The sequence below is a fragment of the Pan troglodytes genome, chromosome 13 (genome assembly GCF_028858775.2).
Source record: "Pan troglodytes isolate AG18354 chromosome 13, NHGRI_mPanTro3-v2.0_pri, whole genome shotgun sequence".
NCBI lineage: Eukaryota > Metazoa > Chordata > Mammalia > Primates > Hominidae > Pan > Pan troglodytes.
Genome location: NC_072411.2, coordinates 22,329,990 through 23,483,422, shown reverse-complemented (window position 1 = coordinate 23,483,422; position 1,153,433 = coordinate 22,329,990). Strand labels below are relative to the sequence as shown.

The window sequence follows — 1,153,433 nt, the reverse complement described above, 5'->3', positions numbered from 1 at the left end:
TGCAGTGAGCTGGGATTGCACCACTGCACTCCAGGCTGGGTGACGGAGCGAGATTCTGTCTCAACAACAACAACAAAAAAGATTTTAATGGATACACTCTGCCACGGTCTCTCTATATACAACCTTATATAACCTTTGGAAATTTTACCAACAATTTCACCACTTTTCACTACTCCTATTGCTACCACTCTCATCAACCACCATGATCTCTTCTGTGAATTGCTGAGTAACTTATTTCCTAGCCTTTGGGATAAGCCTATGCTCCCACCAACCACTCACAGCCTAGCATTTGCATAAAACCTTAATCACACCATGTCATGCTTCTGCTCCAAACCCTCCTGTAATTTCCCATCTTCAAGGAATAAAACCCTGAGTCTTCCAAGCTACTAATGTTACCTCAATCTGTATAGCCCCTCACCTTTGGCTACTGGTCCCTCCCTCCCTGATGCTTCTTCATGTCATTCGTTCCTGCTTTCCTTGGCCTTCTGGCAGCTCCTCATCACACAGGGCCTGCGCCCACCATGCCCAGGAATCTACTAACTCCTTCTCTCACCTGCTTCGTGACTTCTCCCAGACATCACCTTCTACCAAGGCCTTTTCTATCAGCCCTACTTGGTGTTGAACACCCCACTCACAGCATTATTTTTCCAACTCTTATTTTCCCAATGGCACATATGTGGAAACTGAGGCACAGAGAGATTTTTGGACCCTTACCCAATGTCACACAGTTAATATGATGAGAGGCCTGGATTTTGTCTGCTTATCACTTCTCTTTGCTGGTCTTGCAAATGCTGGGCCTCACAGGGTTATGTTTGCAACACTGGCAGGACCTCTGGGGTTCCCAGGAACCCATTTTAACAGCCACACATCTGTAGACTGGAGGTGAAGACAGTGATTGAAGGCTACAAGTGCCCACATGATCTGGGCGGACCAGTCTTCTCACACTTGGACATCCATGGATTTGTGGATATTCTTTCTTTTTTGGAATGTCTGTCTCATTCTCCTCTGCCTGGCAAACCATTAGTCATTTTCATGTCAGCTTATTATAAAACCCTGTAGAGTTAATTTGTCCCTTAATAAATTGTATACATTTATTAATGTAGTTTTCACATTGATTTACTATTACTTGCTTGTAAATTTTAATTCTCCTACAAGACCATGAGCCCCTTGAGAGTAAAGACTGTTTTTGTTGCCTCTTCATCGTAGAACCAAGCATCATGCCTCAGTCCTAGGAGATTTTTAACAAATGCTCATTGATATGTAAAAAACTGATTTGTCAAAAGTCACAAGCATGGAGAAGGGAAAAGCTGGAGTTAGAACCTACTCTAATCTATTATGGGACAGTGACAATTTCATAAAATGGTCTTGCTTCTCTCTACATCTTTCACGTTAGATACTCAACAAAGCAGTTGCAACTCATCTACTCTGAGTCTTATTTTTGAGTATCCATACATTCAATTAAATGATAGCAACTTTTAGTGTTTTGTGAAGATTTGGGGATGGTGTTGTTAGGGTATTTGGAAGGTGCTGAGCCACAATATATAAGTAGTTGCTATTAATGATAACTTGTCCTCAACACTTACTAGAAGATACTAAGAGATATTCAGAATTACACAGGCCCTGCCATCAAGAAGGTTTAAAATTAGAGGAGGAGATGGTTTTCTTCCACCCTCAGGAATAAAATCTAAACTCCTTCACATGTTACCCAAGGCATTGAGCAACCTCGTCCCAAGTCAGCTCTCTGTCCTCAGCTCCTGCCTCGCCCCCTGTCCTCAGGGTTACACTTCAGCCTCCCCGCCCTGCATGAGGCTGGGTTGGCTCACCTCAGACAAGTGCTCCATCCTCTGCACCAGGCTCTTGTCTCTGTGCACAGTTCTCAGTGTAATTAGGCATATAATGAATACTTATGTTGAGCACGATAGTGCTATTTTCTAAAAGGAATAATGAATATATGAAATAAGTTGTTGAACAAAGAGAATCTACTGGGGCATGTGAAATTAAAATGTTGCCAGAAGGTCAAAATTAATTTTGGAAACATTGGTGGAACAGAGAGTTTTACACAGAGAAAACTGAGAAAATAAAAACTGCATGAGTTCAATGAATAAAAAGGGCAAAACATCTATCTAGAGGTCTTTTGCCTTTGCTGGAATTCATTAACTTTTATTTTGGCTTCAACTCTTTGAAAAAGTTCTGCCTAGAGGAATTCCTTAATTTGAACTTAATGTGGCCTGTGGAGGCAAAGTGAGATTTGGAGGGGCTTCGAGGCTGCGAAGATGCTGGTAAGAGTCCAAGACCACCCAGGGTTGTCCAGAATCGATGAACTGCTGGGGGCAGAGCAAGGAGGCTTTTTGATGTTGGACACTGTGGTAATGACTGCCCGCAAGCCAGAATCAATCTTTCCAGCAAAGACAGATGCTCTTAAAGAACACAGCACCCAGGGAGTTTAATAATTCTCTGCCTTTGTCTCTTGGCAATCGACATCTCACCATTACAACTGCTTCTCAACTGCAGAATCAGGATTCAGTTTTCAGTTTTCCCCATGTTATTTTGACCTCTTCTCACCATCATTTAATAGTATCTGAAATGATGGATATGTTAATCAGCTTGAGTCGATCATTCCACTTTGTATACATATGTCTTAGCCTCATATGTATAAGTGAACATGATATATACAATAAATTATAATTGTATATATGTGTACCTCATAAATATATATAATTATAATTTATTAATAGTCCATTTAAATTTTTTAATTAGAAAACACACATTCTTTACATTAAAAAAGTAAAATTTCAATATTTTTCCATATACAAACACATGATCTTTAAATTAAATTTATCCAAAACAGGGAAACAGAAGCAAAATCCCTACAACCCACCACACAAGCACAGTATTTTGTAGAACATGACATTTTGTTTACTATTTTATTATATATGCACAGTTCAGTGACCTATATACAAACTCTTGTTTATTCTCTTTTTTTATTTGTAGAAATTCTCATAACCTAAGTTATAACAGGATTATATAGTATAACATAGTGGTTAGAAGTACCTTTTCTGAAACCAGGCTGCTTAACTGAATAGTGGCTTCACTATCTCCTAGCAATATCACCCTGGGCAAACAGAGATAATGATAGTTCCCTGACAGTAAGTGCTTCATAAACTGTCTCACAGTAATAATCAGTATCATTGTGATTATTTACAAAATATACTAACATAAGATTCTTATATTTGAGGATTCTGAGACAAGGGAAAGTCATGTTCCTGTTAAAGCCTTACACCCCTGCAAAAATAATTATTACTAGAATTTGAATGGCAACATGTTTCCCCACATGATGTAGAAGGTGCTGGCTGGCCTCAACATTCTGTGCATATCAACCCCAAGCCTTCCTAGTGAAAACAACTTCAACTTCTAACCTAGGTTTTGCTACGTCCTTTAGAACATGCATAATCTGTACCAGATGGGCCATAGATGCTCTAGGGTTAATACTCTTGAGAGCAACCTTCAACCAATGGCAGAGTTGGAGGACAAATAAATCCCCCAGCTTCCTGGTCCCTTGAATGGAAAAACTGTGAAGCATAGTTTTGTGCAGTCTACAAGAAGTCTCCAGGAGGAGTGAGTCCCAGTTGCCCACTGAGCAGTTTCTGATAAGTTTAGGCATATGCCCACCATATGTCCTGGCAATACTATTCCTAGTTATTTACTCAAGAGAAAAGAAAACTTATGTCCATATGAATGTTTATAGCAGCTGTGTTCATAATCACCAAGAACTGGAAACAACCTAACTGTCCTTCAGCTGATGAATGGCAACTGCTGTGGTAGTGCATTCGTGCAAGGGAATATTGCTCAACAATTTAAAAATTAAAAAAGAAAACATGATTCATGCGACAACATTGTTCAATATTAAATGCATTTTATTAAGTGAAGAAGCCAGACTCAAAAGGCTTCTGTATAATTCCATATATGTGTCTTTCTGGAAAAGGCAAGAATAGAGGGACAAAGAACAGATCAGTGGTCTCCAGGGAGTGGGGGATTGACTATCAGAAGTAAGAATGTGGGACATTTTGAGAAGTGATGAAAATATACTACATCTTGATTGTGGTTATGTGACTGTGTATATGGGACTAAAACCCTTTATTTAACTCTGTATGTTATACCTCAATAAACATGACATATTTTTGGGAAAAAACATAGCCTTTTTTGGGGGGTTGGTTTTGTTTTATGGGGTTTTTTAAAACCATTTTTTAGTGGCATCTTTCCCTTGTCTGTCTCATTTCTTTGCCTCTCTTACTGTGCTTGTTACTATCATTTCTCAAATAAACAACTTGCACAAATTCTTGTCTCAGGGTCTTCTAGGGACACTCAATCTAAGATACACATAGTTGAGTGTGAACGTAATTTTTCCTATTTTATTTATTTATTTATTTTTCCATAAATTATTGGGGTACAGGTGGTATTTCGTTACATGAGTAAGTTCTTTAGTGGTAATTTGTGAGATTTTGGTGCACCCATCACCCAAGCCATATACACTGCACCATATTTCTAGTCTTTTATCCCTCACCTCCCCCCAACTCTTCCCCTCAAATCCGCAAAGTCCATTGTATTATTCTTATGCGTTTGCATCCTCATAGCATAGCTCCTATATATCAGTGAGAACATACAGTGTCTGCTTTTCCATTCCTGAGTTACTTCACTTAGAATCATAGTCTCCAATCTCATCCAGGTCACTGCAAATGCTGTTAATTCATTCCTTTTTATGGGTGAGTAGTATTCCATCATATTCACCATATTCCATCATATATATATGTATATATATATATATTCCATCATATATATTTCTTTACGTATATATAACAGTTTATACATCTATATTTCATATATATATATATATATATATATATATATATATATACACACATCACAGTTTCTTTACCCACTCGTTGATTGGTGGGCATTTGGGTTGGTTTCACAATTTTGCAACTGTGAATTGTGCATGCTTGTGCAAGCATCTTTTTCGCATAATGACTTCTTTTCCTCTGGGTAGATACCCAGTAGTGGGATTGCTGGATCAAATGGTAGTTCTACTTTTAATTCTTTAAGAAATCTCCACAGTGTTTTCCGTAGTGTCTGTACTAGTTTATATTCCCACCAGCAGTATAGAAGCATTCCCTGATCACTGCATCTATGCCAACATCTACAGTTTTTTGATTTTTTTATTATGGCCGTTCTTGCAGGAGTAAGGTGGTATCGCATTGTGGTTTTCATTTTCATTTCCCTGATCATTGGTGACGTTGAACATTTTTTCATATGTTTGTTGGCCATTTGTATATCTTCTTTTGGGAATTGTCTATTCGTGTCCTTAGCCTTTTTGATGGGATTGTTTTTTTCTTACTGATTTGAGTTTGTTGTAGATTCTGGATATTAGTCCTTTGTCAGATGTATAGACTGTGAAGATTTTCTCCCACTCTGTGGGTTGTCTGTTTACTCTGCTGACTGTTCCTCTTGCCATGAAAAAGCTCTTTAGTGTAATTAGGTCCCAGCTATTTATCTTTGTTTTTATTGCATTTGCTTTTGGGTTCTTGGTCATGAAATCCTTGCCTAAGCCAATGTCTAAAGGGTTTGGTTTCTAATTTTTATAGTTTCATGTCTTAGATTTAAGTCCTTAATCCATCTTGAGTTGCTTTTTGTATAAGGTGAGAGATGAGAATCCAGATTCATTCTCCTACCTGTGGCTTGCCAATTATCCCAGCATCATTTGTTGAAAAGGGCATCCTTTCCCTACTTTATATTTTTGTTTGCTTTGTCAAAATTCAGTTGGCAGTAAGTATTTGGATTTATTTCTGGGTTCTCTATTCTGTTCCATTGGTCTATGTGCCTATTTTTATACCAGTACCATGCTGTTTTGGTGACTACGGCCTTATAGTATAATTTGAAATCAGGTAATGTGATGCCTGCAGATTTGTGCTTTTTGCTTAGTCTTGCTTTGGCTATTTGGGCTCTTTTTTGGTTTCATATGAATTTTAGAATTGTTTATTCTAATTCTGTGAAGAATGATGGTGGTATTTTGATGGGCATTCCATATAATTTGTAGATTGCTTTTGGCAGTATGGTTATTTTCAAAATACTGCTTCTACAAATCTATGAGCACGGGATGTGTTTCTATTTGTTTATGGCGTCTATGATTTCTTTCAGCAGTGTTTTGCAGTTTTCCATGTAGAGGTCTTTAGGCTCCTCGGTTAGGTATACTTTTAAGTATTTTATTTTTGTTTTCACAGGTATTATAAACAGGGTTGAGTTATTGATTTGATTCTCTGCTTGGTTGCTCTTGGTGTATAGAAGAGCTACTGATTTATGTACATTAATCTTGTATCCAGAAACTTTGCTGAATTCCTTTATCAGTTCTAGGAGTGTTCTGGAGGAGTCTTTAGGGGTTTCAAGGTAAACAATCATATCATCAGAAAATGGTGACAGTTTGACTTCTTCTTTACCAGTTTTGATGCCCTTTATTTCTTTCTCTTGTCTGATTGAACTAGCTAGCAATTCCAGCACTATGTTGAAGAGGAGTGGTGACAGTGGGCATCCTTTTCTTGCTCTGCTTCTCAGAGGGAATGCTTTCAACTTTTCCACATTCAGCATTATGTTGGCTGTGGGTTTGTCATAGATGGCTTTTATTACGTTAAGATATGTCCCTGGTATCCCGATTTTGCTGAGAGCTGGTTTTATTTTTATTTTTATTTTTTATTTTTATTTATTTATTTTTTTTAGATAAAGTCTAGCTTTTGTCACCCAGGCTGGAATGCAATGGCGCAATCTCAGCTCACAGCAACCTCCGCCTCCCAGGTTCAAGAGATTCTCCTGTCTCAGCCTCCCGAGTAGCTGGGAGAGAGTTTTAATATTAAAGGGATGCTGGATTTTGTTGAATGTTTTTTCTACAGCTATTGAGATGGTCACGTGATTTTTGTATTTAATTCTGTTTATGTGGTGCATCACATTTATTGACTTGCATATGTTAAACCATCCCTGCATCCCTGGTATAAAACCCACTTGATCATGGTGAATTATCTTTTTGATATGTTGTTGGATTCAGTTAGCTAGCATTTTGTTAAGGATTTTAGCATGTAGGTTCATCAAGGATATTGGTCCGTAGTTTTCTTTTTTGATTACGTCCTTTCCTGGTTTTGGTATTAGGGTGATGCTAGCTTCATAGAAAGAATTAGGGAGGGTTCCTTCTTTTTGTATTTTGTAAAGTAGTGTCAAAGGATTGGTACCAATTCTTCTTTGAATATCTGGTAGAATTCTGCTGGGAATCCGTCTGGTCCTGGACTTTTTTTGTTGTTGTTGTTTGAATTTTTTAAATTACTATTTCAATCTTGCTGCTTGTTATTGGTCTGTTAAGGGTATCTAATTCTTCCCGATTTAAGCTAGGAAGGTTGTATTTTTCCAGAAATTTATCCATCTCTTCTAGGTTTTCTAGTTTATGTGCATAAAGGTGTTCATAGTAGCCTTGAATGATATCCTGTATTTCAGTGACGTCAGTTGTAATGTCTCCTGTTTGGTTTCTTATTGAGGTTATTTGGACTTTCTGCCTCCGTTTATTGGTTAATCTTGCTAATGGTCTATCAGTTTTATTTATCTTTTCAAAGAACCAGCATTTTGTTTCATTTACCTTCTATATTTGTGTGTGTGTGTGTCCATTTTATTTAGTTCTGCTCTGATCCTGGTTATTTCCTTTCTTCTGCTGGGTTTGGGTTTGATTTGTTATTATTTCTCTAATTCCTTGTGGTGTGACTTTAGATTGTCTGTTTGTTCTCTTTCAGACTTTTTTTTTTTTTTTTATCTTGTTGCCCAGGCTGGAGTACAATGGCGCAATCTCAGCTCACCTCAACTTCCGCCTCCTGGGTTCAAGAGATTCTCCTGCCTCAGCCTCCCGAGTAGTTGGGATTACAGGCATGTGCCACCAGGCCTGGCTAATTTTTTGTATATTTAGTAGAGACGGAGTTTCTCAATATTGGTCAGGCTCGTCTTGAACTCCTGACCTCGGGTGATCCACCCACCTCGGCCTCCCAAAGTGCTGCAATTACAGGAATGAGCCACCGAACCTGGCCCTCTTATAGACCTTTTGATGTAGGCATTTACGGTTATAAACTTTCCTCTTAGCACTGCCTTTTCTCTGTCCCAGAGGTTTTGATAGGTTGTGTCATTATTGCCATTCACTTTGAAGAATTTTTAAATTTCCATCTTGATTTTGTTTTTGACTCAGTGCTCATTCAGGAGCAGGTTATTTAATTTCCATGTATATGTATGGTTTTGAAGATTCCTTTTAGAGTTGATTCCCAGTTTTATTCCACTGTAGTCCGAGAGGGTGCTTGATATAATTTCAATTTTCTTACATTTATTGAGGCTTGTTTTATGGCCTATCATATGGTGAATCTTGGAGACAGTTCCATGTGCTATTGAATAGAATGTGTATTCTGCAGTTGTTGGATGAAATTTTCTGTACATGTCTGTTAAGTCCATTTGTTCCAGGGCGTAGTTTAAATCCATTGTTTCTTTTTTGGCCTTCTGTCTTGATGAATTGTCTAGTGTTGTCAGTGGAGTATTGAAATCCTCCACTATTGGTGTCTATATTGCTGTCTATCTCATTTCTTAGGTCTATTAGTAATTGTTTTATAAATTTGAAAGCTCCAGTGTTAGGTGCATATATGTTTAGGATTGTGATATTTTCCCGTTGGACAAGGCCTTTAATGTCCATCTTTGTCTCTTTTAACTGCTGTTGCTTTAAAGTTTGATTTGTCTGATATAAGAATAGCTACCCCTGCTAGCTTTAGGTGTCCATTTGCATGAAATGCTTCTTTCCACCCCTTTACTTAGGTTTATGTGAATCCTTACGTGTTAGGTGAGTCTCCTGAAGGCAGCAGATGATTGGTTGGTAAGTTCTTTTCCATTCTGCGGTTATATATCTAAGTGGAGCATTTCTGCCATATACATTCAATGTTAGTATTGAAATGCAAGGTACTATTGCATTCATCATACTCTTTGTTGCCTGTGTACTTTGGTTTTTTGTTTTTGCTTTTTAGCTAGTATTTTTGTAATAGGTCCTATGTGATTTATTCCTTAAAAATGTTCTGTTTTGAGTGTTCCCAGGATTTGTTTCAAGGTTTAGGGTTCCTTTTAGCAGTTATTGTAGTGGTGGCTTGGTAATGGTGAATTCTCTCAGCATTTGTTAGTCTGAAAAAGACTGTATCTTTCCTTCATATGTGATGTATAGTTTTATTGGATACCAAATTCTTGGCTGAATAGTGTTTTGTTTGAGGAGGCTGAAGATAGGGCCCCAATCCCTTCTAGCTTGCAGGGTTTCTGTTGAAAAATCTGCTGCTAATCTGATAGGTTTTCCTTTATAGGTTACCTGGTGCTCCTGCCTCACAGCTCTTAAGATTCTTTCCTTAGTCTTAACTTTGGATAACCTGATGACAATGTCCCTAGGCAATGATCTTTTTGCAATGAATTTCCAAGGTGTTCTTTGTGCTTCTTGTATTTGGATGTCTAGGTATCTGGCAAGGCTGGGGAAGTTTTCCTCAATTTTTCCCCCAAATATGTTTTCCAAGCTTTTAGAATTTCCTTCTTCCTCAGGAACACCAATTATTCTTAGTTTTGGTCATTTAACATAATCCCAGACTTCTTGGAGGCTTTGTTCATATTTTCTTATTATTTTTTCTTTGTCTTTCTTGGATTGGGTTAATTTGAAGACCTTCTTTTTGAGCTATGAATTTCTTTCTTCTACTTGTTCAATTATATTGCTGAGATTTTCCAGAGCATTTCGCATTTCTGAAAGTGTGTTCAAAGTGTCCTGAATGTTTTATTGTTTTTGCTTTAAGCTATCTATTTCCTTGAATATTTCTCCCTTCACTTTTATAACATTTTTTGGATTTTCTTGCATTGAGCTTTGTGCTTCTCTGCTGCCTCCCTGATTAGCTTAATAACTAACCTCCTAAATTCTTTTTCAGGTTAATCAGGGATTTCTTCTTGGTTTGTCTCCATTGCTGGTGAATTAGGGTGATTTTGGGGGCTGTTAAAGAGGTATGTTTTCTCGTATTACTAGGGTTGGTTTTCTGGTTCCTTCTCACTTGGGTAGGCTCTATCAGAGGGAAGTTCTAGGGCTGAAGGCTGTTGTTCAGATTCTTTTGTCCCATGGGTGTGTTTACTTGTTGTAGTACTCTCCCCTTTTTCCTATAAATGTGGCTTCCTGTGAGCTAAATTGCAGTGCTTGTTGTCTCTTTTCTGGGTCTAGCCACCTAGTGACTCCACTCAGCTCCGGGCTGGCACTGGGGGTTGTCTGCGCAGAGTACTGTGATGTGAACCGTTTATTGGTCTCTCAGCCATGGATACCAGTTCCTGTTCCAGTGGAGGTGGTGGGGAGTGCAATGGACTCCGTGAGGGTTCTTAGCTTTAATGCTCTAGTTTTGTGATGGTTGGCCTCCTGCCAGGAGGAATCAGCTCCAGGGAGTATCAGCTGTAGTAGTATGTATAGGGACCAGTGGTGGGGGTTGGGGGTCCTAGAACTCCCAAGGTTATATGCCCTTTGTCTTCGGTTACCAGGGTGGATAGGGAGGGGCCATTCGTTGGGGGCGGGGCTAGGTGTGTCTGAGCTCTGACTCTCCTTGTGTGGGTCTTTCTGTGGCTGTTGTGGGGGATAGGGGTGAGATGCCCAGGTTAATGGAGTTGTGTACATAGGAGGATTATGGCTGCCTCTGCTGAGTCATGCGGGTTGTCAGGGAAGTGGGGGAAAGCCAGCAGTCACAGGCCTCACCCAGCTCCCATGCAAACCAAAGAGCAGTTCTCATGGAGCCTGTTTCCAGGTGGTGGGCAAGATGGGCTTGAAAACTTGCCTCAGGCTACCTGCCTCTCAGCTATGGAAAAAAAGGACTTGGTTCTTCCCCTGCCTGTGGAGTCTGCACAACAGATTTGTGCCCTCCCATGAGTTCTGGCCAGGAGGCTTCTCGCCCTGTTTAAATTGTTACAAAGTTCACCTATAGATTTCTTTCTTCCTGTGGAGTTTCAACACCTGCTCCTCTGGCCACCCTCCCGATGGATCCCTGTGGTGCCAAGCAGGAATGGCCTGTTTGGGCACCCAGTGAGCTCCCAGGGCCTTTCTACTGCTTCTTGAAACCCTGTATTTTGCTCAGCTCTCTAAATGGATTCAACTCCAGAGAGGGTAGGAAACTTCTCCCACAAAGAGACCTTTAGTTTCTCCAGTGGGGGGTGTGTGTTCCAGAGAGGGGGGGTCTCCCTTTACCACTTCCAGCGTCGGGGCACTGACAGTATTTGTGGTGTCTCTTGGGTACTGCAGAAACAGTTCGCTTCCTTCAGAGAGTCTGTGGGTACTCTCGGGATTGCTGGCTTGTTCTTGCAGTCAACCTGGAGCTAAAATTCACAATGCGAGCCTCTGCACACTGCTCTATACAGAGCTGCAATCTAGTCCTACTTCCCATCCACCATGATCAACAGAACATTTTTGTCAATGACTGGCTGGACATCTTCATTGTTTGGAAACCTTCTTCTCATTTCTTTCTCCTCCACCTTCAATGGCTTCCAACGTCACTCAGAGTAAAAGCCCAGGACTCTCCTATTTTATTATACTCTTTTGAAACATGAATTATAATGACCACATAGTATTCAATTGAGGATAATATCACAATTTAATTTATTAATCCTTTGAGGTTGGGCATTATATTGTTTCCAAATCTCAGTGTTAAAAATATTTCCAGAATGAGTATCTTTCTGTCAAAAGGTTCTACAAATCCCGTATGATTTCCAAAGTTAGATTCTTAAATAAGGAATTACTGGTCAAAAAATATAAGCTCTTAAATTTGTCTTAAATGTGTATTGTTAAACTTATTTCCAATAAATGTTCACTATTTACTATTACTGTTAGCAAAGTATAATTCTCCCGTTCTTCCTGTCATTGTTTTTCCATAGTTCTCATTTTACTTAACCTGTGCTCATTTCAAATAATAAATTCATGTCCCGCTACCAATTTTAATTTGGGAGGCAGAATAGCCTGATGGTTAAGAGCCCTAATCTGGGAGCCAATTAGTACATTATAGTGCTGTCTCTTAGTTTAGTTTGACATTTATTTAGTTTAACACGAGACCCTTCTAGAAAAGTCTTATTGGAAAGTTACGAGTCCTATCTTCTCAGAAATCATCACTCCCTTTTCCGTGCTCCCACAACAGAATGTCTATGTTTCTAGGGATCATTTATAACACACAGCCTACTAGATAGGATTAAAATCATGCTTATTTACATATAGCAGGTTGCTTCCATAATGAATGCCTAGACCAGAGTAAGAATTGAACATACTAATATATTTAAGAAAATGAGAATATTCAGACAGTCATGGTCAGGATTAAAGATAACTATAGTGGTATTCTTAAAAACGAAGAATTTGTTGATCACCTATTAGCTACCAAATACTTTACAGAAAAGTTATTCGGTCACAATAAGTCTTATAAGTTAAGAACTGCCAGCTCAATCTACGGGTGTAGTGGATTGAATAGTCCCAAAATACATGTTCACTCAGAACCTGAGAACCTGACCTTATTTGGAAATAGGGTCTTTGCAAATTTAATTAGTTAAATATCTTGAAATGAAATCACTCTAGATTTAGGGTGGCCCCTAAATTTAATAAATGGAGTCCTTATAAGAATAGGAGCGGACACACAGACACAGGAAAGAGGGACATGTGAAAATGGAGGCAGAGACTGGAGTGAGGCTGTCACAGCTGAGGACTGTCAGGAGCCACCCAAAGCCGAGAGGAGCAAGGAAGGATTCTCCCCTAGAGCCTTCGGAGAGAGTGTGACTCTGATGACACCTTGATTTTGGACTTCTGGCCTCAAAAACCATTAAGATGACACATTCCTCTGATTTTAAGCCACCAAGTTTGTGGCAACTTTTATGGCAAGTCCAGAAAATGGATACAACCAGTAAGAAAACTGATGCTCTGAGGACTTCAATTCACTTTTCTGAGCTTCAATTTTTATGCTGGTGTGTGGCAGTTTGTTTTTCTGGATTTCTAGCACAAATACATTTTGTGCAAACCTGCCCAGGCTATGAGAGATGGACAGCCATAGTTTTTCAGCACATGCAGAGAATGGGGTCACCATAAACTACCTGATGACTAAATGTAGTCTAAATTTAGACTAAATTAGTTTGATTTAGAGATGTTTCCTTAATTTTAGTGGCAGTTCATGTTGCATCTTCCCAGGCCGAGGTTGGAAAATATGCTCCTTTTACAGGGACACTGCTATGACAAACAATACAATTAGTTGGCCTTGAAACTTTCCTTTTTATGGCCTAATAAAAGTAACACTGCATTCACCAGACAACCAGTCATCTATCCCCCTCGTGGATCCCACTGTATAAGAGAAGCACATGTTCTGGTTACATTAACACTTCTGACCTCTCCCCATCAGATATGTCCAATAAGCAAGAACTGTTTTCCACAGCCCCTCTCACAAAATAATGGTGCATTCCTTTTACTAACTTTGAGAAAGATATTGCTAAACATGTATAGGGTTAATAATGTATTAATAATGTAAAGAAATTTGAAATTTCTTTAGAATGGTGTCTTTCATTTCAAGTAATGGAATGACCCCCCCTGGCTATTTTTCCCCATAGAGTGTGGCTATAGCATGGAGACCGGAAAGAAATTTAAGGTGTGACCCACCCCTTTGCCATCATGAAGGAAAGATTTGGTTTTGTACAATTTGAGTTTTCAAATGTCACTTTCTACAGAATTATCATGAAATATTTGACTTATGGTCCATTTATTGTACTTCGCTCTGAACATTAATCCTATAGTTTTGGTTTTCCAGAATTGTCCAGAAGTTACTAATTTATCTTATTCTATTTCTTCACCTCCCTCTCTTTCCTTTCATTAGACTATCAAGTAGTTAGGAAAGAAAGTCAGTGAGATGTCTCAGGCGTGACTCAGCTACGGAAACAATAGCAATCAGAGGACATTTGGAGATGAAGAAAAAAAAGAAACAAACTTCAATACAATGAGAAATATACCAGTACATGTATGACACTCAAGTAACATAATGATCTTAAGGCTAATTTACTACCTCCTTGTTGCCTGACAGGTCAGAACAATTTGTTTAGAACATGAAATCTGCTAGTAACTATGAGATGTTGGATGTGTCATTAGCCTCTCAAAAGTCTGCATTTCCAGGCCCAAAAAATTACGATGGGTAAATACTTGATGAAGTTGTTGTGTGTTTTAATTGCAACTGAGGATTAATTACCAGCAAGCATCAGTCACTACATATTTTTTATTGATCATATTCTGTGAGCTAGGCACTGTGCTATTTTCTGTGCTAGAATCACTTACTATGAGACAGCCTGAGTAGAATTTCCTCTACTGGACTTATCTTCAACAAAGACAATAAAAATTGTCATTATTTTCAACAAAGATCTGGAACTTAACCTGGAAACCTCACTTTTCTGTGCCAGGAGGTTTCATGGGCTTTTCCCATAGGCCATTCGGGTTTATCTATGTGGACCTCAGTTTTCATGTTCTTCACAACTTATACTCAAGTTAGGGCCCTGGTACCTACACTTTATGTAGCTATAGAAGAGAGCAATGATATTGGTCTTATCTTACTATGGAAGAATTGCTATAGCCTCATATTCATCTGCAAATGTGGACATTTGGAACAGTAAAGAAGTGATGAACTAAATTCTAAGCCAGGCAAAGGGAGTGTTACTACCCTGACCAAAAGAATTTTTTTAACATGGAGTCCCCAAGACAACGATGGTGACTGACTCAGTGCGTATTTTTCAGCTTCATCATAACCTCATTGCAAAAGTCAATACTGCTGAAATGTGCTTTCTTTTTAAAGCACCTTCTTCTCCTGTCTTTATTCATAAACACACATATATCTGTTTCCTCTGACCTCACCAGCTGTTTTCACCCAGAGTCTTCTTTGCAGAATGTCTATACAGTATTCCTCAGAATTCAGTCTTGCTTTACTTGTCTCTCTTCTCCCAACACAACCTCCTGAGGTGATCAAAAACATTCCAGTAAATATAATTTACAAATGTAAGTCTCTCATCATTGCATCACCGTTAAACATTAGTGAATATACATAGTGCTTCTATGAGATGTTTCCTCTTGGATATCTCAGAGGTATTTCAAAATTTACAGGATGATTTTGTACAAAATAATTTTTAAGAATTATGAAAATTTTCAAACGTACAAAAAACTGGAGTGATGAGCTCATGATTTAGCTTCTATAATTATCTAGAAAAATGAAATCTCCTCCAGGTATACACCTCCGTCTCTGCTTTCACCACCACAGCAGAAAGCCTAATAAGTAGGACTATTTCTTAAAAAAAGAAAGCATTAAATATTCTCAACTAATTTTTTTGTCTTCCCTCTTCCATTCCAAATTATTATTAAGTGTCTTGGTCATAATTCCTGATCGTTCAAACTTTCCTCCATCAGGTCTTGGCATATGCTCATTTGCCCTTCCTTGAATACTGTTTCTTCTGCTCTTGACTAGGTCCTCTTTTTTATTAAACTGTTAATATTTTCTGTTTTTGAAAAGATCCACATTACCTAAAGTGTCTGTCCCTACGTTCCACAGAGACCTGGAACCAAACCCAGAACTTCACTTCCCTGTGCCAGAAGGATTCCAGTGAGCTTTTCCCACAGGCCCTACAGTCTTCTCCAGGTGAACCTCGGTCACTATCTATATTTATTAATGGTTTCTGTCCTGTAAATATCTTCTATAATAAAAGATTATATGTGATCACTTTTAAAAATCCTTTTTAATTCTAGACTATATAATTGCCATGAAGAATCGGTGTCTCGCTTACTATTGCAGCTCTAAAGCCTAGCATAGATTTAGCCTGTTCATTCGCTACATAAAGGAACAAATGGAGTGAGGCAAGAAGAAGACTGTTGGAATTGGTTTAGTAGGGAATGGATAGCAGGAAGATTAAACCTCTTTGGAAACAATTTCTCTGAATTTAAAGCAAAAACATAAAACAGTAATCAAATGGGAATGAAGGAAAAAGAGAATGGGTTGTTTTGTGTTTTTTAAAATTTTATTTATTATGTATTTATTTTTCTCCTGGATACCACACTAGAGTTTTTCATTTTAAATATTAATGGTACCAGAGCATGTCTTTGTCCTATTGAAAATTATCCAACAGAAATATGCATGCATATGGTTCAGGAGAAAGAGGATAACCCAACAGAGCAGGAAGGTGTGAGACACAGGCCCTTGATGGAAAAACTGACCTTTGATAGGGGAATGAACAATTCCTATTTTGTAGTAGGGATTAAGAAAGAAAGGCTGAGGAGCAGGGAGACTTACCAGTTGGTAATAGGAAAATGAGGAAGATAGTGTGTATGGATTTCTATTCTCTCAATATCATTTGAACAATGTCATACTTGAGAGTAGAGCCAGGAGGAGCAGTACAGCAGTTTTGTGAAGACAGTCATTATACAGTATTTATTTTGAGAATATAAACTGATTTTTCTAGAAAAACACAGAAGATATCCTGATGATACTGAGTGCCAGTTTTGGCTTATATTACACTTTTCTAGGAAGCTACTTAGGATGGCTGTGTGATCTTCCTCAGCAGCACAGCACGCAGCTGAGGGATTCATCCTGAATTTTCACTGCAGCAGGCATTATGTTGTCATTAGAAATATCTTTAACAATGGCTACAAATGAAGCTTGTCAGTATCTTAATGTACTAAGTCATGAGCAGGTAGCCATTATTACGCCCATTTTACTGATGAAGAAACTAGTGCTTAGAGGTGCGAAGTGACTTACCGAAGCTCATAAAGCTTGGAATAGGATAGTCAAGATTTGCAGCAGAACACTGGCTTCGACCTCATTATTTTAACTACTACATATAAACGCCAGAAACACAAAGTTTAGAATTCAAGGGAAAAGCAGATAGAAGAGTCAGCTGAGATAGCAATGTTCTAACCAAGAAGGGAGATGTGTGTCCCAAATACATGCAGAGACTAGGGCGCTTAGCGAGTTCCTTCCTGCTGCAACCTACTTCCAATCTCAGAGCCCAGAGAGTCCCTCACAACTTGCTAACTTTTGGTTTGCTCATTTGTTTTTTTTTCCTACAAATGGAAAAAGTACTGCTTAGACCTGAGTTGGGGGTTCATTCTCCCCAGTGGCCTCAAGCAAATGTGGCATCTGCCCCTCCTGGTCCAGCTACTCCAATAACTTTCTTTCCTTGTCAATCTGCCTCTTTCATTTTCTCTCTAATTAAACCAAGCATAAATCAAGGTACTTTACGTTTATGTAACCAATTTTTTAAAAAAGAATGAAATGCTCTCAGAAATTGGAGCCAAGTGCACAAGTTGAGAGTGGTGACATGTTTACATCATGTCAGAAATGATAAAGGGCTGTTTTCCAAATATATTTCCTCTCAAAGTACATTCAAGAGAGTGTGTTATTTACTAAAACTGTGGCTGCAGCTCATTTTTGTTAATAGGCCTGATTTCAGCACTGGCTATAATAGGAAAAACAAATCATCTTTCTATTAAGAGATATAAAGACAATTTTATCAAACACGATTTCACCTTTATATATGAATAGTAAAAGCTGTGTTAAATGGAAATTTTGAGCTATTAACAATACACATTGAATTGATTTTATTTTAATTGGTAGGCAAATATTGGCCTTGAGTCTACCACGGCCTGGCTGTAGGTCTTCAGGTAGTTTATTAAAACGTCCTCTAAAATTGCAGATCATTCATGTATTACCTGGGTTTAACAATATTTACCATATTCCATTCAAACTCAGAATGAAATACTCCTAACTGTGGTATAATGCAACAAAGCTTAGATGGCTTTTGCTTGTGGATTTTAATCCCATCTCTGCCCTGTAGTTGTGAATCCAAGGGACATTAATTTTGTCCTATCTGATACTCAATTTCTTGCTCTGTAACACTTAATTTGCTTTTTTTTTTTTTTTTGACAGAGTCACACTCTGTCACCCAGGGTGGAGTGCAATGGCACAATCTCGGCTCACCACAACCTCCACCTCCTGGGTTTAAGAGATTCTCCTGCCTCAGCCTTCCAAGTAGCTGGGATTACAGGCATATGCCACCGGGTCCGGGTAATTTTTGTATTTTTAGAAGAGATGGGGTTTCACCATGTTGGCCAGGCTGGTCTCGAACTACTGACCTTGTGATCCACCCACCTCAGCCTCCCAGAGTGCTGGGATTACAGGCGTGAGCCACCGCGCCCAGCCTGCATGGTTGTTTTAATGAATAAATAAGATGACATATGTAAAAGGAAATACCAAGAGAATAGGATACAGTGAGGACATCTGGTTGTTATTAAGTGTTCTTTTCTCCCTTTCCATAGCATTTTATAGTCCTGTCTTTGGGTTTATTTAAAAAATAGGATTTGAAAATATTTAGTACTTTAAAATAGTAATATAAGTGTAAGGTTTGTAAGTGAAGAATATGATAATTTATAGGTAAAGTGTCATAGGAGAGCTTGTCCACCAGGAACATCTTTGGCTTGAGTTGTATGCTACATTTCAATAAAGTAACACAGCTGCAGTAATTGCCTTAAGCTCACGGAAGTGTTGAACCAGAAGAATGTCAAGTTTGTGTAGAAAATGGCTGACATTTTCAAGCTAAGAAAATGATGGCACAAAATGTTAAATTGAACTTGACCGAGTAGGTTATGCTACAGCATTGCAAAAAGGACATGCTTGCTGAGGAATGCTTTGCAGATAATTTATAAATAAATCTTTGACTTTACAAAGAGAGGAATAAGAATTCCTAAAATTGTATAATCCCAAATATGGAATGAGAGTGGATTTGTCAATGAGGGTAGTGTGACACATGGTGGTTGATTGAGTGGTTCAGAGCAAGCCCTCTCCAGGTACCATGGAGTAGCCATCATTGATAGGATCCAAAAGGGACTGACCCTAACTGGGAAGCTGTCAGAAGGCTGCTTGGAATCTCATTCAAACTAGTGAACCGATGTGCGCTAACTTGCAGAGCATAAAGCAAAGGGAATTTGGAACCGGAGGCCTTCCCCAATATCCCCCTTACACTGCAGGAACATGTGCTTAGGGCTTACCCTACCAGTCACAGAGAAGCCAGCAGAATTGTTGTCTTTAGGTACAATTGCCCAAACTAGGCAGGTGTGAGTATTTATTCCCCACATCTTTCTACACAATCCTTATACCCATTCGTTCCCATACCTATTCATAACTATTTGTCACCCTTTCTATTTTCTCTAGAATTTTGTGTATTCACAACAACATTTGCTGCATTGGTACAGTGTGACAGATACAGCACTGAGTACTGACAAACTGGGGATATAATTATTAATGAACAAAGGCAAAAGCATGACACTTAAGGACATAATCTAGTAGACTGTAATGTGATGGTAAGGAAATGCATGTATGCATGCGATATATACATATGATATATAACATACATAAAATAAATAATTATATATAATGTATAGATGTGAAATAAATGAAGATCATGCGCGTGAGTCGAATGGTGTCCCCACACCCTGAAAATTCATATATTGAAGTTCTAATCCCAAGTGCCACAGAAAGTGACTTTATTTGACAACAGGGTTGTTGGAATGGAATTAGTTAAAATGAGGTCATCCCGGAGTGTGGTGGGCCCTACCCTAATATGACTGGTGCCCTGAGAAGAAGAGGAAATTTGGAAACAAGCATGCACAAAGGAAGAATACCTCAAAAACATGAAAGCAGAGATTGGGGTGATGCATCTACAAGCCAGGGAATATTAAAGATTGCCAGGAAACCACCACAAGAAGCTAGGAGAGAGGCCTGGAACAGTTCCTGCCCTAGGTCCTTCACAGGAAGCATGGCCCTGCCAACTTCTTGATCTCAGACTCCCAGCCCCCAGAACTGTGAAACACTATGTTGCTCTTGTTTAATCCACCCAGTGTGTGGTACTTTGTTACAGCAGCCCTAGCAAAGGGATACACACAAATGAAAACAAAAGAAGGTCATTTAGTTATAAATTACATGTATATATGTGCACACACAGAGCAATAATTTCAAATATCATAAAATCAAAGATGCTCATTTTCTGGAAACAGAGCTCAAACTGACAAATTCATATATTGTCATGAGATTTAAAAAAATACTTTCCAATTGGAAAGTGAAAAAAGATAATTTCTAATGAGCTCTTAAGACAAAAACATTATATTACATCAAACACAGTTGTCCCTGGAACAACACTGGGGTTGGACACTAACTTGCCCCACCATTAACTACCAATAATTTCAACAGTAAATTAACACATAAGTTTTATGTTATGTGTATTACACACTGTTTTCTTATAATAATATAGAGAAAAGAAAATGTTATTAAGAAAATCATAAGGAAGAGAAAATATATTTATTATTTATTAAGTGTACCATCATAAAGGTCGTCATCCTCTTCACATTGAGTAGGGTGAGGGGAAGGAGAAAGAGGAGGGGTTGGCACTGCTGTCTCAAGGTGGCAGACGTGGAAGAAAATCTTTGTGTAAATGGACCTGCACAGTCCAAATCTACGTTGTTCCAGGGTCTACTGTATTTACCCTTGACATGACAACTTCAAAATGATAGTTACAGTCAAATGTCATATCTCTCAAGACATTATTATATGCTTAAGCTTAGTATTTGTGTCTTGAATTAATGAGAGCTAAATGACAATAACTTCGGTGCTTACTATGCACCAGATAATGTACTAAATGATTTATATTTGTTAACTCATTTAATTCTCAAAATATTCTTATGGGATAAGTACTACTATTTTCCTAATTTTATTTATGGTACTGAGTTTTTGAGAGTCTAAGCAATGTCCTAAGATCAAACCAGCTGGTATATGATGGATCAATCTCCAATTCACATCCACTTGCTTTGGGTCCTTAAGAATTTCTTCATACTGCCTACATATATTGCTTCTGCTTGAAAATTCATGAAATGCACTTCTCCTTAAAAAAATTCTCCATCTTCTACAAGAAAGCCTGAGCTTCAGCCAAGTTGTTTACTTGGTCCTGACTCATTCCGAGGACCCTTAAGTGAAGCATATTGCAGCCTCTGCCCCACCACTCTCCAGCCTAAATCTTCACTCACTATAGCTCATGCTATAATGGTAGCACCATGTCTAGGGAGTTATCATGAACAGATTTTAATACTTGTTCCATAACCCATAGATATGTTATTTAATCCTATTGAAGTTTGGTTTCTTTATAGTATGAAAACAAAATCTTACACAAACAGTTTGTATGTATCAAATGAGAAAGTATGTCTAAAATATATATCATAGCATGTAGCAAGACTGTTTTAAGGATTATAAAGCCTCTGACAGTTAATGCAAAATGGCATCTGAAGAGATCTTTCTGAGCAGGGGACTCTTAAGTGATAGCTCTCAAGTGATACTATGCTGGAAAGTAGCTGTCCAACATGCCTGTCACCAGGGATGAGGGTGAGCTTTTCCATGGATTCCAGGACTGCAAATGCCTGGGTGAGAGCCCAGTGATGAGAAAGACTGGGTGATTGCTAGAAATGGCAATAAAGAGATATAATTTCACTAATAAACTGATGAAATTATAATTGCAAATAATATGTATTAAACATTGCCATGTTACTCATATCGTGCTAAAGCAATTTAACTGCTTCTCTAATTTAATCCTTGTAACAAATGTCTCTAAATTGCCCCAATTTTACTGATGAGAAGCCTGACTCTGAGATGCCAGGTGAATCTCCCAAGATCACAAAGCTAGCAAGTGGCTGACCTATGATTCCAATCTATGATTTCTGCCCCCATGGACTTTACTATAGAGAGTGTCTTAGGGGGATCTTGGGGTCCAAACTAGGAAGTTAAACTATTTCATGAAATCTGAGGAGTAACCTCAGGACCAACCACAAATGAAATAAAGGCTAAAACCCAAGTAAAAGTAGAAGAGAGCCAAGCTCAGAGTAAAAACTGTGTCTTTGCATTGATCTAAGACTTCTGTAATGGTCAAATCCATTTTTATTTGCTCTGAGCACTATGCGTAGAGATGAGTAGGCTAAGTAGAGCTCAGGGTCAGAGTGGCCCAGACACATAGTAATGAGCTGAACTTCTGAGTATCTGCTGGAGGCATCAATCTACAAGGGGTGCTGAAATATCAATCAAATAAATAAGAAATATGGTGTGAGTTAACATAGGTTTCTGCACACAACTCAAATAAATGGTAAATTATAAACTGTCTTGCCTCACACTGAGTAGACACAATAAATCTCTTATTTTGAATATTAGTATGAGACAGGAAGAAAATATTTGTCACTTGTTATAACCTACTGTCTTCAGAGGAGGGAGAATCCTGGCAACAAGATCTGCTTTACTTTAGTGAGCATGAAAAAAACCAAAATCTTCATCCTCAAAAACAAAAGTATTTGCCACTTCAGAAAACAGTTTTAAGGAATAGATGCGGAATGCAAAATAAAGAAACTGGGGTAGAGTGAAATATCTTTATCAGCAAAATTGAGAGACCTGTGGAGAGGAAGAAATAAAAAAAGGTGTCAGAAAAAACGCAGTCGAGAGCTGGGAAACCTGAGCGCATGGAAGGAAAGAGAGAGAATGGCAACTTGGCACCTGCAATGCTGAGAGGCATGCTTGATTGAAGGGAAGTTGCTGCTTCAAACCCAGTTCTGGGACACAAGAACTCACCCTTTCTCCCACATCTGCATTGTTCCCTAGTCCTTCTAGCTATACAAGTGCAGTTTTGTTTTGGGGAATCCTCAAAAAGTATAAAAGAAAACCTCCTATATACGAGTAATAAATATATGTAGAGGGATTCATTTCAGATTCATCAAAATCCAGTTTCTTTGTTTTCTATTTTATAGAAGTTTACCTTGAAGGAGAGGGGAGATTATGTTTGGCCTCAGGCGGACACCACTTAGTTCACTTACTGCAGGCCTATCCAAAGGATGTCACTATCAGTGCTTTTGGGGTTCTAATTAAGAGATACCTATAGATTGTGTTCAACTAAGACAGAATAGCATGGTCCTAATGAAAAGAGCACCCCCCAAGGCAGTGCTGCATTTCACCTCATACAATGGAATCCCACCAGCTTATACAGGATTCTATTGGCTCTGGGTTTTCCTGTAGGGTAATTAATTACCCAGGGAATTGAACAGCAGATATTGGGATGTGGAGTCTAAAGGGAGATGTGGCCAGGATATGGAGCAATATGACACTGCCCTGCTGAAATACCTGCTTGACCTCCCCACAGGAACCTGGTGGAAAGCAAGCCCTGGGGAACAGGCTTGATTCTGCACTTCAAATGTTATTTTTTCTCAGCACGAGGAAGACCAATCGCTCTTTGTGAAACAGGAAACAAGATCTTGAAGCAAGTATGGCGCTATATTTAAAACCATAAAATGATTGTAAAGGAGCTCTAACTGGTAATCTATGTAGGAGGAAGTTGCAGTATTTACGGCCCAATACGCCACAATCCAGAAAGCATCCATTATACAATGGTCATAAAGGAGAAAAACAGAGTGCTACCAGCTCGGTGTGAATAAAGGAGCTACTGTTCCTGCTGATAATAATAATAGCTACTGTATTAGGATATGGAATGAAACTTTTTTTAGTTGCCTTGTAATTGACAATTAAAGACTGTATTCAGAAGAGAGTGACCAACAAATGGGGTCAGATACAGCTCCCTGGGCACTGGATAACTTGTCATCCTGGAGTATAGGATGGATGGCTAAAGAACGAAAGAGGGGAAATACAGAGGTAATTTTTTAAACATCTTCTTTCTTTTAGGGAATAGAATACTCATAGTGCAAAATACTTTCCATATGATCTTGCCCTGTGATTCTCCTCCATCACCATCACATCCCCGAAGGTAAGGAATGGTGGGGATGAGAGCTTTAAGCAAGTCGGGTGGATATTCCTGAAAGAAAGAGAGCTTGAATTTTGGCTTACCGGGTCATGTTCATTGCATTACACATCTGCCGGGCTACCCTCTTATTGCTTCCACAGGAGCACTGCAGGGTGAAAGAGTTCCTGGGGAACTTGGTGCCTGTGCCCCATGGAATGTAATTAAAGAGGTCTGCCTGTTTCTGCCACATGTTATCTGAATATGGCAGAATTGCAAGAGAAGCCCTAACCAGTAGGAAAAAATGCATCTCCCCACTCCACATCCCTAAAGCTCCCAGAAGGTATGGAAGGAAGAATATCTCAGTAGCCTCAGTGTCTGCAACTAGAAAGAGGTTGGAGGTATGGATTTTTGATGGGGGCAACCAATGAAGAAACACATTTGTCTCTAAAAGTGGGTCATCAATAAGAGGCATGCTGTGGAAATCTGGACACCTCTCCAAGAAAAGCATACAGACCATACAGAAACCAACATATCTGCAGATTGCCTCACATATCAGGGAACATCGGGAATGGGCCAGGAGCACTTCTGCATTACAGAAGCAGCCCAAGAGGCATACGACCATTACCATCTCATGATAGATCTTCACTTGTCCCAAACTTGAAGAAACAAGATCCAAAAGTGGGAAGAAAAAGAAGTGAAAGAAAAAGCCATGCACAAACTCCATTCCAAGTCTCTGACCCTCAGTTTTGTCCAATAAAGAAGGAGAAAAGATTTTACAATTGATATGGGATTGGATTTATAAACTATCTCAACTGATTTTAGTAACCATAAATGACAAGAAAGTTGTGGAATTTGAAAATGTATTTCTCAGATGGAAAAATGACCTTCTACTCAGCATGTTGAAAAAACAGTAAATGAAGAAAAAAAAATCATTACAAATATTAGACTACATTTTCTGAGAAACTCTATGTTTCATGTGTTTCACACATCCCCCAAACTCAAAGAAGTGGTGTTATTAAATTCATTTGACAGATAAGGAAATTGAAGACAAGAGTAGATTTCCCAAAGTGATAGAGAGGATATAACTCAGATTCAAACCCAGTTCTCACACACTCAAATTTTGTGCTCTTTCTTTCTACACAACATTGTTTTTGCTGGGTCCTTGACCTGAATCATCAATATCTTTAAGATAAAGTAATGTTGTATGTGTTAAAGTAACACATATTCCTGTCTAGTCAACAAGAAAATATTTTAGGCTTGATATATTTGAAATATATCCCCGGCCGCTCCCACACCCTCAGCCACTTAAATAAAATGCTGACACAGGAAATCATCTCAACTTCCTTGCTAAGTGTTCAGACCATTATCCCACTGAACCACAGGTAAGTATCTGTGATGTTTAACTCTATGTGTCAACTTGGCTAGACTATGATGCTCAGTTGTACGATCAAACACTGGTGTCGATGTTGCTATACAGGTATTGTTGGATGTGATTAATACTATGGTCAGCTGAGTTTTAATAGGCCAGATTACCCTGCAACATCTGCTGCAGGGTGGGCCTCATCCAATCAATTGAAGGCCTTCAGTTCAAAAACTCAGGTTTCATGAAAAATAAGAAATTCTATTTCAAGACTATAACACAGAAATCTCACCTGAGTTTCCAACCTGCTGACCTGCCCTACAAATTTCGCACTAAAAACTAGGACATCAATATCAACTCTTACCTGAATTTTCAGGCTGCCAGTTTGGCCTATAAATTTCAGACTTGTCAGCCTCTGTAATCTTTTCAACCAGTTCCTTAAAATCTCTCCTGCTCATCTATCTATCTATCTATCTATCTATCTATCTATCTATCTATCTATCTGCTGTTTATCTGGAGAACCATAACAAATACAGTATCCTTAATTTCATTTCAGAGATAAAGTTTAGAAAAATAAGTTGCTTTCCCAAAGTCAAATAGCTGATAAATGATGGGTCCAGTAGTTGAAGCTGGACTTTTTAAAAAATATTTCTTCTGTAGGATGTCAACTAATGCCTCAAATCATATCTATCTGAGAGATGAGGCACTTATATTCTTACTTGCTCGTATCTTCCCCCAAATACTTTGTAAGCCAAGCAATACTCTACTGCGTATCAAAGGGGTAAAACTCATGGGCACATGATCCTTCTCTCCTCCTCTCTTCTGAAGCATCAAGGTTGTGTTTTTGGGTAAAATTTCCATTGATGAGATTGAAGGTCCATTGATGGTTTCTCCAAAGAGTCAGTCCAACACAATGAGCTCTTCAAAACCTCATGCTCCAAGGGGCACAAAAACCAGTTATAGTTAGCAATGCTTATTTCAGTCAGAACCATAGAATCTTTCTCTGCTTAATCTATTTTCTTACCACAGTATTATTTCCTTGCTTCTCACCTATATTTGACCCTAGATTAACCTATCTCCAATTTTATATAGTTCCCAAATAATCCTCCTATTCGATGGCTTAAATTCTAGGCCTTCACCAGGAATTGTACAACCTGAGGCAACTCATAGCAGAGCATTGGCAGCAGCGAGCTCCCTTCTAAGAAGTCTCAATGCTATACATACTGCATTTACATCTCTTTGTTAGAGCATATTTCTTCCCATTGTACCAGGCAGCCTTCATGATAACTCTGTGTATCAGTGAAGTCAGGGTCGCTATCTGCCTTTGACAAATGAAGACAGTGAGATCTAAAAAGTTTAATGACTGGACAGAATCTGAACTGGCCCGGGTCCCTTGAGTCCTCACCTGATAATTTACTTTCAATGATGGGCTCCACCTGTTTGTCTTGAAGGGGAAATGTGTTATCCAATTTGGGTTTCTATTTACAACCTCTGAAAGAGAGGCTAAAATTGACTTTGGATTTGGTGTAATCAGCAAGATAAGGTCACATCCTATAATTGAATGATTTTCTAATTCTTTATTTGGTATTTAGAAAAATGTAGAACAAAAAAAGTATTGTAGTGAGTACCTAAAATATAGCTAAAACCATTACTAATTACTTATTTCATAAAACATTGTCAAGCAAATATATAGTTGTCAAAACATAGACTCCTTAGAAAATATTGACATCTTTCACTGTTCAAAACAGTCATGGACAGGAATAAGAGTGTACACAAGAACACTAAGGATTTCTTTTCAGATAATTTCAAACAAAAGTTTATCATAAAAGCCAAAGTAGATATTTTATTTGTAAGCTTATTTACTGAAAGAAAAATCTAAAATTGTTTCTCTAATATTGTTACTTTTTTATTCAACAACTACAGTAGAGAAGGCACTATTTTAGAAATGGTGTATGCATAATCTAAACTGATTTCACAGAAACCCTCTGTGCATTTTAAAGAGGAGGAAATAGAGCCCAGAGAGGTTAAAGTGCCACAGTGACTCATGTGTAGACCTGTGGTTTTATTTGGGGCTAAATATCTCTAAAACCTACAGCATTTATATTCCACTTGCTTGAAAATGATAGATTATCTTGTGAATTAGAATTACCCTTATGATTTTGCATGTATCTTCTACCTTTCCACTTCCTTTATTACTCGATGAAAATGAGAATATCAGAAAAGAAGGACATTTATATTTTCCTCCTAGAGTGTTTGCCACAGCTATGTCATTCCAGGCTTTACAGAAAAAGTAGATCATGCCATGCACCATCGTTCGTCAGGGAAAGGACCAAGAGTCTTCAGTAATGCCCAGGATGCTAATGTTCGGGGTGCTGATGATGCAGCTCATGCAAATAACTGCTGCAAACATGCCCTTCACTTGGGTGAAAATTATTAAAAGAATCAGATTCAACAGTTAAGATACAGTCTTGATTCTTTTACATCTCACTTGAAACAGGCTGTCCAGTGTTCATCAACTGTTATGCTGGCAGAAGAACTGCCAGGAGCTGAACTCCTTATGCTGTAAAAACAAAAGATGTTGCTTTCTGTTTTTTTTTTTTTCTTTACCCTTTTATGAGGTGAAAACCTGGAGGGTACATATAACTTAGAAAGACAGGAAAGGAATTTGTAAGAAGATTCTGAAGGAAGTGTAAGGATTTCAAGTTTGAGATGTAGTTGAATATAAACTGATGCTGAAGTATAGGAAGTGTAACTGCAGAATATGAAATAAAAAGTAACTAAGAATATATGTGGGGAAGAAAGTTCAATAGCAACATATCTTCTATGTTCTTATCAGAGCAGGGTAAAAAGCTCATATCAAATATACTGTCCTTTCTTTGCAAGAAAATGATGTTTCCTTGATAAACTTTTTGTTGTTAGCATACCAGAAGATTAAAAAAATACTTTAAATCATGCCTGCTACAGTTGATAAAATAATGAGGACTTATATAGGCAATTGCACATTATGTATACACATACACAAAACTTTGTGTTGTGTTGTATTGAACACGAAAACCCTGAGAACAAGACTCTACCTGTTTCTTTCCTATAACATCTAAAAAGAGTTCTGCTTACATCATACAAGTCGATAAACATATACTGATTGAAAGGCTGGAAGGAGTGCGTATTTCACACTTACAGATCAAGGTTCTGCAATATATATCACAAGCTTTCAAAATAATCTTTATTACTGAAAATAGTCATTAAATCCACTTCGATAGGTTTATCCCAAGAAAGTAATCAGAAATACACATTAAGATTTATGTGTAACCATAGTCAACTCAGTATTATTTATAATAGAAAAAAATAAAACCATATAAATATCAAAAAATAGAGAAGTAGGGTAAATAATTTACAGTATATCTCCAGCATGGAAAATTATGCAATCATCAAAAGCTATACTCTGAAAATTATTTTATAACCTAAAATATTTTTAGAAGTTAAATAAAGCAATGCATAAGGTTTTATATGCAGAATAATCTCAATTTTGCAAATGTATGGATATAAATAAAGATATCCTGTGGATGTCATAATTTACTGGCCTTGGAAGTCTTGATTTCCTTTGTGTCAAATTACAATTGCCCAAGTGCTCATCAACTGCTACTGAAAGAATCCTTGTTTTTGATCACAAGTTAATCTCCTCAGTCACCCCCAGGTTGCCTAGTAAATGGTTCCATATCTTAAATTCATCCCAGCTTACACTTGTCTACCTACTTCTTTCTGAGGCAGAAGTCTTGCAAAGCTCAAGTGTTTTCTGTTTTTCTTTGTACCACTTCAAGCAAAACATGGGATGATCCTTCGCCCTTGAATATACAGTAGTCAGACGCTTCCATTATTTAATGAGAGGGTACAACAGAACTATTGGAAAGAAAGTGCAATGCAGAAAATGACTCAAAAACTCTGCCTTTGATTGGGTTCTCTGGAAACAAATTCTGAGACTGAGAAGTAGATGCAGAAAGTGTACTAGTAAATGTCCTTCTGAAATAAAAAGTGACGAAGGCAAGATTGGGCAGAAGGAGAAGCTGATCTATTAATACACTTGCAAATGTAAGCTCTGCTGATTCTATAGGGAGCTCTACACCTTGGATACTGTTTAGCCTTGTTCCAATTTGCAGGAAAGGCCGGGGTCTTTGATATTCTTGGCTGTGAGCCACACCCTGAGAAAAGACACATTCTTGTATAAGATAATTTTCTGTGGCTGTATTAGTCCATTTTCACACTGCTGATGAAGACATACCTGAGACTGGGTAATTTATGAAAAAAAAAGAGATTTAATGAACTTACATTTCCACGTGGCTGGGGTAGCCTCACAATAATGGTGGAAGGCAAAGAGGAGCAAGTCACATCTTACATGGATGGCAGCAGACAAAGAGAGAGAGCTTTTGCAGGAAAACTCCCATTTGTAAAACCAGCAGATATTGTGAGACTCATTCTCTAACACAAGAACAGTGTAGGAAACACCCGCCCCCATAATTCGATCACCTTCCACTGGGTTCCTTCTATGACACATGGGAACTGTAGAAGTTACACTTCAAGAGGAGATTTGGGTGAGGACACAGCTAAACCATATTATTCCACCCCAGGCCCCTCTCAAATCTCATGTCCTCACATTTCAAAACTAATCTTGCCTTCTTAACAGTCCTCCAAAGTCTTAACTCATTTCAGCATTAACTCAAAAGTCCACATTTCAACCTCTTACCTGAGACAAGCCAAGGCCCTTCTGCCTATGAGCCTGTAAAATCAAAAGCAAGTTAGTTACTTCCTAGATACAATGGGGGTAAATGCATTGAGTAAATACACCCGTTTCAAATGGGAGAAATTGGCCAGAACAAAGGGGCTCTAGGCCAAATGCATGTCCAAAATCCAGCAGGGCAGTCAAACCTTAAAGCTCCAACATAATCTCCTTTGATTCCATGTCTCACATTCAGGTCACACTGATGCAAGAGGTGGGTTCCCATGGTCTTGGGCAACTCCACCCCTGTGGCTTACCATGGTACAGCCTCCCTTCTGGCTGCTTTCACAGGCTGGCATTGAGGGTCTACAGCTTTTCCAGGCACACAGCGCAAGCTGTCAGTGGATCTACCATTCTGGGATCTGGAGGACAGTGGCTGTCTTCTCACAGCTTCATTAGGGGGTGCCCAGTAGGGACTCTGTGTCGGGGGGCCGATCTCACATTTCCCTTCTGCACTGCCCTAGCAGAGGTTCTCCATGAGAGCCCCACCCCTGCAGCAAATTTATTCCTGGACATCCAGGCATTTCCATACATCCTCTGAAATCTAAGCAGTGGTTCCCAAACCTTCTGTGCATCTGCAGGCTCAACACCACATGGAAGCTGCCAAGTTTTGGGGCTTGCACTCTCTGAAACCATGGGCCAAGATGTACCTTGGCCCCTTTTAGCAGTGGCTGGAGTGGCTGGGATGCAGGGTACCAAGTCCCTAGCCTGCACACAGCATGGGGACTCTGGGCCTGGCCCACCATTTTTTCCTCTTAAGCTTTTGGGTCTGTAATGGGAGGGGCTGCAGCAAAGGTCTCTTGACATGCCCTGTGGACATTTTCCCCACGGTCTTGGGGATTAACATTCCACTCCTTGTTACTTATGCAAAATTCTGCAGCCACTTTAAATTTTTCCTAAGAAAATGGGTTTTTCTTTTTTACTACATCATTAGGCTGCACATTTTCCAAACTTTAATGCTAAGTTTTCCTTTTAAAATGCAATGCTTTTAACAGCACCCAACTCACCTCTTGAATGCTTCGCTACTTAGAAATTTCTTCCTCCAGGTACCCTAAATCATCTCTCTCAAGTTCAAAGTTCTGCAAATCTCTAGGGCAGGGGCAAAATACTGCCAGTCTCTTTGCTAAAACATAGCCAGAGTCACCTTTGCTCCAGTTCCCAACAAGTTTCTCTTCTCCATCTGAAATTACCTCAGCCTGGATCTTCTTGTTCATATAACTATCAGCATTTTTGTCAAGGCTATTTAAAAAGTCTGTAGGAAATTCCAAACTTTCCTGGAGTTTCCTATCTTCTACTGACCCCTCCAAACTGTTCCAACCTCTGTCTGTTACCCAGTTCCAAAGTCGTTTCCACATTTCAGAGTATTTTTTAGCAGCACCCTACTCTACTGGTACCAATACACTGTATAGTGCATTTTCACACTGCTGATAAAGACACCAGAGACTGGGCAATTCACAAAACAGAGTTTAATGGACTTACAGTTCCACATGACTGGGGAAGCCTCACAATCATGGTGGAAGGCAAGGAGGGGCAAGTCATGTCTTACATGGATGGCAGCAGGCAAAAAGAGAGCTTGTGCAGGGAAATTCCCATTTTTAAAACCATCAGATCATTTGAGACTCATTCCCTATCATCAGAACAATGCAGGAAAGACCTGCCCCCATAATAAATCACCTCCCACTGGGTTTCTCCCATGACATGTGGGAGTTATAATTCAAGATAAGATTTGGGTAGGGATACAGCCAAACCATATCAGTGGCAGAAGGTAATATCCTGTGAGAGGATGTGAGCCTAAAGCAGCACTATTCTCTGTAGCTGTGAGTAAGTTGAAGCTGAAGCAGAGAACTGAGTAGATCCCCATTGTCTCAGTCAGTTCAAGCTGCCATAAGAAAATACCCAGAGTGGGTGGCTTAAACAAGAGAAATAGAACCATTCACAGTTCTGGATGCTAGAAGTTGAAGAACCATGCTCTGGACAATTCATTTTCTGGTGAGGCTCTCTTCCTGGTTTGTAGATGGCCCCCCTCTTGTTGTGTCCTTTCATGGCCTTTCCTCAGTGCATGTTCATGAAGAGAGAAAGAATGAACTCTCTGATATCTCTTTTTATCCTATTGAATCAGAGTCCCTCTCATATGGCCTCGTTTAACCTTAATTACTTCCTTAGAGGTCCCATCTCAAAATATAGCCACACTGGGGGTTTAGGCTTCCACATGTGAATTATAGGGACACAAACGCTCAGTCCATAGCACAAGTATTATCCATCACACACTGACAGGCTTAACACCCTCCTGAAGGCTCCCTCTCTGCTGCCTTTTCTGCTTTGCTTCCACCAGATCACAGTTCTTTCTTTCTACCTCCCAAACTGAGAGGCACCTCATGTCTCCACAACTCATATTCTAGTTCTTGAGAAGCAAGGATGATTACTTCTCAATCAAATCCTGTAAACATAGTTGCTACCAAGGGACTCCAGCTACAGTTTTAAAAGTAACATATTGGTTAGCAATTGCCACAATAAAGATATGTGACAAACCACTCCAAAACTCAGTGGCTTGAATCAAAAAGCATGTGTCTTGGGGTTGGCTGATCTAGACTTATTGAGGCTCTCAGACAATTACATGCAAAAAATTTACTGGGATAAACCTAAGACAAAAATGGACCGAGAAGCTGATCTAGGCTGGTCTGCTTGGCTTGATGCCAAGCTCCAGATCATATCCAAGTGTGTCCCATGCATCTCTCATCCTCTTTGGAACAGCAGGCTAGTCAGGGCCTGTTCCCCTCATGGAGATGGCAGATGTGTGAGGAAGTGTGACTATATCTGTCCAATGTGGATAGAGCTACTCTAACAATCTGGTCCAATCCCTGCAATAGATTCCCAGGGCAATATTTTCTTCTGAATTTATGTTCACTCTTCCTTAATTTATTCTTCCTTTTCACCTCTAAATCTTAGAGATTTATCATACCTTCTTGTGAAGCCAATGATTCATTTAAAACCGTGGCTGTAATTATTTATCCAGTACATACAGTTTTTCTACTGGTGGAGAATCATTTAGAATTGCTAGTTCATCCTATTACTGAAATATTAATCTCTTTTTACTAACTTTTCACTTTACATATTTCTATTAGAGATGTCATGGCGCAAACAAAGTGTAATAACCAGGTATTGATTCACATTTCTTGGAATCTCAGAGACAGAAACAGCAATAGCCATGTTATTGCCCTAATGACCTACATGTGGTATAGCACAGATGCCAGCAGAAGACAACACCAAGCTCCAGAGGATGGGTCTGGGAAATGGACTGGGATTTTGGCAGTGTGGTGCACCAGATCTCTGGCCTCAGTCTGTACTGTCAGCTCACTATGCACCTCCCCAGGTGTGATCAGAGATGGGGTGCCAGCCGTGTGGTGCAATTATATGAAAGAAAGAACTGTCTGATTGGCTACCTGAGCACCCTACAAAGACTCATTGCTGACAGCAGGTGTTTCTGGAATTCTGTGGGAGATTAGTCCTCCTCTGGAGCCCTTCTGCCTGATCCTGTTTTCTTTTTCTATCTGTCATTTATATTTATTATAGCTAATATTATTATTTTAATTTGCCATTTTAATCTGTGTTTATTCTTTTTTGCTTTGTTATAGTTTTTCTTTCCCCTCCTTTCTTATATTCCAATGTGCATATCAAATTTTCTTCTACTGCTTTGAAAATAATCTTTCATTTCATTTAACTGTTGGTTATATTAATTAAATTCATGCTTTATTATTTCTTTCATACTTATATTGATGTCTATGTTATTTATGTCTTCTCTTTCCCAATAATTTGTTCTCCTTCTCGACTTCTCCACCCAATTCTACTGCTGCATGGTCTTCATCTACAATTTTGGCTTAGATTATTATGGTCACGCATTTTTGACAGATTTATTGAGGTGTAATTGACATACATAAACTGCACATATTTAAAGTATACCAAGTGATATTTTATGTATACACACCCTGAAATCATTTTCCTTTAAAATTATACACACAAAAAATTTAATATATTATTTACCACCTCAATTTTGTTTTCCCTTAGATTTTTCCTTCTTTTCTTAATTGATGCATAATAATTGTACATATTTATGGGTATACTGTGATATTTTAATACATATAATATTTAATAATCAAATCAGGGCTATTATCATACCTATGACCTCAAATACTTAACCTTTCTTTATGTTGCAAATATTCAAAATTCTTTCTTCTAGCTATTTGAAAATATATAGTAAATTACTGTTAACTATAGTCATCCTACTGTGGTGTAGAACACTCGAACTTATTTCTCCTAACTGTAATATTTTACCCATTACCTAACCTCTCCTTATTTCCCCATCTCTCCTGTCCATCTTACCCTCTGGTAACCACTATTCAACACTCTACTATAACAGTAATTTTTTGTTCCTACATATGAGTGGGAAAATGTGGTATTTGTCTTTCTGTTTGTCTTACTTCACCTAATATAATGTCTTCCATGCTCATTTACGTTGCCACAAATTTCAAGATTTCATTCTTTTTATGGCTGAATAATATTCAATTGTGTATATATACCACATTTTGCATCATTTGTCTTTTGATGAACACTTATGGTGATTCCATATTTTTGCTCTTGTGAATAATGCTGCAGTACATACGAGGGTGCAAGTAACCCTTTTATCTACTGTTTTCTTTTCCTTTAGATATGTACCCTGTAGTGGGATTGCTGGATCATATAGTGGTTCTACCTGTAGTTTTTTGAGGAACTCCCATACTGTTCTCCATAATAGCTGTACTCATTTACCTTCCTACCAACAGCAAATTGGAGTTCCCTTTTTCCACACATTTGCCAGTATTTGCTATTTTTTTCTTTTTGAAAATAGACATTTTTAACTCAAGTGAGATGATATCTCATTGCCTTGGATTTCTCAACTAAATGCTGTCTACAAGAAGCTCATTTCCTCTGTAAAGACACACATAGATTAAAATGGAAGGAATGGAAAAAGACAATCCACACAAACGTAATTCAAAGGTGAGCCCAAATAGCTAGACTTACATGAGATGAAATAGACTTTAAGTTCAAAACTATAAAAAGAGACAAAAAAGAACATTATATAATGATAAAGAGATTGATTCAGTAAGAGAATGTAACAATATTACTTTATATGCACCCAATAACAAGACACCCAGATATATAAGGCAAATATTACTAGATATAAAAGCAGAGATAGGATCCAATACAATAACAGTTGGGGGCTTAAATAGCTTACTTTTAGCATTGGACAGATCATCTATCGAGACAAAAAGTCAACAAAGAAACATTGGATTTAAAGTGCACCATAGACCAAATTGACCCATCAGACATTTACAGAACATTTCACCCAACAGCTGAAGAACACACAGTCTTTTCATCAGCACACAGAACGTTCTCCAGGACTGATGACACATTGGACCACACAACAAGTCTCAAAAATATTTTAAAAACCCAATTGAATACCCTTTATTTCCTTCTCCTGCCAAATTGCCCTGGCCAGGACTTCCAACACTATGTTGAATAGGAGTGGTGAGAGAGGGCATCCCTGTCTTGTGCCAGTTTTCAAAGGGAATGCTTCCAGTTTTTGCCCATTCAGTATGATATTGGCTGTGGGTTTGTCATAGACAGCTCTTATTATTTTGAAATACGTCCCATCAATACCTAATTTATTGAGAGTTTTTAGCATGAAGGGTTGTTGAATTTTGTCAAAGGCTTTTTCTGCATCTATTGAGATAATCATGTGGCTTTTGTCTTTGCAGTTTCAGCTTTCTACATATGGCTAGCCAGTTTTCCCAGCACCATTTATTAAATAGGGAATCCTTTCCCCATTGCTTGTTTTTCTCAGGTTTTTCAAAGATCAGATAGTTGTAGATATGCAGCGTTATTTCTGAGGGCTCTGTTCTGTTCCATTGATCTATATCTCTGTTTTGGTACCAGTACCATGCTGTTTTGGTTACTGTAGCCTTGTAGTATAGTTTGAAGTCAGGTAGTGTGATGCCTCCAGCTTTGTTCTTTTGGCTTAGGATTGACTTGGCGATGCGGGCTCTTTTTTGGTTCCATATGAACTTTAAAGTAGTTTTTTCCAATTCTGTGAAGAAAGGCATTGGTAGCTTGATGGGGATGGCATTGAATCTGTAAATTACCTTGGGCAGTATGGCCATTTTCACGATATTGATTCTTCCTACCCGTGAGCATGGAATGTTCTTCCATTTGTTTGTATCCTCTTTTATTTCCTTGATCAGTGGTTTGTAGTTCTCCTTGAAGAGGTCCTTCACATCCCTTGTAAGTTGGATTCCTAGGTATTTTATTCTCTTTGAAGCAATTGTGAATGGGAGTTCACTCATGATTTGGCTCTCTGTTTGTCTGTTGCTGGTGTATAAGAATGCTTGTGATTTTTGTACATTGATTTTGTATCCTGAGACGTTGCTGAAGTTGCTTATCAGCTTAAGGAGATTTTGGGCTGAGATAATGGGGTTTTCTAGATATACAATCATGTCGTCGGCAAACAGGGACAATTTGACTTCCTCTTTTCCTAATATAGAAAGCTGAAACTGGATCCCTTCCTTACACCTTATACAAAAATCAATTCAAGATGGATTACAGACTTAAATGTTAGACCTAAAACCATAAAAACCCTAGAAGAAAACCTAGGCATTACCATTCAGGGCATAGGCATGGGCAAGGACTTCATGTCTAAAACACCAAAAGCAATGGAAACAAAAGACAAAATTGACAAATGGGATCTAATTAAACTAAAGAGCTTCTGCACAGCAAAAGAAACTACCATCAGAGTGAACAGGCAACCTACAAAATGGGAGAAAATTTTCACAACCTACTCATCTGACAAAGGGCTAATATCCAGAATCTACAATGAACTCAAACAAATTTACAAGAAAAAAACAAACAACCCCATCAAAAAGTGGGCAAAGGACATGAACAGACACTTCTCAAAAGAAGACATTTATGCAGCCAAAAAACACATGAAAAAATGCTCATCATCACTGGCCATCAGAGAAATGCAAATCAAAGCCACAATGAGATACCGTCTCACACCAGTTAGAATGGCAATCATTAAAAAGTCAGGAAACAACAGGTGCTGGAGAGGATGTGGAGAAATAGGAACACTTTTACACTGTTGGTGGGACTGTAAACTAGTTCAACCATTGTGGAAGTCAGTGTGGCAATTCCTCAGGGATCTAGAACTGGAAATACCATTTGACCCAGCCATCCCATTACTGGGTATATACCCAAAGGACTATAAATCATGCTGCTATAAAGACACATGCACACGTATGTTTATTGCGGCATTATTCACAATAGCAAAGACTTGGAACCAACCCAAATGTCCAACAATGATAGACTGGATGAAGAAAATGTGGCACATATACACCATGGAATACTATGCAGCCATAAAAAATGATGAGTTCATGTCCTTTGTAGGGACATGGATGAAATTGGAAAACATCATTCTCAGTAAACTATCGCAATAACAAAAAACCAAACACCGCATATTCTCACTCATAGGTGGGAATTGAACAATGAGATCACGTGGACACAGGAAGGGGAATATCACACTCTGGGGACTGTTGTGGGGTGGGGGGAGGGGGGAGAGATAGCATTGGGAGATACACCTAATGCTAGATGACGAGTTAGTGGGTGCAGTGCACCAGCATGGCACATGTATACATATGTAACTAACCTGCACAATGTGCACATGTACCCTAAAACTTAAAGTATAATAAAAAAAAAAGAAAAGAAAATATTTTAAAAACCAAAATTATATTAAGTGTCTTTTCTGACCACAGTGGAATAACACTAGAAATCAATAAGATGAACATTCAGAACTATACAAATACATGGAGTTTGTATTCTTTTTGTTCTAGTTCTACTTCCTCTGTGAGAGCTTTCAAAGTAAATTTTTTTTGTGGTAAACTTTCTGAAGTATCCATGGTTTAATTTATCTGCACCTTTAAATAATAATTTGGCATGAATTAAAATTCTAGATTTGAAGTTCTTGTCCTGATTCTTTGAAAGTATTAATCTATTGGAGTTTTTTTGCATACAGTAACGTTTTTGAGGACTCTATTAAGTTCACCTAAATTTTATTCCTTATAAATAATCTGCTTCCATACACAGGACATATTAGAATTGTTCATTAGTATTCATCTTTCAAAATTTAAATATAATGAGTTGCATGTGACTATTAATTCATTCTTACTTGTTGGCTCTTTAATCTCTGTCCAATGAGGTCCTACTTTAAAAAAAAAAATTCTGAAATTCTCAGTGATTATGTGTTTGAAATAATTCCTCCCCCATGTTATTTTCAGAAAAGTCTATCTTACAGATGTTGATATTTTTAATTCCATACTCATGTCAATATTTCTTTCTTTCCATGTCTTTACCCTTTATTGATGTCTTCAGGGGATTTCTGTCATATGATATTCAGACTTACTACTCACTCCTTGGATTTGTTCATAGGGTCTTCCACCCAACAATGAGTTCTTACTACTCACTCCTTGGATTTGTTCGTAGGGTCTTCCACCCAACAATGAGTTCATTATCTCAACCACCATCTTTCCAAATCCAGTGGTACAATTATTTAGTTTCTATACCATCAATATGTGTTGTTCTCTTAGTGTGGGGGAAGGTGACTGGTTAAAGAAGGTGACTAAGCTTTTGAGTTTCTGGGTCTCCAAATCTAGATGATCTCAACACAGCATAGATCCCAAATTCCTTGGCTTCAAGCCTGATGCCACAGTTGGATAAGACATTGACGTGCTTTATGGAAGGAGTGAGGGTAGGTTGTATGTAAAAATAACATAAATAATTTGGGATTTATTTGTGGACAGATACAGTAAATTAAAAGTTTCCTCAATTTGTTACTTCTTCGTTTAAAATAAGGTTTCTTGGTTCCAACCTTTGGTTGGTTCAACATAGTGCTCACAGGAGCTGCAGCTCCAAAGAGGATCTAGAGAGATGCAAAGAAAACCTAAAGGCACCCAAGACTGGGAACAAATTCCAGTTAAAACACAGATAGATAAGCAATAAAAATAAAAGTTGTTTTAAAAATCCACTAAGTTAGGAAGCTGTTTGTAACAACAGCATTATAGGTGATAATTGAATAGTCCACACAGTGTGCCTGAATGGTTATTTATCAGGGTTGTATGTTCATGTTTAAAGTGAATAATATCCTCCCTTATTTGCTAAGGACATTTATTTGGTTCACTTAATATCATTGTGCTAGCTGTTATTCATAGCCCTAAGGATACTTTCCACTGCCTAGAGACAGGCTGCACTTTTTCAAGAGCTACTTCCCTTGTTTGTAATTATTCAGCTTCTAGGGTGGAAAGATGAGACATTGCTCAGAGACCACAGTAGACTGCACTAACGGGGATTCATTCCCATGGCCTTGAAAGCTGGATCCTGCCCTGATATTATCCCCCATCTCTGTTAAAAGTGGCCGTATAGGAGTTTATCTAAGCAAATAGTTAAGAAGGTCACTGCTGATCTGCTTAAAGAGAGAAACAAAAAGCAAATTTAGAAAATTCTCTAGAGTCCTATTCCTCCAGAGAATTTTTGTCTCTAAGATGCCCACACATGCTAGGACACAGCTGTGCTTGATATTTTTCTCAGGTAAAACACCTCTCCCTATTCATTTTCTCTTTGTGTCTGACAGGTTTATATAATAAGGAATAAAATATGTTTTCTGTTCTGATTCTTTGTGTACTTGTCTTTATGCAATGAAAGCTTAATTTGAAAGTTATTATGTGTTTCTCAAACATCCTGAAATATCAATAATAACTGAATAGTTACAAAATTTACAGAAGTTACAAACATTAGCTCCAACTAATCCCTTTTTAGTTACTTCTACTTTAATTTATATGTAGGTTCTAGACCTAGGAGTCCAATTTGCTTTCCAGAAATATTAATACTTTCATTTAATCATCTAAATGGCCTTTACACATATCCTGAACTATTTGCAATGAGGGTCTCTTATTGTTTTCTTCCACGTAGACCCTCAAATAAACACCATCAACTCCTTCTTTTGTGACGCTGTTACCTATTGGATTTTATTGTACAGTTAATGGAACACATTTATCTGACTTTTTTGCATGTTTGAAATTTTAAAAGTTCTTTGAAATATGCTAATAAATAAGAAACAGACATCTAATCCATAAACTAATGTAATGAAAATTGTTATAATCAAAGTGTAAGATAGAAACATGATAGCCGTAGCATAGTGCCAATAACTATCTTTGAAGAATTTCTTATTCTAGTTTCTTAAATTCTGGGTGAAACACAATCTAATGCTCAAGTTGGTGAGGGCTTCAAGTGTCTCTTCTGACTCTGAACTCATGGCCATTACACCTCTCATGAGCTCTTTGTAACTCCATTTTTCTTACAGCTCCTCTAGCCCTAAAGATGTTAGCAGCTTTATGCAATTACTGATTTCTGAGTAACAGCATCAACCACCCTTCTTATACTTCGTGTTGAAGTGCCTGTATTAATTTTTTTTCTTAAACATCTGGATGAATTTCTGGACATTAACTGAAGCAATATATTCTTGTCAATATTCAGATGAGCTGCATAGTCACAGGATCTCATACTGTGATAGCCAACATTTTGCTTGATAAAATTCTACTCATCTTTCAAGACCCTGTTCAAATGTTGTCTCCTCAGATGTATGATAGATCATGAGTTTATATTCTTTTTATCTAAATATTCCTTATATTCAATAACAAAAGATAAAAATAATAACATAAAAAAAAAATGTGTGTGTATTAGCCCCTGTCCAAAACTTCTAAATAAATATAAAAGCCATTATGATACTCAAAATATTTAATCATGACAATCTTGGCTTGTGCACATACACACACACAAAATTTAAAAAGTTTTGGAATTCAGAAAAGATAATTAGTTGGTGGAGAAAAGCAAACTCAGCACAGCAGCTACAGAAGGAGAAGGCACTTGGAGGTAAACAAAGCCAAGAGGCTTAGAAAGGTTGGGATATGAAAAAGTCCAGGAGGATTGAGGAGCTGCATTAAAATCAGTTGCCTAACCTGAACTAGTATCTTCTGTGATTAGAACTATATTTTTAAAAAGAAAGAATATATATAGATCCAAGCACAGAATTTTGTTTTCTTCAAAAACTACCCAAGGGGAAACAAATACTAGGAAAAAAGGAAAAGAATAATATAGAAAAATATAGTTCAAAGATAAAAGAGGAGAGTTTCCTAAAATAATTATAATAAATGATCTCAGAATACAGAGAACATATTAATCAAAACAAACAACAACAACAACAAAACAACAGGTTTTTATACCATAAGAAATTAAAGAATTCAGAAATTTAAAATGAGAAATTAAGCAATCTTTTAAGGAAACCGAGAGACTAGGTAACAGATTTAACATGACTCGGTTAGTGTGCTGAACAATTTCCCTCTTTCTAGAAAAGGGATAGATCATGGGCATCAAGGATCATGAAGAGTAGAAGCACAGGTGGGGCAACATTTCTGTAATACATCAAACTTCAAACCAAGAGAAAAGAGAGAAAAAAGAGGAGAAAGAAACCAGAGAAACAAATGACAAAAATTCCCCAGAGCAGAATAATATTAAAATTCAAGGCAGAATCAATGAAAAGAAAATACCACAGCAAGGCATAATATGAGGAAACTATAAAACTGAAAGAGTAAAGGAAAGTTATCAAAAATTGCAGAAAGAAAAATTGGGAGTAAGCAAAGGTTATTTAAAACAAATAAGAAAAATAATTGCACCTAATTGTTTAATAACACTAACTTTTGAGCATTTATTTAGAGCAATTAATTGATTTTTTTTGAAATTTTAAGCAACAAAAAAGAACAAAATAATATTTACAGGCATATACAAATTCAGAAATGTTGCCACTGCAGAAGTTTTTCTAAAAAATATATTAAAGTATATTTAAGAGGAAGTTATAGAATAAAGTAAGAATAACGAAAAACAATTATGACTAATTAGTAGTACTAAGTCAAAATAATTGTTGATGAATAATATAAAATAAAAATAATAGGAATTTGAAATTAAAAATCACAGCTATTCTTTACCTTACAGATTCTGGGAAAGGGGTAATAGAAAGGATTCTAATGGGTTGTTTTGCTGAAGATAGTATTGAGATTTTTTTTTAAAGAGAAGAAAATGTTTAAAAATATAAGTTAATAACTTAGTTGTGATCATAGAAGATGACAAATGTGATGTATAATTTTTAAATAATTGCAAAGAAAATTCTAAACCAAAATGAAACATAATATTATCATTCTAATAAACAGGAAAAAAAAGCACATGAAAATTAAATTCTGTTGACAATTGGAGAAAATGGAAGACAAGAGACAAGACCAGTGTACAGCTCCCACTAGGACAGAGAGAACAGCAGGTGGAGACTCACATTGTGAAATTTTGCCCCAGGAACCACCGCAGGAACATACTAGGATAACCAAAAGAATTCACAGATGCTTCAAAAGAAGCAGCTTGCTGCTGCAAACTCGGTGAAACAGCTGAAAAACTGAGTTCCCAAAGTGTGAGGGGGAAATATCTGTCTTTGAACACACATCTCCACTGGGGAACCTGAAAATCCAGAACACAGGAGAAGGATTTAACCTTACCTAGAGCTAAAATGGATTTAGGGAGCCAAGCAAAATATAAAAGTAGAAGAAGCAGTATGAAGATCCCTGTAGTTATTCCCAGTCCCCAGCTCGAGTCCCGGGAGGCTATCCCTGACTTTATCTGAAAGGGTTCCTTGGGAAAGGCAGCCGGTAGAATTAGACAGAGGCCACAGGGTAAAAGAAGCTTCTAGCTGAACTTTGTAATAATTTCAACTGAGCAAGAATTTTCCTGAGAAGAATCCGAGCGACTAATGGCAAGCGCAGATACAAGCCCAGAAGCTGCAGCTGATGGTGTGGGGAAGTGGGGTTGGGAGAGGGCTGAAAGCCCTGCTTGTTTTCTCAGCAGGGAGGCCTGCAGCCTGGGGCAAGATCTCAGCCCCCATACCTGCTGCCTGGATATAATCTCAGTGCTGTTGGTGGGACATTGCGGGAGTGAGACTGGCCCTATTGGCTGCAGGGCAGCTGGGTGAGTCCTGTCACTGCCAGCTTTCCCCACTTCCCTGGTGACCTGTATGATGCAGCAAAGACAGCCATTATCCCCCTTGGAACATAACTCCATTGCCCTGAGAACCACGCCCCATTCCATGCAGTGACCACAGCAAGCCCCACCCATGGAGAGTCTGAACTCAGAACTGCCTAAACCTACCCCAACATGAGGGTTTTTCTCTACGCACCCTGGTAGCTGAAGACAAAAGACATAAACTCTTGGGAGCTCTGTGGCCCTGCCCATAGTCTGAGAAACCTGAATATTTATCCTAGCTGACTTAGGAAAAGCTTATATCCCACTACTACCAAAGTTGGTGGTCTCTTGAAAGTGTCACCTCCTGGCTGGAGGCCAACTAACTCAAGCCATTACAGCAACTTATAACAGAACAACACTGCTTCAAAGAAAAAGAAAACAACAGCTAATTTCACTGCATGTAACATACTGGCTAATCAGAGGTACTAAGTTTGTCCAAGTGACAATTTCACTGCTAGCATAACCAGCATTCGAGAAAACCAGTGCACAAAACAAAACTACAACCAAGGACTCTCACAGAGTCCGCTTCACTCCCCTGCCACCTCCACTGGATAAGGTCTTGGTAGCCACAGCTGGAGGACCCGAAGAAAGACCACATCTTGGGACTCTTTGCAGACATTCCCCAGCACCAGACCACAGCCTGGTAGCCCTGTTTGGTGGACAATAACAATCACTGATGTCTGGCTCTCAGGAAGCTCCATCCCTAGGAGAAGGGGGAGAGCACCACATGAAACGATTACCCTGTAAGTCAAACTAATCTGAACAGCAGCTGCTGAGTTTCAGATCTTTGCCCCGAAATAGTATACCCAAATGAAAAGGAATCAGAAAACTCATTCTGGCAATATGGCCAATCAAACTTCCATAACATCCCCAGAAGATCACACTAGCTCTTCAGCAATGGATCCAACCAAGAAGACATCTCTGAATTGCCAGATAAGAATTCAGAAGGTTGGTTATTAAGGTACTCAAGGAGGTACCAAAGAAAGGTGAAACCCAACTTAAGGAAACTTAAAAAATATACGGTGTACACATGAAAAAATCTCCAAATAAATAGATATCATAAACAAGAAAAATCACAACTTATGGAAATAAAGGGCACACTTAGAGAAATAAAAAATACGTGGAAAATTTCAACATACACTAGAACAAATAGGAGAAGAAACTTCAGATCTCAAAGACAAGGCTTTTGAATTTACCCACCTGACAAAGACAAAAAAAAAGAATTTAAAAAATGAACAAAGACTCCAAGAAATTTGGAATTACATTAAATGAGCAAACATAAGAATAACTGATGTGCCTGAGGAAGAAGAGAAATCTAAAAGTTTAAAAAATTTATTTGAGGGAATAATTAAGGAACATTTCCCTGGCCTGTCTAGAGATCTAGATGTCCAAATTCAAGAAGCTCAGACAACATCTTGGAAATTCATTGCAAAAAGATCATCACCTGGCCGGGCACGGTGGCTCATGCCTGCAATTACAGCACTTTGGGAGGCCGAGAAGGACAGATCACGAGGCCAAGAGATCGAGACCATCTTGGCTAACACAGTGAAACCCCGTCTCTACTAAAAATACACACATACACACACACAAATTAGCTGGGTGTGGTGGCGGGCACCCGTAGTCCCAGCTACTTGGGAGGCTGAGGCAGGAGAATGGCATGAACCCGGGAGGCAGAGCTTGCAGTGAGCCAAGATCGTGCCACTGCACTCCAGCCTGGGCAACAGAGTGAGACTCCGTCTCTAAATAAATAAGTAAATAAATAAATAATAAATAAAAGATCATCAACTAGGCACACAGTCATCAGGTTATCTAAAGTCAAGATGAAGAAAAGAATCTTGAGCTGTGAAGCAAAAGCATCAGGTAACCTACAAAGGAAAACTTATCAGATTAACAGTAGATTTCTCAGCAGAAACCCTATAAGCCAGAAGGGACTGAAGTTCTATTTTTAGCCTCCTTAAAAAAAAAAAAATTATCAGCCAGTATTTGTGTAGCCAGTGAAACTAAGCATATAAATGAAGAAGAGATAAAATATTTTTCAGACGAATGCTGAGAGAATTCATCCCTACCAAACCAGCATTACAAGAACTGCTAAAAGAAGTTCCAAATCTTGAAACAAAACCTCAAAATACACCAAAATAGAACATCCCTAAAGCATAAATTTCACAGGGCCTAGAAAACAATAACACAATGAAGAAAGAAAAAAGCTATTCAGGCAACAAATAGCACAATGAATAGAACAGTACCTCACATCTCAATACCAGCATTGAATGTAAATGGCCTAAATGCTCCACTTAAAAGATACGGAATGGCAGAATGGATAAAAATCCACCAACCAAGTCTTTGCTGTCTCCCAGAGTCTGACCTAACACATAAGTACTCACATGAGCTTAAGGGGTGGAAAAAGAAATTCCATGAAAATGGACACCAAAAGCAAACAGGAGTAACTATTCTTATATCAGACAAAACAGACTTTAAAGCAACAACAGTTAAAAAAAAAAGACAAAGAGGGACACTATATAATGATAAAAGGATTAGTCCCACAGTATAATATCACAATCCTAAATATGTATGCACCTAACACTGGAGCTTCCAAATTTATAAAACAATTACTACTAGACCTAAAAATGAGATAGATGGCAATACAATAATAGTGGGAGACTTCAGTACTCCACTGACAGCACAAGACAAGTAGCCATCAAGGCAGAAAGTCAACAAAGAAACAATGGATTTTAAGTATACCCTAGAATAAATGGGCTTAACGGATATTTACAGAACATTCTACCCAACAATTGCAGAATATACATTATTTTTATCAGTATATGGAACATTCTCCAAGATAGACCATATGACAGGCCACAAAACAAGTCTTAATAAATTTAAGAAAATCAAAATGATATCAAGTACTCTCTCAGACCACAGTGGAATAATACTGAAAGTTAACTACAAAGGAATCCCAGCCAAGTGTGGTGGCTCACACCTGTAATCCCTGGCTAACATGGTGAAACCCCATCTCTACTAGAAATATAAAAAGTTAGCTGGGTGTCATGGCTGGTGCCTGTAATTCCAGCTACTCAGGAGACTGAGGCAGGAGAATCGCTTGAACCTGGGAGGTGAGATGGAGGTTGCAGTAAGCCAAGATTGTTCCCCTGCACTCCAGCCTGGGCTACAGAGTGAGACTCCATCTCAAAAAAAACAAAAACATGCACACAAACAAAAAAGAAATCCTCAAAACTATACAAATACATAAAAATGGAAATTAAATAATCTGCTCCTGAATGATCTTTGAGTCAACAATGCAATCAAGATGGAAATAAAAACAATTATTTAAACTGAATGATAAATGGGGACTCAACCTATCAATACCTCTGGGATAGAGCAAAAGCAGTGCTAGAAGGAAAGTTCCTAGCATTAAATGCCTACATCAAAAAGTCTGAAAGTAGACAATCTAAGGTCACACCTCAAAGAACAAGAACAAACCAAACAAGAACAAACCAAAGGAAACAGGAACAAAGCAAACCCAAAGCCAGCATAAGAAAAGAAATAACAAAGATCAGAGCAGAACTAAGTGAAATCGAAACAAAAAAAGAACGATACAAAGGACAAATGAAATAAAAAGCTAGTTCTTTGAAGAGATAAAATTGATAGGCCATTAGTGAGATTAACCAAGAAAAGAAGAGAGAAGATCCAAATAAGCTCAATTAGAAATGAAACAGGAGATATTGCAGCTGATACCACAGAAGTACAAAATATCATTAAAGGCTACTAAGAACTCCTTTATTCACACAAACTAGAAAATTTAGAGAGGATGGATAAATTCCTGGAAACAGACAACCCTCCTAGATTAAACCAGGAAGAAATAGAAACTCTGAGGATATCAAAAACAAGTAGCAAGATTGAAATGGTAATGAAAATATTGCCAACAATAAAAGTCCAGGACCACAGCTGGATTCAGAGCTGAATTCTATCAGACATACAGAGAAAAATTGGTATTAATCTTACTGAAATTATACCAAAAGATAGAGAAAGAAGGAATCCTCTCTAAATCATTCTATGAGGCCAATATTACCCTAATACCAAAACCAGGAAAGAACATAACAACAACAACAAAAAAACTACAGACCTTATGAACCTTATGAACATAGACGCAAAAATCCTCCACAAAATACTAGCTAACTTAATCCAACAACATATCAAAAAGATAATCCACCATGATCAAGTGGATTTTATGCCAAGGATGCAGGAATGGTTTAATATCTGCAAGTCAATAAATGTGATTCACCACATGAAGAGAATTAAAAACAAAAATCATATAATTTTCTCAATAGTTGCAGAAAAGGCATTTGACAAAATCAAGCATCTCTTTATGATTAAAACCCTCAGCAAAATCAGCATAAAAGAAACATACCTTAAGGTAATAAAAGCCATTTATGACAGACCCACAGGCAACATTATACTGAATGGGGAAAAGTTGAAAGCATTGCCCCTGAAACAGGAACAAGACAAGGACACCCACTTTCACCAATTGTCTTCGACATAGAACTTGAAGTCCTAGCCAGAACATTCAGACAAGAGAAAGAAATAAAGGGCATCCAAATCAGTAAAGAGGAAGTCAAACTGTCGCTGTTCACTGATGATATTATTGTATACCTAGAAAACCCTAAATTCATCCTAAAAGCTTCTAGATCTGATAAATGAATTCAGTAAAGTTTCAGGACACAAAATCAATGTACACAGATCAATATCACTATAGCAGCCAAGCTGAGAATCAAATCAAGAGCTCAACCCCTTTTACAATAGCTGTAAAAAAAATTAAAATACTTAGAAATACCCCTAACCAAGGAGGTGAAAGATCTCTACAGGGAAAATTGCAAAACACTGCTGAAAGAAATCATAGATGACACAACAAATGGAAACACATTTAATGCTTATGGATGGGCGGAATCAATGTTGTGAAAATGACCATACTGCCAAAAGCAATCTACATATTCAATGCAATTCCCATCAAAAATACCATTATCATTCTTCACAGAACTAGAAAAAAAAATCCTAAAATTCATATGGAATCAAAAAAGAGCCTGCATAGACAAAGCAAGACTAAGCCAAAAGAACAAATCTAGAGGTGTGACATTACTTGACTTCAAACTATACTAAAAGGCTGTAATTATCAAAACAGCATGGTGAAATAGTCATGAACACCAGTGGGACAGAGTAGAGAACCCAGAAATAAACCCAAATACTTACAGCCAACTGATCTTTGACAAAGTAAACAAAAACATAAAGTGGGTAAAGGACAGCCTTTTCAACAAATGACGCTGGGATAATCGGCAAGCCACATGTAGAAGAATGAAACTGGGTCTTCATTTCTCACCCTTTACAAAAATCTACTTAAGATGGATCAAAAGGTCAAATCTAAGATCTGAAATCATAAACATTCTAGAAGACGACATGAGAAAGACTCTTCTAGACACTGGCTTAGACAAAGAATTCCTGACCAAGAACTCCAAAGCAAATGCAATAGAAACAAAGATAAATAGGTAGCACTTAATTAAGCCAAAAACCTTCTGCACAGCAAAAGAAATAAATAGCAGAGTAAACAGAAAACCCACAGAATGGGAGAAAATCTTTGTAAACTATGCATCTAATGAAGAACTAATATCCAGAATCTACAAGGAATTGAAACAGATAGCAAGAAAGAAAACAAATAATCTCATCAAAAAGTGGGCCAAGGACATGAATAGAAAATTCTCAAAAGAAAATATACAAATGGCCAACAAACATATGAAAAAATGCTCAGCATCACTAAATATAAGGGAAATGCAGATCAAAACCACAATGTGATACCACCTTTCTCCTCCAAGAATGGCCTTAATTAAAAAAATAAAATAAAATAAAATAGATGTTGGCATGGATGTGTTGAAAAGGGAACACTTTTACACTGTTAGTGGGGAATGTAAATTAGTGCAACCACTATGGAAATCAGTATGGAGACTCTTTAAAGAACTAAAAGTAGAACTACCATTTGATCCAGCAGTCCCACTACTGGTTATCTACCAGGAGGAAAAAAAGTCATTATATGAGAAGAACACTAGCACACACATATTTATAGGAGCAAAATTTACAACTGCAAAAATATGAAACCAGCCTAACATCCAGTCAACCATCAAGTGGATACATAAAATTTTGTATAAATATATATACAATGGAATACGACTTGGGCATAAAAAGGAACAAAATAATGGCATTTGCAGCAACCTGGATGGAGTTGGAGACCATTACTCAAAGTGAGGTAACTCGAAAATAGAAAACCAAACATTGTATGTTCTCACTTATAAGTGAGAGCTAAGCTATAAGGATACAAAGGCATAAGAATGATATAATGGAGTCTGGGGACTCAGTGGTTAGGGTGGAAGGGGGTTGAGGAATAAAACACTAGACATTCAGTACAGTGTACATTGCTCAGATAATGGGTGCACCAAAATCTCAGAAATCACCACTAAAATACTTGTCCATGTAACCAAACATAACGTGTTCCCCAAAAACAATTGAAATGATAATTTTACAAAAATTATACTTAAGTACATACCCAACTCTTAGGAACTCAAAATTATCAATCTCTCCTCATTTATTGATAGAATATGTGTTACTTTTTATTTTCACATTAAGAGAAAACATCACAGAGTGATAACTTTTCTTTTAGTATTTTTTAATGAAAGTATTTTGATGAAAAAAAGTAAAGCCTATTGCATATGTATAATAAGATAAGGTATCTAGAATAAATCCAAATATACTATAAGCATAATAAAAGTGATTGGAAGAAACCATTGTCCTCCTATGTACAATACAGAAAACTGTCAGATTTTATCGTAGAAAACAGAATCAGGAATACATTATTTAGAAGAAACATACCTAAAACTTGCTTCTTCAAGAAGATTGAAAATAGCTATATGAATAGTAGACATGATATTATTTATTATTTTATTTTATTTTGAGACAGGGTTTTGTTCTGTCACCCAAGCTGTAGTAAAATTACAAAACCATAGCTCACTGAAGCCTTAAATCTGAGGCCCAAGTGATCCTCCTACCTCATCCTCTCAAGTAGCTGGAACCATAGGTGTGAGCCACCATGCCCGGCTCTTTTTCTTTTTTTGGTAATGACAGGGTCCTCCTGTGTTTCCCAGGCTGATCTTGAATTCCTGCACTTAAGCTGTCCTCCTGCCTCTGCCTCCCAAAATGCTGGGATTACAGGCATGAGCCACTGTTCTCAGCCTAATTTATAATTTTTAATACCATTTATAATTTAGTAATTCAAATAAGAAAAATAAAAATTGGATTATGTAACCATTTCCTTAAGAGTCTAGAAAAACAACAGCATGCCAAATTAAGCAGAAGTATAAAAATAATAGATGTTTAAAATTAAAAACTAAATTATATGCCAAAATTAAAAAAAAACTCAAATCAATAACTTTAAAACTTAAGAATCTAGAAAAAAAGAATAATATAACTTAAGAAACTAGAAAAAGAACAAGCTAAATACAAAGCTATCAGAAGGAAAGAAATAAGGATTACAACAGAGATAAATAAAATAGATAATGAAAAATCATAAAGAAAAGCAATTAAACCAAAATTTTGTTGTTGGAAAGGTATAAAAAAATTAACAAGCTTATAGCTAAATTGATCCAGAAAAAAGATAAGAGATTCAAGTTATTAAAATTAGAAATAAAAGGGGAGACATCACTATTGATTCTACAGAAATAAAAAGGCTTATAAAGGAGTATTATGCACAATTGTACACACACAGAAAATGAATTACCTGGATGAAATAGACAAATACCCAGGTACACAAAATCTACCAAGACTCAATCATAAAGAAATATATTTTGGATAGACCCATAAATAGCAAAGAGACTTAATCAGTAACTAAAATCTAACCCAAAAAGAAAGGCTGTGGACCCAATGGATTCACTGGTGATTTCTACCAAGCACTAAAACAAACAAACAAAAAACTAATAGCAAGCCTTCTTAAACTCTTTCAAAAATTCAAAGAGGAGAAAACACTTCCAAACTCATTTTACAAGGCCAGAATTATTCTGACACCAAAAACACGACATGAAAAGAAAAATATAAATCAGTATCCCATCATGCAAAACTCCTCAACAAAATACTACCAAACTAAGTTCAGCAGCATATTAAAAGAATCGTACACCATAAGTAGGTGAAATTTATTCCTGAAATGCAAAGGTAGTCTACCAGATGTAAATAAATCAGTATAATAAACCGCATTAACAGAATCAAGGGAAACAATGTGATCATCTCAATCCATCGTAAAAAGCATTTAACAAAATTTAATACCTTTAAATAATAAAAACAATTTTAAAAACTAGTGACAAAATGAAACTACCTCAATATAATAAAACCTGTATATGAAAAATCCACAGTTAACATCACACTAACTGGTAAAACCCTGAAAGCTTTTCCTCTAAAATCAGGAAGAAAACAAGAATACCACTTTTAGCACTTCTATGCAAGATATAAGAAATTCTAGCTAGGGTAACTAGGCAAGAAAAAAAAAATCCAAATTAGAAATAAAGAATTAAAATGATCTCTTGTCACAGATTACATAATCTTATGTATAGAAAACCCTAAAAATCACACACAAGCATGCACACATACACACACACACATACACACACACACAGCATATAAACCAATACAGTGAAGTAGCAGGATGTGACACCAATATGCAAAAATCTGCTGTGTTTCTACAAATGAACAATGAACAATCCCAAGAGAATTAATAAAAATATAATTTATAATAACATTACAGAGAATAAAACACTTCAGAATAAATTTAACCAAGAAGGTTAAAGATTTGCAAACGATTGATCAAAAAAATTAAAGACATAAACAAACGGAAAGACATTATATGTTTGTGGATTGGAAGATTTAATCTTAAAATGTTAACTCTACACAATGTAATCTACAACTTCACTGTAAATCATTCAATTTACAAAATACCAACGGCATTTTATTACAGAAATAGAAAAGACCATTCTAAAATTCATACAGAATCTTCTAAAATTCATACAGAATCTCTAGGGACTCCAAATAGTGGAAACAATCTTGAAATAGAAGAGCAAAGGTGGAAGACACTATCCTCTTCATTTTAAAGCTTAATACTAATCAAAACAGGGAGGTACTGACAAAAAACAGACAAATAAACCAATGAACTGCATTAGAAAGCCATGCCTTTACTGAATGATTTCAGATGAGTTGATCTGTGCTTTCCTTCCTGTCTGCATAAACAGGTTTACTGTCTGCATTTCACTCTGTAGAAGTTCTTCCTTTATTTGCTTTAGTGGTCAGCATTCATCATTTATTTATTGTTTGTATTTGTAGTGTTTTTTTAATTTTTCAATAACTTTTTATTTAATTAATGAGATTGATTGATAAAATTTAACTTAAAAAAATAAAAACACCAATGCTTAAGAAATGTTGGTGGTGGTGGTTCCAAGATGGCTGAATAGGAACGGCTCCAGTGTACAGCTCCCAGCGTGAGCGATGCAGAAGACGGGTGATTTCTGCATTTCCAAATGAGGTACCAGGTTCATCTCACTGGGGCTTGTCGAACAGTGGGTGCAGGACAGTGGGAGCAGTGCACCGAATGTGAGCCAAAGCAGGGTGAGGCATTGCCTCACCCGGGAAGTGCAAGGGGTCAGGGTATTCCCTTTCATAGCCAAGCAAAGCTGTGACAGACGGCACCTGGAAAATCGGGTCACTCCCACCCTAATACTGCACTTTTCCAATGGTCTAAGCAAACGGCACACCAGGAGATTATATCCTGCTCCTGGCTTGGAGGGTCTCATGGCCAAGGAGCCTCACTCGTTGCTAGCACAGCAGTCTGAGATGGAACTGCAAGGTGACAGCAAGGCTGGGGGAGGGCGCCCACCATTGCTGAGGCTTGAGTAGGTAAACAAAGTGGCCAGGAAGCTCGAACTGGGTGGAGCCCACCGCAGCTCAGGGAGGCCTGTCTGCCTCTGTAGACTCCACCTCTGGGGGCAGGGCATAGCCAAACAAAAGGCAGCAGAAACCTCTGCAGATTTAAACGTTCCTGTCTGACAGCTTTGAAGAGAGTAGTGGTTCTCCCAGCACGGAGTTTGAGATCTGAAAATGGACAGACTGCCTCCTCAAGTGGGTCCCTGACCCCCAAGTAGCCTATCTGGGAGGCACCCCCGAGTAGGGGCAGACTGACGCCTCACACGGCCAGGTACCCCTCTGAGATGAAACCTCCAAAGAAACAATCAGACAGCAACACTTGCTGTTCAGCAATATTCGCTGTTCTGCAGCCTCCACTGCTGATACCCAGGCAAACAGGGTCTGGAGTGGACCTCCAGCAAACTCCAACAGACCTGCAGCTGAGGGTCCTGACTGTTAAAATGAAAACTAACAAATAGAAAGGACATCCATACCAAAACCCCATCTGTTTGTCACTATCATCAAGGCCAAAGGTAGATAAAACCACAAAGATGGGGAAAAAACAGAACAGAAAAACTGAAAATTCTAAAAATCAGAGCACCTCTCCTCCTCCAAAGGAATACAGCTCCTCACCAGCAACAGAACAAAGCTGGATGGAGAATGACTTTGACAAGTTGAGATTAGAAGGCTTCAGACGATAAAACTTCTCTGAGCTAAGGAGGAAGTTTGAAACCATGGCAAAGAAGTTAAAAACCTTGAAAAAAGATTAGACGAATGGCTAACTAGAATAACAATGCAGAGAAGTCCTTAAAGGACCTGATGGAGCTGAAAACCATGGCACGAGAATTATGAAGGCAGAAATAAAGATGTTCTTTGAAACCAATGAGAACAAAGACACAACATACTAGAATCTCTGGGACACATTTAAAGCAGTGTGTAGAGGGGAATTTATAGCACTAAAAGCCCACAAGAGAAAGCAAGAAAGATCTAAAATTGACACCCTAACATCACAATTAAAAGAACTAGAGAAGCAAGAGCAAACACATTCAAAAACTAGCAGAAGGCAAGAAATAACTAAGATTAGAGCAGAATTGAAGGAGATAGAAACACAAAAAACCCTTCAAAAAATCAATGAATCCAGGAGGTGGTTTTTTGAAAAGATCAACAAAATTGATAGGCTGCTAGCAAGACTAATAAAGAAGAAAAGAGAGAAGCATCAAATAGATGCAATAAAAAATGATAAAGGGGATATCACCACCGATCCCACAGAAATACAAAATACCATCAGAGAATACTATAAACACCTCTATGCAAATAAACTAGAAATCTAGAAGAAATGGATAAATTCCTTGACACATACACCCTCCCGAGACAAAACCAGGAAGAAATAGAATCTCTTAATAGATCATTAACAGGCTCTGAAATTGAGGCAATAATTTATAGCTTACTAACCAAAAAAAGTCCAGGACCAGACGGATTCACAGCCGAATTCTGCACAGGTAGAAGGAGGAGCTGGTACCATTCCATCTGAAACTATTCCAATCAATAGGAAAAAAAAAGAGGGTGTCCTCCCCAACTCATTTTATGAGGCCAGCATCATCCTGATACCAAAGCCTGGCAGAGACACAACAAAACAAGAGAATTTTACACCAATATACCTGATGAACATCAATGCAAAAATCCTCAATAAAATACTGGCAAACCAAATCCAGCAGCACATCAAAAAGCTTATCCACCATGATCGAGTGGGCTTCAACCCTGGGATGCAAGGCTGGTTCAACGTATGCAAATCAATAAATGTAGTCCAGCATATAAATAGAACTAACGACAAAAACCACATGATTATCTCAATAGATGCAGAAAAGGCCTTTGACAAAATTCAACAACACTTCACACTAAAAACTCTCAATAAATTAGGTATTGATGGGACGTATCTCAAAATAATAAGAGCTATCTATGACAAACCCACAGCCAATATCATACTGAATGGGCAAAAACTGGAAGCATTCCCTTTGAAAACTGGCAGAAGAGCAGAAGACAGGAATGCCCTCTCTCACCACTCCTATTCAACATAGTGTTGGAAGTTCTGGCCAGGGCAATCAGGCAGGAGAAAGAAATAAAGGGTATTCAATTAGGAAAAGAGGAAGTCAAATTGTCCCAGTTTGCAGATGACATGATTGTATATCTAGAAAACCCCATCATCTCAGCCCAAAATCTCCTTAAGCTGATAAGCAACTTCAGCGAAGTCTCAGGATACAAAATCAATGTGCGAAAATCAGAAGCATTCTTATACACCAATAACAGACAAACAGAGAGCCAAATCGTGAGTGAACTCTCATTCACAATTGCTTCAAAGAGACTAAAATACCTAGGATTCCAACTTACAAGGGATGTGAAGGACCTCTTCAAGGAGAACTACAAACCACTGCTCAACAAAATGAAAGAGAATACAAACAAATGGAAGAACATTCCATGCTCATGTATGGGAAGAATCAATATCGTGAAAATGTCCATACTGCCCAAGGTAATTTATAGATTCAATGCCATCCCCATCAAGCTACCAATGACTTTCTTCACTGAATTGGAAAATACTTTAAAGTTCATATAGAACCAAAAAAGAGCCCACATTGCCAAGTCAATCCTAAGCCAAAAGAGCAAAGCTGGAGGCATCATGCTACCTGACTTCAAACTGTACTACAAGGCTACAATAACCAAAACAGCATGGTACTGGTACCAAAACAGAGTTATAGACCAATGGAACAGAACAGAGCCCTCAGAAATAATACCACACATCTACAACTATCTGATCTTTGACAAATCTGACAAAAACAAGAAATGGGGAAAGGATTCCCTATTTAACAAATGGTGTTGGGAAAACTGGCTAGCCATATGTAGAAAGCTGAAACTTACACCTTATACAAAAATTAATTCAAGATGGATTAAAGACTTAAATGTTAGACCTAAAACCATAAAAATCCTAGAAGAAAACCTAGGCAATACCATTCAGGACATAGGCATGGGCAAGGACTTCATGTCTAAAACACCAAAAGCAATGGCAACAAAAGGCAAAATTGACAAATTGACAAATGGGATCTAATTAAACTAAAGAGCTTCTGCACAGCAAAAGAAACTACCATCAGAGTGAACAGGCAACCTACAGAATGGGAGAAAATTTTTGCAATCTACTCATCTGACAAAGGGCTAATATCCAGAATCTACAAAGAACCCAAACAAACTTACAAGAAAAAAAAAAAATCAAAAAGTGGGCAAAGGATACGAACAGACCCTTCTCAAAAGAAGACATTTATGCAGCCAACAGACACATGAAAAAATGCTCATCATCACTGGCCATCAGAGAAATGCAAATCAAAACCACAATGAGATATCATCTCACACCAGTTAGAATGGCAATCATTAAAAAGTCAGGAAACAACAGGTGCTGAAGAGGATGTGGAGAAATAGGAACACTTTTACACCATTGGTGGCACTGTAAACTAGTTCAACCATTGTGGAAGACAGCGTGGCGATTCCTCAGGGATCTAGAACTAGAAATACCATTTGATCCAGCCATCCCATTATTGGGTGTATACCCAAAGGAATATAAATCATGCTGCTATAAAGACACATGCACATGTATGTTTATTGCAGCACTACTCACAATAGCAAAGACTTGGAACCAATCCAAATGTCCATCAATGATAGAATGGATTAAGAAATGTGGCACATATACACCATGGAATACTATGCAGCCATAAAAAATGATGAGTTCATGTCCTTTGTAGGGACATGGATGAAGTTGGAAACCACCATTCTCGGCAAGCTATCGCAAGGACAAAAAAGCAAACACCGCATGTTCTCACTCATAGGTGGGAATTGAACAATGAGAACACTTGGACACAGGAAGGGGAACATCACACACTGGGGCCTGTTGTGGGGAGGGGGGTGGAGGGAGGGATAGCATTAGGAGATATGGCTAATGTAAATGATGAGTTAATGGGTGCAGCACACCAACATGGCACATGTATACATATGTAACAAACCTGCACGTTGTGCACATGTACCCTAGAACTTAAAGTATAATAAAAAATATATATATATAAAAGAAAATTTAAGCAACTTGAGTACAGAAAAAAAGAAAAAAGAAAAAGAAAGAAACATTGGTGACTGGTTGACTGGTCCATTCATGTATTCTTTCAAACTGAGCCTCTACAAGTGGCCAAGTCAAGGCACAATGATGCTGAGAGTTGTGCAATGCACACAGGTGAGCAACGGGTGCTCTTAATTCTAAGGTACCACTCTGGTCTACTGTAAAAATAAGCTCCCATATGGGAATTTCTTGAAATATGAATTTTTATTCCAACTTTATAGGAGGCCCACTGTGACTTTGGTAAAACTCCTTATTGCTTTTTCTTGTATTTTCCACATCAATGAATTAGAGAACTCTTCTATTTCTCTATATTATCAGGATCATCACATGAATGAAGGCTTAAACTTTCATAAATAACTTATACATTCAAAGCATCATGAAAAAACAATGAATTATAATGGAAAACAGCATGAGGGAAAATTACTCAGAATTTTAGAATTCTGTCTCTATTCTTAACAGCTTTATACAAGTTTTTTAACCACTTTCAACTTCAGTTTCATTATCTGTAAAATAATAGCCACCTCAAGAAAGTTTTATGCATGACTCTAAAGTAAATGTAACTCTAAGTGCCTGGCATACATAGTTAAGCCAACAAAAAATTTAGCTGTTATTTGTAGTGGTCTTATTTCAGGGCATTAAACTCATATGGTTTTTTAATCCCTTCTTTGTATGCTGTACACTCCTTGATATTTGATAGTTGATAAATAAAGATTTCGTAAACTTAAATTAACCAGCCATCTAGTACACAATAAATTATGAAAACTTAATTAAGAATTTAGATTTACTTAATTTTTATTAAAATTGGGAGATGTTTAAGACATGTGAGTCAAATCTATTTACATTTTGTAAAGCATCCGATTAGTAAATTTTCTTTCATTCCTATTTCTGAAAATATTCCTATTGTAGACACAGTGTTTAATATAGTTTTAATTAGATATAGAGTCATGGGTCGGGTATTTTTTTTTCCCCTCAGAACTTTGAGGCTGATGTTTCAATGTCTTCTCTTATACATTGTTGCTGAAAAATGTGAATCACATTTTCTTCTTCCTTTTATGTATGGTGTTTTCTTTTAAGAAGCTTTTAAGAGGTCTTTCATTGCTTTTCAAGTTCTGTACCATCATTTGATAGCCAAGATGTGGAATTAGCTTCTCAGGACCCAGAGACTTCCTCCTGTATGAGTCTGCAATTTTAGAAAATTTGAAAGCATTTTGTTTTCAAATGTTATTTCCTCATTATTGATAATAGTATGTTCCTGGAAGCCCTACTTTATGCATCATGGTTATTTTCTACTTATCTTTTCCATCTCTTAAATTCTTATCAGTATCTTTCATCTCTAAATATTCCTCTGTGTTAATGCTGGGTGATTGCCTCAGCTCTCTCTTCAAATCTACTAATTCTTTCTTAGATATTAATCCATCCACTGAGATTTTTTTAATTTGAGTGATTATATTTTTAATGTCTATAATTTTATTTGCATTTATTTGAAAAAAATTTCTTTTTCTGGTTGACTTTTTTTCACACTGTTCTTTTCTTCATAATTTCATATTCTTCCACTGTATCACTGAGCACTTTAAATACACTTACTTAAAATTGCCTAAGTGGTTTTATCTTCAGTTATAAGGTACAATTTTTATTGGATATTTTTAAAAGGTGTTATAATGTTTTGTGTTTTCCTTTGATTTATAATTTTATTCCTGTGAGTTCCCCCAGTGAGGTTCCTTGACGTGCCTGGCCTGTAGTGGGCATGCTTGCTGTTGTTCCAAAAATGATTCAGCCTTCTGGTTTCCCAGTTGCAGAACAATTTTAATTTAATTTTAGGAGGAAAGAGGAAGATTAAGAAGCAATGAGAGCAAAAAATGTGGACATTAATTATCTTGATATTCGTTCACCATGCCAATAGTATAAATTTACTTTATAAGTATGAAAGCTGTAGGCCTGGGCTCCTGATATTTTGTGTGTGATACAATTTCCAGCCACGGTTCCTGGGAGTTGGAAAGTATTCCTGGGACTTCCTAGTGCTGTTTGGTAGACTTTTTTCTCAGAACTTGTTTCAGAGATGAGGTAGAACTTTGTGACTTCTAACCTTACGAATATAACTCAGTTATAGCTACCCAAAGGCATGGAACCTAAAGTCAAGTTCCCTCTTCCTAGGTAGGTATCAAAGCCATCATCAGGTTCCAAATCCCCTTGGATTCATGTGTCATTCATCACTTTGGCTAATTCCCTCCCTTCCTTCCTTTTCATTTATCCTCACTTCTGTACTGATAACAGGGGATGAGTACTGTGCATCCAGTCAATTAACCATGCTGAGCAGAAGAACTCTTCATTTATTAATAGTAAATGCAAATAAAATGTAGCTAGTCATATGACTCCAAAGAAAGGAAATATTTTTTGTACATCATTAGTGTGATAGTGCTAATTTTATCTTTGTACAAATTCCGGAGGATTAACTTGCACTGAGGATTTTGAATGGAATTTTCTAAGCATTCTCATGTATAATTGCATCACTGAACTTGCTTCAGGTGTTTTAAGTGTACTACTACTTCCATTTGGATTGTAAGTGTTAACGTAAACATTCTAAAAAGATATTAAGAAAATTTCAAAGGCAAATAATTATATAAATTAAGCAGTCTTTGAGAAATTAACTGGATTCAACTTTCAACTGGTTGGAGTATGTTTTTAAGTAATTTTTTAAAAGTAGAAGAGTGTATGGCTTAGGCAATAGCCATGTATATTTTTGAAGAGGTCATTAAATTATTTTAGTAATAAGTAAGTGTTATATTAAAATTTTCAGTAAAAATCTGGTCTTGTAAACACCATTACAAATTGCTTTTCTGTCTTATAACATTTTGTGTTTCAGAAAAGTCTGAAACTAGACATATTTTTGTTCTTTTAAAGGACATTGAAGTCTTAAAGTGAAATGCTTTTATTCTGTGTATGTATGTGTCTATATCTATACGTACAGCTATCTCATCTATAAATAATTCCTAGATATTTAATAGCTCTGTTTCTACTGCAAATGTACCTTAAGAAAAAAATTCAAATTGGTTTCTGATCAGACTTTAAAACATATATTGCTTTTTACGTTTTTATTCTTATATTTTGGCCACGTTGCTGAAACCAATTATTAATTTTAATAACATGAAGATCCTCCTAGATTTGTTTGAATAGACATTCGTATCATCTGCAAATAATTTTTCCTATCTTCTTCAATACTCTTTCTTATTCTTAATTCTAAATGGGATCCTAATCTTAAGTCATTAAAATGATACATGATAAACAACCCTTGCAATTAGAGAATGTTATATTTTTCATTCATATTTAAAAATATAACAGTGAGTGTCTTTTTGTTTTTTGCTTTCTTATTTTTAATTTTTTTAATTTTACTTTAAGTTCTGGGATACATGTGCTGAATGTGCAAGTTTGTTACATACATATACATGTGTCATGGTCGTGTGCTGCACCTATCAACCCGTCATCTAGGTTTTAAGCCCCACATGCATTAGGTATTTGTCCTAATGCTCTCCATCCCTTTCTTCTTCACCCCCTGACAGGCCCCAGTGTGTGATGTTCCCCTCCCTGTGTCCGTGTGTTCTCATTGATCAACTCCCACTTATGAGTGAGAACATGTGGTGTTTGGTTTTCTATTCCTGTGTTAGTTTGCTGAGGATGATGGTTTCCCACTTCATCCATGTCCCTGCAAAGGACATGAACTCAGTTTTTCATGGCTGCATAGTATTCCATGGTGTATGTGTGTCACATTTTCTTTATCCAGTCTATCATTGATGGGCATTTTGTTGGTTCCAAGTCTTTGCTATTGTTAATAGTGCTTCAGTAAACATGCATGTGCATGTGTCTTTATAGTAGAATGATTTATAATCCTTTGGTATATACCCAGTAATGTGATTGTTGGGTCAAATGGTATTTCTGCTTCTGGATCCTTGAGGAATTGCAACACTGTCTCTCACAATAGTTGAACTAATTTACACTACCACCAACAGTGTAAAGGCATTCCTATTTCTCCTCATCCTTGCCAGCATCTGTTGTTTCCAGACTTTTTAATGATTGTCATTTTAACTGGTGTGAGATGGTATCTCACTATGGATTTGATCTGCATTTCTCTAATGACCAGTGATGGTGAGCTTTTTTTCGTGTTTGCTTGGCTTTGAGAAGTGTCTGTTCATATACTTTGCTCACTTTTTGATGGGGTTGTTTGTTTTTTTCTTGTAAATTTGTTTTAGTTCCTCGTAGATTCAGGATATTAGACCTTTGTCAGAGGGATAGATTGCAAAAATTTTCTTTCATTCTGTAGGTTGCTTGTTCACTCTGATCATAGTTTCTTTCGCTGAGCAAAGCTCTTTAATTTAATTAAATCACATTTGTCAATTTTGGCTTTTGTTGCAATTGCTTTTGGTGTTTTGTTCATGAAGTCTTTGTCCATGCCTGTGTCCTGAATGGTATTGCCTAGGTTTTCTTCTAGGGTTTTTATAGTGTTAGGTTTTATATTTAAGTCTTTAATCCATCTTGAGTTAATTTTTGTATAAGGTATAAGGAAAGGGTCCAGTTTCTGTTTTCTGCATATGGCTAGCCAGTTTTCCTAGAACGACTTATTAAATAGAGAATCCTTTCCCCATTCCTTGTTTTTGTCAGGTTTGTCAAAGATCAGATGGTTGTAGATGTCTGGTGTTATTTCTGAGGCCTCTGTTCTGTTCCATTGGTCTATATCTCTGTTTTGGTACCAGTATCATGCTGTTTTGGTTACTGTAGCCTTGTAGTATAGTTTAAAATCAGGTAGTGTGATGCCTCCAGCTTGTTATTTTTGCTTAGGATTTTCTTGGCTATATGGGCTCTTATTTGGTTCCATATGAAATTTGAAGTAGATTTTTCTAGTTCTGTGAAGAAAATCAGTGGTAGCTTGATGGGAATAACATTGAACCTATAAATTACTTATACTTTGGGCAGTAGGCCATTTTCACAATATTGATTCTTCCTACACATAAGCATGGAATTTTTTTTTCCATTTGTTTGTGTCCTCTCTTATTTCCTTGAGCAGTGGCTCATAGTTCTCCTTGAAGAGGTCCTTCACATCTCTTGTAAGTTTTATTCGTAGATATTTTATTTTCTTTGAAGCAATTATGAACAGGACTTCACTCATGATTTGGCTCTCTGCTTGTCTATTAGTGGTGTATAGGATTACTTGTGATTTTGGCACATTGATTTTGTATCCTGAGACTTTGCTGCAGTTGTTTATCAGCTTAAGGAGCTTTGGGGCTGAGACAATGGAATTTTCTAAATATACATTCATGTTGTCTACAAACAGAAACAATTTCACTTCCTCTCTTCCTATTTGAATACCCTTTATTTCTTTCTCTTGCCTGATGGCTGTGGCCAGAATTTCCAATGCTATGTTGAATAGGAGTGGTGAGAGAGGGCATCCTTATCTTGTGCCGGTTTTCAAAGGAAATGCTTCCAGCTTTTGACCATGCAGTATGACATTGGCTATGGGTTTGCCATAAGTAGCTCTTATTATTTTGAGATATGTTCCATCAATACCTAGTTTATTGAGAGTTTTTAGCATGAAGGAATGCTGAATTTTATTGAAGGTCTTTTCTGCATCTATTGAGATAATCATGTGGTTTTTGTCATTGGTTGTGTTATGTGATGGATTACGTTTACCAATTTGCATATGTTGAACCAGCCTTGCATCCCAGGGATGAAACTGTCTTAATCGTGGTGGATAAGCTCTTTGATGTGCTGCTGGATTCTGTTTGCCAGTAATTTATTGAGGATTTTCGCATTGATGTTCATCAGGGATATTGGTATGAAGTTTCTGCCTAGTTTTGGAATCAGGATGATACTGGCCTCATAAAATGAGTTATGGATGAGTCCTTCTTTTTCTATTGTTTGTAATAGTTTCAGAAGGAATGGTACCAGCTCTTCTTTGTAACTCAGGTAGATTTCTGCTGTGAATTCATCTGGTCCTGGGCTTTTTTTTGATAATCGGCTATTAATTACTGCCTCAATTTCAGAACATGTTATTGGTCTTTTCAGGAATATGACATCTTCCTGGTTTAGTCTTGGGAGGGTGTGTGTGTCCAGAAATTTATCGATTTCTTTTAGATTTTCTGGTTCATTTGTGTAGAGGTGTTTACAGTGTTCTCTGATAGTAGTTTGTATTTCTGTGGGATCATTGGTGATCTCTCCTTTATCATTTTTTATTGTGTCTATTTGATTCTTCTCTCTTTTATTCCTTATTAGTCTGGCCGGCAGTCTATCTATTTTGTTAATCTTTTCAAAAACCCAGCTCCTGGATTCACTGATCTATTTTAACAGTTTTTCATGTCTCTATCTCTTTCAGTTCTGCTCTGATCTTAATTATTTCGTGTCTTCTGCTAGCTTTTGAATTTGTTTGCTCTTGCTTCTCTAGTCGTTTTAATTGTGATGTTAGGGTTTCAATTTTAGATCTTTATCACTTTCTGATGTGGGTGTTTAGTGCTATAAGTTTCCCTCTTAATATTGCTTTAGCTGTGTCCCAGAGATTATGGTACATTGTCTCTTTGTTCTCATTGGTTTCAAAAAACTTTGTTATTCCTGCCTTAATTTTGTTATTTACCCAGTAGTCATTCAGGAGCAAGTTGCTCAATTTCCATGTAGTTGTGTGGTTTTGAGTGTGTTTCTCAAGACTGAGTTCTAATTTGATTGCACTGTGGTCTGAGAGGCTGCTTGATGTGATTTCTGTTCTTTTTGCATTTGCTGAGGAGTGTTTTACTTCCAATTATGTGGGGAATATTAGAATAAGTGTGATTTGGTGCAAGAAGAAGGTATATTATGTTGATTTGGGGTGAAGACTTCTGTAGAAGTCTATTAGGTCTGCTTGGTCCAGAACTGAGTTCAATTCCTGAATATCCTTGTTAATTTTCTGTCTCGTTGATTTGTCTAATATTGACAGTGGGATGTTAAAGTCTCCCACTTTTATTGTGTGGAAGTCTAAGTCTCTTTGTAGGTCTCTAAGACCTTGTTTTATGGATCTGGGCCCTACTGTAATGGGTGAATATATGTTTAGGATAGTTAGCACTTCTAGTTTCACTGATCCCTTTACCATTATGTAATGCCCTTCTTTGTGTTTTTAGATCTTTGTTGGTTTAAAGTCTGTTTTATCAGAGACTAGGACTGCAACCCCTGCTTTTTCTTTGCTTTCTGTTTGCTTGGTAAATATTCCTCCATCCCTTTATTTTGAGCCTATGTATGTCTTTGCATGTGAGATGGGTCTCCTGAATACAGCACACCGATGGTTCTTGACTCTTTATCTAATTTGCTAGTCTGTGTATTTTAATTGGGGCATTTAGCCCATTTACATTTAAGGTTAATATTGTTATGTGTGAATTTGATCCTGTCATTATGATGCTAGCTTGTTATTTTGCCTGTTAGTTGATGCAGTTTCTTCATAGTGTCATTGGTCTTTATATTTTGGTGTTTTGTTTGTTTGTTTTTTGTTTTTTCTGCAGTTGCTGGTACCAGTTTTTCCTTTCCATATTTAGTGCTCCTTCAAGAGCTCTTGTAAGACAGGCCTGGTGGTGACAAAATCCTTCACCATTTGCGTGTCTGTAAAGAATTTTATTTCTCCTTCACTTAGGAAACTTAATTGGCTTGATATGAAATTCTGGGTTGAAAATTCTTTAAGAATATTGAATATTGGTTCCCACTCTCTTCTGTCTTGTAGGGTTTCTGCAGAGAGATCCACTATTAGTCCGACTGGCTTCTATGTGTAGGTAACCTGACCTTTCTCTCTGGCTGCCCTTAACATTTTTTCCTTTGTTTCAACCTTGAAGAATCTGATGATTGTGTGTCTTGGGGTTGCTTTTCTCGAGGAGTATCTTAGTGGTGTTCTCTGAATTTCCTGAATTTAAATGTTGGCCTTTCTTGCTAGGTTGGGGAAGTTCTGGATAATATCCTGAAGTGCGTTTTCCAACTTGGTTCCATTCTTCTTCTCACTTTCAGGGACCCCAATCTACCATAGGTTTAGTCTTTTTACATAGTCCCACATTTCTTGGAGGCTTTGTTTGTTGCTTTTCAATCTTTTTTCTCTAATCTTGTCTTCACTCCTTATTTTATTAAGTTAATCTTCAATCCCTGAAATCTTTTCTTCTGCTTGATCATTTTGGCTATTAATACTTGTGTATGCTTCAGGAAGTTCTTGTGCTGTGTTTTTCAGCTCCATCAGGTCATTTATTTTGTTCTCTAAACTGGTTATTCTAGTTAGCAGTTCCTGTAACTTTTGTCAAGGTTCTTAGCTTCCTTGCATTGGGTTAGAACATGCTCCTTTAGCTCAGAAGCCTACTTCTGTCAATTAATCAAAATCTTTCTTGTCCAGTTTTGTGCCCTTGCTGGAGAGGAGTTGCAATCATTTGGATGAAAACAGGTATTCTGGTTTTTTGAATTTTCAGCATTTTCCCACTGATTTTTCCTCATCTTCATGGATTTATCTACCTTTGATATTTGAGGCTGAAGACCATTGGATAGGGTTTCTTTTTGGGGGTTCTTTTTGTTGATGTTGATTTTATTGCTTTCTGTTTGTTTGTTTGTTTTTCTTCTAACAGTCAGGCCCCTCTTCTGCAGGTCTGCTGCAGTTTGCTGGAGGTCCACTCCAGACCCTATTTGCCTGGATATCACCAGTGGTGGAGGCTGCAGAACAGCAAAGATTGCTGCCTGCTCCTTCCTCTGGAAGCTTTGACGCAAAGGCTGATGCCAGCCAGAGCTCTCCTGTATGAAGTCTCTGACAACCCCTGTTGGGAGGTCTCTTCCAGTCAGGAGGTTCAGCGGTCAGGGACCCAATTGAGAAGGAAGTCTGTCCCTTAGTAGAGCTCAAACGCTGTACTGAGAAAAACCCTCCTTGTCAGGATCTGCTGCTCTCTTCGGAGTCAACAGGCAGGAACATTTAAGTCCACTGAAGTTGTGCCCACAGCCACCCCTTCCCCCAGGCGCTCTGTCCCAGTGAGATGGGAGTAGTATCTATAGGCCCCTGATTGGAGCTGCTGCCTTTCTTTCAGAGATGTCTTGCCAAGTGAAGAGGAATCTAGAGAGGCAGTCTGGCCATAGCCGCTTTGCCACACCATGTTGAATTCTGCCCAGTCTGAGCTTCCAGGCCTTTTTAGTGCTGTCAGGGTAAAACCACCTACTCAAGCCTCCATAATGGCAGAAACCTCTCCCCCAACCAAGCTCGATCATCCCAGGTCAACTTCAGACTGCTGTGCTTCCTGTGAGAATTTCAAGCCAGTGGTTCTTAGCTTGCTGGGCTTTTTGGGAGTGGGACCCCCTGAATGAGACCACTTGGCTCCCTAGCTTCAGCCCCCTTTCCACGGGAATAAATGATTCTGTCTCACTGAGGTTCCAGGCACCACGGGGTTATGAAAAAATAACAACAATAATAATAAAATCCTGCAGCTAGCTCAGCGTCAGCCCAAACGGTTTTCCAGTTCTGTGCTTGAAACCCAGGGCCCTGGTGGTGTAGGCACATGAGGGAATCTCCTGGTCTGTGGTAAATACTGTGGGAAAAGCATAGTATCTGGGCTGAATAGCACAGTCCCTCATGGCTTCTCTTGGCTGGGGGAGGGATGCTTCCCTCTCTTTGCACTTCCTATATGAGGCAATGCCCCACCCTGCTTCTGCTTGCCTTCTGTGGGCTGCACCCACTGCCTAACAAGTTCCAATGAGATGAATAGGTTACCTCAGTTGGAAACGCAGAAATCACCTGCCATCTGCATTGGTCTCGCTGGAGCTGCCAGAGCTGTTCCTTTTCGGCCATCTTGCCAGCAGTCTCTTTTTGATTTTTATATTTTAATGAGAATTTATTAATAATAGCTTGGGTGTGTCTTGATACTATCATATAATTTCTTCATTATAACCCTTTAAAACAAATTAACCTCACAGTTACATTTTGTGTGCTACTTTTGTTCATTTTTTTATAAAAATGCGAGACTTGTAAACTGAGCTAGAAAATATGTTTAATGAAAAAGTACTTTTAGGTTTATAAAATGTTTTATAATAAGAACTTATTTGTGTGCTGAAAGGATTTTTGTCAATATATTTGCTTTCTTTGCTTTAAATTTTTAATTTACTCACAAACCTATGCAGGTTTTTTCTTTACTTAGCGATATTTACTACATATTCAATTTTCTTAAGCATATTAGCCTACTCAGAGCTTTCATACAGTCTTAAGTGAATTTTAATCATTTTTCTTTATCTGTTTCATCTGCATTTTCAAATGTTGTAATGTCATTTTATATGATAATCTTTCATGTTTTAAAAATTCCACAGTATTTAAATTTATATCTCCTTTCTTATATAATAAAGGTACTATTTGTATCTTTTTTCCCCCAATCAAACATGAAAAAAATTTGTCAGTTTTGGTTTTCAAAAAACAATTTATTTTGTCCAACTTATGGTAAAATGTACATAATATAAAATTTACTATTTTAGCCATTTCACCAGCATTAAGTACTTTCACATTGCTGTGAAACCATTACCATCATCAACCCACAGAACATTTTAGTCTTGCAAAACTTAAACTACTCACATTAACTCTCTGTTTCTCCCTATCACCCAGCTCCTGGCAAATACCATTCTACTTTTCTCTCTATAAATTTGACTACATTGAATATCACATATGGGTTTGAATCATGCAGTATTTGTCCTTTTGTGACTGGTTTGTTTCATTTAGCATAATGTTTATCCATATTGTAGTATGTGTCTGAATTTCCTTCCTTTTAAAGCTGAATAGTAGTCCATCTATATTTATGTACCACGTTATGTTTACCCACTAATCCATTAGTAGACATATGGGCTGCTTCCAACTTTTGGCTATTGTAAACAATGAACATGGGTATACCAATATCTGTTGAGGCCTTCGTTTTAGGCTGAGCACTGTGCTGAAGACAGGCAGGCCTGGTGAAGTCCAGAATGAAAAATTCTGTCCTGTAGTAATAGGGTTGGCCTATGGAATACTTGTTATTTCTCTCATCTATGAAGTGACTTAGTGGAGAGAATTAGGATCAGACTAGATCTAGGAAAGGTATAACCAAGAGAATGTGCTGCTGGATAGGGAAGAGGATGCTCACATATGTTGTCAGGAATGCATAGTGCCCTTGCCCTTAGGTAAGAGGTGATTGAAACTAGAGCCTGCCACCCAGAAGTGGAATTTCTGGATCATATGGTTATGATAGTTTTTTTTTTTTTGGAATTGCCATACTGTTTTTCACAGTGGCTATGCCATTTTACATTCCCACCAGCAATGTGCAAGAATTCCAATTTCTCCGCATCCTTGCTAACACTTATTACTTCTGTTTTGCTTTTGCTTTTGTTTTTGTAATAGTCATCTGTATTAGTTCATTCATACATTGCTAGAAAGAACTACCTGAGACTGAGTAATTTATAGAGGAAAGAGATTCAATTGGCTTACAGTTCTGTGGGCTGAACAGGTTTCTGCTTCTGGGGAGGCCTCAGGACACTTACAATCATGGCAGAAGGTAAAGAGGCAGTCAGTACATCTTTATATGGCCAGCAGGGTAGGGGTGGCAGGAGGTGCAACACATTTTAAAAAAAAACACATCTTGTGAGAACTCTACCATGAGAACAGCAAGGGGGAAGTTCACTCCCATGATTCAATCACCTCTCACCAGGCCCCTCCTCCAACACTGGAAATTACATTCAACATGAGATTTAGGTGGGGACACAGAGCCAACCCATATCATCATTCTAATGGTAGTGAAGTGGTATCTCACTGTGGTTTTGATATGCATTTTCCTAATGACAAATGATGTTGAGCATCTTTTCATGGGCTTATTGTCTATTTATATATCTTTTGTAACTTTTAATAGATGTCTATTCAAGTTCTTTATTTTATTTTTATTTTTTGAACTGGGTTGCTTGTTTTTTATTGTTGCATTATGGAAGTTCCTTATATATTTTGGATATAGATCTCTTAACAAACATATTATTTGCTTATATTTTCTCTCATTCTATAGGTTGTCTCTTCACTCTTGATTGTTTTATTTGCTTTACAGAAGCTTTTAGTTTGAAAAAAACCCACATAGCCACAACAGCCTTGAGCTAAAAGAACAAAGCTAAAGGAATCACACTATCTGACTTAAAAACATAGTACAAAGCTATAGTAACTAACACAGCATAATACTGGCATAAAAACGAATACATAGACCAGTGGAGCAAAATAAAGAACCCAGAAATAAATCCAGACATTTACCATGAACTAATTGTCAACAAAAGCACCAAGAATATCTACTGGAGAAAAAGCTGTCTCCCCAGTAAATGGTTCTGGGAAAACTTGATATCCACATGACAAAGAAGGAAACTAGATCTCTCTCTCTCTCTCTCTCACCACATGCAAAAATCAACTCAAATAGACTAAGGACTTAAATTTAGGATCTGAAACTATGAAATACTGGAGAATAACATAGAGAAAATGCTTCAAAACATAGGTCTAGACAAGGATTATTTTTAATGACAATGTTGAAGTTTACTCCAACTGTATAATCCTGGAAAATTGCAAAGTTTAAGGAAACTTATCCCCCAAACCTTTGTTTCCTTGGTAACAGCTTACTGCAAAGAAGCATATTTGCCTGTGGGACTTCATTAAATTTAATGAGAGTCCCCTGTTTACACAGAAAAAAAGCCAGATATAGACCCATCAAATTCCCATTTTTTGTCTTATCAAGGGTTCCTGAGTTTTTTGCCCCACTGATCGATATGAACAGTGCTTGTTATTTTGAGTTTATCACGCTTTAAGTTAATCTTCATTCCTTCCTTCAAGTTCCTCAACTTTGGACCACTCTTGGGCAAGGTAATATGAAACAACTTCTCCTTAACAACCCCTGTCAAGAGCAGGCTGAGCTTCAGATAAATCATTCCTTGAATAACTATAGATCATGACATGCTCAACCACTGCCCCATACCTTATTCTTTCTAGGCTACTTTACCCCTCCATATAAAAGAAGAGTTTTTTTCTGTGTGACTTCTGGACATTTTCAGATCTTGTGGTTGAAACATTCTTCCTACTACAATAATTCCGGTCAATAAGATCTCTACTTCCCTAAATCTAAATTTGCTTTCTACAGTGGTAAATATTTTAATCTTCCAATCTGTTTTAGAATATGCATATTCTCTTTTGTAGCAAAGGATTTAATATACACTCAGATGATAGTAGTTTCTATTTTAAAACTTTTTTTAATCCTTAATAATTTGCATTTACTTTGTAAAAATAGTACAGGGTGAAATGTCAAAACTTTTCTTTAATAGAGGAAATATTCTTTTATATTTCTTGTGAATATGTCCATTTTGCTCCCTTGAAGAATTTACAAGCATCAAAACTCTACGTACACAAAATAGATGGATGGATAATTTTTATCTATAGTCGATTAGTTTATCATAATTCCAGTATTCTGACTTCAATGAAAAGCTCCACAATCAACTCAATTATTTTTTATTACTGATTATGGATGTTCGTATTGATATTTCCGTTTTGGCAACCTTACTAGTTAGCGATATTGCATAATACAGAATTAGTGACCTTGTTGAGATCTCAAAATATGTCCTAGATGGTCTATCTTTTTAAAATGTGCTGATACATCTTCTTGAAATTATTTTGCAGGGCTTTCAAAAGACCAGGACATTCTGCTCTTTTAAGCTAAAAATATCTTAAATATGCTAGTTTTTCTATGTAAACATGATCATATTTCAATTGCTTACCACTCCTGGATGGATGAAATCTTCCACATATAGGAATATGAGATAAAAGATAGAATTCTTGGTAGATGTTAACACAGAGATACTGTTATACAATTATTAGTTTTTAATTTTTTACTTCAGACTCAGGGGGCACATGCGTAGGTTTGTTATGGAGTATATTGTGTGATGCTGAGGTTTGGATTTCTATTGATCTTGTCATTCAATAGGAAGTTTTTCAACTCTTCTCCCCACCTACCTCCTACCTTTAGAAGTCCCCAGTGACTGTTGTTGCCATCCTTATGTCCATGTGTAGGCAAAGTTTAGCTCCCAATTATAAGTGATAATATGCAATATTTGGTTTTCTCTTTCTGTGTTAATTTGCTTAGGATAATGGCCTCCAGTTATAGCTGTGTTGCTGCAAAAGACATGATTTTATTATTTTTCATAGTTGCATTGTATTCCATGGTGTATATGTACCACATTTACTTTATCCAGTGATTCCTTGTCTTTGCTATTCTGAATAGTGCTGCAATAAACATATAAGAGCAAGTGTCTTTCTGACAGGACAATTTATTTTCCACTTATATAACCAGTAAAGGGATTGCTGGGTCAAATTGTAGTACTATTTTTAGTTTTTTGAGAAATCTCTAAACTGCTTTCTACAGGGACTGAAGTAATTTAAATTCCCACCAACTATGTATAGGCATTCCCTTTTCTCTGCAACCTTGCCATCATCTGTTATTTTTTCACTTTTTAATGATAGCCATCCTGATTGTGCATGTCACTTGGTGTGAGGTATTATTCTCATTGTGGTTTTGATTTGCATTTCTCTGATTAGTGATGTTGAGCATTTTTTATATGTCTGTTGGCCACTTTTACATCTTCTTTTGAGAATACTTTTTATACTTTTTGCCCACTTTTTAATGGTGTAATTTCTTTTTCTCTTGTTGATTTATTTAAGTTCTTTGTAGATTCTGCATATTAGTCCTTTATACATTCGTAGTTTGCAAATATGTTGTCCCATTCTGTAGGGTGCCTTTTTACTCTGTTGATAGTTTCTTTTGCTGTTCAGAAGCTCTTTAGTTTAACTAGGTCCCAATTATCAGTTTTTGTTTTGGTTGCTATTGCTTTTGAGGACTTAGTCATAAACTCTTTGCCTATGCTGATACTTGAGAGAGTATTTTGTAGGTGTTCTTCAATAATTGTTATAGTTTGAGGTCTTATATTTAAGTCTTTAATATATCTTGAGTTATTTTTTGTATATAGTGAGAGGGAGTGGTCTAGTTTCATTCTTACACAAATGGTTAGCCAGTTTTCCCAGCATCATTTATTGAATAGGGAGTCATTTCCTCATTGCTTATTTTTGCCCATTTTGTCACAGGTCAGTTGGTTCTAGGTGTGCTGCTTTATTTCTGAATTCTCCATTCTGTTTCATTGGTCTATGTGTCTAGTTTATTAACAGTACCATGCTGTTTTGATTACTGTAGCCTTATAGTATATTTTGAAGTTGGGCAATGTGATGCCTTCAGCTTTGTTTTTTTTTTTTTTTGCCAAGGATTACTTTTCTTATTCAGGCTCTTTTGGGAGTCCATATAAATTTTAGAATGCTTTTTTCTAATTCTTTTTTTAAAAATAACATTGGTAATTTGGTACATATAACATTGAATGCATAGATTGGGCAGTGTAGATATTTTAATGATATCATCATCTATGATTTCCTTCAGCAGTGTTTTGTGGTTGTCTTTGAGAGGTCTCACCTCCTTGGCTAGATATGCTCCTAGATATTTTATTTTTTTCTGGCTATTGTAAATGTGTTTGCATTATCGATTTGACTTTCAGCTTGAACCTTACTGGTGTATGCAAATGCTACTAATTTTTTGTACATTAATTTGGTAGCCCAAAACTTCATTGAGATAGTTCATCAGGCCTAGGAGCCTTTTGGTGAAGTCTTTAGAGATTTTTAGGTATAGAATCATATCATTAGCAATAATATTAGCTATTATTGATAATAGCAAAAAGTTGTATATATATATGTAGGTAAATGCTCTCAGAGCAGAATTCATAAAACTTCTAAAATAATTCTATGAGTAGTTTATAATTTTACGGTGACTGCTTAGAATATAATGTTAAAGCTTGTCATTATAATAGCAACATTATAAAAAGCATGGAAAAATATTGAAAGGGAAGATACTAAAACAGAGAATAATTATGGGTTGTTCTAAATTTTTATGCACTGTAAATGATACAATGTCTCCAATTTATGACAATAAAAAGTGTTTTAAAAGTCTGAAGTTTTGAAAAGGGTTACATCAGCAAGATAGTAGATTAAGAACCCCAGAGTCATTATCCAACAGAGATACAAATTTAACAATAATATATGTTCAAAAAGTCTTTATGAGGACTCTGGAAATAATTAAGAAGTCACTATACCCCAAAGCAAACAATAGCTGTATTGAAATGAGTAAGAAAACCTGCTGCATTTCACTAACAGCCCTCCCACCAAGCCAGCACAATTAGTGCAATCAGGAGAACATGCCCAACTCACAACTTTTTCCTTGAGAGGGAAATAGAAGAGTGGAGTGTGAGTGTACATAAAATTTTCTGACTTTTCAGTGAAGCTGTCTATGGAACTGGTTTCTGTTTCACCTGGTGAAGAGCATTGATGATGAGCTGCAATACATTGGATGCCTGAGAGCCACTGAGAACAAAGGAGTGGTTTGTTGCAACACCAGAGAACCAGCAGCAGCACAGACAGACAGTGGAAGGAGCAAGAAATTATGAGATTTTCTTAAAATCCTGTATACCATTGTAATTAGGAAATTACACAAACAAGCACAGAGAAGACACATTTTTAGAACAGATTTGAGAGGCCCAAAGAATCTCTGACTAGAATAATTAGTAAAGATCTTCCCCTGCATGAAGCCAGTCCTTATGGCCTGAGAATTTTAGATCTTTCTTTCCAAATAAGTAAATCCTGGCCAAAAAGAGCATATGAAGAAACAGGGAAATAAGGCTCAATCAAAAGAAAAAATATCTCTAAAAATTAATATTTAAAGAATGAGAGCTCTGTGAATTTTCTGAAAAAATAATTCAAAATATCTTAAAGAATCTTAATGAGCTACAAGATAAATAGACAGACAACCAAACAAAGCATGAACAAAATGAGAGTATCAATAAGGAGTTAGAAACTACAAAAAAGATTCAAACTGAAATTCTGAAGCTGAAGAATAGAACAACTTAATTGAAAACTTTACTAGAGAGTTTCAAAAACACTCTTCATTTATTAGAAGAATCAGTGAACTCAAAGACAAGTTATTTGAACTTATTGACCAAGGGGATCAGAAGGAAAAACAATAAAGACAGAAAGAATAAAAAACTTATATTATCCCACCAAGTAAACAGGTACATCCATTATAAAAGTCCCAGAAGAAAAGAGATAGGGTCCAGGACTTCTGATTCAGCCATCTTGCTGATGTTACCTTTTCTTTTTTTTCTTTCTTTTTTTTTTTTTTTTTTTGTAATGTTTATGTTCTATAGGTATTTTCTTTTTGGTTACCAAGACAAAAGCAAAAGGTGACATCAGCACAGCGGCAGAATAGGAAGACCTGGACTTCCTATTTTCTCCCACAAACACACTGATTAAGCAACAATTCAAAAATCAGCCCACTTTGTGAGTAATCACAAACGAATTAAAAGACTCCTGCACCTCAGAAGAAAGCTTAACCAGATTTGCCAAAGCTAGTAGGGAAATTCAGGATACTCTCTAACCAGAAATCCCTCCCTTGCACAGTGCCATTGGATCAAGAACATATTCCCTTCCCTCTAGCTGCACCCAAGGGAGAGAAGAGATTGGTTTGTGTGTTCAGCACTCCACTTTTGCAAGGGGACTCTCAGCAAACTGGTTTCTGTCCTATGAATATTGGGGCTGTGATGGGTCTGGCACAGTCCAACCACCCAGGGGAGAATGTTGGCAACAGTTTAGCCTGGTAGATGCCAGTGATTATACCCCTTGCTCAGCACATGGCAAGTAGGTTTTAAAAAACAAGCTGAAAGCTTCTCCATAGGAAAGAATTTATCCATGCGTCCAGAACCCTAACTTTTCTCCATGGATGCCAAAATAACTAACATTTCTAACCAGTGTTGACTTAACCAGGCCCAGCACAGTCAAGCTGCTCAGAGAAGTATGAAAATGGTGTTTTGGGCTTGTAGACCATAGCTACCCTCTCTCTGGCTCAACACAGAATAAATGAACAAAAATCACAGCTGCCTAATTCCTCCTCAGGAGGGAAAGAATTATTATAGGCCACCATTATTTCTGGCTGTATTTGTTGGTGAAAGTGTTCTCTTTTATAAAACCAGTCCATGAAGACTGGGAGAGGTGCTTGCTTTGTTAATATACAGAAACCAACATAGAGGGTCAAGAAAAAATGAAGAATCAGGTAAAAATGTTCTAAACAAAGGAACAAGATAAACATACAGAAACCAACCTTACATGATTTATCCAATAGATAATTAAAAATAATTACAAGATGCTCATCAAGGACACAAAAATATAGTGAGAATTTCAACAACGAGATGGGAAATCTTAAAAAGTACCAAACAGAAATCATGGGCTCAACAACATACACTGAAAAATTTACTAGAGAGGTTCAACAGCAGACTAGACCAAGCAAAAGAAAGGATTAGCAAATCCAATGACAGATCACTGGAAATAATTTAGAGGAGCATAAAGACAAAAAGACTGCAAAAGAGTGAAGAAAACTTATAGGAATTATGGGACGCCATCAAGTTGACCAACACACACATTCTGAATTCCCAGAAAAAGAAGAAACAAAGAACCAGAAAAATGACTTAATGTAATAATGACTAAAACTTATCAAATCTGTAGAAGTAAGTTCCAGGTCCCAGAAGCCCAGAGACACCAAATAAGATGAATACATGCACATCGAAACACATTATAATCAAATTGTCAAATGTAAAAGACAAAGTAAGAATTCTGAAAGCGGCAAGAGAAAAAGAGTGACTTGTCATATACAAGGAACTTCCATGAGACTATAAATAGATATTTCAGAAGAAACTTTTTGGGTTGGAAGGAATAAAATAATATATGCAAAGTGCTGAAAGAAAAAAAATGAAACTGATAATCAAGAATACTACATCTGGAAAAACTCTTCTTTAAAACAAAAAGGGAAAATAAAGACTTCCACAGAAAAACAAAAGCTGAAGGAGTTCATCATCACAAAACCTGCCTTAAAAGAAATGCAAAAGAGAGTCCTTAAGGTTGAAATGAAAGGATGCAAAATAGCAACGCAATAGTATAAGAAAATATAAAACTCGTTGGCAAAGGTAAATATGTAGACAAGTACATAATACTGTTACTGTAATCATTGTAAATTGCTCTAATACTTGTAAAAAAGTTAAAAGAAAAATGTATTAAAATAACTATAACTAAAAATATGTTGAAAGGTACATAATATGAATAAATATAAATCATGATAAAAATAAAGTGTATGGGAGAAAATTGAAGTGTAGTCTTACTACATAATTGAATATAAGTTTCTATCGGCTTTAAATAGACTGTAATACAATAAGATATTTGTGTAAGCTCCAAGGTAACCACATACACAAAAAAAGCTATAGAATTATTTTAAAATTAAAAATAACAAAGTATATAAGTTTTTTAAAGGTTTTGTTTTTCTTTTTATGACAGGAACTTGCTCTGTCACCCACGACTGGAGTGCAGTGGCATTATCATAGCTCACTGGAGCATCAAATTCCCAGGCTCAAGGGATTCTTCTACCTCAGCCTCCCGAGAAGATTAGGTATACATCAGCATGCCTCCCAAGGTACATGCCAGCATACCTGGCTAATTTTTTAATTAATTACTTAATAATTAATTAATTTAGTGGGTTTTTTTGTTTTTTGTTTGTTTGTTTTTTGTTTTTTGTCTTTTGTTTTGTAGAGATGAGTCTTACTATGTTGCTCAGTCTGATCTTGAACTCATAGGCTCTAGCAATCCTCCTACCTCAGCTTCCAAAGTGCTGGGATTACAAGTGTGAGCCACCCTACTCAACCCCTAAATATCTTTGAAAATAAACAAAAAATGAAGGAAGATGGCAAGAAATAAAAATACAGGTAAAAGAACAAGACTTAAGTGAAAGCAATTAACAAAATACGGTAGTGATAAATTCTTCCCTATCAATAATTATTTTAAATGTAATAGATTAAACTCTCTAATCAAAAGCTATAGAGTGGCTGATTAAAAGAAATACAAGACACAACTATATGCTGTATGCAAGAAACTAACTTTAACAATAGACACAGGCTGAAAGTGAAGAGAAAGCGAAAGTTATTCCATGCAAATCATAACCAAAAAAGAGCAGATGTAGCCAGGCATCATGGTTCATGCCTGTAATCCCAGTGCTTTGCCAGGCCCAAGGTGTGAGGACTGCTTGAAAAGTAAGGAATTTCTTACCAGCCTGGAAAATATAGCAAGATCCTCTCTATACAGATAATTTTTAAAAATAGCCAAATGTGGTGGCATGTGCCTGTAGTCATAGCTACTCAGGAGGCTGAGGCTGGCCAATCACTTAAGCCCAGGAGTGTAAGGCCACAGTGAGTTACGATTATACCTCTGTACTCCAGCCTGGGCACGAGCATAAAACCTTATCTCAAAAAAGAGGAAGAAGGAAGAAAAAGAAGAAAGAAGAAAAGGGTGATGATGATGATGATGATGATGATGATGATGATGATGATGATGGAAGAAGAAAAAGAAAAAAGAAAGAAGAAGAGGGGGAGGAGGAAGAAGATAGAAGAAGAAGAAGAGAAAGAAAAGGAGAGAAGGAGAGAAGGATGAGAGAAGGAGGAGAAGGAAGACAGATATGGCTATATTTACATCAGACAAAATAAGCTTTAAATGAAAAGCTGTGAAAAAAAGACAAAGAAGAACATTTTATCGTGATAAAAGGGTCAATTATGCTGGAAAGAATACAAATATAAATGTATATGTACTCAGCACCTAAACATATAAAGCAAGCACTGACAAAACTAAAGGAAGAAATTATGGACAGAAAATCAACACAGAATATCAATAAGAAAACAGAGGACTTGAATAAAATCATAAACCATATTGACCTAACAAACATACACAGAACATTCCACCCCAAAGCAGCAGAATAAACATTTTTCTCAAGTGAACCAGGAACTTTCTCCAAAAAAAGATTACTTGTTAGGACACAAAATAACAATCGTAACAAATTTAAGATTAGAATTATACCAAGTATCTTTTTTTTACCACAATGGAATGAAACTAGAAATCAATAGCAGAAGGATAACTAAAAAATTCACAAATATGTGGAAATTAAATAATACACTATTAAGCAACCACTGGGTAAAAGCAGTAATAAAAAATTAAAAGCTGCATTGGGACAAATTAAAACAAAAATACAATATACTAAAACTTGTGGGATGCAGTAAAAGCAGTACTAAAAAGGGGAGGCCATAGCAATAAACACCTACTTTAAAAAAAGAAGAATGATCTCAAATAAACAACCTAAATTTATACTTCAAGAAACTAGATAAAGAACAAACTAAGCCTAAAATTAGCAGAAGATGAAAATAACAAAGATTAGAATAGAAACACATGAAATAGAAAAAAAGAATTTAATAATGCTGAGCTGGTTTTTCGAAAAGATTAACAAAATTTACAAGCCCTTTGATTGACTAAGAAAAGCAGACAGATTAATAAAATCAGAAACAAAAAAGATATTGTAATTGCTGTCACAGCAATAAAAAAGAATCATAAGATACTACTATATTATATTTCAAAAAAACTAAGTAATCTAGAAGAAATTGAAAATTTTCTAGAAACATACAACTGACCAAAAGTAAATAATGAAGAAATAGGAGGTTTGAACATTAATATTGAATCAGTAATCAAAAGCCTGTCAACAACAACAACAAAACCCTAGGATCAGATGGCTTAACTGGTGAATTCTGATAAATACATAAAAAAAATTAATGCCAATCCTTCTCAAACTTTTGCAAAGGAATTAAAGAAGAAGGAACACTTCCAAACACATTTTATGAGGACAGCGTTACCCTGGTACCAAAGCCAGACAAAGAAAAGAAAACTACAGGTCAATATTCCTGATGAATAAAGATGTAAAATTACTTAACAAAATACTTGTGAACTACATTCAATGGTATAACACACTAAAAGGATCTTCCTATACCATGACCAAGTGAGATTCATCACTGGGCTATAAGGATGGTTCAATATATAAAAAATCAATTAATGTGATATATCATATAAATTAAACAAAGGATAAAAATCAAATGTTTCTTTCAATAGATACATAAAAAGAATTTTACAAAATGTATTACACTTTCTTGATAAAATCGCTCAACAAGTAAAAATAAAAGGAAGGTACCTCAAGATAATAAGGACCATATATAAAAAGCCTACAGGTAACATACTTGATGGTGAAACACTGAATGCTTTTCCTCTAAGATCAGGAAGAAGGCAAGAGTGCTCATTCTTTCTACTTCTATTCAACATAGTACCAGAGCTCTAGCCAAAGCAATTAGGGAAGAAAAGGAAATAAAATACGTTCAAATAGGAGAATAATTAAAATTGTTACTGTTTGCAGATGGCATGATCTTATATATAGAAAACTCTAAAGGCTCAATTTAAAAATTTATGTATAGAAAACTAAAGACTCAATTTAAAAAGTCACAACTAATAAGCAAATTTAGTAAAGTTGCAAGATATGAAATAAACATAAAAATCAGTTGCATTTCTATAGCCTAAAAATAAACTATTCAAAGATGAAAAGAAAGAAATTAGGAAAACAATTCCATTTACAAAAGCTCCAAAATCAATAAAAATGCCTAGGAATAAACTTCACTATGAGGTGAAAGTCTTGTATACTGAAAACTATAAAACATTGATGAAAGAAATTAAACAAGACACAAACAAATGGAAAGACTACCCCATGTTCATGGACTGGAAAAGTTAATATTGTTAAGATATTCATGCTATCCAATATGATCTACAGATTAAATTCAATCACTATAAAAATCCCAATTTATTTTTACAGAAGTAGAAAGAACAATTTTAAAACTCATATGGAACCACAAAAAACTACAATTAGCAAATCAACGTTGAGGAACAGGAACTAAACTGAAGGCATCATACTTCATGATTTCAAAATATATTACAAAGCTACAGTGATCAAAACAATATATTACTGCTACAGTGAAAGACATACAAACCAATGGAACAAAATAGAAAACCCAGAAATAGACCCCACACAACTGACTTTTGAGGAGTGCAAAGGATATACAACTGGAAAAGATAGTCACTTCAGTAGACAGTGTTGGGAAAATTGAATATTAATATATGAAAGAATAAAATTGAATGTCTATTTTACACCAGATTAAAAAAATAGTTTAAAATGGATTAAACATGTAAATGTAGTACTCACAACTGTAACACTTCTAGTAAAAAATGTAGGAGGAAAGGTTCATAATATTAGTTTTGGCAATTATTTAGTGGGTACAATACCAAAAGTACAGATGACAAAAACAAAATAAACAAGTGTGGCTACATCAAACTAAAAAGCATCTTCAGGGCAAAAAAAAAAAAAAAAAAAAAGCAACAATGTAAAAAGGCAACCTATGGAATGTGATAAAACATTTACAAACCATATATCTGATACAGGGTTAATCTTCAAAATATACACAAAACTTCTAACTCAATAGTTTCTCAAAAACATTTTTAAACACGTGAAAGATTTGAATAGACATTTCTCCATAAAGACATGCAAATGGTGAAGAAATACATAAAAAGATGCTCCATGTTATTAATCACCAGGGAAATGCTACTAAAACCATGAGATACCTTTTCACACTTGTCTGGGTGGCTATTTTCAGAAACAAAAGACAAAGAGTGTTAGCAAGGATGTGGAGAAACTGGAACATTTGCATGCTGTTGTAGGAATGCAAAATGGTACAGCTGCTATAAAAAAATTGTATGGAGGTTTTCCAAAAATTGAAAATAGAACTACCATATGATTCAGCAATCCCGCTTCTGGGTATTTATCCAAGATAGTTGACAACAAAGTCTCAAAGAGATATTTGCATACCATCTTCATGGAAACATTATTCACACTAGCCAAGAGGTGGAAGCAACCTAAGTGTTCATAGATGGATGAATAGATAAGCAAATTGTGGTATATGTTATATACATGTAATTAAATATTTTTTACATTTGAAAAAGAAGGAAATCCTGTCATATGCTATAATGTGGATAAATATTGAAGACCTTAGGCTAAGTGAAATAAGCCATTCACTAAAAGACAAATACTGCATAATCCTACTTATATGAGATACCTAAGTAAAGTAGTCAAGCTCTTAGAAACAGGAAATAGAATGATGGTTGCCAGGGGATAGCAAAGGATGAAAAGGAAATTTGATGCTCAATAGGCATAGAATTTTAGTGTTTGTATTAGTCTGTTTTCATGATGCTGATAAAGACATACCCGAGACTGGGCAATTTACAAAAGAAAGAGGTTTATTGGACTTACAGTTCCACATGGCTGGGGAGGCCTCATAATGATGGTGGAAAGTGAAAGGCACATCTCACATTGGCAGCAGGCAAGAAAAGAGGGCTTGTGCAGGGAGACTCCTATTTTTAAAACCATCAGATCTCATGAGACGTATTCACTATCATGAGAACAGCGTGGGAAAGACCTGCCCCCATGATTCAATTACCTCCCACCAGTTTCCCCCCACAACACATGGGAATTCAATATGAGATTTGAGTGAGGGCCCAGCCAGATCATATCAGTGTTGCAAGATGGAATTTTTATAGATTTGTTGCACAACAATGTGCATATAGTTAACAATACTGTACTGTGCACTTAGAAATTGCTAAGATGGTAAATTTGACATTATGTGTTTTTACCAAAACAAAAACAAAAACACAAAACAACCAGCAAAAAGTCAACAAACAGCCTGGCTTTTGCTGAGGTAGGGCATATAATGTGAATAGGGAAGCGATGAAATGGAGGCTGGGGAGGGAGAGAAGGCAGGCCCCCACAGAACCTCCTGGAGAAGTTTACAAAGTGGGTATCTGATCCCGTGAGCACTGGGGAGCAATTGAGTATTTTAAGCAAGTAGTAGGAAAGTCGACTTCCCTCTCCCTCCTCCTGAGGAAAATGTGTTGCGACTCTCCTTATGGAAAAGGCTGTGTTGCTAAGAACAGTGCCTGAATATGCAGAATGGAGGGAAAGTGAGATAAGCACTCAGAGTGTGTGCATTGGCCTCCTTCTGAGCCAGGTGAAGTAGGTGCTGGGCAAAATGACATGTCTTCAATGACCTGGGGAAAGCCAGAAGGTCCTAACTTCAAAGAAAGGTGTGTACCTCCTCAGTCAGTTGCTCTACCAAAGCTGATGCGAGGTCTTGTTAAAAAAAAGAAAAAAAAGAAAAAAAAAAAAAGAAGAGGATGAAAAAGATCATCATTGAAGGGAAAATTAATTCAATTTCTTAGAAATCAAGAAGGTTGTTTTGTTCTGGTTCCTATTATTGTTGTTTTCTTATCTTTGAGGAAGAAAGTAAATTTTATTAAGTAGTAAAAGACATCTTCTCCCAAAATTTCTCCTTGTATCTAAGTAATTTTATCTTATTTCAAAATAAGAATTATAGGCATGTCCTTTTTGTTTCTTACTCTCTTAAAAGAAAACATTTTTGTTGTTCATGAATGCTTACAGGAAGCTACAAAAACGTTAAAAGACCAATGTTAACAAGTAATGAATATAAATAATCCTTTCACTATGACAAACAACATGGTTTAAAATAACATGTTTTTTTCTAAAAAGTATCCTATAACAAACATTCAGATCCAGAGGTCTTATTCTGATGCCCTGAAGCTCATTATCATTCAACTTTGTCTTATTCTTCTTTTCTAATCCTCTGCCTACCTCCTAGAGCATTAAGTGCATCTGGAAAATTCTTTTTTTTAAAAGCCAAGATAAAGATAAAATTCTAGATGGTTCACATTTTCATTCTAAAATGCACATAACCCAGCTTTCCTACCCTCATATTCCACAAGACTTCTGCATTGAACTCCAAGTTGGCACCAACATCAGTAATGGACAGAAACACGGGGAAGAAACACTTGGACACAACTTCTGGTTTCAAAAATTCTAAGATTTGCTGCTTCTATGATTTGGAACAATCTGTAAGCTCCCTGATATTTAGTGCTTCATTGGCAAATGGTTATATTAATTCTTGTCCTCCCTTCTTTACTAATCTGAGGATTCCAGGTGGTAACGGGTTGTTATAGATTGAATGTCTGTGTCTCCCCAAAAGTCACATAGGGAAGCCCTAACTCCCAGTGTGGCTGTATTTGGAAATGGAGACCATAAGAGAGTAATTAAGTGTTCTTATGAGAATAGAAACCAGAGATCTAACTCTCTGTCTATCTCACCCTCTCTCTCTCTTTTCTGTGTGCACACAGAGAAAAGGCCATCTGAGGACACAGTGATAAGGTGACCATCTGCAAGCCAGGAAGAGGGCCCTTACCAGACCCTTACCACTCTGGCACGCTAATCTTGGACATACAGCCTCCAGAACGATGATAAAATAAGATCTGTTGTTTAATCCACACAGTCTGAAGTATTTTGTTATGGAAGCCTGAGCTAACCAATGCACAGGTGATAATGAATTTTGTGACATATGAAGTCCTTTTTAAACAAAAGCTATTGTTACTTGTCCTGGAATCTCTTTGTTTGTGATTAAACAGCCATCAGCCGACCAAAGGCTGTGGGTAGTCCAAGTCCAGCTCCCTACATGGGAAAGCAAAGAGAATAGCTCAGCTTCATTTGAGGTAAATATGAAGCTGAGCATTTGAATCACACAGTTCTAGTTGATAAAAGTTTTTGAGACTATTCTCTGCCCTTCCCATCATTTTCTAGTGCATTAGAAGAACACTTTGGTTAATAATATTTATTGCCTTCCCAGTCATCAAGTAATTTTTTTTCTTTCAATTGCTGAAAATGGATTAGTGTCAAGACCCCAGATTTCGGAAAATGTCAAAACTTTAACAAAATGGGACCAGGCGTGGTGGCTTACACCTGTAATCCCAGTACTTTGAGAGGCCAAGATGGGCAGATCACTTGAGGTCAGGATTTCGAGACCAGTCTGGCCAATGTGGTGAAACCCCATCACTACTCCAAGTGCAAAAATTAGCCTGTTGTTGTGGCACGTGTCTGTAATCCCAGGTACTCGGGAGGCTAAGGCAGGAGAATCTCTTGAGCCCGGGAGGTTGAGGTTGCAGTGATCCGAGATCGCGGAACCGCACTACAGCCTGGGTGACAGAGCAAGACTCTGTCTCAAAAAAAAAAAAAAAAAGAAAAAGAAAAAAGAAAAATGATAGGAACTCTGCAGCGCATTCTGTCAAATAGAGAAAACAGGTAACTCATGTCTGCTCTTCACATGAATTCACAATCTCATTACAAAGATAAAGTACACAGAGAAAATGGCGGGTCCAATGTATAAGATGTCACAAATGATAGGGCAGATAAGAGTATCAGAAGGGAGGATCATTGCAGTTATGTGAATTCTTCCTGAACTTCTCCTCCCAAACTCCTAATTTCCCATTCCACAAAATTGTTAATCATTCCTCTCTGAATTTCACCTATTCCCTCCAGACACTTCTACTTTTTACTCATATAAGGCTATTTTATGTTTGCTTAATACATTTAATATAGTAATAATTATAACATAGCCTTATACATTTTATATATATATTACATGTATAAGCTATGTTAATACATTAGTTTATATTGAAAGTGTGCTTAACCAATTAGAATACTAATAGTATACATGTATAAGGCTATATTATTGTTTGTATAATATATCAGTTTGTATTGAAAGTGTTTTACCCATTAGAATACTATAAATTCCTTAAAATGGAAATTAATGTTTTTAATCTTACAACTTTTTCACACTGAACATCATGAATTAAAAAGTAAAAGCTTAATATAAATAAAATAGGAGGAGGTCTTGAGGAGTAGGTAAACTTAGGCATTCAGGGAGAGAGGTCATTTCAGGGATGAGGTAATGGTTTGACTAATGTATAAAAGTGGGAGGGAGTGTGGGAAGTAAGACAGCTTCTACAGAAGACATGTGTTAAATAGCATCTGGATAAGTTGAACAGAATCAAATTAAGGAGAGTCTCCTAAACGATAGCAAAGTTATCAAATGCAGTTCTTTCAGTTAAGCACAGTGGGATGAAAGGATTGAGGTATCTCTTTTCCTCTCTTTTATTTTCTATTTTTATTTTTTTCCCTAAATCTAAGGCACCCTATGACCAGGACATGACTTTTTGTTTGTTTGATACGTGTTAAACCAAAAGGGAAAATAGCATAATCAGATTTAAATTATTAAATGTACCATACCAAACCACTTTGGACTTTCTTACAATCATTTCTATTAACAGCCCATTCCCTCCATCTACAATTGAGGACAAAGAAGTCTTCAGTGGAGCAGGATCTCAATTATTTGTTAACATTTGATAGCATCAGAATGGGTCCTCTCTTAGTCAGTTCAGGCTGCCATGACAAGTTACCACAGACTTCAAACACAGAAATATCAAGAAACACGAGACCTAAGGTTTTATACACATGTAATTTTGACCAAACAGTATTTACAATAACTCATTAGACTGGGAAATGAGATATGCTATTTCACAGTATGCCACTACACAAGATTAAGTTGGGGGGTGAATACAGCATCATTTTTACATTTGCTTATTTGTTACAGAATAATTTATAATACAATATGTGCTATTAACATTACATGACTTTTTTTTCCTTCAGATTTTCCTTGTTTTTTTAAAGTTGGTAAGGCTGTGTGAGTAAGTACTTTCAGTTAATAACATGCCCATGGACATGTGCCTACAAGGATTTGGGGATTAGGTTGAGGCCAACACATTTGGGAAGTAATAGTGCTGCCACAATTTAATAATAAGCAGCTTTGAGGCACAAAGTGTCAAATAAAACATTGATTCTCATAATAGTAAGCCATAACGGCCAGTCTAATGTTTAACTATAAAGCGCAATAGCTAGTGTTAGCTGAGTAAAGATTGATTATAAAATGGAAACTCACACTGTAACCAGTTTTAGAGAAAAAGTAAGAAGAAATAATGTTGGAAACCATTTTTGTGTGTGTGTGTGTGTGTGTGTGTGAGAGAGAGAGAGAGAGAGTTAGGTATAGGTATATGTCTATTAATGATAGTGCTTTCAGAATTTACTGATAGATTGTGAGGGGTCCCTATTAAGCATCTAAGTTGATATGTTGAGTTGTTTTTGGGAATTAAGTGGGGGAATTCAAGCTAGAGATGTAAATTAAAGTTAACAAAATATAGGATATATTTATGGCCCTGAGACTGGATGAGATCTCCCAAAGGTGTGAAGACAGTAACAGAGTTTACATGCTAAGGCTTGTGAGAATTTCAAATTTTATAGATTGAGAAAATAATAAGTAAAAATTAAATTCTAAAAAAATACAATGAAAAATATGAGTAAGAGCTCATGAGCATGTTTTACCTTCTTTCCGGTCTCACTATGTGACAATGATATTTCCTTTTTGAATCGCCAACAGCCATGGCTTTGTTGAAATTGTGATGTAGAAAGAGGATGACACTAAGATTTACCTAGTTGACCTAGTCAATGACCACATTGCCCTAAACATTACACGAATGTTATCTAAGATGTATAATAGTCTCCTAATATTCTCTATCTTTGTTGACTTTGATTTCCACAGGCTACCAGAAGAACTTTTCTAAAATGAAACTATTTGTGTGTTTAAAATGCTTCGGTGGTCCCCTCTTGACCTCAGAAGGTCAAACTCATCTTAGTACACAACACTCTTCATCCCGTTCCTTTCACCCACCTCCTCCAGCAGTATTTCACCACTTCCCTGCTGGTACTCTGAATTACTTAATATTTCCCCTGATGTTTCATTATCATTTATCAGCAGGCTTCCATATGTGATGTATCTCAACCTAGAAAACTCTTTCCCAACCATATGCGTTGACATTTCTGACATCCTTTAGGGATCCCTCTCTGAACTCTTTATTCTGGGTTAGATACTTTCTCAGTACTCTTCCTGACATCTTTTTCTACTGTAAAATTAAATAATTCAAACTTGAAACTGTTGGAACTTTAAGGCATTTTGAACCCAGAGAGGATTCTGGCTATGTGGCATGAGTCACATAGTGTGCAGCTGGAACTTCTTCCCCTTCCTATAAATGATTAGGAAAGGCCTTGTGGCAGCAGAGATAAGACCCCACTCAGATCATCACCCCTCCTCATGGAATGTCAAGGCAATCTTCCTTTTATTATGGCAATCTGTAACTTATCAAGTTGCTATAACCTACCCACTGACCTTGTATGGAAAATGTTGCAACTCTCCCTATATAAATGAAACCTTAACTTATCCACTTAGGAACGAAGACCCATTGTTTTAGAATATGTGTTTTCCAGGTGGTCATCCTCAAGCTTTGCACTCAGATAAACACTATACTTCACATAGTTTCTGAATCTCATTATTTATGTTTGACACTACTCTGCATTGCAATTACCAGTGTAATGAGATAGAGACTATATCCAGAAAAGTGATTCTCAATTGTTTGTCCCCCAGGGCACATTTGACCATGTCTAGGGACATTTTTGGTTGTCACAACTGGGGAGATCCTACTGGCATCTAACTGCTAGAGGCCAAGGATGCTGGTAAGCATCCTATAATGCACGAGATTGCCCCTACAACAAAGAATTAATCTGCTCAAACTGGCAATCATGCCAAGATTGAGAAATATTGCACTGGAATGAAGAGAGAATCACATGAGCCTTGTTGAGGTTGAGGGTGTGGAGGGGCTGCCCATGGCAGGAGTAGCTCAAAACCTGAGGGCACAGAGAGTTAGAATAAGGAAGGAAACGAAGTGTGATAATAAGAGGCCTCGATGGGTGAGAATATAGAGAGAGTTTATCAGCTATGCTGGGGAAAGGAAATGGTGTTTAAAGAAGACATTTAGAGATGTGTTCTAGGTGAGCCACTGTGGGAAGCCCTCTCCCATCTACTCTTGTCTGCTATCTATTGGAACATACCTTCTCCAGGACTTGTTACACCCTCACCATCCCACAAGCTTGTCCAACCTGCCTTATTTTATTGTTATTGTTGTTTTGTTTTAAGCTTTTGGCAGCCTGAGCCATGGTTTTTAGTTTCTGTCTCTAGTGACAAGCAGAAAAGGGATGAGGAAGGTATTTCGCTGGCCCAACCAGAAACAGAACTAAGAATCTATGACTCTATTCTCTCCCTTGGACACCCCTGAAAGGGAAATGGTTATAAATGCTTTTGATCTATTCAATCATTCTAATCTTAGTGGCATAATACATTTCTTCTATAAATTTTAAAATTTTATTTTGAAAGGAGGACCTTTGGAGATTTCAGTGCCTGAAAACAAGTGAATAAATCACTAATGTTGAAATACCAGGCACTGTTGAAGTATACAAGGGAAATATTTGGAAAGTAGAAAGACGTTGCAACTATATCCTTCAAATTAATTCTTACTGGGGACTTCCTACCAAGCTGCCAGCAAAACTATGTTATTAAAGGCAGTAATTTATAATCCAATATTATAGGTGGTCTGCAAATAGCCCTGATACAATGCATGCTTTTCTGTGTGTCTGTGTGTACGCGTGCACACACGTGTAGTGGATAGGAGGCTGACTTATTTGTGTTATAAGCTACATCATATATTTTTATACACAAACACACACAGACATACACATTCACATGCATATTTTCTCTAACAGCTTGCTTCTAAATTGATGTTTTACTGTGGCTTTTGAACTCAGTTGGAACAGCCCAGACTTTTCAGTTACAATAATGGATATTCCATTTGCTTGATGATATCTAAAAAACATACTTGGTGTGTTCTAACTTAGCCTTCTTTATCTCTAAAATAGGGCTAAGTCTTTGCATTCCATTTAGCTTTTGAAAGGATTAGCTGCTTCAAACCATCACACAGTGACAGGCAAGAAACCCAGCCACACCTACCACCCTTTTGGGTGGAGGCAGAAACATGAACTAAAAAATAGAGGAAAAGGATGAGATTTAATAATACCGATATCTGTTGCAACTTAGAATTCCCATTTCTAAATAGGAACGCTAAAGGGGAACTTTGATAACCTCCACAAAGAGATACAAATATTGATATTTATTGCAACGTTTTGTAATACAGAAAACTGGGAATAATATTAAATTTCTATTATTAGAGGAATGGGTATATAAATTGTAATACATTCATACATAAATGTTCAGACAGCATTTAAAGGAAATGACCTAGATCTAAATATTTAATGTTCAGTAAAATGACATTTTTTGCAAAGGGAAGAAGTGAAAGAAGACTGAGATGGTAATGCAAAACAGGTTTTAACTATAACCCTATTATTCCTTTAAAAATATAGAGCAAATATTATAAAATATTAAAGTTTCTTATATCTGAATAGCATATTTATCGATCTTGGTATTTTTCACTGTGATTAGAATCTGCTGGTGTGTGTGCATGCATGTGAGTAAGAAAGAGAGAGAGGAATTCCTGATTTGAGGGAGAACTTCTGAGTTTTGCTAATAATTTTTTAAGACCATACTTGCTGTTTTCTAAGCCTTACTCTAACTTAGAAAAATAAATAGGGTGTTTGAGTCAAGAAACTTGATATTTCTAATCAGTCACTAACTGAATTCAATTTACTTCTTCCTTATTATTTGTCTAAATCACAACTTTTTTTTGTTACTAGTAAAAGCAGTATTTATTCTTACAAAATTAAGTTGTAGATGCACAGTTTTACAGATATGTTATCTTTTTTTCATTTCTTCATTTTAAATATTGCCCTGGGTTTCTGTTTCTGTACATTAGTAGAAAGTTGACTTTAATTTAGAAATTATAATTATTATCTCATTTCTTTGGGTCTGGAATTAGAATTGCTTGCATTGGTCTTCAGTCTCTGTCTTTTTCTGTGTTTTTTTTCAAGATTGCCACTGCTTCAGACCTGTTGTGGCCTCATTAAGTTTCTTTTCAACAGGCCTAAGATAGTTCCCACACATCTGAGTTTTAACATCCCCAAGAATTATTTCTCTTAATGCTCAGCCTTAAGAAACACTGACTGACTTAGGGTAATTTCCTGTAATTTTTTTTTTTTTTAACAGCACGCTTTTTTAAAAAACCATGTTGAATCTTGCTTCTTTCTCTTTAGTTCTCTCCAGTACTTCCCCTGGTAATTTATCCACATAACACATAAATGCATGTGCCCTTCAAGTTTTGGTGTTAATGATCCCCTTCCTGAAGAAGCCTTCCCTGAACTACTCATTTGAATTAGATTCCCCTATCGTTTACCTGTCCTCATCCTTATGCTCAGTTGAGAGCCTTATTTAACACTGACTTTCCTGAGGAAAAAACTATATCTCTATCTGTATATCTATGTCAAGATAGATGATAGAGACATATAGATAGATGCCAGCTAGCTAAATACATAGCTAATAGATAGATAGCGTAGATAGATGAATAATGAATAGAGATGATAGATAGATGATAGATAGATAGATAGATAGATGACAGATGGATAGACATAGATAGATATAGATAGATAGATGGTTATAGATAAAAGGATAGATAGATGATAGGTGAATAGATAGATGATAGACAGATAGATAGATAGATAGACAGATAGATAATAGATAGATAGATACATAGAAGATAAGTAAATAGATAATCTTTAACCAACCAGGGCTGAATACAGGGTTTGATGCAGAATAAATATTCAATGAACATTGATGTAAAAAAATTGACTCAATGAAAAACAATTCATTAGACATTAAAGTACAGGTGTCCTCCAGGGTAGTCAGTATTAGTAGGACAAGTTTGCTCTTATTTTCTGCTAGAGTTACACTTAAAATTCTCAGACTGACATTTTAGCATATTTGGCTAACCCTCATCAATTTGACCTCATGCATAATTACAGATCATACATATAGTCTAAGAAGGAAAAAATAAAACACCACTTAGTAAAGTGGAAGGAAACCAACTCTCATTGTTTAACTTTCAGGAAACACTTTTTGGAACACCAGATAATTAAAATAATAATAGGACCATAGAATCCTATCCACTGATCCTACTTCAGACTTCTGACACTCTCAAAAATCTACATAATTGAAGCTGGGCATAGAGGAGTTGTCCTCACAAAGACTGTGCCCCACATTGTGAAGACAGTGTTCCATTTGGCTCCCACCCAATGTGTGGACTTTAAAATTATACTGTACCATTTATTATTGGTTAGCATGCATTTATTCTGGTGCCAGAGAAACCTTAAAATTACTACTTTCTGTAGTAAGTTTGCATTGACTATAATAAAAAGAAAGGAAATTTGACCAACTGAGAAATATTTGCAACATGAATAGCATGCAAGTCTAATTAGGAATAAGAAGGCAAGGAAATTAGCAAGAGAACTTGACAAATGGTCAATAAATATATTTAAAAATGCAAACTCATTTATTTAAAAATTAAATAATCAAATAATAAATACTAAATATTATTTATTATTCATTATTAAAATAAATAACACATGATATATAACATGGATGAGTTATTTATTATTGAATAAATAATTTATTAATAAATGAGTAATAATTAATATTTTATAATTTGGATAAATTATTTATTATTGGATGGATTGGTTATTTATCAGTACAACAAATGATAAATAAATAATAATAATTAAATATTTCTTATAATTTTGCCAAACTTTAAAGGAAAGTAGAAATTTGGTATAGTCAATAGAAAGACATTCTTGTTTATTATTGGGCTGGGTACACTGTTACAAATTTTCTAAAGGACAGTTTGCAAATCTCAGCCCCTTAAAATGCCCATTCCCTGCTTTCTGTACACATAGAGATATTCAGGAGGTTTACCAAAACAATTATAAAACATTAAGCCTATGAAATGTGATTGTTAACAAAATAATTATTGGATAAATGGAAGAAGCATGCTGTCATAAATAGATAGTTCAGTAATAAATCAACTCATTTATAAAAGGTGTGTTTATTCTTTGAGGAGAAAATATTTATGACATATTTTCAAGAAAGAGTAGACTTTTAAGTTGATAACACACATTCAATGTTAACAGTCACTTGCTGCAAAATAATAATAACAATAATTTTGTCTGATGGTTTTGTAATTAGTATTTAGCCCAACACCAGAATATGATATCTGGGCTTCCCCATTCAGTACAAAGTACTTTCTAGGGCACCAAAGTGATCCCCTTACGTCTGGGTTCAGTCACATGTCTAATTAAACAACTCAGATTTTCTTTCCTCATCGTTTAAAAGAAAAACATAATTCTACTGTGATCTATCAATTACTTAAAAATGATCAGATAAGTTTGTTCTTCCCAGAATTTTAAAATTTGTACATTTCCATCAGAGATTGAATTAAAACAAAGGAAAGTCATGTTTATAAAACTGTATGTGCATGAAAGGACATTTTATAATTTTCTCCAAAGGCATTCATTATGCTAATCCCATTTATATTACAACTGTGCTCTGATACCTGATGAAAGGATATTATTTATTTATCTGGCTTGATAAAATAATAATATTGAGATGAAAGTGCAATTAAATTAAAATTCAGTAAGACTATCTACTGTGTACCTTTTAAAAATTCATATAAGAAACAAGATACACTTCATTTCATTTCTGAATTATAACTTTGAGATGTGGTAAAATAGCTAAATAACACCTAATCAAGAAATTTGACCTTCATCCTCTCCCTGCTTACATGTATAATCCATAATAAACTTGCTTTCTTTTTAATTCAGTCAAAATGGACAACCTGAAACTCTAACAAGCTCTTGACCTGTGTTGGCCCTTCCTGCATTTTCATGGAAGGATGATGCAATTCATTATTTCCACTGATACGTTCAGAGCTCTTGGCCAGCATCTTTGCTATTCATTTATTCAATCTATAGTAATCTGTGCTTAATAGAGTGCTGGAGCATGTCAGGATGAACAATTAAATATGATTGTTGTCATTGACAACCAGCAGTTATTGCTAAAAATGTTCCAGGCAGGAATGTGAGCATTGAGGTGTTTATTTTAAGTAAAGGAGAAGTTTAAATGAAGTATCTTTTCTAGATAATGACAATTAAACTCTATCATTCAAATAGTGCATTTTTCCTTCCATCTATAGAAATCATAACAGAGTTTCTTTTTTGCTTTCCATACTCCCTGGCACAGGGAATTAATTCTTTAACTGGTCAGACTTTTGACTAAGAGTGTGATCTCTGATTATATGGCTTGTTTGTTGGAGCAAGATGGGGTTCAGATAGGGGGCAATCATCCCTGAATACGGCAAAAGGGGACAAGCTCTTGAAATGGATTAAAAGAACAAATGATGACCCCTATGTAAGCAGAGAGAGAGAGAGAATAATTTAGTAATTTGAATGAGAAAATAAAATGAGATTGTCAGAATTTCCACAACAAAAAGAAAAATATCTCCCATAAATGTCCCCTTTTGCCTCAATGATGTATCTAAAATGGGTGTGATATTATCAGTTCTCATAGTCAACACCCGCTGTGCATGGGTTTGTGTGCACATAGGAAGGGTCAAAGGAGACGGTATCTGGTGAACAAACAGCTGGTATAACTAAGTAAATAAATGCCCTTTGGTGAAATCATTGAAGCTGATGAAAAGTGTAGTTGTGCTTTCCCTAATCCCTACAATAGGAGTACTAATTAAATTTCCCAACATGGAGATAGACATGTTTCAAGACGGAAATTTCTCAAGGATGACTCAAGAGCAATATCCTGGAGGAATTTGCATGGGGTGGATATAAGTATCTCATTGTTTTCAGAAAAGAAAAAAAGTGTGGCCACACAGAGGGGCTGGTGAGTTTTCACTGATACTGCAGAGATGGCCATGCAAGGGGCAGGCCACAAACTGGGCTTGGCCACGAAAGTGCACTGAAGCCCAAAGAGTAAACAGAGAGAACAAGGCTGAGCAAGGAAAGGGAGAGAGAACATGTCTCCTCATCCCCACTGTCCCAAATCCTTGATGAGATGGGATGTCACATTCAGGAGATAAATGTCAAATCTCTGATTGGGTCACATAAGAGGTCACCCTCCAGCATTATTTAACTGTTTAGTATTTTATCTGGTGATCACACAGCAAGCCCAACCCTTTTGCTTATCTTTTTTGATTTCTCTCTTCCTCCCCCTCCTCTTCTCTGGTAAAAGGTCTTTCAAATATGACAGTTTGTCAGAGGGCTCATCATAATTTAGTAAGAGTGAACATGCAGGTGAGAGAAGGCCCAGCAAGCTTTGGGACTCCTGTGTGCTGTAGCTCGATTTAGCAGAGATCAGTATGATCATCACGTGTGGCTCCATTTGCTTCATGTGTCTTTCTTTGCTGGCTGTCTCACCTGGAAAAGAGGTGGTTACAGTTTGGTACAAGATTCTGGCCTTTCTGAGTTCTCTGTTATAATGCCCTGAAATGGTAGCACACCTGCTACACTTCTTCTAACACTGGTCGTTCCTCTTCAGAAACCTCTTTTAGCCTCTCCCAACCAACACAAAGAGGCAGAAAGACTCAGAGATGATGCTTTCCTGGATCTGTGTCATAATGCATCTTCCCAGGAGTCCACTCTGTTAAAGGTTGAGGAAAAGCATTGCTTGTGTTCCATTATACAGTTGATGAATGGTTAGAGAAGTGCCTGAGCCACTCTTATTTCCTTAATCACTTCTAGGTCTCTTATCCAGGATTTTTTCTAGGTAATTCTTCAAATTAATTGCATTTCAGCCTACCTAAGCATACCAGTAGTTGAATTATCAACAACCTATTAGTAACTGCCTAGCAACTGAATAGGTATACTAGACTTTTATTTTCTTGGCTGTGCAATATTTCTTTGAAATTTTGATCCCCATCCCAACCCACAAAACCCAGAGAGCAAATCCTAGAAATTGGTGAATAGACTTGCATTCACACTTCTCCCACGTTTTGTCTTTCCATGCTGAAGGAAGAGATGGAGGTGATTTTAATCTATCTTCAAATAGCAAAGTAGTTGCATACTTTACACTCCCTTCCACACACACATACTCATACACACACAATCCCTTATTCAATTAATCCACATTTATCACATCTTTTTTTGAGGATCAGATCAATGACTAGAACTGTACACAGTCATTCATTTGCACAGGTCTCATGGTTCCTGTCAGTGATAATTGATCAATGGCTGAGACCAGAAGCCCCAGTTCCCACTACCAGGAAGAGGCTTCATTCTGCTTGGAACTCTTATTTGCCACTATCGTTGCACTTCCTTAAGAAGTACCTTTCTTCAAGGATGGGCAAGGTGGCTCATACCTGTAATCCCAGCATTTTGGGAAGCTGAGTCAGGCAGATCACCTGAGGTCAGGAGTTCGAGACCAGCCTGGCAAATACGGTGAAACCCCATCTCTACTAAAAATACAAAAATTAGCCAGGCGTAGTGGTGGGCACCTGTAGTGCGAGCTACTCAGGAGGCTGAGGCAGGAGAATTGCTTGAACCTGGGAGGCAGAGGTTGCAGTGAGCTGAGGTTGTACCACTGCACTCCAGCCTAGACAACACAGAGAGACTCTGTCCCCGTCTGCCAAAAAAAAAAGTACCTTTCTCTTCTTCTGAAATAAATTATAAAGATTTTTAGGGCAGGGAAAGTATTTTGTTTTTAATACTACCCTTAAAATGCTTTGTGTTTAGGAGCTGTGGAAAATATTTGTTGAATAAATGATTGACAGATGACAAATCATGTAAGTATAGGCAACTATCAATTACCTCAAGGCTGATTACCCCATACTTAGAATTTCTATTGACATTTTTATATACTTTCATTCCAAAGCTTATTTTTATTATTTCATGTATAGAATAGTAATTTATATGTGGAAGAAAACCCATAAAGAGTTTTAATTGGTTGTTTACTAGTTTTCTTCAAAAATGTATTCTCTCATGTATTCTATGGAATACTACTTGACTGGCAAGGGAAACTCTTTTAAAGTAAAATAGTAAATTAAATCATGTAACTAATGGACCATGAAAACTATAAAAAAATAAATAAATAGATGAAATAGTTAAAATAGTAGAAATAAAATTGAGAGAGAGAGAGCTCTATTTTGACATGAGCTTTGCATTAATCTTTGAGAAAACTTGCCATTTCTAAAGTAAAATAATTTATAGAAGTGAGGTTGAGGAAGGAGAAGGAAGTTTTATACAATGAAGTTAAGTTTAAACTTAGACTCCTTTAAAAAATAAATGTTTGAAATTCTCAGGATCTCTCACACACGTTAATTAATAAGTGCCAAACATATCCCTAAATCAAAAAGAAAGAATTGATTCCCCTTCTGAATACCAGGATTCCCCGCTAGCTGGCCAGCAGAAACAAAACCGTGTACTTTCTACATTGTCAGCGGTCTTTCCTGAATCACTGCCTTGCCTGGAAAGGTTCAGCAGGAGGTATGATAAGTGAAACGATCAGGACCCCCAAACAAGACAGAGACTCCACACCAGAGAGAGGGCCTAGAGTTACCCACATAAGAAGAAGTTCTTGCTAAGAAAAGCACCTGTGTGCATACGTAGACTCATCTCCTAAGTGCAGGATGGACTTGTCTGCTGTAGAATCATTTTGGTGGCAGCTTTTAAGTTACAGTATTCCAGGGTGCATTTGCATTTTAGTTTCAGCGTGTTTGCTTATCTCTAACCACAAGATTATGTGCTATAATTGCATGCAAGAGCAGGAGGTGAAATAAGCTTTTAAAATTAGATACACAAATTTGTATGTGTCAGGACCCCAGCCTAAAACACATGGCACGCTCAGTTAGTTGGAATTTTTCAATGAAGCTTCTTAATGAGGGGAATGTTTACCAAGGCATGGTAAGAGGTACAACCTACAAGGGATATGTAGACACCTAGGGACTAGCAAGGGTGAAGAGCCTTTGCCACTCCTAGGCCTGGTGGAACAAATGGAGGCATTGGTGTTACTGGAGCTTAGTTAAGAGCTGGACATGGAAAAAGGTGGCCCTCAGGGCTATAGTGCCAGTGCTGCAGACACTGTCAGACCTGAACTCAAGCTGGGGTGGGGTGGGAGGAATAAATGCTCTAATCTTTCTACTTTTCATCCTCTGATCTCCCTCTGATGCTTTTTACTAGCAAAATTGAAACTGGGGAGGGAATGCAGTTGATGCCCCCTATGGAAATCAGCCTTCTGGACACAGACAAGAATAAGCTGGAGAATAAAAATGCAAGGCAAATGCTGAGGAACCCACACCACAGTGAGGGAGGCATTTATCTCATTAAATATTATACACTCACTGTACACTTTCAGCATTTTCCTCTTGAAAGATAAGTTGAGACCTGAATTCAAGTTTTGAATCTGCTGAGTTTGTTAAAAGCCGTTGAAATAGTCCTTTCAACCCTCTATCCCTTAATCCACATAATATTTTTACTTACCTTTTTTATGTAAAAGGGTTTGTTTAGATATATATGATAACAGTTATAATAAACTGTGCCCTCTTCAGGTAGGACACAGTATACATTCAGGACTTCCTAATGGTCTTTTGAATATGTGGTGAGTCTTACAGTGATGAGAAACTACAATGTAAACTTTGTATATTTTTAGCCTATGAACTTCAGGAACTTAAGCTTAAACCTTATTCTGGGAAACTTCCTTGTTGAATAGTGAAACTCTGTGTTTGGAGTTGAAGAAGTTGGGTTCTATTTTCAACACATCCATTAATGGGCCCTTTTGAAGTTCTATAGATTTCCAAATAGTGTTTTAAAAGGTAATTTGGGTTGAAGTTATGAGTAGGCAAACACAGCAGAGTGTTCTCTTTCATGTAGTTTTCTATTCATCTACAAATGGCTTTGGTCTGCAATTTGCCTTTGGAAAATGCGTGCAATTTGCTTTGATAAACTTACAATTTCAGCTTCATGCTGCTCTTTTGGGGGAAATCATGAGACTCCTACAAGAGCTGGTAAACAGAGCTGCAACTTGTCAAAAGTACTAGCATTTGAAAAATTAGAATTACAGTAATTGGATACATCTATTTTTAAAGGCGCCTGTGAAAATAATCTCCTAATACTATTTAACTCAAAAGGTTTTAATGTCTCGGTTCTGGTGCTCCTGGTCTACCATGCAGAGCCAAATATATATCCAAGACAGAGAAACAGGGAACTCCTGGAGAAAATTTGAAGAGAATAATTAGCAGCCTGCACCTGGGGGTTGCAGAGGGTGATTCACGGTAAAGGAGTCACACGGTGCCTAAACGCCACCTTGACACTCCTAAAATAGTGAGAATAAGACATGATGAACATAGCAATGGGGTGATCATTTTCCTTCCCATGTCTAACTTTCTTTGTTTCATATTTCTTTCATTTGGAACTTCCTCTTAAAAATACACAGATTTTAAATATATTTTACTACTTATAAAAATTAAATTATAAAATGTTATAAATTATAAAGTACTAAAAATCTTTTCACATTGGCCCTTGAGGTATTTTTCTTGATTATTCTTGTCTATATAGTTGGTTTTTTTTCTATTAGTAGTGCTGAAATAAGGTATAGCACACCCAAAAATAAAAATAAAAGGCATGCTAAGACATAAAATTTCAAGAGACACTTGATTGTATTAAATCTGAGTACCAGAATCTTCACAGGTAGGAGATTTCTGGCTCAAGAACATTGAATAAAGCCATTCTTTTTTGATGTCTCATTCCAAAAAACTTGCTAAAATCTATAAAAGCAGCAAGAAAATATCAAGAAGAAAGTTCCACCTTCATCACTAACAAGAATATGCCCCAACTCCAAATTTCACACTTGGAAGAATATTTGCTAAATACAGTTATATTGAGGACAAGTGAGGTAGGAGACTGAAAGATAGGCAGTCTTAACTCAGACCTTAGGCAGGATTTATATCTCCCTGAAAGGGAGGATCATGGTGCTCAAATAGCCATGTAATGCCGCAAGGAGGGATGAGGGGTACCAAGGAAAAGAGGGGAATGTCCACATACAAGACTCCTTTTCAAAACAGGTGGAGGTGAAGGAGGAAGCACTCTCACTTGTCATTGTCTTATTATCATCCTACCTTCTGGCTAAGAAACTGTTGGAAATGAAGTTGGGAAGAGGAAAAATAAGAAAGCAGATGTCATAAGATCCTAACAGAGAGAACTAGTGACTTAAAGAACAATATTGTGAGACACACTGATCCCCTGGGTGTGTCACCTAAAGAGACTTGTTCCAGGACAAGTCCATGATACCCCTCCCAACTCCAGTCTTCAGACACCTCTAGTTAATTATCTACCTTTCTGCCAATCTGCCTCCGGGTCTATCTCTGCATCCACATGTCCATCTACATGTTTATCAAATACTAACGGTGACTAATTCCCCTTCATTAGATTGGGATTCATTTCTGCTTTTTCAGTTATTTTTTCCTTGCATCCTCTATATTGCTTAAGTTTATAATTATAAATAAATCACTTTTTAAAATAAAATGTCAAATAAAGAATGGAGCAACCCAAATTTTTATAAAAGAAAATTTGTTCAGGCAAGGTACGACGGCTCATGTCTGTAATCCCAGCATTTTGGGAGGCTGAGGCGGATGCATCATCTGAGGTCAGGAGTTCAAGGCCAGCCTGGCTGACATGGTGAAACCCCATCTCTACTAAAAACACAAAAATTAGCTGAGCATGGTAGTGGGCTCCTGTAGTCTCAGCTATCTGGGAGGCTGAGACAGGAAAATCACTTGAACCCGGGAGGGAGAGATTCCAGTGAGCCAAGATCATGCCACTGCACTCCAGCCTGGGCAACAGAGACTGTCTCAAAAAAAAAAAAGAAAAAAAAAACTCATTCATTAATGACTTAACAAAGAATTGTTGATGACTGAAGCCACAATTTTATCATAATTTCATAATTTTTAAATCTACTAAATATATATACACATAATATATATGCGTGTATATACATACATACACAAAAACATACACACAAACATATATACATACAGAGAGACAGAATTTCCTCTTCCCAGTAGTGGTTAGGCATGATTTCTGTGCTCGCCTAGCCCAGATTCTCCTCATGCTTCAAATTCTGATCCATCACACAGTGATGTTTCCAGTTGGATCCAGAGTCCCGACTAGTAATCGTAGAGCTTTCCTAGTTTTTGGTGTGCTGTGTCTCTTGCACTTCCCATGGGGTAGAATACAACTACAAAATGGGTCTCCAGTTTATTAGGTTAAACATGTATTCCCTCAATGGTACTTTAACCATTCCACTTCAAAAGTGAACTTTATCTTCATCGTTTACTATCACTCAAGCCCAATACTGAGGAAATAACATCCCCATTCCATCTCTGCCTGTGCCACAAATTTCCATCAATCATTTCCCCTTAATTCATAGAATTGTAGAATGTGTGAGTGTAAAGGGAAAGATGAGAGGAATGGGGTAACATTATTAAGCAGTTTTTTAAACACTTCACATGTCATCTTTTACTTAATACTAAAAATAGCCTTTTTGATATAGGTGTTATTGCCTGCATTTAATAGATAAAAAACTAAAGCTTAAATGGATTAAACAACTTGCACAAGAAGCCCTAGATATTCAGAGTGAGCCTAAGATTGTAACAGAGACTAAAGACCCCGAAATCTCACTGCCTTCACCACACTGTGCTACCCCAGCCAAGAATATTTTGTTTAACTCTTCATCTAACCCATCAGGAAGCCAAGACCTAGAGGGGATAAGGGTCTTACCCAAGTTCACATGACCAATTAGGGCTAGCACTGAACTGGGTCTCCTGAATCTTGTCTCAGTGATTTTCCATACCCAAGGTTGCCTGTTCCCCACAGAAGGTACAGCTAGTGCAACCCTAACCATTCCCCACCACAGAACAAGTGTTTTTACTGAGCCAGAAGGCGTCCCTGTTGCTGGCGTCTCACTCACTCCCTTTGGACCTATGTTCTGTCTTTTTAATCCACAGGTTATTCTTGTTCTTCTCTATCCATACAGTTCCTGAGTACTGTAGTCACACACAGATACTAGATTTCTTTTGAGAATCTCACCAGTGCTGCCCAGTAATTGAAGACAGGTGAGAATTAACACTCTTTCATTATTTAGCTTCCAGGAAATTATAAAATTAAGCCCAAGACTGAATTATGCTACAAATGTACACAATTTACAAGTAAGCATGCAGCCTTAATAAAATTCCACTATTCTGTTTTGAGGTTCTGAAAATGCATTGCATGGAAAGTTCTTTGGAAACAAATGTTACAATATTCTTGTTATGTATTTCAGCAAATCAGCTCTTGGAATACTGTGACCAATAATCTTCTAAAGCAACAGCACAACACAAGATTATTTACATATCGAACCTTCCACGTTATCTCTAAGGGTATATGGTGAAATAGACACTAGATTTTAATGTCTGTTCCTTTAAAAGCAGAAAGTGTTTTCAAAATGTTTTACCTTATCCGCACACATTGAATATCAAAAATGCACAAAAATGTAAGCACATTTCTAATGCTCATTATTGCTAATCAACAACCTTTCTAATATCTATCAACCCTTATACTTAATTAACACAGCTTCTGATAGTATTTAGTAAGCAAGAAAGCAAAACAACTTGTAGTAGCCAGCCCTGGAGTGTGGATTTTCTGATTAAAAGCTAGCAGATCTGTGCTCACTTCAGCAACACATGTACCAAAAAAAAAAAAAAAAAAAAAAAAAAAAGGAGCAGATCTCCTTGACATGCAATTGAAAGAAACCAATATACGCATGTACACAATATGGCCTAGGATGAAGTAGTTAAAGTAAATTGCTACTGACAAACTTATGGACTCACCATTTCCCTTGACTTGTGATCACTTTGTTCACTTACCTGCCTCTTGTCTGACTTGTTTCTGGGATCATCCTTCACTCTGACCTGTAACAGGTGCTTTCCCAAGACTCTGATCTCAACACTGTACATGCTCCTACTTTGTCCTGACCACGACCTGCTGGGCCTAGGGCTACAGCCTTGGAGGATTTCTGGATTTGCTTGGCCCTGCTTCCTCCCAGCCTCTGCTGTTCACTTTCAGCTCTGTCAAGCACTTTGCTTCCCAAGGGTCTGCATTTTTCTGTCTATTCAGGGCAATGAAGCACCAGACATCAGCCAGGTCTCTAATATCTGCACTTCTCTCCATTCAGGTACAAAATCAGCTTTTAAGGGGAGATCAAGAGTACAAGTTGGTTCAGCTCTTTTCATAACGTGGGCTTCAGTGGGAGTTCCCCTCTCTGACTTTATCATCACCCCCAAACCTAACATCACCACTTCCTTTGCTCTCTTTTGTAAAAGCGAAATTGGGAGCAGTCAATGCTCTGATCTAGTTGTCACCTCTGACTGTAAAACAGAATTCTCAAGATGCAGAATGAAAGATGTAAGGTGGCACTCAGACTGGGTGAAAATGTGCACCAAGTAGCAATGATTCAGTTTTCAAGAAGGAAAGTTGAAGTATCAGCAAATAAAGACAGACCACTCTTCAGGACCAACAAGCTCCTGCAGCTGAGCTGAGAGATCAGCCAGACAAGTGGGTAAGCAGGGAGAAGAAGCCCCACCTTTCTAAGCAGTAGCCTCAGCACAGCGCATTGTGACTATGAAGACTACTCTGCAGTACCTTTTAGTTTTTCAGAAGATGCACATCATCAAAGCTTTCGATGTGAATCTCCTTACTATAGACCCATTTTTAAACAATTTCAATTACAAAAAAATGTTGTGCAAACAAAAGATCGCTGCTGGTCTGTATTCCCTGGCATAGCTGGGTCTTTGGAATTCTTGGAGAATCTTCAGTCAGTGACAAGGGTTGAGACATCCTAACTATGGGGGCAGAACTATGAGCCTCTCTATTTAGCCAATAAAAAATTTCTCGTAAGATACGGAACTAAAACTGTTTTATATAAAATCTTTTAAGAATAGCTAGCTTTTTCTAAAAAAAAAAAAAAACTACTCTATGAAAGACAAAATAGAAGGCACTTCATTTATGATATCTAATTAAATCCACATAGCAACCTAAGAAATAGACTTTAGTATTTCCATTTTACAAATAAACTGAGAAACCCTGAAAGGTATCAGGTGTTTTCTCACACCAATAACAAATTCCCCAGTGCTCTGACACCAACTGAGTAACCAAAAGTTCAATTTAATTCTGATGCTATCTACCTGGACTGAGCATCAGATGCCACAAATTAAAGGGCTCTATCCCATAGGACTGTCCCCACTTCCAACACCAGTTGCAGTCCTGGGCCACCTAATACTTCTGTCCAACTGACTATAAATCTGGGGTTCCTATGATTCTCTCCTGTTTCTTCAGTTCTATGTACTGGCTTATTGTAAAGGATACAACTCAGAAACAGCCAAACGGAATAGATTCATAAGGCAAGGCATAGCACAGTGGGTGACACAGAGCTCCCATGCCCTCTCTAGATGTGCCACCTCTGAACAAATTGACATGTTCACCAACCCCAAAATGTCTCCAAATCTCATTGTTCAAGACTTTTTATAGAGCATACTCTCCAGTTGTCTCACCCTATTTTCTGGAGGTCAGTGGCCATACAGGGCTAGAAGTTCCAGTCTCCTAAATACTTGGTCTTTCTGATGACCACTCCCGTCCTGAGGCCATCTAAAGGCTCCACCTGAAGTCACATATCAGCATAAACTCAGGTGTGATGGAAACAGCTTCCTTATGAATAACAAAAGATATTTCTATCACTCAGGAAATTCCAAGCGTTCTAGGAACTGGGTGCCAGGAATTCAGAACAAAGACCAAATACATCTGTGTATTATACCAAAGTAAATGACTTTTCCAACATGATACAAATATGCCATACTATAATTTAAACAAAGATGAATTTGGGTTTATGGTCTCAACCCAAGGATTGACTCACTAACCTAGTTATTAAAGTAATATTTGCCATTGATATTTTCTCAATCAATAATTACTACCATGCTCCAGTATCTGCCCATTTTACTATGATTCCACAGAGGTCTTTAGATATTCCTATCAGGCCTGAACTGGAAGGAAGGAACATGATGATAAAACCATTGTTTCGATTACCCCAGCTGAATCTACACATATGAAAAGTTGGGAGAGGTCATTTCCATTTTGTCCCTTTGATTGGAATCTTTCTTTTTCTCACTAGGACCTAGTGTGAAATGGTGTCTGGTTTATTTACTTACTTTAATGTGAGACGTTTATCCAAATGTCAGAGTGTTCCCTGAAGGCAGGAAGGATTCCTAAGGGCTCAGTCACTTGAATGAATTCAATAATCTTTATGATAAAGTGTTGATGAAGTGACCAGCATTTCTGTTTCACAGCAAAAGACAACTTTGAAAAGAGAGGAAAAAGTCAACACTGAAAGCAGAGTGCTGAATTTTCAATGGTGCTATTTCAGTCACCCTTGGGAAACACGTTTTAGGGAGGCCACACTTTACCTGGACATCTAAATCATTTCAGTGGGGTTGGGGTAAGGGTTTCCTTCTTGTGTCCAGTGATGCTGTTATTTCACCTAGTAGAAAAGAGGAAGCAAAGGGAGTGTAAGAGAACATTCTGAGCACAAGATGGTGACTCTGGTGTTTTTAAAGAGAACTGAGTATATTGTGTGATTTCCTAGAAAGATAATTTGAATATGAGTCAGAGGAACTGGGTTTCAGCTCAAGTTCTTCCCATGAGCTAATATATGACCTTTCATAAGCATGCAGTTTCTCTCTATTGAGTGACATAATAGCTACATTGATTGAAATAACAACAACAATTTTCCTATCACTTTGCATGTGTGATCTTATTAAGCTTAAGGATAATCATGAAAATTATCCTTCTCTCTATTTTATGTGGGATACTGCCCTAGAATTAAACAAACGCTAACTACAAATCGATAATCTTTCCAAACATTCGGCTTCTCATTAAGTGTAGTCCAATTCTTCAGGTTATTCTGTCAACAAAAAGAGTCGAACTCTGTAAAATATTTGAAGAGATTTATTCTGAGCAAAATATGAGTGACCATGGTCCGTGACACAGCCCTCAGGTGGTCCTGAGAACATGTGTCCAAGGTGGTCGGGGCGCAGCTTGGTTTATACATTTTAGAAAGGCATGAGATATAAATCAAATACCTTAAAAAATACATTTGTTTGTTCTGGAAAGGCAGGACAACTCAAAGCGGGGTAGGGGAGTTGGGGGAGGCTTCTCAGCTATAGGTGAATTCAAACATTTTCTGGTTGACAATTGGTTGAGTTTGTCTAAAGACCTGGGATCCTTAGAAAGGGAATGTTCAGGGTAAGATAAAAGACTGTGGAGGCCAAAGTTTTTTGAAGTCTTATTGTGGCTGCCTTTAGAGACAATAGATGGCAAATTGTTTCCTATTCAAATCTTAGTTAATCTTAAAGAGGTTTCTTTAGGATTGGAAGCATCTGGAAGAAAAAGATCTAGCTATGTTAATAGAGATTCTTTACAGATGAAACATTTTCCTCCACAAAGAACAGCTTTGCAGGGCCATTTCAAAATATGGCAAAGAAATATGTTTCATGGTAAAATATTTTGATTTTTCTTCCTTGTCTTGTAATTTATGGCCAGAGTCAGGTTGGAAAGTAAGTCAAAATATATAGAGTTAAATAAAACCCATAGGATGAGAACTTAAGATTTGTAGGGCATGACCCCCCAGGACCCTTAAATAGGAATTTGGGCAAGATAAAAAAAATCAGAGCATAGTTCTCAATTCTCTTTCCTCCCTCATCTTCACAAAGTTCATTGTGTTAGCAGCAGCAAATCTGGCGGATCTGCAGCAACTTGATTCTTCCCTCCTTGGAGGAAAGAATTCAGGTGAGAGGCATAGGGCAGAGAGAGAGACTGAGGCAAGTTTTAGACAGGAACGAAAGGAAGTATACTTGGAAGGGGGCCAAGTGGACAATTAAGAGATCTAAGTGTGCTGTTTGGCCCTTGACTTGTGGTTTTACACATTGGCTTGGTTCCAGTGTTTGCATTTCTCCTCCCTTGATTTTTCCTTGGGAGGGGCTATCCGCATGTTCAGTGGCCTGCCAGCATGTGGGAGGGGCCGCATGCGCAGTGGTTTACTGATGTTGTGTGCATGCTCACTTGAGGAGTTCTTCCTTTACCAGCCAAGTGTTCCTAGAGGCAGGTCATATACCAGTTAACCTGCCATTTTGCCTCTTAGTGCACATGTCTGAGCACACTTGCCCAACTCCTGAGATCTTATCAGGAAGCAGTGGATCACCAACTTCAAGTGCTTTCTATCTTTTGGGAGACAGACTTTCCTTAGCACTGGCTGTGACCAATTTTTATTTTAGAGAGACAGTTTAACAACTGCCTGACCATCACCTGATGGTCACTTGACATTCCTGGGTTGGAAGGCACCTCTCCTGCCCTGCTCATGTCTGCCTAACTATCTAACAATTTTATTTCCACTCATTTTGTTTTCCCTGAGAGCTATTACGATGTTATGAAATGAATGAATAAGAGCAGTTTGATAAAACACATAGTAAAGATCTACTATCTTCACTGACCACTATGATTTCCAATACTGCCTGAAGTAATTATCTTTAAGTAAACCCTAAGTTCCACAATGCCAAGGACTGTCTATCTATCTACCTATAATATATTCTTATATCTAACCATGTCTTTGTTTAGCCCAGGGGTAAAAACAGAGTAAGTGCCTCTCAAAATTTTTTGTTCAATTTTGATTTTCTGACACAACTCAAATATTTTGTCCAATTCAGTGGCAGAAACTCTCCAGTGCGTCCCTAATTCTCCACTGTGCTTCTCATTCTTCGTACTTCCCCACTGGCCTATTCCCAGGCTCACTGGGCTCCTTCCTACAGTTTTTCTAGAACCTAATGGGTGCCGGTGACCCCAGAGCTTGGGACAGATATGTGCAAGAACAGGGCATCACACCAAGCAGGCCGGACAGGTGCACTTTCCTGCAGCTTTTAGCACAGACTAGAATACCTGAGGTAAAATGTCCCAAATGGAAATAAATTACTTAAATAATCAATGAACAAGAGCAGGTATTAATAACTTCACATGATATAAGGGCCATTTGTGGTCTACAGCTTAAGTCTCTTTCTTAGCTCATTTATTCCGTAGGAGATGTCATAGCAATGTCAAAATATGCTTCCATTCAAAGTAATTAAGCAAACACACACAGGCACTTAAGGAATAATGAGACTTAAACAGTAATGTTCATATTTTTTCCTGGTGATTTCAACAGCCATCATCCATACATATTTATGTTACTAAGCGGCATTTGGAGGCAGCCTTGGAATGTCTACTTCATTCTTCATTCATTTGCTCATTAGAAAATAAGGGCTGAGAGAAAGAGAAAAAGAGAAAAAAGAGAGAGAGAGAGAGACTGAGAAAAGAGAGCCTATGCCTTGTGGAGTGATAGAGTAGATGCAAAGATGAATAGCTGAATTGAGCCTCTCTCTCCAATCCACATGCCCTCAACTCCCAGCCCCTCCCCCCATACTCTCTTCTCCCACCACACTGAATTGCTTCCAATTTCCTGTGCTTTGACCAGCCGCAAAGACATTGCACTGCTATTGCAGCCTCATTCCTCAGTGTGTGCGTGGTTCCTGTTCCTACCCCCCACCCCTTTCTATCCCTAGCCTGCTGCCTCTAGAGAGTAACTGCGAACCTTTCAGGGCACCAGGTAAAGTGATCTGCTAGAGTCCGAGTCTCCTCACTTCTCATCCAGATAAACCGCATCTCTTCCAGGGATTCACAGACATTAGCTGATTCTTGAACCATCGCTGCAGTGTGTGTGTCCACTAATCTGGATTTTCCATTACATTGTGAGTTACTTGAGGGCAGTAACCATGTTTTATTCTTTTGTTTGTTTTGATCCTTTTTACTCTGGGACCTTGCCATGGCTCTTAGCACATGGGGCATTCTCAACACAATATATATTGAACGAATAAAGGGTGGAATAATTAAGAAACTCCTAGTGTAATGCTGTAGAGACAGAGGCAAACCAATAAACAGAATACAGTATCACACGCTCATGGGCACCCATGGAACTGGGATGCACCCATAGTGTTAGGGAGGGCTTCACCCAGCTCTCAGGAGCAGGCTCAATATTGGTTTCTGCCCAACAGAAAGTGCAATATGAAACAAAATGCAGGAGGAGAGGGTCATTTCACAGAGGGAAGCTTGTGTAGCTTGACGAGAGTAAGGAGAGATTGCACAGGGGATGTTTCTGCTACCTGGCCTGGGGCAACACACACTACATCAAAATGTGAGGATAGGATGGAAAAGAAAGGCGCAGTACATGGGAGAGAAAAGCAGAGGAATGCTGGAGTATGGCAGAGGGGCAGCAGGATATACCTCCCTGAAATATGAAGGGTTGAGCTGAAGGCAAGTTGAAGCAGATACAAGAAACTCTCTGCCCTCCCTGTGTTTGCCTAAAAACAAGACACAGATTTACAAAGGTAAAGGGTATCCTGACCTCCCTTGGGGAGAACAAAGGTTAACTACTGAAGACAGCTTTAGATTCTTACCATCTGGAGAGGAATCTTTGTTGACAACCTTTGCTAACCAGACTTTATCTGTCAGTTATTTGCCTTCCCACAAGTTACCCTGGCTGGAAACTCCACGTCCTTTTCCTTTTTCTTGTCACTTCTCTATAAATTTACTCCTCATCAACAAAGAACACTTTGTCGAAGATGCTCTATAAGCTGACATTCAAAGCCACCTCTTTGAGAACTACTCATTCTCTGGGTGTCTCCCATATATATGAAATAATATGCTAATGAATGTCTGTTATTCTCTTATTAATCAGTATGTGTATCAGGGGTCCTTTCCGACTTAATGCCTATGATAGTTGAAAAAAAAATCCCCAGTAGGGGAAACTAGACAAAACTTAAGCCACACATGTGTGTCCTAAGACAGAGGATAAGAAAGGTCCTTAGTATCCATGGAGATTTTCCCTGGATTAATTAAAGCTAAGAAGGTTTCCAAGAAACGACCTAGGATTTCTTCCTGCATGAATCAACTAAGCCCCATGCCTCTATACCTGGGACAGGCTGGCACCTGGAGTATAAGGTTAATGTTAAGAATATAAGGCAGTGGCTTTGGGACAAGAAACCTACTACTCACTCCTTTACAGTTTTACAGAGAGGAAATTGTACTCGCGCAGACATTACCTATGCCTGGACTTGAGCACAACAGCCAAAGAGAAACTGGAAAATACAAACAAAAACAAAAACAAAAACAAAAACAAAACCCTACTTTCTCTTAGTACTTGGGCCGGACCTTGATTACAACACCATGGCCATCTGGAGCAGATCTCTTCCCATCAGTACTCAAGGCTAAGGTTCAGGAATCAATGTAAAGCTTTCTACTTGTCACCCTTGAATCTAGAAGAGCTATAAGTTGGTGCAAAAGTGATTGCGGTTTTTGCCATTTAAAGTAATGCCATTGCTACATAATGGTTTTGCCATTACTTTAAATGGCAAAAACTGCAGTTACTTTTGCACCAACCTAGTAGATACACAAACTGTTTCCTAGACAAACCGCCAGTGGACATGTTAGTCAGAGACCTTGTCCCAGCAGGTCTGGAATCTGGAGCAGAGAGTGCCCATTTGGCTGCACTCTGCACAGATGGGGCCCCCATTCTGGCTTTTCTCATGGAGCCCAAAACTGCAAGAAGCCTGGGGAGAGACACACGCAGGAAGTGAACGTGGAGGTTGGGCACCTGCTTTTTCTGCAGCCTAGTGAAACATCACCCAGAAATTTAGGCTCTGTCTGCACAGATTAGGAGTCCTTACTCTCTTTGGGAGCTGTGACCACAAGAACAGTTAAAAGGCCAGGGAGCGTTTCTTCATGTTTCTTTCCCTAAGGACAGAGATAGGACTATGGGGCAAAGAAGAAAGACGTCTCTTTTGCCAAAACTTAAGAGTATCCTTTGGGGAAGTATGTAGTTTTCCAATACTTATTTTCCTGAAATGTAAAATAGGGAAAATAAACAAAATTTTCTTACAAAGTGGTTGAGAAGATTAGAGTAGATAATGTACTGAAGAATTAATTATAATATAAAATTAATCAGCATTAATTTTGTGCTAACATAAAGCTATACCTCAAGTCGGTGCCTCAGAGTGGCATTGGTCCTTCTCTCTCACTGCCAAGTGGTGATATTTTGTGAGCAAGTTTTAACATGTGGTCTTTTGGTTCCCTAACTTCTGCAGTGTCCATCCCGAAGTCTTGCATAGACCCTTTTCCCACAGTGTTTTCTGTGCCTTAGAAACCATGCCAGCTCTGTTCTGATGCCACAACGATTCAGGAGTGCTAGGGTGGGGGAAATTTGTAGAGAGAGGAAATTAACTTTCAAGTTTTATTATCAATTAATGTTTATAAAGCATAACTTGGGTGAAAACAAATGGGTTAAAAAAACAAAATATGGAATTCTTACCTATGAAGTCAGCAGCACAAGCTTGCAGGGCTGGAGAACACACACTCAGAATATAAATGGACATCAAGAAACAGGACAAAGAGGCGTAAGATCTGCATAACAGAGCAATGGCCACATTTGCTGAAATAAAGCCAAAGCACTTAGATGATTATGGTAGAATTATAATCTCTAAAATGGCAAAGCCCCCCTGTCTTCTGTTTGCAGCTAGTTAAATCAGGAGCACTGTACCCTGTCTTGGGAGCACCATGGCTAACCAACAGCGTGGTCATGAACAGCCATCACAGTGCAAGGTCCAGAAAACTGGGCTATGTGAGAACCCAGGGCCACCTAGCCCAGTAAAGGAACCTCTGAGGAACCCAGGTCATGCTCTTCAACAATAGAGTGCCATGTAGATGAGAGACCATACCCTTTCCCCGTTTCAGTAGGGGCAGAGCTGGATTCAATGGCTAGATTCATAGGGGAAAAAAATGCAGCTCACGTGTTAGAAAGAACATATTAATAGCTTTGGCAGTCCAATAATGGAATGGCTAGCTTATAAAATTATGGTCTTCACACCATACAAAATGGGCATGTAGCCATATTGGGGGGCACATTTCCATAAATCTTAACCATTGAATGTTACATGTTCCCTAAGAGAGGAAAAATATCTGAAAATGGTTCTAATAGAGGAGAGGAGGGAGCTTGAGTGAAAGGAACAGAAACACACAAGGGAGGAACCCATTAAGGCCCCATATGTTTTTTTTAAAAAATGGAGAAAAATGGTAGGAAAAGAAAAGGTTAATTTACTGCCATTTTTTATCCCTCAAATATACTAAGAATCTATTATGTACAAACACACATTTAGTTGGACACTATGGGAAATACATTAAATAAATTAGCCAGAAAGCAGTTTTCATAAAACTTACAACCCAATGGAAGAAAACATATTCATAAATAACGATATTATCATGTAGAAAGTGACTTAAATGTGAAGCACAAAAAGCCTTCTGAGAATTAGACTTTAAATAAAAATGGACAAATCAGCCTATGTTTTCCTTGTAATTAAGAAATGAGATAAAATTAAGGTATTTTAAATCAATTGCTTCTTATTCATAAAAAAAAGTAGGTCAAAAAGTTTGAATCAGAGAAATGAGAAAGAAAAATTTAAGAAAAAAATTTTTTTGCTCTATTTCTCCCATTTTATAAGCATTATTGATTCTCAGGTTTGGATTAGACACCCAAGAACATATTTGTGAAGTTATTCCAAATGTTTCCCCATCAAGGTCATTTTCTTAAAAGAATAAATAAATCAATAAACCAGGGCCTGTCTCTTTCACTCAGGCTGCAGTGCCATCATCTTGGCTCATTGTTCAACCTCTACCTCCTAGGCTCAAGCAATCCTCCTACTTCAGCCTCCTCAGTAGCTCAGACTTGGACCACCACACTCAGCTAATTTTTTTTATTTTTCATAGAGGTGGGGTTTCGCCATGTTGCCCAAGCTGGTCTCAAACTCCTGGACTCAAGTGATTCACCCACCTTGGCCTCCCAAAGTGTTGAGATCCAGGGTCATTTTCATTTAACTTAAGTAAGATTGGCTTATTAGAGAAATATTAGAAAAAATTAAATAAGCAAAAGAAAAATGTGTGAAGAACTATAATGACATTAAGTGTATGTTAAAATATAACCTTTTTCAATGTCTATAAATATAAATGGATATGCATTTACATATATATAACATAAATAATATACAATGCAAATATTAAGCACATTTTTATAGCATGATTCGCACACACAGAAATACATTTCTCCATTGATAAAATGCTTTGCGATATCATCTTTAATAACTCATTTCTTTGTTAGGTGCACTATAATACATGTTTTATTGTGATAAAATATACCTAACAAAATTTACCATTTTAATGATTTTTAAGTGCACAGCTCAATGGCATTAAGTACATTCTTGTGCAACGATAACACATTTTTTAAAACCTTAGTTGTTGGACATTTACTTTGTTTCTAATTTGATATTACAAATAATGCCACAATAAACATACCAATAGTTGTTCATATTTTAAATTATTTTGCTATAAATTTACTTACGTACCAAAGTATATATGAATGTCAATTTCCACATACTCTTAGAAACTATAAGTATTCACATTACATTTTCTTTATGTATCAGACAGGAAAAACAGCAGTATTTTAATACTGTATCAATTTTTATTTATTTATTTTCAAAGAACAATGTTTGACTTATTTGTATTTGTAATGAATTACAAGGTATTTGTCTTAGGAATTGACACCACCTGAGGAAGTCAGAAAGTCATATTGTAAACATTTTTAAACTCTGTCAATCACACTGATGGGAATCATTAATTTGTCACAGCACAATTTGTTATGTTGCGTTGTTTTTCTGTTGGTGCTATACATGAACTCCCATGGGTCTCTGTTGAGGGCTGCCCCCAAGAGGTGTCAATTCCTTGGTGTATGGGCACATCAGCAGAGAGGCTTTCCAAAGCCCTCAGGCACAAAGATGCCGACACTGGCAGCTGGAAATTGCGAAGCACAGGGAAGGGTTGGAGGGCTATGGGGATGATAGTACTGATGGTTTCTGTTACAGCCAGGACCAATCTTCTCACCACAGTGAAAAATCATTACCAACATGTTTCATATTTTCTTTCAAACGTATTTTTACTATAAATACTATACATGGAATATTGTTGTTTTGGCATTGTTTCCACTCATATTGTTAGCAGTCACCGTCTTGTTAAAGTTATTTCCATCATTCTAATGACCACATAGTTCTCTTCTGGATTGCTTTACTATAGCTCATTTAATGCAGTGTTTGCCCACTGATAACATCGCAGTAAAATGGTGTGGTAGGAACGCTTAATAGATGAGCTGCCAAAGTGTGGTCAATTTTTGTTGTAAGTGTGTGCATTTTTATGAAAACTGAGGATCGTGCTCTGATAGCAGCATCTGCTAGAAAGAACATGGAGCTGAACATGAGAAAGAGAAAAAAACCTCCCACCCATCCGGTACTAAAGAAAGATCATATATTTATTAAGACACTTCAAGATTTTGCCCAAATAATACAAAAGAAATTCACAGCAAGGATTAAGCTCTTCTCCTTAAGGAGGAACTGAGATAAAAAGTAACCAAACAAAAAGCAAATGAATATGGTATTAACCAATCCCTTCAAAATTTCAATTTTCTAAACTGCAGAGAAGCACAAATATGTTGAGCATTGTTAACTTAAACATTTCCTTGCTGCTGCACACTTTTTTCTTTCTATTTGGTCTCAGCTATAGAGTTTAATTAAGTATCACTTCCAGTTTATGGCACATAATTATCATTAGTTCATGGAAGACCTCATTCTCTTTTATTTTCTTTTTGCTTTTCCTGACCCCCAATCCTGTTCTATGTTCCCACACAGACACCCAATCTAATGTGTTTGTTACATGTCTTTGGATTTGTATATAACCTTATAAAAAGAGTGTTGGGTTTTTGTATGTGTTTTAGGATATGTAAATGACATTGTGCCATGGAGCCTATTTGTATGTGCGTGTAACGTGGTAGCATTAAGTAATCTTCATGTGGTCACAGGTACACCTAATTGACTGCTCCTTAGTGCTTGCCACACTGAATACATCAATCATATTTTATGTATTTAGAGATAAATACATAAAATGGCTACAACCAGTAGCTATCACAAACAGTGATAAAAAGAATGAGCTTCACACATGATTTTTCATTAACTTCTGGGGAATACACACCTAGGAATGGGCTTGTTGGTAACAGGGTGTACACATATGCAATGTAACATCTGTCAGCTGCTCTCCAGATCAACCTTATCAGTTTGCATCCATTCTGGTCACTGCCACACACACCACTCCATCCATAACAATGCTTGGTATAATTCAAAGCTCTATTTTTTCCTAAGATGCATCTCCTAATATGTATAAAGCAATATCGCAGTTTTCTATTGGTGAGGATGAGTATCTTTTCATATAATTCTAGATATTTAGGTTTGTTCTCTGTATTTCCTTGTGTTCTTCTTACGGATTTGTAGAATTTCTTCCATATTTAACACATTGGCTTTTAATTGGTTTTAGTTGCTGCAAATCTCTCATTTCAATCTGCCCTATGTTTGCTAACATCACCTATACTTTCCTTCTTTAATGAAATATTTAATATTTCCGTAATACAATCCATTAACTCTTTTTTTATAGTCTTTTGTTTGAGAATCTGGTATACTATCTCTTTCCCCCATCCTTACGCCAGGGCTCAATGACATTCTACATTTTCTTACTTTAGCTTGATAGTGTTTAAGGTTTTTAAGCACTCTGGAGTTAACATTTATATATTGAATGAAAGAAATTGAACATAACTTTTCTCCATTTAGTGGCCTTTATCCTTTACATATTCCCTACTAACTGGGCATTCCAGTTCTGTCACTTAGCATATCTGCTACAAATACATGATTATATTTCTGAGCTTTCTTTGCTAATCCCTCAGTTAATCTTGAACAAGCAGCATATTGGCCACACACCCTCAAGAATGGCTTTTTAGAAACCTTATGTATATTGGAATAAAGATTACCCTTGCTTCATAAAATGAGCTGGGAAAGCTTTATTTTTTTGTCCTGGAACAACTTTTGTAAGTTAATAAATAGCTATTCTGTGAAAGTTTGTAGAACTTATTTGTTGCTCTTCTGATGACCATTTCCATTACTTTAACACTTACTGAATGTTTTATGCTCTTTACTTTATCAACGATTTTTGAAATTTCATGTTTCTATAGGAATTTACCATTTCAGCTAAGTTTTCAAATATAGTATCATATAACAGCTCATAATATTCTAATACTTTTCAAAATCTCTTTGATTTCTTATTTAATTGTCTAAAATAAAAATCTGAAGTGGTTCTTTTATCACTGATTTCCAATTGTATTGCATTCTGGCCAAAGAACTTAGTCTATAAGATTTCGAGTCTTGACACCTGTGAAGCTTCATTTGTGCCCTATATATTGTAATTGTTGCATTACCTATAAACACAAAGTGTTTATTTTTGACAGTAACCATCTATCTATACATGAATAAATGAATAAATAATGTATTAATTGGTTTTTGAAAATTTGTGATATAAGAAATAGATATTTGGTCTTTGTCCCGGTTCCCATCACAGAACTTCTAAAACTCTTGCAAATTGCTGAGTTATAGGAATAAGAGGAATATCTTTTTTCAAAGAATACTTGTTTTTTCCCCCATTCCTGACATAGCTTCAAAATTATAAAGTTTAAAGGAGGGTCTTTTATTATTCATAACAAGCCCAATTCTATTACATTTGAGTTTATGTTAATAAGGTGACGTTTGGAAAATCTCTAAGGATGAAGGGGCTGGTGGCCAGGAGAACCGTGTGATTAGTGAGTTGGTACTTTCAGTCCCACCCTCCAACCTCAGGAAAGGAGAAAGAGGCTGGAAATTAAGTTGATTACCAGTGGCCAATCACTTAATCAATCATGGCTACGTAACGAAGCTGCCATAAAAACCAGAACCAAAGAGTAATCCTCTAGCTCTTGGAGTTATGTTTTGTGCAGGCAAAGTAATTTTGCTGTCCTGCATACCCTCACTGAGACTTATTTTCCACCAACCAGTCTCAAGAGCTGCTCTGCTGTTACCACCACCATTCTTGAGCAGCATGTGAACAGTGCTCCTGTTCCAGAGACCAACCATGTTGGGTCAAGGGATGAGAAATGGCTTATTATGGGAAATTTTGGGGAGAAAAAAGTCACTATGAAAAGTATCTCCCAACATATTCTCTGACCATCTGTCAGGATCTTTTTTGCTCAAGACAGATGCTTTCCCCTCAATGGGACTCAATCATTTTCTGTCTCCACAATATTTTCTTCCAGATTTTACATTCATAACTCTCATCTCTCTTTTTCTATCTCCTCTTTGTGCTTTAAACAAAAATGTATCTCAGGCAAGTGTCCATCAATTTTGAAAGTTTATTTTGCTAAAGTTGAGGAAATGCCCACACCATAGCCTCAGGAGTTCCTGAGAACATGTGCTCAAGGAAGTAAGGTCACAGATTGATTTTGTACATTAAGGGATGGGGGGCAGAAGTTACAGGCAGACATCAATCAATACATGTAATGTGTACATTGGTTTGGTTTAGAAAGGTGACACATCTTAAAGGAGGCAGGTTGGCTTCCAAGTCATAGGTGGATTCAAAGTTTTCCCAATTGGCAGTTGGTTGAAAGAGTTAAGTTTTGTTTGAAGAGTTGAAGTCATCAGAAAGAAATGCTTAGGGTTAAGATAAGGAGGGTTGTGGAAACCAAGGCTCTTGTTATACAGGTGAAGCCTCTAGGGAGAAGACTTCAGAGACAATGGATGGTAAATGGTAAATGTCTTTTTATCAGACCTTAAAAGGTGCCTGACTTTCCTGAAAAGACTTAGTAAGATATATTTTGGGGTGAAATACTTTGATTTCTTTCAGGGCCTGCTATCTGTCGTATGATGCTATACTAGAGTTCGGTTGGAATTGTGTATCTTATTGCTACAAATAGTCTGTTTTGTTAGTCTTAATATCTCTGTTTTAATGCTGATACTGGTCAGCTGTGCTTGAATTCCAAAGGATGGAGAGTATAAGTCGTGTCTGATTCCCCCTTCACATTATGACATTAACTGATTTTTCAGGTTAATTTTGGAACGCTCTTGACTGAGAGAAAAGGTCCAATCAGTTGGTTGTCAGGCTTAGAATTTTATGTTTTATATACACTACCATGCTTCTCAAGTTTTAGGTTAGTGGATCACATTTTCTGGAAGCAGAAATTTGGGAAAAATATTTTCAATTTCACTTTATATATGAGAAAATTTAGGTTCAGAGAATTTAAATAATTTACCCTGTATTATCCAGCCAGTAAACAGCAGAGAGAGAAAAAAGGTTGTTATGCCTAACTACAATTCCCGTGGTCTTTCCCTGGAATTTGTGTCATATAATAAGTAATATACAGACATCATTTTTAAGGATATCATTTGCTCAGTTAATAAGAAGAAAACCATTCTGTTTTTACCAACTCTGGAGCTGGAGGATCATTTCAAATTTGCCCAACAATATCAAACACACAGGAGATATTTTGAGACCCAAAGGCTCATTTTCACTTGCTGGAGATGAGAAAAGGCTGTGGAACAAGTGCAAGGATAATTTTCAATCCCATTTACAAAGACGATTTCTGCAGAAATTGCATACATAAACCCCATAAATGGACAGTGAGCATTTACAGTTTAGAACCTCTCCAGTGATATGCACAGAGCAAATGGAAATCACTCTGCTCTCCACCGCTAACCGAACATAAGCTCTCCTTTCAGGTAAGTGCTTTCCAATGCAATACTCTGAACAGCAGCTCGTCAAACAAGGCAAAACATTTAATTTTTAATCACCACATAGTCGCTTGTTATGGGAGTAGACACACAAGTGCCAAGTACTAAAACATAAGTTAGTCAAATGGAAAATACCACCTGGGTTGTCATTTCCCTGTATTGTTCATGGCGAAGTTGAAATAATGGCCTGGAGTGTTTCTTAAATTTTGTGGAGTTTTGCATTTTCTTTCTGTGTGTTTTAATTTTTGGAGGAAATGTGTATTTGAAGACAAGTGGGATTATTTTGAATAATATTTTGAATCTTGTAATTTATGAGATATTTGGCCTCCTCTTCAGGAGGCAGTGTAATAGCTGTTTGGATGCAGAGACTCTTCTTTGGTCTGTAGAATAATCAGGCAGTCAGCAAAGCCCCAAATCCAAAGCTCCATTCCTTCCCCATCCTGGATAATCTATTCTGCGTGACCAACACACCACAGCTTTAGCCAAGTTATTACACCAATCAGATAAAAGTGTCTACCTATTCTAAATAGAAATTGTAGCTGAACACAGGAGCCAAAGTGGAGACCACTAATCTATTTACTTTCTTATTTAGATGAAAATTTCACTGTAAAAGAGAGGGAAGGAAAGTACCACATGTTGCATCCTGTGTGCTAAACATTTTGCCAATCATTTTACATTTGTAACTCAACTACGTCAGTGTAAGTCTATGATGCTGTTATCAGAAATTAGCTTTCTCCTCAAAGTGTCCCTATTTTTTGTTTTTTCTGAAATTCTGGAGGGAATAGTCTACCACTGCTCAGGAAGTAGAGTATCTAGTGCTTTCACTCCAGCTTCTCAGCCCTGCTGCCATGCCACTGGCCCTCCAGAAGCTGACAATGTTCTGCTGAGAAGAATTATCCTCCATTGGGAAACACTTTGTTACTGCAACTCTTATACTGGGAAGGGATGTCATAGTCTCCGTGTCCCTCTTTACCCTAAATATAAATATGGCTTTTACCTATGAAACCCATTATCTTTTTGATATGTTGTTGGATTTGGTTAGCTAGTATTTGATTAAGGATTTTAACATCTACGTTCATCAAGGATATCGGTCTGTAGTTTTCCTTTTTGGTTATGTCATTTCCTGGTTTTGGTATTGGGGTAATGTTGGCTTCATGGAATCAATTAGCGAGGGTTCCTTCTTTCTCTACCTTGTGGAATAGTTTCAAAAATAGTGGTACCAATTTTTCTTTGAATGTCTGCTAGAATTCTGCTGTGAATCCCTCTGGTCCTGGACTTCTTTTGTTGGTAATTTTTTATTTACCATAATTTTTTAATTACCATTCTAATCTCAATGCTTGTTATTGGTCTGTTCAGGATATCTAATTGTTCCTGATTTAAACTAGGTGGGTTGTGTCTTTCTAGGAATTTACTCATCTCTTCTAGTTTATGTTCATTGTATTTCAGTGGTGTCACTCCCTTGTAATATCTCTCATTTTGTTTCTTAATGAGGTTATTTGGGTTGTCTCTCTTCTTTTCTTGGTTAATCTTGGTAATGTCCTTCCAATTTTATTCATCTTTTAAAAGAACCAGCTTTTTGTTTCTTTTCTTTTCTTTTTTTTTTTTTAGTAGTGGTTTTCTATTTCAATTTCATTTAGTTCTGCTCTGATCTTGTTTATTTCCTTTCTTCTGCTGAGTTTTGATTTGGTTTGTTCTTGTTTCTCTAATTCCTTGAGGTGTGACCTTGGAATGTCAGTTTGTGCTCTTTCAGTCTTTTTGATGTAGGCGTTTAGGGCTATGAACTTTCCTCATAGCACCACCCTTGCTGTATCCCAGAGATTTTGATTGGCTGTGTCACTATTGTTGTTCAGTTTGAAGAATTTTTTAATTTTCATCGTGACTTTGTTTTTGACCCAACGTTCTTTCAGTAGCAGGTTATTTATTTCCACATATTTGCATGGTTTTGAAGGTTCCTTTTAGAGTTGATTTTCAGTTTCATTCCACTGTGGTCTGAGAGAGTGCTTGATATAATTTCAATTTTCTTAAATTCATTGAGGCTTGTTTTATGGCCTATCAATAGTCTATCTTAAAGAAAGTTCCATGTGCTGTTGAATAGAATGTGTATTCTGTGGTTGTTGGATGAAATATTCTGTATCTATCTGTTAAGTTCATTTATTCCAAGGTATAGTTTAAATCCATTGTTTCTTTGTTGACTTTCTGTCTTGATGACCTGTCTAGTGCTGTCAGTGGAGTATTGAAGTCCCCCACTATTATTGTGTTGCTGTCTATCTCATTTCTTGTCCGTTAGTAATTGTTTTATAAATTTGGGAGCTCCAGAGTTAGGTGCATATGTGTTTAGGATTGTGATATCTTCCTGTTGGACAAGGCCTTTTGCCACTGTATAATGTCCCTCTTTGTCTCTTTAACTGCTGTTGCTTTAAAGTTTGTTTTGTCTGATATAAGAATAGCCACCCCTGCTTGCTTTTGGTGTCCACATGCATGTAAAGCCTTTAGATAATCTGATGACAATGTGCCTAGGCAATGATCTTTTTGCAATGAATTTCCAACACGTTCTTTGTGCTTCTTGTGTTTGGATGTCTAGGTCTCTAGCAAGGCTGGGGAAGTTTTACTCAATTATTCCCCTAAATGTGTTTTCCAAGCTTTAGGAATTCTATTCTTCTTCAGGAAGATCAATTATTCTTAAGATTGGTCATGCACCGCATTTTTAAAATTCAGTCTACCATTGATGGGCATTTAGGTTGATTCCATGTCCTTGCTATTGTGAATAGTGTTGCAATAAACATATGTGTGCATGTTTCCTCTACCAGTCCCCTGACTCAAAATGTTAATCTCCTTTGACAACGCCTTCACAGACACACCCAGGAACAATACTTTGAATCTTTTAATCCAATCAAGTTGACATTCAATATTAACCATCACAGAATGATAACCTCAAAATGATAAGAGCCATATATGACAAACACACAGTCATATATGGGTAGCAACGTAGAAAAACTTACGTTCCTTTGCGTATATACCCTGTAATGGGATTGCTGGGTTGAAAAGTATTTCTGTTTTTAGGTATTTGAGGAATTACCACACTGCTTTCCACAATTGTTGAACTAATTTATACTTCCACCAACAGTGTAAAAGTATTCCTTTTTCTCTGCAACCTTGCCAGAATCTCTTGTTTTTGACTTTTTAATAATCACCATTCTGAATGGTGTGAGATGGCATCTCATTGTGGTTTTGATTTGCATTTCTCTAACAATCAGTAATATTGAAATTTTGTTCATGTTTGCTGGCTGCATGTATGTCTTCTTTTGAAAAGTGTCTGTTCATGTCCTTTGCCCACTTTTTAATGTTTTTTTTTCTTTTGTAAATTTGTTTATGTACATTATAGATGCTGGATATTAGACTTTGTCAGATGCATAGTTTGCAAATATTTTTCCCATTCTGTAGACTATCTGTTTATATTGTTGATAGTTTCTTTTGCTGTGCAGAAGTTTTTAAGCTTAATTCGATCCCACTTGTCAATTTCTGCTTTTGTTGCAATTGCTTTTGGTGTCCTTGTCATGAAATCTTTGCCCATTTCTACGTCCATGATGTTGTTGGCTAGGTTGTCTTTTAGGATTTTTACAGTTTGGAGTTTTACATTGAGGTCTTTAATCCACCTTGAGTCGATTTTTGCATATGGTTTAAGGAACGGGTTCAGCTTCAATCTTCTGTATATGGCTAGCCAGTTATCCCAGCACCATTTATTAAATAGGGTGTCTTTTCCCCAATCCTTATTTTTTGTCATCTGTGTCAAAGATCAGATGGTCATAGGTGTGTGGCCTTAATTTGGGGGCTCTGTATTCTGTTCCCTTAGTCTATGTGCCTGTTTTTGTAACAGTATCATGCTGTTTTGGCTACTGTACCCCTATAGCATAGATTGAATTTGGGTAACATTATGCCTCCAGCTTTTTTCTTTTTGCTCAGGATTGCTTGGCTATTTGAGCTCTTTTTAGGATCTCTGGATTTTAAAATAGTTTTTTCTAAGTCTGTGAAGAATTTCATCAGTAGTTTGATAGGAATATCATTTAATCTGTAAATTGCTTTGGGCAGTATGGCCATTTTAATGATATTATTACTTCATATCCATGAGCATGGGATGTGTTTCTATTTGTTTATGTCTTCTCTGATTTATTTGGGTGTGTTTTATAATTTTTATTATGGAGATCTCTTATCTTCTTGGATAGCTCTATTTCTAGATATTTTATTCTTTCGGTGGCATTTGTGAATGAGATCGCCTTTCTAATTTGGTTCTTGGCTTGGATGTTGTTGGTGTATAGGAATGCTAGTGATTTTTTGTCCATTGATTTTGCATCTTGAAACTTTGCTGAGATTGTTTATCAGCTGAAGGAGCTTTTGGGCCAAGACTATGTGGTTTTCTAGATATAGAATTATGTCATCTGCAACCAGATAGTTTGACTTCCTCTCTTCCTATTTGTATGTTCTTTCTTTCTCTTGCCTGATTGCTCTGGCTAGAATTTCCAATAATATGTTGAATAGGAGTAGTGAGAGAAGGCATACTTGTCTTGTGCTGGTTTTCAATGGAATGCTTCCAGGATTTGCCAATCTATTAGAATGTTGACTGTGGGTTTGTCATATATGGCTCTTATCATTTTGAGGTTATCATTCTGTGATGGTTAATATTGAATGTCAACTTGATTGGATTAAAAGATTCAAAGTATTTTTCCTGGGTGTGTCTGTGAAGGCGTTGTCAAAGGAGATTAACATTTTGAGTCAGGGGACCGGTAGAGGAAGACCTACCCTCAATCTGCGTAGGTATCATCTAATGAGATGCCAGCATGGCTAGAATAAAAAGCAGGTGAAAGAATGTGAAAGGACTAGACTTGCTGAGTCTCCTGGCTTTCATCTTGGTCCTGTGCTGGATGCTTCCTGCTGTTGAACATCAGACTCCAAGTTCTTCAGCTTTTGGACCCATGGACTTACACCAGTGATTTGCCAGAGGCTCTCAGGCCTTAAGTCACAGACTGAAAGTGGCACTGTTGACTTCCCTACCTTTTACACTTGGTACTCAGACTGGCTTCCTTGCTTGCAGCTTGCAGACAGCCTATTGTAGGCCTTCACCTTGTGATAGTGTAAGTCAATGCTCTTTAATAAACTCCCCTTCATATATACACCTCTCCTATTAGTTCCATACCTCTAGAGAACCCTGACTAATGCACCTTCAATTCCTAGTTTATTGAGAGTTTTTAATATGAAGAGGTTTTGAATTTTATCAAAAGCCTTTTTTGCATCTATTGAGATATCATGTGGTTTTTGTCTTTAGTTCTGTTTATATGATGAATCAAATTAATTGATTTTTGTATGTTGAACCAACTTTGCATTCTGATGATGAAGCCTACTTGATTGTAGTGGATTAGCTATTGGATGTGCTGCTAGATTTGGTTTGCAGGTCTTTTGTTGAGAATTTTTGCATCAATGTTCATTGAACATATTGGCCTGAAGTTTTCTTTATTTGTTGTGTCTCTGCCAGGTTTTGTATCAGAATGATATCAGCTTCATAGAGTTAGTTAGGGAAGAATCCTTCCTCTTCAAATTTTTGGAATAGTTTCTGTGCAAATGATACAGCTCTTCTTTGTATATCTGGTAGAATTTGGCTATGAATATGAATCCATCAGATACTGGAATTTTCTTTTTTTGGTTGGTAGGCTATTTATTACTGATTCAATTTTGGAGTTCATTATTGGTCTGTTCTCTGAATCAATATCTTCTGGTTCAGTCTTCTGAGGGTGTGTCTCCAGAAATTCATCCATCTCCTCTAGGTTTTCTAGTTTGTGTGCGTAGAAGTGCACGTAGTAGTTTCTGATGGTTATTTTTATTTCTGTGAGATCAGTGGTAATATTCTCTTCATTATTTCGAATTGTGTTGGTTTTTTTTTGCATCTTCTCTCTTTTCTTCTTTTTTTCTTCTAGCTAGCAGCCTATCTATCTTATTAATTTTTTCCAAAAACTAACTCCTGAATTTGTTGATCTTTTGAGTGGTTTTTCATGTCTTGATTTTCTTCAGTTCAGTTCTGATTTTGGTTATTTCTTGTCTTCTGCTAGCTTTGGGGTTGATTTGCTCTTGCTTCTGTAATTCTTTCAGTTATGGTGTTAGGTTGTTAATCTGAGATTTTTCTAACTTTTTGATGTGGGAACTTAGTGCTATAAATTTCCCTCTTAACACCACCTTCACTGTGTCCCCGAAATTCTAGCATGCTGTACCCTTGTTCTATTAGTTTCAAAGAATTTCTTGATTTCTGCCTTGATTTCATTATTTACACAAAGTCATTCAGGAGAATGTTGTTTAATTTGCATGTAATTGCATGGTTTTGAGAGATTTCTTAGTATTGACTTCTATTTTTATTGTGCTGTGGTCCAAGAATGTGCTTGGTATGATTTTGATTATTTTGCATTTGCTGAGGATTGTTTTGTGTTCATTTGTGTGGTCAATTTTAGAGTATGTATGTGCCATGTGGCAATGAGAAGAATGAATATTCTGTTGTTTTAGGGTGCAGTTCTTTAAATGTCAATCAGATCCATTTGATCCAGTGCTAAGTTTAGGCCTTGAATATCTTGTTAATTTTCTATGTTGATGATTTAGTACTGTCAGTGGAGTGTCAAAGTCTCCCACTATTGTTGTATGGAGGTTTATGTCTCTTTGTACGTCTCTAAGAACTTGCTTCATTATGAATCTGGGTGTTCCTGTGTTGGGTGTATGTATATTTAGGATAGTTAGGTCTTCTTCTTGATTTGAACCCTTTACCATTATGTAATGCCCCCCCCCCCTTTTTTTTTTTTTTTGGTTTGAAATCTGTATCTGTTCTGTCTGAAATTTGGATTCTCACTGCTGCTTTTTTTTTCTGTTTTCCAGTTGCTTGGTAGATTTTTCTCCATCCCTTTATTTTGAGCCTATGGGTGTCATTGCATGTGAGATGGGTCTCTTGAAGACAGTGTACCATTGGGTCTTGCTTTTTTATACAGCATGTCACTCTGTGCCTTTTAAGTGAAGGCATTTAGCTTGTTTAAATTCAAGGTTAGTACTGATGTGTGTGGGTTTAATTGTGTCATTATGTTGTTAGCTGGTTATTGTATTGCTTTGTTTGTGTGGTTGCTTTATAGTGACACTGATCTGTGTGTTTCAGTGTGGTTTTGTGTTAGCCTTTAGTGGCCTTTCCTTTCTACATTTAGTGCTCCTTTCAAGATCTCTTTTAAGGCAGGTCTGGAGGTAATGAACTTCCTCAACATTTGCTTATCTGAAAAAGACCTTATTTCTTTTTCATGTAGAAAGCTTAATTTAGCTGGATATAAAATTTCTGGTTGAATTTTTTTTTTTTTTTTTAGAATGTTTAACATAGGTTCCCAATCTCTTTTGGCTTACAAAGTTTCAGCTTATAGGTCTACTATTAGGCTGATGGGTTTCTCTTTGTAGGTAAACTGACCTTTCTCTCTAGTTTCCTTTAACATTCTTTCTTTCATTTTGACCTTGGAAAATCTGACAATTATGTACCTTGGGATGATCTTCTCATGTAGAATCTTACAGGCATTCTCTGTATTTCCTGAATTTGACTGTTGGACTCTCTGGCAAGATTGGGGAAGTTTTCATGGATGATATCATGAAATATGTTTTCCAAGTTATTTACTTTCTCCCCATCCCTTTTAGGGATGCCAATGACTCATAGACTTGGCCTCTTTACATAATGCCATACTTCTGAAAGGTTTTGTTTATCATATTTTATAAACTTTTTCTTTATTTTTGTCTGTCTTATTTCAGAGAGCAAGTCTTCAAGTTCTGAGATTCTTTCCTCGGCTTGGTTTATTCTGCTGTTAATACTTGATTGCATTGTGAAATTCTTGTATTGAGTTATTCAGCTCTGACAGACCCATTGGGTTTTGTGTTTGTTTGTTTTTCCACCCGCTATTTCATCCTTTAGCTTCTGCATCACTTTATTGTGATTCTTAGTTTCCTTACATTGGCTTCTGCCTTCCTCCTGAATTTCATTGAGCTTTGTTCCTATCCATATTCTGAATTCTATTTCTGTCATTTCAACCAGTTCAGCCTAGTTAAGAACTCTTGTTGGAGAAATGGTGTGGTCATTTGGAGGACATAGAATACTGGCCATTTGGGTTACCAGAGTTCTTGCATTGGTTCTTTCTCATTTCTGCATGTGTGCGTTCCTTTAACTGCAGTATAGTTTGAGTACAGTCAATAGACTTTGCCGGATCTTCTCACTGGGTAAAGGCTTTGTGCGCGGTCTTTATTTGAAGCTGACTCCTTGTCTCTGGTTTCAGAGGGGGGCATGTTAGCAAGGTATTTTTGGTGTTGAAGCTTTGGGGTGTGATTTAGTAGGTGTCACTCAGGCATACTTGCCAGCTGGTAGACTCTTGCTCTGTTTCCTTCAGTTGTAGCCATGTTGCCTCTCAATGTCCTGAAAGTATGGGTTCCTCTCCCGCTTGAGTGCTGCTGTAGATAACAGCTTGGCATGCCTGGGCTGTCCACTGCCACTCTGTGGCAATCTCAGTGTTTATGTTCCTTCCCAACTTAGAGTCAGTAAAGGAAGAGAACTTAGTATTGGTTATGGCAGCGAGTCTTTTGCTTTTCTCCTGGGAACTCCACCCCAGAGAGATTTCAGGTCAGCAATCACTCAGTGCAATCAGCCCCGGATGGAGGGTCTGTGCTGTGGGCCCAAGCCAGGAGTTCCCAGTCTGGTAATGAGCAGTGGGGTATGTGGGGGACCCGTGGGTGATGAACTGGCCTCCTCTCCTTGGGTTGACTGCACCTTGTTGACTGCACATTGAAGGCACTTATGGTCTTCAATCCTTCATCAGTCTGAGAATAGGAAAGGCAGTTCGACTGCAGAGGCAGTGACAGAGAGGATTTCACTTGCTCCTGATGGCACTGTCCTAGGGAGTTGATAGCTCTGGCAGAGGGTGGCTGGAGGCTCAGGCCTGGAGGATGCACCTGGTGAGAAGATATGGGAATGGGCACCCACGTAACAGTCTGGCATCTTTTTTATAGGGTTGCTGCAGTATGCTACAGGTCAGCTCCAATCCCTAGTTGCCTTGGATTTTCCATTACCTGGAGATTACCACCAGTGAAGGCTGCAAAATGGCAAAGATGGTGGCCTGCCCCTCACTCTGGAAGCTCCTTCCCAGGAAGTTACAAGCCTGTTGCCAGCCCAAATACACCTGTAGAAGGTGGCTGGAGACCCCAGTTGCAAGGTCCCACCCTGTGAGGAGTAACGGGATTTTGGACTTGCTTAAACAAGCAATGTGGCCACACTTTTAAGAGCAGCTGTGCTGTGCTGTGGGATCCCTTCCACCCATAGTTGGCTTGAACTCTCCAAAGCTTGAAGCCTGGAATGACTAAGTCACCCACATAGCAAAAATGGTGGCCTGCCCCTCCTCCTGGAAGCTCTGTCTCAGGGAGGTGTAAAGCTGCTACTGGTGACTGGTTGGAATTCCAATCCAGTGGGTCTTATCCTGCAAGGTCCCGTGGAAGTGGAACATGCAGACTGTCGCTGCTAGGCCTTCTGGATTCAGCCCCTTTCCTAGGGATATGTACAGGGATCTACCCTCCTGCTTTGCTGGAGTTGCAGCTACTTTTGCCCAGAAGCCCAGAAAGCCTGAGCATCTAAGGCTTCCTGCTGTTTGCATATGCCTGAGTGGCTGCTTTGCCGAGACTCCACGGCAGCTCTGTGTGTCACACTGAAGGCCCTGGTGGAGTGGGTTCACAAGGGGATCTCCTGACTGGAGGGCTGCAAAGACTCACCGGAAAAGCATGGCTTCCCAGGGTCACACATCCACTCACTGCTTCTCTGGGCAGGGGAGGTTCTTCTTGCTCTGTGTCACTCCCAGGTGGTCCAGTGTCCTGCCTTGCTCTTCTCCATTCTCTATGGGTTGAGTTGTTCCCTTGATTATTCCCAATGCGAGTAGATTGATGTTTCAGTTGAAGTGCTGTATTTACTCGCCCCTTCCCGTCCTCTCTGTGAGAGCCACACACACTAGCTGCTTCTAATAAGCCATCTTGGCCACCTCTCACCGAGTTATTCTTTTTTTTTTTTCTTGAGACAGAGTCTCCCTCTGTCTCCCAGGCTAAAGTGCAGTGGCCCGATCTCAGTTCACTGCAACCTCCACCTCCCGGGTTCAAGCGATTCTCCTGCCTCAGCCTCCCAAGTTATTCTTAAGATAATGAAATCCTCCTCTAGCGACCCTGACACAATCAGGTGAGTCGTCAATATGGACAAGTTTGTCCTGTTGACAGAGACTTTAAGCACAAGAGGAAACTAAAGTGAGGAGCATTCTCTTTTGCTGGACTTAAAGAGGGAGAAGGTCATGTGACAAAAAGTAGTTCAAGGCCAGGTGTGGTGGCTCATGCCTGTAATCCCAGAAGTTTGGGAGGCTGAGGCGGGCAGATCACCTGAGGTCAGGAGTTAGAGACCAGCCTGGCCAACATGGTGAAACCCCGTCTCTACTAAAAATACAAAAATCAGCCGGGCATGGTGGCACATGCCTGTGATCCCAGCTACTCGGGAGGTTGAGGCAGGAGAATAACTTGAACCCGGGAGGCGGAGGTTGCAGTGAGCCAAGATCACACCACTGTACTCCAGCCTGGGTGACAGAGTGAGACTCAAAAAAAAAAAAAATAAGTAGTTAATATGCACATTAAATATTGAGAAACGTTGATGTATTGAATGCATGTGGGGTTAGAATTGAAGGATTAGAGACGTCCTGGAAGGCTGGCCTTTCTGTGATGATAAAAATGGGGAGATAAAGCTTGCTTGGTTGCAGGGCAGATAGTGGAGAAAACACAATCCGTTCAGGGCAGAAGAATTGGGGGGAGGGAGTCCTGACAAGAACTGGGAGTTGGGGAGATCTGCCAAGAGTGCAGAGATCAGGGCAGTTACTGAACTCCTCTTAGGGCCTACAGGGGGACAGTCTGTCTCTGCACATAAGGGCCCTTTCATCAGGTAAGATTTAAATAGAGTCACATGTTCAGCATGGATTTCTCTCAGAATATAAAGCTATTATTTAAGATGAGCAAGTTGGAGCATAATATATTTGATGTAACTGCATTTATATAAATTATTAAACAAAACAATACAAGAAATTATGGATATATATATATTTTTAAATTTAAATGTGTATAGGAATGCAACAAAATGCTGTGAGATCCATTATGCATGGGGAAGGAGAGAATTAGTTGTAAGACATGAGGGAGATTTGCTCTAACTATACCTGGAATTATTTTCTTTAAAAAATATATATATTATATATATAAAATTTTATATATATATATTTTAATGAAGCCCTTTATTCATATATATGGAATAAAGGGCTTCATTAAAAAGTTTGGAAAAAATATAACATTCATTAATTGTGGGTGGCAAGTGCATGTCTATATGTCATATATTTATCATTATTTAAAAATAGAAGTACTAGATTAATTTTAAACAAAAGTTGATATGTACAAAAATATCTATGAAACTTGTATACCTAGCTTCACCCATTAGGATATAAAGAACCTCTCTGACTTCCTAATTTGAGATTACAATAACTCCAAATCCCATCTATGCAGATTAGATGTCTGTCCATCTGTCTACTGGTATGTCATATTCCAGTAGAATCAACATTTAGAAGAACCTCCTTGAGATCAAAAGAAGTCACAGCCACTCCTAGGTCCTGCTGTTGTTCCTGCTGCTGCCCTCATATTCTAGTCAGTGTGGACACACAAACAGGCAAGTGGATATGCAGAAAAACTAGCTGAAGGAAATATAAATGGAGCTGCTACCTTAATCATGGTGATAAAGGAAATTTAATGATCTTACCCTCAAAATGTATTTTTTGACATATTTTGAAATGGCTGCCACTTAGCTAGCAAACAGAAGTGGCCCTGCAAAGCTGTCTTTTCTGGGGAAAATTTGGATCTGTAGAGAATTTCCTTCAATGCAGCCAGGCTGCCTCCCTTTCCTGTGCTTTTCCAGATCCTGAAGAAACTGGAGAGTCTGACACCTTTAAAGTATGAAGAGAAACATTTACCCTCTATTCTAAGGGAACCTTCATCTACATAACAAGGTCACATTTGCTAGTCAAGCTTCTTTCTCTCTCTCATAACCTGTCTTTCCACTAAGCCTGATTTACCAATATAACCAGTTTCTGGCCATGTTCTGAGTCTGTATTCTCTACTGTGGCCTCAAGATGGTATATACATTTCTGTAACTCATTGGGAAGCTGGTCTTCATTCTTAAGGCTCCCACGTATAGAAGTTAAATAAAAATTTATGTCTCTTCTCCTATTAATCAATGTGCCTCATGTCAGTGATTTTTCGGTGAACCTTTCAGGGACTATGTGGTCAGGTAAGACCTCATGAAGATGTATTATTTGAGTTGAAAATAAAAAGATGAAGTGCAAACCCTCCTTCAGTGTGCTGGGAAAAGCACTCTTAGCGGAGGGAAAGGCAAGTGCAAATGCCCTGACGGGAAAGGTGCTGTGTTTAAGAGGCAAAAAATCCTGTGACTGGAGGCTTGTGCTAGAGGTGGACGATCATGTATTATAAGGCCAAAAATCTAGTCAGGGTCAAAAATCATAAGAATTGTTAGTTTTTAATCAGAGATTCTGATTTTATTGGAAGGGCAGTAGAAAGCCATTGAGGGATTTTTAGCAGATGAATTAAATAATCTCGTTTGTGTTTTAAAAAGCTCATATTGGCTGAGAAATAGATAATGGATTAGAAAGAAAAGTAAACACAAAAGTAAATATATTACCAAGCCTTGCATAACGGGACACAGAGGTACATTATCTAGATAGTATTTCTAAAACAATATTGCATTGGGCAGCTGGTGACTGTCAGGGGATGCATGGCAGAAAGTATTAATAGAAGCACCTTCAGGATCTAAAGGACATAGGCTGGTGGTCCCAACAAACACCATGATTTACCAGTTTGATTCCTGCAGAAACAAAACAGATCCCAAAGGAAGATATTAAGCTGCCACTACAAAGTACAAAGTAATAGTAGCCACAATTGCAGCCACCATGCCAAATATGGAATCCTTGCAAAAGCACATTAGCTTGGTCTAAGGTACCTATAATTGGCCATTGATTTATTGAATACACTCTTTTCTATTCTTAGCAGAAAAAGCAGTTCTGAAAAAATTCACATTCACAAGGCAGGAACGACAGCATATGTTTCAAGTTTTGCCCCACAATTATGTTAACTGCCCCCAACCTCTGTTAAAATATAGTCCAAGGAAATCTAGATTATCTACGCATCTCACTCAACATCACATGATCCTCTCCATCAATGATATGATGCTAACTGAGGAATGAGTAAGAAATAACTAGTGTAATTGTGGCAGGCCAGGTCTCCATTAGCAACCAGGGCAGTCATCCTTCACCACCACCTTAGTGTAAATCTGATGAATGTGTAACTTAAGCATTAAAGAACTGGAGAAACTGGTGTCTTAGTACAAGGGTTAGAATGTAAAAACAAGTCCATTAAGACCCCACCTGGGCTTTCTCAGACATTAGAGTTTAATTAATAAAATGGAGGCATTCTTGCACACCTTGTACCAAGACCCACTTTAGATTACATAATTGTTCCTAGGCTCTGAAGTAATTTCCAGATCTGGACCCTAGTTAAAGATTAGACAGAGCGAAACACTTCAGTTTGTAGGTGCTTTCCCACACGTAGGCATATGGTTTGAATGTATTATAAGCACTGGAGAAAAACTTGTAACTTTGAGTTAGTCTGTTGAGTTATTCTGGTTTTCTCCCTGTAACTGGTTGCAGAAACTCCCTTCTTGCCCAGTCTGTTTGCATCTTATTATTGAACCATGAGAACAAGCAGCTGGACCCCAGTTCTGTCTGGGAACATAACAGCCTGACAGGTTCTTCTTGCCCACTGTTTCCAAAACAGCCAATACATTGAGCATAGCAGGTGTTGCAGCCCAGAGTTCCATAATCACAGGGCCAGCCAAGTGAGGAGAATGGGAGATAATTCTCAAATCTGCCTCCCTAAGAACTTGGAGGTGAGGTTTTTTTTAAGGACAGTTTGGTGGGCAAGGGGCTATGGAATTTGATTTGCTGCTTGGTTGGGGATGAAATCATATGGGCATCAAAATTGCCTTCGTGCACTGAGTCAGTTTCTGGGTTGTCACAGGAGCAGTTGAGTCAGTTTTTTGATATGGATCATGAGCCTAGTTGGCATCTGTTGGCCCAAAGAATGCAAACTCTAAAAAATATTTCAAACACCAGTCAGGTTTTGCAATAGCAATGCTGTCTCTCGGGGCAATTAGGGAAGTTACAAATATTGTGACCTCTGGCTACATGACTCCTGAGCAGTAAATCTATTAGGAGACAATGACTAGTTATTATTTAACTATGCCTAGCATTAGCAGAATTCAGGATCTTACCGTAATTCTAAAATTATGGCCTTTCATTAGCTTTACAAGGAGCGACTTCAGTACCTGAATAAGTGGGAGATTAGTTTTGGGAAGAGACTACTATCATTCTTGCTTTAAACTATAAACTAAATTCTTCCCATAGTTAGCTTGTCCTACATGTACGGATGGGCAAAGGCAGTTTGCTTGCGAGGTTAGAAACAAGACAGAGTCAGCTATGTTAGATTTATCTAACTGTTACAATTTTTGAAAGGCAGTTTCAATAACATGTCAGAAACCTTAGTAAATGTGTGCACTTTTGAGTGAAGGAGATGAATCCTGCTAAGATTCAAGGGCCTCTCATCTCATTATAATTTTTAGGACACATAGGTTTGGTATATGCTGGGACATCTTAGCCAATGTAAAAAGCAAATTATTGCATCTCTCACCTACTACCACAGAGAAGGAATCATTCTACCTGGTAGACTTCTTCAGGATCTGGAAACAGCGTTTTCTATACTCGAGAATATTGCTATGGCCTATAATTTAATCACGCAGAAGGCTGGCAGATTTGAGGGTGACCCAGAACAGAAAAGGGCTCTTCAGAGATCTAGACTATGATGTAAGCAGCCCTGCCATGACTGGGTTCTCTCAAGATTGAGTCCTAAGATTAAGCATCGCTTATATGGCACATGGTGTCAGATGAATGTAGTACATCAATGGCTAAGCATGAGCAAGACAAGAGGGCACAAGCAAGCTGCATGAGCAAGCATCTCAGAGCCCTGTGACACTCCTCACTGCTGCACCAGTGCCAACTCTCTTGGGCTCACTCCAATGGCCCTATGAGAGATCCACAACCAAATGAAGGAGGAGGAAATACCCCTAGCTTAGCTCATAGATAATTTGCTTAGATATGTGGATGCAAGGTAAAAATAGTCTGTAGTTCATTACCTCCTCTCTCAGGAGTGACCTTAAAATAGAGTGGTAAAGAAAATTGCTCCCAATGGGCAGAGCTTCAAACAGTATAACTGGTCATCTATTGGGTGTGGGAAGAGAAATAGTCTGGGATTCGAATTATGTGTGAATTCATGAGCCATGACCAACGGACTGGACAATGGGACAGGTGCCTGCAGGGAGAAAGATTAGAGACTGGGGAAAAGGAGATCTGAATGGAGAGAGATATAGGGAAGTGAGCATAATGTTTGAAGATCTTTGTATCCCATATTATTTCCCAGTAGCAATCATTAACTGTGGAAGAAACAATAAACCATCAATCAACAAATGGTTTCATCCAGTTGATGTCAGCCAGCCTCTGATATTGGGCATCCCATGCTGGCATGATGGCAACAGGAGTAAAACAGCCAAGTTGGCGGAGATGGAGATTATGCCTGAATCCCTCTGAATTAACTCCTAACCACAAATAATCCAGCTTCATTCTCTCTTGCTCCCACATATAATTTCCTCTTATAATCATTGACACTGAGAATATTCATTTCCTACTGATTAATTTTACCCTCACTCAGAGGAAAGTAGCCCAGTCCTGTGAACCATTACAAAATAAATCAACATATAGATTCACATTGTGTATCTAAATAAACATCTTACAAGTGGACCAGGAAAATCCCATTGGGATTCAGGAATGAAAATCATTTATTGTTAGAGAAGGCATAATGAGAAATAAGCAATTTAATTAGATGTTCAATAACTCGAAGGCATATTTTTAAGTTCACATGGATTTTATTGTTTAAAATTTGTGCCCTGATTCTGAATAAGAGCATGACTGATGAATGTGTTTTAAAGTATTTCTGAGACCATAATTGTGACTGTTTTCAAAACATCCAAATCTTGACTAGGTCTCTTCAGAGCTCTTTGACTTTAGGCAAAAGAAATAATCAATTTCTCAATATGAATAAGTAACCAACAAAAGCTCAGTGAGACCTTCCGACTTCTCAAAATGGAAGAAATTAATTACTTTATACCTAGTTTCCAATCTGGTTTGTTTCTAACTTAAGCCAGTAACTCCTTCAGCTACTTAAAATCATGCTTCCAGTTGTCAAGGTAGTTACAGTTTTCTTTTTCATTTTTTAAAAATGATGGGTGTTCAAATGATTGCTACCTGAATGATAAGGAACACTCTAAGAGTAGAGAAGGTGATTAATTCTGAGATGGTCTATATATATTAGGAGTTCATTTGAATCAGACCATTCAGTAAATCAATCAATAACCTTCCCCCAATGTCTTCATATGTTAATATTCCTCCAGGTCTGCACAGCAATTTTTATTTCATAGCATGCTGTCGAAAGAAAAAGAATGTTCCTGAGAAATGTATCAACAGTGACTATACTTTAGAAGAATAACTTTTACTTCATTAGGTAAACCTCCCTATCACAGGCCAGAGCCATGACATGAAGTGAGTAGTGGTTATGAAGTGAGTAGTGGTTATGAAGCTTATTAGCTCAAATGGGATCACTGAGTAAAAGGAGCACTAGCTTCAATGCAGACTTCCTAAAATGTATGAGCAGAAGACTCATAATTGGTTTTTCTATTTCCATCTGCCAACTGAACATCCCTGAATGACTCACAAGTGCTTTTCCAAAACTAAAAAATGTAGTCATTATCACTTGTTTATTCTCCCTGCCTCCTCATAACCAAATAGCCATCAAATCTCACCATACCATACTACTTTTGTTCATAAATTCTCTCCTCCTATCCATCCACTTACCTTTACCTTTCTAGTCTCTTTTTTAAGAAAAAAAAATGTATTAGTCAGATTTGTCTTTCTATATCTGGTCTCTCTTCTTCTGAGAACTTCCTTTGCACAGCTGATTGGATTCTCTTTCAAAAACAGCAATTTCTTGTGTCATTTCCAGTTAGGAAATGCACCAGTGGCTTCCTATCACCCATAAAACTGGGAACAGTATGAAGGGTTCTTGCCAACAAGACCTCACCTGATTTTCAGCCTCAATTCTGCTGGTTCTTGGTTTTCACAAGGACTGTCTATGTTCCAGCAGAACAAGATGGTTTCACTGACCAAATGTCCCTGTCCTTTAATGACTGTGTGTCTTTGTATGGGGTAGTCTGCAGTTTTTTTCCACTCTTTCCATCTGTGCTTTTCAACAGCCCTCTGGAATGTGCGGTCTTCTTCAATATCCACAAATAGACTATTTCTTCTATCGTTTGGTAGCACTTTGCACTTGCTGTTATTACAGGAATCATCACAATTCCTTGAGACAGAATGAAGCTTTCATGAGTAAATTGATAACACCTAGGACAGGGTATCTAGCACTTTCTCAATAAGTATTTTTTGATGAGTAAATATATGAATAAAAGAATTATTGCCACAGGCCTCCCCTCTTTTTCTTCTCCTCCCAACTCGATGATGATATAAGTAAGATTAAGCTGAAATCTTGGGGGGTGTGTATCTGCGCTGTCTGTACTTTTGTTTCAGCACGACATGTTATCTTTCCTTACCCAGGTCCAGGAGTTGATTTTTTCATATCTTCTCTCCAAATAACCTCCTCAATGCTCACAGCTACCTAAATTTCCCTATTTATTTCAGAAAAAAATCCCTCTGATAATTATTAAATTAAATTATAATTAAAAACTACATTATCAAATGTTAAAACATGCCTTCAAGAACTATAGACATTCAAAATTCTTAAATATTTGCTTCATATTTTCAAATTAGGAAAAAAAAGCTAATTTAAGTTTTTATGTAGCATCATACTCTGTGTCATTCCTGTTTTATTCTTCTCCCTTGTTCCTTTCCCACTGTTCAGCCCTGTCAGAAGCAACCTGCATCATGACTGCATTTCATAGCTTTTTACACACACACACACACACACACACACACACAGAGTCATTTCTGAGAAATACATATATATATATATGTATGTGTGTGTGTATATATATCTATATACACACAGTTGGCCTTCTGTATCAATGGGTTCCACATTCCCAAAGTCAACCAACAGCAGATTCAAAGTTTCAGAAAAAATAATAAAAAATAGCATTACAACAATTAAAAATACAAATTTTAAAAATACAGTGTAGCAACATTGCATTCACACTGTATTAGGTATTACAAATAATCTAGAGATGATTTAAAGTATACAAGGCGGGGAATGGTGGCTCATGCCTGTAATCTTATCACTTTGGGAAACCAAAGCAGGAGGGTCACTTGAGGCCAGGAGTTCAAGACCAACCTGGGTGACATAGCAAGACCTTTTCTCTACAAAAAATAAAGTATACAGGAGGATGTGCATAGGTTATCTGCAAATACTGCACCATTTTATATAAGAAACTTGAACATCCATAGATTTTGGTATAGGGTAGGGGTGCTCTGAAACCAATACCTGGCAGATTCCCAGGGATGGCTGTATAGCATTCGTTTAAATTTAGTACAACCTATTTACAAATACAGATCCTCCTCTTGCATCGTTGTAAAGTTGAAAAACTGTAGGTGGAACCATCTTAAGTCAGGGACCATCTGTATAACTTTTTGAGCATGATTATTTTTAATTTATATAAATAAGATCACTATAGACATATTACACCACATTCAAAATGTACTGTAATGTCTATTCCTATGTAACAATTGAGACACATTCTTCTTTTCACCTGATATATAGGAATTTAAATTGTATTCAACATTATAGTAATTAGCAGTTTTGAAGATTATTTAGGCCATATGTATTTTTATGTTTACAAATATTGCTCCAACAAACATTCCATTGTACCTGTGTACAGCATATTTAAAGAATATAAATATATATACACACAAACACACACACACACACATATGCACACATACATGCACATGCATACATATATTTTTTGCTGTTCGTTTTCTATTTTAATAGATATTTAAAATTTGTCCTTCAAATTTTATACTAATTTACATTTCTATCGAAAATTCTAACCTTATTATATACATGGTAAATATATTTTCCTAATTGATCCTATTTCCTTTAAGTATGTTTATGGCATCTTGTTGTTGTTAAAAAAGCCTGTGATTTCAATGAAGTTAGATTGCACTGTACTTCTTCTATGGTTAGTGATTTTTCTTTTTTTTTTTTTTTTTGACAGGGTCTCACTCTGTCGCCCAGGCTGGAGTGCAATGGCGCAATCTCAGCCCACTGCAACCTCTGCCTCCTGGGTTCAAGTGATTCTCCTGCCTCAGCCTCCCAAGTAGCTGGGATTACAAGCGCCCGCCACCACACCCGGCTACTTTTTGTATTTTTAGTAGAGATGGGGTTTCACCATGTTGGCCAGGCTGGTCTCGAACTCCAGACCTCAGGTGATCCGCCCACCTCGGCCTCCCAAAGTGCTGGGATTACAGGTGTGAGCCACCACACTCGGCTGGTTAGTGATTTTTCTTTTGCTGTCTTCCTAAATAATATATTATTTACCTTGATGCCACATATGCATTCTTCTTTATTTCTTCTAATACTTTTGATGTGACCTCTTTCATATTTTCCTTTTAAATTTATCTTTTTTTTTTTTTGCTTATAATGTGGGGAGGATATTATTTTATTTAGAATTATAATATCACATCCAACACATTATCTATGTATGTTAGAGTGGTTTCTTCAGTTCTTGGGTTATTTATCTCATTAAGGCATTTAATTTATGAAAATGTTGAATATTTTATTGGCATACATATTATGTATGTTTCAAAACGTGCATAATATTAAATGTGCATCTCGATAAATTTTATTACCACTCTGATCAAGAAATACTATATCAACATGGAAGTTCTGCTCAAATTCTAATTATCACAAGAGATAAATACTTTCTAACTTTTGACCCAAAATATACCTATAATTATAATTAAAATAAAAATGAGTTAAACTCAACTCAATGAGTTAAAAAGATTATCAGATTATATCAAATAAAACCAAACCAAAAATAATTAGTTATATGCTGCCTAAATTAAATAGGTCAGTTGTAAATAAGGTTATTTTTAAAAAAGATAAAGTAGGCATGTTCTAATAAAAATCAAGGGTATTATTAATGTCAATATAAGAAAGAGAAATTAAAGAAACATATAAGTTACTAGAACTATAGATTAATTATAATTTCATTTAAAATGGACATAAATGAGGCTGGGTGTGGTGGCTCACACCTGTAATCCCAGCACTTTAGGAGGCCAAGTTGGGTGGATCACCTGAGGTCAAGAGTTTGAGACCAGCCTGGCCAATATGGTGAAACCCCATCTCTACTAACAATACAAAAATTAGCCGGGTGTGGTGGCATGTGCCTGTAATTCCAGCTACTCGGGAGGTTGAGGCCCGAGACTCCATCTCAAAAAAATAAATAAATAAAAGTAAAAATAAGTAAAAATAAATAAATAAAATGGATATAAATTGAATCATGTTGTCTGTATTCATTTCTGCTTATTCTGTTGAATATGGCAATTCTTTGTCTATTTTCATTGCTTTATAGTATTGCATTATATGAATATACCAAAAGTTTTTATCTGTTCTAGTGTTTATAAACATTTGAATTTTTTACATTTTAGAGTCACATGAACATTGCACCTATGAAGATTCCTGTGTATATATTTTTGTGAACATATGCATAACATTCTGTTGGGCACATACCTGACAGTGGAACTGCTGGGTTATACAGTATGCAAATGTTTAGCTTTAGTAGATCTGTAAAAGAGATTTTTGAGGGACTGTACCAATTTACACTCCCACCAGTAAGATATGAGAAATTTTGATAATAAAAATATTTTTTCTTCTATTTTTAATTGTATTCACTCTTAATATGCAGGCATTAGCATCAGGTCATAGTTCTAGAATAATTAATGATGCCAAGCACATTGTCACATTTACTAGCAGTTTTGATAGATTTATTGTAAAGTGCATTTGCCCAGTTTTAAAATTGTCTTGTATGCCTTTGTCTTGGTATTGCTAGAAATTCAGAAATCTTCTCTCTCCTGTGGTTTGACTCTCACAGGCTTAATCATATATTTTTATGAGCAGAATGTCTTTTTAGCATAATTCAATATATCGATAATTTTCTTTACGGTTAGAATTGTTTATGTCCAGTTTTGAAAAAAACAACTTTGCTTACCCCAATATTATAAAACTATGATCACATATTATCTTTTATGACTTTATTGTTCTGCCATTCATATTAGATTTACAATTCACCTAAAATTGATTTCGACATATGGTGTAAAATAGAAGATTCATTTTTTCTATATGAATATTTAATTGACACAGCATAATTTGTTGGAAAGTCTATTTTTTCCTTTTATTGTTCTATTTGTGTATTTTTACACTAATTCTACACTGTCTTCCTTACTAGACTATCATAATAAATGCAACACCTTCACAAGTATAAATTGTCCACCTTCTTCTTCAAGAGTGTTTTGCCTTTCCTAGGTCTTTTGCATTTCCCAGTATAGTTTAGATTCAGTTTGAAATTTTTCAGCCAAAAATGCAGCTTAGATTTAAATTATGATTGTAGTAAACCAATGGATCAATTTAGGGAAAACCACAACTTAATTTCACTGAGTTTTTTACTGCTTAACATAGAATATAACTTTATATATTTAAGTCTTTTGTACATTCTGTCAGTAATATTTTGTAGTTCTCCTTGTTAATACCTTTTAAGGGTTTTTTAGTTTTTTTTCCAGAGTTATATTATGGTATTATAAATGGCATCCGATTTTCAAATTTTATAGTTCTTTGTGGCAATATACATACAAAAATTATTTTTCTTTATCCACCTTGAGTACAATGATCTTACTAAATTCACTCAGTAGTTCTCGTAATTTATCTATACATTTATTTATACCTTCTAAGTACACATTCAAGTCATGAGTGGGTACTAAATTACAACAAGTGAACTTTTTGCAAATGTTGAAATAATCAGATGTATTCTCTCATTTGTTTTGCGACTATGATAAGTTAAATTGTTCAATTTTTAAATGTTGAGCCAACCTTGTGTTCCTGGAATAAAACCAATTTATTTTTGGTGTATCATCTTATTAATATATCCCTGGAAATAAATAAATAGCTAGTCCATCCAGGATTCTTTGTATCTACGCTTATGAGAAAGACAGGTCAGCAATTCTCCTTTCTTATAATGTCTTAACTGGTTTGGGCTTCAAGTTTGTTCTAATCTCACAAAAGTTTTCTTCATTAATTAGGTATTCATTTTTTAAATAGATATAGGACTATTTAGAACTTATATTTCTTCTGGTGTATTTTTTACTAAGTTGCACTTTTTGGGAAATTTTATCCATCTCATCTAAGTTTCCAAATTGATTCATATATAACAATTCATAATCTCTTTATTAACTTTTTATGTATGCGTATTGTGATATGGATGATTAGTGCATTATACATGCTTTGTCTTGGTTATTCTTTCTAGCAGTTTATCAAACATATTTGTTTTCTCAAAAGACCAACTCTTTGCTCTATTGATTTTCTCAATAGTGTATTAATACTTTGACTTTGAATAACTTTTTTAACTTTTATTTTAACTTTTATTTTCTTTACAGTTAGTTTGATGTTTATTTACTAACATTACTAATGTAGTTCCTCTCTCTTGCTCTGTTTTAAAAAAAACAGGATCACTGTTCTTTTTTTTTGTATAGTACTTTTTTTTAGCTCTATCGATATGTGTGGTAGGCAGAATAAGTAGTCCCCCAAAGTTGGATTAGTCCCCCTAATCTGTGGAAACTGTAAACGTGTTACCTTACATGGCAAAAAGACTTTGAAAATGTGATTAAATTGAGGATATTTCAATGGAGAGACTGTCCTGAATTATGTGCATGAGCCCAAAGGCTCTTATACAGAAAAGAAGGAGGCAAAAGAGTGAGACAAGGAGATGTGGCCATGAAAGCAGAAGTCACGGAGGTTAAAAGATGCACCACTGCTGGCTTTGAAGATGGAGATAGGAGCAAAAACCTAAGAATTACAAGTAGAGTTGAGAGGCTGAAACAGGCAAGAAAAAGAATTCTATCCAAGGTTATTCCCAAAATGCCAGTCCTGCCAACACCTGGACTTTGGCCCAGTGAGAAGGATTTTGGACTTTAGACCTCCAGAACTATAAGATAAAAAATCTGGGTTAATTTTAAGTTACTACATGTGTGGTAATTTGTATTACCACAGTATTGAAAAACTAATAAAGCATGTTTCAACACTTTGCTGTTAAGATTTTATTTTGAACCTTACTTTTTTAAACTACAGTATTGTTTCCTCAGCTACAACCTTAGTGGTCCTTTCCAGATGGGTGGATAATAAGCTTTTATAGTCTTTATATTTCTTAAATGCCTTCACTCTGACACCCACCACATAGCATAATGGTATAACTATCATAAAGGATTCTAAACTGAATACTTTAAGGATAATAGTTTATTGACCTTATTTATTTTTCGTGATAAAATCTATTGTCAAAGTAATCGCTGTTACTTTGTGGAAAATCTGCCTTCTTCCCCCTCTCATAGGCATTAAATTTATTTACCCTTTGTCTTTGGTATTAGCAGATATTTCCTCTCTCCTTTTTAAAGGCAATTATATTTTTAACATAAAATAGATTTTAATCTGTCTGTCATGTGTGTTTGGAACAGATAGGAAAAGTTTTCTTTTGTTTGGTTGGTTTTTAAAATTTTCTCCCAGTTATGTGTACCTAGAAGTGCCTTAGAGATACTTGAATAAGAAATGGAATAGCTGTATTGGCACTTCTTAAAATATCACAGCTATTAAAACACATCTCCTGTTAGTTTAATGCATTTGTGCATTCTTAGGTAACTGGTAAATTGCCTCATTTGTATCGTTTCAAACTTTTGTTAGTATATCTTATTTTGTACTAATGTTTTCTCCCCCTTTATCATTTTTTCTAAAGACTGAATACTTCAATATCTAGGTAAAATACATGTAAATGCTTAAGTTTACAATTCTAATAAGTTTATTTAAGTTGTAATGACAGACACAAGACTCTTAAGATATATTATACCACAGAGAAATGCAAATCAAAACCACAATGAGATATCATCTCACACCAGTTAGAATGGCGATCATTAACAAGTCAGGAAAAAACAGGTGCTAGAGAGGATGTGGAGAAATAGGAACACTTTTACACTGTTGGTGGGACTGTGAACTAGTTCAACCATTATGGAAGACAGTGTGGCGATTCCTCAAAGATCTAGAATTAGAAATACCGTTTGACCCAGCCATCCCATTACTGGGTATATACCCAAAGGATTATAAATCATGCTGCTATAAAGACACATGCACACGTATGTTTATTGCAGCACGATTCACAATAGCAAAGACTTGGAACCAACCCAAATGTCCAACAATGATAGACTGGATTAAGAAAATGTGGCGCATATACACCATGGAATACTATGCAGCCATAAAAAATGATGAGTTTATGACCTTTGTAGGGACACGGATGAAGCTGGAAACCATCATTCTCAGCAAACTATTGCAAGGACAAAAAAAGCAGACACTGCATGTTCTCACTCATAGGTGGGAATTGAACAATAAGAATACTTGGACACAGGAAGGGGAACATCATACACCAGGGCCTGTTGTGGGGTTGGGGGAGGCGGGAGGGATAGCATTAGGAGATATACCTAATGTAAATGACGAGTTAATGGGTGCAGCACACCAACATGGCACATGTATACACATGTAACAAACCTGCACATTGTGCACATGTACCCTGGAACTTAAAGTATAATAATAAAAAAAGAAAGAAAGTTACATGCCCCAAACAAAGGCTGTATAGAGTAAAACATTTCAGAGTGGGCAGCAACTTGGAAGGTTCCAAGACAATTTTTTTTTCAGAAATAAGCAATAAGCTATATGACATGTTAAAAAAAAGAAACTACAAATCGTAATTTGAATTTGTTTCTATTTTTATTTTCCAAGTTTTTATGATCACAACATATGAAATAAACATTTCTATTATAATTAAAATATATATATTATACCACAATTGATTAAAAAGAAGATTATATCCTTTAAGAAGCAAAGTGGAGAAGGTGAAAGAAAGCAAAACAAAATGCTGTATTTTCAACCCCAGGCATGGTATTCACATTTTCTAAATGTTTCTATAAAATGTAGATAATACCGACTTAGCAAAATTGTTTCAATGTTTAAATAAAATAACTAAGTGAGGTAATTAAGGAAAAATAATTCTCTGCCATTAGCAAATCTTCCACCTATGTTTGTATGCATACACACACACACACACACACACTTACTTTAGCTCTCCTCTCCCTGTGAAATTTTAAAAATAAAATTAATATTCCTTAAGTCTCATTAAAAGAACAATTCTGTTTTAAAATTATAAGCTTTTCACATAACATAATGACCTCTAGTTTCATTTATCTTGTTTCAAATGACAAGATCTCATTCTTTTTTATGGCTGAATAGTACTCCATTGTGTGTAGTGGTTACGTAGCATCAATTTATGTAGATAGCATATAAGACTAATTCAAAAATATCTTCGGTCAAAATGACCAGGACTGTTTATTGGGGCAAATGCACACACACATTGGTCAAGGAGAAGGGACTGATCATTAGAACCTCCCTGAGTGAGGCTGCCCCCTTAAGCCCTAGGCAGTCTCATTCAGCTGGACACAGCTTTGAAATGCTCCCCTTCCTCCTTGCTAGCCCTGCCAACAAAATCCTCATTCTGGCAATTGTCTGATATCAGTAGTTGTAGAAAAATACTCTATACTAATCCACAAAAAAATCAACACTAATATCAGCGACTGTGAAGTCATAAATGTGAAGTTAAAATCCTGTGTCACCAACAAACACTGAACTCCAGCTTCTAGGTCTGTTCCACCTTCAGAAAAAAAAAGAGGAAGAAGAAGATAGAAGAAGAAGAAGAGGAAGAAGAAGAAGAAGAAGAAGAAGAAGAAGAAGAAGAAGAAGAAGAAGAAGAAGAAGAAGAAGAAGAAGAAAAGAAGAAGAAGAAGAAGAAAAAGAAGAAGAAGAAGAAGAAGAAGAAGAAGAAGAAGAAGAAGAAGAAGAAGAAGAAGAAGAAGAAGAAGAAGAAGAAGAAGAAGAAGAAGAGGAAGAAGAAGAAGAGGAAGAAGAAGAAGGAGAAGAAGAAGAAGAAGAAGAAGAAGAAGAAGAAGAAGAAGAAGAAGACGACGACAATGGCCTTTTGCAAACATTACCAGGAATACATGAGATGGTGTGTGTGAGAATGGGCCATATGTGAGATGTGACCCACAGATTCACCTTGCAGACCCTATCCTACAAGAGATAAACACTTAGAAAACTGAGTACTGAATCTGAAGCTTAGTTTGAATTCAGTACATGCACTGATCGTTATTTTTAAGTTATAGAACTCCATATTATGGTTGACTATTATAACAAAATATCCTCAATGAGCATAAACATCTAACAAGTTTCATAAGATTTTTGACATTTTATACAATTCAGTTTTGATAGGATGTCTCGGCCACACACAATACATGGATACTGGCAACCTGTGGAAGCTAAAACTCAGACACAAAATAAAGCATGGGGCATGTGTGTGTGTGACTAAGACCTTAGAGAGTCGCTCAGATCGTGTAGAGGACGAATCTTCTATTTTTTTTTCCAACGCACTAATCCTTGTACCAATGCTTACCATAACCTCCTTAACAAATTTGTTGTAATTCACATAGTAACGACTTTCAGTGCAACATTCTATGGAAATTAACAACTCTCTGACAAGCGGCAGCCTGCAGTTTATGTGCCACTAATATGCAGTTAAGTAGTTTGGGCTACTCAGACATCTGGCCCACGTGAAACAGCTGGAAAAGCACAGCTATTAACCTTTTGCTTACAAAGAGAAGCTTTCCTACAGATGCTAAAATGTTATGGGAGACTTGAAAATGCCTTGTAATGGCTCAGACAACTTTTCTAATTGCAGGTGATGGCATTATGCCTTCCTTTCCTCAGCAGTGGTGTGGAGAATCCTGTCTAGCTTCTCCTGTTTGATCTATGTCACTTTGTGTACATGCTATTAAATTTAAGTTTATCAGATTCAGGGAGAGAAGATCTTTACAGACAAAAACGTTATGCTGTATCTGAAGCCAAAGAAGCACTGCCTTAACTGGTAAGAACACTTGAGAAGGAGAAATTCTATCAACATGTGGGAAGTGCAGGAAAACAGAACTAATGTTTTTGAAGAGCTAGTCGGGTGTATGTTAACTATTTTTTATTTGTGTATTTTCACTTTTTAACATTCACTGAAACTTTGTAGAAGGAGAAAGTGAAGCATGGAAATCTTTGTCTAGAATCACAGTTAGAACTTGGTAGTTCTAGCCGGGAGTGGTGTCTCATGCCTATAATCCCAGCACTTTGGGAGGTCATGGTGAGTGGATCACAAGGTCGGGAGTTCGAGACCAGCCTGACCAACATGATGAAACCCTGTCTCTACTACAAATACAAAAAATAGCTGGGCATGGTAGCACGTGCCTGTAATCCCAGCTACTCAGGAGGCTGAGACAGGAGAATCGCTTGAACACGGGAGGTGGAGGTTTCAGTGAGCTGAGATCACACCACTGCACTCCAGCCTGGGTGACAGAGCAAGACTCCATCTCAAAAAAAAAAAGAACTTGAGAGTTCTGAGATTAGAGTACAAGCAACACCTGTGTAACCTTCTAAACAAGTTCCTAAGCACATTATGTTTTAACTTGTCTCCATAATATTTTCAAATCTAATTAAAATATTAAATATCCCAAATAAACCCTATAAGTAATATTTTTGCCTAAAATGTCAACGTCCAGATAGTCATTGATACTTGATGTAGTTCAGTGATTATTTGCTTCAGAAAAATATGTAAATAAATGACGGTATCATCTGATATCCTGGTTAAATAAGAACATGGCACCACCTGCCAAAAAATCCTCTTGCCTTATATTGAACAATTATTTTTGAGGACCTGCACTGTGCTTGGCAGCAGTCTAGGTCTCAATGAAAAGTTCTCTGCAGGAGAGGTATATGTACTATGAGAGCTTATAAAGGGTAATTTATTTCACCTGGGAATTGAAGGCAGGGTTAGAAGAAGATGTAATAACTATGCTAAAATCTAGAATAAAGTAGAAGCTAATATATTTGCATGAGAAATAGAAGAAAGAAGCACCACGTCTTTGGTAGAGCAACTCATATGTGTAACAGCCCTGTTCAAAAACATTTTAAAAGGCTAGTAGCAGTTTGAATGTAAAGTGGAAAGAGGAAGAAAGCATAAGAGAAAGATGAGCTTGGGGAAGTAGGCAATGGTTAGGATATTTGGAAACTGAAAGACTATGATCATGTTTTTCTAAGATAAAAAAGGAAATCCATTAAAGTGTTCTAAACAGGTAGGTGATTGGTGACATGACTCAATTAACAGTTTAGAAAATCTCTGTGGCTGTAGTACGGAGAAAAAACTCCTGGAGGAAGAAAGGGCAGGAGACGATGGTCACATGGACTATGGTGATGGCTTGATGAGAAATATCAATAGATTTGATAATAAATAATGAGTTGGATTTGGAGGGTACACAAGTGAGGGGCATCCAGAAGGATACTTAAGTTTCTGGCTTGCATAGCAGGATGCATGGGTGGTAGTGTTATCCATCAAGCCAGAGAACACTGGAGAAGAACCCTATATGAAAGGAAGCCCTTGAGTTCACCTTGGGACATTATAAACTTGAGGTGTATTCAAGACACTTAACCAGAGATGTCAAGCAGTCAACTGAATATGAGTATGTTACACAACAAAGAATCCTGGATGGAAACATAAACTTGCAATTAAGTCCTATTTGAAGCCTCATGCATGGTTAAAATTGTTTATGTAAAGAAAATCAAAACAAGGAGACAAAAAATAAGACAGAAATGAGTTATTCATTTTAGGCAGCTCAAGATAGCAATATACAACTTCAAAAAACCACCAGTCCCTTGAACTATGTTGTGAGTGAGCCCTTTGGAGTTGTTAATGTGGCTGCTATGGACAGAAATTGTAAGACCCAATTACTAGGGAGAGGAAAGTGAGCCTGAAAAGTGAGTGCCTACCCAGAGAAACAAGAAAAAAATATGGACAAGGTAGAGCCATGGTCAACAAGGGAAGAAAGTATTTCAAGAAGTAGGGCAATATAAAATGTTACAATTGCTGCAGAAAAGTCAAGTAAGACGAGGCTAGAGGAAGGACATGGAGTTTGGCAACCTAAAAGTCATCAGAATCCTGTCAAGAATTGTCTCAGTGTAATTATAGGGCTAGAAGCCGGATTGGAGTAGGCTGAGGAGTGAGCAGGAGTCTTACCCGTTACTATCAACCCTCTGTACTCTAATAGAACTTATCTCACTACACTGAATCCATATCCTTTTCAACTTTTCAAATGAAGTGTGAGTTCATTAGGACCATAAATTATTTATTTTTGCATTCTAGTCTTATCACAATAGTCAGAGTCGTCCTCCCAAATCAGATCAGCTCTCTACTCTGCCTAAAATCCTCCAGTGACTCTCGAGAATCCTCATATGACCTTCCATATCAGCCATTCCCTTTATCTCTCTGGCTTAATCTTCTACCTCTCTCCCCCTCACAGCATCCAGTAAAGGATCCTGGCCTCCTTACTTTTCCACAAAATGCTCAGCTCGTTTCCCTTCTTTCCATCTACTTGTGTGCCCTTTCCTCATGGATACTTTCCTGGCTTCTTCCCAATCTTTATTCAAATGTCACTTCTTTTCATGAGAGGCCTACCCTACAGACAGTCTAAAGTGTCACCACCACCATCTCATTAAAATGGTCTCTGTCCTTGCCTGTTTATATTTTTCCTCTTCAATACTTAACACTTTCAAATATACTCTAATTTATTTATCATGTGCTTTGCCTATTCTCCATTAGAATATGTTTCATGAAGGGAGGCCTTTTTCATGTGTGACTTTTTACTGTTATATCCCCAGTTCTGCAGTAATATTCTATTCAGAGAAGTACTCAGTAATTATTTGTTGAATGAATACAAATTTCCAGTGCTTTACACAGTGCTCTATGCATAATAGACATATGGTAAGTTCACAAATGAATACACTTCTTTTATTATGACCAAATTATATTAATTACTAAGATTGTATTGAATACAATAATGCAAGTGATTTCATCTGTTTCCTTATTATTAATTTTTGGTGTTTATCTGTAACCCATCAAAATTGCAGTCTAGTCATTACGGTGAAATACTTTGAAGCAATTTGCAATTGTAGGATTTCATTGGCTATCCATATCAACCTCGAAATTAGAATGATGGAATGTTATGTACTCATTTGGATCTAATGCCTTTCCTGGAGCATCAGGGTAAAGAATACTGTTTTCATTAACTTTCTTAATAACAACACTAAAAGATGAACATTCTGTAAGTCTGAAATTCATTTGTTTTTAAACTCATTTCAAACATGAGCTTGGCTTCACTCTGGACTTGACTAAGAGGGTGGATTAAACAATTGGGTGGAAATGTTTCATGACATCTTTATGTCCTGTACTGATGTTTATTTCAAATTGAGTGATTTATTGCTCCAAAATTTTTATCTTATATGATTTCATATCATTTTTCTCCCCAAAGAAAATAAAGACTAAATTGTTGAGCCATAACTCAGTCAACTTCATAAATTTGTGACCTGTCATCAAGTGAAAGTGTGGGAGAATTGTCATAATGATGGAGATTAGTTTGTCTGGGGTAGAGGGGAGATCTTGAGGCATAACTTCTAGCAGAGTAAACCATTTTCTCTGAGGAGCTTGGTGAATGTTTTTAAGAAATATGGTTCATTGACTTTTTTTTTGAAAAAGAAAAATTAATGATAACAGGTAGGAGACATAGTAGCCACTGTTCCCCTAACGCACAAACACTATATAAAATGTGTGTCCAGAATGTAGTCAGGGCCAAAGATCATGGTGTAGATCTCATGTCAAAAGCAGGAAAGAATAAATAGTAAATCTACTCCTCTGGGGCATACTTCTATTTCTTTTGTCTTTTGTCTTATCTGAACTACCTCTTTTTATTTGTTTGCTCTCATGATAAATCCCTTTCCGGAGCCTAAACACGAAGGAAGCAAGAATTGTACTCTGATCCACAAAATTGTAGAAATAGAACAATTGAGGATTTCCTCACTGTCTATTGCAAGAGAGATAATGCCATAAAAATCACCTTCTATAGATTTTTTTGTAAGGAAAGAGCTGTAGGGCCAACCTAAGATCTCCATAGTGGAGCAACTGCACTTGCCCTTGCCAGCACAAATCCTTGATGTTATCAGCTCCTTCAGACTGAGTCCAGCTCTCAAAGCCCCAGAGTTAAAAATTCCCTTTCCAGTGAAATAGTTTAAGAGAGTCATAATGATGCTATCATTAAGGATTTCCTTGCGTTAGGGCCGATTTAGTTGTATACTGATACGACTTAGGGTTTATTTATTCACAAGAAGTCTTTTCCCTGATAAAAAGGTGTGTACCAAAGGCCTCTGTCTCTTGCTAATTAGCATAGCTCAGTCATAGGAATGCAGGCTGCAGAGTCTGAGGAACTTTTCAAAACAGATTTGACCAATTACCATCCATGTCACTGAGAAAACTATTTAAGCTCCCTGAGCTTCAGTATACTCTATAGAAAATGGGCATAAATAATAATTTTTACTTTATAAGGTGGCTGTGACAAGTATTTCAGTGAGTAAAAATTAAGTGCCTGGAAAAGAGTTGGAACTCAGTCAATGGGTGGATTCTCATTGTCAACCCCAAACAACAATATTACAGAATTATCCCATGTAGGTTATCATGTATTTGTCATTCTAGTCCAGCAATGAAGTAGGCTCCATAGTCGAATTTATGAAAATTTAAATTCTACAGCCTGATGTTAGCAATAGCATTTGGTTATTTGAAAAGTTATAGATGCTTGACAGTAACAACTCTAAATTGGCTTCCACTTGACTAAAGGTTTTTGATCTTCATTTATGAGACCAATTTTGAGAAAATGTTACATTCATAAAGTTCCTTTCTTGCATCAGTAGAGATATATTTTTAATCGTTTAAAAATTCGTGTGTAGCATCTCTTCTTACAATATGTTATGATACTGCACTGTGAAATGTCAATTCAGAGCATCAGGTAATTTTTAATTCATCTCCAGGCTCCTGTGGAGTGAAAGGAAGTTTGGAAATGGACTCTATAATCAGACCATCCAGAATCACAAGGTTAAAAGTATCTTGTCAGCATCTGGACTTTTACTCTGAAGTGCATTATATTCCTAATACTTATTACGGAAAGGAACAAAAGATTTAGAGAGATGTCTATCTTTACATACATATAGACTCTCCTGACCTCACAATGGGACTTCAACACTGTATTAAAACTTCAGGATAACTGAAGGCTGAATTCCCAAAAATATATGAAACAAATAAAACTACTCATGCATCTATTTATTAGAGACCTACAGTATACAAGATATTAAAAACTAGAAATGCAACAGTAAATGTGAGACACAGTTCACCTGAAAAGGGACTTAAGGCCTAATGAGGACTTACAGTCAATTTCAAATAAATTGAATTATGCACATGTTATAACGTTCCACTCCCCAGTTTGTTTACTGAAATTATGCCTAGATGTTTCCTTCAGTGAATGGAAATGTAGATGACTCGATTTTTACTTTAATGCACAAATTATACTAAATTAAATGTGCCATATGTGTGTATATAATATTCAAATACCTGCATCTTCAACTGCAATTGGTTAACAAGACTAAAAAAAAAAAAAAAAAAAAAACCATGTGTTATTCCATTTAGTGACCAAATTGTAATCTTAAGTACAATTTGACCACCTGTCTTTTCTACTGTAGCACTAATTGTTACTGTAATGGAGGAGAGATTTATATCATGTTTAGGAACTATATGTCCCTTTTTCTACTTAAAAGTTACAAAGCTGATTTCCCAAAGCCTAATCACCCGTGGCTGTTGAAGGGCAGTATTAGCATCACCTGGAAAATTATTAGAAAAGGAAATTTGGGATCCCCACTTCAGAACTATTGAATCAGTCTCTGGGTGTGGAGTCCAGCGATTTATGTTTTAACAAGCTCTGCACATGATACTGAAGCATACTTAAGTTTGAGAACTTGAGTCATTATTTCTGTTTAAAGTCATTCCACTTAGATTTGTTCAGAGCCCATCATTCGTATTTCCTAGGGCTGCAGTGGCCCACGTGGTAGTCGGTTGTTCGTTGTGCCTGTGGAGCACTTGAAATGAGGCTATCCAATTGGAGATTTGCTGTCAGGGTAAAAACATGACAAATTTTTTAAAAACATGCGTGGCTTATATTTATTGTTCATATTACATATATTTTGGGGGATTATTTTTAAAATTTTTCAGCTTTATTTAGGGATAACTGACATATAGAAATCTTATAAAGTATACAATGTAATGTTTATATATATATATAATATATATATATAGTGAAGTCATAATTACCATTTTTTTTTGGAATGGTGAGAACACCTTCAATCTTCCATCTTAGTAAATTTCAAGCATATAATACATTATTGTAAACTGTAGTCACCATGCTGTACATTAGATCACCGGAATGTCATTCTGCATAACTAAAACTGTATTCCTTGACAAACATCTCCCAATTTTGCCCTTCCCACTCTGACCCTGGCAATCACCAGGTTGCCACTCTGTCCTTCTGTGAGTTTGACTATTTCAGTTTCACATCTAATCATGCAGTATTTGTTTTTCTGTGTCTGGCATATTCCACTTAGCATAAGTTCCTTCGGGTTCGTACATATTGTTGCCAATTATAGAGTTTCCTTCTTTTTCTAAGGCTAAAAATAAAGCAGAGAAATATCCCATCATATCTATATATCTATGTGTGTGTGTATATATATATGTATGCTACAATGAACATAGGAGTGCAGATACTACTTAAAGATCCAAGTTTTATTTTCTTGGATATTGATATGGTTTCATTCTGCAACCCCACCCAAATCTCATCTTGAATTGTACTCCCATAATTCCCACGTGTTGTGGTGTTGTGGGAGGGATCTGGTGGGAGATAATTTGAATCTTGGGATAAGTTTCCTCCATACTTTTCTCATGGTAGTGAATAAGTCTCACAAGATCTGATGGGTTTATCAGGGGTTTCTGCTTTTGCATCTTTCTCATTTTCTCTAGCCACCACCATATAAGAAGTGCCTTTCACCTTCCACCATGATTCTGAGGCCTCCCCAGGCATGGGGAACTGTAAGTACAATTAAATCACTTTTTCTTCCCAGTCTCTGGTATGTCTTTATCAGCAGCGTGAAAATGAACTAATACAGTGAGACCTGGGCATTAGTATGAAGGTGACATCGCCGAAAGTAGATTTGGAAAGAATTTCACAGCATCACACCATTATGGTTTTTCCACAATATAGACAAAATAGATGTAAATAGCTTCAAGAGCATAGATTGTTGTAAATTGTAAAATAAATACCAGTAGAGTGGGGTGATGCAGAAAAGATACCCTAAAATATGGGAGTGACTTTGAAATTGAGTATCAGGCAGAGGTTGCAACAGTTTGGAGGGCCCAGAAGAAGACAGGAGAATGTGGGAAAGTTTGGAACTTCCTAGAGATTGGTTGAATGGCTTTGACCAAAAGCCTGATAGCAAAATGGACAATATGGTCCAGGCTGAGGTGGTCTCAGATGGAGATGAAGAATTTGTAGGGAAATGGAGTAAAGGTGACTTGTCATGTTTTAGCAAAGAGACTGGTGGCATTTTGCCCCTGCCCTAGAGATTCAACTTTGAACTGGAGACAGATGATTTAGGGTACCTGGCAGAAGAAATTTCTAAGCAGCAAAGCATTCAAAAGGTAACTTGGTTGCTGTTAAAAGCATCCGTTTTAAAAGGGAAACAGCATAAAAATTCAGAAAACGTGCAGCCTGAAGACGCAGTAGAAAAGAAAAACTCATTTTTTGAGCAAAAATTCAAGCTGGCTGCAGACATTTGCATAAGTAACAAGAAGCCAAATGTTAATCCCCAAGACAATGGGGAATATGTCTCCAGGGCATGTCATATATCTTCATGGCAGCCCCTCTCATCACAGACCCAGAAACCTATGAGGGAAAAATGGTTCGTGGGTTGGGCCCAGGGTCCCCGTGCTATGTGCAGTCTAGGGACTTGGTGCCCTGTGTCCCAGCCACTCCAGCCATTGCCAAAAGGGGTCAAGGTACAGCTCGCTCCATGGTTTCAGAGGGTCCAAGCCGCAAACCTTCCATGTGGTATTCAGCCTACGGGTGCACAGAAGTCAAGAATTGAGATTTGGGAACCTCTGCCTAGATTTCAGATGTATGGAACCACTTGGATGCCCAGGCAAAAGTTTGCTACAGGGGTGGGGCTGTCATGGAGAACCTCTGCTAAGGCAGTGCAGAAGGGAAATGTGGAGTCGGAGACCCCAGACAGAGTCCCTACTGGGGCACCGCCTAGTGAAGCTGTGAGAAGAGGGCCGCCATCTTCCAGACCCCAGAATGATTGATCCACCGAGAGCTTGCACCGTGCACCTGGAAAAGCCGCAGAAACTCAAGGCCAGCCTATGAAAGCAGCCAGGGGGGTTATCCCCTGCAAGGTCACGTGGGCACAGCTGTATACGACTATAGGAACCTACCTCTTGCAGCGGCCTGACCTGGACGTAAGATAGGGAGTCAAAGAAGAACATTTTGGAGCTTTAGAATTTGACTGCTCTGATGGATTTTGGACTTGCGTAGGCCCTGTAACCCCTTTGTTTTGGCCAGTTTCTCCCATTTGGAATGGCTGTATTTACCAATACCTGTACCCTCATTGTATCTAGGAAGTAACTAGCTTGTTTTTTATTTTACAGGCTCATAGGCAGAAGGGACTTGCCTTGTCTCAGATGAGACTTTGGACTGTGGACTTTTGGGTTAATGCTGAAATGAGTTAAAACTTTGGGGAACTGTTGGGAATGCATGATTAGTTTTGCAAAGTGAAGACTTGAGATTTGGAGGGGCCAGGGGCAGAGCAATATGGTTTGGCTGTGTTCCCACCCAAATCTCATCTTTCATTGTACTCCCATAATCGCCACATGTTGTGGGAGGGACCCAGTGGGAGATAATTGAATCATGGAGGCAGTTTCCCCCACACTGTTCTTGTGGTAGGTAATAAGTTTCACAAGATCTGATAGTTTTATCAGGGGTTTCCGCTTTTGCATCTTCATTTTTCCCTTGCTGCCACCATATGAGAAGTGCTTTTCGCCTCCTGCCATGATTCTGAGGCCTCCCCAGCCATGTGGAACTGTAAGTCCAATTAAGCCTCTTTTTCTTCCCAGTCTCAGGTATGTCTTTATCAGTGGCATGAAAACGGACTAATACAGATACATACCGAGAAATGGGATTTCTGAGTCATATGGTACTTCTATTTTTAATTTTTAAAGGAAGTTCCATATTGTTTTGCATAAGACACAGATAGAAAGACATTCTCCACTCATGGATCAAAAGAATTAATGTTGTTATAATGCCCATACTACCCAAAGTGATCTACAGATTCAATGCAATTCCTACCAAAATCTCAGTGATATTCATTACAGAGATAAAAAATATTAAAATTCATTTGGAACCACAGAAGACCACAAACACCCATAGCAATATTGAGCAAGAAGGATAAAGCTGAAGGCATCACATTTTAAAAATGTATTGTAAAGCGATACTAATAAAAACACTATGGTACTAACATAGAACCAGTCATATGGACCAATGGAACAGAATAGAGAGCTTAGAAATATTCACACGCTGATAGTCAACTGATTTTTGACAAAAATACCAAGAACACACAACAGTGAAAAGATAATCTCTTCAATAAATGATGCTGGCAAAACTGGCAATCCAATGCAAAAAAAATAAAATTTGACCTTTCTCTCACATCATATTAAAAACAAATTTAAGACAATGAAACTGTATAACTACTAGAAGAAAATATATCTGAAAAAGCTTCTTGATATTGGTCTTGGCAAAAAATATTTTGTTTATGACACCAAAAGCACAGGCAACACAAGCAAAAATAAACTGAGATTGCATCGAACTAAAAAGATTCTGCACAGCAAAGGAAACAATCAACAGACTGTAAAGCAATCTACATAATGAGCAAAAATATTTGCAAACCATATATCTGATAAGGGGTTAATACCCAAAATATATAAGAAACTGATGCAACTCAGTAGCACAACAAAACAAAATAAAATACTGAAATGGATAAAGGACCTGATTAGGCATTTCTTAAAAAGAAGACATATGTCTTAATCTGTTGTGTACTTCTGTAACAAAATACTTGAGACTGGGCAGTCGATAAAGAACAGAAATGTATTTCTCAGAGGGATTAGTACTTCTGCCAGAGGACTGGGGCAGTCCAAAAGTGTTAACTCCTCTGTCATTTGTACACTTCAATGAAAATACATACTGCAGTGTATGGGATCTGATTACCCTTGCAGTTCTCAGTGTGGCCAAGTGTCATAGTCCATAAGTATAAAGAAGGAGAGACAGTGTGCTCTTTGGAGAGATTTTGATCAATGGGAAACAGGAAATGACAAATATATGCAGAGGCATTCCTTCACGCCATCTACTCACCTCCAGCACAGCCATCTGGGGAGGTTCTGTATGCCAAAGCAAGTGTACCTGTTGTGTGAGGACACATGTCCTTTGGTGGTTTGTCATAAAATAGAGGCCAATGCACTGATCACTCCCTCTTGCTAAGTCCCTGAATCACATGTCTGATCCTGTGAATGTCTGATTCAAAGCAGAGAATGTGAACCCTAGGTGGAACAAGGAGAGAAGGGAAGCAGCAAGAGGTTAGTGGACAGTGACAAGGTGGTTGAGATGGCAGATCAGAGGCCTTGATACATGGGGTTAATATGTGGACTGAAGACAGCAAAGAGGAATTTCTTCAGTAAAAAATTCACTTATTTCAAATTAAGAAAGTGCTTTTATTTCCATGCATAATAACGGAGACTAACTTTTCCAGGGGTTCTTTATTTCTAAAATAGTTAAGTTTCTCCAGTTGAACTAAAATATCTTCTGTAAGTACCAATTGACCCACTTTTTTTACTATATATTTAGAGGCAAGATAAAGTTCCTCTAATAGAAAGCTTCTCTGACTTATTCTTAGGTCATCTGCTGCTAGTTGTGAATGTGACAAGGAAGCTAGCTCATTAGTGCACTGAAGATGCTTGTGTGGGAAGACGTAGAGTCCCATTTTACTTTGCTGTTTGACATTTTTCTCTCTAATGTGTAATCTACTGAGAGAAGCTAATCCTCAACTCATCCTTCTCAGTGGGAAGTGAAGAAATTGCTAATTATCTCATCGTGATTCCACAAGTACTGCACATTTTGGTTTGGGTGTTTGTGTACGGCATTAATGAACTAACACTCATTCCTCAATATGGTGATCTAACAGTGAAATACCTATGAATACTTGACTTATATTTTCACTTAGTATAAAACTAAGAATACAGAGGAAAAGTTTCTTCAAATGTTTATAAGTAGCTGAGGAACATTACCGTCACCTTTCATGAGAGCAAACTAAACGAAACTTCTGAGAAAATAACCCCAGAAAAGCTGGCGAAAATGTGATACATCAACATGAAAGACTTTTCTTTCCAAGAGGAAAGTCATAAACTGGCATTCGCTTTGGCTGAACCCAGCTCACAGATTTCTTGAGCTTATTCAGTATTTTTTAATAAAGTGAATTAGTTGCCAAAATATAAAAATCATCAGGCTGCAAATAAAAATGCATCCATACTTCTGGCTTTCTTTGAAAACAGGTTCCTCTAGCACACTGGTCCTAGGCTACAGGTGGCTTCTGTTGGAGGGAGCCCAGGGGCATGCTTTCCCCAGCTCCCCACACTCCCCACCTGACCTTCTTCTCACATTTACTTTACATGCTTTCCACCTGAAGTCATTTACTCTGCATCCTCTGTTAAGAATTTCTCTATATTTAGATTGTATCTGAACTGACAGTCAGATCTTTATCATCAGGATGTTCTAGCACAGTGGTTCTGCAACTTGACCACACACTAGTCATTTATGAAGCTTCAGACATTGTTATGCTCAGGCCATACCCCATATGAACTGAACATACTTGTAAGCAGAGGAGGGTATAGCACTCAGGCATAAGTGGGTTTCTGTTTTTTAATTCTCTAGGTTATTTCAATATGTAGCTACGTTTGAGAACAACAGTACCTGAAAATTTCCCAAATTCCTGAAGCGCCCTTGCACAGAATTCAGATAACCAGGTGATATGGTTTGGCTGTGTCCCCACCCAAATCTCACCTTGAATTGTACTCCCATAATTCCCACATGTTGTGGGAGGGACCCTGTGGGAGATAATTTGAATCATGGGGGCAGTTTCCCCCATACTGTTCTTATGGTAGTGAATAAGTCTCACAAGATCTGATGGTTTTATCAAGGGTTTCTGCTCTTGCATCTTCCTCATTTTTCTCTTGCCACCACCATATAAGAAGTGCATTTCACCTCCTGCCATGATTCTGAGACCTCCCCAGCCATGTGAAACTGTAAGTCCAGTTAAGCCTCATTTTCTTGCTAGTCTCCAGTATGTCTTTATCAGCAGCATGAAAACGGACTAACACACCAGGTAACATTTTACCAAGAGCTATCTGGTGGCAGATGGGATAGCACATACGGGGAAAGAGAAAACACAAGTTGGTTAGGTCAGGAGTTTGCAGTGCTTGTTGCACACTAGAAATAACAGGAAGCTTTGACAAAAATCCATTCTGGCCATACCAATAGCTATTCTGATTTGAGTGATTTAGTTTGGTACCCATTGGTCAGTATCACTTTTAAGCTGCCTAGTTTTTCTGAGAAAAAGCTAGGTTTGAAGCACCACTGGTTTAAGGAGTTCAAGACTGCAGTGAGCCGTGATGACGCCACTGCACTATAGCCATGGTGACAGAGCAAGACGCTATTTCAAAAATAGAAAATGAAAATGAAAAAAAAAACCCACGGGTTTATAGCATTTTCTGCAGCTTAGAATGCTTAACTGAATTACAGATACTTAATCATCTAATAACTATGAGCAAACAGGCAACCTGGATATTGTTGAACAAGCGAGCATTTTTAATTATATTTCACCTTTGGACTGTGTCTAGACCTGACCTTCAGCTTTCTTTGGCCTTTTAATTCCCATAAAAAGCTGTCACATCTCCAAAATTAGAGGATGAGCCTCTAATTGGCAGGCTCTACTGCATCATGTAATTTTCAGCATATATTTTAAGTGCCTACCAGATGCTTGTTTCTATCTTACTTCTCGCTCTGTCTCAAGAACCTAGCATGGAACCTGGCACCTGGCAGACTCTCAATAATTTTTGTCAAATTTAGAGAACAGCTAAAGAATTTTTTTTTTTTTTTTTTTTTTGAGACGGAGTCTTGCTGTCGCCCAGGCTGGAGTGCAGTGGCACGATCTCGGCTCACTGCAGGCTCCGCCCCCCGGGGTTCATGCCATTCTCCTGCCTCAGCCTCCCGAGTAGCTGGGACTACAGGTGCCCGCCACCACGCCTGGCTAATTTTTTTTTATTTTTAGCAGAGACGGGATTTCACCGTGTTAGCCAGGATGGTCTCGATCTCCTGACCTCGTGATCCGCCCGCCTCGGCCTCCCAAAGTGCTGGGATTACAGACGTGAGCCACCGCGCCCGGCCCTAAAGAATTTTCTATAGATTCTAACCTCTGCCTCTAAGCTTTTCTGTTATTCTATTTTCAATACAAAATAAATACCATAACATGTTCTTTCTTAAAACAATTTTCTAAAATTTCCAAAATGTGGTCTTGTCTCAAAAAAATTGTTAGTTAATTTAAACTCTGCTTAGAACTTTCCCTTTATTTATTCAACAATGCAGTACCCATTTTGCCCGCTCAGAATTTCTTCTTTGTATCTTTATTTCTGGACTTTTGGAAGTCCAGAAATACAGTTTTGGACTTTTGGACTTAATAGAGGGGTCAGAACTTAGGCCACAGAGGCATTTTCTTCTTCACCCTATCATCAGAAAACCTGAGGCAGCATGAGCAGGTGAGAACTAAATATGCTGTCCATAGAAACTAAAGTTATCAGGAAAACAGAAAAAAAAAAAGCAAACGAACAAACTACACACACGCACGTGTACACACAGAAGGTCTCCGACTTATGAGGGTTTGCCATATGATTTATTGTTTTTACGATGGTGCAAGCAATACACATTCAGTAGAAACTGTACTTTGAATTTCGAATTTTGATCTTTTCCAGGTTAGGATAAGCTCTTATGATTCTGGATGAGCCACAGCTTTTCTTTAGCCCATGGGCACAAGGCTAAATAACCATAATTTTTCAGTTGATAATGTTTTCAGCTTTTGGTGGGTTTATCAGGACATCACCCCATTGCAAGTAGAGAAGAATCTACTATCTATCTATCTATCTATCTATCTATCTATCTATCTATCTATCTGTCTATCTCTATACACATACATATGTATATACATATGGATATATATCCCCAAATCATACATATCCATATACATGTATCCATAGACATATGGATATATATCCCCAAATTAAAGCATTAAAGACAAAAGCAGGAGAATGCAAACAAGTATGATGGTCAAAATGGGGATAAAATCTCATGCAAAGAATGAATTGAGAAGAAATGTTCAAAACAAAAATAAAAAGTAGTGAGTTCCTGGTTACAGACATGAAACTTTCCTAAGCCATAAAGATACAGACAATATTTATTGTTAATTATCATCTAAGTTTGGTTTTCTCTACTCCATAAAATTCCCCCAAATCCTACCAACCTATCATTTGGAAATGATATTCTAGCTCATGTGTGTGAATTTTGTCTCAGATTGATGAAAGCAATAATTCTCAAGCATCCTCTAGAGTAGCCCTCCTACTGGTAGCTACATATAGTTGTCTCCCTCTTTTGTGATTTGGGATCTGCAGCAGATTGTATTTTGAAAGATGGCCCCAAAATATCTCCAATCCCATATGTTCTTCTTAAACCTTGCCACTCTGTTTTTGAGAATTGGAGTCTCCTTTCCCTCTTTTTGAGTCTGGGCAGGCTTGTGACTTTAACCAATAAGAGGTGATGGAAATGATTCTGTGACTTCTGAGGCAAGGAAATGAAAAGTAATGTAGCTTTTACCTTCTTGTTTAAGACACTTGCCTTTGGAGCCCTGGGACACCATGTAAGAAGGACAACTACCATGAGGCCATTATGTTATAAAAAGTCCAAAATAGTTCATGCAGAGAGACCATGTGGAGAAGGCTACATAAAGAGAGAGATGCTTGATCAGCCCTGACCCTCCAGCTCTAGCCCTACAACTGCATGAGACCCCAATCCAGGACTATCCAGTCACATCTTTCCAGAAACAGAAGCTGAGCTTTAATTATGAAATAATTGTTATTTTAAGCTACTAATAAATTATGGAGTGAATTTCTAATTCAGCAATAGTAAGTGGAACACATTTGTATTCTACTATTCCTTCCTTGGATATGGATGGTCCTACTTAACTAGTCTTGTGCTGGTAGATGATTCACAGGTAGCTCCCTGGGATGGGAAGTTCTGATTTGTAGTGCTTGCTGATTACTTTAGTGTGATTTCAAGTTGTCAAGGTGATGCCACTGAAAGCAGAGCTGGAAATAATTACACAACATCACACCATTATGGTTTTTCCACAATATAGACAAAATAGATGTAAATAGCTTCACAAACATAGATAGTTGTAAATTATAAATTAAAATAAAATAAGAAATGGTAAATTGTAAGTTTGTATTATCTTTATGCTTAATATAAATTTATGTATTCTAAATTTATACAATTTAATATCGAATAATAGTTGTTTCTAACACCCAGCTTACAAAATTACCAAGAAGTTATCTATTGGCTCCAACACGCCATGGTACTTACACTTCTCTATTGCTCTGTGTATTTTTCAGCATTGTCGTAAACACCAGAACTTCAGTGGATCCACTTAAAATGACAAATAAGTTCTCTTTTGTGCATACCGTGTCTCACACCCTGCATCCAATTTATTTAGTCCTCCAGCCTGTCTCATTGACTTCCATTGTTTCAGTGACCTTGGACAATCTGAATGTCTAAAACTATCAAAAGCATTGCTAAGAGTGATTATTAGTGTGTCCCACAAGTATCTTACATTGAACTTATGCAAAACTGAGTCATTGTCTTCCCCATCACTCTTTCCTTTTTATATCTTTTTTATCTTGTTGAGTAGCATCATGAAACACCTGGTCCCTGAGTGCTCTTGAATTCCACCCTCTTTCTTCTGCGTCCTGTTATTCCACTGACTTTGGTTTCTCAACTTTCTTGACTTCTCTCCACTTGAGTTGTCAGTATCATAGTCCAGGTATTGATTCTTTCTTGACAGATTATTTTAACAACTTCTCAAGCAGTGATCTTACCTCTGGTCTTATACTTATCCTTTCTTCACCTTGACCTCAAGGCTGCCTTTCTAACCATGTTGTTTCTCTAGGGTGTGCCTGTTTGTGCAAGGCTGGGAGAGGTTGTTGTGTGTGTCACAAGCATTTTTTCTCTATGATTTTGTTGTCCAGTGAAGACAAACAGAGGAGATCTCCCAAGATACATACAGGTTTATATATGTACCTGCATATATACAGTCTTAACTCAGGTCACGTACTAAGTCTGACAAATAATCTTAATTCCCTTTTGCCCAGTACCTACCTTACTTGTGGAATTTCTTTTTTTTTTTTTTTTTTTTGAGATAGAGTCTCACTCTGTCACCCAGGCTGGAGTGCAATGGTGTGGTCTCGGCTCACTGTAACTTCCGCCTCCCAGGTTTAAGCGATTCTCCCACCCCAGCCTCCTGAGTAGCTGGGACTACAAGCATGTGTCATCATGCCTGGCTAATTTGGGTAGAGACAGGGTTTCACTATGTTGGCCAGGATGGTCTCGAACTCCTGACATCGTGATCCGCCTGCCTTGGCCTCCCAAAGTGCTAGGATTACAGGCATGAGCCACCATGCCCGGCCCCTACTTGTGGAATTTCATTAGAGTTCAGGTATAAAGTTCAGGTGCTTATTACTCATTTCATAGCTTTTCTCTTTTGTACTTATATTCTCTAGCTCAGGGGCATCCAATCTTTGGGCTTCCCTGGGCCACACTGGAAGAAGAATGGTCTTGGGCCACACATAAAATAGATTAACACTAACAATAGCTGATGAGCTAAGAAAAAAAATCACACAAAAAGACTCATAATGTTTTCAGAAAGTTTACAAATTTGTATCGGGCCGCATTCAAAGCTGTCCTGAGCCACATGCAAGCTGTGGGTTGGACAAGCTTCCTATAGCTAATCCAACCAACTGAAATTGAAATCTATCTGAAAGATATTTTCTATTGTCCAGAGACTTGTCTTAATTTTTCACCCTGATTACACCATGGAATAAAACTATAGAAATGCAATTACAGGCACTTGATTTAGTGTCTAGAGAAAATATTCCCTAGGGAGTTGAGTCACTTTGATCAGCCTTAATTTATAACAATGAGACCATCTGAGTCTTATTTCTGTGGACATCAATTTTTTTCAAAAAATTGGTTAATTTATCTACACTCTACTTCCGAGCTGCACCATTTCCTTTAAGTGACAGTAGCTACATTTCCAAAAATATATTGGATTTTTTTATTAACCCTAATTTATATACTCAGTATTTTAATCTTAATCCTAAAGTGTTTAGGTTCAGCACAACTTGCTAGAATGAATAAAATTCACTGGATCATAAAATAAGATAGAAAAGTTAAATGATCTGAAATACATTTTATGTGAGACTTTCATTTTTCAATAAAGCTTCAGAAAACACGCCCATATTCCACAGGAAAGAATATATTAAAGCTGCATTAGAGATTTCAATAATTTCTGATGTTCACAATGGATTATTTGGATACTTATAAATGAAGGGAAATGATTTCCATCAAAATATGCTGAATTATATTTTCCAGGAATATTTTTCCAATACAATCCCATATGGCCAAAAAAAGAGCTTTAGAAAACAATTTATCTTAAAAATAATAACAGATTTTACTGAAATATCTTCATGTTCTTAATTCCCATATAGAGAGTTTTCCAGTTCTTTAAAATCTGGCTCAATACAGATAGCAATACATAAGAGTTGTTTTCCCCTCCCTGGCACCTGCCTACTGAATGCTATTTTCTACTTGTCAACCACGTCCAAGTGTTGTCAGCCTACCATTTGTCAAAGGCACAAATGCCACTTGCTAAGCTTTACTGCTTCACCTTAAAAAGAAAGGATGGCATTTCCACACAACTGTCATGGGACTGCTTACTATGCCACTTTGTTTTGATTGTTTCCCATACGGAATGGGGTGGATCCTGAGCTTCGGGTAGAAAATAAATTGTGATGAATATTAGTTAAATTCTGATGGTGTGCTGCTTTACCAAGAACATTTATTTACTCATTCACTCAGCCATCCCCGCCTTCATAAAAGGTTGACTTTAGCAGTGGTTGAAAGTAATTGAACACTTGCTACCTTTCCAGGCCTGTGTTCAGTACTTTAAACGTTATCTCATGCACATCCCCTTGCAACTACGGGAGGCATTGGTAGATTATGCCCATTTTGCGGAGAAAAAAACTGAAGTTCAAATAACTTTTATGTGGCCAAGTTTTTTTTTCTTAATCGATATGTTTATTAAAAACATAGACTAATGATTCTGTGCTTAAATGTCATTGTGGTAGTGTGCTGATTTTCATAAAACATAACTGATAATAAGGGACTCTTCACAAATACACTCCAGACGGAAGAAAAAGGTAAACAGAATTCACTGACAAAACAGTGCCATTTCAGACATAGCTCCCTTAATTCTTGCTAGCAAACGGAGTTTAACATTATTTACAATTATACCAGTATTGTCAGAGTATGTGGCCAAGTTTTCTTTCTCTCTACCCTCACTATTAGCATTTAGACAGGAATATCCAGTCCTATAATCAGTAAAGAGGGTGATTTCCAACTCTATAGACAGGGTTGGACATTTAGCAAATAAATTATAGCATGTCCAATTAGATTTAAATTTCAGATACAATTTTTTTTTAGTATAGTATGTCTCATGCTATATTTAGGGCATATTTGTATCAAAAATATTCATTGTTAATTTCAAATTCAGCATTAAATGGGCATTCTGTGTCTTATCTGGAAACACTGTTTATAAAACTAGTTTAGGCTATTAAAGTTAAATCCTCTTAATGTCTTATCAACCCAAACTCCTATGGATACAAAGCCATTTGTCACACTCTAATCTTTCCTTTGATCCCAGCTGGCCTATGTAACATGTAGGATGATTCATATATCTCCACTGAGCATCACCTGCAACCTCCCACAGGTCCCCAGCTAAATAGAACTCACCTGTCTTCTGCTTCCAGGTCTCTCTTTCAACAGTGCCATGTATCTGCTGCATTCTCTGCAGTTTTCGTTTCTGACCCAACTGGAACCTCCCATTGACCTCCGACCTCTGAGGCCTTATGCTCTCTCAGTCCTGATTACTGATGGACGTTGTTTGCAACATGCCTGTCCAGGGCTCTGCCCGTTGGGCTGTCTCCTTGGGCTGTTTGAGATACCACTTTTATCATTTTCTCAACAGACTTAGAAAAAGTGTATTTTATCCACGACACATGTAAAGTCTGGACGCTAATGAGGTAAAAGCGAAGAAAGCATGGGACTGGGGTGGAGAGAACGTAACAGATTGAATATCATCAAAATAGGAGCACGAAGCACAGTGGAGACTGGAAAGGAGAGATGTGGGGACAGGTATGTAAATGGAAGTTTCAGGCGCGTGTTTTTGACAGTGATAGATGAAAACATACATCAAGTACTGCCTTCCAGTTTGTCCCTCTTTGGGTACAAATGTCTACAAAACCTTGGATAAGTTCTTGTTGCTGGTAGGGCCATGGCAGTGGTGAAGCAAGCAAGGCACTTAGGGCACAACATCTAAGATTAAATAATGACTTGTAATTGTCTGAGACCTAGTGAGCTCTTAAAAAATGTTGGTTCTCTTAATGCTTCTGTCTTGGGAATAACTGCTTATTAAAATTGAGGTTAATTAAACTGAAATTATTATATGAATAAAATAGAACACGAAGACCTTTGTCCAAAACCATGTGTAATTGCACAGGAAAATGAGCACTGCATTTGGAGCCATGAATGTTGGGTTCAAGTCTTAAATTGATCACCCCTGCATCATTTATACACTTTAAATCAGCTTCATTTTCTATAAAATTATGCATGTAGCGAGTCTGTTCCTCAGAATTATTTCATTAATGATCCTGTGGTCAAGGCTGCTGATAAAAAATTGTTTTTATTTATTTATTTATTTGAGACAGAATTAGCTTCTGTTACCCAGGCTGGAGTGCAGTGGTGCAATTTTGGCTCACTGCAACCTTCACCTCCCAGGCTCAAGCGATTCTCATGTCTCAGCTTCTCAATAGCTGGGCACGTGTCACCACGCCCGGCTAACTTTTGTATTTTTAGTAGAGATGGGGATTTCACCACATTGGCCAGGCTGGTCTTGAATTCCTGGCTTCGAGTGATTCGCCCGCCTCGGCCTCCCAAAGGATGGAATTTATGTGAGAGCTACTGTGCCTGGCCAGAGAAAAAAATGTTTAGATCTCTTTGTAGTAAGATTTGTGAAATGACTTTGGGTCACAATTGTCACAGAAATTTGTGAGCATCTTTCTGAAATAGATTGTTCATCACAAAAATTTATGATCATTGGCAACTCAACCCAAGCTGAGACCAACTTTGAGGTGGCTGCAAACTCTTTAAAGCATGTTTGTTTAGAAAGTCTTTAAGACTAAGATGAGTTTCTGTGTAGCAATAGTTTGCTGATACATGCTCCTTTAAATTCTGCTTCGTCTCCTATTAACTCTAAGATTTCCCTAGTTCTCCTGGGTCCAAAGTCTTTTCTCCTTCTTCTAAATATCTCTGGTATATAACATTTGCACCACCAACGGACAATTAATGCATATATTTGTATATCCCTAATCTGCTAGTAATTGCCCTGTTTAAGAGAATCTAGTACCACTTTAATCCCATAATTCCTTATGCAGCTCAGGAGATATATAAATATTTATTCCTTTGATTAGTATACTTTTTGTTCAAATCCCAGGTGATTTTTATTGTTAAAAATAAAAAGTTGGCTGGGCGCAGTGGCTCACGCCTGTAATCCCAGTACTTTGGGAGGCCGAGGTGGGCAGATCACAAGGTCAGGAGATCGAGACCATCCTGGCTAATATGGTGAAACCCCGTCTCTACTAAAAACACAAAAAAATTAGCCAGGCCGGGTGGTGGGCGCCTGTAGTCCCAGCTACTTGGGAGGCTGAGGCAGGAGAATGGTGTGAACCCGGGAGGCGGAGCTTGCAGTGAGCCGAGATGGCGCCACTGCACTCCAGCCTGGGCAACAGAGCAAGACTCCATCTCAAAAAATAAATAAATAAAAAATAAAAGTAGGAAGTTGGCATTATATATGTTCTGCAGTACTAGTTCTTAACAATTCTGATTTAATTAAATTAAGGTGAGGCCTAGGCATTGGTATCTAATAAAAGTTTCCCAAGAGATTATGATGTATATGAAGGATTAAGAATCACTGTTTTCAGGTTGGCTCAGAATGGATTAAGTCTTTAGAAGATTTATTTTTTAAGGAGTTGATTTTGCCATGTTCACATACTCCAGGTAGAAATCATCTCCTGCCCTTTCATAATCTGCTTAGTTTGTTGTTGTTTTTGTTGTTTGTTGATGTCCTTCTGCTCTAGCTGTTTTCCTTATCTCATTCCTGTTCCCAAGAATTGCTGTATAAACCCCTTGGTTCCCTTTACTTTAAATACAAACAAATCCTTTAAAACCAAATTGATTCATCAGAGGAAAAAGATAGCACCAAATGGAATGTTGGTATTTTTGTAACTTCTAAGTGAACAATCCATTTTAAATGATTAATTCCATTGTACTGCAATTTACATCTAGTGCCAGCTAATGAAATAAAATTAGTTTCAACATCGATTCAACCCTCTTCCCTCTCTCACATGATCTCATTAGCCTCATTGTGAATGTTTTGCTGCAATAATTTTTCTGCCATACCAGCTGCACCATTACTGGATTGTTATTATTGATTACTGAAAATCCAGATGTAAGAAAGAGGAATGGGCAGGGAGTTGATTACTGTGATCAGTTTGAAGTTTAAGTGGGAGAGAAGTCATCCACAAGGTATCTATTCTCTTCATATATTTTCTAGAGGAAAGGGTGGGTTTCTGACCCCACATATATTAAAAAGCCCTTATATAGATGTAGGTTCTAAAACAGTTTTCAGGGATGTGGCTTAGAGAATGTCTTAGTCTATGTGTTGCTATAACACACTACCTGAGGCTGGGTAATTTTTAAAGAAAAGAGATTGATTTGGCTCATAAGTCTGGTGACTTAAAAGTCTAAGATTGGGCAGCTGCATCCGGCAAGGGTCTCCGGCTGCTTCCACTAATGGGAAAAACTAAAGTAGGGGGATGTGTGAAAAGAGATCATATGTCAAGAGAGAGAAACCGAGGAAGGCAGACTCATTTTAGCAACCTGCTCACAGGAGAACTAATCATTCTCATGAGAGCAACAATGCACTCACCCCTTGAGAGGGCATTAAGCTATTCATGAGGGATGCATGCCCAAGACCAGGCCCCACCTCTTAACACTACCACACCGGGGATCAAGTTTCAACATAAATTTTGGCAGGAACAAACCACAATCAAACCATAACAGAGGCCTTGATTTATTACATAAAATAATGATGTTACATAGGATAAGTACATTTCAGTATTTATAGTACTTTTTCATCTACAACCCTGGATGATCTTCATGAAAAACCTAAGAAATCAGAAATATAAACACTTAGCCATACTCTATTAATGGAGAAACTATAAATCGGAGGACTTGTGTAATTGACATTTGGCTCCTTGGTGGTAGAGAGGTGACCAGACTTCTCCTGTCCCCAGTATCTCTAAAAGCAGGAATGAGAAACAAGGATGGGAGCTTTGGGGAAACCTAACTGGTATGTTAACTTATGCAGTAGGGACAGATAATTCTATGTGAGAAACAGCTATGTCTCTAATATACTCCCTAATATTAAAATGGAAAATATGGCCAGGAGCGGTGGCTCACGCCTGTAATCCCAGCACTTTGAGAGGCCAAGGCGGGTAGATCACGAGGTCAGAACATTGAGACCATCCTGGTTAACACGGTGAAACCCCATCTCTACTAAAATACAAAAAATTAGCCAGACATGGTGGTACGTGCCTGTAGTCTCAGCCACTTGGGAGGCTGAGGCAAGAGAATCGCTTGAACCTGGGAGGTGGAGGTTGCAGTGAGCCGAGATCTCACCATTGCACTCCAGCCTGGGTGACAGAGTGAGACTCTGCCTCAAAAAAAAAAAAAAAAAAAAAAAACCAAAATAGAAAATATGACCCCTAGATGCCACACTAAATATGCCACGGTGTCAGACATGCTAACATGTAAGGTACCCAGTGCCTGGTCCAGAGAGACACCTCAACCAATAGTGTTGAATAAATAAATCATTTCCTCTCATAAAGACACAATTTAAAACCAATTCCCCCGATGGAGCACGTTATATTAAACCATACTAAACACATATAAAATGTGTCTGTAACATTAGGCAATAAGTCCCCTAGTAAAAGTCCGAGGGACTATGGCATGACACAGATATATTTTGACCATCAGATGAGGAGCAGATTCAAAGGCTTTTATTTTAGGAGGGCAGAGCTAGAGAAACGTTGAAACACAGTGCCTTTCAATATTCAAAAATGCAGAATGGAAGAAAGTGGGTGCACCAGCCAGTACCACTCAAGAAGAGATGTGAGGCCAATATTTTCTATTTCACTATTTCTCAGAGAGTCATATCTCCACAGCATATAATAGTGGAGAGAATACTGACTGCAATCACAGATGCAAAATTCCTTTCATCTTTGTTTTAGCTGAGTGATGTTGAAATCTTGTTTAACGTTTCTGAGTCTCTGTGTTTTCATTAGAAAAAAGTCAGGAAATTTTGTAACAAATGATCAAGTCCACTAATAGATTTTTTTAATCGGCCTAGAATACTAAAAAAATCTGCCCTATTTCCTCTTCTTCATCCCTTTCCTCTAGTAACTATTAGAATCCTCAAATCCTCTAGGTTTTAAAGCACTTATTTTTGTGAGTGGTTAAAAATTCAGAAAGAGAAATCCTACTACAGAAGGTCAAATCTTGTCTTCATCACTTATAACTGTCATCTTGGGCAAGCAATCTAATCGCTCTTTATTCCAAGAATTCCAGGAACTCATCATTTATAAAAGGGTATCTACTAAATCGGGTTACAGTAAAACATATATGAAAAAATATAGGGAAGGTCTCTGTGCATAACTTACTGCAAGTGCTCAGTGAGCCCTGCCGGTCCCTGCCTTGTCTTATAGGGACTGAAGCACCCGTCTACCTTCACTCCATCTTGTTGACGAGGCTCTCCTTTTTTTTTTTTTTTTTTTTTTTTAATTATTATACTTTAAGTTTTAGGGTACATGTGCACAATGTGCAGGTTAGTTACATATGTATACATGTGCCATGCTGGTGCGCTGCACCCACTAACTCGTCATCTAGCATTAGGTATATCTCCCAATGCTATCCCTCCCACCTCCCCCCACCCCACCACAGTCCCCAGAGTGTGATATTCCCCTTCCTGTGTCCATGTGATCTCATTGTTCAATTCCCACCTATGAGTGAGAATATGCAGTGTTTGGTTTTTTGTTCTTGCAATAGTTTACTGAGAATGATGATTTCCAATTTCATCCATGTCCCTACAAAGGACATGAACTCATCATTTTTTATGGCTGCATAGTATTCCATGGTGTATATGTGCCACATTTTCTTCATCCAGTCTCTCATTGTTGGACATTTGGGTTGGTTCCAAGTCTTTGCTATTGTGAATAAAGCCGCAGTAAACATACGTGTGCATGTGTCTTTATAGCAGCATGATTTATAGTCCTTTGGGTATATACCCAGTAATGGGATGGCTAGGTCAAATGGTATTTCTAGTTCTAGATCCCTGAGGAATTGCCACACTGACTTCCACAATGGTTGAACTAGTGAACTAGTTTACAGTCCCACCAACTTGATAGTGTGCTAGGGATCTGTGGGACACCCGGTTTGGCTAGTGCCCTTTTCCTGCAGCAGAATGCCTTTTTCTCTGTCTGCTAGCATCAGTGGCCCTCTCAGTGCCTCCAGATGGAGCCAGATCCTCCCACTGGGCATCTTTGCTTCAGGCAAGCGAGCCCAGCCAGGCGCTTTTAGGGTTTTTGGGAGTTCCCAGGTGATGGTCACCCTTACAGCTGTTGGCAAGGTGAAGTTGCGTACTTAACCTTACTCTGGTTTGCATAAGGAGGATAAAATAAGCTCATTGAGCTTTAAAATTATTGTGATGATTATATTTTAAAATAGAAAAAATTTGATTTGAAATCTGACATTCACACTTCTCTTTTCCAGATATTCTCAAATGAAATATAGGTTCATTTCAGTATTGATGATCTATATCAAATCATCACATAAGACCTGTCTGAAGTCAAATAACATATTAAATCTATTTTATTTTAAAGTAGAGTTTTTTAAACACATGCTTAGCTATTCAATGTTTTTAAGCTAAACCAATTTTTATGAGAATGGCAAAATTGCAGATGGCAGGTATTATTGCTAACATTATATTAGTCAATCAACCCCTTGGTTACAATGGTTTTTAAAAATTCGTCCACACCTGCATTTTATTTTGTTTTCAAGCACACTTCAGCATATATGCACACCATCCTAAAATCCCAGAAAACTTCCCTTTTGTACCCATTTGAAAAGTACTTAATCTCTCCTCTTATTTCCAGATTCCTACCAAAGGTACGGTTAGTGACTGGATTAGAGGAGAGCATAGAGGATTTGTCACCTGCTTCAGTCTTTGCTCCTTTCCTTGTTAGCTGTTTGACCTTGGGTAATCTCCTGAGCCTTGCTGAGCCTCCGATCCCTGGCAACTGGCTCTGAAGCTTAGCTACCACGGCATGTGGAAGGGCCCAGCCCTCACTGGGGCCCTTAGAAAATTCAAGAAGAAAGAAGACAATAATATATTTTGGGGGGAGTAGCAGCAGATCCTGGATATTCATTTTCTTTTCTTAGTACTCAGCAATAGCCCCAAAGAAAGAATAATTTGTCACCAAATAATACAATATGAGTTAATCAGTTTTTTTTTTTCCATTCAGCTGGAATTCTGTGTACTAAAGGTATTTACACTGAATTTTCATTTGGACTAAAAGCTTGAGATTGGTAGTCATCTGTGCTTTTGATGAGTAAAGTTAATTTTTATGTTTTAAAGTGGCCATATTGCCTAAATCTTGACAGTCCTATAGGAAAAATAATAACAGGGAAACTTGGTGCTAAAATGTAAACTCCTAACCCAAAACTAAGGCTTTAACATTTAGAATGTGTGGCCACATCATGCTATGAAATAAATAGAATTTTTGTCTCAGTTATTCTTCATTCTTCTGGTCAACAGGGGAAACACAAATAATTTATAGGAGAATTAGCTTTACCCTCTTCATCAGAACAATGCTACCAAATGACTATTTTCACCTTCCTATTTCGAACCTTTCATTATCATATGTTCTCTTACCTTATTCTCGTAGCACTCTCAAGGGTTTACAGGCAAGAATTGCAACAAATAAGGAAACTGAGATCCGAGAAAGCTAAGAGAATCACATGAGATGAGAGAATTATTAAGTGACTAGTCTTGAGCCAAATTAGGGTCCTGATTTGCCAAGGATAGTTCTAGTTCACACATATTACCTCAACATAATTATTAAATGATTCCCCTTAACTCTCAAAAAAGAATTTGACTGATTCCTTGGTCACTCTAAGTAGAACACACATTTCCTTAGCCCCAGTCCTGTGCCCTTGCCACTGCATGAAGCTGGGCTTAAATATATCTGCTCCTTCAGAAAACTAACATCCTGTTTCAGTCCGTGTCTCACTACTTTTGCTGCTTCAGAGCAGAGTGGAGATAAACCGTAGGTGTAGTCAATGCCATCTCTGCACTAATAAAGCTTCTGTTTCCCGGTCAGCTTCCTGCAGGGCAAGAGCTCCTTTTCAAATTACGATCAAGAGCATTAATTTATCAGACATCATGCTGAATATGCCCTGAAGTTTGGTTTGTTTTTTCTATCATTACATCTCCCCAGAGTTGCAGTCAAGAAAAGTCTAAATTATTACTGTAATTATATAAAAAGATCAAAGAACTGGCATTAATTTCTACTTAGTGGACAGTTTAATAGTTCAAGCAAATTCCATTAAATCTGATATCATCATTAATAAATATCAACATTTTTATCTAACATTCAAAGAGTTTCACTTTGTCTTTGTGTTTCCTTCAAAATTTGAATTTAAATTTAAACCATCTGTTCCTTTTGAACACAACACATCACACTTATCTGTCCAGCCTGAACGTTGCAAGTTGCCTATGAGATCACTGTAGGTCTCATTAGCATCAGGCTCATGAATGCACACAGTGAAGAGCTGGCAGTGTGAAATGGAACCCAGCAAGCTAGTCTTCAGTTTGGTTACTAAAATAAAGCACAACTAAATATAAAACCTCTTGCATGTAGATAGCTCTTCATGGCTTTTTGTTATTTTTGTTTTGAATTTGTTTTGTAAAGCCTAGCAGCTTTGTGATATAAACAGGCCAGGTGTTATCAAAAGTCTGTAGATCTAGAAATGAGGCTCATTCACTTTGGTTCATTCACTCTTCTCTTTTTTTTTTTCCTTTGTTCTGTCCACCACCATTCTTCCTGAAGTTCCAGTTTGTCCATTGAGGTTTTCAGTATTTCTTCTAACTGGACAATTTTCCCACCCTCATCACCCCAGAGCTGTAGTCAGCTGGCTCTCAAGGACTCCCCATCAGTGCAGGCGTCACTGCAGATGACCTCCTAGTATGGCCAGGAATCCCTAAGAAGACCTAGTCGCCTACAAATGAGGGGCCTGCCTGCAGATACATAAATACAGGCCTTGTCGAGCACATGGGCAGACGGCCTGCCCAGAGCCAGCCTTCTCTTGGCACTAAGAATATCAGGTAATTACAAAATGTTGCCTCTTAGCCTCCCAAAGCTTTCAGCCTACTTGGGAAAGCAAGCATTAAGAAAATAAGTTCAAGGCCAGGCACAGTAGTTCACGCCTGTAATCCCAGCATTTTGGGAAGCTGAGGCAGGAGGATCACTTAAGCTCAGGAGTTCCAGACTAGCCCTGGCAATATAGCAAGATCTTGCCTCCATAAATAAATAAATAAGCCAGGCATGTTGTCACATGCCCTCGGTCCCAGCTACTTGGGGGACTGAGGTGGGAAGAAAACTTGAGCTGGAGAGATCGAGGCTGCAGTGAGGGCTGATCATTTCATTGCACTTTAGCCTGGGTGACAGACCCAGACCCTGTCTCAAAAAAAAAAAAAAAAAAAAAGAAAAGAAAAGAAAAAAAAGAAAAAGAAAAAAAGTAAATAAGTTCAAGTGTGAAGTGATTCACCTGTTCTTATAAAATGACAGAAGCTGGTGGCCTACAGTTTGTAGAGTTGGGAATGTCTGCCTCTTTGAAGAAATGACAGTTAAGCTGAGATATGAATAGAAATAAGAGTTGGTCAAGAAATACAAGTCAAGCTTATGATGACTCTTACAGAAGTAATTTTAATAATAAGATACACTGACTCTTTCTCAGTTGAATCTTTGGAATATCATCTTTGTCACTCTCAACACCTTGATATTTTTCACCCAGCTTCATTTCAGGGTCTCTAACATAGCCCCCATGTCATAGATTCTACTAAGTGTCAGCTTATTCCCTGAGAGATGAGCCACAGTTCCAGTGTTTTTTTGTTTGTTTGTTTTTGTTTTGGATTCCAGTTTTGTTCAGAGTAATAAGGGGTAAGTAACTTAAGAGGAAAATACCACTGAAGTATGAGCTGTGAAAATATCCCAAAGAAACACAGGGCAGGCTGGGGTGATACAGCACATCAGAAAGGCACAGATATGAGTTCTCCAAGACTGGCTGTGTTTGCAGCAAGATTCTGTGGCCTCAGGAAGCCTGGTTGGGGACCCCAAGCTGACCTGCAAAGCCAACACTGATGACTGCCCAGGGCTGCCAGACAGAACAGTCTATGTTATCACAGCAAAGGAGCTCAGGGATAAAAGACCGAAGGAAGGTTTCAGCAGGAGTCCTGTAGATGACCAGGAAGGCTTGTGGGAGGGGAAAAGAGAGATGCATAAAGGGCCCCCCGACTTTGGGGATGCAGCAATCTGGGAGTCAGTTCCATGTGTTACTCCCTTGCTGGGCAATGTAAACTAGTCTCTAGGTCATGCAGAGCCTTAATGTATGAACTAAGACTGCAAACTGTAGCACTTAGAGACAGTGCACATATGGCAATGAACATCCATCTTGGCACTTGATAGTGTGCAGTAAGAAATAGATATTTTTATTATCGACAGTTGCTAGAAACCAGACTGGGTTTAAGATACGTTCAGACAGGGACGGGTGCACAAAGAACACACAGCAGATGCTGTCTGGAATTGGTGGGGCAGCAAGCTGGGAAGACAGAAAAGCAACCTGTAACAGGGCTCTTCTCTCCCTGAAAAGGTACAAGAGGAGCAGAGGAGAGAATGCGTGCATGGCAGGGCCCCGGGAACCCGGACTCAGGCCAGAGCAGCATCAAGGACAAGTTGGGCTCAGCAGCAGCAGCAGCAGCAGCAATGCTTTTTTGATGTGGTGACAGTGAATCCTACAGATCCAGTGCCCGGGATTCTGCAGCCACCGCCGCAGTCCTCATGACTGGTGACTTTCCCTCTGCTTTAGGCACCAGCTGGTCTGAGGAGACAAGGCAGTAATTAGAATAATTAGGACAAATCATCACAGTGAATTAATGAATCACCAGCCTCCCCCTGGCATGATGGAAGGGTTCAACAAAGAGTGTAACTCCTGGAAATGACATGGACAATAAACATTCCTGAACTTCTGTGGCACTGCCCGTGTCCAGGGGACAGTTCATTAGGAGGAAAACAACTTGCCCTGTTCCAGATTTGGCTGATCTGGCCAATTTGAACACGTGTTTAACTGAATTTTTATTAAGGTAAGATCCTGGGGGTTAGACCATGTGACAACATGAAAGCATTGCAAATGCAATTATTACGGTGGAGCCACATGCAAATGATCTTTCTCTAAAAAGAGAGAAAAAGTAAAAACACTACAGGGTTCATTTTCCTTTACTCTGCTTCCTGAACTACAGGCAGGATTTTGGCATTTCAGCAGACAGTCATTGTGATGTGTGACGTATTTCATTCACCAGGAATCAGCGGGTACAAAGCACTGAGTTTCATATGACGCACATACTGTGATATAGACACTATGCTAAACATGAGACATAAAGGGGTTTTGGTATTTAATACTCACAATAATTATATAAAATATGTTATTATCTCCAGATTACATAAGAGAAAACTAAAAGTTAGATCGATTATGTACCCTGCCTGAGGTTGCACAGAGAGGAAATGATGGATGAGACTCCAGTCAAGAGTCCACTTCTCTGCCTATTTTCTTCTTAACGTGACTCCACAAGTCGCTATTATAGTAGCTTTGTCTTGTTGAGAATTGCTTCTCTGCTCTGCAGCACTTTCCTGAAAAAAAAGCCTGATTAGCTAAGATTGATGTGTAAGGTAAAATGTAAAAGACTTTGCATTCAGATGATTGTGCATACCCTCCACTGTACCAGAGTGTCCCTCAAATTTGCTCTTCTGTTCTTTGAATTCTGAAACTGAATGCATTTTGAGTTGCTGGTGTTCATTCAGAAAATTAATTTGGAAGGAACAAACAAGAAACTTTATTTTCCAGGTGTGTAGCTGTCATCAGTAATGTTCTGGACAAACATCTGTAATATCACCAATGGCAGAAGACCAGTATGGAAGAAATAACTTTCAGAAAGCATCAGATTGGTGCAATCATTGCTCTGAGTCTTCTAGAGCTAGCAAATAATAGACATTTGCAAGATGGTGATAAAGTCATCCAGGAGGCATTGAGGAAGGTTGACGCAGATAATATTTCCTCAAGAGGATGAGCCCAGGCTCTGTGATCTAGCCAACACAGGTGCATGAAAAACAAGTTTAAAAAAATTACTTCACGTTCCTAATGACTTTGGAGAAATGGGATAATTACCCATCATACCATTTCTGTCAAAACCCAATGACTTTGAGATTGGATGATGGCACCCATGTGTTCTTATCTTTCAGACAAGAAGAACTACCATTCAACACATTTCCTCATTTAAATATCATAACACAGTTAGAAGACAGACAATATTTATTCCCATTATGAAGAAAAAAAGAAAAATTGAGTCTTGCAGACAATAGGCAAAACTAAGAGGGTCACAGTCAAATGCTAATAGAACTGGGATTCACAACTGTCTTTAAGGACAGAATTTCAGGCATCTGAAAATGACTATATGTATATGTTTGTTTATGTACACGTGTATGTACATGTATGTATACATAACTGCATATACTTTGAAGAGTGGAATAATTTCAGTGCTTTTCAAATCACTCCACATTTTTATGTTTAAGTATATAATGTCACCTCCTTACTACCGTCTTGAAATGTAACTTTTTAAAATGATATCTTAAAACTGTAAAGGAATGGTGGGCTAGAAATCCTATCAGCCAAGTCTCTTATTTTATCTAAAAAAAAAAAAAAAAAAAAAAAAAAAAAACAAGGACTCAAAGCCCCAAGGGCTGTGCCGAATTGCACAAGACTCACAGAAAGCTAGTACCTGAGCCAGAAATTTCACCAGGGAGCTTCTGCGCCAATCACAGCCTTTATCCTGCTTTTAGTCCTCGGCCTCATCGGTGGCAAAGCATTCAGACACTACACACACACACCCCAAGGGGAAGAAAAGCTATTTTTCCTCCCAGATTGCATTTCCTTTTCTGAAACCTCCACTAACTCTTCTCCTGGAACGCCCAGGTATTCACTCTATTAGCATCCTCGCTGAAGAAACAGAAAAGATGATTAGAAACAAAGGAAGAAAAGCTAGGGAAACTCCTGCTCCCGCCTGCCGCTTTGAATGCCACTCCGATGTCCTCCACTTTCTTTACATATTCCCCCGCGCTGCGTGCCTATTGTGAGCACTAATGAACCTGCAGCCGGCCTCCAGGAGAGCGCTGCAGACGCACCTGGCGCCCAGAGAGGCGGACCAGGCTCCCCCAAAGGGAGCAGCCAGACGCAGGAGGAGGAGGAGGCTTCCCAGAGAAGACTTCCACCGCCGGCTTCTTTTCTTCTGTCTTCCGAAGGAAAAAAAAAAAGAAGTCAGGGAGGAATTCAATAACAACTCAGCCAAACACCAAGACAGCCACAAAAGAATAGCCTCTTCCAGAAGGTGGGATGAATAGCGAAGCATCCAAGGGAGGCCACCGGCGCTCCTCGGGCGCTCTGAGCGGCCCCTTACACAGGGCGATCTGCATTCCTAAGAATTAGAAGATTCTAGTGCGGTCCACAGGCTCCGTGCCCATTCCCCTCTGACACTTGCTTTGTTCTGCTTTAGGAATTTGTTGAGTTTGGGCTGATGTTCCTGCTGGAGGCACAACGCTGGCACCTGAATTACAGCCCGATGGCGGGGGATGAGCTGAGTGCTGAGCCTCCGCGAGGGAAGCGCTGTTCAAGCTGCTGGTTGACTTTTCCTGGGGCTGGGGGATCAACCTTCACCAGTCAGCAGAAGTTAGACCGCCTCACAGGCACTCTGTGTTGCTCTCAGTGCTGGAGGCCAGGACCTGAGGGCCGAGGACAGAGCTTGGACAGAGAGGACCGCAGCCTGGGTTTCCCTTGGCCGCTGGGAGCACAGGCATCCTTGGCCAAGTTACTGCTTCCCTTTGACGCTCAGCTTCCTCCTGTGTTAATATTTATTTGGTCTAAGGCAGTGCTCTCAGATATGAAACCCATCTCCAAAGAAAATTTTACAAGGAAGCCCTATTTGTAGAACAAATAGAAACTACTTTAATTAAAGCAGCTGGAAGATGAGTAGGGTGTTAGACCGAGGAATTTTAATATTTATTATACTTAACATTTGGAAACCAATCGTTTCAAGTATAATTCTTGATTACTTACTTTGGCTGAAGCTGCTCACAAAAAAACAAGATATTCTCTGACCACCTAATGAAAACACTCTGCCCCCGGGAGCTCTCTGTGCCTTACACTGACATACTTTTCCTTCTACTATTTATCGCCGTCTGATGCTATATTATGAATTTATTTGCTTATGTCCTTATTGTATATTTTTCTCATTAGACGCACACTCCATCAGGATCAGGGTTCTTTTCGTTTTATTTGCCATTATATTTCTAGCACTCAAAATAACGCCTGGCACATAATAAATACTTGTTGAATATATGTCTGGATTTCCCAGAATTTAATTGGAATTCTCATGTTCCCCCAAACTTGTATATCTGTGGGGCCACCTCGAAGTCTGAGCGGTGAGATGAGTGTTCCCTTGCTCAAGAGTTATTTTCTCTGGGGGAAAAAAAATTGAGATGTTTAATTCCTAAGAAGTGCAAATTCTACATATTTTGCTGTATCAAAAATAATCACCATCTTCATAAAAATTTCAAAGGCACAAGGAGGACCTCAGCATGCATTCCAGAAAAAAAGGCTGAAAAGTGTAGAGCAGCAGAGGCTGGTGCCATACAGTCGACCCATGAGCACTGTGTATGTATGGCCAGGGAGCTCCAGGACACCACTCATCGACTAGAGCGCTCTATAATCAGCAGCAGAGAGCAGGCAGCTTCAGACTTCAGACTCCTAAAAGCTTTGATTGCATCCCAGGAAATGTCTGAAAATTTGAACAAGTGTGAATTACTGGGTTATTAACACAATTCTTCACAATGGTTCAGGTGCCCTTAGAAGACTTTCGGCCCCTCTTAGGGATGGTGCTAGCCTTTCCCTCTGGAGGAGAATTGCGCAGTGGAAGGAGGCCAGGCTTGGGCTTTAGAGTTGTGTTAAAACTCAGTTCAATTCTACTACTCACTGCTTCTGGAAACTTCAAATTTCTATGTCTTACATTTAAAGTAAGGTTAGACATAGCTCTCTAATAGGAGTTTGTAATAATTGCAGATACTGTTTATAAAACATCCAGCATAGTGCAGAACACAGAGCATTATTATTTTCCACCACTATGACTATAGTTGATGCAATATTAAAAGGTAAGATGCATATATTAACTTCAGTCAACATAAAGAGACATTCTGTGTGGCTACATTACAGCATAAAGCAAGGATGAAGCATAAACCTTCTGAAAATCCAGTGTTTATTAACATAGCTAAGATAAATGGCACTGCCCACAATATACAAAATAAGGGAAAAACATTTAATCTCTCTGTTTCTTTCTTTCTTTTACTTTACTTTTCAAATTGATGGAAAAAGTTCTTTCCACTTTGTTTAAAGTAATTCAATTCAGATACTTACGAGGTCTCAATATATGACTCTGACTTTAACACATTCCAAATTCTTTTCAAATGTATTTTAAATATAAAAAATATAACCAAACAAAATGTTTTCACTCATAATTTAGTTTCAAGATGGTAGCCTGAATCACAAGGTATAATTCACGGTCCTTCCATAGTATTTGGCAATATGCTTTAGAAGGAAATATGCTCAATGTTTAAAATCTTGGGCTCTGGAGAAGAAAATTCCCAGAACTGTCACCTGTGAGCTGACTGAATTTGGCCCAACTGTAAAATGGTTCTAATAGCCTCTATCTCTTGGGGATGCTATGAGGATGAAATTAAATATGCATATAAAACATTTTTAATAGAACTTGACACATTATAAGCCTTCAAAGAATGTTTTCTGTTGTAATTTTTTATTATTTTGTTTTTATCATCAAAAGTTATAAAGCAGATATTGAAAAAGTCACATCTTTAAAACCCCTCACAGAAAGCAATAATTTTTTTTTTTTTCCTAAGGGTAATGTGGACCTTTGACTCATGCCAGTTGAGCAGAATACTGTTTGTTCCAAACACTATCAAATTTCTCAAAATTGATCTTCAAAGATTTAAAGCAGAGTGGTGTCTACATAATAATGAATATCTACAAACAAAAGAAAACATTAATGATGTATACAGATGTTCCCAAACATATGAGTTGCTGTTTCTCAAAAATAATCCTGTACTTCTTTAGTGTACAAAGACTTAGATATTTTAATTTCTTAGATCTAGTAAACATAACAATCATTATACTCAAGATGAGTTTACCCAAAATGCACATTTCTCAAATAAAGTCAAAACTATACATGATACTTAAGAAATCAAAAGTTTCATAATTAATTAAAGAAAGATCCAGGGACATAGAACAAAATTTGGTTAAAGGTGAAAAATCTTTTAGTGCTTTGTCAATTCTCATTATCAGGACTTTTTTCTCTGACTTTTTTCGTCTGTCCTGTAGACATCATCCTTCCAAAACCAAGAGAGCCACAATCCTTGTCTCTGAACTGAATAATCATTCTATTCTGTTGCTTTTCCAAACTTCTCCAGATCACAGAAGTTTGGAGTTAGAAGCGCTCTTACCCAGGGGGTGTCTAGCATGGCGGTTCAGGAAATGCACTGTGGAAGCCTATAGACTTGGCTTTAGAAGAAGGTTGGCCATTTATGAACTCTAGTTCTCTTCGCACAAGTTACCAAATGTCATCAAGCTTCACTTGCCCCAACTATAAAATGAAGCTAACAACAACAACCTTGCAGGGTTGTTAAGGAGACTGAATTAAAAAATGGATATGAAGTGCTCAACTCAATGGCATAATAGAACTTGTTTCTTTTCCGTAAGATGATACTTGCTCAGAATGTAATTGGATGAGCCTCAGAATGCAATGTTTCATGGTATTTTCCCAGAAAAATAATTCATTTATTGAAATATTAGACTATGTTGAAAGATATTTAAATGAAGCCGAATGGAAGATAATAATATTAATACTAAATATCACAGACACTCTAGGTATGAATATAAAAAACTATCCATTTATCTTACAAGATCTTGATCCTTTTGGCTGGTTTGGTTGTTTTGTTGGGGGTAGTAGTGATGTTGTTTATTTATTTTATTGTTGTTTTGTTTTATTTGCTACAAAATGTTTACGTATCTGAAGCAATTAGATGTAAGATTTCACTTATTTTTTCTTGCGTTTTAGGCTCTGTTGAGGAACCCTTAAAACAAATTTTAACATCCCCTCAACTTTTTCCATATTTTCCCCCATAAATGATTTGGCTTTCCCTCTTGCTTATTCTCAGAAAACACTCTAAGTTAATTTTCTTGATAGCACTTTCCTCAACACAGAAGCCGCCCTTCCTTCTGCAGGCAAAGTGCTTCTCTATAATGCACAGCTGGTGATAGCCAATCTCTCATCCCAGGCCCCAAGTGTGCCTCACCTTATTCTCTGACCTAGTGGAGGCAAACAAAGTATTTGATCACTGTTTTCTTAGAGCCTAGGTTTTTCACTGAAAAGCATTCCTTATGGGTTAGTATAGAACAAACCAGCGTGGCAATAGCACTGCTAACTGGTTAGTTGTTGTCCTCTGGGATCCAAAGTAAAGATGACCTTCGCCTTCTGTCGTCTTCTAAAGCTCTGACCCATAACTGCCCTGGTGGATTTTGGATAGAGGAGTGGTAATAGTGCAACAGGTTCATCTAGTCGGCCGCCCAGAAAGTCAAATGCACTGAGAAGAACAGGTATTACAGCAAAGAAATGAGTTTAATATCACAATGCCAGCCAAGTGAAGAGAACAGGGAGAAACTTCTTAAACCCACCTTTCCATGAGAATTTGAAGGTGTGGGTTTTTTAGGGTACTTTGGCAGGCAGGGGGCTGGGAAACTGAAACAACTGATGAAATCATGGAGGTGTCTAAAACAGCCTTCATGCAGCTGAGTCCGTTTTTGGGAGGGAGTCTCAGAACTTGGTAGCAGCTCTTGGTCTGCTGAAATGCTAAATCTGAAAAATATCTCAGTGGTGATGTTGTCTATGGTGATGATGTAGGTGGGAAGTGACACCCCCCACCTACCCAAGCCCAGTTACATGACTCTGGGGCAGCAAACAACTTACAGGAAAACAAGCTAAGCCATGGCAGGTTATGATTTAACAATGCCTATTCTTTAGAAAAGTACAACCTGTGCCATAATTCTAACATTGCCTTATGAATCTGGCTTCTATCTTCCAGCAAGGAGGAGGGGCAAATTCCCTAGTCTCAAAGTTTAACTAAAACTAAATTTCTCTCATAGTTGTCTTGGCCTCCATGCTAGATTAAGAAAATAAAAATAGTCTGTGAGGTTAGAAGCAAGGTGGAGTCATTCATATTAGATTTATCTCATTACTTATAATTCTTCAAAGGCGGTTTCAGAGACACATTTCCCAAAAGAAGCAATACTTTTTAGAGGCTGCACTATAAATCCAAATGTAGAGAAAAACACAAAAGCCATACCAAACACACATAAACAAACAAACACTAAATTTACCTGACTCTACAGGGGCACCATCTTGCTAATAAACTCAATTTGCATGACTAATAAAACACTTCCCTCTCAGTTCCAAGCTGGTTTTCTTATACATAAGCATTACAAAAAAAAAAAAAAAATCCCTAATGTGACCCTTTTTTTTTTTTTTTTTTTTGAGATGGCAGGATGGAGTGCAGGGGCGCGATCTCGGCTCACTGCAAGCTCCGTCTCCTAGTTCAAGCGATTCTCCTGCCTCAGCCTCCCAAGTAGCTGGGACTACAGGTGTGTGCCTCTATGCCCAGCTAACTTTTGTATTTTTAGTAGAGACAGGGTTTCACCATGTTGGCCAGGATGGTCTCAATCTCCTGACCTCGTGATTCCCCCACCTTGGCCTCCCAAAGTACGGGGATTAGAGGCATGAGCCAGCATGACAGGCCTACCCTTTTCAAGACAAAGAGAACACTGATTTCAAAGATAAATGCCCTGTATGATTCCTAGCCAACTGCCAAATGATAGAACTTCAACAAGTTTTTGAGGAAGTGCCATTGAACACTTCATCCGTTGTACCTTTTCACAAAACCAGTAGTGAAAAAATATTTTGCAGTCCTGCAACCCTTGCCGATATTAGATAAAATTGAAAATCTTTCAGCAATGCCTATCAACTATTTACTGAGAGTCATATGGTACTGTTTTTTTAATTCAGAGAGAGAGAAAAAATATTTATATAGCAAAAGTTCTGGCTTTGAGGGGCTCATAGTTCACAAGAGCAAATAAGAGAGGCACGCAGCCAGTGGCAATTTAAAGTAGAAAACAATTGCTATGGCACAGATTTAAAAGCTATGAATATTCAGAGGAAAAAGAAATTACCTTGTTTGGAAAAATCTGAAAATCTTCAAGGATAGAAGGATTTGGATTATACTTTGAAGGATTAAATAGATTTACAGACATCTTGATGGAAAAGAGTAAGAATATTTGAGGCCAAAAATCCAACAAGATCTAAGTTATGAAGGCTGAAAAACATATTAAGTGAACAGTGTATACTAAATTAGCTTGTCAGTTACTGGTAAAAAAAAAATCTTAAACAAAAATTTAAAAAATATATATAACATTTAATGTCTGTTTTCATCTCTTTCTTTTGCTATAAATGAATACCTGAGGTTGGGTAATTTATGGAAAAATGTTTATTTGGCTCACAGTTCTGCTGGCTGGAAGACTGGGTGTCAGGTGAAAGCCTCAGGCTTCCACTCATGTTGGAAGGTGAAGGGCAACCTGTGTGTGACCAGGAGATGCCAGGATCTTTTTAACAAACAGCTCTCATGGGAACTAATAGAGTGAGAACTCACTCATTATTGTGAGGATGGCACCAAGCCCTTCATAAAGGACCCGCCCCTGTGAACTTAATGCTTCCCAGTAGATCCCACCTCCAACATTGGGGATCACATTTCATCATGAGGCTTGGGGAGACAAGCATCTAAACCATGACAATGTTCTTTATGATTACTCAAGAGCCATTCAGTTGCCTTGTACAGAAATAATTTCATTTTAACCTCACCAGCACCCATTAAAGAAAAGCAGGTATTGGCGGGGAGCAGTGGCTCAAGCTTGTAATCCCAGTACTTTGGGAGGCTGAGGAGGGAGGATCCCTTGAGTCTAGGAGTTCAACACCAGCCTGGGTGACATAGCGAAACCCCATCTCTATCAAAAATACAAAAATCAGCCAGGCATGATGGCACATGCCTGTAGTTCCAGCTACTCAGGGGGCTGAGGCAGGAGGACCACTTGAGCCCAGGAGGTGAAGGTTGCAGTGAGTTGAGATCACGCCACTGCACCTAACTTGAGTGATGGAGCAAAGCGCTGTCCCCCCCCAAAAAAAGCAAGTATTTATATAGCAGAGTGCCTGATATTTAGTCAAACTCTAAAATGATAGCAACTATAATATTATTAGTAGTAGCCAACCACAGAAATGGGAAACTAAAACTCCTTCTTCAGGCTGAGTTCTTCCTATAATTGCTTGCTATTCTAACCAAATACATATATATTTGAATCCGGTGTTAAATTATATAATCTAATTGATGTACTGCATTAAGTAATGCATCCTAGAAATGCATTACACACCGGGAAAGTAGTTAAAATTAGTATTTTAAGTGGATTTTTTAACAAAGCCTCCAACTCCATGTAGATGAAGAAACAGTCAGATAAATAATGCTAGAATGAAATCAAGAGTTAAAACAAGGATGCTTTCCAGAAAGGTCTGGGGACAGGCAGTGTCGTGGTAGGCTCTGACTGCCCACATGTGCCGTGCATCATATGTGACTTACTGCAGGTTGCTGTGTATGTTTCATCTGCTGGGAACAGGAAAATGGCTGGGTGAATTCCCTTTTAGTTTTGGCTTTCTCAAGTTTTAAGTGTCACACATTTTTGGCTTCTGAGTTTGTATCCAGAATTTGTGATTAGGGAATACATTACTGTTTATATTAGACGTATGGTAAACCATGCTTGCAATCAATCACCATTTTGTGAATAGTATTTACCCATTTTCATTTTGTAGGCAATGGGATCTGCTTCAAAGGGCTACAAAACAATCAAAATAACATCAATTACAGTATAGAATGGAATAAGGCTGTACGTATGTATGCGTATGGCACTATATATACATATGGCACTGAACAAAAAAAGAGCAGAATCCTAGTGCTAGGTGAATTTTTCCAGGCTTGAATTATCAATGATTCACAGAAGTATGCAATTGCTCCTTGGATTTCCCCAAACAAAGATTAAATTAGTAAGTATTGTAAATAACACCTCACAGAGCAAAACCAGGCTGAACAAATAGCTACATTTGGAAATAGAGACAGAAGATGAGGAAATGAAATGCAGCATGGAAAAATACTCAGAAACACAGCCAAGAAGTCCATAAAACAGCAAATCAGTAATGTTTAGAATGCATTAAGGGAAATGAAAGGAAATCATGAGACCATTTGTGTATATTGGCCTAAAGAATAGGAACGGTTGAGTTCCCCCTGTAGAGTTTAGACTCATGCAATGTAAAAAGCACAGAACCAGGATTAAAGAGACACAGACACTGGCTTATAACCCACCCTGGTAGCAGTCTCCTAGAATCAGCTTCCTCATCTACAGGAAGGGAACACAACACCTACCTTTTGAGTTTCTGGGGAAATGTGATCCGTGTAAGAACACTTTTTAATTTGTAAATTGTGTTCTGAATTTTAGTCATTAAAATTATCATGTTATTTTATAGGGAAAGGCACATGATACTGTGCTACTATTATACAACATAACCATCATTTTTCAGATAAAGAAATTAAAGCTCAGTGAGGTTAGAGTCATAAAGCAAATAATAACAATTACAGTTTAATGACTGCTTAATGAATGTCAGGCACTGTGTTCCCCTGTTCTTTATTTAATCTTTACAATGATTCTACAAGGTGTATTATTTTCTGTCTAACCTACAATTTAAGGAACCAAGGCTTGAAAAAGTGAAGTGAGTTTTCCCCAAATCAAAGAGCTTATAAAGGATGAAAATGGGATTTACGTGCAGGTGCATCTATTCTAAGGCTTATACTATTATTCACTATGTTTCAATGTAGCGACATCATAATTAAGCGTCCTACTACATGAAGGGGCCTATACCAGTCTCAAAAGGGTGTTGGAGAGAGGGATGGGGATATAGATCAGAGAAGGTTTGCTGTGCTCCATTACATGCTGTATAAAAAGAATCTCACTGACTAAGCATGAGTCCCAGGCCAGAGCTTGGGAACACCTGTCAGCCCTGGAGAGCAAATTGAAGCCAAGAGCTGGACAACAAATTAAAACCAAAGTCCTTAAAACACCAGAGGTCAAAATCAGGAAAACCAACTTCAGTCATTAAATACAAAGAATAATTGTAGAGGGAACACATCCTGTTAAAAATCAGGATAATGAAATACTGTAATGAAAATGCTGAAGGATCTAGTGGATGTGTAGACAACATGGGTGAAGAAACTGCAAACTTCAGCAGACAGATAGAAATAAAAAGGACAGATGAAAATATTAGAAGTGAAAAATATTATAAATGAAGAATTTTTTAGCTGCTCTTACAACTGACTGTACAAAGCAGAGGAAAGTTCAATGAACTTGAGAACACATCTATAAAAACTGTTGAAAATGAAATACAAAGACAAAAAAGAATGAAATAAACAGAACATCAGATATCTGAAATAAAACATGAAATATCTAACAGAAGTGTAATGAGAGTTTCAGAGGGTGGCAGGGAGAGGATGAGGCAGAGGAAATACTTGAAGAGACAGTAATCAGGAACTTTCTGACCTAGACATGTGCGAAATGATGGATGAGGAAGCTCCAACCTTTCGTCTCCCAACAGAAACATTGGAAACAAGCAGAAATTGTCAGAACCAACTTTGTCAGAATTCAGGAATACAGTAAAACATTATAGTAATCAAAAAAATACAGAATCAAGAAAATGGTACTTTAAAATGCTAGGAAACCTTTGTACTCTCCCTTCCTCCCGACCTGCCACCTTACCCTCTTTGAACAGTCTTGGTCTTGAAGTGTCTATAGCTTGCATTCCCAGTGTGGGACCCTTTCCCATTGGTCTGGAGTGAAAAGAATAAGATCTTATTAGAAAATATTGTGTTTATCAGTTCTGCCCTGTGTAGGGCTACCTGTAGGAGTGACACAAGTTCTTTATCTCTGTTTTGCCAAACTGGAAACTCAGGCTGGAAAGGCAGCTAGTATTGCCAGGAACATTGCAAGCCAAAGTAAGGACCCTCAGATGCTTATGGCAAAAGCTGACAGTCAAAGCATACAATAGACTACCTAAAGTCAAAACTGAAAGCTAGGGAGTGTTTCTTTAGAAATTAACAAAAGGAGACAAGTATGCTGAGAAATTCAGAAAGCTACATGTGTACCCAAAAGACACATGCTCAGGAAAGGCCTCAGAAGACCTTGAGTTTTCATCGTGGGCTGTTGTCTAGCCAGTGCAAACCTGGCTAAGTGTTGAGGAGGGTCCTGACAACAGAACCAATCTGCAAAGACCAGGAGAAGTGGTTATTTTCCCTGTACCCCCACCCACCTTGCCCTCACTCTCACTATCACTCTGGCTTTCATTTTATTTTGTTTTTATTTGTTTTGTTGCTTGTAATTTTTTTTTAATCAACGAGATCAAAAATTGGTCTTTGAAAGGAACAAGAAAATTGACAAATCTCTAGCCGGACTTACAAAAAAGATAAAAAGAGAGGAGACACAAATAACTAAAATCAGAAATGAAAGTGGAAACATTACTTCCTACCCTACTGGAAGAAAAAGGATTACAATAAAACACTATGAAAAATTATATGTCAACAAATTAGACAACCAGATGAAATAAAAAAATTCCTAGAAACGTGTAAATAACTAAACTGACTCAAGTAGAAACTCTCAACAAACTTATAACAACCAAAAACAGTGAATTAGTAATATAAAATCTCCCAACTAAGGAAAGTCCAGGACCAGATGGCTTCACTGTTGAATTCACTACTTAATGTGATAGCACAAAAGACATTGCCAGCTTTGACTGATGGAACAGAGATGAGAAGAAATGAAGGAGAGTCTGTCAGACTTCTGAGATCTACAGGCAGCAAAAAGGCAAATAGAGCTCATGAGTTGTGAACATGTGTGATCCTTCAAGAAAAGGGAAGAATAACTCCAAGTTTGCCTTGAGACCAAAGAGGCTGATGGGGCCTCTAGGGTTGCAGATTCTGAAGCTGAATTAGGCTTCTGTAGACCCAGAGGGCAGAGTGACAAGCTACAGTGGGTTATTTGCAGGCCTTGAAAACTAATGGAATTTACTCTGCTTTATTTCCAAATATCTTGGGGTCTGTGACCCTTTTATTCCTTCCAATTTCTCTCCTTTAAAATGGAAGTGTCGATCCTATGGCTGTCCCACCCTTGCATTTTGAAAGCGTATAGTTTATCCTCTAATTTCACAGCTCCACACATGAAGAATTTTACCCCAGAGTAGGCCATACCCAGACTCTCATCCAGACTTGATTTAGATGATTTAGAAAATGAGAAGTGGGGCTTTTAAAAACTGATGACATTATATGAGGTTTTGAACTTAGAGTTGATACTGAAAAGGGCTAAGATTTTGTGTAGGTTAGGACGGGGGTGGATGAGCTTTGCACATGGGAAGGACATAAATTTTGAGGGGCTGGAGGCAGACTATTATGGGTTGAATTGCCCCTTCTGCCCCCACCAAAAGATATGTTGATGTCCTTAACTCCAGGACATGTGAATGTGGCCTTATTTGGAAACAGGGTCTTTGCAGATGTGATTATTTAAGATGAAGTTACATTGGATTGGGGTAGGCCCTACATCCAATGACCAGTGTCCTTATAAAAAGGCCACTTGAAGACCCAGAGACAGGCACACAGTGAAATGACAGCCATATGAAGACAGAGGCAGAAATGAGAATGATGTAGCTACTAGTCAGGGAAGGACAAGGACTGCCAGCAATGACCAGCAGCCAGGGAGTGGCAAGAAAGCGTTCTTCTCTAGAGAGAATAAATTTTTGTTGTTCTAATCCACCCAATTTATGGATATTTGTTCTGACAGCCCTGGGAAATAAATACAGCTCCCCACCAAAAAAAAAAAAAAAAAAAAAAAAAAAAAATCCACTTTAGTTACAAATACACATATAAATACAAAAGGTAAAGAATAGTTTAAAAATATAGATATGTAATGATAACACTAGACCAAGAGAAAAGAACTGGAGTGGCAATATTAACATCAGAAAAAGGAGATTTTAGAGCAAAGAGGTAAAAGTCACTTTATAAAGATGAAAGACTGAATACATTAAGACACCATGCTAATTTACGACATTTATGTACCTAATAACAAAATATATGAGGCAAAACCTAATAGAATTGTATGGAGAAACAGATAATTATTGTAGGAAATTTTAATACACCTCTTTTAGTAACTGATAGAATAAGTAGCCAGAATTAAAAAGGCTATTAAAAATATGAAAACCATCAACCAACTTGACAAAATTAAAATGGGTGGAACACTCTACCCAACGACAGCAGAATACACATTATTTTCATGTGTACATGGAACATTTTTCAAGTTAGGCCATATGCTTTTCCATAAAACAATTCTCAATAAACTTAAAGGTTCAAATTGTGAAAAAATTTTTTGTCTGAAAATAATATAACTAAATTGGAATGAAAAATAGAAGTCACTGGAAAATCTCCAAATAGCTTCAAATTAAATAACAAATCTTTAAAACATCAACATGGAAAATAGAAAGTATTTTGAACTGAATAAAGACGAAATGTCAAAAGTTATGGGATGCTGCTAAACAGTGCTCAGGGAAAAATTTAGAGCATTGAGTCTCAGTATTAGAAAGGAAGAATGGTCTCAGAACAATGTCCTCAGTGTACACCACAAGAAACCAGAAAAAGAAGAGCCAATTAAACCCAAAGTAAGTTTTAAAAATAGTAAATATCAAAACAAAAAGCAATGAAATACAAAACAGAAAAACAACAGAGTGTGAATGATAGACACTGGAGATTTGGAAGTAGGGGTGAGGTGAAAGTGGGGAAGGCGTTGAGAAACTTCTTAATGAGTACGATGTACATTATTCAGGTGATGGATACACTGAAAGTCAATACTTCATTAGGATGTAATGTGCGCATGTAACAAAATTGCGCTTGTACCCCTTAAATTTATACAAATTGTTGAAAGGAAACCAAATGATGGTTAGTTATTTAAGAATATCATTAAGCTTATTTTAAAACTGTTAAAGTTTTGGTCAGATTGATTAGGAAAGGAAGAGAGAAGACAGAACTTATCAAAATCAGAAGGAAGAGAACGGTGTAGTGACATTACCACAGATTTTAAAAACATTAAAAGAATAATCAGAAAGTAGAATGAACACCTTTTGCCAATATCTTTGACAACTTAGATGAAATGAACAAATTTCCTGAAAGACAAAAACCACCAAAGTACACTCAAAAAGAAATAAATAATTAGAATAGTCTTATATTTACTAAAGAAATTGTACTCGTACAAAGAACATTCCAGGCCCAGATGACCACTAATAAGTGCCACCACCAGCATTCAAGGAAGAAATAAAATAAAATCTACAAAAAACCTTCAGAAAACTGAAAAGTGGGTATTATCTGCCAAATCATTCTATGAGCCAGCATCATCCGGAAACCAAAACCAGAAATAGATATTTCAAGAAAAGAGAACTATAGACTAATATACCTTATGAATAAAATGTCAGCGTTCTGAAAAGAATTTTAGAAAGTGCTATTTATTCAACAATATATAAAAATAATAGTACATGATAACCAAATGGATTTTTCTTGGGACTGCAAACATTAATTCTTTAACACTTGACAGCCAAGAAAGAAAATTCACCATCTTACTAAACCACCAAAGAAAAAAGCCGCTTAACAGTTAGAGAGAAAGCATTTGACAATTCTAGTATTCATTCCTGATATAAACTTTTAACAAATGCAAAATAGAAGGGAGCATTTTCAACCTGAAAAAAGACATCTAGGGAAAACTCCACAGTTAATATCAAGCTTTATGGTAAAAGATTGAATTTTTTAATAAGATCAAGAACAGATCACAGATTTCTGCTCTCACTATTTCTACTCAACACTTTACTGAAGGTCCCTGTCAGTACATTAAGGCACGAGAAAAAGATACCACAATCAGAAAGGAAGAACTAAAATTTTCTTTAATCGCTAATGGCACTAATCATCTTTGTAGAATACCTAGCGAAATCTACAAACAAAGGCACTGGAATTAATCAATATGTTCATCAAAGTTTCAAGACATACAGAACAAATTAAAAAGTTATAAAAATAAATTTTACTTATATATACTTTCATTAAATGACTTTAAAAAATGGTTTTTTTCTGAAAATTATATGTACCATTTAAAACACATGACATATTTAGGGATAGATGTGATTTAAAAATTTGAAAGAACTGTGCAAAACATTGCTGGAAGAAAAGTAAAGAGAGTAAAGTAAGTGAAGAGCTATGCCATTTTTATGGATTGGAAGATGCAATATTGTTAAGATGTTAATTCTTTTCAAATTAATCTTTATACAATCCCAATTCAATACTATCTTAATAAAAACCACATAAGATTGTATTGTTGATATTGACGAGTTAATTATAACATTTATTTGGACGGGCAAAGAAACTAGACTAGCCAAAACAACTTTAAAAAAAGAAAAAAGAACCAAGTTTGAAAACTATCTGATTTCAAGCCTTATAGTAAGAAAGACAGCGTGTTTTGTTATATATATAGACAGATTAATGAAACAGAATACAGATTGTAGAAAGAAACTCACACATATAGGATAACTGATTTTCAGCAAAGATGTAAATGCTATTCAGTGAAGACAGAATGATCTTTTGACAAATGGTGCCAGAACAATAGCATATCCACTTGCAAAAGCAAACAAAAGCAAAAGCAAAAACAAAAAAACCCAGAAAACGAAAACACAAGTAAAACCCTGATTCATTTCTTGTGCCACATACAAAAATTAACTCAAATTATATCGTAGGTCCAAATGAAATAATAAAAACTAAAAATCTGCTGGAAGAAAGCAGGAATTAGGAAAAGATTTCTAAGAACTAACACCAAAAGCCCAATTTATTTAAAAAAAAAAAAAACCACCACTGGTAAATTTAAATTTGTCAAAATTAAAAGCCTATGCACTTTAAAAGACACTGTTGAGATAATGAAAGACAACTTAAAGATGATGAAAAGTGGACTAACCAGAACTCTATTATACTGCTGGTAACAATGTAAAATGACACAACCACATTGGAAAACAGTTTGGCAGTTGTTTATAGAGTCAAATATACACCTACTCTATCATTCACCACTTCTACTCCTAGGTAATTTCTCAAGAGGAATAAAAATATGTGTAAAAAAGACTTCTACAAGATTAACAGAAGACTTATTCATAATAGTCCAAACCTGTAAACAATTCTAATGGTCATCAAAAAAGAATAAGAAAATAAAATATGATGTTATATATATTCATTTAGTGCAAAACTACTTAGCAAAAAGAAGATGTCATCTACCGATACATACGAATCATGAATGTAAAAAACACAGATTATTCTGACTAGACAGAGTCAGACATATACAAGCACATATTGTAGAATTCTATTTAAATCAACTTCTGAAGTAGGTAAAACTAACAGACAGTAGAAGTTGCCTCAGCAGAGACTGAATGGAAAGAAGCAAAGAATATGTTTGTGGGTGATGGGAAAAACTCTGTTGTTTAGGTGGTGGTAACATGAATGCATGCTATTACAAAAACTGATTAATAGGAATACTTAACTATTTATTTTATGATATGTAAATTATACTTCAACACAAAGTTGAGAAAACAAGGAGAGCTGCAGATAAAAACTAACAAATTTATTAGCAAGTTCAATAAGTGTAATTATTTCTCATCTCCAACAGGTAAAAGATAAAATTGGGAAATGATTTTAGCTATGGTATGATGTGAGCAAGAAGTTAGCTAGCCCTTGTTGCTATAAGCCACTGAGATTGTGGGATTGTTTGCTCATGAGGCATAACCAGGCAAAAGGTGTTACTTGTTCCAAGACAAATTAGCCACCTATTTCTGCCATTTAAAAATAAATCTCGAGGCCAAGGCGGGCGAATCATGAGGTCAGGAAATCGAGACCATCCTGGCTAACACGGTGAAACCCCGTCTCTACTAAAAAATACAAAAAATTAGCCGGGCATGGTGGTGGGCGCCTGTAGTTCCAGCTACTAGGGAGGCTGAGGCAGGAGAATGGCGTGAACCCGGGAGGCGGAGCTTGCAGTGAGCCAAGATCGAGCCGCTGCACTCCAGCCTGGGCGACAGAGCGAGACTCTGTCTCAAAAAAAAAAAAAACTCACCATCTTCAAATGTTTAAAGTATAAAATATATTAATTACCTATAATATCTTGTTTGCTTACTTGTTTTTGCTTGTTTTGATGTTTGCTGTTAATTATTTCTAGTGAGATGGTAAAATTCTACACAGCCAAGGCCAAGTAACAGGGATTATAGAAATTGATATTGGAGGCTAGAAATACGATAATCCATGATATGCCTTTTTTAATACTAATAACTTAAAATGATTATCATGGCTGCAAATGGCAATTATTTTCATGTTAGTAGAGGGATGAATATTTTTCTTTTCTGAATTACTGAAGGTCAGAGAAGAAAAGAAAGTTTCTGATAATCCTCATCCTATCTCCTAATATTCTTTGCTTCCAGAAAAACGAGTGCTAAGGCTGGAAGAAAGGGAGGTATTTGAAACTAACATATATTAACTGAATACTATGTATTTGGCATTTTTGTGGGATGCTTTGTGTACATTGTGTTTTTTAATCTTCATTAATCTTTATTTAAACATACAAATTATCTATTATAATCACCGTTTTAGAGATGAAGAAATTGGGGCTCACAGATTAAATGGCACCTATTTTTCATATCACACACCACAAAATCTCAAACACAGGTGAGTATGATCGTGAAGAGGGTGTACTATGTTTCCTGTCTTTATTTATCCTAAAACAATTGTCAAAGTCTCCCATTGGTGAGTCAGAACAGCTTTATGACCTCCAAACCACTGTCCAAGGAATAGGAAGAAAAAGTGTTATTTGATTTGTGGTAAAGACAACATATCAGATTTGTTTAATTGCTTCTTCATTATTTAGTTCTCAGAAACACCATCTATTAATCACCTGAGAGTTAATCAAACTAAATTGTATCCATTACAAGCAGAAGCCATTAGTCAGAAAGCCAACAGCAAAGACAGTGCTTATGAAAAGCAATCATCATTTTGGATGTGGGCCAGCATTTACCCAGCTGCCTGTTGGCTAATGACACACAACAGAACACTTTAGAGAGATATGGCTAAGAGGAAGCAGACATTTTATTTGTTTTCCAAAGAAAACAAAGAGTGAAATGAAAAAAAAAAGTACTCAGTGAAGTTAAAAAACATGTTCTTTTGGAATTTCTAATCATTTCTGAGTTTGTCATGGCTCACTAAAGATTAAAAATGTATCAGATGTGGTGTGCAGGCTATAAACAAATGCATCATCATGAAGAAACTGTGGAGAATAAAGGCAAAAAAAAAAATGAAAACAACTAGAACTCTCCAGATTGAAGACAACCCAATTGTCCTTTTATTCAGAGACAATATGGCCACAAAAATTATGTGTTCAAAAAGACTTACATTGATCTTTTTGGAAAATTTATCCAACACTATGTGATGTAGTACCTCACTTAAACCTATCCCCTCCCTCTTCCTTCGGCAATCTAATTGATTTTAAAAGAGTTAACAGCAATTCTTTAGAAAGTGTTAATAAGGATATTTAGGCAATTCTAAAATGCCATTTTATACACACATTAGCAAATGCCATTCTTGGAATCTACGTTATCTAGTAGCGGTCTGTGTGGTGTGGTGTCTTCTGAGGGGCTTCAGAGCACCTTTCATATGCAGGAAATATTTTCAGCAGTATGTTTGCAAACCGTGAGATTCTACCACCGGAGTAATAGGCTTCAGGTGTGTGTCACTTTCCTACATGTTAATCTTAAGGTTGAAAACAATTCTTGGATTTCTCAAAGAATGATACTGGAACTCACTGAACTCTGGGAAAGTAAAATCCAGAGACTCGAATGGTGCCTTCATCTATTCAGGCAGCTGTAACAAAATATAAACTGCAGGGTAATTTATAAGCAACAGAATTCATTGTTCACAGTCCTGAAGGCTGGAAAGTCCAAGATCAAGATGCCAACAGATTCAACATCCGGCAAGGGCCCATTCCTTGTAGATAACACATTTTGCTGCATTTTCACATGGCAAAAGGGGTGAACAAGCTCCCTCAAGCCTTTTTCACAAGGGCACTAATTTCATTTTTAAGGGCAGAGCCCTCTTGACCTAATCAGCCAAAAGCCTCACCTGGTAATACCGTGACCTTGGGGGTTAGGTTTCAACATGTGAATCTGGAGGAAATACAATTCTTCAGACCATAACAAATGTATAAAACGATAGCAAGCTTTGTAGGTTCTTCACAGGCACTCTAATGTCTGAGCACAACTACTACTTACATGTTCAACCTCTTCAGTTTTATCAGTCATATTTGGCTTAACATATATGACTTTTTTGTGTGTGTGTGATGGAGTTTCACTCTTGTCACCCAGGCTGGTGTGCAACGGTGTGATCTCAGCTCACTGCAACCTCCACCTCCCGGGTTCAAGAAATTCTCCTGCCTCAGCCTCCCAGGTAGCTGGGATTACAGGCACCCGCCACCACACCTGGCTAATTTTTGTATTTTTGGTAGAGATGGTGTTTCACCATGTTGGCCAGGCTGGTCTCGAACTCCTGACCTCAGGTGATCCACCCACCTTGGCCTCCCAAAGCGCTGGAATTACAGGCGTGAACCACCACACCCGGCCCATATATGACTTTTTTAAGGTCTCATCTAAAAATACCCTAAGTGATATGGTCCAGCAAAATTTGATGGAACCCCATAAAGAGAAAAAAAGAAAAATACAAGTAATTTTTACCAATATTCCAAATTTCCTAGTTATTGCCATGCTGTATATCTGGAAAGGCATTCTGACTGGGCCTTATACAGAGGAATATAATGAGAGAAAATGGAAATTTAGGTGGGCAAATGTTTATTGAAGTTTTATGCAATGTGCAAGAAATACACACATTATCTCATTTAATCTTATCAATAATTGTAGACATTCTTTGCCTGTCATCTATATGGGGAATCTGGAGATCAGCTAGTTTGTGTATTTTGCCTAAATTCATATAGGACTTTAATTCAGCAATTTTTGTTTTTAAAACTTTTTTTAAAATTACCAAATCTTCATGTTTTTTCAGGTATATCTTCCCCTTATTTTATAATGCTGTAAGCTTTGCACTTGAAGAGATACTGGGGATATTCAGAATAGCTTAACATTGGTAACATCTTCATACATGACCTTCGATGGACATACAGAAGCACAACTCCATATCCACTTCCACGGGGTTGCCATTTGAAATCGCGAGGTCAAGTCGTTGAGTGTGGCAATATCGTGCTAAACTAGGACTCACCGAGAGAGAAGTTGCTAAATGTGGTAAGCACTGGCCTTGTCCTTTAGCATAAATCTCAGGGCTACCTGACCTTGAGAGGTAGCCCGACCAGCAGGTTAATGTTGGCCCCACTCTTCAGAGTTTACTGTTTTCATCTACAACAACTTAAATTGCAATGTAAGACCCCTTTTTTCCATATTGATGCCATGCTTTCCAATAGTTTCAATGTTATATTTTCCCATGTGCCGCTGGACTCCACTCTTAAGGCTTCCTATTAAAAAATAGACCACACAGTCTTTCTAAAACTCTCAGGAAGAAGGTACCTGACCTTTCCTAAACACCCAGAAGCCCCGTTTCTGCCAGCAGTACCCATACCAGGCAACAAACAGGCCTCACTGTACAAATAATATTTTGGAACGAGTTTGTGACATTTGTTGTTGAATCCCCAATGCATAGCAGGGAGTCTGGAATCTAATAAGTGCTTCCTCTCTATGTCTTGTTTTTCATTCATGCAGCAGCTATTTATTAAGAATCCTCATATCAGGAACTGTGATTGCACTGGAAACACAGGGATGAATCAAAGACTGAGGTCAAGGGAAGATGTGGACACCTAGGTGATCAGGTCATGATTAAAAGGATCAATTGGGGCACTTACGCAATATGATGTTTCCTTGAAGGGACCTGAATGGAGCAACCAAGTTAATTCTTTATCAGGCAAGGCAGAATCTTGAAGCTTAACTAGGAGTTTTTCAGGCGGAAAGAGGAGTTATAAAAAAGACGTTGGAAATAATCCCGTAAACCAACCAATTGCTCAGAAATATTCTCCACCTATTTTCCTTCGCAGTATCTCAACTCATGAAACATTCGGTCCTAAGATATCAAGTGCAATCTGATTCCAGCCTGTGCATTTTGACAACCTTTGACTGCTCTGCCAATCGCCAGGTGCCCCTCTCCAGCCCAGTCAGTCGTTTCTGGCTCCATTCATAAGTCTGCCTGATGCCTCATTAGAGAAGTGTCCTGAGACTTCTTGTGAGATATGCCTTCCTGAGACCTACCCAATGTGCCCATGCTGACTCCTACCAGACAGCTGAGAGACCAACTCAGAGAAGAATAGCAAAGAAAGCAGAAAATGGGAGGCTTTATCCCAGTGCCCAATCCCTGCTAGCTGAGCCAGTTGAGAGTCGCAAACCAGGGAAATCCAGAGATTTTAGTTTCATCTATGGCCACTAGGGGTGAGCAGTAAGAAACTGAGGACTGTAAGATGGAAGGCAACATGACAGTGGTACAAAGGAGCTGTTTGTTGTGTTTTTGTTGATGGTAGACCATTTATAGCTATTTCTCTTTAATTAAAAAAAAACTGTTTTATGCAGCAAAGAAAAACAAAATTGAGTATATATTTATGTTGCATCATTTTTAAGGAGAATCCGGGTAAGATTCTAAAATAAATAAAATAAAATAAAATAAAATAAAATAAAATAAAATAAAATAAAATAAAATGTATTAAGAGAGAAGATGGGCAAGGGTGGGGAAGAGAAAGAGAGACAGAGAGAGAGGGAGAGAAAGAAACTTTTCACCAAGTATTCTAAAGTACTGGTAGCCAAAATGAAGCCTCATTTCTGTTCTACAAAGAGAAATAACCTGTAAGTGCAAGTGTTTGAAATGTTAGCTCCAGGAGAATTAGTGTGATGGGAAGAAACACTTCCTGTAAAACCAGTCTCCTTACAGACACATCACCATCTTCTTCGAGGCAATTGTGTTTAGAAGTCAGGCAAAGGCAAGCTCTCAGAGGCAGAATTCCATTTTGGACTGGAGGCATGTAATCCATAACTTCACCAAGCAGTCAGTAAACAAATTCATGAGGATATCTTTCTCTCATGTTTTTTTTTTTCCTTTCAGACCTTGCATTTTATTATCTCAGATGATGAATTCCTGCTTTCATGTATATAAAGACAACATTACAAGTTTTACCTGTATTTTGAATACTACAGTTCAGCTTCTTCTAATTTAAGTCAGTCTCCTGGTCAGCTACCAGACTCAATCCATCCCCCTTCAAATTCTGTTTTATGTTTCAAATCCCCCAATCTTTGACCCTTACTCCAAGAAGGATTAGAATAAGTATCACACATGAAATAGAGGCAATAAAAATGAACATTCCACTTTGATCTTTCCATTTGAATATTTTGTGGTGCAAACAGAGAAGAGTAAAGGAAGAAGCAGGTCTTCTTCAAAGCAGTGTTCTAAATAGTGTATGACAGCCAATTACTGAGTCTAGCGTGGTCTTTCACACTTCCTGCTTCAAATGAGAATGCAAAGGAAGCCGTATTCCTTTCCATAGATAACTTTTTTGATGAGAACATTGAAGAATTTGCACTGGAAAAAATAGAATTATAATGGAATTACACAAAATACTGTATACACCTGCCTTTACTGAAGCCATTTTGTCCAGATGTTGTTAAATATTCAGACACCAAAACACTTAAATTAATGAGATAAAATCTAAAAGTCACTAGTTAGATGTATTAAATATGGTTTAAAAATACCTGACTGAATACCAAAAAGATCTGTTGTTGTTGTTGTTGTTGTTGTTGTTGTTGTTGTTGTTGTTGTTGTTGTTTGCGACAGAGTCTCGCTCTGTTGCCCAGGGTGGAATGCACTGGCACAATCTCAGCTCATTGCAACATTTGCCTTATGGGTTCAAGTAATTCTCCTGCCTCAGCCTCCCAAGTAGCTGGGATTACAGGCGTGTGCCACGAGGCCCGGCTAATTTTTGTATGTTTAGTAGGGACGGGGTTTTGCCATGTTGCGTAGGCTGGTCTGGAAGTCCTGGCCTCAAGTGATCCAACGACCTTGGCCTCCCAAAGTGTTAGGATTACAGGCATGAGCCACTGTGCCTAGTCCCCAAAAATATCATTTTTATAAAATAAGATAAAATAATAGTTGCACCATAAAGTTACTTTTGAAGTTTTTTTTAATTTAAGAAACTATTTCATAAGCACCTTGCAATAGAACTTAAAACCTTCAAAACAACAGCCAGCAGCAAACAAAAGATGAATAAGTGGTACTGCATATGAAAATGAGAGGAAGATATAGAAAAAAGAGGAGGACTGGTGAAGGGAAAAGGGAGAAAGTGGAGCGGGAGCAGGTTCGAGGCTAGGGATGAGATGGCATGGGAAAAGTTCTCACAATGGGTGGCCAAAAGTGGGCCAGTGGGATGGTTACCTTAGATGTGAGTACCCCCTCTTCCACCCCCTCCTCTTACTGTATCTCTCATAAAAGCAGCAAACTACAAATGTCTATGAATGAGGACTTTCTGCAAATATTAAAGTAAAGGGTGTATTTGACATCTGGGTTTTCAAGCCCAAAATTCAGGCATCACAAAAGGATAAAAAAAAATCAACTGGCCAGGTGCAGTGGCTCACGCCTGTAATCCCAGCACTTTGGGAGACAAAGGCGGGGGATCACGAGGTCAGGAGATCCTGACCATCCTGGCTAACACGGTGAAACACCGTCTCTACTAAAAATACAAAAAAATTAGCCAGGCGTGGTGGCGGGCACCTGTAGTCCCAGCTACTCGGGAGGCTGAGGCAGGAGAATGGCATGAACCCAGGAGGTGGAGTTTTCAGTGAGCCAAGATCGCGCCACTGCACTCCAGCCTGGGCAACAGACCCAGACTCCATCTCAAAAAAAAAAAAAAAGAAAAAAATCAGTTAAGAAATTAAACAAATGGGCAGAAGCCAGATTCTGATCCAAAGTTCACCATAAAACACAATTCCCTCTTCACTCCACTGCCGCATCCCACACTTCTGTTGCAGCTAAAAACTATCAAAGAAGTTTATTTCTGTACACTTCTCTTAGCCTTACAAATTAAGAAGGAGATTCTAGAATGGGTAAAACCATGCTTTGTCTGGAAAGATGCTTGATTTTGTTACAGGAAAGGGGTCCTGATCCAGACCCCCAGAGAGGGGTCTTGGATCTCAGGCAAGAAAGACTTCAGGGAGAGCCTGCAGTGCAAAGTGAAATAGATAAATCCTGGAACAAAATATTCCAATATTACTTTTAAGAGCTGAGAGGTTCCAATTGACTCCTGGCTTATGCTTTCTTGGATTTTAACCAAGCAGATATAATTCCAACTGTTTCTCTACTATTCACCAGGCAGCTAAGGCCTACCTGGACACTTGTCTTGGCCTTATAAATTAAGAAGGGGATTCTAGAATGGGTAAAACCACGCTTTGTCTGGAAAGATGCTTGATTTTGTTACAGGAAAGTGGTCCTGATCCAGACCCCCAGAGAAGGTTCTTGGATCTCAGACAGGAAAGAATTCAGGGCGAGCCTGCGGTGCAACGTGAAAGCAAGTTTATTAAGGAAGTAAAGGAATAAAAGAATGGCTACTCCATAGACAGAGCAGCCCTGGGGGCTGCTGATTGCCCATTTTTATGGCTATTTCTTGATGATATGCTAAACAAGGGGTGGATTATTCATGCTTCCCCATTTTAGACCATATAGGGTAACTTCCTGATGCTGCCATTGCATTTGTAAACTGTCATGGCGCTGGTGAAAGTGTAGCAGTGAGGACGATCGGAGAACAGTCTCATCCCCATTTCAGTTTTGGTGGTTTTTGGCTGGTTCCTTTACTGCAACCTGTTTTATCAGCCAGGTATTTATGACCTGTATTTTGTGCTGACTGCCTGTCTCATCCTGTGACTTAGAATGCCTTAACCATCTGGGTATGCAGCCCGGTAGGTTTCAGCCTCATTTTACCCAGCTCCTCTTTAAGATGGAGTTGCTTTGGTTCAAATGCTTCTGACAATGTGACCTAAGCCTGAAATACTTTCCTGAATGAGGTGACATTTGTAGACCCTGACACACCAGCCACGATCCTGACCTTGACATCAAGAAAAATATTGATATTGATAAAAATATATATACATGTATCTATAGATAAAGATGTAGATATAGATATAAAATTAGTTTCCTCAGGCGGGCATTCATTTTATATTCACAGGGTTCTGTGTGCCAAACACTGAGTCACTATCACGGAGTTACATGCATGTTTTAAAGAATTTGATTGTTTTAAATGTTTTAAACCTACAATTTTTTTTTGTTATTCAGCACTTTCTGTTGTTCAGGCACACAGTAGTCTGTACAATATGTTAAATCTTTTCAGTAATCAGATTTGTTGCTCAAGTCACTTTGTGTCATCTACACATCTGCATTAATCTAGGAAAGAGTTATGTGTAGCAATAATCTAGGAAACAGTTCATCTGTAGCAATTTTTACCTTAGTTCAGACCAAAGCAACTGATCAGGTTTTGATGTTTTAAGAGTCAGCATGACAAGTGAAAAAGTGTGGTCTTTTGAATTAGCCAGGCCTGGATTTGTAGTCATACTCTGCTTCTTCATGACAGAGTGTTACTCTTGGATGTGTCATGGTAATTCTCTGAGCCCCCGTTTTCCTCTTACATAAATGGAATTTAAAATATTTATCTTCATTTTGAGTAGACACTTATAATAGATGTATTAGAATTTGTTACCAATATCCTGATGAATCTGTCTTGATTGCAAAAATTTTAATGTGGCCTAAATGTTAAAAGTCCATTTTAAAAAGTAGAACAGAGAAGATATTGTTTTTTTGTCCTTGAGGCAACATTCAGCTCTGTCCACTCGCATAACTTGGTGGCACTCTTTAACCTTTCTGACTCCCTAGATTATAACCCTTGCTTCCTGCCTGAACCACATAAGAGATACAGTGCTTTCTTCTCTGCACTAACAGATCTGCCTGGATTTAAAACTGTGTCTGTATAAATCTGCAGTGTCAGCCAAACGACTGATGCTGTCCTTGACTGTTTAACTCTCACTGCTTCCCATTCTCCCATAGATTATAATTTGTGAGCCAACTTCAGTTGTCATCTGGTGCTTCTTGAGGCTAAATTATATCAGTTTCAACTATTTTGGATTTTATTCCTTATAAATATTGCCAAAGAATTGAAATTCAAAATTTTGTCCTATTTCTCCAATGCATTTCCAAAAATCAAGTTTTATATTCTCTAATTAGGAGCCAAAACCTCTAACTCATTGATATTTCTATATATAGTAAAAAAATAGTTTGGAAATGAAATCCACTTGTTTGTCAATAAGCCTGACCAGTTGTCATCTACGGATGTCTATTTCGTGTTTCCATGTTTTATTAGTTACTACTGATCAGAAGGAAAAAAATAAAATTAAATTAAAAAATTAAAAAAACTTTTAACTAAGAAGCAAATTTCTTGTGTAGTCTGTAATTATCAGTTAATACATTCTTTCCAGTGAACTATATTTGCAATGCTATTTTATTTATGGTGGCATTTAGATATTCCTGATTGCTTTAATGTCTGGCATGTAAAGAGTTTTTTCATCTAACATAGCATCAAACATCTGGATGGGAGCTTAACATTTAAGTAATTTAGCGCTATATTTTCAATTATCCTCATGTTTGATATCTTATGGAGCAAATATCCAGATGTGTCACTGAAGATTTCATTTTTTAACCAGATGTTTTATTGTCTAGTAGGCATTTTTCAAATGAAAAAAATGTATTTTTACTTTTCTTAATAAAGCAATCTTTTTCAAGCCTTTTAGTTTCCAAAGTCTCGATTCCATACTCAACAGAAAATCCAATTTCCTTGAAGCTGAATTTTTTTTAAAAAATCTCATTCTTTTCTCTCTGTATCTATTTATTTCCAATCATGATAATGATTCTTGCCGACTGATATAATAGCAAAATCCCCTCTTTTGTATATTACAAAAATTTGCTTTGTATAGATGGCTGCTACATAAAAATTTAGCCTGTATTATTTCAGAAGACACTTCCCCTCGGTGCTGAAGATTCAAATCAAATATTTATTGGGAAAATAGTTCAAGGCTCTGTGACAAAGATGAAGAGACTCCTGAATTACGTGGCACCTTTTCTCTCCATTCTTACATTTAAACAACAACCATATGTTTAACTGACAAGCAAAAGATGGTTTTAATACATCCTTTGGTTGCAAAGACCAAAACTGATTCAGACTGACTTACATATAAGAGTCGATTGGAAAGAGTCACTTAAATTTCAAGAAAACACAGAGTAGAAATTTCAACTGTGCCTAGTGAGAACTGAAAACTTTGTCTCTTCCTCCTTCCAAGCCTCTACTCTCTCTCTCTCTCTCTGGAGTTGCAGAATTCCATTTGACTTGCACATCTCTTGGCAGAACTCCAGTCTCAATTCTTCAGAGTGACTCTTCCTGAGTTTCAAAACTATCCTCCCATAACCTATCTATGTGGGCAAATTTCACTCATGTTTTATACTAAAACCCCAGTCTAGTAATCTCAACAGGGTATATTCTACTGCATCTTAACTCATATAGAAGAACAGTAATTTATAAATCAGCTTTATTTATTGCTCTTATTTGATATTTATTGCTTAAAGAGTAAATAAAATGTCAAGTATATTAAAATAATATATTAAAGATAATAAATAGAATGTGGCTATAACAGATGTCATTCTACTCATATAACTTAGTATTGTGAGTCAGTTTCAATATATTATTTTAGAAAGATAATTTTAATTGTTTCCATTAAACAAAAACAGTCCGCTTGATTAATCAAACATCCATCTATGACAGAGTTTAATATTCTCTAAAATTCTGTACTATTTTTGGATATAGCTTGCATGGTCAACATAAATAAATATTAGCTCATGAGACCAAGAGTCAGGCCTTGCCTCTGTCCTGATTAGTGTGTGACCTTGAGCAGATCAGTTACTTCTCAAGGAACTTTTAGTTTGAGTTGCATCGTCCATCAAGGTTAATGTTCAATGGCTTGTTTATTTTGGTTACATTAAAATGCCTCTCATCAAATCAGCTCAAAAGAGTGATGACAAAATATAATATATACATCGTGAGTTTGTTTTGAACCATATATTTGAAAGTGTGCTTCAAATCATTGCATAGCATATAAATGCCTTTGACTGCTCACCTTGTAGACAATGTCTATTGAGGAGAAGGGTTTATTAGCCTCAGTTCAACAGCAAGAGTGAAACTCAGAGTGGTCCAACAAGATGGTCAAGAAAGACACTCAACAATTGAGTGATGAAATGTGAACCCAAATACAGATTTGGCCAATTTCAAAGATCACAATTTTTTACCTACTTTGTGACTTCTTAGAACATCTTAAGCATATTTTACCTGCCTCATTCCACACTGAAAAAAGAATTAGTCTAATATCAAATATGAGGCAAAATGTCATCTACTTGCTAGCCCAGTGGGTAAAAGTAATCCCAAATAACCAAAACAATGTTGTTTGTAAGTGTTGATTCAATTTCTTTCCATCGATTTATATGGAAAATCTCCCTCATGCCAATATAACTACATTTTATTTCTATTAAATGCCTTTTTTAATTTATAAGACTTTAACTAAAAAAGTAGAGCAAAGTAAATTCAGGCATAAAATAATGTTCTCTTCAGTAGGTCAAATTGAAAAAGCAATAATCAAAGTATACACTCAGAGTCACTAAGTCTAATCATTTTGATTCAGTTTCTGCCATAAATGACTGATTAGGTGGTGAATTGTTCTTTGCATCCTGATGTTCATTCCTGAAGAATAACTACTTAAAAAGAGAGAAAGAAATACAGAAAAGTCACTTACATTAAAATGATAAGAGGGTAGCCATTTCAGAATCTGAGAAATAATAGCATTGCTGAGCAAGTGTTGAGAAAACTTTAAATGCTGAAGACAATAGCTTTTTAAATTATTTTCTTTTAATTTATTTACAACTAAACTGAATGTCCTTATTCTCCATTCCATTAATGTTAGAAATGAGTGTTGGCTCCTTATGTTTCCCTGTTTCTGACCTACATGCAAAGCTTTTTCATGTAATCACAGGCAGATGAGAAGTAGCAAGCAACTTTTTCAGTGTGACTATTGAGACTATAATATTTCTCAACAATGCATAAGAGAGAATTTGGTACATATGACTGTATAGAAAAATCACTCATAACCAACTGACTTCTAACAAACCTGAACAGAACTGGTGGGTGTACTTTGTTGGATAGAACTGAATAATATTTACCTACAGCAGTGTAAGACTACCAGAAAACCTGTATGGTGATTGAAGAGAAGCCAAGGTTTTATGCGGGAAATCTGTGTCAAGCGGAAAGGAACACCAAGGCCTGAAATTTAAGGATGAATAATGATTGAGAAAGTTGGGAGCATTGGCAGTATAAGAGGGAAGTATGTGGTGTTGAGACAAACAGTGCAGAACAAAGACCACAAGGGGAAAGATAAGAGTAGTTTTCCTTTGATGTCAAACTAAGTGTATGGCACCTTGGAGTGTTCACACCTACAGGAATTCCTGTTCACAGCTTACAGGAATACTACAGATAAAAACAAAGTGTGAGAAGTAAACATTTGTTCACTAAACATGTGCACAGTTCAAGTGTTGTGAGATGGATGAAAGCCATTTTACCGCTCACAGGTGCCCTTGAGACTGCTAGGTATAGAGAGTCAGCATGTCCGGCTCATAATTACCAGCCACTGGATCATAGTAATAATAACAGATTGTTATTATTGCTTTTTTTTCTAAAGAAGGAAACTAGCTTCAGAAAATCACCAATTTAATGAGAAAATTTAACTTATTGGGCTATAAGCATGAGATGCTTTTATTTGTCCTGACAGATACCACTATCTGCCTTTGGTCAAATCATTTCTCACTGGGTGGTGGGTTCCCTTAACACAATCTCATCCTGAGTTCGTAAAATTAAGACTTTTTTGATTACTGGAAGAGTTATTGCTTCTTTTTTATTTTATTTTATTTTATTTGTTTGTGGGGGGGACGGATTCTGGCTCTGTCGCCAGGCTGGAGTTCAGTGGCACAATCTCGGCTCACTGCAACCTCCGCCTCCTGGGTTCCAGCGATTCTCCTGCCTCAGCCTCCTGAGTAGCTGGGATTACAGCTGCCCGCCACAACACCAGGGTAATTTTTGTTTTTTTAGTAGAGATGGGGTTTCATCAAGTTGGCCAGGATGGTCTTGATCTCTTGACCTCATGATCCACTCTCCTCGGCCTCCCAAAGTGCTGGCTCACTGTTGTTCACTTACTAACTTTAATTTTATTTTCAATTTAAAACTTCCAGATATGACTAGCCTTGCAGCTCATGCAGCCTGGCATGGAGGGGAGGTGGGGTCTGCTTTTCCACATCTCACCTCCTCCTCCTACTACCACTGTTGTGAGGAGAGGATTGGAAAGAGGACAGACAGATCCCTCCTTCATGGACTATAGCAATAATTAACTAATTTCCCTTTGTTCAATGACAGTGACTGCCTCTTGGGGTGCATCCATTTGTATTTATCCTCTCTGTGCACAGCGATTAGCAAGGAAGATTCAGTTTTGGCTCAGCCATTCCCTGTCCAAACCTCAGCGTACTGCAAGTTTCATCCAATAAATGATGCCATGGACACCAGCAAAACAGCTGATGCCTCAATCCCCACTCCTTTTATATAGCATGCCAGGACCACATCAAATGAAGGGGACACAGGCTGCTCCCTCATCCCCACTCGCTGCCTCCCAGTCCCATCTTTCCTCCAAACTCCAGGTTCAGCTGCTCCAATGGTCCAGGGATTCAGAATATTCCAGGGAGAGCCTAATTAAGTTGCAAAAGATTCTGAAACCTTGCATGTTTCCACTCTTGGATACTCCTGCCGAGAATCAGTATAAAAAGGGATACAAAATGAGAAATGAAAAACAAAAATGCAGTATTTTTTGAATGGTTGCTTACCAAGGTTTTTGGGTTTTTTTTCCAAATCACTTTGCAATCTTATGTAAAAAACAATGACTTCCATATAAAATATCACATTGAAGTATATGAGATCAGTGTGAGTTGGAGGCAGGGTCACTGAATGTAGGAAATGGGATTTATACTGATGCTTGAAAGATAAAGTGGCATATGGACGTAGAGAGAAAAGGAAAAGGAAAAGTTTGGATATTGTGGGGAAGACACCAGAATAGTAAATGCCCACTGTGAATTTATTAAGAAAAAAATTGACTTTAGCCAGAGAATGTTTGGAAGTTATTTTTAAGTCCTGGTCCTTATTAAAAACTGCCTAGAAAGATAAATGTAATTAATACATTTCAGGAAGTTGGGCCATTGATTTCCATTAAAGACTTAAAAACTGTCAGGCATTTAAAAACAGCCTTTGACCTGATCAAGGACAATTGTCGGCTATTACTTCTGAAGAGTTAATTAAAAAATAAAATTGAACTATTTTCACATTTGTATCTTAATGACATGCTATTGGTCAGAATTAACTTAATAATGTAGTTTCCATGAATTATTTATTTCTAGGATCCATTTCCCATGACTTTTAAAATCAAAGTACAACAAAAATTAATGTAGACATAATTCTAGCTTATATGATACAGTGGTTTGGTTTAAGTGGAACATATAAAAACCTGAATAGTATTTTATTGTGGTACTTGCGTTGTTTTCATAAAGACTTCTCAGCATTGCAGAGCAGGGGAAGAAAGATTCCTATCCTCACCAATGAGAATCAGATTTTCTAAATGTCGTGGCTGACAATATTCCTGACCTTATTTTTTGGCAATGCACCTTTCCAGTCTCAAACCAAACATTTGGAAATCACCTTTGACTCCTTTCTGTCTCTCATATCCTACATCTGATACACCTTGAAATCTTATCATCACCACCTCCAAAATATATCCAGAGCCTTATCATTTCTCACCACCGTAGACCAAGCTATCATCAGTCCATATGGGGATCAATGCAATAAACTTGTAAGTGTACTGCTTCCTTCCACCTTGGTCTCTCTGCATGCACTTTCAATACAGCCATCAGTTATATTGTTACCACTTATCAATTCACATCTTTCTTCTGATCAAAGTCCCCCAATATCCTCTCACCTTATTCAGAGTAAAGACTGAAACCTTTATAAGGGCTTATATTACCTGCTTCAGCCCCCTATCACACATGCTCCTCCCCTAATATACCTTGGACTTTACCTCCTCCATCTTTCCAGCTCAGATACTGCTTCGGCCCCATTGACCTCTCAAGCAAACCCCTGCACTAGCTCGTTTCTCTGTTATAATACTCTCCTTCCAATTACTTACCCAGCTCACCTCCTCAAGGTCTCTGGTCATATGTCATCTATGGCGAAGGCTTTCTCTGACCACTGTATACAAAATGCCACCCCCCCTTACCCTGACATTCCTCATCATCCTTTCCCTGTGTGGTAGATTGCACTGTTGTCTTCAGTTCTTTACTCCTTCCATTAATAGAATAACGCATTTATGCCTTTGCCATATGACATTGCAGTACCACCCACTATGAACTGACTGTACCCCTCACATCCCAATTGATCTTGGGCTTATCCACGTGGCATGAATTGTCTACTAGACTGTGGGCCTCAGATAGAATTTTGCAATTTCTTGTTGAAGCCTAAGAAGCCATATGACTTTCCCTTCACCCCCTTGTGTTCCTATCATGCTACAAGAAGAGAACATTTACTAGCAGCACCGGTGGCTGCTAATATAAGGAGGATAAGCACAGTGGAGCAGAACTCAGTCTGAAAGCAGCCTGAGATCACTCACTCCAGCCAAGCACAAGCCACTGTGCAAGAGAAAACAATGTTTGCTGCTGTGAGCCACTGAAATTGGGAGATACGCAGCTTTACCATCACGTCAATAACTATTTATCCTGGTTTGTTTATTGCTTTTGGAATACCTGTGATATGCTATAGGTAGTTATCTCTTTGTTTATTGTTGTATCCACTGTTGATTTCTTGTTTTATCCCCAACACCTAAAACAGCACCAAGGGCATAAGAAGAACTAAATAAATATTTGTTAAATACATGAATGACTAAATGGACAGATAGAAAATAAAAATGTGCCTTTTTAAAGAAAACCAGGGAAATAAAAACTCCACCATTTTGGGACTCTAAAAAACAATTATTTTTATGTGTGAATTTTTTTATTATTAGATAATTTTTGCAGTGAGCATCCTAAACATGTCCCTGAGCTTTCTTTATCCCTGACGGCTATCTACCCAGAGAAAGTCCGATTCTCCCACCTCAACAACACAACCATCTAGGGAATGAATCTTTGATACATTTCCTTTCCCTTGTTACTAACTACTGGGCCCGAAACACAGTTCCATGGAATCTTTGCACCTTACCTGGGTGGAAGGGTAAGCAAGGCTCTGGGGTGCAGTGGGAGTGAGGACAGCGTAGGGTCAGGTGTGGTAAGGATTGGGCATGGAGGTAGGCAAACAGACCAAGAAGAGGTAGTATGTTTTTAACATCATAGCTTAAACATGGGGACAATTATCATTTGTATTATCGGGACCAAAATATTCCTGGTGATAAAATGACTGGTACAAAGCGACCCAATAACAATAACCTTGCTCTAGAAGAAATTAAAGAAGGCCCAGGAAAGACAACTAGCAAACCATCTGTCACACAGCCAGCCAGTGGCAAGGAAAGAGCTGAAATCTATTCTCCTCACTTTGGTCCTAGGCTTTCAACAACAAGAGTCATTCAGGGGCCCCTCTCTATTGGCTTCCAGCTTCTCCCAAGTCTGCCGTCATAGCTCTGGGCTCCTCCTGTAGATCTGGCTGTGGCTTTGCATGCTTATTTTTATTACTGCCACAGCTAGATAGGGAACATTTCCTAGATACCTTCAACATGGCAAGAGGTTTGCATATATTATTCTTTTATATTTGCAACAATCCCAGAAACACTAGATGTCATTACTCCATTTTGCCACTGAAGATGTTAATGGTCAGAGAGGTTAAGTAAACTGGCCAAAAGATATAGCTAATAAATGGCAGAGCTTGAATTCAAGCTCTGCTTAAGACTTTATCTTATGATCATTTTCCTAATCCACATCTCTCTGCTGGCATCCCCCTGAATGCCCTGACTTCAGTGTCTACCTGGCTTCCCCCACTGAATATGCTTGTGGCATTCATGCCCTGTGCTTTCTTACACTGGACTCTCCAAATCTCGGCTTTCATGACTCACAACACTCAGCTGACTTAGCCCAGAGCCTCCGTGGAGAGGGAGGGTTTTCAGTTATTCCCTCTGTCCCTGAATCACATATAAGTAGACTTTTCACTTAACTTTTTTCATTTCAGAATGGGCACCTCCCCTTCTTTTGCAACACAGGGCCCCAGCAGACTCCTCTAGCCCTATATCCATTCACAGATATTTTGGTCAACACACTCTATCCTCTTGATTTTCCAAGGAAGCCTGAATCCATTTGTGCTCACCCTTGCCATGTGCCATGAACACTTAGCATCTTTGCTCAGTTTCTTTGAAGGTGTTTTATGTAAGAAAGCAGCTTTTCTCCAAGGTCTCTTGGATTGTGATAACAGTCACAGAAAAAGTGCTGTTAGGCTACAGGGTGAAGTGATCCATCCCACATGCAGACAGCAAGGATGTTCATTGTCTGTAGATAATTAAAAAAGGAAACACTGAACTGAAATTCAGCTACTTGTCATTGCTGTGCTTCATCAATTATAAACAATGTCAAAGAAAAATATTTCTCCTCAAAAAATTTTGTTTTGGTCTAGCTTCTAGGGAGTGTTTTAACTGCTATTGAGATCTGATATTACATTTCTCTGTGTCAAATGAGCACATTTTTATGACCTATCCTATAATAAACATTATATTCTACATGCAAATTACTTTAAGAACTCCCAGTCATACTGTTGGCCCCTGACAAATACAGACTCAGCTACAGGTGTTTGTTTGGAGGGTCAGTTGGTAAGGAGTTAGAATCATTTGAGCTCACTTAGAGGACAGTGCATTATAGTTCATGTCTCCAGAGCCTGTAGGACCACATTATTCTCATGTCTAAACAGCAGTCAAAATAAACCAGATAATGTCTTAACTGTAAAGAGGAACAAACAGAGTATGAGTGACTTTCATTCTATCATTCTTTGGGACCATTTCAAATGTTAATTTCTGTCTAAAATGTAAAACAGTAAAGCAGAATGCAAACTTCAAGGTGTAGTATTTTTATTTGGTAAGTAAAAACCTTTATTCTACATGCAAATATTTTACTTAAATATTATCTTTAAATGTACGATATTTTTAGTTGTTAATTGTTTTCAAACTAAACAATGAATCAGAAAAAATGATCATTCCTGGTAACTAAAGGATTATTACTGAAAATAATGTTGCAGCATGTCCTCCTCTGTACCACCAGTGCTCACTTTATTCACAACCCTCCTACCACCAAGAGCCAAATCTTGTTCAATGTGGAGGCAATTTCACATCTCAGTGTTCCAAACAGATAGTCACGGTGTTCATAAATCCAGCGAGCACCATCGCTACGGCATGCTGGAAGATAAAAGGCAAGAAGCCCAAAGAGACTGTGGGACATAAATGCCTGTTAGCGATTGCAGTGATTTTATCCATAACATCTTACAAATGTTAATTAAGCCATAACATCCAGCGGAAGGAGTAGAAATAATTATTATCCATTTCATGCAGCAGTGAAGTGATTCTCTGAGGTCATGGATTCGTTGCCATCTCTTACACCTTCAATGTGAATGTCCCTTTGTCTCTGTGGGTGGTGGAAAGAATGTGACGTGTGGCCACACACAAAAGCCAAAAGCAAGATTCAAATCCAGACTCTACTCCTATTCATTCACTGAATATAAGTTTTTAGTTATTTAAGTTTTCTGATTTTATTATCTTCATTTTTTCTGTAGAAATAGCTGCCTAATTCATAAGCCGCTTAAAGGGATTGAATTGTAAAAGGTGGAAAGCCTGTTATGTGACACATGAACCCAGCAAATGTTACTTTATGTAGAAATTGCCTTAAAGACTTCTTCTTTGAATTGTTTTTTCCTCATATCATTATGTCTGAAGATAAGATGGAAGAAAATAGGTTTTTAATCTATATTAGAAAATGTATGGGATTACTGAATATATCGTTTTCACTTCATTAATTTAGTCTGGCATATTTCTTCTGTGTTTGTTCAGTGAGAACAGAAACATAACCATTAAATTGTTCACCAAGGATGGGATTTATTTGTTAGGACTATATTCATTCACAAAAAAATAAAAATAAGAGGAGACAAGTCCCAACTGCCATGTTCACATCAATCCATCTTCATAGGGTGGCAGAATTTTATGATAGTACACAAAGATTTAGGCGTATATACTCATAATTCATTTATTTGAAAATTAAGTAACTTTGACTCCAAACACAAGTCTCGATGTATTCTTCAAGGCCAGAGAGGATGCTGCTATCAGCATTTCAAGAGGCCCTGCTCTCTATACAACATCCTAACCCAGCAATGCTCAACCTAGACTTATCTATTAGAAACACCTGCTAAGATTTTAAAAATATTGATAAGTCAGTCAAATTTCAGGCCTACCAGCATTAGTATCTTCATGCTTTGGATCTAAAAATTATATCTGTATTTTTAAAGTAACACAGGTTTTAAGACTATAGTCCTAATTAGATAGACATTGATGGTACTGAGTTACACCACATCCTTCTGCTCCTGCTCCAATTGTAAATTGTTAATATGCCTTGCTTCCCTCCACACATATAAAAGGTCAAGGACATAGGAAGTTCCAACAAATATGCAGATTAATCAAAATCTTTTTCAGAGTTTCCTGGAAGCCAAAGCAAAAATATTTTTTGAAAACTTTCAAATTGACCTATAAAGTTAATCCACATTAGAAATCATAACAGGGTGTGTGCATGTGTGTGTATGCGTGTGTAAACTGAAAAGCTAATTGTAAAATTAATATGGAAAGATAAAGGTTCAAGAACATCCAAGATATATTTGAAGAACAAATCAGGAGGACTTTCTTCTCTGGGTATCAAGACTTAGGACAGAATACTATTGGAACAAGCTACAGAGCCCTAGAAATGGACCCATGAATTTGTATTTGTTGAGGCGTTTGTTTGTTTGTTTACAAATATGACGTTATATAGCAGTGGGGAAAAATTTGACACACTATCAGATAATTTGTACTCTCAAAATTTAGAAGTAAAAGGGGAACCTAGATGAAAAGCAAACACACAATTTGAATATGGACTTACAAAAGAGAATGTCTAAATGGCCAATAAACATACAAAAAATAACCAATCTCATTAGCCAACAGGAAAATGAAATTAAAACTACACACTCATCAAAATGGCTAAAATTAAAAGATTCAATAATATCAAGTGTTACCAAGGATGTAGAATAAAGTTCACTCCAACACACTCATAGTGGAAATGCAATACATATATATGTATATATGATATGATGACTTTGGAAAACTGTTTGCATTGTCTCATAATATTGATGGTAAGTGTACCAAAAACTCAATCATTCCTTTCCTAAATATACCGCTACAGAGACACAGATATGTGATCCAAGAGAAGTGGAGATGAATTATTTTAGTACTGAACTATCAGAAGTTAATAATAATCTGCATCTTTAACAACATTAGAATGGATAAAATATTACCATATAATCATATAAGGAGAGTGACAAATTTTTTTCTGAAAGGACTAGATAATAAATACTTTTGGCTTTCTGAGCCATATGTTCTCTGTCACAAGTACTCAACTTGGTCAAAAAAAAAAAAAAAAGCTATAAATAATTTTTAAATAAAAAATTATGTCTGTGTCCTAACAAGACTTTGTTTTCAAAAACATGTGGTGAGCTGAACTTGACTCCCAGGCCATAGTTTGCTGATCTCTGGTAGAATGGACTATTATATAGCAATAGAAAAAACTGTAGTTATAAAAACAGAAGGAGCATGAGAGGAACTTTGGGTGCTGGTAAATCTCTTGATTTGGATTATCTTTAACGTGGTGTTTATATTATAACAACTTGCTAATTTGTGTACTTATTTTATGCACTCTTCTATATTTGTATTATATTTAACATTTTAAAAATTTAGTCAAATTCTTGCATTAAATTTCCTCCCAACCCTTCTGTTCTAAGCACGACTTTGATAATCACTTTTTTTTTTGAATTGTAAGACTTAGCTACTTTTAAAATGCAAATCAGTAAGTGTGCTGAAGACACAAACTGACAATTCTGCATTCCAGATCCCAAAATAGGTAGAGGTAACTGGGAGTTTATCTTCTTAGTACAACGGAGGCAAAAGAAAAAAAGAAAAAAAAAGAAAGAAAGAAAAGAAAAAAGAAAAAAAAGTCTTCCCATGAATAAAGGAGAATAGGAGAATACAACCAGGCCTAAAGAGGGGCTAGAATAGATTTCTCACCTATGTAAAAGTGGTCAAGAAAATAGTGACCACTGTCAGGGTTTTGCTTTATGTCCGCCTATACAACTAGGATGGTGGGAGTGACCAGAGACAGCCTGATAATCAGGACCTTGCCAAAGCACCCCCAGGATCAGTGAGTAAGCTCTGATAGCACTGAGGACAAAAGCTACTCTGTCCATTCTGTGCCACTTGGAAACCTGATTTTGGAATGTGTCTGGGTAGATGCAATCATTAAACCAATACGCACAAAGGGAGCAGAACACAAAGGGAACATGGGAGAAAAGAATTACGGTCCTCAAAGGGAACATGCAGGCTGAAATCCCAAATCCCCTAGATTAAAGTAGGCTAAGTAAAAGAGCAAACTAATGTAAACAGTCAGAAAATTAATTTAACTACCAAAAGAATCAGAAAGGAATAACTGCATGTTTAAAAACTCTCAAAACTTAAAGAAATTCACAATATTTTAACCAAACGCATTTAAAAACAAAAATAGATTTGTATCAAGAGAAGGAAAATTAAAGAGAATCATCCATTCGTCAAGTATTTATTGAACATTACTATGTAGCAGGCGCTATTATAGGTGCTAGAAAGAAACATGAACAAAACACAGAAGTCACTACTGACTTGTAGTGAGGGAGAAAATCAAGAGTGAAGGGAAGCAAAAGAGAGGGAGAAGGAGTGGGGAAAGAAAGAAATTAAGAACAAACATTTCAGGAAGTAATATGAGTTATGAGAAGAAATGAAGCAAAAAATAAAAAAGAAATGAGAGATAAGTAAAACATATTTACCAGAAAAGGTGGTAAGAAAAGATAGCTTTTTGATGCATGAGAAGTAACCAGAATATAGAAAGAGAGCCATTCCAATAAAAATCTGGAGTAGGGAAACATGAACATTGAAACAAAAGTCTTCAAAAATGTAACATCTACAGTATATTAATACAGTTTTAGAATACACTGCTGACCACTATACAGAAAGCTAAAAGGATGAGGAAAATGTGAAAGAAATTTTAAAACATGAAAGATAGATTAAGAGGCTTTGGTATTCACTTCATAAGAATTCCCAAAGTAGATAATGAAGAGAATGAAAAAAAAAAAATTCGAAAAGGTTTTTGATGAGAACTTTCTATAATTTATAAGAACCATGGTTTTCAGATTGAAAAGATATTAAATATTAAAAAGGATAAATCCAAATAAATCTACAGTAAACATATAGTAATAAAACTGAAGAACATAAAAAATGTAATGTTCTAAAGCAAAAAAACAGATTACTTACTAGCAAATGGCAATTAGAATGTCTTATTATCAAGACGAGCAGATGTTTTATCACCAATAATAAATGCCAGACAAAAATGGAATAATAGAATGAAAGTGCTTAGGGAAGATAATTGTCAATCTGGAATTATACATCAAGGCAAACAATCATGCAATTGTAAAGCCAAAATAAAAACTTTAGATATAAACCACTAAGTTGAACTTACAGACTTTATAACTAAAAGTATGAGTATGAAAAAAAATTAGAAAGAAGCAAATTTAACCCAGAGGATGGGTTGGTAAGAAAGAAGATAGAGATAATCTATTTTTAAAAATAATTTTTCTAGACTAAAAAAGTTTACACATAAAGAGACTATGCATAATGGTGACATGGTAAAGTTTCAATGAGAGTTGATATATGCTAAGGTAGAGAACAGTACTTACTATACAGTTTTAGATATTGTAAAACATAGGGTCAATACTCATGTCTTATAAGGAGAATAAAGTTGGATTTCAAAAATATGTAATCCATTTTTGAAAAATCGTTTAATAGATTACTTTAAACCTTCTGAATTAGAGTACTGATATAGTAGATTTGATGAAACCATATCATTTTTTTTCCTAGTTGCCAGACTTCTTCTTTTTATTTCTTTTCTGTTATCTGTTGGATTGAAAAATATATATATTTTTCTCCCATATATTTTCCCTTCTATTGGTTTGGAAGCTTTTCCTGAATTCACTTGGCTTAATGTCTCTTTTATTTTCCCACACAGTCACGTACTCACATAAAGAGCTTCAAAATTAAGTGATTATTTACCATTTCCTTTCTCATAAAGAAACAGGAAGCTTGAAAAAAGAAAAAAAAAAAAGTAGCTAAAACTACAAAATACAAGATAATATGTGATGGCCGGGCGCGGTGGTTCACGCCTGTAATCCCAGCACTTTGGGAGGCCAAGGCGGGTGGATCACAAGGTCAGGAGGTCGACACCATCCTGGCTAACACGGTAAAACCCTGCCGCTAATAAAAATACAAAAAAAAATTAGCCAGGCATGGTTGGCGCACGCCTGTAATCCCAGCTACTCGGGAGGCTGAGGCAGGGGAATTGCTTTAACCCAGGAGGCAGAGGTTGCAGTGAGCCGAGAGCACACCACTACACTCCAGCCTGGGTGACAGAGCAAGACCCCTTCTCAAAAAAAAAAAAAAAAAAAAAGATAAAATATGATTTTTAAAATAAAGAATTCAGTTCACTAGCAGAAGCCTGAAGGTTGAACAGTACACTCTGGAGCTAGCAGATGCACTGAGAACCAATGATTCACGGTGATCCAGAGTATTGAGATTTAACAGTACAGGAGAGAAGGCATCAGTCATCTCCAAGGTGGGAGGTAAGTTAGAACAGATATGAGAGAGTAAATTACAGCACCCAAAGTGGTAGAGAGGAAAAAATATTCTCCTCAAAAAATCCATAACCTCAGTCCTTCACATTTTTTAAACAGAGCTTCACATTAATTGGGTTTTCCCCAATCTTTCAAAATTTGCATGAAAATAAGCCATTATTAGTGAGAATCAGCAGAAATTAAAAAACAACAGAATTAGACTTCCAAAGACTTCAGGTATTGAAAATAGCACACACAGAAAATACACTTTTTGTGTTTAACCCTTTTCTTATTTAGAAAAAAAAAGGCAGCTCACTGTCAATGCTCATTTAATTTTATATAAACACACTCTTTGAGGCTGAAGCAAATCTGATTTTTAATGTGAAAATAAAATATAAAGCTATTGTTTGAGTTATTTCTAAACAGAACTAACATCAGAATCATCTGAATCGTCAATCATATATTTAGAAGAAAATGGATTTATTAATTCAGCGATGGAGAATTACTATATTTCATAAATACAAGTAACCACTACTAAAAATAGAATGCTATAAATAGAATGATATCATTTGTTTCCAAAGTGAGTATACTAGAGTGGTGCAAAAATTAATAATAAAAGCAAGATATTTTGTGGCAAAGTTATCTCAGGGTAAATGCTGCAGCCGCAAGTACTGCTAGCAAGTATTCTTCGGGCATATGGGAAAAGGGTAAAGGAACAAAACAGAGAATTGAAAGCATAAGAAGGGAAAGCAGCTATACAATGACCATGTTTATTTTTTAAAGAATCAAACAGAGTTTACAGACATTAAAAATATCTCCCTTTATATCAAACACCCAATAAATATATTAAAGAACGGATTAAACATAGTTGAACGGAGAATTAGTAAACTAAAAATATAGGAAAAAGTTAATGAAATGCAGAACTCAGAGAAAGAGGAGTAAAAGTAAAAATGAGATAAATGGAAAATAAATTCAGAAGGTCTAACGTGCATTGACTCAGGTTTCCTGATGCAGAACATAAAGAGAAAGAGAACATAGGAACTTAGAGAGAATGGGACCAAAGTAATAAAATGATCACTGAGAATTTTCCAGAAATTATAAAGGAAAGAACTCTTATGATTCAGAAAGCATAGCATACTCTAAATACTATGAATAGACAAAAAATTATCCTGACACATTTCAGTGAAAATATAGAACACCAAAAGCAAATTGATTTTTTTAAGTAAGAATATAAGAAGCATTATTTAGAGAAACAGTAAACTTATCAATAGCACCAAAAGGGTCAGGAGAGAGTGGAACAAATATCAGAGGGAGAGGAGAAAATAATTGCCAACTTAGAATGGTATGCCTGGTAAAATAGCCTTTCAAGAATGAAAGGAAAATAATGACATATTAAGAAAAAGTAAAACCAGCAACCACAAAAAATAAAAATAAATAAATAAAAGCAAACAAATATTAATCACCAACATGCAATTGTTGTGTCTGCTATGGACTGAATTGGAGCCCCCTCACCCAAATTCATATGTTGAAGCCCTAAAACCCTGTGTGACTGTATTTGGAAATAGGACAGGTAAGGAGGTAATTGAAGTTAATTGAGTCATAAGAGTGGACCCTAATTCAACAGAATTGTGGTCCTTATAAGAAAAGAAATAAAGACCAGAAGTTTTTCTATATATATACTTGTTTGGAGAAAAGACTGTATGGGGAAAAGTGACATAGCTCAGATCTCAGCCTGGGAAAAGCTATGGAAAACAGTAACAGGCATTGCGCATGAAAACAGCCAGGGACTACTGACCTGCAGACTCTGGCATAAGAAAATACAGATGAAGACACATAATAGATCATCTAAGTCCCCATGGATAGGCTGAGATGAAACTCTCTGTCAAATAAAGACATTTAAAAATAGCCAAGTATATAAAGGAATTGAAAAAAGCACACATATAGTCCAGGCAAAATGAATTGTTTGGGCATGCCCTACTAATTAGCGAGGTATTTTCCACACAATATCACTCTGCCAAGACCAGAAGAAGTAACTTTTTATTCAAATGATGAATTTTCAAAAAAAGGAAGAAGGAATACAAAGAAAAAATAAAAATCATGGCCTATTCAAATGAAAAAAACTAGTAAAAGTATTTCCTGAAGAAACATAGGCATCAGGTGTACTAGAAAAATATTTTAAAGCAACTGTTTACGTATGTTCTAAAAGCTAAAAGAAAACACAGAAAAATAAATAAAGGAAGATAGAAAAATGATAAATGAACAAAATGATTGTATCAACAAAGATAATATTGTACAAAGGAACTGACTGAAAATTCTGGAGCTGAAAAATAGAATGACAATTGAAAAATTCACTAAAGGAGTCCAACAGCATACTTGAACAGGCATAAAAAAGAATCAGCAAACTTGAAGAAAAGACATTTGAAATAATCAAATTTAAGGAGCAAAAAGAAAAAAAAAAGGAATGAAGAAAAGTGAACAGATCCTAAGGAACTAATGGGACACCATCAAGTGTTATGGGACAAGTGAAGAAAAGTGAACAGAGGAACTTAAGGAACTTGTGGGACAAACATGTCTGTATTATGAAAATCACAGAAGAAGGGAGAGAGAAAGAGAAGACAGATTATCTAAAGAAATAATTATGGAAAGCTTACAAAATTTGATGGAATACATGAATCTACAAATTTAAGAAGCTCAACAGACATCATATAGAATAAATGTAAGAAGACTCACATTAAAAAACATTATAATCAAACTGTTAAAAATCTGAAGACAAAGAGAATTTTGTCAACAGACAAAAAAAAAGTCCACACACACACAGGCACACAAAAAGAAAATAAAAATGAAGTGAGTCATTATATACAAGAAATCCATAATGAGATAATAAGCAGATTTCTTAGCAGAAATCATGCAGGTCAGAAGGCAGAGGGATCTTGTATTAAAATTGTCAAGAAAGAATTGTATGCAACAAAACTGTCCTTCAGACAGGTTTGTGGGAGAAATTAGACATTCCCAGATAAGATCTGAGAGAGTTAATTATCACTAGACCAACCCTATGTGAAATGTGAAATGAAATAAATTAGGTCAAAATGAAAAGATGATAGGCAGTAACTAAAAAATGTATGATGACATATAAATCTTTGATAAAGATATGGGCAAATATAAAAACAAGGTTTATTTTTTTCATTTTGGTTGGTAACTTCAGGTTTTATTTCTTACAGCATTTTTAAGGCTAATGAATAAATATTATTATAAATCTATCTTAATTGAGTACATAATAACTAATGATGTAATTTGTGACATCAATAACCTCAAATAGGGGGGAGCTGTAAGGGTGGGGAGTTTTTGTATGTAACTAAATTTAACTTGGTATCAACTTAGATTGTTATAACTTCCTAATGTTATACGTAATCTTCATGGTAACAAAAAATAAAATCTGTAGAATATTTGTAAAAGGAAATGAAAAGGGAATCAAAACAGTCCACTAAAAAATTAATTAACTACAATAGAAGATGATTAAGAAGAAGACAATGGATTCTTATAAACCATTCAAGACAAGGAGAAAACAAAAAACAAAATGGAAGAGTAATTCCTTCCCTATAAATGTCATTTTAGTTTTACATAGATTAACTTCTCTGATCAAAAAACATAGTTTGAGAAAATGTATAATAAAACATGATCCAACTATAGAATAACTTTACATGGAAGGACATACAAAATTTGAAGGTGAAAGAATGGAAAAAGATATCACTTGCAAACAGTAACCAAAAAAGGGCAAGATGACTACACTAATAATATAAAAAATAGATTTTAAGTCAAAAACTGTGGCAAGAGATAAAGAAAACATTATATAATGATAAATGGTCAATTCACCAAGGAGATATAATAATTATAAACATATATGCACCAAATATCAGAGCTCCAAAATATATAAAACAACACTGACAGAATTGAAGAGAGAAATAGCACTACAAAAATAGAGATCGCAATACCTCACTATCAATAACGGATATAGCAACCTAACAGAAGATCAATAAGAAATTTCTATTGAACAATAAGTATAGACCAATTATACCCAAAAGACACACACTGAATTTTCAACCCAACAACAATGGAATACATATTTTTCTTTAGGGCACATGCAGCATTTGCCAGAGTAGATCATGTTAAGCAAAAAAACAAGTCAATAAATTTTAAAAGATTAAAATCATATAAAGTGTATTTTTCAATCACAATGGAGTGAAACTAAAAATCAACACCAAAAGGAAAACTGGAAAATTCACAACAATGAGGAAATTAAGCATCACACCCTTAGACATGCAATAGATCAAAAAGAATTACAGAAAAATTAGAAAATATCTTCATAAAAATTAAAACGCAATTTACTAAAACTTCCGAGTTGCAGTGAAAGTAATGCTAATATAACAAATCATAGCTACAAACACTTTAATTGAAAGAGAAAGATATCAAATCAGCAACTTAACTTTGCACTTTAAGAAGACAAATCTAAATTTAAAATTAGCAGAAGAAAGGAAATAATAAAGATTAGAACAGAGGTAAACAAAATAGAAAAACAATTAAAAATTTAACAAAACAAATAACTGATTCTTAAAAAATATCAACAAAATTAATAAAGTTATCTAAATTGACTATGAAAAAGATTAATATAACTAAAATCAGATATGAAAGTGGAAACATTACTACTGATTTTATACAAATAAAAAGGATTGTAAGAAAATGCTATGAATGGTAACACACAAACAAATTGGATAACCTAGATGAACTAGGCAATTTCCAATAAATAATCATCCTATGAATGGTAACACACAAACAAATTGGATAACCTAGATGAACTAAGCAATTTCCAATAAATAATCAACCTTCCAAGGCTGAATTATAAAGAAATAGAAAATCTAAATAAACCTATAGCTAGTAAGCAGATTTAGTCAGTAATCAATACCTCTTAATAAAGAAACGTCTTGAGCAAGATGACTTTACTGATAAATTCTACCAATCATTTAGAGTTAACAACAATTCTTCTGAAATTCCTCCAAAATATTGAAGAAGCAGGAACACCTCCTAACTTATTCTGGGTCCAGTATCAGCCTGATTCAAAAAACAAACAAATAAAACCACTGTAACATAAAAAAGCTACAGACTCATATGCTGTATAAATATGGATGTAAAATTCTCAACAAAATACTACCAAACTAATTTCAACAACATATTAAAATTAAAATACACTCAAAATCAAGGGGAATTATTTATTGGATGCAAGGATGTTCCAATATATGCAAATCAATTAATATTATACACATTAACAGAATGAAGAAAAAATACTATGTGAACAACTGAATTGATGCAGAAAAAAATTTACAAAATTAAATGTTCTTACATGAATAAAAATTCAAAAAGCTAGGAATAGAAAAATATATTTCCACATAATAAAGGCCATATATGAAACATCCATAGCTAACATAATTAATGACTGAAAGCCTTTCCTCTAAGATCAAGAACAAGACAGGATGCCTGTTTTTGCTACTTCTATTCAACATAGTACTGGGAATCCTTGTTGCAAAATTAGGCAAGAAAATGAAATAAAGGCATTCAAATAGATAAAAAGGGAAGAAAAATTCACCCTGTGTTCAGAGATGACATGATCTTATATGCAGTCAATCCTAAAATTACATGTACAGACACACATACACAGGCACACACACATACACACACAAACACATGCATGTGTTAGAATGAATAAATGAACTCAGCAAAATTTCAGGGTATAAAAACATCACACAAAATCTACTTGTATTTCCATATACTAACAATGAACACTTCTTCATCTCTTCTTACAGTTTTTATCTTGAAATCTATTTTGTCTGATATCAGTATAGATACTTCCACTTTTTTTTTTTTTTGCTTCTATTGGCATGGAATATCTTTCGCTATTCTTTTATATTTAATCTATGTATGTCTTTAGGTGAAATGTGTTTCTTGTAGGCAATAGATCATACAGTCTTGTTTTTTCTTATTTTTTGTTGTTGTTTGTTTGTTTTAATCCATTCAGCGACTCTATAACTTTTGAATGGATAGTTTAGTCCATTTACTTTCAAAGTTATTACTGAAAAGTAAGGGCTTATTCCTGCCATTTTGTTATTTGTTTTCTGGTTGTTTTGTGGTCTTCTCCTTCTTTTTTCCTTCTTTCCTGCCTTCCTTTTAGTAAAGATAATTTTCTCTGGTGGTATGATTTAATTTATTGGTTTTTATTTTTGTGTATTTGTTGTATGTTATTTGATTTGAGGTTAACAAAAGGCTTGCAAATATTATTCTATAACTAATCATTTTAAGCTGACAACTTAACCCTGATTATATAAACAAACTAACAAGCACAAACAAAAATATTGAAACTCTACACTTTAACTGTGTTGCTTGGCTTATTAACTTTTTCTTGCTTCGATTTATATCTTATTGTACTGTCTGTGTCTTGAAAGGTTGTTATTCTTGACTCGTTCATCTTTTAGTCTTTTTACTTAAGAAAATTTAGTTTACACACCATAGTTAACACTGCTACAACATTCTGTTTTTCTTTGCACTTACTAGTACAAGTCAAGTTTTGGTGGTTTTTTTTTTTTTTTTTTTGTACCTTCAGATGGTTTCTTATTGCTCAATAATGTCCTTTTTTTTCTGATTGAAGTACTCCCTTCAGCATTTCTTGTAGGACATGTCTAGTGCTGATGAAATCCCTCAGCTTTTGTTTGTCTGGGAAAGTCTTTATTTCTCCTTTACATCTGAAGAATATTTTTACCAGATGTGCTACTCTAGGGTAAAAGTTTTGTGTAGTTTTTTTTTCCTTCAGCACTTTAAATATGTCACGTCACTCTTCTGGCCTGTAAAGTGTAAACTGAAAAGTCTGGTACCAGGTTTATTGGTGCTCCATTGTATGTTATTTGTTTCTTTTTTCTTGATGCTTTTAGGATTATTTCTTTACCCTTGACCTTTGGGAGTTTGATTATTAAATGACTTGAGATAGTCTTCTTTGGAATAAGTCTGCTTGGTGTTCTATAATCTTCTTATACTTAGATAATGATATCTTCTTTAGGTTTGGGAAATTGTCTGATATTATCTTTGAATAAATTTTCTACCTCTCTCTCTTTCTCTACCTTCTCTATAAGGCCAATAACTCTTAGATTTGCCAATTTGAGGCTATTTTCTAGATCCTGTAGCATGCTTTATTCTTTTTTCTTTTGTCTCCTATATGTATTTTTAAATTACCTGCATTCAGGCTCGCCATTTCTCTCTTTCTTTCTTTCTTGATTAGTTCTGCTGGTAAGAGATTCTGATGCATTCTTCAGTATGCCAATTGGAATTTTTCAGCTCCAGAATTTCTGCTTAATTCTTCTTAATTAACTTTAATCTCTTTGCTAAATATATCTGATGGAATTCTGAATTTCTTCCTCTAAGTTATCCTGATTATTTTTTAGTTTTGTCAACACTATTTTGAATCCTCTGTCTGAAAGGTCACATATCTGTCTTTCTCCATTATTGGTTGCTGATGCCTCATTTAGTTCATTTGGTAAGGTCTTGTTTTCCTAGATGGTCTTTATGCTTACAGATGTTTATTGGTGTCTCATCACTGAAGAGTTAGGTATTGTAGTCTTCAATGTCTGGGCTTTATTATACCTGTTCTTCTTGGGAAGGCTTTCCAGATAGCAAAAAAAAAAAAAAAAAAAAGTCTTGGATGTTGTGATCTAAGTTATTTCTGCATTAGGGAGCACTCCAAGCCCAGTAATGCTGTGGTTCTTGCCCAAGACCTTGGTGGTATTAGATAAAATCTGGAAAAATTCTCTAGATTACCAGGCAGAGACATTGGTTCTCTTACTTTTTCCCAAACAAATGGAGTCTCCTTCTCTCTGCTGGGCTGCCTGGAGCTGAGGATAAAGTGACAGAAGCACCCCTGTGGCTACCACCAGTGGGACTGTGCTGGGTCAGACCAGAGGCCAGCACAGAACTGGGTCTTGCCCAAAGCCCACTGTTACCACTACCTCGCTATTGCCAACGTTCACTCATGGCTCTAGGGCTCTATAGTCAGCAGGTGACAAAGCCAGCCAGGGTTCTGTCTTTCCCTTTGGGCTGACAAGTTCCCCCAGGCACTGAGTGAGATCCAGAGATTTCATCCGGCAGCCAGAGACTGGAGTTAAGAACTTTAGAAACCTACCTGGTGTTCTATTCTACTGCAACTGAGCTGCACTGAAACCATGAGACACAGCTCTTTTCACTATTCCTTTATCTTTCTACAGGCAGAGGGGGCTCATCCCATGGCCACCACCACCACAGGCCCATGCAGAGTATTGCCAGGCTACCGCTGACGTTCACTTAAGGCTTAATGGCTCTTCCGTCAGCTTGTAGTGAATGCTGCCAGCCCTGGAACTCACCCTTTGGGGAAGTGGGCTCCCCTCTCACCCAGCCAGGTCCAGTAATGCTGTACAAAAGTCAAGATCTGGAGTTGGAAACCCTAGGAGCCCATTTGTTGCATTACCCCACTGTGGCTGAGCTTGTACCTAAGGTGCAAGATAAAGTCCTCTTTACTTTTCCCTCTGCTTTTCTTAAGGACAAGGAGTTTCTCACAATAGTCATCACAGATGAGAATATGCTATGTCTCATCTGAAGCCAGCATGTCTCAGAGTCTTACCCAAGGCCCATAGCATACTAACTGGGTGTTGTTGCTGGTTATTCAGGGCTCAAGGGCTCTTCAATCATCAAGTGACGGATCTTTCTAGTACTGGGTCCTTCCCTTTAAGGTAGCAGTTTCCCTTCTGGCCCAGGGTGTGTCTAGAAATGTCATTAAGGAGTTAGGGCATGGAATGGAGGCCTATTAACTCTTCCCTATGTCCTATCCTACTGTGACTAAGCTGGCATCCAACATGCAAGATGAAGTTCTCTTTACTCTTCCCTCTCCTCTCCTGAAGGAAGGGGTCTTTTTGGAGCTGTGAGCTGTGCTGCCTGAGGCTGGGGGAGGGATGGAACAAGTACTCCCTTAGCTGCCCCAGTTGGCATCTCAGTAGGACACGAGTCCCCCAAGCCCACTGGCCTAGAGCACAGCTCAGGACTACGACTTGCCTATGAGTTGCAGTTCTTGTGGCCTACACTGCCTTTCAAGTTTATTTAGGGACCCAGAGCACTTTAGCCTCCTATGGTGAGGCTTTCCAAAACTCAAATTCTGACCTCTAGAATGGGCAATTTTCATCTGGTTATGGCTGATCTAAATGCTCCCTCTGTACACAGGCATTGGCTGAATTCAGCCCAGTTTTGCTTTCCACTATGACAGGGCAACAATGAGGTCAATGCAGAGTTTCACAATCACTACACTCTCCCTCTCCCAAGCACAAATATTATTATTTTTTGATGCTACACAACTTCTGCCAGGGGATGGGGCAGGGATGACATTGGCAGTTCAAGACTGCTTTTCCTAGTCTCTTCAATGCCTCTTTCAGTGATATGAAGTTAAAATCAGGTACTGTGAACACTGATCTGATTTTTGGTCTTGAGAAGGTGGATTTTTTTTAATGTAGATAGTTGTTAAATTTGGTGTTCCTGCAGAAGGGACAACTGGTAAAGCCTTTTATTCAACTCTCTTGCTCCACCCCTTCATTATCAAATATTGATTCTGTCATTTATTAGCTGCATTGGCTTGAAAAGCATATGCAACCTCTTTGAGTCTAAGCTATATTCTACAAAAAAAAAACCCAGGAATTTTAGTACATTACTGTCAACTTTGCTATGTGATTAATAAATTAGAAAGCAAGTAAAAGCACCTCCTTAGTCTGGCATTGTAAGCACCACATAAATTGGATTATTTTTTCTCTTGTTCTTCTTAATATAGTTTGTGAGGCACATGTGTGTTCATGTGTATGCATGTGTGTTCACGTGTGCACATGTGTGTGTTTGTATTTGTATATGAGAGCCGCGTTTTTTTATATTTAGAAGGTGGAAAGAGAGAACTTTACATCACAGGAGGATAGTATTTCATTGTTGCTGTTTAAATATATAAAGTGCATTCAATTATGTCTTATAAACTTTTTGCTTTCTGAACTTTGTTGGTTAATTTCTTCCAAGCTGTGTGCATGATAATTAGAGTCCTAAAGGTTCTAAATAGTTCTCTGATAGTAAAGAAAAAAAGTCTTAAAGTTGTAAGAAAATGTTGCTAAATTGACTACCTAGCAAATCCTGCCCTCTTTTTAACTTTCCAAGATTTATGGCACACATGAAATTAGCTTGAAAAGTAGAAGGGTCTCCTCACAGTGGCTCATCTCAAGGAGTTTGACCTTAACACTCAACTCCCTCTGATTAAATGTCTGCTCTGAATAATGAGCCTTTCAAGAACTAAGCCTCCTTGAATATGGGACACTAATATTGCACCATTCTTTTCTTCCCATGCAGACCACCCTGAATCTCAAGGTGAATTTTTCAGGGCAGCATAACCCATCCTAAGCAGTTACAAGAATGGTGTGGACCCACACTTGTTGCCCAGTCTCAGAGGAGAGTCAGAAAGAGTTGATAGTTTTCAGGCCTCCGGCAGCAGCAGCTCTGCTGTCTCTGCCTTGTTTCCTCTGTGGACTTCTTTCCCTGGATGAAAAATTCTTTTCTGGGTCCACTCAACACTCAGTTATCTCTCAAAGGAGCTCAAAGGCCCCTGAATCCTGATATGATCTGGAAGAGACCAAAGACTCATCCTAGTCTAAGCCTTTAGAAACCTAGGTAAAGCATTAGGAGCTAACTCAAACCTCAGAGAAAATAAAAAAAATGCAAATGTGTGGCATGAGTATAAAGCTATCTTCACCACCACACCTAATAAATGATTCCATTCCTACATTTAATAAATATGTTCCATGTGGCCTGTGTTATGCTAGAAACTGAGATGACAGAGGTAAAATCAAACATGTCCTGTCTCATGAAGCTACAATAAAATGGGGATGAGGGTGCAAGTAGCTACCTTTTTCACAACCACTGACATTTGACCAAATGCAGTGTGTATTTCACTAAGACTCAACTTTTGGTTCACTCAGACCAGGCCCAACCAATCAAACTTGCCTCCCTGAGACTTGCATCATAGTCTGTGATCCTAAGAAACAGGCAGAGTGGAAGCAATTGCTTTGAAAGCCCGGATGCAAGAGCTTATGGTTTTCAGTGGCAACATCCAGTCTCCAGGGTTGAAGCTACAATATTGTTTGTTCATCAGCAGTGATGGCAGAGTCTTCCCTTGCTGGCTCTGTAGTATTTACTGGCTATGGTTTTATATTCCTGCCTCATATCTAAACCTGGTTACCTAGCATTCTCTACAATTCTATGAACTACTCAACCTTTCAACAATTTGTTTTTAGTTTAAACAAACTGTAGTCAGTTTTTTTATTGGTTCCTATTTCTGTTATTTCTTCCTATTAAGACCCTAGCTGATAAAAACACTACGTGTATGTGTGCCTTTGCGTGTGTGCATGTGTGTGCATGTGTGTGTGTAGGTATACAACTGTATTAGTCTGTTTTCACATTGCTGATAAAGACATACTCAAGACTGGGGAGAAAAAGAAGTTTAATTGAACTTACAGTTCTACATGGCTGGGGAAGCCTCAGAATCATGGTAACAGCAAGAGAAAGAAGAGGAAGATGCAAAAGCAGAACCCCCTGTTAAAACCATCAGATCTCCTGAGACTTATTCACTAGCACAAGAACAGTATGGGGGAAACTACCCCCACGATTCAATTATCTCCCACCAGATCCCTTCCACAACACATGGGAATGATGGGAGTACAATTCAAGATGAGATTTGGGTGGGAACACAAAGCCAAAGCATAGCAGCAAATCTATGAAAAATTTTTAAATTATAAAAATGCTAAAATGACAAGGATCTACTAGAATATAAACTTCATAAAACAGGACTTTCTCTTAATTTTTCTGTTGTACCAGGTATTTAATAGATATTTGTGCAGTGAATGTATGAATGAGTGAATGAATGGATATTTGTCAGTGGATAGGCACACAGTTTGGGTAAACCTTTTAACCAATTGGTGGATTTGGACCCAAGAAAACTTTTCGCGTAAATTCTTCATATTTTAAATAACTTTCTGGCTGCCTACTTTCACATTTTCCAGAAATATGCGAACACTTGATATTGTGAAGTCCGAGTTGCAGAATCATGCTGACATCTCATAATGCCTGAGAGAAAGGCTAATGTCCTCAACTCTGCACAACCAGTCCTCTAAATAAGTCTCCTTTTCTCTTTGGGACAAATACAAACCTCAAGGCAAAATCTAACAGAATCCTCTATATTCATTTCTGAGATAGAATGCTGTGGGTTTGACTGCAAGGGAAAAAGGAACAGATTTCTGCTAAATAATTTGACATACCCTTAATGTTGCCATTTTGTTCCATGTTCCTTATTCATATAATGCAGTGGTGTAGGAACACACAGTGCTGTGCATCAATTTCATCACTTGTGTTTTGCACACATTATGCTGGGAAAGAGAGCTAAACAGAAGCTAAACTCTGGCTCTGCAGCCTGCTTGCTTATAGCATGACAGCACCCATTGCAGGCTGTCACCTGCCAAGCACCCGCCTGCACGTCCAAGTACAGATGTTAAGTGAACTTCCCCACCAGTAAGAAGGCATCTATCAACGTGCTTCCCGGTCAGCTGGCATCAGTTAATGAGGACTTTATGCACTTCTGAATAATAACAGTAGAACTAGCTGGCAAGTCTGAACTTAGAAGAAAAATCTATAGTTTTATTTTATAAAATAAAATCTGACCTATTATTTCAGCAAAAGTAACAATAACAGGACCCTGAAGATACCACCTTCAGCAATCAAATTCATTCTATGGGCATAATGGCTGAAATCTATTTTTCCTTCTGATTGCTTATTAGTTTAGTACTGGAATATGCACTTTTACCTATTATTTTACCTAAATTTGAGTACAATAGAGGGAAGTCTCCTTGATAGTAGAGAAACTCATTCCACAAAAATAATTTCCTAAAGCCATTTATTCTGAAAACAGTAACTTAAAATACACACATACACACACATAATCTGCCTTATTTATTTCACCCTGTAATTATATTTTTAGATGATTGCTTGTGTATTTTCTCACTTTAAAATGAAAATTAAAGGTCTGATGACTTGGGTGGATTTAATTTGCCCAGGGAGTGGAACTCTCACCCTAGTTCTGCAGTAGTGAATTTGTTACTATGTCATTACTCAATCTATAGAATTATAGGATGTTAATGTCACTTGTTTTTATCATGGTTTCAGTTTTATTTTGTTTTGTTTTGTTTTTTGAGACGCAGTCTCACTCTGTCACCCAGGCTGGAGTGCAGTGGTGCGATCTCAGCTCACTGCAACCTCCACCTCCTGGGTTCAAGAGATTCCCCTGCTTCAGCCTCCCAAGTAGCTGAGATTACAGGTGCCTGCCATCACACTTGGCCAATTTTTTTGTATTTTTAGTAGAGATGGGGTTTCACCATGTTGGCCAGGCTGGTCTCGAACTCCTGACCTCAAGTGATCCACCCACCTTGGCCTCCCAAAGTTCAGGAATTACAGGTGTGAGCCACCGTGGCCGGCCTATTTGTTTTTAAATATCCCATTATGTAGTTATATGAATCATCTGGGGGAAACAAAACATCATCAGAAGGTACTGCTTTGTCCAGATCATGCACTTTCTTTCTGTGTCTTTAACCAAATGTGAACAAAAAACAGAAATAAACTTACAACTATTCAGGGCCAGAAAGAATTGAAGCTATCATTTAGCTCAATACTGTTTTATCATATGGGGAAACTGATACTCAGAATTCTCTTATCAAATATCTCCAAAGTCACATTGTTAAGCAGAAGGAAAGCCTGGCTGGCTCCTGGTTTCTCTACCTGGTCCAAGGCTGTTTTCAGATTTACTGACTTTCAGTTCCATTAGTTGCTTTTTATCACGATCTTTGTGAATAAAATTGAGGCTCAGTGTGAAAAGCACATGACGAGCTATGGGAGAGGGATAAATTCTCTGAGGGCATTTTCATAAATGTGTGCAGAATGACTGCTTACTTATGTACATTTATACAACCTTGAACTGCATCGGGCTTTCACTTGGTATGAAGTGAGTATCTCACCAATAGAATCTTCATTTTAATGGAGGTTACGCACATGTCCTATTCTTTTACTAAACAGAACTCCTACCATTTTCTTAGACACATGTATTATTTTCTGGTATAAAATGTCTATTCCTGCATTTCCTGATGTCTAGATTTCTCTTTCACAATTCCTTTTCCCAAATTCTATTTGCTAGGATGTTATTTATCTTTCAGCATAAAATCAACTGATGCCTTTTCATAGTGTTCTAACTGCTCCTCTCTGTCCCTTAAAATCTTCATGTTTTACTTAGAATTAGAGTTATAGAGCATGTATCTTACTTGTGTAATGTTCAAAGCATCTAGCATTTATTTAGCAAAAATTTGTTAAAGCCAATTCAGTTTCTCAAACGGTGTTAGCCAATAAACATGAAAAAATGTGGCATTAATGAATGAGTAACTGAATGGCATCTATAAATCCATCTGGGACTGTCCTTTGAAAAGCAACTTCTACAACTCTAGCTGCTCTCTAGATTGCTACATTGATGCTCCATGCCCTGGTTGCTGTATCTTTTTGAGCAGCAGGTGTGCCCAATGCCATAAGATCAACACCACGTAAAAATTGGCCTCTGGGGCTGGGGGCAGTGACTCATGCCTGTAATCCCTGCACTTTGATAAGCCAAGACGGGTAGATCTCCTGAGGTCAGGAGTTCAAGACCAGCCTTGCCAACAGGGTAAAACCCCATTTCTACTAAAAACACAAACATTAGCTGGGCGTGGTGGCGGGCGCCTGTAGTCCCAGCTACTCAGGAGGCTGAGGCAGGAGAAACGCTTGAACCTGGAGGCGGAGATTTCAGTGAGCTGAGATTGCACCACTGCACTCCAGTGTGGGTGACAAGAGTGAGACTCCATCGCAAAAAAAAAAAAAAGAAAAGAAAAGAAATTGGTCTCCAGAATCCTCTGATTGCTCTGTCTCCAAACTGACTTTTACAGTCCAATTTATCTTGTATTCAACTTCCTACATATTTTTAATCTCTTTGATTTTTAATGCTGCTCCTTTATTCCCTCATTCCTTAGGCCCTTTCTTCTTTCTTTAAATCTAACACTTAATTTTCCTTCTCCAAATCTGTGTAGAGCTTTCCGTCCTTGATAGTGCTGTGTTTTTGACTTGACTTCTTTACATTTTTGCCAGACAGCAAATATCTCTTCACATGCAACGTGTAATTAAATGAACTCAATTTCTTCACAGAAAAATTACCATTCTTCTGGTTTTCCAACATTTGCCCAGCTCTTATACAAGTAATAATACTTTTTTTACCCAACGGTATTGACAACACTTTGTACCAGAATTGTGTTTCTTCCCATACTTGCAGCCATCATTCCCTTGGCTAATGCTGATTCTTCCTCTGTTGCAGGCACTGCACTACTTTCTCTGAGGTACTTACATAAATGAGACATAGTTCCTTCCTTCAAGGGCCTCACCGTGTAAAGTGGACAGTATACATATAAAGAGATCATGATTACAGTGTGAAGAGCACTTGATGATAGAAACCACCAAGATTCTGGAAGCATCAAGCTGAGCATCAGTCTCAATGTTGCATGGTTTCAGAGAAAGCTTTCTTCAGCAGGTTGTGCTTGAATAAATTTTATACAAAAGTTTCAATCAGTTATAGAAGCTGTTACAGGGTAAAACAGGCTTGATACATCTTTGAATCTTCTCAAATCATGCAATACAAATGTCAAATAAAAAGCTTAATGATTGAATTATGACTCTACATGTGTTCTTAATCTTCCCTTTCTACAATATTTCGAATATGAATTTGCAACTCACATTTCTATATTTCTGCAATAGTATTTCTGCAATATTTCTGTAGTATTATATAATATTTCTATAACACATATTGTTGTAATAGTCTGTCTTCAGCATCTTCTCCTATCCCCATCCTACAGTCATTCTCTAGGTTTACATCTGATTAATCTCACCAAAGCATTACTTTTTGAGTGTGTATCCCTGAGGCCTATTCAATAAGCTCTAAACTCCACAACCAAACATTCCATGCCCCAATACTGAGTCCCCAATCTATTTTTCCAAACATTACTTTTCTGTGCAAACTATTTGCAGTAGTCAATTTAGTCTATACCTTTCCTCTGAGATATATTATTCAGTTCTTCAGAGTGTTCAAAGCTTCTTTAAGGGGTTTACAAAGCACAGCAATAGACCAGTAATAAGAAGAAACGGTGGGTTCCCAGGAAGATGTTCAGGAATGCAAGGACCAAAATGTTACTGGAACAAATGAGACAGGAAAAAAAAAAAAAAAGAAAGAAAGTGTCAGTGAAAGGTGATCTTTGTTTACTCGAATTACATGGAACCCTTGAGTTTCCAAAACTGACAAGGACAAGTTTTTGCAAAATGTTCAGCACTTTTAACTTAGCTTTTTTTAAAATACTGCAAAAAAATTTTTTTCTTTTAATATTTGTAGCTCTACTCCCTCTGTCTGAAAGAGTGAAGGCAGCAGGAAAACACAAATATAATAGAGGAACAGTATGTCAACTATGTTCAACCATGCCAGGAATCATTAAAATTGAAATCAGGGGCTTCAAGTGTTATCAGCTTTGGTGATTCATTCTATCTTAATGCCTGCTTTCTTTGCTCCTAATGATCTCTCCATTCTGATTCCTGCACCTTCACCTCTGTGACTGCTGGCATCTGAAAAAAACCTTAATTTTTTTGTTGGTTGTAGCAACTCATTTGCAAATGTGGAACTTTAGCCTTTATTTATTTATTTATTTTTTGAGATGAAGTTTATCTCTTGTCATCCAGGCTGGAGTGCAATGGCATGATCTCGGCTCACTGCAACCTCCGCCTCCCAGGTTCAAGCTATTCTCCTGCCTCAGCCTCCCAAGTAGCTGGGATTACAGGCACCCACCACCACGCCCGGCTAATTTTTTTACATTTTTAGTAGAGATGGATTTTCGCCATGTTGGCCAGGCTGGTCTTGAACTCCTGACCTCAGGTGATCCACCAGCCTTGGCCTCCCAAAGTGCTGGGGTTACAGTCATGAGCCACCACACCCATCCAACTTTAGCCTTTATTAATCCCCTCTACTTCTGTAGTTCTGTAGTTGAATTACAGCATAGTCTGTAATCTATCTCCTCATTCTCTGGCTTTTGGTATGGTGCAATCTTATTAAAATTTCTGGATGGAAGTTGGTCATACATTTTATAGATCAGCGAATTCAATAAATGTTTAGTACATGCAAACACACACATACAAGCATGCACACATGCACCCACAAAAAGCAAATTTCTTTTTAGACAGAATTTTACAGCTGTTATGGAGTAGTGGTATTTAATATATGAGCTGTTGCTGCATAGTGGTGTTCAGCATATGAGCTGTTACGGAGTAGTGCTGTTTAGTATGTACCACAACAAAATATGACTGTAGGAGACCAGAATACGCCACCCCAAAATATGCCTCTTTAGCATAAGGATTATTTTGAACTGATTAATTTGGGCAACAGCAAAGATAAAGGAAGCTCTGAAAACAGTAGAAGTTGTCCTTTCACAAGAGCAATTTATATCTATAAAGGAAACATCCATCTGTAAGAATGTCTTCTTCTCTGTAGCAGGAAGGGAGGGATGACTCTCAGTCACTAGAAACGCTCATCTATAGAGAAGACATGGACCAACCTGCATAGCAAAACTTATCCTGCTTCCTGTGCTTCCGTGCTCATCTTCCCATTACTGCTCCTTACCCAAATACTCTTATCGTTTCAGCTGAAGATGGCATTTAAGCCTAAATTTAAGCCACTTCTTTGAGATTTACTCATTTTCCCTGGATATCTTCTATGTACACATGAAGTATACATGTTATTAAACTTCTGTTTGTTTTTCTCTTGTGAATCTTTCTTTTGTTACAGGGATTTGTCCCAACTAAGAACTATGAAGGGTAGCGAATGCCAACATAAAACAGTCAAAAGGCTCAGCATCCGGTTAAAAGAGTTTACTCAAGCACAAAGGTAGGGCAGCTGACCAGGGAGCAGAATTACACCAAAGAATAGTGATCAGTGCTCCTAGTGTGGGGGAAAAATGAGGATTGTTTCTATAAGCAAAAATGGAGGGGCTGAACTATAACATTTGCCGTACAAAGGCTAACATACAGATATAAGATTTGATTGGCTACTATTGATTACACTCTAAAAGGCTTGCTTAACATTCTGTCATAAAGGGTAATAGTCACAAGGGTCTCTATCTTCATGTCATCTAGTCTAGGTTTGAATGAAGAACAGGGAGTCTGGTCAAGGTATAACGTCTCAACGCAAAGGTCAGTAAGCAGTAGTCAGGAACCAGAGAAGAAAAACAGTTGTGTTATGCAAGCCCGTTTTCAAGATTTAACTTTCCCCCTTGGCATAGTAAATTTGGAAGGTCCTGAGGTTTTATTCTCTTGTCACAGGAGAGAAAATTATTTTTCCCTCCTGTGACAAGAGACAATAAAGCAGGCAGCAGGTCCCAAACACTCCCCTTCCCCGGGTTGCCACTACACTCAATATTTATAGCATTCAGACACTGTATTATGCTTATCTCTACTTTTCACTTCCTCCTCCCCTGGAGGGCTCCAGGAAGGTACAGGATATCCCCTTCGTTTCTGAATCTCCATACCAGCCTACTTGTGGCATGTCACAAATGCTTAATGTCTGTGGGCTGACTGAGTCAAGGGCTATTTTTTAGAATTGGGAACTAGACATGATTTCATGCTTGAAACTTCCTCTAAAGTAGAGCTTCTAAGTTCTTGTTTTATAATATATCTTTCTCCATATTCTTTAGGAATTTGAGTGGTATTTATGAGAAATTCTAAAATAATTTCTGAATTATTTTATGATATTTTGAGAAATTCTAAAATATTTCCAAATTAGAAATAAAAGACCTATGATGAATTTAGTTTTATTTAGAAAAAGGTGTGCTTTTGCAGAAATGAATACCCAGAGCAAACACAATGAAAATGCCAACGTGGCCTTGCTTATCTGCAGTAGGTGTTACACACACGCACACACACACACACACACACACCAGGCCACACACATACTCCTCTGTTTTCTTGTAATCAGAGAAACTGGTTTTCATATTGTGGGCATGGATCAGAGGAAAGCTCACTCGACAGTAGATTCATTTCCAGGACATAAAGATATTAAATATACTCAAGCTCACTAGTAATTAGAAAAACACAAATCTTAGTAAAATTAAATGCCATTTCTAATTTTCAGACTGACAAGTTCAAAAACAAAACAAAACATCTAGAGCTGGTAAGAATGAGAAGACATGTATTGTGGATAAAAATGCATTTTTGGAAGGCAATTTGTACACACCCTTTAGTAACTACTTCAAACAGTCTTTCCCCAGAATGCATGCAAAGGCATAAAAGAATATCCACTGCAGGAGAGTTGGACTTAGCCAAAATAACAAACGATGTCAAGTCTGCGTGTATATCAGGAAAAGAATGTTTACATTATTCATAATGCATCTGTGCAAAGAATATTACATAAGCAATAAACAGAATGAAAAGGCCATTATGTATTAATTTGTCAACATGTATTATGAAACAAAACTCATGACAGAACAATATGTGTAGAATGATCTCTCTCTCTCTCTCTCTCTCTCTCTGTCTTTCTCTCTTTCTCTCTCTCTCTCTCTCTGTGTGTGTATTCCACTACATACATTTCTGGAAAGCTATACATCCAACTTTTACCATTGTATAAGTATTGCAATCTATGTTTGAAGGGGAGAGATGCCGTGTAGGCACTTTTATGTATTTATGTGCTTAAAACCAATAAAAACATGGAGGATAAATTTAAGGAGACTTTTTATATACGCAGGTTTATACTGCTTTCTGAATGATAAAATAAACTAATCCATTAATTAGTCGAAAATTGTGTTTTTTAAATTTTAATAAAAGCCTTCAAATAATCAAAGCGTTCAAATAATAAAAGCCTTCAATGTTTAGGGCATTCACAAATTATATCCCTTTTCTTAGTCCAAGTGTGGTTTAAAGCTCCACTCCAGGGCCTTCAGACTTCCAGAACCAAGTGCCTTGGGAAGAGCATGCTGGGCTGATGGCTTCTGTTTCCAGCTTTTCGGTTTCTATAGCTGTAATTTAGCCTCAGCTATAACTCCAGGGCATGAGGAAATCATAGCCATTTAGCATTCTCCCTAGGGGCTTATTAGTTGGTTCTAGGTGCCACAAGATGGAGATATAGATATATATATATCTATCTATCTATCTATCTTCATCTCTCACAGTCTTGGCAACTACCACTGATGATGCAGGCTACAAATATTTTAATTATGTATAATTCCTCCAAAAATGAAATTTAGTTTATTGTGAAGTTCTGATGGCTGTAACCTCAAATGACGATAATTCTGTAAGTTCCACCAAGAATTCAGACAACCTATATGTGCAGAAAGCCAGAGTTTAAAGACAAAAACTTATGGTTTAGGTACTTCAAATATATCATATATATGTGTAATATTCCTTATCCCAACTTCACAAATGAGGTGTGAGTCCCCATTGTACAGAACAGAAACTGAGGTTGGGCAGGATTAAGTAACTGTCTCAAAGTTACATAGTCGATAAATGGGTATACCAGGATTAGGATCTAGTTTTGTCTGACTCCCAAACTTACCCAGTTTCTTCTGGAACATGTTCCCCTCCAAAGCATTCAGCTTTAGTGAAGAAGGCATTGGGGATCAGAAACCTATACCCCAAAATATGGCGCTTCAACTTGCTGAACTGAAGAAGCCGCTCAAGGTCTCTGCGACCCTCCCCAGCTCCACCCTCTCTCTCTTCCAAAGCACAGGATAAAATCGTTCTCTAAAGTGTCCTAATCTGCCTAAGGTCCAGACCACCAAAAAGTGGTGACAGTGACTTCTGGTCCCTTCCCTGAGTTTTCATTAACTGAATCTCATATCGCAGGAAGAAAAACTGAAGCTTGTCAACGCAGCTGGGCAGACTTTTGTCACAAACTATTCTGTGGGCCCGACAGACTTTGTCCCAGGCCATTGTATGTTTTTCAAATCCATTGATAATCCTAAAGATAATTTACTAACCCCTCAAAATCATCCATACTTCCCCATCTCCCTTTCTCCTAGGAAGAGGGTATATAAGGACCTGTACCTCATTGGGTAGTGAGGTAATCACTCTGGGATTTCCCCCTTGTGCATGTTAGTACATTTCTATACCTTTCCTCCTATGAATCTGCCTTTTGTCAGTTGATTTTCAGTGAACCTTCAGAGGACCAATGGGCAGTTTTCCCTTTGCCTCTACAAAAACTAATGAACTTTCCTTTTTACTCTCTAGGCATGACTTTTATAACCACCAACTTTAATTTCAGTCATCTGTGTGGTTGCTAATTGGGAAGAACCCCATCCATCCCAATTATATTAGGCTGGGCTGATGCTCAAAATTGATGTTATCCTATAAGCCCCAGAGTTTCCCCTAGTCTATAGAATCCCAAGTATCAGGCATTGAGGTGGAGAAAACACCAATTAAAGAGAAACTAACCACAACCTCAACTAACCAAAGACACTTGCTAAAAAACAATTTGGAAGCAAACCAAAAATTACCTTTATCTGGACCCAGAAACCCACCTTTCAGAGGTTGGTGCAAGTCCATGGAACCCCTCATCCCCTGTATATTTTTTAGTTTCCTGCAATCCAAGCCAGTGAGCCTGTTTGGGCAGATGGAGTTGTAGCACAGTTTGAGCACTGGAAACAACTCAGGTTAGATCTCGAAGACCTGGTGTGGAACTCAGTCCTCTTATTTCTCCTCAGTGTTACAATGGCTAGATGACTCAGACTTTTTTAGTTAATGCTGCCACAAAGAGTTTGCAGGGGATTGGAGATGTTTACTGTAAATTCCTCCCACCATGTATTTATTCACAAATGAACTAAAAAAAAAAAAATCATTCATGAACAGTTCTGAGTGCCTCCAGTACCTGATATATGCCTGAAGAAGTTGATTCCTGGATCACTATCTAGAAGGTGGGGGGTGGGGTTGGAGAGGCATACAGGAGAACAGGTAATTACAAATATGTTTGGCCTAAACTACCTGATCATTATATAATAGCTATTGTGACTTTCTTAATGTCACACAAAAACCCTAGCAAGACAAATAATGATCTAATCATAATAGTATTTTATATTTATCTATAAGGTGGGGCCTAGGGGCAGCAGGGGCTTCGTTCAAAGATTTTAACAAGATTTTCAAAGCAGAAATGTCTAAAATTTATAATTGATATGTAATCATTGTACATATTTATGGAGTATAAAGCGATGTTTCAATACATATATAAATTATGTAATGCTCAAATCAGGGTAATCAGCATATCCATTGCCTTGAACATTTATCTTTCCTTTGTGATGAAGACATTCAAAACGTCTCTTTTAGCTATTATTATAAATGTGCTTTAGCTTAAAGCTTTAATTAAGAAGTTCAGCTAAACATGGCCCTCATTTATGTTTACCAAGATGTTACCAGAATGATTTTTCTGATTTTGGTTAAAAAGTAATTGAAGAAAAATTGGCCTCAATGATGTGGGACCACTTTTCTTAAAAGTAGATCCAATCTCCATTCTGCACAAAATACATGCTATGTTTGCAATATTCCTTCATCTATAGTAGGTTTATATAAAAAGTAAACAAGATATTTTACAATCCATATTTAGTGATGTGCTTATACAATTAGAGACTTTTATGAATCATCTTCATTGTGCATTGAAACAGTTCATAAAAGTTATGAGTCCAATGTACTTGCCCCTTTTTGTTATTGTAAACCTTCAACTATAATGGCAGTGAGAACAAAGAAACAAAAATGTGCATGTTCTAGAGGCTTCACACCAACCCTTTCTTCAATTACGCATGAATTAACAGAAATGAATTTGCAGCGTTTTATTTCTTGGTGTAATGGAGCTCAAGTATTTCATAAAGTGTAACCATACAGCAAATTCTGAGCTCATTTTAGAATAATTAGCACATTGATGTTACTTGTGTAGTTAAAAGAAAATGTTAAAATTTTCCCATTGTAAGCAGTTTTTGAAGGCTCACTCTGTTCTCTAAAGTGAGTAATCTTTCATTCTGAAGAAAGCTGGAAGCTCCATCTTCCCTGCATTTCATCTTCTTCCTCTTATACCTCGACTAAACTACTAGTGCTTATTCAGACAAGTCTTAATTACAGACCTCAAGCAAGTGAAAGAGCCTCTGTAGATTAAGTCGGTAATTTTTTTAAATGATGCATTTACCTCAAGTTACTCCTGTTCAGTCCTTTGAATAATGAAAGCTCAGCTAAGGGAGACATAAAATGTGTACCTTAAAATGTCTTCATTTAACATTCTTACCAAAATTTGACATTCTCATACAGCTTTCCCCAATCCTTTCCATAAAAGGCAAGTCCCTCTCTTGGGAGAAGGAAGAAACTAACATTTATAGAACTTCTACTACATGTCAGACACACGACTGTGCAAGGTATGCTCCACTCCTATTTCTTTGACTGTTAGCATAATTCTGGAGGTTACCATAGTCATTCCTGTTTTGCAAATAAAGAGAGCACGGCTCAAAAATGTTAACTAAGTTTCTCAAAGTCATAGAAGCCAACCAGGACAAAGGGAGGACTTAATTCAAATGAGTCAGTCTGGACTCTTCCTAACTCTAGAAAATATTTCTGAGATAACAGAAAACATTTTTTGGTAGAAAACTGAGAGATGGCCAAGGGGAACTTGGCAAAACTGTAGAAGCTTCTGTTGAGGTTTGCACTATAAATTATTTGGATATGTTAGACACAGCTTCCCAGATAGGATTTTGATAGATGCAACTGTAGTAAAGAAAGAAAAAAATGAATAAGAAATAATGTGATTGTTTTTAAATTCCACCAAGCACTTATTGAATGATTAGGACATGCCAAAAACTATGCTGGGCTTCAGGAATAATACTTTCACATAATTGGATGGATTCTTTTCTTACAGAGCTAGAGTTAATCATGAGAACTAGATAAGCAAAGTGCATACTTTATAATTTAATGAGACGAGTATAACATCAGGATCTAGTGAGACAGATGTTAACGCCAGAACTTTTGTTCACAGATGTAACCCAAACACCTAGTACCTGGCACAAAATAGGTGCTCAACAAATACTAACAAAAGAGAGCTGGGAATATCTTGGAGGAGGGCGTCACACAAATTAAGTGGGGAGAGTGTGTGAAGTATGAGGCATTCTGGTGGTGAGGAATAGTATGTGCAAAGGCTAGTAAGAAATAAGTGAGTCTGGGCAGGTCCTTCTCTAGGAAAGAAAATGCTTGGAGTAGAGGCTAAAGGGATCAAGGACAGACACTAGACAGCAACGCAGAAAATAGAGTGAACGATACTTTTTGGAAAAGGATGTTCAGAGTTGAATATGTTCTGGATCAGATTGCTGGATCTCTGGTCCTGAGACAAATGTATTGGATTAAAGCAAGACTTTCAAAGTACTTTTCCAAGGATTCATTTCTTAAGTAATGAAAATGCATTGACATTGCAATATATTAATACATTGCTTTGGTATAATATATTAAGTATGTGATATTGTAATATAATAAGAAACATATTTAGTCCCTGTCCCAGGTTCCTGGCAAAGGCTTCTAAAATTCTTGTAACCTCCTGAGTGGTGGCAGTGAGAGAAACATCTTTTGATATCCATAGTCAGCCCTTTCAACTTTACCTGAGTTTATGCTAAGGCAGTGACTCTCCGTGGGCCCTAGATAGCTTTAAGTTGGGGGCTGGTGACCAAAAGAACCAAGCACATGAGTAGAGGGTTGGAACTTTCAACCTCACCCTAACCTCTGGGGTCAGAAAAGGGGCAGGAGAGATTGAATCAATCACCAACAGCCAATGATTTAATCAATCATGCCTATGTAATGAAACTGTAATAAAATCCCAAAACAGAGTTCAGAGTGCTTCCAATTTGGTGACCATATGGAGATGCTGGGTGGGTGGCACAGCTGGAGAGGGCCTGGAAGCTCCACACATAACCCTCATACCTTACCCTATGTTTCTCTTCCAGCATTTTATGAGTTATATCCTTTATAAAAATAAACTACCAGTAGTAAGGAAACTGGTCTCCTGAGTTCTGTAAACTGTTGTAACAAATTATAGAACCCAAGGAGGGGGTTGTGGGAACTCCCAATTTATAGCCAGTCAGTCAGAAGTATGAGAAATCCAGGACCTGCAGTGGTCATGTCAAGTGGGAGCAGTCTTGTGGGACTGCACCCTTCACCTCTGGGTTCTAAAGTTAGCATCAGAAGTGAACTGAATTGTTGAACGCCCACTTGATGTCTGGAGAGTTGAAGAATTGGTTGTTGGTGTAGACAAAACCCACACATTTGGTGTCAGAAGTGTTTTGTGGGCAAAAACAGATCATAATAGAATTGGGAGAAGCAAAGGGTTTTTTTATTGTTATTTACTATAGGATAATATGCTTTATAAATCCATCCAAATGGAAATATTACATAAATGATTTTTAAGCTTATTTGACAAGTAACTTGGGAAACCAGGAAATCTAGAAAACATGAAGCACTTAAATAAAGGCACTGTGTAAGATCAACTACAACTCCCAAATCTTGCTCCACTCATTAGTTTTCTAATTTGCTGGGTGGCTATGGAGCAGGCTTAGTATCTGCAGTAGTTAGGGTAAACTCTGGATACACATATATCCAATAATTGTACGTCTTTTTTTTTTTTTTTTTTTTGACAGTGTCTCTCTCTGCGGCCCAAGCTGGAGTACAGCAGTGCCACATCAGCTTGCTGCAACCTCTGCCTCCCAGGTCCCAGGTTCAGCCAATTCTCCCACCTCAGCCTCCAGTTGCTGGAACCACGGGCGTGCGCCACCACTCCCAGCCAATTTTTGTATTTTTAGTAGAGATGGGTTTCACCATGTTGATCAGGCTGTTCTCGAATTCCTAGCCTCTAGTGATCTGCCCGTCTTGGTCTCCCAAGATGCTGGGACTACAGGCATGAACCATCACACCTGGCCATGAATTGTAGGTCTTTTCATTACCCCCTGCCATGTTGGCTAAATCTCTGTATCTTGGTTTGACCTTTAGATTTTCGTTGCTCCAGTCCCACTGGTTTCAGATTCTTACTGAAAATGGATATTTGGCCAACCCTACCCTATATCACTGGAAACCCATCACTCTACCTAATTTTAATAAAGCATCTTTTCAAATGAGTGAAACTTGCTTCTATATGCTCTTGGAATGTACTTTTCACTAGAGACCGCTACCCCTGACTTATACAAAACACTCTTACATTCAGTTTACTCTTGTTTTGGGTATCCTACAGAGTTGAACCTCCTTATATATCACATGGTTGTAAATCACAACTAAACTTACTATCTGCATTTGAATAATACTGTTTACAAAACCACTGACCATCGGCTGGGTGTGGTGGCTCACACCTGTAATCCTAGCATTTTGGGAGGCTGAGGCAGGCAGATTGCCTGAGGTTGGGAGTTCAAGACCAGCCTGGCCAACATGGTGGAAACTCTTCTCTACTAAAAATGCAAAAAAAGAAATCAGCCAGGTGGAGTGGTGTGCGCCGGTAATCCCAGCTACTCAGAAGGTTGAGGCAGGAGAATCACTTGAACCAGGGAGGTGGAGGTTGCGGTGAGCAGAGATCGCGCCACTGCACTGCAACCTGGGTTACAGAGCGAGACTTTGTCTCAAAACAAAACAAAACAAAAAAACAAAACAAACAAACAAACAAAAACTACTGATCTTCCATCTTGAAGCCTAGCCCTTCGATAAAGTCAGAATCCTCAGCTCCAGACCTCCTGGTATGGGCATATCCTCCCCTATTCCAATCTGCCACCATGTTGTCATAAGCTATCCTAATTTGAAGCTAAGACACCTTGGACAACCGATAAGAGAAAAAAGCACACATAGTTACTAACACAATATTTATCTTTGCACATTTATTGACTATGATTTGTTTTGTTCCTTCCAGATCATTGCTAGTAGGTGGCTAACTTTCACGTGAGGTGATGACAACCCCATTGTCTTCACATTCAAATTGCCTTTTCTTTACATGGGTGTCACTTTCCTTGGTCCTTCCATAGTAGCTGACATTACTTCTTTCTTAAGTCACAGATGTTTATCTTCATGTCTTATCTTCCCAATTGAAAGTTCTTCATATTCCTTATTCATCAGATTTTCTTGAGCACGTTTTAGATAAGCTTCAAGGCCACATTTTGGGCATCTGATAAAATTGTCCTCAATGACTGGAGCTTTTTGCTAAATTTCCGTTAAGTGTCTTTTAAATATTAAGGCTGAGGCTAACGCTAGAGCTTAAGTTTTGCACAGGTTTGTTTCTTTAGCCAAATTTAATTTAAAATTCATAGAGACACACTCATACATATACATATTCACATAGTTCTTTATTACTATAATTCTCATGGTTGGTCAAGTTTGTTTTTTTGTTTCATTTTGTTTTTCAAAATTGTCTAGGCCAAAATTGCTAATAATAGCTTATAGAATATTGCAACTACAAGTAGCAAATCCCTTAATTTGTGGAATATTATAATGATGTTATAGTAAGAAAACCAATAATTTCCACAAATTTAACCTATGATTATCCATACATTCTTCCAAAACTTTTTAAAAAGTTATCAGAAGAAATAACAGCAAAATGTTCACTAAATAATTAATAATTCTGCAGAACTCTATGCAGTACTCTGGTCAAATGCTGAATTGCTGTGGCTCATATTCCACGCCTAAGAAGGGCCTGCCACTCTGCCTGTGTGTCTGTAGAGAGACCCAGCTAGTGCCAATATGTATGTCGAGTCCGTTTACAACCAAGCCACAGGAATCATAAAGAAAAAGAGAAAGTTAGGTGACAATTCCAAGAAAGGCTACCTTCAACTTGTTAAGTCTTCCATGAAAAGTTAAAAATTATGAGCCAGGGAGCCTAAGTTAAAATGCAATTAAAATGCAGGGATCCCTCTTCTTCTTCTTTTTTTTTTTTTTTTTTTTGATTTTGATATGGGGTCTCACTCTGTCATCCAGGTGGGAGTGCGGTGGTGCGATCTCGGCTCGCTGTTCCTAAGCTCAAGTGATACTCCTGCCTCAGCCTCCCAAGTAGCTGGGATTACAAGTGTGCACCACCACACCCAGCTAACTTTTGTATTTTTAGTAGAAACGGGGTTTCACCATGTTGGCCAGGCTAGTCTGAATTTCTATCCTCAAGTGAAGGGATCCCTCTTCTAATTATCTCCTCTCCATATCTAGGACCAATCTGATTAGCAATGTCCACTTTGGAGTGTTCATAGAATGTAGAAGCAGGAATAGAGTAAGTTTTGCACAGGTACTAGCCAGCGGGTTCTGAATATCTCATGAGGAAAGAAACTCTATGGATACCAATAAAGTACCATGATTGTTTTGGCAGATATTATGTTGATAGTTTGAGTTATCCATGTGGCTATAACTAGTGTTATTATCAAAGACAATCGACCTGTGGGTAAGACAAGGTCCGTTCATAATCTTAGACAAAGCAAATTATGACTTGGTCTTGGCTTGAATAGAAAATTCGGGGGAAGATAGGAGAGATGCTCTTGGAGACCTTGAACTCCCAAGGCAACCTTTCATTCCTTAGACAGAGTCCCACATGGAGAGGCCAAAGTTGGGGTTCAACTCAAAAGGGCAGAGCTTTGGGGAATATATGTGGCCGCTGCAGATTGTGTTTTCTCAGCCAGTGCTGAGGAGCATCAAATCAAAATCCTGTTGTAGCAGGAACATTTGAGATTGAAAGAATCTTTTTATGTCATTGGTGATGTAGATAAGATAAAATAAAACCAGAGGAATAAGAACAATTAACAAAAGAAAAAAAACGATGGAGGAGAGGGTGGTCACAGCTTCTCTCTGGTCCTCTAAAGATGTAGATTGAGATGTGCCAAAAACAGAGACAGCACAAGGCTAAAGGCCTTACCCTTCTTCACAATTTAGGGGACAATCATATGGCAAAGATCAATGCCCAGTCTAGGGAAGGTCTGCAGCAGCAGGAAGGGGCTAAGTTGCTCTTGGGCCTCTGATAGGGTTAGGAAAATCCTTCAGCTAAACAAAAGACACCAGATGGGAGAATTATCCCAACTCAGTTAAAGGTAACAGTTTCTCCAGACAATTTGTCTGGAATGCCAGACATCCTTGTGGGAGAAAATGCTAAATAGAAGAGACTCAACTTTCTTACTCCATTCTAATTCTCTCAATTCTAATTTCTTTATGTAAATGTGTAAGAATCTGTTACTGATTTTTGTTTGTAACAGCAGTGTGAATGTAAGTAATGTAAACTGGATTCTGGAAACATATTGCTATGGATAAAATACTTTCCTTGCTGAGAATTTTAAGATATGTTTATATATCTTTTTGATTCACTAGAATTTTAGAAAAGTGGAACACCTGTGTGGCAAGGCCTCAGATCTACTTTGGAGATAGGGAAGGAGCTATTCTTATTCCAAGGGGAATGGCTCAGACCCCATCAAGCCACCGGGTGCAACGCTTCTTGCTTAACCAAGCAGCAGTCTTCAGAGGAAGTATTTAAGCTCTATGAACTTTGAAGCTATAAATTCTGTGATTTCATTTTTTTATGTGAGATACATTGTATCATAAAATGTTTCTGTAAGTGTGTAATTCAGTAGTGTTTAGTACATTCACAGAGTTGTGCAACCATCACCCCTATATAATTCCAGAGCATTTTCATATCCTGGAAAGGAACCCCATACCCATTAGCACTCACTCCTAAGTGCTCACTCCCTTGCCTCTGACACCCACTGATTTGCCTTATAAGTCTATGGATTTGCCTTTTCTGGACATTTTATATAAACAGAATCATATAGTATGTGGTCTTTTGCATATGACTTCTTTTACTTAGCATAATGTTTTGAAGATTCACCCATTGTACTCATTTGCTTAAACTGCCACAACAGAGTACTGAAGACTGGATGACCTAAACAACAGAAATCTGTTTTCTCACCATTTAGGAGGCTGGTAGTCTAAGAAGAAGGTGTCAGCAGGGTTGTTTCTCCTGAGGCCTCTCTCCTTGGCTTGGAGATAGCCATCTTTTTCTGGTCTCCACACATGGTCTTCTCTCTGTGTGTTTCTATTCTCTTCTTCTTATGAGGATTCAAGTAATATTGGATTAGTGTCCACACAACCTCATTTTAACTTAATTACCTCTTTAAAATCCCTATTTCCAAATTCAGTCACATTATAAGGTACTGGGGTTAGAATTTTAGCATACGAATTTGAGGAGAACACAATTCTGTCCATAATACTTCACCCCCTGCCACTCTGCAAATTCATTGTCTTCTCATATACAAAATACTTTCACACCATCCCAACAGCCCCAAAAGTCAACTCATTCCAACATCAAATCTCAGTCCAAAATCTCATATAAATACTGTCTAAATCAAGTATGAATGAGACTTGAGGCATGATTCCTGGGGCAAAATTGCTCTCCAGCTGTGATCCTGTGAAATTGAAGAGTTATCTGCTTCTAAAATAGAATGGTGGGTGTATTGGTTTGCTAGGGGTACCATAACAAAATACCACAGACTGGGTGACTTAAATAACATTAAATAACAGAAATTTATTTTCTTTTTTAGTTCTTGAGGCTAGAAGTCCAAGATCGAGGTGTTTGCAGATTTGGTTTCTTCTGAGGCCTCTTGCCTTGGCTTGCAGGTGGCCGCCTTCTTGTTGTGTTCTTATATGGTCTTTTCTCTGAACTTGCACATCTCTGGTACCTTCCTGTGTCTCCAAGCTTCTTGTTCTTTTCTTTTTTGCCAGAGTCTTGCTGTGTTACCAGGCTAGAGTGCAGTGGCACGATCTCGGCTCACTGCAACCTCTGACTCCCTGGTTCAAGCAATTCTCCTGCCTTAGCCTCCCGATTAGCTGGGATTACAGGCATGTACCACCACACCCAGCTAATTTTTGCATTTTCGGTAGAGATGGGGTTTCACCATGTTGGCCAGGGTGATCTCAATCTCCTGACCTTGTGATCCGCCCGCCTCGGCCTCCCAAAGTGCTGGGATTACAGGCATGAGCCACTGCACCCGGCTCGCTTCTTGTTCTTACAGGGACACTAGTAAGATTGGATGAGGGCTCATCTTAACTGTCTTTTTAACTTAATCACCTCTTTAAAGTACCTATCTCCAAATACAGTCACATTCCGAGATCCTGGGGGTTAGGGTTTTGATATATGGATTTTGGGGAGACAAAATTCATCTTAGAGCAATAGGCATGAGGTAAACATTCCCATTGCAAAAGGGAGCAATTAGGAAGAATAAAGGGGTAACAGGTTGCAAGCAAGTCTGAAACCTAGCAAGGAAAATTCCATAGGATTTTGAAGCTTGAGAATAATCCTCTTTGACTCAATGCTATGTCCTCAGAGCCCATCCTAGTCGTAATGCTGCCTTTTGGGCCCACCAGTGTGGTGGCACTACCCCAAAACTCTCAGACCTGAGGATCCATGTTGACGGTGGCAGCCCCAACAACCTCTGAACTGCCTTCACAGCCATTCCTTTTTCATGAAAGATAACATACGTTCACAACCACGTGTCTGTATTAGCCCATGCTATAAAATCCCAGGAGTCCAACAGCCTTGCTTCATTTCATTTCATCTTTGTCTCCTTCAGTCAACCTGACAGTGCTTCTACTGGTATAAATCCCCATCTCCATTCATGGTTTCAGCTGACAGCTGACTGGAATCACAAGTCACACACCTATAATTATTTTTTTGGCAAATCATTATCCAGCCCTATCCTTAATACTTTTCAGGACACAATTTCTTATTTTCTGCAATATGGATAGGCTGAGATTTTCTCAAATCTTCAAGTTCTGGTATCTTTTTGCTGACAATTCTTCAATCTATCTCTCCTTTTACATTTTACCATACAAGCGAAGAGAAATCAGGTTATGCCTTCAACATTTTGCCTAGAAATCCCCTCAGTGAATTATTCAAGATCATCACCTACAAGATCTATTTTCCACAAAACACTAGAATACAATTCAGCCAAGTCCTTGCCACCTTGTAAGAAGAATCTCCTCTCCTCCAGTTTTCAATTACATATTCCTAAGCTCTGAGACCTCACCAGAAGCACCTTTAGCATACATATTTCTAGCAACATTTTGTTAATGACTGTACATGTATTTTTATGAGATGCTAGAAGATTTCTCTACAGCACTCTAATTTTCTGAGGACTCACTGGAATCACATTCAACATCTATATTTTTAACAATACTCTCTTCCAATCAATTTAGGCTTTGCGTAACATCCATCCAAATGAGATGGGTTTCTCTACCCAGTTCCAAAGCCACTTCTAGATTTTTGGTTATTTGTTACAGCAGAATCCTCCCTTTTGATACCAGAATCTGTATGAGTTAGCAAGGTTGCCATAACAAAGTATACCCAGTTCAGTTCAGTCCATAACACGTATGTTGTAATATGTATTTGGAATCAATTCCTTTTTTTTCTTTTCTGTGTATTTCTTTTTTGTTTCACTTATCACCCTTCAATCTTCACGTAAAAACCCCTGCCCCATTTAAGTCCATGCCAACTGTGATGCTGCCTTCTCCACCTCATCCCCATTGCCAACACCTTCTTACCTGTAGATATTCTCTATACTAAATAAAGTTGTTAGCAAGTCCACCAAGATCTCCAGTTCTACCTCAATTATTACCATCACTCTAGGAACTTCAACACACCCCAGAGGCCTCCAGCCAACATCCTGGCCTCACAAGACCTTGACTTCCTCAGGGCCAATGAGGTGGTCTTCTCTATCCTGACACCTCAGCCAGACATTTCTGCCTAAGGCCACTTCCTCAAGTGTCACCATAAGAAACTGTTCCTTTCTGACATTACTGATTCGAACACCTCACAGGACCACCACCTTCTAACCCTCCAAATCTCTTTGGGATATCTTTGCTTGGATGTTGGTTTGGCTGTGTCCCCACCCAAATCTCATCTTGAATTGTAATCTGAATTGTAATCCCCAAGAGTTGTGGGAGGGACCTCGTGGGAGGTGATTAGATCATGGAGGTGGTTCCCTTATGCTGTTCTCATGAAAGTGAGTGAGTTCTTACAAGATCTGATGGTTTTATAAGGGGCTTTTCCCCCTTTGCTCTGCACTTCTCTCTCCTGCCACCCTGTGAAGAGGTAGGTGCCTTCCACCATGATTGTAAGTTTTGTGAGGCCTCCCTAGACATGTGAAACTGTGAGTCTATTAAAACTCTTTTCTTTATAAATTACCCAGTCTCTTGTATTTCTTCACAGCAGTGTGAGAACGGACTAATACAGATGTCTCATAGATACTTCCAATTAAAGAAGACTAGAATTGTGAGGAGTCAGAAGCAAGCCCATATATTTAAACTCTTTGACAGTACTTACTGGATGAGTCTGTGAGGCCTCCCCCAAAGCTCCAGGACCCAGAAATCAGAAACTTTTCCTGGATCAGAAGTTCATCAACCAGAGAAATGGTTATATCCCTCAAGAGGCAGCCAATCTTCGGATTATTGTGCACTGTCATGTCTACACGTCCTGCTGCAGTGGTTGTGAGCTTCCATTCTTGCCAAATCCAGGATATGGGCTTCATTTGCTTGAGATTGGCAGCAAGAAAAACCCTCCTGGGAGCTCAAGTGCTAGGCATAATGATTCTTCTGCAGGAGGCAGGCCATGTGGCTCACCAGGAACTTACAGATCATCTCTTATGAAGTAGGAGCAGATTTAATTTCCACTCCTCTAGAAACTCTGATGGCTCCTTCTCTCTAATATGGTCTTTGCTCCAATTGTCCCACTTTGATTTTTCAGTTGCCCCAGGCTTCTCAATATACCAGTTCTGTCTCAACAATTGTATCTCTATGTGTCGGCCCCTCATTGGTTAGGGAATAGTCTTTCTGACACCTAGACTTAGGAATGTCATTGGTGACCCCTGAACAGGCCTAGGGCTAGAAATGTTTGTGATAGGCACTTTGTCACTCTAATGGCTGAACCCTCTTTTAGAAAGAAGTCTAACTTTCTATTTGATATTGTAGAATATTGTAGAAAAAAAAAGTCCCAATACAAAAATTTGTCTGGTCTAGAGGACAATACTTCAGGTTACTTGATACTAGACTTTCATTGTCTTTGAGTTCTTTTATACACTATAAGTCATAGGTTACTGACAGACAATATTTTGTCCAGTGGAGACTCAATTGTCCACCCTCCTCACACTGTAACAAAATCAATTTCCCCTACTTATATATTCAGTTAATATTTTGATCAATATTCATGTTCCCTTAAAATGTCCATATCTGTATTAATGCCCTGATTTTACCCTTTTATCGAAAGTTGGTTTTAAATATTTTGGAGTTCATATCAATATGCCCAATTGATTTACTTACCAGTGCCATCTAAACTCCAATGACAGAAAAGTGTACCACATACAAGGTTAAAATTTAGGCATCTCTTTCCTTTACTTTCCTAGATAATTCCAAAGCACTAAGAGAACTTGGTTGACTGTTTTCCTCATTTTAATTTTTCTTTCTATTAATTTAGTGTTTCTATTTTCTTTTGGTAAATTTATAGCTGAAAATTTATTGCTATTGTTGGTAGCAATAGTCAGGAATTTGTTTTTTGGTTCTTTTCAAATTTTTATTTCTTCTTATTGGGGAAAAAGTTATATATTATACATTTTAAGGTGTGAAATTCAAGGTTTTTTAGTATATTCAAAATGTTTTGTGACCCTCAACAGCATTAAGTTTCAAAACTCTTTCATCACTCCAAAAAGGAAATCTATACTTATTAAACAATCACTCGCCATTCTGCCGATCCACAGACATTAGCTACTTGCTCTTTATCTCTATACATTTGCCTATTCTGGTCATTTCATACAAGTGGAATCATATATTGTGTGGCATTTTGTGTAGGTCTCCTTTCAGTTAACACAATTTTTGCAAGGCTTGTTTATGTTATAGCACGTTATCAGTACTCCATTTTTATGGCTGAATAACGTTCCATTGTGTGAATACACCACATTTTATTCATTCATCAGTTGATGGGCATTTGGGCATTTTCATCGTTTATCCATTGTGAATAATGCTGCTATGAACATATGTGCAATTGCATTTCCGTAACTGTTTTAAATTCTTTTTGGTATGTGCCTAGAAGTGGAATTGCTGGGTAATAAGAAAATTATGTTTGAACTTTTGAGGAACTACCAAACTGTTTCCCAGAGAGAGTGGCTGCACAATTTTACATCCTTACCAGCAAGGAACAAGGGTGTTGACTTTTCAACATGCTTGATCATATGCATTATATTTTCACTGTTTTGATTCTAAGCAACCTAGCGAGTGTGAAGTGGCATTTTATTGTGGTCCCTATTTGCATTTCCCTAATGACTAAGGATGTTGAATATCATTTAATTTGTTTGTTGGACATTCATTACCTCTTATTTTGAAAAACATGCATTCTAGCCTTTGTCCATTTTTAATTTGGTTATCTCTTTTTGTTGAGTCGTAAGACTTCTTTATAGATTCTGGATACTAGTCTATTATTAGATATATAATTTGCAACTATATTTTCCCATGTTTTGAATTGCCTTTTTATTCTCTTGTTAATGACTTTTTATTTACAAAAGTTTTAAATTTTGATGAAGCACAACATATCTATTTTTTTCTTTTGTTGCTTGTATTTCTGGTATCATATCTATGAAAACTTTGTCAAAGTCAGGGTCATGAATTTTCCCCCTTTTTTTTTTAATACTTTAAGTTCTAGGGTACATGTGCACAACATGCAGGTTTGTTATATATGTATACATGTGCCAGGTTGGTGTGCTGCACCCATTAACTCATCATTTACATTAGGTATTTCTCCTAATATTATCCCTCCCCCCTTCCCCACCCCATGACAGGTCCTGGTGTGTGATGTTCCCCACCCTTTGTCCAAGTGTTCTCATTGTTCAATTCCCACCTGTGAGTGACAACATGCGGTGTTTGGTTTTCTGTCCTTGCGATAGTTTGCTCAGAATGATGGTTTCCAGCTTCATCCATGTCCCTACAAAGGACATGAACTCATCCTTTTTATGGCTGCATAGTATTCCATGGTGTATATGTGCCACATTTTCTTAATCTAGTCTATCACTGATGGACATTTGGGTTGGTTCTTTTTTTTAAAGATGTTTATAGTTTTAGCTTTTACGTTTAGATATTTTAGTCAATTTTAAGTTTATTTTTGTACATAACGTGAGATGAAAATCCAACTGAATTCTTTTGCAAGTGAATATCCAGCTGTCTAAGCAGAATTTACTAAGGAAACTATTTGGCTGCTACTGCAAATGTAATCATTCCCTTAATTTCTCAAATGTTTCATGATAGTGTAGAAACAAAATTAAGTTTTTTTACATTGATACTGTATCCTGCAACCTGGCTGAATTAATTTGTTAGCTCTCTTGTAAATTATTTTGGATTTTCTTTATGCAAATCATGTACTCTACAAACAGATATTATTTTAAATGTTATTTTTAATTTGGACACTCTTCCTTCCTTCCTTTCTTTCTTTTTTCTTTTCTTCTCTTTCTTTCTTTCCTTCCTTTCCTCCTTCCTTTCTTCCTTTCCCTCCCTCCTTTCCTTCCTTCCTTCCTCCCTCCCTCCATCCATCCATCCCTTCCTTCATTTTCCTTTCTTTCCTTTCTTTCTTTCCTTCTTTTGTCTTTCTTTCTTCCTTCCTTTCTTCCTTTCCCTCCCTTCCTTCCCTCTTTCTTTCTCTCTTTCTTTCTTTCCTTCATTCCTTCTTCATTCCTTTCTCCCTTTCCCTTCCTTCCTTCCTTTTTTCTTTCCTTTCTTCCTTTCCCTCCCTCCTTCCCTTCCTTCCTTCCTTTCTTTTTCTTTCTTTCCTTCCTTCCCTCTTTCTTCCTTCCTTCCTCCCTCCTTTTTCTTTCTTTCTTTTTCTTTAATTTCCTCTTCCTTCCTCTTTTCCTTCCTTTTCTTTCTTTCTTTCCTTCTTCCTTCCTTTTCCTTCCTTCCTCCTTCCTTTCTCTTCTTTCTTTCTTTCCTTCTTTCTTCATTCCTTCCCCTTCCTTCCTTTTCCTTTCCTTCCCCTTCCTTCCTTTGCTCCTTCCATAAATTATACGTTGTGTTTTTCATCTCCAATAATTTCCTAATTCCCCTTGTGATTTCTTCCTTGACACAATGGTTATTTAGAAATACATTTTTAAATTTCTACATGTTTGGCAATTTACCAATTTTCCATTTATTAATAATTAGTAATTATATTCCACTATGGTGGGAGAATATATTTGTGTAGTATCAATTATTTAAAATTTATTAAGACTTATTTTGAGTTCTAACATAAGGTCTATCATGGAGAATATTAATGTGCAATTGAGAAATCTTATAAGAAATTACTCTCACGTCCCCCGGAGCTGTGGCTTATCCAGGGTGGGAGTAGGAAGGACGGGTGAAAGGGCAGTGCAACCACCTAAGGGGTGAAAGGGCAGTACAACCATCACAATTTCTTTGATGGAGAAGGGTGTTTTTAATGTAAACAAGCCTATTCTATATTTGTAATATTAACTTATTTGAGGACAACTAAAGAAAATACTTATGAAAAAATATTCTTATTGTTCAAATAACAAATATCATAGGGTGATATCAAATTTCACCCTAGGGTGAAAAAAGAAGTGGGAAATCATTCCAAACAATGCCGAGTGTTAAGGAGCGCACATCTGTGTGTTAACTCCTAGTGATGGCTTATCTCTGTTTCACCTAACTCAGAACTCAATCAAGGAGAAAAAGGAGAAGGCATTGCTCAAAAACATTTGAGGGAATATATAGTATTTCCTGTGTTTCTCAAATATATGTAACTGATAAAATGTATCTTTCTACAACTTTTCACTCAGTGTAATGTTTATATCAATGTTAATACATGTAGATCTCATTCATTTATCTATGCTTATTAATTTGATATATTATTTTAAACTCATGGATGGAAAGAATAGCAACCATTTAATTTTTTTCTCTAATTGTAATAATGTTGATTTTCTATGATTATTTTGTGTTATAGAATTCTGAAAAGAACATTGTGTTACATGTGTCCTTGTGACAAGTATTTGAAAATGTTTCTAAGGTAGCTACCTAACTGTGGGCATTTCTAGATAGTAATGTATGCACATCTTAAAATTAATGAGATACTGCCTCAAGGCTCTCCAAAATGGTAGTTGTTTTGTGTGCCATATTGGATAAATATTTGTGTGTTCTTTTCAAATTGCCAACTAGTTGAGTTCCAGATTATCATTCAGAGTTTGACAGGTGACAAGTCACATTTTACACATGAAAAGGGTGCTGTGTCCTCTGCCATCCTTGTTTTTTTCTTTGTCTGATGGGTGAAACTACTCAAGTGACAGCATCCTCTAAAACATAACCACTGTTCCTATTTGCATTACACTTCAGTTCAAGAATGTTTCTTATATTATAAATGTAAATAAGCTTTCTATTTTTAAAAATGAAGAAGTTTAAAAACTATTTTTTGTTTGTTGGTCTTAGAAACTATATCGGGTTTGAACTCAACAAGGTTATTTTTGTTACCACTTCCATTTTTAAAAATTTTGTCTTGAAATCATTATGCTAGAAATTACTATTTTATCAAATAAAGAGCATTTTAATCTTCTTTTGGGCATTATTAAATTGAGTCAAGTGTTAGACTACAGATCAAGACGTAAATGTGAAAGCAGGTTTGCTTAAGGTTCAGACATGAGTAAATACTGCAGATAGCCAAGCCAAGAATCCATTAATTTCTCCAAAACGTAAATTAGACAACCTCATTAATACTCCTCATATTTACGTTTTGGAAGAAGAAGGGATAAATCAAGATTGTGACAAGAATGAACATTTTCCAAAGTTCCTAAAGATATGGGAGGGCGGCAGGAAAGTGCTGGGGAGACCAGAACAGGGTCCCTGCCGCGGGATCCATCCTTGGGCCTGTGCCCGCAGACCTAAGTGAGGACAGGCACTCCTGTTTTCGTTCCCAAATGTTGCATTTGCCAAGACCACTTTGGCCTGCCACACCCCCTCATCCTGTGCCTATAAAAACCCCGAGGCCCTAGCGGGCACACGTACAAGTGGCTGGATTTCCAGAGAAACACACCCACCAACAGACGCTCGCAGGCCATGGAGGGCAGAATGACGCGAATGCAGAGGGGAATTCGGCCAAGGGCAGGCGGTTGGAGAAGAGCCTGGCTGCTGAGAGGCCAGAATCCACGGAAGGACCATCTTCCCACGCCATTCCCCTTCTGGCTCCCCATCCATCTGCTGAGAGCTACTTCCAGCACTCAATAAAACCTTGCACCCATCCTCCAAGCCCAAGCGTGATCTGATTTTTTCGGTACACTAAGGCAAGCACCCAAGATACAGAAATCCCTCTGTCCTTGCGATAAAGCAGAGGGTCTAACTGAGCTGTTTAACACAAGCCACCTGTGGACGGCAAAACTGAAAGAGCACACTGTAATACACACCCACTGGGGCTTTGGGAGCTGTAAACTCTCAACCCTAGACATCGCCATAGAGTCGAAGCCCAAAAATGCTCCCCATGGCCTGCCCGTCTGCCTGGTCCCCCTAGGGTTTCGAGCTGTGGGGCACTGAAGAACTGAGCCACACCCCCGTCCCTATCGCTGGCCATGCTAGGGGGATAAGGGAAAATTCCTCCCATTTCAATAATAAGGTGAAATGAATACACATTTTGGCCAAATGTCAAAAGGCCCAATTTTATAAAGTGGCTGAAAGTTGAGGCCAAAACTGATAATCACTATCATAGAATTAAATTCTGGGATCAAAAATAAATTTGGATAGGTGAGGTAAGCAAACTGATGGAGCAAGTGGCTCGAAACACCTGTTCCTCCACAAAAACATCAAAAAGCAAGCAGAATTGTAAGAAACCGCTTTGTCACAGCCCCAGAAAATGGTCAAAAGCATACAGGAAGTAAGTGAATGTTGAATCAAGAAAAAAGCAACATAAAAATAGTAGAAAAAGTTTGTGGCATTTTCAGTTGCCCTTGGCTACCCTTCCTAGTTCTGCTGCAGACTTGAAAGTGACACCCTGCATTTCCAGTGCAGTCCTTGTCCCTGGTTCTGAATGGAGCTGAGCAGACTTTATTTGAAAATTCGTGTGTTTGTCTGTTCTAACTAGTCTAGAGGCTACATGAAGAACTGTGGAAGATGCTTATCTCTCTTTCACCTAACTCAGAACTCAACGAGAAAAAGGAGAAGGCATTGCTCAAAAACATTTGATGATGAACCAAAAGCCCAGTTATCTGGGGCAAAAGATTGTAGTTGTGATGTACAAAAGACTCCCTAAAGCCTGGGAAGCAAAGCTGGGAAAGAGTTTCTGTAGGAAATTACAACATCCAAAAGCACTGAATACAGTTAATCTTAGAAAGCCACATTCAAAATAGTTCACAGAAAAACAATAGAGAGAATCAGTACAACCAAAAGTTGGGTATTTGATAAGATCAATAAAATTAGTCAATCATTAAGTAAATTTACTAACAAAAAATTAATCACGAAGCAAAAATACTTAGTCAGATGTGAAAGTAGAAACATCACTACAAACTTTACAGAAATTGAAAGGATTATGAAAGAATACTCTGCAGATCAAATGAACAAATTCCTAGAAAGACACAAACTACCAAAACTAATGCAAGAAAATGAGAAAATCTAAATATACCTATAACAAGCAGGATTTAATCAGAAATCAAAAACTTCCCAACAAAGAAAAGCCCTGGACTAGATGGCTTCACTGGTGAATTCTCACAAATATTTGAAGAAGAACTAAAAAATGTGTTATCAAATTTATCTTGCCAGTTTTTAAAATATATATTTTTTATTTTAGATTCAGGGTACACGTGCAGGTTCGTTACATAGGTATATTGCATGATGCTGAGGTTTGGGTTTATATTGATTCCGTCACCCATATAGAGAACATAGTACTAATAGGTAGTTTTTCAACCCTTGCCCCTTGTCCCTCTTTCTCTTACTTTTTGGGGTCTCTAGTGTCTATTTTTCCCATTTTTATGTGTATGTGTGCCTAATGTTTAGCCCTCACTTATAAGTGAGAATATGCAGTATTTTGTATTCAGTTTCTGCATTAATTCACTTAGGATAATGGCCACCAGATGCATCCATGTTACTGCAAAGCAAATAATTTCATTCTTTTTTATGCCTGCATAATATTCCATGGTGTCTGTACTACATTTCTTTTATCCAATCCACCATTGATGGGTACTTAGTTTGATTTTATGTCTTTGCTGTTGTAAATAGTGCTGCAATGAACATATAAGTGCATGTGTCTTTTTGGTAGAGCAATTCATTTTCTTTTGGGTATATACCCAGTAATGGGACTGCTGGGTTGAATGGCAGTTGTATTTTTAGTTCTTTGATAAATCTTCAAACTGCTTTCCTAAGGGCTGAATCAGTTTACATTCCCACCAACAGTGTATAAGTGTTCTCTTTTTGCCACAACCTCACCAACACGTTATTTTTTACTTTATTGTATTAGCCATTCTGACTGGTGTGAGATAGTATCTCATTGTGGTTTTGATTTGCATGTCTCCAATAGTGATGCAGGGAATTTTTCATATGTTCATTGGTTGCTTGTATATCTTCTTTAGAAAGTGTGTATTCATGTTCTTTGACCACTTTTTAGTGAAGTAATTTGTTTTGTCTTGATTTAAAGTCCTTATAGATTCTGGATATTAGTCCCTTTTCAGATACACAGATGGCAAATATTTTCTCTGATTCTGTAGGTTGTCTGTTGATACTTTCTTTTGTTATGAAGAAGATTTTTAATTTAACTATGTCCCACTTGTCAATTTTTGTTTTTATTGCATTTGCTTTTAAGGACTTGGTCATAAATTCCCTGCTTAGGCCAATGTACAGAAGAATATTTCCTAGGTTTTCTTCTAGGAGGTTTATAGTTCAAGGTCTTAACACTAAAATCTTTAATCCATCTTGAGTTAATTTTTGGATATATTGAGAGGTAGGAGTCCAGCTTCATTCTTCTGCACATAGTTAGCCAGTTTTCCCCAGTTTACTAATATTTTAAAGATTTCTGCATCTATGTTTATCAAGGATATTGGCCTATAGTTCTCTTTTCTTATAGTGTCTTTGTCTTGCTTTGGTATCAGGATAATGCTGACCTCATAAAATTAGTTTGGAAATAATACTTCTTAATTTTTTTGGAAGAGTTTTTGAAGGATTATTGTTAATTCTCCCTAGAACAACACTATACACCATATGGACCAACATACATAAACAGAACATTCTGCCTACAAGAGCAGAATACATTTTTTTCAAATGTACATGAAACATTCTCCAAGGTAGATCACAAATAAGGTCACAACAGAAGTCTTAATAAATTTAAGAAGATTGAAATTATACCAAGTATCTTTTCCAACAGAGATGAATGAAACTAAAAATGAATAACAGAAAAAAAACTAAAAATACTAAAAAAATTACTAAAAAATACTAAGAACTAAAAATACCAAACTAAAAATGACAAAAAGAAGGAAAAAAATCACAAATATGTGGAATTTGGACAACCAATGGGCCAAGGAATATATTGTAAGGGGATTTAGAAAATATATAAAAATTTAGAAAACATACCAAAACTTATGAGGTGCAGCAAAAGCAGTTCTAAGAGAAAAGCTTATAGTGATAAAAATCTATATTAAAGAAGAAGAAAAATTTCAAATAAACAACTTAACTTTACAAATCAATGAGCTGGAAAAAGGAGGACAAAGCAAGCCTAAAGTTAGTAGGATGTAGGAAATAATAAATATTAAAGCAGAAATAAGCTAAATATAGAATAGGAAAACAATAGAAAAAAATCAACAGAACTAAAAGTTGGCTTTTTGCAAAGATAAACAAAACTGTTAAACTTTTAGCTTTCAGAAAACAAACAAAAAAAAAACCAGAAGATGGAAATAAAAACAAAACGTAAAAGAACATATTACAACTGATTCCACAGAAATAAAAAATCATGTGATTATTCTGATCAATTATTTGCCAACATATTGAATAATCTAGAAGAAATAAATACATTTTTTAGAAACTTACAACCTACCATACCTGTATTATGAATAAATAGAATGTTTGAACAGACCAATAGAGAATAAGGAGATTGAATCAACAACCAAAAACTTCTCAGAAAGAAAAACTCAGGACCAGATGGCTTTACTGGTGAATTCTTTATTGGTTTTTAAAATAAAATTAACATTTTTCATAATCAACATTATTTATTTTTGCAGCATTTTCTACTTGTAATAGTAAATATAGATTTACTCTTCAACCAAGTAGACAATTTTTTCATGTATAAAAGTAGGGGGAGAAATGTTCACTTCAAGTTACAGGTAAATATTTTTATATCTGAAAAATAATATTTAGGCATTAAAGAATCAAAATTGGTACTCATGCTTTTATTGTGACTAGATCAATGGTAATCTATCTGATCACAAAATTAAAATTATACTGAAGTAGACACTCAGCCCTTTGAATACTAATATAGAAGCCAAATATCAGATTTTGGTCAAATATCAAGGCCAATGCCAACCTCCCGTGCATTCCTAGTCGGTGTTTTTTGTATACATTGTAAAGAAGAGTGTAGAAATTTGTCTGTGAGTTTTATGTTTTAAACCTGAGCCGAGCTCTCTTGACTTAAAAATTAGTTAAGTAAAAAATATTTATATTGTACATTATTTAAACAAATGTTTTTTATTATTTGTTTGTTTGTTTGTTTCTGTGATTGGTTGATTAATTTGGCTCTTCCTACTCATGAAGCTAGGCAATATTGGACTAAAGAGTACCAGGAATTCACAGCTTAAGAAAACATTTTATGAAATAGAAAATTTTAAAAAACATAGAAAAACTTATAAAAATGTATAGAATAGCTACTTTGGAAAACATTGCTTGGATTATACATTTTAAAAGAAATTTCAGTTAAGTGCCAAATTGGTAATGTAACAAAGGAGATCAACAACATTTTTCAAATATATGGTTGTCACTCTCTTTAGCTTTTAGTTTTAAAGCCTTCAGTGATAAGAGGAATTGTGTTTAACTATGTGCAGAAGAATTGATGCTTTCTGTAACCTAGGATATTACCAAAAAAAAAAAATGCTAATTTTTTTTCTTTAAAGCTATGTCCTGGAGTGAATGAGGTGAATTTGAAATTAATAAAGAGGGCCTGTTCTGACTGTGAGTCAGCCAAGCTTTCTGCAGGAGTGTCAGGATTTCTTCTGTTAGAAAAAAAGAAAAAAGAAATAAAGACAAGAAAAACACAACAAATACAATTCATTTAAACACACACTCACAGACGCACTTTAATTTTAAGAACTCCTTCCATTATTCTCTACCTGGCTTTGACAACTAAAATTGCCCATTCATTCACAAGAGGCCTTCAGTCTTGCTATGCTTCCTGTCAGCTGATGACATTCAAGACAAGCACAGTAAAGATAAAAACATGGCCACTGCCTGTCTCTGTGCAAATCTGAAGACCAATCACAAAGTTCTTCAATTGTATGGTTGTTAGTGGTGAAGGGGAATAAGCTGCTTTGGGAAAACCATCAAAACAATCATTTGCTCCAAACTTCCCACAATTATGCTTTACAGTTCTGTTCAGCATATAAAAACATACATTTTGAAGCTTTGAATACATGACACAAAAAGCTTAGGGACAAATACCAATAGCTTTACTTATTATGACATACTTCACCATTTATAGCCAAAATATATCTATGAACACTGTGAATTGGTACTAAAACATCTCTTCATGTTCTCGGATTGATGAGACTCTCAAGGACAAAGATCTTGAAAGCAATTTGAGGGAAAGTATCAAATCTCATCTACTGTGTGTGCAGAAGATATTTTCTTCACATTGGAGCTGAAAGTTTCTGTTAAACACATGAATGAAACTGTCTTCTCAGCAATAATAATAAGTGATATCTACTGAGAATTTAGTCTATGTCAGACACGGGTACCTGCCATCAGCGGTCTTGATCCTCAACACCTCTGAGTGTCTTATGTGTATTATCTCACTTAATTCTCACAGAGACGCTATGATGGGAAGATTAATGCTACTTTTTTCATGTGAAGAGATGAGACAAAGACAGGCCAGGTAACTTGCTGAAGTCACCTGGCCTGGAAGTGGGGGGACCAAGACTTGAACCAAGCTAGTCTGATTCCAGGGACCTCTACGGCCACCTCTATATCTGCCTGTGAGCTTAAGTAACCAATGCTTAGTCTTTGACTGAAAGATTCCAAGGGAAGTTTTTTTATTCCCTTGTCCTGCAATCTTTCACGTGGGTTTTGAGACCATTATTTGCACTGATGATGAATTGCAGCAGCAGCAGCAGCAGCAGCAGCAGCAGCAGCAGCAGCACCTTAGACTTGAACGGAAAGGTAAACTTTGTTTAGCTTATTCATTTTGTTTGTGTATATTACTGTCTGGACTTCCTAGAACATAAGCTCCATTTCAGGTTTTGTTTTTTTTTAATTTGTTGTATTCATTGAAGTATCCCAAAAATGATCAGTGCTCAGTGCAGAGTTGATTTTCAATAAATATTGGTTAAATGAACATTATAAATTTAGGATAGAGAAGTTTTTAACAAGCAATCAAGTGCACCTTTGTCTTTCTATTGTCATCGTATGAGCCAAGAAAAGCCTTTAAGCATCTCCATATCGAAATTGTCTTCTGTAAATATCTGTTGTTCTAAATTGAAGCTAATTTTGAAATTGCAATTGATATTTTTTAAAGAGTGATATTTAATGTTTAGTAAGAGTAAATTTGGACATGGAAGGTTGAGAAGCACCACTGTAAGGCACCTGTCCTGGTTCCAGACATGTAGCAAGTGCTCAATAAATTCTGGTTGAATGAGTGCTCGTTAACTACTTCGAGGCACAGAAGAGATTAGAGGCCAAATGTTGAATAGTAATCACTGTCAAAAGTTCACATTAAATTCCATGTAGGAATAGTGTGTTTATTGAAGCAAGTCATAAATAAAATAAGCTAAGGCTTTGAAATGACTAATGACAACCATTTGGGATCCAGATGTGCTGAAGCAGAACTCCATCATGCTAGTGGGTTTGTAGAAGCTGTTAATAAAGATGATGTTATTGGAAGGTTTACTAAGAAGTATGGAATTGTTAAAAGGTTAGAAAGTCACACTTTTCTGGATAATCTGAGGTTATCATTTTGTAGCCAAAATTCATGCTTTCAAGTCTTTTCTCTATCACCCTCACCTTCATATTTTACTTTTCAGGTGTTTATTCTGAATGCTCAAATGCAACTTACTCTCTCAGATCTCTGCATTAACCCTTGCAGGATATTCTGCTTCTCCTAGATAACTTCACCTAGATAACTTCCTAGATAGAGTCCCCTGCAAGACTGCACTCAAGGTTTACCCATTCTGTACTTTCCATGACCCCTCATGTGACCTAGGTTAGGCATCCCTCCTCTTTGTTCTCACAGTACCCTGTCATATCATAGATCATGAGAAACTGTGTCTGTTTGCATGTATATCTAAATATTACTAGACTGTGAATTCTCCAAAAACATGCCTTATGTTTTTATCTTAATGCCCGCAATCCAGAGCATAGGACCAGACATGTAACCTGTGCTTTATAAATGGACCTTAATTTTTTTTGATCTGCAAATGTAGCATATGCACTTTGAGAACAGAACAGTGCTCTGGCACCTTTGGATCTACCATAGTACTTTGCACAGATTCAGGTACATAGAAGGTACTCAACAAATTATATAGTCATTATTAGAACTTGATTGATGTGAGATTCTTTTCAGTTAGTATAAAATAGGATTTGTGAATAAGAATCACATTCCATAGAGCTGTCAGGGGTTAATTCAAAAGGAACAGGACACACAGTGATTGGAAAATATTAATTAATATTTTTCATCCTTTCCGACTTTTCCTGGGAAACTCCTCCTAGCCATTTAAGACTCTAGCCTAGTAACACTTCTTCCAGAAAGCCTTCAGAGACTCACCCTCACTTTGTTCCTTGGATTTATGACTCTTCTGCATTTCCTAGCATTCTACTGCATCGTGTTAAAACTGCTGTCATCAAGGTCAACAATAAACTATGAGTATTGACTCATTGCTAACTGAATTCCTCTCTTTTAATATTTTAAACAACTTCAGAATTCTTAGTTTTCTACCATGTTGCCTTTTTTGACAACATTCTAACTTGGTTCTGCTGCTATATCTCCAACTATTTCTTCTCAGATTTCTGTGCAAAGTTCTTTTCCTTTCAACTACGTCTTCATTTACTCCCTTTTTTCATGAACTGGAAAAATATTTAATGTGACGCTTCCACATGCTAAGCTTTAAGCTTCTTGGAATGACATTTCTCTGTGTTGTATAAGTTTAGCTGTCAAATAAGAATCCATGCCCTTACACAAGGACACAGCTTTACTCCCTGCCCTCTCGTCTCTGGGCATGCTTTTCTCTTGGAAAACATGTCCATTTCTATGGTTTCAAAACTCACTTATAAATGAAAGACACCTAAATTCATATCTCCAGCCTTGATCATATTATTAAGCTTTAATTCCACATCTCAAAGTTCCTCTTAAATTTTTCCATTAAATTTCTCATCCTCTGTAATACCAAACTCAAACTCATTTTGATGGTGGCCTGATGCCAGGACACAATAGTCTCAATTTCTCTTTAAAAAAAAAAAAAGTTGTCCCCAATGTTTCATAGCATAGCTTCTCAGGAAGAAAGCTTTATAATGCAAAGCAAGTGGATATGGGTTACCCATTTTTAATATATTTCATAATCATCCATATTTTAAAAGTCCATGTATTCACATAAATACACACAGAGCACACCCAGCCACACACACACACCAAATCACCAAAGATTAGTACATTTACCCAGTGTCCCAATATAATTGGAAGACAAGGAAATGACAACTTCAATTTAATACTGAAGTCTGTGATGATGCCTTTGACACCATTCCATCAGTGCTGTGTCCATCTCTCTTACACAAGAGGATAGTTTGGGTGGCAGCAATACTGTTTTGCAGATTTGAAGACTTTCCAGGCCTCTTTGTTATCTCTCCATGCCAACATGGAAATTTCGTCCTCCACTCACTCCCTGGATGAGCTCATCCTTATTCATGGCTTTGCACACCATAATTATAACTCTAGCTTCAATTTCTGTCCTGAGCATCAACTCATATTTCTATCTGCCTATACAATGTCTCATCTAAACATCAGAAATACATCGCAGACTTACATATCTAAAAACAGACCTCTTTTGTTTCCCATCTCCTATCTCAACATGACACTTCACTAGCCTTCCTCATCTCAATAAATATAATCAATATTCATCCAATTGTTAGTCCAAAGCTCAGGAGTCTTGATTTCTCCCTTTCTTTCACATCCATTTTTAAGTCCACCGGCACATTCTGCTGACGCTACCCTTAAATATTCCTGGAATCAGTTTGCTTTTCGGCACTTTCTCCATTGTCACCATCATCCCAGTCACTATCATCTCTCATCTCAACTACTAGGGACATCTCTCAAATGGTTCTCCAAGTCCACTCTTGGCTTCTACACTCTCTCCTTCACCCTGAAGCCATTGTGATATTTTGGAAATATAAATCAGTTTATGTGGCTCCCTTTACTCCTCCACCGTTATTTAAAACAATGACACTTAAAATCCAGTCTCTAGCCTCATCTCTTCCCCCAACTCCGTCCACAGCATCCTGCTGTTACTCACATATAGCAAGTTCTAAGGGCTTTTCACTTGCTCTTCTCTCTACCTAAAATATTCTTCCCCACATGCATGATAATGTATATCTGTGCTCTACTGTCACCCCTTAGAGTTTGTCTTCATTACTCTTTCCAAAATAACATTCCTCTTTGTATATTTCCTTATTTTGTTTCTTTTCTGAAGTGGCATTTATGTTTTCACATGGTAATTTTCTTGCTCATTCACTAAAATATATGCTTTATGAGATGTTTTTATCTCCTATATCTAAAACAATGCTTGGCAAAGAGTAAGAGGTAAAATATTGGTCAAATTGATGTACAAATGAATAACACAAAAGTCTATCACCTTCACAGAGAAGCCAGAGGAAGCATCTACCAGGTGGGCCAATACTAGGATGTCATTGGGAAACTACAGCAATTCCTCATGGCATAGCCAGAGGAGCCAGAGATCACGGACAATCTGCTTTACAGGGTGAAGCAGACTGGAGGAAACTTCTCCACATCATGGGGGAAGACAGTAGAAACTACCAGAGAATCCATGAAGACTAAAGAACAAACAGAAAGAGTCCAAGAGAATTTCTGCAGAGATGTGTTATTTTGTTTTCTGTGGTGTATTTTGGGGGCCAGTCCTAAGTCAAGGCACAAAGTCAGGTCAGATGAAACTTCTTGTCCCTTCATACCCCAAGGCATGTTGGTCAATCAGTTCTTGCTGATCTTATGAAGGAGTCCTGCCAGCTTCAGAAAACTGTCTTTGGGTTAACTCATCTACTGAAATATTTGACCTGCTTTCATTTACACACAATATTTTTTTCTCATGCACCTAATTTATTCCAATCTCTTTGCACATTCTGTTAACATAAAGTTATTTCTAACACAATATTAGAATAGCATTCAGTAATGCAATTACTATGTGTTTCTATCAATTCAATAAGCACTCTGGGCTGAGGACATCTCAGACCATGCTGGCCACAGGTCTCTGAAAATTAGCTGCTTCAAAAGTGCGAGAAGTCATGCATATGTGTTCATATATGTGACTAAGTTATTCTTACTTAGGCATATGGATTAGTGTTCTAGGACTGTCATAACAAATTACCACAAATTTAATGGCTTAAAACCACAGAAGCCCATTTACTCACAGATCTAGATGCTAGAGTATGAAGCCAAGGTATTTGGTTGGTTCCTTCTGGACGCTGAGGTAGACTCTGTTCTATGCCTCTATCCTGGCTCCTGATGGCTGCTGGCAACGCTTGGTGCTCTTTGGCTTGTTGCCTCACTCCAATCTCTGCCTCTGTCTTCATGTCGCATTCTTCTCTGTGTCTGTGTCTTTGTTCTCTTCTCTTCTCTTCTTTTATCTCCTCTTCTTTATCTTCTCTTCTCTTATAAAGATGTCATTAGATTTAAGGCTTATACTCATCCATGATGATTATATCTCAAGATCCTTAACTTCATTACATAAGCAAAGTCACTTATTCCAAATAAGGTTAGATTTACAGGTTCTGTGGTTATGAACATATCATTGGGGAGGGAGTGTGTTAGTCTGTTTTCATACTGCTATAAAGAACTGCCTGAGATGGGGCAATTTATAAAGGAAAGAGGTTTAATTGACTCACAGTCTGCATGACTGGGAAGGCCTCAGAAAACTTACAATCATGGTGTAAGGTGGAGGGTGAAGATGAAGCAAGGCACCTTCTTCATAAGGCAGCAGGAAGGAGAAGTGCCAGAAGGGGGAATGCCAGACACTTATAATACCATCAGATTTTGTGAGATTCACTCGCTATCACCAGAACAGCATGGGGGAAACTGCACCCATGATTCCATTACTTCCACCTGGTCTCTCCCTTGATATGAATGGACTATGGGGATTATGGAGATTACAATTCAAGATTTGGGTGGGGACACCAAGCCTAACCATATCAGAGGGTGTCATTATTCAACCTAATACAGCATCCTAATGCCTAAAGACTAAGTCCAATCTTCTTCCCATGACTTTAGCTTGCTGTCTTAGCTTCAGTTTTGGTATCAACAATACCCACAGTTGGATTTCCTGGAGGCTTATAGAACTCCACTTTCTCTCCATCCAACACTGTCTGCTACATCACTAGGAATTGCTCAAGTGACCTTTCTTAATCAAGATATTCATACTCTGTTCTTTAGTCTTTGTGTATACTCTGGTAGTTTCCCCCTCTCCATAAGAGAACACCAGCATGATGCCCTTTTTGTCTCTATTACTATAATAAGTCAAAATTTGTTCTTCCATCCACTGTTCTGTAAGTTCCCTCATGGGACTCAAGCTGTAATCCTTTCCAGACTCCTCAAAATACTTTCTCCAGAATTTAAACTCTAGGAAAAGTAAAATCTCCATATTATATATTCAACCACTTCTCTAAATATTTTACCTTCCATTCTACAAACCTGGCTCTCCCCAGAGGTTATCCTTCCCCACAGCCCTCCCATGGCGTGATATCTTTCTTATTTCACTGGGCTTAGGATAAGTGTCCTCTTTGATCTCCATTGTCAGTTCCAGAATGTTGCTCCTTCATCCTCCCTAAACCTTCCAGCTTCTTTGACAAATACACTGCAAAGTTATACCAGCCACTATTTTCCTTTGTCACATTGCTATCCTTCTGAGCAATCCTCCTAATTTTTGCAAGATTTTTGGCACCTAATTTAGCTCGGTTTCTCCACTGCTTACTACTCTTAGCATCATCCTTGATCACTCAAAACCATCTACTACTCAAGCTTCTCAATAGCTTGTCTTCTTATCTTCCAAACACCCCATCTTACATTTCCACCTTCCTTTGTCTAACTGTCCCCACTTCCCGGGCCATTTCTTAGACTGTCCTTACCAATAACTCAAACATAATTAAATATTTCACCTCAGCATCTAGTCTTCTGTGTAGCAACACTCATTTTTCCATTTCTACTTTCTCTAGATCTCTCACTCCAACACTCCAACAACTCATCAGATAGGTCTGTGATTCCATTAACATTTTCCCCTTTTCTTCTCCACCTTCCATCAGTTTGTCACTACCTTTGTATTCAGTCAAAAGTCTATATGATTCATCTATTGTTATCATCTCATTACTTGTCTATGTCATTCTTTTTCTTGCCTGTTTCCTTCATCATAATCATCTACGAAATCCGAATTTTGGCTTAAATTCGACTTTTGCTTTTGTCTCTATCATCCTTGCGAGATGATTCAAGCTGGAGAAATCACAGTACATGCTAACTGTGCTTAACTTCAAATGTATGATCCAAACTCTGTCCAGGAAATCTGTTATATTTGCTCATCCAATTCACTCTCTTACTCACCAAAACAACTATTTCTCACTTTTTCTTCACTTTTAAAATACTAAATCATCACTTCACCCCCCTCATTTTCAGCTGGTGACCTGCTTCTCATTTTCTGAAAAAAATAGATTTAATCAGAGAAGGTCTTCAGCCATACACCAAATCTATTAACCCCATCTACACCCTTTTACTCCACCATTCTTCTCATTCAGTGAATGGACTCAGACCCCCTATCTAAGCAAATCCCTTTATTTGTGACCTGGGTCCTATTTATTCTTGTCCCTAAAGTGCTTTGCTCCTACAATTTTTCCCATCTCTTTGCATGCCATCAACTATTCTTTCTCTATTGGATCATTTTCACCAAATAAAAATTGTGCTTAATAAATACCCAATAGGAAAATTATTTTTATTTCCTTCAACAGATACCATTAACATTTCCTTCCTCGTTTTGGCAAAATTTACAGCAAGTGTTGCTTACACTGTTTTCACTCTCTCACCCTTTAATCTCTCTTGAATTCCATCGAGTCATGCCTTTATCCTCATCATTACCCTAACACGCATTTGTCAAGGGAGTTAATTCACTGGTCAGTTCCCACACCTGAACTTACTTAATTGACTCTTTGTAGCATTTGACACAATTGATTTTTTTCACAAATAAATTATTTATTATAATTAACAATTAAAATTAGGTCCAAATGCTTTTATTCAAAACAAAACCAAGAAAAATATTGAGATAGGTAACGCTAAGGGTTTGCTATGTGCCTGGAAATATGCAAAGTTTTAGTGTGCATTGGCACCTTTAAGATTCACAGCAGTCTACGAGGTAGGTGCTCTTTTGTTTTGTTTTGTTTTGTTTTGTTCTTGTTTTTTGTTTGTTTGTTTTTTTGAGATGGAGTCAGACTCTCGCCCAGGCTGGAGTGCAGTGGCACGATCACAGCTCACTGCAGGCTCCCCCACCGGGGTTCACGCCATTCTCCTGCCTCAGCCTCAGGAGTAGCTGGGACTACAGGCCCCTGCCACCTTGCCCAGCTAATTTTTTGTATTTTTAGTAGAGACGGGGTTTCACTGTGTTAGCCAGGATGGTCTCATCTCTTGACCTCGTGATCTGCCCACCTCGGCCTCCCAAAGTGCTGGGATTACAGGCGTGAGCCACCGCACCCAGCTTTTTTTTTTTATACTTTAAGTTCTAGGGTACATGTGCACAATGTGCAGGTTTGTTACATATGTATATGTGTGCCATGTTGGTGTGCTGCACCCATTGACTCGTCATTTAGTATTAAGTATATCTCCTAATGCTATCCCTCCCCCTGCCCCCACCCCACAACAGGCCCCGGTGTGTGATGTTCCCCTTCCTGTGTCCAAGTGTTCTCATTGTTCAATTCCCAACTATGAGTGAGAACATGCGGTGTTTGTTTTTTTGTCCTTATGATAGTTTGCTGAGAATGATGGTTTCCAGCTTCAGCCATGTCCCTACAAAGGACATGAACTCATCCTTTTTTATGGCTGCAGAGTATTCCATGCTGTATATGTGCCACATTTTCTTAATCCAGTCTATCATTGATGGACATTTGGGTTGGTTCCAAGTCGTTGCTATTGTGAATAGTGCCACAATAAACACACATGTGCATGTGTCTTTATAGCAGCATGATTTATAATCCTTTGGGTATATACGCAGTAATGGAATGGCTGGGTCAAATGGTATTTCTAGTTCTAGATCCCTGAGGAATCACCACACTGACTTCCACAATGGTTGAACTAGCTTACAGTCCCACCAACAGTGTAAAAGTGTTCCTATTTCGTCACATCCTCTCTAGCACCTGTTGTTTCCTGACTTTTTAATGATCGCCATTCATCCTTTTTTATGGCTGCAGAGTATTCCATGCCGTATATGTGCCACATTTTCTTAATCCAGTCTATCATTGATGGACATTTGGGTTGGTTCCAAGTCTTTGCTATCGTGAATAGTGCCACAATAAACACACGTGTGCATGTGTCTTTATAGCAGCATGATTTATAATCCTTTGGGTATATACGCAGTAATGGAATGGCTGGGTCAAATGGTATTTCTAGTTCTAGATCCCTGAGGAATCACCACACTGACTTCCACAATGGTTGAACTAGCTTACAGTCCCACCAACAGTGTAAAAGTGTTCCTATTTTGTCACATCCTCTCTAGCACCTGTTGTTTCCTGACTTTTTAATGATCGCCATTCTAACTGGTGTGAGATGGCATCTCATTGTGGTTTTCATTTGCATTTCTCTGATGGCCAGTGATGATAAGCATTTTTTCACATGTCTGTTGGCTGCATAGATGTCTTCTTTTAAGAAGTGTCTGTTCATAGCCTTCACCCACTTGTTGAGGGGGTTGTTTTTTTCTTGTAAATTTGTTTGAGTTCTTTGTAGATTCTGGATATTAGCCCTTTGTCAGATAAGTAGATTGCAAAAATTTTCTCCCATTCTGTAGGTTGCCTGTTCACTCTGATGGTAGTTTCTTTTGCTCTGCAGAAGCTCTTTAGTTTAATGAGACCCCATTTGTCAATTTTGGCTTTTGTTGCCATTGCTTTTGGTGTTTTAGACATGAAGTCCTTGCCCATGCCTATGTCCTGAACGGTATTGCCTAGGTTTTCTTCTAGGGTGTTTATGGTTTTAGGTATAACGTTTAAGTCTTTAATCCATCTTGAATTAATTTTTGTATAAGGTGTAAGGAAGGGATCCAGTTTCAGCTTTCTACATATGGCTAGCCAGTTTTCCCAGCACCATTTGTTAAATAGGGAATCATTTCCCCATTGCTTGTTTTTGTCAGGTTTGTCAAAGATCAGATAGTTGTAGATGTGTGGCATTATTTCTGAGGGCTCTGTTCTGTTCCATTTGTCTATATCTCTGTTTTGATACCACTACCATGCTGTTTTGGTTACTGTAGCATTGTAGTATAGTTTGAAGTCAGGTAGCATGATGCCTCCAGCTTTGTTCTTTTGGCTTAGGATTGACTTGGCAATGTGGGCTCTTTTTTGGTTCCATATGAACTTTAAAGTAGTTTTTTCCAATTCTGTGAAAAAAGTCATTGGTTGCTTGATGGGGATGGCAATGAATCTATAAATTACCTTGGGCATTATGGCCATTTTCATGATATTGATTCTTCCTATCCATGAGCATGGAATGTTCTTCCATTTGTTTGTATCCTCTTTTATTTCATTGAGCAGTGAAACTAGTTCTCATTGAAGAGGTCCTTCACATCCCTTGTAAGTTGGATTCCTAGGTATTTTATTCTCTTTGAAGCAATTGTGAATGGGAGTTCACTCATGATTTGGCTGTTTGTCTGTTATTGGTGTATAAGAATGCTTGTGATTTTTGCACATTGATTTGGTATCCTGAGAGTTTGCTGAAGTTGCTTATCAGCTTAAGGAGATTTTGGGCTGAGACGATGGGGTTTTCTAGATATACAATCATGTTATCTGCAAACAGGGACAATTTGACTTCCTCTTTTCCTAATTGAATACCGTTTATTTCTTTCTCCTGCGTGATTGCCGTGGCCAGAAATTCCAACACTATGTTGAATAGGAGTGGTGAGAGAGGGCATCCCTGTCTTGTGCCAGTTTTCAAAGGGAATGCTTCCAGTTTTTGCCCATTCAGTATGATATGGGCTGTGGGTTTGTCATAAATAGCTCTTATTATTTTAAGATACGTCCCATCAATACCTAATTTATTGAGAGTTTTTAGCATGAAGGGCTGTTGAATTTTGTCAAAGGCCTTTTCTGCATCTATTGAGATAATCATGTGGTTTTTGTCTTTGGTTCTGTTTATATGCTGGATTACATTTATTGATTCACATATGTTGAACCAGCCTTGCATCCCAGGGATGAAGCCCACTTGATCATGGTGGATAAGCTTTTTAATGTGCTGCTAGATTCGGTTTGCCAGTATTTTATTGAGGACTTTTGCATCAGTGTTCATCAGGGATATTGGTCTAAAATTCTCTTTTTTTGTTGTGTCTCGGCCAGGCTTTGGTATCAAGATGATGCTGGCCTCATAAAATGAGTTAGGGAGGATTCCCTCTTTTTCTATTGATTGGAATAGTTTCAGAAGGAATGGTACCAGCTCCTCCTTGTACCTCTGGTAGAATTCGGCTGTGAATCTGTCTGGTTCTGGACTTTTTTTGGTTGGTAAGCTATTAACTATTGCCTCAATTTCAGAGCCTGCTATTGGTCTATTCAGAGATTCAACTTCTTCCTGGTTTAGTCTTGGGAGGATATATGTGTCAAGGAATTTATCCATTTCTTCTAGATTTTCTAGTTTATTTGCATAGAGGTGTTTATAGTATTCTCTGATGGTATTTTGTATTTCTGTGGGATCAGTGGTGATATCCTCTTTATCATTTTTTATTGCATCTATTTGATTCTTCTCTTTTCTTCTTTATTAGTCTTGCTAGCGGTCTATCAATTTTGTTGATCTTTTCAAAAAACCAGCTCCTGGATTCATTGATTTTTTTGAAGGGTTTTTTGTGTCTCTATTTCCTTCAGTTCTGCTCTGATCTTCGTTATTTCTTGCCATCTGCTAGCTTTTGAATGTGTTTGCTCTTGCTTCTCTAGTTCTTTTAATTGTGATGTTAGGGTGTCAATTTTAGATCTTTCCTGCTTTCTCTGGTGGGCATTTAGTGCTATAAATTTCCCTCTACACACTGCTTTAAATGTGTCCCAGAGATTCTGGTATGTTGTGTCTTTGTTCTCGTTGGTTTCAAAGAACATCTTTATTTCTGCCTTCATTTCATTATGTACACAGTAGTCATTCAGGAGCAGGTTGTTCAGTTTCCATGTAGTTGAGCAGTTTTGACTGAGTTTCTTAATCCTGAGTTCTAGTTTGATTGCACTGTGGTCTGAGAGAAAGTTTGTTATAATTTCTGTTCTTTTATATTTGCTGAGGAGTGCTTTACTTCCAACTATGTGGTCAATTATGCAGTAGGTGCAGTGTGGTGCTGAGAAGAATGTATATTCTGTTGATTTGGGGTGGAGAGTTCTGTAGATGTCTATTAGGTCTGCTTGGTGCAGAGCTGAGTTCAATTCCTGGATATCCTTGTTAGCTTTCTGTCTCGTTGATCTGTCTAATGTTGACAGTGGGGTGTTAAAGTCTCCCATTATTATTGTTTGGGACTCTAACTCTCTTTGTAGGTTTCTAAGGACTTGCTTTATGAATCTGGGTGCTCCTGTATTGGGTGCATATATATTTAGGATAGTTATCTCTTCTTGTTGAATTGATCCCTTTACCATTATGTAATGGCCTCCTTTGTCTCTTTTGATCTTTGTTGGTTTAAAGTCTGTTTTGCCAGAGACTAGGATTGCAACCCCTGCCTTTTTCTGTTTTCCATTTGCTTGGTGGATATTCCTCCATCCCTTTATTTTGAGCCTATGTGTGTCTCTGCACGTGAGATGGGTTTCCTGAATACAGCACACTGATGGGTCTTGACTCTTTATCCAATTTGCCAGTCTGTGTCTTTTAATTGGAGCATTTAGCCCATTTATATTTAAGGTAAATATTTTTATGTGTGAATTTGATCCTGTCATTATGATGTTAGCTGGTTATTTTGCTCGTTAGTTGATGCAGTTTCTTCCTAGCATTGATGGTCTTCACAATTTGGCATGTTTTTGCAGTGGCTGGTACCAGTTGTTCCTTTCCATGTTTAGTGCTTCCTTCAGGGGTTCTTGTAGGGCAGGCCTGGTGGTGACAAAATCTCTCAGCATTTGCTTGTCTGTAAAGTATTTCATTTCTCCTTCACTTATGAAGCTTAGGTTGGCTGGATATGACTCTGGGTTGAAAATTCTTGTCTTTAAGAATGTTGAATATTGGCCCCCACTCTCTTCTGGCTTGTAGAGTTTCTTTTGAGAAATCAGCTGTTAGTCTGATGAGCTTCCCTTTGTGGGTAACCTGACCTTTATTTCTGGCTGCGCTTAACATTTTTTCCTTCATTTCAACTTTGGTGAATCTGACAATTATGTGTCTTGGAGTTGCTCTTCTTGAGGAGTATCTTTGTGGCGTTCTCTGTATTTCCTGAATTTGAATGCTGGCCTGCCTTGCTAGATTGGGGAAGTTCTCCTGGATAATATCCTGCAGAGTGTTTTCCAACTTGGTTCCATTCTCCCTGTCACCTTCAGGTACACCAATCAGATGTAGATTTGGTCTTTTCACATAGTCCCATATTTCTTGGAGGGTTTGTTCATTTCTTTTTATTCTTTTTTCTCTAAACTTCTCTTCTCACTCCATTGCATTAATTTGATCTTCCATCACTGATACCCTTTCTTCCAGTTGATCGAATCGGCTACTGAAGCTTGTGCACTGGTCACGTAGTTCAGCTCCATCAGGTCCTTTAAGGACTTCTCTGCATTGGCTATTCTAGTTAGCCATTTGTCTAATGTTTTTTCAAGGTTTTCAGCTTCTTTGCCATGGGTTCGAACTTCTTCCTTTAGCTGGGAGAAGTTTGATCGTCTGAAGCCTTCTTCTCTCATCAAAGTCATTCTCCATCCAGCTTTGTTCCATTGCTGGTGAGGAGCTGCATTCCTTTGGAAGAGGAGAGGTGCTCTGATTTTTAGAGTTTCCAGTTTTTCGGCTCTTTTTTTCCCCCATCTTTGTGGTTTTATCTACCTTTGGTCTTTGATGATGGTGATGTACAGATGGGGTTTTGGTGTGGATGTCCTTTCTGTTTGTTAGTTTTCCTTCTAACAGTCAGGACCCTCAGCTGCAGGTCTGTTGGAGTTTGCTGGAGGTCCACTCCAGACCCTGTTTGCCTGGGTATCAGCAGTGGAGGCTGCAGAACAGTGAATATTGGTGAACAGCAAATGTTGCTGCCTGATCGTTCCTCTGGAAGTTTTGTCCAAGAGGGGTACCCAGCCGTGTGGGTGTCAGTCTGCCCCTATTGGGGTGTGCCTCCCAGTTAGGCTACTCGTGGGTCAGGGACCCACTTGAGGAGGCAGTCTGTCCTTTCTCTGATCTCAAGCTCCATGCTGGGAGAACCACTACTGTCTTCCAAGCTGTCAGACAGGGACATTTAAGTCTGCAGAGGTTTCTGCTGCCTTTTGTTTGGCTATGCCCTGCCCCCAGAGGTGGAGTCTACAGAGGCAGGCAGGCCTCCTTGAGCTGCGGTGGGCTCCACCCAGTTCTAGCTTCCCAGCCGCTTTGTTTACCTACTCAAGCCTCAGCAATGGCGGGTGCCCCTCCCCCAGGCTGCTGTGCTAGCAGTGAGCTAGGCTCCGTGGGTGTAGGACCCTCCAAGCCATGTGCGGGATATAATCTCCTGGTGTGCCGTTTGCTAAGACCATCAGAAAAGCACAGTGTTAGGGTGGGAGTGACCCGATTTTCCAGGTGCCATCTGTCACCCCTTTCCTTGGCTAGGAAAGGGAATTCCCTGACCCCTTGCACTTCCCAGGTGAGGCGATGCCTCGCCCTGCTTCAGCTCATGCTTGGTGAGGTGCACCCACTGTCCTTCCCCCACTCTCCGATGAGCCACAGTGAGATGAACCCGGTACCTCAGTTGGAAATGCAGAAATCACCTGTCTTCTGCATCGCTAGTGCTGAGAGCTGTAGACTGGAGCTGTTCCTATTCGGCCATCTTGGAACCCATTTCCAACTGATTTCTATCTTAAAACAACTTTTGCATTTGGCTCCTGGAATACAATCACTTTTTGCTTTTACTTCCACATCAATGGAATGTCCATTTGTTAAATTATTTTCTTTCTGACCACTCACTCTTACTGTTCCAGAGGCCTCAGTCTTCAGACACCTCTAACTTACAGTCATTCCCTATGTAAACTCACCATTTATGCTTGATTAAACACTCATATAAACTGGTAACTAAGTGTATACTTCAGCTCCTATCACTACCTTGCTTTCCAAAGTCATCTACATAACTACCCATCTGATTCTCTAATTGGAAGCCTAACATGAATCTCAAACTTCACATCTCTCAAATTGAATTCTTGGTTTAACACTGAAATCTGCTGCTCCCTAAGTTCCTCCCAGCTTACTGACCTGCTTCTCATTTTCCAAACAAACAAACAAAAAATAGATTTAATCAGAGAAGGTCTTCAGCCTTACACCACCAAATCTATTAACCCCATCTGCACCCTTTTACTCCACCATTCTTCTCATTCAGTTTATGGACTCAGACCACCTATCTACCACCCACCCAATTTCCCAAAGAATTTTAAAACATCCTTAATTTTTTCCTTTTCCCTGATTCTCATGTATCAGCATGCCATGTTTCTTCAAAACACATCCAAGACCTGACTACTACTCACCAATGCCACCACTGCCATCCTGGCCCAGGTAGCCATCAACATTTAACTAATCCACTGCAATAGGTTACTAAGTGTTCACCTGTTTCTACTCTGCCCTCTACTGTCTATAGTCCAGGCAACAACCAGGTAAATCTCAGGAATATACAAGGCAAATCATGCAACACTGTTCAATCTTACTCCAAGTAAAATTCAAATCCTTTACTATGACCCCCAAAGTTTTACATAATCTAGCCTCAGCTTCCTCTCTAACCTCATCATACTCCCGCTAGCTCACTGTGCTCTATGCATACTTGCATGCATGCTGTCCTTCAAACACAACAAGCCTGTCTCAGCCTTTTGGCCTTAAGATCTGCATTCCCGTGTGCTGGCATGCTCTCTCCCTCTTCACTCAGGACTCTTTCAAATACACCTGCTCATGGAGGCCTCCCTTAGGACCTTTGTCAAAAGACTCCTCACTCCCCAGCCCCTTCCTGACCCCATTCCTTGCCTTACTATGTTTCATAGCGCTTATCATCAACCAACTTGGTATTATATATTTTAAAAAAATGGTTTAGATTCACAGAAAAATTATGAAGATGTTATAGATTCCATATTGCATACACTCAGTTTCCCCTGTTATTAACAACTTACATTAGGGGTACATATGTCAGAGTGAATAAAACAATATCAATGCATTATGATTAACTAACGTCCATACTTTATTCATATTTCCTTAGTTTTTACTTAGTGTCCTTTTTCCCTTCCAGGATCCCATCCAGGACAACACATTACATTCAGCTGTCATGTCTCCTTGGTCTCCTCTCTGCTGGGATAATTCCTCACACGTTACTGCTTTTTGATGACTTTTAATGTTTTCAGGAGCATTGGCCATGTATTCTATAAAATTTTTCCCTTTTGAAATTTGTCTGATTTTTTCTCATGATTAGACTAGGGTTATGTGTTCTGGGGAGAAAGACTGCAGAGGTGAAGTGCCCTTTTCATCGCAGTGTATCAAAGGTAAATGTTACACACATGATTTATGACTGTTGATGTTGACCTTCATGACCTGGTGGAGGAAAAGTTTGTCAGGTTTCTCCACTGGGAAGCTGTTTCTCCTCCTACTCTTTTCCACGCTGTGTTCTTTGAAAGAAAGGCACTCTGTGCTACCCACACTTATGGGGTAGGAAGACAAGCTCCACCTCCTTGAGGGCAGAGTAGGAATTATACTTTTATTTGTTAATAGGTTTATTTTCTCCCTTCCTGACACAATATAAGCTCAGCTTGTGATTCTCATTACCTAAAGCAGTTCCTGATATAGTTCCTAACATGCATAGGCTCCCACTAAATATTAATGAAAGTAAACAATTAATCTCCCATCACATATACCTATTCATATGCCTAAGGATCTACCTGGGCACTTTCATCCACCTAAAAACCTCTTTTTTCCTTTGCTCATATTTTTCGGTAAATTCTCATTCAATCTTAAAACTCTTTTTCTCATTGTTCATGTCTGCCTAAGTTGGAGACACAGTCACATGCACATGTATGTGTATAATGTGTATACACTGTGGATAATGCGTAGAGTTGTGCCTATGGCTCAGCATCGTAATTGTTTCTTCACATCTCTGCTTGCTGCCATCCCTGATGAGTACCTTGAGATTTCTTTACCTTTATGTTACCCTAAATGCCTAGCACTGAGCCTGGAATATTGTATGCTCTTTCCCAATGTTTGCTGGTTGAGGAGATTAAACTAGATTAACAGCTTGATAACTTTCACAAAGTTGCCTTTTTCTAGCTTATTGCAGGCACCTGACTTGAGTCACCTGCTCACAATAAAACCAAATCCTTTCTTTGGATTATATAGCACATTGATGTTGAATTCTTTCCCTCCCTGGAGTCAACATCAGAGTTTTGTTGTATTACGATCACTAGGACCTTAGCCCCTTTCATGCCAGGAGCTCTGGAAGGATAGGGTTAAAAGCTTAAACCAGGAAAGAATAGAGACTCAAAGAAATGATCAAGAAGTGGCTGGCAATCAAAACTCTCCAGCACTTTAGCCATAGTTGGAGCAGGTAACCTGAAGGAATCAGGAAGAATATAGGGAACTATTTTTCCATTTCAACTACTTTATTTCATCAAGCTGCATTTCTCTGAGCTCAGTTTATGTGGTTTCATGGTCCACGGGGCCTCAGCTTTCCTGCGGTGGCCTGTGATGCTGGATACTGGATGAGGATGAAGGACAAAAGACGCTTGCAAAATAAAAAGATTATTCATCGGGAATTGTGCATGACAGTTTTGTGTCATTTGTGTCATTTGTGTGTCATGTGTGTCATTTGTGACAGCACAATTTGTGACAGCACAAAACCCAATCCAGAAGTCCAGATAATTGAATATCAACTATTTTCTTGGTTTTCAAAATACAATTTATTGTTTTTCTATTTTAACAATTTTTATATTATAAAAGCAGACATGCTCACTTGAGAACATAAGAAAATAAAGAAAAATGTAGAAAAAATAATAAATATTTGCCTGTAAAGATTTGCCCACTTTGAAAATGAGTTAGTATTTTAATATATATACCCTTCTATTCAAGTGTTTATAAGCACATTTAAAACAGTTGGAGTTAGGCCAGGTGCAGTGGCTCACGCCTATAATCCCAGCACTTTGGGAGGCCAAGGCAGGTGGATCACCTGAGGTTGGGAGTTTGAGACCAGCCTGACCAACGTGGAGAAAACCCGTCTATACTAAAAATACAAAAAATTAGCCAGGCATGGTGGCGCATGCCTGTAACCCAGCTGCTCAGGAGGCTGAGGCCGGAGAACTGCTTGAACCTGGGAGACGGAGGTTGCAGTGAGCCGAGATTGCACCATTGCATGCCAGCCTGGGCAACAAGAGTGAAACAACGTTAAAAAAAAAAAAAAAGAAGAAGAAGACTATACTTAAATATACAATTTGTACCTTTCTTTTCTCAGGTAGCATTATAAAATAACATAATTTTGTATTTCAAAACAATCTTTTCATGAACAAAATTTTAAATGATTGTGAAGTATTTTATCACATGGCTATCCCATAATTTTTCAAGTATTCTTCCATTTTGGAGAGGTTTCAATTTTCATCATGACAAATTTTTGCCCCCAAATAGGCCCCCAAAATAGAGAGAAGCACAAAAGTCTGAGGGAAAAGAAAGGGGATGATTTTACCAGACAGAGAGACCCTAGGAAGTTTCCCCCAAAAAGGTGATAAGTTGGTTGTATCTTAATATGAACCGGCTTAGTGAAAAAGTGAAAGGAAGAATATTCTAAATATTTAGAGGAAATACAGAGACTTAAAATCTCAACATTGGAGCTTACCACCTTCTAAGGCAGCTTTTCTATCATTAAATAATTCTAATTTTTTGAGAGGCCCTTTTTTATGTTAAGCAAATATTCTTTCTCAATATAACTTTCACGACTTGTTCTGCCTTCCATAGCAGCACTGAATAAGTCTATTCCTCCTACCATATATTAATACTTTAAAAAATGTGCAAGTAGCTGCTCGGTTTATCCTTAGACTCAAGTGATTGTGAGAGCAGTGAGAGACTTCAAAGGTCATCCACTTCAACGTTCTCATTTTTTAAGCCAAGAAAAATTGGTCCAGAATAGGACAGTCACCAGCCTCCCATGGCATACATATTTAGTGGCAGTGCTGAGTGGATAAATCATATTTCCAACTCTCAACCCACTTCTCTTTTTAATATGCTCCCTTCTCTTCTCCATTGTGAACTTCCCAGTTCCTCCTGTCAACTTTAAATAATGAGATTCAGAAAATATGATTAAGTATACAGTTTCTTTGAGGCAAAGTTTGAGGCTGGCCACCCAGAAACATCGACTCCAAAGGAATGGGGTCAGCATTCCAAAGTAGAGAAGGTATGGTTTCCTTTACATAGAAATTTTAGCAGGATTATATTTTTTATACAAGACCAGTGCAAACACCCCAGTGATTTGATTAGCTACAAGGAAGAGGACTTTATTACTCCATGAGGAGGATAATCTGAGGGGGGGAGGTGTCTTTTCTTTGGCACTATTTGGTCCTGAATGTTTACAGAAAAAAGACGGAAGTTGCATCCGCATACCATGCGACTCAGGCTTCACAGCCACATTCCTCAGAATAAAGTTCCGACAGCTTTACGTCTGAATTATTTTAAGTTTGAATTACTGAATTTCATCCTCCAAGTACTCTTTGTTCAAGACTCTTTTCCCACCTCTTCTAGATCTTGGTCACTTTCTCCCCAAACAGCTCCAGCAGTGCTTCAGTTCACCTGAGTTTAGTTATACAAGAAAATAATATCCCCAGCATTTTTCCTAGGCATTTCAATAACACAACTCAGTGAATTCTGATAAGCTCGTGATGCACCATTTTTCACAAATGAGAAAACTGAGGCTCTGAGAGGTGCAGGGCCTTGCTCAATCTAACAAAAATGGTAAGTGCTGAAAGTAGAATTTAATTTTAAATTTGTCTATAATTCCTTGAATTCAACTACATTTGTCTATATTTGTTGTTGCTGTTATAGCTTTGTTTTAGAATCCTCTAATTATTGCACAACTAACTTATAGCAGAACAGCAATTACAATCCAGGTATTTTGATTTCAGTAAATTTTTGCCTTTCTTAACCACATTATGACATCACATATAAGTAATCAATCCAAAGTAAGAGTTAGACAATTGTGTATGGTCAGGTTATAGCAATAATTTAAATTCTTCCATCAACCATTAGCATGGACATCACACCCTAGATATTTGTATCTTAATGCTAAATAAGCCTATGAGTGTATCATGAGTCTGACTCCCCAGGGTTTTCTTTATGTTGCTACTGCCTTGTTGAACCTGATGAAAGGTAACACAAGCCTTCCAATGTCAGATTTCTAAATACTCTCAACAGGTAAAGCACAAAGGGCTAAGCAGCAGGTTTGTTTGCATTTTAAATTAAAAATTATTGTCATCCTTAAAAACAAGAGCATCATGAGATGTTTGGCAAAATGGTAATATATCACTGATTATTTTAATTCTAAAGAAAGCCACAGCCTATAATTAAATATCCTCAACTTGATTTTGGCTCCCTCCATAAAAATAAACAAGGAAAAAAATAAGTGGGCAGGAGCTTGGAGACCTTCCCAAAGACTTCAGAGACAGGACTCATGGAATCATTGCCAACATGTCCATTTGGGAAGCTCCAAAATGTGTGGGCCCTTCTTTCCCCAACTCACACAAACAATGGCAGATTGAATTTGTATTTGAAAAACTTTCTAAAGCCACAAAATCAAAGACATCGATGTTTTGCAAATATGATGCAGGCAGAGTATTTATTATGCACATAACCATTCCACAGAAAGTAAAAATATTACTGCAATCCATTTCTAATCAAAATAAAATTTCAAAATAGCATCTACTTATCATTGAATCCCACTATTTTGATTCTTCTATTTAAAGAAGCACTTTAGTGCAGTGGAAAAAACATGAGCAAGGATGAAGATACTACAGTTGTGATATGAAGTATATGCTGTTTCAGGTACACTGCAGATCAGGGTGCTTTTAAATCCATTCCTTCATTTAATAACCTTTTATTCAGTCTCTTCTCAATGTCACTCCCTTTCCTGGCCCTTGAAATAGTGAAGACGACAGTTCCATTCCTGCCCTCAAGTGTCTTACATTCTAGAAGAGGGAAGAGAAGGAAGAAATGCAAAGACACTTGTAAGCACTTTTCAAATAGTGTTGATTATTCTGAAGACCATTCAACAGGTGGATGCAGCAAGAAGGGATTTATGGGGCATGCTACACAAATGACTAATACAGTGGAAGAAAGGATTGATGCTAGGTTATTTCTAGATAGGGAGATCTGAGGAAATTTCATGGAAAATGCAACATTTTAAGCTGTCTTTTGAATAATGGATCTTTCATGTAGAAATGAAGCACTATCATCTGAGGTGGAGGGAACAGCAAAGCAGCACTGCAAACATGGTGGAAGCCCTTCCTTTGAGAGGTCATAGGCATCCATGTCTCATGTTGCAATCTATGAAATGCAGAGTCTGGAGGCTTTAGTCACCTCAGAGACATCACAGGAATGAAATGACATGTCTTCCCATCTTCCCATGATTCTGCAGGACCCACTTCTCTCCTCTTGTATAATATGGTTCTAGGAATAATCTTTTAACTGGTCTCCCTGCTTTCAGCTGCCTGAAAGATCTTTCTAAATTACTGCTTCTCAAATTATTTTGGCCACACCCTCAGTAACAAAAACTTACTTTGTGACCTACTACACAAATTTTATAAAACAAATTAATTACTATTACTACTTGCAATGTATTTTAAGATTTCCTTTTTATTATAATTGATTCTATTTCATTAAGAAAATATACCGGTCTGAATATCTAATTTCATGGCCCTAATGGATTTAAAACCCCTGTGTGTAACTCCCAGCTCTAAAGCAGAAATGTCCATAGGATCTCCCTACTTAGCCTTCACTGGGTCCCTATTGCCTTCATGATAAAATTCAAATTCCTTAGCAGGGCTTATAAGGCCTCGATCTGGCCCTTGTCCTCCTCTTATAGATCAACCTCTTTATTTCTAGCCTCATCAGTTCTATTCCCGCCATCTTGAATTGCTTGCAGTTTCTCAATCCTGCCCCTTGGTGACTCCGAATGTGCTGTCCTTTCTCTCCTTTATGTAACCCCAACCCACCATCACTACCACTTCACCAATCCCTGTTCCTGGGCCTCCTGGCCTATCCATACGCATATTTCAAGCTTATTTGAAGTCACGTGGAATTCCTGAAGAAAAAACAAAACATCTTCCTCCATGTCTGCTATTTGGGTTTGGTTTCCAGCCCATATCCTTCCATATTCCTGAGCGTGCTTCCAGAGATGCCTTCGTTCTATTGCATTATAAATTCATTTCTTTTTCTGTAAATCCCTAGAGCAGAGGCAAGGTCTGAGTTTTTAAGCTCTGTATCTTTAAATCCTGGATCCCCATAGGCATTCAATAAATGTTTGATTATTAAATAAATAAATGCTTCAATTAACGGGCAAACATTATAAACGCCTCCCAAGGTACCTATGAACTCTGTATGTCCAGAAAATTTGTCCTAGTTAATTGTGAGTCATCTAGAGATTTTATTTTTCTTCATCTTTTCTCTGCTTCCTGAAAGCTGACATTGTCACTCATATGCATAAAGGATTTGTCAATCAATGTGTCTTAGCTGAGCACATTCTTTGATTCTGTGATTGAGTGATAAGGTTCTGGAAGATCTTATCTCCTAACAATCTCAGAGATTGGAGAATCCATGTTGCCTTCTTTAGTGTTAAATAATGAAGTAAGGTTAACTTGAATGTCCTTGTTTTAGAATATTTTAGGGAGTTTAATGTCAATGACAATAGCCAGCAGAGTATGGTTTTCAAGACCTTCATACACTTAACAGTTAGGCTTATTTCCTGCACATTGTAATAAGGGATGGGAGACAATCTGCAGGATTTTTTAATAGGCAGTTCCGAGAGAAGGAACGTTGGGTAACAACAGTAGGGCACAAGGGTTTGTCAGATTTTCAGTATTCTGGAAATATGTATGCCAAATTTTTCTAAACACACATAAAATTCAGCGTGTTTATATAAAAATGCAAGTCACTGCTCTCTCAGGAAACAAGACTATACAAAATAGCACATTTATTTTCAAGAGTGCGCATTCATACTAGTATGCTAATTCGTAGATGAAATTGTTGCTTTCTTTTATTATAAACCAAGTGGGAATTCTGCTAGTCACTTTTCGAGGTGATGAGAAGGATAAAGTGGTGATGAGACACATTCTAAATTCGTTGCCTACAAACTGTGGAAAGTAGAGGAATTTCAGTCTTTGTGCTTTGAGATTGGTTTACCCGGGAGCATTGAAAAAGAGACCTACATAATGCAGAAAGAAATCAATCCTCTTTTCAGGAATAAAATAACAATACAAATAAAAATCTGGAAATGAGAATGATTCTAAGCTAAGCTCCACTTTTTCTCATCAGAGCTGACAGATACAACAGTACATCTTTCCATCACTCATCTGTCAGCAGCCACTTAGCTTGGTGAGTTGACCCACCAGCCCTTTGACACTGGGACTATTGTCCCGCCAGCAAATAACCCTCAGCAACCATGAAAGCGAAAGGAAGAAGTGAGCATTCATGAGAAAGAAAAATTGGGAAAAGTGACACATTTCCTTATGTTATCTCTCTTCTATTTCTATTATATGTTTAAAGCACACACTCACAAACCCATATGTGCACCTTCACAAATCTAGGTTATCCCCACCACAAAAATCATTTGAGAATCTTTTTAGATTATCAAACAGTTATAGCATCAGTAGAATAGAAATCTTATTAGCTTTAGATTTATAGATCCACACCAAATGCATTTCTGTACACCAGAAGGGGAAATAGGGGAAATGTCGAGGTTTTTGCCTCTTTTTCCATGAAAGGAAGCTACTTCAACATCAATAAAACCACACTTAGAGTCTGCTTGTATTTCCCTTGTAGCACCCAGAAGTAATCAGAAAGCATTTTGATGCTATAGATTGTGGTGGATGCTGTAAGGTGTTGTGCCTCAATACTCCTTCAGAGGCCCACAACCAATGATGGATTGATGTAAGGGAATAAAGTCTTGCTGAGAGCCACCAGAGTGCCAAGCTTCTGGTGAGATCAGCTGAGGCCATCAGTGGGCCTCCATCACAGCTCATTCCTCTTCTGCCTATTCCCCTTTCTCTTCTCTCCTTTTCACAGGGGTTGATCCCAAAGGCCTCTCCAAGAATCCAACTTGCAACATGAAAACATAACAAATGCTTGTTGGGTGGGGGTAACATGGCAAAACAATGACTAAATAGATTTCCTCAGTTGAATTCAAATGTACTTTCTGGTAGCTGAGAAAGTGTGAAGACCTCTTACCAATTATCTTAGTCCACATGGGCTAAGTCCATATAGCATTTGGGCTGCTATAACAAAATACCATAAACTGGATGGCTCACAGACTACAGAACTTTCGTACAGCCCTGGATGCTGGGAAGTCCCAGATCAAGGCACTGGCAGATTCCGTGCCTCATGAGTGCTCACTTTCTGGTTCACTGATGGCACCTTCTTGCTGTGCCCTCACATGGTGGAAGAGGTGAGCAGGAGTCTTTTTTAGGCCTCTTTTAAAAGTGCACTAATCTTACTCATGAGGACTCTGCCCAATGACTTCATCACCTCCCCAAATTCCCCAGCTCCTAATACCATAACTTTGGGGGTTAGCAGTATAACATTAATTTGAGGGGAATGGAAACTTTCAGCCCATAGCAAGAATTAAGTCTTTGCACAGCAGTGGAAATTTGAATTGCATGTCTACATCATTTCAGGTAATTTGACATTGCAAAATCAAATAGAAGCCATTCAACTTGGACTCAGAATAATGCTATGATCAAACAGACAGGTGTCAGAAAGCCTAGATACAGTTCTCATCATTTACCATCTATGTGACCTTGGGTGAGTTAATCGACTTCTTTAGGACTAAACATGCTTGTTAATAAAATATAGATATTAATAATACTATTTTGTACGTAGGGTTCTTATGAAGACTAACCAAAAAAATCACAGAGAAATATACATAAAGCGCTTACCTCAGTGCATGGTGTAACGGGAACATTCAATGAGCATTCTTTCTTAAATATACTCAGTTATGCTGCATGAAGCCGAAAGTCCTCAACATCTTAAATGCCCTGGCCTCCCACTGTGCCTCCCACCCAATTCCTCTCATACCCTCCCCTCACTTGCTATGTCTATCACCCCGGATTCCTTGATGTCTTCAAACACACGAGTACAATTCTTCCTTATGACTTTTGTTTTGCTTGTTCCATCAGCTATAATGGCTATCTTCCTCACCTTTTGCAAGTGTTTGCTCAAATGCCATCTGCTAAATGACATTCATGTTTACCATCCTGTTTAAAATCACAACCTGTTCCTCAAGTCCCACACCAGTGATCTTAATATCCTTTACTGAGACCTACGGTTTCTTTTTCTCACTGCATGAATCACCTTCTAACAAATTATATACATATATATATATATATATATGCACACATATATGTGTGTACATATACATATGAGTATGTGTGTGTATATGCATATAGTTTATTTTTGTATTGTTTTTGCTCACCTATGAGGGCCAAGATTTTTGCCTATTTTGTACACTGTCTCATTTTAACTACCTACTAGAGGATAGGTACCTCATAAAGGCTTGATAATTGTTGAATAAAAGGCTAGTAACTAGGATCATAAAACAAATACTGCTATTGTGTATTGTACATGTTATTAATAAAGAAAAGGTGTTTTAATCAGGTGAGTTTATTAAAGCACGTACAGAAGTCCCTTCTTATCTGCAGGAGATGTGTTCCAAGACCCCCAGTGGATGCCTGAAACAGCAGAAAGTATCAAATCCTATGTAAACTGTGTTTTCTCCATCTCATAACTGAGAGAACTACTAAGTGATGGGCAGAGAGTGTATACAGTGTGGATATGCTGGACAAAGACACGATTCATGATGGTGTGGGGACATTGTGAAATTTTACCACGCTACTTAGAACAGCAAGCAATTTAAAACTTATGAATCATTTATTTCTGGAATTTTTCATTTTATATTTTCAGACCACAATTGACCAAAAACTAAAAACCAAAAATTTTATTCTGGTTTGAAATGCAAGAGGCTCCTTTCCTGGCTATTTATCATTGCCACATTGCTTGTGATTTATTGCTATTGTTATATTTCCTTCTGTCATTTCAATGGGATTTTTGGATGAAGGAGAGGTAAACACATATGTTTAGTCGGGCTTCTTGAACAATAAACTGTATTTTTTACATGGTTAAGATTATTCTCCTCTGTATGTATTACTTGAACGTTTCAAAATTTAACACAGCATTTCCTATGTTATTTTTTTAATCTCCTTAAATATGGTTTTGATGGTTGTATGCTGTTTCATAATACAGTTTCACTTCAATTTACATAACTTCTCATAGAATATTTGTTTCCTTTATCTATCTAGCTATATATAAACTTCCTTATTTGCTTCTATATATAAAACTGTAACTCACGGGTAAGCATTGCAGAATGAAACAATCACAGAATCTCTTCCCAATATAAAATGCATTTTAGAAAAAAAGTCAATGTAAAAAATTAACTAGGAAAAGTTCTAAAATATTATTTTTAAAACTTTGTAATTTTATGCACAAATTAAAAGACACCAGGAGAGTGTGGCTTAGTACAGAGCTCAGTTCTGTCTCTACTTCTGAAAAATTGACTGTAGGACGAAGAGACATCTGACAAAGCCTGAGGAATCTAACCAGAATCTCCAATTTGAAGATAACTAAACTGAAGAATTAGAAAACTACTCAGAAAAAAGTTGAATTTTTTGTCTTAATACTAAACTACCCCTGTAAAGGGCCCATCTTATCAAAAATGGAGGAAATGACAGTAGGATTTTTTAAAAATTTTTTCAGTGCCCCAGAACGGACTGGGAGAACCAAGCAAAGTCCAGGGTATACCTTTATAGCATACTCACTCACACAGACACGCACATACATACATACATACACACACACACACACACACCACACACATTCAACCCTGGGAAGAATAAACTCTGATGTAGGACAGTTAGCAAAACAGGTGGACAGAGCCCACATCTCCAACCAGTGTCGGATAGAGCAGCAGCTATATTCTCTCTACCCTACCTACACTCCAACAACCCAAGGCATCTGCAATAAAATGTGCATAGGATGAAATATGGATTACAGCTCAGAAGGAAAGATGAATGAGTTGCATTATCAGAACTCCTAGAAAGTAAAACTGCTCATATGAAGCATCAGTGAAATAAAAAAATAAAAAACGATGCAAGCCTAATACAGAAAAAAAAGGATTCAAAAAAGAGGAAAAAAAGGAATATCAGACACAAAATAAATGACACATCCAACCTAGACAAAAAAAAAAAATGCAATGAACTAAGAAAAATTCCCAATTAGGGCTTTAAGCTATATATAAATATTTTTTAAAATAGTTAAGTAGAATAGGATCTAAAATATTAAATAACAAATAGTAATTTCTACTCTGGCTTTGTATAATGCTATTCTAATTTCCTCATTACTAACAAACTGTTTATAACCTAACAAACTACAACAAAATAACTGTATAAACACAGTATATAACATAAGCAAAAGAGAAAAGAAATGCTTTTCCCAAAATGTCTCAAAAGACAAAATTCCAAACATATATACTACCGATTAAACCATATCCTACAATTATTAACAAATGGAACATTCTTGTAGCTTAGAGCATCTGCATTCTGGTTAATAGCGACTTTTGAGCTTTCCTTAAGTAAAATAGTATCTTCTTTTTCTTTCTAAAAGAAAGAAAAAGTTGCTTCTGCAACTCTCATACAGCAAAGACACAATAGGAATTTTAAAGCCTCTACCTCCATGAAAATGAAACCGCTTGAAGTTACCAACAGTGACTTTTTTCATGTTGTTCACGGTATCATGATTCATGGGGCCAATTTTAGGAATGGCTCCCCTTTGCCGCTCTATTATGTGACTTAAGATGAACATTATGAAACAGAGATTAAAACCTCATATTATCCTTAATTAAACTGAGATATGTAAAAAATAAGCAACTTGCACAAGATTAAGTAGTAAATAAGGACAAAGCTAAGACCTGAAACTAGGTCTGTCTGACTCTCTAACCTACATTCTTTCCAATCAAGGAAGTCAATTTCATTTACCTTTCTCTCTTCGTCTTCTGAAGACACACAGATGGGTTTGGGGTAGCATTCCTGGCAGTGATGATTGCTCCCAGGAAGCTCACAGCTGTCCTAAGGCAGTTTATGTATAACTGTCAGCCACACTGAGGGTCCACACCTTCTCAACCCAACCACTCGCTCTAGGAAAAAGTTCCACGTAGTCAACATTTCCTTCCTTGGACTAGGATGTAGAAAACAACAGCCTGTTTTCATTCCTAAACTAGTGAAACACAGAAGGGAACGGGACCAGGACTCTTGCAAAACTTAGATAAACATCCATTTTTATTTCCCTCACTCCCACCAATGCATAGGGCTCTGAACCAGAGCAACTCAAATTGATCTGGCTCTCATAGAAACCCAAATAGTCCTCCATTATTTCTGACTGTGACCCTGATCACATTCCATCATCTATTCGTTTGTGTCCAAAATTGCTCTCCTTTGTTTGACTGTAATCTCCTCAGCACTTTGACTGTAAGCTTCTATGCCTTACTTATCCCCCAAAGTCCCTGGCTCAAGAATAGATGGTGATTTATCATTAATCAGATTAGTGAATGGGCTTCAGCTTAGTGCAAATGTAGAAGTGAGAACACTCCTAGTTATAGACTGTACAAAAGAGGACTCACAGGTGAGCTAGCCGCTCCTCCTCAGTTCTAACCAACTGCATGTATTTAGAGCAGCCGGTTACTCCAGCCTCTTCCATTCTAACATGTACAAAACTTTGTGTTCAAAACTTTTAATTATTGCTCCAAATCCTTTTCCACTTAGAATTCAATAAAGTAACTTGGAATAAGGAAGGCCCCTGCCAGCTTCTCTGAAATTTCCTTCAGCTTTCAGTGTTTACTACCTCAGAGAACACAGAGCTATTCCTGTTAACATGTCAACCACATCAAACAAAGAGCTTCCTAAGTAGACACTTAGGGGAGATTTCCAGTGAAGGGAAAATTGCCATAATGCTGGTAAGTGGATGAGCTGCCATCGTTGGAAGGGAATTATGGGTGAGAGGATATGCCTGACTAAATGTAAAATCCATTAAGGCACATTGCAATTAAAGACGATTCCTTAAAGAGCTCCCTTCAAAAACGAGCTTCTAGGGAGATGGAACCAAGAGCCCTATGTTGTTGCTGGATGGCTATGAAGGACCACTGTCAGATGAGGTTGAAAAGGGAGGAGAGGCTGCCTGACTTTGCAGATAGGAGATGAGTGAGGTTCTGGGCCCTGGCTTCTCTCTTTCTTTTCCTTTAGGGCCTCTTTGTCCCACTCTGCCTACTTCGGGCCACACAATCATTTCCAATACTCAACTCAACCACCTCATATGGAGAGTATATATATATATATATATTCTGATTCTGTTCACTTCACCTGAAGTAGATTCATAACTTTAAAGCATCCTACTTGTGTGTGGTTGGTTTACGTTCCCTTCTAGTTTCTGGGTCCAAATCTGTGCTCTTAAAGGGAAATCGGGGTGGGGTAAAATGGTGTTTGTTGATCAGTTTTGCTATGTGACCAATTTTAAGCTAAATGCCTAAATGCTTTACATGCTATTACATTTTATTCCAACAAAAAAGGAAAAGAAAAGAAAAAGAAAAAATAAATCTCCCTCCTTCAGAGGAAGTAAAGCTATTGATTTTACGCTTTCTATTTTTCTACCATTTGTTCCCAAATACATTCCTTACTGGAATTTCCTATAAACTGGTTATTTTTTTTCTGCAGGATCTTTCTCATAGTCTCGCCTACTATTCATCTACTATTCAGTACCCTACAATATTTACTGTACCTCCACCCACCTCCGTTTTTAACAGGGTTTTCCTTCTCCATTGTTCTGTGTCTTTGACATCCAAGTTAGAGCATCTTCTGTATGCTCTCCCAAGCTTTCCTCTCTCTTTCTAGCTCCTTTTCTGTTCTTTGTTTGTTTGTTGTTTGTTTGTTTGTTTTTGAGACAGAGTCTCGCTCTGTCACCCAGGCTGAAGTGCAGTGGCGTGGTCTTGGCTCACTGAAACCTCTGCCTCCCAGGTTCAAGCGATTCTCTTGCCTCAGTCTCCTGAGTAGCTGGAATTACAGGCACCTGCCACCACGCCCAGCTAATTTTTGTATTTTTAGTAGAGATGAGGTTTCACCATGTTGGCCAGGCTGATCTCAAACTCCTGTCCTTGAGTGATCCCCCCTCTTCAGCCTCCCAAAGTGCTGGGATTACAGGTGTGAGCCACCGCGCCAGGCTTCTTTTCTGTTTTTATATAATGTTTCACATTCCTCTCCAATCCTGGTTTAATGCCTAATAATCTTTAATATTTGCTGGACCTGGCTATATATTTCAAGCCCTGAATAAAAAACTTCCATGGAATATGTTATTTTATTTTTGCTTATAACTCATTGATACCAGTATCATTTTCAACCGAAATTACATATGAGAAAACTGAGGCACCAAGGGTTCTGTAAGAGACAGAACCAAGGTTAGACTCTGTACCCCCTCAAGTACATCAGTTTTCTAGATAGAGTGTATCTAAAATATGCCAGTTATAATAAAAAATACATACTTGCATATTCAGTCATCCTATTCTTACAACCAAAATCAACATCTTCTTGTCAATGGAAATCAACAGCTAACTGGGAGCAAACCTATAATAGTGTATACTAGTATACAGCTACTTCTAAGGAAGGGGCATTTTGCCACAGAGCACTTTTAAGGTACTTAGATTCATTGTTCTACAGACAAAAAAAGTCCCCTGGATTATAAATTAGAGACATCATGTGTTAATCTTTTTTGTGTGTGGTTGTTCCCTCCCCCATTTCAAACTTGCTCCCATAAGAGTTACCATTTAACTATAACATTTCGCACAGAATACAAGATGCATATATATTAAAGGAGACAAGAATCAAGGGCACAGTCCTTGCCCTCCAGAGGAGGCGTTACCTTGGGATGGTCTTTCATCACCTATCTCCACCAGATCCCCTGGTCACAGGTTTAAAAATGGCTTAGCAGGGCAGATTTAGTTCTTAGGTAAGGTTGCCAAACTTAGGAAATACAGAACACCCAGTTAAATTTCAATTTTAGATAATTTTTTTAGTATGAATATGTCCCATGAAATATAAGGGGCACATTTACAATTAAAAATTGTTAATTGTTTATCTGAAATTCAAATTTAACTGGGGTCCTACCTAAGTAGAAAGATGGGATCTTTCGCCTATCCCATGTCTCTTACTCTAAGAATATAGAAGGAACTTAATTAGTACATCACACATGCCACGTATGAGCATCAGGCTTATATTGGCATTTATAACTGTACCTGGTAAGTACAGATTTCTCTGCTTACTAGAGAGGGCAGCCAGGGAATGGCTTGAGGGAGCTGTTTCTGATATCCTTTCATGTCTTCCCACCTGAGTGCTGCTCCTCTCAAAGTTGTCCTGGTTCAGGTATTCACATTGTGAGTCTCCAGCTCTCCCACTCTGCCTCCAGTGATGCTGAGAAGGATGCTGCTTGTTATCTCTGAACACATAGTGCAAACCTCACTTAGGTGTTCTGGGAGGCATCAAATATGACCCAAACACAAACATTGGGCCAGATTCCCAAGGCTTGAAAACACCTGGCAACTAGGAGGGTCCACACCTTCTCCAACCCAGTCCTCTACCTACAGGGAAACTTCTTTCTTGGGCATCTCTTTCCTATGGAGGCACACGGATGTCCAGGTTTGCAGAGGCTCTGTGGTGGCCTTTTCCCCATTCATGACTGCCAAATATGCTTCTGTTCCTGCCTTTCAATGCTGCAAAGTCGAAATGGGGTCTCAGAAGTGTCTGGGTCTTTGGGGAGGAAAAATACCACTTCAGGTCTTGATGTTGCCTTAGGGTTTCTATCTGAGGCATAGCATCACCAGTCTCCACTTTCTTTGCAATAGCCATCAATTAGACTTCAATGAACAACAATATATTGAACAACTGCTAGCTTTTACTACGTTAGGTGCTGGGGATATTAGATAGAAATAATTAGATTTGCATCCTTGACACCCGGGAGGCAACAGAGATGTGCAATCAAGTAAAAGATGACACAATATATTAAGTGCAATGAAAGAAGCAAAGGAAGATGCAGGATTTGTAGAGCCAGAAGCTTAACAATTTGGAGTGCACCCTTGAAGAAAAAAGAATACATAATCCCTAAATATAAAATTAGTTGGAATGTTAATGGTAAAATTCCAAACACAACACAAATTACTAAAACACAAAACATTTCATAAACATTATAAAATCCAGAAAAAGAACATAGTATTTTGATTAATTAACAAACTGACATATCTCTATCATACCTTTTTTGTACATTTTTGGCTGCAAATTCTTTGTCTATTTGTATGGCATCAATTTTGTAGCACAATTATCTATAAAGAGAACAGAAAAACAATCCAATGTTGCTTCTAGCAAGTCAATCCAAGTTATTTTTTCTTAGTTTTTCATCACATAAAAAAAGTTTATTTTAGCTGCACAAATTGTTATTGGTAATACCACAAACATTTGTGGGATTGCTTTCAAGTTTGGGGAAAAATATATCGAGCTTATTTGTTGTATGAACCATGAGACTTAGAAGAATTTCCCTAGACTAGCTTCCAGCTCCTCACGTATCAAACCTTGTTTCCCCTTGGCTACATACATATTTCTTTTCTGGCACTCAATGAACCCTTCATTTTGTGACATACTTCGGTCTCTGTGTCTTTTTGTCATGCCAGTTGATCTGGTGTGGTGAGTGGCGGGGCCATGTCTAGAAGCTTTTCCTACACTGTCTACTGAAGCGACAGCTAAACAACTACAAATACACCAAACTAATTGTGCTTCTGACTTAACCGTCCTTTCGTTGGATTCTAAAAATATCAATGCCCCTCTTGCACCACTAAATTAGTGGGTAAGAATGTCAGGAGAAGTTGGAATAGGAAGAGATGTAAGATTGTGGTTAAAATGCCAATTTATGTTCATTTGAAAAAAGCATTCTTGATCACAGTAATCACTTTCACTAAGTATGTGTATATCAAAAATCACCTTGTACACATTACATACAATTTTTTAAGTTTAAAACAATAAATAAATAAGCATTCTTTGTTGTATACAGTGCTGGGCTCCTGACTGGTTAGGGCCACTACTTCTCCGCTCCCAGCCGACTGTCCAAGGACAAGGGCGGCATCTAGCAGAGCAGGGGAGGGCGCCCTCCTCAGGCACGTGCGGCAACTGCATTGGCAGCCTGTAGGAGGAGGAGAATGCTGTCAGATGCAGGCTGGGGAGGGGTTAAAGCTCAGACCCAGTTCTAAGAGACCTTGCTGTTCATCTCAGCTCTCTCCTCGTCTTCCCAACCAATTGTTCTGCAGGCAGTAATTTCTTGTTTTGATCTCTTGGGAAGTTTTCAAAGAACACACTCCGGGCTTACGCGTCCAACAAAAAGGAAAACGCACGGTCCCCCGGCTCCCTCCTGCTGTCCCGCTGTTTCTTTCTCATTTTTGCAGCATTTTCTAATATTGCTCTTTGATTTGTGGCTCCGATCTGGCCTCCCCGTGAGGATTACTGCTGTTTTTGCTAGTTTTCTCAGTTTGAGTTTTAATTCTTACTGTATTGGTAGGAATTTCTCTGAGGATAGTTTCTGCTGCCCGTTTAGAGAATTGGCCTCTTTTTCAGATGCTGTTCTTTCTTAACGTTAACAAGGAGTCCAGGAATCTCATTGTCTCCGTGTTCCTAGCCAGGCAGGCCTACCGGTTGTATTCTTAGACCACTCCCCTCCTGCCCTAGGCACCAGTTCCACTGTGGGCAAATAGCTGTTTCCCATTGGAAATTCTAATTCTAATTCAGTACAATAATGAAAAGAAGACCAGGAAAGTGGAAAAAAAAACCCAAAAAGGAATAAAATGATCTTTTTGAAATCAATAAAAAGAAAAAGTCACAGACATAAAGATTCAGCTCATAGAATTCCTCTTTGTTGCTTTCCTGACCTCTCAACCTCAAAATGTTTTCCTCCCTTCTTGCCCCAGGCCTCTCCTGTGTAGCGTTCTCAAATTAGACAGGTGATGCTGTGAGGTATGTTAGAACATTGTCACTTTTTCAGCTAATACCGTCACTAAAATAAGGGCAAGAATTCTCACTTTCAGTTCTATCATATGTGGAAAAAGGAAGTCACTGCATCTGTTTAGATCTGTAGAACAGGACTAAGGCCAGCCAATAAACTAATAGAATATCCTCTGGGTTATCTCTTCTAGTGACAGGCTCCTGGTCACCAGAAGCCATCAAGCAGTGCCTGGATGCCACATTTCAAGAATAGTGTGGAGGAAATTTCTGTGGGTAGAAGTCTGGATTAGATGATAGATTACAGTTCATTTTAATGAAGAAATATAATTATTTTTAAGTAACTTGCAATCCAATAGAACTATGAATTAAAACTTTAAATGAATTGTTCAAATTTGCTGAATTCCAACATATACATTTTATTCAACAATGAAAATCTCTCTCTTTTTTTTTTTTTTTTTTAAGACAGAGTCTCACTCTGTCACCCAGGCTGGAGTGCAATGGTACGATTTCGGCTCACTGCAACCTCCGCCTCCCAGGCTCAAGCCTCCCAAGTAGCTGGGATTACAGGCACCCGCCATGCCTGGCTAATTTTTTATATTTTTAGTAGTGACGGGGTTTCGCCATGTTGGCCAGGCTGGTCTCGAACTCCTGACCTCAGGTGATCCACCTACCTCGGCCTCCCAAAGTGCTGAGATTACAGGTGTGAGCCACCACACCCAGCTCTAACTATGAAAATCTTTGATGTTAAAAGCACACACATAGATAAACTAAAAAGTCATTTTGGATTGGAATAAAAACTTCATCATTTCTTAAATGATAAAATGAAATAAAAATATTGACAGTCACTAAATTAAATCTGAATTAAACCAATATCCTTCTTATTTTGATTGTTTTCTTGGTTGTAAGAAAATAACATTAAAACCTATGTAACACTGTTGTACTTATTAAATGGGAAAAAGTACTGACGATGCTGAGAATCTTTTCATGTGTTTGTTGGCCATTTGTGTATCTTCTTAGGAGAAACATCCATCCAAAAGTTTTGCTCGTTTTTAAATTAGGTTATTTGTCTTTTTATTATTGAGTTGTATGAGTTTTTATATATTCTGAATATCAAACTCATTAGATATATGATTTGAAAAATTTAGATATGTTCAAATATCAATGTGGGGGGGTGGTGGTAAGAGAAGTAGTATTTGCCAATATCAAAATATTTCAAATATGACTTCAAAAAAAATGAAGAAAGGTATGTGAAGAGTTTGACAAAGAAACAGGCCCAAGGAAAGGGCACAATAAAAATTATTTCCACCCCCCTTTGCCTTCCTTGATTGTTTTCTTGGGGTATGAGGTCTTTGGGGTGACTTCAGTCAATGAGTAGAATATATCTGTAGCTCAATTTATTCATCTGGTTTACACTGAAATGGTATTTCTTCTATATACAGATAATGTTTCTTCAGAGATATGAACTCTTTGGTATAAAAATTATCCTGAAAATGCTAAGTATTCTTTGAAAGAGATGCCTTCTACACTCATCCTACATATATTCAGAATGTGGGAGCATATTTGGCTGGCTTTCACGTAGCTCACATATGTGGAAGTCTGCCGAGATCATGTTGAGGGAGAGAGTTGTTTGGGCAGAAATGAGTGAGTTATAAAACATAAATGGTTGGACAAAGGGGGGAAATAAATCTCTGTACAGACAAGCCTAAAACAACCACAAACGAGTTTAGGCAACATTTTGCACATTACTGCCTTTTAAGTCACGTGGACTTAAAAGTCACTGCACTGACTTGGCTGCCTGGGTGTCCCCTACTGAGGGGAAAGTGGTGGCCTGGGCCCTCCTTCAGCACAGGCTTTGGAGGAGGCCCAGGATGACCGGCATTACAGAAGACAGAGGATGCTGTAGTTGGCACCTCATTCACTCAGCCTAGTTGCCAGGGTGGTGGTACGAGGAGTAGTTAGTATGTGCCGGGCACAGTGCTCAGCTCCTCGCCCACATCTTTCAGTCATGCTGGCCCCATTTTTGTCCCATTTACAGATGAGCTCCCTGAGTCTGACACCGCAGGAGATTTGCCTGAACACAGCCATAAATAGCAGCACCAGGAATCAAATTCGGGTCACTGTGACTCAAAACTTGTGCTCTATTCTGTTAGACCAAGCTCTCCATGGGAAAATTAAAAGGGTATAGAGGGTACAGTGATCCAGTCCCCAGCATTGAGGGTCCCTAACTGAAACTCTCTCACATTGATTTACTTCTGGTTATCTTTTCCCCACACTGGAACTCACGTTATTTGTGTATATCACAAACTATCCTTCAATTACATTTAAAAAGGCTACTATGTCACCCAGTTAATTCTCCCTTAGGAAGCTATCTCTCTTCTACAGAGCAACAGGACTTGGGCAATTTGCTTAGACACAGATAACTACTAAAAACCTTTTTATTTTTTCTCATTCTTCTCTCAAATGTTCTATGTAAAATTATTGTATAAGAAAATTATTGGAACAGCAGCAGAGGTAATTTTGAAATGTTTCTTGGAATTAAATTTTAGTAAATAATCATAATAATTATAATAATACTATCAGCTAAGCCAACACAATGAATGCTTGCTAAATGGAAATTTATTACGGGATAAACATTAATTGCATTGGAATATGACAATGTCATTTTACTAAATACATTGTTTTTACGGTTTTGTTTTAGTAAGTGAAAATTAATATAAACTTCAAGACTTTGATGACTTCATCTCCAGCTTCTTTCTCCTGTCCCTGTTTTGCCAACCACAAATTTATCCCCCGACAAATATCCACAGGTACATGAGTAACCATATAACCCCAGATAGGGGGACAGGAAGCCTGGACTACATCTTGACTCTACTATTTACTTAGATTTTTGAACTGTTGAAATTACTTAACTTTTCTGTGCCATGGTTACTCTTTTGCACAATGAAGATACATTTCCTGTCCTAACTCGACCAGGGTTATTTATGAGGATCAACTGGAATGAAAGTGATCTTACAATTTAAAAGAATTATATTGATAGGAGGTATTGTTCTTTTTTCTTTTTTTTTTTTTTTTTTTTTTTTGAGACAAAGTCTTGCTCTGTCACCCAGGCTGGAGTGCAGTGGGGCAATCTCGGCTCACAGCAAGCTCCGCCTCCCAGGTTCACGCCATTCTCCTGCCTCAGCCTCCTGAGTAGCTGGGACTATGGGCGCCCGCTACCACGCCCGGCTAAGTTTTTGTATTTTTAGTAGAGACGGGGTTTCACCGTATTAGCCAGGATGGTCTCGATCTCCTGACCTTGTGATCCGCCCACCTCGGCCTCCCGAAGTGCTGGGATTACAGGCGTGAGCCGCCACGCCCGGCCGATATGAGGTATTGCTCTTAAGCAAAGTGAATGAGCAAAGACAAAGGACATGGTCATATATTTCTAACCTCTGCTCTCCGGCTATACATAATGGTTATCAGTAATTCAACTGGGTCAGAATTGCTATATTCCTTGCTTCAATTGTAATAGGGTGTTGAATAAAAATAAGGTCATCTTTCACTTGTTCTTGTAAATATAGGAAGTTCGTGGTTCCAGTTGATTATTCCAGATGTGTGTTCCGTTAAATGTTTACAGGCCCACAAATCCATTCAGACATTAAAGCAGTAAGACAGATTTATAGCTTTAAAAACAATCTCATTTGCACAACTAGAAACTATATGGAAGGTTAACATCAAGGCTTAAACATTTCTTTCCTAATAGTGAGACTGTCAGTTATTTAAAAGCCCTTTCATCATTCAACATAGATGGGAATCTACTATATGTCATGCCTTGGACACATAGTAGGGGCAACAATGTTGATTAAAAATTGGCCCTGACCTCAAGGGGCGTATGGTCTCCTGGACATTAGCCTAGACATTAACCTAGACATTAACGATGTAGTCTTACAAGTTAAGGTAAATATTACAACAGAACATTTACTATAGAGGGAGGTACACAGTATCATGAGAAAGACCTTTTAATTAAAAGACTTAGGTTAGTTAGGAAGATACTGGAGTGGATCTCTGAAGAAATGACAACTGACTCAAGCTCTGAGGAGAGGGTCAGGGTTACCTGGGCATAGAAGGAGGAGGGATACAGCATATGCAAAGCTCAGGTAACAGGTGAGGTGCTGAAAATTTCCAGAAACTAAAAATCAATGTTCCTTTTGAAGGTTGTGAGGGAAAAATCTGGAATAAGGAGATTGAGAGAGACAAATGCATAAAATGAATCTGGAGACAAAGCAGGAGATCCAATGATGCAGGGCCTTGTGGTCCATGCTAGCAATATCTATCAAGTTTGGACTTGATTCTAAACACAATAGAAAGTTATTGAGATCAGTAAAGCGTTATCATCTGAGGGATGGCATGATCAGATTTGAATTTTCAAGACAACATACCTGGCAGTAGGATTACTGCATTGGAAGAGAGTAAGTGTGTTTGAGGAAGACCAATTTAGAGACTGTTGTAGCTCTCTGATCTGAAGATGATGGCACCTTGGAGTGGGGTGGGGTACCAATTAGGATACGTTTACACTGAAGTAAAAAACAACCCTAAAATTACAATGGAATAAAACAAACAAACAAACAAATGTGTATCTGCTGTTTATTCTGTGTCTGCTGTGAGCCCAGCTGACCATCCAGCATAGCTGTCCTCCAAGCACAGTCTCTCAGGTTGCTTTGACCTCATGGCCACTCTATTTCAAGTGCTTACACAAATCCCAGGCAGGAGAGAGAGACTGAAAAATAGTACACTGATTTTAAGTTGTTTTTTTTTTTTTTTTTGAGACGGAGTCTCGCTCTGTCACCCAGGCTGGAGTGCAGTGGCGCAATCTCGGCTCCCTGCAGGCTCTGTCCCCCAGGTTCACTCCATTCTCCTGCCTCAGCCTCCCGAGTAGCTGGGACTACAGGCGCCCACCACCATGCCTGGCTAATTTTTTTTTTTTTTTTTTTTTTTTTTGGTATTGTTTTAGTGGAGACGCGGTTTCACCGTGTTAGCCAGGATAGTCTCGATCTCCTGACCTCGTGATCTGCCCGCTTCGGCCTCCCAAAGTGCTGGGATTACAGGTGTGAGCCACTGCACCCAGCCTTAAGTACTTTTTTAAGGAAGTGACCACATAACCTTTGCTCATATTTCATTGGAAAAAATAAAAAGTCACTTGTGCCATGCTTTCTTACTTCAAGGGGTGGGGAATGCACCTATGTTGGCAGAAACAAAGCTAATGGCTCATATGTAGCCTTTATTCTAACCCAGTAGTTCTCAGGTGGGTACAATTTTGCCCAAGGTGACATTTTACAATGTCTGGAAACAGTTTTGGTTGTTACAGCTGGAGTAGTTCCTCTTGGTATCTAATGGGCAGAGGCTAAAGATGATGTTAAACATCCTAAAATGCACAGGACACTCCCCCCACAGCAAAGAACCACAACAAAACATTATCTGGGCTAAACGTCAATAGTGTTGAGGTTGAGAAACCCTGCTCTAGGCCCATGAACAACTGAAAACTTGATGGATGGTTGTATTTTCAATGCAGTTTGGACTCAAGGAATGTATAGCCATATATGGTATCTTGCTGAGCTGGCTAAGCACTAAGCCAAGCAGCTGTATCTAAGACGTTTACTGAGTAACCCATACTTGATCATCTGCAGCTGCACTGGGGCATGTGTACTAGTCACTTAGGCCTAACAGAGCTGTGTGCTTTGCAAGGAATAAAATGTAAAAGATGCCATAGTTGATGCTTCCCTGAACTGAAGGCATCCACACCCTCTCAGCATCATCTCTCATGCCAAGCATACAGCAATGCTGGAAAGTTGGAAGCTATGCCTGGAGGTTATAATCCCCAATACTGTATTGTTACCTGTGTATATCCTTTCTTAATGCTACACACATTTTGTGCAAAATGAAGCCTATTGTATCTTGTAGGTGTGGTGATCAGTACCACTGCTTCTGCTTGGACAGGACACATTGCAAGTGAACACAAACTGTCAGTAAGTAGCAGTAATGTCTATCACAAGTGTTTGAAATTGGGATAAAAAGAATGATCAGTTTTGGGAGATATTTAGAAAGTGATGCAAATACTATTGCTCTTTCCCAACTCTATTTTGCATTATCTTCTTTGCCAATAATGAGTGAATTTTGTTCAGGTGCTTTCCCTCCTCTGCGCTTCAGGGTAAACTGGTTCCAGTTCCCTTGCCAGTAATTGATTTAGGCATGGGCATGTAATACAATTCAGGCAAATGATATGTAAGGGAGAGGCCACTGGGAGCCTTCTGGAAAAATGTTTCTGCATTCCTAAAAGGAGATACTTAAGAAGAGATGGCCTTTTTATCCGCTGGGCATTGTTGAAATTGTGTGTGAAACTGAAGTGTGCTGCAATCAACTTGCTACTATAATAGAAATAGTCTCAGAACAAGGCAGACTTGTTAATGATAACAGAGAGAAAAGTAGAGAAGAACGCTGGTTCTGACTTAACCAACCCTGGATATCTCTTATGCTAGGACTTCTTATTACTTGACATTAAAAAAAAAAAACTTAAATAAATTTAAATTGACAAATATTTATATTACACGTAGCTAAACCATCTTCAGTGATACAGAATTTAAAATCCACTGGATTGTGATGGAATACATATGGGGGAAGAACAGGAGACTTAGATTTCTGGGTTGGTAACAAAAGGGATTTGGTGGCCTTAATGAACACATGAACACTAGAAGAATACAAGGTTTAATTAGGAACAGCAAAATTTGCTTCTTGGATATTTTTGAGTTTTAGGTGCCTTGAATAATATAAAGAGAGATTTCAAGTGGGCAGTTGGATATACATGTCTGCAGTTCAGAGAAGGTGTCTGGAGTGGAGATATCTATTTGCAAGTTATGGGGGCAGAGGTGATGATTTGTGGCCATAGATTGGCTAGCCTAGTGGAAATGCACAGAGACGGTAGCCTAAGGCCAAGCCTGGAAAACTTCAATGTTTAATATTAATGTTTACATAGAGGAAAACGAGCCTATGAATGTGGCCAAGAACAGTAGTCAAAGATGCAGAAGGAAACCAGGAGCATACTGTGCCACAGAAATCCAGAGGAGAGAGAGCTACAAGAAGGAGAGAGAGATTGACAATGCAAGAGAGTTACAAAAACAAAAGAGAGGTTGACAATGTCAAATTTGATAAGTCAAAAAGATTAAGAATCAAGCATTTCTTTTCAGTTTAAAAACATTGAAAATGATAATTATAGAAAATTTGTCATATTTATATTGCATATACTTTTTTGTGTACATTATCTCTTTTGAGTCCCTACACAATGTTAGAAATGGATTCTACAGCTATTGTTGATCAATTTTGCACAGGGACCATGAGGCTTAGATATGCTGAGTGACTTACCCATCCAGCAATGGAGTAGCCACACTAGAGTTCAGACTCACTGCTGATAACCTCCTGGTGCAGGGTTTTTTCCATGTTTCCCACAAACAATTTACATTTTACTCTCTTGCCAGCGACAGTGAATTAACTGTGAGTCTAGTGGAAAAAAAGGGAATGAGAGCCAGATATACAGACAGACCAAGTAGACATAGATAATATAGTCCAGACCCTGTAGGACCTGCATTACATGAAGAATAGCGTAACAGTGTCCCTAAGGCTTCTTTCAACCAGACGCCTGCCATATATTCAGCCAAGTATTGACAGTCAGCCTCCTGACAGGGTAAGACTTCCAGTCATTGAGCGGCGAGAACACAGGCAGATGTAATGAGATGTGCCCACCATTTGGTGGCGGGAGGAGGAGCTTTAGTGGTTTAGTGAGTGGAGCACATTGCCCCCTTTGAAAACATGAGTTCCATATGCTCAAAACAATGGTGTCAAATAGGTATTGATAAATGGGACTGCCATAGAAAGTTCCACAAGCTAGGTGGCTTAAACAACAGAAATGTATTTTCTCACAGTTCTCACATTTCCAGGGGCTAAGGTGGGTTCCTTTGGAAGGCTGTGAGGGAAGATCTGTTTCATGTGTCTCTACTGGGGATGGTTCTGGTGGTTTGCTGGCAATCTGTGGAATTACTTGGTTTGCAGGCATAGCACTCTGATGTCTGTCTCCATCTTCTCATGGTTTTCCTGCCTGTGTGTCTCCATGTCTAAATTTCCTCCTTTGTATAAGAACACCAGTCATGGTGGATTAGAGCACATCCTAATGACCTCATCTTAACTAATTACATTTGCAATAACTGTTTACGAACAGGGTCCCATTCTAAGAAACTGCAGGTTAAAACTTCAGCCTATGATTTCAGGGAAGACACAATTTAACTCATAACAATTAGCTTCTCTTAACAATGAGTAAAGCTGAAATATGATTGGCTGGTGATATAAATATAAACATCTATATACATATATAAACATACACTGACACACACATGGGCACGTGTGTGAGACGTCAAGATTCCTGTGTCAGAGAAGCACAGAAGCCCATGTTTGTTTTCACACAAGAAACAGCAGCCAGCGTGGCATCTTGCCCAGGTTCCCCAGTCCTCATGCCCACAGGATGACACAATGAGGGCAGGATGTTAGCTGCACACAAAGGGGTGCATATAACCCAGGAGAAGAACCACCAAGTTAGGAGACTGAGTGATGTGGGTTCTGCTTGAATATCTGCCCATTCTACCCTCTGGAGAGAAAGATTTCAAAATATCCCAAAATGCCAGTAATTCTCCTCTAGAGGAGAAGAAAAAGGCATCCCTTGACTCCTAACCCTGAATTGTAAGCAAATGTCTCTAGAGAGAGGGAGAAGAGGGCTTTATCTTTACTACCCTGGGACTTCTCCGGGGAGAAAAAGTTGCCACATCTCTCCAGAAGGATACATTATCTGTAGCTTCCAATGCTATTGACTATGAAAACATGCCTTTGGGTCAGAAACACAAGAAATCCAATGAGAATTTGTCTCCCAACAGTTTATCAGAAGGGCTAAATTATAAAGTTGGTCATATTGATAACTAGGATTATGTCCCTATTGAATTTTAGATACAATCTTTAAATATGTTTAAGAATTTTATTTATTGTACTTGAGTAGCTTATTTGTGTATCTGTCTCTTCACTAGATGATAAACTTCATGAGATTCTAGACTGGGAATTCTATTTTAACATTGTCAGTGCTTAGCAGAGCACTCGGTAGCTCATAAGCATTCAGTAAACTATTGTTTCATTAACATATAAAACAAAACTCCTCATATATTTTGCTCTATAGCTTATGTGCATTCATTGTCATCTTTTGACTTTTTCTAACTTGGGATGTTAAAATGTAATAATTTATCCATCATTTGTCTTCCTTCAATGGCTTTATCACTGCACTGATTCAAATATCCCTAAGACTTTTTAATCTTCAGGTTTCTTTATTTTTCTTCATACATCAGCTTTGCCTCTTTATCTTCTCTTTATTCCTCTTTAATCTCCTAAACCATTCATGTTATTATTACAAATGTTCCATGTGTTTAAAATTAAGTGAATTATTTTTTATTGGAGAAATGCTATTTTTCAAAATCCAATTAACCTGCTCATTTAAATAGCTTCTGCATATGAAGAGTTTTTTTTCCACATTAGGAAAAAAAGAACTTTTATTTCAACTCTTTCACAAGTTTTAAATAATACCTTGAGATGAATTTTGAGATAATCTCATTTTTATTCATATTTTGGCCATTAAAGTATCCCTGAATTATAATCTCAAATAATATTTCATGTACATGGAAGTCTATGTGGAAGTGACTGTCACTTGTTGACAAAATAAATAGTTGTTAGACTCAGCTGCCTGGGCTGACCACTGACCCGTTTTCCAGATGACAGCCTGCCCCCGCTGACTTTCTTCATACCGCCAAGGTGTACTGCATGGAGACACAAGGAACAGAGAGACCACACTCACCTCCTGCAGATACAACTCCAAAGTGCTAAGACTCTAATATCTTTAATAATGTTCTCTCTTTATTTCAGGTTTTGGACTTGGAGGCTTTAAAAGACCTAAACATTTTTCACTGTAATATAATGCCCTGTGTTTCTAACAAACCTAAAAACAAAACCGAAGCCCCTGATGGCACATAGAGTGACTTATAAGCTAACCAAAAGATAAATAAAAGTAAAAGTGAAAGGCTTACAAGAGATAATATAGTTGCAGATTTTTGCCAATTGCCTCAAATTCAAGGCATTTATATGAAGGAAGAAATAAATTAAAAGGATACATTTAATTGTTGTGGGTTCAATTTAATAAGCTTTTGATTTACAGTTATTCACTTAGTTTTCTTGAAAACGTTGTATTAGTTTAAGCATGGAACAGATTTTTATTTCCGGCCTGTAGTCAGAGAAGGACAAAGTAGACTCTCTCCTGTACATGGTTGACAATCCTATGTTTTAATTTTTAATTGATATATAATAATTGTACATATTTATGGAGCACATGTGATATTTAGATATATGTATATGCTGTGTAATGATTAAATCAGGGTAATTGGGATATCCATCTCCTGAAACATTTATCATTTCTTTGTGTTAGGACATTAAAAATCCTCTCCTCTAGCTATTTTGAAATATATAATACGTTATTGTTAACAATGGTCGTCCTATTGTGCTATAGAAGGAACCTATTCCTCCTATCTAACTGTAACTTTATACACATTAACCAACCCCTCCCTATTGTTACAGTCTCGCCAATGCACCGCAATGTAGCAGTCTCTCATTGCCTGAGTTAGACCCAGAGTTCTTTGTCTCATGACCAAGAAAGTTAAGGAGCACAAACACCAAGGGCGAGGTTGGAGTAAAAGTTCAACAAGGAAAAAAAGAAAGTTTTCTGCTGTTAAGAGGGGACCCAGAAGAGGGTTACCATTTTTACTGTTCAATGCAAAGGCTTTTATAAGAAATTGATGAGGCCTGGACATCTCATTTGCATAAGGTGTGAACTTCTGATAGCTCCACCCTGTCCTCTTAATACACATGGGGGCCATTAGCTTGAGTTACTGCATATTGCTTTGTTCCTTATACTCTTATACTGCATATGTGTCAGGGGATGGAATTTTCCATTGTGGGCATGTCTGGGCAAGCCACCTGTGTAACCTTTCTTATCTGTGCAACTGTGAGCATGTCTTAGGCAAGACCCCCTCTGCAAGCTCCCTTATCTGTGCCTGCAGGCTTTTCTTTTGTTTGAAAGAATTCAACCAAGGACCCACCTTACCTGCCTGCCTGACCTGTTTCTTCCTCCTCTCTCCTATTCACCCCTCCTCACTATCTTTTCCAGCCTCTGGTTACCACTATTTTACTCTCTACTTCTACGGGAAAAGTTGACCATTTTAGCTCTCATTTTAAGACAAAGTTACAGAATAGACCTGGCTTCAACTCTGAAATATTCCTTGGAGAGGGCCCATGGAATATTGCACTTAACATTAAGAGTCAAATATGCTTCAGTCAAATGGGGAGTTATGATTCCTACCTTTGAGATTCGTTATGGATTTATAGGTAATGTACGTGGCGTAGTACCTACCTACAGCAGTTGCATGTATTTGGTAGTTACTACTAGTTGACCTGCAGGGGGAGTGCACTCGAAGGTTGTACCCTTGCTCCTTCGTCTTCCAAATAAAATGAGCATGATCAACCTGGTCATTCTCATGCACAGGCAGGTAAAGCAGAAAAAAACTTCACGTGCTGTAGAAATGTATGCCACATGCTACATGCTGGAATGCCCTCTTCTGTCCAAAATTTATCCTCCTGATTAGTGAAGTCTCAGTTAAAGAAAAGACTAAGACTTTCATTTTATAGAGACAAGGCTTAGAATATGCCCTCCCTAAGAAAACAATAAGTCAAAGGAGAGTTTGAAATTGGGAGATAGAAGAAAAAAATGGTTATTAGGCAGAGAAAGCCTCAAGCCACCAGTTTACTGACCTTGATAGTTAGTAGGTCATGTGGAGATCATGTAAAATGCTTCTGCAATGAGCAATCAATAGAAAGGGAAACTGATTTTTTAAAGACCATTAAAGCTCTCCTAAAATGTTGTTTATTCTAAGCCAGAAATTTGAAAAAACTAGAATTTTTAAACAAATTAGAGTAAAATAGATTCAAAGTTATTAGATTTCAGTGCCTAGAATATATTTTATGTGGGTCTATATATATAAATACAAATCCATATATATGTATGTATACATATATGTATACACACACAATCGCACACATCCCCACACAAACACACGCACACAAACATATAGCTGTATCATGATCTAAAGGGCTTATCTTAACCAAGAGGAGAAGTTTTGGAATAATTCGAAATTAGTTTTGGTTGCTGTTGTTTGTTTTGCTTTAAAATACATGAAACTTCAGGAACTGGAGCTACTTTGAAATATGATCTTAAAATGCTGTATAAGTTTGTAAAGAGATGATTAACTCTTTCAAAAAAGTTTAAATCCCTCTATTGAGAACACTGGTCCCTTCTGCAAGAACTACTGGCTCCTTCTGAAGGCAGGTACCTTCTTTCCACATCGCTAATGACATGCAGCTAAGTTCACCCATAAGAAAGAGGCATTGATTGGCTGTGGAGTAACTGACTGCTTGACCGAAACCACACAGATGCATCGACCTGCAGCTGCAATGATTTACCTGAAGGAACCCTGGGCTACAGGAAACACACTTGGAAATATTTTTATCTTCTTTCTTAACATTTCTTCAGAGGTGGATTTTTCATGCGGTTAATCAGCTTAATCTTCATTGCACCTCACTTGATGAGCTCTTCTCAAGGCTTTGAATTTAATGTTGAGTTTATCATTTTGGTATTATTTTTGTTAAAAGGAGCTCCCAAATTTGAACAAGTTTCAGATCTCACAAAAACTGGGTCTACCCCTGCATTAATCATAGACTAATCAGTATTTAGTTTAATAGTTCCAAGTATTAAATTTAAAAGACCTTCTCTTACACTTATTTGAAAGTCCATCTATTTACAGTACTCAGCGTTATATGAGTGTACACAGAGGATGAGTGTTTTGGAAATAGATCACATTTGTTGATCTTGAGCAAGTCATTGATTTCTCTGAAAATCTATCTTCTCAACAGCAAAACTGAAATATCATGGGATAATTTTGAGGATTAAATGTAACTTCCCACAAAGATGAAAGTGATTAATGTTAAAAATTTCCACCCAACTTCCAGTTGAAAATAAGTTCATTGTAGAACTGGATTGACTTACTCCTTCTCAACCTGCTTCTGGTGAAGTTCCCAAGAGAAAACTGAGGGGCAGCAGTGGGGGAGGGGTGCAGAAAAACATGAGAGCAAAAGAATATAAATCACACTGACCCCCACCCCCTCACTTCCAGGTCATGAGGTTCCTAATCCAGCGTTCTATTTCTCTGTTAATATGAAGGCATCAGTAAATTTTGATAACTCTGATTCACAGGTATGTAGGGCACTATTGTGCTTAAAATTAAAAATATATTCCACTGGCTTTGTCCACTCCACCAACACATCTGACATTTCAATCAGTCCAGAAGACAAAGCAGATGACGTACCATGCCGTTATACAAAATGAATCCTTGGTCCATAAGGCTCAAACCACCGGAGTGACTGAAGTTAACTCTTGTCACATGTTTGTTTTGCCATCAGGCTGATAATAACCTTAAAAGCCATCTTTATATTACCAAAATTAAAAAAGGTGTCTTCAGAAACATTGGAGCATCTCTTCATGCAAAGTTGGATTCAGAATGCTAAGATAATGGAAAATGAAAAGAAAATGATTATTGTGGTAGATTCTGTGAGTCAGGCTTTGTTCTCTCCCGTAACTCCAAACTCATTTCAAAAAGCATGAAATGCTGTCAGTTAACGGAGGCAAGTTAAAGATGGCCATATTATAACTGAAGAAGGGCTGCTAAATGTTTAGATAATAGTCATCAATTTGCCATCATTGGCAGACATCTCCCCTGAGAGTCCTTTCATAAATTCTCCAGCTCAATGCACCCAGAAGAAATCTACTCCTAGGCAGCATTACAGATTGCCAGCTGTGAAGAGCCTGCCCCACCCCTTGTCACAGCTCAGAGAGTTTGCATGACAAAAGAATAATTGAATTGGTAATGCAACAGTACATGACATAGATCACCATTTTGCAACAGGAATGTTCAAGTCATGAATAATGAAGTGATTTCCTCCAGAGTAATTTATGGAACAGGTACATTAGCAAAGCAAGCTCCTGTAGGTGTGAAAATGCACCCACCTCTGACCCAGGGGAGCTCAGTGAGGTCTCTCAGCTCATTTAAATCCCTTTCATTGTGACTTCCACTTAGAGCAGGTAGCAGGGCAGCAGGTATGAGGAAGGGGGGATATTTTTGTTTCATTATATTTTATTTTTTTTAATGCCTTGTGGTATCTTGCCACAAGAGTAAGAGAGAGGTTTTCTAAAGCAGTTTAATATTGAACATCGAGCAGTTGCCAAGGAATCATAACTTCTGATCATTTCTGGCCTCTATTGAATTTGAGTCGTTACTTCTGGTCACATTACTGAATGCAAACCACTCAACAGTTAGTGCTTCCAACAGGTTAGCTGTCGGGAAGCTGATATGTGGGAAAATAAGACTCCATGTTTAGACATTGAAAAAATTATCTTTTCTCATTTACAAAATCTCTAAATTATTTATAACAAAGATTTGATTCGAAGAATAAAAGAGTTTGTACTTGTTATGAAAAAGGTCCTGAGGAATTGCTATTTACTCTTAGATCAATAGAGAAACCATCTTAGCAGAGCATTACAACACTGTGGAAGAAAAGGGGAGAGAATGAGGGAAATGGCACTGTTTTAGGAAGATTTGATTCAACTATTGGAATCAGCGGAGAAGGATACTTCAAAGTATGGAAATTTGGCATGATAAGCACTTTAAATTAAAAGAAATTGGGAGGCCTTAGAAGCTGCCTCAGAACCAAAAATTTTCTAACCTTCTCTTGTTTCTCACCCACCGCCCAACCCCCAAGCACACGGAGGGACTGTCTCTGGAATTCCCTAATCTGATAAAGGAAAATTTGTCCCCAAAGAAATGCAATTGCCTTTGCCCCACTGCCTAGGAATCTCATCAAATAACAAGGGAAGATTTATCACCAGAGAAGAGAAGAGGCTAAAAATCATCACCATACCCAGACAGATTTTTTGTCTGTTTTTCTGAGGGCAGCTCTGAGAGATTACCTGAAAGACTTCATTTGCATAATAAGACAAGCTTTGTTCACAGTGAAGTTCTTACCTTCCCACGAGATCCCCCAGAGCTCAGAGAAACTTTGTTCCAAGTCATCGTTCTTTGAGCTCAATCATTTGCCCCCTATATTATTTAAACCCCTCTAAATATTGCCTACAGACCTCACATTTAAGCCTCAACCATCTAGCCGCTCTTTGAGTCTCCTTTCTGTGGGACTCCCAAGTGTATATGCCCATTAATAAATTTGTTGTGATGTTTTCCCCTATTAATCTGTCTATTGTTAGTCATTTCAGTGAAACTTCAATGGGCAGAGAGGAAGCATTCCCTCTACACTTACATAAGCAAGAAGGTCTAAGAGAAAGCCCACTGGATTCTCTTGCCAACTAGACTGTATTGTTATCAATAATTAGAGAAAACAAAAGTGGATCAAATACAAGAATCATGATCATTACCACAATAATAGTAACAATAGCCACTATTTATTCAGTTTTTACTGTTTATCAGATACCGTGCCGAGCATTTTCCATACATTTTCTTATTTCATTTTACCAGTAGCTCCATAGCATTGGTAATATGTGTGTTCTCATTTTGTAGATAAGAAACCAGAATATCAGAAATTTTAAGTAACTTGATGAAAATCAACAAATGACTGAACTAGAAAGCAAGCCTAGCTTTATTTTTTCCCAAAGGATCAAATTATTGTTTTTACCCAGCCACATGAAAATCAAATCAAACAAACCAAGGAGAACATAAATTATTCTTACAAAAAGCCTGAATTCAGCCCTTTTTTGCACCAAGCACTATGTGAGGCACTAGCAGTACAAAAATGAAGAAAAAGTCTCTGCCTTCAGGTTGCCCACAGTCTAGTAGGGAAGCAAAGTCATAAACAAATATTCGTATGTGTTTTAATTTTGGTACATAATGGATAGTATCTCAATCTAGGTGCTTTACGTACAAGGCAAATAAATGAACTCTGGGCAACTAAAGCAGGAAATGATCTGTACAGAAAAATAGAGAATAGTTGTATAAGGACAACACACTTAAGTCACAGTGGATGAACTCAGCAGAGGCTTGATTATTGTTGATGTGGTAATCTGATACAGTGGGGTATCTGCCAAACAGTGACCCAGGGAGTGAGGCTGCTTCCACGTTGCAGTTCTGCCTCCAAGTGGTTTTGAAGGAAGAGAATGATCGAGGAGGCACATTGGTTTTTATCTCCTTGGGTCCAGAAGCTAACATGTCATACATTCTCACAGTCTATTGGCCAGAACCAGTCACATGCCCCAAATTAACTTCAGAGAAGGATGAGATGACTGGTGGGCAGGAGCACTCTGGTTTACAAACTAACAGTAAGATGACAGCGGTGGATATGAGACAAGAATGCAACCAGGACACCCTAGGGAACTTGGCCATCTCATCAGGACCCCTCCTGCTGGAGTGAACGAACACCATTTTTCTTTCTTTACGTCTCTTCACTTGAGAGATGTCACATGTTGCCCAGATGAAGACAGAGCATCTTGATTTATAGCCCACCAATACCACATGCGAAGAGAAAGAGAAGCTAATCCCCAAAAGGGAAATAAGGAGAAATAGGCATTAAAAGGTGAATGAGAATTTTTAGGTAAAAAGAGGGAGGGGGAAAAACATTAAGGAAAACCCACAGAAAACAAAAATGGCATGCCCACCCAGGAAGCTTCTCGCTGTTTTTGATGACTGGTACTGAGTCCATGAGACAAAAGAGATGACACTGGAGATGCTGAGCAGTGGCCGTCATACAGATTGTTGTTTGATCATTTAATTCTTTTTTTAAAATTTATTATTATACTTTAAGTTTTAGGGTACATGTACACAATATGCAGCTTAGTTACATATGTATACATGTGCCATGCTGGTGCGCTGCACCCACTAACTCATCATCTAGCATTAGGTATATCTCCCAATGCTATCCCTCCCCCCGCTACCCCACAACAGTCCCCAGATTGTGATGTTCCCCTTCCTGTGTCCATGTGTTCTCATTGTTCAGTTCCCACCTATGAGTGAGAATATGTGGTGTTTGGTTTTTTGTTCTTGTGATAGTTTACTGAGAATGATGATTTCCAATTTCATCCATGTCCCTACAAAGGACATGAACTCATCATTTTTTATGGCTGCATAGTATTCCATGGTGTACATGTGCCACATTTTCTTAATCCAGTCTATCATTGTTAGACATTTGGGTTGGTTCCAAGTCTTTGCTATTGTGAATAGTGCCGCAATAAACATACGTGTGCATGTGTCATTTAATTCTATCAGCTGTAAGCAAATGGTGCAAACTGGGGTGCAACCCACCCCAGGTCAGTGGACTGCCCTCTGCACCCTGAAAGTCATTCTGTTGTTCCCAAAATCTGAACATTGAGAAGAAATCACAAGTAAAGTAACACCTCTGCTTCTTCTTCGCAAACAGACTTGCCCACACATTCACATACATGTGCCCCCACATACACGTGTCTATACACGTATACACACGTATAAACTCACATATGCCTACACACATCCACATACACACTCATGTGTCCCCACATACAAAAAGGCTTTCATGGAAAGGTGAAAGCAAAAGAGACACAAAAATCTCCAAGCTATCCCTAGTTTCAAAATTTGACATTGTCAATTGTGGAGAGTCCTTGCAAAGATTTAAATGGAGATGCACATGATCAAGTAAACTCAAAATAAAATTACTCTGGATTTAATGACACACTAGAGATGAAGGAAAGTCCTAGACTAGAAACTACATTGGTTCTTCTATCACTGCCTAGTGATGTGACCTCTGATGACTTGCTGGAATTTACCTAGACTCAGTTTTTTCATTATTATCACTATGGGACAATATTGTTTTCTTACTGGGGGTTCCAAATAAGAGCACGTGAAAGTGATTTAAAATTAATGTGCATTCTATAGAAGTTCACTTTTCAAGTGGAAGCCCTCATCCATTTGTTCTGAAACCTAAAATACTTTTAGGGCATAGACTCTAATAGACATAGTTCTGAAAGACAAGACATGGGAGGGAAGGGAGAATCCAGGGTTTGAGAAGACATAAAGTTCTTGCCTCTCCTTCAGGCTGCTCTGGGTTACTACCTAACACTGCTGATCACATAAGGTGCCAGTAATTGGCATTATGTACTCAGACTGATCAGTAATAATCCACTGAAACTAGAGAAAATCCATTTGTAAGCATTTAATTTTTGAAATGAAATTTCAAAGTGCAATTTTGGTCCTCACTAATGGCAAAGGCATAGTTAATTCAAGCTAGTTTCAACCAGATATAGAGAAATATAAAAATAGATCAGTCTGTTTAGTCCAAGAAAAATAATACAAAGTGTCAGTTAAATAATTATCACTAGGTAAAAGACCTATCTCTGTTCTGAGGGAAGAACAAAAATAAATAAAAACAGAGATTTGCTTTACCTACAAAAAATTCAAGTTATACATAAGGAGGAAGCTTAAACAATAGCTAATCCAGACAAATCATTAAGCAGAAAGAAGGCATAAAGTGAAAAATACTGTGAACTAGGAGAAAGAAAGTTATATTCTTGTCTCACTGGTAAAAAATGTGCCTTGGGATGTCACTTAATTATTTTGGTCTCAAAGCCCTAAGTAATAAAGCATAAGTAATATACAAAAAAATGCCTCTCTTCTCAAAAACTATCCTTCATCCAGCACCTCTAGTTTTTATTAGTTGCACATTATCCTCCTGGTCAGCCAGAATCAGACTCCAGAGCTATCCTTAATTCCTATCTCCTCACTCTGGCCACCTATGGATGATCTATCTCTTGATTATTCTACATTCCTGATTCTCACCTCCACTCGAAGTCCTCACAACTCCTTGCCTGGGCTGTAGTCAAGGTCCTAGGTGGTCTCTCAGCCTTGTGTGGCTCCACAGTCCAGGCCACTGGCTCACTGCTAGCTGGCAGGTTAATCCTGTACTGAGCTGTGGCTGTGTTCGCTAACTTGAGAGAAGCTTTCCCTGACTCCACTAAGTGAAATGCTGTTGTTTTTTATGGTAACTTTAGGGCTATTTGAAAGTTTGCTCCAAAATATCTTTCTGAAAGTATACCTCAATTCAACTTTTTTTCTTGAAATTCCCTATGATCCAATCAAATTCTCTGTAGATTTATTCTAAATACTCCTTTTAGAGGTGCACTTCTAGAAAGATGGAGCAACAGGGATTAGAGTCACTCTCCTGCCAGAACAACTAAGACACTGGATGCAATGGTTTTACAGGCAATGGACAGTAGGCAACAAAAAGCCGTCATCTCTGAAAAACAAATAAGGTAGGCCAGCACATGTACCAATTTTCCCCTTGCAGACAATTTCTAGATCACAAAAACAGGACAGGGAACCCAGGTGACGCTTGGAAGTGTCCCTGAACTGAGGAGATGGAACTGGGAGGCTACAGAGGACCAGGCAGCTAGAATTTACAAGGCCAAATTCCAGAAAGGAGAGAGCTGTCCCCAGAGAGTGTTCCAGAAGTATGCAAATGGTCTCACTCAAATCTTGAGCTGTCTGCTAATCAGGACATGTGAGTGGAGAAACTACTGAGACCAAGGAAATAGCCATGCCCCCCAAATTAGAAGAAATGATACCTGGAACTCACACAGGCATAGAAATAATTCCCCTTCTCACCACCCAGAGTAGAAAGCCTTATAACTAACTCAAAGAGCAGCAGGTAAAGTACTCAGAAACATTCTGCTTCATTCGTTGGTAAAACTCGTGCTAAACTAAACATTGTTCTGATTTTGCCCAACAAAACGTACAAGAAAAATGAGAAAGGGTAAAACTGTTTCCAAGTAACATAACTGCATGCCAGAACAGAACTGAAGAATGCTGTATTTATAGATACACAAAACATGCAGCACCAAACAAAGTAAATTTTACAGTGACAAGCATTCAATTGAAAAATCATGGCTGGGTGCCGTGGCTCATGCTTGTAATACCAGCACTTTGGGAGGTCGAAGCAGGCAGGTCATGAGGTTAAGAGATCGAGACCATCCTGGCCAATATGGTGAAACCCCATCTCAACTAAAAATGCAAAAATTAGCTGGGCATGGTGGCGCGCACCTGTAGTCCCAGCTACTCGGGAAGCTGAGGCAGGAGAATCACTTGAACCCGGGATGCAGAGGTTGCAGTGAGCCAAGATCGTGCCCCTGCACTCCAGCTTGGGTGACAGAGTGAGACTCTGTCTCAAAAAAAAAAAAAAAAAAAATTCACTAGGCATGCACAGAATCAGGAACCAATCAATGATCCAAAATTGTGAGAAAAATAAATCAATCCAAACTAATCTAGAAATGACATAGATGACAGAATTAATAGACAAAGACAATAAAAATCGTTATTACTGCATATAATCAGGAAGCTAGAGAAAAGCTTAAATATGTTAAGAAAACACAGAAAGATTAAAAAGTAGATGAAAGTTTAACTTCTAGAGGTGCAAACTACAACATCTGTGGTTAAAAACACACTTAATAAGATCACCAGCAGATTAGACCTTGCAAAAGGAAAGATTAGTAAACTTGAAGACATGGCAATAGAAACTGTCCAAAATGAAACAGAAAGAAAAAAAGAGCAGGAGAACAAAACGGGATAGAGCATCAATGAACTGTGGGGTAATTTCAAGCAGCCCAATATAATTGGAGCACTCAGAAGAGAAGAGAGGGAAAGGGCAGAAAACAGTATTTGGAGAAACAATGACTGAAACGTCTCCAAATTTAATGAAAAATTTAAGCTCATAGATCTTAGACTCTCAATGAATTCTAAGCAAAAATCAAACAAAACTACACTAAGGTATGTTAGAAGCAATTTGCTGAAAACTGATAGTAGAGGGAAAAATCTTAAAAGCAGCCAGAAAAAGTTATACATTATATATAAAGAACAAATATAAGAATGATTCTAAATGGCCCTTTCCTATTCCCCTTCAGACCCTAAAAGATGAAGAATAGAAACTACCATCTCTTTATGGAGTCCGAATAAAGTCCAGACTGGTTTTCAAATCGAGGTTCGTGACTAAAGGGATACAACTGATTCCAAGAATGGGATCTTACTTTGTAATGTCCTTCCTGCCAATCTGGGCATTTCTTTTTACTAGTGGTCTGTTTCTCATGGTGACATTTGAATCAATAGATGTTTTATGAGTGCCTGCTCTGTGCAAAAGATTCACTTATCTAGAGCCTATTGCAATTTGCAGCTTAACCTGAAGCAAAATCAAGACAAGAGGACAACAGCCTGGGTGCTAAGTCTCAGCTTGACACTTGGTTCTGCCAGTCACTTAGAACACACTTTCTGCCTACATGGTCAATGAGAAAAGTGGAGCTGGGTGGTATTTAAGGTGCCCCTGGCTATTATATAAATATTTTAAACATACTGACACTCCTAGTTGCTTTCCTGTTTGCTTTCCATGTATCAGAAGTTTATGAGTATAAGCTCAATGTACATAAAAGAACAGTGGCAATAACTTTAAAACTTTGACCAAAAATTACTGAGCACTACATATATCAAATAGGATTCTGAACACTGGAATTAGGTCTTTCTCCTTAAGGAGCTCAGAGTTTGGAGAAAGTGATTTGTCAATGTAAAGAAAGAAACAAAGAAAGCTGCTAGAACTTTGGGGAAATTTGGAAAGACTGAAATGGAAGGTAATTTTGGATTTAATCAAAAGAGACATGCTCATATTTGCAAACAAGTAGTTTTACACTTAAATAGCATATCTTTGCTGCAGTGACCCTGAAGCAAAATAAAAGATTATCCAAACATGAGCCCCTGACTTAAAGTAGCGGATTTAAGAGACAGTAAAAGCAAAAGTTCAAAATATGATGTTTGTCAATCCAGATGATGTGATCATCTAGAAATACAGTAAATTACATAAGTCTATGAGAATTTTACATCCTTCAACACTGCTGCTAAGTAACATTACAAATCTCAAATGTGGCTGAAGTTTAACCTTCAAAGAAAAAAAAAAATGTGTCCAAGCTAGTGATGAGCATGCCCTGAAATGTTACCACAGGAGGATCTCTGGGGATCCACAGGCTAAGAAATGGGGTCCCATGATTCATCTGCTTGTACCTGCTATTGACATTCCAGTGCCTAATTCTTCTGTCAGGTACAGCAGGCCACAGCAATCATTAATTGAACATCCGTTATGCACAAGGTACTGGGGAGACAAAGGTGTCTCCTTTCAAAAAGCTAAGAGTCTAGCAAAGGTGACATACAAGCATTGCAATGTTCTTTGCCTAAGACAGCACTCAATAAGCAAATACATTAATATTTCTTCAGGGAGTTGATTAATAACCTCACATCTGTTCAGATCATATTTGCTCCCAAATGAGTTCAGGTTAGCTCTGGTCTCACCATCAAATCAGTTAGAAAATTCTGGAAATTTTAGAATACAGGATAAAATATGTAGACCTGAATAAGAAAGTAGAGTAGAAGGAACTGATTAATTTCACTTAGGAATATTAAAGATTTTGCCTTCTGGAAACTTCTCTTTCATTTGTACCTTTATCTGTTCATTTGCTTTGCAAATTCAGGACTCCATAGTTCTTGACTTCTGTTCTTCTTGTACCTTTCTCAGAATATAGATTGGTTTGGAATACACTGGACGCTTAATACTCTCTTTTTTGAGACAAGGTTTCACTCTCTTTGCCTAGGCTGGAGTGTAGTGGTGCGATCTCAGTTCACTGCAACCTCCACCTCCAAGCTCAAGCAATCCCCCTGTCTCAGCCCCTCAAGTAGCTGGTACTACAGGCATGTGCCACCACGCCCGGCTAACATTTCAATTCCTTCTTGGTAGAGATGGGGTTTCACCATGTTGCCCAGTCTGGTCTCAAACTCCTGAGCTCAAGCAATCCACATGCCTAAGCCCCCCACAGTGCTGGGATTATAGGCATGAACCCCCGTGCCCAGCCTTAATATCCTTTTAATTAAAACAAACTAACCGTATATATATATGTATAACAGCTCACAGTTCCATGAATAAATGCTTGTAACAAATGCTTATTATATTAAGTAAAAAAAGCTGGAAACAATTACATATTTTACGGTACATTTACTACAACTTAAAAGTGCATTAAAATATTCTGGAAAGAAGTACCCAAAAATGCAACTGTGATTGCATTTGAATGATGGAACTATAAAAGTTTTTTCCAATTTCTACACTTTTGTAGCTTTCCTTCCAATTTCTTTAACAAACATACATTTAAAAATAAACCTGAAAAAATTCTGGAATCCTGAACTGAACTTTGAAAAGACTTTACTTTTGTATATTTCCACCATGATTTTCTTAAGACTTACTTGGTACTAGGAGTTTGTTTTCAAGACTTTCATATTTTTAATAAAATGATTCACAGTTTCTAAATTCCCATGCAAAATTCCTAGCTTCAGCATTAACTAGGTTTCTCATGTGGTATTTTTGGCAATGGGAAGCATGTTTCCCACGTATTATATGGGAGAATAACTCATGCTGCTTCTGATAAGGCTGAAATGTGTGTCAACATCCAAATTTCCTCATCCTATGTATTTCTTTAAGTGAAAGAGATAAAGGAGTACCTGCTGATTGCTTATTATGCTTGCTACTCTAGCCTTCAATTTGGTACAAAATAAATGTACATCTTAACATGGTCAAAGGATTTAGTTCAGCCACTTGTTTTAAAATCTTCTGTTATCACCTAAAGGTTTTCTGTGATTATTTTTTGTATTACTTTTTATTGTGGTAAAAGACACATAATATAAAACCTACCATCCTAACCATGCTTAAGTGCACAGTTCAGTGGTATTAAGCATATTCACATTGTTGTACAACCATCACTATCATTCATCTCCAGAGCAGTTTTCATATTGCAAAACTGAGATGCTGTACTCATTAAATAATAACTTCCAATATTTGTATTCTTTATTATGGCAAAATACACACGACATAAAATTTATCATCTTAACCATTTTTAAGCATAGAGCTTAGTGGCATTATGTACATTCATGTTGCTGTGCAGCCATGAAAACCACCCATCTCCGGAACTCTTCATCTTATAAAACTGAAACTCTGTACCCATTAACACGAACTCCCCATTCCTCCCTGTCTTCAGTCCATGGCAACCACCACTATACTTTCATTCTTTCTGAATTTGAATTTGACTACTCTAGCTGTCTCATATAAGTGCAATCATGCATCATCTGTCTTTATTATAATTGGCTTATTTCATTTTGCATAATGTTCTCAAGGTTCATTCAGGTTATAGCATGAATCAGAATATACTTACTTTAAAAGGCTAAATAGTATTTCATTGTATGTATATACTACATTTTCTTCTTTTTAACTTTTATTTTAGGTGCAGGTATACATGTGCAGGTTTGCTATATAGGCAAACTCATGTCACTGGGTTTTGTACAGATTATTTAATCACCCAGGTACTAAGCCTAGTACCCAATAGTTATTTTTACTGCTCCTCCCCCTCCTCCCAACCTCCACCCTCAAGTAGGCCCCAGTGTCAGTTGTTCCCTTCTTTGTGTCCATAAGTTCTCATCATTAAGCTCCCACTTATAAGTGAGAACATGTCATGTTTGGTTTCCTGTTCCTGCATTAGTTTGCTAAGGATAATTTTCCCCAGCTCCATCCATGTTTCTCCAAAGGACATGTCTCAGCATACCAGTCATCAAAAACAGCGAGAAGCTCAGCATCTCCAGTGTCATCTCTTTTGTCTCAGCATACCAGTATGACATGATCTCATTTTTTTGTATGGCTGCATAGTATTCCATGTATATATGATGGTAAGTTTTTATATCTTGTCACAATCTTAAAGTTTTTTGAAAATTGAAATAAAATTGAAAATAAAGTTTTTTGAAATTAAAACAAGCAGGAAATGTAAACACATAAAGGCACTGTAGGCATAAATGGGATCGTGTTTATACAAACAAACAGATTTGTGTTGGCAACACAAATTAGAGGGCATTTAGTCCGTGGATGTGCTGATTCCTATTTACTAAGTGGCTTTGGATTTAGTCTGAAGTTGGTTTTTCCATGTGGTTTCGATGCATAAGGCAATCATTTGACCTCTATGATGAGCTGAATTCCTCCTCATCACAGTGAAGCAATGTTTATTAAGCACCCATCAAGTGAGGTACTAGGTATACTAGTTTCTTCTCACAATAAGGTCATAATATTTGAAGTAAGATAGTTTCGTTTTGCTTTTAACTAAACACGATTTTTCTGGTTCTGATGCTTTTTTAATGGGTGCAGCCCCACACAGGCACTGTTCTAGGCACTGAATCACAGTCCCGAATCAACAGACATTATCTCTACCCTCATGATGTTTATAGTCTCCGAGAAAGCAACCTCTGAACATACAATTACATGTGTAAGTAACAAACGTTATATAATAAAATGTATGTGAAGTTAGATCACAATTTCTAAATTAATCTGAGTTACCCTATCTTTCCCTACTCACACCACTATTCTATCTTTTCTACTTTATTTTTGTCATCTGCGATTTTGTCTCAATATCTTATGCCTCAGTCTTCTCCGTTTGATTGACTACTGATTTGACTTTGCATTTTTTAATCAAAGGGTACTCCTTCAAGCTTTTCTTGTCTATCTGCCTCTTACCACAACACTTGCCCCCCCAGCATAATCACTCAGACCACAGGCTCCCCACCATAAGGTATGAGAGCATGTTATGCATGTTATGCCAGTGATGAGCTTTAGAATGGCCATAAGAAATTTTGGGAACTGAAATAAGAACGATGTCACAATGAGTTAGAGTTAGAATGCTGTGGAAAAGTTTCTGAGAAGGGAGAGAAATGGAGGGAAGTGAGACATGACTAAGATGTAGGTAAAAAGGAATAAAGGTGTTTCCTGCTCAAATCTCTCTTGAAGAAATTAATGGAGAAGGAAAGCACAAAGCATGCTTGAAAGAAAGCAAGTAAGTAAACTAATTTGATTGAGTAATCTTCATGGAAAGGATTAGAGGGGGTTAAACTGCAAATGAGAAATGAAAAAGAATAAAGTAATTTGTATGGCTTATTTTTACACTTCCTGATATACTATGCTAAATGTGTATGCATATGTGGATCAGAACAAAGAAGGGAAAAATGCACAAAACCTTGACAAAATTGCTGTCACCAAAATATCCTGCAAATCTTCATACTACTCCATTAACTAATGCAACTTGCATCTTCAACCTAAAGTAAAACTTGAAAATCAAATAGAATTTCATTTGCTGAAACAAAAAGTCATAGAATTCATTTCTACATCACATTTATTTTAATAGTTTACTGAAGGAACTGACTTTAAATATCAGCAACAAGGAGAATAAATTTTTAAAAGTAAATCAACAATGAGAATAGGAAATAGCAACACATTTTATGTTTGGTATAACATTCTCTAGTATTATATTACAAGCATATTAACTTTTTCTGGCTGCAAATTTCAGTTCACTCTTATGATCAAAGCTCTTTATCATTGCCCTTGTTGGATGTTATTCAGGGGTCATGAGAAGATCCTCCAAATTTTATTTGTTTACTTTTAAAATGTCCAATATCGAGAAAAACAAAAACAATTCTTTTCATTAGATGTCATTATATGTTATGGCCAGATGGTCTCACCAGCAAATGCTTCAGGTATTCTCCTACCTAAATGTGAGATTCAGAAGTCACAGTTATCCCATAATAGTATGTCTTGCATTTGTGCCTAAAGTTTCGCATCATTATGTTTTTCCCTTTCTCTGAGTAAAGGAGTCTTCTTATAAGTATCACCTCCCATGGAGTGATAAGAAGTCAAACTCATCCATCATGTCAGTGGGAAGAGAAGGTATAAATGATAGAAGAGATCCAAGTTTATCAGGAAAGGATAAAGGGCAGCTTACAATTTGGATCAAAATGGCAAATTTTGCTACATCTGCCTGCGCTGCCCCTCACAGCAAGCCTGGAGACTTAGAAAATAAAAATATAAGGTGTCAGAGTGGATGTAAACTAGAAGAAAGCAGAAATACTTGGAAAACTGAAGATACGTGGGTCTTACTAAACAGAAAAATGGTGGCTGGGAGAAGAACAGAGCTAGGGCCTAAGAGACCCGAATAGGGCCTCAGCCCAGCTGGGGTGGGAAAACTGTAGCAGTTTGGAGCTACACCCTTTGCCTTCTGACAGAGCACCCTGGGCATGAACTGATTGATGCCCCACACGCTCACACCCCCATGGATGTCCTCACATGGTATGTGAGCACACTGGTTGTTGTTGCTGGCCAGGTAAACACTCAGAATAGTGAGTTATACAAATAAGTACAGGGATATGATATTACCTGAAGGTCCACCTTGTACATGTTCCTGGTGTGAGAGCAGTAGTGTTACCCAGATGCAGGAAGACAATGACAGAACAAGGCCATGAAAAGAATGGCTACACACAGAGCAGCTTTTGTATAGCTATACCATTTATCTTGGACCTGGCAATTGAGACTAAAGAAAGGTGTTATCAGACAAAAGTAGTGCTTTGGGAAGTAAGAAGAAGACACCTTGGGTGCAAAAAAATGCCATGAAGAATTGAAATGGTTGAAGCTCATATTAGAGTACTTGTTTCAGACATCTGTCTTGCTCTTCAGCCCCTACTTTTACCAAGAGAGAGGAGGAAAAGTCTAGAGAGCAAACAGACTCAAGAAAACAAACCTGAGCTTGGGACAAAAACAATCTTACAGTATTGATAAAGCTCAAGCATTGAGAAAGAAAAGCAAAAAGAGGCCTATCTATAACACAAGAGGTGAGTATTGGAGGAGGGATTTTAAACAAACATTATTAGTATTTAAGAAGGATACAGAGGCACCTGCAAACATCAAGTAGGACAAGTTGTTATGGATAAGAAACAGTTGGGAGATATTGGACACGAAAAATAACGTTTTTGAAAGAATTCATGAACACCAATTAGCTGCCTCTCTAGCACACAATGTCTCCCATGCCCAGTGGCCCATGATTCCTACTGGCTTATGTGTGGTTTTCAAAGAACATGGCCTTGGATAGCTAACAAATATGTGTTGTCTCCCTTGCTACAGTGACTGATTTGTGCATTGGCATGTAATCTAAAGTGGTCAAATCAATGTGACTGTCAGATTCCTCCAGGGACTTGTGGGACATAGATGCTTCTCACTTTCTCTGGGTGATGTGGTATGAAGCCTAAAACCATTTCTCTACCATGATTGAAGTCAGCCTGAGCATAAAGTCTACACATGAAGATCAGATCTGAGCCCTGCTGATACTACAGCTGAAGACTGTTACATTTTGGTTGCACAAGCCATTAAGTTCTCATCTTTAAGATAAAATTTGTTTATTTTATGCTTGAAAAAAAGTGCTCAAACTGATAATAATAAGTTGAATTATAGAACAGATGGGTTCAAAACGAAAATTAGTGAGCTTAAAAGTAGGATTAAGAATATCTTTCCAAAAGCAGCATGAGGAAATAAAGAATGAAAAGTATTAAAAAATAAAGCTAAGAAAAATGTAAAAGCAAAAGTGTCAAACTGTCTAAAGAGAAGAACTAGTGACAAATGAATAATAATATATTTTTTAAGTTAATATTTGTGTTTTAAAAAGATATTAGATTTCAATTTTCTTAAAATAAGCTTGGCACTCTCTAATTTTTTTTAGTGAGAGTTCGAAGAGTGCCAAGCTTTTTAGGAGACTTGAGACAACCCCTGCAAAGTCATGCAAGGTCCCAGAAAATGCATAATACAGAGACTTTCTCTGATAGAACTTTTGGGAGAAGAGTTACAGTAATGTAATAAATGATTCCATGAGAAGACAAGAAGAAGGAGAATCAAAAACAGGGAAAGAAATTACCATTTTAATTTAATAACAGATGATATTGAGTGATGCACCATTTTGTGCCACCAAGAAAAAAAAAAGATCAAACTATGACAACATGCTCTCTTCCCACATTTATTTATATTCTGAGGGATACTTATTTAAAAGTTAAAGTGTTATTTTTAAATGTGTCTTAGAACCCACAAAGTACAAATGCAAGGTATATTTTTGACTACAGGAAAAATATAACCTCATCATGAATATCTGCAACAATTTGAGATTAAAACTTCAGGCAAAACTGTCATTTAAATTGATGGTTTGGGGAGGTAACGATAAGAGAGTGGCAAAGCATTATAAAACTATTGCTTTTCCCCTAGGAGAGTATATAGTATTAATAACCTTCAATAACTGGGCAAAATGTGTATACATACATGCCTTAATAAATTAGGCACAATTTATAGGTAGAAATAGAAATAGGTAGAAAAAGAAAAAGAAAGAAAATAAATCTACCAAACAATAGTCAGAAAAAGAAATAAAACAAAGCAAAGAGAAAGCATACTAATTATAAAATAAGAGAAAAAGTGGCAGAAATAAGTTCACTTTTATCTGTTTTTATGATATACACATATAGATAGATTAACCAAGTAAAAGACACATTTATTAGTTTTAATAAAATAGAACTAATAATATATATTTAAAAGATGAAGAAAATATGGCAAGATTGAAAACAAAGAGATGGGAAAAATATAATTAACAAATGTTAAAATAATACAAGCTAGTCATTTTATTATGACAAAATAGTATTCAAATAAATATTAAAATATGACAAAAAATAGTGCATAGTGACTTAAGGAAAAAATGATACCAAGCAGATACAATATTCATAACCTTACATTACATAATTATGTAGCCTTAAACTATGTAATATATCAAACAACAAAATAAGGAAAACACATAAGCTACAAATGTAGTTGGAATTTTTACACACACATGTAAACATATTCACATACACACATCCCAAAACACGCTATTCTCAAAATTATGCTAGTTTATAGATTTGAGCAGCATGCTTATCAAGTATAATCTAGTGGATACATTTTACAGTTCTTGTGCTATTCATTAAGACTCTGTATTTCTCTCAAAAGCATGTAAAATAGTGAAATAATTCATACAGGAAATCTCAATACATTTTAATGCACAAACTTTTTTTTCTGACAACAATCCAATTAACCTGAAAATCAGTGTCAAATAGATAACAAAAACCATTTTCAAGTTTGGAAAATTTAAAATCATACTTTCATCTAACCAATGGGTTAAAGGTGAAATCTTGAGAGTATTAAGTTCTTCTAGCAAGATAGTTAAATTTCAAAATATCAGAATGTTTATTTAGTGGGAAAAACAGTGATTCTAAATGTGTTTATTTTAAAAAAAAAATCCTAGGTGCAGTGGCTAACACTTGAAATCCCAACACTTTGGTAGGCAGAGGCAGAAGGATTGTTTTAGCCCAGGAGTTTGGTAACAGCCTGTGCAATATAGAGAGACCCTATCTCTACAAAAAATAAAAAATTAGCCAGTGTTGTGGCACATGCCTATAGTCTAAGTCATGCGGATTGCTTGAGCCCAGGAGGTGGAGGCTACAGTGAGCCATGATCTCACCATTTCACTCCAGTCTGGGCAACAGAGTGAGATCCTATCTCACAAAAAGAAAGGAAGGAAGGAAGGAAGGAAGGAAGGAAGGAAGGAAGGAAGGAAGGAAGGAAGGAAGGAAGGAAGGAAGGAAGGGAGGGAGGGAAGGAGGCAGGGAGAGAGGGACGGGAGGGAGGGAGAGAAAGATAGAGAGAAAGAAAAAAAGATACAAAATAAATGAGCTTGAGTGTTTGCATTAACAAAGTAAATAAACCATAAACATAAATTTAAAGAAATTAGAAAAGAGATCAAGAAATATATCACAAATCCACGAATTAGAAAACAACAAAACAATACAAATGATCAGTACATTTAATAAGATAAACCTCTGAAAGCACAGATCATTTAAAAATAAGTAAGCACAAAAAGCAGTAACAACAGAGAGAAGAGTTACTAAAAAGCAAAAAAGCAAAAGCCAGAAAGAGAGAGAGACAGAGAAAACTAAACACAAATATAGAAGCAATCTTAAAATAATAGAACATTTTGGAAAAAAAATAAGCCACAACCCAAGAATGCATTTAACAGGAATAAATATGGAATAAATTAGGAATAAGAGACTGCCAGAATTGTCACAAAAAGGAATAGAGAATGGATTTAAAAACTAAGTTAATAAAAGCCATAAAAACATGAAGTGATCATCAACAATCCTCCACCACCACCCTACCTCTAAAATTTCCGGGTCTAAATGGCTTACAAGTAGATTTTCCCATACTTCAAAAAACAAAGTCACACTCACAAATGAGTTGTTCCCAAACTAGAAAAACAATGAAAATTCTCAGCTTTTTAAATGATATTAATAAAGCTTAACACTTAGATGAGATAATAAAATGCAAAGATAAAAAATACAGACTAATTTTCCTTTTGAGCATAGATGTAAAAATTTTAAATTATATTTTAGTTGATGCAAACCATGAGTATATGAAGCAAAATGTAATTTCATGTAGATTTTTCTCAGGAATGCAGAATCAAATAAATTGTTACATTCTTATCAATCATTTTATGTCATGAAATTAACAGGTTAAAGTAGAAAAACACAAAATCACATCACAGAGGTCAAAATGACATTTAATAACTTCAATACATATTCCCAAATTTAAAATATCTAAAGATAAGTAGAAATAGAAGGGAATCTCCTTAACCTGATAAATGCTATTTATGAAAACCTTATAGCAAACATCACACGTAATGCAGAAGCTGAAGAATCATTTCATTTAAAGTAAGTAGTAAAATTAGAATGTCTTTAATAAGAGAGAATAAAATTATAGAAATTGAAAGAAAAGAAATAAAATTACTGTATATGCAGATTATATGGTCATGTTGACAAGATATTAGAGCTAATTTAAAAATTCAGCAAGATTGCTAGGTAACAAAATAACCTATAAAATTCTGAAGTGTTTCTCAATAACCATAATGAAAAAGGAAAATTATAATAGAATACTATATTCAATATCAACAATAAGATAATCACTATAGTATTAAGGAATTAACCTACCAACAAGAGAAAGAGGATAAGGCCTCTATGAAGAAAAGTTTGATTCTTTGTTTGTTTTCATTTTTTGTTTTTTGTTGGTATTTTTTTTTAAGACAGAGTCTTGCTCTGTCACCCAGGCTGGACTGCAGTGGCCAATCTCGGCTGACTGCAGCCTCTGCCTCCTGGGTTCAAGTGATTCTCCTGCCTCAGCTACCCAAGTAGCTGGGATTACTGGGATGTGCCACCACGCCTGGATAATTTTTGTATTTTTAGTAGAAACAGGGTTTTATCATGTTGGCCAGGCTGGTCTTGAACTTCTGGCCTCAAGTGATCCACCTGCCTTGGCCTCCCAAACTGCTGGGATTACAGGTGTGAATCACCATGCTTAGCCTAAAGAAACTTTTAAAATCTATGCACATATACAAAAACCTATAACCAGAGAGATTATACTGTGTTTGTGTGTAAGAGGGTTTAATGTTATAAAGATGTCAGTTCTATATCAACTTAATCTATAATTTAATGTCCTTCCAATAAAATCCCCAATGAATATATTGTAGATTTGAGAAATTCTTTTATGAAATATATATGGAATAATTAGACATAAATAGTGAGTGCAATCTCACTAAAGTTACCTTACCAACTACTCAGACATACTTCTAGGCCATGGTAATTTAAACAATACTTTTTTGGCACCAAAATGGAAAAAATAAAGATGAAAGTAACCAACCTAAAACAGACACACACATGCATGCAAACTTTTATTATAATAAATATTGCATCAAAAATTAGTGCAGAAGACAGCTGCTTTGATGTGCCATGCTCTAGGTAGTAGAACATTATTTTATTTTTACTACGATGAAAACAAAATGTAAAATGGCAGATGTAAATCCATCTATATCAATAATAACATTAAAAGTAAACGGTTTAAAAATCTAACCAAAAGGTAGAATGGATATTTTTAAAAATTATGATTCAGCTATATACTATCAATAATACATTGAAAATAAAATCTGAAATATTATAAATATACACATATATACCATAGAAACAACAAATACAAGAAAGCTGAAATTGTTATATTCATTTCAGGCAAAATAGACATTTAAATAAAAATATGTCATCAGAGATAAAAAGGACCATTTAATAGTAATAAAATGATCAATCTATCAGGACAATATAACAATTATCAACATATATGCACCTTACAAGAGTCCCCAAATTATGAATCAAAAACTTACATAAACAAAGTGAAAAATAGACATTCCAACAATAGGCACTTCAATATCACCCTCTCAATAAGGAATAGATCAACGAGGCAGCATATCAAAAATAAAATTGAGAAACGGGAAAACACTTTAAGCCAACTAGACTTAGTAAGTATCTAGGTAATTTTTTAACCAATCACAGCAAAACATACGTTCTACTCAAAAGCACATGAAACACTCTCCAGGATAAGCCATGTGCTAGCTCATAAAATAAACCTCAATAAATATTTAAAATAATAAAATTATGCAAAATATATTTTCATACTACAGTGGAATGCAATAAGAAAATAACAGAAGGAAATTTGAAAAATTATTAATTATATAAAAATTAAACACACTTTAGAATTTCAAAGAAGAAATTAAGTGAAAAATTAGAAAGCACTAATGATATTAATAATTATTATTATACAGCGTACCAAAATTTTTGTGATACAAGCAAAGCAATGTGTAGAGGATAACTTATAGCTCTAAAATGTCTACATTTAAAAAAAAATCTCAAATCACTAATCTATGAGAAAAATAAAAGAAAATATTAAACCTAAACCAAAAATAAGGATAGAATAAAAACTATGGCAGAAATTAATAAAATAGAGAATAGAAAAACAAGAGAAAATTAATGAAACCAAAAGCTAGTTCTTCGAAAAGATTAACAAAATCAGCAAACTATTAGCTAGTTTAACCAAGGAACACAGTGCAAAAGCTCAAATTACTAGAAACAGAAATGAAAGAGAAAACAATACCAACAACCTTGCACAAATAAGAGGAATTATAAATAAATACTGTGAAAAATTCATGGCTATAAATTAGATAACTTAGATAAAATAAACAAATTATTAAAAAGAGATAAACTACCAAAACTGATTCAAGGTTCACTGGTTATTTCTATCAAACACTTAAATAATTAAACATTAATTCTTCAAAAGCTCTTCCAAACAGTAGAACGGAACACTTCCCAACGCATGATATGAAGCCAGTGTTATCCTGATACCAAAACTACACAAAGATACCATGATAAAAAAAATCTACAAACCATTATCTCCTTTTTTTTTTTTTTTTTTTTGAGATGGAGTCTCTCTCTGTCACCCAGGCTGGAGTGCAGTGGCGCGATCTCAGCTCACTGCAAGCTCCGCCTCCAGGGTTCATACCATTCGCCTGCCTCAACCTCCTGAGTAGCTGGGACTACAGGAGCCCGCCACCACGCCAGGCTAATTTTTTGCATTTTTAGTAGAGACAGGGTTTCACCGGGTTAGCCAGGATGGTCTCGATCTCCTGACCTCATGATCTGCCCACCTCAGCCTCCCAAAGTGCTGGGATTACAGGCGTGAGCCACCGTGCCTGACCACCATTATCTCTTGTGTTTATAGAGAACAGAAATCTTCAACACAATACTAGCTAACCATATCTAGCAACATAGAAACAGAATAATACATTATAACCAAGTGAGATCTATCCCAAAGATGCAAGGGAAATTTAACATCTGAAAAATCATGTAAACAAAATAAGAAACCAAAAGCATGATATTGTCTAAACAGCTACAGAAAGCATATTGATGAAACATAACACACATTCATGATAAAACACTAAGCAAACTAGAAATAGAAGGAAACATTCTTACCTTGTGAAAGTCACCTGTGACGGGAGGAGCCAAGATGGCCGAATAGGAACAGCTCCGGTCTACAGCTCCCAGCATGAGCGACGCAGAAGACGGGTGATTTCTGCATTTCCATCTGACGTACCGGGTTCATCTCACTAGGGAGTGCCAGGCAGTGGGCGCAGGTCAGTGGGTGCGCTCACCGTGCGCGAGCCGAAGCAGGGCGAGGCATTGCCTCACCTGGGAAGCGCAAGGGGTCAGGGAGCTCCCTTTCCGAGTCAAAGAAAGGGGCGACGGACGCACCTGGAAAATCGGGTCACTCCCACCCGAATACTGCGCTTTTCAGACCGGCTTAAAAAACGGCGCACCACGAGACTATATCCCACACCTGGCTCGGAGGGTCCTATGCCCAGGGAGTCTCGCTGGTTGCTAGCACAGCGGTCTGAGATCAAACTGCAAGGCGGCTGCGAGGCTGGGGGAGGGGCGCCCGCCATTGCCCAGGCTTGATTAGGTAAACAAAGCAGCTGGGAAGCTCGAACTGGGTGGAGCCCACCACAGCTCAAGGAGGCCTGCCTGCCTCTGTAGGCTCCACCTCTGGGGGCAGGGCACAGACAAACAAAAAGACGGCAGTAACCTCTGCAGACTTAAATGTCCCTGTCTGACAGCTTTGAAGAGAGCAGTGGTTCTCCCAGCACGCAGCTGGAGATCTGAGAACGGGCAGACTGCCTCCTCAAGTGGGTGCCTGACCCCTGACCCCCGAGCAGCCTAACTGGGAGGCACCCCCCAGCAGGGGCACACTGACACCTCACACGGCAGGGTATTCCAACAGACCTGCAGCTGAGGGTCCTGTCTGTTAGAAGGAAAACTAACAAACAGAAAGGACATCCACACCGAAAACCCATCTGTACATCACCATCATCAAAGACCAAAAGTAGATAAAACCACAAAGATGGGGAAAAAAACAGAACAGAAAAACTGGAAACTCTAAAACGCAGAGCGCCTCTCCTCCTCCAAAGGAACGCAGTTCCTCACCATCAACTGAACAAAGCTGGATGGAGAATGATTTTGACGAGCTGAGAGAAGAAGGCTTCAGACGATCAAATTACTCTGAGCTACGGGAGGACATTCAAACCAAAGGCAAAGAAGTTGAAAACTTTGAAAAAAATTTAGAAGAATGTATAACTAGAATAACCAATACAGAGAAGTACTTAAAGGAGCTGATGGAGCTGAAAACCAAGGCTCGAGAACTACGTGAAGAATGCAGAAGCCTCAGGAGCCGATGCGATCAACTGGAAGAAAGGGTATCAGCAATGGAAGATGAAATGAATGAAATGAAGCGAGAAGGGAAGTTTAGAGAAAAAAGAATAAAAAGAAATGAGCAAAGCCTCCAAGAAATATGGGACTATGTGAAAAGACCAAATCTACGCCTGATTGGTGTACCTGAAAGTGATGCGGAGAATGGAACCAAGTTGGAAAACACTCTGCAGGATATTATCCAGGAGAACTTCCCCAATCTAGCAAGGCAGGCCAACGTTCAGATTCAGGAAATACAGAGAACGCCACAAAGATACTCCTCGAGAAGAGCAACTCCAAGACACATAATTGTCAGATTCACCAAAGTTGAAATGAAGGAAAAAATGGTAAGGGCAGCCAGAGAGAAAGGTCGGGTTACCCTCAAAGGGAAGCCCATCAGACTAACAGCGGATCTCTCGGCAGAAACCCTACAAGCCAGAAGAGAGTGGGGGCCAATATTCAACATTCTTAAAGAAAAGAATTTTCAACCCAGAATTTCATATCCAGCCAAACTAAGCTTCATAAGTGAAGGAGAAATAAAATACTTTACAGACAAGCAAATGCTGACCGATTTTGTCACCACCAGGCCTGCCCTAAAAGAGCTCCTGAAGGAAGCGCTAAACATGGAAAGGAACAACCGGTACCAGCCGCTGCAAAATCATGCCAAAATGTAAAGACCATCAAGACTAGGAAGAAACTGCATCAACTAACGAGCAAAATCACCAGCTAACATCATAATGACAGGATCAAATTCACACATAACAATATTAACTTTAAATGTAAATGGACTAAATTCTCCAATTAAAAGACACAGACTGGCAAGTTGGATAAAGAGTCAAGACCCATCAGTGTGCTGTATTCAGGAAACACATCTCACGTGCAGAGACACACATAGGCTCAAAATAAAAGGATGGAGGAAGATCTACCAAGCAAATGGAAAACAAAAAAAGGCAGGGGTTGCAATCCTAGTCTCTGATAAAACAGACTTTAAACCAACAAAGATCAAAAGAGACAAAGAAGGCCATTACATAATGGTAAAGGGATCAATTCAACAAGAAGAGCTAACTATCCTAAATATATATGCACCCAATACAGGACCACCCAGATTCATAAAGCAACTCCTGAGTGACCTACAAAGAGACTTAGACTCCCACACATTAATAATGGGAGACTTTAACACCGCACTGTCAACATTAGACAGATCAACGAGACAGAAAGTCAACAAGGATACCCAGGAATTTAACTCAGCTCTGCACCAAGCGGACCTAATAGACATCTACAGAACTCTCCACCCCAAATCAACAGAATATACATTTTTTTCAGCACCACACCACACCTATTCCAAAATTGACCACATACTTGGAAATAAAGCTCTCCTCAGCAAATGTAAAAGAACAGAAATTATAACAAACTATCTCTCAGACCACAGTGCAATCAAACTAGAACTCAGGATTAAGAATCTCACTCAAAGCCGCTCAACTACATGGAAACTGAACAACCTGCTCCTGAATGACTACTGGGTACATAACAAAATGAAGGCAGAAATAAAGATGTTCTTTGAAACCAACGAGAACAAAGACACAACATACCAGAATCTCTGGGACGCATTCAAAGCAGTGTGTAGAGGGAAATTAATAGCACTAAATGCCCACAAGAGAAAGCAGGAAAGATCCAAAATTGACACCCTAACATCACAATTAAAAGAACGAGAAAAGCAAGAGCAAACACATTCAAAAGCTAGCAGAAGGCAAGAAATAACTAAAATCAGAGCAGAACTGAAGGAAATAGAGACACAAAAAACCCTTCAAAAAATCAATGAATCCAGGAGCTGGTTTTTTGAAAGGATCAACAAAATTGATAGACCGCTAGCAAGACTAATAAAGAAAAAAAGAGAGAAGAATCAGATAGACACAATAAAAAATGATAAAGGGGATATCACCACCGATCCCACAGAAATACAAACTACCATCAGAGAATACTACAAACACCTCTACGCAAATAAACTAGAAAATCTAGAAGAAATGGATACATTCCTGGACACATACACTCTCCCAAGACTAAACCAGGAAGAAGTTGAATCTCTGAATAGACCAATAACAGGAGCTGAAATTGTGGCAATAATCAATAGTTTACCAACCAAAAAGAGTCCAGGACCAGATGGATTCACAGCCAAATTCTACCAGAGGTACAAGGAGGAACTGGTACCATTCCTTCTGAAACTATTCCAATCAATAGAAAAAGAGGGAATCCTCTCTAACTCATTTTATGGGGCGAGCATCATTCTGATACCAAAGCCTGGCAGAGACACAACCAAAAAAGAGAATTTTAGACCAATATCCTTGATGAACATTGATGCAAAAATCCTCAATAAAATACTGGCAAACCGAATCCAGCAGCACATCAAAAAGCTTATCCACCATGATCAAGTGGGCTTCATCCCTGGGATGCAAGGTTGGTTCAATATACGCAAATCAATAAATGTAATCCAGCATATAAACAGAGCCAAAGACAAAAACCACATGATTATCTCAATAGATGCAGAAAAAGCCTTTGACAAAATTCAACAACCCTTCATGCTAAAAACTCTCAATAAATTAGGTATTGATGGGACGTATTTCAAAATAATAAGAGCTATCTATGACAAACCCACAGCCAATATCATACTGAATGGGCAAAAACTGGAAGCATTCCCTTTGAAAACTGGCACAAGACAGGGATGCCCTCTCTCCCCACTCCTATTCAACATAGTGTTGGAAGTTCTGGCCAGGGCAATCAGGCAGGAGAAGGAAATAAAGGGTATTCAATTAGGAAAAGAGGAAGTCAAATTGTCCCTGTTTGCAGACGACATGATTGTATATCTAGAAAACCCCATTGTCTCAGCCCAAAATCTCCTTAAGCTGATAAGCAACTTCAGCAAAGTCTCAGGATACAAAATCAATGTACAAAAATCACAACCATTCTTATACACCAACAACAGACAAACAGAGAGCCAAATCATGAGTGAACTCCCATTCACAATTGCTTCAAAGAGAATAAAATACCTAGGAATCCAACTTACAAGGGATGTGAAGGACCTCTTCAAGGAGAACTACAAACCACTGCTCAAGGAAATAAAAGAGGATACAAACAAATGGAAGAACATTCCATGCTCATGGGTAGGAAGAATCAATATTGTGAAAATGGCCATACTGCCCAAGGTAATTTACAGATTCAATGCCATCCCCATCAAGCTACCAATGCCTTTCTTCACAGAATTGGAAAAAACTACTTTAAAGTTCATATGGAACCAAAAAAGAGCCCGCATCGCCAAGTCAATCCTAAGCCAAAAGAACAAAGCTGGAGGCATCACACTACCTGACTTCAAACTATACTACAAGGCTACAGTAACCAAAACAGCATGGTACTGGTACCAAAACAGAGATATAGATCAATGGAACAGAACAGAGCCCTCAGACATAACGCCGCTTACCTACAACTATCTGATCTTTGACAAACCTGAGAAAAACAAGCCATGGGGAAAGGATTCCCTATTTAATAAATGGTGCTGGGAAAACTGGCTAGCCATATGTAGAAAGCTGAAACTGGATCCCTTCCTTACACCTTATACAAAAATCAATTCAAGATGGATTAAAGATTTAAACGTTAGACCTAAAACCATAAAAACCCTAGAAGAAAACCTAGGCATTACCATTCAGGACATAGGCGTGGGCAAGGACTTCATGTCCAAAACACCAAAAGCAATGGCAACAAAAGCCAAAATTGACAAATGGGATCTAATTAAACTAAAGAGCTTCTGCACAGCAAAAGAAACTACCATCAGAGTGAACAGGCAACCTACAAAATGGGAGAAAATTTTCGCAACCTACTCATCTGACAAAGGGCTAATATCCAGAATCTACAATGAACTCAAACAAATTTACAAGAAAAAAACAAACAACCCCATCAAAATGTGGGCGAAGGACATGAACAGACACTTCTCAAAAGAAGACATTTATGCAGCCAAAAAACACATGAAAAAATGCTCATCATCACTGGCCATCAGAGAAATGCAAATCAAAACCACTATGAGATATCATCTCACACCAGTTAGAATGGCAATCATTAAAAAGTCAGGAAACAACAGGTGCTGGAGAGGATGTGGAGAAATAGGAACACTTTTACACTGTTGGTGGGACTGTAAGCTAGTTCAACCATTGTGGCAGTCAGTGTGGCGATTCCTCAGGGATCTAGAAGTAGAAATACCATTTGACCCAGCCATCCCATTACTGGGTATATACCCAAAGGACTATAAATCATGCTGCTATAAAGACACATGCACACGTATGTTTATTGCGGCACTATTCCCAATAGCAAAGACTTGGAACCAACCCAAATGTCCAACAATGAGAGACTGGATGAAGAAAATGTGGCACATATACACCATGGAATACTATGCAGCCATAAAAAATGATGAGTTCATGTCCTTTGGATGAAATTGGAAATCATCATTCTCAGTAAACTATCGCAAGAACAGAAAACCAAACACCGCATATTCTCACTCATAGGTGGGAATTGAACAATGAGATCACATGGACACAGGGAGGGGAATATCACACTCTGGGGACTGTGGTGGGGAGGGGGGAGGGGGGAGGGATAGCATTGGGAGATATACCTAATGCTAGATGACGAGTTAGTGGGTGCAGCGCACCAGCATGGCACATGTATACATATGTAACTAACCTGCACAATGTGCACATGTACCCTAAAACTTAAAGTATAATTAAAAAAAAAAAAAAAAAAGGAAAGTCACCTGTGAAAACCCCGTAAGAGACCTCACACTTAATAGTGAAAATCTGGATGCTTTCCTCATAAGGTCAGAAACAAGTCAAAAATGTCTGCTCTTGGCTTTTCTATTCGACATTGTATGTGAGGTACTAGTCAGAGCAGTTGGGAAAGAAAGAGAATTAAAAAGCATCTAGATTGTGAAAAACGATGCAAAACTATCTCTACAGCACATGTTAATGTATATAGAAAATCCTAAGTGATCCACTAAAAAACGATCAGAACTAATAAGTGAGTTCGTCAAGGCTGCAGGACACATCAGTGCACACAAATCAGCAGGATTTCTATACACTTGCAATGAACAATCCAAAAATTAAGAAAGTAATTTCATTTCCAATAGCATCAAAAAATAATTAGGAATAAATTTAAGAAAAATATGCAAGACGTGTACACTGAAAACTACAAATGTTGTTAAAAATTTTTTTAAATGTCTAAATAAATGAAAAAAACAGCTCACATTCATGTATCAGAAGGCTTATTATTGTTAGGATAGCAATAGTCTCCAAATTTGTCTACAAACTTGATGCAATCCCTATCAGAATCCTAGCTGTCTTCTTTGTAGAAATTGATAATTTGGTTCTAAAATTTATATGGAATTGCAAGGGGCCCACGATAACTAAAACAACCTTATTACAATGCAACAATAATCAAGATGGTGTGGTACTTGCAACAGGGTGGGCATGTAGATCAATGGAATAAAATTAAGAGTCAAGAAAAGTTGTTTCTATTTGATTCTTCTCTCTTTTCTTCTTTATTAATCTGGCCAGCGGTCTATCTATTTTGTTAATCTTTTCAAAAACCCAGCTCCCAGATTCATTGATTTTTTGAAGGGTTTTTTTGTGTGTGTTTCTCTATCTCTTTCAGTTCTGCTCTAACAGAAATAACAAGAAATTAGTTATTTCTTGTCTTCTGCTAGCTTTTGAATTTGTTTGCTCTTGCTTCTCTAGTTCTTTTAATTGTGATGTTAGGGTGTCGATTTTAGATCTTTCCTGCTTTCTCCTGTGGGCATTTAGTGCTATAAATTTCCCCGTAAACACTGCTTTAGCTGTGTCCCAGAGATCCTGGTACGTTGTGTCTTTGTTCTCATTGGTTTCAAAGCACTTACTTATTTCTGTCTTACTTTCGTTATTTACCCAGTAGCCATTCAGGAGCAAAGTTTCTCTAAATATGGAAAAAAGTATTTTTATTCCAGGTTTGCAGTGACATTTCTGTATCCAGCTTCTAGATGCTGGATACACCCATGCTCCATGGATGCATAATTGTTAGTCAGTTCTTTTGATAATTACAAAAAGAGTTTCCAGTCCAAATCCATATTGGTGTATCCTGATATATTCTTCACAAGACAAAATCTTCTATCTACCACATTTGAATCAGAATACAAAACCTTAGGAAATGAGTCAGTTCTTATTTAAGTTAACAACAAATTTTCTACAGATTGAAGTCCTAAGAGAAAATTTATTTTCAAGGAAACAAAGTGTATATCTAGACCACAGGACCAGAGGAATAGGGAGAGTGATGGCTGAGTATTTATGCCTTAAAGAAAATGCTCTCCTCTTCTCCAGCATCTTAAATATTGCCTCCCTCAATCATTTCTTCATGTGATTAAACACTCTTAACTTTCCCAAGCTTTTTCTCATGCATCAAATTATTTGCTGCACAACCCTTGACCAGAGAATGGGACAACACTGTTACAAATAGTGTAGTACATCTGACAGACTACATGAAATCAAAAAGATAGAGCCATCGATATGTGCCCAGAAGCCTAAATGACAACATCGTTTTCACTCTAAAACACCATGCGGGCCCTGGTTCTTTTGTCCTCAAACACAAATGACACAAACTCACGTTTTAGGAGCTTCACACTTGTAAATTGTTTTCATCTTGTGCTGTTCAAGTGAGGTTGAGTTTAAACGAGCATGAAGACATTGAAGAGATGTCAGGGAGGCAGTCAATGGAAAAGAGGTTTGGTGTATGAGGTCTGCGTTTTATGTATGTGGCCAAATTTATAAGTGTTACTGACAGGGAAGAGGGGAGGATGGGAGGAGTCTTTAGGATGTATAATATTTAATGGCCAGTAAGAGAGGGAGAAGAGATGTCAGTGAAAAACAAGGCAGGGCAGAGTTGGTCCAAGCGCAGAGGATTCATATGAAGGAATGGTCAACAAGACCAACTGCTCGTAAGATGTCAAGATTGATGAAGACTAAACATTGTCCGTAAGATTTAGTGATTTGGGAGTCAATGTTGACCTACCAATTAGGACTTCACAAGATAGATAAAAGTGAAGAGAGAATAGACAGTAAAAAAAATAGAGATTACAAATATAGAAGATTGGTGGTAAAGAGGAAGAAAAAGTAATTTATTCTTATGTTTAGAGAGAGAAGAGAGCTTTTTAAATTTTTTTATTTTCTTTTGATGCTTTTTGTTTTTTGAAATAATTTTTAAGTCAATGTGATGTGTTAACTTCAGAAGGAGATGTTTATTATATAAGAGTTGTGGACTTTTCAATAATTGATAATTCCTGGATAAAAGGACAGCTGTTGGAATCCATAGAAAAGGAAAATAACTAAATTTAGGTAAAAAGGTGATAAGTGGTTTGTGTCCAATGGTAACTTTTAAGAATTACTGCCAAGTTAATGCATATATTTTTACTGTTTTCAGTCATCACCATAGATTCACCAAAATATACTACTTATCTATTGTCCAGTTTACAGGTGATAAAACCAAAACCAAGGGAGTCTAGCTAATCCAGGTGATAGGGGAAAAGTAAAAGAATCAAAATGTATATCTGGCCGAAAGCTTAACATAATGTTTCCAGACAAGGAGTTGGAAATTTTTTCCTATAATAAATATTTTAGGTTTCACAGGTCCTATGGCCCCATTATAACTACTTAACACTGCACATATAGCATTTATAGATTATGCACACACAAATAAACAGGACTGTGTTCCAGGTTAAACTTTAGTTATGGACTCTGAAATTTGAAATGTATATTATTTTACATGTCATGAAATATTTTTCTTTTGATATTTCTTAGCCATTCTAAAAATGTAAAAAATATTTCTAGCTCCTGGACCATTCAAAAACAGGCAGTCAGGCAGAATGACCCATGACCATGTAGTTTGCTGACCCCTGCACTGAGCGACACTGTCACCCCGGGCTATTCTGTATCTCATGGTGACTCTGTTCTACCACTCTATTTCAAATAGCTTACCTCCTGCTTTAGCAAAATCTGTATGGTCTTCTAATGTCTAATCCTCTTCATATTTTTCAGTCACATTTGCATTCCTCCCCTAGACATATTTGTACTAACATTTTTTGTCATTCTAAATCAACCACCCTCTTTCTCTCTCCCTCTGTCTCTCTCTTTGTAAATCTCTTCTTCACTTCCTAGGCCATTCTTGCATCTTTGCTTCTCTGAGCACATTGCAAAATCCTCAGCAGTCCCATTTTACATCATGCCACAAAGACTTCCAGCTGGGCAAAGGTATAGTCCACTCATATGCTATTCACTTGTCTCTGTCCTGCTTGGCAAGCTACTTTTTTCACTTAAGATAACTTTCCTTTGTGCACTTCTAGTTCCAAAGTTCAAAGAAAGAGAAAATATGTAATTATACCATGCCTGTCCTATCTCAGCAAGTCTTCTGATATCAAGAGTTTATTTGTCATGTTGCTGACCAGAGGGGAAGGTGTACCCATTAGTGCCAAGGCTTTGATAGATCTCAGCACACGGAAATATTCCTGGGGGCTATGTTTCATCTCAAGCGTATGACTGAATTAATCCCCAGGTTATGCCACAACTTTCCTTTGACACTTAGGTAATAAATAAGACATACTTTTAAAATAACTTTCCCTTTAGGCTAGAATATTTCTGACAACTGACTTGACTCTGATTTGCTTTCATCCAGAAGGAACTTGTTGTCAAGGAGCCTCTTGTTCATGACTTAGGGGCTGAATATGAGCCCCCATCTCCTAGACTGCAGCCCTGAATTAGGTCTTTCTCTGAATAAATTCTTAATTATCTTTCTACTTAGCTGTAAGCTCATTAATAATCTACTAGACTGTGCAGCCACTTAAGTCCCTAAGGCTTTGATTCCTCAAAAATGCAAACTGAATACCTTAAGTATAATGTTTGCAAAAGTAGATCACGTCAGGATATTAAAAAGAGCCTTGGAATCAACTTTATTCCTTTGTGTAAAGAACTTATAAATGTATATTTCACATGAAAAAGTCCACTGTGATATTCTAAGTACTCAAATCTTTTCTAAACATAATGTTATTTCTATCTCATGTACAAGTTTTGAGGAACTGCTGCTGAGACTGAAAGAGGAAATCTAAAAAGAGAGAGCATGGACAAGTGGGGACTGGAGACTGAACAGCAAGAACTGTTTGGTTCATTTACCCCACGGAAAAATTGTGAAACCAGTGGGGTCTTTATGAGTTTTTAGGCTGACATCTGAAATTTGTAACATAATTCTAATAACTGCAAAAGATATGGTTTCCCATGTATTACATGTTTTATAATACTTTAAATATATTTTGATTGAAATCGGCAGAGTTTGTTCATTCAATTAGTGGAAAACTCCAGTTTTCAATCAAACCTATCAGCCAAAGAGGTTAAATTTCTGAGAGACAACATCTGACTTCATTTCTAGAGTCAATCAACTTGGTACTACATATGCCTTCTATGAGCTCCTTGCTGCTGAGTGAGAATTCTGAGATGTTAACCACCTTGCTCTGGCATGGTGCCTTGTCTGGACATGCTTCCTCACAGAAACAAAGCCTTTGTCCTCAGGAAGGAAACATTCTTGAGCTGTCCTTTTGTTGAGTGCCCAAGAGGTTTTACACACTGGGTCAGAGCAATTTCCAGATAGCTGAGAGTGGTGCTTGCCTTTTCCCACTGTTTCCTGTAGAGTAAAAAAAGAGCAATTGACAAAGGGGAATGGAGAAGAAGAACTGACAGAGGGACTCTTGAGCAGAATAATCTTAGGGACGAATACAGATGGAAGTTAGGAATCTAGAAATGTATTTTCTTATAGCTATCCAGGCTCTCTGGAAAATATTGCCATGTCCATAGGGATATATATGCCCAGTGATAAATCTCTAAAGAAGACACGAAGAAATAAGAGAAGGGCAAGATGAGAGACAAGACACCAACTCCCAAAGAAAATTGCCGAGTTTCTCAACCCTTCAAGGGCCATTTGAGAGCAACTTGGTGTTGTGCAAGTCACTGTATGCAGTATGCAGAGCAGACAGAATTTGCTGCGAGATATGAAGCTCACCAAGCGACCAAGGGATCTAACTGGAACCAGCAGAGAAGAGCCCTTTAGAAGTAGAAGTGAGAGAATGTTCCTAACTGATTCACAGACACAGCACTTCCCAGCACTCCCGGTGAGAGCCAGAAAACCCGGGGGTCCAAACCTAAAAGACAGGGGACATCAACAAGGCTGAGATGATCCATTTTGCCCAAAGATTTGTAATCTCTTTATGTGGGCTACCCATACAATGTCTGAAACGTGTTTTATGGCATTCTGTCAAATTCTTTGTTGTACGATTGCTGGGTTTTCAGATACCCTCAAGAGTCCTGAGAAAGTTGAACAGGCCACCTGGCAATGCTCTGCAAAACTAATTAGTGAGGGGAAGTATTGAAAAATCACTCAGATGGCAGTGTGGCAATTACAAACCATTGAAAGTGTGAGGCAGATGGTGAAGTTCATACGTTGTCTTACTTATCGGTTCAACAAAATCATACCAATTGCCCACCATGTGCACAGCACAACTAATAATGAAAAGGCAGGTATGCAAATTCATAAAATGCAATACAGGAAGTCTGATTTTACTGGACAAACACTATCAGCATGAGCAATTCACGAGTGTGACACTGCCATCTTAGCCATCTAATCTTCCACCACTGCTCAACATTTTCTCACTTCTGGACATTCCTCAAACCCTTCCTCTACCCGAATATTCTACCAGGTCCTTGGCGTCCTCTCCCCATGGGGGTGAAATCATGTGCATGCTGCTTGACACATAAACACATCTGGCCACATTACTTCCATGCACATTGCTGTGGGTTCATGCACCACACTGCATCATCTTTGTCTTCCTATATCCCCCAGCAGTTCATAGAGAATAACGTGGCCAGGACCATGTCTTACTCTTCTTTATACACTGAATGTTTGACAATGTCTGACACATTGCAGGCATAATAGGATCAAATCCCACTATCAAAGCCAAATGAAATGTGCCTGATTACCCCTTAATCTTGAGGATTCCTTTCCTCTTCTCCCACACCACTCTTGATATATCTAAGGACTGCTCTCAAACACTGCATGTATGGTAGTTACTTGTGTAGTCTACTAATCCAACTACACTCTTGGGAAAAAGAAATATATTTTGCTTTTCTTTGTAACCTCCACAGAATCCACCAGAAAAGGGAACAAGACCTTCTGCTTACATAGTCCAAGCTAACAAAGCCAAGCAGCCCTTCCCACTGCTCCAATCTTTGTCTGCACCTGTCTCTCCTATGGTCACTTAATTACAGCCACTTGGACTTCTGTTCTGACCCTTAAGCCCTGCTCAAACTCATTCGCATCCCAGGGCCTTCACAATTGTTGCTCTGTCTGCCTGGAACATCGGCCCCTTGCTCCTCAGAGCTCAGCTCTTTTGATTCCTTCAACACTAAGCTTAAATAGTATTTCCTAAAGAATCATCCTCAACCATTCTCACATCAGTAGCCCTACCACAGGCTCATCATTTCTTTATGTCACCTGGCTTTTTTCTCTTGTTTATTTATTACTCTCATGCTCCTCCCCTCAACACACACACACACACACACACACACACACACACACACACTAGAATGTATGGTCAGCCAGGAGAGTCCTGGTCTGTCCATTGTCACTGCTTTACCCCAAGTAAAGTGCCTAGAACAAAGTAGGTGTATAATAAATATTATCAATTGAATAAATAAATTATAAAATATTAGGTAATTCAAGAATTATTGCTGGAATAAAAAATAAATAAAGAAATAAAGTCATTGTATCCCATCTTCATTCGCTGTTTCAACATACATAAAAACATTTTCTGAATAATAAATCGATTTATTGATATCTACATTGATACCTTAGCAAAACTGAAAATCACTAGGTGTTGGGACCTTGGGAGAAATGGACGTTTCTCAAAAAATGAGTGCTGGACAAAATTCAATCTAAAACTGCATTGAAAACAAGTCACATTGCATTAAATTGGAAAGCAATATAACACATTATTCAATTAAACCCCAGAACCCACTAACTAAAACCTCAATGAATTGAAAATATAGTGGGGCTCCACTTTTGTGCAAAGCATATGTACATCTTAGCAGCTGGGCCATGATTTGCCATCCCTTAAGAAGGTTATGCCCCATGATCAAATCTGCGAACAGACATTTGTGAAGATGCAATTGTGTGCTAGGCCCCGGGCTCAGCATAAATGGTACATACACAGAGAAGAGACAGTGGACAGTCAGGAAAGAATAGAATAGTAAGGAATGGGGAAGAGGTTTATTGTTGGGGAGACTTCCCAGAGGAGATAATGTACATATACGTGACGATCTACTTTGGGAAGGAAAACCACTAGGACAAAGTAAGAACCGGTACTAGCCCAAGGGAACAGCTGCTGCAAGGGAAAACCGAATGAAGTCAGGCTATGCTCCTGCCCAACTAGGTTGGCAGCAATAAGCAAAGAGAACTGAAAAAAAAAGTAAAAGAAAAGATATTTAATATCACTTATAAAATTCACGAAGTCCGGAGATTGAGACCATCCTGGCTAACACGGTGAAACCCCGTCTCTACTAAAAATAGAAAAAATTAGCCAGGCATGGTGGCACACGCCTGTAGACCCAGCTACTCAGGAGGCTGAGGCAGAGAATCACTTGAACCCAGGAGGCAGAGGTAGCAGTGAGCCGAGATCACGCCACTGCACTCCAGCCTGGGTGATAGAGCAAGACTCCGTCTCAAAAAAAATAAAAAAAATAAAAAAATAAATCAAGTATAGTGACAAGGTAAGAATGAAATCCCAGAAGTTTTAAGACTTTTAAAAACAAACACTGACATAAAGAAAGTTTTTGAGTACAAACTAATTGATTAGACATTTAACCTAAGCCCTAGTCCTCATAATAGAATTACTTAATAAACTTTTAATTTTGGAATAATTTGGGGTTTATAGAAAATATACAAAGATATACCAAGAGTTCCCATATGCCCTTCACCCAGTTCTCGCTAGTGCTATGGCTCACACTGCCATGGACTGTGGGGGCTCAGAATATGATATCTCAAAGCATGGTCCTCTGGCGTGCAGAGTACTTTGAGCTAAAGGAGACTGGAAGAGCCTCAGAAGCAAACCCTTTCTGACCTTTTCCTTTTCTCCTGACTCCAACCCTGTTCCTTCTCCTGAAGAGTTTCACAGAAATCAGAATTCCTCTCTCCTAAGCCAGGTCATAGAAACTTGAACTCTTCCCCAAATTCGCCATAAAACTTAGAAAGTTCACTCCCTGACCCTCTCCCTCTCTCTCGAAGACCCTCATGTGACAGGTGTCCTGTCTTATACCCATAGGAAAGGAAGGTCACACAGAGGCCAGGAAGAATCCAAACAGACAGGCCTTGCCAGGCTCCCCCTCTTTAGATCACACTCTGGCCCAGTCACATTTCTACATGACTGCCTGTTTTTCATCAAACCTCAGAATAAAAATGCACACTTCCCTTGAGTCTCTGGGTCTTCATTTCTGAAGGCTCTCGTAACACATAAAATTTTGATTAAATAAATTTGCATGCTTTTCTCTTGTTAACCCATCTTTTGTTATAGGAGTGTCTGCTGTGACCTTATTGATGGGTGAGCAAAGGGACCACACCTTTCCATCCCTACAGTACAGTTGTCAAAATTAAGAAACTGACATTGGCATATTACTACAGACTTTATTCAGATTTCATCGAGTTTTTCACTAAGGCCCTTTATGTGTTTCAGGATCAAATCCAGAATACTCCATCGCATTTAGCCAACATAGTATTTTAAATCACAACCTTACTGTTAATGTTAATGGGGATAAGATTAACTATACTTATAAATTCTAAAAAGAAAGATGTCATAGCACAATGAATCATAGTCACCCGCTGACTTTTGTTTTTAATAAAAGGGTGCTGTACTATGCAAAACCTATTTCTTAGTAAAGCATGGTTGGAAAATTGTCCTTTGATTTAAAATTAACTTTTCTTGTTGACTTTCATTATAATTTCAGAATATTTTATCCTTGTTGCGGAATGAGCTTCAATAGACAGTGGTTCCTAACACTTAGCTTTAATTTCCCTCTTTTCACACCCTTGAGCAGTTAATGATCTACAAACATATTCTTACTTGCATTAAGATGTTGATGCGGCTTTCTTCTTTTGTAATTTTTTTTTTAATCTGTCCTTTTTGGAAATTAACTGTGTATGAGGTTTTCTAAGAATGCATTCACAGAGGGGTATTTTGATCTTATTTTCACATAGAGCTAATTATGCTGAATGGAATCATCTCACCACTGCAAAGTGAGCTCATGCTCTGTGATTTGTGCAAGTCCCTCAGCCTCCCCACAGCCCATCCCAGTGAAGGGGAGAAAGGGGAACTCCACGAAAGTGGGATCCCAACCAAGTTCTGATAGACAATGGGGAAAAGGAGACTCAGCAGAAATGAAATAAACATGTGACATGAATATAATATTCTACTTAAATATATTGTATTTCACTAAGCATAATAACATCCTTTTAGTCACTCACTCTTTCCTTCCCTTCCTTTCCTTTTATTAATAGAAGTAAGATGTAGCAAATTAATTTAAGTGCCTGCCACTGTCCTCCCATTTCCTCTCTCTCCCAAAGTCTTCCCCCAGCATAAAACCTTTTTCACTTTTGTTTTTGGTATTATAGTCCTTATTTTGATATTTTAATGAAATACACTATTAAGGCATATGTTACACACATACATACACCCACAAACACACACACGCACACACACACACAGTTTGTCTGTTAGCTCAAATGGCAGAGTCAACCCAGATGAAAATGTGTAAGTCTGTAGGCTGCAAACAAGGCTTGTGTCTTTGCTGAACAACCTTGTTTGAAATCCATCCCATGACCTCCCACCCCCAGCCTTCTTTTCCCTGGAGATGACAAGGATAATCATGCATACCTAGCAAAGAGTTGATGTCAAGTAAATGGTGGCTTCAGTTATTCGATTTTCCTCCTCAAGTTTCCTGTAAGGGCACCGTATGCACCAGTAATGACTGCAGTTTTACTTTGGTTTACTTTCAAGAGGAGAGCTTGGTTTGTTCTCAGTCCTTGTTCTGTATCCCTGCCTTGGGTGTTAGTAGAGGCTAATGAGTGGGAGTGGACTTTCTAAACACAGAAAAAAAAATAAACAAAACTGTCAAGAGAAAAGAGTACAATCTATTAGAGGTTTTGATCACCCTATTTGTCACAGAGAAATAACAGATGCATTAATGCACACAGCACTTATAATTCAGAGATCATTGTTACACCAAATGACAAATGATGTTACTATAATGTACCATTTGTCTTTTCTCACATAGTTAAAAAACCATAATTACTAAAAATCATGACAACTTGCCAATTAAACAGACTCATTCACCCACAGATGAAGCATGCATCTTTGCATTTTGCAAATTAAATAGAGGTGTGTGGGGAGGATAAGAACCAAAGTGTGTGGTACAGTGATTTATTAGGAAGCTTGAACAGGTATACATTAAAAGTAAAATAATTTCTACCTGTTTTCTAGAGCATCTGAGCCACCTGAAAAAATTTCCAGTTGTAAAAAACAGTAATCTGTTTTCTTCCTAAAGACCTTGAGACTTCGTAACAATCTGACTAATAAAGTTAATCTCATCTCATCTGTCTTTTACATTTATTGTGCCAGTGAACAAATGATCTAATACAAGTAAAAAGAATGGCTTAATCTTATATTATTTGAAAAAAGAATTTTAAATGTACATAAAACCACTGGGCACACCATTTTGGAAATAAATAATAAAATGCATTACCCCCAGAAAAACGGTACAGAAAGGGAGGAAGGAGTCCAGGATATGGCAACAGACAGCTGATTGAGTTCATGAAAGGACTTGAGAGAAGGGCTGGTCAGGGCCAGCTAACATCCCGCCCTCATGAGGAGAGAAAAAGTGACAGTATACTTAATACATGGTGTTTCTGCTCTGGGTGACTTTGGGACCCAGGAGGATGAGGGCAGCCCTCTTAGCAAGTGGAGCTCAACTTTGTTCACATGTCACAAGAGTTTATGGATTCTGTAATACATGTCAATTCCTAGAAGTAGAAGCTTCCATTTGCCTTTGCCTGCTGACAGACCACCCCTTTATTTGGAAGAAACTACCTCTTTTGTTATACAATGTAAAATAAAGAGCCATTCCCTTGAGAGAGAGAGAGAGAGAGAGTGTGTGTGTGTGTCTTAAGGAAAAATAGTGTAAGACTGGGTGCGGTGGCTCACGCCTGTAATCTTAGCACTCTGGGAGGCTGAGGCGGGCAGATCACCTGAAGCCAGGAGTTCGAGACCAGCCTGGCCAATATGGTGAAACCCTGTCTCTACTAAAATACAAAAATAGCCAGGCCTCGTGGTGCATGCCTGTAATCCCAGTTACTCGGGAGGCTGAGGCAGGAGTCACTTGAACCCAGGAGGTAGAGGTTGCAGTGAGCTGAGATCGCGCCACTGCACTCCAGCCTGGGCGACAGAGTGAGACTCTGTCTCAAAAAACAACAACAATAACAACAACAACAACAACAACAAAAAACAGTGTAGTAATCCAAATGCAGATATTTTAGGTTTGTTTAATAAGATAAATTCTGTTGTGCATCAACTAGAGGCCACTGTGGAGAATGTGGTCAGGTGCACAGGTCGTGGGGACAGTGGGTAAAGAGCTCATCCCAGGGTCCCCACATCTTATAGTGGCTGCCATAGGGAAATTCACTTAAGCTCTCTCTGCTTCCGTTTTCTCCTCTTAAAATGAGCCTAATCACAGTACCCAATTCATAGGGCTATTGTGAGCATTCGTGAAATGAATCTCCTGCCCATGGTAGATGCTCAGTAAGTGCTGGGTGTTTGTTGGTGGGTGGGAAGGGATATTTATTTCCTCTGTTTGTGTTTAGACAGCAAAATTCTAAAATTGGTGTCTGGTTTGTTAGAGATGGATCTGATTTGCAGAAACCATTGCAATGAGGGAGTTAGCAGAAATGTGGCCTTGCCGTCTGTTGGAGTGTGAGATTTGCCAGCTACAATTATAAAAAGGGCTAATTAATTTTAGAATGGATAAAACCCAAAAAGCAGTCTTCGTTTGCAAACAAAATTGTGTTACAGCCAGAGCTTTCATAAAGAAAAGTCCAAATACCCCAAACTCATCTTTGTATTTTGTGAGGATAGGATCAGCATCAACAGCAAGAATATCTACTTCTTTGACAATAATGAAACTGGAAATGATAATTTAAGGGGGGAGCACCAGCATATGAGACTATAGAATTTCCATTTGCACTAGCTATCCTTCTCTTTACAGAGCTGTTTGAATTTCCCTTGGGAAAAGATGCAATGCAGACTGGCTTTGAAACTTGGACTCCTTGGCCAAAACATGCATATTTGTTTCCTTTTAATTTGTTCAAATGTATCATCAACACAACCAGAATCCCTGTGCAGTTGGTACTGGACTAGTTAATTAGCAAGTGTAAATAAACAGGTGAGAGAAAATAAATTTGCTGTTTAGAATATATTTTGCAATTTTTTGGCAAATAGAAGGACAGCTTTTACATTTCTAAAGAAGGAGAAGGTGACATATGACCTAAATAAATGTATGATCCTAATCTACTGTATTTCACCAACTCTTACTTAATGCAAGAAATGGAAATATTATCTCCACAGAACCATAGTACTATCCCATAAGGAGGAGATTGGGAGAATAGAGAATTTTGGGGTCTGAGCTCAAGTGACTTAAGGCAGATCTTTCAGTGCAGGAAATCAATTGTCATTGGGCTTGGTTCATAAGGTCATGGTTTAGGACTGGTAGCACAATTCAGTGGGGTCTTGAAGTGAGTCTGAGGAATAGACTAGGTTGGATAGGCAAGCCAATAAGCAAGCCATTTGTATGGACAAATCCATTTGCAGAAATTCCCTGAAGCAGCCGGGAAGTTATTTATTGATTTATGCCTTTATCTTACTAAAAAAAAAAAAAAAAAAAGAATGTCCTGCAACAAATTGTGAAGTTATGTATTTATAGTCAGCCTCAGTCCTCCATCCTGATAGTGAAGCTCTGCAGACACAGGTTGTCCCTTCTCTCCTGATACCATGTCAAGTGCCCTTTCCCTTGTACCACACTCTTCTGCTCTCTGCCCAGGGCCAGAACTTTGCTTTAACTACAGAATGCAAATTCCATTCTCGTGCCCTATGTCTCTTGCAAGTGCACAGCGCTGAAGTTGAACACTTTAAAGCTCTCAGTCTCCAAGTCCTGTCTGTGAGCTGGCTCTGAGCTGCTTGTGCTTTAATTCCCTGGGGAGTTTTTCTTTTCTCCTGGAACCCTTCATTTTTAATGTATCATATATTTTTCCAGAGGATGTGCACAGCTAGGTTTGTGAATCCTTGAACCAGGAGACAGAAATGAGTAATAATTCAATGTTTCTTGAGCTGATTAAAGGCAAAGAATACCTAAACACCTTCGTGTTCTTTCTATGACACCATGAAGAATGTCAGATTCAAATACTTGTAACTGAAATGATTATATATGGTATTTAGGACTACACTTCACTAGCAATAAGCAGTACCAGGTAAAAGGTTTAAATACAATGCACAGAAGATCTTTTTTAATTAAGAAAATTGCTCTCGTCAACTTCTTCCCCTTAAAAGTTGAAGGAGGGAAAAAGGTGAGTCACATTGTGTCTGGATGAAGCATTAGACCACAGGGCCATGCAAACACAGAGAATGAGAACCACTGGGCTAGAAAGAAACACAGCTGGAAACTCAGTCTGTGAGGCTGCCTAAATAGCAGCTGTAGGGGATCACATTTGCATTCTGACAGGAAGTATGTTGCCATAATTTGGAGAAGATACAGGGGGTGAGAATTACTGGTTCTTTGTGACTGCAGGTATGAGAGATAATTTTTTTTTATATTGGAGGAATTCTAAGACTCCCTTGTCCTCAGGGGTAGGCAGCCATCTGTTTTGCCCATGACTACACTGGTCCTCTATTATAACTGGTATTTGTCTTATGCTTTCAGTTCAGGCAGGTTGGGCCAGGTTATGCCTCGGTAACAAACAGCCCCCAAATCTCTGTGATTTAACACATCAAGCATGCCCTTTTCCTTCACAATAAACATCAGTACAGTTCCACCAGGAGCTCCAACATTAATGGGGTTCCATCCCTGCATGGGCTTGTATGATGTGTTAGAAGAAAGGGCTGTTGGGAGTCATACACTGGCTCTCAAGCTTCCATCTGTAAGTAACACAGTTCACTTCCATTTCAATTTCATTCGCCAAAGTTAGTCACATGACCACACATAATTTCAAAAGGGGAAGAAAGTTTATCTCTATCATATGCCCAGAAATAAGAGAACCAGAGCACATTATTTACCAACAGCCTCCAAATGTTAACTTAGGTTTGAGAAATAGACATTCTCACATTCAAATTGCAGCTCCAACAACAGCTAGTAGGTAGCCTGAAAAGTACTGAGAGAGAAAATGGGTCCCTAGAGAAGCTGTTTGCATTATCTCTCTGACGGTTTGTATTGATGGGTTAAATTAAAAGGGCCAAAGCAGGAAAGACATTAGCTATCCCAATCTGTCCCATCCTTTAATCAATGCCAAATCCTTCCCTGCTGTGAAATGTTCTATGACTGTCTCAGGCTGCATTGTTCTGTCTCGTTTCTTCAGTTATCACCAATACCTAACACGTGGTCACTCTTTGATAACAATGGGGGAAGTGAATGAATGCTTGTAAATCAATATTCCGGGGGAAACAGTTCTTCTCCTCTGTGCCACTCCACAAAGTGCCTAGGCCAAGGATGGGCACGCAGTACAAAAACCATAACTCTTTAACAGCTGATTGACTAAAAACAATAATAAACACGAAATTGATGGATGTGAGCTGAGCTCCTCATGGTTCCCTCAAAGAATAAATGCCATTTCTATTGAAAGCACATTGCTTACTCCTCCCACTCAGCCTGGCCACACAGAGTGAGTTGGAAGACTGCTGAATATAAATGACATTTGGCTGGGTCCTTGTGAGGACAGTCATTAATATTGCTAACAGGTCCATGTGTTAAACTTGGCCCAACACGGGCACCAGATGCATCCTCCCAGGCAACCTGGGGGCCCTTCTGATGACTCCTCCAGGCCAGGCACACTGCATCTGCTTGCATTCAGGCAGCCTGGCCACTTGGCTCGAGACAGAGCGTCCATGGCAAGAACGAACACTCTCCCAGCGAGGCTCTACTTCATGAAAAATGAATGTGGCTGGGCAGGTTGAGTCCTGCTGGCAGATCTGGTCTACAGATGGTGTACTTCTTCTAATGACTGGGGACAGCCGATTGAAAGATCATCTAGGCCTACTTCTGCAGTCCCAGAGGAGTTAGATAAATTCAACAGGGATTTATAATAATTGCATGCCTACTTTGTATCTAGCCCTGTGATCAGGAAAATGGGCAATCAGAGATTCGGAAGAAAGATGAACTAAGGCGTCCTTTGACAAAGGTGTGATCTGAAAGTTGGATAGTGTGTAATGAGAGGAGGAAATAAATTCCTCACTGTGGTCAAGGGTTAAACATTTTTTAATAAATCTAATAAAGGATTCACATACATTATTTCTTTTAATATTTGCAATCGCCCTATGAATAGATACTAATATCTCCATTTTCCAGATGAGGAAACCAAGGCTCAGAGGTTACACGGCTTCCCCCAAAGTCTGACACTTGATAGAGTCAGGATTTAAACCTCTGATTCTGAAGGCCATGTTATGAGATTGTACATTATATCTTGAGGGCTATTGAGTTCAAATAAGTCAGGCTCAGAATATGACGAATAATAAGAAACATTTCCAGAGTGCTCACTAGGCACCTGACAACTTCCTACGCCCTTTCCATGGAATAACTTATTTAACTTATAGCAACCCCATCAGTTCAGTACTAATATACCCTCACTTTATAAATAAGGAAACATGCACAGAGAGTTGGGATAATCAGCCCAAAGTCACACAATGAAGTGGAGTAGTAGGAATTTGAACCCAGATGAACACAGTTTGTCTTCCTGCCCACTACACTGTATTAGTAATACACGTAACGATCACTTCCTTCCCCTAAGCCCCCACAGATATGTCCAGGACATTAACTGAGAGGGTTATTTATTGTTTTTATCTGTCTTGTCTCAAAATAGAAGTTTACAAACTTTTAGAAAACAACCTTCCCTGGCCTTAGTTTTCAAAACCTAGAGAAGGAGGGCTTTAAAGATTAGCTGTGGTCAAAGTTGATAGACAGATAGATAGATTAGATAGATAGATAGATAATTGATAGACAGATAGATGATAGATAGATAGATGATAGATAGATAGATACATAGATAGATACATAGATAGATAGATGATAGATAGATGCATATAGATTTTTTTAAAACTTCTGTCTAAACTAGGAAGAAAGTGGAGGAGGGAAGAGATCCCACAGGTGAAAGTGTTAGTTACTGCCCTCCTGAGAAAGGTGATAGGACTTCTATTAGTGATATTGCACAGTAGAAAGGCTGCACATGAGGAGGTAAGGCTCCTAGCCTCATGAATAATCTCATTGTACAAGTTTAATATAGAAACAGTAACGCAGTCAACTTCAAAAAACCACTCAGATTTAGACAATTACATTCCTGCTGACCATTGTAGAAAGGCCATAGGGCCTGAGCCAAATGCTTTGGAATTTGATGGTGCTTAAGGGTTCCAAAATGAATCTCAAGAGGGTAAGAGTTCTCCACAACAAAAAGATATTAAATTTCTTATCTACTGTGAGAAATAGGGGCTGGGACTCAGATTTCATTTAATTTGAAACAAAGAAATGGAAGGTTCTTAGATGTGAGTAAGGCAAGACCCTTTCTGTGTGTAGATATTATCTTGACATTCTGCAGTTTTAATATTTAGTACAGTATTAGCTTGAATATCTGCGAAATGCTTCCTTTCTCTTTTCCCTAATTCACACACACACACACACACACACACACACACACACACACACACAATGGAAGAAAAGAATAGAGAGAAAGAAAAATAACAAAGCTAGAAAGATTTGTAGTGGCAGATGCAAAAAATGAATATTAACTGTTTTTCCAAGTAATAGAATCAGATGTTTAGTTTAGCAGGAGACTGTTGTGTATCTAATTTTTCCATTAAGATTTTCATAGGGAGAGACCTGATAACCACTTTTGCAGTGAATATTGCCAAGGTGTACTTGCATGGTTGAAGGGGAAGAAAATGAATATGTGCATTTAAAATTTTTATGATTACATTTTTAGTGAAAGGAGGAGGATGACTGGAGTTTCACAGCTGCTTTAATACAACTGGTTTCACTTAGAGAAGATGACATGTTGAAATGTGATGAGTAAAGATGTGCAGAATGCTTCCCCAGTAATTGGAATTCAAGCAACAATAACACTGGGCATTGTTGGATCCTTTACAACTTTAAGAAAAAGGTCTCCTTCCTTCGCTTTGGAAAAAAGTGCACATATTATAGAACATCGTGACTTTATTCAACATTAAAAAGAGAAATTAAAAATTATTTCACCTGAGTGCATCTGCATTTGAATCAAGCATATGTTTAAGTTTAGGCAACTTCTAATGCACAATTTCTTCTTCCAACTTTCTATTGCTATAAAATGGCAGGATTTTAGAGCTGAATGAGTAATTTTGTGTCAAATTCTCACTTTAGAAATGAGGAGATAAAGGCCTAGATAAGTAAGGTAATTTACCTATAGATACACAGTAAATTGATGGCAGAAATGGAACCAAGCTAAGAACTCCTGATTGTGCTTCTTGAATAGCCCAAGATGGGAGGGTCTGAGCAGTGGGAAAGAGACTGTCAGGGGCCAAGGACCAGTTATCCTGGGGAAATATTAAGAAGAACTGAATGAGAAAGCAGCTGGTAAAAGGCCATTGGCTGTAGCAAACAGATTACAGATGATGTCTATAGTCAGGACTTTTTTGGTCATGAGTGGTGGAAAACCATCTAAAACTAGCTTGAGCTAAAGGAAAAAATTACATCCTCATGTTACCAAGAAGTCTGGATTTAGAAGTTATTTCAAGTACACCTGCAGAGAGGTGCCCAAATGACTATCAATCCTTTTCCTCGAGCTCTGTTTCTTCGCTTTCTGTGTTGGTTTTATTCTTTCTTACAGGTAGCATCTTCCATGCAGTGAGAAAGAGGGCCACTTTGTAATCTGTATTTATGTTCTCCCACTTTGGCAACCTCAGCTGAAAAAGAAGGCCTGCCTTTCAATGTTCAAACATTAATTGTGGAGCAGAACATTAATTTCTGCCCCAAAGGTATATGTTGGTAATTAACATATACCAACTCTATACTCAAGAAGTCGCTATTCTTGGCCAGAGGTGAATAACATTTCAACTCTACAGCTGGTGCAATACAGAGAGATTTTATGATTCACTGACCAACTGAGGACATATGATAATGCTTATCTTAAAGATAAGAGGATATGTAATTGGAAAAAACAGGCTGAACATTAAAACAATAGCTTGAGTCTTCCTTTAGTGACCAACAAGCGTATATACCCTTCTTCTCAAACATTTGCTCTATCTAACAAATTACAAGTATCTATGTACAATTAAAATCAAGTTCAACACTGCCCAAGGGGTTATAGCCTAAAGTCAGCTCCAGATACTGCATGCTAATTTCATGTCATGACATATCATGAATCATAATTCATAATACAAAATGAATCTTAAAACGATTCATCCCATGAAATGTGCTTTGAATCAAAGGAATATTCATTCTGCCTGTATTTCTACTAAAATCCTATTTCAATATTCTGAGGTCTATGAATAAAGTAAGTACTCAGTTTCATCATCTGAAGCATACCAACTGAAAACTGGCTGGAAAAACGTAATAATCTCAAACACTCCCGCTTACAAAGCAAAGAAAAGGAAATATTATGAGGAGATCCTTGATCCATAGCACATGCCGAATACTCCTGGACAAGAAGAATCCTATCTTTCTGCATTAGTTGGGGAATAAGAACCTTGGTCAGTCAATCTTGCTGTCCTACTTTCCGTGCTCTGATATCGTTTCCTCCATGATCATGCCAGGCAGAGACATAGAAACAAATTACATGCTAGAAGTTCTATCACTTTAGAAGCCCATTTCCTGTAGGGACAATGATAGGAATCTTTGGGTTGCTTTGGAAGTTGAGAAAACTTTTATCTCTAAAGCATGTTTCTCTGACAATAGAACTACTTTAAAACCCCACTGAACCTCAAGGCTATTATATTTCTAAGGACTCCCAGTTACAAATACTGGGCCATTTTTAAAGATATGATCCATGTATGTGGATCCCAACTTGGTAGATTGTTTTTTGTAGCAACAGGCCTTGATGCTAGGCTGTAATGGATGCCATGGGGTACCTCCTACAACCCCTGTACAGGTCTAAAACCCTCATTTCCCTGCTTCTGGGAGTTTTAGCAGCCAGCAGTTTTCAGCTGAATTCTTTTTTGGAACTTGCCTTCAACTAAACAGAGCTGACTCTCACAATTTTTGCCTCTTCCCTGGATTTAGAGGCACATTTGATGACCAGTCAACATAGGGGTATAAATGCCTGGTCCCCCTGTTCAACTTTAGACAACTCTGAAGGGCCAACCCAGCTTCATAACTTTACATAGAATTGACCAATGTCAATATTGCTATAGCATCACTCTGCCCAATCTTGCTGCCTTTATTCCTCCACAGGTGTGGATTCTGAAAGCATTCCTACAATAAATATTCTGCTCGTAAATTCCCATCTCACTGTCTGCTTCCCAGGGAACCCAACCTATGACAGGCAGCGCCAGGAGTCTAAGAGACAAAATTCTAAAATGAGATTACTGGAACTCAGTTAGATAACTTGCAGACTGGCAGGCAATAAGGACCCCAAAAATGGTGATTGGTGGAGCATGGACATTCCTTGGCATATAACAGTGGAGTAATTATTAAAATTCTCCCCAGTATTAACCAAGATTGCATACCAAGAAAGGAGAAAGCATTGATATGTGCAATGTAAAAGATGACCAAGAAATATTTGAGAATTAATAATTATGAGGACTACAGAACTGGATGAATGTTGCTGTGCACAATGAACACTGTGAAGATGGACAATGAAGGGCTGAAGGTGATTCATGTCCAACCAAAGACTAAGGCCAGAGGGTCTTCTTAGAAGCATAGAGAGAGACTCACCCCCTGCAATGGGAGAGAAGAAAAAGCTCAGGCTGGAGCCCAAGATTGAATTATAACAGTAACAGAGCTCAAAAGAAGGTTCAATGTTCCACCTTAAGAGGTCTGCTATGAAAAGTCAGGCTTCTACTTGAAAGGGGTGGACTTTGGAACAACCAAAAACTGCCAAATTTTAGTAAGGCCTTCTCTCAGTCAGTCAGTCTTCTCTCACCAGAGAAGCAGACCTGTAGGATATACATACATACATCATTGTGTGCGTGTGTGTGTGTGTGTGTGTGTGTTCACACAGAGACACATGCATATGCATATATGTATATGTGTATGTGTTAATATACATATGATTTGTTATAAGGAATTGGCTTACACAATTTTGGGGGCTGGCTAAGCAAGTCTTAAATCCATAGTGCAGACAATCAAGAAGAGCAGCCTGGAAATTCTTTGACAGGAACCAAAGCTGCTGTCCCCGGGTAAAATTTCTTCTTCCTTAGGGAAATCTCAGCTCTGCTGTTAAGGTCTTTTATGCGATTGCAATCAGGCCCACCCACCTAGATTATTTGGTGTAATTTTCTGTACTTAAAGTCAACAAATTGCAGCTATTAATCATATCTACAAAATACATTCATAACAACATCTAGATTAGGATTTGGTTGCATAATTGAGGACTTGAGCTTGGCAGAGTGGACACATAACGCTGATCCTCCTAGGCCTAGAGCAGGAAAAGGCTCTGCATCAGCTCCAGGCTGTGGTTCCTCACATTCATGAGCTCATAGCTTCAGTGGAGGAAAAAGAGCACCGCTTACCTGGGTCTCTGCCTAGGGTCTCATAAAGCTATAATCAGGGAATTGTCCACTGGAGGGAAAGATGCCATGTGATATTATGGTGAGATCCAATATGAGAATCACATCATGGATGAAACCAAGGAGTGGAAGTAAGAGAGGTTACATTTACCATCATTCCAAATTTCCCACTTGGTGAACCTGGACCTCCCATTTCCAAAGCTGGTTTAGACATTTTGATTCCTAGATAGAAAACAATTCTACCAAGTGAAACAGCTGAGTCCTACTAACACAAGTGACAGCTGCTGCTTGGTCACTTCTGACTCTACTCTTTTTGCCAAGAGACCAGCAACTGAAGGAATCAACATCCTGGCAGGACAAATGATTCTGATCATCAGAAGGTTGTTCATATATCACAAAGATGGGAAGAACATGTGTATTCCCCAGATGAACCAATGGGTGTCTTTTGGTGCCCCCTTTCTTCAATATCTTTCAGAATTGTCCTAAATTGTACTAAGAAGCAAATTGTTTATACTCTGCATCAACTAATCATTAGAAATGAGATTCTGAGAAGTGGGCAGGACTTCTTTGGCCAAAGTGGCTTTTTCAGCTAATGGCAAGTCGCAGAGAAGGGTCCAGTGGAACTTACTGGCAATTAACACTTGCAAAAGCTGGAAAAATAAGTGTGGTATCTGAAGTTATAATTAATTTAAGTTTTTAAATTACCATGATAAATTTTATTATTATATCACCTAATCTTTTAGTCACTTTTTTGTCACAAACACTGTCTCCTATTCTATTTGTTACGTTATTTTTACTTGAATCTGGCAGGCTTATGACTGGTTCAAGCAAATAGAGTAAGGTAGAAGCGAAGCTGTGTGTCTTCCATGGCTGGGTCAGAATAGGTCATTCAGCTTCCTATTGATCCTCTTGGGCAGTCACTCTGGGGAAAGCTGACTATTGTGTAAGAAGTCCAACAACCTTGAGACTACCTTGCTAGAAAGGTCACAATTTGACAGAAACAGCTGATTTCTCAGCTGATAGCCAGGAAAACCACCAATCATGCGCGTACAACATCTTGAACACACAGCCAAGCCAGGTTTTCTGATAATGATTTCTAGCTGATGTCTAAATGCAGCTGCCTAGGAGAACCAAATACAAACCACCCAGCTAGGGCCTTCTCAAGTTCCTGACCCACAAAATTTTAATAATAATAAAATGATTGTTGTGCACAACTCAGTTTTGTGGACAAGCTGAAAGGGTCCTAAGGAGACTCTTAGTGGAAACATGATGGGACTCGAGAAGGTTGTCGGAGAAGAACTAAAGGAAGATGGCATTGAAAGCTGAGGAGTATCTTTATCCTGACACTACCATGTTGGAGAGGTTCTAGGGAGGCATTCTGAGTAACGTTCTTCACTGAATTCTCAGACGACTGCCAGCATCTAATCCTAAATATGTCTGTGGGCCTTCGTAATGCCCAAGAATTCTGTGTAATATAACTTCTATATAGGAAAGCTTTTGAATTTGAACTTTCCTTTCGATAACCAGCCATTTTGCTATTTACATGTGTTATGTTAAGTTTTTATGTTGGAAAGTCAACATCTTAAAAAATGATAGTTTTTTAAATTATTCAAATATTTCATTTTTCTTGTTGCATTGACTAGAAGAGCTAAACTAGTGTTAAATAAAAGTGGGCACAGCAGATATTCTTGTCTTCTCCTACATTAATGGCTTAATAAGCTTAAGTTATTAAAAAACCTTTATTAACAATAATAATAAGAGCTATTGTGGATTACTGTTTGGTGCTAGGTGCATAATAACGGTATGTTATAGTTCTTAAGAGCACAGATTAAAAAGCCAGACTTATTGGATTCTAATTCCATCTCTGCTCTTTGTGATGTAGGGCAAGTCATTTTACCAGTCTTTGCTTTAGTTTCCTCATCTATAAAATGGGGATAACAATGGTCTACTTACCTCATTGGGTTGCCGTGGGGATTAAATGAAGGGGTAAAATTGGCATCACTTAGTGCAATGCCTGATCCTTAGTAAGTGCTGTGTAGATGTCTGTTGTTATTAACCTTTATCAAGAGTCTTCTATGTCCAGATTCTGTGCTAAGAGCTTCAATTTACTGCCATATACAAGGTTTACAACCTTTCTGTGAAGTATATACTATTTTCTTAGTATTTCAGGGAAGGAATCTGCAGCTCCAAATAATTGTATAACTTGCCTTGTTGCTTAACTGTAAATGACAGAGCAAGGTTTTGAACTCAAGTCCATTTAACTTTCTTCCTTCCTTCCTTCCTTCCTTCCTTTCTTTCTTTCTCTTTCTTTCTTTTTCTCTTTTGAGACGTAGTCTTGCTCTGTCACCCAGGCTGGAGTGCAGTGGTGTGATTTCAGCTCACTGCAGTCTCTGCCTCCAGGTTCCAGCAATTCTCCTGCCTCAGCCTCCTGGGTAGCTGGGATTACAGGCTCATGCCACCACACCCTGCTAATTTTTGTATTTTTAGTAGTGACAGTGTTTCACCATGTTGGCCAGGGTGGTCTCAAACTCCAGACCTCAGGCAATCCACCAGCCTCAGCCTCCCAAAGTGTTGGAATTACAGGCATGAGCCACTGTGCCCAGCCCCATCTAACTTTCAAGTTCATATTTCCTCCCAGTGATATGATATGCTTCTAGTTCCATGGCAAGTACTTTGCAAAAGCCAAGAGAAATATTATACATAGTTCCTTCCCTTATGGGTCTTAAAACTCCAGGAGCCAGTTAGGGCTGCCAGCAAAGCACTCAGTTTGCTGGATCACTGGAGAGGAGGAGAGAGGAGCAGCCATGAAGAACTTGGCTCCATTCTAAGTTCTAAATTTTGAATGTCAAGGAAAGCAGCTGCCCTGGATTTCCCTGAAGAGCAGTGAGCTGTCAGATGCTGAGATTCCATCAGACAAAGAGCCCAGGTTATCTCCCTGCAGGGATCTGATATTTGACCTCACTTTGCTTTTATTCTGAAGTCATAATGAAAGGTTGAGATGAGGATAGCCAAAAAAATGTCGGGCATGGAAGGTTGGTTCCCCTGAATAAATTGCAATGATTAGGAACTGAACATATTTGGAGACCTTTGAAATAATGTTTCCATTTTAATAGTACTTTATTGCAAACTGGCTGTCTTCAATCTTGACCTTCTTTATGACATTCAATTCCACATTTTCAACTGTTTCCTGGATGGCCCTATAGATAAGAACAATAAAATCCTCTGAATTAAAATAATCCAAGTAAAACTAAAGTTATCATCCAAGTTTACCTTCCCACCTATACTTTGTTGTCATTGATATTGTCATTAATCTTATTGTGTATGCTTGACACTTTGAAATTATCCTTGACTCTCTGACCCTCTCCTTCAAGATAAACACTAGGTTCTATTGAATTTTCCTCATTTCTCTCTCTCTCTTTTTCTCTCTCTCTCTCTTTCTGCCTTAAGTACAACTATCTCTATAGTTTACACCTACATAGGCATATAGTCCAATCACTATTTTCTAATAAAAGCCCCCCTTTCATTTCAAATCCCTTCTACCCAGTATGTCAAAATAAATCATTCAAAAAATCCCCTTGAGTAGGGAAAGAGAAAATTAGTAACTTTATAGTAGAGAAATTTGGCACACTCTATCTTAACCATGTGATAAAGTTTCACATCACCAGATATGTCATGTGAATATCATGACCCCATCATGTAAGGTGACTGGAAGGGCTCTGGAGTTTAACTCCAGTGTAATCATGAGGAAACAACATCAGACTTACCCAGGTTGGGAGAAATTCTAGTGGACATTTGGCCAGCACACATTAAGACTGTTAAGGTCATTAAGAAAAAAAGGGAAATACTGGGAAACTGTCACAGACTAGAGGAAACTGGGAGGTATGATAATTAAATGCAATGTGGTACCCTGGGTTTGATCCTGGAGTAGAGAGAAGGCATTCACGGAAAAGCAAGAGATATGCAGATGGCTGGAGTTTAGTTTGTAGCAATGTACCAATGTTCATTTCTTAGTTTTGACAAGGTACCAATGAGGAAAACCAGGAAATGGGTATATAGAAAGTCTCTTTATAACTTTTTTGTAAATCTAAAATTATTCTGAAATAAAAAGTTTACTTAAAAAATGCTCTGTGTGCAAAAACTTTCATTAGAGCCCCACTGTTCATCAAGTCCATGTGTAGAATCCTGCTGTCCTTGGCTCACTACTGCCTTCTTCAGTCATCTCTGTAGGCAGAATGATGCCATTCCCAAAGATGTACACACCCTAATCTCCAGAAACTATTAATACATTATCTTTCATGGTTCTATTAAGGTTATTGGCCTTGAGATTAAGAAATCATTTTAAATCACTTGGGTAGGCCCAATCTAATCATATGAGCCCCTTAAAAGCAGAAAACGTTTTTTGTCTAGAGGCAGAAGAGATGTGGCAGAAGGGGAAGTAAGAGAGATTCCAAGCATGAGAAGGATTTGGTGTGCTGTTGCTGCCTCTGAAACGCAGGACTCCCCATGCATGGACCAGAGGAGGCCACAAAGCTGAGAGCAGTCCCCAGCTGACCGCCAGCAAGGAGAAGAGGAGCTCAATCCTACAGCTGCAAGGAAATGTTTTCTGCCTATAACCTGGCTGAGCTTGGAAAGCTTTTTTTCCCAGAACCACTCCATAACAACCCCCACCAACCAATATCTTAACTTTGGCTTTGTGACATCTACAGAAGAGGAATCAGCCAAGACAACCTGGACTTCTGACCTAAAGAAGCATGAGATAATAAATAGGTGTTGTTTTAAGTTGCTAAAGTGGTAGTAATTTGTTATAGCAGCAATAGAAAGTTAATTCATCCAGTATATTTTTTTCTTTTTAGTCCAGTGCAGTCTTTGTCATCTTGTTTTTTACTGTCTCTGCCATTCATTTGGTATGTGGGGGAGGTTGCCTTTTACTGTTTTTCTGAACACGAATGCATCATTTTCCCAACTAGGTTATAATTTCTTTGAGCACTATGGTCTTGCCTTGTTCATGACTATACGTGTGTGTGTGTGTGTGTGTGTGTGTGTGTGTGTGTGTGTGTGTGTGTGTGTGTGTATTTCCAGCTGCTTACTGTTGCATTTGAGGCTTCCTGATCCTGCCTGCCTGCATCTATCTTTCAGGCTTTTCACCCATCAGTCTCTGACACCTACCCTAGATTTCAATCTACACTTGGTAAATATTTGTTGTATATAAAACACGAGTGTCTAATGTCCTAATCATAGTTGTTCAACAACATGGTGATGATGATAAGCCTGAAGAAGTGGAACGAAGAGAGAGAAAATAGTGTCAGGTTCTGAGATAAGAGAGTAAGCAAAGATATTATGAGTCACGACAGATATTCCTCAAAAATAGTGATTTTCAAGTTGGTCAATTGCCCCAGGAGATATTTGGCAATGTCTTGAGACATTTTTTATAGTCATGGTGGGGGAGGGAGATTTCAACTGACAACTAGTGAGTAGAAGCCAGAGACGCTGCTTAACATCATATGATTCACAGAACGGCCCCTACAACACAGAAGTATCCAACCAAAAACATCAACAGTGTCCACGTGGGAAACCCTATTCTAAAACCACACTGCTCAGCTATGCATAAGGGATAAGGTAAGGGTCCTGCTGTACTTCGGAATATAAGCGAGAGCTGGAACAATTGAATAATCCACAGGCTCAGTCCTTAGGGAGTCTGTAATTACATATGAACAATAGCATTTATTCCACACTTCTGTGAATGTCTCTGTCATGTCTAGATATGTTTATCTGTCAATGCCTAAAATTAAAATATTTTCTTGAGCTATAAATTAGCATTAGTATCTCTCTGTAAGCCAGCTAACCCCAAAGATGAGGTTATGTCCACAGATGCTAAAGGAAAAACAAGTTCTCAGCACATTATCTAATTAGCAGCCAAGCCTGCTGTCCGCTTAGAACTCCTATGTGGTATTGCCACTCTTTCGAGGACAGCCCTCATTTTCACAAATGCTCACGTTCAGCCCTTATAATATTTATCTTGTCAAGTTATGAAAAATTGTTGAAAAGTCATTTTGTACATTTTTGGGCATTTGAGCCTGAGAGAAAACGCTGAAGCCCAGTGAAGGGTCCATTTGCCACATGCCACTTCACCAGAGGGAAGGAAGAATCTGCCAAAGACTCTTCCTTTCTCTCAAAATTTTCAAATAAATAATTTCTCCCTAAACCTTCCCAGACTCCAATGTATCACTTTTCAAGCTGCTTGAAAGCTAAGACATCTAAACAAGAGAAATTTAGTTAAGGAAGAAAATGTAGCTTTCAAGAGCAGAAGCTGGGAAACTACTTTCACATGAGAAGTTCAATTTAATCCGAAAGGAAGACAAATCTATCAATGTCCATTCAACTTGTTCCAAAACCTGAGGGACATTCAGTTTCCTCCTAGTGGAATCTATGTATTAGATGTTATTTGGGTTTTTCTGTTCCTGAAACACTTACTTTAAGGTGTACCATGTAATTGAATTTGGCTTTTATTTTCTCTTAGTCTGTGTATGTCTACATTTTTCAAATGCTCCTTAGATTTTTAGCTACAGGTAAAATTTCTTTAAAATGAGTAGGTGATTTATGTCCACATGCATCAACATTCAGCAAAACCAGGGAACCAGGCCAGTGTTCTCAAGTGGACTATAAGGAGTTTATCTGCTTCTGATTCAGTGGCTCTTTCCTTTTATTATGGGCTGTTGGAACGTGCTCTAGTGGAGTCCCTCATCAATGCCCAGCCAGGTTTGGGGGATAATAGTCTGACAGAAACACATTTCAGGGAGAAGTAATTTTATTGGCATCTTACACAAAGACCAACTTTAATAGCCAAGCCTGAGTCTAACAATTTCTATTAAAGATATCAGGCTATGTAAGATCATAACTTGGATGCTTCCAGTTGATGAAGGAATCTAGCAAACCTCAGACAAGCACCAAACACTTGACTGTCTCTTACTCCACTGAAAGAAAGCAACTTCCTTTTGTCAAACACTTGCACTTACTAAGTACCGCACACTAACGGACACTTTTAACTCCATTTTGCAGGTAAAGGAACTGAGATTCAAAGAGTTTTAGTAACTTCACCAAGGTGGTAGAGAGAGGAATTAGGATTTGAACTGGAATGTGCCATGCTCCAAAGCCCTTGGCTTATTTCTCCCATACATGGACTGATGAACCCTGGAGTGCCAACCCCAGCACTCACACCAGCAACAGCACTGGGTGTCAAGAAAGGAGGACAAACATAGGCCTTGATCTATAAGTGCAAGCATCCAAGAGTATAAAGGGCTTTTTTTGGTTTGTCTGTTTATAGCGTTGGGGACTATTTCCTCAGTGGAGAAGAGAGATGCACCATGAGTTAGCAACCCCTCAGTCAGCCAGGCCTGCATCAAGCATTGGCCCTTTCCCTACCTGTGTCCAGAGTGATCTTGAGCAGGTGATCGAAACTCTCCAAACCTCACTGTCTTCATTTCCCAAATAATGACAATCATAATAACTCTGGCCATGCATATTGTTTGAAAGCATCAAATAAAATACTCCCTGAGTGATCCTTGAACAAGTCAAAAAGTATGGAGGTGTTCTTAACCTTGCCCCCTCTCTCTATATGTAATAAGCTAAGACTGAAAGCTCAGCTAGAATCTTATAAGGCCAGAAACCCAGAGGAATCAGCTACTGTGGCTAGCAAAGTCTTCTTAAGAAGCCCCAGAAAACCCAAATCTCAATAGAGAATCACATTTTAACTCTATGCCTCCTTTATCCTTTCAGGAATTAGCATGAGTTTAAAACAGAAATGAAAAATCAAGACAAACAAAATGCACTGTGACTTGAGCATATGCAGCATATCAGCAAGGGAGCCAGCATGGAGGAGACACCCTCGCATTTTATGAGACAGCTGTGGCTCACCTTTCCCTCTATTAAAAGCCAGACTCTGTGGCTTTTCTGCAGGATTACTAGAACCTCAATGAGCCCGTGATCGATCTGACTTTCAGAATACTTTAGCAGGCTCCGTGCCTCAGACATACCGTGCTCATCTTCCGTCCCCGCTGACATGTTTATGTCAGATGGCAGCCAAGTTCATGGAGGGTCTGGCTAAGAATATCCGGGACTCTGCCTCCTTCACTCTTCTTTTCATGAGTTTTTTTCAGAGATTCAGAAAGTTTGTTAGAACAGTTCCTTGCTTTCTGGCCAGCAAATATGCCAAATCTTCTGAATAAAATAAGAGTTCACACTGTAGTCGGCAGCCTCCAAGATGGCCCCAGAGAGCCTCACCTCCCAGAACTCACATCCTTTTGTGCACTCCCTTTCCTTTAGGTTTGAACTGGACTTACTGACTTGCCTCTAATTCATAACACATGACAGAAATTATAAGGTGTCATTGCTGAGATTAGGTTTAGGTTACAAAGACTGTGGCTTTATCTAGGGGCACGCCCCCAATCTTTCCCTCTTACCCGCTTTGAGAGAAGCCAATCCCCATGTGTGAGCTGCCCTTGCAGAAGTCCACACGGTAAGGAACTAAGCGAGGCTTTTGGTCAACAGCCACTGAGGGACTGAGGCCCTCCGTCCAGCAGCACGTGAGGACCCGGATGCTTCCATAAACCTCTGAGTCCAGCAGCACACGAGGACCTGAATGCCTCTCACAATACCTTGAGTGAGCTTGGAAGCGGATCTGCCCCAAGTCCAGCTCTCGCATGAGACCACAGTGCCCACCGGTGCTGTGATTGCCACCTTGTGAGAGATCCTGGGTCAGACGCCCTGAGATCAGCTGTGCCTAGATTACTGACCTACAGAAACTGCAAGATGCCAAATGTTTGTTATTTTAAGCCCCTGAGTTTTGGGGCAATTTGTTACACAGCAATAGAAAACGACTACATGATACTTAGCAAATATTCCCAAGTGTCTAACTTGACAAAGCAAAAGAACCTTCTTCAAATAAGTGCTTTCCCAACCCCAGAAAACAACTCTGAATACAAACGAGCGTATCTTCATCGTCAGTTCTAGTGTGCCTGTTTTCTGAGGCAGGTATAATACAACAGTAAAGAGACTAGACTTCTGGGTTTAAAGACTGACTCCACTAACTTCTTCACTTTAAGTGAGTTATTTAGCATTTCTGTGCTTCATATATAGATAATGAGAATGATAATCATACCCATTACATAGAATTACGTTAGTATTATATTAGTTTATGTTAGTATTCTCAGCATGTAACACAGTTTCCATTATATAGTAAAGGTAAAATACATTTTCTCATGAGTGAATAGGTATGACTTAATCTTTTTATCCATCTAACTATACTGCAATCTATTTGAGGCCGTGGATCACTCCTCATGTTGTTATTTATTTCATCATATCCCAACATGCTATGCACAGAAAGGCAGCTCAAGAAATATTTTTGACTACTTTGACACAGAATAATATTGATCCATTAAAAGTTCATTGGTTGCATATTCTTATTTGAATTCTTTTTCTGTGGAGACATAAATAATTTATCCTTCCCAATTCTACTATCCATTTGAATTTTTGGTTATGTGTAGATTTTATAAAGTGTCTAATTTTCTACCTCAATTTCCTTCAACCAACATGAATTAAATGTGTTTCTTACTTTTTCTTGCAATGAAATCAATCAAGATCCAGACGTACTTAGTTTATAGCTAAGACTTTGAGTATTGACAGTGAACATGAAAACTCTTTAGATGAGAGAATTTATAAGAACTTCAGTTCTGATACTTCTCTGTAAGAAACATCATTAGGGAAGCCAGTAATTCATCAGCAGAGAATCCCCAGGGAAGCAGAGCAAGGATGGCTCTGTGCACCATGATTTTCACTTCCAAATTTCAAACAGGGCTGTCCCAAACCTTGCCTGCTGCTTCATCTACTCACCACACTGATTGGTAATCACTGACCTACTTAGCTGTATGCTTCCTCGTACAGCTGGCACCCAGACTAGTAGCATCTCGTTACCTGAGAATTTGCTAAAAATGAAAATAACTGCGTTCTACCACAGACATAGTGAATCAACAACTCAGGAGCTTGGGCCAGAACTTTATGTTTCAACAAAATCTCCAGTTGATTCCGATGTAGCCTAAAGTTTAAGAACCACATTGCTATGGAGCATAAATTATTTGAGGGTAGTGCTCACGGATTATTTAAACTGATATTTCTAGTGTCCAGTGCTTGACCTAAAGTAAGAATTCCAAACATGTTTATGAAAGAGTGAAGAGGGTCAAAGATTTTGCTTTTGAACCTTTTGAGTTTCTGTATGACTCCTTTGGGTCATCTAGGAAGATGGGATTATGAGCCGTCAGGGTCCACATAACAACAAAAAGTAAATGTCCAGGAAAGACCTGTGACAGAAAAAGTCATGCTACTCACCCTTCAAGTCCCACTCCAAGTCATACCTGCTTTGCAGATCTTTCTAACTTAAACCCCGTGTCCTATGATCCTCCTGTCTGCGTCCATTCTTTATTATTTAAGTGACCATATCCTAACTGAATATTGACCATCATTACTCATTTTTATACCTTCAATAGCTGGCACACTTTTTAGAATAGTGTTAATGCAGAACAAATCTTTCCTCATTAATAAGGATTTGTGGCATACCTATGTTAATGTTGAATTAAATCAGTGTTGAAATTATTAGCAAAGCTATTCCTATCAGACTTAGTCCTGAAGACAAGCCAGGTCTTGGTAAGTTTACACCTTACATTATTTTCAAACAGATCAGGGTACAGTCCAGGAGCCAGGTTTTCTTGGGCACCTTCCTTCTCTTTTAACATCATTGTTTGTTCTCTCCCTGCTGTCTCTTGACCAGGGAAATGTCTTCAATATCATTTATTTTGAGATCTTGCTCGAAACTGTCATTGGAGATGTTAGCTGTTAATGAATGCAAAAAGTTGATAAGTTTTAGCTTTCTTTTTTTTGATATGTTGGCTTTAGAAAGTCAAAATTCTAAGACTAAAAGACCTTCAAGAGAGAAATTAATAAAAATCACTATTTCTTTCCTTCATTAATAAATACTTATTTAGCATCAACTGCTATGCATTATCTTAGGTGCCTGGGATAACTTACTGAATAAACAATGATGCCTGCCCTTAAGGAGCTAAAATTCAGTGCAGCATGTGAGGGGGAGATACTGGAGGGGGCAGACAATGAACACAAATACAGAAACAAGTATGTAAAATGTCATATTGGAAGGTGGTGTGTGCTATGGGGAAAATAGAGCAAAGGGAGTGGGGCAATGATGCTGAAATGATGGATGGTAAGTGGATTTACAGGTCAAAGCTGGGGATTGTTCCCAGAAGACTCTCAACATCCATTATTTTACCTTTTCCATGTTCACCTCTTTTATTATTCTATCAAGCCTCAAAGCTTCAAATGTAATTTACATGCAAATGACTCTACAATTTTATACTTCCAGTCTAGAGCTCCTCCACATACTACACATCCAACTGCCTTCTTGGCATCTTTATTTGGGTATCTAACAGGCATCTCCAATTCTATCCTGACGTAGATAAAACTGAGTAGTTTAATGTAAAACTACTTCCTGTGTTCAGCCTCCTTATCGGCAGCCTGCAAAATTAATTTCACTTGAAGACTTCTACCTGCTCTGTTTAATAATGTAAATGTATTTAGCCAGGGGATGGGTTTTCTAAAGTCAGGTAAATTGATACAGACATAAACACAATAAGGCTTCAAGTGCAAGAAAAACAGGAAGGATTTGTGTATTCAGGGCATGAGAACAATCTAACATTCTCTATATATGAGTCTTTTGATTACTCTAGTTTCATTGTCTTCATGGAGATATGACTCTAGGCAATGTTACCAGTATTTAGCCTCACTTTCCTCATCTATTAAGAGAGAATTATAACAATTACCTCATATAGCTCTTGTTAGGGACGAATAGAATACCATAATGTACCCAGCACTATGCCTTCCTAGAGTGGTCATCCATAACTGAGTGGACCATGAAACTGGTCTGTCAATCTTCAAGTCCTGACTCTAGCACTCATCACTGTGTGACTTTGGGCAAGTTCCTAACCTCTTTGTGCTTTTCATGCTTCAGTTTCCCTGTATGTAAAATGAGGGGAGATATAGTGAAAACCTTATAGGATCATTATTATGATTAAAAGAGTGAATACATGTAAAGCATTTGGACCTGGACTGGAGATCTACATGACCCACTATATAATTTTTTTTTTGCATTTTAAATTGAGACATAATGGATATAGCATAAAATTCATCATTTTGAAGTTTAAAATTCAGTGATCTTTAACGTCTTCACAATTATTATACAACTGCCACTACTGTCTAATTCCAGAATATCTTCATTTTCTTAAAAGAACCCCTGTACCTGTCACTCCAAATTTTTCTCTCTCTCCAGTCCCTGGAAACCAATTATCTACTTTCTGTTTCTTTAGATTTGCCTATTCCAGACATTTCACATTGATGAAAATATGTGGCCTTTTGTGTCTGTCTTCTGTCACTTAGCATAAAGTTTTTAAGGTTCATCTATGTCGCAGCATGAATCAGTACCTATTCATTTTAATGGCTGAATAATATTCCATTGTATACACATGCCACATTGATTATCTGTTTATATCAGTTGATGAAAATGAAGGCTGTTTCTACGTTTGAGCTATTCTTTCTTTCTCCATTAAATGGTGTTTGTATTACTGTTGAAAATCAACTGACCATAAATATATGGGTTTATTTCTGAACTCTCAATTCTATTACATTGATCTGTATATCTATTCTGCCACAAGTCCTACAACTTTGTTCTTATTTTTCAAATTTGTTTTGAATAATCAAAGTTTCTTAAATTTCCATAAGAACTTAAGGTTCAGCTTGTCCATTTCTGCAAACAAGGCAGTTAGCATTCTAATAAAGATTGCAATGAATCTATATGAGTCAATTTGGGGAGTATTATCATATTAACAATATGTAGTATTTCAGTCCATGAACACAGGATGTCTTTCTATTTATTTAGGCTTTAATTTTTTTACTATATTTTGTATTTATTAATATATAACTCTGACCTTTTGGTTAAATGTGTTTCTTAATATTATATTCCTTTTGAGGTTATTGTAAGTAGAATCATTTTCTTATTTTCATTTGTGAATTATTCACTGCTAGTGTAGAGAATTACAATTGATATTTGTATATTGCTGTTGTGTCCTGAAACTTCTGTAAACTTCCTTATTAGCTCTAGTAGTTGTGTGTGTGTGTGTGTGTGTGTGTGTGTGTGTGTGTCTGCTTATCATTTAGGGTTTTCTTTTTAAATTTTAGATTTGGGTGTACATGCGCAGATTTGTTACATGGGGTTTATTACGTGGGACTGAGGTTTGAACTTCTGAGGTTTGAACGGTAGTGTTTCAACCCGTGGCTCCCTCCCTACCACCCCACGTGGAATCCCTAGTGTTCATTTTTCCCATCTTTGTGTCCATGCGTACCCAATGTTTAGCTCCCATTTATAAGTGAGACCATGTGGCATCTGCTTTTCTGTTCCTGCATTAGTTCACTTAGGATAATTGCTTCCAGCTGCATTCGTGTTGCTGCAAAGGACATGGTTTCATTCTTTTTTACAGCTATGTAGTATTCCATGCCATATATGTATCACATTTTCTTTATCTAATTCACCATTGAGGGGCACCAGCATTGTATGCTGAAAAATATGAAACACTGATGAAAGTGAAGGAAATATTTTTTAGTGGAAAGATATCCCATGTTCAAAAATTGGAAGAACTGATATTGTTAAAATGTCCATACAACCCAAACTAATAAACAGATTCAATGCAATATCTATCAAAATTCCAATGTCATTTTTCACAGATTTAGAAAAAATACTCCTTCAATTCATATACCATGAATAGCAAAACAATCTTGAACAAAAAGAACAAAGCAGGAGGCATCACACTCCCTGATTTCAAAATACATCATAAAGTGATTGTAATTATAACAGGGTGGTACTGGCATAAAAACAGACACATTGACAATGGAATGTGGTTTTATGGTTAGTTGATTTTTGACAAAGGTACCAAGAACACACACTGGGAAAGGGGCAGTCTCTTTCAAGAAATGGTTTTTGGGAAAATTAGTTACCTGCATGCAAAAGAAGGACAGACCTTGGTTTCACAACATACACAAAAATCAACTCAAAATGAATTAAAGATTTAAATATAAGATCTCAATGTGGAAAACTATTCAAAGAAAACACAGAAGAAAAGCTCCATGAAATTTGTCTGGGCAAAAATTTGTTTTAATATGACCCAGAAAGCACAGGCAACAAATGCAAAAATAGCCAAATAGGATGGCATCAAACTAAAAACCTTTGCACAGCAAAGGAAACATTAACAAACTGAAGAGACAACCCACAGAATGGGAGAAAATATTTGTAAGTGATACATCTGATAAGGGGTTAATATTAGAAATATATAAGGAACTCAGTTAATTCAATAACAATAAGACAATTCAATTAAAAAAAGGTAAAGAGCCTAAACAGACATTTCTCAAACGCAATACATACAAATAGCCAATGGGTACATGAAAAACTGTTCAGCATCACTAGTCATTACAGAAATAGAAATTAAAACCACAATAAGTTATCACATTATACCTACTAGAATGACTTTTGTCAAAAAGATGAAAGATAGCAAGTCTTGGTAAGGAGGTGGAGGAAAGAGAATTCTTGTACCTTGTTGGTGGGAATGTAAATTGGTACTACAGAAAATGATATGGAGGTTTCTCAAAAAACTGAAAATAGACCTACCGTATGATCCGGTAATTCTACTTCTGGGTATATATCCAGAGAAAATGAAATCAATATGTGGAATGTATATCTGCACTACCATGTTCATAGCAGCATTTTTCACAATAGCCAAGACATGGAATAATCCTAACAGTCCACTAACAGGTAAATGGATCTTTAAAATGTGGCATATACACATGGTTTGATACTATTCAGCATTTTAAAAGTGGGAAATTCTGTCATCTGTGACAACAAACTGTCTCTTCAGTTTGTTAATTGTTTCCTTTGCTGTGCAAAGGTTTTTAGTTTGATGCTATCCTATTTGGCTATTTCTGCATTTGTTGCCTGTGCTTTCTGGGTCATATTAAAAAAATCTGGAGGACATTATGCTACATGAAAAAAGCCAAGCCCAGAAAGACAAATACTGCATAATCTCACTTATATGTGGAATGTAAAAAAGTGGAACTCATAAAAATTAGAAAGTAGATAGTGGCTGGGTGAGTGGAGGGAGGGAGAAGATAGGGAGGTGTTGATCAAAGGGTAAAAAGTTTCATATGGACAAGAGAAATAGGTTTTGAGATCTATCGCACAGCAGGGTAACTATAGTCAGTAATAATGTATATTTAAAAATAAGAGAGTAAATGTCAAATGACTCAATAAAAAATGATAGGTAAGTGAAGTGACAGATATGTTGAATAACTTGATGTAGTAATTCTACATTGTATACCTGGATTGAAACATTTTATTGTACCCCAAAATATATAAATTGTGATATGCCCATCAAAAAAATAATATTCATAATAAAAAACTGAATCTCTTTAGTATTATAATATGACAACTCTGGTAATCAGATCACCTCTCCTCAGAGTGTATTGTTACTGTTTATAGTGCTTGCTATTTATTTAGTGATAGGGTTTGGCTCTGTGTGCTCACCCAAATCTAATCTTGTAGCTCCCATAATTCCCATACGTTGTAGGAGGAACCTGGTGGGAGATAATTGAATCATGGGGGCAGGTCTTTCCTGTGCTGTTTTCGTCATAGTGCATAAGTCTCACAACATCTGATAGAAACAAGAGTTTGCCTGCACAAGCTCTCTCTTTGCCTGCTGCCATCCATGTAAGATCTGACTTGCTCCTCCTTGCCTTCCACCATGATTATGAGGCCTCCCCAGCCACATGGAACTGTGAGTCCAAATAAACCTCTTTCATTTGTAGCTTGCCTAGTGTTGGGTATGTCTTTATCAGCAGCATGAAAACGGACTAATACATTTAGTTACTTTTTATAATTCTCTATATTAAGAGAGAATTGTTTGTCATGTATTGCCACTGAAGTCACAGTTCCATTAGTTTAGAGGTCAGAGATTGATCAGAGATTTTTTTAATGCCTAGAACACACACACAAGTCTCCCAGTCTTTACTGGGAGCCTTTGTGTACATGTTGGGGCACATGCCTTCAACACTCGACAAGGCCATTACAACTATGCCTCAGCCTTCACTTCCTGCTCATGCAGAGACTGAAGGTTAACAAAAAGTGAGAACTCAGGGCCTTCTCAGGACTATCCTGAGCGTATTTGCAGTTCTAGGTAGGCACATGGCCTTTTACATTCCAAGAAATATGTCAGAGCTTTCCAAAGCCCTTATACACATTTCCCTTCCTAGTCATTCTTCCCAAGCTTTCAGTTAGTCAATTGTTCAACCCAACTTTTATCTATACCTCAGGCAGCAGTGACTAAAACATTTGGATATAGATTTTTACAGAAAACACCTCCACCTAGGTAGTGATTTTGGCACTGGGGATTTCCAAATCAGATGAACTAAAAACAAGCCTTTCAATTTAGTCTTCCAGGGACTAAAGTTCAGGTTTCTGTAAGCCTTTGGTTGATTTCCAGACTTCCATAAAAGTTGATTCTGATAATTTTCACCAGTTTTTTCTATTGCTGTTATGAAGGGGCAAAATTTCAGAGTCCCTTAGTCAGCCACTGTCACTATGACTCCACTATATGAATTTTACATAATTATTGTTCTTACCATTATTTTCCTTTTCCCCTATAATATATAAATCTCAGGAGAGATTTAAGATGAGATGCATTATCTAATTCATAACCATCCTATTGTAAACTTGTGGTAGTCTTCAAACTGACCCATATTCATCCCTTCACTTCTCAGATCCTGTGACATAAATCTCATGTCAACCAATTTGCCAACAAAATGTTAAAAACAGTTTCAACTGGGACTCTGTTTATTCCCATGAGTTAGTAGATAAAATTTCTTCCAAACTTGAAGAAAATCTAGTGACTCTTTGGCCATTGGCTTATTCTTCAGATGCTTTGTTCAGGGCAGTTCAATGGTGTACTTCATCCAGATGAAAGTAAATAACATAGTCACTCACTTAACACACTGGCATTGTTTTTAACAAATATTTTTATTGAAGTGACATATACATACAGAAAAATACATTAACCGATGGGTGTTTATGCAAAGTAAGCATGCCTCTGTATAGCTAGCACTCAGATCAATAAAAAAAAAGATTATAAATATCTCAGAAGAGCATTTGATGACCCAGTAACCACTCCTAATCTTCATGCAAAGGTTGCCCCTTGCCTGACTTCTAAAAATACATATTAGTTTTTTCTACTTTGGGACTTATATCAGTGGTTTTATACAGTACTTGCTCTTTTCTGTCTGGCTTATTTTGTGCCAAACAACATTAGGGAGATTCATCCATGCTTTGAAGTTGTAATTTGTTCTAATTGTTGTACAGCATTCCTGTACAACAATTGGAAATGCCATAATTTATTTCTCCACTCTGCTGATAATAGGCATTTGGTTTTTTCGCAGTTTGGTTCTGTTATGAATTTAATTTCTGTATTCATTCTTTCTTTTTTTTTTTTTTTTTTGAGACAGAGTCTCACTTTGTCCCCCAGGCTGGAGTGCAGTGGCGCAATCTCGGCTCACTGGAAGCTCTGCCCCTGGGTTCACACCATTCTCCTGCCTCAGCCTCCCAAGTAGCTGGGACTACAGGCACCCACCACCATGCCTGGCTAATTTTTTTGTATTTTTAGTAGAAATGGGGTTTCACTGTGTTAGCCAGGATGGTCTCGATCTCCTGACCTCGTGATCCGCCTGCCTCGGCCTCCCAAAGTGCTGGGATTACAGGCGTGAGCCACCACGCAGGGTCTCTGAACTCATTCTTATACATGTCTTGTGATAAACATATGCACCACTTCATCTTAGACATATATTCAGAAGTGGTGTTGCTTCCTCATAGGGAATATACATGAGCAGCCAGTTTTACAAAATGATTTCACTAGGTTATTCTGCCATCAGCAATAGGTAAACATTTTTGTTGTACCATCAATCTTTTTCTTTTAGGTATTCTGGTAGGTATATAGTTACATGCTTTCGTTGAGTTAATTTGCACTTTCCTAATGACCAATGAAGTTGAGCATCATTTTGTATATATGTGAGCCATTTGGATGTCTTCTTTTGTCAAGTGCCTTTTCAAGACTTTTGTCCAGTTTTAAAATTAGATTTTCTATTCTTTTCTTATTGATTTATAGGTTTTTATATACTCTGAAAGGACTTCTTTGTCAGTTATATGTGTTGAAAATTACTTTTTTCCACTGTACTGCTTGCTTCTTTACTCTTTAAATAGTATCTTTTGAAAAAAACAAGTTTTTTACATTAACATAGTGGATTTTTAAAAATGTTTTCCTATTGTCGGAAAATTAGCATCCTATTTAAGAAATATTTTCCTAACTTACTGTCATAAAGATAATGTATTTTAGAAGTTTTATATTTTATCTTTTAAATGTAGAGCTGCAATAAAACTTTTGCTTTTCTGTAAAGTGTTAGGTAGAAGTGAATGTTCATTTTTTAAGTATATAATTAATCAACTTATCCTGCATTATTTATTGAAGTCTATCATTCTCCACTACTCTATAGCACCACTTTTATCATCAAAATTAGTTTGCTTATGTGTGTGGCTCTGTTTCTGGATTCTCTATACTGTTTAATTAATGTGTTTGTCTATCTCTTCATTAATATTATACTGTATTTTAGATTTAGAATAAAACTTGATAACTGATGGTAACTTTTTCTTCTTTAAGATTGTCTTATGTATTTTTGGTCAGGTATAGTCCTGTATGAATTTTAGAATTAGCTTATTAATTTCCACCAAAACACCTGCAAGGATATTAATTAGGGTTCTGAATTTATAGATTAATTTAGGAAAAATTGACATATTTAACTATTTAATCCTTCAGTTCATGAACATGGTATATCCCTACACTTAGCAGATATTTTTTTCTCTCTGTAGTGTCTTGTAGTTTGCTAGCACATGGATCTTAAATATCTTTGGTTTGATTTATTCCTAGAAAATAAATATTGCTCAATGAATTGTAAATATCATTTTTTAAAATAAAAATTCATTCTCTTTATACTAGTAATATGTAAAATATATTATTGTTTGTTCTACGTGGTCCTTATTCAATAAATATTCTAAATGTACTCATAGCTTTTTATCACTCAACTCTAGATTCCTTTGGGTTTCAATACCTAAAATGATACAATATGTGAATATTTGATGTTTTACATATTGTGTTCCAAATGTTATACTGCTTATTTATTTTTGTTTCTTTATTGCCCTGGCTAGGAACTCCAGTACAAAGTTGAAAATATGTGGTGATAGTGAGCTTCCTACCTTTTTCCAGTGTCACTATTAAATAAAATGGTTTTTTTTTTTTTGGTGCCATCTAACAGATTGAAGAAGGTCTTTTTGCCTTTCTGGTTAGCCAAAATTTTTTTAACACTTAGAGTGTAAATTTTATCAAATAATTTTCAACTTTTAAAATATTTGTGCAGTTTTGCCCTTAAATTTATTAATTTTGTAAATTTTATTAATTTGTAAAGGCTATACAATATTTATCCTTGTAATAAATCAACTTGGATATAATGTATTAGCATATTATATAACTAAATTCAGTTTGCTATTATATTGCCTAGGGTTTTTGCATTTGTATTTAAGAGAAAGATTGGCCCTTAAATTTTCTTTCTTGTAAAGTCCCTGTCAAATTTTGATAAGAAACTTACACAGATTCATAAAAGGTATTAGAAACTATTTTTATTTTTTTATTTTTTAGTTCTCTGGAAGATTTTATGTTTAATTATTATTCTTATTTAAAAATTTAAAAATTTTATATTTTGATTTCACAGGTGAAGTCACCTGGGCTGCAAATTATGGATTACATTACTTAAATAAATTTTAGATTATTAAAGCTTTTAATATTTTTTAGTGCAAATTTTATAAATTGTGATTTCAAGGAATTTGTCAATTTCAATTAACATTTTGAATCTATTAGTATTCATTCCTTTTATTATATTTTCTAATTATGTATGCAGGATATTGGTAATTTATGCTTTCTCAATTTTCTTTTTGATTAGTCCTTACAGTATTGTTCCAATTGTACCAATTGTATCTGTTCACTATGTCATTGTCTATTTTTGTGCATCTTCTCTATGTGTTTTTAAATTTTTTTTTACATTTCATATTTTCTTCCTTTGGCTTTCTTTCATTTTAATTTTCTGTTATTTTTTCCTAATATTTTGAACTGTATATTAAATTATTACTTTTCAGACTGTGTTTCTCTGATAGTGCTATAAATTTCCCTTTAAGTAGTTTTTGTTGCATCACATATTTTAGAATTCAATTTAATTTCCATTGTGATTTCTTCTTTTATTTATGACTTACTCACATGTGTTTTTGCTTAATTTGCATAACTTCGAAAAAAACTTTAGATTTCAATTTATTATTTATTTCTACTTTAGCTCCACTATTGCAAATAACATAATCTGTGAGATTTCAACCCTTGAGCTTGTTTAAATTGCTTTATGGCTTGACATGTTCAATTATGGTTAATATTCTATAGGAATAAGAAAACATTGTGTATTCTGCAGTTGTTCAAACTATCTACAAATCCAAATTTGTCCATTTGTTCTACCGGGTAATGAGAAAGGTTATGATTGCAGATATATCCATTTCTCTTTTTTACCCTGTGACTGCTTAATACTTTGAGACTTTCTTCCTAGATGCATACAAATTTTGAATTTTTATATATTCCTGATAGACTGACAGTTTCATCATCATGGAATGTCATCTTTATCTCTAGTGATAATTCATTTTATAAAGTCAATTTTGTCTGACAGTAACATAGCTACACTAACTTTCTTTTGGTTAGTGTTTGCAGCCTATATCTCTTTTCATGCTTTTATTTTCAACCTTTCTGTATTTTCATATTTAAGCTGAGTTTCTTTAAAGTAGAATAGAATAAAATTCATTTTCTTAAAATTAATTCTCATAATCTTTGTCTTTTAATTAGAATACTTAGTCTGTTTACATTTGATGGAATTTCTAGTATATTCATGTTTCTTTCTACAATAATACTAATTTTTTCTATTTATCTCACTGTTCTGTATTTGATTTTTTTGTTTTTTGCCTACTTTTGAACTAATTATTTTGTTATTATATTTTTGCCTTATTTGTTTTTCTGTTCTAAATTCCTTAACGCATTTTTTCAGTTGTTAAACTACAGAGTTCATATGTATAACTGAAAATAAAATATAGTTAAAATTAGTATTTCTACTCCTTCTAGGAAAGTGCAAGACTTTAAACATTTAAAGTATTGTAATTTTATTTATTCTCTTCATGTACCTCCTTTTGTGCTATTAATTGCATAATTTTAATTATTTGTATAGACAAAACTCCATAAAAATCTGATTTTTATTTTATGCAGTCAATATTCATTTAGATTAATCCACATATTTACCCTCACCATTGCTCTTCATCTTTTCTTTTGTTGCTTGTTTTTATATGCCATCATTTCTTCTTTTTCTGGTCTGAAGAATTTTACTTAGTGTGTTTCAGTAGATTTACTGATGCCAAGTTATCGCTAATGATGTTTGTTTTGAAATGTTTTGGTTTCACTTTCATTAGAAATGACTTTTTGATGTGCATTAAATTCTATTTTATCAATTATTATTGCTAGTTATTAAAAAGCAAGCTATCATTATGGGCGGGCGTGGTGGCTCACACCTGTAATCTCAGCACTTTGAGAGGCCGAGGCGGGCGGATCACGAGGTCAGGAGATCGAGACCATCCTGGCTAACACGGTGAAACCCCGTCTCTACTAAAATTACAAAAACTTAGCTGGGCGTGGTGGTGGGCACCTGTAGTCCCAGCTACTCAGGAGGCTGAGGCAGGAGAATGGCATGAACCCGGGAGGCGGAGCTTGCAGTGAGCCGAGACTGCGACACTGCACTCCAGCCTGCCTGGGCAACAAGAGCGAAACTCTGTCTCAAAAAAAAAAAAAAAAAAAAAAAAAGATTTGACTACCCCATTGGATTTCGGACTTGCATGGGGCCTTCGTTCTGGCCAATTTCTTCCATCTGGGAAAGGTGTATTTACCCAACGGCTGCACCCCCGGAGTATCTAGGAAGTAATTAACTTGCTTTTGATTTTACAGGCTCATACGCAGAAGAGACCTGCTTTATCTAAAAAAAAAAAAAAAAAAAAAAAAAAAAAAAAAAAAAAAAAAAAAGAAGCTATCATTACATTGGTTTTTTATTTTATTTTATTTCTAAGAAGTGCCTCTCATTATTATTGTTGTTTCCTTAAAGCTAATGTGCCTTTTTTCTCCAGCTTATTTTAAGATTTTCTTTTTTCTTCTTGAATTTCACTCAATATTTTTCTCACTTGAGGTTTGCAGAAATTCTTGAATCTACAGGTTGGTATTTTTCTTTAGTTTTAGAAAGTGCTCAGCCATTTATACCTTCTTTTCTCCTCTGTCTTTTCTCCTTCTGAGATACAAGTTACGCATGTTTCTTATCTATCTTACACACCTCTCTCTCTTTTTTACCCTCCTATCTTTCTGGGATTTATATTTTATACTGTATATGTTCTATTGAAATATTGTCTTCCTCTACAGATATGCCCACTCTTCTGTTTGAGCCATCTGTTTAGTTATTAACTGTAGTTAGCATATTTCTTAATTGAAGGTTTTCCATTTGATCTTTTTATAGATTTCAACTCTGTAGAAATTTTCAGTCCTGTCTTATATTATTTTGAATATGTTAAGTTACTCTGTTTTCTAGCATCTCTTGGTATTTAGTCACTTTATCTTTCCTCGTGTGTGCCTAGCAATTTTTTTCAGTCTATTTTCCTAAAGATAAGTACTCATTTCTAATCGTTCCACGATACCGTTCTCCATGTAAAACATAACAATGCTTCCCTTAAAGTAATGAAACATTGTTTAGTAAGTGCTTATAGACTGGCTGTTCTTTTGTATAAATAAATTATAAATGGAATATGAGTCTCCAGAGGAAGTTATCATTCCTTCAGAGAGGATATATTTGATCTCTGCAAGGCAGTCAGTTAGGGAATACTCTCCTTATTCCAATTATAGATTGAAGTGATTTAGGAGTGGGTCTCAATATTTGTGAAAGTTTGTCTATTTTTGTTGTTTCTGTTGTTTACTTTTACTCTTAGCAGTATGTACTCCTGGCAAGATCTCAACCTAAAGCCTGTAATGTTTACCTGTGCTTCTGCATGTTAGCAACTCCTGAACTCCAGTTCTTGACTTCTCAGACCTGTGATATGCTGCAGCTTCTGCATATACTTTTATGTTATTGGTTTTTGATGGCTGGGTGATGCCATTCAAGGCAAAGAGAACAATATGAGAAAAAGCAAGGAGGCAATAAAAGCATGGAATATTGTGTATGGTCAGCGTACCAGGGAAGTAGCAAAAGATAAGGAAATTAATTTAGGTAGATTAAATTTCCGAAGTGTCTTGAATGCCACAATAAAAATTGGGGATTTATTTTATTGGAGAAAAGCCAAACCTCTTAGTGAAGTGGATTGCTCTGGCCACTGTTTATAACTCTTCCTATGGGCTAGTCCCCTAGTACTTTTGGCCAACTTCTTTTCCCTCCCTTATAAAGGACTCAGTTAGTTCAGTTTGGGGATGAGGGCCATAGTGCTGTCAGGAAAATTTCCTTTGGGATTTTGCCAAGATGGTAGGCAGATCCCCATGTCAGAAGGAGACTTTTTCCACATATATTCCCAAAGAGTTTGTGACTGATTCTTAAGGGAAAAAAATAAACCAAAACAAACAAACAAACAAACTCAGTATTTCATTTCTAAAGATTAAGATGTGAAATCCGTGATCCCTTTCGTAATTCCACTCTTGCCTATGATAGATAGGTTTTCAAACACATCTACTTATAAAATGCAATCATTATTCAGTCATATGAAAATGAACAAAAGCTACACGTTCTGAAATGCAGCAATTGTTATCTCCATGACTTAATTATTTTGCATTTATTGTTTCTTCAAGGTTAGAGATTTTCTTTTTGTCCTACAGACATTAGCAAGTTGTTTTTTATTATATTGATTTGATTAGAATCCTCAAAAAGTCATTTTAGCCTACTGGCAAATCTTTAAATGTAGACAGATACAAATGAATTTTAATTGTTTCTGAGAATATTTACTTGGGTAAAAGAGATATTTTTAAATTCTTCAAATACATATGTGAATCGAGATGTTTCATTCATTGACAGCAAAATAATTTGTTCCTCATCACATTAGAAACATACATCCTATTCATACTCTCCTTTAAATTGGTTTTTTAACAATTGGGTGGATTTTTCTACATCTTGGATGCTATAGAAGGCATTGAGACTCAAAACTGACCAGCTATTTTGCTTGGGGCAAAGTTAGGAGAATTGTGCCCTTTTATACTCAATCCTGTAGTTTCTGGTGACAAGGATTATGAATTCTACCAAGATTTCTCTACCCCCAGACCTCCATGAGATTAACACAAAAAGTTTCTCTAAATACTAATATTTTCCATCCCTACCTTTTTGACCATGACAGTCATTAAATTACTGTCTTGGAAGGATTAATCCAGGAGCCATGAACAGAGGGAGATGGGCAGGTCTATTGCAATGAAATGCAGTGAAATGGGAAAATCTGTTGTAAGCATTTTGACATAGGCCTTTCAGAGACTGAAGGTTATTGATTAGAGCAAATGGGATGAATCAAAGACTTTCTAAAACAGCAGGCAGAACTCAGTAGATTTTATCTCCCAAAAGTTGATACAGCATAATCAGACATAAACTGCAGAGGTCTCGGTATTAGGCACACAAAGCATGAGCCTGATGGCCCATCTCCTCATTTCCAGTAACTAATGCAAGGCTAGCAAAGGGTAGGATGCACAATAATTGTTTGATTAATTAATTTATCAATAATTTAAAGTGAATAAAGTGAATGACCACATTGTCACAATTCTTTTAATTGGTAATTTCTAGTTTTAGATTTAGTGAAAATATTTACACAAAATCTTAAAACTCAGACCTTTAGAAAAACTATCAAAATGTTTTGCAATTTCTTTCAGAAATTAATGTAGACAGTATTGAGTGAAACGTTTTGTAGCGATCATTGCCAAAGCATGTCAGGACTTTTCTAGCTCCCCAAGACACTTGCTCAGAATACAGAAGTGCTCAGTTCAACAAACCCTCTCTGCCTTTTGATAATGCCAATACCAGCTTTGCTAAGCCCTGTTCCATGAAGAATGAATTCAGAATGCAATAGTTGCTTGACTCTAAAAATTCTTTCAGCAACTTTATCAGTAGAACAAATTTCTTAGGTCAGAATTTCCCAACAAACATTTGATTATCTGAGACAATGAGGAAAACAAATGTGTTCTGGGAATCTCTGTGATTTTTGAAATCCTTACTTAAAGAATCATAAAGTCTCTTTTCCCCTCGACCTACCTCCAGCGAGAATTTAATAGTCTATTGTGCAATGGAAATTATAGCACTGTACCCCTAACTCTCCCATCGTTTACGCTGATAAAGGTATTGGGCTGGACAGTGCTCCATAGAACACTAGGGGAAACTCTGATCTAAGGATGTCATGCACAATTATCTCTCAGAGTTTAACAAATGTTTATTGAATAAACACTTCGTATTCCTCAAAAGCTTGTGAGCTATGAGCTACGCAAAGACAGGCTAGAGTCATTCAATTACATAACAGTGATTAATAAATGACTAAAGGACATATTTACTGACTGACTGTGCTGATGGAAGGCCAGGCCACTGTACCTTGGGGAGAGCATCTGCAAGCTGTGTAGGGAGCTGAAATGTTCAAGGCACCTGAGACAATTTTCTCTGCCCTAGTGAAACAGTCACTTCTGTAAGTCAGTCTTGCTTCCTTCTGTAAGCATTGAACTATGGTTTCATGATCACTTTTATGTTGTGTAAATTATTCACTGAGGCAGGTGGGAAATTCCACTTAAAGAAAAATTGCAAGAGAAAGATTTGTCTCCTGCTTCCCCCAGATTGCTGCCTGACTGCCAAACACACACACACACACACACACACAGACACACACACACACACACACACACACACACACACGAGACTGTCCACTCTTACCTGCTCAAGGAAAGTGCCTGTCTCTGGAGAAATCATTGTACCACAAGGAATCCAAAGGTGGGACTGAGGATGGATGAAGGACTCGGCAATGCTCAGGACTAGAGATTCCTTCCCTCTCCCTGGCCCCTTCCATGGCTGTTCAAAAAGTCCTAAAGCAGGAAACCCATTAAAAACATCTACTTGCAAACACAGACTGTGGAAGAGAAGGATGAAGAGTAAACCTCACAAAGAAGAATCAAATTTCCACCCACTTTGTCCTTCCCTCCAAGATCCTCACTATATATCCTTACAGACCCTGTTTTTTCTTTGTTCTACATGGGAAATCCTGCTTTCTAAAGGAGAATGTTTGAGAAAGTGACCACTAGATGAGAACATGATGAAGAGCTGAGAGACTGAAGGTGTTGAAGACAAGCTTATCTACTTAATTTGCCAAGATCCTAGAAGGCTAATATCATTTTTCCTTGTTGAAATGCTGGAAATTCTTAGTGAGTCTCCTAGTTGCCTCCTTATATTTTGCTTTAGGTAAAAAAAAAAAAAAAAGGAATATTCTTTAATGAAACAATTCTTGAAATGTTTATACTTTTCCAAAACAATATAATGTACACAAAAGTAAATATGGGGACAAAATTTTAATGATAGAGCCATAGAACTGCATTGTTGACACTAACCTTTCAGTGTCACTCTGAGACGGAGTCACTCGAAGACTCAGGATAGGAAAGGTCAGGGCAACCTCTAATAACATGCTTCATTTAGAGCAGCTAAGAGGATATGCTCCATACGCACTTGATAGTATTTCTCCCCAAGACTCCCCCCTCAAACCAGAGGCTTAGGTCCACCCAGGACACCCTGTGTCAGCACACTGTAGGATATGATGCCCTACTCCTCCTCCTTAACTCGCATAATCGTAGTAACTAATGACCACGTTTATTGTGTGAGGGTCTCAGTGCTTTTCATGTACAATCTTGTTTAGTATCCATAGTCACAAACACTCCAAGAAATAGATATTATTATGCCAAATCCATAAGTAAGAAGATTAAGGATTTACAGATCCTCATTGACGATAGTGTTAAAGGATGTAACTGCAACTGCAATGTTCTTTCTCTTTCCCACAGCTAGGTTATAAAGCAACTATGTCTGCTCTTTTTCATTCACTTCTACTCAATTTTTTTCTTCCTAACCTTGAATTGACTCTTTTTCTAATGATAACAGAATCTTAGAATTACACATATAAAGACTATAAAATATTTAAACTGACATGCCCTTAAGTAACCATTATTTAAGCAGAAATTTCTTGTGAGAAATTGGAGGCCCGGAAATATTACGCTTCTTATCCAGAATCACCACCAGTCCTCACATCTTCAGACTGTCATCTGCAGGTCTTTTTTCTACAGTACTTGGCCATAATTCCTTTTCACTGGGTAACCTCTAAAACATTTATTTTAAATACTATCCCCTTGCTATTCGCATCCTCCAATGGTGGCAAGAAGAAGTAATGCCTTAGAGTTACAAGAGTAAATAAACACAGACAGCCCTGTTCTCCTTGCCTATGCCTTGCCTTCAGGAACATGACATAATTCAGTCTGCATGCAGACCTGAATTGAATCAGTATTTCATTCCATTACCTTCAATGGGATTCTCATTGCCCTTCCTAGAATAATTTAATTTCTCTCACTTCTCAAATTAAATGATACCTGAAAGTTTCAGCTGATGAACAGCTCCTGTTTTACTGTAGGAGGCCTTCCTTCAGGTACATGGGGCATTCATCTTTTACTATTAGTGAAGGCCATTGGCTGCAATATAATGCCCTCTCTCTCTGACATCCACTACAGTAGTAATACTCTCAGCCCCAAATGAAACTCATTTCCATGGCTCTGGATAAATAAAAGCAGATTACCTGTAATTTTTTTGACCATGCATTTAAAGAAAGCACATTGATGAAAGGGAGGAAAGCATTTATTAGGGATTCATATAATTGCCTAATGTATAGAATTTTTTTATTATTATTGCTTACATTTGTAGTGCAATATTATATTAAGAGTGGCATTGAGGTAATTCAAATATTACACATGAAAAAATTAGAAAAGTATACCTTGTTAGAAATTTAGATTAAAATAACATCAATGTTCATGATAATATTGGCTAATATTTATTGAATGCTAGGCATTATTCTAAGTATGTTGTCAGCATTACCGAAGCTAATCTTAATGAGATGAGTAACTGGTACAGCATCACATGACTATTAAGGGGAAGAGCTGGATTTAAGCCTGGAGAGCACTGTGCTTGTGCTCTGAACCTCCACACCATATTCCCTGTGAAACCCAACTCAAGAGAACCCTGAGCTACACATTCTAACACAATTCCCCAGTTAGGAAGATAAGCAAGGCCCAGCTGTGCTTGGAAAATTAATAGAGACAATTTTTAAAAGTGCATGATGCATTCATGGTTTCCCTCAGACAATGGAAACACACACACCCACAAATACATTGAAACCACAGGAAACTGTAAGCAGCAATCTCCTCTTATTTCAGATTATCAGTCAGTGAATGAGTCAAAAAAATTTATTGAATATCTATATACTATACATCACTGGGCATCTCAAGGGATCATGCTTTTGCCTTATAACTTGAATTCGTAAGTGTATCATATCACCTGTGGAATACGGGGTCAAGATACAAGTGTGCAAAATGTTACCGTTGCTATGGTGAGTGCACATAGTAGGTTATTGATGTTGGAGGTTGCAGGTGCTAGTCACTCATCTGAAGCTGCTTATGAATTGAAAACAGTCAAAAGAGGCCAATAGCCTCTATTTCAGTATAAGTTGTATTAAAGGGTTGACAGAGGACCTGTAATAACCAATGTATCTGATAGAGTTGAATTGGAAAATGAGGTTTGGAACTGAAGCCAAAGTGAGGTTTTCAGCTACCTTGCCCCCAAGTCTAATCTCCTTTGGGTACTACTTACAGAAAAAGTTCTGTCCACAAAATTCAGTAAGTGCCCTCATTCACGGAGGGTCTCAGTCACCTCCCACACACCAGGAACCTGTGAAATGAAGAGCCAGGGGAAGCAGTTAGGTCACTGGTGTTCTCTAGGAGACAGGACCTGCCACTTGACTCCTGCGTGCTGTTTTGCACAGTGAGCTGGACTTTCTGGCCAAGCTGTGACACAGGCAGCAAAAGACAGGGGCTAGAGTATGTTTCCTAATTTGAGGTACTTTCTTCTGTGGAATATGAGCCGTCAGATCACTCTCCCTCCACTTTCTTGTGTCTGAAAAGGACATCACTACTTATCTCATAGGTGGGAAGAGAGACTGGAAAAAGACCTCCAATCTAGAGAAGCAAGGTTTGGAAGGGAAGGAAGCAGCTCAGCCTGTATGGGCAATGCAAGGATGTAGGGCTGCAATAGGATGAGGAAAAGCGCAGCAGACGTGGGCTAACTTTCAAGACGGGGTGGAAACAAGGTGAGTTCAAAGGAGAATGGATGGTTTGAGTGGAATCTTGGAAGATACAGTAAGATAAGAAGACAATAATTGGCCGGGCAGAAGAGGCAGAAAAGGTCATTCTAGACACAGAGTGGGATGAGAAGAGGCGCATGGGTCCAGGGACAGAAGCACCTGCAAAGGCACCCACACCCTGTCCTATAAGAGGGCAGTGGCCCTCTGAGCCCAGAAACCTCAAGATTTCCTGGGGAAGTCTCCTAGGGCCACAGGATTGTGAAGGTCTGAAACCTAGCAAGTAAAATGCCATCAGCACCCCTGCCTGAATTCAGCCAGGGTGGCTCCTTTTTGTTGGAATTAAAAATAAATTTTTATCTGAACCAAGTGTTCTGAAAGTTAAAAAATAAAATTTAAAAAAAGGCAACAAGACACCACACTCATAAGCTGAGGAGCCAGAGGTCTGTAAATAGCTACCGATGTAATAGGCATGCTCTGTGGTCATAAATAGAGCATCTGCTCCTTGCAGGCAGGGGCTGTGTTCACATTTTTTGGACATGGCCTTGGCACTGTTTCCTACAGATAGTGCTTGCTAAGCGGTTCCTCTCCAGCACCACAATCCCCTTCCTGGCATCACTCTGGGACAATTCTCTCTCTTCTCTACCCCTTTCAGACCTTCCTCCTTTTTACTACTTACATAGACTCCTGTTTCCCCACATTTTGTTAATTACATTTTCTTTACTTATCTCAGTTGATTCACTCTTACAGAAATACGCAAGCATGATGACACCTCTGTGCCAGTCCCGCTGATGCCCCACCCAGGTCTCTAAACAAATGTTTGTGCAGCTCAAAACAACATAAATATCCAGGAGCAACAGTGAGACTACAGGCAGGCGGGTCTCATCCTCCAGAAACCAAGAGGAAGAAAAAACCAGCTGGGAATGGAGCTAGAAAGCATATGAAATAAAACAATAATACTGTTGCAAGTAAGATAAAGGTCAATGAATTTCAAAATGTCAAATGACAAAAGGATAATTTCCCTTCCAGTTTTCAGTTAGTGTAGTTTAGTCGCTGCCAAGTCTTAAACCTTTCTGACTTCGTGTGCATTTTTAGTCTCGTAGTAGCAGTTTATGAGCAATTTATTCAAGTGTATATTAATATCCTCATAAATGTCAATCAGCACCTTAAGTGATGTGAAAATTTTTGGTAGATGGATTATATCTTGGGTATAATAATTGTGCATTGATTCACATATATAGACATTTGAAGCCCTACTGAGGGGCAGTGTGGAAGGTGGAGTTGCTGGGGGTTGAGGGTGGCCGGTGGCTACTAAATTTTTCAACGTTTCATGCTCACTGATTCTTTAGGGATAATAAAAATGTCCAAATCACAAATGATGGTGGTTCTCTGGATATTTAGCAAACTTTTATTGAGTTTCCATATATGGCAGGCATTGGGATAGCTATATCTATAGATATCTATAGATAGAGAGCTAGATATAGATATATAGAGAGTGAGAAAGACAGAAAGCTGACTCTTTAGAGACTCTTTAGGAAAAACACACCGCAAAAGCTAAAGACATTGTGGACACTCAATAAAATTTGTATTAATGTCATATTGTTGTAACTGCTAATAATAAAACAAATGGCCGTGTTCATGTGCCAGGCACTTGGCACGCATGGTTTTCATTTGGGGGTAGTTATCACTATCCTTATTTTAAAGATTAAGAAATCGTGGTGCAGACAAGTTAGAGGACATTTCTGAAGCCACACAGCAATTGAAAGGTGAAGCCAAAATTGTAACCCAATACTGTCTGACTCTAGAACTCAAGTTCTTCCCACTACATATTGATGCCTGCTGAATATCAATGAATGCTCAATCATTACATTTTCAAGATGAACCAAACCCATACAGCAGTCTAATAAGCATGCAAACCAGTAAGACCACATACATATTCTTTCAAGCTTTTCCTAATTTTCACTTAAATGTCCAAGCAAAGAATCATTCTCAAGTTCCCTAAGGAATACAATCCATGCAATATACTTGATTGGTTTATTAAGTATCTCCTCTTCCCTTGTTGTCTCTCTCTTTTTCTTTCTCTCTCTCTTTTATACAGTTCCTAGCATAGTACCAGATGCACCAGAAGGTCCAAAGAGCTGAAGATTCTTAAAGCATTTAAACCATTGAATGTAATCACTCCTTCTCTCTTTGAGCCTTGTGCAAGTTTATATCTGGACTCAGCAGGGTATAGAGTTATGGAAAGAGAAATGCACAGCCCCTCCCCAGGCAACTGACATGCAAATAGCCTGCTTCAGCATGTCAGTTCCATGGTAGTAGTGCCAGCAATGTCTAGGGGAGAACAGGAAACAGAGAGATTGGTATCTATAGGAGAGCTGGAGAAACTTCAGAAAAAGTAGACATTAAACAACCCTAAAAGGAAAGTAGGAAGAAGAATCACATTAATCATTAAGTTGAAAGAACACTACCCACAGACACTAAGTGCAAAAGTGTGTGATGCGTTTGGAGCAAGCGGGCTGTTCCATTTCACTAGAATAAAAGGAATATGAAGAGTATTGTGCATGTCTTCTCTGCTCCTGCTGTTATAGCAAAATACCATAGAATGGGTGATTTATAAAAAATAGGCATTTACAGCAAGGTGAGGTAGCTCACACCTGTAATCTTAGCATTTTGGGAGGCCAAGGTGGAAGGATCATTTGAAGCCATGAGTTTGAGACCAGCCTGGACAACAAAGCAAGACATTGTCTCTACAACGACGACAACAACAAAAATTTTTAAATAGCCAGCATGGTAGCACAAACCTGTAGTCCCAGCTATTTAGGAGGCTGAAGCAGCAGGATCATTTGATTCCAGGAGTTCAAAATGCAATTAGCTTTGATTGCACCACTGCACTCCAGCCTGGGCAACAGAGTGAGACCCAGTCTCAAAACAAAGCAAAACAATCAGAAATGTATTGCTCACAATTCTGGAGGCTGTGAAATCTAAGATGTCCAAGATCAAGGCACCAGCAAATTTGGTCTCTAGTGAAAGTTTATTCTCTGCCTCTAAGATGGCTCCTCTTGCTGTGTCCTCACAGGCAAGAAGGGGTAAAAAAGGTCCTCAGGCCCCATGTCCTCAAGCCCTTTTATAATAGCATCTAATCCTATGCATGAGGGTACAGCTCTCAGGGCCTAACTACCTCACAAAGCCCCCACATCAATACCAACACCTTGGGAATTACATTCCAACATAGGAATTTTGGGAGTCACCAAAATTCAGACCCATAACAGAGGCAATTGGGGTTGGAGAGCTCTGTGAAATCAGATAATGAAGGAAATGAATTTCATGCTACAGAATTTAAATTTATATTATGTAAGAAATGTAGCCAGGGAAGGTGGTTTACACCTGTAATCCTAGTCCTTTGGGAGGCCAAGGCTGGCAAATCACTTGAGGTCAGGAGTTTGATACCAGCCTGGCCAACATGGTGAAGCCCTGTCTCTACTAAAAATGCAAAAATTAGCTGGGCATGGTGATGGGTGCCTGTAGTCCCAACTACTTGGGAGGCTGAGGCAGGAGAATCATTTGAACCAGGGAGGTAGAGTTTGCAGTGAGCCAAGATCACATTAATACATTGCAGCCTGTAAGACAGAGAGAGACCCCAACTCAGAAAAAAAAAAAAAAAAACAGAAATGGAATGAAGGGAAGTGGTATGGTTTGGCTGTGTCTCCACCCAAATCTCATCCAAATCTCATCTTGAATTGTAACTCCCACAATTCCCACATGTCATGGGAGGAACCCAGTGGGAGGTAATTGAATTATGGGGGTGGGTCTTTCCTATGCTGTTCTCATGATAGTGAATGAGTCTCATGAGATCTGATGGTTTTAAAAACAGGAGTTTCCCTGCACAGACTCTCTCTTTGCCAGCCAACATCCATGTAAGACATGACGTGCTGCTCCTTTCCTTTCACCTTCCGCCATGATTGTGAGGCCTTGCCAGTCACGTGGAACCGTAAGTCCAATAAACCTCTTTCTTTTGTTAATTGCCTAGTCTCAGGTATGTCTTTATCAGCAAAGTGAAACAGACTAACAGGAAGGGTTTTGATGAGGAATGCAACCAGGTTAGACCTTCGTTTTAGGAAAATAATTAGTGAAAGAATAAATAGGGGAGGTAGCATGTGATTAGAGAGTTTTGTTTGGAAGGGGAGTTAGGTGCTTTAGAATTCTGTTCCCTCTCTCTATTTGCAAAGATTGTATATAGTAACATGCTTCCCTAAGACGGTGGAAGATGAAGTGGTTGGTCTATGTCATGTTCTTCTCCAGCACTGGAAAATCTCACTTTATCCCTTTCCCCTTTACTCACTGAGCATGATGAAGTGTTTTCTGGGAAGACAGTCAATGGGCTTCAATGAACAGAGGCCTTGGTTGTTCCCTAAAATGTTGAATGAGTGCCTCTGAGAGACAAGATGAAAGTCTTCAGAATGATTTGAGTATCTTCAACTATGGCCTCCTAAACAATAAAAAGATTCTCAGAAACTGAAGACAAACAAAGCAACTTCTAACACAGAACTCACATTATATCATCCCATGCGATTACAGCATATTTATATAGTGCTTTCACATGTATAGTATACTTATGCACTTTATAATATTATTAAAATTTGAATTTATGGTATTATGAATTACATATACTGTTATATATAATTCCATGTAAGCTCACATAGCCTCATGTACAAATGTTTGCAAACGTGAATGAATAGATTTAATATATTAAAACAATTTCAGAGAAAAATCTTCAGATAATAATATTTTAAATAATCAAGATTTAGGAAATTCAGCCCTTTCTTTCCCTGGAAAGGCAGTTTAGCAATTCAGCTACTCATATAAATCTTCTGACAATTTGAATGTGGAAAACTCTATGGCAAATTTAGAATTATAATGAGCTTCAACCTCAGCTTCAGAGGAGAAGGAAAATTTTCTCACTTAGACTGAACTTCCCTCAGGAAAAAAACAGAAAGAAAACACAATAATGTTTCAACTTAGATTAATGAGATTAATAACAACAGAAACATCATCAAAACAATTATAATATAGCCAATTAGCCAATTTGGGACAGAGGAGTGTAAAACGTGCAGTTTTTATGGGTCACTGGCCCTATAGGATATAGAATAGGTATGAAGTATGAACAGTGACAGAAATACCAACATTGGGCACCTACTGTGGATCAGAACAGAATTAAACAGAATTAAATTATTTCGTATATTATCCTATTCAATGCTCACAGAAGCTCTATGAGACAGCATGGAGTGTATCTGCAAAGTTTCCTGGGAGCTGTCTCTGAATTGTCCAGCAATGTGCTAGATGAAAAGGGAAGTGCTGCCCTCACCCGAAGACAGGTTGTATTTTCCTCCAAGTGCTCCCTAGGTCTCCAAGTACTGAGCAGGTAGCATTTCTTATCACGGCCCTAAACAGCTGGCATCTAATCTGCTATTACATTATAGTTACATACAACACCAGGTGAAGTCACAGGGCACCATGAATCACTGCCAGCTTTGTGTCTCCACTGTTAAGGTCATTCTCATGCTCACCCAGTTAAAGAGAGAGCAACAGGGGGCAGGGTCCCTTCCCTGGAATAAGTCATAGTGGCTCCAGCAAGCCTCAACTGCATGCATCTCTGCAGAAAGCCAATAGATCTGGGTAAGCAAGTGCCATTTCTTGTTGACCCTTTACTTATAAGTTTCCCCGGAAATTTGTTCTTTGTACCCTTACTATGTGTTACTATGAACTTAGAGAAATTTAAGTAACATATTAGAAATCAGTAGGAGGCATATGAGCTAGGATACAAACCTTGGTCTATCTAATAAGAAAGTGATTCTTGTTAGGAAGATTAACTTGTCGAAAGTCACAGTCTTACAAAGTTGTGAGGCTAGAACTTCAACCAGGTTTGCCAATTCACAAGCCACTATTTGTTATCACAGCCCACTCTTCCTTAAAGGGTGAACTTAAGACCATCTATACAGTAATTACCAGGGGCGCTTATTACTATCACAATTTTATGAGTCCTACTTCAGATTTATGGAATCATAGTCTCTGATAGTGACGACCTCAAATCTGCAGTTCCTAATAGGGACGTCAGGTGATCCTGATGAAGTTGAAAGTTTACAATGCATTGCTTTATGGAAATTGTCCTGAAATTGCCACAAGAACCTATGTGCACATAAGGTACCCGGGGCAGTGTAAGGCAAGGGCCAAACCACACATCTTCTCTATGCATTGAAGAAGTCAGTCTCTCAGAAATGAGACATTCGTGAAGCCCTACCTCTTGGAATAAGTAGTAGAAAACAAGAAAAGAGGAAGGTTTTGTGATATCATAGGGGCTTTGAGGATCCTATCGAAAGATCCACCTGAACCTCCTATATAAGTGACTTCTGATACATGAACTCAGAGAACATGATTGCCTGGTCAAGAGAGGTCCAAGGAAGCATGCACACTCTCTTACAAAGTTGACAAAAATACCTATACTTGCTTCAACCGTGGTCTATTCCTAGCAACAGCAAGGCGGGTAAGGAGGAGTACAAGTCCAGGCTTTAAGGGCAAGAGCTATAGTTTTCTTCCTTCCCTGGAAAGTAAACAAAATGTAACTTGCTTCTAACATTCAGGGAGAACCAGTGATGAACTCACAAAAATGTGGACCAGATGTGTGCCAAAGTAAGACAGGGTGGAGCCGCCACAGTCACTACGTGGGTAGAAGTTTTATGCAATCCGAGAACCATGCTCTGCATTCACCTCATCTTTTATTCACTTCTTCCTTCCTCTCTTGTCTCACCAGAGAAAACTTGGGCTCCACTTCAAAAGGAAGCTTGGGCAGAAGCTTATGATTGAAAAATATTTCACCTAATTCATCAGTGTTAAGTGTGTCAAAAAAGCAAACCTTCCAAGCACTGCTATAAATCACTCTGCTTAAAACAATAGGAAATATGTTGCTCGAATGTAGCAGCAATTGCTATGAATTCCAAACAGTCAAGCAAAAGACAAATGCAAGCCTTGGAGGGAGATATAATTTCATGGTACTTTTTGAAGACCTATAAATTTTCAAAAAAGTAAGTGGGACATATCTAACATGGTGGAAATCAAATAAAAGATGATTAAAACTAGAAAGGATACAAATAAAAATGAGTTTTATTCATTCTTTACAGTGCTTGGTACATAGAAGATGTTCAAAAGTTTTTGTGATGAATTTATGAATAAATTCCAAGATTCTCACAGTTATTACTGTGGTTTCTCAAAACTGTTAGCCTTCACCCTCAACATTATAAGAAATTACAGAATCATTGAAGGCCTATAGAGTTGTCCATTTTATCATTGGACTGGCCAAAGGCCCTCACTTATACTAGCTGTACCCATTCAAGCTTTGGTGATCAGGCAATTTACTTCCATTTTACTTAGTTGAGTTTTGTGTTGATTTCATTTTTGTGTTTGTGAATACATGCTTAGAAAGAAGATAATGATACTTCCTCCCTGATGAATCACCAATTCAGACTGGCAAAGAGAATGGGAGTGGCTGTGGCTATGCCTGTGATTGGGGTAATAAAATTTCAGTAAACACATTAGTGTGTCTTTCCCTAAGATGGCTATCAATACCCAAGCAATATTTAGGCCAAGTACAAAGTGAGCTCTAAATAGGAAGCTTGTAGAAACTTAAATGAGGGTTCAGCAGCAATAACAAATTTCATCTTCTGCTATAATTATATTATCAAAGTGAAAGAGGGTTTAATAAAAAATTGTCATAAAAATGAATTGTTAGAACTGTGTATTTATGAAAAAGATATATACACATATATCCATTACATATATACACATATATATAAAGATTTCTTTGTTTATTTGACAGTAAAAAAAGCATTGAATTTCTGTTTTGCAACCTTTAAAGTCTTTCAATAGCAAAGGGTCATTTCCTTAATACCATCTTTCCCAGTTTATCAGAAGGTCTCATAAGTGTTTCCTTGACCAGGTCATTTTATGCCTCTATTTTTATTTCATCTTGCAGTTTATTAACTCCTCAAAGGCAAGATTTCTTGACTATGTTCTTTGCGGCCCCTTGTTTTTCATTTAATCCCTTTTTCAAAATGGTCATTGGTATTTGTATACCAGAAAGCAATGGATATTTGTTCATATCTACATGCATATACACACAGTTTCTAAACAATGCTAATATCATCACCTCTGGTGATAAAATTAAGAAACAAATTAATAACTAGGCCCCTTTTTTCAGATAATTTGTTTACATCTGTGAGATGAAAATTCTGTCTCAATTTTCTATGTAACTTTGGTCCAGAAATTCTATCCTCTTTCATCCTTGCTTACTAACATGCAGAGTGTTTTTCTTTCTATTGTTTTTAACAATAAGTACTGAAGCCCTCCTAACTGTCCCCTCAAAACTGTGAACTGTTAGTTGGTTAATATTTCAAAACTTTTACATGAAATGCATATATTTATATATCCATATATAAAACATTCACATTTATATGTATGTATGTATATATACATAGATGTATACACACACATATACATATGTATACAGAAATAGAGAGAGAGACAGAAAGAATGTCTTAAAATCCATTTTCCACACAGCAGTGAGAATGTTCACCTAAATAAGAAAACCAGCCCTAGTGCTGCTGCAAAGTGGTCTCCTGCTGGATCCAGATATTTTACCACGTCTCTCATGGTTGCCATTGTCCCTCCTGATCAGTATTATGTGGCCATCAGGAGTTCCTTTCTGGTCCTCATGAATAAAAAAAGCAACCTTATCTATTCCAGGTCCCTCACTTGAATGCTTTTCCCCCATATTGCTACTTGGCTGGCTTATTCTCAAACTTGAGATAGCAATATAAATGCCATTTCCTCAGAACTCCTCTCTGAAACTATAGTTCTCTCTTCCGCCCCATCTAAAGTGGCCTCCCCAAGTTTCTATCACATTACCTTAAATATTTCCTTAACATCAGTATAATTACCTTATGTACTGTTTTTATTATTTGCTCTCTTATTTCCCAACAACATGTAGAGATATTGTTAGTATTGCCTGTAATATATCACCACCAATCCTGACATACAGTAGATGCTCAATAAATATTTGATGAGTGAATAAATCGATGAAAAACTGAGTTCATAATTCACATATCATTGAATAACTTGCTTTTTTCCCATGAACAATGAATTATGAAAACAGTCCTATGTCAGCACATACAGAGCTTTTCTTTCTGGTTGCTGAATTGTAGTCCAAAATGTGGATACATATCAGTAAATTAAGTACATTTCTACTGATGGATGTTCAGGGTTTTTTTAATCTCTTGTTATCAGGCACAGCCCTGAACTATACAGATTCGCATTTGTATTTGGATATGTTTGCATAACTTGTTCTGCAGGATAGATTTCTACATGTGAAACTGCAATAAAAAAGGTTTTTAAATATACATAGATAAATTCAAATGGCCCTCAACGAATGCTGTCAAAAACTACAAAGGGTCTGAGACTTTCACCTAGTTGATAAGTCAGCCTGACACAATTTCATGGATGCTGGCAGAAGAAGACATGAGACTCCTGGTTAGAGGCAAAGGACTTTGCTGCTCATGTCACTGAAGGCAGTCTGATTTTTATGTTTGCTATGGTCTAAATCACCCCCAAAGGCTCCACCTCCCAATACCATCACACTGGGAATTAGGGCTTCAACATATTAATTTGGGGTAGGAAACAAAACACACATTAACATTTATATATAACAGACTTGGGATATGATTATGGCATATGATTTGGCTTGAAAACGATTGATCATGTCTCAAATTGCTTTCTATAAGCTGTCGCAGCTGATCCCTTCAGGCCTTTTGATGTGTTGTGGACACTGTGGTTAGCAGACTGAGTAGCAGAGGAGGTGTAGGAAGACTTCAAGTAGCAACAATTATCTGTGAAAACCAAGTCTGGAACTCTGGGATAATTCTCTTGCATTGCACCTTTGACCTTCTCCATGTGGTCTAGGGAACATTACACACAGTTCCATTATGAGTACATCCTTGAGTCAAAGAATGCAGGACAGCTGATCTGAACTCATTTCCACAGGACTTCTGGGTAACCCATGTGTTACTTTGGATAACTTCCTTAACCTCTCTTGGTGCCTTTTTTTCTCTTCTATCGAAAAAAAAAAATGGTTTGAATAACCTTACAGATACCTTCAAATAAAGATCAGTGATGCAATAAATATGATCTATATTTTTACAGCTGAATTTTTTGCAGAAGCAGGATTACCCATCAGGTCAATAGAAAGAGCCATCAGGGCAATAGAAAGAGGAAAAATATATTTTAAATTATCAATTAATCCAAGATAGTCTTTCTTCAGCTTACAGTTGCTTTAGATACCACCTTCAAAAGGATTTGATTTTCACTAGTCTTATATCCTCAGCCATCACCCACATCTCCCAGCCAAATATGATCCTGTAAGAAAGAAAGGAGTAGAGAAATCCACCCAAAGCATCCCACAGAGATGGAGTAAGGAAGAAGTGGGCTCAAATACTTCTTCAGCCACCATAAACCAAGTTTTTAATCTCTCTATAATACCTTTTCCTCATCTACATTATGGGGTTCATAGACTCTAATGATGGCATCAGCATCAGTGAAATAATCATGCTAAAAATTGTAGAATTATAGCTGTAACGAATGCTAGAAACCCTTTTAACATTGAGCATTGAGTCCTGACTTAGATTGGGAAGGTCAAGAAAGCCAAAAAGCAATTCCTGAAGGTGCTGAGATAGGAAGGTTGAAGAAGGCAGCGTGCCAGGCTGCAGAAACATATGTTCAAGGGCCCAGCATGGATTGCTCAAGGGAACAAAAGAAAGTGCAGTGAGCCTGAGGAAACAAGGAAGATGATAAGGCTAGAGAGTTGAGTGTGGTTCAAATCAGGAGGAAACAAGGAAGGGGATAAGGCTAGAGAGTTGGGTGTGATTCAAATCAGGAGCCCATACAAGTATCATGCAAACCAAGACACAACTGAGCATAAATGGGGACAATTTTAATAATTATGCCAAGATAACAGGTATGAATCAGCACTGTCCATGGAAAATGAGAGAATTGAAGAGAGGGAAGCCTATTAGGAAATTATTGCAGAAACTAGATGAGATATAACATATTATGAGATAGATGTATTACAACTAAGAAATCTTGGGTATAGAAGGTGTAGTGCGTCTTGGAGAATGCAACATGGTTGTGATGGTGAAGAAGTAGTAGATAAAAGCAGACTTCTCTTTCCTCTCTGGAGGGAGAGCTGCCTTGCCTTCTAGCAAGGAATACAGGAATCATGCCTATGGTCCAGCCTAACTAGCACATGAGCACTTTCGTTAAAGAAGTATAACAGATTCTAAGCATCAACATTGGCACACCAGTGAACACCAGATCAATGTTCCTGCATGTGTCAATTGTACTTCATGAAATATTTGTCCAAGAAATGTAATTAACAGGACCCCCTGCAGGTTTCAGATGTTCATAATATCCCTCTAATTTTCAAGAAATCACAGCTTCCTTTGGCGTAGGAATCAACAGTCATTCACAACCAGAGTTTATGCTAATTTCAGAGGCAAAGACAGCTTCAAGGTTAATGTATCCAATCTGTTTTGCTCATCTGTTTCCATCTAAATCTTTACTATGACTTAAGAGTTTAAAAGGGAAAGAGCAGAAGGCAGCAAGAAAAAGAAGGAGGAAAGAAGGAAGGGAGAGACAGAGGAAGGGAAAGAGGAACTATTATGTTAGGAGGGAACTAGGATTCATCCATGTATATTTATTTGTTTGCCCTCATGTTTCTATAAGAAAAGGTAGGAACCAAACCAAAGTGAACTCAAAGTGAACCCATTGTGCTTCGCTTCTAGGAGGAAATCCGAAATCTCCCATGGGATTGAGTAGCATAAAGCTGTACTGGCATCTTTTCTGGAGTCAGAACCCAAGTGGTGAAAGGGAAATTTTAAATAGGCCTGAGAAAAATAAGTGATTGTGTTAGTAAGACCGGGCACTTTTAGTCAGTGGAAATAAGAACTAGAAATGTATTTATTTTAGAACAATTTTTATGATGAAATATTGACCTTCTGTTATCAAGGTCACAGTTTCTCTCCTTGGTCTCTCTCTCTCTTTCTGTCTCTCTCAGATAGAGTTAGCCCACAACCCAAGATGAGATAGGAAATGTCTGCTCTGACCCATTCCATCTGCTGTCTTGGGGCTGCTTTACTGCCCTTGACAGGACCTACTCATGTCTGAGGCTTTTGGCGAAAACCTGGGTCCCACCATGGTCCCTTCCCTGAGATATTAGAGTGAACATTTCTTTAACAGCCTAATACCAGTGACCCACAAAGGAACATCTTAAGAAAATGTTTCTCAGGATTTACATTTTTTAATGAGGATAAAAAGCAAAACAAAGGAATCAAATCTCAAATGTGGAATATCAGACACTGTGGAATGGAGTGGAAAATTATACTTATACATGCATATTTATATACATATAATATATAAGGAATAGAGAGCAAAGGTACAGATGCCATCAGCTAATGTGATACGGGAAATACAAGTTCATTATCTACTGCTCTGGGACTCCCCGTACTGTGGCCAGGTAAATTGTAGTGGGAAAAACAGAAATACTACTCTTCACTCTAAGGGAGCTTACATTTCTTGAAAGCAACATCTATTACATAAGCAGATAAGCAGGTACTTTTTTCTTTTTATAAAAGAAAAGAACAGAGTTCCAAAGAAGAAGGTGAGGGTGGGGCTGGGAGCTTACTCGACTCTGAGTGGTGACGAATGGCATCCTGAGGACACAGTAAAGTGAGACCTAGGGTGGGAAGCTGCCATGCCAAATTTGAGGAAGTCCATTCCACTGTTCATATTTTGTTCATGTCTCCTTGCAATCATTTATTGTGTACACGTATTACAGTTTAGAGCTCTTTTTTTTTTTTAGACCGAGTCTCGCACTGTCGCCCAGGCTATAGTGCAGTGGCACCCTTTTGGCTCACGGCAACCTCCACCTCTGCCTCCCAGGTTTGAGCAATTCTCCTGCCTCAGTCTCCCAAGTAGCTGGGATTTCAGGCACCTGCCACCATGCCCAGCTAATTTTTTGTATTTTTAGTAGAGACAGCATTTCACTATGTTGGCCAGGCTGGTCTCAAACACCTAATCTCGTGATCCACCCACCTCGGTCTCCCACAGTACTGGGATTACAGGCGTGAGCCACTGCACCCGGCCTAGAGCATCTTTTATATGCTGTTTTCTTCCTTCCACTCAGTGCTCTATTAACAGCAATTTATCAAATTGTAACTTTCATAAATATTTCTAGTGGTTATTTAGTATTTTCTTAAATAACTCTCCTTAATTTACCAAACTATTTAGGGCATTTTCCATTATTGTGAATAATACCTTGGTGAGTATCTTATCATATAAACAATTATATTTCAAATTTCAAATTATTCCCTAGGATACAAACCTAGGGTTGGGATTATTGGATAGGGTATGAATACTAAATGTTTGGTACATGTTGCCATTTACTGTATATGAGTCATTATCTCATAATATACTGACTAAAGTTGTCACAATTTCTAATTTTTTTATTAAAAGAGGGAACATGAAAGCTTGCATTTTGATTTGCTTGGTTTGATGTCTTTCAATTGACTGACATACCCTAGCCGCAGATGTTTCCCGAGGTGCTAGCCGAAAGAGTCGCTGGACAGTGGTTACGCATCAAGGCCCATGCTCACCTGTGGGACAGATTCTTGCAATTCCAGCCCTCCCAAACCCATTGCACTGGCTCCCAGGGCCAGGCAAAAGCTCTCATCCAGGGTGGGATTCTGGATTGCCTGTGTCTCTCTTGCCACATCTGGGGAACTTCAGAAAGCCTGATCTCCACTTGCCTTTGAGAGACATTTCTAGTACTCTGACATGTTTTTAGGGAAGTAGGGATGGGAGATACTGTGAATGGTCACAGGTAGGGACTGCTGCTCCACTCCAGCTTTCACCCATTCATGAGTCCCAGCTCTCTCCCCGCTTAGGGAAAGCACCTTCTACATTTAGCCCTTACCTCAGAAGTGTAGTTAGTGTCATTACCAGCCCAAAGTTTATATAAGTCTTGCCTGTAGCCCCCTTATAGTAGGTGTCAGGTCCTCCAACCCCAGACCTAGAGTCACAATGTGGATCTAGAATCCTGAAATCTGCATTTTTCAAAATACGTCCATATACAGGTAGATGCTAATGTGTGTACCTGCTTAAGATCCATTGATTGAAGAGTACCCCATTACTCCTTAGAAGCTGGAAGATTTCCACTCCAAGGAGTGGACTTTGTGCCAATCTGTAAGCATCGAGTCAGTCGTTTGTCTTTGCAGCACTTAAAACCCTATGTAAACAGACTCAAGCAGACCCAGCCCACCATCATGGTCCACAAGCCCAGACTTGCAAAGGTACTCAGCTTAGGATCTTGGGAAATCCCCATTTCCATATACAAACAAAGGAACGAAAGGTTTGGCAATCACCCAGAGAAAGTCATTCAGTAGAGTTCAAAAATATTTTTATCCTAATTATCTGAATAATTAATGCAAAGTCAAGCTAGGATATAATTTTATTGTTCTAAGTGGAAAACATGTTTTCAAAGTTCATCAGACTCTGATGTAAAAGAACACAGCCAAACCAACATAGCTCCAAAAATTGTAATCAGAGATGCTAAAATGACTTTTATGTTTTGTCTGTAGAACAAAAAATGTCTTTTAAATTAGTAGCTTATTAAAAGAATCAGTAGCTAGCAAGTAATGTATTTTCTTTTATAAAGCGATAGGGTATTTGTGATTGCATGCCCCATTGTACAAAGTTCACAAAAACATTATCTGTGATCAATGCCGAGTATGGACAGAGAATTTTATATTGCCCTAAGGGAGAGAGTCTTGGCTGCCTTCTTAACAAGCCAAGGAACCATTTTTAAATCCTGCTGAAATACGCATCAAATATTGGAGGGACACTACTTAAGTCAGCAAATATATAAATGGAAAATCAACATTTGAGCTCAAAACAAAAAGGACGCTAGTATTAACAACTAAAATATAAGATGTTAAGATGTTTAAAAGCTATTTTGTTTCTAACTTTTCAGTTAACACCGGTTACTAAATTCAACATATTAAGCTGTGTTACTTGCTCACTTTATTATGAACAGTGTGTTACTTGCTCAAAGGAGAACCTCCTGTGCATGGCTGGTAATACAAAGCCTCCTCCCTCAGTCTTCAGCTACAAGTGACTTCTAGTGGTCAGGCATTCAGGACAAAGTCAAACACACATCTTAGCCCTCCCCAACTGACCCCACCTTTCACTGGCATCCTTATTTCCACCTCCGTCCCCCCACAAAACACTTGGATCTCCCATGAGAAACAATCTGAATTTTATTTAGAAATCTGCATATGTTCCTTTCCTTCCTTTTCAACTTTTTCTACAAAAAATGTTGAAACAAGCCAGGTTATATATTAAATCCATGGGGCCATCCATAGCCACTGCTATAAGCTGTCCTCCCCTCCAGTGAAACTGCCAACACTTACCATATGTCTCCTGATGTACTTACCCTGCATCATACACTACAGAGCATCATTAAAGAGAGGGATGTTCAAGAACCTAAGTCCTAAATCCCCATATTAATTATAAATTCCCTAGGCTTTGGATTGCACCTGTATAGTGCTTCTTCATCAAATTCTGTGTACATGGTAGGTGTTAATGTATGAAGAATAAAACAGTAATTTAATAATAATGAAGTAATAGCAACTCTCATTGTATTGTGTGTCTATGAAGTGCCAGACACTTTTCTAAGCACTTTGTATATGTCATTACATTTAGTAACCACAATGCTGTTTATCATTTCTCCCTATTCTTCAGGTGAGAAGCATGTGTATGAATAAGAGACAGATGTTAGTACACACCCTCAGCTTGGAGAGGTGCTATGCTGTGAGAAGTTTCTGGAACCAAACAGACTGATAAAGTACAGAGGCATGTAGCCCCATTTTCTCTCCACTGACCCAAAGTGTTTTTGAGCCCCCCAAAGGGGGAAAATATGACAGTAGCCAAGTCCACATGTGGGGCTAGGCGGTAGGGCAAGAAGGGAAGAAAAGAAACAAGAAAGAAGTTAGATTCTTAAGTTGAGAGCTAATATCTGGGATCATCTATAAATCCTTCTAGCTTTGTCATGTTCCTTGTTTGTGTGCTGGGAAAAAATACAAGTCTTCACCAAATATTGGATCCAACCAAGTTTTCTTTCCTCTTTCTAGTAGAATTCTACTTCATCCATTCTTTTACTTATTTTTTTTAAAATGTCAACTGAATGCCTACTATGCAAAAGGTTTAATGTTAAGCTATAAGGCAAGATTTCACTCTTCCTGGAAACAAAGTGAAATTTGATAAAAGAGACATATAGAAAAACTGGAGGAGGAGAAAGGAAAGAACAAGTCAATGCTGTTTATAATGAGGAAGGCTTCTGAGGGGAGGTCATACCTCAGCTGGTTGTTGAAGGATAGTAAGAGTTTGCCAGGTGAAGTTTGCAAATAAGGGTTTGCTGGAGAGAAATTGGCATGTCCAGAAGCTGCAGGTATGCTGGCCACACATGGAATTCAGTGGAACACCTGTATCCAGGCATTTTCTATATTTCTACTCATAAGAGAGGTGCTTTCTCCGGCTTTGTTTGGATAAGTAGTATTAAAAGTGTTGTAGGGCAAACATTCATATTTATGCTGTATTTAACTTTTCATTAATAATAAATTCAGGTGAAGTAGCATTGTTATTAATATTGATCAACATTCCAATTGAAAGCACGGATGTCAGGGATTTTTAAAAAATGGGTTCAGTTATATTTAATAGTGCTGTTGATGAGAGGAAACCTAATGAAAACCAACAGATGGTCTATTTAATATCGCTCTCGGCTTTGAAACATGTGCCAAATGTGATACACACAAGGACTTGACAGGGCTGCTACTGGAAGCCTTTAATTACAAATATTTGCACTCCTGGGCCTGTTGAAATTGCTAAAATAACACTGCGAGTCTAACACTGGCCAAGTCAGAATTTAAATAATACCAGTTTTGTGATATTGTTTGTGGCATTGTATTTCTAAATGACTTCTGTAGACAGTTTTCCTGGCGGTTTTTTGTCTCTCTCTCTCCCTCCCTCTCTCTCTCTCTCTTCCCCCTCTTTTTTTTTTTTTTCTTTCGATTAAAGAACTGGAGCCCATGGCCAGGATGAACTCAGACAGTCCCCTCCCACATCAGCATACTCAGTCTGGAACACTGAGCAGCATCTCCAACGTCAAAAAGCATGGATCTCCTTACTATTATGGTTGACTCAATTACAGACAGCCTCGCTGACATAAACTGCCAAAGCAGTAAGTAATTAATAATAATAATGACAATATCAATGACCCCTTTATAAACCTTGCTAGTCACTTGGCAAATATTACCACCATTCCTTGTAACAACAGAAAACAGAGATAAAGACACTGAAGCTGAGAAGGGCTCAATATTAGACTCAAGGTCACACAGCTTATAGGTGGTAACTGGGCAGGCTAATTAACCAGTAAGAGCATGATAGACCAGTCAATTATGGCAGGATAGTATTTCACAAAAGAGAAAGAAGCAGAAGGAGAAGTGGGTGGGGAGGAGGAGGAAAGGAAGGAGAAGGGGAAGAGGAATAAGAAGAAGAAGAAAAAGAAGACCCGTAATATGGTTTGGCTGTGGCCTGACCCAAATCTCATCTTGAATTCCCACATGTTGTGGGAGGGACATGGTGGGAAGTAATTGAATCATGGGGGCAAATTTTTCCTGTGCTGTTCTCGTGATAGTGAATAAGTCTCATGAGATCCGACAGTTTTAAAAACAGGAGTTTTTTCTGTAAAGCTCTCTCTTTTTGTCTGCTGCCACAACGTAAGACGTGACTTGCTCCTCCTTGCCTTCTACCATGATTGTGAGGCTTCCCCAGCTACATGGAACTGTAAGTCCAATTAAACATCCTTCTTCTGTAAATTGATCAGTCTCAGGTATGCCTTTATCAGCCGTGTGAAAATGGTCTAGTACAGTAAATTGGTACCAAGAGTGGGGTGCTACTAAAACGAAGTTCAAGATTAAGGCTCTGGCAGATTCTGTTTCCAGCAAGGGCCCTTCCCCCAGCTTGCAGATGGCCACCTTTTCACTGTTTGCTCGGGCGGTCATTCCATGGTGACTGAGCTAGGGGTGGAGAAGGAAGGGAGGTCAGATGTCTCTTACTAGGAAAGTCACTAAACACTAATCCTATGGGATCAGGGACCCACCTTTGTAACCTAATTTAAACCTAATCACCTTCTTATAGGTCCTATCTCCAAATACAATCACATTGAAGTTTAGGGCCTCAGCACACAAATTTTGTAAGTACACAATTTTGTTCAGAGCAATTATCCTTTATTTAAATTCTCTCAAGACATAGACCAAGATATCAAAACTTGATAAAGCTATCACAGAAAGCTAGAGCCAGTTTCTTTTTCAAGATAGATATAAAAATTCCTAATAAATTATAATCTAATACAGCATCATATTTTAGAATGTCACATTTTTAACTAAGTAAAGTATACTCCATGGCTACTGGTTCAGCATTAAGTAAATTTCTCAATATAATTTATTATATAAACAAATTAAAGAGAAAAAAGCAAAAAAATATGTGATTATATCAACATGTGCTAAAATTGTATTGAATAAAATTTAGAAGACATTCCTAATTAAAATTCATAGTGACATGGGAATAGAAGAAACAGTCTAAACATGGAAAAGTATAATTAACAATATCCAAGTAAAAACGTAGCAACAAAGGTGAAATATGAAAGTCATCATGATTAAAAAACAGGAACAGTAACTATTCCCATAGTCAAAAACCAAAAATATCTCCATTTGATGGCTTGCCTAAAAAATATAAAAGACTACTAAAAACGTGCTTGAAATAATAAAGCAATTTGGTAAAGTGGCTGAATCCAAGTTGACTAGCTAGATTTTAATGCTAACAATTTCATGTTAGAAATAGGTATGCAAAAAGGAAAATCTCATTTTAAAAAGTAGTAAAAACTACAAAATATCATAGATTAAATTTAACTTAAAATTAGTAGGCCTACATGAAAAGAGCTATAAAAAGTTATAAAAGGACATAAACTAAAACATGAATAAATAGAAAGACATAGCATGTTTCTGGATTGGAAGACTTTTAATATCACAATATTTCCAATTTTATTTAAACCGATATGTCATCTTACTATAACAGTAATCAGGATCTCAGTTTTTTAAAGTGGAAATTTTTTTTCTAAACTTTATGTAAAAAAATAAATGCATGGGAAATTCCTAGAAAAAATTTGAAAGTAAATAATGAAAAGTAATTTGCTTTCCAAGGTTTTAAATGTACACAAAGGTATTATAAGAGCAGTATTGACACAGGAATAAACAGATGAGAGAACAGAACAAATAGTAGTGGTACAAAACAATATGCATGATTGGAAATTAATCTATGTAAATGTGATATTTAAATTATTAAGAAATTATTATTTTTAATAGTGACATTAAAATAATTGTCTATGCATAAGCTAAAGCAAACCTTTTCCTATAAACATACAGACAGTAAATATTATGAGAAGAAAAGAGCCAAGGATGATATGTAAACAATTGGGCATAATTGTGTTCCAATAAAACATTTTTTAGAAAAATGAGCAGCAGACTAGAATTGGCAAATGGGCCATAGTTTACCAACCCCTAACTAAAAGAAATTTAAGTGAATATTGTTATGTCACAAAAATAAATTACAGATAGTTTTAAAACCTTATTTAAAAAACAAAAACAAAAATATTAACGCTAACCATATTAAAAGGAGAAAAGTTTTATAAGCTCAGTGTAAAGAGGCTTTGTTTGTTTTTGTTTGTTTTAACTTTTATTTTAAGTTCAGGGGTACATGTGCCAGTTTGTTTTACAGGTAAACTTGTGTCATGAGGGTTTGCTATACAGATTCTTTTGTCATCCAGGTATTAAGCCTATTACCCATTAGTTATTTTCCTCAATTCTCTCCCTCCTCCCACCCTCTGCCCTCTTATAGGCCCCAGTGTGTGTTGTTCCCCTCTATGTGTCCATGTGTTCTCATCATTTTGCTCCTATTTATAAGTGAGAACATGTGGTATTTGGTTTTCTATTCCTGTGTTAGTTTGCTAAGGACAATGGCCTCCAGCTTCATCCATGCTAAAATGGAATCAAGAGATCTTTTTCAATAGATCATCAACTCAGGTAACAGAAAGGAAATGACTTACACATTTGTCACCTAACTGTATAAAAGTAAAGCATAAGAAACTGAACAAAATCAAAAGACAAACTACAGCCTAAGAGAAGTATTTGCTGGAACAAATGACAAGCAAACAATAACTATATGTAACATGTAAAGAGTTCTTGCAAACTGATAAGCAAAATTAAACTGATCCAACTGATATATCTGTAAAGGATATAAGCAGGCAATGCTCAAAAGCAGAAACTCAAAACACTCAGAAACTTAAGAATGCACGCTCTTCATAAATGAGTTCAGGTCACTCCTCTGCTCAAAGCTTGGCTGTTTTAGTTCATTTGGGAACTAGTTCACTGGCTACAGCCCAGGTCGGGGTGGCTCATAAACAACAGAAATGTATTCTTCACAGTTTTGGAAGCTAACAAGTCCAAGATCAAAGTCCCAGCATGGTTGGAGTCTAGTGAGGGCTCTCTCCCAGGTAGCAGATTGCCGACTTCGCAAAGGCTAGAGAGCTCTCCGGGGTTCCTTTCAGAGGGCACAAATCCCGTCCATGCAGGTTCAGCTCCCATGACCTAATCACCTCCCAAAGTTCTTACCTCCCGATACCACTACAATGAGAGTTAAAATTTCAATCTATGGATTTTAGGGGGATACCTTCAGTCCATAACACCAGCAATGGCTTTCATTTCACTCAGAGGGGAAAGCAAAGACCTCACCATACCTGCAGGCCCCATTATCTCTTGAACTTTCCCCCTGCTAATCTCCCTCTTGCTCCTTCCTTTCCAGCCATAGTGCCTGCTGTGCTGCTTCTGAGAAACACAGGTATGCTCTAATCTGGGCTTTGCAGTGATGCCTCCTCCACCTTGATTGCTTCTCTTCAAGATTTCTATATTCCCTCACTTCCTTCAAACCTGCTCAAATGTCTTCTCAAGAGGCCCACCTCTGACCACTTCATGTAAAATTGAATACCCCCACCACCACACATGCACCACACACACCACACAGATATGCACACACAACATACACACACCATACACACATACCACACACACACATACACCATACCACAGATACACACCACACACACAGGCACATATACAAAAATACACACATATACACAAACTCACAATCCTCCTTACCTTGCTCTATTTTTTCTTTTATTATAAAATATTATCATCTTCTAGGTTTAAGGTCTCTCACCTTGGCAGGTTTCTAACAACCAAATTAACCTCAGTGAACATGGAGTTGGAAAGAGCTATTCCCAGTCAGCCATCACAAGCCAATACAGGCCTGCTCTAGCACATAGTAGGTGTTTGGTAAATATTTGTTGAATGAACAAATGCTAAACCGCACTTGTAATTGCAAACACGTAAATTAAAACAAGATACAGTTTTCACAGATCAAAATGGCAAGCATGTTATAGATGAATAACTTTAAAACCAACAACTCAACAATCTTCCTTTTAGGAACTGATTCTATAGAAATAAAAATTTCAATGCCCAAAGGAGGCATGTATCTTAATATATTTATTGCAACAAAACTGTTTGTAATAGCAAAAAAACTGGAAATAAATACCCACATGAATAGAAAAATTGTGAATGAATTATGGTACATCCATCTAACTAAATATCCTGCAGCCATGAAAATAATGAGTTGTATCTTTAAAAAGCAACCTGGAAAGCTATCCATGATATGTTTTAAGTGAAAAATATAAGTTGCAGAAATTGTAAGATCTAATTGTGTTTAAAATGTTAAGAAAATGATTATAAATATGTATTTTTCTTGCAAGATCATAAAAAGTATTAAAAACACTTAATTTAGAATTAAATTTGGAATAAACTTATATAAAACTTCATGTTGTTTTCCTTTTATACCTTAAAAAAACTAGAAAGCCTTTTGTATCAGTCTCTGCAATACCTAGAACAGAATAGTTTCCTACCTATTGAGAATTTATCTGTAAAATCTCTGTCTTAGTAAAAGGACCTTGTTGAATTACCTTCAGATTCTGCTTTCAGCATCCTCTTCTCATTGTATTATTCTTAGACTCCTTTTTTTCATATATATATATATATATTATACTTTAAGTTCTAGGGTACATGTGCACAACATGAAGGTTTGACTCCTTTTTTTCTACTCCACTACATAGCTTATGCCTTCTAGGCTTAGATGTCACAATACCAAAAAGCTTGCAACAAAATGACTCTTGGCTTGAGACAAACTGAGTGCCAATTTCCCATCATTACCCAAAAATACAACCCAAAACTATGTTTCCAAAAGGAATCTGAAAGAGAACTTTTTAAAAGAGAAAGTAATTAATAATAACATAGCTACTATCTTGAGCCCCAAATCTGTGGGTAAGCAATGATGCAAAGGTCAAAACTTAATGAGTTTGGTGAGTTTGGGAATTTGGTGGGTGAAGATTGTGGGGTACAAGATAAAGGGAGAACTCAGACATATCTAGGTCATATTAAGGAGAACAGATGATACTCCAAGGGCAACAGAAAGCTGTACACGGGTTTTGTGTAATGGAATAACATACTATGTCTTGTGTTTTTAAAAGACCATTTTGGCTGCTATGTGGAGAATCAGCTTCAAGGAAGCAAAATAGAATTAAAGATCTATTTTGGAGTCATCCGCTGGGAGACAATGGTGATTTGACATGGATAGAAGAAGTAAACAGATGCCAGATATTCCATAGAGCACTTACAGTATTCAGTGATGGATTGGATGTGGTGAAAAGAAAAAGATAGGAATCAAAGATAATCCCACATCATTCCCAATGCCCTCATGTATTCTGGTATTCAGAGGTCTGGCCTAGAAAGGGAAGTCAGAGGCAGGGATTGAGGAGAAGGTAGTCGTACCTTCACTAAGCAAAGAATGGAGAAAGTCTGGCATGATATAAAGAAAACTCAGAGAGCATAGGGCCACAAAAGGCAAGAAAATAGAGTGTTGCACAGGAATATTTAACTGTGTCCAATGTTGCCAAGAAGTCATGCAAGATAAGGGCCAAAAATGGCACTGATTTGCCAAAATAAATTAAGGGCACTCCTGGCCCAGCAGTCAGAGTAGAGTAGTCAGGTGATCAGCAGAGTGACACAGAGAAGAGAGGATGTAAATGAGAAAGAGAGTGGTGGGCATTACAATTCCTTTGGGAAGATGTATTGAAAAGAAAAACAGAGACATAAAGCAATAGATTAAGGGATATATTAGGTCACTGAAGGGTTCATTCACAACTAGATCTCCCTGGAGCTTATTTTTACATTAATAGAAATGATCCACAGAGAAGAAATGAAAGATGCAGAAGAGAGAAGAAACTGCAGGAGCAAAGTCCTCAAGTGTGGAAGAAAAGCCCAAGCCAGATACCAGGTGGGGTTGCTACCCATGGCATAGGTCACCCATGCCAACAAGAGACACGGCCCGTGTACACAGGCAGGCATGGTGGGAAATTGAGCAGAGGTAAGACAGAGCTTTCCAATGGGGACTTTTCTTTTCCCGTTGAAGCATGATGCAAGGTCTCCAGTGAAGAGTAGGAATTGGCCAGCAAAGGAAAATGTTGAGGAACAATTTCAGAAAGAGGAGGAGAAAATTCTTTTAATAGTGAATTGGACACTTGAGATCACTCATGAAGTCTGACTGGCCAGCACCCTTGTGTGTTTCCCTGCAGGCACATTCAGCAGAGCAGGCACTGGATGGAGGAGGTATTATTCACTCTATCTTACAGGCAATAGATCGAAGGCTCACAGATGTTGAGTAGCTTGCCAAGCCCACCCAGTCCACAAGTGACGAAGCCAGGATGAAATGCAAACATGTCTGACTTCAAACTTCCCTCAATAAAATAATAATAAATAATAATGATAGTAACTTCTTTCTGCCTTCCACCGAAGTACTTGCAAATATACAGATGGTAAAGGAGAGTGTTTTTAAGGATAATTCCAAGGTCATAACAAATGTGCTTCAGCAGAAATGAGGAAGCAAAGGTATAAAAAGCAATCCATTGATACTTTTGGAAAGCAACAATCCCATTACATATTGATGACTCTTAAATCTTTGTTAAAGGCTTATTTTTAGTGGACTTCTTAATTGCTTAGTAACAATGAGATAAGATGATAATCTATAAAAATAACCTGAAAGAACGGTATGCTGTAAGCTTGGCAATATTTGTTCAAAATAAATTCCTAACCATCAACTAATTAATAAAACCAGCAATGATCATAACATTGAGAAACAAAAACACCCAGCATCTAGCAGCAAAACAGTGTCAAAGAAAACAAATGTCCTGGGGGAAATGTCTTTAAAAGTTCATCACTTTTTTTTTTTTTTTTGCGTCAACCTGAGCAAATCGCATACAGCAATTGACATCTAAAAAGTCTAAATGTGGCTCTTGAAAAGTAACGCAAGAAAACGACTTTTTTTCCTACTTGAACAACAGAAAGGAGAACAGAAATAGTGGACTGAGTTGGACAATTGATGCCAAACAAATCTATTTGATTTGTGGATAACACTGCAGAATAAGTAGATGGAGCAAGGACAATGATGAATGTGCACACTTGTATGAGACTGTGTGTGTGTGTGCGCGTGTGCACGCATGCACATATATTACACAAAACTTCATATAATCAGATACTTACAAATATTTAGAAGATATGAGTTAGAGTTATGAAAGCTCATAAAAGATTTAATTGAAGTCAATTTTATAGGCACAGAGTCAGATTAATTTAAACATATTTAAAAGACTACTAACATGAGACATTATAACTCCACGGAAAACCACAGGGGTATATTTAATTTGGTCAGTCAGATGTGAGGCTTTATCTAATAACCCAGAAATTTGGAAATAGATTATAGACTGTTAACTTGTAATATGAAATACAGGTTTTCTTAGGAGTAGAAATTTAACACCCAAAGGAATCAAGTAAGTTGAGAAATGCAAACAAGCAATATCTAATAAAGACTAATTGATAGATGTATAAATGCATTAACTCATAAAGGTTCTGAGTCAACCGTCTCGATGAGTTCAGAGCATTTGTATCAAAATCATCTTAGATATAATGTGATTATATCATTTAAGCTTATAGCAATAATAATAAAATAGCCACTATTTGTCACATTTCTACACTGTGATTGATGCCATCAGGTTCTTTACTTATCCTCTCATGTAATGAAAACAACTGTATTTAACAGATTAGGAAACAGAGGCCCTGAGAACTTGAGCTGAAGCTGCTTGCTGGAGCCAGAGATCTAGCAGTGAGATGAGACTGAACACTCCCAAAACTCTTGATTGTTTCCACCATTCCTCTCTGGCACCCCTGAGTCCATAGCAAAAGGCCATGCCAAAGGGCAGATGGCAAGGAAGCAGATCCCATCATCCCTGGTCATCCTGACACTTCCAGGCTGGACTGCTGTCCCCCCCTTGCCAGTCCCATCGTCACTGACACAAAGCCACCATGTTCTCTGTCTTCCTTTATCAGGAGTTGGGACTGGTTAGGAGAACAGTGAGAGTCCCCAGAACAGAGCCTCATCCAGCTTTGCACCTCCACCTCCCCTACTCTGCACTCCAGGCCCACACTCGCTCCCACCCAGCTTCCTAGTACCCTGTAGGCTTCACTTTACCTAGGTTATATCTGTGTATGTATGTGTGTGTACTTGTGTGTAGATGTGTATGTGTGTACTAGAATATATATGTTTGTATGTGTCTGTGTGTGTAAGTGTATGTGTGTGTGTTTGTGAGTGCACACCAGGGGATGAAGTAGAAGCATAAGGGACAGTGCTGATTGGTGCAAAAGGCCTTTTACATTTAGAAGGGCCAGGTTTGAACCTTAGCTCCATTATTTTTACTAATGGACTCTCGGACTACTTCTGGCTCCTTTACTCCAGCGGTTCTCAGTGGGGAAAATTTTGCCCAAGGAAACATTTGGCAATGTCTGGAGATTATCTGGGTTTTCACGAATGGGAGGGGTGCTACTCACCTCCACGGACAAAGGCCAGGATGCTGCTAAACATTCTGCAGTACACAGAACAGCCCTGCACGACAAAGAAGTGTCCTGCCCATTGTCACTAGCGCTGGGGTGGGGATGTCCTGCTTCACCCAGAGAAATGAAGCCACCTGCAAGAGTCTTTTCTCTCACTCAGCTCTCTGGCAACCATCTCTTCTAGTCTCAGGGCTTCAGCTGCCTCCTACCAGATTAAGTTTCATGCAGCATACATAGCTTTGGCCAAATCATATTCATTCCGCAAAATCTGTGAAATACAAGCACTTCAGCCTGGTATTCCAGGGCTCCGTGGCTTTTCTGCATTGGATGTTTTCAATCTTATTTCCTATGAATCTTCTCTCTACGTGCTATGGCAAGAATATTGAACAACTCACTGTTCCCCTCATCCTATACCTGTTTTCCAATCTCGGGGGTTTTGCTCCTGCTGACCTCCCACCAGGAATCTTCTTCCATTTTGCTACTCACCAAAATCCCCACATTCTTCAAGATTTCACTCTACACACCCTGACCTGCTTCCCTCCCTTAGAAGGAGGAATCCCACACCAGTACTCCCCCGTCACTCCATCTGGGCCTTGGCCAGGTCACTCCCTGGGATCACCTATGTTTTAGAGTTGTCCTGTGCATGCCCCACTAGACGTACAGCCCTCGATTGAAAGATCTTATTTTTTTTTACACAATAGGCAGTGATAATTTATCATCAAAAAATAGAATGAAGCTAATTAATGTAAGATGGTTTTTAGAATAAAACAGAAGGGGTATTAATATATTTCCACATTCGTGTCACAAAGAAAATGTTTAATAAATATTCATTAAACATATGTGTAAATTCATTGATCAATTAAATGAATTTATTGATTGCTAAGAACACCCACTACAACTCATTTGATTATTTGATTAAGGCACATCATATGTCAGCTTCACTAAAATAATTCCATATTAATTTTTTGAGTTTGAATGTACAAAGTGTGGGTTGACTGTCTGTTGGGAAATGCTACATGCTGTGAGACACCTGCTTATATCATGGGTACAAGACCAGCTCTTGGAAAGCATCCACGGCACTTTTTCTATGCTGTTAATCTTTTTTTTAACTTTATAGGTAAACCTGGATTATATAATCCTTACAGGGCCTAAAAGAGATGCCTCTATTGTCAAAGAGGTGAATGACCATTTGCCAACCTTCACTCAGGATATGGCTTGAATTTGGAGGCAGATCCAGGAAGGCCATGATTTGTAGCTGCTGAAAGTGAATGTTCAGGACTCTAAAAATACAGCACTGCCTACTCATCTCGCCAGTCTGTTATTCCCTGTCCTGAGCTCTCAGCCGTGAGGCACCTTCTGAGAATGGTAATGAAATTCCGATTGGTAATGAAACCCATCCTAAAAGGTCATTTCAACCAAGCAACAACCAGTGGGCTAGATCTGGTTGGACCCTTGACCCTTTTCTACTTCTAGGGCATAGGCCATGTGCTTCAGGCATGCACACTTTCATTCTGTCCTCTGCTGTTCAAATTTCAACATGGGCCGGGCACAGTGGCTCATGCCTGTAATCCCAGCACTTTGGGAGGCCGAGGTGGGCAGATCACCTAAGGTCAGGAGTTCAAGACCAGCCTGGCAAACATGGTGAAACCCTGCCTCTACTAAAACAACAAAAATTAGCTGGATGTGGTGGCATGTGCCTATAATCACAGCTACTCGGGAGGCTGAGGCAGGAGAATCGCTTGAACCTGTGAGGCAGAGGTTGCAGTGAGCAGAGATCACGCCACTGAACTCTAGTCTGGGCAACAGAGCGAGACTCTGTCTCAAAAAAAAAAAAAAGAAAAATTCAACATGCCCTTCTTGCGGTGATTCAGGCTCCAATATGATCCCATCCATCACATCAACTGCTAAAACTCAAAATCTTACCAGGCTGTAATTCCATCTAAACTTGGGAGACACATATATGCTAAGATATGAATGATAACCTTGGAACCCATCCCAGGTATTGCTTTGCTAAAAGAAAGCACCTTCATTCACAAAAATGTGCTTTCGTCTTAATTTCAATAAAGAAATTCAGGTAGCTCTAAAGGAGATATTTTAGGAAAGGGGGCTCTCAGCTTACCTTCAAATCCTCATGCTAAAACCAACCACACTAATTTTGTGAACCTTCGAATGACTTAATCAGTGTGTTAATGAACACTCACATGTATTCTCCCCATTCCTGCTAAAATGAACATCTCAAAATCCAAATCTGTGTCATCACCCTGCTTAAAATCCATCACTAGCTTACTATTGCCTATGTGATAGAAGCTCCTCATTATAGAGCTGAAGGTTCTTCTCAGTGGGGTTCCCACTTCTGACCCCCCTAAACCTGTTCTGATGTCTAGCTTCAATATACCGAGAAAATTCTTACCTTCAGGACTTTGCACAAGCTGGGAACTCTGCCTGCCCTGTGTCCCACTTAGGCCCTTCTGAAACAGCAACTCTCATTTGTCCTCAAGGCTCAGCCTAAGGATAACTCTCCCTGTGCTGGACCAAGAGTCACTACTTGTCTTTGTCCATTCAGGCTACAATAAGAAAATGCCATAGACTAGGTGATTTATAAACAACAGAAATTTACTTCTTACAGTTGTGGGGGCTGGGAAGACCAAGACGAAGGTGACGGCAGTTTCGGTGTCTGATGACACTTCCTCACAGCACCTTCTCACTGTGTCTTCACATGGCGGAAGGGGCACGGGAGCTCCCTGGTGTTTCTTTTATAAGACCACTAGTCCCATATGTGGGTTCCACAGCCCTGATCTAATCACCTCTCAAAGGTCCCACCTCCTAACATCATCTCCTTAGGGTGAGGATTTCAACATATAAACATTCAGGCCATGGCCACACCCATGCCGTTCTTTTTTTTTTTTTTTTTTTTTTTTTTTGAGACAGAGTCTTGCTCTGTCACCCAGGCTGGAGCACAGTGGCACAATCTCGGCTCACTGCAGCCTCTGCCTCCTGGGTTCAAGCGATTATCCTGCCTCAGCCTCTGGAGCAGCTGGGATTACAGGTGTGTGCCACCATGCCCAGCTAATTTTTGTATTTTTAGTAGACATGGGGTTTCACCATGTTGGCCAGGCTGGTCTCAAACTCCTGACCTCGAGTGATCCGCCCGCCTCGGTCTCCCAAAGTGCTGGGATTACAGGTGTGAGCCACCACGCCTGGCCTGCCCTTCCTTTTTAAAAGCTCCTTTACCACCTGGGCTGCAAGCTTTTTGAGTTCCAGGTGAATATTATCATGCTTCTCCATGTCTACCTAGCACAGGTGTTTGTTGCATGTATAAACACTTGTTGAGTATATCAACCAATCTCTCAATTAATAAACAAAAGTTTTCTAAAATGAATGAACCAGATGAAAGTGGGATTAGACCTCATTTTTCAAATAGAAAAACTGAGGACAGGGAGAGCAAACAATATATTGCACATCTAAAAACAACCTGAAGTAAGCCAGAAGAACTACATATGGTTCAAGCCCACTGTTTGTGAATAAATGAAACATGTTTTCTACAAGGGATAGCCTTGTGGTTAATGCCCAAGAATTTGGAAATGCCAGGAGTCACGTCTCAACTCTGAATTTGCATAAGTTGCTTAAGAAAATCAAGTACCTACTTTAAGTATTTTAAAGAATCCTAGATCTGATGCTGAGGGTGAGTTTGGAGTGCAGGGTATGTAAGATGTAGAGAAGAGGAAAGGATTTGGAGAAGGAAGATGCAGAAAAGCAAATTCTGGAGAAAAACGTTGCTATAGAATAAGCATGCCATGATTATAGGCAGCTAAAATTGTTGGATGTTCTTGTAAAATCATTAAATCCTAATTAATATTGGATTAGGTTTGCCACAGTATGATGCACCCCAATGCGTTTCTTCTCAGATCAGAAATGCCCAGTCCCCTCCTGCTGGTCTCACAGATGCTTGTCAAGTATGCCCAGGTTCTTGTTTGGGATGTGAATTTGTAAAGCTTCCAACCCACAGACAACAAGTGTTGAAAACTCATTCCTGAATGCCGCCTCAGAGATAAACAAAGTTGTTAGGTTCCTTGATGATCTAACATTCAGGGATGGGCTAATGATTTTCACTCTCTTTGGGAAAAGAAATGCTGTGGTGAAGAGCTGTGTTGATGGCTGGTCACAGGCTGTTTTTCTGCTTGTGAATGCTCCAGAAAGCATCTTTAAGTCAAATAATAATCACTTTTCAAGCTAAAGTTTACCAAGCGCTTTTTTCCATAAATTATCTTATTTAATCCTTAGGACAACTCTGAAAGTTTAACTCCTAAAATATGCTCTCTGCAAGCTGGAGAACCAGGAAAGCCCATGGTATAGTCTGGTCCAAGTCCAAAAGCCTGAGAGCCTGGGGAGCCAGTGATTTAACTCCCATTCTGAGGCCAAAAGCCTCAGAAGAGTGAACGGGAGGGCCTGCTGGTGTAAGTCCCAGAGTCTGAGGGCCCAAGAACAAGGAGCTCCAACGTCCGAGGGTAGAAAATGGATGTCCCAGCTCAAGAAGAGAGAGAGAATTTGGACTTCCTCCACCTTTTTGTTTTCTATCTGGGCCTCAATGAATTAGATGATGCCTACCCTTGCTGGTAAGGATAGATATTCTTTTCTTTTTTTCTTTTCCTTTTTTTTTATTATTATTAATTTTTTTTGAGACGGGGTCTTGCTCTGTTCCCCAGACTGGAGTGCAGTGGCGCGATCTTGGCTCACTGCAAGCTCCGCCTCCCGGGTTCACACCATTCTCCTGCCTCAGCCTCCTGAGCAGCTGGGACTACAGGCGCAGGTGACCATGCCCGGCTAATTTTTTGTATTTTTAGTAGAGACGGGGTTTCACCGTGTTAGCCAGGATGGTCTCGATATCCTGACCTCGTGATCTGCCTGCCTCGGCCTCCCAAAGTGCTGAGATTACAGGCGCGAGCCACTGCGCCCGGCCCAAGGGTAGATATTCTTTACTAAATTTACTGATTCAAATGCTAATCTCTTCCAGAAACAGTCTCAGAGACACATACGCAGAAATAATGTTTAACCAGCTACCTAGGCATCCCTTAGCCCAGTCAAGTTGTCACATAAAATTAACCTTCCCACCATTTTCCTCACTCTACACCATCTTCCACCTTCTCATCCTTTCCCAACTCATTGTGGTATTGCTAAGTCTGGTTCTCTCCTCTCCACCTCTCTTAAATTCCAAACTTTTCCAGTCTATCTCCAAGAGCATCTTATAGCACATAACACCTCCAACATCACACTCACTCTTCAGAACTTTTTCATCTCATATTCTCCCTATTATACACTACTCTACCGAAACTGTTTCCCAAAACATGTATCAAGAAGGACTGTGCAAATCCTGGGTCACCTGGGCTTTTCATAGCCCCTACCAGGGCTTACTGTCCTCTCCTGGGTTAGTCCAACTTGCAACCCATCCTAAACTCCACCGCCAGATCAGGCTTTCTGTTGTGCACCTCTTGGTGCATTATTGTCAGTTTAAAAACTGTGATGCTTCCCTGGAGCCAACCAAATTTGGTAAATATTTCGTAACTTGAATCTCATGATCTTCCAAACTACCCCTTCAGACTTACTGCTTTTGTACCAGGGAAAAAATTATATTAGTTTTATGGGACGAACCAACCTCATTTATTTTTTGTAAAGTATCATCAACATGATTTTTCAACTTCATATCAAGAATCTCTCATAATATGCTCAATAGGAAGTGTTATAAAGATGGTAGCTAAGACATGTGGAGAGAGTCTCCAGGGCCTGTGCAGATGTGGGATATATTTAGACATGGAAGAACTTGCTCACAGTGGAAATCCTCACCCTGGTGCATCTTTCTCATCTCTAAGTGGTACAAGTGTCTCTCAGCTAAAGATGTCATCTTGCTGCCCCTGCTTTTAGCAGGCTGCCGGTACTGTGGAGAAAGAAACTCAGAGAACAAAGTTCAACACCTGGATGCAGAAAGAAAAAGAAGCTAATTATTTGAAGCATCTCTTCTCTACCTTTTCTTTCCTTTATTAACGCTGAGGATTAGTGATTGTTGGTTTGCTAATCTCTGGCTTAACAGTAAACACAAATATTAAGATCTAATTCCAAATCAACTAGGTCTACTAAACATTTCAACATTTCAAGTATGTTGACACCTTATTCCACTTATTCAATAACAAAGGGAAGGAAAAAAGTATTTTTATGTAGTTTAGTGATGCAGTTTTCAAAAATTTTACTTATAAGTAAGAAGATACAAAAAGTTTTGAAGACAATTCATGTCTGTTATTCTCCAATGAAATACTGCATATCCTCTACAAGGATGTTCAACATCAATGAATGACAACTTAAATATCAAAAACTGGCCGGGCTCGGTGGCTCACGCCTATAATCCCAGCACTTTGGGTGGCCAAGGCAGGCGGATTACAATGTCAGGAGTTCGAGACCAGCCTGGCCAATATGGTGAAACCACGTCTCTACTAAAAATACAAAAATTAGCCGGGCATGGTGGCGGGCCTCTGTGGTCCCAGCTACTCGGGAGGCTGAGACAGAAGAATCGCTTGAACCCCAGAGGCAGAGGTTGCAGTGAGCCGAGGTCACGCCACTGCACTCCAGCCTGGGTGACAGAGCAAGATTCTGTCCTAAAAAAAAAAAAAAAGTTATGCTTCATTATTCACAGTATTGACCTGGCTATTCTATAGTTTCATCTCATACGTCAAGAGAGGAATGTTAATCCCCTATCTGAGTTAAAAGGACATCAAGTTCCCTAGGTAACCCTCCATGTGGCAGGAGTAGGTATGGTGGTAGAAAAGTTTGGCTGTAAAAGGAGCACAACCTGTCTGTGAATGAGTGTATAGACAGGCAGTGTGTAGCCAGCCAGTCACACAAGTATTCACGCCACCCCAAATTCAATGTTCATGACTTTGCTGAGACAAAAATTAAGTAGTCTTAACTAGAAAAAAAGTTCTAAAAGATCTACTGTTTAGATTACTACTTTTTCATTGCATGGACATACTCTATTCCTATGTCTGTCTTTCTTTTGTCCTGCGTTCTACTTGTTCATATTTTCTACATGTAAAAAAAGGCTGACAAAACATGTGATCATGTCCAAATCTGATATTTTGTAACATAAACGCAAATACACCACACACACACACACACACACACACGTGCACATATAAACACACACATACTGTGGAAATACATTCACATACTTACATACCACACACGTGCACATATGCCACACACATGCACACAGACACGTACACCCACACATATTCCCCACACATGTATGCACAGCACACACAACACTCATGATTACATGCACATACGCATACCACACACACATGCATGTGCATAATGCCACACACATGTGCATGCAAACACACACATGCCACGCATATACACACACCGCACATATACACGTACATGCACAGTATACTTTGGAAATCAGAAGATAAGAAAAATATTGTTAACACCACTAATATTCCCAGTAGTTTTATATTTGCTAGTATATTTCAGGTAATGTTTAACTGACTTCTCTATGTTTAACAAATTCTTGAGGGTATGAGGATGGAAATAAATGCATTGCATGTCATGTTTTGCTTATGTACTAAGTGAATGGAAGCTGGAGAAAACAAAGAAAACATGAAAAAGAAAGGCAGAAGGACGGCATGATTAGGGCCAGGGCCACAGACCTGCCTCTGTCACTGATTTCCTGGGCACATTCTATTTCCCAACCTCAGTTCCTTCATTTGTAAAATGTGGAGGCTGGATTAAACCATAAAGTGAAGTCACTGTTGTGGACTGAATTGTGCCCAACTCCACCACCAAATTCATATGTTGAAGCCCTAATCTTCAATGTGCCTGTAATTGGAAATAGGGTCTTTAGAGAGTCCATTAAGGTAAAATGAGGTCACAGTGGTAGAGTCCTAATCCAGTAGGACTGGTATCCTTTTATTTATTTATTTATTTATTTATTGAGATGGAGTCTCGCTCTGTCACCCAGGCTGGAGTGCGGTGGCACGATCTCGGCTCACTGCAACCTCCACCTCCAGGATTCAAGCAATTCTCTGCCTCAGCCTCCTGAGTAGCTGGGATTACAGGCACCCACCACCAGGCCTAGCTAATTTTTTTTATTTTTAGTAGAGACGGGGTTTCACCATGTTGGCCAGGCTGGTCTTGAACTCCTGACTTTGTGATCCACCAGCCTGGGCCTCCCAAAGTGCTGGGATGACAAGCGTGAGCCACCGCACCCGGCCTGGTATCCTTGTAAGAAGAAAAAGAGACACCAGAGGCACGTAAGCACAGAGGAAAGGCAATATGAGGACACAGGAGAAGGTGGTCATCTGCAAGCCAAGGAGACAGGCCTCAGAAGAAACCAACTCTGCCAACGCCTTCATCTTGGACACCAGCCTCCAGAACTGTGAGAGAATAAATGTCTGTGTTTAAGCCACCCAGTCTGTAGTATTTGTTATGGCAGCCTTGGCAAACTAAAACAGTCAATTCTAACTCTAACAGTGTTTCATTCTAGTACTATGAACATAAAACGTCTTTATGTATAAAGATCAAAATTTATTAATGTGAATGTAAAATAATATTGTACAAGTGATAAGCAAATTTTTAAAAAATTCTACAAAGTAATCATCAGCTCTCAGAAGTTTAATCAAATATCAGTGACAACTTCTAAAGGGCCTTAATAGTTTATATAGTGTTTTCACATAAATTATTTTATCTCATCAACTAAAGAATTAGAAAATGTTGTAGGTCAGAGGATTAACCCCAGGTCCCAGGCCTCTATAACACAGAGATTAGCTCCCTTTTCTTCATAAAAGAACAGAGAAGGCCGGGCACGGTGGCTCACGCCTGTAATCCCAGTACTTTGGGAGGCCGAAGCAGGCGGATCACGAGGTCAGGAGATCGAGACCATCCTGGCTAACACAGTGAAACCCTGTCTCTACTAAATGTACAAAAAATTAGCCGGGCGTGGTGGCAGGCGCCTGTAGTCCCAGCTACTCGGGAGACTGAGGCAGGAGAACGGGATGAACCCAGGAGGCAGAGGTTGCAGTGAGCCGAGATCGCGCCACTGCACTCCAACCTGGGCGACAGGGCGAGACTCCATCTCGGAAAAAAAAAAAAAAAAAAAGAACAGAGGAAAAAAGTTTTCCAAGTAAGTTTTACTGAAAATGGGAAGGTGGGAATGAGGAGCCACCAGAAAAGGCATTTGAAGGTAATGGCTGGTTCTCACCGTATTGTCCCTCATCCCTTTAGTAAGTGCTGTCTGCGGGGTACTGTGTCAGCATGACTGGAAAAAATGCCAAGTTCCAAGTCTTCATTTCTGCCCTCAGAAAGATTATTATCAATTAAGAAAATAAGATATGAACAGGAGATATAAATAAGGATAGAAAATAAGTCACAAACACGTGTCATCTAAAAGAAGTGAATGAAAACTATTGTGGAGGAAAACGAGAGTTTCAGACTTTTTGCTGTGATACCTGGGAAAAAAGATGAAATCTGAGTTTTAAAAAAAACCAGAGCCTATGGATAAAGGGAGGAGGATTGACAGGTAACTTGTTACTTCCAGTGGCTGGAAAATTACTAACCTAACCAAGGGCCTGCTTAAGGTTATTTGAAATAACTTCCTTAACCCCAGTGATTATAACTTTATTTTTGCCATGTTTCTGTCATGTTTATTATTTAAAATATTTTTAATGCGTCTGTTTTGGGACAGCTTAACCTGGGAATCTGGGCTTTATCCAATTACCTAAATTTAGCTCATTGGCCAGAGATGGTTCCATTATTCCAACATCGTGATTTCCTCAAGATGACCTTGCAGGGGTGATAATCACCTACTTGGAGCAAAAAAGCCATCTATGGTAACAAGGGGACATTTGTCAAAGTTACGGCCATCTCATATCAGTACCTGTTCGCAATATATTACCTATATTTGGATCCTGAACCACCTTCACTCTCAGTCTGGGAATCTGAATGTTTTCCTCCACATGTGGCTTTTTGGTCTCCTACTTGGCTTCATCCATCAAATGTAACTTCTGCCTTCTCTGTTGAGCATGTATTACTGACCTCACTGCTGAAACCATTTGTATGAACTTTACAAAGTTAATCAGAGAAGAAGGGATAGGGAGAAAGGAAAAAAACCGAGTTTGCAGCACACACACCTTGATCACCAGGTCAGCTGCTCTCCGACCTGCTTCCTCAGAGTTGTTTCATGCCTCTTGCCTCAGAATCGCATAGACCCTGTTACAAGATTATAGTTCCCCTTAATTGCTCTACAGATAACAACTTGAACAATATGAAATGTTAAGCTTTTCATTTCTTTCAAGTCCTGCTTAACGGTGAAACTACTGACGTCAGCTGGTCTGAAGGACCCAAAGAAGCTGACTCACTAAAGAATGCAGTTTCCACATCCTGATGATTTTTTTTTATTATTTTATTTTTATTTTTGAGACGGAGTCTCGCTCTGTTGCCCAGGCTGGAGTGCGGTGGCGTGATCTCGGCTCACTGCAAGCTCTGCCTCCCAGGTTCACGCCATTCTCCTGCCTCAGCCTCCCGAGGAGCTGGGACTACAGGCGCCCCTACCACGCCCAGCTAATTTTTTGTATTTTTTAGTAGAGACGGGGTTTCACCGTGTTAGTCAGGATGGTCTCGATCTCCTGACCTCATGATCTGCCCGCCTTGGCCTCCCAAAGTGCTGGGATTACACGCGTGAGCCACCGCGCCCGGCCCACATCCTGATGATTTTATCCCTCTTATCCTGATCTATCAAGAGGCCCAATTTTTCAAGCCCTCACCCTCCATAATCCCCTTCAAAGCCCCAGCTCAGAACTCCTTGGGAAGATGGATTTGAGGGTCTCCTTCCATTTCCTTGTCGGTGCCCTTTGGTTATTAAACTCTTTCTCAGCTGCAAACCCTGCCACAAAGAAAGTGTATTGGTCTGTTACTGCACAGTGGGTATATGAACCTGTTGGTCCTATAGCACAGCCAACACACAAGGTTGCACTTGTATCTTCAGACAAAACAATCCACCTAATTGCATACTTTCATGATTAATCCTACATAGTTCAAATCACATTTCTGCTAATTCTAGTCATGTACAGTACAGATTGATTCTTGGCATTGACATCCATTGCTAAATAATCGTAATACTCTATATCCAACTAAAACAAGAAACTTGAACCAGTAAAATGTTATCCCTAAAGGCAGTTAGATGGCAGAAAGGGCGTGTAGAACGTCTTCTGTTTCCTCAAGTCCTAATGCCTCCCTTGGCTGGATTCCATATTACATGCTAATTTGCAAGGCTGAAATAAGGTGATTCATTTATTAAGGAAATGAAGCCAAGCATTACATTATAATAATTAACTTTTTGAAAATAATTATTTAACTTTAGTTTAAATTTATCAGTCACCAGGGAGTAGCTGAATTCTGATTACCATTTTAAAATATTGCTTGGAAGGAATTTCTTAATACAGGTAATCAAATTCATTTTTTCTCTAGTTTGATCTAGTTCCATTATTGGATGAGTTAAGAAGGTCTCATAATTAATTACAGTCTCACAAATACTGTCCATGCAACTTTGCTCTTCAGCGACTATTTCCTGGTCTAGAGAAAGGAATGCAACTGTCATAATGACCTAGTAATTGCAATATTTGACTGATATGTAAGGAAGGCAAATTACTCTAATAAGAATTTCCTGAGTCTCTGGAAGTTTGGCTACATAATGGTACAGGTGTCTTCTAAGTATGGGTATTGGCAATGACAGGATGCTATTCCTTTTAGACTACAGAAATATTTCAAAATAAGTTATGATTGACATATTCTTGAGTTTGCAAAGTTTCTTAGTTCTTCATATCTCTTTCCACTTCTTCCCGCTTACATTCCCTCCTACTTTCAGCCCCTCTCATATCTTTTAAACTCTTTTCTCCTAAAATAATTTAAATCTTTCCAAATGATACAAAATTACCTTTGCAGTGTATTCATAGCCATGCAAAAATAGGGAAAAAATGGTTAGAAAAGAAAAAAAACTAAAAAAGACAAACATATTTATAATGGGTTATGGGTAAGGTTTCTTGTTATTTTAAAAAATTTTCTATAGTCAGTAAGCATCCCTTTTGTGATGATAATAATAATAAGATGATGATAATAATAATAATAAACTTAGTAAGAGTGGAAAGAATATGAGCTCAATAAATCTGATTTAAATTTTTGCCATGCTAAATAACCATAATACCCTATATCCAGCCAAAACAAAAAATTTGCACCAACAAAATCATGATACCATGAACAAGCCCCATATCACCCCCAAGCACTGTTGTTATCTTTCATCCAGTTTGTTATACAATACTTTCCTTCCAGAGCTGCTGCGAGAATTAAATAAAATTATCTCTGCAAAGTCCTTTACATGATACACATTACTTTCCTATATAGTAAAATCTTTACCATAATGAGAGAAGAAATTTCACTGAAAACTAAGCTAAAAACACACTTTCTGAGCAAAAAATATGATGTCTTTGTCTCTTCATAAGCATGCAGTCAGAAAGTTAGACACCAAACAGGAAATGTCTTTCCAGCTGATTGCATCACCCCAGTCAATCACAGCAATCACGAAGTTTATGACTGCAATACCATGACAGACAAGTGTGGGTGTTATTGGCTTACAGCCATGAGCAAGGTTTCAGATTTTTTTTACCTGGATCCAAGGTATTCGTTAGATACTGCAATGGTATGTCCAGTTTCTCAAAACCTTGTGAAAATAAAGCCCCTTAAGACTAATAAGGGACATGTTTATGATATATTTGCCATAAAACTAATTAACTGAAGCATCCAAAATCTTCTTGCTGTCAGAACCAGTATGATCTGCCATAGGAAATCTTCTCTCTGATTCTGTAAGAGAAGTTCTTTCTTTAAGGCTATCTGTGTTGATATAGTTTGGCTCTGTTTCCTCACCCAAATCTCATGTTGAATTGTAATCCCCACATGTTGAGAGAGATGATTTAGGGTATCTGGCGGAAGAAATTTCTAAGCAGCAAAGCATACAAGAGGTGACCACACCTTTTCTGAAAGTGTACAGTCATATGCATTCACAAAGAGATGATCTGAAATGGGAACTTAGGTTTAAAAGGGAAGCAGAACATAAAAGTTTGGAAAATTTGCAGTCTGATCACGTGGTAGAAAACAAAAACCCATTTTCTGGGGAAAAATTCAATCCGGCTGCAGAAATTTGCACAAATAACAAGGAGCCGAGTGTTAATAGCCAAGACAATAGCTGCCTAGTGGAACTGTCAGAAGAGGGCCACCATTGTCCAGATCCCAGGATGACAGGTCCACAGACAGCTTGCATCACGTACCTGGAAAAGCCACAGGCACTCAATGCCAGCCTGTGAAAGCAGCCATGGGGCTGTATCCTGCAGAGCCACAGGGGTGGAGCTGCCCAAGGCTGTGGGAGCTCACCCCTTCCATCAGTGTGCCCTGGATATGAGACATGAAGTCAAAGGAGATTATTTTGGAGCTTTAAGATGTAATGACTGCTTTGCTGGGTTTCAGGCTTGCATGGGGCCTGTAGCCCCTTTGTTTGGCCAATGTCTCCATTTTGGAATGGGGGCATTTACCCAATGTCTGTATCCCCACTCTATCTTGGAAGTAACTAGCTTGGTTTTTTAGCCATTTGAGGAAATATGAAAGCTCCACTATAAATCTCAAGTTTGAGATTTCCAGTGAATAAGGTGGTTTATGTAAGAACTTGCAAAAAAAAAAAAAATTTAAAGCATCTTTTGACCAGAAATGAATGTATTTAATAAATATGATCTGAATATCTCCCACACGGCAAGACATGGAGACACAACACAAAATTAATGCTGCCCCAATAGTCAATCCCTAACAAATCCTGTCTCTTTCACTTCTACTATGCAACCTTGTTTTTCATTTACGCGGCCATCTCCTTCTTCGTCTAAGCCTTCACCTTCTCTGACTTAGAGTGATGATAACAGCCTTCTGTCTGGTGTTCTTATAGCTGCTTTTCATCCTCTCTCCAGAATGCACATCCTCCAGACCTTCCAAACTCCTTCCAACTTTGCCTTTGGTGTTTTCCTGCAGTCTTACCTCTTGCCATTTCTAATTCTGCATTTCTACTGAACCAAAAGCTTGAGCAAGTAGGATACGCACAGCTCAGTGCAGTGAGCTACAGGTAGCACACTGCACTGAGCTGTGCATATCCTATTTGCTCAAGCTTTTGGTCTCCTTGGTGTGCCTTTGACCAATGCTTTGCTTGGATAATTCTTTTTCATTGCCCCAAGATTTATTGTATTAATCATGTATTTTCTGCATTCTGATGCTTTGACATCTGGGGCCTTGCTGATCTTAGGGGGACCCTCCTCCCAGGGCTGTGCAATTCCTAAAAATAATAAACAACTCACCTGCAAGTGGATCTTTCATATGCAAATCAACCAATCCAGAGTCCACACCCAACCACCTCCTCTATTGGAATGTCACTCAAATTGACAATTCCCCTGCCCTCATCACCCCAGAGCCAGATACCAGACCATTAGGGACAGCCCCTACAACTTAGAGCCTGCTGAAATTACTCAAACTTGCCAACCCTAAGTCTGTTAGTCTTGTTTCCCTCATTTCTTCCCACATAAACCACAATAAAGGCCCTTGCTCACATTTCTCCCTCACTCCCTCTGCCTCCTGCATAACCCTGGTTCTTCCCTGAGTGGCCCCACAAAGCATGGCATCATGTGCCCCTTCTTCTTGGGAACTGTAAGTAATATAACTCTCCAATGGGTTCAACTTGGCTGCTGCCTAGATAGAGCCAATTTATCAAGACAGGGGAATTGCAATAGAGAAAGAGTTATTCAGACAAAGCCAGCTGTGCATGAGACGGGAATTTTATTATTACTCAAATCAGTCTCTCTGAGCCTTCAGGGATCAGAGTTTTTAAGGGTAATTTGGTGAGTGGGGGCCCAGTGAGTCAGGAGTGCTAATTGGTTGGGTCGGAGATGGAATCATAAGAAGTTAAAGCTGCCCTCTTGTGCTAAGTCAGGTCCTGGGTAAGGGACTGCAAAATCAAATGAGCCAGTTTATCAATCTGGGTGGTACCAGCTGATCCATCAAGTGCAGGATCTGCAAAATATCTCAAACACTGACCTTAGGTTTTTCAATAGTGATGTTATCTCTAGGAGCAATATGGGGAGGGTCAGAATCTTGTAGCCTCCAGCTGCATGACTCCTAAATTATAATTTCTCATCTTAAGGCTAATTTGTTAGCCCTACAGAGGCATTATAGTCCCCAGTGAGGAAGAGAGTTTGTTTTGGGAAAGGGCAGTTATCGTCTTTGTTTCAAAGTTAAACTATAAGCTAGGTTTCTCCTAAAGTTAGTTTGGTCTATACCCAGGAGGGAAAAAGGACAGCTTGGAGTTGGTTAGATCAGATCTCTTTCACTGTAATAATTTTCTCAGTTATAATCCTGCAGTGATGCCTTCAGTAACAACCTATCTTTTCAATGACAATTGTCTTCTGATATGTTGGCCTCACTATACTTGAATAATAATAAGATCTACATTTTAAAATGTTCACCTCCATAATCACCTCCTCTGGGAAATCTATCCAAATCCCCTTTCTCTACAGAGAATTTGATACAGTACATTTCATCTATACATCCACAGACCCACATGTGCCCTCATGAGCACTCCCACCACATTGCAATGAAATGGGCTGAAAATGCATCAGCTTCCCCTTCAACTGTCTGGCCAGAACAATATCTTGTGTATAAACTTATTGCCAGAGCCTAAAATAATGCCTACCTCCTATGGTACAGCAGACTCTCCATGCATGTTGGTTGAATTTAACTGACCTGGAAAATGATCCCTGCCCTCAAAAACATCAATTTGGAGAAAGATACAGAGCAGCAGCCAGATTGTTCCAGTGCAGCATGGTAAATACTAAGAAAGAAATAAACACAGGCCACTCTGAGAGTTCAGAGGATGCTCAAGGGGCCCTTGACCCATGACACCTTAAAAGGCTTCATTTTGGTTTGGCTTTTAGCCTCAAAAGCTAAGAGTACTCCTGCTTTAAACAAAGCTCGTGGATTATTCCACAGTAAATTTAAAAGTGCTAATAGAATGAAACATAGTAGCCTCAGAATCAGTTAATTTGGAGCTCTAGACTACTGGATTTGAAGACCTGGCATATTTACAAAGAAATTATTGCATCAGTTAAGTGAGCTATCTCAAATTTCACCTTCTTAATGTCTTTTTACTGTGCCCTGTCTCCTTCCATCTGCCATCGCTTTGTCATGGGTCATATGGCCACACACCTTCCCTGGGAAGGAAGGACCAAACAGTAATTAAGTGACTGAGTGAAAGTCCAGCTCAGCCATTACTTTCCTACCTTGGACAAGTTATTTAACCTCCCCAGATATTTTTCTCTGTTTAATAAACTATCGTTAACTGATAGTAACTACCACTCAGGTCATAGTAAGGATTAAATCCACGAATCCATATAACATGCCTGGCACACATTAAGAGCTCAGTAAATTTCAGCCATTGCTGCTCTTGCAATATCATCCCCATCGTCTCCTCATCTCCAGCTGCACACATGCCATCAGATCTTTCCTCTCTATGGATGCCTGTCTAACATAAAATCCTGGCCATGTTTCTATCCTGCTTTTAAACTTCTCCCAGAACTTCTAAAATGAATTCTAAGCTCCTTAATAAGACATCAGAGACCCACAATCCATCCCTACTAATATCTGCAGCCTCTTTTCTCATTACAGTTCCAGCTAACGTGAGCTTCTCTACTTTAGGCTGATGAATACACCAGGCTTTTCCAACGTTCCACCTGTGCACTCTGGCACAGCTGTCACCTTCACCCAGAGGCCCTCACTGCTATCCTCTTCCTACCACTGACAAAAATTGGCAACTTCAGCCAGGCTTGGTGGCTCATGCCTGTAATCCCAGCATTTTGGGGGGCCGAGGTGCATGGATCACCTGAGGTCAGGAATTCAAGACAAGCCAGGCCAACATGGTGAAACCCCATCTCTACTAAAAATACAAAAATTAGCCAGGTAAGGTGGTATGGGCCTGTAATCCCAGCTACTTAGGAAGATGAGGCAGGAGAATCGCTTGAACCCAGGAGGTGGAAGTTGCAGTGAGCCGAGATCGCACCACTGCATTCCAGCCTGGGTGACACAGCAAGACTCTGTCTCAAAAAAAAAAAAAAAAAATTAAAAAATTGGCAACTTCTCTACTTTACCCTCTACCAATCTCTGTGATAGCACTCTTGACACTTATCAGTATTGATTTATAAACATATGTGCCTTCCCCCAGTAAACTGTAAACTTAAAGAGAATAGAAACCATGCTTCACTCATTTTTATGTTGCCAGTGCCTGAAATGGTGCCTGAAATATAGCAGCAGCTCACTAATTTCTTGCAGAAATACAAATAAATTAGATGAGTAAAATCAATTAGTGAAAATACCAAAATTCATTTCCTCTTTAATCTACTAGCTCCTTCTGGAAGTTTAGCAAACATAAATAATTTTTATCATGATCAGGTCTGGGCCTGTATGAAGAGAATATGTGTCAAACTGAAACAGAGTGGGCTTGATTCATCGTATTTTATGTACAAGAGCCAGTGCTTCCCCTTCTGAACCCCCTTCTCCCACCCAGGCCCCTCCCTGGCCCCCATTTCTGCACACAGAATGACAGCATAGATAATTAGATTAAACATATATTTTGGTTGATTTGATCTTTCTACAGTGTGTAAATGCAAGAAAAGAAAAAAACAAAAAAAGCTGATCCAACTGGTCTACACCTTCAGATACTATTTAATTAAATATTTGGCAGATATCACTGGGATATGGCCACCCTATTGCCCCTTTCATCTTATTTCAACACTACCCATCCCAACTTCTTATCAAAGTTTGACAAACTGGCTCACTGACCTATCAGTTTTAGGGAGAAAGCCAGAGTTTGTGATTTAATAATTCACTCTACTCTCCAAATACATAATCATTATGTCTTAAAAGCATGTTATACTGCATTGTAATTTTCCATAAAATTGAAAATGATGGTAAGCTATGACACCAACTGTGGTCAGAGCAAATACAAAAGCCTGTTTGGAGCCATGGAGTGCTTCAAGCAAGTAACCCTAAACCAAGGAGGAAATACATGGCTTAATTGGACTGTCATCAGTTATACTTTAATGCCAAGCTGCTTCTAATCGCTGTGCGTGATAGAATTCTTCATTCTCATTACAGTGTTATTATTGTTTATTTTAGATAAGTCTGTAACTGATAGGTATACAAATGTATGTTTTTATTGCCCTTTAGGCCTCTTAGATAAAAGTACTTACTGGACTGCCTTTCCAATAAACCCTTCATTAAAACTAACTCTTGATATAATCTCATTAAAATTGATTTTCTGAAACAAAAAAAAAATCTTGAAAAGATGCAAAAACATCACAGGTTCAATTTTTAAATAAATTATTAGGTCAGTTACTTAGATTGTCATCCAACTGTATTATGTAACAAACAAGCTAACTCTGAATACTTAAAAAAAACACAGGAACTGTGATGGAGGCATATGGAGTTTAATTACTCTGATGGCTTGGGTGGGATTGGAGTAATGCTAAGAAGCCTGCTTTCCTAATGAAAGTCTTTGATACCCTTTAGCATTGCTAAATACCTATAAAAATAAGGCTGCTTATCTCAGATGCTTCTTGTTTTGTTTGGGGTTTTTGTGTGTTTTTCTCTGTCATATTACCCACATGATAATATAATACCTGCCTAAGCCCTGTACCACATTGCAATGTTTTACTATCAATTTTTGCTGCTTAACTTAACCCCATACTCTGAGAAGGACATTGTCCTTTCTTCAGGAAGAATTTTAAATAGTTGTAGTTTTTGTTTATTTGTTTGTTTTGTTTTGTTTTTGACACAGAGTCTTGCTCTGTCACACAGGCTGGAGTGCAGTGGCGTGGTTTTGGCTCACTGCAACCTCTGCCTCCTGGGTTCAAGAAATTCTCCTGCCTCAGCTTCTCGAGTAGCTGGGATTACAGGCATGTGCCACCACACCCGGCTAATTTTTGTATTTTTAGTAGAGATGTGGTTTCACCATTTTGGCCAGACTGGTCTCAAACTCCTTACCTCAAGTGATCTGCCCACCTTGGCCTCCCAAAATGCTGGGATTACAGGCATGAGCCACCGCGCCCAGCCGGCTGAGTTTTCTAATTCAGGTCACTCAGCACCAAGGCAACCTGGAGGTTAGTTTGGCTCTGAGGTTGTATACCATTCCTTAAAATCAGACTTCTGCTACATGATGCACAAGAGAATGCACATCACAAACTTCTAGCTACAGGGCACACACAATGGACCTCAGGTGCTGTGCTCAGAAATCCATCACCACATTTTTGCCAAGCCTGTATTTCCCATGGGCTGCTACAAGATTAGCTCTCACTCAAGAGCGGCTATCATTATCCTCAGTCCATAGATGAGGAAACTGAGGCTTAGAGAGTTTAAATAACCTATCATTCTGAGCAAACTATCACAAGGACAGAAAACCAAACACCGCACGTTCTCACTCATAGGTGAGAATTGAACAATGAGAACACTTGGACACAGGGCGGGGAATATCACACATGGGGGCCTGTCATGGAGTGGGGGACGGGGGGAGGGATAACATTAGGAGAAATACCTAATGTAAATGACGAGTTAATGGGTGCAGCAAACCAACATGGCACATGTATACCTATGTAACAAATCTGCACATTGTGCACATGTACCCTAGAACTTAAAGTATAATAAAAATTAAAATTAAAGAAAACCTATCAAAGGAAAATGCAGCCATTGGAAGAATTGCTAGTACTCTCATTTGAATTTTTAAAAGTGGTGTTATTACCATCATCTTTACATTTATCAGTACTTTATCTTGGGTAACTCTCACCCTAAGGCCAGAATTGGCTTCTGAATGCCAATGAAAATATTTGTATTATTTAGAAAGCAATGTGAATAGTGATCACTGGAGCTATCCAGTGCAGTGGCCCTGCTATTACTTGCCATCAGCCCCTCCCTGACTAGCTTGGGTGTGTGTGTTGCCTGTTCCTGGGCTACCATTCAATATGCTCTGCAAGCCTGCTGCAACTCCACCTGCCTGGGCCAGTGGTGACCTGCCATCCATTTCTGTAGTCTCTAAATGTGGAGCTCTACGTCCTCAGTTGCATCTCACCCAACACCAGCACCTAGGTCCCACCCTGCATTAGCAGACCTAGCAAGAAACAGACCCCACTCAAGCAGAGTAATATTTCACATGCTTAAATGATGTGAATAAGGTTAAGAGGAGCCAGCAAGGAACAGTGAAGCACCCCAGGGCCAGCAACAGCAGGTAGCAGCTCCATCCCTTAGCCTTGAAAGGGCAAGAAGAGAGAAAACATTGTAGACCTTGGTGAGGGTGATTGCCATAATTTTAGTAGCAGCTGTAGATGTTGTCTCCTACTTGGGATCATGGGACAGGATAGAAGGTTATGCCCATCTCAGCTCAGCAGGGAGGGAGCCAGGTGAATACACACTCTCCCTCTTTCTGCTTCCACCTTCTCATCTTCTAAGTGAGGAAGTCACGGAGCAAAGAATCTTGCCTAGGGCATCCCATAGAAGCCAGTTTATTGGCAAACAGAAGAGGGTGGAAAGAAGGCTAGAGATCGAATGTGAAGGGAAAAAGAGAGTATCACACTTCCATGTACCTCTTCTTCCCCTCAAGACAGACCTAGTTTATATTCTAGGTTTCTCCCCTCTGAACTGGTCTGTTCCATGGCTTCCTAAAATTCTGTTGAGAAAGGCTCACCAACAGGTAGTAGATATGTGTGATTTTTGTTCTATTTGTATGTTTTTCTTCCTCTTTTTGGCAATAATACTCCAAAATTACTTTGGAGGGTCATTGTACCCAAACTCCTATTTCATGTGGCATGTAGCTGGTGGAAGCACCCCTAGTGGAAGACATTGAGTCCATTGTTATGCATCAGGATCAGACTAACCCAAAAGGAAATATTTTAGTTGTAGCCAAGTCAAGTAAGTCAAACCCAGAGATCAGTTGACATAAAATTCTGGTCAGTTTTGAATTTCAGCTGTCAGGAATTAAGTCTCTCTAGTGTTCCTCAAACATAACTCTTATATAATTAACCCTCTGTGCTGCAGAATATTGTAAGCCTATTTCCCTTCTAAGACTCTGTGGGCAGAGAATACACTGTTCTTCTTTATATCCCTAACACCTAGCACAATTGCAGACACTCAATTAACGCTTGCCAAATAAACAGAAGAATAAACGAAGACATGAGAAAGTAAACATCATCCTAAGGTTCCATCTAGAATACAAGCCATCCTCATAGAAACTTCATTGCTGTACCTCAGCCTGTGTATCTATCTGGTGTTAACAGTAAGAGCAAGAGTGATGATAAAAAGGATAAAGGATAGATGATGATAGAGATTAGGGAATGAGTTTGTGGCTTTGTATGGAGAGTGAAATGATTTAAAACCATATACCTTGGTGAAAACTGAAAAGTTCTCACATTTTAACCACCTCATAGAAACTACAAACTTGACAGTGAAGAATGCACAAGATTAACCAACAAACAAGGTTAGCTAATGAAGAATTATTTTTCTAAGTGAATAAGAAAAGTCCCCCCAGCCCCTACAACCTGGACCTCCTCTATTGTTTTCTAACATATCCCCTGGTCCACCCAAGTAGTCATTCCCCTACCCCCTCCATTCTAATCTTTCTTCTCAAAGCATTGAATGCTTTTCCCACCTCTTTCTTGTATACCCTTCAAGGTCAAGTTCAACTTACAGTCCCTCCTAGGAACTTCCTCTTAACCTACTCCACCTCATTCATTTAGAGCTCAGCATCGAAAACGAGGCACTCTTCAAGAACAATTGTCTGAGAGATCACCACAGTGATTCAAAGACAAGATGGTAGAGTCCAATTATGTCAAAGCAGACTTACCTTTATCCATGTGTTTGGGCCTCAATGGAAGATTACATTTATGCAGTATTATACAATATTTTCCTGCTTTGTTACATCATTGCTTCAACTGCATAATATTTCTCTTCCTCAAAACAATAAAGTTTACTTATCAATTTTTGGAAAACAGAAAATATATTTTATAATCCTCCTTTATTCTCCCTTTCCCCTATTATAGCATCAAGTACAGAGTTATACATAAAATATGATAATTTGGCTCAACCAAACCACACTAGCAAATCAATTGTTTCATGAGTTTCAGTGGCACTAATGATGCTATACTAAGAACAGTCACTTGGTATCATGACATCTCCTTCAAAGGATAAGAACGTGCTTCAAGAAGCTTCATTTCACTCAAACTCTGTGAACCTATCATCCATAAATGAAATATATGTATATATGAATTGCTGATAATGTGTAAGTAATGGGTATTAGTCAGGATAGCCGAGGTTATGCTGCCATAGCAAACAGCCCCCAAAATGCAGCTACTTAAAACACACAATTGATTCTCCTTATGCTGTATGTATGTCCCCAGTGGGTTGGTGGGGGTTTCATAATACTAAAAGATTGGGTTAAGGGAGGCTCCTCTATCTTATAGAACACCGTCTGTGGTGTGCAGCCTCCTCTATTGTTATAACAGGCAAGAGAAAAGGTAGCAAATTGCACTTGGGCTTTTTTACTACTTTAGTGTGAAAGGGAGATGGAGCACCTCCTGACAGTTCATTGGCCAGAAGTGGCTGCATGGCCCTCTCTACTTGAAAGAAAACTGAGATCTCATTGTGGTTTTGATTTGCATTTCTCTAATGACCATCGATGATGAGCTTTTTTTCATATATTTGTTGGCTGCATAAATGTCTTCTTCATCTCACGCCAGTTAGAATGGCAATCATTAAAAAGTCAGGAAACAACAGATGCTGGTGAGGATGTGGAGAAATAGAACGCTTTTACACTCTTGGTGGGAGTGTAAATTAGTTAACCATTGTGGAAGACAGTGTGGCAATTCCTCAAGGATCTAGAACTAGAAATGCCATTTGACCCAGCAATCCCATCACTGGGTATATACCCAAAGGATTATAAATCATTCTACTACAAAGACACATGCACATGTATGTTCATTGCAGCACTATTCACAATAGCAAAGACTTGGAACCAACCCAAATGCCCATCAATGACAGACTGAATAAAGAAAATGTGGCACACATACACCATGGAATACTATGCAGCCATACAAAAGGATGAGTTCATGTCCTTTGCAGAGACATTGAGGGACGTGGAAACCATCATTCTCAGCAAACTAACACAAGAACAGAACCAAACACCACATGTTCTCACACATAAGTGGGAGGTGAACAATGAGAACACATGGACACAGGGAGGGGAACATCACACATCAGGGCTTGTCAGGGGGGTGGGGGGCTAGGGGAGGGATAGCATTAGGAGAAATACCTAATGTAGATGACAGGTTGATGGGTGCAGCAAACCACCATGGCACGTGTATACCTATGTAACAAACCACCACGTTCTGCTCATGTACCCCAGAACTTAAAGTATAATTAGAGCAAAAAAAAGAAAGAAAACTGAGAAACAAAGAAGAGTCAATAAAATATTTGTTGACTATTACTGTCTTTTCCACTTAGTATAAAGATTCTCAGAATCTTCTAGGTTGCCTTTTATGGCTTGATTTCAGGAACATGGTAGACACTAACCTATAAGAGACTACTAAAGAAAGAAGAACCAAGGAGATGAGAACTGCTGACCACTGTTACATGAAATATTTCTTTTCAGTCAATTTCGTTTCCTCTTTTCAACAAATGGAATCCCAGTTACTTTTTCATTGCAGAGAAAAAGTGAAAAATGGAGAAATTGGCCCCACCTGAGAATGGGGAATAAATTCTTGGATAGAAATTATTTAGAGGTCTAGTGGGTAGGATATGAACTAAATATTCCTAAATTTCTTCTAGATTGATTTAGCAGCCACTCAGTCAAAATAGCCAGCTAGTGTGCCAGATACTTTGTCTCTGGATGCACAAAATCAAATAAAACCAGATTCCCACCCAAAGCAAAGGAAATGGGTAAATACACAAAGTCAAGCACACAAGGCATTATCCCAAAATATTCCAAAGAGTTAAGAACTGAAAGAAAAGAAAAGGATCAGATCTGCAGGTGGACATGAAGGTGAGGATCTAGAAGGACTTCATAGTGCAAATGACATTGAAAGAAATTTATAAGGTATTATTCCACGCTTTAGGAAAATGTTCTATTAATTTTTTCAACCTTTTCTGACCACAATGAACTTCTTTCTGAATTCCTCTTTTCATTTATTTGCTTAACAGAAGTGACAGGAGCCCATAGGGGTGCCACATTTTCCTGCTTCCAAATCAATTCAGCTTTGCCTTTTCCAGCTGTTGTGCTGGATTTAAGTCTGCAAAGCCAACCTGGAGGCATAGGAAGCCAAGGCAGTTAAAGCCTATTCATCTGACTGCTCCTTTCCCATTTGATGGTTGAGTCAGCTTTTAAAATAATGCTTCTCTTATTTGTTATTCTCCTTCTTTAGCACTACTGCCAGATGCACTTTCCACTTCACGTGAAGTTTGGTCTATTCCAATTTTCCACTTCTCTGACTCTAATCCCACAGTTACAAATGGAATCCCAGGCTACACTAATATCTCTTACTTGCTGGCACTGAAAAGATCAATATTTCAAAATGCCATATGTTTTATAGATCGGCTACTGCATGCATACAAATACTGTGATATTTGAACCATTACAGTGATTGTAAGTTACATAAACCAGTTGCTGAATAAAGGCAAACTATCTCTTGTGGTCAAATTTCCAAAGGTCATCATGATGGCTGACCAATGAGCCAACTGTTGACCTGTCTTTTGCCATATTTAAGAGTTTGAGACATGGAAGAGGGTGAGGAATAAAAGAATCACCCAAAATGCCAACAGTATGTGGGGTAATTTAATGCTGAACATACTCATTGGCAATCAGACATCTCCAGGATCTTACCTGATGTTTTGCTTAATTGCAGCACTCAGTTCCCCAGAGTCTTTTGCTACATCCATTCCTTCACTTATTCATTCAGCAACTGTTCATTGAGCAACTGTATTTCATGACCTGAACTCTCTTCTAGGGATATGACAAATAAATCACTTAAGAGTCTCAAGGCCTACTCTCTAAAATATGTATGTGGGCAATGGAATATAATAAGGAAAATAATAGAAACACATAGTGCCTTGTGAATGGAGGAAAAACCCCAGCCTAAATAAGCCCAGGAGGCTTCCAGGAGGAAGTGAGGCCTGAGCTGTGTGTTGAAGGATGAATAGGAGTTAGTTAGGTAAAAAATTTCAACATGCTTATCATAGAACAGCACATGTAGGAAGCTGCATGTTTCAATGTGACCAGAATAATTCATGACAGTGGGCTTGTAGTAGATACAAACAAAAAATAAGAAATGATCTGTGCTTCAAAAATATTAGTTTTAGGAAGGACTATTGACGGCAGGAACTAGCACTTGTGAATAACCCACTGTGTACATATATGCAGCTGACACTTCCACATATGTTGTTTAACTTGACCTAAGGACTAACCCTCAAGGAATATTTAATTAAGGTCCTGCCCTCCTCATTTTGCAAATAAGGAAACTAGGACCCAGAATATTAAATATTTTTCCTTGAATCTTCATGAAGTAAATCATAAAATTAGACTACAAGTCTTGGGCTCTAAAGTTTACAAAATAGACCAAAATTCCAACAGAATGATATATGAAGCCAGACCAAGGGGCATAAATTCTGAGACATAGAAATTTGAAGGAAGGAAAAATGAGCATTCATAGAGTGAATATGAAAGACTCGTGTAGTTGATAAAATGTGAACTTGAAATATAGGATAGAAATTCACCAGAGAAAAAAAGAAGGAACACATCTTTACAGGCAGAAAATAAATAGGTGCTTAAAAAGTTAAAGTCATTAATTTATGATTGGAGTTAGTTCTCTTGGTGTGCTTTGCCCTTGTCAAAGGACATTGGAGTATTGGAAAAATATTTATTGAGTGCCTATGGGACATGACACCTGTGCCTTGTACTTTACAAGCCTTCTCTCTTTTAACCCCCGTAACAAACCAATGAGCCTCAATATTTTCTCATCCATGAAATGGGAGTGAATTCAAAGATTAAACACATGTCAAGTGCATACACAGTGCAGTGCTTGGCATAGAGTAGATCATTGGTTCACACGACCTTCATTTGACAGGTACAGAAACCAGGCCTCAGAGATACTGAATACCCAGCCTTCAATCACACAGCCAGAGGAGAGGAAAAGAGGACTTTCACCCAGGTATGTCCATCACATACCTTCACAGTCTTTCAACAGAGCCATACAAACTCCTTTGGCTAGGGTTAAACTGGAGCAGAACTGTTTAATAAACAAGGTATGTACTCAATAAGACAAGAATACGCTGTCCATAACAAAAACTCTGTGGTTTGAGGTTTGATTATTCCTCACCCTCCATTTCAGAAATCTTGGGATTCCTGAAATCCCCATCAATTCTGATTGTTTAAAGCATAGATAACAGATGATAGATAGATAGATGATAGATAGATAGATAGATAGATAGATAGATAGATAGATAGATAGATGATAGATAGATGCATAACAAGTAGACTTGTATACTTTAGTGTAATTTTACTGCCATGCATGACCACTTCCAGGTGCTCTGTATTTTAAACCTTATCTGTAATTTGTATAATTAACAAGTAAACACTTTTAGATAATTTTAGCAACCACTGAGCAGGTGAGGTGTTAAAAGGCTCCTAAAGTCATCACACGCAGACTATATCCTTTGATTTAGCAAAAACCAAACCATATGTGAGTATCAAAAAACATAAAACCACCAGGCTCCACAAAGTCACTGAGGCAATAAAATGAGCCAGTTTTAAGGCAAGAAGAATGACCCCCATTAAAAAGGAGTTTTAGAAATTAGGTATGGTAATAACGGCCACAGTCCGTAGGAGCAGTAGTCAAACGAAAATATATTTAAAGAATGGTTCTGGCCCCTGTGGTATGTGTACCCTAGGAGAGCCACCATCTCTTTAATAACTTTGCTGTATTTCTTTACCACATTATTGAAAACTGTTTAATGAGCAGTTTCCCTCAGAGAAGATATCAGATTCTCAGAAGCAGTTGCCATGAGAGACACTCTTTAAAGCCTGATGAAATTATGTTTATCCTTTTACATTTCTTCCTGGGGCAGTTGAAATGGCCGTGTTTTTATTTTCTTTTTCTTTTGGAAATATGTTTCTGCATATGGAAACAAGACATGTTCAAGATAGAAAATTTGAAAATAAAATGCATAAAGAACAGCAGAGATCAATGTGATCTCTCTTTCCAAACACAGAGGTAACTCTTAATATTCTGATATATCACTTCTTAAATTTGAATTCCTGCGTTATTCTTATATGAGTAATAATAAATACATGTATGTTAATCACATTTTTATACTACAATTTTGTATCTCACTTGGTTTTTTAAATTATCATTATCCCATGTTAATCGTAAGTCATTTTGTAATACAGACAATAGCTGCCTGAATGCTTCAACATCTTCCAGTCTGCAGTGTTCTTCTTAACTATTAACATCTACACCTGCTACCAATCATTAACTCTAAGCCTTAAGGCAGCATCTCTTTTTAGCTTACTTTTTGCATGCAGGTACCATCTCTCTTCCTTCAGCATAGCTCTATGATTACACATGTTGACACCAAAGTCAGAGAGCCAGATACCAACTTGCCCATCCACCACCGACTAGCTGTGTGATTTGCGATAAGTCACTTACTCTCCCTAAGCCTCCATATTTTTCCCTCCGTGAAATGGGTGTGAATCCAGACTAAAAGGTAAAATGCACAAGTGTATAGCATAGTGCTTAGCACAGAGTAGATCATTGGCTTGCATTGACTTGTAAAAGTAGAAAGTCAGGAAAAATAGCAGGATAAATTATATTGATAATGGTAGTTATAATAACATTTCTCCAAACACTATTAACACAAGATTCTTGAGTATAGTGGACTTTATTTAAAGTCTGAAGATAGATTTACAGCATAAGGCAAGAAAAAATGCAAGCTTATTTCAGACTCTTCCTAGAAATTTTTAGAACATCTCCCAAAGAGATTTCTTACTGGCTGTCTTTTCGAATAACAGTATAGCTTTGAATGATTTCAGAAAGCTCTTCTGAATTTTTTCTTCAAAAATTGCCTACATCCCTTTATATTGACTATTTTACTTTACTTTTTACTTTATTCTTTTTTTTTAAGACAGGGTTTCACTCTGTCACCTAGGCTGGAGTGCAGTGGTGCAATCACGGCTCACTGCAGCCTCAACCTCCCAACCTCCCAGACTAAAGCAATCCTCCTTCCTCAGCCTCCGGAGTAGCCGAGACTACAAGAAATGCATCACCATGCAGGGATATTTTTTTCTGCAGGGTCTCATTATGTTCCTCAGGCTGGTCTTGAACTCTTAGACGCTAGTGATCCTACTGCCTCATCCTCTCAAAATGTTGAGATTATAGACATGAGCCACCAAGCTGGGCTGACAATTCTATTTTCTTTTCTTTGTGGATTATTTCTTGGTGCTTCTTATTTCATTCATTTATTGGAGTTTCAGTGTATTTCTTTTTTATTTATAGGTGTTATTTTATGTTATATTACATATTAGATGTCATATTATAATTGAATATTTTAGTATTCCATTTTTATTTCTTTATTGATATTTTAGTAACTATAATTTCTTTGCAGTATTACTAGTGGTTTTACCAGAAATTACAGCATGTATCTTAAACATAAAATAATTCACTTGGTCTTGATATTTTACTACCTCATGTAAAAATTGTGGAAACCTAATATAGTTCAATTCACCACCATCATCCTTAGCACTATAATTGTCAGACACATTATGCCCATAAACATTATGAACTCCATGCTATGGTGTTATAATTGTTGCTTTAAACAATCGTGGCTTTTTGGAAAATTAAGAAAAGAAAAAAATCTTAAGTCTTTTCTATTTACTTACATATTTTCTCTTTACAGTGATTTGCTTCCTCACATAGATTAAAATTACCATCTGGTATAGTTTCTCCTCAGCCTGAAAAAGATAACTTCCTTTAGCTTTTCTTACAGAATAGATATGCTAAAGACAAATTTCCTGTTTATTTTTGTTTAAAATATCTTTTTTATTCTTTTTTATTGATAAATAATTGTTGTATATATTGAAAATGTCTATTTCACCTTTGTTTTGGAAAGACGGTTTTGCTGAATGTAGAATTCTGTGTAGTCAGTGTTTGTCATTTAGCACTGCAAAGATGTGTTCCATTTACTTGGTCCTCCATTGTTGATGATGAGAAGTCAGCCACCATTTGTATCATTGTACTCTTGTGTGTAATGTGACAGTTTTCTTTAGCGGCTTTCAAGGTTACCTTTTTATCTTTGTATTTCAGCAGTTTCACTGTGACGTTCCTGGTGTTTTCTTTTCATTTATCTTGCGTAAGTCTCACTAAACATAAGTTAAAAGTTTTCAAGCATTTAAAAGAAAATTTCCTTTGCCTCTCTTTCTGGGACTTCATTACACATAGGTTACTGCTTGGTAGTCTCACATGTCTCTACAGTTCTGTTCATATTTCTTCACTTTCTTTTTCTTTCCAGATTTTACAGTAGATATTTTATTTTGACCTGCCTTGAAGTTCAATTGTTTCTTCTGCTGTTAAATTCTTCTAGTAAAATTTTTATTTCAGTTACTACACTTTCCATCTTTAGAATTTGAGTTGGTATTTTTCTCTGCAGTTTCTATTCATCTGCTAAGATTACCCATCTGTTTATTCTTTATATGTATAACATTCTTAAGTTTTTGAACATACTTATAATAACTACTTTAAAAGTTCTCCGATAATTGCAGCATCTGGGTCCTCTCAGGCCAGTTTATATTGACTGTTTTTTTTTTTCTTCTGTATGGATAACATTTTGCTTGTTCTCAGCATGTTGAGTGATTTTTTAAATTGAATCTACACATTATAAGTGATACATTTGTGAAGACTCTGGAATATTTCATATTCCTCTAAACAATGGTTTTTGGTCTAGAAGATAGTCACTTTGACTATACTCAAAGTCCAGACTCCAGTTCCCCTGTGGTAAAAATCAGCTGAAATCTCCCCTTAGTTCTTGATACGGTTTAGCTCTGTGTCCGCCACCCAAACCTCATCTAGAATTGTAATCCTCATGTGTCAAGGGAAGGAACTGGTGGGAGGCGATTGAATCATGGGGGCAGTTTCCCCCATGCTGTTCTCATGACAGTAAGTGAGTTCTCATGAGATTTGATGGTTTTAGAAGTGTGGCACTTCCTCTTTCTCTCTCTCTCTCTCTCTCTCTCTCTACATCTTTCTGTCTCTCTCTCTCCAGCCACCATGTAAGACGTACCTTGCTTCCTTTTCTCCTGCTGCCATGATTTTAAGTTTCCTGAGGCCTCCCCAGCCATGTGGGACTGTGAGTCAATTAAACCTCTTTTCTTCATAAATGACCCAGTCTCATGTAGTTCTTTATATAAGTGTGAAAATGAACTAATACAGAAAATTGATACCAGTAGTTTGGGGCACTGCTATAAAGATGCCTGAAAATGTGGAAGCAACTTTGGAACTGGGTAACAGACAGACATTGAAACAGTTTGGAAGGCTCAGAAGAAGACAGGAAGATGTCAAATGTTTAGAATTTTCTAGAGACTTGTTGAATTGTTTCGACCAAGACGCTGATAGTGACATGAACAATAAAGTCAAGGCTGAGGTGGTCTCAGATGGAGATGAGGAACTTATTGGGAACTGGAGTAAAGGTCACTCTTGCTATGCTGTAGCAAATAGACTGGTGGCATTTTGCCCTTGCCCTGGAGATCTGTGGAACTTTGAACTTGAGAGAGATGATTTATGGTATCCGGCAGAAGAAATTTCTAAGCAGCAAAGCATTCAAGAGGTGACCTCACTTTTTATGAAAGCGTACAGTCACATGCATTCACAAAGAGATGATACAAAATGGGAACTTATGTTTAAAAGGGAAGCAGAATATAAAAGTTTGGAAAATTTGCAGTCTGACGATGTGGTAGAAAACAAAAACCCATTTTCTGGGGAGAAATTCAAGCCAGCTGCAGAAATTTGCATAAATAACAAGGAGCCGAATGTTAATAGCCAAGATAATGGGGAAAATGTCTCCAGGGTATTTCAGAGATCTTCATAGCAATTCCTCTCATCACCAGCCCAGACGCTTAGGAAAGAAAAATGGTTTTATGGGCTGGGCCCAGAGCCACACTGCTATGTGCAGCCTTGGGACACAGTGCCCTGTGTCTCAGCCGCTCCAGCTCCAGCCATGGCTGACAGAGGCCAATGTACAGCTCATGCCATTGCTTCAGATATTGCAAGCCCCAAGCCTTGGTGGCTTCCACGTGGTGTTGGGCCTGTGAGTACACAGAAGAGTTGAAGTGTGGGAAACTCTTCCTGGGTTTCAGAGGATGTATGAAAATGTCTGGATGTTCAGGCAGAAGAAGTTTGCTGCAGGGACAGATCCCGCATGGAGAACCTCTAGTAGGGCAATGCGGAGAGGAAATGTGGGGTTGGAGCTCCCACACAGAGTCCCCACCGGGACACTACCTAGTGGAGCTGTGAGAAGAGGGCCACCGTTGTCCAGATCCCAGAACGGTGGATCCACTAACAACTTGCACTGTAAGCCTGGAAAAGCCAAAGGCACTCAAAGCCCGCCCTTGAAAGCAGCCACAGGAGAGCAGCCATGGGGGCTGTACCCTGCAGATCTGAGCTGCCCAAGGCCTGGGGAGCCCACCTCTTCCATCAGCATGCCCTGGATATAAGAGATTAATAAAAGGAGGTTATTTTGGAGCTTTAAGATGTAATGACTGCCCCGCTGTGTTTTGGACTTGCATGGGACCTGTAGCCTCTTTGTTTTGGCCAATTTCTCCCATTTGGAATGGGAGCATCTACCCACTGCCTGCACCTACATTGTAACTTGGAAGTAACTAACTTGCTTTTGATTTTACAGGCTCACAGGTGGAAGGGACTTTCCTTGTTTCAGATGAGACTTTGGACTTGAAAAATGGGCTAATGCTAGAATGAGTTAAGACTTTGGGGGACTGTTGGGAAGGCATGACTGTATTTTAAAATGTGAGAAGAACATGAGATTTGGGAGGGGCCAGGAGTGAAATGATATGGTTTGGCTCTGTATCCCCACCCAAATCTCATCTAGAATTATAACCCCCACATGTTGAGGGAAGAGCCTGATGGGAGGCGATTGGATCATAGGGGCAGTTTCCTCCATGCTGTTCTCATGACAGTGAGTGACTTCTCACAAGATCTGATGGTTTTTAAAGTGTGGCACTTGCCCCTTCTCTCTCTCCTGCCACCATGTAAGACATGCCTTGCTTTCCCTTTGCCTTCCACCATGATTGTAAGTTTCCTAAGGCCTCCCCAACCATGTGGAACTGTGAGTCAATTAAACCTCTTTTCTTTATAAATAACCCAGTCTCAGGTAATTCTGTATAACAATGTGAAAACAGAATAATACAGTTTCCTTAGTTTCCAGCTGCTGTATTTTTTAAGAAAACCCCCTGCAAAGTCTCCCCCCTTGCAGACAGAGTTCTTGGGTGGATTTTATCAGTAAATTATTGAGTTCACACTCTCTATGGCTCCCTTTTTTCCAAGTACTCTCCCAAAACTTGGTCATTGTTCTGCTAGCCTCAGCTGTATCCTCTGACACCTCATACCAATAAGGCAGTAGCTCTCTGTAGATGAAGCAGCATGCAAGCTGAGTATGGGGCAGTAGAGGCTTGGGGGGCCTTTAGGCCTAAAGCTGCCAATTTTCCAACCTCATTCCTTTTTCTCCATATTTGCTATTGAGAGCCTTTAAATAGTTGTATTTTTCAAATATATTTTCTATATTTTAAAATTATAGACAGGTTATTTCAAACAAGCCACTCTGCCATTACCAGAAATCATATGTCTTATGTGACTTTTAAGTTTTTTCTTCCTCTAGTCCTTCTATGCTTGAGTTCCACTGAAGAGTCACTTTCTCATATGTGAAAGAATATTCTTTGCTGATCAGTGTGTGGATTTTTTTCTCCTGCTAGAGTCTCAAAAAAAATGCAGCTATGTAATTGCTACAATTTAATGACCTTAACTCACTTTTACCTCCCAAAATGGCAGAAAGTAGTCAGAATTTATTTTTCATGTCGAGTAGTCAGCAAGGAGGATGGGAAAAGTGTGAAAAGGAAAAAAATTGTTTTTGAAATCAATTCTGTACCCTTCATAGCTAACTATTGCAAAAAGTTCATTGGTCTCTTTCATTTTACTTCCTTAAATAACCACTTCTTCCCTTACTGAGAAGAACCTATTGCCCAGGACCTATCCTCTCTATTGAACCTGGAGGTTGTTTCTGAATATCTAGAGTCTTCATTGGTCTTCAATGTTCAGCCATCATTTTATGCTTTAAAAAAAATTTATTGGCTGGAAAATCTTTGAGAACATAAACTGTTCACCAGTGTACCTGTTCCTAAATTCACAATTTTTTGAATTCCGGTCAGTTCTATTCCCATACAAAGTTGAAACCAACAATACAGAAAATATTATTTTGGGAAAGAGAAGGAAATTAAGAGTTGAAAGCTAGAATTTATAACTGTCAGGAAGTTAGAACAGAAGACACTAGGGTATGTAAATAGATATTCAATATATTAAATTCAGATAATAATATTTGAGTTCTTAAGAAGTATCTGGCCTATAGTAGATGTTACATAATTATTTGTTAAAGGAAAATTGTTTATTTATACTAGTGAATGATGGAGTGTCTTTATTCATGCTATTTACTGTGATTCATTTGAAAGACAGTTTTATTTAACTTTTCTAGGAAGAGAGACTAAAAGTTTGTATCACAACCTCTGAGACTGCCTCCGACTCTAAAATATCTATCTATCTATCTATCTATCTATCTATCTATCTATCTATCTAGCATCTAGCATCTATCTATATATGATTGTGTATTTCCAGATCAAAACAAGCTTCACAAGGCCTCCTCCAGGCATACCATGATAAGTCTTTGCCCATCTCTATGACAACACTTCATACTGTTTTGTAATAATTTATAGGGTTGTCACCTCCATCAGACAGTGAACTGAAGGATGAGAGCAGTGCTATAATCATTTCAGAAGTTCTCTGCCATAATTACTGCCTGCTATACACAGTAGAAACTCAGAAAATGATAAATGGGTACATGTGGGACTTTTTGTACATAAATGAATGGTGTAGTTTTTATGTAAATTATCATTAAAGGCTTTTTTCCTATATCATATTAATATGCCAAATTAGACTGCTATTGAGAATATACAGTTTCAACACAATTTATTGGCTGCATCTTAAGGGCCAGGCGCTAGAAGGGGGCAGAAGATGTAAAAATGAGAGCATTTGTCCATGTGCTAATAGCACTTACAGAGGAACAATGGCCTCTGTTGCCTATTTTCATGTTAAGCAAAAATTGGCACAGGAAGCAAGGCTATTATGACTGGAATCTCCTTTGGAATTCTCAAGATTAATATAATAGCCATAAATAGTCATAATAGTCTTTTTTAATATTTGATTGTTTTAAATGTAATTTCTACTTAAAGATTTATGCCTAAGATATATCAGCAAGCAATGCTCTTGGGCTAAGAGTTTTGAAGGGTTATTTTCAATCTCTACTTTTAATCCACAAGCCAATAGAATACCAGGAATTATTGTACACCACATTCTGCCATAGTCAATTATGCCAGATTTATTTCCAAAATACAAATTGTAACCTCTCCATTTTACCATAAAGTGAACCAGATGGAGTAAGTAAGGCACACATAGTTGGCACATAGGAAAAAATTTGATGTCTCTTCTCATTTCTAGGATTTGGTAAAAGAATGATGGATTTATACAATGAGTTAAGATTGCCCAAAGATAACTTTTAGATTACCGAATTGCATAAAGAAATAACCAGTTGCTTTAGCTGCTAAGCTCTGCTCTTTAGAAAGAAGTAGCACCAATTTAGCAAACTCAAGGAAACAGAACACATTGGAGCACCTAACCAAAGTGAAGTTAGGAAACAAATATTAGAATTGAAAACTCTGGAGAAGAGAGAATTGGGTCATTCTTATATTTTCTAGAACCAAAGACACAGCAGAATGTGAAATATCCCATTAACATCTACCACCTCATAGCCATTGCCCTTGTCTCTTCTCCTGTAGGTCTAGCTCTATTGTTTTAATCTGGACAATTTTAGTAACCTGTTAGCTCAGTTCTTTGTCAGCAGTCTCAGCTTCCTCTCGTATGTACTCCAGAGACCCACCAGAGTGGAAGGAACATGTCGTTTTCATGCTCAAGTTCCTTCAGCAACTCCATCAGAGAACAAAACCCAAGGCAAGCCTGGTATTTAAATCTTTTTACACAGTCCTTCTTTGCAAGATCTTTAAAATAGCAACATTAATCATAATAATAACAGCAACTATATTCTGTGTGTATTGTTGGGACATTTCACATGGCTACATTTAAACGTTTGTCTACGTTTGCTGTTTCACTATATTTGCAGCCCTTGCAGCACAGATGTGTTTTTTCTATCAGTTCTATAAACAATATTACACAAAGTGTCGAGCAGTGACTGGATTAATTAAGGGGTCACCAAGTTCCAAGGCAATTTAAGTAAGAATTTTAATGTTGCCATGAAATCCAAAGTGCTTGTTCATGTTTAACAAGCTGTGCAGTGAAGGAAAGGCGATGAAATTTGGCACTGCAAGGGATGGAACAGACACTTTTTTTCACCCGAATGATCACTAGATGCGGTAAAAACAGAAAACTCTTTTTAGCTTTTTTATTTTTTAAGACAAAGTAATGGGAGATCTTGTATTTCTGCCTAATGCCAATTTTCTGACTCAAAATGACCAAATCACTTTTCAGGGCTAGTGAAATTATTCAGTGGAATTTCATTATGCTGGGAAATGAAATTAATGTGCAGTCCAAAAATAAAATCAACTTTCTGTAAAAATAGGGTATTGGTAGACTCTAAAAGGATGTTTTAAAAAGGATAAAATGACAGCAACCCCAAGACATTTTAAAAATGCGGTAATGTAGTTATTCTGATCATTTTTTTTTCTCTTAAAAATGTTTTCCACCTACATTTGGATCAAATGTCCACAATTATATTTTATTATTATTTTATATTTACTTGTACATTCCAAATGGAGACTGTGTTCATTCTTTTACCCATATCATGAGCTTGCTGAAACATTCAAACGCCACACATTCATCTCCTACAAAGATCAACTAGAAACACCACATTGTACTCAAAACAATTTCTCAGGAAATTCTTGCTTGTTTGTAAACCTGTTTTAACTAAGATTCTGTTTCCACCCACTCCAAAATCTGGGAGTAGCGGCTTCCAGCTTGATCTTGTGGCCCTTCCAGACTTGGTGTTGACCCCTTATTTCCTGGTAGCCATTCCCTTTCTTTACAGATAGCAGCTCTGCCCAACTCCCTTGACCTTCTATTGCTTGAAGAAGAAAGTGTTCCCTCTAATGTCAACACTGAGTCACATGTTGCTGTAATAGATGTAACTGTCAAGATTCTTTGTCCTCAATGCACCTTTGACATGGTTGATCAATCCCTGCTCTTTGATAATCTCCTGTTATTTGACTTCTGGGATGTCGCCCTCTCTGGATTCTCCCCCTACCCACCTTAGCTGTTACTTCTATATCTTCTTTGCTGGTTCTACCTCATCTCTTTGACTCAGTCTTGGACATCTTTTCTTTTTTCAATATACTCACCTTCTTCATGGTGCCACCAGTCTCATAGCATTAAAATCTATCTATAGGCTTGGGTCTCCCAAATGGTGACTCTCCTTTCTAGTCCTTTCCCCTGAACTCAAGTCTCCAGTTATCTGCTTAACATCCCCACACAGATATCTAATAAACATCTTAAATCTAGCATGTCCCAAATAGAGTTCTTTCCAGCCTTCTGCATCTCAGTTTTGGCAACTCCATCATTTGCATCACTCAGACCCAGTCATCTGTGATTCTTCTCTTACTCTCCCACTCCACATCAAATCTCCCATCATGCCAATGTCACCATCAAAATACATGCACAGTGGAAGACTTCTCATGACTTCCACTGCCACCAACCTGGAACGAGCCAGCACCATCATTGTCACAGATTATGGAAACACCTTCTTCTTTCTCCTTCTGCCTTTGTGATCTATATTCTGCCTACCATCCTATCTTTTCGGTTATTCTTAACACTGCTATCAAAATAGGTTATATCATCTCACATCCCCTTTTACACCCCTTCTGTAGCTTCCTGTGTTATTTCAAGGGAAAACTAAAACCATTACAATGGCCTGCGAGGTTCTACACAATCTGCAACTCCCCACTGCCCTGATTTGTGTAACTCCCACTACAAACCCTCCACTGGCCTACACTGGCTGGCTTGCTGCTCCCAAAGCCTGTGCATCCTACTTCTCCCTCAGAGCCTGCTACAATCTGAATGTTTGTGCCCGCCCTCCCACAAAATTTACATATTGAAATCTAATCACCATTGTGACAGTATCTGAAGTTGAAGCCTTTAGGGGGTGATTAGGTCTTGAGGGCTCCACCTTCATGAATGGAGTAATAACCCTTATAAGAGAGGCCCCAGAGAGCTGTCTTGCCACTTCCACCATGTGAGACACAGCATAAAGGCTCCGTCTATGCAACAGAAAGCAGCCCTTCACAGACACTCCATGTGCCAGTGCCTTGATTCTGGACTTCCCAGCCTCTGGAAGAGAAATCGATTTCTGTCGTTTAAACCATTCAGTCTATGGTAGCTTTGTTATGACAGCCCAAGAGGACTAAGACAGAGCCTTTGCACTTGCTATTTCCTCTGTTGGACCACTTTCCCTAGCTAATTTCCATTCCGCCATGTTGCTCCTTCTCTCAGCTCCCCTACATCTTACTCAAGTATCGCCTTCTCAGCAAGTTCTTCCATTACCACCTCTAAAATTGGAATGACTCCAGTGCTCCCTCTTCTCATGGTCTGCTTAGTTCTCTCTACAGCACATCTCACATATTATATATTTCAGGTTTTTATGCTTTTGATTCTCTGCCTCCTTCTACCAGAACACAAACCCCATGGAACAGGGATCATCATCTGTGTCCTCATGGTTGGATCCCTCATGGTCTAGAGTAGTAACTGCTACATAGGTGCTCAGTAAATGTTTTTTGATTGAATGAAAGAACAGAACTACCCTGTCTCTGGTCTCAGATGTGCAAGCTTGCCATCTGCTAATCTGCCATGAGCAGTTCAATCCAAATTAACATTTACAAGCACCAATTATATTTGAGATGAATGAGACAAAAATCCTTGCCCTAAAGAAAATGGCAGTTTAGCAAGAAGATAACTGGTAGTAATAACAATAATAATAACAAAGATAACAGTTTTCATTTATCAGTTGTCTAATATGTGCTAGGAACTGAACGAGGTTGTATTTCCTTTGCATCTAGTAACTCAGCTGCAGGATGGAAGGAGAGTCAAAGGAGTGAAGGAAGGCTTCAGATCTGGGCCATATGAATGCCTATATATGTATAGCATGGTGCGAAAAAAATAAAAGGGTATATTGACTAAAACATTCACATCAAAAGATGAATTTAGGCTTTGTATGTGAAGACACAGAGGGGCAGCACAGCAAAGCACATCAGTGTGAGGTTCAGGTGGTAGACCACCACATTCCAATACTTCCTCTGCCACTAGGTATGTGAGCTGGAGCAAGTCCCTTAACCTCTCTGGCCACTGTCTTCTCATTTGTCAAAGGAGGAAACAATAGTCCTCACTACCTGTTTAAGGGGAAGAGGTGCAATTACATAAGTTAATATGTAAAAAAAAAAATAAGTAAATACCTCCTTGACACCTAGTGAGCACTGCATCGTGATCAATTATAATTCTTTATAAGCAGCAAGTGCTTCATCCATTTATTCTCTGAACACATGTGGGGCACTAGCTTCACCATGAAGAGTAGTTTCTGCCCTCAGGGGCTGGCAGTGTAGAGAGAGGGACAGCGAGATAACAGCAAATGCAGGGCAGCTTTGTCTGGTGAGCACAGGCCAAACAAAGGGCAGGGCCCATGGTCTGAGGTCAACAGCAGGGATTTCAGGAGGTGGTGCCTGTGGAGGAAATGTGAGGATTCTTGTGGTGGGTGGAAGTGAGGGTTGGTAAAGAATTTCCAGGCAGAAGGAACAGGAACAGAGCCAATAAAGACACTGGGGGAACAACCTGAGTTTCAGTCTGATATGGCTTAAAGAAATGCATGCAATAAAATATTAAAATATGAATTACAACATTAATGTGTCAATGTCAAATCTAGTGAACATGGAATTAAACCCAAGAGGCTGTGCCTGGAAGAAAAGAAAGAGGATAAAGATATACGGGCCAGAAGCTCCTCCAGGACTTTACCTCTGAGCTTCCTGACAACCAAAATAAAAATGGTATTGTACAACACGGTGAATATAGTTAATAACAATGTTAAAGATACAATAAGAAAATAAAATAAAAATGGTAACAATTTATTCAGTGGTTTTTTTCAATGTTCATGAAGACAAATCATGACAGTTCTTAAGAGGAAGCAAAATTTTACCTAGCACTCAGCTTTGGAAGAAATGTCCTACATAAAACTTAAAAGGAACACAAGCAGTGTTGCAGATGGCAACACTAACCACAGCTCAGTAAGAAAAGCAAGTGTGAGCCCCAGAAAGCAGTTTATTCTGATGCCTCAATGGACGTTTAGGGCATAACACTGAACCACAACTGAGTGAAAGTCATCTGACTGAGGGAGAAAAAAATGTGTGACTTGCACTGTTTCTCTCTCATCTCCTTAGACTCCCAGCCCACAGTTCACTCAGGAATAACCAGTGCAGGATGTTAGAGCTTCCCGAACCTCCCCTTCCCACCAAACCTTTTCAGTTCCTGCCATGTTCGCTTCAGCCCATTGTGTGGCCAGTTCGTCAGTTTCATTAACTTGGTTCTAACCAACAGGCACTTACAAAATATCATGTCAATGTTTCTTAAACACATTTCCCAATGGAAACATTTTTAATATTTGTTTTTGGTTAGCTTTTAGGTTGTGAAAATCCAAGATCTATAGTATATGAAGCCACTGGAGAGAAACGGCTACCATTCTAAGGATGTAGGGGCAGGCTGCTGGGCAAGAGCCAGGCAAGAACTGGAGTGTTGAGCTGTCCATCTCCTCTGGGTCTCTCTCTCCCCTTTCCAAGCCTCAGTTTCTCTCTGCATGGTTGCTCCTTTCCTCCATCTTTCTCCATTTCCTCATCCTGTAGCCAATATCTTGTCTCCTTTCTCAGCTTCCATGTCAGAATTTGCTGGCCAGGGCCCGAAAGGAACTTTCTGACTTCCTGCACATGGCCGTGATGTCTCAGTATTTCTCAATTCAGAGCACCAGGAAAATCTGACTGACCCAGCTTAGCTACACGAGCTGGGTCTCACGAGTCATATATCTCTGGTAGGCTGCTTCTGCACACCTCTGGGCCAACCGTGAGCAGTCGAGGTGAGACATGGAGAAACATACTGTACACCTGGGTCTCTATCAACAAAGTGCTAATCTCTACATAGACAGTAGAAGAAAGGATGATCCACATCAGAAAGCCCCTCCCAAAAGAGGGATCAGTTAAAGAAGCTGTGGCATTATGGAACATAAGGTGCAGAACCTGAAGCCAGAAGGATCTTTCAGAGCCTTTTACATCTCACTGTGAATGAGGCTGCTGCCAATGTTATCTATGCATAACGCATATGCTTTAAGAGAAATAATTTAGCTTATTCTATCCATCCCCATTTATTTATCCTTTTGGTAATAAACTGTTCCTTAATTCACCCTGTCATGTGTTAGAACTGTTGTGCTGATGTGGAGAAATAGATTGTATTTGAATTACTGGATCATTTTCATTTGGCTGTTTGTTCAAATAATAATCTTTTTGTTTTCAAATAATTATAAATTATAGAAGAAACATTTCATTAAAGACTTAATGTGAGGACAGACCAGTTTTAACCTGTAAATATATACATATATATTTATCTCCATTGTATCTACTATCTGTAAGTGGCTGTCACGGAAACCTTTCCTTACCCAACTTACTTTGGAAAAATGTAAAAAGAAATTGATGGCTTAGGAAACAGAGCTTCCCATCCTAAAACTATAGTGAAAAATTAATTTTAGTTTTGATCAACAAAAAGTTCAAAGGACTCTACACCTCATCAGTTCAGTCCAACTTATGCATGGCTTCATTCTGTGTCCAAAAGTTGTTCTTCCAGTTTTAACCAAAAAGTATCCAATTAAATTCACTGCTGATTGGAGCAGCAGTGTTTCCGTTCGAGTGTAGACATCTGACGCCATCAAATAAACCCATTATTCTAGAGGATGACAGTGACCTCATTGCTTCAACACTGAATAAATACAATCTACTGCAAGAGTATTACTGGTTCCAAAAAGCCACTTCAAACCACCTGCAAGACTACAGATTCTACTTTGGAAACTACTTGTAGAGGCAAAAAATGGAGCCAGAGGATCACTTAGTAATAACACAGACCCAATCTTAAATTGCATTCAAGGAATTCCATTTTGATACAAAGTGCTATTTTATGAGGAAATAATATCGAAAACTCAGAAAAGCTTATGAGGAGAAAGAACTAGGATTTTTAGCTTGAGCCAGACTGCAGATGAATCTAACTAGTAGGTCCAGCCTTTTGTGCAGTATTTGCCTCTGCTCTCAACATGCTCACCACCGACCAGCCTCTTGTTGTGCAATTTGTTCATCCCTTCTTTCTCTCCCATCAGAGACTTATACTCCTCAGTTTCAGGTTAAGATGTTCTGTCAATCATGTGTATGTTCATCAGGGTTAATTTTAAGCAGTAAGTGCTTTTCATGGTGAAGTTTTCATTCTAGGTTTTATACTGAGTTGCACAAAGAAAAAAATGTCATTAGCTTTCCAAGAATTTTCTGATATTAGCATTGCATATGAATGGAAAAATGTGATGGACACCTAAAAATTGCATGACATAATAATGCTATTTATTTAATATGGCAGGTGCTCTGTGGAACACTCTATTCAAATAATCTCTTACATCTCAAATAACCCTGCCCATTTACCCTATCTTCCTCCATATAGGTAAGAAGCGGAGGCTTAGAAAGATTGAAGCTGCTTTTCAGGTTTCAAAGCAGCTATTAGGTAGTAGACCTGGGGTTTGAACGTTGGCCTATCTGACTTTACAGCCCAAGCTCCTACTATCTAATAATTACAATAGCTTCTTCTCCAATCTTTGACCTCTTAATTCATCTTCCACACTGCCATGTGAATATTCCACATTTCTATCTGACCATTTGAGATTCATTGCTTAAAATTCACCAATGATTTCCAACCATTTGCGTGCTTCTTAACGAAGCCTGCAAGGCCGTGCATGAATTAGCTCTCTTTTGCTCTCTTGCATCATTTCCCTTGCTCTCTTATAGTTGCGATCTCTAGGCACTAAACTCATTGAATTAAAACAGCAGGATTTTAAGAAGTATTATTGATCACGTGGCCTCCATGTGCCATAGGAGTAGAATAATAGTCCCAACCAAGCCTGATTTCACAGAGAGTAGGCTTAATATATGTTTCAGTATTAACATACCTTCACGAGAACCATGTTACTAAAATGCTTCCCACTCCAACAGTGGGAATCCCTCCCTCAGCATGCTATGGGAGGAAGTAGAGTTCAGTATCAGGAGAGACTCCATCCCTTTGTGCTGGGCCCTTTGTGTTCTTTTCTGGTGGTATTGTCTCATTTTTTAATATTCCAAGTAGGAAATAAATGTACTCCAAGAAGTTCCATAAAGTTCCATGCCAAACCTTAAAAATTGTAGATATAAATGCTTCAGATACAATGAAGCATGTATTATTTATCTTTTCTATGTATAGGCATGTTTAGATCCAGGGTTTAGATTTGTTAAAAGCTTGACTTAATTAACCAAACAGAAAAGAAGCAAAGAAAATCTATGATGTCAACAGCCATATAAAGCCACCCTCTTGCTTACAGATATTCCCTTGCAATAAATAGTGAAGGGAGCATAGCAAGAAAGTTTTCTGCCCCTCAAGTTCCATTATCATAGTAGACTAACCTATAAATATTAATGTTTTTTGGTTTTTGTTTGGTTTTGTTTTGTTTTTGAGACAGAGTCTCACTCTGTTGCCAGGCTGGAATGCAGTGGTGCGATCTCGGCTCACTGCAAGCTCCGCCTCCCGAGTTCAAATGATTCTCCTGCCTTAGCCTCCCAAGTAGCTGGGACTACAGGCATGCACCACCACCCCCAGCTAATTTTTGTATTTTTAGTAGAGACAGGGTTTCACCATGTTGGCCAGGATGGTTCCGATCTCTTGACCTTGATCAGCCCGCCTCAGCCTCCCAAAGTGCTGGGATTACAGGCGTGAGCCACTGCACCCCACCAAATATGAATGTTATACAAAAGAAAAACTCCTTCAAGAGGAAGAAGAAAGAAGGAAGAAGAAGAAGAAGAAGAAGAAGAAGAAGAAGAAGAAGAAGAAGAAGAAGAAGAAGAAGAAGAAGAAGAAGAAGGAGGAGGAGGAGGAGGAGGAGGAGGAGAAGAGAAGGAGGAGGAGGAAGAGGATGGGGAAGAGGATGGGGAAGAGGAGGAGGAAGGGAGGAGGAGGGGGAGGAAGAGGAGGAGAAGCAGGAGGAGGAGGGGGAGGAGGAGGAGGAAGAGGAGGAGGATGGGAGGAAGAGGAGGAGGGGGAGGAGGAGGAGGAAGAGGAGGAGGGAGAAGCAGCCTGGACCTCAGGATGGTCCAATAATTATTTCTATATATTCCTAAATCATTTATGCTTGCCTCAGTCTGAATGTTACATTGTTAAAAATCTGGTTATGTGACCAACTCCCTCACAAGATGACAAGCTCTGCAGATGAAGAGATGATGAGTTGAGTTGGGTGATGGAGTAAGAGCTCACTATTTACTAGATTGTGACACTGAACCTCTGTATGCCTTATACACCTTTTCTGTAAATGAGAATAATAATTTCACCTACTAAAGAGAATGCTGTGGAGCTTTGGTAAAAGAATATATTCACATAAAACCTTGAAACAGCGTCTGGAACATAATAATATATGCTTGACAAGTGTTAGAAATTTACAAGGAGAAAATTAAAATTTTCATGTGATCTTCTATTCGATCTCAGTATCAGCAGTAACTCTCTGCAGTCTGACATGGTCAGTACCAGCAGTAACTCTCTGCAGTCTGACATGGTCAGTACCAGCAGTAACTCTCTGCAGTCTGACATGGTCAGATTATATGCATGATATTTGTCCACAAAACTGATTATAGAAAAACAGAGCACTCTATTAATTGTAGTGTGACGTTGCATAGAAATAGAGAAGCAATGTAGAGTGTCTACCAGCAATATCAACTAGTTGGATGACAGCAGACTTCGCAAAGTGGACTCCACCAATCTTTTCTAAATGTGTGTCCACATACTGGCACCAAAAGAGATAATGTTTTCACTGACCTCTATTAAACAGGAAATGGAATAAATTAAGTGATGTTTTCATCACTTAATTTAAATTTATTCAAAGTACCATTCTTCATTCTATGATTATTTCTTTGTGACATTTTGATGTTGAAATGCCCTTTTGCTTAGAAACAATGGTGAGGTTAGGTGATAACAGGCTTATTTGTTTCATCTGTGGCTTGCTTTGTTTTGTTTGATTGAATTTTAACAGTCTTACTTGATAATATAAAACGTTAGCAATCTTTTTTTTGGTCTCCACCTCCTCCCTTTTATTTTCTGAAATTATTCTGTTTTATGAAATCCCATGGGATTCGGGCAGAGTAGGACACTCCTGGAATAATTTTTCTGGAATTCCAGGTCTTCTCTCCCATCTTACAGGCTCAGGAATCTGATTTATTATTTCTGAGAGATGACATAATCATAATAACAATAATTAAACTACACTGAATGGTTAATCTGTATAAGATACTATGCTAGGTATATCACATTTTGTCCTCACTATTATCCTACAAGACAGGTTGCCCATAGTTACACAGCTAATTAGTAATGGAGCCATAATTCAAAGTTAAGTCTGTCCTCTGAAACCTACGCTTTAACCACCACATTACATCACCTAATTATGGAACCCCAGGAATGTCCTTTTCAGTGACTTGAATGAGAAATATAACTTTCCTGTAGGCCACATTTCTTAGGTATATGTTTTCTCCACATTTTCTATTTGGAGCTAACCTACAAGAAGGATGTTAAAATTGTAGCTTTTTGGTGAGCAATTAATTTGATATTTTGCATATAATATTTGGAATACATTGGGTTGCAGATTATCCAAGAGCTGAGGTAACTTGAAGTATTCACATCTCAGTATAAGGTTAACAAGGGCAGAGATCTAAATATTCAAAATTCTTTGTTAAGATGTCTTCTGTACTTGGGTGCTTATAGGAGGAATTACTGACATCCGTTTTAGTTAGTTTTTTGTTCTTCTTCTCATATACTAATGCCATAAATCAGTTTCCCTACAAATCCCTCTTCAGACTGAGTTAGTACTTTTGTGGTGACTTTTAATATGTCACTCTAATCCATTATAGAATGAGGAGGGAACACAGCATAGTGGCATCCAATCTGGGCTTTGAAAGTAGCCTGCTTTACCCCTGCTCTGTGGCCATGGGCAAGTTTCTTGGTCTCTCCAAACCATAATTTGCACATGTTTGAAAATGGGCGTGTGACTACTTACTTCACAGGATGGGTAAAATGATCAAATGAGGTAATATTAGGTTGCTGCAAAAATAATTATGGTCCTTGCCATTACTTTTAATATATAAAACACACATAGAATGTTGTCTAGAGTGCACTCAGTAAATGACACCTCTTGCTGCCATTGCTGTTCTTATTTATACTCATATTACATTGTAACTCTCAAAAGAAAATCCTATACCCTCTATTTCCAGAGCTTGAGAACATGCCACTGTTGTCCCTTTGGGCTGGCTACTTCCCTCTTTGAGGCTGCCTTGCCTTTCCAGGGAGGGATAGCACAAGTTTCCAGGTAGGTTGTTTATTAGCCTGTTTACTGCCTAGAGAATTTCTGAAGTCTTTTATTTCATCTTTTTTGTTTTTCTTGTTTGTTTTTTGTTTTTTGGGTTTTTTGTTGTTGTTGTTGTTCAAGCTGTCAGTGTTTCTGCTGATAAAACATTCTCAAGAACCCTGTGGATCTCCTGTGTATGTCTGGAGATTCACTCCCTTAGACCATAGGCTCCTCCAGAGATCTTTCCTGGGTAATTCCATCTCTATCGCTGGTTCTGCTTAGATGTCTGAGTCACACATCCAACCTCTTCAGTCAGCTCTCTGTGTTATTTGAATACTCTGGCCTCATTTTTTTTTGAGACGGAGTCTCGCTCTGTCACCCAGGCTGGAGTGCAGTGGCATGATCTCGGCTCACTGCAAGCTCCGCCTCCTGAGTTCATGCCATTCTCCTGCCTCAGCCTCCCAAGTAGCTGGAACTACAGGCGCCCGCCACCATGCCTGGCTAATTTTTCTGTGTTTTTAGTAGAGACGGGGTTTCACCATGTTAGCCAGGATGGTCTTGATCTCCTGACCTCATGATCTACCCACCTCGGCCTCCCAAAGTTCTGGGATTACAGGTGTGAGCCACCGCGCCCGGCCAAATATTCTGATCTCTTAATCCTTCCTAGGTACTAGCGAAATAACCACTGTGTTCTTGGCTTTCTCTCCAAGGCACTCGGTCCTGACAATGAATCACCTAATTTTAGTGTCTTGCAATCTGTTTTCTCATACAAACGGAAGAAGAAACAAGGTGACCTCTTCAACACTTTGCTAAAAAAAATCTCCCCAGCTAAATACAAAGGAGCTTTATCATTTACCAGCTCTGCTTCTTATATAACTGCAATATAAAATTCTAGTAAGTTTTCTGTCACACTATATAACAAAGATTCCCTTTCTTCTGGTTCCCAATAACATGTTTCTCATTTCCTTTGGAGACTTCACCAACAACACTTTCAGCATTCATATTTCTACCAACACTTTGTCTATGGTGATTCAGGTATTCTGTAAGACTATATAGACTTACTCTACCTTGCTCCTCACTTCCCTCTGAGCCCTCCACCAGCAGAGCCTTTAGCATCTATATTTCTACTAACAATCTATTCAGGAAAATCTAGGCTTTTTCTATCATGATCCTCAAATTTTTCTAGCCTCTGCCCACTGCCCAGTTCTATAAACCACTTCTAGATTTCTTACTGAAGCACCACATTTGCAGGCACCAAAATCTATATGAGTTTTCTATTGTTGCTATGACAGATTAAACATAGTGGATTAAACGAACACCAATTTATTATCTTATAGTTCTAAAGATCAAAAATTAAACATGGATCTTACTAGGCTCAATTCAAAGTGCCAACAGAGCAGCATTCCTTCTAGAGTTTTGGACACTTGAAGAGGTTTTGGATACTCAAATGGAGAATCTATTCCAAGCCATTTTCTGCTTCCCGAAGCTGCCCACATCTTCTGGTCCATGATTGCGTGACTCTAACCTCTGCTTCCATTGTCACATCTTCTTCTCCAGCTCTGATCTTCCTGCCTCTCTCTTATAATAACCTTAGTGATTACATTGGGTCCACCCAGATAATTCAAGATAATCTCCCCATCTGAAGGTCCTTATCTTAATCACTTCCAAAGTACCATCTGCCATCTGATGTAACATTCACAGGCTGCAGAGATTAGGACTTGGAAATCTTTAGGGACCATTATTCTGTCTACCACAAGTTGTAAGAGTTCTATACAAATTCTGGATACTAGGATCTGATCAGGTGTATGACTTACAAATGTTTTCTCCTATTCAGTGGGTTGTCTTTTCACTTATGATAGTATCCTTCAATGCACCAAAAGTTTAATTTTGGTGACAAAGCCCAATTTTTCATTTTTCTTTTGTTGACTTTGCTTTTGGTGTCATAACTATGAGTTTTATAGTACTAGCTCCTATATTTAGGGGTTTTTTCATCCATTTTGAGTTAATTTTTTATACGGTGAGAGGCAGAAGCCCAATGATATTTTAATATCTCAGCATCATTTCTTGGAAAGACTATTTTTCCCATCAAATTATTTGTGCAGTCTTGACAAAAATCAACTGACTATAAATAAGAGAGTTTATTTTTGGACTCTCATGTGATTTCATCGATCCACGTGACTATATTTATGCCAGTACATCACGTTCGTGATTACTGTAGCTCTGCAGCAAGTTTTGAAATCAGAAATGTGATCTTCTAACTTGTTCTTTGACAAAATTTTTGATATTCTGTATTTCTTGTGTTGCCACATAAATTTGAGGATCAGTGTGCTAATTTCTAAAGAAAAAAAAAAGCCAGCTGGTATCTTGAATGGTATTGCATTAGATCTGTAGAAGAATTTGGAGAGTATTCCATCTTAAGTAAATATTTCAATCCATGAACATGGAATGTTTTTTCATTTCTTTAGAAACTTCTTAATTTCTGTCAACAATAATTTCTTTAATCAGTGTGTAAGCCATTTACTTCGTTTGATGTTTGTCTCTATGTATTTAATTATTTTAATGATTCTTTTAGTGACATTATTTTATTTTTATATTATTCATTCCTAGTATATAGAGATACAATTAATTTTGTACATTTGTTCAGGATCCTGCAATATTTCTGAACGCATTTATTACATCTAATGGGATTTTCTTGGTTAGCATTGTTGTTTCCTTAGGATTTTCTATGTGCAAGATCATATCATTTGCAAATAGAGATAGTTTTACTTCTTTTTTTCTATCTGGATACATTTTATTTCTTCTTCTTGCCTAAATACCTGAGCTAGAATCTCTACTTCAATATTGAAGTAGCAAGAGTGGACATCCTTGTTGGGTTCCTGTTATAAGAAAAGCCTTTGGCCTCATAATATTGAGCATGAAACTATGGTTTCTTCATAGATGCTATTTATTATGATGACAAAGTTTCATTCTGTTTCTAGTTTGTTTAATGTTGTATCATAAAATGGTATTGGATTTTGTCCAATGCTTTTTCTCCATTAATTGTTATTGTCTTTTTAATTAATTTAACTAATTTAATTAATTTTAATTAATTGGCTCTTGTCCTTTATTCTCTTAACATAGTGTATTACACTGACTGATTTTTGCATGTTAAACCAAACATGCATTCCTGGGAAAATTCAGTCAGTCATGGTATATAATTCTTTTACTTTATATAGTGTGCTATTATTTTGTTGAGGATTTTTGCGTCTATATACATAAAGGATACTGGTCTGTGCTATTCTTTTCCTGGAAGTTTTTTGTCTGTTTTAGTAACAGGGTAATAATCACTTTATAGAATGGGTTGAAAAGTGTTCTTTCTGCTTCTATTTTTTGGAAGAGTTTGTGAGGGACAGCATTTCATTCATTGTATTCTTCAAGTGTTCTGTAGAATTCACCAGGGAAGATATGTGGTCCTGGAATTTTCTTTGTGAAATGTTTTTTGATTACCAATTCAACTATTTCTTACATGTCTATTTAGATTTCCTATATTTTCTTGAGTCAGTTTTGATAGTTTTTATATTTCCAGGAATTATCTATTTTATCTAGTTTGTCTAATCTGTTGACATACAATTTTTCCTTTTTCTTTTCTTTCTTTCTTTTCTTTTCTTTTTTTTTTTTTCTTTCTGAGACAGGGTTTCACTCTGTCACTCCGTCACCCAGTCTGGAGTGCAGTGGTGTAATCATAGTTCACTGTTGCTTCAACTCAAACCGCTGGGTTCAAGCAATCCTTCCACTGCAGCCTCTACTGTAGTAGCTAGGACTACAAGTATGTGTCACCATGCCCAGCTAATTTTTAATTTGTTGCAGAGACAGGGTCTCGCTATGTTGACCAGGCTGGTTTTGAACTCCTAACTTTAAGAAATCCTCCTGCCTCAGCCTCCCAAAGTATTAGGATTACTGGTGTGATAACTTTTCATATTATTCCTTTGTAATTCTTTTTTGTTTCTATAAAGTCTACAGTTATATCCACTTTTTAAGTTTTATGTTAGTAATCTGAAATTTTTTTGGTCAATCTAGCTAAAAGTTGTCAAATTTTTGGTCTTTTCAAATAACCAATTTTTTATGTGCTTTTTTCCCCTATTGTTCTATTTGTTATTTAGGAATGTGTTGTTTAATTTTCACACATATCTAAACTTCCAAAATTTCATTGTGTTATTGATTTATAATATTATTCTAGAGTGTCTGAAGAATATATTTTGTATGAAGTCAGTCCTTGTAAGTTTATTGAGATTTATTTTATGTCCTCACATATGGTCTATCCTGTAGCATTTCCAATGCTCATTTAAGAAGAATTTATTCAGCTATTGTTGGGTGGAGTGCTCTATAGATACCTGTTATGTCTAGTTGGTTTATAGTGTTTTTCAAATCTTCCATTTCTCTGTTTATCTTCTCTCTAATTGTTATACACATTACTGAAAGCGTAGTATTGAAATACCTATTATTGCTGAAATGTCTGTTTTTCCTTTTAATTCTGTCAGTTTTTGCTTCACACATTTTGGAACTCTTCTCTTAAATGCCTATATGTTAATAATTATTCTTGATTCAATAATGTTCTTGATGCCTTAACCCTGATTTCTCCATCTCAATTCACTGGAAATGCTAGAGGGTTCTCAGCCTATTTTCTTAAATTTCTTCTTTTATCTGCATACTGTCTTTAGGTAAACATATCCAGTTTCATGGCTTTAAACAACATCTATATACCAATGACTCAGAAATTTATATCCCCAGTCCCAATCTCCCCAAAGAATTCAGAGTCATACATTAAGCTGTTCATTCTCTGTCTCATATATATCTCACATATAACAGGCTCAAAACTGAACTTATGACTCACTCACCACCCAACTCGTTCCTCCCTCTGTTCTTTCCTATCTCAGAACATGTCACCATCAGCCAAGGGTATTCTCAAGCTTTAATTTTATTGATCCCTCTCTTCCTCTGCCACCATAGCCAATTCATCTATAAATTTTAATTCAAAACCATACCCTGAATCTACTCCTCACCACCTCTGTTGCCACCACTTCCTCTAAGCCAATGCCATCTACCATCTTCACTACTGCAATAACCTCCTACCTGCCCTCACTGCTCCTACACTTGCCCTCTCCCAATCCAATAGTCACATAAAAATTATTTTTATCATAATTCAAATCATATTGTTCCCTTGCTTATAATTTCCCAGCTGCTCCCTATTGCTTTGCACTTGGAATAAAATCCAACCTCTTTACAAAGCAGACAGGCCCTCTCATGAGTTAAACCTCACGTTCTACTCTGAGTTGGTCTCCTACCACAACCTACCTTCTTCTTTTCCTCAGATATGCTCATTTTCTTCTCATTTTAGGTCCTTTGCTCTTGCTTTTCCCCCATCTTTGCTTGATTGGCTCTTTTCATCATTATTGTTTCATCATAGTCTCAGCTTTAATATTGTCCCCCAAGAAATGTCTTTCTTGACCACCTAGTCTAAATTAGCTTCTCCCACTCATACACCAGATACTAACTTCCACAACTCCGTGTTCTGTTTTCTTCATAGCACATCGCATGTTTATTGTATTCATGGCACTTCATCACTATCTGAAATAATATGTCCACTTATTGGGGTTTTTTTGGTCTCTTTCCTCCCCACACCTCAATTATTGTAAGTTTCATGAGAGTATAGATTTTCCATTTGTTCAACTTACATTCCCGAATCCAAACCTACATAGTAGGTGCTCAGTAGATATTTGTGGTATACATGGATTAATAAATCTAGGTTGTGGTAATGAATGGATAGTTTACTTGAGAGCCAATATCAGGACAAACATATTCCAACCATATTGTCTATTTCTTTGCTCAGAAATCCAGAAAGTGTGGGCTATATGTCCACACCAAGAGCTAGGGCTGGAGTCATCCCGGCAGAGCCACAGGGACTGAGAGTGAAAGAGGAGTGGACTGACAAAACAGACTGAGGATTGGATTTTCTGCCAGAAAAGGGGCAGGAAACAGCAACATTCATGCACTGTAAACACAAAACAAGACTAAGTTACACTGTGATTAAAGTTATAAAGATTAAGCATGGATATGAAAAGAGCAACCAAAAATTATGAAAGTAAAATCATGAGGTTTAGGTATAGTGGAATAAGGAACAATGAATGTTCTCTCTAAAACATTATTTAATGCAATTTTAGTAATGACTTTACAATTTAAACTCATGAGAGAACTAAACTCTAAGGGAAAGGTGTTAAAGGAAGCAGATGAAAATGATAGGGGTTAATATGCCAGAAAATCACAGGGATGTTGTAAGCATCTCTAATATATTTTCAACTTCTCTGAAGATGCTTCAGGTATTAAAAGACCCAGGGTTATAATCATTTATTACATTAACTATACACTTCTTGTAAGTCCACAAGCTCTGAGAAAATAAAGGCAGGGTCTAAAGGAATTCAAGGTAAGAATCACTAGGCCATTGCCAAATGCAATTGAGCAAAGTTCCTTGTCTCCCAGGCTTCTTCATGCATATCATTCAATAAGCACACACTTGAGGATCTATGACATTAGACACAAATGAAAGACATAATCTCTATATTCAGATGACTCACAGGTAAATAAACAATGAAAATAACCTGATGAGTATAATAATAAAGGTAAAAAGCTGGGAGCTGCAGGAGCATAAAGCAAGAGCTCCATGCTTATTAAGGTATTGACAATATTCAGGAAAGGCAATGTCTGCACTAATCTTGAAGGAAGAGTAGGAATTCTCAAGACAATAAGCCCTCTCAGGGTTTAGAGAAAAGGGATATCTCAATGTGTGGAGGAAGAAGGCTTCCCAAAAGAGACAGAAATTGAATTTGACTGGAACAATGAGTAGGATGTGCAGAGGCAGACAGATTAGTTTCCTAGGGCTGCCATGGAAATTATCACAAATGGATAGCTTAAAACAAAAATGTATTCCCTCACAGTTTCAGAAGCTAAGTCCAAAATCAAGCTGTCAGCAGGGCCTGTTACCTCCAAAGCCTCTAGTGAGATTCCTTCCTTGCCTCTTCTACCTTCTTGTGGGTGGTTGCCAGCAATCCTTGGCATTCCTTGGCTCAAGGTAGCATCACTCCAATTTCTGCCTCCATCTTCATATAATACTCTACTTTCTGTATGTCTGCAGGTCTCTGTTTCTGAATTTCTCTTATAAAGACAGTAGTCATTGGATTTAGAGCCCACCTTCAACCAGTATGATGTCATCTAAACTAATTACATCTGCAAAGACTCTATTTCCCAATACTCTGAGGTTTCAGATGAATATGAATGTTTGGGAGAAGGGGAGCGCTATTCAACTTAATACATCAGATGATATGAAAGTATAATTGTCAATTCATGGTCCACCCAGAGCTACTTTTGTGAGATTTGACACTCATAGGTATATATTCAAAATATATAACAAATGGTACAGTAAATACCCCTAAAACACACATACACACACACACACACACCCTAAATAAGCTAAACTGTAAAACTAGTTATTAAGTTTTACAAGTTGTAGCATAAATCATTTATTGTCCTAAAAATCTCCAAAATGCTGGTTCTATTGGTGCAATCTTTTGTAGCATGACTGATACTTGTTGTCTGAGCCATATTTTGACATGGGGGAAATCACCTCAAACTATTTTAGTAACTTTCCCATTGAATCAATAGCTATTAGGTCACATTTTATCTTAAGCAGTAAAGATTTCCTCTTAAAACTGACAATATTCATTCTCCTATTGAACCCTCTCAGTTTCTACATAACCAATAATAATTGGGCAACAGCAATAGCCCAATTTATCAAAAAGGCTAAAATTTAATATTAAAGTGTCTTAGATATATGTATATATATATATTTGATATTTTTACTGTTGCTTAAGTTGTAACAATCATTTACTGGAATGTCATAGATATTAAGTCAAACCTTATCTTATTTGCTGAGAGGCAGTGAGGTTGTTGGCAATTAAGAGTAGAGCCTATAGTCAGCAGCCTGCGGTCAAACCCTGGCTCTATAATTAAATCTTAAATAACTTTTCTCCACCTCAGTTTTTTCACCTGTAGAAGAAGATAATGATGATATTTGTCATATTCAACCTAGTTAATTATGCATCTCAAAAAGTGCCTGGCATAGAGCAAGTGATATATCAGTGTTAATGCTCATTTTATTAATAAATCTAATGCTTTCAATATCTGTAATAAGTCAGCTTTTGGTGGCTTTTAATGAATTTTTCCCATTCCATGGAGATGAACTTCAACAGGATTGCTTAAAAGAGCGACCTAAAGTCTTGGCATCCCTCACCCCAAACCATCCCCCAGCACAGCTCTTCTTCATGTCCTATCCCGGAAGTGCTTCCGTGGCATGCTGGTGGAGCTCACGATGCCTAATTGGCTCCCGAACAGGCCTCCCTGACTACCCACTCGCTTGGTTGTCCATTCTTGGATCACTCAGAGCCAACATCTTTGGCTTGGTAATAAAGCCTTTGTGCTAAAAATAGCTGTGTGAGGGCAACTTTAGGGAAATAATAGGCAACAGGGAGCAGTCACAGATGCAAGTGCTCATGTGGCATTTCCCACTGGGGGACCGGTGAAACCACCAAGGAGGCCTCCTCTCTCACCAGGGTTGAAACTCCTCTGGTCTGGGGCTCCACTAGATTGGGTGGCAGATGCCAGAATTATTCCCAGGTGCTGTCCACCGTGTCTTGATTAATCTGGACAATAATATGGGCAGGGTTCAAAGCAGCTCATCAGGATCTCAGGTAAGCCAATAATGTTGCCCAGGAAGTGGGGCTTCTAGAAGCTAATGACATTGTGAATGATCAACCAGAATAGACGCTAGTCATGGTGCTGGAACACGGTCCTGGCAGCCGCTGCTATACTGTAAAGCAACTCACTAGTTACCCGATCATGGTTATGACCAGGAGGTCCAACGGATGAGCTAGGTGGGGCTGGGTCTGGGTTCTCAGATACTTTAACGTATCAAAGCCCATGTTGAATATCCAAGAGGGGGCCTGTAGTGTGCGATGTATTTTAACTGTACTTGACCACAAAACTTTTCTTTTGTTAAAGAATCTCTTGGAATTCATATTCTATCAAATTCATTTTGTTAGATGCCGGTGTAATAAAAAGAACACAGGTTTGGGAGACACTTGGGTCTCAATCTTACTTTTATCTCCATCACATACCAGAAACATGGCCTCAGACACTGCTTGCTCTCTCTGACCCTCACTTTCATTTCATTTGTAAAAGGGGAATAATAAGATTCAGCTTTAACAAATTATTATTAAAGCATAAGACCTGGAGAGAAAGAAAACTTTCAGGGATTGTATCAAAAGCATGTTTGCTGTTCCTCAGTTTGCTCATCTTCTCTCCAGAGACTACACTTTCCAGGCTCCCTTGTCTCTAGTTCTGATCCATGGAAGGTGGGTGTCTAGTGATGACTCCACTTCCAAACCAGAACCATGAAACCCTTCTATAAGCAACATAATACTCTCCTTCTCTCCTCCACCCGCAAGCCCCAGTGATTGGATGTAGTGGGTTCTGTCAGGGCAGAATCCTAAGGAGGAAGGAACATATCGGTCCTTTGACTCACTTCTAGAAAGGAAACCTCCCAGCCAAGAGTGCCCACTCAGGCAATGCATTAGCAAGAAATAAACATGCATTGTTTTGCACCACTGATATTTTGAGAGGCTTTGTGATATTCCTCTGGTATGGACAGAAATCCCTGAGTACAATGCCTGGTAAATGTGTAATAGGTGGTAGATGCTGTGGTTGCTCTTGAGATTACCATTGTTCTTGTTGTTGTTGTTGCAGAAATACACTCAGAAAGAAACAGATTCTTGCAATTCTGCCAAAATGTCATGGAAGTCAAATTCCCAAATACATTTGTATCTCTCAATGGATCTATCAACTCTGTGTTGTATGACTGTAAAGTACTGATTAGTCAGCTTGGGCTTCCATAATAAAGTGTCACAGCCTGGCTGCCTTAAAAAAACAGAGGCTTATTTTCTCACAGTCCTGGAAGTTTGAAGTTCAAAATCAAGCTGTCAGTAGTCTTGGTGTTGTAGATGACCATCTTCTCCCTATGTCTTCATGTATGAATTTTAGGGGAACACAATTCAAACCAAAACAATCACCAGCCTTCAGCACTGTCTTCAAAGAGTTAAAGAAAACTTGTCAGATAACAGCCTCATTTGCTTAGTCTGTTTTCTCTTGCTGATGACAGAATACCTAAAACTGAATACTTTGTAAAGAAAAGGAATTTATGTATTAAGTTATGGAGACTAGAAGCTCAAGGTCCAGGGGCTACATCTGGTGAGAGGCTTCTTGTCAATGGGGATCTTCTGCAGAGTCCTGAGGTGTTTCAGGGTATATCATGGAGAGGGAGCCAAGCATCCTGACACGCTAGCTCAGGTTTCTCTTCCTCTTCTCAGAAAGCCACCAGTTCCACCCCCATAATTACTCATGACCCAATCACCTCTTAAACACTCTACCTCTGGATAGTGCCGCATTGGGGATTACGTTTCAGCATGAGCTTTGGAGGGCACAAATATTCAAACTACAGCACTTCTACTCTTACTGGAGTGTTGATCACACATCAGCCGGCATCTCTACTTAAACTTATTCTACAAATGTCAATTTTACACTCTCTACGTGGAGACAATGCTTTATTGTGGGATAAGGAAAAAATAGCTGTAGCAAATATAATTGGTTTCCCCCTTAGTTATTCAACAAAAATTCACGTGATGTATTCACTTAAACATGAAAGGAAGTGAATTTCAGACAAAATTCCTACTGAGAAGAAAATAAAGCAAACCCCCCATTATGATTCAGTTATCCTTTAATTATTGTGTTCCATCACATATGGATATACGGCAGGCACTTGTTCAAAGGAAAAACAGTATCTCTGGCATTCACGCAGATTTTTAGAAGCATATCTGGAAAGCAATTTTTTCAAAATATTTTTCAGTTTCCAAAATTATTGGAAAGCTGGAAAACAGGCTGGAAAGAATAATGAAATTGTGTATTGCCTTTAGAAATTGTTGCATTCTAGAAAAATAACTCATCAAGTGGATGAGTTAAGATCAGTAGAATTTATTTTAACGGCACCAGGAGGATTCCTCATTGAACACGAAGCTACCGTATGTATTGTTGTGGAGTACATACTCATCCTGTGGTTTTACTCCCCCCGTCTCCTGACGCTGTTTCTGCAGGGATATCTTCATTTATCTAGCAACTGCAAGGAACAGCCCTCACCAGTAAGTAAAACCTTGAACTCACTGCTGCCTGATCACCCTCAAAGTCTCAGATGGAAAAAAGACAGATTTAAGAAGGATTGCCTGAGGGCCTTATAGTCTTTTTGTTCCTCTCATCTAGATGCTCTCAAAGCCGTTCTTGGATTAAGCTAGGCAAACAGAACCCCTTCTCACTTGGACCATATTCTTTCGCTCCCATCCTGTAAAGTACAAAAGAAGCTATGGACTCACACTGAAGCTTCAAAGAGAAACTGGGTGGGCTTGGAACATGCCCTGGGGTGAAGATCTTGGTGTGGGCCAGCAACGATGTAATGCTACATTTATTTACTGAAAGCATATTATCTGCTCTGCACACTTCTGGCTTCATAGCATACAGGATTTTCATGGACATATTATTAATTTTACAAAAGCAAGTTTTACGTGCCTCATTCACTGGGCTTTCTCCAATGCATATCACAAGGCTTCAATAAATATCTTATTCACTCTCCACAACAACCCTAAGAGGTCATTATCTTTATCTTAGGGAAGAGGAAAATTAGGCCCAGAGAGGTAGAGACTTACCTGGGTTCCACATCTAGTGAGAGGCAGACAGGAGACCAAGCCCAGGTCCAGCACCACCCTTGGATTCAAGCAAGGGCAGGGCCCCTGCCCCAGACCTGGCTCTGCAGGGACCCCACACTTTGTCATGCCATTTTCCTTGAGTATTTCTACATCCTCCTACAGTTCCTGGGGCTGGCTGGGGCAGGCAGTGCCTTCTAGCAGTTGTCCCTTACCTGTACTTGTCCTTTGTGAGCCCTGGTCTCATCTCTCCTCTTTGGGATACTCCTGATGTTACCAAGCAATCAATGGGCTCACTGTCCAGTGTGCACAGAAGCCAACCCTGTCTCTACTAAAACAACAAAAATTAACTGGGCGTGGTGGCGGGTGCCTGTAATCTCAGCTACTCTGGAGGCTGAGACAGGAGAATTGCTTGAACCCAGGAGGCAGAGGTTCCAGTGAGCCAAGATCACGCCATTGCACTCCACCCTGGGTGACACAGAGAGACTCTGTCTCAAAAACAAAAAATAAAAAATAAAATAAAATAAATAAGGACCAGTTTGCATGTGAAATAAGAGAACTGGATGGGACTGAAACTAAGTTCATTGTATCTGGAGGATTTATACATATCTCTTTCTCCTTTGTGTATAGAATTCTTCACAAGGTCACCTATTTTATAATGGAATATTTACAAAAGTAAACAGTTCATCAAAATTAGTTAATTACTGTATTAATTCGTTTTCACACTGCTGTAAAGAAATACCAGAGACTGGGTAATTTATAAAGGAAAGATGATTAATGGGCTGACAGTTCCACATGGCCGGTGAGGCCTCAGGAAACTTACAATCAGTCATGGAAGAAGGAGAAGGGGAAGCAAGGACCTTCTTCACATAGTGGCAGGAGAGAGAAGTGCAAGCAGGGGAAATGCCAGATGTTTATAAAATCATCAGATCTCATGAGAACTCACTCACTATTATGAGGACAGCATGGGAGCAACTGCCTCCATGATCTAATCACCTCCTGCCTGGTATCTCCATAGACACGTGGGGATTATGGGGATTACAATTCAAGATGAGATTTGGGTGGGAACCCAGCCAAACCGTATCAATTAGTTACAATATGCTTTGATTATCATCACTCTTTGAGACAAGCCTGCAGGCACAACACTTGCTGCTATCAGATACACAGCAGCGGCAAGAGGCAGGGCTCAGTCCCATTAGGCTTTTTGTTTTAACCTGTCTCAGGTGTGCAGTGCCAGTGGGTCAGGCAGCACTATCTGGTGTAGAGTTAAGAATTGGATCACTGTTCAAGAACCAGGCATTTTCTTCTATTAAACTACAAAAACCTTTGGATGAAAGGCCGCATGAAACTTTATGTGCCATTAGCATCTTGAGGGATGCTTGTTTACATATATCCTCTCATGTGAAAAAACTGAATTTAATACTAGTGAAAAGCAAAAAGAAGTGTAAAAAGGGATTAAAACTGTGGGAAAAGAAGGAGTTCCAAGGACCAACCTCGTCTGCTTTATAACTTTGCCTTCAGAATCTGACTCTAGACAAAAAAAACGGCTTAAAAGAAGTAACTTTTCAAAACTTGTTCTTTTCACCCCCAAATCATAAATTAAGGTGAACTGATTGATATATTCTACTTTGCCTTTGGGTATGACCATCAAAACAACATAATTTCAGGGTTTGTTTTTTGTTCTTTGTGTTTTAAGGATCCGAAGAATGGATTGGAGTAAAGTGATTAACTCTTTGCTAAGTCTTGATCAAGTGCCCTTCAGAATAAAAAGAGATCAAATAGTAAGCTATTCTTAATTAAAGTGAATGAATAGAATTGATTTAATAAAATTATAATGTTGTTTAATGACTGTGGGAGATTGTGTTCAGGGCAGAAAACTGACATTTTGCCTTAATCGATGCACATTTTATTAAAATCAATGAGGTCTATTACATAAGGCCTATTGAAAGTAACTTTAATAAAGTCCAATCTATAAAAAGTAACCAACTCTAATTCAATTGAAATTTAACCTGATGGTAACTACAATGTTCATCCAACATATACTTATTGAGTGCTTACTGTGTACTAGGCACTGAGGAAGTATCAATGAAAAGTCGCTTTTTCCTTCCCTTAAGGTACACAGTGTAGGATAATTAGCTGACAATTTTGAGTTAGATTCAAGTGCACCTCAACTTGTGGTATTTCACTTACATTTTAAAGAACCATTTTTGTTACATTTTAAATACAACTTCAACTTAGAAAAAAAAGGAATGCTAATGTCCTTTCCAATTCTAATATATGACTTGAATTGTTAATTGTGAATAGTGGAATGGTCTCAGTTTCATGTTCAAAGGGAGTTTTTGGTATTGAAAAAAAATGGCTACTGATGCATCACAGTGTGCATAGCTTTTTCTCTCTTGGGTTTTCCTCTCTTATGATAAAAAAGAGATTTTCAGCCACGTCTGTCTTCCACATTTGCTTCCAGAAGGCTCAGATGCCCACCTCCAGGAGGCAGGTGGGGTGGTACAGCCTGCTGTTAGTCTCATGCTTTCTTCTTGATCTTGGCTGCCCATTAAAACTTCTGTTTCCCTGATCCCGATTCTTGGTTCTTATTGATATTGAATTTCACTCTATTACATTTGCCTTTAATGTAAGATGCTTTGAAACTGTTCAGGAACAAAGTGAATTATAACTTTTTTTTTAAAAAATGTTTTTAACTATTTGAGGGCTAAAACAATATAGTCCCTATTTCCCTAGGGTACTTTGCTCAGCTTGTGTGATGTAACAGATAAGCATGAAATTCTTCTTATCTTAAATTCAGCAGATAACTTTATTCATTAACTCAAAGAATATATATTGAGCACCTCCTATGTTCCAGGAGTGCTTAGTGCTCAAGTTATAAATAGGAGTTAGACTGAAGTTGTTCAGGGTAGGCTAATCACTTTAACAACAAAAACAAAAACAAATCTCAGAGGTCAAATATAACCAAAGCTCATTGCTCACAGTCCTAAGCTGGACGTGTCTATGTTTCATTATGCTTAGTCCTCAAAGTGGCCCTGGTATCAAAATCCAGTTGAAAGATGGGGATGAAAGAAAGTGTGGAGGCTCCTGTGAGAAGGAGTTTTAGGGCCAGCTCTGAAAGGCCAGCCACTTCCACCCACATTCCAAAGGCCAGAGTTTGATCCCAAAGTTGCACCTAACTTCAGGTATTTGTTGACAGGGGCTGGGAAATGTCTTACTGGATGACCAGGAAAAGAAAGAAGAGGGGCTTGATGAGCTTCAGGCACTATATCTCTCGTGGTCCAACCCTCTGAGCACCTTGAAGCATACTCACTCCCTCCTGCTGGAGACAATGCAAAGACTCAGGCAGGCCCTGTATCCAGCCCAGGCACAGGCTCTCCAGATGCTGTGTGGCTTCTTACGGTGGAGAGTCACTTGCCCTCCACAGATACATGCACACTTAATAAGCAATGGTGGACCAGGGTCAGGAAAACGACAATAAAAATTCCTAGTCTGAACATAAAAGAATGGAGGGCACACAGAAGTTACTGACCCCGTTATAAGACCCAGCTGACTCACAGGGCAGGGCAGTTCCTTGACTAGGCTTTGATATTGTCTTGTGATAGGAATACTTCTGTCCATCTCCCACCATTCTCCTTGTTATATCTGAAAAGGGTTGAGGAGGTATGTCTTCCTTGGGAACTGGTCCACTTCCCCATCCTTCTTCTTGCTGCACCAAATGTAGTGTCTTAGAGATCAAACATGCAAAGTGGTCTTTAATTGGGGGAAGGAGATTGTTTCATTTCGTTTTGTATTTTCCAGGATTACACAATTTTGTTGGAAATAAAATTTCTTCAAAAACGCACTTAGATTCTGATCTATTTGATTCTAGTTTACTCATGTACCTCTCACTATGCCCAAAGTTCTTTCAGAGATATTTTAAATCCTGTCTATCTCAGTCATCCCAGGATGCTATAATAAATACCATAGACAAGGCAGTTTAAGCAACAAACACTTGCTAACATTTGCTTCTCACAGTTCTGGAGGCTGGGAAGTTCAATATCAAGATGTCAGCCAATAACGTTCCTGGCGGAGATTCACTTTCTGGTTTGCCAACAGTTTGCCTTCTTGCTGTGTCCTCAGTGGTTGAGAGAGGGATCATCTCTCTCATGTCTCCGTCATAAGGTCACTCATCCCATCATGAAAACTCCATCCTCATTATCTACTTACCTCCCAAAGGCCCCATCTCCAAATACCATCACACTGGGTATTAGGACTTTCACATGTGAATTTGGAGGGATACAAACATTCAGTCCCATAGAATTGTCTTTCTTCCATATATCGTGATCCCAAACCCCATGCTTCTGAGCCAAGGGCAGGCAGTGATTAGTTTCCCTGATGGGATCAGGGGAAACTTCTCAGAATAGGTAAGGCTTGATATTTATGTTGAAAAATCCATGATGTTCACCAATTATATGGAAAGGGAAAAAGAGAAAGGTGTGACTGTGTACCATAACCAGCAGGTTAGGGAAATTCTAAGTATTCTGGCAACTCCAGAGTAGGAGGTTCCCAGGCACAGTTTCCAGGACTGTGACTGAAAAGACCATCATATGCCAGATCATACAGGGTCTTATTGGCTTTGTTGGAAGTTTGGCCTACAAGCAGCAGAGAGTCTCTAAAGGACTTTAAGCAGGGAATGACAGGATCAAAGTGGAGGCAGGGCTGAAAGAAGAACCACTCAGTGGCAGTCACCACAGCCTGGGCAAGATGTAATGAAGACCTGTTGAAGGCAGAAGCTGTGGGATGGAGGGGAGAGTTTGCACACAGCAAGTGTTAGGATGGAGATTCAGGGATTGCAGACAAGGAGGAGCGACTGTCCTCACTGCACTCAGTGATTTGTTAGATTTCATGCCCTCCTCACCCCTAGAAACCAATGACTGCATGAAGAAATGGGAACAGCCTTCAGCTGGCTAGGTCTCTACAGTGATTCTGTCTATGAATATGGAGTGAAAGCCCAAGCTCAGCTCAGTAGGCAAACAGATTCCTGACCCTATAGAGAAAGGATCCATGGAAATGAGTAAACAAAAATTAAACTGTAGATTCCACCAGTGCAAATGGTGTAGGAAGCTGAACCCCTCATCCCCTTTAGATAGGACACCATCCACTTGCCACTGAGAGGTAGAGAGAGTGAGAGAGCAAGATAGTGAGAGAAAACACATATGATTTTACATGCAAACTCAGGAAGGCAACCATTAGCTTATTGAAAGTTAACATTTTTCCAGATATTCTTTAATCATTATCAGCTTCTTAGTTCTGCTTCACCAAAATACAAAAGCAAACACAGTTTTTTGCCCTTGTAGCTGTCTTTAATTCGATTTTAACACAATGCACCTTGTAGTATTTGGAATTGCACCTATATACAGCATTGAAATAAAGGTACTTTGTGAATCTCATCTTTGCCAGGTTTGTTACACTGGTTTGCTACTGGTGAAAATACTCTTTTTGAAAAAGTTGATCATCTTCAACCTGTCTTCATTGCTAAGTACAAGTAAGATATTGACATTGTATGTTCTCATTTATTTGTGAGATCTAAAAATCAAAACAATCGAACTCATGGATGTAGAGAGTAGAAGGATGATTACCAGAGGCTGGGAAGGGTAGTCGGGGGCTGGGGACGAGGTGGGAATGGTTAATAGGTACAAAAAAATAATAATTAGAAACAATGAATAAGACCTACTATTTGATAGCACAACAAGGTAACTATAATCAATAATAACCTAATTGCACATTTTAAATAACTAAAAGCATTCAATTGGACTATTTGCAACAAAAAGGATAAACGTTTTTCTTTTTGGAAAATCCCATTCTCCGTGATGTGATTAAAATGCATTACATGCCTATATTGAAACATCTCCTGTACCCCATAAATATATACACCTGCTATGTACCCACAAAAATTAAAAACTAAAAAAAGAAGAAAAAAAAATCCAAGTGAGATATTAAGTTGTAGTATTGGAGTCTTACTCAGAATAGCACCATCAGGGTAGGCAGAGGCAAACTGGAGAGTGAGCATTAGAAGACAGAAAGAACACCAGTTTTCCATCCTGGAGTCAAACTATGGGCCTTCCAATTCCTCGCTGTGTGGGCTTCAACAAATTGCTAAACCTTTCCAAGTTTTCATCTATAAAACATGGCAGAGAAGATTAGCAATGAAGGAAATGTGCAGAGCTGTGCCTGCCTGGATTGTCACAAAGCAGGTGCTCAGTAATTGCAGACCTAGAGTTGCTGGTGAGCCTCAAGTTCTGAGATAAGATGTAGACATCAGTTACACCTCATAAGGTATAAAGCCGGGGATGCTGGTAAGAAATGGATCCTGTTATTTGAATGACTCAGTAAACTCACAACCAGCTCCACTGACCAAACTTCCAGGGTAGCATCCTACTTGGGTAAGAGATTTGAGGGACTCAAAACACTGTCCTTCTTCAATTCTAAGACATAGATATCTGATCACATGTTAATATATCTGAAATCTGTATGCATACATCTTATTATTGATTTACAATTAATAAATGTCATAGTCCCAGACCCCACCCCCACCCCAGAATGCCATCATGAGATTGATGGAGTGGTTTCCAACCAAAGACATTTTCAAAAAGGGTAAATAGGATTTACCATGCAAGGCAAGAAAAGCCAGTCCTTACCTGTTTTCAGCATATTTTAAAATTCAGGTCATCTCAAGCTCACATGGTTTCTAAACCTTTTACAGCAGGTGTGCATGATCAAAGTGCCCAAATGAAGTCAGATGTGCCTCTTAACATTTGGTTCATGGGTTGCACGCCCCTATGCCTTCACTCCACCATTGCATTTTTCCTGGAATACCTGTCGCATTTTACACTGACAAGTACCTGTTCATGTTTCAAGCTTCATCTGAGCTTCATCTTCTCTGAAGTCTTTTCTTTTCTCTTTTATTTTCCTTTTTATGGAGAATAGGGTCTTGCTATATTGCCCAGACAGGTCTCGAACTCCTGGGCTCAAGCTATCCTCCCGCCTCTGCCTCCCTAAGAGTTGGGATTACAGGCATGAGCCACCGCACCAGGACAAGCCTTTTCTGATATAGACAAAATGCTTACCCACAAGTGGAAATGAAAACTCCCTCCTCTTTGCTCCTCTTTGCCCCACGAGCTATTAGTTCTGGAGGTCCCTGTTATTTCTTTGCATCTGCTTGTTTATACATGAGTTATCTATTTCCCATCCCTCACCCCTTCGGGCAAGTACTGCTTGTGTCTCATTCCTCTCCCAGACCTGACCATTTACTTAGAACATAGTAGATATTCAAGAAGTTCTCTTGAACAAATTAATAAATACCCTCCATACTAGTCTTTTCATGTAAGAAACTCTATGAAGAACTCAGCTTTCAGAGTAACATAAAAGTAATTTGTAATCTAAAAATCCAAGTTGGAAGAGGAATCCCTTAGTAGTACAAATTTAAAGCTGGAGAGCTTCTAAAATGCATGTCACTATGAAGCGGCTGAATGCTAAAGTGTCAGTCCCTTTTCTCCTGTAAGTTTTGTGGCTATGTGGTTTATTTGGATTTCCTTATTAACCTGTATTTCCCTCATACACCAGGCTGAAGTTCAATCTCTACAGAGTTCCTCCTATTCTTCCTGTATGAATCAAACCACGGATGCTCATCTTGTTGTCAAATTCACCTGACAGACAGATTTGCTACAACAAATGAAAACACTAAATAAGCAGCTCCCATCTATTTTTTATGGCTGACATTCATTCCCAGCAAATAGCAAATGTTATCCCAGGATGAGAGCATCTATAATTCCTGAAGTTTTTATTTTGCTATAAATCATAGAGAATATTTCCATTGTGAGACTTTTTTAAAATGTAAAACAAAAGTTAAAATACATGTACTTTTAAAATTCCTTAGAAAGTGTCACAACAAAGTTTTGTTCCAGAAAGAAGTATGGTGAAGATGGCCATGGAGAAGAGCATAGAAGGGTTAAAAAAAATCACCGGAAATATATAACCTAATTATACTTTATAAATAAATATATTTTCACATATGCATATATAGATAGATAGATGCAATCAAGAGTTTAAAGACAAGGTGCTTAAATACAGATGCCTCTTCTCCTGTCAGTTTCAGATTTTTGTTTTCACCGTACTCCAAGGTCATCACTACAACTGTCAGACTTTCTGAACCTAAGGCATTAGAGCAGCAGTTGTCAAAGGCTCACAAACTCACCTGCCATTCAGACAGTCCTCCCAGGGAAAACTTGACTGGAAGAACCAGGGCAAACAGAAAATAATTCTAGCAGAAGAGGTAATAGCAACAGCAAGAGCTAACAGTTACAAAAGTCTTCTTATGCATTATCTCCGTTAATCTTCATGATTGCTTGTAGGAACAGGTACTCTGATTAGTACCGCTTTATAGATGAAAAATTAAGACTGACAAAGATTAAGTACCTTGTCCCAAATCCCACAGCTAGTAAGTGACAGAGGGCCTGAAAGTGGTTGACTTTCAGTTTGTATTGAAGACCAATATAAACAAAAAATTTGAAAGGCCCTATAGAATTGTCCTTCTTCCTCTTTAGATTTGAATTAAGGAGAGAAAAGGGTAATGGTACTATATTTGGGCAAATTATCTCCTGGTTCAAGTCATTTCTATCCGTCAGCATTTCTGGAGGTCCAACAAAGTTCCACCTGCCTGTATGGTGACTCTGGTCAGCTGACCACAGTACCGGAAGGTCTGGCTATCACATCCTCCATGTTTCCTTGGGACAGCTTTGGTCTCTACAATATAGTACTGTATCTGTGTTCACCTGAACCAGATGTGACTAAAAATTTGTCATAATTCTAATTTCTTTCAACCTCTTTCAATTCCAAAAATTCCTAAAAGTTAAATAATAAGAGGATTATAATTTCAAAATGTCATGTTTGTAAGTATTGCATAAATCACGCATTGCCTTCCCCAGAGATGCTATTTGTACAATTTCTCAAGCACCACCTACTATGCTCCAGTTACTTGTGCAAGGATGTCTGCATGCATTTTCTCACTCCATCATTACAAAATCCCTACAGGGTGTGTTATTAGTCTATTTTATATATGAAAAAAGTTTTAAAACCAGAGATTAAATAAAGTGCCCAAGGTCATAGAGGCATTAGGAGGCAGAACCAAAATTTTATCTTAGGTCTGACAGCCTGTACAATACAAGACACTCTCACTTCCTGCAACCTAAATGAGACTAATGCAAACTACTCAACAAAAGACTCAGAACTGGACTTTTCAGCACTTTCTCTCCACTTATTTTCTGCTTTTGTTTTGTTGTTTTTTGCTGGGGTTTTTTGTTTTGTTTTGTTTTGTTTTGTTTTTTTGCATTTTACTTGAAAACATCTCACGTAAAATCATCCTCTGATTTTTTTTTCCCTGAGAGATGCTGAATAAACAATTTTGGTGATGTGTCCACAATTACAAACTTTTCATGATCCAATTAGTAATCTGATACTTAGGTATTTATTGCTGTCATAAGACTCTGCAAAATGACTTTGAAAAATTGCCCTGACTCATGGTTCATATCCGAGGCTTTATCAAATGCACATTTTTTAATATAATGCGGGTGCCATGAGGTTACAGGCACATTGCATTCATATTCAATAACACTCTATAATCCTGAAAATAAAATACTGGGTTACTTTTAGGAAAAATTCCTTCCTGCCTATATTTTTTATTCCAAAACCATAAATCATCTATGAGATGAATGTGGCATTTCCTGAATAAGAGAGAGAGTTAAAGAGTTTGAGAAAAGGAAAAAATAGTCAAACATCAAAATAAAAATTAAGATGTTACTACATTTCATACAAATGCAAGTCATCATGTGAAAGTTTGGCAATTAATGCTCGAATATTTTATTCCAGTGAAGCCTCCTCTGAACCCACATCTAATTACTAGGACATCCGCTGAGAAGTTTTTTGATAACACAACAGTGCTCAAAATCATTTCTATTTTCATTTATCAACATAAAATGTGTAGCGCTCCTAACTCTCAGGCTTTAGGGGATGTTTATATGGAGCCAAAACTGTTGTCATAACAATTCAGATAAATTACATAACTCTAAGCAATGAATTGACTCATAGCTATGGAAGTTTTCCCAGGTAGATTTCAAACGCAGTTTCTAAAATGATCCTCCTCATGTCTATTATCTCCTTTCTCCCACCCATTACACCAATTATTCCCAACTGCTGGAGTCTTCATCAAGGAGAGAAGAGAGGCAAAGAGCACCCTTCCCTGTCATTGGCCAAATATTCTGTTTTGTCTTGTTTTGTATTCAGAAATTTCAATCAAACCCTCAGGAACGCATGCCCTGGCAAAGCCCATGCCCTGGTGAACTCAGAATTTTAGCAATGGGCATACTGATTGTTGAATGACCGTAAGCTCTGGTACTCTGAGCCCCAAACCAGAGCTTGCTCTCATCCATCTTCTCCCACAGCTCTAAATACAGCCCTAAAGTGAGACCACTAAAAAAAAGTCACTTGATAAGGTGCCTTATTATTTCAACATCCCCACAAAAGTCCAATAGCTGGTGAATTCCTTAAGGAAGGAACAGAGAAGAAGGGGGCATCAAGTAGAGGTTGTTGACAATAATGCACATGGATGAAAAGGATAGTCAGTGATATAGATTGAAGAGGATGAGGAAATAAAAAGCACCATAAGCACCATTATGCATTGCACACCGACAATATTGGCATTTAGACTGAATTACTCTTTGTTTTGGGATCTACACTATGCATTAAAAGGTATTTAGTAGCATCCTTGGCTTCCTCCTATTAGATACCAGTAGCACCACCTCATCCCAAGTTTTAACAATCAAAAATGTTTTCAGACATTGCCAAAGATCCCCTAAAGACAAAACTGGCCTTAGTTTACAACTAATGTTGTAGGTATACCAATTAATCTCAACCCTGCCCATGAGGAAGGCATTATCATTCTTGTTTTCCCAGGGAAAAAATAACAGAAACACTGAACCCTTCTATAGAGCTAATCACGGGGCAGGCATGCTTACATATACACTCACCTATCACCTATTATATATAAATCCCCATGGGTTTATCTATAACAGTTAGTATTATCCCCATTTTACAGTTGAGGAAGCTGAGGCACAAAGCTGGTCAAATCCTGCTTGAGGTTCACACCCAAGCTGTGGACCTTCCTTGATGAGGCAGCCAGCTCCTGTGCTTGCCCAGGGTTGGTCCCACTGTAGGACATAAGAAATTCTGCTCCAAGGCCATGCTCCTTCCACCACCTAAAGCTGCTCCTGAAACAGAGCAAGGCATGGTAGAATGTAGAATGATGCTGTACTCACAGGTATGACCCTGAAACACCTGGCTTTCTAATGAGAAAGAGCAGTATCTTCCACTTTGAAAACCAAATCTACCGCATGCTCACACGGAGACCACCAGGCTCATGAAGCAGTCCGTATCTTTCCTAGGGAACGATAGGCAAGTCTTCTCAAGGAAACACTTTCTAATCATCCTTCCAACATCTACACTCTCAGCCCTCTTTGCTCACCCATCTCAAAGAAAGTATTCTACCATACACTATCTACAAAGATAGTAAACCTTTACAGCTGTATCCTAACTGCTGCTTTGTTTAATATAGAAGCAGAACATTTGATTGAATTAATTTCAAACTAAAAATTAACCAATAGACAAGAAAGATTATTTGCTAAATGTACAGACCCTTGAGTAAGAAAAACTCAGGTTCGAATCCTAGCTTCCCTATTCATCAGCTCTGTAAATGAAGAGTTCCCATGTCATCAGATAGGGATAACAAACTCCACCTCTTAAAGTTCACAGTAGGCAATATAAAGCCCCTATCAAGGGGCTGGGAGGTCGGGGTCTTTGTGGTTTAACGAGGAAAAGAAAGATGAGGGGTTAGCTAGTGAAACAGAATGTCGGGCTTTCTTCTCACAACCATCTTTCCTCACCAAGACAGAATGAGATAAAGGTGAATCCACTGGGCTGGTGATTAGCAAAATCCAGACCAATTGCAGCATCTTCTCTCTCCTCTGAAGGGAAGCAACATATTGATTCTACTTTGAAATATCAAGGTCTCACTTCAGGGAACATAACTTTCTTTCTTTGGCTCACAAAGAAACAATGCTAAAAAATAAAACTACCTATGCATCCTCTAGTGCATGGATTCAGATGGGCTGAAGCAGTAAAAGTGACTTTCCCACAATTCCATTTTTACAATAACCCTTCTCCCAGGGCATCAATATTAATACAGTCACACTTTCCAGGAGGGTGAACTGCTAAATCTGCCAAGCCCCCAAGGACAGCTTAACTGTAAGCCATTCTCTTCAGGATTGTAAGGTGATGCATAGCCCTCCTGGGTAGACATCCTAATGTATGCAACAGCCACAACCGTGGCAGGCAGAAGCTGCGAGAGAGATAGTCAGGAAGGAAAGATACCTGGGAAGGCAGGAATACAACCTCACGCACTCACCAGCCATGTAGGCAACCTTAATCACTCCAGTGGAATCTTTTCTCTTCATGTCCTCCCTTTTCACCAAAATCTCAGACCCCTTCTGTCATGAAGGATGAGAAGAAGGCTGGTGAAGCTCCCGCAGTTTCTATGGCAGGCACTTGTAAGAAGATGCTGAGCTAAGCCTGTTCTCTTCTCTTCTTGGGGTGCCCCAGCATTTTACTTTCTGCCTTCTCCCCACTTGTGCCCTCCTCTCCCCTCTTCAGCCCCATAGTTGCCTGATTCTCCTAACTACCTTCCCCTTTCTTTTCCTCCAGAAAATCACCCCTGTGAAATGAAGATATCTTTGTTGTCTAGTTTGAACTAGGAAGAATATTCTTTTCTAAGAATTCAAATACAAAATTTATTTTCCCCAAAATATAAGTCCTAATAAGGAATACTAACAGATAGAACATTTAAAGATAAAACTTATAGGCTACGAGTTTTCTACATTTGTTATTTTTTCCCCTCCTTAACTGCTCTCAATTGCAGCTAAATTTAATTTCCTTAGATTCCGAGTTTTGGAATAGATTTATATTTAGTAATTCACTGGTCATCTCTCTTTAGAGTCAAAAGTGTCCTAGGACACCAAGGTATTGTTCCATTTTTCCATCAAAAATCCCTACAGAGTTACCTGCGATGGGTCTTTCAGGATTTATTCCAATGACAGAGCCTATCTTTGAAGTAATTTACTGAGGGTTCCAGCAACCTCCCAGATTATTTAAAGAAAGAGGAGATAAAAGCTACCCTTGTGATGAAGTCCTTACAAACAACCCAGAAAGAGCAGAAATGACTTCCAATCAGGAAAACATTTTCTATTTAATGCTCTAAATTGAGGTAAAACAATCAACAGCTCAACACATATTTTCAGTGGCCACTGATAGACCAGACCTTACACACAATTGCACTTCTCATAGGAAGTGTTTGAGCTCAAAAGCAACCAGCTTCCCTTGGCCTCAGGTACCATTCATCCTTCTAACGAACAAGAACTTTTGAAAAGCAACTTTAAACAAGAAATTAATTTGTTTCTATTTGGTTAAGGTAGCATTGAAAATAACTCCCTCACTTTTTTCAGAGGGGTTTACCTTGTAAATGAGGATGTCTGATGTGGCAATCAAAGCAACGCATTGTTCATTGCATAATATAAAACAGGACGCATCATTGAGAAAGCTAAAACTGTTACCAAGTGGAAGGCATTCTTTCATTCATTAAATATTTACTGAGGGCCAACTATGTGTCAGGCACTATTCTAGGGGGCTGGGAAACATCAGTGAACCAAACAGACAGAAATCCCCCCTCCTTGTGTAATTGGCATGATAGTTCATTAGGGATTCTAATTATAGAAAGCAGCATTATATTTTATTTTTCAATATCTTCTCTAGCATCTAACACAGTGTCTTGCACATAATATACCTCAATTAATACTCCATGGCTATATGACTGTTCTGTTACTAACCAATGTATATTGAGCACATATTATTTGCCCAGTACTGAAGGACCCAAAATGAATAAATCTTATTTTTTTATTTTTGATACAGAGTCTCACTGTAACCCAGGCTAGAGTGCAGAGGTGGGATCACAGCACACTGCAGCCTCCACCTCCTGGGCTCAAGTGATCCTCCCACCTCAGCTTCCCAAGTAGCTGGAAGCACAGGCACGTGCCACCACGCCTGGCTAATTTTTGTATTTTTTGTAGAGATGGGGTTTCACCATATTGGCCAGGCTGGTCTTGGACTCCTGGGCTCAAGTTATTTGTCCACCATGGCCTCACAAAGTGCTGGGATTACAAGCATGAGACACCGCGCCTGGCCAAAATGTATAAGTCTTGATGCTTGCTCACGGGAAATCACAGGTCCTAGCACTTCCTGGTTTTCAGCTGACACAGTGGAAACCTATATAAGGGCAGAGGAGAAACAGGAGGTGGGAACAAGACTAATTAGAGGACTTAGAAAAGGGCTACTTAGAGGAGATGCTGCAAGAGCTGAATCTTGGAGTGTAAGTAGCTCAGCACCAGGTAATTGGGGACAGGTGTAGGGATAAGGAAAGGGTTGGAAATACCAGGCAGAGAAAACAGTATGAACCAAAGCAGAGGGGCAAGGAACAGTCTTCTGTGTCTGGAGTGGCCACAAGATAATAAATGGTTCCTCATCCCTAGTCAGAGACAAGAGCCTATTGAACAAATCCTCAAGGTTTCCTCATCCTCTTGTTGGGGCAGTTGGGTGCCAATCCAAAGCCCATACCATTTCCAAGAAAGAAATTCTTATACTTTATAAAACACAGGAAAAATCATGATCACGTACTTCTGTGAGTAGAATATTTAACAAATCAGAAAAAACTACTTTGGGCTTGAGGAACAGAAATTATGCAGGGCTCAACCCAACCACACTCCCATAGAGGAACTGAAGAGGTCATCGAGTTTTCTGAAAGGCATACTTTCTACGGGCATGCATGAGGGTCACTTTGATGGCCGGCTCTTAATTTACCTTCAAACACCTCCTTCAGTGATGTGCCTGTTTGTCTCCTCAGCCTTGTTCACTACAGGGAGCTAAATATGCCTTTAATATTTATCTGTGCTGTGAAAACTGCTTCTACATGCATCCCTTTGAGGGAAATAGCCAAGATCAATGCAGGACTGACATATACTAAATGAAGAAACAAACAGAAATATTTATTTCTCTGTCCACAGACCACAGTGCCTCCTGAGGGTGAGAACAAATTGGCAGCAACAATACAGTACTCCAAGTGGGGAGGGCACTGCCTGTCTCCAGAAAGGCCAGGCTATACAACATTTTTTCTTTTTTTGTAGGAGAGATCTATGCAAAAACATCACACAATGAAAATAATATCTTAAATGTGGTTTTTCTGTGACTGTCCTGAGATTAGAATCTTATTTTGCTTGGGGTTTTAATAATTAGTACCAATGAGTACCAGATGCTTTAAATACTTTATCCCATTAAATCCAGACTCCTCCAATTTAAGTATCATTATTGATATTTCACACATTATGAAACAAGCAACCAGACGGGGATGGTGCCTCACCCAAAGCCCTCAGCAGCAGTGGTTCAGTTTGTATTTGAGCAAGATTCAAGATTCATCTGGCCCCAAACCCTAGGCTCTTTTTTCAGTGAACACGACTTCCCATGAATTTGGAACATTGGCTGAATATATATAAGTATGTAACATATAAACAGGAATACCGTATGTCTTAGGTGTGTTTTCCCTGAAGCAGCTCTTGAGATAAGGATCTTGAGCAAATTACTTATTAAGGAAGGACTAGTGAGAGACAGACCATGAGCAAATTACTTATTAAGGAGAAACTAGTGAGAGAGAGAGAGAGAGACAGACAGACAGACAGACAGACAGAGAGAAGCGGATAATTTCAGACAATCTTCCTGCGGAAGTAGCCTCAGCTGATCCTGCAGGAGAGAAGTCAGGAGCTTAGCAATCTCAGAGCCATCTCACCCAGATAAAGGGGCTGGGCAGCCCTGATCCTGTGTGTCAGTCACCCAGCCAATGGCAGCCCTGAGGATGTGAACTCTCAGGCAATCTGATGCTGCAGGAATCCTCCACTGGCCCGAAGACAATCCTCAAAATAAGGCAAGAACTTACTAAATTTGAAGAAGAATTGTATAGAAACATTAAAAGTGACCTGAGAAGGATATATGGCAGCACTGACAGGGTCCACTATACCATTTCAAAGCAAATTCTCACAACCAAAAATGTGAGCACAGGTTCATGCTCCAACGGATAGAACCAAAAGCAGCACCCATCCCAGCCCCTCCCCGACTAATCTGCACATGGGCTTAGATCTGCAAGCTCCTCTTTCCTCCCCTGTCTCCCTGGGCCACTGAATCAATTCCAGCCAAGGCAGCAGTTCATCCTTACACTCAGTGCCATCAGCTGCTGGAGGTAGATTTGGGGATCCTTCCTTTAGCTTGATCCTCAGAGTACCTGGAATACCTTTGCACCCTCCAAGTGTCAACCAAGTCATCTCCATGCTTGTCCAGTCTTTCTAGTACTTTGACAGGTTCAGAGTCTTTGTATAGTTCTTGCCACTCCTCCTCTCTAGGAAGCATAACCTGACTCCTATTTGTCTTGAAAGAGAGGATGCACAGTATAAGGTTATCAAGGCTATGGAGACATTGGTGTGCAACCTGCCTCTGCTACTTACTAGCCCTGGATTTTGGGCAATTGACCTAACTCCTCTGAGTTTCCTCATCTGTTAAATGGAGAACAAGAAGGCTAGCTCAGGATTCTCATGATAATTAAATAAAATAATGTACAAAACAACTATTTATAATGAATAGCTGCCATTTTCTATGTTATTGTTATTTTAATATGCTCTCCTGAAACCATGACTCCCTGATATAGCAATGGCAGCCTGGATTGAGTTCAAGTTCATAATTCTTTATCAGGAGGTCTAGTTCTAAAATCAGATTAGAATACTAGAGGTTTTTTCCTTACTTTTCTGAGATTTCCATTTTCAAGGACAAAGAACCTATGCAAGTTATGACAGTGTCAATCCTAGCCTTAGCAGCAGTAATCTATATAGGCCAAACCCTATAATCAGCTGAGGCTTATATCACAGACAGAGGCGAGATATATAATGACACCTGTGACCTATATTCCTCATTTATAACGTGGACTCCTGGCTTGCAGGAGGGTGGAGGATAGAGCAGCAATGAACCAGTTAAAAGCCACATAAGATTGCAGCAGGGTTCTTGAGAGAATTAAGCCCTAATCTCTTAAAGCATCCATTGTATGAAATGAATTAATTTCTCTCTCATGCATTTAGAATGTCACGACTTATATACCATCCTTGGGAGAACTGAGAAAATAGTCACTCAAATTATTTTCTGTGTCCTATAATTCATATGAGGAGCCCTATTTGAGAAGTGATAATCTAAATTAATGCTTCTTAATAGATATGCAAACTGAATTTATAGAGTATAAATGCCTTGCTCCATCTATGGCATATGGCAAAGCTAAAGACAGGAAAGTTCTTTGCTAAATAGTCCCTAGTGTCATTATGTAAACCCATCTCTAGAAACCATCTTAAATACATGCTTTTCATCTCTCTCACACACACAAATTCAGAAAGAGAGAGAGAGAGAATTTATGAATGAGATCTCCATCAGATCTCATTCCACACGATAGAGTAACATGATATTCATTTAACAGCTAAAAACACACTGGATAACTTCTCATTTAAAGGGGTTAGTGGTCCCTCTCCTCTGTGATTCCATAGTTCCTTGTGCTAATATCTCTCCTGGAATATGTTTCACTGAATCTTGATTATGTGCTTTTGTATGCATCTTTCCACTGGATCGTGATGGCAGTTAATCAAGTTTACTCAATTCTAATATCCACACCCTAGCAGCATTTGTCACATAAAAGGCATCAATGTAAAAGTATATAAATAAACTGTAGTGGAGGAAAAAATTTTCTCTATTCTCTTAGGTTATTTGGAAGGGGCCTGTGAATTAAACTGACAAAAGTAGTATTAACGTTCCATACACTTTCCATTTGATGTTACTATTTTTTACATGTATGATGGGTTTCACAGAAAAGAAGTGGGGGGGAGGGGGGAGGGATAGCATTGGGAGATATACCTGATGCTAGATGACGAGTTAGTGGGTGCAGCGCACCAGCATGGCACATGTATACATATGTAACTAACCTGCACATTGTGCACATGTACCCTAAAACTTAAAGTATAATAATAATAAAAAAAAAAAAGAAAAGAAGTGAAAACTCTGAAAGAGTGGTTGGACTTGGGTGCCTATATACCATTTTAACAAAGGATGATACATTTAGACAAATGACTAGACAAAGGAAGGAAGGCTTTGGTTTCTAGGGCAGTAAAATGTGGGAATGTAAATACATAGGGGAAACTATGGAATGGCAGATAAAAGTTATTTAGTAAAGCTTATTTACACAGAATCATCTTGGTGCCATCTCTGCCTCCAGTAATAAGGGTTAATCTCCTCTTCCCGGTACAAGAAGGAGAGAAGCAGATATCTCCACAAGGAAAATTTACATCGTGCTTTTAGGCAGAAGGAAAGAGCAGAGAACTTTTCCTGTGTTTGATTTTTTCTCAACTGCCTTCATCTCAGAATAAGCCTATGCCAAAGTGGCATATTTTGGGATGTCATATTCTGGACCCCTTCAAAATCAACTAATGACAGCCATTTCAGAAAATGGAGCACGGTGAGTTTAGATGGTCTAACCTGGGGGATATGCACTCCCAAAATGAGTCAACTTATCGATTATTTACAGTACTTTGACTCTGGAAAATATGGCCACATATACTTATTAACACTATCAGAACCATACACATTTCATTTTGACATATTAAAAACAATTATTTAAATAAAATTTAACAGCATCCAAAACCATGTAGCACACAAAGGAAGATTTGATTTTGTCATCTTGAAAAATGTTTATGGGGAAGCCACATGAGGTTGTATTGAAAGAAAATGCAGTTGTAACAATTTATATGATAAATAAATCATCCTGTGGATCAGCGAATGCAAACTTGATTGTAAGTCTTACTCAGGTAATTTAAATCAATAAAATGATTACTCAGGTAATTTAAATTGATAAATGGAATAGTTGCAATTGTTTTCTCACAAGGAGCAATAACTGTGAATTTTCATGTGAAAACTCCCAATTTTTAAATGTGAGCCAACGTTGTGTACACCAGACAAAATATGCTTGTGGGCTGGATTTGGCCTGAGGGGTTAGCGTCTAAATGACCATATCAGTGAAAACCTAAAAATTTGAGAGGAATGCAACATCTACACATTGACCAAAGTGAGTCAACAGAAGATTTCTGCCTCCACGCATTTTTTAATCTTTGTTCCACCCCCAGGCACTTAGTCTAAGTTGCTGCCAACAATGAGTATTTTAGACATAGATTTTATCTGCTGGAAGATTACAGTTTGGAACAAGGCAGGTTATAAATAAATAAACCACATTGAAGGCAAAATTGATGATTCCTATTGTTATGCCCAAATTGTACATGTTCTCTATCACAATCCTTGGAACTCTTTGTTGTCTGGTCCTAGCATTTATAAATTTAACTCTTGAAATTTCAATTACATGGTATCAGACTCAAAGGTCAAGGACATACAGAAAATTTCTTTTTGCTGAAGTAGCTATGTGAAATACAAATGTTGTGAGATCGATGTAACTAGTAAGACAATCTAGCCCACAGCTTAGCAGTCCATCTCAGCACAAACTCATCTTTTTTTGTTCTCTAACTCTTACATATGTGCTATGGTCTGAATATTTGTGTTCCTTCAAAATTCATGTTGAAATTCAGTTGCCAATATGTTAGTATTAAAATGTGCAGCTTTTAGGAGGTGACTAAGTCATGAGTGTGGAGCCATAGTGAACAGAATTAGTGACCTTATGAAAGAGACACAAGGGAAATAAGTTAAGTCAACCAGTAATTAAAACAAGAATAAATGTGGACTGTCCCAGGCATCCCAGGATACAATTTCCCTATGTTTGACCGTATTCCATGTCCTAATCCCGTCTCCTCCTGTATAGGAGTAACATTGTTATGAAGTTTATTGTTATGAAGTTCATGTGCTTCCATATAGAATTTTTCTCTGTATTTACATTTGTAAAATGATACAGTTTTGTTTTTCATTTTATTTTCCCCAAGATATCCTGTTACTCATTTGTGATCTGCAAAAAAAAAAAGACACAGGGGAGCAGTTTGCCCCTTCTGCCATGTGAGGATGTGAGAAGAGACACCACCTATGAAGCAGAAGGCAGGCCCCCACCAAACATTGAATCTTCTGGTGCTCTGATCTTGGACTTCCCAGCCTCCAGAACTGTGAGAAAATAAGTTTCTACTATTTATAAATTACCCAGTCTAAGGTATTTTGTTACAGTATCCCAAACAGACTGACTATGTGCAATATATTTTATTAAGAGTTGAAAACCTTGATTCTTTAAAAAGAAGAAAAGAAAGCTACCACTAGCTCTTAATATATGCAGATGTAAAAGCTAACTTTCAGGGCTGGCAAAAAGTGGAAAAAGAAAGTAAAATTTCCACCTTAAGTCAGCCTCTCAGCAGCATGTCAAAGTTGAGCTTTTCTTCCTTACAGCATTTTTTCACTTCGCATTCAGAAGCCCAGTTTCTCTTAGCTGTCCTATCTTACTATTCATACCCCCTCAGTCATCTTTCCAGATTCTTCCTCGTCTTCCCAACATCTGCAGCCTAGAGTGGTCCAGATCTCAGCCTTCACTCCTCAAGTCTCTCTATTTTTAGTCTCCAGGGGATATCAGCCTGACCTAGGGCTGCAAATAACACCTACACCCAGGACTCTCAGATCCAGATCTCCCCCACATCACCCCAAACTCCAGACTCACAGTTGCTTCCACTCTCCGTATCCCTTTGTTTCCTATTCAAAAATGCAAGCCCAAACCCGTTCTTCATTCCTCCCCATTCCCTACCCCTTCACCCTTTCCATCTCAATAAATGCCTACTCCTGGCCACCAGTCATTTATTTCTCATCCCATAACATAATCTATTATCAAATCCTGTTGGCTCTATCTCTACCATGGAACTAGAATCTGCCCTTCTCACCATCTTTGTTCTAGTTCAGGTTACCAACATGTACCAAAACTGTTTCCACAGCCCATTACCTGCTTTTCTTGTTGGGCCCAGGATTTAATCCAAAATCCTTACGAAGTGCAACTATGCACAATAGACCTTCCATGCACAATGGACCTTCACTTCTTCTCTTCCTCATCATTTACTTCTCCTTCCACTTCTATAGCCAAGTTGGCTTCCTGGCTATTCCTTGAGTGTGCCTGACTTATTCCTGCCTCAGACCATATGCACCTGCTCTTTCCTCAGATATCTGTGTGGCTCACTCCCTCTCTGTTCAAATGTCACCCTCTTAAAGAGGCCTTCCCTGATCATTCCATTAAAAAAAGCTTTGTCTTCAATCTCTCTTTATTCCCTTAACCTACCTTTTTCTTCATGGCCTTTATCACTTTCTGACATAAAAGTAAGCTCCATGAGAGCCTTTGATGCTTAATAGATGTTCAGTAAATATTTAAATTAATTAATTGCTTAATTAATTAATGACTAAGCATTATAAAGGACTAGAATGAGATTAATTTTTCAGTTTTAACTTATTGCATGTTATGGGGAGAAACAGATTATGAAATCAACCTCAGAAGCTTTAATAATGTTTATCTTGTGAATGTCAGGATCTACTTCTGGCCTTTCCTTCTAAACTTGGAGCTCCTTGAGTAAAACAATTATGCTTTAGTCATCTTTGTACCCCAGATCTAGCAAAATGACTTGCCCATAATACAGGCCTGAAAAAATATTGTTGAATGATTAAGTATAAGATGGCCAACCAATATTTTAATCAATTTAAATCAAGCAAAGGGAATTTAAGAAATTATTACATACCCCCTTTAACACTGTTTGCAAAAAGAGACAGAAGAAGCTGTTTAAAAAACATTTTCTTCCTCAGATATACAGTTGGGTTAGTAGATGTTGAACTTAGAATTCAAAAGTGGCCTTTTTGTCTCCCTAAGTAGGTAATTTGAATGCATACCCATCTACCCACTTTTCACAGGAGAGGCAAAAGAAGAAAGTAGAAAGAGAGAGAGGCAAATGGAGTGTTTGTTTACATGTCTGTTTGTTTGAGACGGACCCTTGCACTGTCGCCCGGGCTGGAGTGGTGAGATGATGCCAGGTGCCTGCGTTCCCTGCTGACTTGCAATAATGAGATATTAAATGATAAGATGGAAGGATGTGCTTGGGCTGTGCCCATGTGTGCTCATCTTCTTCCAGGCACACGTTTCCCTTTCAAGTACCAGATGAACTTTCATAATTTGAAAACTAAAATTCCTAACAGTGTTTTTTCTCCGACATCAGGCTTCCCAATTGTGTAGCCAACACAAGCGAAGGAAGATGTATTATTTCATACGGCTATCTGCTTGCTTTCCTGCTGTTTGCATTTGGCAGAATGGAAACCTGTGCGTAAATGGAAATTACTGCCCATAGGGCAAGCCTCTCACATGGCTATAATTGTGCCTTTCCCCGCAGATCTGGTTGCCTCTGTTCTCATACCTGCTCGCTCACTCCCCACCCACATCCCCTGCCTCTTTCCATCAGGTGATTAATTGTGAATCGTAAAAAGGATACCCATCTTGGAGTCCAGAGCAGATGAGAGAAATGGAAAATGTTCATTTGGTACTAATGGGGAAGAAAATGTAATCAACAGGCATTTTATTTTTCCGCAAAATTCACTTTCCTTTGAACTTAGCTCTCAATATTGTTATGAGTGTTTCCACTGTCGTGTGCATCTCCACAGACTGCAATAAGCCATCCTTGTTTCTCCTTTAGTTCCTGCAAGTTTCTAAAGCAAAGGGCCAGTGATGGGGAAAATATTCCTAGGAAATCGGAGTGGGCTCTACAAGGCGCTCAGGTTAATGGGTAGAGTCCACACTCAACTGCCTGGGTTTGTAATTTCCTTCTCCTGTGTGTCCTGGTGAAAGCCTCTGTACTACATAATGCTTTTTCCTTCTTTCTGCCTTTCTCTAACCAGTATCATGGCAGTGTCTAAATTCCCATCCCTCATTTTCCTTGTTTGTGTAACTCTATGCATTAAAATCAGAGATGAGATCCTTCACCTTTCCTACCTTTTTTTCAGTGCCATTTGTAGAACTTCAGCACACATTTTATTTTGACTTGAGGACTTGGATATTGGGATAAATGCATGCAGTTTTTACAAAGATTCATCTTGGAACGATCTTTGGGTTCTTCAGCAAGTTCCTTCAGCAAGCTTCCTTAACTTGCGAAGAGTCTTCAAGACAATATGAACGAGCACCAGATGGGAGCCTCAAAGGACTCATTTAACTGCAAATAACACAAAAAACACCCACACACTGAAGACAACCTCAGACAGGGCTGTCATGGATTTTGGCTTGTTATAAGATTGGAAAGTGGCTGAATATGTGTGGGAAATGATACTGAGTTGGGAAGTGGAAGTGCAATGGCTTTAAAACTCTTCGAATGTTCTTCCAGCTGGATTTGAAATAATATACTTCCTGGTTCAGTGATTCTGGTGATAGTTCTGGAAGCCACCACAGGCTTTGTCTTCTCTTCTCTGTATTACTCTGGTGATTTTAAGAGTTTATGACTCTCATGGCTCAAAGAAAGGGGAAAGGCACCAGGCCAATTACCAAAACATATAACAAAGTCTAAGAGTAATGGCATGTTTTACAGCCATCAGAAGTTTTAAAATATGATGTTCAAATATATATGTGTGTGTGTGTGTATATATATGTATATATATACGTATATACATATATATACATACATATATATGTATATACGTATATACATATATATACATACATATATATGTATATACGTATATATATATACATGTATATATGTATGTGTATATATATGTATATACGTGTATATATATATATATGCTCCACATAGCTTCCAGGGCTGCCGTGTGTATGGAGCAAATGAGTGGAAGGTCATGAAGCACTGCTTTGTGGAAACAGTTGCAGAGCAAACCCTTATATGCAAAAGAGCTCATGCAGCCTGCAGGAGACCCACACTCAAGCAATGCCCAGCTCACTCTTCATATGTGAGCCCCGCCGGACTGTGTCCACTCAGAGGGGTCACTAGTCTTGTTTACAGAGACTCAGTGTCCCCCTTGCATCCATCCAGAAAGAGGATAGCTTTCTATCTCATAAAGGATGGATATGTGGGAAGCTGTCTCCATCAACACTTATTTCAGAATCAAGAAGTTCATGAGTATTTAGTGTCTCTACTTAAAGGATAGACTGAAACTCGCTTGGCAAGTCAAATCACATCTCTCCTTTGCTTCAACTCTTTCAGAGATCCATCACACTCAGAATAAAATCTGAAGCCAGATCAAGGCCTCCACGTCCGCAGCCCAGCCTTGTCTGCCTTTTCACCTCCCTGTTCCCCACCCCTCTTGCTCACTTCTGCCTGTGCAGTGGCTGGTCCCTCTGCCTGGCACTCTCTTTCCTCACCTTCCTCATAATTCAGACGTCAGGTGGTTGAGGTCTTTCCTGAGGACCCTGTGTGATAAAGGCCATCCTGTCCTCTGCTCCTCTCTCCCATCACGATGTCAGTTGGATGGTTTCTGCGGGGGTCCAGGAGGGTCTGTATGCCCCTCTCCATCTCAGTTTCCTCTATTGTTAACATCTTGCAGTAGTGCGATACTTTTATTAAAATTGATGAGCTAATATTGATAGATGATGATGATGATGATGATGATGATGATGATGATTACTCTTAGAGAGAGGGTCTTATTCTCTCACCCAGGCTGGAGTGCCGTGGTGTGATATAGTTCATTGTAACCTTGAATTCCTGGACTCAAACAGTCCCCCACCTCAGCCTCCCTCCCAAGTGGCTAAGACCACAGGCATACACCACCATGCCTGGCTAGGACCACAGGTGCACACCACCACACCTAGTTTTTAAAATATTTTTTGTAGAGATGAGGTTTCATTATGTTGCCCAGGTTGGTCTCGAACTCCTTGCCTCAAGCAATCCTAACACCTTGGCCCCCCAAAAAATCAGCCACCACGCCTGGCCTAATGCATTATGATTAACTAAAGTAGTTTACATTGAGGTTTCCTGTTGGTGTTAAACACTCTCTGGGGTTTCACAAATGCAAAATGCCATGTATCCACCATGACAGTATCATACAGATGAGATTCACTGCCCTAAAAATCCCCTGTGCTCCACCTGTTCATCTTCTCTTCCTACTGGCTCCAAACATATTTTTACTTTCTCATAGTTTTGCCTTTTCTATTAAATAGAATGTCATATAGTTGAAGTCATATGATTATGCAGTCCTTTTGACTTATTAATATGCATTTATTTTCTCCGTGTCTTTTTGTGGCCTGAGAGCACATTTCTTTTTATCTCTTTATCACTATGTTGCATGGATGTAAATTATAGTTTTCTTTTTTCTTTTTTTTGAGGCGGAGCCTTGCTCTGTCCCCAGGCTGGAGTGCAGTGGTGTGATCTCTTCATTTTCATTGTGAGATATTCAAATAATGCAGAAGTATACAGAAAAAATATCAGTCAAAGCCATGAAGAAATAGGTTTTTCTAAATTACACTTTAAGTTCTAGGGTACATGTGTACAACGTGCAGGGTTGTTACATATGTATACATGTGCCATGTTGGTGTGCCGCACCCATTAACTCATCATTTACATTAGGTATATCTCCTAATGCTATCCCTCTCCCTTTCCCCCACACCATGACAGGCCCCAGTGTGTGATGTTCCCCACCCTATGTCCAAGCGTTCTCATTATTCAGTTCCCACCTATGAGTGAGACATGCGGTGTTTGGTTTTCTGTCCTTGCGATATTTTGCTCAGAATGATGGTTTCCAGCTCCATCCATGTCCCTACAAAGGACATGAACTCATCCTTTTTAACAGCTGCATAGTATTCCATGGTGTACATGTGCCACATTTTCTTAATCCAGTCTATCATTGATGGACACTTGGGTTGGCTCCAAGTCTTTGCTATTGTGAATAGTGCCACAATAAGCATATGTGTGCATGTGTCTTTACAGCAGCATGATTTATAATCCTTTGGGTATAAACACAATAATGGGATTTTTTTTTTTGAGACAGAGTCTCTCTCTGTCACCCAGGTCACCCAGGCTGGAGTATAGTGGCATGATCTCGGCTCACTGCAAGCTCCCCTTCCTAGGTTCATGCCATTCTCCTGCCTCAGCCTCCCAATGGGACTACAGGAGCCCACCACCACACCTGGCTAATTTTTTTGTATTTTTAGTAGAGACAGGGTTTCACCGTGTTAGCCAGGATGGTCTCGATCTCCTGACCTCATGATCTGCCCACCTCAGCCTCCCAAAGTGCTGGGATTACAGACGTGAGCCACGTTGCCCAGCCATAAATTATAGTTGTAGTTCTCCAACCCTACAACTTGGAGAAAATATTGCAAAATACATATTTGATGAAGAATTTGTATTTAAAATATGCAAAGAACTCTTAAAACATGTCAATAAGAAAACAAACAATTAAGACGTGAGCAAAAGATCTGAGCTGACACCTCACCAAAGAAGATATACAGATGACAAATAAGCATATGAAAAGATGTTCAATATCAAATATCATTAGGGAATTGCAAATTAAAACAACAATGAGAGACCACTACGCACCTTTTAAAATGACCCAATTCCAAAAATACCAAAACCACCAAATGCTGGCAAGGATGTAGAGCAACAGGAACTCCTGTTTATTGCTGGTGGGAATGCACAAACGACTCAGTGATTTTGGAAGACAGTTTGGCAGTTTCTTACAAAGCTAAAACTAGTCTTATGATATGATCCAGCAACTGTGCTCCTGACTATTTACCCAAATGAGTTGAAAACTTAATGTCTACACAAAAACCTATACACAAGTGTTTATAGCAGCTTTATTTGCAACTGCCAAAAACTGGAAGCAATCAAGATAACTTTCAATAAGTGAATAGATTTTTTTAAAGAACTATAATTTACAGCCAGGCACGGTGGCTCATGACTGTAATCTCAGCACTTTGGGAGGCCAAGGCGAGCGGATCACGAGGTCAGGAGATCGAGACCATCCTGGCTAACACAGTAAAACCCCATCTCTACTAAAAATACAAAAAATTAGCCAGACATGGTGGCAGGCGCCTGCAGTCCCAGCTACTCTGGAGGCTGAGGCAGGAGAATGGTGTGAACCCGGTAGGCGAAGATTGCAGTGAGCCGAGATTGTGCCACTGCACTCCAGCCTGGGGGACAGAGCGAGAATCCATCTCAAAAAAAAAAAGTAAATTATAATTTACATCCATGCAACATAATGATAGAAGAGATAAAAAGAAATGTGCTCTCAGGCCACAGAAAGACACAGAGAAAATAAATGCATATTACTAAGTCAAAAAGGCTACATAATCATGACTTCAACTATAAGACATTCTATTTAATAGAAAAGGCAAAACCATGAGAAAGTAAAAATATCATGTTTGGAACCAGTAGGAAGAGAAGATGAACAGGTGGAGCACAGGGGATTTTTAGGGCAGTGAATCTCATCTGTATGATACTGTCATGGTGGATACATGGCATTTTGCATTTGTGAAACCCCAGAGAGTGTTTAACACCAACAGGAAACCTCAATGTAAACTACTTTAGTTAATCATAATGCATTAGGCCAGGCGTGGTGGCTGATGTCTGTAATCCCAGGCTTTGGGGGGCCAAGGTGTTAGGATTGCTTGAGGCAAGGAGTTCGAGACCAACCTGGGCAACATAACGTAATGAAACCTCATCTCTACAAAAAATAATTTTAAAAACTAGGTGTGGTGGTGTGCACCTGTGGTCCTAGCCAGGCATGGTGGTGTATGCCTGTGGTCTTAGCCACTTGGGAGGGAGGCTGAGGTGGGGGACTGTTTGAGTCCAGGAATTCAAGGTTACAATGAACTATATCACACCACGGCACTCCAGCCTGGGTGAGAGAATAAGACCCTCTCTCTAAGAGTAATCATCATCGTCATCAACATCATCTATCAATATTAGCTCATCAATTTTAATAAAAGTATCGCACTACTGCAAGATGTTAACAATAGAGGAAACTGAGATGGAGAGGGGCATACAGACCCTCCTGGACCCCCGCAGAAACCATCCAACTGACATCGTGATGGGAGAGAGGAGCAGAGGACAGGATGGCCTTTATCACACAGGGTCCTCAGGAAAGACCTCAACCACCTGACGTCTGAATTATGAGGAAGGTGAGGAAAGAGAGTGCCAGGCAGAGGGACCAGCCACTGCACAGGCAGAAGTGAGCAAGAGGGGTGGGGAACAGGGAGGTGAAAAGGCAGACAAGGCTGGGCTGCGGACGTGGAGGCCTTGATCTGGCTTCAGATTTTATTCTGAGTGTGATGGATCTCTGGAAGAGTTGAAGCAAAGGAGAGATGTGATTTGACTTGCCAAGCGAGTTTCAGTCTATCCTTTAAGTAGAGACACTAAATACTCATGAACTTCTTGATTCTGAAATAAGTGTTGATGGAGACAGCTTCCCACATATCCATCCTTTATGAGATAGAAAGCTATCCTCTTTCTGGATGGATGCAAGGGGGACACTGAGTCTCTGTAAACAAGACTAGTGACCCCTCTGAGTGGACACAGTCCTGCAGGGCTCACATATGAAGAGTGAGCTGGGCATTGCTTGAGTGTGGGTCTCCTGCAGGCTGCATGAGCTTTTGTGCATGTAATGGCTTGCTCTGCAACTCTTTCCACGGAGCAGTGCTTCATGACCTTCCATTCATTTGCTCCATGCACACAGCAGCCCTGGGAGCTATGTGGAGCAAGAGAACAAGCCCAGATCTGCCAGGCATTCCTAATCAGTTGTGCTCAGCTCCTCCATCCTCAGTGGCCTCACATGTAAAACAACAGGTAGCAATACCAGACTTCAAGGTCGTGGCATTGGAGCTGTCAAAGTTGTCAGAATCAAAATGGAGTCACTTTTGTTAAACAAACCAAAATCACCTGACAAATAGAGACAGGGAAGGCCATGAAGAGAAGGTTCTCATGCTCGTACGCCTGATAACAAAACGTATTACAAAAGACTACAAAAACCACAAGCTTGCACAAAGGTCATTGCTACTTCCCACGAAAAATACTTCTGTAAGGACACCTGCCCAGGAACTTCCTGTCCAACCTCAACTGGCACACCATTGTTATTGACCCTTGTAGCTGAAGATAATTATCTCAAAACAGTGGTGTAATCCTCCTCATTTTTCCTTTAAAAACCTTTGTCTTCTTTTATCTCCCTGAACATACACATAGTTCACTGTGGCACTCATTTTTTCATTGCAATGCCCTATTCCCAAATAAATGTCATTTTCTTTTAGAGAGTCTTTCTGTTATTTAGGTTGACAGAGACATTGTGTCTATGGGAATTGGCTCCTGTTGGTCTCCGTGGATGAGAATTATCACTACTATCTAAGTGAGCAGCTCCAACCATACAAGAGCCCTAGAAAAGAAGCATTGAGATTTAATCCATTTATTCTGAAAGTGCCGTTGTGGAATTGTTTTCTGTTGTAATTTTTGTTATTGCTCCCTTCACACACTCATTCACTCAATAAACACTCATTAAGTACTCCCTATATTCCAGATATGCAGATATTTTTTAAACTATGACATTTTGTGTAAAATTAACAAAATAAATGTTTCTAGAACAGAGAAGCTTATTACTATGGAATACAATTTCTGGTGAAGGAACTGAACTTCAAAGGGCAGGGGTATCTGGAGTTAGCCAGGGCAAGGGCATCCATGGTCCCTGTGTGTGTTTGTGGGTGAGGGTGCTCTGAGCACCTGGCCTGGGCAATGCTGATCCTAAATGCCACTTCTTACCCCACCCAGCACCAATGGGGAGACATTATCCCTTGACAGGCAATAGGAGGCTGCTGGTTCAGACCACAAGATCATGCCTACAGCATGCACTAGCCAGCCTCCAAAAATGCTTGGGGGACCCCAACTGGACTTCAGAAAGAAGGTAGTTCTTTCTTTGTCAGACATCTCTGCCCTGTGGCCACATCAACAATAAGCATGGGAGAAGCAGAAAGTATATGTCCTGTGCCCATGCTTACCACAGCCACTCCACAGACACTGGCTCTTCTAGAGACTCATTACTAGACCATCTGCAAAAAGCTGTTACAACTGGGACCTTGGGGAACAAAGAAGAGGACCAACAGGAACTCGGGAGCCAGAGAGGAGCATGGGGTTCTCCCCTTGGGATGAACCTGTCTCTGAGACCCAGCTGCACTCCTCTGCTCTCTGCGACCTCCTGCCTTTCTCTCTGTATTCTCAGATGCAATCTACTCTGACACTCCCCACCCCCTGTCTCCAAGACACTTGTGCACAGGAATCTTCCCTTTGGTGTTCTGAGCAGCAGGGTGTGAGGTGTGGGGTGGAGAATAGAATATTAAAGTTCTAAATCTGTCTCTCATCTAATGTGATTCCTTTGAGAAGACTAAAAGCTGGGCTCGTTTCTCCCATCTAGGATTAGTAAGAACATTGCAAATGTAGGGATGAAACAGAGTCTAGAGACGGGCCCACCTGTCCAAGGGCAATTGTGGCCAGAGACAACCTTGTCCCTTGTCCTCAGCCGAGAAGAGCAGCAGGTGTGACAAGGGTAGTTAATGGAAATTCCCACAATTGCACTGGTGCCTTCTGGAGGTGTTTTTTTTTTTTTTTTTTCAATCATTTCCATTTTGAAGGCCCAAGGTAAAACAATTTTCAGATATTCACATGGGCACATAGAAATGTGTTTTGTTCCAGCTGCTATGCTAGGCCAAGCTCAGCAGAATCATCGAGTCGCTTCCAGTCTATGATTTTCTGCTGATGCTGACAAAGAAACACTGTATTTACTCACATAATTCTCTTCTCCTTCCAAAGGCACCTGACTTCCCCGGAAAGCTAGTGAGAAGGAGATGAGCAGACATGCTCTCACGCTCTTCCAGCCCTTGTGGCCAGGAGCATGGGTGGGGGGAGTGAGGGAATAAATGGATATGACTCAGACACCAAGCTATTAATTAAACCTGACTGTTGGCCATCTAGGTGTTGAAACTCCAGGTTGATCACGATGGCTAATCAGACTGCAAAGGGCAGTAACTGCTATGAAGTGCAACCAAGTGACACCTCGTGACCTCTGACATTTCTTCTGAAACAGCCGCACCAGGGAATCTCAGGGATCCTGGCTCCACAGCCACCTGACTGCCAAAAAAGAACTAGGACATTTAGACTTTGCTTTTATTCTTACAACATTTTAAACTCTCCAGTTAAAGAGAAATTTAATAAGGCTTAGCGTCACGCGGTCCTGGGCTCTAGCTTTGTGGTATACCAACTCCTTATTCTGAAACTTAGGGTCAGAATCAAGAATTTAGTCTCGCTTTTGGATATAAACCATATTTCAGGGCAACCAAATAATTGGTGAAGGAAAAATTCTTATTATATAAGAATATCAACTAATGAACTTAGCAGGAATGATAGAGAATTATAGAAATCAACAGTTTGTGATACCTAATGAATTAATCAACTGGACAATGGTTATCAATGGCTAAAAAAAATCAGTGAAAGGTTAATGAGGACACTTAGCAAGTATGGCTCAGATTAACGACACCTGCCCCCAGTCATCAACTGTGACATCTGTAGAAAGGAAGTGGCTGATATAATGCACTAGGAAGTGCCGCACACCATGTATAAAGAAAAAAGTGTTATTAAAAGAGAACACATTGACCTGAATCTAATGATGCCACCTTATTAACCTGCCAGTTTATAGAAAATATGAGAGATAAAAGAAGAAGTCAAACACAGTCAAATGGAAATAATCAGCTCAATTCAGAACGTGGGAAATTCTACAGAAGACAAAAAAACCAGGTGTCTTCAACAAGTAGTTGGCATGGGAGAAAGAAGAGGAGAAGAAAAATGTAAAGGTAAAAAGAGTCTTAGTAACTATATTAACCGAACATAGTGTGGGAGCCCATTTTATTTTATTTTAACTTTTATTCTTGTTTCAGGGATACATGTGTGCAGGTTGGTTCTATAGATAAATTTCATGTTGCGAGGGTTTGGAGTACATATTATTTCATCACCCAGGTGATAAGCATACTACCCAATGGATAGCTTTTCAATCCTCACCCTGTCCCACTCTCCACCCCCAAGTAAGCCCCAGTGTCTATTGTTCCCTTCTTTGTGCCCGTGTGTACTCAATGTTTAGCTGCCACCTGTAAGTGAGAACATGCAGTGTTTGGCTTTCTGTTCCTTCATTGGTTCACTTCGGATAATGGCCTCCAGCTCCATCCATGTTGATGCAAAAGACATGATCTCATTCTCTTTTATGGCTGTGTAGTATTCCATGGTGTATATGTACCACATTTTCTTTATCCAGTCTACCATTGATGGGCACTTAGGTTGATTCCATGTCTTTGCTATTATGAATGGTGCTGTGATGAACATATATTTGCATGTGTTTTTTTAATTATTATCTTTTGAGATGGAGTCTCACTCTATTGCCCATGCTAGAGTGCAGTTGCATGATCTCAACTTACTGCAACGTCCGCATTCTGGGTTCAAGTTATTCTCCCACCTAAGCCTTCTGAGTAGCTGGTATTACAGGCACCTGCCACCATGCCCAGCTTATTTTTGTATTTTTAGAAGAGACGGGGTTTTGCCCTGTTGCCCAGCCTGGTCTCGAACTCCTAGACTCAAGCAATCCACCTGCCTCGGCCTCCCAAAGTGCTGGGATTACAGGAGTGAGTCACCGCACCTGGCCAGCATGCGTCTTTATGGTAGAACAATTTATATTCCTTTGGGCATATACCCAATAATGGGATTGCTGGGTCACATGGTAGTTCTGTTTTAAGTTCTTTGAGAAATCACCAAACTGCTTTCCACAGTGGCTGAACTAATTTACATTTCCACCAACAATGTATAAACACTTCATTTTCTCTACAGCCTCATGAGCATCTGTTATTCTTTGTCTTTTTAGTAATAGCCATTCCAACTGATGTGAAATGGTATTTCACTGTGGTTTTGATTTGCATTTCTCTAATGATCAGTGATGTTGAACATTTTTTTCATAAGCTTGTTGGACATGCATATGTCTTTTGAAAAGTATCTGTTCATGTCCTTTGATATTTTTTAGTGGTGTTTGTTTTTTGCTTGTTAATTTGTTTAAGTTTCTTATAGATTCTGTATATTAGGCCTTTGCCAGACACATAGTTTGTAAATATTTTTCTCATTCTATGGGTTGTCTATTTACTCTGTTGATAGTTTCTTTTGATATGCAGAAGCTCTTTAGTTTAATTAGGTCCCATTTGTCAATTTTTGTTTTGTTGCTTTTGGCATCTTTATCATAAAATTTTTGCCAGGGCCTATGTCTAGAAAGGTATTTCCTAGGTTTTCCTCAAGGGATTTTATAATTGTAGGTTTTTCATTTAAATATTTAATCCCTCTTGAGTTAATTTTTGTATATGGTGTAAGGAAGGGATCCAACTTCAGTCTTCTGCATATGGCTAGCCAGTTATCCTAGCACTATTTATTGAATAGGGACTCTTTTCTGCATTGCTTGTTTTTGTCAATTTTATTAAAGATCAGATGGCTGTAGGTGTGCAGCTTTACTTGGGAGCTCTATATTCTATTCCATTAGTATGTATCTATTTTTGTACCAGTACCATGTTGTTTTGATTACTGTAGCCTTGTAGAATACTTTGAAGTAGGGTACTATGATGCCTCCAGCTCTGTTCTTTTGGCTTAGGATTGCCTTGGCTCTTTGGGCTCTTTTTTGTTCCATATGAATTTTAGAATAGTTTTTTCTAATTCTGTGAGAAATGTCATTGGTAGTTTGATAGAAATAGCTTTGAATGTATAAATTGCTTTGAGTAGTATGGCCGTTTTAACAACACTGATTCTTCCTAACCATGAGTATGGAATGTTTTCCCATTTGTTTCTGTCATCTCTGATTTCTTTCAGGAGTGTTTTGTAATCCTTGTTGTAGAGATCTTTTGCTTCCCTAGTTAGCTGTATTCCTAGGTATTTAATCTTTCTGTAGCTATCGTGAATGAAATTGTGTTCTTGATTTGGCAATCAGGTTGGACATTATTGATGTATGAAAGTGTTGCTGATTTTTGTACATTGATTTTGTATCCAGAAACTTGGTGATATGGTTTGGCTGTGTCCCCACCCAAATATCTTGAATTCCCACGTGTTGTGGGAGGGACCCTGTGGGAGGTAATTGAATCATGGGGGCAGGTCTTTCTCATGCTGTTCTCATGATAGTGAGTAAGTCTCATGAGATCTGATGGTTATTATAAGAGGGAGTATTCCTGCACAGCTTTCTTTTTGCCTGCTGCCATTCATGTAAGACATGACTTGCTGCTCCTCACCTTTCACTCTGATTGTGAAACCTCCCCAGCCATGGTGAACTGTAGGTCCAATAAACCTCTTTCATTTGCAAATTGCCCAGTCTCAGGTATGTCTTTATAAGCAGCATGAAAACAGACTAATACACTTGGCTAACATTGTTTCTCAGATTTAGGAGCTTTAGGGCAGAGCCTATGGGTTTTCTAGGGATAAAATCATATTGTCTGCAGAGATAGTTTGACTTCCTCTCTTCTTCTTTGGATGCCTTTTATTTCTTTCTCTTGCCTGATTGCTCTGGCTAGGACTTCTAATACAATGTTGAATAGGAATGGTGAAAGTGGACATCCTTGTCTTGTTCTGGTTCTCAAGGGGAATGCTTTCAGCTTTTGCCCATTCAGTATGATGTTGACTGTGGGTTTATCATAGATGGCTCTTATTATTTTGAGGTATGTTCCTTCAATGCCTAGTTGTTAAGGATTTTTTTTAACATGCAGGGATGCTGAATTGTATCAAAAGCCTTGTCTGCATCTATTGAGGTGATTGTGTGATTTTTGTTTTTAGTTCTGTTTATGTCATGGATCACATTTGTTGATTTGCACATGTTGAACCAACCTTACATCCCAGAGATAAAACCTACTTGATTGTGATGGATTAGCATTTTGATGTGCTGCTGGACTCAGTTTGCTAGTATTTTGTTGAGGATTTTTGCATCAATTTTTATCAAGGATAATGACCTGAATTTTTCTTTTTCTGTTGCATCACTGCCAGGTTTTGTTATCAGGATGATCCTGACCTCATAGAATGAGTTAGGAAGGAGTCCTCCTCCTCAATTTTTGGAATAGTTTCAGTAGGAATGGTACCAGCTCTTCTTTATACTTCTGGTAGAATTTGACTGTGAATCTATCTGGCCCTGGCCTTTTTCTGGTTGGTAGGCTTTTTATTACTAATTCAGTTTCTAAACCCATTATTGGTTTATTCAGAGCTTGAATTTCTTCCTCATTCAGTTTTGGGAGGGTGTATGTGTTCTGGAATTTATCTACTTCTACTAGATTTTCTAGTTTGTATGCATAGAGGTGTTTATAATAGTCTCTGATGGTTTTTTGTATTTCTGTGGAGTTGGTGGTAATGTCCCCTTTGTCATTTCTGATTGTGTTTATTTGGACCATCTCTCTTTTTTACTTCATTAGTCCAGCTGGCAGTATATCAACTTATTTATTCTTTCAAATAAAGAACTTCTTCTTTTATTGATCTTTTGTATGGTTTTTTACTTCTGAATTTCATTCCGTTCAGCTCTGATTTTGGTTATTTCTGTCTTCTGCTAGCTTTGGGGTTGTTCTTACAGTTCCTCAAAGTATGATGTTAGGTTGTTAATTTGAGATCTTTCTAACATTTTCATGTAGGGATTTAGTGCTATGTACTTCCTTCTTACTACTGTTTTAGCTGTGTCCCAGAGATTCTGGTATATTGTGTCTTCTGTTCTCATAGTTTCAAAGAATGTCTTGATTTCTGCCTTAATTTCATTGCTTACCCAGAAGTCATTCATAATCATGTGGTTTAGTTTATCTGTAATTCTATGGTTTTGAGCAATCTTCTTGGTATTCATTTCAATTTTTATTGTGCTGTGGTCTAAGAGTGTGATTGGTGTGATTTCAGTTTTTTAATTTGCTGAGAATTGTTTTATGGTCAATTGTGGGATCGATTTGAGTATGTGCCATGTGCAGATGAGAAGAATGTATTTTCTGTTGTTTTGGTGTGGAGAGTTCTGTGGATGCCTGTTAGGTCTGTTTGGTCAAGTATTGAGTTCAGGTCCTGAATATTTCTGTTAGTTTTCTGACTTGTTGATCTGTCTAATACTGTCAATAGGATATTAAATTCTCCAACTGTTACTGTATAATTATCTAAGTCTGTTTGTAGGTCTCTAAGAACTTGTTTTATGAATCTGGATGCCCTGTGTTGGGTGCATATATATTTAAGACAGTTAAATTGTCTTATTGAATCAAACCCTTAGCCATTGTGTAATGCCCTTCTTTGTCTTTTTTGATCATTGTCAGTTAAAAGTCTGTTTTGTCTGAAATTAGAATAGCAACCTCTGCACTCCAGCCCGGGCAACACAGTGAGACTCTGTCTTAAAAACAAAAAAAGAATAGCAACCCCTGATATTTTTGGTTTCCATTTGCTTCATAGATTTTTCTCCATCCTTTTACTTTGAGCTTGTATTCTTGCATGTGAGATGGGTAACTTGAAGACAGCATACAGTTAAGTCTTGCTTCTTTATCCAAGTTGCCACTCTGTGCCTTTTGATCAGGCTGCTTAGCCTGTTCTCATTCAAAGTTAACATAAATATTTGTGGATTTAATTCTATTATCATATTGTTAGCTGGTTATTATGTAGAATTGATTGTGTAGTTGCTTTATAGTGTCAGTGGTCTATTTATTTAAGTGTGTTTTTGTGATGGCTGGTAAAAGTCTTTCTTTTCCATAATTAGCCCTCCTTTAGGCACCTCTTGTAAGGCAATTCTGGTGACAATGAGTTCCCTTAGCATTTACTTGTCTGAAAAGGATCTTATTTCTGCTTCACATATGAAGCTGAATTTGGCTGGATATAAAATTCTTGGTGGGAATTTCTTTTCTTTAAGAACGCTAAATATAGGTCCCCAATCTCTTCTGGCTTATAAGGTTTCTGTTGAAAAGTCCACTGTTATACTAAGGGGGTTCCCTTTGTAGATGACTTATCCCTTCTTTTCCTAGTCGCTTTTAATATTTTCTCTTTCATGTCAACCTCAGAGAATCTGATGATGATTATGCATCTTAAAGATGGTTGTTTTGTATGGTATCTCACAGGGGTTGTCTGCATTTCCTGAATTTAAATATTGGCCTGTCTAGTGAGATTGGGAAATGTTCATGGGCAATATCCTCACATATGTTTTTCAAGTTGCTTGTTTTCCCTCCTTCTCTTTCAGGGATGCCAATGAGTTACAGAGTTCGTCTCTTTACACAATCCCATATTTCTCAGAGGTTTTGTTTGTTTTTAAAATTCTTTTTTTTCTTTATTTTTGCCTCACTAAGATAGTTCAGAGAATCAGTCTTCAGGTTCTGAGATTGTTTCCACAGCTTGTCCTTGTCTCACATGCCTCTTGCCTCTTCCTTCTATTCTTCTGTTAATACTTGCCATTGTATTATGAAATTCTTGCAGTGTGTTTTCCAGCTCTGTCAGATCAGTTTGGTTCTTTCTTAAAATGGCCATTTTGTCTTTCAACTCCTGTATTATTTTGTTGTAATCCTTAGATTCCTTAAACTGGGTTTTGACTTTCTTCTGAATCTCAGTGGTCTTTGTTCCCATTCATATTCTAAATTCTGTGTCTGTTATTTCAGCCATTTCAGCCTGGTTAAGGACCATCACTAGGGAACTCGTGCAGTTATTTGGAGGAAAGAAGACACTCTGGCTTTTTGAGTTGACAGAGTTCTTGCACTGGTCCTTTCTCAACTGTATGAGCTAATGTTCCTTTAACTACAGTGGGATTTGAGTATAATGAGTTGTCTTCATTTCTGGATGTTTTCAGAGGGCTAAGTATTTGTGCAGGGTCTTTATTTGTAGCTGAATTCTTATTGTTCCTTTCACAGAAATGGAGGGGGGGATACAGCAAAGTATTTTTGGTGTTGAAGTTCAGGCCGTGATCCAGTAGGTGGTGCTTAAGTGCAATGACTGGTAGGCTCTTAGCCAAGTGGCTCCTCTGTATTTCCTCATGATTGCAGCTGTGGTCCCTTGCAGTGCTCTGAAGGTGTGGGCTCCTCTTCCACTGAAATGCTGGATGCAGATCTTGGCTTGGCACTCCTGGGCTGCACACCATAGCCGTGGAGCTAGCTCAGGCTTTACGGTCCCTCCCAAACGTGAGGGTAGCAGGGGCAGAGACCTTGGCAGTGGTAATGGCAGAGGGCCAGAGGGTCTTTCACTTGTCTCTCAGGGCTGCACCCCAGCACAACACAAAGCAGTTATCAATCAGAACAATCAGTCTGAGGTGGGGCGGCTGTGTTGTGGGCCCAAGCTAGACAGCCCTGCCTAATGATGAGCAAGAGGATGGGGGCGCTCACGAAGAAGACAGACTGGGTTCCATTTTAGATCTTAATTGTTAAGAAAAATATTTTAAAACTCCAGAAAGACAATCAGAAGAAAGAAATCCTGAGTTGAGTATTAGATGCTATTAAGCAATTATTCAGGAAAGTTGGTAATTTTGTTGTTTGTGATAATAATATTGTGCTTGTGTCTTTTTAGAGTTCACATCTATAAAAGTTACATATGGAAATATACACAGGTAAAGTAATATGTCATATTGAATTTGCTTAAAATACTTCTCTGTCCAAAAAAAAAAAAAAAAAAGGAAATGGCAGGGGGTGATGGATGAAAGAAGAAGGAAGAAGGAAGAATGGAGAATGGCAACATGTTAATAATTGATGAAGATGGGTGATAAGGGCTAAGTTTGAGTCTGAAAATATTCATAAGATTTAGTTAAAATAGCCATTGCAACTTAATTATTAGCTATGTGATATTGGACATGTTTTAAATTTTCTGAGCTCTGATTTTCTCATTAATGAAACAGGGATAAAAATGTTTTTCCTTCCATGATCGCTTTGAAGATTAATTAGTGTAATAGGCCTGAATAATGCCAGGCTCCTACTAAGTACTTAATAATACAAAAATCCCTTGTAGATATCATGGAATATCCTTAACACTTTGTTTAAACCAGTCCTTCTAAGTAAGCAGATTCCAGCTCAGTAAAGCTGCAGTGTTCCTTTTGAATCCAGATTTAAGCGTGGATTCACGCTTTGTATCCAGAAACTTGGTGATATGATTTTGTATCCCGTGGACGTGTTTTGAGGACATGGATTCTGTCTCATTCTCACCTGAATTCCTATATAACAGGGTGCTGGCTGTGTAGTGAGGCTGTGTTTGTCAGCTGGCTGACTGAATGAATGAGCGAATGAATGATGCCTGATAATTTAGCCCATTTAAGCATGGTTAACATGCAAGTAAATGAAAATACAGCATAGACTACTAGAGGAGGGATGAAAAGGAAGATAGAGTTGGTGAGAAGACTGTATGAATTAAAATGGGCAATGGAGAAGAAGAAAGACTCAACTGTAAACTTTCATCAGGAGCCAGGCAATCAGTGCGAGGAGGCGTGTGAGACAAGGACAGAGAAAGAGTGGTCAGGAGACTTTGGAGAAGTACAAACAGAGGGAGCGAGCACAAGAGCACAAATGCAATCCTGCTCAGAGCCAGTGAAACACCTTCTCAACAGTACTGAGAGCAAGAGATCATGCATTCAGATGGAGACTTTACAGAGTACAGACCAAGAACTAGTTAGACCTTTGTTCAAGACTGAACAGTTCCCTTAAAAGTTTATCTAAAAGTTCTGCAAAATTTATTTTTAGGTATTTGCATCTCCTAAAACAAGAACCATATCTTTAAAAAAAATATGATAAACTATGTCTGAGTGCAGCATTGAAATGAAATAGGAGAGCTTAGTAGAAAGGCATAAAGGTTATATTTGGGGAGGGAATATTTAGAATCAGTCAGAAATGTGCAAAGATGTATGGGATGTGAGAAGATCCATTCAGTACATCACTTAGGGTTTTGAAGAACTAGAACCGGCACAACAGGGGTTGTTAATGCAAGAGCTCAGCCAAAGAATCTCATTTTGCTCCAAGCCAAAAATGGATACTTCAAGTTGAGTTCCATTAAAAGAAAATGGCAACGTAATAGAAAATGTGTTATACACAACATATCTCATTGTAGAGAAGAGAACATCTTTTTGGAAAGTGATCTCAAACTCAGAAATGATGTGATCAGAAATTAAAGGAATTGGAAAGTAATCTGCTGTATGTTTCAATTTTTGAAACACTGTTTGAAGGGTTTCTTATTGATAAATAATAGATTGATAATAAAGTCAAGTTAAAGGCATCAGTTTATCTTGAATAACAGGGAAGTCATTTGTAACCCAGTAAATGCCCCTGTGCCTCAAGAAGTATGCCAGAGTATAGATAGGAATGAATGAGGCTATTTTTCTTTGCATATCATGTCAAAAACAGTGTGATAAATGGGGATGAAATTTTGAACTGTCTGAGCCTTTCAGAAGTTGGAAGCCTTTTAAGAGATCTGATTAATTTAACATGTCAAACCTAATGGTGAATGAGTTCCATTTCTCCAAACAGCAATTAGTCAACAGAATAAATTAACATGAGATATTGTCAAATGCAAAGACTGTGCTCATTGCCAAAGATAAAACACTTTTACTGCTATTATTGAACTTGCTTCTTTGTTCTATGAAGGGCTTCTGTGACATAATTCCCTCACTGACCCCTGTGCTTGGAATAAGCTGCCATCATTTCTTGTCTGGACCACTGCAAAAGCCTCCTAATTTGTCTCTCCTTAGCCACACTTATCCACCTCCTGTCTGCTCTTTGTATACTAGCCACATGATATTTGAAAACCACAAAACTCTTTTTGAGAACGTCTCAATAACATCCCATTGTGTTTGGGATAGACAAATAAGATTAGGGTATCTTGCAAAGCCTGAGTCCCTAAATACCCCTCAATTCCAGCCACCTCCCCCGACCCCATATCACTTTCCCATATTCTTTGGCCTTCTTTCATTTCTTTGCACTTGCCTTGCTATCTCTGAGTCTTCTCACATCCTGTTCCCTCTTCCTGAAACACTCTTTCCCCTCCCCACTGTCTCACATACTCAACTCCTTCTCATTCTTTAGACTTCGGGACAGATCTCAGAGCTACTTACTTGGGAGAAACTTCCTGATGTCCTGACGAGGTCATGATTCTCTACAGTGTATTCTCACTGCCTCCTGGGCTCTGGTGTAGCACCTGTCACGGTCCCCACATCCTCATTATAAACCTTTAAGCCCTTTCATTCATGCTTCCAAAGCCACCTATCGACCAAATTCTTCTTCCAACACTGCCATGACTCTTCGTGTTGTCAAATGCAGTGGTCCCTTCTCTGTCACTTGACATCTCATCAGCATTTGACACAACTGAAAACTTCCTTCTTCTAAAACACTCCTTCCTCCCGGAATTAAGGACATCACAACCACCCAGTCTTCCTTCTTCCACATTAGCCACCAGTTCTCAGAATTAGCTTTTATCTTCTCTTCCTCAGCTAGATCCCTTGATCTTGGAGCACATTGAGCTAGAACTGGGCTCCCTGTGATCTCAGCCAGTCCTGTGGTTTTCAGTACCACCTGCATTAAAATGGCACCCATATTTATGCATCCATTCCCAGACATCATTACTGAGCTCCTTATTAGTCTATTCAACTATGTACTTGACATCTCCTCTTGGAATCAATAGTCATCTCAAATTTACTCAATCAAAATAAAATTATTGATGACCTGTGCAGGAACATGCATAAGCACACCCCAATCTTTGGCATCTCAACAAATGGTTCTACCATCCATCCATGTGCTCAAACCAAAACCTAGGTGTCAGCATTGATTAATCCCTGCTTTCTTCCTAAACTCTGACACTCAATCCATCTTTCTTCCTAAACTCCTGACACTCAATCCATCATGATGCTCTACTGGCTCTCCCTTGAAAAGATGTCCTATATCTGACAATTTCTCTCCAACTTTATGGCAGCCATATGCTTCCCATTGCATTTAGGATAAAACCCAAACTCCTCAACAAAGACCACAAGGCCCTATATATCTACCCTTCTGGCCTCATCTTGTCTCTCTCACTTCTTTCCTAAGCTCCAGGCACATCAGCTGAGAGGGAAGCCATGAGCTAAATGCTATCAGGAGAATCAAGGAGAAACAAATGGGGAGAATAAGTGGAAACAGAAACTAAATCGCTATCTTTCTTGGCAGAAAGTTAGATCATAACTAAAGCTGAAAAGTCAAGAAGTAACATTTGTCTGTTATTTAGAAATATGAAGGGAAATACTAAAATAATACACAAAAAGTATTTTAAATGATTATTTATGAAGCAAGAATTAAGCATGGTAATGGTGAGAATTGATGAAGTAGGAAAATTCCTATTTTTGTTATAAATCTCAAATACAATTTAACTTTTAAAGAATATATATTACATTTGAGAAAAATAAAATTTGGGGAAAAAAAGTATTGAGGAAAAGACAGTAAAATCTTGTGAAGAGACAGACAAAGAAGGAGAAAAGCCAGAAGACCTGTAGAATGTTCTATAATTTTCAAACACAAAAGAGAAAATACCAAGAACATCTCTTATATTTGACTAAGGAGAGTTAAATTTTAGGGAAAGGGTAAGCTGTGCATGCACCACTCTTAGTTGCCTCAGCAACCGGACTACCTAGTAATGATAATTATTTTATCATGTAAAAAGTTACATGCAAATTCAGTAAACAGTAATTAGGGGCAAAGTAACACATGGCACTGACAGGCTGCACTTTGGTAGAAGGGCTAGGACAAGGTTGTTCCAAGTCAAAGGACGAGATAATGAAAAGAAGAACTAAGGACCAAAATTGAGTCTGCTCTCCTGCAACTTCACTGGATATTGCAAGCACACTGCGCCTCTCTCGAATTTTGGTAAAGCCAGTGTAGGTCATAAACATTTCATGCATCCATACTGCTTCATCTATATGACTATATCTCCCACTCTACTTTGAGAACCCTTTGAAGAAGGCAGGTGACTCTAAACTTTGAATAAGTAAGGCAGGTGGAAGGAGAATGTCAGGAATTTGGGAAGAAAGCAGGGAGTAATCAATGCTGATACCTAAGTGTTGGCTTGAGCACATGGATGGGGGTGGAACAATTGGTTGAGATGCCAAAGATTGGGGTGGGCTTATGAATGTTCCTGTGCAGGTCATCACACTTGCCCTTGCCAGATCCTGTCGCTTAATAGTCGATCAAAAAATATTTGTTGAACAAATGAACAAATGAATGAATGAACAGACTCTTCAAAAGATGTGGCATAGCCAGGAGCTGCCCCCTCAAATGGAATATAAAAGCTATCAAAAAGAATTGCTTCTCCCCAGCCTGGATGTATTCACTAAGATCTTGAGTCTGTGTTGGTGGCAGGGCTCATCTGGGCTTTTTGGCATTGATACTTGATAGAGCCTCTCAAAGTGTGAGGGAGCTATAATTCTCCCCATGGAAAACCAAAACTTAAACTAGACAACTTCTATAAATCCATAAACATGTAAGTATACGTAGTTCTATGGAGGCATTTATGCACTCTCACATACAAGCAGCCTTCACACTGCCCGTGGGTGAAGCAGCTGATTACCTATGGCATAATTCAAAGCACACAAAATGGCCTACCAGCACAAAAATGCCTCCCTTTCTAACCAGCCATAAATCTGAGAAATCTTTATTATACTTGTCACTTCAATTAATATTATTTTTAGAAAGTCCTTCTTAAAATTCAAACACAATATGTAAAAAGGACACACCGATAGAGGCAGTGAGGGTGGTACGGAAGAAAGGAGATCTCATGAGTATGAAATCAGTGGATCCACCACTAACTAGCTGAGTTATCTTATAAAAGTTAGCTAACTTCACCAAATCTCCATTTATTCAACTGTAACATATAGAAAAACCCAACTTCATAGTATTATTATAAGAATAATAGAGTATTTGGTAAACTGTAAACCTACAATTTAGTTTCTACTACATCTTGGGGTTTTTGGGTTATAAGATAAGCTGGCAGACATCAGAGCCTTGAGATATGGAATATGAAACAAGAAATTGTATGGATACAAAGGATGAGCTGCTGAGAGAAAGAGTAAAGAAAAATAAATTATAGAGACACTTTACCCATTCTCCTCACTTGGTGGCACACATGCTCACACAGGGCCCTTCCCTTGATTCTTACTGACTCCAGCCATATAACTGCACCTGAGTCCTCAGTGAACACAACATTCTTTTCAAACTGTGGGTGATGACCCTTTAGTGAACTGTCATCAGTTTAATAAGGCATGGCCAGCATTTTAATAAATGAAATAGAATTGAAGAGATGAAGAAAGAAAACATCAAAGCACATTGAGTATAGCAAGGGTACATACTATCTTGGGAAGATTTTGCCTTTTGTTGCAGTGGTATTTGAGTGTGTACATGTGGGTGCTGGATCACGATGTAAAACATATTCCTTATTACTCAACACAATCAAAAAAATTTAAAAACTTCTGCCATACGCCATACACATGCTAAGATACTTTCAGTTTCCTAAATAGGCAATACTCTTTCATATCTCTGGGCCTGTGCTGGTGCTCTTCCATCTAGTGGAAGGTCCTTTTGCCCACCCTAGCCCAGATGGAGTCTCTTCTCAACAATACACAGCGAAAGCTTAGTTACCTGCCGTGCGAGTCCACATCCTCACCCAGACATTCTCCTTTGTTCTCTCTATGCCAAAGACTGCACTCTGTCTGTACCTTGGTCACATTCATTGTATTTAGATTTAATCAATTGTGTCATGTTTTATTTGCAGTTCATTGAACACTGCTTGTCTGCCTACTAAATTCTTGGCTTTTTGAAGGCAGAAACTCTATCTCTCTCTCCCTCATCTTTTTACTCCAAGAACATGTTGTATTGTAGGGGTGTTGGAAATGTTTGCTAAACCAACACATAAAAGATAAGTTGGAAAATAGAAAAGCCATTTTTTTTTCTGTTGAAAAGTGCTTCCTAAGCAGCCATCCAACTCTCACAAATGGGATTTATTCAGTTATCATACAAGACGGGACAGAAAGCCCCCACCAAGATGACTCTGCAAGTCTACATTCATCTGCCGCTGAGGAAACTCTGGAGTTGGTCATGAATGATTATTTGCCGAGCATAGACACCAAATTGATATGAGGACCCCTTCAAATCTCAAATAAATGCACAGATACTTTAACAAAAAAAAAACAAGAGATGGTCCACGAGGCCAATATCCTTGACTCAAAATGTCAGCAAAGGTTGTCCCTTCAAAAGGTAATAATATGTTTCTATAAGACATGAAACACTTTAAATCAATATATATTGTATTAAAGCCTTGCTTTTGGTGGGTAGTTTTTTTTTTTTAATAAAACATCAAAAGATGAAAGAAAACTATTGTTTCAGCCCCCTGAATCCCTGGGGAGATACAAGCCTTTACATTCTGCTGACATGGGCACAGGAAAGAGCCAGGGACAGGGAAATGAAGTGAGGCCCCTGTTTTCCCATCAGGCTGGGTGTTCTGGCTCGTTTCTCTGGGGGCAGTAGCTGGCACAAAGGCCCCAGCCCCTCTAGGATGGCACAGCTTTGAAATAAGATGCAACAAGGAGGCAGAATGAATTATTTCTGTGAAAGCCCATTCCTCGTTTCATCACAGGGAAGTTTTATTCAGCAAGTCCACATTTGGCTATAAGTTCTCTTTCATTAGCACAGGAGCGAGAATGAACTTCCTAGAATTATTCAAATCTGGGCTGTAGCCTGTTCCAGGCTCAGCTCCTCTCAAACTTGAATGGGCAGTTGAATCTTCTGGGGATCTTCCTAAAATGCACATTTCTGATTCAAGATGTTTGAGTTCCTGCATTTCTCATAAGCTCCCAAGTGGCTCTGGTGTTCTGGTCCCTGGAGTCTGATGCCAAGTCTTCATCAGCTCACTCTTTCTTACACAGGAAAATAGCAGATAACCAAGGAGTAAGGAACCCATGTATTTTGATCATTTGTTTATACAAGGTTCTGTCAGTTATTTTATTTTATTAAAATAAAAATAACTTAAAATACTTTTTTGAAAAAAGAGAAAGACAGCAGACCTACATCTAGGTCCTACTGTGTGACATTCAAAATGAACGATGCTTTTTTGTCTAATCCCAGCATGACACTAGTTATGACTCTCATTTAATCAAACAGCAAACTAAGACTCATATATTAACGTTTTCAAAGTCATCTAGGCAATAAGTAGCCAAGGTGGGATTTGAAATCAGTTGTCTCTGACTCCAAAGTTTAGAGGCTTTCCGATATTTTGGCTTCTTGGATTATTAGTTAATAATACTTTCAATTAGGGTCAGGAGCGGTGGCTCACGCCTGTAATCCCAACACTTTGAGAGGCCGAGGCAGGCGGATCACCTGAGGTCAGGAGTTCGAGACCAGCCTGACCAATATGGCAAAACCCCGTCTCTACTAAAAATACAAAAATTAGCCAGGCATGGTTGGGGGTGCATGTAATCCCAGCTACTCAGGAGGCTGAAGCAGGAGAATCACTTGAACCTGGGAGGCAGAAGTTGCAGTGAGCCCATATCGTGCCATTGCACAGCCTGGGCAACAAGAATGAAAATCCATCTCAAAAAATAAAAAAATAAAAATAAAAATAAACCTTTCATTTAAACTCAATTTAGTAGATATGTGCGTATGTAGAGAGAGGGAAATATAGATTGTGTGTGTGTGCGGTGTTTGTGCACAAAGAACAAGGAAGAGAGGACACATCGATGAAGAGGACCCATTCAAGTCCTCCAGGATCACACAGTCCCCTAGAAAGTAAGGCTCAAGAAGAGATCACTCTACCGCAACAAGCCTAGCACTGTAGTGGAGGCGCTGGCTGAGAGGCACGCTTTGCACAGAATGCAGCTCTTGGAACAGCTGCCACCTCAGCTGGTTTTGAGGGGTGAAGAGGAGCTTATTTGCCAAAGGAAGGTAGATGCATTGCCAGGTGGATCGCTGCGTCTCCAGAAGACCACTGGAGAAAAGTCATGGAACCATGACATAAATTGTATGTATTTTAAGGAGAATTTTTGATTAATGACCATGGAGGATTCCTTCACTTACTAGTTCCAAAGTTAATTAATAAGTTATTATTTTTAAAGGTTCTGAGTGATAAGAGACTGACACATCAATTATATGAGTTTTCTTTTCTTTTTGACAAAATCCCTTCATTTGTCTATCCAAGATCACAGATAAAAGTCATTTTTTACCCATAATAATTTCTTAGCCTCCAGCTGATAAGGCAGACAAAAAGAAATTAATCTACGCTCCAGCTCCATGGGCTTAACCCAGCCACTGCCTCCCCTCCTAAGCCTGAGATAATCGATTTTGATGACAACAAATGATACCTTTATCTTTCTTTTCTGGGCTCTGAGAGATGGGCTGCTTCTACTCTCAATCAGAGAGCTGTTACAAAGCAGCAAGCACACGGCATTCAAATAACACCCACACAAGCTAAAAAGCCTGGACAATATCAAGCTAATGGCTATAATTTAAATAATAAAAATAAATAGGCAGATTCTAGGTACGGTTTACTGAGTCAAATGAAGAAAATTCTTCAAATGACAAATTGCCAAAAAACTTCACTGCCCAGGGTCCTCTGGCACATTTGTGTAAGAGACTGATGCTCTGTTCTGCTGCCCAGCAATGACACCCTGAGCTGGAGGCCTTCTTCTAGCCATCACGTTATTTTTATTTTTTTCCTTAACAAACATTCTTTTTTTTTTTCTTGAAAGGGTGGATTTTATTTTTATATTTGTTTTTATTTTTCTATTTACTTTTTCATTTCAATAGGTTCTTGGGGAACAGGTGGTGTTTGGTTACATGAATAAGTTCTTTATTTCTGAGATTTTGGTGCACCCATCACCCAAGCAGTGTACACTGTACCCAATGTGTGGTCTTTTATCCCTCGCCACCCACATCCTGAGCCAAGACTATAGAAGCATCTCACACCCCTCACTAACTCAGGTCTTCCATCTCCACAAGGAGTTAAATTCTAAGAGGCCTGATGTTCCCAAATTGTAGAAGCCAGTCAAGTCTAAATCACTCCTGGTCAGAATGCAAATGGTAGGCCCCTCTAGACATTTATCTTCTTGCCTTGTTCATATTTACATAATGCTTCAAATATTGTGGGATATTTGATTATCCTTATGGAAATGAAAATAAAATTGGAGCCCTTAACTAGTCTATAAGCAATAATATATCACAGACAGATCAAAGACTTAAAAAAATCAAAATTTGAAAACACTTGGTAGAAAACAGTGAGAAATATTTTATGACCTCACAAGAAACCACAAGGAAATAATTTCTTAGTAAAACATGACAAGGGCAAACTTAAAGAAAGCAATTAATATAGTCAACCACATACAAATCTTAAAACGTCTCTCTATCAAAAGAAACCATTTGAGAAGTGTGAAAAAATTATAAGAAAATGGGAAGACAATATTGGGAATGCATATAACCCCCCAAAGTATTTGTTTCTAAGATGTGTAAGGCAATCTATAATTCAATGAGAAAGACATGGACAAGGATGTTCACAGCAAGGCTGCTTCTAATTACAAGTGTCTGGAAACAGCCCAAATGCATACCAAGAGGAAAATGGATAAATAAACTGAGGTCTGTTCAGCCATTTTTATACAAAACAACAGCTTGAAGGACTGAATTGAATGAGAGGTATAATCTGTAAACATGGATGAATATCATAAACATAAAGCTGACTTTTTTATAAAAGCAAAGCTGCAAGGGATGTATACATTAGAATCTGTTTATATAATGTTTAGAAATGGGAAACGACGCCATACGTGTAGTAAATATAAAGACATTCATGGGAATGATAAACTTCCCAAAATTATGTAAAATTATGCAAAATTCCCCCAGGAAAGCAAAATTATGATTCCCTCTGGATAGAGAGAAGGGTGTGCTGATTGCGGAAGAGAATGCCAAAGACTTCAAATATTTTGGCACTATTGTATTCCTTAAGCCAAATTTTATGTTTATAAATATTTATTTTATTATTCAGTATATCCTTTAATATGTTGAGAAAGCTTCACAATAAATATATTTTTTTAAAGTAGTAAAAAATGAAATGGAAGTTTGATATGACCTTCAAGAAGAACACCACAACAAGATAAAGTAGAAAGTTAAGAGAGAGGCTGGGCGCGGTGGCTCACGCCTGTAATCCCAGCACTTTGGGAGGCTGAGGCAGGCAGATCATGAGGTCAAGAGATCGAGACCATCCTGGCCAACAAGGTGAAACCCCATCTCTACTAAAAATACAAAAATTAGCTGGGTGTGGTGGTGTGCACCTGTAGTCCCAGCTACTTGCGAGGCTGAGGCAGGAGAATCACTTGAACCCGGGAGGCAGAGGTTGCAGTGAGCCAAGATCACACCACTGCACTACAGCCTGGTGACAGAGTGAGACTCCATCTCAAAAAAAAAAAAAGAAAAAAAAGAAAGTTAAGAGAGAGGCAGGGAGAAGAGGGAGAGAAAGAGAGAGAAAGGGGAGATACACATATTCTAATGACTCTTTAGTAATAGCTCCCAAAGCAGAAAATAAAAGGGAAAAATACACACAAACCAATAATAGGAGAAACTTCTTAGAATTTAAACAAGACATGAAACTTGTTTCATGGGGGCCCAAATGATGCCAAATGAAGACCCATACAAATACATCATGATGAACTCCAAAGAAAAGGAGAACACTCAAAAACTTCTAGAGAGATGAAAGAGTACTGACAAAGGAAAGATAACTAAATTGATATGACTCCCTATTGACAGCATTAAATACAGAAAGACAATAAAATACTTTCTTCAAGGATCTGAGGAAAACATTTTTATCAAGAATTTTTAATTAAAGCCATCCAGTATTCAAGAGTGAGGGGAAAATAAAACATGTTTAGAATTAAGGAAGACAATAAGTTCACTTTTCACAGATTATCCTAGAAGAGCTATCAAAGGATACACTCTGACAAAACAAAAACAAAGTGCATTCAAGAGTGAATGGATGTGAAACTGATTACTAGAAAAACTAAGCATTAAAACTTATCACAAAGTCTAAGAAGGAAAAAAAATAAAAACAATATAAGTAAAATCCTACATTATACCAAGAAAGGCAGCTAGGTGGAGGGAAAAAAGAAATAAAACAAAGTATGTTTCTTGCTTATTCTGTGCAAGCATATAGCTTCTTATTAAGGCAAGAGATTAATTTAAAATAAATATATGTATAAATACTTCACATATCCCTTAATTTAAGAGAAATCACTGAAAGAACAGATACCCTTTCAAATCTGTTTTCAGATCTATTTCTCAAGAAGATTGACCTTACGTTTGCTTCTCAGAGTCTTATGGTTTTAGTTCTTATATTTAGGTTGCTTATCCATTTTTGAGTTAATTTTTATTTATGGTGTGATGCAAGCGTCCAATTTAAGAAGCATCCAATTTTATTCTTTTGCATGTTGTAATCCAGTTGTCTGATAATCCTTTCTCCATTCCATGGACTTTGCACACTAGTCAGAAATCATTTGACTGTAGGAATATGGGTTTATTTCTGGACTCTAAATTCTGTTCTATTGGTTTTGGTGTCATATCTAAGAAGTAATTCTACAAAAGTCAAGAAAAGAAATAAAATGTATTGAATAGAAACTTCTAAATAAAAAGATACCATTTGTACCAATATATTTTAAATCACCATAAACGAAAATTGAAAAGCTATGACACCAAAAGTATAAACAACAAAAAGATAACTAGATTAAATTGGACTTCATCAAAAATTAAAAACATTTGTGCATCAATGGACAATATCAAGAAAGTAAAAGAAATCTACAGAATGGAAGAAGATATTTACAATTATGTATCTGACAAAGGTTTAACATGCAGAATATATAAAGAACTACAACTCAACAAGAAAAAGACAAACAACCCAATTTGATTTTTAAAATTTTTTACTGATACAGTTGTACATATTTTGGGAGTACCTGTGATATTTTGACAGATATATATAATATGTAATTATCAAACCAGAATAACCAGTATATTTATCATCTCAAACATTTATTTTTTCTTTGCGTGGAGAACATCACAAATTCTTCTATTTTGAAATATGTAATAAATCATTGTTAATTATAATTTCCCTACTGTACTATCGAATACAGGAATGAATCCCTTCTAGCTAAATGTATTTTTGTACCCCTTAACCCAGTAGTTCCCAACCTTTTTGGCACCAGGGGCTGGTCTCATGGAAGACAATTTTTCCACGGAACCGGGGGTGGGCGGAATGGTTTCAAGATGATTCAAGTGCATTACATTTATTGTGCACTTTATTTCTATTATTATTACATTGTAACATATAATGAAATAATTATACAACTCACCATAATATAGAATCAGTGGGAGCTCTGAGCTTGTTTTCCTTCAACTAGACGGTCCCATCTGGGGGTGATGGGAGACAATGACAGATCGTTAGGCATTAGATGCTTATAAGGAGCATGCAATCTAGATCCCTTTCATGCGCAGTTCACAATAAGGATTGTGCTTCTATGAGAATCTAATGCTGCTGATGATCTGGAGCTCAGGCAGTAATGTGAGTGATGGGGAGCGCCTGTAAATGCAGATGAATCTTCCCTTGCTTGCCCACCACTCATATTTTGCTGTGAGGCCTAGCTACTAACAGGCCACTGACCGGTACTAGTCTGTGGCCCGGGGGTTAGGTACCCCTCCCTTAGCCAAGTTCCCTTCATCACCTCTCCTGCTTCCCTTCCCAGCCTCTGGTAAACACCATTCTACCCTCTATCTTCATGAGATCCACTTTTCTAGCTCCCACATATGAGTGAGAACATGTGATATTTGTCTCCATGCCTGGCTTACAACCCAATTTAAAAATGGGCAAAAAACCTGAATAGACATTTCTCCAAAGATATATAAATGGCCAATAAGCACATAAAAGATGCTCAATATCACACATCATTAGGTAAATGCAAATCAAAACCACAATGAGATACCACTTCATACCTGCTAGAGTGGCTATATTTAAAAACCAAACAAAAACAAAAATACAAAAAATACAGCAGTCCCTCTTTATCCCCAGTTTCACTTTCCACAATGTTCATAGGGTTACTTATGCTCAACCATGGTCTGAAAATAGGTGAATCCAGTACAATTCGATATTTTGAGAAAGAAAAAGACCACTTTCACTCAACTTTTATTTGAGTATATTGTTATAATGGTTTTATTTTGTTATTAGTTATTGTTGTTAATCTATGACTGCTCCTCATTTATAAATTAACCTTTATCATAGGTTTGTATTTATAGTAAAAAAGCAGTACATATACAATTCAGTACTATCCATAGTTTCAGGCATCCATGGGGGGTTTTGGAATGTAACCCCTGTGGATAGGGGGAACCACTGTAACAAGGGTTGGCAAGGACATGGAGAAATTAGGACTCTTGCATATTGCTGGTGGGAATGTAAAAATTATGTAGCCACTGTGGAAAACGGTTTTGCCGTTCCTCAAAAAGTTAAGTGTGGAATTACCATATAACCCAGCACCAGTTCTAGATAGAATTAAAAAGAAAACTGCAAAAGAATTCAAAATAGGGATTCAAATGAATACCTGCATGCCAATATTCATTGCAGCACTATTCACAAGGGCCAAAGGGTGAGAGATAACCCAAACATCTACCAACTGATGAATTAGTAAACAATGTGGTATATTCATACAATGGACTATTACTCAACCATAAAAAAGAGTGAACTCTGAACACATATTATAACACGGATGAACCTTAAAAACACTATGCTAAGTGAAATGAGCCAGACACAAAAGGACAAATATAAGCCCACTTATATTAAATATTGAAAATAGCTGGAAATTCACAGAGGCAGAAGTAGATTAGAGGTTACCAGGGGCTGCAGAGAGAGGAGAATAGGAAGTTATTACTTGATGGTTACAGTTTCTATTCAGAGTGATCAAATAGACAGTGGTGATAGCTGCACATTATAAATGTAATTGATATCATGGAATTGACTTAAATGGTTTAAATGGCAAATTTGTTATATGTATTTTACCAGAACAAAAAAATAAATTTTTTCCAAAATAAACTCAGATTGAATAACAAAATCCAGTCTATTTACTGTTCAAATGAGACACAACTGTAATAAAAACATCAAAAGAAAATTGAAACAACTATAGCAACATACATACAATGCAAATGTTAATAAAATAAATAAGAAAGTAGAGCTGTAATACTAACAATAAATGTTAACAGAATTCAATTTGGAAAACAGGAGAAACAAAAGGAAGATATTTCATTTTGATTTTTTAAAAGTCCAACTTGCAATGAAAATATTGCATAACATTGATGTATGTACCAGGCCACATAGAGTGGAAATATATGAAGCAAAATTTGGGGGAACTATGGGAGAAATTGACATCCACAATCATGGAAGTAGATTTAAATACACCTTTTTCAGAGATCAGTTAGTAAAAAAAAAAGAAAAAGTAGATAATGTTTGAATAATAAAATTTAAAAGCTTGATCTAACTCTATATAGAAATTTGTCTCTAACAGAACAACACTTTCTCTTCAAACATACGTGGAAAATTGACAACACAAATTATGTTAGGCCACAAATGAAATCTCACAAATTCCAAAAAGCAAAAATCAAAGAGGTCACATTCACTGAACACTACTGCAATCAAAGTAGAAAGTAGCAACAAAAGGCTACAGTAAAGAAAATCCATATGCCTGGATGTTGAAAACTTGCTCTTAATTAATTACAGGGTTAAAGAGGAAATCAAAAGCATAATTTTGATGGAAACATTACTGACAATTTACATATAAACTGAGGGCTCTAACCAAAGTAGTAATGAGAGGAAATATATAAGAGGCCTTTATTAGAAAACAAATGAAAAATAGTTTTTTAAAAGCTAGAAAAATGTGCTCAATAAACAGAAGAGGAAAGGCTTAATATAGATTAAAGCAGAAATTGATGAAAAATAAAATATGAAATGAGTTGATTAATAAAACAAAAGATAACTTGGAAAAATTATTGAAATGGATTAAAAATGGGATGGCTAATCACAGAAATTAAACATTTGAATAGACACTATAAGGAAGTAATTTTTACAAACAGATGAAAAGAAAAATGTTAAAGTGACAGAGAATATTATGTGCAGCCTTTCAACAATCTCTGAAAATCTAAAAGTAAACAAAATTTAAGCAAAATTTAAACTGTCAAAATTAACTCAATAAAAAGTAGAAAACATAATATTCCGATTGCCAAAATTGTAATTATAAGATACAGACAGGAACAAATCACTTTTCTGAGGAGTTCTAACAAACCTTAAAGAGACAACAACTTTGTGATTTCTTCCAGAGCATAGGAAAAGTGGGAAAACCAACTTCTTTTACCCATCAGACATAAGTATGATACTAAACTGGACAAAAAACAAATGACTAACAGAAAACTATTAGCGAAATTGAAAACAACAGAGTAAAAGAAAACAAAGAGAAATACTAACAACTATAAAAAACAACCTCATGGCAGGATTTATGTCAGAAACATGACCATACTTCAAGATCAAAAAACTTTCTCAGGGTGATTCACTGTATCACATAAAATTACATAAAATTACTTATCGAAGAAAAATACGGAATAAAAATCATGTCGATAGATTATAAACATCTGATAAAATTTAACCCTCATTCTCATGTTTTAAAAAAGATAACCATCTAGATTTAAATGAAAGTTGCCTCAACTTGAAAAATTTATCTCTCAAAAACCTATAGCTGACCTTAATATAAACATAGTGGTGTCAAATTTATAGCAACCACTATCCGTTGTATGATTCCACATTGCACTGAGATCTTGGCCAATACAATAAGGAATGAAGTGATATTCTTATCATTATTGGTATTCAATATGATCATCTAGCTAGAAAATATAGAAGAATCGTTCCATCCATTATTAAAATTAATTGAATTTGACAAGGCATCTATAGTTCACATCAACTTACACAAATCAACAAATTCTTATATGCACTCTAACCCCAGGTTTCAGGTGAATCCTACAAACATGAAATACAAATATGAAACATACGAAAAGTTATCTGTAACACACAATTATCCTAACCTAACAGGATACATTAGCAATTGAGTTTCATGAGTGTTAATTTATGTAAATATTTTATTTCCTTTGTTCAGTATATAGTTGTTTCTAATCTATAGATTGACACTTGTTTTCATCTGTGAGCAAGAAGGGATAATCCAAGGAGCTTCAAGCATGTCAAGTAATTTCAGAAAAAGTAGGAACTCAGAAAAAGAGCCACGGAGATTGCTTAGCAAGGTTGTTCACACAAAATAAGGCAGAATGGAGCTCCGATGATTAGAAGATAGAGTGATCATATACAATAACCAAATAGAGAGATGGTTTAGCAGTAGTTTCTAAAATGTTACATCAGTAAATTTTGCTAATTAAGAGAACAAACCAGGCAGACAAAATCCCTCTTCTGCTAGGAGATGAAAATTCTAGCTGGCTCTACCAATCATAACAAAAGAATCCCAGGGGACACACAAGTTTTAACAGTGTTAATAGACCAGGTTAATCCATCATCACACTAGAATGACAAGTTATATAACAACGGCCAAGTAAGATTTAAAATTACATATCATAAAAAAGAAACATATTGCAGAAAATAAAGGAAAGGAAGAAGAAAAAGGGGGAGGGAAGGAAAGGAGGGAGAGAAGAAACTCAATGTGAAAGGAGTGGATTTAAAACTCGTAGGTGGGAATTGAACAATGAGAACACACGGACACAGGAAGGGGAACATCACACAGCGGAGACTGTTGTGGGGTGGGGGGAGGGGGGAGGGATAGCATTAGGAGATATACCTAATGCTAAATGACGAGTTAATGGTGCAGCACACCAACATGGCACATGTATATATATGTAACAAACCTGCACATTGTGCACATGTACCCTAAAACTTAAAGTACAATAATAATAAAATTTTTTAAAAAATCTTTTTAATGTAAGAAGAAAATGTTATATTTGAGAAGAAAATTGGGGCAGCTGATGAGTAACTCAGAATCTCTGACGGGGAAATAGCAAAGTTTGGTGCTCTACATAAAAATCAGTTTGCTATTTCAGATCCTATAGCTTCAACCAGTTGGTAGTCACTTCTTATTTTCTTTTAGACCTGGAAAGAGTACTCTCACTGTGGGAAGGATTGAATTCTGTCCTAAAGGTTGTTAAGAACTATATTAAATAATAATATAAAAATGAATGTAAACTAAGTAATTTAGCTCTTGGTCAGCAAATCACTTACAAAATGAGCTTTTAGCAAACTTTCTGTGGTGTGCTAACATATTTTGAGCACACCCAATCATTCTAATACGTCTGGAATAGTGCAGAGTACAAATCCTGTCCCACTGACTGTAGACGTCACAAAACCATTGCCATGGAGAATGCACTTGTTTGGACCCTCTATTCTCCATGAGACAATTTCTGAAAGAGAATGGTAACTGCAATAATTCCAGCTAAGCTGAACATCAAGCCGCCCCCTCTCAGGACTTCCTGGCCAGATACCATGCAGCCACTGGCTTATCCCAGGAGCGACAATTTCAAGGTCTCGTTTGCCCAATTACCTTCTCAAGAAAGGACTAATTAATTATTGTTGTTATCATTGTTACTATTATTCTTGATTGTTAACACTAGAAACAAGGAACAGATATGAGTAACTGGCAAAAAGAACTGTGTGCACCTGTGCACAAAAAGTGAGGAGGGGCTCCCAAAGACCTCCCCGTACTCCCTTCTCCCCCGCTTAGTATCCAGTGCCTGCAGCTTTACACTTGTTGTTTCATCCTCTTGGGCCAACTTTGCAGATTACAAGATGCTCTCTCTGCCTCAGACCCCACTGCCCTTTTTCTGGTTCTCTCTCATTCTTTACCCAGACTTAGCTGAGGCATGCAACACCTCCTCTGGAAATCTTGGGGCTCCTCAAGTTTCCCAGGACACCTGATACCACTGCAGTCTCACAGCCACCACACTGTGCTGGCACTGCCTCTCACCCACATGAGACCCTAGAAGGCAGAGGCTGGATAGGATCTATCTTTAAGTCACTTCATGCAGTATAATCCTGATTCACAATAAACATTCAGTGATTATTTATTGAGCTGAATTAAGCTGAAAAATGAATGTAAGTCTAAAAAAGAGTAATCAACTCCTCCGTCTGTATTAGCTATCTCCTACTCACTCTAAAGTTCACCAAAACTTAGTTAGCAGCTAGAAGTGCCCCCAACTAATTCAGACATAGATGAACCAAAAAGACTAATAGACTCAAAACACCAACCCCAATACCAGACCCATAGAAGATGCTTGATCATCTTGGTCACTGACATGTCTTTCTGGTCATTTACCCATGAGCCATCCTCCCACCCATCACGGCACCTTCCAGGTTCTTCTTGTGCTCACTCCCTGTTTCTCCGGACCCACAATTCTTCCTTGTCTATCTGAATTCTCTCACTCCAGCCATCACAGATTATCTGCTTCCAAATCCTCATTTCTGACAATGCATTCTGATTTCTCTCTCTTCATTTATTCTCCATGTTCATCTTCAATTCTTATATCTGTTTCTTTTTTTTTTTTTTTTTTTTTTTTTTTTTTTTTTTTTTTGAGATAGAGTCTTGCTCTGTCACCGAAGCTGGAGTGCAGTGACATGATCTCGGCTCACTGCAACCTCCACTTCCCGGATTCAAGTGATTCTCCTGCCTCAGCCTCCCAAGTAGCTGGGATTACAAGTGCATGCCACCATGTCTGGCTAATTTTTGTATTTTTAGTAGAGATGGAGTTTCACCATGTTGGCCAGACTGGTCTCGAACTCCTGACCTTGTGATCTGCCCTCTTCGGCCTCTCAAGTGGAATTACAGATGTGAGCCACCACGCATGCCTGCTCTTAGCTCTGTTTCATCTCCTGATTTCACCTTTAGGTCCCAACCCTAAAAGGGAGGTTTATCTGCAGAGTGAACCCCCATGTCCTCAAAAAAGGAAATTGTACTGCACAATGAGAAGCAGAATGGCAGTGAAGAAGACTCTTAAAGCAGCCAGCACCAGTTTCCTCAAAATGAGCAGTTTTAGCAGGTTTGATCGCTGAGGGAAAAGATGGGGCTATACAGGAGACAGAAAGAACAGTTGCCGTAGCAATACACACCAGACATAGAGGCAACAGCTAATGTTGCGCGTTACTGTGGACCACAGTAAAATCTTTCCAGCTCAAAGTCCAGTACAGTTAGAAATACCAAATTGTGCAGCCCATATAGAATTTGGCAATATTTAACATATATATACATTCATTGGCCTTAACTCCAACAATCCCACTTAGCCTAAATATACATTTCAAATAATACCAACAACCACGTGCACTTTGTTATTTATTGAAGTATTATTTGACTTTATAAAAGATACCAAAGAGTCATATGGAGACATAGGGTATAACCTGTGTTATATACACATGGTGGAGTACTATGCAACTGTGAAAAAGAACAAGGAAGATTTCTATGAACTGATGTGGAGTGAATTCCAGAAGACATTGTAAAGTTTTTTTAAGGCAATGTGAAAAACAGCATATGTACATGCTGTCTTGCGAAAAGAGAAAAGGAAAAATAAGAAAACATGGCTGTATATTCTCATCTTCACCAACAGGGTCACAAGAAGTGCAAACTAGAAAACAATGATGTTAGTTATCTAGAGGAGGTGGGGAGAGATGGCGTAGAAGGGGTATGAGAGGAAGTACACCATTTATAAAATGTTTGACTTTTAGAATTGGTATTCTTCAGAAATGTCTATGTCATAAGATACAAAAAGCCTATGGAAATATGCTAGACATACAACTAAATACAGTAATTTATCGGTGAAAAATACCGTAAAAATTAGTGAATCAACTGATAAAATCAGAACGTGGAGGGTAGATAAAGCATCACAATTATGTTAAATTTACTGGAGTTGAGAACTGCATTGTGTTTATGTGCAGGAATGCCCATATTCTTAGGAAATACTTAATACGTTGTTTAGAGTTAAAGGGCCATAGTGTATGGAACATATTATGTATTGGTTCAGGAAGAAAGAGAGAGAGAAAGCAAATACAATAGGTGAGTCCAGGCAAAGAGTGTATGGGCATTCTTTGTAATACTTTTTTTGTTGCCACTTTTCTAAAGTTTAACCCATAAAATTAAAAGAAAAATGAACAGAGAAGAGGGAATCTGTAAGAAGATCTTCTTTCTTTTGGGGGGGGGGTGGTCACAGACCCTACTCTCTAATAAGTACTCTTAGAATAATAATAATGTGTAACTACCATTTATTATGTACCTGCTATGTGCCAGATACTGGACTAGTGATTTTACACATATTTTCATTTATATTCATAACAACCATACAATGCAGGCTTCCTATTTTCTGCACTATTTTGTATTACTTTTATATCATTTTCCAATGTCTGGAACAACTACAGTTATTTATAGCTTTATATTAAAAACTTGATTCTAATCACAGATATGTAGATGTGCCCTAACCTATTAAAGAAGTATTGCAACCCATTGGTTGATTCTCAATGATAAGCAGCAATAGATAACTGTGTAGCTAAAGCTATTATTTTTCCCTTCTGCCGTCCCCAACTTCTAAGCCCATATCAAGCCCTATTTTTTGTTAAAACCTTTCATTTTAACCGTACACATTAAAAACTCAGAGATAACCATGTTTTCTATTCATGGATTTCTCTCTCTAATCTCCAGGAAGTTATTAGAAACTATATCAGTAGTACTTGCATTCGATTATTCTATTATACTAAAATATTTCCTTTCAAAAATCAGAAGTTGCATTCTACCTCCTTCTAGCAAATTGCAAATGAAGCCGGTCATATGAAAAGCTTAACATGAAAGACACTGGGATAAATGTGCTGTCAGGAAAAAAGAGAAAGGTGGGTCTAGGAGAAGCCAAATATATTCTAATATCTAGTTTCCTGCTTCTATACAGGACTGCAACTTAACACAAATCTTTAAAATCCTCCAAGACACGGCCGGGCGCGGTGGCTCACGCCTGTAATCCCAGCACTTTGGGAGGCTGAGGCGGGCAGATCACGAGGTCTGAAGATCGAGACCATCCTGGCTAACACGCTGAAACCCCGTCTCTACTAAAAATACAAAACATTAGCCGGGCGTGGTGGCGGGCGCCTGTAGTCCCAGCTACTCAGGAGGCTGAGGCAGGAGAACGGTATGAACTCGGGAGGTGGAGCTTGCAGTGAGCCGAGATCGCGCTACTCCACTCCAGCCTGGGCGACGGAGTGAGACTCCGTCTCAAAAACAAAAACAAACAAACAAAAAATCCTCCAAGACACATCATTTTCTACTTCCATAGTTATCTTTTAGCCAGGTTTAAGCCTATCAGGGAAAAAAAATTAACTTAGTTCCAAGGAATATCTCCACTTCCTTAGTTGAGGAGATTAAGTCAGTTTCCTCTATTTTGTATAGTTTTCAGATAACTGATTATGTGATTCATTATTTATGTAGCTGATAATATAATTTATTATTTGGCCACATAATTATCACTCAATGATCAGCAATGAATAGAGAAATGAAATCTCTGGTTTCAAAGATTTTGTTATATTAGCAATAAGGATAATCAGTTTAACTCTCTGACCCCAGGAGACAGAAGACTTCAGATAAAATATATTGTGAAATAATAAACATTCGCATTTTTGTCTACCATTAAGCTTTGCAGTCATCTTGCTAGATGAGAACCCCTCTGCTTTACAGATGAAAGTGCTGAGGCACAGAGAGAAACTATGACACCCTAAGTGCCTAAAGGGTTTGGCATTGGAGTTTCCCCTCCACGGGGCTGTAGCTGACCACCCCTGCCCCTGCTTCTGACACCTAGAGTCATTATGTTCCATGGAGAACACGTAAACGAGCTGTTCATCTTGCAAAATCTTTAGGAAGTGACATTTTCTCTTTCTGCATTATACTTCCTAGTCTAGTATACTTTATACTTTAAAAAAATACTGGAATAGAACCACTACTTTTTTTTTTTTTTTTTTTTTTTTTTTTTTGAGACGGAGTCTCGCTCTATCGCCCAGGCTGGCGCGATTTCGCCTCACTGCAAACGCCGCCTCCCGGGTTCACGCCATTCTCCTGCCTCAGCCTCCTGAGTAGCTGGGACTACAGGCGCCCGCCACCGCACCCGGCTAATTTTTTGTATCTTTAGTAGAGACAGGGTTTCACCGTGTTAGCCAGGATGGTCTCGATCTCCTGACCTCGTGATCCACCCGCCTCAGCACTTTGTAATCCCAAAGTGCTGGGATTACAGGCGTGAGCCACGGCGCCCTGCCAGAACCACTACTTTAGTTTTAAATTAGATGCACTAATGAATTGCAACCCCCAGGTCAGGTCTTACTTCCTCCAAGGGGACTTTCTAACCACATGCTTTTCCTCCTTGCTCATTAGTACTCAATGTGTGCTTGGTGAAAGACTGAATGACAAATGAGTGAAAGGCCCAGAGAAAACTCCCAAAGACAGTGCAATCACCGTGGATAATCCTCTTCCAAATCCAGGAATTCAGACTTCTGGCTTGCCTTCTCTGAGCCTGTCACTCTGAAGAGAACCTTGTTAGAGAAATGGCTGTGGACAAGTAGCTATGGCTCCCTCCACAGAAAGCTAAAGACCCTTCCCAGTGAAGCCAACTACCATAAGCCATATCTGTCCACCTGAGCAAGTGACCAGCAGGTTGATAGATCATTGGACCATCTCCAGAAGAAAGGAAACAATGACTTTTGAAGGGCATGCTAGTCAAAACCATGCCTCCTTACAGCCATGGAGGTCCCTCACCCTCTCCACTTGCTGATCTAGTCTATATCTCTGTTCTTTCTGACAGGCCTTCTCACTCTCTGGACTCTTTTCTCTCCAACCAAGCAAAGACTTCATTTTTTGAGGCTCAATAGAGTTGACTGTCTCTGTGAGCTTTCCCCAATTCCTCTGAGAATTTAGAAATAGAAGATTTTTCCCTTTTCTCCCATATTTATTGGTACCTACACATTGCAGTATGGCTTTGTGGTCTATTATTTTACCAAATTTCCAAGTCTTTTTGTAGAAGATAGAAATGGTACCTTGTCCCCTGCCTCCACTTGCTGAAAACATCAGATATGCACCCCCCTACACCCAAAGCACTCCCTGACTCAATACTACACACTCTTCAAGAGGCTCATCTCGGAAACAATGACCAATCTTCTCCCCAGAGAGCACCATGTCAAAGCCCACGAAGCATTGCTCTTCTCTTACCTCAGTCACCATAAGGAGCCTAAGATGCATCCAAGGATCATGACCTCAATGCCTGACAAGTCCCCCAAGCTGACCCAAACTCCCACCATTCCCTAATCCCCCAAACTTGATGACAGACCATGAGTTCTGGAGGGCAAAGCCTTCCCTATCTTCTTACTCTCACTGACCATTCCCTCCGCCTTATCCTAAATGGAAGCTCTGTCTCCCTGATGACCCTATATCCCTGTAACCCTCTCTCAAGTGGGAGTTGTGTTTCTTTCACAGCCATGTCCCATGGAACAGGTTTCCTCTTACACTTCACAGTTGCTTCCACACCGTGTTCTTCCCCTCTCTCTATGACCCCCAGCCCCTCTAAGGCATGTTCTATCAGATGGTAGCCCATCCCCTGTCCTTGTACCAAGCACCTGCCCCCCTCCTGGTCACTTCCCCTCATTCAATGTGGATTCTATCCCCTGGACTGCTGTTTTTCTCTTCACTATCACTCCTATCACGATTCTTGGTGGTTACAAAACCTTTGATACATCTATCCAATATCTGGCCTCTCATTATCTTTATCTTTTCACTGGCAGTGAGTTTGTTTTCTACCCCACGTCAGCCCTTCATCCCCAGTGATTTTTAAGCCAGAATAGTAATTGATTATTGGGTTATGAAATCTAGTTTTGTATTACATTAAATGAAATAAAATATAAGAGGAAATATCAGGGTGCATTGCCTGTAATAAGCATAGGAATTATTTCACGAAACTTTGCCTCAATTTTATATATATACGTTTATATATAGGTGTATATATAGGTATATATATAGGTATATATGTATATATAGGTATATATGTATATATGGTATATATAGGTATATATAGGTGTATGTAGAGATATATATAGGTGTATATATAAGTATATATAGGTGTATGTATAGATATATAGATGTATATATAGGTATATATAGGTGTGTATATAGTCGTATATATAGCTGTATATATAGGTGTATATATAGCTGTACATATATAGGTGTATATAGGTGTACATATATAGGTGTACATATAGGTGTATATAGGTGTATATATAGGTGTATATCTATAGGTATATATAGGTGTACATATATAGGTGTATATATAGGTGTACATATATAGGTGTATATAGGTGTATATAGGTATATATAGGTGTATATATAGGTATGTATAGGTGTATATAGGTATATATAGGTATATATAGGTGTGTATATAGATATACAGGTATATGTATATAGTTATACATAGCTGTATATAGGTGTATATATAGGTGTGTATATAGGTGTGTATATATAGGTGTGTATACAGGTGTGCATATAGGTATATATAAGTGTGTATATAGGTATATATAGGTGTGTATATAGGTATATATAGGTGTATATAGACAGGTGTGTATATATAGGTGTATACATAGGTATATATGTGTATATATACAGAGGTATATATGTGTATATATACAGGTGTGTATATATAGGTGTATATAGGTATACTAGGTATATATAGGTATATGTGTATATATGTATATATGTGTATATAGGTGTATATATAGGTGTATATAGGTATATATAGGTATATATATGTGTATAGGTATATATGTGTGTATATATAGGTATATGTGTGTATATATAGGTGTATATATGTGTGTATAGGTATATATGTGTGTATATATAGGTATATATGTCTATATATAGGTGTATATATGTGTATATATAGGTGTATATATGTGTGTATCTATGTAGGTGTATATATGTGTATATATAGGTGTATATATGTGTGTATCTATGTAGGTGTATATATGTGTGTATATATGTAGGTGTATATATGTGTGTATATATAGGTATATACAGGTGTATACATATGTGTGTATATAGGTATATATAGATATATAGGTGTATATATAGGTATATATAGGTGTGTATATATAGGTATGTATAGGTGTATATATAGGTATATGTGTGTATATATAGGTGTATATATGTGTATGTATAGGTGTATATATGTCTATATATAGGTGTTTATATGTATATATAGGTGTATATATATGGGTGTATATATGTATATATAGGAGTATATAGGTATATATAGGTATATATGTATATATGTATATAGGTATATATGTATATATAGGTGTGTACATATGTGTATATATAGGTGCATATATGTGTGTATATATAGGTGTAGATATGTGTATATATAGGTGTATATATGTATATATGTGTATACATACACCTATATATGTATGTGTATATATACATGTGTATATACGTATATACGTATATATACATGTGTATATACGTATATACACATATGTATATACGTATATATGTATATGCACATATATGTATATATGTATATGCACATACATGTATATATGTATATACACATATATGTATATGTACTCAGTCATGATATAAAATGTATCTCTCTTGTGTTGAGTCATGATCAAAACAGTTCTGAAACCACTGCTGTAAACATACTCATTACCAATAACTGCACCTCATTCAATGTTCCCATGGCAAGCATCTCCCCCTGTAACCACCACCTTCTCTCTCTTTCTCACTGTCTCTAGCATCCTAGCTCCAGAAATTCTTCAGTCACACCAAAGCTTTCAACCCATTAGCCCCGGCCTTTTCTGTATCCTTTGTTCATCTCAGGTACTCACTTTCCCTCATTGCCTGGCAGCAGTGGCTGACCACTACATGCTGAGATCTTCAAGGACAAAAAACACATCCCAGTTAACTTTTTATCCCTGACATTAACACTGTGCCTGGCACAAAATAGGTGTTCAGAACATCTTTGTTAAATTAACAAGGCTGTTAAATTTACAAGACTGAGTCGTACTGAACAGGTTGATAAAAGCCTCTATGATTTGTGTTTGATTTTGTTTATCATTGGACGCATATACCAGTTAATCTCCTCTATCAGTCCTTCTCTAATTTCTGCTTTGCAAGGTTTTATTCCCACAGTTTTCATTCAATAAAGTCAGGACCACAGAGATCCTCAATATTCCACTACACCATGAGGGAAATTGCAGTGAGTGAGCAATTTCAGCCATAACTCTCTGGTCATACACCTAGATTGAGAGAAAGAAAACCCTCAACATCTGTCAAAAGATTAATAATTTTTATATACAGTTCAAAGCTGTCAGGTATAGTTCATTAGAATAATAAATCTATTAAATATTGGAAGGATTAACATCTCATTATCTCACCCTTGTTATAAGAATGAAGGTTTTATTATCCTGATGACTTTAAATAACCCTTCCCACGTAGTGCATTCTCCTCACCTCCTCCCCCACCCCTCACAGTTAGGCTTTGACATAATTTTTTTAAATTGGGCATTATCATTTTAAGAGAGCATCAGAATGTCAATCCTGGCTATGGGAGGCTGATGGAAGACTTCGTTTTAAACAATTCTTCACACGTGATTCTTTCGTGCTTATACACTTTCTTTCCTTAATACCTTTACTATCACATTTGGCATTTAATCATTTAAAACTCAAACCAAGATGCAGAACGTGGCAATGAAAAAGAGCACTGGATTAGGATTCCAGAAGCCCCTCCCTGGGGAGGTGGGTGTCTCCATTACAGACTCACTGGGGGAGCCTTGTCAGTTCCCTGCTTGGAATATTCTTTTGCCTCATTCAAAGCTGAGCACCAGCAACTCCCCTATGCAAGCCTTTGTGGATCCCTCCAGGATAGCAGACTCTTTTATATGCCCTCACTCAATCTTAAAATCTTAAAACATCAAAAATAAGTAAAATACCTGTAACTATATTTATCACATTTTCCTGCAGTCTTTTTTTTTTTTCACTCAGTTTAGTGCCTGGCACATAGTAGGTTCACAACATATTTACCGAAGGAATAACAAAAAGTGTCTCTCCTAATTGACTCTAGTACATAGTAGGTACTCAATACTGGTATTGATTTAATTGAAGAATTTGGGATAGAATTTTTCTTTCTATTCTGTGGAGAAATCTAGAAATCAGGGTGATTTAATAACTCATTCCAGGCCTTAGAGGTAATAAGTGCTGGGGCTGGGATTTGAACACAGGCCTGCCTAGCTTCAAGCACTCACCCATTCCACTGCATCAGTCTTCCTCCACGTGAGCCTCTGGTGTCTTTCTGTGTCATCAGAGGCTGCATAAACGTTATTGACTGGCCGTTTGACTTGGACCCATTGGAATATCATCAGGGCACCAATTGCGCACATCAGATGAGGCAAAATATCACTGAACTTACTGCTGCTCCTCTTTGGTGGGACAGCTGACTACTAAGTGCAAAAAACCCTTCCCTAGCACATCTCTGAATGTACTTTAAAAAAGGTAGAGGACACTCTCTTCCCTCAGGAAATGTGTAGATTAAAAGCCGTTGAAAGAAAGAAGACACACACTCTGCTCACAGTGACATCATCTCACCACAATCTCCACCCAGAGGCATCAAGAAAAGAAGTATCAATGGTACTTCTAATGACTTCTCTGGATCCCAGAGATGGGCTGTTCAATCAATGTTGCTGAAACTAGCATGGCCATTACATGTTTATTAGGAAGATAACATCATTTCATTTTACCTTGTCAGGTAATTTTATATCTAACACAAACACGGGGTATAAACAATAACAAACAGCTGGAGAGGAGAAAAATGGTTATGTCACCCCATTGTGTAACATCCTAACGACAAAGCCAATCTCCAAAAACAGATTGCAGACTCCACTTGAAAAGCTGCTGGTTTGCCCCAATTGACTGATTTTCTTTGTTTGTTTCATTTTGTTCAGACTTGATAAAGGCGTCATCAATTAACACTCCACCCCCCACTCAAATTCTGTCCTTCGAAATCACACAGGCTTGCCCAGCACAGGCCATGGATGGGCACCATGTTCTCAGAAATCACATAGCTCTTTTTGAGTTGGCTTCTTTGAAGCCAAAGTATTCATTCTCCTTGAGGCTGATTGAATCATGCTCTTCCAATTCCTCCATGTCTGTCCTCTGAGTTTGTCTGTTGAGTTTTAATTAAGACACTTTGGAAAGTTTTATACTCCTCTTTCAAATAGCAGCTTAGCCTGATAAAATCTCCCAACCATGGCCACCCTGGCCAACTAGACTTAGGATAGTGAAATAGGACATCTTTCTAGGTGTCAGCTTCATTCTTTTCCATTTGCAAATGATACATGATGAGCCTTGGTCTATGGAACTAATTGTTTCTTCCCAAATAAATTCTCCTACTGTCAAAGTTTAGAAAATCAAATAAGACCCTTTAGACAACCCCAGAACTTGACCTTAGCAATATTACTTTTTCTTTATTCTTACCAAAAACCTTTGATATCTATGTTTTATTTTTAATCTGATGTATTTAAAATAGTTAATGTGGAGCTTCCAGTTAAAGATGGTGGAATAAAGCTTGTCTATTCCAATTTCCTCTTTGAAAGCAAGAGAAAATAACAATAAGAATAAAAATAAAAATTGAAGAAAGAACTCTCTTCCTCTTGGCATATGTAGAAGGAGTCTAAAGATGCAAACCCAGCTGCTAAAAGAAATTATTCTCCTTGTTTTTCTCTGATAGGTAAGGCCCCACTCAACAAAGTGGTGAAAAATTAGTCTATACAGATGGCAAGTAAGCATATGGAAAGATGCTTCACATCATATGTCATCTTAGAAATGCAAATTAAAACAGCAATGAGATACCAATACATACTTATTAGAATGGCTAAAATCTAGAATACTGAGAGCACCAAGTCCTTGCTGGAATGTGGAACAGGAACGCTCATTCATTGCTCTCATTGCTGGTGGGAATGCAAAATAGTACAACCACTTTGTGAAACACTTTGGCAGTTTCTTACAAAGTTAAACATACTTTTATAGGATCCAGCCATTGTGCTCCTTGGAATTTACCCAAAAGAGTTGAAAACATGTCTACACAAAAACTTGCATGCAGATGTTTATAACAGCTTTATTAATAATTGCCAAAACTGAGAAGCAAACAAGACATCCCTCAGTAGGTGAATAAACTGTGGTATATGCAGACAGTGGAATATTATGCAGTGCTAAAAAGAGTGATCTATCAATCCATGAAGACATGAAAGAAATTAAAGTGTATATTACTAAGTGAAAGAAGCCAGTCTGAAAATGCTACATACTGCATAATTCCAACTGTATGACACTCTGGAAAAGGCAAAACTAAGGAGACAGTGAAAAGAGCAGTGGTTTCCAGGGGATGGATGGAGGGAGGGATGAACCAGTGGAGGGCTGAGGATTTTTAGGGCAGTGAAAACACCCTGTATGACTATAATGGTGGATCCACGTCATTACACATTTGCTTAAACCCACACAATGTATAGCACCAACAGTGACCCCTAATATAAACTATGGACTTTTTGATGACAATGATGTGTCAATGTAGGTTCAGCAATTTCTTTTCTTTTTTTGTTTTGTTTTTTAAATTAATTTTTAATTAATAAATAATACCTTTACAAATTCTTGTGGTAAATGGATATGTGATGTTTCAGTACATACATGTTCTGGTCGGGGAGGTCAGTGTGTGGGAAGCGGCTCAGAATGTGTGGGGGGAGGGTTATGTGAAAAATCTCTGAAGCTTCTGCTGAATTTTGCTGTGAACCTAAAACTGCTCTTCAAAAATAAATCCTTTAAACAAATTATCATTAAATATGAATATGCCACATTTTGCCCATTTATCAGTGGATGGATAATAGATACTTTTTAAAATTATCATTGTCTTTACGTTTCTCTAGCAATTAAAACCCCAGGCAGTGAAGTGGTGGGAAACTCAACCTCAGTTGACTGGTTTCTCTCAGAGGTTTCCCTTCATGTCCAAGTTCCAAGGTTTGTGTAGTATCCAGGATGTGAGTGTTTGTATTGTCTTGTGTATAAGAGATGGGAAAGCATAGGGGGAAACCTAGAATTGAATTCATCTGTCCATAGAGGAAATGATTACTCCCATGTCTCAAAGATTCACAGTCATTGATACACACAGGATGCTGCTGCTAGGGGACCCTCTGCCCATTTGTGCATTTTCATCTGGCCCTTCTGATGCTCGCCTGTGACTCCTAAGCGCATGGTCAGCATGTTGAGGTCAGGTTGGCCATTGCTGAGCGGCACCAGGCAGCACACCCTAGCGGAGGTGGGTCACTTTCCTCTGCTCTGTGTGGGAAAGAGGCACACATTTTCCCTGCTCTTGAGTCCTCCATTGCTCCCAGAGTCTTGCTCTCTGCTCAAGAGTCTGGTGAGGAGGTGGAGCACAGAACCCCTTTCTCCAGAATGCATAAACTCTTCTCTCTCAGCCTCATCAATTCCCAACTCCTGAGAAAATGGTTTCTAGTCTGGAGAGAGGGTGGAAGGTTGTAGAGCCCATTATTCCCCTTCCTTAATCTTTTCCTCTAATACTTTAGGCTTCTGGAACACAAAAGCCAAAGTCTTCCAGATAGAGATAAAAAAATTCTATTAATATGCAAGTCATTTCTAATAACATAGTAAGAAATATATGGTGTTTTTTAAGATTCATCCAAGTTGTAACATGCATCTATACTTTATTTCATTTTATGGTGAAATGACATTTCATTGTATGGATATGCCACATTTTTGTTTGTCGATTTATCAGTTGATGGAAATTTGGGTTATTTTCACTTTTTGGCTATTGAGTCTGCTATAAACATTTGTGCACAAGTTTTGTTTGAAAATCTGTTTTCAATTTTTTAGTATATATGCCTAGGAGTGGAACTGCTGAGTCATGTACTAAGTAAAAAAGGCAGACACCAAAGGCTATGTATTGTATAATTCTATTTCTTTCTTTGAGACAGAGTTTCGCTCTTGTTGCCCAGGCTGGAGTGCAATGGCACCATCTTGGCTCACTGCAACCTCCACCTCCCGGGTTCAAGCGATTCTCCTGCCTCAGCCTCCCGAGTAGCTGGGATTACAGGCACGTGCCATGAAGCCTGGCTAATGTTATACTTTTAGTAGAGACCAGGGTTCTCCAAGTTGGTCAGGCTAGTCTTGAACTCCCGACCTCAGGTGATCTACCCGCCTGTATAATTCTATTTAAATGGAATGTCCAGTATTGGCAAATTGAGAGAGACAGAAAGCAGATAAATGGTTGTCAGGGCCTGGGAGGAGGGGGAAATGGGGAGCGGCTGCTTTCAAAGGGATGAAATGTTGTAAAGTTAGATAGTGGTAAGCGTTGCACAATACTGTGAATGTCCAAAATGCCATGAAATTGTATACTTTAAAATGGTAAATTTTAAAGAATCAAAAAACATAAAGAGATAACGTCTTATATAATATATACTTGTACGTGATATAAAATATATTGTATATACTATAAAATGTGCACTCTACTTATATAACATAAAATTATGTAAAGTTTTATACTTACATAAATGTATAATTTTATATGGATATAATACATAAATATAATGTATATACATACAAAAATAGCTCCCCAAATAGCTATAAACCTAACCCACAGTCGATGAAAACTAGGCATAAAAATTTGTTAATTGTGGATAAAATTAGGAGAACACCAATTCAACTTTTGGAAAAAAGCGGACAGGTAAGTTATTGATTAGCTCATTTCTCATACCAAGAACCTAATGATTACTGCTTAATACTGAAAACCAAGAAATAGAAATTTGAGTATATGATTTAAAGTATAAAAATAATCATGTAGGGACTTAAGGAGAGGTCACGGTACTTGGAAAGAGACAGAAGTTAGAAAATGAAAGGGGTGGTCTGTAGAAAAGAAGCAGGTCAAAAGTCAAAGGTCAAAAAAAGCAAATGGCAGTAAAAGGAAATACATATGCACTAATTATTTCGACTTTCATAGTGGGACAGCAAAAGATACTGCCACAGATACTTTCATAGCTGAAGAATATAGAGTTAAATGTATTATTATCATTTAATAAGTTTCATTCATTCCTTCAGTTTCATAGCTGAAGGAATATAGGGTTAAATGTATATGAAAAAACAATAACAACAACAAAATCGAAACAAGCAGTAACAATATTAATAACAAAAGTGAAAACAGAACATAAACTTTCCAGGCTCTCAGAAAGAATACACCCACATGCGCAAAGCAAAGAAAACACAAAGATGTGCCACAATGCAGAAAACACTAAAAGCAGAGGTTGAAAGAACATACCAAATATAACTGTCATATCAATAAATGTTAATAAGATGAACTCATTTTTAAAAGAAAATATTTCTCAGATTTCATAAAACATGAAATCCATCCACATGCTGTACACAGGAGACACAAATAAAAGACTCGGGAATTTTGAAAGAAAAGCGATAAATAGTAACAGATTATACAAGCAAATGGAAACAAAACGAAATCAGGAGTCAACTATTAATATTAGTCCCAGCTGCATGCAAAGCATAAGGTAATAAGTGAAATGAAGTGTACTTAATAATGATGGAAGGTGCAATCCACAGTGAAGATCTGTCATAAATCTTCACACAAGAAAACATAAACATTTATGAAGCAAGAACAATGAGAGACAGATGGAAATACAGAACCAGTTAAGATGTTTTTCTCATTGGCCTCTGGCCATCAAAAATAAAGTAGAACAAAATAAAATATGAGAGCTTCAAACTACTTAATTAATATGTTAGATGTAATAGACATATCAAGCTGTATATTGTGAAACTAGAGCATATAATCTTCTTTTCAGATGCCTGAGGAATGTTATTTTTAACTGGTCATATATTTTGCCACAAGAAAGCTTCAACATACACCCCAAATTAGCCTCCCATATTCTCTGATCTTTCAGATAACATTTTAAAAATTTAGAAGATAATAATACAAATAGACAAGAAAAATATCAAACCACTGATATTTCTGAAAACTTTTTAAAAATAATCTTTGGCTGAAAAGGAAAATCAAAAGTCAAATTACACAATATCTAGGAAATATGAAAATTGGTTGCACTAAGTATCAGAATTTTAGTGCTGCAGCCAGCTAACAGCATTGTAGGAAAATTCATAGCTTTAAATATTAAATTTCTAAATAGAAAATAATTTAAATAATTGAGTTAATCATTAAAATTAAAAAGATGAAGAGGTAAACAGTAAAATAATCCAAAGAAAGCAGAGTGTAGAAAGTAATTTGGAAAAATTAAAACAACAAATTAGTAGAACAAAAGAAAACCATTAAATAAATAAATGGATCCAAGAGCTTTTCTTCTTGAGAAAAGAAATGTATATAAAGAAACAAAACTAATTAAACTAAAGAGCTTCTGCACAGCAAAAGAAACTACCATCAGAGTGAACAGGCAACCTACAAAATGGGAGAAAATTTTCGCAACCTACTCATCTGACAAAGGGCTAATATCCAGAATCTACAATGAACTCAAACAAATTTACAAGAAAAAAACAAAGGACCCCATCAAAAAGTGGGCGAAGGATATGAACAGACACTTCTCAAAAGAAGACATTTATGCAGCCAAAAAACACATGAAAAAATGCTCATCATCACTGGCCATCAGAGAAATGCAAATTAAAACCACAATGAGATACCATCTCACACCAGTTAGAATGGTGATCATTAAAAAGTCAGGAAACAACAGGTGCTGGAGAGGATGTGGAGAAATAGGAACACTTTTACACTGTTGGTGGGACTGTAAACTAGTTCAACCATTGTGGAAGTCAGTGTGGCGATTCCTCAGGGATCTAGAACTGGAAATACCATTTGACCCAGCCATCCCATTACTGGGTATATACCCAAAGGACTATAAATCATGCTGCTATAAAGACACATGCACACATATGTTTATTGCAGCATTATTCACAATTGCAAAGACTTGGAATCAACCCAAATGTCCAACAATGATAGACTGGATTAAGAAAATGTGGCACATATACACCATGGAATACTATGCAGCCATAAAAAATGATGAGTTCATGTCCTTTGTAGGGACATGGATGAAATTGGAAATCATCATTCTCAGTAAACTATCGCAAGAACAAAAAGCCAAACACCGCATATTCTCACTCATAGGTGGGAAGTGAACAATGAGATCACATGGACACAGGGAGGGGAATATCACACTCTGGGGACTGTTGTGGGGTGGGGGGAGGGGGGAGGGATAGCATCGGGAGATATACCTAATGTTAGATGACGAGTTAGTGGGTGCAGCGCACCAGCATGGCACATGTATACATATGTAACTAACCTGCACAATGTGCACATGTACCCTAAAACTTAAAGTATGATAAAAAAATAAAAAATAAAAATAAAAAATTAAAAAAGAGTCAGAAAAAAAAGAAACAAAACAATAAAGCGTAAACACACAGCATTAGAAATGAGAACTGAGAAATAGTCACATATACAGAGGAAAGTCAAATGAATCATGAATAAAAGCTTTGTTCACCCCTAGATAAAAATGTATGCAGATTGGATACAATGAGTGTTAACCTAAGAAAGTGTAAATAAACCATTCTCCCTTACAAAGGACAAAACATCTAACAGATCAAATACTACAGGAAAATTTGAAAAATTTGTCATAAAATTACCTCCCCCCAAAGAAATAAAATTATTTATAACAAATGAAAAAATACATAATCTCACTCCAAATTAAAACAGCGATCATTAAGATTAAAATGAAATATAATTTCCAATTATCAGAAGGCAAAGATTAAACTATTGGCTAATTTAGTGTGGAAGGCCTTCTGATACTCTGCTGTAGTGTATAAAAGTGGTAAAACCTCTTTAGAGTGCAACATGGCAATAATTATAATTTTAAATGCTCATTTTCTTGTACTCCAAAATTATGCTTCTAGTAAATTATCCTGCATATATAACCCCTAAAGTGTAAGAAAATAGGTATGAAGATGTTAAATAAAACATTGTATGTAACCAAAAAGAAATCATTAAAATTCCCATGATTAAGGAAATAATTTAACAAATTAAGATCCATCCAAACAAACAATGGAATATTACAAGAATACTGTCAATATTGACTAGAAGCAAGTTGGAGAAGATGCTGGCAAGATTATGCTTGTTGATCTGGGTGCCGGTGACATGGGTATGTTCAGTTTGTTAATGTTCATCATGCTGTACACTTGTGTGCACTTTTCTATACATCGTATCTCCCGTCATATTAAAGTTGACCCTTGAACAATAAGGATTCCAACAGCACAAGTCCACTTACATGTGGATTTTTTTCAACCCATCGCATATATCCACAGGATGCAAAATCAGGGCACACAGAGTGCCCTCTTTTTGTGGGTTACCCAGGGCTGACAGAAGGACTTGAGCATGCATGGATTTTGGTATTTAGGGGTCCTGAAACCAATCCCAAGAGATGACTGTATGTTGCAGGAATCAGCCATTTCTTAAAAGGTCAGACAGGAAATACTTCAGGCTTGTGGGATGTACAGTCTCTGTTGTAACACTCAACCCTGTCACAGTAGTGCAAAAGCAGCCATAGAAAACAGTAAATAAATGGATGTGGCTGTGTTCCAGTAAAGCTTTATTTAGAAAAACAGGTGGTAGATCTGTGGCCATAATTTGACAACTCCTTTTATACAGTATAGAGAATATATATAGTCTACATCATATAATCACCTAAAAAAAGTTTCAAAAAGCAGAATGTGCTTCCATATTTGTTCATAAAGATTTTTAAAAGATTCTAGGTCAGAACAATGCTATCTGCTGTACTCTTGTTTCTGTTCTAAAAGAGAGGATTGATATATAAACTACGTACTTGTGTGCTTATATGTGCACAACATGCAAGGAACATGTTTGGGTATTGACAAGGCTCCACTCCAAGTGGTCACCCTTGAGTGGGATTAGGCACTGAGCTTGGAGAGAGACTAAATTTTCACAATGTATGTGCAGGAATTATTTTCATATATAATTAAGTCTTAGGATCATTGATTTTATAATAGTTTGATCAGTTTGATCATATATATAGATTTATCTACCCAATATTTAATTTCCTAAAAATGATCTTTTTTTCATCAGAACCAAACAATTTAGGATTATAGCATTTTTGCATGTATGTGTATGTAAATTCATCCATCATGCAATGGGAAACAAAAACTCTTCAAAAACAGGTTTCTAATAGCAATTTGTTTCATAAACTTATTTTCCCTTTATTACAACACATTAAAATTTTATTATCTCAAAGAAAACTAATACCATTTTTTTTAAATTAATGTTTGGGGTTTCCATGGAAAAGTGTGTGAATAAAGTAAAAAAAAGAAGAAAATTTTAAAGGGGATACAGTGTCCATTAACAGCTATGTTTTAGTAAAGCCACAAAGATGAATGTTTTATTTACTTCAAAGTTATCAGGATAAATCCCATTATTAAAAAATCAGGATTATCCCTTTCATCATTGACATATAATAAACTTCAATCATACATTTCTGTAATCACCACAGTATAGAAAATCCTTGCACCACAAGTAGACCCTTCAGCATCAGAGAGAGGAGAGACCTCAGGTCAGTTAAGGGAGGGGTCTGGGCAGAGAGCAGGTGCAGAAAATATACTTAAATATAAGGTCCATGAGTTTAACATGTGAAAAATAAGAGGATTGAAACCTAAAAATACTTGGGGGCCAATTTGTGTGTGCGTGTGTGTGTGTTAAATGGTTAGTTGAAGGCTTAATGGAAGATGCAGATATAAAATACACCTACATAGGGATAAGAATAGTTCAGACAAAGGTTAATGCTGGGAACACATGCCTGAGTGACAGCAGTATTTAGAACCAAGGATTCACAATAACAAACAAGGCCATATGTTCTTCTTTATAAAAGTAAATGTCTCTTTTCTTAAATATTTAAAAAAGAATGCTCTCACAGCATTCTTTAAGTTTCCCAGGGATTCACTGAAAATTCTAGATCATTAGAGCATAGGAATAGATACAATTTTAAAAAAATAAAGATGTTAGTGAAGTTGCCATCTATCTACAGGCTTTCCCCTTTTTTCAATCTGTTTCATGGGCTTTTCATGTCATAAAATGCTCGTGGGACTCCAAGGTGTTGTAGTTCTTTACTAGTCTCTGTGGGAGGAAATTAAATATATAGTTATAAACTGCTGAGATTTAATTGAAGATACCCACAAAACATTTTCTCCAGTGAACCTAATCTTTTTATCTTTAACTTAATGAGAACACATCCTGTCTGAACTCTCAAGGGGGAATAGACTCATGTGCATGAACTACTGATTCTGGCAGAATTATAGAAGTCAGGAATATCTGCAAGATGTTAATGGTCTTTGGACTTATTGTTCCACCATCTGTTCTCTGCATTAAAGGGAGATCTTGGATTTCAGCCTAGACTCACTGAAGTGTTCCCCTAGATACTAAGCCAACTTAATATGTTAGGTCACAAAAGTTGTGTGTTTCTAATCAACCAGCTCTTAGATTCCCCAATCATTGCTAAACCTACCTGTGTATCTATGATCTGATAAAGCTTCTAAATTTCTCTTTTCTAGTGTTAGGGACATTGGATGGGAGGAGAGGAAATCTCAAATACCTTTGACATTTTTCAGTTTGTGTGGAATAATAAACGGTTAAATTTAATAGTTTTCCATCTCTTTCCATGGCCAGTTATCTTCTAAAATGCCCCCAAGATGGAAAGTTACCCTATATTATCAGGGTAGATTCTTCTAACTTTCCATTATTGCCCAGATCTCTCTTAGACTAAGAACACTTAAAGTAATAAGCCTCTGTTGAGCACTTCCTAACACTACCTGCTCTGCAAGGATTATATTTAATACCAGCTGCAGATTTATGAAATATGTGCCATGATTGTCCCTTGCTTCTCAGATGAAATGAGCTGAGCAGCACAGAGACGTGAGCTAAATGCACCCAGCCAGTCAGCAGCAGAGATGGAGTTTGAAACCTGGCAGCTGGACTCCAGCACTGCACTGTCTCTCTGTCCTAACTAGGTCTAGGAGTGCTCAATATTATCAAGTATTGACAAATACATATGGATGGAATCTGGTTAAGCTTTGCCTTGTTACCCATTGTAGGAAAGGGCTCTATTTTTTCTTAAGCGTTATTTAAATGATCCAATCAATTGCACACAAATGGTGTCAGATAGGCATATTTTGCAATTTTAACTTGCCCTTGCAATTTCGTTAACAGTCTGAATTTACCAGGCAAACCCTTTCTTAATTATTATAACAGCAATTTATTGATTACCTACTATGACCCCCTCTTTCCTACATTGTCTCTAACCACAAGATATTTATACTCCTTTAACAAATATGGGAACAAGGATTGGGTCACTGGAATTTTCCCTGCAGCAACTTTAACCCACCTTTGCTATTTTTTTAAATTGAAAAAACCCTGACCCATCTTCAGAAAATATCCATCTATCCTGCTGGAATTGATTCATGTGTTTACTGAAATAACAAATTGTTCTGCTACTGCATGACAAAAGGAATTCCTGTTTCTGGTGCTTTAAAGCCCACCAGACATTTAATACCATTGTACCATTCTTCTAATTTAAACAGTTCATTACTGCTCTCCCAGGTTCCACTTGGGCTCATTTTGATTGAAAACTGCAAGAGTTCACAGTTCAAAAGGAAACTTTTAGCTCCTTATTTTGAAAGTCTTTGCTCATAGCATCAGCCAAATTCTTTATAAATACTTGCTCATTTCTCACAAAAGAATTTTTCATTTGACACATGCACAGTTTAATGTATTAGGCATGGTATACTATGACATGTTTAAATTTTACGTGGAAACTACTCAGTTGGAATTATATTCTACGATGCATTGGTCTGCTCCCACCAATCAGTATTCATGAAGTTGGAAGGAAGTATAAACAGTAAATTATGGTTTATAATGAAATCAATCACTCCATGTATTAACACCCAAGGCTATGGAACCCTGACAATTATATGCACTGATAGCTTCACATATGCATGGAGAACTGAAATGGAATATCCCTCTGTCATTCCAAGGATGAACCCCAGCATGTAACCTAAAGGAGGTAATTTTTGTAGGTGTTCTCTCCTATAGAAATTTACCTTTCCTCACTACCACTTACCCTGAGCATGAGGCACTAAGGTTTAGGAGTTGGATCAACGATCATCTATGTGCCTTTTAAGGGCAATTGAATCTGAAACTCGGAGCTCAGCTCCAATGATATTCTGAAATTCCTTTCTGCTAAGGACTGTTATATTTTTGAAGCTACTCACTTGACAAGGAGAAAGTGTATCTCAAACTTGGAGAAAGGAAAAAGTGAAAACAAAGGGGAAGAGAGGAGGAAGGATAAAACCAAAGAAGGGAAGGAAATTAAGATGAAGGTGGGAGTGGTGGGAGAAGAAAATCAATGACCGTCACTTACATGTAATAAACATATGTTCATTTCAGGTTCATAATAGGAAATATTTTAGCATTTCTTATCGATTTCTTTTCAACACGTTAGTACTACTTTTCCAGGGGTTAACTAAAAATAAATCTGGTTTGAGACTCTGTTGAAGCAAAACAAAATAAAGCCTAACAAGGAAGTTCAGTTCAGATTTGGGCAATTAGTGTACCTTAGTCCCAACGTTACTTTTTTTTTTTTTTTGGCTTGTTAATTTAAAGGCCTGGTGTCATCATGCCTGCTCATGCACACATGCTACCATACATGACAAGGACAAAGCCTTGTATTTGTTGACTGATTGTCCCCTGTTCTGAAAAAGAATATCCCAGGGGCCTTTTGTTGCATTTCTGATATTCTCACTGAGAAGATTTAAAAACCAGGCCACTTATGCAACCACCAGAAGATTCCACTATTTCAGATACAGTTAAACATTATTGTTTAAAGGCTTTATGGCCTATATACCATTAGCAAGCCTGTGGAGATTCCATTTAACATATAAAAAGGTTGACAATACTGCATAATAAATGGCATACCATTATTACTTTCTTTGGTGTTTATTTTAATGGAATAAGCCGTGATGAATCCTTTAAGTTCTCATGCACAATTCCACAGCATTTCCATCATGATTTGCAAGGAAATAATGCACAACATTTTTACAGTTCTGCCACCTTGCAAAGGAGCCAGAGGAGAAGCATTTTAATGGGATAATAGTTTTTTGGTCTAGCCTGACAGCACAGCCACTGCTGTATTTCACCCTGCATGTGAAGGCTCCCATCTTCTGTGTGGTCTCCATGACATTACATTTTATTGGCTTAATCCCTCTTCTAATTCCCTTTACTCAAAGAAAGCCTTCTTCAATGCTATGTTCCCTCTCAGTATTGAGCAGTCTTTCACTCCAACCACTCAGCCTATATTAAGCTCCTACTCTGTAAATTGCTGCTTATAGGTGGCATTTACAAAGAAGAAGAGAGAGTTGCTTGTTTCAAAAAGCTTCTCGTGGCCAGGCGCGGTGGCTCATGCCTGTAATCCCAGTACGTCGGGAGACCGAGGCGGGCGGATCACCTGAGGTCAGGAGTTTGAGACCAGCCTAGCTAACTTGGTGAAGCCCTGTCTCTACTAAAAGTACAAAAATTAGCCAGGCGTGGTGGTGGGCACCTGTAATCCCAGCTACTCGGGAGGTTGAGGCAGGAGAATCGCTTGAACCTGGGAGGCGGAGGTTGCAGGGAGGCAGTGAGCCGAGATCATGCCATTGCACTCCAGCCTGGGTGACAAGTGAAACTCCGTCTCAAAAACAAAAACAAAAACAAAACAAAAAACCTTATCGTGCAGCAGAAGGTGAACGACCTGTGCTGACTGAGCACCTACTATGGACCTGTAGTGCCAGGAACATAACGGGAGCTCAGTCATGTGCACGCTCTCCTGCCCTGCATTAATGTTTGCAATCCTTGCAAAGGCTACTACATTATGCAGATATCATCATCATCCTTTATTAAATGAAGAAATTGGGATTTAGAGTCAATAAAATCCATTGTCATGATAAGATAGCTAGTGAGCACCAGAGTTGATATTTGAACCTAGTCCACATACTACTCTACCATGCTTCCCTACTGGGTTAGAGAAAATAATCCATAATACACATACCATGCATCACACTTACACAAAATTCAGGAGGTGTATGATTAACTGATAAATATCTTCATAAAGAGTGATCTGTGGTGAGTTAGCTTGAGAAGACAAGTTGAACATGAAAATATATAGAGAATTTGATTACGCTTAAGTTTTATTGGCCATGTTTTACACCAGAAATATTCTATCTTCTAAATATTTTCTTAGAAGTGCTTCACTTTTTCAGACCATGAAATGAAATTTGCCAGAATGTGTGGCTAAAATAAGTAAAATAAAAATCCAAATGTTACACCCTTCACAAGGCAAGAGAATTTTCAGGTTAGAAATTTAAGACACTTTTGTCCCAAAACCTTTATTTAAGATGAGAACATTGAAGTCCAGAGAGTGAAAAAGTTTTGCTTATCTTTAGCTAAAGACAAAATAGAGAGGAGAAGCCAGATCTCTAATTTCTGGACCAACTTCTTCACTATATTATAATGAATATTTCCCAGTTTCTTAACTAACTGACCAGTTATTTGTAAAACAGTCTTAGAAAGTAAAATGATAATAAGTCCAGTGTCACTGCAGGTGATGAATTAATCATTCATCTTCTGCAAAAAATTGAGCAGGCTTCTCTGATGCAGCCACATCTTTCCTTTGCAATTCCTCATCTGTGTCTCCCTGGTCAGGTACGATGGTACTTCATTGGTTCATGCTCCCCCTAAGAATGGGATAATGAATGACACTAGACAGATACAACTGGTTCATTTCAACAATGGACATTTATTAAACATCCACTGTGTGTCAGGCTCAACCCTGGCTTCTGAGAAATCAGCATTACCTAATGAGGAAAGAGATGTGAAAATAGGGAACTACCATAATTAGATGATTGCAATACTTTTATTTCATTAATTCAGTAATAATTTGTTGAATCAAGCTTGGTGCTAAATCATGAAAAAAGCAGATGTAGTTCCAGCCTACTGAAGGAGGAAAATGTTAATCAGATCATCAAAAAATAAGTACAAAATTGCAACTAGGACAAATGATAGGAAAGAGATGTGCAGAGTGTCACAAAAGTAAACTACAGAAGGAGTATATCAAAGACAAAAAAAGTCAGGGAAGGCATTGCAAAAGAAGTGATTCCCACTTAGAAAAAAAGTGTGTATGTGTGAATGCATACATCATGGTGTGCTATAACTTACACTAAAAATTTAAAGTTGGTAAGAAAAATGTCACAAGAAAAAAATGAGAGTAATGATTAAAGGAAAAAGCAAAGGGGTGGAGAGGAAAGGATCAGAGAAAGTCAGGGGTGAGTTTGTGCATATCACACCTGCCTGGAGCCCATGACTCAGAGTAAAGGTGAGTCCAACCAGATGGACTGTACCCATGGACATATTTTGAAATAAAGCTATAACTTTTACAAATGTTCTACCTTTGCTCAATTTACTAAAACTTACTTTAGGGTCTTATAATCATTTACTATAGGAATGAATTGTGTATCCTATAAAACCTCCAATCCAAGATCAAGGCACTGTCGAGTTCAGTGTCTGCTGAGGATCCTGGTCTCTCCATCCAAGATGGTGCCTTGTTACTTCATCCTCTGGAGGGGACAAAGGCTGTGTCCTCACATGGAGGAAGAGATGGAAGGGCAAAAAAAAAAGCTAAGATAGTTCCATCCAGCACTATTATAAAACACTAATCCAAGATTTGTGGATACTCAAGTCCCTTATATAAAATGATACAGTATTTGCATATAACCTAAGTAGATCCTCCCACATACTTCAAATCATCTCTAGATTACTAGAGATTACATACCTATAAACCTAATTATAGAAATTACAGATTATAGAGATTTTAGATTATATACTTAATATAATGCCAACACATTGCTGCATTTGAGTGGGTTCATTGTAGTACTCAGGGCATGACAAATTCAAGTTTTACTTTTTGGAACTTTGTGGAATTGTTTTTCTGAATATTTTCAATCCATGCTTGGTTGAATCCAGGAGGGCAGAGCCCTCACCAGAGGGGTTGACTGTATATGTTTACTCTCTGTTCTTTGGCTAGTTGATAAGCTCTACCAAGGGCAAGAAGTTCTGCCATCTGAGTTGATTTTGCCTCAGGTAGAGAGCTATATTCCAGAGGACTGCTTAATTTGGTGATAGCACATTCTGCTTGATAACCTCCACTTCCAGCTCTGAAGCATGACTCACCAACCAATAATCCAAGGTCAGGGTTCTCAGTAGGAGTCTCCAATAAATCAGAGTGAGACACAGGATGTTCACTAAATGAGGTAAAACAATCATGAGGTTTCCCCTTCCTCTGGTAAAGGCAAGTGAAAGGCAAGTATTGCAGCAGTGAATGGCAATATGAATCACAAGAGAAATTTAGATCTTTTCAGTCTTTAAGACCTAGGAAAAATATTACTTTTTTAAATCTCTAGAACATAACTATCCAGGTCTGTGCTGTCTTCCACAAGTAAAGGCAAAAAGATATTGGCTGCCCTGGTCTAGAGGCACACTGCAGAAATATGGAGCAAAGACACACTACAGTGAAGCAAGAGGCTTCAGATGGAATTAACGACATTATTGGTATTTGGGTTAGATGCCACCACATCGAAGAATAACAATGTTGTTGGTGGCCTTGGTGTCTTAGACAAGTCAATATTCTCATCCACTTGGTATCTTTCCTGGCAGAACAAGCGTATTGTAGTAGCTAGTCCAGGATACATGAAGGTCTTTGGATAAAAGGCTTTTAAGTATAGATTTGAGTCCTTCTTTTGCTTTTGGCTTCAAGGGATATTGTGGAAATAATTGCAACAGTTTGGTAAGATCTATCTGAACTTTAGTAGGTTCTGCTCCAATTATTTTTCCTATTTCAGTGGAATGTTTAGCCCATAGGATGTCAAGTATAGTCTCAAGATCTTTATTTGCAGTGTGCATCAAACACAATAGAGAAGGCAAAAGTACATCTAGATCAGAAATCCCCCAATTATAAGCAAAGGAGTTCTCTAAAGCCTCAAGTAACAGTCCCTCGAGTGTGCATATCACATGACAATTCCATTTGCAAAGTAAGTCTCTTCCTATTAAATTTGCAGGGGTTGGTATTACAGAGCAGGAAGGAATGCTTTTCAGTCAAAAGTCTAAGTGTTACCCCTAAGAGCTGACAGATAGAAAAAAGCTATAGTTTATTTGAAATATCTACCACCTGTGTGGTATATTTACTCTGAGGAAGATGTTGAGCAAAGGTGGCAGGGTTTAATGTAGAAAGAGTAGGATCATATCTACCAGGAATTGAGGAGGTTGACCATCTGTATTTATTGTTAATTCACCTTGAATGTTTAAGGGTAAGGCAAGATAGTGAGTTCTTTCCTTCCTTGATGCATGCTCACTGATCTGAATTGAAGGATTTTTCTTTGTCTTGCTTTTTCTTTGCATGACCAGACTATCTTTTTTCCAGTGTCCCTTCAATAAGTGTCCTCATCAGTAGATAGTTGATTAGAAAGTGGGCCACTTAGCTGGTTGATTTACAGAATATAAGTTTATTTTTGTTCTTATTTCGTATTTATTCTAAAACTCTTTCAAAATGCTCTCCAAGGTGTTGTGGTTCAAGAGAAGAGGCTATTCCTCGTTCTAATTTCTGGTTTTGAATTAGGTCTCTAATTTCAAATTTAATTCCAAGGACAAAATGAAGTGAAACGGCCACTGTTACATCAGTGCCGTCTTTAACTCCTGAATGTTGTCAGAAGGTGTTTTCTAATCTGTCCTTAAAATCTTCTATAGTTGCATCTTTTCTGTTTTCATGATTTAATTATAACCCAAACCATTTTTACTAGAAATAGTTCAGATATGGCTTTTAGAAGATGTTGACCTACTGTTCTGGCTTTTTTTGGCGGCGGGGGTGGGGGTCGGTGGCAGGGGAGAGCCTTGAGTTTATTACAGAAAAAGGCATTCTGTAGTCCTTTTCCAGGTCGTTATAATTAACTTTTGCCATCTAGGCTTTAGCATCTGAGGTTTGACCAATATCTATACAACTTGGGGCCAGGCTCACACCTGTAATGCCAGTGCTTTGGGGAGCCAAAGTGGGAGCATCGCTTGAGGCCAGAAGTTCAAGACCAGCATGGACAACATAGCAAGCCCTCACCTTTACAAAATTAAAAAAAAAAAAAAATAGCCAGGCATTGTGGCACACACCTGTAGTACCCAGCTACTTTGGATGCTGAGGCAGGAGAATTGTTTGAGCCCAGGAGTTCAAGACTGCAGTGAGCTATAATCATGCTACTGCACTCCAGCCTGGGTGACAGAGTAAGACCTTCTCTCGTTAAAAAAAAAAAAAAACATTAAGGAGCAGGTTATTTAATTGCCATGTATTTGCATGGTTTTGAAGGTCTCTTCTGGAGTTTATTTCCAGTTTCATTCCACTGTGGTCTGAGAGATGGCCTGATATAATTTCAATTTTCTTAAATTTATTGAGGCTTATTTTGTGGCCTATCATATGGTCTATCTTGGAGAAAGTTCCACGTGCTGTTGAATAAAAAGTGTATTCTGTGGTTGTTGGATGGAATGTTCTGTAAATATCTGGTAAGTCCATTTGTTCCAGGGTATAGTTTAAGTCCATTATTTCTTTGTTGACTTTCTCTCTTGATGACCTGTCTAGTGGTGTCAGTGGAGTATTGAAGTCCCCCACTATTATTGTGTTGCTGTCTACCTCATTTCTTAGGTCTAGTAGTAATTGTTTTATAAATTTGGGAGCTCCAGTGTTAGGTGCATATATGTTTAGGTTTGTGATATTTTCCTGTTGGACAAGGCTTTTTATCATTATATAATGTCCCTCTTTGTCTTTTTTAACTGCTATTGCTTTAAAGTTCGTTTTGTCTGATATAACAGCTACCCTTGCTTGCTTTTGGTGTCCATTTGCATAAAATGTCTTTTTTCACCCTTTTACCTTAAGTTTATGTAAGTCCTTATGTATTAGATGAGTCTCTTGAAGGCAGCAGATAGTTGTTCAGTGAATTCTTATCCATTCTTCAATTCTGTATATTTTAAGTGGGGCATTTAGGCCATTTACATTCAATGTTAGTATTGAGATGTGAGATACCATTCTATTCATCATGCTATTTGTTGCCTGTATACCTTGGTTTTTTGTTTTTTGTTTTTCTTTTTTAAATTGTATTTTTGTTTTATAGGTCCTGTGAGGTTTATGCTTTAAATATGTTCTGTTTTGATGTGTTTCTAGGATTCGTTTCAAGATTTAGAGCACCTTTTAGCAGTTCTTGTAGTGGTGGCTTGGTAGTGGCAAATTCTCTCAGCATTTGTTTGTCTGAAAAAGACTGTATCTTTCCTTCATATATGAAGCTTAGTTTTGCTGGATACAAAATTCTTGTCTGATAATTGTTGTTTGAGGAGGCTGCAGATAGGGCAGCTCAGACAGCACATGGTCCTACAAAGTGCCTCTCTGATGTGACTCGTGCTCTGGGAGGGAGCACCCACTGGGGAAGAATCTGAACCTTCAAGGACTCAGACTAGAAAACTTATAGAGACCCCAAAGCCTCAGCCATAACCTAAACTGAAGTAGTTCTTGGCCTTTTTTTGGGACTCAGGACCGTTTGATAATCTAATAAACTCTAGAGACTCTATCCTCAGGAAAATATGCATAGGCACACATACACATATAATTTTACGTACAATTTCTCATGGCTTACTCTGTCTCCACCCCCAAATTCCCCCAAACCTCTCCATGGATTCCCACATTAGCACTTACAGTTCCACTGTCAGAATCCAAAGCTTGCCGGAGTCATGAGGACGGGTGTCGGTCTAAACCCATGGAAGCCTTAGAAGATATCATCTTGCTTTATCCTAAGGAGCAATAGGCTGAGTAGAGGTATTCCTTGGTGCCTCCAAGAGTGCCCAGCCTGCCAATTGAACATTTTCTGCAATCCTGGATATTGACTAACCAAGTCACTAACCTAAGAGCTGCTGGCCATTGTGCTTCTCCAAGCCCTGGTTGAGAATTTTAACCAGCAGCACAACTTACCCCATTTCTACCAGTCTGGCTTTTAAATTCTACTTCTTTTAAATGACTCATGCTCATTTCTTCCTTTTTCAAATTAAAGAATTTAGGACAGCAATAAAAAAAGAGGTTAATATAGGGTGGGCAATGCAGCTTATAGGCGCTCAATATAATTCTGATTTCTTCTACCAGTAGTTGCTGGTCTAATTTGTATTTAGAGAAATCCTTAATTCAGCTCAGGTCCAAGGCTTAAATTCTATAGTTACCTGCATACCTGGCTCATGGGAGAGGTGGAAGTTTGGGTCTTAGGCAAAAGGGAGGGAGTCTGAACAGGGGTATAATAAGGGAGGAGTTGATAGAGGTGAGTAAGGAGAGACATCAAAAAGATAAGGGGAATGAAGGAGAGTTTTGTAGAGGGAAGCAACTGAAAGACAGGATGGAAAAGGATTTAGCAGGCAAATGAGTCTAGTTTGTTGTTGCTTAATTTAGTCAAATTGCTCATTAGCTTTAGCCAATGACTCTTAGTGAAGCAATTATTAAATCAGAATTTCATTTGGAGGCCTTGCATACCAATTAAAAAATGCTGCCCATTGGGCCTGAGAAAACTTATTTCCCTTTTTTTCTAAAGCACTTCTCAAATGAACAATTTTGTTCTAGTCAAGTCTTCCCCAGAGTGGCCACTGAAAATCAAATCATCCTTGACGAAGTTATGTCGTTTAGAGATAGGCACAAGAATTAGCATTGTAATGGGAGTAAGTATAAGAAGCAGGAGTTTTTCCTGGAGGAGGCAAGGATTTATACTTGGACAACCCCACGAGTGTTGGCAGTGGTCAGTAGAAATGTGAGGCTTGAGCACTTCATGTTTTGAGTCCCCAGCATGATGGCTGTCCTCCTCCCAACGCAAGCTCTGCACCACCAGCAGACAAAAAACCAGCGAGAACACTGTCTGTGGAGCCAAGCCAAGCACTTAGACAAAAACTTCAGATGGAAGGAGAACCTCATCCAGTTCTATTAGTCACTCACAGCAAAATTAGTCCAGGTGGATATCAGCCCAGTGAGAACTGTACACTCACCAGTCTGTGAGGCTGGCTCAAACAACAAGCTTACAGGATCTATGCCTGCATTCTACCTTGTAAGTCTCCTTCTGGGCCAAACAACAATTTCAGACAGGACAATGCAAAACAGAAACATAAAAGAGAGTAAAGAGGGATAAAAAAGAATGGCCTAATTCCACCAAGGATGCCAATCAAATGGGCACCCAGAACAAACCCAGGTACCAAGCTGAGAATAAAACCTAGGAGATCAAGGTAGAGAGAACAGAGTCCAGACCTGGTGCTCACCGACCATGTCAGCAGTGACTCAACAAGCCACAAGCAGCAAGGGACAGGCACCTCATGTACCACACCTGGGTGAAGGATGCTGCCCTCTAGGCCCTGATGGCAGCTTTGCCAGCACCTGAACTGCCTTTGAAGACATTCCTTCCTTCTTGTAAGGATAACACATATTTGCAGCTGAGTAGCTCTATTAGCCCATTTCCTGCTTGTAGAACCCCAGAATCCTGACAGCCTTTCTTCATTTCATCCCATCTCTGTCCCTTCAGTCCAAGCTGGCAGCATTTCTGCAGAGATGGTTGACTGGATCCACAAGCGGCACACTGAGTCTCTCTGGCAAGTGGTTGTCCAGCCACACCTTTGGCCCTGTTTCCAGAGCACACTATCTGGATACGCTGAGAATCTTCTGAAACATTAAGTGCTGATTTCTTTCTGATAAGCAGTCCCTTCTTTGATTCATCTCTCTCCTTTTGCATTTTACCAAAAGCGGCAAGAAGAAGCCAGACCATGCCTTCAACACTTTGCTTAGAAATATCCTCAGCTAAATATCCTATTTCATTCCTTATAAGTTCTACTTTTCAAAAAGTAGAACACAGTTCAGCCAAGTTATCTGCACTTTGTAACAAAGGTTTTCTTTCCTGCAGCTTCATATAACATGTTTCTCATTTCCATCTGAGGCCTCACTGAAAACACCTTTGACGATCATATTTCTACAACAGTCTCCTACAGGCAATCCAGGCTTCTTCTGTCAAGCATCTCAGAACTCTTCTAACCTCTACCCATTACCAAATTCCAAAGCCACTTCCACATTTTTAGCTATTTGTTACAGAAGCATCCCACTTTCTGTTACCAACATCTGTATTAGTTTGCTAGGGCTGCCATGACAAACTACCACACACTGGGTGGTTTAAGCAACAGAAACGTATTGTCTCACAGTTCTGGGGGCTGGAAGTCCAAGATCAATGTGTGGGCAGGTTTCTTCCTTCTGAGTGCTGTGAGGCAGAACCTGTTCCACACTTGTCTCCCAGCTTCTGGTGTTTTTCTGGCCATCTTTGGTGCTCCGTGGCTTGTAGATATATCACCCTGATCTCTGCCTTCGTCTTGACGTGGTGCACTGTGTATGTGTGTCAATGTCCACATTTCCCCTTTCATAAAAACACCAGTTACACTGGATCAGGGCCCCACCCTACTCCAGTATGATCTCATCCTAACTAGCTGCATTTGCAATGAGCCTATTTCCAAGTAAGGTCGCATTCTGAGGTACTGGCAGTTAGCAGTTCCACATATGAATTTGGAGGGATGCAATTCAGCCTATAACAAACTGTTTCCATATAAGTTTTGTATTTTTAAAACATATCCTTATTTCCTTAAAAATGAATAATTTCTTAAGTCTTTGATAGAATCTGATTGCATGCAAGAAAATTTCTACTTTAATATCAGATTTTTTTCAATTAAAGCTTAGCTTTAAATTAATATGTAAAGAAAAACTTAGTGACATGATAATCTCTGGGATTAAACAAAAATGTAATTCTGTCATTCAAAAGTGCTAGAAAGCAATATAGCTAGCTAGAAAGGCTCTGTTCATAGTTTTTTTATATATACTTATAACTAAAAGGTAGTTATATTTGAATCCAAGTGACAGTCAGAAGAGAAGTGGGTAGGGATCTGGACCACGTGGACATGCAACGCACTTCAGAGAAAATCAGCAAGCAGATAGAAGAGCAGGACACTAGGGAAAGATTCTTAACGTGTTAAGAATTGCCCAGGAGAAGCAAAGGCAAACGCAGGTCTTCTAATTTTAAATCCACTGTGCTTCTACCAAGCAATGCCTTTTGTCTTTGCTGATTCAAAATGAAATTTACTCAAAGTACAGCCTCGGCAGCACACAGTAGGGAAAGGTCTGTGAGTCTGACCCTGGTCTTCTCCCCTGCTCACCCAGGTGGTCTTTGAAAAGTAAAGACATCACTGAAAAGAAAGGATGGTATTATATTATACAGAGACCTCCACAGGGTCCCTCTATCATGTGAGTTAAATATATATCTGAATAAACTTTTCTTCATTCACAAAAACTGCTACTCCCAATTTTAATTGAAAGATGAGCACCCTGAAAATGTGAATGAAAATCATCTCAGCCTTTACCTCCTTTCCAAGAAAATGCATAGTGTTAATAAGATATTTGCATAATATTTTATGGCTTATTGTGTATATGCATCTACATTTATATTTACATTTCCAAGTGTTTTACTCCCTGTGAAGTTCAGATTCTTTCTCTCCATTTGAAGAATGGCAGATTTGAGACACAGAGAAAAGTTCAACTTGCCAAACTTCCTAATGGTCTAATTGGAACTAGAAAGCAATGTAGCTAGCTATAGGAGTACTAGTTAACAGTAAATTAATTGAACACCAATTTATTCAGAAAGTCACCTGGGTTGGTTTCTGGACAACTCAGTCATTGTAATTCTATGCAGCTTCTTATACAACCTTCTAATTTCTTTGTTGCCTCTTTGTTTGTGTCTACCTGCAAAGAAATTAAGTCGCTTCTTGTCACACAAAACATGTTCCACAAGGCACATGTCACCTAAATTTTCAGAAGCAGCAGCTGTCTTCTTAGGGAATGCTATTGTTACTTCTGTAATTAAGGCAAGGTGGCCAGGTGGCCTCCACACCAAGATACTTTAATTTACTCTACCTGGAAACCCACTTAAATCAGAAAGTAGAGTTTCCAGGGGATTCTCCACAAACGGTGAAGAGTGAAAAGAATTAAGAGTATGTGTTGCACAACCTACACAGACACACAGGCAGCCTGGGGAACTAGTGATGATTTCCAGTGTAGACATTTGCAAAAATAAAAGTAAGCATGGGAAAACAGTGATAGTCGACATTTATTGAGGGGTTAGTCTGTGCCAGACCCTGATCCAAAGGCATTCAAAGTAATTACACATTTGATCCCCAAGCCAGTCCAATGAAGAAGGCACTATTATTACCAGCATTCTACAGATGAGAACACTAGGGTGGTGAGTAACTTCTGCAAAGTCGGAGCCAGTGTGAAGCAAAGTCAGGAGCCCAACCCAGGCAGCTCACCTAAAACCACAGGCTAAGAGCAGCTTTTTGTACAAATGCATTTATAGATGTTAAAGGGAAAATAAAAGTTTTGATTGTTGTAAATGCAGCTAGAATGGTAGATTATGGGTGTTAATAATTACATTTATTGAAGACTCTGGAGAAACACTGGAATATTTTTAGGATAAGTGAGTAAACAAGACAAAATGGTATGGACATCTTACATTTGAAAAATGCATCTATAGATAAACAGAGATAAAGGCAGCAATACACCATTAAACACAAGCAGATTATCACTTAAAAATATGGTGGACATCATGTTCTTTAATCACAAAACTGTGAAGGAGGTGTTCTGTTGGCTAGGAAAGGAACAGAAAGCTATGCATATATTTTCTTGTAAGTCTCATGAAAAGAGTCAAAGAAGCAAAATTTGTGTTTATTTTATTATATTTTTTAGAGACAGAATCTGGCTATGTTACCCAGGCTGGACTTCGACTCCCAGGCTCAAATGATCTTCTCACCTCAGTCTCCAGGCTATCTGGCATACAGGCATATGCCACCACACCTAGCTGAAATTATTATCATTATCATCATTATTATTATTTTATTCAGGTTAAGCAGTTAAATAGAAAGTTTTCCAGCGAAAATTCCTATAAAGAATCACATCCGGCCAGGTGTGGTGGCTCATGCCTGTAATCCCAGCACTTTGGGAGGCCAAGGTGGGCAGATCACCTGAGGTCAGGAGTTCAAGACCAGCCTGACCAATATGATGAAACGCCGTCTCTACTAAAAAAATATATACAAAAATTAGCCAGGTGTGGTGGCATGTGCCTGTAATCCAAGCTACTTGGAAGACTGAGACAGGAGAATTGCTTGAACCTGGGAGGCAGAGGTTGCGGTGAGCCGAGATCATGCCATTGCATTCCAGCCTGGGCAACAAGAGCGCAACTCCATCTTAAAAAAAATAAAAAAGAATCACATCCAGTCTTCAGAAAGACTGAATGTTTGGAAAGAACATTGCCTAGAAAGCAGTCTGACCCCTAGAATAAGAAATGTGTGTGAAATATACTTATGCCTCAATGTTAGAGCCAGGATTGCATTAAGTGGTGATTTAAAATATCTGGAAATTTGAACAAAGTCACAACTGCAACTTACTACATACTATTTATTTAGTCAAATTATAAGTCTTGTTTAAAATACACATACAGTAAATAATAATAAGAATGCAATGGTTTTAATAAAAATAAGTTTGAGAAGTAGAGGGAAAAAAGCCATTGTACTTTTTGAGGAAACATACATAAATATGGAAATAGGTGTTTTTTGTTTTTTGTTTTTCTTTTTTATTTTGAATTATACTTTAAGTTCTGGGATACATGTGCAGAATGTGCAGGTTTGTTACATAGGTATACACGTGCCATGGTGGTTTGCTGCACCCATCAACCCATCATCTAAATTAGGTATTTCTCCTAATGCTCTCCCTCCCTTAGCCCCTCATCCCCCGACAGGTCCCGGTATGTAATGTTCCCCTCCCTGTGTCCACGTGTTCTCATTGTTCAACTCCCACTTGTGAGTGAGAACATGCAGTGTTTGGTTTTCTGTTCCTGTGTTACTTTGCTGAGAATGATGGTTTCCAGATCCATCAATGTCCCTGAAAAGGACATGAACTCATCCCTTTTTATAGTTCCATGGTGTATATGTGCCACATTTTCTTTATCTTGTCTATCACTGATGGGCATTTGGGTTGGTTCCAAGTCTTTGCTATTGTGAACACTGCTGTAATAAACATATATGTGTATGTGTCTTATAGTAGAATGATTTATAATCCTTTGGGTATATACCCAGTAACGGGATTGCTGGTTCAAATGGCGGAAATAGGTGTTTTAACTCTCATTTTTCTCATTTATCTATATTTAGATTACATCTGTTAAGCCAAATAGTGTTAAATAATCACCACTAACCTCCAACCTCCTTGCTTATAAATTCACACCTACCTGTGCAGGAAATGCTGCCTGCCAAGTCTGAAATAATACTTGAGGCTGCTGCAAAGTCCAACATAAAAATACTTAGCTAATTAAATAAATAAAACTATATTCATCATAATTGGGAAAAGGAAAATATGGAAAGCTGACCTGCCTATAGTGTCTATTTTTTACTAAAAAAATAAAAACAAAAAACGAAACAAATAAGCCAACAAAAAGCACAGAAGTGGCAGAAGATAAGCTTTCAGTAAAATTTTTAGAGGAAATCTGTGAACCAGCAGAAATTTGCATCCCATTGGCAAAGGGGTCCACATGGGACCCTGAGGACCCAAGGTTAGAATTCACAGGAATTGTGGGGAGAGCTCTGGGCTCATATAGTCCATGAGACTGAAGACTTGAGTCATGTTTCCCTAAATATTCGGGATCTAAAGCAGCCCCAAGTGACATCTGGGCAGCCCCAGAACACTGGACCAGCAGATAAACTGGCCCCCAATGCAAAATGCAGTATTTTGAGTCTAATAGTGGGTCTAAGTCCACCCTCATCTTGACTATGAGACCAGGGAACCTACAGCTCAAGGAAGAAAGATGACTGTTTCTGCGCTGGCCATGTTATTGCTTAGGCCAGGGGAGAGGGGTGACAGAACCCTGAGGTTCACATGGAAATGTGTGGAGTAACACACAGGTCAGGCAGGTAGAGACAGCAACACATACAAAGCATTCTGTGTTGTCTTAGCCAGGGCATTGCATGACAAGGAATAAACTCATCAACCCACCAACCAGAGGAAATCCTGGCCATGGGTGATTACTGCAGGTTCTTAAGTGACACACAATCCTGAAAAAGGAACAAAAAACTTTGATCATTGAGAAGGGCCTTTCTCCTGATTCACCTGCTGGGGCAGACTCCCCAGAGCCTGGTATCCTCCTAAGGAGTAACTGCCAGGCAAGCTGGGATCCACTGGCCACAGCCACATGGATGTGAGCCAACATACGGCATCTGCGAGAAGGCACAGCCAGATTGAAGAGGAGGATTCTGAGCTGCTGAAATGTTCCCAAGGAGTCAGGCCTCAGATGTGGGGAAGCAATGGTGATAAATAGAAAAATTGCATGGTCCAGAATTGAAAATTATACAAGGTCAAAAAGTCATAACTCTCCCTGTCTCCAGGCAACAATATCCAACAGCATGCAAGCATTCAGGAATGTGCACGGTGTTGTGATCTATGTGGCAGGTTTCTGAGTACACAGCACCAGGAAGAAGAAGAGACCTCGAGGTGTAAAACATCCTGAGATTTTGGCAGTAAGCTGCATGCCAACTCCTCCTGCTTGCAATTTGGAAGACCAGGTCCCACTGGAGCAAGGTGATGAGAAAACAACTGCCAGCAAGACATCCCTAGAGAAAGTAAGCCCATGCAAGAATTGCTGATTCTTGCTCATTTAGGAAGACAGATGGAAGGTGATGGTCATCTGCTGCCCCCAGGAGACAAGCCTCTCAGAGGTCTGGAAGGTTCAGCTTACATCCCCAGAGCCAAAGCTTATGGAGAAGCCTGAACTCCCAACAGGGAGAAATAATTGTTAGGTTTCCCATTCCAGTCAGAAGGGATCTTCAGAGCAAGCCAGAGGCTCTGAAGAGACACTGCACCCATCCCCCTGGTGCATGTGTGACCCTACAGGCAGCTATTACATGCGACCCATTAGAGCCCAAGTACTGTGGAGAAAAGGCAAGAAATACAATATTCCTCAAAGATTTGGGGAGATGAACTGCCCTCCATTTATTTTGCCTTCAACTCTTGATGGACAACTTGGGGCAAATTGCACCAAAAAGAATTCCAGAAACTGAGGTCAGAGAATGAAGAAAAGCCAGTTAGTACAGGTACTCCTTTCCAATCCTAGTTCCTGGAAGAAGGGTCAGAGATGGGTGGGCAAACCTGTAAACCCTGGCTCTGAGGGTGGAAGGAGTTGCCAAAGCCTCAGCCTGGAACTTCCGTGGCCCTCCTCGCCATCTTCACACCCTCACTCAGCTGTTTCTGTATCCCAGTTGCCTGAAAACTTCTGCTGACCACGAGCAGCCCAGCCTGACTGAGAAGCCCTGTGTAGAAGGGACAAGATATGTCCCCTACCTAGCCTGCACCATGGAAACAGATCCTCAAATAAAGTCTCATAAGAGCGTACTGCCCATCACCTATGGAGTAAGCGGAGTCAGGGAAGGTCAGTCTGGAGGCCACAGTTGGGCATCGTTTCTTGTCTTTTCCTCATCCATCCCCTGGACAGATCATCTGCATTGGGACCATCACAAGATATCGGAAGATGAGAAAAAAAAAAATTATTCACTAGAATTTCAGGAAATTGTATAAAAGGCAAAATTGCCTAGCTTGGTTGATCCCTGAAAAAAACTCAAAAAAAGTCGGAAAGAGGCCACTGTGTTGGGAGAAAGTAGAAGGAATAGTTTTGGCTGGGTGTGGTGACTCACGTCTGTAATCCCAGCACTTTGGGAGGCTGAGGCAAGTGGATCATGAGGTCAGGAGTTCAAGACCAGCCCGGCCAACATGATGTAACTCCATCTCTACTAAAAATACAAAAATTAGCTGGGCATGGTGACGCATGCCTATAATCCCAGCCATTTGGGAGGCTGAGGCAGGAGAATTGCTTGAACTAGGACCGGGGAGGCGGAGGTTGCAGTGAGCCAAGATCGAGCCACTGCACTCCAGCTTGGGCTACAGAGCGAGACTTTGTCTCAAAAAAAAAAAAAAAAAGAAGAAGAAGAATGGATAGTTTCCATTTCCCAAGTGAATGCTTAGGGTATAGAAGGTCACCCGCTGGGATTTAAGTTAAAGGAGTCAGTGGACTGCAAGCAGGCATGCAGGGAGCACACTGGAGGCTGATGATAATCAGACAGTCAGCGGCAACCCTGCACCATGACACCCTAATGTCCTTCATGAAGCCACTCAGCACACATTGCTTGGCTGGAGCAGATTTTCTCACCCAAATGGCAGATATCTGAGCCCAGATTATCATGGAGGTAGTAGTGAGATGACAGTCACAGCCAAGGGAGTAGAGACAGGGGCATCTCTGGAGAAACAAAGCATTTTTCACAAGCTTTGAACCCCTGGGGTTGAGAGGTGAGCCAGATTCATCTAAACCTCCAAGAGCCAACGAGTCTCCTGAGTTTATGAGATTAAATTTAAAAACTGAAGACTAGGCTCTTCTAGTAGCTAACCTGCTGCCTAGCCCAGAATAAGAATCTATTTGACTCTTCATCTATTTGTTAAGTGAGGGCTGACTTTTGGTTTCAAGCTTGAGGTACCTACTCTATGCTTAGGATTGTGCCAGGGACCATGTCCCTGTTTCTAAGAGTCGTACATTCCTTTGGAAGAGGCATTGCCTGGGCGGCAAGATGGGTGCTGCACCCTCAGGGGCTGCTTTGTTAGAGGTCCATCCAGACAGTGCATCTCTGGGGTTTTGGAGACTGGGATTCTGATGCGTGTGTTGCTGTGTGTGTTGAGGAACTACGAGGATCTTCTTTGTATTGGACATCTTAATAATCTTATTTTAACACAGTTATTTTCCTTTGTAATCTTATGTATTTACTTCTTATTGGGGTATCATTTAGATACCATAAAACGTGTGTATGGGTTCAATGAGTTTTGACCATTGCATATACTCACACAACCACCACCCTCAACAGGATACAGAGCATTTCCAAACCTCAGAAAGTTTCCTCAAGTCAACTCCAATCCAAAACTGAACCTCCAGTGTTCTGACTTCCATCACAGTAGGTCGGTCCTGCCTGTTCTTGACTTCACCCACATATGTTTCCTGAGTGGCTTCTCTTTCTTGACACAGTGATTCTGAGATTTGAAGCACAAGGCGTGTATGGAGTGTGTTCCTTGGGGTCTTGGAAGGAAGACTATCTGGAACGTGTTAGGGGTGTTTAATAAAGGGCTACAACGTTGTGAGCAGGGAATAAGGAATCCACAAGCCCCTCGGGGTGAGTCACAACCTGAAACCAGCATGTTCTTCACCTGAAGAGGGGCAAGAGCAGCCACTGGAAGAGGAAAGACAGCTCCATCAGGCCAGGAGGCCTTCAGTCAGGAACAGCCAGCCTGGGCAACCACACAGGGAAGAAGCCAAGAATAAATGCCCTGTCTCTCTCTCTCCTTTCGATATGCCCCACTGGCCCAGCGCAACTGGGAGCCAGAAGGTAGGAGAGGCCGTTAATTTCCTGCAAAGAGGCCAGCTGAGGTAGAGACCTGCAGGAAAGCATGTGGAGCTGGAAGGAGAAGGTGTTCAGCACATGCCCGCGTGTTCATGAAAACCCAGAGTATGGGTAAAGCCATGGGGGTCTGACAGCAGGGAGGGGCACAGTTAAGAAAGTTCTAGAAAATTAGCTTTCTTACCCTTCCCTCCTTCCTTCTTCTCACCCTTCCTTCCTGCCTTCCTCCTTTCCTCCCTCCCCCCCTTCTTTCCATTCTTCCTTCCTTTTTTCTGCCTTCCTTCTTTCCTTCCTCTTTTCCTTCGTTTGAAAATGGCTGCACCTGCTATAGACAATGATTGTGTGTTTACTACTATGTGTCAGATACTCTGTTAGGAGCTTTACATACTTATAAATAGTTAGTTTTAATATTGAATATTCTTCAAACACCTATTTTGAAGGAATGGCTATACCAATTCTACAGACAAAACCAGAGGTTCAGAAAGTTTACCTGTGGGACTATAAGATAAATGTGCCACCATTCCCCCCAGATTAATAACCAATGGATACAAACAGCTATTGCACCCAGGGGCCTGCGAGAAATGATACACAATGAATGCACCAGACTGGAGCGATCAGGGAGCTGGTAGGAGGATGGGGCCTCTGACCGATGCTTGAAGGAGGGGGGATGCCGTGTGCAGGGTGCAGAGGGCATTCCAGGTGTGTGGACCGCAGCAGCAGAGGCACAGAGAGAGGGGGTGAGCTGCCAGCTTGGAAAATGGAGACCATCCACTTGGGGGTGATGAAGGTTACTGAAAAGAAAAGGTAGTAAAGGATTAAGGTAGAAAGGCAGTGAACCCTGAAATTCTGAGTTTCATACCATAGACAGTAAGAAAACAGTAAAAATTTTCATCAAGGAATTTGCAGAATCATAATGGATCTCCCAGAAAATGTCTTGTGTCAGTGGGCAAAATGGATGATCTGTAATAGAGGCAATTGGGAAGTTATTGCAGTGATCCAGGAGAGAGGTTCCGTCTAGAGTGGTGGCCACCACAATGAAAAGAGACAGTCCTGAGACAGATTGGGAGAAAAAAGCTCAGTAGGACCCAGCACCAGGGTGGACAGCATGCTAGAAGAACAATGAGTCGTGAGAAAACAACTGGAGAATCCAAGCTGGGGGCAAGATGAGTGCAGGGAGGAGAGGAGAGCTCAGCAGAGGGAAGAAGTTAAGGGCAGAACCAGAGCCATGGAAAAGAGAGGCGCTAAATTGGTTTGGACAAATTGCACTGAGGCGCCAGCAAGGTGTCCAGGGAGAGCTCTTCGGTAAGCTATGTGGGAGGTGTTGGGGAGTCTGATGGAGAGCTCGGCTTCAGACAAGTGCCTGGTCAATGCTGGGAGCAGAGGAGAAAGCTGAGGGAGAAAGAGTAGGCAAGAGAAGGCAGCCAAGGATGAGATCTCCTGGGCGCTCTGTGCTCAGCTGTTCAGCCACCACTGTGCAAAGACCCAGGACATAGCAATGGTCAAATTACTGTCTGGCTGGGTTTGTTTTCTTTGGGGAAAGGGGAGGAGGGAGAGGACATTTCAGACGTATAATAATAATACTCCTTAAACCACAGGTGGCATACTCACTTTCTTCAAGTCAGAAGTTGCCAAGGGCACTTTATTTCTAGACCATTCTTTTTAAAAATCAAATCATCAGGAATTGTGCTTCTGGGAAACGCTGTTCCAAACACCTATTAAATATGCAGCCATGCCGTTTGTTTTGCATTTTTCTTAAGGGTAACAATTAACCTTTAAAAAGTCTGACCTTTCCAAAGAAGTAGACCTGTTGTGGGGAGCTCTGAGGTGCTGGGTAAATGTTTCAGAGAATTGTTTGCTTCATGAGCATTGTAGACTTAGGGCTGCAGTGGTTTTCTTATCCTGTAATGCTGTGGCTCTGAAACGGTTCACTAGCATGATATGTTTAATTTGTGAAATGAAGCCGTCAATTGGAGTCACAGGGCTCAATCCCCGGCACCCCGAGACAGGGGAAGGAAGCACAGCCAGCAGAACAGGCACTCACATCTCACACACTCGGCAGGGAACACATGCCCCACAGCAGAGCCTGACTTGAGATTATCCCTCAGCTTATTCCTAACCACTACCCAGACGCTCAGCCCCAGCCCAGATCCGCTGGAAACCAGCCTGGTCACCTCTTTTCCTACCACCAGGGGAATCAGCCAGTCCTTGCAATTCACCACCAAAGTGATCTTTCTACTTGGAAATATTACCACGCCATGCCCCTGATTAAACCTCCAGCATCCCCGTGTTTATCCAGGACACAGTCAGGACCCTGTGATCTGGCCTCTACTCACTTCTTCAGCTTTATCTGCCATTCCTTATTCTGTCCCCTCCCTTGTACACACAAACACATATTGTTCTTAAGATAAACCAAAGTCCCCATGGCTCCCTACACGCCTCCACTCAATGGGCTCTCTGCACACCCTGCTCCTGGAGAACCCTCCAAGTTCTCATTGGCAAATGCCTGCTTTTCCTTCCAACTCAGCTCAGACGTTGCCTCCTTTGGAGTGCCAGCTGTGACCCATTTCCATTAGGTGGCTCTTTATGTACCCATAGCATTTTACAGATGCCTGTTTCCCAAAAGGGACTCTACTCTGTCCTATTCATCATGTAAAGTGGTCCAAGCTCCCACGGAACCACACACAGAGGAGAATCTTAAGCAATTTTGTGCAATTGATACAAGAATAAATGAATGATGAAAACTTTTCCTCTGACGGACATACATGAAAAGTACACAGGCACACTTTCCCCAGACATTTCTGGAAAACAAAAACACCTCCAGTATCAATCTGATTCCAACTAATGCATGATGGTATGCCCACAAAAGGTTAAACTGAAGAGACCCAGGGAAAAGGATGGTTGACAGGAGCGTGTTGGAGATGGAGTGAGCCACTTGTCATTGGGCTGAATTGTCATAATACACATGAAAAGGCAGCTCTCAGCAAGCCTTGACCGCATGCTAGATGGGGGCCACAGAGAGATGGGTGAGACAGAGGCCCCACTCTAAGGGAGCTTAGAGTCTAGTAGGGAAAGAGAGAAAGGCCGACAACAAGGACCTCGAAGGGAGAAAATGGCCAACACTCCCGCGAGGTGGAGGCAACCTCTCAGAACTTAGCCAGGAGCAGTGGCTAGCCGGGAAGGACCCTGAAGGGATAGGGAACAGAAGGCAAAGGCACCTTTGAAAGGAGCTTTCAGAAAGTTGCAAGCACCTCTGCATGACTAGAGATCAGGGTTTCATCACAGGGGGCCAAGAGCTGAGGCCAAAGAGATAAGCAGTGGATGGATTTTAGGAGACTTCCCATGGTGTGCTAAGGAGATAAATCTTATACTCTAAGCAGGTGGGAGCCATTCCTAGAGGAACAGTAAAATCACTGAGCAGCACTACGTGTGGAGTGTGAGGAAAGAAAGCGATGGGAGTCCTTGCTGGCACAAGCCTCAATTATGTACTCAGATTAAAAATGAGAAATAATTCCACCTACGGGCCCAGCAGGGCTCCCAAGCACAGTGGGGGATGCGTGCGGTCAGACATCCCAGGGAAGCACAGATGGGCTCTCACACAGCCTGTCAGGTGAGAAGCAAACACGTGGCTCTGGAGAGAGGTCTGTGGTCAGAGGTGTGCTGCGTGGCAGCAGGGAGACACTGCCCGTGGTCAGTGAAGCTCTGTCAAGGTGCACGTTGGACAAAAATTCCCTCCACTCACTGACCTAGAAAGTATGCAAGAAAACAAATGAAAAGGATTCATTACCTCAAAGGGCCAGCAAAGATCATCTTCTCTTATCAGATCATGAGAGTGCTCTTCAGGAGCTGAACGTAAAAGAGAATCTATTACAAACGCTGATCCCAGATGTGATGGGAAAAGCAGCATCATCACAAACTGTAGTTCTTCACCAAAAAAAAAAAAAAGACACTCCATAAATTTCAGACACAATTAGAAATGCAAAGATAACAAAGTCATAGGAGGAGAAGGAGGGGAAAAAATATTTGTTCTAGAGAGACGGTTAACAGTGAGGAAATATTAATATTGATTTCTACTTTTACAGCAGCAAGAATAATCAGGCTGAACCGGTGACTCACCAATGCTTAACCAGAGCACCAAAAGCAAAGTTGGATGTGCAGAACACATCAAAATTCTGCACGAATCAATTTAAAATCATTTCCCCTCTTCTAGTGTGGTGACGAATTTATTAACAGGCTCAATTGAGAGGATTACTCAGTCCCCACACCTCCCTGTGAGTGCTCAGGCTACAAGCCTTAAAATCCCAGGGTCACTAATGGAAGAATCCATGGATGGGGCACAGCAAAGGAGGCAAAGATGGGAAAATGCACACCTGGATGCTCGGCTCCCCCAGCGCGTCCTCAGATCTGCAGTGTCAGGGGCAGGACAAGGTAGGGTTTGCCAGGTATCAGCCTAGATCAGCATCTTCTGTGGCCAGCAAGAATGCACCAGAAAACAAGAGCCAATTCAACATTTGCAGTAGCCAGTGTGTCCCCACATTCAAACAGGAAAGAAATATATAATAGAAAGGGAGTGGATGCAAGGATGTAAAAGGAACAGCAAGACTATCTCAGTTCAAAACAGCCACCGAGCTTACTAGGAGAGGAAATGGGGAGGGGTAGGTCAAAGGAGGCAAACTTGCCGTTATGCAGGATTAATAGCTCTGGAGAGCCAATGAGCAGCATGAGGACTACAGTTAATGTTATTGGATGCTATACTGAAAATTTGCTCAGAGAGTAGATTTTAGGGTCTCTTACAGCAACATAAAAAGCTAAGGATGGTAGGTGATGGATATGCTAATTTGCATGACTGTAGTAATCATTTCACTATTTAGATATAGATCAAAGCGTCATATTGCACACCAGAAATCTCTATGCTAAAAAAACAACCACTGAGTCCCTTGAATTCTACCTCCTAAATAATTCCTTAATCAGCTCCGCCCCTGCCTCCCTACACTTTCCTAGTCCAGGCCTTCATGCTGCCTCCCGGGTCATTCCCAGAGCCTCCTGATTCATCAGCCTGGCATGGGTCCTGTGCCTCCCTTGGAGGAGTGCCACCAGCATGGCATGTCCAAGGCAAGATTTCATCAGAGCTCTTGCTCAACAGTCCCTGGTGGCTTCCACTGCCTCCTGAGTAACCCCAGATGGCATGCATGTCCTCAGTCTCTCTGCAGCCAGCTCCATCTGCCTCCACCTTCCCCATCTGCTTCCCACCATGTCGTTTTGCAATCCTGGAACCCTTTAGTTCTTAGGGCACACATGGGGGCATCTCGCTCCACAATGCCCATCTAGACTCATGCTGTTCCCCCTGCCTGCAGCACCCTCCTCCTGCTTCCTGAATGACCTGGAAAAGTCGTGTTGGTCTGTATTAGTCAGAGAAGCCTCGCTGCTGTAACAGACAATCCTCTGCCACCATGCATCAACACCGTGACGGTGTGTGTGCTCACCTGCCCATCCCATGACTTCTGTTTCACTCGGCCTTTCAGGCCCAGGCTTCACTCCACCAGTGGCTCAGCACCCCAGGGCCTCAGCATCCAGCTAGCAGCCAGGGAAGAGGTACCAGGAAGCCTGACAGGGAGGGTTTATGGGCCAGGCCTTGGAAAGTTAAAGGTGGATGGAGGTCATGATTTCTGCCTGCATTCCATCCTGGAGTGTATCTGTGTGCCTAGTGGAAAAGGTAGCCATTTGAGAGCAATTAGCCTGTCTCTCCAACAACATCTTCTCAGGCCAGACGGGACACCATCTCCTTCTGCAGCCTTACTGCTCCCTGCTCACCCCACCCTTACACTCGGGGACCTCTTTCCTCCATGACACCCACCAGACACTAAAGGTATTGTAGCACAGACTGGGTCTCCGCCTCCCTACCCCATCCCCTTATATGACAGGCTCTGGTGCATCTGGAGGTCAATCAGAATGCACCAGAGACTGTCAGCAAAATGGAGACACGTTTCATGGAGAAATGCGTGATGCTGGGAGAAGGTCTCCTCTTCCAGGCACTTGCTGACCTGGTCCCATTCTCTCACTGGAACCAAACAGGACCATGGTAAACAAATATATACCAAAAGGAGCCATAGCATGGCTTTGGACAATGTTTGTCTTTAAAATGGTAGAACAAAGTGAAATGAAACAGGCCTGGGTCTACAGATTAATATATGAGGACTGGAGGAAGAGAAGAAATGAACTTTTTAAAATTTTTCTCCTGCTTTGATAAATAGGTACCTAAAGGCATGAATAAACAGAGGGAATAAATGATCAAGGCGAAGGAGAAACAGAGCCCTAGTGTTTAAGCAACAGTGACAATTTCTCCAGTTCATTGGTGTGACGGGCACTGTGCTGAGATCCCTGTATCTGCTATTTCTTCCAATGATCAGTGGTAATCCTACAAGTTACGTGCTATTGATATGGACACCTTAAAAGGGGAGGGAGCTAAGATTCAGAGATGATGGACACCTTGCTCAAGGTCACACCCTCAGAGCATAATGCAATTAAGATTTGAACCAAGTACATCCAATGGTGTACAGGATGACAGCATCCATGAGTTAGAAGGAGGATATTCATCTACAATGGGGTGCATGTCAGGAAAGGCATCTGGAAGTCAATCAGAATGCACCAGAGCCTGTCAGCAAAATGGACACACGTTTCATGGAACGCTTGATGCCGGGAGAAGGTCTCTTCCAGGCACTTGCTGACCTGGCCCCATTCTCTCACTGGAACCAAACAGGACCAGGTAAACAGATCTATGCTAATATCATCTCTTCTTCCTATAGACAGCAAACTTTCTGAGCCATTCTACCCAAATCCTGGAGGCTGGGATCCATGAGGACTGCTCCATTCATCGCAGGAGAATGCAGGAGAAATGTTGATATTTCAAGCTGCATGTTTCATTTGTAAATTAGAAACACTCACCTATTAATTCACATTCTCACCATTTTTGCTATTACTTTTGAGCACTCGAATTATTTGTGCCCTGCTTTTATGAGGCCCCTAATCTTCAGCTCCGAGGGCCTAAAATTGTCATTCAGTCTAAATTAATAGCAGTCTTATTGGCTCATTATTTTTGACATCTGGTTGGAAGTGCAAAGCAATAGCTATTAGGTAATAATCGCAGTAGGCTCTGATTAGAAACTAATAACATTAGCAATAAACGTTAAATGTGGTTGCCATGAAGCTTTGAAGCTTGATCGAAGGAAGAGGACACGGCTGCTCCACAATGATGAGAAACTGAGGGAAGGGGCTGGAACTCACCTCCCAGTTCCTCCAGATCAGACCCCCAACCCTGGTAACTTACATCACCAAAAACAACATCTGTTTCTGTAAAAGGAAAGAAAAATGTAGTAGACAAAAATCACAAGGCTTGAATGGAAATACAGAAAAATGAATATTCTGAATTTCCCAAATTCACAAATAATTCACAGAGATTTCTATTTTTCTCCCAACATTTTCCTTTCTTCTTCAACAAATGTGCATAAAGCCGGTTCTTGTACTGGTAATTATTGATATTTATTGAGCACTAATTATGGTCCAGGCCCTCTTATTCTAAGCACTTCATATACATTATTGCATGCAATTCTCACCCCATCCCCACCGCCCCCCCCCCCGCCACCCCGCCAGTAAAAAGCCTATGGAGTTGCTGCTGTCATTATTCCCATTTACAGATTGTGAACCTGAGGCACAGAGAGGTAAAGTCACATAACCCAGGCCACACATCTTGCACAGTAGCGAGCTGAGACTTGGATCACAGAGTAATGCTCACACTCATACAATGCTGTCATTCTTGCTTTCGTTTTCTAACAAGTTTTTCTTGAGCACCTACAATTTGCCAAACATTCTTTTCTGAGCTATAGCAGAAGGAGACTGGAATAGAAAGAAACATGGGCAGATATAGTCCTGGGCACTAACCGACTTGCCTGGATTATCGTAATAGCTTCCTAACTTCTGAGCACCTCTTCCTTCTGGTATTTCCCAGTGAAGCAGCCAGAGGGATCCTGTTAAAATGTGACTCAGGTCATGTCACTCCTCAGTTCAGAACTTTCCTCTAACTCCCTGTCTTGGTCACAACAAAGGACAAATTAAACAGGATGATTTATGTCCACCTGGAGCTCCCCTCGTCTATCCCGCCTGTCACTTCTCTGGCCTGTCTCTCACACCTGTCCCATTTGGTCCATGCCAGTCCCATCAGCCTACCCTCCACTAATAAACAGAACAGCACCTCCTACCTCAGGGCCTTTGCACTTGCAAAGTGCTCTTCCTAGAGTGCTCATCCCATTCTATCTCTTTTAAATTTTTTTAATTGACAGATGTTTATGGTGTCCAACATGATGTTCTGAAATATGTATACATTGTGGAATGATGAAATCAAGCTAGTTAACATATCCATCACCTCACATGCTTTTCAATTTTGAGATGAGAACATTTAAAATCTATTCTTTGGGCAGTTTATTATTAATTATAGTCACTGTGCTGTACGATAGATTTCCAGAACTTATTTTTCCTGTTTAACTGAAACTTTGCACCCTTTAACCAACATCTCCCCGTTTCCTGAACCCCGGCCCTCAGTCCCTGGTAACCACCACTCTACTCTCTGCCTCTGTAAGTTCGATTTTTTTTTAGAGTACACATGCAAGTAAGATCATGCAGTATTCCCGTCTGTGCCTGGCTTATTTCACTTAGCATAAAGCCCTCCAGGCTCCTCCCATTATCTCTGTTGCTTGTCCCCTATCTCCTTCAGATTGTGTTCAAATGTCACTTTGCAGTGAGGCTGTGTCTGAACCTCACTACCTTTTTAAATGGTAAACACCTCCCCCAGTGATACTTCCCATCCTGTCCGTTTCTTGTTCTATTTCTCCATGGCACTTCTACCACCTAGCAAACTATACATGTTGGTTAGCTGGCTAGTTAGTAAGTTTGTGGTTAGTTACATTCTCTGTCTGCTCTCCACTAAAATATAAGTTTCAGGAAAACAACAAAATGTGTCTCTTCTGCCCATTGCTTTATTCCCTGTGCTTAGAATGGTATCTGCACACAGTAAATGCATAATTCATATCTGTTCAATGAATAAATAAATCCTATCCTCAAGGATCTTATCTGTTTATAAAAATGAACTCTACTCTCCCTGGGTCCTGCTTCAAAACAACCAACTTCACAAATGCCACACATAAGCCACCCCCACATGGTATGCTAGCAGGCAGTGTAGGAGTCAGTGTGTTGATGGCGTAAAGGCTGTGTGAGGTCTTCCAAGGCACAGGATGGAGGGAGCCTTCTGGAGGAAATACAGAGCTAAGCATAGAAGTAGAAGCTCAGGATGGTTTAAAGCCTGATATTGCTGCTTACCAGCTCCTGCACTTATACCCTTGAGTGAGTTTTTCAACCTCCCCAAGCCTCAGTTTCCTCATCTGTGAGAATTGAAATAAAAGTCCTGCATGGCTTCAATGGACTGATGAACCCTCTTTTGGCCAAAAGACTGTAGAGTTTTAAGTTCCCGACCATGACAGGACAGAGACCAGATGCGCCCCGCTTGCTGCAAGTCCCTTTACCTTATGTGAGAACTGAAATAAAAGTCCTGCATGGCTTCAATGGACTGATGAACCCTCTTTTGGCCAAAAGACTGTAGAGTTTTAAGTTCCCGACCATGACAGGACAGAGACCAGATGCGCCCCGCTTGCTGCAAGTCCCTTTACCTTACTCATCATTGGCAGATCTTAATCAAAGGCTGACTTGAGGAGGACAAAAAGTCAAGCCAGAAGACTTCACTTACTTCATTCGACCACCCAGTGCCTTCCTCCTGTTTGTATGGTTCTGACCTGACAGCCACCCTGGGCCACAGAGACTTCCTTCTTGATGGATGGATGGCTGCGAACAGGTTTGGACTGGTGTCTTAAGACTGCCCAGAGGGTGGGCTTGTAGTCCATTACACCTTTCTATGTTTATGATCCACAGAGAATACATTTAAATGTTAACTCTCCACCCCAAAGTGAACACAGATCATATGTTGTCATACGTTTCATGCATGCGAACCCGGGAATAAAGTTCTCCTTTAAATTTACTGATTCTGACTCTCATTCAACATCTGTAAACTGATGATAATATCTACCAGGTCACAATGTTGTGAAGATGAAACGGAAAAACATATGCACACTAATGCCATGCCTCACATACAGGGATGAACAGAGCAAATTCCGCTTTCCCTTCCCTTGGAAACACTGGGATGAGCTGGAAAAGGCAAGAAGGAGCGAAGAAAAAGCAGGAAGCCTTTTTTGGAATAATCTCCACATGCACGGAAATATCCTCAAATGACAGCCAAGATTTCAGGCAGACCCAGCTGGCCCTAAAAGACAACAGAAATCCAAAGATAGGAATTGAATTTGTTTCCTGAAAGCAAAAATCTCCTCAAGAGCTTTGCTGAGCTCCTCCATCTGCAGTGAGGACCCGCAAATCCAAACAAGCCTTACTCCAGCAGCAGGCTGTGGGCCAGAGTTTCCATCTTTGTCTGTAGCATCACGTCAGCCCTGGTGTGATACCAATGTTTTGCCCAAGTTTCTTAGCTGAGTATCGCCAATCACACCAAGCATTCCTCTGCGGCGGGGACAGGATCCTGTCCCAGTTTTGTGTAGCACTAACAACTCCTCTACATACAACTCTGGCATGGACATCACCTTGTAGATCCTCCAAACAGCCCTATGAGGTCAGCACATGGGACAGGGGTCACTGCCAAGCTCCCAGTTTACAGAAGATGAAAGTGAGGCTTGGAGTGATTTCATGTCTCATCCACACTCTCAGTCTAGCAGGTGGCTGATTCAAGACACGTACCTGACTGCTCCAACTTGGGTCCAGTGGCTGTTCCACTACATCACACAGCATCTGTACCTCTCAGCACTCAGGTGTTCCTAGATATGGATCAAACTAAGCGTGATGTGCCGAAAAATTGCCTGGCAATGACTACTTCCATTCATTGGTATATACTCAATGCTAGGAACAATACAAGTTACGCTGCACACACTCTTTGCTCTAAACCTCAACATAATCCTATGGGGTATTACCATCTACCCCTGCAGTTCCCTTTAGTGATAAGGAAATTGAGACCAAGAGAAGTGAAGTAACTCTATCAGTGTCGTACAACTAGAAAGAGACAGAAGTGAGACACAAAGTGACCCCTATGCCAGACTCTTACCTGCACAGGGACACCTCTTGATGCTATGCAGGGAGGGAGTGCCTGGGGAGGTGAGGAACCCCACTCCTTTGTAAGTCTCTGGAAGGAGGCCTCTCTGGGAGAGGAAAGGAAGCTAAATGCCCCAACACTGGATCTCTTTCCCTGGTGCAAGGAAGTGTTATACAACCTCTGAAGTGGATTCAAATGTCAATCACCAGCTAAAAGATATTGGTCAATTACCCAAACTTCATGAACATCAGTTTCCCAGTCTATGAAATGGCACATACCATATAGGATTATTTTTAGAATTAACTGAAATAATCAATGCAAACCATTAAGCACTGATGTGGGGAACATGCTCCATCCCTTTTCTCCTTTCCCACGTGATGGAAGGGACAACACTGGACATTGTTCAAGAAGAACATGGAGTAAGAGGAGATTATATCAAGCAAGACTTGCTGGAGGTCCACAGAGACAAAGGCCAGAAGGTGCTGAGGGGCGGCAGTGCAGGCAAGGCAGTGGAGGCAGAGGCCTGCAGGAGGACAGATGCTGAAATTTCTAGAGAATCCAAATTGCACCTTGGATTATGATTTTGTCCCGTCCTGAGCAAGCTCAGCCCCAGAAAGAGAAGCAGAACCCAGAGCACTTATCTCATCCTCAACCTTCCATCACTCACTTGCCACACACACGGCACAGCCAGGCCTCTCTTTCCCATTGCAATCTGGAAGCTGTGGACTCAGACCCACACAGTCTCTACCAGAGCTTGTGGGGCTCCGCAACTGTAGGCTGACCCCCATCCCTCAAGGCTCCTCCCTCCAGTCTCTTACCAAGGCTGTGGTTACTCCTTTTCCTCACCTAAAAGGCATCATTTTTCCTGTTCAAGGCAGTACTGTACAATAGTAGGGGATGGGGGAAACTGAGGCATGCAGGGTGGCAGAGTAGCCATGACTATCCTTTGCAGGGCAGCATCATCTCCCATGGGTTTGAAGGACAGGGAGCCTGCAGGGGGCTTTGCTCTGTGCCACCTCCCCCTGCCATTCCGCAGACAGCTGCCTGCCGGTGGGGAGGCGGGAATCACATCCATCTCTCCAGAATTGGCCTCAACCTGGCTTTTTAGTCCCTGAGGTTGGGCTAATACACAGCTAATTATGAATGTTTCTGGCCCGGGTTCCCTCCCTGAAAAGCTGCCACATTCAGCATGGCTTACGAAGTCCCAGCTATGTCGACAGCCCCCAGATTCCTTGAAGGCTGAGGAGATGCCTCCAATGGCCATTGCCTGCAGGTGCAAGGTGAACATCAGCAGCCCTGCCAGAGTCATGAGTTTCCTGAACCAGAGATCCGCTGGACCTACAGAACATTGGAACACTTCCTTTTCAGCAGAGTTCTGATGCCTTTAGAATTGCAGATTTGTTAAAGCACCAGCTCTTCACAAAACCTTGAAAATGAATGGAGACTGACCAAAAACAAACCCTCCAGGACAATGATGTCTGTAGATGGTCCCACCATGAGCTTGCTCCCTCCCTTCCTCCACCCTCCCAGGCACCCAAACCTGCCCCAGGACCACAAGCACAGGAAGTCATGTTAGGGTGCTTTGGCCACAGGACAGAGGATGGATGGAAGTGGCAGTAAAATAAATAGGTCTTTATAGTCAGAAAGCCATGGTGTGAATCCTGGCCACACCATTTATAACCTGAGTGACTAGGGACAAACTGCTTCATCTCTCTGAGTCTTGGTATTTCCACTGTAAGATAGGGAACGGTATCAGTCCTGAAATGTGGTTATGAGAATTACAGCACAGAATTCAAGGCAGAAGGCCTGACACGGAGCCAAACACATAATAAGCATATAATTTACCTGCCTTCCACAGTCAGGAAAGGAGACATTGAGAAACACATTGAAGATGATGAAGTAATAGGTTTCTAGCTTGAGATCAATGGATGTCAAGAATCCAGCTGTCAAAGCGCCTAGGTTCTGAGGCCATGGTGGTCAGTTGGTTACCAAGCAATGGAGTCTTAGCTATAAGCAGTTTGGTAATTTAAGTTGATGGGGTCCTGGGAAGCCCTCAGCCTCTCCCTCCAATATGTTTCTCTCCCTCGGCTATCAGGGGGTTAAAATTCCTCCATAAGAGCTTCCCTGTAGAGCCGTAGAACTGTTCCTTGTTAGAAGCTGTCAAAGAATGATGACTCTAAGGCACTGATGATGTAGTATCACCCCCATCTCCCATCCCATCAGGAACGCCATAGCCTACGGGATTGAGTAAGACTCCTTGGCAGAGCTCTCAACGCTCTTTAAAATCTAGCTCCATATATAGCTTCCCAGGCTCATCTCCAGCAATGTTTTATGACATTGTCACCACATCACTTGCTTAGTTATCCATCCTCAAACTTGCCATGCCCTTCCACAGCTCCTCACTTTAGCCTTTGCTGTTCCTCTTCCTGAAACACCCTGTCTTGCATGTTCGTCTCATGGACTCAAGTGTTAAGTCTCATCCCAAACACTCAAAACCCCTTGCAGGTGAGTACCATGCTTCTGCCCAGGGCTGAGGAAAGAGGGAAGGGAGAAGGTGGCTGTCATGTCCTGAACACCTGCTACCCTGGCCGAAGCACTGTGCTGGAGGATTCATAGAGGCATACTTACCTGTTTTAATCTGCAGGACAACCCTGGGACTATGTATTTTCTCAATTTAGAGAGAGGAGAGAACTGAGATGTAGGAAGTTAAAGTAACTTCTTTCCCAAAGTTACAGGGTTAGAAAGTATAACAGGGAGATCTAACCCCAAAGCCAGGGCACTTGCCCATTACCTCACACTGCCTCCCTTCACTGTGAAGCATGACAAGTGCCTGAGATGGGGGTTCACAGAGGCTCTGGTGGTCTCATGGCCACCTCTGACACGGGGTTCTGGCTTCTGAACTCACTTCCTTGTGTCTGCCCAGCGGCCTCACAGATGAGTAACCCACCTCCTCCTTACACTTCCCTCTCTTGGCCACCAGTGCCAAGCAGTCACAAGGGTGCTGGACTTCACTCAAGTCATCAAGCCTGATCTCATAGGAAGGGCCATCTAGCACTCTTCCATTGCCAGGGATGTCTGCCTGTGGTCCTTAGGTTAGAGCAGAAAGGAGAGAAAGTAGCTCGTGGTGAAAACAGAAGTCACCAAGGGCCTACTACATGGAAATACTTGGCAAGTAAGTGGCCAAACAGGATGGACCCATCCATGTCAGAGTCACCAAATGTCCTCTCTGCCCAGTAGTTCTAAGCCTCCCTCCTAGGTCTTCTTTCTCGGTTTGTCCCCAGGTTCCATGCTACCCCCTCTGGGCTTGGCACTCCAAGTCCACTCCATGCATCTCACTCTGTCCTCACAGGGCCTCAGGCTCCCGCAATAGCTCCCACGTTTACATCTTCAGCCCTGACCGCCTTCCTTCCTTCCAACCCTGTGATTCCCCTGCTACTAGATATCTTCTCCCAAGTATGCCAGAGGCACGAGTCCAAAATGAGCTTGATCATCCTTCTTCCTCTTCAACAAGCACTTGTTTTTCCTAATTCCTTTATCTTGCATGACAACACCCACCGAGTTGTCCAGGTCATAAACCCAGGTGTGTTATTCTTGACTCCTTCATCTCATCCCTTGCCCATGTTCAATCAGTTACTGAGTTCTGTAGATTAATGTCTCTCTTATCAGTCATTTCCCTCTATTTTTAGACCACTGTTGTAACTCAGGACTTATCTCTTTTTTTTTTAGACGGAGTCTCACTCTGTCACCCAGGCTGGAGTGCAGTGGTGCAATCTTGGCTCACTGCAACCTCCACCTCCCGGGTTCAAACGATTCTTCTGCCTCAGCCTCCTGAGTAGCAGGGACTACAGGTGCACGCCACCATGCCTGTCTAATTTTTGTATTTTTAATAGAGACATGATGTCACCATATTGGCCAGGCTGGTCTTGAACTCTTGACCTCGTGATCCACCCACCTTGGCCTCCCAAAGTTCTGGGATTACAGGCATGAGCCACCGTGCCTGGCCAGGACTTATCTCCTAATGGGTCTCTCTGCTTTCTGCTCCTTTGCAAGTGAACAGCAATGGTAGAATTTGCCAGAACAAATCTTATCTTGTTCTCCCCTTTGCAAACCCCTCAGCACCCCTGTACAACTTTGAGAGACAGACTCTTACTTCTTAAATCCACACATGACACCCTAGGGGATCAGAACACCCCTGCTGTCTAGCCTTGTTTCCTGCTGCTCTCCCAGTCATACAATATGATCCACAGTCCCTAAGCCCCAATCTGTTTCGCACTCTGTGTCACACACACCACTCTCTGCCTCAAGTGCCTTTCTCACCCTGCCCAGCCAACTCTTACTCACTCTTCAAAGCCCAGTCCAGGTGTGGCCTCCTCTGGAAAGCCTTGAATGGTGCCAGTCTGCTTTAAAGGTGGGTTCACTGCTGTCATAGAATAACACATTGCACCTTCTGATCATCCACCTTCACACTTGAACACGGGCTCTGTTTGGTTTATCTTTGGATTGTGTTTGGAATATCATTCATGACTCCTCCCCGCAGGGAGTACTAAAAACAACGCTGCTGAGAGAGTGGTGTGTGTCCCTGTGCAAGTGCACACACACAGGCATGCGCATGCACCTCTGGCTGGCCCAGGTCCTGGCACAGGGCCAATTAATACGTGTTCACCGAATGCACGAAAGAATGGATGGAGGAACGAACGAATGAATCCAGGGAACACCTAAGAATTCCACTAAACTGAACGTTCCTCAAAGAAATACTCAGATGGGAAAATCACTATTTTTTCTTCATACTCACAGTGACAAAATGCCCAGACACTTTCCATCTTCTCCATTAAATGGGTAAAATTGGGCTTCTGGCCACATTGGCCCTGGCAGGATGGAGGAGAGGAGGTGAGGAGTCTTTCTGAATGGTGTATTTTCCTCTCTTGGTTTTCTTAGCTGCCAACTCTAATTCACAAGTTCAGATGCACTGAGGACAACCCAATCCAAAGCATCCCATGCAGGAACCAGGCCCTCTCACCCAGAGCTGTCAGAAAGGCCACTTGGGAATCACTGCATCTCAGACTTGATGTGAATAAGAACCCCTGATGACTTTGCTAAAGCTTTCTTGGCCTCACTTCCAGATTTCCTGATTTGATGGATCTAGAGAGGGGCCCAGAAAACATGATTTTACTGAGCAAGCTTCACAGGTTGTTCTGGTACAAGTTGTTGGTAAATCACACTTTAAAAACACTGCTTTAGGCTGGGCATGGTGGCTCACGCCTGTAATCCCAGCACTTTGGGAGGCTGTGGTGGGTGGATCATGAGGTCAGGAGTTCAAGACCAGCCTGACTAACATGGTGAAACCCTGTGTCTACTAAAATACAAAAATTAGCCAGGTGTGGTGGTGCGCGCCCCGGGAGGTGGAGGTTGCAGTGAGCCAAGATCATGCCACTGCACTCCAGCCTGGGCAAGAGAATGAGACTCTGTCTCACAAAAAAAAAAAAAAAAAAAAAAAAAAAAAAAAAAAAACCTACTGCTTTAGGTGTTTAGAAAAAAGTCCCACCCATTCCTAAGCCAAATATAATTTGCTTCGATTTTTCATAGACGTACTCTGGGATAAAGTGCTCTGAAGATCAAATATATTTAAGATTCTGTTCAGGGCCAATGGAAGCAATCACTTCTCAGCTTGGAGATCCTATTAGGAGAGCAGATGACTTAAGTGTTCAGAAGACTGAGATGCGTTTGGAATATATTCATGACTCCTCCCTGCAGGGGATACTAAAAACAATGCTGCTGAGAGAGTGGTGTGTGTCCCTGTGCGTGTGCACACACACCTCTGCACGTGGACGTTCATCTCATCTTCTACAAACACGATTTTGTCACCTATTTCACCATTTGGGGTAAAACTTAACCCATTTTAGAATAAAATCAAATTTTGGGGTCTAATACAGAGGGAGAGGGGTTGTGTAGAAGGAAAACAACACATTTGTGTTTCCACTGTACATTATAAATATGAAGATGTAAGAAACTCTCTGGAGCCTTGCTATTCATACGCAGAAAAAGCTAAGTTTCATCTACATATTCCTGTACACATACACATTTAATGTTGTTCTAAGTGAAGAAAAATCACAATTTAAAATTATTAGCATGAATGTTATCATTTCTCTTTACATTGAACGATGCCAGTTATAAGTGCAAATATAAGAGCATTGAACTCACATGTGAAGTCACTTCAAATACAGTTGTATTTCATAGCTTATACATGCATTTTTATTTTATTCTGACCAGAAGAGTGGAAACCCTGCACAGAACAAACTCAACTGTTTCTATTTCACTCTTAATATGTGCATTTTCTGCCAGCGCTCTATGGAAGCTGGCAGTTTCCATAATACCTTGTACTGGCTTAGAGTCTCTCTGAACTCTCACCAGAATTCTGCACTCATGGGCATCATGAATCCTGTGTGTGAATGGGGCATCCCCAGATGTGTGCATACTCCATTGTCCCATTAGATTTCACTTGTAAAACACAAGTTCAAAAAAAATTATCAAAAACTTCAAGATGGCAACACCAGATCATTAAAGCAAGAACAAGCGCCTTCTGAGTGCAGTGCCTTGTGCAGTTGTCCAGGCTGCATGCCCAAAAAGGTGGCCCTGTAAGTCCTGTGAAGTCTATGGCAGACAAGTGTGAGAGATCTAGGGGTGAGAGGCTCTTGACCTACATCAGCAAAGGTGAAGGAGAGAAAAACTGCATTAGGGGTGAGCTGCACTTTCGAAGACAGTAGGGCAGGGATGAATGAAGCCAACTGCCCAGGAAGGCTTCCTGGAAGGCCAGAGGGTCCACGAAAGGGGCAGAGGGTTGGAGTAAGTGACGAATGCCAACTGGGGAGGAGATCAAACCCATAGCACAAGAACTCCAGCCTGAAGTGCCCAGCAGGGAACCTTACGGAAAGTCACTGGGGAGCCCCAGGGGAAGATAAGGTGGCCGCTGTACAGCAGCCATCCAGATGGCCCCAATGCCACATCAAATCTGCACCAGCCAAGGGAGGCCTTCTCTGCCCCATCTCTGCTCTCTTCTGCCTCCACCTCCAACTCTGCAGGCATCAGGAGCCACAGCTGGAGGACAGTGGAGGAGAAGTCAAGAATAAGGCTGGGGAAGCAGAAAGAAGCCATCGTGTGTCCAACCAACTTCAGTCTTTCTGTTCTAAAGGAGGTCCCAGCAGGGGGACAGCAGAAGATTTAACTTTGAAACAAGTTCATGGTTTTATTGCACTAGATGGGACATTTCAATTACAGAAAAGGAACTGTTCCCATAATAAAAAAGACACTAGAGGATGTTCCACTACCTCAAAGTGACCGGAGCACACATGCTCATGTTTGGCTTGAATAAACAGAGTTAATGTGTTTTCAGCTCATTCAAAGAAATGTTTTCCTCTGCATACATACACACACACACACACACACACACACACACTACACACATCACACACACAACTCTGCCATGTGCATCCTCTAAGTTCACCTAACCATCTATCCACAGATATACTTGTGTCACCTTTTCTACCATTTCAGATAAAAAGCTAACTCATAGAAGAATAAAATCAAATCTCAAAGTCTAATGAGGAAAAGGGGCTGTGTAAAGGAAAAAAATCATGTTCTCACCTTCACTGTATGTTATGAATATAAAAATTTAACATAAGGAACTCCCTGGAGCGTAGCTTTCTTCCACACTTCTATGAGTTTTTTTGTTTGTTTGACTGGTTGGTTGGCTTGTCTGTTTTTGTTTGCTTGCTTGCCATTTGATTGGGTTTTTTTTAGTGATAGGGTGATCATTGTGTCCAGATGTGGACTTGAACCCCTAGCAACGTTCCCAGCACAGAATCTAGGGGATGTTTTCTTAGGCAGTCTAAGACTACCGAGTACAGTTCTTTTACTTGAAAACATTAAAATGCCTTTAGATTCTCCAGTTCAAAAAAAGTATGTGCATTAAAAAAACAAATTACTAATATAATATATCCTCACCAAGGTGCCCAACTGAAGATTTCTGACCACTTCAACCTGGTGGATTCTGGTGCTTAATCCTGAATCCAAAGAAATAAAATGAGCTGTGAAGAAAGAACTAACATAAAGTGTATGTATTTCCTATTTATTTTAAAGTGAGAGGAATTTTATTCCTCAACCGTTTTATATCATGGGAAAAATTATTCTTTTCTGGATTTTAAAACTTCTTATCTACTTGCAACACGAAAACAGGTTTTTAGGGTTTTCTCAGGATTTATAGTTCTACAACATAAATAACTCAGCATAAATAAAGGTATTAAATCATCATATATTCAGAGCTTTTGGGGAAAATTAATTGTATTTCCAACAATAATAACATTCAAAACCTTTATATTTCTACCTTAGGCTCCAACACAAGTCTTCCTTCAGACCTCTTGAATGATCATCTTCCTAACAAAGCAACAACAATGGCAATTGCAATGAATAACTGTATCAAATATCATTTTTGAGGTCTTTCTACGTGCCAGGCTCTATGTGAAAGGCTTCATTTGTATTGACCACTCAGTTCTCACCAAAACCCCATGAATTTTACAGATGTAGAATCCAAGGCCAGATTGGTCCCCCAGTCTGTTGCAGTTCACTGAGCTAGGATGCAGCAGGATGAGGAGGCAGCCCCAGGCAGGCTGGTGCTACAGTGGTGTTTGGAACACCTCCTCTGGGTGACTGAAGACCACGCCTCTACTTGGAGGGATTCATAATATCATTGGCACCAGAAGTTCACAGATTTCACAGACAGGTGCGAGTTAATGATATGGGTTCTAGACCCAATATTTTACTAAATCACACAGTGGATCTTAAGAGAGGCATTTAAAGAGTTTCCCCATCTGGGTAATGGAGATAATGGGAGGAGCCCTACCAACTGCAGAATGTTGATATGGAGTCAAAAGAGCAAAAAAGTGTGATCCTTAAATCAAATATCTAGTTCTTAATAACTCATTATCTTTAATGCTTCAAAACCTTTGTAAAAACATTTCAACTGTTGAGATAAGTGCTAATTTAATGAAAGGTGTATTAGTCCATTCTCATGTTGCTATAAGGACAGAGACTGGGTAATTTATAAAGGAAATAAATTAAATTGGCTCACAGTTCTGCAGGGCTGGGGAGGGCTCAGGAAACTTACAATCATGGTGGAAGGAAAGCAAACACATCCTTCTTCCCAAGTGGCAAGAGAGAGAAGAATGAGAGCCAAGCGTAGGGGGAAGCCCCTTGTAAAACCATCAGCTCTCGTGGTAACTTACTATCACAAGAATAGCCTGGGGGAAACCACCCCCATAATTCAATTACCTCCCACTAGGTCCCTCTCACCACACTTGGGGATTATGGGAACTACAATTCAAGATGAGATTTGGGTGAGGACACAGCCAAACCACATAGGAAGGAGGGAAGAGAAGAAGAAAAGGAGAGAGAAAGGAAGGGAGGAAAAATGGAGAAACTAAGATTAAAACAAAACCCCCAGTGAAGAAATGGCAGAACTGAGATTAGAATCCAATCTTTCACTCAAAAACCTAATATGAGAATAAATTGTGATATTTGCCTTTTAATTTAGTTTGTGGTAGTTTTTGAAATGCGGTTGACTTCTTTGGACATTTCAGAGGAAATCTCACCCTTGGAAATGCCTTACACACGTCATGGCCATGCTGGAAGAAAAATGGGGATTATAATCACCATCTCATGAAAGATACACTCAATATAACAGAAAGATCATGCTTAGTTAAATTAAGTTGCTCCATGAAGACTTACCTGATAAAGATGCATACAAACTGAAAAGAACTGGTGTTCTCCAGTGTTGAGCAAAGCCTCATGTCTTCCTGATTTCCCACCGTGTCTCAGGTTTGAGGTTTCTGTAGGGAGAATAATGCTATCACCTCAGAGCCAAAGGCTGCTGGAAGGCCACGTGTCACTCTCATAAGCCCACTCATTATTATTATTGGTGTTGTTCTTGCCCTCATTATTTTCATTATTTATTAGTGGCCTTGTTCTTACAGTGAGTAAATTATTCTCTGGAAGTAATCTGTTCCCCCAGGTGAGTGAATAAAGACTTCCTCTTTTCAGAGTAAATGCTTTTTTTTTTTTTTTTTTGGGGCCAAAATGCATACCACTCCCTTACAGTGGCCATTTCATAATGTGATTGAACCTAACTGTATCATCTGCTGAAGGAGGAGGGTCACCAAAATGGCAGCCCCCACGTTTCCTAACCCCCTGTGAAAGCCCCCAACACAGAAAGGAAAGGATAGCTGTGAACTACGGGAAATGCCTAGCAGATCAACAAAACCCCGCCTAGGAGAAAACAATCATTCATTCCCTCAAGAATTGCCCACCTCCACCACCTCACAGGTCTGAAATTGCAGAATGCCAGTGTCTCCAGGGGCCAGGCAGATGACAGAAGCTCAGGCGACTCACACATGTGAAGCAGGGGAATGCTGCAAGTCGTGGGGACATTAGTGTTCCTCTCTCACTGCAGTGTTAGTGTTGCCAGCCTCTCAAATGTTTTCAAGAGATGCAGGAAGTCGAGACTTTTGGGTGAAATGGTACACTCTTCAAATTTGTAACTTTTTTTTTTTTTTTTTTTTTTTTTTTTTTGTGAGACGGAGTCTCGCTCTGTCGCCCAGGCTGGAGTGCAGTGGCGCGATCTCAGCTCACTGTAAGCTCCGCCTCCCGGGTTCACGCCTTTCTCCTGCCTCAGCCTCCCAAGTAGCTGGGACTACTACAGGCACCCGCCACCACACCCGGCTAATTTTTTGTATTTTTAGTAGACAGAGGGTTTCACCGTGTTAGCCAGGATGGTCTTGATCTCCTGACCTTGTGATCCGTCCGCATCAGCCTCCCAAAGTGCTGGGATTACAGGCGTGAGCCACCACGCCCGGCCTTCAAATTTGGTAACGATTTTGTTCTAATTTAATACATTGTATGGGCCAAAGAAAAGCCAGTTTTTGGCCAATCATGTGATAGCACTTCAAGCGGGCTTCTGCATAACTGAAGGAACAGCCTGTCCAGTAGGTGACCAGTGATCAGAGGCATGGATATTAGTCCAGTGCAGGATGGCATTTGAATGCTCTTCATATTTGAAACTCTGAATTTAATAAAATTACCCTGACAGGCTTCAATGCATGCAGCCACTGGAAAAACCTGTCTGCCAGTGGGGTGGGAGGGGTTGAATGCTAACTTCTCTGAACCTCAGTTTCTCCAGCTATAGAATAGTAGGGAAGACAATAGTACTTATAAGTTTACTGTAGGGATTAAAATGCAGTAATACAAAAAATGAGTCAGACTAGAAACCTCATGGTAGGTGTTCCGTAATCTTAGTTCCCAGCTCCAGGCAAACAGCTATGTGACCTCGGGCATGTCCCTTTATTTTTCTGGACTACAAATGCACAAGCGCTGGGTTTGGGCCACGTTATCTCTGTAGCTTCTTGTGTGTTGCTGTTCTGGGATCCCCTGAGGACGGCCTTCCGCTCCCTAACGGTGCGGCCCTGTTGACATTCTGTTCTCTGGATAATTGCTAGGATGGCTTTACCAACACGGTTACCTCAGAATTGAAATCCAGCAAAGGAGTCATTAGCAGTTTAACTGCATTTAAAATATATATATATATAAGATCTCCAGATCTCCCACAATGCTATCTAAAGTACAAACAATTGTCATTTAAGTTTTGACATAATTATAACATTTAAGGTTAAAATGTTCACTGCTCGATAATCCTTCCTGAGTAATTGCAGTGTTTCTAGCTGAACTGGAGGCTGATAATTGACTTGCCTGGAGGTTGCTAGGGAAGCACTAACTTCACAGGATGAGTGAAGGGAATTAAATCATAGGACCTCGAAGAGACTGTCATGTCTTTCAAAGAATAACCCAGTTAACTACAGCAGGGAGGGGCAGAGCAGGGAGCGCTGGAGCAAATCCAGCTCCCCACCAGAGCGAGACGTGCTATGCAGTGACCAAAGCAGCTGCCGCTGTGCCCGGGGAAAGATGCCATTCATCACACCCCTCTGACCCCCTCCATATGTGATGCTATTGCTACACTCCATCATCATCATCACATCTCCCCAGGTACCAGTCAGTTTTTGCGGCAAAACAACACAAAATCTCTGCCGCGTGACAGTATTATTTCTCACTCTGGTCTGTGGGTCTGCTGGGTTGGCCACCCCTGGGGTTCACTCCAGGTCTGCTCCACGTGTCCATCATCCTCAGGCTTCCTGGACACAGTCCTCTCGTGGTGATGGCAGACAGCCTGAGGACAAGCAGATACACACAAGGCCTCCTCGGACCTCAGCGCAGACTGGCGCACTGAAACTTCCACCCAATTCTACAGGCTGGAACAGCCACATGGGTAAGCCCAGCCTCAGAGGGAATGGAGGGGGATAGCCTCCTCCCATGGTGGGACAGGGGAGTGAATATTTGCTGAACAGTCATCTAATCTATTGCGCCCCTGATTACCTTGAGCCTCTGAGGACATGAATTATTCTTATTCCCTCCCCAGCACACTGCCCAGCGTAGCTCTAGAAAAGGTGACTCTGACTATTTACTGAAATCCACTCCAATGATACCCAGTGGTGGGGCACTCAGGCCATAGGCTATGATAATATGGAAGTCCAGGTAGGCAAGCTGGCATCAGGGAAGTCTGTTAGAAATGAATAGAGCTCCAGCTATATTACACTTTTCTGAGAAGTGGGCTGTAAAAGGAAGTAGTGTCAGGTCTAAAAGTTCTGGAGCCACAGGCCAGTGATTAAACTGTGCACAGAAGAACAGTGACAATATCCAGGGCTGAGGTGGCCACAGGGCTCAAGAACAAGCAGATGCTTAGTCCTGAGAGCCGTGACAGCAGGCAGGAGCAGAACCACAGCAGGGCCAGGATTCCTGAGCAGGACGGGGCTTTCTCTTAAGCTCAGATGGTCCTAGTACTCTGGGGCTTGGCAGCATGGTGAGCTGCAAAGATGTGGGCTTTAGTATTGCAGACACCTAGAGCCTTTCATCTATCTAATCAGGTAAGCTTTCTAACCTTCAAAACTTGACTTCTTCATCTGCGAAATGGGACTAACACCCTTTACTTCAAACTGTTTTACTGAGGTTTAAATCGGATGACGTGTTTAAGGTGCTTGGTTTATGATACATGTTCCAAAACATGTTAGCTCTGCCTGGGCCTGCCTCTTGCACTGGTGCATAGATTGCATGTGGGTCCAGTGGCAGAGGCATGGAGAGAAGAGTTAAGTGGGCCTCTAACCAACTGTATTTATTAGACACAAGTCCTTTAGGCTGAACATTTGTGTTGCTGCAAAACAAGTTCAAAAGGTCTTGTCCTTCTCTTCCCAAGAGGCGCTAATTGCAAACTGATCATTTCTCTTTCTCTTCCCAATATACAGTGATTTAAGATATTATCAGAAACAGGTCCAGTCCTGTCTTAGTCCAATCAGGCTGCTATAGCAAATTACCATATAGACCGGGTGCCTAAAACAACAAATATTTATCTCTCACAGTTCTGGAGGCTGGAAGTCTGAGATCGTGGTGCCAGCATGATTCTCGGTAAAGTCCTTCTGAGTTGCAGACGGCTGACTCTTGCTGTGGCCTCCCATGGTGGAGAATCAGCTAGCTAGCTCTCTGGCCTCTTATAAGGACACTAATTCCGTCCATGAGGGCTTCACCCGCAAGACTGAATTGTCTTCCAAAGGCCCTATCTCCTAATACCATCACCTTGGAACTAGGATTTCAACATAGGAATTTGAGAGGGAAAAACATTACACCATAGTGGGTCCCTTCACCTCCAAATAATAATACTTTGTATATGATGAAGGGTTTTTCTCCTCTGGTCTCTCATGGAACTGTCAAAGCCATCCAAGGAAAGACAGGTGTTATAGACTGAATATGTACGTCCCCCTATAATTCATATGTTGAAACCCAAACCCCCACAGTGAAGCTATTTGGAGATGGAGCCTTTGGGAGATAATTAGATTGAGAAGAGATCATGAAGGTTGGGCTCCCATCATGGGATCAGTTTCTTTATAAGAAGAGGAAGGAAAAACTAGAGCTCGCTTGCTCTCTCTACCATGTGAGGGCACAGTGGGAAGGAACCATCTGCATGCCAGGAAGAGGGCCTTCACCAGGGCTGAATTGGCCAGCATCTTGATCATAGACTTCCAGCCTTCAGAATCATGAGGAACAAATGTCTGTTTAAGCCACCCAGCTTATGATCTTCTCTTATGGCAGCCCAAATTGATGAAGACAACATGTAATATTGTCTGCCTTTCCAAGATGAGAAAAATGAGGCTGAGATTGGTTAATAAGTGACTTTCTTGAAATCATACAGGACAGTCCTTCCATTAGTAATTGACTTCCTGTAAGCCAGAAGCTATTTAACACACAAATCCTTCTGAAAGAGGAATTGCACTCCAAGGCTTTCTGTCACCTTCTTGAGGTCATGCTCACCTGGTCAGGGGATTTTGACAAGTCATGACAACCAATTGTTTCCTCAAAAATACTCAGAACTCATCCATTTGGCAGCCTGACAGTATTTTAAAAGAAATGCCCATTGTTCAGTATCTTGAGGAATGATATTAATGGACCCAAATTTAAGTGGAAGATCATGCAAAATGTAGAACTGGCTATCTCCTAGGAAACTGGAAACAGGGAAGGAAACAAGATAAAAACCACCGCCGATGTGATGTTTCGGGAAGGAAAGGGTGAGGGCAGTAATATCCTTTCTGGGTTTTCGTTTGCTTGTTTTTATAGCACATACGTTCCTATCATTCTGCTAAAATTCTTCATATATCTAATAGTTTTATCTTGGAAGGAAAGGGTCAACAGCTTATTGTCGCCTTTCCTCTAGCCTCAGGGGAGCCCAAGATTTGATCTTCAGGTAAATCCTTCTTGCAACACTAACTTAAGGAATTCATAGAGGCATAATGGATCCAATATAACTGCTATACACAGATTCAGCTCCAGGGCCTTATTACTGAGGTTGCTTAGTTCATAACCTACAATTGATGAGTAAGTGGTAGCTGATAAGATATGGCTGAACTGAGAATAGACTCCGGTCAGCAACCCCTGAGAAAGGAGTAGCAAGGCGTAAAAGCCACAAGTCCCCAGAACTGATCGCTGTCTGTGCCCACTAAGCTTTGTTTGTGACCATAAATATTACAAGTATACACTGATTTCAAGATATGCTTGGGGACTGCCAAGACCTCCGTTATGTTGTTGATGTGTGTGCTGTGCTAGTGCCTTTCATGTTCTTTCTTAAAGTTAAATTAGTGCTGGGTGAAGCCCATAGTGTCTCATGAGTTCAGCAGTCAGTGTGAACCCCAAACCATTGCCGTCAGTCAAGCAGACTGGGCAGTGGGATCCTAGACCAGTTCTCAAAAAGGGAACTCCACTGGTATTGCACCATTAGCTGTAGGTACTCTTGATTGCCATTACCCTCCTCCTCCTCTCTCTAATAGAATTCCTAGGGGTTGGGCACTCCAGGGGAAAGATGGATCCAGCCTCAGCTGAATCACATGCCAACCAAGGCTGTCAAATTCCTCTTGCTGGTGAAGGTTGGTGGGTAGGCATTTAATCAGCTGGCTAGATAGAACAAGAAGGGAGGGCCTCAAAGATTCCCAAGAAAGTGATCCTTTCTTTTTAAGAAGGAAGACTTGGAAGAGGTGGCATCTTTTTGCATCTGGACATTGCGAGGTCTAAATGTGATCGCTGGAAAGCAGTTGCCACTTATGAGCAAGAGGGAACCATCCAGAGGTCTAAGGTGGCACACTGAGGAGAGTAGCTATTAGCAAGGAAAACTCCTTTTGATGTGATTGCTGTGCTTCTCCTTGTGACAGACCTACAGCTGCGCTACTACTAAGCTTCTTCTTATATGCAATAATACACTTTCTTATCATTCCAGCAAACTTGGATTACTGTCTTCTCTTACAGCCAAGAGTGCCCTAACCCACAAGGTCAGTAACTGATGGAAAACTTGAGCAAACCATTATCTCCCCAGCTCCACCACTTAATGACCCTGTGTGGTCAGTGTATCAGTCCATTTTCATGCTTCTGATAAAGACATACTTGAGACTGGGTAATTTATAAAGAAAAAGAGGTTTAATGGACTCACAGTTCCAGGTGGCTGGGGAGGCCTCACAATCATGGCAGAAGGCGAAAGGCACATTTTACATGGTGGTAAACAAGAGAGAATTACAGCCAAGAGAAAGGAGAAACCCCCTATAAAATCATCAGATCTCATGAGACTTATTCACTACCACGAGAACAGTATGGGGGAAACTGCCCACATGATTCAATTATCCCCCACCAGCTCCCTCCCACAACAGATGGGAATTATCGGACCTACAATTCAAGATGAGATTTGGGTGGAGACACAGCCAAACCATATCAGTCGGTGTGCCAGACAGGGACACTGACCACACAGGGTCAGTAATGTTAGTTATCATAATGGGATAATCTGGTCTGGAGATGGAATGGCATCAGGAAACCAGGGGCAGAAAGTTCCCAGTATGGAAGCAGAGACCAGAGGGGACCCGCTATCAAAGCAGATGGGAGTGCTCAATTCCACTAAGTCAGGCATCTCTGTTGCCATTGATTTTGCACTGACCCAGCAAGCCTACGGTCATCTGACAGCACCAGGTTTGAAAACTCCCAGGTAAATATACGCAGTTTATTTGGGGAGAATTACTGGCATAATATGAGAGCCTATTTGTGTATGGGTATTGAACAGGGGAATTCAAAATGTATGGGCTATGAAAATCCTAACCACTGGGGACTCTGGATCAACTCAAGTCACACCCAGGAGATAACTGCTAACTCTTCTACACTAAGGGCCAGCTCTGCAGAGGGAAAAGTATTTTTTCATATCCTAGAATTGAGGTCCTGATCATATAATTGACTTACATATTACATATAACAATGCAGCATTTGATCTAATTGAAAAGTAGCTACTGGAAGTGAAGGTGGTTTTCCACAAGAAGAATAGCTGGTATTATCAGGAATAACAGTGAGGTCACGGGGCATTGAGTTGAGTCAGTTTGTTCGGACACTTACATATTTGATTTTCATGCCTCTTTTATTCTAAGATGCATAATCCATGTCACCCAACATGGAGCTGGACTACCAACTACTCTTCTTTTGAAAGCTATGCTAATTTGAGACATTCTTACCGGGCGCACGGTGTGGGTATGGGTTACAGAGAATGTGGATGATCTATTTCTCAGGAAACCTCTGAAAAGGAGGACAGTCACCCATCTGTCTGAGATTTTGCAGAGCAACAGGCCTGTGGGCAGGCTCGAGGATGGATGAGCCAATCTGCCAAAGGGAAAAGCAGGCAGAGTTGGAGAGAGGAGTTTAAAAAGCTGTTTTGCAAATGCTTCTCTCAGGCAGGAAACTGCTCTATAACCACCACAAGTTTCTGAAGGTTTTTTTTTAATTTAGTCTTTCTTCTATACCTTGGTTTTATATGCACACAAATAGACATAGAGACAAGGTCAAGGAACTTCCTCAGAAAGTCTTCTACCTGTCTCTATTATGCTTTAGTCAGCCAAGATATCTTTCCAGGGCACCAATCAAATTAAATAACCTGAGTATCCATGAATTACATCTATAACTTGCACCACTTAGAACTGTCCACAGGTCTCCTTATAATGGCTATAGAAGAGACTCTTCCTCTTTAGGATGGATAAGCTGGCATCTCCACTTGACCAAGTGGTGCTATCTTCAAGGCATTTACCTTTTTTGAAAGGCCTCTTGCCTCTTTGGGACCTGGAGGAGAGTTGAGCATTCCATAACCTTAAAGAGGCAAATGAAAGTAAATCTGTGTGCAAAGGTTGCGAATCTCAAGCGATGCCCTCTCCACAGCTTAAACCACAGGATCTTGACTTGACTTGGCCCTAAAACTTTTTCTTGTAGTCCACACATTCAGAACAAAGAAAAAAGGATTTAGAGCTCATTGCATACCTACAATGAACCAGACACATTTGGTGTAAGTTTTGCAGGTAAATTTCAGGAAAGAGCTCACTTTCAAGAAAAGTTAAATACCTTGCACAAGATAAACAACATACTGAATTCTTAGGTACTACCTAGAGCACTGTGCATGAATTATCTCATTGAACTCTTATACAAACCTAGGCAATACCTATCTACTCATCCTCACTTCACAGGTAAGGATTTTAAGGCTTAGAGATATATAGCTTGCCCAAATAGGTGGCAGGGTTGGATGCAAGCATAGAAGTCTGATGGCAGGGCTACTGACTCCCATTGGGTCCCTACACAGCCAGTAAAGGGAAAAGACCCAATTCTCAGCCAAGTATGTCTGACTCCTGCAGGGAGATTCCCTTCACTGCATCATATTGCATCTCAGAAAGAAGATAATGCAATTGTCTGGGAAAGTCAGATATATTGAAGGTTTGCCATGCAAATTTCAGGCATTGGATCTTAAGGGATGGAATGGACATTACACAGCACATGCAGACTCTCTCATCATCACTTTCCATTCTAGTACTTCTCTTCCCCTGCCCCTGGCAGCCCCATTTCCCCTCAGAAAGAGACCACTAGGGTTAGAAGGGACCAGAGGCTGGATGCGGTGGCTCACGCCTGTAATCCCAGCACTTTGGGAGGCCGAGGGGAACAGATCACAAGGTCAAGAGATCGAGACCATCCTGGCCAACATAGTGAAACCCCACCTCTACTAAAATACAAAAAAAAAAAAAATTAGCCGGATGTGGTGATGGGTGCCTGTAGCCCCAGTTACTCGGGAGGCTGAGGCAAGAGAATCACTTGAACCCAGGAGGCAGAGGTTGCAGTGAGCTGAGATCATGCCACTGCACTCCAGCCTGGGTGGCAGAGTGAGGCTCTGTCTCAAAAAGGAAGACGAAGAAGGAGAAGGAGAAGAAGAAGAGGAGGAGGAAGCGGAAGAGGAAGAGGAAGAAAGAGGAGCGTGACTCCTCTAGACTCGCACCATAGGCCAGGAGTCAAATCACTGTTGCAAGCCCTAGTCTTAATCTAGAGGAGGACATGGCTCTTTCTCTCTGGCTGGGGATCAAAATGACCTCTACTGCTTGTTTAAATACAGAACCACCCCCCATCAGACCTCACTCATGATCCCCCAGTCAAAATCTCCAAGGTAAGCCACAGGCATCTGTACTTTTAAAAAATTTTCCTCAGGGCTTTGAGTGATATTTTTCTGTATACTTCTGCATTATTTGAATCTCTCACAATGAAAATGAAACTATTTTTTTCTAAAATAAAGTAAATGAATCACAGTGTGGTGTGTATGTGCATATGTGGCTGTCTCCCAAGCCTACCAAGTCTTCTGATGTGTGACCAGATTTCAGGCCTGCTGCTGCTGCTGTTCCATTTATTCCAGGCTGTTGCTGCCCAAAGCTTTGACCTACTGCTTCTATTAAGCCTTTTAATGAAAATCTAAGAAGTAGTATCTACCCTGACAACGGAGACCAGAGAAAGAGAAAAGATCTACAATAAAAGTGAATTAAGGTGCAGTTTAAAATACAGGAAAGGGCACAGACTTTGAAGTCAAAAAGCCCTGGGTTTGGATCTGCACCTGCCAGTGTTGCTGGCTCAGCATTTTTGGACAAATCGCTTAACTGCCCTGAGCCTTGCTTTTCTAGCTAAACTCTGGAGATAATAATTCCTGTCTTGCAGGATGATGGCAAGAATTCAACACAATAATGCATATAGCATGCCTAATGCATACTCAATGCTAACAAAATGGTAGCTATTATATCATTAGTCTCATAGAAATTATTATCATTATTATTATCAAAATTTTCAAAAGTAATTTTTATTAGCATTAATAACCCTTCATTTCCAAAGAATGAGTGGGAAAGAAAGAAAAGACATTTCAGAAGACTTTAAATGACTAGGAAGGAACAACTTACAAAGTATTCAAGTACAGCAAGCACTGCAGGCCACTGCAGAGACTTCTCCACACTTCTGGAGAGCTATTTGATCCACCTTTTTTTATGATGTGAGTTCACAAGGCAAGATCCCGCATTCCTTCTACAGCTGGTCTAAGGCCAAGCACAAGGGTGGCACTCAATAACACAATCTTATCTCCTCTCTCTTTTGAGAACTGCCTCAAGAGAAGAAAATCAACCACTCTCCAGGTAATTTTTGTGGAAGAAAGGCAGCATCAAAAATTGGAAGGTGCTTGTTTAACTTTCCAAAGAAAGACGCATCATGATCTTTTCACGTTCTGTGGCATGTGTAGCATCAGATCATATCAATGGAGAGTGCAATGGCATCAGAAGGAGGAAAGGGGAATCCAGCAGAAGGGTCCATCTCCTGCAAGTGAATTATCAGTGGGGACTGGCCTGCTAAAGTCATCTTGTCATACCATGACAAAAGGAGGCCATCCAAGGAGCTCCTGCTAGAGACAGATTCAGAGGAAATCAGTCTGATGGATGACAGTGGGCTGTGGAAGCATCTGCGGAAAGTCAGTGCTAAATAGCAGGAGGAGGAAATAATAAAGAGGGCATCACAAGACAAGTTGCTGGATGAAAAAATATCCTTTAAAGAAAGCAGAGCTTCTATAAAAATGACATCAAGCCAGTGGTGACAAAATGGAAAGCCGCAGTCAATTTAGTCTGCCGTGGACCAGTCCTAACAGCTAAAAGGCCCCAGACCTTTGCCTGCAGCTCAGCCTCCAAGACAGGCTGGAACCCTTGGCACCCTGCTGCACTGCCAAATTTTGCTGAAGGGCACTGAGACTCAGCAAAGTTCAGCACCTTGCTCAGAATCCCCCAGTAGGTAGGTGAGAACCCAGTTCTCCCTCCTGTCCTGTTTTCTATTTGTTCAAACCAGCTCACACCCCAAAAGGAGGTCCATCTGAACACAAAACCTTTCAACTTTCAATGCAGGTCACCAGGAACAGGTGATCTTTTTTGCTTAAGGGTCTAAGAAAATAATGTTTGGCTGGTAGATAACAAACAGCCCCCAGGGAAACAGGTTGACCATCAAGGATGAGCGCTAGGAGTGATGAGAAGGATCTCACCTATAAAGACAGGCAATTGGGTGGGGCACTCTGCCATGGCATTTTTAATGACCTCTCATGCCATCTCTTATTGATCTGGTGCCCAGGTCCAAGGTGGCCTCAACTGGGGAAAGGCGGTGAGAGTTGAAAGGGCATTTCACAAAAACACAGGACACAACTGGAGAGAAAAGAGAAACCAAAGGCCCAGCACTTCCATATCTTTCAAAGAAAAGTATTTTTCTCCTGAACCCTTTAATTGTCTTTCCAGGTGGGTGGAACCTCAACACCTTGAATCATGTGTGGATGTGCAGGTCTTTCATCTATGACCTTGGGGAATCATTCTTTCCACTCACTTCCCCATTTGTTTCTCAGAAGAAAGGGGAAAGGGGGAAACTTCTTGCTCTCTTTTAATTTTTAATTGTTTTACTAACAGGATAATTTTTGAAATATCCTCTGCTGTTTTGAATATCCTGGCTTTTTGGTGTGGGTTTTTTTTTTTTCAATTTTTGTGTTGTTGTTGTTTTTTTTTTTTTGTATTTCAGCCCCAGGAAAAGAAAAGGTGAGTGCCACCTCAGGAAGAAGGTTATGACACAGGGAAAGCCCTGTAAGGCAGGAAGGAGAAGAGGAACACAGTCCTCTTGGCTCCAGGAGGGAACCTGAGAGAAGCCACAGAGAGGGAAAGAGAGGAACTCTCCTCTCTCTCTCTCCTACTCTCTTCCTTTCTCTCCTTCACTTATGAGACCAAATCTGAAGCAGAATCACAGACAAATTTTGGGAGAATACTATAAAAATGAAGCTTGGTGTGCGCTTTCCCAGATACAGATGGAAAACTTTCAAAAGCACTTAGACAATGACCCCATACAACATGGCACCTAGGTTGGACATGGCCACAGGTTGGAAATGTCGGAGGAACAAAGCAAGTCAGAAGAAGGAAAATGTCACCCTCCATATTCCCCAGAGCCAAGGCTAATGTGCAAAAGATCCTCAGTGTACTGTGAGCCTGGAAAAGGTCATCAAGGGTAGCTGGGACGCAGACAGACCAGGACTCACAGGCTGAAGAGGGAGCCCACGGAGACACACATACCCCATCCAGGAGCTGTAGTTCGGGCCGCGCTGGGATAAGGGAAGAGAGAGGGTCCCCACTCCAGGAGCTCACAGTGGTGGCCAACCCCATGGCCCATGAGGGCCATTATTCTGCCTCCTGACAGTCAGAAAGGAGACTCTGCCAGCACCAGAGACCACCAGCAGCAGAAGTCAGCACAAAACCCACAAGGAGCTCCACCGGCTGTGGATCCAGCACAGGTGAAACAAGCCCCCGAGAAAAAGCAGACATGGCCATTTCCCAACCCAGTGGGCAGCAGCACCAGAATTCCAGTCTTGGACCACACCAGCCATGCTGCACTGGAGAGCTATGAAGGACCGCATGACAACAAGCACATCTGAGCCTTTGTTCATAGTTGACACTTCATAAGTAACACCTGACATGAGCAAAGCCTACCAGAAGCTTTGCCCTCAATTGTGTGTAAGGCTGCTTGTGTCAGAAGGTCCCCCTCACCCACCCTCTGGTTCTCCTTTATTCACAGTTCCATGTGGCCCTTCACTACAAAGGATGCTGGAGTAATCAGCCTCTTCCTCAGAAAAGAGTTCATGATAACACACAAGCACAAGCCTAGAAGACAGCGATTCCATGTCCATAATCGGATCCTGCTTTATATTGGGTTGTGTTTTATATTACTTGAAAACTATGAGATTAAGTTAATTAACCACTCGCTATCCTCTATCAGGACAGCAGGTCATGCAGAGAGGTTTAAGAATTTATTTTTAAAAATCTAAATGGACTTGGTATAACTGAGTCCTAAATATTCTCAAACAGTGTGCTCTGGTTGAGAAAGCTAAGTTTGTTAGCTTTGTGGGAAGGGTTCTCGGTTGTCTCTGAGTCCCCAGATACATTTATTAGGCACAGAAATGACAGGCAGGACAGCATATTCCACAGCACCATTCTCCACTCAGCTTTGGACTCTTGGTTCTGCCTCCCAAGCCCCTCCAAGCTCCCAGGGGAAGACAGTGCATGAAAGGGCAAAGCCATCTGTTGGCAATGCTCCTCGTCCTATCAATACCCAGACACATGGCTTGTGGGTCACAGGATCATGGCTGTCCAGAGAGCCTTTTGTGGGTCCATACAGATGGTCTTCTCAGTGCTGTGAGACGGAGGTTTTGTGCTGTTTTGTAGAACTGGCAGAATTCATTCAAAAGTGTGCTCATAAGTTACCTCACTCTTTTCTATCTCTAGCTAGAACAGCCTGACCCTGGAAGAGCAAAATAAGAACGTTCTCTACATTAGCTTAAAAACATCCTTATCAATAACTTTTCGGGTTAAGTGGTAAAAACAAGTCTGAACAAATCACTGGCTTAGCCATTGTGTTAGGCAATTTCATAAAAATAACTTTAATGTCATTTCTTGCACAAGTTGGGAGAAGAACACAGAAGCCCTACCTTGATGTTCAGCCCAGAGAAGGGGAGGCAGCAGTAGCCCAGGGCCTCCCAGGCTCACTGCGGTGCGTTCAGTGCTGTCCTGTGGAGCATCTGGAATGGCCCTGCTGGGGTTCACGCAGCACCTGCAGAACCCAGAGATTCCTACCTCAAGATCTTCTTTGTAAACATAATAGATGGCTTTGCAAACATAACTCTGAAGTGCGGTGTTTATAGATCATTCTTTTAAAAATCTTCAAGGATATGTCAACAACTATTTGAACAGGGAAATTTTAGGAAGTCAACTTTATTTGTTCACAGGATAACTTCACACCAGTAGTTTCCACCTGCATCTGTATAGCCAGGGGCCCTTCTCCATTCAGGGAAAAGCTTTAGAGAAATGTTCAAGAAAGAAATACTGCAAAACCTCCTGCACTGTTTTCAGGAGGAGATCATTTTAGGAAAGCTCTCTTTGTGGTTGCATTCCAGTGAAATACACAATACAGAGTCTTAAGAAGGGAGCTTGATACAGAGCAGTGACTGCTTTGCCCCCAGATTCAGGCACTGAGTGGGTGTGAGTGTGCAGGGATAAATGTGAGCATCTCCAGCTCAGTGGTGGCAAGGACAGCTACACCTCTTGTGTCTTAAGCACTTAGCAACATGTTTGACTTATAGTGGGTACTAGAAAAAAGCTAAAAGAATGAGTGAATGGATATGCAATCTAAACTCTGGTTTCCTTGTCTGTAAAAAGGAACAACAATTATAAATTTCCAGGTCCTGCCAACCTCAGGCCATGAGCATCAGAAAGTAGGGTAAGCATACACACTCATTATTGTGTCTTTCAAGCAGACTCTTCAGATGCATGCTTTCGTATCCCCATCCACTCTTGAACTCGGTGTTCTGCAGTGTGAGTCACTCATGGAGAGTCGGTCTTTGCAAAAGGACTGGACATTCTTGGAGAGCAGGAACTGGCCATGTTTATCTCTGTGTCCTCATGCCTGGTACCAATGACCAGAGCTGTTTTGAAAGGGTCCTGGGGGGCACTCTCCCAAGAATGTCTCTCTGAGCCCAAATCCTGGTGGCCACATGCTGTTGGGGCCTTCAGAAGCCAGAGCATCAGTGGAAACTGACTTGTGCCTGAACACCAGTGGTGAAAAATGAAGTTAAACATCTTCATTAGGAAATGTCAGGCACATGAAGGAGGAAATGCAGAGCAGGGAAGAGTGGGCACAAGGAGCATGTATAATAAGGCCCAGAGCTACGGGGTGCCAGCCACAGGGCTGGGAAAGATTCAGCTGACTGCTGTGCAGCACAGAGGGTGGAGAGCCTGGGGCTGTTAGCATCCCAACTTCCCATGGTTAACTCCTGTTCCCTTTGACTGCTAAGTAGATCTCTGCTCCCTGGCTGTTAGTGGAGGAGTTTGTCAAGATAAGAAATGCACTTGGAAACATTTTACATCTTCCACACAATTGGCTTGTTCACAATGTAAGTTTGCCACAAGCAAAGGCATTCAAGCTCTCCCCAGACACTGCGAGCCTGCAGTTCGTACTCAGATCTTGAAAATACTTACCAAGCTCTCTGCATTACCTTGATTTCCACAGAAGGAAGATTGGGGCAGGGTACACACAGAGCTTCATCAAAGCAAGAGATATTTAAATATATTGCTCATCTTCAGCAGGAAATGGTATTTCCATGTTATCTTTCTCCAAGAGAAAAAGAAACCTTTTCACTTTAAAGGCATCCCTGATCTGCCCGGCCAACTTAAAGCATTTTCTACGTCAGGACTGGCAAACACGTGGCACTTATAGCACCAGCGAGCCCTTCTGCGTCCATGATAGGCATTGCTTACCAACTACTGCACATGGAGATGCAATAATTCAGCTTCAGAATCCTTCTCAACACTGTGCTTCACGCAGTCACTGTAATCAAATGATATTAGTCACGGAGCCCCTGCTATGCTAGATACTTCATGAGCTAGCCCTCTGACCTAATCTCCTGACACTCTCAGAATGCATTTGCTACTTTTTCCTGCCCCTTCTTCTGATAACTGGCCCTAATTTACTTTGAGGGACCACCCACCCTCCACACGTCCAGTTCAAGTGGTTCAGGTGTAATCATTCTACTCCTGGCTCTGGGGGTGGATACATGAGCAAGGCCCAACCAGTCAGAACATCGAATCCCCCTGGCTTGAGACATTAGACCAGGGATACTCATGTGGTCTAATCTGGTCCAAAAGACTCAATCTTGGAACTCAAACCACAACAACTGAGAACAAATACACTTACTTTACATCTAGACCCAGACTTGCAAAATTGTAAGCCTTGAGCCCAGAAAAGAGAACTTCTCTGAGGGTCACAGAGACAGTGAGAGAGAACATTTGCGTCCCGGTGAGTCACGGCATCATTTGATTCTATGTCTTCTGATGTTTTTGAAGCCAGGTCTACCTGTGCCCTGTTTCAAATATATGAGGCAATAAAGCTCATTTTTAAAAAGCAACTAAAGTCAACTCGATTGAATTTCTGTCACTTGTAACTGAAACAGCCCCAATGGTGCCCTCACTCACTTCAACTTGATGATTCCCTTGGCTGGTAATGGACTCCAACAGCAGTGAGATCATACAAAGCCACCAGGACCTACCCTAACGAAGTGAGTTGAGGCACACTTGTTAGAGGCCAAGGCCACACACATACGCCCCACATCCAGAAAGCTAGTCCCCACCCCACACAGGTCGCCCTCAGAGGTAGTAGTCATAGAAGGGCTGTTACAAAGAAAAGACGTCTCTGCAGGTGGAAGCCTTTCATCACAGGCACCTCAGAGCCATCCAGTGGTACAATTCCTGAGTACAACCATGTCTTATGGGTCAGCAAGCCTGGCACTGTTGCTGGGATTCACCAACTCTGCTTCCATAGACATAAACTGGAAAAGCAAGCCCAGGACATGACCATTGCCCATGATATAGATCCGTACCACTCGCGCTGGCCTGCTGCTGGAATCACAGTAGATTCTCCTCCGGTAGTTCCTGGGTGAGCTCTTTCTTGCACCTCTCATTTTCTGCCCCATTTCAACCTTCAGTGCCATCTTCCTGCCCCATTGTGACTCCCCAATATCCATAATCTGACTCTTGACAACTCTGCAACTGTAGGGTGTGGCCCAGCTGTGGGATCCCCTTTTCTAGTGAAAAGCTCCCACTTTTAGTTTCTTAAACAGGATCTTGACACAGGTCCAATTTGTTCTGGAGTCTTTGGTTTCTATATACGAAGGCAGATCAAAAGTGCCTTGCAGACATAGCTGAGTTTGCTTATGAGGGCTGGATCAGAATCCCTATTCCCTATTATTACAGAAGCCGTAAGAATACCAACATTCTCCCCAGTGGCGCAAAACTGAGGGTTAAAATGTTAATCAGGAGTCACCAGAGATGCATGAGTCAGGATTCAGACATTCTGCACACCGATGCCAAGAAAGTACACATATTTCAAGTGTTAAATCCCTATTCTTTTCCAGGGAGCTCACATTTCAGCGATCATACTGAATGGGGATATTTGGGCTTGTTTCTCAGCATGGACCAAGAGAAACAAAAGAGTGCAATTTAGCTCCCACTGTTAATAACAGATGCCCCCTTCCGGATGCTTTGTCAAAACCTCTTAAGGAACACATGTGTCTCACTCACTTCTTGCCTATATCACTCTTCTGGCTTCAGCAGGAACACATTTCATGCCCAGGAGAAAATGCATCAGTGAGAGAAAGACTTCAGTGTTTCTATAAACAAAAACAACTCTAGCAAATCCCCATAAAGAATTGTTTCCTTTCATATGACAGCCCAACTTTTAACAGCTTTCAAGTAATCTTTGAAAATATATTCATTTTTAGAAACTAGTTTCCACCAGGATATAAGACATTTAGAAGAAACCAACTATATTACTTTTCTGTCCTTGGAAACTACCCTTGCAAGCAAGAACAATTGTGAAACTATTTCTAGTGGTGATAAGACTTTTGCCCGACACAAGCTATTTTCTGTATCACATTTCTAAACTCCCAGATAGTTTACAGAAATCATCCCCCTTCCCTCTATTGAAACTGCCTTTGCAAAAAATTATAACTGAGAAAATTATGATCTTGCTTCTAACCTCCGAGCTGTCATGGTTCATTCTTGGGCATAGGCTGAACTAACTTTGCAGGGAACTTACTCTATACTTTAATTTTGAAACAAGGACGATAAGAGCTCTTCCCCAAAACAAAACTCCTTCTTGCCAGGGAACGATACTGCCTTTGCAGGGCTAACAAATTAGCCACAGGATTAGAAATTGTGGTTTAGGAGTCATGTAGTTGGAGGCTACAAGATTCTGAACCTCCCCAATTTGCTCCTGGGGATAACATCCCTGGTGTAAAACCTAAGACCAGTGCTTATTTTGCAGCCCCTGTACTCAATGGATCAGCTGGCACCACCAAAATCGATAAACTGGCTAATCTGGTCTTGTGGCCCCACCCAGGAACGGACTCAACACAAGAAGACAGCTTCGACTCCCTACGATTTCATCTCTGACTCAACCAATCAGTACTCCCCCGACTTCCCGGCCCCCTATCCACCAAATTATCCTTAAAAACCCCAATTCCCAAGTTTGTAGGGAGACTGATTTGAGTAATAATAAAACTCCAGTCTCCTGCACAGCCAGTCTGTGTGAATTAAACTCTTTCTCTATTGCAATCCTCCTGTCTTGATAAATAGGCTCTGTCTAGGCAGCAGACAAGGAGAACCTATTGGGCAGTTACACTAACACCACCTCTGCTTCTGCTCACAAGTGAGTGCCTTAGGTACCAGGTCCTGCAAGGTGAAAATGGCTGTCAGCCCTTGTCACTATCTCTGCTATCCTAGGCTCTCCCCTATGGCACATAGGCAGAGGCCAAAACCCACATTTCCCAGACTGTTTTGCTAGCATGGTGCCTTTTTTGAATCTTCCAATGAGAAACACTCATGAAAGATCTGGGGTGGAAAAAGAAGCAGAAGCCATCATGGTTCCAGCAGCTGGCAGATGAGCATGAGGCACTGCACAGTTTCTGGAACCTTCCCTATGAATCACACCCTTGGGTGATGAGCCGCTGAGCTCATCAACAGCTCTCACTTCTCTCTCTCCCTGGAGTCTGTGGGGCTCTACCTACAGTTAAGAGTCTAAAGGCAATGCAGGGTGATAGGGATGGCCCTTGAGGAAATCTGCATCTCCTTCTCAGTGAAAGGCCTAGGAAGGACATCACAGTGTCCCCACACAAGGGAGAGCTGACCTCTTCAGAGAGGCAAGAAGAGTCCTCTTCTGCTGACAAAGACAGCCTGGCAAAAAGTGGAGGCCTAAAGTATCAGCTTCATCAGAATCTAGGCAAACATCCCCATTCTGATTCTCAGGTCCTGCTCTTTCTCAACCAGGGTTCTAACACTTACATTAAAAATGTGGTCTAGCTGTGAAGTCAACTTTGGTTAGATGACTATAACCTGTAGGATCAAACTGTGCCTGGAAGGAGAGATGGCCAAAGGTGTAGAGCTACACTGATTCATGAGCTGTAACCAATGGTTTGGCTACATGGGTGAAGGTTTCAAAGGAGTTAGATCAAAGAAATGATAGCAAAGAGTTTTGAGGAAGAGGGAGGGAGATGAACTTACCAGAAGGAGCACAGAGTGTGGAGATATCTGTGTCCCATGTGACTCTTTACCAAAGGGCATCTACTGCAACGGTTGGTCTAGTAATCAAGTGGAGATGATAATTCCTTCCAGGCAGGTCAGTGTCTTTGCCCAACTCCCCAGTGCCTGCTCAATGGGCTGCTGAGCAGTGTGGCCAGGACATGGATTGACATTACACATCAGCTCAACAATACAATCTCTGCTGGCTGTTACCATTGCTAAATGCCCCACCTGCTGAAATTAGGGATGGAAACCGAGTCCATAATATGGCATGGTTCCATAAAGAACCAGCCAGATACCTGGTGGCAGTTCCCTTCCAGTGAAGGGTCAGTAGTTTGTCCTCACTAAAATAGAGTGAGTCAATTCATCCATCTCAGCTCTATTTTAGTGATTTGGATTTGTCTTCTCTGTCCCTGATGCTCTGCTGGACTGTCATCGCTGAACCCACTGAATGACTTAATTATTGCCATCATATTGCTTCCACATAACATCGCTTCTCACAAAGAAATTCATTTCAGCAGAATGAATAAGGCAATGGACTTGTGCCCTTGGTGTTCACTGTTCTTACCATTTTTCCCATCATGCAGAAATCACTGAATATCCTAGAATATTGCAGTGGCCTGTTAACAACTTAGTTGTGGCACTAGCTCAGAGACACCACCATGCAGAATTGGGAAGCAATCCTATAAAATGCAGCGTATGCTGTGAACCAGCAACCAATTAAGGACTCTGTTTTTCTGACTGTCAAAATATAAGGGTAGGAGATCAAAGCAATGAAAGAGTAGCCACTCTCACTGTTATTCCTATAACAAACTTGCGACATTTTTCTTCATGTCTCCATAACTTTGGGGTCTGCTGCTTTAGAGGTCTTTGTTCCCAAGGCAATAATGCTTTCATGAGGGACACAATGATTGTTCCACTCAACATAAGTTGAGATGACTATCTGGCCTTCCACTAAACCAAAGGCAAAAAATAGTTACTGTACCAACTTTAATGATATTTCTTAATTATAAAGGAAAAACAGAGCCATTGTTAAACAATAAGGACAGTGAGGTATGCATCAAGAAGCCATCGTATTCCCTGGGGAAACATGCAGCGATTTTGTGCCCAACATCAAAAGTCATTAGGTACTGACAACCCAGGACAGTCGGTACCACCAAGGATACAGACTCTTCAAGAGTAAAGATTTCAGTCGTCCCACCAGGTAAAGAACTTTGATCAGCTAAAGTGTTCGTTGAGGGCAAAGAAAATTTGGAATGGATAGCAGAAAACAAAAATTAAAAATGGCAAGTATGGCCTCATAACCAATTGCATAAGTTGGGGGCAGAGCTATGTATATCCCTTGACTGTCATTTATTGTTGGCCCTTGAATAACATGGGTTTGAATAATGCAGGTCCACTTATGCACAGATTTTTTTCAATAAATATATTGGAGAATGTTTTTGAGATTCGTGATAATTTAAAAAGACTTGAAGATGAACTATGTAGCCTAGAAATATAAAAAATATTAAGAAAATGTTAGGTATGTCATGAAAGCATAAAATATGTGTGTTAATTAACTATTTATGTTGTCAGTAAGGCTTCCAGTCAACAGAAGGCTCTCAGTAGCTAAATTTTGGGGAAGTCAAAAGTTATACTCAGATTTTCTACTGTTCGGAGGATCAGCTCCCCTAACCCATGCATTGTTCAAGGGTCTGTATATATTTGGTATATATTAACCCATTTATTTTCCCCTCCTATTCCTTTATTTTATATAATGTGTGTTAATGATGTTTATTTAACGTTATAATTTAGTCTTTAGGTGATACGATATTCAAGGAGAATTGTGACTGATGCAGAAGGGCCATGAACATCCCTTAGGGCCAGGTGCTGTGGCTGCTATGACTTTGCTCCTCTGGTTCCATGGAAAGCATCTTTGTTGAGGAGAGATAGTTGTATTGTTATTAGGTATAAGCATATTCATGTTGTTGTTGTTCTTTGGAAGTTTAAATACGATTAGAAGCATGTTTATGAATTCTGAGGAGGCCAGGAAGTGGTCTGTGCTAAATGGCAGCACTCTGCACCATCCCTGTCCTCTGTCCTCATAAGCTGTACCATGTAGTGCAAAGGCTAGATGACTGAGAACCACATTTCTCAAATCCTCTTCAAATATGGTTCCCATTAAGACTCTGCCAAGGAGAGACCCTGTCATGAGACTGGAAGGGCAAAATCATAATTGAGGGCAGGCAAGAGGGCTTTTGTTATTGAAAGACATGAGGCTTTGTCATCAGTTTCCATATGACCCTAAGCACAGAGCATATCTCTCTTATCTCTGGCATTTAGTGAAAACTTAGAAAATGTTTTTCTGTGTAGACAGATGACTATATAAAATATCACTTATATATTCTTTTTTAGCTATTTGGATATATAAAAGGATGGATGGATGGATGGATGGATGGATGGATGGATGGATGGATGGGTGGGTGGTTGGGTGGATGGGTGGATGGATGGATGGATGGATGGATGGATGGATGGATCAATGGCTGGATGGAAGTTGAGGCAAAAAATATACATTCTATATTCCAGGAATTTGATATCCAATAGGCATAGAAAGATCAAGTGATGGTTTTGAGTTTTGTTTTAAGGATAAATGAGAGAGCACTGAATGTTAAAAGAACATTTAAAGATAAAAGAGAGATCCTCAGAGAGGAAAAATTCAAATTTGCTAGAGAGGATGGTGATCACTATTAATGTAAGCTCTCAGACCAGATGGAGAAACATGGACTCCACAGTGAAAGGTATCTAAAGGAGAGCCCTGTGCTCTCCCAGAAGAATGGAGAAGGATGCAGTTGGCAGAATCTCCCTACTAACCTTTATATGTCATCATTATTTTAGACACATTTTATGTGTTAACATGAAAACCCAGAGAAACAGTTTTGGGCTCCACAGAAGAATGAACATTTTCACCAGTATGACCAGTTAACCATAGGAGTGTCCACTGCTGTCACTAGAAGCATTTGTGTGACAGCTAGATGGCTAGATCTGGAAAATACTACAGAAAGGATTTCTGACCAGCTGGAAGCTTGGACAAGAGGAATTCTAAGATCTTTTCCAAGTAAAACTTCCGGGGTTGCTTTCTTCCCTGCTGTGGTCCATTTAGTCTTTACAACTGGCCAGGACACAGAGGCTCACCTGCAGAAAGACTCTAGGTATGATGACAGCTAGTAGAAGAGCTGTTTTTGGACAAGGAAGCCCCTCTCAACACTCCTCAATTCATAACACATAAGTAGTTGCCTACTCTGGATATGCAGGAGGAAGGATGATATGAAAAGTGTCTGCTAAATAAAGCAGTCTAATTAATAAAACAACTGTCAAGAGCCTGCAATGCTAATTTCATCTCACATGTGTTGCATTCTCACACACAACCAAACAGGAAACGATCTCACCCAAGTAAAGTAGTTTCTAAATTACCTTTTAAGAGGAAGACAAGTGCACAAACTGCAATAAAATGAGGGCAATGCTGAAGGTTGAAACAATATCTGAAATTCAGAGCCTGCCTTTGATCTTTCCTTTTCAAAGATATTCTCAGCCCTGCGATACCCTCTGAGGCTGGAGAACAGCAATGGAAGTGACTAGTCCCTGCCTCATGCTGGAAGCCCTACTACAAATTGCATTCAGGTTTGAATTCAAAGGTGTCCTGCTGAATGAGCTCTCCAAGCAGAGCCAGAGTTTAAATGTCTAACATCATTCTTACTTTCTTTTAGGTAACTGGGTCTCTGGATCTCCAGCTACACATTCTAAGACCCAAGAAGTAGGAAAGGTAACCTCAGCACAGGCTCTGGTTTCAGACCAGCTCAGGGTTTCAGTCCCAACTATGCTGCTTTCCAGCTACATGGACTTAGATCACCCAGCTTCTCTGAGCTTCAATTCTTCATCCATAAAGTGAAGATAGCTGTATCTTTTGCAAAGTTTTAGCAAAGATTAACTCAGAGAATATGTGTAAAGCTCTGAATACAGGGTCCATTACGTAACAGGGTGTCACAGAAAGTATTACTTTATCCACCCACTGAACTTAAAATCATTGGTAATTTGAAAATCCAAAGGTTGCTTATTTTTTCCTGTTAGCATTTCTCCATTCTGAAATGGAATTTTGCATATATAAAGTGTTACTGTTAATAACTACAGGTTCATGTATTCATTCAATAAACATTTAGTAAGCACCAAAGGTGTGCCAAGCCAAGTGACCAAAGCTGCAGCTGAAGAGTTATATGAACCCTATGTCCTGCCCTCAGGAGTCCAAGTCATTTTTTCACCTAGGCTAAGCAGAAAAGTGAAATCCCTTTGCTAGTGTCGCAAGAGTCACTTGGGGCCCCACCATCTCTGGACAGGTGATTGTTGGTGTTAAGAGGGGGTTGGCATCTGGCCCCTGAGACAGGACTACATTTAAGGATTCAAATGTAGTTGTTGGACATAATCGAGCAGCTTGACAGATGTCTAAATAGAAAGGGCCTCTGGAACTCTTCTGTTACCTAGGCTTCCAACATGTCATGTCCAAGCAATGCCACTATGAGGTGTTGGCAGAGACCTAAAAATGCTTCTTTTTATCCACTAGTGACCATCCACTCATTCATTTATTCCCATTCAGCAGACATTTCTGGAACACCTGATTCCACGTGCCAGATACTGTGGTAGGTGCTACGGAAACAGAAAATAAATCAATTGTTCCTGTACATGAGGTGTTCACAATCTAATAAAACAGACAAGTTAGATGCAAAGACAGATGGTGCAACATCATTGGTGCCGTGATGGGGGCTGGAGGGCACAAGGGCTGTGGTAGCACAGAGGATAGCTCTCCACACATGATGAAGGCCGTCAGAAGAAGCATTGTGGAGATCGAGTGAGCTGAGTTGGGGAACTCTTAGTCAGCTCAGGTTGCTGTAATAAATTACCATAGACTGAGTGGCATAAACAACAGTTATGGAGGTTGGAAGTTTGAGATCATGTTGGAGGTTGGAAGTTTGAGATCATGTTGCCAGCATAGCTGGGTTCTAGTGAGGTCTCTCTTCTGGATTGCAGATGGCTGACCTCTTGCAATGGCAGAAAGAGAGCTAGCTAGCTCTCTGACATCTCTCTGGCTTCTTCTTCCTTCTTTCTTCTTTCTTCTTCTTCTTCCTCTTCCTCTTCTTCTTCTTCCTCTTCTTCTTCTTCCTCTTCTTGTTTCTTTTTTTTGAGATGGAGTCTTGCTCTGTCATCCAGGCTGGAGTGCAGTGGCATGATCTCAGCTCACTGCAAACTCCGACTCCCATATTCAAGCAATTACCCTGCCTCCCAAGTAGCTGGGATTACAGGTGCATGCCATCACGCCTGCTAAATTTTGTATTTTTAGTAGAGATGGGGTTTCGCCATGTTGGCCAGGCTGGTCTCGAACTCCTGACCTTGTGATCTGCCCACCTCAGCCTCCCAAAGTGCTGGGATTACAGGTGTGAGCCACTGCACCCAACCTGGCTCCTTCTTATAAGGGCACTAATTTCATCTATAAGGACTTCAATCTCATGATATAACTACCTCCCAAAGGCCCTCCCTCCAAATACTACCACATTGGGATTTAGGGTTTTGGCGTATGAATTTGGGAGAGAAAATATTCAGACCATTTCATTGTTCAAGCAATGAGGCAGAATAAAAAGAAGCAAATTCCTCTTTCCTACACCTTTTGCTCTATTCAGGCCCCCAAGGAATTGTATGATGCTCACCCATGTTGGAGAGAGCAATCTACTTTACTGAGCCCACCCATTCAAATGCTAATCTCATCCAGAAACACTTTCACATACAAACCCAGAATAATCTTTAACAAAATATCTGGGCATCCTCCAGCCCAGTCAAGTTGACACATAAAATTAACCGTCACAGATGCAGACCAAAGTAAAAGGTGCAAGTCTATAAGCCAAGATGCATAAAACAGGGCAAGATTTTGGAATGATTATCTATGGCTGCCCCAGGGTATGAATGTAGATGTTTGGCAAACAATGATGCAGAGAATTAGATAGAAGTCAGACCAATCATTTCCTTCAGACAGCTCAAATGCTTGCTGCAATATAAACAATTTTTTAAAAATATATCTCACTTCTTTCATCAGATGGCCCATGAATGAAAGACCTGGACGACTTTCAGTGGGTGAGCCCTACCTCCTTGGTTGAACTCTCACCCAAACACTTGGACCCCACCCTTATAGGGTGAGAAATATTGCCCACCCTTATGCACTGAGGTTAAATGCAAGAAATAATTAATGCCTATGTCATCTGTGGCCACATCGAGGACAGTCCACCTGCACCACCTTCTTCCAGGACCACAACGGTCACCTGGCCTTCACTCCCTCCAGCCCACAGCTAGCATCTGGTCACTAGCTCACTCTTCTAGTGGTGTCCCCTTGGGCTCAGAGGCATCCCACCACTTTGCTTGTTGGTTTGGTTATCACTTGAATGGTTATCACAAGCTGTTTGACTCAGCACCAGCCCAGCACAGGTTGGGAAAGGAGCAGAATATAGGGGAAAGTGGAGGGACTTTGGGACTAGAGTCTGGTTCTTCCACACACTTTCCAGGTGACATCAGTATTAGGCTAGGCCCCTTTACAAATCCAAACCTCATTCTTCTTGTTGGGAAAATAGAGATATTAATACTTCCTGGAGGGCTTGTCAGGAGATGCCACTACCCTGCAAGTTCCTTGGGTCAGGGACTTTGCCCTGCTCTCTGTCATGGTTCTAATCCCTGATGATTATCTGACATGTGGAGAAAATACCATGAAATATTCATGAGTGTATACAAAGTGCCTGACTCATAGTTAGCTCAAGTAAATGTGTGTGCCTGTGTCCTGAAAGAGTGGTTATTTCCCCCAGCACTAACACTACCCTAAGAAGTGCAGGTGGGAGAAAAACAAAGAGGACCTCTGAGTCAGACACCCCCTCCAGGGCTACATTGTTCTCATTCAAGTCAGGAGATGGTGGAATATCTCCATGTCCCAGAAGGCCCACCCAACCTCTCTAACAGAAAACCTTTGGCTAGTTCAAGGTGTGGCATGAAAATTAAGCCCACACATCAGAAACATTGCACCCACCACAACCAGCATGGGTTTACCACGTGCTTGCATCTGACAGCATTGTTTAGACAGAGCTTTAAGTCTTAGTTTAACAAATTAAATGTGTTGAATAAGTGACCAAGTGATTGAGTTTAGTCAAAGAAATATCAGTCAGTTGATCCCCTTTTTGTGAAAAAACAAGCATGCATTGCACCTGTACCAAATTTTGGCATGCATGATCTTATGGGCTAGACTGGGAGTAACTTTCAATGCCATCTTTGACTGACGAGGAACCTGAGGCTCAGGGAGGTTATATGGCTAGTAAGCTGCAGAGCCTGGTGCAGAATCTACAAGCTGGCCTGCACTGAGATGCCTCTACGTGGAGCAAAACGTCTAGGTTTTGTTTAATTTGAGCCCATCAAGAAAGAAAATGGCACTATTCTGGGGTCAATAGTTCTCCATATTGTGTGAATATTGCTTTTCCTTTTCTACTTTAAAAGTGACACCAGAGTGGTTTTCACCAGTTAAAAATACTATAGCTGTCTGTTCAGTAGGGAATCTTTTGTAGAGAGGATCAAATATTTAAGACAGGGCATTTTTCCCCCTTAGAGCAGAGCTAAGCGGAGGATAAAAACGTGCTATCTTCCTCATCCGTATGCAAGAAGGAGAGTTTGGATCCACATTCTTGTAAACCTGGAGGAGTCAGATAACAAGCGTTTCTCAATCCAGTGGCTCAAATTTCAACCAAATATAACTTTTCTATCTTGCAAGACAGATGTGGCAATCCAGAAATATTATGATGAGAATGTAGGGGAAGGAGAAAGCACAGTTTGTAGTTACATGGCAATGAAGGGATATCAAACTGTGCACCATAATACCATGAATTACGAGACCAATGGGACAAGAATTTTTTTCCTGGGAGGATGGATGGGTGACACTAATACTCCTGTGACTGAAGAAAGCCAGCATGTGCCCTGATGTTACAGAAGGAAACACAGACATAAAAGTCTAATATAAACATTCTTGGGCCCAGACTGAAGTGAAGATAGAAAGGTTACCATCGACAATATGGATATAAAAATATCAATCTGCAGTATAATTATAAATAAAACGGTTGTTAACTTTTACAACGCCTACATATATTTATGTAATGTCAAAGCTTACACATCACCAATCTTTATATCAACTTTTATATTGGCATTCTGAGAAAAACACCATATTTCCTGGAGTTTTTTGTAAAATAACAGAGAGGCTATGGCCATAAACATTTTTCAAATGCATAGATCTCATCTCTGCGTGTGTAAATGGTATGTGTGCTGTGTACATAGACATGCTAATGAAAGCATAAATAACTCACCAGAGACTCCAGAAATGGCCGGAGCAGCATTGTCAATTTGACCTTTAGCAGAAACAGCATGAAAATATTACCACTGCATCCAAACGCTGCACCCACCCTGAATCTGGGAATGCAGGAAAGAACAGAACGCCCTGACTACTTCCTATACGACAGTGTGGCCCAAAGAGTGCCTGGTCCAGCCTCAGGGAGACTGAGTTCAAGTCTACAGCTGCCAGTAGCCGGCTCAGTCATTTTTAAGTAAATAGAGCGTCATTTTATGTCTCCAGATCTTTGCCCATAACAGAGACTTTCAAGTATATGTATGAGGCCAGACCCAAAATCATGTGAAAGACTTTTTGAGATCCCAACCAGAAACCATTAAATGCATTAAATTGAGGGCTATTCCACTCATAAAGGTAACATGAGAAAGTGGTGCACTTACTCCAAGGATAAAATTGTCACTATCATTTGCAGACCTCATTGGTTGCTACTGTCCTACAGGGCAACACCTGCTTGGGGAACAGCCTTGGCTGTACAGGCAATGGGGCTGGGTTCAAACTCTGACCCCATCACTTATCAGCTATGTGACTATAGGCAAGTCACTTAACCTCTTTGAGATGTCATTGCATCTGCTATAACATGAGAACAGCAGTATCCACCTAATGGTGGTATTGCGATAATTAAAAAGCCACAGCTAGCATGGTGAATGCTGTATAGTAGACAATAGATGGAGGATTCTCCTTCTTTTTTCCGACCTGGGTTCATTTACAAGTTACACAAGAAAACGGCCTCATAATATCCACCCAACGCATCAGCCAGGCTTGCCACGAGGATCTGATGCGACAGTAGATGTGAAGACACTTTGAATATCTCATTTATCATAACCATGTGTGTTCACTGAGTGTGTATATATAAGAGATGCTGTTGTAGGTGCCAATAAATGTGTTATTTGGATCTAATAATCCCTACCATGCTAACACTGATGGGAAGGAGGGGACTTTGCCCTCAACTCACAATCTTATCCATAAAGAAGGCAGTTTCTGGCCCCTCTTCCCATGTGGGGAAGCACTCTCTCTCCTCGCCTCAATTTGCTCTTCTCCATTAGAAGAGTAATCATAAAGACATGGGCCTTTTCCCAAATGTACTCCTTGTTGGGCATTTGTCTAAGGGCTTCACACACAGTTACTGATTTAGTTCTCACAGCACCTTCAGCAGATGGCATTATTATTATTCCCATTTTACAGATGAGGAAATCAAGGTTGAACTCCATCATGTCACCTGACAGCAAAAGATGTGTGACCAGTAAGTGTCCGAGCCAGAGAGACATGGGAGGAGAGAGGCAGCTGTGTTTGCTCTGCAGACCCCAAGGACACTGATCCAACCAGCCGATGGGCAAGAAGATCAGACAAAAGGAAGGGGTAGTCTACCTCCTCTCCCAGCTGCAGGCCCAGGGGAAGAGCAAGGTGACGGTCAGGTGCACATGTAGAAGGTAAGCCCAGATGCATGCATACCTGGCAGGAGGAAGCACTAGAAGGGCCACTCTGAGGATAAGTGTGGAGGGTAAGACAGGAACCTGCCTTTAGGGTTCTGCAATTCTGCCTCTGGGTGCCTGGCATGGCTCACGGAGAGTCTGGACTCCACAACCAGATTAGCACTCGCTATTAGACAACACCGCCTAGTGGTTAAACTCACGGTCTCTGCCTGCATCCAAATCCCAGCTCGGTCCCACCCCATTTACTGAAAGGCCAGATTCAGATGGGATGTGGGAGCTACACTTTGCTCAACCCTAGACTATATTCTCTAATCTAGGGTTGCCCTGAGCTTTGCTATGTGGTTTCTGGAACTTGCCCGGGTTAATAAAGCTGATGTAGTTTTCCTTTTAATGGTGTAAAACCCTAAACCTCTAACAGTAAACTGAGGGCCTAAAAGAAATGTCACTGGGTTTTATTATAAGTGTTCACAGGCCCAGGGATTCTCAAAGTGCAATCCTCGAACCAGTGAGATTAGTATGGCTTAGAAAATTATCTGGCCCAATTCCAGACCTACTGAGTCAGAAACCCTGGGCCTGGGGCCCAGCAATCTGTGTGTGAACAACCCCTCCAGGTGATACTGATACATGCTTAAGTTGGAGACCTAATCACAGGCACCATCAGTCAATCAATCAATTCTACCAGCCCTACTGGGTACGAAAACAAAGCCTTGACACACTTTGTAGGGTGGAGCCTGCCATAAGATGATCCCCCACCCTCACCTCAGCACACAAATCCACCCATTTCCTTACACAGGAGCCATAAGGAGTTTGCTAATACAAACATAGTAACTAGTCAGCTCAAAAAGTTTCTATGAGAAAAAGTCCCAATGGTGTTTTCCCATTAATTGGGATTGCTCCGTTGCTATTTCTAACAAAAACATCATTTTTAGAAGAGAAAATACAAGCAGAAAGCATTGCAGCTAAAATAAAGGATTGTTACATTCTGTGCTTCTTCACTTCTTCCCACCTGCCTGTCTTATGCTAAGCATGTGTGCACACACGTGAGCACACACATGCACACCTACAGCACTCTGCTGGGACAAGACCCCAATCCTATCAGTTCAGGTAAACCCAGCAGTGACGGGATTCCAATGAAAAAGGAATTTCATGCTCAAGTCAGGCCCTGGGGCAGTGCCCCCTTGCACACAGGCTTTCTGCTTCTCAGCCTTCAGGGTTTCCCTCTTCTCGGGGCGGTATCCTCAGCTGTCTTCTTTTGATGGGGACCAAGAAACTTGGCCTATTTTCTCCTTTTGGTCTTTGTCACTGCCTCCATCCACTCTGCCCCTGGGGTTGTCATCCCCCAGGCACGCAGAGATCACCCTGTAGGTCTCCTCCTGGTTCCCTGGCTATTCCCAAAAACAAACCAGAGCGCTAAATATGAAAAGAAGACAGATCACAAAAGCTACCAACAGAGAGCTGGGGACTTGAGACTTCTGCCTTTTGCTTCCAGTTCTGATAGAAGATCCCACTAATCCTCTCCTTCTTTGACCCCCTCCTTCATGGGGGTCCACGTTCACCTCTTTTAGTAACCACAGTCTCGGCTTAAGGTAAGGACAGTGTTTACTATTGATCAATTGCTCTATGGCGAGCAGTAGGCTGGAATTTAATAGATGTTAGCTGACACAGTCCTTGTGACAACACTATGAGAAAGATATTGTTACTCTTGTTTAACAGATGAGAAAACTGGGGCAAAAACTGAGGGAAAAGGACTTTCCTCACTCTCCATGCTGCCCTCCTGACTTTTCCTAGCTGAAGACACATGTCAGAGCCTGGGGGAGCTCTTGTTTCAAATCTGCCTTTAGGTCAGCCCCAGCCTGGGTGACATCAGTACCCTGAGACGCCCTCCAAAAAGGCTCACGGTAGAGCACTGCTCAGTAGGGTCATGGCAATGGCCCCTGTCCGGAGGCAGCCAACGCTGCTGAGCCTGGCCCTCATGGCTCAGTTCCACACCCCTTTGTTAAATAACTCTGAAGAACCATATTCAATCACTGAATCTCCTTGTTCCTCCAGCTGCTCATCTGAAATATGGAGACAAAAATGCCTTCCTATCCACCTCACAGCGCAGGAATAAGCCTCAAATAGAAAAGGTGGATGGGAAAGATTGAAAGTATAATGAAAAGAGCATTACATTAAAAGCTTCAAAGGAGATGTCGACCTATAGTAGATACCAGATCCAAAAACTTCAAATTTGGTGATGAAACCAGTTAAATGACCAGTTGTCAATGAAGATGTGAAAGAACCAACGAGTGCACATTAAGAGATTTCTTTTTGAATGAATAGTTCATTAGATACGGTCACCGGGAGCTGGGAGTCCCATCCCACCCACATAGAGGAGGGATGGACAGGTGTTGCCCTTTAATCCCAACAGAGGAGAGGCTTTGATGTATGCTCCTTAAGATGGAGTACACCACAAATTCAGCCTGACTTGGCCCTGGAAAGCCAAAACTGACTGTGGTCCAGAGTTCAGCCCTATGTCTGGGAATTAAGCCTGTGAGCCAGAGTTGAATCATGATAGAAATGTTGACCCAGGGTTGTCCCAAAATGGGTCCTGCCAAGGAGGGGCATCAGCATGGAGACACAGAAGGCTGGACAGGCAGAAGCAGAGGCTGAGAAGAGACTGACTGGGAGCATCCTCTTGAAAGAGAAGCATTTCCCATGAAAGAGGAGCCCGGGGAAGCCACCAGTGAATTCATAAAAGTGCCCATAAGAGATGGTCTGCCTGGCTGAGAGAGGGCAGAGCCATCTCCCTACAGCATTAGTGGACTATGGACTTCCTCATGCCTTATCCCTCACCTCCACCCCCACTTCTATGCTAGTGGGATCACACACAGCAGCCAGAGAGTGGCTGAGGATGTGAGCTAGGGACAGAGAGGCACTGACCATACCCATCCCCGAAAGCAAATGTTCTACCTGCCACCAGCCCCAGCGGGGTGGAGGGGAGACCTCACCCTTGAATGAGGAGGGGAGCACTCATCCCTATACTGGCCTGGATACTCTAGCTAATTGAGGCATGTTTTGTGACTTAAAGTGACTAAGAGCCTGGTGTCACCTAAGAGACCACAAAAGCCATGAGACCCACCCAATTTCCATCTCCACTTAGCAGATTGAAAGGAACAGTGCGAGAAAAATAAAGTTCCTTTCACTATTACACCCCATTATTTCTGCTTACTTAATATGCCAGCTACAAGGTGCTGTTTTTTTACCCTGACAGATGCCACCACCATTTACGCAGGAATCCAAGACAGAAACCTGGGTGGCCCTTCACTCCTGTCCACTCACTTCCCCTGGTCAGCCCCTCACTGTCAATACCTCCCTGAGTCATCACTTCTCAATCTCACAGACCTCCATCATCTTCCATCTGCCTGCATAATGGACTGGCCTCCTAATTCAGCCTCCCTAACTCTCAGCTTTCCCTATTCAATCCACTCTCCTTATTGCAGCCAAAGCGATGTTTCCGAAATGCAAAGCCGACACCTCTATTATGTTGAAAACCCTTCCGTGGACCCCAACTACCTTCAGAATAGAGTCCAACCTTTTAATTAGGCTTCTAAGGTTTTTCAGAACTTGGGCCTGCCTCCCTCCCACCCTCTCCTTCCCTCACTCCACTTGCTCCCACCCACTCTGAGCCAGGTACTCCTTCAGTGCTCCACCGAAGGCACCACTTCCTCCTGGTGTTTGCTCCTACTGTACTCAGAGAACAAACTCCAGGACTGCTAACTGATGTACTGAGGTGGGCTGTGAGACGATCCAGGTGCTCCTGGCTTTCTAACCTCTAAAGCCCTAACCTCCAATTTGCCATTAGTGCACCAACCATTATTGGTGCAGCATACCAGTATAAGCCAGAAAAGTCTGATTGAAGCCACACCCTATAAGGGGAGAAGGGCAGGGCTTTTGCATGGCTAACAATTAAAGTCTCAGTCCAAATATCGCCTCTTGCAGGAAGCCTGCCTTGACTTCCCAACACTGGGCTAAGTTGCCCTCCTAATAGCTCCATAACACAGTCTCACTGCTGCCTTGCTTATCCCACTGTTTATCTGGTTGCTAGTTCTTTGAGGGCAGGGCTGTGTCCTATTCACAGCTAGAGCTCAACCTTCCAACGCCTCGTCTATATAAAAGAATAGTGAAAGTTTATCCCTCAGGGAGTTATTATTATAAAATGAGAAAATTAATGGAAAGCACATAGCATAGTATCTGGTGTATAGGTAAATACTTAATAAATGTATTTATTTTTATTATTGCTCAACACATTGTTGAATAAATGAGTCAATGGAAAGATTGATGTCATTATTACAATGTGGTATATATGTGCCCCCAGGAACAGCCTGTGGGCAAAGGCAGGCTACTGACCAAATGACTTGTCAAGGTCTTTTCTATCCCAATAACTTTCTAATTTTGAGGCCCATGAATTACCCAAACACCATCAAAACTGGAAAATTTACCTCCATCAAGTGGTTGTCAGCCACAGAGATTGATAAGAGATGGAAAGTGCTGGTGGTAAAACTACATTTCTAATTAGCCAGAAAAATTCGTCCTGTGTGCATGTGTAAAAGGGTCTTTAGATAAATGCCTGTGTTATCTCTCCCTCACAGAGCCTGGGTGCCCAGCCAAGGGCTGACTTACTTCTGCATTTCAACAGAATCTGTTTTGTAAATTTGTTAAATTCTTCAGAATGAAACTACTTCCTGGTGGAAACTCATTTTCTGCCCCCTTTCCTGCCTCTTTTCTAGTTTTCCACCTCCGGCATGACTTGCTGGCTCTGTGGGCAGTGACTGTCACTCTCCAACATGTTCTCTCCCGTCCCGGGAACTGGGCTTCCCAATCCCCTCGCTGATGGTGTGGGTGGAAGAGAGATGGCTTAAGTGGTTCTGATAACAGTGCCAGGAAAAAATGGTCAGGATTTTTGGAGGACAAGAAGGGAGTTACAAGATGAGAACCAGCTCAGGATACTGGCTCTCAGTGGTGCAGAAAGTGAGTCTGAGTCAGGGGGATTGGGGTGGGAAGAGCATCATTTTCTTTTCCTTTTTTTTTTTTTTTTTTTTGAGACGGAGTCTCACTGTTGCCCAGGATGGAGTGCAGTGGCACCCTCTCGGCTTATTGCAACCTCCAGCTCCCAGGTTCAAGCAATTCATCTGCCTTAGCCTCCCTAGTAGCTGGGATTACAGGTATGTGCCACCAAGCCCAGCTAATTTTTTAATAGACATGGGGTTTCACCATGTTTGCCCGGCTGGTCTCGAACTCCTGACCTTAGGTGATCCACCCACCTCGGCCTCCCAAAGTACTGGGAATACAGGCATGAGCCGCTCGGCCAGAAGAGTATCATTTTCCGATCTAACTCCCAGCATCCCAGGACAGGTGGCAGATGGTATACTGGAGCATAAATTGAAGCCCCAACTCCAGGGGAGAGTAAATGCAGGAAACACCAAATAATACCCGGCATTTAATCAGCCAGGACTGGGTGTCACTGGGTCTCTTCACAAGTGTTATTTCATTTAACGCTATGACAACCCTGTCAGATCAGGGTTATCATTATCCTCATTTTACTGGTGAGGAAACTGCAGCTGAAAGGAATATCACTCCCATCTTCTTCCATCAGAGCAGCAGGCATGTGGGCCCCAAAGGAGAGACAGCTCAATGCAAAAGTACATCCCCCAAAAGCTTCAAAATCACCATGACTAATACAGTTATGATTAGTTCTCAAAGAAAATGTGGACTGCTTGGGGCGCTCCTTACTTTTGAAAGTAATATTTATGACAATGTTCATGTCTTCAAAATCTTGTCGGAGGCCAAATGTATCCATGCAATGGCGCTGGGCCCATAAGACAATCCAGGTGTTCTTTGTTTTCTAACCACTAAAGCCCTAACCTCCAATCTTCCGTTATTGAACAAACCAATACTCTTGTACTGAAAGAAGCCAGAACAGCCTGGCTAAAGCCACCCCCTGTAAGAAGGTGGGGCAGACTGCTCCCTTGGCCCAACCCTCTCTCAACACCTGAACCCAGAGAAGCCCCAACCGAAAGACTTTCTACGGTTTGAATTGAGTGCTTTGTGTCATGGGCCTATCTGGGACTCTCTGCCTCTTTACAGTGAAAAAAAGAAGAGTTTTAAATATTTTTTAGCAGAAAGACACCCCTTTCTCATTGGGATTTGAGCTGCAAAGACATGGCCAACCAAACAGAAACAGGATTATACCTGAGGAGGATCTTGGAGTAATCACCAAAATCCACTTCTCTTCTCCCTCTAGGCAAGAGGAAGGATTTACAGTTAGGCAAGACCATGCAAGCTTGCAAGATGTGAGCTGAAGTGACCTGTGTTGCTTCCAGCCTAAAGCCTTTAATCCCTGATGCAAGACCCTCCAGCATTCTCCTCCTACCCCAAGCATTCTAGCAAGAAGCCCGTGTAGCTGTATGATGGTGGAATCTCCATCAGCCTGGATCCTCAGGAGACTGTGTGGAGCAGGGCCTTCTATCAGACATATTGCACATGCAAAGTGGGAGGTAAATAAAGGCTTATTATGTTAAGCCTTGGCGATTTGGGAATTGCTTGTTACTATATCACAACCTAGCCCAGCCTGACTAACATATTCATGGTGTGAGACCCATTCCCCAGGAGCAGCAGAGCTCAAGGATGCTCCTCCGTTGTCCTTTTATGTTCACTGCCCTTTCTGTAATAACAGTCAGGACAGTAGGTGACTCATGTTTATTATGCTTTGGTAAGTGCAGTAGATGGCAAATTGTACTCAAACATAAGCAGTGAGAGCAGAGAGTAAGCTGTCTACTTTTTCTGTACTCTCCTCCACACAGAGTTAACATTCATCAGGCATTCACTCTGCACTGGATATGTTAAGACTATTATTTCTCATTCCATAATATCCCTGCAATGAAAGTAGGTATCGTGCATATATCAAAACATCATATTGTGGCCGGACATGGTGGCTCACGCCTGTTATCCCAGCACTTTGGGAGGCCAAGGAGGATGGATCACCTGAGGTCAGGAGTTTGAGACCAGCCTGGCCGCCATGGTGAAACCCAATCTCTACTAAAAATACAAAAAATCAGCCAGGTGTGGTGGCAGGTGCCTGTAATCCCAGCTACTCGGGAGGCTGAGGCAGGAGAATCTCTTGAACCCGGGAGGCATGGAGGTTGCAGTGAGCCGAGATCACATCATTGTACTCCAACCTGGGCAACAAGAGTAAAACTTCATCTCAAAAAAAAAGAGAAAAAGAAGTAAATCATGTTGTATGCCATAAATATATACAATGTTATTGTCCATTTTAAAATTAATTAATTAATTAAAAAATAAAATCAAAAATCGGTATTTTAGTCTCCATTTCTTACATTAGGAAACTATGGTTCATGGAGATTGGTTTATTTAAGGTCACCTAATGGAAATTGGGCTGTAAATTCAGGTGTCTCTGATCCCAAAGGCTGTGGTTTCCCACTACCTGACATGAGCCTGCCCACTCAGTATACTCTGAATAAATGATTAGACAGATGATCAGACAGATAGATGACAGATAGATAAACAGACAGAATGTTTAACTAACATGTCTTTTCCATTAATAGTAGAGCCCCAACCCCCAAACAAGCTGGCAATTGTGCAGGAAAATGACACATTCCTCAAAAAACAAAAGGTCAAAATGAAAGCACATTGACAGCTACCTCATTGTTGCAATTTTGAGAGCAGGCTCTGCATTTAATTCTCAGGTTTCTGACCACTCAAGATCTATGTGACTCTGGGTAAGTTACTTCACCTCTCTGTGCCTCCCTTTCTTTAACTGTAAGAAGCTGATTAAAATAGCACCTGCCTCCTTGGGTTTTCATGAGGACTAAGTGAGCTAGTATAGGTACAGGGCATGGAAGAAGGGCTGACACACAGCTGCCCTCCAAGACTGTTACCTCTGGGTGGGCTGTGAGCAAGTGGAAAGAAGATCTCCGGGGCAAAGAGCAGCACCCTCAGCCCACTATTCCTAGGGACGGTGCCATTCACCTTCTCCTCTTCAGGACCCACCAGAGCCCCTGTTCCTTGGAGAAAGGGCGGTTGGTGAGGACACCGTCTCATGTACGAAAGGTGGCCCTGCACGCCTCACTAACTGAAGTTTACTTAGAACATGGGATGATTCTGTACCCAAACCACAAGGCACAATCCCAGCTCCTGGGTCATCCTGCAGGCAGTGCCCAGGAGCACACACCACCGGGACGTGCTGCACACCCCACTTGGCACTGTGATCCCCCTGACCAGCTGTGTGAAGGCTGAGTGCAAATCCCCCTGGCAATTGCTTTGTTCAACTTCATGGCAGATTTTCCTCAGGATCCTCAATCAAAGACACCTCTTAATCTTGTTTTATTAGCTTCACAGCTGAGAAAAAAAAATTATAGTGGTACGATGGTTATCATAATAATATTTTGAGATCATTATTTATATTATTTATATTATCTACTTAACCCAAGAGAATGTGCTGCGGAAGATAAAGGCCTTGCATGAGCATTGGCACACCCCGCAGCACTGCTGAGAAGAGCCAGGCCAGTAGTGGTAGGTGGTATCTAAATGGTACAGATGAGTGAAGAGTCACAAATACAGTCAGACCCTCAAACTGAATATTTAACTAACATGTCTCTTCCATCAATAGCAGAGCCCCAACCCCTAAACAAGCTGGTAATTGTGCAGAAAAATGACACCTGCACCTGTGCAGGAAAAGGTTAACCAATCAAATGCCCAAAGCCAACCAGCGACATTAGTTGAGCAGAACAAGAATCTGAGTGCAGTGGCACAAGGGGCCCCAGTACACTTTCCAGAAACCACAGGAAGGCTTCAGTTCCTGGCTCCACAGCATCTGGAGACTCTAGGCCCCAGGAGTGCAGGAAATTGTTCTCCTTTGCAGTTATGATGTCCAGTAGAGGGTTTTCCACATGGTAAGGATGTGATGTATTTGTGGAATGAATTAATGAATGATGCCCTCAGATTGGTGAGTAATCCGACAGAGAGAAGGCCGAGATGATCTAGCAACTGTGCCATTCATTTCTGCACCTTGTAGCCCACAGAGGAGGTCTATTTCGTGTCCCTTTAAAATGGTAAAAAGACCATTCCCTGGTCCTAATGTGGTTCTTTCAAATTTTATATGCACATTAATTGCTTTTTAAAAATTATGGCAGGTTATTTCCTCAGTCTTTCCTTTCCACAGCCTCTTTTTCAAAAAGTGTTGGGAGATTGGCCCCCAATTCACTATCTCAAATTCCCATGCTCTGCTCCCTAGATTCAGTTTCTGGTGAAAAACAGTATGTCAAATTAGCTGAGGAGAGTGAGTCTCTGTCGATTTGAAGATGTACCATGATGCAGCCTGCTGCAGACACAAATTCTATGTAGTCTACTGTTTTATCTTTTAATAATTCATTCAGATTTCACATTTTAATTCCTAAAGTACCTGTGTTTGTTTAATATAAAAATAATGGTATATAATACTTAGCAATTAAATTATTGGGTTTCTCCCTATCCCTCACTCCCACCCAAAAATAAATAAAATCAATTGAACCTCCAAGAAGACATGTTGTGTCACACACAGAGCCAAGTCCAACCTCCCAGGCACGTCCTGATGGCCCTCTATTCTCTGAATTTCCCCACCCAGACTCATCTCTCATTTCTCCAAGCTTACATACCACAGTTTGACTGAACCAAGCATCTTGCATTTCCCTAAACACATAATTTCAGAGGCTGGCAACCAGAAATCCTTCAACAGAGCAGGATAGCACTGCACTGGGCCCTGGGCCTGAAGTCAGTGGGTATGTAAAACACATTGGTCTGCAAGCTTCTCTCCATGAGATTAGTGCCATTGGGTGCTTAATGTGCTACTTATATATGAATGGCAGAGACCTAGCAGCTTTCTCTCTTCTCTGAAGAGGAACAGGGGAGCTCTGGGAGCCTCTGATCTGCTTTCATGGGTCCTCTGCCAGTCAATGCCTCTAGTCCTAATGTAAATCTTTGCTAGCATCATATTCAGGCCTGCAATTCATCCTGATCCTTAAACTTACATCTGTCAGTGCAATGCAAAACTAAACATTTTGCATTATCATTCATTTTTTCCATCATAAAAGCCATACATGAATTTAGAACATACAAAAAAGTAGGACAATCACCCACCATCCCACCACACAGAGGCAACCAGTATTTACATTTTGGAGTTGTTCTTCCTGTCTTTTTTCTCTATATAACTTTTACTTAGCTTTAATCATTCAGCATTAGTATTTTGTATCCCCCGCCTTTTCACACCACTTTAACACATTAGCATTTGCACATGCTAAAAAGTCCAAATTATTCCTGAACACAAACAATAACTGTCTTCTTATTTCTAGGTCCAAAATGAGAGTGAGAAAAAGGAGGTTAAGTACAGGATGCTAAAACTATTTTTCATGGCAGCCAAGCAAATCTAGAAAAGAATTCTTTGGTATTATGCCCCATTCTCTGCCTCCAGGAAGGGTTTCCTGGCATGAGTCATTTCTGCCTGGAGATGAGTCCATCCCCTGAAGGTCACCCCTGACCATTTCTGATGGGTAGAACAAGTATCCTGTCTAAGCCTCGGTTCCAATCCTTTAAGCAGCTGTGCTAATTTGTCCTGAGTCTTTGAACTCACTTGGATTGTTTCAGCTGCAGCGACCCACAAAGGTTCATAATATTCCCCAAATATACTTCCAGTCTCCCCAGGATATTGTATCATTATCCAATATTAACAATGACCACTTAGCTCAGATTCCTTGGGATTCTGTGATGGTTAATTTTAGGTGTCAACTTGACTGAGCTACAGGGTGCCCAGATAGCTGGTAAAACGTTATTTCTGGATGCGGCTATGAGGCTCTTTCCAGAAGAGATTAGCATTTGAGTCAGTAGACTGAGCACAGGAGGTGGCCCTCACCCATGTGACTGGGCATCATCTAATCCACTGAGGGCCCAGATCAAACACAAGGTTGGACAAAGGACAAATTCTGTCACTTTTCTTGAGCTGGCTCATCCATCTTCTCCTGCCCTTAGACATTAAAGCTCCTGGTTTTCAGGCCTTCAGACTCAGGGATTTACACCAGCATCTCCCACTCCCAGTTTTCAGGCCTTCAGTCCCAGACTGAGAGTTACACCATCAGCCTTTCTGGTTCTCAGGTTTTCTGGCTTGGACTGAATTACACAGCTGGCTTTCCTGGCTCTCCAGCCTGCAGATGGCATAGTGTGGGACTTCTTGGTCTCCATAATAACTTGAGCATAATAAATCTCCTCTCGAAATCTGTATCTATATCTATCTACTTATCTATATATCCAATTGGTCTGTTCTCTGTAGAACCCTAATACATCTTATTTTTCTATTTGTGTGGAAGTATTAACTTCCATGATGCAATTGAAAGATTTCAGAAATAAGACTCAAGAAGTCAGGGACCAAATCCCATTTTTGCTAATGTCTGATCCTAGTTAATTCCAAAAAGGAGGTGCATATTCAGAGAAGGACTGTGTGGTAGATAGAGCTCCCTCTCCCCTCTCCCCTCTCCCCTCTCCCCTCTCCCCTCTCCCCTCTCCCCTCTCCCCTCTCCCCTCTTTCCACGGTCTCCCTCTGATGCCGAGCCGAAGCTGGACGGTACTGCTGCCATCTCAGCTCACTGCAACCTCCCTGCCCGATTCTCCTGCTTCAGCCTGCCGAGTGCCTGCGATTGCAGGCGTGCGCCGCCACGCCTGACTGGTTTTCGTATTTTTTTGGTGGAGACGGGGTTTCGATGTGTCGGCTGGGCTGGTCTCCAGCTCCTAACTGCGAGTGATCCGCCAGCCTCGGCCTCCCGAGGTGCCGGGATTGCAGACGGAGTCTCGTTAACTCAGTGCTCAATGGCGCCCAGGCTGGAGTGCAGTGGCGTGATCTCAGCTCGCTACAACCACCTCCCAGCCGCCTGCCTTGGCCTCCCTAAGTGCCGAGATTGCAGCCTCTGCCTGGCAGCCACCCCGTCTGGGAAGTGAGGAGCGTCTCCGCCTGACTGCCCATCGTCTGGGATGTGAGGAGCCCCTCTGCCTGGCTGCCCAGTCTGGAAAGTGAGGAGCATCTCTGCCCGGCCGCCATCCCATCTAGGAAGTGAGGAGCGCCTCTTCCCGGCCGCCATCACGTCTGGGAAGTGAGGAGCGTCTCTGCCCGGCCGCCCATCGTCTGAGATGTGGGGAGCACCTCTGCCCTGCCGCCCCGTCCGGGATGTGAGGAGTGTCTCTGCCCGGCCGCCCTGTCTGAGAAGTGAGGAGACCCTCTGCCTGGCAACCGCCCCGTCTGAGAAGTGAGGAGCCCCTCCGCCCGGCAGCCACCCCGTCTGAGAAGTGAGGAGCGTCCTCCCTCCTCGTCTGGGAGGGAGGTGGGGGGGTCAGCCCCCCGCCCGGCCAGCCGCCCCGTCCGGGAGGTGAGGGGCACCTCTGCCCGGCCGCCCCTACCGGGAAGTGAGGAGCCACTCTGCCCGGCCAGCCGCCTCGTCCGGGAGGGAGGTGGGGGGGTCAGCCCCCCGCCTGGCCAGCCGCCCCGTCCGGGAGGCGAGGGGTGCCTCTGCCCGGCCGCCCCTACTGGGAAGTGAGGAGCCCCTCTGCCCGGCCAGCCGCCCCATCCGGGAGGGAGGTGGGGGGGTCAGCCCCCCTCCCGGCCAGCCGCCCCATCCGGGAGGGAGGTGGGGGGGTCAGCCCCCCGCCCGGCCAGCCGCCCCGTCCGGGAGGGAGGTGGGGGGATCAGCCCCCCGCCTGGCCAGCCACCCCGTCTGGGAGGGAGGTGGGGGGATCAGCCCCCTGCCCGGCCAGCCACCCTGTCCAGGAGGTGGGGGGGGCGCCTCTGCCCGGCCGCCCCTACTGAGAAGTGAGGAGCCCCTCTGCCCGGCCAGCCGCTCTGTCTGGGAGGGAAGTGGGGGGGTCAGCCCCCGGCCCTGCCAGCTGCCCCGTCCGGGAGGGAGGTGGGGGGGGTTAGCCCCCCGCCTGGCCAGCCGCCCCATCCGGGAGGTGAGGGGCGCCTCTGCCCGGCCGCCCCTTCTGGGAAGTGAGGAGCCCCTCTGCCCGGCCAGCCGCCCCGTCCGGGAGGGAGGAGGGGGGGTCAGCCCCCCGCCCGGCCAGCCGCCCCGTCCGGGAGGGAGGTGGGGGGGTCAGCCCCCCGCCCGGCCAGCCGCCCCATCCGGGAGGGAGGTGGGGGGGTCAGCCCCCCGCCCGGCCAGCCGCCCCGTCCGGGAGGGAGGTGGGGGGGTCAGCCCCCCGCCCGGCCAGCCGCCCCGTCCGGGAGGGAGGTGGGGGGGTCAGCCCCCCGCCCGGCCAGCCGCCCCGTCCGGGAGGTGAGGGGCGCTTCTGCCCGGCCGCCCCTACTGGGAAGTGAGGAGCTCCTCTGCCCGGCCACCACCCCATCTGGGAGGTGTACTCAACAGCTCATTGAGAACGGGCCATGAAGACAATGGCGGTTTTGTGGAATAGAAAGGGGGGAAAGGTGGGGAAAAGATTGAGAAATCGGATGGTTGCTGTGTCTGTGTAGAAAGAGGTAGACATGGGAGACTTTTCATTTTGTTCTGTACTAAGAAAAATTCTTCTGCCTTGGGATCCTGTTGATCTGTGACCTTACCCCCAACCCTGTGCTCTCTGAAACATGTGCTGTATCCACTCAGGGTTGAATGGATTAAGGGCGGTGCAAGATGTGCTTTGTTAAACAGATGCTTGAAGGCAGCATGTTCGTTAAGAGTCATCACCACTCCTTAATCTCAAGTACCCAGGGACACAAACACTGCGGAAGGCCGCAGGGTCCTCTGCCTAGGAAAACCAGAGAACTTTGTTCACTTGTTTATCTGCTGACCTTCCCTCCACTATTGTCCTGTGACCCTGCCAAATCCCCCTCTGCGAGAAACACCCAAGAATGATCAATAAAAAAGAAAAAAAAAACAAAAAAAAAAAAAAAGGAGGTGCAGAAGAGGGAGAGAGTTGATAATTATAATAATTATAATGATGATGGTAATCTAGCAAATGCTGAGTGATTATCACATGCTCAACCATGTTCTAAGTGCTTTATATGCTTTACCTCATTTAATCTTTACAATATCGTGTCAATGCCTTGCATCCAAAACTACCAAGAACACCGCTGTAGTGAACAAAGTAGGACTTATTGACTCATTGCAACAAGGGAGAACATAGGCCATGGGGAGCTATGGGGCCTCTCAGTAAGAGAATGTTAGAGAGGATTTAAAATAGGATTTGGGCTTGTGATAGATTTCAGGGAAGGTCCAAGAAGGGAGGGCATGGCTCTGGATTGGATGCTTATAGGAAGAGCAGGGGTAGTTCTCTAATTGATTAACTTGATCATTCTTACCTAGAAGGTGGGATGAACAGAAGGAGATTAAAGATGTACTTGGTAAACACACAGCAGTCACTTACATCAGCCAGCACAGGGGTGCTTCGTTATTTTCCTGGCTTGGATCATATCCTTCTTTTGTTTGTAGTTAGGCATGATTATGAGGTGATCTCGCTTATGTCTTAATTGTGGTCAGAGTGGCTTTGTCTGATGTTGATGTTTTCTGACATTGTTTATGTTAAACAGGAGGACACCAAGAGGCTGCTTTTTGTTTTACCTTATTAAATGGGTGCTGTTTACTATATTTATGTTAAGACCAAAAAATTCAGGCTTAGGCACGCTGAGAAATTTGCTAAAGTTCCTATAGCTAGAAAGGAACAGGAATTGAACATAGGTCTGACTCAAAGCCAAAAGCCAAGTAACGATCACGCTGAAACTCCTCTTCATGTAGTGATTTTTATCTTGTTTTATTTTCATTTTTGGATAAGTAATGCATGGAACATGTACAAAATTCAAAATGTGAAAAGGGCACCTAGTGAAAAGCAAGTCTCCCTCCTTCCCAACCTTCTCTCCAGGCCTCCTTCTCCTCCCAGGAGACCACATTGTCCCCATTTCATCCAGGGTCTCTCATTCATGCCAGAGCTTTGCCGTGTGGATAGAGCAAATCCATTTCAAAGGATGGCACTGGGAGAAACAGCCACTGAGTTATGACTTAACAAATTATTTGTCCTTGTTCCTCTCTTCCAAAAACTCTTTCACAAGGTTTCAGTGACTCAACAAATATTGATTAAACACATACTATTTCCAGACACTGTGCTCAGCACTAGGGAAACAAACAATAAACCAAACAAGCTGCTTGCCCTTGAGGGGCTCATAGTCTAGTGGAGAGGATGACATGGATGAATCAGGCCAGTGAGCTGTAGGGGAGGATGCACAAGGAGCAGGCGATGCACAAGGAGCAGGCTGCCCTGCCAAGGATGGCAGAAGAAGATTGAAGGAGAAGGAAGCACCCTGCCTAGATCCCAAGGGTGACAGGGATTTACCTGGTGGACAGAGGTGAGGAGCGAACTCCAGACAGAGAAAGAAGTCAGTATGAGCAATGACATGAGTGTGAAAGAACGTGGCACATGCTGGAGCCTGCCCATGCCTCTAAATGGCTGGAGCACAGGGCGCTTGGGGCAGGAAGCAGGAGAAGTGAAGGAAAACGTAGCTGATGGTCCTGTCTCAAGGAGCCTTTTGCAGGAAGCTAAAGAGAATATTGTCAGGATTAAATAAGATGGACAATGTGGAAAGGATTTGAAGAGCTTAAACATTCAGCAAATGTGATTAATTAGATGGGTTACTAGTTCCTGCACCCTCAATTGTCATTCATCATTGTCCTTTTCTGAAGGTGCTGCTTCTAATCGTGGTCACCACTTGTGGGGCCACTGACTGAGGACAAAGATCACAGAGGCTACTGAAAAGAAAGATGGTGAAAGGGGGCACTGACTGAGGACAAAGATCACAGAGGCTACTGAAAAGAAAGATGGTGACCACCTGTACACTTGATACCTCAATTAGACACACTGGGCACCCACGCCCTAGGGCACCATTAGCAAGTACCGTTTGGTACTCACAGGCATCCAGGTTCTATCAAAGGTGCGTCTAGGATAAATTGTTTGAGAAAGAAGGTCTAAGGGTCATGTAATCCTCTCCCTCCTCAAAGAATCCTGAGTGTGGCCTTTGTGACACTCTAGACTGCCAGACATTGTATTTCTGAACCACATTAGCAAAGGCGCAAGCAGAAGTGCTATCAGTGCTGCAAAGGGTGCTGCTATCCATACAGCAAAAAGCTGGATGTAAAAAGCCTAAAGATAGATCCTTCCAGGACAAATTGTTATAAAAAAAACTCTGTAACCCATCTGGGTTTTTGCCCTGATTTCCAGGAAGCTCCAAGCTAAATTTGACACTGTAAAGAGTACAGGCTTTGGAGTCAGCCAGTGACAGTTACTACCTACGTAGCTGAGGCAAGGGTTTACATCTATTTGAGGCTCAGTTTATTCATCCATGAAATGGAGATAATAATATAAACTGCCTAATGCTATAGTGAAAATTACATCAGAATGTAAATGTACAGAAGAGCATAGTACCTGTCACAAGCAATCAATATATTTTATCAATAAAAAGCAGTTGGTTTGGCCTATTGATTTGATGTAGTTATTCCTTCATAAAATAGAAATCATGCATGTCATTTTAGGCCTCAACACAGAGTAAGTACTCATAAATAAATGTTCATTGTTTGCAATTAAATAATTTCCCCTGCCAACAGTAGGCTTTCTTACTTTGGGATCTCCTCTAAGTCTTTCACACAAATATGAAAAACTGCTATGTAGCTTTCAATTTAACAAATCTTTACTGATCGCATCTAATATGCCAAGTACTGTGTGACCCGTGGAGCTGACATTAATAAACCAGGTCTCATTCCTGCCCAAGGAGCTTGTAGTCTGGAGGGAGAAATGAACATGCAGACACCTCCCTACAGGCAGGTGGAGTAGGTCCCATAGGCTCCTCTCAGAACCCCATCCAAGACAGAATCCCAAACCAGACAAACTGACGGCTGAGAGGTAAGGGTCTCCTTATCTGTGAGTGGAGCAGATGGTTGGCCATAAACTGGGGTCTGAGGCCCAACAAGACCCTCTTACAGTCTATGGTTGAAGCATCAATACTCCAATACTCCAATATTCTATTTTCCCTAGGAAAAATGGTAACAGTCCATTGAGGTTTTACACCCATCATTAGTCGCGCATCACAGTCATCATGTGCAAGCTAAGGGGAACCTGGACATCCCAAAGCCAACTTCTTCAGATGAGGGACTCAGGAAGGAAGAGCAATTTGGTGAAGGTACCACAGCCAATCAGTCACCAAGTTGGCCCTTCAGTTTAGGTCTCCTAACTCCTACAGCTCTTTCTTCCACCCACGGGAGAAGATCATGGCCCCAGGAGTGTGATAAGCCAAGGCCCAGCCTTATTTATCAGAGAATCCCTGTTGCAGTGCACAGCATGCAGCAGGGATTTGGTCTCTGGGATCCAGGAGGGATGGTGCCAGCCTGGAGACAAGACCACAGAAGCAGCAGCCCGTAGCTGTGGGCTGCAGAGGTGTGAAGTGGGAAGGGGAGCGCTCTAAGGAAAGTCAGGACATTTTGCTAACTGCATAATCAAGGTCTGTTGGGAGCAGGGCCCCCCACAAGACAGCTTCCTCCTGTCAAAGTCTTATGCAGGGACCACTAAGTACCCACAGAAGGCCAGCCACACCATTTGGAGACCCATGCCATGCGCAGTTTTAAGCAAAAGTGCCATAACACAGCACCACCAACAATAGAGCTACTGGATTTTTAAAATTCTATCTCAACTCTACCTGTTGGCACAGCAATAGGGGTCAGCAAACCACAGCCCACAGATTGAACCCGGCCCACCATGTTTTTGTAAATAAAGTTTTACTGGGACACAACTCTGTCTATTCTTGTACGTACTGTCCATGACTGCTTTAACACAGCAGCAGAGTTCAATAGTTCTATTAGCAACCATATAGCCCTGAAAAGTATAAAATATTTACTATCTGGCCCTTTAAGGAAAAGTTTGCCAACCCCTGGTATAGTAACTAGTGTGATCCTAGAGTAGTGGATTTCTAATAACAAACGACCTTTGCTGTTGTCTCAATTCTGTCTTTTCCCATGAATTCCAACCAAAGCGTCATTTCAAGTTCCCAAAATTCACAACGCTGGGCTTGATGGGTTCCTTAGGTATTCAGCGGGTCGTATTGGGCTGCCTGGCCTGCTTCCCTTTCCTGGAGCTTCTCCACTCTCTTCCCAAAGCCCAACCTGTCCAGAAAGCTCTGACCCCTACCTGCAGGCCCAGCCTACTTGTTACCACTTTCCTGTAGCCTCCCTACTTCCCCTCACCTACCCCCGTCTTATTCCACACACACAGTCCCGCCAGACAGAAGCAATTGTCCCTTTAGGTGTATCCTCAAAACACACAACATATCACTGTCTTACATCACCTACCTTATTACACTGTTTGTGGATTGACTTTTACAATATTTATGTGTATCCTCCATCTATAATCATCTTTGAAAAAGAGACTGTATCTTACTCATCATCTTCATGCCTAGAAGAAGTCCTGACATATAGAAAATTAGATTGAAGCCCATTTGGAAGGAAAGGCATCTTAGGTATCATCCCATCAATTCCTTCATTTTACAAGTCAGAACACTGAGGCCCAATGTCACAAGACTGGCCAGCGGCAGAGCCCTCTCGAGCGTCTCCCTCCACTAAGTCCAGCCCTCATTCTAGTGCACCACACAGTAATGCAGAGATTCATGTGCGTTAAAACAGCAGTCACTTAGGAATGGTGGTCATTATTTTCAAGGTAGCAGCAATGGGAATCTTCTCCTAAAGTGATACATCCATCCCCTGTCCCAGAAACCAAAAGCCAGCCCTGGTCTCCTGACAGCAGTGACGGGAGACAGCATGCTGCAGCCACCCGAGTGCCTATGCCCATGATGGATCAGTGGGCTGCAAAATTAAACTCCTCTTTTTAGAGGCCATTTGTGTGTTAAGGAAGAGAATAAATGAGATAACCCCATGGCCAGTTAAAAAAAAGGCACCCAGACAGAACTTCATTTGACTCTTTCAGGCCAATGGGGGAAAATGAGCTTCGTAATTGAAATTGTAATGGAATAAGTTGGGCCTGGTGGCGGTGAGGACAGGATGTTCTTGGAGGTCACGTCACGAGAGGTGACATGCAAAACTCATCAATAGGTTGGCAACTCAAACGTTTCTGTGAAAGAACAAGAGAAAGCTTTCTGGATGCCATGTGGGGGTTTCTGGACCACAGAAGTGGTCTGGACTCCAGAGCATAGTGTGGGACTGGGTCATAGTGGAATTGTTTTGTAACTAATTACAAGGCATGACCGTCCTTTGTCATGTCTGATTTGTGCACACTCAGAACCAGGCCCCATCTCTCCTGTCCCTCCTAAATCCACATTAAGGAGGTACACATGCCTTGCTTTGACTCTTCCTGGGTGCAAGGATATGAGCTGGGGTAATGTTTTCTCTCAGTTACACCTTTATTGAAAGCTCTCTCTGTGCTGGCACTGGGCTGGGGACCTCTTGGTGAATGAGACAGATAGCTTCTGCCATCAGAGCACTCACAGTGCACAATCATAACAGGCTCCTGTCAATCCTAGTGGAAGAATATCAGGACCAATTAATTGGAGGCAGAGGGCATTTTGGAGGAAGCCCCTCAAATTATCCCATACAGGGTCCAGCTGTGTAGAGTGGGAAGAGAACTTGCTTTAAAGGCCAAGAGGTATGGAAGTCAGCATCAGCCTCCCAGCTCATAGACCTCAGATAGTTACTGATGTTGCCATATCCTCACAGAGAAAAGGGATAATAATAGTAACGTGGGAGCTGGTGGAGAGGATGAAAGAAGCTACTGTGTGCCGGTGCTCAGCGGGGAGCCTGGGCGGCACTGTTGTTATGAGAAGAGCAGCATGGGCAAGGGAAGACGCTGAAGCATCCATCACCCTGAAAAGGCAGTCAAGGAGGCTTTGGGGGCTGGAACTGAGGAGGCTCTGTCAGCTTCTTACCACTAGCACCTTGCAAGGGCCAGACACACAGTAGTTCTCGTTCTTTTCTGTTTACTTCAAATGAGATTGTGTTTTAAGGAGAATATAAATTCTCTCTTTTCCCCTCTTTTGAACGGCAACAGGTCCTCCATTCATGCCTTTCTCTCCATCTTCCCATCTCCCACCACAGCCCAGCCCCACTTCTCAGCATGGGTAGAAGTAACTTGAACTCTCCTCTCTTAGCTAAAATAAATGAATGTGGGAGAGCATAGATTTTAGAATCAGACTACCCTAGGTTTAAAGTCCCAGCTGTAGCACTTACAGTCCCATCCACATAACCTCCCTGCACCACAGTTCTCTCACCTGCCAAATGGAAATAATGAAGATGCCACATTCTCAGAGGCCCACTGCAGGGACTGAATGCCCTGATGTGTGTGAAATGCTTTGCACCGTGATTGGCGCATCGCAACACTCAATAAATGTTGCCCATGGACGCTGCAGCCTACAGGTGTTGTGGTCAGCTTTCTTTTTCATTGTGAAATGGACAGTTCCACCTTCACAGGGTGGATGTGAGAAGCAGTAAAAGGCAAAGGCCCTCCTACAGTGTTTGGTACATAACAGGCACTGAGTAAATGTTAGGTGCTCTCCTTCAAACAAGCACTACATGATCCCCTGTATTTACTTTTACACTTGGTGGGAAGCATCAGGATCAGTAGGGGCATACAGATGACAGCGTCAGCACCAGACAGGCTTGCATCTGAGAGGAGGACACTGAGAGGGGAATGGGATTTAATGGATTCAACAGGAATCCCTGCTGCCTCGTGGCTTTCCCCCGTCACTGCCTGTTTAGTGACCTGCAGTGGTTTCTCAGACCCTGCAGGAGAGAAACCTCCCTCTGTTCTGCCCACTCACGCCGCAGCATGAATATGGGGCTGACGCAGTGTAACGTTTTAACCAATAGAGTGGGCTTATCTGCTCTTTACTTGTTTGTGACTTGTTTGTGTTGGGAAGAATGCATAACTGGCTAGGCCTTGCACATAAACGCCTCGCCTCTCACCTTCATTCATACATATCTGCTTTAGCCTTCACTTGCTGGACTTCTCTTCTTCCAAATAATTGATATAATAGTCACCATAATATCTTTCATTTTTGAGTGCTTACTATGTACCAAGCAGTCTATATCCATGACATCATTTAACTCTCACAAGAAGCCAATAATAAATATAACAACACCTCTTGGGAAAGATAGAAACTGAGACACAGAGAGGTTAAGTAACTTGCCCAACTTCACACAGTTACCAAGTAAGTGGAGGAGCCAAAATGTGAACCTAATCAGCCTGACTCCAGGAATCTCTTACCTACCAGGCTCTCTGCCTTCTTAATGGAGAAACCGAGGCTTTGCCCTCAAACCTAGGGCTGCCCATGCCAGCTCTGCCTTGAGAATCCGTGCCTGGAAAGTCCAGCCAGGGTGGAAGCATCCAGCTACATCCCCCAGTGGGCACATGGATACATGGCACTTCTTCTGGTGCCCGGTCCATGAGGCTAGTGGCTCCCCAGGGCTGAGGGTTGGTATTGTTTTCAGCTTATGTCCAGGTAGAGAAAGTATGTCCCAAGGATTCCACTCAGCCCTTCCTGCCATCATAACCCTCACTCCATGGGCCTAGGGCCAATGTGGAAATTCTGGTCATTGCTGCAAATGTCCATTTAAATAAAACATCCAGGAACTGAGGAAATAACCACAGGGTGAGTCCATGAGCCTTCCTACTGGACCACAGTTTTTTGGGGTTCCCAGGAATTAGCATCCATAAGGAGCCAGCACCAAGTAATCTCCAAGAGGTCTGGGCACTTCCACTCATCTCTGCACCGTCACCCTAGTGGACGGACACAGGGCTCTTTGGGACAGCTTAGGGGAAGATATAAGATGTACTTGTGGCTCTGCTGGGAGGACCTTCCCCTTCCTCCAGAGGACCCAACCTCCCCTTCAATCAAGGGCCTGTGAAGAAACATAGGTCTGAAAAGTGAGGGGAAAGCCGTAACTCTGCATTTTGGTGACTCAAGTCACATTTCTGGACAACAGACCTAGAGATTTCCTGCTATGTAGGTCAAGCAATATTTCAGTAAGCTGCCTGTCTATTGCTTTCCTAGGGACAACATCACTGCTAAAGATAACTGCAGGCCAAAACATTCGAGTTTCCGGCTTGTCCCTGCTGCCCGTTATGATAAATGTGCTCAACTGGGCTCTGCAGTGCAGCCTCGCCACATGTCTCCTGCCACCCTGGGACCCCGTCCTCCCCCACCGAAATCAGGGAATTTGTCCAAGTGGCATGTTTCTCTGTCATCCCAGTCTCCAGAGGCAGCCACCACGGAGATTTCTAAGGCAACTGAAGCATTTCCCAAAGTCTTCATGCAGGGATTGTCCACTGGGCCCCTTTAGGAGCCGTAGGGGAAGGCAGGAGGTATTGCCAAGAGCTCATAATAAGCCCACTTCAACATCCCAGCCTCTCTAAGCCTTTGGATTGCTTCCCTGCCTCCTCCCAGGACAGTGCATGCATCCCAACCTCATTTAAATATGCAACACTCTGTACAGGTTTTGGCTTTATTCAACCAATCAAGCAAGCTATAAGATCCACTTCCACGTGCGCAAGCTAACACATCAAACTTAAAATCTCTAATAAGTTTACTCATATCAATAAGTTCCTCCCAATCTACCATTAAATGTCATCCTCTGTCTAAGATCTTTAGAAGCCATGTCTATATATTCCTAGGTTTCTACTGGTATAAATTAGCCAAGTTGTGCAATTACTTTGGAAGACAAGCCATCTCCTGCTTGGTCAGACTTCGTGGCTGTTCCCCTTACGCTGAACCCTGACTTCAGTTACAGGTATATGTATTAGTTTTCTATTGCTACCATAACAAATTAGCACAAACTTGGTAGCTTAAACCCACACATATTTGTTACCTTAAAGTTTAGTGAGTCAGGAATTCAACACGGTTCTCCCTGAGCTAAAATCAAGGTGTCAGCAGGGCTGCTTTCCTTTATGGGGCCTCTGGGGGAGAAACTGTTTCCTTGCTCTTTACAGCTTCTAGAAGCTGCCTGCAATCCTTGGCTGGGGCCCCTCCCTCCATCCTCAAAGCCAGCAGTGTGCACCTCTCTGATCACTCTTCCATAGTCACATCTCTCTCTGACCCTCTTCTACCGTTTTTTTTCCCCACTTTTAAGGGCCCATGTGACTACATTGGGCCCATTCAGAAAACCCAAGATCATCACTCCATCTCAAGGTCCCTATCGTAATCACATTCCCAAGGTTCTTCTTGTCACGCCAAGTAACATATTCATAGATTACAGAGTTTAGGATGTAGATATCTTCAGGGGCGTTAGTCTGCCTACTACAGTGTAGACTACCTCTGAGGCAATAACTGGACATTGTTGTACTACTTGAAGGGAATGAGGCTTCCCCCTTGGATGGTAACTGGCTCAGAAGAGATTCTTCCAGGTCTTCATGCAAGGGAAAGCTAATCTTAAGCCAGCAAGGGAGGTACAGGGACTCAGAGGTTTAAAATTCTCAACTTTATCTGAGTCCAGTCTTCCAGCAAGATTGATCCTGCAGAAATGAGAAATTCGATATTATTTTAAGGCGCCATAACAGCACTCCAGTTTTCTGGCCCTAATATGAGCGGGGAGTTTAGAGTCCTAAACTTGTTTTCTTTCTGTGTGTGCACCTGTGCACTTAAAAGTAGCCTCCCCCAACCAGTCCTTGTAGTCATTATTATGCCGAAGTAGTCAAGGGCAGCAGCCTTGTGACCCCCAACACACAGGGCACTGTCTTCATAGCCACTTCATCAGATCAGCACAAGCGATAATTCAAGGTAGTTTTCTTGCCACTGCATGTCAGGAGGTGCTAGTATCCCACTGCAATGGGCCCAGAGCTCAGCACTACATTTAAGGGTAAGGTTACCACCAAACCAATTCCAAAATCTCCTATTTGAAAATCCATTTCATGAGACCACTCCTTTTTTTAAAAAAAAAAAAAAAAAGAGTTTTGCCTTGTTGCCCAGGCTGGAGTGCACTGGCGCGCTCCAGACATGGCTTCTAAAGATCTTAGGCTTTAGAGACTCACTGCAACCTCCGCTTCCCAGGTTCAAGCAATTCTCCTGCCTCAGCCTCCCAAGTGGCTGGGATTACAGGCATGCACCACCACGCCTGGCTAATTTTGTATTTTTAGTAGAGACGGGGTTTCTCCATGTTGATCAGGCTGGTCTCGAACTCCTGACCTCAGGTGATCCACCCGCCTCAGCCTCCCAGAGTGCTGGGATTACAGGCGTGAGCCACCATGCCCAGCCGGGACTACTCTTGATAACATTCTTGATAACTTCAGGGTCAAGTCAGAAAAAGAGAAGTCACACTATGGATTTCAAAAGAGATAATTTAATATCGTGTATGCTTATAAGAGCATTGAGAACTGAAGGCATGAAAAGGGATGCTGGGGTCTCCAAGACTCCCCCACCCCCAGGTTTGGTGATTCACCAGGAGAACCCACAGGATGCAAAGCACAATCAGCAAAGGGAAAAGGTGCAGGTGGCAAAGGCCAGGGGAACCAGGCACAAGCTTCCAGAGTCCTCTTCCAGTGAAGTCACACAGGACACAACACCTCTAACACCAAGTTGTGACAACAGTGGGCAACGTCTTTTACAGGGGAAGCTTGTTAGAGACTCAGCACCCAGGGTTTCTACTGGGGGCTAGTCACTCTCTGTCTAGCACATACCAAAATTCCAGACTCCAGGAGGAAAGCAGGTATTCAGCATAAACCATATGGTTTGTACAAAGAGCTTAGGCAATCTTCTCAGTTTTAGGAATGATGGAGACTCTCCCGAAATCCAAGTTCCCACATGCCAGCCAAAAGCCAACGTAGCAAACAGGTCTTTCTAAGAATAGCAGCGGGGCCTGCTGTATTAACTCTTTTCTGCACAAAAAGGAATGTGGAGATAGCATAGAACTAGTCACTGCAGAAACCAGCAATCATCCCTAGAGCTGGAGAGAGAAAAGACAAAGTTTGGAGTATCAGAACCTAGAAGTATGCCGGACAAGTCTCCACCAGGCAGAGACTCATCCCTGTAAGAAATGGGAGCTGTTCCGCTTCTGCTGGTACCATAGAGGGAGCCGGTGAGGCTGTTTCCGGGCATGCTGGGACAAAGGTGGAAGCTGGAAGCACCACACTGACCAGTGAAGAAGCATCACTGGGGTGGTGCTCGCAGGAACAAAAGGCAAAGAGGAAAGAGCAAGGCCTGTCCTCTCCTGCCCTCCTCTCTCCCTGTATTACCCCTTAGTGTGGAGCCTAACAGGAAGCAGCTGGCAATGCAGAAATATAGTCTGTAGAAATCCCGCCATAGGACCACAGCGCCAAGATGGTTTGGTTTTGAAAGACAGCAGCTTACAGATTGGCACACTCATTATACGCCAGGCCTTCCGCCAAGAGCTTTCATATTTCATCTCAGTTAATTGAGTCTTTACAACAAACCAGAGGCAGGTCTTCCTATCCCCATTTTAAATGGAGAAAATGGAGGCTCAGAGGGGTTAAGTAACTTCCCCAACGTCACCCAGCTGGTAAGTAGCAGGGCTGAGTCCCAAAGCCCTCCTTTTCTCTACTGTATCACCTGGATTCCCAACTATGACTGCACTGGCAAGTCATCTGGGAGAACACTTGCCAGAAAAGACACATCAGAGCAGGAAGGGAAGAAAAGTCACCCTAAATGAACAAGATGGTTGCTAGCCTCAAAGTCTGGGCCACACACCTGGACCCTGTGTGTGACAGCAGACACCATCCCCATCCATATCCATCATGTGTCCACCTCCCCTGCCCTGAGCAGCCTGTTGCAGACCCCACCCACACCAGGCTGTTCCGCAGTGGCTGCCATCAAGAATCCCAAGTCCTTCCAGCAGAAGCAAGCCGCTGCCCAGGGCTGGGTTCATGGATGTGCCTCTCCTGGGTGATGGCAAGGGGTGCAAACCAAATAGAAGAAAATTCCAAATCACGATCTCCTGGGAAGATTCCTCAAAGTCTTTGTAAAATGTTCAGGAAGCATTTTCAATGTTCCTTCATTGCAGAAGATAGGCTGAGTATTCCTATGAGAAGAGGAGACTGGGGCTCAAAGCCCTCCAGCCCATGCAGGAGCAGAACATGCCCTGTCCTTAGGGAGGATGCCCACAGACTTGGCTGTAAAGCTGTGACCACCATGCACAAGCACACAAAAGGCCAGCGATGCTGCAGAGACAGAGTGTCTACAAAACAGCCGCCGTGGGTAACAGACGCCGAAAGCATCAGCAGTGATCTGTTATTCTCACAAGCAGCAACAGGGCTCCCAACAGGCCTAGAACAACAAAATTAATGGATTGGAAAGCAAGAATCTAATGTACGAGCTCTCAAAATTCCCCAGACTAGCTGACTCACTGTGCACATCCAGTAAGTCACAGCTCTTGGGTTTGAGGTGGCTGGGACTCCACTGGGGCTGGAGGAGGACACGAGAGCAGCCAGGGGGAGGTGGGGACAGGGGAGGGGGTGACACAGACAGCAGATGAACCAGCACTAGCTCTTCCAATGAAGCAAAACACCATTTTCACGCAAAGCTTCTTTGAACTTCAGCAAAACAAATAGTATTTACACAGACAGCCTCCAAAAAATAAACTCCATAATGAGAGAGCAAAGAAGTCTACCCAGTTCACCCGCTTGATGGTTAAATCATTTTTTATTGAATTCAAGTTTCATGGTCCATTAAAGGTCTGGAAGGAGAATTCTCAGGGAAGCTTTTGGACTAATGAGTGTTTTGCAAATTGCTTTTCTAACAGATTCGTTGTTCTTTTTTTCTGAGAATTCTAAGAGCCTTTGGCTTGCATGATTTGGCCCTGCATTGGAAAAACAACAGCAACTATTTTAGTTGAGCCTAATTTATTTTCATTATTAAGAAATGTTGGTGTTTTGTATCTTCCTAATACATTTTTGACACTGATATGAATCTGCTGTCATCAATCAAAATACCACAAACTCCTACACTTGTCTTTCTGCATTCATCAGATACCCTCTGACAAGTGTTCTCTCACCTCCTCCGCAAAGATGTGGGCCTGCCTTCACGGACCCAGCCACCCAAAGAAAACAGAACCTGCAGATAGTCCTATGCCATGCACTAACTGCCTTCAGCTTCCTCCATCTGTTCTTGCTCCTAGTGCCAAGGCAGAGGAGGACAGAGAGGAGCAGCCCAGCATCCCCCAGGAGTCCCCTTCCCTGCCAGGCGAGGCCAATGCCCCCACTCCAGAACACCCCCACTTCGGGGGAGGGGGTGAGTCTGGCAAGCCAGGATCTTCCCTGGAACTTTTCCCTGAGAACTACCAGGAGGGTCTTTGTTCTTCTGTTTGGTCAGCAAGCTGGTAAGGTGTGGCTGGGAGATGCTGTGCTTCCCTGGTGATGGGAGCCTGCTGCAGCAAGGGAGAGAGACACATTTAAATTTTACTGCAAGACTTTTCAGTCTTAGGAGCCAATAAATTGTCTGAATTGCTCATTGGCCTGGGGTGGGTTTGTCACTTCCAATGAAGGAGCCCATGGTGTCTGCAGCTGGAAATCAATCCATCAACAACTATTTATTGAGTGCTTTCCAGGGGCTGAGCCCTGTTCTAGGTTCTGGGAATACAGCCAGGGTCAAAACAGACACACTGGACTCTACTCCAGCTACGTCCTCAGGTGCAGAGACAGACAAATTAACAAATAAATATATACAATGGCAAGTGACACTGAGTGCTTTCCAGGGGCTGAGCCCTGTTCTAGGTTCTGGGAATACAGCCAGGGTCAAAACAGACACACTGGACTCTACTCCAGCTACGTCCTCAGGTGCAGAGACAGACAAATTAACAAATAAATATATACAATGGCAAGTGACACTGAGTGCCTTGGGAAAAACCAAATTGCATACGGGATAGAGAGCAGGGGCAGGGGAAGCCACAAGACTTCCCTACTTCAAAATCATCCCTCGGTGTTGGAAAAAGATGTGGACTTCCAGAGAAAATGCAGCATGGGGTTGGTTGAAAAAGCAATGTGGGGTAGGAAAAAAACGGTGGGGGTGGATGAGAGCCAGTACAAGGCATGACAGCCACATTAAATCAGTAATTTGGATTTTGTCTTCCAGGCAAGGGTGGCCAATGGATTGGCACGATGAGCAGTGTGGGTTAGGAAGATCATGGTGGCCCCTGGGGGAAAGAGTGGTAGAGCAATCGGGGAAGGAAGCAACCCAAGGGGGCAGCCCTGTCATCGTCATTCACATTAGAGCAGCATGCATGCCAGGGGAGACTCCCGGGCCGATCTGGACACCCAGTGAGTGTTCATCAAAAGGACTTGGTGGGCGACTGAATGTGGAGTGGGGAGAGAGAGCAGGCAGGGAGGTAACTTGGGTTTCCTGTTGCACAACAGGTTGACGGGAGGGGGATTTTCCCATAGAAATCACAGTAGGAAAAGAGGTTTCTGGGAGGCATAATAGATTCAGATTTGATATTACTGAATTAAAAATTAAGGGAATGTCCCAAAGCAGATACTCAGTATGCAGTTATATATACCCAATCCTTGGTTCATGAGGGAAAGAAGGATCCTCAGAGCTCTGTGATCCTAATAATACCACCCAGTGCCCAAATCCCTAATAAAGGGCATGAAGAGGACTCCACCTGGCTCTATGTGGCATGCAAAATCCCCTCCCCACTTCTTTCCACCCAACACTCACAGCATTGCCACCACCATCTGACTTCCACCCACCAGTGCCCACCTCATCACACCTGCCCTGTGTAACCTGAGTGCCCCAACCCCACTATAATGCTGGACTTCTCCCTGAGACTCATCCCCTGCAGCTCTTTATATCCCAAAGCCGAGCCCACCTCTCACCTCCAAAACTCCCATCACATTCTCAAACCTCCAGCCAGGATTCGGCAAAATCCCCCATATTCTCCAACTGTTTCTGAATGTTTCTTTCTCTTTTTGGTCCTCGTCTCCCATGGTGGTGGGACTCACAGTTCATTGATGGATTATCTGGTCACTGTCTCATCTCAGCCGCCTCCTGTCCTCTCACACTCGCTTCCACGTGTTTCCCACCATCGCTCCCATGTGTACACCATATCCCCACAGTCCTTGCCCTGGTTTCCCTTCATTGTTTTTGCCTGGAAAAACCTGACCCTAGTTCAATTCTTTGGTCTACATCGCCGCACTCAAATCCTGGTGGTTGGGGAATGTGGCTGGACAGAAACACAGCTACTCACTTTAACTGTTGCTGCTGCCTAAAGAGGCTACTACATACCCAGTCCTTTCACTCTCCCACTCCTTCTCACGTTTCTCCTCCTCTACTGCCTCTCATCCTACTGGAAGGTAGAAGCCATTGAGAAACTGTCACAAGCTCCCCTGCTGCCTCCTTCTGCATCCTGCACCCTTCCTGCCTCCTGCTCCAGAGGCTCTGGGCCCCTGCTATGGCCAGTCTCTGGTCCTCTGAGGTTGCACCCACTCACAGCTCCTCACACCTACCCAATGGCATTGTTCTCTCCCATCACTCCATCATCATCAGTCGCTGTAATCGCTAGTGGGTCATGTCTATTTCTATTGGTGTACAAACATGATGCTGTTTCCCCATCTTAAGAAAACAAATGAATAAAAAATGCTTTTGGCTCCATATCTGCCTCTAGCTACTTTGAATTATTCTTCTCCCCTTTTCAGCAAAACTCAGAAAGAGCTGTTGGAACTCTTCCCCATTTCCCCCCTCGCTTCTCTGTTGAGCACACTCCAGCTCAGCTTCTGCCCAGTGCTCCATCAAAACTGCTCTTGTCAAGGGAACTGACAACCTCCAGGCTGCTGAACCCAGTGATCAATTGTAGGCCCTTATTTAAACCTGACCTTTCAGCCTGATTTCAAGCCATTTCTCCCTCCTTCTTAAAATGCTTTCTTTGCCTGCTTCCAGGAAAGTGCTCTCTCTTGGTTCTCCTCCACCCTTCCTGTCTGTCCTCCCCAGCTCCCAGAGTTGTCCTCAGACTTCTCTTTTCTATCTATGCCCACTCCCAAAGTGGTCACCTTAAATACCATTTATAATGCTATTACCTCTCAAATGTAGATCGCCAGCTTGACCTCTCCATTGAACTACAAATTTGTGCACTAACTGGCCACTGGACATCTCCATCTGAGTGTCTACTGAGTATTCGATCAAAATCTCAACGTTCACTACCTCCCTCACCGGTTTCCCCTGCAGACTTCCCCATCTTAGTAAATAACATCTCCATCATACCAGTTGCTGCTGCCAAAAACACCACAGTCCTCCCATACCACTCACTTTCTTTAATATCCCATATCTAATCTACTAGCAATTGCTGTTGGACCTGCCTTCAAAATCATCTAGAAGCCACTCACCATCTCCCCACCTGCTATCCTACCCAAACACATGTTATCTCTAGTGTGTTGATGCAGGAACCTGCTAACCCAGCTTCTCACTTCTCCTTTGTGCCTGGAGGTCTACTTACCACAACGGCCAGAATGATGATGCCACTCAGTTCTTCCCATAGCCATCCTGACAAGAGCCAATTCCTGACAGTGGCCCATGGGGCTGTGCACTAACTCTGATCATCTTTCCTGTAATGCTCCTGGTCACACCCTCTAGTTCAACCACATTGATCTTGTTCTTCCACAAACAACCCACGCACAATCTTGTCTTCTGGCCATTTCATTTGCTGCTCCTCCAGCTCAGGAAGCTCCTCCACAGATATCTGCATATATATATGCACCCTCTCACTTCCTTTCAGTCCTTTCTCAAGTGTTACTTTTTCAAAAAGGCCTTTCCTGATCATGCAATGCAAAGTAACACCCCCACCCCACTCTTCCCCACCGACATCCCCTTGCTCTATTTTCTCTAGATCACACACTCTTACTTCACAACATGGGTGTACTATAGATCTCCTTCTGTGGTTCTTTGTTGCTTCTCCTTTCTGATGCCTATCCTGAGTCCCAAGCTACAGTGCCTTGACCAGGTCTTGCTGGATCCATAGAGATCCTGGTTAACAGCACTGCTCTTCCCAGGGGGATTGTAATCTGCCTGGGACTCCAAATGGTGGAGTTACAGGTATTGCATCTGTCACCTCTGGTGGGAAGGTATACTAGGGTACCAAAAATGCCTACATTTGAGGTCAACACTGATAATAACCATAAGGACTTAGAAGAAAAAACAAAGAGGTTGCATCCTAGTCTTCTTGGTCTGTGATCTCTTAGCTTGGCTACCAGACTTCACAGGAGCCTGGCACTACAGAAGATGAGAAAGGACCATCCTTCTCCCTTTTCAGCCTTTCCATGGTGCCCCTCAATGGTCAGCGGCACAGTGCATACTGCGAGACAGACGGGAATCTCACTTCTGCTCCTGTCCCTGTCTCGCCATCCCCATATCCCGGTGGTAGCAGCCTCACATCTCTGCCTGGAGAGATGCAGCACCAGCTACCCCTACTCAGATCCCCACCGCCACCCCAGCCTGCCCCTTGAAGAAGGTAGGTCTGCAAGTGAGAGAGCTCAGGCCTGCTCTTGCCCTCAGCCTCTCTCACTAGAACAGCAGAAACTCCCAGAGGACTTGCTTCCTCCTACCTTTCAGCACATAGCTTGTTCTCCTTTCAGGTTAAGTTGTTCCTGCTATAAAAATGATTAGTTAATTGGGTGTAGGCAGTATGAAACAGAAGGGCCCGTGAGCATGGACAGCTGAAAGTGGTTTCTCAAATTATTTCCATTAATGTTGAGAATAAATTCCCGGGATGCTAAGTCTTTGGTGCGCAGGAGTTATCTTAGAAATTAAAAGCTACATTAACCACTTCTGCACATTCTTCTGCCACCACAGAGCCACGCCACCCACGAGAGGGCCCTTCATCCTGAGGCTCACCCTGGGAAGCCCAGGGCACCAGCGGCAAGTGCTTAATTACAGACACCTTCAAAGCTGGGGCTGCCACGCCTCTCAAGTCTCCGTCAAAGCAATGAGGACAGAGCAGGGCTCGGTGAGCTAATGAGGAACCTGCCACCTGCCTCTCTGGAATCCCCTCAGGTGGGCATTATGCTTTCTGTGAAAAGGAGAGCAGCTCAGCCCAGAACTGGTCCCTCTCAGATCAACTTCATTTCAACACATAGCCACTCACACGGTAGGTGAGATTAGGAAACAATGGTGATTGTCTATTAATTGGCCTTTGTGGTAAGTTAGCAGTGGCGAGCTGCTGGTGAGCCTGCTAGAAGAAAATTATACTTATTTTTACTGAAGGGTAAAATAGCCCTCTTCATCTTTGTTCAGGAGAAAAGGAAATGCGAAATATTTCAAATTAGTCAGTGGGAATAAAGGAAGTAAGGGGTGGCAGTAGGGAGGGTAAATGTTTTGCATCTGGTTTCAGTGCCTTCCTATATTAGACCTCTTCTAATTATGAATTATTATTTCAGTTATTATTGGAAAAATGGTTGTCAATTGCTAAATTACCATGTTTCACTCACTCCACTAAGAAGAAATTATTTGAGCCAGCAATGCTCAAGCTAATTTTGCCTTTGAATTTCCCACAGTATTGCTAAGCAGAAAGGTCCACCACTAGGCTGAAGTAAAATTTGGTCTCCCTTCCTAGAAAACAATGTATTCCTCCCAGGGCCCTGCAGCGGTGGATATGAAGTCACCAGTGAACTGTTAGCAAGGACAGAGTCTTACTGACAGTGAAGAGATGACTTCACTACAGATGTCAAGCAAAGCCCTGACCTCCTTGGTTTAAGGCAGTTAAGTGCTTCCTCTGCGTTCGAAGGCAAGGCCACTTAGAAAAAAACACATGGGCACTGGATACCTTCCCCAGACCCCAAAGCCCCACCTTGCCTCCTCCCAGGTTTCCATTGGATTTTTTTTTTTTTTTAGGCGGAGTCTCGCTCTGTTGCCCAGGCTGGAGTAGTGGCACAATCTCGGCTCACTGCAAGCTCTGACTCCCGGGTTCACGCCATTCTCCTGCCTCAGCCTCCTGAGTAGCTGGGACTACAGGCGCCCACCACCATGCCTGGCTAATTTTTTGTATTTTTAGTAGAGACAGGGTTTTGCCGTGTTAACCAGGATGGTCTCTATCTCCTGACCTCGTGATCCGCCCACCTCGGCCTCCCAAAGTGCTAGGATTACAGGCATGAGCCACCACACCCGGCCTCCATTGGATTCTGTTTGTGAGATTTGAGAGGAAATGTCTTAAGCTCTGACCAGGATCTAGAGCGAGAAGGAAAGCAGGCGTTTACTTCCTGGGAAGTCTCTGCTCCTAGAAGAGTGAAATGTTCTCTGGTCCAAAAGGAAGGAGAGAGTTTAAAGAGCAATGAAGGGGAAAGAGCACCCCTCCAGGGTCGGGCAAACCTGGGTTCCATCTTGCCTCCGCCTTTACACAGTGTGAGACCTACCGCAAGGTACTCAACCTCTTAAAGCCTCAGTTTCCTCCCAGATCATATGAGGTACAAGTACCTACAGCACATATTTGTTCTGAAGCTTCAGGCCACTATGTATGTAGGGCCTTTGGTAGATGAAGCAATGGAAGCCCAGAGAGGGAAATAAATGGCCAATGTACAAACAGCAAGTGACTGGTCTAGCTAGAATCAGAGACGCCCTCAAGGCTGAGTCTTTCCATCGTACCCCTTCTTCTGGCAACTCGGATTTCAAAGTTCAGCCACAGTAACTCATGGAAAAAAAGGATGTAGATTACTTCATTAATCATTTCTTATATTGATTACACACTGAAATAATATTTTGGATACATTTGTATCCAAAAATAAAGTAGCATTACTAAATTTAATTTCACCTTTCTTTTTCCTTTTTTTAATGTGACTACTAGAAAACTTTAATTTTCTGATGTAGGTGGCATTATATTTCCAGTGGATGGTGCAGAACTAACTCATAATCACATCTCTTCAGATCCACTTTCTCAGCTGCCTGCTGGGCATCTTCCCTGCCATATACCCATCATCTTCATCCATTTTGCCATACAGACACTGTCTTAAAGTCCTTTTGTGAACTCTAGAAAGGATAGCATTCAAGTATTTATAGGCAACAGGAACATTGACAAGAGGGTAAAATTTCATCCACATTAGCTCAGCAACTGTTGACCATATTGGTGCTGAATGCCAGGTATTATTAAAATGTATCTCACTAAGTAAGATAAAGTAAATGAACCAGAAGATGTTGCCGAGACATCGACAACATCTTTCTGTAGTTACATAGTTCAAACAGGCACGAGTAGTTTTTCCTATTCATCTCTGGCTAATAACCATTGTTCTGGGCCTTTTGTTCAAGAAAAATGCCCCTGAAGTGACAGACAAGAGATGGTGCCGTACATGACGCTGTCTGGCAGTAGCTGATGCCCTCTTAGCCCTCACATTCTGGGTCCCTCACAGGGAAACTGTGATTTCAGAGAAGCCCCCAAAGGTAGGTACCTGTTTCTTTGTCTAATCAACTTCACCACTCTCTACTAATAACATTATTAGAACCACCTTATTACAGATATTTCATCCAACCGTATTTATCTGTATGGGCTGGGCACTATCCTGGGCCCTAGGTATTCAAAAATGAATGAGATTGTTGAGGTTCCTGCCCCGTGGAGTTTACATTCTGGTAAAGAGTGGATCCAGTTAAGGTGTATTTAGCTGCAGGAAACAGAAAACCCCGACTCCAGTAGTCTTGAAACAGTAAGCGTGTGTCTTCACATACCAAGAAGTCCAGAAGGACAGTGACTCCAGCTATGGGTTCCAGGAGCCTGGCTCTGCTTCACTGAGCTTTTCTTGGTCCCGCCCTATTCCATACAAAAGCCTCATTCTCAGGCTGTTTAGCAGGATGCTCACTTTGGTACATACACCATCTCCACTCCTTAATCCCCAGCTCTCAGCCTAACCTTCTGAGATCTGGCTCTGAGCCCTACTCTTTGGTCACGGCTCTCCAGGACCAAATTATAATGGCTTTCCTTGACTTACACGTCCATAAAACCTCCTTCCTGGCTCCATCACAGCCAAGAGCAGGGTTAGGGTTAGGGTTAGAATCAGGGTTAGGGTTAGAGTCAGAGGTAAGGCTACTAAGGAACCGCGCCTCTCTTCTCCCTTCTGTTCTGCTCCCTCTCCTCTCTGCCTCTTCTTCCTCCTCTGTCTTTACATATTTTGCCTGAAGAGCTCATTCTTTCTTCCATCATCTGCTAGGATGACTGCCCCCAGAGCTGGGCCATCAACCATCACTGTGACTCCTGGCTCCAGATCCACTTTCTCAGCTGCCTGCTGGGCATCTTCCCTGCTATATGCCCATCATCTTCATCCATTTTGCCATACAGACACTGTCTTAAAGTCCTTTTTTGAACTCTAGAGAGGACAGTATTCAAGTATTTATAGGTAATGGGAACATTGACAAGAGGGTAAAATTTCATCCACACATTGGCTCAGCAACTGCTGACCATATCGGTGCTGAGTGTCAGGTATTATTAAAATGTATCTCACTAAGTAAGATAAAGTAAATGAGCCAAAAGGATGCAAGGCTCTGTTCTCATAATGTATTGAGTAAATATGCCAATATGTCAATATGTACAAGTCCCACCCCCTCTGTGGCAGCCAGGAAAGAGCACTCCTAGCTTCTGGCCAAAGCAACTGGACAAAGGCTTCGGGAGACAGAGCCCAGGTGTGGGGTGAGAGCACTGCCTGTCCAAAGTCGCAACACCTAGGCTTCCCTCTTTACATAGTCAAGCAGAGCTGGGACCCAGCTAACAGCCAAGCCATGGTCCACTATACAACATTCTTCACCCTGTGGGGAACTCAGGGCCCAAGAAGACCCTGCTGAGTGCCCAGGGGCAGTGGTAAGGGCACCAAGTGACATGTGCCTTGCCCCCTTCGGCTGCTTTGCTGGAGTCCACAGGCTGCTGCATTCTTCAGCGTCCTGTGCCAAGGGCTTCATGTGACTGAGTCGTGAGCTAAGGAGGACTGAAACAACCTGTCCTGTCACCTCATCCCTTGATAGCAACAAATGACTAAGAGAGCTTTCGAGAATTCTTGGCTAAAACGGAACTCCATATCTTCCCGCTTAAACCACCTCCCTGCTCTTACCTTTCCCATTCTTCCAATGCAGCACCGCTTCTCCTCCAGGTTCAAAATCTCCCCCTCCTGCTCACAGCACAGGCTACTTTGAGGTTGCTCACCTCCACTCACTACCTCCTCTCCCATCACTTTTTGTGTGATTACGGCAAGAGCTGCCTATTTGGAACCCCAGTTCCAATCGCAACACCGCTCTTACTTCAAAGTCTTATGCTTCCCCTGACTAATGAAATCAGAGTTTCTCACGCATCAGAGAAGACGACTTTAGAACCTCATTCCCAAGAAGACACCCTGTGTTCAGGGGCTCTGTGTCCAAACTGACCAACAAGCCCAATGAGGAAGGAGGGTCTGGGCAGAGGGAGGTTGAATTTAATTATAAAGCTACAGCAAACTGGCACCAACTGCATGCCAAGCCTCCTTACACACATTTTCTTTTCTTTTCTTTTCTTTCCTTTTTTTTTTAAAGCAGAGTCTTGCTCGTTGCCCAGGCTGGAGTGCAGTGGCGCAATCTCAGCTCACTGCAACCTCCACCTCCCGGGTTCAAGCAATTCTCCCTGCCTCAGCCTCCTGAGTAGCTGGCATTAGAGGCACCCACTACCACGCCTGGCTGATTTTTATACTTTTTTAGTAGAGATGAGGTTTCACCATGTTGGTCAACTGTGTCTTGTGCTCCTGACCTCAGGTGATCCGCCTGCCTCGGCCTCCCAAAGTGCTGGGATTACAGGCGTGAGCCACCGTGCCCGTTCTTACACATATTTTCATATTAATTCTGGCATCAAAGCTAAAAATAGACATTCTGACTCCATTTTATAAAAGGGAAAACTGAGGCTTAGAGAGGAGAAATTATTTCTGCAGAGTCACAGAGCTGGCACGTGGCTGAGCCTCATTCTGCCCCTGCTGTCTGAGTCCACGCCGGGGCCTCGCTGCTGTGCCTTGCTCCTTCTGTCCCTGAGGACAACACCCAGAGGAAGGGGTGTGGCTCTGCTCACCACTGTCTGCTCTGTGCCTAGAACAGGGCCTGCCACATCGTGGGTGCCCATTAACATGGGTGGCACGAAGAAATGTTAGAAAACAAGCAACATTCCCAGGACAACGGCTGTTTGTAGCAAAGTGAACAGGACGGCAGATTGGGCCAGATTGCAAAGGGCTTTACATATCTTGGTGAAAAAATAAGAAGAATAAATTGATTTCTATAGGCAAAGGGAAGTCACTGCAGCTTTTAAATTGATGAACCCTCTTTTCAACAGCTGCACCCTGAATCTGCTATCAAGAATCTTACAAGAAAAACTAACATGAAAGGGAGTCCCTCCTAGCAGCTTCCTTGCTTGTTAAAATTCTCTGTGAATGATCTGTCTCAAACAAGACTTGAAATTACCGATTTTTGCTCTATCTTCTCTGATTTGCACAGAGCTGCCCTTTTGGAGATCCACAAATGTGCAATTGTCATGCTGCCATTAAGTCTTCCAAAATATTGATTTCAAATGTGAATTCCCATCCTCACCAATTATCTTCAAAAAGAGAAGTACGTCAGGGAAAAAATATCGTATTTCCCCACCCTTTGCTCTGTGTCCAAAGCATTTGTAAATGTAGTATTAAGCTTAGAAAACAGCTGGTGTTTCAACCCAAACTTTAGAGCTGGGGGAACTGAGACCTGGTATAAAGATATGGTGTCCAAGGAACAGCAATCCTCAGGGCCTACAGGGCTGGGCTCCCTTCATTCCACGGAAGGGACCCTTGCAATCATGTTCAGTAGAATCTGTTGCTGTTCTGTCTCCCCTCTTCCGGAATTGGGCCAAGTCAGTCCCAGAACTTTTGCTGAAGCTACTGGAAAAGAAGTGCCCCCTCCTCATTAACGTAATCTGGAGCTGACAGCAGCTGTGCACCACCCCAGGGGAGTCAGCCTGAGAATAAAGCCTCTCGTGGAGGAAACAGAGACCATCAATAGAAGAGACAGCTTCCGGATGACATACCCTGTGCCTGAAGCCAGATTCACTTCCTGAATTTCCCAGCATTGTAAGTCCATACTGGCCCCTCAAAGAACAATCACATCCACTTTCAGCTGGTTTGATCAGATTTCAGTGACTTGTAACTAAAGAGTCCTCTTTACAGACATAAAGAAATATTCCGAATGGTGCCTGCTAAGTGCAGAAAAGGGGGTATGTGTGAGAAATGAATTCAGCACAGAGAAAACAGTAAATAACATATGGGATGAGAAGTGTGGACAATGGAAAGAAGCAGAGCTCTGCAAAATCATGACTCGAGAGGTTAAAGGCAGGGAGGCAAACCAGGCAGGGGGCCTGCCAACATGAGGAATGTGAAGCTCACGCTTCCAGGGGCCCACGGCAGGAGGCAGCCCAACCACCACCATCTGGGACCAGGGCTGTGGGACCAGAGTGTGGCTTCTTCAAGAGACCAAGTGAGCACTGAAGGGTTTGATCCCAGGGAGTCGCAATCCACCTGGAGTTTCTAGATATCATTACATTGTCAATGGATGGGGGCAGCAGGACCAAAGCCAGGGTGCGGCTTCTTCAAGAAGCAAAGGGAATCTGTTTGCTGTTTCCAGATACCGCTCGGCTATCACCGCCTGTGGACACTGCTGGGGGAAACGTCACGCACAGGCTCTTGCCTTGTATGCGTAGCTCCAGCTCACCATTAGGTCAGGGGCCTTGTGAATCAGGGCTAGGTCTTGTACACCATTAAATCTCCCCCAGCGCCTGGCATGGAGCTGGTGCAACAATGACATTTCTGTAAGTGATAACATCATGTATTTACGTGGTGTCACATGGTTCCCAGAACACATTCACCAGTGAGACCTTGTCTGAGCTCCAGAAGGCAATTCCAGCAGGGATTTTTCTCACTGCTTGAAAACGAAAGGCTGGGGACATTAAGTGCCCCCCTCAAGGGCTTAACTAAGTCTTTTGAGTCCCAGAGCAGTGGCCCCTGTCCACCATGCCAGTTGGTCCTTTCCTGCCTGGCCCATCTACAACCAGTCACCCAAAGAGGCAGGGCCAGGCAAGGTCTCTTTAGCCAAGAAGTAGTAAGCGGCCTTAGGCGGCCTAAATGTCACTTTCTCCAAATGCCAGAGACACCCTACAGTCCTCTCCAATAGAACCTGGTGCTTTCCTTTTGTGGCACTTGCAGTTTCAAATAATTTACTTACTGGTATGTTTAATATTTGTCTTCTCCCTTGGACTGTATGCTTTGTAAGATCAGGGGCTGTGTCCTTTTTTTTAACCACTGATAAGCCATGTCTGGCATAGAATAAGCCCTCAATATGTTGATAACTTGAGTGAATAAAAGAATAAAGGCATGGAGATGGAGCCGGGACCTCGGCCTCAACATCTCAGGTTTCCTCTGAGCAGCCTGCAGCCTGTGGGTATGGGGGCAGCCGTGAGATTCAGACCTATGCAGAGAAGACCAGGTCTAAAGACTGCATCATGCTCTCCTTTACCCTGGCACCTCCCACCACTGTCTCCCAGGCCCCAAACCACCTGAGTGTCCAGATCTCATCTGGGCAATGGTGCCCATGGTGTGTCATTAGAAAAACATGCATGAGTGGAGCTTAAAGTGCACACCTGCTGTGTTCTGTTCACACCCTTCTCTGACTGTCGGTAGGATCTGTAATGCATGTGTTTGGCATAGTAAAGTGTTAATTAATAATCTGCGGACAAAGAAGACTATATAGGAATCTTGAGCCATCAAGCAGGGTACAGCTTTTGATCTGTGTATCATGGAAGGTGAAACTAAAAGATGAAAGGGTGCAGAGGGACTGAGGGGCTGGGGGAGTGGTCCAGGACAGGAGTCCACAACCAGCAGGCAGAGACACCCTCCACACTGCTGGGGCTGCCTCTCAAAAGTGCAGCAGGATGCTGCCTCTTTCCTCCTGGAAGCCCTCTAGGCTGCCCCACCAGGCCCACAGCAGAAGTTCTCAGCTGCTGCCTTGGGACACACCAAGGCATAAGTTGCAATCACCTGTGAGGTGTACTGCCAGTAATTCATTATTAATAGAAATTAAAATTTAGAAATGAGATTTTTGTTTGCAATATGGAACAACTCCCCCTAAAAGATCCTGATTCTCACTCTTTGTTCTTGAGTAGGAGAGAAAGCAGGCACTAGCCCTGGTGAACAGGACTGTATCTGAGCCCAGCGTGAGTAGGGAAGCATGGTGCATGGGAACGCAAGTCTAATGCCATGGCTGCAAATGTGGCTGAGACCACTGACCCACAGAATAAAACCCCAAGTCCTGAGCATGGGCATGAGACTCTCTGAGCTCCAGTGGCCCCACCTGGACCATCCCCCCTGCACCCCTCAGCTACTGCATTCAATCCACACTCTCTGGACCCCTCCACACGCCCTTGCTCTCTTTCCTTTGCTGCTTCTATCCCTAACAGAATACCCTTTTCCCTTTGTTTGCCAGCTCATATTTCAAGACTTAGCCATGGGGCCTTCCAGAGTCCTGAAATCACTTTGTGTCTTAGCTGCTTTGATTCCTCACACCCCACATTCTCTAATGTGTCTGCTCACTCTTTCCCAGTCTCTCGCTGGCTTTTCCTCCTCCATTCAACCTGTGACTTTTGGAGTGCCCTGGGCTCGCTTTTGAGCCTTTTCTCTATCTGCACTCTCTAGGTGTCGGTGTTCCTAGGTAATCTAACACTTTGGCTGCCTTCTATGTGATGGTAATTCCCAAATGCAAATCTCTAAACCTCAACTTTCTCTAGAGCTCCACTATTCATCATGGTAGCCCCCAGCCACACGTGTCTACTGAGCATTTGAAATGTGGCCAGGCTAGTTTGAGATATGTTGAAAGTGGAAAATGTGCTCCAGGTTTTGAAGAATTAGTACCAAAAGATGTAAAATATCTCACTAATCATTTTATATTGATTACATGTTGAAATTTTAATATTTGGGAAATACAGCATTAAATGAAATATATATCAAAATGACTTTTACATTTTCATTTTTACCTTTTTAATCTGGCTTCTAGTGAATGTAAAAAATGCATACGTGGGCTCACATTGTATTTTCATTGGACAGCACTGATCCAGGGCACCAGGCCCCTTCCTTCTCTGTCTACCCAAAAATGAAAATTTACATTTTCATTTTTACCTTTTTAATGTGGCTTCTAGTGAATGTAAAAAATGCATATGTGGGCTCACATTGTATTTTCCTTGGACAGCACTGATCTAGGGCACCAGGCCCCTTCCTTCTCTGTCTACCCAGAATGTTCTCTGACATCCAAGAGAACATTCACTTTGAATAGGATCAGGTAGAACTTTTGATTTTCCATGCCATGGTACAGGGCACCACAATTTCCCTAGTTGCTGTATTAAAAGCCCATGAATTAAATCCTTGTGTCCTCCTTTTTCTTCACTCTCTACATCCAACTCTTTTGCAAGTCCTAATGGTTCTTCCAAAATACACCCTCAACCTGAGCACATGTCTCCAATCCCAGCACCACCAACTCCAGCCCCTGCAGTGCCTCCCCTCTCCACACTGCCTCCCACTCCTCCCTTGCTCCCCACTACTCATCCTCCACAAGCCGGCAGAATGGTCTTTTCCCAACACTAACAAGGCCAACCTTGACAAAAATCTTTGAAATCTTCCAATTGTACTTAAAAAGTCCTGATCACAGCCTACAAGGTCCTACAAGACCCATGGTGACCTTGCCTCTATTCTCCTTTTTGACCTTCATGCCCTCTCCTCCCTGCCCCAGCCCCTTGGTGTTTCCCACACAGGGTCAAGCTCATTTTCCCTCATGCCCTGTGCACCTGCTGTTCTCTCTGCCTCTAGTGCTTTTCCCCACTCTTCAGCATGGCATGATGCCTCATCATGGAGGTGCTCTTGGGCTGCTGAGGGCTCTATCCTAGCACCCCATTTTCACCTTCCCACTCCTATTACTCTCTAAAGTTATCTTATTTATGTTTTTGCTCACTTGCCAGTTGTTCACCTCCTCCTTCAGAAAGAAAACTCCCCAAGGGCAGAGCCCCGGTCTGCCAGCTCCACTGCTGCACTGCCAGGCCCTGGAGCAGTTCCTGGCCACAGAAACCCTCAAGAACAAATGAAGGAAGGTTTATTGAATGAATAAATGCACACAGAAATGCCACACACCCCTCCTTTGAACCCCTCCAAAATATTTGTGATTGTCTCCAGCCTGGTCATTTCCATTACATATCTCTCTACATATCCACTTCCCCAGTTGTATTAGTCTGTTCTTAGGCTGCTAATCAAGAACTGCCCAAGACTGGGTAATTTATGAAGGAAAGAGGTTTAATTGACACAGTTCTGCAGAGCTTGGGAGGCTTCAGGAAACTTACAATTATGGTGGAAGGAGAAGCAAACACATCTTTCTTCACATGGCAGCAGCAAGGAGAAGTGCCAAGCAAAAGCGGGGAAGTTCCTTATAAAACCATCAAGTCTCATGAGAACTCACTCACTTCCATGAGAACCGCATGAGGGTAACCACCCCATAATTCAATTACCTCCCACCAGGTCCCTCCCACTGCACATTGGGATTATGGGAACTATAATTCAAGATGAGATTTCGATGGGGACACAGTGAAGCCATATCACCAGCCAAACAATGAGCTGACAGGGTGAGGCTGCTTCAGACTTACTTTGTCTCCCAGCAACTATCTCAGGGAAAGGCATGCAAGGGGTACTTGGTGAGCTCATGTTGAATCCAAATTATCTGCTGGTAGCTCTCGACTCCACTACATTTCTCAGAGCTAGTTCGTTGCCACAGGCACACCGTCACAGGCTTGCCATGAAGGCTGGAGTTGACCCTGTTTGCGGTGTCTACATGGTGTCAGTGGCCTCCTTCTCCGGGGTGTGCTCCCATGTGCATGCAGAGACAGGTAAACCCAGAACTGGATGAAAAAAATAAAAGGACAGAACACATGTGCAGACAGGAGCTGCCTGTGTTTCAGACAACTTTTCACCTCCTGGGTCAACCCTGTCTGAGACGCCACTTCCATTTCTGCCCTTAGAGTCCAGGACATTAACTATGCTTCCTTATGATAAACCCCCCTTTCTTGTCGAAACCAGCTCCAGTGAATATCTACTCTTCGCAACCAGGAATCCTTACAAACACAGGCACCCAGCAGGAAAGAGAGTCCGCATAGCCTCTGCCTCTATGCTGTTCAAGGTCTCGGGATTGCAAAATGCAACCCCTTCCCAAAGTGATCTCAGCCTGAGGAAATAAAGAGTAGCTCCTCTTTGTAAAAATGCTGGGTCCCAGCATAGCAGCAGAAGGCATGCCCACTTCCTTCTTTGCCTGCTCAATGCTGGGACCCAGGGCAAGGGTCTCTTAGGTCTTTGAGGACATTGAAGTGAAAAATTCATGTGTATCTTGGATTATGCAGCAAGTAGCTTTCTAAAAACTGTATGTGAATCATATTTTTTAAAATAGAGTCCCATTTCCCCACGTGGCTATTTGCTCAGAGATGCTTTCTCTTCCTTTCTGATTTATCTCCAACTGGCAGCAGCAAACTATAACCCTAGCTTCACATTTCTCTCCTTCCCAAGTGGCTCATCAATCAATCAACACAATTTTCATTCAGAGCCTATTATGTGTAAGACATTGTTCATGATCTGTAAAGAGAAGAGGGAATGCACCGAATGCACTAGGGGAACCCGCTCTCTGTGAATCCTCTATAAAACCATGTGAATAGTCAACCTCTTATTTATCTCTTCTGTAAATTCAGATTTTCTTCTATCATGTTTTCCCAAAGAGGTGCCCATGTGTACTGAAGAGCCTGTCTAGGTTACCATAGAAATAGAGAGTCATAAAAGGATATTTAGAAATCTAAGCACTTCTATAAATCTCAATAATAGCAATCACAATTGTTTGGAGCCATAATTGGGACTATTCGTGGTGTGTTCTGAGGAAAAGCACAAATAACTCACCAATCTGCAATTCCTGGCAAAGAGAGCGCAAACTAGGAAAAAGTTAATAATGCTTTAAAAATAAGTTGTGTCAGGCCAACATAATTTCCCTTTGTGACAGAAGACAGACTTCTACAACTGTGGGAACCACAGGTCAGCCACCACCATCTCTATAGCATGGACTTTTCCTATTGTCTGTGGCACCCAAGACACTTCAAGGCCTACCTCAGCAGCTTCTACTCAGCTTCAGAAGAAAATACCCAAATTTGTTTCATATATTTATAATTCACCTGGTCCACAATGGATTCTGAGGCATTTTATAAAAGATTGTGCAGCACCAAAAGGTAAATACAATCATCCCTCCATATCCACAGGTTGTGCATCCCCAGGTTCAACCAACTGCAGATTGAAAATAATCAGGAAAAAAAAAAAGTGAAAAATAACAATACAATAAAAACCACAAATAAAAACAATGCAGTATAACAGCTATTCAGTATTTACATGGTATTAGGTATCATAAGTAATCTAGAGATAATTTAAAGCATATAGGAGGATGTGTGTAGGTTATAAGCAAATGCCTATACCATTTTACACACGGGACTCAAGCACCCACAGATTTCTGGTATCTTTAGGGGGTCCTGGAACCAACCCCCTCCCCATGGATATCAAGGGAGGACTATAGTAAAAAGGGGAAACATCACAGCAAAGGGCTTACTGGAGAATTTTTTATTGTTTGCAAATTATAGACATGAACTCAAGCTAGCTTTATAAGGAAAAATAAGACATAGAATTTTGCAACAACAAATAGTTAAGATTTAATCTGTGGAAATCAAAAGCAAGGAACTAACTGGTCCCAGGAAGAACAATCACCAGCCACAAGTCTTTTTTCTGGATCCCAGGGAGTATCAGCTGCCTGTCCCCCAGCTCTTTCTCTCAGGGCATCGACTTCTCTCTTCTTTGTCAGAAAACTGGCTTTCCTGCTGCCCATCAAATGGTTACCTGCAGCCTCAAAGTCTACTTCTCAGGGCTCAAGCCACCTGGAAAGATGCCCTCTTGGTCCACCCCAAACTCCCAGAAAGATCTGAGCTTTGACCCAGCTCATCACAGATGACCGCCACTTATTCAGAGATTGGTTGAAGCAGAGGGTAGAGCTGTCTTAGTCAGCTCAGACTACCATAACAAAATACCATAGACTTAAACAGCAGGAATTTATTTCTCACAATGCTGGAGACTAGAAATCCAAGATCAAGGCGCCAGCAGGGTCAGTGTCTGGTGAGGGCTCTCTTGAGTTGCAGATGGCCACTTTCATGTTGTACCCTCACATTGCCTTTCCTGGGTGCATACAGGTGGAGATAGAGAGAGGAAACAAGCTTTCTGGGGTCTTTTCTTATAATTCCATCATGAGGCCCCATCCTCATGATCTCATCTAAACCTAAATACCTCCCAAAGGCCCCATCTGCAAATACCATCACATTGGACGTTAGGGCTTCAATATGAGAAATTTTTTTGGACGGGTGGAAAAAATCCTGTGCATAGAAGTACATGACATTTTTCAAAATGACAGCTTGGGGTCCACCACCAGGTGTGAGGAGGCACCACCAATGTGAACTCAGCTGCAATTCCAAATGTGTCCTTTACAAAAATTAAAGTATGTGAATAAATGCTTTAAGAATAGCTCTAACGATTTACTAACACCTTCTGAAGGGAAGTTGACAGTTATTTGTTACTTTTTCTGGGTTGAATACACAGCACGCATCCTTCTTCTGCTTGCAGTTGCTCTAATCTGCCAATCTCCCAGCCCCTCCCTTTGACTCATTGAAGGTTTGCATTTATGTGCTTTTTCTTCCTCAGGCTTTGCCATCATCCTGGGTGATGTCAGCCAAATGGATGACCCCACAGATGGCCTCTTAATTCTGTTTCTTGACCTACTTATTTCCAATGGTCCTCTCTTCCCCTCCCCCTCATGCTTCAGTAAATGTTATACTTCTAGAATCACTAATGCAAACACTGTCAGCCACAATCTCTTACCCTCCACCTTGCTCACCCAACTCCTCTCACTCTGACAGTTCTTGAACTATAGTTTCTCTCTAGTCATCAGCCTTCTTCTTTCTTCATTTACTAACTCAACTTGGACTCCATGGTCCATGATTTTAACAATATTTTTGCCCATACCTTAGGCTCCCTGAACCATCTGCTGCTTTTTATTCGTACTATCCAGATAAAACCCAAGCCCAGGAAAATCCAACTGAGTGCCACCTCCTAGCCTCTGTCTAAGCAGGAAAAGCCAACCAGGGCAGCTTAAGACCACTGCACATTATTGATCCTTAACCTCAAGTGAGCCTGCACTCTGCCAAGCAAACCTACTACATCATCTCTTGCCTTACTTCATAGTAATTTTTTCAAACTTTCTTCTTCTCAAACTTCCACCCCTGCTACCCACCCACACTCTTCTGTCTCATCAGAGGATCTTGCCTCCTGCGTTACAGAGAAAACAGATGCTATTAGACAGGAAAATCCCACAATCAAACACACAGATGTGAAGGAAACCCCCCTTTCTCTCTCTCTCTCCTTCGGCAGAAGAGCTGACACAACTATCCATCCAAATGATCTTTGGATCCCACTGCCGCCTACCACCTATGGAATCTCTTATTATCATTTTCCCTTTTCCTTACAATACTCACAACCTCTCTCTGATTGATCTTTCTCTGCTTTTAAGCATCTGAGTCGCCAGAGTCCAGTTTCAGCTACTCCCCCGTCTCCCTCGTCCCTTAAGGAAGAGTTGTCTTCACTCGTGCCTTCATACCCCATGCACTCCACGGTCCACTCTGATCTGTATCTGATGCCCATTATTCTACCTAAATAACCCTTGCTAATATCTCCAATGATGTCCATGCAGCCACGGTGGACATTTTCCAGGCCTCATCTTAGTGGGCCTTTCAATCGCATTTGACACTGTTGTCTTTTCCTCTCTTCTGAAAGACTTTTCCTTAAACTTTCATAACCTAACACTCTTCTTGTTCTATTTTTTCTTCTCTGGCCATACTTCCACTTCCTTTGCAAGTTTATCTTTCTTCTCAGCCCAAACATAGTGGAAGCCCTCAAAACCTCATCCCAGGCATTTCTTCTTGTCTCAATCAACACTGTCTTCCATCCCACGGTTGCAGTTACCACCAAAACAAAAAAAAGACTCACACATTTATAAAACCAGCCCAGACCTCTTTTCTCTGTTCTAGGTCTTCAAGTAAAACTGCTTAATTAGCATCTCCCCTTGGTTGTTGCTAAAACATCTCACACACAAAAGCTCTAAAACTAAACTTTTGTTCTTCTCCACCAGCTTCTCATTCTGCTCTCTTCCAGGAATTATATCTCACTCAATAGCACTACTGACAAACCTATTGTTTAAGCCAGAAGTGTTAGTGTCATCCGGACACCACCTTTTCCTCACTTGCCATATCAAATGAATCACTAAACCTACTGGTTTTACTCTCCTAGTATCTCTTGAACCATCTACTTTTCTCTATCTCTACCAACATCCTAACCCATCTCATACCTGGACTATTTCAGAAACCTTCTACTCTGGGGCTGCTCTAGTTAGCCCTCCACACTGCAGCCAGAGTGATTATTTTTCCTAAATGCATATCTGATCACATGTCTCACCCACCCCTCTTTACTCTTTGACCCCAAACTTATATGAGGACATTTATGTCCCTCCTTGAGGACACTACAGCATCTAAACTTCTTCCCCTCATAGGACACATCCTATCTCACTTGTAATTGTTGATTACATCACATACGCACACACTTGCAAACATATGCAACACAACCACTGTGAGCTCCTTAAGACAGGAGCCTCATCTTATTCATCTCTGTAGCCCTTGATGATGTCCAGGAAAGATTTGCAGGAATGAATTAACTCAACTGAATTATACTGAAGCCATTCATTTTTAACAGCAGAAAATTCAGAGGATCTGATGTCTCCTTAAACATCAAATTGCCTCCACTAGTCAATACATGAGATAAAAGTTAACATGTTGTCAAACTGCTTCATAGTTTCTATATAGTCCCTGTATCTGCTCTGCAATGACTTTGAGTGATGAAATGAAACAGAGTCCATGCCAAGTATGGGGTGGCATGAAGAAGGGTATGGAGAATATGTGTCAATGGCGGTGGTCAGCTGGGGCCAGGGAGTGGTGACCCTGCTGGGTATCAGGGAAGAAGGCAGGAGAGCAAGGACTGTTATTGTGCTGATAGTAAATGTTTCCACTTGGATCCTCAGCTCCGCCTCCATTCCTCTAATGACTTTTATGAGTACCTACCCAGATCATGCATATCTCTCCTTGGCAACAGATGGCAGCGGTAATAAGCCACAGTGGCAAGCTAAACACTGACAGGTGGCAGGGAAATGGCCTCTTCTCACCTTTAAAAAGAAAGCTTGTCTGGGAGATGAAGCAAATGAATGAAAACCATGCAGAGATGTGTCTTTTTCAATGAGGCACAAGTCTTTCAAAGTGACTTCCAGTGGCTTTACCTACAGACCAAGAGTACACAGAAAGGGAGTCTTTGTAAATGTGGCCAGTAAATCATTTCTATGGAGCTAGCCCTGATGTCCTGCCTGATGATTAGAATCTAACTCCAGACCACAGACAATGGACTCCAAGGAAACCAAAGGCCCACAGATGGTCCACCCACCCTTCAATAACACCTCTTTACTTGTCTCCCATGGCATACTGGGCACACCTGTCTCTGAACTCCCACATGGTTTTCTAAAAGCCCTGTAAATATCTGTCCCCTTTCTCCCATTAATCCATAAGCTTTATGGGGAAAGGTACCACGTTATTTTCAACTCTACTATTCCCTAGTGCCCATCAAAATGCTTGATATTTAGTAGGAAATTTGGCAAAATGCAAAGAACAAGCTCAACAAGATCCTGGATTTGAATCTTTCCATCCACATGATATTAAGCAAGACATTCAACCTCCCCGGATTTGTTTTCTTCATTTGTAAAAGTGCGCAACTGCCCTGAAGAGTAAATATAAGAATTAAACTTAGTCCAGAATTTTAATTCTTGAACAGAGCTCCTAGCAAAATGCCTAACACATAGTAGAAACTAGCATTAATTGAACTACTCAAGGAACTAACTCCCTGCCCCACCCCATTTGAAATATTGGAAGGAAGTGAGACTCCTTTAGTTCAGAGATCAGTGAGGTATTTTATATTTACAGAAAGAAAGAATTAACTCATTGAGCACCCGCCATGAGCCCGGCACTCTGCCAGGAACATTCCTCACCATAGCCCTGTGGGTTGGCCATTACTATCCCATATTACAGATAAATATATATAATACATAAAATATAAAATTATATAATATATAAAATAATATATATTAAATATAATATATAAAATAATATGTATTAAATATAAAATAATATATAATATATGTTATATATTATTATATATAATATAATATATATAATATATGTTATATATTATTATATATAAATAATATATATAATATATGTTATATATTAATAATATATAATATATATTATTTATATATAATATATATTATTATATATACTATATATACTATATATTTATATATACTATATTCAGATATACTATATATACTATATATTTATATGTACTATATATACTATATATTTATGTTATGTATATTATATTATGTTAGATACATTTATATTATATTTATATTTAAATTATATAATTTAGATATATTAAATTATATATAATTTACATATATATTATATATAATAAAATTAAATTATATTATATATTATATATTATAAAATTAAATTATATAAATATATTTATATTTATAATATATTATATTATATATCTATATTATATATTATTTATACTATATATATTTATATATACTATATATAATATTTATATATACTATATATAGTATTTATATATACTATAAATAAATAAATATATATATAATATATGTCATTGTACGTTTATCTGAGCCCATAGAATATACACCACCAAGTGTGAACCCTCATGTAATCTATGGACTTTGGGTGATTATGATGTGTCACTGCAGATCCATCAATTAATAAATGTATCACTTTTGGTGAGGGATGTGGATAATTACAGTAGCTATGCATATGCAGGGGCAGAGAGTATATGGAAAATCTCTGTATTCTCCTTTCACTTTTGCTGTGAACCAAAAAAAAAAAAAAAATGAAACACCATCACCATTGTATTCCCAAAAGATAGAGAAGCAACTCAGAAAACATAAAAGAAGTAAAAGAATAGTGTTGCCCCAAAACAAAGAGTAATTCCATGGGTATTGAATGGATAACACAAACATAATGCAGAGATGCCAAGTGAACTCAAAGTGCTTGATGAGTGGATTGCATCAGGGAAGGCTGTAAGGAGGCTCTGAGCACTTTTCTGCAAAGGCGTGTTTATGTCTTTGTAGAAGGTTAACCTGAACAACCTTTGTGAACTAGGTCCCACTCCTGCCCTGTAGTCTGGACTGTCTGATATGAGCTACCTTCCAGGGACTTACAGAGAAGAGGGAAATCCTAGGCTGGGGAAAAGAAGTGGGTCAGTTGTCATGGAGACACCACTAACAGAAGGTGATGGTCACTGGAGCAAGAGGGGTGACGCCAACCATCATGTGGAAAAAAGAAAACCCACCATTGACAGTGGTATTTCTTAGCTAAGCCTTTTTAAGAAGAGGTGAGCTTACCAACCAAAAAAAGTCCAGGACCAGACAGATTTGGAGCCAAATTCTACCAGAGGTACAAGGAGGAGCTGGTACCATTCCTTATGAAACTATTCCAATCAATAGAAAAAGAGGGAATCCTCCCTAACTCATTTTATGAGGCCAGGATCATCCTGATACCAAAGCCTGGCAGAGACACAACAACAAAAGAGAGAATTTTAGACCAATATCTCTGATGAACATCGACGTAAAAATCCTCAACAAAATACTGGCAAACCGAATCCAGCAGCACATCAAAAAGCTTATCCACCATGATCAAGTTGGCTTCATCCCTGGGATGCAAGGCTGGTTCAACACACACAAATCAATAAACGTAATCCATGATATAAACAGAACCAAAGACAAAAACCACAATTATCTCAATAGATGCAGAAACGGCCTTCGACAAAATTCAACAGCCCTTCATGCTAAAAACTCTCAATAAATTAGGTATGATGGGACGTATCTCAAAATAATAAGAGCTACTTATGAAAAACCTACAGCCAATATCATACTGAATGGGAAAAAACTGGAAGCATTACATTTGAATACTGGCACAAGACAGGTATGCTCTCTCTCACCACTCCTATTCAACATAGTGTTGGAAGTTCTGGCCAGGGCAATCAGGCAGGAGAAGGAAATAAAGGGTACTCAATTAGGAAAAAAGGAAGTCAAATTGTCCCTGTTTGCAGATGACATGATTGATATTTAGAAAACCCCATCATCTCAGCCCAAAATCTCCTTAAGCTGATAAGCAACTTCGGCAAAGTCTCAGGATACAAAATCGATGTGCAAAAATCACAAGCATTCCTATACACCAATAACAGACAAACAGAGAGCCAAATTGTGAGTGAACTCCCATTCACAATTGCTTCAAAGAGAATAAAATACCTAGGAATCCAACTTACAAGGGATGTGAAGGACCTCTTCAAAGAGAACTACAAACCACTGCTCAACAAAATAAAAGAGGACACAAACAAATGAAGAACATTCCATGCTCATGGATAGGAAGAATCAATATCGTGAAAATGGCCATACTGCCCAAGGTAATTTATAGACTCAATGCCATCCCCATCAAGCTACCAATGACTTTCTTAACAGAATTGGAAAAAAACTACTTTAAAATTCATATAGAACCAAAAAAGAGCCCGCATTTCCAAGACAATCCAAAGCCAAAAGAACAAAGCTGGAGGTATCACACTACCTGACTTCAAACTATACTACAAGGCTACAGTAACCAAAACAGCATGGTACTGGTACCAAAACAGAGATATAGACCAGTGGAACAGAACAGAGCCCTCAGAAATACTACCACACATCTACATCAAACTGATCTTTGACAAACCTGAAAAAAACAAGAAATGGGGAAAAGATTCCCTATTTAATAAATGGTGCTGGGAAAACTGGCTAGCCATATGTAGAAAGCTGAAACTGGATCCCCTCCTTAAACCTTATACAAAAATTAATTCAAGATGTATTGAAGACTTAAATGTTAGACCTAAAACCATGAAAACCTTAGAAGATAACCTAGGCAATATCATTCAGGACATAGGCATTGGCAAGGACTTCATAACCAAAACACCAAAAGCAATGGCAACAAAAGCCAAAATTGACAAATGGGATCTAATTAAACTAAAGAGCTTCTGCACAGCAAAAGAAACTACCACCAGAGTGAACAGGCAACCTACAGAATGGGAGGAAATTTTTACAATCTACCCATCTGACAGAGGGCTAATATCCAGAATCTACAAAGAACTTGAACAAATTTACAAGAGAAAAACAAACAACCCCATCAAAAAGTAGGCAAAGGATATGAACAGACACTTCTCAAAAGAAGACATTTATGCAGCCAACAGACACATGAAAAAATGCTCATCATTGCTGGCCATCAGAGAAATGCAAATCAAAACCACAATGAAATACCATCTCACACCAGTTAGAATGGTGATCATTAAAAAGTCAGGAAACAACAGGTGCTGGAGAGGATGTGGAGAAATAGGAACACTTTTACACTGTTGGTGGGACTGTAAACTAGTTCAACCATTGTGGAAGTCAGTGTGGCGATTCCTCAAGGATCGAGAACTAGAAATACCATTTGACCCAGCAATCCCATTACTGGGTATATACCCAAAGGATTATAAATCATGCTGCTATAAAGACACATGCACACGTGTGTTTATTGCAGCACTATTCACAATAGCAAAGACTTGGAACCAACCCAAATGTCCATCAATGATAGACTGGATACAGAAAATGTGGCACATATACACCATGGAATACTGTGTAGCCATAAAAAATGATGAGTTCATGTCCTTTGTAGGGACATGGATAAAGCTGGAAACCAGCATTCTGAGCAAACTCTCTCAAGGAAAGAAAACCAAACACCACATGTTCTCACTTATAGGTGGGAATTGAACAATGAGAACACTTGGACACAGGATGGGGAACATCACACACCGGGGGCCTATCGTGGGGTGGGGCGGGGGGATAGCATTAGGAGATATGCCTAATGTAAATGATAAGTTAATGGGTGTAGCACACTAATATGGCACATGTATACATATGTAACAAACCTGCATGTTGTGCACACGTACCCTAGAACTTAAAGTATAATAAAAAAAAAAGAAGAAGAGGTGAGCTCAGAAAGCTCAGGAACCAAACTCTCCATGTGTACAGCGGGGTAGTGACAGGCAGCCAGCAGTGCTGCTATGAGTGTTCAACGTGATCCTGAATATAACAGGTCTAATGCAGTGTCAGGCACATTTAATATACAGTAGCAACTATTAACTGGTCAGTTAATTTCCCAACACTTTTATCTCCAGAAGCTGAAATTCCCTAGAAAATGCCTTTTGAATTTGGATGTGAGGAGACAAGTAAAAATTGTTTCTCCACTGGAGTCTCCACTGGCAGATTTGTTTTCCCTAAAGTGCCTCTTTTATTTAATCCATGATATTATTCCAGTATATCCATTATAGCAAATACTCTTAAGAAGCAAGGCCTGAATTCAGAAATAAATTGCACTCACAGATCATATCTGCGAATGTGCATCATTACTGTTTAACTGGCAAAACTAGATACAAGGAAGATAGATGATCCCATTGGAAAAAGCCAAATCGGATTTTGAAGAGACTTTGACTTGCCCCCTTTTACTTTTTCTTCCTGGCAAAGGAAAAGCAAAAACTAAATGACTTCGCATATGGTTTTTGTGCATTTGCAACAAGTCAGGAGAGGCACATTGGTCCTTGGCTGGTCAGCTTTGTGGTCCGTTTATCTGTTATTGACATCACAGAGAAAGCCTGGGCTGGAAACAACTCCTCATGTTTGCGTCAAGTACTGTTAATATTTGTTTGCATCCCTTTCTTCTTAGAACCGAAAACCAGCCATCTATTTCCCTCAGACTAGAATCTATTATTTATGACTTATTTCTCTATTCCTCGCTTTGCTCTGAAATGCGGTACTGCCAAACCCTTCCAGCTGATCAAGGGTTTCAGACAAAAGGAATGCAAAGACAGAACAGCATCCGAAAATAGAAATTAAATCCATTTATCCTTATTCCACCTGACAAAGGAATTATGCTGACTGGCATGATTTTTACCTACACACAGGAAAAAATGGAGAAGAAAAGAAAACCTATGTTTGAATGTTCCCAGCCTCCCTTTTTATTGGCCCTACGGTGCCCTTCTTCCCTCTTCTCTGGCCCCCGGGTCCCTGGCCTGGCCAGCTCCCACCCGCTTTCCAGGCAGGCTTTGCCACAGAACACCAGAGCTCAGTGAGGCTCCTGAGTACCACCGTCCAGACCCTGGGCAAGACCCAGGAAGAAGCCACAAGGAAAGGCCAGCGGCAGAGGCAGCCCAGCCCAAAACAGGAAGTGCAGGGAAAGACCTGGGCAAAGTGAAGCAGGGATCCTGGGAAGCTTTCCCAAAGAAAGACGCAGGGTTCCGTGACTCCTCTAACTGATCCCACAGCCAGATCAACCTGGGCTGAGGACGCAGGCCCAGTCATAGGGCTTAAGTTTACTTTAAAGATAACGAACTCCATCCCGGTGCCCCTCCACCGTGGTGGGCCTGGGGTCCATTTCCATTCTTCCCAGTGAAACTTCTATTTCAATGGTTTAACTAGACACATTAGTCCAGTGGTTTGAGCACAAGAATACAACATCAAAAATTATATATATATGTATATATATACACACATACATACATATATTATATATATATATATATACACACACACATACCCCTAAACCCACAGGCACACATACCTTTAAAATTTCAAGTATACTTATATTGTCCAAGCAAATATGTGTATATTTATTAATACATTCTGAAAACTAGCCACAGTTACACGCAATAATGTTTCAAACTTCAGACAACTTTAAGTCTCCAGAATCCAGCTACAGTTAAGAAGGCAAAGAACTTGGCCCCTGAGTGGCCAAGCCACTAAATGCAGTTCCTGATTGTCCCACATGTCCCTGGAGTCTAATCTAGTCCATGAAGTAGAATTGTGGGCCTGGGGCTGACAGCAAAACTCTCACTTCTTCAGAGCTGCAAATGCAAAAAAAAAATTAGGAAATGGGCACATTGAGAGGAAAAGAGTAAGCCAGAAAAGAGGATGCACACAGCATCAAATCAAAAAATCAGCCTACACTAGCTGCTGGGAGCCAGAGGATTCAAACACCAGGCAGACAAGAACAACAACTTCCGACTGGTGCTGGCAGGTGGGAGGGGTCCTGGGTGAATACTGAAACCTGGAGGAGTAGCCGCAGTGGATAAAGCGTATGTGCTGCCTGGTGCCTGAGAGTCAACAGCCTGGGTTTCTTTAAAGGCCTAGAGATGCAGAGCAAGACACACAGCAATTGCCCCAGGCCTCCCTGTTGAACAGCAGTTGAACACGCTGGAGTTTCTCATCTTCTGCTTACAGCAAATCAAAAGCAGCAAATTACAAGTGACAAGCAAGAAGCTGACACTTGTTACTCATGACACAGCAGCAGGGAGTAACAGCGGGAATGTGACAAAAGGAAAAGAAACTCCCTAAATTAAGAAAGGACATAGACAAGAACTCTAAGCACAGCTCCGCCACTTCCTAAGGCCCTTGATGATGTCACTTAGCCTCACAACGATGTGGCTTCCTTGTCTGTTAGACATCAGTGATGACACCTGTTCGTGGGGCTGTCATGAGGATTTAACGAAACATGGATCTGAAGAGCCAGTCGGTCCCTGGTACATAGAAGAAGCCCAAAAACATTGCTTCCTTCCTCTGTTCCTACATGGATTAGCTTCAGTCCACTCGCCTAACAAAGCACTTGACCCTTAGCTGCTCTCCCAGAGAACCAGGGAGGAATGTTGCTATTATCTCATATTAAGGAGAGAATGAAGACTCAAGGGTTAGACCACATGGACAACTTTAAAAAACCAGAGAAGGCTGATATGGTTAGGCTTTGTGTCCCCACTCAGATTTCATCTTGAATTGTAATCCTCATAATCCCCACGTGTCAAGGGAGCGATCAGGTGGAGGCAATTGAATCATGGAGGGGGTTTCCCCTATGCCGTTCTCGTTAGAGTGAGTTCTCATGAGATCTGATGGTTTTATAAGGAGCTCTTTCCCCTTCACTTGGCATTTCTTCTCCTGCCACCATGTAAAGAAGGTGCCTTGCTTCCCCTTCACCTTCTGCCATGATTGTAAGATTCCTGAGGCCTCCCCAGTGATGCTGATCTGGGAGTCAATTAAACCTCTTTCCTTTGTAAATTACCCAGTCTCAGGCAGTACTTTATAGAAGTATGAAAAGGAACTAATACAATGGCCTTTTAAGAGGAGAGTCAAGTGTGAAATTTCTTGGCATGACACCTTGGATACCAACCAACAGGTGCTGCCATTGTCACCGTCGTTGTTGTTTTGACAATCTGCAAGAGAAGAAAATGCTTCACCCCTGTCTTAGTCTCCTTGGGCTGCTATAAGAAAATACCTCAGAGTGGGTGGCTTATAAGCAACAGAAATTTATTCCTCACAGTTCTGGGAGGTCCAAGATCAAGGTGCTGGCAGAGTTAACGTCTGGTGAGGGCTGGCTTCCTGGTTCTTAGACAGCATCTTTCTCACATGGTGGAAAGGGCAAGGGGTTTCTCTGAGGCATCTTTTAGAAAAGCTCCAACCTCATTCACAAGAGCTCCACCCTCATGACCTAATCACCTCTCAGAGGCCCTGCCTCCCAACACTGTCACCTTGGGAATTAGGATCTCAGCATATGAATTTAGGCAGGGAAACAAACACTCAGACCATAGCACCCTTTTATGAAACATCCTGCCATGGTTTGGATGTTTCCCCCAGATTCATGTGGTGGAAAAGTAATCCTCAATGCAACCGTGTTGGGAGGTGGAGCCTAATAGAAGGTAATTGAGTCACAGAGCCTCATAGTGGGCCTTGCAAGTCGTGCTACTGGGACTGGGCTTTACTGCAGGGCCTCTGGAGTGTTTCACACTGTGGAGTGGCAGGCCACATTTGCACTCTGGAAACACCATTCCTTATGGCAAGTCTCCTGTGGCTCCAAGGGGACTTCCTCTATTGCTCCTTAGCACCGCAATGTCTAGGGAGAAATAGAATACAAGCTATACTTGATGTAATTTTAAATTTTCTTGCATAAAAATAAAAAGAAACAGATAAAATTAACTTTAACAATATTTTTAACCTAACATCTCCCAGATATTATCAATTTAGCATGTTATCAATATATAAAAATATTAATAAAGTATATTACTTTTGTATCCATACTTACCCTTTGAAATCTGGTGTGTATTTTGAACTTACAAAACATCTCAATTCTGACTAGCCACATTTCACATGGTAGTTAATGGCTACCACAGCTGACAGTGCAGATCAGACGCACCCTCTGGTGACCTGGGTTTAAACAAGCATTTTGGAGAGAGTCTCCACTGGATGTAAAAAGCATTGAAAAGTCATTATGAGGAAGCTGGGAGAGAGACGTGCAGATTGACCATCCCACTTCACCAATAAACCCCAGCATGCCCTCCTGGAATTTTCTTTAAGATAAGAATCTTTATCTTATTTGCCATAAATCTTACCTTCAGTCAAAACAAAATGCCATTCCTTGGTGCCTTGGAGAATACCAGAGTCTGGGAAATGAAACTTGGAGGAAATACTAAAGGGTCTTCAGGAGAACTCATGTGGTCTCCTTGTGCCACCTTGGGACCTCCACCAGGAGCACATTGAAGCACTGGCTACTTATGACCCCTAGAGGGCGTGGGGATTCTGCATGGTCCTGTGGTTCCCAGGGTAGAAGTGTTCTTCCTGCCAGAGAAGCACCCAGAGTGTCCCTGGCACCATTTCTTCAAGGGGACAAGAATCTGTTGGTGACCAGCACCAGAGTGGAGGCAAGAAACCAGTAATACCTGGTTTCTACACCAAACTTTTTGAATATTCTCCAACAGCAGATTTCCCTTACAAATCTGCTGTTGGAGAAACAGACAAACCAAAAACACTCTTTCAAGCACAGAACTCTCCGAGAAGTTGATGGGCTGCCTCTCACTCTTCCAGTGTAGCTGGAAGAATGCACAACATGGTTTTTGGTACAAGCCAGGAGCAAACTGATATTTTCTTCTTTATCTTCCTCTAAAAGCAGATCTGTGGGGCAAACATTCTTGCGGGGAGAATAAAAATATTGTGTGCTTTGATTTTGGCCTCACTGCATATTTTGTCAACACAGGTTAACAAGGCAAAAGGGGAAGAGAAAGGACAAAAAGACAAGTGTGAGGGGCTTTATGTAAGAAAAGCTGCTGATAAGCACATGAGCCACACACAGCCCTTTGAGTACCTGCATCTGGTGTGTGGAGATAACAAAGGCACCTTACCCTTTTTGATGGGGGAAAGAGGTTTTGCCATGTGACAAGTTAGCTCCACTAAAGAAGGAATTTTATATCAGTTATTTCCCTCATGTTAAAACAAAAAAAACGGAGAGAAGCAGAGCGTCACGCCCAACCTCTCCAGCACATGCGGCAACCTTATCTTCTCCATCGCTAACTCTTTTCCTCCATGAGCTCGTCCAGTCCCGTGGCTTTAAATTCCATCTAAATGCGTGGTTCCCAAGGGTTTACCTTGAGCCCCCTGCCCAGCTCCACCACGCCCCATCTGTTCCTGGCCCTATTTCCCTCTCATCGCAGTTGACTGATTACTCAGTCCAGAACTCTTAGAGGTACCCTTGACTATCTCTCTCTCATCCCACAGTCAAACCATCAGTAAATCTTGTGGCTCAGAATGCACCCAGGATCTGACCGGTCCCATCCTCTGCCACCATCCTAAGCCAGCCCCACCTCTCCCCTGCTACACAGGCTTTCTCAGCAGTCGCCTCACTTCCACTCTACCAACCCCTACAATCCACTATCCACACAGCAGTGAGATTGCTCCTTTGAGAACCGAAGTCAGATCATGTCATTCCTCCACTCAAAGTCATCAGCTCCCCAGCTTCCACTGAATGAAAGCTCCACTCCTTGCCAAGGCCTGCAGGCCCTCCAGCAGCTCCCACTCAGCTCCAGCCACTATGACCTCCTTGCTGGCTCCCTAGGGATGCCATTTCACTCCTGCCTCAGGGCCTTTGCACTGCAGTCCCTTTCGACTAGTCCTACCACAGACCTTCACACAACTCTCTTCTTCAATTCATTCAGTTATACGACCAAAGCCACCCCTTCAGAAGGCCTTCCTAGACCACCCCACCCAAAACTGCATCGCCACTGTACTGTATTTCCTTATTCTACTTTATTTTTATTCATAGCACTTACAACTACCTGACTTTATATTATATTTTATTTGCTTACTTACCTGTCGTCTGTCTACCCCCACCAAAATGTAAATTCTAGGAAGGCAAAGACTTATCTTATCCATTGCTACATCTACATGCCTAGAAGAATGCTTAGTACCTAGACAATCAATAAATATTAGTCACACACAAAAGATTTATTGTTCGGGATGTGGAAAAAGGGAACCCTTGTACCCTGTTGTTGGGAAAGTAAATTAGTATGGCCATTACGGAAAATAGTACGGATGTTCCTCAAAAAAATTAAAAACAAAACTATGATATGATCCAGCGATTCTACCTCTGGGTGTATGCCCAAAAGAAATAAAACCGGTATGTCAAGGAGATATACTGTCCAACATGTTCATATACTCACATGCTCATTTTAGCACTATTCACAATAACCAAGACATGGAACCAACCTAAGTGTCCATCAGTGGATGAATGATAATGAAATCATGGAGCCAGTCGCAGTGGCTCACGCCTGTAATCCCAGCACTTTGGGGGGCCGAGGTGGGAGGATCATGAGGTCAGGAGTTCAAGACCAGCCTGGCCAACATGGTGAAACCCCATCTGTACTACAGATACAAAAAATTAGCATGCCTGTAATCCAAGCTACTCAGAAGGCTGAGACAAGAGAAATTGCTTGAACCTGGGGGGCAGAGGTTGCAGTGAGCCAAGCTCGCACCATTGTACTCCAGCCTGGCAACAGGGCAAGACTTTGTCTCAAAAAAAAGAAAAAAAAGAAATCATGGTATGTATACACAATGGAATACTAATCAATATTTTGAAAAAAGGAAATCCTGTCATTCTCAACAACATGAATGAACCTGGAGGATACTATGCTAAGTGAACTAAACCAGGCAGGCTTTCTCCTATGACCGGCTAGGCCGCGGGACCTGGCCCCAACAGGGCTCTCTGGGCTCACCACCCACTAATCTCTTCCCTTCTTACTGTTTCTGGAACATAATAAGCTTATTTGCCCCTCAAGGCCTTTGTCCTTGTTATTCCCCTGCCTAGAAAGACTCTCCCTTCACTCAGATGCTGCTTCACTCAGCCATCCTATCTAAGATAGCCACCACAGCCACCTCAGCCCCGACTTGGACACTCTGGGCCTTCAATCTTCTTCATTTTTCCCCAGAACTTTATACAACCACTTCCTGGACTTATTCGTTTGTCTTCCTGGTGGTATGAGACCTCCCTGAGGACAGATTGTTTTCCTGTCTTCCGTATCCAGGACATTGCCTGATGCACAGTAGGTACCCAACAAATATTAGTAGAATAAACGAATGAGGCAAGTAGCCAGAAGGAGACTGTGTAACCCACATGCAAATAAAAGTGGAAAATGTGTTCCTGCTGTCAGCAACCTTATCCCCCAAACCTATGGTCTCCTATGGAATGGTTAAAAACTCTGATTCAACCCATTGGAAGCTTAGGCCACTGTCACGGGGTAAAGATCTTAGCTATGACACCCCAGAAATAAAGCCAGGGGAACAATCTGCAAGTAAGAGACTTCGGCATTGGGAATCAGGAATATGACACATCACTACTTTGGTTATAGATTAAGCTTGCTTTGATCCCACACCTCTCCACCTTTGCTCACTTTTTTTTGCTGTCAGCCACCCCAAAGTCTTAAAAAGATAAGGCAGAATGGCAGTGTGTTTTCTTTCAAGAGTTTTAAATAGGAAAAGTTCCCAGTACTACCTAGTCTGAGCTGAAAAGTTTCCACTCCTGAACCTTGGTATCTAATAAGATTTTTCTTCCTACCCAGCAAAATTATAAGTTCAAAAAAACTTAGTCATGGAATCAATGAGCTAGAAGGTTTATCCATGTACATTAAGTCCAGCTTCTCCCATTGCACAGATGAGGAACCTGAGGCACAAACACGCAATCGGCTCAATGTTTCATGGTGAATTTGGGCAGAGTGGAGGCAAGAACCTTGGCTTGTGCCTTCCACTTAAAGCACACTCAACTACCAGCTGCTTAACCTGCCCTTGAGTTTGTCCTGGGAAAGCTTCCCTACTCTAAATTTGAGACCCAAATAAATTATTTTCATAAAACCTAGAACTGAAGGTCATTTGGCCAAAATGTGACTGCGTCTGGTTGACTCCTTCACAAGGCAGGCAATTGCTTGAACAGGCTGAACTGTTGGAGTTGTTGCTTATGTTGATTCTGGCTCTGCTTCCCTGGTGCCTCTATTGGTCCCAAGTGTGCCATCCGGGAGGCAGATATCACAGTGATTAAAAATATGTGCTTTCATAACAGATGAATCTGTTTCAAATTCTGGCTCCTCCCATTACTAGAGGTGTGGCCTGGTAAAATTTATTTAGCCTCTCTGCAAGATGGGAAACGGTGTGAATAATATGACCCTTTTATGTAGATAAAAATAGATGGGCATAGATACACCCTGTTTCACTGACTCTAAGATGCACATGTAACCATTCTACCAAAAATTTAAAGGACCCAGTTCAAAATGGCTGACTAAATGTAGCCATGTGTACCTCTTCCTCAAGAGAAACAAAACCAGCAGGTAGATATTCCCACTTTAGATCAATAGATCACCTAAGAGAGACACTGGGACTCAACACACAAGAGACACGAAGCTATTGAAGAAGAGAAGGACAGGCAAGCCAGGCAGCCTGCTCAACCAGGATCAGCCGGGAACCAAAATGTGAGGAAAGGGAAAGTGAGAGTCCCCCAGGCCTCCTCCGTCCTGCCACAGACTTTTACAATTCTAGATGTGGGAGAGCCCCTTGACCCATGCAGGCCTTGAGACTAACACAGAGAGGTGCCTAGAGATTGCACAGAGGCACTGCTCCAGAGAGGAAGCTCACACTGAATCCCATAGGCTTCCAAGCCCTGAGAAGCTGCAGCTTGGTGCCAATCTGAGAGCTAAGCCCCCAAAGAAACATGTCCTGCCCTGGGTCCAACTGGACTGCTGCCACCCCAGGCCAAGGAGGGAGAGGGGAGAGCAGGCACTTTCACATGCCATGAAGACAAACCCCACTGCCACTGCTGTGGGCTGCTTTAGGACCAAAGGGCAAGAAACCACACTCCGCACTGCAACCCACATATGGCACTCCAGCAGAGGGGCCCTGCCTTCCCAGATCACAGGCCTGCAGCCAGCACCATTCTGACGGCCCAAACTCCTAACGGCTGCATCTTACCTTGGGGCCAGGGCTGATGCTTCTATTGTCACTGCCTAGCCAAGGAGGGAGAAGAGAGGCTGGGATTTCACACACCACAAAGATGAATACCACCACCGCCACTGCAGGCTGCTGTAGAACCAAGGTACAAGGAAACCATGCATCCCAAAGCTACCTGTCTACACTGCTCCCACTGAGAATAGCCTCACCCTCCCCAGTGGAAGGCCTGCAGCACAGCCATCACCACTCACACATGACCATTATGCCCATGGACTGGAGATCACTCCATCCCTGCTTATCTCAGCCAGTGACTGAATGTACTACCAGGGGGCCTGAGGACAAGTCTGTCAGCCTCGTCCTCTCTCCCTAGTACTTGAGCATGCCATCCAGGAACCTGGAAACCACCCAGCACAGTCCATCACCATTTGCACCTGAACACTTCTCCCAGGGTCTGAGGTCAGGCCATCACAACCTGCCAATGACCACCACAGCTGGCACCCACCCTCATGCACCACCAGCAGGCCAGGTGACTGAAACACCCAACCTGTCATGGTCACCACCAGCATCAACATGGTCCATTTGGATTCCAGTGGATTGGTCCACCACCACTACTGCCCTTGTGCACATCACATCTGCTACCCACGGACCCAAGAGCCCACCAACACACCCAGCCCACCACTGCCATTACTGGCCTCTGAGCAAGCCACCTGGAGACCCAAGCATCAATCTTCCTGGACCAACTAACACTGGTACCAGTGTATGCCACCCTGAGTCCCAAAGACAGGTGTGCTCAGCACACCACTGCCATCCCTGGAACCTGAAGACTGACCCACCCTGGCATCCCAGTCCCTGGCAAAACTTTATCACGGACTCCAATAATAACCACTCTAAAGCCAACAAGGAAATCACAGGTGCCAGTGGCACTGTTTACAGTCAAAGAAATCATACAGAGATTACATCCATACATGCACCCCAAATCAAAGCCAAAGCACCCAATGTGACCAACAATGTAGATACATCTATAGGGAAAAAAATCTCCCCTATAAAAGCAGATTCAAAAAATTGGAAGAAGTGGCTGTTATACCAGATGCACAGATATCGATGTAAGGACACAGACACAGAAACATAAAAAAGCAAGGAAATATAGTACCTTCAGAAGAATACAATAATTCTTAAACAACAGACACCAATCAAGAACAACTTTATAAAGTCCCAGGTAAATAATTTAATTACTGATTTTTAAACTTAGCAAGACACAAGAGAATCCTGAAATATAATACAGAGGAGTCAGAAAAACAATTCAGGATAAGAATGAGAAATTTAACAAAGAAACATTCTAATGGACATTCTATTAAAGAGGCATTAATAGACATTCTATTAAAGAACTAAGGAGGACTTCTGAAACTGAAGACATCATTGAATGAAACACAAAATACATTCAACAGCTTCAACAATAGATAGTTGAATAGATTCTTTCTTCAAGCAGAAGAATTTCAGAACTTAAGTCTTTTGAATAATCCAGTCAGACAAAAATAAAGAAAACAATAAAAAAGAATAAGCAAAGCTTTTGTAACATTTGGGAAAACATAAAGCAACCAAAAAGAATTGTCAGTAACTCTAAGGGCAAATAGAGAATAAAAGGATTGGAAAACTTTTTAAATGAAATAATAGATGAAAACTTCTCAAGTCCGGCAAGAAATATAAACATCCAGATACAGGAGGCTTAGCAATCCCCAGGAAGATACAAATGCAAAAAGATCTTCTCCACAGCCCGTTATAGTCAAACTGCCTAAAGTCCAAGATAAAGAGTAAATCCTAAGAACAGCAAGAAAAAAAGCATCTAGTCACCTCTAAAGGAAACTCCATTAAACTAACAGTGGATTTCTCAGCAGAAATCTTACAAGCCAGAAGAGAACTGAATGACATATTCACAGTGCTAAAAGAAAATAACTGTCAGCCAAGAATGCTATACTCAGCAAAATAATCCTTTGTAAATGAAGGAGAGATAAAGCCTTTCCCAGACAATCAAATCCTGAGGGAATTCATTACCACTAGACCAACCCTACAAGAAATGCTCAAGAAAGTCCTAAACCTGAAACCAAAGGGATATTTACAATAATGAAAACACATAAAAGTATAAAACTCACTAGTAAAGCAGTCACACAAATGAGGAAAAGAAAGGACTCAAATGATACTACTATAGAAATCCACCAAACCACACTGAGAAACAATATGAGAAAAATGAAGAAAGTATGTATATATAAAACAACCAGAAAACAATTATAAATAGACAGGAACAAAACCTCACATATCAATAATAACCTCGAACATTAATTAAATGCTTCACTTAAAAGATATCGAATGGCTAGAGATTGTGCCACTGCACTCCAGCCTGGGGGACAGAGTGAGACTCTGTCTCAAAAAGAAAAAAAGATATATCATGGCTAAATGGACTTTTAAAAACATGACCCAACTACAATACGTTAACTATAACTTATTATAACTATAACTGGTAAGGTGAGTTTCTTATAAGCAACTGTAGTAAGTTTCTTACAAGAAACTCACCTTACCAGTAGAGACACATATAGATTGAAAATAAAGGGATGGAAAAAGATATTCCATGCAAACAGAAACAGGAAGTAAGCATTAATAGCTATATGTATATCACATGAAACAGACGTTAAGTCAAAAACAGTAAAAAAAAAAAAAAAAAGACAAAGAAGAAAATTATATAATGATAAAGGGATTGATCCAACTAGAGGATATATAAATCTTAAATATATATGGGCCCAACACTGGAGCACAAAGATTCATAAAGCAAATATTCTAGACCTAAAGAGAAAGATACACTGAACACAATAATACCGAGGGACTTAAACACCCTACTGTCAGCATTAGACATATCATCAAGACAGAAATTTCAACAAAGAAACATTATATTTAAACTGGACTTTAGACCAAATGGAACTAACAGACATTTACAGAACATTCCATCGAACAACTGCACAATGTACAGTTTTTTTCATTAGCACTTAGAACATTCTCCAGGATAGATCACATGCTAGGCCAAAAACAAGTCTCAACAAATTTTTAAACATCAAAATTATATCAAGTATCTTCTCAGACCACAGTGGAATAAAACTAGAAAGGAATTCCAAGATAAACTTTGGAAACTATAAAAATAGATTACCATAACCCTAATTAACAACATGCTCCTCTATGACCATTAGGTCAATGAAGAAATTAAGATAGAGATAAAAAAAATTTTTGAAACAAATGCAAGTCAACACACCAAAACCTGCAGGACACAGCAGAAACAGTGCTAAGAGGGAAGTTTATAGCAATAAATGCCTACATCAAAAAAGTAGCAAGATTACAGATTAATATTCTAACAATGCACCTATTGGATGTCTTCTTCAATTACCAAAAATGTTTAATTAAAAATAACAATGCACCTTAAGGAACTAGAAAAACAAGAATAAACAAAACCTAAAATTAGCAGAAGAATAAAAAATAATAGAGATTAGAGCAGAAGTAAATGAAACAGAGACTAGAAAAACACAAAAAATTAGTGAAACAAAAAGTTGATTCTTCAGAAAGATAAAATTGATAAGCCACTTAGGTAGACTAACCAAAAAAAGAGGAGAGAAAACTCAGAAACGAAGAAGAAGAGATTACAACTGATACCACATGTATTAGTTTGTTCTCACATTACTATATAAATAAAAAAAAACCTACATGAGATTGGGTAATTTCTAAATAAAAGAGATTTAACTGACTCATAGTATCACAGGCTATACCAGAAGCATGTGTGGGGATGCCTCAGGAAACTTACAATCATGGCAAAGGGCCCCTCCCCCAACATTGAGGATTACAATTCAACATGAGATTTGGGCAGGGACATAAATATAAACCACATCATTCTGCCCCTGGCCCCTCCCAAATATCATGTCCTTTTCACATTGCAAAATACAATCATCTCTTCTTAACAGTCCCCCAAGTCTTAACTCATTCCAGCATTAACTCAAAAGCCCCTGCAGTAGACTTCTGCGTGGACATCTAGGCATTTCCATACATCCTCTGAAATCTAGGTGGAGGCTCCCAAGCCTCAACTCTTGCCCTCTGCATACCCACAGCTTAAAACCACATGAAAGCCACCAAGAATTATGACTTGCACTTTCTGGAAGAGCAGCCTGAGATGTATGTGGGGCCCTTTTAGCCACAGCTGAAACTGGAGTGGCTGAGATGCAGTAAGCAGTGTCCAGAGGCTGTGCAGGCAGCAGGGTCCTAGGCCTGGCCCATGAAACTATTCTTTCCTCCTAAGCCTCCAGGCCTGTGATAGGAGGGGCTTCCACAAAGGTCTCTGAAATTCCTTTGAGGTATTTTCCCCATTGTCTTGACTGTTAACAGTCACCTCCTTGTTACTTAACACAAATTTCTGTGGCTGGCTTGAATTCCTCCCCAGAAAATAAGTTTTTCTTTTCTACCACATGGTCAGGCTGCAAATTTTCTAAACTTTTATGCTCCCCTTAAATATAAGTTCTAATTTCAGATCACCTCTTTGCTCACATATATGACCATACACTGTTAGAAGCAGCCAGGCCACATGTTGAATGCTTTGCTGCTTAGAAATTTCTTCTGCCAGATACCCTAAATCACCAGTATCAAGTTCAACGTCCCATAGATCCCTAGAGCAGGGACACAATGTCACCAGTCTCTGTGCTAAAGCATAGCAAGAGTGACCTTTACTCCAGTTCCCAATAAGTTCCTCTTCTGCATCTGAGACCACCTCAGCCTGGACTTCATTGTCCATATCACTATCAGCATTTTGGTCACAACATTCAACTAGTCTCTGGGAAGTTCAAAACTTTCCCTCATGTTTCTGTCTTCTTCTGAGCCCTCCAAACTGTTCCAAATTCTACCCATTACTCAGCTCCAAAGTTCCTTCCACATTTTCAGGTATTTTTATAGCAAGGCATCACTTCCTGATACCAAATTTCTGTATTGGTACCATTCTTGCATTGCTATGAAGAACTACCTGAGACTGGGTAATTCATAAACAAAAGAGGTTTAATTGGCTCACAGTCCCACAGTCTGTACAGGAAGTATGGCTGGGGAGGTCTCAGGAAACTTACAATTATGGCAGAAGGTGAAAAGGAAAGAGGCATATCTTACATGTCCAGAGCAGGAGGAAGTGGAGAGAGGTGCCACACACTTTTAAACAACCATATCTCATGAAAACTCACTATCACAAGAACAGCAAGGGGGAAATCTGCCCCCCATGATCCAATTACCTCCCATATAAGCCCCTCCTCCAACATTGGTGATTACAATTTGACAATGAGATTCGGGTGAGGACAGAAATCCAAACCATATCACCACAGAAATACAAAAGATCGTCAGTGACTATTACAAACAAGTATACACTAACAAATTGGGAAACCTAGAGGAATGGATAAATTCCTGGAAACATACAACCTCCCAAGATTGAATCAGGAATAAACAGAAAACCTGATCAGACCAATAATGAATATCAGGATGAAATGAGTAATAAAAAGACTCCCAACAAGGAAAAGCCCAGGACTAGATGGATTCACAGCCAAATTCTACTAAATGTACAAAGAAAAACTAATACCAATCTTCCTGAAACCATTACAAAAAATGGAAGAGGATAGAATTCTCTCTACCTCCTTCTTTGGGCCAGCATTATTGTAATTAAAAAAACAGACAAGGGCACCACAAAATATCCCTGATGAACATGGACACAAAAATTCTCAACAAAATACTGGCAAACCAAATCCAACAGCATATCAAGGAGATAATGCACCATGATCAAGTGGGATTTATTCTCCCACTTGATCATGAATGAAAGGATGGCTCAATATATGTAAATCAGTAAATGGGTTGCATCACATCAACAAAATGAAGCACAAAACTATATGATCATCTGGGATTGCTGGCAAGATGGCTGAATAGGAACAGCTCCAGCCTGCAGCTCCCAACAAGACCAACACAGAAGGCAGGTGATTTCTGCATTTCCAACCAAGATACCTGGTTCATCTCACTGGGACTGGTTGGACAGTGGATTCAGCCCATGGAGGATGAGCTGAAGCAGGGTGGGGTGTCGCCTCACCTGGGAAGCACAAGGGGTCAGGGAATTCTCTCCCCTACCCAAAGAAAGTCGTGAGGGACTGCGCATGAAGAATGGTACACTCTGGCCCAGATACTGTGCTTTTCCCACGGTCTCTGCAACCTGCAGACCGGGAGATTCCCTCCCATGCCTATGCCACAAGGGCCCTGGGTTTCAAGCACAAAATTGGGTGGCCATTCAGGCAGACACTGAACTAGCTGCAGGAGTGTTTGTTTATTTGTTTTTTCCATACCTTAGTGGTGCCTGGAACACTAGTGAGACAGAACCGTTCACTCCCCTGGAAGGGGGACTGAAGCCAGGGAGCCAAGTGGTCTGGCTCGGTGGGTCCCACCCCCACGGAGCCCAGCAAACTAAGATCCACTGGCTTGAAATTCTCACTGCCAGCACAACAGTCTGAGGTCAGCCTGAGACACTTGAGCTTGGTGTGGGGAGGGGCATCCACCATTGCTGAGGCTTGAGTAGGTGGTTTTACCCTCACAGTATAAACAAAGGAAGTTCAAACTGGGCGGAGCCCACCGCAGCTCAGCAAGGCCACTGTGGCCAGACTACCTGTCTAAATTCCTCCTCTCTGGGCAGGGCATCTCTAAAAAAAAGAGGCAGCAGTCTCAGTCAGGGACTTATAGATAAAATCCCCATCTCCCTGGGATAGAGCACCTGGGGAAAGGGGTAGCTGCGGGCACAGCTTCAGGAGACTTAAACATCCCTGCCTGACGGCTCTGAAGAGAGCAGCGGTCCTCCCAGCACAGCATTCAAGCTCTGCTAAGGGTCAGATTGCCTCCTCAAGTGGGTCTCTGACGCCCGTGGATCCTGACTGGGAGACACCTCCTAGTAGGGGCCGACAGGCACCTCATACAGGAGAGCTGCAGCTGGCATCTGGCGGGTGCCCCTCTGGGATGAAGCTTCCAGAGGAAAGAACAGGCAGCAATATTAGCTGTTCTGCAGCCTCTGCTGGTGATACCCAGGCAAACAGAGTAAAGAGTGGACCTCCAGCAAACTCCAGCAGAACTGCAGCAGAGAGGCCTGACTGTTAGAAGGGAAACTAAAAACAGAAAGGAATAGCACGTCCACTCAGGGACCCTATCCTGAGATCACCAACATCAAAGACTAAAGTTAAATAAATCCATGAAGATGGGGAGAAACCAGTGCAAAAAGGCTGAAAATTCCAAAAACCAAAACACCTCTTCTCCTCCAAAAGATCACAACTCCTTGCCAGCAAGGGAACAAAACTGGATGGAAAATGAGTTTGATGAATTGACAGAAGTAAGATTCAGAAGGTGGGTAATAACAAACTCCTCTGAGCTAAAGGAGCATGATCTAACCCAATGCAATGAAGCTAAGAACCTTGAAAAAAGGTTAGACAAATTGCTAACTAAAATAACCAGTTTAGAGAAGAAATAAACGACCTGAGGGAGCTGAAAAACACAGCATGACAACTTCCTGAAGCATACCCAAGTATCAATAGCCGAATCAATCAAGCAGAAAAAAAGGATATCAGAGATTGAAGATCACCTTAACGAAATAAAGTGAGAAGACAAGATTAGAGAAAAGAATGAAGATAAATGAACAAAGCCTGCAAGAAATATGGGGCTATGTGAAAAAACCAAATCTATGTTCGATTGGTGTACCTGAAAGTGATGGGGAGAATGGAACCAAGTTGGAAAACACTCTGCAGGATATTATCTAGGAGAACTTCCCCAACCTAGCAAGACAGGCCAACATTCAAATTCAGGAAATAAAGAGAACACCACAAAGATAATCCTCGAGAAGAGCAACCCCAAGACACATAATCGTCAGATTCACCAAGGTTGAAATGAAGGGAAAAATGTTAAGGGGCAGCCAGAGAGAAAGGTCGGATTACCCACAAAGGGAAGCCCATCAGACTAACAGTGGATCTCTCTGCAGAAACCCTACAAAACAGAAGAGAGTGGGGGCCAATATTCAACATTCTCAAAGAAAAGAATTTTCAACCCAGAATTTCATATCCAGCCAAACTAAGCTTCATAAGCAAAAGAGAAATAAAATCCTTTACAGACAAGCAAATGCTGAGAGATTTTGTCACCACCAGGCCTGCCTTACAAGAGCTCCTGAAGGAAGCACTAAACATGGAAAGGAATGACCAGTACCAGCCACAGCAAAAACATGCCAAATTGTAAAGACCATTGACACTATGAAGAAATTGCATCAACTAACAGGCAAAATAACAAGGTAGCATCAGAAAGACAGGATCAAATTCACACATAACAATATTTACCTTTAATGTAAACGGGTTAAATGCCCCAATTAAAAGACACAGACTGGCAAATTGTATAGAGTCAAGACCCATCAGTGTGCTGTATTCAGGAGACCTATCTCACGTGCAGAGACACAAATAGATTCAAAATAAAGGGATGGAGGACTATTTACCAAGCAAGTGGAAAGCAACAACAACAAAAAAAGCAGGAGTTGCAATCCTGGTCTCTGATAAAACAGACTTTAAAACAACAAAGATCAAAAGAGACAAAGAAGGCCATTGCGTAATGGTAAAGGGGTCAATGCAACAAGAAGAGCTAAGTATCCTAAATGTATATGCACCCAATACAGAAGCACCCAGATTCATAAAGCAAGTTCTTAGAGACCTACAAAGAAACGTAAGCTCCCACACAATAATAGTGGGAGACTTTAAACACCCAACTGTCAATATTACACAGGTCAACAACACAGAAAATTAACAAGAATATTCAGGATTTGAACTCAGCTCTGGACCAAGTGGACCTAATAGACATCTACAGAACTCTCCACCCCCAAATCAACAGAATATACATTCTTCTCAGCACCTTATTACATTTATTCTAAAATTGACCACATAATTGGAAGTAAAACACTCCTCAGCAAATGCAAAAGAATTGAAATCATAACAAACAGTCTCTCAGACCACAGTGCAACCAAATTAGAACTCAGGGTTAAGACACTCACTCAAAACCACACAACTACATGGACACTAAACAACCTGCTCCTGAATGACTACTGGGTAAATAACGAAATTAAGGCAGAAATAAAAATGTTCTTTGAAACCAATAAGAACAAAGACACAATGTGCCAGAATCTCTGGGACACATTTAAAGCAGTGTGTGAGGGAAATTTATAGCACTAAATGGCCACAAGAGAAAGGAGGAAAGTTCTAAAATTGATGCCCTAACATCACAATGAAAAGAACTAGAGAAATGAGAGCAAACAAATTCAAAAGCTAGCAGAAGACAAGAAATAACTAAGATCAGAGCAGAACTGAAGGAGACAGAGATACAGAAAACCCTTCAAAAAATCAATGAATCCAGGAGCTGGTTTTTAGAAAAGATCAACAAAATAGATAGACCACTAGCCAGACTCATAAAGAAGAAAAGAGAGAAGAACCAAATCAACACAATAAAAAACGATAAAGGAGATATCATCACTGATCCCACAGAAATACAAACTACCATCAGAGAATACTATAAACACCTCTATGCAAATAAACTAGAAAATCTAGAAGAAATGGATAAATTCCTGGACACATACACCCTCCCAACTCTAAACAAGGAAGAAGTTGAATCCCTGAATAAACCAATAACAAGTTCTGAAATTGAGGCAGTAATTATTAGCCTACCAACCAAAAAAGTCCAGGACCAGAAAGATTCACAGCCAAATTCTACCAGAGGTACAAAGAGGAGCTGCTACCATTCCTTCTGAAACCATTCCAAACAATAGAAAAAGAGAGAATCCTCCATAACTCATTTTATGAGGCCAATAAAATGCTGGCAATCAGAATCCAGCAGCACATGAAAAAGCTTGTCCACCACGATCAAGTCAGCTTCACACCTGGGATGCAAGGCTGGTTCATCATATGCAAATCAATAAACATAATCCATCACATAAACAGAACCAGTGACAAAAACCACATGGTTATCTCAGTAGATGCAAAAAAGGCCTTAGACAAAATTCAACACCGCTTCATGCTAAAAACTCTCAATAAACTAGGTATTGCGGGGTGCGGTGGCTCATGCCTGTCATCCCAGCACTTTGGGAGGCCGAGATGGGCGGATCACAAGGTCAGGAGACCGAGACCATCCTGTCTAACACAGTGAAACCTCGTCTCTACTAAAAATACAAAAAAAATTAGCCGGGCATGGTGACAGTCACCTGCAGTCCCAGCTACTTGGGAGGCTGAGGCAGGAGAACGGCATGGACCTGGGAGGCGGAGGTTACACCGAGATTGCACCACTGCACTCCAGCCTGGGCAACAGAGCAAGACTCTGTCTCAAAAATAAATAAATAAATAAAAATAAAAAATAAATAAACTAGGTATTGATGGAAAGCATCTCAAAATAATAAGAGCTATTTATGAAAAATCCACAGCCAATATCATACTGAATGGTCAAAAACTGGAAGCATTCCCTTTGAAAACTGGCACAAGACAAGGATGTCCTCTCTCAGCACTCCTATTCAACGTAGTATTGGAAGTTCTGGCCACGGCAATCAGGCAAGAGAAAGAAATAAAGGATACTCAAACAGGAAACGAGGAAGTCAAATTGTCTCTGTTTGCAGATGACATGATTGTATATTTAGAAAACCCCATTGTCTCAGTTCAAAATCTCTTTAAGCTGATAAGCAACTTCAGCAAAGTCTCAGGATACAAAATCAATGTGCAAAAATCACAAGCACTTCTATACACCAATAACAGACAAACAGAGAGCCAAATCATGAGTAAACTCCCATTCACAATTGCTACAAAGAGAATAAAATACCTAGGAATCCAACTTACAAGGGATGTGAAGGACCTCTTCAAGGGGAACTACAAACCACTGCTCAAGGAAATAAGAGAGGACACAAATAAATGAAAAAACATTCCATGCCCATGGATAGGAAGAATCAATATCGTGAAAGTGGCCATACTGCCCAAAGTAATTTATAGATTCAGCGCAATCCCCATCAAGCTACCAATGACTTTCTTCACAGAATTGGAAAAAACTACTTTAAAGGTCATATAGAACAAAAAAAGAGCCTGCATAGCCAAGACAATCCTAAGCAAACAGAACAAAGCTGGAGGCATCATGCTACCTGACTTCAAACTATACTACAAGGCTACAGTAACCAAAACAGCATGGTACTGGTACCAAAACAGATATATAGACCAATGGAACAGAACAGGGGCCTCAGAAATAACACCACACATCTACAACCATCTGATCTTTGACAAACCTGTCAAAAACATGCAATGGGGAAAGGATTCCCTATTTAATAGATGGTGTTGGAAAAACTGGCTAGCTATATGCAGAAACCTGAAACTAGATCCCTTCCTTACACCTTATACAAAATTCAACTCAAGATGGTTTAAAGATTTAAATGAAAGACCTAAAACCATAAAAATCCTAGAAGAAAACCTAGGCAATACCTTTCAGGACATAGGCATGGGCAAAGACTTCATGTCTAAAACACCAAAAGCAATGGCAATGAAAGCCAAAATTGACAAATGGGATCTAATTAAATTAAAGAACTTCTGCACAGCAAAAGAAACTATCATCAGAGTGAATAGGCAACCCACTGAATGGGAGAAAATCTTTGCAATCTACCCATCTGACAAAGGGCTAATATCCAGAATCTACAAAGAACTTAAACAAATTTACAAGAAAAAAACATCAAAAAGTGGGCAAAAGATATAAATAGACACTTCTCAAAAGAAGACATTTATGCAGCCAACAACCATATGAAAAACAGCTCATCATCACTGGTCACTAGAGAAATGCAAATCAAAACCACAATGAAATACCATCTCATGCCAGTTAGAATGGTGATCATTAAAAAGTCAGGAAACAACAAATGCTGGAGAGGATGTGGAGAAATAGGAATGGTGGCAGTGTAAATTAGTTCAACCATTTTGGAAGACAGTGTGGCAATTTCTCAAAGATCTAGAACAGAAATACCACTTGATCCAGCAATCCCATTACTGGGTATATACCCAAAGGATTATAAATCATTCTACTGTAAAGACACATGCACATGTATGTTTACTGCGGCTCTGTTCACAATAGCAAAGACTTGGAACCAACCCATTATCCAAAAATGATAGACTTGATAAAGAAAATGTAGCACATATACACCACGGAATACTATGCAGCCATAAAAAAAGATGAGTTCATGTCCTTTGCAGGGACATGGATGAAGCTGCAAACCATCATTCCAAGCAAAGTATCGCAAGGACAGAAAACCAAACACTGTATATTCTCACTCATAAGTGGGAGTTGGACAATGAGAACACATGGACCTGGGGAGGGGAACATCACACACACCAGGGCCTGTCCAGAGGTGGGGGACTATGGGAGGGATAGCATTAGGAGAAATACATAACGTAAGTAATGGGTTGATGGATGCAGCAAACCACCATGGCATATGTATACCTATTTAACAAAACTGCACGTTCTGCACATGTACCCCAGAACTTAAGGTATAATAATAAAATAATAATAATAATAATAATAATAAAACTCTATGATCATCCCTATAGATGCAGAAAAAGCATTTGGTAAAATTTAACATCCTTTCATGATAAAAACTTTTAGTGAATTAGGGGTAGAAGAAAAGTATCTCGACATAATAAAGACTGAATACAACAAACCCACAGTTAACATCACAATGACTGGGGAAAAGTCGAGAAAAAACAAAGATGCTCACTTTCATCACTGCTATTCAACACAGTACAGGAAGTCCGAGCCAGAGCAATCAGGCAATAGAAGAAATAAAAAGAATCCAAATTAGAAAAGAGTAAGTAAAATTATCTCTCTTTGCTGATGATGTAATCGTATCTAGAAAAACCCAGACTTTACCAAAAATTTTGTAGATCTGATAAATGAATTCAATGAAGTTGCTTAATACAAAAGCAACATACAAAAATTAGTAGTATTTCTATACACTAGTAACAATCTAGCCTAGAAAGAAATCAAGACAGCAATCCCATTTACAATAGCTACTAAAATGAAATAAAATAAAATACCTAGGGAAAAATCTAACCAGAAAGGTAAAGATATTTTCAAGGAAAACTATGAAATACTAATGAAAAAAATGAAGAGAACACAGACAATAGAAAAACATGCCATACTTATGCATCAGAAGAACTAATATTGTTAAAATGGCTATATTGCCCAAAGCAATCTACAGATTCAACGCACTCCTTATCAAAATATCAATGTCACTCTTCACAGACTTACCAAAAAATTTCTAAAATTTATACAGAACCAAAAAAAAGCCCGAATAGCCAAAGCAATCCTGAGCATTAAGAACAAAGCTGGACGCATAACATTATCTGACTTCTAAATATATGATAATGCTATAGTAACCAAAACAGCACAGTATTGATATAAAAAAGACACACAGACCAATGGAACAGAATCCAGAATCCAGAAATAAAGCCACATATTTATAGCCATTTGATTTTCAACAAAGCCAACAAGAACTTACATTGGGGAAAGGACACCCTCTTCAGCAAATGATGCCAGGAAAATTGGATAGCCACATGCAGAATAATGAAGCTGGATTCCTACCTTTCAGCATATACAAAAATCAATTCAAAATGGATTAAATATTTAAGCGTATGACCCAAAACTATAAAAATACCAGGAGAAAACCTAGAGAAAACTCTCCTGGACATCAGACTAGACACAAAATTTATGACTAAGACCTAAAAAGCATAGGCAACAAAAGCAAAAATAGACCAATGGGACTTAATGAAATTAAAATGCTCCTGTATACCAAAAGAAATAATCAAAAGAGCGAAGAGACAATCTGTTGAATGGGAGAAAATATTATTTAATAATATTTAATATTAATATTAATAATATTTAATATTATTAAATAATATTTTTAAGCTATTCATCTGAAAGAGGACTAATATCCAGAATATATAAGAACTCAAACAACCAACAGGAAAAAGAAGCAAATAATCCCATTAAAAAGTGGGCAAAAGACATGAATGGACATTTCTCGAAAGAAGACCTACAAACAGCCAATAGGTGTATGAAAAAATACTCAATGTCACTAATCACTAGAGAAATGCAAACCAAAACCACAACGATATATCTTAATCCAGTCAGAATGGCTATTATTAAAAAGAAAAAATAACAGATATTGGTGAGGGTGTGGAGAAAAGAGAACTCTTATAAACTGTGGGATAAAGACTACTACAGCCACTATCAAAAACAGTATGGAGATTTCTAAACGAACTAAAAATAGAATTACCATCCAATCCAGCAACCCCACACCGAGTATCTACCCAAAGGAATAGAAATCAATATATCTATCAAAGAGATATCCGTGCTTGCGTGTTTATTGAAGCACTATTCACAATAGCAAAGATATTGAATCAACCTAAGTGTTCATCAATGGATAAATGGATAAAGAAAATGTGGTATATATGCACATTGGAATACTACTTAGACATATAAAAGAATGAAATCATGTCATTTTCAGCACATGGATGGTACTGAAGGTCGTTATCTTATGTAAAATAAGCCAGGCACAGAAAGACAAATATCAAATGTTCTCACTTATATGTGTAAGCTAAAAATGTTATCAGATGGAGGCAGAGAGTGGAAGATAGATAACACACTGGGAAGGGTGAGTGGAACAGGAGGGAGTATGAAGAGAAGTGGGTTAAAGGGTACAAACACACAGTTAGATAAAAGGAATAAATTCAATGTTTGGTAGCAGAGTAGGGTGATTATAATTGACAAAAATGTATTATACTTGGTGATGGGCATCCTAAATACCCTGGCTTGATCACTATGCATTATATACATGTAACAAAATGTCGCATGCATCCCATACATTTGTACTGATGAAATTGTTTAGTTTAAGAAACAATGCCTCCTACAATGTAGGATCTCCCAGAACCACTCCAGCCAGGTGACAGCTACAAAAAAGGTCAACACTAAAGCATCTTGGAATACTGAAATGTAATAAGTTTGCTAGCATGTGTATTCTGGAAAGAATCAAAGACATATTCATAAGTAATTGCCTCCAAGGAGAGGAACAGAAAATGGGAAATGAGGCTTTTGCTGTCCGTTTTCTTCCACTCCACCCTGTTTGGCTTTTCCAACTTGAGAAATAAATTCAAGAATAAATGGATCATTTGGGCCTTATTTTCTCCTTTATACTTTGTAACTTTAAAAAGGCTCAATCAATTTTAGTTTAAAAAAAATAGAAGAATAAGTGAAGTAAATTATCTTTTTTTATTTTTTTTCCGAAATGGAGTCTCCGTCTGTCGCCCAGGCTGGAGTGCAGTGGTATAATCTCAGCTCACTGCAACCTCTGCCTCCTAGGTTCAAGCGATTCTCCTGCCCCATCCACCTGAGTATCTGGGATTACAGGCACCCATCACAGTGCCCGTCACCAAGCACGGCTAATTTTTGTACTTTTAGCAGAGACGGGGTTTTCACCATGTTGGCCAGGCTGGTCTCAAACTCCTGACCTCAGGTGATCCGCCACCCTCAGCCTCCCAAAGTGCTGGGATTATAGATGTGAGCCACTGCACCTGGCCAAGTGTATCATCTTAATTCTTGATCTTTCTCACTCTCACCTTTGTTCCATTCAAGAAACTGGAAAAAGGTTTCCAAGATCTAAAGAGAGACGGGGTGTTACAGTGTAGTGTCAGGAGTATTGAGGCAGAGTTGGAAGGCAGGGGTAGACAGCACCCCAAATTAGCAAATCTGTGGAGAGACAATTAACATTCACACATTGCTGGTGGATGCCACATTTTGTATCACCCTTTTGAAAAACCATTTGTCAAAATCTAACAATTAAATATTCAGGTCTTTGACCCATAAATGTCACTACAGTAATTTTATCATGAAGAAAGTTTTCCATAATACTTTGTAAAATATTCATATAATTTCTTTTAATAGCAAAAATAATTGGCACTATCTCAAATTTACATCAATAGGTTATAGTTAAGTAAAATATAACACACCCAATGAATAGAAATGAATCCATAATAACATTATAAAAATTTTATTTAACAATATGATAACCAGATTAAATTTTACAAAGTGAGATATAAAATTGCATATATGGTACATTTGGGCCAAAAGGAGCAACATTTTCAAATGCAAAATGTTGAAGAAATGGCAAAATAAATTTAAATAGAAAAAATATATGGGATAGGAGGACAGACACCTTAAATCTAACATGCATTTACTCCTTCATTTATGCATTCAGCCACTATGAATCATTCACCTTGAGCTGAGCACTGTGCCATGATCTGAAGAAAACAAGATCTTCGCCCAAAAGAAGCTTATGACCTAGGCACACGGATAATCCATTTCCCTAAAGAGATTAACAGAACAAAGGAATAGAAGTAAATGCAAGAGATAACAGTAAAAATAAACTGTCTCACTCGAACAGCTAGAATAACAGCAAAATATAACCTAAAGAAAGAGGGAGGAATTATTAAATATAAAAACTGGAAGTAATTTATTCAAATCCTAAAAAGCAGAATGAATAAAAAGAATTTGCGAAAAGACCAACAATATAGAGGAACATCTTACAAAGCTAATTGATAGAAAGAAAGAAAGGAAAGAAAAGAAACGGAGAAAAGGAAGAAGGGAGGGAGGGAGGGAAGGAAGGAGGGAGGCAGGAGGGAGGAAGGAAGACAAACAACAGAAAACATTGAGAATGGAGGTCTTCCTGCTTCCAGTCCTACATGCAAGGAGCTTGAACGTTGTCACTCCCATCCTCACAACAAAGGAAGAGTTGAAAAAACTGAAAGTCAGCAATTCTTCTCAGATCCATCAGAGAACTCAGGTGACAGGGCAAACTGCTGCCCCCAAAACTGATGAGACAGCCAAGTGGACACAAGGAATCACAGCTCACTGGAGCAGAATCCCAGGAGGAGAAAACTCCACCAGAAGCAGTGCCAAGGTAGGAAAACCTGAACTATAATTCATGAATTGCTGGAGGCCCTGTGTGGACGAAGTTTGAGAGTTTATAAACTCCAGGGGGACCTAGTCTTACAGGGATCCCCACACTTTTGTGAGCCTTACCTCTAGGAGCTCTCCCAAGTTCTCACAGTAAATACTGAAGAAAAAAATCCACTCTTGCTTACAGCAGCAGGGAGAGAAAACTAACGATTTTGAAATCTGCCCAGAGCATTCTGCTTTTCTTAACAACATATTAAGAATGAGAAGGGGCTTACAACCACAAGCATGAAATGGTTGTTTGTTCATTATAAGAGAAAACTATGTACAACTGTATGATAATAAATTTTAAAATTTCAGTGAAATGGTTGATTTTTCAAAGACACAAATTCACCAAAACTGATGAAATGAGAAGTACATTTGAATGCAGCAAGGCAGGGATGTGGAAAATGAGCTTTCTCATATGCTTCTGTAAGAAATAACCTCACATTGCTCTTCTGGAATGCGATTTGAAGGTCCACGTCAAATATCTCTAACATGTGCAAGCACATTGACCTGTAAATTACTACTCTCATGCATATTATTCTAACAAAATAACAAATGAGTGAAAAACTGCATTCTTCCATAGTCAAAGATATTTATCAAAGTACTATGTGTAATAGTGAAAAAAATAGGGAACAACCTGCATGTCTAATAATAACAATTTTGATAAATAAATTGTGGCACATGTATAGGCTGCTATCCAGTCATCAAAAATGAGGCTGTGGGTACTTTTTGGTTTAAAAGCTGTTCACACTATATTAGCAAGATGCAAAATGCAAGTCACCAAACAAGATATATAGTGTGATCCCACTTTATATTTATTTAGAGAAAGAAAACAACATTTTGCAAAACCACATATCCAATTGCTTGCAGCACTTAACTCTAGGGACTTGAGTTTGGGTAATTCATTTTCTTCTTCATACTTTACATGTTTTATGTATACGTGTTTATTAAAATAAGTGTAAAATATGTACACAAAGAACAAGTGACCAATAAAGGTACTAAAATATTATTTCTGGTGCTGAAAATTTGGGCTCATTTTTTTATTCTTATTCCTGGACTTCAGCAGTTAAGAAGAGCCTTTATTACAAGACAATGTTATTGATAATTAAAAAATAAATAAACTCTTAAATGATAAGCGTTCCTGGGTTATAAGGCCAACTCTGTCACTAACAATGTGAGGAGCAGTTACTTCATCTCTAGTCTCATTACCTCGCCCCCGAAATGAAACAGCTGGAGTCCATCTTCTTGGGGGCCTGGTTCTAATGCCCACTTTGAATGCTGTTTCTTTCAAGGCACTGCCTGGCTCAGTCATTCAGGAAAAAATCTACTGCTGTTGCTTGATATACAGTCCATTTAGAAAGAGATTTTGAAGAAGAAAAGAAAAAAAAACAAGTAATGTTCATTTGTTTCATTACAACAATTTAATAGAAACAACCATCCAAAAAATAGAAAATGTCAAGTGGGCTATTAAAACCCTCCAGCAGGAACTGGTGCGTCTAGGCACAAATATTAAATGCGAACAGCCTCAAGAGAGGAATACAGAAGGGCGTGCTTGCTGCACCGGCTCAAGCACCATTTTTGTCTGAAGAGAGGATCATGCAGAAGGCTGGATATCCACAGCAGCAGAGCTTGGCTTACAGAGGATCCATTGTGCAGAGGGACCTTGGCTGCTCTTCTGCCGAAAACAAATTGTATACCCTTGCTGTTTGTTTAGAGTCATTCAGTGCTGCATTATTGAGGGCCATTCTGAGCCAAGCACTGTGCTAGGGGCTGAGGATTCCAAAACGAACGAGGCATAGACCTTGTTCTCACGGATCTCACAAATCCATAAACAGAAAGAAAAGCAAAGAGCAAATTTCAGGGCTATGGAGGAATGCATCATGGAAGCTTGTCAGGAGCCCAAAGAAGCCCCTTGCTAGTTCTACGAACTGAGGCATGGCTTCCTGAGTCCTGATAGGTGAGTGAGTGCCAGCCAGGTGTAGTTAAGAAGGGTGCTGCAGGGAGAACGTGAACAAAGGGCCCTAAGAAACAGTGTGTTGTGCTCCAGTAGTTCACCGTGTTCCTCTCAGCAAGTGCGGCAGGAAGGAGGGAGGCAGGGCTGGATCCTGAAAGTAGGCAGGAGCCAGGAAGAGCTGAAGCAAGGCAGTTTCATGTCAGATTTCATTCTAAACTCAGGAAACAGCCCCTCCATCCATCCACTGGAACGCTAGTGACCAAGAAAATACATCCAGAGTCCCGCCCCTGGTCCCACTCACACCAACACAACCCATCCCAGATGGCCTAGTTATGAGTACAATGGTCTTCCCACAAGCCCCGTTTGAAACCAAACATTATTGGAATAAAACCACTGGGAGGGGAGGGATGAGGATACTGTCCTGGGCTGACATCCCCTCAACTTGGCCTTGGCCTTCCTGCCGCTTCTCAACAGAAATACGAAAAAAAAAACCAAAAGTTTGGTCTTCATTTTTCCGATTCTCCAAATTTGTTATAATTTGCAATTTGTTTCAAGGACTCTGTTTTCATTTCAACTAAATCCCTACCAAAAAAATAATTATCCAGTAATTTTCCAGTAGAGGAAAAAAACACACACAAAAAAAACCATGTTCACCCGTGGTCAAGGGTGGGGCGCAGCTGACTCAGCAAGTGGTGCACTTCAGTGTGGACAGGAATCTTCCTCCTGGGCATCAGGGAGCCATGCAGGAGACTCAGGAAGAAGGAAAGAGGGGGGATGCAGCAGGTGACAGGAAGGAACAGGATTCACCAAGCAGGCTTGGGCAGGACGACTGGGGAAGAAGGTTGCCCATCTCTCAATCATAATTAAATGCTATGCTCTTTTCCTGAGTACTGTTAGTATCATTTATTCCCATCAAGAAAGGGAGGTCTGGTCCCAGCACACAAACCCAGCTTCAGGACACTTCCAGGAATAAAAAAGGACATCCCCCAGTGAGGATTCCCCTCCAGTCACTAACCTATCTTGATATTTGTTGCGCTAGGATGCAGAGGCCTCCTGGTGCAGTAAGGCACCTGCAAACCAGTTTTGCTAACCCAGCACTGGAAAGGAAAGGGAGCTGAGACTCTGGGGCAGAGTCATGCTGACTCTTGGTGTTTAGAAGTGGCTCAACCTCTCTAGGCCTCATTCTTTTCTTCTGTCAATGAGAAAAACTAATAATGCTTTCCTTTATTGATTAAAAAAAAAAGGACCAATGGACAGACCTGGCAGTGTCCCTTCCCCCACATCCTTCCTTTACAAAGATGGTGGCTGGAGCTGCAGCGGCCTTTCTGTGGCCGTGAAGGAAAGGCCAAGACAAGCATACATGTGCCTGTCCTGACATATTTGAGCCATTGAATTAAGGCCAACAGGTAATTGCCTCCAGATTTCTTGTTCTATGAGAAAAATTCACTCTATTGATTTAACCACACTGAGTCAGGTTTTCTGTTAATTCTGCCAAATTCAATGCTAACTGAAGGAAGGGTGTTAGGACAATTAAATAAGATATGAACATTGCATAGCACAGTACCTACAAAATAGCAGGAGAACAATGTTAGTCCTTCCTCTTATCAGTCTCTCTTTTGAAAGCAAAGTCTCTCCTGGAGATGAAGTACTATCAGAGGGGGTGAAAGTCAATGTGATATTTGCAGCATGGACTCACAAGATGTCAAACCAGGAGGTTCTACGGATCATGCATGTTACACCTTTATCTTCCAGATGAAGAGACTGATGCCCAGAGAGGAAAAGCAACCAGCACACAGTTACTCAGGGAGTCGGTGACAGAAATAACACACTGCACCCCAGGGTCCGACGAAGCATCTGCTGACCCTGTCATGGGCTGGGGAGAGGGACACACTGCGGAGGGAGGACGTGGGCTTAGCAGTCAGACGAGCTTGGAGAGGAGCCCTCAGCCTCAGAATCCCTCTCCTGCCCAGCTCCCCTATCCTTTTCCTGTTATTTCCCAGTCCGGGCCCCCTCAGATCTTCCCTTGGATGGTCACATCACCTCCACCTGCCTTCACATCCTCCTCCTCCAACAACATGTGGACCACCTGTACACCTCCTCCACCGCTGTCTTCACTCCAGCCACTGCACACAAACCTTCAGTGACTCCAAGGGGAAGAAGCCCTCATTCCGCTGTCCATCCCTGGGACAAGACTGTAGCTGGGTCACTCCACCTTCTCCACAGGCTACTGTCACGTCAATCACATGTTCCCTCTCTGCCTCTACGCATCTGAGTGATGCTTACTCAGCCGCGGAGCTTCACTGCAGATCCACTTTTCCCACCCTGTTGAAAAGTGACCCCTTTCCTAACAGCCCATTCTTCCTCCTCTGAACTCCAGGAGAACTTATTTCAGCATTGGCCGTATTGCCACTTGGCATTTATGGCTTCAGGTTTCTGCTGAACTCTTTGATTCCTAAATGTCTAGTCCCTTTGCACAAGCTTTTTGAGAGCAACCACTGCCCTGTCTGTGCCTAGCATGGGAGCAAGCACAGAGGAAAATCTGGGAAGCCTTGGTAGCAGCCCGCAAGGTAGCACCTAGAGCAGTGAGTGCCAGGGTCAGACTCATCGTGGCCACTAATGCCTCCTGAGAGGCTAGGATGCAGCAGAAACAAGGTGTGCTCACAGGAATCTTGCAAAGAGCTTAATAAAAGACCATTTACAGGTGTACTTAAGCAGATGTACAGAGGCAAGGGAAACAGGAAGGATAGCCCAATGCCCCAGGACAGGCAACATACCTAGGCTGAAGGGAAGGAGAGGAGGCTGTAGCCAGGGCTTCATGAGCCCCTGAGCCATGAAAAGGGTCCAGCTATAGAAACTATGGCTGCAATTGGGACTGGAAGGGACCCAGCCCGTGCAACAACTGGCACCAAAGCAGGAAGGAAGTAGGGGAACAAACATCCCCATCTCTCTCTCCTTCTACCTCTCATCTCTTGCCAGTGCCTTCCATTGGTCAAACTCAACAGGAAGCCAGAAGGCAAAGAAATCTAAATGATGGAGTCCATAGGGATTAGCCCTCCCGTCACCTTCCCAGGATCCAGAGCAAGGTAAAGAAAGGAGGAGAATGTATTAGGGGAAGAAAGGAGAGGGGCAAATGGAAAATTACCAGCACAGGCAGGCACTGGCTGAGCAGCTTACCCTTCACAATAATCCCTGGAGAAAAGGATTTTGATCCTCATCTGCAATGAGGAAACCAAGGCATAAGGAGATCCATTAACTTGCCCAAAGTCACGGAGTAACAAAGTGGCTGAACCAGGATTCATATGCAGGCAGTCTGACACCAGAGTCCGTATGCTTAAAACAATACACTCAAATGCCTTGTGCAATAAGCAAAGGAATGAACAAGTATAACTAACGCAATGGCCAAGTGTCTCTTCTACATCCATTCTTGTAATGACAAAGCCTAGGAAATCTTCATAACCCCACACCTGGTGAATTTTTCTCCCAACCGCACCCCGCAGTAGAAAGCACAGCCATAATCTAGAACAGCAAGTCTCAAACATTTTGGTCTCAGGACCCCAAATTTATTGAAAACCATCAAAGAGCTTTTGTTTACGTGGCTTTTATCTGTCAATGTTTGTCAAATGAGAAATTCAAGCTGAGAAATCTTTGAAATACAAAAGTACATGCCACACAAAAATGATGCCATCACCTATCATGGAGCTGCTGAGAAACTCCACTGCACACTTATCAGAGAATAAGAGTGAAAGGGGCAACTAACATCTTAGTGTTACTACGGAAAGAGTTCTGACCTCAGGGATCCCATTGAAAGGACTTGGGGACCTGCCACTTGTCCTCAGACCACAGTTTGAGAACTCTCAACCCAGAAGCTGCCTTTATTTTATTAAAATAATTATACAAACCATAGCCTTATATATTATTAGCCTGAACTTAGTGACCTAAGTCTCATTTCTCCTCCTTCCTCTCTCTTTAATCCCATTATTACTCAGACCCCATCTATCCAGAGTGCAGAATGCTCTTGGAAGCCACCTCCCAGGACCAGAGCCCAGAGAGGGAAAGCAGCTCCGCCAGGGCTGCCCCTGGAGTGGGTTGATAAGCCCAGCTGAAGCAGTCACCCATGGAAACACAGCCTTTCCAGGTGTCACATCAGAGAGCAGGCAACAGATTATAAAGCAGGGAGAAAGGCAGAGTTCTGTGCAAAGAAACTGCTAAACTGGCAACAATCTGGGAGGCAAATGCAGCAAGTGGTCACCCCAAAGCAAGCCCAGAGCAAGAAGGAAGGTGCACGGAATGGGGCCAGCTCTGGGGAAAGCTGAGGAATGCATGCCCCAGCCATTCTATTCATTTATCTGGCTTGTGCTTCTGGATATCACAGCAAGACAAGAAGAGGGAGATAGTCCCCTTCCTCCCCACCTTAAAGCTGGTCATCTGGTTCACAGATACTGTAGGCTCCGAATAAACTCTGAAAGGCAATCGGGAAAATGGTAAATCAGATGCTGCATGGATTTACTGGATATAAAATGGTGTCCTTTTTTAAATCTGGTTTTGTACTTTATTTTTCTTTTATGCTACCTTTAAGCTATTTGATTTCATCCACCTACTTTCTATCCTTCAGCAAGCGTTATTTATACTCTGTAATGAAAAGAAAGATTTTGTATCATAGTCTCTCACATAAAGCTATTCCATCGGAAATGTACGTGACCTCATCTCACTCTCCCTTCTCCCCAGAAAGAAATGAATTCCCTTCTGAAGTCATCTCTGCCAACTCACAGTGGGCACCATTCATCCCCAGCTGAGAATCAATACGCTTACAGACACAGCCTCATCATCTTCACAACCCTTTCTATTTTTTAATCATCCACGTGCTGAGCACTGAGACATGCACTATACACATGTTATTTCTAAGCTTCAAAACAACTCTACTAAGGAAGCATCACTGTCCCTATTTTGTAGATGAAGAAACCGAGGCTCAAAAAAATAATGTGCTTCATCCAGCTGGTAAGTGACTCAGCCATGATTTGAACCCAGGATGTAACAGACTCCAAAACCTTTGTTAATCCAGCTTCCATCTTGCCTTTTGACCATTTTTTTTTCTCTAATCAGCAGCAGTCTCCTCATGCATCCCAAACTTTGTTCACTGCTGTATCAGGCACAACTCTCCTGAGAGTGGTGCGTAAGCCTGGTCTGATGGTTCCCTGGTTAAGAAGCAGACTCACTAGACTTTCTGATAATCACACAGAAGTCATGCTTACTACCTCTTGGCTTATAGCTGACAATTTCCTCCATACACTGTAACTGATACCGCTGCATTCTTTTTCTTTCTCAGACATGATTCCTTCAGTGCCTTGCTAATTGCCTCCAGCCTATCCTTGGTGCTTGCAATTCCAAACACTCCTTTAAAAACAAATTAGGTAAATCTCCCTCTTGCCCACTGTGCATTTTCTGTCATTGTCCTTGGAGTAATGAACTTTCCCTGGGCTTATGAAAAAAAAAAAAGCATGGAAGTTGAAAATATCCAGTTTAATGTAGCAGGGGGATAGTTCTGATTGACCAACCAAATGCTTCTTTATCCCCCAAATTAGCATTTCAAAAATTTCTGCCACATCTCATTTTCCTGAGTCTTAACAGGCTAAAACAGCAAATGGGCAAATGTTGCAATTTTCTAACTGAGATGATCACCCTGACACAGGCTTAGGTTTGAATACGTCTGTGCACATGCTGATGTGCATGCGTTGAGATGTGTTCTGTGGATATGTGTGAAGGGGTGCTTCAGAACATGTGGTTACTCCATACCTACTCCCAGTAGACTTGGCCTCCTGAGGTCTCCAAAAACATGGAGAACCAAAGACCTTTAAACTACAAATTAACTGCCGACCCCAAGTCTCCTAGCTGAATGAAAAGTGGGATAGCACTGGCTCAACCCAGCTCAATGACGTGAGTTTTTACAAAATATTTGGACATTGAGCTCCTCTCCACACTACCTTATCTTCCTACACCCACCTCCACCTCTACACTCAGAGCCACCTATACTCTATAATAAACAGGACCTACTACCAGAGCTTAAAACATGAGGTGGGCTCCCAGCGGGGAGGTATCTTTTCTTGGGGACATTCACACACACTGGCAAACCAGTGCTTGGAATTAGGACCCATCCCCTCCTAGATTTTTATGACCAGAGTCAAGTTTCCTACCCCAGACAAAGAGCAAAGTTCCCGACCCTGAACAGTGCCACTCTCACCCACCATACCTTATCACAAATGAGAGGAACAGGACGCAGAGACATGAGTCTCAAAGTGGCAGCCCTGGGACACTGAGAGTGGAAGATGCCACATGAGAAAAGAAAGGAAGAAGAGGTTAGGTGGCTGATAAACCTGGAAAGGAATCCTGGAATGGGAGTCCGCTCTGGTGGTTCACAGAGTACATTAGTCCTACAAAGGCTCTGAGGAATTCTGTGATAAAGAAACCTGTTTAACTGGATTCAATCCAAACTTATTTGGCTGCACAATGGTCTTTTCTGCATAACTTCACTTAGACTCCTGCAGAACTAACGTTCCCCTGAGCAGTTTGGCGGAAATGCTATTCTAAGTTAAAAGGAAATGAAGGCTGTTTCTGTCAAGGAATTATCTCTCACAAAGGAAACATTTAAAGAAAATGAAAAGAGAGAGAGAGAGACAGAAACAGAGAGAGAATGCAGCCCAGGCAGTTTAGATCCTCACCACAGCCTGTCTAGCAAATCTCATTTCTCCTTGTGGGTCTCTTTTTAAATTTCCTGCAAGATTTTGTGCTAATTTTGTGTGTGTTAACATCTGTGTAGAGGGTGCATGTGTGTACTGATGTGTGTGTGAGGGGCATTCCCAGGAACAAAGGGTTCTCTTCAATGGTGGAAAACAAGATTGCATCTAAATCCCCTCACAAAGACACCACAGCTCTTCCAGCACATCACCAGGACTGAAACCATGCCAACTGAGCTTTCAACCATGCATTAAAAATTAGAATTAAAATGCAATACCTTAGGGGTATTTTCCCCTCTTATAGTGAATTAGCTTAGGAGCAAATAAAAGCCTAATTATCTAGGAAAAGGGATCATGCTTTTCACTCCACAGAGATTCCAAGGCTGGCCCTATTCTGTTTGAGAGTTCACATCACATGACAATGATGAGAGGATTTGGTGTCACCCAACTGAATAGCCCTGCCCCAGGTCACTCTCTACCTCCCTGTGTCACTCCTGAGAGAAACGCATATGCCTGACAAAGATGGCCAGGAATCCAGCATCACAAGTCTGCTTTTGGTCAGCAAGGACAAGAAGGCATGATTGTGACTCTAATTCCACCCTGACCTCAGATGGGAAATGTTATGAACTGCGCAGCATTGAAAGGGTGAAAACAAGTTAACAGAAAAGGAATAACAGAAGAGGGTGGAAACAAGTGAACAGAAAAGGAAGGCAAGCTTAGAGGCTGATGTGGGTTTGGATGTGTGTCCCCTCCAAATCTCGTGTTTAAATGTAATCCCCAGTGTTGGAGATGGGGCCTGGTGGGAGGTGATTAGATCGTGGTGGTGGAGGGGAGATCCCCTCATGAATGGTTTAGCACCATCTCCTTGGTGATAAGTGAGTTCTTTCTCAGTTGGTTCACACAAGATCTAGTTGTTTAAAGTGTGTGGAACCTCCTCCCCTGTCTCTTGCTCCTTTTCTCACTTTGTGATATGCCAGCTCCCTTTTGCCTTCCACCATGATTATAAGTTCCGTGAGGCCTCACCAGAAGCCAAGCAGATGCCAGCACCATGCTTCTTGTATAGCCTGCAAAACTGTGAGTCAAAATAAACCTTTTTGCTATATAAATGACCCAGTCTCAGGTATTTCTTTATAGCAATGCAAGACTGGATTACTACAAAAAATTGGTACTGAAGAGTAGGGTGTTGCTATAAAGACACCTGGAAATGTGAAGGTGGCTTTAGGACTAGGTGATGGGCAGAGGTTGAAAGAGTTTGGAGGACTCAGAAGAAGACAGGAAGATGAAGTAAAGTTTGGAACTTCCTACAGACTGGTCAAATGATTGTGCTGATAGAGATATGGACAGTGAAGTCCAGGTTGCTGAGGTCACAGATGAAAATAAGCAAGTTATTGGGAACTGAAGTAAAAGTCACCTGTGTTCCACCCCAGCAAAGAACTTGGCTGCACTGTGTCCACATCTTAGGGATCTGTGGAAGTTTGAACTTAAGAGTGATGACTTATGGTATCTAGTGGAAGAAATTTCTAAGCAGCAAAATGTTCAAAATGTGGCCTGGCTACTTTTAACAACCTATGATCAGATATGGGAGCAAAGGAAGTTATATTTAAAAGGGAAGCAGAGCTTAAAAGTTTGGAAAATTTGCATCCTGGCCATGTGGTAGGGAAAGAAAGAGCATTTTCAGAAGAGGAATAAAAGCAGGCTGCTGAGCAACAACTTGCTAGAGAGATTAGCATGACTAAAAAGGAACCAAGGGCCAATAGCCAAAACAATGGGAAAAAGGTCTTGAAGGTATTTCAAAGATCTTCAAGGCAGCTCTGCCCATCACAGGCCCAAAGGCCTAGGAGGAAAGAATAATGTCAGGGGTCGTTGCCCTGCTCAGCCTTGGGACATTGCTCCCAGAATCCTCATAGCTCTGGCTCTAGCCTCGGCTCAAAAGGCCACAGATACAGCTTGAGGCACCACTCCAGAGAGCACAAGCCATAAGCCTTGGCAGCTTCCACATGGTGTTAAGTATGCAGGCACATGGAATTCAAGAGTGAAGGAGGCTTGGCAGCTTCCACCTAGATTTCAGAGGATGTATGGGAAAGCCTGGGTGCCCAGGCAGAACTCTGTCACAGGAGAAGAGCCCCTGAAGATAGCCTCTGCTAGGCCAGAGTTGGAGGCCCCACACAGAGTTCCCCACAAGGGCACTGCCTAGTGGAGGTATGGGAATGGGGCCACCAGCCTCCAGACCTGAGAATAGTAGAGCCATGGGCAGCTTACACCTTCAACCTGGAAAAACTGCAATCACTCAACTCAACCCACGACAGCAGCCTTGAGGGCTGCATCCTACAAAGCCACATGGGCAGAGCTGCCCAAGGCCTTGGGAGCCCACTCCTCACAGCAGTGTGTCCTGGATGTGGGACATGGAGTCAAGAGTTATTTTCAAACTTTAAGACTTAACGTCTGCCCTCCTGGGTTTCAGACTTGAGTGAGGCCTGTTGCCTCTTTCTTTTGGCCAATTCCTCTCTTTTGGGATAGGAATATATACTCAATGCCTTTGCCACCATTGTATCTAGAAAATAAATAACTTTTTTTTAATCTCACAGGCTTATAGGTGGAAGGAACTCATCTCCAGACAAGACTTGGGATTTGGGACTTGGGATTTCTGAGTCAGTGCTTGAATGAGTTAAGACTTTGGGGGACTATTATGAAGGCATGATTGTATTTTGAAAGGTGAGAAAAACATGAGATTTAGGGGGCCAGAGGTGGAATGATATGGCTTGGATATTTGTCCCCTCCAAATCTCATATTGAAATGTGATTCCCAAATACTGAACATGGGGACTGGTGGGAAGTGTTTGGATCATGGGGGCAGATACCTCATGAATGGTTTAGCACCATCCCCTTGGTGATAAGTGAGTTCTTGCTCAATTAGTCATCGTGAAATTTGGTTGTTTAAAAGAATCTGGGACCTCCCTCTTTTTTCTCTCTTGCTCTCACTCTCGCCATGTGACGTGCTAGCTCCCCTGTCACCTCCCACCATAACTGGAAGCTTCCTAAGGCCTTCACCAGAAGCCATGCAGATGATGATGCCATGATTTTACAGCTTGCAGAGCCTTTAATAAGAGCCAATTAAACCTCTTTTCTTTATAAATTACCCAGCCTCAAATATTTCTTTCTCTTTTTTTTTCTGAGATGAAGTCTCACCTTGTCACCCAGGCTGGAGTACAATGGCGCAATCTCAGCTCACTGCAACATCCACCTCCCGGATTCAAAGGATTCTCCTGCCTCAGCCTTCTGAGTAGCTGGGCTTACAAGCACCTGCCACCATGACCAGCTGATTTTTCTATTTTTAGTAGAGGTGGGGTTTCGCCATATTGGCCAGGCTGGTCTCAAACTCCTGACCTTGAGATCTGCCCACCTCGGCCTCCTAAAGTGCTGGGATTATAGGCATGAGCCACTGTGCCCAGCCCAGATATTTCTTTATAGTGACACGAGAATGGACTAACACAGAGGCACTGAATGTCATGCACAGCCTCACACTGGGTGAGCAGTGGGTAGGATGTGAATCCACATCAGTGTGATTCCTAAGTCCTTATTCCTCACACTGCACCAGAGGAGAACTTCATAAGCTAACCTTCAAGTCAAGATGCTGATCTCCATGTTTTTTGACCATCAGTGACAGAGACTCTACTCTTCCTAGGAATAACTCAAGGTGCTCAGCTCAGATCTGAACTGGTCCAACCTGTGCCAGCTACTAAGGTATGATTTCTAGCATGATCTGAATGTTTGTGTCCCCTCCAAATTCTTATGTTGAAACTTAATCACAAAGACAATGGCATTAGGAGATGAGATCTTTGGAAGTTAATTAGGTCATAAGAGTGCATCCCTTATGAACAGGACTACTGCCCTTATACAAAAGAGCCCAGAGAGCTGTTTTACCCCCTCCACCATGTGAAGATGCAGCAAGAAGGCACCATCTATGAACCAGGAAGTGGGCCTTCACCAGGTGCCAAATCAGCCATTGTACCTTGACCTTGGACATCCCAGCCTCCAGAACGGTGAGAAATACATTTCTGTTGTTTATAAGCGACCCAGATTTTTGATATCTCATTATAGCAGCCCAAAATGACTAAGATCATCTCTTGCTTCCAAATAGCCTCTGCTTTGTGGCCCTAGAACTCTGACTCAGCTGACCTCATTTCTCCTTTGTCAGCTGAACTCTCTCCGGAGCGGCCACTAGCGGGAGACTGGCAGACAGGAGCTGGGGAAGCAGAGAAGTGCTCTATCCCCTTTCCTTGCCCCCAGGAACGGCCCCATATTGTCCCCAGGAATGGCCTTATTTCAAGCAACAATAGTTGATTTCAGTCTTCAGTGCATTTTAGCACTTACAGACCAACTTTATTTTGACCCCTTCAAGGTACCAGTAGCAGTCAGGCAGTGCTGTCTCCTCAGAGGTCTGAGCTTCCCCGACACTCTCCTCTGAGCTAAGGTGCTAAGGCTTCAGCCCCAGCTCTGCAGGGCCTTCCATCTCCTGGATAGCAGCTCCAGCTGGGGAGCACCAGGCTCTGCAGGGACCCTTCTCTGGGCTACTAGCTTGTGTTAATCCTAACCTCTCCCTTTGTTCCCACAGCCTTAGGGGTGGACAGTGTTTTCTTCATACACATCTTTGTTCTTACCTAGTGTTTCCTTTTTGCTCTTATTCAGCCTCCTAAGACCTGTGTGTCCAACTTCCCATATTAAATTCCCTTTATGAAATACATAGTATTGTTTCCATGTTCCTGACCAGATCCTGACTCATAAAGGTCTCAACTCCTGCAATCATCTAAACAAAGCTGACCCCAAAAGTGAATTCAAAGCTGCAGACTCCTGGGAGGAAATTCTGCTATGTTTGCTTATGCCCAAGGTGCCATTTCAGAGCAAAAGTGTAGCTTTCTTTCCATCCATCAGTGAACTTTTCACAGGCCCTGGAAGCTAAGGCTGGCCAGCCCTGCTGCCCAATCCTTATTTCAGCCCCATTAAGCTGCCAGCCTCAGGCCTTGCCTAGAGCTCCCTGGGAGCAGTTTCCCCAACTTTAACTTCTTCTCTTGTCAGCTCAGGATCCTCAGTTCTGCTGACCTCAGCTCACTGGTGGAGAGGGGCTGAGACATCCTGTTTGGCAGGCAGGGATATGAGCAGTTTAGCACCCAGAAACACCGAGAGAAATGCTGTGAATAGGACATCAGACCTGGTGGAGAGAGGGGAAAAGGAATGCCTTTGTCTTTGCTCGAGCTCTAGCACACATACCTCTTAGCACAGGACACACAGACTCACCCTCTCCCACTACAGCTTGACCCTTCTTCAAGCATGTTTCATCTTCCATTCATAGGGCCTAACCCATAGGAGGTGCATAATCAACACTATTACACATGAAAAAAAAATTAAAGAGTTGCTGAAGATATGCTGCCAAAGAACTTCCAACCCAATAATGCTGGTAGCAAAGGTGAGGTCAGACTTCTTTTGGAATGAAATTCCCAGAACCCTGATTTATAAAGACTGTTATGAGCTGAAATGTATCCCTTTATAATTCCTTTTTTGAAATATTAGCCTGTAGAACCTCAGAATGTGACTGTATTTGGAGCTAGGGCCTTTATAGAGATTATCCAAATAAAATGAGTGGGCCTTAATCCACTATAACTGGTTTCTTTATAAGGAGAAGAGATTAAGACACAGACAAGCACAGAAGACCATGTGAAGACCCAAGGAGAAGACCGCCATCTGCAAGCCAAGGAAAGAGGCCTCAGAAGAAACCAACCCTGCCAACACCTTGATCTTAAACTTCTAGCCTCCAGAATTGTGAGAAAATAAATTTCTGCTGTTTAAACCACCCACTTGATGGGCCTGGGTTAAGGCAGCCCTAACAAACTAGTATGGAAACCATATATTCCAAATTAAAATCCAGGACCCAAGTGTATGAAGATCTGTGTAAAATTAAGGATAAAAATACTGGTTAGGCTCGAAGTGAGGTTATCTGTGGGAAGGACCTTTAGAACCTCATGAATTGAGTTGCACAGAATGGGACACAAAGTGTACCTATTTTATGCCAAACCAACTCTCACCAAAACATAGCCCCTGCTGCTGAATGGAGATGATCAGCTGAATTCTCTGGAATGGGAAGGCACAGGCAGAGGCACGACCTGCAAGACAGCCTCCAAAGGATTCCCCTTTTGTTTCCCATTCCTCATGATCTCCATTTCGCCCAGAACCAGAACTCCACAGGCTGCAAACTCTCTCTTTTAGCAAAGTCACAAAACTTCTTTGAAATTCCAATAGTTCTTCTGTAAAACTGAGATAAAATCTGCCTCACAAGGTGGTCATTTTGATTCCATTTTACAAATTATGGAGCACAATGCCAATAGGAGCCAATATGTACATGACCATCACTCTTTTTCAATGCAAGAATGCAAAATCACTTTTCTTGGTTTCCTTTTACATCAGCTGATGTGGACAGTCATTCTCAAAAAAAAAAAATTATCATAGTTTGGCTTTCCTGAGAAGCAAAGCCTGAGATAAGCATTTGAGCATGCAGAGTTTTTTGTAAAGTGACCCCAAGATACCTCAGCAGGGGAGTGGAGAAGAAGAAAAGTCAGAAAAGAAGCCCAACAAAGGGTGTATTATCAAACAGGGTGCCAGTGTGGGTGACTGGAGCTTAGCCCTGCGCAGGAGCTCTGGGACACAGTAAGCCCACAGCACACAGCACAGGAAGCCAAGCCTATCCATGCACTCGCTCCCTTCGCTCACTGGCTGAGAGACACCAACACCTGAGAAGGGTGTGTTAGTTCTGACATTTCCAGTGGGCAGAGCTGGCTCTGGTCACCCAAGATAACCCTCAGGCAATAGCCCTGGCATTTTAAAATCATGCACTAAAATAATAAGGCCCAAGGGGGTGTGAGCATCTACCCTTAGAAACATCCTTGCCAAGTGGTTGCTTAAATTGGGTTTGATGTGCTTTTGAAACATGATGAATTGTTCCATTTCTTACAAACCAAATATCATAGACCAATCTGTAAATCCATATACATTATACATTTTTCTGCTTTGAATGTTCCTCTCTAGCCCTCCTACTACTTTGGATTTCTGTCCTATGGCATCCACTTCTCAGTGATGGGTTTCCTTGAGTCCTGCTGGAAAACCAAGCCCTTCCTTTCATAGGTCACCATCTTCATCTAACCGTGGAATGTTCTTTGAGGACTCACTCTTGCATGTCCCTTTGAAGACTCACTCACAGCTATGTGCACACACCCACACACACATACCACATCATACCAATGTGCTTTTTATCACAGTTATCAGGATAGGACAAGCATACACTATAGTAACAACCCCAAAATATCAATAGTTTAACATAACAGAAGTCTATTTCTTGCTCACTCCTGTGTGGAGCTGGGTGGCTCCCTGGGACTTTGGTGATCCAGGGTGCTTTGGTCTTATGGATCTGCACATCTGCAGGAGTTTTCCAAGCTCACTGCAGCAGAGAAGAGAGAAACTAAGAGAATCACATGTAGGCTTGTCACTGCCTCAGCCCAGATCAGCACACATCATGTCTACCCTCATTTCACAGGCACAATCTAACTGCAGAGGGTGGGCAGTGTGATGTCCATGTGCCCACAAGGGAAGGAAGAGCAGACATTGATGCCCAGCAGTGATGTGTGCCAGTTACTCCCAGGGAGGTGGTCTTGTGAGAACCCACCAACAACAGAACCACATTATGACAATAATGCTGAGCGGGGCTCCATCAGACCTGGGAGACCTAGATTAGAGCCAAGAATGTGGAGTCAGGTTTGCTCCAGGACTAAGCAAGTTTACTCACATTTGCTCTACAAACTCTTAGCATTCAGTGAAGCCACAGATGATGCCAAATCCCTTTGCCTTAAAATATTTGGATTTTCACTTAACTGATGTGTCATCTATATCATGCAGTTTACTTGTCTGATATAGCATGGGTATACTCAAATGCAAGACATCAGGGTGAATGTGCCAAGATGCCATGAGCTCACTAGGAGATAATGGGAAAGGGGAACATATGTGACCAAGTGACAGTCACAGACAGGCTGACTCCAGTTTGCAGATGCCCTATTTGTGATGATGACAGAAAGAGTCTGAAATTGAGAGAAGACTGTGCTCAGGAGATATCCCAGATTCCACCTGGGATCTATGCAAGGATCAATGATATCCCTGAAGACCTGTGAGCCAAGTGGGACTTGGTCTTTTTTTAAGTTATCATAAGATTCCAAAGGGAGACTGACAATGAGGCCTTGGCCTTAAGAAAAAGTATGATGACTACACATTAAGAACCAACACTGATTGATTGTTGAGGCGATCAATCTCACAGGCTTTATAACAAATACTGAGAAACTGAATGGAGGGGGCTGAACTACAGGTTTGGTTCTTATGATGTAGTTGCAATTCTTTCCCTGCCTCGGAAGCATTTACTTTTATAAATATAGAGGTTTGAGGTGTCTATTTTTCAATTCTAAACATTAAAGTATACTCCTCGCCAACATAAGCATAGCCTTTACTTCCGAGCTGCCTCGAGTGAAGCTGAATATGGAAACTTCAACCAAGCAAACCCTGCAGGCTATTCCCAGCTCAGAGAACCACATGCATCAAATGTAGGAATTGGTCCAGGAATCACCAAGGAAGGACACAGCAGTCTTGCCCCAGAAGGGAGAGCAGAGACAGCAGCACAGCCCATGAGAGGTACACCACCAGACTGGAGCTGGCCAGGCCACTGCACCATTTCTTATCACTAATTCCCTTGGAAATATGTATCTATTTCAGTTATGAAAAGGCGAACTCACAAACTCAGCCCAACTAATCCATCCTTGTTCTCACAGCTGCAGCTTTTCCTCAGGAGAAAACCTGTCAGTCAAATATCAGGATGTGACTCATCCAATTCTCTCAAAAGGCAATTTCAACCTATTGGTGGTCAAAATGCCTCTGAAAGCCAGGTTATGGCAGCTTCTAGGCTGGTATGGAGACTTTTTTTAAAGATTGCCTTACATTTATAGAAGGCACTTTGAAACACTGATTTATATCAAGTAATAAAATTTTAATTAACGCTCTAACTTATAAACCCTGCATGTTGTGTGAGTTAGAATATAAACCCAAAGCAATCGTTCTTTCAGGATGAGAGAATTATCCACTTGGCTAAAACAATGAACTGACCCATCTAATGGCTTTATTCAGCCAGAGTGCATGCTGGCTGGGTTTTGGAAGGAACAGGTTTTCTCAGTGTGTAATTCAATGATTCATTCTCTTCTGGTGTCCCAAGTGACTACATTGAGTCTTACCAAGCCCACAAGAAGAACCCCCTGTTTCCTGTCATTCCTGGTGTATCAGAAAGACCACTCTGTCAGGCTGTGATCCAGGGAGGCCAAGTCTGGACGGAGGTGTTCTGGTCCCTTTGCTTTGCTAAAAAAGCACAGGAGTGATGATGGGCAGCTGCACAGGTGAGCTGGGGCACAGCAAGATTTGAACCACAGCCTGCCTATTGCCCAAGTCTGTGCTTCCTCCACCACACTGTGCTGATCTCTGCATCTTAAATGTGGTGGGCATTTCCTACTGCCATTTCCCTTTTTCTATCTCTCTCTTGTCTCATTTTCTTTGGGCACTCACATAATTGAGAGCACCATCTAAAGTGGGGGAAAAAAAGAAAAACAATCACAGCATCAATAACCCTGTTAGGAGCTGGCTTATTTCAAATTTACAGCAGATGCCTGAAAGAAAACTAATCAATATGTGCTCCCTTCCTCCTGGAGGTGAGGCAGCAATCCCATGCTGTTTATGAGTTTTATGAAACTCCGGTCATTTTCTAGCAGTTCAGGGAGCTCTAAATTTTGCTTTTACCAATATACACTTCAACCCCGAAATGGAAAATCATTTTGTAAAATAGAAGAGCAGTCCATTCTTTAAATATGAGATTGATATATGATTCCTGCTTCAGATATGGTCATGAAAATTCTTCAATTAATCCATTGGTGTCACTTCAGCAACTTCACCGTGATTTGAAGTCTGTCTATGCACTTCCTAGAACTTCTCCCCAATCCTCCAATTTACTAAGGCTTTGCCCCTAAAAGCACTACCATTGTCAAATTTCCTAAATATTTAAGTCTATTTCCAATGACATGTGAAAGGATTAGCAAACAAAGTTCTCATTAGTCAATTTCACATTCAAAACTATAGTTTGCTTATCAATCCTATTAGGATATATACAAGCTTGAATATATTTTTCCTGGAAAAAAAATATGATTGAGTATCCTTCCAATGTTCACATCTCAAACAGCTCTTTATGACCTTCTTATGTTATATAATTAGAAAAGCACCAGGAATCCCCCCACACCTCTCAAATATACAAGCACACCTCACTTTATTGCACTTTGCTTTATCGTGCTTCACAGATATGGCATTTTTTTAAGCAATTGAAAATTTGTGGAAACCCTGCCTCAGGCAAGTCTCTCAGTGCCATTTTCCAACAGAATGTGCTCACTTTGTGTCTCTGTGTCACCTTTGGGTGATTTCCACAATATTTCTAGCTTTTTCATTACTATTACATCACTATAGTAACCTGTGATTAGTGGCCTTTGATGTTACTGTTGTAATTGTTTTGGGGCACCACCAATCACACCCTTATAAGATGGTGAACTTCAGTGATCAACGTTGTATATGTATTCTGACTGCACGAACCAGCCATTCCCCCATCTTTCTCCCTTTCCTCAGGCCTCCCCTTTTTGTGAGACACAACAATATTCAAATTAGGCCAATTAATAACCCTACAATGGCATTTAATGTTCAAGTGAAAGGAAGAATCACAGGTCTCTCACTTTAAATCAAAAGCTAGAAATGATTAAGCTTAGTGAGGAAGGCATTTTGAAAGCCAAGGTTGGCCAAAAGCTAGGCCTCTTGCACCAAACAGCTATCAAGGTTGTAAAAGCCTCTTGAAGGGAATTAAAAGTGATACTCCAGTAAACATACAAATAATAAGAAAGTGAAACACCCTTCTTGATGATATAGAGAAAGTTTTAATGGTCTGTGGCTTGTTTAACAGAAGATCAAACAAGCCACAACATTTTTTCTTTTTTTTTTTTTTGAGACGGAGTCTCGCTCTGTTGCCCAGCAAGTTCCGCCTCCCAGCTTCACACCATTCTCCTGCCTCAGCCTCCTGAGTAGCTGGGACTACAGGTGCCACCACCACACCCAGCTTATTTTTTGTATTTTTAGTAGAGATGGGGTTTTAACGTGTTAGCCAGGATGGTCTCAATCTCCTGACCTCGTGATCCAGCCGCCTCGGCCTCCCAAAGTGCTGGGATTACAACTATGAGCCACCGCGCCTGGCCCAGCCACAACATTCTTTTAAGCCAAAGCCTAATCCACATCAAGGCCCCAACTCTCTTCAATTTATTGAAGGCTGAGAGAGATGAGGAAGCTGCAGAAGAAAGGTTAGAAGCTAACAGAGATTGAGTCATGAGGTTTAAGGAAAGAAGCCACCTCCATAACATAAAAGTGCAAGGTGAAGCAGCAAGTGCTGATATAGAAGCTGCAGCAAGTTATCCAGAGGATGTAGCTGAGATCATTGATGAAGGTATCTAAACTAACAACAGATTCTCATTACAGCCCAAGCAGCCTTACATTGAAAGAAGATACCAACTAAGATTTTCATAGCTAAAGAAAAGTCAAAGTTTGGCTCCAAAGCTTCAAAGAACAGGCTGACTCTCTTGTTAGGAGCTAATGCAGCTGGTGACTTCAAGTTGAAGCCAGTGCTCATTGGCCATTTTGAAAATCCTAGGGCCCTTCAAAATTATGCTAAACCTACTCTGTCTGCGCTCTATAAATGGAACAACAAAGCCTGGATGACAGTGCATCTGTTTACAGCATGGTATACTGAATATTGTAAGCCCACTATTGGAGGAAACCTACTTCTCAGAAAAAAATATTTGTTAAAATATTACTGCTAATTAACAAGGCACCTGTTCACCCAAGAGCTCTGATGAAGATGTACAAGAAAATTAATATTGTTTTCATGCCTGCTAACACAACATCCATGTATCAAGGAGTAATTTCAACTTTCAAGTCTTACTATTTAAGAAATACATTTAGTTAGGCTATAGCTGCCATAGATAGTGATTCCTCTGATGGATATGGGCAAAGTAAATTTAAAACCTCTGGAAAGAATTTGCCATGCTAGATACCATTAAGAATATTTATGATTTATGACAGGAGGGAAAAATATTAGCATTAGTTTGATTATAAAAACTCTAGAAGAAAACCTAGGAAATACCATTCAGGACATAGGCACGGGCAAAGATTTCATAATGAAGACGCCAAAAGCAATTGCAACCAAAGCAAAAATTAACGAATGGGACCTAATTAAAGAGCTTCTGCACAGCAAAAGAAACTATTATCAGAGTAAAGAGACAACCTACAGAATGGGAGAAAGTTTTTGCAAACTATGTATCCAACAAAGGTCTAATATCCAGCATTTATAAAGAACTTAAACAAATTTACAAGAAAAAAACAACCCATTAAAAAGTGAATAGAGGATGTGAACAGACACTTCTCAAAAGAAGACATACATATGGCCAACAATCACAAGTAAAAAAGCTCAATATCACTGACCATTAGAGAAATGCAAATCAAAACCACAATGAGATACCATCTCACGTCAGTCAGAATAGTTATTATTAAAATGACAAGAAATAACAGATGCTAGTGAGGTTGGGGAGAAAAAGGAACACTCTTACATTGCTGGTCGGAGTGTAAATAAGTTCAACCATTGTGGAAGACAGTATGACAAATCCACCTCAAAGACCTAAAGACAGAATTACCACTCAACCCAGCAATCCCATTACTGGATATATACCCAAAGAAATATAAATCATTCTGCTATAAAGACACATGCATGCATATGTTCATTGCAGCACTATTCAGAATAGCAAAGACATGGAATCAATCTAAATGCCCATCAGTGATAGACTGGATAAAGAAAATGTGGTACATATACACTGCCAAATACTATGCAGCCATAAAAAAGAATGAGATCATGTTTTTCACAGGGACATAGATGGAGCTGGAGGCCATCATCCTTAACAAACTAATACAGGAATGGAAAACCAGATGGCGCATGTTCTCACTTATAAGTGGGAGCTGAATGACGAGAACACATGAACACATAGAGGGGAAGAATGCACACTAGGTACTACTGGAGGGTGTAGGGTAGGAGAAGGGAGAGGATCAGGAAAAATAACTAATTGATTTTAGGCTTAATACCTGGGTGATGAAATAACCTGTAGAACAAACACCAATGACACACTTTTACCTATGTAGCAAAAATGCAAATCATGCACGTGTACCCTTGAACTTAAAAGCTTAAAAAAAAAACAAAAACAGGAGTTTGAAAGAAGTTGATTCAAATTCTCATTGGTGATTTTGAGGGGTTCAAGACTTCAGTGGAGAAAGTAACTGCAGATGTGGTGGAAGTAGTAGAGAACTAGAATTATAAATGGAACCTGAAAATGTGACTGAATTGCTGCAATCTCATGACAAAATTGAATGAATGAGGAGCTGCTTCTTATGGATGAGCAAAGAAAGTTGTTTCAAATTAGTCTGCAAGTCACAATTCCTCCCTACTTGGGACATCAACATTCCTACAGATGAAAAGAGGTGCCTGTCTGATCTGAATAGCCAGAACACTGGGACAGGTGAAGGCTGTGAGTTGGTTAGCTTTCCTGCTGGCCTAGCAGGGGAGCTGGGGTAGTTCCCATTCTTCACCCTGATAAAACCTTAGCACATCTAATTGAGAGATCCCCCAACCACCTTCATCAAGGCTTGGACTTCTGACCATCAGTGGGTATTACATTTACCCACCTGTCTTAGCTACAACTGGTCCCTACCCAAGGATATTTCCCCTATCGGCATGAAGCATGAATTATCAACTCAGTAAATAAAATACTCTGTAAAAATTAAATAAATAAATAAAGCGTATACCACAAGATAACAAGCTTTAAGAGACCCCTGCCATTCCAACTCCATCGAAGACAGTAAACTTGCCCACACACCAAGTACATAAATAACTGCAACCAGCATCTGGGAAAGCCAGCACACAAAGACTCTCTGTAACTAAGGAACTCATTCAGAGTCTTCACCCCTACAAACTGCAAGAATCAAATGAGGCTAAAATAAATTATAAACATTAAAGTCTGATTCTTAAGAGGAAAAAAAAGAAATTTTAAAAAACGGTCCAATCAAAAATAAATTCAAGAATAATTTTAAGAAATAGTCTACTCAAATAAGAAAGAACAGAAAAGCAATTCTGGTAACATGACAAAACAAAGTTCTGTAACACTCCCAAAAGACTACTAGCTCCCCAGCAATGGATCCAAACCAAGAAGAAATCTCTGAAATGCTAGAAAAAGAATTCAGAAGATTGATTATTAAGCTACTCAAGGAGATACCAGAGAAAGGTGAAAAACAACTCAAAGTAATTTTAAAAAACAATTCATGATATGAACAAATAATTTTCCAGAGAAATAGAAATCATAAAGAGAAAAACAAATTCTGGAAATGAAAGACACACTTAGGAAAACACAAAACACGTGGAAAGTTTCAACAATGACTAGAACAAGTAGAAGAAAGAATTTCAGAGCTCATACACAAGGCTTTTTAATTAACCCAATCAGACAAAGACAAAGAAAGAAGAATTTTAAAAGAATGAACAAAGTTTCTAAGAAACATAGGATTATGTAAAATGGCCAAACCTATGAATAATTGGTGTTCTTGAAGGAAAAGAGAAGTCTAAAAGTTTGGAGAACTTATTTGAGGGAATAATCAAGGAAAACTTCCCTGCCCTTGCTGGAGTTATAGACATCCAAATACAAGAAGCTCAAGTAACTCCTGGGAAATTTATCACAAAAAGATTATCACCAAGGCACGTAGTCATCAGGTTATCTAAAGTAAAGATGATGGAAAGAATCTTAAGAGCTGTGAGGTCAGGCACAGTGGCTCATGCCTGTAATCCCAGCACTTTGGGAGGCTGAGGCAGGCAGATCAGGAGGTCAGGAGTTCGAGACCAGCCTGGCCAATATGGTGAAACCCCCCCTCTACTAAAAATACAAAAATTAGCCAAGTGTGGTGGTGCGCACCTGTACTCCCACTTACTCAGGAGGCTAAGGCAGAAGAATTGCCTGAACCCAGAAGGCAGAGGCTGCAGTGAGCTGAGATGGTGCCACTGCACTCCAGCCTGGGTAACAGAGCAAGACTCTGTGAAAAAAAAAAAACAAAAAACAAACTGTGAGACAAAAGAACAAAAGCATCAGGTAACCTGTAATGGAAAATCTATCAGATTAACCGCAGATTTCTCAGCAGAAACCTTACAAGCCAGAAGAGATTGGGATCCTATCTTTAGCCTCCTTAAACAAAGTAATTGTCAGCCAATAATTTTGTATCTAGCAAAACTAAGCTTCATAAATGAAGGAACAATAAAGTCTTTTTCAGACAAACAAATGCTGAGAGAATTTGCCACTACCAAATTGACACTACAAGAAATGCTAAAAGGAGTTCTAACTCTTGAAACAAAAACTTGATATACACCAAAATAGAACCTCCTTAAAGCATCAATTTCACAGGGCCTATAAAACAATAACACAGTGAAAAAAAAAGTATCTAGACAACAACTAACCTGATGAATAGAGCACTATCTTACACCTCTATACTAACATTAAATGTAAATAGCCTAAGTGTTCCACTTAAAAGATACAGAATGGCAGAATAGATTAAAAGTAAAAATCTACTGTCTTTATGAGACTCGCCTAACACCTAAGGACTCACATAAACTTTAGGTAAAGGGGTGGAAAAAGATATTCCACACAAATGGAAACCAAAAGCGAGCAGGAGTAGCTATTCTTATACCAGACAAAGCAGACATTAAAGCAACAGCAGTAAAAAAAAAAAAAAAAAAAAAAGGCAAAGACAAAGAAGAACTTTATGTAATGATAAAAGGATTAGTCCAATAGGAAGATATTACAATCTTAAATGTATACGCATCTAGCACTGGAGCTGCCAAACATAAAACAATTACTACTAGACCTAAGAAATGAGATGGACAGCAACACAGTAATAGTGGGGGATTTCAGTACTCCACTGACAGCACCAGACAGATCATCAAGATAGAAAATCAACAAGGACTTAAACTATACTCTAGAATAAATGGACTTAACAGATATTTACAGAACATTCTTCCCAAGAAAAATGCAGAATGCCCATTCTTCTCATCAGCACATGGAACATTCTCCAAGACAGACCATATGATAGGCCATAAAACAAGTCTCAATAAATTTTAAAAATCAAAATCATATCAAGTATCTCCTTAGACCACAGTGGAATAAAACTGAAAATCAATTCCAAAAGGAACCCTCAAAACTATACAAATACATAGAAATTAAATAATCTGCTCTTGAATGATTTTTGGGTTAACAATGAAATCAAGATGGAAATTGTAAAATTCTTCAAAATGAATAATAATAGTGACACAACTTATCAAAACCTGTGGGATACAGCAAACGCAGTGCTAAGAGGAAAATTCATAGCATTAAATGCCTACATCAAAAAATCTGAAAGAGCACAAATAGACAACCTAATGTAATGCCTCCGGGAACCAAAGGAGCAAGAATAAACCAAACCCAAACCCAGAAGAAAAAAAAGAAATCACAAAGATTGGAGCAGAACTAAATAAAATTGAAACAAACAAAAAAGCAATACAAAAGATAAATGAAACAAAAGACTGATTATTTGAAAAGATAAGCAAATTGATAGATCATGAGCAAAATTGACCAAGGAAAGAAGAGAGAAGATCCAAATAAGCTCAATTACAAATGAAACTGGAGACGTTAAAACCAATGCCCAGAAATACAAAAGATCATTCACAGCTACTATAAACAGCTTTACATGCATAAACTATAAAATCCAGAGGAGATGGATAAATTCCTGGAAATATACAGCCCTCCTAGATTAAATCAAGAAGAAATAAAAACCCTGGGCAGACCAATAACAAGCAGCAAAAGTTAATCAGTAACAATAATTTTTTAAAAAGTCAACGAGAAAAGTGGCCAGGACCAGATGGATTTACAGCTGAATTCTATCAGACATTCAAAGAATTGATACCAATCCTACTGAAACTATTCCAAGATAAAGAAAGATAGAGAAAAGTATAGAGAAAGATAAAGAAAGACAAAATCCTCCCTAAATCATTCTATGAAGCCATTATCACCCTAATACCAAAACCAGGAAAGAACTTCACAAAAAGGAACACTACAGACCAATATCCCTAATGAACAGATATGCAAAAATCCTCAACAAAATACTAGCTAACCAAATCCAACCAGGATGTCAAAAAGATAATACATTATGATTAATCATGATCAAGTGGGTTTCATACCAGGGATGTGAAGATGGTTTAACGTACACAAGTCAACAAACATGATACATCACAAAAACAGAATTAAAAACAGAAATCAATAAACTTAATAAATGCAGAAGAGCATCTGACAACATTAAGCATCTCTTTATGATAAAAACCCTCAACAAAATTGGTACAGAAGGAACATACCTCAAAGTAATAAAAGCCATATATCAATAAAAGCCAAAGTAACAAAATCCACAGCCAACATCATACTGAATGGGAAAAAGTTGAAAGCATTCCCCCTGAGAACTGGAACAAGACAAGACTGCCCATTCTCACCACCTCTATTTAACATAGTACTGGAAGTCCTGGCCAGAGCAGTCAAACAGGAGAAAGAAATAAAGGACATACAAATTGGAAAAGAGGAAGTCAAACTGCTGCTCTTCACCTATGATATGATCATAAACCTAGAAAACCCTAAAGATTCACCCAAAAAGCTCCTAGATCTGACAAATTCAGTAAAGTCTCAGGATACAAAAATCAATGTACACAAATCAGCAGCACTGCTATATACTAACAATGACCAAGCAGAGAATCAAATCAAGAACTCAATCCCCTTTACAACAGCTGCAAAAAATAAAATACTTAGGAATATATTCAACCAAAGAGGTGAAAAATCTCTACAGAAAAAAACTACAAAACACCGCTGAAATAAATCACAGATGACACAAACAAATGGAAACACATCCCATGCTCATGGATGGGTAGCATCAGTGTTACAAAAATGGCCATACTTCCCAAAGCGATCTAAAGAGTCAGTGCAATTCCCATCAAAATACCATTATTATTCTTCACAGAACTAGAAAAACCAATCCTAAAATTCATATGGAACCAAAAAAGAGCCTGCCTAGCTAAAGCAAGACTAAGCAAAAAGAACAAATCTGGAGGCATCATGTTACCCAACTTCTAATTATACTACAAGGCTACAGTTACCGAAACAGCATGATACTAGTATAAAAATGGGCATGTAGACCAATGGAACAGAATAGAGAACCCAGAAATAAAGCCAAATACTTGTAGCCAACTGATCTTTGACAAAGCAAACAAAAACATAAAGTGGGGAAAGGACACCCTATTCAATAAATGGTGCTGGGAAAACTGGCAAGCCACATGTAGAAGAATGAAACTGGATCCTCATCTCTTACCTTATAGAAAAATCAACTCAAGATGGATCAAAGACTTAAATCTAAGACCTGAAACCCTAAAAATTCTAGAAGATAACATCAGAAAAACTCTTTTGGACATTGGCTTAGGCAAAGTATTCATAACTAACACCCCAAAAGGAAATGTAACAAGAACAAAAATAAATAAATGGGACCTAATTAAACTAAAAATCTCTGCATGGCAAAAGAAATAATCAGCAGAGTAAACAGACAACTCATAGAATGGAAGGAAATAATTGTAAGTTATGCATCCAACAAAGAACTAATATCCAAAATCTACGAGGAACTCAAACAAAGCAAGAAAAAAAAACAAATAATCCCATCAAAAAGTAGGCAAAGGACATGAACAGACAATTCTCAAAAGAATATACACAAACAGCCAACAAACATATGAAAAAATATTCAGTGTCACTTATTATCAGGGAAATGAAAATTAAAACCACAATGAGATACCACCTTATTCTTGCAAGAATTACTATAAGTAAAAAGTCAAAAAATAATAGTTATTGGCACGGGTGTGGCAAAAAGGGAACACTTTTATACTGCTGGTGGGAATGTAAACTAGTACAATCACTGTGGATAACAGTATGGAGATTACTCAAGGAACTAAAAGTAGAAATACCATTGGCCAGCAATCCCACCACTGGGTATCTACCCAAATGAAAAGAAGTCAGTATATTAAAAACACACATGCACATGCATGTTTATAGCAGCACAATTTGCAATTGCAAATATATGGAATCAATCTAAGTGCCCATCAACCAAGGAGTGAATAGAGAAAATGTGGTAGGCTGAACATGGTGGCTCACACCTGTAATCCCAGAACTATGGAGTGTCAAGGCGGGTGGATTACCTGAGGTCAGGAGTTCAAGACCAACCTGGCCAATATGGTGAAACTCAATCTCTACAAAAATACAAAAATTAGCCAAGCATGGTGGCGCACTCCTGTAGTCCCAGCTACTCAGGGGGCTGAGGCAGGAGAATCGCTGAAACCCAGGAGGCAGAGGTTGAAGTGAGCTGAGATCACACCACTGCACTCTAGCTTGGGCAATAGAGTGAGAAAAGAAAGAAAGAAAGAGAAAGAGAGAGAGAGAGAGAGAGAAAGAGAGAGAGAGAGAGAGAAAGAGAGAGAGAGAGAGAGAGAAAGAAAGAGAAAGAAAGAAAGAGAGAGAAAGGAAGGAAGGAAGGAAGGAGAAAGGAAGGAAGGAAGGAAAAGGGAAGGAAGGAAAGAAAGGAAAGAAAGAGAAAGGAAGGAAGGAAGGGAGGGAGGAAGGAGAAAAGAAAAGAAAGAAAGAAAATGTGGTATATAGAGAGACTGGAATACTATTCAGCCATAAAACGGAATAAAATGATGTCTTTTGCAGCAACGTGGATGGAACTGGAGGCCATTATTCTAAATGAATTCTAACTCAGGAGTGGAAAATCAAATATTGTATGTCCTCACTTATAAGGGGGAGCTAAGCTACGAGGATGCAAAGGCATAAGAATGATATAATGGACTTTGGGGGCATGGCAGGGGGAAGGGTGGGAGTTATAAAAGATTACATATTGGATACAGCATACACTACTCAGATGATGGGTGCAACAAAATCTCAGAAATCATCACTAAAGAACTTGTCCATGTAACCAAAAACCACCTGTACTTCCAAAATTATTAAAATAATTTATAAAATAAAATAAGATTTAAAAATTAGTCTTCAACTACCTTCTTGATTTTCCTGGCAGTCAAAATAAGAAGGAATAGCATATAAATCATGTGATTTACGTTATCTATGAGAGAAAATCTTAGCAATTGTTTGAGGATAAAATAAAGGAAGTTTTTGGTGTTTTGTTTAAGATTTCTGGATCAAAAAGGATCCCTCTTCCAGACCTTGTATGACATCAAGTAATGAAAAACTCTATGACAACATCTCTACCATTAACAGAAAATTTATCTCAGTGAGAGTAATTCTTGGGAGGGAACATTAATGGGGTCTGATGCTGACAAAGTACCGAGGAATTTATATTAATAATTGCAGACATGCATGCATGTTTTGTCCACTTGGGCTCCTATAATATACTACTGCAAATGAGATGGCTTATAGCAACAGAAATTTATTTCTCACAGTTCTGGAGGGTGAGATGTTCAAGATCAAAGCACAGGCAGATTTGGTATCTGTTGAGGACCTGTTTCCTGACTCACAGATGGCCATTTTCTCTCCGTGTCCTCACATGGCACACAGCTCTCTGGTGCCGCTTTTATAAGGTAGTTGCTATGGTCTGAATGTGTCCTCCAAAGTTAATGTGTTGAAAACTTAATCTCCAATGCAACAATGTTGAGAAGTGGGACCTTTACAAGATGATTAGGTCATGAGGGTTCTGCCCTTACCAATGGATTAATATCATCACTACAGAAGTGGTTTATCCCTGGAGTGGATTAGTTATATCACAGGAGTAGGTTATGATAAAAGAATGATTTTAGGCCAGGCGCAGTGGCTCACGCCTGTAATCCCAGAATTTTGGGAGGCCAAGGCGGGCGGATCACCTGAGGTTGGGAGCTCGCAACCAGCCTGACCAACATGGAGAAACCCCATCTCCACTAAAAATACAAAATTAGCTGGGCATGGTGACACATGCTGTAATCCCAGCTACTTGGGAGGCTGAGGCAGGAGAATCACTTGAATCTGGAAGGCGGAGGTTGTGGTGAGCTGAGATTGCACCATTGCACTCCAGCCTGGGGCCTGGGCAACAAGAGAGAAACTCCATCAAAAAAAAAAAAAGAATGATTTTGGCTCCTTCCCTCTCTTGCTCTCATGGTCTTTGCCCTTCTGCCTTTCATCATGGGATGATACAGCATGAAGGCACTTTTGCCAGATGCTAGTGCCACGCTCTTGGACCTCCCAGCCTTTAGAGCCATGAGCCAAATAAATGTATTTTCTTTACAAATTAACAAGTCTCTAATATTCTATTATAGCAGCATAAAATAAACTGAGACAGTCACTAATTTCATTCACAATGGCTCCACCCTCATGACCTAATCATCTATCTCCCAAGGCCCCCCCTCCTTCTAACACCATCACCTTGGGGATTAGGTTTCATTATATGAATTGGGGAGGATGGGGTGCACAAACATTCAGTGCTTTGCACATGTCTAAGAAACAGAGGTCCTGCTGTTGCGGAAAATACCTACATTGGCCCAAGCGGAGCTCATCTCATTCATTAATCATGATATAACTCATTTCAGAATGTGTGTCTGAGAACCAGCCTGACAACAGTTAGGGGAAGGCAAGACTTCTTACTGGTGAGTAGATGAAAATGGACAGCTCGATAATGCAAAAATAGACCCAGATTCTTCAGCCATAAAGGGTACAGCAAATGACTTGCTAGTGTTTGGCTCTGACAGCCTCCACTCCAAGAGGAGGGGCTCATGTCTAACCTTTTTTCAATAAGCAAAAAATCTAGAGACAAATCCAACCAAAAATTGTCACCAGCAGCCAGAAGCAGCAGCTGCCTGAGAGCATGCGATGGGAAATGGTAATGCCTCATGGCCAACAGACTTCCCTGCCATCACATAGGAGGGGCTCAGCCCTAGGGACTGTGCTGATGCTTGGTGACAGGTGTCTGGACCTAATCCTCAGACCTCTGCTTACCTGGCACATGCCCCAATGGGGCCCACCTGCAGGGGTGGCACGTTGCCTGGTGTGATGGGCAGAGGAGTTCCATCCATTTGGTCCTGCCAGTTAAATCTGGACTTAATAGAAAGAGGCAGAAAGTACAGCCCCTGCCATGAAAACTGATTGCTCCAGTGGCCAGAACCCAGCTGAGCCTCGTGGCAAAGAAGCTGGCCATCCTGAGAAACTCAGCCATCCTCCCTTCACTTTACCAAAGAAGCCACAAAAGAAGCCAGTAGCAGAGGTGAGATAGGAGGATGTTTTGGATAGGCTTCACTCATTCTCCATCTTCCCCTTTTGTGACTCCATATGCCTTGCTAATTAAGTTTCTGACTACTCCAGTGTTGGAGTTCAAGGAAGGAAGAAAACATGAAGAGCAGAAAAGTTCACATTTGATGCATCGTCTCTGGATGGCTTAGCATCAGAGTTCTCTGGGTTTAGCAGAGATTTAAAGTCAACTCTTTCATTGGAATCATGCATAAATTTTTCAAAGTTGCCTGTCCCTAGGAGGAATCTTGTACCTGACATTCTCTTGATTGGGAAAAAAAAAAAAAAGCCCTTCCTTGGCCCTTAAACACCCAAAGTCACCTCCAGCTTCTTTCTGCAGAAGGGCCTCCTCCATTGGGGTCCCCTTGGACAACTTCTAAGACAACCTGTCCCAGCTTGCTCAGGGATATGGCCAACACTTTAGGCCACTGGAAACACCATGTATTCCCAATTGTCCCAACACACTCCAAGTACAGGATGCCCCCAGTGCAGCAACGCCACTTTGCTTCACTTTCCGAATGTTTTTTATCTTTTCTCTTTCTGATTATGTAAGCATCTTTCTATAACATTAAGAGTTTGCAAATGCACTCCATAATCTGCAGTATATTAAATTCTTTCATATACTACCAACTCAATGTTTGTTTCATGTAAATTCTACTGGAGCACTGCATTCATTTTTCAACACAACAAATGGGAATGGGAGAAACCCAGTCAAGCCCCTTGGACAACCGCTATAACAGGAAAAGAAAACAGCTTTGTTTTACAGACTGAAATTAATACCCATTCTATGGCTGTTTGATTATTTATATTGGTGATTTCATTTATATGAGTTTGCATGTCAACATGACTATTTCAAAGAATAGCCAGCAAAGGAGGTCAGCCAGGTGCCCCCAAAGAAGGAAAGAATTCTTAGTGGACCAATTGATGGTAAGGACAGAATAGCCTCTGGCAGAATTGTGAGGAGGGAGAAGGATGTCTGCGGCAGAATTCGCTACATCATCTGCAGGGATTAGTGCAAAATGAAAATGCAGAGACCCTCGTTCAAGTCGTCAAAACACGACGGCAGAGCATCACACCAGTGCAGGGCTCTGAGCCACTGCACAGACTGCAGGCAAAGATGCTGGCCTGTCTGCAGGAGAGGGAAGGAAACTGGCAGTTGATGAGCAATGGGATTCGAAGTGCTCTTCAGGTGCTATTCAAATGTTGCTCCACATGAGAGTAGGGAGGGAGGAATGCCTATGCGGATTTTTCAAAGAGGAAATTGAAGCTGTGCAGGGCTTGTCCAGAGCACCCAGCTGTGGAGTGGCAGATCAAGTATTCAAATTCTGTCCTGCCTGAACCCACTGTCCCCCTGGGGAAAAAAAAAAAACAGATCTGGCTGCAGGAAATGGCCTGCTAGATGTCATTGATACAATCACTTATACTCCCTGAAAATTTTGCCTTTTAAGCTGAATCTCATAGTGGAATAAAATGTTTTGTTTCAAAGTGAAAGAACTGTCCCTCGTGGGTGAAGATATAGGAGTGAGATTTGAGAGGCTGGCCCACCACCTGAAGGCTCACGGTCCATAATGACAAGTACTCAGGCTGCGAAGCTTTGATCCTATTGCCTCCTGACCCCCAGGCAGTTCCAAAACAAAATAGCCATGTTTTTCTGCTCATACTGGAAGCTCCCAGAACTCATGGATATGCAAAAAAGAAAGAAAGAAAGAAAAAGTCCCAAAGTGTTTAAAAAAAAAAAATCCAGCTTTAAGTTGAGTAGAAACACGAACTTACCTTTTTATAATTCTTCCTCAAATATAAACCTTCTAATTGGAAAACAATATATGACTCAATATTGGATTGAGTGCTTTCCTTTAGTATCTTCCTAGCCTAATCTCAGATTATGTTAATCGCTAATTAATACCTTTTGCTTTTTATTCATGCAGAAAGAATCGATATTTTAATTACAAACTGCTTAATAATTTTCCTTTATCTATCCTTTAATGGCATTGCCAGTTTATTTAGATGCAAACATCTAAGGATTTTTATATCCTCTGGAGCAATTTCTCTTTTAAATACTTTCAGTGATACAGTGGCTATAAAGCAGTAAGTGAGCCAAGGAGACGTAGCATGAAATTACATTCCATCTCTGGAGTTTGAGTAATTAAATAAAAATGTGTCACTTACAAGGTTATAATTTTCCATCAGTGGATTTTCTGGAGGAGATTGGTGACTTATTAATTAATGCTATTGATATCATGTTCTTAGGAATCACCAGGCTGCAGAGAAACTGGGAATTCTTTGCTAAAAGCATTGTTCATTCCTCTTGAATATGAGAGGCAACATCATAACAAAAACTCAGGGCCTTTGGAGCCAAGAGAACCTAGGTTTAAATGTCAGCTGATATTCCCCACCTGGCTGACCTTGGGTACTTTACCCAATCTCTTTTGTAAAATGGGGTTAATAACAACTCATACATTTTTGCAGGGATTAGACAGGTTTTCACAATGCCTAGCATGTTAGTATTTTTATATTTCATTATCAGTGACACCAGAGAAAGACACAACGCTTAAATGTCTCTTAAATACGGTTCCTAGCATGTTTCTTCTGAGGGAAATTATAGAGACGACTATGGCCCAGGACCACAGGCGTTCCAGTGAATAGCTAAACACAGGTTTTTGCAACAGCAATTTTCAGCATATGGTGTATGAATATATTTTTTTCTTCTTCTCAGCATAAGCCATTTTTAGTGATAGAGAGAAAAGCATCCAAGAGCAAAACCATTTAAAAACATGTCCTTATTGCTGAAAGGAGAGGAAGGATGAGATGAAGGCAATGGAGCCCATCCCTAACATTCTCTGCTTTCAAATTCCATGACCTGCCAGGCTCATGGCCCTTTACTGAGAGTGAAAGAGGGCATGCCTCCTATTTTTACTTCTTTCTTTTGCTGACTTTTATGGGAAGTTCTCTAACCCATTGGTACAAAGCTGGGTTTTTTGTTTGAATCTTAAACAACTGAATGTGATCCCCTATACAACTGCCTCTTGGCAGCAATGGCAAGTTCAGCTGGAGAGGGCTGGAGAAAGCCCCATCACAATCAGACGGCATTGTTCCCTGGCTGCATCAGGTTTTGTCCCGGGATGGTTACCACATTGCAAAGGTGAGAGCTTCTCCCTGTCAAAGAAATAGGATCCAGACAGGAGCAGATAAATGCTCAATAAACTCAAGCAGATAAAAACTCAAGCCTCACTCCTTGGTCTATGCCGGGGACTCTCCAGCTGCAGACACGGCTCCTATAATTAGGTGTGTGGTTCTCACCCCAGACCCCACTGACCAGGTAGTTTGAGGCTGGATGTCCTGGGATGCCAAGAAGAGCACAGGGGCCAGGTGGAGGTGAGGGACCGAGTCACCTAGGAAGCTGAATCAGGGCTGAATCAGGAAGCTGAATGTCTAAGAAGCTCCCAAGTATTCTTTCCACATATCAGATGGCCAATGACGTAAGAGGAGTTCTCCCAGAAAGGTGGTCTCCCCATAATGCTGCAGCTCCAGTCCCAAATGTGAATTTACAGTCCTTCTCTGTCATACTTTTGCCCATCTACTAGCACGTATGGTGGTTATGCTAAACTCCCCCTGGCTCTACCATGGCCAACTAGTTACCTTAGGTTACCAACTTTCAGTTTCCCAAACTGCCACCCATCCTTTGAAATCCATTAAGTCTGCCTCCTCCAGGAAGTCCAATATCACCACTGCAACTTACAGAGCTCCCAACCTCTGCTGACAACTAGAGCTTCTGCTTTAGGTGCCAGGTTCTGTTCAGCAGGTTCCTGTCTTTTTGTGGCTGCCCTGCCTCCAAGGATCAAGTGGGATCAGGAACCACATTCTGAGATTTTCTGGGATCTGCTAGATTTCATATAGGTTTTGTTTGTTTGTTCAGTTCGTTGGTTGGTTTGGGGTTTTTGTTGTTGTTGTTGTTGTTGTTGTTGTTGTTGTTGTTGTTGTTTTTGAGACAGAGCCTGGCTCTGTTGCCCAGGCTGGAGTGCAGTGGCACGATCTAGGCTCACCACAAGCTCTGACTCCCAGGTTCAAGCAATTCTCCTGCCTCAGCCTCCTGAGTAGCTGCGACTACAGGCACCCGCCACCACATCCAGCTAATTTTTGTATTTTTAGTAGAGACCGGGTTTCACCATGTTGGCCCTGCTGATCTCTAATTCCTGACCTCACGTGATCGGCCCGCCTCAGCCTCCCAAAGTGCTGGGATTACAGGCGTGGGCCACTGCACCTGGCCAGATTTCATATAGTTTCTATTAAAGGCAATGTGCAAATAAATGATAGCTGCTATAGAAGAGACCCACCAGGCTAACAGGGTCTGGCCCATGTACAAGAAAGGGCTCTCGCCTCTGGCTGCTTTCTTACTTCTGAGAGGCAGGACTACATAATATACTGGTTACCTGCTAAGATCCAGAGTCCAGAAGGCAGCAAACTCCAGCCCCACCACTAACAGGCCCTGTGAGTTTAGGCAAGTTTCAATGGAATTTCAGGCCTGTGAGCTGACATAATTGAGGAGCAGATGATGGAAGTCCTGCACGCCCTAAGAGGGGGATTCCTCAGAGCCAGACCCACCGACTCTAGGATATTCCACTCTTGGCAGAGGGAGCAGAAATAGCACAGGGAGAATTAGACGCTGGTCATGTTGATCCCTAACAACTTGCAGCAATATCCTGTTCTTGTCATATAGATCAGGACAAAGGTGATTCCCATACAATGGGTCTCTCCTTGAAAGGAAATTGATGGCCTAACCTAGAATTCTAATGAGGAAGCAAGACATATCCCATTTGAAAATTGAAGAGGGTTAAAACCTGTCAATTCTCCCTTTAGAATTCACCTCCTAAATCTAAAAAAAAAAAAAATTAAAAATAAAAAGTAATTGTAGGCCTCAAAGCATCCCCTCAACTTTATCTTTGCCTTCCATTTCACAAACCTGGCATTTCCATTAAAATTCCCTTTCATAAAAATCAGTTTTCAGACACTGGTGATAGATGGTGCTACCCTTTACAGCTGAAACCATTTGTGTTGATATCACTTCTATCAGCAACCACAAGTGAGCCCATAAAGTCAGCCATGTCCCCCGTGTCCCATTCTTGCCAGACCCCCGGGGACCTTCATAATCTCATCCGTGACCATCTGTTGACAGGGGTGGCCCTGTGTGTAATTCAATAAGCCAGCTAACAGCCCAGAAAGTATGTGCTGAGCCCACAATCCACTCAGATCTGCACTGGGAGTGGGGAGATGCTGAACCTCAGCCTCCCAAAGTGCTGGGATTGCAAGCGTGAGCCACCACACCTGCCGGGGCTGAGTCTTATTCCTTCTATAGTAAGGCTTAAGGGAGGTGTTCATTCATTCCTAAACACTTATGCAGGGCCTATGAGGTCTCTGCCACCAACCACTCTAGATTCCAGGGGTAAGATAATAAACGGATTATAACCAAAAAGTTACAAGCTAGTGGAGAGACAGGTGATAAGTTAGAAAACAATACATAATAAGATCATTCCAAATGGTGGTTTAGTGCTATGGAAAAAATATAGCCAGGCAATTATATGAGGACTATGGGAAGTGTGACGGAGAAGGTAGAATAAAAGTCCATCACTGCCCACAAGGAGTTTATACTCCAGTTGACAAAAGCACTTGACTCAACCACAGTGACAGACCAAAGCAACGTTATCACATAGTGTGATTGAGACCATCAGGGCTGCAAGTCTTCAGGGGACAGGAGGCAGAGAAGGTGGCATCACTGAAGACACATCTCAGAGGAGAGCACCTGGAATGAGGTGAGAAATATGAGCATCTTGGAGAGTCATAAACCCCAAGCACCTTCTGTGAGCCAGGCCTCATTGTACCCATTTTGCAGAGAAGAAAACTGAGACACAGATGCCCGCAATTTTGCTGCTGGTAAACAGCGGTGCCAGGGGCATTTGCTCATGCTTGGCCGCATGAAAATCTGGTGTTACTGGGCCTCAGATAAGCACTGAATGTCTAAGTGTTTGAGGAGAAGCTCCCAAGTGTTGTCTTTCCATGTATCAGATGACCGGTGATGTAAGAGGAGTTCTCCCAGAAAAGTGGTCTCCCCATAAAGCTGCAGCTCCAGTCTCGAAATCCCCACTGTCTTAGGTCTGCTTGGCTGGCTGCCTCCCTCTCGCAGCTCCAGCGATAGCTCTGCGGCAGCAGCAAGAGGCAGTTTTAGGGAATAAAATAGATCAGAGTAGAGCTGGTCAAGGACTCCCGGCTCCATGGCCATCACTAAACACCTACATAAGCCTCCTTCAGCTGTCACACACCAACTGTGAATTATCAGGGGAAGTCATGGCCAGAGAGAGCTTTGCCTAATGGGGCACAGAGGGCACCTGAGCAATGTGGGGTGTGGGACTCCAGATGTTTAACGTTTGGGGCATGTTTTTTCCTCTTTTAAAATCAACTTCATTGAGTTATAATTTACATATTATAAGATGCACCTGTTTAAAGCATATAGTTCAATGAGTTGTTTTTTGTTGTTGTTGTTTTGAGACAGAGTCTCGCTTTGTCACCCAGGCTGGAGTGCAGTGGTGTGATCTTGGCTCACTGCAACCTCCACCTCCCAGGTTCAAGTGATTCTCCTGCCTCAGCCTCCTGAGTAGCTGGGATTACAGGTGTGTGCCACCACGCCCAGCTAATTTTTGTTTTTTTAGTAGAGACAGAGTTTCATTATGTTGGTCAGGCTGGTCTCAAACTCCTGACCTCAAGTGATCTGCTCACCTCAGCCTCCCAAAGTGCTGGGATTACAAATGTGAGCCACTGCACCTCGCCAGATCAATGAGTTTTCACAAATATACATACCTGTGTACTTAGGGGTGCGAGTGCTTCTGTCAGACCCTCCTGCAAAATCCCCAACCCAACCAACAGGAATTTCACCACTTGCATATTGGCCCCAGGGACACCTTAGATGGTCTTGGTGAATAGGCCATTTCAACACTACCACACCTGACAGACACTGTCAGTACTGGGCCATGTAAGGTCCCCCCAGAACCATGCATCCAGAGGTCTTCTACCAGCTGACAGCTGGGGCCCTCCCAATCCCTGGCTGTTTGAGAGCCAGCGCCATGTCGTGGTAAAGAGTCCTGACTCTGGAGCCAGACTACAAATCCCAGCTTACCCCCTACCTGTGCCTCAGTTTTTCCTCTGTAATGGAGATAATAATAATGCCTATCTCACAGACCCCCTACCTGTGCCTCAGTTTTTCCTCTGTAATGGAGATAATAATAATACCTATCTCACAGGAACATCATGAGATCTCACGAAGTATGTAGGGTGCTTGTAAATGTGGCATACCCAGAGTAAGTAGTGAATGTTACGTAAGTGCTGCCATCATCATGGTTCCAGGGATGGACTGAGGGGGACTCAGTTGTCACTCAGGCCTAAGGACAGCAAAAGATATATATATATATTTGAGCAGGAGAGGATGATTGTCTTTGTATGTTGGGTCCTTATCTTTCAATTAATGTTTTTTGGAAAAGGAAACTTGGGCTCTTATTTGGCTGTCGGTGTCCAAGGCTTGCAAAATGTGTGGGTGGGTGCAGTGGGAGGTGAAGTGACAACAGAGGGAGGACCTCACTCCTCATGACCACATCTGACCTGGACCTCTGTGAACGCATTTTAGAGAGTTAAGGTCCATTGGTAATATCTTTGTCTCGGAAGCCAGACACCAGGGCTGGGTGTTTGTTTGTTTGTTTGTTTTGTTTTGAGACACGGTCTCACTTTATTGTCCAGGCTGGAGTGCAGTGGCGTGATCTTGGCTCACTGCAGCCTCAATCTCCCAGGCTCAAGCAATCCTCCCACCTCAGCCTCCCAAGTAGCTGGGACCACAGGCGCATGCCACCACGACTGGCTAATTTTGTTTACTTTTTATAGACACGAGGTCTCGCTATGTTGCCAAGGTTGGTCTGGAACTCCCGAGCTCAAGCGTTCTTTTTACCTCAGTCTCCCAAAGTCCTGGGACCACAAGCATAAGCCACCACCCTTGCCTAGGGCTGAGTCTTATTCCTTCTATAATCACACCAAGTGGGAGTCTCTGAGCTCATATCTGATAAGCAAGTTTGAGTGAAAAGGCCCAGAATCATCTGGACAGCATAGACACCCCTCCAGCATGGCTTAAAGTGTACACATGACACAGGGTCAGGGTCTACCCCTCACAGCTGCACCTGTGTAGGGTAAATGCACCTGATAGCCATAACTTAAGCATATGCTTAGAATAACCCTGTGTGGCAGATGCAATTGAATGTGTGTTCCGAGCTAGGAAATCCAGGAGTGGCCAACCTGCAGATTCATTCTTTATCTATGATAAACATCTGTTCCATGGAACATGGGCTATACAGGGGATCGAGGCCCTGAGTTTTGGGTTAAAGGAAGGTTGCCAGGTGGAGGTTTTTAGGGGGAGGGTATGAAGTGAAAATGCAATATAAAGTGCATGCTGTTTGCAGGAGGTTGCAGTTTTCCTGCTTAGCCTGCTGCTGCTAGGTCGTAAGGCTGCCTTGTCCAGGCTGCCACCACTGGACTGTAGGTAAGATGGTTCTCTGCCCAGCTGGGCTTTCTCCCCTGTATATAAGCCCCCTGTAAAACCTTGTGTCTCGTGTGCTGACTCTAAATCTCTTCTTTGGCCTCTTGAACCTGGTGCCTTCCCTATGTGGGTTAATAGGGGTTTGGCACAACAACCTGGAAGGACCAAAGAGCAAGCTCTGAGAGGAGTAAATCAATGTCTTCCCAACAGGGAGCCCTCCCCGCGGCCAATAGCCACCCATCCAGATGGGGCATGCTCACAGCTCCCAGACACTCTAGCCCCCCATGGGCCATTCCTCACTGTTGCCATCTCAGTGCACTAACTTGCCCCCTACTCTGAGCTCAGGAAGGTAAGCACACTTATCCTCTGTGCCTCCAGCAACCAGAGCAATACCCAGCACATAGCAGACACAGCAGAAGTTTATGGAATAAATAAACAGGGTGAAAATAAACTAAGACATGTCTAGTCCACCATTAATGGCCTGTATTTATGTCAGGAAAGACAGTGACACAGCCTATGCTTTCACAGGCACAAGGCCTGGTACCCAGCAGGTGTAGATAAACACTTGGTGAATTAATCCAAGAGGGAAGGCTCCTCTCTGAGATGTTCATTTCTTAAGTTTCTTCTAGAGCTGAAGACTACATCTGGGAATTGTATTTAAATTTTAGAAGTGTTGTTAAAAGTTTAACATACATATCTCAGTTTTAAATGGTCGCCTTTGCTACCAAAATTGACTAACCTCATTAAATACTTTGGGGAAACAGAAAAGAATTGAGGTCACTGGTCCTTTAGGTATCATGTGTATCTTAGAGACATCATAAATGGTTTTAGCTGCTTATTGCCTGCTCCCTGCCTTGGCTACAGGAAGCTTTACACCAATATGCAGTCTACACAATCTGAAATTATCTATGTTCCTTTCCATTTCTGTACACTAACCTTATGAAAGTTTACTTCCTTCCTTAGTTTTTCTCTCTTCCCTGATTTCTTCATCTAATAATTTTCATATTTTTCTATAAGCCTCCTCAAGATATCTACAAGTAGAAATAAATAGTAAATATACCCAATACATGTACATATATATTTTTATAATGCCAATATAGATATTACAGTCCTCTGAAAAATAACTAAACTTGGCCTGAGTCTCTGATTCTGTGGCTTATAGAACAAAGCCCTTCCTACAATTGCCACAAATTCTTGAGAAAACCTCCTTGAAGCCCCTTCACTGATTTCTGCAGGAAATGTAACCCACCCCAGCTTCAGTGAGTTTAGCCAACTTGATCTGGGACTCTGGGTGACATCTCTGATGGAGCTGGTGATGGCCCAATTCTCCCAGGCTTCATCGTTTCTTCCATCTCGTTCCTCCCCTAGGATATCCTGCCAGCTTTTCTTCTTCATTTTTGCTTGCTGGTTCCACCACTATGTTTTGGAAGTTGAGCATGAGTTCTCTTTGTCTATTCTAAGAGACTTTTCAGAGTAATTCTTCCAAAGGAATCCAGTGTTCTCCCTAAAGGGAGTTCATGAGTACACTTGTCTATGCCTCCTGACATCTCGTCAGATAAATCCTGTTACTTTGTTGGACAAGAGTCTCAACAGGGAAGGCCCTGAGGGCTCCCTGTGGAGTTCTCACCTGGGCTACAGAATCTGAATAAATCCACAGCAGTGGACGTGGTGAGGGGCCAGACATACATGGCTCTCTCCCAGAATCAAGTGATGTCACTGAGTGAGAGCAGGCTCAGGAATGTGCAAAGATCACTTAGAAATCTGCTGTCCTGACCTCAGCAACAGATCTACGTGTTGGTCTAAGAGCAGTGTGAACACATTCCTTCCTAGTTTGCAAAGTGATAGAAATAGGTGAAAAATGTGGATTCGCCAAACAATAGACTGGACTGGACAGCAGGACACAATTGGAATTGTGTGCAGGGAATTGCCCTTATTTTCTGACAGATTAGTGAAGAAATGAATATAATCAGTCTTTTATCCAACCCATAGCAAGTAATACCGGTGGAAATAATCAACACAAAATGAAACCAGCAATGGCTACCATCGCACACAGTAAAATTTACACATGCAAAATTTGACCCAGAAAATAGGATTTTGTGGAATTAATGACCACAAAAGAAAACTCACAATGATGGAGACCATAATCAGTAAAATTTCATATTCATAATAAAACTGGCCAAAAAATTAAACCTCCAGAGCAAAACTTATATGAAAAGAATTGATTTAGATAAAAAATAACTTCAGGGAAATAAAAGTGGAAACAATTGGAGACAGTTTAACTCCACTTCATAGAAAATGGACCAAGAAATTAAGTTGGACATCAGAGTTTATTCTGAAAAGTGCATTTTCAATGAACATTCCTTAGTGTGGGTATAATTCTTATTCAAATATTTGCATTCAAAACACTGAGTGAAGGGAAAGAAGATTCTGGAATGGAGTTCTTGGGGCCAGGTGCAAACAAAGTAGATATTTTTACATCCATGACCAAGCCTGGTACAATGTTCTCAGTTAATAGTTGTAGAATGATTTATTTACTTATCTAAAAATCAAGCATCTCTGCCTCTCTGGCTTGCCTAGCCAAAAGACTTCCCTTCAGAATACCCTTCCAGACACACAGTTATCTCTTAATCCCATTTTCTTCTTCTCAATACACAAAGAACACAGCAAAGACCCCTACCACCACCACCAAGACCCCACCCACAAAACTGCATGTCTTCCCCCCACACCAGAATGCCCCATTCAGAAAAGAAAGCAGTTTATATCTGTCAATTAAGACTTCTGTTGAACATAAATAAAAATGTCTTGATTTTAGAACTCTGGGGGAGGAGATAGCAACCAATGTTGAGGCATTCAAGAGTCACTTTATTTGTTGTTTCAAAATGCATTGCAATCTTGCTGTTGTAAAAATTTGTTAAAAAAAAAAAAAAAAAAAAAAAAAGGCTGGGTGCGGTGGCTCATGCCTGTAATCCTAGCACTTCGGGAGGCCAGGGTGGGTGGACTGCCTGAGCTCAGGAGACCAGCCTGGGCAACATGGTGAAACCCCGTCTCTACAAAAATACAACAAATTAGCCAGGCGTGGAGGCATGTGCCTGTAGTCCCAGCTACTTGGGAGGCTGGGGCAGGAGAATTGCTTGAACCCAGGAGGTGGAGGTTGCAGTGAGCCAAGATCAGGCCACTGCACTCCAGCCTGGATGACAGAGACTCCGCCTCAAAAAAAAAAAAAAAAAAAAAAAAAAAAAAAAAAAGTGGAGAGGATGAGTGCTTCTTCATCTAGGCATCTTAGAAATCTCACAAAATATTTAGCATCATTATTTGCTGATACACCTGTCTCCTCTCTGAAAGACTGTGGGTCCCTTGAAGCATTCGATGGGTCTCCAGCCTGGAGCCATGCCTAACATGTAATAAACATCATTCTCTCCTGGGTTTCTTGAGTGAATAGATGAGATCAAGAACCCCAGACAAATTGATAGGAAAATGAATTCCATTTACAAAATTTATTTTCATCCAAAATAGAAAATCTACAGTTCTGGATGGCGGCATGAGCAGCAGGACAAGAGTCACAGGCCATTTAGATTCCACATATAGAACAAGAAAATGTTCAGGTGAATCACATCCATTGTGTAAACCAGCTAGAATCCACTGGCCACTCAAAGGCTAAAAATACCAGTGAGGACGACAGTTTGTTGAATGCCCAGGTTCATGAACATGTGCTAAGTATAGGTGGTAACTGATCTGGCAGAATTGCTGCAGCCCGCTCCAGATCAGCCCATTTCACAGAAGATGGCTGACCCTCAAAAAGGCAACTTGCCCAACTAAGGTGCAAAAATAAATCTATTTCATAATTGCCCATTGTAGCTGTATGAAAGAACAATAGTGGAGTTTTTTAAATAACCACAGGCACTCAAGCCCCATCCCACTGAAGGCTGTGACTCACAGATCTAGAGTGAGCCCAGGATATCTCTGATGTTTAACAATTTCCCCCACATGATTCCAATCATAACATGCTCACAAAGGTGGGCATGTTAGCACCTGGGGAGCTTCAAAAATGCCAATGCCTGGGCCCTGCCGAGCCCAATCCAATCAGCGCCTCCAGGGAGGAGCATGAGCTCGACATCTTCACAGCCAGGATTGAGACTCCCTGGAAACTGCAGCCTGCACTCTTCCCTCTGCGTCTTCCCATCTCAGATAAAGGAGCAGTGAGCTGGAGAAACACCAAGCCCTGTGGCTTCTCTAGACATCCCACCACCAGACAGCCTCCTCAGGCTCCTGGAGGTCCTGGGCCAGCTCTGCTTCTGGAAACACCAAGATATCGTGGGACCGAACGTGGAGCCATGACTACCCGAAAGTCAAGCTGACCTATCTCATGGCCTGCATCTGCCCAGCGCACTGCACAGGGACAGCTCGGCACCAAATGCCCAGTCCGCCACCTGCCAGGAGGTAACAAGAAAGTCCTGGATCCGCCCACCTTTGCAGAGGAGGCTGAACATGGTGCAGATGGCGAATGGCCTGGCTGGGCTGGGAGCCTTGTGTTAAGCGTCATGCTCAGTTTTCCCAAACCCTTTGCAAAGTCGAGTTCTCTGTCTTCCAGGCCTCTTTTGGAGAAGCATGGAAAGTTTATGAATGAAGAAAGATGGAGCTGGGATGAGCTGGATGTGCTTTCCTGGGACCATCTCCATCGCCTTGAATGATGAAAAGCCACTGCATTCACAATGTCAGGAGCACTTGGAGCCTGGCCACTGCCAGGTGCAGACAGGGATGGTCAGGAGGAACAGACCCCAGGACATGACTCTGTCTGGCACAGTGCAAGACGCAATGTGCACCGCTGTCTGCTAGTCATGACCCTGGGCAAATCACCTGCTCTGCGTCTCTGTTTTTTCCTTCATGCAAGGGGCATTAGAACACCTACCTCTCGGCAGTACTGTAATAATTGAGGGAGGGTGGCAAAGGTGTTTAGCAGATGCTTGATAAACAACAGCCATTATCCTCACCCTGAGATGCTCTGTGCCTAGTGTCTTCTCATTAAATGCTTGTGAAATAATTAAATGGATATATGGGTGAATTCATTAAAAACAAAATTCATAGGGAGGCAACTCTTTTAGGGAGAAGTGAGTATCTTAACCCAGTTTGTAAACAGAGGTCAAAATGCAGAATTTCAAAATAGCTATAGCTTAGCAATGACTGTCTGTAAGGCACGGAGCTCTATAGCATTCAGCGGTCCACATGGTAAATATTATTTATTGATTCATTGGATAAAGAAACCAAGGCTAAGGGGTGCTCTTAGCATCTCCCATCTCCTGCCCTGGTCTTATGTGCCCCATCAAGCATGGAGCTTGGCAGGACGACAGTGCTCTCAGCACCCCCAGCACCCACTGTATAAGTATGCATTCTTCAGCACAAGCCTGGTTGCTGAGTGAGGGCCTGCTACATGCCTCGCTCATGGTCAACACTCAGACACCAGCAGACCACCAATCAGTAGGGTTTCAGATAATTTGTTCATTTATTTATAATCACAAATACTTTTTGGATTTACACCATATGCCAGGCACTATTCTCTATGACGAAGATATAGCAGTTACAAAGCAGATCAATGCCTGCCTTCATATGGTTTACATTGTAATAGGAGGAGACAGGTCATAAGCAGATAACACGAAAGTCTAAAATGTGCTGGGCACTGGTAAGCACTGTTTTCAAAGAACTCAGGTTAGAGAGTTGGAGGATGGCAAAGTGGCAGAGCTGATTTCCACACAGTGACTAAGAAGGGCCTCTCTGATAAAGCAGTTGGAGCAGATTTCAACATGGTAGGGGAGCCAGGTGGACATATCTGGTGGGAAATGTCTCCAGAGAGGATGGAAAATGGGGTGCTCGGATTGTCCTGCAGAGAGCAAGGGCAAGTGAGATTGGGAGGGAGGGAGAATGGGGCTGGGCTAGACTGAACTCACTGGGAGTTTTGGGCAGACCCCTGTCTGCTAGTTCACTCTTTCTTTTAGACAGGGTCTTGCTTTGTTGCACAGGCTGGAATGCAGTGATGCAATCACAACTCACTGCAGCCTCAAAGTCCTGAGGTCAAGAGATCCTCTCTCCTTTGCCTCCTGAATAGCTGGGACTACAGGCACACACCACTATGCCTGGCTAATTTTTTTTTTTCTGTAGAGACAGGGTCTCACTATTTTGCCTAAGCTGGTCTTGAACTCCTGGCTTCAAGTGGTCCTTCCACCGCAGCCTCTCAAAGTGCCAGGATTACAGGCATATGTCACCCCACCCTGCTGTCTGCTATTTCGAGGAGAGACTGTAGGGGTGAAAGAGAAAAGCCAATTAACAAACTATTGCCAAAAACGGTTACCAGAATTTGAATGTATTAATATATTTAATCCTTGCAACAACAATACTAAGTGGCTACTATTGCTACCCTTATTATAAAAGTGAGGAAACTTAGCCACACAGAGGTTAAGCAACTTGCTCAGAATTCCACAATCAGCAAGCTGTGGAGGCAGGATTTAAAGAGGGCAGCCTGGCTCTAGGGTCCATGTGGCTGAACATTATATGGTATAGACCCACCCAGTATAACACACTGGGAGCACGAGGCAGGGAGCTGTCTTCCCGACATGGAGAAATGGTAACCTACTCTTTTAGAAGTCTTCAAGAAAGTATATAAGCCAAAAGAAGTCTTTTCTATATTTATTTATTTAGCTCTTTCAAATGCTTTGCAGGCCAGGAGCCGCGGCTCGAATCTGTAATCCCAGCACTTTGAGAAGCTAAGGAAGAAGGATGACTTGATCCCAGGAGTTTGAGACCAGCCTGGACAACATAGTGAGACCATGTCTCTACAAATAATTGTTTAAAAACAATAGCCAGGTGTGCTGGCATATGCCTGAATTCCCAGCTACTCAGGAGGCTAAGATGGGAGGATTGCTTGAGGCCAGGAGTTTAAGGCTGCAATGAGCTATGATCGCACCACTGCACTCCAATGTGGGTGACAGAGCAAGACCCTATCTCTAAAAAAAAGGCTTGGCTAACCCTTCAACTAAAAAATAAGTACATTAGCATTAATTAAGCTTAGGATATCTCATTTATTCATCTAACATCCCTATGATGCAGATATTATTAGCCCATTTTACAGATAAAGAAGCTGAGGCTTAGCAAGGCCAAGTAACATGCTCAGAGTCCCACAGTGGGGATTCAGATCCCATTTCTACTCTAAAGACCATGGTCTTTCTGCCCTGCACCATCCATCTTCCCAATAGTACTTAAAAGAAAATACACACTAGGATTGGGGAAAATTCTCTTTCCATGCTAAACATCCAGATTGGAGACTTGAGCTGCAATAATAAAGGAGAATTTTTTTTTTTTTTTTTTTTTGGAATTCATTCTGGGAGCAAGGGTATTTACCACTGCCAAAAACCTCTAGAACTGGGAAAGCACAAAGAAACCAGGTCGACAGCTGCCACCAAGCACTTCCAGGTAGTGAAATCCAATGGGGTCCAATGGCAGACACCCTCAGTGCTGAGTGAGAAAGTGAAAGGGCCCCAGGAGAGCTTCAATAGGTGAGGGATGCTGCACTTGGGAAGCAGGTGGTTCAAACAGTACTTCTGAAGCAATGAGCTCTGTGCTGTCAATTTCTACTCAGATTGAGAATGGGCATGTCTTTATAGACTGTGCCCAGAAAATGTTAGACCAATGCGCTGCAGCTGCCAAACACACCAACAAACTGCTGGCCATGTCAGGAAGGGCAGCCTGGAAAGCAGAGAGGAGTCATTATCCCTCCCTCCCATAAAACCGTAGTTCACTTGCACCTGGAGTAGCATATGTGGTCCTGGTCTCTGACCCACACTGGAATAGAGCAAAGCTACAGAAGAGAACCGCCCCAAGCAGGGAAATCCAAATCTGGATCTATTATAGTTAGCATCTACGGAGCCTCTAAAATGGGCCAGGAACAATCTAAGAGCTCTTTCTATCATTCAGTCTCACAACAACCATATTAACGATGTTTTAGCTCCATCTGAGAAATGCTGACCCTGAGACTGACAGAAACGAATAATGCCCACAGAGCCCCATCATTCGTGAGTGGTCTATGCAGGATCTGAAGTCCAGCTTCCTGGATTCCAAAGCCATTCAGTTTACCAGAGCCCAGGCCAGCCCCTAGATCAGCCCTTCCCCAAGCTTCCAGCTGTCCCATAGGCATCTTCACCTGCCCTAAGGTACTTCTCACCACTTCACATCACAGACCCTATAGTCCAGCCAGGGGGTGGAGAGGCTGCCTCCTTCCCAAACCAAGTGTTGGGGTTTACAATCAAGGGTCAGACAGGATAAAGAGAACCTATAAAGCATTGAGGAAGGGAGCTGGGGGGGCATTACAGTCCCTGTGCCCTCGGAAAGGTGGGATGGTCTGTGGGTACACACCACAGCCTCAGGAACCCAGACTCATCCACCCTGCTGAGCCAAGCTATACATAAAGCTGAACAGACATGGCTCTAGATATTTCATATTTATGATACTCCACTCACCCCATGGAAGGCACAAAATCGTGGAGAGTTAGTCCTGGGCTTACAGAATTACAGTGCAGGTCAGAAAGAAATTAACACTATGAGAGACTGAACAAGGGCCCGGTTTGCCCACCTTTGGCTCCTGACTCAGATATGCACTAACCGTACAAACATAGGCAACCTCCCTGTGCCTTACTTTCCTCATCTGAAAGGTGGGCTTAATAAGGCGTCACGTGAGTTGACACTTCTGAAGCCTTTCAAAAAGTTTCTCTCACTTAGTCAGTGCTCAACAAATATTATATATTGCCATATCTTGTTCTAGTTTTTCCATACCTGGAAAGTAAAAAGACAGTTGTGATTTTTTTTTAAATCATCAAGTTTGAAGAAAATTATTTACAAGCTTGACCTGCCTTATCACATCAAAATGTGTATCATATTTAACCTTTCAACTTGTGCAAATGGGATCATGCTTTAATCCCAACATGCATTATATTATACAAGTAGATACCTACTCGTATTGTTGCTTCCATCTCATCTGTGGAGCAGCCAAATGTAATTTACTAACAATTCCCACCTCAATGGCTGAGCAAGGGTGTCATCTCCCACTCACATGCATTGCACAAAACGCCATGTTCAAGTCTTTGGAAGAATAATGGAGAAGAAAAAAAAAAAAGCGTGTTCATCCGCATTATGGATTCCACAAAAACACAAGAATAAAACAAACACATAAATAAAACAAGAATAAAAACACAAGAATAAAATGCTCAGTGGAGTATCTCACTAGTCTTGGCCCCATGACTTGTTGCTAATGCCAAAGTTGCCATTCAAGAAGAAAACGTTAATTTCTTTCTGGGAACGTGTTATAATAGAGATCTAAGAACAGATGCTAAAGAGCTGTATCAGTGAGAACTGTCACCCAAAACAATAGTTTTAAAAAGTAATAATGCTATTAGAAAACTAAGGCTCAGAAAGATTAAGTAATTTGCTTGAAGACACACAGTAAGTTTCTATTTCCAGCAAGGGTGAACCAGGCAAGACTAATCTTCCCATTAAAGACCATTTAAAAAGCTAGTCAAAAGACAAAGAAAAAAATTTTCTTGAAAGCATCAATCCACTAACAAGATAGTGAGGATTATTTGGTTGAGATCCAGTAAAGGGCTGGAACCCTGAGAGCTGAGACCAGCACTCAAGGTTGCTTTTGCTATGAAGTATTTTCTGGTCAAGATGAGGTAGCTAAAAGACTGAGCTGTACTTTCCAAAGTGTTGTGGAACTAGGGGAACAAAATTATAACCTGGTGTCTTTCAAGGGAGAAAATACAAGTAAACACTTTTCAGTTTGGGATAGGAGGTACAACAAAGGGCTGCACCTTAGAATTGAGAGTGTTTTAGACATGAATCAGCCTTTTCATGGATAGCAGTCTGTCTACACATCACTGATAACCCAAACAACTTCAACTTAAATTAAAATGCATTTACAGCAGGGCTCGGTGGCTCATGCCTGTAATCCCAGCACTTTGGGAGGCCAAGGTGGGCAGATTACGAGGTCAGCAGTTCAAGACCAGCCTGACCAACATGGTGAAACCATTTCTCCACTAAAAATACAAAAATTAGCCAGGAGTGGTGTCGTGGTACAGCTCTGGAGGTCAACATGGCCCTGCCTTCCTCCAACAGAAGCTGTGATCAACATGGCACTGTATGTAGTGAGCACCTGTTAAGGGCAAAGCTTGTTCTATAAATGGACATTGTGATCATTATTCATTTCATTGCTCTCGATTTCACAGAATCAAATAACTTAGCATGTAAGGGAATTGAAATTGAGGGGGCCAATTCCCTCAGTTTGCAAGTGAAAATATTAAGGTTTGGGGAGGTTGACTTTCTAATGACAGAGTCAGAAATTGGACTAGAGCCAGCTCTCTGAACCTGAGCCCTTTAGTTGTTTACTAGCATTCCAGTAGAATGACTTGTGAGTCAACCCAAAATCCTGATCCACCCTGCCATCCCACACACAGCACCCTAAAGGGTGGTATTTACAGAATTTACATTACTTTGTGCCAAGCGAAAATGTTACCAGATTATAGATGCAGTATAATCTCCACTGTTCTCTCTCTCTCTTTATCTCTCTCTCTCCCCATGTGTGTGTGTGTATGTGTGTGTGTGTGTGCGCGTGCATGTGTGTGTTTGTTTGTAACCAACATCTGACTTTGAAGGAAGGCAAGCAATTGGATAAACAGAAAGGAGACATTGGGGGCTGATAGAGACATGTGAACCAATGTAGTGTACCAATGCAGAAAGGTTCTTGGCTCACAAGGGCAGTGGTGAGAATGAATGGACAGTGTAGACACTCTGTGAAGCAAAACAGGCACCCTCATGGGAAGACAGGGTTAGCACACAGCCAGACATGGGTTTAAATCTCAGCCAGCTAGGCCACCTAGCAAAATCTTCTAAGCCTCATTCATTCATTTCTTCAGTAAATATTTATTAAGCAACACCTGAGTACAAGTAAGCACTAGAGTACTAGAGTCGATGAAATGTGCTTCAGTTTCCCTGCTAGTCAAAATGAGGACAACATACGCTTCTTGCAGGGTTACTGTGAGGATTTAGGTAAAATGCCTAGCCTATGGTCTAGCACACGTACTTGATAAACGGCACCATTTCCTGCAAGCTGGAAACATCATTTGGGGCCCAATACAATAATGTGTAGCATCAGGAATTAGGGTGGATTCCTATGACTCAGAAAATGTTCAGTAAAAGATGAAAATGAAGTGAGTCTCTCCCTGCCACCACTCCTTCTCAACATCATCATTTACACAGGTCACAAAGCTACAGCAAAGGGTCTTCAAAGGATTGTGTGATCTTCTCTACGTGATGGGAGCTGGGGGAACAGAGGCAGAAATGCAAAGCTGCCCATGGGCAGCCTTTCATTAATCAAAACCAAATGGAAAAGAGGTAGGATTTTTTTAGAAAAAAAGAAGAGAGAAAAATTGTCAGTACGAAATATTTGGTTATGAGCCCCACAGTGGGCATCAGTGTCTTGGCACTAAAGTCAGATTAAAAAGGATGCCTGCCTTTTGTTTCAAAAATGCAATGCAATGAGTGTCCTACACAGAAAAGAAAAGGTCACCAAGGGAGGGATGATGCTTCTCGACATTCTCCAGCACCTAGGCGTTAAAGTGACTCATCCGAAATTTAAAAACCAGCCAATTGGAATGTCAAAGGGTTGGCTTATGAATGAATAAAGGAAAGAAGGATATCCCCAGGAAAGATGAAACAGTCAAATAGAGCCATAGAGTTCCAGAACTGGAAGGGACTTCAGCAATCAATAGCCCTCAGATAGGTGAGACAACTGAGCAAGACCAGAGAAGTGAAGAAACTTGCCCAAAGAAACCAAGCCAGAGAGGACAGTGTCTTAGCCTGTTCTCCCTAGAGAATGGAGCTTGAGACAAAGGCCTGGGTGCAGGTGGTGATGCATGCGGTGATCCCAGGAAGCAGCAGCTAGGGAGAGTGAGGCAGGAATGAAAAGCCAGCAGTAGGGGCCATCACCAAGGTCACTGCTATGGGCAACCAAAGCTCATATTCCAAAAGGCCCCCTCAGCAGTACACAGAATGACCCCCAGGGTTATCTGCCAAAGGAGGAGAAACAGGAGCATTTGTCCATGAGGTGCTGTCCCGCAGGATTGTCCTGGGAGGTTTTAACTGCCTGTACTTCTGCACACGTTGGCTGTGCATGCTTCTACTACTCCACTATTGAAAGAGCCCTAAAGCAGAAAGCCAAATCAAGGGAAGCATGCTTGAGGCCAGACACCATCAGCACAAAAAGAACCAAAGCCAGCATTGCACTATCCATCTGGCAATGGCTGAACTCAGAAGGGAGATAAAAGGATGCAATTTGGGCACCAGAGGAGTCTACTACAAACCACAGATTTGGAGCTGAATCCCCTAATGCTAATACTTATTCCATGGTCTCAGGATATAACAAGAACCCCATTTCTGAAAGACTTAAGGAGTCCATGTTTCTCTCATCACCATCTAATCAGAGGCTCGAGATTCTAATCAGAGACTCATTTACCTATTGCCTCGAAGCCCAAAAATATAAAATTTTTCCACCTCAAATTCCAGCTCTACCTTGGGGTCACAAGGTAATCTCGAATATTAATGTTAACAGGAAACTGAGCTCCTTGATGGCACAGACAATATCGTATCCTAACGGTATGCTGAGATAGAAATCTTTCACATCTAAAGCACTCATAAGCCAGCTTTGATGTCAGAAAGTAATAAAAGTCTGAAAGAAAATGGGTCAATTTTAAAGGAATATTTAAGCAGCAGATCTCAAAAGCGCAGAATCAATGCTGTCCTCTCCTTGCTAGGCTGTTCCCAAAGTCCTTAAAGGAAACCCAGTGGACAAATTAACTGTAGAACCAGTGAAGTATCTGGGAATGTCAAAAATGTGACAGGTGGTGCCAAAAATCTGTCACATCCATTTGCAATGGGGCACATTAACAACCAGGCAAACCCTGCCGTTCAATTTCATTTCATTGTTCCAGACAGGATGCTTGGTGCCATGCCATGCTTCCCAGACTGAGCTGGGCAAATTTCTGAGGGATGCAGCTGTGTGCCAGAGGTACCGAGAAATGCCCCATACACATGCATGTACTCCAGGAGCATATATCATGCTTAAAAATACTGGGGATTTTTCTATTTGAAATCTATCTTATAGAGTCAAATGCCAAATTTATATTCATTTTTAAGATAAAATTTACAACTATGAAGAATTTTCATATTGTGATGGACAATTTGGGCAGTAGCCCTCAGGCGCCCTAGGGATATGAATTCACTTTCCTCCGCCTGTAGAGTAATTTTGATGGAAAGGTTTAGAAAGCTCTGATGAGGGAAAAAGCTCTTTGCAGTCACACAGATCTAGGTTTTAGATTCGTCTGAGCAGAGTGTGATGGTTAATACTGAGTGTCAACTTGATTGGACTGAAGGACACAAAGTATTGATCTTGGGTGTGTCTGTGAGAGTGTTGCCAAAATAGATTAACTTTTGAGTAAGTGGGTGGGGGAAGGTAGACCCATCCTTAATCTGATGGGCACAATCTAATCAGCTGCCAGCGAATATAAAGCAGGCAGAAAAACGTGAAAAGGACAAGATGGGCCGAGCCTCCCAGCCTACATCTTACTCCCGTGCTAGATGCTTCCTGCCCTCGAACATCAAACTCTAAGTTCTGCAGTTTTGGGACTCGGACTGGCTCTCCTTGCTCCTCAGCTTGCAGAGAGCCTATTGTGGGACCCTGTGATCGTGTAAGTTAATACTTAATAAACTCATATATATATATATATATACACACACACACACACACACATACACACACACACACACCCATATATATATCTCCATATATATATCCATATATATATATGTCTCTCTCCATATATACATATATATGTTAGGATATATCATATATATCATATCCTAACAGTATGTTGAGATGGAAATCTTTCATATCTAAAGCACTCATAAGCCAGCTTTGATGTCAATAAGTAATAAAAGTCTGAAAGAAAATGGGTCAATTTTAAAGGAATATATATATATGGATATATATATATGGAGATATATATATACACACACAGAATAGGATATATATATCCTATTTATATATATACACACACATATATATGTGTGTGTATATATATGTGTGTGTGTGTATGTGTATATATATATATCCTATCACAGAACTAATAGGATATACATATATATCCTATTAGTTCTGTGTATATATATGTATGTGTGTGTGTGTGTGTGTGTGTGTGTGTGTGTGTGTGTGTATATATATATATATATATATCCTATTAGTTCTGTCCCTCTAAAAGAACCCTGATTAATACACAGAGTCACTTGGAATGAGTTATTTAACTTGTCTGAGCCTCAGTTTCTCATCTGTTAAAGCTGGACAATAATGCCTACTTCCTAGGGCTGAGGGGAGAATTAAATCAACGGTGTCCAATCTTTTGGCTTCCCTGGGCCACACCGGAAAAAGAATTGTCTTGGGCCACACATAAAATACACTAACACTAACAATAGCTGATGAGCTAAAAAACAAAAATTGCAAAAAAAATCTCATAATGTTTTAAGAAAGTTTACGAATGTGTGTTGGGCCACATTCAAAGCCATCCTAGGCCGAATGCATCCCATGGGCCACAGGTTGGACCACTCTGAATTAAGTGGTATAGTATAACAAAATGTGCAGTGTAGAGTTGAAACTTCATAAGCACTTATTTCCTTCACCATTTTTATAAGACAGAAGCAAATAGAATTCAGATAGATTTAAGAAGGGTTTAGGAGAGCTGTGAGCTATGGGCCTGTGGTAGCTGATGGCATTAATGGATGCTTTTCTCCCCCCCACCTGCCACACACAGCCCCATCCCCTGCTGGATGCCTTTGCAGGGCCCTCCTTCTCTGACTCGGGACTTGGCTGTATGACTGGCTTGAGCCAATGTGAGGTAGAGGGGCATGGCGCAAGCAGAGGCTTTAAATCTCTGTGCACCCTGAACTTGGTCTGGTGTGCCCTGTGCCATCACCTTGTGTCTGTGAGGGTGTTTAAAGGAACATTTAAGCAGTAGATCTCAAAAGCCCAGAATGAATGCTGTCCTCTCCTTGCTAGGCTGTTCCTGAAGTCCTTAAAGGAAATCCAGTGGACAAATTAACTGTAGGACCAGTGAAGGACTGGTCCCAACCAGCCTGCTGGAAGATAAGACACAGGGGAGGAGAGCCCAGTCATTTCAGTCATCCCAGCATAGATGAGATAACAACCAGCCAACCCGAAGAAATATGGGAAACCCGAGTTGGGATCGCCTCTCCAGCCTGCAGGTGAGCCCCAACACAAGAGCACGCCCAACCCGTGAGTGAAATGCTGTTTAGAGTCAAACACTGGTGAGGTGCTCAGGTTGGTTGCTACATGCTTGTATTGTAATAGTTAAGTTACCTGGTGTCATGGGCTGAATCACATCCCTCCAAAATTCATATGTCGAAGCCCTAACCACCAGTACCTCACAATGCAACTGCCCTTGGAGATAGGAACTTTAGAGAGGTAACTAGATAAAATGAGGCTGTTAGGATGGACCCTGATCCAATCTGACCGGCATCCTTATAAGAAAAGGACATTTGGACACCTGTAGAGACACCAGGGGCACGTGTGCACAGAGAAAAGGCCATGCAGGCACAGCAACAGGGTGGCATCTGCAAGCCAAGGAGAGAGGCCTGAAATGGGTCTTTCCATGATGGCCCTAAGAGAAAACCAACACTGCTGACCCCCTGATTGTGGGCCTCCAGCTTCCTGAACAGTGAGGAAATACATTTTTTTGTTTAAGCCACCCAGTCTGTGGTACTTTGTTACGGCAGCTGCAGCAAACTAATACCCGCTGGGTTTCTGTGGCTTTGACAAGATGGGGTATTCTGCTGGGTGCTTTACATATGTGCTTCACTGAGTCCTCATCACAGCTCTAGGCAATTGGCCCTGTAATCCCCAGAGCATGGGAAGACAGCTGAATCTCAGAGATCAGACAACAGCAGAGGGCCACACAGCCAGAAGTGGCCAGACCTGGGCTCTCACGGGGTCTCCAAGGCTGATGTTCTTTCCAATGTGCATACTGAGAAACTGAGGCAGGAGAGGAAGTTCCACCAGCATTTCCACCCTTGTCCCTTGTCCAAATGAAACTCTCATAATGTATTTAACAAACACAATTTTCACACCAATAGTAAGCACATGTCAAAGTTCTATTTAACCGATTAATGAAGGATCCAGCAGAAAGGCACGTCTGGTTCCAAACAGAATATGTAAAAGTGATCTTTCACACTCAATGGAAAAGAAAGAAATGTTGAGACAAGATTGCTAAGTTAGACAAAAAAAAAAAAAACTGATTAATTCCTTATAGGATAATAAAACCATAACTTTCAGGGTTATCTTTTCAAACTGACAGCAAACTTGTCACATCTTACCAGTTTTACAGAACTGAGTAATGTTTAAGTCCTAATCATTGTGCAAACAAAGTTTCATCACTAGAGAAGATAATCCTTAAGCTGACTTGTTAAAAAATGTTCCAGCACAGTGGTTCTCATGCTTTTTTGGTCTCAGTATCTCTTTACCCTTTTAAATAACTTTTTAAATGAATTAAAGCCCCAAAGAGCTTTGCTGATGTGAGTCACATCTATCGATATTTGCTATAGTAAAAATTAAAACTTAGAAACATTTTAAATTGTTTTTATTCATTTTTAAATAGCAATAATAAACCTACTATAATTTGCCATAAACAAAATGCTTTTATGAAAGCTAACTACTTTTTCAAAAAAAAAAAAAGTTTCAGTGAGAGGAGTAGGAATGTTCTACATCTTTGTAAATCTCTTTAATGTCTAGTTTAATAGGAGACAGCTGGATTCTCGTAGCTGCTCCTGCGTTCAATCTGTTACAATATGTTGTTTTGGTTGAAGCCTGTGAAGGAAATCTAGCCTCTCACAGACATGTTATTGAAACAGGGAGGAGGGATATTTTAATAGCCTTTTTGGATAATTGTGGATTGTTTTATTTGATACTTCTCTGAAGTACCACCGGACAAGTGGTAGTTTCTACAGGTGACTTGCAACATGCAACTTAAAGCCATATCAGTGGACTTTTGTACTCTGTTAGAATAAAATCCGCGGGTCTATCTTACACTTTAAATGTATCTCTTACCCATGTGTGATTGTCTCACAATGAGTACTTAGAAAATATCAGTCCATTGAATTGTGAAGATCTTCCACATGTTGACATACTTCATTATACTATTTCCAAAAATTCATTAATATCACCACTGGTTTTGTCAGTGAAACTGGGTTTTGTTGTTGTTTTTCTTTTTGTTTTTTTGTTTTGTTTTGTTTTGCTGAGAGGTGGTGGTAGGGGAAGTATACAATGACTAATAGCAAAGTTTCCTGCCCTACCCTGATTTGTACCAAGGCACAAGCAGTTTTACCCACTGTTGGTTTTGTATCAGTGTGCAAATGTCAACATAGTGAAAAAGGCAAGTAACATCTTCCTGTTATTAAGAACTAGTTTTGACCTTACCGAGCTCCTGAAAGGGTTTTGGGATTCCCTAGTGTTTCAGCCCATACTTGGAGAAGCACTGCATTAGCATGACACTGAAAATATATTCAGTCATCTTTTCGCCTTATTTGCAAGTGTTAGATAATTTTCCTTAACACCTCTGACTTTCACACAAGTAAACAGAGATCATTCACCCAAGTTAGGAGCAGGAAAGCTAGTGGAGGAAACCCAGTGGGGCTGGTGGGGGAAAGGAGGGGGCAGGGGGCGGGTTTCATGCCTGTCACTTCCCGATGTATGAAATGTGTGAGCAAGACCACCCTGAAGAAGAAACGTCTTCTCCAAATTTGGCTCTGCAGGAGAGAGTGTATGATCAAAGCAGGAAATAAGTCAGGGAAATCTTCCTAAAAGCAGATATGACGACACAAAGGCAAGTGGGTGGGCTTACGAGTTTCACAACGAAGTCAAATGCCAGTTAACCATTAATCAGCAAAGTTAATTAGCAGATAATCACCATCCCTTAGGGTTTATAGGACGCTGCAACTCTCACAGATAAATTAATTTCCAAAGAAAACAAACAACCCAACTCTTTAGAAACTGCTGTGAATATAGGCTTTTATCTGAAGCCTGCAAACAGTACACTGATGACTTCTCCTTCAGGCTGTCTCACCCCCTCAGCCCTGTGTACCCCATTTCCTAGCTGGAGCACATAGAATAGGGTAGGATGAGATGAAGCTGGTGGCGTGGACCAGACACCCATCCATTTGACCAGCATCTCCTGTACCCTACAGCCCTGTGCTAAGAGATAGGGCCAGCACATTGGGCAGCAACTAGATGGAATCTGCTCACCGTCCAGGAGGAGGGAGGCTTTAAAGTAGAGGCCACAAGATTGAATGTATAATTACAAGTCGATTGAGTGCCCTAGGAGGAAGGGATATGGCACCATGAGAATATATTTTTAAAATGAAACTATCCTGGGCTGGGGTCTGAAATGCTTCTGGGAAGCAATGTCTTCTGCTCTGTGAGCTGGAGACTGGGTAGGAGCTCATGGTAACAGGCAGGTGCTCAACCAAGGGACACCCGGGAAGAGGCCCTGTGTCAAGGCAGAGCATGGCGGTACAGTGACTGCTAACAAGCATGGAGAATGAGAAGCACAAGGTCTGAGGGCAGGTAGGGGCCAGACCAGGCCTTGCAGATCAGGCAAAGGCTGTGGGTCATTACGCTGAGAGTGAGGGGTCGCCAAGGGGGATGGTAAGCAAGGTCTGTGCCATGACACGATTTGCATTAAAAATAGTATTGAAGGCCCAGAGTGGAGGACAGTGGGAGAGGTGCCAGAGTGAGGGTAGTGACTAAGTAGGAGGCCTTACAGATGTCAGGGAGAAACGTTGGCAGCTTGGACTAGGGTAGGGATGGTGGGGTGGGAGAGAATGATGTATTACAGAAATATCGACCAGACATGGAGATGGAAAGGATTTAAAGGTGGAAGGAAAGGGAGGTAGAACGGATAGCATCTAGATTGTTGATTTGCATAATTAGATGGATATTACTGAACGCTGGAAGAGGCCAGGTTGTGAAGGAAGCTCTGAAGTTCAGCCTTGGCTGTGTTGAGTTTGAGGTATGACAGACAGTCAAAGTAAGCAGTCTGACATGTGAGCTTGGAGCTCACGGGCAAGGTATGGACTGGATATACACTTGGTAATTTAAGCCACAGATGTGGAAGACATTTGCCAGGAAAGAGAGAAAAAGAAGAGAAGAGGAAGGGGAAGTAAGAGAAGAGAACAAGACAGAAAGGAAACTAGAGGAGGAGAAAGGAGAAGGAAGAAAAGAGAGGAGGGAGGGGACAGGAGGGCGGAAGAGGGAAAAGGATGAGAAGGGGAGCTTCTGCACTTGCAGACCTCATATAGAAGGATGATTCTGCAAAGAGACAAAGAGGGCCTGCATGGAGACTAAGAAAGGGGACCTGAAGAGTGTGACGTCTCAGGAGGCAAGGGAAGGGAGGACGTCAAGACAGGAGAGTGGTAAGATGTGTCAAATACTGCAATAAAACACCAGTTGACTGCAGAAGCCATGTGGGATGCCTTCCTTCACCACCCCAGAGCCCCCTCAACCCTCTGCCCTTGCCTTGCTCCCTGCCCCAGGTATCTGTCTCCACTAAACCACAATCCTCAGGAGGCAAAGAGCATGTCCCTTAAAGACAAGGGAGCCCCCAGCACACAACACGATGCTATCAACAAGTAGGCTGTGAGCTGAAGTCTGATCAATGAATGCATGGAATAGAAATGTTCTAGCAGCAGAAAAGACAGGGAGTGAACAAGTGCCTCAAGAAAGAATAGCTTCGGGGCAAATCGTTAGCTGAACCTCAGAGGATCTTGAAAGGCTCTTCAGTCCCAAGGCTGTCCTATGCCATGTGGTTGAGGAGGAAAGAGGAAAACCCCTGGTGAAAAACATGAGATGTTTCTCGGTAGCTCATGAGATCTCTTGCTTCAAAGGCAAAACCTCAGCTACTCTGAATGGCACGTTCCTGCGATGATGATGTTGAATCACGCAGTTTAACTAGTCAACACGTGATCCTGCCTTCAAGGAGCTTCCGATCAAGTTGAGAAAGAAAGACTATAAGGTATCAAACAGGAAGATAATAATAGGCAATGGAATAGCAAGTCTGAAATCCTAAAAGTAAAATAAGAATAAGGTTGCCTATGGCTGGGTATTTAGCAATGTCACGGAGGTGGGGACATAAAAAAAAGATTGTGACTCACCTCCCTCAGTGTAAAAAAGACAAAACCTCCAATAGAAAAGGAATAGAAATGAACAATAAATTTCCAAAAGAAGAAACACAAATCCACAAGGACATATGAAAAATAATCAACTAGTAGTTACCAAAGAAAGGCAAATTGAAGAAATGACAGCATGTTTCAAATTAAAAGTAAAAAGGCATTTAATTGAAAGCAAAGACTTGGAACCAACCCAAATGCTCATCAATGATAGACTGAACAAAGAAAATGTGACACATATACACCATGGAATACCATGCAGCCACAAAAAGAATGAGTTCATGTCCTTTGCAGGGACATGGATGAAGCTGGAAACCATCATTCTCAGCAAACTAACACAGGAACAGAAAACCAAACACCACATGTTTTCACTCGTAAGTGGGAGTTGAACAACAAGAACACACGGACACAAGGAGGGAAACATCACACACTGGGGCCTGTCAGGTGGTGGGGGAAAGGGAAGGGAGGGCATTAGGACAAATACCTGATGCATGTGGGGCTTAAAACCTAGATGACGGGTTGATAGGTGCAGCAAACCACCATGGCATATGTATACCTATGTAACAAACCTGCACGTTCTGAATGCACATGTATCCCAGAACTTAAAGTAAATTTTTAAAAAAATTTAAAAATAGAAAAAAATTTTAAAAAGGTATTTAATTTAAAATAGCAGTATCTGGTGTTGCCAAGGGTGCAAGGAAATGGGCACTGGTATACACTGCTGAGCAAGCACACATCTGCACAACCTCTCTGCAGGGCAGCTTGACACTACACATTGAAAGAGTTAGACGTGAACTGCAATTTGCCCTCTGGAAATTCATCCTAAAAAGATAATTAAGGATGGGTACAGAAATTTAATCATATGGATGATCACTGCAGTGCAATTTTTTATTACAAATAAAAGTTGGAAATAATCCACATTGCCAAACAGAGGAGGGTTAGTTAAATAAACTATGTGCACAACAGATGTAAGCAAACACTAAAAACACCTTATAGAAATATTTATCAATATGAGAAGATGGTATTATCATACCATCTTAAGTACCAAAAAACAGATTATGAAACAATATGTATATTATGGTGTGATGTTATTAGTGTGTGTGTCTGTGTGTGCATGCACACATGTGCATAGGAGATCTGGAAGGCTATGCATCATTATGTTAACAGAAATTAGGTGGATATGATTATGAATATTTTAAAATCCTTTGCACATGTCTGTATTTTCTGACTTTTGTTAATAAGCTTTTGAAATGAGATTTTTAAAAAAACTGTTTCTAAAGAACTGCGTAGGGCATTCTGGGTGGAAAACGGATGAACAAAGTCATAGAAGGTGACTCAGAAGATGAGAAGGTTTTACAGTGAAGACAAAGTGGAGACCAGTCAGATGGGAGAAAAGGGGTCCCCCTACATTGGTCCTGTTTAGAACAGGCATAAAAGGCCAACTAAATGTAAAAAAGGGTGAAGGTTTCAGCCTTTGCATAGGGCTGTTTGTTCAAACTTCTTTAAAACTTTTTTTTTTTTTGAGACGGAGTTTTGCTCTTGTTGCCCAGGCTGGAGTGCAATGGCGCGATCTCAGCTCACTGCAACCTGTGTCTCCCAGGTTCAAGTGATTCTCCTGCCTCAGCCTCCCAAGTAGCTGGGATTACAGGCATAAACCACCATGCCCAGCTATTTTTGTATTTTTAGTACAGACGAGGTTTCTCCATGTTGATCAGCCTGGTCTCGAACTCCTAACCTCAGGTGATCATCCCATCTCGGCCTCCCAAAGTGCTGGGATTACAGGCACGAGACACCATGTCTGGCCCTTCTTTAAAACTTTTAATCCCGGCGGGGTGTGGTGGCTTACGCCTGTAATCCCAGCACTTTGGGAGGCCAAGGCAGGTGGATCACGAGGTCAGGAGATCGAGACCATCCTGGCTAACACGGTGAAACACTGTCTCTACTAAAAATACAAAAATTTAGCCAGGTGTAGAGGCAGGCGCCTGTAGTCCCAGCTACTCGGGAGGCTGAGAGGCTGAGGCAGGAGAATGGCATGAACCCGGGAGGCAGAGCTTGCAGTGAGCCAAGATCGCGCCACTGCACTCCAGCCTGGGCGACAGAGTGAGACTCCGTCACAAAAAAAAAAAAAAAAAAAAAAACTTTTAATCCCTCTTGTTCCAGGATAGATTTAAGGTCCCTTACAAATATACATGCAATGTCAACAATCACTTATGCAACACCTTGTACATCCCAGGCACTGTGCTTGGCTCTGGGGATGCAAAGCTGAACTGTAAGATCAAGCCACTCAGTGCCAAGTGGACTACACGGCTCTCCAGCAGGTAGGTAACAGTAGAGCAGGAATCACACAATGCTTGTCTCATGGCTCAGCCTGGACAGGAGTTGTATTGTTTGGCCAGTTCAGTGTTTTTTATTTGTTTTTTAATTTGCATGACTTTAGGCAGGACTTGCACTCCCCAACTGGAGACCACAGTTTCTACTTTCTCTCTTTTCACCATGGAGGCTTTGCACCATCTTCCTGGCCCACAAGGGCATTGGGGTTTGCCAGCTCCAACCACCACCACATTGTAGGGAAAAGAACATGGAATTTGCAGCCACACAGACAAGAGTTCCAGTCCTGCCATGATCTATGCAACCTAGAGCCAGTTCCTTAGCTTCCTTAGTTCCCTTCTCCTTAAAATGGGACTTTGGATACTGTGAGTCTTGCTCCCTGGCCCCCTCATCTATCAGGAGAGGCCAGGGAAGGGTTTTCCTGGCCAGGGCACATTGTTAAGGTCTGAAATCAGGCTAAGCATGGAGAGAAAGCCCTTCACGCTGGATTCAGTGAAGTAGACCAGAAATCCTAGGGATTGAAAGGAACAGAAGGTCGGTGAAGTGTAAGCAAATCCAAACTGCATGCCCAGCCCCATGAGAATCAGGCGCCCAAACAGAGTGGAGCAGAGAAACCTGGAGCAGATATGCCCAGGCAGTGCTGCGAGAGGATGGCAAGCCCAGACAGATCCCCAAATCGAGGGAACTGCATGTCTGAATAGGGTCTGGATTTGCTAGGGTGCACCCAGTACATTGTCAGAGGCCAAAATTGGTGCGCCAAGTTTCGTCCTTCTCATGCCTGCTGGCATTTGGACTGGAAGAGTACTCACGGCCCTGTACTTGGAGTGGGCATCTTTTTCTCCCCAGCTTCCCTGTCATTTCCAGGTTTCTTCCACAGCAGAAGGCAGTCACTTCCAGCCCCCAGTGCAGGCCTTCCTTGCCCAATTAATGCATGGGCTGATTTCTCTACAGAAATATCATAAGACCGTCACATGGACTCCCTTCTTAATGCCTCAAATTCTCCCTGTAGCTCCTAATTCCCCAGTATGGACACCAACTTATTCCCGAGGACTGGTGTTGTCTCACCAGCTGTGTTGTGAGGCCCGTAAGAGAAGAAAAGTGTGGCTGGGTGCGATGGCTCACGCCTGTAATCCCAGCACTTAGGAGGCTGAGGCGGGCAGATCACCTGAGGTTGGGAGTTCGAGACCAGCCTGACCAACATGCTAAAACCCTGTCTCTACTAAAAATGCAAAATTAGCCAAGTGTGGTCGCATATTCCTGTAATCCCAGCTACTCGGGAGGCTGAGGCAGGAGAATCACTTGAACCCGGAGGTGGAGATTGTGGTGAGCCAAGATCACGCCACTGCACTCCAGCCTGGATGACAAGAAGAAGAAGGAGAAGGAGAAGAAGAAGAAGAAGAGGAGGAGGAGGAATTTAAAAAGGAAGAAAATATAAACTGAATAATTCAATGGTGCTCTGAGGATAAAGCAAGTTCTAATTTGTGGGAAAAGGATTAAATATTTGTTTTCTGAAAAGAGTTATTTTGCATTTTGTTTTCTATTAAAATGTATTTAGTTTAAAAAAAAAACAGCATTCAGTACAGTGTTGGACATAGAATTACGCTTTGTTTTTTTTTTTCCAGTAAGAAGAAAGTCTTTTAAAATAAAGAGTGAAAATTATGGGGAAAAAACAAAAATGTGGAAAGGATAAATCTTTACATTATAAGCTAGAAAACTATACAATACGAGCCAAATGAGAAAACAAAAGGTGACCATCATTATTTTTTGTATCTCAGCTTATCTTGCTCTTGAACTCTTATTGATTGCAAGATACCTGTAAATGCTCAATCTTGTCAGTCGGAGGCAGTTGGGTAATTAGTCTTCCTGAATGTCTCCTCTCCTCAAGAACATCCTGCTTCTTCCTACTCCCCAACAGCAGGTGGACACTGGGAAAGGTTAGGGTCCCGGTGCTCTGAGAGAGCGGCTGGCTCCCTGCTGGACCCACTGTGAAGGTAGGTGTCTGTGGCTGGGGGGACTCATGGCCTGCAAGGCTGTGTTTCTTCCCCACCAATTCCACTGTCCTGCTGGGGCTGCCATTCTTTGGAGAGCCCAAGGCTGCCATCACACCCATCGCATGCCCAGCTCCAAGGAATAGCTTGCCCAAGACCCTGGGAACCTGAGAATCACATCTCACACCCACCGCCAAGAATCTTCTCTTTGCTTTTGCGTGTCATACTGATGCAAGGCAGGTGAACCCAAAATCGAGGCTTCACCTGGGAGGGTTGTTGCCTTTGCCCAGGAAAGAATTTAAGGGTGAGCCAGTGGTGCTAGACAGCAACTTCTATTGAAGCAGCAGCAGAGGTGTTGTGCCTTGTGGAGCAGGGCTACCCCAGAGGCAGTGTGCCCAGAGCAGCAGCTCAGAAGCAGTTTTGTACTCACACTTATATTTACTTTGAAAATTAAGGGACAGATTATGCAAAAATTTCTTGAAAAAGAGTGGTAATTTCTAGGTGGTTGGGTCATTGCCATGGACAAAGGTGGTACTGCTCGAGTGTTGCCATGGCAATGGTAAACCAACATGGCACTCTGTTGGGCATATCTTATAGAAAGTTGTTTTTGCCCCATCCGCATTTTAGCTAGTCCTCAATTTGGTCCGGTGTCCAAGCTCTGCCTTCTAACTCAATATGAGAAGCAGCAGCCCCCCAGATTTTTCTGAGAGGTGAGTAATCTTTCCAGGCCATGTCTGAAGATGCATGGACAAACCTTCTGCTCCAGGACTCACATGAACCCTTCTGGAAGCCTCTGTTTATCTGCCTCCTGCCCAGCAATAAATTCGGGAGGTCAAGGATGCTTACATCTACATTCTTGCCTCCACTCTCTCCCTCCACCTGGGTCACTCAAATAGAAATATTCTTCACTGCATCTCCTGTCTCCACAGTCAACAGTTCAGCCTTGGATTATTTGTTTGTGCATTAGTTGTGATCAGGTTGGGCTGCAATTGAGAAAAAAACAAACAAGATGTTTTTCACTTACATACAGGCTAGCCTGTCCATTGTCTATTGCTGCATAGCAAATCACCACACATGCAGCAGCTTTAAAAGACACAAAGTTATTAGCTCACAGCATCCATGGACCAGAAGTCCTGGTACAGTGTGGCGCAGTTGCGTTCTGTGCTCAGGGACTCTCAAAGCTAAAATCCACTTTGGCTTTCAAAGTGTTGGCTGGGCTGGGCTGTCTGCAGACTCTGGGGAAGAATCCACTTACAAGTGCATCTAGGTTGTTAGCAGAATTCAGTTCATTGCAGTTGTGAAACTGAGATCCCTATCTCCTTGACATGCAGATGCCCTCATCTTCAAGCCAATAATTGCATGGCGAATCCTTCTCATGCTTCAAATCTCTGCCTTCCCCTTCTGCGACGGGCTGGAAAAAGATCTTCCCTTTCAAGGGCTCATACAATTTAAACTAGGTCCACCTGGTGAATCCAGGACAATCTTCCGATTTTAAGGTCAACTAATTGGTACCTTAATTACATTTTGCCATGTAATGTAACATATCCATGAATAACGCCAAGGGCAAAAGTCATGAGGCCCAAGCTCTGCCTTCCACAGCTGGTAAGGCAACTCTGCCTTAAGTCCTCAGGACCCAGGCTCCCTTCTACTCACCACTCCATCACCCTTGGAAGGGACCTCTGTCTTCGCAGCCCAGGATTCAACAACTGTATGCCAAGGCAGATGGGTATAGGGTTGTATAGGGTTCATTCTGACTAGGTTTTAAGGAAGGTTCTCAGCAGCTGCCGCACAACGTTTCTGCCTTCATCCCATTGGTTCTACATTGTGACATCCTTGCCTGGTTGTAAGGGAAGCTGGGCAAGGTAGCTCCATTCTGGGTGTCAATGTGGCTGGGTACAAATTCTATCAATAAGAAAAAGACGGAGAATGGGTAGTTGGGGACAATATGTAAAAAGAAAATCTGGGGAAAGCCCATAAAACCCCTTTTTCTCTCTTGTTAGCTTGGTCTTCAAGTCTTTAAAACCTTTAGTTTGAAACTCAAGCTAAAACTGGCACTTTTGTTGCAGGCAATGGTCCTTTCCCCCTTCCCCAGGCAATCAGTCTCAGCCTCCAGGCCTGAATTTACTGGCAGAAAAGCTGAGGGAGAGGATGTGAATTTAGGGAGAAGATCATTATGGTACTACATTTGAATGCAGAGATACGGGAGCGGCTGTTGTCTCCTAATGTGCACCTCCCACTGTTGTCTAGAGGTGTTTGACTCTAAGCTTTCTTTATGCTCCTACAAGGGAGAAAGAAGGAATGTTGCAAGGCTATCTTCATGCCAGTATTTGGTCCCAAGCCCTGTAAATACAATTCCAGTTGCAAAGCCTAAAGCAAGTAGATGTTCATTTTCTTTTACAAGACAGGAAATGACATTCCGTAATGTCATGCAGTTATAACCCATCTAGCATGCAAAAAAGTCACAGAAATGGAGCCAATGATCTATAGGAGCAATTTTCCACTTTCGGCCATGCTTAAGGAATACAGTGGATGGGCCCGTCACAAGCAGCCAGTGCCCTCAGCCGCAGCTCTGCATAACCTAAAGGGTCATAGAGGTGGTTCTTTCCCAGTCACGAAGGGAGGACTTACCTGGGCAGGAGCTCTCCTGGCTAATGGCACCCTAACTGGAGGACTCCTGGGGCACGTGAAGACTTTGTAAAGCAGACTGGTACTTCAAGCAGTTTATATTTTCCTGATTCCTGCTTCTTAGAAAAAGTAATAAATTAGTAATTTCTGAACCTAGAGTGACCTAGAAGGAAAAAAACAGAAACGTTTGATTCTGATCAATCTGAATGTGCAAAGTGACTCAGCCACTTCCCAACTATGAGAGGTTCTTAGCAAAACTACTTAAACTAGGAGTCTTCGTTCTGGGATTAGGACATCAACAAATATTTTCCATTCTCAGGGTCCTATTTCAAGGCTCTGAGTTCATATATGTGAATTCCAGGAACATTAGCAGATGCTCAGTGCAATCGGTAGTTATTGGTGTTGTCATTGTACCATATGGGATCAGGATTGCATCATTAAAAATCAGTGTTGTCCTGAATGGTATTGCCTAGGTTTCCTTCTAGGGTTTTTATGGTTTTAGGTCTAATCTTTAAGTCTTTAATCCATCTTGAATTAATTTTTGTATAAGGTGTAAGGAAGGGATCCAGTTTCTACATATGGCTAGCCAGTTTTCCCAACACCATTTATTAAATAGGGAATCCTTTCCCCATTTCTTGTTTTTGTCAGGTTTGTCAAAGATCAGATGGTTGTAGATGTGTGGTATTATTTCTGAGGGCTCTGTTCTGTTCCATTGGTCTATATCTCTGTTTTGTTACCAGTACCATGCTGTTTTGGTTACTATAGGCTTGTAGTATAGTTTGAAGTCAGGTAGTGTGATGCTTCCAGCTTTGCTCTTTTGGCTTAGGATTGTCTTGGCAATGCAGGCCCTTTTTTGATTCCATATGACCTTTAAAGTAGTTTTTTCCAATTCTGTGAAGAAAGTCATTGGTAGCTTGATGGGGATGGCATTGAATCTATAAATTACCTTGGGCAGTATGGCCATTTTCACGATATTGATTCTTCCTATCCATGAGCATGGAATGTTCTTCCATTTGTTTGTATCCTCTTTTATTTTGTTGAGCAGTGGTTTATAGTTCTCCTTGAAGAGGTCCTTCACATCCCTTGTAAGTTGGATTCCTAGGTATTTTATTCTCTTTGAAGCAATTGTGAATGGGAGTTCACTTGTGGTTTTGCTCTGTTTGTCTGTTATCGGTGTATAAGAATGCTTGTGATTTTTGCATATTGATTTTGTATCCTGAGACTTTGCTGAAGTTGCTTATCAGCTTAAGGAGATTTTGGGCTGAGACGATGGGGTTTTCTAAATATACAATCATGTCATCCACAAACAGGGACAATTTGACTTCCTCTTTTCCTAATTGAATACTCTTTATTTCTTTCTCCTGCCTGATTGCCCTGGCCAGAACTTCCAACACTATGTTGAACAGGTGTGGTGAGAGAGGGCATCCCTGTCTTGTGCCAGTTTTCAAAGGGAATGCTTCCAGTTTTTGCCCATTCAGTATGATATTGGCTGTGGGTTTGTCATTAATAGCTCCTATTATTTTGAGATACGTCCCATCAATACCTAATTTATTGACAGTTTTTAGCACGAAGGGCTGTTGAATTTTGTCAGAGGCCTTTTCTGCATCTATTGAGATAATCATGTGGTTTTTTGTCTTTGGTTCTGTTTATATGTTGGATTACATTTATTGATTTGCATATGTTGAACAAAACACCAAAAGCAAAGGCAACAAAAGCAAAAATTGACAAATGGCATCTAATTAAACTAAAGAGCTTCTGCACAGCAAAAGAAACTACCATCAGAGTGAACAGGCAACCTACAGAATGGGAGAAAATTTTTGCAATCTACTCATCTGACAAAGGGCTAATATCCAGAATCTACAAAGAATTCAAACAAATTTACAAGAAAAGAACAATCAACCCCATCAATAAGTGGGCAAAGGATATGAACACACTTCTCAAAAGAAGACATTTATGCAGCCAACAGACACATGAAAAAATGCTCATCATCTCTGGCCATCAGAGAAATGCAAATCAAGACCACAGTGAGATACCATCTCACACCAGTTAGAAGGGCAATCATTGAAAAATCAGGAAACAACAGGTGCTGGAGAGGATGTGGAGAAATAGGAACACTTTTACACTGTTGGTGGGACTGTAAACTAGTTCAACCATTGTGGAAGACAGTGTGGCGATTCCTCAAGGATCTAGAACTAGATATACCATTTGATCCAGCCATCCCATTACTGGGTATATACTCAAAGGATTATAAATCATGCTGCTACAAAGACACATGCACACGTATGTTTATTGTGGCACTATTCACAATAGCAAAGACTTGGAACCAACCCAAATGTCCATCAATGATAGACTGGATTAAGAATATGTGGCACATATACACCATGGAATACTATGCAGCCATAAAAAAAGATGAGTTCATGTCCTTTGTAGGGACATGGATGAAGTTGGAAACCATCATTCTCAGCAAACTATCTCAAGGACAAAAAACCAAACACTGCATGTTCTCACTCATAGTTGGGAATTGAACAATGAGAACACTTGGACACAGGGTGGGGAACATCACACACCGGGGCCTGTCATGGGGTGGGGGAAGGGGGGAGGGAAAGCATTAGGAGATCTACCTAATGTAAATGACGAGTTAATGGGTAGAGCACACCAACATGGCACATGTATACATATGTAACAAACCTGCATGTTGTGCACATGTACCCTAGAACTTAAAGTATAATAATAAAAAAAAAGACTTTACAAATTAAAAAAAAAAATCAGTGTTGTCGAGCTCAGCTGCAAAGAAGTTTGATTAGGCAATCCAAGCTACTCTTTCTAACCAAGATTCACTGGGTATTGAGAGAGGGCTGAAATGACACTGTTGAATTGCAGGACAGCATGGCTCTCAAGTGACATTCTGTCCAGAGTGCAGGGAGCACCCACAGGTGCTTTGCAGTAAAGGCACTTCAATCTCATTTCTAACACTCAGGAAATGCTGAAATGTAAGGACTTTACCCGCTCTGCCTCTGATGAAAATCGGCCAATAACAAACATATAAGTGCCATTGTTTACCACAGCAATGCCCTTGGCAAGAGATCCCCACATTCCCACCCACAACCCCTCATGGCGTGGCCAGGATGACCCAGGGCAGACAACAAGACCTTCTTGTAAGTATCAGAGGAATGAAAGCAGGTGTCTGAAGAAATTCTTAGTCCATGCCGGGCACAGTGGCTCATGCCTGTAATCTCAGCACTTTGGGAGCCCAAGGTGGGCGGATCATGAGGCCAGGAGTTCAAAACCAGCCTGGCCAGCATGATGATACCCCGTCTCTACTAAAGATACAAAAATTAGCTGGGCATGGTGGTGCGTGCCTGTAATCCCAGCTACTCAGGAGGCTGGGGCAGGAGAATAGCTGGAACCTGGGAGGCAGAGGTTGCAGTGAGCAAAGATCACGCCCTTGCACTCCAGCCTGGGTGACAGGGTGAGACTCCATCTCAAAAAAAAAAGAAAAGAAAGAAGGGAATTCTTAGCCCAACTACAGACTGTGGTGTTTGGGACACTCCCGCATTCTCAAATCAAGACTAACCTTCAACAGGTCTCACAAGCTCCCTGTCACGCTGATGCACCAATCCAGGGGCCACAGCTGGGAACCAGTGCTCCAGGGCAGCGGTCAGCAAACTAGAACCCTCCAGTGGGCCAAATCCCACCTGCCTCCTATGTTTAGACAGCCCTCAAACTACAAATGGTTTTTACACATTCGAATGGTTAGAGAGAAAGGGTAAGGAGCAGGGAAAGCATTTCATGATACTTGAAAAGTACAGAAAATTCACACTTCAGCATCCATAGATAAAAGCACATTGAAATGTAGCCATGCTCACTCATGGAAGTGTTGTCTGTGGCAGCGGTCCCCAGTCTTTTTGGCACCAGGGGTCAGTTCCATGGAAGACAATTTCTCCATGGACGGGTGTTGGGAGTAAGGATGGTTTGGGGATGAAACTGTTCAACCTCAGATCATCAGGCATTAGTCAGATTCTCATAAGGAGTGCACAACCACCTAGATCCCTCGCATGCACAGTTCACAACAGGGTTCGCGCTCCCATGAGAATCTAATGCCGCAGCTGATCTGACAGGAGGAGGAGCTCAGGTGGTAACGCTCACTCACCCACTGCTTACCTCTTGCTGTGCAGCCCTGTTCCTAACAGGACACGGATTGGTACTGGTCCACAGCCCAGGGGCTGAAGACCCCAGGTCTATGGCTATTTTTTTTTTTTTTTTGAGATGGAGTCGCACTCTGTCACCCAGGCTGGAGTGCAGTGTCGCGATCTCGGCTCACTGCAACCTCCACCTCCCAGGTTCAAGTGATTCTCCTGCCTCAGCCTCCTGAGTAGCTGGGATTACAGGCACGCACCACCATGCCCAGCTAATTTTTGTATTTTTAGTAGAGACGGGGTTTCACCATCTTGGCCAAGATGGTCTCGATCTACTGACCTCATGATCTGCCCTCCTCGGCCTCCCAAAGCGCTGGGACTACAGGCGTGAGCCACTGCACCTGGGTCTATGGCTATTTTTGTGCTACAATGGCAGAGCTAAGTACTTGCAATAGAGACCATAGAGCCTGAAAATATATACTACATGGTCCTTTAGAGAAAATGCCTCCTCTAGGGAAAGCAAATGGCTCCATGGAACACCTGAAAGGGAAGGGTGACGCCCAGAGCCTGGTTTCCTGCTCTTTGTCCTGTGTTCTGGGTTCATCTTAAAATGAGTGCTTTACAGAGAATAACTTCTTTAATGCTTAGGTATTAATAAAAGGAAAAGATTTTTTTAAGTTCCCTTTAATCTTTCCCTTTCTGCTTATATTCAAATAAAAGCAATTACAGGGCAGAGGCCTGCTAAGAAGTATGATGATTTATGCAAAATTAATGTGGCAAGAGCTTGAAGCAAATGTATTTATTAAAGTAACCCAAATAATCAGATCATAGCAAATGGAGAGAAAAAAAATCCAAACCTGTAATTCCTAGCCAGTATTTCATTTTCGTTTACATTTAAATGATACATCTTGTGGCAAATTATTTCAGACTTTTTCTACCAGGAGAAAGGGGAAGAAAAATGCACTCATTGAAGGAAAGCTCTGCAAGAGGCAAAAGTGATAAACTTCCCCAAGCCTATTTACAAATGCAGTCAATGAAACAGAATTTTAATGAATTGTGCCACATAATCTGGCAGTTAATGAGCTGCAAAAGCCTTTGTCAATTGCAGTGACTGGGAACTAACTCTTTCAGTTTCAAGATCAATAAGAGAATTCTCTGCTCTGCGTTACCCAAAAGGGAACTCTGGGGAGAAAGGAAGTTGTCAGAGGAATGTCATCTCTACAGGTCGCAGCAGCAAGGCCGCCATCTGTTTTGTGTGTCTCCTCCATCCCCCTCCCCCCCTTTATATTTAAATCCCAACTTCAGACTGAGGAGTAAAAGACAGTTTGGAGATCAAACAGCACAAGTCCTGTGAACTGCCAACACAAAATGACAACAAAAAGGTTTGAATGACTCTAAAAATATCTCCCGACATTTTAGAAACTGTATTGAGTCCGGACGCTGTTCTGGACCTCTGGGAGGGGGTAAAACCCTTGACATTCACTATTTTTGATAGACAAAGGCAATGAGAAGTGGGTTGTTAAGGATTAAACGGGCCTGAGGCATCCTGCTAATTTGTCCTTCCATAACACTTCTTTTATCTGCTGTTTTCATTGCTCTGCCGCCAAATAATCACATTCTTTTTCAGAGGTCTGGGATTTGCAATTATGGTATGATCCATCTCTATCACCCAGAGTTGTTGCTAGGGAGATGTGGTTGTCGCTATGGTCCTAATGCCACAGGACATAAGAAATCCCAGGTGGAAAAGACACATCATTCAACAGCAGGTCGACAACATTTACTGAGCATACACCAAGTGGAAACAATGAGGAACCTTGGGAAGGCAGAGATGAATGAGACCTCAAAACCACCTTTAATTTGCTCTTCGACCACTAGAGGAGACACACAATTAGGCTTGTTGAATGAATTAATAGACAATAGAGTTATAGATTTCTTGTTTGGCAGAGGCCTTAAAAAGATTTTTTATTTCATGTTAGGGACCCAGTGAATATGTTTCAATTGAGAGGCAAGAAACGTATATATCATTTCAACACCCATGCAAACTGAGTGAAGCTATTCCTACCACATCATCCCCCAACACCCAGTTTTGGAGTTTACTTAGAGGCAATTTCCACTACACCTGTGTTTTCACCCATTAAGGCTCTGTCTCCCTTTCTGGCATCAGGTGTGAAACTATTAGCCAAAGCCACAAGAAAGCAATTTCAGGAAGGGAAAGCCTCATAAAATGTGAAAAATTAAAGCGGTCCTGAATGTTGCATTGAGGAAATTGCCACAGGCAATCCCATTCTGTCAACAGAATGTTCCACTTGGCTGCAACCAAGACACCAGTGAAATGTTTTGACACATGGCACGGTAGAGAAAAGGGAGAATGAGGCACTCAGAGAATCAGGCTGCCCCAGATCACCCAACATTCATTCTAATATTTAGTAAACTTCTGCCAGACTAGAAAGAGATAAAAAGATGTAGTCCCTGTCTTCGAGCAGTTTACAATCTAGCCGAAGAGGTAGGTTTGCATACAGATCTTCATAACAGGGGAAAATGAAGCAATTCCTCTAAGAAGTGCCACTGAATACCAGAAAAAGAGGTGAGACCTGCTTCTACTTCAAGAAGATCTGAAATGCGATAGCAGCCCTTCTGAATAAAGGAAACGAGTCATCCAAAAAGTGCCATGGGAGGAGACTCATCTCAGGGGGAGAGGCTTTGGGCCCCAGAGCCCAGATTTGCCCTTCTATGGTTAACTTCTCCTTGGACTTGGGGATGGGGGTCTGAAGGCTTTTACTAATCAGATCCAAGAGTGATATGAAATCTTTCTCTCAGGTGCCGTTGCACAGCTGAGGCAAGGCTAGAATATTCAGATAAGATCACATCAAGTGTCAAAGGTTAAAAAAGAACTTTGAAAATTGATAGCCCAAATTATCAAGCAATATGACCTCATCTTTCACTTGTAGCCCTCCTTTCCCTAGAGGGGCTCCCCTTTCTTGGACCTGCCTTATATCTTTGTAGTGGGCACCATGTCAGCATCACCCAAGATGCTGTGAGCCCATGCCAGGACACTCCTGTCCTTCAAATCTGAATACAAGAGGATATGCTTTTAGAGAGGGGAGTTTCCTGCCTATAAATTTGGTTCTGATTTCTTCCCCAAGAAGCCACCTTGGAGGACCTCAAAACGAGCACCCCCTCGGAAGAATTCCTATATGCCCACAGGGTCACAGTTTGCAGCAACCTGCACACAACACAACAGCCAGCCTTGGCACATGGAGCTATAGACATGCAGAGCTGGAGGTGAGCAGGTGCAGGCAAAGATGTTCAGTTTTCTTCAGTATCTGTGCTGGAAGCAGGAGACTATCTTTCAGTGCCACTAATTCAAACTACAAAGAAGGATGTGCTGCCATTTTACCTTCTTCAAATGTGAAAAAGTAGCAAATCTTAGCTCCTCTCCTTCCAATCCAATTAAGAGTCTCCTCTCTGGCTTTCTGAACCTCCAACGGCTTCCTCTTCTGTCCACCCACCACATCTACTCAGGACCCAGCCACTCCCAAATGCCTTTTCCATCTTCAGCCAGGCTGATCTCAGAAATAATTATTCACCAGCACCTGTAAAGAGTCAGATGCAGTCCTCAACACGGAGGAAACCAAGTCCAGTGAGACTTGGCTGCTGCCTTCAGAGAGCTTACCACCAGCGAGGGAGCCAGGCGGGCGAGCCAGGGATGACCGCAAACACCAGAAGCACAAGACACACGGGCTCAGTACCCTGTGTGCAGGTGAGTAGGGATTGGATTGTCAAAAAGGAGGTGAGTGGTGTCCAAGTAAGAGGGGTGGTCTATGAAAAGTCACACCAGAACACAGCATGGCTCATTCACAAAGCCACAGACCATGCAGTGTAGCAGGAGCACGAGAGCTAGAAAAAGATGAAGTGACACTGTCAAGACAAAGCCAGCCCAGGAAGGATTTGGTGAGCCACACCGAGGAAGTTCATCTTCATTCTGAAGACAACAAAACCCCATAAGTGGTTTAAGCAAAGGGAGATTTGCATTTCCAGAGAGCACCCTGGTGGCTCTGGGGAGGCTGGCTGAGGAGAGTAACACAGCTGGAGGACAGTTCCTGGACTGTCGCCAGGAAGCTGCTAAGGCCAGTAGGATGGCAGCGAGCCCAACATCAGAAAGAGGAGGCTGTATCTGAGCAGTATCTAGGAAAGAAATGTGCAGCACTTGGCGGCTAACTGTAGCTCAGGTGTGAAGGAAGGCAAGCACACGTGGGCTCATTCCTTCCTTTGCCCCTTTGCCCAGGCAGTACTCCAGCCTGAAATGCCCCCCGCCCTTTCCTCATCCACCCTGGCCTGAAACCACTCTCACCTGCCCCCAGGAAGTCACCCCTAACAGCCTCCACCCACACTGTTCTTTCCTTTCTCCCCTACACGCTGTCAGGACTGCCCAGCTGAAAGCTGAGCAAGGCTGTGCTGCTGCTGCACTTTTCCATTGCTCCCTCTGCCTAGTGGATGCAGCTCCCTGCGGGTAGACCGGGTCTCCCAGCCCATGTTGCTTCCCATGCATGTTCCACCTCTCTCAGTGTCATCTCATCCTCATTTGCATATGCAATTGCCACACAATAGTCTCAGCAGATGCAATAATAACTGGCTATCAAACCAACATCTTTTGAGAGCCAGGTATGTACCAGGCATCACTCTTTTTATCTATCTATGTATCTACCCATCTACCACTATGTCTATATTTTTTATGTATTTTTTTTTTTTTTTTTTTTTTGAGACAGAGTCTCGCTCTGTCGCCCAGGCTGGAGTGCAGTGGTGCGATCTCGGCTCACTGCAAGCTCCGCCTCCCGGGTTCACACCATTCTCCTGCCTCAGCCTCCCGAGTAGCTGGGACTACAGGCGCCTGCCACCACACCCAGCTAATTTTTTTGTATTTTCAGTAGAGACGGGGTTTCACCGGGTTAGCCAGGGTGGTCTCGATCTCCTGACCTCATGATCCACCCGTCTCGGCCTCCCAAAGTGCTGGGATTACAGGCATGAGCCACCAGGCCTGGCCTTTTTATGTATATTCTTATACGTAAAATAGTAGTATAAATATACTACTATATAAAAATAGTAGTATATTTTTACATATATTCCTGTCCTTCTAGTCCTAACAACAACCCTCAGGGTAGGGAGAATTATTTGCTTTCCAGAACCAGAACCAAGTGTTAAAGTGTTTAATCAGAAACTGAGAAGGGCCTGAGATGGTATCCTGCTTCGTAGGCTAATAAGTTAACCTGCCACCATTTTATACACATATAGTGACAGAAGACACAAGACACCTGGATCAGAGACAAAGACCATGTATTATTCACAGCAAAAGCAGCAGCTGGAGCAGTTGCTAGCATCAGTTTTTCTAAAACCCCAACCTCCACAAGGTGACATGGTGAGGTCCAATGGCGCCTGCATGTCACAGGACAGGAACCCCAAAATGGCAAAACCCTGATCTTAGATAGGGCTGCTGGTAACATCCATTCTCCATTAGAGAGAGAGATCTGTTTTTAAAATTGGAATGTAAGCAAATCCCTCCAGGGAGGGCAGTGGGAGTTACCTATCCTGGAAGGTCTCCAGAGAAGGAGCCATCGCTAAAGCTTTATTATCTCTGGTTTCTATAGCTGTGTATTATTCAAAATGCTTGAACAGACAGTCTGAGAAATGTAGGAACACAAATACTGAGCCATGATGTGCTGTTCCCCCTGCTTGTCTCCAGACAGCCCACGATGGTTCCTTGGTTTATAGCTCCTTGTTCTAGGACCCATGTCACTCTCCCCAAGGGCAGGCTCTGTGGAATCACAGCCAACTAGTAATGAATGCCACCTAACTACCACAGGCTATGAACCATGCCAGATGCTTTACAAACTATCTCTAATCACTGTAGCAACCCAGTAAGGTGGGTATTATCACTCCCACCTTAAACACGAGGAAGTTATGATTTGCAGGTGAGTGTCTTACTCATTGCTACACAGTGGAAGCAAGATTCTTTGCCAGGGCAATCTGACTACAAGCCCTGTGCTTTTCTTTACTCTTAAAGCCTTGAGAGTCTCCTTGGGTCTCAAGAGGTCAGGTTCCTCTTTGCCTCAGTGGAAGGAGTCGAGTAGCTGCCTTGCTTACTATTAATTTAAAAAGCCATTACTTAACCAGACCCTTCCTAGCAAGATGGCCTTTTAAGAATAGCAATTAAGAGCCTATATTTTATAAGCAGATCCAATTACCTTAGAGCAGGACAAGATAAAGGGTACAAGCTCATTAACTAAAAATGCCATGCTACCTTTGCTACGAAAAGGAGTTTTTAAAAAACCCAAGTGCCTTAAGAAAATTAAAACAACATCCAGGCAGCTTCCTACATGCATACAAAACACAACCACAACATTATGGCTGCAAACGCCAAAGCTCAGTACAATAATGTCATTGCCTTTCCAGGCCCCAAGCAGATGGGGATGGGGCAAAAAACAGCAGTTGGTGGAGCAGGGGCCCCGCAGAACTGCAACCACAACCTGCTCTGTTTGCACCACACCTGTCCCAACCAACTCCTGTCACCAACCCACGATAACCCTGGGCCACAGTCAAATTGGCTTGCAAAGAAAAGCCTAGGAATACTTGTTCTACGATTATTGCTTTTAAATCCCTACCACCCAACTCGCATTTCTTTTTCTTGGGGTCAAAACCATTAGTGGCACCTGCTGGGCATTTCATTAAGGCTTATTTGAAGACATTAGACATCTGCCAGGTTGGAAGACAGAGCTGCCCGTGTAAAAGAGGGCAATAGCCACACACCAGCCATGGAGGTTCAGCTCAGTCCAGGGGACTGTCGTCGCGAGAGCCAACCATTTTTGGCTGCTGCTCTGGTTCCAAGTGGAACAAGGAGTATGTCGTCCGTATTGTTCCACCATGAACCCAATCTCTTTGAGGACCTATTCACAAGGAGTCTTAATTGAATGAAGATAGATGGGACACTGGATTCTGGCAATGATTTGTGATGAGGCTGCCAGTTTGCACACACCATGACTGATGAAGTGCGCAGCAACAACATGCACCTTGCAAGGCCCTGCTCCTTCCCCAAGAAGCAGCTCCTTCATCTCTCCTCCTTGCCTCACTATTAAAAATAGGGGGAAAGGTGGGAAAAGGTGGAATTATTGCAAAGTATTCTGTATAAGTGAAGCATCTATGAACTTGCTCCCATACACAGCACTGACTGTGGATCCAGGCCCATTCTAGAATGAAGTTTCAATGACACTGAAAGAAAACATATGGTTCTCTTGTAATAACGTGGCATTGTGTAGACATAACCTAAATTTGAAAACCTCTTAAAATAGAAACGTTGATTCCATCTGTCCCTTAAAAAAGAAAAACTCATAATTGCTTATAACCATGTTCATTTACCATTTTCTCAAATGTTTAACAGCTGGTGAGGGGCAGAGGACAGAAGAGCAGGAGGAGACAGGGGTAATTAATAAAAGCCGTTATCCTGCCTTGATTTCAAATGTTATCAGTGCTTAAAATGTCAAAACTATGTTCCCACATTCCTCAAATGACTCGCCCATAACGTGTCATAACTGAATCCAGCCCACGTATTCACCCCTGGAGGATTCTAAAGAATGAGCAAGCTAACCCTGACTACAGTACTTCTTTTGAAGGACTTTTGAAGGCTTTGACTCAGGGAGAACCATTTGCAGAGAGAATTCAATTGATGAGAAGAATGTATGCCAAATATTTATGTCTTAAAATTCCAATTGAACTTCTTTTCAAGACAAGGAATCAAAGCAGCAGGAAGTTGGAACCTGGTAATACATCTGTTTCTGCAGGGAAATGTCATTGGTTACACCTAAAGATGCGTGTGTCTTTATAGAGCTGGTATATCTCTTGGGAAGGATTCCAATAGACATATTCACAGGTACACTTCAGCTGTAGAGTGTCTTGCAGCACACTGAGGATAATTTGCCTTACCGAGGCAGTCTCCTGTCCAAGACAGTTTCTCAGAGCCGGGTGTGAAGACCACAAGCCCAGATTACCTGTGATGTTTGTAGGCCCTGCACACTCACTCCTGACCCTCATGCTTGCAGAATCAGAGTCTCCAGGTGGTCCCGGGCTGCATGCCAGCCACCCCTCAGCTGATTGTGATGCAGAGTCAGGTCTTGTACCAACGCAATCAGGGCTGCTGCCTCCCTGGCCACTCGCACTGGGCACCTGCAACAGTGAGGCAGTCCCTCCTGTCCAGCTAGCTCTCTGCAACCATGCCTGGAGGTAGTATTTAGTCCACAATTTCATGAGGGCAATAAAAGGATTTGTTGAAAATGACTGAACACATACCACCTGGAAGGAGGAGAATCTTGGAGAGTTAAATTCACCATTATGATACGACACCCTAGAAATGACCATCCCCAGGGTCCCTGTTAAATCATGGGCTCAGTTCTCATCCAGACTGAGGCTGCTGGTAGCCCTCAGATTCTGCTGGGTGCTTCCCACCCGACCTGTTCCCATGCCAGCCTGCACAGTCAGAACCTATATATGAAAATCCTCAGCCTCTTCTTCTGTAATTCTCAGACTTCACTTAGGTAGATGGCATAGGAGAAATAATAACAACTGACTTTTGGGGAGAGTCAGGCCCCATGCAAGGGTTTTGCATGCACATCTTGCTTAATCTGCACACCTCCCCTATAAAGAACCAGTACAACAACTACTTTGTAGTGAACAAATGGAGGCACAGAAAGGTTAAGAAACTTCCCCAAGGACACACAGCTGGCCAGTGCTAATGTAACAAAGTAGTTTACTCAGCACAAGCTTCTTCAACCTGTGGCCTGCTTGCCCCATGCGGCCCAGGACAGCTTTGAAGCCGCCCAACACAAATTGATAAATTTTCATAAAACATTGCAAGATGTTTTTGCTATTTTTTTAGCTCAACAGCTATCATTAGTGTTAGTGTATTTTATGTGTGGCTCAAGACAATTGTTTTTCCAATGTGGCCCAGGGAATCCAAAAGTTCAGAGAAAGCCCCTCACTTAGCGCATGGGTTGGTAGTCAATGTGTCTAAGATGCAAGGATGTTGGATATTTTACATAACTGCTCTACGCCTTATCTTCCTCACCTAATAAAGAGAAATGATACTAATAGAATTGTCATGGAGCTAGATGAGTGTAATGGTTAATTTTAGGTGTCAACTTGACTAGGTAAAGGGATGCCAGAGTAGAATAGAGCCTCGGTGTGTCTGCAAGGCTGTTTCCAGAAGAGATGAGCATTTGCATTAGGGGACTAAGCAAAGCAGAGCCACCCTCCCCCGCATGGGCAGGCATCATCCAGTCCTTGGAGGACCCAGATAGAGCAAGAAGGTGGAGGAAGGGCAATGGTGCTCCCTCTGCTTGAACTGGGCCATCCATCTTCTCCTGCCCTTGGACATTGGAGCTCCTGGTATTCAGTCAGGCCTTTGGCCTGAGACTGAATTATACCATGATCTTTCCTGGCCCTCCAGCTTGCAGATAGCATATTGTGAAACTTCTCAGCCTTCATAATCGCGTGAGCCAATTCCCATAACAAATCTCCTTTTATATCTATATCTATATTTATGCTATTGTTTCTGTTTTCTCTGGAAACCCTGACTAATACAATGAGTTAATTTGTAAAATGCTCAGAACATTACCAGTGTCTCATAAGCACTCAATAAATGCTGTCGTTCCTGATTTTGTATAGCTCCTAAGAAGGTTCCTTCCCTCTGGTGCTCTGTGTCTGTGCAAATAACCTACCCCGGCAAGAAGCAGTATCCCTCCCCCTGTGTGCTCTGGGCCCCTGTACCAACTTCCAGCCTAAGGGCTCTGAAGCTCCCTGGTCAGTGACCACTGACAAAGAGTCTTTGCTTAACCAAACTTTAGAAGGCTCTCAGCCTTCTCCTAGGTCCATACGTGCACCTCCTTGTAAAAATCCAGCTTCAGCAAGAACCCTGCCAGGTCAGTTTTTTTTTTTTTTTTTTTTTTTTTGAGACAGAGTCTCGCTCTGTCGCCCAGGCTGGAGTGCAGTGGCGTGATCTCGGCTCACTGCAAGCTCCGCCTCCCAGGTTCACGCCATTCTCCTGCCTCAGCCTCCTGAGTTCCTGGGACTACAGGCGCCCACGACCACGCCCGGCTAATTGTTGTTGTATTTTTAGTAGAGACAGGGTTTCACCGCATTAGCCAGGATGGTCTCGATCTCCTGACCTCGTGATCCGCTCATCTCGGCCTCCCAAAGTGCTGGGATTACAGGTGTGAGCCACCGCACCTGGCCCCCAGTCAGTTTTGTAAGAATCCCCCCACCCTTGATACCTGATCACCCTCCATATCTGACCAGGCTCTTCATCCTCCACCATCCTCCAGATGATGTCTGGTCACCCTGGCCCATCTTCAGCAAGGATCCTGTTAGGTCCGTTTAGCCAGAATCCCCCTTACCCTTGAGGTTTCCTCTTAGCAATTTTCCATCCACTTCCTCCCAACTTGCTCCTTGGCTATAAACCTCACGTGTGCGTGCTGTATTTGGAGTTGAGCCCAGTCTCTCTTCCCTGTGGCAAAATCCCATTGTGGGGGTCCCTTTTCCTATTGTGATATCTTGAATAAAGTCTTCTGTACTGTGCTTTAACAAGTGTTGTCAGCCAGGCACAGTGGCTTACGCCTGTAATCCCAGTATTTTGGGAGGCCGAGGCGGGCAGATTAGCTGAGGTCAGGAGTTCAAGACCAGCCTGGCCAACATGGTGAAACCCTGTCTCTACTTTAAAAAATACAAAAATTAGCCAGGCGTGGTAGTGCGTGCCTGTAATCCCAGCTACTCAGGAGGCTGAGGCAGGAGAATTGCTTGAGCCCAGGAGACGGAGGTTGAAGTGAGCCAAGATTGTGCCACTGCACTCCAGCCTGGGGGACAGAGCGAGACTCTGTCTCAAAAACAAACAAACAAACAAAAAATGTTGTTGAATAATTTTTTCCTTAACACCATCTTCCACCTTCTTCTCCTTTGAGCTACATTTTTCCCACCCAAGAACAGCAAAAAGGGACGCCCTGGCTGTGTGACGGGAAGAGCGCCTTCTTGGTGACAGCCTTAGCCAAGAACAGATTTTCCTCCATTGCACAGAAATGTGGCTGTTGTGGCACTTCCTCTCTACCACTATTAACCATCCTGCCAACCCCACCCCACCCCCCCACAGCAGTTTAGCCTCCACATCCATCAGTGTGTCCTCAGCCCCCACCAGCCTAGTCTGCACTTGCTGAAAGAAAAACTTCAGCATCTAAACTACTTACAAAAACTGAACTTGCCTTCCCTGTGTCATGGGCGTGTGGGGTGCAGCTGGGCTGCAGGGAAGACAGAAGCCAGGCCCTACTTCACTCGCATGGGATGGCCTCTCTTCTGTTAATCTTACCATTTCTTCCTGCCCAGACCAGGTTCCTTCCCCTCCATGAAGCCTTTATGTGCACTCCAGCCTACACCAACTCTCCCTTCTCTCTTTTCTCTGACATGACCCAGAAATCCCATTACTAGGCATATACCCCAAGGAATATAAATTTTTCTACCATAAAAACACATGTGCACATATGTTCATTGCAGCACTATTCACAATAACAAAGACATGGAATCAACCTAGAAGCCCATCAATAGTAGACTGGATAAAGAAAATGTGGAATATTACCCAGCCATAAAAGAGAACAAGGTCATATCCTTTGCAGCAACATGGATGGATCTAGACATCTTTGTCCTAAGTGAACTAACATAGGAACAGAAACAAAACACCACATGTTCTCACTTATAACTGAGAGCTAAACACTGAGTACAGATGGATGCAAAGAAGGGAACAATAGACACCAGGGCCTGCTTGAGGGTGGCTGGGTGAAAGGAGGATGAGTGTCGAAAAACTAACCTACCGGGCACCATGCTTATTACCTGGGTGACTAAATAATCTGTACATCAACCCCCTGCAACATGTAATTTACCCATGTAACAAACCTGCATATGTACCCCTGAATCTAAAACAAAAGTATATTAAAAAAAAAAAAAAAAAAAAACAGGCTTTGGGCTGGAATTGGCCCACAGGCCAAGTTTGTCAACACCTGAGTTTTAAAAACAAAAAAGAAGCAAATTTCAGATCAGTATGTACAAGTTGAAGAACAAAGTTCCCCTATCTATATAAAAAAAAAAAACCATAAATCTGTATATGTTCATTATTATGTATATACATGCTTTTTAAAGTTTGGAAGGATTACAAAAAAGATAAAATGATCAGGCCACCTTTAAATAGCATGAGGAATTTTGACAACTGTCTTTTTTTACGCATGACCTCTATTCCCCTTCAACCATCATTTAGATAGCAACTCTAATACATAATTTTTCTAAGAAAGAAATTAAGTAAGTGTGTTCACCCCCCTCCCTAAGGAACAATTGGCAGGCAACCAAATCCCAGTCCTTGCTCCCAGCATCAGAACGCCCAAGCCAGCCAAGACAGGGGCCAAAGGCAACCACAGCCTGCTGGAGCAGGGACTTTGATACCTGGTCTTTGCTCTTCAAGATCCAAAAGCCAGAAACAGGAATTTTTTCAAAGCAGCAATTCATTTGAAGTATTAATTAAAATGCAAATTACTCCAAGATGGCTTGGCTTTCAAATGTTTGCTCTGTAGTTTTCATGAATATAAAGCATATGACAGGCTTCTGTTTCGAACAATCTGCATACTTGCTCACAGTTGAAAAACTGCTTGACTTGAACATAACTGAGGGGGGCAATGAGTGCCAAGCAAGGCAGTAACACCTTTAGCAAGAGCTGTTCCCCTTCTGGAGGACAAAGGAGAAAAGGGTTGGGGAACAGCCCCCTCTGCCAAGACTCAGCCTCCAACAGGGTCCTTTGAGTGGGGTGGAGCCTGCTACCCTCCAGGAGGGGGAGCCAGTTACCACGGTGCACCACACAGCCCTTTACAATGCATCAGCTGGCTCATGGGCCTTTCCTTCTTGAATCAGGGAAGGGAGAGAAGCAGTGAACAGACATGAAGCTCATAAGGGATGTTTCTGGCTTTGTGTGTGTGTGCTTTTGTTTGGGGTCTTTTATTTTTGTACAGACAGTCTCGCTATGTTGCCCAGGCTGGTCTCAAACTCCTGGCCTCACATGATTCTCCTGCCTTGGCCTCCCAAAGTGCTGGAGTTACAGGCATGAGCCACCACTCCTGGCCATCTGAGTGTTTTTGAACCAATCACTTTGCTCCCAGTTTGACAATGGATGTTTTCTGTTCTCAAAGTCCATCTTGGGCCACCCCTCCCTGCAGAGAGCTGCGTGTCTGCTCCCGTGTGAACCCCAGGTTTCCTGTCTCCTACCTCTCTGATGTCTCCACCCCTGATTTCAAACTCCTCTTCCCTGCATTGTTCAAAGAACTCCTACTCTCCCCAGCTACCTCCTACTTCTGCACTTACCCAAACAAGACCCACCCAATGGAAGACAGTTTACCAACCCTCCTCTATCACTAACCACGCCTCACCCCCAGTTCCCACCCCAAACAGCTATCAAGGCATCTCTTGCAAACACAAATTCAGGGGAAAGGAGTCATGCCCACCTTACTCCATCTTCCCTTCAGAAAGTCCAAGGAGATGGGAGAGGAGGCGTGAGAATGACACAGCCCTCTCTTCTTTAGACCTTGCTTCCTGCAGACATTTCTGCTCTGGCAAATAATCAAAGGCTCAGATGGCCCCTAAAAGCTGCCTGCAGATATTTGAGGGGCTGTCTTGTGCCAGAGAAGACAGAGGACAGACCAGGCATCCACAGGAGGGCTGCGCCCCACACCATTGCAAGGTATTGGAAGGGGATCCCCATGACCATACATCATGGCCCTATCTGAGGCAAAAGTTGAATTGGATGAACCTCCAGCTTCTCCCACAAAAGGCCTATGGACTTTACATTCTCACAGCTCAGTCTTCAGAGGGGAGAGAACATCTGAATGCTGGCCACGTGAAAGTGTCCCTAATTGCTCCCACAAGCTCAGGTTACCTCCTGCCCTGGATGCTCACTCTGTCTTACTAAGCAGGCACTCGCTGGTCCAGGTTTAATGAGTAAAACATTTCACATTAGCAGCATTCGTTTGTTTGAAAGCAAAAGCAATTTGTTCTTTTAAATAGGTTAAGCCCACCTTGACAGTGCTGTGTATATTCTTACTTTGTATGGCCAATGTTTTGTTCAAAGGAATGCAAAGGGGAACTCTGGTCCTGCCTTTTTGGGGGATCATGATCAGTTCTGAATTAGAAAAATGTTAAATAAATAGATTTTCCCGAACTCTGAAAAATGTCATAGTGTGGTTGTGTTTGTTTATTACATAAATAAACTTAGTTGATTTCACCCATTTGACACAATGCTAGGCTTGTGTTTATTTCACCCATTTGACACAATGCTAGACTTAGCTAAACCCAAGCTCTCTGGGCCACGCTGCCCTCAGCACATGCCAAGTGCATGCCAAGACCCACTAGAATATTCTTTCCACTAAGGCTATCTACCCGTAGCTGTTTAGTTTAATTTGGTTTGGTTTAGTTCCATTCAGATCAGTTTAATTTAGTTTTGCTTAGTTTTTCATTGCTTTATTTTGTTTTCGGGGTGTGGGCAAAGCGAATAGTCCAAAAACACTCAGAAAGGGCAACGTGTTAAGATGTATGTTGGAGGTGTGTTTCAGAAAAGACAAGTAAACAGCCATCTTCTAGGCTCTGCTCTGTGCCCAGCCCAAACCTCAATAGTGTTGGGATATGGAAGTACTCTCAAAAAGCCACCAGTCTAGCACAGGCAATGAAGCCATTGAAAGTAGTGGCAAAAACCACAATTACTTTTGCACCAACCTAATTATATGTGTGTGTATATATATGTAACTGGTTTACTACTTAAACATATTTTTGAGCATGTGCTATGTAGAAGGCATGGCATGGGGTCCCGTGGAGAGCCAGGGCCCTGGTTTCTGGGTGCCGATAGCCCAGCAAGGGAGAGAGGACAGACACGATAACCCAAAGTAAAACTGAATGAGTCAGACAATTAAATGCTGTAAGAGTTAAAGGAAAAAGAGCCCACAGTGGGGTTACTGGATTTAGCAAATAAAAAGACAGGACATTCAGTTAAATTTGAACTTCAGACGAACAAAGAGTAATTTTTATTATAAGTATGTCCAAAATATTGCATGGGCCATATTATGTTATTTGGGATGTACTTACAATAAATTTTTTTAAATTTATTGTTAATCTAAAATTGAACTATACCTAGGCATCCTGTATTTTATCTGGCAACCTCAGCATAGTGGGCTGAGAAGAGGAAGCCAGACTTCTAAGAGGAGGTGGGATGTAAAGCACGCACAATGTTAGAGGGAAAGGATATTGCTGACATTTGTGGGGAAGGTCAATGTGAGAGAAGTTTAGGGTGGGCTGGGGGTGGGCTCAGCTAGACCACTTCAAAGCTGAGAAGGCGGAAGTGAGCAGATGACAATGTGGAATGCTGGCTAAAGTGTCTGAGTCTACCTCGGACAAGGAACCTTATTCATCGAATCCATGTCTTCCTGTATGACAGGAGCATGCTATTAAAAGGGAAAGACTATGGAAGCTTTCGCAAGGCAGGCTGTCCATCTCCCAGCTTATGAATGTCAGTTCCACTTTATACATCAGTGTCATTTCTTAAAGAACTCATTTGCTGCAGTTAGGACCAGCTCAATTCATGCTCCGAAATTTCTTTAAAGGGACCTTTCAGTCCCATTTGAACCTAGTTTGATCAAAATTAGATGTGTGCTGAGGCAGTTTTGGTAACTGTTAGGGTCTTTGCAAATGAGTTCTGATGGTGACATTCCATCTCATCAGCTCACCACTGCAGGGTCTTGGCAGAGTCCCGTCACCCCTCTGAGCCTCAGTGCTCTCATATACGCAGTCTACCTTACCCACTAGGGACCAGAGGCAGTGCCTAAAAAGCATCTAGCAAAACACAGGATGCAGTGGACACTCCCGTTGGCAGGAACCTGGTTTTCAGCACCATTCTGACAGATACATGCAGATTTCTGCTCTACAAAACAGTCATCTGAGCAGTCTTCAATCTCCCTTAAATAACAGTTTATGAGCTGAGTCCTCCTCTTTCTCACCAGTTACTCTTTAACTAAAGCCTCACATGCTGCAGCTACACAGCCTGGTTAGCAGTGAGAGAGCCAAGCCACACCGAGCCTGTGTGCTCCTGCCAACGCTGCAAGACCTGGGAAGAAGCACATGGCATGTCCTGGCAGCCTTCCGAGCATTGCCGTTTATCCTTTGCTGGACAAACTTAGTACTTCCCCCATCCTCCATGCTGCTGTGGTGCTTTAAATCAAAAGAACCTTTGATGGAAAAACAATGATCTCTTTTTTCTGAGCTGGCTTGAGCCCATGTTTCCCCAACTGATGTCAGGATCTGCCTTTGGCTCCAATCTCACACTGTTCCCTGCAGCCCCTTTGATTCCCTCCCCGCAGCAGCAGGTGGCCCACCTGCCCATGCCTGAAGACACAGGCAGGTCAATGATGAAGTTGGCACCTGCTCCAGTAAGAGGACCCAAAGACACTTTCTGAGCCTAATATTAAGTCTTGCAAGTGTGATCCTTAAGGATTTCAAATAACGCCAGCCGAGTTCCCTGCACACTCGTCCAGCAGCTATACTGGGTAACTGTGCCTGACCTCAAGATGTTACATATCTCAAACTCAGTTTCCTCATCTGTAAAATGGAAATAGTACCACCCTCAGGGCTACTGCAAGGCTTAAATAATTCTCTACATAGGAATATCCTAGCACTGCTCTTGGCACACAACCAACACTCAGGAGATGGTTATACATTTATTGAGTGTTTACTAGGTACCAGCGATTGTTCTAAGTGCTTTGCAAATATTAACTCATTTAAACCCTGCAACAACCCTACAAGTGAAGTGCAGTTATTACCCTCCACCCCCACTGTGTTTCCAGTGAGGAAATGGGGATGCTCCACCAGGTTCCGTGTCTTGCCCAATTCATGCAGCATTTGCAGGTCAGCTGGGCTTGGAACTCCAGACTCCAGGCTCTGACTACTACCCCATCACTGCCTCCTTACAGAAGTTAAAGTCGGTCATTGTACCATTGCAGGAAAGTCAAGGCTTATGCCAGTCATAGGCAAGGTCAGCCTCAGGACCTTGTGGCTGTGGAACAGAATGAAGGCTGCACCCCACACCTCACGCCACCACCTCTGGGCTCAGCACTGCCTCTCAATCACAGGGAGCATGGTGGCTGGGCCACCGTTGCTGGTCATCATCCCCTGTTTCTGAAGCTCAGTCACATCAGTGCTACCAGGAGATCCTGGTGGGGTCTCTCAGGCCTAAAAGCCCATCTCCACCCTGCAGAGCATGCCCTAAACATCCCACAGCTTGGGCAGGCCATCTTCTTCTCTCTTGAAAGACATACAGCCTTCCGTGTTGTTGCCCACCGTCTCCTTGAGACCCCATCCTCCCGCACCCACTCCCAGAACCATGAGAAAGGCCAGCTGCCCCCAGCAGCTCACTCCGGGCTCCCCAGCCTGCCTTGGACTCCGTTCATCCTGTCCTGCACCATCCCAGCTCCTGAGCCTGTTGATGGCGCTCCCCTGTCCCCCATGCTATCACTCCTCAGATTTCATTCTCAGCATCATTGTTGTAGTTACAACCTTGGCTCCTCCATGCAATGGCTCTGGGCCCCAGTCCCAGCTGGGGAGGTTCTGGAGAACCTGTGGCCCCAAGACCTCCACATTCCATGCACCACCCATACTCTGCAGCTGGGGGAGCTGGGAGCAGACACATCCACTGTCCCTCAGCAATGATGTCCCCCAGCTCCACCAGTGGCCACATCTCCTGCACAGCCCCCCAGATGAGTTTCACAGCTCACACTTTTCTTGAGATCTGCGCTGAGACTGAAGAGCTTGAAAGCAGCGTCTGCCATCGCCCCAGTCACCGCAGAGGCTGTGAAATGCCAATCAAGTTGTGACTCAAATATTTGTCCTTTGTTTCTACAGCTCACTCATTAAACTATTCCAATCAATAGAAAAAGAGGGAATCCTCCCTAACTCATTTTATGAGGCCAGCATCATCCTGATACCAAAGCCGGGCAGAGACACAACCAAAAAAGAGAATTTTAGACCAATATCCTTGATGAACATTGATGCAAAAATCCTCAATAAAATACTGGCAAAACGAATCCAGCAGCACATCAAAAAGCTTATCCACCATGATCAAGTAGGCTTCATCCCTGGGATGCAAGGCTGGTTCAATATACGCAAATCAATAAATGTAATCCTGCATATAAACAGAGCCAAAGACAAAAACCACATGATTATCTCAATAGATGCAGAAAAAGCCTTTGACAAAATTCAACAACCCTTCATGCTAAAAACTCTCAATAAATTAGGTATTGATGGGACGTATTTCAAAATAATAAGAGCTATCTATGACAAACCCACAGCCAATATCATACTGAATGGGCAAAAACTGGAAGCATTCCCTTTGAAAACTGGCACAAGACAGGGATGCCCTCTCTCACCACTCCTATTCAACATAGTGTTGGAAGTTCTGGCCAGGGCAATTAGGCAACAGAAGGAAATAAAGAGTATTCAATTAGGAAAAGAGGAAGTCAAATTGTCCCTGTTTGCAGACCACATGATTGTATATCTAGAAAACCCCATTGTCTCAGCCCAAAATCTCCTTAAGCTGATAAGCAACTTCACCAAAGTCTCAGGATACAAAATCAATGTACAAAAATCACAAGCATTCTTATACACCAATAACAGACAAACAGAGAGCCAAATCATGAGTGAACTCCCATTCACAATTGCTTCAAAGAGAATAAAATACCTAGGAATCCAACTTACAAGGGATGTGAAGGACCTCTTCAAGGAGAACTACAAACCACTGCTCAAGGAAATAAAAGAGGATACAAACAAATGGAAGAACATTCCATGCTCATGGGTAGGAAGAATCAACATCGTGAAAATGGCCATACTGCCCAAGGTAATTTACAGATTCAATGCCATCCCCATCAAGCTACCAATGACTTTCTTCACAGAATTGGAAACAACTACTTTAAAGTTCATATGGAACCAAAAAAGAGCCCGCATCGCCAAGTCAATCCTAAGCCAAAAGAACAAAGCTGGAGGCATCACACTACCTGACTTCAAACTATACTACAAGGCTACAGTAACCAAAACAGCATGGTACTGGTACCAAAACAGAGATATAGATCAATGGAACAGAACAGAACCCTCAGAAATAACGCCGCATATCTACAACTATCTGATCTTTGACAAACCTGAGAAAAACAAGCAGTGGGGAAAGGATTCCCTATTTAATAAATGGTGCTGGGAAAACTGGCTAGCCATATGTAGAAAGCTGAAAGTGGATCCCTTCCTTACACCTTATACAAAAATCAATTCAAGATGGATTAAAGACTTAAACGTTAGACCTAAAACCATAAAAACCCTAGAAGAAAACCTAGGCATTACCATTCAGGACATAGGCATGGGAAAGGATTCATGTCTAAAACACCAAAAGCAATGGCAACAAAAGACAAAATTGACAAATGGGATCTAATTAAACTAAAGAGCTTCTGCACAGCAAAAGAAACTACCATCAGAGTGAACAGGCAACCTACAAAATGGGAGAAAGTTTTCGCAACCTACTCATCTGACAAAGGGCTAATATCCAGAATCTACAATTAACTCAAACAAATTTACAAGAAAAAAACAAACAACCCCATCAAAAAGTGGGCGAAGGACATGAACAGACACTTCTCAAAAGAAGACATTTATGCAGCCAAAAAACACATGAAAAAATGCTCATCATCACTGGCCATCAGAGAAATGCAAATCAAAACCACAATTAGATACCATCTCACACCAGTTAGAATGGCGATCATTAAAAAGTCAGGAAACAACAGGTGCTAGAGAGAATGTAGAGAAATAGGAACACTTTTACACTGTTGGTGGGACTGTAAACTAGTTCAACCATTGTGGAAGTCAGTGTGGCGATTCCTCAGGGATCTAGAACTAGAAATACCATTTGACCCAGCCATCCCATTACTGGGTATATACCCAAAGGACTATAAATCATGCTGCTATAAAGACACATGCACACGTATGTTTATTGCAGCATTATTCACAATAGCAAAGACTTGGAACCAACCCAAATGTCCAACAATGATAGACTGGATTAAGAAAATGTGGCACATATACACCATGGAATACTATGCAGCCATAAAAAAGGATGAGTTCATGTCCTTTGTAGGGACATGGATGAAATTGGAAATCATCATTCTCAGTAAACTATCGCAAGAACAAAAAACCAAACACCGCATATTCTCACTCATAGGTGGGAATTGAACAATGAGATCACATGGACACAGGAAGGGGAATATCACACTCTGGGGACTGTTGTGGGGTGGGGGGAGGGGGGAGGGATAGCATTGGGAGATATAACTAATGCTAGATGACGAGTTAGTGGGTGCAGCACACCAGCATGGCACATGTATACATATGTAACTAACCTGCACAATGTGCACATGTACCCTAAAACTTAAAGTATAATTTAAAAAAAAGAAGAAAAAATAAAATAAAGAGACTTCATAAAAAAGAGAACTGCAATATTATCATACCTAAATAAATATTTCCGAATTATGATTTAATGACAAGCCTTAAAAAAAAAAGAAAAAGAAAAAGAAATTTCCATGAAATTGACCTTAGCTTCCTATTTCTTTTGGCACTTATCTGATTTGTTTGTATTTCCACATAGGGAAGGAGATAAAATGTAGTGAAAACACAAACTTTTCTTAGCAGCAAAGGACCAGATAACCACTATCATCACTCAGACTTCACAAAAAATATTCTTTAAAAAATGCTTGGTTGTGTGCACAAGTGTAGCTGGCTGCCACACTTTCACATTCCGTCCTCTGATCTAATGTTTGCCTAAGTTTCCACCATTGTATATGCATTTTCTGGATAAGTCACCTTACAGTTATTTGTAATATTAGTGTGATTTGGTTCATCTGTCCTCTAAGTAGCAAACTCTAACTGCAAGGAAATGGGACCTCCCATGGGAAATGTATGATGGAGAAAAGGAGGAAGAAACAGCTCCACATCATTTTAGGACGCAGCACCACGGAATGCTTGGTGCCTCAAACCAAACCACCAGGAGCTTCCCGCCCTCGTTTCCCTCAGGAGACACTTTCAGTCCATCAGCCGACCCCATCAATGTCCCCCACTATGGCCCTCTCTGTCCCCTTGCTGTCTCTCCCCTGCCCCAACCCTACCCCTCTCTTGCCTAATATTGCTGCTGCCTCTTAACTAACCTCTTGGCTTCCAATCTCTCCCCTGCTTCCCATATTCTAACAATGAGAAGAAGGATTGCTTAAAAATACAAATCAGGTAAGTGCTCACTCCCTGCTTTAAACACGCTAAAAACTTCCCAATGTACCTGCAATAAAATCAAAGCCTCATTTTGATTTTCAAACCAAAGACCTGGTCCCTGCCTTGCACTCTGACCTCATCCCTTCCTAAAATAGCACCCTCTCTGCTCCTGTCCCCTGACCTTCTCCCATCTTGCTCTTCATTTTCTGCAGGGCCCTGAGGCAGAACTGCATTGCTCATCTGTTGATGCAGTTATTGTCTGTCTCCTCATTAGAACATGGGCTCTGGACAAGCAAAGACCATGTCTGTCCAGTTCCCCTCTCTGACCAGTGTCCAGAACAGCACCTGGTGCTCAGGTATTTGCTATATTAAAATGAATGAGCACAGAAGGTGTCTGAGGAGGAGAGATGTGGCTGAGAATCCCAAAACGAGCCTGGGCTGCTGGACTCGTGCATGCATCAATTCTTCCTGATGTTCTTGGGTTCTGTGGGGATGGTGCATGCGCTGCACAGATCCCACTTTAGTGGGGACTTGTAGCTCCAGATGTGAGGGCACTGTGGGCAGAGTGAAGAGCTCTCAGCCCCTCCAGGGTTTGCCTCCGCTGCTGAAAGCCCTCACCTAAGGCTACACTCTTCTCAGCATGGCCCACACCCAGTGACTGATCCAGGCAGGAGCAGAAAGGTCTGACCTCCTCTGCCCAAGAAAGGAAATCTCCAAAGGGCCAATCTAGCTCCAGCACTCCCCACGGGGCTGTGCTCACTGTGGCAGGCCTGCATCATAGCCGCTCCCTCTCCTCTGCCCTCTTCTGATGCCTTCCCCTCCCTTCCACAGATGTGGCTTCCCTGGGCTCCCCTACCAAACCTCCTGCCCACTGAAAATCTCAGAGCCTGCTTCCTGGGAGGCCCAACCTGCAACAGGCTTCTCCCATTTCTTTTTTTTTTTTTTTTTGAGACAGAGTCTCACGCTCTGTCCCCCAGGCTGGAGTGCAGTGGCACGATCTCAGCTCACTGCAACCTCCGACTCCAGGGTTCACACCATTCTCCTGCCTCAGCCTCCCGAGTAGCTGAGACTACAGGCATGCGCCACCATGCCCGGCTAATTTTTTGTGTTTTTATTAGAGACGGGGTTTCACCATGTTAGCCAGAATGGTCTCGATCTCCTGACCTCGTGATCCACCCGCCTCGGCCTCCCAAAGTGCTGGGATTACAGGCATGAGCCACCGCACCTGGCCTTTTAGCTTCTCCCATTTCTAGGCACCATGTCAGGGGCAGCAATGCAGAGACGGAAAAAACAGGCGCTCACACGTAGTAGGAGAAGCAGACAAACCAGCTGACAGCCACAGGGCCCTGTTATGATAGTGACATGATGGAGGAAGGCTTGTAGCTATCTGGGGCACAGAGAGGGTCTCCAGCCCAGCCTTGAGCTCTCCAGCCAGGCAGAAGCACCAGAGAAACTTCCTGTAAAACACGAAGCATAAGCTCAGTTCTGAGGAGCAAACCCGTTAGCCAGGAGGATGACAGGAACAGGATGTGGCTGCAGGGAGGTGAAGTGGGAGAGCCAGCAGGGCCCAGGAGAGGGGAGGCCCAAGAGAGCGGTGCATCCTTGCATTCAGCAGTGCAGGCTTCATCCCCAGTCCACAGGAGCTGCTAGAGTGTCAAGCAACAGGAAGCAGGCGCCACCAGAGGGGGAGAGGCAGCTAAATGCTGAATGTTAGAAGGCATCCCAGGCCCCAGACCCCTGCATCCATGGGAAGGTCAAAGAGAGCCCGGGCTGCACTTCCTTGTGCCTGGTCTGCCCTCTCGGGGGCCTCTGTAGTCCCCTATTGCTGGGGGTGGGGGCCTGGCCCAGCTGATCTCCACCTAATGTCTCAAAGCATGACCACCCTCTGTGCCAGCTCTCTGGGTCCCCAGGACACATCACTCGCTGCCCCCTCGCCCTCTGCTCTTTCGAAGCCCATCCATCACACACCCTCATCACTTGGTATTTATCACCTAAGGAAGGGCCACAACCTCCAAATCCAAGTGCAGCAATGTGACTAAAGCCAGCTCTCTGCATTTCCATATTTCTGTCGGAATGACATTATCTACTTCTGACCAGAATGCTTTGTGACCCTCTCTGTCAATGAAATATACCATGGTGATTACAACCTCCTTTAGGCTTGGTATTTGGAAGTATCGATGGCTTTTTAGAGAACACGCTTCACAAACTGCCTGGAAAACTCCATCACTTGAGAGAGTTTGCTTTTGACCCAAGTCTGATTTTTTTTTCTTTTATTTTCCCCTTTTTGTTCTCTCTTGTGCCTTTTTTTTTTTTTTTTTTTTTTTTTTGAGAAGGAGAGGTGGGCAGGAAGGTAGACTTCAGGCTTTGGGATTTATTTCATTAGTTCACTTCATTTCCTTACTTTTCATAAAAGCTTGCAGAGTAACTGATATTTTTATTCTGAAAGCATTTCCATCTACGCCAGACCACTGGCTCGGTTTTAGCTAATTAAACTTGTGAAACGAGGAAGTGGATAAAAGTTCATTCCAGAAATGCAGGCTGACGCGATTCTGCATGCTAATTGAGCCTATGCCCCTGCAAAAGGACACAGGGCAGGCGGGCTTTGGAGCTGTCCCAGCAATGCCCCCTTTGCACAGCCCTGCAGGATAGGGAGGGGGCTTGGGGTGTGAAATCCATGGGGTAAAAATCTGATGTCTTGAACATGATAAATCACCATTTGCTTTCCTATTTCAGAATATTTCCCCCATCTTTTTATTTAATACTGCCGACAAAGGACCTGCAGTGACCAGAGGGGTCTGAGAAATCCCATCTGGGCTCTGCATTTAAATCCCCATCAGAAGTTACAGAAAGGGGCCAGCCATGGTGGCTCATGCCTATAATCCCAGTACTTTGGGAGGCTAAGGCAGGTGGATCACTTGAGGTCAGGAGTTCAAGACTGGCCTAGCCAACATAGCGAAACCCCGCCTCTACTAAAAACGCAAAAATTAGCCAGGCGTGGTGGCATGCGCCTGTAGTCCCAGTTACTTGGGAGGCTGAGGCACAAGAATCACTTGAACGTGGAATGTGGAGCCTGCAGTGAGCCCAGATTGTGCCACTGCACTCCAGCCTGGGTGACAGAGCAAGACTCTATCTCAAAAAAAAAAAAAAAAAAAAAAAGAAGTTACAAAAGGGATTGGACATTATAGGAAGAGTAAATTTTTTATGAAACAAATGTGTGATGTGCTTAATAGCAATAGTTACTGTTCAGCAGCTACACTGTGCCAGGTGTTACACAGATATTATTTCTTCTTCTCAGAACAGCCCTTTGAAGCAGGCTTCTTTATCTCCATTGTCCAGAGAAGTAACTGCAGCTCTAAGAAGTTAAGAGGGACAAGGTCACAGAGCAAGTGGGTGGCAGACTTGAGCCTGGGTGTCCCTGACTCTCAAGTTCATGCTCTTTCTGTTGAGGGAGATTTGAAAACGGGGACTCTGCACCCGGTTGAGCTAAACCAGCACCGGCATAAGAGGTCAGGGAGAGGTCTGCAGTCCCGCCTGCCCAGATGACATTTTCCCCCTTTGTTCTACAGCTGAAGCCCTGTTACTGCCGACACTATTTGGTTTTCCTATCTTTAGGTAAGAGAAGCTGAGGATTGCCTGCATTCCTCACTCCCCATGGCCTAGGCAAAGTCTGAGTCACCCCAGGAACAGTGGCATGAGAGTTTCCGAAAGAACTACCCCAAACCATCCCAAGGTAGGGCTGGCTGGGATTCCAAAGAAACACTAAACGCCCAGGGGGATCCATCTAAAACATTTATTAGGAGAATTTACATACACGGGGCTTCATCATCCTTTAAACAGTCAGCAAGATAGGAGATGTTCTACCCAGATGTGTTCCCAGCGAGGGTCATGGAGTTTATATGAAGGTTTAAGGCATTTAGCTCAGGGCTGAGGCCACTTTCTCCATGTTTAGCAACATGTGTGATATTTCAGTGTTTGGGGCAACAACCTAAACAACTTTATCAGTGCCTGCGAATGTTCAAAGCCCAGCTTGGGTGCAAGCCTGCAAGGGAAAACATGCAGCTGGCCGGGTCACAGAGTGTTCAAAGCATTGTGTGTTTCAAAGGAAGAAAGCGGAGGGAACTCCAAGATACTTTTGAAACTGTCGATTCTACTGCTGCTAAACAACAAGGCAGAGACACGGTAACCCCAGCAGCACCTTGATGCCAAGAAGTGGAGAAACACAGGTCAAACTGCAGATAGGTCAGTGCTCCAGAGAGTGCTGAATGGACACACGGGATGGGACCCCACTGACAAGCACCTTCAAACTGGTGACAGAAGCCACGCTAGCTGCCTCATCCCCCCAGGGAGCCCTGCAAAGAAAGAAACATGCCAGCATTGCCATGGGAAAAAAGGAAAAGAAAAATGAGGATGAACCTTACCAGATATTTAAAATATATTCCAAAGCTACTGTAATTCTTTTAATTTAGTACTTGTTCAAGAATAGACAAAAATAAATACAGTAGACAGAATAAAGTAACATCTAAATGCATATTTTACAAATAAAAATTTAGTAGGCGATAAAGACAGCATTTCAAATTGGTGAGAAAAATGAATGGATTTGTAAACTGGTAATGGTACAACTAGCCAGCAATTAGCAAAAATATATAAACCTGATCTCTAACTCAATTCCTATCAAAAATAAGTTCCAGATAAATCAACTACAATATAAAAAATAAAAACAAGAGCAATGGAAAAATGAGGACAAACATTTATAATCTCAGCAGAGAGAGGGCCTTTATAAGCTTGACACAAAATTAAAAAGCCATAAAGAAAATATTGACAAATCTGACCATATCAACTTTAAAAACTATCTAAAGATAGCCAAAAGACAAAATAGGGAAAATATTATATCTCTTGGCAGATGAAAGACTAATTTCTTTAATACACAAAGAGCTCTTATAAATCAATAAGCAGAAGATGAACCCAGTAGAAAAAAAATGTGATGGCCATTAACAGGCAATTCAAAGAAAACGAAATGCAGTTGACCATCACATAAGAACAAATGTTCACCCTCACGCAAAATTAAATAGATGCAAATTACAGCAACATAAATTATCTTCTACTCTTGTCTCCCTCCCAAAGTAAACACAGCGATCTTTTCAAAACACAAATTTGATTATATCTCTCCACCATCTAAATCTCTTTAAAGGTTTTCCACCACTCTTGGGAAAGGTTTTAAATCCTTAATGGGTCCTGTGTGGGCCCTGAACCCATGACTCTTTCCTAACTCCTCCCATCTGGGTCTTCTCTCAGGACCTTTGCACCTGGTATACCCCCTCACCCTGAGATGCTTTTCCCTCTCCTCTTCCTTTCCTCCCTCCCCTAATGAGCTTCTACTCATTTTTCAGATTACAGCTCAATTCTCCCTTTCTGGGGGAAACTTGTCCTGACCCCCCAGCCCATTCCCTCACTACATTAGCTCTCTCTTTTATATGTTCCCCTATCATGTATTTTTGCACTTATAAAATGTGATTATTAAACTAATATTTGTCTCCTCATCTGGACCATAAGCTCCATTGGGAAACTGATTTTATCTATGTGGTTTTTAAATTATTGTCTCCTCATCTGGACCATAAGCTCCATTGGGAAACCGATTTTTTTCCCAATAAAAAATTCACTTTTTTTGCCGGGCGTGGTGGCTCACACCCGTAATCCCAGAATTTTGGGAGTCCCAGGCGGGTGGATCACCTGAGTTCGGGAGTTCGAGACCAGCCTGGCCAACATGGTGAAACCCCGTCTCTACTATAAATACAAAAACAATTAGCAGGACATGGTGGCAGGTGCCTGTAATCCCAGCTACTTGGGAGACTGAGGCAGGAGAATCGCTTGAAGCTGGGAGGCGGAGGTTGCAGTGAGCCGAGACCACGCCACTGCACTCCAGCCTGAGCAGCGGGAATGAAACTGCATCTCAAAAAAAAAAAATTTACTTGTTTATATTCATCGTGTTCTTGGAACATAACACACAACGCTTGCCATATAGTAGGTGCTCAATTAATATCTTTGAGTGACTAAATAAACAAAAGAATTGTTTTCTCCTGTGATGTTGCAAATATTAGAAAGGTGCAGAGAGAATCAGGCATTTCTGATTAGCAAGAAAAATTGTTGGAGATCAAGTTAAATTGTGCCAAACAGGATGAATTTATCTGTTAGCTAGACTTGTAGATATACACAAAGATAGGTGAATGAAGATGTTGCTTGCGGCATTCTTCATGATAGCAAAAGCCGAGAAACAGCATGCATATTCTTTTTTTCTTTTTTTTTTTTTTTTTTTTTTTGAGACAGAGTCTCACTCTGTCACCCAGGCTGGAGTGCAGTGGCGCGATCTCGGATCACTGCAAGCTCCGCCTCCCGGGTTCATGCCATTCTCCTGCCTCAGCCTCCGGAGTAGCTGGGACTACAGGCACCCGCCACCACACCTGGCTAATTTTTTGTATTTTTAGTAGAGACGGGGTTTCACTGTGTTAGCCAGGATGGTCTCGATCTCCTGACCTCGTGATCCACCCGCCTCGGCCGCCCAAAGTGCTGGGATTACAGGCGTGAGCTACCGCGCCCAACCGGCATGCATATTCTTTAAGAGAGAATAAGTTAGAAAAGTTATGATACATCCATGCAATGAAATAGTGTACAGCCATTTCAGAGAATGATGCCAATCTTTACATGTGGGAAGATCTCCAAGATCACCTATGAACTGAAAAAGCAAGTTGTGGAGCATTCCATGCAGCGTGATTCCATTTGTGATTTTTCAAAGGAAGCAATACATCCTTTCCCTTGCATAGGAAATTTCTGGACAGATGAGCAACAAGCAATGAATCATGGTAACTTGAGGAAGAGGGGCCAGAAGGGGAGATTTATACTCTTCACCTTATGCCCTTCTGGATAATTTGAATGTAGTCACGAATACATATTACATTTTTAATATTGCAAACTAGTTATTTTCAAAAATTAATTGTTTAATAAGGGATCCATAAGGAGTTCATTAGCACCATAGTACAGAGCCCCATTATTTCCAATTATCTTTCTTTCTTTACTCTCTTAAAGTTCAGCAGTTCTTAACCTTGGGCCCTCATCTTCTCTGCTGTCTTTGCCCATTCTCGGCATCATCGGTGACTTCACAGCACTAAGGGAACTTCATTTAAAATAATGATTCCATAAAGCAAAATTCAAGCAAGCGCTCCAGCTGTCTATGGAATCAACACTCATTTGTTGGGATTTCTGCACACCGATTCTCACCTGAGCCAAGTTAGTCCAGGGAGGTTCTCCCGTGGTTTCGCATCCTTTAAATGGCCCACATAAGAAGAGTCCATGGAAACAGAACGCATCTATTCTAGGTCTGAATGGAGTTGCTTCTTCCCACTACCTCTCTTTAATGCTTCAAATTAATTTTCAGGTGGAGCTGCCAAAAGCTAGTTACTCCAGAAATAAATATATACAGGAAGAGAAACAAATCTACCTGTAATAACCATGTGGAGTACACCAACACTGCGTTCAGGAGGAGAAAAGAATTAAGTAACAGCACACTGTGGTGCAGTACAGCTTGTTTCCATGACGCTATAAATAATAAAATCACCCCAGACGCTGCCTGAAGTGAGCTATGAAGGATACTTGATTTCCTCCAGTTCTGTTGGCCGTCTACCATCTGCTGTGCAGCTAATACCACTGAAGGGAGCATTAACATGGCTAAGAGCCTCCTTCATGTTATATCTCTCCCTGTGTGCTCTTCAAATTGTGTACACTGTCGAGGTAGCGGCGTGGCTATTCCTGATTAGAATAACTCTGGGAGCATTTCCGTCCATTTCTTCCCCTCTCGTCTCTGCCTGGTTGCCTTTGCCTGCCCTCCACACCCTGGCAGCAGATGGTGTCCGTTTATTTCTGAGGGGTGGGCAGGGCCTGACTTGATAGCATGATGACCACAACTTGATGCAAAAGAGGAGGACCCAGAGAGTGCAGGTGGGTGGAGAGACTCTGGACACAGGTGTTGAGGCCCCAGCAGAGGCAGGAGAGCAAAGGACAGCTCAGCCGGCAACCCCTTTCTCCAGGTCCTCATGGTTGCTTGTTGCCTCTGGCAGGTGGCAGAGGAGGGCCAGGGACTCCATGGGCTGGAGGGAGGAGACCCTTCCCACCCAGTCTCTGCAGAGTATGGCCCTGCTTTCCCCCTGAACCACTGTCTCCTGTGCCCCATTCTGTCCCCATAGTCCATCTTCTCCCCCAAAGTCATGGGTGCTCCCTTTGGGATGCCCTGTCCAAGAAGCTTATCTTTGCTCTCTTTGGCTCAAAGAAAAGGTGAGCTCTTTGCACCGCATGACAAAAGGATGATAGAAGCCTGATCTACAGTTCGCTATGGGCTTACTTTTACTCGTTCATTCACTGAGCAAGCCAGTTTTCATCCAAATGTATGTGTCCCTCACTCAAATAGCAGCCCACGATGACACTATCCACCCTCCCCATCAAAATTACAATGCCCTCTGGAGAAATTGGGATTATGAAAAGCAAGGGCATTCACCTTAGAAGGACCCTACGAAAATGTAGACAAGAACTGGGGAGCCCAGGAGGAGGTAAGGGGAAGAGGGTGTCTCCTAGCCTTTCTCTGGGGACACAGCATCACTGATTTATCTGTGACTGCAGGTCATTGAGAGCTGAGTCATGCCGGCCCTGTGCAGAGGCCTGGGTTGGTTCTGGAGGCACCCTCTGAAAATCCAGGCAAGAGGAGCATTCATCCAGCCCAGGGCGTCAGTTTGGATTCTTTAAGAGCATAAAATAACAGTAGCGGTGCCATCTGCTTGCTCCTTCACCTCAGAAACGTGCAGCCTTCTAGTCAAGAGCATGGCCTAACCAGACAGAACTGGGTTCCAGTCTTATTCCTACTACCTAACAGCTGGGTAGCTGAGGGTCCTCTACAATCTCTGAGATTCCGTTTCTTCATCTATAAACTGGATCTAAGGAAACCTCCTTCATTGGACTGTTATGAAGATGAAACAAGATATTGTGCTTAAGGAACATAACACAACACCTGCATTTCCCTCTGAAGAGAAAAGTGAAACCAATTCTTCTTCACATTGGCCACCAGGGAGCTCAGCATCAAATGTCAGGCTCAGTTGAAAGCAAGAAGGCAGGACCTGTGATGGGTGCTCCTCTCGCCTTCTCTCCAGGCTCAACGTATGTCACTTGTTCTTATTTTCCTTGGACCTAAATCTTTCTTCTTATATTTACATTGTTTTATGTTATGTGTTCCTGTTTTAAATCACCTCCAGGACTTTGTGAAAGGAGTAAGTATATAAGGAACCCACCTGCCTTCTGGGTTGCAGCTTACCACTGCAGGCTCAGCTGGGACATGACCAGGGTAAACTCAAAAGATGACTAATATTCTTTTAGCTCTGAAAAAATTCTAGGTTTAAACCAACCTTTATTCTCCTAATACACAGAAGACGTCATGTGCAACATTGTTTAAAATTCTTCAAGGGTAACGGAAAAAGTCTCCAGGGCCTTGTCAGCCCAAGACGGGGGCTGAAAAGTTACCCCAAGTGTCCTTTGCTCCCTGGGGAGCAGGCAGCCGCCACACAGCCGGGATGTCATGCCTGGCTTATTCTCTCCCTGTGGCTCTCAGTGGAGCTGAGCTCAACAGAGGTCACCCAAGGTCAATGTGGCACATCAGAAAGACAGGAGCCTGGAGGCATCCCCTGCCAGCACTGCCAACGTGCCCTGAGGGGGCATCCCACCAGGGGGTTGGAAGACAGGGAGCCTGGAGGCATCCCCTGCCAGCACTGCCAACATGCCCTGAGGGGCCATCCCACCAGGGGGTTGGAAGACAGGGAGCCACGGGTCTGGGGGCTGGGAAGCTGGGAGATTTCTCACTTTACCTGAGGTGCAGGCAGGCCTAATGAGAGAGAACACCAGCTCAGGGCTTCTCCTGTGGTTTCCTGTCAGGCAAACTCAAACCAGGGAAGAACAAATGCCAGCATGGAGCCCTGAGAAGCAGTCATGCAGGGGGAGTGCCTCCGCGATGGTGCGGGGACCCAGGAGCCCACGTTCTACTGCTAAAACAGGGACATGAACCACACCTGGAGCAAGCAAGAAGGCTGCAGGGGCCCTCGCAGGCCAGGGTGCAGCACTCCCTGAGGGCATCCCGTTCCTAGAACATCTACAGTGGCAGACGCCTTGAAGGGGGCGTCCACTACCCCACCCATGTCATGCCTTGGGAAACCTGCGGGGTCCGCGTGGCTGCTGCTGCAGTTCACCCTCCCCAAGCCCCACCGTCATGGTAGGCAAACAAGTCAATGTCATCAACAGTCTCTGTGCCCTGCTCTGTTCAAAGCACAGGACCCAAAACTCCACCCATGTTTCACTATTTAGCTCCAAAGACATTAAACACCACAGGTCCTAAAAATGTTGCTCAGCTGTGAGTTTCTTCTATCTCTTGTGCCTTAACTTGCAAAACAGTCCCGTCTTTCTTCACAGTGCTAGAGAGAGGGATCTGGTGCAGGGCTGATGGGGAGGCGGTGCCATGCAGGGTCCGGCCCAGGCTCTCACCTGAGCAGGCGCAGCCGCGCTTGCCACCTCCTCCAGGGCTTTCCCAGCAACCGCCTCCCCAGCTCAGCTCACATTCTGCTCCCTTCCTTTCACCGTCACTCACCTTCTACAACAGCACGTCTCACTCTCTACTGAGCAAGCCCAGGTTCTTAGCTGCTTTACAGATTTTCAAGATCCCTTCAGATGCACTTCCTGGGTCTCCATTTCAATCACCACTTGAGCTTCACCAGTTCCAGCAGCAATGTCCCTCCACACTTCCCTAATTACCCTCTTCCAGTCAGTCAACAAACACTGGGTAAGCACCATCTAAGGGCATTGCATTATACTGGATCTTGGAGAAACAGTAGGAAAAAATAAAATCAGTGGCCTGGGGCATCAATGAACTGACAGGGTAACTGCGGAGAAAAAAAAATCACCCCCAGGAGCGCCATCCCCCTGTTATATGACCCTGGACAAGCCCAGGCTCTCCTCTGCTGACTGGGTATAAGCCTCTTCTTACTGTCCTATAGCCAACAGACATTTTTCGCAGGTCTGCGGACAAACTCCCCTCTTTCGTGAACAGAATCTTTTGTTTTCCTTCCCATTCTTAGCCTTGTGACTTGATAAAGTTAAACCCACCCCCAGCATAGGAGAGGGTCCCTAAGTCAGTCAGAGAGTTCCATGCTTCTGGCCCAAGGATGGACACACAAACTAATCAGAGCCAAGGATATGCAAGGAGACTTTCCGGGGCTTTGTGGGAATAGAGACTGTATCCCCGCTCTGTAAAAACTACTAGAGAAGACCCTCTCTCTTCCACTGGATGACATAATCAGAGGTTGTAAGGATTAGAACTCCAGCAACTATTTTGAAACTGCAAGCTTTCCTGGGCTGCTAGCAGCCTTTGGTATAAACCTCAGGAAAGAAGCCCAGGCCAGGAAGGCAGAGCAGGAACAAGGAGAATATTTGTCCCTTAGGGATAGGACCTTAGGGATAGTTGTTGAGCCCTAGATCAAGCTTCACCTGAATCAGGACTACCGCTGAGTATATCAGTGACATGAACCAGCCAGTAACTCCCCTTCGTAGATCAAGTCAGCTGGAGTCTTTCATGTCACTTGCAAACAAACCTGCTCTAGCTGATGTACTCCCTCACAGAGGCATGGTGGAAATTAAGTCAGGAAAAGCTCTCTGAAGTTTACATAAAGCTCTCCACACCCCAGGCGGTGTTATGCAGCAGGAAGCACTTGGCAGCTGCCCAATAAACACATTTCATATCTTAAGGCCTGATCAGTCCTGCAGAGAAATTATCTCTGAGTCTGAGTTGTCTCTTTGAAACAGAACTTCCCTAACAGCCTTGATCCATCCGGAACAGCTGCTGTCAAAAGCTACCAGGACCACAGTAATCACAAAAATCATAGCCAACAAGGAGTTTCTGTAGCAGCGTCTGATGAAGCTACCATAGGCCACGCTCATCACAAAAGTCACAGCCACGGGCATCCCTCAGTTCATGCTGCTGCCAAGGTTCCCAAGGCCCAGCCTGAAAAAAGCCGCTTATCTGCAATGCCAGAAACTGAGCTGCAATCTCTAAACATTATTTCTGGAAACTGAAAAGAATCCCAGGTAAACGATCAGAGCAAAGGAGAAACTGTTGGTGGAGGTTGTCAATTAGGGAGAAACCAAGGCATGCTGGCCTTCGGGGGACAGATTTGATGCACATGCTCAAGAGCCAAAGATCCTTCAAGTCTCTTCACTTCACAAGAGATTGCCAAGAGGCCTGGGATCAGTCTGTGGCTGAGAAGATGAGCCCAGCCACATCATTTCATGCGCCCGGATGCATCTCTGAACAAATGTCATCAACAAGTTGATGATGATGCTAAGAAAACGGCTGTTCTATGCCAGCCTACACCTCCCTGGCATGTCTGGTACCTGCTTTCCTCCTTTTTGTGGAGAGTCAGACACAGGATGCCAGTGGGGGATGGGCTCTGACCTCCAACTTATGTGTTCTAGGCCTCTCAAGTACTGGGGAAACTCTGGAACTCCTTCAGGCCGTGCAGGGCAAGAGGAGACAATCAGGGGCATCTATGGAGGCCAGGAAAAGTCTCAGGTGCAGCCCAGCCATGTGCTTCCTCAGGGCCCTCTTTTTTTTTTTTTTTTTTTTTTTTTTTTGAGACGGAGTTTCGCTCTTGTTGCCCAGGCTGGAATGCAATGGTGCGATCTCAGCTCACTGCAACCTCCGCCTCCCAGGTTCAAGTGATTCTCCTGCATCAGCCTCCCGAGTAGCTGGGATTACAGGCATGCGCCACCATGCCCGGCTAATTTTGTATTTTTAGTAGAGATGGGATTTCTCCATGTTGGTGAGGCTGGTCTCAAACTCCTGACCTCAGGTGATCCGCCCACCTTGGCCTCCCAAAGTTCTAGGATTACAGGTGTGAACCACCAAGCCCAGCCAGGGCCATGTTATGAGTGTGTCAGAGGTCCAGGCTGGCCTGCACAGGAAGGTGGTCTCCAAGTCCTCTTTCAGTCTGAGCTACACAGGACCACCACACTCAGTGTGAGTGCCCGCTCCCATTCCCATGGGCCTTAGCTCCTTAGAGAGCTCCCGAACCTTCCCCCACAACACACAGACATAGCAGCCACACCCTACACACAGCCCACAGCACAAACCCACCCGCATTTCATCATAGCTCTATCCAGGACAGTGTGATATGCTGCGCTTTGTAAAAACCTGTACACCTACTAATAGAAAACTCTGAGCTTCTGCTAAGTAATCATATTTTATCCTCTAATGACATGGTGAGTTCTGTGGATAGTGTTTCTTTGCTTTGGCTGCTAAGAGGTTAAGAGCCAAATCTGTAACAATCTCTCATATCTGCCTAAGACCCTCGGACCAGCATTTGTGTACCTACCAGCCTTTCCTGCCGTGGAGATCTTATGTGTACACCTTCATTTTGCTGTGACCTCAATTTCTTCTTGTTTTTTTTAATCAAGTTGAGTATACACACATGTTGACATATATATATATATATATATATGAGAGAGAGAGAGAGGCAAACTCACAATCTTCTTAGAAGGAGGCTGGAGAGTATGCAGAGAAAGAGAGAATGGATCAAAATGAAAAAAAAACTTTTCAGCCATGTGTTCTTATGTTGCAATCTTAGGACAAAATGGGAACCATGAAGACACACCTCTAACTTTGGAATAATTTCATCAGGCTCCCTGTTCAGAAGTCCCAAGTAATAACCATGACCTGTCACATCTCAAAAATAACTATATAAGCTGAACAGCCAAAAAGTCACTTTTGGAGATTATTTATAAACATGGGTGATTCCTGATGGAAATTAATCCTTCATTTTATAGAAGTCAGAAAAAAATTGAGAGACTAATTCAGAGAGTACTTGGAAGCGAGCAAACAACCAAGAAGTGAAAACCCATGAATATGGAAAGGACATGCCTATTGAATGTGTGATAATTATCCCGCCTGCAGACCAGGGACTGCAGCATGAGCAAAATGCTGTGCAGCATAACTTACTGACACCTGAACCAAGGTCATCCTTGGGTGCACCATTCTTGGGATTTAGACCAGTTCATAAATGGTAGTTAATGGCCCATTCCAAGGAGAATCTCTGCATACCTAATGGCTGTGGGTGACATTTTAGAATATGTATCTATTCAAAGTGACACATACATAGGGAATCTGTGATCAAGCACCTGCCATACAGCCAAAAATATAGGGAACATTTCAATCGGTGGCTGTGCCAAGCATTGGTAAGCACCTAGTGCATACACAGCTCTGTGTCCCTATTTCCTGCTTCATCCGATGACTCGAGTAGCATCTACTGAATCTGCTTCCAGAGCTGTGTTGAGAACATCAAGAGATGTCTTAGTGTAGAAGTAGCCACATGGATGGTGACATTGTCATGTCTTTTGCAAAGACACGCATTCTGCATGTCCCAAGTCTCCTAAAGGTCTTGATTAAAGTTATTTCCAGAAGAGGCAGCAAGATGAAGTGTGCAAATGATCTAGCCCCATACCCTGGAAAAGAGTGTCCAAAGCAGAGTGCCTGGCCTTAAGGAGTTTGTATTCTACTTGGAAAGAGGATATTATAAATCTCCCATTTTGCTTTTGAGGAAACTGAGGCACAGGGTCACATGACATCCAAAGTCAAATAGCTTGTTAGTGACTGATACAGTTTGGATATTTGTCCCCTGCAAATCTCATGCTGAAATTTGATCCCCAGTGTTGAAGGTGCAGCCTAGTGGGAGGTGTTTGGGTCATGGGGTTGGATCCCTCATGAATGGCTTAGTGCCGTCCTCACAGTAATAAGTGAGTTCTTGAGCTATGAATTCCTGCAATTATTCCTGAGAGCTGATTGTTTAAAAGAGCCAGGCACCTCCCACCAACTCTTGCCTCCTCTGTCTTGCCATGTGATCTACATATGCTGGCGCCCCTTTCTTTTCTGTCATGACTGGAAGCTTCCTGAGGCCTCTCCAGAAGTGGATGCTGGTGCCATGCTTCTTGTACAGCCTGCAGAACCATGAGCCAAATAAATCTCTTTTCTTTATAAATTACTCAGTCTCAGGTATTCCTTTACAGCAATGCAAACAGAATCAGGACTAGCACCCAGGACCTGTGATTATTTGGGATGTGGCAGATGCTGCCAATGCTCTACTTGCTTTGTTTAAACCCCACCACTTCAAGTGCTCCAAAAAGCTACCAAACTGCCAGCATCTGCATCTCTGTACCTGGAGGTTTTGCTGGAACCACAGAATGCTGTTCTGCTTCCCTGCATGGCAAATCAGAAGTGCCAAGGAATTAACATCCCCCACAAGCAACCCCCAACCAATGACTGACAGGAAATGGTGCACAAATACCCAGCTCCTCCACCCATTGGGAAGGATCATTCTGCAGTTTCTCTTTTGCATCATTTTCCTGCAAGTCTTCCCTGCCCTCCTGAATGAACTACTTGTACCTGAATCGTTATTTCTAAGAACATCGAACACACAGGCAACCAAAGCAAAAAGAGACCAATGGGGCTGTCAAACTTTAAAACTTTTGCACAACAAAGGCAATGATCAACAGAGTGAAAAGGCAACTTATGGAATGGGAGAACATATTGCAAACCCCGTATCTGATAAGGGGCTAATATCCAAAATATATGGAAAGAACTCTTACAACTCAATAGCAAACAAACAAACAAAAAAGCCAGATTAAGATATGGGTAAAGGACTTGAACAGACATTACCAAAAAGACATACAAATGGCCACCAAGCAAAAAGATGCTCACCATCACTAATCATCAGGGAAATGAAAATCAAAACCATAAAATCTCACACTTATCAGGATAGCCACTATCAAAAAAATAAAATAAAAATAACAAGAGTTGGTGAGGATCGTGGAGAAACTGGAACTCTTGTGATATACAATGGAATATTATTCACCCTTAAAGTAATAAGGAAATCTACTAGGTGCAGAGGTTCACATTTGTAGTCCCAGTTACTTGGGAGGCTGAGGTGAGAGGATCACTTAAGCTCAGGAGTTTGAGGACAGCCTGAGTAACACAGCAAGACCTCATCTTAAAAAAAGAAGGAAATTCTGTCATATGCTACAACTTAGATGAACCTGGAAGACATTATGCTAAGTGAAATAAACCATTCACAAAAGGACAGATACTACATGATTTCACTTATATGAGGTATCTAAAGTAGTCAAACTCTTGGAAACAGAAAGTAGAATAGTGGTTGCCAGGGACTAGGAGGAAGGGGGAAAGGAGTTTTTCAATGGGTGTAGAATTTCAGTTTCGCAAGACAAAAAAGCTCTAGAGATCTGTCACACAACAATGTGCATATAGGTAACATTACTATACTGTACACTTAAAGATGGTTAAGATGGTAAATGCTGTTTTTTATCACAACAAATAATAATGAACTGAAAAGTATGTAGGTAAGAAACAACTAGAAAGTATCACTAGCAGGCAGGCAATATGATAAAGGGGAAGAAACGTGGTCTTTGCAGTCAGTAGAGCCAGATCTCAGTCCTGACCCTCCAGTGACTAGCTGCTGAGTTGGAAATTCCCATTGCTGTGTCCCACAGCACTTGGTACACTGAATGCTTTCCTGTGGGCAACTTGCTCATACAGAATATGTTGGGGAAAAAAGCACTCTGCACCTAGAGGAGGTAAATTGAATTCAGTTTTAGGTGTCTTTCTACAGTGATGGAATTACAGGAGAAAACAGCTTTACTCCTGAGACAATCACATATCTCTGCTTGGTTTCCTGTACAGGAGCCCAACCCAGTGACATCCTGGGTGGGCTTTTCCCAGCCACCTCCCTCTGAAGAGTGATTCACAGGACACCTGCTCGCCAAGCTCTGAGCTGCTGGCAAATCCCCTTTTCTTCGCTGCCCCACAGGTGCACTCTCAGCAGCCATCTGTATGGTCAGTGAAGGGACCTTCACAAATGACAAGAGCTGAGGATTGGACTCAAAGAGGGGGAGCCCTGGGACCCTAAGATGGAAGGACAGTGGGAGGGGCAGTGAAAGGTGGGCAGTGGAATTCCAGAAGCCAGGTAAGGAGGAACACCCAGGCGAGAGGAGGTGGATGAACCTACCTAGCCCTACAGACATGCTGGGGAGTCCACAGTGGTCTTAGGAGTGGGCTGCTGGTAGTAGGTGTATATCATTCCCTTCCTCTCTAGGCTCTGCCTCCGAGCTCCTTGGGTGAGAAGCTGTCTTCTTCATCACTAAACTTGTCACCCTCTGTAGCAAGCACACAGCAGGTTCTTGGTCAGTGTATGCTGAACTCATTCCTTTAGACTTAGGCTCTAAGGCTCAAAGACATATTGGCACAAAGACGGCTCACTGTGTCTCCATGTGGCTGGAGTGGGACTCAGCCCCTGCCCGCTGCAACATAAATCCTTGTGTTAATGCATAGCCTTGTACAGGGCTTGGCATGTGAAGGTGGAAACATATTAATCCAAGGTCTGCACTAATTGGCTCTAACAATCCCAGCCTTGGGCTCCCCGTAACTGCTACCACTCCACTGACCTAATAATTACAATTTATGTGGCAGCAAAAGTGCACAGAATCTGAAGGATTTGTTTTGCTGACTTTAAAGAAAATACTCACAGGTCATAACAATATGAAAATGTTATTTCCCCTGGTGAGCCACATCACAGAAAGCTGGAGACAAAAATCCTATTCAAAGACATGGTCCCACCAATGCTTTATGCTTTCTCAGTCACGGGCTGTGGGGAGGCAGGGGACAGACGGGCAGGACATCCATGCTGGCTTCCCTGTTGGGTCTGCCTTCTGTAGCCAGGGCTATATGCAGGGGATTTCCAACGGTAGCAGGGAGATAAAAATTGTTATTTAAAACCCAAATTGACTGTGGCTGCTTTTGCAAGCAGCATGATTCTTTTATATTACAGGCTAGAAAGGCAGAACTCTTCCTGCTTCCATTTTAACTGAGCACCAAGACAACAGATACCCAATACCATAGAATCTGTAGACACATCTCCAAAGGCGGAATTTATCAAGGTCGGATGCAGAACCTCATCCACTGCTTAAGAACTCTCTCACCCTCTCCATGAATACAAAAAGTAATTATATCTTTGGAGCACTCTGGTCCAGATATGACCACAGATTATATACCACAGACTGTGCTGTGAATCCCACCTCCTGCTACAGGCTCTGTGGCCCCTACAGCTGGAGGATGGGAGAGCTGGGTCCCGACTCCCACCTGAAAAACCAAGAGGTCAAAGGTGAGCAAGAAGAGTTCTGAGCAAGAAGGGTGCTGAGCAGGGGATGTGTTTCCCAAGGATCCAGTGTGTGCCCCATGGGAGAGAAAGCCAGCTCTAGGATATCTTAGGGTCAACAGGGCCACCTAGGGGGCCAGAGAGATCTTGATCTCAGCCACAAGAAGTCAGGATAAGACTGCATTCCTCAGGCTGCCGGAGGTGTCTCTAGCTGCTACCCAGAACAGAGGAGCACAGGGCTGCTCAAAGGGATGCAGTCAAGGAACCCACCTGGGAAGCTCTGAAGAGCTTTCCAAATCCCAGCACGAGGGATGCAGTCAGCTCTCCACACCTGCCAGGCCCAGGGAACAGGAAGCCAGCTCCCTGCAAAGCCAGCAGGAGTGAGATGGACCCTCCCTCCTCCAGCACCTCCAGCATCATCCTGCCAAGGTGGAGAAACTAAGAGAAAGCCACTCATGTCCTTAAAGCTGGGCCAAGCTGGGAGAGAGGCAAATATTTGTCACCAAATTGAGGTAAGATCTGGGACTCGACATTCAAATTACTGAACTGGGATTTAAAGTCCCTACAATGGTCTATTACCCAAGAACAGAAAGAGAGGCTGTGGGTCTGACAGTTTCACCCAGGGGCACGGCAAAGTCACCAGCACTGAGTAACCTTGAAAGGGGAATAGGGGACAAACTAAAGCTGCATTTGATCCCAGCCCACCAGTCATGCATTCCACACCCTGGTTATAATATCAGTACAGATGAAACCTCTGTTCTCCTTGCATAGACTGAGAGCAGAGAGACGTAGTCCAGAATCCGTTCTCCCCTCTGCCATGGAGGCAGAACTGTAGCTGGGCACAAGCTTGCAGGCCAGGCCACTCCTCAGGCTCTGCATAGCTGGTGGAGCCAGGTAACTAGGTTCTTGTCCATGGGATATGAGTAGTGGCCACACATGCAACTTCCTGGGCTGGTCCTGTGGACACCAGTGTGGACTCTTCCACACATCCTTTCATTCTCACTGGCAGTTCTCCAGTCAGGGGTGGGGGAGCAGCAGATGGAGGGAACTTGCTTCTCTGAATGATCTCACGGAGTGGAGCTGGACTTCCCATCCATCCTCAGACCCATTACAGGAGGGGAAAATATGGTCTGTGTTTTGAGGCATTGCCTGGTCAGTTACTTTTACTTCATCTTTACCTTATCAAATACATGAGAAAGCTGCAAAACCTGGAGGAAGCATCTGTTGCACAGTGCATCCCTGGACCACTGGATTTGCAAAGGAAAGTCCAGAGTTGAGTTCCTGGCTAGGGACCACTGAATTGCTCTACATAATACAATAGGAGTTTTTTCTGGCATCATTAGAGATGGAAAATGGTGGTAGGCAAGTGGAAAACAAACACAGCAGGCACCTGGATTTTGAGTAGTTGAGAAGGCTAGGGAGGTTTTTTCTGAAGAGAAAGAATGCTAATATTCAGTATTAAATTAGCCACTATATGAAGTTTGCTGTAACTTCTCTCACTATTACCTCGGAGTTTTTAATAAAAGCCCATCTCACTGAGCTGCTTCATGTGCGTTGATTGTTTTGTTTTGTTTATGCTACATTAGGATAATAATTTCAAATTACTAATTATGGATTTTTCAAATATATAAGAGAGAAAATAGCACAGTGAAGCCCCATGTACCCATCACCCAGCCTCAGCACTTAGCAACCCATGGCCAATCTTGCTTCATCGCTGCACCCACCCATTTTTTTCCTCACTAGACAATTCTGAAGCAAATCCTTCTTGATGGGAGTACTCAGCACCACTTATAAAGTAGTCTTGCCAGAAAAAATCCACCAACCATTGAAAGGGTTGATTGGATTCTGGTTTGATTTCTTTTGGCAAGACTACTTCATAAGTGGTGTTGGAAACTTCCACAGGGAGACATATAACAACCAACCTTCTCATTTCACGACATTTCAGTAATCTTGGAGAGTTTTCTTTCCTAGAAGGGAATAAATTAGGCAGGTCTGTTTCTCACATTTGGGTCAATCCCAGGGCAGAATAATGAGGCAGTTTCAAAAAGCACAGCATAAAGTGATAATTTGGCAAAGACAGAACCTAGCCAGAAGTAACTAGAAATGAGTATAAAGAGGAATTTACAAAAACCTTGGTGAAGGCATTTGACTTCCCACATGACATAAGATGGAAGATGAAGCCCATCTTATCTGGATAATACAGGGGAAGATACCCACCTCCAACATCTGGTTCATGTAGTACAATTGTGGCAGAGGTGCTATTTTCTCCTCCAGGTTTTGTCCATCCATCCTCCTTAGCAGGGCCTTTACCCTCTAGGTGTGTCCCTCTGGTGTCTTGAATTCAAGTTCCCACCACCTCAAACTCTTTGTCTAGCATCTTCTCCAGAAAGTGTCTAGTACACTCATTCTCAGTGAAACATACAGGTTAATCCTAACATTTCACATCTTGCTTAATTAGTTGGCTTCCCCTGACAACTCTACTAAATAATCAAAATAGCAATAACCCTTCCAGGAAACAAGATGTTCAAAGCAGCCTGACAAAGTGGAAAAGGTCAGAGGCATTCCTTCCAGATTCTAGTCCAGTACTGCCAATAATTAACTGTGTATCCTGGAAAAGCACTTCCCTTGTTTGGGCCTCAGTTTCTCTAGTATCTAAAGGGATTGGAGTCATGCTGTCAAAAGTCCTTTTCACTTGGAACATTTTGTCATATAGGTGAAAAGACTTTGAAAGGTAAAAAGCATCATGTTAAGTAAATATGCTTAACTACACAACACTCATTTGAGGCATTATTTTTCTTTAAAGTGTGTTATTGGAAAACTTAGAATTCTTCAGGTAACTAAAACATTAAGGATTTGAATCCACACGCTGTAGACCACCAGAAAGAAATTTTCGCAAAGACCATGGTCTATTAACATGCAAAAGTCTCCTGAGATACAGACTTGTTCAATGGGAACATTATAGAATAGCATAACTATGACTTGTCTTGATTACATAATTATTTGCTTCCTATCACTTGGAAAAATTCCTATCACCTGGTAAAATTTCGGTTCTTTGACTTGTGTCTTATCATCAGGGATCCAAGCAAAAAAATGATAGTATATTTTCAGAAACTGATTGATAGCAAATGACCACGCCTTACCCCCTATTCCCAGGGCTGGCCCAGAAATAGGCCACACCATAAATCATTTAATGGGTATTTATTGTGTTCCAGCCAGGTTCTCAGCCCTGGATCCCCTGGAGATCAAGAAGAAATGTATCTGATATCAAAGAGTTTACAACTCAGTTGGGGGTAGAAGATAAAGGAATACACAAGACATAGCAGCCAACAAAACAATAAGTATTAGACTGAAATCGTAAATTGCATGACACTGCCCTTGAAACATCCAGTCTTCAGAGAAGGAAAGGATCAGAGAGGGCCTGGGAGCCAAGGCAGGCTCCATGGAGAAGTAAATAAAAGCCAGGACCCTCTTTTATCTTTTCTCAAATAGGAAACACCAATTTTACTGTCATCATATATGATCAGGTGGAAAGGACCAATCCCAAGAAAGTGAAAGTTTCCTCAAAACCCTGCACCCAAGAGAAAACACTGTTAGTAGGTCAGGATTGGTACACACCTCCTTGGAAGACTCTGTTGGCCGCCTACCAACCTATTCACCCCTCTCTTCTAACTTTTTAAACTAACTTATTATTGGAGTAAAAAATACAAAACATAAGATCTACCCTCTTAACAAATTTTTAAGTGTTCATTACAGCACTGCTAACTATAAACACAACATTATAAAGGAGATCTCTGGAACTTATTCCTCTTGCACGACGAAATCTTTATATCCATTGAACAGCAACTCCCCTTTTCCCAGTTCCCCCAACCCCTGGCAACCACCATTCTACATTCTGCTGCGATGACTTTGACTACTCTAGATAATTCATATTAGTGGAACCATGCAGTATTTGTCCTTCTATGACTGGCTTCTTTCACTTAGCACAGTGTTGTCAAGGTCCATTCATGCAGCATATAACAAGATTTCTTTCTTTTTTGTGGCTGGATAATATTCCATTGTACACCACATTTTCTTTATCCATTTGCCCATCAAGGGACATTTCAATTGTTTCTGTAACTTGGCTACTGTAAGCAAGGTTGCAACAAACATGGGAGTGCAGATATCTCTTCAAGATTCTGATTTCAATTGTTTTGGATAAATATTGAGAAATAGAATTGGTAGATCCTGTGGTAATTCTATTTTTAATTTTTGAGGAGCTTCCATACTGTTTTCCATAGTGACTGTACCATTTTACATCAATACAGGACACATGGGATCCAAATTCTTCACATCCTCACCAACACTTGTTATATTTTGTGATTTTTTTGGTAATAGCCATCCTAATGGGTCTGAGGTGGTATCTCATTGTGGCTTTTATTTGCATTTCCCTGATGATTAGTGATGTTGAGCATTTTTTCATATGCTGGTTGGTCATTTGTATGACTTCTTTGGTTAAACATCTATTTGGGCCTTCTGCCCATTATTTATTTATTTATTTATTTTTTGCTTGGTTTGTTGGAGTTTCTTGTATATTTGGGATATTAATACCTTATCAGATTATAATTTGCAAATGTTTTCTCCCATTCCATAGGCAGACTTTTCACTCTGATTGTTCTCTTTGCTGTACAAAAGCTTTTTAGTTCGATCTAGTCTCACTTGTCCATTTTTGCTTTTGTTGATTTTGGTGTCATATCTAAGAAATTATTGCCAAGACCAATGTCAAGATTTTTCCCTATGTTTCCTTCTAGGAGTTTTACAGTTTCAGCTCTTACATTTTAAGTCTTTAATCTATATTGAGTTGACTTTTGTGTATGGTGTAAGATAAAGGTGCAATTTCATTCTCTGGCATGTGGATACCCAGTTTTCCCAACACCATTTGTTGAAGAGACTACCCTTTCCCCCATTGTGTCCTCTCGGCACCCTTGTCAAAGATCAAGTGACTGTATAGGAATAGGTTTATTTCTGGGTTCTCTATTCTGTTCTATAGGTTTACACGTCTGGCTTTATGCCAGTATCATATTGTTTTGATTACAGTAACTTTATAGTATGTTTTGAAATCAGGAGGTATGAGCCCTCTAGCTTTGTTCTTTTTTCTCAAAATTGTTTTGGCTATTCAATGTCCTTTGTTGTTTCATATAAATTTGGGGATTTTTTCTATTTTTGTAAAAAATGCCATTGGGATTTTGATAGGGGTTGCAGTGAATCTCTAGATTGTTTTGGGTTGTGTGGACATTTTAATATCCTTAAGTCTTCTAATTTATGAACACAAGCTATATTTCCATTTACTTATGTCTTTCTTAATTTCCTTCTCTTCTTTCTTGTGAGGATGAATATGATTTTGTTTGAGCCTCAGGAGTCCAAAGGATTTCAGAGTTCCCTTTCCAGCCTCAAGGTATAAATGCGAGCTAGTATTATTCACCCTGGTAGTTCCATAATTAGTTCTAGAGACTGGTAAGGCTCAGGCATCAGATTCAACCCTGGTTAATTAACATAACGGAAGTCTGCTAGGGGCTTTAAGAAGAAGTTTTCCTTCTTAATAAAAGAGAAACACAAGAAGAGATGGTTCTTCCTGACTTTGGACATTGCCATGTAATGAAAGGAAGCCTGAAGGAGTTGCAGCCAACTTACACCCTTTAAAGAAAGTCCAAAGAATGTCTCAGTGGGAAACTAAGAGCCCTGACATTCTTAAGCTGGAAAATTAGCCAACCCTTGAACCAACCGTGCTCTGACTTCCTGCCATGCAACATAATAAACCTCTCTTAATGTTCAAGGCACTTTTGATGAGGTATTTTGTGACTTGCAGCAGCAAACGTAAACCAAATATCCAAGTTTTCTATATATGAATATATACAATTATACATAAACGAGAATATACCATACAAGGTGCCTTGCGACCTACATCGTTTCATTTATCAACATGTCATGAGGGTCTCTCCATATCATAAACAAAGCTTTCTTCATCATATACATGCATACATTTAATTCATATGTATCTGAAATGGTGCAATAAGTGTGCTAAGAACCAAGGGCTCCCACTCCAGTTCAGAGTAAGATACAGTGAACACACTATGTCAAGTCTCTTCCATTGAATGAAATTTATAAAACTTGGAAAGAATGCCTGGAGCAGTTATTTGAGAACTATAAAAAGTAAATCACAGCAGGTAAATTAAGAATACCAGAATTCAAAGTATTATACTGTCAGATTGATGGTAAGTTTCCTATTTTACCTCCAGTTTCCCCTGGCCTGTACCCAAGGAAGCCCAAAATCCAGAAGGGGGTGTCAGGACACGGACAGAAACAGCACAGGCAAAGCCCTCTAGTTCTAGTTTGACACACTGGAAAAAGGTCCCCTAATTCTCAGAGAGAGTGGGGGAAATCCCACACTTTTCTTTTCCTTTTTTTTTTTTTCTTTTTTCATTCTCCATTCTCCTACGTCCTAGCCTCAGGGGAATCTCATGGCAGCAGAGGCTGTGAAATATGTGGCACGAGGATTCCACAACCACCTAAACTCTCAAAGAGGGGAAAGTCTCCCTGCTCAGAGGAGCATGGACAAATCCCCCTTGTTTTTTTTTTTTTTAAATCTCAGTGTTTTTCCACTGCTTGTCCCCAGGAGCAGGGGCAACCATAGCAGAGCAGAGTAACTAAAGCTACAGCTTTCTGGCCAGAGGATGAAAAAGGAGAAGCCCCAGGAACCAGAATGCACCAGAAAGATCACAGAGAAGAAATGCTCTAGATGGCCCACACTCGAGCGGCACATGCGTGGATCTGATCTTCGACAGCAAACCAAAGACTTGAGAACTACACTAAGAGGCCGCCACCTGCATACCCAACTGGCCATTGAGGAGCACATGTGTGCAACAGATATGAATAGCATTATAAATGCTTTTAAAATGAACCCAAAATTGAAACCACATTCCTCAGAGGACTGGTCAGCACTTGCAGCCTAAACCCAACCAGGTTGTTGGCCTATTAAAACAAAATTGTCAACTTATAGGATTTAAATAAGACCCAGAGTTTCATAATATTCAAAACATTCAGGACATAATCCAAAATTGCTCAGCAGTTACAGAACCAGGAAAATCTCAATTAGTATGGAAAAAGACAAACAACAGATGCCAACACCAGATGACACAGATGTTGGAATTATCTGAAACAGATTTTAGAAAAATGTTCCAAGAAGTAATGGTTAACACTCCTGAAATGAAAAGGTATAAAGTCTCAGCAAAGAAATCCAAGATAGAAAAAACAACCAAATGGAAATTTTTATATCAGAAAAATATAATAACCAAAATAAAGAACTCACAGGATAGGCTAAAAACAAAATAGAAATGGCAGGAAAAAAAAAGTCAGTGGATTGAAGAAAGGCAAATTTTAGCAAAAGATCAAATATTAGTGTTATCAAAGTCTCAGAAGGAAAAAATAAGTGGTTCTGAAAAATTTTTTGAAGAAATAATGGTTAAAAACTTTCTAAATTTGGCAAAATATGAACCTACAGATCCAAGAAGCTCAGCAAAGCCAAATAATTCATATCTAGATACATCATCACAAACTTCTAAAATCTGTTTAGATTTTAGAAGTGTGTGTTTACACAAAAAATGTGAAAGCATCTAGAGAAAAATGATACATTAGTTATAGGGAAAAAACAATTCAAATGACTGCAAGTTTCTCATCAGAACCCAAGAAAACCACAAGACTGGCAAACTGTTTTTCAACTCCTAAACCAAAAGAACTGTCAAGTCAGACTTCTTTATTCAGTTAAAAAAAAATCCTTTAAAAATGAAGGTGAAATAGGTAGATCCTCAGATACTCAGATAAAAGGTGTTATTGTTTGAATGTATATGTCTCTCCAAAACTCATATATTGGAACTTAACCCCCAAGGTGATGATAGTATTAACAGGTGAGGCCCTTGGGAGGTGATAAGGCCATGAGGGCTCCACCCTCACAGATGGAATTAGTGTCCTTATAATAGAGGCTTCAGAGAGCTGCCTCCCAACTTCTGTCCCTTCCACCATATGAGGACACAGCATTCCTCCACTTCTGGAAAATGCAGCAAGAAAAGCACCATCTTGGAAGCAGAGAGCAGCCCTCATCAGATATCAAACCTGCCAGCACCTTGATCTTGGACTTCTCAGCCTCCAGAACTGTGAGAAATAAATTTCTGTTATTTATAAATTACCTTGTCTCAGGTATTTTGTTATAGCAGCCCGAACAAATTAAGACAAAGGGAAACTAAGATAATTAGTTGCCAACAGACCTTCGCTAAAAGAATTACTGAAGGAAATTCTTCACGGAGAAGGGAGATTATATCAGAAGTAAACTTGGAGGCAGGCACAGTGGCTCACACCTGTAATTCTAGCAGTTTGGCAGACCAAGGCAGGGGGATTGCTTGAGTTCAGGAATTTGAGACCAACTGGGCAACACAGTGAGACCAGTCTCTACAAAAAATTTTTTAAAAAAATTAATTGGGCACAGTGGCTCACACCTGTAGTCCCAGTTATTTGGGAGGCTTAGGTGGGACCACAGATTGCTTGAGCCCAGGAGTTCCTGGCTGCAGTGAGCTGCAATTATACCACTCCAGCCTGACCCTGTCTCAAAAAATAAATAAATAAATAAATAGGAAAAAAAGAAGTACACTTGGAGCACCAGGAATAAAGGAAAAATAGTAAATATCTGGGTAATGGTAAATATATGTACTAGTCCATTTTCACACTGCTGATAAAGACATACCCGAGACTGGGCAATTTACAAAGGAAAAAGGTTTAATTGGCCTTACAGTTCCACGTGACTGGGAAAGCCTCACAATCATGGCAGAAGGCAAGGAGGAGCAAGTCACATCTTACATGGATGCCAGCAGACAAAGGGAGAGGTTTTGCAGGGAGACTCCCATTTTTCAAAACCATCAGATCTCATGAGATCTATCACAAGATCACGAGATTCACTAGCTCAAGAACAACACAGGGAAGACCTGCCCCCATGATTCAATTACCTCCCACCAGGTCCCTCACACAACACATGGGAATTCAAGATGAGATTTGGGTGGGACACAGCCAAACCATATCAATATAGTAGGCTATTTTTCCCTCTTGAGTTTTAAAAATATGTTCGAAGGTTGAAATAAAAATTATAGTATTATCTGATGGATATTCAATGTAAGTAGATGCAATACATAGCACTATTGTAACACAAAAGCAGTATAAACGGAGTTATATGGTGGTAAGATTGATGATTTTACTTGATTGTAAAACATAGTAAACATTAATTCTAAGTAATCAACCTAATCAGTAGTCAATATAAAGTAATCAGAATTACTTTACAGAGTAAATCTTAAATGTGAAAAGCTAAGGATATATATATATTGCAATCCCTAGAACAAGCACTAAAATAAATAAACTTATTTATTTATATTTTGGAATATTAAAAAGTATTCAATTAAGCCAAAGAAGTCAGGAAAGGGCATACAAAGGAACAGAAAATAGAGGTAACAAACAGAAAACAAATCAAATGGTAGAGCTAAATCCAAACATATCAATAATTACATTAAATGTAAATGGTCTTAGTTAGGAATTAGCAAACTGACTTCAAATATAATGAGATAGGTAAGTTAAAAGTAGAACAATAGAAAAAGACATTTCATGCAAAAACTAATAAAAAGAAAGTTGGGGCTGGGCACAGTGGCTCACACCTGTAATCCTAGCACTTTGGGAGGCCGAAGCGGGCAGATAACTTGAGGTCAGGAGTTCGAGACCAGCCTTACTAACACAGTGAAATCCCTATCTCTACTAAAAATACAAAAATTAGCCAGGCCTGGTGACCCATGCCTGTAATCCCAGCTACTCAGAGGCTGAGGTAGGAGAATTGCTTGAACCTGGGAGGCAGAGGTTGCAGTGAGCCGAGATCACACCACTGGACTCCAGCCTGGGCAAAAGAGTGAGACTCTGTCAAAAAAAATAAAAAGGAAGGAAGGAAGGAAGGAAGGAAATGCCTATATCATCAAAACATACTTCAGAGCACAGAAAATTATCATAAATAAAGAGACACATTATATAATGATAAAAGGTCCAATTCATCAAGAAGACATAACTATCCTAAGTGAATAAGCTCCTAACAACAGACCTTCAGAATACATGAAGCAAAAACCGACAGAACTAAAAAAAGAAACAAATCCACAATTAAAGTTGAAGTCATATTGGCTTCTACTCCTGCGTAACAAATTATCACAAATTCACAGGCTGAAAACACAGCACATCAATCATTGCACAGCTTCTGTGGGTGGGGTCTGGGTACAACTTATCTGGATCTTCTGCTTAGGGTCTTATAAGGCTGCAATCAAGGTGTGGGCCAGGGCTGATTTCTCATCTGGAAATTTGACTATGAAAGCTTCTGCTATTAAGCTCCCTCAGGTTTTTGGCAGAAATCATTTCCCTATGGCTATAGGGCTGGGAGCCCCAGACTCTTGCTGCTTGTCGGGTGGATACTTCCCTCAACTCCTAGAAACTACCCTGTTTCCGGCCCCATGGGCCTCTCAACACAACTATTTACTCCTTCAAGGTCAGCAAATGAAATTCCTGGAGCACATCTTCTTGGAAGATGGACTCATATAATGTAACATAATCCCGGAAGTTACATCTGTCACCTTTGCCATATCCTGGTGGTTAGAAGTAAATCACAGGTCCCAGTCATACTCAAGGGGAGAGAATTATATGAGAGGGTGAACAGTACGCAGGGATCATTGGGTACCATCCTAGTGTCTGTCCTTTACAGAACCTTCAGTAGTCTTTTTTTCTCAATAATCAATACAACTAGTACATAGACAATCATCAAATATATAGGAGAACTAAACAATCGCCTTAACAAATTGGATCTAATTGCTATAAGTAGAACATTTAATCCAATAGCAACAGAATATACATTCTCCTCGAATACACTAATACATATCATATGTATTAGTCATAAAACGAATTTTAACAAATTTTAAAGAATTAAAATCATACAGGCCGAGAGTGGTGGCTCATACCTGTAATCCCAGCACTTTGGAAGGCCGAGGTGGGCGGATCACGAGGTCAAGAGATAGAGACCATTCTGGCCAACATGGTGAAACCTCATCTCTACTAAAAACACAAAAATTAGCCAGGCATGGTGGTGTGCGCCTGCAGTCGCAGCTACTCAGGAGGCTGAGGAAGGAGAATCACTTGAACCTGGGAGGCAGAGGTCGCAGTGAGCAGAGATCACGCCACTGCAGTCCACCCTGGCGACAGAGGGAGACTCCGTCTCAAAAAATAAAATAAAATAAAATAAAATAAAATAAAATAAAATCATACATAGAATGCTGTCTGACCATAATGGAATTAAACCAGAAACAATAATAGATAACCAAAAAAATCTTCAAACATTTGGAAACTGAAAACCACACATCTGAATAGTCCATGGGTTAAAGAGGAAGTCATAAGGTGAATTAGAAAATCTTTTAAACTGAATGAAAATGCAGATCTGAATTCTCAAATTTTGTCAGATGCAGCTGAAGCAATAATTATGGGTAACTTAGAGTATGGTATGCTTACATTAAAAGGGAAGAAATGCCTCAAATTAATCATCTAAGCCTCCACTTTAAAAAACTAGAAAAAGAAGAACAAAATAGAGCCTAAGCATGTGAAGGAAAGAAATAATAAAGATAAGAGCAGAAAACAATGAAATTGAAAACAGAAAAAATGATAGAAAAAATCTATTAAAATAAGAGTTAATTTTTTTGAAAAGATCAAAAATGAGTACACCTCTAGTAAGAAAAAGAAAAAGAGAAGAAAGATACATATTACTAGTATAAGGATTGAAAAAGGGAATATCACTACAGATGCCACAGAAATTAAAAATATAATACAATGATCAGGCACAGTGGCTCACACGTGCAATCCCAGCTCTTTGGGAGGTCGAGGTGGGCAGATCTCCTGAGGTCAGGAGTTCGAGACCAGCCTGGCCAACATGGCGAAACCCCGTCTCTACTAAAAATACAAAAATTAGCTGAGCGTGATGGCAGGCACCTGTAATCCCAGCTACTCAGGAGGCTGAGGCATGAGAATCACTTGAACCCAGAAGGCAGAGATTGCAGTGAGCTGAGATCGTGCCACTGCACTCCAGCGTGGGGGACACAGCAAGATTCTGTCTCCAAAAAAAAAATATATATATATATATAGATAGATAGATAGATAGATAGATAGATAGATAGATAGATATATGTACGTAATAAAGCAATACCATAAACAGTTCTATGCAAGAAAATTTGACAATGGAAATGAACCAACTCTTTGAAAACCAAAATAAATCAATTCATTTAAAATAAAACAGATAACCTGTGTAGTCCTATAACTATTAAATAAATTAAATTCATACTTTAAAACCTCCTGGAAAAGAAATCTCCAGGCCAGATGGCTTCACTGAAAATTCTACCAAACATTTAAAGAAGAAATAACACCAATCTCTTCTAGCATAGAGTTTGACTCATTTTATGAGTCCAGCATTAGCCTAGCTACAAAGCCAAAAGCAGTACAAGAAAATAAAGTAACAGACCAGTAACCCTCATAAACACAGATGCAAAAATCTACAGCAAAATTTTAGCAAGTTGAATCTAACAATATACAAAAAGAATAATAATTATGGCCAAGTGGGGTTTATTCCAGGAGCACAAGTCTGATTCAACATTCTAAAATCAATCAATCAATATAATATACCACATTAACAATCTAAAAAAGAAAAACTTCATAATCATATAAATTGATACAGAAAAGGCATTTGCCACAATTTAATATCCTTTCATTACAAAAACTCTCAACTCACTAGGAATAAAAGAGAGCTCTACCTCAACTTAATAAAAGGCATCCACAACAAACCTATAGTAAATGTCAAACATAATGGTAAAAGACAGGATGCTTTCATCCTAAAACTGGCAACAAGGTAAAAATGTCCACTCTCTTCACTCTTATTCAAAATTGTACTAGAAGTTAAAGCCAGAATATTAAGATGATTGAGGGAAAAAGTATACAGATTAAAAAAGAAGAAACAAAACTATCCATTTTCATATATAACATGAGTGTTCACACAGAAAATTCCAAGGAATCAAAAAAAAGTAGGGGTAGGGTCTAAGGGTTATAAATGAGGCTAATAGTGAGTTTAGGACTAAGGATAATAAGTGAGTTTAGCAAGGTCACAGGATAAAAGGTCAACATTTTAAAATTAATTATATGTCTGAAAACAAAAAATAAAAATACCATTTACAACAACTCCAAGAAAATAAAATATTTGGGAATATATCTAACAAAAAATTACAGGATTTATAGACTGAAAACTATAAAATGCTGATGAAATAAGTTAAAGAGACCCTAAATAAATGGAAAGACATACAGTGTTCATGGATTGGAAGACTCAGTGTAGTAAAGATGTCAATTCTTCCCAAATTGTCTATTGATTTAATGCAATTTCTGTAAAACTCCAAGCCCGATATTTTATAATACAGACAACCTGATTCTAAAATTTATATGAAAAGCCAAAGAAACTAGAATAGCCAGAATAATTTTGAAAAAAAATAAACTTTCAAGACTCAAACCCCCCAATTTCAAAACCTATTATAAAACTACAATAATCAAGACAGCATGGTATTAGTGAAGAAATAAACACATGGGTCAATGAAACAAAATGAAGAGTTCAGAAACAGACCCACACAAATATGGTAAATTGACAATGGTGCAAAGACAATTCATTGGAGGAAGAAAGGATAATTTTTTTAACAAATAATATTGGAACAAGTGGACATTCATATGCAAATGAACGTTGACTTGAACCTCACACCCTACATAAAAATTAACTAAAAATAGATTATAAATATAAACTATAAAACTTTAAATAAACACACACACAGAAGAAAATCTTCATGACCTGGTAATATGGTTTGGTTTTGTGTCCCCACCCAAATCTCATCTCAAATTGTAATCCCTACATATTGAGGAAGGGACCTGATGGGAGGTGACTGCATCATGGGGGTGGTTCTCCCATACTGTTCTCATGACAGTGAATGAGTTCTCATGAGATCTTGATGGTTTTATAAGTGCTTAGCAGTTCCTCCTTTGCGCTCGCTCTCTCTCTCTCTCTCCCCCCTCTCTCTCTGTCTCTCTCTGCACCTTGTGAAGAAAATGCTGGCTTTCCTTTGTCATCTGCCATGATTGTAAGTTTCCTGAGGCCACCCCAGCCACGCAGAACTGTGGGTGAATTAAACCTTCTTTCTCTATAAATTATCTGGTCTCGGGTATGTCTTTATAGGAGTGTGAAAATGGACTAATACACCTGGGATTAGGCAAAGAATTCTGAGACATGACACCAAAAGTACTGTTCATAAAAGAAGTGTTTGATAAATTGAATTTCATCAAAACTAAGAACTTCTATTCTTTGAAAAACATTGTTAAAAGAACAAAAAAAAAAAAAAGCCAAAAACTGAGGGAAAATATTTGCAATGCATGTAGCTGATAAAGGACTTGTATCCAGAATACATAAAGAGCTCTCAAATCTGAATAAGAAAACAAACCAGCCACAAATGGGCAAAAGATTTATACAGTCACTTTAGCCAAGATGTACCAGTGGAAAATAAGCACATAAAAATATGCCCATTATCATTCATCCTTACGGAAGTATAAATTAAAATAATTAGATACCACTACACACCTGTGAGAATAGCTAATTGTTGTTGTTGCTTAATGGAAAATCCCAAGTGCTAACAAGGATGCAGAGCAAATGGAACTCCTACACACAGCTGATGCAAATGCAAAATTATATGCTTTAGAACATATGATATGGCAGTTTCTTACAATGTTAAACATATCATACCAACCAGAAATCCCACTTCTAGCTATTTACCCAAGGGAAATTAAAACCTATGTCTGTACAAAAACCTGTACATGAACATTTATGGCAACTTTTCCGTAATCACCCAAAACTGAAAGCAACCCAAAGTTTCCTCAACTGATTAATAAACAAACTATGCTACAACCATGCAATGGAACACTACACAACAATGAAAAAGGAGCAAAACCACTAACACACACAACATGGGTGAATGCCAGATGCATTATGCTAAGTGAATAATGTCAGACCCAGAAGGCTACATACTGTATAATTCCATTTATATGACATTTTTGCAAGGTCAAAAATATAGGGATATCAAATATATCAGTGTTTGTTGGGAGCTGGAAGAACTTTAGGGGCTACAGAAGAATTCCTTATTCTGATTGTGGTTATACAACTATGCAGTGTTTTTGTTTGTTTGTTTTTGTTTTTTTGTTTTAATTCTCAGAACTGTATACTAAAAAGGGTGGATTATACTTAAGTTTTTAAATGGAAGGGTGTGGTGTGTGGCACTGTGTATCAATCCTTTTTCTGTTCCTTTACCAGGCACGTGCTGAGCCCTTACTCTGCACCAGATGTGTGAATTCCCCAGTTGTTGGCACCCAAGATGGCACCTCCCTGTAGACCACAGATGGCTGGGCACCCAAAGCAGCATAAGTTTTGCTGCTGCCTCGTCCTCTTGGCCTGATACAAATGAGTTTCATTGCTCAGTTTCCAAGAATGTATTTACTTACAACCCACCAGGAGACCAAAATGAGAGCTCTCCAAAGCAATTTTATCCTCTGGTTTTAAGAACAATTTTGCAATGCCTTTATAGAGCCAGCATGAAACTAAGAATGCATACAATCTCAGTAACAGAAAAGCAGAGTGGGTGAGGCCACACCGCCCTGAGACTCTCCTCCAAGGATTACTTTGGGTCAGGCCCACCCTGATCCTATTTCCTCTCTTCCTGCTCTCAACAGAAACTTGATAAGCACATCAGACCGGTGCTGGAAAACAGGCCTGTATTTTCTCTAGCATGAAGTAATTTCTACCCAGGGACTTTCCTGACACAGTTTGTCAAGCAAATTAGTTTGTCAAGCAAATTAAAAGTAGCTGCTAAAAATGTGACCCTGAGCTGCTATATTCTTGTTACTCTGATCAACCCCACCCCTACATCCTGAAATCTGCTTAAGGGCAGCCACCTTCTCCATGGCTCCCCAGTGCCTAGGCCAGTTCTCAGCACACATTAGGTGCTAATACATGGAATCAGTCAGTGAATGAATGAGCGAATATAAAGCCATTCAAAATTCATTTCTTAAAAAGTGTATCTATTAAAGAATTGAATCTACTTAAATGCTTCTCCTCAGTGTCATTGTGGCTGAAGAGACAATGATAGCAGTAAACTCTTCTAACTGATAGGACACTTTTGTTGGGGGCATGGGGTGGACCATCTTTCATGTTTGCTCGGCTCAGGAACATTGCATGTGTACAGACACCTTGACAGATCAGGAAGGCCTCCAAAAGCCCTTCCACGTACATAGCTGTCAGTGTGACTCCGATATCTACTGGAACAACCCAAACTCTTGACATCTGGGTAAAAGTGAATAAAATCCCTAATTCCAGTGTGTGGAGCCTTCACCAGGATTTTGCAGAATCCCGAGGGACTTCCAGGGGCACGGCCCAGGCAGCTTCTGGGCTGTCTTCCACTCATGCCTCCTCTATTCTGTGCCACATCAACTGGTCCAGATGTGAACTGAGGCTTTCCCCAGTTCTCTCTCTCTCTCTCTCACACACACACACACACGTACACACACAGCACATAACACAAAACTTTCATGTGAAACTTTGGCAAGTAAACTTCACTGAAGACGAGGGGAGGGGTGTCCATGAGGCCGGCTCCCACAGCATGCAGCCCAGTCAACTCCGAATCAGGTGTCAGGCATTCCTGTTCCCTCTCGCTGACCCGCGCCCAGAGGCCATTGTCCGGACAGCACCTGCACTGGCTGGAACTCCAGGTTTCCCCATCTTGCCTGCTACTCCCTGCTCTTCCTCCGGCCTCCTTCCTCACCTCTCCTCTTTCAAAGGATATAAAACAAATCATCCTCATTGTCTCATTAAAAGCAGTTTAACATCCTTTTTGTGACCTGAGACCCCTCTAGCACCCATGCCCTCAGGGTCTCGCCCTCTTTCTCAGTGGTGTTTCAAGACTTTTCCCAAAGACAGCTCCTCCCCAAGAGGGACCCAGAGCCTGATGTTACAACACCAATGGCTCTGCCCTAGGCCGGGGCACAGCAAGAGCCAGGGGGCTCTGGCCTGGCTCCATCACCACCCCCTCCACGTCAGCGACACCCCTGGCAGAAAAGAGCACAGGACAAGGCCGCGCATTCCTTGTCCCCCCTTTCATTAAGTGTCCAAGTAGTTGGATCTAATCCATTAGAGGCCTGGTCCCTCCCTGGTGCAGGACTCATTAAGCCATCAACTCATACCTGCTATGCCTGTCAGGTTCCAGAGTCCTCCCTCTCCCCCTGGCTGTCAGGACCTCAGACTTCAAGTGCCGCCCCCCTTGAAGTATGTGGCACTCCCCTTGAAGTATGTGGCACTCCCCTTGAAGTATGTGGCACCCCCCTGTGACCTTCCAGGACCTCACTGCTCCCTCCCAGGGCTCAGATAGCAGAGTCCAAAGGGAGGCTGCTGTAAAACCGCAGGGAACATCGCCTTGGGGCTAAGCAGAGAAGCCATCTCTTCCTGGATAACAGAGGTGTAGCTGCAGACCCTGCAGAGTGGGATAATGCACGGTGGCCTCTGAGACCGGACTGCTGGGCCACTGGTCGTGGACCCTTTCGGAGCAGAGTGCACCCTACAGGCACTTTCTGTTTGTCAGAAACATCGTCCTAATAGACTTTGTTAGATCACGACGCTTTACTGCCATCTGCTGGAAGCTTATTATAATAAATACACAAACCTACCGAGTGAATGGTGCCTGCCTTGGTGTGGACTCCAATGGGCAGTGCTTGTTCCCCACAACAGAATGATGACCTGCCCTTGGGCCGGCTCCAGTCCCTGGGCACCGAGACACCAGGAGAGGCCGGGGGTGCACAGTAGTGCATCTGGGCATGGGTGCAGCAAAGTCACATGTCCCTTCACCATGCAGCCAGCCCATGCTGAGCCCAAGAATCACATGAGGGAGGAGTCTCATGATATGCTCAGCCTTTGCAGCAAAATGTCCAGAAAAAAATGAATTGCAAATAGGTTAAGGCCCAAAGTAGGCAGTAATACTATGCCCTGGAGAGAAGTCAGACCAAGGTCGGTGTATTGACCTTGTCTTTTGTTTTCTATATTCTTGATGCTTTGACATTGGGGCCCTTGCTTACCCTGGAGGGACTTCCCCTTCCAGAGTGCGGCAGTTCTAAAACTAGTGTGGCCCCTTGGCATGGGGTGCCCCCTCCTCTTGGGAACTGTGAATAACAAACAGTCTTTTCAATGGCAATTCGATCTGTTGGCCTTGCTGTACGCCAAAGTTTCTGTTAACACACTCTACTTTAACACAGTGCATAATCAACATATGAAATAATGCCTGTTTTCAGAAGGAACATATGTGGACTCCAACTGCCATGGCTCTGTCTTTGCTCCAAATCCTAGTAGGATCCTGCTACCTGCCCCACCTGTACCCACCCAACTCCTGGTTTTCCCAGAGCCACACACTCCTCCTTTTATGCATGTTACTTGCTGTGGTCTGGTCTTCTTTCTTTCTGGTTTTAGCTGCACTATCTGCCTAGTTTGCATTAAACAAACATTCGAAACTGAATCTCTTATTTTAAAAAGACACCTTTTTACACTCGACCTGATGAGTCTTTCCCCTTGGGGGTGGCAAAGTGTACCTAGGACTCCCAGTTCAGGGTCTGGAATGGGACCCACCTGGCTTTTATCCCAGCTCTACTATTCAGTAGCTGTGTGACATCAGAAAAGTTAGGGAGGTAATATGGAGAGTTAAGAACAAGAGCTCTGGGGCTCATTTGTCTGCATGTAGATCCTAGATCTTCTCCTTATCAGCTGGGTAACACTCAGCAAGATTCTTAACCTCCCTGAGCCTTAGTTTCCTCACCTGTAAAATGGGGACCATAATCATAAAACCCATTTCATAAGTTTAAAGAGGTTAATATTCATACAGTGCTAAAAGCAGACCCTGGTGCAAATTTGTTTAAATTTCTTATAGATGCTTGATATTAGACCTTTGTCAGGTGCATAGTTTGCAAAAATTTTCTCCCATTCCTTAGGCTGTCTGTTTACTCTGTTGATAGTTTCTTTTGCTATGCAGAAGCTCTTTAGTTTAGTTAGATCTCATTTGTCAATTTTTGCTTTTGTTGCAATTGCTTTTGGTGCCTTCATTATGAAATCTTTTCCTGTGCCTATGTCCTGAATTGTATTGCCTAGGTTGTCTTCCAGGGTTTTTATAGTTTGGGGTTTTACATTTAAGTCTTTAATCCTTCTTGAGTTGATTTTTGTATATTCAACACCGTATTTTCTTAGACGATGAATGTGAATGCTCTTTAGACACTTGCTACTTTGCCACAGTCCCTGCTGCTTCCCAATATCTCAAATTCATTCATGTATTTTACCTCTCTGACCACTGCAGCCTTAGAGTTTCTGACCCCTACAAGTTGACTGGAGTCCAGGAAAACAATGACTTTCTATTCCAGCAGGCTGGCTTTTTACCATGCCTTCCTGTGCATATTTTATCATTAAAATCATCCATTTTCCCTGGAAGTGCCAGTGATGGGTTTGAGGAAGGTCACAGGAAAATCTAAGGAGCTTATCCTCTTTTTACACCCCTTTTCAGAAAGGCACAGTGGCCAGCCAGTATTCTGTCACTTTGAAGTAGCAGTATAAAGAGGAGCCTGACCACAGGGTCCTTGCAGCTCTGAGCAGTTCCTCCAGAAGCCCCAGGTGAGATGCAGCTGCTGGCTGGGAGCCACAACTTTCCCAGAGCCCAATGCCTGGAGGCCGAGAGCCGGGGGATAGGCTCAACTCCCACAGGGGATGCCACATCCAGGATCACAAAGGTATCAGCAATTCATCAAACATAATCACCACAGATTGTATTCATGGAGGCTGGATGGAATTAGGAAGCTGCAGGCTAAAGTGGATGCATTTCTGATTAGAATTTCTCAGCCCTGAGCTACTGAGGATAATGAAAGTCATCACTGGGAGAGGGGCAGAAAAAGGAAAGAAGAGAGAGAAGGAAGGCAGACACCAGTTTGGCCCCCATCCTGATCTCTAAATGGAAGGAGCACAAAGATCCCTCTATAGTTCATTTTCCCTCAGGCTCCTGCAACCTCATCTCTCTTTGAGGACTGGCTGCACCACAGGGGCCCCGGGCCCTCACCTCACACCCACTCAAGGGAATGTCTGGGATACAGCCCCATAGCTATTTCTCACATATTCCCTGGGTGAGATTTCAGAAGCCCTGCACTAGAGAAAGACAAACAGTAGTAATAAAGACTGCCTTTCACAAGTCTTTCTTTGATGTTTTTTTTAAAAATTCTTTAAAAAAAGAACATATTTTGGTATAAAGACCACTAAGGGGCCCCCAAGATTGCAGTTACCTATCATTCATTCTGAAGTGTGGGGAAAGGCGACTGGTGGGAAGGAAAAGTGAGCTAATAGGGGATTTCGCACAAGCATAATGGAGCTACATGGCTCTTACAGGACACATGCCCTATTTTGCATCCTGCCCTATGCTCTGCACGGGACATGCAAAGATGAAAAAGGTAAGCTGCTGTGCACTTGGGACAAAAGACAAGAAACAAAGGACTCCAGCACAAACAATTTGTGCTCAAAGGAGGGATGCCACTGAAACTGGAGGCTAATCTGATTAAGTTGCCAAACTTAACCTTCCTGCCTGCTTTTTTTTTTTATTATTATTATACTTCAAGGTTTAGGGTAATGGCTTATTTCTAGTCGATCTTAAAACTCCCACTAGCTTCCTTATAAATAACATCTCTGACTGTGCTTCACGATAGTAACAGTTGCTTCAGGTTGTTTTTTGGGAACTAGCGGTCAGCTCTTGTTTAGTTCAAGCCGGCTGGGACCACAAACTCTTCAACTGGGCCTGCATAGGTACCCAAAGAGGCTTCTATGTCAGAAGGCCAAAAGTTCCACCCTCCAATCATGCTAACACACTTATTTTCTGCACATGTGTCCTATGAAGAGCCATGTAGCACCATTATGCTTGTGCAAAAACCCTTATTACCTCACCTCTCTTTCCCACCAATCACCTTTCCCCACACTTCAGACAACCACAATTTCTCTCCTATAATTACCCCCACACCCGATTTTCAGGGAGGTGGATTTGAGATTTGTTCGACTGTCTCCTCACATGGCAGCCTTGAGAATAAAATCTTTTCTCTTTTGAAAAAAAAAAAATCATCACCACAGTGATTGGCTTGTTTCATGTAGGCAGAAATGAACCTGGTTGCTAACACAAGGGTGCTGAGGGGAGGGCGGCAAAGGCAACTAACTGGGAGAAACCAGGGAAGGCTTCATGGAGGAAGTGACATTGAGATGGGAAAGAGAGGAAGGCTTTCCATGGGGGCACCACCAAATGTCAAAGAGTCCTCTGCAATGGTGGAGGCAGATAGTTAACCACCAAATCTACCCTGGCTGTCTTCCGGTTACAGCCTTGTCAGTGGGCATAAGTCAGCACAGGTGAGTGCCACACTTCCCAGCCTCCCTCTGACGGAAGTTCAGGTCACGGGATGTAAACAGAACTGATGTGTGCAATGTCCAGGTCATCTCCAATTTGAAAGGTGAGCCCTTTCAGGAAAAGTTTTAACCAAGGAAGCAGCATGATGCATTTGGTGTTTTTGGAAGTCCCCTAGGACAGCCAGGGCTGAGGGTGAGTAGCCAGGAGGGGAGAAAAGAGCCAGGGAAATTTACAAGAAAGTTCCTTCCATTGTCTAGACAAAAGCAGATGCTCGTCCTGAACTCCGCTAGTGAAGGAGGGGCAGTGAGCAGCAGGACCCCCGTGACAGAGCCTGAGTGCAAGACTGAGGAAGGGCGTGAGTCTGACTCATTCACCCAACCTCAGTCTCAAAATACAACTTCCTTTCTCATGTTCGCTCCAGCAGTCCATCCTCAAATGCACGGGTGCAGCCCCATATGAGACCCACCCACCCACCCACCCACAGTCAGGACGGCTCTCTTGCTGATGCCACACACCCCAAGACCCATGTGCCACCATCCTGAACATCCCCCAGGAAAGGACTCCATGGATGTGGGCAGCTGAGAAACTGTCCTAAATTCCCTGGGGGAACCTCACCAGGCACATCCAACCCTTCCGAGTCACAGGCAAACCTAAAAAGGCAACCCTCCGGGTGCCTCAGGGCTGTAGGGAAAGGACAGAATATCTCCAAGCCATTGAAAACAACTGGAGACAAGAGAATTATAAAAGAAAATGCTAGATGTGTCCCCAAACTGGTGAGTTAGAGAAGGCACATTTGGCCAGCAAGGATACGAAAGGGTTGGAAAAGGAGTCCCGCACACATTCGCCTGTTAATCTTCAGCCATCTCCTGACGCCTCCACAGGGAGGATTTCTCTCAACTGGAAATAAATAACTCAGGGATCAAGGATATAATCGGAGCTCTTGATCCAGAGTGTGACCTTCCACTTTTCTCTATTTATTTTTTAGATTAATCAGAGTCTTTACTGGGCTCATGTCAATAAACAACAGGCTTTTTCAATATATACCACCTGCACATCCAATATATCCAAGAAAATAAAAAGATATCCACAGGGATTAGTAGCCATGAATCACCAGGAGCCAAAGAAAAGTGCTGTAGATTTTAATAGCCCCAACTGTCTGTCTCTTCTAAATGGAAAAGAGGTCAGCCCAGCCAGCCCATGCTCAGGAAAAGGAAATGTGATATACCTAGCCATATTTTTGACAAAACATTTGCTTGAAGAATAGCTGTGTTCTGATGGCTGCGTCATGCACAAAAACAGGACTTGAAGCTGAAACACAAGCCTATCTGCGATAAAAAAGAAATACAAGGGGAAAAGGGAGCAGGAAGAAAGACAAGAGACAGCAGGAAGGAAGGGAGGAAAGAAGAGAAAGATGAGAAGAAAATCCCAGCAGAGAGCACTTCCTCTTCCCTGTGGTGTGGTTTGGAAAGGCTGCCACAGCTGCAGGGCATTGAGCAACCTGCTTGCCTCTTCCAGGACTCAGTTTCTTCAGCTGTAACCCGGTGGAGGAGGCAGGCAAGCGTGTGCGTAGACTTAACAAATGACAGAGGCATCTTTGCAAACCAATAAGGAAAAGACAGATTGTTCCATAAATGGTGCTAGGACATTTGATAACTTAAATGGAAGAGAATAAAATCAGATTCTCATCTCTAACAGCCCACAAAAATAACCCCAGAAGAATTAAAGACTGTTAACAAAAGACCATGAGATCTGCAGAGGGAAAAGAGAGCTTTCCTTCCTGAGAGCAATCTGCAGATTAGGGAGGCTCAGACTTCAGTACGAGTGAAAGTGTGCTCGCTGAAGAGCAAAGGGAGTGAATGTTCTTGCCCAGGTTCTCAATCAGGTCCATTTGTTCTAAAAAGGATTCAAACTTGTTCAGTTCAGATGGAACCAAATATTCGAGCTCTGATTGAGTAGTTTCCAACCCTAAAACCAGAAGTTTCTTTCAAACAACTGGATTGGAGCAGGGAAGAGAATGTTCTGGAAGCAGTTTATCTTGGCTCTGGTTATAGGAACTGTTCTGGCTCGGGAACATAAAGCAAAATGTTTGTCAGGAGCTGGTTTTTCTGAGAACCGAGGACATGTGACCATTCTTCATCAGCCCGCATCGCTGCCTGGTTCTGCTTTTAAACTGGAAGCGTCTCTATTATTCACAGGGAGCCTGTCTCTATTAATCACAGAGAGCTTGGGGTCTTATTTTAGTTTTATTTCACAAGGCCTAAATGGAGAAAGGCAAATTTTAAACTTTTATGAGAAAAATAGGCTATCTTTTTAACTCCTACGTAGAGAAGCCTTTGTAATCACAAAAAGCATAACCCACATAGGAGAATTTTGGTAAACATAACACATTAAACTTTTTAAACTTTCTTGTAACAAAAAACATCATAAACAGCATCAAAAAACAAAGGCAATAACTGAAGGAAAAAACATTTTTTAGGAAAAAAACACAATTAAAATAAAAACTAGGCAAAAACGAGAAATACAGATAAGTCCCAGAAGAGGAAAACAAATGGCCAGAAACAGGGAAAGATATCAGCCTTACAAGGAATTGGGAAAACTTAAATTCAAACAATAAGACACCATTTTACAGCAAAGAGAGTGGGAAAATCCCTGATAATTCTGAGTGTTGGTGAGAATGTGGAGAAGCAAAAACTCACCTAAAAAGTAGCTGTTGTACCCTGAGAAGCTGATAACCAGAAAGCAATTCCCTTTCTAGGAATATTCAGTAGAGAAGCTCTCACTAATACACACAACAAGATGTCTGGATAATAATATTCCCAGAAGCTTGGCTTACAATATCAAAGATGGTACAAACATCCTAAAGGTCCATCACCAGGAGAATGGCTAAATGGCTTGAGGTATACCTCATCTTTATTTCATTCATACATGGAAAGCTATTCATATATGGAAATCTCAACAACAGGGCTGAAGGGACAAAACAAGGTTCAGGAGGATATGGCTGGTGTGATATGTGATACCATTCGTTTGCAGCAACATTGTAAGCTGCAAAGCAATAGTATGTGTTGTCTGTTATACACAGATACTAGTGCACATGGAAGACACACATGGCTAGTAAGCACCAAGCTCAGGATGCAGCTTACCTCTAAGGTGAGATAGAAAGTGATGAGACTACGCCAGGTTCCATGAAGGAGCATTAGCTGCGTCTGTCATATTACTTTTTTTTTTTTTTTTTTTGAGAGGGAGTCTCACTCTGTTGCCCAGGCTGGAGTGCAGTGGCATAATTTTTTTTTTTTTTTTGTATTTTTAGTAGAGACAGGGTTTCACCGTGTTGGCCAGGGTGGTCTCGATCTTCTGACCTCGTGATCCACCCACCTCAGCCTCCCAAAGTACTGTTATTACAGGCGTGATGGCCCATATTTCTCTAAAAAGCTGAATCAGGCTGGCTGTGGTGGCTCACGCCTGTAATCCCAGCACTTTGGGAGGCCGAGGCAGGTGGATCACCTGAAGTCGGGAGTTCCAGACCAGCCTGGCCAACATGGTGAAACCCCATCTACTAAAAATACAATAATCAGCTAAGCATGGTGGCAGGGGCCTGTAATCCCAGCTACTCGGGAAGCTGAGGCAGGAGAATCACTTGAACCTGGGAGGCAGAGCTTGCAGTGAGCCAAGATCGCATCATTGCTCTCCAGCCTGGGCGACAGAGCGAGACTCCGTCTCACAAAAAGAAAAAAAAAAAACAAGAAAGAAAGAAAGAAAAGAAAAGAAAGGAAAATAGTATATATTCAAGGTGTTCTGCATGATTTTATACACGTATACACGTATACACTGTGTCCTGATTACCAAATTAACACAACCTCACCACAAGCAGTTACCATTCGTGTGTGTATAGGGAGCGGGAGGGAAGTAAGGACACTAAGATCTGCTCCCTTAGATAATTTCAAGAAAATAATGCAGCATGATTAACCACTGTGAGGGATTTAGTCTTACAATCAACTTTCCCTAAAGTACTTCCAGTAAAAAATTATTATGAGTATTCCCCCAAAAGGATTCCATTATCCAATGCTTTTAGGAAATAGATATGGTTTGGGTCTGTGTCCTCACCCAAAACTCATGTCAAATTATAATCTCCAGTGTTGGAGGTGGGACCTGGTGGGAGGTGATTGGATCATGGAGGCGGTTTCTCATGAATCATTTAGCACCATGCTCTTGATGCTGTTCTTGCAATAGAGTTATGGTGAGATCTGGTTGCTTAAAAGTACATAGCACCTCCCCCCCCCTCTCTTGCTCCTGCTCCAGCCATGTAAGATGTGCCTGCTCCCTCTTTGCCTTCCATCATAATTGATAGTTTCCTGACGCCTCCCCAGAAGCTGAGCAGATGCCAGCACCATGCTTCCTGTACAGCCTGCAGAACCACGAGCCAATTAAAACTCTTCTTTATAAATTACTTAGTCTCATGTATTCCTTTATAGCAATGCAAGAACAAACTAATACAGAAATGGTACTTTCTAAATCTCCCTTCTCTGGGATTCACACACACATGAACATATTAAAGGCTCTGAGAAGTCCTGCAAAAAAGAAACTTTATTAACTTGGGTATCAGTATTTCCAAAACTTAGCTAAGCATAGAATTCCTTTCAGCCCCTCACCTCACAGGCCCAGGGATCCTCAGAAACACTTTGGGAGATGCTGGGCTATGAGAGCTCTGACACTAGATGTTTCTATGAGATGTGCTGGGGAACTCAACAAGTAGCTATTGCACCCAAGAGTCTGATGTACGCAAGCCAGGCAGGTGGGGAAGAAGTCTGGGTGAAGCCCAGGACTAATTCCCATGAGCGAAACCTCATTGTCACCATGTTTTGAGAGACAGGGAGAGGAACTCAGCAAAAGTCATGCTCATGACAATCTCGACATTAGATATTTTTCCCTGCACGTCTCCATCATCCCCATTCACCCACCCCCAACACCACTTCTCCTTCTAGATGCCCCATTTCACTTGGGTTGGACTTCCAACCTCCAAGTCAACCACCCTGTGTGATCCGCTCATCTGAAAGTCCCTGCGCTGGCCATCTCTGTGCTAACATGTGTCTTTAACCTCCGTATTCCCCAGCCTGCCAGGACGCAGTCTCTCCCTCTGCATCAGGATGAGAGCCCCAGGCTCCTCATGGTCCTCCTGCCCACTATGTCTTTTCCTCGAACACATCCTGTACATCCTCCACTCCGCAGGTCACTTTTTCTAGAACACTAAAATGGCCACAGTACCTCTCCACATCCCTATCACCCTGAAAACTGAATCCCTTTCCACATCTGAGCCCTGCTTTCACTCCCATCTTCATCTCCCTCATCCCCAACTTAATCCCCTCTACTGCTGTCCCCAGGATGTGCGGCGGGGCTTCACACCTCCATACTTACCTCAAGCCTCCCCTCACCACAGAACTCTCTCTCACCTCTCTGGGCCTGGCCAGCCGCCCGATCAGACACCCAACCAGCCAGTCAACCTTTCTACTGTGCTCTCTGAGCTCCTTGGAGGCAATTTTCTTACACTGCCACACCTTGCAAGGAACTGAACAGGAAAACATTAACAGCTATTTCTCAAGCAGGGCATGTGACTGACGAGAGAGAATGAGAGGAGGTGAAGGAGGTGCTTTGCCCACGGCACTGTTGGGATCTCGATGGATTTAAGTGTTCTAAACATTTTTGACACATAAAACAAGACATGTCCAGATTTCAAAATGGGATATTAGATTTTCTTTTGGCCTCACAAGAACAATAAAGCACTGTAAAAATTTTAGGTTCATAAAATGTAAGGCTTTTCTGTTGTTTTTCCCCAAAATGCTGTCTTCCCTTCTCTCAACACAACTAACCCATCACAGAAAATGAATATAAGCCTCAGCCTCCAAGCTGAGAGTCCCCAGAGATCAGGGTGGGCTAATGAGAATTAAAGAGTGGCCTTAATCACATGATCATAGAAATCGATTGTATTCGATTTGAATTTTATGCTTTTGCAAAGCATTTCCCCATTCCATCATTTGTTTGCCATTCACATTAATTATAAGATAGATACAGCAGATATTACTCCCACCTTGGAGAGAACTGTGAGACCAGAGAGTCTAAATGTTTGTTTAAAAATTTGTTGATCAAATTTGAAACCCAGAAGTGTTTTTTTTTTTTAATTAACTTTTATGTTAGGCTCAGGGGTACGTGTGAAGGTTTGTTACATAGGTAAACTCATGTAATGGGGATTCTTTCCACAGATTATTTCATCACCCAGGTATTAAGCCCAGTACCCAATAGTTATCTTTTCTGCCCCTCTGCCTCCCCCCACCCTCCCCCTTAAGTAGATCCTAGCTTCTCTTGTTCCCTTCTTTGTGTTCATGAGTTCTCATCATTTAGCTCCCATTTATAAGTGAGAACATGCAGTATTTGGTTATCTGTTTCTGCATTAGTTTGCTAAGGATAATAGCCTCCAGCTCCATCCATGTTCCCATAAAACACATGATCTTGTTCTTTTATCGCTGCATAGTATTCCATGATGTATATGTACCACATTTTTTTATCCAATCTGTCACTGATGGGCATTTAGGTAGATTCCATGTCTTTGCTATTGTGAACCGTGCTGTAATAAACATTCAAATGCATGTGTCTTTATGGTAAGATGATTTATATCCCTCTGAGTATATACCCAGTAATGGGATTGCTGGGTCAAATGGTACGGTAGTTCTGCTTTTAGCTTTTTTTTTTTTTTTTTTTTTTTTTTTGAGACAGAGTCTCGCTCTGTCGCCCAGGCTGGAGGGTACTGGCGAGATCTCGGCTCACTGCAAGTTCCGCCTCCCAGGTTCATGCCATTCTCCTGCCTCAGCCTCCCGAGTAGCTGGGACTACAGGTACCCACCACCACGCCCAGCCAATTTTTTGTATTTTTAGTAGAGACGGGGTTTCACTGTGTTAGCCAGGATGGTCTCGATCTCCTGACCTCGTGATCTGCCCGCCTTGGCCTCCCAAAGTGCTGGGATTACAGGTGTGAGCCACCGCACCTGGCCTGCTTTTAGCTCTTTGAGGAATTACCATACTGCTTTCCTCAATGGTTGAACTAATTTACACTCCCACCAACAGTGTATAAGTGTTCCTTTTTCTCTCCAACCTCACCAGCATCTGTTATTTTTTTACTTTTTAATAATAGACATTCTGACGGGTGTGAGATGATATCTCATTGTGAAAACCCAGAAGTTATTAGTTCTGACAGTTAATATGTATTATTTACTATGTGACAATCATGTTCTAAGACTGTCTTATTTGATCTGATTTAATCTTCCCAACCACGCTATGAAGTGGCTGCTATTATCATTCCCACTTTACAATGAGAAAATTGAGTTTCTTTCCACTCAACCACAACCCCCAGATGAGGAAGGAGACTCTATCGCCCATGGTTCTTGGTTATAAGTGACAGAAACTGAACCTCGCTGCTTTAAGCAAAGAGAATATTTATTAGAAAATATATTGGGTTTGGATGCAAATGGCTTCCAGCTGTCAGAAAAAAAAAGCCTATTGGTTTCATAGCTCATCTTTATTATATTTTTATATTCACTATTGTTTTATCTGAATGTTCTCTTTCTTTAATAAATAAGTTCAAAGTTGATGAAAGATGATGCACTGCATATACGTCCCAGTTAGGAGTTTGCGATTTCTCACTTGGTCTATTTAAATGCGCTAAAGCAACTTCCAAACTGCCACACTTTTTTCAGCTTTTAGAATGAATTTTGCATCTGATTTAAAGAAAAATAAGCATATAGGCTGATTGACAGGAAGAGATGGAAAACCACTCAAGAGGGGATAGAGAAGCACTCTGAGGCTTTGCAACCAGAAGCAAAGCCCAAGTTCATCCCGCAGACCCAGGCTGGGGCCTCCCCCCAGCCACTGACCCAGGGCATTGCCCTGGCCCAGCACACACCGCCTACAGCCCCACTGTCTTCACCACCGCAGATGCAGTCCCTGACTACCATTCAAACCCTGGGTAACCTCAGGACTGGCCAAGCCTAAGTTCCATGCCTTACGCTGGTACTGAGGGAGGTGGGAAGAAGAGAAGCAGCATGTCCAGCTTCAATTATGGGAAGTGGGCCTGGATCCACAAGGTGAGGAATTCCCCACACATAGCAGGGGCAAGTCAGATGCTGGACAGCTCAGAACAGCAGTGTCCACATATAGACAGGTGAACGCCACTCAGGAACGGAACTGAGCCTCCCCTGCCTGTCCTTTGTGCCACCTTTCCACGAAGGCCATGTGGGTTTGCTGGAGGGTTGTGGGGGCAGGGAGATATCTGCCTTTTCCAGACAGTTCCTCACACAGTTTCAGAACATAGTCTAAGATTTCTAACAATAGCCTCAGAGTATTTCCGAGATTGCACTGCGCTCCTCCTGACACTGAAGACCTGCCAGCCCACTGCTCTCCCGGAAGATGTCAGGGAGGGGTATGGAGACCCTTGGGCCACCCTTGTGTCATTCCTGAGTCAACACCTGCAAGCTCAGTGCTGTGGAGGAAAGAGAGTGGGAGGAAGAAAAAGAAGGATGAAAATGGAGATGGGAAAATGTAGCCCCTCCCGTGCCATCCCAAAGGGTGGAGCCCAGGGTTCCTGAGCCACTGGCTCACCCTGAAGGCTTGTCCAGGACGGTTCCCGAGCCCCTCTTCTGCTTCAGCCAGGTGGCACCAGGAGGGGCCCTGGCTGCCACAAGAAGATGGCCTTTCCTCAGTCACACCTCCCAGTCCTCTTGGCACCCAGGATGGCAAGTAAAAACAGATATTGGAGTGGAGGGTGTTTATTTTACCATGACCCAGCTGCCTTCCTCCTTCTTCCTGGATGAAGCCTTCTCTGATCCCTGACCCCTGACCCTCTGACTTCCTGACCTCTAGACCCAATAGTCTGGTGCTGCTATTCCCACCCCTCCTCTGTGCCTCCCTGGTACATACTTACTGCATCACACCCCATTTTATGTATTTTTCACATGCATGACTTGATTTCCATGAAGGCAGGGATTCTATTTTATTTCAAGGTATAACTCCAGAGCATAACAGTATGCCAGAGCATATGCAGTCCCAATATGCAAAATTCATTTTAAGGATTTATTAATTACAAGGCTGCCTGTGCTAACCAATTTCTCAGTACTTATCAAACAGCAAGAACTTGAACTCTTTCTGCCCAATATTTACCAATAGCTCAGCTATAGAAAACAATATTTATGAAAACTTGTCAGCCTATTTATTTTTGTAGATCAGAACTCATGAACTGGTAGCCCAAGGCTGAACTTGGTCCTCGGAGTATTTAGTTGGGTCTTTGTGGTCTTTGTAAGTGGGAGTGGAATGCCCTTACCAGAGCTGGTACTCACCAGCTCCCCACCGGCCTGCCTTCCTGCTATCACACACAGCAACTGCCTGCCACACCCTGGAGGCATTCGGGTTTATCCCTCCTGCTTCAGATGTGCTAAGATGTTACTTTCGGAGGAAGTCTAAGACCAGACTGCTACATGCCTGGGCCTCATTGCTGGGTATAATGTTAACTCCCTTTACTGAGTTGAGCTTAGATGATGTGCCCACAGCCAGTGCCAAGGATGCAAGACAGAATAGTCCTGTGCAAGACACTCCTCCTCGTGTTCTTGTAAGAATGGTTTGATGATGTGGCCCTGGAAGTGAGGAGCCTTTAGAAGTACCCACTGGAGTCACTGGAGCCAGGGGTCTTTACGCCTCTCCTGAACCACTGATTGATGAGGAATCTCTTGAAATTCCATAAATCCTGTAACTGTACAGTGCTAGTGATTGTGTCTTCCTCTTGAGTGAGTGCTTAGAAAAACACAGAGCTATAGTTTAGTCCACCTCTAGAAAATCATCTGAACCTCCTGGATGTATTTTCAGTGAGAACTATTCCTCTGGTTCCATTCCTTTCCACTGTTTTCCTTCCATTTTTTTTAACCATGTTTCAATTGCAATGTATCTTCCTGACTAATCTTTTTAAAGGAATGTAAAATAAAAACAATGATATAAAAAGACTGGTTGACTAACTGATGACCTGAAAACTATGAAAAGGACACAGTAGATGAGGAGGTGGGAAAAGAGCAAAATCTAATCAACATCTCGTGGAGAACCCAAGTGTTCCACGGAACCTAGCACCACTGTAGTGCTTGCTGTATGGCTATTGAAACTGCTTTAGTATTTATTAAAGGAATAAAAGACCCTCAGAACTAGACATGGCAAGAAATGTCCCTGTGTGGTCAGGTTGATCTGGCACATGATAGGAAATCAGTAAATATTTGTTGAATAAATAAATAAATGAGTAAACAAACTGAACAAATGAACAAGCAGCATGGCGAAGGTCTAAAGATGCTGAACCAGAAAGCTTACAGAACAGGAAGTAGTGTCATCGTCACTGTGATTAAGGTAAGCCCCTAGGATAAATGGTCGGTAGACAAGAGAAAGCTGCCTGCAACTTCAGTTACGGCCAGCCCAGAAAAGGTGGTAATACTCAACACAACATCCCTCCAGACACAGTCAGGATGGTGGCAGCACCAAAACAGCAAAAGCCTTCCTGGGGCCTCCACCACCCAAGTCCAATTTCAACACTTTATTGTTCCCCCACTCCTTGCCCAGTTCAGTTTTCACTCTGTGTAATTGCTTTCTCAGATTTGGCCAACTTTCTCTGGAATCTTCTAGAAAAGCAATATGAAAGCTGTTGCGGCCACACCATCAGTCCAGAGTTTCCCAAAGTCTTCCAATTCCACCTGATACTGGATGTTCACGAGGGTCTCCTGAAACGTTTGATAGTTGCCAAACCTCTGAACACCCACAGCACACAATGTCCCCATTAAATGTACACAGCATATGTGAGATACTTAAATAGCTTCTTAAACCCTTAGTGAAGATTATCACATACTCAAAACTGAGCAAAAACCACCAAGACCTAAGAGAGCAGTGGCTGTTCCGGATGTGGCTAGGTTCACTCACTAGCTCCTCTGTGCCGGCCTCACGACAATCAATATTCAAATTTTTGTCTCTAAAAATGACCATTCATCATGTGTTAAGGGCTTTCAGGGTGCTTTGCAAATAAATAGTTGAAACCACAAATATATCAAATCCTCTAATGCTTAGGGTCTAAAGTCATTCTTACTCCAAAATTAATTTGCACTCTCTCTTTCTCTCTCCAGCCTCAGAAGAAAAACTATTAAAGTGCAGACATTAAAATCCTGAACAACAGCTTTAATAATGCTAGAGAGGCAAACCTCAGAAAAATACTAAAACAGCATCAAAAAGGAATCAGAATACCAGCCACAATTCTATTTCCCCCCCGCCAATTATCAAAATAACTCAACTCTCACTCAATATCATGTATGTTTTCTTCATTAAATTTACAGTGTACCTCATCTCATCACCCTCCCTCCCCTCAAATGCGTCGGTATTACTTTGCCAGTGAAGTCTGGTCTGAAGGGAAAATTCAGACTTCAAATATTAAATCTGAGCTTCACAGAGTAGTAATGAAGAAATCAGACAGAAAACCTTTGTAATAACAGACTAAGACAAAAATAAAGCCCTGGAATCAGCTGGAATAGCCACGTCTAGTTTATGGAATCAGTTATGCTCTTAGACCTTCTGGGCCCAGCGGCTTTTGCTTTGGGCTCCTCTGTGTGTACGGGCATGGATCACCCAGTTTTTTTAAAGCTGCTGTCAAAAACTGTCTCTAGGACCACAACTAGACTCATTATCAATTTCTCTCCTTCCCCTGTCTACCTCCCAGGCATCACCAGTCTCACCACCTCCTAATTTGTTCTGCATCTGGTGCCATAGTACACTCACTCGCTCTGAAACATGCATGTAAAACAGGGTGGGCCTCCCAATTCCAATGCCTTAAAGGCTAGGGAGATCAGCTGAGAGTAGAAAAATAAATATATTTTTGGCTGAGTGTAGTAGTTCGCACCTGTAATCCCAGCACTTTGTGAGGTCAGGGCAGGAGAATAGGTTGAGCTCAGGAGTTCAAGACCAGCCTGGGCAACATAGTGAGACCTCATTTCTACAAAAAAAAAAATTTTTTTTTAATTAGCTGGGCATGGTTGCATATACCAGTAGTCCCAGCTGCTCAGGAGGCTGAAGCAGGAGGATCAATTGAGCCCAGAAGATCAGGCTGTACTTAGCTATGATTGCACCACTGCACTGTAGCCTGGAGAACAAAGCAAGAGCCTATAAAAAAAAAAGAAAAAGAAAAAGAAAAAGAAAGAAAGAAGAAAGAAAGAAAGAGGGAGAAAGGAAGAGAGAGAAAGAAGAAAGAAAGAAGAAAGAAAGAGTTTTTAGAATGTATTTGATTACTATCTTGTTCTGCATACAGTAACCCTGACAAAGTTTATTCAATTATTTGAAACTCTAGCATAAAGCAGCACCATCCAACCATCCAACAGAAGTAGAATGCAAGACACATACTTCATTTTAAATATTCTAGTAACCACATTTTAAAAACTGAAAAGAAACAGGTGAAATAAATCTTTTAAATATTTTTTATTTAACCCAATATAGCCAACATATTCTCCCTTCAATATATAATTAACATGGCGTTGGTGGTAGAGTGGTGAGCATAGCTGCCTTCCAATATATAATCAACGTGTCTTCCAAATCTGCACTTACAGTGCATCGGGATGCAAACACTAAATTTGCATCAGACATACTTAGAGTTCATCAAATTTATAGCTGAAAGAGTAGATTCACATGCCCAAGTTGTTCAGACATAAAAGTTCTCCAACAATTAAAGGAGGTATTTGTTTTTAATTTAAAATTTTGATTAATTAAAATTCCAAAAAAGTAAAAATTTAGTTTGGTCACCCTGGCCACACTTCAAGTGCCCAATGGTCACTTGGAGCTACAGGTTACAGCCTTAGGCAGAGCAGGTCAGGACAAGGGCCACCTTTATGGTATACTCTAAGAGTTGGGCTCTCACGTCAGTCCAACCTACGTCGAAATTCTGGCTGGCACATTTACTAATTGTGTGACTTTGGGCTAGTCACTTAACCTCTGTGTTTCCTGTGTCTCTTCTGGAAAATGGGGCTAACAATACCTACCTCTTAAAGCTGTTAAATGAAATCCCAGCTGTAAGAGGGCCCTGCTGTAGGTACCTAATAAACATTACCTCCTACTCACCCACTGAAACCTCCTCACCACCTTTTTCCAAAAACTGATTTTGTGAGTAGATAAGGCAATTCGCATATAACTTGAATTTAAGCTAAAGCACCCTTCCACCAAAGACTTTGAAGATTCTGCTCAGTCTTGTGAGTACCACTAGCAGTAGGTACATGGTAGGCCCTCTGGGCCCCTCCATTCTAGCCAGTGCCACTGGCATTTTAATTATCTGCTGACAACAGCAACTCTCCCACTGGACTGAGAATAATTTTTATGGGTTTTAGCTCTGCAGAACCAACACGTACACAGGGCCTGGCACATCCCAGGAGCTATTAAAATATGGTTTTCTAACAAAGGAATGAATCACTCTATAATGCTATGTGTGAAAAAAAGGGGGAGGAGGAAAAACTTGTAAAATATGTAAGCCTTATCCTAGCATTATCTAGGGCAGCAATGATGCCTTCTAAATTAGCAGAGACAGCATTATCCAGGAAGTCTTCCCTGAACATACTGGCCCACAGGGTTCTCAAACTGTGCTGAAGATGGGTGAATTTTGGAGAACTCCCCAGCAACTGTGCATAGAATGCTACAAAATTGTTCTCCAGCCCTTCCATCAAACAGTGTGGCCTCTCCATCTCTTTCACAGGCTGATTCCTGTGACTTTCCTACCTCCTCTCCTAGCAGGTAAACACCTATTCATCCCTTAATACTCACCTTATTCATTTCATCCTCTGAGAGGCCTCCCCTGGCTCTCTGCCCTTCTGTGCCCCTGCTCCCATTGTGCCGCTTTGGGACCTACTACACAGTTCTCTGTTGTACCCAAGGGTTCTACATTTCAAACTATTTGCTTCATAGCTGTCTTTCCCCCAGAGCTGAGTGTGAACACCTTGAGACAGGAGTTCTGTGTCCTCAGGCCAGCTCCATGCCTACTGCAGGGGCTGTGGCGCCAGTGTCTGCAGAACAGAACTGAATTGAATCAAATTAAAATCTTTCATCCCTTGCGTGTGACACTTTTAATGACTAAAGTTCAGAGAACCGAGTTTTCTAGTTTTCTGTAGGATTTTCTAGAATTTAATTTTTGTAGCACTTTATCTTTCCAGGAACCAAGACCCCAGCACGTGTCTCTAGAGCCCAAGAGTGGGGCAGAGATCAGGCATGAAGGTGTCTGGGGGAAAATGGGGGAACTTCCACTTCCTGAATACCACCTCTGAGCCCAGTGCCCAGGTGCCACTTACATCCTTGTGCCACCAAATCCTCGCCATGTTTCTGCCATGGGTGCTGTTATTCTCATTATATAGACAGGGAACCTGAGGTTCAAAGAGGTTAAATAACTCCAGAGAGCTTTCGGTGGAGCCAGGGTTCCAAGCCAGTTCTGTTGAAATCCAAATTGAGTGTTCTTTCCACTACATTGTGTTGCTTCTAGGTCCGGAATGGTAGCTTGCAAAATAGGAAAGACACAAAGAAAGGGAGGGCAGATTTTCAAATTTTGCCAACAGCCAACCTTGTCTCCCAAAGTTAAACAGGCCATAGAGGAGCCATAGAGAAGAGGAAGAGAAGCAGCTGCGAATATCTTCATTCATTCCACAGGTATGTATTTAATACTCAGTATGGTGCAGACATCACGTATGTAAGAGGTTCTTGGAAAGATGAAAAGTCCATGAGTTTAAATTCCAACTGTGTCCCATACAGCTGTCTAACTTTGGACAATGTACTTAACCTCTTGGAGCCTCCATTTCCCTGTCTGTCAAAGAGCGATAATCTACCATGCAGATTAGAGTTAATATATGTAAAGAATTCAACATAGAACATGGCCAATAGCAGGCAATCAACCAATGAAAACTATTATTATGGCAAAGTCAAGACAAGAGCTTTGCCCTCTGTGAATTTAGTCTATCAGGGGAGAGAAACAAGTAAACAAATAATCTAATGATTACATATTATGCGGCAACTTACCAGGAAATCAGGGAGTGCTCCCACCCCCAAGTGGGCTGCCCCCCACTCACAGGAGGTGTTCTTGAGCCCCCCAACCTGTTTGAGCATTCTCCCTCTCTTTCTCACTCTCCACCTAGAGATGTCCTAGAAGTGATGCGGAGGTCCTGTCTACATCACCGTCGGAGACTGGACACCGCTGCCCTCAAAGCTGACAGGAGGACAGCTCAGCTGGGCAGGCAAGAAAGCCCCAGCCCCTGCGCACAAAGGAAATGCACGAGCCCTCAGCTTGACACAGGCCCTCCCCTGATGCTGGGGTGTGCAGGGCATGTGGCTGACTCCATAGCATGCAGGGCAAACAATAATTAAATCAACCTGCATGGTCCAGGCATTCAGGCGTTTGAAATGGGCACTTGTGCGGAATGGATTCTAAAATGATAACAAACGGCTTATTCTTTCTTTCCTTTTTACTCTGACAACATTGTGACTAATGGCTTTACTTTTAGGGTTTCTGGATCATTGAGTAAATTTTAGGGTCATTAGTGAGGGCAAAAGCGGCTTTCTCATTCTTGATCTGTTTGTCCTCAAAATATTTTCCTCTCTACTCCTTTCCATGGCTGTCATGATCAGCATGAGTGCCCTTGATGTGGGGTTTAATGCCATGTGGTCCACACAGTCTCCACAGACCAAACAAATCAACAGTGACAACAGCAAGGCAGCAGATCATTAATCGTAAAGGAACTGTAATGGACGCATCAGTCAATTTGAACTGCCCGGGCAGCCCCTATCTCCTGGCCGCCTCCCTCCCCACGGGGCTTTTCTCCAGGAATCTGTTCCCATAGCACCTGCTGAGCTGGCAGCTGGCCAAAGGATTCTGCTCCCAACCAGAGCTGGTTAAACCTGGAGTTGGTACCTGACACAGCTCCAGCCATCCAGCTGGCTGGCCAGCAACCAAACACTGTCTCTCCCTGGAATCTGAATTAAGGGACACAGCTATGCTAATCCGTAATGGGTGATGGAATTGTCATAACATGCCAATTTGGGGCTGGGCTGGTGGCCCCTTGGACTATGTGCATGGCAGAATGCAAAGAGGAGCATAAGAATCAGGGAGACACCAACAGAAACAGAGATGGGGGTGCTCAACCCCTGGGGAAGAGGTCTGTACAGGAGCCCACAAAGTACTTTCTACTGCCTGTACCTGGGGTCATCAGGTCTCCTGGATGAAGCAGGAACATTTCACCTGGAAGGCCCTGGAAACCTTCCTAATATAGCCACCTCTCTTACACATGGGCAGACTGAGACCAAAGAGGAAAATGCTTGACCAGGGCTACCAGAAGTATCAAGGATGGACTTTACACTGGACTGTCAACTTGGCTAGGCTATGGTGCCCTGTTGTTTGCTCAAGCATAAGCCTGAATGTTGCTGTGGAGGTATTGTGTGATATAATTAACATTTAAATCAGAAGACTAAGTAAAGCAAATGACCCTCCCTCATGTGGGTGAGCCTCATCCAATCAGCTGAAGGCCTGAAGAGCAAAAACTGAAGTTTCCCAAAGGAGGAATTTAACCTCACAACCGCAGTGTATAATAAGCAACCTCAGCAGTCTCATGATACAAAATCAATGTGCAAAAATCGCTAGCATTCCTATATACCAACAACAGTCAAGCTGAGAGCCAAATCACAAATGAACTCCCATTCACAACTGACACACACACACACACAAAAAAAAAATACCTAGGAATACAGCTAACAAGGGAGGTGAAAGATCTCTGCAAGGAGAACTATAAACCACTGCTCAAAGAAATCAGAGATGACACAAACAAATGGAAAAATATTCCATGTTCATGGATAGGAAGAATCAATATCGTGAAAATGGCCATGCTGCCCAAAGCAATTTATAGATTCAATGTTATTCCCATTAAACTACCATTGACATTCTTCACAGAAGAGAAAACTACTTTAAAATTCATATGGATAACTAAAAAAGAGACCAAATATCCAAGGCAATCCTCAGCAAAAAGTACAAAGCTGGAGCCATCATGCTACCCAACTTTGAACTATACTACTGGGCTACAGTAACCAAAACAGCATGGTACTGGCACAGAAAGAGACAAAATAGACTAATGCAACAGAACAGAGAACACAAGTAAGGCCACACACCTACACTATCTGACCTTCCACAAAGCTGACAAAAACAAGCAATGGGAAAATGATTCCCTATTCAATAAATGTTACTGGGATAACTAACTAGCCATATGCAGAAGATTGAAACGGGACCTCTTCCTTACACAACATACAAAAATTAACTCAAGATAGATTAAAGACTTAAATGTAAAACCCAAAACTATAAAAAACCTGGAAGACAACCTAGGCAATACCATTCAAGACGTAGGCACGGGCAAAGATTTCATAATGAAGACACATAATGAAGCAAAAGCAATTGCAACAAAAGCAAAAATTGAGAAATGGGATCTAATTAAACTAAAGAACTTCTACACAGCAAAAGAAACTATCAACAGAGTAAACAGACAACCTACAGAACAGAAGAAAATTTTTGCAAACTATGCACCTGACAACGGTCTAATATCCAGCATCTATAAAGAATTTAAACAAGATTGCAAGAAGAAAACAACCCCATTAAAAGGTGGGCAAAGGACATGAACAGACACTTCTCAAAAGAAAACATACATGCAACCAACAAGCATATGAAGAAAGCTCAATATCACTTATCACTAGAGAAATACAAATCAAAACCATAAGGAGATATCATCTCACACCAGTCAGAATGGCTATTAAAAAGTCAAAAAATAACAGATGCTGATGAGGTTGCAGAGAAAAGGGAACACTTATACACTAAATTAGTTCAACCATTGTGGAAGATAATGTGGTGATTCCTCAAAGACCTAGAGATCCAGCAATCCTATTACTGGGTATATACCAAAAGGAATATAAATTATTCTGTTATAAAGACACATGCACATGTATGTTCATTGCAACACTATTCACAATAGCAAAGACATGGTATCAACCTAAATGCCCACCAGTGATACACTGGATAAAGAAAAAGTGGTACATATACAGCATGGAATACTATGCAGCCATTAAAAAAGCATGAGATCATGTCCTTCACAGGGACATGAATGGAACTGGAACCATTATCCTTAGCAAACTAACACAGGAATAGTAAACTGAATAAAGCATGTTCTCACTTATAAGCACATAAAAACAGTCTTTCTGTAGCATGTACTGAGCAGTGAATGGGTCAAGATGCTTTCCCAAGAGGCTGAACTAGTCAAAGAGGGAGTCTGTTGCCTGGCGTAACCTGGAAATGCAAAGATGCTTCCTGTTGCAGCAGAGCTGCATCCTGGGCCTAAGGATGCCTCCAGGCTCCTTGTCTATGGATGGATTGATATGCATCCAACTCTCCTCCTCTTCCTCCTGCATGTTGGCTTTGTTCTCAAGCAAGCTCTGCCTGTGTGGGTCCGAGGTGGCCACCAGCAACTCCAGGCCCCATCCCCTCTGTTCCAGTCTTTCCAGCGAAAGTCTCAGAATTGAGTTGCACTCAGCCTGGATAGGGTCACATGTCCAGCCCTAAACCAGGTTCTGTGACTCTGGCTGGCCTGGCCAGGGTCGTGTGTCCCCTACAGGAGCAGGTGGAAGAGGAATGAGCATTCCAAAAGGACATGAGGGTGGTGTATGAGAAGGAAAAAGGATGCTGGCAGGCAGGTGCGACAGATGGCCGTGACAGGCCCCGTCCACGCACTCAGCTTTCCAGGCCCACATCAGCCAGTCTTCAGAGCAGCCCAGTATGTGTTCATGGCCATTTTACAGATAAGAAACTAAAGCTTGGGGATGCATTCCCACAGCAAGCACAGGGTGAGCGGGATTCAAATCCAAGTCTTAGTTCCCGAAATGGATCAAAGTTCCTCAAGGGTGTTGGTGCCTCTGAGATTCTCCATCAGCTTTGGCACAGTCTGGCTCTCCCAGCACATCTTCTCCAAGAGACTGAGCAGGATTCTTTAATCTGGCATGTTGCTGTCCAGCCACGGGCTCCAGCCTTCTCTGGAATTCTCCTGTCCAAATTCCCCAGTCACCTTCTGCTCCTGCTCCTGTGTGTGGTGATGCTTCACAGCTGGTTCATCACTTGCTTGCAGTACCCACCACTGTCTCATTCATGCTTTGCGTGTCAAGCAGCCACACTGCTGCCATGTGACCACTACCTGCACGGTGTGAGGTGGGGCAACACCAGCCTGCCTCCTCCTAGACTTCCAAGCACCCTTCCGAAGAGTGGCCAAAAACAGGCCAGCATTTTTAATACTTTGGGAATGGGTTGGCCAACATTTGAAAAAGCTGCAGCTTAGCAGATATGCTCACAAGCTACATCTTCTAAAGCCTGACATTGGTTAGGAGTTAAGGTCGGGTCCAGGTCTCAGTATTAATAATTCTTTCTCTTTATCACCTGAATTTTGCTGTAAAGCAGTGCTGACCAATAGAAACATAATATGAATTATATATGTGATTTTCAATTTCCTAGGCACCACTTTTAAAAAGTAAAAAGAAACTTGGAGAAATAATTTTAATAATATATTTTATTTAACTCAAATGTGATCATTTCAAATATGATCTCAGATATGATCATTTCAACATGCAGTCAATGTTCTAAATTATTTACGAGATACTTTACCTTCTTTTTTTCAAAGTCTTTAAAATCCAGCATATAGTTTACACTTACAGCATATCCCAGCTGAGACCATCCACATCTCAGGGGCTCGGGAAACACATGAGGTAAGCTGAACAGCTTGGGTCTCAAGGATTAGGTACAGAGGTTGGGGCTAGCAAGTGGCGGCTATTTATGACCCCAAAGTCACAAATTCCTATTCTGTGACTACATAGAAATCAAGAAATCACTAAGGCACTGTCTCTCTCCTTCCCTTTACAACCATGGGGCCAGGTGATGATCTCTGACTCCCTTCCTCATCTACACTGCAGCCCACTTCAGCTTAGGGCAGATCCCTGGGGCCCATAAAGCAAGGCAGAGAACAAAGCCAGAAAGTGTGAGTACATGCATGTGTGCCCAGTGTGCACATGCCACCTCAAGCCCATTCCAGGCTCTGTTTCCAGCCAGGTCATCTGCAGTGGGCAACATTATAGGTTGCCACATAGGACCACATCACCAGTTCAGCAAAAGCTTCTTCAATAACTAAGAGAGAGAAAAACAACTTTTTAAAGCAGTTATCACATATCTGAAATTATCTTGCCATTCCAGACTTTCTCATTGTCTTAAATCCTCCTGACACCCCAAAGAGGTGCATCTCATGGCCCCTTTCAGTCGGTGGAAACAGACACTCAAAGAATGTCAGTAGGCTGCCAAGGGCCACATAGGTTGGTAATCACAAAGCTAGATTCAGACCCAAAACTACCTGCCTCTCAAAGTACATGTTCCCTTCCCCACACTCCCCCCAAATCAAACCTTAACAACTGTCTTTGTCAGCTCAGGCTGCCGTAACAAAATACCACAGTCTGGGTGGCTTAAACAGCAGGAATTTATTTCCTCACAGTTCTGGAGGCTGGAGCCTGAGATCAGTGTTCCAGCGTGGTCAAGTTCTGCAGGGCCCTCTTCCATGCTGCAGACAGCCACCTCGTCACCGTGCCCTCACACGGCCAGGAGAGCAAGGAAGTTCTCTCTCTCTGCCTCTTCTCTTAAGAACACCAATCCTGGCCGGGCGCGGTGGCTCACACCTGTAATCCTGGCACTTTGGGAGGCCAAGGTGGGCGGATCACGAGGTCAGGAGATCGAGACCACGGTGAAACCCCGTCTCTACTAAAAATACAAAAAGTTAACTGGGCGTAGTGGTGGGCGCCTGTAGTCCCAGCTACTTGGGAGGCTGAGGCAGGAGAATGGCGTGAACCCAGGAGGCGGAGCTTGCAGTGAGCCGAGATTGTGCCACTGCACTCTAGCCTGAGCGACAGAGCAAGACTCCGTCTCAGAAAAAAAAAAAAAAAGAACACCAATCTTGATGGGTCAGGACCCCACCCTCATGACTCACTTAATGTTAATAGAATCACATTTGGGGTTAGGGCTTCAACATATAAATTGGGGGTGACATAAACATTCAGTTCCTAACAACACCTAGTACCACTACTTCTGCCAAAATGTCAAACTCTGCCCTTACCCCAGATCCCACACCTCTCAACCCAGTACCCCCACCCACCTTCCTGCCCTATCTGCCACATGCTACCATCGGCAGCTCCCACAGCAGGAGGTATGCAGGGGCCACCCAACTGAGGAAGGGGCTGATGAGCTGTTGATGTCCAGTTACACTCCTGACCTGTGACCACTGGCTCCCCTTGCCTCTAGGTCTTGAGGGCTCCCTTACTCCCGGCTGCCCCCTGACTTCTGGCCACTGGCTGCAGTCTGACTGTTGGCCTTTGTGTCCCACTCCCACGCCTGGCTCTGATCCTTTCTTCCCCATTGGGCCTCAGCTCCCCAGTCCTGCTGCCCACGCCATCTGTCCAGCTGCCCAGTTACCTGTGGTCTCCCTGAGATGACTGTCTGGTGGCTCTTCCCACTGTGTCTCCCACATAGCAGTCACTCCCTCACCCTGCCATACATGGGCCACAGGTATCCCTGTGAAGTGGCAGCTACACAGCCTCTCCGATAGGCTGGAGGCCAGGCTGGTTCCCAGGATGGAGGTGGGTGGGTGAGCTCTGCACCAAATGTATAAATAGAGCATCCCAGGCGTTAATTATCTCCCTCCAGCACATCATCAGAGGCAATTTATGGAAAACCCACACTGAGCTGAGTGCAATGATTGGAGGTTCCCAGCTCTCGCCTCAGGATTACTGCACAGCTGTCACCCACGAGAAAAGAAACAGGTGTGCTGAGGAGCCTGCTTTAAAGAACTGCTTCTCAGACCTTGCCTGAAATAAGCCACGCATATACAGGGCACCAGCATCCCCGGGTCACAAGCTAGAAAAGAACCAGAAAGAAAAAATGAAGTGAAAGTGGTGAAAAGAAGAGAATTAGAAGAAGAAAGAATCAAGAGTGAAAAAATAAACACTCACCAAGGGCCGGGCTTGGTGACTCACGTCTGTAATCCCAGCACTGGGAGGCCAAGGTGGGTGGATCACCTGAAGTCAGGAGTTCCAGACCAGCCTGGCCAACATGGTGAAACCCCGTCTCTACTAAAAATATAAAAGTTAGCTGGGCATGCTGGCCCCTGCCTGTAATCCCAGCTACTCAGGAGGCTGAGGCAGGAGAATTGCTTGAACCCGGGAGGCTGAGGTTGCAATGAGCCAAGATCACCCCACTGCACTCCAGCCTGGATGACAGATTGAGGCTCCATCTCAAAAAAAATTAAAAAAAAAAAAAACAATAACAACAAAAAACTTCAGCAAGGGGTGGTGAGCCCAGCACCAGCTCACTGTGTGAGAACCTCTGATCTCCACAGAGAAGAGAATCAACTTCTGCATGTCAAGGCCTTTACTTAGGAATCAAGCCACTCCCTATACAAAGCATCAGAGCTAGGCATCAGCCTACCGCTGGTCAACCAGGCAGATGCCAGGGCTCAAGAGACTTTGGTAGCAGTCGACATTTGCTTACCTATATGTACGCAGTCACTGTGCATTGTGTGCATTGTGGGCACTATTTCGTTTGATCCTCACAAAAACCTAGGATACAGGAATTATGCTTATCTTACATATGAGAAAATACCTTTTCACCTATTCTTTGCCATGAGGAAATGTCTTGCCATGATCACCCAGCCATTAAGTGACAGTCAGAACAAAACCTCCATTCTGCCAGACTGCAAAGGCCAGCTGTTGACCACTATGTTTATTTTTAAGCTAGGATTCAGAGAGTGTTATTCCACAGGAAATGCTTAAGAGTGGGGAGAGAGGATTTAAATGTGTAAAAGAAAGTGGCTGTGAGCAAACACTGAGAGACACAGGTGGATTTGGCATGTTGCTGGTTGAAATTCTGAACCCTACTCCCAAGCAGTTGAGTCCAAAATCCAAATTGCTGGCACCTTCTTTGACTGAAAACGTTCACTCTTTCTAGAAGCAGAAGGAATTCATCATGGAATGTCACTTCAAAAGCATTGTTTCCTTCCACTCAAGAAGGTGTTAAGAACACTCACTAGGGAAAGTATCTCTCTGAGATAACCCAGCTGACTGTGAAAATTCAGGTATCTTCAAACCTTTACCATTCCATAGTCATCATTGAGAAGTAGAGAAATGTTTGTTGGCAAAAATCTGTGGGCCAAGGATTTCTTGATACACTTTTACTGCCTCCTTGGCTGGGGCTGGAGCACTGCACACCAAGTGTGTCACCTTGTAGGATCTGTAAATCCTCTGAGAAATAAATTCAGGGTGGCCACACGCATCTTGTGAACTTGACTTCATGCCAGCAGAAAAAGAGAACTAATCAACCATGCAGCTAGGTGTGGAGCCAGAGAGAACTAGTGACGGAATCCTGGTCCCCAGAGGGTCATAAATCCCCAAGGCCACTCAGACACAGATGTCCAAATGCACATCTAGACGTGCACTGTCTGACATGATCGCTGCTCGCCACATGTGTCCCTTGAGTGCTCACAGGTAGCTGGTTGGCATCGAGATGTACTCTAAGTGTAAAATACACCCCAGATTTCTAAGGTGAAGTATGAAAAATGAAATACCTCATTAATAATTTTCTAGTCATTACTCGATGGGTTAAATAAAATATATTATTAGAATTAACTTTACCTGTTTCTTTTTATTTTCTTAATGTAGCTACTAAAGAAAAAAAAATTGAAACAGATTGTCACCCAGGCTGGAGTGCAGTGATGCAATCTCAGCTCACTGCAACCTCCACCTCCCAGGCTCAAGGGATCCTCTCACCTCAGCCTCCTGAGTACCTGTTACTATAGGCATGTGCCACCATGCCCAGCTGATTTTTGTATTTTTTATAGAGACGGGGTCTCACCATCTTGCCCAGGCTGGTCACGATCTCCTGGGCTCAAGCAATCAGCCTACGTTGGCCTGCCAAAGTGCTAGGACTACAGGCAAGGCCACCACAACTGGCCAGAAAATTTAAAATTATATATGCAGTTCACATTCTATCTCTACTGGACAGTCCTGCTGTAAACAGTCAGGCCACTGAAGGCATCTCAGCAAATCCGTTTGTGCTTCCCATCTCTTTTCCAAATACCCCTGACTGGTAGAGCAGGCGAAGCCCTCAGTCCTGCCCCATCCCCCTTTCTAACCCTCATCTTTCCTAACACAGAGGATGCAGAGGTTGGGAACTTCCCTGGCATGCACTTTAACCAGGCTGACAACCTAGCAAAGGTTTGGCAACACATTTTGAGGCAGAAACTCAGGAGTCAGACTCCTGTTTGAACCCTGGATTTCTAACTAGTAACACGTGTGATTTGGAAGTTATATCTGTGTTTCCAAAATTCTTCTATGGTGGAGAAGTGCAAATCAAAGCCATAATGAGATATCACCTCACCCCTGTTAGAAGAGAAAAGGGAATTCTTATACATTGTTGATGGGAATGTAAATTAGTACAGCCATTATGGAGAACACTATGGAGGTGCCTCAAATATTAAAAATAGGGCTAGGCGCGGTGGCTCACACCTGTAATCCCAGCACTTTGGAAGGCCGAGGTGGGCGGATCACCTGAGATCAGGAGTTCGAGACCAGCCTGGCAAACATGGTGAAATGCCATCTCTACTAAAAATGCAAAAATTAGAAGGGTGTGGTGGCAGGTGCCTGTAATCCCAGCTACTCAGGAGGCTGAGGCACAAGAATTGCTCGAACCTGGGAGGCGGAGGCTGCAGTGAGCCAGCCTAGGTCACACCATTGCACTCCAGCCTGGGCGATAACAGCGAGACTTCATCTCAAAAAAAAAAAAAAAATTGGAACTAGAACTACCATATGATAGAGATATCAGCACTCCCATGTTTATTGTAGCACTGTTCACAGTAGACAAGATTTAGAAGCAACCTAAGTGCCCATCTACAGAAGAATGTAGTACATACATACAATGGAATATTATTCAGCCATAAAAAAGAATGAAATCTTGGAATTTGAGACAATATGGATCGAATCTAGAGGACATGATGTTAAACAAGCCAGGCACAGAAGGACAATTACGCCATGATCTCACTCATATGTGGAATCTGTAAAAGTTGATCTCATAGAAACAGAAAGTAGAAGAGTGGTTGCGAGAGGCTGGGGAAGGGAAGATGGAGTGAAGGGAGAAGTTGCTCAACCAGTACAAAGTTAAATAGGAGAAAAGAGCTCTGGTGTTCTACCACAGTAAGGTGACTGTAGTTAACAATAATATATTGTGCATTTCAAAATAGCTAGAAGAGAACATTTTTAATGTTCTCACCACAAAGAAATGACAAGTCTTTTGAGGTGATGGATACACTAGATACCCTGATTTGATCCTTGTACGACATAGACATGCATCAAAACATTACACTGTATCCTATAAATATGTACAAATTATTATGTGTCAATTTAAAACAAAGTAAAAAAGCTTGGCTTTTAGCAAGGCTGCCCTTAACAGGTTCATTTGCAGGGCTCAAGGCAAAAGTACAGCTGGGAGCCCTCATGCCATATTCAGCCTTCAACATATGAATCGGAGTAGGGGGGGCACACAATTTGGTCCATCATGCCATGTGTCCAAATATCTAAAAGATATAACTCAAGCTCACAAACTGCCTGATCAAGTACATTCTATCCTCCTCTCTTGACAAATACACCTTTCTCTGCAACAAACTTTCAAAATGTGTAACCTTATGGCTTTTATGTTACTAAAACTAGCAAGATGCCAAAGACAGCTGAGTGCAGTGATTGTGCCTTCCTGGGTATTCTACTGATGAGTAGGTAATGTTTGGATGGGTGATGATAAAAAATAGTTAATTAATATATTATTACATGTTTATTCCATGAAAGTTTTTATCCCTTACTTCATTTTATTAAAATCATAAATTATGTTAAAAGTTTAACCATAATTTGTGTTCTACTGTCAGTAATGATATTAGAGATTAAAAAACAAAATGGGGCCAGGCGCGGTGGCTCACGCCTGTAATCCCAGCACTTTGGGAGGCTGAGGCAGGCAGATCACGAGGTCAGGAGATTGAGATCACCCTGGCCAACATGGTGAAACCCCATCTCTACTAAAAATACAAAAATTAGCTGGGCGTGGTGGTGCGTGCCTGTAATCCCAGCTACTCGGGAGGCTGAGGCAGGAGAATCACTTGAACCCAGGAGGCAGAGGTTGCGGTGAGCCAATATCACGCCATTGCACTCCAGCCTGGGCAACAAGAGTGAAACCCCATCTCAACCAAAAAAAAAAAAAAAATTGAATACAAAATTTAAAAGTTCCTTCAAAGGTGTCAATGAAAAATTAAAATTATTTTTCTTAAATTTTACAAAAAGTTTTTTTTCAAAAATAGTCTAAATTATGTATCAAAGTTAAAGGCAAAGTAAAGTTATAATTACGATCAACTTTTAAAATCAAATGTATTTTGTAAAAGCTCTTTTTAAGTTTTTGAAAGTTTAAATCTTTTAAATTGGTTATCTAAACATAAAACTATTCATGATTCTGGCATTCACTGTCCTCCTAAATGTCAACTTGATGAGTGGGTACCACGCTTCATGGTGTTGTGTCTAGACTTATAGACATACAATTTTGCAAAATGTTCCCCAGCCATCAGTGCAATGTTTGTGACTATGGACCTAACTGGTGAGTACTTCCAACTGGAACGTGAAATGAAGTAGGAAAATGAATGTTAGCACTAGTGGATAATGATACTCTGTTTTGCAAGACTCTACAGTCTTCACGTGTTCTGAGAGAGAGAATCTGGCAATTTAATTAGTCTTTCTTCAAGGAAAATTTTGACAACTTAATTAGCTTATCTTTTCTTTTACCTAAGTGCTTCTGCAACTTGAATCCTCCCCGTCTCCAAGGCAGTGTTCATCTCTGAAGTCTGCGGTGGCACAGCTACAAACCTTGGCAATCTTCCAACACAGTTGTCTTTTATTCTGAGGAAATAGGAAGAGATGTGAAGAAATGTTTCCCTGGGGCTGGAACAGTATTAGTCACACAGTGGATGTTTAAGGAGACAAGTCACTCGGTGCCCCTGCTAAGTTCCAGGAGGCAAAGGAGTCCATGTGTTCCCAAATCTGTGTTGTGTGTTTCTGATTTGCAAGGAATTTACAAGGCCCTCTCGTATGCGGTAAGCATGGAGCATGGGGTACAGTTACTCTTGCCAGCATCTTAGGGCAGCATCAGGATGCAAAGTCAATCAGAACCGAGTTCACTCACTGAATTCCGCCATTCTTTTAGTGTGTAGACTTGCATGAAACAGTAGTTAAGTTACTAAATTCTCCAGGATTCTTAGTTTTCTAATCTGTGCAATGAGGACAATGAAACCTTACCTCATTTAAGATTGTCTTGAGAATGAAATGAGATATTTGTAGAACTTCAAAATATTTTTGAGACATAATTGGTGCTCTATTACTGTTGAATAAGTCAATTACAATAAATGGAGTTAGTAAGTTCTCTAGACACCTGTTTTCTCATTTACAAAATGGGAGAAGTGATATCTATGTGTGATATTGTGATATAATAATAAAAAATTTGATCCTGTCCCTCAATCCTGGCACACAGCTCCTAAAACCCTTGAAATTTCTGTAGTAATAAGAGTGCCTTTTGTATGCTAATAAGATGAATGACATCTGGGGGCCCCTAGAAAGCTTCAGGATGGGGACTGATCACCAAAAAGACCAAACCATGAGTGGAGGATTGGGGCATTCACCCCACTCTCCAACCTCTTAGGAGGAGACAGGGGCTAGAGATTGATCACCAATGGCCAATGATGTCATCAGTCAGGCCAGCATAATGAAGCCTCCATAAAAATGGGAAAGGACAGGGTCAGAGGGCTTTCTGGTTGCTGAACTCACAGAGGTTCCTGGAGGGTGCTGTGCCTGGAGAGGGAATGGAAGCTCTGCGCCCCTTCCCTCTTACCTCACCCTACAAATCCTTAGATTTACCTTGCAAATCTAAGGATTTGCTAAAGTGTCTTTAGAATCCAGCTGTTCATCTGTATCCTTTGTAGTATATTTTATGATAAATGAGTAAATGTAAGTAAGTGTTTCCCTGAGTTCTGTGAGCCACTCTAGCAAATTAATTAAACCCAAGGAGCGGGTGTTGGGAACCCTCCATTTACAGTCATTGAGTCAGAAGCATAGATTACAACTCGGGACTTGTGGTTGGCATCTGAAGTGGGGTCGGTCAGTCTTGTGGGAATGAGCCCATAACCTATGGGACATGACGCTGTCTCCAGGTAGATGGCGTCGGAATTAAATTAGAGAATTGGTTATTGGTAGGGAGAAATTCCCACACACATTTTGGTGACCAGAGCTGAGTGCTGTTGTGTGAGGGTAGGAAAAAACACAGTTTGGTTTTACCTTCAGAGTATGTCATTAAGACTATTTTGAGAATTAAATAACATAATTGGCACATAAGAAGGGGTGAATATTAACTGGAAGCAGTGTTTATTGTGACATGGTGACGAGGATGAGGATGATGAGAATGACAATGACAACTCCAAGCACAATGCCAAGCACATCCCATTTCATCAGGAAGCTCTTCAAACAGGCATTAAACAAAACCAAAAGCAAATCTCTACACTCGACTATTCAGACCACAGTATTGATAAAATAACTATTACTGTTTTTCTCATAATTATTAGTCTGTCATAAAGCTAACATTCACTAATGAAGGACAGTAAGTACAGAGCAGCAAATGTCTAGATTCTCTTCCATGGGAGCATATATAATCCCATTGAGAAGATGGCTCTAATATACAGAAATAATTTTGTTAACAAGACAGAATATAGCACTATTAAGTCAAATGCTAACTTGTATTGCGCTGGCTACCTGGAATAAGAATTCCAAAGGAAAAGTGATTGGTGGGGCTGGAGGAGTCAGTGGGTTTGTAACTGAATGACAGAAGAAGACAGATTTTTTTAAAGAGGAAGAGGAAGAGGAAGAAGAAGAAGAAGGAGGAGGAGGAGGAGGAAAAGAGAGGCAAGGTGCGGTGGCTCACACCTGTAATCCCAACACTTTGGGAGGCTGAGGTGGGCAGATCACCTGAGGTCAGGGGTTCGAAACCAGTCTGGCCCACGCGGCGAAACCCTGTCTCTACTAAAAATACAAAAATTAGCCATGCCTGGTGGCACATGCCTCTGGTCCCAGCTACTCGGGAGGCTGAGGCACAAGAATCACTTGAACCCAGGAGGCAGAGGTAGCAGTGAGCTGAGATCATGCCACTGCACTCCAGCCTGGGTGACAGAGTGAGACTCCAGCTCAAAAAAAAAAAAAAAAGAATAAAAGAAGAAGAAGGGAAAGAGGCAGAAAGGGAAAAAAGAAGGAAGGAAAAGAAACAGGGAGGGAAAGGAAAAGAGGGAAGACGGCACCAGAGTTGTATGAATAAAGACAGTAGAGAAGTTGGAGTACGAGTCTATCTGAACAACACAAAATAAACTCATATATTAACATCAACATTTCCCTTCTCATTGGTTCTAGCTACTTGTTTTCCCCGAATTTAAGGCTGAGGCCCTGTCCTTTCACTGTTAAATGATGCTGCTATGAGGAAACAGATGGTCCTCGTGTTGCAGAAATAATCACTGCCGCAATCTTGGATCCATATGGGAACTTCAGTTAACACAAACTTTGACATACCCTCTTGTTGTTCTTTCTTTTCTAATTATTACCAAGTTTGTTCACTGTCACTCCTGGTGTTAGAAATACTATCAGTTAGCATTCTAGTCATTATTCACCATTAATTCCTCCAGCACTCAATCACCACATCTGTTATTAACCATCTGGTCCATCTTTCCACTTCTGCATGTTATTTACATATGGCAGTTACCCAAGTTAACGTGGCCATTTAGACGGCCAGGTTTGCACTCATTTCCAAAACACAGCTACAGGGATAATATTTTGCCAATATTAAATCAAGGCATTTTAACCCCACCTCCTCTTTTTCCACATGCAACCTCCTATTTCCTGGAATGTGGCGTATTGCTCCAGGGCGGAAGACAGCTAGACCATGACCTCTTTAAGAAGACAGTAGGCTAGAAGGTCAGACATTGCAAAAACCAGAAAGGATTTGCTAAGTGTCTTTAGAATCTATGTGATGCATCAAGGACCAGGGCTGGGAGACCAGAGTCTAAGTCCTTTTCTACAAGGGAGAGATGCAACTGAAAAAGGAAGGAAAAGCCCACCCCTCCCAGCCAGGAAATTACGGAAAGAGGAAGCAGAGACGTGCTGATAAGGGCCGCAATGTAAGGGATTGTGTCAGATGAAGGGCACGGACCCCCAAGGCCAGAGGGCCACTCCTACTCACCATGAGGGACTCTTGGAAGCTGCCACCTCAAATGCCCATCCAAGAGTCCCTCTCCTTCCTTCACCCTGGGATACAGATGCCACCTTGGAGAAGAGAGGGGAGGGGAACAGAGTGGAGATAAAAAGACTGCACTTGGGCCAGGCACAGTGGCTCACACCTGTAATCCCAGCACTTTGGAAGGCCAAGACGGGTGGATGACCTAAGGTCAGGAGTTCCAGACCAGCCTGACCAGTATGGTGAAACCCCATCTCTACTAAAGAAACAAAAATTAGCTGGGCATGGTGGCATGCACCTGTAGTCCCAGCTACTTGGGAGGCTGAGACAGAAGAATTGCTTGAACCCAGGAGTCGGAGGTTGTAGTGAGCCAAGATCGCACCACTGCACTCCAGCCTGGGTGACAGAGCAAACGACTCCTTCTCAAAATAAAAAAATAAAAAAATAAAAAAGACCACGCTTTTTTTCCTAAAATATTTGAATGTATTACCTAACAATTTAATCAAGTCAAACTGTTTTAAACTTTGAAGAACTTATAAGTTAGAGAAAAACTAGATTATTTATTGACAACATAAAAAAAACTATACACATCTGGCTAAGTAAATTTGCAATCTGCAACATACAGTAGTTTTTTGTCAATTCAGATTTTCTTCATTAATTTTGAGTCCACATGAACTCAGGCATGCAAAATCAATGCCTCTATCTAGGGACAAAACAACTTACTGGCTCATCTTACAGAGTAAATGAAATTATAGAAAGAATATTTACCTACTTAAGAGAATAAAACTATTAAACATCCTAGAAGCACAATTTGCCTACAAAGAATGTCATTTCAGCTAAAGAAGCAGTGTATGATGTTCAGGATGGTGTTTGATATGCTAATTATGTAGTCTTCTAATATGAATTTATTATTAATGTCAGCTAACATTTACTGAGCCTTTAATATGGGCTAGTCAATGTGCTAAGCAGTGACAATAGCTCCAACCCTATGAGGGTTGCTATTATTATGCCCCTTCATAATGAAAAATCAAGGCTAGAGGAAGTGTCTGTTGTATTTATTGAGTTCACTGTAAAAAATGTTTATACTCTATGGAGATGCTACTGGCTGGCCAAATAGTCAAGTTCATGTAATAACAAAGGACGTATAATGGAATTCAATTGTACAAGGGTCCTTTATTTGGGGAATAAAATGACCACTGCAGCAATTTGTGGATAAATGATCAGGATGAGTTTCAGACCACTTCTCTCATCACTGTAATGTAACTACCTCTGCTATAGAGATAAATGGGCTCTGACCCACCCACAGGAACACTAGAGTCTGGTTCTGCCAAACCCCTATCACAGGCCAGGGTTACAGACGTTACTGCTTAGGTTTCTTGACTAGTTTTTAAGCTCAGAATGTAGGAAAAGCTCCTCTTTCAGTAATAAAATTCATCTTTGTTCATTCTGAAGCCTTGGTGGAAACCTTCCAAGAGGCGCCATAGGGCCTTGCCCCCGCACTGCCTCTCTCCCTGCCTTAGAAAGCAATCTGCAGGGCCTTGAGCAGGAGGGAGCTTTCGCCTGGTATGGCACACTCCTGAGAGTGGACAGGAATCGAGTTTTGATCAGACAAGCCTGGCTGGAGCCCGTGATTTGCCACACACTACTTGTGTGATTTCTGAGCTTTAGCTGCCTTAGCCATTAAAATGCAAGTAATAACATCTAACTCATAGGGTTGTTGTGCTGATTATATGAACAAAGGTATGTAAAGCCCTTCGCATGGAATCTGGCACCTGGTGAACACTTCAGTGAATAGTCGCTTACCACTATTTTACTGTTAATAATAAGCACTCCTCAAGTAAAAACACTTGCTGCACCAAATACTTTCCAACTTTCCAAAATACCAGCCGTGAGGAAGTAATCCTGATTTAGTCAACTTCTTGACTTTCATTCTAAGAGACTCAAGAGTAAGAAGATCCTTTTAAAAGCCCTTCATCGATGGGTGGTGGATCAATTAGTTCAGGTCTCTTCTAGAGACAGGCCAGTAGGAAATGGATCCTAGTAATTTAAGGAGAAATAAATATTGCATCTCATCTTAGGTAAAGAGACATGACCACACATTTTAAGGAAAATTTGAAAGCATCCCTGAGGAACCTTCCAACCCAGTTTATTCTCTGTTCAAGAGCTAAGCTAGTTGGAGGGTTTGGCTAAGAAGAAGTTGTACTAACTCCACTGTTGGCTTTATAACTTTTTGTTTAAATTTTGTTCAAACTCGTTCTTTGAAATATTAAAGTAATTTTAAAACATTACAGAAAAAAACAATAATTTTTTTCAAAAAATAACATTTATAATCCCAGGGGTCCAATTGCTGACTTTCTGTTTTCATTTTTGTTTCTTTGGTTTGGTTTTGTTTTGTTTGCGATGCAGTCTCGCTCTGCTGCTCAGGCTGGAGTGCAGTGGCGTGATCTCGGCTCACTGCCACCCCGGCCTCCTAGGTTCAAGCGATTCTCCTGTCTCAGCCTCCTGAGTAGCTGGGGTTAGCTGGGATTACAGGCATGCGCCACCACACCTGGCTAATTTTTGTATGTTTAGTAGAGATGGGGTTTCACCATGTTGGCCAGGCTGGTCTTGAACTCCTGACCTCAGGTGATCCGCCAGCCTCAGCCTCCCAAAGTGCTGGGATTACAGGTGTGAGCCACCGTGCCTGGCCAATTGCTGACATTTTGGTGTATGACCTAATCCTAATTCTATCTTCCCATTCCTCTTTTTCCCTTTATACTCATACTGTTTGGGAGAAAAATGCAGTACTCTCTCTCTCAAATTTCTGAGAGGTTGCTCTTCCTCAAGCCACTCCTCCAGTCAGGTTTTTACCACTACCTTCCCCCAAAGGGCTCTTGTCAAGATCACCCGTGGCCTCCATGCTGCTCAGTCTGAGGGCCGAATCTCAGCCTTCTTCCTAACTACCTTCTTGAAGGCATTTGCCTCAATTTCCCTCTCCTGCCTCCTGGAGGCACTTTCTTCACCCCACTTCCAGGACATCAGCCTCTCCGGTTTCCTCCTACCTCACTGGACCTCTCTCCACTTCCTCTGTGGTTTCTGCTCTTCTCCCAGCCTCCCGAAATTGGAGGGGCGAACCCAGGTCTCAGTCCTTGGTTCTCTTCTCTTCTCTCAGGCTCCTCATCCAGACCCATGGCTTTAAATAGGTCTGTATGCTCTCTCCCCAGGTTATGTCCCCAGCCTTGACCTCTCCCCTGAACTCCAGACTTGCCTCTGTAACTCTCTACAAAACACCTCCACTTGGCTCTGTGGTGCACTTCTCACATTTAACGTCCCGATCTTTCCCAACTCAATCCTTCCAGGTGCTCAGTCCAAAACCTTGGAATCATCCTGGCTTCATCTTTATCTTTCACCCATTCAATCCATCCAAAAAAAAAAAAATCATCATCATTTCTTGATTCAAAATACATCCAGATAAATCCTACCTCAAATCTCCCCTTAACCACTATTACCCTTGCCCAAACCACTACCATTCCTCTCTGTACAATTGCAGGTCACCTCCCCAAGTGTCCTCTACAGATTATGGCTGTCCAGTGGAAATAGAATGCTGCCACATACGTAATTTAAAATTTTCTAGCCTCAAGTTGCTTCTGGAGAGCTATAAAAAATTAAAAATTAAAACATTAAAGAAAATTCTAGTAGCCACATTAAAAAGGGGGAAAAACTTAAAATTAATTTTAACAATATTCTTTATTTAATCCAATATATCCAAAATATTACCATTTCAACATGCAATCAGTATAAAAATCAGTAAAATGTCCTACATTTTTTCACACTAAGTGTTTATAATACAAAGCCAGTGTGTATTTCACACTGATGGCACGTCTCAGCTCAGGCTTTGCCACACCCAAGTGCTCAGTAGCCACAAGTGGCAAGTGGCCACCAAAGTAGACAGTGCAGCTACAGAATATTCTAAACACAGCTTTCAGAATGATCATTTTAGAACATAAGTAACTATGTCGTTCCTCTACTTAAAACCCTGCAGTGGCTCCCCTTGTCCCTCAGAGTAAGAGCCAAATCCCCTGCAATAGCCAATAGGAACCCCTGTGAGCTGTACACCCCTTATCTCTTTGACCTCGCTCCTCGTCCCTTCGCCCCACTGCAGCCCTGCCATGGCTTCTTGCTAGTCCTTGTCTGTGCCAGGGACTCTGCACCCCAGCGGCTCTGCACTGCTGTTCCTTCTGCCTGCAACACTGCTGACAGCCCATAACTCACTCCATCACCCCTTACTCTTGACTCACACACAGCCTTCTCAGTGAGGCCCATCCAGACCTCCCTTTCTAACACTGAAAATCCCCCACCCATCCAAACACACACCCTTAATATGGCCTCTCTTCCTTAGACTTATCTACTTTTTTCCATAATATGTTTAACCTTCGAACACACCATAAGGTCAGCTTTCTCCCCACACTGGAATGTAAGCCTCATGATGCAGTCAGGGCTTTTGACTTCTGTGTTCACTGAGGTGTTCCCAGAGCCTAGAACAGAACCTGGGCTACACACAATAAATACTCAATAAATATTTGGTGAGTTGAGTTATATTTTTATTCACTTAATACAGCATGAAGGGCCAGGCATGGTGGCTCACACCTGTAATCTCACCACTTTGGGAGGCCGAGGCAGACGGATCACCAGAGGTCAGGAGTTCGAGACCAGCCTAGCCAACAGGATGAAACCCCCTCTCTACTAAAAATACAAAAATTAGCTGGACGTGGTGGCAGGTGCCTGTAATCCCAGCTACTCAGGAGGCTGAGGCAGGAGAATCACTTGAACCTGGGAGGTGGGATGGCATCACTGCACTCCAGCCTGGATGACAGAGTGAGACTCCATCTCAAAAAACAAGAAAAAAAATACAGCATGAAGATTGTTCCCTCACCGTTAAATATTCATCTCTATCATCATTTAGACGATGGAGTGGTGTATCATTCATGGAGGCAGTTCCTTTCTACTGAACCAACCTAATTGTGAGCACTAAGGTGTTTCCAGTTTTTGTCATCAGTGAGCCGTCATTGGGATAGAGGTACATGTTTGTTGGTAAATTTGTTTCTATCTGAAACAAAGGAAATGTAAATGTGTAGGTCTCTGACAAATATTAATATATTGTTTTTCAGTCTTAGATTTCCCTTTATAAGCAAAACTTAATGAACACTCTAGTTGAATAGAATTTCATGTACCTGTGGGATTTTCTCCTTTGAATAAACTCCTAGAAGTGAAATAACTAGATCAAGGGGTGTGCATTTTTATGATGGCTCTGCTCCATGCTCCATATACACACACACACACACACCCACACACACACATAATCGTTCTCCATCCCACCCAAGTCCACCAAACTAGAATCTCTGTAAGTCACGCCCAGTCATCTGTATTTTTGGAACTGCCTGGTTAATTTTAATGTTTGTCTGGTATTTCAAACTACTAACTGAGAAACTGAGTGGCTATGTCTTTGAGAGGGAGCACCACCACCAATAATATTTTCATTTCCATTAAAAATATAATGGGTGGCCAGGCACGGTGGCTCACGCCTGTAATCCCAGCACTTTGAGAGGCCGAGGCAGGTGAATCACCTGAGGTCAGGAGTTCGACACCAGCCTGGCCAACATGGTGAAACCCCGTCTCTATAAAAATACAAAAATTAGCCAGGCATGACGGCAGGTGCCTGTAATCCCAGCTACTCGGGAGATTGAGGCAGGAGAATTGTTTGAACCTGGGAGGCAGAGGTTGCAGTGAGCTGAGATCATGCCATTGCATTCCAGCCTGGGTGACACAGGAGACTCTGTCTAAAAAAAAAAAAAAATATATATATATATATATACACACACACACACACACACACATATATACACACACACACACACACACACACACACACACATACATATACGCTGGGAGTGGTGGCTCATGCCTGTAATCCCAGCACTTTGGGAGGCCACAGAAAGAGGATCACTTAACCCCAGGAGCTGGAACCCAACCTGGGCAAGATGGTGAGACATCATCTCTCTAAAACTTTTTTAAAAATTAGCCTGGCATGGTGGAACATACCTGTAGTCCCAGCTACTTGGGAGGCTGAGGCGGGAGGATTCCTTGAGCCCAGGAGTTCAAGGCTGCTGTGCCCTATGATCACACCTCTGCACTGCGGCCTAGGAGACAAAGTGAAACCCTGTCTCTAAAAAAGTAAATAAATATAAATAAATAATTAAAATATAATGAAAATAAAGTAGATCAATCTAAGGAAGACAGGGCATACTAAAGTTATGTGAGTGGGTGGCGATTTTTCAGTATTTTTTGTTTTTGTGGGTTTGTTGTTTCATTTTGCTTTCTGGTTTTTGTTGTTGCTGTTTTTTGTTTGTTTGTTTGAGACAGGGTCTCATTCTTTCACCCAGGCTGGAGTGTGCAGCCTCAACTTCCTGGCCTCAAGCAATCCTACCACCTCAGCCTCCCAAATAGCTGGGACCACAGGCACATGCCACCATACCAGGCTAATTTTTTTTTTATACAGTCTGGGTCTCACCATATTGTCCAGAATGAACTCCCAGGCTCAAGTGATCCTCCCACCTCAGCCTCCCAAAGTACTGGATTATAGGCATGAGCCACCATGCCCAGCCTGGATTTTCTGTTTTTAAAAGGGAGGTCTGGATAGGCCTCCCTGAGAAGGTCACATTTAAGTCAAGAGGAAGGGGTGAAGGAGTGACCCATGGGCTGTCTGGCAGAGTGTTCCAGGATCAGGTGAGCGCCCATGCTCTGATGGGGATTTCCCTGACCCCTAATTGCATTCCCACACACATGTGCAGGTGAAGCTGTTCACACTGCCCAGAGAACAGCTCTTGGGTCAGAGAGGTCAAGAGGGGCTCACTAACAGAGTCAGATAGAGCAGGGATGTCAGCTATCAATCCCCTAATGCCCACCAGGAAAACCCATCAGGCAGAACTACGTGGATCCAACTCAACAAAGCAAGGGAGACACCACCTTGATGGTCTCAGTGGTGTCTCAAAGGGAAAATCAGGGAAGAGTATTTATAAGATTTTAAGGCCAAGGCTGGTTGATTTTATGGCAAGAATTACAAGGTGGAGAACTGATTGGGATGGAGCAGAGTTTTGACACAGCAGCTGGAGACTGATGGGCATGGTGGGGTGAGGGTCTCAAAGCCGCATTGATGAGAAAGCTGTTAATCTTGGTTCAGTCTTATCTTCCAGGAACAGGTATTTCCTGGAGGAAGCAGCTAAGCTATTTCTCTCTGGTCTCAAGATTGTTTCGTATAAAATCAGGTATAGAAACGTACTCAATTCTTCCCAGAACTGTTTAGCACAAGGACAGGAAAGTGTGATTGTTCCCTGCATTATTTAACATGCGGAGACTGGTTCAGTTCTCAGGGAGAATGCACCCACCCAGACTTTGTGATTGGAGTACAAATTATTAAGTCTTTGTAAATAAAATAGATTTCCTTATCTTTCAGTAGAGTCTACTTTAAAGCTCACAATTACAAGAGTTAGATCAGCTGGTTAAAACCCCACACAGGCCTTTTCATGTGGCCCACAGGGCCCCTGGGGATGCTGTGCGCAGGGCCTAGCACTTGAGAGGAATTCAATATATGCCTTTTAAAATCAAACCTCTTAAACCTTAGCAAGCAGCTTTCCAATGCCAAGGAAGAGAATACTAGAAGGGTCCCTTCTGGAGGAGTGAGGTTTCAAGCCATCTCAGGGACCCTAGTCAAAGGCAGGGAACCCACTTGGAGCTAGGTCCTTCCTCATACCTAGGGAGGTAAATGTTGCCCTCCAGGTAGCTTCAGCTACCAGTCAGACTCTGCAGCTTGTGACAAAACATGTGGCCCAGGAGATTTGACAAGAAGGTACCGAGGGGGCCGGAGAGACTCCATGCTACACCTTAAAGAGCTCTTGCTCATTCTACTTATGGAAGACGTCTTTAATCAGACCTCTGCTAGCTCCACTTTTGAGGTGGTTCTTCTAGAATGCATAACAGAAGACAGTTATGTAGAGGCCGGAATTTAACTCCGTTGACTGCACAGAGCCCCCACTCTGTCCTCAGTGCTAGGGTAGAGGAGCAGCTGCAGCCCCTCCATGGCACACACAAGACACTGGTTCCTATCACATGGACTCAGTGTGGTCCTCCCTGGGGAGGCAGGGAGGTGGACTCTGAAGAATCTGCTTCTCTGAAAGTTAAAGAAAAGAGATATGCATTGGCCTGAAGTTCTGGGACAAGGTCACCAAACACGGGAGGGTTAACCAAAGTCTTGGACTTCTATGATTAAAACATCAACTGCAGGCGCCTCTGTGGACAAGTTACTTGACTCTTTGTGCCATTAGTCCCATCTATTAAGTAGCTCACAAGCAGGGCTGCTGTGAGGATTCGTTAATACTTGTAAAATACTGGGAAGGGCACCCAGCACAGAGTGAGCGCTACGTGGGGAGAGCTGTTATTATTTTTTCACTCTCTGTGCATCTTTATCATTTTCCCATCTACATGTCTGTCTCTTTATCCAAACTAGCCATGCATTTCAACAGGGATGATTGGAAGAGGGGGTAAAAAATTTATTCATTTTATGTATAAAATATATAGAGAGATAGATGGATATATAAACAGATAAATAAATGGGCCAGGTGCAGTGGCTCACACCTGTAATCCCAGCACTCTGGGAGGCTGAGGCAGGTGGATCACGAGGTCAGGAGTTCAAGATCAGCCTGGCCAACATGATGAAACCCCGTCTCTACTAAAAATACAAAAATCAGCCAGGCAAGGAGGCACGCGCCCATAATCCCAACTACTCTGGAGGCTGAGGCAGGAGAATCGCTTGAACCCGGGAGGTGGAGGTTGCAGTGAGCCAAGATAGTGCCACTGCACTCCAGCCTTGGTGACAGAGTGACACTCCATCTCAAAAATAAGTAAATAAATGGATGGAAAATAGATAGATAGACAGGTACTAACTACACAGTACATAAACAGATATCTAGTAAACCCATGGTATTAAAATTTCACGACGGAGTGAGGGGATTAGGAAAGGAAGTCTAAGTCTCTGTAGGGATAAATGATGAAAAAAATTCTGGCCAGCACTGTCCTGAACTGTGAGACCTGAGAGCCGACCTGCTTAGTCTTGGAATGCCCAGCCCCTAGTGCAGTGCCTGCAGAAAGTACAGAGCCCATAAATAAATTCATATCCATCTCAGGTAATTCCTTACAAATCCCCATTTTCCCATCAGCTTGCACTGAGATATACCTCTGTCTCTGTATTGTAATATCAGGAAGGAAGAAATGCAGAGTGACTCCTTAAGAAGCAATTTATCAGCAACCAGCATCTGGGAGCTGCAGGGAATGGAAGCCCATATCACCTGCCTGGTCTCCACCCATCTGATCTACAGCAGGGGGAGGCCAATTTGTGCTGGTTCTTAGGAAAATACCTGCCTGGTAAAGGTGGTCTGCAGGGCCAGCACCTCCCTTTCAGCCCCCAGCAGCTCCCCAGGAATTTGGGCCCAGCCCCACTTCAGCAATCCCCAAGTCAAACTACTTAGGGTCCACCACTCTAGGAGTTACTAAGCAGATTTTTTTTTTAATTGAAACGCACATGCAGAAGACTAATACTGGTTTAATAATTCTGCATCTCAAATTTAGACAGACAACAATACCTGCATCCTCAGGTAGAATGCAAAAATGGTGGGATTTCAAGCGTCTACCACCCTACTTAATGGGGATTTGTTGGGGCTTTTGGCTGTTAATTCCATATTGTTTTCTTTCTAGGGGGCTTTTTAAATATGAGAGAGATGTATTTCTTAGTGCCTCAAACCACACATGCTGTGAAGTAACTTGAGTTGCCGATGTATAGAGCTGGCCTCAGTAATACTGCTTGGTTAGAAAATTGCTAAAATCAAAGAATGCCCCAAAATAGAGCCTGACATGGAGTTTGTTGATTACGCATTAAGCATATCATTTCAATATAATTTTGGCTATCTGATACACTTACCTTTAATTTTGCAACGGGGGAAAAACCTGCAAGAACTCCATGTCACGGAACCTAAGTCACTCAGTGGACACACTCAGGTTCCTACCGTGCTTCCAAGAGGCATCAGGAGCAAGGGTTCGCTGCCACGCCCCTCCCTGGCCTGTGCTAAATGCTGAGGAGTGGTCCTGCCTAGGGCCCACAGCCATGGAGACAGTGTTGTCCACCACAGACTGTAAGCCACATCCCCAACCCGGCTGCAGCTCAATGGAGACAAGACAGTCTGAGACCCGCGAAAATGAGGCTGCAGAGAGCAGGTAGGCCAGCAGGCTGTGAGCACAAAGAGATTTTCTTTCAGCTGAACCCTGGGACCAGGGAGTTAGATGTACAGGTGTGATTACCGAAAGCAGGATTCTTTATTTACATTTTCTCTTCGTTCATGTCTCTAATGAGCTCCCACTAACGGCACGCATGAACTGAAAAGGTTTTAACTATGGCTGTCTACATCTTATCATACTTATGAGCCAATTACAAGGAACTGTTCATTTGCCAATTGTAGTGAACTCCAGGTACATTACACTGAACAGGTGTCTCACCAATAATAATGATTGTTATAATCTCAGACAGACAAAAAAGAAGGAAGAAATTTGAAGATGATGGAAGAACAAGTCTGTGCCCTGCTAGTAACAGCTGGTGGCTGTGTGATTCCTGTCATCTGAAATGCTCCACCCTTTCCCCTGAAAATGTCTGTCCTCACTCAAACTTCTACCTACTATCCTCCAGATACGGTGCTAGCTAAAAAAAGACGGCACTTCATATTCTTATGGTAGGAAGGGAACAGCCACTGTCCGTCCTTCCTCCTACAAGCCAGGCACCAAGCTAGATGTTTCCCACACATTGTCTCACGTAATCCTTACCACAGCACTGTGAGGGGGGATTATTGCCCCCATTTGTAGATAAGAAACAGAAGCTGATGGTCTGGTGCAGTGATTCTAAACCTTTAGGGTACATCAGCATCGCCTGGAGGGCTTACTGAAATGTGTATTGCTGGCCCACCCCCAGAGTTTCTAAGTCGAGACGTCCGAGGTCTGAATTGGGACCGGGAATTTGCATTTCCAATTAGTTCCTGTATGAGGCTGATGTTGCTGGTCCCGGTTCACATTCTGAGAACCACTGGAATCGTGGAATAGGTATGAGCTGAGGTTTGACATAGACTCAGGTTCAAGTATAAACCCTACTGATTAATTCCCATATGATAATGGGCAGGTCACCAAATCTGGCTGAGTCTTGACTATAAAATAGAGATAATGACATCTACTTTGCAGTGTGGCTCAGAGGACTTGCAATAAAACGTGTGTGGAGGGCCTAACTGGAACCCAGGTAGCAAGCACTCAATAGGGCATCACTGCTGTTAGGGAGGCCACTGTTGCACTGTGAGTCCAGCATCACAGCCAGATTGGGACCCATGACCTTCTCCAAAGTCTGGCTCTTCTTCATGAACTTTCCTATTCTCACATTCCCAGCTCCAGAAGTCCTGGTGCACTTATAGGATGTGCCACACAATGACGCCCATCATTCTCAACAGTCTGAATCAGCCAATATTGCTTTCTGCATACATCTTACCCCCTCTCCGCCCAGTGTAAGTTCCTTGAGAAGGGAACTGTGTTTTATGCTGCTTCTACATGTCCCCTACATGAAGGCTAACGTTCAAGGCTCTGAATCATCCTGGAGCTGGGAGGCCTGCCCTCCCCATCCCACCCTACCAGTCCCCAGGGAGCCCACTAGCCTTTGTCTCCAGTTGCCTCTGAGTTTGTAAAAGCAGTTCCATAAACTTTTTGGAAATTTCTGTCATAAAGCCACCATAGCATTAAAACTACAGAGAGCCTAAGTTCCCAACCATTTTAGTCCTTTGTTTCACAATTGAGAACAGTTGGGTTTGTGGCAGATCCAAAGGCTTTAGATATATCAGGCTTGAGGTCACATAGTGATGTGACATTGGATAAGTTACTTAACCTCTTTAATACTCAGTTTTCTTATCTGTAAAATGAGAAGAGACCTTACAAGTTTACTGAGCTACCACTAATGTATGCAAAGTGATCAGCACACAACCATCACAAAACAATTGATAGTTATAGTTAGTGCTATTGTTGCTGTTAATAATCATCACTAGAAATCATAGAAGACATAATCCTGTTTTGTTCATGTTATATTGACTGTAATATGCATTAAAATATCTCAGTATGAACAGCATGGTGTACACGTATATACAAATTAACTTTATACCCAAGAGTTATTGAATAACATTTGAATCATCTAATCATAAATCCATACTCCAGAGGAAAGTAAGGCCTTGTTCAGGTGTTTTCATCTGTATTTATACCAGGAGTACATTAGTTAGCATAAGGGATAAGAGATGCACAAAGTGTTATACTGCCAAATAAGACTCACAAGGATCAGAGGTCTTAACCAGTACCAAGATTTACTAATAAGTCCAAGGATGCAAGTAATTGTGAGGCACAGATAAAGCAAAGAGAAGTCTGGACACCGGGCATAGCTCCCCAGGTCCACTCTTGCTACATCAGCATGCACTTTGAGGAATTCCATGCAGCTGCATCGCTCACACAAAAGGGATCTGCTGTGGTCATAAAACATCTCCAATTTTATACTTAAATATTTACATAGCCCACACGATACTTTCCAGGTAGTCCTGTGACATAAATCCATAGATCTCAAGTGTTTTTTTTTTTGTTTTTTTGGTTTTTTTACTGTTGTGGACCAAATGTTTGCGTCCCCCACCAAATTCATATGTTGAAATCCTAACCCTCAATGTTATGGTTTTAGGAGATAGGGCTTTGGGGAGGTAATTAGGTCATGAGGGTGGAGCCTTCATGAATGTAATCAGTGCCCTTATAAAAAGAGACATGAGAGCTTGCTTCCTCTCTCTGCTCTACACCGGTAAGGATACAAGAAGAATACAACCTTCTGCAAACCAGAAGGCAGGTCCTCACCAGACTAGAGAGCAGATCCTCACCAGACACAGGACCTGCTGGTACCTTGATCTTGAACTTCCCAGCCTCCAGAACTGTGAGGAAAAATTTTTGTTGCTTAATCCACCCAGTCTATGGAAATTTGTTGTAGCAGCCTGAAAGAACGAAGACGCTTACCATAAGCAATCCTATAAAGACCGAATACATCCTGCTAAAAATCCTTCCATAGGTAAGGACTCTCCTGTTAGCTACTATTGGTAGCTAACCACCAGTCAGTGGTTTTCCAGGAGGCCTGTTACTGAAAACCATCAGTGGTTTTCCAGGAGGCCTGTTACAAACATGTTTACAAGAGACTTAATCAGATTGGCTTCCTTCTTCCTTTCCCAGAGGCATCCCAGCAACCTTATCCAAGGGAAAGGGATAAATTGCAGGACTGCTGCTAACCATTCTTTTCACAACATTAGAAGTCCTCTTCATTGGTTAAATGAGTGGAACTCAAAAAATATGACTGACTAAAAAGATTTACAGAATTTACTGCCTTTGCAAAAATAAAATATAAGAAGTAATCAGCTGGGTGTGGTGGCTCACACCTGAAATCCCAGTACTTTGGGAGGCCGAGGTGGGTGGGTCGCTTGAGATTGGGACTTCAAGGCCAGCCTGGCCAACATGGTGAAACCTGTCTCTACTAAAAATACAAAAATTAGTCGGGCATGGTTGTACACATCTGTAATCCCAGTGACTCAGGAGGCTGAAGCAGGAGAATCACTCGAACCTGGCAGGCAGGGGTTGCAGTGAGCCGAGATCATACCACTGCACTCCAGCCTGGGTGACAGAGCAAGACTCCATCTCAAAAAAAAAAAAAAAAAAGAATCTGTCAAACCCAACAGGTTTCACTGATAGAGGAGTATTCCAGGTCTAGAGTGTATTCTCCCACCATCTTCAACTTAACATAAGGTTTTGTCAGCTGACTTGACTAGACAGCTGTCTGGTTCTACCACTAGAATAGCATTGCCTCTACTATGGCACCAGGGGGCCTTTCATACAAGGTGCTTGTCAAACAACATAATAATTGGGTGTGGACTTGACCTAAGTTTGGAGAAAGAGATTGTAGAACTCTTCTTTGCCTGCTTCCAATAAATATGGCTTGGTCATAAATGTAGTGTGTATGGCAGAACTGGATCTGAGACTTGTTTTCATTATAATTTAGCACCTGATAGCAAAGGGATGGGAAGGGAGCTAGTGTCCTACCATCCTCAAAACATCAAACTCTCCCAAAGTTCTGGCAATTATGAAAAGAACTAACTAGCAAAGGTCAGTTAGCAGAGAATTTATAGACCCTGCTCCTTGTCCTGCTCTGCCACTAACTAACTGTGTTGCCATGGCCCAGTTGTCCCTTCTGGCTTCAGTCTTCTCATCTGGATTGAATCCTACTCATCTGGACTGAACTACTATTGTTACACAGTGACTTTCTCCCTGCTCAGACCACTTCATGTCCTACTGAAGGGCACTGTAGTAAAAATGGGGGTTGCAGAGGAAGAGACACAGTAGCAACTTGCTTAAATCAAAAATAAGCAAGAAGAGGGGAAAGATAAATGTGGCCATGGGATTGTGGGAAGGGAGGAGGTCCAGATGGGTTGGGAAGAAGAAGGTCATCCTTTGACATCCCTCTCTTATCTTTGAGACAGTTGAAATAAGGGACATGAAGAAACTTGAGTAAGTAGAAGGAAAACAGAAATGTTAATATCTAGGGTGATCATACAATTTATTGCCCAAATGACCAGGACTCTTTTGAGAGCACTAGGGAAATTTTTTTTTTTTCTGAGACAGAGCCTCACTCTGTTGCCCAGGCTGGAGTGCAGTGGCACGATCTCGGCTAACTGCAACTTCCGCCTTCTGGGTTCAAGCGATTCTCCTTCCTCAGCCTCCTGAGTAGCTGGGATTACAGGCATGTGCCACCGCGCCTGGCTAATTTTTTGTATTTTTAGTAGAGATGGGGTTTCACCATATTGGCCAGGCTGGTCTTGAACCCTTGACCTTAATTGATCCACCCACCTCAGCCTCCCAATGTGCTAGGATTACAAGCATGAGCCACCATGCCCGGCCAGGAAGATTACTAATAATAGTTTCATAACAGATATAAACAGGCACTGTCACAGGCCCATCAGGATGAATGTCACCTGACTCATCGCTGGCACTAGTCTGTGCATCAATACACAAAATTCAGTCATGCATCTGATGGTTCCTGCCATTAGGGTGAATTAATAAAGGCAAATATGATTTCTTTCAAAGCTAGAAAATGTATTTTTTATGAAAACATTCAATCAAATATGGAAATAGCAAAAGGTACCTTACTACTATCATTCTTATACTTTTAATTACTATCTTAGCTGAATTGATAGTCTTATCTTTTGTCCTTGATGAAGAACTTCTTCAACCCTTGAAGGAAAAAAAAGGAATATTTTCCCTCACTAATGGTATGAATATTTTAAATAGGTAAAGTAGAAAATATCTTTCAAGCTTCAATAAAAAGGCTACTCGACTAATCAGACTCCCTTTCATATCATGATCATCATTAAAAATTAATCTACTAATTTTATCTTTTCAAATAATATTAGAGAAAGTACTACCTTACTTCAGGAAAAAATACATATATTTATAAAAGCAAGACTGAACTAGAGTAGAAATGCTAAATCTACAGAGGCAGAACATAAATGTCCAATAATAATAAATGGTTAAGTAAATTCTAATACATTCATGTAAGGGAAAATTGTGCAGCCATTATAACTGATCATTTAGAAATATGTTGACAAACAAAAATACCTATGATATATTTAAGGAACAAGGTATGTTAAATCATATCAAATATCTTTAAATCTACAAGTTCATAATAATACTAAAAACAAAGGAGAGAAAACATTTCATTGTTCAGTGGTGGGATGATGAGAAACCTACCCATTATTTTGAAAACTGGTAAAGAAAGGAAAAGAATCAAGCATTTATCCTGCCCTTACTGTGTAAGTTATGCCTCTGGGTAACCAAATAGTTGTGGAGGGCAAATTTATGTTTACAGAAGTATTCCAACTGATAAACAAAAATGATATGATGGGATTACAGTATCACCATTTTATACCTTGTAATGAATTAATAGATCTAGGTAACAGATCTAAGTAATGTAAAAGAGACCAGACATGATGCCTCCTGGAGCATGTACGTGACACCATTTATAATGTATTAATAGATGTGACTAGCCAAAAAGGAGCCTGAATTTCATCAAGCTTTCAGATCTAACTAGCAACGCACAGGAACTACACAGGACAGAGGGACAGCAAAGAGACACCACAGGGGAGCAATCAGCAAGATCCAGACAGAAACTTGATAGAGTAGATGACTGCATTTCTTCAACAAATAAACTATAAGGGGAAAAGATAGAAGAGGAGCCTATAGATTTAAAAGATTGCTAAAGAAGACATGCATGCAGTCAAAAGCATATGAAAAAAAGCTCAGTATCACTGGTCATTAGAGAAATGCAAATCAAAACCACAATGAGATAACATCTTACACCAGTCAGAATGGCTACTATTAAAAAGTAAAAAAATAATAGATACTGGCTAGGATGTGGAGAAAAGGGAACCCTGATACACTTAGTGGGAGTGTAAATTAGTTCAACCATTGTGGAAGACAGTGTGACAATTCCTCAAAGACCTAGAGACAGAAATACCATTTGATCCAGCAATCCCATTACTGGGTATATACCCAAAGGAATATAAATTATTCTACCATAAAGACACATGCATGTGAATGTTCACTGCACCGCTACTGAAATAGCAAAGACATGGAATCAAACTAAATGCCCATCAATGATAGACTGGATAAAGAAAATGTGGTACATATACACCATGGAGTACTATATAGCCATTAAAAGGATCAAGACCATGTCCTTTGCAGGGACATGGATGGAGCTGGAGGTCATTATCCTTAGCAAACTAACACAGGAACAGAAAACCAAATACCAGATGTCCTTACTTATAAGTGGAAGCTAAAGGATAAGAACACCTGGACACATCGAGGAGAACCACACACACTGGGGCCTACCAGAGGGCAGAGGGTGGGAGGAGAGAGGGGATCAGGAAAAATAGTAATAGATACTAGGCTTAATACCTGGATGATGAAATAATCTGTACAACAAACCCCCATGACACATGTTTACCTATGCAACAAACCTGCATATCCTGCACATCTACCCCTGAAATTAAAATACAAGTTAAAAAATAAAAATAAAAATGTCCATGTTAACTTTAAAAAAAATGTGGTACATATACACCATGGAATACTATGCAGCCATAAAAAAATGAGATCATGTCTTTTGCAGGAACGCAGATGGAACTAGAGGCTATTATCCTTAGCAAACTAATGCAGGAACAGAAAACCAAATACCACATGTTCTCACTCGTACATGGGAGCTAAATGAAGAGAAGCCATGAACATAGAGAACAACAGACACTACTTGAGGGCCTACTTGAGGGTGGAGGTTTAGAGGAGGGAGAAGAGCAGAAAAAATAACTATTGAGTACTAGGCTTAGTACCTGGGTAACGAAACAATCTTTGCAACGAACCCCCATAACACAAATTTACCTATATAATAAACCTTCACATGTACCCCCAAACCTAAAATAAGAGTTAAAAAAAAAAGATTTAAGAGACGTATCAACCAAAGGAACCTATTGTAAGTATGCCTTGATCCAGATTCAAATAAACTGGAAAGAAAACAATTACAAGACAATTAGAGAAACGTAAACAGTGATTGAGTATTTAAGGATATTAAGACTGTGCTAATTGTTAAGCTGTGAAAAGGGTATTGTCATTTTTTAAGAGTTTTTATCTTTTATAGAGACATGCTGAGATATTTACTGATAAATTGAGAGCATGGCTAGGATTCACTTCAGAATAATCTAGGTTGGGGGTAAATTGCAGTTCAGATGAAACAAGAGGCGCCACAAATGGAAATTCAATATGGATTTCAGTCCATTTTAGTATGTGTTTGAAGTTTTTCATAATAAAAAAGATTTTTTAAAGTGAGGGTAGGGAAACAGGATATTTAGTATAATCCCATTATGCAAAAGAGTGCAGCAAACACCTACAGACATGAGAGTGAGCTCAGGAAGAAAATCAGGCTAGGCGCGGTGGCTCACGCCTGTAATCCCAGCACTTTGGGAGGCTGACGTGGGTGGATTACTTGGGGACAGCAGTTCGAGACCAGCCTGGCCAACTGGTGAAACCCCTTCTCTACAAAAATACAAAAATTAGCCAGACATCATGGCACATGCCTGTAATCCCAGCTACTCGAGAGGCTGAGCCAGGAGAATCACCTGAAACTGGGAGGCAGAGGTTGCAATGAGCCAAGATTGTTCTACCACACTCCAGCCTGGGCAACAGAGGGAGATTCCATATCAAAAAAAAAAAAAAGAAAGAAAACCAAATGGAACACATTAAAGAGTCCAGGAGCTATCCTGGGTGGCAGAACCATGGGCAATTTCTCTACTTTTATATCTTTCTCACTGTTTACACTTTTTTAATGAGCATATATTATTTTTATCGTTTTTTTAAAAAGCCGCTTTCGCTTTTTTCAAAAGAGCCTTTGAGTAAATAAGAGATCTGCTGCCTTCAGGGTCTCTTGTGGGCGGCAATTCTGGAGTTATGCTGATGGATAAAGGCTTATTGCTCTGCTAATCCTTCTTGTTATTGGAGTTTGGCGCTATTAAGGCACATTACCCTATGGAGTAATATAACATCTGAAATCGTGTCAAACAAACGTTCGAATGGTGAAAACGGCATGTTTCACAGGCGTGCCAGAAAGGGTATAATTGGACCCATTAAATATGAAGCATGTGAATTCCAAAGGTTACTGAATAAATAATGTTACTTAACAAAATGAAATTAGAGTGTGAACGGGCTGAAATTAGAGTTCATTTCCTTTCTGAAAATTCCATCTCGTTCTTCAGAGAGTGAGCTGATAGGGCCTTCCCTCCATCAGCTCCTATCTGGATTTGAGAGCGTCTCCCAGAATGAAGTGCTGGCTTCACTCTTCTCTCCTGCACATGTGCACCAGGAAGCTCCTTCAGGGCTTGCATCACATACAGTTCTCTAGTGCCTAATGGGCCTGTGTTTGGCACTGTGGTGGAGGGCTGGGGGACTAAGAGGACAGGGGTAAAAAAAAATGACTTTTTTTTTAGATGGAGTCTTGCTCTGTCACCAGGCTGGAGTACAGTGGTGTGATCTCAGTTCACTGCAACCTCTGCCTCCCAGGTTCAAGAGATCCTCCTGTCTCAACCTCCCAAGTAGTAGGGACTACAGGCGTGCGCCACTATGCCCAGCTAATTTTTGTATTTTTAGTAGAGACTGGGTTCACCATGTTGGCAAGGCTGGTCTCCATCTCTTGACCTCGTGATCTGCCTGCCTTGGCTTCCCAAAGTGCTGGGATTACAGGTATGAGCCACTGCAGCCAGCCAAAAAAAAATGACTTTTTAAACAAAGGCCTTGCTTCAGAAGATTGTGATCCAATTGGGATGTCAGTCTCTCTCTCTCTCTCTCTCTCACACACACACACACACACAAATTGATACTAAAACACGAATTGCAGAATTGTAGGCATTTCCTGCTCTTATGGACTAAATTATATCCCCACCCCCACCCCCAAATGTGATTATATTTGAAGATAAGGTCTTTAAGGAGGTAATTAAGGTTAAATGACTTTGTTAGGATGAGGCACTGATCCAATAGAATGTGTGTCTTCATAAGAAAAGGAAGAGCTACTAGGAGTGCATGTGCACAGAGGAAGGCCTTGTGAGAAAGCAGCCTTCTGCAAGGCAGGATGGGAGGCCTCACCAGGAACCAACCCTGCAGGCACCTCGATCTTGGACTTCCAGCCTCCAGAACCATGATAGAGTAAGTGTCTGTTGTTTAAGCCCCTGAGTCTGCTGTAGTCTGTTGTGCAGCCTGAGCAGGCTAATACACCTGCAGCTCACACTTCTCTATGTCACAAGTACTTCTTCCCTTTCTTCACTGCCACACACAGCTTCTTCACTCTTCAATAATGGCCACTCCATCTAGGGGCCAACAGAAACCATGGAAACTCTCTTTGCTTATCTTCAATCACTTCTTGGGATCCCTTTTCAAATATGCTGCAGTCGGGAATGCCCAAACCAGGAACACAGCTAGCCCATGTAGAGCCTTTGTGTGAATTAGAAAAAAGGCCCTTCTCTGGTCAATATGGCCCTGGGGACACACAGCAGAGTGAGCAGTGTCTTTATGGTCATCAGAAGATGGCACTCCTTCCTCCACACAGACTCAGCCCAATGCCAGGGTGCACAGGTGGGCAAGCACAGTCCCACCATGCCACTTGGCCTGATGTCCTTGCACAGCAAGTCCCTAAACTTTTTGGCACAAGGCACTGGATCCATGAAAGATAATTTTTGCATGGACTAGGGGGTGGTGGGGGATGGTTTGGGGGTGATTTAAACACATTACAGCATTACATTTATCATTAGACTCTCAAAAGGAGCGAGCAACCTAGACTCCCCACATGCACAGTTCACAATAGGGTTTGTGCTCCTATGAGAATCTAATGTCACCACTGATCTGACAGGAGGCAGAGCTCAGGTGGCAATGCTCGCTTGCCCACCACTCACCTCCTGCTGTGTGGCCCGGTTCCTAACAGGACACAGACCGATACTGGTCCATGGCCCGGGGACTGGGGATGCATGTCCTTGTGCCCAACCACAGGCAGAGCTCTGAACAAGCCCCTGACCACCTGTCCCAAGGCTGGCTTCTCATCTCAGTCCAGGGCTGCACAGATGGCAGAGAATCGCAGTAGCGGTAGAGACAAGGACAGCTCCTGTGTTCCCTGAACTTCCTTCTCATTCCCCCAACACCAGCTCCAACGCTGGTCCCACCAGCAGGTACGAGCCATGTTCCACACCGCCCACTCCAGAACCTCAGCCTGGCCTACGCCTGGGGACTCCTCTGACCCACAGTTGGTGCCCTTCTTCCCTGCCTTTGTCATTCCACACCAGACTGAAAGGAATCCCCCAGGAGGCTGTTGGGGTGGTTGGGAGGAGGAGCGGGCCCACAGCTCAAGGGTCCCCAGGGGAACTTCACCCCAAGGCCTCTCTGCCCCTGCAGAGCTATGAAAGCTCTTCCAGGAAGGGCCACCTGGTGGCAACTTCCATTTGAAAGGATGTCCCATGTAAGCCCAAATTGAAGAATTTAACCCAATACTAAATTTTTAAAAGACTGAAAATGCACCAACTCTGTCGTGGAGAAAATGTGAGTTCAGAGAATAAAGAGTAATGATTGGGTTCCTCTTAGTTTCTTCTAATTCTCCCATGAGCAGCTCATAGCTGATCTCTTCTCCAACACCACAGCTGAAGATAACACCTGAGGATGGCATCTTCCCCTTAGATATGGCCCTGGGCTGGGCTTCTCCCTGGGCAGCATGTTCTACCGAAAGCATGGTATGATTGGAAAGATGACTTTATAAAAACCTCCTGGCTAAGAACTCCTCCCTGATGTCCCCACCAAAGGGCTACCATTATGGCTTTATTTCTTTGGCCCAATTCTGGGCTCTTTTAGAATGTCACCATTTCAGGAGCAATGACATTAGGAGCTCTTGCTACCACCAAGTGTAGGGCAGCAGTTATGAGGCCAGGCTCTCAAGCCAGGTTTGGAGATTCAAATCCTGGCTCTGCCATGTAACTGGTTCTGTGACCTTGGGAAGGTCATTTATCTTCTTCTTGAGTCCAATACCTCAGCTGAGAAATGAGGACAATCATCATCCTCTTTCCTCCCTGGCTTGATGGAAGTGTTAGATGAGGTGATGTGGAAGTTGGTTAGCACAGTGACCAATATCTAGTAAGCAATCAGTGAATGTTTGCTATCATTAATCTTGGATGCTCGAATGTTAATTAGTCTATCAGCTGTGTTCTTACAGGGTGATAGACATTTCGATATGGTTGGCTTTAAATTAACTGACCAAAGAGTCAGCAATTCCAGCCTCTCCCAGTTGTCACCCGTCTTTTCACTAATGTCACCCACTCTCCTGCTGATGTCACCCTCCCTCACCCCAAGGTCAGCCACCTCACCACAATGTCCCCATTCCCCTCCAGTTCTTAGGGTGCCTGAGTCCCATACAGAGGGTGAAGCAGCTTCTCCTGGTCTCAAGCTTAGGGCCTGCCCTTGGCTTTAACTGGAAACTGATATGTAAGTTGTTGAAAAAACTAGTCCAGGATACTTGGCTGAGGGCAAGGTAAATATAGCTGAAATCCTATCCCTCCAGTGGCTGTAAATTTGATTTAACCAAAAAAGCATGGGCTGAGGATTTAATGAAAGCCCATCCCCAGCTTGGAAAGAAGCAGAGTAAAAAGAGAGTGGTTATTGACATTTTCACTGCCGGGCAGGAGATGCATGTCTGGCCCCAGTGAGTGAGTCAGGGAATCCGTCAGCATTGGAAAATGAATGAGGCGCCCATCAATCTCACCCCAATCTCACTCCCAACTAAAACAGAGCTGGGCCACACCACTCCTCAAGCTGTTTGCCAGCCAAGCGCCACTGCTCTGCTCCTAGACTTATGGAGCCAATAAGGGCACAGCAGGGCTGGAATTTGGTTGGAAATCTCCAAAAGGCATCTATTCTGTCCCCTCTCTGATACGATCAGCCTTTGAGACTCGAAGTTGAATCTCCCTAACACATAGGTGAATGGGTGTGTCCTCTGCAAATCATCTGAAGATAACAGGAATTCCCCTCCCCCACCAAACTACTCCCCCCACCATTGGAAAGCCATGGCCTTGAGTTATCTTCAGGCAGACTACCTTCTTTTTCCTCTTTTTAAAGATATAAATATTCTGGAATTGGTCATGAAATAAAATGTCATCAAATATTAGTGGCAGAGGGTGAATTGGTTTCTCCAGTTTCTTACTCCATGGGGATGAGTCAAAAGCTTGTTGTTGGGGAAGAAGTTTGGTATTACATGGTGTGGTAGAGGTGATCACAGCCCAGAAAGGACCATGCTCCCACTCCACAGTCAGGCTGCTGCTGGGGAGCCCACCAGGGACTGCACTTCCCAGCTTCCCCTGCATTTGGAATTAAACATCTTGCAGTGGAATGTGGGTGACAGTGATAGGTGTTCCGGGCTGACCTGGTAAAGCATTAGGTGCAGGATTCTCCATGCCCCTTCCCTGGGTGACTCCAGGTCGTCCTTGTGCAGCACAAGATGGCAACGCCATGACATGGAGCAGCTTGGGTCCCTGAGTCACCCCTTGGAAGATAATTGCCTGCATGGGATGGACTGTGCCAATGAGATTTGGGGTGGTTTGTACAGCAGTTAGCACCACTCGGCTGAGAGGAGAGGCGCAGGCAGAGCTCAGGCCTGTGGTGGTGCTGTCACAGACATGGCTGTGGGGAATAGAGACATGAATGAGAATGATGGGCACTTTATGGGGAAGGAGGCAGGGCAGAAATGCACGCAAGCTACTCCCGCTACAGCCAAGCGTTCCCAGACTGCAGCCACCCTGATTAAGTCACGTGAGGTCATTTGACAAGCACAAGAAAAAAGAATCCATTACTCTAAATACAAGTGGTTTTGTCAGAAAAAACTTTTTTCTGTATTTGGTTGGGAGTAATGAGGTGTTTTAAATTTTTACTTTGGTTTTGATTTGGCTTTCACTAGGACTGAAAAGCCATTCCAAATAAGGTATTGCTTTTCCCTAAGCTTCCCTGCACACATGGACATGTAACTCCTTAAAAAAGCTACCCTAAATCCACGTGCATACTAATGCACTCATTTCCATGGTTTTTTGAACCTCCACACTTAGATTTGGATCAGGTGGCAAAGTGAGGTCATTGATGATAAGTATCTTACCTTGAGTGCCCTGCCCCTAGATCATGCTATGGGACAGTCACTGGCTGCCAGGCTGGGGTCTAGGAACTAAGTCAGTAAGTGTCTGCTGAATACATAAATGAAATACTATTCAATATCTTTCCACTTCTTAGTTAATCAGTCAATCTATTTTCCAAGTAGCTTCTATGCCAGTACAATTCCCCAGCCCCCATTCTCTATAAATGCTTGGCGAGGGGCTGGGGGACAGGGCATAAAAATAGAAACCATTTCAAACAAAAGTCTCCCACATCATAGTTTGGGTTAAGGGTTAGCCCAGGTCTGAGCCAGCTCATGCATTCCACCAAAAATTTCTGCCACAAGCTATCTCAGGATAATATCTACAGGTGAATGAACTTGTTTCTTTCTCCATTTAAGAAAGTCCCCATTACTAATTCTCCAATACTCTGAGTGAAATTTACACAGACACACACACACACACATACACACTTGGGTTGAACAATATTGAATACTCTAACAATCAGTGTTCTGGGAGGCAAACAACTCCAGCTAACTTAAGCAGAAAAGAAATTCGTTTGTAGTGCATTGGCTGGCTCACAGATTCAATTGAAATTACCTGGGAATCAGGTTTAGAAAAGAGAAAAAAGCTAAGGAAAATAAGGTGTTGAGAAGATCACACTGTGAGAACAGCCTTCTTAGCACCACAGCCACAGTCTGAATGTTTGTGTCCCCCTAAAATTCATATGCTGAAACCTAATCCCCAATGTGATGATATGAGGAGATGGGACCTTTGCAGGGTAATTACAGGCCCTCGTGAATGGGATTAGTGCCCTTATTAAAGAGCTTGGAGAGCTGCCTTGTGTCTTCCACCACATGAGAACATGGTTAGAAAGCACCATCTATGAACGAGGAAAAGAGCCCCCACCAGACACCAAATCTGTTGGTACCTTGATCTTGGACTTCCCAGCCTCCAGAACAGTGAGAAATAAATTTCTGTCGTTTATAAGCTACCCGGCCTCTGGGATTTTGTTACAGCAGTCAAAGCAGACTAAAACACATACCATCACTGACACCATTGTCACTGGACTGCAGTCTCTATCTCAGCCTGTGCAGCTCTGTCACTCACGTTTCAAAGTCCTAGGCAGAAACATCCAATTGACGTAGGCTAGGTCACAAGCCTGCACCCCAGCTTCCAAGAAGCCAGGGTAGGTGATAACCATCCCCCCTCATTTTCTGAAGTGAGTTATTTGGAAACTAGTCAGCCAAAAGTAATGGAGAGCCTGTTGCAGTCAATCTCTTCAGCTCCCCAACATTTTCTCACACTAGTCTTCCCATAATGGGAACTTTCTAAAAGTGTTCCTAACATAGCACAACTATCCTTTAATATGCTGAAAGTGCTCTCAACTCTCCTCAAGGTGAGGCACCCATATTACATCAGCTAGCCCAGATTTCTAGACCATGTCCATTCCACTTAATATATTTTAATGAACTTCTTTTCATTGTTGCCACTCTATCTTGATATTCTATATCCTAGGTAACAAATTATAAAACAACCGCCATCAACACTAGAGACAACAATGAGAGGAAATTCATTAAAATATATTAATGTATACATTAAAAGACATGAAAGAATACAGTAGCCATCCATGCTTCTGAAAACATGGCGGTATGTCTCCCAATCTGCATCGCTCAATACAAGTTCTCTCGCATAGTCCCTCGCACCTACTATGCAGCCATTGACCTGAAGAATGCCCTTTCCTCTATTTCAATAAGCAGAAAATCAAAACAAAATTTTCAAACCCAAAGCAGTTTGCTTCATCTGATAAAGACAACAACACGCTTTTACTGTCTTTCTTTGGGACTATTTTATAGCGTCAGCTCTGTGCTATACTTACTCCACAGGAGTATTTCCTATATCACCATCATCCTACAGGATGTTATACTCACCCACAATACTAATGACGCCAGGCTTATGGAGTATGGAAATCAGAAGGCTACAGCCATACTGGATGATTATGTAACACACAAAGGGTCAGAGATAAACACCATGAAAATATTTAGGTGTGTCATCTCAATACAGTTTCCAGGGTCCAGTGGTCTAGAATACCGATTTCCATCCCCATGAGTCTGGAACATGCCAGTTTTGAAGTTTTCATATTGAAGGGAGGGATGATTTACCAGAAGACACAACAACTGTTCCACTGAATTGTAGCAGAGGCTGCTACCTGAATCTTTCTTGTTTCACATGCCTGAAACAGGCAAAATTGGAAGCTAGAATGTTAGCTGGTATGATTGATACTCTTAAGGGGAATTAATGCTGCTCTACCCAATGAGGGCAAGAAGGTGTATGGGATAAACTACAGTAGCCATTAGAGGGCTTCCTGGTATTTCCATGTGTGCGAGGTACTGTAATAGACCCATGTGTCCTAATTCCCAGAACCCATAAATATGTTAGGTTACACGGCAAAGGAGAATTAAGGTTGCTAATTAGATTATCTTAAAATAGGGAAATAATGCTAGATTATCCTATGACACCCAATTATAGTTACATCATTAGGTTTAAAATAATTCGGTCTTTGTTTTAAGCCATATTTACATTCCACACCAGTCAAACTTGATAGAAATCATGATTTTTGTGGTGGCGCTAATCTTTGAAATTCCCCTGGAATGTAGTATTACTTTGGATTACCATTTAGTAGTGAAGAGCCACACACTAAAGAGAATCAAGATAGTTACCAAATTATGGCTAGCGTGTAGTTAGAGCAGTATTCAGAATGTTCTGACCCACATGGATCTTTGGGGACTGGTTAATTTTAGAGACTCTAGAATTGAAACAGGTAGGCAGCTCACTAATATTCTACTTGATCTATAAAATAAACAAATATCCCCTATAGATCTAGTGATCAAGTCATGGTCCTTCTGTTACAGCAGTCAGAGCAGGGAAAAGCCATTCCAAATAAGGTATTGCTTATCCCTAAGCTTCCCTGCACACGTGGACATGTAACTCCTTAAAAAAGGACTTTATTTTACCCTTTCTCCCATAATATCCTTGACTTCATGGATCAGAAAGACAAGATGGGGATTCTAGCAACTGCTGAGTATATATATGTATGTATGTGTGTGTGTGTGTGTGTGTGTGTGTTTTAACTTTAAACTCACAATATGAAGAAATAATCTCAGGATGTAGTTTATTATAAAGAAAACTCAGGCTGAAATCCACAACCTGACTCCTGTAAGCTCTCAGTAAAACCACTAGACTAGCATGACATTCTGTCCCTAGAGAAATTAGACTTATTTCAGAACTAGTGTTCAGTAATCCCCAAAAGAACTTGCTTTTTCCCTGCCCCCAGTACCTGGTTACTTTAGTAAATAGACACAGTCCTTTTGCAAAAGATTTGAGAAAGACTCACAGTATATATTTGTGATGACATTGCAGGCTCCTTCCTCAAGGGAACCTGTCTTTCCTTCGATCCAAAGAGCTCTGGGTCTGGCAGCTGACTTAGGTTTAGGTATTAGGGAAGGACCATGACTTGATCACTAGATCTATAGGGGATATTTGTTTTGTTTATTTTTTAGATCAAGTAGAATATTAATGGGTTGCCTACCTATTTCAATTCTAGAGTCTCTAAAATTAACCAGCCCCCAAAGATCCATGTAGGTCAGAACATTCTGATTACTGCTCTAACTACACGCTAGCCATAATTTGGTAACCATCTTGATTCTCTTTAGTGTGGATCTTCAGCCTCTATTGCTCCAGAATTGTCTCACCCAGATTGAAACCAGGGAGCCCCTTCCAACTACAGTGTCTCCTACCAGCATACAGAGCAATCCCAGTACCATACTTCTCAAAGATGCTGATCCTTCCTCTCGGCACAGATGTCTCTCTTAATGCCTTAAAGAAGAGTGAGGCGGGCAGATCACTTGAGGTCAGGAGTTCGAGACCAGCCTGGCCAACATAGTGAAACCCTGCCTCTACTAAAAATACAAAAATTAGCTGGGCATGGAGGCACGTGCCCATAATCCCAGCTACTCAGGAGGCTGATGCAGGAGAATCACTTGAACCCGGGAGGTGGAGGTTGCAGTGAGCCAAGATCATGCCACTGCACTCCAGCCTGGGTGACAGAGCAAGACTGTATCTCCAAAAAAAAAAAAAAAGAAAAGCAATGTCTAGGCCCTCTTGAGGGGCACATTCGGAACCACTCTTAGACCTAGGGAACCAGGTTTACTGTGCCAGGCTCTATACCATAGGGGGGCCTGCTGTGATCCTCCTCTTACTGTGCCCCTTTCCACAGGGTGAAGTCTCTCATAAGGTTACAATAGTCAACTGTCAGTCATGGCTGCCATTTCAACTGAAAAGTCAACTGGAGTGATGGATGGGGTGGATCTGCTCCCAAGCTCACACACATGGTTGTTGGCAGGTCTTGATCCCTCACTACATGGACACAGAGAGTGGCTCACAACATGCCAGCTTGAGTGTCTCAACCAAGGGATCTCAGAGAGGGAGAGAGAGCCCCCAAGAGAGAAGTCACCGTGTTTTTATAGCCTAATCTCAGAGGCCACATTATGTCTGCTGTACTCTATTCATTAAAAGGACTTCACTAAATCCAGCCCACACCCAAGGAGAAGGGATTACACAAGAATGTGAATATCAGAAGGCTGGTATTGGTGCAACCCTAAAGGCTACTTAACACAGCTTCCTTAGTAGGGCTCAGAAATACTCCCAAGTAGGAAGGGCCTTGTGTAGGCAACAAAACAACAAATGTCCACTACAAGTACTTAGGTAAATTAAGTGCCCAAAGATTAAAGGAACCAGGATAGACTCTGAAAAAAAAATAAGTTAATGGGTCACAGGGCAATTTTAGAAGTTCTTCTCCCATTTTCGGTTCATTTTTGCCTAGTTCCTAAGGCATATGTGCAAGCCCGGCCATTTGTGTGTGCAGAATAGACAATGTCCACATGGTGTGATTCAACAGACACAAAGAAAGTCTGTCTCCTGGGACCCAGGAAAGCCTCATCCCCAAATCCCATGCTGTCACTCTCTTTTTCTTACATTTTGTACATTGCAAAATGAGATTTTTTTTTTTTTTTTTAGCATAAAGCTTCTTGATGTAAGGCAAACATCTCTGAGGCTTTTAATATGGGAAAGTTTTATCAGTCATTAGTACCTTGGTACCAATTTGGTGGCTCAGGTCTTTTCTAGAACATTCTTTCTTTGATTGCAAAAGGAGAGTATAGGAAAAAAGAAATACCAGGAGGATCCCTAGAGATTATCATGAGGTGGTGATTCTGTCCAAGAGAAGAGAAGGTGCATTGAGCGGAGACGGGTATAAAGCCATCCTTCATTTTCTTCATCATTTAGCCCACAATTTTCAGTCAGCAACAAACAATGACATTGTACTGATGCACAGTCCTTGTTTTATCTGGCACTTCATTCTATGACACCCGAGTGAGGGAAGCATTGTGTCTGCTATTTAATAGAGGAGGTTAAGTGACTTGCCCAATGTCACAGCTACTTTGCTATTTTGCAGCAGAGTCAGAATTACTATCAAAGGAAGTGGATTCCAACATCAGTGTTCTTTCTACTACATCTTCCAGCCCAAGGAAGCAGGATAATGGCAAGGTGGGGGGCAGGGGAGTGAGGGCAGGTTTTCAGAGTGATCTTTAGAAAAACGCACTCTTGACAAGGAGAGCTGTCACTCCTTGTGACTCTGACAACACAAATAAAACACCCCTACTTGAATGGATGGCAAACAGTTTTGCAGGCATTAGGGGTTTTTAATCCAATCTTGAGCACTCAGATTTTGATTAGATAGGACATTTGGGGAAAGGGTAGTTTATGTTGAGTGGGAAGCCATATTGTTCTGTGCTTAAAGTATGCACACTCTGGGAGGGAGCTTTAGAATATTATGGCTCTGAAAGAAACACTTTCATCCTGGCAGTGGTATTTTCAAATCTAAAACCACTTCATCATTTTCAATGGCCCATCCAGACACAGCCAAAGACAAGGCTGATACCCAGGCTGATGTTATGCTAAGTGTTGGATGGACCTTTAAGTCCTCGCTTTTGTCTTCTATCTCAAACTTGAGAGTAAGGGACCTAAAAACCAGGGTGAACAAATGTTTTCTGTGAAGGGCTAGTTAGCAAATATTTTGGACTTTATGGGCCAGACATCTCTGTCACAAGTATTCAGCTCTGCCACTCTAGGGCTAAAGCAGTGACGGGCCATAGGTAAACAAACAGGTGTGGCCAGGGCTGGCTGTGAACTTGCAGGACCCCGAGAGTTGAGTGCCTCCTTAATTTGTTAAACCCTGGACACCTTGCTTGTCTCACCTTAATCCCAGGCCTGAGCAGGACTGCATCATAATAAAATCTTGTTTACAAAAGCAGTAGGCATCCTAACAGCCAAAAAGCAGAAGCAATCCAAGTGTCTATCAACTGAGGAATGGATGAACAGAATGTGATCTATCCATACAATGGAATATTATTTGGTCATAAGAAGGAATGAGATACTGACACATGCTAGAGCATGGAAAAAACCTAGAAAGTGGTATGCTAAAAACAAGAAGTCAGTTACAAAAAAAACCCCGTATTATATGATTCCACTCATTCAAATGGTATGCCCAGAACAGGGAAGTCTATAAAGACAGACAGTACATCTGTAGTTACTTGGTGAGGAGGGGCAGAATGAGGAGACATTAAGGGGTAGGGATGGTAGCTAAAGGACTTCTTTTCGACGTGATGAAAATGTTCTAAAATTGACTGTGGCAATGGTTGTACATCTCTGTGAATACACTAAAAATGACTGAATTGTTCACCTATAATGGGTAAATGTCACGGTGTGTGATTTGCATATCAATAAACTGTTTAGGGAAAAAAGAAAACAAGTAGTACACAGGCCAGATTTGGCCCATTCTCCAGAGTTTGCTGATCCGGCTCCAGTGTAATTTTTTTAATGTATCTTCTTTCATCTTCCAGGTAAACCTGTGAGGCAGATATTATTTTGGCTCTGAATGATGAGGTAATTTGCCCGGGTCACTCAGCTAGCAAGGGGAGGGCCAGAGTGCCTTCCGAGCACATCTGTGCTACTGGGCTCATCACTCAGATGAGAAGCCTCCACTTTTATCTCCTCCAGAGTGTGTGGCCCAGAGCTCTGTGCCTGGAGAAGACACCATCAACTGTTGATTTGATTTGTACTTAGAGAAGAAAAACAGTGTAATGATTAAGAGCACAGACTCTGGAGTGAGACTGCCTGGATTCAAATTCCAGCTCATTGCTACTGCATGATCCTGAGCAAATCAGCTTTTCCTCTCTGTCTCAGTTTTCTCATCTGTAAAATGGGGATAACAAGAGCTCCTACCTCATAGGATTCTTGTGAGAAGTTAATGAATTATATATGAGAACAATGACACAGATTTGCTATATTATTATTTATAAGCTACGCTTCTCACAGGTATTGATGCTCCTGCAAGGAGTGCAATCTGTTCTAATGATGGACATTTCAGGAATCAACAACAGGTCAGCAGGAAAAATTGGGGGGAAAGGGGAGATGCTTGGCCCTCATCAAATCACACCATAAGCAGGTCTTGCTGCTCAACTACACTTCACGACATCCCCAGGCCTCCGGCTCTCCCAAGTGCACAGGACATTTGGGAAAATTAATGGATGGAGGAGTTTGACTTAGCTGCCTGGACCTGCTGTGATGGGAGGGGGTGTGGGGCGTACCCCGGGCCTCAGCCACTCAGCACCATCCGGAAGCGCCTCACGTTCCATTTAGCTTATAATAGCAGATATGAAAATTTTATCAGGTTTTCTGCCTTACTCTTGTGAAATATTAAACATCAATAAATTATTAAGCTGAATGTAAAATACTACAAATGTTCCTAGATTTCAAAAGGCACTTCAGAAGCACGTTGGTTACAGGGCTATTTTGGGCGAAGCAAACCTGCCCCAGTAAGGAGGTATCTTTTTTCTTCTCCCATTATCTGTGTTCCTTCATAGGGAAGTGTCTATTCTGGGATTCACGCTCTACAAGTAAGCCCCAAAGAAGCTTCTGCACAGGTAGCCACTTGACGCATTCTAGGAGGAGTGTGGGCAGGATCTGGAATCTGCATCCGGGAGGAGGGAAGAGAGCTGCAGGCCTGGGGCCCAAACTTTGAAAAAAATGACAGTGTTAGGTGTTCCTTCTCTCCATCTTGGAAGCGGGAGTGCATCTTGGGCACGGGTTGTGGCCAAAAAGGTTTCTGATGGCCCAGGAATGTGTGTCTAGTGGACAAGGAGGTGCTGAATGGAGTCTGTTTCCCTAGGAGGCTAAGGAGGTTCCTGAGAAAGACCCAGCCGCACGTGAACCAGCGAACCTGACAAATCAGTGGGGTGCCCAAAGGACGATGCCTGTTGCCAAGGAACTGAGGAGCCTCCCTGAAAACAGCTCACCCTGAGAAGAAGGCACTAAGCCCCAGTCTTTGGTTGCAAAAAGGAATCCTGAGCCCAGCACTGCAGCTGCTTCTCTGGTCCTCCCACAGCCCAGCCTCCTGCACCTGCATCTGGCTCAGGACAGAGGGACAGCTCCGAGAGAAACCAAAAGGAGACACCTCACTGGTGCACAAGCCACTCAGCTCAGGTCTCCATTACAGGGCGTCCCAGAAAGGGGAGAGAGGGCTTTCCTGCTTTGTTACAAATTGCCACACAGCTCAGCATGCAGAGGCAAGTCAGCCACGACGGAAACATGACACAGGACAGCATGGGGTGACAGCGAGGCCCAGACAGCAGCAGCAGGCACAATGGCATTCAGCACGTAGCAGGGAGCCGTGGGGCAGAAAGACGCGGTGCCTACAGCGCCTGGCAGAGCTCCCAGGATGGAGCTGCTCCCTCGAGACCCAAGGCTGTGCCTTCCTCATGCCTGCCCAGGAAGGCTGGTCCCAGCCAGACTGCCCTTTACTCCTCCACCCCACCCTCGCCTCTGCCTCTCTCTGTTTCAACACTGTCTCTGTGTATGGGTGTGTGTGTGTGTGTGTGTGTGTCCATTTATACAATTTATTTCATAAATCAATTTAGCATTTTACCCAAGGAAGACAGGTGTAACAATTAGGAATAATTTTGTCTACCCGTAACAGAAACCTGACCAGCTGTGGCTTAGCACACCAGGACAGCTCCCGTTTACCTCACACAGCCTGGTGGTAGCGGGTGCAAGGTTGATCCCGGGTCACTGAAGATCCAGCCTCCCTACTCTTGCAGCACTGTCTGCATTCTTTAGTGTACTTGCTCTTTCTCCTTCATGCTACCCCTCTAGGTGTCACATCTCCCGGGGAAACATCAAGCAAAGAAAACCTGACTATAGGGACTTAGAAAAGCAGGGCTTGTTTTCCTCATCACAGGAAGTCCAGAGGTAAGCAGATGCCCATGGGATTTCAACTACTCAGCAGCACTGGCGCCTCCTGTGCCTCCACACCACAATCTTTGGTGAATGGGCCTCTGGCATCACTTGCCAGTTCTTGGTGACAAGATGGCTGCCACAGCCCCAGACATCACACCTGCCTTCAAGGTAGGAGAGGGGAGATGGGCAAAGCCAGCTGCAGCTGCATATGTCTCCTTTTATCAGAAAAGCAAAAGGTACATTTGCTGGTGAGACTTATCTCTCTCTCTGCAGCCTAGGCCTCTGCCTTGTGAGCCAAATCCACACATCCAGCTGTCTCCTGGGCATCTCTCAGACCCCCATACGTACGTGAAAAGACCGGGAGACCTGGGTTTAAGACTGAGCCATGCCACTGGCTGAGACCTAGGAAAAGACACTTAATCCTTCGGAATCTAGGTTTCTATCTAACTTTGGGAATACTGCTCCCTGAAGACCTCCCATAGAGTTACTATGAGGATGAAATCAGACAATGCAGGTAAAGGTGCTTTGAAATTGCAAAGCATGGCAACATTTCCTCGTGTGTTCCAAGAATAACAAAAACAAAAAATGTGCACTGCCAGGTGCGGTGGCTCATGCCTGTAATCCCAGCACTTTGGGAGGCCGAGGCAGGCAGATCACTTGAGGTCAGGAGTTTGAGACCAGCCCAACCAACATGGCAAAACCCCGTCTCTACTAAATATACAAAAATTAGCCAGGCATGGTGGCAGGCGCCTGTAATCCCAGCTACTCGTGAGGCTGAGGCATCAGAATCACTTGAACCTGGGAGGCGGAGGCTGCGGTGAGCTGAGGTCACACCATTGCACTCCAGCCTGGACGACAAGAGTGACTTCGTCTCCAAAAAAAAAAAAAAAAAAAAAAAAAAAAAAAAATTGAAAATAGAACCACCATATGATAGTCAGAGACATGGGCACTCCCATGTTTACTGTAGCACTATTCACAGTAGCCAAGATTTAGAAGCAACTTAAGTGCCCATCTATGGAAGAATGTGGTACATATATACAACAGAATACTATTCAGTGGAGACTGGCTGAAGGGAGAGCTGTCTGAAGAGGGTTCTGGAAAGCCTTGGAGGCAAGCAGCTGCCAGCTCCTCCGAGCCTCGGGATGTTGGAAGGCAGCGGCAGAGTGGGGCGGGGAGTGGGGGAGCGGGGGGGTTGGGGGGGTGGCGCGGGTGCAGCTACAATCTGCTCCACGCAGCTCGGCAGGGCTTCTGGGCACAGGGAGAGACCCCTGGGCAGGCCCCATTCTGTATTCAGACACAGGAATACCAGCTCCTGGGGAAATTAAAAGGTATTCATTCTTTTTAAATGTTACGGCCATATTTAGGAAATCCTGGCTGCAGTGATGCAAGCCTGGTCTCACTAGACAGAACTTCTCAGCACCAACCTATTCTGGGCCTGAGCGCAGCATGCCATGTGCAGTGTTTCCACCTCGCTCAACCCGAGCATATTTTGAAGGTTGGTTTGGTTTGATTTCTCTGCCAAATGTATCTCAGGATTGATATTCCACCAAAAACCATTTGGAAATCGCAGCACCCTTCGACATGATCATGACGGCATTCTCTCACCAGTCCCAGCTTTAAAAACCTGTTGGATTCAACTAAGAGTCATGTGGCCAGGCTCCAGCCTCGGAGGAGTCCCCGGTCTTCCCAGATTCCCATCTTTGTTCAGGCAATCACATAGGTTAGCTGGTGTGACTTGCGTCTGTTTTAGGGGATTTGCCCCAGGCTCTGCCTCCTCCAAGATGGTCCCAGCTCCACCATCCTGCTGGGTCCCGCAAAGAGAAGTGAGGATCCCAGAGCCCACTTGACCATTTTTCTAAGAACCTGGCTGAAGCATTCCAGCTGGAGAATGCACTGCCGTCTGCACCATCTCGTCTCTTGCCTCAAGCCCTGGATTCACTCAACAAAAAGCCCACCTCATCCCCCAAACCTGCTGCCCCCCTGCCAACCTCTCACCAAAACAATTTTCACAACCTGTGACATGGTATTAATGCCACCACTCTCCCCTCTTGCCTTGCCCCAGCCACCTGCAGGTCCCCGTAAGGGAGGCACCCATGACCTGGTGAAAACTGTGGCAGCATCGTCCAACGGTAGCATTGTACCTTGTGCGGCTGGGTATACCAGGGTATACCAGGGAGGAGCTCAGCATGCCCATTGACCCCAGGTCCCCCTCCTTCCCCTGTCTACCATGGACTGACCCAGCCCATATGCCCTGCCTCAGGGATGCTAGGAGTCTATATGATACCTCTGCACAAAATCAAAAGGTTCCCCTTCACAGACACTTCATTTCTATTCATTTTTAAATTCTCACCATTTTCTGATTTTTATTAAAATGAGACACTTCACTTCTACTTCCCAGAATTGTCATACTAGACCTATACAATCTATGGTTTCTATGATATAAACAATGCTCTCTTAAATGTATCCTTGGACAGTGCACAGCCTGCACAACTGTACACAGAGGCCCTGCCCAGCCTTCTGCCTACTGCTAAAGTCACCCAGAAGCCTGTCCCCTTCCCTCTGATTCTAGTCACTGACAAGGCAACCACACACACACGCGCACACACACACACACACACACACACACAAAGAAATATGAGCAGACTGCCTGCCTGAGTCCAGAACCACCTGTCACTTGGATGTTTTCCTTGCCAAGCTGAACCAGCCCCAGAGCATCCAAGGATGCCTCGGGAAGGCATCCTTGCTTCCCCAGGGAGTAGACGCTAATGGATACCTAATTCAATGGCTCTCACATTATAAAGTGGTGGCTAATAAAAAGCATTTATAGAACATTCAGTGGAGAACTTTACATCCACACTCCACCCATAAAAGCTTGATCGTCTCCAAAGGTTACACATTCACGTGGGTCAGAGAGGCTGGCCAGAGCCTATTCCAAACTCATACCCAGAGCATCCAACCGCAGTCAAATATAGTTCCACTCAAAGTGGCATGACTAATTTTTCCCTCTCACTGCCCTCGGGTTTGAGCCGTGTGCTGTGCCCTGGCTGCCCTCAAGCCCGGGCCCGGTGTTCTGCAGTTTATCTCCAGCTGGTGTGCAGAGGGCACACCTTCCTGCTCAAGGTCAGGGTCGTCTATGCTGCCTTTGTTCGGACCAGCCCTGTGCTAACCATCCAGCATGGCTTAGCTCATGAACCAGCTTGATCCTGTGCAGTGAGTCCTGTTAACATCCCCATTTTCTGGAAGAGAAAACTGAGACTCAACAGAGGTGAAGCAACCTGCTCAAAGTCCCACAGAGTCTGGCCCCTAAGCACTGCAATCGATCTAAAGCAATCACGTAGGTTAGCTGGTGTGACTTGTGTCTAACGTTTTAGGTGATTTGCCCCAGACTCTGCCTCCTCCAAGATGGTCCCAGCTCCACCATCCTGCTGGGTCCCACAAAGAGAAGTGAGGATCCCAGAGCCCACTTGACCATTTTTCTAAGAACCTGGCTGAAGCATTCCAGCTGGAGAACTGTGCTTATCCATCCTGGGACCAGCTAGAGGCAGGGATGACCTTCGGCTGCATGCCCTCCAGAGAGCCCTGGCAGCCTTGGGCCACCCGAGGAATGAGTGGGGTGCCACACACCCGCATGACAGGCTGCAGAACACACCAGCAGTGGGGTGGGCCCACTATCCACCTCCACCACGCAAGTCTTCCTTCCTGCCCTGGACATTCAAGGTGAAAGTCAGTCATCTTGTCCAGCTCCCAGAACTGGGCCAGCATCAAGTGGGAGGGAGGGAGGAGACAGGGTGAAAGGATGAAATTAAGAAACTGAGGCTCAAAGGGTTGTGTTTTTTTTGCCCAAAGCCTCAGAATTCCTTAGAAACCTGGTTGTGACTAAAAGTCCTGCAGACTACTCCCCAGCCCATCCCTTCCTCAGCACCTCCAATTCCTGTAGGAGCCCCAAGTCCCCTGCAGAATAAAGCCTCGTGCTCCATGCCCTTCTACGCACAGCAGCCTAGCACTAAAGCAAACTGCTTGCAGCTGCCACGCGCCAGCAGTGACTTTCCCTCCTGCTCTCCTACACCAAGGATAACTGCCTACTTTGCTTCTATGCTCTCACATTTCTTCCTCCAGAAAGCCTTCCCCAAACCCTGAGGTCGCAAAAACTATCCCCTCCCCTGTGCTCCTGGTGCCGAGTGCATACCCTGCCCGGTCCCTCACCACATTCCTAGACGTCTGCTCGGCTCTGGCTCCCTCAGCGGGTCAGGCTCCAGGAGGGGAGGGGCTGGGGTGTTCAGCATCGCATGTTCCTGGCGCCCGGCATAACAGCTGGCACCCAGACACTGAGGGAAAGCAGGAACACCCTTCGGACTTGGGTGTGGAAAGCCTCAGTGCACCTGGCCGGGAAGATGGCTGAAAGGGACAGAAGGAAGGGTGGAGGCACCAGCAGCTGCCCCCCTTCCCATCTCTCTGTTTCTCCTAACCCCATTCACCACCTTCCTTCAACCTTCTCCCAACTCACAGAGGTAATTCTAAGTGATACCTTTTGGATGAGTTCCAACTCTGTTCCCACGGCAGTGCTCCATCCACGGGAGCCGCAGCATCGGCAGGGGCTGCTTTTGCACAGCAAAGCCCCCTTGGGGAGTACTGCACACTGTCCCCAAGAGAACCCCTGGGCCAAGAGGAAGGCGCTGGCTGGGGTTGCGGTGGTTCAACAACGCCGTTACGCCCGGGACTCAGGGTCAGGCCAGGGGGCCTGGACAAGAGAGGAAGCAGTCACCCTGTTCACCCACGGGAGGGAGAAGGCAGCCTTGGGCCACTTCAGGAACCAAGCCAGGAGGATCGGGAAGTTCCGGTGAGGCTGTTCACTCATCAGAAGAAAGAATGTTCTAGAAATCAGAACGTTCTCACTGAGGGGAAGACTCTTCTAGAGACATCAGTTCTGTGAGAGCAGGGGCTGTCGTGTGGGTCTCAACTCTATCCTCCGCGGTTAGAACTGTGAGCAGCGTACTGTGAATACTCCGTTGATAGCTGCCAAATGAGTGCGTGGGTGGATGGTGGAACCCAGACGATGAAGTGGTGTCGAAGGACCCCTGTGGGACCCGTATGTATGCTAAGGCAGGGGTGGCTGAAGCAGTGCCCTCTAAGAAGCATCTCCAGTTCAGGACGCCAGGACCCCTCACCGGCCCAGGGAAGCTGGGAAAAACTCCCCAGGAGCGGCCCCTTCCCACTCTGTTTCCGCGAGGTCTGGGCTGTCTAGCCCAGTGCCTGTTCAAGAAGCGCCCCCCAGTGTCTGATGCTTCTTCATTCCAGATCACATCCAGCTGAGCTAATCGGGTCTCGAGGCTTGATTTTGAGATCATTCTGAGTCTGTTTTGTAGGCAGTGCAAATTGTAACTCCAACGGGTTTCTTGTCCAAGCCTGATGGTGCTAAAATAGTGTAAGAAATGGGGGCTTGGTTTATAATTCTGTCTAATTATTGGAATCAAAACTTCTAAGCAGTTCTTACCCTATAAACTTCACTTCCCAGAGCTAGATCCTAATATTTTAACTGATTCTAAATGTTCAACTTGGAAGTTTCTGAAGCTGGATTGTAAAGTTGGCTGATTGGTGAACAATCGTGGCACCCATCCTGGCACCTGGTGACCCTCATTACCTGCTGCCTGGTGACGCGCTGGGGGAATGAAAACACATATTACTGTCTACACAGTGTTGTCATGAGTGGTGGGGTGCCCAGAAGCCCCCCAGAGCCTCCAGGACTGTGATAAATACTTTTCTGTTGTTTCAAAATTACCCAGTCTATGATATTTTGTGATAGACACCCAAACAGACTTAAGACACCTATATATTACATGAGGGGCAAAACCAAGAGGACTATGCAGACAGCAGATCTGCTAGGGGCCCTGGGACCCCATCTGGTTCAACCCACAAAAAGCAACGTGGAGTCTGGATTTGGGAAGACAGAGGCTCCCAAAGCACATGCTGTCCCCTACACACTAGCTGTATAACCCTGGTCAGGTTTCTTTATGTTTCCCAAACCTCAAGTTGCTCATCAGTTAATGCAGATAATCCTTAACTGCTGCATGGGATGGTGGTGAGAATGTAACAGGTGAAATGTCTCTCCTGGAGTGGATGTTCAGTAGTGGCAGTTATTATTCCAAGTGAGGTGTTGAGCTTGTGTCAGACCCATCAGCACAAGGTCACAGGGCCGTCTCCTATTCAGGTGCAGGCCAGAGTCTCAGAGCCTAGGAATCTGGCCCTGGAACTCAGCCTCAGTCCCCCGCTTTTCCTCAAGGAGTGACAATTTGACAACTCCTCCAGCGTTGCCCCTTCTCCCGCCCCTCTTCACCCCTCTGCTTCTAGAAGTTCAGGGAGGTTGCCTGGACCCATGTTGCTCAGGGCATGCTGGGAGCCCCTCATCACAGCCTCTGCCACAGCAGGTAAACGCCTTGATGAGATTTGATTTCCTATTAGGCAAGCCCAATGGGGTGAAGAGAAATTCCAGGTCTTCCCACAGCCCCCTTAGAAGCACTCGCTTCATCAAGCCAACCAAGATTAAGCAATTTACATTTTTTTAAATCTATGCAAAAGAGGCATTGCCTAAATCAGTGCTTTGTCCAATTAAAAAAACACTTCACGGCCATCGTTTCCAGCAGGGCTCTTATGAGGCGTAGCAGAGCCTGGCTCTGTGTGAGAGCAGAGGTGATGGAGCTGACATTTCAATTAGCTTCATCTTACTTGGGGAATTTATACCTTTCTCTGGCAGAATTACATCTTCAGCTTATCCTCAAGTCCTCCTGCCCTTGAAAGTCACTCTCCAGCCTCACCTCCTCCTCCAGGAAGCCTTCCCTGGTCCCCCGCCCCTGGGCCCCCTCTCTCTTCTAACTTCCTAACTTCAGCACACCCTGTTACGCCACTCTTTCGGCCCCTGCTTGAAGTTTCTGTCGTGGCCTCCAAGACAAGCCAGCTGTAAATCCACATATTCGTATGAGGCCGTCGATGTGAGCAGACGGGGCTCCTACCTTCACAGGGTATGCAGAGAAAAGTCACGAACAGCAGCTGAGGTCTGCAAAGCCCCCAGTTCCTAATGGAGATCCTGCGTCATCCAACCCCCAGTTCAGAACATGCAGACCCAGTGAGGCCACACAGAGAGGCAAGAGGAGGACGATCAGAGATGCAGAGGTGACTTTGCCCCCGAAAGTCACCAGGCACAGGCTCAGGTCCTGGAGTCAGAATGCCTGTGTCCAGATCCCACCCCTGCCTCTTGCTGTCTGTGAGACCTTGGACAGTCACTTCCCCTCTCTAAGACCCAATTTCCCATCCTATATAATAAAGGATAAAATAGCTCCTACCTCATGGGAAAGGTATGAAGGTCAGATGGGCTCAGCTATGGATAGTGCAGAACAGTGCCAGGCACCGCCATGGTGCCATTCTACAGTGGCTTCCCTATTGGGTTCCGGGGTTCTGACCACGGGCCTGTGTCTTTGACTGTGGCCTCCCCACTGGGAATCCTCTGGGATCCCCAGGTCTGGAGTCCCTCTCCCTCCCCCGACAGACAGTCCCATTCACAAACTTGCCTCTGCCCATCATCTCCACCTGATGCCCTTGCCTGGGATGTTCACAGGCATTGGCCTACCAGGATGACCTCTGCTTCTGGAATAACCCCTTGGGCTCTGGCAATAGTCTCATTATCAACCACAATAAGTAGGATGAGAAAACCAAGGCTCTGAGAAGAAAAACAACACGCCCGGTTCCTCGTGGCTAGCAAAGGCAGAGCCAGGATTCAATACCAAGTCTCTTTAACCCCAAAGTCCAGGTTCTTCCTACTAAGTAGCCACACTCTGGCCCCACAAGGAAAGAGTCAGGAGCACCCATCAGGCTCACTCAAGCTGGCCCTCCTGACAGCTTCTTCTCACTCCTGTCAGCCCTATCCACTCCCTGGGCACTGAGAGAAATGCAACGTTGTTTTCTCTGCCTTTTTTCATCACCATTTTCATCACCACTATCCCCTGCCTGCATCTTCTAGCAAATCTTATTCATCCTTCAAAACCCCAAATGAAATGTGACCTCCACTTAGAAAGCGTTACAGATGCTCCCACTCTTTAGGCCAGTTTACATATCCCTCCACTATGTTCCTAATCCTTTTCTCTGTTAAAACTTTGTTTGTAATTGATGTCTGTTCCTCTGGACAGGATTCTCAGCTCCTCAAGGGCTGAGTCTCACACACAAAATCACCAAAACAGAGCTTTTCCATGCCCCGCCCCATCCTCATGTTTGAGGAGCCAATCATAGACAAATTGATCCAAAATACATCTGGAAAGAAAAAACACACAGACTGAAGGGCCTCTGTGACTTCAAGGTGCAAACAAACTCAAATTTTGAGAGTGAACAATTTCTTGGATTAGCTGACATCATGGATCAGAAGTATGTGAAACTCTGAAAAATATTTTCAACTCTGGCTTCAGAGGTTGTTTCCATCAGCCTCCCAGCTGTGCTGCCCAGTTCATCCTCCACTCTCCATCAGTGCCCAGGCTCTTCTCAGATAAAGGCCTTAGAGTCAAATTTGTTCCCCATCAGCACTCCCCTGTCTGAAGCCCCAGTTATGAGAATCCCAGGCCCTTTTGACAACTCAAGTATTTTGGTATATTTTTCCTTGAAATAAAAAGGAAGGTAATGCTATGCACCGCAACATTAATGCAACATTAAGTTAAAAAATAAATTATTCATCAGCATGAAAATAATGTTAAGGTGCTGCTAGTGTTTTAATCACTGGCAGTAATACCCGGTTTTGCAACAACAGACTTTCTGCGCAGTCACTTAAAACATCACATTACTCAGAAAGGAAATGATCTCAGCTGCAGCCAATGCAGGCTGCTTGTTCACAGGTGAAAGGAAGTCCCTAGTCTCTGGACCCAAAAGCCAGAGAGGCATTTCTCCCATCTGCAGCTGATGGGGGTGAGTCCAACAGTAAGTGTCTTCTGCCTTGGTTGCACATCAGCATCTCCTGAGTTTTCTTTAAAATACCAATGCCCGAACCCCACCCGCAGATATTCTGTTGTAATTGGCGTCACTGCTACCCGTTCCCCTCTGCCACTGCGCCCTCTGCCATCCATCATCCCCTGCCCATCCCTCAATGCCCATCTCCCCCTCTTCCTCCCCTTCCCGCATCCCCACCATCCCCTTGCTGCTGTTAACTGTGATGGAGGAGACACAGGGACTAGACAGAGAGGATGACAGGGTTGGAGGAAGCAACGACCTCCCAGCAGCATGGAGGGCAGCGTGGGGATGCTAAGAGCATGGAAAGGCCCCAGCAACGAGATCTGGTACTTGGATCCACACAGAGACAAAGACAGATGCTGTCAGCAGGCACTCCAGGTCCAGGGGAGAAAACCAGCACATAAACCTACAGTGGCCAGTTGTGTGACGGCTGCCCTCGGGAAGGCACCCAGGGGCTGGGAGAGCACAGAGGGGCCCCACAGCCCAGCCTGTGGGGTCGGCCAGGGCTTCCCAGAGAACTGAGAGTCACAGAATTGTACCAGCTGCCTGGATTTAGCAAACAATTAGCTATTTACCGTTGTTATGGGTTGTAATGTACATGTGTCCCCCCCCAAAATTATTTGGTGGAAGAATGGGACTGTTTTGGGAGATAGGGTCTTTAAGGAGGTAACAGGGTAAAGTGAGCTCATGAGGGTGGGTTCTGATCCAATATGGCTGCTGTCCTTACAAGAAGAGGAGATGAGAGACAGCCATGGGAGGACCCAGGGAGAAGACAGCCACCTGCTGGCCAAGGAGAGCGGCCTCAGGAGAAACCACCCTGCCAATGCCTTCAATTCAGGCCTCCAGCCTCCAGAGCTGTGAGCAAATACATTTCTGTAGGCTAAGCCCCCCAGTCAGTGGTAAACCATGCATCCTCTCTCTCCAAAGCTGCTGAGTCCGGTTGGGTGGTGAGGACCCCAAGGCTTGGGAACACGAAGTAACCTGCCAAAAGTCCAGGGTGCCGGCAGCCAAGCTCTCAATGGTGCCAACAGGAGTGAGGCAGGCAGATGAGGTGGGAGGGTTCTGAGGGTCACTGGTCCCTAGACAGGGGGTGCCCGCTTGCCTCACCTCAACCCACACCATGACTGTCTCCAAAACAGTCAGGTCCTTCCCTTCCTTCCTATGTCCTCAGCACCTCTGAGAGATGTAAGATAGCCTCACAGGCTTAGCCTCCAGGGATGGGTAGATGGCACCCTGGGCACCAGTGGACTCAGACGTTCCTGGGAGCAGTGACAGACAATGTCCCATCTTCCCGGAGGGCCTGGGCCCAGGAGCTTTTGCAGGAAGGAGCAAGCACATTACCAGGAGGCAGGATCTGTGTACTCAGACTGGCTGGAGGGAGACCTCTGCACCCTCACCCCAGTCCCTGTTAGAATGGCAGCCCAGGCCCCAGTGAGTCCCCTCACACTCCCGCGAGGGTCACTGAGAGCTACAGGCACAGAATCTGCCCGCCTTTGCAAGGTCCGGGAGCTTATCTACGGCTGGATAATATTTTGAGACATTCATGTATGGATTTTTCTCCTCCTTACATTTTCCCCTTTCCCTCCCCATGCCCAGGCAAGTGGCTGATTCAGTCCTTCAGTGCCTCAGGGAAGGTGCGCCACAGGACAGAAAACAGAAAAAACAGCAAGTCTTCCTGGATCTTCTGTCCCAAAAGTGTCAGCTCTGAGGATAATGGTTCTCAAACTCATTAATGCATCAGAGTCACCCAGAGGGCTGATTAAGATGCAGCTGACTGGGCCCCCACACCCCCTGCCCCCAAGCCTCTGATTCCTCGGTTTGAGGCGGGACCTGAGAACTTGCATTTCGAACATGTTCCCAAGCAATACTGATGCTGTCAGTCCAGGGCCCCACTTTGAGAACCCCTGCTCCATACGGTGCTGAATATCAGAGGCCCCTGAGGAGCTTTCCAAAACTCCCATCCCTGGCCTCCCCAGAGATTCCAGTCTAACTGGCCTGGGAGGGGCACAGGCACTGGAAAGTTCTTGGCAGCTCCCAGTGATTCTAGCATGCAAGCAGGCTCTCAGGCAGAGGTTTTCACAACCTAGTCCCTGGCCTCTGTCTGCCTCAGATAAACTCACACAGGCCAGCTCCCCCACACCGCACCTTATGACCCCCACCACACCAATTTCTGCCCCATGTTCACCGCCCAGAACGCTCTGCACACGAGTTCCCCTTCCTCGATGCAGGCCCCACTCAAGTGCTCATGCCTCTGAGATGCACTCCCAAGCCCTCTGTACCCCAGCCCACTTCCCGCAGCTCCCTGTTCATGCTCTTCCCATCCATGCTGGGAGCACTCACACCTGTGGCCCCAGCCTGCAGGTCGAGGGCCAGTCCTCATATTTGTTTCTGTGTTCCTGGCACCTCAGCCACAGTGGGTGTTCACTGCTGTCTGAATGACCCCTGACGTAGTCATCCTCCCACACTGACCATACCTGGAAAGCCATATCTGTTCTCAGCACACATTGAGAAAGGCAGCACGTGGCTTGCCGAAGAAACACGAGTGGGAAATGGGAGAGCCATCTTCAGATACCCAAAGGGCTGCAGGAAGGAAGAGATAAACGACTTCCGCGGCGTTGCTTTGGGGGCCTGTCACTAAAGCTCCAGGTGGAGGTCATAAACAGTCAGAGTCAAGGTCATGTCAGGAAGGAGCAAGTTGTTCCCATGGTGCTTAGAGTTCCCAGGAGAAGGCCTTGGGCAGAGTGCTGCTTCCAGCAGAAATGCTGCAAAAGAAATCCCAAGCAACCAGGCTGGGAGCAGCCTTAGACCCTTGAAATCCAGAGAATCTGCCAGTCCATGGCAACAGTGCTCCCCAGCAGCATCTGGGAGTAGGCAGAGAGGTGGCAGACTGGGGTCAGCCTGAGAGCCCCTGGAGCTGATGCACCTGGTCTACCCGGAGCCAGCTTCATGGGCTTGCTTGTAGAAGACTCCATCCGTGGCTTAATCCTCTGCTGTTGCAGTCTTACAACGGTTAATTTTTGAACATAGGCTCCATATTTTCATTTTGCCCTAGGGCCTCCAAATTCTATAGCAGGTCCTGAGTGTCTCCCCACTGCTACTGTAAGCAGAATGACCTTGAGCCATTTGGTAACCTCTGGAGATAGCTGCAGGCCAGAATACCTCTCAGCGCCATCTCCAGACATAAATGAAGGAACGGATGTGAACACTCTTTGGAAAGGTCAGTCATCATTTCAAGAGATGCTCAAATATTTGCTGTTGACACATGTGTTTATGATAATGGGTTGAAAAGCTTTGCAATACTAATCCTAATAATAGCTGCCATTTATTCAGCATCTTCTCTCTGCTAGGTTCCCTATGTTTTTTTTGTTTGTTTGTTTGTTTGTTTGTTTTTTGAGACAGAGTCTCACTCTGTTGCCCAGGCTGGAGGGCAGTGGTGCGATCTCCACTCACTGCAAGCTCCGCCTCCCGGGTTCCCGCCATTCTCCTGCCTCAGCCTCTGGAGTAGCTGAGACTGCAGGTGCCTGCCACCACGCCCGGCTAATTTTTTGTATTTTTAGTGGAGACGGGGTTTCACCGTGTTAGCCAGGATGGTCTCCCCTATGTTTTTATTTACTCTTCACAACTACCGAATGAGAGACAAATGATTATTCCCTGTATACAGATGAGGAAAGTGAGGCTAAAAAGCTAAGTGATTTGCCCAAAGTACCACAGCTGGCAAGTGGCAAAGCCAGGAGTGAAACCCAACTCTGCTCGATCCCAAGTCCAGGCATTTTGATGGATTGATTCTCTGCTTGAGTCTGATTCTATCTGGGAGGTTTCACTTCCAACAAGTTTCCCTGGACCAAAGAAATCCAGGGAAGGTGAAGACTAGTGTTGGGCTAAAGGTGAGTTCCAACCCAGGCCAGCGCCCCCGTGGCTTCCCTATGAGGGTCCCGCTAATAATACCAAGAGCCAACTCTAATGGCTGACCCCGTTGGCAGGAACTCCCTTCCTCACTCAGGTCCTTAAAGACTCTAAGAGGTTTCCCACAGCTGTGGGCAGAGCAAACCTCTGCTGGTTTGAGCTAATGTAGAAGTAGCTGAAAAGACTCTTACTGGGAATTCTCTATTTCTTTTCCTTATTTTCCCTTTCAGCACAAAAGGAAGAAAACATATGACCTAAATTTGCCAGACACCTTTGAAAAGAAGGAACCCCTGGGAGAAACCCATTAGCAATCCTCACAGACTATTTAATTATTATGAAAATACCAAAATTGTTAAGTAGCTAGAAAATACTTTGAATAAGAAGTTTGAGATTACAGCTCCTGCTGCATTTGCCCCCAAACATGTACAGTAGTTTTACAATACAAGGAAATATTTCCAGATGTCAATATTCATACAGAGTCCCCAGATCACTTTGAGGAGGTGAGAGTCTCTTGCAGAGATGTACTTTAAAATTATAATTTGTAGCACCCCCAAAAGCATCCTTTGGAAACTGCAAGTTGTCCACACTGGAGCTGCAAACACACCCATCCTTCCACTTGTGCAGAACACGGCAAAGGAAATTTAAGGAGAGATGTGGCTGCTTCAATCCATTGGTAAATGCACACACGGACTCTAGAGTTTGACTGGACCTACCAGTTACTGATCCTGTGCTTGGCTGAACTCACTGGTCCATCAACCAGCTATGAGGACCAAAACAAAACGCTTTTAGGAAAAGGATTCTTAAGGATACGCTTAAGTAAATCATAGTGACGGACACAAAGTCAAAAACCTGCCTCTTGAATTTTCCATCTATGCATTTGTTCAGTACAGTTATTAAATCATTGTTCTTTGCACAAAAACATGCCTAACACATAGTCCCAGGAGTTTTCTAAGAATAACTGCATTTAATTTATGTAACATTTAGCAAAGCCCACGTGCCTAGTGCTGGGCTACATAGGAAGCCAGCTCCTTCAACCAGAACAGCCCACTTTATTCGTATCTGCAGTCTTCCTCTTGTTTCATCTGCCCCTAGCCCCACCTTCTATCCCCCTGGTTACAGTGAAAGCTGACTTATAGATTCTATGAGACCTCACCCTTGCTAGTCACAGGTGATTGATGGGGCAGTGGTTGGAAAACTGACCCAAGCTAAGCCAATGAGAATCCTTCTCCTGCCATTGTATGGCCTGGGAAGCAGAGAAAGTTGGTCTACAGAGCAGACAGAGGGCAGATGGACAGTCTTTAGAATAAATTCTCCTTCGATGCTTAAGCCAGCTCAAGTGGATTTCAGTTACTAGCCACCAAAATGGAGCTTAGTCTCTACTTGATGATGCAAGAACTTTAGGATAAATTGATCCCAAAAGTCCATATTTGTTTATTCCTACGGGTGTAATTATCAGGTACAATAACTAGACAGAAGAAAAGACAGTGTGTGTCTTTTAAACTGAATTTGGTTAATGGCACAAAAACATTAAATAGATGCAGTCATCCCTTGGTATCTGTGGGGGATTAGTTCCAGGATACCCTCTCCCCCTCAGATACCAAAATCCAAAGATGCTTGAGTCTCAGAAATAAAATGATGTAGTAGTTGCTTACAACCTACACACATCCTCCCATATACTTTAAATCATCTCTAGATTACTTATAACATATACAATGTAAATCCTATAGAAATCGTTGTTATACTATATTGTTTTATATTTACATTACTTTTTATCTTTTTTTTGATGGCGTCTTGCTCTGTCGCCAGGCTGGAGTGCAGTGGTGTGATCTTGGTTCACTGCAACCTCTGCCTCCTGGGTTCAAGTGCTTCCCCTTCCTCAGCCTCTCGAGTAGTTGGGACTACAGGCGCGTGCCACAGCACCTGGCTAATTTTTTGTATTTTAGTACAGATGGGGTTTCACCATGTTGACCAGGATGGTCTCAATCTCCTGACCTCATGGTGTGCCCGCCTCGGCCTCCCAAAGCACTGGGATTACAGGCATGAGCCACTGCGCCCGGCCTGTATTGTTATTTTTTATTGTTTTCTTCTTAAATATTTTCAATCTGTGGTTAGTTGAATCTGTAGATGTGAACCCCGTGGATAGGGAGGGCCGTACCACTTTCCCTTTCTCCAGCCTCTAACCTTTACAACTGTGCTTCTCAAGGTGTGGTCCTGGGGGTGGGGAGAGGGTGGGCCAGCAGCATCAGTGTCACCTGAGAACTTTCTAGAGCTGTGAATTCCACCCTAGACCTGCAGACTCAGAAACTCAGGGTGGGGCCCAGCCAGGTGTGCTCTGAGAGCCCTCTGGGTGACTCGGATGCACAATGAGGTTTGGGGACCACTGGTTTACTGGTTGGTTGCTAGATGTTTTCACTTACATTACCCCAGCAGCTCTTCAAAACAGCCTGTGAATAACTCCTCTTACCCCGCTTCACATCATAGCCAGCTGGAGCTCGGTGGTGGGGGGGTTTCCTTTCCTGAAGGCAGTGCCTGGCAGAAGCCAGATGGGCCTCGCTCACCTTCTCACTGTGCTCTCTTCTACTCCTTCCTGCAGCTCTCCCTGGTCCTCGCCCTCCCCCACAACCCTAGGAGGTTCCATCACTTTCGTGTCCGGCTCAGGCCCACAGCAATTTCCTTTTGCTGCCACCAAACCCAGGCACCCATCCACCACACCCCTGTCTGTCAAGCCACCGAGTCAGGCTAACGGCTTCTCCTCTGCCTCTGGAGATTGTTCTGTAAGGACAGAGACTGTCTCCTTCACCTCTGATGCTTCCCCCACCTCCTCGTGGGTCCCAGAACTCTATGCTTTCCTAGCGGTCTCTTGCTTGCTTTCTAGCTCTAGCTTTCCCAGTTTCCCAATTCGGAGTCCCACTGATATGCAGACATCCCGCAGGCCAGAAGTCATTCCCTAGTAAGCACGTTTTACCTACTTAGAATTAAATATTGGTAGCAACGCAGCTTCCTATGAATGAGTTGACACTGAAGTAATAATGGGTCACTCATGTCTAAATGTGAAGAAGAACTTGAGGATTAGTAGGAAACTTTGTATGTTTATAAAGCCCAGCACCATAATGGCCAGAAAGGAGATTAGAGAGGAACAAGGAAGTGAGTGCTCCTTTCCCAGAGCCTGGCCTCTGACAGTGACACTTACAAAAAACCAGGGAGAAGAGAAGCAGGGACAGAGAAGGATGGGTGAGCGGGAAAAGACTGAATCCCAAGGTGGAGGCATAGACTATCTCCAGTCTCTTGTCAACATCATCAGCACCACCCAACAGGGTCCCCCTAATAACCTATGTTTCCGTTGCTCCCTGACCTGTCTGCCTGCAGCCATCACTACTCCACTGGCAGGGACACCCATCTAAAAGAACATGGGCCCAGGAGCCCGAACAGACAGGGCCTGGGGTCTTGGGGGGAAAGCAAGGATGACAAATACAGAGTCTGCAGAGCTTCTCCTGGAGAAAAGAGTCCCCAGGTCTCAGCCTCCCAAAGGGTGACTCAAGAGCAGGCTCACGACTCAGCCAGGTTGGGGTCACTGGGATGGCTCCGGCCATGCACTGCTTCAGCTCTGGCATGGCCCATTTTTTATTCTGGGAGGGTTTCCTTTTTTTTTTTTTTTTTTTTGAGACAGAGTTTCGCTCCTGTTATCCAGGCTGGAGTGCCATGGCGCCATCTCAGCTCACTGAAACCTCCGCCTCTCAGGTTCAAGCGATTCTCCTGCCTGAGCCTACCGAGTAGCTGGGATTACAGGTGCCCACCACCACCCCTGGCTAATTTTTTGTATTTTTAGTAAAGACAATGTTTCACCATGTTGGCCAGGCTGGTCTCGAACTCCTGACCTCAGGTCATCCACCCACTTCAGCCTCCCAAAGTGCTGGGATTACCAGCATGAGCCACAGCACCCAGCCTATTCTGGGAGAGTTTCTATATAGAAATGTTGAAATCAACTGAAGCAAAGCAAAAGAGATTGTCTATTCCAAATATTGGAGGCTCAGGCCTCTCATGAACCTGTGCCCTGAGGAGCTGGGAAGCTCGGGAGCAGCTGCCAGCCTGAAACTGCAGTGTTGTTGGGGTCTGCTCATCTCCAAATAGTTCTAGGGAAGCTGAACAGGGAGGGAGAAAGGGGATATCTCAGGAGTGGAGCATGTGTGAGGTTCTGTCCTCCTATCAGAAACAGAGCAGGAGAGAATTTGGGAATATAGAAGGAAGCCACAGTATGCTCAAAAAATAGTAAACCGAGAGCAAATAATAATCATAACAATAGGCCAAGCTAGAGCTAAGAATTAAGGAGAAAATACCAATGACATTTCTCAATACCTCCTGTGTGCCAGGCTTTGGGCTAGATGATTTCTCCACACGGTCTTGTGTAATACCACCAGCGCCCTGCAGGATAGAAGTTATGACTCCTACTTCGCAGGTGAGAAGACTGCTCAGGACTGCATGCTGGAGCATGCTGGCTGCTGCTGGTGTGGCTTCTCTCTGGGCACCTTTGCTCCTTCCAGCACAGTCTCCTTGTTCTTGAGGTCAGTGGCCTTGTGTTCTGGTTGGCTGCCGGCCCAGAGCAACCCCTCTCATGACAATCAGTCCCAATGCCTGCCCTTCCTCCCTCCAAGTTGTTCAGGTATCAGCATAGTCTTGGAACAACTCCCTCCTCAAAAGTGGCCCCCACTCACCAGTCACAGCAGCCAGAGGCTGGGTGTCGCCCTGGGCCCCGCTCACTGGCTGCATGCTGCCCACCACCAAGTCCCATCAGCTCAAATCCACCCACTTCTCAGCATCCCCATAGCCAGGGCGCAGGCCACAATCCCCGGCACCTGGATGGCTGCAAGCGACCCCCCCACCAATAACTTCCCCACCCCTCGGCCAGAGTGAACCTCCCAAAAAACAAAACTGGCGCTGCTGCTTCCCTCTCATGGCTTGAGTGGCTTCTCATGGCTCCCAGGGTAGTCCTTAGAAGCCCAGGCTTCCCAGGCCCTGCGCCTTCTGGCAGTGGCCCCTTCAGCCTCGGCTCTCACCCTGGCCTCCCTGAAATCATTCTGCCTTCCTGGGCCTCCAGTTCCTGTGCATGCCAATCCCCTCCCTGTGCTGAGTGGACAGCTGTTCAGGCCTTGTCTGATTCACCCAGACTCAGTTACGGCCTTCCTGAGCCCCCATATCTGCCCCCCTTGCCTGTCTGAGCACTTTGCATGCATGCTGCACAGTAATTGCTCCTTTGCTTGTCTGCCTGCTGAAAAGACCCAGGTCGTTGAGGGCAGGGGCCATGTCTCATTGACTGTTGCATCCCAGCCCTGTCCCAGTACCTGCAGGTTTCGGACTCAATGGGCTGAATGAACAAATGAATGATGGGTGTCCCCAGTGCTGCATCCTTCATGGTGGAAGTGAGGTCTGGGATGTCCTGTGGGTGCCCTCCAGCCTGACAAACAAAGTTGGATTTACTGAGTGGGTGCGACAAGGGAGAATGCACAGCATGGGGAACCACGGGGCACCTCAGTGAGAGGATGTTTGAAAGGCTGGGTGATTTGGGCTTTGAGTGGGATTGGAAGCTGTTGGGAAGCAGGGGTAATTCTATAATCCGGGATTTAACTGACTTTTCGCTGAAAGGTGGAAGGAAGTGAGGCTAAATGTCCAATCGGTAAAGAAGCAGCTGTCACTCATGTTAGCCAGGATATAGGGATGTTTGATATTTTTGTGACTTGGACAATGCTCTTGTTTTTGAGTTCAGACATGATTACAGAGTGTGAAATAAGATATATGTATATATTGGTCTCTGTCCCCAGTTCCTGACACAGAGCTCCTAAAACTGTTGGAGTTTCCTAAGCAATGGGGTGCTAGGAGCATCTTTTGTTCTAATATTTTGTCTTTATTCCAGTTCCTGACACAGAGCTCCTAATACCTTAGAATTTCCTGGGTCCTAGGAACATCTTCTGTTCCAATGCAGCAGCTCTCCATGGGGCCCTGTATAAGGTCTGTCCCCAGAAAGACCAAGTCATGATTAGAAGCCTAGCACTTTCAGCCCCACCCCTGATCTTCTGGGGAGGGGAGAGGGGCTAGAGATTGAGTTAATGATCCATCATGCCTATGTGATGAAGCCTCCATAGATATCCCTAAAAGACAGGGTTTGGAGAGCTTCCAGGCTGGCAGAAAACATCTATTTGCTGGGAGGGCAACATGGCTCAGCTCCCCAGGGATGGAAGTCCATGCTCAGGAGCCTTCCAGACCTCGCCCTGTGTACGCCTTCACCTGGCTGTTCACCTGTATCCTTTATCATATCATTGATTTCCTTGGTAAATGTAAGTGTTCCTGAATTCTGTGAGCTGCTGTAACAAATTAATTGAAACTGAGGAGGTATCGTGGGAACCTCCAATGAGTCAAGTCAGACAGAAGTTGGGGTAACCTACTATTTGCAATTGGTATCTGAAGCAGGGGCAGTCTTGTGGGACTGAGCCCTTCACTTGTACAGTCTGATGCTATCTCCCGGTAGATGATGTCAGAATGGAGCTCTGTAGGTGTCTGATGGAGAATTGCTTGGTGTATGGGGAAACTCCCACACAGCAGGAATCAGCGGTGTGGTGTGCTGTCTTGAGAGGATAGTAGAAGAAAACTGTCAGTTTAGGGTTTTGTTTTTCCTATCTCATGCAGGAGGGGTCTTGTTTTTGCCCTGATTCATCACAGTCATAGAGTGGCCTTGTCTAAAGCTGGCATTCTGTGACATGGTTTATGGTCAATGGGAGAACACCAAGACCTGCTCCCCTCTTGCCGGAGCTGCTGTTCCCTTTCTCGGTCTTCTGCGAAGCAATCCTGCAGGTCACTGGCCTGGCACAACCACAGGTACAGTGAGAGGGACAGTGCAGTTCTTCGCTTCACATTCAAGTGGCGTTCTCTAACTGAGGGTCCACGGGGGTGGGAAGTGGGGATGGCGTCCAGTCTCCTCTGGCCACCTGCTCCTGCAGCCTCCATCCAAGCCTTCCTCGTGGCTCTCAGAAGCCCGGGGTCTTCTCCCCCACAGCTGTGCAGGAAAAGCTACTCCTTGTGGAACCTCTCACTCTTCCCTCTCCCCATGGCCCTGAGGTTTTCTGGAATCCTTTTTGTTCCCAGCCTTTTTCCCAGCTCTTTTCAGGTATGAGTTCTTTGGTCTCATCGAGTTCCACTCAAGATGGGTCAGTTGGAGAGAGAAGTGAGCAGATTCTGTAGTTGGAGAGGAGGAAAGAGAAAGGAAGACCCCTGAGCCTAACCCTGAGGGGCATCTCTCCATCACAGTCACACTCTTCTGACTGCTTCTGCTTCCTCTTAGCATACATTTTAGCATCGTTTTGCTAAAATGCTCTGCATCTCTCCCTCTACACCTTGAATTTTATTACCAGTCACACCTGGTGTCAGGAAGACACATAGAAGGAAGAAAAACTAGAACTACCAAAAAGCAATAAATTTTTTTAAAGAGGAATAAACTGTGAATCACAAACACGAAAACCTCCTCATGCTTTTCTCATGCTTGTCTAAATTGTCAGCCCCTTAGAGTCCATGCCTCCACATGGTACCTCGGCACATTTGTACCATCTCCGCTATGTAATTTGGGTCCTCCCAGTTACACTGTAAGCCTCTGTGGAGAGGAGCTGTGCCCCATCATTCTGATGCTGTCCCTGCACCCCGGCCCCACCTGACTTCTCATCCCCCTCCATTGGTTCAAGTCAGTCACAGCCACCTCCATCTTAAGGGCTCACTGTCTCCATTGAACTTCTCTGCCATGGCCCTGCTGATAGGTTCAAAAGGCATGTGAACATCTGAGCCTTTCTTTGTAGTCTGCAGCTGGGAAAGGGGCTGCAGGGCACAGCCACCACTTAATAATGTAGACCTTTCTCTTGCCTCCCACAGAGGGCCCAGGGCCTCAGCCTCTGCAGAGCAGGAAATGTCAGCTGAGATTCCTGCCTCCAACCAGTGGTTAAGAGGGTGCTTTGTTGTCCCTGAGCATCTGAGGATGTGCCCGTGGAATGAAATTCTCTTTCATATGCCCCATTAGAACAGCTGATTCACATGGGAAAAACCATGACCTCTGCCTGCAGGCGGAAGCTGGCTTTGTGAGTGTGTTAGGGGAGGTGAGGATAGGAAAGGGGAGTTTTCTGGAAGCTTTTTCCTGTCATGTGTGGGTGAAGAATTTAGCTGCTGACATCTCCCCCATCCCCCAGGCCACTTGCTCTCTGCATCTCTGCATCCTGTTACGTTCAGTGTAGCATAATCATGAGCCAGAGTTCCCCCAAATGTTTACTGCTTCTTAGCTGGTGTGTGGGTTGGGGATGGGGATGACAGGGAGAATGACTGCAGCATCCTCATGGCGGGGGGAGGGGCCTTCCTAGGTTAGGGTTGCTTTGTTCACCCCTGCAGTAGCCAGCACCTGTTGGGCCAGCAACACAACCCCCTGCAATTTTTATGGCACATTTATCACTGCCAAGGTGCTGTCATAATCACTGTCTCAATACCCTGATGCCAAAGGGAGAGGTGCCAGGATCCCCATTTCGGCGAGGAGGCTGCAGCAGGGCCCACTCTCATACCAGGTTTGCCTCCTGCTCTGTGCCTCTTCTAAGTGTGAAAATGCAGCAGAAAATATCCACATGTGGAAATCACACAAGTTAGGAGAGATCGTGTTTGCATTATAAAATATTTATTTTCTGAAGGATTTCCTCAAATAAAAAATGCTTCTTATGCTTTTGAGACGCATGTTTCCAAGATATTACTTACTTGTCAAAATAAAAGCCAGGAAGGTAGAGAAACTGAAAACTGAATTAATAGATTAAAACAGTAAATATTTTAAAAGCAAAACAGCGATAAACTACAAGAAAACAGAACTAAACATGTGTTAAACATACAAAAAGGAAGAAATTTCTAAGTTTAGAGGAATAGAACTCAGAAGTGAAAAAAATGAGGATACCCTACTGAAAATATATGTAGTGAAAATGAAATATGTGTGCTTAATCCATAATATTTAAAACTGATACAAATTGAAAAAAGCACAAAGAATGTGAACAGTTTAGAAAGAGAACGGTAATTAATAAATAAGCATATGGGAAAGTACCTCCACAGGGAATCAAATAAATATGAATTAAGACAATAGAAGAAAATGTTTTGGTATAAAAATTTAGCATGAAATGCTCATTTTCAATGAAGATGTAATGAGATGGGCAATATAATACATTCTTGGCAGAAGAATAAACTGATCCAACTGTCCCAGGAACCAATTGGAGTTTTACACACACACACACACACACACACACACACAGCTTTAGCTTTGGAAGGTGTTGAAACTTTTATGATTACATGTAGTCAAAGCAAACTTATTCATGACACTTTTTAAAGATGATGAGGAAGACTTTATTCAAGAAAGAACTACTGCAGTAGGGCTTGTCAGTGGGGGAGAGAAATTGGGCTCAACTCCAAATAGAACAAGAACAAGTGGGGACTTACAGCCAAGAAGCAGGGACGGGGTTGGGGATGAAAAACTACTAAGAGGAAACTTCAGGGGTAGCCGGGACACTGGCTAAACCACTTCTTTTTTTATTATTATTATACTTTAAGTTTTAGGGTACATGTGCACAACATGCAGGTTTGTTACATATGTATACATGTGCCATGTTGGTGTGCTGCACCCATTAACTCATCATTTAACATTAGGTATATCTCCTAATGCTATCCCTCCCCACTCCCCCTACCCCACTAAAGGCCCTGGTGTGTGATGTTCCCTTTCCTGTGTCCATGTGTTCTCATTGTTCGCTCCCCACCTATGAGTGAGAACACGCGGTGTTTGGTTTTTTGTCTTTGCAATAGTTTGCTGAGAATGATGGTTTCCAGCTTCATCTATGTCCCTACAAAGGACATGAACTCATCATTTTTTATGGCTGTATAGCATTCCATGGTGTATATGTGCCACATTTTCTGTATCCAGTTTATCATTGTTGGACATTTGGGTTGGTTCCAAGTCTTTGCTATTGTGAATAGTGCCGCAATAAACATACGTGTGCATGTGTCTTTATAGCAGCATGATTTATAATCCTTTGGGTATATACCCAGTAATGGGATGGCTGGGTCAAATGGTATTTCTAGTACTAGATCCTTAACGAATCGCCACACTGACTTCCACAATGGTTGAACTAGTTTACAGTCCCACCAACAGTGTAAAAGTGTTCCTATTTCTCCACATCCTCTCCAGCACCTGTTGTTTCCTGACTTTTTAATGATCGCCATTCTAACTGGTGTGAGATGGTATCTCATTGTGGTTTTGATTTGCATTTCTCTGATGGCCAGTGATGATGAGCATTTTTTCATGTGTCTTTTGGCTGCATAAATGTCTTCTTTTGAGAAGTGTCTGTTCATATCCTTTGCCCACTTGTTGATGGGGTTGTTTGTTTTTTTCTTGTAAATTTGTTTGAGTTCATTGTAGATTCTGAATATTAGCCCTTTGTCAGATGAGTAGATTGCAAAAATTTTCTCCCATTCTGTAGGTTGCCTGTTCACTCTGATGGTAGTTTCTAAGCATTCTTGCTGAAGACAGGCCAGGGCAATCAGATACTGAGGGTGGGAATTTGGTGAGGAATTTAATGAGCTATCAAGGGTGGCGGATTCTCACTCAACTGGCCCAGCAGGATTTTTGCTACCCCTAGACTAAGCAGGCCAAGGATAGAACCCAAGTCCGGGCCTAGCTGAGAAGGGGCTCGGAGGAGCCTGACACAAGTTTGGTTAAGGAGAGTCTTTGCATACCCCTCAACCTACACACACACACACGTGTGTATGAACATATGTGTATATATAACTATAGCATGTATAATATACATTATATATTATATGCAATATAATATATATTATATGAAATCTACTTTATTATATAGATGTTTATGATGTATCATAAATGATTCCTATCCTTCCAAAGCTAAAGAAAGGAGAAGTTGATCTGGAGAAAAGGCCAAAGACAAAAGACTTTCCTCGACACCCACTGAACTGACACTCATCTCCTCTACCAAGAACAGCCTCTAGACTTTCCTCCTCCTGAGTCTCTTGCTGAGCCTGAAGATGACTGCAGGCAGTTCTTCCCCATGGCCATCATCTTCACCGACGGTTCTCAAATGTGAGACAGCACCAGAATCCTCTGGAAAGCTGATTGAAACACAGATCTCTGAGTGCCACCCACAGAGTTTCTGCTCTGATAGGTCTGTGGTGGGGTCCTAGAATTTGTGTTTCTCATGAGTTCCCAGGCATGCAGCTGGTCCCCAGGCTACACCTGGAGAAGCACTGGCCTGCACCACAGGTACCTGGCCCAGTGTCCCACCTGAGTAGCCTCCTCGCTCCTCCCCAGCTGGCAGCACCTCAGCAGGGACACGCAAGCAAGATCAGACCCAGGGTCAAGTGTTTGGGGGAAGCTGCCTGGCACCCTCTGGGCACACATGTCTTTGCTTTAAATGCAGCAAATTCTCCAGCCTGTGGTGAAGGATCCAGTCACCCTACCTGACTGGATGCCCAATTTTCCATCACTCCCTTGAGTTTTCTCCCTGTCTCATTATGAGCAAGTTACTTCACCAGCACGAGCTTCAGGATCTTCATCTGCGGATGGGCATGGGAATCCCAGCACGACAGTGAAATTACAGACGGACCACAGAACCACTTGCAGAGGACTTGCCTCACCATGAGCAGCAGCAAAAGCCAATGGTCATCATTAGCATCATCTGTAGTCAGTGTCCAGCCTCGCTTGAAACCTTCATGCAATCCAACCTATCCCATTGGCTTTTCCTCAAATTACATGCCTTTGCTTCTTCTGTGGTGCCAAATCCTTTTATTTCAAGTGGTTTTATTGAGATAATATCTTTATTATTTTAAAGTCACACATCGTGAGGTATAAAAAGTAGAATCCTCCCCCACCAACCCTGATCCCACCTTGATTGCAGTCCTGACAGGGGGATGTGCATCCTCAGCAAACTTTATCTACAAATATACAAAGAGGTAAATGTGCAGAAATGTTCTATATAGGTATTCTTACAAGAATTATGTGATGCCACATAATTTTCTGAAATTTTCTGATTTATCCTTTTTATGCTAAAAATTGTATTTAAAGAACTTCCAGTTTTCACTCCAACATGTAAAGAACTCGGAAGTCATCCGTCCCATCCTTACAAAATGAAAACAGCTGAACAAACTGAAAACCAATGACTTTTCTTACACCTCTCAGAGAATTGAGGTTGCAGGGCAAACTGCTACTGTAAAATCTGGAGAGACAGGTGAATTGAGAGTGTGTTCTGACATCAGCGTACCTGGAGCAGAAGCCGCTGCAGCCATAAACTGGTAGGCAGTTTCACTTCAATGAAACTGAATCTGCAGAATCACTTCAGTGGTGATTCTGAAGAGGTGCCAAAAGGCTGAGTGTGGATGCAGTGAGTAAGAAACTCCTGGGGACTGCAGTCTTGAGGGGATACACTTTCATGGGTTTTATTTCCAGGAACTCTACCAGGTTCTCAGGGTGAAGGGTGGAGAAAGACCCCCTCATGTCTTTGCCAGACAGAGGAGAAAAATAACCTTTTTTTTTTTTTTTTTTTTTGAGATGGAGTCTTGCTCTCTTGCCAGGCTGGAGTGCAGTGGCACAATCTTGGCTCACTGCAATCTCCGCCTCCCGGGTTCAAGCAATTCTCCTACCTCAGCCTCCCGAGTAGCTGGGATTACAGGTGCATGCCACCACACCCAGCTGATTGTGTGTGTGTGTGTGTGTGTGTGTATTTTTAGTAGAGACGGGGTTTCACCTTGTTGGCCAGATGGTCTCGAGCTCCTGACCTCATGATCCACCTGCCTCAGCCTCCCAAAATGCTGGGATTACAGGCGTGAGCCACCGCACCCAGCCGAAAAGTAACCATTTTTAAATAGTCCAGAGAATTCTCCATAACAAAGACTTACTCCCCAGCAGAAGAAACCAGAGCCTTACCCAACTAACTCCAGCCCCCTCTAGCCTTCCTGTCTTACCCAAGGAGGGAACAAAAAGCTAAGAAACACATGTGAAGGTAACATCCCAGGGATACAGGCCTGCTAAGGACTGAAATTTATTCATGAAATTGTAGAACACCTCCCCTTCCCCACTCCTTACCACCACAGCAACAGGGCTTCAGTGTAACAGCAGGGATTACAACTGAAAGAGCTGCAAGGTCCACATTCTATTTAAGAAGTAGGCTCTTGGGAAATCCAAAGAAAATGAATGAAAAAAAAAAGAAAGAAAATGAGGGGAATTAGAAGCCTCTTGCATCTGCAGCTATGGCAAACATTAAACACAGCCCAAATTCTAGCAATATGAACATAAAACCTCCCACTAATGGTCTCTTTACCTCAATTTCTGTTACCCAATACATCATGTCTGGCTTACAACAAAAAAAATAGAAAGACATGCTAAAAAAAAACAAGAAAAAAACAGCTGAGGGAACAAAACAAGAATCAGGGCCAGCCGTGGTGGCTCACACCTGTAATCCGAGCACTTTGGGAGGCCAAGGCAGGTGGATCACTTGAGGTCAGGAGTTCAAGACTAGACTGGCCAACATGGTGAAACCCCAACTCTACTAAATATACAAAAATCAGCCAGGCATGTTGGTGGGCACCTGTAATCCCAGCTACTCGGGAGGCTGAGGCTTGAGAATTACTTGAACCTGGGAGGCAGAGGTTGCAGTGAGACAAGATCACGCCACTGCAGTCCAGCCTAGGCAATAGAGTGAGAATCAGTCTCAAAAAAAAGAATCAGAACCAGACTCAGATATGCACAGATTTTGGAATTATCAATAGGAAATTTAAAATAACTGTGATTCACGTGGTAAAGGCTCTAATGGAAAAAAAAACAGGCAACATGCAAAATAGATGCGTAATATAAACAGAGGGATAGTGACACTAAGAAACGATCAAAAGGAAATGCTGTCAATAAAAAGCACTACAACAGAAATGAAGAATGCCTTTGATGAGCTCACCAACAGACTGGACACAGCTGAGGGAAGAATCAGTGAGCCGGAAGATATGTCCATAGGAACTTCCCAAACTGAAATCCAAAAAGAATTTTTAAAACACAAAAGAATTTTCAAGAACTGTGGGACAATTTCAAATGGTATGACCAATGCATAACTGAAATGCCAGGTGAAGGAGAGAGAATGGAACAGAAGAAATATTGAAGTAATAATGGCCAAGCATTTTGCAAAATTAATGATAGATACTAAACCACAGATTCAGTAAGTTCAGAGAACACCAAACAGGACAAATACAAAAAAAAAAATCTACACTAGGTATATCATATTCAAGCTGCAGAAAACCAAAGACAAAGACAAAATCTTGAAAGAAGCCAGAGGAGTTGGGGGAGAATCTTTCCTATAAATGAACAGTATAAGAATTACCACAGAACTTTCATCAGAAACCATGCAATCAAGAAGAGTGAAAGAAGATATTCCAAGTGTTGAAAGGAAAACACCACCAACCTACAATTCTGGATCCAGGGAAGTCATCCTTCAAAACTTAAGGAGAAATAAAGACTTTCTAAGACAAACAAAATTCATCAACAGCATCTGCCCCACAAGAAATGTTTTTTTAAAAAAAAAGTCCTTCAGAGAGAAGGAAAATGATATAGATCAGAAACTTGGATCTAGATAAAGAAAGAGCACCAAAGAAGGAATAAATGAAGGTAAAGTATTTTATTTTTCTTATTCTTAATTGATCAAATAAGCAATTCTTTGTTCAAAATAACAGTAACAATAATAACAATAGTAACAATGATAGTTGCAACAGTAACAAACATGGTAACAATACTATCACTATAATAATGATACAGCTTGTGGGTAAGTAAAAATATGTTATAAGGAATTAGAGGGAGAAATTGGAAATATCTTGTTATAGAAAGTAGTAGTTACTTATCACTTAATGATAGGAAGTGTTCTGAGAAATGCATTTCAGCATTGTACAAACATCATAGAATGTTCTTGTGCAAACCTAGATGGTTTGTGCCTACTGTATACACACCTAGGCTAGATGGTACAGCCTATAGCTCCTAGGCTATCAACCGATACAGTATGTTTCTGTACTGAATACAGTAGGCAGTTGTAACACAATGGTAAGTATTTGTGTATTTAAACAAATAAGGAAGACAGGAAACAACAGTCAATAAACCACAAATATGAAAGAACAAGGCTTTGCGCTGTGTTGGATTTGAATCTGTCGAGCCACTCTAGTTACTTTCAGTCCACAAAGAGAGTGAGACCCAAATGTCATAGACAGACTACTGTTCACTGATGTGTGGTTCAATATCCACTTCCAGGCATAGAGGGGATTATGACCCATCCTCTTGAGGGTTGGCAAAGCCATGAGTCTTGCTATTTATTGGCAAATAAAATATCAGTATTTAAAACCTTGTGTGTTTCTCCATCTGTCCTTCCCCCAGCTCAGGCAAATGAAGACATTGCAAATGGTGAACCCTGGGCCCCTGAGCAAAGAGGGGCTGACACAGACCCCATGCCATGCCATTATGGACTACTGCATGAGTAAGAAATAAAACTTTGGGCCGGGCCCAGTGGTTTAAGCCTGTAATCCCACCACTTTGGGAGGCTGAAGCGGGTGGATCACCTGAGGTCAGGAGTTCGAGACCAGCCTGATCAACATGATGAAACCCTGTCTCTACTAAAAATACAAAAATTAGCCAGGCATGGTGGTGTGCACCTGTAATCCCAGCTACTCAGGAGGCTGAGGGAGGAGAATCACTTGAACCCGGGAGGCCAGGGTTGCAGTGAGCTGAGATCACGCCATTGCACTCCAACCTGGGCGACAGAGCGAGACTCCATCTCAAAAAAAAAAAAAAGAAATAGAACTTTGTAGTTTACAGCTACAGGGATGTTTTACAGTTCCTTCACCCCTGTGAATAAACCACCAAGCTTCTGAGACTATATAACCAGCAATAGAACCCACTCAGTATATATACCAGTGGTTTAAATTAGCACACAGCTGGTGAGGTCATTTTACAGCTTAAGTTAGCAAATTCAATTTCCTCTAACCAACGTATTTTATAACTTAAGTGAACAAATACAATTTTCTGTAATAAATGTGATTTCCAAACCTATGTGACTAAATCATTAATTCACCAGCCTTGCTTCTTCTCATTAACGAGAAGTAATGTGGGAAGGATCTTGTCCCAGAAAAGCCTGTGCCCCACTCAGCTCTTCATTTCTTCTACTTTGATGGGAACCACAGTGTGAATACCCCTCCTCTCTTATTGAGAAAAGCAATTATAACACCACAGTAAAAGTTCACAAAGTTTCTTATTAGATACAATTATAGCTTACCTTCAGTAACTAAAGTCAGTCTATAAACATAAGCCCATAACATCCAACTTCCACAATATGATCACGATTGAAAAAAAAAGTTGTATGTATCAGAAAAAGAAAGACTAAAAAGAAATGCATTGAATTGTAGAAAGTTGTTGTCTTTGAGCGGTGGGAATGTGAGCAATTTTCTCATTCCAATTTCTCCTTTTCTGCGTTTTTCAAATGTGTATAATAAAAACATATTACTTTTATAATGGGGAAATATATACCAATAATGGCCTCAATTATAAAATAGACATATTCATCTGAAAAAAAACATATCTTTCTACCCAATTTACACAGTTTCACATTGTTATAATGCCTCTAGAAGAAAAGTGGTTTTAAAAAGTAGTGGTTACCGGATGTAAAATTGGGCCTTGGAAATGCTCATCCCATAAAGGACTGACAAAATCAATATGCTATGTAGAAATGGGTGTGAACAGAAAGAGCAAAAAAAAAAATTAAAAAGGCAGCCAGTGAAAGACAGAAGACTATAGTAAGTTTCCAAGTTTTCAATGACAGCACAAAAGGATTACTGAAGAGTTTTAAAGTTCAGATCCTTGGGTTCAATACCCAGAGGTCTTGACTCAGTGGGTCTGAGTGGGACACAACGATCTGCCTGTTGGGCAGGCTTCCCAGACGATTCTATGCAAAGGTCTCTGCAGCACACTGAGAAATTCACCCTAGAGAAGGCAGAATGGTTTGATCCCATGGAGAAGTTGAAGAATGAGCCAGAAAGGAATTAGCTCGGTGGGTCTCCTTCTTGGCTGCATGTGGAAATCCTTTCAGTGGCCTTCTTAAAAAATTCATCCCCAAAAATACTAGTGGATCCAAGTCTCTAGGCAATTGAGGGCTTGGAGGGATCCCCTGGTGATTCTGACACACGGCAGAATTGTGTCCCACTAAGACCTTTCCAAAGGCATCGCAGAAGTGGCCGCCGCTCTGTCCATTCCTGGCTGCTCGCTTTAGCTGTCCATCACCAGCCCTGGTGACTGGGCAGAAAACAATCTGGCTGAAAGCAGCCTGGCCAGAATGCAAGTTTTAAATCCTTCAAACAGTGGACAAAACTGAAAGCATGGCCAAAGCAGCAGAGCAGGCATAATTGGCTTTAAATTAATTCAAAACTGTATGACAAGAAACTCCAAGCCCTGAAAAATTCCAGATAATTTTCTTTTGCAATTTCTTTTGCTGATTGGCTTTCTTCTTGTTGTTGTTTTTCTTTTACAAATGCCATCCACTTTTATGAAAGAAATGTGAATACATAGACAAGCAAAAAGAAAAAGATAAAGAATGCTCCTCATTCTACCCACTCAGAGACAATCAGTAAAGCACCTTGGAGTGTGTCCTTTCCTTACACAGATATGTGCATCCATTTTTATCTCGTAGATTTTTCCAGCACCTCTCTTTGGACATCTACAGTGACTCAAATCGTCCCTGTTCTAAAGAGTACAGAGGAGGGAATGAATGGCTAAAGATTTACTATAAATACAAAGAAAAAAAGTAAGAAAAATAAAATTGTGAAAAAAAATCAGGAAATTCTCAGGGACACACAAGTTGTTGCAAAACTACCCCAATTATGTTCAAATGTTACCAAAAATTGCAAAAAAAATGACATGTATTTTCGACGAAATCATCATCACTGCCAAATGATTGTGAAGAGCAGCTTGCATCAGGTCAAATTGTTTTCTGCCCAGTCCTTCACATGACCTGGCACACTCATTCCTACCTCTGCAAGGCTATTCCTGCCACTCTCCCGATTCCTGCTTGACGCCTTTCCTCCTCTTTAGTGTACCCAAATCCCTTCCCTCCCACAAGGCCCCGTTTAAATCCAATCCCCCTCCCCACCAGGCCTCCACGATCCCCACGATCCCCACAACCCACCATGCTACCTTTTCTCTGAAGCCCTCAGTGTTTACCTCCGCCTGTGGCTTGTTATTGATTCCTGTTCCATACACCTCCACATCCCCAGTCCATTAGTCTCATGTCCCTACTGAGACAGTCACCTCTCTTTGGACTGAATCAAGCTTATCCTCTTTTGTGTCTCTCACAGCATGGAGCACAGTGCTGGGCACACAATAAGCCATCAATAAATACTGAATGAAGTGTGGAGTTTGTAGGTAGAATTTAAAAAAATATCTTCTATTCATCAGTAATAAAGCTTGGTGGGCCTGCACTGAACAATGGGAGGGTCACAGTGGAAGCCCAGTGTTGTTGTAAAGAGGCAGGTCTGCTAGAAGGATACAGAGGGCACTGCCTTCCTAAAGGCAGCAGCACGGAGAACAGAGGAGAAGGACAAAGCAGCCGCCCTGCGGGAGGGTCCCCCACGCTGGACCCTTCACAAAGGCTTTCCCAACACAGGCCACTCAGTGGCTCAGAGCAAAAAGGGCAGGGAGGGGACCCAGACAAGCCAACAGTCTCCTGCTGCCATGAAGCCAGCACCAGATCCATCCCTGGCTGGCCTCAAAGGCCGTAGTGGTGAACACAGAGGGGCCCATGTGGGGTGAAGCCACCTAATTCCCCCTAACAGGAGAGACCAGGCTGTAAAGGCAAGTGATGGCAGCCTTCAGAAGAAGTGACAACATGACAGCATCATGCCAGAGCCCTGTTGTGGGGGAACAGGGAAGCCAATCAAAGCAGCATCCACTCCACACCTTAGGGAAAGACATGCTTTCATTCCGTAACAACATAAGGGGAAAGCTAAAAGAAATGACGTTTTCACCATAGAATTCCAAGTCTCCCATTGAGGGAGCGGGGGGCTGCTGTCTTACAAACACAAGGGGTTCTCCCAGGGAGCACCCTAGAAACCAGGAGATGAGTGTCCCCAGCAGGTTGCATCAAAGAAATCTCATCAGGGCCGGGCACGGTGGCTCACATCTGTAATCCCAGCACTTTGAGAGGCCAAGGCGGGGAGATCACCTGAGGTTGGGAGTTTGAGTCCAGCCTGAGCAACATGGAGAAACCCTGTCTCTACTGAAAATACAAAATTAGCTGGGCAAGGTGGTGCATGCCTGTAATCCCAGCTACTCGGGAGGCTGAGGCAGGAGAATCGCTTGAACCCGGGAGGCAGAGGTTGCAGTGAGCCAAGATCTTACCACTGCACTCCAGCCTGGGCAACAGAGGGAGACTCTGTCAAAAAAAAAAAAAAAAAAAAAAAAAGGAAGAAGAAAGAACAAAGGAAGGAAGGAAGGAAAGAAAAGAAAAGAAAAGAAAAGAAAACCTCATCAGGAAGGCCAAGGCTCAGGATAATCCAGGACCTGCCAAAGAAAGTAAGGGCAGGAAAGCCAGCTGTTTAAAGAACTAGGTACAAACTGTGTTCACAGGAATTCTTTACAGGGATTGCCTTGTACTTATTTAGAAGAAATTCCTTAATAAGCCACTTGGGATAGAAGCTGTGGGCTGTAGAGTATTTGCCAAAAGCCAATTCAGAGAAAGTTAATTCTCCAAAACACAAATTGCTGAATGTTTAATTCACTGAATGACCAATTTGCCCAACTATCAGACAAGTACCGTACGACTGGCCCTCGGCAGTTTGCCACAGCTGTTTCTCTGCATCCTACCAGAGTGAAGTGTGCTGGTGGCTTTCTCCACAGTTTGGTCTCATGACCTTTGGGGATGAGAATTTCTCATTGCTGTGATTTCAGGTGTTGGGGGATGCCTTCTGTGGTCATGGAACAAGATTTCTGACTGCTAGCATATTTTCACTCAGGCCTCTGACTTCTCACTATCACATAAACTAAGGAGGTGTGAAGTAGCTACATCAAATGAATATTTTAAGCACAGTTCACACTGCAGATAGTTGGTTGTTGAAACTGTTTAATACTCCAGATGTGAAAGAATGGCTTTGCTCACTCACCACTTTACCCCAGCACAGGTTCTCTCTACTTTATAGACAGTGTTCTCAGCCTGCCACATAGAAGCAGGCACACCATGCAACCCTAGATAGAAAACCGACCCGATTGTCCCATGGAACTCATAGTAACAGTTTTAAAAATAAATGTAGAAATTGACCCTCCCTGGTCTTAAAACTTGAAACTTACATTTGTCTTATTTGAGTTCCTTTCTCCGGAAACTGACCCTCAGGCAAGGAACTGAAATTCATCAGGTCACCTCATCCAGACGATGAGATGCCAGACCTCTCATCCATCATGACTGCTTCCTTATCCCTCCCTAATTCTTGTTTTCCTGCCTTCCCAGATATACAAGCCCCCCAATTTTAGTCAATCAGTGAGACAGACAGATTTAAGATATCTCCCTTTCTCCCCAGCCGCAGCACCCAATTAAATAGCTTTCTTCCCTGGCAATACTCGTTGACTCAGAGATTGCTTTTCTTCTTTTTTTTTTTTTTTTTTTTTGAGATGGAGTCTCACTGTGTTGCCCAGGCTGGAGTGCAGTGGTGCGATCTCAGCTCACTGCAACCTCCACCTCCCAGGTTCAAGCAATTCTCCGACCTCAGCTTCCCGAGTAGCTGGGATTACAGGTGTGCACCACCATGCCCAGCTAATTTTTGTATTTTTCGTAGAAACGGGGTTTCACCATGTTGGCCAGGCTGGTCTTGAACTCCTGACCTCAGGTGATCCACCCACTTCAGCCTCCCAAAATGCTAGGATTACAGGCGTGAGCCACCATACCCAGTAAAAGATTGGTTTTCTATGCAGTGAGCAGCAGGACCCAGACTGAACCCCTGGCATTTCAGTAACAGACATAGAGTACATGGGTCTGCCTTAGGCATAAGTATGCCCAGAGGATGGCAAACTGCCCCCTCAGGTGCAACTTGTTGGTCGCCAGCATGGAGCTCAGCCTCTGGAATGTGAAAGGCATGAAACATTGACATCCAACATCCCCACACAAACACCACAGCACAACCTCTGCCATGCCACTTTATAATCCTGGACTCTGATCATCCAGTGAGTTGACTTTTGGTGAATTAGTGTCCATCCAAAAAGGGACCTCCCATATTGGCCAAAACCATCTTGCGCAGGACAGAGACATGTCTTGGTTGCAAAGGGACAGTGGAGGAGGCTTAAGCAGAGTAGAGAGGAGAAGGTAAGTGGGGCAGATAAGATGGGAAAGGAAAGATGGCCAACAGCATGACCCCTCCCTGGGGTCCCCAAAGTGTCAGTGGCAGTTGACAAAAACCATGAAAGTCTTGGTGTACATGGCTTTCTTAGGGAGAAACAGAGTTCTGCATCCAGAGTGGGAGCAGGGTGGCGTGGTCTTCTGCAGAGCAGAGTTGCCGAAACAGAGAGAAACCATGGGAATCTGCAGACAGCCTGGGGAGGAGGGCTCTGGGCTGACACAGGTCAAAGAAGTTGGGTTCAGTCAGGTTCAACCACATGTCCAAAAGGCAGGAAGCTCAGGTGACATCTGGACTGGATGACCAAGGGGAGAACATATTGGCCCACTGGCCATGGACTAAGAGATGTCACATATATTCATTCTTTACATATGTTTGAAGCAAAGAGATGGACGATGAAAGGAACATCCCACTGCTTAGTGATGCTCTAAAGTTTATGAGATGAAAAGAAATAGAACAACAAACGTCTAGCCTTGTGTTCATTTTCCCTCTCTGGAAAAATAGTCAACAAGCTTGGGACTATTATATGAAGCAAGGGAGTTGCAAAGTGAGTGAGGTAGGCAGGGTAATGTCCCCCCAAGGAAATCTAAACTCCTGTCCTGGGCAAGCAGAAGGCCACTGACTGAGACCATGCTAGGCAGGGAAGTAGACAGTGTTAGGAGCAAAAGGGAACCAGAGACAATTTCCTAAGCAAAACAGGCATAAAAATGCTATGAACTGATGAGCAGAGACAAGAACGAGAAGTGAATGGATGGAGGCAAGTTGGAACAGGAAGAGGTGACACTCGCTAAAGGAGTGCGTGGATACACTAAAGGAACAGGCCTTGATGTAGCCCATCCCTTGCCTGAGGGTGGGGAGGGAATTGCTGAAAGCCCCAAGTCAGTCTAGCTCTGGGTTCCATTTCTCACTTGATTTGGATCCACCTTATCCAACCTTGCACATAGAATGCATTCATCCAACAGATAGTTGATGGGCTTCAGCGACATGCCAGGCACTATTCTAGATGTTGGGTGTACACAGTGAACAAACAGGTCACAACCCCAGCTCTCGAGGAGCTTGTGTTCTGGAGGGACAAGACAACCAAGCAAGAAATTCAGCGGAAAGCCTCAGATGGTGAGAAGAGCTAGAACGAAGGTGAAAAGAGTGATGTGACAGAGACTGGGTCTGGGGGCTGCATGTGGCTCCTATCAGCTGGTCAATACCAGGAGGCCTCCCTGTGAAGGTGACTTGAGTTATTTCCTGAATGACAAAGATCCAGGCATGTGGTGATCTTAGGACAGAGTAACCCGGAGAGAGGGAACAGCAGGGTGAAGACCTCAAGGCTGGAGCCCAGCTGGGTGTGCTCAGAGCAGAAAGAAAGCCAGCATGGCTAAGCTTAATAAATAAGGAGAGGCAGGGACCAGATCAAGCAGAGATGGAAGGGATCAGAGCACACAGAGGAACGACTGTGCGCGCTCTGCCCAGAAGAGTGGAGAGCAATGGAAGGAGGCGTGTGGAGGCAGTGCAAACTCCCCCCATGTCCCTCAAGGGCTCGTGCTCACTGCTGCCATCGTGCCTTGGGCCGCGCAGTGCCACAGGGCAGCAGGGATGGGCCCCTCTGGGATATTTCGGCATTATTTGCAAGGTTGCTTTATGTTCCGCTCCAGGGCTCACTGTCCCCCTCGTATTCCTACAGCAGAGCTGTCCTGCCTCTGCTATAATCTAGCAGAGCCAAAGGAGATTAATTGCTGAGTGGAAAACGCAGACTCTGCTTCTACAAGGTGTGCAGGGTTTTCCTCCTCCTGTCCTTTCTCTGCAGTGAGCTTTGCTCACCGGCCCAGTCAGTGCCAATGTTCTGGGGAGATGTGATAAATGAGCCCATTCTCTTCAGAGACACTGTGTTTTCTAATGGGTTAAAGGGCAGAATTTCAAGGTGTTATTGGTATAGCTGGTGGCCAGTTCTGCCCCATTTAATCACATTATCTTGAGGGCCAAGAGGGCAAAAGAGTTTGGGGTATTTTTTTTTTTGTTACTTGTTTTTCAATTGGAACACATCAAAGGATCACAGAAAGGAGTTAACAAACGTCTAAAGGCAGAGGAGGCAACAGCAACTGCCCTCCAGAGCTGCTTCTCCCCTCTACCTCCCCATGGCCTGGAGTCTGATGCTTGCTGGGAGACCCAGGCATGTTTGGCAAGTGCCAGCAGGAAAAGGTGTCATAAGCCTCAGACCAAATCATCAGCTAGGCTGTTGCTCCCAGAGAGAAAGTGGGGACCTGAAGAGCAATGCAGGTGTACCAACTTTCCCCACATAAATTGGAGAATGGGGAATTCATTTATTAGGAAGCAGACTTTGCATCATGAAGACTCTCATTGTTATAATTTCCTCACAGTTGAGGCTGACGCTAGGGCATAAGAGAAGATCAATTATGTGGGCAGCTTAGGAGCTCACAGATTGTATACCAAGTCACCATCTGCACTTCTGACAAAAAAGGCTTTTGTGTATGTTTAGAGGTTGTGAACTCTGCTGCAATTTAGGTTTGGTTTGAATATGCTGTTGAGGATTGCCTTGGTGATATTTCTATTACTTTTAGTACATAGCATTTACATTCATCATGATTAAAAATCATCTTCATGGCTGAAATATATATTTTTAAAATAATTTTGCAATAGCAAGTCTGAAACTCTGACTTCTAACCCTTTTTCCTACTGAGGCAATTATTTTTATAGTGAAGTAGATCTATGACATTTCCAAAGGGTTGTTGTAAAGAAGAGTAAAGAATTTGCAAAAGGTACATAGTAGACACTCAATAAATGTTAGTTCTCTTCCTTCCAGGTACCCTGACCTTTATGGAGAGTTTGAAATTATCCTATATCATTAAGAACCAGCAGGACTTTAATGAAGCTTCATGGCTTAGTGGCTAACATTCAAACTTCAGAGCCAGCCAGATTTGGTATAAAGACATGAATCCCACTCTTATCAGTGGTGTGACTTTGAGCAAAGCACTTCATCTCACCAAACTTCAGTTTACTCATAGGTAAAATAGGGGAAGTAATTTATATCTTGAGGAGTTTGGTCAAGATGAGGAGTATCAGGAAGCCATCTATCAAATCTATCATCTATCGAATGAAAGGTGTCATTATATCATCTATCGAATGAAAGATGTCATTATCTCTCAGTGCCTGGGAAGGGATGGAGGGAAGGGCCAACTCTAACCCAGCGCCCTGCCCTCCTGAGACGGAAGTTCTGGTGCACCCTGAACTGTCAGTATTTTCTAGTTCCCTTGAAGGGAGTTCCCCAATTCCAGATCTTTGGGATCCCATCCTGAGCCAAGAGCAAGCTTTCTTTTTCAGAAGCAAATGCATGCACTCGGGATTTATAAAGGAAAATGCGATGCTGTCATTTACTCCTAGAGTCACTAGGCATGAGGCTGTAAATGTGATTTATATCCAAGGTTTGGCCCTCAAGGGTAATATACTTCATCATCACAGCCCAGGGATGGCTCCTCCAGAAGAGTTCTATTTTCTCTCAGAACCCAGAAGTCAATAACAGATCTTCAGAGAATTCTGAACTTCCACAGTCTGGCGGAGGGAGGTGAAAGGTTGTGCAGTCCCCTATTATCTGTGTGCACTACAGGAAGGGACTTGCCCCTCTGAGCCTTGATGTCCTCCACTGTGAACTTGCTGCCTCCTCATGCAAATGCCCCAGGGCCAGTGACCACGTGTGCAGCCACAGTAGGTGTTAGGGGAGCAGAAGCAGGTGGCACCTGGACGTGGGGAGAAAAGGGAAAGGAGGAGGAAGAGAAGCTGTTAATGTTTCAGGACTAATTCCTAACAAAACTCTAAAGGGGGAGACACCTGGTCCTCGGCTCTCAGACCAGCACTACACCTGCCCCCCACCCATACCCCAGCTGAGTGCCCCCCAACCCCAGCTCTGCCCCTTATGGAGGGCAGTGGGCTGTCCACACTTGTAGGAGACCAATTGCTCTCATCAGAAGGTGGAGGCTTCTCATGAGTGGGCTTTATGTGAGTAGCACTGTCCCTGGGAGAAGAATCTCAAGATGGCCTTTATAGGGATGAGGGAGATTCCTCAACTGTCACCCTTTGCGGATGGGGCCTCTTCATGGCTGGAGAGTTCTTCTGGTTCTCCATTTCAGTCACTCACAAAACACACGCTGACTATCCACTGTGCACCCTTGGGAACCATGCACACCGGCCAGCAGGACAGACATTCAGATGAATGGACACCTGCAGTGGCCTTCTCTTCCTGGGGCTGAGCATGAGTCTCTGTGTCTAACAGATCTGAAGGCAAGCTGTGACTCTGCCCACAAGAATGCTAACATCTCAGCCTGTCTCCTGCTGAATGGGACAACGTTAAGATCCATTGCTCAGAGTTTTTGTGAGAGTTCTATGCATTCTAGTTTTATTCTACAGCCCTGCTTGACTCCCCATCATCCACCCACATTCACAACTCTAGAGCCCCAAAGTCAGCAGCCCACCTTGAGCCAAGTGGCCAGGATCTCACAAGGATGAAAGCTAGCATCTTGGTCGTGGCCCGTTCCTCCTTGGCCAGCCTCATGCTCTGCTTCCCAGCAGCCTCTTGGGATGGTCTCAACCTGTGCTCCTCACACATAATGTTTTGTCTGACCCCACCCTTCCTCCTCTACGGAGACTCTCAGGACCTGCTGGGATGGCGTCTGCTCTCAGTGGCTCTGGGCTTCTCCCACAGAGGTCCCAGAGGCCTGTATTTGGCCAGGTCTACCACAGCCCTTTGCAAAGAGGAGCCAAAAATCAAGAGTAAAAATCTCATCTCTGAGGGTCTTCCCATTCTGAACCAAGCCCTGGCTGTGGACCCAGCTCCCCCAGGCATTCAGTTTCCCCCAAACAAACAAGGAGAGCAGATCTTATGTGGGCCCCACAGGGTAGCCAGCTACCAGGATAGAGTAATTTTAGGGGCACAGAACGGCTTGCATACCCTGAAATTCCTCCCTTGCTTGCTCACTGGTGCCTGAAATTACTTCAGCAGCAAACAACATGCTTTATTCCACAATTAGAAGCCAGCCTTTAACATAGATTTCTCTGGTCGAGAAAACACAATGCTTATGCTCACACTGAAATACGAAAGAATGATTCTCGAGGGAGTGGAGGAGTATGCCATCATCTCCAGAGGTACAGGATTGAGGACATGTGCAATTCTTCCACAGACACACTCAATAGCATAGCCTCAGTTCAGACCTTCAGCAGGGCAATTTGGTAGCACATATTAAAATGTTAAATGTGAATACCCTTTGACCCAAAAATTCCTCATCTAAATCTCTCACTAGGGAAACTCTTGTGTAGAGGCAGAAAGAGGCATGTACCAGAATATCCCCTCAATCATAGTTTGTAGCAATAAAAATGTATATATAAGAACCCACTTTCACGTCCATTCATAGGGACCTGGCTTAAGAACTTGGGTGTTTCTGTACTAGGGACTACTAAGTAGCTGTTAAGGGAAAGTAAAGTAGGTCAAGTGCGGTGGCTCATGTCTGTAATCCCAGCACCTTGGGAGGCCAAGGCAAGTGGATCACCTGAAGTCAGGAGTCCAAGACTAGCCTGGGCAACACAGTGAAACCCTGTCTCTACCAAAAATACAAAAATTAGCTGGACGTGGTGGTGTGCACCTGTAGTCCCAGCTACTCAGGAGGCTGAGGCACAAGAATCGCTTGAATCTGGGAGGTGGAGGTTGCAGCGAGCCAAGATCGAGCCACTGCACTCCAGCCTGGGTGACAGAACGAAACTCCGTCTCAAAAAAAAAAAAAAGAAAGAAAGAAAGTAAAGTAAAGCTATCTGTACTGATATGGAAAGGCCTTTAAGACATTTTGTAAGTTGAAAGAAAGCAAGCTTCAAGACAGTGCACAAAGAATAGTAACAATTAAGTAGAAAGGCAGTAAACCTACATGTTTCCGTAGGTAGTTGTGTCCATATGTAAATGCACAAGGAAAAGATCTGGAAGGATACACACTGGAGATAGGTGCAGTTATCTCTTAGAGATCTTGGATTTGGGGGTGCTATTGAAGACAGACATTAGCTTTATGTAAACTTTATTTACAATCATAATACGATCATTGAATACTTGCATAATTTAAAATATTTTAGGAATATTAAATAATCTTATGCTTGGAAAACAAAGTAACTCCTTATAATCGTAATACAAACTAAAGTATTAAAGCTAGACAAAAATCTTTTCAGGCAGTGAGTCATAGGCTAAAGAATTTGACAAACACAGAAATGATAGCAATTTAATAGGAATAATGTTTTGAAAAATATTTAATTTTCTCTTCTGCCTTCCTGAATGTATCTTCTTCATCCTAGCCAGTCAGGTGCATTTATTCATTTATTCATTTATTCAGGACTCATGTGTTACAGAAAGAATGCAAAGGAAAAAAATGAGGAAATTACTAGTCTGCTTCTGGCATTCAAAATACGATTTTGCAGCAAGGAGATACACTTGAAAGACAGGATTTGATAGAGAGTGAAAGGCTTCTAATTCCTTTAGCTCTGACTTGGTATATCAAGAACAAAGCCTAGAATGACCATGGCATGGAGACCCCCACAGCCCCCACCAGTGAGGGAAGATAGACCTACTGCATGTGACAGCCAAGTCACGGAATTGCTGCTCCAAGGAAGGAATAGAATTAAATTCCACGCCGTTACAGCCTGAAAGATTGCAAGAAAGCAAAACTGTTGGGTGTTCTTCCCCACCTTTTTCTCCTTTTTCAGCTCGCATGGGGAGCCCTGACTGTATTTCGGGATCTGTGTGATTCCCAGCGTGTGGCCCTGCAAGCTGCCTTGTAATAACTAGAGGCCTCAGGAGCCAGAGAACACCTTGCCCAGAATCCCTACCCTTCCTACTTCCTGCAGTGTCTCCTCCCAGCTCACCTCACTCCATGGCTGTCTCACTCCATTCAGGCTTCTGTAAGAAAATACCACAGACTGAGTGGCTTACGAACAATAGAAATTTATTTTTCACAGTTCTGAAGGCTGAGAAGTCCAAGATCAAGGCACTGGCAGATTCAGTGCCTGGTGACGGCCAGTTCTTCGTAGATAATGCCTTCTAGCTGTATCCTCACATGGTGGAAGGGGAAAGGGGTCTGTCCTGGGACTCTTTTGTTAGAGTGCTAATCTCATTCACAAGGGCTCTACCCAATGGCTTAGTGACTTTCCAGAGGCCCTCAATTCCTAACACCATCACCTTGGAGGTTAGGATTTCGACATATGAACTTGGGGAAGACAAAAACATCTGGACCATAGTAATGGCCATCTTGGAGAGGAGCAGAAAACTGGAGAAACTGAGCACAGGGAATCGACTTAAGGAGATCAAGAAGAAACAAGATTAGTGAGGATGTGGAGGAACTGGAACCCCTCACATGCTGGGGCATTGCAAAATGGTGCAATACTTTGGAAAATTGTTTTGCAGTTTCTCTCTTTTTATTTTATTTTTTTTTTTGAGGTGGAGTCTTGCTCTTGTCACCCAGGCTGGTGTGCAGTGGCACAATCTCAGCTCACTGCAACCCTCTACCTACTGGGTTCAAGAAATTCTCCTGCCTCAGCCTCCCTAGTAGCTGGGATTACAGGCATCCGCCACCACACCTGACTAATTTTTGTATTTTTAGTAGAGACGGAGTTTCACCACGTTGGCCAGGCTGGTCTCGAACTCCTGACCTCGTGATCCACCCGCCTCACCCTCCCAAAGTGCTGGGATTACAAGCTTGAGCCACCACGCCCAGCCTGGCAGTTTCTCAAATGTTAAACATGGAGTTATGGTATGACAGAACAATTCTATCCCTAGATATTTACCCAAGAGAAATGAAAATAGAGATCCACAGAAAAACACACATAACTGTTTGTGGAAGCATTATTCATAACAAACAAAAGTGGAAGCCACCCAAATGTCCATCAGCTAATTAATGGATAAATAAAATGTGGCATATCCCTGCAATGGAGTACTATTTGGCCATGAAAAGGAATGAAGTTCTAATACATACTACAACATGGATAACTTTAAAAACGTTATGCTAAGTGAATAAAGTGAATCACAAAAGGCTACATACACATTGTATGCTTTCATTTTCATGAAATGTCACAAGAGGCAAATCTATAGAGACAGAAAGTAGATTCATGGCTGCCTAAAGCTAGAGGCATTGAAATGGGCAGGAATGGGGAGTGACTGCTAATGGGCACAGGGTTTCTTTTTGGAGAAATAAAGATGTTCTAGAATTGATTGTGCTAATGGCTGCACAACTGGATGAATATATTGAAAGCCATTGAATGTTATGTTTAATGGATGAATTGTATGTATGTGAATTACATCTCAATAAAGTAGTTGAAAACAGAAAAAGAAGTATAGGTAATGGAAAATGAATAATCAGATTGTTTTAGAACTGCTTTTGGAACAAGTTAGCTAAGCCAAACCTTGAAAGACACCTGAGAGGCTCTTGGCATCATGGCAACTACCCTCACAGTTTTGCTATTTACCAGGTTCATGACATAGGGGCCACTTGTCATTTTCCTGGGGCATAAATTGGAATATTTCACCCACATGGCTGCCTTGAGGGAGGAAGTGGCTAAGCTAATGGGTAGAGCAGACTGCCAACACCTTCTCTTCCAAAAAGATTGTTACTCAGCCTTTCATTGTAACATACATAAAAATTTTTGAGAATAATGAGCACCTCCTTTTTCTTTTTTTTTGAGACATTTCGCTTTGTCACCCAGGCTGGAATGCAGTGGCATGATCACAGCTCACTGAAGCCTCAACATCCCAGGCTCAAGCATGATCCTCCCACCTGAGCTTCCCAAGCAGCTGGAACCACAGGCATGCGCCACCGTGCCTGGCTGATTTTTGAGATTGGGTCTCACCATGTTGCCCATGCGGGTCTCAACCTTCCGGGCTCAAGCCATCCTCCCACCTGGGCCTCCCAAGGGGCTGGAATTACAGGTATGAGCCACCACACCCAGCCCACTTTGTTTCTTCGTGGAAAATGACACCCAAAAGAAAGCCAACTGCAAGTGCTGGTGAAGGCAATGAAGAAAGAATGAAATGGTCTAATAAAAAGTATGTGCTTTGGCCAGGCATGGTGACTTATGCCTATAATCCCAGCACTTTGGTAGGCTGAGGCAGGAGGGTTATTTGAGCCCAACAGTTTGAGATCAACCTGGCAACGTGACGAGACCTTTAAAAAAATTACTCTAATTTTTTTTAGACCTATAAAAAATTGATATGGTGGTGCAGGCCTGTGGTACTGCCTACTCAGGAGGCTGAGGCAGGAGGATTGCTTGAGCCCAGGAGTTTCAGCTATGATTTACACTGCACTACAGCCTGGGTGACAGAACAAGACCCTGTGTATATATATATATACACATATATACACATATATATATGTGTGTGGTGATATGGGTTGGCTGTGTCCCCACCCAAATCTCATCTTGAATTGCAGCTCCCACAATTCCATGTCATGGGAGGGACCCAGTGGGAGGTAATTGAATCATGGAGGTGGATCTTTCCCATGCTGTTCTTGTGATAGTGAATAAGTCTCATGAGATCTGCTGGTTTTATAAGGGGGAGTTTCCCTGCACAAGTTCTTTCTTGCCTGCCACCATGTAAGATGTCCCTTTGCATTTCTTTTGCTTTCTGCCATGATTGTGAGGTCTCCCCAGCCATGTGGAATTGTAAGTCCATTAAAGCTCTTTTTCTTTATGCATTAACCAGTCTCGGGTATGTCTTTATCGGCAGCATGAAAATGGACTAATACATAGGTATACACACACACACACACACACATAAATGTGTGTGTGTGTGTATACATATACATATATATGTGCTTATATGTATATATATGTTTATATGTATACATATATACATATATATGTATACATATATATACATATATATGTGCTTCAATAGTAGTCTTCACAAGAAATGGTAAAGATCTCAAGACATAAACTTCCAACATGACAAGGATCCGCTTTGAGGGAAATAGATAAATTGAGAAAAGCAGAAACAGAGATGAAGTACACAAAGGCATAATAACATAACCAGTAAGAAAATCATGTTCCCTGGTCTTCCCCAAAGCCTGTTCCTTGCACTACTCCAGGCATGGTGGGATGCATGGAAATCCAGGTACTTGCAACATAAGTGTAACTTAAGACCCAAACACCTGAAAATTCAAACAGGAATTCAAGAGAGAAATAGGACTTTGGGAGAGCAGTAGAAGAGATGCCACAGCATAGGACGTGATTAATTGTTAAATGAATTGAGTGGTTGGCCAACACAGGAGGAGCTCAGAGGCAAGAGAGGTCATTTCCGGGCAGGCTGAACCCTGCACAGAGAGGAGGCAATTTGAGCAAGATAAATGTAAGGGAATTTAAGAACACTAGCCTGGAAACATTTTGCCCTTTGATATCTTTTAATTGAACTTCTCCTTCCCATCACAGATGCAGATCCTTTTCATGGACGCTGGGGTCTGTGTTGCAGCCTGGACTCTAGTCCTCTATGAGCTGTTCACCTCTTGACAGGGAGGAGAACAGGAGGGGAGGAGAGGGACTTGTATTAGTTCCATTATGTGTCTCCATCAAAGCTTGCTGCTGCCTCCCGTCCTCATTCATCACCTTCCTACTAAGATCGCCTGGCTAACATCTGTTTGACTTCCTGCTGCATGCCCCAAAAGTCCTACTACCTTGAGTCAGCACAACTCATGACACAGTCAGTCTTTATGAGATCAGCAAAGCCTAGCCTTGTTGCATGATTCCTACTGACAAGTGCAGCAGGAATGTCGAGGTGGCCTTAAGGAAGGCAGCGTGGTTGTCTTAGTCCTTCGCTGAATGGCCAGAGCCAATGTTCCTAAAAGAAGCCACTTCCATGAGAAGGAGCCTGTGGGTTTCCTTGAGGCAGCCTGTTGTGGAAATGAGTGGGAAAACACAAACTGTGAAAAAAAACAAACTGTTTTTCCTCTGCCTTCATACCACAACAATCAAAGCAGACTTCTGTGAGCAAATGTGTTGAGGTTCCTCCCCACCAATAAGTAAGCAAGCAGTTCTACAGTGGACACCAGCTGAGAATCCTCCAATTCAATTCCATTCTGACACTGTTTATCTGGAGATTGCATCAGATCCCATAAGTTGAAAGCTCAGTCCCAGAAGACTGGCCCCTCTTCAGACACCAGTCACGAGCCACAGGTTGTCTTACCTGTGCTTCTGACCAACCGGCCTAAATCAAAGTTCCCACAACCCCCTCCTCAGATTCAATTTGTTTGCTAGAGCAGCTCACAGAATTTAGGAAAACACTTATTTGCATTTACTGGTTTATTATAAAGGATATTACAAAGGACACAGATAAAGAAATGCACAGGGCAAATTATGTGGGAAGGGGCGTGGAGCTTCCATGCCCTCCGGGTACACATCCCTCCAGGAACCTCCAGGCATTCAACTACCTGGAAGCTCTCCTAAGTCTATCCTTTTGGATTTGTTGGAGGCTTCATTACATAGGCATGATTGACAAAATCACTGGCCATTGGCAATCAACTTGACCTTCAGCCCCTCTCCCCTCCCTGTAGGTTCAGAGGTGGACTAAAAGTCCCATCGCTCTAATCCTGCCTTGGTCTTTCCTGGTGACCAGCTCCCATCCTGAAGCTACCTAGGGGCTTCAGCCATCAGTCAATTCATTCGCATGCAGAAAGACACTCAGCACATTGAAGATTCCAATTATTTTAGGAGTTGTATGCCAAGAAACCAGGAAACAGGCAAAGACAAAATGTATATTGGAAACAAGCAGGGAAGCAAAAACAAAGGAATTATCTGTGTGCCAAGGTACTTGCTAGACCCTTTACAGGCTCTTTTAATCTCTACAATAAGTCTGCAAGTTAAATAAAATTATTCACGTTTTACAGTTGTAGAAAGAGACTTAGAGTGATTAAATGGTTTGCACAAAATCACACAGCTAGTAAGTGTTGGGTTGGGTTATAACCCCAGGTCTGTCTGATCCCCAAAATTACCTTTTTTCCATCTTATACTGCCCTGCATCCATGTCCTATTCAAGCTCATCTCCAGACTCTGCTGAAGAAATTAATTTAAAATGTTCATTATTATAACATCTGCAATATTATTCCAGGTCAGATGGTGGTGCCAGGGATTCCATTCATATTACTGCTAAATTTCAAAAAAGAAATAAGTTAGGGAATGATAATGATTCTCATTTTACTACCATGGATACTGAGGGTTGTTTTAGTGAGGTTGGGCTAGGCTCTGTTGCTGTAACATGTAACCCCAAGATCTCACTGTTTTCACAAAATTGATGTTTACTCCTTGTTCATGTAATGTCCAACATGGGTTGGTGAGGGCTTTGCACTGTCACTCACTCAAGGACCCAGATAGATGGAGGCTTCACCCTCTTGTAGATTCGCCGTCTGGGACCCTGGCTTCCTTATCACCCAGGCAGCAAAAGTCAAGCACAGTTTCCTCACACCTGTTCTATTCTTCAGTACAAAAGAACCAATCCCTACCTCAATGCAAGGAAGTAGACTGTGACACGTACATGAGCACATGGATATTTGACAAGCAACAAATGTCATGGCTACAATTCTCAATTAGGTTCAGAATATTGTGCTAAACCACAGAGCTGAGACTTGAAACTGGTCTATATGTCTCTCTCCAAGGTTCATGAATCATTGTGCGATGCAGAAAAGCAACTGCTCAAATCCATCAGAGCTATTGCCATGTGAAGTCAGTCCTGTGACTCATCCAATTTAGAATTCAGGGACCAGAAGGAACACACAGGGTTGCAGGAAATCACAAATGTCTTACTGACTTCAATCATGGACTTTCGTGACATCCCAGAGATGACCTGATTCATCTCAAATCTCCAGCATGATGCTCTCTCCTTTGCAGGTTATCTCAGCCACTGTGGAACTACATTTATTTCTGGCCTGTCTTGCCTCTGCAGGCAAATGACTTTATGGCGCTAGTCTCTTAGTTTGGATGCTTATATATATCATCACATTCTAACAAAGACTTGCTGCAGTATAACAAAAAATGCATAGAAAGTAAGTTTAAAAAATAAATGTGAGAAAATCGATATGGGAAAAATAAGATAAAGTCAAGGATAACATTATACATAGTGCATACTGTGGTGTTCTGTGCACTTGCTGGGGGAAAGTCCAATATGCTTTCTGAGCTTCCAGGCAGCCAATGAAAGAGTGTTATATAATCCAGAAATACCCATAAGATAAAAATTCAGCCAGATATTCAGGGCAAGCTCAGCTATTCCTGGTACTTATACCTGACAGAACTCTTTCTCATGGGACCACCCTAAGGGGATATATTATGAGAGAGTGAAGGGAAAAAGAAAACCAAAACAGACAATTCCAGAAAATCAGTGGCATATCAGGAACTCTGGATGAAACTCTGAGGCATCCTGGGGAACACAGAACACAAGCTGATTGGAGCTAGAAAGCCTTCTCAGAGGGCAGGAAAAAATGACTTCCACAGAAGAGGGAGGCAAAAAGATATTAGAGTGTAAAAAAGAAAACAATGGAAACTTCAAGCAGATTCGAATAATCTCTGCTGCCTCTGATGGAATACGATTGAGTTTAGTTGCATGAGAGACTCAATTTGGAAATGAGACGCAAAACAATATGGCAGCCAGATGCTTCTTTGCAGGCCTCAGAGTCCAAAATGGTGGAAGTAAAATTGTCCCATGGGAAACCGAGCAGAAGCACCAAGAAAGTTTGGAGCCAAAGTCCAAACTCCTCCCACTTTCAAACACTGTAGCCGTCTGACAGATGCCCACTAGATTATGAACATGTCTGCTTTAGGAAAGAGAGTTTTTCACGTTTCATGCACCAGCCACCAAATACATGTTGCCTGCTCTTGGTGAAGGCATATTAATAAAATTCTGCAGGAAGTGCTGGTTCTAAATTTGACATTCTCAGGAGTAGTGGGAAAGAATATGTCAAAGGACAGAATGTATCAAAGCAAACAGAATCAGAGAGTCAGGCAAGTTATATACATTATCTTTAATCCTCATCACAACCCCAAATAGTAAGTATTATTACTTTCCAATCACTTTGACTACAATGACTGCTTTACAAATGACTGTACTCAGGCTGAGAAACATGGAATAGCCTGAGCAATATTACACAGCTCGTAAGTGGGGAACACAGAATTCTAACTTATCTCTGTCTAGTGCCATTTCCGGTGCCTTTTAATAATATAATACTGCCTTTTGATACCAGGTAAATTGAAGAAATGAAAACTGAAGTAAAAGAGTCATTAAAATCCCAAGAAAAGATTAAAAAATAAACACATTCCTTTGTCACTGGTAAACTGAGTTTTTTTCCCCCTACTTTGTATAGGTTGCAAAGAAAGAACATCCAATTGGAAAAAAAAAAAAAAAGAAAGAAAAAGCAATCAGGTTTTATTCAATGGCCAGAGAATGGAGAAGGGGTAGCTCTTGCTCTAAAGGCATATTCCCCGCCCCCAGAGTGTTGGGAGGCAGGGGAATCTTAGAGTTAAATGCGGGCCAGGAGAGATGTAGGCATGCAGGGTGGAGTTCCAGACACACAGGTGCAGTCCCAAACATAATTCTCCATATACCGCATGTTTACAAAATGGTAGAGAATTTCTTTTAGAGGAGGAGATTTCAGCATTATAATTATATGTTCATGATCTAAAGGTAACTAGGGGTCACTTGTTCCGGTTTGCACCAGTTCCAGGCAGGTCTTATCTTCTTCTGGTATTTGGCAAGGAGTCACAAAGCTCTTGCAGTGCCTGGTTTCTTCAAGCAGCTGTGCCTATAGATAAAGAGACGACAGAAAAAAAAAAACTGGGAAAGTAAAATTCCAATTGCTTAGATGAGGCTGGGTTCATTTGGTGACATTTTTACTTTTGTTCCCTCCAAAACCCTCCTAAAACAATTAGAAATGAATTTTAAAAAAACATAAAGCCATGAAGACAGAGCAAACAGAAGATGAAATCACTACATCCAAATTTTGGAAACTGGAAGGCAAGATGAATGAGTGAGAATGGATTTAGAAAGTTCAAGAGCACAGAATCCTTTGCTGGTTGTACTAGGGAGAGCCAGGAAGCACCCAAATTACCCTGCACTGCCCCTAAAAGATTGAAGAGTTTTTCTGGAAGTGGCAGAAAAATAGGGCTGAAGACAGAAGGATGAATAAAATGTCTATATAAAAGCTAGTAACCTTCCCAGCTCCACACAGCCTGGGACTGCTCCTCATCACCAAGCAGAAACCTGGAGGCTTCTTCTCTGGAGAGGATAAAGCAAAGGGTCTTTAGACCTAAGGCACCAGGCATAGTCCAGGGTGGAGAAACTATTTTCTTCAAAATGGTGAAGTGGGCATTTACAAATAGAATTCAGAGGCTCACAGGGCACTGTCAGCTAGGTGCAAATACGCTAAACCAGAGATGGGGAAGGTCTTCTCTAAGAAAAAGACCCAAAGATGCTGATGTCAGAGGATCCCCAGTGGAACAGCCCAGTGAGATCAGGCTGTGCTGACGACCATGCACAGTGTCCAAACCGCCTGTCAGTCTCACAGCCCCCACTACTGATCACGAGTAAACAGGGAAAGTTGCCAGACATCTGAATCAAACATCCAACAAGAACACCAGATGCCAAAACAGAGTAAAGCAAATTGGAAGCAAATTGGAAGAAACAGAACTATGCAAGAGAAGATAACATCAAAATCAACCATCTTTAATATCCTCAGCTAAATAAGATCCAGTGTTCTACCAATGAAATAAAAACAGAGTTTTCTTTTTCTAAGTTCTCATTCAGGAAACAAAAAGAGCTCTTGGAAATTAAAAATATGATAGCACATATAAGAAATGCATTAGAAAGTTTGGAATATAAAGTTAAGAAAATATCCCAGAGTAGAGTGAAAAGATAGAGACTGAAAAATGTAAAAAGTTGAGACGTTAAAATTATCACGTCAAAGATTTTATTTAACCCATCAATTAATAAGAGAACCAGTAAGATGTTACAAATGGTTTGGTGGAGAAATCAAAGAGCAGACACATAGACAATAGAGAATGCTGAAGTGAATATGTAATCGATGCAAAACTAGCTTCTTGGGGAAAGAGGGATATCAATTTGCAGCTGCACCAGACAAAGTATATTTGCATCTCTATGAAAGGCAGTCATTTACAATAATCTCAGTTTTCCACAATTTTAGCTCAAAGACAATGGAGGTGGAGGCCTTTATAGAATCAGATAACCCAGAGGAGTACACTAAATAGGATCCCAAAACTCTTTTCCCTGACAGAGAGAAAAGACAAGAAAATTAGAAGATTGTTCCAGGATGTCCAATACCCAAATAATAGAAATTCCAAAAAAGAAACAACAAAGAAAACAGTAAGGGAAAAGATTATCAAAGAAATAATTCTAGAAAATGTTTCAGAACTAATGAATTAGAAGAGTGAGTCTTTTATACAATTATCAAAACTCATGAAATTGTTCACTTAAAATGTTTGCATTTGTTGTATGCAAATTAAACCTCAATAAAGTTGATTTTTTAAAAAGAGCTGGCTCAACTGATACCTCTAAAGTGATGAGCTTAGACCCAAACAAAGACACTTTATCACAAATTTTAAATCTCTGGGTACAAAGACAAGAGACTACAAGCTTTCATAGAATTGAAATGTCACCAAAAACAAAGAATTTTTAAAAGTCAGATGGTTTCAAACTTTTCAAAAGGTCGAAGATAATAAAGCAAAGCCTTCAAAATTATGAAAGAAAACAATTTCCTATTTAAAATTCTATACTCAGCTAAACTATCATAAACATATATAAAATCATCCCCTGAAAAAAATACTGTGACTGCCTGGCACTATTTCTCAGGAAGCTGATGAAGCCTGTGTTCCACCAAAATAAGCAAGTACCCACACACACACAAAAAAAAACCCTTGAGACACAGCACAGGAAAGGGGTGAGGGCATCCCTTGGATGATGTGGAAAGACTCTACAATGACACTGTGCACCAAGACCAAAGGACGACTAGTTGATCTTGGAGAAAATCAGGAGACCTCAGGAGATAAAGCTGATAGGATAGCTGACGCATCTGAACATCTTGAGGAGAACTTTAGATAATTGGCAAGGAGTTTAGGGGTTGAACGAATGATAAGCCGATGGAACATTCAGCAAACTAACCCAAAACAAGATGTTTCTTAACTCTAAGGAAAAACAAAAAGCAACCTAAGAAAGTAAGTGTAATCTTAGTGTACTACTTGCTCACCTATCGATGTCTTCACATTTTCATAATAATGTAAATACCAAATAATGTTGTAACCAAAATTCTGGTATAATTATATTGGGGAAATGGAGAGCACAGAAGGGTGTTTGTTTTTATGTTGTGGGATAAACAAGTCAAATCCTTACCTCATCTTCAACAAAGCTGTCCATATATCATTCGAAAATTGCTGAAGTTGGCCAGGCAGGGTGGCTCACACCTGTAATTCCAGCACTTTGGGAGGCTGAGGCAGGCGGATCACTTGAGGTCAGGAGTTCGAGACCAGCCTGGCCAACGTGGTGAAGCCCCATCTCCACTAAAAGTACAAAAATTAGCCAGGCGTGATGGCATGTTTCTGTAATCCCAGCTGCTAGGGAGGCTGAGGCAGGAGAATTGCTTGAAACCAGGAGGCGGAAGTTGCAGTGAGCCAAGATTGCACCATTGCACTCCAGACTGAGCAACAGAGTTGCTCCGTCTAGAAAGAAAGAAAGAGAGAGAGAGAGAAAGACAAAGAAAGAAAAAGAAAGAAAGAAAGAGAGAGAGAGAAGGAAGGAAGGAAGGAAGGAAGGAAGGAAGGAAGGAAGGAAAAGAAAGAGAAAGAAAGAAAGGAAGGAAGGAAAGAGAAAGGAAGGAAGGAAAGAGAAAGGAAGAAAGAAAAGAAAGAAAGAAAGAAAAGAAAAGAAAAGAAAGAAAGAAAAAAAGGAAATTGTTAAAGTCAACAATTAGTGGCTGGGCACAGTGGTTCGTGCCTGTAATCCCAGCACTTTGGGAGGCCAAAGCAAGAGGATCACTTGAGCCCAGGGGTTCAAGACCAGCCTGGGCAACATACTGAGACCCCATCTCTACTAGAAATATTTTTTTAAAAATTATCTGGGCATGGTAGTACAAGCCTGTAGTCCCAGCTACTTGGGAGGTTGAGGTGGGGGGATCGCTTGAGCTCAAGAGTTCAAGGTTACAGTGAGTTATGATCCCACCACTGCACTCCAGCCTGGCTAACAGAGTGAGACTGTCTCAAAAAAAAAAAAAAAGAGTGAGAGAAGTAGCAATAGAAATATGTTATTTGTTTTTTATAAAAATAATCAGCTTAAAGACGTTTTGAAAGTGCTTATCTGTGGAGAGGATCAAATGGAGGGGACCCAGGATGCATAGGAGATGGCGGTTTTTCCTGTAGATCTATTTGTCTCTTTAAGTTATGTGCATGCAAAGCCCACCTCCGGGACCAATCCCAGGAAGACTGATGGCCAAACTCTCCTGGGAACAGCTGAAGAAAGAGAACCTGGGTCCATCCCTGCTGATCCTTTGTTCTTTGTCTTGGAGATTTGAGAGTTAACGTCTAGATGCAAAGAAATAAAGTCCAAACACTAACACAGACTGATTTTGAGTCTTTGTTGTGGCCAGGCGTGGCTCACACCTGTCATCCCAGCACTTTGGGAGACCGAGGCAGGTGGATCACCTGAGGTCAGGAGTTCGAGACCAGCCTGACCAACTTGATGAAACTCCACCTCTACTAAAAATACAAAAATTAGCTGGGCATGGTAGCATGTGCCTGTAATCCCAGCTACTCGGGAGGCTGAGACAGGAGAATCACTTGAAGCCGGGAGGCGGAGGTTGCAGTGAGCTGAGATGATCGCACCATTGCACTCCAGCCTGGGCAACAAGAGCAAAACTCCGTCTCAAAAATAAAATAAAATAAAAATAAATTACGTGCATGCACAACTTTGATCAACATAATTTCTGTAAGAAGAAGACTGCATTGACAAAGCTGTTATTGTAAGTTTTACAGACCCAGGGAAAGTAGGATTTCCTGTTGTTGATTCCAATATCCATCTCCCAAGTTTCCAGAGGTCCTCAGTCTTAATATTCGGGGGTATGTCCAAGTCACAGCAGGCCAAAAGCTGTCATGTTCCAAGCAGAGGCAAAGTAACCCATTCTCTGAATTTTTGCCTTTAATAACACAAGACGCAAGCCCCATTGGGTGGAAACAGGCCTGATGTGCGACTCAGAACATCAATATTTTATTTCCCACTCATCAATCATTCACTACCTGCTGGCAAACAGTACCTTCCAGGGGGTGTCTCCAGGTCTCTGTCCAGCGCCAAGATTATCAATATTTTATGCTTGGGAGATGAAATTGCTACACAGGCACATAATCCCCTGCCCAAGCAGTGCACAGAAAAAGCTCTTCTTTCCTGCAGGCAGCTCTGGGAGAACGTGGCAGGTGGTATCTGTCACACTGCTCCAGCTCCCTCTGTGAGCCCGCAGTTCTACACATTATGCAGCAGGCACAGGAATGCACTTGCAGAGATGGACTTCTGGAGAGGAAAACTGAGGCAGCCTTTCCAGTGTCCCTAGCACTTTCTCTCTACTGCCCATAGAATTTTTCAACCAGAATTCTTCATTCCCTCCCTGCCCTCAGGCCCTAATCATGGTGTAAATTAAGACTGATTCATATCGCTGGGCACAGTGGCTCATACCTGTAATTCCAGCACATTGGGAGGCTGAGGCAGGTGGATCACCTGAGGTCAGGAGGTTGAGAACAGCCTGGCCAACATGGCAAAACCCTGTGTCTACTAAAAATACAAAAATTAGCCAGGCATGGTGGCATGCACCTGTAGTCCCAGCTACTCGAGAGGCTGAAACAGGAGAATTGCTTGAACCCGGGAGGCAGAAGTTGTAGTGAGCCGAGATCATGCCACTACACTCCAGCCTGGGTGATAGAGCGAGAGTCCGCCTCAAAAAAAAAAAAAGATTTCGTTGATATAACCTAAAATCTCTTTCATTCACCAAAAATCATTTATAGAAGACCAACAATGTGTTGGGCTTCCAGAGAGGTCCTGGGAACACAAGTACATGTAAAACACATTTGTGGACATGTCTATTTCCATGGTGATACAGTAACATCTGTCATTTTCCTAGCACTGTGTACCAGGCACTGTCCTGGGCATTTGACATCTATTGCCCTTAATTCTTACATCAAATCAAAAGGTAATCAAACTAGATTTCAAGAAAGACTGTATTTTTTTCCCTCTCAAGTTTATTGAGAAATAATTTACATACAATAAGCTGCATCCATTTAAAGGGTACAATTCCAGAAGTTTTGATAGTTGTATACGCCCCAGAAACCACCACCACAATCAAAACACTCGACATTTCTATCACCTCCAAAAGATTCCTTGCGCCCTGTTGCAATCCACACTTCTGTCTCCCTCCATCTGCAGGCAACCACTCTTCTACTTTTTGTCACTGTAAATTAGGTTGCATTTTCTATAAATGGAAGCATACAGAGTGAATTCTGTGCCTGACTTCTTTCACTCAGCGTAATGATTTTGAGATTCATCCACATCCTTGCATATACTGAGTACTTCATTCTTATTTGCTGCTGAGTGGTTTTCTATTGTATGGGAAGACTGCATTTTTATGCCCATTCACCTGTTGATGGACATTAGGACTGTTTCCAGTTTTTAGCTATCATGAATAAAGCCGCTGAAAACATTCATGTCAAAGTCTTTGTGTGAACATATGTTTTCATTTCTCTTTGGTAAATGCCTAGAAGTAGAACAGCAGGGTCTTATTGTAGATTCATAAAGTCTTTCCTTTTTAGCATCTTTTTATGGTCAGACATGATGCTTTTGAATGACACTGTGAGAATACATAGGCCTCAAGGTTATCTATGAAGGATTATATGATTAACAAGAATCAATTGGATACCAAAAATAAACAAATAAATAACCCTATACAGCTCTCAATGTCATTCGTTATTATAATAGTGCTTATTTGGGCCAGGCACGGTGGCTCCCGCCTGTAATCCTAGCACTTTGAGAGGCTGAGTGGGTGGTTTATCTGAGGTCAGGAGTTTGAGACCAGCTTGGCCAACATGGCAAAAACCCCATCTCTACTAAAAATACAAAAATTAGCCAGGCCTGGTGGCGGGCGCCTGTAATCCCAGCTACTCGGGAGGCTGAGGCAGGAGAATTGCTTGAACCCGGGAGGCAGAGGTTGCAGTGAGCTGAGACTGCGCCACTGCACTCCAGCCTGGGCAACAGAAAGAGACTTCGTCTCAAAAATAATAATAATAATAATAGTGCTTATTTACACCATCAAGGAATAAGTGAATTCCTATAAGCAAATTTTCTAAAAACTGAAACTTACCCTTTCAATCTACTTTTAAATTATTTTAAGTATTATCTATTCCTGATACTATCAGCAATTTATTAGCATTCCTATTCCTCTAGAAATCTTTGTGACAGGTTTACAGCATTTGCTCTGTGCCTTATTAAAATGTGTCCTGGCCGTGCTGCCACTGACACCCCAGAAGTGTCATGCTGGCTGCCCAGTGCTGTCCCTGTGAGCTGCCCAGGCAGGGAAGTTGTTGCCCCAACACCACGGTGGCTCAGGTGGCTGTGTAGATTTGTCTGCAGCTCAGAGATGTCCTATATTCTGTCCTACTCCACACCTTTATTTCTCTTAACTATCAGTCACCAATCCAGTCTATAGACATAGGCATACACGTGCACCCACATGCACACACAGGCACAAACACGTTCACACAGAGGCATTTCTGCTAAGCAGTTCCTAAATCTTTGTGTGAGCTAAGAAAGCAAATGACCAAGGCTATCAGAATTTTGTGGAATCCAGTCAAAAATAGACAGAAGCACTTATGCACCAAGATTTTTCTAAAATGATATTCACAACAGTGGTATTTATATAACAAAGGAAAAATATTAAAAGAACAACCAAAATGTTCATTAGTAGGGAAATGGATGCATCATGTGATCAGTACTAAATCAGGAGTTTTGACTGAGGTGCCAAGAGACAACTGAGAGCACACAAGCAGGAGACTCCGTGAAAGATCAGCTGTGAGAACCACCCAAGTGGAGTCTGCACAGCAATTGCAGGATCCTGAGACCGCTTCCCAAACACAGAGGGTGATAAAAGAGCTGAAGAGGGATTTAGTGAGAAGGATGTTTGGAGAGCCCCACTGAAGTCTGTGAGACAGACCTCATGTAGAGGAAAGTGGGCACCTCCCCTTCACCAGACATCTAGAGAGACATACTTCCCTGTCAACACTCAGAGAGCTTGCTGTGTGTCCCTAGGGTTTGGGAAACACAGTCTGAATCCTGTTCAGGAAATCCAGAGGTGAGTGAAAGGGAGCAGCTTCAGTATTGGGGCCTGGGGAAGGTGGCTGTGCTGGGATGGCTGGTGCTCCCAGAATATGTCAGGCAAGGATATGTGAGGGCTTCGTGTGACCCAGAGGTGGGCCATTCAAGAGAGAGCCAGCCTGAAGGGTCACCTGAAAGGGTGGAGGGTCTCTAATAAGCCAGGACTTGTGGAGAGGACTGCAGGAAACAAGGGCCCCAGGGAAAGCAGCAGCCAGAGACTCCCAACACTCTGCCCTATCAGAGGAGCTGAAGTCGGAGGAGCCCCTGCAAGTGGACTCAACGTCATCTTGAGACAGGATCAGTCGACGTGGAACTTTATGCTCCCTTTCTCCTCCTCCCTTCCCATGTTTAACCCTGGATGAGGTAACAAGAAAGAAAGAAGAAAGTGACCACTCCACCAACACTTCCTTTGCAAAGGCTGGTGGCCCCACCACACCCATGCCACAGCCAGGCAGGTGCAGGAGACAGGATTAAAAAGTTAGTATGTTGGATTACACATTCTAATTTCTGAATCAAGACTGTTTTGCTATAACAAGTGTTGACAAGGGTGTTCAGAAAAGGGAACCCTGGAACACTGTTGATGGGAATGTAAATTGGCACAGCCATTATGAAAAACAGTATGGAGGTTCCCCAAAAAGTTAAAAATATAACCACTGTAAGATCTGTGAATCCTACTTCTGAGTATATATGCAAAAGAAACAAAATCAATATCTTGAAGAGTTATCTGCGCTCCCATGTTTATTTCAGCATTAGTCACAATAGCAAAGGAAGCAACCTAAGTGTTCAGCAATGGATGAATGGATAAAGAAAATTGTTATTTAAACAATAGAATATTTTTCCACCTAAACAAGCAGAAACCTATCATTTGCAATAATATAGATGAACCGGCCGGGCACAGTGGCTCATGCCTGTAATCCCAGCACTTTGGGAGGCTGAGGTGAGTGGATCACCTGAGGTCAGAAGTTCAAGACCAGCCTGGCCAACGTGGCAAAACCCCATCTTTACTAAAAATACAAAAATTACCTGGGTGTGGTGGCAGGCGTCTGTAATCCCAGCTACTCAGAAGGCTGAGGTAAGAGAATCACTTGAACCTGGGAGGCAGGGGTTGCAGTAAGCCAAGATCGCACTACTGTAATCCAGCCTAGGTGACAGAGCAAGACTCCATCTCAAAACAAAAAAAATATATGGATGAACCTGGAGGACATTATGCTAAGTGAAATAAGCCAGACCCAGAAAGACCAATACTGCATGATGTCACTTACACTTAGAACCTAAAAAAAATTGAACTCATAGAAGCAGAGAATAGAATGCTGGTTGCCTAGGGCTTGGGGGTCACCAATGGAGTGACATCAGTCAGAGGTACAAACTTTCAGCTATAAGTGAAGCTCTAGAGATCTAATGTGCAGAATGGTGACTATAGCTGACCATACTGTATTGTACACTTGAAAATTGCTAAGAGTAGATTGTATTGTAAGCATTCTCACCCAAAATAAATGATAAGCATGTGAGGTGATGGATATGTTACTCAGCTTGATTTAATCATTTCACAATGTATACATATGTCAAAACATCACATTGTACACCCTAAATATATATGATTTTTATTTGTCAGTTATACTGCAATAAACCTGGGGTGTGGGGAGAAATATTGTTCTGCTGCTTAAAGAGACCTACGAACAAATAGCCTAGTCATGGGACCACCTGAGTTTTTATCTAAGACATGGGGGAAACTCTTCCCTGACAACATTTGAAGAAATAGTGGGAAGTAAAATGAAGTTGTATTCTGATTATAGCCCTCTAGTCATGCTTGCTCAACACACTGGTTACATAAAATATGGACACCCACACTATGGACCACCAGGCAGTGCTTAAAAAGAATGAGTACTAACATACAGTCTCCAAGACATAATATTGTGTGGGGTGGGGAAGCTAGTTGCAAAACAATTCTCAAAACATAATCACATTTATGTAAAAAAAAAACTATACAAAAGTGTGTGCATGTGACTGTGCATATACATGTGTGTCAGACAGAACAGAATTCACTCCCTTCCATCCCCTTTGCTCAATCCCATCCTCACCCCTGGGAAACGGGAAAGGGGCTTTTAGTTCAATAGCATACCAAAGGCAATCAGTAGAGCAGGAGACATTGCCTGGCATGTAGGAGCTTTTCTCCAAAGGAGGTACAGGATGTGACCTACCATGACCATCCAAGGATGGGGCTGGGAGTGTGTCTTCCAGCCTTGCCCCTAGAGTCTTTGGCAGATGGACAAGAGCCTGACTGAAGACTAGACAAGGAAGGAGGGCATAGTGAGACTTAAGAGCACTCCTCCCACTTGGCTGAGCTAAAAGACACCCCATAGGGAACGTTAGGAAATATTTTGTATCATTCTCTGAACTTGGAATACTTTAGGGATCAGTTAGTAGCAATAAGGGGTCCTTCAAGTAACAGATGACAGGCACACCCCTTCAGACACTGGGGACAAAAAATAACCTTCAGATGGGGATGTTTTGGAAGAGGTGTGGCAGGATGCCCACGCCTCTGCTAAGGGTGATCGCAGCAGGGCAGGCGGTTGGGGGCTAGTGAGGGCAGAGAGGCTGCAGGAGGAATACGAAGGGGCATTTTCACCTTTCACTCTCATTTTGAGTTGTTCTCATGTTTATAGCAAATGTGATCTTCTGTTGCTTGTGTCGTTTTATTGCATAGTACATTTGAATCAATAAATTGGACCACACAGGGTCCTTCCCTGGCCCCATCATGGCCTTTGGAGACTGAGCTCTTTGGGCTCTTCTAGCAAAGTCAGACTTACATTTGCATGTGTCTCTGAGTTCACAGCTGCACTCCTTCTAGCAGACTGTGTCTGCACTGGGGAGAAACCTAACTTTGCAGTCACTTGTACACTGCTGTGCAGTGTCTTTATACCAAAGGGCATTCGCACTGGAGATCCCTGCCAAGAAGAAGCACAAAGCCAAGGTGCTACCACCATCCCCACTTTGAATTTGGCCCTCTCGGCACATCCTGGGCCCATTTTCAAAATTAGACAGCATTAAAGAAGACTACAGGAAAGCCTCTGGGAGAGCCGCCCCCTCTTTCCCTGGGTTTTCACAATCAATAAGTAAATGCTGCTGAAATTGAAAGGCCTTCCCTGGTGAGGGCACCACTCTGCCTTCCTGATTAACATATTATAGATTCCATACATCTGGCTGCCGAATGAATTCCAGAGCACTGAGTACCAGCACTGAGTGGCAAGCCATTCAATTTCTTTGGTTAAATTCCATTTTTAAAGTCCTGTATATTAAGAGGAACCCTGGGGACTGCTCTAAATTATATTAATTTTTAAAATCATAGAGGTAGTCAAGGGTAGAATTTAAAGATCATTCAAGTCGTAAGGGATCATTAGAATGGTGCAGCCACTTTGTAAAACAGTCTGACAGTTGCGCTGAAAGTTAAATAATATATGGTTACCTTATGACCCAGCAGTTCCACTCCTAGGTATATAACCAAAGGAAATGAAAACAAGTGTTCACACAAAAACCTATAACTGAATGTTCATAGCAGCAGCATTATCCATATTAGCCAAAAAGTGAAAACCACCCAAATGCCCATCGTCTGATGAATGGACAAGCAAAAATATGGTGTAATCACAGAGTGGAATAGTATTTAACCATAAAAAAGAATGAACTTCTGACACATGCTACAACATGGATGAAGCTTGAAAACACTATTCTGAGTGAAAGAAGCCAGACAGAAAAGGCCATATATTATATGGTTCCATTTATATAAAATATCCAGAACAGGCAAATCAAAGACACAGGGATTACATTGATTTAGGATTGCCTCGGACTAGGTAGTGAGGGGAAGACTAGGAGGTGATGTTCAAAAATTGACTATGGTGATAGTTGCACACTCCGAATCTACTAAAAACCATTGAATTGAGTGATTTAAATGTGTGAATAGTATGGCATGAGAATTATATCTCACTAAAGTTGCTAATAAAAAAAGAGAGAGAGAGATCTTTAGGTAAGGTCCAGCTGACCTGCACTCTGGTCTCAAGATAATTTTCCCTAGATATCAGCTAGAATAAAACCCAAGAGTTTTGCCACTCAATTTGTCACTTATTGGACAAGTATATGTTAGGCTGTCACCTGAGTTCCTGGCACTGTTCTGGTGCTGAGAATGCTGCAATGAACAAAACAGACAGACAGACCATCCCATGGAGCATGCACCCTCTTGGGAGAGACAGGCAATTATAATCAATCAGATAAGACTACGTCAGCTGATGATGAGCAATATGAGGAAACATAAACCAGGCCCAGGGGAGTGGAAAAAGAGGGGCAGCACTGCTAGTTCCCAGAGTAGTCAGGGAATTTCTCAGACAAGGAGGCATGTGAGCAGGGATGTGAAGGGAGTGCTCTCAGACCACAGTGCTGCCAGTCTGACACCTCTGAAAAGAAAGGGGGAAGGAAGGAGGGCTGTGGAGGAAGAGGCACGGCAGCAGTGCAGGCCAGAGAACGTCTCAGGCAGAGTGATGGGGACCCTCAAGCACAGATCCCCCAGTGGACAAGTCCCATCCCAAACAGAAATAGCCTGGCTGGCTCAGTACCCTCACCATGCCTAGTGATTGGCAGGTACAGCCTGGAGAGTGGACCCAGCAGGAATACCCCAGCAATTGAAGGTGCAGTGCTGGGGGCTGTCCACCAACCACCCTCGTCACAGCAGGTGCTGTTGAAAGGAGACGTGGTGCACAGCTCTGGGACAACCACACTGTCCTAAGGACTTTGACTTTTACCTTAAGTGGGATTAAGGTAAAAGCAGGACCATTGGGAGGTTTTAAGTGGAAGAGTGACATGCTATGACTTGCATCATAAAAGAGTCCATCCACTGCTAGGTTCAGAATTAGACTGTCAGAGGGCAAGAACAGAGGCCACAAGACCAGTTAGGAAGAACTAGGAGAGCAGAAGGGAGTTCAGACCATCAAACCTTCAGGAGTAGTGTCCATGGTTAAAAATGGTCAAAGTCTGGGTATATGCTGAGAGGTAGATCTGATACTATTTGCTGATGGATCATGAGGGATGGTAAGCAGAAAGAAAACATTAAGGATGACTCTAAAATGTGGGGCCTCACCAATTAGAAACATAGAGATGCTATTTTCTGGAACCGGGGCAGGACTGGGACTGAGTGTTCGAAATCGGGAGCTGGATTTCGGACATTTCATCTCTGGGAAGCCTTTTAGGTGTCAAGGTAGAGACATGGAGCAGGTAGCTGCTGTGAGAATAGGCATTCAAAAGAGATCACTGGTTGCAGGTCCAGATTGGGCAGACTTCAGCCTTTGAATGGTCTTTGAAACCATGAGACCCAATAAGACCACCTAGGGAATAAATGCAAATAGAGAAAAGAAGTGATCAGATGCTGGATGTGGGGACCTTCAACGTTTAGAAGTTAGAAAGATGGACAAGAATCAGCAATGGCAATTGAGAAGGAGTTGGCAGGAGTGTAGAAGACAGCTGAGAGAGAAGCCCCCGGAAACCAAGTGAGGAAAGAATCTGAGGAGTGAGGCACTGTGCAAAAGCTGCTGATAGGCCAGGTAAGGTGAAGACTCAGACCTGACCCATAGAGGCCACCCGACAAGAACAGTCCCAGTGGAATGTAAGGACAACCTCATGACACAAGTGCATTCAAGAGAGGAGTGGAGGCAGTGGGAATCCAAAGAGGGATGTGGGCTCACAGGATGTTCTCTTTACTAGGCGACTTTGCACAATGAGGGTGTCCAGACAGACATGGTCCAGGAGAGAAGGGGAATTGTTGGAGCAAAGTTGTTGGGGCATGAGTTTCCTATTGCTGCTGGAACGAGTCACCACAAATTGAGCCTTAAAACAACATAAATTTATTCCCTTATGTTTCCAGAAGTCAAAAGTCCAAAATGGATCTTCTGAGGCTGAAACCAAGATACTGACCAGGCTGTGTTCCTTCTAGAGGCTCTAGGGGAGAACGTGTTTCTCACCTTTTCCAGCTTCTGAAGGCCAACTGCATTTCTTCTTCCATCTTCAAGTCCAGGAGCACAGCATCTTCAAATCTTTCTCTGACTCTAAGCTCCTGCTTCCCTCTTCCATCTTTTAAGGACCCTTGTGATTATCCAGAATAACTCCCCATCTAAAAGTTTTCAATCACATTTGCAAAGCCCCCTTTCCCATGTAAAGTAACATATTCACAGGTTCCAGGGACTGGGATGTGGACATCTCTGGGGGCCATTTATTCTGCGTACCACTTTGGTAGGAAGGAGAGGATGTGGTCTACAGTGCATGTAGGGATGGTCCTCACTCAAAGCACAGATAATTCATCTTTAATAACCACAGGAAAGGAGAAGAAATGATGCGGGTGCAGGTAAGGGTGATACAAAGAGCAATCACCCCTCCCACTGGCTGAGGAAGAGCACGTTTATAAAAACTTGAATGGTGAAAATACTAATGGCGATGACAATGATGATGGTGGTGGTGATGGATGGGGTGCTGTGGTGGTGATGGTGGTGATGGTGATGATGGTAATGGTGACTACCATGTTAGCTACAATGTATCTTGCATTTACCAAATATTAAGCACTTTTATGCTTTATCTCTAATCCTCATAATCCCCACTCTGGAAATAGGATAGCTGAAGCTACATGAGGTTAAGTAATATACCTAATCACTGGCAAGTCTGGTACAGGAACTCAGTTACCAGCTAAGAGCGGGTGGGGTAAATTCAGTTTCCCAGACCAAACTCAATATTTGTTTCTCCCCATTCTCTCTCTCTCTCTTTTCTCTCTCTCTCTCTCTCTCCAGTCTGCTTCCATTCCTCTAAGGAGTGTTTGTTCATTAACCCTGATTGGAAAGGAAGCAGCTTCCCCTGATATCTGTTTGTGGAGGGCAGTGAAAACTTCAGTTTGCTCCTGCCCTTATATTGAGGCATCTGAAATAAATTAATGTATACGAAACTTTTTCAGAAACATACCTTAAAGCATACAAAGAACCTGAGTGTCCCAGGCAATGGGAACTTTTTCCAAACTCTATGTTTCAGTAGGAAACATTCTGAGATGTTCTGGAGTCAGGAGCTGCATGCCCATCCTGCTCCAACATTTACGAGCCCCGAGACCTGAGACTTCCAAGCTCCAGTTTCCTCCTCTGTAGAATGCTGACTCTCATACTCGCTCCCCAACATTCTCATGCTGATGGACATAAATAGCTAATACTGTAGCGGGCTCCGTGTTTTTGAAGGGTCTACTGCGTGCAAAGCCCTGCTGAAAGCACTTTACCTTCATTCATGCACAGAGTCCTCCTCGCCATCCGACATCAAGGTGCTATTGACAGCCCCATCTTATTATACAAATGGGGAGCCCTGGGACTCCCTTCCAGATGGTTCACCAGAGTCTGGATTACTGAGCCCCCAAGGAGAGGAAAGGAATCAGATGGTAGTTGTGAGGGAGGCATGGTGGCAGGAGTGAGAGCAGAGGGACTTCTTTTCAAAGTTCAAGCCCTGCTTCTTTTACCTTAAACAGTCTGTGTGCAAAGAGAAAGCAAATTTAGAGCAACAGAAAGTAAATCAGTGGTTACCTGGGGCTGAGAACAGCATTAACTATAAACAGGCACAAGGGATCTTATTGGGAGGAATGAAAAAGTTCCAAAGCTGGATTATAGTAATGGTTGCACAACTCAGTAATTTTACTAGAACTCATTGAATTATTCACTTAGAATGAGTGAATTTTATGGCATGTAAATTTTACCTCAATAAAGTTGGTTTATAAGAAAAAGTTTGCATGAGATGAAAAAGCAAAATTTGGTTGGGGTGGGGAGTGTCAGCAGTTTTAAAACATGGCTGGCCGGGCGCGGTGTCTCACGCCTATAATCCCAGCACTTTGGGAGGCCAAAGCGGGTGGATCACGAGGCCATGAGATCGAGACCATCCTGTCTAACACGGTGAAACCCCGTCTCTACCAAAAACACAAAAAATTAGCCAGGCGTGGTGGCGGGCGCCTGTAGTCCCAGCTACTGGAAGCTGAGGCAGGAGAATGGCGTGAACCCAGGAGGCGGAGCTTGCGGTGAGCCGAGATTGCGTCTCTGCACTCCAGCGTGGGCGACAGAGTGAGACCCCGTCTCAAAAAAAAAAAAAAAAAAAAGGCTAAATTTTTTTCAACACTTCTCCCACTGAGGGGTGGAGGTTTTGTCCCTCCCATGGATCTGGGCACACGTATGACTGCATTGACCAAGAGAGGACAGTGGAAATGACACTAGTTGACTTTCACCTTGTTCACCGGGAACATTCTCGTGGTGGATAATTTTATGCGCCAATTTGACTGACGGTCAGGACCCAGAATAAACATTATTTCCGGGTGTATCTGTGTGGATATTTCCATGAGATTAGTATTTGAATGGGTGGGCTCAGTCAAGTAGACTGCCCTCCCTGAGGCGGATGAACATTTTCCAGGGCCGGAATAGAACCAACGGTGGAGGAATTTGGGAATTTCAGCCTCTTTTCTTCTGACTCACTGATGAGCTGGAGTATCTCATCTCACCTTCTTTGGCCTTCAGACTAGGAGTTACATCTGGGTTCTCCGGGTTCTCAGACCTTTAGATTTCGAATGAATTTTACCGCCAGCTTTTCTGACAGCAGATCATGGGACTTCTCAGCCTCCAAAATCCCATGAGCCAATTCCTCATAATAAATATATTTTAAATAAATATATATATATTATATATAGTCATGCTTCGCTTAATGACAGGGACGAGTTCTGAGAAATGCATAATTAGGCAATTTTGTCACTGTGTGAACATCATAGGGTGAGTTTACGCTAACCTGAATGGCATTGCTTACTACACACCTAGGCTAAGAATGGTATAGCTGATTGCTCCTAGGCTACAAACCGTACAGCACGTTATTATACCAAATACTGTAAGCAACTGTAACACAATGGTAAGTATTGGTGTTTCTAAACATATCTAAATGCGGAAAAAGTAGAGAAAAAAATACGGTGTAAAGATAAAAAATGGTCCACCTGTAGAGGGCACTTGCCATGAATGGATCTTGTAGGACTGGAAGTTGCTCTGGGTGAATCAATGAGTAAGTAATAAATGAATGTGAAGGCCTAGGACACTACTGTCCGCTACTGTAGACTAGACACTGTACAATTAGGCTACTCTAAATTTATTTTAAAATGATAAATTAACCTTAGCTTAATTGTACTTTTCACTTTGTAAACTTTTCAATTTTTTTAGATATTTGACTCTTTTATAACAACTTCAAACACAAACGCATTTACAGCTGTACAAAAATATTTTTTTCTTTATATCCTTATTCTATAAGCTTCTATCTAAAAAATTTTTTTTCACTTCTTAAACTTTTTTGTTAAACACTAAGACACAACACACACATTAGCCTAAGGCTACACAGGGTCAGGATCTTCAACATCAACATCACTGTCTTCCATCTCCACATCCTGTCCCACTGGAAGTTCTTCAAGGACAATAGCATGCATGGAGCTGTCATCTCCTAGGATAACAATGCCTTCTTTCTTTTTTTTTTTTTTAGATTGAGCTTTGCTCTTGTTGCCCAGGCTGGAGGGCAGTGGCACAATCTCGGCTCACCGCAACCTCCGCCTCCTGGTTCAAGCAATTCTCCTGCCTCAGCCTCCCCAGTATCTGGGATTACAGGCATGAACCACCACACCCAGATATTTTTGTATTTTTAGTAGCGACAAGGTTTCTCCATGTTAGTCAGGCTGGTCTCGAACTCCTGACCTCAAGTGATCTGCCCGCCTCGGCCTCCCAAAGTGCTGGGATTACAGGCATGAGCCACTGTGCCCAGCCAACAATGCCTTCTTTTGAATACCTCCTGAGGGACCTGCCTGAGTCTGTTTTATGGTTAACTTTTTTTATAAGTAGGAGGAGTACACTGTAAAATAGCAATTTAAAATATAGTAAATACATAAAGCAGTAACAGTCATTTATGATCATTATCAAATGTTATGTTCTGTACATAATTGTATGGCTAGACTTTTATATGACAGGCAGTGCAGCAAGCATTTACTTCAGTGTCTCCACAAACACATGAGTAATGTGCTATGCTATGATGTTATGATGGCTATGATGTCACCAGGTGATAGAAATTTTTCAGCTCCATTATAACCTTATAGGAGCACTGTCACATACACGGTCCATCATTGAACAAAATGTCCTTAGGTAACATATGAGTGTATGTACGTATATATGTTCTGCTTCTCTGCAGAACCCTGACTAGTACAACTCCTCTGTTAAAAAGGAGTTGTAAAAAGGAGATGTAAAAAGTCCAACTACCCTGGTGCCATGAGGAAGTCAAGCAGTTCAGAGAGCCCATGTGTCAAAGAAGTGAAGAAGCCTCTGGATGATTTCAGACCCCAGTCATTTGAGTCTTCCTAGCTGAGGTCCAAGACATCATGGAGCAAAGTCAAGCAGTCCTGGCAGTGCTCCCTTTAAGCTCCCGACCTGCAGAATCTGAGAGCATAATAAAGCAGCAGTGGCTTTACATCACCAGGTTTGGGATTTTTGTTACACAGCAACAGTAACTGGTGTGGAGTCCTCATTAGTATGCAACAATGAGGAAGGGCCCCCAGGTAGGGGAGAACAATTGTTCTGAGAGATGGGAGATGGCTGATTACATACAATCCACTGGCACAACATTCTTTTCCCAAATACCTCCTTCCGCATGTAGCCTCTTCAGCACGAACTTATAAAACATCCTTCCAGCCCCTGCCTCTTGGCAGACAGCCCCTTCTCTGCTGTACTGCCCATTGCACTCTTGTAACATATTTTCATACTTTCTCTAATAAACCTGCCTTTTTTTTTTACCTACAACTGTCTTGGTAAATTCTTTTACCACCCACGATGCCAGCCCTAGCCAGTCGCACCTGCAACAACTGGAGCATCAGGTCACTGCAATTCAATTTGAAGGCCCTCCTTTGTAGCATACAGCTGTTAATAAGGTAGCAATAGCAGTGCTTTAGAGGCAGCTGACTAAGCACTCGCAGCTGGGCCAGGAAGCCTGAGTTCATCACAAACAGCTGAAGATAGAACTCTGCTAAGCCCTGCTGTGCTGCCTGTTCCCTGGGCAGGCACCAGAACCTCTTATCAGAGAAGGCTACGTCTATACTTGCCACTCAACTTTACCATAAGCCCTTGAAGACATCAGCCACTCCCTGCAAGTTGATGAGCATCTCTACCTCCTTCCCTATCTGAGTCTTCTTTACTGCAACCAGAATGAAACAGTCAGCCACACAATGAAGAGCCTCTGGGTCATCGTTTTGCAGCAACTGCTATATACCAAGGACTGAGACAGAGAGATGAAAAAGAAGTGGTGGTCCTTGCCTTTGACGAGTTCACAGTCTAGTGGGAAGGACATATAGATCCCCTTGAAGCTCACTGTCATTTAGACTACTACAAGCTACCTGGGTCCACTTCACCCACCTCCAGGCTTCAGGATGGAGAGAAATAAAACAGGCCCACCTGGACACAAGTAGTACTAAAAATAATCGGTGTTTGCTTTCACCAAGTTCAGGAAGAAGAGCTACAAAACCATAGATCTATCTTCCATGTTTTTATTCCTAACAAATCCATCCCAATTAGGCGAAGAACCTCTTTTTTCCCTCATTCTAAAGTTCCAGCTGTTTCCAGCTTCATAGAGACCCTCTCTGTCTCACCCCCCAGATCTGGTGAACAAACTCATGTTTGTGAGTTTATAATTCTCAATCATTTCCCCCATCAGCCACAACCTCCTAAAACCGAAGCAGCTTCATGCTTGCCGCCTGAACTCAGATCACAGGCTTTTGGCTCTCCTCCCTTGATCATTCTCGTTTTTGTGCCGGATGTTACAGACCCTGTCAGTATCAGAAATGAGGAATGCCGCCTCACATGAGCGCATGGAAGACACACACACACTCATAGTCCTGTAAGCACGCTCTCAGCCAAAGAAGCTCCAGGATGGCTGAGATGAGAACAGCCCTGCATTTGAAGCAGTCTGGAGTCGATTCTAACCAGGTCCTCTGCAAAACCCAGCAACACAGAGAACAACATTGCTGACACTCAGGCAGGCTTCGTGCCTTTTCCTTTGGTCTGGCATTCAGTATATCTTCCCGCTATAATTAGATCACTGGAGATTTGGCCAATGAAAATAAGATTTATTCTGGCCTCCTCTTCCTCCCCAGCTGCACCTCGAGGACTCACGTTTGACTGCTTAATCCCCTGAATCAGGTCTCCCCTCTGGGCTCAGAGTGAGAAAGCAGGGCCAGAAGACATTCCCTTCTGAAGAGAGCTCCCTCCTAAACCTTGTCAATGATGCCTCCTGGCTCCAGAGGAAAAATTCTTTTTTCCTATTTTGCTAAAGTAAAAAAAGATTCCAAATTTTTGTTTAATTTCTGTCCTGAAAGTATTTTTAAAAGGAAATTTTGGGAGAGTTCAGGAAAAGTTCAAGGGCTTATGAGTTCTGTAATCATGTGTTGTTTCGTTTTGTCTCTTTGGTTTGCAGACTGAGTTGTTTGCTGGCTTTGCTTCCCGCCACCTCCACCTCACCACCCCCGCCAGTAAACCTGTCATTTTTCACCCAGAGCAGTCACCCAACCCAGACTGGAGAGACCCCTGGGGCAGGGAGGGCTTCGAGGCACACCAGGAGCCCCTAAACCAGCTGGCTTGTTCACCCTCTCTGTGCCTTGGTTTCCTCATCAGGAAGTGACGTCCACCTCATAGGGTTTTGAATGGATGAGATGAGATGGCAAGTGCCATCCCTGCACCTAACACATGCTCAATAAACGTTATCTGCCTCCCTCTCTCGTGGCTCCATCTCTCAACCATTTTTATGGGGCTCTAAAGCTAACAACCCAAGGAAGCCCGTGATGTCAAAGTCACAAAGGCGAAGACATTAAAGGTACAGAAATGTCTATTTGAGCAGGTGATTGTCGCCTCAGATCCCCTCAAAGCTGTTTCTGCTCCTCCTGCAACCCTTGTTTTAAAGTCATACCCCACTCCCCCACCCCCCAACACCCCACCAGCCATACTTTCCATCTCCCCACCCACACCTGCAAGCTGCCATGGGTCAGAGAAACAGAAGGGGAGGAGGGGAGGAGGAGGCAGAGGCGTGTGGAGAGGTGTCCGGCAGCCAGTGAGTCCCAGAGAGAGTGAAGGGGAGGTGGGGTTTTGGTGAGCTGGGAACGTTCTTGCACACATTTCCAGTTTGAGTTATAACTTGACCGTGAAAAATTGAGAGGAACAACCAAGAAGGTAGATGGAGGTGGGCACAGAAGCCGGCAAGAATATGAGGACCCATAAGAACGAATGTCCAGCTCAGGGAGGGAGTCTCTCCAGAAATAATTTCAAAAGTTCAGCTTTTAAAAAAAGTGAACACAGGAGCTTAATGATACATAATTTATGAAGGGCAATTTTGTAATATGCAGCCAAATTCTTTAAAATATGTGTATACTTTTAGCTAGCCATTTCACTTCTAAGAACTTATTCTAAAGATTCCAAATGCAATGTGGGGACCTGGTTTCACTCCAGCTTCAAAGAGACAACTGTGAAAAGACATTTGTGGGGCCATGAAGGAAGTTTGAATTCTGGCTGGATATTTGATGGTAATCAGATTATTAATAACTTTTTATTAACTAAAGTCAACATTTTATTCAGATTGCCTTGGTTTTTTAAATATATTTTTAATTGTATCTGATTTTATTGTTAGTTGTGGCAAAGTACACATAACATAAAATTTACCATCTTAACCATTGCTAAGTGAACAGTTCCGTAGTGTTAAGGACATTGACATTGTTGTGCAGCCAACACCACCATCCATTTTCTGAACACTTCGTTTTTTAAAATTTAAACTCAGCTGGGCGCAGTGGCGCATGCCTATAATCCCAGCATTTTGGGAGGCTGAGGGGGGTGGATCACCTGAGGTCAGTAGTTTGAGACCAGCCTGACCAATATGGTGAAACCTGCCTGACCAATATGGTGAAACCCTGTATCTACTAAAATTACAAAAATTAGCCAGGCATGGTGGTGCACCTGTAATCCCAGCTACTCGGGAGGCTGAGACAGGAGAATCGCTTGAATCTGGGAGGTGGAGGTTGCAGTGAGCTGAGATTGCACCACTGCACTCCAGCCTGGGTGACAGAGTGAGACTCCATCTCAAAAAAAAAAAAAAAAAATTTAAACTTAATACCCACTAAATAATAGCTCTTCATTCCCTCTTCCCCTGGTCACCTCTATTCCTTCTGACTCTAAATTTGACAACTCTAGGTACCTCATCTAAGTGAAATCATATGGCATTTGTCATTTTGTGATTGGCTTATTTCAGATAGCATTATGTCCTCAAAGTTCATCCACATTGTAGCATGTGTCAGAATTTATTTCCCTTTTAAGGTTGAATAATATTTCATTGTATGTGTATAATACATTTGTTTATCAATTCATTTGTTGATGGACACTTGGCTATTGTGAACAATGCTGTTATGAACATAAGTATACAAATTTCTCTTTGAGAAATTGCTTTCAATTCTTTTGGGTAGAATTATTAGGTGTTAATTCTGTTAACAATTTATAATTTCAGTATGTAACTATAATTATAAATTTATTCAATCATATTATAAATTCATACTGAATTATTTATGGGGAAAAAATAATCTGAGATCTTAGACTTGCATTAACTATAGCAGTAGTGACAGAGTGTAAAATTAAACAAGACTGAACATATTTCGGTAACTATTGAAGCCAGAGGATGGGTAAGCGAAAGTTCACCAGCCTAGTCTCTACTTTTGTGTCTCTTTGAAACTTTTCATTTAAAAAAAGTTTAAGCCGGGCGCAGTGACTCACGCCTGTAATCCCAACCCTTTGGGAGGCTGAGGTGGGCGGATTACCTGAGGTCAGGAGTTCTAGACCAGCTTGGTCCAACATGGTGAAACCCTGTCTCTACTAAAAATACAAAAATTAGCTGGGCATGGTGGCAGGTGCCTGTAATCCCAGCTACTTAGGAGGCTGAGGTGGGAGAATCGCTTGAACCCGGAAAGCAGAGGTTGCAGTGAGCCGAGATTGCACCACTGCACTCCAGCCTGGGTGACAGAGCAAGTATCCGTCAAAAAAAAAAAAAAACATGCATTTGATGTCACAAGCAGTGTCCCCTTCATGTTCCCTAGGAACTACCCTATGACCTCCCTTAAAGTGAGCTCCCAATAAGCGCAGAGTGGAGTGGCATGATGTGGGGTGTAGGAGGAGCAGCACACTGGAGAGGCAGTGGGAGTGTCTGACAGGGCCGGGCCTGCACTGCCACTCAAGCTCATGGCCTCTGTGCCTCATCTGTGCAATGAAGAATGGAAGCTCATAATCCCCAAGGCCCCTCATATCTAAAATGGGTTAGTTCCAGTCTATGATTTTATGAAGGCTTGGAACCCAGGTCATTGTTAATAACGCTCCTTTCCAGTACTGTATTTGATGAGTTGAGTGTCTACGTGCACTGATTTAGGGGAGGGGAAAAAGAGCACTAGATTGATTTTTAGAAAAAATCAATTTTTGAAAAAAACTTAGTAACAGTTTTTAAAACCACACAAACTTTTTAAAGAACTGAATTCAGCTAGGGGAATTTTCTTCTCTTAAGTAGGCACAGAGTCAGTCATTCAATATCTACTGGGTTTTCTTTTTCCCAGGGAAAGTTTCTTTTCTTTGCTACGCATATATTTTCAACCTCCTAATTTGGGTATTAATTTGTCAGTCCTCCCCACCGTGGTTCCCAAGGCTTCCCAGCTCAGGATCATTTGTGACTTTAACAAAGGCACTCTTGGGCTCTCTGTCCTGGATCATTAATAAACCGGCTTAGGGAGGCAGGGGTCCCACACCGCCCTGGCGTGATGGATGACTGTGGAACTTCACCCTTCATTTCAATTTCTCTAACTTTCTAAACCACACTATTACACCCCTCCTCCTGGAGCCCATAGAAACCATCATTTTTCAGGCAGCTTCGAGGAGAAGCTCATCGTCCTGGCTGCATCTGTTTCCTTCCACATCTGTTTTCTCCAGATCTTCATCATTCATCTCCATTTTCCCACAGCATCTCCCTGTCCTTCCCTGTAACTTCTAACGATGTCACTGGAGCCGCTAACTGGCCCAGTTTGGAGAAATCTGCATGCCACTTTGCACCGGAGCTCCATTTCATTATTCCTTCTTCATCTGTGCACTGGGGTGTGCACAGGAAGCTTTCCTTTTCTCAGTATCCGCCACCAGCTGGGCTCACACACAACCCCACCACCACTTCCCATGGGGGAGCAGCTCCCTTAATGACATCACAGTTGGATTCCATAATTTTGTGGTCATTTCAGTTAATTAAAGCAATCTCATTCCAGTTTTTAAGGCTCAGTCCTGTTCATTTTACAGCTTCAATCTCATTTTCTATTCAAAGCACCCCCTGTCCACCCCTCCTCCAGCATAGGCCAGGTTCATGGGCCTTGGAGTTGGTGGGGGGCCTGGGGCAGGGCTGATTTGTTAACCTTCTCTCCCCTTCCCAATGTTCATCCCTCTGGGGATGGGTGGGAGAGAGAACAGCTGCCCTTGCATGACTGCCCAGGAGGCTGCAGCCCTCTCCTAGCCTCATGCTCCTCCAATTAAGAGACACAGAGTCCCTCAGGAAATTCACCATATCTCCCAACCGAAGCCTAACTATGGGCCTCTCTCCACATCTCTCTGATGACAACATCTCTGGCTTGGGCTGGAGACTGAGGTCCCAGCCAGTCACACCCATCCACCCACTCTCCGTGGAGCCTGCAGGCAAGCAGGATCCAGCTCCTCGGTCTGCCAGGGACTTGGAGGGAGTGGTCTCGGCCCTGCTCTCAGCTGCCTCCCATCAAGCTCCAGCGCAAGAGTCCAGCAGCGTCAGGCCGTCTAGTGGGTCACGTTTCCCAGAAGCAGACTCTGAGATGAGAATTTGTGAACAAGTGAATTATGAAGGCGTGCTCCTGGGGAAAACCTGTCAGGGAGTAAGGGAAGCCAGACGGGGAAGAGGAAGGAGCCAGGAAAGCTTCCCACTTTATCCCAGGCAAGTGTTAAGGCAGGGGTCAGCAAATCAGGGCTCGGGAAGCTAAGATCAGCCCACCAACAGTTTTTGTGTGGTCCATGAGCTAAGAAATTTTTTTTTTTTTTTGAGGAAAGTTTCACTTTCCTCCATTTCAATTACTCACAGTCAACTGTGGTCTACAATGGAAATTGGAATTTTAGGAGTCAACAATTCCCAAGTTTTAAATTGCACACTGTTCTGAGTAGCATGGTGAAATCTCATGCTGTCCTGCTCCATCCACCTGGGATGTGAATCATCCCTTTGTCCACCATATCCACGCTGTAAACACTACCCTCCCCTCCCCACCTCTGCCCTCATTACTGCATAGGAAGAAACATAGTGTATATAGGGTTTGGTACTATCAGTGGTTTCAGGCATCCACTGGGCATCCGGAAACATATCCCCAGAGGATAAGGGGGGTACAATTGTATTTAGAGTTGAAATGTCAACATGATTCTAATTTACTCTAAATACTTCAATAAAGAAGATGAGGCAAATATGGTAAAAAGTGATTAAGTCGAGGTGATAGATTTAATTACACCAGTCTCATTACTGTATGTTTGAGATTTTTTAATTAAAAAATACGAAATTAATACTCATCTTCCACTGTTCACCTTCCATATCTAATCCATCACCTAAGTCCTGTCTATCTTACTCTCTAAATCTTTCTCAAATGTGTCCCTTTTTCATTCCTGCTGCCATTTAGCCCAGCACCTCATCAAAGACCACATAGTGGAGGCTGCAGGGGAAGACTGCTTCAGCCCAAGAGTTCAAGGCTGCAGTCAGCTATGATCACACCACGGCACTCTAGCCTGGATGACAGAGCGAGATTCCATCTCTTTAAAAATAAATATAATTAATTAAAATAAAATTTTGAAAAAATATTTAAAGGCTGAGCAAGGTGGTTCATGTCTGTAATCCCAGCACTTTGGTGGGGCAGTGAAGGAGGATTGCTCAAGACCAGGAGTTCAAGATCAGTCTGGGAAACGTAGCCAGATCTTGTATCTATGAAAAAAAAAAAATTATTTAAATTAGCCAGGCATGATGGTGTGCCTCTGTTGTCCTAGCTACTCAGGAGGCTAAGGCAGAAGGATCGCTTGAGCCCAGGATTTCTTTTTTTTTTTTTAATAAGCTATAGTAATTTATTCATATAACATAGTATTGTTATTTGATCACATGGCCCATGTACAGAGTTTAGACATGAGGTTGTATAAAGAACAGAAAGATATATAAAGAATGGGAATATAAAACTTATAATGCTCAGTCAAAAAAGGCATAGTTTAGATGGTCAAATGTTATGATGGGTTAAGTCCCAGTCATGTTCTAGCCTATGAAGTATATACACTGCATTAGTGGCTCAACTAATATTTTATATTTGAATACTAAATGAAGCTGACATTGGCAAATAATCAGGGCATTTATTACACAATCACTTACCTAGAAAATCAATAAGAATTCAAAACGGACTCATTGGCTGTTATTTTTGAAAGTTTGCTGTCCTAGGTTGTAATCATTATGTTTAACAGTGATTATGAAACAAGTCGCACAGGTAATTTTTCTAAATTATTTAGCTTCACAAAGATAGATCATAATTTGTCTGTATTTTGCATTTTTACAGACATTTGCCTCCTTAAATCCCAGGAAGTTTTGTAGAGTTCAGTTGAGCCTGTATATCACATTACTCAGTACCTGTAGTAAACAGCAATATAATTCACTATCAGTTCATAAATATTATTTTGCCTAATTTTATATAACATTAAGGGCTTCTGCTGGGCAACTGTTTTGGAATAATAAGAGTTGAGCTAATATTGATCATAAAAGAAGAAAAAGCATAAATATTTGAAACAGACCTTTTTCTGTAAGTATCAGATAGTAAGTATTTTCAGCATATCATACAGTCTTCGCTGCAACCACTCAACTCTGGCATTGTATTAAAGCAGCTACAGACAATACATAAACAAATGGGCATGGCTGTGTTCCGATAAAACTTTATTTACAAAAAGAAACAATAGACCAGATTTGGACTGCAGAACATATTTTGCTAACCCTGATCTAAAGATTATTTGTCAAGTGCAGTGGCTTACACCTATAGTCCCAGCACTTTGGGAGTCCAAGTCCAGAGGATTGCTTGAAGCCAAGAGTTTGAAATGAGTTTGGGCAACGTAGCAGACCTCATCTCTACAAAATTTTTTTTAAAGCCAGATATGATGGTGCATGCCTGTAGTCCTAGCTACTTGGGAGATGGAGGTGGGAGGATCTCCTGAGCCCAGGAGTTCAAGGCTGCAATGGGCTCTGATTGCATACCTGCATTCCAGCTTGGGTGACAGAGCAAGACTCTGTCTTTACAAAATAAAAATAAATAAATAACATTTTTTTTATAACTGACCTAATTTAATTTTCTTGTGTGTGTGTGTGTGTGTGTGTGTGTGTGTTGTTTTTTTTTTTATTATACTTTAAGTTTTAGGGTACATGTGCACATTAATCTAGGTATTACCATTCAGGACATAGGCGTGGGCAAGGACTTCATGTCCAAAACACCAAAAGCAATGGCAACAAAAGCCAAAATTGACAAATGGGATCTAATTAAACTAAAGAGCTTCTGCACAGCAAAAGAAACTACCATCAGAGTGAACAGGCAACCTACAACATGGGAGAAAATTTTCACAACCTACTCATCTGACAAAGGGCTAATATCCAGAATCTACAATGAACTCCAACAAATTTACAAGAAAAAAACAAACAACCCCATCAAAAAGTGGGCGAAGGACATGAACAGACACTTCTCAAAAGAAGATATTTATGCAGCCAAAAAATACATGAAAAAATGCTCATCATCACTGGCCATCAGAGAAATGCAAATCAAAACCACTATGAGATATCATCTCACACCAGTTAGAATGGCAATCATTAAAAAGTCAGGAAACAACAGGTGCTGGAAAGGATATGGAGAAATAGGAACACTTTTACACTGTTGGTGGGACTGTAAACTAGTTCAACCATTGTGGAAGTCAGTGTGGCGATTCCTCAGGGATCTAGAACTAGAAATACCATTTGACCCAGCCATCCCATTACTGGGTATATACCCAAAGGACTATAAATCATGCTGCTATAAAGACACATGCACACGTATGTTTATTGCGGCATTATTCACAATAGCAAAGACTTGGAACCAACCCAAATGTCCAACAATGATAGACTGGATTAAGAAAATGTGGCACATATACACCATGGAATACTATGCAGCCATAAAAAATGATGAGTTCATGTCCTTTGTAGGGACATGGATGAAATTGGAAATCATCATTCTCAGTAAACTATCGCAAGAACAAAAAACCAAACACCGCATATTCTCACTCATAGGTGGGAATTGAACAATGAGATCACATGGACACAGGAAGGGGAATATCACACTCTGGGGACTGTGGTGGGGTGGGGGGAGGGGGGAGGGATAGCATTGGGAGATATACCTAATGCTAGATGACGAGTTAGTGGGTGCAGCGCACCAGCATGGCACATGTATACATATGAGCCCAGGATTTCAAGGTTGCAATGAGCCCTGATCACACCACTACACTCCAGCCTGGGTGACAGAACAAGACCCTGTCTCTAAAAGAGAAGAAGAAAAAAGGCCACACAGCAGTGCAGAGCCACTTTGTATGCGGATAAAACACCCAACATGACGCCTTCTTCCAGCAAACAGTCCCTAAGTGCCTACTATGTGCCAAGCACTGTGCTAATCCCTAGGAGGCTGGTGGTGACGCAGCAGAACTCTGCCCTCCTGGAGTTCCCAAACCTCAGAATCCCCCTGCACTAGCACCACTCACCACACCCATGGGCTTCACAATGATGTCCCTGGGTCATTGAGAAAGGATTACGTTACACCTGGTGTATCCTGTATAGGAAGACAAGGGTTTATGTCACCACACCAGAAAGATTTCCATGAAAATATTCTTCATTTCTCTTTTAACATTGGCTACTGAAAGTGGTGCCCTCTCACCCGCCTTGAAAGGCCACTCCCAGAAGTCATTCTGCCAAATCTGGGTCCTCAGGACTCCCTCCCCACTGCACCCTCCTGGCCTCCACATGCCCCATGGGTCTACTCAGTGATGTACTGGTAAAGCTTTACAAACTGGCTCTCTGGAAAAGAGAGAAAAGCCCCAAGTTGTATGTTTGCCAATTTCTGTGGTGTAAATACTCCCATTTACAGGATGCTACCAATGACATCCTGGAACACAAAACTGGGGAGAGATGCACAGTAGCACACACAGTATTTCTGTAACCACCCAGCCACCGTAAATGGAAATAACCTCCAGGGCATTCACTACTACATATGGTAGCAAAATAATGGGGAAGTGATGAGCTTTGAGTATTTGTTATCTTTTTAAAATATAATTTAGGTCAGGCACAGTGGCTCACACCTGAAATCCCACCTCTTTGAGAGATTGAGCCCAGGAGTTCTAAGACCAGCCTGAACAATATAGTGAGACCCCATCTCTATAAAAAAATCAAAAACTAGCCAGACGTGATGGTGCAAGCCTGCAGTCCCAGCTATTCCAGAGGCTGAGGTGGGAGAATCGCTTGAGCCTGGGAGGTCAAGGCTGCAGTAAACCGTGATTGCACCACTGCACTTAGCCTGAGCGACAGAAAGAGACTGTCTCAGAAAAAAAGAAAAGAAGACAAGAAAAAATTAAAATAGAGTTTATATCATTGAAGCTTATATAATTTAATTTTTAATAATGGCTGAGTTTAACAACTGGCTTGCAAAATTCCTGAGCATTTAATAATCATCTCCCACGAGCGGGTATGAGCCTGCCCCAGCACACTCTGGGTGCCACTCAAAGGAAGCCCTTCTGCTTCCACTGGGGCAAAGGATTTTGAGCTTTTTTTCCTAAGGTTTTCCTCTATCCCTGAGGCTTCTTCTTTCACTGGGAGAAAGCTTGCTCCACCCACCGCCACATGACGTCAAACTTCAAAACGAAGGTGAACGAGCCACACATATTACTGACATCATTCCCCTTTGTCGCGCTCGTGTGAATCAATTCATAACGCAGAAATAGGTGCGGAGGCAAAGCTCACTTCAGCTATGGCTCGGAAATAGTTAAGCGGAATGAAAATCATCCCCCTTCCCCCGAGAAGCCTCATATCCCTGCCGAGCCCTCATGGAGGAGTGCTAGGGCTTCAGGAATGATGGAATCTAAAACACAGCCTTCTTTACTTAGCAATATTCATCCCTCATTAAGCAAACCTATATTTAGGATTGCTTATTTCTTCAGGGTGAACATTTTCTCTGCACCTGCTTGGCATGAAAAAAGAGAAATGAGTCATTCGTTTCCAAGAAGGAGCCACTTGGCACTATTTACCATTTCACCACACACACACACACACACACACCTTCCAAATCTACAGTTCATCTGACCAAGAAAAGTTATAAAACCAACACGAAAAGACCCAAACCTCAAATCCTTAACAAGTAATGAAAATCCTCGGTGCTCATCAGGGATTCTTCCATTTGCTGACCATTTGCATGTTGTAAAACCCTCTCTCCTTTTCATTATCAACTCAATTTAACAAATGTTTAAGTAATTACTGTGTCAGGCCCTTGGAGCTGGAAACCCAGTAAAGAGAATCTGTTTAGAAAGACTGAGGTTTATGTAATTCAATTTAGAAAGAATTTCATTCATGTTTTTAATATTTTTCTAACTTTTTTTTTTTTTGAGATGGAGTCTTGCTCTATCACCCAGGCTGGAGTGGAGTGACACAATCTCAGTTCGCTGCAACCTCCACCTCCCAGATTAAAGCGATTCTCCTGCCTCAGCCTCCCGAGTAGCTGGGATTACAGGCGCCTGCCACCACACCCAGCTAATTTTTGTATTTTTAGTAGAGACAGGGTTTTACCATGTTGGCCAGGCTGGTTTCAAACTCCTGACCTCAAGTAATCCACCCACCTCGGCCTCCCAAAGTGCTAGGATTACAGGCATGAGCCACTGCGCCCAGCCAATATTTTTTTAACTTTGGTTCCTGAATGTGGCGAGCTCCTCAGCTATTCTCCCAAGGACTTGGGACCTGAGGATCCCTCTCTTCAAAGAGAATAGGGGAGACAGACATAGAGATGAAGTACTGGTAGCTTAAAAGCATCTGCATTCAAAATCTGTGCAAGTACAGAAGTAGGACAGAGAAGGGAATCATTAACTCTCATAGTCAGGTTCTGGAAGGCCAGGGATGCCTTCCTCAAAAAAAAAAAAAAAAAAAAAGGTGAACCTGAGATGGGTTTTGAAGGATGCATGGAAGTTTGCCAGATGAACTAGGATTGAAAGGCCCTTCCAAGAGAAAAGAATAAGAAGCACTAGAGAGACTGCTCGGAAGGCCATTGAAAAGAATTTTAGGCCCAGCACAGTGGCTCATGCCTGTAATCCTAGCAGTTTGGGAGGCCGAGGTGGATGGATCACTTGAGGTCGGGAGTTTGAAACCAGCCTGGCCAACATGGTGAAACCCCATCTCTACTAAAAATATAAAAAATTAGCTGGGCATGGTGGCACACGCCTGTAGTCCCAGCTACTCAGGAGGCTGAGGCAGACGACTCGCTTGAACCCGGGAGGTGGAGGTTGCAGTGAGCCGAGATCGCAACACTGCACTAAAGCCTGGTGACAGAGCAAGACTCAAAAAAAAAAAAAAAAAAAAAAGGAATTGTATACAAGCGGAGTATCCCACAGTGCTCTAGATCAGGGCTTCTCAACCTCAGCACTACTGACATTTTGTACTGGATAGTTCTTTGTTGTCAGGGCTGTCCTGTGCATCGCAGGATGTCTAGCAGCATCCTTGGCTTCTACCCTTTATATACCAATAGTATCAGCCCCCAGGTTTTATTAACCCCAAATGTCTCCAGACATTGCTGAAGTCCCCTGGGGTACAAAATCACCCCAGCTTGAGAATCACCACTCCAGGCATTATTCTTGCTATAACACTAGGATAGAAATTTAGGCAGAGGGGACACCGTGGGGAAGCAAAATTGATATTCCCCTGTCCTGTGGTCATCATATCTGTAGCTTTCCAAGCATCTCACAGCCTGGGGAGGTTCAGTGACTGCTGCTCTGGGTGATTGAATGGATCAGGGTAATTGGCAGCATCATAAATATCAAGGGCAAATACAAAGGCCACGGGACAGGCCAAGGAACCTGGACTCCGAGGCCGCAGCTCCCTCTCTGCCCACACCATCCATCAGGTGAGGAGCTGCAAAAGGCCCCCATTTCAGAAAGACAGTGATCTGGGGGAGTTGCAGGGAAATTTGGGTGCAGAGCCAGACCGAGGTTAGAGATGCAGTTCATTTATCCCCAGCAGCTTTTTGCTCTGTGAGTAATGGCAGGAATGGCCCTGGGTAGTGCACAGTCTTCAGAAAGAGCCAAAGGGAGAAACAGCTTGTTATTTCAGTGGCTTAGCTCCATCTCTGGGATGTGGGTGGTAACTAAGGACCCATTCGCATTCCCTATCAGCGTGCAGCTCCTGCTCAGAGTCTGGGAAATACTTGTGGCTCTAGAAAAGAAGTCAGTGGCCCTGTGCTAGAAGTGGAGAGAGGGGACAGAGGCTTCAAGATGAGCCAGCTTGTGCCCCTGGGACAGAATCCTGAACCAAGCTTCGGAGTTGCCGGATTCCTGGTCCCTGTTTCCCGCGTGATTAAATCTGAAATTACTTGACACAGTTTCCAAGTTCCTGGGCCTCTCTAGCTTTGTCTCCCATCTCTACCCTTCACGCCCAAAGGTCTCCCTGCCTACAAAAAGCTACTTACGGTTCCCAGAGTGAGCCCCACAGCTGCACTTTGCTCATGCTGTTCCCTCCATTCAAATGCCCTTCCCACTTGCATCTCCACCTGCCTGGCAAACACTGCATAGCTTGAATACTCGTTCAGAGGCTGAGCCCCTCTTGGCCCCACCCTTCAGGTACAATTGTCCCCTCCCACCACTTCCTGTGCAATCTCTGCCAGCACACCATGCCTCTCCTTGTCTGTCCCTCCAACTGTCCCCTGCTCCTGCTCCTGTATATCTCGTGACCATGTCCTCCTCCTCCTGACTGCAGCACCCAGCACAGTCCCTAATGAAGAGCAGGTGCTCCCATGTTTGCTGAACAAATAAAATCACTCCACATCCTCTCACCACACCTCCCTGAGTCCACAGGAAAACAGGAAGGGTAATACAGGCCTGCTGTGTCCCACCTCTACAGCTGGGTGTATGTGTGTGCCCACAGGTGCACACACACTTGCACTCACTCCAGGACTCTCTTAACCTTTGGCTTTTGCTGCATTCAGCTCTCCTACTCTCTCAGCATGACTTTCCTCTAAGCTAATAGAGGTCACTCTTTCTACTTGAAGTGTGAATGGCTAACAGTGCACATGCTCCTACCCCAGATAACCAAGGTATTGTAGTTGGACCTTGGGCACCTTTGCAAAGAGGAGGTGCCAGTGATGTGTGTGAAGTGTGGCCCTGGACTGGCACCGAGGGACAGCCAGCTGTAACATACTCTTTCCTACCCTGCTACAGGGAGTAAACAAGCTGCTTCCTGCAACAGACGGGGCTGGGACAGATGTTGGTTGCCTTGGAAAGAAAAATGCAGGTGTTTTTTCTGGGCATCTGGAGTGTGTGGGGACTAAGTCAGCAACTGACAAGTAATGAATGGTAAAGCTTCCCCTGGGAGTCCATGGAAGACCAAGTGAGGATGATGCTAAAGGCTTCCAGATCCAAGAAAACATATGGCTTGCCCTCGAGTGACTGGTGAGACATCAGGATGCCCCAGAAGGATTCAGTGAGAAGTAGGGTTAGGTGAGGGACAATCTGCAGATGTAGCAGTTTATGCTGTTTTATTCTATTTTTTTTCTAATAACCTTCTCTCTCTACCCTCATTACCAGAAGTTATTCATGAGAAATATAGGGCTCCCCAGGAGGGCTGATATCCCTATGAGGAGGTAATGAAAATATAGCAAAATGCCCCACAGTGAGGACCCCAGGACCTAGTGTCAGGGCATCCCTAACAAAGCTACAGCAGGGATTTCAAGGTGGTGCCAGGCCCACCTTTTGCATCCCATGGCTCACACCTCCATGAGATCAGGGACCCATGACAAGGACTCCCTCCTTGCCCAAACTTCAGTCAGCCCCCTCTGGCCCTCTTTTCAAGCAGGCCTTGTCCAAGCCTCATAACCGAATCCGGTTTTGGCGGAGAATCTTGCTGAGCCGGGTTATTGAAACCCTCCCCAACTTGGCCAAATGAGCTCCTCCTCCTCCACCCTTGAGACTTGATCAAAGGTCCTAGTGATCTTCCCTCCACTCCCTCACCCTGCCCATGGCCTACAAATCCCCATTTGTCCCTGCTGTATTTGGAGTTGAGTTCCATCTCCCTCCCATATTATCATAGCCTTGAAGAAAATATTCCTTGCCATTTTAACAAGTCTCAGAATAATTTCTTTTGTATATCCTGTCTGTCTTATGCAGCACTAGCACAGTGCCTGACACAGAGTCAGACATCCTGATACCTACACCGGTTTAATTAATTCACAAATGCTATGTTAGTGTCTAACAATTTTATCTGTAGTTACTTATAGATAGAATTATTTCTGCCTGGATGCCCCAGAAGGATTCAGTGAGAAGTAGGGTTAGGTGAGGGACAATCTTCAGATGCAGCAGTTTATGCTGTTTTTTTCTATTTTTTTAAATAATCAACCTTCTCTCTCTACCCTCATTACCAGAAGTTATTCACGAGAAATATAGGGCTCCCCAGGAGGGCTGATATCCCTCAAAGGTGGTAATGAAAATATAGCAAAATGCCCCACAGTGAGGCAATGAGAAGGGGAGGAGAATGGAAGCTGAGAATAGACTGAAGATGGTGGGCCAGCTGATAATAAAACATCCTGTGGAAGGAAGTCCCATGGCATGGTCTCTTCTATCAGGGAGACTATTTCACACTTGGTGGCTTCATACATGGTCACATCCATTCTGCTAAGGAGTACCTAATGCCCAAGGCTTCCTGGTCAGAACCAAGAACAACGCTCTGCTAACCAAAGAAGGGAAAGATATCCCAAACTGAAAAAGGGACCCATCTCTATGCTTATATTGTGGCTACTCAGAACAACACCTTTTCTGAAATTTTGATCAGAGAACACCATCTTCTAGCACAAACACCATGAAATGCTGGGTAAATATAATAAGCAGCCTTTTCAATCTTGACAGAGCCCTGAAAGAAGGAAATAGAACTCCCCAGGGGCCAAGAAAATCCTTGAGCTTCTGCTGTGAAACCTGGCCAGGAGGATGGATTCAGGAAGGGGCATGAGCTCGCAACTCCCGGGGGACGGGGGATTGATGCTTACAGGGAGTGGGTCTGATGAAGAACAAAAGTACAAACTAGAAAAGAAAAAATTCTCACCAACTCAGGTGGATGACAAAGAAATTTTAGCTTAGACTTAAAGTGGAAACTAAATAAATAAAATAGTTATCTGGGAATTCATGAACACAAATCTGACTTCACATAGATTTGGGGCTCAGATTTATCCCACCCAACTTGGTCTGGAACCCCCAGGCTAAAAAAGTCACATAAAATTTTGTTCTCAGCTAAATGATGCCCCAGGGGAATTGGCAAAAGCCAACGCTCTGAAGTTGGATATATTATTGGAAGATCTAATCTTATCAACATATCTATTCTCTCCAAATGAATTCATAGATTCAATAAAGTCTCAGTCAAAATCCTAGCAAGTGTTTTTGTGAAAATTGATGTTTATTCTAAAGTGTATATGGAATGAAAAGAGTCAAAAAATAATCAAAATAGTTTTGAGAAAGAGCAAAGTTGGAGGGCTCACACTACCAGATTATCAAGAACTTCTTAAGAAAGTTGTGACATTTAAGACAGTGTTGTATTGGCGCAAGGATAGACAAACAGACTAATCAGACAAAGGAGAAACCTCCACATACAGACACCGGATTTACAGTAATAATAGTGCTGCAGTGCAAAAATAAACCTTGACCCCTACCTCACACCATACCAAAAAAAGGCAATTCCAAATGAATTGTAGATCTACATGTGAATGGTAAAACAACATTTCTATGAAATAATATAGGAGAAAACCTTTATGACTTTAGGGTAGGCAAGGATTTCATAAGGCCTTACATGTGATTGTAATTCTTTTAGAAAATGCAAAAATGTGTGATAAAAAGTTGGGCACAGATTATAGCTCACATTTATAATTCCAGCACTTTGGGAGGCCAAAGTGGGAGGATCACTTGAGGCCAAGAGTTCAAGACAAGTATGAGCAACATAGCAAGACCCTGTCTCTACTAAAAATAAAAATAAAAATTAGCTGGGTATGGTAGCGCCCACCTGTAGTCCTGGCTACTCAGGGAGCTGAAGCAGGAGGATCACTTGAGCCCAGGAGTCCAGGGTTGCGGTGAGTTATAATCACACCACTGCACTCCAGCTGGGTGATAGAATGAGGCCCTGCTTCAAATAAATAAAATAAATAATAAAATGTGTGATAAAATAAATATACCCAATTTCCCTACCACTCAGAAATTAAAGAAAATACTTTTGAATGTTTTTGAAAAGCGGTTGCATCTTCCATCTCCCTCACCCAAACTAACAGTGGATTATCCATCATTTTATACTGTTCTCTTGCTTCATGAGTGAGTCTTTTCTCAAAAAAAAAAAAAAAAAGGCCTGTAGGCTTCTAGACAGCAAAAGCTGAATCAGCACTAATACAGCCATAGGGACCAGGCTGTGGGCATCTCCTGGACAGAGCTACAGGCTGATCTTCTCACTTTACAGATGGGAAAGCAGAAGCCCCCAGGGCTACTTGACTTCGCTGGTAGAGGCAGGATGGTATCCAGAACCCTGATCACAGTGCTCTTTCCAACACATGTCCTCTTGTGGGGGATGGCTAGCAATGCTGCCCCTAAAACAGTGTTCTCGGTGCCTGCTGAGGTCACTGGCTCCACTCCTCCTGCCCCCTGGGGCATCTCAATACATCACCAAGTGGTGGTGATGTCATCCACTGACTGGGTGATGCTCCTGCCTCCACCGAGACTCAACCCTCCTGACACTAAGCCCAGTGGCATCAAGCCACACGGTTCCTTGGTGGTGTTTTCCAAAGTTTAAGGACAGCCAACTATTTCTCTTATGTGAGCAGCTTCCCACTGACGGTGAGAACTGAGTGAGAAACAGAGAGCTGCCTGAGTTTTTTCATTTTGTTTACAATTATTTGAAATCCAATGCTACAGGACACTGGGACAAACATAAATTAATTTTCCTTGATTGGAAGCTGATGAATCTCTTGTTGTGTTGAAAAGGACTCTGACAGCTCTGGGCTTCAGTGAAAGAGAGCTATTGTTTTCTTAATTGGGCACTCATAGAACTTGTAGGTGCAGCCAGGGCCAGCCTGAGGGGCAGAGATGGCCCATCTGAGAGTGGGTTGTGAGATAGACCATTTATAAAACCATGGGCGACGGATCCCAGGAGGCTGCTGAATGGAATTATTCAAGAAGCATCACCATGTGTCCATTTTCTATCTGGTAAAGAGCTTGTTTTTCAGCTTGCATCCCTGTCAGGAGTTCACCCTTCCAGCCCATTGGAAGATATAATCTTCCCCAGTATCCGCCATGTTGAACCCTGAGCGCACCCAGGAACAGAGGCGGCAGACTCAGGCAGAGATGCAGGGCTGTAGGGGATGAAAAAGAGTGGAAGCCACACCCAGGTAAAGGAACAAGTCCCCTCCTCTGTGAAGCATCCTCTGATCACCCTCAGCTACTGCAGTTCTCCCTCTCCTGGGATCCCACTGCCCGGTGGGTAGCCCCAGCACAGCCAGTAGCTCCTTATATGGGAACAGTTGGCTTGAATGTGTCCTACATGACTGAGAGCTGCTTCATCTCTGAACCCAGGGACCCAGTACAGCAGAAAGAAAACATGGGTTTGGAGTAAAACAGCTGGAGGCTTCGTACCAGCTCCATCACTTCTGCTCTGCAGTGCCTGGCAAGTTACATCGCCTTGTCACACCTTGGCACCCAGTGGTAGAATGGGTTTCACACTGGCACTGCCTTGTAGGTTGAAGTAAGTTAAAGGCCAAGTGTGGTAGCTCACGCCTGTAATCTCAGCACTTTGGGAGGCTGAGGCAGGAGGATCGCTTGAGCGCAGGAGTTCAAGACCAGCCTGAGCAACACTGGGAGACCCCGTCTCTACAAAAACAACAACAACAACAACAAAACACTGTATTTTAAAAGCATCTAGCACAATGTCTGGTCCATAGCAAGCACTTAGTAAATGTTAGCAATTAATAATAGATATTATTAGGAGTTCATTAATGTTTGTTTTTGTTGCTGCTGCCGCTACCTAACAGAAGCAATTAACAGAGCGTATCTGAAGAAGCAAAACTCCACGGAAATCAATACAGAGCACACTTAAAGAAATATTTGAGCAGCCCCAACACTATCCTAAATGGGGACTTGGTGCAAATTACAAAAAGGTTCCCACAAGACACTTCCCTACCATCTGCCAAAATTGTAACAGTCACTCTCCTGATCTACAGTGTCTGCAATTTTCAAGCACCCCCTCATCCCACCCCACCAGGTGTGCAATGTGAAGCACAGCCAGCTGTAAATGACAGGAGGAAGTTCACAGTCAGGAAGCAAGAATCAGGGCCTCAGGGAGGGAAGGTGCAGCCGGGTGGCCTGTAGCAGACAAGAGCAGCTCAGGCCCGCAGGAACACGGCTGGTGAACTGGAAGACAGAAACGAGAGGGGAGTCAAGACGGGCCTCTTAGCCCCTGTCTAGGGATCAGTCCACCTCTTTGGAGAAGAGCTTGTATTTTTCAATTTGGGTTATAACTTTGAGAGAGTAAGAAAAAAAGGCAACATGGGTTGATCAGCCTTGTATTAAGAATTTTCTTACCAAAGTAACTCAGGAATGGAAAATCAAATACTGTGTGTGTTCTCACTTATAAGTGGGAGCTAAGCTATAAGAACACAAAAATACACAGTGATAATGAACTATGGGGCCTGAGCGGGAGGAGGCTGGGAGAGGGGTGAGGGATAGAAGACTAAATATTGGGTACAGTGTACACTTGCTCGGGTGATGGTTGCGCCAAGACCTCAGAATTTACTACTGAAGAACTCATCCGTGTAACCAAAAACCACCTGTACCCCTAAAACTACTGAATCTAAAAAGTAAACAATGAAAAATGTTCTTACTGAATAGTGTATGTACTTCTTTCCTTAGAAAAATAGAAGCAGAGAATTTCTAGTTCAGCAAAATGGTGAAGTAAGCTAACACAAAACCCTTCCACTACAAATACATAAGGATTTTAGATAAATCAATAGAAAAAGAAAACTATATTTTAATCAACTTTTTAAAGTTTTCCCCTAATTAGAAACCCCATTCCTAAATGGTGCTGGAAAGGAAATATACCAAGGAGAGAGAAGTAACCACGCCAGATGAGCAGGACCAGGAAACCTCTCTCCTGGTCTAATGAACAGAATGGCAAACACCACATGGTCACCAAGCCTTTTCTTTCTGTCTGCTACAGCCACATACCAAGCCCTCATTTTCTTTGTTTTTTTCAATGCCAAGTATAAACGGAACCCAATTTGCGTGAGCAAATAAGAATGGATTCAAACAGGTCATCTGTAAATTTCCCAAGCTGGTCCAGCAGTCATTCTGCAAACTTCCAACCTCCCCACCCTCTCAATGGATTGTGGCTTTAATGAACATTATTTCTGCCACTAGAGAGCCACATACAAAGTGGAGTTTAAAGGTCTTCCCGCCCCAAAGCATCTCTACCACTAGATAATAGCAGTCTGAAATTTCTCCACCAAAGACTCATTGTTTGGGGTTAAGCATTTAAAAGGCAAAGGTTGAATGGAGGCAGGGGAGAGGCAGACCTGACCTTCCTGTGGGTTCTAGAAGAGCAGAAAGAGGAAGTTGCTGAAGGTGGCAGAAGGGCACAGAAGGCCCATTCTGCAGCTCTGGCCCTTGGCTGGGGCCTGGGGTACAGACACACTTTGGAAGCCCTTGAAACCTGAACTCCAGGGAGAGGGGTGTGAAGTCAAGGCCCAGAGTAAATCAGCAAAAGGAAAATTAAGAGGATCAATAAAAGAGTTTAATGAAACATAAACAGGTTCAGGGAGGGCTTAAATAAATTTCTGGTCCATCCATAGCAGGTTGTTAAGGAGCATCCCTGACTCTTAGAGGTTGATGCTGTGGAAAACAACCATGTTCTCCTCCCAGGCATCCCTGTGGATGGTGCCTGAAGCTGAATTCCTGGCTGCAGAACCCAGGGCTGACCTGCAAAGGGGCAGGGGGTTTCTCTTGTCATTTTTTAATTGTGGGTCCAGAATGGGAGCCAGGAGGCTGACCCAAAAATCTTGGCACGCAGCACTTGTGATGGCTGGAGGAAACTGAGGATGCTGAAATGGGAGTGGCAGAGCCGGAAAGTCCATCTGAGCATGCCTGCGATTTGCAAGCTGGCTGCAGCCCCAGAGGCAGAGGGCGCAGAGCACAGGGCACAGGGCACAGGGCAGATGGGCAGACACCAGCACCACTAGGACCTCACCCCTGCCCCCACGAATTTCCACTGCTCCCCACTCAGCTGCCCCTCCCATAAGGACCCAGGAACATGGGGTCACAGCCATGTCACATGGGAGCCCCAGCAATCCAGGAAGGCTGACTTAGGCCCTCTCTCTGCCCCCAACACCATCTTTGCCCTGATGCAGGTGCTCCATGCCGGTGCAGAGAAGGGGTGCCTACAAGAAAGTCCACCCTGGAGAGAAGGGCTAACCCCTCTGCTTCTCTCTTCCTCAAGCTACTGGACATTTGCCCTCCCAATCCCAACAGCACCAGGATTCCCAGGACTCTGCTGGAGGGGCAAGCCCAGACCCCCCACTCTGACTGCTGCTCACCTGCCTCCCTGGAACTCTTCTCCAGGGGGAAGGAAATGGCTCCTGCCTGGCTAAAGCGCTTCTTCCATCAAATGTTTCACATTCCCTACAGCAGCAAACAAACCTCAATGAAAGACCTCATCTCTTCACCAAGGAGGAAGTCCTGTGATCTGAGGCCCCAGCATTGGGCTCTAAATATGGAGCCACAAAAAAGAAACTACTAAACACAGCCCTGTTACATTTCCCGTAGTAAACTGTGCAGCCCACCAAGGACAGCTACGCTTCTCCGGATGCCTCCTGTTTCTAAGAAAGTAGGAGCTGAGTCTGCTAGACAGAATGTGTTTCTCTCCCAAATTCTCCAAGGTTAGCTAGTTAAAATCTGGCTTCTGGGTGATGTCCCCACCTCCTACCCTTCCTTCCCTGGGCTGATAATCAGGAGACAACACAACCGTCTCCAAGCTTGCTACATGGGGCCGTGGTTCTCATGTGAACATTCTCTTTCTGGCCAACTCTGGAGACCCAACCGTTTCTCCAAACACATCTCTCGGGCCCAGGCCTCCAGATTTGTGGTCTGCTTTGCTTCTCCCCTTTGAGATTGTCCTTAAAATATTCCCAGCCTGAGAAGGGCTTTTTGATAGCTTTCCTTGCTCCCTCCCCAGGCCCCCGCCACTTCTCTCCCTCCTGGTCACTCCCCAATATCTACCTCTGCACACCTTCCCTCTCAGGCCCCAGCCCTGGCCTCATAGTGACCAGGCTCTCCAATTTCAGTCTAGGGTTGTAAGCCACCCACAGTGCTCATAAATGCCACCCCAGCATTTGGGGAAGTCCTGAGAGGGCCCCCAAATAGAGTAGGTATACCCTCACCCAGCTACATACAAACCTAAAACCTTTTGTTTATACTGACTTGACAGTAATTCCACTTTCTAAGCCCCCATTCTCTCAACGATCATGGAGGGGTTGCCTGTGGGAAGCCAGTAGAGAAGGGAAGAAAGCCAAATCTTCCCAAAGAGATATGTCTTTGCCCTTCTGGTAATTTCTCAGCCACTTCTGGTTACAACAGTGCAATGGGTAACCCTATCACAGATAGATACTGTTATAATCATCAGCTCAAAGCCCCATCTCAGAGCCAGAGCGGCTGCCTGCCCTGTCTCTCTTGCCCTTCCACAAAGGGGGCCAGGCCTGGAAGAGAAGCGGGGAAGACCAAGGGAGGTAGTGCTCGTGCCCCCGAGGGGGGACTTCAAAGAGCAGTCCTCTCTCTCAGCCACTGTTCACTTTTCCCTTGACCTTCCGTTATAAGCTTGGAGGACTGCCGGCTCCTCGCAGAGGGCCAGGTCTAATGCACTGTGCCACGGCCAACTGTGGTTTCTTGTCATGGAAGATGCAAGCTGCAGGGGTGCTCCCTCTGCCCTAGCTCCAAGGCACAGACAGCTCAGAGAGGGGCTGCCCATCTCCCCTGCCCACTGCTAGAATGTGCACTCCTGTGCTCCCTTTGGGGCAAGGACTTCTCTCTCTCCAGGGCAGTGCTCTGTGCCTCTCTTAGCCAGCCTCCAGATTCTTCGTGGTGGGGAGCACGAAACCTTCAAGTGCCTCCCGTGGCCCTGCCAGAACCAGGGAAGCTGGTGGAAGGCTGCCCTGCTGCTCTCTTCGGGAGGGTGAATCGAACTATAGGCCTCCATGCCAGCCCTTCCTCGGGCACCAGCTACTAGAAATAGACATCTGCCCCAGGATCCTGAGTCACTCTCAAACCTCATGGGCCATTCTCATGAGTGCGCCCCCTCCATACATGTGCACTGATTTGACTGGAAACAGCCTTTGCCCGCAGGGAAGGGAGGTGAAAGGGACGCTCGTTGCCCTTCTACTCTGCTCCCTTCCTCCCACCACAGCTGTCAAAGGCAAAGGAGGAGGAGCATGGTACGGGAAGATGTCCAGGAGCCTGACGGATGGCCTCTGCTCTACAAGCCTGGAGAGCTGCTCCTCACTGCAGTGGGCCATGCTCCAAATACAGGACACAGAGAACGCAATGCCTCTGTCTGGTGGCATGGAGCCATGTCAAGGAAGGAAACTGGCAACTCAGGTGTGGTGTCTTCATTTATGACTAGCTCTAAATACTTAGATTTTTTTGCCCTCATTCAACCCAAAAATCTCAGAGGCAGCGTATGGCCAGATAAGATAACCAAAAACAATTTGTCTCAACAAGAGCCACTGAGATTCAAGATGTCAGTGTGCAGTTGCAACAGCCCCTTCAGACGAGGAAGGGAGAGGCAGGTTGACTAGGAGGAGGTATAGAACCTTGCACAGAGGGGCCTGGGAGTGGGAGAGCTGGGCCTGAGTTCCCACACAGAGCACAGAAGCCTAACTCAGCCACCCTCTCCCATGGCGCTTTACATCCCTCCCCTGTCCTCCTAGACTCACTGACAGGCAAACCCATTTACAAAACCTCAAGGAATGGCCAGGCGTGGTGGCTCACGCCTGTAATCCCAGCACTTAGGGAGGCCGATGTGGGTGGATCACCTGAGGTCAGGAGTTCAAGACCAGCCTGGATAACATGGTGAAACCCCGGCTCTACTAATAATACAAAAAAATCAGCCGGGCGTGATGGCACACACCTGCAACCCCAGCTACCTGGGAGGCTGAGGCAGGAAAATCGCTTGAACCCGGGAGGCAGAGGTTGCAGTGAGCCAAGATCGCGCCACTGCACTCCAGCCTGGGCGACAAGAGCAAAACTCCATCTCAATAAATAAATAAATTAATTAAATTAAATAAAAATAAATAAATAGATAACACCTCAAGGAACTTCTCACCTCCTACGGAACTGCAGGAAAGGAGCCAGCTGGGTGCTGGGTGACAGCGGGCCAGCCTCTGAGCCTCTGTTTCAACAGCTTTAAGATGGAAGACAATAGGATCAGATGGTTGCAAGCAGAGACCATCTCTCCATGATTAGAGAGGGCAGCAAATGAGCCACCCAGAAAACAGGACTCCTGTGGCAAGGCAAATGGGTCTAGGTTTGGGGCTCTGGCAGCTTCAGGACTAAGCAGATCTAAATATCGGCGGTACCTCCATTCTTGTCCTAACAGCCATGTGGCCCAGCTGCCCAGTTAGAAAGGCGCCCCTCCCACTCGTGGGCGAAGGCTGGATGCGGGTGTGGTCTGGGAGGGGCTCACAGGTTAGATTCAGCCCCCATGGCCACATCGTAGTGCTTTTCTGTAGGAAACAGCCGGCATACGTGGTATGTCTCTGTAATCTCCACCTACTTTTCAGGCTTTTTTTTAAACAATAATTTCAACTTTTATTTTAGATTCAGGGGACACAAATGCAGGTTTGTTACATGTGTATATTGCATGATGCTGAGGTTTAGGGTACGAATGATCCCATCACCCAGGTAGTGAGCATAGTACCCAATAGTTAGTTTTTCGGCCCACATCTCCCTTCCCTTTCTGATAGGCCCCAATGCCTACTGTTGCCATCTTTATGTCCATGACTACTCAATGTTTAACTCTAACTCATAAGTGACAACATTCAATATTTGGATTTCTGTTCCTGAATTAATTTGCTTAAGATGATGGCCTCTAGCTACATCCATAATGCTACAAAGGACATGATTTTGTCCTTTTTTATGGCTATATAGTATTCCATGGTGTATATGCATCACATCTTCTTTATCCAATCCACTGTTGATGGACACCGGACACCTAAGTTGATTCCATGTCTTTGTTATTGTGAATAGTGCTCTGATGAACATATGAGTGCATGTGTCTTTTTGGTAGAATTTATTTTCATTTGGGTATATACCCAGTAACGGGATTGCTGGGTCAAATGGTATTTCTGTTTTAAGTTCTTTCAAAAATTGCCAGACTGCTTTCCATCGTGGCTGAAATAATTTATATTCCCATCAACAGTGTATAAGCGTTCCCTTTACTCTGCAGCCTCACCAGCTTGTTATTTTTTTACCTTTAAGTAGCCATTCTGACTGGTGTAAGATGGTGTCTCATTGTGGTTTTGATTTGCAATTATCTAATGATTAGTGAGCATTTTTTCATATGTTAGCTGCTTGTATGTCTTCTTTTGAGAAGTGTCTCTTTATGCCCTTTGACCAATTTTTAATGGGATCTTTGGCTTTTGCTTATTGAATTAAGTTTCTTACAGATTCTAGATATTAGACCTTTGTCAGATACACAGTTTGTGAATATCTTCTCCCATTTTGTAGGTGGTCTGGTTACTCTGTTGATAGTTTCTTTTGCTATGCAGAAGCTCTTTAGTTTAATTAGGTCCCACTTGTCAATTTTTATTTTTGTTGCAATTGCTTTTGATTATTTAGTCATAAATTATTTGCCAAATCCAATATCCAGAATGTTACTTCCTGGTCTTTTATTCCCAGGATTCTTATAGTTTGAGGTCTTACATTTAAATCCTTAATCCCTCTTTGAGTTAATCTTTGTGTATGGTGAAAGGTAGGGGTCCAGTTTCATTCTTCTGCATATGGCTTGCAAGTTATCCCAGCATCATTTATTGAAGAGGACCTCCCTTCCCCATTGCTTATTGTTGTTGACCTTGTCAAAGATCAAATGGTTGTAGGTGTGTGGCTTTATTTCTGGGTTCTCTATTCTGCTCCATTGGTCTGTGTCTGTGTTTGTACCAGTACCATGCTGTTTTGGTTACTGTAGCCTTGTAGTATAGTTTGAAGTCAGATAATGTGATGCCTCCAGCTTTGTTCTTTTTGCTTAGGATTGCTTTGGCTTTTCAAGCTCTTTTTGAGTTTCTAGTTTTTTCTAATTCTGTGAAAAATGACATTGGTAGTTTGATAGGAATAGCCTTGAGGGAAGAGGCAACACAATAGAGAAAATGGCATTGAATCTGTAGATTGCTTTTCAGGCTTTTAATCTCTTCTCTCTACCAGCAGGATTCAAGCTGGGTTTCTATCCCCCCCTCACTTGAACATCCTAGCCTCTGCCACAGACACCTAGCACCCTTTCCTCATTTCTTAGTTCAAGTTCAAAATGAGAGAAAGAATCCGATTGCTCTAGAGCAGGTTGTGCCAGGCGACAATCTGGGGCCACCCCTGGACCAGTCAGTTGTAGCAGAAGGGTCACATGACAAAACGCTTCACTCACCCACAGCCATCCGGGCTGGTGGCTCCCTGCACCTGGGGCGGGAGTGCCAGCTGGGTGATGATGGGCCTTCCCCCACACAGGCAGAAGTGTCCTTAGGTTTAAGCAAGATGGGGAGTGTGTGGCTGCATGCCTGGGGTATGGCAGGTGCCAAATTCCTGCCAGCTCCCCATCCCCATCCCCTCCACTCCTTTCAAGGAGGGACAACCATACTAGTGGTTCCTGCCCTCCCTGGATGGCATCCCTAAGACACCATCACTACCTGCCTTCCCAACCAGGGCCTCCTCAGAGCACGCTATTTAAGGGCATGGAACTAGGGCAGGGGCAGTGGTAGTGGCAAAGCCAGCCAAGTGGCAGCTGCCTCCTCTCACCCACCCAGAAGGGATGGATGGAGGGAGCTTCCAGAGAAGAAAAAGGGAGCAGCAGGAGAATGCACTGTCGACACCACAGGCTTTGTGCTTCCCTGCCCCACTTGCCACAGAGGGCCAAGGGTGGCCTAATCATTCCTTTTTCTATTCTGCCCAAAACCTCTCTCTCAGAATGCTTTTGAGCAATCCCCAAAAATCCCTTCTCCCTGATGGTGGCCAGGCTTTGACAGGGGCCAAGGGAGAGCCATCAAATGACAAAAGGCAGGAAGAACAGAGGCAACAAGAAAGCAGGGAGGGCGGGAGTGGCAGCAGGACGATTTTTCTGTCTTCTTTTTCCCAAACTTAAGAGCCTGGTTTTCTCTGGATGCTTAGACATATGCATTTGAGCATGAGCAGCAAGATCCATTTCACTACTAATGAAAGCAATATTGGGTGGAGCTTCTGGGGCTGACTGCTGACTTCCAGTCAGGCTCAGTACCAGTGCAGACTCCTCCAGCAAGTTCCATGACCTTAAAGAGCCTCAGTATCCTCCTATGTAAAATGGGGATGACAGTAGAACCTAGCTCATAGAGGCAATGCGTGCTGTCAGTAAAGAGATCTATGTACACGACTTAGCACAGAACTGGCATTTACTAACTGGCCAGTAAGTGATGTTCTTTATCCCCTTTGGCGGAGACAGGCAAAGAGCCCATCACCTTCCCTGTCGAGGAGTCTGCCCAGGGACTGTACAGCTCGGTGGTGTTACAGGAACAGAGCTGCCTGGCTTGAGAAGCTTTATGTGAAGTTGGACTGTTTTCTCATCATTTTGGTTAACATTCCAGGCATCCGCAAAAAGTAAGAAAAGGATTGCTTTATAGGACGGATCTGCCCTTTTTTTCCCCCTTCTTTTGCCCCTAGGAAACGTCTGGTCTTTGAAAGCCAGGCTTTGTGCAGTTCTCCAATTCATTTCCTGCTTTACCTGGTTCTGGAAAATAGGCTCACCGAATATCTAACAATTTTCATTTTTCTCTATTGCTTGGCCTCTTCCTTCTCTGTATTTCATATTCCTCTCCTCCTTTCGTGTCTAGCTGAAGACTTGAATCTTATTAATGTGGCTGGCCCTTCACCTTCTCCACGGAGCCCCTGGCTATTGGAATATCATAACCTGAGTGTCACTCATACCTGCATCAGACGTCACTTGCACCAAGCGCCGAGAGGAATCAGAAGCAGCCCAGACTTGCGACATAACCAATGACAGTAACGTGCAACAGGTGGTGCAAAGTGATGAGGACCAGTCTTGGGGAGGAGGAGGAGGCCACAGCCCACTCTGGGCTCCAACAAGTTCCACCATCCCCTGACCTTTGTCTAAACCTAAACTCTCTCCGTTAGCATCCCCTTGCTTGGGGAAAGGAAATGTTCCCTCTTCCGCAGGGCAGATACACTACCCAGTGGGACAGAAGGACAGCAGTCTACCATGGGCAGCATTTTCAGACCATTGTCCATGCCCTTGGCCAGTTCTCTTTAGCCAGAGAGCATTCTCCACCACCCCAGAGCTACTTCAGTTTCTGGAAAGGAAGCCCTCCAGCTAACAGGTCTCGCTCCACCAGATGTATATACATTAAAAAAAAACAAAGCTCTGGCCAGGTGCGTCGGCTCACACCTGTAATCTCAGCACTTTGGGTGATCACGAGGTCAGGAGGTGGAGACCAGTCTGGCCAACATAGTGAAACCCCATCTCTACTAAAAATACAAAAAATCAGCCAGGTGTGGTGGTGTGTGCCTGTAATCCCAGCTACTCAGGAGGCTGAGGCAGGAGAATTGGGTGAACCCGGGAGGCAGAGGTTGCAGTGAGCCGAGATCACACCATTGCACTCCAGCCTGGGCGACAGTGCAAGACTCTATCTCAAAAAAAAAAAAAAAAAGAGAACAAAGCTCTGCATCATGCCCAGCAGTGATGGCCTTTCCATCCTCTGCAAGGCCTCACTCAGGAGAGAGGAAGGAAGGAAGAGAAAAAAGGAGAACTGGAGAGAGGCCCCGGAAGCCACAAGGCTCACACAGGTGCAATTCTCCATAAGTCCTTGTATTAGTTCGTTTTTACACTGCTGATAAAGACATACTCAAAACTGGGAACAAAAATAAGTTTAATTGGACTTACAGTTCTACATGACTGGGAAGGCCTCAGAATCATGGCGGGAGGCAAAAGGCACTTCTTACATGGCGGCAACAAGAGAAAAATGAGGAGGAAGCAAAAGCAGAAGCCCCTGATAAACCCATCAGATCTCATGAGACTTATTCACTATCACAAGAATGGCATGGGAAAGACCAGCCCCCATGATTCAATTACCTCCCACTGGGTCCCTCCCACAACACATGGGAATTCTGGGAGATACAATTCAAGTTGAGATTTGGGTGAGGACATAGCCAAGCCATATCATTCCACCCCGGCCCCTCTAAATCTTATGTTCTCACATTTCAAAACCAATCGTGCCTTCCCAAAAGTCCCCCAAAGTCTTAACTCATTTCAGCGTTAACCCAAAAGTGCACGGTCCAAAGTCTCATCTGAGACAGGGCAAGTCTCTTCCACCTATGAGCCTGTAAACTCAAAAGCAAGCTAGTTACTTCTTAGAAACAATGGGGGTACAGGTACTGGGTAAATACAGCTGTTCCAAATGAGAGAAATTGACCAAAACAAAGGGGTTACAGGCCCCATGCAAGTCCAAAACCCAGCAGGTGCAGTCAGATTTTAAAGCTCCAAAATGATCTCCTTTGACTCCAGGTCTCACATCCAGGTCACGCTTATGCAAAAGGTGGGCTCCCATAGTCTTGGACAGCTCAACCCCTGTGGCTTAGCAGGGTATATCCCCCCTCCCGGCTGCTTTCACAGGCTGGCATTGAGTGTCTGCGGCTTTTCCAGGCACACAGTGCAAGCTGTCGGTGGATCAACCATTCTGGGATCTGGAGGATGGTGGCCATCTTCTCACAGCTCCACCAGGCAGTGCCCCAGTAGGGACTCTATCTGGGGCCTCTGACCCCACATTTCCCTCCCCCATTGCCCTAGCAGAGGTTCTCCATGAAGGCCCTGCTCCTGCAGCAAACTTTTGCCTGGGCATCCAGGCATTTCCATACATCTGCTGAAATCTAGGTGGAGGTTCCCAAACCTCAATTCTTGACTTCTGTGCACCCACAGGCTCAATACCAAGTGGAAGCTGCCAAGGTTTGGGGCTTGCGCCCTCTGAAACCATGGGCCGAGCTGTACCTTGGCCCCTTTTAGCAATAGCTGGAGCAGCTGGGATGCAGGGCACCAAGTCCCTCCACTGCACACAGCACGGGGACCCTGGGCCCAGCACATGAAACCATGTTTTCTTCCTAGGCTTCCGGGTCTGTGATGGCAGGGGCTGCCCTGGAGACATTTTCCCCATTGTCTTAGGGATTAACATACAGCTCCTTGTTACTTATGCAAATTTCTGTAGCCAGCTTGAATTTCTCCTCAAAAAATGGGTTTTTCTTTTCTACTGTATCATCAGGCTGCAAATTTTCTGAACATTTGTGCTCTGTTTCCCTTTTAAAACAGAATGCTTTTAACAGCACCCAATTCACATCTCGAATGCTTTGCTGCTTAGAAATTTCTTCTGTCAGATACCTTAAATCATCTCTCTCAAGTTCTTTGAACAAATCTCTAGGGCAGGGGCAAAATGCTGCCATTCTCTTTGCTAAAACATAACAAGAGTCACCTTTGCTCCAGTTCCCAAAAAGTTCCTCATCTACATTTGAGACCACCTCAGCCTGGATTTCATTGTCCATATCATTATCGGTATCTTTGTCAAAGCCATTCAACAAGTCTCTAGGAAGCTTCAAACTTTCTCACATTTTCCTGTCTTCTTCTGAGCCCTCTAAACTGTTCCAACCTCTGCCTGTTACCCCATTCCAAAGTCACTTTCACATTTTCAGGTATCTTTTCAGCAACACCCCACTCTACTGGTACCAATCTATTGTATTAGTCCATTTTCATGCTGCTGATAAAGACATACCCAAGACTGGGAAGAAAAAGATGTTTAATTGGATTTACAGTTCCACATGGCTGGGGAGGCCTCAGAATCATGGCGAGAGGCGAAAGGCACTTCTTACATGGCGGCAACAAGAGAAAAATGAGGAAGAAGCAAAAGCAGAAACCCCTGATAAACCCATCAGATCTTATGAGACTTATTCACTGTCACAAGAATGGCATGGGAAAGACCAGCTCCCATGATTCAATTACTTCCCCCTCTGGGTCCCTCCCACAACACATGAGAATTCTGGGAGGTACAATTCAAGCTGAGATTTGGGTGGGGACACGGCCAAACCATATCAGCCCTGGTGGTCAGGAGGGAATAAAGGCAATGGCCTGAGTTTCTCCTCACAAAACCAGCCCCCCCTGTAACTTTCTGAAACTCCTTTGTCCCATCCAGACAAAGGAGTTTTGTTTGCTGTTTGGTTTATTCATTAGCTACTTACAAAGTGCCAATGCTATGACAGCTACATCAGTGCTGACCCCACCACTGTCACCTTCATGCCCAGGGGCTGTGGAGTCCCGTACACCAGAGGGTCCCCAGCCCTGACTCTTGTGGGGAATTACCCTGGAATGACCAGACTCTGCCTGGTGGCAGAAGGCCCCTCGAGAAGATGGGAGAGGAGCCCTGGGGCTGTGTGAGGGCTGCACATGGCTGGACAGATGGGATGTAGGATGCAGCAGACAGGCCAAGGCCATGGTCCCAAGGCCAGACCCACAGAGGGTGTAAGGGTAGCCCTAACAAAGATGCCTCCAAGGCTTGGGACTTTGCAAGGTCTTTCTTAGGAGATGCAGAATGAAAACTTAAGCCACCACCATCTAGCCTACACCCACAGTGCCTGAATAAGACCCTTCTGGATGGAGCTGGGGACAGAGCAAGCAAGCTGCCCTAAAGGTCTCTCATTGCTGTGGGAGCCTGCCTGCTGTGGGAGCCCGCCCATCCTCTGACACACGAGCAAAACCATTTTATTTCTTCTCTCGGCATTGTTCTGTTTGTTGGCTTGCTTTCATTCTGCTTCCTTTCCTGTTTTTGGCATCCTCATTAACATCATGTTCTAGTAAGGATTATGTGCTTCAGAAGCTTAGGAAAAGGCAGGAAGCTCAAGCAGGGTCTGGCTTTGGCGGCGTCCCTGAAAGCAGCGGTGGCCTCGAAGCCAGGTGGAATCATTTGTGTCTAGTGCCATCTTTTGGCTATTTTCGAGAACTTCAACTAACAGAGCTAAAGTAATGCCTGCTGGCCTTCAGCGCTACAAAGCCTCTTTCTTTGCTTCTAGTTTAGGGGAAAGGCCAGTCTAATTTGGTCAAAAATCTAAGCTGGAGATCACTCACGAGTGAAAAGATACTTTTAAACTTTCAATAGCCAGGAGGCAGGGCCAGAGCCTGGCCTATTCTTCTTGAAAACTTTGGAAAGTTTCTTGATGGGTAAGATTCAGCAAGTAGGTCAGTCCTTGTGCTACCCTAGTACCCGGATAAACTCAGCTGTACACGGGAAAATAACTCCCTGGTTCCCCCACTAAAGAAGAGTGCAATGCTCTATCTTTCCAGGCCAGTCCCCTCCGAGGCCCCTCACTCTCTAGCCCTTCACACAAACTCACCATCCAGCACTCCCTGCCTTGGGCTGCTGGGGAGGAAATCAGAATCTTGAGGCCAACAGATCCTGCTGTGGCTGCAAGCATCCCTAAGTGTATGTATTGTCTCTGGGCATTTTAGTGGCCAGATGGAGTTTCTCCAGAAAAGGCCCCATCTCCCATGAGAACCATGAATTCAGACAGCCGGACCCAACAATGCCAGTCTTAGGAATACACTCTCCAGAGGAATACACACGCGCAAAATGGTACTGGTATAACTTGTAATATTATAACACATGGTATTCATAGCAGTGTTGTTTTTAATAGCAAAATATTGATGATATTCTAAATGTCTCTCAACAAGAGGATATTAAATACATTGTGGTACAATGAAACAACAGACTAGGTAGCCATAAAAAAGAACAATATGGGAAGATCTCCAAGATATATTATTATATGAAGAAAGTGCACATAGTATGCTAGCATACATAAGCATATTTATTCCATATATGTGCAGACAGATGTATAGCATATCCACATATAAAATGCTTATATAGGTGATCAAATATTTCCAGGACAGTACACAAGAAACTGGTATTATTGGAGGGAATCAGAAGGCTGTGGATGGGGATGAGAGGGAGACTTTTGTATCTTTCCATTTTAAACCAATTTATTTTAAATCAGTGTATTTACTTTTTCAAAAGTATGTAAAGAAAAAAATGACCTCTGTCACCTAGAAGTTGGTCAAGTGCCTGGAATAGAAGCATCCCATGGTGGACCACAGCAGAAAATGAATAAGATACATTTTGTAAACGGATTAGCATTTCATACGCTTCTCTGTATTTGCTTCTTCTGTTATCCCAAGACTTTTCACAAAGTACTGTTTGAATATTCCAGGTTTGCCTCTCCATGCCGAAGGATTTAGCTCTCACAATAACAAAAATGCTAAAATGCAGGCCCTGCTTTGAAGGAGTTCCCAGTTTCCTGAGCTCAACAGACACCTAGAATACCTTGCAATAAAAAAATTAGTTTGGATAATCTATTGCTATGCAACAAAGGCCCACAAAACTTAGTGGCTTAAAACGACAATTTGTTATTATCCCCTTCAGCACTGTGGGTTAACCGGGATCAACTGGGAGGCTTCTATTTAGAGTCTTTCACGTGGTTGCAGTCCAAAGGTGGCTGAAATCGGAGTCATCTGAAGGCTCAACTTGGCTGTACATCAAAGATGATTTCTTTGCTCACATGTCTGTCTCCACAGCTGGTGCTGGCCCTGTGCCTCTGTCCAGGTAGCCTCTCCACATGGCTGGTTGGGTTTCCACACGGCATGTCTGTCATCATTGGTAGAAGGCTTCTCCCAAAAGCTGCAACCTCAGAAGCCGTGCAGTCTCTTCTGTTTCATTCTATGGATCAAAATCAAGTCAGAGATCTAGCCTGGATTCAAGGGAAGAGGACTATACAAGGGAAGAAATACTGGGAGGCATGGTCATCTTTGGAGAATGGCTACCACAAGCTAGATAAAGACAAGCCCAGGTGCAAAGGCAGCCCAGAACTTGACCCTGACTCACTGTCCATCTCAGCACTTGTTCTAAACTGGAGCCTTCTTATGCTTTTGAAAAAAATGCATCTTGGGAAGTTATTATTAATGTCTTCAAATTTCAAGCCTGAAAAAAATGAGGAAACCCGGCCGGGCACGGTGCTCACGCCTGTAATCCCAGCACTTTGGGAGGCTGAGGCAGGTGGATCGTCTGAGGTCAGGAGTTTGAGACCAGCCTGGCCAACATGGCGAAACCCCATCTCTACTAAAAATACAAAAAATTAGCTGGGCGTGGTGATGGGTGCCTGTAATCCCAGCTACTCAGGAGGCTGAGGCAGGAGAATCTCTTGAACCTGAGAGGCGGAAATTGCAGTGAGCTGAGATCGCACCATTGCACTCCAGCCTGGGCAACAAGAGCCAAACTCTGTCTCAAAAATAAATACATAATGAGGAAACCAATCAGGAAGATTGTAAACCTTGTTTCTTTGTTTTGCTGTATTAGGCCCCAGCCCACAAAAAGCCACATCTCAGAACTAGCTTTGTACAGCTTCTTCAACTGATGAGCTTCTGAAATACAACGGTTGAATCCAAAAAGCCCCATGGATAGCATATGGGGGGACCTCAGGATATCGAGGCCACACACTCTTCACTCCACAAAGATACACACACACATGCACAGCCCCTGTGCAAAAAGACTCACCTTCTCAACCTCTTCTCTATCCTGCTCCCATTGAAACTCAACTCTGCTGGGTTCTTGCTCTACCAAAAAGAAAAAAAAATGGACCCAAATAATCAACAAGAAAGTCATAAGAAACCTTTAAAATACTAGTGAGACTCATTCTTGGTTTCCATCTAGATATAAAGAGAATGGAATATAAATAGAATATCTTATAGAACTAATAAAAATAACATCCTTTGAACACAATTTAATGGTATAAAGAGGCGATCACAATATACCATTAACTGCAAAAAAAGACACCAAACTGTTCACAGTATGTATACATGCAGAAAAAAAAGATTAGTAGAAAATACACGGGAAATATTAACAGCGATTCTCTCTAGTGGTAAAATTATGGGAGACTTTTACTCTTAATACACTTCTATATTTTGGACAATGAACATAGAGTCCTTTTATGATCAGATAAAAGTTCCATATACGCATATGTATCTATTTGGTCTTTTCTCTCAAAATCTCCTTTCCCCATTCTGACATTAGCACTTCCCTCTCAACTCGGGTCTGAACTGTCAGCTTGACCAGGGGCTACTGGGACAGCAAGCAGGGTGTCCCAAAGGCCTCCATCAGCCCTGGCACAGATGACAGTCTCCTAAGTGGAGTCTGCCCTGCACCTGGATTTTGGCATAAAAGGACTGGTTAAAAATTTGAGCTAGGGGCCGGGCACAGTGGCTCACTCCTATAATCCCAGCACTTTGGGAGGCCGAGGCAGGCTGATTGCTTGAGGCCATGAGTTCCAGACCAGCCGGGCCAACATAGTGAAACCCTATCTCTACTAAAATTACAAAAATTAGCCGGACATTACGGTGCATGCCTGTAATCCCAGCTACTTGGGAGGCTGAGTCAGGAGAATCGCTTGAACTCAGGAGGTGGAGATTGCAATGAGCCTAGATTGTGCCACTGCACTCCAGCTTGGGTGACAGAGTGAGACTCTGTCTCAAAAAAAAAAAAATTGAGCTAGTTGTGAATATGTGTGTGGGGCTGGAGCAAGGAGTTGGCGTGTGAGGAGAGCTGCTAAGGTAGAAGTTTGAAAAGAGGCATTTGACTGCTGAGAACAAAGCCAAAGGAAGAGGAAGACCAGAAGACACCAGCAGAAGCCCCCTTTGGGAAACATTCCAGGTCTCTCCCTACTCCACACTCTCCCGCCCAAAGCTTGTGCAGTGCTGACCTCCTGAGCCTCACAAGTGACATCTTTTATTGTTGTCATCATCATCATTACCACGACCACACCTAGGATATTATGTGTTATATCTCACTTAGTCGTCTTATCCAGTAATATAAGGATTAATAGAGATGAGAAAACTGAGGATGATGAAGTTAAGTAACTTGCCTTAGGTCAAACATCATATTAGTCAAATGGACCATCTCTGGAGCCAGAGAGAAAAAGGTTTGTTCCAAGTTGTGCCATTTTCTAACTGTGTGACCTTGGGCCTGAGCCTCAGTCTCCTCACAGGTAAAACGAAGACGATAATAGTACCTACCTGGAATCGTTTCCCATAGCTGCTGTAACAAATTACCACAAATGTACTGGCTTAAAGCAACACGCATTTTATCTTTTACGGTTCTGAAAGCCAGAGGTTTAAATGAAGTGTTACGGAGCTAAAATCAAGGTATCCACAGGGCTGGTTCCTTCCAGATGCCCCAGGGGAAGATTTGCTTCTGCTTTTTGAAGCTGCTCCCAGCCCCTTCCTCCATCTTCAATGCCAGCATCTTCTCTTATCCCTGACCTCCTCCCTCCCTCTCAGAAAGGACCCTCATGATTACACTGAGCCCACTCAAATCCAAAACAATCTTCCCATCTCAAGATTCCTAATTCAGCCGGTTGTTGTGACTCATGCCTGTAATCCCAGCATGTTGGAAGGCCGAGGAGGGAGGATCACTTGAGTCCAGGAGTTCAAGACCAGCCTGGACAATATAGTGAGACTCCTGTCTCAAAAACACAAAATAATCCTTAATTTGATTACATCTGCAAAGTCCCTTCTGCCAACTAAGCTAACATACTCACAGGTTCCAGGGATTAGGATGCGAACCTCGTTGGGGAGCTATTATTCAGCCTGAGAAGGTTGTTAAAAGTATAAATGAGTTAACATACAGCGAGTGCTAGAGAAAACCATCTGGCACAAAATAAATGCTATTAACAGTGTAGCTGTTGTGATTAATAAAAGTCACACACACACACTAAGTGGTGTGGCTGAAACTGAACCCCATGCCAGGCAGAAGCCCAGGATGCCATAGAAACCATAAAATCAGAAAAATTGGGGGCGGGGGGAATCCCAGAAGGGGGAAATCTTGTCTGGTTCTACAACAGACCTAGCAGCGTCTGTCTGGATTCCTTAGAGAGGAAGTTCCCAGTATTTACCAAGTCGATTGGCTTTGACCTCAACCAATAAGATAACACAAAATACTGCATATGATCTCTGAGTGACAAAAGAAACGGGACGCCTCAACTTTGATCAGGGCCCAGTTTCTGAGATGTGAAACGGAAGTCGAGCTGTAAATGTAAATAGAACTACAAGTTGTGTCCTCACGCTTCAGTAACAAGTCTGGGAGCTTCTCCCACTTTTTGAAAGGGAAAATAGGCTCTCGTTAATTTCATTCCATCATGTGGAATTTCTAATGGCTTTGACATTCTAAAAACAACTAAATTGGAGCCTTAAAACATATATCATTTGGAAGGCAGCCTGGTAAGACGGAAGGAGAGGAGGACTGGGTTGGAAACCACCAGTGCTGGACTCCACACCAGGCTCTGAACCAACACCTGCTGCAACCAAGACTTGGCCCCTCCCCTCTCTGGGCCTCAGTTTCCTTACTAGTAAAATGAAGGGAGTGAAATCCCCCCACGTTCTGACATCACATCATCTGTTAATTCATTTCTTCTGAAATTTCTTCCCCTTTCCCGTGCTTTCTCTCTCTTTCCACCAGAGTATCAACAGATTCGTATTTTTTTCTTCTCTCAAGGGAAATGCCTTAATTTGAAGTCACTCATAATTTCTAATTTGTACAATAAATGTAGCTGGTTGGAGTAGATAGTGGAAGATGCATGGATTCAAGTTCTGGCTCTGTAATTTACTAACTGTGTGATCCTGAGTGAATTACTTAACCTCTCTGTTTCCTCAGATCTACGGATAATTCCTGCTCACAGGAATGTTGTGAGGCTCAAATAAGATGATACATGCAAAGCACTTAGAATAGTCCCTCTCATATACAAAGTGCTTAGTAAACAGACACTAGTAGGAGGAGGAGTGGCTGCTGTTGTTGTTATTTCTTTTCTTTGTTGGATCTCCTAGATCCTACTAATAGGTGACTTTAATAAAGGCATTTTGAAAAGACCATTCAGAAGAGACAGTTTCCCCTCCTAATGTCCCTCTCCCAGGAAGAAAGGAAGGAAAGAAAGAAGAAAGAGAAAGAGGGAAGAAAGAAAGGGAGGCGAGAGGAAGGGGGGAGGAAGGAAAGAGAGAGAAAGAAAATTCAAATGCTGCCATTAAATAGACCAAGATCAGAGGCATTTCATCACAAGAAAAGAAAAACATCATTACAAGCTATAATTTTTGGCTTTCAAGAAATTATATTCATTTGAAAAAGAGCATTGAACTTGTGCCTTCTTAGTAGAAAAATAAACAGCTTTCTGAAGAGTTAGGAGATGATTTTACATAAAAATTGAATTTGTTGAATGCCAGAAAAAGTGATTCGAATATTTGATTTCATCCACCAAATGTGTGAACAACTGGCCTAAAAGATTTTCACTCAACTTGCTGATGGCGAATTTGGCTACAATTGAAACGGGCAGAAAAAAAGCCCAGGCCCCTAACGGCCTCTGGCTGGCAGCCAATCAAGCAGCAAAATGATGTCACCCACTCAGTGATGTGCCTCAAACCCCTACCTCCATCCTGGCTTCCTCTTTCAGCTCCCTGCACACACACACACACACACACACACACACACACACAGGAACTCTCAGATGGCACCTTCCTTCCTCATAGAGAACAATTCTGATCAAATCCACACTGAAGATGTTCTGTCTCCAGAAGTATTTGCATTTCATGGGTTCTTGTTTAATTTTAAAGCTAATACCAGTTTATTTAAAACCGTTTGATAATATGAGAATAAAAAGAATAACTTCATTTTAATCACTTGACTCTCCCAGTCCAATTCCATGAGCCAAAGATACCTGAAGTGAATATTTCAGAACTAGGAAGATACTTCTTTTATTACAGAGAACATCATTTCAACCCAACTCCTCGCAGTATACATCCCAGGGAAATTCTAAAGCAGCATTTTCCCAAGTGTGCCCCTAGACAACTGTCTTAGTCCATTTGCATTGCTAGAAAGGGATACCTGAGGCTGGGTAGTTTATAAAGAAAAGAGGTTTAACTGGCTCGTGGTTCTGCAGACTGTATCAGAAGTGCGATGCCTGTATCTGCTTCTAGTGAACACCTCAGGCTGCTTCCACTCGTGGCAGAAGGGGAAGGGGAGCAGGCATCACATAGCAAGGGAAGAAGGAAGAGAGAGATGGGGAGGAAATCCCAGGTTCTTTTCAACAACCAGTTCTCATGAGAACCAATAGAGCTGGAACTTACTCGTCACCACAAGGACAGCACCAAGCCCTTTATGAAGGTTCCACCTCCATGACCCAAACACCTGGCAATAGGCTCCACCTTTCATGTTGGAGATCAAATTTCAACATGAGATTTGGAGGGCCAACTATCTAACAACTGATGCATGAAAGACTCTACAAATAAAGCGAAAAAGAGGAAGGGGCCCTTGCCTGCTGCCCTTACCTCCTGAAAATGCACAGTGAGCACTGTCCTATCTAAGACTCAGAAGCTGTGCAGTGTATATATAAATATATATATAATATATATATTCTGTTTAGCCAAACATTACCAAAACATTCAGAAACCTTAGAACCACATGAAACACACTTTAGAAAACACTACTAGTTAAAATTAAACACAGCTAGTTAAAATTAAAAACAAGACTACTTCCTACAACAGTTATTATTACCCTTTTTCTAGATTTTTTTAGCCAATACTATAAATACATGAAATGGAAATAAGAATTGGACATTTTAGAATGGCATAGAGAAGAACGCATTGTTGGGTGATATTTTGTTTATCTATAAATTACAAAGAATAAGCTCTAAAACTATTAAAATTCATAGGAATTCAGCAATGTAGGTAGAATACAAGCTAAATTTTCAGAATAATAGATTTTCCATAACTTAGCAATAACCAATTAGAAAAGTTAAGATATTTAATCCCAATAATTATTTTTAAGAATTATCTAGACAAAGCTTTAATGAAAAAAAGTTAACATTTCCACTAAGAAGATGAGACTGCAATTTATGAGTAATGCTCATGGAGAAGGTAATGCTTAAATAAAGGAATTAAGAATGGTGTGAGTTGTCTGTAATCCCAGCACTTTGGGAGGTCGAGGTGGGTGGATCACTTGAGGTCAGGAGTTCGAGAACAGCCTGACCAACATAGTGAAACCCCATCTCTACTAAATACAAAAAAATTAGCCAGGTGTAGTGGTACATGCCTGTAATCCCAGCTACTTGGGAGGCTGAGGCAGGAAAATTGCTTGGACCCAGGAGGCAGAGGTTTCAGTGAGCCGAGATTGTGCCATTGCACTCCAGCCTGCGCAACAAGAGTGAAAACACCGTCTCAAAAAAAAAAAAAAAAATTGGTGTGAGTTTAAGGCAGCAGAAAAAGACATTTTGGAGCAAGTCAGCATTTTACTTGAAAAATGTTCCTCTTCCTTCTGGCCTCTGTGTTCACTTATGAGAAATCCTCCATCATCTCCACCTGCCACCACCTCCCAAAGTGTTGGGATTACAGGCATGAGCCACCGCACGCGGCCCCTCCATCATCTCTTGAAAGGTAATGCCTTATCTCCCTAGTTGCTTTCAAGATTTTTCTTTGTCTTTAGTTTTTGACTGATGATTTCAGTGTGGATTTCTTTGGGCTTATCTTGTCTGGGATTCATCAGCCTCTGTTGGTTTGTGTCTTTTGCCAAATTTGGCAAGTTTTCAATCGTCATTTCTCCAAATCTTTTTCAGCCCATACTTCCTTATCTCCTTCTGGAACTCCAATAATACAAATATTCGATCTTTTGTTGTTGTCCCACAGATCCCTGAGGCTCTTGTCATTTTTTTTTCCATCTGTTTCCCCACTGTTCAAATCAGGTAATTTCTTTTGTTCTGTCTTCAAGTTCACCGATTCTTTCATCTTTTTATTCATCCTGCTATTGAGTGCACACAATGAGTTTTTTATTTCAGTTATTGTATTTTTTAGTTCTAAACTTTTCATTTGCTTTTCCTTATACCTTCAGTTGCCTTGCTAAGACTTCATTTTTCATTTGTTTCAAACATGTTTGTAATTGCTTATTGCAGCATTTTAATGATGACTGCTTTACCATCTAATTTCTGTATCATCTCTGTGTTGACATCTATTGATTGTCTTTTCTCATTCAAACTGAGACTTTCCTGGTTCTTGGCGAAACCACATACCTTAGAAGGACATTGTGCGTTAAGACTCTAGATCCCACTTAACCTTTTTTCTTTCTTTTCTGTAGGCAGTCACCCTATTTAGAAAGCGCATGAAGGCCAAAGTGGGAGTGGACATTCAGCTCCCGGCTGGGGCCCACTGACACCAGCAGAAGCCGAGCACACACACTCATCACCTCACTGCCACCAGGTTCAGGTGTAATTTCACTGACTCCAGGTGGGGCCCAAAATGCAGCTCCCCACTCAGCCCCACCAACACCATGGGGTCTGGGTGGGCATAGGGAGCAGTTTTTCTTTCTGTGTTTGGCTGGAATTGGGTGGGTATTGTCTTCTTGGATGGCCATTTCTTGGTCCTTTGGCTAGAATAAACAGGCTTTTCTTGGGGCTTTTTCTTTTTTTCTGTGCCTGTTAATGGTTTCAGGTTGACACTTCCCCCAGCTTCCCATCTGGAATATAAGGGAGGCAAAAAGAAAACCCAGAGTAACACAGGAACAGAAAACCAAACACCGCATGTTCTTACTCATAAGTGGGAGTTGAACAATGGAACCCATGGACACAGGGAGGGGAACATCACACACTGGGGCCTGTCGGGGGGTGGGCGGTTAGGGGAGGGATAGCATTCAGAGAAATACCTAATGTAGATGACGGGTTGATGGGTGCAGCAAACCACCATGGCACGTGTATACCTATGTAATAAACCTGCAAGATCTGCACATGTATCCCAGAACTTAAAGTATGCTAAAATAATATAAAAAAAGAAAACCCAGAGAATTCACCACCATGTCATTCTTCAAGCCCCAAGGTCCCTAACCAGTCTTCCAGGACAACCTATGGAGGAAGATACTCATGCAGACAGCAGAGCAGCTTGAACACCCTGAGAGGGGGAAGCCAGCTTGCGACGGGAGAAAGTAGGGGCCTCCCTAAACACAGACACAGGAACAAATTCAAACACTGATGTGTTCCAAGTAGCCTCCTAACAGGGGCTGTGGAGTCACAAGGTGAAGGTCAGCCAGTCTTTCCTGGGTCATGCATACAGACTCTTCACTGACATTTCATTTTTTTTCTTTTTTTAACAGTTTTATTGATATAATTCACACCACATACAATTCTCCCATTGAAAGTGTACAATTCAATGGCTTTTAGCATATTCACAAAGTTCACCACAATCAATAATAGAACATGTTTATTAACCCAAAAGAAACCCAGCGCCCCATAGCCATCACCCCCAGTTCCTCTCCATGGCCCTCAACCCCAGGCAACCACTAATCTCTTTTCTATCTCTAAAGAGCCACCCATTCTGGACATTTCATATCAGTGAAATCATATAGTTTGTAGCCTTTTGTGGCTGGGTTCTTTCATTTGACATAATCTTTTCAAGGTTCATCCATGTTGCAGCATTTATCAAGTCTTCATTCATTTTTATAGGTGAATAGAATTGATACCCCATATTGTTGACCCATTCATCAATTATAGATGGATGTCTAATTCTATGTTTAACCATTTGAACAACTGCCATACTGTTTTTGCAAAGTGGCTATGCCATTTTACATTCCCATCAGCCGTGTATGACGGCTCCAGTTTCCCCACATTCTTGCCAACACTTATTATCAGTCTTTTTTATTGTAGCCATCCTAGCGGTGTGAAGTGATATCTCATTGTGGTTTTGATCTGCATTTCCCTGATAGCTAATAATGCGAGCATCTTTTCATGTACTTATTGGTCACTCTTTGGAGGAATATCTATTTAGATTTGTTGCCTACTTTTTAATTGGTAACTTGTGTTTTTGTTGTTGCCTTGTAAGAATTTTTTATATCTTCTGGAGACTAGATATTATTAGATGTGCAATTTGCAGTCTATGGCCATACCACCCTGAATGCACCTGATCTCATCAGATATGTAATTTGAAAATATTTTGTCTCATTCTGTAGGGTGTCTTTTCACTTTCTTTATACTCTACTTTGAAGCACAAAAGTTTTTAATTTTGACGAAGTCCAGTTTATCTACTTTTTTTTGTGGATTGTGTTTTTGTTATCATATCAAAGAAATAATTGCCTATCCCAAGGTCATAAAGTTATTCCTAGGCTGGGCACAGAGGCTCATGCCTGTAATCCCAACACTTTGGGAGGCCAAGGCAGGTGGATCACCTGAGATCAGGCATTTGAGACAAACCTGGCCAACACGGTGAAACCCCGTCTCTACTAAAAACACAAAAATTAGCCGGGCGTGGTGGCACACACCTATAGTTCCCAGATACTTGGGATGCTGAGGCAGGAGAATCACTTGAACCCAGAAGGCAGAGGCTGCAGTGAGCTGAGATCGTGCTTCTTCTATTGAGGCTTCTAAGATGCCCAAAGCCCGTGGCCCCCAGTGTTCTCCTGCAGCGAGTGAAAATGCATGCCATCAATGACCAGACACAAAGGCAGGAGTTTGGATTGATACATTAATCATTGATTGATTAATGCATTTGATCAATGCATTAAAGTGCATGGACAATGAAAAATGCTTGTGCTAAGTGATAGGTGAATAAAAACCAAACTTGTGACAATTCCTGGTACATAGCAAGTGTACAAACAATTTGCTCCTGTAGTTTGACTTCAATCATCTGAAATATATGGGTAGAAGCCGAACTATGTGGAGAGATTAAGCTGTTTTTTCTATTTTGCTATAATTTCTATAGAAACTATACACATATGATCTCTATATTCCATGTATACATATATGTATATAAATATTTATGCTCTAATAAGCATGCATTAATTTTATGAACTGCAGCATGGTATATTTACTATACTACATTGAAAAAAGCGTTAACTTCAGAGCATTTGAATGTTTGCTTCACCGTTTACTGTGTTTGTGCCTTTGGCTTTCTAAATCTCATTTTCTTCATCTATAAAATGGGCACAATATCTTCCCTGCAGACTTCTTCTGAAGATAAGCAAAAATTAAAGCAAAGCACATAACACGGCATCTAACACACAGTAAAAGGACAGCTAATGCTGTTTCTTACAATGAAAGAAAACAAACTTTCCTTTAAATTGATGAATAAGCAAATGCATGACAAATATGTGCATGTTACCTAGCAATAGCTCCCATCATCATCTCCTATTTGTTAACTCAATTAAGGTCTATGTGTTGAGTACTAACTATACACCAGGCACCATGCCTGACTCATTAGCCCAGACTGGTTGTTGGATGAATGTCTGGACATTCCTGGATGCTGAGAAGAGGACACTCAAGGCCAGGAAGACTCAGATGAGCAGGCACATTGCAACCACGAGCTCCGGGGAAGGGAGAGAGAAAAGTGAAACCCACCAGCCAAGGAGAGGATACACATGCACCAAAGCCCTGGAACTATCCTGAGGTGAAAATTTGAATTAGGACCTAATCCCAGGCCATCTACCAGACTTTTTCTTCCTGCCTCTGTAGCTGATTCTTGCTCTACTGAACCACAAATACCCAATCCCAAAAGTGTATTAGTCAGGACTGTATTTGGTTGAATGCCTCAAAAAAAAAAAATCTACCTTAACAAGTTAGGAATCATTTGTCTCATGTAACAAGACACCTAGAAGTAGTTGCCTAGGGCTAGTGCTCAAAGATGTTACCAAGGACCCCCTTCCTTCTCTTTTCCTTCCCTGTCAGCCTTAACATTTGGTTGTCAACATGCAGGTCACGGACGGCGGCTGCTGCATTCTCATCCCAGGCTGGAAGATGCAGATGGCAAAGGGCCAATGGTTGTGCCACTGAACATGTGTCCCTTTTCCAAGTTCTCCCAGGGTACTACCTGGTGACTTCCACTCCCACTTTATTAGCCAGAATGGTGTCACATGGCCACCCTCTCCTGCAAGGGAGTCCTGGAAGACGAGCTTTTTTTTTTTTTTTAGACAGAGTCTCGCTTTGTCGCTCAGGCTGGAGTGCAGTGGCACAGTCTCTCGGCTCACTGCAACCTCCACCTCCTGGGTTCAAGTGATCCTCCCACCTCAGTCTCCCAAGTACCTGGGACTACAGGCTCCCACAACCACGCCTGGCTAATTTTTGTATTTTTAGTAGAGATTGGGTTTCACCATGTTGGCCAGGATGGTCTCAATCTCTTGACCATGTGAGCTGCCTGCCTTGGCCTCCCAAAGTGCTGGGATTACAGGTGTGAGCCACCACACCTGGCCTTAAGATGAGCATTTTTTATTTATTTATTTATTTATTTATTTATTATTTTGAGAAGGAGTCTTGCTCTGTCGCCCTGGCTGGAATGCAGTGGCTCGATCTCAGCTCACTGCAACTTCCGCCTCCCAAGTGATTCTCCTGCCTCAGCCTCCTAAATAGCTGGGATTAAAGGCACGCGCCACCACAGTCAGCTAATTTTTGCATTTTTAGTAGGGACGGGGTTTCATCATGTTGGCCAAGCCGGTCTCGAACTCCTGACCTTGTGATCTGCCTGCCTCGGCCTCCCAAAGTGCTAGGATTACAGGCGTGAGCCATCGTGCCCGGCCAAGATGAGCATTTTTAGCTGGGTCATTGCTTCCCAGATGAAATCAGGTGTCCACCAGCTGTGCCTTCCACAGCTAAGCTGGTGAAGAAGTTGCCACTCCAGTGGCAGGCATGAGAAGTCCCCAGGAAGAGTGCTGAGGTATGGGAAAGCTCTGGGGTCATTATCTGGGGAGGAAGCCAACCTTGTGCTCTGGGTGGCAACCAACACCTCTCCATTAGAAGAAGGGGGAAGCTCCCGCTCATAATCAGGAGTTTCCAGAGGCAAAGACAAAAGGAGAAGAGGAGGCCAGCAATAGCCTCTGGGGAACCAGGAAGAGGAAGAGTGAGTGAGGCTGGATGACAATGGACAAAGATCAGCAATCTAAAACTGAAAAAGGAAAAGCCTGCTGGTGGAAGGGCCAAGACGGGACTGTGAAAGAACCAAATACCCAGAGACTCAGCAGTTGCCATGGAGAGTGTGGAGTAAGCCCCTCCTCCTCTCCCACATGGACCTTCTGCAAAGGGCAAGTTGCTCATCGTATGGGCTGAGCTGTGTCCCCCCAAAATTTATGTGTTGAAATCCTAACACCCAGTACCTCAGAATAGGACTATGTTTAGAGACAGTTTTATAAAGATAACTCAGTTAAAAAGGTCACATAGGCAGGCACTCACCCAACATGACCGGTGTCTTCATAAGAAGAGGAAGCGAGGACACTGACATGCACAGAGGAGAGATCTTGGAAAGACGCGGTGAAGACGGTCATCCACAAGGCAAGGAGGGAGGCAACAGAAGGAATAGCCTTGCCACCACCTTGATCCTAGACACCTGCCTCCAGAACTATGAGAAAGTAAATCTGTTGTTGACGTCACCCATTCGAGCCACTTTGCTGTGGCAGCCCTGGTTAGTGTTTAATCAGGGGAGACGGGTTGGAGCACTCTGAAGCAGCAGTGTGTCTCACATAAGAATCTTTGCGGCTGCACAGAAACTGCTCAGAGTCAAACCCAGCAGCTTGAAGCAGAAGAGTAAGACTCCCTGGGAAGCCACAGAAATGACGAACAGGTGTTGGGCTTTTGAAGCCCTGCAGTTAAGGAGGGGCCAAGGGATCTGAGGGCCCCGGCCATCATCCAATCTTCACGAGCTAAGGACACTGGCTGGAAAGAGAAGAGAGACATGATTTCTTTTTTTTTTTTGAGACGAAGTCTCGCTCTTGTCCCCCAGGCTGGAGTGCAATGGCGCGAGCTCAGCTCACTGCAACCTCTGCCTCCCAGGTTTAAGTGATTCTCCTGCCTCAGCCTCCCGATTAGCTGGGATTATAGGCACCTGCCACCACGCCCGGCTAATTTTCTTATTTTTTTTTTTAGTAGAGATGGGGTTTCACCATGTTGGCCAGGCTGGTCTTGAACTCCTGACCTCAGGTGATCTGCCTGCCTCGGCCTCCCAAAGTGCTGGGATTACAGGCAGGAGCCATCATGCCTGACCTAGAGAGACATGATTTCTTTCTGAGATCTCTCTTCCCCTGGAACCTGACCTAGGGGAGAGGAAGCCACTCTATGTGGAGGAGTGGCCCCAAATTCGCCCTCTCCCAGACACCTCTGTCCCCGAAGAGAATCTTCCAAGGATCTGCTCTTGGCCAACTGCCCTGTGGGAAATGACTCCACGAATTCCCCAGTGGAGCTACTCCCCGTTCTCCTCCCCACTTTATTTAATGTCATGTTTCTCACCGTCCAACGTGCTGCACATTTCACATATTTATTTGTTTACCATTTATCTCCCTCCATTTGAAGCTTCCAGAGGGCATGGATTTTGTGTGTTTTTTTCACTACCATATTCCCAGCTCCTAGAACACAGCAGATGCTCAGCAAATATGTCACGTGAATCAATGACATTAATTGCTAACAGCCTATTATTGAAAACTGATGAAATCTCTACACTCTGTCCCTAAGGTATTTGCCTTTTCATATAGGAATCCAGGAGTTTGGAGTAACTTGAGGACTCAGGTTAATTGAGTTTTTAAATGATGGAATCTCAGACAAATTGGCAGACTCGTGTGGAAGATATCTGAAAGCAGACAGAACTTCCTGACCCTCCTCCAGTCACCCCATGGAATTGGCTACTTGCTCCCTAGAGGTAGACCCCATGGGGACACACACGGGAGAGAAGGGAGCTGGGCACGGGGAGAGTGAGGACCCAGGGCCTGGGCTCCCAGGCAGGGCCCACTGCCTTGCTCCTTCTGGAGCTCACTAGCCCCATCCTCAGCCCCTGAGTGCACAGAAGCGAGCCTCTGCATTTTGAGTGGCTGAGATGTCATTTTGGGGGAGTTTATGGCATTATTAATATGGAAATATGCAAGGTTCCATGGCAAGCCACTTGCCCTTTTATTAATAACGGTTATTCACAGTGCAGGAGTCAAAGGCATTTCTGCTTGGGTGCTCATTAAAACTGGCCCCATAAAGAATGGGAGTAAAGCAGTAAATCAGCCGTGGGTCCAACTATCTTGTGTCACTGGGAGTAGGGGGTCTGTATCACCAGAAAGTGGGGTGACTATCTCAAATCCTGCTCACCAAGCTGTGTGCTGGACAGCCCACCCCCCCGCCCCGCCATCATCACCTGTGTGCAACCTGGTACCCCACCCTGCTCCTAAGGAGGGAGCCCTAGGTCCTGGAGTCACTCGTCATCTTCAGATACTCTCCAGCCATCACAGGTGACAAAAGCTGGGGAAAATCTAGAGTCAGCCCAGAAACCGTGACTCCAGCCCAGTTCTGCTCTTCCCAAAAGCCCTGCTGAGATCCCAGGAATGCGCAGCTCCTGCGTTTTTCCAGGGGTGGGTAAATGCTGATTCAGTCTACATTTCTTGAGGAAGACTGGAGGGCTGTTTCCTTGACCTGTCTCAGGGCTGAGGAAATAAATAACACAGGTGTGGGATTCATTGTTTACAAAAGTGTGATGTCATTTATTTTCATGATCTTCATCTCACTACAAACTCCATACCTGCCAAGTCCTAACTCTTTGTGTCACGACGTTCATTGTTATTATCACTGCTACTGTCACCACTATTATTAGAGGTGACTCCTCTAACTGACAGAAACTTCAGCAGGATTACATAGAGAAGTAACCCCAAAATGCATATGTTTCCAAACGATAGTTGACCATAACTTTTGGTTAGCTATGGCTGCATAACAAACTACACCATAATTTGGTGGCGTAAAACAATGATTTATTATTTCTTATGATTCTGTGGGTTGACTGGGCTTAGCTTCTTGACACAGCAACTGGACCTCGAAGTGACCCAGGCCAGGAACGGTGGCTCACATCTATAATCCCAGCACTTCAGAAGGCGGGGGCGGGCAGATCGCTTGATCCCAGCAGTTAGAGACCAGCCTGGGCAACATGATGAGATACAAAAGATACAAAAATTAGGTGGGTGTGGTGGCATGTGCCTACAGTCCCAGCTACTCAGGTAGCTGAGGTGGGAGGATCGTTTGAGCCCAGGAGGTCAAGGCTGCAGTGAGCTATGATTTCTGCCACTGCATTCCAGCCCGGGTGGTAGAGTGAAATCATGTCTCAAAACAAATAAAATAAATAAAAATATAATTAAAAAGATGGCCAAAATAGAAGCTGCAAGGCCTCTGAAGGTCTGGGCCAAGAAGTCCACTGTGTCACTCCAAAACTGTGACATCCAGTCAAAAGATGTCACAGAGCCTGCCCAGTCAAGAGGAGAGGAAACAGTCCCCCGACGCCCCGGCCACTGATGGAAGAAACAGAATGTGCATCCAGGGATAGATCACTGGTGCCATCTTTGCAGTCTATCGGCCTCATCTAAATAACCTTCAACAAAGCAGACCCACTTTCTTCATGGGCGCCTGTGTATATACTACCTAGCTTATGTGAGCCTTGATTTTCTGACAAAGTAAATGAAGATGCTGGTGTCTTGTCTGAACACGATAACCTGTTAAAATTCCTTTCCAGAGCTGTGAGTCTGTGGCTTCTACTATCTCAGAAATGCTTTCAATTACAAACAATACTAATGCATTCTTTGAACTTCAGGACCTAAAAAAGATGAAAATATCTGTCTTCCCTCCACCAGCAGGCCTTAAATCTTAGGCTATGTTTAGTGATCTTTTAATTCCACAGTGGTGTCAGAACCACCAGACTTAACTGAATTTGTTCCTCAAATTTCTTTTGGCATGTATTATTTTTCTATCCTAAAGGAAAGAGAAAAATTTGGGTCAAACGTTAAATATGGACTGGGCGGGGTGGCTCACACCTTTAATCTTGGCACTTTGGAGGCCAAGGCAGGAGAATCGCTTGAGCCCAGGAGTTTGAGACCAGCCTGGGCAACCTCGTGAGACCACCGTCTCAAAAGTAAATAAATAAAAACAATTTTTAAGTTAAGTATAAAAGCCAGGTTCAGTGGCTCATGCCTGTAATCCCAGAACTTTGGGAGACCAAGGCAGGCTGATCACTTGAGGTCAAGAGTTCAAGACCAGCCTGGCCAACATGGTGAAACCCTGTCTCTGCCAAAAAATACCAAACTTAGCCAGGTGTGGTGATGCACACCTGTAGTCCCAGCTACTCAGGATGCTGAGGCACAAGAATCACTTGAACCCAGGAGGCGGAGGTTGCAGTGAGCCAAGATGACGCCACTGCACTCCAGCCTGGGCAACAGAGCCAGACTGTCTCAAAAATAAATAAATAAATAAATAAGTTAAATATGAAGATCCTTTCCCAGTACTTCTGTGAGAAAACATGAAACTGGCATGCAAGAGGAAAAGTTACATTAAACCTAAGGAAAAGAGATCACCAGAGGATCATTGACCCAAAACATACATGCATCATAGAAGATGGGAGGAGAAAAACTGGCCCACCCAATGACAATGAAAAGGACCTTCGGACTGGCCAAGTGGACAAAAAAAAAAATCTTACTTTTCAAAAAAAGAAAATTTAAAAGTATTACAAACACAAATTCTTTTTTTTTTTTCTTTTGAGACAGTGTCTTGCTCTGTCACCCAGGCTAGACTGTAGTGGTAGGATCATAGCTCACTGCAGCCTCCAACTCCTGGGCTTAAGTGATCTTCCCGCTTCAACCTCCCGAGTAGCTGGAACTATAGATACACACCACCACACACGGTTAGTTTTTTTGTGTTTTTATTTTTTTATAGAGACAGGTTCTCACTATGTTGCCCAGATTAGTCTCAAATTCCTGGCCTCAAGCCATCCTCCGATCTTGGCCTTCCAAAGAGCTGAGGTTACAGGCGTGAGCCACCGCACCTGGCCATAAATGCAAATTCTTTTATATGAAATTCCAAATACTGATGAAAAAATGTATTGACATAGCCAAGCAAAACTGCCCTGCAAATTCCCATTTCCTCACATAAATCACTCTTCTCATATTTCTCTGCACCACAGCATGAGGCTTTTCTTTTGCTTTATCTTCACGTAAAACGTCATCAAAGCATCTCATAAATTTGATTTGCAAATTCAACGTGTCACACCCATAACCCTGTCCCTCTGCAAAACAGAATCTCGACCAGCTGCTCTGAATACACCTCTAGAACAATGCCTGGAAGAGCTCATCAGCACAGGACATTGTGAAGACAACAAAACAACTTATGAATAACTGAACTCCCACTACAAAATGGGAAGTGCGTGAAACTGAGTATCGATATGTACAAACTAAACGTATAGCAGGATCCTGATATTAATTTTCAGTCCTTCCACCTAAGGAACCAGTAAAAACTCTAAACTGACCATCCCATTCTGTTCTTTTTTCATGTCTTCTATACAGGGCTGCTGCTTCCTTTAAAATCAGGGTCCATATTGTTACTTGCCAGAAATTTACAGGAAATCTCTGCCAACATTGTAATCCAAAAATTCACCTGACATACCAAGTACTTTCTGCAATTGTAATGCTAAGGGTTGCTTCCTCCAACACAACCTGCTCTTGGTGTTTACATTTCCCTGGGGATGGCTTCCCACTCTCCGCAGCTTCAGAATCACTGTGTTCCGCCCACATTTGACAGAAGAGAGGGAGATTTTAAGTTTTATCTTTCTTGCTAGCTAGTCAAAGGCGTCTCCATATTAGGGTCCAGGGTGAAGATGCTTTCCTCTCTTGCACTGTCTCTCTCAACGTCTTTTAGCCACTGTCACCATCCCCAAGGTCACCATGATACTTCTATGTGACTGCCCTGACCTACGTCTTGAAAGAAGCTGGTCAACACAGGACCTCATGGAACATATTTGTAGCTCCTGTCACACGGGCTACATGAGCACAGAAAGTCCAAATCACGAATTTTTTTAGAGCTGGCAGAGACTCTACAAATCAACTCCATCCCCCTCATTGTGGAAATAAGGAAACTGAGATGAGAAGAGGCGGGGAAGGGAGAGGAGGGGAGAGGAAGGAAGGAGAGGGGAGGGAAGGAGAAGACAGGAGAGATTCATTCATGTTTGCACAGTACAGAGAACAGAAGTTGCATCTCCCAACTCTTTAATGTCTCAAATAGGAATCATTCTGGATTCCAGACTCGCCATGGAGATGGGGCTGCCAGTGAGGATCTCTCTCCTCTACTGCTCTCCTGCAGGCCCATGCCTTCCATCTGTCACTGCCTTCTAAGCCTCCCTTTCCATCCCTTCCCTGGGCATGGCTTACAGGTGTCCAGTGGAAGTGTCCACAGGCAGGGCCAGCTTCACAGGAAAGAAACCTGGACAGTCCCACAAGACCCCACATATAGAAAGACCCTGTGCTTGACTTAAATTTCTGCTGCCACCGTCTTGAAATTCTTAGTAGTTTTTGAACATACAGGGACCCCCCACATTTTCATTTTGCACTGGGCACTTACAACTACATAGCCAGTCCCATCCACAGTACATACCACATGAATTAGTCACCTTTGACTAGCTAGCAAGAAACACAAAGCTTCAGAATCTCCCTCTCACCCTGAGTGTGGGTGGAACCCAGAGCGATAACAATGCTACAGTGACCTCACCCACATTTCTCTTCCAGGGAGGGTCAAGAGTGTGAGCAAGAAGCTCAATAAAAATTATCACTAAGCATCCTCCCTCCCTGGGCTTCGGGTTCCAGAAAACAACCCTTGTCCCCCAGCCCCAACTACCTATCTGTGAATATACAGCAAGTGCCCCCTTGGCCTAATTAACTAACCTCTCTGAGCCCCTGTTCTTTCTTTCCTCCAATTATAAAGGCCATAAATGCTCATTACAGAAAAATTGAAAACTACAGGAAAATAGAAGGAAGAAAAGGTCACCTGCCTTATTTAACACACATATTTTCTCTATAAGGTACATCGCAGCCTTACTATCTGAGTGTCATCACTGTTAACACTTTCGAGTTTTCCTTCTGGCCCTCGTTCCATGCCTACACTTTTTCACATACGTAAGGAAAGACCACATTCTTCCCAGCAAGAAACAGTATTGGTCATCTTGGGAGCTTCTGCTGCTGGTGGCCTAGAGAGCCAGATGAAGGAGTAGAGAAATGGCAGCTGACTGCAGGATGGTACAAGAAGGGGAGGAGAGGAGAGGTGAGGAGAGAGGAGGGGAAGGGAGGGGAGGGGAGAGGGGAGAGGACGGGAGGGGAGGGAAGGGGAGGCAGCACCGTGGTTCTGCCAAGCATCGCATGCTCTCTACATAGTGGTGGGGCTGGGGAAAAGAATCCAGACCTGCTGCAACCAGCCCAGCAGGTGACAAGGACCCCCTCCGCCCCAGCAGTGCCCTGCTCCTGTCACAGTTCCTATTGCAACCAGGATGGCAGGGGGTGGAAGTAAACAGGGACAAGAATCTTCCACAGCTTTGGGGATGAGATCCTCAAGGAGCTGAGTAGACGTGGATTGTGGGTCATTTCTTTCAACCATAGCCCTTGTAGACTAATGGGAAAGAGTGCAGTGGCTGAGACTAGCCTCCCTCCGTGACCAGAGGAAGAGACTTCCAAGGAGGTGCTGGTGGGGGGTGGCAAGAAGGGAGGAAGGCACTGCAGGTGTTCATTGCCCCCTACCCACCCTGCAGGCTGATGGCATTTGGGAAACACCTGCAATGTGAAGGAGTTATCACATCGTACACAGAACTGCATATCCTGGTTTTCCACATGACACTATATCATAAGTGATTTTCAATCTTATGATAAAATCTTGATAAATACTTTATTATTTTCCATTATGTAGTTATACTGTAATCTATTTGGCACTACAATGAACATCTTTGTAGTTAAAGTTTTTCAGTATTTAGGATTATTCCTTCAGGCTATAATCTCAGGAAATAAGTAATTAGATTCAAATACTGTGCATTTTTCAGATACTCAATACACTGCTTTCCAAATTACACTAATTTACAATCCAACCAGATTAGATGACAGTGCTGCACATGGGAAAACACATATATACATATACACTCAATTCTCATTATTCCTGGTAGTTATGTTCTATAAAGTCATTGCAAGCACTGAATTACAAATACTGAACTATGGCTCCTATGGGAAATACAGGGTTAGGTTCCTGCAAGCCTCTGCTCACAAGATTTTCATCAACCAATCAATACATAACCTTTTTTTATGAGTGTTCTCTTTAAAGACACCTCATTTATTACATGTTATTGATTCATTAACATTAAAATTACAGCCAATAGCACTGTAATGCATGACTAAGTGAAGCTTGTCTAATACACATATCTTCTAATACACGTAAGGCACATAACAGCCTTCTTGCACTTAGAAACACTAGACAGCAATTGAGCACTATTCTTGGGGGCCATTTTAACCAGTGAAATCCCTCCCAAAAAAAGCATACAAATGTAAAAAGTGTTAGCTACATGTGGTGGCACACACCTGTACTCCCAGCTACTCAGGAGACTGAGGAGGGAGGATCACTTGAGCCCAGGAGTTCAAGGCTGCAGTGAACTATGATCATACATGACACAGCACTCCAGCCTGGGTGACTGCGTGAGACCCCATCTCCAAAAACAAGTTAAGGCTGGACGTGGTGGCTCACGCCTGTAATCCTAACAGTTTGGGAGGCTGAGGCAGGTGGATTACCTGAGGCTAAGAGTTCGAGACCAGCCTGGCCAACATCGTGAAACCCAGTCTCTACTAAAAATACTAAAATTAGGCCGGGCACTGTGGCTCACGCCTGTAATTCCAGCATTTTGGGAGGCCGAGACGGGCAGATCACCTGAGACCGAGAGTTCAAGACCAGCCTGACCAACATGGAGAAACTCCATCTCTACTAAAAATAAAAAAAAATTAGCCAGGTGTGGTGGTGCATGCCTGTAATCCCAGCTACTCCGGAGACTGAGGCAGGAGAATCACTTGCATCCAGGCGGCAGAGGTTGCAGTGAGCCGAGATCATGCCATTGCAAGCCAGCCTGGGCAACAAGAGCGAAAATCCATCTCAGAAAAAAAAAAAAAAATGCAGCTGGGCATGGTGGCGAGCGCCTATAACCCTAGCTACTCGGGAGGCTGAGGCAGGAGAATCACTTGAATCCAGGAGGCAGAGGTTGCAGTGAGCCAAGATCATGCCACTGCACTCCAGCCTGAGCAACAAAGCAAAAACTCTGTCTCAAAAAAAAAAAAAAGTTAAATTTAAAATTTTTAAGTGTTAAAAAAGTAGCACTAAATAGACCACAAAATGGACACTTGTTTACAGTGTGGGAGCTGAACCAAGAAGGCAGAGTATCCCCTTGTTCACCTCATCTGGAAATGTGCACATTGGAGAACTCAGATTTTTACCACTCTGAGCATGTCTGGGAATGACCATGAAGATTACTTTTGGAGTTACTAGTAAATTTTAACAAGTAGGTGAATTCACAAATACAGAATCTGTGAATAATGAGGCTTGACTGTATTTATACGTGTGTGTACCTATGTATGTACGTGTGTGTGTGCATATATATCTATAGATAGAGATAGACAGACAGATAGATAGATCAATCTTGTCTTAGACTCCAGGAGAGCATGTGAAGTTTTTCTTTTGAAAAAGTAAATCGCTGGGTGCGGTGGCTCATGCCTGTGATCTCAGCACTTTGGGTGGCTGAGGTGGGCGGATCACTTGAGCTCAGAACTTCAAGACCAGCCTGGAAAACATGGCAAAACCTCGTCTCTACTAAAAATACAAAAACTAGCCAGGTGTGGTGGCATGTACCTGTAATCCTAGCTACTTGAGTGGCAGAGGCAGGAGAACTGCCGAAACCCGGGAGGAGAAGGCTGCAGTGAGCTGAGATCACACCACTGCACTCCAGCCTGGGCGACAGAGTGAGACCCTGTCTCAAAAAAAAAAGTATAGCAACAAGACAAACATATGATAAGACAAGTAGAGTAAAATGTTAATGGTAAAATCTAGATGGTGGGTTTATAGGTGTTCACTATAAAAGCCAATTGTTCCAGAGTTTAAAATTTTTCATAATTAAATGTTTTCTTTAGTCATATCTATAGAATAAATAAGGAAGAATATAGTCAAACTGATACAAGCACTTATTTCTGGAGAGTAGAATTGTAAGAGACTTTCACCTTCTTTTCTCCTTCTTCTTTTATTTATTTATTTTTTATTTATTTATTTTTTTTCAGAGACAGGGTCCCACTATCTTGCCCAGGCTGGTCTCAAACTCCTGGGCTCAAGCGATCCTCCTGCCTCAGCCTCCCAGAGTGCTGGGATTACAGGTGTGAGTCACCACACCCGGCCTGAGGCTTTCTCTTTCTACCTGATACATTTCTAGAGAAAAATAAGATTATTCTTTATCCTTACCATTTCATCTTTTCTCATATTCTTTTTTCAGCCAAAGAGGTTAGCTGATGTGTCGATGTTTCTCCAAGCTTACTTGATAAGGACTCAAAGGCAAGGCTGACTGTGGACGGTAGGAGCTAGAATGGGGTGATGCACCCACAGTGTGGCTGACCCCAGGCTGCTCAGACCTACTACACTCACCGTTTCTTAGCCACCCCTGCTATTTTCCTTACACACCCCTGTATTGCTGGTGTCCTACATTGCACCTTACCGCCCTGATCAGACAGCGAATTCCTTGAAAATAGAGACCGCGGCAGCAGCACAGCAAATGGAAGGAGCATCGGCTTTGGACCAGGACTGCTGTGGGCTCAGGTCCCAGTGCAGGGCACGTCTGAGAACCTGTTTCCTTATCTCTAAGATGCTGTACAATTCAAGTCTCAGCTACAGAATGCTTCAACCTGGGAACATTATCTCAATCCTATCCCAAGAGTGCTGGGAATTTTGTCCCAAGCAAGACTTCAGAAATGAGTCGCACCCAATCCTAAAGAAGGAGGAAAAGAACAAGGGCAAGAATGCAGTGCAGGGAGGGGCTAGAGTTGAAGAGAGACTGCTTGTCTGAGTAGGGCATGTTGGTACTCTCTTAGGTGTGCAGCATCCAAATTTGCTTCCCACCCAGATTGTTGCTGCAGCGTGAGCTTGGCTACAGTTTCCTCTGCCTACCTCTCTTTGCTCTAACCCATTTTCCAGCAAAGATGCCTCTTTGAGATCAAAATGGTGCCCTGGGGTACCTTGGCACACAGTTTGAAACCCATGACTCTAGGGAAATAGAAAAAACAGAGTGGGGGAGGCAAGGATAAAATGTAGGCATCTTTGAATGTACCTTGTATAAAGTTAGATTAAAAGCAAAAACAAAGCCATTCCTAAAAATCAAACTCAAGCTGAAACTAATCAGCTTCATAGTATATCAAGTTTATGGCATAAAAATTATGTCAGGTGACTATTAATAGTACCTCCCTAAGGACAAATACAAATACATCCTAAGGACAAAAAAGAACCATAAAGAAATCTTAAACCACATTCAGTAGACTTAATGTTAACAACATCATTGGAATCAGTATTTTGGGTTTTTTTAATTTTTATTTTATTTTATTTTTGTAGAGATGGGATCTCCCCATGATGTCCAGGCTGGTCTCAAGCTCCTGGACTCAGGCAATTCTCCCGTCTCAGCCTCCCAAAGTGCCAAGATCACAGGCGTGAGCCACTGAGCCCAGCCTGAAATGAGTATTTTGAAATTACTGCAGAGCAAGAGATATGGATATAAATATAGAAAATGAGAGAAGGCATGTAAGAAATTATGGTAATATCATCAAGCACAAAAATGTTTAGGGTAGAAAAAAGAGAGTCAAACATAAAATTCACATAAAATGCAAAAAAGTTAAAATGCTATCATCTGTAAATTGGATTGGAAATATCAGAATAAATTCATGAATTATTTTTCTATTTTAAAAAGTATGGGGCCAGGCATGGTGGCTCATGCCTGCAATCCCAGCACTTTGGGAGACCAAGGCGGACAGATCACCTGAGGTCAGGAGTTTGAGACCAGCCTGGCCAACATTGGCGAAACCCCACTTCTACTAAAAATACAAAAATTAGCCTGATGTGGTGTCGGGCACCTGTAATCCCAGCTACTCGGGAGGCTGAGGCAGGAGAATCACTTGAACCCGGGAGGTAGAGGTTGCAGTGAGCCAAGATCGTGCCACTGCACTCCAGCCTGGGTGACTAGAGTGAGACTCTGTCTCAAAAAATAAAAAAATAAAGAAAAAATGAAAAAATAAAAAGTATGGGCTGGGTGCAGTGATTCATGCCTGTAATCTCAACATTTTGGGAGGCCAAGGAAGGAGGATCACTTGAGTTTGAGACCAGAATAGGCAACATAGTGAAATTTTATCTCCACAAAAAATGTTTTAAAAAATTAGTCAGGCGAGGCAGCACATGCTTGTAGTCCCAGTTATTCAGGGGACTGAGGCAGGAGGATCGCTTGAGCCCAAGTTAGAGGTTGCAGTGAGCTATGATCCTGCCACTGCACTCCAGCCTGGGTAACAGAGCACGATCCTGTCTGAAAAATAAATAAACAAATAAATAAATTGTCAAAGCAGTGACCACTGAAAAGGCCAGCAGCAGTGATAACCCAGTAGCAACTAGTAACCCCTTGTGCCCATAATGTGGTCTCTAAATACCGTTTTCCCCTAAAGGGAACCAAGACACCTTTGAGACATGGCTACTCCAGTTCTGTGGCAGAAAATGAATACTGAGTCTAGAGTATCTTGTGTCTAAAAGTAAGAAAACTATCAGACACTCCCAAGTTATGTCAAAATGTTACAGAAATTGTTGCGTTTTGTTTAAGTTCACAAACAGACAAAACTCATGCATCATGAGAGAAGTCAGCATAGGGGTTACTTTTAGGATGAGCAGAGCAGTGGCTAGGAATACACAAGAAGCTTCTAGGGTGCTGGTATCTTATCTGGAGGCAGTTACACAGGCACATATTTTTTCTATGATTTCTTTTTTATGTTTATCATTTTATTTGTCATTTTTATCTTTTTTATATTTATCATCTTAAGCATTTCTAAGTGTACAGTTCAGTAGTGTTAGGTATATTCCCATTGCTGTTCAACCAATTTACAGAATTCTTTTCATCTTGCAAAACAAGCTCCACACCCGTTAAACAGTAACTCCTCATTCTTCTCCTTCCCCAGTCCTCGGCAACCACTATTCTACTACGAATTTGACTACTCTAGGTGCCTTTTATAAGTGGAATCATAAACAGTATTTGTCCTTTTGAGTCTGGTTAATTTCAAGCATAATGTCCTCCAGGTTCATCCATGTTGCAGCGTGTGTCAGAATTTCTTCCTTTTTAAGGCTGAATAATAACCCACTGTGTGTATACACCACATTTTGTTTATTCATTCATCCATCAATGGACGCTTGGGTTGCTTCCACTTTTTGGCTATTGTGAATGATGCTGCTATGAGCATGAGTGTGCAAATATCTCTCAAGACCCTACTTTCAATTATTTTAGACATATGCAGTGATGTGGAATTACTAGATCATATGGTAATCCTATTTTTAATTTTTTGAGTATTTAAATTGTACCTAGCTATATACTTGAGATCTGTGTACTTTTACAGGCATATGTTACTAATTGATCAGTAAGAATCAAAACATAAGCACTTTAGAACACATTTTGACAGTATCTTATAAAGTTAACTATATGCTTATCATGAGTCAGCAATCTCATTCGTGGTTATTTACCCAAGAGAAATAAAAACACATCCACACAAACACCTGTACGGGAATGTTTATAGCAGCTCTATTCATGATATCAAAAAGCTGGAGACAACCCAGATATCCATCTGCTAGTGAGTGGATGAATGAACTGTGGTACATCCATACACATGAATCTGCTCAGCAACAGAAAAGGAACAAACTCCATTTCCTGCAGTGGAGAAAAAGAAAAGGAATAAACTACCACTATACACAAACATCGATGAATTTCAAAAGCAGGCTGGGCTCAGAGGCTCACACCTGTAATCCCAGCACTTTGGGAGGCTGAAGTGGGAGGATCACTTGACGCCAGGAGTTTGAGACCTACCTGGGCAACACAGCAAGACCTCATCTCTACCAAAAAAGTAAATAAATAAAGAATATGAAAGCACTATGCTAGGTGAAAGAAACCAGACACAAAAGTCTACATACTAGTCCATTTATATGAAATTCTAGAGAAGGCAAAATTGTAGTGATAAGGCAGATAAATAGTTGCCAGGAGCCTGGATTCAGGGAGAGCATGAAGGAACTTTTAGAGTTGGTAGAAATGTTCTATGTCTTGATAGTGGTGGCAGTTACCTGAATATATTTAAAACTCACCAAAATTGTATGCTTAAAATTGGTGAATTTTATTTTATTTAAATGATGCCTCGATAAGGATTCCTTAGAGAACTAAAAGTAGATCTACCGTTTGATCCAGCAATCCGCCTACTAGGTATCTACCCAGAGGAAAAGAAGTCATTATATGAAAAAGATACTTGCACACGCATGTTTATAGCAGCACAATTTGCAATTGCAAAAATATGGAACCAGCCCAAATGCCCATCAATCAATGAATGGATAAAGACATTGTGGTATATATATATATACACCATGGAATACTATTCAGCCATAAAAAGGAATGAAATAATGGCATTCGCAGCAACCTGGATAGAATTGGAGACTATTATTACACGTGAAGTAACTCAGGAATGGAAAACCAAACATAGTTTGTTCCCTCATATGTGGGAGCTAAGCTATGGGGATGCAGAGGCATAAGAATGATACATTGGACTTTGGGAACTCAGGAGAAAGATCGGGGGCTGGCGAGGGATAAAAGACTACAAATTGGCTACAGTGCACGCTCCTCAGGACGTGGGTACACCAAAATCTTAGAAATCACCACTAAAGAACTTATTCATGTAACCGAATAATACCTATTCCCCAAAAACCTATTGAAATTTAAAAAAATAATAGAATAAAATAAAATTTATATATATAACAAGAGGAAAAAGATTATACCTCAATAAGGCTGCTTTTTTACGTGTGAGAAGGAAAAGGAAACCCTCATTGGTCACTTTTGGGGGTTGCTAGGGCACCAATTCATCATTCTGGAAACTGATAATTAAAAGGAAAGAATCAAGTAATTATCTGCCTTTCCTGTACAGACTATATTTCAGGGTGCAGCCTCTACTGTGGTTCTTTTCAGATGCTACTAAACATTCAGACTCGCAAGCTGACCGTGAGCCACACCGGAAATGAGAGCCTCTGGGAAGGCCATAGGGCAGGAACCACAGCTGGCCCACTGGCAGCACCAGGCACTCCCCTTCCTTGGCTATAAGGACGCAAAGGCATAAGAATGATACATTGGACTTTGCCATGCAGCAGCCCTAAGGCCACCCCAGGAGCTGTCCTCTCCCCAGGGAGACCCAACATGGCGCAGGAACAGGAACCGTGCTAGGGTAGAAGCCTGGTGCCCACAGGAACCAATGTCTCTTGAAACAAGTCCACAGATAGGAGTTTCCAGAGCCCCTCGAGAATCCCTGCACTCAAGGAAGCTATGGCAGATGGCATTTTCCAAAGAGGGACACGATACTCTTGCCCCATATGTGATTTCAGAAACTTGCCATATAAAGAGGTGAATCAAATTTTTATAATAAACATTACTACTGATGTAATTGTTTTAAGCAATGATAAATTTTAAATAATGAAGTGGATGCAAAGAAAATACAATAAAAGTGAAATTCATCTTATATTTCTAAATTTAAAAGATGCAAATTACAAGCAGAATGTAGACTATAATTCTTTTTTTGGAAAATTTAGAACCACAAAAATATTAGTAGTAAATTTTCTTTTTTTGAGAGCAAGAGATGATCTCACTGTCACCCAGGCTGGAGCACAGTACACCATCATAGCTCTCTGCAGCCTCGACCTCCTGATCTCAAGCAATCCCAACTCAGCTTCTTGAGTAGCTGGATCTACAGGTGCACGCCACCATGCTTAGCTAATTTTTTAACTTTTTGTAGTGACAGCATCTTGCTATGTTGTCCGGGCTGGTCTCAACTGCTGGGTTCAAGTAATCCTTCCACATCAGCCTAGCAAAGTGCTGGGATTACAGGCGTAAGCCACCACACCCAGGTTATAGTGAGTATTTTGAGATATTGGTATTAAGGAAAGAATAAACAATAAAATAGTAAAAAGATACATTGGTAAAAGTAAACAAATTTTCAAACTCATAATAAGCTATGCTAGTGACAGCGTGGTGAGACAGCCACTTTTTTTTCTTTTTTTTTAATTATACTTTAAGTTCTAGAGTACATGTGCACAAAGTGCAGGTTTGTTATATATGTATACACGTGCCATGTTGGTGTGCTGCACCCATTAACTCGTCATCTACGTTAGGTATATCTCCTAATGCTATCCTTCCCCACTCCCCGACACCACGACAGGCCCCGGTGTGTGATGTTCCCCACCCTGTGTCCCAAGTGTTCTCATTGTTCAATTCCCACTTATGAGTGAGAACATGTGGTGTTTGGTTTTTGAGACAGCCACTTTTACATATAGCTGGTGGTAGCATAAACTGGGATGGCTTTTCTGGAAAGCAATTTGAAATTATGTATCTAGTCTTTAAAATATTTATATCCTTTGTTAGGGACAGAATCATGACCCTCTAACATTTCTATGTTGAAGCCCTAACCACCAATGTGACTGTATTTGGAGATTGGGCCTGTGAGGAGGTTATGAAGGTTAAATGAGGTCATAAGTGTGGGGTCTCAATCGGATAGAGATGGTGCCCTTATAGAAGAGGAAGAGATATCAGAGCCCTATCTGTGTCATGTGAAGACACAGTGAGAAGGCAGCCATCTGCAAGCCAGGGAGTGAGCCCTTACCAGAAACCAAATCAGTCAGAACCTTGATCTTGGACTTTCCAGCCTCCAAAACTGTGAGAAATAAATTTCTATTGTTTAAGTCACCTAGTCTATAGTATTTTGTTATGGCAGCCCAAGCTGACTAAGACACCCTTAATTCAAATACATGAGTTTGGCCAGCCACAGTGGCTCACGCCTGTAATCCCAGCACTTTGGGAAGCTGACGTGGGTGGATCACCTGAGGTCAGGAGTTCAAGACCAGCCTGGCCAATGTAGCAAAACCCTGTCTCCATTAAAAATACAAAAATTAGCCAAGCATGGTGGTGCATCCCTGTAATCCCAGCTACTTGGGAGGCTGAGGCAGGAGAATCGCTTGAACCTGGGAGGCAGAGGTTGCAGTGAGCCAAGATCATGCCACTATACTCCAGCCTGGGTGACAGAGCCAGACTCCATCTCAAAAAAAAAAAAAAAAAAGGAAATATATGAGTTCTAGAAATCTTCAAAAGGAAATAACCTCAGAGATGCAATCAATGACTGCATATCAAGATGTTTATCACACTATTATTTGTCATAATGAAAAACTAGAAATTTTGTATCAATATCAATATTACTCTTTATAGTGAAATAGAAAAAAAAATGGAAGACTGTAAACCAAAATTTTAATAGTAGTTTCCTCTGGGTGGTACAAATAAGTATTTTTTTAAATTTCTCATGGGTTCCTATTTTTTTTCAACTTACTAATGAACTTCCATAGCCTTTAAAATTTGTAGGGAGAAAGGATTTTTGTAAAAACACTAGAGATAAGCCAACCACCTCCTCCCACCCCATCCCCCAGGGAACACATACCATCCATTCCCCGGCACCTGACCTATGGACTCATAGCAGAGCATGCCAGTAACGATGGAAGAGCAGCTGCACCTTGTTCATGCAGTAAACATCTGTTAGCTTATCGGAATGCATTCCTCTTACTAGTTTTGCTTTGGGGCCTCCTCTCACATTGGATAGTCCATGGGTGGTGGTGTGGTTGTCAATGAACGTGCATTATTACCAGTCAGAACCCCAAAAGGAAATCAGTGGCACATTCAAACTGGGTAATTTGAGGAGAGTTTAATAAAAGGATAATCTATAAAGGGATGGATAGTGTTTGAAGAAAACATGAGGGCTAATGTCGTGCCCCTTACCTAATAATAGGGCAGTGCTGTTGTCACCGTGGCTGAGAGAAGGGTGTGGTTATCAGAAGCTGAACAGAGGAAGAGAACTGTGAGGACAAAGTCCCCAGGCAGGAGCTATGATCCTGGGTTAACAGACAAAGTCATCCCAGTCTTACTTTCCTCCCTCGTCATTGGCCAGATACATCCAGAAGCTGGAAACTAGTGCAGCCCTTTGATGTCATCCTCTAAGGAGACAGAGCAGAATGGAGAAAACGGGTAAGTAACCCTGAAGGCTATGTCTAGCACAGCCCCTGGGGCTCAGGAACCACAATTCACAGCAAAGCTGAGAATTCAAAGTCTCTTCCTGGAGTTCAGCTTCCGAGCTCTTGGTACAGGCATACTTTATTTTATGGCGCTTTGTAGATATTGAGTTTTGCTTTGCTTTGTTCTTTAGCGAAAGGGTCTCACTCTTTCTCCTAAGCTGGAGTGCAGTGGCACAGTCAGAGCTCACTATAACCTCAAATTCCTGGGCTCAAATGATCCTCCAGCCTCAGTCTCCCAAGGAGCTAGTGTTAGGTTTTGCAGGGAAGGTGAGGGACACCCACACAGAGAGGGCAGCTCGACAGCAAATGCAGGCTTATGTCCAGCATAAAACCTACAGAAGTGAGGAACCATCCTAATGCCAGTGCCCACCACTGCTTATAGGCTGGGGGTACTTATAGGTATGGGCGGGAGGGGTCTGAGCAGCGTGGCTTGCTGCCCGGCAGGATATTGAAAAGATGTTCCCGTGATGAGGTGGTTCTGGCCCTTGTTCCGGTGGGCTGTCATCATGATGTTCCTTGGATCTTTGCCCACCAAGATATGATAGGGATGTTTCTTTAATACGGCCTTTGTCCGCCTTGTGGTCCGGTGGTTAGGCAGAATGTTTCTCATGGCCCAAACCCCTGTAAAATGTTTTGCTTTAACCAAAGTCTGTAAAATAGCAGGGAGCTTACAAAATGGTGAAATTTGGACTAACAGCTAGGACTATAAATGCGTGCCACCATGCCCAGCTAATTTTTTCATTTTTTTGTAAAGACAGGGTCTTGCTATGTTGCCCAGGCTGGTCTCAAAGTCCTGGTCTCCGGCAATCCTCCCACCTCAGCCTCCCAAGTGCTGGGATTACAGGTGTGAACCATTGCACCCAGCCCTAAACATACCTTTTATATGCACTGGGAAACCAAGAAATTCATGTGACTCATTGTATTCTGATATTTGCTTTATTGTAGTTGTCTGGAACTGAGCCCAAAATTATCTCAGAGGTATGCCTATATAAACATGGAGCTTAGAGAAATGCTTCTCTAGCCAGTTTTTCCCCCCCTAGAGAAAGGAGATTAAAACATTCTAAGGATAGAAAAAGAGTTGGAAGACTATTCAGAGTGAGAAATTCATGAGAATCTCGGCTCCTAACCAGTCCCCGAAGGTGATCTCCAAGATAAGAGGATGACAGAACCCCTCAACACATTCCGATCTGACAAAGGAGAGGGGACTTTCACCCCGCCCCTTGTCGAGACTCCCAGGAGGTGACAGCCTTGCAGTACTTTCTTGTACTGTTAAGGCATGGAACAGTTCTATAGAAAGGCAACCAACATGCTGGGGCAACCCCACGAGGCTCCCTTGGCCCCATGTAATGTGTAAGCCAAATTTCCCCACGTCTCCCAGTGGGGTGTAAAAGTCAACCAGTGTCCCAGCACTTTGGGAGGCCGAGGCGGGCGGATCACGAGGTCAGGAGATCGAGACCATCCTGGCTAACACGGTGAAACCCCGTCTCTACTAAAAATACAAAAAAATTAGCCGGGCGTGGTGGTGGGCGCCTGTAGTCCCAGCTACTCGGGAGGCTGAGGCAGGAGAATGGCGTGAACCCGGGAGGCGGAGCTTGCAGTGAGCTGAGGTTGCGCCACTGCACTCCCGCCTGGGCCACAGAGCGAGACTCCGTCTCAAAAAAAAAAAAAAAAAAAAAAAGTCAACCAGTGGAGAAGAGCTGGTCCTGCAGTCAAGAGAAGGGAAAGCCGCAGCAAAGACAAACATGGGCCATATGGTCCGATGCCCGGGAAAGGCGGGCTTCATGATGGATGCCAAGGTAGAATGAGGGAAACACACATTTGCACCTCCGAAGCTGTCAGCCTAAGGCAGAGCATGACTGCAGACCAGCCACACACACGCGCACACACAGTCACACACAGACACACACACTCTCTCTCCCTCTCCCTCTCTCTCTCACACACACATACTCACACACACACACACACTCTCTCTCTCCCTCTCTCTCTCACACACACACACACACTCTCTCTCTCCCTCTCTCTCTCACACACACACACATACTCTCTCTCTCTCTCTCACACACACACACACTGCCATGGCACAGATCCATCAAAGGGATGCGGTCAGAAGGAAAAAAAATCCCAAACTGAATTCTCATCCAAAATCACTGAGGACACCCATATGTCACTGAGGAAAAATACACTGGAATTGTTTATACTATAAGAGAGAAAACATGTTCAAGACAGAAATTAGGTTCTGTTATAGAGAAATTTACTTTTTTGCATACCTCAGTTCATGGCCCATAAAAATCATACCTACGACACGTTGTCTTAAAAGTGCAGTCTGATTCGCCATAGCCAAAACCAAAAGGCAGAGCAACCCAAGTACCCACTGGCGGGTCATAGACAAACAATATGTGGTCTACACACACAATGAAATGTTACTCAACTCTGAAGAGGAAGAACATTCTGACACATGTTACAATATGGCTAAGCCTGGAAGCCATTATGCTAATGAAATAAGCCAGTCCAGTCACAAAAGGATAAATACTGTGGGTTCTACTGACATGCAGAAGCCAGAATTGTCTAATTCATAGAGATGGAAAGTACAATGAAGGTTGCTAGGGCTAGGAAGAGGGGTAAAAGGGAGTTATTATTTAATGGGTACAGAATTTCAGTTGCAAGGCCAGGCACAGTGGCTCACGCCTGTAATCCCAGCACTTTGGGAAGCCAAGGTGGGTGGATCACCTGAGGTCAGGAGTTCAAGACCAGCCTGGCCAACATGGCAAAACCCCGTCTCTACTAAAAATACAAAAAATTAGCCAGGCTTGGTGGTGGGCACCTGTAGTCCCAGCTACTCGGGAGGCTGAGGCAGGAGAATGGCGTGAACCCGGGAGGCGGAGCTTGCAGTGAGCCGAGATCGCGCCGCTGCACTCCAGCCTGGGTGACAGAGCGAGACTCTGTCTCAAAAAAGAAAAAAAAAATTAACTTTTTAAAAGTGTTTTCCACAGCAGCAGCAGATCAGTTTTGAACCCTTGACACTGTCAAGTGGTGACCAGAATTCAAGGCTAAAGAACAAGCCAACAAGCATGTGAGTAGGTGATAGCAGAGAGAGAGGATGGGCTGGCTGAGGAAGAAAAGCAGTGCAACCCCTGGGAACACCTCCTCCTCCAACTGTCTGAGACACAAGCCATCAACCCCAGCAGTCACACAGAATGGGTCACAGAATGGGTCACCCGACAGCTTCAAAAGTCAGATGATGTGATGAATGTAAAAGTGCTTTAACAAAGAAGAAAATGGCATACAACATCATCTAGTTTCATAGGAATATCCAACAGTGATACGCTTTTTTCAATAATGTCAGCTGTTAAATCAAGTTTACCTAAAGCTGCCTCCTTACATATTGTAAGTTCAGCCTAAAGGTTTCCCTGTACATCGTGAACTATAACAAGTGGAGGTGTAAACAGACCATAGCCTACACTTAATGCCAATCACCAAGTTTTGGCCAATCAAATGTAGCCATCCGTTTGAACCATGGTTCAAATAAGGCAAACATCCAGCTGTAACCAACCAGGCTGTTTCTGTACTTCATTTCTGTTTTCTGTCCATCACTTTCCTTTTACTTTTTTTTTTTTTTTTTTTTGAGACGGAGCTTTGCTCTTGTTGCCCAGGCTGGAGTGCAATGGCACGATCTCAGCTCACTGCAACCTCCGCCCTCTGCCTCCCGGGTTCTGGTTTTTTTGTTTGTTTGTTTTGTTTTTGAGATGGAGTCTCACTCTGTTGCCCAGGCTGGAGTGCAGTGGTGCAATCTCGGCTCACTGCAACCTCCGCCTCCTGGGTTCAAGCAATTCTCTTGCCTCAGCCTCCCAAGTAGCTGGGATTACAGGCGCCCGCCACCATGCCCAGCTAATTTTTTTATTTTTAGTAGAGACGGGGTTTCACCACGGTGGCCAGGCTGGTCATAAACTCCTGACCTCAGGCGATCCACCCGCCTCGGCCTCCCAAAGTGCTGGGATTACAGGCATGAGCCACCATGCCCAGCCATGTGGGTTTTTTTGTTTTTTTTTTTTTTTCAGGACAAATTCTCGCTCTGTCACCCAGGCTGGAGTGCAGTGGTGCCATCTCGGCTCACTGCAACCTCCATCTCCCGGGTTCAAGTGATTCTCCTGCCTCAGCCTCCCAAGTAGCTGGGATTACAGGCGCCTGCCACCTGATTTTTGTATTTTTAGTAGAGACAGGGTTTCACCACATTGGTCAGGCTGATCTCGAACTCCTGACCTCGTGACCTGCCCACCTCAGCCTCCGAAAGTACTGGGATTACAGGCATGAGCCACCACACTCGGCCTAATTGTTTGTGTTTTTAGTAGAGACAGGGTTTCACCATGTTAGCCAGGCTGGTCTCGAACTCCTGACCTCAGGTGATCCACCTGCCTTGGCCTCCCATAGTGCTGGGATTACAGTCACGAGCCACCGCGCCCGGCCCACTTTTCTTTTTCTGTCCATAAATCTTCTACCATGTGGCTACGCTAGAGTCACTGAGCATACTCTGGCTCAGGAGGCTGCCCGGTTTGCAAATTGTTTGTTGCTCAATTAAACTCTTTTAAATTTAATTTAGCTGAAGTTTTAATTTTATCACAGCTTTGTACAAAAGGGGCAATGAAAAATGTGCTGCTAAGGGACAGAGGCAGCTTGACTGCAGAACCTGGCATCCACGGAGCTTGCAGAGAACTGCAGACCAACTAAACCCTCTGCACTTTTGCGAAGGCGTTCAGCAAAGAGAAGGGACCATTCACATGAGCCATTAGCTAAACAATATCAAATCAAAAGGTCATAGTAGAATTCACAGGTATCTCAGAAAGTCTTTTAAAAGTCAGTAGTATATTCAGGATAAATCACAATGCAAAAAAATATATACACATCTTTATAATTTTTTGGCAATTTCCCTTTTTTTTTTTTGAAACAGCGTTCTCACTGTGTCACCCAGGCACTGCAGCCTCGACTTCCTGGGTTCAAGTGATCCTCCCACCTTGGTCCCCCTAGCAGCTGAGACTACAGGTGTGTACCACCATGCCCGGCTAATTTTTATATTTTCAGTAGAGACGGGGTTTCACCATGTTGGCCAGGCTGGTCTCAAAGTCCTGAGCTCAAGCAATCCACCTGCCTCAGCCTCCCCAAGTGCTGAGATTACATGCATAAGCCACCATGCCCAGCCAATTTCCCAATTTTCTATGATGATTTCTTATTTCTAATAAAAGTAGCACGAGTCAAAAGGAGGAAAACATACAAAATGTCTCATGAAGCAATGATACAGACATTTAAATATTCCCTGCAACTCTCACCGTACCTCTGACAGAACACCAGGCAGTATCAACTATATTCCCTCCCCTCCTTCCAATGTGTATTTTTTAAATGAAGATTAAAGCCAAGGTTCTCCTTCTCCTTCTGGAGTCAGCTCACAAATGCTTGTGCCAACCCCACTTCCTTTTTCCTCAGTTAAGGCAGTTGGGGAAATATTCCTCTTTCTGTTTTCAGTTTAAGGAAAGGTTACAGCTGCTTGGTGATACAGGCAGGCCACAGCCCAAGAACCTGGGCACCCATTTCACCAGTTTTATAAAACAATATAAAGTTATGTCCTTGTTCTTTGAGGGGGTGGGACAGGACATAAGACAGGCTCCCCAAGTCCCCCGGGCAGGACTCCTGTCGTTAACCCACTCATGCCCACCTCCGGGGCTGATCCCAGGAAGACTGACGGCCTAACTCTCCTGGGAACAGCTGAAGAAAGCGAAACTGGGTCCATCCCTGCTGATCCTTTGTTCTTTGTCTTGGAGATTTGAGAGTTAAGAAATAAAGTCCAAACAGTAACACTGACTGATTTTGAGTCTTTGCTGTGGCGGGGCGCGGTGGCTCATGCCTGTCATCCCAGCACTTTGGGAGGCTGAGGCGGGTGGATCACCTGAGGTCAGGAGTTCGAGACCAGCCTGGCCAACATGGTGAAATGCCATCTCTACTAAAAATACAAAAATTAGCCGGGCATGGTGGCGGGCACCTGTAATCTCAGCTACTCAGGAGGCTGAAGCAGGAGAATCACTTGAACCTGGGAGGCGGAGGTGGCAGTGAGCCAAGATCACACCACTGCACTCCAGCCTGGGCAACAGAGCGAGACTCCGTCTCAAAAAAAAAAAAAAAAATGAGTCTTTGTTGTATTGGTGCTGGGTCTAATCGCGTATCAAAGTAGAAGGGCCCAGTCCATCAACTGTGCTTTCAAAACAACCCTTTAAATGATTACAACAATCTTGCTGTCTTCCCCCAGAAAGTAAAAGCAAACATCCTGCCCTTTGTACTTCCCAACTGTGAAAAACTATCTGGCTTAACTTCCATTGTCAGGGTGAGCAAAGGGTTCCTCAAAGGAAGCTCTGACAGCAGGGACGTGGCAGAGGAAGCTGAAGGGGGATCTTTCTGACTTCTGAACTGGTCTTGCTGGCAGGTCCAGCTGGTGGGTCCAGACAGTGAGGCCAGCATTCTATCATGAAAAAACACAGCTGCAACGGATGAACGCACAACTCTAGCCAGAGCAGATGGCTGTGGGTAAATGTTAATTAGTATTAAATGACACCAGATGATCTTGAGTAACTGATGTAAGGGTCAGGCTAAATAGGTTACTTCCTTTGTCATTTTTTTTCTAACAAGCCCAACTTTCTTCTATGAGGATTCTACATATTTTCATAGATTTATTTTCCTTCAGCCAAAAACCTTAAAGTCTTCATAGTAAGTAAAGGATTTCTAGTGCAGTAGGAGAGAAAGCACAGTGCATCTGTCACATAACGGCCCCAGCTCCTGCTTGGGCAGACCTGGACACAGGCCTCTTGCTCCTCCCATCTTCTTGATGTCTTCAATCATGTCCCTGGGCTCCCTCTTCATCACAGTCACAGTTCCAAGATCCACTCTGTATCTAAAGGACTCCCTCACCTCCAGCCTCAGGCACCCAAAATTCTAGTCCAAAAAGTACAGCCAGCCGTGCAACATCTAGCACAGTAAACTCAACACTTGCAAAATTGAACTTCTCATCTTCTCCTCTTCCCCCAGAAACTAGCTCCACTTTTCCCATGGATATTCTTTCAGAAGCTCAGGCAGCTTTTCACTTCTCTCAGCTACCCCAACTTCTCTGTCTACCCCAACTCCATCAGTCAGCAAGTTTGGCCAGTTCTTGCTCTGCAGTGCACTCCATCTGCCCTTACCCAGTCATGCCTATCACCAGCTACCCAATCTGACCCTTACCTCAAAGACAGCAAGAGCTTGCTCCCAGGTGTCCCTGCCTGTGGTCTCTCCCCATTGGTAACGTGATAGATGCAGGATTCAAAACTAGGACTATCTGACTCTAAAGCTGCTCCCTCCTCGCCTCGAAAAAACCCTTCAGTCCTCCGATGCCTATCATTCGAAGTCCAAACCCCCTAACCCCCCAATTCAAGCTTTCCTAAATCTAACAATCCAACCTTGCCAGAGTTCCCCCTCCACTCACATGGGTGACATCCCTAACCCCATTAAATGTGATATGTTTCCACATTGGTGTCAATTATTCTGCCCCACCAAAATGACCTTCTCCTAGTTCCATGCTTGTCTAAATCTCACCTCTTTCGGTGGTGGCTCATGCCTGTAATCCCAGCACTTTGGGAGGCCAAGGCGAGTGGATGACCTGAGGTCAGGAGTTCGAGACCAGCCTGGGCAACATGGTGAAACTCCATCTCTACTAAAAATACAAAAATTGGCTGGGTGTGGCGACGCACACCTGTAGTCCCAGCTACTCAGGAGGCTGAGGCAGGAGAATTGCTTGAACCCAGGAGGTGGAGGTTGCAGTGAGCCAAGATTTTGCCACTGCACTCCAGCCTGGGCAACAGAGTAAGACTGTCTCAAAAAGAAAAAAAAAGGTGGGGGAGGGGGGAGGGATAGCATTAGGAGATATGTAAATGACGAGTTAACGGGTGCAGCACACCAACATGGCACATGTATACATATGTAACAAACCTGCACGTTGTGCACATGTACCCTAGAACTTAAAGTATAATAAAAATATATATATATAAAGAAAAAAAAACTCACTTCTTTTCATGACCTAGTTCAAGCTACAGCTCCCAAACTATAGCAATTATTCAAAAGTTATTTAGAAACTAAGTGCTGTGACTATGACATCTTGTCTGTTATTGTCTTGAATTTAAACTCCTAGTAGGGAACCCTCATATATTGCTGGTGGGAATTTAAAATAGTGCAGCCACTTTGGAAACAGATTGGCAGTTTCTTTAAAAACTAAACATAAACTTACCATTTTTACCACAGATTCCTAGGTACCTATCCAAAAGAAATAGAAACTTACGTTCACACAGACTTGCATGCTAATGTTCAGAGCAGCATTGTTCATAATAGCCAAAAAAATGGAAACTTAAATGTGTCATCATGTGATGAATGTATAGATAAAATGTGGAATATCTGGCCAGACTCATGCCTGTAATCTCAGCACTTTGGGAGGCCGAGGCAGGCGGATCACCTGAGGTCAAGAGTTCAAGACCAGCCTGGCCAACATGGCAAAACCCGCCTGGCCAAGATGGCAAAACCCTGTCTCTACTAAAAACACAAACATTAGCTGGGCGTGGTGGCGCACACCTGCAATCCCAGCCATTCGGGAGGTTGATGCAGGAGAATCACTTGAACCCGGGAGGCAGAGATTGCAGAGAGCAGAGATCACGCCACTGCACTCCAGCCTGGGTGACAAAGCAAGACTGCGTCTCAAAAAAAAAAAAAAATGTGGAATATCCAAACAATGGAATACTACTTAGCAATAAAAAGGAACAAACTAACATATGTTATGAACCTTTAAAACATTATGCTAAGCGAAAAGACATAAGAGATCATATACTGTAGGAGTCTATTTCTATGAAATATCCAGAAAAGGCAAATTTATAGAGATGAAAATTAGATTAGTGTCGCCTAGGGCTGGCGGTAGGAGCAGGGATATTTTGGGGAGATTAAAAAAAAGTTCTAAAACTGATTTATGGTGATGCTTCCACCACATGGTAAATTAAATCACTGAATCGTACACTTGATATGGGTCAATTTTACATGTGAATGTATTTCAATAAAGCTGTTAAAAATAGATCATAGTAGGCACTCAAATATTAGTTGAATATTTAACCTCTTACCTGCTTAATCTCTTTTCTCACCACCTCCTCCCCTGCAACTAGACCTAAACATCTTGAGGGTGAGGACCAAGTCTATTTATTTTCATGCTTATTTTTATGACAAACCACACTTAGCCCAAAGTTAAACACACACTTTGTGCTCTTAACTATTTGCGGATTTGATGTTTGTCTTGTCAGGCTATGAAGGGATGCCATGCAAGAGCATCCAGGAAGAAATGGTCTGTTGCAATGTCGAGGCAGAATAACTGGGTTCTGAACAGCAGCGCTTTCATTTCCTAACTATGAACTCATAGCAAGTTAATTGCCCTCTCTAAGCCAAGTCTAAAATAGGGAAAATAGTAGTAGCTACCTCATATAGTTGTCTTATATAAGGACAAAATGAGATAATTAAACAAAATGTTTAGCCCAACACATGGAACACATAGAGCTCGCTGAATGTTGGCTTAAAATGTAACACAAATCCAACACAAATGCACACATACCAGAGAACTCTGTCAAACAGGAGAGTGGTCCTGGGGCACCTTCTCTCCCTCCCAAGCCAATTGGTGTTCATGTGTATATGGAAGTATTACAACTATATATTTAACAAATTGAACTAAACATACCCCCAAACTTCAGTATTTTGTCTATCCATTCCTGACTCTCATCCTACAAGATAGGATTTCACTTCCAACCCCCTTATGGTTTAGCAGGGCCACGTGTCTACCTCTAAACAATGAATTGAAGCCAGGTGTAGTGGCTCACACCTGTAATCCCAACACATTGGGAGGCCAAAGTGGGACGATCACTTGAGCCCAGGAGTTTGAGACCAGCCTGGGCAACATAGTGAAACCCTGTCTCTATAAAAAATTTTAAATATTAGCCAGGCATGGTAGCCTGCACCTGTAGTCCCAGCTATTGATACTAGGGAGGCTGAAGAGGGAGGATCGCTTGAGCCCAGGAGGTGAAGGTTGCAGTGAGCCCAGATTGCACTAATGCACTCCAGCCCTGGTGACAGAGCCAGACTATCTCCAAAAAAAAAAAAAAACAATAATTGTCAGAGTGACCAGATCATGTATTTGTGCAAGACACTCCACAGCTCCCTCCCTCTCCCACTAAAACTAGCAATGGTCCAGTTAGTGGCTGCTCTGTCACCCTACATAAGGACAACGTGGAACAGATCCCCAGCTAAGCTGCAATGGAGAGGGAATGTGAGTGAGAAACCTTGTTCTTTGCCTATGAGCTCTGGTGGTGTTCCCACAGGATAACCTAGCCTAACCTGACAGATTAGTCATGGAGCTCCCAGGCTGTAGATTATTTTAAATCCCTCACCCAAAAACTTAAGACCCTTTATTCCCTGGCTTCTGAAACAAGCCACTCTTCCCATTCTGTTAGCCTCTCTGACCATTTCTCCACTTCCTCATGGACTCCATTTCCTCTGCCTACCTTGTTAAGCCATGCTGTTAACCAAGAATTTGTCCCCAGCTTGTGACTCTTCTCATTCTACACGCTCTCCAGGGAGATCTTACCCACTTCTGATTTATCCACCTGCCGCTCCAGTGTCATAAATCCAACACATCCAAAAGCAAATGCATCAGCTGCCCAGCCCCCTCCAGACATGCGATCTTCCTACACTCCTCACCTCAGTAATTGGCACCAAACCTGGGCCAGAAACCTGGCAGCGATGCTAGATTCCTCCCCTTCCCGTCCCATCTCGTCCCACTACCCACACCCAGCCCACTCAACCAACCCACCAGTCCTGGCAATTTTACCGCCTTTAAATGTTTGTTATTGCTGTTGTTGTTGTCCAGGGGAAGGGACATTGTTTATTTCTGCTTGTTTGATGCTTATTACAGTAGATACTTAAAAAAAAAAAAATTATTTCAGGCTCAGGGAAAGTCTTATTTTGCTGTCAGCCCTGTGATGCTCTATCTGAAAAGGAGGACAAACAGTTTAATCCAGACCAAGAAACAAGCAAACTTTAATTTCCGAGTACACAATTATGAAACTATGCCAGTAGCGACCTGCATGTTTGTCTCATCTCTTTAGCCACTTAAGTTCTCAAAACACTGCCAAAGCTTTCCTTCTCTATTAAACTCCCTTAAGCATTACTCATACTATTATTCAAGTTTAAGATGCGGCAAATCTCCCCAAGTGTATATGGCTGGTTCTCTTCTTATAAATGAATCCATAAGACAGTGTCCCCTAATTCATCTCTATTTTCTCTAACCTGCTTGATTTTCTAAAATTGGAAAAAAGTAATTCTGGTATACTAAAACCAGAGCCCAGGTTTCTCAACATCTTCAGTTAAATGACTTTTAATTCCCCAATCAAGGTATAACACACAAATGTTATCTGCGCTTTACAGTATAGAACTCTGAGTGGCTGGTGTCTTTTGGTTAGTGTAACCATTACACAGCAGTATCTGCTTGTCACCCCGGTCTTCTTTAGCCTCAAAAAATATTCAGAATTTGTTATGCACATGGGAGATTTCTTACAGCAGCACACTCACTTACAAAAAGACCAAAAAAATTTTATTGCTTTACAACAAGCCAGCAACAAACACAACTGAATAGTTATAAACATGACACTTCTAAATCCTCAAATGGAATTCCAAGACCAGAGTGTGCTTCTCCACTTTAATAGCATTTGTTAAAACTGAAATCCACAACTTCTGGCAAGTACTTCAATATTCTCAAGCAGAATCAATACTTAAAAAGGTTAAAAGAAAAAACTATTATCAAACGTATTGTCTGTGTGATGATCTAATTTAAAAGCCTTTCATGCTTGATCCTGGCAGTGCTATTACTGCACATTTTAAGTGACCATCATGGGCACTTTTAAGAACCTAACTTCACAAAAAGAGCTGTCACAAGAAAATTGTTCTAAAATCCCAATGCACAGTAACTCATGCCTCATTTCAACTGCTTTCCTCATGATGAAAAAATGTAGTCAGCCTTTAACTTGGCCTGATCAAAGCTGTGAAAGGTATACCAAATGGCCCCTTGTACAAACAGGAAGCCCAAATTGTTGATCAGGCAAGAAAAGGTGACACTTTTGGATACTTCATATTATTCTGGAAAGCACTTTCCTTTCAGTGGGTGCAAAATAACTATGGATTAAGTCACCATTTTAATCATCTCAATTCAATAGCAAGAGTTTCCTGGCACATACTCTTAGTACTACCTGAAAATTGGGGCGCGGGGGGAAGACCACCAACAGTATTTACATGACTTGCCCCAAACTGTACATTTAAAACATGACTGTTGGGATAGTCACCAACAACCTGAAATTTCTTACTCTAAAACACATTACCAAATCCCACTGATTTATTTTGTGTGTGCTTTCGTGGTTTTTGTTTTTATATAGAGATGGAGTCTCACTTTGTTGCCCAGGCTGGTCTCGAACTCCTGAGCTCAAGCAGTCCCCCTGCCTCGGCCTCCCAGTGTGCTGGGATTACAGGTGTGAGCCACCACGCCCGGCCTGACTTATTTATAATTCACTATTTTATCTTTCTTCCAGACAAAGCAAAGCATTTTTCTCTAACAACATAATAGTCAGGATTTTGCTTATTAACTTACGTGGGTGGCTTTATACTCCCAGAACAAATGATCTAGCTGACTACTAGGAAAAAGGTTTCATAGTTTAGGAATATATCACATCACGTGTTAGTTCCAAATGTACATGAAGACAATTTTTAATTGCTGCAATAGCAGAATATTAAGGCAACATCAGAAAGCAGAGGTGTTTTAAAACACTAAGCCCTACTCCCTGCCTGGTGGAAAACCAAATGATGTTACTAAATCCCTTAATACAAAAACTTTCCAAAATAATCTGTTGAGCTTGACTTTGCAGTTTAATCTTTTATAGTTTGATGGCAGTGAGAGAGAACCTGCGGCTATAATTCCCTTGGCAAAAGAATTCAACATGTGATTTACCCACAATGCTTAAAATAAGGAAGGGAAAATATAAAATAAGTTTTCCTTGCTTGGCAACCATCTTTTTAATTATCTATTTTTATACTGTATCCAGGCTATGCCTGGGTGTGGATGGCTAACTCGCATATAGAAAATATCAAGCATCACATCTGGAAGAATCACAAACGAGACAATGAACTTCTCAATCAGTACATCAACAGTCAAGGTAAGCAAGAAAAGGACTTTACCAAGAAACTAACATTTACACTTTCTGACGGAACTGAAATACACTGAATTACAGGCATATTCACTGAAACAACAAAAAAAATTCTGTCCATGTAAAGGCTATATTTTTTACCCCCAAAAAAGTGTTTCAATTCTGATACTCACACCACAACTGGTTAAGAAAATAAAGCGCAGTGTTTAGCAACTGAGCATCCTAACTACCGTAAGAGGCACTCTGTGCTCACCCCTTCCTGGCAACCGCTGAGGTCAGCAAGGCCAGGAGCAAGGAGAGCCTCCTATTTTTCAACACAAGCTGCTGCCGTCTCCTTATTAAAGCCCCGGATGGAGAGATCATAGACCACTTCCTCTACTTTCTTCACGTCATATTTCAATCCGTCGTAGCGCTTCCTCAGGGAGTCATTTTTCAGGTTGAGAAGGCGAAAACCAGAATCCAGCTCATTGATGAAGGTGGAGATGTGGAGGGGTCGGGAGTAGTCTCCAGCAGTCACGCTGTTGACAGACAGCCTCGACTGTACCAGGAGAGAGAAAACAGGGGCTTGTTACAACATGGCTCCTTCTCAGCGCATCTTCCTCTGAATCACAACCAGAAGAACCGCAAGCCTAGACAGCCACGCTGATCTTCTATCTCAGGGTACACGCAAGTACAGACAAGACAGGAGCTTCTCTGAAAAGAATCCCACTGAAAATGAGACCAGTTCTGCCAAGTAAAATTTAATATTACTAACATCTAAAATTTCTCTAATTTCTTAAACTGGCTATTGCATAATAAAGTGTTACATTACACAAGCATCTTTACAGCTCATCTGCTATCATATCGAAGAAAGAAACGACAAAGTAATCACAGCAGCTCTACTACCTCTTCCAACCTCGGCCAAATGATCACATTTCTAGAGCCCACCTACTAAGCTGCAACTCCAGTCACCTAGAATCAAGTAAGGCAGACTTGGGATAAGAATCTAAAATTATGTTAGTGTAACCCTGTCTTGAAGAACTAAGATTGATTTCAAGACCCAACCCAAGACTCCCCTTCTCGGTGTCAGTATACAACCCCCTACTGCTCCATTTGACTGGCTTAAAAAAATATATTAAAATAATAAAAAAGATTCCCCTTTCTGTAAAATCCTCTCCACTTTTCCAGGCTTACCACCCCTTTAGTGCATTCTCAACATACGGGTTGTTTGTTTGTTTTTAATATAGAGAAGGGGTCTTGCTTTGTTGCTTAGGCTGGTGTGGAACTCCTGGCCTCAAGGGATCCTCCCACCTTGGTCTCCAAAACTGCCAGCATTACAAGCGTAAGCGACTGTGCCCGGCCCCAACATGTATGGTCCTAAAGACACCTTACACTTAACTAATACTAACAAGATGCTTCCTGTTTACTGGTCAGGTGTCTCCAACAAGCCAGACAAGTGGTACAGCCTACAAGTGGACCCCATCATCCATTCTCACCATCTTCCTCAGGTTTTCAATGCACACATACCCACTCCAATAGACTCCATTTCTGCCTCCCTGCAGGCAAGGCACCAGAATGTTAACAGAAGTTGTGTGTACAACTTCAAAGAAATGTCCTTAAAGCGGGAGGGCATACCGTTTTCCCTATTTCCTCCTACTGCTGGCTAGAGTGAAGATGTGACTAGAGCAACAGTTCTGGAACATAAGAAAGAAGCTGAAGCTAGAAGAACCTAGGGCCAAAGATCAAGGAATCATCAGACCAGCCCTGGACTGCTTTCCTCTGGAGCAAGGACAAGCAAACTTTTTCTTAACGAGCCAGATAGTAAATATTTTCACCTCTGCAGACTGGCACAGTCTCTATCACAACTACTCAATTTTGCTACTGACAGCTTTTTTTTTCTTTAGACTTTTACAGGGCAATTTCCCTAGATAGTAATTAAAGGAATAAAGGATAAGAATAACTTAGTTATATAGACAAATGAGTGTCCAAAACAATTACATGGATTAACAGTTACCAGGAATAAATGTTTTGCCACTACCCTAAAAGGAAGAGGTCTTATCATCTGTTAAAAATTCTTAACTCAGTAAGTATGCACTCATCATTTGATCTGGCTTTTCTCTGATGCCTAGTAAATTGTAACACATACAGTGCCAGTCAGTGACTACCTGGTGTCCGAGAGATGGCTTAGAAAAGAATTAAGACGTTCTGAATTTTGGTACCCATTTTAAAAACAGACAGTGGGCCAGGCACAGTGGCTCACGCCTATAATCCCAGCACTTTGGGAGGCCGAGGTGGGCGGATCACGAGGTCAGGAGATCGAGACCATCCTGGCTAACACGGTGAAACCCCGTCTCTACTAAAAATACAAAAAAAAATTAGCCGGGTGTGGTAGCGGGCGCCTGTAGTCCCAGCTACTCAGGAGGCTGAGGCAGGAGAATGGCATGAACTCGGGAGGCGGAGCTTGCAGTGAGCCGAGATTGCGCCACTGCACTCCAGCCTGGGCGACAGAGCGGGACTCTGTCTCAAAAAAAAAAAGAACAAAAAAAACTGACAGTGAAGCAGAAAGATCAAAAAGCAAGCAGCAAGTTACTGAGCTTACCAGTTCACTGGCAAGAATTAGAACTCCTGAGAGATAATCTTCTACATCCAGATGAAATCCTTTCTCCCGATCTGGCTCAACTAAAAAACACATGAAAATAAAGTCATGCTGTGAATGCAAGTTAAGCCTCAGAATACAAAAATATACACATAATTTCTCCCAAAGTAAGTGAAGAAAGGATGAATCTTTCAAAAACTGGCTTTTTAATACATTCACAACCTTGGCAACTAGACCTCACTATGGATTTTTTGAGTTCTTAAGCAAAATTCAATTCAGTCTTCCCTCAAAAATACTATCAAAAACAGTATCTAGTTGTGTCACAGAATATACTTCTTGTTAGAAAGCACATGATAAAGCATTTCAGAAAGGAGTTACGATATTTGCAACTTTCAAATGGCTGACAAAGACACACACAAAATGAGAAGATTAAGCAGATGTAGCAAAATGTTAACAAGTGGTAAATCTAAGTGGCATGTAAACAGGTATTCATTGTACTATTCTTTCAATTTTTCTGTAGGCTTGAAATTTTTAAAAATTCAATTTTAAAAACTAAAGCAAGTGCAAATGTGTTTGCCATTGTTATTTTTAGCTTTTACATTTCCAGGTAGAGTCGGCCCTCTGTGCTAACCAACTATGGATAGAAAATATTTGGGAAAAGGCCAGGCGTGGTGGCTCATGCCTGTAATCCCAGCACTTTGGGAGGCCAAGGTGGGCAAATCACGAGGTCAGGAGTTCAAGACCAGCCTGGCCAACATGGTGAAACCCTGTTTCTACTAAAAAAATACAAAAAATTGGCTGAGTGCGGTCACTCACGCCTGTAATCCCAGCACTTTGGGAGGCTGAGGCAGGCAGATCACCTGAGGTCAGGAGTTCAAGACTAGCCTGACCAACATGGAGAAACCTCATCTCTACTAAAAATACAAAATTAGCCGGGTGTGGTGGTGCATGCCTGTAATTCCAGCTACTCAGGAGGCTGAGGTAGGAGAAATGCTTGAACCCAGGAGGTGGAGGTTGTGGTGAGCTGAGATTGCGTCATTGCACTACAGCCTGTGCAACAAGAGCAAAACTCCATTTCGGAAAAAAAAAAAAAAAAAAATACAAAAAATTAGCTGGGCATAGTGGCAGGCACCTGTAATCCCAGCTACTCGGGAGGCTGAGGCAGGAGAATCACTTGAACCTGGGAGGTGGAGGTTGCAGTGAGCGGAGATTGCACCACTGCACTCCAGCCTGGGCGACAGAGACTCTGTCTCAAAAAAAAAAATATTTACATAGCACTTATACTGTATTAGATATTTTAAGAAATCTAGAGATGATTTAAAGTATGTGGGAGGATGTGTATAGGTTATATGCAAATACTACACCAGTTATATAAGGGACTTGAACATCCTCAGATTTGGGTATTAGGAGAGCTCTGGAAGCATCATCCTCAGATACCAAGCTACAACTATAAGTGGTTTTTAGTTAATTCTTGTTTGTTTTAATAAACAAAGTACAACCACCCTTTCCACCAAAAAGTAAGCAACCATGCCTGATTCTGCAGATCCCACTAATAAAGACACTTACTGCCAAGAATTTCTGTAACTGCTTCTCGAGTCACTAGTGTTTCTGTTTCCAAATACACAACAAATGCTGCCAAGAAGACCAAGCGCTGCAACACAAACCTCCAGTGCTCATGAAATCTGCATGAAAATAAGCACATTTAGCCTCCAAGGTTAGGGACCTTCAGAAAGATGGGTTTAATACAGCCATGTTCAAACGGTTTAGAAATGTGATCATTTTTCAAATAAAATCTTACACAAACCCCCAATATATAAAGAGAAATATGACATTTAGCATTAATTTTACAAGTTCAAATTTATAACAATTAAGTTTAATCAGTGACAAATATGGTCTAATTTTGATGAGTATGAAAATTTACGCCGGGTGCAATGGCTCACGCCTGTAATCCCAGCACTCTGAGAAGCAGAGGCAGGTTGATCAATCTGAGGTAAGGAGTTCAAGACCAGCCTGGCCAACATGGCAAAACCCCCTCTCTACTAAAAATACAAAAATTAGCCAGGCGTGGTGGCGGGCGCCCATAGTCCCAGCTACTCGGGAGGCTGAGGCAGGAGAACTGCTTGAACCTGGGAGGCAGAGGTTGCAGTGCGCAAGATCACACCACTGCACTCCACCCTGAGCGACAGAGTGACACTCCGTCTCAAAAAAAAAAAAAAAAAGACAGAAAAAAGAAAACTGAAGATTACAGATGACAAGAGCAATTGTGCCTTCTAAATTTAATCAGTAAGAACAGTGATACTGCTCTGAAAAAAATAAAAATTTGCAACTGATGATTGAAGACAACTGCAGTTATGTATCATCCTCAACGTATTCCTCCATTTTGATTTGAGTGCAGAATACCAAGAAAATTCTGATTCACAAAATTACCATTTGCAATCACTAAACAAATGCACTTAAAATAGAATACTGAGCTAGAAGCCTGAAAAAAGGAAATTTTACAACCTGTGGATATTTATGCAATGCCTCCTGATTCTCAAATGTGGCAATACATTCAAAAAAAAGGTCTCAACATAATGCAGGTCACACAAACCCTTCTGAAGGCCAAATCCAGCCAGAGGGCAGCCTGTGTGTGACCTCCAGAGAAGATGGTCTCTAAAGACCCCACCTGTTCTACTGTCCTACCTCTCTCTGTGCTTCAGCTATTACAACAGCAGTCCCTGACGTTTTCAACACCAGGGACTGGTTTCGTGGAAGACAATTTTTCCACAGAAGGGGGGCGGATGGTTTCAGGATGAAATTGTTCCACTTCAGATCATCAGGTATTAGATTCTCATAAGGAGCATGCAACCTAGATCTCTCGCATGCACAGTCCACAATAGGGTTCGCACTACTATGAGAATCGAATGCTGCCACCAATCTGACAGGAGGTGGAGCTCAGGCAGTACTGCAAGTGATGGGAAGCAGCTGTAAATACAGATGAAGCTTCACTCGCTCACCTACCGCTCACCTCCTTCTGTGCGTCCCAGTTCCTAACAGGCCACAGACCAGTACCAGTCCATGGCCTGGGGGTTGGGAACCCCTGCCTTACAGCAAGGATCAGCAAATCTTTTCTGTAAAGGGCCAAGTAGCAAATATTTTAGGCTTTGTGGGACGCTTTCACTGTTACATATTCTTATCTGGGATTTTCTTTTTTTTAACAACTCTTGAAAAAACAAAAGCAATTCTTAGCTCCCAGAGGCAGCAGCCACTAGTGGTTTGTCAACCTCTCCCTTAAAAGAATATTCTCATAAGGTTATACTACCCACCCCTGAAAATACTCATCCTATTTACTGCTGATATATACGTCTTAAAAGAACATCTTTTTCAGTAAGAAAATTAAAATAAGTAGAAATTCTTGATTCTGGTGCAGTTTTTCCCAGTTTAACACCTATGAAACCAGGAGACATTTCACAATCCATGTTTCACAAGTTGTTTTTTTTTTTTTAGACGGAGTCTCACTCTGTTGCCCAGGCTGGAGTGCAATGGCACGATCTTGGCTCACTGCAACCTCCGCCTGCCTGGTTCAAGCAATTCTCCTGCCTCAGCCTCTGAAGTGGCTGGGGTTACAGGGATAAGCCACCACACCTGGCTAATTTTCGTATTTTTAGTAGAGACGGGGTTTCGCCATGCTAGCCAGGCTGTCTCAAACTCCTGACCTCAGGTGATCTGCCCGCCTTGGCCTCCCAAAGTGCTAGGATTACAGGTGTGAGCCACCACGTCTGGCCCATGTTTCACATTTATGACTGGCAAAATTTTCCTTCCCTACTGGTACATAAAATAATGGTGTATCTTAAAATCAACAGTGTTGATTTTAATAAGAAAACATGGCATAAAATATTAGCTAATTACATCACTTGGCAGTGAAATTCAAGCTTCAAAGTAAAACTCGACTCCATATATATACTGCCACCTAATCTCATTATTTCACTAACTATAGTTCATCCAATTTCACAAGAAACTTGAATATAGCAAAAAGATATTCTCACTTTTGACCCTCATACCACATTTTCTTTTTAATTGCTTTTTCACTGCAAAAGTAATACATGTTCCTTAAGATTTAGAAAGCAAAAAGAAGAAAAAAATAAAATCACCAATTTTTATCATGACCATTATTAGTTCGGTTTTTTCTCTTTTTGTTACTTCTACACAGGATGTTTGCCTAGTTGTAAGCAATCATTTGGTACACATAATTTTTCTCCTTTTTTTTACTTAACATTATAAAATAATGCTATTTTTCTTACAAACCTGTAATACTGTTCAGCAGGAAATTTGGTCTTCAAAGATGTTAGATGTGTTTTTACTGTACCAAAATGTTCTCGAGCTTTCAAACACCTCTTTGGAACTAGTCACAAAAGATAACCAAATGAAAAACTTAACCAAATTTCAAATACAGTTCTTGCTTAATAATCTAAGTAATCTATCTGGAAATTAATCAACAAAAAAACCTCACAACTAATGTACACATCTGTGCTTTTCAACCTGGCTTTCAAAATATCATCCCCAGTTTCCCTACTAATTAGCTATACTGAAAAATAAACAACTTGCTAAAAGGGAATATATTAGGAGACACACTGGTAATTGGTTTGGTTGTCATAAATAACGTCATCCTTAAGGAGATGCACACCAGCTGCTATTCCTGTTCACTCCTCAGAGGATGCCTAAAATTGGATTGCTTCTTCCTCCCATATTTGGCAGAAAAAAGCCTTTACCAAGTATTCACAATCAGGATGACCAACTCCGTATCATTAAGAAAAATCACTTGCCTCTGGCACGTGTAAATGCATTATTATATCATTCTTGTATCTGAAAATATACTTCAGCTCCTTTAGCTGTGCTGGCAATACCTTACAACGAAGGTTCCATGTCTAAACTTGACATATTTTATTTTCATTCAAGAGGCTGATTACAAACACATTAATTTGAGAACATTTTATACTGTTAATCTCATATTAAAAGGTATTCAATCACTGAAAGGCTGGATTCAAATACACACAGGTGCATATACACACATACACACATACACACACACACACAAAGGGCCAAATAAAAGTCGCTAGATAACACAAAAGAGTTACAAACCCTTGGGCCAGGTGCGGTGGCTCACGCCTGTAATCCCAGCACTTTGAGAAGCCCAGCCAGGCGGATCATCTGAGGTCAGGAGTGCAAGACCAGCCTGGCCAACAAAGTGAAACCCCATCTCTAATAAAAATACAGAAAAAAAAAAAGTAGCTGGGCGTGATGGCGGGCACCTGTAACACCAGCTATTCAGGAGGCTGAGGCAGGAGAATTGCTTGAACCCAGGAGGCGGAGGTTGCAGTGAGCTGAGATGGCGCCACTGCACTCCAGCCTGGGCAACAAGAGTGAAACTCCGTCTCAGAAAAAAAAAAAAATTAAAAAAATAATAATAAACCCTTTTCCCGCTTACCCTGAGAATACTGTGCTGGCAGAGAGCTGCACTTTTTTTTTCTAAACAGGAAATGGGTTAAGCAATTGTAATTATCATCAGTAGAATGCCCTCACAATAGAAAACATCTCTGTTTAAACCATACTGTGTGGAAGTGGAAGAAAAATCAACCAAAATTATCAAATCACCTACTTCTTCAATTTTTTACTCACCATAAAGCATGATAGCCATTTTTCATTATAAAATGTCTTCTGGATAGAAACTCTCCCTCTAAATAAGAGACTGATAATTGGATACAAAACAAAGAACTTACTGTCCTGAAACCCAGCACCCTGATGGACCCCTTGCAGTAGAGTTAAAATCTCTCGAGCTGTTTGTTCTAAACTCTGTACAACTTTTCTGATTTCCTAGAGAGAATTAAAAATAAAAATCAGATACTCAACAGATTGTCATACACTCACACAAAACACATTAGATAGCTTATGTGATCTATCATAACCAAGTTTGAATCCTGACTTTTCCACTTATTTCCTCTGTAAGACTTCAAAAAGTCACTAAAAAGCCTTAGATTCCTCAGATACCCTTTGAAGAATAATAGCCACCCACTAACCCCAAGTATTCAATTGAGACATTATAATGGATGACGTGTGTGAACGCAACTTGCAAAATGAAGAGTTAAATGCAATACAAGAGTCGGGTATTTCTAATTCTTTTTTTTTCTTTTTTCTTTTTTCTTTTTTTTTGAGACGGAGTCTCGCTCTGTCACCCAGGCTGGAGTGCAATGGCGCGATCTCGGCTCACCGCAACCTCCGCCTCCCAGGTTCACGCCATTCTCCTGCTTCAGCCTCCCGAGTATCTGGGATTACAGGTGTGCGCAACCATACCCAGTTGATGTTCTTTTATATTTTTAGTAGAGACAGGGTTTCCCCATGTTGGCCAGGCTGGTCTCAAACTCCTTACCTCAGGTGATCTGGCCGCCTCGGCCTCCCAAAATGCTGGAATTACAGGCATGAGGCGCCGCTCCCCGCCTCTAATTCATTTTTAAAATATTCACTGAGCATACTTATGTGCGAGGCACTGTGTAAATACTGGGGAACCAAGCACACAATCCCTTCCCTCTGGCGGTTTAACATACAATGCGGGAGAAGATTTTTTTAAAATAATCAATATTACACACATTAAAAAAAGTTAATGTGCTACTAGAAAACATAACAGGAAACAGATCGCTTAGACTGTGACGCCAATGAGATAAATACGAGACAATCAGGAAAAGAACGGGAAAGAAACAAATTCCAGGAAAAGCAAACAGGCAGGAAGCTATTTGGGGCACTAGAAGAGGTAAAGTGAACATCATACACAAAGACAGACAGCATAAACGAGATTGAAGAGAAACCATGTGAGCCACAGTAGAGTCTGATTTTTTATCCTGTGTGGCATAGGAAACCACAGGAGAGTTTTAAGCAGGAGATCACATGTGCTTTTAAGACACCAACAAAAATACACGAAACGCTCATTCGCTGAAGACCAGGTGCTAATCGAGCCTTCGATATAAACAAGTGCTGAAAAGAAGGAAAACTGACACAAACGAGGCAAGTGATGCTGAGAAGCTGAGACTCGAACACGGGAAATCAGGACAGAGCAGCAAAATTTGGGGCGGGGGCGGGGAGTGCCTAACCTAAAGCCAGAGGGGAAGCAACCCACCCTCGGAGGCGTCCCCACCGCCCGAGACTGAGCGACAGAGGAGGGCCGGGCGAAGTGGCCCAACTAGGCATGGAAAGGCAAAGGAAATGGGGAAGGGAGGGGGCTCGCCTCTCGGATGTCCTGCTCGGCAGCCAAAAAGCCCTGCAGCTCCACGAAGATCTCGCTCACAGACATGGCGCCGGCTGCACAACAATCAGCCAGTGTAGCAAGGGCGGCCAAGGAAGTGGACTCCGCAGGTAACCAGCGCAATCAATCGCAACGGCCGCCGCTACCGCCGCGTCCCCCCGGTCTTACGCCACGACCGTCGCTAGGGTCCTCCGAGGCTCGCGGCGCGCCAGAGGACGGGCTGTCCGCCGCGCTGCCTGAGGCGCCGTCCGCTGCGTTCGGAACCGAGGCGCGCGTCCAAAGGGCAGAGGAGAGGGAGAGTGGGCGGGGCCTCAGTCTGAGGCCTTCAGACAGGCATCGCCAGAAACAACCTGCGAAGGCGGCCCTCGGAGCACGTGGGCCTGAGGGAGGGCGGGGACGGGCGTGTAGGTGGTGCGGGCAAGCGGGGCTGTTTAGCTTATATGTGTGTATTTATTTCATACACAACAGTTGGAAATATTTCACAACGAAAGAGTATGCACGAAAAACAGGTGCAGAAGAATGTAGAGAGAGTTCAGTCTTCATGAGAGAGTAGGGGGCCAGTGCATTTCCAAAAAAAGGAAAATAAAAGTAACGTATGTAGGACTGTAAGTAGGGAATGGATTGGGAGCGAAAATTTTCTGTGTAGATCTTTTATTTTAATGTCTTCTCTGTATGGCTGTATTACCTATTTTTAAATTAAACGGCTTTTTTAAGCGTGTGCGGTGAGATGTTTCTGTTTCCACTCACACCTTGCCCTAATTCCCCTTCCATGCCCTATAACGGTTTCCCCTTTCATGCCCTATAACGGTTTCCCCTTTGTTCTTGAAGAGTTATTTCATACACAAATACAGTGTGTGTGTGTGTTGCACTCGCCAGATGAATTGGAATGATTCTTATCAACTAAATGATAATTGCTTGCTTTGTTTCTGACGTTATTCTAAACTCTTTACATGAAGGATCATATTTAATTCTCATTATATGAGAATAATTTCATGTCCATGAAGAAGACACTAAGACCACTAGCACCTACATTTTTAAAAAACTATCGGCCGGGCGCAGTGGCTCACACCTGTAATCCCAGCACTTTGGGAGGCCAAGGCGGGCAGATCACGAAGTCAGGAGTTCGAGACCAGCCTGACCAACATGGTGAAACTCCGTCTCTACTAAAGATACAAAAATTAGCCGGGCGTGGTGGCGCGCGCCTGTAATCCCGGCAACTCGGGAGACTGAGGCAGAAGAATCGCTTGAACCCGGGAGGCAGAGGTTGCAGTTAGCCGAGATCACACCACTGCACTATAGCCTGGGCAACAGACTCCGTCTCAAAAAAAATAAAAAACCCTTTCTTATCTCGTGTTTGTTCTCCCAAAACCCATTCGTCTGTCCTAAAGAATCCTATTTGTTCTCATACAAACTTTCGTCACCTCTCCGTTTTACCTACTGAGTTAGGCACACAAGCCACTAACTGGTTTTTTGTTTCTTTGTTTTTTTGTGTGGTTTTTGTTGTTGTTGTTTTGTTCTGTTTCATTTTTTGGTCTCATTACGTTGCCCAGTCGGGTCTTGAACTCCTGGGCTCAAGAAATCCTCCTGCCTCAGACTTTCAAAATGCTGGGATTACAGGTATCAACCACTGCGCCCAGACATAAACCTCTAACCATTTAGTAGGCTAGCTACTTATTTTGCTAGCTCCAGCATCCATGCAAATAAGCCTTTTTTGGGAGTGTCCTATAAAAAGTTTAATTAGACCCTATTAGTTGATGGTGTTGTTGAGTTCTTATATGCCCATGCTGATTTTCTGTTCCGTTAATCTGTCTTTTGTCAGTTTAATTTGCAGGCCCTGGCTGGGCATGGTGGCTCACACCTGTAATCCCACCACTTTAAGAGGCTAACGAGGAGGATCACTTGAGCCCAAGAGTTCGAGACCAGCCTGGGCAACATAGTGAGACCGCCATCTCTACAAAAAATGTTTTGAAAATTGGCTGAACATGGTAGCGCATGCCTGTGGTCCCAGCTACTTTAGAGGCTGAGGTGGGAGGATCACTTGAGCTCAGGATGCCACGGCTGCAGTGAGCCATGATTGTGCCACTGCACTCAAGCCTGGGTGACAGAGTGAGACCCTGCCTCAAATAAATAATTTTTTGGAGGCCCCCATAAACTGAACAAAATATAATAAAGAGAAAGCTTTTCCTCCCCAATACTAGCTTCATAAAGAACTGGAAAGTGTTCCCTTCTGGTCTATTATCTGGAAGAGCTTATGCAGATTGCTGTTTGTTCTTTAAGTAGTTGGTAGAATTCTCTGCTGAAACCTTCTCCAACGAAACCTTCTTTGGAGATCTCTTTTGGGGAATTTTTATTGCAAATTCAATTTCCTAATAGTCATAGTGCTACTCAAAGTATCTTTTTCTTTAAGAGATGGGGTCTCGCTCTGTCAGCAGGTGATTCTTCTGCCTCAGCCTACCCAGTAGCTGGGACTATAGGCACATGCCACCACACCTGGCTAATTTTTGTCTTTTTTGGTAGAGATGGGGTCTGGCTATGTTGCCCAGGCTACAAAGTATCTATTTAATATTGGGTGAGCTATGGTAGCTGTGTTTTTTTAAAGGAATTGGTTCATTTAGTCTAAGTCAAATTTATTTGAATAGAGTTGTTTACAGTATTTCCTTATATTCTTTTGTCATCTTCAGGCTCTCTAGTGCCACCCTGTATTTCATTCCTGATAGGAAGAATTTATTCATTTTCTCTGTTTCTCTTTGTCAATCTTGCTGGAGGTTTATCCACTTTATTGATCTCTTAAAATAACTAGTTCTCTTTTTTTGTTTGTTTTTTTTTTTTTTTTGAGATGGAGTCTCTTGTCACTCGGGGTGGAGAGCAGTGACGTGATCTCGGCTCACTGCAACCTCCGCCTCCTGGGTTCAAATGATTCTCCTGCCTCAGCCTCCCGAGTAACTGGGATTACAGGCGCGCTCCGCTGCACCCAGCTGATTTTTGTATTTTTAGTAGAGATGGGGTTTCACCGTGTTGCCCGGGCCGGCCTTGAACTCCTGACCTCAGGTGACCCACCCACCTCAGCCTCCCAAAGTGCTGGGATTACAGGCATAAGCCACCATGCCCGATTCTGTTTCAATTTCATCAATTTCTGCTCTTTATTATTTTCTTTTTTTTTTTGAGACAGAGTCTCGCTCTGTCGCCCAGGCTGGAGTGCAGTGGCGCTATCTCAGCTCACTGCAAGCTCTGCCTCCCGGCTTCACGCCATTCTCCTGCCTCAGCCTCTTGAGTAGCTGGGACTACAGGCGCTCGCCACTGCACCCGACTAATTTTTTGTATTTTTAGTAGAGACGGGGTTTCACCTTGTTAGCCAGGATGGTCTCGATCTCCTGACCTCGTGATCTGCCCGCCTCGGCCTCCCAACGTGCTGGGATTACAGGTGTGAGCCACCGCACCCAGCCGTCTGCTCTTTATTATTTTCTTCTTTCTGCTCGTTTTCGTTTTATTTTACTCTTCTAGGTTCTTGAGATGGAGCTTAGATTATTAAGATTTTCCCACTTTTCTAATGGATGCATTTTAGTGCTGTTAACTTTACCTCTGGGCACTGCTCTTAGCTGTGTACCACAAATTTTTGGTATGTTGTAGTTTCATTTTTATTTAGTTCAATGTATTTTTTAAATTTCTCTTGTGACTTCCTCTCTAATTGATTATCTAGAAGTATATGGTTTAATTTTCAAGTGTTTAGAGATTTTTCTGTTAATTGTGTTATTGATTTCTAGTTTGAATCTATATAGTCAGAGAACGAGCTATGATTCAATTCTTGTAAATGTGTTAAGATTTTGTTTAAATAGTCCAGAATATGGTCTCTCTTAGTATATATTCCACAGGCAATTGAAAGGATCTGTTGTTGGGTGGAGTGGCAATTCGGCCCTTTTAGCTGATGGTGCTGTTGAGTTCTTCTATGCCCTGCTGATTTGTCTAGTTGTTCTATTAATTTCTTAAGGGATTTTCTACAGAATCAGTCATTTCATCTGTGAACAAATAGTTTTATTTCTTCATCCCAATCTATATACTACCTATTTCCTTTTCCTGTCCTAATGCATTATATAGGACTTCCAGTAAGATATTGGATAGGAATGGAAAAAGGGGACATCCTTGCCTTCTTCCCAACCTTAGAGCCAAAGTGTCCAGTTTCTCACCCTTAACTATGATGTTACCTGTAGGGTGTTGTTGTTGTTGTTGTTGTTATTGTTTGTTTGTTAGTTTTTAGAGGTAGGGTCTTACTTTATCACCCAGGCTGAAGTACAGTGGTGTGATCATAGCTCACTGCAGCCTTGAACTCCTGAGCTCAATTGATCCTCCTGCCTCAGCTTCCAGAGTAGTGGAGACTACAGGTATGCACCACCATGCTTTGATAATTTTTTTTTAATTTTTTCATAGACATGGGGTCTGGTCATGTTGCTCAGGCTAGTCTTGAACTCCTGGCCTCAAGGGATCCTCCCGCCTACGCCTCCCAAAGTGCTGGAATTATAGGCGTGAGCCACTGTGCCTGGCCTTGTTTTGGTTTTGGTTTTTTAAGAGACATGGTCTTGCTCTGTCACCCAGGCTGGAGTGCAATGACATGACCACAGCTCACTGCAGCCTTAACCTACTGGGCTCAAGCAATCTTCCCACCTCAGCCTCCCGAGTAGCTGGGACTATAGGTGTGTGTCATCCAGCCTAGCTAAATTTTTTTTATTTTTGGTAGAGATAGAGTCTCACTGTGTTGCTCAGGCTGGTCCTGAACTCCTGGGCTCAAGCAGTTCTCCTGCTTTGGCCTCCCAACGTGGTGGGATTACAGGCATGAGCCACTGCACCTGGCCTTATTCTATCAATTGTCAATAGAGGGGTCTCTAACTATAATTATAGATTTTTTTTTTTTTGAGACGGAGTCTCACTCTGTCACCAGGCTGGAGTGTAGTGGCACAATATCTACTCACTGCAACCTCCGCCTCCTGGGTTCAAGCAATTCTCCTGCCTCAGCCTCCCAAGTAGCTGGGACTACAGGTGCACACCACCACGCCCAGCTAATTTTTGTATTTTTAGTAGAGACGGGGTTTTACCATATTGGCCAGACTGGTCTCGATCTCTTGACCTTGTGATCCACCCGCCTCAGTCTCCCAAAGTGTTGGGATTACAGGCATGAGCCACAGCACCAGGCCATAGATTTCTTTATTTCCCCTCTCAGTTCTGTCAGTTTTTTTTTTTTCACAAATTTGCAGCTCTGTTGCTTGCTACATACACATTTAGGATTATTATGTCTTCTTAGTGGATAGACTTTTTATGATTATATGTTCCTCTCTGTCACTCATCATTTTTTTCTACTGAAGTCTATTTTATCTGATATTTTTATAGCCACTCTTGCTTTCCTTTTATTATTTGCATTATGTTTTATCATTTTTTAATTTCAACCTGCCTCTATCATTGCCTATATCTTTATATTTGAAGTGAATTTCTTCCAGATAGGATATAGTTGGGTCTTTTTTGGAAAATTAACTCACCAATCTCTGTCCTTTAATTGGTATATTTAAACCATTTATATTTGATGTTATTATTGACGTGTTAGCACTTAAGTCTGCCATTTTAGTTTTTTGCTTTCTGTTTGTTCTCTGTTTTTTATTTCTGTTTTCTTTTTCTGCCTTCCTGTGAACATTTTTAAGAATTCCACTTTGCACTGTGTTTGAAAAGATCTCTTTGCATAGCTTTGTGGTTACTCTAAATGTTGCGTGTGTGTGTGTGTGTGTGTGTGTGTGTAGACATTTATCACTGTCTACTGGTATTATCATTTTATTAGCTTAAGTGAAATATAGAAACGTAATTTCCCTATGTCCCTTTACTCTCCCCCATTAATAATAGTTGAATGTTTCCTCTACATACAGTTATAACCACATCAGACAATATTATAATTTTCCCTTCAACAATCCAACATCGTTTAGAAAACAAAAGAGAAGGAAAGTCTATTGAATTTACCCATATTTTTGCTTACTGTGTTCTTTCTTCCTTCCGAATGTTCCAAGGTTTCCTTCTCTTATTGTTTCTTTCCCATTTAGAGAATTTTTTGCCATTCTTTTAGGGTAGGTCTGCTGCAACAAATTCTAATAGCTTTCCTTTATCTGCAAATGTCTTGATTTCCCCTGCATTGCTAAAGTATATTTTCCCTGTGTATAGGATTCTGGGCTGACAGTTCTTCACATTCACCCTTTGAAAAATTTGCCACTTTTCTCTAAACTTCAGGGTTTTTAATGAGAAATCTTCTGTCAATTATTTTTCCCTTACAGGTAAAGTCTTTTTTTTTCCTCTGGCTGCTTTTGAGATTTTTTTTTTTTTGTCTTTAGTTTTCAGAAATGTAATTATATTGTGTCTTCACATGGACTTCTTGTGAGTTTATTCTGTTTGGGGTTTGCTTGCTCACCTTCTTAAATCTTAGTGTCTTCCTAAATTTTGGGAGTCTTTGAACATTTTTTCTTTTTATTTTTTTTGAGATGGAGTCTCACTCTATCACCCAGGCTAAATGTAGTGGCACGATCACAGCTCACTTCAACCTCGGCCTCACAGGCTCAAGTGATCCTCCCACCTCAGCCTCCCAAGTAGCAGAGACCACAGGCATGCACCACCAGGCTTGGCCAATTTTTGTATTTATTCTAGAGGCGGGGTTTCACATGTTGCTCAGGCTGGTCTTGAACCCCTGGGCTCAAGTGATCCACCTGCCTTGGCCTCCCAAAGCGCTGGGATTATAGGCGTGAGCCACGGTGCCCAACCTAAACATTTTTTCTTTGAGTGCTTTTTCAACCTTCCCTTCTCTCTCTTCTTCTTCAGAAACTCTGATGACAATAATATTACATCTTTTGTTATAATCTCAGAGGTCCTTGGTGCTGTGTTCATTTTTTAGCCTATTTTCTCTCTGTTGTTCAGATTTATAATTGTTATTTTTCTGCCTTCCAGTTCATTGATTCTTTCTTCTGTATTCTACATTCTGCCCAAATACTGAGCTTTTATTTTTGTTCACTCTATTTTTCAATTCTAAAATTCCCATTTGGTTTTTTATAGCCTCTATTTTATTGCCAAGACTTTCTGTTTCTTTGTTGAGATTTACTATTTCTTTCATTCAAGTATGTTCAGAATTGCTCGTGGAGGAATTTTAATCATGGTTGCTTTAAAATCTTTATAAGATAATTCTAACATCTCTGACATCTTGGTATTGGCATCTTTCTTGGCCCACTCAGACTGCTATAACAAAATGCCAAAAACTGGGTGGCTTATAATAATGGAAACTGATTTCTCACAGTTCTGGAGGCTGGGAAGTCCAAGATCTAGGGGCTAGCAAATTCAGTGTCTGCTAAGGACACACTTCCTGGTTCATAAATGACCATCTTTTCACTGTGTCTTCATATGGCAGAAGGGGCTAGGGGGCTCTCCAGGGCCTCTTTTATAAGGTCACTAATCCATGAGAGCTATCCCCTCATGACCAAATCACCTTCCAAAGGCCCTACCTCCTAATACCATCACTTTGGGGAGGTTAGGATTTCAACATATGGATTTGGTGGGGGGAAAAAGCAGTATAAACAGTCAGACTATACCAGCATCTATTGATTATCTTGTTTCATTCAGTTTGAGATCTTCCTGGTTCTTGGTGTGACAAGTGATTTTCTATTGAAACCTGAACATTTTTGTATTATGCTGTGAAACTCTGGATCTTATTTAAACCTTCTGTTTTAACTGGCTTCTTCTAATACTTCTCCAGCAAGAGGAGGACACTGCCTTGTGACTTTCTGGTGGAAATATACGGCCAGGTTTCCCATTTGGCCTCTGTTGACACCCAAGCGTAGGGGCTTCTCTTTACTGCTAAATGGGGTTGGAAATCCAGGCTCCACACATGGTCTCCACCAACACCACCATTACCTCTGGCATTATCAGCTGGCAGGTTGAAAGCCGTAGCTTCTCTCCTGGCTTTGTCTGACAGCATCATGGCAGGGGTGTTTGGGTGCATCAGCGAGCCTCATGAGGATGGAAGTCTAGGCTCCCCACTGAGACTTTGCTGGCATATGTGAGGTATGGGGCAGCAGTGTTTTCTTTGTGTGTTTGGCTGGAGTAGAGCCATTATTGTCTAAAAGTTTTCTGTACGGCCAGAGGTGACAGAAGAAAAAAAATGAACAGTTCTCTGTCTTGCTAACCTGCTCCTTTCTTGGTCTTTTGGCTAAGGAGAACAGGCTTTTGTTAGGACATTTTTTTTTTAGAGACAGGGTCTCAATCTATCACTCCTGGAGTGCAGTAGTGTGATCACCACTCACTGCAGCCTCGACCTCCTAGGCTCAAGTCATCCTCTCACCTCAGCCTCCCAAGTAGCTGGGACTACCAGCATGCACCACCACATCCTGCTAATTTTTTTTTTTTTGAGACGGAGTTTCACTCTTGTCACCCAGGCTAGGGTGCAATGGCACGATCTCAGCTCACTGCAACCTCAGCCTCCCAGATTCAAGCAATGCTCCTGCCTCAGCCTCCCAAGTATCTGGGATTACAGGTGCCTGCCACCACACCTGGCTAATTTTTGTATTTTTAGTAGATACGGAGTTTCACCCTGTTGGCCAGGCTGGTCTTGAACTCCTGACCTCAAGTGATCCGCCTGCTTCAGCCTATCAAAGTGCTGGGATTACAGGCGCCCACCACTGTGCCTGGCCTTATTTTTGTATTTTTAGTAGATACAGGGTTTCACCATATTGGCCAGGCTGGTCTCGAACTCCTGACCTCAGGTGATCCGCCCACCTTGGCCTCCCAAAGTGCTGTGATTACAGGCATAAGCCACCATGCCAGCCACTCATCTCAGGTCTTAAATGTTATAACCTGGGAAAACTTTCACAGACATCCCACTCATTCCTCCCATTCCTTTTACATCCCACCTTTCAACTTGTCGTTGAAGGCCCTTACTTCAACGTGTAATCATGTTGTTTGTGCTGTGATCATGTGTTGACGGTGCATGTTCAGCCCACCACTCCATTTTGTTCCTCTTCTGTGTTTTTCAGGCAGAGGGCTGGGCATGCTTGTGGTATTTAGGGAGACAATTATTCCTTATGTTAGGTTATGTATGATAACGACGTGTGACAAACAACCCCCAAATCTCAGTGCTCATGACAAACAGTGATATCCGGCTCACAGGTCTGGGGCTTCCGAATATGGGCTGCTGCACCGTCACATCTCTGAGGGAGCAGTGGCTGCCTGCAAATATCTCATGGTGGATGGCACCAGCAGAAGAGAGTGAGCAAGCACAGAACAGTTAACACCTCACCCAGAACTCACACAATCTCACATCCGCACTCATTCCTGCAGTCAAAACAAATCAGCGGTGTGGGGAGCTCAGCACTGTCTGCAGGAAGGCACAGCAAAGGCAGGGAGCGGGGGAAAAGAAACAATGGATAACAGAAGAAACACAGGGGACTGTCCCACTCAGTGCAGGATGTTCCATATCTCTAACAGACCTATCAGTGGCACCACCAAGTCTGTGTGAAAACCCCAAATGCCTCCAGCCTTTCCACACGCTCCTAAGGGGGCTGAGTCACCCCCCACCTCATGGCATTGTGAACCCTTTTCAATACCTGGCAGACAACAGATCTGTGATAAATGAATCAACTTGGCCAAATTGCCCTCCAGTGTAGTTGTAATGATTCATACAGAGTGTTAATGTGTAGATGTCTTAAACATTAACAATCTCATCAGTGGGTAAAGGAGCCTCACTTAACTTTCCAATGTGTTTGAATGATGTTTCCTACATATATATTGAAATTTGGTGGGGGGTGGGGAGATTCCCCATATTTTCTGAACGTCTTTCCATTAAAGTTTTGACCTTTCTTTTACTCCCAGACTGGTTCTTTAACATAGAGAAGCATGCAAAGGCCAGCTGCAGTGGCTCAGGCCTGTAATCCCAGCACTCTGGGAGGCTGAGGCAGGTGGATCACCTGAGCTCAGGAGTTCAAGACCAGCCTGACCAACATGCTGAAACGCTGTCTCTACTAAAAATACAAAAATTAGCCAGGCGTCACATAGCCAAGACAATCCTAGGCAAGAAGAACAAAGCTGGAGGCATCACACTACCTGACTTCAAACTATACTACAAGGCTACAGTAACCAAAACAGCATGGTATTGGTACCAAAACAGATATATAGACCAATGGAACAGAACGGAGGCCTCAGAAATAACACCACACATCTAAAACCATCTGATCTTTGACAAACCTGACACACACAAGCAATGGGGAAAAGATTCCCTATTTAATAAATGGTGTTGGGAAAACTGGCTAGCCATATACAGAAAACTGAAACTGGACCCCTTCTTTATACAAAAATCAACACAAGATGGATCAAACACTTAAACATAAGACCGAGGACCATGATACCATTCAGGACATAGGCATGGGCAAAGACTTCATGTCTAAAACACCAAAAGCAATGGCAACAAAAGCCAAAATTGACAAATGGGATCTAATTAAACTAAAGAGCTTCTACACAGCAAAAGAAACTATCATCAGAGTGAACAGGCAACCTACAGAATGGGAGAAAATTTTTGCAATCTATCCATCTGACAAAGGGCTAATATCCAGAATCTACAAAGAACTTAAACAAATTTACAAGAAAAAACCCATCAAAAAATGGGCAAAGAATATGAACAGACACTTCTCAAAAGAAGACATTTATGCAGCCAACAGACATATGAAAAAATGCTCATCATCACTGGTCATTAGAGAAATGCAAATCAAAACCACAATGAGATACCGTCTCATGCCAGTTAGAATGGTGATCATTAAAGTCAATAAACAACAGATGCCGGAGAGGTTGTAGAAAAATAGGAATGCTTTTACACTGTGGGTGGGAGTGTAAATTAGTTCAACCATTGTGGAAGACAGTGTGGCGATTCCTCAAGGATCTAGAACTAGAAATACCATTTGACCCAGCAATCCCATTACTGGGCATATACCCAAAGGATTATAAATCATTCTACGATAAAGACACATGCACATATATGTTTACTGTGGCACTACTAACAATAGCAAAGACTTGGAACCAACCCAAATGTCCATTAATGATAGACTGGATTAAGAAAATGTGGCACATATACATCATGGAATACTGTGCAGCCATAAAAAAGGATGAGTTCATGTCCTTTGTAGGGACATGGATGAAGCTGGAAACCATCATTCTCAGCAAACTGTCACAAGATCAGAAAACCAAACACCACGTGTTCTCACTCATAAGTGGGAGTTGAACAATGGGAACACATGGACACAGGGAGGGGAACATCACACACCAGGGCCTGTCAGGGGGTGGGTGACTAGGGGAGGGATAATATTAGGAGAAATACCTAAGGTAGGTGACAGGTTGATGGCTGCAGCAAACCACCATGGCACATGTATAGCTATGTAACAAAACTGCACATTCTGCACATGTAACCCAGAACTTAAAGTATAATTTTTAAAAAAAGAAAAAAAAAGAAATAACATGTGATGTGGAAGACATTCACAACTGAATTAAATGTTATGATTTAAAGTTAAAAAAAGAAAGCTATTTATTTGGTTTAGGTGTGAAGTTAAACTAGGATTCTAGAATTAATTGAGGAGCTTCCCTTTTTTATTTTTCGGGTCTGAAACAGTTCATAGGGTATATAGTATCATTTTTATTCGATAAAAATTTGGTAGAACTTACCCATAAAGCCATCTGGGCCTGTTAACATTTTTAGGGATATGTGCGTCCCCTTCATTTTATTCCATGGTTGTTAGTATATTTAAGTAGTCAATCCTATCTTGACTTTATTTTTTCCACTTTTATTATCTTTAAAAATTTGGCTTAAATGTTCACATTTGTTGCCATAAAGCAGTATGTAGATTACACATAACAACAACAACAAAAATTAGCCAGGCATGGTGGCACATGCCTGTAATCCCAGCTACTTGGGAGGCTGAGGCAGGAGAATCACTTGAAGCCAGGAGGTGGAGGTTGCAGTGAGCCAAGATCGCACCGCTGCACTCCAGCCTGGGCAACAAGAGTGAAAGTCCGTCTCAAAAAAAAGGAAAAAGAAAAAGAAAAAAGAAAGGAAAGGGAAAAGGAAAGGAGCATGCAAAGGATGGGAAATATAGCCAGGTCCTAGACAATGGTCTGGACAACAAGTTCCATGAGGACCTGGAGCAACTAAAGGAGATTCAGGCCCACAGAGGGCTGTGCCACTTCTGGGGCCTTTGTGTCCAGAGCCACCACGCCAAGACCACTGGCAGCTGGGGCAATACTGTGGTCTGTCCAGGAAGAAATAAGTCTGTAGGTCTTGTCTGTTTAAAAAAGTTTATAGAACTAAAATATATTTAAAAAAAAAAAAAGAACAGTTGTGGCCAGGCGCCATGGCTCATGGCTGTAATCCCAACACTGGGAGGCCAAGGTGGGAAGACTGCTTGAGCCCAGGAGGTGGAGGCTGCAGTGAGCAGTGATCGCCTAGCAACACTCTAGCCTGGGTAAAAGAGTGAGACTCTGTCTCTTAAAATAAATAAACGCATAAAAAATAACCCTTGTCACATAAAAATGATCATCTCATTGTGTCTTATAATATTTTATTTTTAGAATCAGGCAAAGGGATTCTAGGGATGGGCCTGAAAGGGGCAGCTCTGTGCTTGTTTATTACATGGGTACACTGCATACTGGTGGAGACTGGGTTTCCAGTGTACTCATCACCCACACAGTGAACATCGTCCCAGCACGTAATTTTTCAAGCCTCTTCCCTCTCCCACCTCCTCTCTTTTGGAGTCCCCAGTATCTGTCATTTCCATTTTTATGTCCATGTGTACCCACTGTTTAGCTCCCACTTATGAGAATATGACGTATTCCGTTTTCTGCTTCTGGGTTAGCTCACCTAGGATGATGGCCTCCAGTTCCATCCATGTTGCTACAAAGGACATGATTTCATTCTTCTTTATGACTGCAGTGGTTTATAAATTTTAAAATAATTTTGAAATGCAAACATTTTTAATGTTTCATGCAGCAAATGCACATACCATGTGTTTTAACCCAGTTCCTTATCATAGGCTGTTTAGATTGTTTCCAGTTCTTCCTATTATAAATGGCATAGTGATGCTTTGTAAGCCCTTATCAGGATTTAAGATCATTTCTTTTGATAGGTCCTATTTTTAAAGTTCTTGACACATTTTGTCACACCACTACCCAAAGAAGTTGAACTAATTTCTACCCCCTGCCCACCAGAGCCTGGGTGAGCCGCTGTGTCTGCCCCTTTCCCAACATGAATATGAACACAGTAGACATTTGGGCTAATTTAAGGGTGAAATGATGCCTCATTTAATAGCCCAGAAGGCCAGATAATTGGAGCTGCACTTCTGCAAGGTTCCTTGAATGGCAGGAGGGGGTGGAAACAAGACTGGTTGGAAGTTGAGGCCTGCAGTAGGAGAACAGAGAAAAGGGTTGGGGACCAGGGTGATGAGGGAGGGTGATGAGCCCAGCAGGAGACAGGCTTCAGGCTGGGAAGAGGGTGCCACAATGAGGACTGCAAGCCCCACAGGACCCAGGACACTCACATCCCTTACTGAAAGGCAGGAAAGGATCCCGTGATGGGGAGGGGATGGGGTGAGTCAGCACAGGGGCCATCAGAGGGAATCCAGGCCCTCTGGGCACCCCACTCTCCACTCTCCCCCACCCTTTCTCGCAGTCCACCAGCCTCCCATGGGACACTGCCAGACTTGGTGTCTAGTCTTGGGGCCGTACATGTTAAACTTCACACAGGGCAGAGCATGGCAGAAATGATGGCCAATCCCAGCAGAAGAGGAAGGAAATTTCCCTCACCGCTTCAGATCACATGGCCCTGAAATTCTCTGCAGACTGGCATTTATGGAGGCCACACTGTTGAGGTGACACAGACAAGGGTTTCTTCCCACTTCTTCCTACAGAGCTGCCCCTTTCAGGCCCATCCCTAGAATCCCTTTGCTGGACTGAATGTGTCCCCCCAAAATTTCTATGTTGAAGCCCTGATCCCCATTCTGATGGTGGGAAGAGATGGGGCCTGTGGGAGGTGATGAGGTCATGAGGTGGAGCCCCATGATGCGATTAGGGACCTTATAAGAAGAGATACCGGGGAGCTTGCTTCTCTCTCAGCCATGTGAGGACACTACTGAAGACACTTCGTACAAACCAGGAAGTGGGTGAGGACACTACTGAAGACACTTCGTACAAACCAGGAAGTGGGTCCTCAACAGACACCAACCTCCCAACACCCTGATCATGGACTTCCAGCCTCCAGAACTGTGAGAAGTAAATGTCTGTTTTTATAAGCCACCTGGTCTATGATATTTTTGTTATAGTAACCCGAACATACTAAGAAATCCTGTGACCAAGTAAGGGACGGCTGGACTGGATATCGGAGTGGCTCATCAGGCAACCCCACAGGGACCAGGCAGAGTGGTGGGGAGGGAGAGGAACACAGGAGGGGGAAGGGAGACAGGGCTGAGCAGTGGGGGGAACCTCAGCCCCACCCCAGAGAGCCCTCTCCCTCCTGGTCTCTCATGTGCCCTGCCCCACCCTGCTGCCTGCCCAGCCCTGCCACCGGCCCTCCTCAATTTCCGTGCTTGGCCCCCAATAGGTGCTCCAGGCCACAGGTGATAAGGGTGGGGTGGTATGGGGGGTGGAGGAGGCCTGGGTGATTCGTGTGGGAAGAGAAGCAGGTGACACACACTGAGGACTCAATAGTCTGCTCGGGGCTGTATGGAAGTGCCCAGAGGCATCTTGATTGTTACAATGAGCAGGGGATGAGGGTACAAAAGTAGTGTGCACAGGACGGTCCAGCTCAGTGAAGAACTGTCCCACCCAAGGTGTCAGTAGCTCCCCATCTACATGCAAAATCAGAAGGAAGAATTAAAAACAAACAAACAAACAAAAACATCAAAAGGAAGAAAGGGAAGGAGGAAGGAAGGGAGAGAGGGAGGGAAGGAGGAGAGGGGGCCTGCCATCCATCTGTGAGCATCCCGGAGGTCCTCCAGGACCTGCCCTAACACGCAACGAGAACCCGACATACCAAGACAGGCCCAGGACCGGTGCTGTCCTCAGACCACGCAGCCTGTGCAGCAACTGTATTTTTCCCTGTGGCTGCCAGGATAACTTACCACAAACGGAAAGGCTTAAAACAACAGAAACAGATTCTCTCACAATTGTGGATGCTGGTGGCAGCATCACTCCAACTTCTGCTTTGCCCATCGCATGGCGTTCTGCATATGTGCACGCCCAAAATGCTCTCTTCTCACAGGACACTAGTCACGGTTCACGGCCAACCCAAACCCAACAGGACCTCACCTTTGTTTTGTTTTGTTTTGAGACAGAATCTTGCTCTGTCGCCAGGCTGGAGTACAATGGCACCATCTCGGCTCACTGCAACCTCTGCCTCCCAGGTTCAGGCGGTTCTCCCATCGCAGCCTCCCGAGTAGCTGGGATTACAGGCACATGCCACCATGCTTGGCTAATTTTTGTATTTTTAGTAGAGACAGAGTTGCACCATGTTGGCCAGGCTAGTCTCGAACTCCTGACCTCGAGTGATCTGCCCGCCTCAGCCTCCAAAAGTGCTGGGATTACAGGCGTGAGCCACCGTGCCCGGTCATGACCTCATCTTAATGTGATTCCATCCTCAAAGACTCTCCAAGTACAGTCTCATTCACATGTACCCATGTACCAGCGATTAGGACTTGAACAAATCTTTTGAGGGTGACAGAATACATTCTGTCCCAGAATTCTGACCCAGTAATCAATGCCACAAATCTCTATTCCTGCTTTGGAATGTGGTCTATGGAGTATCGGCCTCTTCTGGAAGCTTGTTAGGAACACAGAACCTGGGCCACCTCAGACCTACTGAATCAGCACCTGCCTGGTGCAGGCAATCCACATGCTCATTCAAGTTTGAGAAGCCTTGGATCACTACCCCCCTGGGGGGATGTAAGGCAAGACCAGGAACTCATAGAGGTGGAGGTGACTGGGAAAACCTGAAAAAGGATTTCCATAGAGAAGTGCTTGCCGTCATTCCTTCCTGTATCCTCATCTCCCCTAAGTAGCTATGAGACATGTCAAGATTCCACCTTCAGGAAGGAGGGGAGTGTTCACACACACACACAAACACACACACACACACACGCACACACACACGAGGACACGGATGGTACCTTCAGGGAACCAGTGAACTTATCTACATCCTCTGGAATTTGGGGGATACAGGGACTTGTACCTGGTTTATACACCAACATCTGTGATGCCAGCCAGGAGGCCTGCCTGGCAGCAATCCCATGGCAGTGACAGACAAAAGATGTGGCCCTTCTTAAAGCATCAGGATGATAAAGTCCACTTGGAAAGGCCCTTCCAGGAGGAGCCTCTGGGCACAGAGCTGACCTCGGCTGGCAGGCAGGTAGAGTCATGAGCAGCCAGGTGAGGGACACCTCAAAAGTGTGCTTGGAGACAAGGTGCCAGCAACCTGGCATTTGCCGCCTCTGAAACTCCCTGGCCACGTGGCACCTGCCAACAAGGAGCCCCTTTCTGCTTTCTCCTCCCTCTCTTCCCTGTCCTAATCCTGGAAAGCCCAAAAACAGAAACTGGGGTGTACAGAGAAAGTGGAGCCAAGAATAAAGACGATGTGGACTGTGCTCCCCTTTGGGGATTTCTCTGCCAGAGACACTGAGCTGGGGAGAGGAGACATTTGATATTAGATTTTGAACGCGTGGAACATGCTTCTATTGACGGACATCTGAGGAGCAATCACAAGTGCGGAGCTCTCCCCAAGATTTCATCCTGGGGGGAGCAAGAACAAGCCCATGGAAAGGGGCAGCCCTGAAAAAGAATCAAATTGCTCTTGCTCGCTCACTCCCGAAAATCCAGCCTACCCATGAAAACACAATGGGAAGACAGCGCTTAACTGGAAGAACTGACTTTGCTACAGGGTCAGGGATGCCCCCTTGGGGGTGACGGTGGCGCTGAGCCGGAGGGGGCAGGGGTGAAGGAGGCGAAGACTGTGAGCGTGGGAGGCACGTCTGTCAGAGGAAGTGGGCTGGCCTCGCTTGGCACTCCCTCCCAGGGCCTCCACCTCAGGCCCGCAGGCCACTCTTCGGGCACACACACCCTGGGCCGCCTTCACGGCTTCCAGAACACGGCCGCAGCTATCCCCTGACACCAGCTGTGCTTGATCTGTCGCTCTCGCCTCACCTCCCTGCTTCCTGGGCAATCCACTCCCCACCCTTCCTCTCCACTCAGTTACTCACTAGTATAATAGTATCTGAAAGGTACAAACTGGCCGGGTGCGGTGGCTCACGCCTGTAATCCCAGCACTTTGGGAGGCCGAGGCGGGTAGATCACTTAAGGTCAGGGGTTCTCGACCAGCCTGGCCAAAATGGCGAAACCTCGTTTCTACTAAAAATACAAAAATTAGCCGGGAGTAGTGGTGTGCACCTGTAGTCCCAGCTAGTCGGGAGGCTGAGGAAGGAGAATTGCTTGAACCCAGGAGGCGGAGGTTGCAGTGAGTGAGCCAAAATCGCGCCACTGCACTCCAGCCTGGACGACAGAACAAGACTCCGTCTCAAAAAAGAAAAGAAAAGAAAAGAAAGATGCAAACAGCCACAGCCTCGCTTTAAACCCGCCCATCCCCTCGCATTTACAACAAAACCCCAGTTTCATACTTTGACACACAGTCATGGGGCTCCAGCCTGCCGCCTCGCAGCTCTTCCCTCCTGTGCTGGGCTCCAACCCCACTGCCGCGTCCTTCTTTCTAGACCTAGGAACACTGTGCAGGCCTGTCCGGTCCAGCGGACGGCAGGCGCTCAGTTCTCCACACCCCGCTCTTTAGCCTTCAGGCCTCGGTGCTAACGCCACCTCCTAAGGGGGACCCTCCTGCGCCACCCAGTGTGCCTCTCCCCCACAAGCCTCTTCGGTCTCTTAAAGCAGCCATGCTGCCCTCAGGCTGTAAGTTCTCTAAGGGCCGCGGACGGACGGGGCCACACAGGAGAGCTCACACACAAGTGAGTGAAAGAATAACCAAATTAGGGCCGGGCGCGGTGGCTCACGCCTGTTATCCCAGTACTTTGGGAGGCTGAGGCGGGTGGATCACCTGAGGTCAGGAGTTCGAGACCAGCCTGGCCAACACGGTGAAATCCCGTTTCTACTAAACATACAAATTAAGCTGGGAGTGGTGGCGGGCGCCTGTAATCAGCTACTCGGAAGACTGAGGCAGCAGAATCGCTTGAACCCGGGAGGCGGAAGTTGGAAGTTGCAGTGAGCCTAGATTGCGCCATTGCACTCCAGCCTGGGCAACCAAAGCGAAACTCTGCCTCAAAAAAAAAAAAATAATAATAATAATAATAAGCAAATTGAGGAATGAGAGCAGCATCTCAAGAACACAGGTACTGTTTTGGAATTTATTTTAGGCCTTTTTTGAAAGTAGGCGTGAACGTAATTGTTTCAGGCACTCTTAAGCGAAGCCAACCGGCGCCCCGACAGCCGAGGGTGCGGGAGCTCCCCACGGCCCAGCTCCAGCCCCAGACCCCGCTGCCGCGCCTCGGCACGCCCCGCGCCTCGGCGCTACTCACGCCCCGCCCTCCGCTCCTCGTCACGCCCCATGTCGCGCCTCCGCGCGACTCACGCCTCTCCCAGTCTCTCGGCAGGACCTCGTGCCCCGCCCTCGCCCCCTCGGCGCAATTTATGCCCCGCCCCGCGCCTCGCCACACCCCGTGCCCCGCCCCCGCTTCTCCGGGCAACTCCTGCTCCAACCCCGCGCCCGACTCATGGCCCTCCCCGCCCCTCGCCACGCCTCGCCTCGCCTTAGCGCTTCGCCGCGCCCCTGTCTTGCCTCTACTTCCGCCTCGGGGGAGCTGGGAGCCCGACGTTTCCGGGAGCGCCGCGTGCTTAGCGTCGGCGGCTTTTGGCATGGCGACTTTTTCTGGCCCGGCTGGGCCAATCCTGTCGCTTAATCCGCAGGAAGATGTCGAGTTTCAAAAGGAGGTGGCGCAGGTTCGCAAGCGCATAACCCAGGTGAGCAGGCACCCTGGCCCAGGCTGTGAGCGGGGGCGATGGACCGGGTCTAGGGGGTATCTGGGGTTGCACGGTTTCCGGCCCGGGCGCCCCTTGCCTTCGCGCCCGCCTTCATTACCTCCAGGGTCTCCCAGGTGGATTCGACCAAATCAGGGACCGACCTCTTAAGCTTGCAGGCCACGGTTTCCGAGACGAAAGGGTTTACGCTGGTCGGTAAATGATGGAGGGGTTTGGCCGCTGAGGCCTTGGAGCCTTCATGTGGAGGGTAAGGGGGAAATATTGGGGTGACAGAAGCAGTAGAAAGAACCAGCTGGAGGGAATAGGCTCCTATACCACAGGTTATCTCCGGATTAGAGCTGTCACGCTTCCGCGTTTCCCCCAAAAATGGGAGCCCCAGACTTAACACATTCGGGAAGTTTGTATGCCGGGTTGGTGATCTGGGAGTTATTAAAATAGAGTATTTGCCAGGTTCCACTTGCTGACTGGGGCCCCGGACATCGCTTATACTTTGTGGTTTTTACATAAAATACACAGGAAAACTTAGAAGTTCTTGTTACAGAGGTAAGGCTATGATGACTGAGACGTTGAAAGGCTAATCTGTACCGTGAGAGTTAACAAGCGTATCGAAAATTTTTCGATGAAGTGCGAGTAAACAGTAATATGCATACCAAATTGAAGCCTATGTTTATGTAGAGTTCTCTGGGCAGAAGATCTAAAATGGCTTGTTCAAAGATGTCCTTGCTTATCCGTTGATTGACATAGTTATTGAGCACTAATATTATACCGGGTGCTGGGATGCCAGGCTGGAAAGATAGTTGACTACTGCTTGACCATGGCCTTTGTGGGGAGAGAAACACTAAACAGCCAGTTCTTTCATTACTACTGTGGTAAGTGGAAATGCAGAATAGGTTCTTGGGCCGAGGGCTAGGGGTTTTGTTACAATGTGATTTTCTTATTTATATATTTGATTTACCTGGTCTTTACGTCTTCAGCGAAAAAAACAAGAACAACTCACTCCTGGAGTAGTCTATGTGCGCCACCTACCTAACCTACTTGACGAAACCCAGATCTTTTCATATTTCTCCCAGTTTGGCACTGTGACACGGTTCAGGCTGTCCAGAAGTAAAAGGGTAAGATTTTTGCAGTTGGATTTAATGTTTTGTTTTTCAAATGCGTATTATCCTTGACGTTAAAGAGCACGTTCACGCATACATTATTGCTTATCAGATTTCATTCCAAAAAGGAGAGTGGAGGAGGTTTAGAATCCGAAACAGCTACAGGAGCAAAATCAGTATTATTGTAAAAGTTTGTTTTTTACATTTCTCCAAATCCTTACATTAAATTGACAGTCCTGGTAAATGAACTTCAGTATGAGGCCCAGGTTTATACATCTTCTTGTGTTAGCCTTTGGTACAAGCATCCTTATAATAGCAAAGGTTTATATAGTGAATAGTTAAAGATGAGGACTCTGGAGTTGGACTGCTGAGGTTTGGGGTCAGGCTCTACACCTTACTAGTTAGAGTGATATGACCTTACCATGCTTCAGTGTTGTGATCTATTAAATATAAGTAAAACTTCCTGGGAGTATTTAGTCAAAGGTTAAATATAAAGTCTTTAGAGGATTGCTTGGTACACAATAAACACTATGTAAGTATAATTACTATTTGTGTCATACCTGCCTTCTGATGAGAAAACGCTTTACATAGCTTGTTTCAATAGTGGAGGAGTGACCCACTTTCTTTTCTTTCCCTGCACATAAACTTGAATTGGTTGTAGCCATAGACACCTATTTGATTTAGCATGTGGGGATAGGGTGCGCATCCATCATCTGTTAGTTGTCCTAAAGATAGATTGTAGGTAGAATTGAGGTCCCTTTTGTACCCTTCCCAGTGCTCTTCAACTTCTTTAATTAGGGAATTAAATTCACAAATTCAGTTTTCTTTTTTTTGAGACTGAGGCTTGCACTGTCGCCCGGGCTGGAGTGCAGTGGTACAATCTCAGCTCACTGCAACCTCCGCTTCCCGGGTTCAAGCAATTCTCCTTGCGTCACCTTCCCAAGTAGCTGGGATTACAGGCGCCTGCCACCATGCCTGGCTAATTTTTTGTGTGTTTTACTAGAGACGGGGTTTCACTATGTTGGCCAGGCTGGTCTCGAACTCCTGACCTTGTGATCCTCCCACCTCGGCCTCCCAAAGTGCTGAGATTACAGGCGTGAACCACTGCGCCCGGCCACAAATTCAGTTTTCATTGCTATATATGTTTATAAGTTTTTACTAAATATATATATATGTACTAGAATACATATGTGTACATATATAAATGTACATATAGTATTATTTTAAAATTATATTATTCTATCATTCTTCAGCTGAATTTTTTTATTCAATAATCTGAGCTTTATCCGTGTAACTCTATTGCCTTTGTTATCATCATTGCTCATTACTTAGGTTACTAAAGTTTATCCACCCTCCTATTGAACATTAGGTTTTGTTTTGGGGGGTGATCTCGGCTCACTGCAACCTCCGCCTCCCAGATTCAAGTGATTCTCTTTCCTCACCCTCCTGAGTGGCTGGGATTACAGGTACCGGCCACTGCACCTGGCTAATTTTTGTATTTTTAGTAGAAACAGTGTTTCACCATGTTTTGGCCAGGCTGGTCTCGAACTCCTGACCTCAGATGATCCGCCCACCTCGGCCTCCCAAGGTACTGGGATTACAAGCATGAGCGAGCCACTGTGCCCAGCCCGAACATTAGGTTTTTTAATATTTTTAACTCTTTAGATTAAGCTGCTAGGAACAATCTTTGTACAGGTATAGGCAGAATTTTCTAGAAGAGTATTTTGCAGACTTTGGCTCACAATAAGAAGTAAGTTTTTACCATCACAAAGAAGATGAGGGTTTTAAAAAAAGAAGTTTTACAGCACAAACCAGCACACATACACATGCATGTAAGCATAACTGAAATAAAAGCCAAATGAGACAATATTTAAACTTGTTTTGTGTGATGTGCTGATTTTCTATTTCATTCTATTCTTTTTTTTTTTTTTTTTTTTTTTGGTTTTTGTTTTGTTTTGTTTGCGACGGAGTCTCACTCTGTCGCCCAGGCTGGAGTGCAGTGGCACAGTTCCTCAGCTGACTGCGATGTCCGCCTCCCGGATTCAAGTGATTCTCCTGCCCCAGCCTCCTGAGTAGCTGGGATTATAGGTGCCTGCCACCATGCCTGGCTATTTTTTTTTTTTTTTTTTAATGGAGTCTCACTCTGTTGCCCAGGCTGGAGTGCAGTGGCACAGTCTTGGCTCACTGCACCCTCAGCCTCTCGGATTCAAGTGATTCTCCTGCCTCAGCATCCTGAATAGCTGGGATTATAGGCGTGCACCACCACACCCAGCTAATTTTTGTATTTTTAATAGAGATGGGGTTTCACCATATTGGTCAGGATGATTTCGAACTCCCGATCTCAGGTGATCCGCCTGCCTCGGCCTCCCAAAGTGCGGGGATTACAGGTGTGAGCCACTATGCCCGGCCTAATTTTTGTATTTTTAGTAGAGACACGATTTCACCATTTTGGCCAGGCTGGTCTCGAACTCCTGACCTCAGGTGATCCACCCACCTCGGCCTCCCGGAGTGCTGGGATTACAGGCATGAGCTACCTCTCTTGGCCTAGTTTTTCTTTTTTGAGATGGAGTCTTATTCTGTTGCCCAGGCTGGAGTGCAGTGGCGCGATCTCAGCTCACTACAACCTCTGCCTCTCAGGTTCAAGTGATTCTTCTGGCTCAGCCTCCCGAGTAGCCGGGATTACAGGTGCATGTCACCATGCCCAGCTAATTTTTTGTATTTTTAGTAGAGATGGGGTTTCACCATGTTGGCCAGGCTGGTCTCAAACCCCTGACCTTGAGATCCACCCTCCTTGGCCTCCCAAAGTGAATATTTTGTATTTTTAGTAGAGATGGGGTTTCACCATGTTGACCAGGCTGGTCTTGAACTCCTGACCTCAGATGATCCACCCTCGGCCTCCCAAAGTGCTGGGATTGCAGGGGTGAGCCACCACGCCTGGCCTTCCCCTCTCTTTTGAGTGTTGGGATTATAAATGGATTTTGAGGGATTTAAATTTTTCCCAGAATCCACCTGTTGAAGATAATTAAGCTGAGACTCAGTTGTGGAAGTGTCCAAGTTGCTTGTTATTGACACAACTGGTGCTGGAAATGAGCCTCCTGATTCCCACTGTTAAGCCATGTGACTTTTAAGTTGAAGACTTTTTTAATATCACGGAGTGTTGTTACTGAATAAATTCCAGCCATAGGAATTGTGTATTTATCATATGTAACCAAAATCCCAAGAATACCAGAAAATCAGCTGTGTGTTCAGACTCGTGCATCTTTTCTTTTTCCCATAACAGTCCCCAGAATATGTGAATTGAAGTTAGAATTAAGCGTGTCCTATGTAATATTTGATAAGGGGCTAATATACATTATTTAAAATAATGGCATTTTAGGAATTTGATGATGCATTCAAATTTAATTGTTCTACTTTTTGTGGCGGTTTCTCTGTTGCAGACTGGAAATAGCAAAGGCTATGCATTTGTGGAGTTTGAGTCTAAGGATGTTGCCAAAATAGTTGCTGAAACAATGAACAACTACCTGTTTGGTGAAAGACTCTTGGAGTGTAAGTGCTCCTGTCTTACCGCAGGGTTGCCTGGGTGCCTGCTGCTGGTGGGTGACTGTGGTGGGAAGGGCGGCTTGCCTAGCTGCTTGGACATGCCACTTCATCTCTGGGATGAGTCTTACAGAATGGTGCAAGGATTTCAGTGTATGTTGCAGGCAGATTCTAATTGGAATTTTAAAATCTCCTAGCCTGAGAGCTGTTTTTACCCTAAATGGAACTGGACAAGTTACCTTGGGGACACATGGGAGGAGCAGCTAACCCATCCTTATGGGCTGTGAAAGGCTTCTCTAAGGAAGTATAATTGACATTGAAACCTGAAGACTAAACAGGAGTGAGCCAGGTGAAGGGGACAGGAGTGAAGACAGACCATTCCTGGCTGAGGGACAGTGAATGCCAAACCAATGATGCCTAACCATTCAGCTGTGAGAGAATGTGAGGAAAAGTAGCAAGAGATGAAGGAGCAAGAAGAGGCTTCAGGTCAGGTTACTGAAGGCCTTCTAAGTCAGCGAGTTCCGAATTTATCCTGAGGGCAGTGGGGATAGCATCAAAGGTCAGGAATCGCGTTGCAAAATCTGTCTAAATGGCAATGGCTGTAGCTCTTCCACACGAGAGAAGCCAGAGGGAGTGGAGGAGTGACAGCACCAGATGAGTAGTTTATCCTGCAGAAAGGAGCCAGTGCAGCCCCCTACCCTGCAGTCCATAGGGTGCAGACAGCATCCCTGTCCAGATCCTGCTGCCCTTGGGAGGCAAAGCGAAGTTTCTGGCTTCCCTGTGCCCATGGTGGCATGTGGCCATCTTAGGTACCCAAGTTCACAGCTGACAAGGCTGCCCAGGTCGTGTCTCTCTATTCACTTCGCATTGCTGTGAGAGAAGCTGGGATTACAGGTGTGAGCCACTGTACCCAGCCATATCATTTTGTTGTGTGAGGAATGGCACTGCGGAGATTCTAAAGTTAACATTAAAATACCTTTATGTTTTTTTCTTTTGAAAATAGGTCATTTTATGCCACCTGAAAAAGTACATAAAGAACTCTTTAAAGACTGGAATATTCCATTTAAGCAGCCATCATATCCATCAGTGAAACGGTATAATCGGAATCGGACACTAACACAAAAGCTACGGATGGAGGAGCGATTTAAAAAGAAAGAAAGATTACTCAGGAAGAAATTAGCTAAAAAAGGAATTGATTATGATTTTCCTTCTTTGGTAAATATTCGTGAAATCTTTTTTGTGGTTTGTTGTGGGGAGGGGAGGGGGCAGCTTTGTACCTTGTAAAGTACCTAGCCTAGCGCTTATCACAATCTTGGCTCACTGCAACTTCCACATCCTGGGTTCAAGCGATTCTCCTGCCTCTAGCCTCCCAAGTAGTTGGGATTACAGGCACACACCACCACGTCTGGCTAATTTTTGTATTTTTGGTAGAGACGGGCTTTCTCCACGTTGGCCAGGCTGGTCTCGAACTCCTGACCTCAGGTGATCCACCCACCTCAGTGTCCCAAAGTGTTGGGATAATAGGCATGAGCCACGTGCCCAGCCAGTTTTTTGACTAAACTTTTTTTTCTTTTTTGAGATGGAGTTTCGCCCTTGTTGCCCAGGCTGGAGTGCGACGGTGTGATCTTGGCTCACCGCAACCTCCGCCTCCGGGGTTCAAGCGATTCTTCTGCCTCAGCCTCCCGAGTAGCTGGCATTACAGGCATGCACCACCACCCCGGCTAATTTTGTATTTTTAGTAGAGACGGGGTTTCTCCATGTTGGTCAGGCTGGTCTTGAACTCCTGACCTCAGGTGATCCACCCACCTCGGCCTCCCAAAGTGCTGGGATTACAGGCGTGAGCCAGTGCACCCGGCCTTTTTTGTTTTGTTTTGTTTTGTTCTGTTTTGTTTTTTGAGACAGAGTCTTGCTGTGTTGCCCAGGCAGGCTGGAGTGCAGTGGCCCAATCTCAGTTCATTGCAACCTCCACCTCCCAGGTTCAAGCAATTCTCCTGCCTCACCCTCATGAGTAGCTGAGATTACAGGTGCGCACCACCATACCTGGCTAATTTTTTGTATTTTTAGTAGAAATGGGGTTTCGCCATGTTGGTCAGTCTGGTCTCGAACTCTTGACCTCAGGTGATCCATCCACCTCAGCCTCCAAAAGTGCTGGGATTACAGGTGTGAGCCACCATGACTGGCCTGACTAAACTTTTGAAACATTCCATTGTAGGTTCTTCCTAAAACATTATGAGACCAGATTCTGTTATTTCCATTACACAGAAGAGGAAACTTCTTTTAAGGAGATAATCTGATTTGTTTAACTTACATGTTCTGTTTTAAGTTACTGAAGTAAACCCACTATTTAACTAAAGACTATAATACTCTTAGATTGCCATTTATTAGCCAGTTGAGGTAGTGTGTGCCTGTAGTCCTTGCTACTCAGGAGGCTGAGGCAACAGGATCTCCTGAGCCTAGGATTTAAAGTTTGCAGTGAACTGGTGATTGTACCATTGCACTCCAGCCTCAGCAACAGAGCAAGACCGTATCGCTAAAAAAGAAAAAGATTGTCATTCAGAGGTGACACTGCCAGAATTAAGTCTTTGGTTTACTGTATGCTATAAGTAGATACCAAAACACTGACCCTTTCCTCCATCTGTCACAGTGACGAGAGCTATGTCTTTTATTATAGATCAAGAATGAAGCTTATTATGGTATGGCTAGTATAGGTAAAGGTCTCATTCTTTTCTTTTTTTTTTTTTTTTTTTTTTTTGAGACGGAGTCTCCCTCTGTTGCACAGGCTGAAGTGCAGTGGCACTATCTCGGCTCACTGCAACCTCCGCCACCCAGGTTCAAGCAATTCTCCTGCCTCAGCCCCCACGAGTAGCTGGGACTACAGGCACACACCACCACACCCAGCTAATTTTTTGTATTTTTTTTTAGTAGAGATAGGGTTTCACCATGTTAGCCAGGCTGGTCTCGAACTCCTGACCTCATGATCCACCCACCTCAGCCTCCCAAAGTGCTGGGATTGTAGGCGTGAGCCACTGCGCCCAGCCAATTTACTAGGTTTTTAACTTTATCCAGAAACTAGATGACCGTGTTACCCTCCTTTGCCTCAATTCTCGATGGTTAATTTTTTGCCCAAATCCCAAATACTGTCTTTAATAGTATTAGAATATTTCGCCAAGGCCTTAGGCCCTGGTACTCTTGTGAACCATTTGGGAACTGAGACAGTGAAACTTGAAAAGAGGCATGCAAGCACTGCTTTTCCTGTACCCTGTTTGTGACTTAGGAGATGGGGGTGGCCTGCCTTTGCACATTCTTCCTGCTTCCACCCTCCTGAATTCAGGATTCTGTGAATCAGTGAGCTCCAGGTTTTGGCCTTCCCTTCAACCTCTGCAGCTCTGTCAATTCCTCTACTGGGTTTTTCCTAGTTTTGCCCTTTACTTGAGATAATTCACTGTATTTATGAGTTTTGATTTTTTAAATTGAAATGCTCTTGTCATTTAGGGAGGATTTACTGATAATATATATGAGGATCTAATGCTAAGTTTAGAAAGAAAAGATATGAGACTGTCAATTTCTAACTTCTTTATTAAAGATTTTACAGAAAACGGAAAGTATTTCAAAAACTAATCGTCAGACGTCTACAAAAGGCCAGGTAAAATATTTTTTATCATTTTACATGCAAGATATTAGAGAAGGATAAGTAGGAAAACATATTCAAGACTGCTATAGCTGATCAATATTCAAATTGATGTGTTTTAAAATTTAAGGTTTTACGTAAGAAGAAGAAAAAAGTTTCAGGTACTCTTGACACTCCTGAGAAGACTGTGGATAGCCAGGTAAAATGGTTTTCAATACTCCAGACACCAGATATTATAGAAATAATTTGAAGGAGGAAAAGCAGTTTCTGCTACTCTCATTTTAAGATTTCAAATTAAATATTGTGACATTTGGTAGATCTTTATTGTTGATTTAGCAATTTTCTGCCTAAAACCTTATAATGGAACATGCTATATTTGTTAATTGTGAATTTCTGTACCAAGTTTGATAAGCATCTAAGTTCTTTATTCTTTGCAGTAGTATCACCAAAAGATGGTAACAGAGCTAAAATAATGGGGCACAACTTGTAAAAATAGAGGAGAGATGATATTTTTGGGTAAAGTCATAATCATGTTTTACATTTATGTATTATAATCTTTACTTGTTGAATCCAGGGCCCCACACCAGTTTGTACACCAACATTTTTGGAGAGGCGAAAATCTCAAGTGGCTGAACTGAATGATGATGATAAAGATGATGAAATAGTTTTCAAACAGCCCATAGCCTGTGTAAAAGAAGAAATACAAGAGACTCAAACACCTACACATTCACGGAAAAAAAGACGAAGAAGAAGCAATCAGTGATTTTCAATGTATTATATTTCTTTTGAAAAATATAATATTTTTATGAGAGTGGACTTTGTATTTCACTAGGTACAATGAAATACAACCTTTGACAAGATTTTCAGAGGAAAAATACACTGTTTGGTCAAGTTAAGGAAAGCAGTGTGTAATTTTGGATTGCCTGCCCTTGGCTGAAATACAGGGGTGCATACCAGCTTGCAGTGGCTTGGCTGACATTGCCTCTTTGTCCTGGCCTCTAGTTTTCTTTTGATATTTCATAGCTCTCCTTAGTTTACTCTGCCTGGATAGAAAGTTGACCACTAACTGCAGGTTTAAGTACTAAACTGCAGCCTTTTCTGTCGCCAGCAATTAAAGACCACCAATCTTGTTAGTCCACCTACATGGTTTGTCGGGGACATTTAACTCATGGGGGTGCTTTAGATTTCAACATCAGATGGTTGAAGCTGGAAGTTTAATTATATGTAGAGTGAGAAGGCAGTTCCAGTGTTAGCACAGATTTGTTTATGTGTTCAGATTTTAATAGAATTCAAAAATGACTCATTTTTACCAATAATGTTAAATTAGTTTTGGTTGTGCTAGCATGAATTAATAACCACCATTTTATACCAGTATCATCAGTGAAGAATTGTATTTCAAGATTCAAACAATAACCAGCAATTAAACTTTTTTTCTACAATTTATTTGTTTGCGAGTAGGACTTGGGAGTCATTGGGAAAAAAAATAATAAATTTTCCCCTTCATTAACGAATTCAGACTCATTAAAAACATTGCCAGCAGATGTAGTAGCTTGTGCCTGTAATCCCAGCACTTTGGGAGGCTGAGGCAGGAGGATCACTTAAGGCTAGGAGTTAGAGACCAGCCTGGGCAACATGATGAGAGCCTCTTTCTACAAAAGAATTTTAAAAATGAAGCCAGGCACGGTAGCTCGCTTCTGTAATCCCAGTACTTTGGGAGGCCGAGGCGGGTGGATCATGAGGTCAAGAAATCAAGACCATCCTGGCCAGCATGGTGAAACCCCATCTCTACTAAAAATACAAAAATTAAATGGGCGTGGTGGCAGGTACCTGTAGTCCCAGCTGCTTGGGAGGCTGAGGCAGGAGAATCGCGTGAACCCGGGAGGCGGAGGTTGCAGTGGGCCAAGATCACGCCACCGCACTCCAGCCTGGTGACAGAGGAGACTCTGTCTCAAAAAAAAATGAGGTGGGCGTGGTGACACATGCCTATAGTCCCACCTACTTAGGATACTGAGGCAAAGGGATCACTGAACCCGGGAGTTTGAGGGTCCAGTGACCTGTGGTCGCACCACTGCACTCCAGCCAGAGCGGCAGAGCAAGACCCTGTCTCTCAAAAACAAAGCTGGGTGCGGTGGCTCACGCCTGTAATCCCGGCCTGACCAACGTGGAGAAACCCCGTCTCTACTAAAAATACAAAATTAGCCGGCCGTGGTGGTGCATGCCTATAATCCCAGCTACTCAGGAGGCGGAGGCAGCAGAATTAGTTGAACCCAGGAGGCGGAAGTTGCAGTGAGCCAAGATCGCACCATTGCACTCCAGGCTGGGCAACAAGAGCGAAACTCTGTCTCAAAAAACAAACCAAAAAAAATTCATTATCACTCTCTTAAAAAAGATTTTTTTTTAATTCATTGCCACTAAGCATTCTTTCATCTAGCATTTCTTAAGTCTTTAATACGATACAGGGCTAGGTGTTCTGATGCAAAATAGAGTTGGTTTTAAGTACATGCAAAAAGCAGATTAGATCTCTAGAATGGTTCCTGGCACATAGAAGATTTAGTATGTATTTGTTAAATAATGCCCTATTTGAACCATCTCTGAGCTTAGTGGATCTGGACATCTGTCTGGTTTCCCCTGGGAAAGCGTCAGACAAGGTTCTCCATGTGAAGACATAAGTCTGTTGTGTTTGATCTTAAGGGGCATGTGCATTCAAACACATACATGTACATGGCAAGATGAACTGAGTATTTCTCCCTTCCTGAACAGCCACCTGCCACCCCCCTTATTTGTTTGTTTAGAGACGGAGTCTCACTCAGTGTTACCCAGGCTAGACTGCAGTTGCACAATCTCTGCTCACTGCAAGCTGTACCTCCCTGGTTCAAGTGATTCTCCTGCCTCGGTCTCCCGAGTACTTGGGATTACAGGCATGCACCACCACGCCCAACTGATTTTTGTATTATTAGAGACAGGATTTCACCATGTTGGCCAGGCTGGTCTCGAACTCCTGACCTCAAGTGATCCACCCGCCTCGGCCTCTCAAAGTGCTGGGATTACAGGCATGAGCCACCACGCCCAGCCAGCTATAGACATTTTTTGTAAAAAAACTTTTTTTAATGGAAAAGTATATATCAAAATTAATTCAGTTATCTAATTAGGTTTTTCCCTGTTTCTTTTTTGTTTTTTTCATTGAAACGGGTCTTGCTATGTTGCCCACAGTGTTCTTGAATTCCTGGGGTCAAACGGTCCTCTTGCCTCAGCCTCCTAAAGTGCTGGGATTACTAGCATGAGCCACCAGGCCAGCCATTTTTCACTTTCTCAATTTTTAAAAATTAATGAGGTTTTTGTTGCTATTATATATAATCAGACAAAAAGCTATAAAGGAAAAAAAGAATTAGTCCACAGACAAGTTTTGGTTGGAGTCCGACATTTCACAAGCTGTGTATTGGCCATAAGATGGAGTGTCGAGTGAATAGATGCCACAGAAATGGCCTTTGAATGGCGAATGAATGAAGTTGACACAAGTTCAGAACGGGTTTTTCCATTACTATCGTTTGGAATACAGTGTGGCCAAAGCCAAGGCAACTGGTCACTGTGACTGGAAATTGTAGCCCTGGCTGATAGTGGTATGAGACTGCTAATATGAATTCTAAAATCTCACTTTAATGCAGCAAAGCCTATTTCTTGAAGTGGTTGGGGAGAAAGTACAGCACATGAAAATGATAGAGAATTCACATTTCAGTGTATGTAAATAAAGACTTACTGGAGTGCAGACACACTTAATGTGTATATGCTGTCTGCGGCTACTTTTCTGCTATAGGAACTCAGTTGTAACAGACCATATGTGGTCCTCTGCTTAGCGCTGCTGCTGGACGCACTACAGATTGTGCATTTCATCGTTGGAGTAGTCCCAACTCATAGGAAAGCATCAGAAGAGTTAGATGTTTAAAATGGAGTATCAGCTGGGTGCGGTGGCCCACACCTGTTAATCCCAGTACTTTGGGAGGCCAAGGCAGGCATATCACCTGAGGTCAGGAGTTCGAGACTAGCCTAGCCAACATGGTGAAACCTCATCTCTACTAAAAATACAAGAAACTGGGCTGGGCACAGTGACTCACGCCTGTAATCCTAGCACTTTGGGAGGCTGAGGCAGGCAGATCACGAGGTCAAGAGATCAAGACCATCCTGGCTAACATGGTGAAATCCCCGTCTCTACTAAAAATACAAAAAATTAGCCGGGTGTGGTGGCGGGCACCTGTAGTCCCAGCTACTCAGGAGGCTGAGGCAGGAGAATTGTTTGAACCCCGGAGGCAGACGTTGCAGTGATCCGAGATCGTGCCACTGCACTCAAGCTTGGGAAACAGAGTGAGACTCCATCTCAAAAAAAAAACCAAAAATACAAAAAATTAGCCAGGCTTGGTGGCCAGCACCTGTAATTGCAGCTACTCAGGAGGCTGAGGCAGGAGAATCGCTTGAACCCGGGAGGTGGAGGTTGCAGTGAGCCGAGATCACCACTGCACTGCAGCCTGGGCACCAAGAACAAACTCCATCTCAAAAAAAGAAAAATACAAAAAATTAGCCGGGCGTGGTGGCAGGCGCCTGTAATCCCAGCTACTCGGGAGGCTGAGGCAGAAGAATCACTTGAACCTGGGAGGCAGAGATTGCAGTGAGCTGAGACCGTGCCATTGCACTCCAGCCTGGGCAACGAGCGAAACTCCATCTCAAAAAAATTAAAATAAAATGGAGTGTCAGCACCCAATTTCTTGACAGGAAAATGAGGCTGTAACTAAAGTAAGTTTCCAAGTGGCTTGTTAGCCAAGCAAGGAAAGCCATGTAGCAATGATGAGATAATTGTGTTTGATTCCAACAGCAGAAGAAATGTGGCCAGAGAAAATAAACTTGTTGATGTTGTTGTTGTTGTTGTTGTTAGAGACAGGATCTCACTCTGTGGCCCAGGCTGGAGTGCAGTGGCATGATCATGACTCGCTATAGCCTCTGCCTGCCAGGCTCAAGTGAACCTCCCCGCTCAGTTTCCCAAGTAGCTGGGACCACAGGCACACGCCATGATGCCCAATTAACTATTTTTGGTAGAGACGTCTCACTTTATTGCCTGGGCTGGTCTTGAACTCCTGATCTTAAGCCGTCTTCCCTCCTCATCCCAAAGTGTTGGGATTACAGGCATGAGCCACCAAAATAAACTTAGAACTGTTGGCCTTTTGGTGAAAACAGTTGCTTGAGGAAGCAACATCAATAGTTTAAAAACAAGACAAATGATTTTGAACGTTTTCCCTGGCTCCTGAGGGGCTAACAGGTGTTACCAATACTGCTTAGTTGATCATTCAAAGAGTCATTGCCGAGTTGGAAGTGTTAGGGCGATCAGTTTATTTCAGTTTGCCCAGAACCTTTCTGGCTTGAACACTGAAAGTCTCACTTTCTGGGAACCTCCTCAGTTCCAGGAAAATTGGACCTTAGAAGTCACCCTGGAAGTGACTGAACAATTAGCCTCTGAATAGTCTGTGGAGCAGCTGTAAGCAAAAATGTTTTCAAAGTTGAAAGATTTATTATAACCTGAAGCGGGATTTGCCAAGTTGGGCCACAACTGATAGCGGCAAAAATACGTAGATAGTAGAAAAGGGCTTAGTCGAACAAATTTCCCATTTGTGAAAATACAGGGTATTTGAAGGCTAGTCATTGCATGAATTACCAGCAGGTGCTTTTCAGAAAATACATGAACCTATCATGTCATTGAAGCAGTAGTCACCAGTGCACTTCATTTGTTCCCATGGACTTGGCCATCATCAGCAGTTCCGTGGATTGACAGAAATAGAAACAGAACATCCTGACTCACCCTGCCTACCACACAGCAGTTTGATGGCTTAGCAGTGATAAAGATTTACCTAGACTTTCTGAGTTCAGGGCCAAGATTTAAAATTTGTGAGTGAGAACATTCTGTTAACTATTATCATCAAATACTGAACAGGTTCAGAAAGTAGATTTTGCTGCAAACTTGCTGTTTCTTCATGAATTTAAGTCAATGAGTTCAATTTAGAATTAAAAGGCAAAGCCACTTACATTCAAAACTTACAAGGCTGAAAAGTCATTTTGATGACAACATTTGAATCACGAGTAATATCAAGCTACTTTATGTACTTCCTGTGCTGTGGAGAGTTAAAAGCCGTGAGATCTGCATTCCCACACAATATTTACAGCAGATATATTTTCCAACCTCAAACTGTGCTTCCAATAGTGTTTTCAAACTTCAGTAAAAGTGCAAAGGAAATTTCCATATTTCGAAATCTACGTAACTGAGGGACTACAAAGCTTCCACCCATCTTTCAACAGAAGATGACTAGCGGCAGTGTAATAACATGCTAGCACATACCACGACAGAAAGGTAATAGAATTCTACAAATGATTTTCAAGTGAGGAATATACTCAATTGAAATCATACTTGGCCAGGGGCGGTGGCTCACGCCTGTAATCCCAGCACTTTGGGAGGCCGAGGGGTGGATCACCTGAGGTCAGGCGTTCAAGACCAGCCTGGCCAACATGGCGAACCTTGTCTCTACTAAAAATACAAAAATTAGCTGGGCATGGTGGCAGGCGCCTGTAATCCCAGCTACTAGGGAGGCTGAGGCAGGAGAATCACTTGAACCTGGGAGGCGGAGGTTGCAGTGAGCCGAGATAGAGCCATTACATTACAGCCTGGGTGACAGAGCGAGACTCCGTCTCCATATATATATATATATATATATATAATCTTTTTTTAGGTCAACATCAACAGGTGAACATTGCAAGCAATGTTGATTGGAAACACTAGCTTCACACCTTCTACAAAACTGAACTCAAAATGTATCACAGACCTAAATGTAAAACATAAAACTAAAAAACTTTTTAGAAGAAAACAGAAAAATCTTCATGACCTGTGTTTAGGCAAAGAGTTAAACATGAAACCAAAAGCATGATCTATAAAAAGGAAAAGTTGATAAATTGGACTTAATCAAAATTTAAAACTTGCTTGGTGAGGAGTCTTTCTGAACCTATTCTGGTTCAGGGCTGCCCAATTAAAAACAAAAAAAAGGCCAGGTGCCCAGTGGCTCACACCTGTAATCCCAGCATTTTGGGAGGCCGAGGTAGGCGGATCACCTGAGGTCGGGAGTTCAAGACCAGCCTGATCAACATGGAGAAACCCTGTCTCTACTAAAAATATAAAATTAGGCGTGGTGGTGCATGCCTGTAATCCCAGCTACTCAGGAGGCTAGGGCAGGAGAATCGCTTGAACCCAGGAGGTGGAGGTTGTGGTGAGCCAACATCGCACCACTGCACTCCGGCCTAGGCAACAAGAGCAAAACACTGTCTCAAAACAAACAAACAAAAACAAAAATGTGGCCGGGCATGGTAGCTCACCTGTAATCCCAGCACTTTGGGAGGCCAACAACACAGGTGGAACACCTGAGGTCAGGAGTTCAAGACCAGCCTGGCCAACATGATGGAACCCCACCTCTACTAAAAATACAAAAATTAGCTGGATGTGGTTGTGCATGCCTGTAATCCCAGCTACTCAGGAGGCTGAGGCAGGAGAATTGCTTGAACCCAGAAGGCAGAGGTTGCTGTGAGCTGAGATCTTGCCACTGCACTTCAGCCTGGGTGACAGAGCAAGACTCTATCTCAGGGCAAAAAAAAAATTCTTGGTGAAAGACACTTAAGAGAATGAAAAGATAAACTAGATTGAGTGAAAATATGTGCAAAAGACTTTTTATCCAAAATAGACCTCTCAGGTGAGCACAGTGGCTCACACCTGTAATCCCAGCACTTTGGGAGGCAGAGGTGGGCAGATCACCTGAGGTCGGGAGTTCGAGACCAGTCTGACCAACACGGAGAAACCACATCTCTACTAAAAGTACAAAGATTAGCCGGCTGTGGTGGTGGGCACCTGTAATCCCAGCTACTCAGGAGGCTGAGGCAGGAGAATCGCTGGAACCCGGGAGGCAGAGGTTGCAGTGAGCCAAGATCATGCCATCACACTCCAGCCTGGGCAACTGGAGTGAAATTCTGTCTCAAAAAAAAAAAAAAAAAAAAAAAAAAAATCAGCCAGGCGTGGTGGCACGTGCCTGTAATCCCAGCTACTCAGGAGGCTGAGGCAGGAGAATCACTTGAACCTGGGAAGCCAAGGTTGCAGTAAGCTGAGATCATGCCACTGTACTCCAGCCTGGGTGACAGAGCAAGACTGACCCAAAAAAAAGAAAAATCTCTTAAAACAATCAGCCTGAATTGTCATAGAGAAACCTAATTTCTGCCTTTTGACCATAAAATAGGAAGTAATAATGACTTTTCAACGCTTGTACTCCATTTAAGGACTCAGGCGGCCGGGCACAGGGGCTCATACCTGTAATCCCAGCACTTTGGGAGGCCGAGGCAGGCGGATCATGAGGTCAGGAGTTCAAGACCAGCCTGGCCAGCATGGGGGAAACCCCTTGTCTGCTAAAAATACAAAAAAATTATCCACGCGTGGTGGCGGGTGCCTGTAATCCCATCTACTTGGGAGGCTGAGGCAGGAGAATTGCTTGAACCTGGGAGGCAGAGGTTGCAGTGAGCCAAGATTGCGCCACTGCACTCCAGCCTGGGTGACAGGGCGAAACTCCATCTTAAAAAATAAAAATAAAAAAAGGACTCAGGCATAACATGAAGTATGCAATAATAATTAATGTTTATTACATGTTTGCATATGTAAGGTACTATTGTAAACATTTAAAATATTTGAACTCGTTTCCTCAGAACAACCCTATAGATATTACTATTCCCATCTGAAAGATGAGTAAACTGAAGCCCAGGGAGCTTAGGTAGCTTGCCCACAGATTGTCTATGGTGACCCAGTTGAACTGACTCAAGTTCTTACAGTTTACTTTCAGTGAGATTAGCATAAATGCTAGATTATTCGTGGCCATGGAAAGGAAAAGGGCTGGGGGCAATGCTTCATGCCTGTCATCCCAGCACTTTGAGAGGCTGAGATGAGATGGAAGGATTGCGTGAGCCCAGGAGTTTGAGACACCAGTGAGCACTGGAGGGGACCACTGCACTCCAATCTGGGTAAGAGAGCAAGACCCCCCTCTCTAAAAATAAACAAACAAAAAACAGGGAGAAGTAAAAGACAAGACCTAGTGACTTTCCTTTGTTGTTGTTGTTGTTTTTGAGACAGTCTCGCTGTGATGCCCAGGCTGGAGTGCAGTAGTGCAATCTCAGCTCACTGCAACCCTCACCTTCCTGGTTCAAGTGATTCTCCTGCCTCAGCCTCCCGAGTCGCTGGGATTACAGGCGCCTGCCCCCACACTTGGCTAACCTTTGTATTTTTAATAGAGGCAGGGCTTCACCATGTTAGCCAGGATGGTTTCGAACTCCTGACCTCAAGTGATCCACCCACCTCAGCCTCCCAAAGTGCTGGGATTACAGGTGTTAGCCACCGCGCCTGGCCGACTTTCCTTTTTTGCTGTTTTGTTTTTCTTCTCCAAGTTATTGGTAGAGGGACCTAGTGACTTTATGAATTGGGGGCAGAAATGGGGCACTGGGGCACACATGGAATGAAGAAGGCTAACAAGATTTCTATTCTTAAATGCTCAGCCTTGAAATAACTCAGAGCAATATAACGCTAGGTGGCAATAGATCCCAGGCACTTGAAATTTACAGTCAGCCTGGCACGGTGGCATGAACCTGAGGTCCCAGCTTCTGAGAAGGCTGAACCAGGCAGAGAAAATCTACAGTTAACTCATTGTACTTAAAGAGATTGGCAAAAATCCAAATCCAAAATTATTAAAGGGGTTTATACCCTAGTGTTAACTTTTTCTTTTTTTTTTGAGATGGAGTCTTGCTCTGTTGCCCAGGCTGGAGTGCAGTAGCGCAATCTCGGCTCACTGCAACCTCCATCTCCTGGGCTCAAGCAACTCTCCTACCTCAGCCTCCTGAGTAACTGGGATTACAGGTGCCTGCCACCATGCCCAGCCAATTTTTGCCTTTTTAGTAGAGATGGGGCTTCACCACATTGGCCAGGCTGGTCTTGAACTCCTGACCTCAGGTGATCCACCCACCTCGGCCTCCCAAAGTACTGGGATTACAGGCATGAGCCACTGTGCGCGGCTGGAGTCTCACTCTTTTACCCAGGCTGGAGTGCACTGGCACGATCTCGGTTCACTGCAGCTTCCGCCTCCCAGGTTCAAGCGATTCTCCTGCCTCAGCCTCCTGAGTAGCTGAGATTACAGGCACCTGACACGACACCTGGCTAATTTTGTATTTTTAGTACAGACGGGGTTTCACCATATTGGCCAGGCTGGTCTTGAACTCGTGACCTCAGGTGATCCACCTGCCTCGGCCTCCCAGAGTGCTGGGATTACAGGTGTGAGCCACTGCGCCCGGCCTCAGTCCACCAATTTCTACACTACTACAGGACAGAAACTACCACTATCAAATGCCCCTTAAGCAATTTGGTGCTTAGGAAACATCTTTCCAATAATTGACAATTGGTGAAAATATATTTGCCAAATGGGTTTGGATCACCAGCAATACAACATTCCAATGACATGAACCATGAAAATATTTACCTTATGAATTTGTGTATAAAGATGAAGAAATATAACTTCGATTAATTTTACAATATTTATGGGCAAATTATTTATTTATTTATTTATTTTATATAGAGATGGAGTCTCACTATATTGCCCAGGCTGGTCTCCAATTCCTGGCCTCAAGCAGTCCTCCCACCTTGACCTCCCAAAATGCTGGGATTATAGGCGTGAGCCGCTGTGCATGGCCAAAGCAGTTTTGGTTTGGTTTGGTTTGTATTGGTTTTTAGAGACAGGCTCTCACTGTGTCGCCCTGGCTAGAGCGCAGTAGCATGATAATAGCTCACTGCAGCCTCGAACTCCTGGCCTAAGGTGATCCTCCCACCTTGGCCTCCTGAGTAGCTGAAACTATGGGAACTTGCATGAGGCCCGGCTAATTTTTTTTTTTTTCTTGAGACGGAGTTTTGCTCTTGTCACCCAGGGTGGAGTGCAATGGCATGGTCTCAGCTCACTGCAACCTCGGCCTCCCTGGTTCAAGTGATTCTCCTGCCTCAGCCTCCCAAGTAGATGGGATTACAGGCATCTGTAGCCACCACGCCCGGCTATTTTTTTGTATTTTTAGTAGAAATGGGGTTTCACCATGTTGACCAGGCTGGTCTCAAACTCCTGACTGACCTCAGGTGGTCTGCCCACCTTCCAAAGTACTGGGATTATGGGCGTGAGCCACCGAGCCCAACCTTTTTTTTTTTTTTTTTAGAAATGGGTCCTCAGTATGTTGCCCAGGCTGGTCTGGAATTCCTGGCCTCAAGTGATCCTCCTGCCTCAGTGTCCCAAATTGCTAGGATTACAGGCATGAGCCACTGCCCCTGGCCAGCAAATAATTATATATAATTATATACAGTGCATATAATGTTCTTAGGTATGTATTAAAATGATGGCTCTATGTAAAAAGAAAGTTTCGGCTGGGCGCAGTGGCTCACGCCTGTAATCCCAGCACTTGGGAGGCCGAGGTGGGTGGATCACTTGAGGTCAGGAGTTTAAGACCATCCTGGCCAACATGGTGAAACCCCGTCTCTACTAAAAACACAAAATTAGCTGGGTGTCCTGTCAGGTGCCTGTAATCCCAGCTGGGAGGCTGAGGCAGGAGAATCACTTGAACCTGGGAGCTGGAGATTGCAGTGAGCTGAGATCGCACCATTGCACTCCAACCTGTCAACGGAGCGAGACTCCGTCTCAAAAATAAATAAATACATAAATAAATAAATAATTTTACACAAGAGAACTTTGCTTTAGTACCACAATCACTGTAAACACAATCTGTAGCCCTTGGTGTTCAGAGTATATTTCCTGTTTTCCAGTCACTGGGCTATTTTGGTTTTATTTCTTATTCATGAGGCCTGAACTATAAACACGAAGTAAACACTAGACTTAGAAGTTGGAGCATTTTTCTACTTCAGCTAGTAAACCTCAACATTTTGGAAATATTTTTCAAGTTATATGTAAATGATCTATTTCTGTCCTTTTTCTCTCCAAAACAAATAAAAACAAAATAATAAAACAATTTGGCTAGTTAGGGTTTACCTGAGGTCAGGAGTTAATGTCCCGTCCCATTGATCCAATTAGAGAATGTTTCACATACCTGTCTACAAATTTATCCTGTTGCAGTAACCAATCTGTTTTATAATTAAGTAGCTTACCAATTATTGCAGTGGCCTGCTCTGCTTCAATTTCTATTAACAAAAAGAAAATGAACTTGTAGCAGTATCTCAGACATTACTTTTCTTTGCTGATAGGAGCCAATTTTGGAATCTCCCCTGTTATAAATAAATGCTGTCAACCCTACAAGGTCCAGGAAAAGAAATTCAGACATTTGATACTTGCCAAACATAGTTTCCACAGCAGATGTGCCATAAGTAATGCTGTTGTTCTCAGTAGCTTCATTCACAGGTTCTGTGATTTGGCTATTCAAAAGAGGAGTTCGCTGGTTTGGGGGAAAGTAGGACTCTTGCAAGAGGAACCTGGGGAAATATCCTAATTATCTGTCCCCAAAGAGAAAATGTTGAGATGTTTTTTGGCAGTGATGCAGGATACTCATTGGCAGTTTTTTTATTCTGAAGGACTGTGTTAATTTTTCTTCTATTTCTCCTTTAACACTTGGCTAGATGATAAATATTGTGGCTTTTCTCTAATTAACTTTTTTTTTTTTTTTTTTTTTTTAGACCAAGTTTTGCTCCTGTCGCCTGGTCTGGAGTGCAATGGTGCGATCTCGGCTCACTGCAACTTCCGCCTCCCTTGTTCAAGCAATTCTCCTGCCTCAGCCTCCGGAGTAGCTGAGATTACAGGCATGAGCCACCACAGGTGGCTAACTCTGTATTTTTAGTAGAGACGGGGTTTTTCCATGTTGTTCACGCTAGTCTCGAACTCCCAACCTCAGGTGATTTGCCCGCCTTGGCCTCTCAAAGTGTTGGGATTACAGGCATGAGCCACCGTGCCCGGACTTCTAATCAACTTTATAAAAAACAAAAACCGCTGCCAAGGCATGCCTGGTATAATTTTAAAAACTGCACCCAGTAGTTTAGTAAATGCAAACTGTATAACTTCCCTACCTTGCAAATTTGTACTTAGCCAGCTATCTGATTTGATGTTAATGTAGAACCAGCCATAAAAAGGCATGTTATTCAGTCGGCTCCTTATTTTCCTGTGACTTTTTTTTTCCATTTAATTTATTATCTGAATAGGTAATACATGCAAATGGTATGAAAATTCACATGGCTTGAGAAGGTATCTCTGTCCCAGGCATTGCTCCTCTGCCCCAGTCCCCTGACCAGCTTGCTACTCAAGTGGACATGCCACTATCCTCCCCAGCTTCCCAGGCGGTATCCCCAGTGATGGGGACAAGGCTGGCACATCACATTTGTTTAATGAATGAATGCATTCAAAACATTCGTGAGTGCCCACCATGTGTCAGGCACTGGGGATCAGCAGTGAATAAAACAAAAATTCCTGACCCCACGAGGCTTATATTCAGCATTGCGAGACAAGCAATTACCAGATAAAGAAGTAAAGAAGGTCGGGCACAGTGGCTCACACTTGTAATCCCAGCATTTTGGGAGGTCGAGGCGGGCAGATCACTGGATATCGGGAGTTCGAGACCAGCCTGGCCAACATGGTGAAACCCCGTCTCTACTAAAAATACAAAAAAATTAGCCAGGCATTGTGGTGGGAGCCTGTAATCCCATCTACTTGGGAGGCTGAGGCAGGAGAATTGCTTGAGCCCGGGAGGCGGAGGTTGTAGTGAGCAGAGATCATGCCATTGCACTCCAGTGTGGTTGACAGAGGGAGACTCCATCTAAAAAAAAAAAAAAAAAAGAAGTAAAGAAATACATTATGTGGCACAAATGGTAAGTACTGTGGAGAAAAATAAAACAAGAAATGGGCTTAGGGACTTCTAGAGGTGGAAGTGGGACTGCCATTTTCAGTGGGTGATCAGGAAGGCCTCATACTGAACATGACATTTGAGTGATCTTTTTGAGGAATTCGGGGAGCCATGCAGAGATCTTGGAGGAAAAGCTTTTAAGGCAGAGGGAACAGCAAGTGCAAAGGCCCAGAGGCCAACCAGGCTGGGTTATTTTATTATTTTTACTTTTTTAGAGGTGGGGCTCACTCTGTCATCCAGGTGGGAGTGCAGTGGCATGATTATAGCTCACCGCAGCCTCGAATTCCTGGGCTCAAGCATTCCTCCCGCCTTGGCCTCTTGAGTAGCTGAGACTACAGGCGTGGTTATTTTAGAAACAGCAAGGGCACCAGTGTAGCTGGAACAGAGTTGCCAAGGGAGAAGTAGAGAAGGACAGTAAACAGATGCGTCAGGACCATGGAGGCCACTGTAAACCATTGGCTTTGACTCTGAGTGAGTCAGGAGCATCAGTGGGTTTACGGTTTAAGGGATCAATGCTCAATACTGCAGCACTGAGAATAGACTGTAAGGACACACAGGAGGTTGATGCTATTGCAGTAATCCAGATGGGCGTCAGTGGCGGGTTGGACCTGGTGATAGCAAGGAAAGTAAAAAGTGCTCACATTCTGGATAAATGTTGAAAGTAGGCTGGGCCTGGTGGCTCACCCCTGTAATCCCAGCATTTTGGGAGGTGGAGGTGGATGGATCACTTGTGCCCAGGAGTCTGAGACCAGCCTGGGCTACACAGAGAGACCCCATCTTTACAAAAAATAAAAAATTAGCTGGGCATGGTGGCACGTGCCTGTAGTCCCAGCTACTTGGGAGGGTAAGGCAGGAGGATAACTTGAGTCAAAGCTGCAGTGAGCTGAGATCATGCCACTGCACTCCAGCCTGGGTGACAGAGAGAGACTCCTCTGTCTCAAAAAAAGAAAAAAAAAAAAAAGGTGGCTGACAGGTGTAGCTGATGATTTTGATATGAATGTAAGAGGGAAAAAGAGGAGTCGGGTTTGACACCGAGGACTTTGACCTGAGCAACTGGAAGAAGGGAGGTGCCTTGGCTGAGATGAGGAAGGCTGTGAGAAGATGTTTGAAGGAAGAGTGGAGATCAGAAGTTATGCTTTAAAAATGGTAAATTTGATGCTCTTGATAGTTATGGGGTGAGACAGAGTGTGCAGCTGGAGAGAAGCCTGTGGTTCACAGGAGAGTTCTGAGCTGGAGACATCAGTTCAGGAGACAGCCATGAGACCCAGTGAGATCATAAAGGAGCAAGGGCCCTGGAGCCCTCTCATGTCTAGAGGCCAGGAAAATGGGTGGGAACCAGCAGACGACACCGAAAAGCAGAAATAGCAAGGTGAGGAAAAAGCCAGTGCGCTGTGTCCCGGAAGTCAGGGGGAGAAAGTGATCAGCTGGGCCCCATGTTGCTAGACATGTTAAGATGCAGTCTGAAAATGGACAATTGGATTGAGCAATCTGGCAATGACCTTGCAATAGGAGAGCTAAACAAGTTTCCAGCCTTGAAATTGTATAATCCTTTTAGTTTTTTGGGTTTTATTTTTATTTTTTGAGGCTGAGTCTTGCTCTATTGCCCAGGCTGGAGTGAAGTGGCGCGATCTCGACTCACTGCAACTGCTGCCTCTCAGGTTCAACCAATTCTTGTGCCTCAGCCTCCTGAGTAGCGGGGATTACAGGCACTCACCAGCTAATTTTCGTATTTTTAGTAGAGACAGGGGTTTCACCATGTTGACCAGGCTGGTCTCGAACTCCTGACCTCAATCCACCCTCCTCAGCCTCCCAGAGTGTTGGGATTACAGGCGTGAGCCACCGAGCCCGGCCTATCCTTTCAGTTTATACAAGCTATTATATTTCAAATTAAACAATGAAGGAAGAGTCAAATAATGCTAAAGCAGTCCCCTCATCAGAGGTAACATGGCACCTCCCACATCGAAGAGCAAGGGTAGGAAGCATGGGGCCCCCCAGCTGTTTTTGAAACTGTGACTGCCCTCATCATTTTTGGGACATTACTTCTACCTGAGGCCTCTTGATTGGAGTCAAAATTGAAACCCAAGTCAGCCTGGTTCCAAGGGCTATGTCCCTTTCTCCTTATGCCATTTTTATTTCTTTTTAGAGCAAAATGTTTTCACCAGCTTCTGGAAGTTACAAATCCATTTTCTTCATCTTTTGCTCTGCTTTAGAAAAATGTGAAACTGAATGGCCGGGCGCGGTGGCTCACGCCTGTAATCCCAGCATTTTGGGAGGCCAAGGTGGGCGGATCACGAGGTCGGGAGATGGAGACCATCCTGGCTAACGTGGTGAAACCCCATGTCTACTAAAAACACAAAAAGATTAGCCGGGCATGGTGGCGGGCGCCTGTAGTCCCAGCTACTCAGGAGGCTGAGGCAGGATAATGGCCTGAACCCGTGAGGTGCAGGTTGCAGTGAGCCGAGATCACGCCACTGCACGCCAGCCTGGGTGACAGAGTTGAGACTCTGTCTCAAAAAACAAAAAGAAGGAAAGAAAAATGTGAAACTGTACTGTAGGGTAGTTTTCTTTTTCCAAACATTTTTTTGTGCTGCTTACTAGTCTGAAAAATATTCTTCTAATCAATAATAATATATTTGAGACATTCATGGACAGGTTAAGAATGAGAGGATCCCTTTGGAAGGAACAAGGCAACAAAGACCCCAGTTCATAGAAGATCATACTTTTGTTAGGCAGCTTGCCTCAAACTTCTCCTGTGATGCTTAGCATCAAAACTGGTGTAAGGTAAATGATTCCTCCTAGTTGAGTCCTTGTCCTGTCCTTAACCATGCATCCCAGATCAGTCCTGTCCATGGTTCTTATTCTTTTTACTCTCACTTAGTGGGATTGGGAGCAAGGAATGCAGATTTTTTTTTTTTTTTTTAACTCTGTTGCCCAGGCTGGAGTGCAGTGGCATGATCTTGGCTCACTGCAACTTCTGCCTCCCTGGCTCAAGTGATTCTCTCTCGTGCCTCAGCCTCCTGAGTAGCTGGGATTACAGGCGTGCACCACCACGCCCAGCTAACTTTTGTATTTTTAATAGAGACGGGGTTTCACCATGTTGGCCAGGCTGGTCTCAAACTCCTGACCTCAGGTGATCCACCTGCCTCGGCCTCCCAAAGTGCTGAGATTACAAGCGTGAGCCACTGCACCCGGCTGGGGTGCAGATTTTACATCTACCTCTACAGGCCATGGATTTGGCCACAGAAATTCACCTGTGGCATATCAGAGTATAATTGGCAGAGTGTTTTCTTTCTTTCTTAATGGTACATAAATTGTGGAGTGTCTTACATCCACAGGCATCTTGGATTTGATGAATTATGATGCTGGCCACATGCAAGCTATCCATGGCCCTATCTAGGCTGTTGTAGGCGCCATACATTTGCTATGCTCACCTGTATCTCTTTTAGTCCCCAGTATGTCATGTTTTTCTTTCAGTATTAGCTACTTATTTTCTTACTTTCCCCATTCATTCCATGAAAATCTTTCTCCATAACTCATTTTCCTTTTTTTGGAAATGGCATTCTGTAAACCAGAGGCATTGCCTTTTATTTCTTCTCTTACTGGATTAATTTTTTTGCCTCCCAGGAAATGAAATTAACTACATTCCATAAAGCCCCGGCCGCAGTGGTGGGGAAGGCAGGAAACACAAGGCAGAAGTCAGGGATGGCGATTGTCTTCCGGGCATGTGCGAACTTGCTGGGGTGCCATGGTGTAGCCCCCTTCCCTCTCTGAGCCTAGGCACTTGTATCAGGGAGAGAAGGCACTGAATTCGCCAGTCAAGGTCCCTCCTGCCCTAATTTCTAGAGTTCATTTGAGCCCCACAAATCCTCACTGGAAAAGAAGTTCTGATGCAACCCCCAGCCTGCCCTGGTGAGGGACAGCTCCAAGACTGTGCTGACCAGAGCAATCAGTGCCTCCTCTCTGGCAGAGTAAATAGCCACAGTCAACGCACCTCCCACAACCACGCTCCTCCAACCACCTTGACTGATCTGTCCTACCTGTCACAGATCAGTGTCTAACATCAGAGAGCATTTCTGAGGTAAAAAAACTGGGAACACAGGAAGGTGGGCACAAACTTGAAAAGCCAGAGGGACAGACCCCACTGTAATTGTTTACTGTCTGTCTCCCTCAGACTGTGTCCCGTTCAACCTTGTGCCCACCCCCACTGCTGCCCCACACTTGGCAATCAACTGCACAGAACAGGTACCCAGGAAGTGCCAAGGGAGTGAATAGTTCAGATGTGGGCGTGAGAGAAGTGCCCAATGAGTTCATTCATTGGAAAGAAGGAAATTATCTGATGCCACTGTGGGGGTTAGGGAAGACCTAAGATTCAGCACACCATGCTAGGAAATGCCTAAGAAACACAGGAGGACTGTGGCAGACGTCTGCTGTTTCTGGTTTCCAGCCTCGTTGTCCCTGTGTGTTTGCCTCCCAATTTTCTTTGAATTCACCACCTCTCCCCACTCTAGTCAACCCATGCGAGTCTCCCTTTCAAATCAACCCATGTGAGTGACCCCAGCAAGAGGTCCTGCCAGTGGCAACAAGGCCCACGCCGCAGGGACAGACATGTTATAAAGTTTGGGCAAATGAGGGTCCTCCCTAGGACTCTTGCTAGAACTATTGGGATAGGCACACTTCCCACAGTGTCTCCAAACTTGGAGGAGCAGCTGGCGGCCCTTTCATCACCACAGAGAGCCCTAGCCCAAGAATAAAGCCAGCCCCAAAGAAAGCCAAACCAAGAGATGGAAGGAGATGGTTTCCTGAGGCCCTTGTCTGAGTCCCTCAATCTAGCCATGCATGACATTCCCTAGACTTTTCAGTAAGGTGTGCTAATCATTTTCTTTTTCACCCCAAAACCAGTTTGAGTTAGATTTCTGTCACAGGCAAGCAAAAATGTCCTAATACAGGCAACAGATTTTTTTTTTTATTAATTGGCTGATTTGCTGGGCATAGTGGCACACACCTGTAGTCCCAACTATCTGGGATGTGGGAGTACTGCTTGAGTCCAGGAGTTTGAGACCAGTCTGGGCAATATACGAGACTCTGTCTTAAAAAAAAAAAAAAAAGAAAGAAAGGAGGCTGGGCATGGTGGCTCACTCCTGTAATCCCAGCACTTTGGGAGGCTGAGGTGGGTGGATTACCTGAGGTCAGGAGTTCAAGACTAGCCTGACCAACATGGCGAAACCCTGTCTCTACTAAAAATACAAAATTAGCTGGGCGTGGTGGTGCATGCCTGTAATCCCAGCTACTCAGGAGGCTGAGACGGGAGAATTGTTTGAATCTGGGAGGCGGAAGTTGCAGTGAGCCGAGATCGTGCCATTACACTCCAGCCTGGGCAACAAGAGCAAAACACTATCTCAAAAAAAAAAACAAAAAACAAAAAACCTGGTGTGATTCCGTCCTGCGCAGCTATTCTCCCTGTTTAGGGGCTGGTGCAAAGGATGAATTGCACATTGTTGAAGTAGAGGCAATGAATTACAAAGGCAGTCCAATTAAAGTAACACTGGCAACTTTGAAAATGTCTGTACAGCCAAAGGATTCCCTTGGGGGCTTTGAAATCACACCACCAGTGGTCTTACAGTTGAAGTGTGGTTCAGGGCCAGTGCATATTAGTGGACAGCACTTAGTAGCTGTGGAGGAAGATGCAGAGTCAGAAGATGAAGAGGAGGAGGATGTGAAACTCTTAAGTGTATCTGGAAAGCGGTCGGCCCGTGGAGGTGGTAGCAAGATTCCACAGAAAAAAGTAAAAGTTGCTGCTGATGAAGATGAAGATGATGATGAGGAGGATTTTGATGATGGGGAAGCTGAAGAAAAAGCGCCGGTGAAGAAATCTATACGAGATACTCCAGCCAAAAATGCACAAAAGTCAAATCAGAATGGAAAAGACTCAAAACCGTCAACACCAAGATCAAAAGGACAAGACTCCTTCAAAAAAACAGGAAAAAACTCCTAAAACACCGAAAGGACCTAGTTCCATAGAAGACATTAAAGCGAAAATGCAAGCAAGTATAGAAAAAGCGCATTGAACAGTCCTGGGCACTACTGGTAAATTAAGCCCAAAGATGGGGAGAAAGGAAAAGGAGAGACAAATATAGTCCATACTGAGTGTCATCAACAATCCAGACTGAAGTCTTCTATTTTAATTTCAATCCCCTTTTCTGATTTGCCACCCATGCCTCTTCAGGCTGGAAATAATCTCACGCTTGGTTCCCTAAAGCACTTTCTTCTGACTGCTGTGATTCAGTGAACCTTGCCCTTTCCTTTCTATTACTTGTGCATTTGCCTCACCTCTGACAATGTTTTAAGTCGCCTTTGTATCTCCTTAGCTGCTTAATAAATATTTGAATGAATCAAAAAAAAAAAAGGAAAGAAAACAGAAAAAAAAGATAAACTGGCAGATTTGAAACAATTGTAGGTTTAAGAGGAAAAACTTATAACAAATAGCTGGGAATGATACCATCAGAGATGAGCTCAAGAGCAGTGGTGGGAAGAGGCCTGCTGCCAGCGCCACCCCCGCTCCCGCCCTGCTGGTGTGGTCACAGCAAGGGGCTGCAATGGACTCCAGAACATTCCTATCATCCTGATGAAGTCAGAAAATAGAAACCTCACTCTTTTGTCTTCCTGTTAGCAGGTGTTTGGAAGCCTTCAAACAGTTTCCAAAAGTCTCAGCAAGCTGAGGGCAGAGGCTCTCGGAAGCCCACGGGGGATGTTTGGCACCTGTTTTGCTGGTAAAACGCGAGGAAGTCCATATGTACTCTTGCCACCCCCAGTGTGACCAGAGGGAAGTTTCTCCCCTCTTTACGTTGTAAATGTCTTGCATAATTTAGCCCTCTTTTCCTAGTTAAACGTTACCCACAGCTGCCTGCTAAATGGAAAAATGACCAACAAATCACCAGGCAGGTATGTGTCCATGAAGAATTTCCCACGAACCAGCAGGGATGTTGACCTCTCATTTTAACAACCTGGGGTTGTGAGACCATAAAAATCACTTGTGCGGGGAGGGGGGGGGGTATAGGGTTGCAATTAATTGTTCCTCACAGATGCTACTGTGTCAGGAAGTGAGGGCTTTCTCTGATGATATAATGACCTTCATTCAGCCACCAGATCCTTTAAGCAGGTAACACTAGCCCAGTGGCAGAGTTTTTATTGTTTCCTTTCAAAAGCCATGTTTTCGGAGATTAAAAATTTGTTCTGCTTGCATTGAAGTAGGCCTTAAAAACAAAACAAACTTTTTGTTTGTTTTTGAGACGAAGTCTCGCTCTGTCGCCAGGCTGGAGTGCAATGGTGTGATCTCAGCTCACTGCAACCTCTGCCTCACCAGTTCGAGCAATTCTGCCTTAGCCTCTCGAGTAGCTGGGACTACAGGCATATGCCACCATGCCCGGCTAACTTTTGTACTTTTAGTAGAGACGGGGTTTCACCACGCTGGCCAGGCTGGTCTCAAACTCCTGACCTAGGTGATCTGTCCGCCTTGGCCTTCCAAAGTGCTGGGATTACAGGCGTGAGCCACGGCGCCTGGTCCAAAACAGACTTTAATATCAGTTTATTGCACCTCAGCCTCTCAAAGCACTGGGATTACAGGTGTGAGCCCACCATGACCAGCTGTTGAATGAATTTTGACAAATACATACACTTGTGCAACCAGCCCCACAATCAAAATGCAGAATAATTCCATCACCCCAAAGTTCCCTCATGCTCCTTTGCGGCCAATCTCCTCCCACAACCCCTGGTTCCAGGCTACCACTGATCTCATTTCTGACCCTATAGTTTGTCTTTTCTATAACTTCTTTTTTTTTTTTTTTTTTTTTTTTGAGACGGAGTCTCGCTCTGCCGCCCAGGCTGGAGTGCAGTGGCACAATCTCAGCTCACTGCAACCTCCCCCTTCCAGGGTTCAAGTGATTCTCCTGCCTCAGCCTCCCAAGGAGCTGGGACTACAGGCGCCTGCCATCACGCCTGGCTAAACTTTTCTATAATTTCATATGAATGGAATCATACAGCATAGGCTCATTTTTCTCTGTTTCACAGACCATCATCCATGTATCAGTAGTTCTTTTTATTGCTGGGTGAATGAAGCACAGTTTGTCCATTCACCAGCTGATAGACATTTTAATTGCTTCCAGTTTTATGCTATCATTAATAAAGCACTTATAAATATTCATATACAAGGCTTTGAATGAACATATGTTTTTATTTCTCTTGGATAAATACGTACAAGTTGGATCTCTGGGTTATATGATAAATTTATACTAACTTTATAGGAACCTGCCAAACTATTTCCAACAGCAATGTATGGGAGTCCCAGTTGCTCTACATCCTTGCCAATATTTTGTATAGTCAGAATTTTCAATTTTAGCCATTCTGGTGGGTGTTTAGTGATACCTCATTGTAGTTTTAATTTTGGCCTCTCATTTGACAGAGAATCATAGGCAGAAGAGTCAAAGCTTGGACTTCGCACCCATGGTCTTTTGAAGGCCACAGGCAGGGAAGGCAACGCCCATGCACCCAAGTCAAAACATGTGGAGAAAATCTTACCCTGTGGAGGAAAAACCCACTTGTGGATTTGTTTCAAAACTTAGTTTAGATCTTTTGAGTTTTCACATTCGTGTGAGATGTGCCTCCCTCAAACCTTGTTACTACCTTGGCACATTACATATCTGATGTGAAAATTAAATAAAAAAGAAAAGAAAAAAAAAAGTTTATGAGGGAAACTCATTACCCACCTGTATTGTAATGCAGATGAATCTCCTAGAGCATCTAAACATGCGGCTTTTCTGGTTTTGAAAGGGGAAGAGCTGGCTTGGAGCGCCACACACTGGGCCACGATCTTGACCTCAATCTCGTCAATCCTCCTGGGCATTTCTTCAGGACCGTGGTCAAAGAACAGATAAATGAACAGTGTGTCAGGCACCGTTCCACACATTGGTGACCTGGGCCCTGTCCTTATAGAGCTTACTATCCCATGAGGAAGGCAGATGCCAAACAAGTGATTATAAGTTGTGTGCTATGGAAAGCAGGCGCAGTAAGCCAGGGGCACATGATAAGGGGACTTAACCCAACCCCAGCGGCAGGAAAGTGCCCAAGCCTTCCAGGAAGGGAAAGAACGCACACAAAGCTCTGGGGAGGAACTGGCAGTGTGAGTTAGAGGAAACCAGGGAAGTCCAATATAGTCACGGCCTAAGAAAGAGCCTGACAAGAACACAGAGGCCCAGGCTCATGGCAGCAGGATAGGGCCTGGGCCTTTGTTTTTTCCCAAGTTCCCAAGCTGTCCTGATGGCAACCAAAGTTTAAGAACCACAGCCTCAGAACAATCCTCCAGGCTACCTCTCCTGCACCAAACACAGCCCCTGTTGGATGGAAGTTGATTCCTCCAGAGGGCCCTGTCTTAAGCCTCCACGCTGTGCAATTCTCTATCACTTCTTTAGTCTTTTTTCAGATGGTGGGTTTTTCACTATTATATGGCTTTATTTACTTTATTTATTTATTTATTTATTTATTTTTGAGTTGGAGTCTTGCTCTGTCACTCAGGCTAGAGTGCAATGGCGTGATCTCTGCTCACTGCAACCTCCGCCTCCCGGGTTCAAGCAATTCCGGCCACAGCTTTCCGAGTAGCTGGGATTACAGGCGCCTGACACCATGCCCGTAAAATTTCTGTACTTTTAGTAGAGACAGGGTTTTGTCATGTTGGCCAGGCTGGTCTTGAACTCCTGACCTCAAGTGCCTGCCTTGGCCTCCCAAAGTGCTGAGATTACAGGAGTGAGCCACCATGCCCAGCCTATTTATTTATTTATTTATTTTGAGATGGAGTCTCGAACTGTTGCCCAGGCTGGAGTGCAGTGGTGCCATCTCAGCTCACTGCAAGCTCTGCCTCCCAGGTTCACGCCATTCTCCTGCCTCAGCCTCCCAAGTAGCTGGGACTACAGGCGCCCGCCACCACGCCAGGCTAATTTTTTTTTGTATTTTTAGTAGAGACAGGGTTTCACCATGTTAGCCAGGATGATCTCGATCTCCTGACCTTGTGATCTGCCCACCTCGGCCTCCAAAGTGCTGGGATTACAGGCGTGAGCCACTGAGCCTCAGCCTATTTATTTTTTAAATCAACTTTATTTAAGTATAATTTACAAACAGTAAAGTTTTACCAATTTTAAATAAAATATTCAATGGGTTTCAACAAACCCATACAGTTGTAAAACCACCATTACTCCGACCATCACTCTTGTCCCTTTGCAGTCAAGCCCCTTCCCCCATTCCCAGCTCCAGGTAGCCACTGATCGGCTTTCTGAAACAACGGTTCTGCCTTTCTGTTCTTTCTTGTAAACACAGTATGTGGTGTTCTGTGTCTAGTTTCTGTCATTTAGCGTAATGCTTTAGAGATTCATCTATGTCACCTGTATCAGTAATTCATTTTTTAAAATTTCTAAGCAGTGTCCCACTGTATCGATTACTAAAATTTGTTCACCAATTGGTGGGCATTTGGATTGTTTCCAGTGGTTGGCTATTAGAAATGAAACTTTTGTGAAAGACAAGTACAGGTTTTTTTGTGAACGCTTCCATTTCTTGTGAGTAGATAACTCAGGAGTGAAATGCTAGGTCATAGGTATGTTTACTTTTTTTTTTTTTTAAAGATGGAGTTTCGTTCTTGTTGCCCAGGCTGGAGTGCAATGGTGCCATCTCGGCTCACCGTAGCCTCCACCTCCTGGGTTCAAGCGATTCTCCTGCCTCAGCCTCCCCAGTAGCTGGGATTACAGGCATGTGCCACCACGCCCGGCTAATTTTGTATTTTTAGTAGAGACGGGGTTTCTCCACGTTGGTCAGGCTGGTCTTGAACTCCCGACCTCAGGTGATCCGCCTGCCTCAGCCTCCCAAAGTGCTGGGATTATAGACATGAGCCACCGTGCCCGGCTGGTATGTTTATAAGAATCTGCCAGAAGCCAGGCTTGGTGGCACGTGCCCATAGCCCTAGCTATTCAAGAGGCTGAATTAAAACCCAATTGTGTTTGAATAAAAGCACTGTCAGGCCAGGTGCGGTGGCTCACACCTGTAATCCCAACACTTTGGAAGGCCGAGGCAGGCAGATCACTTGAGGTCAGGAGTTCGATACTACCCTAGCCAACATGGAGAAACCCTGTCTCTACTAAAAATACAAAAATCAGCCGAGCATGGCGGCACATGCCTGTGGTCCCATCTACTCCAGAGGCTGAGGCAGGAGAATCGCTTGAACTTGGGAGACGGAGGTTGCAGTGAGCCAAGATTACGCCACTGCACTCCAGCCTGGGCAACAGAGTGAGACTCAGTCTTAAAAAAAAAAAAAAAAAAAAAAGCACTCTCACTGCAGAAAGGAAAATAGGTTGAAAGGGACCAAAGGCCAGTTAAGCATCTTTTACAGTAATTTAGGTTGGAGGCTTTGAGAGGGAGTTAGAAAATCTCTGGTCAACATTTATATCAGTAGACAAAGGGGCTGCAGGAATAGGGATAGGAAAGAATAATTTACCTTTGCATGTGCTGAGTGCACAGACGAACTGTGAACTTGACCCGTGTTGGGCTGTGAGTGAGTCACAGAGCCTGGCAAAGATCTGCTCCTGACTGTGCTTGGGGACCGGGGATCCCACCAATGGGAACAGATGGGAACAAAGACAAGAGATAGTTCTGTAACCACCAAGAGGTTCACCTTGCCCACTGCCTAGACAGAGCCGATTCATCAAGACAGGGGAATTGCAATAGAGAAAGAGTAATTTACGCAGAGCTGGCTGTGCAGGAGACTGGAGCTTTATTATTACTCAAGTCAGTCTCTCCAAGCATTCGGGGAGTGGAGCTTTTTTTTTTTTTTTTTTTTTTTTTTTTGAGACAGAGTCTCGCTCTGTCGCCCAGGCTGGAGTGCAGAGGCGCAATCTCGGCTCACTGCAAGCTCCGCCTCCCGGGTTCATGCCATTCTCCTGCCTCAGCCTCCTGAGTAGCTGGGACTACAGGCGCCTGCCTCCACGCCCGGCTAATTTTTTGTATTTTTAGTAGAGACGGGGTTTCACCGTGTTAGCCAGGATGGTCTCGATCTCCTGACCTCGTGATCCACCCGCCTCAGCCTCCCAAAGTGCTGGGATTACAGGTGTGAGCCACCGTGCCCAGCATTGGCCATACAGAACTTTTAAAGATAATTTGGTGGGTGAGGGGAAGCCAGTGAGCCAAGAGTGCTGATTGGGCAGGTCAGAGATGAAATCATAGGGAGTGGAAGCTGCTTTCTTGTGCTGAGTCAGTTCATGGATGGGGACCACAAGATCAGATGAGCCAGTTTATTGATCTGGGTGGTGCCAGCTGATCCATCAAGTGCAGGGTCTGAAGAATATCTCAGGCACTGATCTTAGGAGCAGGGTAGGGAGGGTCAGAATCTTGTAGCCTCCAGCTGCATGACTCCTAAACCACAATTTCTAATCTTGTAGCTAGTGTTAGTACTACAAAGGCAATCGTAGCTAGTGTTAGTACTACAAAGGCAATCGTAGCTAGTGTTAGTACTACAAAGGCAATCTAATCCTCAGGCAAGAAGGAGGTCAGCTTGGGAAAGGGCTGTTACCATCTTTGTTTAAACTATAAACTAAGTTTCTCCCAAAGTTAGTTTAGCCTATGCCCAGGAAAGAACAAGGATAGCTTTGAAGTTAGAAGCAAGATGGAGTCAGTGAAGTTAGATCTCTTTCACTGTCTCAGTCATAATTTTGCAAAGGCAGTTTCAGTTCTTATCTCCTTGGCTGAGACCAGGAAATATATTATCACAGGAATGGAGTTGTAAGTAGTGGCTGGTTGTCTTTTGAAATAACACCATGTCACAACAGCCCGGCCCATTCAATTATTATTAATTTACAAAGCAGCTAATCTTGATGGGCACTGTCAGATATGGGTATGGATATGGGTGAGACACTTACCCTTCCTTCAAGTTGCTCATAGTTTAGTAAGTGAGCAAACTGACTGTGCTGACTTTGGTTTTTTTGTTTGTTTGTTTGTTTTGAGACAGAGTCTTGCTCTTGTCTCTTGTCGCCCAGGCTGGAGAGCAACGGCACAATCTTGGCTCTCTGCAACCTCCACCTCCCAGGTTCAAGTGATTCTCCTGCCTCAGCCTCTCGAGTAGCTGGGATTACAGGCACCTGCCACCACGCCTGGCTAATTTTTGTATTTTTTTTTAGTAGAGACAGGGTTTCGCCATGTTGGCCAGGCTAGTCTTGAACTCCTGACCTCATGATCCGCCAGCCTTGGCCTCCCAAAGTGCTGGGATTACAGGCGTGAGCCACCGTGCCCAGCCCCGACTGTGGTTTCTAACACTGTCTCTACAGGAAGCCGTCTCTCTAACAGTCTCTCAGATCTTAACCTATTTATTTGTATCCCCTTACTGAGTGGGCCCAATACCTGTGAAGGGCAGCTGTGTAACAGCATCACCACAACTCTGTTGTACGAGTTGAAGTTCATTGCATTAACTTTGAAGGATTAATTAATATAGTGTCTCTCTTCCAGGATTCCTATAGGGCATGCTGCTAAGGGCTCAGGCCAGGAGTGGGCTCCATCCTCAGCTTTTTTTCAGAAGCTACAGAAGCAACTGTTTTCACCCCCATACTCAGAGCGAGTGAAATGGGGGTTGCCGGAAGAAAGTGCTTCACGACGACAGAGTGGTTATCAAAATATGCCAATCAGCCACACAGCTCCCAGCTCACCAGATTTGTCAAAGGGCCAATCAGCTCTAAGGGTTTCTGTGGAGAAAAATGCTCATTTATTGGGAGACAGAAAGGAGAGCTTTGGCTGAAACCACTTTGCCTTCACCAGCAACTTTTTAATCCCTTTGTCTGGTGCATGAAATCAGTTCCCAGAACACGGAGGTTATTAATAACTGTGGGACCTTTTCCCAGTCTCCAGATCAATTGGCAGAAGCCTCTGGTTATTTCCTTCTGGATGCTTCTATTATTTGGAGCTGAGAAGTGACCTCCTCCTCAAAACCTGTACAGATTTTCACCTGGCTTGGGAATTACACAGTCACCCACCAGCCCCCAGCCTTGCCTCCTCTCCTCTCTTCCCTGGCTGGGCTGGCTCGGTGCAAGGCTGGTGTCTTTGCTTCCACCGAGAGACTACGTGCTGTCCAGTGGAGTCCAGCACGTGCCTCTCTTCCCACTGGTTCCTCACTGCCAGGTGAGGTCCAGGGCGTTGATCCAGATCCATGGAGCCAGCCTGATGTACAATGAGTCACTCTGAGCTGGTTCCTCTCCTCATGCGTGGCAGAGGTCCTAGCATCAGCTGCTGGGCAGGTGCTGAGCAAGGCCGAGGTCTTAACTTGGCGACTCTGGGGTGGACATTTCTCCAGGAGGAGCTGCTGTGATCGGCAGGACTCAGTAGAGAGAGTGTCTTACATGTAGGGCTTCCCCCTTCTCTCCCTCTTGCTTCCTTCCTGCGGGGGCCAAGCCATGCCTGTGGCTTTACCAGGATCTCGGTGCAGGAAATGTTGCAGCTCCTCTGACTCTCATTTGCTCTCTCAGCTCCAGGTCGCCCCTTGCTTGCTAGCCGCATCACAAGGAATGGCCCTCAGCACCCGAACCCAGACGGGCACAGTGGGCTGGACAAATCTGGGTCATACTGGCTAAACACCGTTAGCTTCCCTGTGAAATGAAAGCAAGAGCCTTCGCCTTGCAAGGCTGAGGGAGGTGGGGGCAAAGCACCTCCCATGAGGGCACAGTGGGCCTCTACTGAGGGTTTGATCATTAGGAGCGTTGTCACCTCTGAGAGCTGACCTCATCTCTCCCCACAAACCTGCTCACCCGGTCTGCTTCCTGTCTGGGTGGATGGCATCATCACTCTTAGTCACTCAGACTGAACGAAGCAGCTCTCTTCTGGCTCATCTTGCACTGGCCTATTTGTATGTGTGTGTGTGGTAAATATACCTAAAATGCATATTTTTTTGAGGCAGGGTCTCACTCTGTTGCCAAGGCTGGAGTACAGTGGAACCATCTCTGCTCACTGCAGCCTCCACCTCCAGGACTCAAACCATCCTCCCACCTCAGCCTCTGAAGTAGCTGGGACTACAGGTGCATACCACCACGCCCAGCTAATCTTTGTATTTTTTTGTAGAGACAAGGTTTCACCATGTTACCCAGGTTGGTGGGGTTTGTTTGTTTGTTTGTTTTGAGACAGAGTCTCGCTCTTTCTCCCAGGCTAGAGTGAAATGGCATGATCTTGGCTCACTACAATCTCCGCCTCCTGGATTCAAGCGATTCTCCTGCCTCAGCCTGCTGAGTAGCTGGAATTATAGGCGCCCACCACCACGCCCGGCCAATTTTTGTATTTTTAGTAGAGACGGGGTTTCACCATGTTGGCCAGCGTGGTCTCGAACTCCTGACCTCAGGTAATCCACCTGCCTTGGCCTCCCAAAGTGCTGGGATTACAGGCATGAGTCACTGTGCCTGGACCCAGGCTGGTTTTGAATTCCTAAGCTCAAGCTACCCACCTGCCTCAGCCTCCCAAAGTGCAGGGATTATAGGCATGAGCCACCGCACCTAGCCTAAAATGTAGCATCTTAACCATTTTTAAGTGTGCAGTTGAGTGGCATTAAGTACATTCGCATTGTTGTGCAACCATCACCACCACCTATCCACAGAACTTTTTCACACTCTCCAACTGAAACTCTGCGCCCATTAAACACTCACTTCCCGTTCCCCTCTCCTCTCAGGTCCTGGCAACCACCATCTTACTTTCTATCACTGCAAATTTGACTACTCTAGGGACCTCATGTAAGTGGAATCATACAGGATGTGTCCTTTTGTGTCTGGTTTATCTCACTTATCACAATGTTCATAACGTTCATCCGTGTAGTAGCACGTGTCAGAATCTCCTTGCTTTTTCAGGCTGAATAATATTCCATTGTATGTATATACCACATTTTGTTTATCCACTCATTGGTCTATTTTTTTTTTTTTTTTTTCAGACGGAGTCTTGCTCTGTCTCCCAGGCTGGAGTGCAGTGGCACAATCTCGGCTCACTGCAACCTCCGCCTCCCGGGTTCAAGAATTCTCCTGCCTTAGCCTCCTGAGTAGCTGAGATTACAGGTGTGTGCTACCATGCCCGGCTAATTTTTGTATTTTTAGTAGAGACGGGGTTTCATCATGTTGGCTAGGCTGGTCTCGAACTCCTGACCTCAGGTGATCCATCCACCTCGGCCTCCCAAAGTGCTGGGATTACAGGTGTGTGCCACCGAGCCTAGCCTCGTTGGTCTATTTTTTTGTTTCGAAACGGAGTTTTGCTCTTGTTGCCCAGGCTGGAGTGCAATGGCATGATCTCGGCTCACTGCAACCTCCGCCTGCCGGGTTCAAGCAATTCTCTTGCCTCAGCCTCCCGAGTAGCTGAAGTACAGGCATGCGCCACTACGCCCAGCTAATTTTGCATTTTTTGTAGAGACAGGGTTTCTCCATGTTGGTCAGGCTGGTCTCGAACTCCCGACCTCAGGTGATCCACCCGCCTCAGCCTCCCAAAGTGCTGGGATTATGATCTATTTTTTAAAAGGACTTTTGGATAGGAAATTAACACACAGAGCTTTAAAACCCACCCACTACAGAACAGGATAGGGTGCCTCTTGTCTCCCGGTGGCCCGAAGGCAGGGCCTCCTTTGGGCCTCTCTCCCCTGCCCTCTCCCTGTCCACAGTCTTCTGTCTTTCCCTCAGCAGTGTCCTTCCTGTTGGTCTTCCTCTCTGTTCCCACTGCCCAGCTCTGGTTTCTGCTCTAATACCTCCTCATCCTCAGGTGTTCCCGCCCAGACTCTGCCTCCTAGAAGCTGGCCTACAAGTGCTGCCAGGGAAGCTGCCTAAGGTTCAGCCCCTGCCCTACCAGCCCTTAGCCTCTGAGGCTGCCCTCCAGCTTGTCCCAGCTGACCATGACTGATGTGTGTCCCCCTGCACTGGATGGACTTCCTTGCCAAACTGCTTGGAGAGCCCTTCTTTCTCCCAAGAGTCAGCACAAGTTCTCCTTCCTTAGAAAGGGCCCTGAACTCTTCCTGCCAGCCCTACCTGAATTTATTTCTCTCCTTTGTGCTCCTACAACAGTGACCCTATTCTGACTCGTGCTCTGTAGCCACTTGGCTACTTTCCAATCTCTTCTAAGATAAGCAAACTCCTGGAAGGAAAAAACAAGGCCCATTTACCTTTGAGTGTCCCCAGGGCTAGCCAGTGCCCTGCCTAGAGGAAGCCACAGTCCGCAAGTGTGGAATCTGGAAAGCTCTCGGAGGAATCTTTGCCAGGCCCAGGTGCAGAGACTGAACTGGGGGGTTGTTATTTAGCTTATCGGAGCCTCCATTTCCTCAGACTGGGAAAATGGTTTTTCCTCACAGGCTGGCAGAGAGAATGCAACCAGTGTAAATTAAAGACAGTATTTGATAAATGTGGGTCCCCCTAGGTGGGAGCAGGACTGTTTGTTAGGTGTCAAGGGTCTGTGAAACAATCCCCTCCCTAGGGCAAGCGGCTGGTGCAGTGCTTGTCCAGAATCATTGAAGGCAGGGAAGCCTGGCTTGGGAGAGGGAGGTCCATCCTCCAGCAGGAAAGGAGAGGGGCGTGCGTGCTTCCGTGGTGTCCCGTCCACAGATGCTCAAGGCCCCTGTGCATTTGGGCTTAGGAACAGGGTCACATGCAGAGGTCTGCACTGAAGGTGCAGTCAGCCAAGTTTCATCCTTGCTTCCCAGCCCCAGCTGTTCCTCTTCCCTCTGTCCCAGCCATTTCCTTGGGCTCTTCCTATGGACTGAGGGCAGGGGGCAGCAGCAGCAGCCACACCAAGGGAGGCTTGACACTGAACGCGGGGTGCGTGTGCATTTAGCCCTTGAGTGCCAGTACCATAATGTGGTCTTGGCCCTGGGGGCACAGATTCAATGTCTCAATGTGGAAAGGTTCTTCTGATGTGCCCTCTTAACAGGGCAACCAGAGAGGCCTCAGTTCCAACTGGAAGGCCATTCCTTTATTTACCCTTTCACCCATTCATTAACAAACGTTTATTAAGCATCATTAACAAATGTTTATGAAGCATCTAGATGGGTCAGGCCCTGTTCTATGGGGCACAGCCTGCTTCTAAACAGACTAACAAGCAGTCCTGCTGTTAGCCCCATCCTGCCCTCCCCTGTGCCTGTTCCTTCCCACTGGACTCCTCGACCTCCAGGCCCTGCAGCAGCCATAAGGAACAGCTTTCTCTTCCCTGCCACTCCCCCACCACAGACAGAGTCTTGCTCTATTGCCCAGGCTGGAGTGCAGTGGTACAATCTCGGCTCACTACATCCTCCACCTCCCGGCTTCAAGCAATTCTCCTGCCTTAGCCTCCCAAGTAGCTGGGATTACAGGTGCACGCCACAACACCCAGCTAATTTTTGTATTTTTAGTAGAGATGGGGTTTCACCATGTTGGCTGGGCTGGTCTCGAACTCCTGACCTTGTGATCCACCCGCCTCAGCCTCCCAAAGTGCTGGGATTACAGGCGTGAGCCACAGCGCCTGGCCAGCGGCAGCTTTCTCTGTGTAGTGCTAGTTCTCTGTGCCTTACTTTTTGGCTTCCTCTACTTTGTGGACATCTCCAAGCTATTGTCATCTTCTTTCTCCTATGTCTTTGTCTTTTGGATTTATGCCTGCTTTAATACTTTTGTTAACATTAGTGATGTTTCAAGTAGGAAGAAGAAATAAATTCTGATGTTCCATCTGCCATATTTAACTAGAATTTCCTTCCAATTGAGTTTTCACTTAAAGTATTTTTACAATGATTTATGGAGTCTGGATGTTTTCAATTTGAAAATGGTAGTTGTTTATTTTAGAAATTTACAAATAATATACAAGTATAAAGAAGAATATAAAGATGACTCATCATCTCAGAAATTCAGAAATAACCCCTCTTAACATTTATATATATATGTGTGTATATATATATATATATATATGTATATACACCCATATAGATACACATTAGTTAAAGGGAATTAAATAACCTCTTTCTGTTTGCTTAAGTTCGATGCTGACTTTTGGATGCTGCCAGCTTTGTAGAAGCCTTTTGCTGTGGGAGGCACTTGCCAAGCCTTGCTGCGACAGAGGAGTATCCTTTGTCATGCTGACATTGATGCCTCTCACCTTCCCTCAGGCCTGCCTCTCTCCCCTAGTGAGCCTCGGCCTAGACTGCCCACTTCCACTGGAGATGTTCATCATCAAGTCATTTACAGGTCAAAACCACAGTTCTTACCTGCAGTGCCGGAAGGAGGGTAAGAAACAGAATCTGGGTGTGCCCTCCCCAGCTCTGTCATCCCTAGGAATATTCTCCCAGGTTGTGACAGAGCCCGGAAAAAAGCCATTTGCGATGACCTCACTGTACCCGACTTCTACCAGAGTCCCTGGCCTTTTTCTGGCCTTTGGTGATCCCTGATGGGGAATTGTCAGTGGGGGAAAGGTGATTTGTTTCATTTAATCCGCCAAATGCAAATGACCAACATTTTGGATCTTAGCCAATTTTGAGGTTTTGGATTCAGAATATGTTCTGTTGGGGCTCGGGACACACCATCCCAAAATATGACACCACCTCAGAAAATCTTCCACCCCAATAAATTGCAGATATTTTCAAAAAATAATTACAAGAGACAGAGACTTATATTGCCGGTGGGCATGTATACTAGCAAATGCTTTTGGGAAGTAATTTTTTAAATCTTTTTTTTTTTTTTTTTAAATAACAGAGGCAGGTTCTTGCTATGTTGCCCAGGCAGCTCTCAAACTGCTGGACTCCCAAAGTGCTGGGATTATAGTCATGAGTCACCGTGCCCTGCTGGAAAGTCATTTTTAAAGTGTCAAGAACCTTAAAAATGTTTGTACTTTTTGATCTTTGTTCTGGGACTCTAGCCTAAGGAAATAATTCTAAGTACAATAAAAGCTTTCTGTACCAAAATACCAATTGCAATATTATTAATAATGTAAAAAATGATACTAAAACACTCAACTATAGGAGAATAGTACTGTGAAATAGTACTGTAATCATGAAAAACTCATTATAATAAAGCCAAATGATTATTGTTGAAATAAATGAAAACAACTAAACTCAGTATTTAATATAGAGTTCGATGATGGCTGTGTTAAAACTAGAGTAATGTATGGCTAGGCGTGGTGGCTCATGCCTGTAATCCCAGCACTTTGGGAGGCCAAGGCTGGAGGATCACCTGAGGTTGGAAGTTCGAGACCAGCCTGACCAACATGGAGAAACCCTGTCTCTATTAAAAATACAAAAAATTAGCCAGGCGTGGTGGCGCATACTTGTAATCCCAGCTACTCGGGAGGCTGAGGCAGGAGAATCACTTGAACCTGGGAGGTGGAGGTTGCAGTGGCCTGAGATCATGCCATTGCACTCCACACTCCAGCCTGGGCAACAAGAGTGAAACTCCATCTCAAAAACAAAAAAAAAAAACAAGAGTAATGTATACAGTGAGACATTTTAATACTAGTTATCTTTGGATAATGAGACAGAGAAAATTTTATTTTTTTCTACTTTGTTTGGTTGAGACGGAGTTTCACTCTTGTTGCCCAGGCTGGAGTGCAATCGTGGCTTACCACAACCTCCGCCTCCCAGGTTCAAGCGATTCTCCTGCCTCAGCCTCCCTAGTAGCTGGGATTACAGGTGCCTGCCAACACACCCAGCTAATTTTTTGTATTTTTAGTAGAGATGGGGTTTCACTATGTTGGCCAGGCTGGTCTCGAACTCCTGACCTCAGGCAATCCACCCGCCTCAGCCCTGCAAAGTGCTGGGATTACAGGCATGAGCCACCGTACCTGACTACTTTCTTTTTAATAACACAAACTTTGTTCATAAATAAGACTTCGGCTGGGCAGAGTGACTCACGTCTGTAATCCCAGCACTTTGGGAGGCCGAGGCAGGTGGATCACCTGAGGTCAGGAGTTTGAAACCAGCCTGGCCAACATAGTGGAACAGCCTGACCAGCATCGTGAAACCCCATCTCTACTAAAAATACAAAAATTCACCAGTCGTGGTGGCAGGTACCTTTAGTCCCAGCTACTCGGGAGGCTGAGGCAGGAGAATCGCTTGAACCCAGGAGGCAAAGGTTGCAGTGAGCCGAGACTGCGCCACCGCACGCCAGCCTGGGTGACAGAATGAGATTCCGTCTCCAAATAAATAAATAAATAAATAAATAAATAAATAAATAAATCAGACTTCATAAAATTAAATGCAGGGTTGGTTCCTGTTTTAAAAGGGGAATAGTAGGCTGGGAGCCGTGGCTCACGCCAGCACTTTGGGAGGCTGAGGCTGAGGCAGGCAGATCACCTGAGGTCAGGAGTTTGAGACCAGCCTGGCCAACATGGTGAAACCCCGTCTCTGCTAAAAATACAAAAATTAGCCAGGCGTGGTGGTGCGCACCTGTAATCCCACTAACTCAGGAGGCTGAGGCAGGAGAATCGCTTAAACCCGGGAGGCAGAGGTTGCAGTGAGCTGAGATTGTACCACTGCACTCCAGCCTGGGCAAAGAGCGAGACTCCGTCTCAAAAAATAAAAAAATTAGCCTAGAATAGTGGCGTGTGCCTGTAATCCCAGCTACCCGGGAGGTTGAGGCAGGAGAATCGCTTGAACCCAGGAGGCAGTGGTTGCAGTGAGCTGAGATTGTGCCACTGCACTCCAGCCTGGGTGACAGAGCAAGACTCCGTCTCAAAAAACAAAAAGAGAATAGTAGAAGGCAACATGCCATTTTATTTAAAATTGCAAATTAGGTTTTTTAGATGGATGACAGTTGAGATCATTAAATCCCATTTCTGCCTCTCAGATTTCCACAAAATAGTATATTAAATACTCAGTCCTAAGAAATGGCAGAGTTTCCAAATTGCCTCTCAATACCAGAGGGAATGGCCCAGTTTCTTCCCTTACGATAAAGGTACATCATTTGATAAACAAAGGAGTGTAGCATTAAGACCCTTACAAGGTTGTATTGCAGAAGTTACTTCCATGTCTTCACTCACAATGTGTATTCCCACCTTTATTTCCCATTCAGTAACACTGCCAGTTTCATCATCTCTCCTTTCAACTTCATTGAAAAGAGGATGCTGACTGGAATTTGGCTTAATGGTATCCACCACAGCCAGGTGCCTATAGTCCCCGCTACACAGGAGGCTGAGGAGAGAGATTTCCTTGAACCCAGGAGTTCGAGACCAGCCTGAACAAAACAGGGAGACTCCACCTTTGCAGACAACACACAACAGAGGCATTTCAGATGGGACAGTAGAGTTTCCTGAGATACACTTGATTTTAGTTTTAAGCAGAGGAATTTTCCTGGAGAGTTTCAGTTACAATACCATACTCATGAGGATGGTAAAAAAAAAACTCATGGTAAACATTCAGCAAAACATAGGTTATAGGGCAGTCATCTCCTTTAACACTTTATTGGGGTTTGTATATGAATTCTGAAATATTGTAGGCCTAATCCTGGTACAGAACCAAAACTGGGTGCGTTGTACTTGAACAGCTGACAAGTCCCCAGTACGGGTCCGTATAAAGTAATGGAGAAGAAACAGCCCTCTTAATCCCAGAAAAGTCTTTATTTGCCCTGATTGAAAACCAAATCTCATTCAAGAAACTTTTTCTACTGTTCTATAGTTTACAAATAATCTTATTACTTTTATAATTGGAAAAACAACAGTAAACCCACTGTTCAAGGGAAACAGCCAGTTGTACTTTCCATTAGTCAGTGCTACTGTTTGGAACACAGATTTTTCCTAGAAATGGAATTAATATGAGCTTATCTTCTGCAATCATTTATTTGATTTATGAGGAAACTGAGGTTTGAAGAAAGGCAATGTCTCCAAACCAATCCTGCCTCCTGGCCCTCTGGCCCTCACTCCACACTGTCTTGGAACATGACTGTGGCACAGTGTGGCACCTACCAGGCACTTCATAGTATCTCAGTGAGTTACAGAGGATTGGGCTCAAGGAAGCTGATCCTGGGAGTGATGGGTATCCTACATTCTTGTGGAGAGGAGGGAGCTGGAGTTGGGAATATGCTGTGTGATATGGTTCAGATGTGTGTCCCCTCCAAATCTCATGTTGAAATGTGATTCCCTCCCATGGGGCATATACTCAAAGGAATATAAATCATTCTACTATAAAGACACATGGCTAGGCATTGTGGCTCACACCTGTAATCCCAGCACTTTGGGAGGCTGAGGCAGGCAGATCATGAGGCTGGGAGTTTGAGACCAGCCTGGCCAACATGGCAAAACCCCTTCTCTACTAAAAATACAAAAAATTAGCCGAGTATGGTGGCGTGCGCTTGTAATCCCAGCTACTTGGGAGGCTGAGGCAGGAGAATTGCTTGAACCTGGGAGGCGGAGTTTGCAGTGAGCTGAGATCTTGCCACTGCACTCCAGCCTGGGCGACAGAGCGAGACTCTGACTCAAAAAAAAAGACACATGCACATGTATGTTTATTGCAGCAGTATTTACGATAGCAAAGACTTGGAACCAACTCAAATGCCCATCAATAATAGACTGAATAAAGAAAATGTGGCAAATATACAACATGGAATACTATGCAGCCATAAAAAAGAATGAGTTCATGTCCTTTGCAGGGATATGGATGAAGCTGGAAGCCATTATCCTCAGCAAACTAACACAGGAACAGAAAACCAAACACCACGTGTTCTCACTCATAAGTGGGAGTTGAACAATGAGAACACATGGACACAGGGACAGGAATGTCACACACCAGGGTCTATGGGGGAGGAGTAAGGGGAGGGAGAGCATTAGGGCAAATACCTAATGCATGTGGGGCTTAAAACCTAGATGACAGGTTGATAGGTGCAGCAGACCACCATGGCACATGTATACCTATGTAACAAACCTGCATGTTCTGCACATGTATCCCAGAACTTAAAGTACAAAATGAAAAAACAAAGAAAAAGAAATGCGATTCCCAGTGTTGGAGGTGGGGCCTGGTGGGAGGTGTCTGGGTCTTGGGGGCGGATCCCTCATGAATGGCTTGGTGTCCTCCCCATGGTGATGAGTGAGTTCTTACTCTGTTAGTTCACATGACAGCTGGCTGTTTAAGGAAGGCTGGCTCCTCCTCCCTCCTTTGCCCTCTCTTGCACTCTCTCTCTCCCTGTCTCTGTCTCTCTGTCCCACTCTCACCATGTGACACACCTGCTCCTCCTTCACCTTCCGCCATGATTGAAAGCTCCCTGAGGCTTCACCAGGAGCAGATGCCAGCGCCATGCTTCCTGGCGCCTACTAAACTGTGAGCCAAATTAAACCTCTTTTCTTTACAAATTACCCAGCCTCAGGTATTTCTTTATAGCAACGCAAAAATAGACTAACACAGAAATGGGGCATCACCTGAACTACAAGGCCCTCTGAGCTGGCTATTGCTTCCTCCTCAGCAACAGGTCAGGCCACAAGGTTCCTAGTAACTGCCTGTAACCCGGCCTTTCTCCTCACCCTGACCTTCCTTCTGTCAAGGTACCTGCATTAACCAGGCTTCCTGCTTGGAATGACATCTCCACCCACAGAGCTCTGCCTCCAGTTAATTCATGCTCAGCCTCAGGCCTCAACTCCATATCCCTTCCTTGAGGAAGTCTTCCCTGACCCCTATACCAGGTTAGACCTTTTTTTTTTTTTTGCTTTTCCTTCATTGACAGTTCACCACTATAATTAAGTAACCATCTCCCTATTGTGCGTTAATGTCTGTTTCTTCCTCCAGACCACAGGAACCTTATGGGATTGTTTACCCGGTATCCCTGGCAACAAGCTGATCCTGGCAGATAGGGAGCGTGCAAAGCACATTAGATGAATAAATAAATGAAAATTATTGATTCTTCCAGCTCCACCAGGGGGCAGGGGCTGTAGCCTTCTTTCCCTGTCTGCTCCCTGGATCTGCTCCCATGGTGCTGGAGAAAGCAAGTGTAGCATTGCTTGTTTATTTATGCTTCCATTTGTTCAATAGATATCTACTGAGAGCCCGCTATGTGCCATTTTGGAGTCAGTGGTGAACATAGCATCAAAATCCTGCCCTCACAAGATTACTTTATTTTTTTTGAGATGGAGTCTCACTCTGTCGCCCAGGCTGGAGTGCAGTGGTTCGATCTCAGCTCACTGCAACCTCTGTCTCCCGGGTTCTAGCAATTCTCCTGCATCAGTCTCCTGAGTAGGTGTGACTACAGGCTTGTGCCACCATGCCGGACTAATTTTTTTGTATTTTTAGTGGAGATAGGGTTTCACCACATTGGTCAGGCTGGTGCTGAATTCCTGACCTCAAATGATCCACGTGCCTCAGCCTCCCAAAGTACTGGGATTACAGGTGTTAGCCACCATGACCGCCACAAGATTACATTCTATACTGAAGGAGACAGACACTAAGCAAATAAACAGGAAACTATGCTGTATGCTGGTGCTAGGGCCAGAACAATTTATGAGAGAAGTGGAGGTGGGGGAGCCATACTAAATAAAATGGTTGGAAAAGGCCTTCATGATAAAATATAATTGAGGAAAGACAAAGGATATAGCAATATGATGAAAGGGCATGTCAGATAAAATTCAGGATGCCCAGATAATTTTGAATTTTATTTTATTTTATTTATTATTATTTATTTTTTTTTTGAGACTGAGTCTCACTCTGTCACCCAGGCTGGAGTACAGTGGCATGATCTTGGCTCACTGCAACCTCTGCCTCCCGGGTTCAAGCGATTCTCCTGCCTCAGCCTCCTGAGTAGCTGGGACTACAGGCATGCACCACCACACCGGGCTAATTTTTGTATTTTTTTAGTAGAGAAGGGGTTTCACCATGTTGGTCAGGCTGGTCTTGAACTCCAGACCTCAGGTGATCTGCCTGCCTCGCTCGGCCTCCCAAAGTGCTAGGGATTACAGGCATAAGCTACCATGTCCAGCCAAAATTTTTTCAAATTCTAATGTTTTTAATTCACAAATTGCAATTCATATTGCCATGGAGGAAACAAAATTGTAACTAATGAAGAATTCTAAGAGCTGGTTTTTGTTGTTGTTTTTTTTTGAGATGGAGTCTCAGTCACCCATTCTGGAGTGCAGTGGTGCGATCTCGGCTCACTGCAACCTCCACCTCCTGGGTTCAAACAATTCTCCTGTCTCAGCCTCCCGAGTAGCTGGGATTACAGGCACCCATCATGATGCCCGGCTAATTTTTGTATTTTTGTAGAGACACGGTTTCAACATGTTGGCCAGGCTGGTCTTGAACTCCTGACCTTAGGTGATCTGCCCGCCTCGGCCTCTCAATGTGCTGGGATTACAGGCATGAGCCACTGTGCCAGGCCAAGAGCTGTTAAAAGTAGTACCTGATCTTTGGCTTTTGGGGTACCAGGAATTACTTTTTACTATGAGAGAGAACTTGACTTTTGCGTGTGCAGTGGCTGACGAGTCACTGGCAAAACCTGGAAAGTGGCTGACAGGGTTGTAGTGAATGATTATTATTGCAATGGGCTATTTGTTCTTTACGCACTTAGATTAAAAGGCAGGTTTGAACACCTGGAGGTTGTGGGAACATTCACTACCAATGGTTAAGACTCTGATGGAAGATGAGCTGATCACAGAGTGGGCTGATTTGCATTGGGTTGCCCACTAGCCTCAGGGGAATGTCTTTACAGAAAGGTGCGCTGTGGAAGCACTGTGTGGCCTGGTCTCATGGTGTTCCTGTCTTTGGGAACCCAAGATTAAATGTAAATGTGGGATACTGGCAGGCACAAGTGGAAGCCAGCACAACTAATGATGCAGAATTTTTTGTTCCTTGGTTCAGCTAAATCCAGAAAAATTAGGCACGCAGAAACATTGAAAGGTGAGGATGGTGCCAGGTGCGGTGGCTCACACCTGTAATCTCAGCATTTTGGGAGGCTGAGGTGGGCAGACACTTGAGGTCAGGAGTTTAAGACCAGCCTGGCCAAATTAGTGAAACCCCATCTCTACTAAAAATACAAAAAATTAGCCAGGCATGGTGGTACATGCCTGTAGTCCCAGCTACTCAGGAGGCTGAGGCAGGAGAATCACTTGAACCTGGGAGGCAGAGGTTGCAGTGAGCCAAGAGCATGCCATTGCACTCCTGCATGGGCAACAGAGCAGGACTCAGTCTCAAAAAAAAGAAAAGAAAGGTGAGGAGGGCGGAATTTATTAAGCAAAAGGAGGGTCCTATATGCAGGTATCCACCTCACAAATTGAATACAAGGCCATCACATGCAAGTTGAAAAGGCCTGGCTCCTCTCCAGCATTAGGCATGAATTCCTGGTGGCTCCACCCCATTCTTCCAGTGTGCATGCTGGCCCTTAGTCTTAAGGAAGGAGACCACTACTACTCCTGCTGCCCTCCTCCCCCCACCTTGCCTAGTTCACAAGACAGGAGGAGAGAAAAAGCAAAAAGTTGGAAAAAAACAAAAGTAAGATAAATAGCCAGACAACCTTGGCACCACCACCTGGCCCTAGGAGTTAAAAAAAATAATAATAATAACATCAACCCCTGACCTAAACTACTTGTGTTATCTGTAAATTCCAGACACTGTATGAAAAAAGCACTGTAAAACTTTTTGTTCTGTTAGCTGATGCATGTAGCCCCCAGTCACATTTCCCACGCTTGCTCGATTTATCACGACCCTTTCACATGGACCCCTTAAAGTTGTAAGCTTTTAAAAAGGCCAAGAATTTCTTTTTCGGAGAGCTCGGCTCTTAAGACATGAGTCTGCTGATGCTCCCGGCCGAATAAAAACCTCTTCCTTCTTTAATTCGGTGTCTGAGGAGTTTCGTCTGTGGCTCGTCCTGCTACATTTCTTGGTTCCCTGACCGGGAAGTGAGGTGATTAACTAACGGTTGAGGTAGCCCCTTAGGCAGCTTATGCCTGCCCTGTAGAGCATCCCTGTGGGGGACTCCGGCTTGAGCAATGCGGATCCTGAGAGTGCTCCTGGGTAGGCATTTGCCCCAGTGGAACGCCTTGCCAGAGCAGCGCGTGGCAGGCCCCGGTGGAGGATCAACGCAGTGGCTAAACACCGGGAAGGAACAGGCACTTGGAGTCCGGACATCTGAAACTTGGTAAGACTGGTCTTTGGAACTTGCCCACTCCATTTGAGTGGAAGCGTGGCCTGATCACCCACAGCGTGTCTGTACTGGCACTTTGGTTTTTGTTTTTGACTTGACTTGAATTGCTTGATACTTTGGTTTTAACCTTGATTTTGACTTGACTTGAATTGCTTGATAAACAGGCATGCCTTTATTGGTACTTTGGTTTTGGTTCTGATTTTGACTTGGCATAAATTGCTTGACGAACAGGTGTGCCTTTAACAACACTTTGGTTTTAATTTTGATTTTGATTTAGTGTGAATTAGACGAGTGAGTGACCTTTTACCCTTTCCTTCTTGTAGTGTGAATGTTTTTTCGTTTCAAGAGAAAAATAGGTCAGACACAAAGTAAGCCCACTCCGCTAGGAACTATGTTAAAAATTTTCAAAAAGAAAAATAAAAGGAAAGTCATCAAAGCATCAAAACTTACTCTATTAAAATGCACGTTACAGAACCTTAAGAAAGGTTTTGCGGGAGATTATAGAGTTAAGTTAACCCCCTAGAGGTTAAGAACTCTGTGTGAATTAGAATTGCCCTCTTTTGGTGTTAGATGGCCCACCGAAGGAACTATAGACAGGGAACTATTGGCCATGTATTTAAGGTGGTGACAGGGGTCAGAGGGCAGCCAGTGTACCTAGATCAAATTCCTTTATATTGACTCATGGTTAAATATAATATAGACAAAACCAGCATAAATTTAGCCCTGTTGAACAGCTTATTGCAAAAAAGCCAAAAGTAAAAGAGCAGCTTCGCCGGCAGACACAGAGTTAAAAAGGGAGTTCCAGAAACAGCAAGAGAAGCCAGTTTTGCGGGAGCCGCCAGAGATAACAGAAATTCTTTCTCCATATATCCCAGCCTACCCCGCTTTACTGAGGCCAACAACCCCCTCAGAAACGAGATTCAGGAGCTAACACGCAGGCCAACAACCCCCTCAGAAACGAGATTCAGGAGCTAACACGCTCCAGGTCTCACCTTGAAGGGGAGGATCGGAGCTTCGAGAGACCAAGGAAGGAAATCAAGATAGTCAAGTGGGCCATCTCAGATCTGAGAGGCTATGCAAATGCCTCTCAGGGAGACACGAGGACCTGTCTATTATAATGACCAGGCCCACATCCGGGGGGGGGTGGGGGGACAACAGACTTTCATCTATCAGCCCTTTTCAACCATTGATCTACTAAACTGGAAACACCCTGAACCCACCACCTTGCTCCCGGCAGCTAAAGCCCTGTCGAGCATAACTGTGTAGAGGTGTTGGACTCAAGTTTACTCTAGCAGACCTAACCTCCAGGACCAGCCTTGGGCATCAATAGACTGGGAGCTATACGTGGACAGGAACAGCTTCATCAACCCCCAAGGAGACAGAGGTGCAGAATATGCGGTGGTAACCCTGGACACTGTTGTTAAGCTGAGCTCATTGCTTTAATTTGGGCCTTAGAACTCAGTGAAGGTAAGACTGTAAACATTTACACTGACTCTGGGTATGCCTGTTTAACCCTCCAAGTGCATACAAAATTGTATAAAGAAAAGAGCCTGTTAAACTCTAGAAAGAAGGGAAAAAAAGACCCAGAGAATGCAATTCAGCTTCAGCGTTTGCAGAGGTACTGAGAAGCACTTCTGCAGAGTCTAAAAGTTGGTAGAAAAAAGCAAGTAATATAAAAAAGATTTCAGAAATCCTTCAAGGAGCTGACAAGAGCCTAAGTCAGTTTTATAAGAGACTCTATACAGCATTCTGGCTTTATACCCCACTTAACCCTGAAGCTGCTGAAAATCAGTATGCACTGAATATTTTATTTGTAAAGCAAGCCCAGGGTAACATCAAGCAGAAGCTGCAGGCATGAATACCACCTAGTCTATAAAAGTGGCCACCAAGGTGTATGTTAACTGTGACCAAGGAACAAAACTGGGAAAGAGCAAAGGAAAAAGAAACACTAAGAGTAAGTGTGAAAAAGAGAATCAGAAGAAAACAGGAGAGACAGACAGCAGTGCGCGGGGGCAAGGCCCGTGCCGTTGCCCAGCCCCGCCAGCTGGCCGTAGGAGCAGGAGAACTCAGAAAAAAAAAAAAAAAAAAGTAAATTAAAGACTTAAGAAAAAAAAGCCAATCTGTTAGCAACAGCTCTCATAAAAAGAAAAATTAGCACCGTGAGAGGACATGGATGTGGATGTAGATGTGAAAGAAGTCAAGTTAGGCAAGGATTCAAGAGCCAGATGAGGCTAGAGATTAATGTGCGAGATGCAAAAAGAAAGGACACTAGAAAGGTAAATGTTCAGAAGGCAATAAAGGAAATGGCCACTCTGCATTGATTTATTTCTCTTACTGTGCATGTGTTAAGGGATGGAATTTTCCACTGTGGGCATGTTTAGGCAAGCTCCCTATATATAATGACATAGATGGCATTTGCCTGTCTCCTGCCTCTATCACTAGGGGAAGTTAGCTAGTTGTGCCGGCTTCTACTTGTGTCTGCTTTCCACATATTAAAAAAAAATTTTTTTAAGGTCGGGTGTGGTGGCTCATGCCTGTAATCCCAGCACTTTGGGAGGCCGAGGTGAGAGGATTGCCTGAGCTCAGGAGTTCGAGACCAGGCTGGGCAACATGATGAAAACCTGTCTCTACAAAAAAATACGAAAATTAGCTGGGCAGGGTGGTGCACACCTGTAGTCCCAGCTACTCATGAAGCTGAGGTGGGAGGATTGGCTGAGAGGTTGAGGGAGTGGAGATAGCACCACTGCACTCCAGCCCAGGCAACAGAGAGAGACCCCATTTCACAAAAAAAAATTTTTTTTAATAAGATGGGGTTTTACTATTTTGCCCATGCTGGTCTCAAACTCCTGGGCTCACGCAATCCTCCTGTCTCGGCCTCCTGTTAAATATAGTGAACCCTAAGTTTCTCTTCAAAGAATCAGTATGTCAGTATGTCCAGCTCTCTTATTCTTTGATTCTTCATTTTAAAGTTTAACTTCCTAGTTCTCTTCAACTCCTTGCCTCTAGTTTCAGTAAACAACTTTCCCGCCAGTCCAAATCAGTAGTTCACATCTGTTCCCTTGGTGGTCACCTGCTCTGACCTAAGTCACCTTTAGTTACCTGTTCCTAACTGTCCTTCCCACCAAACTACTCACCTCACCACTCCAGCTCATACTCCTGCTCTTTTTAACATAGCCAATCAGAATTAGCTTAGACTGTGCGGTCCAATCCTAGCCATTAGGGCAACAACACAGCAGTAGGGGCTACTAGCGTCAGGAATAAGAACTCCTGCCCCTCCCCTGTCCTGGTATGATCTCACCATTGTTCCATCTGTGAGGAGCACCCTTTCTGCAGAAAGTAAAAATTGCTTTGCTGAGAAAATTAAATGTATGTTTGAGTGCTATTTCTTTGCAGCACCAGGGAACAAGCATTTTGCATTTCTAACAGTTTGGTGGCCCATACAGGGACTCACTCTTCTCTGGGCGGTCTCCAGTCCTCTCTTGTAAGGAGGCGCCCCGCCGCCTCATTTCGGCAGCCTCAGGGGTGAGGAACCGAGACCTACCTGGTGTGATGAATAAACCCAGACTCTCAGCAATGTGAAAAGAAACTGGCCGGTGACCTGGGGTAAAGGATCCTCACATACCACGTGGACCAGACAACCTCATGCACAAGCCAAAGAAGGAAACAGCGGAGGAGCTGGTAAAGTATTCCTTTGGTGGTAGGGACTAAGGAAAGAAAAACTGCAGGGGCAGTGAAACATTCCTTGGTTGGGACATACCAAGGAAAAAGAAGCCGTAGGGGTGGTAAAGCATTCCTTAGCCGGGACTAAGGAAAGAAAAACCACAGGGGGCAATGAAGTATTCCTTGGTCGGGGTATCTTGGGGATTAAAAAGAGGCAAGACATTTCCGGTAAGGGAAATTGAGCCTCGCCCCAAAAGGTGAGACATTTCCAGTGAGGGAAATTGAGCCTCACCCCAAAAGGTGAGACATTTCCAGTAAGGGAAATTGAGCCTCACCCTAAAAGGCAAGACATTTCCAGTGAGGGAAATTGAGCCTCACCCCAAAAGGTGAGACATTGCCAGTAAGGGAAATTGAGCCTCCCTCCAAAAGGTGAGATATTTCTGGTAAGGGAAATTGAGCCTCACCCCAAAAATGGGAAATACCCCAAGTAAGGTAAAGGATAAAAGAAATAAAGCTAGCAACAATAATATTCCCCCAATAATCCCCCAGGACTAATGTTAAAATATTAGAAGGATAAAAAAAAAAACTTGAGAGTCAGAGAGAGAGAGAGAGACAGAGAGTCAGAGAGAGAGAGAGAGAGAGAGAGAGAGAGATAGAAGTAGTAAAGAGAAAGCAATGTACCCTATTCCTTTAAAAGCCAGGGTAAATGTAAAACCTATAATTGAAAGTCTTCTCCGTGACCCTATAAAACGCCAATACTGCCTGTAAAGAAGCCAGACGGGTCACACCAGTTAGTGCAAGACCTTAGAGCTATTAATCAAGTCCAAACTACCCACCCTGTTGTTATGGTAATAGATTTAAAAGATGCCTTCTGGGTTTGTCCATTCACGGAAGACAGCCAGGACCTATTTGCCTTTGAGTGAGAAGACCCTCACTCTGATTGAAAATAGCAATACAGATAGACAGTCTTACCTCAAGGGTTTACGAAGTCTTCAAATATATTTAGTCAAATATTAGAACAAGTCATTTAATTAGCAAAGGTAAATGGCAAATTGAGCTTGAATGGACTGAAAGTATCATATCCTTGCCTCTGCCGGAGACTAAACAAGAACTTAGAAAACTTTAAGATAAGTCAGATACTGTCGTCTATGGATAGCCTCTTATGTCCTAAAAACAAAACCCTTATACAAAAAGCTCACGCAAGATGGGCAAAACCCCCTCCTCATTTGGCAGTTACCAGAAATCCAACAGGTGGAAAGGTTAAAACATCTATTAGTAACTGCCCCTGTCCTAGATTTACCCTCAAGTAGCTATTCCATCTTGTTGTCAGTGTAAACAAGGGCATATCCCAAAAGCACGGAGGCCACTGACAACAAGTAGCCTTCCTATCAAAAATCCTTAACCCAGTAACCCGGGGATGGCCCAAATGCATTCAATCTGTAGCAGCAACTGCTTTGCTAACTGAAGAAAGTAAAAAAATAACTTTTAGAGGAAACCTCATTGTGAGCACACCTCACCAGGTCAGAACTATCCTAAGTCAAAAAAGCAAAAAGGCAGCTTACTGACTTAAGAATATTAATGTATGAGGCCATTCTGTTAGAAAAATATGATTTAACATTAACCACTGATAATTCCCTTAACCCTGCAGGTTTCCTAACAGGGGATCTAAATCTTAATTAACTACCATACAAAGGTCCGACCAGACCTAGGAGGAACTCCCTTCAGGACAGGATGATGGATGGTTTCTCCTGGCTGATTGAGGGAAAAAGACACAACGAGTATTCAGTAATTGATAGGGAAACTCTCGTAGAAATAGAGTTAGGAAAATTGCCTAATAATCGGTCTGCTCAAACGTGTGAGCTCTGCACTCAGCCAAGCCTTAAAGTACTTACAGAACCAGGAAGGAACCATCTATACTAATTCCAAGTTAATTTGGACTAAAGAGGTCTTAGTAATAGCAAAGGATAATTAAAAATCCCAAACTTACATGGTTTTCAACAAAAGTAAAGTTTGCTAAAAGTTAACAGTGTAACATGTATTATCCTAACTTCAAATCTTGTGGCCTTAGGGAAGTGGAGACTGCAGGAGCCAAAATTGCACCATTGCACCCCAGTCCAGATAACAGAATGACACCTTGTCTAAAAAAACGAACAAAAAACCCCACAAAACTCTTAAGGTGGGGAAGACATTGGTTTAAAGTTTACATAACAATCCCTGCCTTTGTTTAAGATACTTTTCCTGGCAATCTCACTTCGACTGAATCTTTATCCATATCCTTCTTCATCTCAGCAGATAATGGTGCTTAGATCTAAGTGCTGTGGCTTTGGGATGTAAATTTTCACTTAAGAGTCATGTCTTTGGAAGTGCAAATTAAGGGTTATGTTGCTAACAGTTGTTTAGGGCTCCATAGTCTAAAGAGGGGAGAGAAACTATTTAAAAACTGGCAAATGGTTTCTGGGTGCTGTGGCTCACGCCTGTAATCCCAGCACTTTGGGAGGCCAAGGTGGGCGGATCATGAGGTTAGGAGTTTGAGACCACCCTGGCCAACATGGCAAAACCCCATCTCTACTAAAAATACAAAAATTAGCCGGGCACAGTGGCAGGCGCCTGTAATCCCAGCTACTCGGGAGGCTGAGGCAGGAGAATCACTTGAACCCAGGAAGTGGGTGTTGCAGTGAGCTGAGATCACGCCACTGCACTCTAGCCTGGGCAACAGAGCAAGACTCCATCTCAAAAAAAAAAAAAAAGAAAAAGAAAACCAAAACCAAAACCAAAACCAAAAAACCCCTGACAAATGAAGAAGTTTATCAAGCTACAGACTCTGCTTTTGTTTGTATGTCTGTATATATGTTCATATATGCCATGTGGATGTGATATTTCATTACCAAAATACATGAAAACTAATTAATTGGGTTAAAGAAAAAGTAAGCACTTAAATTATATATTTTATGAGAAAAAATATAAGCTAACTCAAATGCCTTTTAGTTCAAATGATTTGTGTAAATTGTTGGTAAATAAGACTAGTTTAATACTGTTGATTTGCTGAAAACAACTGTGTCCTCTGATCAACAAAATACCCGTGTATTTAACTTTAGAGTTCTGGCTAAAGTGCTAAGTTCCTAACATTTGTGGAATGTAAACATGATTACAAAGAAAAAACTGAAGATGATGGTGTAAGCGCCCAATGGTTTCACCTTGCCCACTGCCTAGACAGAGCCGATTTCTCAAGACAGGGGAATTGCAATAGAGAAGGAGTAATTCACACAGAGCCAGCTGTGCGGAAACCAGAGTTTTATTACTCAAATCAGTCTCCCCGAGCATTTTGGGAGCAGAATTTTTAAGGACAACCTAGTGGGTGGGGAGAACCCAGTGAGCCAGGAGTGCTGATTGGTCAGGTCAGAGATGAAATCATAGGCAGTTGAAGCTGTCTTCTTGCAATGAGTCAGTTCATGGTTAGGGGCTACAAGATCAGATGAGCCAGTTTATCAATCTGGGTGGAGCCAGCTGATCCATCAAGTGCAGGGTCTGCAAAATATCTCAAGCACTGATCTTGAGAGAAATTTAGGGAGGGTCATAATCTTTTAGCCTCCAGCTGCATGACTCCTAAATCATAATTTCTAATCTTGTGTCAAATGTTAGTCCTACAAAGACAATCTAGTCCCTAGGCAAGATGGAATGAACAAAGACAGCTTGTATGCTAGAAGGAAGATGGTCAGTTAAGTTAGATTTCTTTCACTGTCTCAGTTATAATTTTGCAAAGGCAGTTTCTTTTTTTCTTTTCTTTTCTTTTTTTTTTTTTTTGAGATGGAGTCTTGCTCTTGTTGCCCAGGCTGGAGTGCAACGATGTGATCTCGGCTCACTGCAACCTCCACCTCCTGGATTCAAGTGGTTCTCCTGCCTCAGCCTCCCGAGTAGCTGGGATTACAGGCACCCACCACCACACCTGGCTAATTTTTTATATTTTTAGTAGAGAAAGAGTTTTACCATGTTGGCCAGGCTGGTCTCTAACTCCTGACCTCAGGTAATGCACCTGCCTGGGCCTCCTAAAGTGCAGGGATTACAGGCGTGAGCCACTGCTCGGCCCTGCAAAGACAGTTTCAGTAGCTAACTTTGTTTAATGAGCTACTCAAGCATAATTCCTAAGAATAAATAAAACTTCATTTACTTTTTTATGTTTTTTATTATTTACCATAATGTTTACTTGCAAAAGAGAATAAATAGAAGTTTATAAATGAGCTTTACATTGTTTAAAAAATCTTTTTCAATAACTTAGAGTCATGTTATGTCAACTTGGGTAATAGCTAATCATAAAATGTCTGAGTCATCTATATGATACAGAAAAGCTAAATATTTAGTTCTGTTAAGAAACAAAAAATTGTGGAAACATCTTTCTAAACATTAGAAAATAGTTTTCATCACAAAAACTGACATAAACCATCTCAAATTACTTGCTTCCAAGGTTTTTCTTTTTTGTTTGTTTGTTTGTTTGCTGTTGTTTTTCTTTTACAAGCCCACAACTAACATTATAACTTCCTAGGATTTCCACTGGAAATCAGGGTTAGGCTGGTTCCATATTTTTGCAATTGCAAATCGTGTTGCTATGCACATATGTGTGTAAGTCTGTTTCATACAATGACTTCTTTTCCTTTGGGTAGATACCCATTAGTGGGATTGCTGTATCAAATGGTAATTCTACTTTTAGTTCTTAAAGGATTCTCCATACTGTTTTCCATAGTGTTTGTACTACATTCCCACCAGCAGTGTAAAAGTGTTCCCTTTTCACCACATCCACATCAACATCTATTATATTTTGATATTTAAATTATGGCCATTCTTGCAGGAGTAAGGTGGTATTGCATTGTGGTTTTGATTTGCATTTCCCTGATAATTAGTGATGTTGAGCATTTTTTTCATGTTTGTTGGCCATTTGTATATCTTCTTTTGAGAATTGTGTATTCATGTCCTTAGCCCACTTTTTGATGGGATTTTTTTTTTTGCTGATTTGTTTGAGTTCCTGGTAGATTCTGGGTATTAGTCCTTCGTTGGATGAATAGTCTGTGAAAATTTTCTCCCACTCTGGGGGTTCTCTGTTTACTCTGCTGATTATTTTTATTTTATTTTATTTTTATTTTTATTTTTTTTGAGACGGAGTCTTGCACTCTCGCTCAGGCTAGAGTGCAGTGGCGTGATCTCGGCTCACTGCAAGCTCTGCCTCCAGGGTTCATGACATTCTCCTGCCTCAGCCTCCCGAGTAGCTGGGACTACAGGCGCCCACCACCACGCCCGGCTAATTTTTTGTATTTTTTAGTAGAGATGGGGTTTCACCGTGTTAGCCAGGATGGTCTCAATCTCCTGACCTTGTGATCCACCCACCTTGGCCTCCCAAAGTGCTGGGATTATAGGCATGAGCCACCACGCCTGGTCTTATTTTATTTTATTTTATTTTTGAGACAGGGTCTCGCTCTGTCGCCCAGGCTGGAGTGCAGTGATGCGATCTCGGCTCACTGCAACCTCTGTCTCCCAGGTTCAAGCGATTTTCCTGCCTCAGCGTCTCGAGTAGCTGAGATTACAGGCATGCACCACCATGCTCAGGTAATTTTTGTATTTTTAGTAGAGATGGGGTTTCGCCATGTTGGCCAGGCTGGTCTTGAACTCCTAACCTTAGGTGATCCACCCACCTTGGCCTCCCAAAGTGCTGAGATTACAGGCATGAGCCACCACGCCCAGCCAAGTCTGCTGATTTTTTTTTTTCTCTCTGTGGAAGCTTTTTAGTTTAATTAGGTCTCATCTATTTATTTTTGTTTTTGTTGTATTTGCTTTTGGGTTCTTAGTCATTAACTCTACCTTAGCCAATGTCTAGAAGAGTTTTTCCAATATTATATTCTAGAATTTTTATGGTTTCAGGTCTTAGATTCAAGTCTTTGATCCATTTTGAGTTGATTTTTGTATAGGGTGAGACATGAGGATTAAGTTTCATTCTTCTACATGTGACCTGCCAACAATCCCAGCACCATTTGACCATTTGTGGTTAGGGTGCACCCTTTGTTGAACAGGGTGTCCTTCTCCACTTTATGTTTTTGTTTGCTTTGTTGAAGATCAGTTGGCTTTAAATATTTGGCTTTATTTCTGGGTACTCTATTCTGTTGCATTGATGTACATGCCTATTTTTATACCAGTACCATGCTGTTTTGGTAACTATAGCCTTGTAGTATAGTTTGAAGTCAGGTAACGTGATGCCTCCAGATTTGTTCTTCTCACTTAGTCTCGCTTTGGCTATGTGGGCTCTTTTTTGGTTCCATATGAATTTTAGGATTTTATTTTTATAGTTCTGTGAAAAATAATGATGGTATTTTGACAGGAATTGCACTGAATTTGTAGATTGCTTTTGACTGTATGGTCATTTTCACAATATTGATTCTACCCATCCATGAGCATGAGATGTGTTCCCATTTGTTTGTGTCATCTATGATTTATTTCAGCAGTATTTTGTAGTTTTCCTTGTAGAGATCTTTCACATTCTTGGTTAGGTATATTTCTAAATATTTTATATTATTTTTTACAGCTGTTAAAAGGGTTGAGTTCTTGATTTGATTCTCAGGTTGGTCACTGCTGGTGTATAGCAGGGCTACTTATTTGTGTACATTGATTTTATATCCTGAAACTTTACTGAATTCATTTATCAGGTTTAGGAGCTTTTTGGATGAATCGTTAGGGTTTTCTAGATATACAATCATATCATCGGCAAACAGCAACGGTTTGACTTCCTCTTTACCAGTTTGGATGCCCTTTATTTCTTTCTCTTGTCTGATTGCTCTGGCTAGGATTTCCAGTACTATATTGAATAGCAGTGATAAAAATGGGCATCCTTGTCTTGTTCCAGTTCTTAGGGGGAATGCTTTCAACCTTTCCCTGTTCAGTATAATGTTGCCTGAGGGTTTGTCATAGATAGTTATTACCTTGAGGTATGTCCCTTCTATGCTGATTTTGCTTAGGGTTTTAATCATAAAGGGATGCTGGATTTTGTCAAATGCTTTTTCAGCATCTATTGAGATGATCATATGATTTTTGCTTTTAATTCTGTTTATGTGATGTATCACATTTATTGACTTGCATACGTAAAACCATCCCTGCATCCCTAGTATAAAACCCACTTTATCATGATGTGCTATCTTTTCGATATGCTGTTGGTTTTGGTTAGCCAGTATTTTGTTGAGGATTTTCACATCTATGTTCATCAGGGATATTGGTCTGCATTTTTGTTGTTGTTGTTATGTCTTTTCCTGGTTTGGGTATTAGAATGATACTGGCTTCATAGAGTTTTTTTTTTTTTTTGGACAAAGTTTCGCTCTTGTTGCCCAAGCTGGAGTGCAGTGGTGCAATCTTGGCTCACTGCAATCTCTGCCTCCCAGGTTCAAGCAATTCTCCTGCTTCAGCCTCATGAGTAGCTGGGATTACAGGTGCCTGCCACTACGCCCAGCTAATTTTTGAATTTTTAGTAGAGATGGGGTTTCACCATGTTGGCCAGGCTGGTCTTGAACTCCTGACCTCAAGTGATCTGCCTGCTTCAGCCTCCCAAAGTGCTGGGATTATAGGCATGAGCCATTGCACCTGGCCTTCATAGAATTATTTAAGGAGGATTTCCACTTTATCTTTTGGAATAATTTCATTATGATCAGTACCAATTCTTCTTCAAATGCCTGATAGAATTCATCTGTGAATCCATCTAGTCCTGGACCTTTTTTTTGCTGTTGGCATTTTTTTTTTCATTACTGTTTCAATCTCACTACTTGTTATTGGTCTGTTCAGAGTTTCTATTTCTTCCTGATTTAATCTAGGAGGCTTGTATATATCCAGAAATTTATCCATCTCCTCTAGGTTTTCTAGTTTGTGTGTGTACAGGTGTTCACAGTAGTCTTAAATCATTTTTTATTTCTGTGGTATCAGTAGTAATATCTCCCGTTTCATTTCTAATTGAAGTTATTTGGATCTTCTCCCTTCTTTTTTTGGTTTATCTCACTAATGGTCTATCATTTTTTTTGAAATAACTAGCTTTTTGTTTCATTTATATTTTATACATTTTTGTATTGCAATTTCATTTAGTTCTGCTCTGATCCTTGTAATTTTTTTTCCCTCTGCTGGGTTTGGGTTTGGTTTGCTCTTATTTCTCTAGTTACTTGATGTGTGACCTTAGATTGGCTATTTGTGCTTTTTCAGACTTTTTGATATAGGCATTTAATGCTATGAACTTTCCTCTTAGAACCGCTTTTGCTATATGCCAGATGTTTTGATAAGTTCTGTCACTATTATCATTCAGTTCAAATAATTCTTTAATTTCCATCTTGATTTCATTGCTGACCCAAAGATCATTCATGAGCAGTTTATTAAGTTTCCCTGTATTTGTATAGTTTTGAGGGTTCTTTTTGGAGTTAATTTCCAGTTTTTTTCCAGTATGGTCTGAAAGAGTACTTGATATTACTTCAGTTTTCTTAAATTTATTGAGACATGTTTTGTGGCCCACCATGTTTTATCTTGGAGAATGTTCCATGTGTTGCTAAAAAGAATGTATACTCTGTAGTTGTTAGGTAGAAGTTCTGTAAATATCTGTTGAGACCATTTGTTCTATGGTATAGTTTAAATGCTTTTCCTTCCTTCCTTCCTTCCCTTCCTTCCTTCCTTCCTTCCTTTCCTTCCTTCCTTCCCTCCTTCCTTTTGTGACACAGAGTCTCACTCTGTCATCCAGGCTGGAGTGCAGTGGCATGATCTTGGCTCACTGCAACCTCCACCTCTGGGGTCCAAGCGATTTTCCTGCCTCAGCCTCCCGATTCACTGGGATTACAGGTATGTGCCACCACACCCAGCAAATTTTTTTATTTTTAGTAGGGACGGGGTTTCACCATGTTGGCTAGGCTGGTCTCAAACTCCTGACCTCAGGTGATCTGCCCACTTTGGCTTCCCAAAGTGCTGAGATTACAGGTGTGAGCCACCATGTCCAGCTCCATTGTTTCTTTGTTTACTTTTTGTCTTGATGACTTGTCTAGTGCTGTCACTGGAGTACTGAAGTCCCCAACTACTATTTTTTTATTTTTTTGAAATGGAGTCTCGCTCTGTCTCCCATGCTGGAGGGCAGTGGCACAATCTCAGCTCACTGCAACCTCTGCCTCCTGGGTTCAAGCGGTTCTCCTACCTCAGCCTCCTGAGTAGCTGGGATTACAGGCATGTGCTACCACACCCAGCTACTTTTTGTATTTTTAGTAGAGACAGGGTTTTGCCATGTTGGTCAGGCTGGTCTCAAACTCCTGACCTCAGGTGATCCACCTGCTTTGGCCTCCCAAAGTGCTGGGATTACAGGTGTGAGCCATTGCACCTGGCTGTCCCTGACTATTATTGTGTTGCCATCTATCTCATTTCTTAGGTCTAGTAATAATTGTTTTATAAATTTGGGACCTCCAGTGTTAGGTGCATATATATTTAGGATTGTGATATTTTCTTGTTGAAATGATCTTTTTATCATTATATAATGTCCCTCTTTGTCTTTTTTAACTTGTTGCTTTAAAGTCTGTTTTGTCTGATATAAGAATAGCTACTCTTCCTCACTTTTGGTTTCCATTTGCAAGGAATATCTTTTTCCACTCCTTTACATTAAGTTTATGTGAATCCTTATGCATTAGGCCAGTCTCTTGAAGACAGAAGATATGTGGTTGGTAGATTTTTATCCATTCTGCCATTCTGCAATTTTTTTTTTTTTTTTTTGAGACGGAGTCTCGCTCTGTCACCTAGGCTGGAGTGCAGAGGCACGATCTCGGCTCACTGCAAGCTCCGCCTCCTGGGTTCACACCATTCTCCTTCCTCAGCCTCCCGGTTAGCTGGGACTACAGGTGCCTGCTGCCATGCCTGGCCTATTTTTTTGTATTTTTAGTAGAGACGGGGTTTCACTGTGTTAGCCAGGATGGTCTTGATCTCCTGACCTCGTGATCTGCCAGCCTTAGCCTCACAAAGTGCTGGGATTACAGGTGTGAGCCACCACACCCAGCCCATTCTGCATCTTTTAAGAGGAGCAGTTAGGCCATTTATATTCATTTTATTATTGAGATGTGAGGTACTATTTTATTCTTCATGCTAGTTGTTGCCTGAATACCTTGTTTGTTTTTCATTGTTTTATAGGCCCTGTGAAATGTATGCTTTAAGAAGGTTCTATTTTGGTATATTTTGAAGTTTTGTTTCAAGATTTAGAACTCCTTTTAGCATTTCTTGTAGTGCTGGCTTAGTAGTGACAAATTCTCTCAGCATTTGTTTGTCTGAAAAATAATTTCTCTCCTTTTCATATATGAAAGTTAGTTTTGTTGGATACAGAATTCTTGGCTAGCAATTATTTTGTCTGAAGATGCTAAAGATAGGACCTCAATCACTTCTGGCTTGTAGAGTTTCTGCTGAGAAATCTGCTGTTAATCTGACAAGTTTTCCTTTATAGGTTGTCTGAGACTTTTGCCTCACAGCTCTCAAGATTCTTTCCTTCGTTTTGGCTTTAGATAACCTGATGACTGTGTGCCTAGGTGATCTTTTTGCAATGATTTTCCCAGGTGTTCTTTGAGCTTCTTCTATTTGGATGTTTAGATCTCTAGCAAGGCCAGAGAAGTTTTCCTTGATTATTCCCTCAAATAAGTTTTCCAAACTTTTAGATTTCTCTTCTTCCTCAGGAATACCAATTATTTTTAGTTTTGTCTATTTAACATAATCCCCAATTTCTTGGTGGCTTTCTTCATTTTGTAAAATTCCTTTTTCTTTGTCTTTGTCTGATTGGGTTAATTCAAAAGACTTGTCAAGCTCTGAAGTTTTTTCTTCTACTTGTTCTAGTCTATTGTTGACACTTTCCAGTACATTTTGTATGTCTCTAAGTGTGTCTTTCATTTCCAGAAGTTGTGATTGTTTTTTCTTTTTTTTCCTTTTTTCTTTTTTTTGAGACAAGAGTTTCACTTTTGTTGCCCAGGGTGCAGTGCAATGGCATGATCTTGGCTCACCACAACCTCTGCCTCCTGGGTTCAAGCAATTCTCCTGCTTCAGCCTGTAGCAGGGATTACAGTAGCTGGGATTACAGGCATGCACCACCACGCCCAGCTAATTTTGTATTTTTAGTAGAGACGGCATTTCTCCATTTTGGTCAGGCTGGTCACGAACTCCTGACCTCAGGTGATCTGCCTGCCTTGGCCTCCCAAAGTGCTGGGATTACAGGCATGAGCCACCACGCCCGGCCCAATTGTTTTTTCTTTATGATATCTATACCTCTGGGGAATTTTTCATCCATGTCCTGTATTGTTTTTTAACTTTTTGTTTTGAGACAGGGTCTTGCTTGTCACCCAGGTTGGTGTGCAGTTGCATGATCTTGGCTCACTGCAACTTCTACCTCCTATGTTCAAGTGATCCTTCCGCCTTAGCATCCTGAGTAGCTGGGACCAAAGGGATGTACCACCAAGCCAGGCTAATTTTTGTTTTTGTTTTAGTACAGACAGGGTTTTGCCATGTTGGCCAGGCTGGTCTCAAACTCCTGGCCTCAAGTGACCTGCCCTGGCTTCCCAAAGTGCTGGGATTACAAATGTGAGCCACCGCACCTGGCTTGATTTTTACATTTCTTTAAGTTGGTTTTCACCTTTCTCTAGTATCTCCTTCAGTAGCTTAATAATCAACCTTCTGAATTCTTTATGTGGCAATTCAGAGATTCCTTCTGGGTTTGGATCCATTGCTAGGAAGCTAGTGTGGTCTTTTGTGGGTGTTATAGAACCTTGTTTTGTCATATTACCTGAATTATGTTTTTGATTTCTTCTCATTGGGTAGACTATTTTAGTGGAAAAATCTGGAACTCAAGGGCTGCTGTTCAGATTCTTTTGTCTCACAGGGTGATCCCGTGATGTTGTGCACTCCCCCTTTCCTTAGGGATGGGGCTTTCTGAGAGCCGGACTGTGGTGATTGTTATTGCTCTTCTGGGTCTAGGCATCCAGTGGGGCTTCCAAGCTCCAGGATCATGCTGGGGAGTGTCTGCAAAGAGTGTTGTGACGTAATCCATCTTCAGGTCTCCCAGCTATGGATACCAGCACCTCCTCTGGGGGAGGTGGCAGGGTAGTGACATAGACTCTATGAGAAGCCTTGGTTGTAGATGTTTAGTGTGCTGGCTTTCTCAAATGCTGGTTATGATAGCAGTGATGTTGCCACATGGACAGGACCTCTGTTTAGCCAGAATGTTGCAGATAGTGGAATTAGCTGTTTTTTCCTTCCTTGGAGCAGTGTTATTTTGTCATGAGTTGCTGTCATATCTTGAGTTGGTTGGCCTCCAGCCAGGAGGTGGTACGTTCAGGAAAGCACCAGCTGTGATAGTAGAAGGGGGATATAAGCTTGCCCTAAGTTGGTCAGGATAAGTGTTCAGGTTTCTCACATGATGAGTAGGGCCATAAAGCTCCCAAGAGTTTGTCTTTTGTGACTGGGCACTGGGGTGGGTAGGGAAATACAATCAGGTTGGGGCAGGATTAGGCAGGTCTGAGCTCAGACTCTTTTTGCCACAGCCACTGTGGGGGATAGGGGGCTGATTCTCAGGCAAATGGGGTTATGTTCCAGTGTGGATTATGGCTGCCTCTGTCACCAGGGAAGTGGGGGAAAGTAAGTAGCCACAGGGCTCACCCAGCTCCCACACAGTTGGCAAGGCCAGTTTCACTCCCACTGTGCCCCGCTAACAGCACAGTTTATCTCCAGGCAGCTGGTGTGCAGGACTCAGACCTAGCCCCAGGGTATAAGTTTCCCCACTGAGAAAGCAAGCATGGCTTTCAGGCCTTGCCCCTCCCTGTCTGCCCACACTGTCAGCTGTGGCTCCTATGCTCCTTTCTGCAGCAATTCACTTTCACCCCCGATTTCTGCTCGACAGAGTTTGCGCCCAGTCAAAATTATTACACAGTTCAGTTGGAAGCTTATTTCACCCTGCGACCCTGCCCAAATTCTGCCAACTGTCTTCCTCAATGGCCTCTGTGAGATACAGTCAGGGATGGCTTCCCTGGCCCAAGCTGGAGAATGGGAGCGCCTACAAGGCTTTTCCTGCTACTATTTGTACTTTTATATTTTATACTAAATCCATTTCAGCTCTAGGCAAGGTTAAATCCTTCTTCCATTATCTGGGTTTTGAGGTTCCCCAGTGGAGATGTGTGTTCAGAGGCAGGTTTCCCCCTTCTCACACGTTGGGAACTCATAGTTTTTCACCCATCTCATGGAATTTGCAGCAGTGTGCTGTGAGGCTGAGGTGGGAGGATCACTTGAGCCCAGCAGTTTGAGACCAGCCTGGGCAACATGGCAAGACCCAGTCTTGGTCTGTACAAAAAATTAAATAATAGCTGGGCATGGTGGCATATGTCTGTAATCCTAGCTATCAGGAGGCTGAGGCAGGAGCATCACTTGAGCCCAGGAGTTTGAAGCTGCAGTGAGCTATTGTTGTGTCAGAGTACTCCAGCCTGGGTGACACAGCAAGACCCTGTTTCTAAATAAATAGGCTATTTTTTAAAGCAGTTTTAGTTTCATGTAGATTTCTACATATGGTGTGAGGCAAGGGGTCTAACTTCATTCTTTTGCATGTAGCTATCCAGTTGTCCTAGAGCCATTTGTTGAAAGGATGTTTGTTTCTCACCGAATTGGCACCCTGGTTGAAAATCAATTCAACACAGATGTATGGGTTTATTTATAAACTCTTAATTCTATTCCATTGGTCAATATGTCTATATGTAGGCCAATACCATGCCGTTTTGATTATTTTGGTTTTGTAGTAAGTTTTGATTATTGTAGCTTTGAAATTAGAAAGTGTGAGTCCTCCAGGAACTTTGTTATTTTTTTTTCCAAAATAGTTTGGCTTTTCTTGGTCTCTTGCATTTCCATATTAATTGTAGGATTAGTTTGTCAATTTGTACAAAGAAGCTGGCTGGGATTTTGTTTGGTCTTCTTTAATTTCTTTCAACAGTTTTCAGTGTACAAGTCTTGTACTTCTTTTGCTAAATCTATTCCTGTTTTATTCTTTTTGCTGTTATTGTAAGTACAATTTTCTTTCTTTCTTTCTTTCTCTCTCTCTCTCTCTCTCTCTTTCTGTCATGGAGTCTCGCTCTGTTGCCCAGGCTGAAGTGTGTGGCATGATCTCAGCTCACTGCAACCTCCACCTGCCAGGTTCAAGGGATTCTCATGCCTCAGTCCCCCAAGTAGCTGGGACCACAGGCATGTGCCACCACACCCTGCTAATTTTTGTATTTTAGTAGAGACAAGGTTTCACCATGTTGGCCAGGCTGGTCTCGAACTCCTGGCCTCAAGTTATCTGCCCATCTCAGTTTCCCAAAGTGCTAGGATTACAAGCATGAGCCAGCACGCCCAGCCATTGTAAGGAGAATTGTGTTCTTAACTCCACTTTCAGAGAAAGTGTCTTTTTACTTCACTGGAAGCAACTGGAGTCCTCTGCTGGTTGCTGTTGTTCTACTTAATAACACTGAAGGACCACAGAGGCCCTTTGTGGTCAGGTTTCCAAGGCCTGGATGTCTCTCAGGAGACACACATGTGAGTTCTTAGAGGGCCCCACAGGTCTCCACAGAGCACAGTTCCTTGATGTGGGACACTGATCTCCAGTTCCAGGATTCCCACTTCCCCACTCAGCTACTGCAACAATGGCTGACCCCATAGTCTCCGATATAGTTTTCATGTCCCCCTAAACCTCATGTTAAAATGTGGTCCCCCATGTTAGAGGTGGGGCCTAATGGAAGGTGTTTTGCTCAGTCATGGGGCAGGTGCCTCATGAATGGCTTGGTGCTGTCCTTGTGGTACTGAGTTCTCACTCTATTAGTTCCCAGGAAAGCTGGTCACTAAAAACAGCCTGGAACCTCCTCCCACTTCTTGCCACCCCTCTCACCATATGATCTCTGAATCTGCCAGTTCCCCTTACCCTTCTGCCACTGGTGGAAACAGCCAGAAGCCCTTGCCAGAAGCAGATGCTGGCATCATGCCTTTTTTTTTTTTTTTTTTCCCTGAGATTCTGTCGCCCAGGCTGGAGTGCAGTGGCATGATCTTGGTTCAGCAAATTCCACCTCCCAGGTTCAAGCAGTTCTCTTGCCACAGCCTCCTGAGTAGCTGGGACTACAGGCGCACCACCATGCCCGGCTAATTTTTGTATTTTTAGTAGAGACAGGGTTTCACCATGTTGGTCAGGCTGGATCATGCTTCTTATACGGCCTACAGAACTGTGAGCCAAATAATCCTCTTTTCTTTATAAATTACACAGCCTCAAGTATTCCTTTATAGCAACACAAAAGGGCTAAGATAACATCCTTCTGGGTTTCCTTCCCCACAGTATTCATACCTCTTGGGTGGTATTCAAGAAGGATAGTGCAAATCCATCTAGCTCCCATTGCATCCACTTGACAAATAGGGGCTTTCCAGATATTGAGACTTACCATAAAGATATAGTAATTAATATGGCATAATAAGGCACAGGAATAATAACCTGACTGATAGAGAGTCCAGGATATATGATGAAAGTGCCATTACCCAACTGTGGGGAAGAAATGTAATATTCAATTAATGGTTTCTAAACAATTGTTTGTCGATGTAGAAAAAAATAAAACTAGCTCCTGACCTCACACTACACACAAGTTAATTCCTGGCACATAAAAGACTTGAAGATTGTAAAAAAATAAAACTTTAAAAAAACTAAAGAAAAATATTGGGGAATATCTTATGACCTTAGAGTGAAAAAATGATGTTTTAAAGAAATAATAAGTATAAATAAAAAATAAAAGATTGATAAATACATTCATGAAAATATATCATTATAAAAGTGAAAAGTCAAGCTCCAGATTAGGAGAAGATATTGGCAATGCATATAATAAGGATTTACATAATGACTATAGAACATTTTTCAGAATGAACAATAAAAAGTTCAGCAGCTCATCTGAAAAGTGAGCTAGGGAGAAGAGGAGATCCAAATTGTCTGTGAACACATGGAAAGGTACTCAGCCCCACAAGGAATCAGAGAAATTAAAACCAGAAGGAAACAGTATTTTACACTTTTCAGATTCACAAAAAATTAAAACTCTAAAAATACACCGTCCTCATGTTAGTCTCATAACCTGCTATTTTGAGATATTTTTGCTAAATTCAAGATTTGCACACACACACTGAGACCTTGTAAATGTCACTAGACAAACTCTTTCACACATGCACCAGTTTTATAAACATGTTTACAGTAGCAACATTAAAATAAAACAGCAAATGAAACAAAGCAAATAAAAAAACTGGAAACTCACTAGATGTCAATCAATAGGAGATTAGCTAAATGTTGAAACATTCATACAATGGAACACCATAAAGCAGTTAAAATGAATTAGCTGGCCTGGTGCAGTGGCTGGGGCCTGTAGTCCCCAGCTACTCAGGAGCCTGAGGCAAGAGGTCACTTGTGTCCAGGAGTTCAAGGCCACATTGTGCTATGATTGTGCCTGTGAACTGCCACTGCATTCCAGCCTGCACAACATAGCGGGACCTCATCTCCAAAAAATAAAATAAATTAGTTAGAGAAATCCTATTTATCAATAGGATAAATCTCAAAAATGTAGTATTAAGCAAAAAAAAAAAATGCAAGTGGTAGACACATATATACAATATGATAGCATTTATGTAGCTTAAAAGATGAAAATAATGCTAAACATCACTTAGGGATACATTTACCTATAGGAAAACTACATGAATAGGTATGGAAATATAAGTACCAAATTCAGTGGGGAGGGAAGAAAATGGGGTCTGGTGGGGCTACACAAGGAGTTCATTGTAGTCACTATTCTTTTTTGTGTGCCTGAAATATTAAAAGCAAACAAAAACAGAATAACTCCCAGTGTTGTGAGATAGCTCCAAATTCAATTTTCTCTAAACTCTTGTATTCAGTTCTAATTTCAGCCTACTGCTTCCATAGCATGTCTGCTTTCAGCCTGGTGACACAATCGTTTTTAACTTTAACCAGATGACTAAGACTTTTCTTTGTCTTACGGAAGCCAAATACTTCCAGTCAGCAAGTCTACACAGGTATTTCTTGTGACTTTATAATAAATGTTTTCTATTCTAAATATTCCAACCTGTTTGCCTAATTTTATGTGAAAGGGGTGTTCATACAGAAAACCAAACACCGCATGTTCTCACTCAAAAGTGGGAGGTGAACAATGAGAACACATGGACACAGGGAGGGGAACATCACACACGGGGGCCTGTCAAGGGATGGGGGGCAACAGGAGGGAGAGCATTAGGACAAATACCTAATGAATGTGGGGCTTAAAACAGGATGGCAGGTTGATGGGTGCAGCAAGCCACCATGGCACATGTATACCTATGTAACAAACCTGCATGTTCTGCACATGTATCCCGGAACTTAAAATATAATAAATAAATAAATAAATAACATAAATTTAAAAAGCGGTGTTCATAAGCTCGATATAAAATACCTTTTGGAACATGGGTTCAATGTGAGTTGTCAAATTTGTCGGCCAGCTCTAAGACTACTGAAATGCAGTCAGGATGATCTAGTTCTAGCTCTGAATCTGTCACTAACTATGAGTGTGAGACCTTAGGCAAACTCTTTAACTTCTCTGGCCTTCAGTTTTTCACTGTAAAATAAGAGCAGTGGATTAAATGATCTCTGTTACCTTCTAGATCTAACTTTTCATGATTCTAAGGCAGAATTTGAGGCTCTGCCAAGAAATTCCTTGGCTCTGAAGTTTCTCTCTCGTAACAGTTCCACTAAGCTGGTTGGCTCAGTACTGGTCATCCCCAGGCAACTTTTAGGGATGCTGTTTTCCATGTGCCTAAGTTGAAGGTGTGGAGTCCAATTACCCCATCTGCCATTAGACAAATGTCCTGGCGGCTCATCTAGGTATACACTAGTTATAGGTTAGCATTGTCTTTGTAACTTACACAGGCAGTTACCTGATAAATCCCTTGAAGTGGTTGATAGTCTCTTTACAATAACATTTTTCTACTTTTCCCCTGTTTTGCACTAATAGTAATCTAATTTGTTTTCTGAGGTATGGTACAAATACTTTTTGTTTATATTGCAATATTATGTTATCAATGGACAAAGAGGACCCATTGATAAGAAAGGTATGATTTTGCTTTTTGAATTTATATAAATGTAAAATACTAAGTTCAGTGGGAGTAAGAAGTGTCAGCTTCTAGTCAAATCTGTTCATTTCAAGAGGTGGCAACTAACTACCTGTTGCAGTCAGGAATTACAGGTTAAAAGCAACCAACGTTAGTTTAATTCATGCAGTGTTTGAATACGAAATAAAGGAGATGGGCAAGTGGGGAAGTTTAAATATTATATAGTTAATAGCAGGAAGGATACCTAATCCCCGATGACTCGGAATGCCAATGCAGTGTGGTGGTAATGTAGAGAAATACAGTTCATGAGCGAGGGCAGAGCTGGGGAAGTTAGGTAACTATATTATGAACCAGCAAAGGCAAATTTTGGAAAGTGATAGAATCAAATACATTTGAGGATTAATTTAGTGACTGTGAACAGACTAATGAGAAACTATGCTCAATATTGTATATACTCTATTTAAAAATTAGAGGAAGCAATAGGAAAACTAGAAAACTTGGCATGAATATAAGCAGATTATCTGAAGAGATGAAAAAAGACTCAAATTACTGCAAACAGCAAAAGACAAGAGAATTTCACCCACAATAGGAAACTCTAAATAAATAATACTAGCTTGGAAATATGGCAAATACAAATCTTGAAATAATTTTAAAATGTGTTGATTTTTTTTAAGACAAAGGGTCTCACTATGTTGCCCAGACTGGATTCAAACTGCTAGGCTCAAGCAATCCTCCTGACTCAGTCTTCCGAGAAGTTAGGACTACAGGCACACACTGCCTTCCTGGCAAAATTTGTTGATTTTTTAATGCATCATCTAACTTTTTAAACTGCAGGCTGACAGAGTGACAGACTCCACCTTCGTTTCAAGTACTGCATGATATAACTAACGTGGTAAAAAGAAAAATAGAAGAAACACAGTCATGAAATTGCTGTAGTAGCAGTCCAAGATTCCCATGCACGACAATCAGGCAGTATGCCAAGATCTGCAACAAACAGCAGGAATTATTTTATGCCCAGTATAAGTGAACAAATACTGACCAGAATCTGTTGTTTTTACTAAAGCAGAAATAATAGGGCAGTTTCATTTACACATTGTTTTTTTGAGACAGTCTTGCTCTGTCACCAGTCTGAAGTGCAGTGGCGTGATCTTGGCTCACTGCAACCTCCACCTCCGGGTTCAAGGGATTGTCCTGCCTCAGCCTCCTGAGCAGCTGGGACTACAGGCGCCTGCCACCATGCCAGCTAATTTTTGTATTTTTAGTAGAGACAGGGTTTCACCATGTTGGCCCAGCTGGTCTCTAACTCCTGACCACAGGAGATCCACCCACCTCAGCCTCCCAAAGTGCTGGGATTACAGGCGTGAGCCACCACACCCGGCTTCATTTACACATTCTCATCTAGCTAATAAACTCTTTCCTCACTTTGCTGTATGAAAGTGACCTTGAAGTGTGTGTGCAGGTGATGGTCCACAAGTCAAAATATGCCCATTTTTGGAGATACTATCTGTGAAGCTCCATATGCCCTTGTTAAAATGGGAAGATTAAGGGGTGCTCGAAACTATAAGAGTAAATAAACCCTGTCCAAATGAGAACTAGTCTAAATCATTATTGTAGTTCTAAGAGTTTGAAATAGGTCATAATTGTGAGTTGCAATGTTGTGTTTATTTGGTTTAGCTCAAGAATGTTGCCTGCGTTCCTCCCCAGCTCTCTTTGACTCACCCACACCTGTTAGGCGCTCCCTTTTATGTTCCTACAGCAGCCTGCACACATCTCCATCACTGTAGTAACTGTATAGTTTAGTAATAGTTGATTTTTTCCTATGAAACTTCCTTGAGTGTAAAAATTGTGTTTTTTCAGGTATGCATACCCAGAATCAGGTTAATTTTTGGTGAAAGAGAGGCTAACAGACAGCATATAAATGAAAGAAAATTGCCCCTCATTTGGTTTTGTATGCCTTCAAATGGTTCTCTGCATTTGGATAGGTCGATTGAGCCACTGGCACAAGAGTCCATTTGCAAATTGGCATGGACCAGTGTTGCTTGAGAAATCTCCCTGAGGGCAATTCAAAAGAAAATCTCCAAACTAAAACTCTATGTCAGGTTACTTTTTGCTATTTGCCCTTGGTCCTCACTAGGTGTAAGAAGAGTCTTCAAAATGCCTGAGCAGGTGCACATTATAACACACTGGGAAACAGTTAATGTTCAAATGGCTATTCAATCATTTGTTTTACATAAACACTGTCCACAGAACTGCCTGTATTTGTCATGCTTCTCACAACAAGAACGCTTTCAAACTGCCTTCCTTACTGAGAAGTGGATTTTATAATATCAATTTTACTAGTCGTGATAACACTGGAAACTAGAACTATCCCCTCCATTAAAGATAAGTAACCTTGGAGCTTGCGACCAGGCTACATTACTCGTCTGGATCACACAGTGAGTTGACAGCTGTGAGGGCACCCCTTACTCTACCATTCTCCAGTAACTGCTACTACAGTGTTTAAAGACGAGCATAGCAGCAGCATAACATCTTTGCACATGGGGAAACCCATAACAGTGAACCAAACATCTGTATTTTCTCCTACAGTGGGTGGTACTTACCAGGTAAGTCAAGTAATCAGAGTAATTGCTCTCCAGGGAGTGGTTATGAACATGATTTAGCAAACTTGTTTTTAATCTTCTGTTTTCATCATTTACAAAAGACACACCCTGCCTTTGCCCATGTTTCTGTCACACCACTTCTCTAGCAGACACTACCTGTTCCCCAAGTAGCGCAAATCCAGATTCCATGAGTTATGACACACATGTTGATAGCATGTATGTGCTACTGTTCTTTCCGAATCTTAATTTCTGTAGGCATAAAATATTTTTTCACTTAACATCTAATCTAGATGATTAAGAAGATTAAGTAAAGCTGACTATCTAATTAGATACATGTAAGTCTTTATTACTAAAGTATTTAGGTTAACTTAGAATGGAAGATGCTGCCAAAATGAATTATAGGAAGAGAAAGAAATCTACCGACCTAAAGTTTAGTGATTCCTCTTTGCTGGGGCATGCAATCAGAAATATGCTATCAAATGCCTTAAGAATAACTTTTAAAATATTATAAAAATATGCCTTAGTTGGGCGTGGTGGTGCACGCCTGTAATCCCAGCTACTTGGGAGGCTGAAACAGGAGAACTGCTTGAACCTGAGAAGTGGATGTTGCCAAGATGACGCCATTGCACTCCAACCCGGGCAACAAGAAAGAGAGACTCCATTTCAAAAAAAAAAAAAAAAGTGCCAGCCATAGTGGCTCACATCTGTAATCTCAGCACTCTGGGAGGCTGAGGTGAGAGGATCCCTTGATCCCAGGAGTTCAAGACCAGCCTGGGCAACATAGCGAGACCTTGTCTCTACTAAAAATAAAAAAAAAATTTTTAAAAAAATATATACATATGTGTGTGTGTGTATATATATATATATATAGAGAGAGAGTGTGTGTGTGTGTGTGTGTGTGTGTGTGTGTGTGTGACAGAGGGTCTCAATCTGTCGTCTAGGCAGGAGTGCAGTGGTGGGATCTCGGCTCACTGCAACCTCTACCTCCCGGGTTCAAGTTATTCTCCTGCCTCAGCCTCCCAAGTAGCTGGGATTACAGGCGCCCATCACCACGCCTGGCTAATCCACCTGCCTTGGCCTCCCCAAGTGCTGGGATTACAGGTGTGAGCCACCGTGCCTGGCCAAAAAAATATATGTTTGTAGAATAAAATAAAGAATACAAATGTAAGTTTTAAAATGACCAATAATCTTACCACCTAGAAATAATAAATTGCTAATATTTTGGTGTATTTGCTTCCAGAAAGTTCTTTATGCTCAACCTGAATTTGCTATACAAACTGACACCTGGGGCAGGCCTATGCCAGTTAGTTGCTGAGTAAAGCATAATCAGAATGCAGATAAAAACAAGTAGTGCTAAAGATATTAACAAAAATAGGGTGGGGGAGGGGGGAGGGATAGCATTAGGAGATATACCTAATGTTAAATAACGAGTTAATGGGTGCAGCACACCAACATGGCACATGTATACATATGTAACAAATCTGCACGTTGTGCACATGTACCCTAAAACTTAAAAGTACAAAAAAAAAAGATATTAACAAAAATAGCATCCTCAAAACTGCGAGAAAAATCAAGAATAGGCATAAAATCATAAAGCTTACAGGCCTTTAGAGCTACTCATGCAATCTTTTACTCTATGGACAGGACCCTGAGAGTGCATGTTGATTAGCCGCAGAGCCAGAACTAGAATCCAGAAAACAACGCTTTTGGCCTTGGCTTCCTGCTCTCCTGATACTTTTCACTTTGTTTGTCTGTTTGTACTGAGACAGGGTCTCACTATGTCATCCAGGCTAGAGTGGAGTGGCACACTCATGGCTCACTGCAGCCTTGACCTCCTGGGCTCAAGCGATCCTCCCAGCTCAGCCCCACCAAGTAGCTGGGACTACAGGCATGCACCATTGTGCCCGGCTAAATTTTGTAATTTTTGTAGAGATGGGGTCTTGCCATGTGGGCCAGGCTGGTCGTGAACTCCTGGACTCAAGCAATCTGCCTGCCTCGGTCTCCCAAAGTGCTGGGGTAACAGAATTGAGCCACCATACCTTGCCTCATAATACTTTTAATGGACTCTGTTATATACTTTACTGGATTTAATGACTGATAAATGTTGGCTTTGAAATAAACATTTTTGGTATGAAATGGGAATAACAACACAAGGTCAGCAGTTCCTTTTTAACTCACCCAAATCATCTCTGGTAAAGATTAAGTCCTCTACTTGTTTAGTCAGAGAATGTTAGAATAGCCAAAAGTCCTAGACATTGTATTAGTTTATTCCCCCATTCTACAGATGAGAAAACAGGTGCCAAAGAGGATGCTTAGCTAGTTGGTGGCAGAGTTGGGAGTAGATCCCATCTCCTGACTCCGAGGTTATTTATTTATTTATTTTTGAGATGGAGTCTCGCTCTGTTGCCCAGGCTGGTGTGCAGTGGCACGATACCTCCACCTCCCGGATCCACGCAATTCTCCTGTCTCAGCCTCCTGAGTAGCTGGGACTACAGGCACAAGCCACCATGCCTGTCTAATTTTTGTATTTTTAGTAGAGACAGGATTTCACCATATTGGTAATGCTGGTCTCAAACTCCTGACCTCAGGTGATCCGCCCGCCTGGGCCTCCCAAAGTGCTGGGATTACAGGCCTGAGCCACTGCGCCCAGCCCTGATGCCAAGGTTCTAAGAATAGTATAGAATGTAGTTCTCATAATCATCAAAAGTCACCTCCCAAAAGTTCTTATAGTCTGGACTGATTGATGCCCATACTCTGCCTTCTATTGAACTATTTCAATTGTAATAATGAACCTAGGCAGTGGTCATCAATGACTGCCAACTTCACGAAAAGAGAGAAAATTGGAAACTATGTGCCTGATAATCGATGTATAAATAGTTTTGCTGCTTTCTGATCTGAGCTCGGAGGAGGCCAAGGTGCAACTTTCTTCGGTCGTCCCGAATCCGGGTTCATCTGACACCAGCCGCCTCCACCATGCTGCCAAAGTTCAACCCCAAAGAGATCAAAGTCGTATACCTGAGGTGCACTGGGGGTGAAGTTGGTGCCACGTCTGCGCTGGCCCCCAGATTGGCCCCCTGGGTCTGTCTCCAAAAAAGGTTGGTGACGACATTGCCAAGACAATGGGTGACTGGAAGGGCCTGAGGATTACAGTGAAAACTGACCATTCAGAACAGACAGGCCCAGATTGAGGTGGTGCCTTCTGCCTCTGCCCTGATCATCAAAGCCCTCGAGGAACCATCAAGACAGAAAGAAACAGAAAAACATTAAACACAGTGGGAATATCACTTTTGATGAGATCATCAACATTGCTCAACAGATGTGGCACCAATCTGGAGAGATCCAGAGAACTCTCTGGAAACATTAAAGAGATCCTGGGGACTGCCCAGTCTTTGGGTTGTAATGTTGACGGCCGCCACCCTCATGAAATCATAGATGACATCAACAGTGGTGCTGTGGAATGCCCAGCTAGTTAAGAAGCACAAAGGAAAATATTTCAATAAAGGATCATTTGACAACTGGTGGAAAAAAAAGAAATAGTTTGCCATAAAAAAATCAAACCTAAATCACAATAAAGAACTACCTATCAACTAGCTAGGGGATAGAAGAACATGTTAATGACTTCCAAGAATACAATCAGAAAAATATAGAATGTGAGAAACATACAAGTAATTTCATTTCTTCAATAAATAAATATCAAGAAAAAATGAGATGGAAGGAAATCTATATATTACAAGAGACCACAGAGACAAATAAATTGAATATTGTGTATCAGAATTATTTGGCCTGATTTGAACAAACTGGAAAAAAACAGTATTATGAGACAGGTACATTAATACTGACCTTACAAAAATAAAGAGAATCAAAAAAGAATACTATGAATAGCTAAATGCCAACAAAATAGATAACTTACATAAAATGGACAAATTCCTAGAATGACATAAACTACTGAAACTGACTTGAGAAGAAATAGAAAGTCTGAATAGGCTTATAATAAAGAGATTGAATTAAGAAGAAGAAAGAAAGAAAGAAAAAAAAACTACCCACAAAAAAAAGCCTAGGCCCAAATGGCTTCACTGGTAAATTCTACCAAACATTTAAAAAATAATCAACAATGGCCAGGTGTGGTGGCTCACGCCTATAATCCCAGCACTTTGGGAGGCTGAGGCAGGTGGATTATGAGGTCAGGAGCTCGAGACCATTCCCTGCCCAACATGGCGAAACCCTGTCTCTACTAAAAATACAAAAAACAAAAATTAGCTGGGCTTGGTGGCAGGTGCCTGTAATCCCAGCTACTCAGGAGGCTGAGGCAGGAGAATTACTTGAACCCAGGAGGCAGAGGCTGCAGTGAGCCAAGATCGCAACACTGCACTCCAGCCTGGGTGACAGAGCAAGAGTCTGTCTCAAAAACAAACAAACAAACAAACACAGAATGCAGGCTGGGCATGGTGGCTCACACCTGTAATCCCAGCACTTTGGGAGGCCGAGGTGGGTGGATCACTTGAGGCCAGGAGTTTGAGACCAGCCTGGCCAACATAACGAAACCCTGTTTCCACTTAAAATAAAAAAATTAGCTAGGCATGGTAGCTCATATCTGTAATCCCAGCACTTTGGGAGGCCGAGGTGGGTGGATCACTTGAGGCCAGGAGTTTGAGACCAGCCTGGCCAACATAACGAAACCCTGTTTCCACTTAAAATAAAAAAAAATTAGCTAGGCATGGTAGCTCACATCTGTAATCCCAGTACTTTGGGGAGGCCAAGGTGGGTGGATCACGAGGTCAGGAGTTCGAGACCAGCCTGTCCAACATGGTGAAACCCCGTCTCTACTAAAAATACAAAAATTAGCCAGGCATGGCGACACGCGCCTGTAATCCCAGCTACTCAGGAGGCTGAGGCAGAATTGCTTAAACCTGGGAGGCGAAGGTTGCAGTGAGCCAAGATCACGCCATTGCACTCCAGCCTAGGAGCCTGAGCAATAGAGTGAGACTCCATCTCAATAAATAAATAAATACATAAAATACAAAAATTAGCTGGGCCTGGTGGCACACACCTATAGTCCCAGCTACTCGGCAGGCTGAGGCACGAGAATCGCTTGAACTCAGAGGTGGTTGCAGTGAGCCAAGATGGTGCCACTGCACTCTAGCCTGGGTGACAGAGTGAGACTCTGTCTCAAAAAAGAAAAGTAATAATAATGAATGCAAAACTTCACAAATTCTTGAAAAAATAGATGAGGAGGGAACATTTCCCAACTCATTTTATATGGCCAGTATTATCTTGATACCAAAATCAGACATCACAAGAAAATTAGAGACAAATATCTCTTATTTACTTATTTATTTTTTGAGACAGGGTCTCACTCTGTTGCCCAGGCTGGAATGCAGTGGTGCAATTTTGGCACACTGCAGCCTTGACCTCCAGGGCTCAAGTGACCCTTCTGCCTCAGCCTCCCAAGTAGCTGGAACTACAGGCATATATCATCATGCCCAGCTAATGTCTGTATTTTTTGTAGAGACAGGGTTTCAATGTGTTGCCTGGGCTTGTCTTCAACTCTTGAGCTCAAGCAATCCTCCCGTCTTGGCCTTCCAAAGTGCTGGGATTACAGGCATTCATCACCATGCCCTGCCTCAATAGCTCTTATTAACAAAGATGTAAAAGTCTTCAACAAAATACTATCAAATCAATTTCAGTGACATATAAAAAGGATTATACATCATAATCAAGTGAGATTTGCTCTGGGAATTCATACAAGCAATGTAATGCCCCATATTAACAAAGAATAAAAAACACATGATCTACTGGGTGCAGGGGCTCACACCTGTAATCCCAACACTTTGGGAGGCCAAGGTGAGAGGATCACTTGAGCCCAGTAGTTTGAGACCAGCCTGAGTGACATGGCTAAATCCCGTCTCTACAAAAAAATTAAAAAAATTAGCTAGGCATGGTGGCACATGTCTGTAGTCCTAGCTACTTAGAAGGCTGAGGTGGGAGGATCGCTTGAGCCCAGGAGGTGGAGGCTGCAGTGAGCCAATATTGTGCCAGCCTGCGCACACACCAGCCTGGGCAACAGAGCAAGACCTGTCTCAAAAAAAAAAAAGAAAAAGAAAAAGAAAATTGGCCAGGCATGGTGGCTCAGGCCTGTAATCTCAGCACTCTGGGAGGCCAAGGCAGGGGTTCACTTGAGCTGACTTCAAGACAAGTCTGGGCAACATGGTGAAACCCTGTCTCTACAGAAAATACAAAAATTAGCCAGGCATGGTGGTGCGCGTTTGTTGTCCCAGCTACTCAGGAGGCTGCGATGGGAGGTTGAAGCTGTGGTGAGCTGTAATTGTGCTACTGCATGCTAGCCTGGGTGACAGAGTGAGACCCTGTCTCTCTCTCTCTCTCTCTCTCACACACACACACACAGAGCAAATCAAAATCAGTCACCCCATTATCAACATCCCTCACCAGAGTGGTTACAATTGATGAACCTACACTGACACATCATTATCACCCTAAGTGCACAGTAATGTTTCTTTTTGGGGTGCTGAAAATGTCCTAAAACAAATTGTGATGGTGGTTGCACAACTTTTTTTTTTTTTTTTGAGACAGGGTCTCACTTTGTTGCCCAGGCTGGAGTGCAGTGGCGCTCCCTGCAATGTCTGCCTCCTGGGCTCAAGTAATCCTCCCACCTCAGCCTCCCAGGTAGCTGGGACTACATGCGCACAACACCACGCCTAGCTAATTTTTGTAGAGAAGTGGTTTTGCATGTTGCCCAGGCTGATCTCGAACTCCTTGGCTCAAATGATCCTTTTGTCTTGGCTTTTCCCAATGTGCTGGAATTACAGGCATGTGCTGCCGCGCCCATCCTGCACAACTCTTTGAATGTACTAAAGTTGTTGAATTGTATACTTTAAATGAGTGAATAGTATGGTATATGAATTATATCTCAATAAAGCTGGTAGCAAAAAATTTTATAAGACAGTTGGGTTAATTTGAATAACAGGGTAGTTGATATAAAGGAACAATAGCAGTCTGAAGTTATTTTTATTAAAAAAAGAATTCTTTTAGAAATACTAAAAAATTTGTGAAGTAATTTTAAAACCACTGTCTTGACCCCTTG

At 41.3% G+C, this 1,153,433-nt stretch overlaps 3 protein-coding genes, 1 long non-coding RNA gene and 1 pseudogene across 10 annotated transcripts; 3 read left to right on the top strand and 2 right to left on the bottom strand.

Annotated features, from left to right (window-relative positions):
- Window positions 1-388,926: 388,926 nt before the first annotated feature.
- On the bottom strand, window positions 388,927-901,845 carry LOC134807968 (uncharacterized). 5 transcript variants are annotated; one of them, XR_010149710.1, is made up of 6 exons: window positions 901,279-901,819; window positions 860,049-860,162; window positions 591,643-591,743; window positions 421,504-421,594; window positions 393,753-393,899; window positions 388,927-389,004 (listed from the first exon to the last, which is right to left on the bottom strand). It is a non-coding gene; the product is annotated as an uncharacterized LOC134807968 (long non-coding RNA). The 5 variants fall into 5 exon arrangements; XR_010149713.1 differs by lacking the exons at window positions 388,927-389,004; window positions 393,753-393,899; window positions 421,504-421,594; window positions 591,643-591,743 and adding exons at window positions 764,574-766,926; window positions 767,653-767,765; window positions 869,605-869,702 and having other exon boundaries at window positions 901,279-901,845; XR_010149709.1 differs by lacking the exons at window positions 388,927-389,004; window positions 393,753-393,899; window positions 421,504-421,594 and adding an exon at window positions 548,612-550,166.
- A 122,988-nt stretch (window positions 901,846-1,024,833) lies between these two features.
- Window positions 1,024,834-1,052,842, bottom strand: TSN (translin). Of its 3 annotated transcripts, none has more exons than XM_016949648.4 (6): window positions 1,052,524-1,052,743; window positions 1,051,028-1,051,121; window positions 1,049,556-1,049,652; window positions 1,046,838-1,046,953; window positions 1,045,275-1,045,354; window positions 1,024,834-1,024,986 (listed from the first exon to the last, which is right to left on the bottom strand). In XM_016949648.4, the coding sequence occupies exons 1-6, from the start codon at window positions 1,052,587-1,052,589 to the stop codon at window positions 1,024,873-1,024,875; spliced, it is 567 nt and encodes a 188-aa protein (XP_016805137.1). In that variant the 5' UTR covers window positions 1,052,590-1,052,743; the 3' UTR covers window positions 1,024,834-1,024,872. The 3 variants fall into 3 exon arrangements, with proteins under 3 accessions (XP_016805137.1, XP_515770.1, XP_003949938.1); XM_515770.8 differs by lacking the exon at window positions 1,024,834-1,024,986 and adding an exon at window positions 1,041,075-1,043,234 and having other exon boundaries at window positions 1,052,524-1,052,842; XM_003949889.6 differs by lacking the exons at window positions 1,024,834-1,024,986; window positions 1,045,275-1,045,354 and adding an exon at window positions 1,043,029-1,043,234 and having other exon boundaries at window positions 1,052,524-1,052,734.
- An 18,356-nt stretch (window positions 1,052,843-1,071,198) lies between these two features.
- NIFK (nucleolar protein interacting with the FHA domain of MKI67) lies at window positions 1,071,199-1,081,307 on the top strand. Its single transcript, XM_515769.8, has 7 exons — window positions 1,071,199-1,071,588; window positions 1,072,581-1,072,718; window positions 1,076,141-1,076,249; window positions 1,077,244-1,077,455; window positions 1,079,824-1,079,883; window positions 1,079,999-1,080,067; window positions 1,080,443-1,081,307. Exons 1-7 carry the CDS (start codon window positions 1,071,259-1,071,261, stop codon window positions 1,080,629-1,080,631), a joined length of 1,107 nt encoding a protein of 368 aa, XP_515769.4. The 5' UTR covers window positions 1,071,199-1,071,258; the 3' UTR covers window positions 1,080,632-1,081,307.
- A 17,734-nt stretch (window positions 1,081,308-1,099,041) lies between these two features.
- On the top strand, window positions 1,099,042-1,100,875 carry LOC100609552 (nucleophosmin-like). Its single transcript, XM_063790386.1, has one exon. The coding sequence runs from the start codon at window positions 1,099,355-1,099,357 to the stop codon at window positions 1,099,835-1,099,837; it is 483 nt and encodes a 160-aa protein (XP_063646456.1). The 5' UTR covers window positions 1,099,042-1,099,354; the 3' UTR covers window positions 1,099,838-1,100,875.
- Window positions 1,100,876-1,102,430: 1,555 nt separating this feature from the next.
- On the top strand, window positions 1,102,431-1,102,544 carry LOC112208534 (small nucleolar RNA U13; annotated as a pseudogene).
- The last annotated feature ends 50,889 nt before the right edge of the window (window positions 1,102,545-1,153,433 follow it).

What these genes read in the sequence shown, in the direction of transcription:
- LOC100609552 (XM_063790386.1), top strand. Translation starts at nt 1,099,355, where the DNA reads ATGAATTACAAAGGCAGTCCAATTAAAGTAACACTGGCAACTTTGAAA.
- TSN (XM_515770.8), bottom strand. Translation starts at nt 1,052,589, where the DNA reads ATGTCTGTGAGCGAGATCTTCGTGGAGCTGCAGGGCTTTTTGGCTGCC. An exon ending in CCTGCTGAACAGTATTACAG is followed by an intron (nt 1,046,954 to 1,049,555) that starts GTTTGTAAGAAA and finishes ATTTTCATGCAG; the next exon opens with ATTTCATGAGCACTGGAGGT. An exon ending in AGTTACAGAAATTCTTGGCA is followed by an intron (nt 1,045,355 to 1,046,837) that starts GTAAGTGTCTTT and finishes TGTGTTTTTTAG; the next exon opens with TTGAGCCAGATCGGGAGAAA.
- NIFK (XM_515769.8), top strand. Translation starts at nt 1,071,259, where the DNA reads ATGCCCCGCCCCGCGCCTCGCCACACCCCGTGCCCCGCCCCCGCTTCT. An exon ending in ATTATGATTTTCCTTCTTTG is followed by an intron (nt 1,077,456 to 1,079,823) that starts GTAAATATTCGT and finishes TCTTTATTAAAG; the next exon opens with ATTTTACAGAAAACGGAAAG. An exon ending in AGACGTCTACAAAAGGCCAG is followed by an intron (nt 1,079,884 to 1,079,998) that starts GTAAAATATTTT and finishes TTAAAATTTAAG; the next exon opens with GTTTTACGTAAGAAGAAGAA.